At 45.5% G+C, this 1,153,433-nt stretch overlaps 2 protein-coding genes, 2 long non-coding RNA genes and 1 pseudogene across 8 annotated transcripts in view; 2 read left to right on the forward strand and 3 right to left on the reverse strand.

Moving 5' to 3' along the window:
* Nucleotides 1-147,504: 147,504 nt before the first annotated feature.
* On the reverse strand, nt 147,505-787,356 carry COASY (Coenzyme A synthase). Of its 4 annotated transcripts, none has more exons than XM_077459444.1 (11): nt 787,207-787,339; nt 743,323-743,470; nt 669,009-669,676; nt 596,360-596,574; nt 509,595-509,726; nt 379,063-379,252; nt 372,486-372,550; nt 331,560-331,644; nt 275,143-275,240; nt 236,189-236,335; nt 147,505-148,022 (listed from the first exon to the last, which is right to left on the reverse strand). In XM_077459444.1, the coding sequence occupies exons 3-11, from the start codon at nt 669,661-669,663 to the stop codon at nt 147,948-147,950; spliced, it is 1,662 nt and encodes a 553-aa protein (XP_077315570.1). In that variant the 5' UTR covers nt 669,664-669,676; nt 743,323-743,470; nt 787,207-787,339; the 3' UTR covers nt 147,505-147,947. The 4 variants fall into 4 exon arrangements, with proteins under 4 accessions (XP_077315570.1, XP_077315571.1, XP_077315569.1 ...); XM_077459445.1 differs by lacking the exon at nt 743,323-743,470 and adding an exon at nt 746,280-746,415 and having other exon boundaries at nt 787,207-787,325; XM_077459443.1 differs by lacking the exon at nt 743,323-743,470 and having other exon boundaries at nt 787,207-787,356.
* LOC143935512 (uncharacterized) lies at nt 181,715-191,165 on the forward strand. Its single transcript, XR_013263545.1, has 2 exons — nt 181,715-182,509; nt 188,770-191,165. It is a non-coding gene; the product is annotated as an uncharacterized LOC143935512 (long non-coding RNA).
* LOC143936386 (5S ribosomal RNA) lies at nt 206,642-206,760 on the reverse strand (annotated as a pseudogene).
* Nucleotides 787,357-944,807: 157,451 nt separating the features above from the next.
* LOC143935515 (uncharacterized) lies at nt 944,808-971,080 on the reverse strand. Its single transcript, XR_013263546.1, has 3 exons — nt 971,038-971,080; nt 955,923-955,969; nt 944,808-944,827 (listed from the first exon to the last, which is right to left on the reverse strand). It is a non-coding gene; the product is annotated as an uncharacterized LOC143935515 (long non-coding RNA).
* Nucleotides 952,941-1,153,433, forward strand: part of PTGES3L (prostaglandin E synthase 3 like) — a 250,805-nt gene continuing 50,312 nt past the window's right edge. For both annotated transcript variants that reach the window (XM_077459447.1, XM_077459448.1), the window contains exons 1-6: nt 952,941-953,056; nt 977,974-978,087; nt 1,039,537-1,039,603; nt 1,039,710-1,039,808; nt 1,138,577-1,138,666; nt 1,151,069-1,151,131. In XM_077459447.1, the coding sequence (XP_077315573.1) occupies nt 953,052-953,056; nt 977,974-978,087; nt 1,039,537-1,039,603; nt 1,039,710-1,039,808; nt 1,138,577-1,138,666; nt 1,151,069-1,151,131 (438 nt within the window). In that variant the 5' untranslated portion in view covers nt 952,941-953,051. The remainder of the gene's footprint in view (nt 953,057-977,973; nt 978,088-1,039,536; nt 1,039,604-1,039,709; nt 1,039,809-1,138,576; nt 1,138,667-1,151,068; nt 1,151,132-1,153,433) is intronic.

Consider the following 1,153,433-nt stretch of genomic DNA (forward strand, 5'->3'; position numbering starts at 1 on the left):
ACTGGATTTCTGAGTTTACCACTCTCTTTGAGGCAAAAATGTACCTCCCCTGCTCATCAATCTTAACCTGGAAGCAGTTGAAGGAAATCCCTCTTTTAATAAAAATACTAACCCTCCTAGAGAAGGAGGTATAACACGAATGGTATTGAATATGGTACTCCCCCCACCCCTGCTGTGAAATGGTGGCTTTTGTAAAGTGTGTCTCCTGAAGACAAAGAAGCATTACTTCATGAGACCTAGCTGTTAACTTAACCGCTGTCCTCTTCTTCGGATCTCCCAACCCTCTGACATTCCAGGAATATAGGGTAAGACTTCTCCCCCTTAACACTGTGCGTTCACTCATTAATAATTATAGTGCCAATACCTATTATCAAATTTGTGTAACTCATCTTTGTTGTTCCATTTTATGTGATAGACTTTTACCCATTGTTTCATTATAAATAAATGTGCTTTATGTGGTGCTCTTCTCATTAAAATATACTTCTTCCACACTTCTCCCCCTCCTACATGCCAACCAAACCTTAAACACCGTATTCTTCTTTCTCCCCAACCACACCCCTCACCCAACTCACACACTTCTCCCATTGCCTCTTTAGGCGTCTACTGGGGCCTACTACTGTGACCTTATCTGTAAATCATTCCACATCTTACTTCTGTGCATTAATCCCTTCCCTCGCCCCCTCCCCTCTACTCCCCTCCCCTCCCCCCCAAAAACCTCCAAACAGAAAAATTACCCCATACAGCAAATGTAAGAGGGGAGCAACCTGCTAGCCCCCCCACCCAGAGGGGTAACATGCATGACACTCTCCTCCTTCATCTCGCCCTCCCCTGCCCCCTATACTCAAAATAGCATCTCACCAATTATCCCCCTTTTCCCACCTCCACCACAACAAAGAGAAAAAAGAAAACATACAGGGAAAAAAAAAATACAAATAAACCCACATTCCTCCCCCCCCCCAAACAGAGAGAGGGGAGGGGGGGGAAGCCAGAGAAAAGATCAGACCCAAGAGTCCATCACTACTAAAGTCTCTGGGGGTGGGTCTCCAACCACTCCTCAGCACCTCTAGGGTTGTCAAATATTATAGTCCCTTCAGGGGCATTTATCCGTAGTCTTGCTGGGTACAGTAACGCGTATGTCATATTTATTTGGCGGAGTTTCCATTTTACTTCCCCAAATTTGGCTCTTTTTCTTTGAAGGTCTGGAGAAAAGTCCGGGAAAATCGACACTCGAGAGCCATTATATACAATCTTACCCTTTTCCCTCGCTTTACGGGTGATAGTCTCTTTGTCTTTAAAAAACAATAGCTTGGCCAGAAATGGTCTTGGGGGGTCACCAGTTTGAGGAGGTCTTGATGGAACTCTGTGTGCCCTTTCAATGGCAAAGAGTGGTGAAAAAATATCCTGGCCAAACATATCTCTAAACCATTTCTCCAGGAAAGCTATAGGGTCGGGTCCTTCGCAAAGTTCTGGCAAACCTACTATCCGAATATTCTTCCTCCTCATCTTGTTCTCCATTTCATCTAATTTATTTTCCTGTTTAGTTAACTGTTCTTGCATCAACCTGAATTCCCGTACCAAGGGGGCCAAGTCGTCTTCAACCCGACCCACCCTGCCCTCTAGGGCTGAAGTCCTTTCCTGGATCCCTTGGATATCCTGTCTAGCATAGGATAGTTCCTCCTGGATGGAAATGAGTTGAGTACTCATTCCTCCCAGGGATTCTCTACATAGGTTGACAGCCATCAAGACCTCTTTTAGTGTTGGCTCAAGTTCTGAATCAAGTCTTCCCTGCGATCCCTCCTCGAGTAGCCCAATTGCCCCCTCTAGACTTGCGTCTTTGGACTGGCCCTGGGAATTTAATGTTTCATTGCCTCCCTCCGATGCCATTGGAGGGAAGCTTAACCCGTGACTTTTCCTAGTGCTTTTAGCACCTGATCGCTTATTAGCTTGGGTTTGCTGTCCTTGTTGCGGGCCCTTTGGGGAGGTCTGACTAAGCCCCTGACCAGGGTCATGAGCGTACCTTTCTAGTTTTGCGGCCGCAGCTGCTTGACTTGCTTTAGTCGCACGGTGCGATGGCATGGTAGCTTTGCTTTTGCTCCAAAGTAATATTCCCAATAAATGTATATATTCTTAATTTCCTCCTCGGGGGGGGGGGGGGAGCGGAAAAGAGGAAGAACACAGGAGGGAAGAGCATACCCAGAAGTAAAATATATTTTCTTCATCTTACTCTTTTCCGACACAAACAATAATTTGCCCTTTTATAAAACACGCCCTGGGATATACCAAAAACCTCAACAGGTCCAAGTGGGTCCAGATAAATCGTGCTCCAACCAGTATGTTAAGTATAAACAGGCTCTTTAAGTTGGGTTAAATCAGGCTAACAACCCTTCAAAAAAAAAAAAAGGGGGAGGGTTTACAGTTCTCATTATTATTTTAAGCGGAGAGTTCCCAAATATCAGGGTCAAAGCAGTAAAGGAACATCAAGCAGGCAAACACACCGGGTGGGAGTTAATAAAGCTTATCCAGGGGGGCGTGGCTAAGGAATGGCCGAGTAAGGCAGCATTTTTCTGGAGCTCCCGGTTCACGGCCTCCTGCCCCGGCGATAGCAGGCTTTTCTACCGGCATGAGCTCTTCCAAGAAGCACCGGACACGGGGAGCGACACGTGGGACCCCTCACAGCAAATCTGCCGGTCCGCTCCGCCGCTACTTCGGGCGCACCGAGGGATCTCCGCCGGGAGCGGTTGCGGCCTCTCCACGAGGCACTTTACAGGCCTCTCCGCAGCGGCGGCGGACGGCACCCTCAGACCCACTTCTGCCTGACGAGGAAGCGCCTCCGGCACTCGATATGGCGGAAACGGAGCAAGGAGCGGGGGTGATGCCTGCCGCGGTGGCTCCTGTGCCCTCCATGCTGGACCAGGACATCAGAGACATGCTTCAGGCCCTCCCAACGCAGTCTGCCATTGAAACGCTGATTCTGCGCTTAGAGGAAACACATAGGAGGGACATCCAGGAGGTCAGGGGAGAAGTCTCCAGCATCGCAGAACGGGTATCCACGGGGGAGTCATCTCTGACGTCCTTGGAGGCCAGGGTCGCCGCTCTGGAGCAATCGAGAGACCAGCATCGGGACACCGCCGTCTCCCTCCAACTACACATGGAGGACCTGGAGGACCGGAGCCGCCGCAATAATCTGCGGCTCCGGGGGGTCCCGGAGGCGGCGGGCCCGGAGGACGTGAGTGCAGTGGTGAGCGGTATCTTCCGCGCGGTGCTCGGGGACCCGGACGTGGTGGTGGCATTAGACAGGGCGCACAGAGCCCTCGGCCCGAGACCGGCCGACCCGGACAGACCGCGGGACATTGTGTGTAGACTTCACCGCTTCACGCAAAAGGAAGCCATCCTGAGACGTGCCTGGGAGCTCGGCGATGTGGAGGTTAACGGTGCGACTATCCGTATTCTGCAGGACCTGTCACGCTCCACATTGCGCCGGAGGGCTCTTCTTAGACCACTTCTTGACCTGGCGAGACAGCTTGGCTGCACATATCGCTGGGGGTACCCTATGTCCGTTATGTTCCGCAAAGACGATGCGAGTTTCACCCTGCTGACGGCTGCTGACCTACCGGCTCTATTCCGATTCTTGGGAACGGAGCCTATCCAGATTCCGGACTGGCTACAGCTGCTTCCGCGACAGATGGGTAGATCGGGCGCATCGCTTGACCGGGGCCCCCAGCTCCCCCGCCAGCAACGAGGCCGTCGGCGACGTCGCTCGGCTTCAGGAGGCGCTCCACGGGAGTAGGCCATGGGCCGCCCTCTCCGTCCCACCGTCCCGCTTCCATGAGGCAGTAACGGCAATGACATGTGCGGTAAGAATTTTTTGCACTAACTCTGAATGTGCCCTTGACTCCTTTGCTGCTTGGCCTTTTTGGGGGCTCCCCCCTTCCCGGTCGCACACCCTGTTGGCTAAGTGGGGCTCCCCCCAGGGGCCCGCAGTGTCCATACTGGAACGTGCGGGTGTCACGGACTTTTGGCCACTTTCTGGACAGGTCAACCTTTTACTTTATCCTGGGCAGGGCTGTGCCTCATTGACTATGTGACCCTTATCCTTTCTCAAGTCGCGGCCTGAAGGAACACATTGTTGGCCCTGATTATTGTTTGGCTGAGGGGGTAGGCCCGGCTGGGACTAACGGATGCACGCCAGTCACCCTCGGGTTCATCGGCCGGTCCTTCTTCTGCAGGAACTTTTCAAGCCCCAACCCAGGAGGAGCAAGTGGGATTTCTTTTATAGGGGACTTGTTGACTACACTTGGCAAGTGGCTTACCTGTGGGTGATGGCGCGGGTTCTTGTGTTGACCTGATACATCTTTTGAGCTGGGGGAGGGGGGGGGACCCACGGGTTTGCCGGGGAGCCATCAGAGATCTTTGCCCCTATTTGTACACATTGTCGGGTGGGGGTGGGGAGGGGGGTTCTCCTTTTATATTGGCCTTTGTCTATGCACCAGGGCATGCATTTCCGGGGAGAGGCGGAGGGGCTTGGCGGAGCGGGTGGCCGCGGAGGGGGCACGTGCCCTGCTGGGCTTAGTGTCCGGTGCCGGGTGCTGGTGGCCCTCTGGGGCTTCCGCCTCCGTGTGGCGGTCCCTTCAGGTTCCGTATGACCCTCTGCCTTGGGTAGTTCTCTCCTGCTTTGCTATGCTTGCTGACTCAGAGATGTTTATGCTAACCTGTTGTCCTTAATATTTTTTGCTTTTTCTGATTATGCCGGTTTATATATTTGTCTGTATTTATTTCTTTTAGCATGTGCTTGTTGTTTGCCGGGGGGGGGGGTTCCGCACAGGACCGGGAGCTCACCTTTACTACTCGGTTCACCCCCTGCTCCCACTTAGGCTTACGCTCGGTGGCCAGAGATAGCTCTGGAGAGCGTTGCAGCCGTTTAGGCTACTTTAGTTCTGTTTAGTGGGTCACACAGTTTCGTGTCGGCCCCATACCCCTCATCCCCCCTTCGATACTCCCCTTTTTTTATACTTTACTTCCAACCCCTTTCCCCCTTGCTGAGGTTTTTTATTTCTCCTTCCTTCCCTCCCCCGTTCCCCTCCTCTGATTTGATATATTTTTGTTTTTAGCGATGGATACTATCCATGTAGTCTCAGTTAACGCAAAGGGTCTTAATATTCCTGAGAAGCGTAGGATCCTTGTACACGACATGCGCCGTGCCAAGGCGGATGTGGTGTATATCCAGGAAACTCATTTCAGGGACGGTAGCCTGCCATTACTTAAAAATCGATATTTCCCCCTGGTATACCACTCCTCATATACTGCAGCCAAATCTAGAGGGGTGACGATCTTGATCTCGGCACGGGTGCCATGGACCTTGATAGATTCCCAGATGGATGATGAGGGCCGCTTCCTGTATTTGAAGGGTTTGATTGGGGGGAGGAAGGTCACGCTGGCGAACCTTTATGCCCCGAACGACCGTCAGGATGTGTTCCTTCGCAAGAGACTGGATCACCTTCAGCGTTTTGCTGAAGGCCAGTTGATAGTAGGGGGCGACCTGAACATCCCCCTCAACCCTTCAGAGGACACTTCCTCGGGTACATCTTCTACCACGCGAGACATACGCAAGCGTATAGGCCTAACCTTACATTCGGCGCAACTTATCGACGTCTGGCGACTTCTACATCCAGGGGAGCGTGACTACACGTTCTTCTCAAAACCACACCAGACTTACTCACGCCTGGACTACTTTCTCATACCACACAGACAGCTACATGCCGTGGCGTACACTTCCATCGGGTTGATTACGTGGTCAGATCACGCCCCGATCAGCATGCAGTATAATTTCTCGGACACACATACGTACTCTCCAATGCAGTGGCGCCTTAATGAGAGTTTGCTTCAAGACCCTGTGGTTCTGGCTGATGTGGTCAAGGAAATAGGCCATTATTTTGCCACGAACAACACCCCGGGCAGCGATATGGGCGTGGTATGGGAGGCCCATAAGGCGGTAATCAGGGGGGTCCTCATAAAACACGGGGCTAGGTTGAAGCGACAGAGGACTGAACAATTGGACTCCCTACTTGCGAAGCTCCATGCTATGGAACAGACGCATAAAACGACCCCGTCGCGGGAACTTGGTGTGGAATTGGATGTCACTCGCTCTCAAATAACTGACCTCCTTCAGTATAGAGCTAAAGCTGCACTACAGCGGTGTAGGCGGACGGTGTACGAGTCGGGCAACAAATGCGGGCGACATCTCGCTCAGACCTTGAAAACACAACGTTTGGCGTCCTATGTCTCACACGTTATGACCCCGTCGGGACAAAGACGGTCGTTACCCCTACAGATATCACAGGAGTTCAAAAACTATTACAGCTCTCTATATAACTTGTCCAGGTCGCCGCCGTCCCCCGCTGATATCTCACAGTATCTTGTGGACTCTAAAATGCCATCCTTGTCCCCAGAGATGCGTGACTCCCTGGAGGGGCCTATTACGTTGACGGAAGTTCAGGCGGCCTTGAAAAGTGCGAAGCCGGGCAAAGCGCCTGGCCCAGACGGGTTGACACTCGCCTACTATAGGACCCTGCTCCCGTCTCTGGGTGGCCCCCTCGTGGATCTCTTTAACGGGCTGGGGACGGAGACCAGATTTCATGACACCACTCTGCAGGCGCATATCTCAGTCATCCCCAAGGAGGGTAAGGATCTGTCCCAATGAGGGAGCTATCGCCCGATCTCCCTCCTGAACTCGGACCTGAAGCTTTTTACTAAGGTTCTGGGCACGAGGCTACAGCAACATCTTCCTCAGCTGATCCATATGGATCAGGTGGGCTTTGTTCCTTCTAGGGAGGCGCGGGACAACACAACGAAAGTCCTTAACCTGCTCCATATAGCCTCTAGGACCCAGACCCCGAGTGTGTTTTTAGGCACGGATGCCGAGAAGGCATTCGACCGGGTTGAATGGTCATTTATGTTTGCTACACTGGCACATGCTGGTCTTGGAAACAAAATGCTACGCTGGATTTCAGCGGTATACACGGAGCCATCAGCAAGGGTACGGGTAAATGGGAGGCTCTCTGATGGGTTCCCTATTGCGAACGGCACTCGGCAGGGCTGCCCCCTGTCCCCCTTGCTGTTCGCTCTGACCTTAGAACCCTTCTTGTGCCATGTCCGCGATAACGCTGCGATTACGGGTCTGGGAACCAGAGAGGCTAGGCATAAGGTGTCTGCTTATGCCGATGACCTTATGTTCTCCCTGGCGGAACCTGAGACTTCTCTTAAGGCCCTTATGCAGGAATTTCATGTTTATGGCCAACTATCTAACCTGCGGATTAATTTTTCAAAGTCCGAAGCGATGGGAGTGGGTATACCGCATGCACGATTACAAAAACGAAAGAACTCTTTTACATTGAAATGGTCAGATACTGCCCTGAAGTACCTGGGCACTTTTATTCCCCCTTCCATCTCGCATCTTTATAAACTCAATTTCCCCCCTTTACTGAAATCGATACAGAAGCTTCTGGATAGTTGGGGGGGCGGCATGCACTCCTGGCTAGGCCGGTGTAATATTCTTAAAATGTCGATACTGCCAAAATTTTTATACTTGTTTCAGGCCCTCCCGATCCACATCCCCCGAGCCTTTTTTGGGCAGGCTCACTCGCTTTTCACCCGGTTTTTGTGGGCGGGCAGGCATCCACGCCTAAGTAGGACGATGCTTTCCAACCCCAAACATCGGGGGGGTTTGGCACTCCCGGAGCTTCGGAAGTACTATCATGCCACCCACCTCAGCAGACTCCTGGACTGGTGCCGCCATACTGACACCAAACTATGGACGCAGTTAGAGCAGGACCAATTTGACATACCCTTGGCTGGCAGTCCGTGGTGCTATGGTGTTTTACCTATGGAACTTAGACGTCACCCCCTGATAGGCAATACTGCGAAGATTTGCTCGCTCCTTCTGACTGACCCGGAACTGTCGACGCCTGACTCGCCGGTGCGACCTATAATTGGCCACCCGAATTTCACCCCGGGACTCAGAGACAAATGTTTCCGGGACCTGGGTAGGCGGGGTATATCCCAGGCGTCTCATTTTAGTCGCCTGGGTAAGTGGAAGACATATGCGGAACTGACGGACCCCGGGGGCCCATACCACCTAGATTTTCTGCGGGCTTCCCAGCTTACCCATTTTCTCCAGAACATACCGCCACCACCCCATGACTCACAGCGACCCCTTACACAACTAGAGAAGCTCTGCACGGAGACTGGGACCCTAACCCACGCTTTGTCCATTGCCTATGCGATGTTGATCGAACCCCCAAAAGATTCCCAACCCCCGTATCTTGCTAAGTGGGAGGGGGACCTAGCGGTGACCTTCACGGACAATCAGAAGCGTCATATACTTAATTTTACCCACAAGTCCTCACTATGCACCAGGCAACAGGAAACAAATTTTAAAATCCTTTCCCGCTGGTATAGAACCCCCGCTCTTCTACATAAGCTCTTCCCGACGACCTCGGACAGATGCTGGAGGTGCCACTCGGACGAGGGTACCCTCCTACACATATTCTGGTCCTGTCCCCGTTTGTACAATTTCTGGAGGGAGGTGTGGCGTGTTACCCAGACATTCACTGACAGAGTGGTGCCGTTTTCGCCAGCCTATTTTCTTTTACATGTGACGGATATTCCTTCACGGAAATATGGCAAGTCTGTGATACGGCACCTTCTGGATGCAGCCAAGACGTGCATACCTCTCAACTGGAAATCCCCGAACCCGCCAACTGTGGCCCAATGGTTACACAAAGTAGACGACATCAGTCGCCTGGAGGACTTGATCCTCACCAGCCAGCACCGACAGGAAGCGTACTCTAAAACGTGGCAGGCTTGGAATGCCTTTCGGTTTTCTTCTGAGGGACGGGCACTTAGGAGCGTTGACTGAGGACCTTTGCGGGTTACTGACACTGTACCCTCCCTCCCCACCCGCCCCCTTTTACTATGTTTTATTTTTTCCCCCCTGTTTTTCTCCCTGAACGGCCCTTCCCCACCCCCCTTTCACCACCCCATCGCCCCCCCCCCCCCCCCCCTGCGGACCTTTTCCGGCCCTTTAGTAACTTTAGGGGAAACCCTGAAGGGTAGATTTAAGATTTTAGTTTAAAAAAAAAAAGAAAAAGGGGAAGACCATATTTACAGGAACGGTCACGTTGCTGCTCTTTGTGTCTGGGTTGGCCGGTGCGATGTCGGCCGTGGGGCTCATATGTGTTTTAATAGCTTTGCACTCTAGACCCACCCAATGGTACAGTTTCAGTGTTGAGCGTTCTGTTTGTATTGGTATAGTTATGCTGTTTGTCTGTTTCTTTTTCTCTTTGTTTTTTCCTACAGCTGTACCGTCATCTATACTGTTTTTTCGTTCTGTTCCCTGTATGCTGGTCTTCTGGTATTAAATAAAAAATAAAAAAAAAATAAAAAATAAATAAAGCTTATCCAGCTTCCTTCCCCTGCAGGTAATGTCTTGATCACAGTTCACATAGATGAATCACACTCACCACACTGCTTGCAAGTTCACTCAGTTTTCTCTCACCAGTTCCTTGAGATTGCGTGTAAACTTCTCCTGTTATGTTTGTCCAGTGCTACATATGCCAGAAGCTTGCTCTTCACCTCCCCACTCTGATTTCAGTCTTTCAGGTCCCAGATATCCTCAGTCCTCCGATCCACCCATCCAATGAAGGACAGGGAAGGAGCCGTCCCCTTCACTGTTCCGCCCCCCGCCGTCGGATCCCCATCAGGTCACAATCTCCGCCGCACGGCGGAGTGATAGGAAGAGAGGGTGTCCGGTCGACTAGGCACCGTTTCCCCGGACCATCATCCGTCCATATAGGAGCTGGCGGGAAAAGACGCCACTCGTTGCGGTATAGAGATAGCATGGAGGGGAGAGCGAGGCACCGACTCACTCACTCATGCAAAGCCTCCTCCTCCATCCGGTCGCGCCCCCAAAAGGCTCTATGTTTAATAAAATGTATACACTGGTTACTATCTATTGCCCTAATTCTCGCCCTTGTCCCTTCTTTGGTAAAGTACTTAATAAATTAGAACGTTTTAAAGAGGGAGGGGTGATTATGGCGGGGGATCTTAACTTTGTATTTGATCCTGCCCTGGATGCCCAACCTCCATCTCTACGCTCAGAAGGGAAATACTTTAAGGTAATTAAACAAAAACTACATCAGCAGCAATTAGTGAAGGCATGGAGAATTGTGCATCCTAGGAGGAAGGATTTTACTTACTATTCTCAGGTGCACGGTTGCTATTCAAGAATTGACTATATTTTTCTAGATCATCAGCTCTTGGAGGGGCTAAGGTAGAAGTGAAATCAATAACCCTCTCAGATCATGCTCCCGTTATCACCACTTTGGATTTAGAGGACATAACGATTAGGCAAAGATCATGGAGGTTGGATGAATCTCTCCTACATGACCATAAAATATTTGAGGCTCTAGAAATTGATCTGAATCTATTTTTTAAAGAAAATAATGTAGAGAACATTACACCAACTGTATTGTGGGAGACTCATAAGGTATATATGAGAGGGAGATTGATAGCAGAAGCAGCCAAGAGAAGGAAAATATGGACAGCGAGAAAACAACTGATTTTACAGGAAATCCAGGAGCTGGAGCAGCTACATAAAGGACTGGCCATTCTTTGGTCACTCCTTTCCGACCTGCTCTTTCCATCGTTTCTGCCTCTCTATGCCCGATTGGGCGGCTGGATTGGTGGTCACGTTCGTGTATACCGTCGCCCCTTACGGAGGGCGGCGATCAAGGCATCGTTCGTTCCCCTCTTTCCTCCGCCCACCGGCTTGAGGCATTATGGGACTTGTAGGCTTATTCAGTCTCGTCCCACTGGTGAGCATGCGCAATAGCGCTCCTTTTGTCCGCATCAGGCCGACTACGTAAGACGCCGGCCTGATGGCGGGGCTTATAAAAAGCCAGCGTGACACCGTCATTCTTTGCTAGCTGCAGCTAAGGGTGACGCCTGATCTCTCATTCTTCATATTTCTTAGTAAGTTGACTGCTATATTTCTCTACACTTACTATAGCCGATCTTTCCCATTTTTTGAATTTGTTCTTTCTTCTTATTGATTTTTGACCTTCCATACTTGGGCTATTGCCATGTTGTTTTTTTATTATTTCCGCATTGACTCTCTAGCTTAGAACACTATGCTCTGGGATGTCACTGTTTAACTCCCAGTGTGTGTTCATATGCCTGCATGTCTGTGTTTCTATAACACTTAGATGTCTATGCATGCACCCCCATGTAGATATATCTGTACCTTATCTACCCATTTATTCTAACGTTCGTTTTTGTTTTCCTTTCAATTGGTCACCCAGTTGGTACTTTCGTGCAGGTGTGTCTCCTTAAGTGCTCAATTTTCAATATGTGCGCCCTTATTTTTACAACTATCTAACTCATGTAAGTAATACATCTGAAATTAAAATACCTTTGTATTATTTTTCTCAATTTTTGTACTTCAGAGGGTTTTTACCCCTTTAGGTTGATTTATTTTAGCAACCTCTATACTGAGTTATTTACCAAAGAACTTTTAATTACCCCAAAATCTAAAAATTCTACTTTCATTGTACACTTTTTTGTTATTAGCTATCCTGGGCTGGTTTTTTAGCCCCCTGCGATTCAGCGCTGCTGCGGCTAACCCCTGAGGTGGACAATTCCCCTACTTTACCATCTACGTAGTGGTTGAAGGTGGGTGTGATATGTGTTTTTTTTTTATTTTATTTTTTTCTCTCATGTCTGCACTTATGAATTTTGTGATATATTTCATTACTATATTATTTTGTATTTTTGGTTTAGATTCTGTTTAAACATTCACACATCCCCTGAAGAAGCAACCTAATGCAAAACATGTCGGGACTTTTTAAGCAGAATTTGCTACTGATTTTAACTTTAAACTTAATAAAATTTTTGTATTACAAATTTCGTACCTTAATTAATTATATTTGTTAATTAGCACCGCTAAAATCCCTAATTTTCCTTCCTGTCTTTTGATTCAAGCTACATAAAGGGTTAAATGACCATAAAATAATGGTCGAATTAATAGGAACACGGGAAGCACTGAGAGATTTATTAGAACAGGAAACTAGGAGGTTTTTTTTTAAGTCTGCCAAAAGGCAATATGAATTCGGTAACAAACCGGGGAGAATCCTGGCAGGGGTGATTAAGCCTAGAAGAAATTTTAATTATATTGCAAAAATTAAAGATAAGAAGGGAGTAATGAAATACTCAACAAGAGACATTAGCAACGTTTTCTCAGAATACTATCAGCTATTATATAAGGTGAATGACAGTCAAGACCCCAAAGATAAACAAAATAGAAGGGGAAAAATTTAACAATATCTCCGGAAGATAGATCCACTGAGGATAACAGAAGAAGATTCAAGTATACTCGATAGGATGAAATGGGGCAATTAAGGATAGCAAGAGTGGGAAAAGTCCAGGGCCCGATGGGTATACGTCATTATACTTTAAAAAGCTTATGGGACCTTTTGACACCTTATTTCCACCAGTATATGAATTCAATTGGGGGAGGAAGGAAGATACGTAAGGAAGCTCTGGGGGCCTATATTAGCAAAGGAAGGGAAAGACCCAACATTATGTTCCAGCTTTAGACCCATTTCTCTGATTAATGAGGATGTAAAAATCTACGCAAGGATCCTGGCTGAAAGATTGAAACAGTATATGCCAGATTGCATAGAAGGGGATCAGGCAGGTTTTGTCCCAGGGAGGGAGGCGAGGAACAATATATTGAGGACAACCCTTTTAATGCATGAAGGTAAAAAGAGGAAGCAGTCCTCCCTTTTCCTATCAGTAGATGCCGAAAAGGCCTTTGATAGGCTAGATTGGGAATATATGCTGCAGACACTACATAAATTTGGTTCTGGCCCAAGAATGCAAAGGTGGATAGAGGCTTTGTATTCTAACCCCTACAGCTCAGATTCAGGTGAATGGAACTCTATCAGATATTTTTGGGCTTCGTAATGGGACACGCCAGGGATGCCCACTTTCTCCCTTACTTTTTGTATTCTCTTTGAAACCTCTTTTGGTATCCATAAGTGCGAACTATGAAATTGAAGAAATAAAGGTCTCGGGGTATGAGCATAAGATATCTGCATTTGCAGATGATGTTATGCTTTATATAACGAACTCCAAGCAGTCACTCCCTAGGATCCTGCAGGCGTTACAGTGGTGTGAAAAAGTGTTTGCCCCCTCCCTCATTTCCTGTTCCTTTGCATGTTTGTCACACTTAAGTGTTTCGGAACATCAAACCAATTTAAACAATAGTCAAGGACAACACAAGTAAACACAAAATGCAATTTGTAAATAAAGGTGTTTATTATTAAAGGTGAAAAAAAATCCAAACCATCATGGCCCTGTGTGAAAAAGTGATTGCCCCCCCCCCCCCCTTGTTAAAACATACTATAACTGTGGTTGTCCACACCTGAGTACAATTTCTCTAGCCACACCCAGGCCTGATTATTGCCAGTTACCTGTTCACAATCAAGGCATCACTTAAATAGGAGCTGCTTGACACAGTAAGGTCCACCAGAAGATCCTTAAAAGCTACACATCATGCCGAGACCCAAAGAAATTCAGGAACAATTGAGAAAGAAAGTAATTGAGATCTATCAGTCTGGAAAGGGTTATAAAGCCATTTCCAAAGCTTTGGGAATCCAGCGAACCACAGTGAGAGCCATTATCCACAAATGGCGAAGACATGGAACAGTGGTGAACCTTCCCAGGAGTGGCCGGCCGCCCAAAATTACCCCAAGAGCGCAGCGACGACTCATCCAAGAGGTCACAAAAGACCCCACAACAATGTCCAAGGAACTGCAGGCCTCACTTGCCTCAGTTAAGGTCAGCGTTCATGCCTCCACCATCAGGAAAAGACTGGGCAAAAATGGCCTGCATGGCAGAGTTCCAAGGAGAAAACCACTGCTGAGCAAAAAGAACATCAAAGCTCGTCTCAATTTCTCCACAACACATCTTGATGATCCCCAAGACTTTTGGGACAACATTCTGTGGACCGATGAGACAAAAGTGGAACTCTTTGGAAGGTATGTGTCCAAGTATATCTGGCGTAGAAGGAACACTGCATTTCATAAAAAGAACATTATACCAACAGTAAAATATGGTGGTGGTAGTGTGATGGTCTGGGGCTGTTTTGCTGCTTCAGGACCTGGAAGACTTGCCGTGATAAAAGGAACTATGAATTCTGCTGTCTACCAAGAGATCCTGAAGGAGAATGTCCGACCATCTGTTCGTGTACTCAAGCTGAAACGAACTTGGGTTCTGCAGCAGGACAAAGATCCTAAACACACCAGCAAGTCCACCACCGAATGGCTGAAGAAAAACAAAATGAAGACTTTGGAGTGGCCTAGCCAAAGTCCTGACCTGAATCCTATTGAGATGTTGTGGTATGACCTTAAAAAGGCCGTTCATGCTCGAAAACCCTCTAATGTAACTGAATTAGGACAATTCTGCAAAGATGAGTGGGCCAAAATTCCTCCAGGACGCTGTAAAAGCCTCATTGCACGTTATCGCAAACGCTTGGTTGCAGTTGTTGCTGCTAAGGGTGGCCCAACCAGTTATTAGGTTTAGGGGGCAATAACTTTTTCACACAGGGCCATGATGGTTTGGATTTTTTTTCACCTTTAATAATAAACACCTTCATTTACAAATTGCATTTTGTGTTTACTTGTGTTGTCCTTGACTATTGTTTAAATTGGTTTGATGTTCCGAAAAACACTTAAGTGTGACAAACATGCAAAGGAACAGGAAATGAGGAAGGGGGCAAACACTTTTTCACACCACTGTAGATGGATATGGGAGGGTCTTGAATTTTAAGATTAATAGGGAGAAAACTGAGATACTAAATGTTTATACCTCCCCAAAGGAGAGAAGAGAACTTAGAGCTCTTTTTCCCTTTGTGTGGAAAGAAAATCTTTTTCCCTTTGTGTGGAAAGAAAAAGGTCTAAAATATTTGGGAGTGTATTTATCGGCATCAGTTGTAGACTTATATCAGGATAACTTAACAGAATTAAGCAAGACCTAAAAGGATACCCTGCACATAGACTGTCATGGTTCGGTACGATAAGTGCAATTAAAATGATGATCCTTCCAAAAGCTCTATATATTTTTCAGAGTCTCCCGATTAAAATTATTAAATCCTTGATCCAGAAATGTATATGGAATAGAAGAGGAAGTTGTATTTCCTTTAAGACAATAAGTAGATCTAAGGATAAGGGGGGGGGGGGGGGGGTACCCCTTCCAGACTTTCAGAAATATCACATAGCAGCAGTAGTGAGGAGAATTCTGGATTGGGTCTATAATGCCCCATATAAAAAATGGGTATCACTAGAAGAGAATATGAGTAAAGTTGCCCTGAGTCAGACCATATGGATCCCAATGAAGTTTAGAGGTCTCCCTAGAGGAATATCCCCGATTACAACGGAAACATTAAGAGCATGGGATGGGGTACTTAAAGGTACAGTAGGGCAAAATATTAGCCCTCTAATGCCCTTGTCAGGAAATAACTACTTTCCCCTGGGGAAAGAAAATAAAATGAATTTAAAATTGACCCATGGGGGGGCGTGGCCTGGACGGTGATGGAGTAGGTCGCACGTGAGTTGTGCTCCGCTCTCGGTCTATCCTGCATACCTATCCTGTGCATCGGCGACAGCTAAATACCGACGGGAATCGTTGGATTGAAACCCCAGCATCAAGTTTGCCATGTCTCCTTCCAAAAAGAACAGCACGGCGATGTCCTCCCTGGACAAATACCGCAGACAGGATCGGGAGGCAGCTCAAGATGGCGCCTCCTCGGCATCTTCCCCTCCGCCGGCGACGAACGACACTGAGAAGGTACTGGAGGCTATCTCGGCTTGCCAGTCCTCCCTTACTACTAAAATCGAGGAGATTCGGGTGGACGTATCCCTCATCAGACAGGACATGTCCAAGCTTAAGGATCGTGTGAAGGGGGCGGAGGACAGGATTAGCCAGGCGGAGGACGTGCTCCATCCGCTACAACACTCCCATGAAGAGCTGAGGCGCCAATTTCACCTTCTCTCTCAGAAGCATGACGATCTCGAGAATCGATCCCGCAGATCGAACCTTCGTTTCATAGGCCTTCCGGAGGGTACGGAGGGCTCTGATCCACCTGCCTTTCTCGAGAACCTCCTGGCCCAGACTTACGGTAGGGAAGCTTTCTCTACTACCTTTGTCGTGGAGCGGGCGCATCGTATGCCGGCGAGGCGCCCACCGGAGGGTGCACCGCCCCGAACACTTATTGCCAAACTGTTGAACTTTAGAGATCGTGATGCAGTCTTGCGCCTGAGCAGGGAGAAGGGTAATATCCCTTACCGTGCAGGACACGTTATGGCCTTCCCTGACTTCTCTGCGGAGGTCCAGAAGCAACGGGCTCGCTTTATTGAGGTTAAACGGAGGCTGAGGGCTAATCACTTGAAGTATGCCATGATGTATCCGGCGAAGCTGCGTGTTTTAGGAGAGGACCGCGCTCATTTCTTTGATGACCCGGCGCAGGCGATGGAGTGGCTGGACCGGCAAGAGGCTGACCGGAATCGTCGGGCCTAGTGTGCGGCCTGGAGTGGGCTCTCTGTGGTACTACACCGGATTACTGTTTCTGCTTGGACCGAAATTTATTGGCTGTTTGCATGAGGCCCGGGACCTGTGTTCTTTCTTGCCCTGACTATTACTCACTGTACTGGCTTTGTCTGCTGTGAACTGCTGGTCCCTAAATGCCCTGCCTGCCTTATTATGAAGATACTTTCCGGGGGGCTGGTACCGTCCGCTTTGTCCCTGTGTGCCGGGTGTCACGGTGTTGACCTGTCTGCCCACCTTCTTGCCTTTTGGCCCTGACTGGGCCCACCCTGGCATGTATGGTTCTGTCCCTGTTGGCCTTCCTCCCCTGTGACGGCGGACCCCAGCCCTCTTGTATGCTGCTCTCCCTTTACTGCAGTGTACCTTGCTGGGACGAATGCTCCTGACTTCTGTTAATTTTATTGCCATTTTTCTAGTAATTTCCAGATTTTTTTCTTTCTCCCCCTTTTTGGTTTTATTTTTTATTACTGCTGTCTCTATTGCTGCTCGCAGATGCTTGTTTACCTGTTCTCATGGAACCGGGGGCGGGGACCGCGACTCTGGTTTTTGCGGCCGCTCCTGGGGCCTGATACAGCGAGTGTTCGCCTTGTGTGTAGCGCCATGTTATGTCTGCCCTCCTGGAGAGATAGCTGTTCCAGGCGGCGGAGGGAGGCTGCACTGGACACTGTTGCTGCAGGGGGTGCGGACATCTGCATGGCTAGTTGGGGGTGAATGCTCCGGCAAAGTTGGGGGTGCCGAGAGCTGGGTGGGGGGCGGGTGGTTTGGGAGGGAATTTGAGTTTGAGTTCTGTTGTAGGATTTTGTTTTTTGAGTTTATGGTACAACTAAAAATGTCACTACATGCATTGCTGAGAACGCACTTATTATTGTGGGGAGGGCGTGGGGTGAGACCGATTTTGGTGCTTAGCCTGCCCCTCCCAGTGAATAGACTGTTCCTTCTTGCTGTATGGCTCCAGTTAAATTCTTGACCTGGAACGTCAGGGGACTCCGGGATAGGCTTAAACGCACGGCAGTTTTCACCTGTCTCAAGACATATAGGGCCGACATAATAGCGCTGATAGAAACACATGTTACTGGCCAGCTTCAGTTGGCTCTTAGGCGACCCTGGGTTGGATGGGCGTATCACGCAACCCACACTCCTTACTCTCGGGGGGTGTCCCTGCTGATTGCCAAAACACTGCAATTTCACCTGATTGATATGCATACTGATCCCCAGGGGAGATTTATTTTCTTGCATCGTACTGTGCATGGTAGGCGCCACCTTATCTTAGCCCTGTATATACCGCCTCCGTACTCTGCTGGCCTGGTGTCTGAGGGATTGGCTTTCATGGCCCAATACCCGGGCACCCCTGCCATTTGGCTTGGGGACTTTAACCTTGCCCTTGACCCGAGTATAGACAGGCTGCATGGTGGTACTGCCCCTGCGGCCCAGATGGGATCTAGGCTGAGTCGCACCCTTGGGGACTTCTCGCTGTCTGACGTGTGGCGACATAAATACCCTACGGCCCAGGCCTTTACATGTTTCTCGGCCACACATTCCACTATGTCCCGCATCGACTACATCCTTGCGTCGGACATTCTCCTTCCCCAGCTGGAGGATGCGGGGTTTCACGCAAGATCTCTCTCAGATCATGCTCCATGCTGGGCAACCTTCTCGGTGTCCCAGCAGGTAGTACGCCTGGCGCCTCAACCCCTTTTGGCTAAAGGTACTGGGGGAGCAGGATGACTTAGCGGAGGAATGAAGTCGCTTTTTTGCTGTGAACAAAGGGACAGTGTCGGGTGGTAACGTATGGGAGACCTTTAAGATATACGCGCGCTCCATTTTGATTCGGCGGATTAATAAATTAAAGGGCTCTTCCAAATTACTAGCTGATCAAGCGGTCGAGCAGCTGGATGCTGCTACCCGTCGGTTTGTGGCAAACCCTACGGCAGAAGCTGCCTCGGCTCTTAAGCTCCAGACTAGGGTCCTAGATCATTTGCGCTTCGAACAGGCTAGACGCAAACATTTTTTCTCGCGGCAGCGCATATTTGAACAGGGGGAGAGGGCGGGCAAACTGTTGGCGTTCCTCGCCCATCAGGATGCGAGGCCGCCGGTGGTGGTGTCCTTAATGGACGAGAGTGGGGCACTTATTTCTGACCCAGAGACGGTAGCCGAAATGTTTAGGTCCTACTATGAGGATGTTTATGCTTCTCGGGTGGAGGTCACCCCACAGGAGACCCAGACGTTCTTACAAGAGGTCCTCTTCCCGCACCCTTCTGTGTCACAGGTTGCTGACTTGGAGGCCCCGTTCACTCTTGAGGAGGTTGAGTTGGCGCTCTCCTCCCTGGCCGCGTCCAAGGCCCCGGGACAGGATGGTCTACCCCTGGACTTTTACCACGCGTACTCCGAGGTGCTAGCCCCCGAACTGTTAAATTTGTATACTTCCCTTTTTGACTCTGCCACTCTCCCAGACACTTTACGCCAGGCGACGATAGTGGTTATTCCGAAACCGGGTAAAAACCCACACCGCCCTGATTCTTACCGCCCGATCTCGTTGCTTCAGGCGGATGTCAAAATTTTAGCCAAGATGTTAGCAACCCGATTGAACTCGCACATTTTGTCCCTTATCCATCCGGATCAGACGGGATTCATGCCCGGCAAGAACACGGCAATGAATATCCGCAGGCTTCATATGAATCTGCAGGCCTCCCATGAGCGTGTGGGTACTAGGGCTGTGGTGGCGTTGGACGCGACCAAGGCCTTTGACTCGGTGGAGTGGGAGTATTTGTGGGAGTGCCTTCGACGATTCGGGTTTGGACCTAATTTTTTGAAGTGGGTTAAAATTTTGTACTGTTCCCCGGAGGCGCGGGTGGCGGTGAATGGGTGGCTGTCGGGTCCCCTTCCTTTGAGGCGGGGGACAAGGCAGGGATGCCCGCTGTCCCCGCTCCTCTATGCCCTGGCGGTGGAGCCGCTGGCTATATCCCTTAGAACCAATGTCCATATCAGGGGCCTTAGGATGGGTACGGTAGTGGAAACAGTTAGCTTATACGCTGATGACATGCTCCTATACCTTGAGGATGAGGGACCATCGCTGAGGGCGTCACTTTGTACCATCGAGGAATTTGGCAAACATTCAGGCCTTACTATTAACTGGGCTAAGTCGCAGATCCTCCCTATTGATGCGTCTCCTCCGATGCACGACGCGGCCTCCCTCCCGCTGAGCAGAGTATCCTCTATTCAGTACTTGGGAATCCAGATCACGAGGGAGCCCTCCGACTACATAGCCCATAATATTGAACCCCTGATTTCATATTTGAAGAGTAAAACCCAATCCTGGGCAAGGCTCCCCCTCGGGGTGATGGGCAGGATTAATCTAATTAAAATGATTCTGCTACCCAAATTTTTATACAAATTCTGGCACTCCTCCGTTTTAATCCCTCTTAAGTATTTTAAAACCTTGGATATCATCCTCAATTCCTTCGTCTGGGGCTCTGGACGACACAAATTAGCCTGGAATACATTGAAAACCCCAACTAACCTGGGGGGAGCCGCACTGCCTGACTTCCATGCATACTATATTGCTGCCCAACTTTCCCATTTCTTCCACCTTCATAAAATGGATGCCCCCAGATATTGTGCTCTGATTTGCAGAGTGCCACATAGCCATGCTCACTCCCCCCTGCAGGTTCTGTTTCGGGGTAAAGAGAATACTAGGCGTGTGGGGGGAGGCGCCCCACTGCTTCTCCAGCATCGGCGGGTGTGGGGGATTGCCCTTAGGATGGTGGGGGCGGATTGGGTACATTCCCACACGCCCTTGTGGCGTAATCCCTGCCTTGGGGAGCTTCGGGACCGACCCGGGGCGGGCCTCTGGGCCGCCAGGGGGGTGGTGTACCTGTACCAGGTCATCACCCCGCGGGGGATGCACAGTTTTCAGGCATTGCAGGGGGAGTTTGGGATCCCTTCGCATATGGTGTTTCGATATGCGCAGCTGTCTCACGCCCTCGGGGCCCAGTTTGGGGAGGGTTTCCCTGCTCCTCAGGAACTGTCATTGGTGGGCATTATTACTAGTGAGGAGTCCTCCAAACTGATCTCCACTTTATACAGTTCACTTCGACGCCGCACTGAGTCCAGGCTTGCTGAGGTAGCTAAACACAGGTGGGAAGAGGAACTGGGCCCGCTCGAGACCGAGGAATGGGAGGAGGTGTTGGATAATGTTAAACTGACTTCCCCCAAGATATCTGACAGGCTGACTCAATTGTACATTGTGCACAAATCCTATCTTACTCCCGTGCGTATCTGCAGATATAAACCTACTCAAGACCCGGGGTGCCCGCAATGTGGGAATGTCCCATGCTCCTTCTATCACTTGCTGTGGTCCTGCCCACATGTTCAGACTTTCTGGCAGCAGGTTATTCAATTCCTTCATGATCGTATGGGTTCCCCGCTACAGGTAGACCCTAAAACTTGCATCCTTGGTTTGACGCTAGCCCCTATGACCGACCCTTCCCATGCGGTTTTTGTACAGGAAACGCTATTCAGTGCTAGAAAGGTAATTGCCAGGCGTTGGATGCGGTCCGAGGCCCCGACGTTTGGGGCTTGGGTAGCTGAGGTAAATTCAACATTGCCTATGAAAAAAGTCATTTATGCGCATAGGGGGTGCCCAAACAAATTTAATAAGGTATGGGATCGCTGGCTTACTAACCCAGACACCTGTGTGGACTAACCCCCCCCCTGGGCGGGGTGGTGCGGGGAGAGGTGTGTTCTGTTGGCCGGATTCAGGGGACTGGTTGAGGTGCTCATCATCGTCGCAGCAGATACTGGGTATGACTAAGATGGGATACTGGAGGAGCCTACTACCCTATTGGTATTGAGCGGGCTGACTCTATGCGGTCTATCTCACGATTAGCACCAGGGATGGGTGGGTACTCTGGATGTGTTCTTATGAGTTACAGTCTTATTGATACGATACGACATACAGTGTAAGTGTGCTATTATTCTGCTGCTGTTCTACTGGATCTGAAATGTATTTCTATATATCAATGTACTGATTTTGTAGATTGTTGTTCTACTTTGTTGGATGTACCAATGATGTTTCAATTTTTTTTCCTTCTTTTTTCCTGTCTACTGGCTTGTATACCAATAAACTCGTTGTTTAAAAAAAAAAAAAAATTGACCCATGGGGACCGACTGAGACTAAGGGATGTGATAAAAGTAAATAGCTTGTGCTCACTAGCAGAGCTACAAGAGAAATATGGTATAACGCCGTGGGACGGATGGAGATACAGACAACATTTTGTAGAATTCCTCCCTAAACCCCTCCGCTCAGGTGATAGTTTAAACCCTTGGGAAAAATTGATTGACCGAGGGGGGATGGGTAGACAGGGGATCTCTAAAATATATAGGATCCTAATAACTTTGATGGATGATGAGGCTATGTCCCCCCTGGGGAGATGGGAAGTATAATTGAATCAATCAATTCTGGAAAAATTGAAAGGGAAAGTTATGGACTATGTCCACTCAAATTCAATGGACACAAGGATAAAAGAAATGAATTATAAATTAATGGTTAAGTGGTATTATGTCCCATCCAAAATGCATAAAATGAACCATGACTTATCACTTCTATGCTGGAGAGAATGTGGGAAGGAGGAAACTCACGCCCATATATGGTGGCAGTGTAGCTCAATTCAGTCATATTGGGAAGAAGTGCTAGGCCTAATTAAAAAGATTGATGGGACAGAAGTAGAACTGGATCCCTGGAAATGCCTGTTTCATGCGATCGGGGGCCCTAGGGAAAAATACAGGGCAGCACTTACTCCATTATTGCTGAATGCAACGAAAACATTGATCCCGAGATATTGGAAAATAAAGGAAATACCAGGGATAGGAGAGTGGTTTAGAGAAATAGATAGAATAAGGACTATGGAAGAATTAATACATCTTCAAAAGGGAGTAGAAATAAGATTTCAGGATACTTGGAAGAATTGGTTAGAATTGAGAAAGTCTCCGACTTATCTGGGAATTATGGGGGGTGGAGAGAGTGCCAAGGGTTTGTCGCGGGACGCTCCTACTCCATTACCCATGTTTTTGGGGGAGACATGGGGAAGGGGGAAGGATATTCCTTTTTTTTTTTTTTTTTATTTAAAGATAATAGTCACATAAATCTATGGAAGAAGGTAGTGGGGATAGAGGGAGAGGAATCCCCACCTTACACATATTACAGGGGTGTAGAAAACTTGTCTACCCCCCTTTCCCCCCCCCTTTTTTTTTCTTTCTCTCTCCTCACTATAGGGGTACCAGTCGGGTACCCAATGTAAACCCATTTTCTTCTTGTTTTTATATAAATATTGAATATCATTATGAATGTTATGTAAAGTGATTTATAAAAGTAAGTACAAGAAAATTTTCATTGTCTTTTGTAAATGTGGAAAATGAAATAAAAAATATTTAAAACAATAGCACAAGCTGATTAACCACTTGACACTTAAACAACCTTAATAACCAGACCAATTTTCAGCTTTCAGTGCTCTCACAATTTAAATGACAGTTACTCAGTCATGCAACACTGTACCCATATGCAATTTTCGTCCTTTTTTTCACACAAATAGAGCTTTCTTTTGGTGGTATTTGATCACCTCTGGGTTTTTTATTTTTTGTGCTATAAATGAAAAAATAACAAAAATTTTGTAAAAAAAATGCATTTTTCTTCATTTCTATTAATTTTTTTTTTGCAAATAAGTAATTTCTCTTCATAAATTTGGCCAAAAATGTATACTGCTAAATATCTTTAGTAAAAATAACCCAAATTAGTGGAAATGTTTTACTCTGTGTGAAAGTTATAGGGTGTACAAGCTATGGTTTGATCACACCTGATGTACTGACAGCCTATCTCATTTCTTGAGACCCTAACAAGCCAGTAAAGTACAACCCCCCCCCCCCAAATGACCCCATTTTGGAAAGTAGTCATTCCAAGGTATTTAGTACAAGGCACAGTAATTTTTTTTGAACTTGTCATTTTTTCCCACAATTCTTTGCAAATTAAGATTTTTTTTAATTTAATTTTTTTTCACACCAAATTGTCATTATAACAAGTTATTGCCCTCACACGGCATGTACATTCCACAAATGAAACCCCAAAATATATTCTGCTGCTCCTCCTGAGTATGGCGATACTACATGTGTGAGACTTTTACACAGCCTGGCCACATACACAGGGCCAACATTGAAGTAGCAACTTCAGGCGTTCTAGGAGCATAAATTACACATCTAATATCTCAACCACCTATTACACTTTTGAAGGCCCTGGAGCACCAGGAAAATAGAAATGCCGATAAAGTGACCCCATTTTGGAAAGCACACACCCCAACGTATAATCTATGATGCATAATGAGTCTTTTGAATGGTTAATTTCTTTCCCAAAGTTTTTGGAAAATGTGGAAAAAAAAATGAAAATGCATTTTTTTTACAAAAAGTTGTCAATTTTTAAGATTTTTCCAACACATAGCATGTACATAGCAAAAATGACACCCCAAAATATATTCTGCTACTCCTCCTGAGTATGGCGATACCACATGTGTGAGACTTTTACACAGCCTGGCCACATAGAGGCCCAACATCTAAGAAGCACCATCAGGTGTTCTAGGAACATAAATTGTGCATCCGATTTCCTTACAATCTATCACATTTTTGAAGGCCCTTCATATTTCTAACATGGCACGTACATACCAAGAATTACACCCTAAAATACATTCTGCTGAGTAAGGGGTAAACAAAAAATTACCTGTGGTTTTAGTAGTCCAATTGTCCACAGGAGCAGACCCCAGATCCAGGCAGCAGGCAGGGACATGGTCAACGACAGTGAATGGAATTGTCCAGGCAGCAGACAGGAATATTGTCCATCCTGGTAGTAAGCAGGAATATGGTCCAAGTAGCAGGCTATGAAATAATGGGGACAGGGGTAGAGGCTTCTCCCGCCCAAATCTCTTTGAAGCCTCTGAGTCTGCAGACCTTAGTTCGGGAATAAGAAAACTAAAAAATGTGTTTTCTTCATCCAGAAAAACAATTCTGGAGCCCCTCACATATGTGAGACCCCTTTGTTCCCACTAGCATAGCAGGGTAAAAGATCAATCCAAGAGGCAGGCAAAAAATGTGGTCAAACAGTCCATGGTCAGTTCCAGAGAAGGCAGAGGCAGGTACAGTTTAGCGTTAGGTAGAAGCTTGGTCGTATAACAGGCCAGGGTCTTTTCCAGAAAAGGCAGAGGTATGTTTAGGGTTAGGCAGAAGCTTGCTCGTATAACAGGCCAGGATCTTTTCCAGAGAAGGCAGAGGTATGTTTAGCATTAGGCAGAAGCTTGGTTGTATAACAGGCCAGGGTCGGTTCCGGAGAAGGCAGAGGTATGTACAGTTCAGTGCAGTGGCATAAGGGGTGTGGAGGAAAATGACAGGAAATGAGAATTACGTTTACCATACCTCCCTAATAATGTAGAGAAGTATGGTAACGGCGGAAACATTCACCTATACAGAGGCCTGCTTGGGAAGGACAATCTGGACAATAAACTGTGGTGTCTCTTCTAATTCCTACACTGGAGCACACCCGACATTTCTTCTGACGTCTGCAGCCTGTTTCACTGGGGGGGGGGGGGGATTTTGTCAGGAAAGTGGCGGTAGTACAGATAGAATACAGGGTTCTCTGTAGATTTTTGGTAAATAACATAAGTGTTATACATGGCTAAACTGAAAAAATAAATGGGCACTTTTTTTATACCAGTGGCGGGATTTTCTTGTGGGAAGGTAGGGTTCAGACATCTGATCGTTGAAGTCCACTCCCCCCATAAACAAATTGTAGTCGTAGATGCAGGCTGGTTTCTGTATTGGGCTGTTTCTTCTGGAGACTTCTATGTAGGTGTCATTATGGATTGTCTTCAGCATGTGGACGTTTCGTTTGTCCCTCCACTTGACAGCCAATAGCTCCTGGTTCCGCAAAGATGCCGTCTCCCCTCGTTGTAGCCTTTCATTGACGAGTTTTTGCGGGAAGCCCTTTCTATTAGCTCTTACTGTACCACATGCTGGGGTGTCTCTCCGGAGAAGATTGCGGAAGAGTGGCAATCTAGTATAAAAATTATCCACATAAAGATGGTATCCCTTTCCAAGGAGTGGATATACAAGCTTCCAGACCACTCTTCCGCTGGCTCCAATGTACTCTGGCCATTCAGGGGGCTGCAGTTGGGAGTCCTTCCCTTCGTACACCAAGAAGGAGTAGATGTACCCCATGGCTTGGTCACAAAGTTTGTACATTTTAACCCCATATCGGGCCCTTTTGCTGGGGATAAATTGATGCCAAGCCTGCCTGAGAATTTTACAAGGGACTCATTCACGGAAATATTCTGTTTGGGGGTATATAATTGGGGAAATTTTTCAGAGAAATAATTTAGGAGTGGCCGAATTTTAAATAGTTTGTCAAAAGCTGGGTCATTTCGGGGAGGGCACTTGGTGTTGTCATTGTAGTGGAGGAACCACATAATCATTAGGTATTGTGATCTTGGCATAAGGGATGAGAAGAGTGGCATGTGGTGGACAGGTTTGGTAGACCAATAGGAGTACAATTGTTTTTTTTTTTTTTTTTTTTTGAAAGTCCCATAGAAAAAGTTAGGCCTAAGAAAATTATAAAATTCCTCTACGGTTAGTTCTCTCCACTGAAAGGGACAGGCATAACTAGAGCCAGGGTTGCTTACTATGTGCTGCTGTGCGTAGAGGTTGCACTGGGCCACAATGGACGATAGTAAGTCTTCGGTGAAAGCCAAATGAAAAAAATCAAGCATGGAAAAATCATCGGTGTTCACCTGGACACCTGGCTAGGCAGTGAAGGGGGGGGATATTTGCTTCTCCGCAGTTAGAGCGCAGCCACAGGGGGTTTTGAAGGGCATAGGGAAGGCTGGCATAGCCCCTATTCGAGGTGGACAGCACTGCTCTCGAGGTGGACGGCTCTGCTCTCGAGGTGGACGGCTCTGCGCTGCTGGTAGTAGGCTGCTGCTCCATGCCAGAATGCCTTCTTTTCACGGGCACACATTCCTCTTGTGATTTCTGTATCAGACCTGCTGCTTGTAACGAGTTCATAGGCAGAATCCGAATCGGACTGAGAATCGGACTGAGAATCAGAGAGCGGTGATACTTAGAAGCTGGTAGGCCTCCTCGCTAGTAAAATATTTTTTGCCATACTGGTGGCTGGTGAGGCTGCCCTGCAGAACACTGTGGTGGCACTGGTGGGCACAGGTGCACTGGTGGACACAGGCAGCATTGATGGACACAGGTGGCACTGGTGGGCACAGGCGGCACTGATGGACACAGGCAGCACTGATGGGGCACTGCAGTGGCGCAGGTGGCACTGGGCACTATAGTGGCTTTGGTTGCACTGGTGTGGCTCTGCTGGCACTGATTAGCACACAGATGGCACTGGTGGGCACACAGATGGCACTGGTGGGCACAGGCAGCACTGATGTCACTATAGTGGCTTTGGTTGCACTGGTGTGGCTCTGGTAGCACTGATTAGCACACAGATGGCACAGGCTGCACTGGTGTGGCACTGATGGGCACAGGTGTGCTCTGTAGTGGCACTGGTGTGGCACAGAGGTGACACAGATGATAGATGGCACTGTTGTGGCACTGCTGGGCACTGTTGTGGCACTCACGGTTAACTCAAATGGCTCTCCTCTCCTCTCACGCTGCATCAGTGTAAGGAGAGGAGAGAGATGAACTTATGATGACCCTGTGATGCATTTGTTTAAATTTGTGATTGCTCCATCATTGGACAGAGCGATCACGTGGTAAAGGGCTGCTGCCATTGGCCCTTTACTGCGGTCCGTGTTGTGCCGGGTCCCGTGAACCCGGCGAGCATGGATGTTCCGGGGTGCGATTCTCCAGGAGGACGTCATATGACGGCCTCCCAGAGATAACAAACCGACCTGTAGCCGTCATTCGGCTATAGGCCGGTTATTAAGTTGTTAAATAGATGTCCTAATGTAAAAACCGAACCTTTTTTTTTTCCTTCCTCTACTGTACCTTTTGCTTTTCTTATAATGTTGTCTAGTTCCTGGATGTGTTGATTGTGGATATGGGTGGGGATAGTGTGGCTATTTCATCATTTCCTCTATCCGCACTGTCTCCTGGGAGCTTGTGTGATTGTTCCCAGGAGTCAGTGTGACGGCCTGGCACGAGTTATCACGTGATTTTGAAACCGGAAGGGACGTCATTACTACAGTCACGTCTGGAGGGTGGTTCCCAAACCACCACCATTTCAAACGAGGGCAAAATGGTAATACTGACTAGTATGCCTGGTCAGTATTACCTGAGAACACAAGGGAGAAGGAGGTGGGAAAATTATTTTTAAAATGCTACATTTATCCAGAAAAAAGGTTAGTCTTATTAGCTGTCTAATAATCGTGTACTTTTAATAAGAAATGATCAACAATACTGTCTTTTATTTATTATTCAAACCTTAGAACTTGTTTTAAAAAATATTTTCTCTTATGTTCACTGACCGACACAGCTCCTCTCTTATGCCGCGTACACACGGTCGGAGAATTTGTCGGAATGCGTCTTATCGGACCGTGTCGTCAGATAATCCGACTGTGTGTGGTATGCATCGGACTGATTCCGTCCGAATCTCCGACCCAATTTTGGAAATATTTCCCGACCAACTAGGTCGGTCGGACCTAATCCGATCATGTGTAGAGCATTTTGATCGGACCAAGTGCCACGCATGCTCACATTCAAATTCCGACACGGAAGCGCTCGTTCAGGTAAAACTACTGCTCGTAAGCGATATAGCACATTTGTCACGCTGCAATGTTAAAAATTCATTCATCAAGCGCATTCTCTTGATCTTTAACAATGCTGCAAGAACGAACTTCTTTTGATGCTCATAGTCACACACACTTCTCCCGAACGGATTTCATTACTCTTTTTTAACCATTTCAGCAATACAATTTTAGTTTGTGTCACATCTACACAATGTTTTATTTATTTATTTATTTTTGATGTTTTTTTTTTTTTGGGGGGGGGGGGGGGGTTCCCTAAAAATCTCCTTTAAAGACACTTTGCTCATTTCTCCTTATTTTTATTTTTTTTGGGTGTAAACTTACAACAACATTATTGTATTTTTTATATTTTCTTTTTTAATCTACAGGAGGTTGTTTAGTGTTGGTACCCCTTGTTCTTTAGTTCACTTTGTATTTTGGAAATGTACCTGCCTGCTCACAAATAAACTGTACTTTTTGAAGGAAAACACATTACACAAGTATTTCATCAAAGAAAAAAAAAAAGAAAGAAAGAAAAGAAAGAAAATAAAACTAGGAACGCAGCACTGGAGAAACTTCTTAACTTTAGTGCAGCCTTTGGCCCCCAGGGCAGACATGACTAAATGAGATATTAAAAAAAATTGGTGGCCTGAGGAGTAGATATCTCAGGGAGAGAAGTCTGGTCCCGAAGTCCTAGAGAGCAGGAAATTCAGATGCCATTTCTGTCCCCAGGATGGGGATCTTCAAGAGGCTGCATCTTCTGGCACACCAGACTCAACCCAGGCCATCACTCTCTGGTCTTCCTTTGTGACTTCCCACCAGGCATCCTTCCAGGCTGTGGCTGGGCTCCTGTGAGCTGCCTCTAGTACTGTTGCTGAATCCCCATCATCCCTTGTCAACCAGCATCTAGCAATCACCATTTGTCCCACTATAAAGTATTTGAAGAGGTCCGGTAGCGTCAATCCAAGGGCTCCTGTAAAGTACAGAGACCAATTCTGGGGTGTGCAGTGGCCCATAAAAAGCAGCTAAATAGGCTATTCACCCTCCTAAAAAAAAAAAAAAAAAAAAAAAAAAAAGAGCAGGGGATCCAAATTGGTGTGTTCCGTAGGAGGTACAAGAAAACTGGGAGAATCTTCATGTTAAGTAAGTTGACCCATCCGATCAGGGAAAACGGAAAATGTCTCCACGTATCAAGCTGCAAATTGACCTTGGCTAATAAAGGCAGCAGATTTAGGGACATAAAATCACTTACCCTGGGCGATACACATATGCCCAGGTACTTAAACTCCGGCACCCACCCAATGGGGACCCATTTGGTTGCCAAGGCCTGGGCATCCACATCAATGGCCATCACATTGGATTTCTCCCAGTTAATTCACAGTCTGGAAAACGTGGCAAATTTATCTTTTTTATTTTATTTTATTGGTTTACCAAATACATGTATACAATAATTCTCTTGGAACTAAGTAATGGCCATCACACACATTTATCCACAATAATATAAAAAAGCCATAAACCCTTTTTGTAGTCATATCCTTCACTTGGCCTCAACTTCCTCCCCTCCCCCTCCCCCCCAATCTACACCACAAGTACCAATTTTTCCCAGTCGAGTTTCTACTCCACTAGATGGGAGAGATGGAACAGAACGCTGGCAAAGCTGCGGTGGGGGGGGGGGGGGAGTCCTCAACTCGTTCATCTGATATACCCAAATATGCAGTCCACTAGTTCCTCTCCCTCCGCCCCTCCCCCCGTCAACGTACCAGGAGTTAGTGGGGCAGTAGCACAAGCTACCCCTCCGAAATCCCCCACAATGAACGGCCCATCTCATTCAGCCAATGGCTCCATAGGCCCTCAAATTTCTTTAAGTTATTTTGCTTAATATACCACACCCTCTCACACCAGATCATAGAGCTAATGACTTTAATCCATTTTACCAAGGAGGGGGGGAATTTTAGACTGCCAGTTCAACACTATTAATCGCCTAGCCTGGTATAGACATCTTAACACTGCTATTTTTATTGGGGTTTGAATCCTGCCCTCCTCGAAACTTCCCAAGAGATAAAGATAGATAAGAAGATAAAGCTTTGCCTCTGGTTTCAATATAGTACCAAAGGTTCTATTTATCCTCTCAACTATTTCCAACCAGTATCTCAACAGTTTTGGGCATTTCCATACCATATGTAGCAAATCCCCTCGTGCTCCACACCTAGGGAATTCATCTTTAGGTATCACTCCAAATTTACACATTCTTTGGGGAGTGTAATAAACTCTATACATAAAATATAAATGGGACACTCTTTGTGAGGGGGATATTGAAACCAGGCTCCCTTGTGCTAGAATCTTCCCCCCCATTGTTCCTGGGTTATTGCCCCTAAGTCTCTGGTCCATCTTATTCTACTCTTATCGGGTCCTTTTCTGCTTAGATTATCATCTCCCAACTTGGCATATATTTTAGAGATCAAGCCTTTCCCTGACCTACGTTCGACTATTTCCTGAAGTAGAGGGGTTTTCGCCCTTTCGATAGTTAAAGCCTTGAATTGAGCCTGGATTCCATGCCTAATCAGTAAGTATTTAAAGAAAGCCCTGCTTGAGATGTTAAATTCTTGTCTGAGGGCTTCAAATTGCTTCATAAGATTGCCATCGTATAATTGGGTCAACCTTCTAATCCCCTGAATTTCCCATTTGCGAGGTCTTTCTATGTTTGCTATTTCATTTAAGTTCTTATTGTACCACAGAGGGGTATACTCGGTCAAGCCGATATGAACCCTTGGATATCCGGATGCTCCCTCGTCAGGACCGCCAGGGGTTCCATTGCCAAAACAAACCAGAGGGGCGACAGGGGGCATCTCTGCCTCATCCCTCTCTCTAACTGAAATGCCTGGGAGAATACGGTGCCCATTTCAATTTTTGCCCTGGGCTCATTATAAAGTAGCTTTACCCATCTAATGAATAAGGGGCCAAAACGCTCTAACACTCCCCATAAATAATCCCATTCCAAGCTATCAACGGTTTTGGTAGCATCCAAGGACAAAATGGCCATGGGGCTTTCATTATCAGATGGAATTTGAACATTTAAGAAGACTCTTCTAATGCTAGTACTCGTCCTACCGGAAATAAAGCGTGACTGGTCTGGATGTATTCATTTTTAAATATATATATTAAGACGGGTCGCCAAAACTTTGGCTACAATAGAATTGTCGGAGATACTGATACATATATTCCACTACCCGGTGATCCAAGATTTAAATATAAAAAGGAACTAGAAGATATTGTTAAGCGAGGCTTTGAGACGGGTATTGTAAATAAAAAGGAGAAGTCCTTTTTAGTCCCTGTCTCTTCTAGGATACCCGTCATGTACTACCTGCCTAAGATACATAAAGATCTGGTTCACCCACCGGGTAGACCCATTATCAGCTACCTTGGAGGGGAGGCCCTAAAGAGGGCAATTTCAAAACTCGAAATGAGTTGGATATATAAAATTAAGAGCCTTAAGCCTTTTGGACTAAATGTAGATATAGAGATTAATGCTTTTATAGATAACGCATGAGGGGTATGAATTACAAATGATATATAACATAGATAGGGTGCGCCTTATAGGTATTTTTATTTTTATTTTACTTTATTTTTTCATTCTTTTGGGTCTCCTTTCATTTTTGAATTAAATGGGGAAGGACCACTTCTTTTTATTTAGATTTTATTTAGAAAAATGATTTCATAAATATGAACTGGACACCGTGGGCCATTCAAATAGGAGTAGTTGTATACTCTTTGATATGTGCTTTTTAGTTAGAGGTGTGCAGTTCATGTGTAGGTTCAATTTATACGAAAATATAACTCGAGCTTAGGTATTGTTCCAGACCTGGACCGCGTTCGGTCTCCACGAAAATGGATACCGGGGCGGGACCAATGATTTGAGAGATGAGGGATTCGATTCATTTCTAGATCTTTCGAGGAAAAATTAGTCGTTCGGAAGTGGGGTTTGGTCTAGCCGGAATGCTGACCTCCACCTCTTTCGAATAGAATCGAGGTTTGTTTTAATCTTAATACTCCGTTCAGGACCTAGACTGTGTTTTTGGTCTCCATGAAAATGGCGACCTGGGCGGGACCAATGGTTTGTAGAACGAGTGATACGTTGTATAGCCTTCGGAAAAATGGTTACCGTCCGGAAGTGAGGCTTGGTTCGGCCGGAATGCTGACCCTCCCCTCTTTCGAACGCAATCGAGGCTTGGTTTAATCGTAACGCTATTTAGATGTGATGGATCAGCATATCGCCTGTGCCCCAGGAGGATGTAAGTTTTTACGAAACATGTCGGGCTGTTTGTGTTGATACCACCACGCTTAGAATATTCCCAAGCACGGGTGTATATTTGTTTTTATTTTTAACCGGTTTTTTATGCATATATATATTTTTTTCATGTATTAGAGTTAGACCGATTCGGTCGTACCTTTTGGTCTATTGTATACTATAAAGTTTTCTTTAGAATCGGACCTATTCGGTCAGTGGTCTGCTGTATGTTCGAAAAGGATTTTTTAAAATAAATTGTCATTTGCCAAACGGTACTTTCACGATTGGAGTCCTTCTTTGTTTTCAGGGGACCTCCTTAGGGCTATAGCCAAAGGTTCAATCACTAGAGCAAATAGGGATGGTGACAACGGGCAGCCCTGACATGTGCCCCTACCTACCCGAAATTGGGGGGAGACTGAGGTGCCCAGCTTTATGGCTGCTTGGGTTTTACTATATAGTAGTGAGATCCAAGTCATAAAAACTTCCCCAAACCCCATGTGGAGCAGTACTGTCAACATATAATTCCAGTCCACAGAATCAAAGGCTTTGGCCATATCTAGGGACACTACCACCCTAGTCCTCGCCCTGTCATGATCGATCTGCAAATGAGCAATTAGTCTGTGCAGGTTAGTGTCTGTAGATTTTTGAAACCTGTCTGATCAAAGTCTTGTAGCTAGTATCTTTGTTAACATTTTTAGATCTTGATTTAACAGTGCTATGGGTCTATATGAAGAGCAAGCTAAAGAATCCTTGCCCAGTTTCAGCAATGGAATCACCTGTGCCTCTAATAATGAGTCTGGAAGACATGTATGCTTAAGACAATAGTGAAACAGGGCTCTCAGTCTGGGGACCAAGTCCTCCATATGGAGTCTATACCACTGAATACATAAACCGTCAAGTCCAGGTGATTTGTGAGGGGGAAAAGCTCTGGTGGCCGCCTCAATTTCTTTTTCAGTTATGTCAGCCTCCAAAATATCCTTATCCATCACGGACAGGACCGGGACATGCAGGGACGTCAACAATGCATCTAATTCCCGACTATCATAGACTGGAATAGGCGCATACAAGGCCCGGTAGTACTCCACAAACCATAATATTAGTTTGGGTAGTAAGAATGTCCCCCCTATCATTTTTAATACAAGGTATGTTTGTTTGCATTCTCTGTTCTGCCACTAACATTGCCGATAGCTTACCATTCTTATCCCGCTGCTCAAAAACAGATTCAGCACTCTTAGCCCTAGATGTATGTGTTAATTGAGTAAAATGTGGAGCCAGCAAGCGCCTTGCCTCTAGCAGTTCTGCAAATGTTGCATCAGACTGATCATTTGCATGAGCCAGTTCACGAACCCTTTCCCTTTCCTGCAGTTCCTATTCTCTCCTATTATGCAACCTGCTTAACGGCTGAGATGTAATGTCCCCGCATACAGGCCTTGAATGCATCCCACACTGTTGTGGGATCAGCCGAGCCTTTATTATCTTTCCAGTAGGCAGTGGAATGTGGTGCCACATGGGAGGACATCTCTTCAACCTCCATGCCCCCCCCCCCCCCCGGAGAGCCGAGGGAGTGCCAATGTGCACCGTTAGTGATGTGTGATCTGAAATGCCCCCAGCCAGATAACTAGCTCCTCCCACTAATTGTAACATTGGTGCATTAGCAAACGGCAAATCTATCCTTGAGGAGGACTTATGTGTGTTTGATAAATGCAAATAACTTCTTAATTCTAATTTTAAGGATAGAGTGGGCAAGGATGTGGGAAATCCGTGCATCAGATAACTGTTGTGCATAAAACTCCTCAATGTAATTTGATCAGCCAGTTGTCAGCATCCGCTGGGTTGTCAAAGAACGGGTATGCTCCGCCATGTTGAACCCGCAGGTGGCTAGGGTAGAGCATGATGTATTTTATGTTCTTGTCTCGGAGCCTTCTACGAACATCATTGAAGGTTTTTCGCTTCTGCTACAAGTCAGCCGAAAAATCGAGGAAGAGTAGAACAGAGGCGTTGCCATATTTGAGTGAGGGATGTTTGCGGGCTTCAGAGAGGATCCTGTCCCTGTAGTTGAGGAAGCAAACCAAAAAAGGCCTGGGAGGGTTCCCCAGGATGGCACGACCCATAGGCACCCAGGGAGTCCTTTCAACTACGTAGGTGGGTGACACATCCACAAGGCCCAAAAGATTTTTAAAGAACTCCTCCGCAAATTCAGCTTGGCGATCACCTTCTTCTTTCTCAGGCAGCCCCAAGACTCTTACATTGTTGCGTCTGTGGCAGTTTTCAGCATCATCAGACTTTGCGAAAAGGGACTGTACTGTGTGCTGCAACTCAGCAATAGAGGTGGCATGGGTGTTAGTAAGATCTTCGGTGGCTGATATTCTAGACTCCGTTTCAGATATTCTCCCCCATATTTTGTCGAGGTCATTCCTTATAAGATTACTCTCCGCAGCAAGATGGTCTATACGCACCAGCAGTGAGGTCCTACTCTGCTTAATAGCGGCAAGGATCATGACTGTACCATCATGAGGTAGTGGGGCCGACATCTCCACCGGGGCCCCCCCAGGATCAATCTCCATTTCCGCCAACAAAACCCGGAGACATCTGACCACTGTGGGATCCGGCAATGGGGAAGGTGGCAACGGCAAGCAGGGCGATGAGTTGACCGCAGCAGTTTTGGGATTTTTTTCCCCTTTTTGGAGCCGGCAGGGAATATAAAAATGGGAAAGTCCTGTTGCGCAACACTCTCGCTAGGAAAAAATGGGTATGATATGTAGGAAGCTGCTCACATATAAAAGTGTTCTCTGCACTCTATATCAAATCATTGGGGGGCTCCAATGAGTAGTAACGCACAATATTTATTTGCAATAAAAAATCAACACTTACATTCAAGTAAAACTTTTCAGGAAATGTAAACAGCGGAGCTTCCGGTCTCGGCCGCGACCGGAAGTAACAAGTGACACCTCAACTCCTCCCTAAAGGCCATTGTGCCGGCGTATATGTAAAGGGAGGAGTTGAGGTGTCACTTGTTACTTCCGGTCGCGGCCGAGACCAGAAGCTCCACTGTTTAAATTTCCGGAAAAGTTTTACTTGAATGTAATTGTTGATTTTTTATTACAAATAAATATTGTGCGTTACTACTCATTGGAGCCCCCCCTCATTCTTTTATATACTACCTGGATCACTGCTATTGGAGGAACTGGTTGGAGTTCTTGGAGACTTTAGTTTTAATGGTGGAAGATTGGTTACTAACCACCCCTCAAGTGTGATCCGGTCCGTAGGGACCTTTATTGGAGGTGAGAGGCTGGGGGAAACAAGGGGTGCATGTAAAGCACTGAAAGTCAAAGGAAGAGGGAACATCATATTGACTGCTCACATTGCATGGATATTATTGCTAAACGGACTGCACATTTTTTGACGTGACTGTAGTAATGACGTCCCTTCCGGTTTCAAAATCACGTGATAACTCGCGCCAGGCCGTCACACTGACTCCTGGGAACAATCACACAAGCTCCCAGGAGACAGTGCGGATAGAGGAAATGATGAAATAGCCACACTATCCCCACCCATATCCACAATCAACACATCCAGGAACTAGACAACATTATAAGAAAAGCAAAAGGTACAGTAGAGGAAAAAAAAAAAAAAGGTTCGTTTTTTACATTAGGACATCTATTTAACCACTTAATAACCGGCCTATAGCCGAATGACGGCTACAGGTAGGTTTGTTATCTCTGGGAGGCCGTCATATGACGTCCTCCTGGAGAATCGCACCCCGGAACATCCATGCTCGCCGGGTTCTCGGGACCCGGCACAACACGGACGGCAGTAAAGGGCCAATGGCAGCAGCCCTTTACCACGTGATCGCTCTGTCCAATGATGGAGCAATCACAAATGTAAACAAATGCATCACAGGGTCATCATAAGTTCATCCCTCTCCTCTCCTTACACTGATGCAGCGTGAGAGGAGAGGAGAGCCATTTGAGTTAACCGTGAGTGCCCAATAGTGCCACAACAGTGCCCAGCAGTGCCACAACAGTGCCATCTATCATCTGTGTCACCTCTGTGCCACACCAGTGCCACTACAGAGCACACCTGTGCCCATCAGTGCCACACCAGTGCAGCCTGTGCCATCTGTGTGCTAATCAGTGCTACCAGAGCCACACCAGTGCAACCAAAGCCACTATAGTGACATCAGTGCTGCCTGTGCCCACCAGTGCCATCTGTGTGCTAATCAGTGCCAGCAGAGCCACACCAGTGCAACCAAAGCCACTATAGTGCCCAGTGCCACCTGCGCCACTGCAGTGCCCCATCAGTGCTGCCTGTGTCCATCAGTGCCGCCTGTGCCCACCAGTGCCACCTGTGTCCACCAGGGCACCTGTGCCCACCAGTGCCACCGCAGTGTTCTGCAGGGCAGCCTCACCAGCCACCAGTATGGCAAAAAATATTTTACTAGCGAGGAGGCCTACCAGCTTCTAAGTATCACCGATGAGAGCAGCGGGGAGCTCTCTGATTCTCAGTCCGATTCGGATTCTGCCTATGAACCCTTTACAAGCAGCAGGTCTGATACAGAAATCACAAGAGGAATGTGTGCCCGTGAAAAGAAGGCATTCTGGCATGGAGCAGCAGCCTACTACCAGCAGCGCAGAGCCGTCCACCTCGAGAGCAGAGCCGTCCACCTCGAGAGCAGTGCTGTCCACCTCGAATAGGGGCTATGCCAGCCTTCCCTATGCCATTCAAAACCCCCTGTGGCTGTCCTCTAACTGCGGAGAAGCAAATATCCCCCCCTTCACTGCCTAGCCAGGTGTCCAGGTGAACACCGATGATTTTTCCATGCTTGATTTTTTTCATTTGGCTTTCACCGAAGACTTACTATCGTCCATTGTGGCCCAGTGCAACCTCTACGCACAGCAGCACATAGTAAGCAACCCTGGCTCTAGTTATGCCTGTCCCTTTCAGTGGAGAGAACTAACCGTAGAGGAATTTTATAATTTTCTTAGGCCTAACTTTTTCTATGGGACTTTCAAAAAAAAAAAAAAAAAAAAAAAAAAAAACAATTGTACTCCTATTGGTCTACCAAACCTGTCCACCACATGCCACTCTTCTCATCCCTTATGCCAAGATCACGATACCTAATGATTATGTGGTTCCTCCACTACAATGACAACACCAAGTGCCCTCCCCGAAATGACCCAGCTTTTGACAAACTATTTAAAATTCGGCCACTCCTAAATTATTTCTCTGAAAAATTTCCCCAATTATATACCCCCAATGTGGAGCGGACCAATCCAGCAAGAATTTGCACCAACATCTTCTCATCCTGAGAAGCTGAAGAGGGCCCTTCTCCACTAGATTCCTCAGAAGTGGAATCATCAGCCTCCTCCCGATTCCTCCTTTATCCCAGAGTTCCTCACTCTGAGGGTCCTGGGTGACAGAGAGGGGCCTAGTGCGTTTTCTTCCACTGAGTGAAGATTAAGGCCACTAATCTTTCCTCTAAACCGTTTATGGTTGAGGAAAAAACCTCCTGTGTAACAGGGGCTGAAGTGCCAGAAGCAGCTGCAGCCCCTGACCCCGACGGCTCTCCCTGACCAGCCTCCCCGGTTCCTGCAGGGGGGGATGTGCTGCAGAGAGGGGGTCCTCAGAGCCTGAAGGGGACCCTTTTGAGCCCCTATTATGTGGGGTACTTGTGTATAGTGCTTTGGGGTATAGTGCAAAGCAACAAAAGGTAGAGGTACCACAAAAAAATGCACTGACTGCTGAGCACTGTAGTTCAGCTACTGCCACGTCTAACAAGACTCAGTAAATGCTGCCTGGGAATGCCTGTGTCCCCCACACTCACATGTGCCTGTCAGCTCTGTGTCCCTCCATAGGCTGTGTGCATCTTTAAAAGAGTGCACTTTAAAGCCTGTGTAGCCTAGTGCTCCGCCCCCCCCCCCCCTCCGACCATTTCCGCCCCTGCTCGTTTTTTTTTAAAACAAGCGTTTCCTGCGCGAGCAGAGGCTCTAACCCTGCTGAGCAGCATGGAGGGGAGGCTGGGGCAGAGAAGAGGGAAGGGCGAGTGGACGTGAAGCCGCTGTAATGGTGGCGGCGAACGGAGGTGGGTGGTGCAGTATGTTATCGCTCTCTGCCCAGGCCTGTCCCAGTCCCTTAATTGGTGGAGGGAGAATCACAGAAGGAAAGAAAACCCTTACCCTCATCCTTCCTGGAGCATGGCTGGAGGAGCATAGAGCAGGGACACCAAGCAGACAGAACAGGCATGAAAGGTATGTGCTCTTGGCAGCCCCCGGTAGCGACTATAGGCATACCATACATTTACTTAAAAGGAGAAAACCTACTAGAATTAGAAAAATTCTTGAGGAGTCTCCCTTATCTTATCCAGCTGCAGGGTTTGAATAACAGACCCAATCTTCACCTCTCATGGTGGGCTCCATTAGGAAAAAAACCTTCAGAGACTGGGGCCCCCTTGAATAGGGGGATCCGCAGTTCTGGGCCTATAAAGCACCCTGCCAGGAATATGGCTGAAAAAACAAATACTGGGTCCCAGGGTCCAGCTCTCTAAAAAGAGAAGTGTTACAGGTAAAACCTTGTTTCTTCAGACATGAGGCCCGGGTACCATCCAATTCGGTCTGGAAAAGACACTTTGAATGGATCCGGTTGCATAGCTGGCCCCAGTAAGGAATATTCCAGTGGCGCTCAGCACAGCACATCTTTACTTGTGAGCAACAACTAAGACACTGGCGAAAAAACTGAGGTACCTCCACTAGGGGGAGGGGTTATATGGGGGATTGAATGTCCTGTCTAGGGTGTGCCAGTGTCCCATCACCTAGTGATACCCTATAACCCATCAGTAATTACTGAGTCTCTGTGTCCTGTGATGTACGAGAAAGAAATGGCAAATCGAAGGTACACTAGTGAAGTGCCCTGACCTCACTCATCTGTCAGATTCAGGCTCAGAATATGATCCTGTAGAGGACAGCGGCTCCATGACAGATGAGAGAAATGTGGTCCCTGCTAAGGTCAGGCATACCAGACCCCGAAACTTCTTCTGTTGTTGATGTGCAAGATCCGCAGGTCCCTCATATGGAGCAGAGCAGTACAGAGCAGTACTAGTGCCGCTATTCCTTCTGGTGAACTGGAAAGCACCAGCGGCCTAGTACACCCTGGTCGTACATCCAGCACTGCAGTAGCACGTGGTGACGTGGCGAGTCTCATAAGCGCCGTTCAAGCTGGCTAGGTGGCAAGCACAAGTAGTGTCTTACTGCCACCAAAAAGACAAAGACAGGCCTGTTGTGCCCATAGTGCCCTTCCTGCAGAATTTGCCAATCCTAATTGGGAACCCACCACTTCTGCAGAACCCGTACTTCCCCCATTCACTGGCCAACCTGGCATTCAGGTGGAAGCAGTTGATTTTATGACACTTGATTTTCATTTGCTATTTTTTACAGAAGATCTCTATAGATCTTGGACCAAAGCAATTTGTACGCTGGTCAACACATCACCACTATTCCCCAGTCCTTGCGAGACATTGGAAACCAATTACAGTTTCCGAATTTAAGATCTTTCTGGGCCTTTCCCTCAACATAGGCATAACCAAAAAGGGTGAGTTGCGGTCATATTGGTCCACTGACCCAATTCACCATATGCAAGTGTTCTCTGCTTCCATGGCCAGGGCACGATACAAGCAGATTTTGCGGTTCATGCACTTCAACGACAATGAACTCTGTCGTCCTCGCGGAGACCCTGAATACGATCGGCTCTACAAAATTCGGCCCCTCATAAACCACTTCAACCAACGTTTTGCAGACTTGTTTACTCCCCATCAAGTTTTCTGTGTTGATGAGTCCCTGATTAAGTTATCTTGCCGCTTGTCATTCAAACAGTACATTCCCAACAAGCGTTCCAGATATGGGGGGAGATGTATAATCTCTGTGACAAGGCCACAGGCTATACATGTAGTTGTATGGTTTATGAGGGCAAAGATAGTCAGGTAGAGAACTGCCCTGACTACATAGGAAGCGCTGGCAAGATTGTGTGGGACTTGGTGTCACCCTTATTCGGAAAAGGGGTACCATTTGTATGTGGACAATTATTACACAAGCGTGCCACTGTTTAGTCATTTGTTTGACCAGCAGATTGGAGCCTGTGGCACTGTGCGACCTAATCGCCAGGGCTTTCCCCAGTGGCTTGTAGATTCTCATCTTAGGCTGGGGGAGAGAGCCTGCTTGCAGTGTAATAACTTGCTCGCTATGAAGTGGAAGGATAATAAGAATGTTTTCGTTCTTACCTTCCTTCATGCGGACACGACGGTCCAAATTACTATGGTGACTGGTGTTGTGAAGAAAACCATTTGTGTCCACAAATTTAACCAAAATATGGGAGGGGTGAACATCAATGACCAGTTGTTGGCGCCGTACCTAGTTACCCGAAGGTGATTTCACCACCACAGTTAAAAAAAAGAGCATATATGCCGAAGCATGGGGGCAGCAGGGGTGGAGGAGCGATTTGCTCCTACCTTTTGGGGTGGATGCCCCAAAGCTTCGGCATATATAAATGGTGTATGAAGGGAGGTATTCTAATGGTGGGCATACCCACCGATCAATATCTTTTTTTTCGTTCAGCCCACAGGCTGCATGAAAAAAAAAAGATTACAATTTATGCCCAACAAGGACCAGCAACGTACTGGTATGTTGCTGGACTTTGAGTGGTTATACCAGAATGATGCCTGCAGGTTTAGGTATCATCTTGGTATTCGTTTCATATCATTCTTTTCAGCCAGCGGTCGGCTTTCATGTAAAAGCTATCCTAGTGGCTAATTAGCCTCTACACTGCTTTTACAAGCAGTGGGAGGGAATGTCGTCCCCCCACCGTCTTCCATGGTTTTCTCAGGCTCTCCTGTCCCAACAGGGAACCGGAGAATGCAGCCGGTGGTTCCGCCATCGGACCATAGAGCTGATCACAGACCAGAATGGCTCCAATCATCTCTATGGCCTAAGAAACTGCACGCTACGAGCATTTCATAACTTAGATTTTGCCGGATGTAAACAGCGCCATTGGGAAATTGCGAAAGCATTGTATCATACCAATCTTGGTGTGGTCAGATGCTTTGAGGGCAGAGGAGAGATCTAGATCTAATAGACCCTATTTTTTTTAAAAAAAAGAGTATCTGTCACTACCTATTGCCATCATAGGGGATATTTACATTAACTGAGATAACAATAAAAATGCTAAAAAAAAAATATAAATGAAAGGAACAGTTTAAAAATAAAAAGCAAAATAAATAATTAAAAAACAAAACAAAAACCCCGCTCTCGCGCAAAGTCGAACACAAGCGTCGGTCTGGCGTCATATATAAACAGAAATGGCACCATGCATGTGAGGTATCACCGCGAAGGTCAAATCAAGGGTACTAATTTTAGCAGTAGACCTCCTCCGTAAATCTAAAGTAGTAACCTGTAAAGGTGTTTAAAGGCTTTTAAAAATGTATGTAGCTTGTCGCCGCTGCACGTTTCTGCGCAATTTTAAAGCACGTCGTGTTTGGTATCCATGTACTCGGTCTAAGATCATCTTTTTTATTTCATCAAACATTTGGCCAATATAGTGTTTTTTAGTGCATTAAAATAAAAAATAAATTGCTGCGCAAATACCGTGTGAATAAATAAATAAATATTGAAACACCCATCATTTTAATCTGTAGGGCATATGCTTAAAAAAAAAAAAATACTTAATGTTTGGGGGTTCAAAGTAATTTTCTTGCGAATTTTTTTTTTTTTCATGTAAACAAAAAGTGTCAGGAAGGGCTTTGTCTTCTGGTTAGAAGAGTGAGTGATGTGTGACATAAGCTTCTAAATTTTGTGCATAAAAGGCCAGGAAAGTTCAAACCCCCCCATGACCCCTATTTGCTGAAAGGCATGTAGAGTCCATGGAATATTTTATATTTTGACACAAGTTGCGGAATTTTAATTTTTTATTTTTATCTTTTTGCACAAAGTTGTCAACAAATTATATATTGCTCAAACATCCCATGGTGATATGTGAAATTACACCCCAAAATACATTCTGTTGCTTCTCCTGAGTGCGGGGATACCACAAGTGTGAGACCTTTTGGGAGCCTAGCCGCGTACGGGACTCCAAAATCCAAGCACTGCCTTCAGGCTTTCTAAGGGTGTACATTTTTGATTTCACTCCTCACTGCCTATCAGTTTCGGAGGCCATGGAATACCAAGATAGCACAAAATCCCCCCAAATGACCCCATTTTGGAAAGTAGACCCCCCCAAGCTATTTGCTCAGAGGTATGGTGAGTATTTTTGTCACAAAGTTTTCAAAATTGAAAAAAAAATAAAAAAATGAATTTTTCCTTTTTTTCTTCATTTTCAAAAACAAATAAGAGCTGCAAAATACTCACCATGCCTCTCTGCAAATAGCTTGGGGTGTCTACGTTCCAAAATAGGGTCATTTGGGGGGGGGGGAGGGTTGTGCGATCTTGCCATTTTATGGCCTTCAAAACTGTGATAGGTAGGTAGTGAGGCGTGAAATCAAAAATATGCGCCCTTAGAAATCCTGAAGGTATTGCTTGGCTTTCGGGGCCCCGTACGTAGCTAGGCTCCCAAAAAAGTCCCACACATGTAGTATCCCTGTACTCAGGAGAAGCGGCAGAATGTATTTTGGGGTGTAATTCCACAAATGCCCATGGAATGTTTGAGCGATATATCATTTAGTGACAACTTTGTGCAAAGAAAAAAAAAAGTTTGTCATATTCCTGTAACTTGTGGCAAAATATAAAATATTCCATGGACTCAACCTGCCTCTCAGCAAGCTTAGGGTGTCTACTTTCCAAAATGGGGTCATTTGGGGGGGGGGGTTTGTGCCATCTTGGCATTTTATGGCCTTCAAAACTGTAATGGGTAGTGAGGAGTGAAATTAAAAATGTATGCCCTTAGAAATCCTGAAGGCGGTGCTTGGTTTTCGGGGCCCTGTACGCGGCTAGGATCCCAAAAAGTCTCACACGTGTGGTATCCCCGTACTCCACATATAACCATGGCCACCATATAACCATGGCATGTGTGAGCAATATATCATTTAGTGACAACTTTTTGTAAACTTTTTTTTTAGTCATTATTCAAATTGCTTGGGACAAAAAAATTAAATATCCAATGGGCTCAACATGCCTCTTAGCAATTTCCTTAGGGTGTCTACTTTCCAAAATGGGGTAATTTGGAGGGGGTTTGTACTGCCCTGCCATTTTAGCACCTCAAGAAAAGAGATAGGCAGTCAAACAAAAAGCTGCGTAAATTCCATAAAATGTACCTTAGTTTGTAGATGTGATAACTTTTGCGCAAACCAATAAATATACGCTTATTGACTTTTTTTTTTTTTTACCAAAGACATGTGGCTGAATACATTTTGGCCCAAATGTATGATTGAAATTGAGTTTATTGGATTTTTCCAATAACAAAAAGTAGAAAATATATATTTTTTTTTAAAAATTTCGGTCTTTTTATGTTTATATAGCAAAAAAAAAATATGAAACTTTTGTTTGGGTACAACATTGCATGACCGCGCAATTACCAGTTAAAGCAGTGCAGTGCCAAATTGTAAAAAGTCCTCTGGTCATTGACCAGCCAAATGGTCCGGGGCTTAAGTGGTTAATGACGGAGCTGGTCCATCCTGATCAAGTGGGTTTTTGTACCAAGGAGAGAGGGGAGGGACAATGGGGTATGAACACTTTTGTTACTTTAAAAAATAAATAAAAGAAGGGAGAGTCCCCGGTCTACTCCTGACGATAGATACCGAAAATGATGATGCAGTGGATACAAACACTATATAAAGGTCCTACAGCGATGGTGAAAGTAAATGGAACATTGTCATCCCCCTTTAGAATGAATAATGGGACGAGACAGGGATGTCCCCTGTCGTGATGGAACCTCTTCTGGCAACAGAGCGGGGGGATGTGGACATAGGGGGGCTTCAAAGTCAGAGAACAGGAGCATAAATTAGCTGCATTTGGAGATGATATATTATTCTATATATCAAACCCCCGAATTAGCGAATTATTCTTATGCCATCCCGAGTACCCCTACCTAACGAGCCCCCCAAAAAAGATGTCGTGTCTGTACCAAGCGCGGATATAGGCGTGACACCCGTTGTTATTGTCCACGCTGTCCTTGCAATCCTGGTCTTTGCCTTGGTGAGTGTTTTGAACGCTACCACACACTAGTGAAGTATTAGCGTAGGGTACAGCATTTCACAGGCTAGGCACACTAACACAGAGTCTCCCAAGATGTCATCGCATTTTGAGAGACCCGAAATGTTACAGTTGTTACAGTTTACAGTTAAAAAAAAAGGTGTATAAAAAAAAAAGTAAAAAAAAAAAAATATATATATATATATATAAAATATAAAAAAAAAAATAGTTGTCGTTTTATTGTTCTCTCTCTCTCTCTCCTCTCTAATTTTTTATACTTTACTGTTTACTGTGTTTTATTGTTAACAATTTTTCATGTTTTCAGGTACGCCATTCAGCTGCAGCGTGGATTTATTTATCTTGACAGCAACAGCGTTTGCTCCCACGATACATAAAGCCGTGACTCCAGTGCTGTAGGAGGTAATTTCACCACCACAATTAAAAAAGAGCATATATGCCGAAGCATGGGGGCATAAGGGGTGGAGGAGCAATTTTGCTCCTAATGCCGCGTACATATGGTCAAAATTCCGACGGAGGGCTTGCCCGTGGAAAAGTTTGAATGTATGTATGCGGCATAACTTTTTTGCGGGAGGATGCCCCCATGCTTCGGCATATATAAATGGTGCATGTATGTCCATCATTAGAAGTGGGTGGATGAAAGGAGGTATTCTAATGGTGGGCATACCCACCGATCAATCTTTTTTTTCGTTCAGACAACATGACTCTCAGCAAATAGCTTGGGGTGTCTACTTGTGCTATTTTGGCATTTTATGGCCTTCGAAACTGTAATAGGTAGTGAGGAGTGAAATCAAAAATTTGCGCCCTAATCCAGAAGGTGGCGATTGGTTTTTGGGGCCCCGTACGCAGCTAGGCTCCCTGAAAGTCCCACACATGTGGTATCCCCGTACTCAGGAGAAGCAGCAAAATTCCACATATAAGAAGGGTAGTGGTGCGCTGTACACAAGGAGGATATATCTATTAATAAAAGCAGTATATAAAATTTGCAATGGGGGGATATCCAGTAAACAAAACAGGTCTGGGTATGTCTATGTGACTAGTTTAAACAGCAACACTCATTTCTACTAATAGTCCACAACATAAATACATAAAATAGTGAAAATTCATATAAAATCCAAAGTGCAATGTGTTGCGATCCTGTAGTCGCATAAAAGTGCAAATATTCCAATGTGCCGCTGTGGCTGATAAAACAATAATGTTCGTTGCTATTAGTGTAAAATCTACAACATAAAACCGTGAAATAATAAAAACAAGAAAAAAGAAGAAAAAACACAATATAACATTCAAAAGTGCAGCGTGTTGCGATCCTAAAATCGCATAAAGTGCAGGTGTTCTGCTGTGGTGCACATAGGCAAACCTTCAAACATAAATAATAATTAAGTGACAAAAATAATAAGTGTATCAGACAAAAAGTCAGTTTTCAGTGCAAAGTGCTGCGATTATTCTCAAAATCGCATAGGATGTGACTTCTTCAACAAGATATACGATGTGGAGCTGTTGCAATGGGAAGGGCAGTGGTGCTGGTGGAAGGGGATGTGGCCTTGGTGGTCCCGTATATACCAGTAATGGATGTCTGTAAGGTAACAGCGTATATATAGAGAGCTTTTTGGGATCCTTTAGCGGAATTTTCCCTTTAATGTGGGGTGCCCAGGTCCTGACCAATGATATGGTCCCTTTAAGGGGGTTTCCTCTGTGGTATTGCAGTCAGGGTTCCTCAGTGGTATGGCATATACATGGGTTTAAGCAGAGATGGAGGAAGAATAGTGTAAGATGCTTCAACAGGTTTATTGTTATTAAAACAGTTTAAAAATACTCACAAACAAACAGTCTGTACAAGCAGTGTATAAACGAGCTACGGGCTCGGTCTACGTCACTTCCTGGTTGCTGTGTCCCGACGCGTGTTCGTCACGGGTCACATGACTTCATCAGGGGAGTTTATACACTGCTTGTACAGACTGTTTGTGAGTATTTTTAAACTCATTATTCCCCGGGGTTCAGATATTTCCCTTTCAGTGTGTGCAGCAGTACCCTATCTCCCTCTATTTCCGTGACGTGGCGCAGGAATACTTCTTTTCCACCAATTACACATATAACCATGGCATGTGTGAGCAATATATAATTTAGTGACAACTTTTTGTAAAAAAAAAAAAATATTTTTATTTTTTGTCATTATTCAATCCCTTGGAACCAAAAAAAAAAAATATTCAATGGTCTCAACATGCCCCTCAGCAAATAGCTTGGGGTGTCTGCTTTCCAAAATGGGGTCATTTGGGGGGGTTTTGTGCCATCTTGGCATTTTATGGCCTTCAAAACTGTGATAGGTAGTGAGGAGTGAAATAAAAAATTAATGCCCTTAGAAATCCTGAAGGCGGTGCTTGGATTTTGGGGTCCCATACGCGGCTAGGCTCCCAAAAAGTCCCACACATGTGGTATCCCTGTACTCAGGAGAAGCAGCAGAATGTATTTTGTGGTGTAATTTCACATATGCCCATAGCATGTCTGAGCAATATATCATTTAGTGACAACTTTGTGCAAAAAAAAAAGTTTGTAATATTCCCGCAACTTGTGGCAAAATATAAAATATTCCATGGACTCAACATGCCTCTCAGTAAATAGCTTGGGGTGTCTACTTTCCAAAATGGGGTCATTTGGGGGGGTTTTGTGCTATTTTGGCATTTTATGGACTGTGATAGGTAGTGAGGAGTGAAATCAAAAATTTGCACCCTTAGAAATCCTGACGGTGGTGATTGGTTTTCGGGGTGCCGTGCGTGACTAGACTCCCAAAAAGTCCCACACATGTGGTATCCCCATACTCGGGAGAAGTAGCGGAATATATTTTGGGGTGCAATTCCACATATAACTATGGCATGTGTGAGCAATATATCATTTAATTATTTTTTGGCATTATTCAATCCCTTAGGACAAAAAAAATAAATATTCAAAGGGCTCAACATACCCATCAGCAATTTCCTTGGGGTGTCTACTTTCCAAAATGGGGTCATTTGGGGGGGTTTGTACTGCCCTGCCATTTTAGCACCTCAAGAAATGAGATAGGCAGTCATAAATTAAAAGCTGTGTAAATTCCAGAAAATGTACTCTAGTTTGTAGACGCTATAACTTTTGCGCAAACCAACAGATATACGCTTAGTGACATTTTTTTTACTAAAGACATGTGGCTGAATACATTTTGCCCTCAATGTATGACTAAAATTTAGTTTATTCGATTTTTCTATATAACAAAAAGAAGAAAATTTTTTTTTTTCAAAATTTTCGCTCTTTTTCCATTTATAGCGCAAAAAATAAAAATTGCAGAGGCAATCAAATACCATCAAAAGAAATCTCTATCTGTGGGAAGAAAAGGACGCAAATTTCGTTTGGGTGGAATATTGCATGACTGCGCAATTACCAGTTAAAGCAGCGCAGTGCGAAATTGTAAAAAGACCTCTGGTCCTTAGGCTGTTTATTGGTCCGGGGCTGAAGTGGTTAAACAAAAAAATAATAAAACGCACAAATACGTGATATAATACAAGGGGAAAAAATTTGCACCTTACAAGAATTAAAAACAAAAAAAGATGTGCTGGGGCTTAATGAATGGAGGTATTTTCAGCTCAAACACTTCATAGCAGCACTTCCTCTCCCAATAAGAGGAGAAGCACTTACATTGATAGAATGATTATGTACCATCAAAAAAACAAGTGGGAATATATCTAGGATATATAAAACTTTGATAGAAGTGGAAGAGCTGGAAATTCCGATATTTATAAAAAATTGGGAGAGGGAATTGGGGAAATGAGGAAGGAATCAAGAAGTAGTTAAAATCCTAAAACTAGTAAATGGATCATCAGTAAATAATGGGATGGTGGAAATGAATTATAAATGCGTAACTCTGTGGTATAGAACTCCAGAAAGACTAGGGAAATATAGTAGAAAAAAAGAGTATGTGAACCCTTTTGGAATGAGATAGATTTCTGCACAAATTAGTCATAAAATGTGATCGGATCTTAATCTAATTCACAACAATAGACAATCACAGTCTGCTTAAACTAATAACACACAAAGAAATAAATGTTACCAATTTTTTTTTGCACACGCCATGTAAACATTCACACTGCTGGTGGAAAAAGTATGTGAACCATTGGCTTTAATAACTGCTTGAACCTCCTTTGGCAGCAATAACTTCAACCGTTTCTTGTAGTTGCAGGTCAGACGTGCACAACGGTCAGGAGTAATTCTTGACCATTCCTCTTTACAGAACTGTTTCAGTTCAGCAATATTCTTGGGATGTCTGGTGTGAATCGCTTTCTTGAGGTCATGCCAAAGCATCACAATCGGGTTGAGGTCAGGACTCTGACTGGGCCACTCCAGAAGGCGTATTTTCTTGTTTAAGCCATTCTGTTGTTGATTTATATTTATGCTTTGGATCGTTGTCCTGTTGCAACACCCATCTTCTGTTGAGCTTCAGCTGGTGGACAGATGACCTTAAGTTCTCCTGCAAAATGTCTTGATAAACTTAGGAATTAATTTTCCCTTTGATGATAGAAATCCGTACAGGCCCTGACGCAGCAAAGCAACCCCAAACCATGATGCCCCCACCACCATACTTCACAGCTGGGATGAGGTTTTGATGTTGGCGTGCTCTGCCTTTTTTTCTCCACACATAGTATTGTGCGTTTCTTCAAAACAACTCAACTTTGGTTTCATCTGTGTTTAGAATATTTTGCCAGTACCCCTGTGGAACATCCAGGTGCTCTTGTGCAAACTGTAAACGTGCAGCAATCTTTTTTTGGACAGCAGTGGCTTCCTCTGTGGTATCCTCCCATGAAATCCATTCTTGTTTAGTGTTTTACAGATCGTAGATTTGCTAACAGGGATGTTAGCATATGCCAGACACTTTTGTAAGTCTTTAGCTGACACTCTAGAATTCTTCTTTTTTTTTGTTTTCAAAAAAGTTTTATTAAAGCTATTAACAGAAATACAAAGTCAGCAAAAGGATTCATATTACAACATTGGCATAAGAAGTTGGATGACAAGGTTACAAAAAGGTGATAAACAAATAGCAGAACCCTGCAGGACAAACCATTGATAACTGAATAGCTGTATGGGTCTTACATCCAACAACAGGTTATAAAAGTAAAGAGAGTGACATGTTAAATAAGCTGACCATCATAACCAAAATACAAAGAAAGATCATGATAGAGAGAGAGGGAAAAGAGAATCAGAGAGAAACAAAGGAAAAAGAGGAAAAAATGTAAACAGAAAAGAGAAGCAAAATAAAAAACCTAGGGTGCGATCACTTCAGTAAGCGAAACAGGAACCATGGGTTCCACTTAAGGTCATAAATGTGTTCAGAGTCATGCAGAGTGTGAAAGATCTTTTCGGACAGCATTACCTGGTCAATACGTGAGAGAACCTGTGCTAAGGGTATAGACGGGGACTTCCAATGAAGTGCAATAGTCCACAGTACAGCGACACAAATAGAGTGCACTAACCTTACAAAATGTTTTTTTTTTTTTTTTTTTTTTTTTATTCTTTATTTAAATTTTTCATTTAACCACTTTCAGACCGGACCATTTTGCTGGTAAATGACCAGAGGTCTTTTTACACTTTGGCACTGCGCTGCTTTAACTGGTAATTGCGCGGTCATGCAATGTTGTACCCAAACAAAATTTGCGTCCTTTTCTTCCCACAAATAGAGCTTTCTTTTGATGGTATTTGATTGCCTCTGCGATTTTTATTTTTTGCGATATAAACGTAAAAAGACCGCAAATTTTGAAAAAAAATGATATTTTCTACTTTTTGTTATTAGAAAAATCCAATAAACTCAATTTTAGTCATACATTTAGGCCAAAATGTATTCAGCCACATGTCTTTGGTAAAAAAAAAGTCAATAATTGTATATTTATTGGTTTGCGCAAAAGTTGTCACATCTACAAACTAAGGTACGTTTTCTGGAATTTACGCAGCTTTTAGTTTACGACTGCCTATCTCATTTCTTGAGGTGCTAAAATGGCAGGGCAGTACAAAACCCCCCCAAATGACCCCATTTTGGAAAGTAGACCCCCTAAGGAAATTGATAAGAGGCATGTTGAGCCCATTGAATATTTTATTTTTTTGCCTCAAGCGATTGAATAATGACAAAAAAAAAATTTTTTTTTTTTTTTTACACAAAGTTGTCACTAAATGATATATTGCTCACACATGCTATGGGCGTATGTGAAATGACACCCCAAAATAAATTCTGCTGCTTCTCCTGAGTACGGGGATACCACATATGTGGGACTTTTTGGGAGCCTAGCCGCGTACGGGGCCCCGAAAACCAAGCACCGCCTTCAGGCTTTCTAAGGGCGTAAATTTTTGAGTTCACTTCTCACTACCTATTACAGTTTTGAAGGCCATAAAATGCCAAGATGGCACAAAACCCCCACAAATGACCCCATTTTAGAAAGTAGACACCCCAAGCTATTTGCTGAGAGGCATGTTGAGTTCATGGAATATTTTATATTTTGCCACAAGTTGCGGGAAAATTACAAACTTTTTTTTTTTTTTTTTTTTTTTCACAAAGTTGTCACTAAATGATATATTGCTCACACATGCCATGGGCATATGTGAAATGACACCCCAAAATAAATTCTGCTGCTTCTCCTGAGTACGGGGATACCACATATGTGGGACTTTTTGGGAGCCTAGCCGCGTACGGGGCCCCGAAAACCAAGCACCGCCTTCAGGCTTTCTAAGGGCGTAAATATTTGACTTCACTCCTCACTACCTATTACAGTTTTGAAGGCCATAAAATGCCAAGATGGCACAAAACCCCCACAAATGACCCCATTTTAGAAAGTAGACACCCCAAGCTATTTGCTGAGAGGCATGTTGAGTCCATGGAATATTTTATATTTTGCCACAAGTTGCGGGAAAATTACAAACTTTTTTTTTTTTTTTTTTTTTTTCACAAAGTTGTCACTAAATGATATATTGCTCACGCATGCCATGGGCATATGTGAAATGACACCCCAAAATAAATTCTGCTGCTTCTCCTGAGTACGGGGATACCACATATGTGGGACTTTTTGGGAGCCTAGCCGCGTACGGGGCCCCGAAAACCAAGCACCGCCTTCAGGCTTTCTAAGGGCGTTACAGTTTTGAAGGCCATAAAATGCCAAGATGGCACAAACCCCCCCCAAATGACCCCATTTTGGAAAGTAGACACCCCTAAATTTAGGGGTACACTAGTGAGACTAGGTAATAAATGGCGGGTGCCCTGAAACTATAAAAAAATAACTAACCAACCAGCGTCACCTGTAACAGTTATATGGTGATCACTGGTGAAAGGGTTAACTAGGGGGCAATCAGGGGGCTTTATGCGGTAGTATATGGGGGTCCCTGGCGCTATAAAAAGCTGCGGCGAACCTAAATACCTACTTGCCTAACTAGCGTCACCTGTGACACTAATACAGCGATCAGAAAAACGATCGCTTATTAGGCTGGGTTCACACTGGAGCGATGCGGGAACGCCACGAATGCGCGGCGGGTTCCCGCATCGCATGCCTCCCGGCGGCAGTTCACACTGCCCTATGCGAACTGCTGGGAGTGTCAGTGAAATGTTACTGACACCCCCAGATCAGTTCGCATATCGCAGTGCGATCTGCAAACTCGGATCGCATGGTGTGAACACCCATGCGATCCGATTCTGCTGCGGGCCAAAAAAAGGGTCCCGTGCGAATTTGCGGCGGGTGCGGCGGGTGTGGCGGGTGCGGCGAATGGCTGAACTCGAATCGCACAGAGATCGGATGTGATTTGCACTGCAGTGCGAATCACATCCGTTCTCAAACCGCTGCAATCTGAACCCAGCCTTAGTGACACTGGCGACGGGGGGTGATCACGGGGTTAAACCTTTATTGGGGGGGTTAGGGGGGTACCTTAGAACTAAAGGGGGCTAACCCTAACTGCCCTAACAGTTATTAGTCACAAATGACACCCGCCGGGTGATCAGGGGGTTAAACCTTTATTAGGTAATAAATGGCGGGTGCCCTGAAACTATAAAAAAATAACTAACCAACCAGCGTCACCTGTAACAGTTATATGGTGATCACTGGTGAAAGGGTTAACTAGGGGGCAATCAGGGGGCTTTATGCGGTAGTATATGGGGGTCCCTGGCGCTATAAAAAGCTGCGGCGAACCTAAATACCTACCTGCCTAACTAGCGTCACCTGGGACACTAATACGGCGATCAGAAAAATGATCGCTTATTAGGCTGGGTTCACACTGGAGCGATGCGGAAACGCCGCGAATCCGCGGCGGGTTCCCGCATCGCATGCCTCCCGGCGGCAGTTCACACTGCCCTATGCGAACTGCTGGGAGTGTCAGTGAAATGTTACTGACACCCCCAGATCAGTTCGCATATCGCAGTGCGATCTGCAAACTCGGATCGCATGGTGTGAACACCCATGCGATCCGATTCTGCTGCGGGCCAAAAAAAGGGTCCCGTGCGAATTTGCGGCGGGTGCGGCGGGTGTGGCGGGTGCGGCGGGTGCGGCGAATGGCTGAACTCGAATCGCACAGAGATCGGATGTGATTTGCACTGCAGTGCGGTGCGAATCACATTCGTTCTCATAAACCGCTGCAATGTGAACCCAGCCTTAGTGACACTGGCGACGGGGGGTGATCACGGGGTTAAACCTTTATTGGGGGGGTTAGGGGGGTACATTAGAACTAAAGGGGGCTAACTCTAACTGCCCTAACAGTTATTACAGTCACAAATGACACCAATGCAAAAAAAAAAAAAAAAAAAAAAAAAAATGACATTGGTGTCACTGTGACTGGGGGGCAGGGGTAATTGGGGGGGTGATCGGGGGGTAAAGGGGGGGTGTGAGTGTGCCTGGCATGTTCTACTGTGTGTGGGATGTGTTGGTGCAACTCACTGATCCGCTCTCCTCCGTGTCGGAACGAAAAATACCGACACGGAGGAGAGAATACATCACTTCCTCTCCTGTGTTTACATTACAGGAGAGGAAGTGATGTCACCGGGGATTTCTATTCGTCGGGAGCGATCGCGAGGGGGTGGCCATGAATGAATGGCCGTCCCCTCGTCCGGGATCGCTCCCGAACGAAAACCGACCGCCGCAGGCACCGGGCGGGGGCCCGATCGGGCCCCCGACCCGCGGGAGGCAAATCACGTACATGTACGTGCTTATGCCTGCCCGTGCCATTCTGCCGACGTACATCGGCGTTAGGCGGTCGGCAAGTGGTTAAGTTGCGTACAAAACATAATCAAGTATTATAAAAGAAAGCCATAGGACCAAAATACATTCATGCCCTTAAATTTTTCACATTATCCTGGTTTTCTTTCTTTACTTCTCGAGTTCTTCTAAAATATTTCCCTCCCACCCCTCTCCCCACCCCTACCGACCCATTACCTCGTTAAAAATCATAGATTGTCTAAAGATTTTCCAGTATTTCCATTTCACATGGAATCTCTTTCTTTCTCTTTCTTCCTCCATTCCCAGCCCTTCAATACTATACATTTCCTCAACTTTTCCTAGCCATTCCTTTACTTTGGGTGCTTCTATTTCTTTCCATTTTTTCGGAATCAGGCTTTTTGCCACGTTTATTAATGAGCTTGTGAGGGAATTCCTATACTCCTTAATTGGGGTATCTACTGCATGGAATAGGCATAACCATGGGTTCTCAGGTAACTGTATTTTAGCTATTACTTCTATATATCTTATTATTTCTCTCCAATATTCTTTAATCTTGGGACAATCCCACCATATATGGGCCAAACTTCCCGTTTGTCCACAATTCCTCCAACATTTCCCAGATTGTCCCTCCTGGTACTTTGCCATTATATCTGGGGTCCTATACCATCTTACTAAAATTTTATAATTTGTTTCTATCATCTTACTATTTTCCGTGGATCTGTGCACCATCTTCAATATTTTTTCTATATTTTGGTTTTCACCCCGTGCTCCTATCTCTTCTTCCCATTTTTGAATGAAAGTTGGTACCTCCGCTTCACATTCCCGTCTCAAGACCTTATAAAGCTGGGCAATACCTGCTCTTGGGGATTTCCCCTCACATATCCGCTCCAAGGCAGTCAAATTTTCTCCATCTCTAAGCGGTTGTGGTAGTCTTGAGACGAAATGTCTAAGCTGCAGGTATCGCCACTCATTCAAATCCATCCAATCATTTTCTTTCTGTAATATTGCTAGTGTTTTCAATTTCCCCTCTTTAATTATGTGTCGTAATTGCATATTATCTTGTTTTATCCATTTCCCTCCTATTGTACTTTTACCAGGTGCAAAAAAATCATTATCTTTTAAATAAATTAAAGGGGAATTATATTTCCACTTATTATGTTTGTGTATTCCCTCCCATACTCTAAACACATTTTTTGTGACCAAAGGTGTTGTCTTCCCTAGTGATCTATATTTTAAAGGAGTCCAGATTTCTCTACCTAAATTTGTGCCTGATAAACTGTGTTCTATTTTTCCCCATCTTTTTTTACTTTCTAATTTTGCCCATTCCACCACCCGTGTTAACACTGCTGCTTCGTAATATTTTCTAAAGTCTGGGACATTCAGACCCCCCTCGTCTTTTCCCTTTTGCAAAGTCTTCAGTGGGATTCTAGGTTTCTTGTTGTTCCAGATAAATTTGGAAATTAAAGAATTTATCATTTTAAAATATAGGGGGGGGATATATATTGGTAATAGCTGAAATTTATAAAGGATTTTAGGTTGAATAATCATTTTTAAGGCATTAATTCTTCCTAACCATGACAGGGGCTTTGTTCTCATTCTCCTTATTTCTTCTCTCAATTCTTCTAGAAGGGGGATATAGTTTATTAGGTACATTTTTTCTATTGATGCAGTCAGTTTAATCCCTAAATATTTAATTTCCTTTTGCCATAGAAATGGGAATTCTCTCTTAATGTCAAGTTCTTCTCTCGGATTTATATTTACGTTTAAGATTTCTGACTTGCTTGGGTTGATTTTAAAGTTAGATAATTCTCCGTATTCCTGTAAAGCCTTTAACAAGTTTGGCATGGAGATTCGTGGGCTGGATACATAAAACAGAATATCATCCGCGAATGCGGCTGTCTTATGTATTTCCCCCTCTATCTCAACCCCCTTTATATCTGGGTTTCTCCTTATCGTCTCCAGGAGTGGCTCCAATGCCAGAACGAACAATAGGGGGGACAGCGGACACCCCTGTCTAGTCCCATTGTTCATTCTGAAGGCTGTTGATAGTACCCCATTAACTCTTACCACTGCCTTGGGGCTGTTATATAGTGCCTTTATCCACTTCAAAATTTTGGGACCAAACCCCATTCCCCTTAGGGTACCCATCATGAATCCCCAGTCTACTCGGTCAAAAGCTTTCTCAGCATCTATTGATAGGAGTAGACTGGGGATTCTACTCTCCTTCATCCTCTGAAGCAGTAATAATGACCTTACTCCATTATCTTTTCCTTCTCGCCCCTCAATGAATCCCACCTGATCTGCATGGACTAAGCTAGGCATTAACTTCTTTATTCTAGCGGCCAATATTTTTGCGAACAATTTAATGTCCGTATTGAGTAGTGAGATCGGTCTATAGTTTGAGCATATTGTATTCTCTTTTCCCTCTTTCAATATCGTGGAGATTGTCGCAGTGGAGGCCTCCTCGCTCAGTCCATATTTTGTACCTAGTCCATTATAATATGCACATAAAATTGGGGCTAGTATGTCTCCAAACTTTTTTAGATATTCTATTGTATAGCCATCAGGCCCTGGACTCTTTCCTCCTTTGGTCTCTTTTATTGCCTGTATTACTTCTTGGACTGAGATTGGATTCTCCAATTCCTGCGCCAATTCCCCCGGTATTCTAGGGATATTTGCTTGAAATATATAGTCTTTGATTTTTCCCCTTCTCTTCATCTCTTGCTTTTCTGTCTCTTTTTTTCTCACGGAATATAACTGCCCATAATATTCTCTAAAAACTTCTGCTATTTCCTTAGTTTTATAGACCGACTCTCCCTCTTTATTTAATATTTTCTCTATATAATTCTTCGATCTTTTTTTCCTCAATATCTTTGCTAAGATCTTACTATTTTTAATGCCGCTATAATATCTCTCTTTATTAATCCTATTATATATCGTCCTCATTTCCTGTTCCATTAATTCCCCGAGTTCCTCTCTTTTCATAGCCAGTTTATGTAATAGGTCCACTACCTGTCCACTTTCCCTGCCATTTGCCTTTTTATGTTCTTGCTCTAATCCATGGATTTCCTCCCTCAACTCTCTACTCTTTTTAATACCTTCTCTCTTCCTATTTGTACCTAGTGAAATATATATCCCTCTTATATAAGCTTTATGTGTCTCCCAAATAATATTTTCCATATTCTCTTCATTTAAATTAGTGGTAAAAAAAAACTCCAATTCCTTTCTAATTATTTCCTCTCCCTTCTCGTCCAACAGTTCCCTATTCAATTTCCAGGAAAAAGGAGATTTCTGAAATCCTGGGATTTTGATCTTCAGGCATATTGGAGAATGATCAGACAATGTTCTAATTCCTATATCTGTGGATATCACCTCGTCCAGAACCCTATGTTCCACTAACCAGTAGTCGATCCTTGTGTACGTCCCGTGTACCGGGGAATAGAACGAGTAGTCTCGTATCCTTGGATGCATAGTTCTCCACACATCCATAAGCTGGTACTGATATAGCCTGTGTTTTATTATTCTCCTCTGCTCCTTCCCAATCCCCTGCACACGGGACGAACTATCCATTTGCGGATTCATACAAAAGTTCATATCTCCAGCTATAATTACTCTTCCTCTTTTAAAATCCCATAATTTCTCCAATATTCCTTTCAGAAAAACCGTTGGACTTCTATTTGGGCAGTATATGTTAGCGAGGGTATAGTCTACTCCCCATAGTTTCCCCTTCAGAAAGAGGAATCTACCCTCCGGGTCGACTAATCTTTCTTCTATTTTATAGTATACCTCCCGTCCTATACCGATAGCTACCCCTTTTGAGTTCCTTGAGTAAGAATCTCCATAAAACCACACCGGGAACCTAGGGGAGTATATTCTAATCTTGCTTTCGTATGATAGATGGGTTTCCTGTAAGAACACTATACCCGCTTCATATTGTTCTATTTCTTTCAGAATTTTAAACCGCTTTGCTGATTCATTTAGCCCCCTAACGTTATATGACAAACAATTAACTATAGACATAGCTTTTAGTCAGGCTGGTTTCTCCTCTTTTCTCACTTAACGAGGTTCTCTGCTGTCGGGTCTTCTTTCTCCCCCCACCCCTCCCACCCCCCCTCCCAACCTCCTCCCAACCCTCCCAGACCCCTCTTTGGTCCTTGTACCTATATCCAGAATATATCCCCATCCTGGAATATGTACCTCACCCCTTGGGGTGAAGCTCCAAGCCCGGCATTCCGTGTCCCTCCACTCCCCCCCCGGCCTTGAAGGCCCGGTAGACATAGGGGGGGAGAGGAGGGAGCAGATAGTCCAGGGAGGCTCTTCCCGTTTTCACCCATACCCACATTAACTTTTATTTACTTTACCTCTCCCATCTCGTTTCTTTTGTAATAAATTACACCAGCCCCCCCTCCCCCCCTCTCCCCCTACCCCCCCCCCCCCTTACATTAAGCTCTCTGCCCTATTCCCTCTTCAATTAGTCTTTCTTCTCTTTCCGATCGCTTAGGTATACTAATGGTTGGAATCTGTAACTCTGTACAAAAGTCCTGTACTTCTTCCGGAAATTTCAATCTAACCGTCTTTCCGTCCCTATGTACTATCAATGCTGCAGGAAACCCCCAACTATATTTAATATTAGCTTGTCTTAAATGTTCTAGTAATGGTTTTAATTGTCTTCTTCTGGATAATGTTTCACTTGACAAGTCCGCAAATACTTGCAAAGTTGTTTGCTCGTATTGCAACGGGTGTCTCTCTCTGAGGTTCCTCCATATTTTCTCCTTATCTGTATACCGATGGAATTTAACAATGACATCTCGTGGGGTCTCCTCCTTCATTCCTAGAGGCTTTCTAATTCTATGTACTCTATCGATCTTTAACTCCTCGTCCTCTTCTCGTCCTAGTAGGGGGTTAAATATTTTCCTTATTTTTTCTTCCAGTTTCTCTCCATTTTGCTCTGGGAGGGCTCTTATCCTTAGATTTTGGCGTCTATTTTGATTTTCCTGTGCTTCCATTTTATAGAAGGTATTTCTTTGGTTTATTTGCAGTGCTTTCACTTGCGATTTTAATTCTGCGATTTCTTGTGTTTGTTTCTCAGTTCTCTCCTCAGCCTCTTCTACTCTCCGCAGCAAATGGCCCAGATCCATCCGGACATTTGTAATCTCACTCTTAATTAAACTTTCCATCCTTTCAAACATTGCCATCATCTCGATCTTCGTGGGCATTTGAGCTATACTTCGCTGTTCTTCCCCGTCCCCCTCGTAAGTTTCCATCTCTCTCTCTGTTTGTGTTTCTTCTCTTGTTTTATCTCCTTGGGCTCCTTTTAACTTAGCCATTTCCTTTTTTGCGTTTTTGGTTGGCAAGGATGTTTTTTTTTCTACATCTGGGCTTTTTTGGTTACCCTCTTTAGTTGTCAAGTATTTTTGTATTGAACTAGCGGTTACACTAGTATTTAAACTCTCCCTCGGGGTTTTAGATTCTGTTGTTTTATGTGATCTTCCCCTCATCATGTATCTTGTTCACTTGTCTTGTTTGACAAAATAGTTGTCCTGTATAGAGGGGAGTACCTCTCGGTTCCAATCTTTGCTTTTATTGATTTGAATGGAGGGGCAAGGGGAGAGAAGAATATCCTGCCGTTTCACCTCTCGGGCACCCTAGTTTAGATGGAATACTTCTCTTCACTTTTGCTTTAAGAATGGAAAATTCTGCGACTTGATGGATTTTTTTTTTTACTTTTTTTTTCTTTTTTTTATTAGGGCACCTGTAAAGATCCTGTAAAGGAACAATAAAAAAAACAAAACGTACCCTTCGTCCCTTTTTTCCGATCTCTATATAGCGTAAGAGGGGCGGGAGCACACGTAGAGAGAGAGGAAAAAAAAAAAAAAAGAGAACGCATAAGGAACAAAAAAAAAAAAAAAAAAAAAGGGGAATGTCCTTATACTTTTGCAGCTCTATTTCTACTTGATCCAATTGTCTAATCAGCTGCTATCCACCACATAATGGAAAGTTACTCTCCAGAAAATATCGCTCCAAGCTTATCGCATAGTTAAATCGCAGAGTTCATCATTTAATTTGCAGCTTAGTTCATAACATAGTTCATAACCTTTTCAGTCAGTACTAAGCTGTATCAATACTTAGTCCTTAAGTGAGCTTAAAACTCAGTACTAGTTTCAACTATCAGTTTAGTAGTTTCCAGTACTTCCAGCATTTAATCAATTGAGCCACTCCTGGATTCATAGTTTTCAGACAAAATCATTGCTCCATCAAGACCTCTCTTATGTCTCCAGTCACTTAACCCTTTCAGGCCCCCTAGTTTAGATGGAATTGAAAATTCTGCAACTTGGTGGATTTTTTTTTTTTTGTATTTTATTTTGCTGGGGCACCTATGAAAATCCTATAAAGAACCTATGAAAAACGTACCATTCATCCCTCTTTCCCGGTCTCTGTATAACGTAAGAGAGGCGGGAAGATACGAAGGAAAAAAAAAAAAAAACGCAGAGGGGGGGGGGAGGATTCGGGGGGAAGAAAAAAAAGGAATGTCCTTATGCTTTTTCAGCTCTATATTAGCTTAACCCAATTATCTAATCAGCTGCTATCCACCACAGGAAGGAAAGTTACTCTCCAGTAGATATCGCTCCGAACTTATCGCATAGTTAAATCGCAGAGTTCATCACTTAATTTGCAGCTTAGTTCATAGCATAGTTCATAACCTTTTCAGTCAGTACTAAGCTGTATCAATACTTAGTCCTTAAGTGAGCTTAAAACTCAGTACTAGTTTCAACTATCAGTTTAGCAGTTTCCAGTAATTCCAGCATTTAATCAATTGAGCCACTCCTAGGGTTATTAGGCAATCATTGACATTTAAACAAGTCCTCTCATTGGTACGTTCTTACAAACATTTCAATTCCGTAGCTCTCATAGATTCATAGGTTTCAAAAAGAATCATTGCTCCATCAAGACCTCTCTTATGTCTCCAGTCAGTTAAATTTTAGCCAGTCCCAGCTGCTGCATCTCTCCCTCAGTTAGTCATCAAATCTCTTTAGCTTCCACAGCAAACACAGTTCAAACACAGTTCACGATGCAACAGCGCTGGATAACCTAGGGGCTCTGGAGGGTAGTATGCAGAGCATAATATACAGAGGACACAAAGGCAGAGATAAGAGGGGGGGCGTATGGAGGAGACAGAGGGGAGGCCAGCAACCAACAGTCACTCGTGGGGTCTCAGGATCAGGTGTTTTCTCTTGCAGCCATTTTTTTGATTGAACCAGGGATATCTCTCACTTACCCCTGTTCAGTTTCCTGCATCCTTTACTGCTGTCCACCCCGATCTATCAGTCGCTCCTCCTTGGTCTCCTGATCCAATATCATGGGGAATAGGCATCTGCGGGGGTCACCATGTGCTGTCCTCTAACACGGTGTTCTATCCCACTTCACCAGCATCTGCATCAGACTTGCTGCCATGGATCTCCTGCCTCCCCTTCCGTCCTCACAGACACCGCCTCGGGCTCCTCCCCCAGCTTTCCCACATCACATCCTCCCCCAGCTGAGCCCAATGCTCTCTGGGAACGTGCTCCTAATGCCGCGTACATATGGTCAAAATTCCGACGGAGGGCTTGCCCGTGGAAAAGTTTGAATGTATGTATGCGGCATAACTTTTTTGCGGGAGGATGCCCCCATGCTTCGGCATATATAAATGGTGCATGTATGTCCATCATTAGAAGTGGGTGGATGAAAGGAGGTATTCTAATGGTGGGCATACCCACCGATCAATCTTTTTTTTCGTTCAGACAACATGACTCTCAGCAAATAGCTTGGGGTGTCTACTTGTGCTATTTTGGCATTTTATGGCCTTCGAAACTGTAATAGGTAGTGAGGAGTGAAATCAAAAATTTGCGCCCTAATCCAGAAGGTGGCGATTGGTTTTTGGGGCCCCGTACGCAGCTAGGCTCCCTGAAAGTCCCACACATGTGGTATCCCCGTACTCAGGAGAAGCAGCAAAATTCCACATATAAGAAGGGTAGTGGTGCGCTGTACACAAGGAGGATATATCTATTAATAAAAGCAGTATATAAAATTTGCAATGGGGGGATATCCAGTAAACAAAACAGGTCTGGGTATGTCTATGTGACTAGTTTAAACAGCAACACTCATTTCTACTAATAGTCCACAACATAAATACATAAAATAGTGAAAATTCATATAAAATCCAAAGTGCAATGTGTTGCGATCCTGTAGTCGCATAAAAGTGCAAATATTCCAATGTGCCGCTGTGGCTGATAAAACAATAATGTTCGTTGCTATTAGTGTAAAATCTACAACATAAAACCGTGAAATAATAAAAACAAGAAAAAAGAAGAAAAAACACAATATAACATTCAAAAGTGCAGCGTGTTGCGATCCTAAAATCGCATAAAGTGCAGGTGTTCTGCTGTGGTGCACATAGGCAAACCTTCAAACATAAATAATAATTAAGTGACAAAAATAATAAGTGTATCAGACAAAAAGTCAGTTTTCAGTGCAAAGTGCTGCGATTATTCTCAAAATCGCATAGGATGTGACTTCTTCAACAAGATATACGATGTGGAGCTGTTGCAATGGGAAGGGCAGTGGTGCTGGTGGAAGGGGATGTGGCCTTGGTGGTCCCGTATATACCAGTAATGGATGTCTGTAAGGTAACAGCGTATATATAGAGAGCTTTTTGGGATCCTTTAGCGGAATTTTCCCTTTAATGTGGGGTGCCCAGGTCCTGACCAATGATATGGTCCCTTTAAGGGGGTTTCCTCTGTGGTATTGCAGTCAGGGTTCCTCAGTGGTATGGCATATACATGGCATATACATGGGTTTAAGCAGAGATGGAGGAAGAATAGTGTAAGATGCTTCAACAGGTTTATTGTTATTAAAACAGTTTAAAAATACTCACAAACAAACAGTCTGTACAAGCAGTGTATAAACGAGCTACGGGCTCGGTCTACGTCACTTCCTGGTTGCTGTGTCCCGACGCGTGTTCGTCACGGGTCACATGACTTCATCAGGGGAGTTTATACACTGCTTGTACAGACTGTTTGTGAGTATTTTTAAACTCATTATTCCCCGGGGTTCAGATATTTCCCTTTCAGTGTGTGCAGCAGTACCCTATCTCCCTCTATTTCCGTGACGTGGCGCAGGAATACTTCTTTTCCACCAATTACACATATAACCATGGCATGTGTGAGCAATATATAATTTAGTGACAACTTTTTGTAAAAAAAAAAAAATATTTTTATTTTTTGTCATTATTCAATCCCTTGGAACCAAAAAAAAAAAATATTCAATGGTCTCAACATGCCCCTCAGCAAATAGCTTGGGGTGTCTGCTTTCCAAAATGGGGTCATTTGGGGGGGTTTTGTGCCATCTTGGCATTTTATGGCCTTCAAAACTGTGATAGGTAGTGAGGAGTGAAATAAAAAATTAATGCCCTTAGAAATCCTGAAGGCGGTGCTTGGATTTTGGGGTCCCATACGCGGCTAGGCTCCCAAAAAGTCCCACACATGTGGTATCCCTGTACTCAGGAGAAGCAGCAGAATGTATTTTGTGGTGTAATTTCACATATGCCCATAGCATGTCTGAGCAATATATCATTTAGTGACAACTTTGTGCAAAAAAAAAAGTTTGTAATATTCCCGCAACTTGTGGCAAAATATAAAATATTCCATGGACTCAACATGCCTCTCAGTAAATAGCTTGGGGTGTCTACTTTCCAAAATGGGGTCATTTGGGGGGGTTTTGTGCTATTTTGGCATTTTATGGACTGTGATAGGTAGTGAGGAGTGAAATCAAAAATTTGCACCCTTAGAAATCCTGACGGTGGTGATTGGTTTTCGGGGTGCCGTGCGTGACTAGACTCCCAAAAAGTCCCACACATGTGGTATCCCCATACTCGGGAGAAGTAGCGGAATATATTTTGGGGTGCAATTCCACATATAACTATGGCATGTGTGAGCAATATATCATTTAATTATTTTTTGGCATTATTCAATCCCTTAGGACAAAAAAAATAAATATTCAAAGGGCTCAACATACCCATCAGCAATTTCCTTGGGGTGTCTACTTTCCAAAATGGGGTCATTTGGGGGGGTTTGTACTGCCCTGCCATTTTAGCACCTCAAGAAATGAGATAGGCAGTCATAAATTAAAAGCTGTGTAAATTCCAGAAAATGTACTCTAGTTTGTAGACGCTATAACTTTTGCGCAAACCAACAGATATACGCTTAGTGACATTTTTTTTACTAAAGACATGTGGCTGAATACATTTTGCCCTCAATGTATGACTAAAATTTAGTTTATTCGATTTTTCTATATAACAAAAAGAAGAAAATTTTTTTTTTTCAAAATTTTCGCTCTTTTTCCATTTATAGCGCAAAAAATAAAAATTGCAGAGGCAATCAAATACCATCAAAAGAAATCTCTATCTGTGGGAAGAAAAGGACGCAAATTTCGTTTGGGTGGAATATTGCATGACTGCGCAATTACCAGTTAAAGCAGCGCAGTGCGAAATTGTAAAAAGACCTCTGGTCCTTAGGCTGTTTATTGGTCCGGGGCTGAAGTGGTTAAACAAAAAAATAATAAAACGCACAAATACGTGATATAATACAAGGGGAAAAAATTTGCACCTTACAAGAATTAAAAACAAAAAAAGATGTGCTGGGGCTTAATGAATGGAGGTATTTTCAGCTCAAACACTTCATAGCAGCACTTCCTCTCCCAATAAGAGGAGAAGCACTTACATTGATAGAATGATTATGTACCATCAAAAAAACAAGTGGGAATATATCTAGGATATATAAAACTTTGATAGAAGTGGAAGAGCTGGAAATTCCGATATTTATAAAAAATTGGGAGAGGGAATTGGGGAAATGAGGAAGGAATCAAGAAGTAGTTAAAATCCTAAAACTAGTAAATGGATCATCAGTAAATAATGGGATGGTGGAAATGAATTATAAATGCGTAACTCTGTGGTATAGAACTCCAGAAAGACTAGGGAAATATAGTAGAAAAAAAGAGTATGTGAACCCTTTTGGAATGAGATAGATTTCTGCACAAATTAGTCATAAAATGTGATCGGATCTTAATCTAATTCACAACAATAGACAATCACAGTCTGCTTAAACTAATAACACACAAAGAAATAAATGTTACCAATTTTTTTTTGCACACGCCATGTAAACATTCACACTGCTGGTGGAAAAAGTATGTGAACCATTGGCTTTAATAACTGCTTGAACCTCCTTTGGCAGCAATAACTTCAACCGTTTCTTGTAGTTGCAGGTCAGACGTGCACAACGGTCAGGAGTAATTCTTGACCATTCCTCTTTACAGAACTGTTTCAGTTCAGCAATATTCTTGGGATGTCTGGTGTGAATCGCTTTCTTGAGGTCATGCCAAAGCATCACAATCGGGTTGAGGTCAGGACTCTGACTGGGCCACTCCAGAAGGCGTATTTTCTTGTTTAAGCCATTCTGTTGTTGATTTATATTTATGCTTTGGATCGTTGTCCTGTTGCAACACCCATCTTCTGTTGAGCTTCAGCTGGTGGACAGATGACCTTAAGTTCTCCTGCAAAATGTCTTGATAAACTTAGGAATTAATTTTCCCTTTGATGATAGAAATCCGTACAGGCCCTGACGCAGCAAAGCAACCCCAAACCATGATGCCCCCACCACCATACTTCACAGCTGGGATGAGGTTTTGATGTTGGCGTGCTCTGCCTTTTTTTCTCCACACATAGTATTGTGCGTTTCTTCAAAACAACTCAACTTTGGTTTCATCTGTGTTTAGAATATTTTGCCAGTACCCCTGTGGAACATCCAGGTGCTCTTGTGCAAACTGTAAACGTGCAGCAATCTTTTTTTGGACAGCAGTGGCTTCCTCTGTGGTATCCTCCCATGAAATCCATTCTTGTTTAGTGTTTTACAGATCGTAGATTTGCTAACAGGGATGTTAGCATATGCCAGACACTTTTGTAAGTCTTTAGCTGACACTCTAGAATTCTTCTTTTTTTTTGTTTTCAAAAAAGTTTTATTAAAGCTATTAACAGAAATACAAAGTCAGCAAAAGGATTCATATTACAACATTGGCATAAGAAGTTGGATGACAAGGTTACAAAAAGGTGATAAACAAATAGCAGAACCCTGCAGGACAAACCATTGATAACTGAATAGCTGTATGGGTCTTACATCCAACAACAGGTTATAAAAGTAAAGAGAGTGACATGTTAAATAAGCTGACCATCATAACCAAAATACAAAGAAAGATCATGATAGAGAGAGAGGGAAAAGAGAATCAGAGAGAAACAAAGGAAAAAGAGGAAAAAATGTAAACAGAAAAGAGAAGCAAAATAAAAAACCTAGGGTGCGATCACTTCAGTAAGCGAAACAGGAACCATGGGTTCCACTTAAGGTCATAAATGTGTTCAGAGTCATGCAGAGTGTGAAAGATCTTTTCGGACAGCATTACCTGGTCAATACGTGAGAGAACCTGTGTTAAGGGTATAGACGGGGACTTCCAATGAAGTGCAATAGTCCACAGTACAGCGACACAAATAGAGTGCACTAACCTTACAAAATGTTTAGGAGTGTCAGGGGGGGTCTGGAAGAGAAGGCAGTGATGATAAGAGAGGGACAGTGTTTGGCTAGCGAACCCATCCATCAGTCTCAAGACCTCCTGCCAGACAGGGCGAATTAAATCGCAGTCCCAAAAAATGTGAACAAAGGTGCCAGGGTGATTGCATCCTCTAAAACAGTTGGGGGGCGTAAGGGGATAAATCTGGTGTAAACGTACCGGAGTGTAGTACCACCTGGTGAGAACTTTGATGGCTGTCTCTCTAACAGTTAGGGATCTGGTGCATTTGCGCATATTGTTCCAACCCTCTTCCCAATCCACCACTCCCGTCTCCAGGGCCAACTCCTCCTCCCAACGCGCTCTATATCGCAGGGACTGACACTCCGACTGTCCCTCCAGGGCTCTATATAACAGAGAGATCAGTCCTTTTTGGCGTGGGAAATTAAAGCATATGTCTTCGAAGATAGTGAGCTGTGCCTGGGGAGGGAGTCCATACCGGGAGAGAAAGAAGTGGCGGATCTGCAGGTATCTATAACGTTCAGAGTCCGGGAATTGGTGCTGGGTCTGCAGAGTCGAAAAAGGAACAAAGCCAGAGCCCGTCACAAAGTCCTTCAACTGGGTAAGCCCACACCGTACCCACATACCAAAAGAATCAGGATGGAGAAAAGCTAAGGGGAACCTAGGGTCACCCAGGAAGGAAGCACCCATAGAGCGACCCAGGGTGAGGTCGTATTTCTGCTTAAAGCGGTGCCACAGTAGAAGGCTATCCGCCACTATAGTATTACGGTTGGTTAAAGGCAAGAGGGGACAATTAGTTGACCACATAATGCCGGGGAGATAGAGTGGAGTGACCGAGTCACTCTCAAACCTCACCCAGGGGACTCTAGAATTAGGGATCGACCACTGTGCTTGCTGAGTGAACCTGCAGGAAAGGTAGTACAACCAAACCTGAGGTACCCCCAAACCACCATTTTTCATAGATCTGTAGAGTACCCCCCTGGCAAACCTGGGAGATCTATTGTTCCAAATAAACCTGTTGAAATGGGACTGAAGGTCAAGGAGAAAACATTTGGAGAGCCTAACCGGTAGAGAGCGAAATAAATATAGCAACCTGGGAAGGATGACCATTTTGAGGGCAGTAATTCGTCCTATGAAGGGGATACGTAAAGAGAGCCAGCTTTTAAGGGTGTTTTTAAGTTTGCTAATCAGTGGGGGATAATTGACCCCAAAGAGGTCCCCGAAATTCCCGGGCAGTCCAACACCCAAGTAAGGAATGTGGGAGGCGGCCCAAGTGAATGAGTAGTTTTGTTTAATTAGGGCCAAATCAATGGGGGTAAAGCCTATAGGGAGGGCTACAGATTTAGAAACATTAATGGAAAGGCCAGAGACTTTCGCAAAGTGAGACAGTGTCAAAAAAAGATTGGGAAGGGATACATGAGGGTTAGTAATAAACATTAAAACATCATCGGCATACATGCAAAATTTGTACATTTCGGTCCCCTTAGTGTAACCAGTAATATCAGGATGTCTCAGGAGAGCCATAGCAAGGGGTTCTAGGGCTAAAGCAAAAATTAAAGGGGAAAGGGGGCACTAGAATTCTTCTTAACCTCATTGAGAAGTCTGTGCTGTACTCTTGCAGTCATCTTTATAAGACGCCCATACCTAGGGAGAGTAGCAGCAGTGCTGAACTTTCTCCATTTATAAACAATTTGTCTTACCATAGACTGATGAACAGCAAGGCTTTTGGAGATACTTTTATAACCCTTTCCAGCTTTATGCAAGTCAACAATTCTTAATCGTAGGTCTTCTGATAGCTCTTTTGTGCGAGGCATCATTGACATCAGGCAATGCTTCTTGTGAAAAGCAAACCCAGAACTGGTGTGTGTTTTTTATAGGGCAGGGCAGCTGTAACCAACACTTCCAATCTCATCTCATTGATTGGACTCCAGTTGGCTGCCACCTCACTCCAATTAGCTCTTGGAGATCTCAGTCTAATGGTTCACATACTTTTTTTCACATGCACTGTGAATGTTTACATGGTGTGTTCAATAAAAACATGGTAACATTTAATTCTTTGTGTTTTATTAGTTTAAGACTGTGATTGTCTATTGTTGTGACTTAGATGAAGATCAGATCACATTTTATGATCAATTTGTGAAGAAATTTATATCATTCCAAAAGGGTTCACATACATTTTTTTTTTGCAACTGTATCAAATAGGACAAACAACGGAGTATTGGCGAATTGTAATTACATGCCCCTGTTAAACAGGGGCTGAAAAAACGGGAACCATGGCCCATATATGGTGGGGGTGCCCCAGAATCAAAATGCACTGGAAGGAAATATTGAGTTATATCTAGGAAATTACTAATATAGATATACCTGAGGAACAATGGACATGTCTATTTCATGGGGTAGATATTCCGACAAAAGAATATAGAAACTCAATGATTGTACATATGATGAATACTGCAAAAAGCTTGATACTGAGGAAATGGAAGGAAATAGAGAGCCCAAAAAGAAGAGTGTGGTTTGATAAACTAGAAGATATATAATATGGAATACCTAAGACATAGCCATTAGGATACTAGAGAGGTATTCATTAAGAGACTGGAAAGGTGGAAAAAGTTTAAATTAAACAAAGAAATATAGTAAGATTAAGATTACTTAGAGAAGAGGAGGAACAAGGGTCTAAGAATGGGGTGGAAGGGGGGGGGGGGGGAGGAAGGAGGGTAAGGGGAGATGAGGGTTTGGAAATAAAATTTGTTAATGTATATCCCTATTGAGTAGGGAAATGTTTTTACTTCTTTGTGTATGATAAATTTTGATAAAATAAAGAGTAATAAAAAAAGACTACTGGTATTTTTGAGTTTAGTTAATTTACATTTGTTACAGTTATTAACCACTTGCCGCCCGCCCTATTACAAATAGACGGCGGCAAAGTGGTTTCATAATCCTAACCGGGCGTCATATGACGTGATCAGGATTATGAGCCGCTGCGCGCCCCCGGGGGCGCGCATCGCGGCGATCGTTGTTGCGGGGTGTCAGTCTGACACCCGGCAACTACGATCTTGGTAAAGAGTCTCCGATGGAGACTCTTTACCACGTGATCAGCCGTGTCCAATCATGGCTGATCACAGTGTAAATGGGAAGAGCCGGTGATCGGCTTTTCCTCACTCGCGTCTGTCAGACGCGAGTAGAGGAGAGCCGATCGGCTGCTCCTCTGACAGGGGGGGTCTGTGCTGATCGATTATCAGCACAGCCCCCCCGAGGATGCCCACACTGGACCACCAGGGACGCCACCAGACCACCAGGGATGCCCAGCAGAGGTAATCCTCCCTAGACCACCAGGGATGCCAGTCAGGCACAATGGATGCCAATCAGTGCCCATAATGGATGGCAATCAGTGCCCACAATGGGCATCACTGATTGGCATGCATTATTGTTTGGCACTGATTGGCATCCATTAGTACAGTATAACACCTGTGTTGCTAATGAGTGCCCACCTGTGCCGCTAATGAGTGCCCACCTGTGCCGCTAATGAGTGCCCACCTGTGCCGCCTATCAGTGCCCACCTGTGCCGCCTATCAGTGCCCACCTGTGCCGCCTATCAGTGCCCACCCATGCCCATCTGTGCCACCTACCAATGTCCATCTGTGCCACCTATCCATGCCCATCTGTGCCGCCTACCCATGGCCATCTGTGCCGCCCATCCATGCCAATACGTGCCAGCTATCAGTGCCAATTTGTGCCACCTATCAGTGTCCATCCGTGTCGCCCATCCGTGTCGCCTATCAGTGTCGCCTATCAGTGCCGCCTATCAGTGTCCATCAATGCCACCTCATCAGTGCCACTTCATTGGTGCCCATCAGTGCCGCCTTATCAGTGCCCATCAGTGTAGCCCCATCCGTGAAGGAGAAAACGTACTTATTTACAAAGTTTTGAAACTGAAACCAAAAAAAAAAAAACATTTTTTTTTTCCAAAATTTTCGGTATTTTTTTATTTGTAGCACAAAAAATAAAAACCGCAGAGGTGATCAAATACCACCAAAAGAAAGCTCTATTTGTGGGAAAAAAATTATAGAAATTTCATTTGGGTACAGTGTAGCATGACCGCGCAATTGTCATTCAAAGTGTGACAGCGCTGAAAGCTCAAAATTGGTCTGGGCAGGAAGGTGTTTAAGTGCCCTGTATTGAAGTGGTTAATGTATGGACTCCACGTAATAAGTAATCAGCATAAAGGTGCTCCCTGTCTTTGGGAGACCAAAGAGGTTTAGTGGGGGGTGTATATAGCTAGGTTCTAGTTGAACTATAAGTGCAAAAGCTCCCTTCCCTGCCATCCTCTCCCCTCAAAAACTGTGTATAAAAGGACCATCTTTCTCCTCCTTTCCCCTTTTCTGCTCTCCCCGCACTTCCTCACTCAGCTACACACACTAGAGGCTGAAGTTCCTCTGAAAGCTCCAGACTGCGGCCAACATTTTGAAGTGGACACACAAAAGGCTGGATTAACATAAGGGCTATTGGAGCTGAAGCTCCAGGTCCCTTACGTTAAGATAGGACCATTTAAACAAACAAAGACAAAGAAAAAAAAAAACTATCGACTTTGAGGGTCATGGCTCAGCAATAGGGATGAGCCAAACACCCCCCAGTTCGGTTCACACCAGAACTTTCGAACGGATCGAAAATTTGTGCGAACTTTAGAACCCCATTGAAGTCTATGGGACTCAAACGTTCGAAATAAAAGGTGCTAATTTTAATGGCTAATATGCAAGATACTGTCCTAAAAAGGGTTTGGGGGCCCGGCTCCTGCCCCAGGGGACATGGGTCAATGCCATTTTTTTTTTTAAACTACAGTTTTTGGGGAGCACCGATTTTAATGACGATTAAAATGAAAAAAAAGTGAAATATTCCTTTAAATATTGTGCCTGGGGGGGTGTCTATAGTATGCCTGTAAAGTGACATGTGTTTCCCGTGTTTAGAACAGTCCCTGCACAAAATGACATTTAACTGAAAAAAAAGTCATTGAAAACTGCTTGCGGTTATAATGTCATGTCTGGTTTCGGCAATATGGATGAAAATCATTGAGAAAAAAATGGCATTGGGTAACCTCCCTGCCCATTACCAGCCCCTTTGGGTCTTGTACGGATATTAAGGGGAACCCCGTACCTAAATAAAAAAAAAGGAAAGGCGTGGGGCCCCAAGGCCCTATATACTCAGAACAGCAGTATACAGGTGGTGCAAACAAGACAGAGACTGTGTACGTTTGTTGTGTTAAGTAGAACCTGTTTGTAATTTTGAACTGGTACATTTTTAAAGTGTAGTTCCAGTCAAAAAAATCAATTTTTAAGCTGTATAATTTTTTTGGCCGTCCGTCTTTTTTCATCTCACTTCCTGTTGTCTCCTTCTGTTTGCAAGTTGGATGTTTGAAAGGAGTGGCCTGCCCTATATGCTCTGCAGAAATGGGGGCCTAAGGTGTTGGTGTTGCCACAACACTGTAAGCCCTCAAAGTGACTCTTGGTGGGCGCTGGAGCGCCCTGCTGTGAATGGTTATATCAAGAATTGTAATTGCATGCCATTGTTGAACAGTGGTAGAAAAATTGGGCGTTTGGTGGTTGTGCCACAACACTAGAAGTCCTCTCAGTTACTCTTGGTGGGTGCAGGAACAGGCCCTGCTGTGAAATATTATATCAAGAATTGTAATTACATGCCCCTGTTAAACAGGGGCTGAAAAATTGGGCCTTAGGCACTGCTTGCTGGTGCCACGACACTGCAACCTTTCCCAGATACTCTAGTTGGAGTGCAGCAATGAGCCCTGCTGCAAAGCATTGCATCAAAAATTGTAATCACATGCCCCTGTTAAACAGGGGCTGAAAAGTTGGGCTGGTGGTGTCACCCAGAACCAAAAATGTTCTTCCAAGCTATCAGCAGGATCATTGAGAAGATAGTCAGTCAACATAACAGGACAGTCACTCAGCATCAGCATAGGCGGTCTGGAAGGGATGTGACATTTAAAAAAAAAATTATTATGTTACATCAGCTTCAAGTGCTTGGTAGCTGGTGGTGATCCAAGACTGATTCATGTTTATGAAGGTCAGTCGATCAACCGAGTCGGTGGACAGGTGCACCCTGTGATCGGTTACAAGGTCTCCAGCAGCACTGAAGTTGTGTTCCAAAAGAAAGCTGGATGCAGGACAGGCCAGTAGCTCAATTGCATACTGTGCAAGCTCTGGCCAGTGATCCATCCTCAAGACCCAGTAAGCCAGAGGATTTTCCTTGGGAAAGGTGTCCAAGTCTGACCTTGCCCCTAGGTATTCCTGCACCATGTAAATCAGACGCTGGTGATGGATGCTGGAACCGATCATACCTTGGGGCTGTGGACTAAAAAAATGTCTGAACGCATTGGTCAGATGACCACCTTCTCCACCGCTCCTTCTGTGACTGACCGAAGCCTCAGCAACACGTTGTCCAGGACCAGGAGTTTGTAACCTCCCAGTCTCTGGGAACGCGTTGCACAGACCTTTCTGCAAGGCCTCCCGGAGATGTCTCATCCTGTGCGACGGCAAGATAAGGTCTGCAACCTTACACTTGTACCGTGGATCAAGGAGAGTGGCCAGCCAGTAATGGTCCCTCTCCTTTATCCGAAGAATACGAAGATCCTTCTGCAGGCTTTGCAGGATCAGGAAGACCATGCAGCGTAGGTTAGCTGAGGCATTCATTCCAGAGTCCTCTGGGTCACTAAGGACAACATGATCCGCAGCCACCTCCTCCCAGCCACCTCCTCCCAGCCACGTACAAGTCCATGGGTTTCTTGCGACTGTAAATCATCCCTAAAAAACTACTGCTGCAGTTGCTGCTGTGCTGTGCTGCCAGTGCCAGGCTCCACCTCCATTCTGACACAAGCCTTCTCCTCCGCCTTGTCCTCTTCCTGTGTGATGGGTGGGACAGCAGGAACACTGTCTGGATAAAGGGGACCTTGAGAGGCAAGGAAGTCCTCCTCTTCTTGCCTCTGTTCTGCCTCAAGTGCCCTGTCCATTATTCCACACAGCATGTGCTCCAACAGGTGGACAAGAGGTACAGTGTCACTGATGCATGCACTGTCACTGCTCACCATCCTCGTGGCCTCCTTAAATGGTGACAGGACAGTGCATGCATCCCTGATCATGCCCCTGACCCTGTCCTGGTGCCGTAGTTGCACAGGTACTCATTGATGGCCCTCTGCTGCGAGTGCAGCCGCTGCAGCATGGTCAACGCTGAGTTCCACCTGGTGGGCACATAGAAGGCGGTTCTTGGGCAGATTCAACTCCTTTTGGAGCTCAGCCAGCCGAGCACTGGCATTATATGATCGGCAGAAATGCACACAGACTTTCCTGGACTGCCTCAGGACATCCCGTAAGCCCTGGTACCTGCCCAAGAACCGCTGCACCACCAGGTTAAGGATGTGAGTGTAAGGGCTGGCTTAGCCTTTCCTTCTCTGGGCCGGCTGCTCAGTTGTCAGCTAATTGCCAGCTCTCATCTTTCTCCACAGTTACCAGCTGCTCCAGATCATGCTCGTCGGACCTGCCTACTTAAAGCTGTCCAGCTCACTTCACCTCTGCCTTCGCCTTGGTCACGTCACAAGAAACCATCTCCTGTGGCTCTGTTTAAAGACTGGCTTGCTTGTCCCTTCTGGCTCCTTATCCTGCTTGCTGTTGCTCTACTTGGATCCCTGACTTCTGGCATGGCTGATTACCCGATCTGGTTATTGAACTCTGGCCTGGCCGACTACTCGATCCAGGTACTGGACTCTGGCTTTTTCCATTTGCCTTTTTATTTAATAAACAAGTGTGATTAAATTGTGTCATGTACTTCTGTCTCGGTCTGATTCATGGTTTCTGACAGTAGGCGAAGGCCATGAATTTAGAAGATACAGTCAATCCACTTGTTAGTAATATTTTTTCCAGATTGGATGAGTAAGATCACCACATGGATCAGCCATGGCGTTAGAAACGCTCCTGAGTCGCACGGCTCACCTGGAATCCCCCACGGTGGCTGCTCCGGTACAACCTGAGTCGCAGGCTGTCCCTGTGCAGGCACCTGCCTCGAGTATTACCTCTCTAAGAGGTATGTCTGGTTCCGCTCCTCTTCCCCAGCGATTTGGGGGTGATCCAGTTCAATGCAGAGAGTTTCTCAATCAGGTTGAGATATACTTCAAGATACTGCCCCAGGCGTTTCCTACGGATAGAAGCAAAGTAGGTTTCCTGATATCTTTGCTTTCTGAGAGAGCCTTGGCCTGGGCTAACCCTCTACGGGAGACGCAAAGACCTGTTGTCTTGAGTTACCCTGAGTTTGTGGCCTCCTTTAAAAGGGTATCTGACGTTTCCGCACGCTCCGCTTCTGCTGCCAAGTACATCATGATCATCAAACAAATTACGAGAACTGTTGCCGACTACCCCATTGAATTCCGTACTCTGGCAGCAGAGGTTGCTTGGAACAATGAGGCCCTCTTGGCTGCTTTTTCTCATGGTCTCTTGGATTCCATCAAGGATGAGATAGCAGCCTGAGATATACCCACTGAGCTGGAGAGCTTGATCTCTTTTGCCATCCTCATTGAGTCCAGATTCAGAGAAAGACTTCCTCTTAAGGAGTGCTTTCTCTTAAGCAGAGCTGGCTCCCCTGTGGGATAACAAGAATCTGGCCGAGTTAGCTAAAGTGGAAAGATCTAGGGAATGGGTGTCCCAAGGGATTACCCGACTAAAGCAGCTATTTGAAAGTGATGTTATGAAATCATTTTCCGATTTGAAACAAGAATTCAACCTAACAAATGGCTCATTTTATAAATATATCCAGGTCAGACGCAATCCAGACGCAATTTGGATCCCAGAGGGTCCAGTGGACCCAAATCCTGATCCTTACACAAATGTCCCTGCCACCAACCAAGGGAGCAATATCTAGATTATATACCAGACTTGGAGAAATGGCATTGGGCCATGGTGGTACAATGAAGAACAGGGCAAGCTGGGAGCAGGAAGTAGGGCCACTGTTAAATACAGAATGGGATTTGATCCTTAAACAGAGTACTTTTTTCTCAATTTCCCCTTCCCATATAGTATCACATCTTTACTTTTTTTATCGTGTCTATTATACTCCCAAGAAAATGTTTAAAATGGGACTGTGAGCAAACGATCAGTGTCTTAGATGCGGATCAACGGGCGATTTTACTCATATGTTTTGTCCGAAGCGGTTTAGATACTGGAAGACTATAATGGATGAGATAAATAGGACCTTTGAGATCGCCTGGACACAACGATTAGGATTTGCCTTTTGGGCCTTTTCGAAGGATGTAGTATCCCCAAAAAAATCTAGAACCAGTTTTAAGGTGCGTATTCCTTGCAAGGAAGCTGATAGCACAACACTGGCAAGAGCGTCTACCTCCGTCACTCGAGATGTGGTTGACGGAGGTAAAAGTAGTAATAGGTAAGCAAGCAATGTGAAGAAACTGGTATGCATAATATATTGGATCTAACAGTTTAAAATTATTTTGCCAATACTGTGAAAAGTGTCAAGCAATAGCCATGTTTCGTTATTATGTGATAACAATGGAAATAAAAATAAAATAAATTTAAAAAAAGGAGCGCTTGCGGAAGCCTCCTGTATGCTTGCCTCCAAGCTTAGTAGTCCCACCCATGCCTCCCTCACCTCCCATGCCTCCTGGTACCAGGGAAGATGAACCCATGCACCTGGGCTTCACACGTCTCTCTGCGGCTGAGAGAGCCTTTAGGAGGAGGGAGAGATTGTGCCTTTATTGTGGCCAGGCAGGTCACTTTTTGAAGTCTTGCCCTACCCATCCAGGGAACGCCCGAACCTTAAGGGGCCTGTCATGAACAGACCTTAGGTGGCGTCATTTCATCCCCAGTTATCCAGTAGGATAAGCCCCTGGTATCGGTCACCCTTTCTTGGGCTAAGTCGTCTATCAAGATACAGGCTCTAATCGACTCTGGGGCTGCAGGCCTGTTCATTGATGCTGCATTTGTTTCGGAGCAATCGATTCCGCTGCAGCTGCGTGACACTCCACTTGCTATTGAGGTTCTTGACGGGAGACCTTTACAGCCTGCCCATGTGACTCATGAGACGGTTCCATTGTCCATGGCCGTAGGGGCTCTTCACCATGAGATAATCCAATTCCAAGTTATTTCCTCACCCAGGTTTCTGCTGGGTATTGGTTATCCTTGATTACAGAGGCACAACCCCTCTTTTGATTGGCTCCGTGCTGAGGTTCTCTCCTGGTCACCACAATGCAGCGAGACATGCTTTCTGAAGGTATCCAAGGTCCTGTGCACCTCTTCACCCTGCTGGAGAAGTACCGCAAATTTTAGCGATGTCTTTGATAAAGGTCAAGCCCATAGTTTTCCTCCACACCGGTCTTATGATTGCACAATTGACTTTCAACCTGGTGCCATACCTCCTCGTGGCCGGGTTTACCCTTTGTTGGTCTTGGAGGATAAGGCCATGGAGGAGTATGTTGCTGACGCACTTTCAAGGTTTCATCCATAAATCCTCGTCTCCTGCAGGTGCTGGTTTCTTCTTTGTGAAGAAGAAGAGCGGTGAACTGAGACCTTGTATAGATTATAGAGGTCTTAATTGTGTCACAATTAAGAATGCCTACCCGATTCCATTGATTACAGAGTTATTTGACCGCCTCAAGGGAGCAACGGTTTTCACGAAGCTTGACTTGAGAGGGGCATACAATCTTGTGCGCATTAAGGAAGGCGACGAGTGGAAAACTGTTTAATACCAGAACAGGCCATTATGAATACCTGGTAATGCCTTTTGGTCTTTGTAACGCCCCGGCAGTTTTCCAGGAATTTATTAACGATGTCCCCTGAGATTTGTTGCAGTTATGTGTGGTGGTTTATCGCGACAATATCCTCATATTTTCCAAGTCCCTGGAGAGCCACCACACAGATGTCTGTCGTGTGCTTCAGAAACTAAGAGAGAACAATCTCTATTGTAAACTGGAGAAGTGCGAGTTCCATCATGAACAGGTTACATTCCTGGGCATTTCTACTGCTGGTTTTTCGATGGACCCAGAGAAACTTTTGACAGTCCTACAGTGGCCTCGACCTGTGAGTTTACATCCTCTGCAGCGTTTCCTGGGTTTTGCCAACTACTATCGGAAGTTTATTTGTAACTTCTCATCTCTGGTCAAGCCCCTGACTGATATAACCAGAAAGGACGGTAACCCACAGAGTTGCTCTCCAGAGTCCAATAAGGCCTTTGAGACTCTCAAGGCTGCCTTTGTTTCTGCTCCTGTGTTGGCACATCCTGCTCCTATGTTGCATTTTCTCCTAGAAGTTGATGCTTCTGAGACTGGAGTTGGAACCCTTCTGTCTCAACGTCCTAACTCTGAGAGCGCTATGCATCTGTGTGGCTACGTTTCCAAGAAATTGTCACCTGCAGAGTGCAATTATGAGATTGGTGACAGAGAGCTGTTGGTGATCATTTTAGCCCTGAAAGAATGGAGACATCTCCTTGAAGGTACCACTGTGCCTGTTCTTATTCTTACTGACCATAAGAATCTTACATTCTTGTCTGAGGCTAAGTGCCTCTTTCCCAGAAGGGCGTGATGGGCTCTTTTCTTGTCGAGCTTCAATTACATTGTCTCATTCTTAACCGGTACTAAGAATGTAAGGGCTGATGCCTTGTCACAACAATGTTCCTCCACTTCCAAGTCGGAGTCGGTTCCGGTTCCTATGAATCCTCCTGATCGTATCTTGGCTACGGTCTGCACCAGTCGTCTCCTTTGGGTGACAAAATTCTTGCTGCTCAGGTCCATGCTCCTCCTGAGAAACCTCGTGACCGCTGCTTTGTCCCAGAGAGTCTCTGTACTGCTGTGCTCCAGACTTACCATTCTCCCAAGGCAGCTGGCCATCCTGGGAAGAATAAACTCATTTGGGCCATTTCCCAACAATTCTGGTGGCCTAGTCTATGGGTGGTTGTTACTGCCTTCGTAGCTGCCTGTCCCGTGTGTGCTCAGAGAAAGACTCCACGACACCTTCCAGTGGGCCTCCTACAACCCATACCCAATGGAGAGAGGCCCTGGACTCACCTGTCAATGGATTTCATTGTGGAGTTGCCCAACTCCCAAGGCAACACTGTTATCCTTATGGTGGTTGACCGGTTCTCAAAGATGTGTCATTGTATTCCACTTAAGAAATTGCCTACCTCTAAGGAACTGGCTTCCATTTTTGCTCGGGAGATCTTTAACTTACATGGGCTACCCAAGGTGATTGTCTCAGACAGGGGCAGTCAGTTTGTCTCCCGATTCTGGCAAGCCTTTTGTGCACAGTTGGGAATTCAGCTTGCTTTCTCTTCTGTGTATCACCCACAGTCTAATGGGGCCGCAGAGCGAGCCAATCAGTCCTTGGAGCAATTCCTACATTGCTATATTTCTGACCACCATAACAACTGGTCAGACCTATTACCATGGGCAGAGTTTGCTCACAACAGTGCCCTGAATTCTGCCTCCCGATTGTCTCCATTTATGGCGAATTATGGTTTCCAACCTTCCATATTGCCTGACTCATTTGTTCCGCAGAGTATTCCTGTGTTAGAGGAGCATCTCCGTGGACTTCGTTCCACTTGGGTACAAGTCAGGCAGCACAGTGGTGTAGTGGTTAGCACTCTCACCTAGCAGTAAAAATGGTCGCTGGTTCGTATCCCAACCTTGACACTACCTGCCTGGAGTTTGCATGTTGCCTGCGTGGGTTTCATCCGGGTACTCCGGTTTCCTCCCACACTCCAAAGACATGTGGGTAGGTTAATTGGCTTCTGTCCAAAAATTGGCCCTAGTATATGAATGGGGACCTTGGATTGTGGGCTTCTTGAGGGTAGGGACTGATGTGAGTGTACAATGTACAGGGATAGGGACAGTTGTAGACACTCACTCAGGTTGAACTGGATGGACTGGTGTCTTTATTCAACCTTACTAACTATGTAACTATGCAAGTCCAGGAGGCTTTGCGTCAGGCTAATGATAGGTACAGACTCCATGCTGAACACAGACTCCTGCCTGCGCCTTCCTACCAGGTTGGGGACAGGGTCTGACTGTCATCTTGCAACCTCTGGCTTTGTGTTCCCTCGCTGAAGTTTGCACCTCGGTTTATTGGGCCTTTCCGTATCCTTCGCAGTGTTGCCTTATCAGTTTATGTGAAATCTTGATAAATATTGTAATTATGAATAGATCTCATTTGGCTTGCACCTATGAAAACCAGGTATAATGCCTTCCCCCAGGCGCTTGTTAAGAGCAGACAATGTGGGGCCGAGACTTGTATATACCAACAATGGAGAGCCAATCCCATTGTTCTACACCTACTCACTTCAAAGGACCCCATTCTGGGGTAGACAATGATGATAGCCCAACCATAATCAATTCCTTAGTTCCTGGGGAAATCCAATAAAATTTTCTGCCCAGAATAGTCACAAGGATTTGCATGAAAGGGGGCCGACATATGTAGCAAGCCCTCCAATCATGATCCAAGCTAAGGCAGCCTATGGGGCATCAGCATGAAGGCATATACTCAGAGTAGAGGGGAGGTAACAGGTCTCTTTTTGGGAAACCAGCCCTCAGAGTGGAATGTTTTAAGGATGGGTAATTATGGGAAAGGGGTTGCTTGTAACTAAATATGCTTGTAGATTACTGTCTTAGAGAATATACTTTGTATTCCTGTATCTTGTGATTAATAAATCAGAAATATAGATTTTAGAGGTTAACAGCAGGATTAACCCAGTGGCTTACGCGTTGGACCTTCCTCCTAGTATGCGCATCTCCAATGTGTTTCATGTCTCCTTACTGAAACCGTTGGTCTGTAACCAATTTACCACCTCGGTGCCAGGCCCTCACCCTATTCAGGTTGAGAACCATGAGGAGTATGAGGTGCAATCCATTGTTGACTTCCGTAGGCGCATACAGTACCTGGTGCGTTGGAAGGGGTACGGTCCGGAGGAATGCTCCTGGGCTTCATCCTCGGACATACATGCCCTGTCCTCCTCCGCGAGTTCCATAGACGGCTTCCCCTAAAGCCCGGTGGCCCTCCGAGGGAGAGGGCTCATTGAGGAGGGGGTACTGTCAGGGCTGGCTTAGCCCTTCCTTCTCTGGGCTGGCTGCTCAGTTGTCGGCTAATTGGCAGCTCTCATCTCTCTCCACAGTTACCAGCTGTTCCTGATCATGCTTGTCTGACCTGCCTACTTAAAGCTGTCAAGCTCACTTCACCTCTGCCTTGGTCACATCACAAGAAACCATCTCATGTGGTTCTGTTTAAAGACTGGCTTGTTGACATCCCTTCTGGCTCCTTATCCTGCTTGCTGTTGCTCTACTTCTGGCCTGGCTGATTACCAGATCTGGTTATTGAACTCTGGCCTGGCTGACTACTCGATCCGGTTACTGGACTCTGGCTATGCTTTGACTACGCTTTTTCTATTTACCTTTTTATTTAATAAACAAGTGTGATTTAATTGTACTTTTGTCTCGGTCTGATTCATGGTTTCTGACAGCTAGCCACACAGGGCACATGGGTCAGTTGTCCCTGCCGGAGGGCGGAGAGGAGGTTGGTGCCATTGTCGCAAACCACCATTCCTGGCTTAAGCTGGCGTGGTGTCAACCACCTCTTGGCCTGCCCCTGCAGAGCTGACAAAATATCTGCCCCAGTGTGGCTCCTGTCCCCCAAACAAACCAGCGCAAGCACGGCATGGCATCTTTTTGCCTGCGTACTTGTGTAGCCCCTTGAATGCCTACAGAGCAACGCTGGTTTCCGAGGACAAAGCACTGGAAGAGGCCATGGAGGAAGAAGAGGAAGGGTGGAGCAGAGAGGTGTGTCACAACCAGTAGTAGCATTTTGGAGGCATGGTGGCAGAACAACCTCCAACCCTACTGAACCTTGTCCTGCATCCTTCCCAGCTGCCAGAAGAGTGACCCAATGGGCCGTGAAGGATGAGTAACGTCCCTGTCCATGCATGCTGGACCATGAGTCTGCAGTAGTATGCAACTTACCGCTGACAGCCCTGTCCAGCGAGGCATGGACATTGCCTTCCACATGCTGGTAGAGAGCCGGAATCGCCTTCTATGAGAAAAAGTGGCATTTGGGGAACTGCCACTGAGGAACCGCACATTCCACAAACTCATGGAAGGGGGCCGAGTCTACCAACTGAAAAGGCAGCAGTTGAAGTGCTAGCAATTTAGCCAAATGCTGTCCTCCTTGAGCATCCCCTCTCTCTGCGCTCATGCTACTGCCTTCCTCTAGCTGGGTATCATCATCAGAGCCTTCAGAACGCTGGGCATCCTCCTGGAGCATGTATCCAACACTGTGCTCAAACAGTACAGGGGACATTGTGGGTGTAGGGAAGGAGTGACTGATACACTGAGACGAGGGAAGAGGACGCGTTGGCAGCTGCTTTGCTAGTACCCTGAGCCTGGGTGAGAGAGGATGAGGAGGGCTTGGTCATCCACTCTACCAAGTCTTCGGCATGATGTGGCTCAACACGTCCAGCTGCCAGAAAAAAAGGACAAGTGTGTCCCGTGGCCACGTGCTGTTGACGATGCACCTCGTCCACGACCAGCACTGTTGTCTCTAGGCACAGAGCCTGCTTGCCCTCTTTTATTGGCTCGTGACTGTCTGCCTCTCCTTGTTGGCCTTCCAGACATAGTAATGGCCTGTAGGAAGATGGGAAAACAAGCAATTGGGTAGTGTATACTGTGCAGGAGGCACACAACACCCACTGTAAATGCTGCAGATGCCTGTATTAGAGAACACCAGCAATAAAGGGTAGCTACAGGTGTATACTGTGCTGGAGGCACACAACACCCACTTTAACTCCTGCAGATGCCTGAGAAAAGAACACACTGTCCTTGCCTATCCTTCTCTCCCTGCACGCCGGAACACACTACACAAGGCCGCAGTGCTGGCGACCTTATATAGTGTGGGGCATGTACTAAACCCCCTGAGCTATAATTGGCCACAGGCATCCTGCCTGTGGCCAATTCTGGCTCTCCTCGCTGCCGGCGCTGTGATTGGCCAAGCATGCGGGGTCACAGTGCATCCTTGGGCAATCACGAGCCAGCAATGCACTGCGATGGCGCAGTGCATTGTGGGCCGTGAGCGCCACACGAATTTGGCGCCAACGGCCCATAACGTTAGGTATTCGAATGGGTGAACATGCGTTCGACTTGAACACCAAGCTCATCCCTACTCTACACATAGAGCCCACATTTAGGGGGTTGGTAGCTGAAGGTTTACCCCTCTGCTGGTCAAACTTTGGGGCTCCTATCACCTAGGGTCCTGGAGATACGTTGTTCCTTACACAGCCTGTCAGAAGCTACATACAGAGCGGCCAGTTTAAATACAAGCCGGCACACTTTGTTTGCAGCAGAGTATGAGCTCAAAGGACAGCTTGGAGCCTGCCAAACTCGCTTGCAGTATTAGCATAGTCCAACAATCTAAAAAACAGGATTTTTAAAACAGTTTACCTGTAAAATCCTTTTCTTTAATGATCAGGGGACATGGAGCCATAATAGTTACTATGTGGGTTATAGGGCCACTGATAGGTGATGGACAATGGCACGTCCAAAGGCAATAAGTGTACTCCCTATATAACCCCTCCCACTACTGGGAGTCCTCAGTTTTGTAGCCAAGCAATAAAAGTGTATACCAAGAAAGGAGGGACCTTTGTGTCCCCTGATGTACATCAAAGAAAATAATTTTACAGTAAGCCGTTTTAAAAATCCTGTTTTCATTTCTTACATCAGGGGACACAGAGCCATAGTACTTACTATGTGGGATGTCTCATAGCAATGGCAACTGAAGGGAGGGAAGACAACAAAAAACAGGAGGCCAGGGGACTCATACTGCAGCCTGCAGTATACTGCGCCCAAAGGCAATATCCTCATGACCTTTAATATTGATTTGATAAAATCTGATAAACGTATAAACCGAAGACCAAGTCTCGGCCTTACAGATCTGAGCCATAGAGGCCTGATGAGGCACTAAGTGCCCTGGATGAGTGTGCTCTAACAAAAGAAGGAAGAATTTTCCTCTTTAAGCTGAAGCCTGAACAATCACTTGAGAAATCCATTTGGAAAATAGTGGATTTTGACGCTGCCTGTCCACATTTTGTTTTGCGAACCTGAGTGGTCGCTTTTAAATGGACTCTGATCGCTCTTACTACATCAAGGGAATGTAGTGCCTTCTCTTCCCTAGAGTGAGGCTCTGGGAGAAAGAAGGAAGAATAATATCTTGGTTTAAATGAAAACCTGTTACCACCTTTGGTAGGAATTCAGGATGAGGACATAAAACCACATCATCCTTATGCATGATCAAATATGTCTCTTTACAAGACAGAGCCGCTGGTTCCGATACTCGTCTAGCAGAAGAAATGGCAACCAGAAAGATTATCTTTCTTGTAAAAAAGAACTAAACGGAATTTCTCGTAAAGGCTCAAACGGCTGATTCTGTAAAGCAGACAAGACCAAATTGAAATCCCAAGGATTTTGAGGTGCCTTGATAATAGGGGGATTAATCCGTGTTACCCCCTGAATAAGCTACGCACCAAGAGTGGGAAGGAAGAGACCATGGAAAAAACACTGACAAGGCCAGGATCTGGCTTTTGATAGAAGTCAAGGCCAGCTTCATTTCAGATCCCATATGCAGAAAATCAGGGATCCTGCCTATGACATACTTCCTGGGGTGCCAACCCCTGGATCCACACCAAGAAACATATACCTTCCAAACGCTATAGTAAATGATTCGGTTTATGAATCCAGTTTCCTGGCATCAAAATAGACACTACCGAAAGAGATCACCCACAATCTTTTATAAAGTGGGGTTCAACAGTCAAACCTGTTAAATTTTTCGTAAGGTAGGATGAAATACCGGACCTTGTGCGAGAAGTTCTGACTATAATGGCACTTTTATGATCATTGTTAAATTGAGATCTGGGGGGTGTGGCCTGCTGCGGACCGGGATGGCTGCCTGAGATCCGAGCTCCGCTCCACGGCCTGGATATCGGCAACACGCAGCGACTTTCCTCTCCCCAGCCCACACCACCGGAGCGGGGAAGGAGCAGGGACGAACGGGGCATGTCAAAATCGCGGTATAATCCGCCGAAACCCCGCCGCTTAACGGATTTTTATCCGTCAGCCGCCGCTATGCAGAAGACCCAAGATGGCGCCGACCCTCTCAACCCGCCGCACGCTGCCTCCGCAGCCTCGCTGGGCCATCACACCGCGCTGCACTCAGCACAGGAGGACGCTCCAGAGGCCTGCAGGGACATCATGGACACTCTTCCTCCTCCGGTGGAGTCCCCAGGAGACCTCATGGCTGACAGAGGTAAGAGACTGGCTACCTCCCCAGCACATTCCCCAAACAAAGCTCCACATGCCAAAAAGCAGCTTTGGTCTGCAGTTGTGGCCGGGACTCATACTTCTCGTTCTACCCCCTCATTGGCGGCCATGCCTGCCTCAGACAGTACAGTGTCTGAATCCACATTGAAAAACATGCTACTTACCTTGCAGCAAGACCTGCACAGGGAGCTACAGATCTCCATTTCCCAGATGCATGACCGCATTGATTGCATTGAGGAACGCACTGACGCTCTTGAAGAAAATCTTCAAGATTACTCTAAAGCACACAACGAAATGCTAGATGTGCAAGACCACCATACGGAAGAACTCTGACACATAAAAATGAAATTGGCCGATTTGGAAGACCGCTCCAGACGAAATAATATTAAATTTAGAGGCATTCCCGAATCGGTCATGCCAAGCGACCTGACCCCATACTTGCAACAACTCATCTCATCCTTACTTCCTCGCCTGACCGCACGAGACATGCTCATAGATCGTGCCCATAGAATTGCAAAACCATCACGTCTCCCAGATGACGTCCCCAGAGATGTTCTGGCTCGTATACATTTCTTCCAGGTCAAGGAACAAATACTCTCTTCCGCAAGGAACCTGAAGTCCCTACCGGCCCCCTACGCTTCCATTAAGCTCTTCACTGACCTGTCACCGGCCACAATGGAGATGCGCAGGGCCTTCTCCCCGGTAACCTCCATCCTCCAACAGAAAAACATAACATACAATTGGGGCTTCCCTACCAAGCTGCTGGTCACCCACCAGCAGAAAATCGTTCCAATTCTTAACCCGAAAGATGGATATAAAAAATTGACCAATTGGGGCTTCCTCCCTCTGCCCCCGATGGACACAAACCAATCTAACCCCTCCGGCCCACCTTCTGGACCCACCAGACGTGCCGCGACCAAAATGGCGGAAAAAACCTGACTATGCTACTACCCCAGTTCCCCTAGAGCTGTTATATCCAGCCTGGGCACTATACCTTCTGTTTCTTCCCTCCAACCCCCAGGTTATTAGTGTGCTGTGCACGCATTTTTTGTGATATTTCTCACTGTTATACGTTGTTATATCTTGTTATATACCAGTTCATTAACATCATCTTTATTTTTTATTTTTATTTTTTATTTTTTTGTTTGTGATTGTTTCTTGCCTACTCAATCTTTCTGTTCTTCTGGCTTGGTATTCATTGGTAGGGGTGGTCTCTCTCCGCTTGCTTGCATCTCCCTGGCCTAACTCTTGTCATGTCTCTCACGATCACCTCACTAAATGTTAAAGGCCTAAATTCTCCTTTTAAGCGTAATCTGCTATGGAAGGAAGCACTGGGTCATCATGCAGATGTCCTTTGCGTCCAAGAGACACATTTCTCTAACTCCAAGCCACCCCAGTGTAGCAACAAAAAATATCCCCACTGCTTTTTCGCTAACGCCCCGAAAAAGAAAAGGGGAGTTATGATCGCTGTGAGCGCTAGCGTTAACTTCACACTACACCACTGTGAGTGCGATGAGGATGGCAGGTTCATCATCCTCTCAGCCACCTTTGACGGTCGCCCTCTTACTCTGGTCAATATCTATGCCCCTAATGGTGCCCAGAAGAAGTTTTACTCCACCCTCCTCTCTAAAATAGCACCCTACAGATCTTCCCCTCTGCTCCTCTGCGGAGACTTTAATGAAATTGTTGACCATACACTGGACACAACCAGTCTCACAAGATGCAGGCCCTCAGCTTTGGCCTCTCTCCTCCAACGTGAGGACTTATATGACGCTTGGAGATGCATGCATGACTTAGAGAGAGATTACACCTTCTTTTCCCCTCCCCACCAGTCTTACTCTCGTATCGATTTATTTATCGCAGACAAACATTTGCTCCAGTCTATTGAATCCTCCCACATAGGCACGATATCGTGGTCTGACCACGCTCCGGTCACGGTTAAATTGGCTTCCCCCTCTCAAACGCCCAAACACACGGTATGGAGGCTCAACACCTCCCTCCTTAACGATCCTAACTTGGATACGATCTAACTGCGATACGATCCGAGATTGAGACTTATTTCCAACAAAATGTCAACTCAGTTTCTGATCACTCCATAGTGTGGCATGCACATAAGGCTTGCCTACGAGGTCTCTTTATTAAACTTGGCTCCCAGGCAAAGAAAAAACACTCACGTATGACGGAATCCCTCCTGACTAAAATCAGGTCCCTAGAATTCACCAACAAGAAATCCCCATCGAAGACCGTCTCCTCGGAACTTAAAAACCTCCGACTCCAGCTCAGTGACCACCTTCGTAAAAACTTTGATTACTACATTAAAAGACTGCGCCTGCTGACCTACTCAGCAGCCAATAAACCAGGGGCCTATATGGCTAGACAATTTAAGAAGCAACTAGCTAACAAAAAAATCACGCACCTCACTAACTCCCAGGGCAGACGCATGACTAACCCGCTAGATATTGCAAATGAATTTGGGCATTTTTATACGAAATTGTACAATCTGTCAGACTCAGATCCACTTCCACCCCCCTCCCAACATGACATTACCAAATTCTTATCCTCTATCTCCCTTCCTTCTCTATCCCCGACACAACTCAAACAACTAGAAGTTCCTTTTACGCACTCCGAGATCCACAAATTGATCCAAAACCTCCCTCTACATAAAGCTCCAGGCCCCGACGGGCATCCTAGTGAATACTACAAGCGGTTTTCCCAACTATTAGTCCCCCATTTATGTGACATGTACAATCAGTTCGCCACCACAGGAGTACTGCCGAAAGAATCCCTTGATGCCTTGATAGTCACCATCCCCAAACCAGGTAAACCCCCGGACAATCCAGGCAACTACCGCCCTATCTCCCTTCTCAACACGGACACAAAACTGTATGCTAAATTACTCGCACAACGACTGACCAGGTCGGATTTGTACCTGGCAGGCAGACATCCGACGGCACTAGAAGGTTCATCGACTTGATACAGTGGACGGAGCATACTGGAACGCCTTCTCTGCTTCTGGCATTGGACGCAGAGAAGGCGTTCGACAGGGTATACTGGTCCTATATGGAGGCAGTCCTCCACAAATTTGGACTGTCTGGCACGTTTCATAAAGCGATAATGGGCTTATACTCCCACCCTTCGGCACGCATCTGGACATCAGGAGTAGTCTCCCAACCTTTCCAAATCACCAACGGCACCAGACAAGGGTGTCCGCTATCCCCACTGATTTTCGCCCTAGTGATGGAGCCGTTAGCACAGACGATAAGATCAGACCCAAAGATATCTGGAATAAAAATCGGAGATACTGATCACAAAATTGGCCTCTACGCCGATGATGTGATCATAGCCCTGACTGACCCTCTTTCCTCGCTTCCTGCAGTACACGCAGTTTTGGAACAGTTCAGCAGAATATCCATGTATAAACTGAATCATAGCAAATCCCTCATGCTGAACCTTGGTTTGGACCCGCAAACGTCAAAATCAATCTCTTCCACCTTCCCCTTTGCCTGGGCCCCGAACTCCTTCCTTCCCTACTTGGGAATTCATTTGACATCTCCTAGCCAACTATTACTTAGAACCAATCTCGAAGACCTTGTGGGCAAGCTTACTAGCCTCATTAAAGACCTGAGCAGATTTCTAGCCTCTTGGGCTGGAAGGATAGCTCAGGCTAAAATGTATCTGCTGCCGCATATCCTATATTTTTTTCGAACCATACCCCTCCCAATGACGCAACACCAACTCAAAAAACTTCAGGGGATTCTTAACGTTTTCATCTGGCAGCAGAAACATCCTAGAGTGAAGAAGTCTATAGTACTGACCCCAGCTCACTCGAGGGCTGGGGGCACCTAATGTCCAGGCCTATTACCGAGCCTCCATCCTAGACCAACTGAAAACTTGGTGGTCGGATAACCGTCATTCAAACTGGAAACAGATCGAATCCACCGTACTGGACACAAACACTAAACTTCTGCTTGCAGCCACCTGGCTTAAGCTACCTCCCCAGTGCTACCCACTTGACACCATCACGGCCTCCAAGAAAACATGGTCAGCGTTAATACAATCAACGGATGGGATCTCGGTGGAGACCTTGACTAAACTACCCCTTGATGCACTTCAACTTATCTCCCCGGATCTACCCCTCTCAGAATGGACAAGCCGAGGCCTTACTTACCTTGGATCGCTTTTTGAAGGCTCCACCTTGAAAACCTTTACACGTCTCATGGAGCAATACGAACTGCCCAAACACACCTTCTTCCTCTACCTAAGGATCAGATCTATACTCTCCAAAATGTGATACTCATCCTTGGACTGTCTGACGCTCCCCTTACTTACACATTATACTTTTGAAACTCCCAAATGCAAAGGGATCTCTGTGATATACAAACTCCTCACCGAACCTCACTCGGATCTTCTCTCCTCCAGCATGCAATACTGGTCTCCCCTTACAGACCAGCCACCGACGCAGCTACAATGGCAGAAAGCCCTCCTACTACCACTACGTTTATCCCGCTGTATCACTCACTGGGAATCCACACAGAAGCTATTTCATAAATGGTATTTTACCCCAGAAAGACTGGCTAAAATATACTTAAACACCTCGCCCAAGTGTTGGAGGAATTGCGACAAAACCGGTTCCTTGCTACATATTTGGTGGGAATGCCCCCTATTGAGAAGCTACTGGGACAAAGTTAAGAGTCTAATTCTCTCACTCTCTGGAGTAACCCTTCCTCTATCCCCATTGGATCTCCTACTGGGACTTCACATCCCTGCCTGGCCTAACCACCTCCGCACTCCGGTTACCCACATACTTATTGCAGCCAGACTCGCAATTGCGAGAAGATGGAAAACAGCCCTTCCCCCAACATTGGTAAATTGAGATCTTCTGGGACCCACTGGGGCCCCCAGAATCACTGACTTTTGTTCCTGCTTAATCCTGCGGAGAAGGCGCGGAAGTAGCAGAACTGGAGGAAATGCATAGATCAGTGAAAACTGATCCCATGGGAAGACTAATGTGTCTGTTCTGCCTGCTAGCGGATCCCTCGTTCTCGACACAAAGTTGTTGGATCTGGATGCAAATAGGTTCATGTCCGGATTACCCCATCTCTGACATATCGCTAGGAAGATGTCGGGGTGAAGAGACCAATCTCCCGGAAATAAATTGTTGGTGACTCAAGTAGTCCGCCTGCCAATTCTCTATTCCTAAAAGAAAATTGCCGATAGGCAAGGAATGTTGTGTTCTGCCCAAGCAAGAACATTATTCACCTCTTTTTGGGCTGCACGACCTCTCGTGCCCCCTGGTGATTGATGTAAGCCACCGCTGTGGCCTTGTCAGACTGAACCCTGACAGACAGTCCTGTAGTCTGACCGTCCCAAATTCTAGGGCCAGACGTACTGCCTGAATCTTCCAAAATGTTGATCGGCAAGGTCCTCTAACCTGGAACATCTCCCCTGGACAGAATCTTTTTCCAGGGCTGCTCCCCAGCCTAGAAGGCTGGCATCTGTTGTTAACACCTTCCAGGATACACAGGTAGAAACGATTTTCCCTTTTGCTGGATAACAACCACCAATTTAGGCTCTGACTTATGTCGGGAGCCAAGCGTATTGGAAACAAACAAGTCCTGAATTTCTTTATTTCAGACTGGCAGGATGATGCTTTGAAACTGTTTTTGAGTAAAAACTGCACATAAGGGACGCCCCTGAAGGAAGCCACCATTTCCCCTAACAATCTCATGCACAGCCGAATTGAAGGACTTTTTTTTTGTTTTGATAAGTTAAATTAGTCCTACAATGGAATGGATTCTTGTCTGGGGTAAGAATACCTTCTTCTGTATGGTATTTATAACCAGCCCCAAGTACTGAAATCTCCTTGATGGTTTTAAGGAGGATCTTCCTACGTTGAGTTTCCCACCCAGAGATTTCAGGTAGTTACAGCTGTGATCAGACTCTGGTTTAGACCCGAGACTAAATGATCTATTAACCACTTAAGGACCACCTCATGTAAATATACGTCGGTACTTTGAAGAGGGATATTTTGGTAATAGCAGCAGCTTCTGCCACAACCGAGATATCCCTCTTTACAGGAGGCGGTCCTGTGTACGATAACGGTGGTCTACGCGGCGCGTTCGGGGGAGAGGTGCCACCCCCCTCCCGCCACTCTCCCGTGCCCTCTGCCACTACCGACGGCTTCGGTAAGCGGCGGAGGGCGCGGGAGAGCGGCGGGTCCTTTCCATTGCTGGGTATAGAGATGAGCAAGGCTAGCTCCCGCATATGAAAATGGCAGTCAAACCACATGTGAGGTATCACCGCGATCGGTAGAGTGAGAGCAATAAATTCTAGCCCTAGACCTTCTCTGTAACGCAAAACATGCAACCTGTAGAATTTTTTAGATGTCGCTTATGGAGATTTTTGAGGATAAAAGTTTGACGCCATTCCACGAGCGGGCGCAATTTTGAAGCATGACATGTTGGGTATCAATATACCCAGGGTAAGATTACCTTTCACAATAAAAAATTGGGCTAATTTTACTGTTGTCTTATTTTTCTATTCAAAATTTTAAGTTAAAGTTAATTTTTCCCCAAAAAAGTGCATTTGTAAGACCTCTGCGCAAATACGGTGTGAACAAAAAGTATTACAATAAGCATTTTATTCTCTAGGGTGTTAGAAAAAAAATATATATGTTTGGGGGTTCTAAGTAATTTTCTAGCAAAAAAAATAAACAGTTTTAAACATGTAAACACCAAATCTGAAAAAGAGACTTTGTCCTTAAGTGGTTAAAAGTAGATCTTTTAAAATGGGCTAGGACCGTTATGCCTTGAGCCCTTAATCTGGCTAAAGGAGGTGCCAGAATCTTTCAACACCCGTGGTGCTGTGGCTAAACCGAGGGCCACAACTGAAATGATGATTTTGTATTACGAAACGCAGAGATTTCTGGTCAGCGGGAAAATTTGGCACATGGAGATTTGCATTTTTGATATTGATTAAAGCCAAAAAAACTCCCCTCCTTGCAGGATGGACACAACCGATCGGATTATGAAAGGATCGGATGTTTAAGTGCCGATTCAGATCTTCGAGATCTAGAATGGGTCTGACCTCTCAGTTTGGTTCTGGAACCGTAAAAGGTTTGAGCTAAAGCCTGTGCCCTGTTCCACTATGGGAACCTCTGATATCACCAACTGGGATAATAGATGATCCAGAGGCCAGAAAGAGAGACTTATTTTTCTCTGGATCCTTGGGAACATGTTCCCTTGGAAAAAACGAGGCGATGGAAATTCTCGGAACTCTAGTCATAACTTAGAGAAAAAAACTGCAGAAATCCATCTGTCTTGACATTGTTCCTGCCAGATCTTGAGAATTGCAGAACCTTTCCCCCCCCACCCAAACATGCAAGGGTGCCCCTTCATGAGAAGGCTTTAGCATTCTGCTTTGTAGGCTTTCTGCCCCAAGATCTCCTCTGACCCTGGTGCTGTCCTTGGGGACTTTCCCTTGAACCTGACAGTTGAGGCGATTGAGACTGCCTAGAGGCAGATGCCCCTGGCATAAGAGAGGCAGCATGATTAGATGAGATATTTGGACCTCTTCTTTACTGGTAAAAGAGAGCTTTTCACATTAGCGGTCCTTTGGATGTATGATCCAGATAGTCTCTAAATGCCCAGTTTTTCCCCTTCTTGGTGTACGGCTAAGAGCTTTTTACACGGTGCTTCGGCTGATCAATTTTTCAGCCACAGAACTCGGCGAGAATGCACTAGTCCAAGCATAAGCCATAAGGCTTAAATGATAGAGTCTTTCATAGCATCTACTGCGAGACATAGTGCGTGAGATACACCAGCCCATTGCCAGGCCTGCTGATCAGGCAGAATTCCAGGTATCTCCACAAACCGTTCCTTAATGGACTGAGATACACCAATTGCAGCAAGAACTGGCTGTGCTACTGAACTTGCTAAAGACGTATGGTTTTTAGAAAGAAGTTCCAACTTTTTATCTGTTGGATCCTTTAACATCAGTGCATTATCCACCGGACATGTGAGATTCTTGTTCACTGAGGTGATTTGCATCATCAATTGCTGGAACCCCCCAATTTCTTCATAGAAATCCTCTTCCGTAGGATAACGTGTGTAGAATTTCTTGGGAGGATAATATTGTTTATCTGGATGTTCCCATGAATAGGAAAAAACATCCCCAGATGGGGGAGGTTCTAATGAACCCAATTAGAGGTAGGTTCCTCAAGAGCCTGTGCTGCAGGCAGCAAAAAAGGTTGAGTACATGAGTACACAAGCAACCTGTCTTGTGATGCTACGCCTTCAATATTAGGATCCTCAGAAGAGGATAAAATAGGATTTTTGTACTCACCGTAAAATCCTTTTCTCTGTAATTCGACCGACACAGCTCCTCTCTATAACTAAATGGGTTTGTTAGCCTGCCATTAGGAGAACTAGGCAAAAATTGTAACACAATACACAGAACTTTACTCCCGCCCCAGGGGGCAGACCCTGCGCTAACAACCCTCCCTGCTCCCAGGCAGAACTCAGTACGTCAACAAGCACTATAACGTAGAGAAAAGGCGGGGTGGGTGCTGTATCGGTCAGTGAATTACAGAGAAAAGGATTTAATGGTGAGTACAAAAATCCTATTTTTCTTATATTCTTCGACCGACACAGCTCCTCTCTGTAACTACATGGGACATCCCCAAGCAGTGCCAAACGAGGGGTGGGAAAAAACAGCATTAAAAACTTCATCCACCATGGCAAGTGGGAACTAGTGAAACTATACCCACAAAAAAACAGCAGTGTACGGAAAAACACAACGCCGTATAACCGGGCATTCTCAACAGGAGAGATCCCCAACACCGCAACCTTTATGCAGAAGCAATGCAACAGTGCATTAATAAACAGTACTGCGTTTTTATCGAAAAAAACAGGGAAAAATCTCCATTGCAACTACACGGCCGCCTGCAAAACTTTGCGGCCAAAACAGACATCAGCCGATGCACTGATGTCTACCTTGTAGAACTTGGTAAACGTATTAGCAGACGACCAGGTCGCCGCCTTACACACCTGAGTGACAGACGCTTGGTGTCGGAAGGCCCAAGACGTTCCGATTGCTCTTGTAGAGTGGGCCGTGACTGGAAAGGGGGGCACCTGCCCCTTCAAGGCGTAGGCTTGGACTACAATCTGTATGATCGCCCTAGAAATGGTGGCCAACGAGACCGCCATACCCTTCTTTGGACCAGCCACCGAAACAAAGTAAGTCTGATTTCCGAAAGGGAGCCGTGGCAGACAAGTACACCTTCAGAGCCCTAACCACATCGAGAGCGTGAAGGGCCACCTCTTTGGGGTGCTTCGGCTTAGAACACAATGATGGTAATACAATGTCCTCATTGATATGAAAAGCCGAAAACCACCTTCGGTAGAAAGGACGGTTGTGGACGCAACACCACCTTATCCCTGTGGATGATCAGATAAGGCGAATTGCATGACAAGGCCACCAATTCCGAAAACCCTCCTGGCCGATGTGATGGCCACTAGAAAGACCACCTTCTGTAAAAGGGTCAACAGGGGAATCTCCCTGATATTCTCAAACGGCGGCTTCTGAAGCGTCGACAATACCAGGTTCAAATCCCATGGGGGCACCGGTGGACGCACCGGAGGGACTAAATGGCAAACCCCCTGAACAAAGGTACTCACTAATGAGTGAGATGCCAGGGGTCGCTGAAAAAAGACAGCCAGGGCTGAAATTTGCCCCTTAATGGTGCTTAACGCCAATTTCTGGTCTACACCTTGCTAAAGAAAAAGCAGGATCCTGGATATAGAAAAGGAGTGCAGATGCCACCCTTTCTCCTTACACATGGAGATGTAGGCCTTCCAGGTATGATGGTAGATCTTCCGTGAAGATTTCCACACCCTCAGCATAGTTGGAATAACCGTGTCTGACAGACCCCGGTTCCCCAGCACCTGGCTCTCAATAGCCATGCCGTTAAAGCCAACGATGGTAAAGCAGGGTGAAAGATTGGACCTTGAGATAGGAGATCCTCTCGCAGCGGCCGTCGCCAGGGAGCGTCTGCCACCAGACGCACCAGGTCTGCGTACCAGTGCCGCTGGGGCCAATCTGGGGAAACCAGGATTACTGGGATCCCCTCGGCTTCCACTCTGTGAAGCAGAAGCAGACGTGGCAACAGTTTTAGTGGAGGAAAGGCGTAGATCAGCTGGTACTGATCCCACGGAGCCACCAGCGCGTCTGCCCATGGATCTCTTGTCCTGGACATGAATCTCTGCACCTTCCGATTGAGACAGAAGGCCAATAGATCCACATCTGGTGTGCCCCATTTCAGGCACAGCAGCCTGAATATCTCTGGATGCAACGCCCATTCTCCTGGGTCCAGCATCTGACAACTCAGATAGTCCGCCTGCCAATTTTCCACCCCCGGGATGTAAATGGCTGAGAGAGCCGGAACGTGTCGCTCTGCCCACCGAAGTATGTGAGCGACCTCCAGAGCAGCGGCTGAGCTTCTTGTTCCCCCTTGGTGATTTATGTACGCCACAGCTGTGGCATTGTCTGACTGTATCCTGGTCGGACATCCTTGAAGACATGTCGACAACTTGTGGAGGCATAGCCTGATCGCTCTCAATTTGAGCAGACAACCTGGATTTGTCCGTCGACCAGAGGCCCTGAGCCAACTGAATCCCCATCACTCCACCCCAGCCTGAGAGACTGGCGTCCGTAGTGATCACCGTCCATTTCAGAGGAACGAACGATTTTCCAGACTGATTCACCAGGGACCTCAACCACCAGATTACAGAGTCCCTGACTGGCTGGCTCCCCTGGACCTGTCGATCCAGGGACAACGGAGATTTGGCCCATTTTGTCAAAATCTCTTCCTGCAGGACTCTGGTGTGGAACTGGGCATAAGGTACTGCCTCGAAGGAGGCTACCATGAGCCCCAGCACTCGCATGCAAAAACGGAGCGACGACCACTTGCTGTTCATCAGTAGTTTGACCGCAAATCGGAGAGTCTGCAATTTGTCTGAGGGGAGAAAGACTCTTGCTTCCCTGGAGTCCAATAGTAAACCCAGGTACTCCAGATGCTGGATCGGCACAACCACCGACTTTTTTAGGTTCAACAGCCACCCAAATTCTCGCAGAGTCTGCATGGTGATCGTCACATCCTCCTAATTCTAAGGTGGAAGATGCTCTCAGGAGGAGATTGTCTAGGTAACCCACGATCGCGATCCCGCGTTGTCGCAGCAACGCCAATACTGGAGCCAGTACTTTGGTAAAGACTCGGGGGGCTGATGCCAGGCCAAAGGGAAGAGCCACAAACTGGTAACAGGCTTCCCCAACTGCCAAACACAGAAATGTTTGATGACGAAGGGCTTTTAAGTCCAAGATTGGACGTACCCCTTCCTTCTTGGGAACCACAGATTTGAGTAGAACCCCTGGAAGCGTTCCGATTCCGGAACTGGTACAATCACCCCCTGATTCAGCAAGTCCCTTACTGCCCCTAGCAGGGCCTCCCGGTGAAACGGGGATGCGGGTATTGCTGGAGGCAAATAATCTGTTTGCGGCCAAGAGAGAAGCTCTATGTTGTAGCCTGTGGAAATCAGGTCGCAGACCCATTGGTCGGATAACCGGGAGGTCCACCGGGCTTGTAAACTCCCGAAAGCGACCCCTGCGCCCGATACACGCGTGGGGGAAAACCTTCATGCAGTAGCACTTTTGTTCGCAGGCTTGTTGGGCTTGCGGTTCCAGGGAAGCTTTTGACCGTCCGCGGATGTCCTGTCGGGCTGGGAACGTTTTGTTGAAGCACCGGGCGGACGAAAAAGCCGACTGTGAGCAGAAAAGGAGGGCCTTTGCCTGCGCTGTGGCTCCTTAGCCTTCCTGGCCTGGGGAGTAGTGTACTCTTACCACCCGTGGCATTTTTATTAATGTAATCCAACAAAGCTCCAAAGAGCCGGTCGCCAAGGAAGGGAAGATCCGTCAGGGCTTTTTTGGATGCCTGGTCAGCAGACCAGCAATTAAGCCAAATCAGGCGCCTCAGCACCACAGCTGACACTGAAGCCCTGGATAACAGAGGGAGTATCCAGGGCTGTGTCACAAACGTACTTAAGGCCTTGCACAAGTTGGTCTGCTAATTCTACGCAGACAGGAGAGGCGTTTTTCTCTCCCAATTCGTGGTGCAAAAGTTTTGCCCACTCAGTGTCTGACACCAGTGCGGATGCCAGTGCCGTAAACAAGGAACGAGCCACTGCCTCGGCCTTCCTGTCCGTGGGATCCTTGAATGCAGGAGTCCCCTCTACTGGGAGCGTGGTTACGTTATTTAACCTGGATGCTGGGGGGTCCACGAACCGGAGGAGCCGACCATTTCTTGAGAAGGCTTTCCTCAAAGGGTTAACGCACCGCCATGTTTTTGGGGATCGAAAAGGTCCTTTGCGGCCCACTCCATTCCCTTTAGATGAACTTGTCAAAATAAGCCAAATACGGGAACACCTTAGGTGAATGTGCTGGCTTGCGGGACCCAAAAGGGACTGATACATCAGCAGAGGGATCCGCTGCCTCCTGTATCTTCAGGGTATCACGCACAGCTGTGATAATTGCTCCAACAAGCGCTTTGTCACGCTCGGACTCGGAATCATCCTCACTGTCCGAATGGTCCTGGTCAGCCTCATCTGATAGGTCAGAGCAGGGGTCACCAGCCGCAGCAGGGCCCGAGTCTGCATCAGAGCTCTACCCAGAGGACGGGGGGTAGGGGCCTTTTACGCGCACCTTTCCTTCCATGCACCGCCTCTATTTTAGCAACAAAAGAATTAAGGACCGCCGTCAGGGTGTCCATGGAGACAGCGCTATCCACAGGTGACCCGGTTGCAATAGCTTGGATTTCAGGGGAAGATACACCAGTTTGTGAAGCCATGCTGACCCTACCCTGTCTGCCACCTGCAAGGGGACTTAGGACAGTGAAGGTCCCACCCTCCTGCTGCCGTCGCGTGGGGGGGTAGGGGTACCTAGTGCCAGACTCACCACCCTGGGGCGTTCTGTGAATGTTACTAGCCATGCCTGTAGTCCCTAGGAAGTTACCCAGTTGCAGAGTGAAGAAACTGTTGGCAGCAGCTGTCAATGCAACTAATAGGAAAATCCTATAGAAAATGGCTGCTGAGGCTCACAAGGGGAACCTGCTTTACCCACAGTCAAAATGGGCGGCGGACAGTGCCATGCGTTGACAGGAAAAATCACAGAACATTGCTGCCTGCCTTCAGCCAGAACACCTCCAGACACCTTTTGGGACCCCCCAGATCGGGACCAGGACCAACGCTAGCCGCACAGGGCCCCCAACAGGTGAGAGATCCAGCAAACCCCACACACACACCGCCCGCAGCACATGCAGCCACCCCCCTGGAGGGGGGAATGAGGGGAAATAGGGACGTGGGAGAGAAGAGGAGGAGGTGAGGTGGCCCCCGAATCGACCTCCCAGGGAATGCCCAGCTGCTCACCCCACCGAAGCAGGGAGAGTCGTACTTAGCAGTCCTGAAGAGCTGGCAGACATGCCATCACAGACATACTTCTGCGCAGTTACAAGGTAGCTGCTGGCCCGGTATACTGTGATCCTGACATCAGTAGTCCGGTTATATGTATACCCCGGAGCACAGAAGCTCACCGACCACCTCTGGAGCTGAGGCCTGCACACGCTCGATGGCCGGACTGGGGAGACTACAAGGTTAACTTAACCAGCCTGTCACCCAGGCGGCAGTTGATAGAAGATCCCAGGATCTTTCATCTTGCGCAAAAGTATAAATCCTGCATTAAAAAAATGGACCAAAGGGCCCACAGGGTTCCTAGGTCATTCTCCTTCGCTAGGCAAAATAAAACTGAGTTCTGCCTGGGAGCAGGGAGGGTTGTTAGCGCAGGGTCCGCCCCCTGTGGTGGGACTAAAGTTCTGTGTATTGTGTTACAATGTTTGTCTAGTTCTCCTAATGGCAGGCTAACAAACCCATTTAGTTACAGAGAGGAGCTGTGTCGGTTGGTGAATATAAGAGAAATAAGTATCTTCTAAATATTTGGGAAGATCTATCTGATCCCCAGCCTCCTGCACCTCAATAAGAGGGTCCTAAGGACTAGATGGGAATCTGCTATGTTTAGCCCCACTATGGAGAGACATCATAGCATTAATCTTCTTTCCAAATTACAAGTGGTCAAAGAAAAAAAAAACCTTTGTATGATTTACACAGGGACTGAAGTGTTTTATGCAACAGTTTCCCCTGATGGTTAAATCTGACTAGCTGCATCCCTCTCAGAAGAGGATGACATTCTTTTGTAAATGGATTCAGTTTATAGTAAAAACCACTGACCCCTTTAGAGGAGTTCCTGGTCCCATTACCATTCATAGCCTGAAGCATAAAGCAGAGGCACTACCAGCAAAAGAATGTACATTGCTAGGCTATAGTTCAGTGCCATTAGCTGCTATTAATCCCAGCCTGGTAAAGTATAATGTGTCAAAGGGAAAAAAGCCTGTGTCACTAACCTGAACAAGCCATCCTCCTGCTCTGTCCCTCCACAGCCAGCCGCAACTTCACACACACAGCGCTAAAATCAACATCCTGCATGTGTGGCCGGCGTCTGACGCCGTTATCCACGCCCCCACGCGAATTGTGCCCGCCCTTTCCTTTCAAAGGAACATGCAGGCAAATCCTCCGCTGAACGGCCGCAGTCTGTTTAAAAAAAAAAAAAAAAGGAACTAGTTTGGCATCCTATCCCCCGAAGGGGAAATTTTTTTTGGGGGGCACAGAAAGAGAAGCAGACCCCCCTCTTAGCGGAGGATCTGTTGTGGCTGGAGGAGAGGAGAAAAATGACAGGCTTCTGTGCTGTTTCCAGCGTCAGGTTGGTGAGTGCTCAATACAGCCCCCAGTGGTGACAACATTATACATAGGAGAAATTCCTGGGAAAATCTCCCTTACCTTTTCCTTGCAGCAGGGTTTATCAGAGATAAAGACCCAATCTTCACCCTTCACGGTGGGCTCCGAGAACTTTTAGGAAACCTTCAGGAACTGGGGAACCTCAGGTCACCCATAATCCTGGACCTGCGACAGCACCCTGCCAGTAATAACTTTATGGCCTTACTACTAAAAAGTACTGGATCCCAAGGTCCAGCTCTCTAAAGAGAAGCATTTGCAAGAAAAACCTTGTTTTTTTCGGACACGAGACCCGGGTACCATTAATTTAGCCCATGAAAAAACATCAGAATGGATCCGGCCAGCATGGCTAGCCCCAGCAAGGATTGCTTTCAGTGGAGCCCAGCACAGCACATCTTTACTCGCGACCAACACCTTAGACACTGGCGAAGAAACTGACGACTCCCAGTAGTGGGAGGGGTTATATAGAGATGTACGCTTCTTGCCTTAGGGCGTGCCAGTGTCCATCACCTATCAGTGGCCCTATAACCCACATAGTAACTACTATGGCTCTGTGTCCCCCGATGTAAGAAAAGAAAACTATTTATTTCAATTTCCTCATTAAGTCCTTTGGGCGCCAAAGGTATAGATGCAAAAGTGTTTCCCGTTTACATAAAAGTTGAAAATACTCAGCAGGTTAATATTTTTCAGGTATGGATTTAATAATCCACACCTGAAGTGCAGCTGTATTTTTAGTGTGGTGTTGGGCAGAATGTCGTGGGACAATGTATTTGGGGAGACCTTCTTGAACAAACTATCGGTGCTCACCAAACGTAGCCCGCAGTGTCCTGATGGTTCTGCCCATATAGAGCAAATCACATCTGCAGGATAAACATTATATGAAATATGTTGTTGAATTGTTATAGAATGACTTAATGGTGTAAGTATTGCCATTGTTTGTAAAGGCATGTGAGAAAGTGAGACATAGCGGGTTCTTGCAATGATGCATAATCACTAGTGGATAGAAAGTAAGATGTTTAATAGTGGTGAATTTGGCTTGAGATTAACTTTTACTAGGTGCAATTTTACTTTTTACATTAGGTGCCCTTATATACACAAACTTTGGTAAGGCTGGGATGCATGCTGTTAAATAAGGATCGTATCCTGTGTTAGAATAGACCAGTTTTGCTTGAATATGTTTTCCATCTTATGATATTGAGTAATGAAACGGGTAGTGGGTTTCTGGACCTTTTTGGATGAAGAAGAAAGATCTGACAGATAAAATAACAGCCTTCATCTATCAATTTGGAAGGATATACTTTATCTAGATATTTTTCTTTTAGCATGATGCTCTTTAACGGTTCAAGAAGGTCTCCCCAAATACAGCGCCCCAGAACATTTTGCTGAAAAACCCAGTAAAAATACAGCTGAACTTCAGGTGTGGATTATTGAATCCATACCTGAAAATTTGACCTGAATCCATACCTGAAAAATATTCACCTGCTGAGCGTTTTCAACTTATGTAAACAGGAAACATTTTGGATCTATACCTTAGATACATTGGCGCCCAAAGACCTTAATGAGGAAATTTAAATGGTTATTTAAATGCGTATATGTATGTGTGTATGCGCATATGTATATCCAGTATCTTGCCTATTGTTCCTCCTTTGATCGTCTAATATATTTCTATATGGTCCACGTTCCATGTGAATTTCTACATAGACTGTTTCGATAAATAGCCATTTAGATCTGATGAAAAACTGATGCTTTGAAATGTTATCACCATGTTCTGACGTCACTTCCAATGCGACCCCGAGTGTGTTCCATGCTGGTTCTGAGACAAGACAGATGTCCGGCTGGTTGTTCCTCTCCTCTCATGTTAACATCTACACACTACCATCCATCGGGAACTTGCTGAGCGATCACAGTATTATACGGTTTTAGGCCTACTGATCTTTATATTAATGCGAGTAGCCATTTGGCTGATTTTAAATATACCATTTGTTGCATCTTCTGTTGCACTTAGTTTTTGGCGTGCCATGTTTTTCTCCCAATAGAATGGGAAAGCCCTGCAGCACTTGTGGTGGTGGGGAGTATATGTTAAAGCCCTGTGCCCCCCCATGTGTTGGATGATCACAGCAAGCCCGTCCCTCCCCCCTGCTGTTATGACAGCGCAGACAATCATATGCCACCCACTGATCCGGGGAGTCTCCTGCACAGCCCTGATCTACCTTCTCCTCCACCTCTGGGGCCAGCCTCTGCCTCAGCTCGGTCATCCTGGTCCTGCAGGTCTCCGCTTTCAGTCACTAGCTGATTCTCCGATATGGGCCCTGTGACGTGTGGCTCCCCGACTGCCTTCTCAAGCTCCCTCGGGTGATGTTTCTTTGTTCCTGGAGGACGATGAAAGTATCGGCTTAAGAATCGGAGCATTTGCAGGAGTACAAGTACTCCTGCAAATGCTTGGAATTAGCACTGATACTAGTGTATCAGTATTGGTGCAACCCTAGTGGGGAGCTTTTGTTCACCAGTGTGGCCTACTTCTCTGAATAGGAAATCTTCAGTTCCTCTGGGTGGAACTCCCAGGCATTTGGAAAGGTCTATAATATTTGCAGGACACGTCAGACAAGTCTTTGGCAGGTTACCTCAAACGTTCTGCTGGCCATCTTTCACAAGTCTTTGACTGGTTACTTCAAACATTCGACCAGTCCCCCCCAGCTACCGCCAGCCTCCTCAAACAGTCAATAGTATCCTATGTAATTTGTATGTATATATAACGAGGGTAGCTCTAACTTTACTTTTTATTATAATACCCTACTTCCAAAGACATATTTGAATAATAAAAAAAATAATAAATCTAAAATCTAAACCCCTGTGATTCAAATTATAAACCTATAAATGTGTTAGTACCACTAGAAAATATTTAAATAAAACTAAACACCGTGATTCAAACTATAAACCCAAAGGTGTAATGGTACCACTGCAGGGTATACCTGTCAAGCAGGTCACCAACATCTGCAAAAAAATATATATATTATGCTACAAAATATATGAGAAAAAAAAATAAACTACTATAAATAATCTTAATCAGACCACAATGACTAAAGTGCTCAAATCCCCCCAACTATACAGGATTGCTATAAATATCTTAAAAATTATCAACAGGAAACAACCCCGACAATGTGCCAAAAAGTGCTTTTTGTAAACCACATATGGTGTAAACCAAACTATAACACAATATAATATTAATATCAAAAATGCATTAGTTCCTCCTATAAAGTGCGTAGTGCATAAATATATACTGCATGAATATAAGCAATCCCTTCAGTGCCGGCGACTTTCTCAACGGTGCTTCTGTCCCAACTTAAAGTGCTTAATAAAATCACCGACCCAGTGCTTCTACCACCACCGAATAGAATGGCCACTCACCAGACCTAGTCTGTGCTTTCGCCTTTGGTTCATTTAAGGATAACCATTCCTTCACTGATCACATCAACAGTCTTTCCTCACGGAAAGTAAAAACCTCTCGTACTAGTTGACTCAGAGATATACAAAGGACCATCATAGTGTAGCAAGTAAATGCAAATTTATTAAAAAATTTGTTTAAAATCAATCAGATGTGCACTCACATAAGCCAGTGCCCCGGCCGGCACCAAGCTTGTCCAGCTATGTACGTGGAAATTCAAATCTACCTCTCCCTCCGCTCACAGCCTTCAGTGGTGACCTGTGGTTCTCCAGGAATATGTCCCAGCCCTTCTTCCTAATTAGATGGGGTTCAGACGGCTGCCGGGGCACTGGCTTATGTGAGTGCACATCCGATTGATTTGAAACAAATTTTTTATAAATTTGCATTTACTTACACTATGATAGTCCTTTGTATATCTCTTTGAGTCAACTAGTACGAGAGGTTTTTACTTTCACTGAGGAGAGACTGTTGATGTGATCAGTGAAGGAATGGTTATCCTTAAATGAACCAAAAGGCAAAAGCACAGACTAGGTCTGGTGAGTGGCCATTCTATTCGGTGGTGGTAGAAGCACTGGGTCAGTGATTTTATTAAGCACTTTAAGTTGGGACAGAAGCACTGTTGAGAAAGTCACCGGCACTGAAGGGATTGCTTATATTCATGCACTATATATTTATGCACTACGCACTTTATAGGAGGAACTAATGTATTTGTGATATTAATATTATGTTGTGTTATAGTTTGGTTTACACCATATATGGTTTACAAAAAGCACTTTTTGGCACATTGTCGGGGTTGTTTCCTGTTGATCATTTTTAAGATATTTATTGCAATCCTGTATAGTTGGGGGGATTTGAGCACTTTAGTCATTGTGGTCCGATTAAGATTATTTATAGTAGTTTATTTTTTTCTCATATTTTGCAGCATAATATATATATATATAGATTTTTTTTAAATACTTGATACCAGTGTGGAGGTTGGTGACCTGGTTGACAGGCATACCCTGCAGTGGTACCATTACACCTTTGGGTTTATAGTTTGAATCACGGTGTTTCGTTTTATTTAAACATTTTGTAGTGGTACTAACAGATTTATAGGTTTATAATTTGAATCACAGGGTTTAGAATTTATATTTATTCATTATTCAAACATGTCTTTGGAAGTACAGTATTATAATAAAAAGTAAAGTTAGCGCAACACTCGTTATATATAGATACAAATTAGGTTGACTCACATAGTGATGTATCTACACTAGGTTGCAACAAACAGATACATTTTAAATTGTGTATCCCTAGTGTGCTGGCAGTCCATTTTTTCTTTTAACAGTATCCTATGGCAGTGTCTGCAGCAATTACTGCAGCTTACAGTGATAAGGAGTAGGTTTATCAGTGTCAGTGTTCTCCCAATGCATCTCAGCACACCAGAATAAGATTTTTTGTCACCTTACACCTTGGTGTTTCAGTCTCAATTCATGTAACCTAGGCTTATTCAATACATTTATGAGAACCTCTCCATAGTTGGAGTCCTTGGTCAGGTGGAAATGACTGACATTACATTTTCCCACTAAATCTTGGGTTATAATTAACTTACCAGTCCTAGGTCAACTTGGTGGAATAATTTATATATATATATATATATATATATATATATATATATATATATATATATATATATATATATATATATATATATATATATATAAACATTCTCATCCTGCTGGCATCGGTTTCAATTTACCTAATTTCAATATTCAGCGAATTGAAAGCTGACAGATAACCATTCTTTTCCAACATTATTCACCAGAAAGGGCCCCAACTATGCTAACAAAGTAAATATCTGTAGACTATTCCATATTTTGTAACAGTGGTATCTGTAATAACATTTATAGTATAGGGGATTGCTTTATTTTTTGCAACACCGCCCTGCAGGCAAGTTTGGGCGTGACAGGACCACCTTAGAGTCTTAGGGACAGCCTAGCCCCCGAGAGTTAATTGTCATAAGTCAGGTTTGATATACGAGAATTTTGTGTTGCAGTGGTCTTATAAGCTCATTATTAAAAAGTTGTATAACGTTATTGACCAAATTTAATTCGTAATATACTCTAGGTCAATTTAACCTGGTGTGGTTTAATTTGTCTTAGGGAGTGTGGGAGTGGTAGAGGTATTCCACCACTTAAGTCCAATGAAATAAATCAAGCTTTAGAAGGATTAAACTAGCACCTCCTGTGCAAAGGTGTGCTACAGTGGAAAGCAAATCATTTTTTTTTTTTTTTTATTACACAAAGTTGTTTATTTATGAGATATTTCTAACACGCAGTAAGGACATACCAAGAGTTACACCCAAAATATAACAATATTCTACTCCTTCTGATACCACATGCATGAGACCTTCTCATAGCCTAGCCACATAGAGAGGCCCAACATTCAAGGAGCACCTTCAGGCATTCTAGGGGCATAAATTACACATACTAATTTCCTGTACCGATCACATTTTTGAAGGACCTGGGAACACCAGGACAATGGAAACACCCACAAAATTACCACATTTTGGAAAGCAAACAACGTACTTCGTATAAGTCATAATGAGTCTTTTGAACGTGTCATTTTTTTTGCCACAAGTTGAAAAAGTATACACATTTAGAATACACAGCTTGGACATACTAAGGATTACACCCAAAATACATTCTGTTGCTCCACCCAAGTAAGGGAATATCACATGTAAGACCTTTTCAATGTCTGGATTGATTATGTACACGACATTGCAACCGGTGTAGCATAAAAGTCAACCAACACTATATATATATATATATATATATATAAAACAATGCACTGTAATGATTGCCTCTGGTAAGGTTGAAAAAAAAAAAGACAAGTCAATCTATTTCAACATATATATATATATATATATATATATATATATATATATATATATATATATATATATATATAAAAAGGAATTATCCAGGCAGAGACACGGTCAGCACAGGCAAGTGATTGGTCAAGGCAGCAGGCAGGAAAACGGTCCATTAACAGTCCAAGGTCATTATAGGCAGAGGCCAGGAACATGGTCCATAAACCGTCCAGGTTCAGTACATCCAAAGTATTGGTCCAGGCAGCAGTCAGAGGCATGGTCGATAAACAGGCCAGGGTCAGTTGAGGCGGTAGGCAGAGGCATTGTTACTGAACAAGCCAAGGTCAGTTCAGGCAGCAGGCAAGGCATGGTCAATTAGCTGGGGTAAGACAGCAGATGGCAGAAACATCAGGCTTAGGGTCTTGGTCAGGCAAGACCTGGACACGGGTAGTTTCTTCCCACTGAAAGTCCTTCAAAGCCGGAGGACTCCAGACCCTGATCCAATAATTACAAAACCCAGAAAAAAACATACACGAGTCCCCCGAAATACATTCACCATACTTTACAAATGTAATTAAGTATGGCAATTGGTAATGATGAAAGCGGTCTCTGATGCATAGGTCTGGTTGGGCATGACACTAGAGAAAATAATAAAGGGTGTCACGTCTTACTCCACCCCCTGATGCAAACAACTTTTTTTGTGGTTTTCTTCCTGTTTCTGTGGGAGGGATTATATCTGGAAAATGTCATTTGTGCAGCCTGCTCAATGCATCAGAGTGAAAACTTTCTGATGGAGGGCATTCCTAGTACACAAACAACATTGGTATTTGAGAAAGGACTTGGGTCTTTTCTTGGATTTACCATAGATTACATAGGAATTATAAATTGCCAAAATGGAAGCGGTAAATGGAAACATATATCAATTATGGGATCTTGTTGCTAGATAGGTCTGTACCGTTTGATCATTAAAATCCACACCCCTTTGAACTAATTGTACTCATACAGTGCTCAGCATAAATGAGTATACCCCTTTTGAAAATAAAGATTTTATTTAATATCTCAATGAACACAGTCGCAATTTCCCAAATTTTGACAAGACTGAGTTTTGTAGAACATTTGTGTAGCTCATTAAGTGAAAGAAAGGTTAATAACATCACTTAGATTACAAAATCTTCAGTTTTACTCAAATTAGTTGATGCAAAGATGAATACACCAGACAACAAAAACGAATACATCTAGTATTTTGTATGACCTTCATGATTTAGGAGGACAGCACCAAGTCTTCTAGGCATGGAATGAACAAGATGGTGACAAACTGCAACATCTTTTTCCATTCTTCAAGCATGTGATGCTCAACTTGTCTCTTCAGAATTCCCCATAGGTGTTTGATTGGGTTGAGATCAGGAGACATACTTGACCACTGAATAACTTTCACCCTTCAGAAATGCAACAGTGCCCTTAGATGTGTGTTGTGGTTCATTGCCATGTTGAAAAAGTGCAAAAGACCAAGGGCACGGAGTGATGGTAGATTATTCTCTTTCAATATAGAGCAGTACATCTGTGAATTTGTGATACCATCAATGAAATGCAGTTCATTGACACCAGCAGCACTCATGCACATGCACTACCATGTTTTACTGTAGTCAACATATATTTTTCTTTGTACTCCTCATCTTTGTGACACCAGTTTTGAAGCCATCAGTTCCAAAAGCCTTTATCTTGGTCTCCTCAGTAAGTACAGAGTCTCAGTAGTCTTCTTTTTCCACATGGGCGCTGGCAAATTCTAGGTGGGCTTTTTTGTGCACGGGATTTAGGAGAGGCTTCCTTCATGGACAACACCCATGCATGCCATTCCTCTGCAGTGTACGCCATATTGTGTCATGGGAAATAATCACCCCAGTTTTTATCTTTCCACTTCTTTAGCTAACTGCATTAAACTTGCATGGAGATTTTCTTCAATTAAAACATCAGAAGACGCTGTTGAGGTGTTAACTTCCGTAGACAGCCTGGACATCTCTGAGACTGTATCTTTTTTGCTACAGTAATCTGACTGATAAGTAAAGCTTTGCTGATGATCTTGTAGCCTTCACATTTCTTGCGTAAAGAAATGATTTTCTTTCTCAGACCTTGTGACCGTTTTCTTCCATGTGGTGCCATTGCTGACAGCATGAAATGGGAAGGGGTTTTCTTCATTAACAAAATGACGGTGGCAAAGTGGTTTCATAACCCTGCCCGGACGTCATATGACGTGATCAGGATTTTGAGCCGCGCATCGTGGCGATGGTTGTTGCGGGGTGTCAGTCTGACACCTTGCAACTACGATCTTGGTAAAGAGTCTCCAACGGAGACTCTTTACCACATGATCAGCCGTGTCCAATCACAGCTGATCATAGTGTAAATAGGAAGAGCCGGTGATTGGCTATTCCTCAATCGCGTCTGTCAGACGCGAGTAGAGGAGAGCCGATCAGCTGCTCCTCTGACAGGGGGGTCTGTGCTGATCGATTATCAGCGCAGCCCCCGCGAGGATACCCACACTGGACCACCAGGGATGCCACCAGACCACCAGGGTTTCCAGTCAGTGCCACAATGGATGCCAATCAGTGCCCATAATGGATGCCAGTGCCCACAATGGGCATCACTCATTGGCATGCATTAGAACAGTATATTATAATACAATGCCGCCTATCAGTTCCCATCTGTGCCACCTATCAGTGCCCATCCGTGACACCTATCAGTGCCCATCTATGCCACCTATTAGTGCCCATCCATGCCGCCTACCCATGCCCATCTGTGCCGCCTACCCATGCCTATCCGTGCTGCCCATCCATGCCAATCCGTGCCAGCTATCAGTGCCAATTTGTGCCACCTAGCAGTGCCCATCCGTGTCGCCCATCAGTGCCTCCTATCAGTGCCACATATCAGTGTCCATCAATGCCACCTCATAAGTGCTACTTCATTGGTGCCCATCAGTGCCGCCTTATTGCCCATCAGTGTAACCCCATCAGTTCCCATCAGTGAAGGAGAAAACTTACTTATTTACAAAGTTTTGAAACTGAAACAAACAAAACTTTTTTTTTCCAAAATTTTCTGTATTTTTTTATTTGTTTAGCAAAAAATAAAAACCAAAGAGGTGATCAAATACCACCAAATGAAAGCTCTATTTGTGGGAATTTTTTTTTTGTAATTTGGGTGTAGCATGACCGCGCAATTGTCACTCAAAGTGCGACAGCGCTGAAAGCTCAAAATTGGTCTGGGCATGAAGGTGTTTAAGTGCCCTGTATTGAAGTGGTTAAGTAACACCCTTTTATGGTCAACTGTCTGCTGGGCAGCTATTTAATGAATAATTTGATTCCCCTGTAGTTGAACTCTTGTTATGCCCCGTACACAGGTTCCGATTATCGGACCACAAAAGTCGCTTTCGGACAGATCGTTCGATAATCTGATCGTTAGTACGCAGCTTTCGACAGCCGATCACGACAGTCCGTCCAACCAAATCTGAATGGACAAACAGGAAAACTTAGGTCGGATGACAGCCCATCGTACGACAATCGTGTAGTCAGTACAGTATGCATCCGATAAAAGTCGTTTGACAAACACCACGCATGATCAGAAACACAAAAAAAAAACAGAAGGACACACGGGTCACACGTATTTGACATGATTTAAAATACGTAGCTACGCACAACGGAAGATTTTTCCAGAATCGTACGACAAAAATCTTACACACATTTTGCACTGTTGTATTCAATCTTAGTTGTATGCAACAAAATGTGAACGATCTGTCGTACGATAATCGGAACGTGTGTACGGGGCATTAATTAGGATATTGTCTAAAATTTAGCTTTGTGCCAAGATTTTCATTGGGGTGTATTCATTTTTTTCAACATGGTCTTGAATGAATTTGTTAGGAAAAATCCTTTTTTGTGTGTGCGCAAATTAACAGATCTTGGTTGCAATCAGAGGCCTGCATTTGTGGGAGTATTTTGCAGTATAGTGTTCCATAAAGAATGTTGATTCTGAAAGTAAATGTTTTTTGACAAATCTGTTGGGGTGTACCCAGGGCCGTCTAATATTAATTGGACCCTGGGCAAAAATTTTCTTGGCACCCCCGCCCCCATGCAATTTTGCTCTCCACCTGCTCTGAGACACACAATAAATAGCAGCTAGACTTAAATCAATTTACTGTATCAGATCAGGCAGCAATTGCGATTGGTTGCCAGTGGTTACAGCATATCATTACTGCTTAATGACTGGTTGCTAGAGGTTACAGCAAATGATTTCTGCTTTTTAATTGATTGCTAGAGATTACTGTTAAGTAATACTGCTCCCTGATTGGTTGCTAGAGGTTACAGCACATCATCTCCTCACTGCAGGGGAGCATGATACACTTAGGAATGCCACCTTTATTTACATATCAATGCTGCCAGCCGCATCTATTGACTTAGTAATGCCATCACTATTTACATATGAATCCCGGTTATTTACATGTAAACACAGAGTTTGCCGGTGAGTTATCTGTACACAACAATAAGGCAGAGCTGGGCAGCATTAGTAGCAGCACTTCACATTGAGATATCAGGACACAATACAGGCAAGTATGAGGCAGCTGCTTTGGGCCTCACAACAATGACAGGGCCCATGGCAGCTGCCCCTTTTGCCCTGCCTTAAAGATGGACCTGGGGGTACTCCTTTATGCTTAGCACTGTATATACAATCAGGTTTCTAGACTAGATCATATCTTCTGTGAATTTCCATAGAGGTGTCCTTGCAGATGGAGGAATGCACATATTGTATACATCTCACTTATCTCTCCACTTCAGTGTCAAAACGTGCAAATTCGCTGGCTCTCTGTATAGCTTTGCATTTACTAGCCTTTGTGGGAAGCCCTTCCTATTTGTTTCCAGTGTGCAACATGCTAGAGTTTGCTTCACATAAATATGGTGGAAAAGGGGCAGACTGGGGTAATAGTTATCCAAGCACAGGGGATACCCCTTACTGAATAGTCTTAAAAGATCCCAAAGCATCTTTTCCACTACTCCCCATATACTGTAAGTTAGGCAGTCAGGGGGCTGCAGCTGGTTGTCCATTTTGTACACATGGCAGGCATACAGTACCTTGAAGAAATATTCATAGCCCTTGAAATGTTCCAAATGTTGTCATGTTACAACCAAAAACATAAATGTATTTTATTGGGAGTTTATGTGATAGACCAACACAAAGTAGCACACAATTGTGAAGTAGAAGGGAAATGATAAATTGTTTTCAATTGTTTTCACAAATAAACATGAAAAGTGTGGCGTGCATTTGTATTCAGCCCCCTTTACTCTGATACCTCTAACAAAAATATAGAGGAACCAATTGCCTTCAGAAGTCACCTAATTCGTAAATAGAGTCCACGTGTGTGTAAATTAAGCTCAGTATAAATACAGCTGTTCTCTGAACCCCTCAGAGCTTTGTTAGAGAACCTTACTGAACAAATAACATTATGAAGGCCAAGGAACACATTGACAGGTCAGAGACAAAGCTGTAAAGTTTAAAGCAGGATTAGGTTAAAAAAAATAATATCCCAAGCTCTGAACATCTCACAGAGCACTGTTCAATCCATCATCCGAAAATGGAAAGAGTATGGCAAAACTACAAACCTACCAAGACGAGGCCATCCACCTAAACTGACAGCCCGGGCAAGGAGAGCATTAAACAGAGAAGCAGCCAAGAGGCCCATGGTAACTCTGGAGGAGCTGAAGAGATGCACAGCTCAGGTGGGGGAAATCTGTTCACAGAACAATTAGTCATGCACTCCACAAATCTGGCCTTTATGGAAGAGTGGCAAGAAGAAAGCCATAGTTGAAAAAAAGAAGTCATGTTTGCAATTTGTGAGAAACCATGTGGGGGACTCAGCAAACATGTGGAAGAAGCTGCTCTGGTCAGATGAGACGACCGAAATTTAACTTTTTTTCCCTAAAAGCAAAACGCTATGTGTTGTGGAAAACTAACACTGCACATCACCCTGAACACACCAACCCCACCGTGAAACATGGTGGTGGCAACATCATGTTGTGGGGATGCCTTTCTTCAGCAGGGAAAGGGAAACTGGTCAGAGTTGATTGTGAGATGGATGGAGCCAAATACAGGGCAATCTTAGAAGAAAACCTGTAAAGCCGCGTACACACGTAGCGGTATGTCCGACGTACTTAGTCTGGCGGACTTCCCGCCAGACTGTCCGTCGGACTTTCCGAACGGGCTACTTGCCCACACGGCACTTTTTGAGCGGACTAATACGGCGTACTAAGTCCGTCGTACTATCCGCCCTACTTTTGAAATGAACGGACTCGCCCACACACGCAGAGGAAAGTCCGCTCATTTTGAGCGGGTCTCCAGGTAGGCGGGGCCCGCGAAGGAGACGTCGCTGGCCCCGCCGCCTGGTATGGACTTAAAGGGGAACCCCAACGCTGAAAAAAATCGGCGTGGGGTTCCCCCCCCCAAGTCCACAACAGACCCTTGTCCGAGCACGCTACCCGGCTGGCCAGGAAAGGGGGGGGCGAGCGAGCGCCCCCCCTCCTGAGCCGTACAAGGCCGCGTGCCCTCAACATGGGGGGTGCCTTGGGGAAGGGGGGGCCGCGCGGCCCCCCCACCCTAAAGCACCTTGTCCCCATGTTGATGAGGACAAGGGCCTCTTCCCGACAACCCTGGCCGTTGGTTGTCGGGGTCTGCAGGCGGGGGGCTTATCGGAATCCGGGAGCCCCCGGATACCGGCCCCCCACCCTATGTGAATGAGTATGGGGTACAATGTACCCCTACCCATTCACCTGTAAAATAAAAGTACAAAAAAAAACACAACACACGAGATAAAATACTTTATTGCACAGCTCCGGGGGTCTTCCGTCTTCGGGGGTCTTCTCGCCGGACTCCTCCGCTATCTTCTTGTAGCTCTTTTGCTAGCGGAGGAGTCCTGGCTTTCTTCCTCGCCGCTGGCCTCTTCTTCCGACTTCGGGGGTCTTGTCCCCCTCTTCGGTTCTTCTGCCGGGCCACCGCGCCTTCTTATAGCTCTTTTACAGGCGGTGGCCCGGTCTTCTGTCGCCGCCGCCGCCTTCCGTTCTTCTTCTTCTCCAGGAGATGTTGACTTGACGATCTCTCCGGCCGCAATGCCAGGGACGCGCTGCGCTGCCACTTATATAGGGACAAGGGGCGGTGTCACATGGGTTTATGTCACATGGGTTGGTGTCACATGGTGACCCCGCCCCCTTACGATGTCACAGTCCCGGAGGATGCTGGGACTGTCGCCATGTGACATCAACCCATGTGACCAACCCATGTGACATAAACCCATGTGACACCGCCCCTTGTCCCTATATAAGTGGTAGTGCAGCGCGCCCCTGGCATTGCGGCCGGAGAGATCGTCGAGTCAACATCTCCTGGAGAAGAAGAAGAAGAAGAATGGAAGGCGGCGGCAGAAGAACCGAAGAGGGGGACAAGACCCCTGAAGTCGGAAGAAGAGGCCAGCGGCGAGGAAGAAAGCCGGACTCCTCCGCTAGCAAAAGAGCTACAAGAAGATAGCGGAGGAGTCCGGCGAGAAGACCCCCGAAGACGGAAGACCCCCGGAGCTGTGCAATAAAGTATTTTATCTCGTGTGTTGTGTTTTTTTTTGTACTTTTATTTTACAGGTGAATGGGTAGGGGTACATTGTACCCCATACTCATTCACATAGAGTGGGGGGCCGGTATCCGGGGGCCCCCTTATTAAAGGGGGCTCCCGGATGCCGATAAGCCCCCCGCCCGCAGACCCCGACAACCAACGGCCAGGGTTGTCGGGAAGAGGCCCTTGTCCTCATCAACATGGGGACAAGGTGCTTTGGGGTGGGGGGGCCGCGCGGCCCCCCTTCCCCAAGGCACCCCCCATGTTGAGGGCATGCGGCCTGGTAGGGCTCAGGAGGGGGGGCGCGCTCGCTCACCCCCCCTTTCCTGGCCGGCCGGGTAGCGTGCTCGGACAAGGGTCTGTTGTGGACTTGGGGAACCCCACGCCGATTTTTTTCGGCGTTGGGGTTCCCCTTTAAGTCCATACCAGGCGGCGGGGCCAGCGACGTCTCCTTCGTGGGCCCCGCCTACCTGGAGACCCGCTCAAAATGAGCGGACTTTTCTCTGGGCGGGAAAAGTCCGCTCATTTCAAAAGTATGGCGGACTGGCACACACACGGCCGGATTGTCCGCCGAAATGCGAGTCCGGCGGGAAGATTGGAGTGCAACACGGCATTCTAAGTCCGCCGTACTTTCGGGTCAAAAAAGTATGCCGGAGGCTACACACGGGGGGATTGTTTGGCGGACTTGAGTTTGCCAGACTTTTCCACCGGATTGTTTGATCGTGTGTACGTGGCATTAGAGTCTTCAAAAGACTTGAGACTGGGGCAGAGGTTCACCTTCTAGCATAACCCTATCATACAGCCAGAGCTACAATGTAATGGTTTAGATCAAAGCATATTCATGTTTTAGAATGGCCTTGTCAAAGTACAGACCTACATCTAATTGAGAATCTGTGGTATGACTTGAAAAATAGGATTTTTAAAACAGCTTACCTGTAAAATAATTTTCTTGGCACAGAGCCTCAAGTATTTACTTAGTGGGTTATGGCCTACCTTCAGATGTTGATACTGGTTTAACCAATACAGAAAGTTGACTCTCCTATATGACCCCTCCTCCTTCCAGGAGTACCTCAGTTTTTGTAGCCAAGCAATACAAGCAATATACTCTGACCCCATAAAACAGAGGGGCGGGAGCTCTGTGTCCTATGATGTGCTCCAAGAAAAGGATTTTACAGGTAAGCTGTTTTTAAAATAGTATTTTCTTTATCAAACATCATAGGACACAGAGCCTCAAGTATTTACTTAGTGAGATGTCCAATAGCAATGCTATTTGAGGGGAGGGAGACATAACCTGTAGGGCAACCCCCAGACCAGAGGACTTTATACTGCTGCCTGCATTTCTCTTTAAATCATAAGTTTGAATTATAACTTGCCGAATCCACTTAGGTACAGTGGATTTCAATGCTGCCTGTCCTTTTTTAGGACTCTCTGGCAGAATAAATAAGACATTAGTCTTACAAATCTGAGTAGGTTTCTTTAACCACCTTCAGACCGGACCATTTTGCTGGTAAATGACCAGAGGTCTTTTTACACTTTGGCACTGCGCTGCTTTAACTGGTAATTGCGCGGTCATGCAATGTTGTACCCAAACGAAATTTCCATCCTTTTCTTCCCACAAATAGAGCTTTCTTTTAAAGGTATTTGACTGACTCTGCGATTTTTATTTTTTGCGATATAAACGTAAAAAGACCGCAAATTTTGAAAAAAAATGATATTTTCTACTTTTTGTTATTAGAAAAATCCAATAAACTCAATTTTAGTCATACATTTAGGCCAAAATGTATTCAGCCACATGTCTTTGGTAAAAAAAAAAGTCAATAACTGTATATTTATTGGTTTGCGCAAAAGTTGTCACATCTAAAAACTAAGGTACATTTTCTGGAATTTACGCAGCTTTTAGTTTATGACTGCCTATCTCATTTCTTGAGGTGCTAAAATGGCAGGGCAGTACGAAACACCCCCCAAATGACCCCATTTTGGAAAGTAGACACCCTAAGGAAATTGATAAGAGGCATGTTGAGCCCATTGAATATTTTATTTTTTTGCCGCAAGCGATTGAATAATGACAAAAAAAATTTATTTTATTTTTTTTACACAAAGTTGTCACTAAATGATATATTGCTCACACATGCCATGGTTATATGTGGAATTGTACCCCAAAATACATTCTGCTGCTTCTCCTGAGTACGGGGATACCACATGTGGTCGACTTTTTGGAAGCCTAGCCGCGTACGGGGCCCCGAAAGCCAAGCACCGCCTTCAGGATTTCTAAGGGCATACATATGTCATTTTACTCCTCACTACCTATCACAGTTTTGAAGGCCATAAAATGCCAAGATGGCACAAAACCTCCCCAAATGACCCCATTTTAGAAAGTAGACACCCCAAGCTATTTGCTGAGAGGCATGTTGAGTCCATGGAATATTTTATATTTTGCCACAAGTTGCGGGAAAATTACAAACTTTATAAATTTTTCACAAAGTTGTCACTAAATGATATATTGCTCACACATGCTATGGGCATATGTGAAATGACACCCCAAAATAAATTCTGCTGCTTCTCCTGAGTACGGGGATACCACATATGTGGGACTTTTTGGGAGCCTAGCCACGTACGGGGCCCCGAAAACCAAGCACCGCCTTCAGGCTTTCTAAGGGCGTAAATTTTTCATTTCACGCCTCACTACCTATTACAGTTTTGAAGGCCATAAAATGCCAAGATGGCACAAAACCCCCCCAAATGACCCCATTTTAGAAAGTAGACACCCCAAGCTATTTGCTGAGAGGCATGTGGAGTCCATGGAATATTTTATATTTTGCCACAAGTTGCGGGAAAAGTACAAACTTTTATTTTTTTTTTATTTTTTTTTCACAAAGTTGTCACTAAATGATATATTGCTCACACATGCCAGGGGCATATGTGAAATGACACCCCAAAATAAATTCTGATGCTTCTCCTGAGTACGGGGATACCACATGTGTGGGACTTTTTGGGAGCCTAGTCGCGTACGGGGCCCCGAAAACCAAGAACCGCCTTCAGGATTTCTAAGGGTGTAAATATTTGATTTCACACCTCACTACCTATCACAGTTTTGAAGGCCATAAAATGCCAAAATAGCACAAAACCCCCCAAAATGACCCCATTTTAGAAAGTAGACACCCCAAGCTATTTGCCGAGAGGCATGGTGAGTATTTTGCAGCTCTCATTTGTTTTTGAAAATGAAGAAAAAAAAAAATAATGTATATTTTTTTTCTTTTTTTCAATTTTCAAAACTTTGTGACAAAAATGAAGGTCTGCAAAATACTAACCATACCTCTCGGCAAATAGCTTGGGGTGTCTCCTTTCCAAAATGGGGTCACTTGGGGGGATTTTGTGCTATCTGGGCATTCCATGGCCTCCGAAACTGTGATAGGCAGTGAGGAATGAAATCAAAAATTTACACCCTTAGAAATCCTGAAGGTGGTGCTTGGATTTTGGGGTACCGTACGCGGTTAGGCTCCCAAAAGGTCTCACACTTGTGGTATCCCCGTACTCAGGAGAAGCAACAGAATGTATTTTGGGGTGTAATTTTACATATAACCATGGCATGTTTGAGCAATATATCATTTAATGACAACTTTGGGCAAAAAAAATAAATAAATAAATAATAATGTATTTTTTCCACAACTTTTGTCAAAATATAAAATATTCCATGGACTCGACATGCCTCTCAGCAAATAGCTTGGGGTGTCTACTTTCTAAAATGGGGTCATTTGGGGAGGTTTTGAACTGTCCTGGCATTTTATGCACAACATTTAGAAGCTTATGTCACACATCACCCACTCTTCTAACCACTTGAAGAAAAAGCCCTTTCTGACACTTTTTGTTTACATGAAAAAATATTTTTTTTTGCAAGAAAATTACTTTGAACTCCCAAACATGAAGTGTTTTTTTAAAGCAAAAGCCCTACCGATTAAAATGGTGGGTGTTTCATTTTTTTTTTCACACGGTATTTGCGCAGCGATTTTTCAAACGCATTTTTTGGGGAAAAAACACACTTTTTTTTTATTTTAATGCACTAAAAATCACTATATTGCCCAAATGTTTGATGAAATAAAAAATATGATCTTAGGCCGAGTACATGGATACTAAACATGACATGCTTTAAAATTGCGCAGAAACGTGCAGCGGCGACAAACTACGTACATTTTTAAAAGCCTTTAAATGCCTTTACAGGTGACCACTTTAGATTTACGGAGGAGGTCTACTGCTAAAATTAGTACCCTCGATCTGACCTTCGTGGTGATACCTCACATGCATGGTGCAATTGCTGTTTACATATGACACCAGACCAACGCTTGCGTTCCACGTTGCGCCTTAGCAGGGGGGGGGACAGGGGTGTTTTTTTTTTTTATTATTTATTTTGCTTTTTTATTTTATTTTTAAACTGTTCCTTTCATTTATATATATTTTTTTATGATTTTTATTGTTATCTCAGGGAATGTAAATATCCCCTATGATTGCAATAGGTAGTGACAGGTACTCTTTAAAAAAAATTAGGGTCTATCAGACCCTAGATCTCTCCTCTGTCCTCAAAGCATCTGACCACACCAAGATCGGTGTGATAAAATGCTTTCCCAATTTCCCAATGGCGCTGTTTACATCCCGCAAAATCTAAGTCATGAAATGCTCGTAGCTTCCGGTGTCTTAGGCCATAGAGATGATTGGAGCCATTCTGGTCTCTGATCAGCTCTATGGTCAGCTGGCGGAACCACCGGCTGCATTCTCAGGTTCCCTGTTGGGACAGGAGAGCCTGAGAAAACCATGGAAGACGGTGGGGGGACGACATTCCCTCCCACTGCTTGTAAAAGTAGTCTAGAGGCTAATTAGCCGCTAGGATTGCTTTTACATAAAAGCCGACCGCTGGCTGAAAAGAATGATACCAAGATGATACCTAAACCTGCAGGCATCATTCTGGTATAAGCACTCAAAGTCCCGCAACATACCAGTATGTTGCTGGAACTGGTTGGGCATATATTGTAATTTTTTTTTCATGCAGCCTGTGGGCTGAACGAAAAAAAAATATTGATCGGTGGGTATGCCCACCATTAGATACCACCCTTCATCCACCCACTTTTAATGGTTGGCATACATGCACCATTTATATATGCCGAAGCATGGGGGCATCCTCCCGCAAAAGGTAGGAGCAGATCGCTCCTCCACCCCGTATGCCCCCATGCTTCGGCATATATGCTCTTTTTTAACTGTGGTGGTGAAATCACCCCCGACAGTGCTGGAGTCGCGGCTTTATGTATCATGGGAGCAAACGCTGTTGCTGTCAAGATAAATAAATCCACGCTGCAACTGAATGGCGTACCTGCTAAGCAAATGATGGTTAACAATAAAACAAAGTAACATTACAGTATAACAGTAAGACGTACCATACCTGCAAAGCAAATACAAAAAAAAATAGCAAAAAATAACACATTTAACACAATCTGTGCCTAAAATATATATATGCCGAAGCATGGGGGCATCCTCCCGCAAAAAAGTTATGCCGCGTACATACATTCAAACTTTTCCACGGGCAAGCCCTCCGTCGGAATTTTGACTGTATGTACGTGGCATTAGGAGCAAAATCGCTCCTCCACCCCTTCTGCCCCCATGCTTCGGCATATATGCTCTTTTTTAACTGTGGTGGTGAAATCACCTCCGACAGCGCTGGAGTCGTGGCTTTACGTATCGTGGGAGCAAACGCTGTTGCTGTCAAGATAAATAAATCCACGCTACAGCTGAATGGCGTACCTGAAAACAAAAAATGGTTAACAATAAAACATTGCAGAATAGAATACAGTACAAAGGAGCAAAACAATAGAGAGAGAATAGAGAGAGAGAGAGAACAATAAAACGACAACTATTTTTGGTTTTTTTATTTTATATTTTTTTTTGTTTTTTTTAACACTTTTTTATGTAACTAACACTTCTGTTGTAACGGTTCCAGCGGTTTGGGTCTCTCAAAATGTGATGGCATCTTGGGAGACCCTGTGAACGTGTGCCTAGCCTGTGCAATGCTGTACCCTACGCTAATACTCAACTAGTTCATGGTAGCGTTCAAAACACTCACCCTGACAAAGACCAGGATTGCCAGGACAGCGTGGACAATAAGAACGGGTGTCACGCCTAAATCCGCGCTTTCTGCAGACACGACATTTTCTTTGGGGGGCTCGTTGGGTAGGGGTACTCGGGAGGACATAAGAATAATGCCTCTCATGCAGTCGGCTTACTTCATCTGGTAGGGGAAGGTGAGGTGGAGCACCGCCTGGATACAGAAGGGCTCTGACGATATCCTCCTGGAATTTGAGGAAGGATCCAGTCCGTCCAGAAGCTTTGTGTAGTACATAAGCATTCAGTATAGCCAATTGGAATAAATAAACAGACACTTTTTTGTACCAGCGTCTGGACTTACGGGCAACTAGATACGGCGCCAACAACTGGTCATTGAGGTCCACCCCTCCCATGTTAAGGTTATATTTGTGGACACAGAGGGGTTTCTCCGCAATACCAGTCGCCGTAGGAATTTGGACCGTCGTGTCTGCATGAAGGGAGGTAAGAACGAAAACATTCTTATTATCCCTCCACTTCATAGCGAGCAAATTATTACTGTGCAAGCAGGCTCTCTCCCCCAGCCTAAGACGGGACTCTACAAGCCGCTGGGGAAAGCCCCGGCGATTAGGTCGCACGGTGCCACATGCTCCAATCTGCTGATCAAACAAGTGACTAAACAGTGGCACGCTTGTGTAATAATTGTCCACGTACAAGTGGTACCCCTTTCCGAATAAGGGTGACACCATGTCCCACACTATCTTGCCAGCGCTTCCTATGTAGTCAGGGCAGTTCTCCGGCTCTACGTGACTATCTTTACCCTCATAAACCATGAAACTACGTGTATAGCCTGTGGCCCTGTCACAGAGCTTATACATCTTGACCCCGTATCTGGAACGTTTGTTGGGGACGTATTGTTTGAATGACAAGCGACCAGAAAACTTAATCAGGGACTCATCAACGCAGACAACTTGATCGGGAGTAAATAAGTCTGCAAAACGTTGGTTGAAGTGGTTTATGAGGGGCCGAATTTTGTAGAGCCGATCGTATTCAGGGTCTCCACGAGGACGACAGAGTTCATTGTCGCTGAAGTGCATGAACCGCAAAATCATCTCGTATCGTGCCCTGGACATGGAAGCAGAGAACACGCGCATATGGTGAATTGGGTCAGTGGACCAATATGACCGCAACTCACTCTTTTTGGTTATGCCCATGTTGAGGGAGAGGCCCAGAAAGATTTTAAATTCGGAAACCGTAACTGGTTTCCATTGTCTGGCAAGGGCGGACTGGGGAATAGTGGCGATGTGTTGAGCAGCGTACAAATTGGTTTGGTCCACAATAGATCTATAGAGATCTTCGGTGAAAAACAGTAAGTAAAAGTCAAGTGTCGTAAAATCAACTGTTTCCACGTTAATGCCAGGTTGGCCAGTGAATGGGGGAAGTACGGGTTCTGCAGAAGTGGTGGGCACCCAAATAGGATTGGCGAATTCTGCAGGAAGGGCACTATGGGTACGACGGGCCTGTCTGTCTTCTTCTTGGTGGCAGCGGGACACTACTTGTGCTTGCCACCTCGCCAGCTTGAACTGCACTTATGGGACTCGCCACGTCACCACGTGTTACTGCAGTGCTGGATGTAGGTCCAGGGTGTACTAGGCCGCTGGTGCTTGCCAGTTCACCAGAAGGATGAGCGGCTCTAGTACGTGTCTGCTCCATACGAGTGGCCTGCGGTTTATGCACCTCAACAACAGAATACATTGGGGATTGGGCACACCTGTCCCTAACAGAGGCCTCATCTCCGTCGTCAGAGCTATCTGTCATGGAGCCGCTGTCCTCTACAGGATCGTATTCTGAGCCTGAATCTGACAGATGAGTGACGTCCTCTTCACTATCTGTCATGCTCAGAAACGTGTAGGCCTCTTCACTAGTGTACCTTCGCTTTGCCATTTTGGGCTCTAAATATAGGGGTACACTAGTGAGACTCACAGGTAAAAAAGCACCTAGCCTGTCAGCGACTGTTTCAAAACGCTACAAAAAAAACTGTTAGCGATCGCAGGGATCAAGCCTGACTCTGCGAACGCTGCAGTTATGCGTGTTGTGTTTTGTAAGTGACAGTGATCGATCGATACTGCACTTGGGTGGGCTGGGCTGGGCTTGGCGGAGGGGCTAAACGCAGGTGCTAGCAGGTATCTGGGCTGATCCCGCTAACAATGCGTTTTGGGAAACCTAAAATGCTGGCAACGCTAATATAGATCTGATCAGATACTATATTACTAAGGGAGGTGTATGCTTTGCGCGTGGGTGTTAGCGGTACTGGCACTAACCTGACGCTGGGGCGACACAGGCCTTATCTGACCCTCAAACTTATATAACCCGCCGGGTGATCAGGGGGTTAAACCTTTATTAGGTAATAAATGGCGGGTGCCCTGAAACAAAAAAAAAAATAACTAACCAACCAGCGTCACCTGTAACAGTAATATGGTGATCACTGGTGAAAGGGTTAACTGGGGGGCAATCAGGGGGCTATGCGGTAGTATATGGGGGTCCCTGACGCTATAAAAAGCTGCAGCGAACCTAAATACTTACCTGCCTAACTAGCGTCACCTGTGACACTAATACAGCGATCAGAAAAACGATCGCTTATTAGTGACACTGGCGACGGGGGGTGATCACGGGGTTAAACCTTTATTGGGGGGGTTAGGGGGCACCCTAGAGCTAAAGGGGGCTAGCCCTAACTGCCCTAACAGTTATTACAGTCACAAATGACACCAATGCAAAAAAAAAATAAAAAAAAATGCAATTGGTGTCACTGTGACTGGGGGGGGGGGGGCAGGGGTGATTGGGGGGTGATCAGGGGGGTGAAAAGTGTGCCTGGCGTGTTCTACTGTAAGTGTAGTGTTGGGTGCAACTCACCGATCCTCTCTCCTCGGTGCCGGAACGAAAAAGACCGACACGAGGAGAGATTACTTCACTTCCTCTGCCTGTGTTTACATTACAGGAGAGGAAGTGATGTCACCGAGCATTTTCATTCGTCGGGAGCGATCGCGAGGGGGTGGCCATGAATGAATGGCCGTCCCCTCGTCCGGGATCGCTCCCGAACGAATACCGACCGCCGCAGGCACCGGGCGGGGGCCCGATCGGGCCCCCGACCCGCGGGCAGGCAAGGACGTACATGTAAGCCCTTATGCCTGCCCGTGCCATTCTGTCGACGTACATCGTCGTGCGGCGGTCGGCAAGTGGTTAAATAGATCTCCACTGCTCTCACTACATAAAGACAATGTAGTGACTTTTCTTCCCAGGAACATGGCTTTGGGAAAAATTAAGGCAGGACAATATCTTCATTCAGATGAAAGCCTGAAACCACTTTTGGCAAAAAGCCTGGACGATGGCGTAACACCACTCTGTCCTTATGAATAACCAAATATGGCTCTTTACAAGAGCAGCCAATTCCGACACCCTCCTTGCTGAGGATATAGCAACCAAAAATACCAGCTTCATTGTCAAAAGGACTAAATGAATATGCTGTAACGGTTCGAATGGCTGTTTTTGTAACACCGACAAATTTAAGTCCCAAGGGCTTAAGGGTGATTTAACTGGCGGATTAATCCGCAGCACTCCTTGCATGAAACCCCAGACTAAAGAATGCGTAGCAAGCGGTCTTGGAAATAAAATTGATAAGGCTGAATCTTGGCCCTTAATATAACTCAGGGCCAACTGTCAGGGATCCTTGACTTCTGGCCTGGCTGATTACCCGATCTGGTTATTGAACTCTGGCCTGGCTGACTACTCTACCCGGTTACTGGACTCTGGCTATGCTTTGACTACGCTTACTCTATTTACCTTTTTATCTTTTATTAATAAATAAGTGTGATTTAATTGTACTTCTGTCTCGGTCTAGTTCATGGTTTCTGACAGTAGGCAAAGGCCATGAATTCAGGAGATACAGTCAATCCACTTGTCGGTAATATTTTTTTCCAGATTGGATGAACAAGATCACTGCATGGATCAGTTTTCCATGGTGTTACAAACGCTCCTGAGTCGCACAGCTCACCTGGAATCCCCCACTGTGGCTGCTCCAGTAGAACCTGAGTTGCAGGCCTTCCCTGCTGCTGCACCAATCTCTGTGCAGGCACACGCCTCGAGTATTACCTCTATAAGAGGTATGTCTGGTTCCGCTCCGCTTCCCCAGCCATTTGGGGGCGACCCAGTTTAATGCAGAGGGTTTCTCAAACAGGTTGAGATATACTTTGAGATGCTGCCCCAAATGTTTCCCACGGACAGAAGCAAAGTAGGTTTCGTGATATCTTTGCTTTTCTGAGAGAGCCTTGGCCTGGGCAAAACCTCTATGGGAGATGCATAAACCTGTTGTCTTGAGTTACCCTGACTTTGTGGCCTCCTTTAAAAGGATATTTGATCTCCAGGGAACACCTGAACCTTGAGGCCCTGTCATGGACTGACCTTAGGTGGCATTGTTTCGTCCCCAGTTATCCAGAAGACTGAGGCCGCGTACACACGCGTGGACTGTTCGCCCAACCTTGTCCGCTGAACAGTGTTTGGGCGGACAGTCTGCTCGTGTGTGGGCTTTCAGCGGACAGTTTCAGCGGACAGTTGGACGGACAAAGTCTTTCGGAAATTCCGAAAAACTGTCCGTTGAAACTGTGTCCGCTGTACTTTCGAAATGAGCGGACTGTTCCCGCTCGGAAAGTCCGCCCATTTCGAGCGCGTGTACAGGTAGGCGGGGCCCGCGAGGGAGACGTCGCGGGCTCCGCCGCCTGGAATGGGCTTAAAGAAGACCGGGCCACCGCCTGTAAAAGAGCTACAAGAAGGCGCGGTGGCCCGGCAGAAGAACCGAAGAGGGGGACAAGACCCCCGAAGTCGGGAGAAGAGGCCGGCGGCGGGGAGGAAGAAAGCCGGACTCCTCCGCTAGCAAAAGAGCTACACACACATAGCGGAGGAGTCCGGCGAGAAGACCCCCGAAGACGGAAGACCCCCCGGAGCTGTGCAATAAAATACTTTTTCCATGTGTTGTGTTTTTTTTTGTACTTTATTTCACAGGTGAATGGGTAGGGGTACATTGTACCCCATACTCATTCACATAGGGTGGGGGGCCGGTATCCGGGGGCCCCCTTCTTAAAGGGGGCTCCCGGATTCCGATAACCCCCCGCCCGCAGACCCCGACAACCAACGGCCAGGGTTGTCGGGAAGAGGCCCTTGTCCTCATCAACATGGGGACAAGGTGCTTTGGGGTGGGGGGGCCGCGCGGCCCCCCCCTTCCCCAAGGCACCCCCCATGTTGAGGGCACGCGGCCTGGTACGGCTCAGGAGGGGGGGCGCGCTCGCTCGCCCCCCTTTCCTGGCCGGCCGGGTAGCGTGCTCGGACAAGGGTCTGGTGTGGACTTGGGGGGAACCCCCACGCCGATTTTTTTCGGCGTTGGGGTTCCCCTTTAAGCCCATTCCAGGCGGCGGAGCCCGCGACGTCTCCTTCGCGGGCCCCGCCTACCTGTACACGCGCTCGAAATGGGCGGACTTGCCTCCACCTTACGTGGGCGAGTCCGTTCATTTCAAAGGTTGAGCGGACTGTTTGGCAAACAGTTCGTTGAAACAGTCCGCTCGTGTGTGGGCAAGTCCGCTCATGCAAATTTTGAGCGGACTGTTTGCCGAAACTGTTTGCCGAACAAGGTTGGGTGAACAGTCCGCGCGTGTGTACGCGGCCTAAGCCTCTGGTTTTGGTCACCCTTTCTTGGGCTGAGTCGTCCATCGAGATACAGGTTCTAATAGACACTGGGGCTGCAGGCCTGTTCATTGAAGGTAAAAAATAAAAAAAACAGCGCAACAAAGAGACTTGTGATATAGTGTAAGAAAACACATAAAAAACATTTATTAAATATGAAGAAAACAATGGCAAAGACATCTGATCCTCCTGGGATCTTAAAAGCATAAAAATCATCAGTCATTAATCATAAAAAGATATATAAACTGACAGATGTTTTGTGACGAATCACCCCTGCAGTCTTGGTTTGTGACTTTAAGATGATAAAAAGATAAAAAAGCTGCACTGCCACCAATCAGCCGGAATATGGGGACTTGGTAATTGTAAACAATCCTCCAGGAAGGAGAGAGGAGAGAGTTAATGAAGTGCAGGTAAATGGAACTATGTTCCTGGAGTCACTCACTGTTAGTAGATGGACTGCGGCGCCGCCGCTCTGAGCCTGTGTAGTGGAGGGGAGATGTACAGTCCTGCTCCGTATGTTAATGCAGACTCTGGGACGGAGGTGCGGTGCACGCTGAGTGGTGTAAACTAAAGTTGGGCGCGAGGTGGCGTCCGCCTGGCGTGACAGAAGACCTGGAGCGCAATGCACTGGTCTGACGTGTCGTGCCGTCTGTCCGAACGGCTGGGTGTCACGTGAAGAGCTCCGTAGTGAGGAGGGTTGCCATGCCGACTGCCTGCTGACATGTTTCGCGTGCATGCGCTTTTTCAAAGCTAGGGCAGCATACGGCAAGGCAAGGTATAAGAAGCATTGGGTTGTGTAAAGGGGGCGGAGGAAATGAGGTGGGCTGGATTAACCCTGTGTGTGTGGATTTGGGCTGGAAGTGTTTAAGCTTTGATTTGTGTCTATGTGAAAAGCAGCTACCTGGGAGAAAGCTGAGGAATGGATGGATGCATGGGATGAATCACATATATATTATTATAATTACACATATATATATATATGTGTAAAAGGAAATTTTTATTTACATGGAAAATATAAAAAAATATATATATATTTTTTATATAAAAATGGAAAAATATATGAAAAACGAGGAATGAAATTGTATTGAAAATTTATGAATATGTAAAAAGTATTTGTATATCAAGCAAACAATTAAGTAAAAATAGAATTGGATAAAAATAGAAAAAATAGAAAAAAATAATAAAAAAATATATAAAATAAAAAATAATGATAAATAATAAAAATTTAAAAATAAAAAATATTTTAATTTATTTGGATAAATTGTATATGAATGAATGAATAAATAAATAGATCAATGGGGGGCGTGGCTTGACCTCGGAGGTAGATGGCAGCATAGCTTGTTAGCTCCCGCTGACGAGAGGAAAACCGAACCGTTAACGGAGGATAATTCACCCTAAAAATACCCAGCAACATGGGCACCTCGTCCCGCGACTCCTCGGCATCCAGATCGAGATCCCCGAGAGACGAGGCGAGCAGGATCTCGCAGAATATCCCGGAGATGTTCCGCACCCAGCACAGCAATATGGCGGCCTCACGAGGTCAATCACAGAGAACGGGCTCTGTCCCAGTCTCTTCACCGCAAGGCCCGCCATCTGAGGGCATCATACTCACCCCCCACCTCCAGCCCAGTCTGAATGACTTACGCTCCGTTGCAGCGGACATCAAAGAAACACTTACCTCAGCTCTCACATCCGCCATTTCAGACCTGCGGTTGGATCTACAAGCAATGGCGGGAAGAGTTCAGGACGTGGAGAAGATCACCGCTACACACTCCACTGTGCTCAAGAAAGCGTGCCATGTGATTGATACTCACACGCTACAGCTTCGGGACCAGAATCGCCATCTGGAAGACCTCGACAATAGGGGGAGAAGGCATAACCTTCGCCTCCGAGGTCTTCCAGAATCCATAGAACCGGAGAATCTAGCCAAAGAAGTGTCCACCCTCTTTAACGCCATCTTGGAACAGCCGCCAGATTCCCCCATCGGAATGGAGCGCATTCATCGTGCCTTACGCCCGAGATATAGAGAATCGGATCCCCCTCGAGACGTGATCTGTTGTCTGATCGACTACAGGCAGAAGGAAGACATTCTCCACAGGGTAAGAGCATTAACCTCCCCAGTGACCTATAAAGATACTGTGATAAACATTTTCCCTGATCTGTCTACTATTACCCTGCAACGGCGGAGGGAACTTCGGCCTATCTTGGAAGTTTTACGTACGAAGGGAATCCCGTACCGCTGGAAGTTCCCCTTCGCTTTATCAGCCACTGCGGGAGGACGAACGGCTGTTCTCCGGGTCCCGGAGGATATCAGGTATTTCTGCGAAACAATTGATATCCCCCTCACTGACGCACCAGATTGGTATGCCGAATACCGTCCGCAAGCAGCAAAAAACGGATATGTCCAAACCGAACGGATGGAGTTCCAGGAACAAAGATCCAGACGAAGACGCTCACATTCGGATCATAGGAACCCAGACGTGAGAAACGACGCGAATGTTCGAGAGAGCCCATCGAAAGCCCCGCACTCTAGAAGAGCCCGAAGGGATCGCTGAATGAGAATTGTTACGCTTTGTTCCACACGTTGCTCTTAGTTTGTTACTGTTCAAGCAACCTTACCGTACGAAGACTTCCTTGAGTTTTTGTTTTTGTTTTTTCTTTCGTTTTCCTAAGCGAAGGGTGCACTCTACGGTTTTGAAGGAGTCCCGTAAAACGATGGTTTTGTCTGTTTCTTTTCTGTAAGACCTACACTTCTTTGAAACGTTCTTCCTCTTACTCCAGTGTGATCTCTAGGACGAGACTGTGAAACTGCATTGCATGCATAGGTTTCTTCCATTTTCTACCCATCTTTAGAATTGAGAGGATCCTAGAGGCAAGGAAAAGGAATTTGAATTCTCTGGAATTTCTTACAAGCTTATCTTTTTGGAACTTTCCCTTTTTACACGCCACTCGCGTTCCAGTAGGTCTACACGGTTCCTACGGGGGGCGCTACCCTCTCAACCACCGTTTTACGGTCATATTGCCCTCGTTAAATTTTTCAAATAACAGTATACATTCTCTTGAAACGTTTGTTTGAAATTTATATGTCTAGAGTATGGCTCTAAACTCTATATTTTGTTTTGGTTAAATGAATGATAAGGCTTAAGATTAATGATAAGTTCCATAATAGTACAAGTTACCCTTTGTGGCACATAATACTCTATTAGTGGGGTCAAAATGCTCTACAGGTTTCACTCCACAATTCAGCTACCCTTCACGCACTAAGAATTTTTCAGACATAACCTCTCTTCTCCTCCAACCACCTTTTCATTTTCACACAGGGACCCGTCTCTCTTCTTTTCTTATGTTTTTTCTTTCTTTTTTTACTGCTCCTGTTGGTACTCTCTCTTTATCTTATTTTCCTTTATTTTTTTGAATTATTACACCTCGCATCAGTTGCATTTCTTTGCAGATACTTGGTTTTCCCTCGTTTGGCGGGTAGTCACTGAATCTCACCCTTCACACAGCCAATCGACTCAAGCCTATACCCCACACACAGTGGTTACCAGTGAGCACAACTTAAGTGATAACATTGCATTTGTTACCCTGTGTAGACTCCGGATACAGTGCTTTGCACCACCCACCACTGGTGGATAGGATCGGCAAGCTGGTACTTGCTGTTCTCCGGAATTCTGACCAGAGTGAGACTACCTCACTCTCTTCTGAGTGTATATTTTTCCCAACACTTTCAGTTCACCAGGCCCAGTTCCCTACTGTGTCTGGTGAAACCTCTTTGCTTGTTCGGCCCTGAACGTATCTACAGACTATAGTGTAGTACAGCTATACATTAACTGAGTAATTAACCCAAACAGATAGAGGTTCCTTTTCTCTCCCCCATTCCTTTTCTTTCTATAGAGATTGTAACATTCCCACATATTCAGGATGACAAGACCTCACAAGACTAACCCCCAAAATTGGACTAAAATTGTTTCCTTAAATACTCAAGGGTTGAACATACCCGAAAAAAGATCCCAATTATTGTTCTCCCTTAAACAAAACAAGGCTAAAATAGTGTTTTTACAGGAAACACACTTCAAATCTTCCTCCATCCCGAAATTAACGGATAGATACTTCTCCACAGCAATACACTCCACAAATCCAAACAGTAAATCAAAAGGGGTTTCCATCCTGTTCGCGAAGCATTGCTCCTTCCACGTTGAGGACATCCTCCGGGATCCAGAAGCTCGTTATCTTTTCGTTAAAGGCACAATGATGGGCAAGCGTGTTACACTGGCTAACCTATATGCCCCTAATATTGGCCAGGCATCTTTTTTTACATCGACCATGACTAAGTTGTCAGACTTTCAGGAGGGAATCCTCATCGCGGGAGGAGATTTCAATGTACCGCTTAATCCTATACAGGATTCATCGAACAAAACTTCTTCAATCCCACACAAGACCTTGCGCAACATCAAACTGAGATTGCAAGAACTAAATCTTCATGACTCCTGGCGGACCCTCAATCCGCATGAATTAGATTACACCTTTTTTTCGTTCCCACACAAGAGACACTCCAGAATAGATTACCTATTCCTGTCGCAGAGAGATCTTCCTTGTCTGGTTGGTGCTACCATTGATCCTAAATTCATCTCGGACCATCACCCTATATCCATGACCATAGTACTTGCAGATAATCCCCCTAACACCCCAATTTGGCGATTAGACCCTTCCCTTCTCACTGATCCCATTATAGCTGTGACAACGAAGGAACGCCTGGTAACCTATTTTGAAGAGAATGCTTCCCCTGATATTTCCCCCATGCTGTTATGGGAGGCACATAAATGCACCATTCGGGGAACTTTCATGGCGGCTGCAGCTAAACGTAAAAAAGATAGATCCGCTCACCTATTGTTCCTCACCAACAAAATTAAAACTTTGGAAAAAGCACATAAATTATCCCAGGTAGAGAATTCTATTACCGAACTCATAGAGGCCAGACAAGAGTTATTGAACTACATAACCACACGAACTAAAAGAAACTACATACTTTCACGCAAAACCTTCTATGAGTTTAGTAATAAATCGGGTAAACTTTTAGCCAGAGCGCTCCGTAAACAGAAAGCCACAAACACTATCCACCAATTGATAGACAAAGCAGGAAACAAGATCTCCTCCAACCATCAAATTGCTGAGCAATTTGTTCAATTCTACAAAAACCTATACAACCTGAATGATACCTGTCATTTTTCACAGAACGCACAACGTACACAACTGTTTAGAGATTTCTTACACCAATATGGCCCCAATCCTATAACCCCTGAAACGGCCACTAGTCTCGAAGCACCAATATCCTCACTCGAACTGGATATAGCCCTCAAAAGCCTAAAACCAGGTAAAAGCCCTGGTCCTGATGGGTTAACATCTGGATACTACAAATCATTTACTGACGTCTTGAAACCCCACTTTCTAGCGGCTTTTAATTCTTTTTCCACCGAAAACCCCCCTCCTCGAGACCTGCTTACAGCACATATCACGGTCATTCCCAAACCAAATAAGGATGATTCCCTAGTTTCGAACTATAGACCCATTTCCCTACTAAATGTGGACCTAAAAATTTACGCTAAAATTTTATCAAACCGTCTCTTGCCTCTCTTGCCGGGACTGGTCTCCCTGGATCAGGTGGGCTTTGTCCCGGGGAGGGAGGCTAGAGACAACACAATTAAAGCAATTAATATACATAATTGGCTTTCCTCTTCCAATACACACGGTTTCCTCCTCTCCTTGGACGCGGAGAAGGCGTTTGACAGAGTGGCCTGGGATTATATGCAAGAAACTTTACAGAGTATAGGACTACCTCACAAATTTATTTCACATATTATGGCACTATATGCCTCGCCGAAAGCTCAGGTAAGAGTGAATGGCCACCTGTCGGACGCCTTCTCCGTGTCCAACGGGACGCGTCAGGGATGCCCGCTCTCGCCCATTCTCTTTGTTCTCACGTTAGAGCCCTTACTCAATCGTATTCGAGCAAATAGTGATATAAGAGGTGTGTCAATGGCAGGTACAGTACAAAAGATAGCAGCTTTCGCGGATGATATCCTACTGTTCCTTACAGAACCACATGTAACATTACCCAACCTCCTGAAAGATCTAGATTCATTCAAACACATCTCCAATTTACAGATCAACTTTAGCAAATCAGAAGCGCTTAATGTATCTCTTAGCGAACCTACAGTAGAGCAATGTCAAAGAAATTTCCCCTTTAAATGGAACAGCTCAGCTATCACTTACTTGGGCATTAAACTACCTTCCGACCTTAAGAATCTTTATACGCTTAATTATCTCCCCCTGCTCCAAACCATTCAAACCGACCTTAAAAAATGGTCCTTGGGAATCTTTTCTTGGTTTGGCAGAGCCTCGATCGTAAAGATGAATATCTTACCCAGATTGCTTTATTTACTTCAAACAATCCCCATTAGGATCCCAATGGCCTTTTTCAACTCATACAAATCGATTTGCACCCATTTCCTGTGGAACGGAAAGAGGCCCAGATTGAGCTACGACAGACTAACAATTCCTAAAACAAAAGGTGGTATAGGTTTACCAGATGTGAGGAAATATTATTGGGCTTGCCATCTTTCCAGAGTTGTAGACTGGAAAGTACATAACGCTACTAAAGCTTGGGTACAGCTGGAAAATACACTTGCACCCATTCCGACGAGATGTTTACCCTGGTTGGACCAGAAACACATCCCCACGATCTGCAAAAAGCACCCGTTAATTGCTCCTACCTTACATGTGTTTCGTTTGGTGTGCCAAGCACAGCGTATCTCGTCCCACCACAGCCCACTAACATCTATTAGACATAATCCGGACTTTCCGATTGGTCAGTCTGAGTCCTTCCTCCGTTCCATATGGCCACACTCAGAGATGCTTGCACAGCACTTTTTCACCAATGGGAATATTTTACCACGTATATCTGTACCGTGTTTGGACACCAGACGTCCTATCCCTCAATGGGTATACTTTCAAATTAGACATTTCCTAACATCACACCAGCGTCAACCAGACTTTGCTAGATCACTCACTCCTTTTGAATCTCTCTGCGACACGATAGAACCCCAAAGACATCTCATATCTAAAATCTACACCCTCTTCTTCACGGACTGTAATCCCAAATCTCTTAAATCCTCCAGCAGTTGGGAATCAGACCTGGACCAGCAATGGTCAGAAGAAGAGTGGGAAACTATATTCTCTCATATACACAAGGGATCTGTCAATGTGTCAGTTCAAGAAAATGGTTTCAAAATTGCCGCTAAATGGTATAAGACTCCTTCCCAGTTACACAAATTTCTCCCCCAAGTACCCTCTACATGTTGGCGATGCTCTCAGGAAGAGGGAACTTTCCTCCACATTTGGTGGTCATGTCCCAATATCCAACCCTTCTGGACGGAGGTACACCGTCTACTCTGTAAAATCACTACCCTATCTGTTGACTTTACCCCTGCACAATTCCTTTTTCACCATTCCTCGATCTCGAGACCAAAATATCGAGGATCACTGACGCAGCATCTTATTAATGCCGCGAGAATGTGCATCCCAGTCCTGTGGAAATCCAGTACTCCTCCTTCCATCTCGGATTGGTTCCACCGCATTTCTAAGGTGGCTGAGATGGAAGAATTAATACACCAATCGAAAGATTCCCCATTAAGTTTCTGGAAAGTTTGGGCTTGCTGGCAGCATTTCCGAAATTCATCGGAATATTCCTCATTAACCTCCTAGGGTCTTACACTTTCACTTTTATTTTAGCTTTTGTCATTCTTTAGGGCTTATCCCTACTTCTTTATCCACTGTCTAACAACTGGTCTAATGGTGTTTTTAGTTATTATTTATTTTTGTTGAGATAATTGTTGAGAATGTGAACACCCATTGTCTTCATTATTGGGTTATGCTACTGTTCCAATACTTGAGGCCTATATTTCTGTAGAGCATTTCAAGAATTTAAGGCTATTAAAGCTATTCAAGTCGTATTAATGTATTGTACCATTTTAGGGTATTTACCCTCCTCACAGATGCGATATGTTTAAATGACTTACTAAGTACCTGCGGTACGCTATGTCGACTTTTCACATTGTATTTGTTCATACCTTTTATCAATAAAACTTTTGTTGGAAAAAAAAAATAAATAAATAGATCAATGGAGGGCCCCTTCTGTATATAGTGATTGGGGCTTATACTTGAAGGACTGCCCTCAGTTTATCGCATCTGTGTATTGATGGAAAAACTACAAAAGATGAATAATATTGGTATGTGGGTGGCTTATATCAAACCGTTATACTTAAAACATCAATTTCTTCATTGAGGCCGTCCGGCGAAAGGGAACCCGTCAAATATATCCAAAGAGTTTCCCTTCGGCAAAGGAGGGAAAACCTTTCATTGTCCGTTAGGGTTCCCTTCGGGACAGACTCAATGGCGAAAACCTCAATTTTTTAAAAATATTTATCATGGAACTGGCGAAAATGGCGCGGGATGCTGTGTTTGATGCAACCCTTTTTGATCAGGCGGCGATGTTCCCCCACTCTGACACGTAGAGCCCGTATGGTGCGACCTACATAGAGGAGGCCGCAGGGACAACGTAAGACATAGATCACGTATTCCGTGGAGCACGTAATGAATTGTTTTATTTCAAACGTTTTACCTTTAGGTGTAGTAATGATGGATTGGCCATGTGGGATGGATTGGCAAGTTAGGCAGCCTCTTTTGCGACATTGGAAAATCCCATGTCTATTGTCGAAATACATCCTAATGTCAGAGAATATTTTATTATGATTTCTATTAGATTTAGTGAGTTTGCTCGGAGCGATGATGTTTTTGATTGTGCGGGATCATCTAAAGGTGATTTGGGGTTTGGGCGGAAGAGATGGTGCTAAAATTGGATCAAGTTTTAAGATATCATAATGTTTAAAAATTATTTTAGAAATGTGTTTATACTGTGTGTTGAAAGTAGAGATGAACCTGACCGTAGTGAACTCGTTTTGGAATTTTTAGAGTCCTTTTTGGTGGGTGAGTGCTTGATTATATGTCTTGTAAAGGCCTGTGTGATTAAGTCTTCTGGGATAGCTTTTTTCTATAAACTTTTTTGCCATCTGTTGGCCTTGTTGTATATAATCATTTGTTGAGGTACAGTTTCTGCGCAGCCTCTGAAACTGCCCACTGGGGATGTTTTTCTTCCATACCGGATGGTGGCAACTCTTGTAATGAAGGTAAGAGTTGCCAGACGTGGGTTTGATGTGGTTACTAGTGGTGACCTTCTGTTCATCGTGAGATAAAACAAGATCCAAAAAGACCAACTGGTTATGGTCGATAACTGATGTAAAGGATAAACCCATCGGTGAATCGTTGCAAAAACTGACAAAGGAGGAGAAAATCTCAACTTCGCCGCTCCATATGAGCAAGATGTCATCTATATATCGACCATAAAACACAATATGCTCGGCAAAGGGATTGTTTCTCCAGATTTTTTGTTCTTCCCAGAAGCCCATGGTGAGGTTGGCATATACCGGGGCAAAACTGGCTCCCATGGCTGTGCCTTGGAGCTGAAGATAGAAGTGATCTAGAAAGGTAAAGTAATTATGTCTGAGACAGAACTCTATACTCAATAGTAAAAACTCGGTCTGTTTGGAATTCATATCTTCATTGCTGCTCAGAAAGTGTTATAGTGCGGTGAGTCCAACTTTATGAGGTATGGAAGTATAAAGAGAATTCACATCCAAAGAAGCCCACATATAATCATCAGACCATTTATAATTTCCCATGATTTCTATCACGTGGCTGGAGTCTTTAATATATGAGGGAAGTTGAACCACCAGGGGCTGTAGGATGTGGTCTATGTAGGCCGACTGACCACTGGTGAAACTATTAATACTGGCCACTATTGGTCTTCCTGGAGGATTGATGAGAGACTTATGAACCTTGGGAAGGTGGTAAAAGTATGGAGTGCTGCAGACTTTGGGCAGAAGAAAACCCTTTTCTTTGGGGTTCAGTACCCCATCTTTTTGAGCTTTCTCTATCATGGTGATTAGATCACACTGATAAGTTGGAAGGGGGTCGGTTGTGAGTTTTTGATATGTTGTCGTGTCAGATAACAGACGATTGGCTTCACCCAGGTAGTCGCCCATATCCTGTATGACCAAACTACCTCCTTTGTCAGCTTGTTTAACCACAATATCCTTGTTGGTAGTGAGATCTAAGAGGGCTTGTTGTTCTGATTTGTCTAAATTTTTTTTGTTTTTTGTTGTTATTAGTGGTGTTGCATAACTCTATAAGTTCTTTATAGACCGCTTGATAAAAAGTTTCTATATAAGGCCCCTTTGATTGGGTTGGATTAAAAGTGGATACTGGTTTTAGGTTGGTGTGTGTTATTGCTGGCTCTATAAAGGGGTACTGGGTCTGAATGGAGATGTTGCTCTCACTCCACAACTCTTCAAGGATTCTTAGGATATCATCCTGAGAGGTGTCGTTTATGTTTGTTTCGCCTAATTCTGGTGTCAGGTCACCTTTTTTGTTGTTGGTGTCTTTCTTTGCAAAGTGTCTTTTTAGAGTGAGGGATCGAACAAATTTGTTCAAATCTTTGAAGAGGCCAAATTTGTTTGGTCCTGTGGATGGCGAAAAACTCAGGCCTTTTTTCAGTAATGCTAGTTCATATGGGGTCAGGGTGTGTGATGATAAATTAAAGATTTTTATAGTGCTTTCTTCTACTGGGTCTCTACCCGTTCCTTTTTGTTTTGCCTTAAGTTTTGGCCCTCCTCTGCAGCCTCTTCTAGTTTTCTCTTTTCTTTTGTGAACGTGACTCCCTTTGGAGATAGAACTAAAAAACCTTCATCAAAATTGGGAGGTATCTCTGTGGTACTGTCTTTCGTTTTACATTCATTCAGAGCACATATCCTGTCACTAGAATTGGGACGGGCTCCTTCTTTGCTATATTTGTCCAAGCCTTTCGCTAAAGGGCTATATTTGTTTGATGTGACTACAGAGAAGATGGGCAATCTACAATTGTTGACATCCGGTTGCTCAGGCAACCGTGTGGAGGTTGTGGGAACGCTAGGTGAAGTGTCAATTGTTGGGGAGTTGGCTATTGTATAGGGAGTATGATCAGCGCCATTTTTCTGGGTGGTTGGATATTCTTTTAGGCCCCGAGGGGGGTCGGGGGCGCAACCTTTCTCTTTTTGATGCCTAAGGTTACCAGTCTTAGACTGGTTGTACCCACTGTTCCTCTTAACACCCTTGTTGGTAATAGGGTTCTTTTCTCCATTTGACCTATTTGACTTATTATTTTTAGTTTTAGTCTTAGTGGTGTTATGTGGGGCTTCTATATTTTGTTGTATGCGAGTATGATCCCTACCTGACTGGTGTTGTGTATGATTCATTGGAGAAGTTGTGTTTCTCTTTTTCCATTCAAAGATATGGACTGATTTGTAATCCATAATGTCTCTCTCTAATTTACTGTTTTTTTTACTGATCATAAGGTCTTCATCTTTTTTAATATTTTTATCCTGAACTTCCATCCATTTTGTGAAAAGACAGGATGTACTGAAATCCTGGATGACCTGTTCTCTTACCCTGACTGATTCCTCTGCTGATCTAAGTTTACGTTCCCGTTGTTGTACTAGTATTTTAATCCATTTGGTGGTACAAAATTCGGAAATCAATTGCCATTCCTTTGAGAGGTCTTCGTCCAAGAAACTGCATTGTTTCTTTATCCGAAGGCCCCTAGGGGTAATGCCTAGTTCCAAATATTTTTGTAGGAATGCCAAACCCCACCATTGTGCGTTCTCATACTGTTTGGCATCCTGAAGTTTTAAAAAGGCCTTCCTCATTTGTATTTCAAATGCTTCAGTATGTGGAAGGTCTTTATTGTGGAGGCTAGACTCGGGTATGGCATGAGTCTTGAACCCAATGCTGCTACTTATCTATTGTACAGGACGCCGTGGCTGGGTCCTGGAAGGACGCTATATTCCCCCTCTGTTTGGGTTGTGGTCTTTTTAAATGAATAAAATTGATTAACCCACCTGTTAAGGGAGTGCCTTTAAAAAACAAGACAGGAAGTGGTAGGTGGGTGTGGAGGAGTGGAGAACACATGGTGGATGGTGTTTGTTTGGGTTGCAGCAGCTGAAGTGGACAGCAGTGTCCTGTTTGGAAGGCTCCTGGCAGGGGAAGCTACCTGCCATCAAGATCAAGCTCTGTTTCTGATAAAGACTGCTGTTCTGGACTTTGCAAGTCGGTGAGACTACAAACCTTTTTCCTTTTGTTTTTGGCTGCTGTAAAGCGATTTAAGTTTAATAAACCCTTTGTTGTGTGCAAAGCCTGTGTCCTGCGATCTACCTGGTCCCCTGAACATTACACTATATACATGTTTAAAAAATGATAACAAAAATACAGTAAAAACCAATCATAAAAAGTCCACAGTGATTAGCGACTGTCCTTAGTGTGAGGTTGATTTCTACACAAGCTTATAAAAGAGTCTTTGGTTTCTTTCATATATCACTATGCAGAAAGTAATAGTGAAGACATCGCATGTTCTATTCATTGGCAGCCAAAAAAAGTCCATACAACGCACAACATAAACAACAAAAAAGAGTCATTGGCGCACAAACAAATATTTCCTTTGGACGGCCTCAATGAAGAAATTGATGTTTTAAGTATAACGGTTTGATATAAGCCACCCACATACCAATATTATTCATCTTTTGTAGTTTTTCCATCAATACACAGATGCGATAAACTGAGGGCAGTCCTTCAAGTATAAGCCCCAATCACTATATACAGAAGGGGCCCTCCATTGATCTATTTATTTATTTATTCATTCATATACAATTTATCCAAATAAATTAAAATATTTTTAATTTTTTTAATTTTTATTATTCATCATTTTTTATTTTATATATTTTTTATTAATTTTTTTCTAATTTTTCTATTTTTATCCAATTCTATTTTTACTTAATTATTTGCTTGATATACAAATACTTTTTACATATTCATAAATTTTCAATACAATTTCATTCCTCGTTTTTCATATATTTTTCCATTTGTATATAAAAATTATTATTTTTTTTTTTTTTTATATTTTCCATGTAAATAAAAATTTCCTTTTATACACATATATACATATATATATATATATATATATATATATATATATAATTCATCCCATACATCCATCCATTCCTCAGCTTTCTCCCAGGTAACTGCTTTTTACATAGACACAAATCAAAGCTTAAACACTTCCAGCCCAAATCCACACACAGGGTTAATCCAGCCCACCTCATTTCCTCCGCCCCCTTTACACAACCCAATGCTTCTTATACCTTGCCTTGCCGTATGCCGCCCTAGCTTTGAAAAAGCGCATGCGCGCGAAACATGTAAGCAGGCAGTCGGCATGGCAACCCTCCTTACTACGGAGCTCTTCACGTGACACCCAGCCGTTCGGACAGACGGCACGACACGTCAGACCAGTGCATTGCGCTCCAGGTCTTCTGTCACGCCAGGCGGACGCCACCTCGCGCCCAACTTTAGTTTACACCACTCAGCGTGCACCGCACCTCCGTCCCAGAGTCTGCATTAACATACGGAGCAGGACTGTACATCTCCCCTCCACTACACAGGCTCAGAGCGGCGGCGGCGCAGTCCATCTACTAACAGTGAGTGACTCCAGGAACATAGTTCCATTTACCTGCACTTCATTAACTCTCTCCTCTCTCCTTCCTGGAGGATTGTTTACAATTACCAAGTCCCCATATTCCAGCTGATTGGTGGCAGTGCAGCTTTTTTTTATCTTTTTATCATCTTAAAGTCACAAACAGACTGCAGGGGTGATTCGTCACAAAACATCTGTCAGTTTATATATCTTTTTATGATTAATGACTGATGATTTTTATGCTTTTAAGATCCCAGGAGGATCAGATGTCTTTGCCATTGTTTTCTTCATATTTAATAAATGTTTTTTATGTGTTTTCTTACACTATATCACAAGTCTCTTTGTTGTGCTGTTTTTTGATTTCTTATCGTTTTCCACCAAGTCCAAAGTGGTCTAACAGCTGCACATTGATACCAACAATTGGACATCGTGTTAAATAACGAGTATCTTAATACATGGATAACCGTTTTGAACAAAGGAAATATTCGTTTGTGCGCCAATGACTCTTTTTTGTTGTTTATGCTGTTCATTGATGCTGCCTTTGCATTGCAGAACTCGATTCCACTTCAGCTGCGTGACACTCCACTTGCCATTGAGGCTCTTGACGGGAGACCTCTACAGCCTGCCCATGTGACTCATGAGACGGTTCCATCATCCATGGCCGTAGGGGCTTTTTACCATGAGATATTCCAATTCCAAGTTATTTCCTCACCCAGGTTTCCACTGGTTATTGGTTATCCTTGGTTACAGAGGCACAACCCCTCTTTTGATTGGCTCTGTGCTGAGGTTCTCTCCTGGTCACCACAATGCAGTGAGACATGCTTCCTGAAGGTAACCAAAGACCTGTGCACCTCTTCACTCTCCTCAATGTCGGAGGAGTACCGTGATTTTAGCGATGTCTTTGACAAAGGTCAAACCGGTAGTTTGCCTCCACACTGGTCTTATGATTGCGCAATTGACCTTCAACCTGCTGCCATACCCTGTCGTGGCCGGGTTTACTCTGTCAGTCTTGGAGGATAAGGCCATGGAGGAGTATGTCGCAGACATGCTTTCTCGAGGTTTCATCCGCAAATACTCGTCTCCTGCTGGTTTCTTCTTTGTGAAGAAGAGTTGTGAACTGAGACCTTGTATTGATTATAGGGTTCTCAACTTCGAAGTCAACACTGTTATCCTTATGGTGGTTGACCGGTTCTCAAAGATGTGTCATTGTATTCCACTTAAGAAGTTGCCTACTTCTAGGGAAATGGCTTCCATTTTTGCTCGGGAGATCTTTAACTTACATGGGCTACCCAAGGTTATTGTCTCGGACAGGGGCAGTCAGTCAGTTTGTCTCCCGTTTCTGGCAAACCTTTTGTGCACAGTTGGGAATTAAGCTTGCTTTCTCTTCTGCATATCACCCGCAGTCTAATGGGGCCGCAGAGCGAGCCAATCAGTCCTTGGAGCAATTCCTACATTGCTATATTTCTGACCACCATAACAACTAGTCAGACCTATTACCATGGGCAGAGTTTGCTCACAACAGTGCCTTGAATTCTGCCTCACGATTGTCTCCATTTATGGCGAATTATGGTTTCCAACCTTCGATGTTGCCCGACTAGTTTGTTCTGCAGAGTATTCCTGTGTTAAAGGAGCATCTCTGTGGACTTCGTTCTACTTGGGTACAAATCCAGGTGACTGTGTCATGCTAATGATAGGTACAGACTCCATGCTGACGTCTGCGCCTTCCTACCAGGTTGGGGACAGGGTCTAACTGACGTCTTGCAACCTCCAACTGTGTTCCTTCACTGAAATTTGCACCTCGGTTTATTGGGCCTTTCCGTATCCTTTGCAGGATTAACCCAGTGGCTTACGCATTGGACCGTCCTCCTAGTGTGCGCATCTCAAATTTGTTTCATGTCTCCTTATTGAAACCGTTGGTCTGCAAACGATTTACCACCTCGGTGCCACGTCCTCACCCTATACAGGTTGAGAACCATGAGGAGTATGAGGTACAATCCATTGTTGACTCCCGTAGGTTCCGTGGGCGCATACAGTACCTGGTGCATTGGAAGGGGTACGGTTCCGAGGAACGCTCCTGTGTTTCATCCTCGGACGTACATGCCCCTGTCCTCCTCCGCGATTTCCATATATGTTTTCCCCTCAAGGCCGGTGGCCCTCCAAGGGAGAGGGGTCATTGAGGAGGGGGTACTGTCAGGGCTGGCTTAGCCCTTCCTTCTCTGGGCTGACTGCTCAGCTGTCGGCTAATTGCCAGCTCTCATCTCTCTCCACAGTTACCCAGCTGTTCCTGAACCTGCTTGTCTGATCTGCCTACTTAAAGCTGTCCAGCTCACTTCATCTCTCCCTTCACCTCGGTCACATCACAAAAAAAACATCTCCTGCGTTCCTGTTCAAAGACTGGCTTGCCGACATCCCTTCTGGTTCCTTATCCTGCTTGCTGTTCCTCCACTTGGATCCTTGACTTCTGGCCTGGCTGATTATCCAATCTGGTTATTGAACTCTGGCCTGGCTGACTACTCGATCCGGTTACTGGTCTCTGGCTATGCTTTGACTACGCTTACTCTATTTACCTTTTTATTAACAAACAAGTGTGATTTAATTGTACTTTTGTCTCGGTCTGGTTCATGGTTTCTGACAGCTGACCCTGATTTTAATAATTTGTGTCAGATATTCCAAGTGTTGAGACCTCTGCATTAGCATGACAGCCAGGTAGCAAGCATTTTCACATTGTGATAGCAACATATTCTCTCAACACAAGCTTTCCTTGAGGCTGCATTCACACCTGAAAGTTTTCAGGTCATAAAATGCCAAGAAAAACTCCTGAAAAATGCCCAACAAGCAAAATCACATTCATTTCAATGGCACCTGTTCACATCTGAGTGTATTGTCATCTGAAGCAAAATGCCTGAAAAATGCCCTAAGCGCAACAAAGAACATGAGCTTATTTGGGGAAGATTACAGGCATTTTCTGCCCTTTACATGGGTAACCTGAACAAAATTGTGGTAAAAACATGTGACTTTGATACGCTCAGGTGTGAATGCAGCCTTAAGCTTCACATAGCAGTATGATTCATGTTCAGCCACTGGCGAGAATTTGAGGCCTGACTTGTTCAACATGCGTGATAGTGCGTCAGGCTTTATGTTCTTTGATCCAGGTCTATGTCGGATGAAATATAAATCTAGAAAATCAGCGCACTGGCAACAAATGGTGAAGCAGCTATGTAGCATAACAGGCATGGCTGGAGCCAAGGGCTGATTCATGGAGAAGGAAAATCTATCGGCCTGTCTAGGTATGGTTTTGGATAGATAGTTTCAAGTACAGGGATTAAGGGAAGCTTATCTTCACACCCCTTGTAAAAAAACATATGCAGATTCAAATTCAGATTTAGCAAAGATTTTATTCAGCAGGCAGATGTATAAGATTTACAACTTTTGTTAATATCTGCATTTATTTTCCATTAACCAACACTTAAACCAGTTCTATTTCTACAATCAGCAATTCAATTGAATTCTATTTCTATGCAATTTTACAAAAAATTACATGAGCAGCCAGCTTTGCGGCAATAGAAAAAGTGCATACAGTGCAGCGCTAACGTAACCTAACCAAACGAATGCAACAAAATCATAAATTAATATAAGTGAATAATAACCAATGCTGTGACAAACTGTAAATCACACTTATTTGATAAATAAGGAAAAAGTGATACGTTTCACCAACACTCATGTATATAGTGCAATGTAAATAAAACAAAAGTAATATATCAAAAACTGGTGTAAAAGTCCATACAAAATTGTCATAAAGTCCCCAGTGATAATCAGAGCTTTGTAGAGCTTTAAATACACCAGAAATCAAAACGGAACTTGTGACCACCCGTGTGACAGCACCACCACCGATGAGGATGCAGGCTTACCAGAAAATTCAGACTTACGTTCTGTGAATCAATAAGGCTTTATGGTGTCTCCATGCACAGCAGGTGAATATCAATTTGCACTCAATAAATGGGAGAAATAAAAAGAGGGCTGCATAGTGTAATTCCATATATCTGATAACATTTATTAAAAGCAGTACACTTAACATGCAAGTAGTAATTTCAAGCCCTTATAAAAACAATGGCAGCAGTGGATCCTACCGACGCGTTTCATCTCAATAGACTGGGGTGTCTCTCCACTGCAGCCTAACATACATTTAAAGACAATTTGACCCCGCTGATGAGAATCCAGCTCCTGGAGTCACTGCACGTTTCTAACACTAACTTCTGGTTCACACTAAAATGGCCAACCGGCATGCGTTCCACGCCTCCATATCATAACAGGAAATGCGTTCCAACGTCCGCTCGACTTTCTGTTCCTCCAAAATGGAGAACCGGCATGCGTTTCAAGCCTCATTAGGCATGCATTCCAACAGTCATTACCACATAATGTATAATGCATGGACGTGAGGCTTTTAAAAGCAATATAGAGACATACATGCCGAAATAATAGTACTGTATATAGTTCTCTTACTGTGACAAACATGGGGGTCATATGGTAATACAGCAATCAATTCCACCCAAAGTATGGGTGAATGGAATGCTGCATCATCACTGAATGGTAATTAACCACTTAACAACCGGCCCATAGCCGAATGACGGCTACAGGGCGGTTGTTTAACTCTGGGAGGCCATCATAGGATGTCTTCCCAGAATTCCGCTCTCGCGCGCACTCAAGAGCATCCGTGACCGCCGGGTCTGCATTATGGATCACATCATCGCGGCCGTTTACCACGTGATCGCTCCGTCAAATGACGGAGTGATCACTTGTAAACAAACCTCCCTCCCCCTCTCTGTACCGATCGGTACAGCGGAGGGGGAAGAGATCGGTGTCAGCAGCGCTGTGGGCTGCATCTGCAGTGCCCACATCGCTGCTCACCGAAATTGAACCCCTCAATTCCCTGCCATTACTCTGCAATACCCTGCAGTACCCTGCAACACCCGCCAATACTCTGCAGTACCCGCCAATACTCTGCAGTAAAATTCCAGCCAATACTCTGCAATACCCTGCCATAAATTGCCATACTCGGAGATACCCAGCCATAGTCGGGGATACCTTGCAATACCCAGCCATAGACACCCCCCCGCTGCCCTCCGGTGCTTCTACTGACTTGCCAATACGATCAAAGCCAGAATCTTTTTTTTATTTCAGGCTTTCCAGCCTAGAGGTGAGATGTGGGGTCTTACTGAACCCATATCTCACTGTAAAGAGGACCTGTCATGCCATATTCCTATTACAAGGGATGTTTACATTCCTTGTAATAGGAATAAAAGTGATCAAATATATGTATTTTTGGGGAAAAAAATGTCAAACTAAAATAAAGTAAAATGAACAATAAAACATTTTTTTTTTAAAGCGTCCATGTCCCCATGTGCTCGCATGCAGAAGCGAACGCATACGCAAGTCCCGTCCACATATGAAAACAGTGTTCAAACCACACATGTGAGGTATCGCTGCGAACGTTAGAGCGAGAGCAATAATTCTAGCCCTAGACCTCCTCTGTAGCTCAAAACATATAACCATTATTTTTAAAATTTCAAGCGTCGCCTATGGGGATTTTTAAGTAGCGACGTTTGGCGCCATTCCACGAGTGTGTGCAATTTTGAAGAGTGACATGTTAGGTATCCATTTACTCAGCGTAACTTCATCTTTCACATTATGCAAACATTGGGCTAACTTTACTGTGTTTTTTTTTTTTTAAGCACAAAACTTTTTTCCAAAAAAAAGCATTCGAAAAATTGCTGCGCAAATACCGTGCGAGATAAAAAGTTGCAACGACCACCATTGTATTCTCCAGGGTGTTTGCTAAAAAAACATATATAATGTTTTGGGATTCTATGTAATTTTCTAGCAAATAAATGATGATTTTTACATGTAGGAGAGAAATGTCAGAATTGTCCTGGGTGCTCCAGAACGCTCCCTGCATGTTAGGCCTCTGTATGTGGCCACACTGTGTAAAAGTCTCACAAATGTGGTATCGCCATACTCAGGAGTAATAGCAGAATGTTTTGGGGTGTAATTTGTGGTATGCATATGCTGTGTGTGAGAAATAAACTGATAATATGACAATTTTGTGAAAAAAAAAAAAGTAAAAAAAAAAATCTTGATTTTGCAAAGAATTGTGGGAAAAAATGACAACTTCAAAAAACTCATCATGCCTCTTACTAAATACATAGGAATGTCTTCTTTCCAAAAAGGGGTCATTTGGGGGGTATTTGTACTTTTCTGGCATGTTAGGGTCTCAAGAATTGAAATAGGCTGTCAGTACTTCAGATATTGGCACCATAGCTTGTGGACTCTATAACTTTCACAAAGACCAAATAATATCCACCAATTTGTACTTATTTTTACCAAAGATATGTAGTAGTATAAATTTTGGCCAAAATGTATGAAGAAAAAATTACTAATCTGCTAAATTTTATAAAAGAAACAAAGAAAAATTATTTTTTTTTACAGAATTTTCTGTATTTTTTCTTTTATAGCACAAAAAAGAAAAAAACGAGTGATTAAATACCACCAAAAGAAAGCTCTATTTGTGTGAAAAAAAGGACAAAAATTTCATATAGGTCCAGTGTTGCATGACTGAGTAATTGTAATTCAAAATGTGAGAGCACCGAAAGCTGAAAATTGGTCTGGTTATAAAGGGTGTTTAAGTACCCAGTGGTCAAGTGGTTAAAAAAAAAAATCAAAAATAAATAATTTATAAAAAAAAAAAAAAAACTACTATTCTATGTCCATGATGCTAGAAAACAAAAAAAAAATCGACATACACTATTACAATTAATTTTATGTTAATAATGAAAATCTGTAATATTGACGATAACCAACCCAAATTGAGCCAAAAAATGATGTCACACATTTTGGGACACATATTAGAGATGGATTCTGTGAAGGGAGTTTTACATCAACAAAGACCAATCTTTTAGGTCATAGATTCCATACAGCCCAGAATACCCCCCCCCCCCCCCCCAAAAAAAAAAAAAAATTGGTTAGGATTCATTAATAAAAGCATTGATGTGCCACTCCCCGTTCATTTTGAATGGGGAGTGGGACTAAAGCTTGTAGATCCAGAAGGTCTGGAGACGGGAGACACCTCTGGTCATAGCACCCCCTCTTTCCAGGGGGGGATGTACTTGTCTATAGCAATAAATTGTGATCCTACCGGATTGCCATTATGATATTCCTTATAATGTCTAGGGACACTATGCTTAGAGTCCCTTCTCTTAATTAAAGCAATATGTTTGCCCACTCTCGTGGAGAAGGTCCTTATTGTGCGGCCCACATACTGTTTGCCATCTTTGTTGATGTAAAGCTTCCTTCAGAGAATCCATCTCGAATAGGTGTCCCAAAGTTTGTTACATTTTTTGGCTCAATTTGGGTTGGTTATCGCCAATATTACAGTATATTGCATTGTATGTCTCTATATTGCTTTTAAAAGCGTCATGACCATGCATTATACATTATGTGGTAATGACTGTTGGAACGAATGCCTAATGAGGCTTGGAACGCATTCTCCATTTTGGAGGAACCGGAAGTCGAGCGTTTGCTGGAACGCATTTCTGATTATGATATGGAGGAGTGGAATGCACACCGGTCGGCCATTTTGGCGTTTAAACGAAAGTTAGTGTCAGAAACGTGCGGTGACACCGGGAGCTGGATTCTCATCAGTGGGGTCAAATTGTCTTTAAATGTAAGTTAGACCGCAGTGGAGAGACACACCAGACACGTCGGTAGGACTCCACTGCCACCATTGTTTTTATAAGCGCTTGAAATTACTGCTTAAATGTAAGTGCACTACTTTTAATACATTTTATCAGATATACCGAATTACACTGTGGCCCTTTTTTATTTTTCCCATTTGTTGGGTGCAAATTGATATTAAACAACCGTGCATGGAGATGCAGTATCCATAAGTTTTGGGACGCAATTTCGACAGGTCACATCTCAGCTGTCAGTTGACTTTTACACCAGTTTTTGATTAATATATAACTTGTGTTTTCTTTACATTGCACTATATACATGAGAGTGTTGGTGAAACTTATCACTTTTTCCTTATTTATCAAATAAGTGTGATTTACAGTCACAGCATTGGTTATTATTCATTTATATTCATTCATGATTTTGTTGCATTTGTTTGGTTAGGTGATATTAGCGCTGCACTGTATGCACTTTTTCACTTGACAACAAATTTATCTGTTGTGCTAGCTGCTAATTTTTGGTTTATGGTTGCACGTGGTATTTTTTATATTGTATTAGCTTTGTGGCAATAGCCATTCTTTTCCATACTCAAAGTTTCATAAATTGGTTCCAATGCTTTTTGTTTTTTTTTACCCCATGTACTGCTGAAGGCATCAAAAAACATTCATACATTTAGTAATCAAAGTTTACTGATCAAAGATATGAAAAGGTAAGGAACTTAGTGCTTCCCAGTACGTTTGTCCCAGCAATGTGTAAATGTGCTCAGACCATAAAACATTTTGAGATACATAAAAACAAAAATAAAACTACACAGACAGTAAAAGGTGAGGCGTTTAAAATGTCAATATTCTAAAACAAGGCTTTTATTTTCCTCCTAATTTAAAACAGGGCTTGCATTGGAAGCATTATAGTGGATCCTTTGCTGGAGAAGATCCCATGCTTTCTGAACCTGCCAAACAGAAATCAACAAACACTCAATTCAGAAAAGTATGCAGGATACTCTGGCAATGTCCCAAAGAGCTAGGCACATATTTTTAGTTCAAGAAACAAGCATCTATATTATGTAAACAGGTTGGGGTGCACAACTTACAGGACAATAATACAAAAGTCCTATTACAGTGCCTTGAAAAAGTCCACATTTTGTCATGTTACAAACAAAAACGTAAATGTATTTTATGTGACAGACTAACACATAGTGGCACATATAATTGTGAAGTGGAAGGAAAATGGTTTTAAATTATTTTTACACATAAATATGTGAAAAGTGTGGCGTGCATTTGTATTCAGCCCCCTTTACGGCGATAACCCCAGCTCAAACCTAGTGGAACCAATCACCTTTAGAAGTCACCTAATTAGTAAATTGAGTCCACTTGTGTATAATTTAACCTCAGTATAAATAAAACTGTTCTGTGAAGCCTTCAAAGGCTTGTTAGAGAACATTAGTGAACAAATATCATTAAGGCCAAGGAACACACCAGACAGGCCAGGGATAACGTTTTGGAGAAGTTTAAAGCCTGGGCAAGGAGAGCAATTAATCATAGAAGTAGCCAAGCACCAATGGTAACTCTGAAGGAGCTGAAAGAGCCACAGCTCAGGTGGAAGAATCTGTCCACAGGACAACTATTTGTTGTGCACTCCACAAATCTGGCCTTTATGGAAGAGTGGCAAGAATAAAGCCATAAGAAGTCCCATTTACAGCCTGCGAGAAGCCATATGGGGGACACAGCAAACCTGTGGAAGAAGGCGCTCTGGTCACATGAGACCAAAATTAAACTTTTTGGCCTAAATGTAAAACGTTATGTGTGGCGGACAACTAACACTGCACATCACCCTGAACATAGCATAACCACCGTGAAACATGATAGTGACAGCATCATGTTGAGGGGATGCTTTTCTTCAGCAGGGACAGGGAAGTTGGTCAGAGTTGATCGGAAGATGGATGGAGCCAAATACAGGGCAATTTTAGAAGAAAACCTGTTATGCCCCGTACACGCGATCCGAAATTCTGCCAGCAAAAGACCGATGAGAGCTTTTGGTTGGAAAATGCGACTGTGGGTATGCTCCATCAGACTTTTGCCGGCTGAATTCCCACCAGGAAAAGATTGAAAGCAGGTTCTCAATTTTTCAGTCGGAATAAGTTCTGATTATCTGTACAAATTTCGATGTGCAAAATTCCTATGCATGCTCCGAAACAATTTGATGCATGCTCTGAAGCATTGATCTTCATTTTCTCGGCTCGTTGTAGTGTTGTACGTCACTGCATTCTTGATGGTCGAAAGTTGAGCAAACTTTTGTGTGACCATGTGCATGCAAGCCAAGCTGGAGTGGAATTCCGTCTGAAAAATCATCCAAGTTTTTTCCGACGCAAAATCTACTTGTGTGTACGGGGCATTAGAGTCTGCAAAAGACTTGACTGGGGCGGAGGTTCACCTTCCAGCAGGACAACAACCCTGAACATACAGCCAAAGCTACAATGCAGTGGTTTAGAACAAAGCATATTCATGTGTTAGAATTGCCCAGTCAAAGTCCAGACCTAAATCCAATTGAGAATCTGAGACAAGACTTGAAAATTGCTGTTTACAGACGCTCTCCAACCAATCTGACAGAGCTTGAGCTATTTTGAAAAGAAGAATGGGTAAAAATGTCACTCTAGATGTGCAAAGCTGGTAGAGACATCCCAAAAAAAGACATGCAGCTGTAATTACAGCGAAAGGTGGTTCTACAAAGTATTGACTCAGGGGGGCTGAATACAAATGTATGCCACACTTCACATATTTGTAAAAAAATTTGAAAACCATTTATCATTCCTTCCACTTCACAATTTTGCTGTTTGTTCACCAAGGTTCTCTAACAAACCTCTGAGGGTTTCACAGAACAGCTGTATTTATATTGAGATTAGGTTACACAGGTGAACTCTATTTATTAATTGACTTTTGAAAGCAATTGGTTCCACTAGATTTTAGTTAGGGGTATCAGAGTAAAGGGGGCTGAATACAAATGCATGCCACACTTTTCACATATTTGCAAAACATTTTGAAAACTATCATCTTCCTCCCACTTCACAAATATGTGTCACTTTATCCCAATAAACTACATTTGTTTTTGGTTGTGACATGACAAAATGTGGAAAATTTCAAAGGGGTATGAATACTTTTTCAAGGCACTGTATATGGCATGGCAGAAAAAGAATCAAGTGTGTGTAAAAAAAAAAAAAAAAAAAAAGAAGATCACAGAGAAAAAACATGTCACGTTCTTTATTACAAACCCATATATATAAAAATATTGCATACGGTTGTGTTCATACGTTTACATACTCTGGCACAATTTATGACTTATTGGTCATTTTTCAGAGAATATAAATGATAACACTAAAACTTTTCTTTCACTCATGGTTAGGGTTTGGCTGAAGAATAGTGAGGGTCCATCGCACTATCTATATAAAAAATGATAAACTAGGTAATTGCAGCTATATCCGGAGTGTGTACTGTGCACTCATGTGAATAGTAAAATCGAATAAGCGCAACTAAAAATAAACTGTTCAAATGCATCACTAAGGCCCCTTTCACACATGCAGAAACAGATGGATGCAATATGGACATACATGCATCCCTATGGGATAGCGGGTGTCTGCAGATGAACATCCGCTGACACTCGATATCGTCTGTCTCCGATATGGTCCAATTCTGCATACGGAGGAAAATCCTATTTTTCTATCCGTCTGCAGAGTGGATCGGATGAACATGGACAGACAGTCCATGCTCATCCGATCCCCCATAGAGGAGAGCGGAGATCTGACAGGGCGGTCCCTGCACATTGTGCAGGGACCGCCCTGTGATCCGCCGGCTCAGCGGAGATGAACAGAGTGATCCCCGCTGAGCAGGCGGATCATCACGGGGCGAATCATTACGGATCTGTCCCGCGTGAAAGGGGCCAATCAGTGCAAAAAAAACCCCAAATATGTGCAAATAGATACTGTGCAAAAGAGCTGTTCAAAATTGCAAATATTCTGTGAGGAATAACAGTGTTGTGCCAAACGTGACGTCTTGCATAACAAACCACTGATATATTCCTATAAGGTAAATGGCAGTTCCAAATACTGTGAAAAAGAGCAAAAATGTGCAAAGAATATGCTGTGCAGTAAACAATGTGCAACGACGCTGTGCATACAAAGGGGAAGACACAGATTGTACAAAAAACCTATGATGATAAATGCAGTGAATACTGCAATAAATGCTATGCCAAAATCGCAATAATCATGAACAGTATAAACGTGCTGTTTTTCTTTGCAATAAAGTATAATCTATAATGTTGTGTATTAAAACAATAAACCTGTGTGCCTATGTTAAAACAATGCTGTGTAACTGATATGTATAACAAACTATAGCAGTTCTCTGTGAGTATACTGTCAGTTCTAATGTGTGTGTATCCACTACACACACAGGGAAATAAAAACAACAGTCAATGCACTGTGTCTGGTATAGACAGAGGAACATTCACTATCAGGGATCGGTGGTGATTACCTTACCCTTTGACTGAGACAAGCTGATTTTCTGCTGTATAGAGGTTTGAGTGACACGCCTAAAAAACGTTCATTGGAGAATGTCATTCAGGATTCTGGTTTAAGTGTTGCTGCATTTTCCTCTGTCTATACAAGACACAGTGCATAGACTGTTGCTTTTACTTCCCTGTGCGTGTGGTGTATACACACACATTAGAACTGACAGTATACTTCACAGAGACCTGCTATAGTTTATAGTTATACATATCATTTACACAGCATTGTTTTAACATAGGCACACAGGTTTATTGATTTAACACACAGCATTATAGATTATAATTTTTTGCACAAAAAAACAGCATGTTTATACTGTTCACGATTATTGCGATTTTGGCATAGCATTTATCGCAGTGCCTTTGAATTTCACACATCCCCAAAACAACAGCGGCACATCTCTGTACCTTTCATCATATCCCTTATTGACTCCTCTCCAAATGTAGAGTTTATGGATGCGGCCAAAAAGCTACATTTTGGTCTCATTACACCAAATGACTTTGTGCCAGGAGGTTTTGGCTGGTCTCTGTGCTGTTTGGCATATTGTAAGCGGGATTCTTTGTGGCATTTGCATTACTATTTTTTTTCTAGTGACTCAACCATGCAGCCCATCTTTATTCAAGTGCCTCATTGTGCATCTTGAAACAGCCCCATGTTTTCAGAGAGTCCTGTATTTCAACTGAAGTTATTTGTGGGTTTTCCTATGCATCCCGAACAATTTTCCTGGCAGTTGTGGCTAAAATTTAGTTGGTCTACCTGACCGTGGTTTGGTTTCAACAGAACCCCTCATTTTACACTTCTAGATGAGAGTTTAAACACTGCTGATTGGCATTCCCAATTCCTTGAATATAGTCCCTTTCCTGTTTTAAACAGTTCAACTGCCTTTTTGCACAGATCCTTTGACAATTCTTTTGCTTTCCCCATGACTCAGAATCCAGAAACGTCAGTGCAGCACTGGATGAAAGATGTAAGGCTCTGTCAGGAGTCCAGAAACTCATTTACCTTTTATGCAAACACACTAATTAAAAGCAAACAGATCACAGGTGAGGATGGTTACCTTTAATAGCCATTCAAACCCCTTTGTGTCAACTTGTGTGCATTTTATCAGTCCACAATCACCAGGGTATGTAAACTTTTGATCAGGGTCATTTTGGTAATTTCTGTTGCCATTATGACTTAAAAAGAGTAAATTGATTGATAATAAATGGCTTCAGCCAAACACTAACCATGAGTGAATTTTTTTTTGTGTTATTAATATTCTCTGAAAAATGAACAAGAAATCATAAATTCTGCCAGGGTATGTAAACTGACGAGCACAACTGTATATGTGCGGATTTTAAATAGATGCATTTGGTAAATTTTAAAATTACTGGTTGTTAATAAAGAATACAGAATAAAAAAATAAAAAAAAACACATTTAACTTGCAGTGTTAAAAATTAATGTGTTTGTGCGGGCATAAGGAATGTACATTTAGCCCTTATGTAAAGGGATCAAAGGTTTTAGATTCACAGCCACAGAAAAGAAGTAAAATATATCTATTGCACTAGTATGATGTGCATTTAATACAGCAGGAAACAATACGTACCACAGATTTTCAAGAGGTCAGAACATGCGGCAGAGGCCATTTGAGTGTTATGCAGGCAGGACAGGTAAGAAGTTGTTAAGCATGTTGTTATGCATGGAGATCCTTTATGTAAATGACTATCCTTTATAACAGGGATATGCAATTAGCTGACCTCCAGCTGTTGCTGTCCCATGAGGCACAGCAAGGCTGACAGCTACAAGCATGACACCCAGAGGCATGATGGGACTTGTAGTTTTGCAACAGCTGGAGGACCACCAATTGCATATCTCTGCTTTATAAGGCCAGAAAGAACACAGTTAAAAGTCTACGTTCAACTTTGTAAAAAAACAAATAAATGGAAAAAATAAATTCTGCAAAAACGTGCTTTTATAAAAAAAAATTCACAGAAGCCTGCAGCGCATTGCACCTAGGATCAGTGGATCACAGGTACAATGGGGAAGGCATGACTAAGTCACTCTTTGACGAAATGTACTGACGTCATTGCCATCTAGGACGGGTGTTTGCAAACCGGCTGGCATTCCTTTTATGAGCTTTTATCGTTTTTACAAATGCAAGTGCAATATTTTTTGCTATAATAAATTGCTTTTTTCACTGAGATTGTGATCATTGTTTGCTGGTCTGTCTATCGAGTTGCGATCTCTTGGTTTGTTCTCAGTGCACTCACAGCCAACTCCTGCCATTGTCAGTGTGATGTCGGGATACCGATCTAACATTACAAGGCTTTTCACTGTTTACCCTCTGGTAAGCGCATATGTTGTGTGGTGGAGGTTCACATGCATTGGTGTCTTGTTTGCACAGAAGGATTTAACTAAGTTATCACTTTCACATATTTCACTGGACTTATATATAATTTTCCATTATCCTCCTGAGTTTGAGGACTGTTTATCACGTATTACATATCAATTCTAATATTCATTATTATGATTTAGTGTTTATTACAGTGATTATTTGGTGTAACAATTTTATTTTTGTCACTGCATATTTTAGTTTAATTCTATTGTGCAGCTTCTTTTTTCTATTTTTATGATCATGTTGTTTGTACATATCTTACAAATTTGAGCTGCAGCCATATTCTTAGTATTTAATATTTTTTTTAGTTCATAGCGTGGTATTCAATGTTTTATTTTTTGCTTTTTGTATTTTTTTTATAATTTTTTTTTTATTGAAAGTTTTCAATACATTAATAACATACAAACATACCAAACGGTCCCAAACACCTCCCCAAACCCACCCCCCTCCCTTCCACCCTCCCCCTCCCCCCACCCAACCAAACTCCCTCCTGTGCAGCCCTCCATTCTTCCTCCTAGTTCAGTCTATAAACACCGACAGTACCACTCATATAAGAAACACATAGCCTGTACTGTAACTGAATAGTGAACTATTTGAAATGGGTATATAACCAATCCAAGGGAAAGCACCTCCCTGCCCCGCCCCTCACCCTACCCTCAAGGAAAAAAAACCCTCACCTAGCGATTAATTCACAGTATCTGCGGCATCAAGCCAGCACCGCCACACTCTTTCAAATTTGTTAGGGCACCCTCTGCTAAGATAGGTGGCTTTGTATAACGGCAAAGCATTATTAATTAAACCTTTCCAATAAGAAACCGTAGGAGGTTTGGGTTTCTTCCAACACAACAGTATAGCTTTACGTGCATAAAACAGCGCCAGAGAAATCAGAGTCCTCTGCGCCCTTCGAGGTGCCAACTCCTCCACCAGTCCGAGCAAACACACCGCAACTGTGACTGGAATCGGCACCGAAAGGACAGATTGTATAACCTGTGTCACTCCCTTCCAGAACTCCTCAATCCGCGGGCACTGCCAAAACACATAGTCAAAGTCAGCTCGGTCAGCTGTGCAGCGCCAGCACCCTCCCGCGCCGGTACCGTAAATCCTAGCCAGTCTGGCTGGGGTATAGTATACTCTATGCAGAATTTTAAACTGGATAAGTCTGTCTCTGGCCGATACTAGGGTCTGAAACGGGTGTCCCCACATGTCGTCCCAATCCTCCCCTCCAAAGTCAGGTATTAAAGCACTCCAAACATCTCTACAGTTTTGGACAGGCTTCGGCCTGTCCGGGAACAGCATGCTGTACACAATGGAGAGAGGCTTTTTCAGGTCCTCTGCCCGCAGCACAGTCTCCAGAGGTGAGACTTCCACCTGTAAAACCCCAGGACCGAACTGAGAGAGAAAAGCGTGCCGCAACTGTAGGTATCTAAAAAAGTACCAATTTGGGAGATCATGATTTACCTTAAGCTGATCAAACGTCAGGAGCTGCCCCCCTCTCACCACATGCTTCAGTTGCTTAATGCCTACCCTAGCCCATATCACCGGATCCGGTATGTCCCCAAAATGTGGCAATTTAGGATTGAACCATAGAGGAGTGTCAGGAGACCAACTCCCCCCTGGCTGTTTCAACAAAGCCTGCGCTTTTTCCCAGGCCCGTATCGTTGCCCGCATAGAGGCCGTCAGAGCTGGTGAAGCCCCCGAACCCCTATACACCAGATGGGACAGGCTCTCATAGGAGCCCAAAAGGGCCGCCTCCAGTACATTCGCCGAATCACCGTCCTCCCGTGTCAGCCACCGTCCGGCGACCACCATTTGCCCAGCTAAATAATATTTAAAAAGATCCGGCAATGCCAAGCCACCTTGACCCCATGGCTCTTGCAAAACCCTGAGACTTATGCGGGGGTGCGCAGCGGCCCATAAAAAGGATCCAAAGAGACTATTAACCCTCCGAAAAAAAGAGCAGGGAACCCAAATAGGGGAATTACGTAAAAGGTAAAGGAACACAGGCAGAACCTTCATTTTGAGCAAATTAACCCTACCTATGAGGGACAGCGGCAGATGCTTCCAAGCTTCCAGCTGCCCCTTCACCCTGGCCAGCAAGGGAAGGAGATTCAGAGACATAAAGTCGCCCACTCTTGGTGAGACTCTCACTCCCAAGTATTTAAATACTTGCACCCAGGCGATGGGAACCCTAGTGGTCGCCAACTCCCGCGCCTCCCCGTCAATAGCCAGCACATTGGATTTCTCCCAATTGACCCGGAGCCCGGAGAACTCAGCAAATTTGTCATGCACCCCGAACTTGCTTTTTGTATTTAAACTGCCTGCTCTCTGTAGGTGGCTTCTGAAAGACTGCGCAAGGAGCCCCATCTCTCCGAAACCATAGATGATAGGACCTAAAACTTAGACCAGTGGTGGGGTATGTCTTCAGCTACCTACCCCCGCCCCCAAGATGGGGTCTCTGTGGCCCCTGGTCGCCAAGCCATGACCCTCAAGGTCGACTTTTTTTTTTTTTTGCAAATGGGCCTATAGTAAGGTAAGGGGCTTGGAGCTGCAGCACCAATAGCCCCTATGTTAATCCGGCCCTGGCCCTAGCGCTAATTCAAAGGGTGACACACCTCTGCAAAGAGATCACAAGTTTAACTGCTCAGCCCTGCACAGTTCAGAATACCTCATAAAGTTGAGTTTGCGCACGCAATTTCAACATAAATGGGCTGCCAAACATGTGGGAATATGCAAAAAGTAGTGCAGGAGTGATTTTTAAAATCACACTGCATTAAATTGCATAGTACTACAGTACCATGTATTTTGGCAGCCATGAAAATGAAACATGCCATCTTGCACGCATTCCTGCCCCACAACTGATGTGAATAAGCCCTTAAAGTTTAACTTTGCCCTGGAATCAAAATTTTGCAAGCAGAAAGCAAGGGCATTTGCAGTTTTTTTTTTTTTTTTTTGGGGGGTCATCATTTTAAGGTCACCATTTTCGACAATGTCATGCAGGGGAGGGACCTAGTCATCATCACAAAGCACAGGCATGTGCCCATCATATGCAGCCTCACTGTGCCTATCAATTGCAGCCTGTACAGTATGTGTATATAGAGGGGGTGGATGTTATTAGTATATATAGAAAGGAATGTGGGTGTATATAGCTGTATACAGGACATATGATGTATATCTGCAGTCAATGATGGAGGAAGGTCTCTATAGACAGGAAGGAAGGTGGGTATATATACATCCACCTTCCTTCCCGTATATACAGTGGGGCAAAAAAGTATTTAGTCAGCCACCAATTGTGCAAGTTCTCCCACTTAAAAAGATGAGAGGGGCCTGTAATTGTCATCATAGGTATACCTCAACTTTGAGAGACAAAATGTGGAAACAAATCCAGACAATCACACTGTCTGATTTTTGAAGGAATTTATTTGAAAATTATGGTGGAAAATAAGTATTTGGTCACCTACAAACAAGCATGATTTCTGACTCACAGACCTGTATCTTCTTCTTTAAGAGTCTCCTCTCTGTCCTCCACTCATTACTTGTATTAATGGCACCTGTTTGAACTTGTTATCTGTATAAAAGACACCTGTCCACAACCTCAAACAGTCACACTCCAAACTCCACTATGGTGAAGACCAAAGAGCTGTAAAAGGACAACAGGAACAAAATTTTAGACCTGCACCAGGCTGGGAAGACTGCACCTGCAATAGGCAAGCAGCTTGGTGTGAAGAATGCAACTGTGGGAGCAATAATTAGAAAATGGGAGACATGCAAGACCACTGATAATTTCCCTTGATATGGGGCTCCACACAAGATCTGACCCTGTGGGGTCTAAATGATCACAAGAACGGTGAGCAAAAATCCCAGAACCACACGGGGGGACCTAGTGAATGACCTGCAGAGAGCTGTGACCAACCAACAAAAGCTACCATCAGTAACACACAACGCCGCCAGGGACTCAGATCCTGCAGTGCCAGACGTGTCTCCCTGCTTAAGCCAGTATATGTCCGGGCCCATCTGAGGTTTGCTAGAGAGCATTTGGATGATCCAGAAGAGGATTAGGAGAATGTCATATCGTCAGATGAAACCAAAGTAGAACTGTTTGGTAGAAACACAACTCATCGTGTTTGGAGGAGAGAGAATGCTGAATTGCAACCAAAGAACACCATACCTACTGTGAAGCATGGTGGTGGCAACATCATGCTTTGGGGCTGTTTCTCTGCAAAGGGAACAGGATGACTGATCCGTGTATATGAAAGAATGAATGGGGCCATGTATCGTGAGATTTTGAGTGCAATCCTCCTCCCATCAGCAAGGGCATTGAAGATGAAATGTGGCTGGGTCTTTCAGCACGACAATGATCCCAAACAAACCGCCCGGGCAACGAAAGAGTGGCTTCGTAAGAAGCATGTCAAGGTCCTGGAGTGGCCTAGCCAGTCTCCAGATCTCAACCCCATAGAAAACCTTTGGAGGGAGTTGAAAGTCCATGTTGCCCAGCGACAGCCCAAAACATCACTGCTCTAGAGGAGATCTGCATAGAGGAATGGGCCAACATACCAGCAACAGTGTGTGACAACCTTGTGAAGACTTACAGAAAACGTTTGACTTTGTCATTGCCAACAAAGGATATATAACAAAGTATTGAGATGAACTTTTGATATTGACAAAATACTTATTTTCCACCATAATTTGCAAATAAATTCTTTCCAAACCAGACAATGTGATTGTCTGGATTTGCGTCTACATTTTGTCTCTCATAGTTGAGGTATACCTATGATGACAATTACAGGCCTCTCTCATCTTTTTAAGTGGGAGAACTTGCACAATTGGTAGCTGACTAAATACTTTTTTTTGCCTTACTGTAGATACCTTCCTCCATCATTACTGACTGCAGATATACATCATCTGTCCTGTATACAGCTCTATATACAGGACAGATGATGTATATCTGCAGTAGTGATGAGTGATGGAGGAATACAAGGAAGGAAGATGGGTGTATATAGCTGTATAGAGGACATGACAGATGATACGATCTCTCCAGCAATAACCATTCCACTTCCAACTTTCCAATATATATTATGTTCCTCCTAATGTAACTGCTGTTACCTGTGGTTCTTCACTGCTGAAAGGTATGCCACTTGACTTCAGGATTTCCTGTGATAAGGGCAGCGACGAGTCCTCCCTGCTTCCTCCTCCAGTCTACCGTAAGTGTTTCTACACCGTTCCAGTCCACTTGAGTGGGCGGCGCTACACCGGCTGGATCTATATCTGACAGTCAGGGGCGTACCTAGAGCATTTTACATTGGGCGGATTCTTTATCCGACACCACCCCCTTCACTGATCATAACTGAACGCACTCACCCCACCCACACACACACACCCCTGAACGCACTCACCCCACCCACACACACACACCCCTGAACGCACTCACCCCACCCACACACACACACCCCTGAACGCACTCACCCCACACACACACACCCCTGAACGCACTCACCCCACCCACACCCCTGAACGCACTCAGACCACCCACACACCTGGACGCACTCAGACCACCCACACACCTGGACGCACTCAGACCACCCACACATCTGGACGCACTCAGACCACCCACACATCTGGACGCACTCAGACCACCCACACATCTGGACGCACTCAGACCACCCACACATCTGGACGCACTCAGACCACCCACACATCTGGACGCACTCAGACCACCCACACATCTGGACGCACTCAGACCACCCACACATCTGGACGCACTCAGACCACCCACACATCTGGACGCACTCAGACCACCCACACATCTGGACGCACTCAGACCACCCACACATCTGGACGCACTCAGACCACCCACACATCTGGACGCACTCAGACCACCCACACATCTGGACGCACTCAGACCACCCACACATCTGGACGCACTCAGACCACCCACATACCTGTACGCACTCAGCCCCCCCACATACCTGTACACACTCAGTCCCCCTCCACATACCGGTACGCACTCAGCCACCCCCACATACCTGTACGCACTCAGCCCCCCCATACCGGTACGCACTCAGCCCCCCCCACATACCTGCATGCACTCAGTCCACCCGCATATCTGTACGCACTCAGCTCCCCTACATACCTGTTAACACTCAGTCCACCCACATACCTGTACACACTAAGACCACCCAAACACCTGTATGCATGCAGCTGCCCCTCCGCATCTGTTTATATATGTCAGGGTCCCAAACACATCTGTAAACACACACACATAGCTCTGCCCCCAACCCCGCCCATACAAAAACAGCCTCCTCCCTTTACTTGTACTCACAGCCCTCACTTGTAAGGTGGTCTTCCTTGTCCCAGGTCCTGTTTCTACATGTCCATGTATAAATACATTACAAGAGCTTGATGTGAGCTCAATGACACCGAGCAGCAGGTGCCGAGCCGACTCGCATGAACACACAAAGCAAGCACACCACACGTCACCCCCTGCACCGCCTTGTCTTGGCTCTGATAGCCGGCCTGACACCCCCCCAATGTGTGGCACACGGGGAGGACCCCCCCCCCCCATAGGCACGCCACTGCTTACAGCTTGCATAGGGACTGGAGGCGGGAGCTCAGTGATTGCATCAGAGGGTGAGGGAGGGACAGACAATCAGAGAGCAGCAGTCACCCTGCAGAGTCTGAGACGGATGCTTGTCGATTCCAGGGGGGCACTCACCCCCCCCATGCCCCTACCTGCAGGCGACCATTGACAGGAAGCTTCTTAATGCAGAAGTTATAGGTTTCCTCTGCTTTAAAATATTCTCTATATAAACCTCTGCACTTAGGGTATACCACAAAACAATGTGTTTGATAAATGGAGTGAACCTCCTATATTAGGAAAGCAAAAGCTAAAATTAGGCGAGTTATCCTTTTAAACAACATACACATCCAATAAAGTGCATCAAACATACAATATACGACATGTTTCGTAAAAACTTACATCCTCTTGGGGCACGAGGATGTAAGTTTTTACGAAACATGTCGGACTGTTTGTGCCGATACCACCACGCTTAGAATATTCCCTAGCACGGGTGTATACTTACTTTTAAATTTAACCGTTTTTTTTATGTATACTTTTTATTCGTTATGATTTGGTCATTTGGGTCATACCTTTGGCCTGCTGTGTATCTATTTTTATTTAATAAATTTGTCGATTGTTTAACGGTACATTCACGATCGGAGTCCATTTTTGTTTCCCCCTCCCTTCGCTCGCGGCTGGGAGGCCCGATTGTTTTGTGTTTCACTGCAGGTTTGCGCATTGAAAAACCTTTTTACGATTCATTGGAGAGCTCTAGATAACTCCAGGAACTCAGAGTGATCGGTCGACCACCTTGTCTCTTCCCCGTGGTGATCAAGAGGAAAAGCAGGACCTCCAACGAGTTCCGGAACTCTTCGACTGGAGCCAACGACCTTCGAATGATCTGCACGTACTTATTCGTACCTCAGTAGTGTGTGGGGATGGACTACGAACAAACGAACCCTGCAGAGGGCTGCCTGCCAGCGCTAACGACTCCGTTGATTTGGAGTCCATTCATTGCGGTAAGAGTCAAACCTTTTTTTCTTTTCGCTGGTCTGGAAGCGATAGTGGCAAAGCCAGGAAGGTTTCATCGAATTTGTGAAAAGGACTGATTTCCCTGTTCGTTATTTTTTAGTGGGAACCAGGATTTCTTAATTATAAGGACTTTTTTTTTTTGATTGAATTTTGTATATGGTGCTTGTTTGATTTCTTTTGCTCTTTCTATACAATTTATACTGAGTTTTATTACTCTTTTCACTTTAGTTTTCACGCATATTTAGCGCAACTTTATGTATAACTTTTTTGATTAGACCCATAATTTGATATTTGGTTTATAGTTGCAGCTTTTAGGTTTTGCCCCAAGCGCGATATTTTTTGTTTGTTTATTATTTAACCTATGGTTTAACCCTTGGGGAATGTAACTTATGTATCCAATACACCCCATGTTCTAAAAGTTTATGATTGGTCTTCTCTGTCAGCAGGCTGAACTCTCTCAATACCACAGAAGGAGAATTAACTAGGTTGTAAACCCTCGCATTTTTTCACCTCAATGCATTCTATGTGCCCTGAGGGAGAGAGCTTTTCCGACAAGGCACTCGAGAAGAGGAGGAGCCAGGAGTGCTGCTGGGGGACCCAGAAGAGGAGGTTTAGGGCCACTCTGTGTATAACCAACTGCACAGAAGAGGGAAGTATGACGTTTGTTTTTTTTAAAACGGAACCTTTAATTATCCTATAAGACCTATCTCTCCTATGTACATCTCAATAATGCTTAGATACATTAGAGATGTTTTTAGCATTTTTTTTTTTTACACTAATATTTGCCAATACGTGAGCACAAAGGGCGTATTGTGCAGCTCACATATTGCAATTTGCAGGCTATGTATTGGATCAAATACACAACATAATGTGTATTGCAGAAACCTACGTCCCACACCTGTGGCAAAGTAAACAAAACTTTTGTTAACACTATATACTCTGCAGTATTTACAAGTACCTGTGCCACAGCAGAAGCAACCAGCGTAGGATATCCACATTTTTACCTTCTTGTTAGAGCATATATGGCTAAGCAAAAGGAGAGAATGCAAAGTGGGAGCATGACAGCTAGAAAAACAAAAACCCTCTGGATAACATGCTGTGTAACAAATCAGATTAAAGAATAGGTACATTTTCTTGATAAGATTAATTATGCAAGGTTAGTTCACCGATTTCACCAGCTGAGCTGTTGCGTTCTGACAGAGGGATGCCCTCCGCCAGAACATTCCGTTCAGAGCTCTCTGCCATTGGCTCAGTCGGCTGCTGGTTACATCTGACAGAAACTGGCTGAACAGCTGACTTCGGTCAGACAGACAGACATACACAAAGACTGAATGTCAGCCGGGTTTTTCTTTTTGAACTGGCCACTGTCTCCCAACATTCAGCCCGTATGTACGTGGCTTACATTTTCACAAAAGTAACACATTAACTATTGTTAAATCTATAGCTGGTTGTATTAGTCTGTGGTAAAAGAACATCCCCCCCATTTAGAAACAGCAACTCTATTACTCCTTTCTATACATCATTCTGGATATCCTCTACAGAGAAGTTTCACTAATGATATCACATTCCCTAGAAAAGGAATCCTCTGTAGAGCAATTTCTCCTTGCCCTAGTAAATGCTCTCACTGGGATGGACTTAATTGCAAGGGCTAGATGGCAGCTATTAGCCAGTAATGTGGCATTTTTTGCACAGGGTTTACTGTATGTTCTGGTGATAACAGTAGGAGAATCATTCAAGGTGACATGTTGATAATCCTAGTAATATAACCGCCTGTAAATTTCAAATTTGACTTCTTTGTGTTAACGTAACTTAAAAATTGTGTTAAATCAAAATATGTCTGCTTCGCATCCCACATAATTAGTAGGTCAATAAATCTTCTGTACCAAAATAAAGGATCAAAAAAGGGATTCTCATGGGAAAAAAAATAAACTTCTCCCACCACCCCATATAGAGATTGGCTTGAGATGGAGAAAATGTAGGTTCCATCAATGTACCACAAAGCTGGAAATGATAAGTGTAATCAAAAAGGAAAAAGTTGTGTCAACAAAAATTCACCTGAGAAGGTGCTCCTAAAGCTCGAGTACCAGCTGTATTTGTTTAGATGGTAACTCACTGCCTTTAACCACTTTCACCCCTTTCCTTCTCAGGCCGAGTTTCAGCTTTCAGCGCTGTCCACTTTGAATGACAATTGTGTGGTCGTGCAACACTGCACTCAAACAAAATATTTAGCATTTTTTGAGACAGATAGAGCTTTATTTTGGTCGTATTTAATTGCGACTGTGTCGTTTATTTTTTGTTAAAACAAACTAAAAAAAGACTGAACATTTTGAAAAAAAAAATAAAAATAAAAAGGTTTTCTTAGTTTGTTACAGAATTTTCTAAATAATTATTTTTTCTCCTTCACTGATGTGCACTGATGAATCTGCACCAATAGGCTGCACTAATGGGCACTGACAGACGTCACTTGTGGGCACTGTTGGGGGTGCACTGATTATCAGGACACTGATGATCAGTGCCCCGATTATTAGTGTAGATGTCCCCTGTGTGAATTTGCTGGTTATTTGCTCTATTATCCTCGTGCAGTCAGGCAGATCCTGCTTAACCACTTCAGCCCTGGACCAATAAACACCTTGAGGACCAGAGGTCTTTTTCCAATTTCGCACTGCGCTGCTTTAACTAGTAATTGCGCGGTCATGCAATATTGCACCCAAACGAAATTTGTGTCCTTTTCTTCCCACAAATAGAGCTTTCTTTTGATGGTATTTGATTGCCTCTGCGATTTTTTTTTTTTTGCGATATAAATGGAAAAAGAGCGAAAATTTTGAAAAAAAAGATATTTTCTTCTTTTTGTTATAAGAAAAATCGAATAAACTAAATTTTAGTCATACATTGAGGGCAAAATTTATTCAGCCACATGTCTTTAGTAAAAAAAATGTCAATAAGCATATATTTTTTGGTTTGCGCAAAAGTTATAGCGTCTACAAACTAGAGTACAGGGCAGTACAACCCCCCCCCCCCCAAATGACCCCATTTTGGAAAGTAGACACCCCAAGGAAATTGCTGATGGGTATGTTGAGCCCATTGAATATTTTTTTTGTCCTAAGGGATTGAATAATGACAAAAAAAAATAATAATATTTTTTTTACAAAAAGTTGTCACTAAATGATATATTGCTCACACATGCCATGGTTATATGTGGAATTGCACCCCAAAATATATTCCGCTACTTCTCCCGAGTATGGGGATACCACTTGTGTGGGGCTTTTTGGGAGTCTAGTTGCGCATGGCACCCCGAAAACCAATCACCACCTTCAGGATTTCTAAGGGTGCAAATTTTTGATTTAACTCCTCACTACCTATGACAGTTTCGAAGGCCATAAAATGCCAAAATAGCACAAAACCCCCCAAAATGACCCCATTTTGGAAAATAGACACCCCAAGCTATTTACTGAGAGGCATGTTGAGTCCATGGAATATTTTATATTTTGCCAAAAGTTGTGGGAATATTACAAACTTTTTTTTTTTTTGCACAAAGTTGTCACTAAATGATATATTGCTCACACATGCTATGGGCATAAGTCAAATTACACCCCAAAATAAATTTTGCTGCTTCTCCCGAGTACGGGGATACCACATGTGGGGGACTTTTTGGGAGCCTAGCCACGTACGGGAACCCGAAAACCAAGCACTGCCTTCCGGATTTAAATATAAAATGCTACCAAAAAAACTGTTAGCGATCGCAGGGATCAGGCCTGACTCTGCAATCGCTGCAGTTATGTGTTTAGTGTTTTGTAAGTGACAGTGATCGATCGATACTGCACTTGGGTGGGCTGGGCAGAGGGGCAAAACGCAGGTGCTAGCAGGTATCTGGGCTGATCCCGCTAACAATGCGTTTTTTTGGAACCCTGAACTGCTGGAGACGCTAGTATAGATCTGATCAGATCAGATATTGATCTGTTCAGATTCTATACCACTACGGGAGGTATATGCTTTGCGCGTGGGTGTTAGCGGTACTGGCACTAACCTAGCGCTGCCTGGGGCGACGCAGACCCTGACCCTAAAACCTAATTGATATCACCCGCCGGGTGATCAGGGGGTTAAACCTTTATTGGGTAATAAATGGTGGGTGCCCTGATGCTATAAAAAGCAAACTAACCGGAGTCACCCGTAACACTTATACGGTGATCAGTGGTGAAAGGGTTAACTAGGGGCAATCAGGGGGTTCAAATTTTTATTAGGTAGTATATGGGGGTCCCTGGCGCTATATAAAAACCTGACGGGGAACCTAAATAACTAACTGGCTAACCAGCGTCACCAGTGACACTTATACTGTGATCGCTGGTGAAAGGGTTAACTAGGGGCAATCAGGGGGTTAAAACCATTATAGGGTAGTATATCGGGGTACCTAGCGCTATAAAAACCTGGCGGTGAACCTAAAAAAATAACTAGCTACCTAGCGACAGTAGCGACACTGATGCAGCGATCAGAATAATTATCGCTTAGTGACACTGGCAAAAGGGGGTGAAAGGGTTAACTAGGGGCAATCAGGATGTTAAAACCATTATTGGGTAGTATATCGGGGTACCTAGCGATATAAAAACCTGGCGGTGAACCTAAAAAAATAACTAGCTACCTAACGACAGTAGCGACACTAATGCAGCGATCAGAAAAATGATCGCTTAGTGACAGTGGCAAAAGGGGGTGAAAGGGTTAACCAGGGGCAATCAGGGGGTTAAAACCATTATTGGGTAGTATATCGGGGTACCTAGCGCTATAAAAACCTGGCGGTGAACCTAAAAAAAATAACTAGCTATCTAGCGACAGTAGCGACACTGATGCAGTGATCAGAAAAATGATCGCTTAGTGACACTGGCAAAAGGGGGTGAAAGGGTTAACTAGGGGCAATCAGGATGTTAAAACCATTATTGGGTAGTATATCGGGGTACCTAGCGATATAAAAACCTGGCGGTGAACCTAAAAAAATAACTAGCTACCTAGCGACACTAATGCAGCGATCAGAAAAATGATCGCTTAGTGACAGTGGCAAAAGGGGGTGAAAGGGTTAACTAGGGGCAATCAGGATGTTAAAACCATTATTGGGTAGTAAATCGGGGTACCTAGCGATATAAAAACCTGGCGGTGAACCTAAAAAAATAACTAGCTACCTAGCGACACTGATGCAGCGATCAGAAAAATTATCGCTTAGTGACACTGGCAAAAGGGGGTGAAAGGGTTAACTCTAGGGGCAATCAGGGGGTTAAATCTTTATTGGGGGGTGATAGGGGGCTACCCTGGACCTAACACTAACTGCCCTGACAGTTTTTACTTTTACAAATGACACTGAATGCAATGATCAATGCAATCAGTGACACTGTGACTGGGGGGGGGGGGGGAGAGGGAGAGGGGGGGGGGTTTGTGTGCCTGTGTGTGCCTACATGTCAGTGTAGTGTTGGTGCACACTTACTTTTAGTCTTCTCCTCGTAGTCCGGTCAAAAAGACCGCCCCGAGGAGAATGACATCACTTCCTCCTTCCTGTGTAAACAATACACAGTGGGAGGAAGTTCGTCATTGGCCAGGAGCGATTGAGAGGGGGTGGCCAGAAACCAACGGCCATCCCCTCATCACGGATCGCTCCCGGAGGGAAATGGACCCCCCACCCGCTGGAAGGCAGGCACGTACATGTACGTGCTTGTGCCTGCCTGTGCCATTGTGATGACGTACATTGGCAATACGGCGGTCCTTAAGTGGTTAAACTATGATCAGCTGCGATTGGACACAGCTGGTCACTTGGTAAAGAGCTCTGTGATTGGCTCTTTACCCTGATCTGTGATCAAAGATTTGTGCCGATGAGCTTTGCAGGGGCACGTGGGAAGAGCGATCAAAGGAGGACATCCACAGATGCCCTCCCGGCAATGGGAGCCCACGCTGTAGCCGTCTTTTCGCTATAGGAGGTGATTAAGGCTAAAGAATGGGGTATAGAGAAATACAGCGCAGTGACATCCAAAGTTACCCAGGCAAAATCACCTGCCCATTGGACATTTTCTACTGTGATAAAATATCTCCAGTATCTTGGATATATAGCCCGGGAGTCTATGGCTAAGCGGCAGAAGATGTAAATCAACTCACTCACTTCATGGGTCTAAAATAGAACCTATCCCTGCAACAATGGGACATCCTCATACAGGGACTTGTAATTTATGTATTTTGAGCAAGTGGTGAAAGAGTGGAGTCACTGGATTGTTCACCACTAAATATTCCTTTGTCTTTCCACTCAAAATCCCAAGCAATTTACCTTTATCAATAAGATTATTTAAAGGGGATTTAAATGTCAATGTGGATCTGTGTTTAAGAGGGAAATAAATATTGGTGTCTTCTAATTGTCTAAGCGCTTCCGGACGGTATTGTATGGCACTAATTACCACTACTGCCCCCCATTTATCAGCCTTCCGTATAATTATATTATTCTTCTCTGTTTACTTGGATATAGCACCACGTTCTTGCTTGTTTAACTACTTAAGGACCAGGCCTATTTTTAATGAAATGAAATCAGTTTTTTGCTAGAAAATTACTTGGAACCCCCGAACATTACATATACACACATTTTTTCCAGACATTCTAGAGAATAAAATAGCGGTTGTTCCAATACTTTATGTCACACCATATTATGAAATGTGTACCTTAGAATGAGGCCCCAACATCTCACTCGATACACGCTGAGGGAGCTGACATGTTCCCTTGGCATGTCTTTCGGGTATCGCGGCTCCGGCGCTGAGAGTGGCCAGAGCAGCGATATCGTCACTCCCTCGCATGTGTGCAGGAAATTTCTATAAGGCAGGGCCCGGCTTCTGCTGGGCTTCCAGCTGAGAATCCCCTGTGCGCATGCGCCGCTCATTGCGTGGGGAATATCTCCTAAAGCATACAGGTTTAGGAGATATTTTTTTTTTTTTTTTACCTACAGGTAAGCCTTATTATAGGCTTACCTGTAGGTAAAAGTAAAAAAAAATAAAAAAAAAAAAAAAAAAAAATACAAAAAAAAAAAAAGACTATACATCTGCTTTAAGGAACCTTACTTATCTATATTTCCAGATAGAGTTCTACTAAGGAAGTCCTTACCTAATGTAGTTTCAATGCATAATCATGCTCAAGACATTGTGCTTCCAATCTTCTGTGCAAACCCAGCAGGGGAGGAAAACTTTTTACCCCCTCATGTTGGATGTTAAAAGGACTTTGTTATGTTACTTGGAAAAGACAAGAACTTTAAACATACAGATTCATTATTTGTTCTTTTTTTGGGCAACAGAAAAATTTGCCAGGCTTCTAAATTTTATTTAACCAGATGGCTGAAATTATCAATTTCAGAGGCATATTCACATGCATGTTTGTCTCCACCAGCGTGAATCTGTGCACACTCGACCAGAGCACTGGCGGCCACTTGGGCAGAGTGAGCTGGTGCCACCGCTTAACAGATTTGCAAGGCAGCAATGTGGTGAAGTTTCTGCACGTTCATGCAACATTGCAGGCTGGACCTCACAACTGCCAGCGCTCAGGCGTTTGGCAGAAAGGTCCAGCAAGCTGTTGTGGCAGTGCATACTAGCTCACTATGCCTTTTCCCTTGCATGTTTGAAAAAATAAAAAATTCAGCGGGTTTACTCCCGCTTTAACAGCGTTTAGCTCACTGATCCTGCATGCAGAAACAATGGCAATAAGAAACACAGCCTTAAAAGCGAGATATCTGAGAGGTGCTTCTTCCAAAGGCTCAAAAGGGCTCTTTGTTAGGGATTGCAGGACAACCGACAGATCCCATTTAGGGAAACCTTTGAGTGGCGCTGGTTTAGATCTTGTAAGAGTTCTAAAAAATCTGATTACCAATGGTTCCAAGGCCACAGACTTTTCTAAGAACATTACCAGCACAGCGACCTGTACCTTGAGGGTACTGACCGCTATTCCCTTATCTGTTCCATCCTGTAAAAACTCCAGAATGGAAACAAGGCTCCCTGGGTCTTGGGCAGATGACTCACACCATGTATTATAGGCTTTCCAGACTTTAGTATAAATGTCCCTTGTTATTTTTTTTTCTACTTGATGCTAATGTTGTAATCAACTGGTTAGAAGACCCCTTGCTTTTTAGGAGCTGTTCCTCAGATACCAGGCTGTGAGAGCCAGACTGGCCACCTATGAATGATTTACTGGGCCTTGTATTAGACGATCATGCCTGAGAGTTAGATACCAACAAGGTCTGATTGTCATCCCCAGAACGGTTGAGAACCAGGCCATTTTTGGCCAAAAGAGTGCGATCGAGATGACTGGTATGCTTTTCCCTTTGAATTTTCCTCAATATCAACAGAATTAACTGGAATAGTAAAAGTGTAGCAAAGATGAAATCTCCATGATACGCCAATGAGTCTGTCCCTAATGATCCCTTGAGATTGCTAAGGGAACTGAGGAACCGGAGCATTCTCCTTTGAGGCAAACAAGTCCACCTCTGGCTGCCCCCACATTCTGGCAATCACGGCGAAGACTTCTGGATTCAGTGACCACTCCGCTTCTTGAATGGGATTCTTGCTCAGGAAATCTGCCACTCTGTCAGCAATCCACCTAAAGGGGACTCTGAACAGAGACAGCAAGTGTTCTTCTGCCCAGCAAAGAATTTCCATTGCAAGGACCTGCTCCTTGTGCCCCCTGTCTGTTTAGATAAACCACAGCCGTGGCTTTGTCTGTTAGTACTTGTACATGGTGTAAACAGAGATGCTGAGCAAATGTTACTAGAGATAAAGTGATCGCCTTGAGCTCTCTCTAGTCCGAGGACCTTATCACCTCCTTCTTGGACCAACTTCCCTGAGCGAAGTCCCTCTCTAGGTGGACCCCCCCCCCCAACCCCAAGAGCTGGCATCAGTTGTCAATCTTCTTTTGAATTGGAAGGCCAAATCTAGACCCCTTGATAGAATCTCTTGCCTCGTCCACCACTATAGTGACTTCACCTGGGTTGGAATCTTCACCTCAGTGTCTAGGGATCCCAAACTGTGATCCCATGACCTCAGGATAAAAGTCTGCAGACACCTGAAATGTAGGCTTGCCCACTGGACAGACGGTATTGTTCAAGTCAGTACTCCCAATGCCGACATAACCTGCCTTATTGTTATCTGCTGGTTGGTCTGTAGTATTGACACAGTGTAGTAAATCTTGTCCTTTTTCTCTGGGTGAAGAAAGATTTTTTTTTTTTGATCCACAGAATTGATTATATAACCCAGAAAGTGAATCTCCTGAGATGGACTTAGGAAAGATTTCTGAAGGTTTTAAATCCATCCCAGAGAATCCAACCCAGAGATTCCAGATGGATGCATGCTTTGATTAAGTTGCTCTGCAACTTTTCTCTTGAGGACTGTGATTCCCTGAAGACGAAGCAGAGCTAAAGCTTCTGCCATCACCTTGGTAAAAATCTGAGGTGAAAATGACAGACCAAACAGTAAGGCCCTGAACTGTAGATGATGTATCACAGCTTCCATCCTTACTGCCAACCTGAGATACTTTTGGGACTGGTGTGAAACTGGGATATGCATCCTTTAACTCTATTGACACCACAAAGCAACATGGGGTCAGTAGATTTCTGACTGAAAAAAATTGAGTCCATCTTGAACTTTCTGTACTTGATGTACTGATTGGATTTGTTCAGAGGCTTTTGAGAATCAATCAGAATTTTCCTGTTGGTTTTCTTACCAAGAAGATATGAGTATAAAACCCCTCCTGCCATTCCTTTGGCAGCAATTGGATCTCTACACCTTGCTGCATCAGTTCCTCTAAAGGGGACTTTGTGGCTAGGGCTTTTATTGCATCCCTTGGGGTAGTCGTCACCAAAAATCATTTTGGGGGGCTTTTGGTAAAGTCCACTGCATAGCCCTAAGATAGAGTGGTCAGTATAAACTGATTTGACGTTATCCCTGACCACCGCAGAAGGAATTTTTGCAGCCTTCCATCCATCTACAGGGTCAAGTCATTTGGGGTTTTTCGGCTTGTGTAAGATGGAAAAGGATTCCACCCTGTGAGTGGATCAATTTTTCCTTTCTCCCTGAGACTTGCTGTCCTGCTCCTGAACTTTGAGGTTAGAAAACTGGATTTTTATAAACCGCTTACCTGTAAAATCCTTTTCTTTGAAGTACATCAGGGGACACAGAGCCATAGTAGTTACTATGTGGGTTATAGGCCACCTTTCAGGTGATGGACACTGGCACGCCCTAAATTAAAAAGTGCACTCCCCATATAACCCCTCCCACTGGTGGGAGCACCTCAGTTTTGTAGCAAAGCAATACACATGCATACCAAACAAGGGAGGGACCTCTGTGTCCCCTGATGCACTTCAAAGAAAAGGATTTTACAGGTAAGCTGTTTATAAAAATCCTGTTTTCTTTTCAAAAAACAGGGGACACAGAGCCATAGTAGTTACTATGTGGGATGTACCATAGCAATGCCAACTGAAGGGAGGGAGACACAACAATAGTAGGGCACCAAGAGACTAGAGGCTACACTGCGCCCAAGGCAATATAGTTTCATAGTTAGTAAGATTGAAGACACCAGTCCATCCAGTTCAACCTGAGTGAGTGTCTACCCCTATCCCTGTACATTGCACACACATTGGTTCCTACCCTCAAGGAGCCCACAATCCAAAGTCCCCATTCATATACTAGGGACAATTTTTGGACAGAAGCCAATTAACCTACCTGCATGTCTTTGGAGTGTGGGAGGAAACCGGAGTACCCGGAGAAAACCCACGCAGGCACAGGGAGAACATGCAAACTCCAGGCAGGTAGTGTCATGGTTGGGATTTGAACCAGTGACCCTTTTTACTGCTAGGAGAGTGTTAACCACTACACCACTGTGTGATATCCTCATGACTTTTACATCTACTTGATAGAATCTAGTAAATGGATGTATTGAAGACAAAGTTGTGGCCTTGCAGATCTGAGCCATGGAAGCTTGGTGATGCACTGCCCATGAAGTGCTAACGGCCCTGGGGGAGTGCCTTTAAAATGAAAAAGGAGGCATTCTCTTATTTTAAGCCAAAAAGCTTGAACAATCACTTGACAAATCCATCTAGAAATTGTAGATTCTGATGCTCTTTTAGGACCGTCCGGCAACACAAACAAAAATTCAAGTTAGACTTACCGGTAACTTGTTTTCCAGGAGTCTTTCAGGACAGTACATGAGAGACCGGCTCCTCCCACTGGAAACAGGGAACATCAACTCCACCATCTTTAAAAAAAAAAAAAAAAAAAAAAAAAAAAAGAAAAAAAAAGAAGGAGGCCTCCCCACATCTTCTCAGTTGCAGTAGAGTACCTCCGGCCCAAGCTGGAACACATAATCAGAATATGGTTACCCACAGCATATAGACAAACACATATACCTTCGTATACATATCATCTGACAAAAAAGGGCAGGTAGCTTGCTGTCCTGAAAGACTCCTGGAAAACAAGTTACCGGTAATGCCGCGTACACACGATCAGACTATCCGGCAGACTTGCAATCCACCCGTGTGTAGGCTCCGGCGGACTTTTTCTTTCCAAAAGCCCGGCGGACTTAGAAAAGTTTTTAATCAAAATTGTCCGGCGGACTCGGCAGTCCGACAATCCAGCCGTCTGTGTGCTAGTCTGCTGTACTTTTGAAATGAACGAACTTGCCCACACACGGAGAAAAGTCTGTTCGTTTTGAATGCGGCTCCAGGTAGACGGGACTAGCGCAGGAAATCAATGTCGCCGCCTCCATCAGCGAGATTGACACCTTGCTGGCCCCATCACCTGGTATGGACTTAAAGGGGAAGCCCTACGCTGAAAAAAACGACGTGGGATCCCCCCTCAAAGTGCTTATCAGACCCTTATCCGAGCATGCAGCCTGGCGGTCAGGAAAGGGGGTGGGGACGAGCGAGCGCCCACCGCCCTCCCCTCCTGAGCCGTACCAGGCCACATGCCCTCAACATGGGAGGGTGCTTTGGGGAAGGGGGGCCTGTTCATTTCAAAAGTACGACAGACTACCGCCAAAGTCCAGTGGATTGTCCGCCGGAAAACTCCGGTCTTGTGTGGGCAGGTCTGCTCTTTCAGAAAGTCCGGTGGACCTCTGCCGCCGGACTAAGTCTGCCGGATAGTCCGATTGTGTGTACGCGGCATAAGTTTAACTTGAAATTTCATTAATCGTCTTTCAGGACAGCACGAGTGGATAATCAAGACTTACCAACTAGGGAGGGATCACTGCCTGCAGGACCTTTCTGCCAAATGCCTGATCATCTGCTGACAGGAGATCCAATCTGTAATGACGGACAAACATTTGAAAACTTGACCATGTGGCCGCATTACAAATTTGAGCTGGAGAGGCACCAGCTTTTTCTGCCCATGTAGTGGCTAGAGTGTGCTCAAATCCCCAGCGGAGGAGGCAAATTCATTTGCGATAGGCTTCTGAAATGGCCAATCTTCGCCATCTGGCAATTGATCCTTTTGTTGCTTGACGTCCCTTTCTGCTACCAGAGAACAGAACAAATAAAGAGTCTGAAGATCTGAAATCTCGTTATCCCCAAGTAATGCAACAAAACTCTTCTCACACCTAAATTATGAAATAATTCTTCCCTACTTTCTGTAGGATTGGAACAAAAAGTTGGCAGGACAATCTCCTGCGATCTATTATGTACCGACCCCACCTTTGGCAAAAACCCTGGATCTGTTTTAAGCACAATCCTGTCAGGGTAAATTAACCCTTTCATGCCTAAGGGTAAAAGGAACCTTAATGCCTGAACTCAGTTTTGCAATTTTGACATGCGTTATTTTAACTGTACATATCTTTGCAACTGCTTAGTGTATCCAGGTGAATTATACCTTGTTTTTTTCAGGACACATTAGGCTTTCTATTGGTTGTAAATTGTATTACATAACTCATAAATTTTGTTTGGTTATTAAAGGAAAACTGCCCAAAAAAAGTAAAAAAAATAACAGTTTTTACATTTTGGCTGTATATTTTCTGTTACCACGACCCACCACCAAAAAACAACCCAATATAACATCTTCTATTACTGTTGTGAATAAATATACCACATGTGTGTGTGTCATATGTTGTTTGTACCCATAATTGAGCCCAGAAACCACAGTGCACATTTTGCCTTTAGGAGGGCAATTAATCCAAGTTAACATTTCAGGTACTATGAATTCATTACAGCCACTTTGTGGTATCCAAATAATGGAATTACCCTCCAAATCACTCCATTTTCCAATCAAGACCCCCTAAGGTATCTATCTAGGGGTAAATCTTGGGTTTTTAGCCTCTCAATTTTTGTGGGAATAATTTTGGATTTGGTAGGCAAAAACATAAATTGCATTTTTTTCCACAAATGTTTCAATTTATCTATACATTTTGTGCCATTACTTTGACCCACCACCAAAAATCAACCCAAAATATATTCTCCTACTTCTGACGTGCATGGGGATACTATATACGTGTGCAAAATATGTTGCATTCAGAGAGGGCCATTCATCCAAGTCTAATTATCAATGTATATATTACTACATGTTACATCTGCCCCCATACCTCCCCATCCCCCATTTTTGTTACAGTGAGCAGGGGGAGAAAATCCCCTGCTCACTGTCACAATCCAATGTGATTGAATGTGAAAACTACAAGTACTGGTAGCCTTTGCGGCTGTCGGCTTGTAGTTCTCAATGAACTACCAGGGCGATGTCTAGGTAGTTCATTGATGCTTCTTGTCATTGTGTAACTGTCTGCCCGTATCGGAGGTTCGGGCAGACAGCTACACAGGCAGTCCACGGGAACGTGTAATTACACCCACGATCTGCTGACCGTGTGTGCAATGCTTTACAGGCTTCTAAAAAAATAAAAAAAATAAAAATAAAAAGCATTTTTTTCTTTACCTGCAAAAAATGTGCATTTTTTTTTTGTGAAGGTGAATTTCTCCTTTTAAGGCTAACCCAAACCCCTGCGTAAAATGCTGCGTAAATGACTGACATTATCAAGGGTGGATGCACAGGCCTGGATTGGAAGGGCATGTGGGGCAGTGGTAATGAGTATTGCATCTTTTGCCATACACACACACACGACACTTCTTCCTGGGGAATTTGCTGCCTGCTATGATTGAGATAGGACACAAAAAGTGTATGTTAGTCTTCTAACATCCTCTGATTCTGCAGGTTGTCTGGGGTCTGCTTGAAACATCAGGTGTTCTATCATTTTTTTCCTGGTACTGCAGGAAGGTGTCAGTACCACCAGATTTTTTATAAAGGACAAATTAATTGTGGATAGCCACCTGGATAAGGTATATTGCAACTTTTTTATACCAGGTTTTAGATTTCCTCAGCACCAGGTAGGGCCGCAAGATCTGGTCAGAGAGGTTGACTCCACCCATGTATTTGTTGTATGCCGTAATGCACAGTGGCTTTTCTTTCTGTGTAGCTGACCCCCGTTCTTTTACGGTCACTGTGCCCTCTGGGTGGATTGTTGTCAGCATATAGATGTCTTTTCTGTCTGAGAATTTGACAGCCATCATTTCCTCCTGTTGGTAGCTGAGTGATGTGCCTCTCTGCAAACATTGTCTCACCAGCTGCTGTGGAAACGCTTTTCAGTTTTTCCGCATGGTCCCACATGCTCCTGTGCCAGCAGCATGCAGAGATCTAAAAAGTGGCACACTGCTGTAGTAGTTGTCGACATAGAGATGGTAGCCTTGGTGGAGCAGAGGTTGGATCAGGTGCCAGACAAGTTTCCCACTGACTCCAAGATTGTCTCATCCTTCATAGATCAGAAATCCAAATGTATATCCTGTTGTGCTTTCGCACAGTTTGTAAAATTTTATGCCACTCCGGGCACGTTTGGATGGTATGAACTGCTTAAAATGTAGTTGGCCTTTAAAATGTATCAGGGATTCATCAATAGAGATATTTTTATACGGGGTATAAACCGTTGAAAATTTATTAGACCGAAAATAAATTAGGGGCCGCAGTTTGAACAGGCGGTCATATCATTGCTTGGGGGACACAGCAAATTATCGTTAAAATGCAAAAAGCGCAGCAATGCTTCAAAGCGGTTTCTTGAAATTACTCCAGGAAAAGCTGGCGTGGCATGGGTGGGACTAGAGGTCCAATACTGGCAAATTGTAGGCTTTCGGACTAGGCCCATGTTGAGTAAAACACCTAGTACAATTTTGCTTTCTGTAAGGTGTGTTGGCACCCATCTCCTCCTGTGAGAAGATGTCGGGTTTTGTGCTATAAACTGGGTGGCATTAAGATGGTTTGAACAACCATGTGCTGTAGGAACTCGTCATCCACAAATATCTTGAAGAAATCCACAGGGCCAACATTTTCAACATTGATATTTACGCCCAGTGAAGCTGTAAATGTTGGTATTTGAGGGGTGAAAGAGTTTGCTGGTATTCACTGAGAGGCGTACTGCTGTGCAACTGATGGGGTGCTACCCTGTACATCATCTTGCTGCCTGCTAGTAACAGATTTAAATGATCAAAAAGTTAAATTAAACACAATATTGTGTCTACACTTCACATGGACTTATAGGGTACACCCTATTCTCATATCCATAGAAAAGTGCTCTCGTGCATAAATATGTGCAAAACATACATAAATGAAGTGCCCAATGTGCATAAAGGTGCAGTCTTAATGTAGCCACTTACGTAAACTTCAAAATTTTCCCTGAACAAAATTAATTAAAGTGCTTTAAGTGCTAAAAGGTGTTTGCAAATGGTACACAAATTGCTAAACAAAAATACCAAGAAAAAAATACATGTAGATTTTCCCTACACAAACCCTAATTGCACATTGACATCACATATTGTATGGTATGTGGGCTTCATACAATCAATGATAAGGTGCTCTTGTGCATAAAAGGTGCCAGAATATCAAACAGAAATAGTATCAATCAATGATAAAGTGCTCTTGTACATAAAAGGTGCCAAGATTTCAATCAGAAGAAATATCAGTCAAAAATGAACTTTTTCATCTCATATCAAACAGAATGATATCAAAACAAGGAGGGGAAATGCATTAACATTAAAAGATCAACGGATGATGCCAAGAAGTACTGCAGTACAATAGAATAAATAGGAGCTGTTCGCAGAGAGTAGTGGTGTTCCTAATGAGATGAACAAGTTTTGATATCATTCTGTTTGATACGAGATGAAAAAGTTCATTTTTTTTCATTGATACTATTTCTGTTTGATATTCTGGCGCCTTGTATGCACAAGAGCATCTTATCATTGATTGTATGAAGCCCACATACCATACAATATGTGATGTCAATGTGCAATTAGGATTTGTGTAGGGAAAATCTACATGTATTTTTTTCTTGGTATTTTTGTTTAGCAATTTGTGTACCATTTGCAAACACCTTTTAGCACTTAAAGCACTTTAATTAATTTTGTTGATGGAAAATTTTGAAGTTTACGTAAGTGGCTACATATTAAGACTGCACCTTTATGCACATTGGGCACTTTATGTATGTTTTGCACATATTTATGCACAAGGACACTTTTCTATGGATACGAGAATAGGGTGTACCCTATAAGTCCATGTGAAGTGTAGACACAATATTGTGTTTAATTTAACTTTTTGATCATTTAAATAGGTTTTTAGCGCACTAATATTTATTTTAATTTACATTGTTTATTGAGGGATCATTTACATTGGTGCAGCTAATTTCAGTATATGTAATAGGTTTTTGATTAATTTTATCCATATCAGCGCTTGAGTATCTGTATATCACACTGCTAGTAACAGACCTTTCATAGTCGGAAGAGCTGCCTGAAGTGACACTTCCACTGTCACAGATGAAATCCTCATCTTCTGAGCCCAACTCAGTTTCACTCTCCGAGCACAGGAGGGCATATGCCTCTTCAACAGTAGACCACCTACTTGCTATTTTTTTAGGCACTCTACAGACCCCAAACTATGCAAAAGTAAACCATTTTGTTACTAAAATCTAGAACTTCTTTTACTAAAACACTGACCTTAACAATAACACTCACAGGAACACCGATACTGGCCGAGGCACTAACTCACACTTGCGCAGACACAAACTACACCCCACACACTAAAACGGTAATAAATGTAAAACTATATATATATATATATATATATATATATATATATATATATATATATATATATATATATATATATATAAACACATACATACATATATAATATATAATTTTTTTAATAAAACACTGGTGACCGAAACGCTAACGCTGAGATGAACTGTGACAAGCGCCGAGATGAACGGTGACAAGCGCCAAGATGAACGGTGACAAGCGCCGAGATGAACGGTGACAAGCGCCGAGATGAACGGTGACAAGCGCCGAGATGAACTGTGACAAGCGCCGAGATGAACTGTGACAAGCGCCGAGATGAACTGTGACAAGCGCCGAGATGAACTGTGACAAGCGCAGAGATGAACTGTGACAAGCGCAGAGATGAACTGTGACAAGCGCAGAGATTAACTGTGACAAGCGCAGAGATGAACTGTGACAAGCGCAGAGATGAACTGTGACAAGCGCAGAGATGAACTGTGACAAGCGCTGACGCGGAGATGAACTGTGACAAGCGTTAACACCGATGAACTGTGACAACCGCTAACGCTGAGATGAACTGTGACAAGCGCCAACGCTGAGATGAACTGTGACAAGCGCCAACGCTAAGACTACTGACACTAGTGGTGACAATGACAATACAAAATACTCTAAACTGAAACTGTCACTATTACTGAACTGAAGCTGTCACTGCACCTAACCTAACTAATGCTAACAGGGGTGATCAGAGCCTAATCTGAGACCTGTGGACTGATTATAACTTATTTTCCATTTTTTTTTCCATTCTGAGAAAGATCTCAACTGTATCAATTTCTCCTCCAAAACGATCTGAGGAGAAAGATACTCGGAAGCTGTTTGACAGGCTTCCCATTCATGTGTTAGCTGTGATTGGCTGTCACAGTGATCACATGACTGGGGGTGGGTTCTCCCACCTGTCAATCATTAGTCCGAGACCCAAAGGTGTAACTGACACACGGTTCTCCTCGCTGCGTGCATGAGAACCGGCACAATCCCGGCCAGAAAACATGTACTCAGATATGCGCCCCCCCCCCCCCGGAAAAAAGCCCAGGTATTTGGGGCTGCATATCTCCGTATGCTCGGTGGAAAAGGGTTAAAAAAAAAGGCTCTTTTACTGAAAGAGCATGTATCTCACAAATTCTTCTTGCTGGTGTAACTGCCACTAAGAAAACAGTCTTAAGGGTCAAATTCCTTAATGATAATTCCTGTAAAGGTTCAAACAGGTCCTTTGTAAGTGCTTGTAAGGCCACCGATAGGTCCCATTTTGGTAAAAGGTTTACCGGGACTGGCCTGGACCTGGTAAGTGACAAAGAATCTTGTGACCAAGGGGACTGAGGCAATGAGTTGCTCCAAGTATACCCCTAGGGTAGCCAGCTGCACCTTAAGAGTGCTAATTGCTAGGCCCTTATCTACGCCATCTTTCCAGAATCAATACAATATCTTCTACAGTTCGGTTTGCTGAATGACACCAACTATACGTTTTCCAAAACGTTGATATCTCTAGTCACTTTCTTTCTGCTGGCGAGTAAAGTGGACACCAGGGGTTCTGAAAACCCTTTGTTTTTCAACTGTTGCTCCTCAGATACTTCCCTGTGATATTCAACTTGTCTACCTCTAGGTGACACACTGGGTCATGAAGTCACAAGTCCTGTCTGAGGGGAAGGTGCCAAAATGGTTTGACAGACATCGGTAGGATGGACGAAAACCAGACCCTCTTCGGCCAGAACGTGATCAAGAGTGATCAAGATGACCTTTTCCTTTTGTATCTTCTTCAATACCAAGGGAATTAGCTGGCACAGAGGGAAGGCATAAGCCAGGTGAAAGTTCCAGGGGTGCGCCAGGGCATCTATCCCCAGAGATCCGCTGTCTCCGTGCAAAGAGAAGAAGTGAGGGAGTTGAGCATTTTCTCTTAAAGCAAACAAATCCACCTGTGAATATTAAGGTGGTAGCTATGGCGCTCTCCTGTAACAGTGCATAAAATGCATACTACATATGAATTACAAATGTTAAAATTATTACCAGCCTTCTTAACCACTTAAGGACCGCCGCATGCCATTGTACGTCATTACAATGGCATGTACAGGCACAAGCACGTACATGTACGTGCTTGCCTTCCAGGGGGTGGGGGGTCCGATCGGTCCCCCTCCCGCTGGATGTGGCAGTCCGGTTCGCTTCAGGAGCGATCCGGGGATGGCCGTTGGTTTCTGGCCATCCCCTCTCGATCGCTCCTGGCGAATGAGAAGCTTCCTCCCACTGTGTATTGTATACACAGGCAGGGAGGAAGTGATGTCATTCTCCTCGGGGCGGTCTTATTGACCGGACTACGAGGAGAGGACACAGTAAGTCTGCACCAAACACTACACTGACACTAAATAACACATAGGCACACAAACCCCCCCGATCACCCCCCCGCCCCCCCTCCCCCCCAGTCACAGTGTCACTGATTGCAGTGATCATTTATTTACTGATCACTGCATTCAGTGTCAGTTGTAAAAGTAAAAACTGTCAGGGCAGTTAGTGTTAGGTCCAGGGTAGCCCCCTACCACCCCCAATAAAGATTTAACCCCCTGAATGCCCTTAGAGTTAACCCTTTCACCCCCTTTTGCCAGTGTCACTAAGTGATCATTTTTCTGATCGCTGCATTAGTATCGCTAGGTAGCTAGTTATTTTTTTAGGTTCACCGCCAGGTTTTTATAGCGCTAGGTACCCCGATATACTACCCAATAATGGTTTTAACCCCCTGATTGCCCCTAGTTAACCCTTTCACTCCCTTTTGCCAGTGTCACTAAGCGATCATTTTTCTGATCGCTGCATTAGTGTCGCTAGGTAGCTAGTTATTTGTTTAGGTTCACCGCCAGGTTTTTATAGCGCTAGGTACCCCGATATACTACCCAATAATGGTTTTAACCCCCTGCTTGCCCCTAGTTAACCCTTTCACCAGTGATCACAGTATAAGTGTCACTGGTGACGCTGGTTAGCCAGTTAGTTATTTAGGTTCCCTGTCAGGTTTTTATATAGCGCCAGGGACCCCCATATACTACCTAATAAAAATTTGGACCCCCTGATTGCCCCTAGTTAACCCTTTCACCAGTGATCGCCGTATAAGTGTTACGGGTGACTCTGGTTAGTTAGTTTGCCTTTTATAGCATCAGGGCACCCACCATTTATTACCCAATAAAGGTTTAACCCCCTGATCACTATAAGGGGATACCTATTGAAATTACCAAAGATATACTAGTCAAAATCTAAGACTAATATGCTTAGGCTTGCATTTCAATAGCTTCAGAATTAAGACATACAAGCATACTGGCGTACGTGACAAACTATATACAAGATAGCGTGACTAGATGACAGATATCTGTATGTCTCTCCAGAGGGTCTATGCAAGATATTGATATCTCAGAAAACATCTGCCTGTGGTTTCGTCTCTATACATTGCTGAGAGGCACAAAGCTAGATAAGGACTGGTTACGCAAGAATGTGGTCAGTCAGTAGATGCTGAAAGGGCAAAATAACTGTCAGGAGGTTGTACTAACCTTTGATCTACATTTCAGGAATGAACCAATATCATGAGTTAAGAAATTGTCGATGTATGTGTAAATCACCCGATTGGCCCCTCATGGGGCAGGGCTTTGTGGAGTACCACATAAAAGACGGTCCACTCCCCCATTAAACTCTGTAATCATTCACCACGTACTCTCGAGTGTATGTGTATTGATTAACCGCCGGCGATTGGGACCTCCATTGAGCCACTCCAGCCTAGGCTATCCAGGGGAATCTAGAAGACGAACACCTTACAGTTTTGGTACCAGAAGTGGGGTTTGCACAGGTAAGTCATTTACACCTTTACCTCTTTTTATGGTAATTGGCGTTTATGCTTGACCTGTCCAAACAACCATTATAAGAAATTTAATTGTATATATATATATATATATATATATATATATATATATATATATATAAACTGAGCCTTCGCAACGGACTAGGCTGGTCCCTTGGGGGGTGAAAAGGGTTCGCAGGTACTGAGGAGTCTGACTAGGTTGGTCCGACTATAAACTAAGAGAGATATTCATGATTATATTCTAACACGGGAGGTATCATATACGCCCGTGACATAAGGATTGGCTAAATGGATGCCCACTTGAGAACTTTTAAAGTGCACTATAAATAATGAAATGCATCATGATGTGATTACTTGATAATGTACATGTAAAGTTTTAAAGCTGAAATCTTAAACCATAAAAATATGTCTGTTTCTCTTTAGGTGCAAGCGTAAGTATATAGAGTATTAACGTTGTATAAGATATAATTATATAGAGTGGATATCTGTTTGAATAAACCCAACTGTTGTTAAATGAATACAGAGTATGAAGAACCAGATTGTAGTGAGGTAGCACCCGCCTGTTCACGCTGCCGCTAGGTTTACTTTTTCTTAGCATTGATGAAAGGTAGATTCTTTTGACCACTAGACCTACAGGCTTCTCTTGCAGACTTGGTATATCCCGCCACCAGGAAAGGTACCCTTCATCGTATATTAAGGGTAAATCTTCACAGTTTTATTAGTCCATCTGACCTGGAAGATCAGGGAACTTACCCCCGCATTAGGGAACAAATTATTGACCAAACAGGCTGTTATCACCTCTGCCCACATACCAGGCATACTTTACCCAAACTACTAGATGGGGAATTCTGCAGCAACCCAAGCCATGGCCACCCCATCACCCTATGAATTTGTCAGTAATATGATCCCTGGCCCCCAGGTAGAACCATTTTGGACACAAGTCCGAGAAAGGTGTCAGCAATTGGGGATACATGACCCAGGGCCATATGGTCCTTGTACTGAGGAAGACTGGCAGGAAGTAAGTAAAATATGCCAAATCCACAAAAATGTGTACCCTCCAGGGAAGTGGGAAAATATTCAATATATGAAAGATTGTTACCATGCATGGGATAAATGTCTACGCAAATATAAAAAGAAGCATATTAATAAAACTACGAAGCTTACTCCAAATATAGGAACCAGTACTATGGCTGAAGCCCCTGCACCCCCTTCACCTCCCCCTCCCCCGCCTCAATGTCCACCCCCACCTTATGTTATGGTAAAAAACGAGGATGGGACGCCAGGTCCATACCTTCAACTATATCCTTCACTGGATCCTGTAGTCCTAGCCGCCATAGCACACACCACAGCAACACCACAACAAGTGGCCCAATGGGAACAAGTAAGTAGGGGCAGAGAGGAAGAGGGGAGACAGGAGGAAGTTACAGGACAAGAAGAAGTGGGTAGTCCCGAAAAGCAGGAATTAGAGGCAAAGATAAAAGAGTTTGAAGAGAAGAAAAAGGAGGAAGAAGAGAGAATAGGGAAAAGGAGAACTGAGTTAGAAACACTTATGGAAGAAATAAAACAAAAAGAAATAGCCCTCAATGAGGCAGAAAAGGTAGAAGTGGATAGGAAAATAGTGTTAGAAATGTATCAGAAAGACTTGGAAGAAAGGGAGAAGGAATTCCAGGAGGGAAGAGAGAGAGAGGAACATAGGATGGAGGACTTAAAAAAGGAACTAGAAAAGTTAAGAAGGCAATTAGGGAAGAAGGAGGAAGTGTTAAAAGAAGCGCAGGATAGGATTATATCGCTGCCCCCCACCACTACAAGAAGCCATACAAAAGAGACACCTATTCCCAAAACTGAGGAGTCAGGTCCAATTAGTAAAAAAGGGACATTATCCATAGAAGAGGAAACTGAGGAAGAAGTAGTAGGGGCCTCATTCAAAGCACCTTTGATGACCATAGGGAACACCGAAGTGCATATACCATTACCTTTGGGTACACTCTCCAAAATAAAAGAACTATGTCCCAATCCCAAGAAGTATCCACGAAATGCAGGTACCTTTCTGGCAAAATATAGTGCAGGCACAGGGCTTGACAAAGATGACATAAAAGGTATTCTTAGCATTGTAGACCCAGACAGCTCAGAAGAAGCCCCTGTAGACGACCTATGGGCAACCCATATCCAGACCGATAAGGATTGGATATCCTTTTGGAAAGGCATGGGAGGTCATTGGTCCAAATTATACAAAGGATCATCTGCACTCCAAGAACTGATCCTAGCCAAGCAGGGACCTAAAGAGAAATTCTATGATTACTGTACCAGAGTATACTCCCTATGGAAAGCTGTAGATGGGGCCAGACCACAATTATTTACTACTACCATCATGTCGGGAGGCGATCCCAAAGTGACGCAATTACTCAAATTCACAAACCCCAAATGGGCGGAGCAAGTACCAGATGAATTCATGAAGGACGCTAGGTCCAGAGAGACTTCAGGAGTCTTTGAACAAAAAGGGGGAATTTTCCCCTCCTTGACACAAACACAAACCCTAGTCACACCTGAAACCTCATCCTCACCACCGCACCTCATTACCATGCAGCCCTACCCACCTGACCAAGGATGTTTCAATTGTGGGGAACAGGGACATTGGAAATCACAGTGCCCATATAGACAGAGGGCGAGCTATCCGAGGGGCAGGGGAAGGGGGTACAACGCTGCTAATCGCCCCCCCCCTCACACTACAAGGTACCCCCAATACCCGCCACCTCCCCAAACACCATCTCAAAAACATGCGCTTGCACAGCCACCCTACACCCCAACCTCTAACAGACCTCCCCCTGGAATCCCCATGCAGTGGCCGTCTACCCGACAAACACACCCCCAATAGGGATGCCTAGAGTATGTCCCTTCCCTCAGTCTGGTGTGCCACAACCTATCATGGAAGAGTCTACCACAAGTTATATTACGCGTAGACAACCACATAGTGTGTTTCCTGCTTGATTCAGGTGCCACTTTTAGCTCATTAAATGATGAGAGGTATGACACACCACTGTGTACTGAGGGACACTCTATTGGAATAAATGGGACATCGGTTACTCATTCCGTCACCCCGCCTTTACCGGTCTCAACCCCGGATGGACTAGAGCTATGTATGCAGAGTTTCGCTGTCCTGACTTCCTGTCCAGTGTCCCTAATGGGCAGAGATTTACTATCCCAGTTGAACATTACCATTAAGTTTGACAAAGACGGCTCCCTCACTGCGAGTTCCCCTCTTTGTGACTTACACAGCCCAAAAAGACATGCACACAGGAGTTTCTTTCTAATGATACCTTCCTCCCTTGACCATCACACAATTTGGGCAGAAAACAAAGGTAGTGTGGGCTTTATTAATTGCACACCATATGCACCCCAAATGCGATCAGATGCGGGGATACAATATCAAAAACAGTATCCCCTACCCCCAGAGAAAGTCAAAGGCATCTCCCCTCAAATTAATGATTACATATCAAAAGGTATCCTGAAACCAATCATCAGTCCCTGGAACACGCCCATTTACCCCGTAAAAAAGGCCAGTGGGGAGTGGAGACTTGTACAAGACCTAAGGGCAGTTAACAAACAAGTGATTCCACTTCCACCCCTAGTCTCAGACATCACTTTTATCTTCTCATGTATACCGGCACATTCTCTATGCTACACAGTGATTGATTTAGCAAATGCCTTCTTTAGCATTCCCATTGCGGAAGAGGCCCAGCCTATGTTTGCCTTCTCCTGGACGGAGGGCCAGTTGACGGGTCAGTTAACCTGGACACGCCTGCCTCAGGGGTATGTTGATAGTCCTGCTGCCTTCTCTATGGTACTCAATGAGACTGTCAAATCTTGGACGCCTGAGCGAGGGTCGGTGCTAATACAGTATGTGGACGACTTGCTCTTGTGCAGTCGCACTGCTGAAGATTGTGCGGTCGATTCCACATCTCTGTTGAACCATCTAGCCCACATCGGGCATTTAGCATCCAGAAAGAAGATACAGTGGTGTATGCCACAAGTGGAATACTTGGGGTGCATACTAAAAAGGGGGACAAGGATGGTCTCCCCCAAACGCGCCACAGCCCTACAAGCTCTGAGCCCCCCAAAAGACAAGGCAGCCCTGCTCTCATTCTTGGGCGCTGTGGTATATTGCCGCCAGTGGATCCCTGACTGTTCTCATTATGATGGCATACTAAGAGAGGCCAGCGCCTCAACAGCCCCTAGGCAGGTTGATTGGACAGAGGAACGGCTTAAGGCCTTCCAGGCCCTATTGAACAGTTTGTCATGTGCACCCGCCCTGGGGTTGGTAGACTATGGTAAAGCTTTTCAACTATACAGTGTAGTCTCGGGGACCTCTTTTGCCGCGGTTTTGACACAACAGCATGGAACAGGCTACCGCCCTGTCTCCTACCTATCTAAAAAACTCCCCCTTCAGGTTCAAAGCATGCCATCATGCCTTCAGAATTTAGCCGCCTGTGCTATGGCCGTACAAGATGCCAACAAGATGGTCTTGGGACACCCGATGGCGCTTTACACCACACATTCTGTCACCCACCTCATACAGAACATGAACACCCAACACATGACCTCACAAAGACTCAGTGGATATGAGATTTCCCTCATGAACACAGACAATCTGTCTCTCAAATATGTTCCCGCCAACAACCCTGCCGTCCGTCTCTTGCACTCCATGTTACGCCTACCACGAGACCGAGACCAGTTTCATGACTGTATAACACGAGTGGAGTCTATCACATCACCAAGACAAGACCTCACCGACGTACCGATTACCAATGCAGACGATGTTTTTGTGGACGGTAGTTGCTCCCGTCCCTCCGATTCCACCTTCCAAACAGGATATGCAATAGTCCAGTTGCCAAACAAGGTATTAGAAGCCAAACCACTGCCCCCCTCTTCGGCTCAGGTGGCTGAACTAGAAGCCCTCACCAGGGCCTGCATTTTATTTACAGATAAGAAGGTGAACATTTACACAGACAGTAGATATGCATTTGGGGTGGTGCATGACTTTGGAGTAATATGGGCTAAAAGAGGTTTTAAAACAGCAGATAATAAACCTATTTCCAATGCTACCCAGATTCAGGCACTTCTTCAGGCTATTTTGCTCCCAAAAGAGGTGGCAATAATTAAAGTAAAAGCACATTCTTCAGATAATAGCAGACTTTCCAAGGGAAATGCCTTAGCTGAACGAGAAGCGAAAAAGGCAGCCCAGTCCTCCACCCAGGAGCCCACCCCCACGTCCATGTACTTTAAGGATCATTTCACCTGTCCTAACTTTAAATCTGTAGTGGCACAAATGCAATCATTAGCCACTGAGGAAGATGTCTTGTATTGGGTGAAGGCTGGCTTGACCAAAGACCCAGAGGGTCTGTGGTCAAAAGAGGGGAAGATATTGGGAATACCTGAGGCAAGCAGTATTCTAATTCTCTCCTACCTTCATGGTCCAGGACACATAGGTGCCGTCCCTTTAGCCACTATGTACACCAAATCTTTCTGCACAAACGCCTTGAACAAACAAGTCAAACTCCTGACCAGAAGTTGCCTTACCTGTGCTCAAAACAATGTGCAGGGCAAACCGCATGGCCTACATGGTCATCTACCCCCACCAATAGGTCCCCTTACAGATTTACAAGTAGACTTCACACACATGCCAAAACAAAAGGGGAACCTAAAATACCTGTGCGTTGTCGTCGATAAATTTTCAGGCTGGGTTGAAGCCACTCCCTGTGCAGGTGAGACAGCCAATATAGCAGCAAAATGCTTGCTGAATAACTGGATTTGTAGGTTTGGCATACCAACATCTATTTGGTCAGATAGGGGACCTGCATTCAGCTCCTCCGTTACCCAGGCTGTGGCTAAATTGTTAGGGCTGCAATGGAAACTACACATCCCCTATCACCCTCAAAGCGCAGGGGTAGTGGAAAGAATGAATAGAAATATAAAGGATAAATTGAAAAAGGCCACAGGGGGCACAATGAAGGGATGGCTTGATCACCTCCCTTCTGTGCTATTCCAGATTAGGACGGCACCCCACGCCAGAACGAAACTTTCACCTTTTGAAATTTTGATGGGAGTCCCCGCAAACATAGAATTACCCCCATTAGACCAAGACACTGATATTGACATTTATTCCCAACAGGAAATGTACGTGAAAAACCTGGTAAGTATGCTTCATGAAACAAACGAACAAGTTTCTGTCACCTTCTCTCCTCTCTCCACAGAGCCAACACACCCCTTCATCCCAGGAGATCAAGTGCTAGTCAAGCAACTGGCCCACAAAAAGAGGATCGGACCAATCTACTCTGGACCTTGGAAGGTTGAAAAGGTGTCCAGAACTGCGGTCCTGACTGACCTAGGAAACACCTGGATCCACGCCAGCAGGCTGAAAAAGTGCCCACCGCTTCCCACAACCCCCGACCCCCCACCTATTGAAGGAGAACCCGACCCACCCGAACAGCTACCGGAACTGCAAGAGATTCAGGAAGGCATTGGACAATTAACCCTTGAAACCTTACACGATAGCGAGGAAGAAGGACAAGCATAAGAACTTGTAGAAATGTTTTTACCTTCAGTGTCAGGGAAGGCTGTATGCCTCTGGGGTAGTCTGGTACTACTTGTATTCCTGCCCACATGGTTTATAGCCAACTGTATATATCATCCAAAAGACTTAGGTCTATTAAAAGGGATATGTGGACCACCTAAGATGAATAATACCCCCGGCCAAAGACATAGTAGAAGTATTATACCCGTTAATGAGTCACCTAAGGGACTGACTGACAAGATGTTACTACTAAAATTCAAATATAGCTATGCTCAAAAATCCGGTTTTGAGAAATGCTGGATCTGCAGCAAGCTACATCCCAGTACAGCTAGAATCCCTCTCATGGCAGTCCCCTTGAATTTTACCCCCCTCCTTAATGGAACACCCCCTATCGTCCTAACGAATGTTACTAGGACCCTTTCAAATAAAACCCTCACTTTCCAAATTATAGGTAGAAGCCACTTCCCAGACTGGTGTTTCCAACTGGGAAACACCACAGATGGAGCCGAGGTTTGCAAACAAGCAAAACTTAACATTTCAATGACATCGCTTAACAGTCCTTCTTTCTTCCATACTTCAGATCCCACCCTAAATGCCACCTTTTTAGACTTTCTTAGCTCCAGTACCAAGTCTACAATACACCAATTAATGTCAATTCTGATGCTCTCTGGCCTTTCTGATACTCTTAGGAACGTGTTCCAAAAACGGCCCCTAGCTCTAGGAAATACCACATATATATGCTGCGGCAAACTCTGTCACCCCTGGATCCCAACCAAACCCCAGGGGTGGTGTTACCTTGCAGCCCTGGTTCCTATCATGGGGGTATTAGGGGATAACAAGGGAAGTCACCTCCTTGAAGCTAGCATGCATCCTAGATATCCCCTTAGACACCGTAATAAACGAGAATTGTTTTTAGAAAAAGATATGGCCTGGGCATGGTTCCCTTCCTGGACAGGGTGGGGAATTGACCTAATGAAAAGATTAAATAATTACACTGGCATAATTGATGAGATTCTGGAGAAGAATTCTGATGACATAACCAAACTAAATCTAGAAACTAGGGCAATTAGGAAGCAACTAGAACTACATGAGTTGGCTATAGAAAGTATGAGTGCAGCCTTTACTGGCCTCTGTGAGATCACTGAGGATTATGAGTGCTGTACCTGGATTCATAATACCAGCATCGAAGTCCCAGACTACTATGACGTTATTGCCCAACACAGGGAAGAGGTAAATAAACTACAGAAAGAGGCAAGAAACATAGGAAAAAACTGGGATCCATTCTCGAGCAGCTTTAGTTTTGGGGGATTAATATCTTGGCTCCGAAATGCTGCCATGACAATTGCCACTGTGATTCTCTTCATTCTATTTTTATATGCCTGTTATAAGATAATCAAATGTTTATGTAAAAAGGGAAACACGGCCGCTCCGGAGGATCTGAAACTCACTTCCATTGTTAAAGATCCAACGGTATGGTATAAAAACCAAGAGCACGAGGGTTCGGAGTATGAAGCCTGTGCTATTAAATTAGAAAAGGAATGATCATTATGTAAATCACAGAATGATCAAAGGGAGGACTATAAGGGGATACCTATTGAAATTACCAAAGATATACTAGTCAAAATCTAAGACTAATATGCTTAGGCTTGCATTTCAATAGCTTCAGAATTAAGACATACAAGCATACTGGCGTACGTGACAAACTATATACAAGATAGCGTGACTAGATGACAGATATCTGTATGTCTCTCCAGAGGGTCTATGCAAGATATTGATATCTCAGGAAACATCTGCCTGTGGTTTCGTCTCTATACATTGCTGAGAGGCACAAAGCTAGATAAGGACTGGTTACGCAAGAATGTGGTCAGTCAGTAGATGCTGAAAGGGCAAAATAACTGTCAGGAGGTTGTACTAACCTTTGATCTACATTTCAGGAATGAACTAATATCATGAGTTAAGAAATTGTTGATGTATGTGTAAATCACCCGATTGGCCCCTCACGGGGCAGGGCTTTGTGGAGTACCACATAAAAGATGGTCCACTCCCCCATTAAACTCTGTAATCATTCACCACGTACTCTCGAGTGTATGTGTATTGATTAACCGCCGGCGATTGGGACCTCCATTGAGCCACTCCAGCCTAGGCTATCCAGGGGAATCTAGAAGACGAACACCTTACAATCACCCGGCGGGTGATATCAATTAGGTTTTAGGGTCAGGGTCTGCGTCGCCCCAGGCAGCGCTAGGTTAGTGCCAGTACCGCTAACACCCACGTGCAAAGCATAAACCTCCCGTAGTGGTATAGAATCTGAACAGATCAATATCCGATCTGATCAGATCTATACTAGCGTCCCCAGCAGTTTAGGGTTCCAAAAAACGCATTGTTAGTGGGATCAGCCCAGATACCTGCTAGCACCTGCGTTTTGCCCCTCCGCCCAGCCCATCCAAGTGCAGTATTGATCGATCACTGTCACTTACAAAACACTAAACACATAACTACAGCGATCGCAGAGTCAGGCCTGATCCCTGCGATCGCTAACAGTTTTTTTTGGTAGCGTTTTATATTTAAATCCGGAAGGCAGTGCTTGGTTTTTGGGGTCCAGTACGTGGCTAGGCTCCCAAAAAGTCCCCCATATGTGGTATCCCCGTACTCGGGAGAAGCAGCAGAATTTATTTTGGGGTGTAATTTGACTTATGCCCATAGCATGTGTGAGCAATATATCATTTAGTGACAACTTTGTGCAAAAAAAATTTTTTTTTTAATATTCCTGCAACTTGTGGCAAGATATAAAATATTTCATGCCTCTCAGTAAATAGCTTGGGGTGTCTACTTTCCAAAATGGGGTCATTTGGGGGGGGGGGGGGGGGGTTTGTGTTATTTTGGCATTTTATGGCCTTTGAAACTGTGATAGGTAGTGAGGAGTGAAATCAAAAATTTGCACCCTTAGAAACCCTGAAGGCAGTTATTGGTTTTCGGGGTGCCGTACGCGGCTAGACTCCCAAAAAGTCCCACATATGTGGTATCCCCGTACTCAAGAGAAGCAGCAGAATATATTTGGGGTGCAATTCCACATATACTGTCTATACTGTCTACTGTCTACTTTCCAAAATGGGGTCATTTGGGGGGGGGGGGGGGTTTGTACTGCCCTGACATTTTAGCACCTCAAGAAATGAGATAGGCAGTCATAAATTAAAAGCTGTGTAAATTCCAGAAAATGTACTCTAGTTTGTAGACGCTATAACTTTTGCGCAAACCAAAAAATATATGCTTATTGACATTTTTTTTTACTAAAGACATGTGGCTGAATACATTTTGCCCTAAATGTATGACTAAAATTTAGTTTATTCGATTTTTCTTATAACAAAAAGTAGAAAATATATTTTTTTCTCAAAATTTTCGGTCTTTTTCCATTTATATTGCAAAAAATAAAAATCGCAGAGGCAATCAAATACCACCAAAAGAAAGCTCTATTTGTGGGAAGAAAAGGACGCCAATTTTGTTTGGGTACAACATTGCATGACCGCGCAATTACCAGTTAAAGCAGTGCAGTGCAAAATTGTAAAAAGACCTCTGGTCCTTAGGCTGTTAATTGGTCCGGGCTGAAGTGGTTAAAGTGCTAATACTACATAAATACTTATGTGTTAATCCCAGTGCAAATTGTAAGTGATAAAAACAAAAAATATTTACAAAATACTGAAAAAAATATGTATAAGAGAAAAAATAGAAAATTATTAAAAATATTTTTGAAATTAAAAATGCTCTATATTTCACAGCTATGTGCAGTCGAAAGTGCTTGTGTGCTTTGGTGCAAAATACGTGCATATGAAGCCTATGAAACTTGTATCATCTTCACACAATGAAAATCATTCCAAAACATAAAATAAAGTCCATTTAGAATTTTAAAGAAAAAAAAAAAATCTTCAGAAAAATTCCACAAGAGTTCAATTAAGGTGACTTGAGCTCAGTGCCTGGTGTATCCTAAATCACAACTGGTGCGTTTTCAGTGCATAGGACAAATTACCGCACTCACCAGCTCCCCTGCCCCTGCAGGGGTTAACTCGCCTCCACAGTGTGAGCCCCTGTGCCGCTGTATAAAGCTGGTCTGGTTAATGTTCAGTTACTCCTCATTTCCTCGTGTTTATATAAAAAAAATATAAAGCATCCATAGTGTAGTACTGTTTAAAATTAGCGCCTTTATTGCATTCAAAAGTGGCTACTCTCATAAGTTAGAGGTTAAAAAACGTTCGGAAAGTACAAACACCGCCGCCGCCTTGTGAGAGAGTGTGTACGTTAGGCCACGCCCTACGCGTTTCATCATTGGACGTCGTCTGGAGCCTACAGGAGAGCGCCATAGCTACCACCTTAATATTCACAGTTCTTTCCAACCTATTAGGCTGGTAGTGGCAGCCTCCCTCCCTTCTTCTATACATGTGATTAAATTTTTCGCCTCTTCTTTATTATTATTTTTTTGTCTCCATAGCGCAAACCTTACCCCCCCTTTTTTTAAACAAATCCTCCTGCGGGCACCCCCATCTCTGGGTGATTAACGCGAATGTCTCTGGATTTAGGCTCCATCCTGCCTCCTGAATTCTTTGCCTGCTCAGGAAATTTGCTGCTCAATTTAGCGTACCTTTTGAGGTGAACTGCTGACAGGGAGAGCAAGTGACCTTCTGCCCACTCCAGGATCTCTGATGCTAGCAACAGTAGAGTCCCACTTCTTGTGCCCCCTTGAGTATTTAAGTAAGCCACCGTGGTGGCATTGTCTGACAGTATCTACACATGGGACCCTTGAAGGCTTGGTGAGAAGGCAACCAAGGCTAGGGCAACAGCTTTTATCTCCTTCCAGTTTGAAGACCTTGCTGCTTCAGTTTGGGACTAAACTCCTTGTGTTATGTTTTGTCCCCAGTGAGCCCCCCCATCCCCAAATGCTGGCATCTGTCGTGACCCTTACTTCCGTTGAGAAAGACCAGAGTAGGCCCTTTGACAAGACTGTCTGGCTTCTCCACCACCAAAGAGCCCGCTTCACACTGGTGGGAAGTTTTACCCTTACATTCCAAAGTTTCTGGATTGTGATCCCAAACTCTCAACAGGAAACCCTGAAGTGGCCTGCAATGGAGTCTTGCCCATTGGATGGCTGGGATGGTTGAAGTCAAGGTTCCCAGGACTGACATCACCCTTCCAATTGCTATGTCCTGGTTTGTCTGATAGCTGGCCATTACACTTAGGACTTTTACTTTCTTCTCTCCCGGAAGAAAAATCTTCTGCTCTACCCAGTCTATCAGATACCTAAACACTGGACTGAAATTTGATTTCTGATCGTTGATAATCCAGCCCAAGGCCTCCAGATGATTGCGGGCCTTGACTAGGTCTGTCTGCAACCTTTCTCTGGAAGGGGCAAAGAATAGAAGGTCGTCCAGGAACGGAACGACCGCTATTCCTTGCAGCCGAAGGGGAGCTAGAGCTTCCGCCATGATTTTGGTAAAAACTCAGGGGGTGGAGGAAAGACCAAATTCTTACTGCCAGCCTGAGATACCTCTGAGACTGAGCTGAAATGGGCATATGAAGGTATGCATCTCTTAAGTCGATTGATGCCATAAAGCATCCCCTGACTAAGATTTCTTATTGAAAAAATGGAGTCCATGCGGAAGTTGAGGATTAGGCGAAAGCTGTCGGATGACTTTCTCATCAGAAAGATATGGGAGTAGAACCCCTGACAATGTTCCTGGAGATACCTGCACTACAACCCCCTGATGCATCAGATCCCCCAACAGGTCCTTCATGGCAAGGGCCTTTGTTGTATCTTTTGGCAGGTCTGTTATACAAAACCTCTCCGGAGGAGGCTCTAAAAATTCTATCTTGTATTCTCTAATCAGCATATCCAAAATATAAGGGCTCTTGGTCATGCTTGCCCAAAGAGGAAGGAACTTCTGAAGCCTTCCTCCCAGCGGCAAAGCCGAGTAATTTTGCTTTATTTGCTGGCACAGGAGGATTGAAAAGGACTTTTCCTTTGCCTTTACCGCTCTGTTGCCAAATCCCTACCTTTTTACTGGGGCCTGATACCCTGATTCTTTTGAGGTTGAAAAAACCGCCTAGCCGGCTGTTTTTTTATTCTTTATAGGAAAGCATTTCTTTCTATCTGCTGTTCTATCTAAAATAGATTTCAGATCCTGACCAAAAAAAAGATCCCCAAAAAAGGAACTCCACACAATTTATTTTTGAAGGCTGTATCTCCGGGCCATGTTTTCAGCCATAGGGCTCTTCTGGCTGAATTGGTCAAGGTCCCAGATCTGGCAGACATCCTTATAGATTTTGCCACGGCGTTAGAAATGTAGGAGACAGCATCTATTAGTCGGAAAGGAGTCAAGAATTTCCTGCTTGGGTGAATCTGATATGTGTGCCTTTAGCTGATTCAGCCAAAACTCTATATTTCTGGAAACACAGGTGGTAGCCATAGCTGGCTTAAGATTTGCCATAATAGACTGCCAAGCCTTTTGTACGTTTTTGATCCATTCTCTTGCCCATAGGATCCCTCAGGATACCCATGTCCTCAAATGCTAAATCTTTTGAGTGGGACAACTGGGAAAAAGCTGCGTCTGATTTTGGAACCTTGTTCTAAAGTGACTCTGGATCCTTATTAAAGGGAAAACATCTCTTATGTGCCTTGGGGAAAAATAGTTTTTCTCTCCAGATCAGCCCATTCCTTTTTTTTTAAAACTTTATATCTTTATTAATTTCTTTTTCAAATCAGACAGAACATACAACCTTCCAATAAAAAACAAGCAAGGACACAGTACCAGTTTTACATAACCCTATCACACCCTTCCATTTCCTATATTCATCACCTTCCCCACTCACACACACCCACTCCTCATACTTCCTCTTTACTAGAAAATACCATCATTCATTTTTACACCCCACACCTTCCATATCCTATCAAATTTTTCAATACCTCCTTGTCTTGTATATGCTACTCTTTCTTTAAGGATAACCCTATTCATATTTTGCACCCACTCTCCACTCGTAGGAGGTATAGGGGATTGCCATTTCTGGGCTATGAGTTTTCTAGCTTGAAAAAGACACCTTAATTTTGCTAATTTGCTATCTTTAGGGTCACTACTCCCCTCTATCCAACCCAGTACACATCCCACCGGTTCTAATTCTACTACCGTCTCGAAGACTTGGCTAACTATCATCACTACCTCCCTCCAATACCGATGTAGCTTAGGACATCTCCAGAACATATGGATCATGTCTCCTTCTGTTCTTCCACACCTAGGGCATGCTGCATCTCTCCTTCTACCAAACTGAGCGAGCCTCTTAGGAGTGTAATATGCTCTGTACAATAAAAGTAAGTGCGAGAATTTTTGAGATGGAGAAAGGGACACCCAAGGTGCCAGCTCAAGAATCCTCTCCCACTGGTCTTCCGAGATGTTACCCATGTCAATCTCCCATTTTTTCCTATTTGTTTGCCCCTGTTTTTTTTCCTGGGATTTCTTACACAGCTCTACATACACTTTAGATATTAGTCCTTTCCCCGATTTTGCTTGCAGTATATCCTTAATTACTGGTATCTCGCTCCATTCTATTGCGACCCCCTCAAACTGCTTTTCCAAAGCGTGCCTAATCTGCAAATATCTAAAAAAGGACTTTTTTGGGATTAGAAACTGATCCCTTAACTCTTGGAATTGTTTCAATTTACCATTCTGGTAAATCTGATGGACAAAATTTATGCCCCTTCTTTCCCATTCCCTTACTTGTCCTATTTTTAAAACCTCGTCCAGCTTATTATTTGCCCATAGGGGGGAATATTCTGTAAATCCCCTACATCCCAGTATTATTTTAGTTATTTCCCACGCCTTTGTCATTAACCCTAGAGTGGGGATATCTCGCATAGAAACCCCTGCCTCTAGTGCCACTATCAATGATCTCCCGAGCAGTTGTTCAAGGATAGTTCCCTTTTTCCACCCCTCCCCCTCTACATCCTCTCCTGCCAGATGCTGTATCTGAGCTGCTAAGAAGTAGTTGAATGGGTGTGGGAGTGCAACTCCCCCCCCATTACTTTGGAGTTGCAGAGTCTTTAAACCAATACGTGCTTGTCCCCCCTTCCACATCAGTTCTCTAAATATAGAATCCATCTTATAAAACCATTCCCTATGTATCCATACTGGAGAATTGTGTAAAACATACAGAAGTTGCGGCAGGAATATCATTTTAATAAGGTTACATCGGCCCGCTGCCGATAGTGGTAGTTTCTTCCATATATTAGTTTTTTGTTTGAATTTAGGTAGCAATGGGGCCAGGTTATTTACCACATATTGTTTAGGGTCTTTGGTAATGCAAATGCCCAGATATTTAATCTTGCTCACTATCTGGATATGTGCAGCTTCACAAGGTAGGGGGCTATCCAATGGGTCTATAGGCAATATGCAGGATTTATCCCAGTTTATTTTTAGCACCGCAAGATGTCCAAAATTAGTAATTCTGTACATCACTTCCCCTATTGAATGCTGAACATCTCCGAGAAGCAAAAGGAGATCATCTGCAAATAGTACTACTTTTTCTTCCTCCTCCCCTCTCCTAAAACCTTTTATCCTCATATTTGATCTTAGGGACACGGCCAAAGGCTTGATCGCCATAGCAAACAAGAGGGGAGACAGGGGACACCCCTGCCTCGTACTTCTCTTCAATCGAATCCCGGCCGAACTCTCATTATTTATTCTTATCCTTGCTTCCGGAGATCTATATAGCATTTTTACCCATTTTATAAATACCGGACCCACATGATATTCCTTCAAAACTCTCCACAGATAACTCCACTCTAGTGTATCGAAAGCCTTAGCAGCATCTAAGGAGAGAACAGCTCTCTGGCCATCTCCGTCCACTGGTATTTGGAGATTTAAAAAGACCCGTCTTATATTTATACTCGTGGATCTCCCGGGAATAAATCCTGCTTGATCAGGGTGAATAATTTTTTCTATCACTCCGTTCAATCTAGTTGCCAAGACCTTGGCTAAGATCTTTACATCCAGATTCAACAGAGAGATCGGTCTATATGATGAGGGGATAAGAGGGTCCTTATTTTCCTTTGGTAACACTATTATAGTTTATTCCCTCATTGAGGTTGGGAGTTCTCCCGTTTCTATCGCCCAGTTAAAAACTTTTAAGAGTTCCAGGATTAACACCTCGCCAAAGTGACGATAAACCTCCACCTGGAGGCCATCTAGGCCTGGAGCTTTCTGTCCTGCCATTTCCTGTACTATACGCCGAATCTCTTCTACCGTTATGGGGCCATCTAAAATATCCCTATCTTCCTTAGAGAGATGGGGAATTGCCATTGGACTAAAAAATGCGTCCATTTCCTCCCTCGTCTCGACCTGGTTAGATTGGTATAAATCCTCATAATAAGCTCTAAATCTCTCTAAAATATCTGACTTATTTGTGGATATCCTACCTTCTGCCATACTTATCCTTGATACCATGGACGGAGTTGAATTTGTTTTCACCAAGTACGCCAGCATCCGACCAACCCTTTCTCCTTCCCCAAATGCTAGTTGTTTCTGAAATATAAATTTATTTTCAGCCTTCTCTAGCATTATATGGCGATATTCCTGCTGCGCTTTTAACCATTGTCCCTGATTATCGGGTGTTGGGGCTTTTATATACTGAATTTCTGAGTTTACCACTCTCTTTGAGGCAAACTCTTCCCTTTCCCCCGACTGTTTTTTAATTTTAGAGATCTGTTGTATCAAAAGACCTCGAAGGTAGGCTTTTAATGCATCCCATACTATCCCCGGCGAGGCCGAACCTGTGTTCAAATCTACATGTTCTCTAAGTAAGTTTGATACTTCCTTTGGTTCTCTCATAAGCTCCAACCATGTGGGACTAAATCTCCACCCTCGTTGCTGGTTTCCCTCCCCTATATCCAAGAAGGCCTTTATTGCTGAGTGGTCAGATAAGCTTCTTGGCATATAGTTTATTTGATTTACTAGTGCCACTGCCTCATCGTTCCCCATGATCATATCTATCCTTGACAAGGTTGAGTATGTAGCGGAGAGACACGAGAAAGATCGAGATTTTGGGTTCTGGATTCTCCAAAGGTCCTTCAGACCCATTTCTCCCATGAACTGCAATAGGCGGTTTTCACTTATGCCCCCTTGCTGAATCCTCCCATTGGGGAATCTATTCAGTGTTTTATCAATAACCATATTAAAATCCCCCATTAGTATCAATGGGACTTCCAGCTTATCTAGCACAAACTCAACCAAAGCATATAGAATATCCATAGAGGAAGGTGGTGGTATATAAACATTAGCCAAGATCAAAGTCTTTCCCTCTAATTTACCATATAAAAAAATATACCTCCCCTGCTCATCAATCTTCGCCTGGAAGCAGTTGAAGGAAACCCCTCTTTTGATAAAAATACTAACCCCCCTAGAGAAGGAGGTGTAACACGAATGGTATTGAATATGGTATTCCCCCCACCCCTGCTGTGTAGTAGTAGTTTTTGTAAAATGTGTCTCCTGAAGACAAAGAAGCGTTACTCCATGAGACCTAGCCATTAATTTAACCGCTGTCCTTTTTTTCGGATCTCCCAGCCCTCTGACAATCCAAGAATATAGGATAAGACTTCTCCCCCTTAACACTGTGCGTTCACTCATTAATAATTATAGTGCCAATACCTAGTATCAAATTTGTGTAACTCATCTTTGTTATTCCATTTTATGTGATAAACTTTGTGCTCTTCTCATTAAAATATATTTCTTCTACACTTCTCCCCCTCCTACCTGCCAACCAAACCTTAAACACCGTATTCTTCTCTCTCTCCATCCATACCCCTCCCCCATCTCACACACTTCTCCCATTGCCTCTTTAGGCATCTCCTGGGGCCTCCTACTGTGACCTTCCCATACACACCTTATCTGTAAATCATTCCACATCTTTCCTTTGTGCGTTAATCCCTTCCCTCGCCCCTTCCCCACTACTCCCCCCCACCCCAAAAATCTCCAAACAAAAGAAATAACCCTTACAACAGATGTAAGAGGGGAGCACCCCGTCGCCCCCCCAACCAAAGGGGCAACATGCGTGACGCTCTCCTCCCCCACAGCTCACCCTCCCCTCCCCCCCATACTCAAAATAGCATCTCACCAATTGTCCCCCTCTTCCCACCTCCACCACTGCAAAGAGACAAAACGAAAAAAGAAAAGACTATACAGAAAAAAATACAATTGAGCCCATATTCCTCTCCCCCCCCCCCTCCAAAACAGGGAGGGAGGGGGGGGGGGAGCCAGAGAGAAGATCAGACCCGAGAGTCCACCACTACTAAAGTCTCTGAGGGTGGGTCTCCAACCACTCCTCTACACCTCCAGGGTTGTCAAATATTATAGTCCCTTCAGGGGCATTTATCCGTAGTCTTGCTGGATATAGTAACGCGCATGTCATGTTTATTTGACGGAGTTTCCATTTAACTTCCCCAAATTTGGCTCTTTTTCTTTGAAGGTCTGGAGAAAAGTCCGGGAAGATCGACACTCGAGAGTCATTATATACAATCTTACCCTTTTCCCTAGCTTTACGGGTAATAGTCTCTTTAAAAAACAATAGCTTGGCCAGAAATGGTCTTGGCGCCAGTTTGTGGAGGTCTTGAGGGAACTCTGTGTGCCCTTTCAATGGCAAAGGGTGATGAAAAAATATCCTGGCCAAACATATCTTTAAACCATTTCTCCAGGAAAACTATAGGATCTGGTCCTTCGCAAAGTTCTGGCAAACCTACTATCCGAATGTTCTTCCTCCTCATTCTGTTCTCCATTTCATCTAATTTATTTTCCTGTTTGGTTAACTGTTCTTGCATCGACCTGAATTCCCGTACCAGAGAGGCCAAGTCATCTTCAACCCGACCCACCCGGTCCTCTAGGGCTGTAGTCCTTTCCTGGACCCCTTGGATATCCTGTCTAGCGTAGGATAGTTCCTCCTGGATGGAAATTAGTGGAGTACTCATTCCTCCCAGGGATTCTCTACATAGGTTGACTGCCACTAAAACCTATTTTAGTGTTGGCTCAGGTTCTGATTCAGGTCTTCCTTGTGGTCCCTCCTCGAGTGGCCCAGTTGCCCCCTCTAGACTTACTTCTTTGAACTGGCCCTGGGAATTTACTCTTTCATCGACTCCTTCCGATGCCATTGGAGGGAGGCTTGACCCGTGACTTTTTCTAGTGCCTTTAGCACCTGATAGCCTATTAGCTTGGGTTTGCTGTCCTTGTTGCGGACCCTTTGGGGAGGTCTGACTAAGCCCCTGACCAGGGTTATGAGCGTACTTTTCTAATTTTGCGGCCGCAGCTGCTTGACTTGCTTTAGTCGCACGGTGCGATGGCATGGTGGCTTTGCTTTTACTCCAGAGTAATATTCTCAATAAATATATATATATATATATATATATATATATATATATATATATATATATATATATACTTAGTTTCCTTCTCAGGAGGGGGCGGAAAAAAAGGGGGAACAAAGGAGGGAAGAGCATACCCAGAAATAAAAAATATCTTTTCTTCGTCTTGCTCTTTTCTGACACACAAAATAATTTGCACTTTATAAGACACTCTGGGATATACCAAAACCTCTATAATTTCAAGTGGATCCAGATAAGTCCTGCTCCAACCAATATGTTTGAGTATAGGAACTGGCTCTTTAAAAACGGGTTAAATCAGGCTAACAACCCTTCAAAAAAAGAATTTACAGTTCTCAATACTCTTGTAAGCGGAGAGTCCTTAGGTTTCAGAGTTAAAGCAGTGGAAAAATATCAAACAGGTAAATATATACGGTGGGAGTTAATAGAGCATATCCAGCTTCCTTCTCCTGCATGTAATGTCTTAATCACAGTTCACATAGATGATTCACACTCACCCCCCTGCTTAGAAGTTCACTCTCACCAGTTCCTTGAGATTGCCTGTAAACTTCTCCTCTTGTGTTTCTCCATTGCTACATGTGCCAGAAGTTTGCTCTCCGCCTCCCCACGCTGGTCTCAATCTTTCAGGTCCTAATTCTCCTCAATCCTCCAATCCAACCTTCCAGTGAAAGTCAGGGAAGGTGCCATCCCCTTCACTATACCTCCCACCGCCGTCGGATCTCCAGCAGGTCACAATCCCCGCCGCACGGCGGGGTGATAGGCAGAGAGGGGGGGGGGGGGGGTGTCCGATCGTCCGATCGACTAAGCACCATTTTCTGGGACCATCATCCCTCCTTATAGGGGCAAGTGGGCCGGCGGGGAGAGACGCGGCTCGTTGCGGTATAATGATAGCATGGAGGGGAGAGCGAGGCTCCAACTCACTCACACATGCACAGCCTCCTCCTCCATCCGGTCACGCCCCCCCACACACACATGAACTTTAATGGCATCCCAGTCTGAGCCCATTCCTTTTTAATGGTCTCCAAGATTACCGAATGAAGTGGGAAAGTGCGACTTTTTGCTTCACTGAACCCTGCATACATTCGATCATGCAGCAATAATTCTCTTTTTTCCTCTTCCAGCCCCAAAGTCACATATATTGCTTTTAAAAGACTGTCTACTTTCTCCAAGGACAGTTTGTATCTAGAAGGAGCGTCTTCTGCCTCCTCCTCTTCCCCAGAGTATGAGGGAGAACCTTCCCGGTAGCAGGACCAGCCTCTGCCCCTACCGTTGGGACTGACTGAGTCCTAAGAGGGGTCTGAGGTAGTAGCCTGACTCGGGGATGGTGCCGCAAGAGAAGAGCGGAAAGCCTGTATGGTAGCATCTAGCTCTTTCTTGACTGATGTGATTATCTTGCTGCATGCAGAAGAAGCCTCTTCTTTTACTAAAGAGTCAATGCAGACTTGACACAGTCTTCTTCCACCCCTCTAGCAACTTTGTTTTACATGCAGGGCATCTCCTTTTGACAGCTGGCTCAGAGCTCTTAGCCTACCAGAAAAAAATTGACAAAAAGAGAGAAACAACCAATCCCTAATGAGTCAGGGCTTTCTCCTAACAGGCTCACCACAGGTGCACAGGTAGAATGTAGAAACAGCTCCCTGTGCCCAGACAGGCCCCAGCCACCAAGAGGGAAACAATTACAATTGTGAGGGAAGACACCAAGTAATAAGGCTGGACTGCCCATTCCCCCCCTTACCTGGGCCTTGCTGGTGCCCATGCCTGTTCCATTAGCCGCTGCCACTGCCTCCATAGCGGTGCTGCGCTGAACGGTGACTCCACACACCAGTTCCAGGATTCAAAAACGCTGCTGTGCCTGACCGGAACTGGAAATTTAGGCACCAGACCGCTCCTCCCTTATCCCCCTGCATAGTACACCTGTCTCCAGCACCGCCCCCTTCCGGATACTTCACTTACGATAGCTGAGGCTCTTGCCACAACCAAGATGCCGGTGGCCTGCGACGCCGCCGCGTCTCCTTGAAAAGAAGCCCGCCTAAGGAGCAGCCCGGGACAGTCCCAGCTCTCCCTAAACTGGGAAGGGAGAAAAGAAGCCCACTTGCCGGATGCCCTGTGGCGCGGTGTGGGAGGGGCGGAACCTGCAATAAAAAATGAAAAATAAGGAATGGTGGGGAAGGCAGCCCTAGCCTCTCAGGATAGCCCATAAGAGACCTAGGCTCCTACCAGATGTTCCCCTGCCGGAGGAAACACGAAAACTGAGGAGTGTGGGGAGGCCTCTTTTTTTAACCACTTGAGACCCGCACTACGTCTATTGACGTCATGGGGTTTCGCTGGTTATATCTAAATGATGCCTGAGTCCACAGACATCATTCAGATATTGCCGTTTTCAGCCGGCGATTCCCTACACCATAAGAATGATCATAGCGGCTGTTCCGCCGCTTGATCGTTCTTACGGGCGGCGGGAGGGGACGACCCCCCCCTCCCGCCGCCCTCCGGTGCTTCTACCGACTCACCGTTTCCATCAGTGAGTCGTCACAGGATCCGCCGGCCCCAGCATGTGATCATAGAGATTGTCCCCGGAGTCTCTATGATCGTTCGGAGGCCGGGCGTGATGTTATGACGTCACACCCGGCCTCGGTATTCAAATTAACGGCGCCGATCTGGCTAGGAAGCCATGATCGTTTTTTTTTTTTTTATTCTTCCCAGCCTAGAGGTGAGATATGGGGTCTTATTGACCCCATATTTCACTGTAAATAGGTCCGATCGTGCCATATTCCTATTACAAGGGATGTTTACATTCCTTGTAAAAGGAATAAAAGTCATAAATTTTTATTTATTTTTTAAGTGTAAAACTAAAAAAAATAAAAATAATTTTAAGCGCTCCTATCCCCGTGAGCCCGCACACAGAAGTGAACGCATACGTAAGTCCCGCCCACATATGAAAACGGTGTTCAAATCACACATGTGAGGTATCGCCGCGAACGTTAGAGCGAGAGCAATCATTCTAGCCCTAGACCTCCTCTGTAACCCAAAACATGTAACCAGTAAAAAAAATTTAAAGTGTCGCCTATGGGGATTTTTAAATACCAAAGTTTGGCGCCATTCCACGAGCGCGTACAATTTTGAAGCGTGACATGCTGGGTATCTATTTACTCGGCGTATCCTCTTTCACATTATGCAAAAAAATTGGGCTAACTTTACTGTTTTTTTTTTTAAGCATGAAACTGTTTTTCTGAAAATAACGCGTTCGAAAAATTGCTGCGCAAATACCGTGCGAGATAAAAAGTTGCAATGTGTATTCTCTAGGGTCTTTGCTAAAAAAACATATATAATGTTTGGGGGTTCTATGTAATTTTCTAGCAAAGAAATTAGGAAATTTACATGTAGGAGAGAAATGTCAGAATTGGCCTGGGTCTGAAGTGGTTAAAGATGGTGAAATTGGTGTTTCCTGTTTCCCGGTGAGGGGAGCAGGTCTCCCTTGTGCTGTCCTGAAAGATGATTAGGGAAAAACATCTGTTTTTATGCATCAGATCGGTCACCTTTAAATGTACCTTGACCGATCTCATCACATCAAGGGAATGTAGTGACCTTCTTTTCAGAGAATGAAGTTCTGAAAAAAATGAAAGCAAACAAAATATCTTGGTTTAATATGTAAAAAACCTGACACTACCTTTGGAAGGAAATTAGGATGAGGCCGCAATCCAACCTTATCCTTAAAGGGGTTGTAAAGGTTAGTTTTTTTTTATTTTCTAAATAGGTTCCTTTAAACTAGTGTGTTCACTTACTTTTTCCTTCGATTTCCCTTCTAAATGTTTTTTTTTCTTTGTTTTCGTTGTCTGAATTTCTCACTTCCCGTTCCTCCTCAGTAAGCTGTTCAGTAAGCTGTTCTGGCTGACTAAACACCGCTCGGATGATGGTGTGAAGTTTACTGAGGAGAAACAGAAAGTGAGAAATTCAGACAAAGAAAAAAAATATATTTAGAAGGGAAATCGAAGGAAAAGGTAAGTGAACCAACAATGCACTAGCTTAAAGGAACCTATTTAGAAAATAAAAAACAAACCTTTACAACCCCTTTAAGAATAATCCAATATGACTCTTTACGAGAAAGAGCAGCCAACCCTCATACTCTTCTTACAGAAGATATGGAAACCAGGAAAATTATGTTCCTTGTCAAAAGGGACCAAGGGAAATATCCTGAATTTGCTCAAAAATTCTGTTTTTGTAAAACCGACAGGACTAATCTTAAATCCCAAAGATTCAGGGGTGACCTAACTAGAGGATTTAATCCACATTTCCCCCTGAATACGTTACAAACCAGAGCGTGAGAAGTGGCCGTTGAAAAAAAACACTGATGAGGCCGATATCTGGCCTTCGAAAGTACTTAGGGTCAGCGTAATTTCTAATCCCATCCATAGGAATTCAAGGATCCTACCTATGACCTATTCCATGGGGTGCCAATCCCTGGATTTACACCAGGAGACATATGCCTTCCAAATTCATTAGTATATGACACTGGAGAATGGCTTCCTAGCATAACTAAAGTAGAAACTACTGAAGCTGACGGCCCACGATCTTATTTTAGAATGTGGGTCTCAATAGCCAAACCGTTAAATTTAGCGTTTGTGAGGAAGGATGGAATATCTGACCTTGCAAAAGAAGGTCTGGCCACAGTGGTAGGGACCAAAGGTCGCCTACCACCAGCTATATGACCGTGATAAAAAAAAAAAAAAAACTCCTGGGCCACAAGAATCACCTCCTTGCCTTCTTGCTTGCTCCTGTGAAAAAGGCGTGGAAGCAGAACAGGAGGGAAAGCATAGATCGGTGAAAAACTGATCCCATGGAAACAAGACATCTGTTTTGCATGCCTTGACACAAAGATGGCTATCTTTTTGTTGAACCGAACGCCAAAAGACTCACGTTCGGAACTCCCCTTGGCATATTCACAGAATGATGCCAGGGAGAAGGAACCATTCTCCCTGAAAAAATAGTACTCAAGTGGTCCACCTGGCAATTCTTCATTCCTGGAATGAAACTGCTGATAGGTAAGGGATGTTGCTTTCTGCCCCAGACAGAAAAAAATCACCTCTTTTTGGGCCGCACGACTTCTCGTGCCCCCTTGGTGATTGAGATAAGCCACCACTGTGACATTGTTGGATTGAGCCTACGGCACCAGGTATTCCCAGGCAGCCTTCCAACCAGGTACTAACCAGGCCTGACCCTGCTTAGCCTCCGAGATCAGACGAGATTGGGCTCTTTCAGGGTAATATGGCCGTAGGCTGGATCCTGAAAGGACAATAGTCTGAGCGTCCAGGCGCACTGCCCAAATCTCTAGAATATTGATGGGCAAGGTAATTTCTGATCTGGACCATTTCCCTTGGACAGATGTTTCTTCCAGGAGTGCTCCCCAGCCGAAAGGGCTGGCATCGTTACCACTTTCCAGGTAACTGTTACAAACTCTCTTTCTTCTAGAAGATTTTTGGATATCGACCATCAATTGAAGCTCTGACACACTTTGGTGGATAAACGCAATGGGAAGTCCAGATTTTGGATCTTCTTGTTCCAAGTTGACAGGATACTGTTTTGCAGCAGTCTTGAATAGAACTGCGCATAAGGAACGGCCTTGAAGAAGCCACCATCTTTCCTAATAAACACATGCAAAGATAAATAGAAGGATACTTCTTTGTTTCCTGGGATAAAAATACCCTTTTGTGGACTGTATCTATGATCAGCCCTAAGTACTGCAATCTCCTTGATGGTTTTAAGGAGGCTCTTACTAGCCTGAGGAGCCAACCCAAGTATTTCAGGTAGCTGACTGTGATAATCAGACCATGGTTTAAAATGGACTACCAATTGACCTATCAAGAGTAGACTGTCTAAGTAAGCTAGTATAGTTATACTTTGAGCCCTTAACCTGGCTAAAGGAGGGGCCAGGACCTTTATACACACTTGAGGTGCAGTAGCTAGCCCAAAAAGGTAGAACTACAAATTGGAAATAGAGATGTTCTACCTTGAATCATAGACATGGAGATAAGCATCCAGGATGTTGATAGACGCCCGATGTTCTCCCCCTTGTAGGAAGGAGACTACTGATCAGATAAATTTAATTTCATGCGGAAAGAAAGACTTATTTTTCTCTGGATCCTTAGGAACGTTGGATCTGAGAAAAAAAACGAGGAGATGGGGACTCTTGGAACTCCCCCATTTGTCTTACTGTAAAATTTATGAGAACTGTAGAAGAATTTCTTCTATTGAGCTAGTAGGGCGCCTGATAAGGCGGCTACAGTAACCCCTAGGGTTAAATCTGAGGATTACCTATTGAACCTGATGGCGGAAGCAATCGTGACTGCCTGGAGGCTGGCACAAACAGAAGGAGCTTTTAAAAATAAAAATATATTTACTCCTTTACTTAAATAGAAAAAAAGGGGGCAGTTTTTCCCACTAGAATTTCTTTGGATGAATTATCCAAACATGCTGAAATAGCTGTTCCACCACAAAAGAAGACTAGCCAGGGGTATCTGCATGGAAATGTATCCTCCACTGATGTGCGTTTCTGCACTCATGCATTTTAGCTGCTTGTGTTTAGCAACAATGTGCTCTTATTCATAGAGGATATACTGTGTTAATTGTTAGTATACCATACTTAGTAAATTTCCTCCACAATAGGATAAAGTATAAAAACTTTCTTAGGAACAAAATAACATTTATCTGGGAGACCTTTACAGATACAAAAAAGGCTTTCCCGACAATAAATGGACAGGAAAAAGCATGCACAGTCTGAGGAGGCTTTAACGAACCCACTCAGTTAAGGAGCATAAATGTGGGGACATTGAAAACCAGCTGGTTCTCCCGCAATTGACACCTCAGAAGAGGAGTCATCCACGGTTCCCTAAGGACATTAGTCTTCTCCTGCCCCTAGTTCCCCCGTTTGAGGGTCCTGGGCAAGGACAGAGAACCTGTGCGATTAAAGTCACTAAACCTTTTTTTTTTATTTATTTTTTAAACCTATCATGGCTGAGGGAAAACAGAACCTTTGGTAAAATACACAGGGGCTGCAGTGTTGAAAACAATTGTAAACATTTCATGCACCTGATGCTTACTCTAACCAGCCACTCCTCCTCAGGGGAGAATGCCATCTGTAGAGATGATTAAGCTTACCAGAGCTAGAGGGGGGCCCCTTTAGCTATATTTCTGGGGGTGTTTTAACCCCTCTTCTGACCTTAGCCCAATGCACAAAGCAGAGGTAACAGCAGAAGATATTGCATGCATTGCTTGAGCAATAGTTCAGCTTCAACACTGCTATTAAGGCTCAGCCTGATGCAGCAGTAAATGTGTCAGAGGTTTTTTTTTTTTTTTTTTTAATCTGTGTCGCAAACCTTAAATGTCACTTTTGCTCTCGTGTCCCTCCATAGTTACACAGAAAACACATGGAGGTATTTTTTAAAAACAAAACCTCCCGCGCTGGACGTCGGGGGATGCCAATGCAGTGCTAAATCCCGCATCACCTTTCTTGGGGAGAGAGGACCCCCCCCCCCAGACTTACCGGAGGTCTGTCGCTCGGCCAGAGGAAGAAGCATCTGCTTTCAAACATAACGTGGCTCTGAGAAGCATGAGACGTGAGTATTCAATACAGCCCCCAATAGTGACACATAGGCATGACACAATTTACTAATTTAAAGGTGACATTTCATTAGAAAAAAAATAAAAAATTCTTAGAAAACGCCACTTACCTTCCCACCGCAGGGTTTTCGGTGGTAAGCCAACAGACCCAGTCTCCCCCCTCATGGTGGGCTCCGTTAAACCTTCAGGAGCAGGGGAACCTAGAGGTAACCCACAATCCTGGATCTGCAACAGCACTCTGCCAGTAAAACTATGGCCTCACTACCAAAAAGTACCTGATCCCAGGGTCAAGCTCTCTCTAAAAAAAACAAAAAAAAAAAACAGAAGCACTCGCAGGCAAAACCTTGTTTCTTTGGATACGAGGCCCAAGTACCATTCAATTTGGCCCAAAAAAAGGACGCTTTGCATGGATACGGTCAGAATGGCTAGCCCCAGCAAGGATTGCTCCAGTGGAGCTCACCACAGCACATCTTCACTCGTGACAAACGCCTTAGATACTGGTGAAAAAACTGAGGTGCTCCCACCAGTGGGAGGGGTTATATAGGGAGTACACTTTTTAATTTAAGGAGTGCCAGTGTCCATCACCTGAAGGTGGCCTATAACCCACATAGTAACTACTATGGCTCTGTGTCCCCTGATGCATTTTAACCAGGAAGTACCTTTTTTTGTTATCGGCAGTCCTATCTAGAATGTTATCTAAATCAGGGCCAAAAAGGTCATCCGAAAAAAGAATTCCACAAAGTTTACTTTCCGACGCTGTATCACCTTTAGTGATGGATGAACTTCCGACGGGACGTTTTGCGAACGCGGCCGAAAATGTGCGAAACGCAAAGTTTGCGGCGGGCCCCATTGACTTCAATGGCAGGCAAACTTTAAAAACCTATAGGTCATATTTCCAGCCACAAAATAATTACTAGCTGTGCACACAGTCCCACCACATGGCCACTGACATAACACATGTATGAGGTGAATCTGGGATCGACAACTACAAGCATTCTTTTTTTATATGTGAAATTCTGACAATTCAGGACTCGGAGCGCATGAAGGCAATGGAGGAGAGGGAAGGTCAGGGTAGGCTAAGAAGAGGGTGCAGGAGATGATCACCAGCACCGTGATATAGAGCACTGACACCAGCACCGTGATAGAGAGCACTGACATCAGCACCGTAATAAAGAGCACTGACACCAGCACCGTAATAAAGAGCACTGACACCAGCACCGTGATAGAGAGCACTGACACCAGCACCGTGATAGAGAGCACTGACACCAGCACCGTGATAGAGAGCACTGACACCAGCACCGTGATAGAGAGCACTGACACCAGCACCGTGATAGAGAGCACTGACACCAGCACCGTGATAGAGAGCACTGACACCAGCACCGTGATAGAGAGCGCTGACACCAGCACCGTGATAGAGAGCACTGACATCAGCACCGTGATAGAGAGCACTGACATCAGCACCATGATAGAAAAAACTGACATCAGCACCGTGACATAAAGCACTGACACCAGCACCGTGATAGAGTGCAATGACACCAGCACCGAGATAGAGAGCACTAACAGCGGCACTAATACCAGCAACTTGCTGCTGGGCCCCAAAAATATGACACTGCTCAACCTCTTCAAACAGGAGGGTACGGGCATATAGTATGGTGTGCTTTTTTTGTACAAGGAAGTGAGCCAAATGTAGAAAGAAGGTCTGTGTGCTCGATTAAACAAATTGTTTATAGAGCTATACATGGTCTACTGGTCACATGTGTTGAATTCCTCCGAGATCCATGCCTCGTTCATTTTTATAAATGTGAGGTAGTTAACACTGTCGTGAGCTAGGCGAGTACGCTTATCTGTCACGACCCCCCCTGCTGCGCTGAACGTCCTTTCGGACAAGACACTGGACGAGGGGCAAGCCAACAGTTCGATTGCAAATTGGGCAAGCTCTGGCCAGAGGTCAAGCCTGCCCACCCAGTAGTCCAGGGGTTCATCACTCCTCAGAGCGTCCACATCGGCCGTTAACCCGATGTAGTCGGACACCTGTTCGTTTAGGCGTTCCCTGATGCTGGATCCGGATGACACCGGTCGATGGGTCGGCTGAAAGAATGACCTCATATCAGAAGTCACCAACACATCTTCAAACCGGCCTCTTCTCGCAGGCGCTGTTGGATTGGTACCCGCAACTCTTTCTCTGGGAGTGGGAATTGCTCCTCTGCCAGCGCACGCAAAAGCAGAATGCAGCATTTCTCGAAGGAAGGCCTGGAAGTGCTCCATTCTGACAGCCCTCTGTGACGGCGGTAACATTTCCGCCATTTTGTGATTGTACCGGGGGTCCCTATTAAAACACTGGAGCATGAAGGCCCCCATTTGCACTAAACTGGAAGCGGTGTGGTGGCCTGGCTCCTGCTCATCATCCAGGATAATGTCGTCCTCTTCATTCTCCTCTCCCCATCCACGCACAACAACAGGGATCCAAGAAAGGTTTAAAGCATGCTCTTCTTGCTCCTCCTCATCCGCCCCGGCACCATCCTCCTCTGACTCATCTTCAGACTCCTGTTCACTTGTCTCAGATAGAGTAGTCCCCCCTGGGAATTCATCCAGCATTGCGACTTCCTCATCTTCCCGCTCCTGCTCCTCCACAGCTTGATCAATGACATGACGCAATGCATGCTCCATAAAGAAGGCATAAGGTACCATGTCACTGATGGCGCCATGGTTGCGACTGACCAGTTTGGTGATCTCATCAAATGGCCGCAGAAGTCTGCATGCGTCGCGCATGAGCAGCCACTGGCGCGGTGAAAAAAAAAACAGCTCCCCAGAACCTGTTCTGCCGCAGAGTTCATACAGGTAGACGTTAACTGCACGTTTCTGCTGGAGCAGCCTAATAAAGCATATAGAAGGTGTAGTTCCATCACGTCGGGCAATCGCAAATAAGACGTCTGACCGGCAGATTGTGTCGCCGCTGAATGTCAGCAAGGCGAGCCATGGCCGTGTAAGATCTTCTGAAATGGGCCGAGATTTTCCTTGCCTGCCGCAAGATGTCCCGGACCCCAGGGTATTTGACAACGAATCGATGCACGACCAAGTTTAAGACGTGTGCCATGCATGGCATGTGTGTAATTTTTCCCTGTTTCAATGCGCTAAGCAGATTGGCACCGTTGTCACACATCATTTACCAACTGTCAAACTGAGCGGTGTTAGCCACTGATCTGCCTGTGAACGCAAAGCTGAAAGGAGTGCCGGGCCAGTGTGGCTCTTGGCTTCCAGGCACAACAGACGCAGCACAGCATGGCAACGTCTCACCTAGCATGTCGAATAGGTTCTGGGGAGCTTGGGCGGCGCAGCGGAAGAGACGCTAGCAGCGGAAAAGGAGGAGTCAGCCGAGGAGGAGAGGGAGGAGGATGGAGTAGGAGGAGGAGGAGAAGAAGAGCCAGGCCTGCATGCAATCCGTGGCGGTAAAACCAAATCTACAGGGGTGCCACGGGTTACATGCTTGACGGCCGTCAGAAGGTTCACCCAGTGGGCAGTAAAAGTGATATACCTTCCCTGCCCCTGTTTGCTAGACCACGTGTCTGTGGTCAAATGTATCTTGGCACCAACACTGTGTGCCAGAGATACATTCACTTGCCGCTGAACTTGGCCATATAGCTCTGGGATGCGCTTCTGTGAGAAATGTAAGAGGGGCCCAGGCGCTACCTAACATAACTTGATAGGCTCCATATGCAGAAATTATTAGAAAATATGACAAATATGTGTACGCCACCTTGTACCCCCGCCAAAGGAAAATGGAGAGACTGGCCACCAGGATAAGTGGTGGTTAAATACCCAACACGCACAAGTAAGGGAAGGCCAGGCAAAACAGGCTACAGGGAGGTAGTAGTGATATATAATACTCGCCCTAAAATAAATGGATGACAGGAAGGTGTACTTCCAGTATGGCTACTTACAGGAGGAAAAGGAGACCTACAATACTGATACAGTTAGTAGTAGAGGGTATTCAAGTGACACTGTGAAAAGGTCATACATACATAATAGCACTAAAACATCCAAATACTAAATCATCCAGATAAACACGTATACCCAGTATATAGTGAGTGTTGAGATTGTGCAAAAAATGCAAAAAATGCAAAATAGCAAAAATGTGCAACAGTGCAAAATGGCAAAAATGTGCAAAATAGCAGAAAATGACAAAAAATGGCAAAAAGTGCAAAGAATTACAGAACCATAAGTGATCAAATAAAATTAAATATGTATGTATATGTATATAAATCTAGCTTGATGCATAAAGTCCGTAAATTAATACAAAAGTTGATCAGTGAGGTAATCTTATAAAAACATTTGGTGTAGTCCTTATACAAAGCAAAGCAGTTAGTACAGTCCTTATAGAGGGCAAAGATAAAACCAAAATCGCAGACAAAACCAAAAACCACAAAGTGCAGTCCAAATCAAAATAAAAATCAAAAATAGAGGTGAACTTTAAATCTTCAAGCGGATGCAGTTGAAAGTGACTGGTGCTGAAACACATAAAATTCAGGTGACTTCCGTGCTCACCCCCTCAGCTCCCCACTCACCGAATCTCTATGCCCACATGGGGCAAGCAGGCCTGTATGGTTTGCGGTGTAGGATCTGGTTACTCCACAGGGAGGTACATCCAAGGGGGAAAACCGACCTTCCTTCTTTATCTCCTTTCTCAGTGTATGGGAGGGAGTTGTTGTTCTCGATTGGAGGTAGTATATCAGGATATCCTCAGAAAAATAGAAGGGGTATCATAGTGCAGTAATTCCAGGATTTAAAAAATTTAATTCAAAATAAACTTTATTGGTTGGGACATAAAAAAAAACAAAAATACAACAATCAAATAGCATAAGTCCCCACGGGAGGTGGTGTGCAGCAAGGGGCACAGTCCCAAGATGGTAACTATACCATATAAATAAAATATAAAAAAAATGAGAAAAATTAATACAAATGTATGTAAAAAAAATGTTAAAAAAAAAATATATATAAATGTATATATATATAAAAATGAGCGGAGGTGTAGACTACAACTCCGCTCGTTTTTCCTCGCTCGTTCACTGGCTCCCAGACCGTTAGAGTCTTCTACTAATTGGTGCATAGACCAACGGTGAGTGCCTCTCCCCTAAGGTGTCGCACTTTGGAGCTGAGTTGCGACCCCAGGGGTTGGGGCTACCTCTGTCCTTATTGTTTACTCAAAGGGGGTATGCTAATACTCTTGCCCCGGTCTACTCTCACCATTTTTCTGTAGCTATATATATATATATATATATATATATATATATATATAATTTTTTTTTTAAAACATTTTTTTACATACATTTGTATTAATTTTTCTCATTTTTTAATATTTTATTTATATGGTATAGTTACCATCTTGGGACTGTGCCCCTTGCTGCACTATGTAAACCACCTCCCGTGGGGACTTATGCCATTTGATTGTTGTATTTTTGTTTTTTTTGATGTCCCAACCAATAAAGTTTGTTTTGAATTTAATTTTTTCAATCCTGGAATTACTGCACTATGAGACTCCTTCTATTTTTCTGAGGATATCCTGATATACTACCTCCAATCGAGAACAACAACTCCCTCCCATACACTGAGAAAGGAGATAAAGAAGGAAGGTCGGTTTTCCCCTTTGGATGTACCTCCCTGTGGAGTAACCAGATCCTACACCGTGAACCATACAGGCCTGCTTGCCCCGTGTGGGCATAGAGATTTGGTGAGTGGGGAGCTGAGGGGGTGAGCACGGAAGTCACCTGAATTTTATGTGTTTCAGCACCAGTCACTTTCAACTGCATCCGCTTGAAGATTCAAAGTTCACCTCTATTTTTGATTTTTATTTTGATTTGGACTGCACTTTGTGGTTTTTGGTTTTGTCTGCGATTTTGGTTTTATCTTTGCCCTCTATAAGGACTGCACTAACTGCTTTGCTTTGTATAAGGACTGCACCAAATGTTTTTATAAGATTACCTCACTGATCAACTTTTGTATTAATTTACGGACTTTATGCATCAAGCTAGATTTATATACATATACATACATATTTAATTTTATTTGATCACTTATGGTACTGTAATTCTTTGTACTTTTTTGCAATTTTTTGTCATTTTCTGCTATTTTGCACATTTTGTACTGTTGCACATTTTGCATTTTTTGCACAATCTCAACACTCACTATATACTGGGTATACGTGTTTATCTGGATGATTTAGTATTTGGATGTTTTAGTGCTATTATGTATGTATGACCTTTTCACAGTGTCACTTGAATACCCTCTAGTACTAACTGTATCAGTATTGTAGGTCTCCTTTCCCTCCTGTAAGTAGCCATACTGGAGGTACACCTTCCTGTCATCCATTTATTTTAGGGCGAGTATTATACATCACTACTACCTCCCTGTAGCCTGTTTTGCCTGGCCTTCCCTTACTTGTGCGTGTTGGGTATTTAACCACCACTTATCCTGGTGGCCAGTCTCTCCATTTTCCTTTTGGTGGGGGTACAAGGTGGCGTACACATATTTGTCATACTTTCTAATAATTTCTGCATATGGAGCCTATCAAGTTATGTTAGGTAGCGCCTGGGCCCCTCTAACATAATAACTCTTTTACCGACACTCCTCACGTTCCTTTTTAGGACTGTGAGGCCAAGGGGTGGCGGAACCTGTTTATATTTATATTTTTACCTATATACCTTTTGATATATATATTTTTTGCTGTATATTTCTGTTGTCTATTTTTCTGGTATACCCATATACACCATCCAGCGCATTTTTTTCACTTAAAATCTTCTGTGAGAAATACTTCCTTCCTGGGACCTTCCATTGTGGTGTTCCAATGGCCACAAATTTTCGAAAGGCCTCCGAGTCCACCAGTTTATATGGCAGTAGTTTGCGGGCTATCAGTTCTGACAAGCCAGCCGTCAACCGTTGGGCAAGAGGGTTATCCGGCGTCATCATTTTTTTACGCTCGAACATTTGGCCCACGGAAGCCTGCCTTTTTTGCAGAAAAACGTGAGCTTGGCATGATGGAAGGTGGAGTGGAGGACAATTGTGAGGAGAGAGGAGAAGAAGTATTAGACGAGAGCTGTGTGAAGTTGGCACCCCATGTTTGTAAAACCTGAATAAAAATATACCATTCGTTTGTGCCGCGTTTGTGCTGATTTGTGCCGCAAAAATGAGCGTTTGTGCCGGTTCGGTTTCTGAGATATTAAACATTCAATTTAATGCAAGCCCCGCCCACTTTGCACCCCACGTTGCTGAATTTGAAAAACAAACGCGCCATTTGTTTGTGCTGCGTTTGTGCTGGTTTGTGCTGCAAAAATAAACGTTTGTGCCGCTTTGGTTGCAGAGATATTGTGCGTTATATGTTGTGAAACCCCGCCCATTTTGCACCCCACGTTACCGAATTTGAAAAACAAACGCGCCATTCGTTTGTGCCGCGTTTGTGCTGGTTTGTGCTGCAAAAATAAACGTTTGTGCCGCTTTGGTTGCAGAGATATTGTGCGTTATATGTTGTGAAACCCCGCCCATTTTGCACCCCACGTTACCGAATTTGAAAAACAAACGCGCCATTCGTTTGTGCCGTGTTTGTGCTGGTTTGTGCTGCAAAAATAAACGTTTGTGCCGCTTTGGTTGCAGAGATATTGTGCGTTATATGTTGTGAAACCCCGCCCATTTTGCACCCCATGTTACCGAATTTGAAAAACAAACGCGCCATTCGTTTGTGCCGCGTTTGTGCTGGTTTGTGCTGCAAAAATAAACGTTTGTGCCGCTTTGGTTGCAGAGATATTGTGCGTTATATGTTGTGAAACCCCGCCCATTTTGCACCCCATGTTGCCGAATTTGAAAAACAAACGCGCCATTCGTTTGTGCCGCGTTTGTGCTGGTTTGTGCTGCAAAAATAAACGTTTGTGCCGCTTTGGTTGCAGAGATATTGTGCGTTATATGTTGTGAAACCCCGCCCATTCTGCACCCCATGTTACCGAATTTGAAAAACAAACGCGCCATTCGTTTGTGCCGCGTTTGTGCTGGTTTGTGCTGCAAAAATAAACGTTTGTGCCGCTTTGGTTGCGGAGATATTGTGTGTTATATGTTGTGAAACCCCGCCCACTTTGTACCCCACGTTAGCGAATTTGAAAAACAAACGTGCCATTCGTTTGTGCCGTGTTTGTGCTGGTTTGTGCTGCAAAAATAAACGTTTGTGCCGCTTTGGTTGCAGAGATATTGTGCGTTATATGTTGTGAAACCCCGCCCACTTTGTACCCCATGTTACCGAATTTGAAAAAAAAAGCGCCATTCGTTAGTGCCGCGTTTGTGCTGGTTTGTGCTGCAAAAATAAACGTTTGTGCTGCTTTGGTTGCGGAGATATTGTGCGTTATATTTTGTGAAACCCCGCCCACTTTACACCCCACATTGCTGAATCTTAAAAACAAACGCGCCATTTGCTTCTGCCAGGTTTTTGCTGGTATAGTTGCAGAGATATTGAGCAGTATATATTGTCAAACCACAACAACTTAGCACCTCGTTATTAAATCATACATACAACTAGATTTATTTGTTAATAGTTTGTGCAGATTTGGTGGATATTATACATGTTTTACTTCATATGCATAGTTTTGCCACCCCCACAGGGATCCCCCTTTCCGATTCTCTAGTGCTGAATGGAAGAACAGACAGGGAGGGGGCGGGCACAGATGGCTCTGGCTCTAGTGAGCCAGAGCAGTTGTCAATCAGGCGGCAGGGTGGATCTCGACAGTATTGTCAGGATCTGTACCGGCTGCAGCATTGATCTGCACTGGCAGGATATAGTGGGCAATGGCCCGCCACATGCACATGAGTTTTTTTGTCACAGGAGAACATACTAAATGTCACCTTGTGAACAAAAAGAGAACTAAGGCCAAAAAAAGTTGGGACATAGTTCTCTTTTAACATAAGTTTAAACCAGACGTTAACCAAGAAAAACATTACTCCAGCAGGAGAGAGAGGTTCGGAGTGGCCATCTACAACTTTCAAGCAAAAAAAATGAAGAACTAAGCTTGCAGGTGGGAGATACAGTGCAGATATTTGATTTGTTCCTTCAAGTGAATCCTCTGTACCACCCTTCATATGTCTCAAAGTAGGGGATATTTCCAGCTGCACATACTCATCAGAAAGAAGTGCAGATGACGGAGGGGCGGAGTTACTACATGGCGCCAAGCAGCAGCGTGATGCTGTGAGCTCCTAGGCATTCCCCCCGAGCGAATAAGCTAAGTGAGCCTGAATTTCCGTGTTAAAGCTGATTTGTGCCCCCACCATGGTAGCTGCTTATCGGTCTGTTACGTGCTGCTATCCACCTGCTACCTACCCAGTTTCCGGATCTCAGCTGGTCAGTCGTCTGTCTCCCCACTGTCCCTGGTTGATCGACCCGCAGTGAGCCATCTACTGGGCGGCAGTGGAGTAGCATGGGTTGTCAGCACCCGGGTCAAGGCAAGTAATTTGCACCCCCTAACCTGCGGACTTTTAGCACTCCCCGAGTCCCTTCAAATACAATAGCAGTGACCTACCTGTTACCAATACTGACCACTACACTAACCTACTTGATTAATTCCTTTACTGACCATTACACACTACACTGACCACTATACTATACTGTCCACTACACTGAGAACTACACTGACCACTATACTATACTGACCACTGTACTATACTGACCACTACACTACACTGACCACTATACTGTCCACTGCACTACACTGTCCACTACACTGACCACTATACTATACTGTCCTACATTACACTGACCACTACACTGTGCACTATACTGACTACTATACTGTCCACTACACTGACCACTATACTGTCCACTACACTATACTGACCACTACACTGTTCACTAGGGATGAGCTTCGTGCTCGAGTCGAACATACATTCAACTCAAACATCGGCTGTTCGTCCGTTCGGCGAATACCGAATGTTATGGGCTGTTCGCTCCAAATTCGTGTGGCGCTCATGGCCCACAATGCACTGCGCCACCGCAGTGCATTGCTGGCTCATGATTGGCCAAGCATGCACTGTGACCCCGCATGCTTGGCCAATCACAGCGCCGACAGCAAGGAGAGCCATGATTGGCCACAGGCAGGATGCCTGTGGCCAATCATAGCTCAGGCTGTGTAGTACACGCCCCACACTATATAAGGCCGCCAGCGCAGCGGCCTTGTGTAGTGTATTGGCGTCTGTAGGAGTTAGTGGGTGTTCTGTGTACCTTCAACACAGTATACACCGTTTATTATCGGACGATTTTTCATTCTTGCTCTTCTGTAGTGGTTGTTGTCTGCGTGCCCTGACCGCAGTATACACCATTATATCCACCTATATAGCTAGCTATATTTCTCTTTTTTTAATAGAGCTTGCAGTCAGTTGTAGGAGATTGTGCGTGCTGTCTGCGTGCCCTGACCGCAGTATACACGGTTATATCCACCTATATAGCTAGCTATCTTGCTCTTTTTAAATAAAACTTGCAGTCAGTTATAGGAGATTGTGCGTGCTGTCTGCGTGCTCTGAACGCAGTATACACCGTTATATCTACCTACATAGCTCTTCTCTAATTGAGCCATCTGTAGGAGTTAGTGGGTGTTGTGTGCCTCCAGCACAATATACACTACCCGAATGCTGGTTTTCCCATCTCTCTTCAGGCCATTACCATGTCTGGAAGGCCAACAAGGAGAGGCAGACAGACACGAGCCGATAAAAGAGGGCAAGCAGGCTCTGTGTCTAGAGACAACAGTGCTGGTCGTGGACGCGGTGCATCGTCATCATCAGCACATGGCCATGAGACACGCTTGTCCTTCTTTTCGGCAGCTGGACATGTTAAGCCGCAACATGCCGAAGACTTGGTAGAGTGGATGACCAAGCCCTCTGCATCCTCCTCATCCTCTCTCACCCAGGCTCAGGGTACTAGCAAAGAAGCTGCCAACCCATCGTCTTCCCGCCTCTCAATGTCATCATCAGTGACTCCTTCCCTTGACCCACCACGTCCTCCTGAGGAGTCTCCTGAACTGTTTGAGCACAGTGTTGGGTACATGCTCCAGGAGGATGCCCAGTGTTTTGTAGGTTCTGATGATGATACTCAGCTAGAGGAAGGCAGTAGCGTGAGCGCAGAGAGAGGGGATGCTCAAGAAGGACAGCAATCTGGCAGTCATGTTCCACAAGCTGCAGCATACTGCCAGGTTTGCTCCAGCGATGAAGAGGGAGGGGATGATGAGAGCACTGACTCCACGTGGGTGCCTCATAGGAGGGAGGAGGAGGAGGCACATGTCCAACGAGGCAGGATGCCCTCCGGGGGCCAGCTTAGGGGCAGCACACTGACTGAATCGCACCGCAGAGCTCTGCCTGTGCAGGGCGCTGCCTCTGCGCGTTATTCTAAAAGTTCTTTGGTGTGGGCCTTTTTTGAGAGGAGTGCATCAGATCGCACCGCTGCTATTTGCAACATATGTCTCAAGCGTATCTCGCGTGGCCAAAACATTAGCCGCTTGGGCACTATATGCTTGACCAGACATATGTTGACCTGCCATGCAGCTCATTGGCAAGCGTACCTCAAAGACCCACACCAAAGAACAAAGCGGACCTCTCCTTGCTCCTCATCAGCTGGCATCTCCAACCCCACTAGACCTTCAGTCCTCTCTGAAACCTGCTCTGAGAGGAATGAAGGTGTAGAATTAGGTGTGTCACAGCCAAGTGCTTCCGGGCAATCTGCTAGCAGTACACCCACATCCGATTATAGCAGGCAAATGTCCCTGCCCCAGCTGCTGGACCGTCGAAAGAAGTTCACTCCCAGCCATCTACATGCCCAGCGGTTGAATGCTAGCTTGGCCAAATTGCTAGCACTTCAACTGCTGCCTTTTCAGTTGGTAGACTCTGCCCCCTTCCATGAGTTTGTACAATGTGCGGTCCCTCAGTGGCAGGTCCCCAAACGACACTTTTTCTCACGGAAGGCGATTCCGGCTCTCTACCGGCATGTGGAAGGCAATGTCCTTGCCTCGCTAGACAGGGCGGTCAGCGGTAAGGTGCATATTACCGCTGACTCATGGTCCAGCAGGCATGGACAGGGACGTTACCTGTCTTTCACGGCCCATTGGGTCACTCTTCTGGCAGCTGGGAAGGATGCAGGACAAGGTGCAGTAGTGTTGGAGGTTGTTCCGCCACCACGCCTCCAAAATGCTACTACTGGTTGTGACACACCTCTCTCCTCCACCCCCTCCTCTTCTTCTTTCTCCATGGCCTCTTCCAGTGCTCGGTCCTCAGAACCAGCGGTGCTCCGTAGGCATTCCAGGGGCTACGCAAGTACGCAGGCAATACGATGCCATGCCGTGCTTGCGCTGGTTTGTTTGGGGAACAGGAGCCACACTGGGGCAGATGTTTTGTCAGCTCTGCAGGGGCAGGCCGAGAGGTGGTTGACGCCACGCCAGCTTAAGCCAGGAATGGTGGTTTTCGACAATGGCACCAACCTCCTCTCCGCCCTCCGACAAGGACAACTGACCCATGTGCCCTGTGTGGCTCACGTCCTTAACTTGGTGGTGCAGCGGTTCTTGGGCAGGTACCCGGGCTTACAGGATGTCCTGAAGCAGGCCAGGAAAGTCTGTGTGCATTTCCGCCGATCATTTAATGCCTGTGCTCGGCTGGCTGAGCTCCAAAAGGAGTTGAACCTGCCCAAGAACCGACTTACATGTGACATGCCCACCAGGTGGAACTCAACGTTGGCCATGCTGCAGTGGCTGCACACGCAGCAGAGGGCCATCAATGAGTACCTGTGCGACTATGGCACCAGGACAGGGTCAGGGTAGCTCGGTTTTTTCTCACCACGCCAGTGGGGCATAAGGGATGCATGCACTGTCCTGTCACCGTTTTAGGAGGCCACAAGGATGGTGAGCAGTGACAGTGCATGCATCAGTGACACTGTACCTCTTGTCCACCTCTTGGAGCATACGCTGCATGGAATAATGGACAGGGCACTTGAGGCAGAACAGAGGCAGGAAGAGGAGGGCTTCCTTGCCTCTCAAGGCCCCCTTTATCAGGACAGTGTTCCTGCTGTGCCACCCATCACACAGGAAGAGGATGAGGAGGAGGAGGAGGAGGATGATTGTGTCAGCATGGAGGTGGATGCTGGCACTCAGCATCAGCAGCAGTCTTGTAGGGATGATTTACAGTCCCAAGAAACCCGTGGACTTGTACGTGGCTGGGAGGAGGTAGCTGCAGATCATGTTGTCATTAGTGACCCAGAGGACTCCGGACCGAATGCCTCAGCTACCCTATGCTGCATGGCCTCCCTGATCTTGCAAAGCCTGCGGAAGGATCCTTGTATTCTTCGGATCAAGGAGAGGGACCATTACTGGCTGGCCACTCTCCTTGATCCACGGTACAAGGGTGAGGGAGCAGAGGATGAGACATCTCCGGGAGGCCTTGCAGAAAGGTCTGTGCAACGCGTTCCCAGAGACTGGGAGGTTACAAACTCCTGGTCCTGGACAACGTGTTGCTGAGGCATCGGTCAGAAGGAGCGGTGGAGAAGGTGGCCGTCTGACCGATGCGTTCAGACAATTTTTTAGTCCGCAGCCCCAAGGTATGATCGGTTCCAGCAACCATCGCCAGCGTCTGATTTACATGGTGCAGGAATACCTAGGGGCAAGGTCAGACTTGGACACCTTTCCCACCGAAAATCCTCTGGCTTACTGGGTCTTGAAGATGGATCACTGGCCAGAGCTTGCACAGTATGCAATTGAGCTACTAGCCTGTCCTGCATCCAGCGTTCTTTCGGAACGCACCTTCAGTGCCGCTGGTGGCTTTTTTACCGATCACAGGATGCGCCTGTCCACCGACTCAGTTGATCGACTGACCTTCATCAAGATGAATCAGTCTTGGATCACCCACAGCTACCAAGCACCTGAAGCTGATGTAACCGAATAATTTTTTTTGAAATATCACATCCCTTCAAGACTACCTATGCTGATGCTGAGTGACTGTCCTGTTATGTTGATTGTCTATCCTCTTCCTCCTCCGCTGATATGTTGGAAGAACATTTTTGGTTCTGGGTGATGTCACCAGCCCAATTTTACAGCCCCTGTTTAACAGGGGCGTTTAATTACAATTTTTGATGCAATGCTTTGCAGCAGGGCTCATTCCTGCACCACAACTAGAGTACATGGGAGAGGTTGCAGTGTCGTGGCACCAGCACCAGTGCCTAAGGCCCAATTTTTCAGCCCCTGTTTAACAGGGGCATGTAATTACAATTCTTGATATAATAGTTCACAGGAGGGCCCGTTCCTGTGCCCACCCAGAGTAACGGTGAGGACTTATAGTGTTGTGGCACCAGCACCACAACCACCAAAGGTCAATTTTTCTACCACTGTTCAACAATGGCATGTAATTACAATTCTTAATATAATCGTTCACAGCAGGGCGCTCCAGCGCCCACCAAGAGTCACTTTGAGGGCTTACAATGTTGTGACAACACCAACACCTTGTTCCGCCATTTCTGCAGAGCATATAGGGCAGGCCCCTACTTTCAAACATCCAACTTACAAACATCTCCTACTTGCAAACGGAAGGAGACAACAGCAAGTGAGATGAAAAAAGATGGACGACAAAACAAATTATACAGGGGTGATAACCCTTCCCTATGTTTTCCAAAAAGCTTAAAAATTGATTTTTTGACTGGAGCTACACTTTAAAAATGTACCAGTTGAAAATTACAAACAGATTCTACTTAACACAACAAACCTACACAATCCCTGTCTTGTTTGCATCGCCTGTATACTGCTGTTCTGAGTATATAGGGCCTGGTGTCCCCACATCTTTCCTTTTTGTAATATGGGTACAGGGTTCCCCTTAATATCCGTACAAGATCCAAAGGGGCTGGTAATGGGCGAGGGGGGGGGGGGGGCTACCCATGCCATTTTTCTCAATGATTTTCATCCATATTGCCGGAACCAGATATAACATTAAAACCGCAAGCAGTTTTAAATGATGTTATTTCCGTTTACTGTCATTTTGTGCAGGGACTGTTCTAAACACGGGAAACACGTGGCACTTCACAGGCATACTACAGACACCCCCCAGGCACGATATTTAAAGGAATATTTCACTTTTTTTTTCACTTTAATCGTCATTAAAATCAGTGCTCCCGCCAAAACGGCCATTTTTAAAAACATTTTAGGCATTGACCCATGTCCCCTGGGGCAGGAGCCAGGTCCCCAAACCCTTTTTAGGACAGTATCTTGCATATTAGCCATTAAAATTAGCACTTTTTATTTCAAACGTTTGAGTCCCATAGACTTCAATGGGGTTCTAACGTTCGTACGAATTTGCGGTCCGTTCGAAAGTTCTGATGCGAACCGAACTGGGGGGTGTTCGGCTCATCCCTAGTTTAAAGCATTTCTGTATGTTACTACAATGATTTTACATTCTGGCTACCCCTGAACAAAGGATGTATACAGTACATAGGGACATCAGTTATTAACACAACTAGTGTTGCCACCTGATCACTATATTAGGTTGATGTGCTAGTATTGCAAAAAAATTTTTTGTATACACACAGCAAACACACGATCACCTATTCCAAATGTATTATTTTCACTGCAATTGAATACATTGCATAATTATTAATAATAAGTAAAATTAAAGATGTTAAAAATAAATTTACCCTGGATTCCCTGAGCTAGAATGAAACCATCAAGCAAAAAGTTGTTCGAGCTCCAATGCTGCCTTTTCCAGGGTACAGTATGAAGTGCAGTGCTCGGCACAGTGGGAGGAGCTTTACATTAAGGAAACCCAAGCTGAGTATAGGTTCTGTAAGTTCTGTATGTAAGATGTAGTAACAAGGTGTAAAGTCAGTGTGGTTTCACAACATATAACACACAATATCTCTGCAACCAAAGCGGCACAAACGTTTATTTTTGCAGCACAAACCAGCACAAACACGGCACAAACGAATGGCGCGTTTGTTTTTCAAATTCGGTAACGTGGGGTGCAAAATGGGCGGGGTTTCACAACATATAACGCACAATATCTCTGCAACCAAAGCGGCACAAACATTTATTTTTGCAGCACAAACCAGCACAAACGCGGCACAAACGAATGGCGCGTTTGTTTTTCAAATTCGGTAACATGGGGTGCAAAATGGGCGGGGTTTCACAACATATAACGCACAATATCTCTGCAACCAAAGCGGCACAAACGTTTATTTTTGCAGCACAAACCAGCACAAACGCGGCACAAACGAATGGCGCGTTTGTTTTTCAAATTCGGTAACATGGGGTGCAAAATGGGCGGGGTTTCACAACATATAACGCACAATATCTCTGCAACCAAAGCGGCACAAACGTTTATTTTTGCAGCACAAACCAGCACAAACACGGCACAAACGAATGGCGCGTTTGTTTTTCAAATTCGGTAACGTGGGGTGCAAAATGGGCGGGGTTTCACAACATATAACGCACAATATCTCTGCAACCAAAGCGGCACAAACGTTTATTTTTGCAGCACAAACCAGCACAAACGCGGCACAAACGAATGGCGCGTTCGTTTTTCAAATTCGGTAACATGGGGTGCAAAATGGGCGGGGTTTCACAACATATAACGCACAATATCTCTGCAACCAAAGCGGCACAAACGTTTATTTTTGCAGCACAAACGCGGCACAAACAAATGGCGCGTTTGTTTTTCAAATTCAGCAACGTGGGGTGCAAAGTGGGCGGGGCTTGCATTAAATTGAATGTTTAATATCTCAGAAACCGAACCGGCACAAACGCTAATTTTTGCGGCACAAATCAGCACAAACGCGGCACAAACGAATGGTATATTTTTATTCAGCTTTTACAAACATGGGGTGCCAACTTCACACAGCTTTAGACGAGGCTGGAGGGTGAGAGCCTGGAGTGTGGCTTTGTGTGTTCCATTGCTCCCACTGGGCTCGGTGATGGCAGCTCATGTGCCTTCTTAAGACGGTCGTCCCTAGCTGAGTGTTGGGCTTACCGCGACTTATGCGTTGACTGCAAAGATTGCAGATGGCAACACTATTGTCAGCAGCGGACACGTTAAAAAAAAGCCCACACTGCGGAGCCATGTGCCGGCGTCCTGGGAGCGCCAGATGTGACCGTACATGGTCGATGCCTCGCTTCTGATACATTAGCAGTCTGCTTTGTCCCTCCTGTGCAATGTAAGTTCTTCCCGCTTCTCCTCCCTATCTGCTGGTCCATATCTCCCTCTGAACTCCCCTCCTCTTCCTCTCTTGTGGGCACCCATGTGACATCACTAGACACGTCATCATCGACGTCACCTTCCCCACTGCTATAATTAGAGATCTCGGAGTAGGCAGCAACACCGGGGACCAACCTCCTCCTTGGGCTGATCTGGGTACTGTCGTCAGACTGCTGAGTGGCGGTTGTTGCTACCTCCTCTTCCAGATCCAATGCCAAGAGTGGCTGCGCATCAGAAATGTCTTGATATGGATCGGAAAATAATTCCTGTGACTCAAGCGGAAGGTATGTGGTGGTGGTGTTGGTGGTAGTGTATTTGGGGGTGCACATAGCAGAGAGTGAAGAAGAGGGTGCAGATCAAGAGGACGAGGAGGGTGCAGAAGAGTAAGGCTGAGTGAGTCACTCAACCAAGTCTGGTGCTTCCTTTGACGTAATCGCACGCACCTTCTGCAATTTCCCACTTTGGCTCAAGCCTGTTGCTCCTGCCCTACCCCTACCACCCCTGTGGAAGGGCCTGCCTCTTCCTCTGCATGTGATTTTTTAAATGACCCTGTGACAAAAGTCTCTAGAGAAGTGCAGCATGTATGTGGAAGAAGGTATATAACACCCCGCTTCAATCTGTTGTTTTTGGGGGCCACTGGTCTATCACACCAGTTACAATACTTTTTTTTGGATTGCGTTTGTCACTCTTTGTAGTATTGCTGCAGAACCGCTCAGCAGTCACAATTCTGCACAGTGGAAACGCACTATACTATGTTTTCTATATGTGCAAGTATTTTATACGTGTATTACACAACTATATACTGCACACCAAATAGTATACCTATACCAGTCCTTAAGGACCTTTGTGGATCTAGTAGCTAATGATTAGCAGACTGTACCTCAGTCCCTACACTGATAAAGGACTGCTGCAGAATAGGGCAGCAGTCAAGTATAATATTCTTTCTATATTTGGAAGAAAGAATATTATACGTGTACAACTCTATATACTGTACTACGCCTATACCATACCAGTCCTTAAAAGGACCTTTGTGGACCTAATAGTAACAGCTAAAGATTAAACTGACTGTCCCTGCTACACACAGTGTCCTGTCCCTCCCTGCTAAAGACAGGCTGCTGGAATCACAAGCACAGCAGTTCACTCAAACCTATATACTGTACTACTCTATACCATACCAGTCCTTATAAGGACCTTTGTGGAACTAGTAGCTAGTGATTAGCAGACTGTGCCTCAGTCCCTACACTGATAAAGGACTGCTAGGGGCAGCAGTCAAGTATAATATTTTCTATATTTGGAAGAAAGATTATACGTGTACAACCCTATATACTGTACTACTCTATACCATACCAGTCCTTAAAAGGACCTTTGTGGACCTAATAGTAACAGCTAATGATTAAACTGACTGTCCCTCCCTGCTACACACAGCGTCCTGTCACTCCCTGCATTCACTAAAGACAGGCTGCTGGATTTACAAGCACAGCAGTTCACTCAACCCTATATACTACTGTACTACTCTATACCATACCAGTCCTTAAAAAGGACCCTTGTGGACCTAATAGTAACAGCTAATGATTAAACTGACTCTCCCTCCCTGCTACACACAGCGTCCTGTCCCTCCCTGCTAAAGACAGGCTGCTGGATTTACAAGCACAGCAGTTCACTCAACCCTATATACTGTACTACTCTATACCATACCAGTCCTTAAAAGGACTTTTGTGGACCTAATAGCTAGCGATTTGTGTCACTGCAGTCTCTCCCTGCTCCACAAAGCAACCTCTCCCTATAGTGACAGAAGAAAGAATGTAAAATGGCCGCCGGATCGGGTATATTTATAAGTTCGGGGGAATGTCCAATTGTCCTGAAATGTCTCAATTGGCTGTCCTGTACCCCATGATGGATGTGTCATCATGGGTCAAAGTTTGTTCACCCTGTAAACACATAAGTCCGCCGGGCGAACAGCGACAATAGTCCGCCGATCGGGCGAATCGCTAACAGGCAAAATTTGCCACGAACCGACCGCCGGGCGAACCGTTAGGCCATCCCTAATCACCCGGCCAGGTCTTTAACCATAAAGCTGCTCTTGCAGCATTTGTCAAGGCTGCTGATCTAGCTGATATTTTAATTGCTTTGGCCAAAGCACCTGCTATATAAGCTACTGCAGACGACAGGGTAGAAAATGAATTCAAAATCTCTTTATTGGGTGATCCATACGTTTATCAATTGGATCCCCAAGAACCCTCCCCCCCCCCAATGTCTTCAAAGGACAGGTCGGTGGATCTCAAGACCTGGGAGAAGGCGGCATCCAACCTGGGCACCTTGTTCCAAACTGCAGAGGGGGTCCTCCCCAAAAGAAAAACTTCTCTTATGGGCTTTTTGAAAAAAGGTTTTCTCTCTGGTTCGAACGGACTGGAAATGTCCAACCCTTAGGTTCACTTAAACCTGCATACATGCGGTCGTGAATAAATACCACCAAAAGCAAGCTCTATTTGTGTGAACAAAATGATAACATTTTCATTTGGGTACAGCGTAGCATGACCACGCAATTGTCATTGAAAGTGCAAGAGCGCTGAAAGCTGAAAATTGGTCTGGGAAGGAAAGGGGCGAAAGTGCCCAGTATTCAAGTGGTTAAAGAGGAAGTAAACCCTTCCAAACAACTTGGACCTACAGGTAAGCCTAGATTAAGGCTTACCTGTAGGTCCAAGCAATATCTCCTAAACCTATATGGTTTAGGAGATATTTGCCCGAAAATGGGCACCGCTGTCTACGGCGCATGCGCCGTAGACAGCGGCGCGCAGGCGCACTAAATGCGGCAAATCCATGAATGGATTCGCCTAATTTGTCGACTCCCGTGCGCATGCGCGGGAGTGACGTCATCGCGGCTTCGCCGAGTGGCAGCGGCGGAGCTGCGAGACGCGACTCCCGTGCGCATGCGCGGGAGTGACGTCATCGCGGCTTCGCCGCTGTGATTCGTCGGAGCTGCGAGACGCCACCAGCAACATGGATGCGGCGGACTACAGGGATCAGCGGCGACTTCGCTGGCTCCTGTGTCAGGTAAGTGACACATAATGAGCTACTATGCGATGCATAGTAGTCCATTATGCTTTACCTTTGCAGGGAAAAAAAGAGGAAGTAAACCCATCAGGGTTTACTTCCTCTTTAAGAAGCCCATCCACCTCTTCCAGGGATAACTTAAATTTGGAGGGGGCCAATTCCTCCTCCCCAACCTCCTCTTCCGAGTCCTTAACGGAAGTTGTGGGGGACTGTTCTTCCCTGTTTGATGGACCTTCAGATAGAGTTTAAAACACTGGGACGGAAGGTGAACCCTGGGAAGACTCTTTAGTGGAGGGCTGACTAGCAGCCGGATTAACTAACCATTCCCCAAAAGTCTGAATCATGGCATATACCGTAGTTCCTTCTTTACAGAGGCAACCAAGTCATCACAAACAGAAGCCGATTACTCCTTAACTAAAGAAGTGATGCAAGTACTGCATAGGGTTTTCTTCCAATTTTCCCCCCATTTTTGACCTACATGAAGGGCATCTCTTTTTGCCTGGGTCAGCTCTTGGCCTGAGAAGACAAAAAAGGGAAGAAAACCAGGGGACCCTTAGAGAGACCCAGTCTCTGCTTTTATGGGCCAACCCACAGGTGCAATAGGAAGAAACAAGTAATCATCCAGTGCCCAGACAGGCCACTTAACTTAGGGGGAAAGATAAAAAAAAAAGTGTGAGACTGGAAAACAACAGTTAAAGGAATAGGCAGACTTAAACCGCTGCCTCCTACCTGAGCCTTGCTGTAGCCTGTGCCTATCCCCACCACTGTAGGTGCCGACCCCTCCACGGCAGGTGTGCAGTGTTCCATACGTGGCTTCACATGCCGCTTCTGGACTCCCACAGAGCCACTGCATTGGAACCGGAAATAGGCGTCAGCTTCTGTCCCATCTCCTCCCCCCTCAGCCCATTTCGGAAATTACGTTGGCGCTGACCCGCCCTGTCACTTCCGGCGTAACCTTCCCAGTGGCCGACACAAAAATGGTGGCTGTGCACACGCAGCCCCTTCCAGGACTTTACTTTGCAGGCCACCGGACCGGACCTTCGGCTCTCAAAGACCACCAAGGGGAGAGGAGGAACCCGAAGCGCTACGGCTGTTTTATTTGGACTTTTATTTATAATTACTTTTTTTTTTTTATAGGATTTACTACGGAACATGTATATTTGATGCACTTTATTGGTTGTGTATATCATTTAAGGTCATAGTAAATTTAATTCATTTATTTTTGCATTTTTTTTTAGGAATTATTTTTTTTAAGGAATAATTTACTATATTTGCATATGTACCCCCCTTTAAAATAGTCACATTTTATGGCTTTGCAGCCTGAATTGAAGACAGACACAGTTTTTTTTTTTTATCCAGTTGTAATTATTCAGTGCAACATATAACATCCAAGTGAAAGATATAACACCAACATGTAAAAAAAATAAATACATTTAAAAAGAGAATCAGTTGGAAAAACGGATGGCCCCTTGTGTCAGTATTTTGTTGAACCACCTTTTGCCTGTTGGGATATGTCTTTACTAACTTTGCACATCTAGACATTGCAATATTTGCTCACTCTTCTTTGCAGAACTGCTAAAGTTCAGTAAAATTTGATGGCATCTTTAAATTAGTTGCGTAACATCACAGAGTGGTGCTGTGGATACGATACAAGATAAAACGTGCCGATATTTGAAATCATTAGACAGAACAATTTTGTTGAAAATGATGGACTTTGTAGGCATAACACACAAGTTTTTTTTTTTTTTTTAAAGATTTTTAACAAAATTTACAAAGTAAAAGATACTAAATGCAAAAAAACATACAGAGATTTGCATAAAACGCTAATTGCCTCAGAGCATAAAGATTACACTGTCAATGCATTCTACTTAAATCATGTATAGAACAAAGACTCAAATAATTCCACTTAGATATAGCAGATAATCATGTGACATAAAAAACAATAATATAGACAGTGTATCATAGATGACTCGGCTCGAAATTGCCCTATATGTTACACAAATATGCTTCATCAGGAGCTTTTGTCATTTTATTCCCTAATACGGGTAGAGTAAGCGTATATATATGACCCGGGGATAGTGGTATAGACCTTGGTATATAGCCAAGGACAGGAAAGATTGACGATACTTCTTGATCTTAGTTAGGATAGTGATCTAATAATTAGTAAGTTGAGGTTGCTTTTAAATTTACCCGGGGTTCTCCAAGAGTATTAAACTACAAGTACAGTCAGTCCCAGGATGTTCCCAAAAACTGAAAAAGTAAAAATCTTTTGCTGATAGAAGACCACCGTAATCTCTGAGATACAGGTTTAACACGTTCCCCCCGCTTGGAGACAGCACCACATCGTATAGTAGACATGTGCATTCATTTTCGTCCGAATTTCAGGTATTTTAGTTTTCGTTTTGAGAAACGATAATGAAAGTGCAGAATCCGAAAAATTAAAGATCCAACATAAATAAATGCTTTATTTGCGTTTTCGTTGTTACAACAGTTCGATATAGAATAGGAGATTCGAAGTGACTCTGGACAATAATCTGTATCTATTGAACCTGTGGTCTAATGTGCCTAACCTTACCTCTATTAGTCCAAGATTATATAGAGAAAATATTCGACAGAGAAAATATTTGACAGAGGGAAAAGATTCTAAAGTGCCAATTTTAAAGGCTAAAATGCAAGTTACTGTCCCAAAAAGTGTCTGGGGACCTGGGTCCTGCCCCAGGGGACATGTATCAATGCAAAAAAAAGTTTTAAAAATGGGCGTTTTTTCTGGAGCAGTGATTTTTAACAATGATTAAAGTGAAACAATAAAAGTGTAATATTCCTTTAAATTTCGTACCTGGGGGGTGTCTATAGTAAGTCTGTGAAGGGGCACATGTTTCCCGTGCTTAGAACTGTCCCTGCACAAAGTGCCATTTCTGCAGGAAAAAAAGTCCTTTAAAATCACTCGCGGCTATAATGAATTGTCGACTCCCGTAATACAGAGAACACTCATTGAAAGTCATTGATATAAAAAAAAAAAAAAAGTGTGGTGTTCCCCCAAATTCAATTACCAGGCCCTTCAGGTCTGGTATGGATATTAAGGGGAACCCTGCGTCAAATTAAAAAAAAATTGACGTGGGGGTCCCCCTAAAAATCCATACCAGACCCTGTATCCGAGCACGCAACCTGGCAGGTCACAGGAAAAGAGGGTGGGACTGAACTGTACCAGGCCACATGCCCTCAACATTGGGAGGATGCTTTGGGGTCCCCCCCAAAGAACCATGTCCCCATGTTGATGGAGATAAGGGGCTCATCCCAACAACCCTGGCCGGTGGTTGTGGGGGTCTGCGGGCGGGGGGGGGCTTATCAGAATCTGGAAGCCCCCTTTAACAAGGGGACCCCCAGATTCCGCCCCCCGTTTGAAATGGTAAGGGCCTACCATTTCACGAAGAAAGTGTAAAAAATAGTTAAATAAGACAAACACACTTTTGAAAAAGCCCCCTTTTTTTTTATAAAAAGATTCCAGTGGTGGTAATCCACTCTTGCTATCCAACGACGGATGATCATCTCTCCGGGGTCCAGCGAGATCTGATCCAGCGCAGCGATTCCATCCATCTTCTGTCTCCACGGAGGAGACACTGCGGGGTCCCGGCGGCCTAACGTTTCTTATATGCGGGCTTCTCCAATGACGTATAGTGACCCGCCCCCTTGATGTAACGCAGGTTTCCGTTACATCAGAGGGGGCGGGTCACCCACACGTCATTGGGGAAGCCCGGTTTCCCCATTCGCGTCAGAGGGGGGCGGGGTCAGGTGACGGGTGGTCCCGCCCTCCACATATAAGAAACGTCAGGCTGCCTGGATCCCGCAGTGTCTCCTCCGTGGAGACAGAAGATGGATGGATTCGCTGCGCTGGATCAGATCTCGCTGGACCCCGGAGAGATGATCATCCGTCGTTGGATAGCAAGAGTGGATTACCACCGCTGGAATCTTTTTTTTATTTATTTTTTATTTTTAATAAAGGGCTTTTTCAAAAGTGTGTTTGTCTTATTTAACTATTTTTTACACTTTCTTTGTGAAATGGTAGGGGTACTTTTGTACCCCCTTACCATTTCAAACAGGGGGGGCGGGATCTGGGGGTCCCCTTGTTATAGGGGGCTTCTAGATTCTGATAAGCCCCCTGCCCGCAGACCCCCACAACCACCGTCCAGGGTTGTGGGGGATGAGGCTCTTGTCCCCATCAACATGGGGACATGGTGCTTTGGGGGGGGGCCCCCAAAGCATCCTCCCAATGTTGAGGGCATGTGGCCTGGTATGGTTCAGGAGGGGGGGCGCTCTCTCGTCCCCCCTATTTTCCTGCAGTCTGCCAGGTTGCGTGCTCGGATAAAGGGTCTGGTATGGACACGGGGTTCTCCTTAACATCCATTCCAGACCTGAAGGGCCTCTTAATTGAATTTGAGGGAACCCCACGCTTTTTTGTTTTTTATCAATGACTTTCAATGAGTGTATTACGGGAGCTGAAAATTCATTATAGCTGCGAGTGATTTTAAAGGACTTTTTTCCCTTCAGAAATGACACTTTGTGCAGGGACAGTTCTAAGCACGGGAAACATGTGCCCCTTCACAAGCATACTATAGACACCCCAGGTACGAAATTTAAAGGAATATTACACTTTTATTGTTTCACTTTAATCATTGTTAAAATCACTGCTCCCGAAAAAACACTTTTTAGGACAGTAACTTGCATATTAGCCTTTAAAATTAGCACTTTAGATTTTGAACGTTGGAGTCCCATAGACTTTAATAGGGTTCTAAAGTTCACACAAAGTATGCTATATACTAGCTCCGTCGAATCCTCTTTATACATTCGACAGACACCTTCAAAGACATATTTCGACCGTAATTCATGTGGATTTTTGGACAAATGCAATTTTTGAACGAAAAACGAAATGAATAAAAACAAATTTTGGGAGTAACTAAATAAATTCATTTTTCATACGAAAACGAAATTCCGAAACAAAATATTTCACTCTGCACATGTCTATCGTATAGGGGGCTGCTGATCAAAATTCGATGGTGAATGTGCACTGCAGTCTTCAAGTCATTCCACAGATTTTGAATGGGGTTTAAATCTGGGCTCTAACTAGGCCATATATCAAACAGATGGTACAGCGCTCTAACTAAAATAAAATGATTACTAACATATTAAAATTAATAAAAAGTCCAAAGATAGCTTTTGAGTCAAAAAGTCCACGTGAGGAATCTTCAGTGGTATACAGTCAGTTCATGCATAAAGTGACTTAGTGCCAAGGGGGGGGACCACCACCAATGGTAAAATTGGCTGCTCACCTCATCGTATGGACCCTTTAAATTACAGAGGGTCGTATGCACTTAAATATCAACTCATCCAATCGCTGTACTCCTCTCCGATTATATCCGACCAATTCACAAACGAAAACACAGCTTTCTCCTATTCAGAGTCAAATGAACTGACACGTTCGTGGAATACCCACACTGGATCGGTATATAGCAGTATTCACAATTCCTCAGACCATGTGGATAGAAAGACAGGCCATAGTGCTCTCCATAGAAAAACGTTTTAATGATGAATATACATAAAAAACACACTTACAATAACGAAGCTTCATACGATCTTTAAAATGATCAATGACCGCGGGTGACGTCACGTGATCTCCGTCCACAACTAGGCCATGCAAGGACATTCACCATTTTCTCCTTCAACCACTGTGTGGTAATTTTTGCTGTGGCCTTTGAGTAGGTTTTCCTTGCAACCCTCCCTTACTAGCCACATTTGTGGAGAATGTGTGAGATTGTTGTCATTGTTGCACACAATGACCAATCATTGTTATAAATTCCTGCAACTGCTTCAGAGTTGCTGTAGGCCTCTTGGTAGCCTCTCTGACCAGTTTCCTCCTGGCTCTTTTATCCCGTTTGCAATGTCCTGATCCAGGGAGTGTGTGTTGTACCAAATACCCTCTACTTTCTTAATAAAAGACTTCACTGTGCTTCTAGGCATTGATATAGCCTTTGAATTTGTGTTGTATCCATCTCCTGACTTGTGCATGTCCACAACTTAATCCCGGAGATGTTTTGACAGTGCCTTGCCATAATTGTTTGCTTCAGTTACACTACCAGGGACCGAGATACTCTTTTTGCTGGGCTAATCAAAAGAACCACAGTTGAAAGTCAAATGGCTTTTGCGTGCCATTGAGAAGGTAATTGGCTACATCTGATTGATTTTTCAAGTCATATTTAGGAAGGGGGGGGGTGATCCTTTTTCCAACTCAGAGATTTTGTTTTTCATTTTCTGACATGTTGGTGTTATAGCTTTAACTTGGATGTTATTACTACCGGTAGCACTGAGTAAATTAAGCTGGATACAAAAAAAAAAAAAAAAAAGCTGTCTTCATTTCAGGCTGCAAAGCAACAAAATGTAATTCTTTTTAAGGGGGGAAATTGATTCTCCTCTATACCTACTGAATGTGTAATGCACTTTATTGGATGTGTATGTTATTTAAAGGGATAGCACACCTAATTTTATAATTTTCATGCTTTGAAATATACCCACAGCTACACATTTACAACTCAATGTATACTCCCAGCATGTCTTGGTGTCTGGATGAATGGCCTGTGCACATGCACAGTAGATAAACAATCCCCAGACAGCCAGTCAAGATGGCTGAAGATGCTGAAACAGGAAAGAAAATCCAGGGCTACAGCAAGGGACATTGCAGGTGTTGTATCACTGTAAAGGAAGTGAGTTTTGAATTGTTTTGTTGCATTTCATGCCTTCAAAATCCCAATATACTGACCTGTATCTGAGTGATCTCTGGGTCCCAAAGGGTGCAAAGAACCACATTTGATGCAGCTACCCGCTCATTGTTAGACATCTGGCTGGACAATCTGTTCTTTGCAGAATCCTCAGTAACGCCATCTCTGTTAGTTATGCGCACCACCGCCTAATGAAAAGCCAAACAGATGACTCAGTACATGCAAGTTTTCACACATTGGCATATAAATAAAATATACTAAAATGTCCAGCGATTGAATAATTTTCCTTGAGCAGGGTTTCTTAACCTTTTTACCTTGGAGGAACCCTTGGCAAAAAGTTTGAGGTCTTGGGGAACCCCTGAAATAATCTTGACATCCACAGCTCATGAAACATTGATGTGGTCAGTGAGCTGTATATATTACAATTATTTTAGAAACGGGATTACATATTAGAATCAATATTAAAATGTTCCGGTTTATTGTGAAACTCGTGCTTGCCTTTATGCTGTACAGATTCCCAATTCTGGGTCAAACTTCAGATAAGCCGTGTGCAGGGGGCAGCAGGGCACTTTACATGGGAGCAGGGAACATTGTGGGACACACAGCATGGCATATTACATGGGATAGGGTACATTATGGAGCACACAGTAGGGCAACTTACATAGGAGCAGGGCACATTATGGGGCACCTTACATGGGAGCCAACAGCAGAGCACATTACATGTGATCAGGGCATGCCGCAGGGCACCTTACATTGGGGCAGGGCACATGGCAGGGAAGCAGTCTCCTTCATATGCAGAGCTAAGCAGTGATGTGGCTGTGATGATTCCTCTTCAGGCTCCTCTTGTCCATTTCACACGGTGTCATATACGAGCATCTGGGATGGACAGGAGGGGATGTTGGGGAACAGCGCTCTGCAGCTATCACAATCACAGCGGCTTGCCCTTCTAAGTACCGTAAAAGTGATCGGGTGACTGTAGTCACCTGAATCACTTTTAATAAATAGCCAAACACTAGATTACTACAAAAGCCTAATGTAAACTAGTACATTGGATGAAAATTCTGGCACAGCAGACATACCTGAACATTAGTGAGCTGTGGAAATGTGTCAAGTAGGAAAGGCTTTGAAGGTTTAGCATTGTTCTCTTAAGAAAATGGCACCTACAGTTTTATCAACTATGAATGATTCTCAGAACCCTGGGCATATTATTAAATATATATGTTAAAATGAAATAAAATCTTACACTAGTAGCTGTATAATACATAAATATATGTTAACACAAAATAACTGTATTCATACAGCGCTTCTCCAAATAACCCCATTAAAAATAAATTGCAAAAATCACAAACTTTTTTAACCTAACAGGAGACTCACAGTATAAAAGCATAGTATACAACTAAAATATGCGAAACATGAATACAATTGCAAGTGCAATACCATAAAGAATAAAAAACGACAGTACAAATTTAGACAATTAGGTATTATGTTGCTACCTACAAGCGACTGGACACGGGCAAACAGAACGGCTAGGACTCCATATAACCTCTCCCCCTGACAGTTATGCTCAGTTTTTTAGCAAGTAATAACGATTAAACATAGAGAGAGAGCGTGGAGGGTCCTGTGTCTCATAGTTTCATAGTTAGGTTGAATAAAGACACCAGTCCATCCAGTTCAACTTGAGCGAGTGTCTACACTCATATACTAGGGCCAATTTTGTACAGAAGCCAATTAACCTACGTGCATGTTTTTGGATTGTGGGAGGAAACCGGAGTACCCGGAGGTAACCCACGCAGGCACAGGGAAAACATGCAAACTCTAGGCAGGTAGTGTCGTGGTTGGGATTTGAACCAGCGACCCTTCTTACTGCTAGATGAGAGTGCTATCCACTATACCACGTGTCCTGTACTGTATTCTAAGAAACTGATTTTACAGGTAAGTAAAAAAAAAAAAAAAAAACGTTTTTCTTGGTCAGACTGTACAAAACACAGGTAAAGTCTTAGAGGACTAGGATGTCCAAATTAAATACATAAAAAGAGTGGTGTGCAAAAGAGCAAACACCAACAGGCCCACAAAAAATAAACAAAGGTATAAGACCCTAAGGCCCCATGTACACTGCTGCTGCTGCTAAACGCACGTTCAGAGGCACTTGGACGCTTTTTTTTTTTTTTTTTTTTAACTGTCCCTGAACTCATTCAATGTCATCTCTTATGTGACCATGTACAGTGTTTCGTTTAGAGTAGTTTTTAGGAAGTTGCGTTTAACAGCCTTTCTTTGAAGGCAAAAAAAGTCCAGACACCGAAGATTTCCACGTTTCAGACGCCAAACGCAGCGTTTAGCCACATTTTCATTTTTATTGTTGGATAAATGATAAGACAAGGGATTTAGTCGGGGTGCAACCCGAGACAGTTCAGGACATCAGACGTTAATGCATACTTAAGAACACAATGAGGAATATCTCATGCATTAAGATTACCCATGTAATAGCATGTAACGACCGTTGATAATACCATGTCTTATGGTTCATCAAAAGACTAAAAACTAACTTTTAAACATAGAAAAGTAACATCCGTATCTACCAAGTCTTAGAGGTGCTCATGTGGCTATATTTATGCTTCAACTGTTTAGAAGCTAGTCTATTTCTCCAGGGGGCCTGAGGCCCTCGCTCAATGAGGGGAAGGGTGTGGTTCAGGTCGGTTTAGCCATTGGTCTAGCAGCCAGCTGGACCATTTGTTATTATACAGGTGCATTGTATCCATTATCGTATGGTTTCCATCCTTTGTAGGATCTGGGCCCAAGGAACAGACTGTGATCTCCAGTTGAATGCTATGGTCCACTGGATGGCGCAGAATAACGTATTCACTAGTTTTTGGGAATAAACGTTTTTAAAAAGGTACCCAATTTTTTAGACATTAAAAACAAAAAAAGGAAAACGATGAGAAAACAAACAAAAAAAAAACTGGTAATTACTTGAAATGAATCATAGACCATATATAGCCCTTGATACAATCCAATACACCACTATCAATGTTGTTTTACAAAGTATAATTGTAATTTGACCCATATGTTGTTAGATATGAAAAAGATGACCCCACCATTTAGCCTGACCACCGACGTGATCAAACATAGTTTCATGAAATTTCATAGTCACCAACAGACGTTCCTCTGGTGTCACAATCTTCCTCATGTTCGTGTCCAAGTGTGTCAGACTGGGCCAAACTTTTTCTAGTAGAATGTCAAATGAGGCAATGGACATGCGTGTAAAATTAAAAAAAATATTGGGGTAGGTACGCAGCTGTACATACATGTTGGTAAAATATCCTACTGACATGCGCTGAGCGATCAATGGATGGGTCCAGTAGCGATGAACCCTGGTCCTCGCATGCAATTTTCGACATCATTCTAGCCTCATCAAGAGCAACGTCAGGAGCATTCCCTCACATATGCTCATTATGGGATCTATTGTAAAAAAAAAAAAAAAGCACAGAAATGGGGACACATACAAGGACACTGCTGTTCTCTCTGCTGCTGTTACTGACTCCGGTCTCACAAAATGGCTGAAATAGTTAAATAAAACCTTTTTTGAGCTTGGGGAGGGTCTTATGATATTATCATTACTAAATGCTTCTAGACGCAAATGCAGCTAAACATAGCGTGCAAACATGCCTAAACGGGCGTTTCTAAACGCTGGTTTCAAGCTTTCAAAAAAAAAAAAACAACAACGTTCAGAGGACTTTGCCTTAGGCTGCTTTCACACTGCAGCGGGAGCGGCGTCGGCGGTAAAGTGCCGCTATTTTTAGCGGCGCTTTACCGTCGTTTTAGCGGCGGTGTGCGGGCGCTAGTGGGGTGGATTTAACCCCCGCTAGCGGCCGAAAAGGTGTTAAACCCGCCCGCAAAGCGCCGCTGCAGCGGCGCTTTGCCGGCGGTATTGCCGCGGTGTCCCATTGATTTCAATGGGTAGGAGCGGTTTAGGAGCGGTGAATACACCGCTCCTTCACCGCTGCAAAGATGCGGCTAGCAGGACTTTTTTCACCGTCCTGCCAGCGCATCGCTCCAGTGTGAAAGCCCTCCGGCTTTCACACTGGAGTTAAAGGGGCCGTTTTTTTTCAGGTGTTACACAGGCGCTATTTTTAGCGCTGTAACGCCTGAATACCGCCCCAGTGTGAAAGCAGCCTTAGCGTCCCGTGTACATGGAGCCTAACTAGACACCTGCTTGTAGCACCTTATGGCCGAAGTCGGCATCAGCATCCACCTGGTAAAACTTAGCAAATGTGTGAACAGATGACCACATGGAAGCCTTACAAATCAGTTAATCAGATGCTAGGTTCTGAAAAACCCAAGAAACTCCCACAGACCTAGCGGAGTGGGAAAGGAAGGAACCTTATACTGTGGGGAATAGGCTTTAACAATGACCTGTCAAATCCATCTAGCAATGGTGGATTAGATGCAGGATGCCTTTTACAAGAGTCTTCAGGAAGGACAAAGAGAATCCCATAAGACTAAAAGGAGTTCTACAGGTAAAAACATACAGAACAAACCACATCAAGAGAATGAAGAGAGACTTCTCTAGGGTAATTAGGAGCAGGACAGAAAGATGGTGGGACAACATCCTGATTAAAGAGAAAAGGAGGAGACCACCTTGGGCAGAAAATAAGTCTTGGGTTTAAGGACAACCTTATTGTGTAAAAACCACATGGGGTTCGTTTGGCTGTACTTCTCCTGTGAAGTTCGTTCTGCACTCCTGTGACCTGTTTTCAGCAGAGAGTGGGCTGAAGGCCGCTGATGTCTCAGAGTCAGTTCAGGCTCGGGCATCATCACGACCATAGATTTGGGATCCGCCCACATGCCTGAACCAGCACCCAGCTCAGCCTCTCAGTGAGCCCCTGAGCCTGAGCCGGCTATTCCCATTTCCTCCACAGCCCAATGCTCCAGTGAGCGAGGAGGGGGCGAAGCAGAGAGCTGCTGATTGACAGAGCTGCTCACAGAGCCATGAGAACCAAGCGATTGGCGGTGTTCGATCGCTCGGTTCTCAGTGTTAGATACACCGGGGGATAGATGCAGTATCAGACTAATGCTGCATCAACCTAGGTAAATATGAATCTAAAAAAAACAAAAAAACAAAAAAAAAAACACACTTTTGTTTTAAATGAGTGACCACCTGCACAAAGGCCTTCACCAGGAAATGAGAGGTAAAGGACAATAAAAGAGGATAGACAAGGCCAAAATACCCCTTGAGGGTACACAAAACCAGCTACTGATGTAGACCCTATTGAAGAGAAAGTCCAGGATACTGTACACCCCATGGAGTATCATCTAGAATGTTATTCTCTCTGCTCACGCCATGCAAAATAAGCTTTCCAGGTGCAATAGTATATTTGGCAAGACAGACTTCCTAGAACAAAGCGAGTCAGGATAACCAAATTTGATATCCCTTTTTCCTCAGGACCCAGGCTTCAACAGCCAGGCTGTCAAACCAGTGACTTGAGAATAAAAGATGATAGACTGGACCTTGAGACAGAAAAGCTACATGATCCAGAAAAAGCCAAGGGGAATCTGCCAAAATCTGAAGTCCTACAAGTCCAAGTACCAAACCTTCTTTGGCCAGATTGGTGTCACAATAATCCCCCAAATGCCCTCCAAATCAATCCTGCAGAACAGTAGTGGAAAAAGCTTGAACAGAGGAAAACCAAAGATCAGGTGAAACCGAACCCAAGCAGACATCATATCACCCACGGCAAAGGCTTGAGGATCTCTGGACCTGGTGATGAACCTGATCAGTTTGTTGTTAAACTGAGATGCTAACAAGTTCACACCTGCTGTCCCGCGACTTGCAACAAAGGTCCTGAAAAACTTCAGGATGAAGGAACCAATCTCCTTGAGGCACGGAGGCTGAGGAAGTTGACTTGACAATTTTTGATGTCTGGAATGTGTACTGATGTCTGGGTCAAACATGACGATTTGTCAAGGTCAGAATTGTCTTCTTGGTGGCTGATGTAGGCCAAAGGTGTGCCATCCGATGGAATCCATGTCAGAAGTCCCAGAAGCAGAAACACTCAGTGCTGAAAGGGGCAGCAGAATGGCCCAACGCTCCATAATGTTTATTGAAAATTTGGAGTTCTCCATTGACCAGGTTTGATGAACCATCGACATTCCTAGACCTACTACTCAGCCTCACAGGCTGTCATTTATGGGAATCTCCCAAGTTAATGCAAGAAACAACTTTGCCAACTCCAACACCGGATTAGAAATCCACCAAGTCAGGGAGAGGGGAGATAATGGAGACAAATGCAAGGGATGGACCAGAAACTGTGTCTATTTGCCCAATGCAGACAGTATGCAGAGAACTAGAGTGAAAAGGGCAAAGGGCACTGCTTTGAACGAGGCTACCAATGGCCCCAGTAACTCCATGCAAAAGCGCACCGAAGTGTGATATTGGGACTGAACTATCTGTGCTTGAGTGTGGAGAGACCTGGCCTAGTATGCACAGAGAACTGTATGGATGTGTATCTTTTTCCAAACAGACTATGTAACTAGGTAACCAATCCCAAGTCAGACCCAGCACAGAATTCTGAGGGTTGAGAATCCATCCAAAGTTCAGCAGAATATCTATATTCCATTAGAAACTTTGGAATCTGAAGGAAGACATTTAGGCATTTCAGGTCTAGGACAGGATGAAAATTGCCCTTGGCTTTTGAAACAGAAGAAAAAAAAAAAAGGATTTTTGTAACAGCTTACCTGTAAAATCCTTTTCTTGGAGTACATCATGGGACACAGAGCCTTAAGTAATTACTTAATGGGTTATAGACCACCATCAGGTGATGGACACTGGTATAACCAATCCAGTAAGTTCACTCCCTATATAACCCCTCCTCCTTCAAGGAGCGAAGCAGTTTTTGTAGTGAAGCAATATACTTAAATCCCAAAAAAGAGGGGAGGGACCTCTGTGTCCCATGATGTACTCCAAGAAAAGGATTTTTACAAACTGTTAGAAAAATCCTATTTTCTTTATCATACATCATGGGATACAGAGCCTTAATTACTTAATGGGGCGTCCCATAGCCATGCTACTTGAGGGGAGGGAGACACAACTCAGAGGGTACCCCCAGACTTGAGGACTTCTACCTGCTGCCTGAAGCACACTGCGCCCAAAGGCAATATCCTCATACCTCCTTACATCTACCTGATAAAATTTTGTAAATGTATGAACTGAAGACCAATTTGCGGCCTTACAGATCTGAGCCATGGAGGCCTGATGGCGCACTTCCCAAGAAGCACTAACCACCCTGGTAGAATGTGCCTTAACTTGAAAAGGGGGAATCTTACCTCTTAAATCATAAGTTTGAATTATAACTTGCCGAATTCACTTAGCGACAGTGGATTTTGACGCTGCCTATCCTTTCTTAGGACCCCCTGGCAGAATAAATCAGTCTTATGAATCTGAGCAGTTGCATTTAAATAGATTTTCACTGCTCTCACATCAAGATAATGTAGTGACTTTTCTTCCCTGGAACATGGTTTTGGAAAAAACAATGGCAGGACAATATCTTGGTTCAAGTGAAAACCTGAAATCACTTTTGGCAAAAAGTCTGGAACGAGGGCATAACACCATTCTGTCCTCATGATAAATGAAATAGGGCTCTTTACAAGAAAGAGCAACCAATTCCAAAACCCTGCTTGCGGAGGATATAGCAACCAAAAAATAGGATTTTTGTACTCGCCATAAAATTATTTTCTCTGAAGTTCATTGACTGACACAGCTGCTGTAATCTTGACCGTAGGGTTATTACGCCACCTTCAGGAGAGGAGTAGGCAGAACATGTAATACATGTGAAAACAACAGAACTTTACAGTTCCGCCCAGGGGGCGGTCCCTCTGGTAATAACCCCTCAGACTGCTTCCTGCAGCTCAGTATTTCCACAAGCAGTATAATATAAACCAATAGGAGGGGAGGGTGCTGTTTCCGTCAATGAACTTCAGAGAAAAGGATTTTATGGTGAGTACAAAAATCCTATTTTCTTTTTCGTTCATTGATGGACACAACTCCAGTAATCTTGACCGTAGGGACATCCCCAAGCAGTATCATAACGAGGGGTGGGAACAGCAACATAACTTCACCCACAAACAGCGGTGCTCCCTAACAGGGGAGTCACCATCTGAACTAACCGCATCAAAACTTGCGGTCAACAAATGCAGCAGAGTGCATTAACATTCAAAAAAGTAACTTTCTTAACAGAAGGAATGTACAACTCCAGGCATCAGAAGATGCACTTACATCCACTTTGTAGAACTTTGTAAAGGTGTGAACGGACGATCAAGTCACTGCCTTACACACTTGATGTCCGAAAGCCCAAGAGGTCCCAATTATCCTGGTGGAGTGGGCCGTGACAGGAAAGGGGGGCACCTGCCCCTGATCCACCTGGAAATGGTGGACAACGAGACCACCATCCCTTTTCTCAGACCAGCTACTGAAAGAAACAGAGTCTAACTTCCGGAAGGGAGCTGTGGCAGACAGATATACCCTTAGAGCCCGGCCAACGTCTAGGGAATGGAGGGCCAGCTTAGGACACAGAGATGTTAACACAATGTCTTCATTGAGGTGAAAAGCCGAAACCACGTTCGGTAGAAAAGAAGGTTGCAGACGCAACACCTTATCCTTGTGGATAACAAGATATGGCCACTTGCAAGACAAGGCTGCCAGTTCCGAAACCCTCCTGGCCGATGTAATGGCCACTAGGAAGACCACTTTTTGAGAAAGGGTCAACAAGAAAATTTTGTTCTCAAACGGCGGTTTCTGAAGCCCCAATAGGACCAGGTTCAGATCCCACGGGGGATGCACTGGAGGGACTACATGCCGGACCCCTTGTACAAAAGGTGCTCACCAGAGAGTGAGACGCAAGGGGTCATTGGAAAAAGACAGCCAAGGCTATCTGACCCCTTGATGGTGCTTAAAGCCAGTTTCTGGTCTACTCAATGTAGGAACAGCAGAATCCTGGAAACGGAATAGGTGTGTGGATGTCACTTCATCTCCTCACACAGAGATATAAGCCTTCCATGTACGATGGTATATCTTCTGTGAAGATTTCCGTGCCCTCAACACAGTTGAAATAAGAATCAGACAGGCCTCGGTACCTTAGCACTTGTCTCTCAACAGCCATGCTGTTAAAACCAGCGACGGTAAAGCAGGATGGAGAATCAGACCTTGAGAGAGAAACGGTAGCCACCAGGGAGCGTTCGCAACCAGGCTTACTAGGTCGGCATTATAGAAAGAGGGGGTAATTATGGAGCACTCTAGGATTTAGCCAAAAAATATATATATATATACACACACACACACACACACAGGATTAACAGGATACTGGGCAACAATAACAACAACAATATTTTTAGTCCATAAAAATAATCTTTAGTAAAAGCTGTGCACTAGCGGGCTGGCAGTCTTTAAAGCAAGAAGAAGCTCTAAGAAACAACAAACAAGAAAGAGACGGCGCCCTCTAAGTGCAGCGATGGATAAACATACATTTATTACAATAGATTAAAAACACTCACATTTAAACAGTGGTGTACAGGCACATCACAACTAAAAGGTTCTTCCGTATATCCCTATGGGACACAGATCGGGGCCGTGGTACAAAGATCTCAGCATCTGTCCTCTAGCCAGTAATAGGTAACGTGGTGTGTTCCATGGCGATTCAGGATGGTTGGAGCGCGGTCGATCGGTGTAGTACCCTTGCTTGGTAGTATACAGATGCTGTGTCTTCCGGGAACAGGGCTGAAATGAGCGGCGCTTCGGAGCATGCAGTCTGCCAGAGCCTGCTCCGAAGCTACACTCATTTCAGCCCATTTCTGGAAGACACAGCATCTGTATACCGTTTAAATGTGAGTGTTTTTAAGCTATTTTAATAAATTTATGTTTATCCATCGCTGCACTTAGAGGGCGCCGTCTCTCTTTGTTACTAGGTCAGCATAGCATGGATGCCGAGGCCAATTTGGGGCAATCATTGGAATCCCCTTGGTCTCCACTCTGCGGAGCAGACGTGGTAACAGTTTTAGTGGTACTGAGCCCATGGAGGCACCTGATCGTCTGATGCGTCCGCCCAAGGATCTCTTGTCCTGGATAAGAACTTCAGCACCTTCCGATTGAGCCAAGAGGCCAGGAGATCCACGTCTGGTGTGCCCCACCGCAGGCACAGAAGACTGAACACCTCCAGATGAAACGACCACTCTCCTGCGTCCAGCATCTGGCTACTTCGATAGTCCGCCTGCCAGTTTTTTACTCCCTGGATGTATATGGCCGACAGGGCTAGTACATGTTGCTCTGCCCACCGAAGGATGTGAGCGACCTCCCGTGCTGCAGCCAAGCTTCTTGTTCCTCCTTGATGGTTGACATATACCACTGCCGTGGCATTGTCTGACTGGATTCTGATTGGACGCCCTCAAAGTCTTATCGACCATGTGGAGAGGCATAGCCTGATCACTCTGAGCTTGAGCACATTGATTGGCAACTTGGATTCCTCCCCCAGCCAGAGGCCCTGGGTCGACTGTACTCCTAGTACTCCACTCCAGCAGGTCAGGCTGGCGTCCGTTGTGATCACTGTCCAACGAAGAGGTAGGAATGATTTCCGGCCCAAAGTGCTGGGGATCTCAACCACCAGAGCAGGGAGTCCCTGACTAACTGGCTCACCCGAATCTGCCGAATCAGGGATAAACTGAGATTTGTCCCATTTTGTCAATATCTCCTTCTGCTCAGTTTTCTGGTGTGAAACTGAGCGTACTGTATCGCCTTGAAGGAGGCCACCATGAGGCCCAGGACTCGCAGGCAAAAGTGCAGTGAAGACCACCTGCGGTTCATCAACAGCTTCACCATGACTCAGAGTCTGCAGTTTGTCTGAAGGGAGAAATACTCTCGCTTCCACGGAGTCCAGCAGTAAGCCTAGGTACTCCAGTCATTGAGTCATTATAAGCACTTACTTTTTGAAGTTCAACAGCCACCCAAATTCACGCAGGGTGTCAGGGCTGGCTCAACCCTTCCTTCTCTGGGCTGGCCGCTCAGCTGTCGGCCAATTGCCAGCTCTCTTCTCTCTCCACAGTTACCAGCTGTTCCCGATGATGCTCACCTGACCTGCCTACTTAAAGCCTTCCAGCTCACTTCACCTCTGCCTTTGCGTTGGTCATATCACAAGAAACCATCTCCAGCGGTTTGTTTCAAGACTGGCTTGCTGACATCCCTCCTGGCTCCTTATCCTGCTTGCAGTTGCTTTACTTGGATCCCTGACTTCAGGCCTGGCTGACTACCTCATCTGGTTACTGAACTCTGGCTATGCTTGACTACGCTTTTTCTATTTACCTTTTAATTTTTATTAATAAACAAGTGTGATTTAATTGTACTTCTGTCTCAGTCTGATTCATGGTTTCTGACAGTACGTGAAGGCCATAAATTCAGAAGATACAGTCAATCCACTTGTTGGTAATATTTTTTCCAGATTGGATGAGCAAGATCACCGCATGGATCAGTTTGCCATGGCGTCACAAACGCTCCTGAATCGCACGGATCACCTGGAATCCCCCACAGTGGCTTCTCCGGTACAACCTGAGTCGCAGGCAGGCCCTGCTGCTGCGCCAGTCTCTGTGCAGGCACCCGCCTCAAGTATTACCTCTATAAGAGGTATGTCTGGTTCTGCTCCGCTTCCCCAGCGATTTGGGGGCAATCCAGTTCAATGCAGAGGGTTTCTCAATCAGGTTAAGATATACTTCGAAATTCTGCGTTTCCCACGGACAGAAGCAAAGTAGGTTTTGTGAGATCTTTGCTTTCGGAGAGAGCCTTGGCTAACCCTCTATGGGAGACGCAAAAACCTGTTGTCTTGAGTTACCCTCAATTTGTGGCCTCCTTTAAAAGGGTTTTTGATGTTCCCGCACGCTCCGCTTCTGCTGCCAAGTGCCTCATATCCGTCAGAGTACGAGAACTGTTGCCGAATACGCCATTGAATTCCGTACTCTGGCAGCAGAGGTTGCTTGGAACAATGAGGCCCTCGTGGCCGCTTTTTCTCATGGTCTCTCGGATTCCATCAAGGATGAGATAGCAGCCCAAGATATACCCACTGAGCTGGAGAGCTTGATGTCGTTTGCCATCCTCATTGACTCCAGACTCAGAGAAAGACTTTCTCTTAAGGAACGCTTGCGGAAGCCTCCTGTACGTTTGCCTCCAAGCTTTGTAGTCCCACCCATGCCTCCCTCACCTCCAATGCCTCCTGGTACCGAGTTGGTCAGTAAAGATGAACCCATGCACCTGGGCTTCATGTGTCTCTCTGCGGATGAGAGAGCCTTTAGGAGGAGGGAGAGATTGTGCCTTTATTGTGGCCAGGCAGGTCACTTTTTGAAGTCTTGTCCTACCTGTCCAGGGAGCGCCCGAACCTTGAGGTCCTGTCATGGACAGACCTTCGGTGGCGTTGTTTCGTTCCCAGTTATCCAGAAGGATAAGCCCCTGGGGCTGCAGGCCTGTTTATTGATGCTGCATTTGTTTCGCAGCACTCGATTCCGCTGCAGCTGCGTGACGCTCCACTTGCCATTGAGGTTCTTGACGGCAGACCTTTACAGCCTGCCCATGTGACTAATGAGACCGTTCCGTTGTCCATGGCCGTAGGGGCTCTTCACCATGGGATAATCCAATTCCAAGTTATTTCCTCACCCAGGTTTCCGCTGGTTATTGGTTATCCTTGGTTACAGAGGCACAACCCCTCTTTTGATTGGCTGCAAGCTGAGGTTCTCTCCTGGTCACCGCAATGCAGTGAGACATGCTTTCTGAAGGTATCCAAGGTCCTGTGCCCCCCTCTTCACTCCCCTCCCTGCCAGAGGAGTACCGTGATTTTGGCGATGTCTTTGATAAAGGTCAAGCCGGTAGTTTGCCTCCACACCGGTCTTATGCTTGCGCAATTGACCTTCAACCGGGTGCCATACCTCCTTGTGGCCGGGTTTAACCTTTGTCGGTCTTGGAGGATAAGGCCATGGAGGAGTATGTTGCTGACGCACTTTTGAGGTTTCATCTGCAAATCCTTGTCTCCTGCTGGTGCTGGTTTCTTCTTTGTGAAAAAGAAGAGCAGTGAACTGAGACCTTGTATAGATTATAGGGGTCTCAATCAAGTCACGATTAAGAATGCATACCCGATTCCATTGATTACAGAGTTATTTGACTGCCTGAAGGGAGCAACGGTTTTCACGAAGCTTGACTTGAGAGGGGCATACAATCTTGTGCGCATTAAGGAGGGCGACGAGTGGAAAACTGCATTTAATACCAGAACAGGCCATTATGAATACCTGGTAATGCCTTTTGGCCTTTGTAACGCCCCGGCAGTTTTCCAGGAATTTATTAATGATGTCCTCAGAGATTTGTTGCAGCTGTGTGTGGTGGTTTATCTTAATGATATCCTCATATTTTCCAAGTCCCTGGAGAGCCACCACACAGATGTCTGTTGTGTGCTTCAGAAACTAAGAAAACAATCTCTATTGTAAACTGGAGAAGTGAGTTCCATCATGGACAGGTTACATTCCTGGGCTATGTCATTTGCACTGCTGGTTTTTCAATGTTCCAGAGAAACTTTCAGCAGTCCTACAGTGGCCTTGACCCGTGGGTTTACATCCTCTGCAGCGTTTCCTGGGCTTTTCCAACTACTATCGTAAGTTTATTCCTAACTTCTCGTCTCTGGTCAAGCCTCTGACCGATATGACCAGAAAGGACGGTAACCCACAGAGTTGGTCTCCGGAGTCCATTAAGGCCTTTGAGACTCTCAAGGCTGCTTTTGTTTCTGCTCCTGTGTTGGCACATCCTGATCCTACGTTGCCTTTTATCCTAGAAGTCGATGCTTCTGAGACTGGAGTTGGCGCCCTTCTGTCTCAACGTCCTAACTGAGCGCTATGTATCCGTTTGGCTACTTTTCCAAGAAATTGTCACCTGCTGAGTGCAATTATGAGATTGGTGACAGAGAGCTGTTGGCGATCATTTTAGCCATGAAAGAATGGAGACATCTCCTTGAAGGTACCACTGTGCCTGTTCTTATTCTTACTGACCATAAGAATCTTACATTCTTGTCTGAGGCTAAGCGCCTCTCTCCCAGAAGGGTGCGATGGGCTCTTTTCGTGTCAAGCTTTAATTACATTGTCTCATTCTTACCCAGTACTAAGAATGTAAGGGCTGATGCCTTGTCACGACAATTTTCCTCCACTTCTAAGTCGGAGTCAGTTCCGGTTCCTATGATTCCTCCTGATCGTATCTTGGCTACGGTTCGCACCAGTCTTATTTCTCCTTTGGGTGACAAAATTCTTGCTGCTCAGGTCCATGCTCCTCCTGATAAACCTTGTGACCACTGCTTTGCCCCAGAGAGTATCCGTACTGCTGTGCTCCACACTTACCATTCTCCCAAGGCAGCTGGCCATCCTGGGAAGAATCAACTCATTTGGACCATTTTCCAACAATTCTGGTGGCCTAGTCTACGGGCTGATGTTACTGCCTTCGTAGCTGCCTGTCCCGTGTGTGCTCAGAGTAAGACTCCGCGACACCTTCCAGTGGGCCTCCTACAACCCATACCCAATGGAGAGAGGCCCTGGACTCACCTGTCTATAGATTTCATTGTGGAGTTGCCCAACTCCCAAGGCAACACTGTTATCCTTATGGTGGTTGACCGGTTCTCAAAGATGTGTCATTGTATTCCACTTAAGAAGTTGCCCACCTCTAAGGAACTGGCTTCCATTTTTGCTCGGGAGATCTTTCACTTACATGGGCTACCCAAGGTGATTGTCTCGGATAGGGGCAGTCAGTTTGTCTCCTGGTTCTGGAGAGCTTTTTGTGCTCAGTTGGGAATCCAGCTTGCGTTCTCTTCTGCGTATCACCCACAGTCAAATAGGGCTGCGAGCCAAGCAGTCCTTGGAGCAATTCCTACGTTGCTATATTTCTGACCATCATAACAACTGGTCTGACCTATTACCTTGGGCAGAGTTTGTTCAGTACCTTGAATTCTGCCTCCTGATTGTCTCCATTTATGGCGAAATATGGTTTCCAACCTTCTATGTTGTCTGACTCGTTTGTTCCGCAGAGTATTCCTGCGTTAGAGGAGCATCTCTGTGGCCTTCATTCCACTTCGGTACAAGTCCAGAAGGCTTTGCGTCATGCTAATGATAGGTACAGACTCCATGCTGACCGCAGACGCCTGCCTCCGTATCCTTCGCAGGATTAACCCAGTGGCTTACAAATTGGACCTTCCTCCTAGTATGCGCATCTCAAATGTGTTTCATTTCTCCTTATTGAAACCGTTGGTCTGTAACCAATTTACCACCTCGGTGCCACATCCTCCCCCTATTCAGGTTTTGAACCATGAGTATGAGGTAAAATCCATTGTTGACTCCCGTAGGTTCCAAGGGGGCACACAGTACCTGGTGCATTGGAAGGGGTACGGTCCAGAGGAACGCTCCTGGGTTTCATCCTCTGACGTACATGCCCCTGTCCTCCTCCGTGAGTTCCATAGACAGTTTCCCTCAAGCCCTCCGAGGGAGAGGGGTTATTGAGGAAGGGGTACTGTCAGTGCTGGCTCAGCCCTTCCTTCTCTGGGCTGGCCAGCTCTCTTCTCTCTCCACAGTTACCAGCTGTTCCCGATGATGCTCGCCTGACCTGCCTACTTAAAGCCCAGCTCACTTCACCTCTGCCTTCGCATTGGTCACATCACAAGAAACCATCCCCTGCGGTTTGTTTCAAGACTGGCTTGCTGACATCCCTCCTTATCCTGCTTACAGTTGCTCGTCTTGGATCCCTGACTTCAGGCCTGGCTGATTACCCGATCTGGTTTTGAACTTTGGACTGGCTGACTACCCGATCTGGTTACTGGACTCTGGCTATGCTTGACTACACTTTTTCGATTTACCTTTTTATTTTTATTAATAAGTGTGATTTAATTGTGCTTCTGTCTCAGTCTGATTCATGGTTTCTGACACAGGGTTTGCATGGTGATCGCCACATCCTCCTTTAATTCTGAGGCGGAAGCTGCTCTTAGGAGGAGATTGTCTAGGCAAACCACGATTGTGATTCTGTGTTGTCGCAACAACGCTAAAAATGGAGCCAATACTTTGGTAAAGACTCGGGTGCTGAAGCCAAGCCAAAGAGCCACAAAATGGTAGTGGGCTTCCCCTACTGCAATCACAGAAACCTCTGATGCCTGAGGCATATGGGTATATGCAGGTATGCATTCTGGATGTCCAAAGAAGCTAGGGAGTCCCCCTGATGGAGAGCAGTGACAATGGAGCGAACTGATTCCATTCTGAACCTCTGTACTTTCACAAAGCAATTGAGGGCTTTCAGATCCAAGATTGGATGTACCCCTTCCTTTTTGGGGACTACAAACAGATTGGAGTAGAAACCCTGAAACCTTTCCAACTCCGGAACAGGCACTATCACCCCGGGAATCAGCAGGTCCCTTACCGCCCCCAACAAGGCCTCCCGGCGATCCGGAAGTAAGGGTAGACTGGAAGGGAAGAATCTGTTTGGTGGCCAAAAGAAGTCTATCTTGTAGCCAGATGAAATCAGTTCGCAGACCTATTGGTTGGACAGCCGAGAGGCCCACCGGGCAAACTCCCAAAGGCGACCTCCACCTGAGTGACTGGCGGGGGCAAACCTTCATCCAGAAGCATTTTTGCTCACTTGTTAGGCTTGCGAATCCAGGGATGCTTCTGATCCTCAGTATTCGCCCTGTTGGACTGGGAGCGTGTTGCTGAAGTCCCGGGCAGACGAAAAAAGTCTATTTTGAGCGGAAAATGAGGGCCCTTGCCTGTCGCGTGGCTCCTTACTCTTCCTGGACTGTGGGAGCAAGGTGCTCTTCCCACCTGTGACATTCTTAATAATGTCATCCAACGAGGCTCCAAATAGCCGCTCACCAAGGAAGGATAGATCCATCAAGGCTTTTTATTTTATTTTTATTTTTTTAGATGCCTGGTCCGCAGACCAGCATTTTAGCCAAAGCAGGCAATGCATCACCACTGCTGACACTGAAGCCATGGAGAGCAAGGGAAGCGTATCCAGGACTGCATCACAAACGTACTTAAGGCCATGCATCTGTCAGTTCCACGCAGACAGGAGAGGCCTGCTGCTTCTCCAATTTGCGCTCCAAAAGTTTTGCCCATTCAGGAAGGGTCTGTGACAGTAGCGCTGGTGCCAGTACTGGTCGTATTGCTGACCCCACAACCGTAAACAAGGAACGGGCCACTGCCTCGGCCTTCCTGATGGTAGGGTCCTTAAATGCAGGAGTCCTCTACCGGGATCGTGGTTACTGTGTTTAACTTGGATACTGGGGGGTCCACAACCGGAGGAGCTGACCATTTTTTAAGAAGGCTCTCCTCAAAAGGGTTAATGCACTGCCATTCTTTTTGGGACCGAAAAGATCCATTGCGGGCTTCCCCATGCCTTATATATGAACTTATCGAAATAAGTCAGATACGGAAACACCTTAGGTGTACGGGCTGGCTTAGGGGACCCAAAAGGGACCACTAGTTCAGCAGAGGATCCTGCTGTATCCTGAATTTTCAGGGTATCATGCACAGCTTTGATAAGTGCTCCAAGTAGCGCTTTATCTTGCGCGGACCTGGATGGGGACTGTCCGATCGGTCCTGGTCAGCGTCATCTGATACATCAGAGCAGGGGCTGTCAGTCACTGTGGGGCCCGAGTCAGAGCTCTCCCCGGAGGATGGGGAGGGGGTGCTTTTTACCACCTTTGTGCCTGCACACCGCCTCCACCCTGGCAACGAACGTTTCAAGGACCGCCGACAAGGCACTGCACTGTTTGCAGACGCGTCGACTGCAACTGCAGGGAGTTCTGGGGAAGAAACACCAGTTTCTGAAGCCATGACCCACCCTGTCTGCCATCCTTGGGGACTTAGGACAGGTGCACAATCCCACCCTCCTAGCTGCTGCAGACTGAGGGGCCCCCACCGCAGGAGTCACCACTCCAAGCGTTGCGCCATTCTGTTATAGGTGCCTGTGTCCAGAGCAAAAAAACTCACTGTTCTGAGCTACAGGGACCAGCGCCGAGGATAAAAACGGCACTGAGCTACAACAAAATGGTCACCGGCCATGCTTTCCACAGAGACACACAGCAAATGTCTGACAAGTAACTAAATATAGTTGAATACTATAGTGAATGAACAGAGATAATGGTGGCAGAACATCGCTAAGACAGCACATGCAGAGCCCCCAGACACCAGAGGAGAGACCACAGACACCCAGGGACACAGACAACCAGCACAGCCCCCAGGGTCAGAGCCCCCCGGGCTCAGGTACACACAAGGCTCAGCAGCCCAGCCATGCAGCATCCCCCACGGGGGGAGGAAAATAGGGACAGTGAGAGAAGAGAGGGAGGAGAGGGACCCCCTAATCGACCTCCCAAGGAATGCCCAGCTGCTCAATCCTGCCGAGGTAGGAAGAGCTGTACTTACCATCCGGACAAGCTGGGGAAGAGCTGTACTTACCATCCGGACAAGCTGGGGACATCCCATCACAGACCCACTCCCGAGTAGTATGGGGTGGCTTTTCGCCACGGCACGCTGACAAAGACATCAGTAGTCCGATCATAAGTGTGCCCCAGAGCATTACGCTCACCGGCTGCCCCTGGAGCCTGAGGGGCATGACGTGGCTGACCCAGCACATAGCTAGGGTCTGCACATGCTTGATGGCCAGGCTGGGGAGACTACAAGGATCTGGATTATCCAGCTGGTCACCCAGCCGGCTGTTGACAGCAGATCACAGGATCTTAAAATCTTGCGGAAAAGGCAAAATTCCAGAGAAATTCCCAGGACCGATGGTCCTGCAGGGAGCCTAGGTCCTTCTCCTTTACTAGGCAGAAAAAAACTGAGCTGCAGGAAGCAGACTGAGGGGTTATTACCAGAGGGACTGCCCCCTGGGCAGAACTGTAAAGTTCTGCTGTTTTCACATGCATTACATGTTTTGCGTAGTCCTCTCCTAAAGTTGGCATAATAACCCTACGGTCAAGATTACTGGAGCTGTGTCCATCAATGAACTAAAGAAAAATACCAACTTCCTTGTCAGAAAGACTAGGGGAATATGGTATATCAGTTCAAATGGCTGTTTTTCTAACAGACAAAACTAAGTTCAAGTCCCAATGGTTCAAGGGAGGTTTGACGGGCGGATAAGGCCGCATCACCCCTCGCATAAAACCCCAGACTAAAGAAAGTGTAACAAATGGTCTTTGAAATAAGACCGATAAAACTGAGACTTGGCCTTTAATAGTACTCAAGGCCAATTTAATTTCTACCCCTTATTGTAGAAAGGCAAGAATTCTGCCTATGATATCTCCAAGGGTGTCAACCCTTGGATTCACACCAGGAAACATAAGCCCTCCAAGACTCAAATATATAGTTCTGGAAGCTGGCTTCCTTGCATTAATCAGGGTAGAGATAACTGACCCGGAAAGCCCACGTCTCTTCAGAATGTGGGCTTCAATAGCCAAGCCGCTAAATTTAGAGACCGTAAGGTAGGATGGAATATTGGTCCCTGTGAGAGCAGATCTAACTGTAGTGGGAGGGGCCATGGGCCCTCTACTGCCATCTTTACGATTTCTGTATACCATGAACTTCTGGGCCATGCTAGTCCCACCAGAATTACTGGCTTTCTTTCCAGCTTGATCCTGCAAAGAATTCGAGGCAGCAACTGAATGTGGGGGAATGCATAGATCAGTGAGAACTAATCCCACGGGGTCACCAACGCATCTGTTCCACATGCGAGTGGATCCCTTGTTCTTGCCACAAAGTTGACTAACTTCATGTGGAACCCTGATGCTAGAAGATCTATGTCCGGAGTCCCCCATTTTTGGCAAACAGGCTGAAATATGTCAGGGTGAAGAGACCATTCCACTGAGAATAACTGCTGGGACTCAAGTAGTCCACCTGCCAATTCTCTACTCCCAGAATGGAGACTGCAGATAGGCACGGAACATTCCTTTCTGCCCAAGTTAGAATATGGTTCACCTTTCTCTGCGCTGGGAGACTCTTGGTGCCCCCTCGGTTATTGATATAGGCCACATCTGTGGCATTGTCTGATTGGATCCTGACAGGACAAACCCGTAACTTGAAAGTCCAAGCCTTCAGAGCCAGACGCGCTGCCCGAATCTCTAGGATATTGATGGGCAAGGTTCTTTTGGCTCTTGACCACTGTCCCTGGACAGTTGCCTTTTCTAGTACTGCTCCCCAGCCTGAAAGGCTGGCATCTGTCGTTACCACTTTCCAGATAACTGGTCTGAAGGATTTTCCTTTCAGCAGATTCTGAGCTAGCAACCAACTGAGGCTTTGTGACACCCTTGGGGACTGCCGCATTGGCAAGTCTAAAGCTTGAATTGTTTTGTTCGAAGCAGACAGGATATTGTTTTCCAACAGTTTTGAATGGAACTGGGCACAGGGAACTGCTTTGAATGAAGCCACCATGGTTCCTAGCAACCTCATGCAAAGACAAATGAAGGGATTGCCTTTTGACCTGACCATCCGCACTATCTCTCTTATAGAGTTGGTCTTTGCCTGAGGCAAGAACACATTTTCCTGGGCTGTGTCTATGATCAGACCCAAGTTTTTAACAGTATTAAGGAATATTTCTCTAGGTTGAGAATCGGGTAACTGGTTGTAATGCGTACGCTTTGCTCCAAATCAGCTACCGACTGGTCTAGCTTGACTGGCTTAGACTGGCTAGCCCGAAGGGCAGGGCTACAAACTGGAAATGCTGCTGTTCTAATGCAAAGCGCAGAAACTTTTGGTGAGTGGGAACATGCAGATATGCATCTCGGATGTTGATAGATGGCAGAAGTTTCATAGTAAGGTTGAATAAAGACACCAGTCCATCCAGTTCAACCTGAGTGAGTATCTACAATTGTCCCTATCCCTATACATTGCACACTCTCATCGGTCCCTACCCTCAAGGAGCCCACAATCCAAGGTCCCCATTCATATACTAGGGTCAATTTTTGGACAGAAGCCAATTAACCTACCTGCATGTCTTTGGATTGTGGGAGGAAACCGGAGTGCTCGGAGGAAACCCACGCAGGCACAGAGAGAACACGCAAACTCCAGGCAGGTAGTGTCCTGGTTGGGATTTGAACCAGCGACCCTTCTTACTGCTAGGTGAGAGTGCTAACCACTACACCACTGTGCCGCCCTAGGAGGATAGAAACTACTGACCTGCATAAGGCGAGGTGCCGGGTGAGTAGAATCTTTAAAGCAACTATGGAAAAGCATAATGCTTTTGGTAGTTCTGCCAATTTCTTGACTTGTTGTGCAGGAACCTCTTTAAGGGCCTGTCTAAATTGGTCCTTTAGGGATTGACAGACGACTATTGCAGCGCCTGCAGGCTGAGTAACGGCACCTGCCAAGGAAAAAGTCGATTTTAACAGGGATTACAACTTCTTATCTGTTGGATCCTTAAGAATTTGTGCATTGTCTACAGGACAAGTAAGGTTTCTATTCACACTGGAAAAATCAGCGTCAACTGATGGTACTTTCCATTTTTAAGTGAATTTCTACTCCATGGGATAAACTGAAAATCACTTAGGAGGGAGAAAATGCTAATCCGGTTGATCCAATTCAGCAAAAATAAGCTGTTCTAGTAATGCACGGCAATGAAGAAACTGAGTTTTCAGGAGACTCTCTTAAGGGCATCATGAAAGTGGAGTGAACCATCTCTGTAATACCACGTACACAGGAGCAGAATTTCCTCCAGAAAAATCTCGGAAGGTTTTTCTGACGGAATTCCACTCAAGCTTCTCTTGCATACACACGGTCTCAAAAAAGTTGTCTGAACATTTGACCGTCAAGAACGTGGTGACGTACAACAAAGCGTCGAGCCGAGAAAATTAAGTTTGATGCTTCCGAGCATGCGCCGAATTGTTTCCGAGCACACGTAGCAATTTTGCGCACCGGAATTGCTACAGACGTTTGGAATATCCGATTAAAACTTTTCCAGTTGGAAAAATAGAGAACCAGCTCTCAATCTTTTGGTGGTGGAAATTCCGCCAGCAAAAGTCCAATGGAGTATACACACGGTCGGAATTTCTGACCAAAAGCTCATATCGAACTTTTGCTGGCGGAATTTCTGATCGTGTGTACAGGGCATTAGAGTTTGTATCAACAATTTCTCAGATTGTGCAGGCTGAAAAAGGTTCATCGACCATAGTTTCCTCCACAGAGGAATCATCGGTTTATTTTTCCTCCTGATCACCTGAGGATAACACCTCATCCTGTGCCCACTGTTCCCCTTGCAAAGGTTCTGAATTGGGGGAGGGGGATCTAGCAATCTTCCTTCGAGGCCCTGCAGGGTGAAGGAAAGGACATCTTCAGTCACGCATACAGGCACTGAGATGTGAGAAGCAGTTGCACCAATTTGTTCCAATGACTCACCCTGGTTTGCCATAAATGGTAATTCAGGCAAGGATGACAGCGTGGAAATGTGACTCGAGATCCTAGCGCATGGTGGTGAAGCCTTTAATACCTTTTTGGTCTTTGTGGCGTCATTTTTAGCAGGCATAGTCCTAAGCACAAAAACAGAGGCACTATACAATTGCACTTAATTGCTGAATATAGTGACGACATTAAAGCCAAATTTGGCTCCCATGGCCACTCCTTTAATTTGGAGGAAATAAGCTCCATTGTGTCAAAAATAAATGCGAGTCATTGAAAAATCCAACAATTCCAGTATAAAATTGCCCTGTGTGGTCGAGATGACAGAGTGTCTCTGGAGGAAATGTTGCACCACTTCATATCCTAATTGATGGGAGATGGACGTATTTAAGGATGCAACATCCGCTGTCACCGATAGGTTGGTTACCACTCTATGGTGCTTAGAATATTAACGTGCTTGGTGTCTTAAATACTAAGGGTTTTGGGGGACAAAATGTAATAACCCCATTGATTGGCTTAGTTGCTAATAGTGGCAACCTTAACCAACCTACCACACGGTATCCCTGGGGATACACGCATCTTGCAGCTTCAGGCTCACAGGGGAGTTGGGTAGATTCCCAACAGTATCCCAGTGCCCATGGAGAGCATGGTGGTAAGGGTAAACAGGGTCCCCGTCAAAATCAACAATCAGCATCTGGTGGATCACCTCCACCATGGCGCCACACAAAGGGAAATTTTAATAGACTGTACTAACTCAGACCCACGAGGCCTCTATGATGTGAGGGATCGACATAGAATTGACACATACAACAGATATGCTCCCCTTGGCAATATGAGAGATTAAGACCCCAGAATTATCAGAAATCATCCTGTCCCCCCTTTTCCCATATAATCAATACCCTTTGGGTAACCATTCAAAACTGGATTTTCAGGAGGGCATTAGAGGGGGACACAAAAGAAATGGGGATACAAGAGAGGGTGCAGAGGGTCTTCACTGCAAAAATAAGGACATAGATGCTAGCGGTATTATTAACCTTAGCACCAAAGAACTTTCTAAGGAAGAAGTGTCAATCAATAAGTGTCTGAAATATGCTCCCCCATTGAAACTTGAATAAGCTCCAGACCTTTATTGATACAAGTACACACGCAAATGGAATGTTAAAAGATACATTCTTAGTAATCCCACTAGACAGCTGGTCAGATTCATCAGCCATTGTGCATTCGGCTTTGTCTAATGCATCACTCTTCAACCCTCCAAGTACAATTGCACCTAATATCAACGTCTTCAGGGATTTAGTAGTGTAGGACTTAGAAAGTCTAAGGTTGAGACCTGTACAACTACAGCATGATGATAAGAAAGGATTACAAACCTTATGTGAGAGGAAAGACAGTGGTCCGCCCTGCAGATAAGGGGGGCAATTGTGATCCTAGATAAGGCATTTATTTTAGACTCTGTCTAAAACTTATTCGCAGGAGATGACCAGAATTCTATCTGATATAAATACTTATACCCCCCTACCCACGGATCCTGCAATCAAATTTAAAAGAGAATTAAAAGAACTTGTAGATAAGGGTTTTGATATGGGGATCCTGAATAAAAAGGAAGAAGAGCATTTTTTTAGTACCCCTGGCCCCTCATCTACCAATTCTCTACTCACTACCTAAGGTTCATAAGACTTTATCCAATCCTCCAGGTCGACCCATCATCAGTGGTATAGATTCCATTATGTCACTTATTGGTAAATATATTGACTTATCTGTGTAACGACACCCTGAGTATGAAAGGGGTTAAACCCGTTTAGGACATTCCATTTCTGAACATAAAGCCAGCTACCAAACACTCCAATCAGCCAAACAAGAAACCAATGTGAATAATTCTTTCCCCCAAGTACGAGACGAGGCTCTGTATGGAGGGTGAAAAAGGAATCAGACTCTTTATTGAAACTAATGCAGGCTCTTTTTCATACACTTAAGAATACTGCAGGCGCCACATGAACAATGACCTGGATCCACCCACATCACACAATGGTTACATAAAGAGCCCCCCAATACACAATATCGGAGTGTCAATACCTCCCCTAGTGGACAACAGGCGAGTTCACTAGCACACTTAATAATAGGTGAAGGGAGAACCACCTCAGACAAGAGTAACACAATTTACTTATCCAGAAAAAAGCATCATCGTTAAGCAATAGAAGGCCAGTCTCTTACATTGAACTTCCTGGAATGCCCATATTAGGAGTTATACTTAATGGCCATAGATCTCAGTGTACAGGGAATAAAATCTTCATATTGCTTGAGAGATATTGTTAATGAGTATTATTGTCCTATTTTAAGTAATCCAATCATATTCTCAGGGTTCATTCTTTTCTTGGTCACCCTGCGCCCAAAAGTGATTGACGTCACATGGCACCCTCCTTGTGGGACACTCCAGCAGACCCAGCTTGATCCTTTTCGGGGCACCTTGGGGATGTCCAGAACTAGGAGCCCGGGGTGACGTCTGTTTGCCAGGACAACCCATCAGCACTGGCATTTTGCTTACCGGGTCGGTAGCTGATGGTGAAATTCTAAGGTTGCCAGGCTAAGCTCCACCACAGGAAACCTGCCATTGTTTCCCCGAGACCTGGTTAAGCCAGACCAATGGGTTGTGGTTGGTGACTAATGAAAATTTCTGTCCGTACAAATAAGGGTTCAACTTTTTAAGGGCCCCGACCAGGGCCAAGCACTCCTCCTCCACTGCCGCATAGCTCACTTCTGGGGTAATAGCCTTCTGCTCAGGTATGCGACAGGGTGTTCTCCTCCATCCTCCCCGATTTGGCTCAGCACAGCCCCCAGTCCAAACATGGAAGCGTCTGTGTGGACAAGGAAACGTTTGTTAGGTACTGGGGCAGCCAAGACAGGGGCATTTACAAAGTGCTTGCTTGAGGGCTAGAAACGCGGTTTCACAAGCTGGAGACCACAGAACCTGCTTAGGTAAATAATTTTTCATCAGGTCAGTCAGAGGCTTGGCAATAGCACTATAATCAGGGACAAAATGTCAGTAGTACCCTGCACTCCCCAAGAAGGCCAATTCCTGGGTCTTAGCACAGAGTGTGGGCCAGTTAGCGACTGCCTCTACCTTGGATGGCTCTGGTCTCTGGTCACTACACCCCTGCCATACCTAGATGACACTTCGTCTGGTTTCAAGGTCAGGCCAGAGGCCCGAATCTTGTCCAGAACCACCTCTACCAGGTGCTCCTCCCAAGACCCACTGTAGATCGCAATGTAATCCAGGTATGCACTTGCAAAATCCTGAAAGTCATCAAGGAGCCTATCCACCATACGTTGGAAGGTAGCCGGGGAATTTTTCATCCCGAATGCCATGACCTTAGACTGGCACAGGCGAAACGGGGTAACAAATGCCGACTTGGGGATAGCATCCTCGGCCAGGGGAATCTGCCAATAGCCCTTACACAGGTCTATTGTGTTTAAATAACACCCCCTGGCTATACGATCTAGCGGTTTGTCTACCCTGAGCATAGGGTAGGTGTCAGTGGTGGTCTTCTCTTTGAGTCGCCTGTAGTCTATGCAGAACGGGGTAGTTCCATCTTTCTTAGGCACCAGGACTACAGGCGAGGCCAGAGGGCTCAATGATTTCTAAGTCATCGCCTGTATCTCCTTCTGCATTCCTTCTTTGACTGCTTCAGGGATATGGTAGGGGGGCTGTTGAAGGGGGTGCTGTTCCAGGGGTCTCTACCTTATGCACAGCCAGGGTTGTGTATCCCAATTTTTGGGAGAAAGTCGCCTGTTTCTCCCACAAAAGCCGCTTAGCATGTTCCTCCTTTGTGGGGCTTAACTGTTCCCCTAGCTGTACGAGGCTAATGAGGTCAGTCTGGGGGGGTCTCTCTCTAGTAAGTCAGGGAGGGGTAAACTTTCGGAGTCATGTACAGCAAGGGCACATACTGCAGCAACATCCTCCTGCTGTTCCTGATACTCCTTCAGCATGTTCACATGAAAAGTTCGCTGGATTCTTTCATCTGCACAGCTGGCAATAACATAGGTAGTATCACATACCTGGCCTACTACTTTATACGGGCCCTGCCAAGATGTCTGCATCTTGTCGATCTTCACAGGCTTGAGCACAAAGTCCTTCTGCCCAACCTGGAGATATGCTGTCGGGCCCCGCAATCGTACCATCTCTTCTGTCTCCCCTGGGCTGCCTGGAGGTTCTCCCTTGCGATGAGAGACAGTTGCCCCATGCGGTCCCTGAGTTCCAGAACATAGGGCACTATGAGGGTCCTCTCCTGCTCTGTCTCTCACTCCTAATGTCCTAATGAGATTGAGGGGTCCACGGACCCTTCTCCCACAGAGTAACTCAAAGGGAGAGAACCCCGTAGACTCCTGAGGTACCTCTCTGTACGCAGATTAACAGGTGAGGCAGGAATCTCTCCTATTCTCTGCAAGCGTCCAAAAAAGTCCTCAGCATTTGTTTGAGGGTCCCATTAAAGTGCTTGCAGAGACTATTAGTCTGGGGGTGGTAAGGTGAGCTCAGCAAGGGCTTAATATTGCACACCTTCCACAACTGCTGGGTGAGTACAGCGATAAACTTGGTTCCCTGGTCAGAGAATCTCTTTAGGGAACCCCACACTAGTACATATCTTAACCAGGGCATCAGCTACTGTCTCTGCCTCAATGTTGGACATAGCTACTGCCTCTGGGTAATGGGTGGCATAGCCCACCACTGTGAGAATATACTTCTTCCCAGTTGGACTAGGCCCAGCCAAGGGACCCACAATGTCAATGGCTATGCGGTAAAGGGGCTCCCCAATAATAGGCATGGACATAAGTTTGGCCTTAGGGTGGTCCCCCCGCTTATCTACCCATTGACATGTGTCACACGTTTTTCAGTACTGTCGCACATCCTGGTTAAAATTGGGCCAGAATAAATTCTGTGTAATTCTATGGGCTGTTTGACGGGACCCTAGATGTCCTGCTAGTGGTACATCATGCCCAATTCGCAGAATCTCCAGCTGGTATTCTTGGGTACCACCAGCTGTCGTTTCTGCTAAGGGCTTTACTTCTCGGGGATGGCTTAGGGATTCTATAAAGTCTATCCTGTACCCATTCATCTATTCCCCTTGAGTATCTGCATTAGCCCTATACTTGTGTAAGGCCCTCCCGAATGCCTCTGGGGTATCCCAGTCTAGGGGAGCCTGAACTAAGGTACATGTCGGGGAAGATAGTCTTACCTGGGTCTCAGCAGCAAGCAGGCCGTTTCCAACAGCATGGGTCTGGACACGGGTAGTCACTGGGTTGGCTTCAGTGGGGCCAAATTATTCCCCAGTAGTACATCCACTGGAAAATCCTTCATCCCCCCCACATTGACGTGTCCCAAACCAACCCCCGAATCCAGGTGAAGACGATCAATGGGTAGGCAGAATACAGTGCCTTCTGCTACCCTTATGGCTACAGGGTCTCTGGCGTGTTGGCTCTCTGGAATGAGGTTCTTCTGTTGTACGGTCACGGTGGCGCCAGTATCACGTAGGCCATTGGCTACCTTTCCATTAACCCGGATAGTCTGCCTGCATTGTTGCCTGTTGTCCTGGTTAGCTGCTTGTACTGGATCAGCCTCGTGCAGGGCACCCCAATGTTCTTCCTCCTCAATGCAGTGAGCCGCAGGCATGGATGTGCGGGGATTCCCCCCTGCTGGCTTTCTCCATGACTGGGACTGCCTGGCTGGATTCAACGGACAGTTTGGATTTTTGTGCCCTAGCAGTTTACACCCTCAACACCTGATGGGTTGTGAGTAGTCCTGGGAGTTGAACCTGGGCTGCTGAGAATAAGTGGCCGTTGGTGGTGCTGTAGGGTGGTACGACTGTGGTTGGTAGGTGCCAGCTGGAGGCGGTGCTGCTGATCGATAATCCACCCAAGCTGTTGTCTTGACCACAGGGTTATCCAGTTTGTGGGTGTCTGAGTATTCATCCGCTAGACAAGCTGCTTCAGGCAAGGTGAAAAGTTTTCGGTCCCGGACCCACACTCTGACTTCTGGGGACAGCTTGTCAAAGAAGTGCTCCAGCAAGAACAGCTGCAGTAACTCTTCCCTGGGTACTGCTCGGCATCCAGCGACCCAGTGGGATGCCGTGCGGTGTAGGCTGCATGCCCACTCGGTATATGAGTCTCCAGTCTGCTTGCCTGTCTCTCGGAAAACCCTCCGGTATGACCTGGCCAAAAGTGCTTCTTTTACTAGCCCATAGTTCATAATCTACTCGGCTGGGATGGTCCGGAATGGTTTACTGGCCCGGCCGGACAATTTCCCAGACAAAATGGTAACCCATTCCTCTGTGGGCACCCTGTGTAGGGCATATTGCCGTTCAAAATCGGCAAGGTACCCATCAATCTCCCCTTCTGTTTCGATTAAATTTTTAAAATCAGCGAAATGTACCTTTCTCCTTTCAGTTGGTGCTGCTTTGACTCCTGCTGCTGCAGCATCACTTTGCTGTAGCCAATTTGTCTCCACAGCTGCTGTAACTCTGTCTATGATCTCCGCTGTAGGGTTAGGGCCATAACGTGCCAGTCTTATGTTAACAGCCCGATCAAAACTTGCCTCTTCGGGTGTCCTGTCTGTTATGCTGGGCCTTTCGCTTATGTTGGGCCTCTCGGCTCTATCCATTTCGACTAGTTCTGCGATGTCCCTCTTCTTACTGTTGTTGGCTGGTCGGCCCCAGTTCTCAAGTCCTTGAGGTTAGAGCACTTTAGCCATTCATACTGTGCTTCCATTGGCCTGTGTCCTCTTGTAGCTGTCCTCCTGGTCGGTGGGAATCAACCCGCTGCTTGCCACCAATTGTAACACCACCCCCCCCCCCCCCCCCGAGTATGAAAAGGGTTAAAGCCGTTTAGGACACTCCATTTCCGAACACAAAGGCAGCTACCGAACACTCCAATCAGCTGAACAAGAAACCCATGTGAATAATTCTTCCACCCCAAGTACGAGACAAGGCTCTGTATGGAGGGTCAAACGGAAATCAGACTCTTTATTGAAACGAATGTAGGCTCTTTTTACACACTTAATATTGCAGGCGCCACATGACCCGGCTCCACCCACAGCATCACACAATGGTTACATAACGAGCCCCCAATACACATTCTGAGTGTCAATACCTCCCCTAGCGGACAACAGGTGAGTTCATTAGGTGAAGGGAAAACTACCTCAGACAAAATTAACACGATTTACTTATCCAGACAAAAGTAACATCGTTAAGCAATAGACGGTCGCAGGGGTCAAGCCCTGGGGAAAAAAGTGTGGGAACTACCACCCAAGATCCACTCCCCCACCAAAAAATAAATTGGACATTGGGGCACATCAGGTCACCTCAGGGCATGGGGCACATCAGGCCACATAGCACATCAGGGCACGGGGCACATCGGAGCACATTATGGCACATCAGGGCACATTATGGTGCACATAGCACATCAGGGCACGGGGCACATAAGGGCACATCATGAGGCACATAGTACATCAGGGCACATTATGGGGCACATAGCACATCAGGGCACAGGACACATAAGGGCATGGGGCACATCAGGCCACATGGCACATTAGGACATGGGGCACATCAGGGCACATAGCACATCAGGGCATATTATGGTGCACATTGGGGCACATAGTACATGAGGGCACGGGGCACATAGCACATCAGGGCATGGAGCACATTAGGGCACATGGCACATCAAGGCACAGGGCCCATGGCACATTGGGGTACATTATGGCACAGGGCACATTATGGGGCACATGGCACATTGGGGTACATTATGGCACAGGGCACATAGCACATCAGGGCATGGGGCACATAAGGGCATGGGGCACATCAAGGCACATTATGGCACATCATGGGGCACATTCGGGCACATAGCACATCAGGGCATGGGGCACATCAAGGCACATCATGGGGCACATAGCACATCAGGGTATGGGGCACATTATGTGGCACATAAGGGTATGGGACACATAAGGGCATGGGGCACATCAGGGCATATTATGGGGCACATAGCACATCAGGGCATGGGGCACTTCAGGGCACATAGCACATCAGGGCACGAGGCACATCGGAGTACATTATGGCACATTATGGGGCACATAGCACATCAGGGCCACATTACAGGGCACATGAGGGGATCTTACTTGCCAGTATGCAGAGTAGCGCAGGAAGCGACTGTCTGTAGTAAGATCTTTCTCATATCACGCAGCGCTGCTCGCTCCCCGGCGGCCCCTCCTCTCTTCTCGTCTAACCCAGATGATGTCATAAGCCAATGGGGATAGACGAGAAGAGAGGAGGGACCGCTGGGGAGCGAACAGCGCTGAGTGACAAGAGAGAGAACCTATTACAGACAGGCGCTTCCTGCGCTACTCTGCATACATCTCATTCGGCTCGGGCGGCTCTAGTCCTGCAAAGGGAATGGCGTTCCTGCTGTGAGAAAAGTGCAGGGATGCTGTTCCCACACGTTCTCGCAGGACTCGAGCCCTGGACGGTCGGTATCTTGCAGTGAACTTCCTGGAATGCCCATATTAGGAGTTATACTTCCTGGCCATAGACCTCACAGTGTACAGGGGATAAAATCTTCATATTGCTTGAGAGATATTGTTAATGAGTATTACTGTCCCATTTGAAATAATCCAATCAGTCTCAGGGTCCATTCTTTTCTTGGTCACACGGCGCCCAAAAGTGACTCCCATCACAATCTGCAACAACTGGTGATGGGTACCCCTTTGTTCTTATAAGACACCAAACACGTTATTAATATTCTAAGCACCATAGAGTGGCAACCAACCTATCTATTGGTGACAGCAAATGTTGCATCCTTTTATACTTCGATCTCCCACCAATTAGGATACAAAGTGGTGCAACATTCCCTCCACCGAGAATGATTCACAATTATTTTTGGCACAATGGAGCTCATTGGCCATGGGAGCCAAGTTTGCTCCAAGCATGGCCAATCTTTTTGTGTAAAAATGGGAGGAATATGTGATTCTACACAACAGGCGTTCAGAGCTTGTTGTGTGGAAGAGATTAATTGATAACAATTTTTTGCTTGGGATGGCGATGTTGAATCTGTCCAAACTTTTTTTATCCCATTTGAATGACAATGACAGAGGGATTGCCCTTACCCATGGAGTTGAGTTCCACAGAGATCCATTTTTTGGATCTCAATACAAGATGGTGGTATAGTCACCTCAACTTTCTTCAAGCAAACTGATAGAAATGGGTATATCCCTTTGGACTCCTGAACCCATTCCTCATGGCTGACTGCCATACCTAAGGGGCAGTTCCTACATATAAAAAGGAACTACACTAATTCTGTTGATTACATTAGGAAAGCTTTATTCCTGAAAACAAGATTTCTGGCTAAAGGTTATGATGGTAAGGCCATAGACTCCCTTATAATAAAGATCATCAATAAAGATTGTCAGTAACTTTTGGTTGATAGAGTAGTCTCAAGTGCCAATGTAGAGGATTATGACTTAGCCTTTATCACTACATTTTCCAGTCAACATTGGTCAATTAAAATGATCAAAAAACACTGGCCGATCATTAAGAATGACTGGGTGTTAGGTCCTCTTTAGGGGGGCTGCTAATTTGCCGTGAAATCAACATCCATCGAGGTAGAAGGATCACCAAGTGTATTTCAGTTTGCACAGGTGAAACTTACCCCATGAAAACATTTATTACATGCAGGACAAAATGTGCGGTCTACCTTCACAGGTGCCCTCGTGGCCTTGAGTATGTGGGGCACACTATTCATATGCTGCATGTTAGATTAGGGGAACACATATCAAATATCCATAAGGGTTTTGATACACAATTGTGACCCTAGTGGTACCACTTTTGTGGCCCTTGAAAAATATGTACCTCATTGGCGTGGCAGTAATGGCAATCTCTGGGTTTGAGATGAATTGGATATTCAGATTGGGGTCCCACATATCTGGGGGCCTCAATGTGGAGTGGGACATCAACTGCTTATGAGTGGGTTAGTGTATTATTCCCACTCAATCTTATACAGGGAACATTGGATTGATATGCCCACACTGGCAATAATTGCTATATATATGTGTTTCCTACTATGCGTAAGAATAACTTTCACATTGACAGTACATGGAAGTGGGCCGTTTTCTTTCCTACAATTTTTTTATTTATTATTTTAATTTGTAGCATGGACGCCATATTTTCTGGCTACAAGATCGTGATATTTGTATATTAACATAAGCATGGTAAGTTTACTTGGGTGTGCTCAGTTTTTTGATTACTACAAGAGCTGTGCTTTACCTTTCTTATTACATACATTTTTAATCAGCACCTTTGGATCGTTTTATCCGACAAATGGCAGCGCTCCTCTGTACTGCCAATGGATTATTTAGAGCATTGGCGCAGGCTTGTGTACCCCTGACATCACATATCCAGAAATGATCATCAGGACGCTACACACACGCTCTGCGCATGCAGGATCACATTCACACTGATGTGTTTTTACTTTGTTTGGAATTCCAACTTTTTTCTTTTGATTGATCGAGTGACTCTTGTCTTATGGAGCATTGCATTACCCTCCAATAAAAGCCCCCTTATTTTACCAATATTGCACTATTGGAATTTTTTTTCCTTTTATATCTATTTCATTTGCACTTTTATCTGCGGGACCAGAATGGACTGTCACCTATTGCCTGTGGGAACCATCCAGTGGTGAAGGCCCGGTACATTGGGACATCTCTCCAGGCTCCAGTTATCAGGATAAATTTCCAATAGGATATCAGATCCAACAAGCCTTGTATGATCCCCCCTGAATAAGGGTAGTCACTGGATTTCTGGCCTCCTGTCTATCTGTGGTGATGGTCTCTTCCTCCTGGGCCTGACGCAAAATGGACACTCTCCATGCAAGGAGAGAGAGAGGTCGCGGCCTACTGCGCGGTGCATCACATTCCAACCCGGGCGAGAGGGGCCTAGCAGTGCTTGCGGTTCGTCAGACATGCTGTTTTTTTTTTTTTTTTGGGGTGGGAGAACGGACGGACTGGACAGGGTCTGTGTTTTTTTTTTTTTTTTATAATTTTTTTTTCAATTGAACTTTTAAATATTTATTACAATTCAAATTTTTTCATTATTTTTTCTTTTATCAGCTCCGTTTGGGGGGGCTTTGGTGAGATGTCAGGGGTCTAAACAGGCTCCTGACATCTCCCCCCTGGGACAGGGAAAGGAACGATTCCCCAGTCCCTTTCTCTGCAGCCTCAGCTGTATGGCAGATGAATAGCCAGGAGACAGCTGCTCCTGTTCATTCATAAACTGAAGCATTGTAAACAGTTTACGATGCTCAGTTATAATCACAATCGGTGATTCAGAAAAGGAAGGAGCCGGTAGATGACATTTTCCGGCTCTTTGTTCTGCTCTCCATCCTGACAGATCTGGGAGCACAGAGGGGGACCGGAGGAGACAGGGACCTAAGGAGGATACTGATGCAGACTGGAGGAGGATACAGGGGAGGGTCTGGGTTGATCAATGTAGCAGTGGGGGGAGTTCCAATCACCGACCTCCCTGTGTGACTTTCAATAAAGCAACTGAAAGCAGCAGAAGGGAAAGGAGAAGTGACTGTCAGCTGCTTTTTTAAAAGCCACATAGTGAGATTCATGATTGTAACTCACCCTACCGACACACCGATCATCTGAGGCTGCCCAGGTATCGGATTAGGCATCTGAGCATTTTCACTAGTACTCATACAAATGCGGCATTTGCAACCCTAATAAAGATAAAATACGTTCTGCCTTTACAACCACTTTAAGAGACACGCTTTCAATGTTGACTCTTCACACCCTTCAGCACAGGTGGTGTCAGGTAATTTTGGGGATTGTTCCTCTTAAACACTTTCTCAAACCGCTAACACTGAAGCATTGGGTGCGACTTCATTGGACTTAGGGCCACACACAAGCTTCCAATGTTATATATCACTTCTTCCTCTAATTTCTCAACACCAGCTTTTTCTCATGCACCTCCACACAACAGACCCTTCAAAGGGCCCAAGAAGACAGACAATTACATGAAACACCAGGTTGATTCTTTTCTCAGACCATTTGTTGTTAGTTTGCCATTGTATACCAAAGATACCTTACATTTTCCTCAATCTATAGAAAATGTCACTATCCCTCTCCAGGTTTTTATTGTTACCACAGATGTAGAGGCACTTTATTGTTTGATTTCCAATGACAGAAGCCTTCAAGTCATCAGAAATACATTTTTATAAAGCACTGCCCATTCAATGTTTTTGACTTTGTAGTGGAGCTTTATTCTACACCACAATATTTTTTTTGGTTTTTGATGGCTCCCATTTCTTCCAGGTACATGGGGTGGCTATGGGGACTTCCTGTGCCCCCTCCTATGCCAACCTGTACCTGGGGGAATGGGAGCATCATGTTTTGCTTTCTGATAATTTTTACATATTTTCTGAGCACATTTTTCTATGGCTTCATTATATAGCCATTTCCTAAATTGCCCTGTATTTCCACATCTGTGATCAGGTCTGTATTGTTGGTAACCAGTAGATCTAGTAACGCTTTAGCTCTAGTTTGTGCCTCTACCATCTGACCCATGAAATTGTCCTGCAAGATATGTAGGAACTGGCTGAGACCACCTCCTGTGGAAGGGAATGTCACATCCTTGCCGCTCTTACAGTAAAGAGCCCTTTACATATTTTAAGGTTAAACCTCTTTTCTTCTAAATTTTAATGAGTTGCCACGTGTCTTGTTAAACTCCCTTCCATGAGAAAGTTTTATCCCTAGCACCAGTATGGTATTTATGAATTTAAATCATATCCCCTCTCAAGCGTCTCTGCCCCAGAAATAATAAGTTCAGTGCTCGCAACCTTTCTTCATAACTAATGTCCAGACCCTTTACTAGCTTTGATGCCTTTCTTTGCACTCGCTCCATTTCCAGTACATCCTTCCTGAAGACTGGTGCCCAGAACTGGAAAGCATACTCCAGGTGCGGCCGGACCAGAGATTTGTAGAGTGGGAGAATTATCGCTTTATACCTGGCGTTAACCCCTTTTTTTAATGCATTACAATATTCTGTTTGCTTTGTTAGCAGCAGCTTGCATGCCATTGCTGAGACTATCTACTAGGACCCCCAGGTCCTTTTCCATCCTAGATTCCCCTAGAGGTTCTCCCTCTAGTGTATAGCTTGCATTCATATTTTTGCTACCCAAGTGCATTATTTTACATTTTTCTACATTAAACCTCATTTGCCATATTGTTGCCCACCCCATTAATTTGTTCAGATCTTTTTTCAAGGTTTCCTCATTCTGCGGAGAAGTTATTGCCCTGCTTAGCTTAGTATGATTCGCAATTACAGAGATTGAACTATTTACCCCATCCTCCAGGTTGTTTATGTACAAATTAAAGAGAATTGGTCCCAGCACAGAACCCTGTGGGACCCCACTACCCACCCCTGACCATTCTGAGCATTCCCCATTTATCATCACCCTTTGAACTCACCCTTGTAGCCAGTTTTCAATTGTATGGTCCATGCAAATGGACCTTATTTTGCACATTAAATGCTTATGGGGAACTTTGTCAAATGCAGTGGCGTAGCATGGGGGGTGTGGAGGGGGCCGTGGCCCCGGGCGCAACATTTAGGGGGGCGAAATTCTGTCTGCCGCCTCATAAATGTACTTTTCTGTGTCCCCCGCGCTCCGCCATATTCAAACTCTGGCGCACTGTGATTGAGCGTATGGGGTCATGTGCGGTGGCAGGGCTGGCCTAGCCACCATCGCGGTAGATCCTGGAGATGTTCAGTCTCTGGCACCCTGTGATTGGGCGAATGGGGTCATGTGCGTAGGCGGGACTTCAGGAGCAACCTTAACAGGCCAGCCCCGCTGCCGCACATGACCCCCATACGCCCAATCACAGGGCGCCGGAGTTTGAACATGGCAGAGCGTGGGGGACACAAGAAATCATGAATGTGAGCCATGACTGTCTTCGCCACCTCCTCTTCCCTTCAGGACCGATGGAGAACAAAGAGGAGAAGGTAAGGCGTATTCCGGAGGGGCAGGGGTGGGGTTGGACACGGTCTGCGGATAGGGAACAGCCAGCCAGCCAGAGAGAGAGAGAGAGAGAGAGAGAGTAGAAGAGCAGTGCAGTGTAGTGTCAGAATAGGCATACTGTAGGTAGGATAGTGTAGTGGTCAGTACAGTATAGTGGTCAGTACAGTATAGTGGTCAGTACAGTATAGTGGTCAGTACAGTGTAGTGGTCAGTACAGTGTAGTGGTCAGTACAGTGTAGTGGTCAGTATAGTGGTCAGTATAGTGTAGTGTAGCGGACAGTGTAGTATAGTGGTTAGTACAGAGGACATTGTAGTGTAGTGGTCAGTGTAGTGGACAGTATAGTGGTCAGTATAGTGGACAGTATAGTAGTCAGTGTAGTGTAGTGGACAGTATAGTGGTCAGTGTAGTATGGGGGTCAGTATAGTGGACAGTATAATGTAGGGGTCAGTATAGTGGACAGTATAATGTAGGGGTCAGTATAGTGGACAGTATAATGTAGGGGTCAGTATAGTGGACAGTATAATGTAGGGGTCAGTATAGTGGACAGTATAATGTAGTGGTCAGTGTAGTGGACAGTATAGTGTAATGGACAGTATAGTGGTCAATGTTGTGTATTGGACAGTATAGTGGTCAGTGTTGTATAGTGCAGTGGACGGTATAGTGGTCTGTGTAGTGGTCAGTATAGGAATCGGGTTGGTCAGTACTATTATAGGAAGGGAAGGGACAGGACTCGGAGTGCTAAAAGTCCGTAAGTTAGGAGGCACAAATTACTTGCCTTGCCCTGGGCTCTGACAACCCACGCTACGCCACTGGTCAAATGCTTTTGCAAAATCCAGATACACCACGTCGAGCCTTCCTTTATCTAGATGGCAACTCACCTCCTCATAGAAGGTTAATAGATTGGTTTGGCAAGAATGATTCTTCATGGAACCATGCTGATTACTGCTAATACTAAAGTTTTCATGACTAAAATCTTGTATATAGTCCCTGATCATCCCTCCAAGAGCTTGCACTATTGATGATGGGCTAACTGGGCTGTAATTCCCAGGGATGTATTTTGGGCTCTTTTTTTAAATATTGGTGCTACTTTGACTTTTCTCCAATCCGCTGGTACCATTCCAGTCAGTAAAAATTAGGGACAATGGTCTGGCAATTGCTTGACTGAGTTTCCCAAGTACCCTTGGGTGCAAGCCATCCGGTCCCAGTGATTTTTTAATGTTAAATTTCCCAAGTCTAATTTTGTCCTCTGTTAGCCATGAGGGTGCTTCCTGTGATGTGTCACAAGGATAAACACTGCAGTTTTGGTTACTGAAGCACCCGTGAAGACTGAGAAGAATAAATTCAATACCTTCGCCATCTACCCATGCTTTGTAACTACATGTCCTTCCTCGTTCTTTATGAAGCCAATATGGTCTGTCCTCCCTTTTTTACTGTTTACACACAAAGAATTTCTTGGAATTTCTTTTGCTCTCCTCTGCTATGTGTCTTTTGTGTTCTATCTCAGCTGCCCTAACTGCACCCTTACATTTCTTGTTGCATTCTTTATAAAGTTTGAATGCTGATGATGATCCTTCAACCTTGTACTTTTTGAAGGCCTTCTCTTTTGCTTTTATATACATTTTTACATTGGCATTAAGAATTCAGGACTTTTGTTCGCTCTTTTAAATGTATTACCCAATGGGATGCACTGGCTAATGCCCTTATTTAATATGCTCTTAAAGCAAACCCATCTCTCCTCCGTGTTTTTTTCTTAAAGTTTTATCTCAAATTATATCTTCTAGCAAGGATCATAGTTTAGGGAAATAGGCTCTTTTGAAATTCAGTGACTTTGTATTTCCCTTACGTTTCCTATTTATGCGATTTATACTGAAACCAACTGACCTGTGATCGCTGTTTCCTAAATTGCCCCGTATTTCCACATCCGTGATCAGGTCTGTATTGTTGGTAATCAGTAGATCTAGTAACGCTTTAACTCTAGTTTGTGCCTCTACCATCTGACCCATGAAATTGTCCTGCAAGACATTTAGGAGCTGGCGAGCCTTAGACGAATGTTTGTTTACCTCCACCCAGTCTACGTCTGGATAATTAAAATCCCCCATTATAACACTTCCCCTTGTTATTATATTATCACCATTAATATCAGCTTTAACAGAATAACCCATTAAAGTAACAGACAAGATAGTACATATTTATAATTTAAGTAGTGGGAAGTCAAAACCACCCCTATTTATTTCAATGGGGATCTAAGGGCTTTATCTTGGAATTGAACACTGAACCTCATTTATTCTTTATGCTAGCTGCAGACGTGGACTCAATTGTTATACGTCATGCGTGTACATTGCGAATTTTGAATGTTGGTATATAGTGGTTTGTGATTTTTGCACTTTATTTTTGAGAGATTATACAGAAAAGCTTTGCATGCATAAGTTTTTATTCAAAGTTGCACAGCCAGATAAATAAAAACAGGGAAGAGGAAAGAAAATAAAGACAAAGTGGATATGAAAGAAAAGAAAATACACTTACTTCTTGTTCTGGTATGATCACTGTCCAAATTTCATGAACCATATTATCCCATCCAGCTTCTAACAAAACAGCAGCATCCATCACACAGACTGGGATTCCTGGGTTATAGAAGATAGTTTTAAAAGGGATGCTTCATAAAAAGTGGAGGGAAGGCAGAAAGGCAGTGTTACTTGCATAGTCAGTCATGCAAAGCAATGTCAATATTGTTGTCAGAATTCTGTCAGATTTTCTATTACAATCTGCTGAATAATGTGCTAGTTGTGGGATCATTTGGAACATACATGTTAAGATCCTTGCAACATAGAAATGAGTATCATTGTTTTTGGACTGAAGGTGTCACTGGCATTAATTTTTTTTTACTGCATATGATTATTTGAAAAAGTAAAACAAAGTAAATTAAACTTAACCCTAAACACATTACCCCAAATCAAAAATAATCTGAAAACACAACTGCAGACTTGACCCTGCCCCATTTATTTGACCCCTGTAACGACATATTTGGCGAACCATCGCAGTTTGCTACCGAAGTGACGTTCTGACACCGCCATCTTGCTACATCCCACACTCGCCCACAGAAAGGATACACTAAGAAGGGGGAAAGCGGACATGTTGCAACACCCACCGGAGTTTTGCATTTTACACTAAAAGTGATAAAAACCCAAAACTCTGTAGAAAAGCAGCATTATGCTGAGTTAAGTGACCAAGGTGTAGATGATTACAAGTGTCATAGCAGCATCAATCTAATACTGACTGGGCCTAAGGGTATCTCTGGGAACCTAAGTAAAATAGCATTCCCTTAGAGAGAAAGAGGTTCATAAAGACGTAGATGGCTGTAGGGTTATAGTGCATCACCATACGTAGTCCATCCGGACCATTTGTTATGAAAAATATGCATGGTGTCCAGTATAGTGTAATGGATCTGTTACATTAATTAAACCACTTTCAGACTGGACCATTTTGCTGGTCAATGACCAGAGGTCTTCTTACAATTTGGCACTGCGCTGCTTTAACTGGTAATTGCGCAGTCATGCAATGTTGTACCCAAACAAAATTTGTGTCCTTTTTTTCCCACAAACATAGCTTTCTTTTAAAGGTATTTGATTCACTCTGCGATTTTTATTTTTTGCGATATAAACGTAAAAAGACTGAAAATTTAGAAAAAAAATGATATTTTCTACTTTGTGTTATTAGAAAAATCCAAAAAACTCAATTTTAGTCATATATTTAGGCCAAAATGTATTCAGCCACATGTCTTTGGTAAAAAAAAAGTAAATAAGCGTATATATATTGGTTTGCGCAAAAGTTGTCACGTCTACAAACTAAGGTACATTTTCTGGAATTTACGCAGCTTTTAGTTTATGACTGCTTATCTCATTTCTTGAGGTGCTAAAATGGCAGGGAAGTACAAACCCCCTCCAAATTACCCCATTTTGGAAAGTAGACACCCCAAGGAAATTGATAAGAGGCATGTTGAGCCCATTGAATATTTAATTTTTTTGCCCCAAGCGATTGAATGACAAAAAAACATTTTTTTTTTTTTTTTTACAAAAAGTTGTCACTAAATGATATATTGCTCACAAATGCCATGGGCATATGTGAAATTACACCCCAAAATAAATTCTGCTGCTTTTCCTGAGTACGGGGATACCACATGTGTGGGACTTTTTGGGAGCCTAGCCGCGTACGGGGCCCCGAAAACCAAGCACCGCCTTCAGGATTTCTAAGGGTGCAAATTTTTGATTTCACGCCTCACTACCAATCGCAGTTTGGAAGGCCATAAAATGCCAAGATGGCACAACCCCCCCCCCCCCCACAAATGACCCATTTTGGAAAGTAGGCACCCTAAGCTATTTTCTGAGAGGCAGGTTGAGTCCATAGAATATTTTATATTTTGCCTCAAGTTGTGGGAATATGACAAACTTTTTTTTTTTTTTTTGCCCAAAGTTGTCACTACATGATAGATTGCTCAAACATGCCATGGGCATATGTGGAATCACACCCCAAAATAAATTATGCTGCTTCTCCTGAGTACAGGGATACCACATGTGTGGGACTTTTTGGAAGCCTAGGCGCGTACGGGGCCCCGAAATCCAAGCACCGCCTTCAGGATTTCTAAAGCCCCATACACACTATCAGATTATCTGCTGACTTTTTCCTTCAGATTTACCAAAACCATATAATATGAGGACAAACCTTAGGAGTTTCAATGTGTATGCAATCAGGCAGACCCTTCTACTACATGGTTTTGGTAAATCTGAAGGAAAAACTCAGCAGATAATCTGATAGTGTGTATGGGGCTTTAGGGTGTAAATTTTTGATTTCACGCCTCACTACCTATCACAGTTTTGAAGGCCATAAAATGCCAATATGGCACAAACCCCCCCCCCCAAATGACCCGATTTTGAAAAGTAGATTATTTGCAGCTCTCATTTGTTTTTGAAAATGAAGAAAAAAAAAGAAAAATGTATATTTTTTTTCTTTCTTTCAATACTTTGTGAGAAAAATCAAGGTCTGAAAAATACTCACCATACCTCTCGGCAAATAGCTTGGGGTGTCTCCTTTCCAAAATGGGGTCACTTGGGGGGATTTTGTGCTATCTAGGCATTCCATGGCCTCCGAAACTGTGATAGGCAGTGAGGAATAAAATCTAAAATTTACACCCTTAGAAAGCCTGAAGGTGGTGCTTGGATTTTGGGGTACCGTATGCGGTTAGGCTACCAAAAGGTCTCACACTTGTGGTATCTTCGTACTCAGGAGAAGCAACAGAATGTATTTTGGGGTGTAATTTCACATATAACCATGGCATGTTTGAGCAATATATCATTTAATGACAACTTTGTGCAAAAAATAAATAAAAAATAAATAATAATGTATTTTTTCCGCAACTTGTGTCAAAATATAAAATATTCCATGGACTCGACATGCCTCTCAGCAAATAGCTTGGGGGGTCTACTTTCTAAAATGGGGTCATTTGGGGGGGTTTTGAACTGTCCTGGCATTTTATGCACAACATTTAGAAGCTTATGTCACACATCACCCACTCTTCTAAACATTTGAAGACAAAGCCCTTTGACACTTTTTGTTTACATGAAAAAATATATTTTTTTTTTGCAAGAAAATTACTTTGAACCGCCAAACATTAAGTATTTTTTTAAAAGCAAAGGTCCTACAGATTAAAATGGTGGGTGTTTTATTTATTTTTTCACACGGTATTTGCGCAGCGATTTTTCAAACGCATTTTTTGGGGAAAAAACATACTTTTTAAAATTTTAATGCACTAAAAATCACTATATTCCCTAAATGTTTGATGAAATAAAAAATATGATCTTAGGCCGAGTACGTGGATACCAAACACGACATGCTTTAAAATTGCGCAGAAACATGCAGCGGCTTGTGTCTGACGTTGCGCCTTAGCAGGGGGGGGACAGGGGTGTGTTTTTTTTTATTTTTTTATTATTTCTTTTGCTTTTTTATTTTATTTTTAAACTGTTCCTTTCATATATATATATATATATATATATATATATATATATATATATATATATATATATATTAGCATTTTTATAGTTGTATCAGGGAATGTAAATATCCCCTATGATTGCAATAGGTAGTGACAGGTACTCTTTTTTGAAAAAATGAGGGTCTATCAGACCCTAGATCTCTCCTCTGCCCTCAAAGCATCTGGCCACACCAAGATCTGTGTGATAAAATGCTTTCCCAAATTCCCAATGGCGCTGTTTACATCCCGCAAAATCTAAGTCATGAAATGCTCGTAGCTTCCGATTTCTTAGACCATAGAGATGATTGGAGCCATTCTGGTCTCTGAACAGCTCTATGGTCAGCTGGCGGAACCACAGGCTGCATTCTCAGGTTCCCTGTTGGGACAGGAGAGCCTGAGAAAACCATGGAAGATGGTGGGGGAGACATTCCTTCCCACTGCTTGTAAAAGCAGTCTAGAGGCTAATTAGCTGCTAGGATTGCTTTTACATAAAAGCTGACCGCTGGCTGAAAACAATGATACTAAGATGATACCTAAACCTGCAGGCATCATTCTGGTATAAGCACTCAAAGTCCAACAACATACCAGTACGTTGCTGGAACTGGTTGGGCATATATTGTAATTTTTTTTCATGCAGCCTGTGGGTTGAACGAAAAAAAAAATTGATTGGTGGGTATGCCCACCATTAGAATACCTCCCTTCATCCACCCACTTCTAATGGTGGGCATACATGCACCATTTATATATGCCGAAACATGGGGGCATCCTCCCGCAAAAGTTAGGAGCAAATCGCTCCTCCACCCCTTCTGCCCCCATGCTTCGGTATATATGCTCTTTTTTAACTGTGGTGGTGAAATCACCTCCGACAGTGCTGGAGTCACGGCTTTATGTATCGTGGGAGCAAACGCTGTTGCTGTCAAGATAAATAAATCCACGTTACAGCTGAATGGCGTACCTGAAAACAAAAAATGGTTAACAATAAAACATTGCAGAATAGAATACAGTACAAAGGAGCAGAACAATAGAGAGAGAATAGAGAGAGAGAACAATAAAACGACAACTATTTTTGTTTTTTTTTTATTTTATATCTTTTTTGTTTTTTTAATTTTTTACTTTTTTTTATACACTTTATGTAACTTTAACAGTTCTGTTGTAACGGTTCCAGCGGTTTGGGTCTCTCAAAATGCGATGGGATCTTGGGAGACCCTGTGAACGTGTGCCTAGCCTGTGCAATGCTGTACCCTACTCTAAAACTCAACTAGTTCATGGTAGCGTTCAAAACATTCACCAATGCAAAGACCAGGATTGTCAGGACAGAGGGGACAATAATGACGGGCGTCACGCCTATATCCGCGCTTTCTGCAGACACATTTTCTTTGGGGGGCTCGTTGGGTAGGGGTACGCGGGAGGACATAAGGATAATGCCTCTTATGCAGCCGGCTTACTGCATTTGGTTGGAAAAGGTGAGGTGGAGCACTGTCTGGATACAGAAGGGCTCTGACAATATCCTCCTGGAATTGAACTAGTTCCTGACCGCCGGCCGTCCAATGACAGCCAGGCGGTGCACCTATTGCGGCGGGAAGCCGTCATATGATGGCCTCCCGTTTAAACAGGGAATGCGCGTGATCGTGCGCGCGCACCCCTGTTTCTTCGGTGGTGGCGTGTCACGGAGACACCGCTCGCCACCGAAGGGGGTGAACAGCCATTGGTTATGGCTGTTTACCACGTGATCGGCCATGATGAAGTCACGGGCGATCACAGATGGTCACACCCGACTGTGTACGGCGCATGCGCGCGATCGTGAGTGCGCTGTGCGTGCACGTCGGTGGCGGCGTGTTCCCCGGGAACACTGCTCGTCACCGATGCTGGCAAACAGCCATTGGCCGGCTGTTTACCCACGTGAAAGGATCACAGCCGATCACTAAAATGTAAACAAACCGCGGTAACGAGATGTTACCGGGTTCTCCTCCTCACACACCGATCGTGTGTGAGGAGGAGATTGCGGTAACATCTCGTTACCGCCTACAGTACACATCAAGCACACTGATTCCCCCCCCCCAATAAAGAGGACCTGTCACCACCCCTCATAGTACCTGTCAATCACAGTCCATCAGAGTACCTGTCACAGTCCATCAGAGTATTTGAGTACCTGTCACAGCCCATCAGAGTACCCGAGTACCTGTCCCAGTCCATCTGGGTACCCGAGTACCTGTCCCAGTCCATCTGGGTAGCCGAGTACCTGTCACGGTCCATCAGGATACTCGAGTACCTGTCACAGTCCATCATGGTACCCGAGTACCTGTCACAGCCCATCAAAGTACCCGAGTACCTGTCACAGCCCATCAAAGTACCCGAGTACCTGTCACAGCCCATCAAAGTACCCGAGTAGCTGTCACAGCCCATCAAAGTACCCGAGTACCTGTCACGGTTAATCCGAGTACCTGTCACAGCCCATCTGAGTACCCGAGTACTTGTCACAGCCCATCTGAGTACCCGAGTACCTGTCCCAGTCCATCTGAATACCCGAGTACCTGTCCCAGTCCATCTGAATACCAGAGTACCTGTCCAGGTCCATCTGAGTACCCGAGTACCTATCACAGTTCATCTGAGTACCTGTCACAGTTCATCTGAGTACCCGAGTACCTGTCACAGTCCATATGAGTACCTGTCACTGCCCTTCAGAGTACCCAAATACCTGTCACCAGGCCATCAGAGTACCCGAGTACCTGTCACCAGGCCATCAGAGTACCCGAGTACCTGTCACCAGTCCATCAGAATACCCGAGTACCTGTCACCAGGCCATCAGAGTACCCAAGTACCTGCCACCAGGCCATCAGAGTACCAGAGTACCTATCTCCAGCCCATCAGAGTACCTGAGTACCTATTTGCAGCCCATGCCTCATAGAATATACGTTGGGGTGTTTGCTTTCCAAAATGGGGTCATTTTGTAGGTAATTTCACTGTCCTGGTGGTCCAGGACCTTCAAAAGTGTGATGGGTAGGAATGAAATGAGATGTGTTATTTATGCTCCTAGAACGCCTGAACGTACTACTTCAATGTTCGGCCTCTCTATGTGACCACGCTGTGTAAAAGTCCTACACATGTGGTATCGCAATACTCGGGAAGAGTAGCAGAATGTATTTTGGGGTGTCATTTTTGCGATATACATGCTATGTGTTAGAAATATCTTATAAATTGACAATTTTGTGTAAAATAAAATGCGTTTTAATTTTTTTCCACATATTCCAAAAACTTCTGGAAAAAAATTAACCGTTCAAAAGACTCATTATGCCTCACAGATTATACGTTGGGGTGTTTGCTTTCCAAAATGGGGTCATTTTATGGGAAATTCCATTGTCCTCGTACTCCAGGGCCTTCAAAAATGTAATAGGTGGTTGAGAAATGAGATGCGCCATTTTTGCTCGTAGAACGTCTGAAGGTACTACATCAATGTTGGTGCTCTGTATGTGGCCAGGCTGTGTAAAAGTCTCACACATGTGGTATTGCCGTACTCGGGAAGAGTAGCAGAATGTATTTTGGGGTGTAATTTGTTGTATGCATATGCTGTGTGTGAGAAATAACCTGATAATATGACAATTTTGTAAAAAAAAAAATAATAAAAAAAATGACAACTTAAAAAACCTCACCATGCTACTTAATACCTTGGAATGTCTACTTTGTAAAAAGGGGTCATTTGGGGGGTATTTGTACTTTCCTGACTTGTTAGTGTCTTAAGAAATGAGGTACACCTGATGTACTGAAGGCCTGATCAGATGTGATCAATTTTCAGCGACTGGCACCATAGTTTGTAGACTCTATAACTTTCACAAAGACCAAATAATATACACTAATGTGGGTTATTTTTACCAAAGATAGGTAACAGTATAAATTTTGGCCAAAATTTATGAAGAAAAATTACTAATTAGCAAAAATTTTTGACAGAAACAAAGAAAAAGGCATTTTTTTCACAAAATGTACGTTTTATTTTATTTATAGCACAAAAAATAAAAAACCCACTAGTGATTAAATACCACTAAAAGAAAGCTCTATTTGTGTGGAAAAAAGGACGCAAGTTTCATATGGGTACAGTGTTGGATGACTGAGTAATTGTCATTCAAACCGTGAGAGCGCTGAAAGCTGAAAATTGGTCTGGTCAGGAAGGGGGTGTAAGTGCACTGTATTGAGGTGGGTAACCACTTCAGCCCCGGACCAATAAACACCCTAAGGACCAGAGGTCTTTTTCCAATTTCGCACTGCGCTGCTTTAACTGGTAATTGCGCGGTCATGCAATATTGCACCCAAACGAAATTTGCGTCCTTTTCTTCCCACAAATAGAGCTTTCTTTTAAAGGTATTTGATTGCCTCTGCGATTTTTTTTTTTTGCGATATAAATGGAAAAAGAGCGAAATTTAAAAAAAAAATATATATATTTTCTTCTTTTTGTTATAAGAAAAATCGAATAAACTAAATTTTAGTCATACATTGAGGGCAAAATGTATTCAGCCACATGTCTTTAGTAAAAAAAAAATGTCAATAAGCGTATATTTTTTGGTTTGCGCAAAAGTTATAGCGTCTACAAACTAGAGTACATTTTCTGGAATTTACACAGCTTTTAATTTATGACTGCCTATCTCATTTCTTGAGGTGCTAAAATGGCAGGGCAGTACAAACCCCCCCCCCCAAATGACCCCATTTTGGAAAGTAGACACCCCAAGGAAATTGCTGATGGGTATGTTGAGCCCATTGAATATTTATTTTTTTTGTCCTAAGGGATTGAATAATGACAAAAAAATAAATAAATAAAAATTTACAAAAAGTTGTCACTAAATGATATATTGCTCACACATGTCATGGTTATATGTGGAATTGCACCCCAAAATATATTCCGCTACTTCTCCCGAGTATGGGGATACCACATGTGTGGAACTTTTTGGGAGTCTAGTCGCGCACGGCACCCCGAAATCCAATCACCACCTTCAGGATTTCTAAGGGTGCAAATTTTTGATTTAACTCCTCACTACCTATCACAGTTTCGAAGGCCATAAAATGCCAAAATAGCACAAAACCCCCCAAAATGACCCCATTTTGGAAAGTAGACACCCCAAGCTATTTACTGAGAGGCATGTTGAGTCCATGGAATATTTTATATTTTGCCACAAGTTGCAGGAATATTACAAACTTTTTTTTTTTTACACAAAGTTGTCACTAAATGATATATTGCTCACACATGCTATGGGCAGAAGTCAAATTACACCCCAAAATAAATTCTGCTGCTTCTCCCGAGTACGGGGATACCACATGTGGGGGACTTTTTGGGAGCCTAGCCACGTACGGGAACCCGAAAACCAAGCACTGCCTTCCGGATTTAAATATAAAATGCTACCAAAAAAACTGTTAGCGATCGCAGGGATCAGGCCTGACTCTGCGATCGCTGCAGTTATGTGTTTAGTGTTTTGTAAGTGACAGTGATCGATCGATACTGCACTTGGGTGGGCTGGGCAGAGGGGCAAAACGCAGGTGCTAGCAGGTATCTGGGCTGATCCCGCTAACAATGCGTTTTTTTGGAACCCTGAACTGCTGGGGACGCTAGTATAGATCTGATCAGATCAGATATTGATCTGTTCAGATTCTATACCACTACGGGAGGTGTATGCTTTGCGCGTGGGTGTTAGCGGTACTGGCACTAACCTAGCGCTGCCTGGGGCGACGCAGACCCTGACCCTAAAACCTAATTGATATCACCCGCCGGGTGATCAGGGGGTTAAACCTTTATTGGGTAATAAATGGTGGGTGCCCTGATGCTATAAAAAGCAAACTAACCAGAGTCACCCGTAACACTTATACGATGATCACTGGTGAAAGGGTTAACTAGGGGCAATCAGGGGGTTCAAATTTTTATTAGGTAGTATATGGGGGTCCCTGGCGCTATATAAAAACCTGACGGGGAACCTAAATAACTAACTGGCTAACCAGCGTCACCAGTGACACTTATACTGTGATCGCTGGTGAAAGGGTTAACTAGGGGCAATCAGGGGGTTAAAACCATTATTGGGTAGTATATCGGGGTACCTAGCGCTATAAAAACCTGGCGGTGAACCTAAAAAAATAACTAGCTACCTAGCGACAGTAGCGACACTAATGCAGCGATCAGAAAAATGATCGCTTAGTGACAGTGGCAAAAGGGGGTGAAAGGGTTAACTAGGGGCAATCAAAACAAACCCACTAAATATCTAGCCAGGATGCTCCAAAAGAAAAAAGCTACGAACTACATAGAGAAAATTCAAACAGAAACCGGGGACATGGTATACTCTTCAAAAGAAATAGCCGAATCATTCAAAACATACTACGGGAAATTATATGCGGTAAAAAACAACCTGATGAATAAAGAAGGTAAACTAAAAGAAATCGAAAAATATTTAAATAAGGCGAGACTCCCCAGGATCAGTGAAATTGATAAAGAATATTTAGAAAACCCCATAACGGAAGCAGAAATAAATGAGGCATTAGCGGAATCAGCCCCTGGGAAAAGCCCAGGACCAGACGGTCTGACAATTAGTTACTATAAGAGGTTTAAGAATATCCTAGTACCGAAACTCTGTAAGTATATGAACGGGATTGGGACAGAGTACGCCATGAGTAAAGAGGCGCTATCTGCCTCAATAACGATCATACGGAAAGAAGGAAAAGACGAGACCAAGTGCGCAAGTTACAGACCAATATCACTCCTAAATGAGGATACTAAAATGTTTGCTAAGGTATTAGCAAATAGAATGAAAAAAGTAATGAATACTCTAGTACATCCGGATCAGACTGGGTTTATCCCCGGGAGAGAGGGAAAGGATAATGGGGTGAGAACCTTATTGATTCTATCTCAAAGGAAGAAGACGGAACCCCCGGCGTTACTATTATCAACAGATGCCCAAAAGGCCTTTGATAGAGTCGATTGGGGATTTATGTTCCAGACAATGGATAAAATGGGCATTGGCCCTAGGATGGCCAAATGGATTAAAATGATGTATGATCACCCGACAGCGACTGTAAACATCAACGGGTTGCCCTCCTCTTCCTTTGAGATGGAAAATGGGACCAGACAGGGATGCCCACTGTCCCCTCTTCTTTTTGTGCTCTCGTTGGAACCCCTACTCGTGACAATCAGAAACAATCCAGAAATAAGCGGAATTAAGGCAGGGCAAGAGGAACATAAACTTGCAGCATATGTAGACGACGTGTTGTTCTATATAAATAATCCGGTAGATTCTCTGCCCAAGATAATAAAGGCCCTGGATGAGTACGGGAAACTATCAAACTTCAAAATCAACCAAACAAAATCTGAAATCCTCAATATAAATGTAGGTGAGATGGAAGTACAACTAATCCAAGAACAAAGTAAATTTAAATGGACAAAAGATTTGAAATACCTGGGAGTAAAACTGGCAAATACTCTGGATAAGATATACCGCTTAAATTTTATCCCTTTATTAAATGAAATAAAAACTGAATTCAGAAGAGCAAGTAATAGACCGATCTCGTGGATAGGCAGAATAAATGTGTTTAAAATGTTTATTCTTCCAAAAATTGTATATAAATTCCAGATGTTGCCGGTTGAAATTCCACCCAGCTATTTCAAAAAATTAAATTCAATAATGAGTAAATATATATGGAACAATAAAAAACCTAGGATCTCCCAGGGAGTATTAAAACAAGAAAAAGGGAGGGGAGGATTAGCGGTCCCCGATTTACAGTATTACTATCAGGCGGTAGTCTTATCAAGAATTGTCGAATGGGTAAAAGGGAAAAAAAAGAGGAAAAAAGATGGGTTAATTTAGAATATATATATAGTAAAGCACAGTTAAATAAGATAATATGGAATCCCCCAAAATACAGGGCACTAGATATAGACACAAATAAGATAACACAGATTGCACTGAAGATATGGGATAAGGAGTATAAAAGATTAAATGAACACTATAATTCACCACTGATAACTTTAAAAGACAATGAATACTTCCCACCGGGTAGAGGGGTGATAGGAGGGAACTGGATAAGACTAGAGGGGTCACAAATAAAAGATATAATTAAAAAAGGGAAACTCCTTTCACATGAAGAGTTAGTGCACATGGGATTTATGAGAAGGGATAGGTGGCGATATCTCCAGCTGACCCGTTTCATAGAAAAACTACCCCAGCCGATTAGATCTGAAGAGGATTTGACAGGAGTGGAACAACTCTGTATGGCTGACAGAGTAAAGGGTATAATATCAAAGCTATATGGGTTATTGATGCGGACCAGCTGGAAAGATACGCCGCCATATATAAACAAATGGGAAAGGGAATTGGGGTCACAAAAAGGTAAAGAAACAATAAATAAAATATTTAAAATGACACACTGCTCGGCAAGGGATACTAAAACAGCTGAGATGAACTACAAACTTATCTCCCGTTGGTATAACACCCCGGATAAGGTATCTAAATACCAGCAAGGCGGGACCGCCGAGTGCTGGCGGGGCTGTGGAAAAACAGGTACCATGACACACATTTGGTGGGAGTGCGCTAAAATTAAGCTATATTGGGAAATGATCCTCCAAATGATCAAGGAAATAACTCAAACAGCATTGAAACCAGACCCCTGGATAGTACTCTTTCATGGCACGGAGGGTGGGGTTAAACAATATCAGGACACAATCATCCCGCATCTATTAAACGCTGCGAAAAAACTGATCCCTAAAAAATGGCGAGAGGTAGAGTGCCCAACAACATGGGAGTGGGTAGATGCGGTAGAAGAAATATATAATATGGAAAGCCTGAGTCTGAGAGAAGAAGAGGAAAGGGCAATATTTCTAAAAAAATGGAGAGGTTGGAAACAATTTAAGCGAGATTGGAGTTTTTCCGAACAATTAAGATCATAAAGATCAGGATATTAGGAGCAGGGACACTACTGACAAGGTGATAGGGGAGGGGGGGGGGTAATATAACTTTAATATAATTTTAGTGAAATAAAGGGAGTAAGATACAAAAATAGTTTTAAGAACATGAAATAAAAGTTGTATAAACATTTTACATTTAATTATATAAGTAACAAGAAAATAGCCACAATGATGTGAAGATTAATTCCAAGAGACAACAATGAACGTCAAGTTGATTTATAGTCTCAGGTAAAGATTCGCTGATGTGGAAAAAAAAAAAAAAAAAAAAAAAAAACTAGGGGCAATCAGGATGTTAAAACCATTATTGGGTAGTATATCGGGGTACCTAGCGATATAAAAACCTGGCGGTGAACCTAAAAAAATAACTAGCTACCTAGCGACACTGATGCAGCGATCAGAAAAATTATCGCTTAGTGACACTGGCAAAAGGGGGTGAAAGGGTTAACTCTAGGGGCAATCAGGGGGTTAAATCTTTATTGGGGGGTGATAGGGGGCTACCCTGGACCTAACACTAACTGCCCTGACAGTTTTTACTTGATCAGTAAAGAAATGATCAATGCAATCAGTGACACTGTGACTGGGGGGGAGGGGGGGCGGGGGGGGGGATCGGGGGGCGATCGGGGGGGGGGGGGGGGTTGTGTACCTATGTGTCAGTGTAGTGTTTTGGTGCACTTACTTTTAGTCTTCTCCTCGTAGTCCGGTCAAAAAGATCGCCCCGAGGAGAATGACATCACTTCCTCCTTCCTGTTTAAACAATACACAGTGGGAGGAAGTTCGTCATTGGCCAGGAGCGATCGAGAGGGGGTGGCCAGAAACCAACGGCCATCCCCTCATCACGGATCACTCCCGGAGGGAAACGGACCACCGTATCCAGCGGGAGGGGGTCCGATCGGACCCCCCACCCGCTGGAAGGCAGGCACGTACATGTACGTGCTTGTGCCTGCCTGTGCCATTGTGATGACGTACAATGGCAATACGGCGGTCCTTAAGTGGTTAAGGAAGGATCCAGTCCTTCCTGAAGCTGTGTGTAGCACATAAGCATTCAGCATAGCCAATTGGAATAAATAAACAGACACTTTTTTGTACCAGCGTCTGGCCTTACAGGCAACTAGGTACGGCGCCAACAACTGGTCATTGAGGTCCACCCCTCCCATATTAAGGTTATATTTGTGGACACAGAGGGGTTTCTCCACCAGTTGCCGTATGAATTTGGACTGTCGTGTCTGCATGAAGGGAGGTAAGAACGAAAACATTCTTATTATCCCTCCACTTCATAGCGAGCAAATTATTACACCGCAAGCAGGCTCTCTCCCCCAGCCTAAGACGAGAATCTACAAGCCGCTGGGGAAAGCCCCGGCGATTAGGTCGCACGGTGCAACATGCTCCAATCTGCTGATCAAACAAGTGACTAAACAGTGGCACGCTCGTGTAATAATTGTCCACATATAAATGGTACCTCTTTCCGAATAAGAGTGACACCATGTCCCACACTATCTTGCCAGCGCTTCCTATGTAGTCAGGGCAGTTCTCCGGCTCTACGTGACTATCTTTACCCTCATAAACCATAAAACTACGTGTATAGCCTGTGGCCCTGTCACAGAGCTTATATACCTTGACCCCATATCTGGAACGCTTGTTTGGAATGTATTGTTTGAATGACAAGCGACCAGAAAACTTAATCAGGGACTCATCAACGCAGACAACTTGATGGGGAGTAAACAAGTCTGCAAAACGTTGGTTGAAGTGGTTTATGAGGGGCCGAATTTTGTAGAGCCGATCGTATGCAGGGTCTCCACGAGGACGACAGAGTTCATCGTCGTTGAAGTGCATGAACCGCAAAATCTGCTCGTATCGTGCCCTGGACATGGAAACAGAGAACACGTGCATATGGTGAATTGGGTCAGTGGACCAATATGACCGCAACTCGCCCTTTTTGGTTATGCCCATGTTGAGGGAGAGGCCCAGAAAGATCTTAAATTTGGAAACCGTAATTGGTTTCCAATGTCTGGCAAGGGCGGACCGGGAAATAGTGGCGATGTGTTGACCAGCATACAAATTGCTTTGGTCCACAATAGATCTATAGAGATCTTCGGTGAAAAACAGTGAGTAAAAATCAAGTGGCGTGAAATCAACCGTTTCCACGTTAATGCCGGGTTGGCCAGTGAATGGGGGAAGTATGGGTTCTGCAGAAGTGGTGGGCACCCAATCAGGATTGGCGAATTCTGCAGGAAGGGCACTATGCGTACGACGGGCCTGTCTTTGTCTTCGTCTTGGTGGCAGCGGGACACTACTTGTGCTTGCCACCTCGCCAGCTTGAACTGCACTTATGGGACTTGCCACGTCACCACGTGCTACTGCAGTGCTGGATGTACGTCCAGGGTGTACTAGGCCGCTGGTGCTTGCCAGTTCACCAGAAGGATAAGCGGCTCTAGTATGTCTCTGCACCATACGAGGGACCTGCGGTTCCTGCACCTCAACAACAGAAGAAGTTCGGGATCTGGTAAGCCTGCCCTTAACAGGGACCTCATCTCCGTCGTCAGAGCTATCTGTCATGGAGCCGCTGTCCTCTACAGGATCGTATTCTGAGCCTGAATCTAACAGATGAGTGACTTCCTATTCACTATCTGTCATGCTCAGAAACGTGTAGGCCTCTTCACTAGTGTAGCTTCGCTTTGCCATTTTGGGCTCTAAATTTAGTGGTACACTAGTGAGACTCACAGGTAAAAAAGCACCTAGCCTGTCAGCGACTGTATCAAAACGCTACAAAAAAAAAAAAACGTAGCGATCGCAGGGATCAGGCCTGACTCTGTGAACACTGCAGTTATGTGTGTTGTGTTTTGTAATTGACAGTGATCGATCGATACTGCACTTGGGCGGGCTGGGCTTGGCGGAGGGGCTAAATGCAGGTGCTAGCAGGTATCTGGGCTGATCCTGCTAACAATGCGTTTTTGGAAAACCTAAACTGCTGGCGACGAATGAATGAATGGCCGCCCCCTCATCCCGGATCGCTCCTACCCGGAATCCGACCGCCGCTGGCACTGGGGGGGGGGGGGGGGGGGGCGATCGGGCCCCCCTCCCGCGGGAAGGCATGGACGTACCTGTACGCCAATATACCTGCCCGTGCCATTCTGCGACGTACATTGGCGTGCGGCAGACGGCAACTGGTTAATGGTTTCTATTCTCTGAAGCACCTGGGCCCAGAGTACGATAGAGCAGCGCCATTCAAGGCTATGGCCCACAGGATAGCACAGAAAAGTGTATTTACCAGTTTTGGGTTTGGGGGAGGCATATCTGGAATAGGTGTGAAAAGTAAACACAGTTGATGTCAATGTGACCATGTACCCAGTTATCTGTGCTACCCTGGAGGCCGCCTGACTCCATATGTGCTTCAGATGGGGACAGCTCCAAAACGTGTGGAGCAATGTTCCAATGACCTGGAAGCCTCTGAAACAAGTGTCCGAAACTCCTGGGTAGAATTTATGTACTCTGTGGTGAGGTACCACTTTGTGTATAGTTTCACAACTGTTTCTTTCATGGCTATAGAGCAGGAACATTTGGGCATGTATCCAGCCTCACTCCCATTGCTTCTGACTTTTCATAATTCACCTTGAAATTAGACAGTGCCCCATATGTGCGCTGTTCCTGTAGTAGGCATGGAAGGGATATTAGTGGCGAAGAAACAAAACATCAAATCATTCGCATAAGCGGCAATTTTATGTTCTCTGCCTTTTGTTTAAAAGCCTCTAATATACCCGTTGGCTCGTATCATTTACAAAAGTGGTTCTAAGGTAAGAACAAAAATGATAGGAGATAATGGGCAACCCAGGCAAATCAAGTTTTCTATTGGGAAGGGATTTGACAATATATCATTGATCTTAACCAACGTGCCGTTGTTGTTGAACATAGATTTGAGAACCAGCTCTGCATCCCTGTCCCCAGTCCAATATGTTGTGCCATAGCTTTTAAAAATCTACAGTCAACACTATCAAATGCCTTCTCCGCATCTGTGGATAACAGCACTAGGGGAATATGAGTTTGGGAGAGATGTATAGCACTCAGCACCCGCTGAGTATTCTCTTTACCCTCTCTATCTGGAGTAAAGCCCACTTGATCAGGATCTATCAGCATAGGGATGTGGGGCATTAAACTTGGTGCTATGATCTTCGAGAATCAACATTGAGAAAGGAAATTGGGCAGTAGCTAGAGCAGGTGGAATGGTCTTTCCCCAAATGAGATAGGCCACCAGTACTTCAGGTGTGATACATTTTTTATGATTTGCACCACAACTTGTAGACTCTCTAACTTTCACACAGACCAAATAATATCCCCTAGTTTGGGTTATTTTTACCAAAGATATGTAGCAGTATAAATTGTGGCCAAAATTTATGAAGAAAAAATAATTTACAAAATTTTATCACAGAAACTAAGAAAAATGCAGTTTTTCAAAATTTTCTGTCTTTTTTCATTTATAGCTCAAAAAATAAAAAACCCAGAGGTGATCAAATACCACCAAAAGAAAGCTCCATTTGTATGAAAAAGGACGAAAATTTAATTTGGGTACAGTATTGCATGACTGAGTAATTGTCAAAGTGGGAAAGCACTGAAAGCTGAAAATTGGCCTGGTCAGGAGGGGAGTTTAAGTGCCCAGTTGTCAAGTGGTTAATATCACCAGATAGATATAAGGAATTATTGCCTATAGTATCTATTCACTTTAAGATTGAAGATTATCAACATCAGTTATCTTAAATTTTCTAATTGTTGTTGGTTTGTACACTTTTGGCTTTACACATTTTTATGGCAGATTTATGGTTTATTTACATAAGATAAATTGCATATTACTGGTTTTTAGTAGATCTATCCCCTCTAAGCAGCGCAACACCAATCTCTGCTATAGTGCACCAGAGAAGAGATTCCCTGACTAGCTGACTCACCTGAATTTGACAATCAAGGAATAACGGAGATTTGTCTCATTTTGACAAAATCTCCTTTTGCAGGACTCGAGTGTGAAATTGAGCATATGGTATCGCTTCAAAAGTGGCTACCATGAGCCCCAGAACTCGCATGCAGAAGCGCAGCGACGATCACCTGCAGTTCACCAACTTCATCACAGCTTGAAGAGTCTGCAACTTGCCTGGAGAAAAACTAATTTCTGAGTCATCCAGTAGTAAGCCCAGGTACTCCAGTCATTGAGTCGGCACGAACACTGACTTCTTTAGGTTCAGCACCCAACCAAACTCCCGGAGAGTCTGTATGCTGATCGCTACGTCCTCCCTTAATTCTGAGGCAGAAGCTGCTCTCAGAAGGGGGTCGTCTAGGTAAACCACGATTGTGATCCCACGTTGCCTTAACAATGCCAGAATTGGAGCTAACACCTTGGTAAAGACTTGGGGTGCTGTTGCCAGGCCAAAAGGGAGAGCCCCAAACTGGTCGTGCTCTTCCCCGACTGCAAGTCGCAGAAACCTCTGATGCCTGAGGCATATGGGTACATGTAAGTACGCGTCCTTGATATCCAAGGACGCCAGGAAGTCCCCCTGATGGAGTGCAGCGACCACGGAGCGAATTGATTCCATCCTGAACCTTTGCACTGTCACAAAGCTGTTGTTTCAAGTCCAGGATTGGACGTACCCCTTCCTTTTTGGTGGACTACAAACAGATTGGAGTAGAATCCCTGAAACTTTTTCAGCATTGGTACAGGTACTATCACCCCACGCAGCAGCAGGTCCTGTACTGCCCCAAACAGCGCTTCCCGACAAGCCGGAAGCAGATGTAGGTTGGGGGGAAAAAAATGTGTTTGGTGGACAAGAAAGAAAAGTATCTTTTATCCCGATGAAATCAGTTTGCAGACTCATTGGTCGGATAGTAGGGAGGTCCACCAGGCTGCAAACTTCCGAAGGCGACCCCCCACCCGAGAGTCGGGCGGGGCAAACCTTCATGTGGTAACATTTTTGCTCGCAGACTTGTTTGGCTTGCGAAACCAGGGATGCTTGTGTCCTTCAGGAGGGTGCCTTGTCGGACTGGAAACGCTTACCTTCTGACCCGGGTGGGCAAAAAAGCTGTTTGAGAGGAAAAAGAGGGCCCTTGCGTACTGTGTGGCTCCTTACCCTTCCTGGACTATGGGAGCAATGTGCTCTTCCCACTGGTAGCATTTTTAATAATGTCATCCAGTGAAGCTCCAAATAGCCTCTCCCCTTGGAAGGGCAAATCCGCCAGTGCTTTTTTTTTTTTTTTTTTTTAGATGCCTGGTCCGCAGACCAACATTTCAGCCAAATCAGGAGCCATAGCACCACACCCGATACTGATGCTCTAGAGAGCAGGGGGACCGTATCCAGGGACGCATCACAGACACACTTAAGGCCATGCAACAAATGATCTGCCAGTTCTAGGCAGACCAGGAAAGACTGTTGCTTCTCCAATTCACAGTGCAACAACTTTGCCCATTCAGTATGCGTCTGCAACACCAAGACCGTGGCCAGCACAGGTCGTAACACTGACCCCACGACCGTAAACATGGACCAGGCCTCTGCCTCGGCCCTCCTGTCCGCAGGGTCCTTAAAGGCAGAACTCCCTTCTACCGGAATCGTGGTTACTTTATTTAACCTGGATACCGGAGAGTCAACGAGAGGCTCTCCTCAAAGGGGTAACGCATCACATCGCCATTCTTCTTGGGACTGAAAAGGCATGTTGCAGACTTCCCCATTACTTGTATATGAACTTATCAAAATAAGTCAAATACGGAAACACCTTAGGCGTGCGGGCCGGTTTGCGGGACTCAAAAGGGAACGCCACCTCAGCAGAAGTTCATACTGCATCCTGTATCCTCAGGGTATCCTGCACCGCAGTGATAAGTGCTCCCTACTAGCGCTTTTTCCTGCGATAACCTGGTCCGCATCCTCCGCCCCTTCAGAGCAGGGGCTGCCAGTCACTGCGTGGCCCCAGTCTGAATCAGAGCTCTCCCCAGAAGACGGGGGAGCGTTTTTTACCCCTCTTGCACCCGCACGTCGCTTCCACCCTGGCAACAAAGGTCTCCAGGACTGCCGACAAAGCATCCATAGGCACCGCATTTTGGGCAACTGAGCCAGTTGCAATAGCACGGATGTCTGGGGAAGAAGCGGCAGCTTGTGACACCATGCTGATCCTTACTCACCTGCCACAACTTAGGGACTTAAGGCAAGGTACACAAAATCCCACCCTCCTAGATGCTCCCGGATCGAGTGCTGTGCTGCTGCCGTCCGCTCTGCCCTGTGTCAGTTACAAAGTGCCCAGAGTAAAAACCACGCTGTTCTGAGGTACACAGACACCAGCACTAGAGGTAAACCGTGCAGAGACTACAAGAAAATTGCCGTTGGCCATCCCAGCAAAAAAAAAAAAAAAAAATCACCAAGAAAATGGCTGCCGAACCTTCTAGAAAATGGCCAAAAGCACATGCACTACATAAGGCTACAGGAAAAAGGTGGCCTTCCCTCGTGGCAAATAGCCTAAGCACCTCACAGTGAAGGAAAAAATTAGGGAAAGAAAGAGCGGACCCTGACAGCCAGCGCAGCCCCCTGCCAAGGCCCGGAGCTCCCCCCCGGCCAGGTACATACACTGCACCTCATGCCCAGTCGCACAGTGGTCCCAGCAGGGGGAGGAGGGAGTGAGGGATAGGGAGAGAGGAAAGGGAGAGTGAGAGACCCCCTAGTCAACCTCCCAGGGAATGCCCATCTGCTCCATCCTGCCGAGGCAGGGAGAGCCGTACTTACCCCTCCTGTCGCGATTGCTGGACGCATTCCAACACAGACCCATCACCCAAGCAGTATGGCGTGGATGTTGGCCAAAGCACACTGACATGGACAGCAGTAGCCCAGTCATGTGTGTGCCCCAGAGCATGTAGCTCACCGGCTGCACCTGGGTCTGCTAACGCTGGATGGCCAGGATGGGGAGACTACAAGGATCTATATTATCCAGCCTGTCACCCAGTCCGGCTGTTTATTGTAGATCAGAGGATCAAAATTTCAGAAAAAAATTCCCAGGACCAATGGTCCTCTCAGGGAGCCAGGTCCTTCTACACTAGGCAGAAAAAAAAACTGAGCTGCAGGAAGCAGGGTGAGGGGTTATAGCCAGAGGGACTGCCCCCTGAGCGGTGCTGTGCATTCTTGCCGTTTTTACAAATTTTACATGTTCTGCTTAGTCTTCTTCTGAAGGTGGCGTGATAATCCTTAGGTCAAGAATTCAAGGAGCTGTGTCAGTCAATGAAAGAGAAATGTCTATACAAATATAATAGCATGGAAGCCTATAGTCCATCTGTAAACTACACAAAGTGTTAATTGGACCCAGGTGCTCAGCTGAAATAATCAACCTATAAAAGGATCACAAAAGTTCATAAAGGCAAACAATATAGTCTATTTGGAGATGATAAAAAGTATAATCCTTCTTATAAGCCAAAATTACAGTTGAAAATAATAGACAACTTCACACATTCTAGAATGTGCATAATAAGGGTGACTTCACACAACACTCTGGGATGTGCCTCAAACATCAAGGGAGGGGATGGGACAGCATCCACAAACCATGTGCTACTTCAAATACTCAGCTGAAGTTCTGCACAGACTAAGGAACATCAACACCACATTGCCATCTTCCATACAAAAAATACTTCAAAGAGAACAACTATTAAAAACCGGACGACAAGCAGCTCCCAACCACAGGAAGACATCTACTCGACCACTACAATTAGATTGCGCCTTGATTAACGCCAGGTCTGCAGTCAAACATAGACTGGAAGTACACGACTTCATCATCGAGAACAATGGAGACTGCCTCTTCATCACCGAAAGCTGGTTAACCTCTGACTGCAACACCATCCTCACCGAATTGGTGCCGGAAAACTACAGGATCCTAACCGAACACCGGATGGGAAAAAAGGAGGAGGCCTAGCAGTGATCTTTAAAGGTCACCTGGATCTCACTAAACCATCATCTCAGAACCCAGTGCCTTTTATGGAAACCCTGACGCTACATCTTCAACCAACACCCCATGACACCACTCATATTCTACTGTGCTACAGACCACCGGGACCAAAGTCCAATCTTCTTTCACCCCTCACGGAATCCTTTGCAATGCACACCCTAAAATTCAAAAATTTCCTGGCACTCGGAGATTTCAACCTTTGGGCAAATGAGCCTAAAGACCCTATTGCGACTGCCTGCATCAATCAACTAGAAGAACTGGGTCTCCAGCAACTGATAAAGACTCCCACGCATGGGTCAGGACACACCCTGGACCTCATTTTCAAACAGAACATTGACGTCAACATACTCGACAACATAACTCTGCCATGGACGGATCACCACGCCATCAAATTCAAAATAGCTACCAACATCACCAACGAAAAACGGAAACCTGTAACAACGCACTGGACCAGATCGCATAAAAAACTGTACTCCGAATCCTTCAAATCCACTCTGTCCAACAAGATAACTACAATAACCTTAAACCACGCTACGGAGGAAACACTCAACTCCGTGAACAGGGCATTGCTGCAATCAGCAGACTCGGTAGCACCAAAATGCAGGGCTCTCATCAGGAAGAAAAACTCTGGATGGTTTAATAGCTCCCTCGCCGTACTAAAGCAAGAATGCAGAAGAGCGGAAAGAACATGAAGAAATACCACAGAGGAAAACCACTTTAACTACAAAGGTCTCACAGAGAATTATCGGAAAGCAATCTTCAAAGCCAAAAAGGACCACTTCTCATATACAATATCAACGGCCGCAAACCAACCACGGGAACTGTTTAAACTGGTTAATCAATCAATGAATCCGGTGTGCCTAGAACCCCCAGAAAGCGAATCCCAGGATTACTGACAAACTGTCGGATTTTTTCATCGGTAAAGTCAAAACCATTAGGGAAACAATTTGTCAGAAGAAAACATCCAACCTCAGCCAGCAAATACATAAAGAGGATGTCTGCACCAACATACCGCAACCGCCGAAATTTTCACTATCCCCAATTACCGTAGACACCGCAAAAAACATCATTAAATAACTGCGTGACAGTACCTCACCTACTGACATCATCCCCACAAAACTACTGAAAGAATGCTCCGACATCGTGGCTCCAACCATAACCCACCTCATAAACCGATCATTCCACAAAGGGATTGTTCCCAGCATCCTCAAACAGGGCATCGTCAAACCTCTACCCAAGAAACCAAACCTGGACCCTCAGGATCCAAACAACCGTAGGCCAATTACAAGCCTCAACACCATTTCTAAGATCATGGAGAAAGCTGTAGTACATCAGCTACAACTTCACCTGGATACTCACAAACTCCTGGACCCGCTGCAATCAGGCTTCCGCCCGGGTCATGGAACAGAAACAGCTCTCCTCAAGATTTGGGATGACGCCCTTGAAGCAGGAGATGACGGAGAGCCGTGTCTCCTCATACTGCTAGACCTAAGTGCAGCGTTTGATACAGTAGATCACAATACTCTACTCGTCCGACTCACAGAAGTAGCCGGAGTCCAAGACATAGATCTCCAATGGTTCGCGTCCTTCCTAGGAAATCGGTCACAGACAGTGAAACTAGGAAAATTCCTCTCTGAAACTCGGGCAGTAACCTGCGGAGTCCCTCAGGGCTCTCCTTTATCACCCGTTCTTTTCAACATTTACATTCGCCCACTTCTCCAAATCATCAGATGCTCAGATCTCTGCTTCCACTCTTACGCTGACGACACGCAACTTTATTTCCGGATCAATGGAAAAAAAGATCACCAACAACAACTTGAAAACTGCCTCAAATCAATATAGGACTGGATGACCACTAACTCCCTCCAGCTGAACGAATCAAAGACAGAGCTTCTTATATTACACCCAAATCGTAAGCCCGCAACCAAAACCTCCTGGTCTCCACCAACCGTCTTTGGGCAGACTATCTCCCCAAAGACCAAAGCCAAGAGTCTCGGGGTTATTTTAGACGCACAAATGTCAATGGATGCGCAAATAGGAGCAGTAGTCAGTGGATCTCACCACCTGCTGCGAATGCTGCGCAGACTCATCCCTTTTATCCCAAAGAATGACAAAGCAGTGGTAGTTGGAACAATCATTAATTCACGACTGGACTACGCAAAACGCTTTACATAGGATTACCACAATATCAACTTGCGCGATTAAAACTGATCCAAAACACGGCGGCAAGGCTGATAACAGGGAAAAAAACCCTGGGAATCCATCTCTCCTTCGCTGAGGAGCTTACATTGGCTAACCGTAAAAAATCGGATCACGTTCAAGACCCTTTGCCTCACCCACAAATGCGTGCATAGAGAAGCTCTGCAATACCTAATGGAGAAAATAAATCATTACACACCAAACCGCAGTCTTCGATCAGCCAACAAAAACCTGCTCCTCGTGCCCAAAGCCCGGTATAAATCCAAGGGGGATCGGAGATTCGCTGTCCAAGGGCCTCGGCTATGGAATGCTCTACCAATCAACATCCGCCTGGAAGAAAATCACCTGGCTTTTAGGAAAAAACTCAAGACCTTCCTCTTTTAGCAGATGATCAAAGCTCGCCACAGCGCCTAGAGGCGATTCAGTTCGCATTGTGCGCTATACAAGTATTTCATTCATTCATGGGTACTCTTACCCCAAAGCATGGACACACGCCGTACGGCGGTGGGTCAATTAGGCATGGAATTATCCTCCAAAATGGATCATCCAAACCGAACCTCTGCAAGCAGAGCAGTGTACACCAGCATCAACATCCAAGAGGATCTGTGATGAAAAGTCACAATAGGAACTCCAGAAGGAAGGTGTTGTAATCATCCTACCAGCAGAATGGATCATGGGATAAAAGATGAAACAAAAAAAAAGCCCCAAAGCATGGACACACACGCTGTACAGCATTGGGTCAATCAGGCATGGAATTATCCTTCAAAATGGATCCTCCAAATCGAACCTCCACAAGCAGAGCAGTGCATACCAGCATCAACAGCCAAGGGGATCTGTGATGAAAAGTCACAATAGGAAAGAACATCACTCACAAAGCGTACAGACGTAATCAAAAAATGAGATAAAAAAAAACCTTGGTATATCGAGCCTGGCAGGCTATGTACCCGACGTGTTTCGTACCAGAGGTACTTCTACTACTTTTATGCCCCAGTAGCAGAACCTCTAGTACAAAACATGTCTCTCCCAAATTTTGGAATAATTATTGTTTGTAGTGGCCGCTCTAGCTTTTCTCGATGACAGCGGCTGAATTGCCGCTCAGTTCCCAGGCAGCTAATTGGAATTTGGCGGCACAGTGGTGTAGTGGTTAGTACTCTCACCTAGCAGTAAAAAGGGTCGCTGGTTAAAAACCCAACCACGAAACTACCTGCCTGGAGTTTGCATGTTCTCCCTGTGCCTGCGTGGGTTTTCTCCGGGTACTTCGGTTTCCTCCCACACTCCAAAGACATGCAGGTAGGTTAATTGGCTTCTGTCCAAAATTGGCCCTAGTATATAAATGGGCACCTTGGATTGTGGGCTCCTTGAGGGTAGGGACCGATGTGAGTGTGCAATGTACAGGGATAGGGACAATTGTAGACACTCACTCAGGTTGAACTGGAAGGACTGGTGTCTTTATTCAACCTTACTAAATTATATAACTATGTGGGCTACTTGTCCCTGCTGGAGAAGATTCAGCACTATCGGAAACAGGACTGGAGGTTCTAGTGCCAGCGATTACAAGGGGAACTATGGCCTACGGGCCAAAAGGGAATGATCGCTTTTAGTACTCCTAGGTGTCTACGTATTCTGTTGAGCAATTTGAATATTAGAGGTATAGGTATTGGCGGCAATACATACACTATGTTGCACATCCATTTGGAACTGAGCGCATCCACTCCTTCTGGAAATTGTATCCTTGCTAGGAAACGCTTGTACTTGTTGGCTGGTGATGCCATTAGATCAAGGCCTGGATGACGCCACTGCTTGCAGATCTCAAGGAATACCGTTTGGCTCAAGGACCAATCATTGTTGTCCAGTGACCTGTGACTTAGTGCATCCACTAAGTAGTTCTGAGGGGGGCTGGAATATGCATGGCTGTAAGGCCTGGCAGGTTCTGCTGTGCCCAAACCATGATGGGTGAGACTTCTGATAGGAGTGTTTGGCTCTGTGTCCCACCTTGGTGATGCACATATGCGACTGTTCCTGTTGTCCATGTGGAGTACTACATTTGCTCCCTTTACTTGTTTCCGGAATGCTCTCAATGCCTGAAATGCTGCTTTCAGTTCAATTACATTGGAAACTTTTTTGCTTGATTTTTCAATGACCTTGGGCTAAGAACCCATTGAGGTGTGCTCCCCAGCCCCTCGCTGATGCATTTGATGTGTTCACCATTGGGGGACCTGGATTGAGTTGGTGACAATTCGCCAAGTTCAATGGTTTCCACCACCAATCAAGGGATCTCTTCATTGCTGGCAAAACCCTGATCCGTTGCTGTGTGGAACGGCTTCTCCATTGTTTCAAGAACTCTACCTGGGAAGTTCTCATTCGCCAATGAGCTAATTTTACCATGCATATAGTTGCTGATAGCGACACTAGTAAACTGAGGCACTGGGAGGCTGTGAGGTATGGACGGATTGACCACCTCTATCTTGGTGATAAGGTCTGCTGCTTTCTCTGGTGAAAGCTCTAATGTGTTCTTGTGGGTCCAGGACTGCCCCCTGGAACATCATCCTCTGTTGTTACCGGTTGGCTCTTCTGACAATCGATTAGCCACCCAAACTTTATTAAGGTTTGCACCGGGTTCTCCCGATGATCTATCAGAACTTGAGGATTTTGGGCTACCAGAAGTACGTCATCCAAATAATGAAACACTTATGCCTGGCTTGTGGAAGATGACAGGGAGTAGGACTTGGACAAGCCAAGCGGCAGACAGATGAACTAAAAATGGTACTCCATGCCTGCAAACCGCAGATACCCGTGAAACATTTTGTGGCCTTGAACAGCCAAGTATGCATCCTTTAAATCTAAGGATAACATCCAATCCCCTTGTCTGATGGCCTGCGTCACTGACTGTAGAGACTCCTTTTTTTGTACCTTGATATTTTTGTTTAATGCCTGGAGATACTGGCCTGAAGTCTTCCTTACTAAGAAAAAAAAAAAAAGGATAAAACCCTTGCTATCTTACTTGAATAGGGACGGTTTCTATTTTTATTGAGTTTCAAAGTAACACAGAACAAAACATAACAGCCTAATTGGGCATACCCAGGCTGGTCACAACTATACAACTACGAAAAAAAAAAAAAGAGAAAAAAACAAAACAAAAAAACATATATCCATCTGAAATGCATGTATGCCTAACAAGACCCCTATACGCTCAACCACCATTAGACCATGCAAAGCAAACCTCCAATTTTACACATACCCTACAACACCCGTTGATTGATTCATGGGATAAAATTGCACAATACACTTACGTATGCGTACTCCCCCTCTTCCCCATAGGTCATTGACTCGAGAGCCCAGGGATGTTAATACAGACAGAGCTGCCACCCACGTCCCTTCCAGTGCTTAATAGAATGGTACTAATCATCACCTGAGTCTGCATTAGTGTACTGAGATTCCGTCCAAATATCCCATATTTTGTGAAATTTATTGCCACAGTCACGTGACAGCTAAGTAGCTTTATACAGTGGTAGAGCCGTATTCACCAACCTCTTCCAGAAATTTATTGAGGGTGCGGCCGAGGCCTTCCATCTTAGTACTATAGATTTACGGGCATAGTACAGTAATAGTCCTAGCAGTATTCTAATTGCCCAGCATAGGGCCAGTTTGACTAGTCCCAGCAGACATACCTCTGCAGACAAGGGCACAGGAATGGTGGTTACTGTCGGAATAAATTTGGTCACCTCCTCCCAAAAAATTTCAATCTGAGGACAGCTCCAGAACACATGGGTGAAATCCGCCGAGTAAGAGTTGCATCTCCAGCAAGAGGCTGAAACAGATGGAAAGATTCTGTGTAGACATACAGGTGTGAGTACACCTTATGCACTATTTTAAATTGCCCTAATTTATCTCTGGTCAATACTAGCTGTGAAAATGGGTACTCCTACATTTCTTCACAGTCTTCTGTGTCCAATGTAGGGAAATCTACTTCCTATTTTGCCTTAAAGCGGTTTTGTACAGAAAATTGCAAGTTCATCTTATTCAAATGGCTTTGGAACATAGATGCAGTTATGACCATTGAAATAAAATAATATGCAGTATTTACCTTTTATTTTTAATGTTTATGCCGACTTCCGGGCTCTCCTCCCGTGGGAGTAGGCGTGTTTATCTGCTTCGCAATGGTCCCTGGGAACTTTTTTAGCTATTTCCCAGGAATCCGTGGGGGACACAGTCATGCCGAAATCTCGTGAGATTTCAGAAGGACGCCGGTCACGTGACGAGGGCGTGTCCGAAATTGCCATTTTGAAAGTGGGCAGGCAGCTCTATCTGCCATTACCACTATAGCACACGAGGCAAGAGGAAGGAAAACAAAGAGGACACTCAATGAGCATGTGCGAGATGGAGCGGTGGATGCTGGGAGCTCAGCGTCATCGCATCCAGGAAGTAAATGCCTGTGGGCTTTAAACGCCCACAGTGAAAATGGAAACCGCGGGACTGCTTTTTTAAAAGTTTACCTTAGCAATGAAATCGTCACGCCGGGGGTTAAAAAGACGCCGATCGTGACTGCAAAGACACCGTAGGAATCGCCCACCAGTGACAGGTAAAAAAAAAAAAAAAAACGGCAGCGGAATCCCGCTTTAAGGTTTTCTAGTCCTGTATGGACGTTAAGGAGTAATGCTTTATATATGTTGGATAAAGGCTTGGATAGATTTTCATCTCTGAGCAAAGTCTCCAAACTCGTGGCATAAAAGGCTACGGAAGCATTTTTAAATTGCTTCTTAAAAGCGTGACTAAGTTGCAAGAATCTAAATAGGGGTGAGTTAGGTAAATTATATTGTTGTTTCAGCTTGTTGAAAGTCTGTATTTTGCCCTCAAAACAGAGCTCATCAATATATTTGATGCCCCTACCTGCCCACACGAATGGTTCCGAATTCTGATAAATTTGGGTTAAACCAAAGAGGGCTATACGGGGAAATGTGTCCTGAGGGTATGGGGCGTATTGAATTAGCCACTGACCATGCCCTTATGACCGCTCTCATTGCTGAGGTAAGTGGGGAAAGGAGCTCTATGGCCTCGGTAAAGTAGGTTCCGTAGCGCCTCATATGACCCCAAACATGCTGCTTCCAGGACCACCGCCGCGTTGCACTCATCCGAGACCAACCAGTTGTGGGCGTGGGATAACAGAGCCGCCAAGAAATAGGAGTGGAGGTCCAGGCAAGCCAAACCTCCCTCTCCCCAAGGCCTCTGCAGCACAGCTTAAATCTCAGCTGACCAGATCCCCAGAGAAAAGACACTAAGATGGAGTTTATTGTGCGAAAAACTCTTTTTGGGATCCAAACTGGTGCATGTCTGAGTACATAGAGGAAGGCAGGCAGAAGCTTCATCTTAAATAAATTGATCTTCCCGATCAAGGATAGAGGGAGATGTGCTCATGCCTTCAGTCTGTTCCTCATCCTATGCACCATAGGCTCCAAGTTGAGGGCATGATAATCAGAGGTAGAAGTGGAGATGTGAATACCCAGATATTTGATTTGGTCTGTCCACATTAGTGGCAAGTTGGGATCTGCTACTTTTTGTGCCGCTCAATCTATCGGCATAATTTTGGATTTATCCCAGTTTACCTTGAGTCCCGCACAGCTATTAAAATTGGAAAGAATAGTCAACGTCTCGCTAAGGGACTGGGCAGGGTCACTCAAGAAAAGGATATAATCGTCTGCATATAGAGCGACTTTCTCTTGTATGGATCCCACCTGTATCCCGCCAACCCCGTCCGCCTGTCTGAGAGCCGAGGCAAGTGGCTCCATCATCAAGGCAAACAGAGCTGGGGATAGTGGACAACCTTGCCTCGTTCCTCTATTAACGGCAAAGGGTGCTGACAGAGCACCACCAAGCTTAATCTGCGCCATTGGTTCCTTATACAAAATAGTGATCCATTTGCGAAATTCTTCTCCAAAACCCATGACCTCCGGGACTAAGGACAAAGGGCCAAGCTACCGAATCGAACGCCTTTTCGATGTCTAATGTAACCAATACCCTCGTGGAGGACTCAGTGGGAGGTAGTTGAAGATGGGTAAACACTCTACGTAGGTTTATATCAGTGGATTTCCCTGGCATGAAACCCGTCTGGTCTATATTAATCAGGGATGGTAGAAACGTCCACAGTCTAGTTGCTAGTATGTTTGTCAAGATCTTGAGGTCATAATTTAGCAGAGAGATCGGTCTGTAAGAAGTGCAGCGGGATACATCCTTTCCGGGCTTAGGGATAAGAACTATGTGTGCCTGATACATGGAAGGGGGTAATGTCATCTGTTTTTTGCTGTCAGAGAAGACTTAACAATTTTGGTGCAATTAAGGACGTGTACATTCTGTACCACTCACCAGGTAGACCATCAGGTCCTGGTGTTTTTCCAGTAGGAAATGAACAAATTGCTTCTTCTATTTCCTCTATAGTAAAATCTTTGTCCAGAAATTCAATATCCCCCTGCGAAAGAGTGGGTAGATGTAGGGAATACAAAAACTCCCTACGCCTGTATTTAGGCCAGCCAGGTACTGCACTATATAGGTTTTCATAGAAGGATCTGAATTAATCTAGAATCAGTTCGGGAGTAGATATCAGTTGACCATCCGACCCACAAATTTCTGATACCATCGTCTGCATCCTTGAGTCCGTCGCTAAGAGTTTGCCATTTTTGTCTCCGGACTCAAAGATCCTTCCCGCCAGAGTTTTTAAGTCTAAATGTGTGGCCGCAGCAAGATGTAGAGACAAAGCTCTTCTTGCCTCAGCTAGCTGGCTGTAGTGATCCAGAGTCGGTGAGCCAGAAAAAGCCTCAGCCGCCCTGGCTTCTCCCTCCTCAAGCATCTGTACCTGGGAGGACATCTCGGTGCGGACCGATTTAATAGCCGAGATGTATTCTGGTATTGGCCTTAAAGGCATCCCAGACTATCTGCGCTGAAGTGGAGTCCTCATTGATCTCCCAGTATTGTTGTAATTTAGGAGAGACCTCCTCCCCCACCCTCGAGTCCCGCAACCATTTGGGTGATAAATGCCAACAGTCTCATCCCCTGGTGTCCGACAACCCCAAGGTGAGCTCCATGGGTGCAGGCCCACAGGTAAGTACGAGGTCCCCCCTCACCACTGCCAGGGCACCAGTGTTGCCAAAGACCAGGTCGATCCTGGAGCCTGACTTATGAGTGGAGGAGTGAAAGGAATAAGCCCTAGCGGTCTGATGCTTCCATCTCCAGATCTAAGTGTAATTTAATGTTTTTGCGCCCATTGAAGCAGATCTGACGAGTACACCCTATTTGTGTTGGACGGATCCAGAATAGAATTAAAGTCACCAGCTATGTATAATCTGGAGAATTGTAACGGAGCCAAAAGTTCAGACAGCTTATAGAGAATCTGTTGATTAAAAGGAGGAGGCACATATATATTCACCAACGCATAGACCACCCCTCTGATCTCTAGAAGCAAGATTATGAATCGGCCCCCTTGGTCAGTGTGGAGGTGTATAATCTTGTATGCTAAGGATTTATTCAATAAAATGGCCACTCCCCTCGCGTAGCTAGAATACGTTGAGTGAAATGCTTGCCTTACACTGGGCCTACGCAATGCCAGGATCTTATTCCCCAGGAGATGAGTCTCCTGCAGGAGCAAGATATGGGGCCTATGATTGTTCAAATATTTAAACATTAGCACTCCTTTTACCTTGTCATTAAGGCCCCCGGACATTCCATGATACCAGTTTTAACTCCATGCATGCAGTAACAAATATAGCATACCGATACCTCTATGTGGGGGGTCAGCCCCTAAAGGTGCAAGGGAGAGAGCCAAAAGAAGAAAAAAAAATGTCAGCGGGCATGGTGTGCATTGACAGAAAATACCAAATATAGGCAGAGGTCAGTGGATACAGAGTGTACAGTGGATATAGATAAAAAAAAAAGAAAAACAACCCGTGAACTCCCTACTGACCATGAATATCCTTTAAAGAGAAAAAAAAAAAAGAAAAACAATAACTATGGTCAGTTTAATACCCAAAACCTGAACTCAAACACTTAAGTCTTCAGACTCCTTAAAACAAAAAGTTCCAAAGTTGTAGCGACTCTATGCCGCTGACGTCTCTTCAATAGGCGGACTAAACTGGGAACTGATGTGAGGGATCTGATGTGTCCGTAAGATATATCTCACCGAGGAAGCTCCGATTTAGAAGAATGTGCAAGAAATGTAAATCAAAATTAGAGCTAGCGGGATCTTAAGTGAGCAAAATTTCCGGGGAAAAACAAAACAAAATAAATAAAGATGCAAAATTATATAGACAATCACGATCAGGGGAAAAGTCAATTCGATCAACTGGGATTTAAAGAAATCCCACCCGACTTAACCGGTAAATTTTGCTTGGTGGGCTCCAACCATAACTAGTAACAGCAACTGACTACGAGAGCCAAGGAGCTAAACAAAACAGGATAATAGCTGGGTTGGCAACAAACCCCCCAACCTGGATCCGGATGAAAGCTGGATTCGCTATAATTTGCAGATAGCGACTTGGAGTAAGGATAACACTTGTATTTAATGTAGGTTGTTCAGCCAGTCGTTTGCATCATCCGGCGAATCAAAGAACCTCACCGCGCCATGAGGGACCCAAAAACGGCTAGGGTATAACATACTGTATTTTATATTCTTGTCACGGAGGCACTTGCAGACATCATTAACCACTTGCTTACTGGGCACTTAAACCCCCCTCAGTCCCAGACCAATTTTCAGCTTTCAGCGCTGATGCACTTTGAATGACAATTGCGCGGGCATACAACACTGTACCCAAATGAAATTTTTATCATTTTTTTCCCACAAATAGAGCTTTCTTTTGGTGGTATGTAGTTACAGCTCGGAGTTTTATTTTTTGCTAAACAAACAAAAAAAGATGCAAAAAAATAAATAAAAAATCATGTTTAATAGTTTGTTATAAAATTTTGCAAACGGGTCATTTTTCTCCTTCATTGAAGTGTGCTGATTAGGCGGCACTTATAGGCTGCACTGGTGGGCACTGATGGGCTGCATTGGTGGGCACTGATGGGCTGCACTAATAGGCACAGATAAGGCGGCACCGATGGGCACAGATAAGGCGGCACTGATGGGCACAGATAAGATGGCACGGATGGGCACTGATGGGTACCACTGATAGATGGGACTGATGGGCACTGATAGGTGGCACTGATAGGTGGCACTGCTGGGCACTGGTAGATGACACTGATGGGCACGGATATGTGGCACTGGGGTGCAGCACCTTTGAGGCAGATTGTGGGTGGCACTGCTGGGTGGCACTGTGGGCACTGCTGGGTGGCACTGACGGGGGGGCACTTTTAATACATGTGGCACTGCAGGGGGCAGGTGGGCACTGGCAGGGGGCAGGTGGGCACTAGCAGGGCTGGCCGTGATTGGGACTGATGTCCCGATCACGGCCGCCGGTGATCGGCTTTTTTTTTTCTCCTCGCGCTGACAGCAAGAGGAGGAATAATAGCCGATTACCGGCTCCGTTATATCACATGATCAGCTGTCATTGGCTGACAGCTGATCACGTGATAAGGGGTCGGGATCGGCCCCTTGCACGGATCGGTGATCAGGTGAGTCTCATGGACTCGCCGATCACAGAGCGCGCCCCTCAGGGGGCGCGCAGGCCGCTCGTGCACGGGACGACGTCAATAGACGTAGTCCCGGAAAAGGAGATCCGCGCTGTAGCCGTCATTTGGCTATAGCGCGGATCTCAAGTGGTTAAAGGACTTCCTCTTGCGCTGTAGGTCTGCCGAAAAATCCGGGAACAGAAGGATTGAGGAGTTGCCATATGGAAGTGAAGGGTGTTTACGAGCTGCGAAAAGGATCTTGTCACGGTCCCTGAAATTCAGGAAGCGGACCAGAAAGGGTCGGGAATTTGCACCAGGGGTAGTGCGTCCCGTGGGTACTCGGTGGGCTCGCTCAACGACATAGGTCAGGGAGATATCAGTGAGGTCCAAGAGTTTTTTGAAGAATTCTTCTGCGAATTCCGCTGGTCGGTCCCCTTCCTCCCCCTCCGGGAGCCCCAAGACCCATACATTGTTGCGTCTTGCTCTGTTTTCTGTGTCGTCAGATTTAGCGACTAGCAATTGTACCGTGTATTGCAAGTTTGCAATAGTGTTATGGTGTGAGCAGCTGTACGATCTTCATTGGCAGAAATTCTAGATTCTGATTCAGTCAGCCTACCCCTGATCTTATCCAGGTTGTTTCTAATAAGATTGCATTCCTCAGCAAGGCGGTCTATTCTCACCAGCATAGAGGTTTTACTTTGTTCAATAGCAGCCAGAATGACTGTGGTGCTGTCTTGGGAGGGTGGGGTAGACAGATTCACACTCGGAGACTCTTCAGACTCCATTTCTAATTCCGCCAGCAGCGACTGTAGTCTCCCTATGAGGGAAGGGTCTGGTTGGGCAGCCGGCACAGGGGTCGAGCGACTCGGCCTGGATGAGGTCTTAGATCTGTGCTTAGAGCCCATGAAGGGAAGGTGGGGAGAAATTGACCATAGCCTCTGCCCACCTACAGGTAGCGATCGTCCAGAAAAGGGAACCCACAGACAGGACTATACCAATGGGCCCAGGGAGCTGGATGGATGGATGTTTGGGGTGAGAGGCTGCTAAACCCGAGGAACTCCCAGCCCTCCCACACTGGCAGCCCACAACTGATGCTCTGATAAAATCCAGCGGGTGGGAGGCGATCGTGGTGCTCCTCCGTCGGCCGGCCGTGTAGGAAAGTCCGGTCGGCGGCAGGCTGCACTAGGCCGGACCAGGCCCCGGTCTCACCAGGCAAAATTGACGGCTCCACGGGTCAGCCCCCCCCGGCGCCCAGGGAGGCTGATGGCAGGATGATAGAGGCCCCCTTACCTCATCAGCCGTCCACAGAGGGTCCCTCCAGCCAGGTACAGGCCGCAAAGATGTCAGCGGTCACCGGCGTGGAAAGGCAGTCTTCCCCCGGCCACCCACGGGCCCAATCTCAACAATGACCGCACAGGCTGGAGCAGATGATGCGCTAAGTTCCCCTGACGGGTGTTTTTCGCCGGGTTTTCCAGATACTAGGATAGATTGCCAAGGATTGTAAAAAGGACGGCCGGAGCTCCTCACTGGCATGTCTGGCTTCTCTTACATCTGGACACGCCCCCCAATAGGGACTGATTCTATGGTTCCTTTTGATAGGAGCGACTGAATGTATTTGAAGACTATTTGTATTTTTCTTTGATCTTGAGGAAGTTTTGTGCGAGTGAAGTGAGGTACTCCTGGAGGAATTGAGAACTCCCAACGATGACCTTCTTGTACCACTTTCATGGCCCCCCTTGGTCTGTTCCACCCAGACCTGCGCAAAGTGGAGCAACCTGGCACCCACTTCATGTCTGGGTGAAAACACATTCAAAAGGGTTTTTGTTGCTGGGAAGACGTGGATTTTGCTTTGATCAATTGAGCCATCAATGTCTAAGGCATTCTCCAGCCCCTTCTGAAGTCCTTGGATACTCTAAAGCAGGGGTGTCAAACTGGTGGCCTTCCATCTGTTGCATAACTACAAGTCCCATCATGCCTCTGGTTCCGCAACACCTGTAGGGCCTCTAGTTTGACACCTGTCTCTTTTCTGCTTGACGCCGTTGTCTGGGTTTTGCATCTTGTAAGATTAATCCCGACTTGTACCTTGTCATCTTGGAAACTGCAACCTCAAGTTTGTTGGCGAACAGGGCTAACCCATCAAAGAGGATTTGGCACCAATTAGACTTGGAGGAAGCATCTGCCATCCATGATTTAAGCCATGGGTCTTTTCTAGCCATCACTGAGGAGAGTATTACTTTCTTGTTTTTGCTGTCTGTGAGAGTTCTTGCTGTCATACTAGAGCCTCTCTTACTGCTCTTACTAGGGGTCGAATCAGTACAAAGTCAACTCTTGGCTGCTAGTTCCTCTGCTGAAGATTCATCCCCTGAGCCTGATGCCGGCGATGGCTCTTTTGTGGAGTGTCTTTTTGAGCCAAAGGTGGGCTTGGCATCGAAGTCCCCGTTTGGCTAGTTTTAGTAGCCATCTCCTGCAGGGATTCTTTCACTGTCTGCCTAATTAGGGAGACCATATCTGCTCTTTCTGCTTCCTTGTCTGCTACTGCCTCAGTAAGACATGCCCGACATAATACTTTCCCCAGAAGTGCCGTCATGCCACATCCCCGACATTGGTCTTCCACCTCATTTTTCCTCGTGCCTTAAATCTTCCATTCTGTGTCAGCCTTCTTGGGCTTTTGAATGGGTTTCGGCAGAGGTGGGGCTTGCACCCGATTGTCTTGAGGGTTCATACTGACGTTGAGGGCTAGAGAGATTTACATTTCATTAACCATGCACTCTTTTTTTTTTTTTTAAAGGACCCATAATAACGACTTAACTGGCCCTCACCTTAAATTGTGTGGCTGGTCTCTGGCCCCAATAGCAGTACCCTTAGTCTTAAGCATTTGGACTACCTTGCTCACGAAAATGAAAAGACAATACCCTACCTTTACAGAAGCAGTGGATAGCATGGCACTGTCAAGTGTGACCTATTGGGCAAGGACATACTTTAATCATGCAAAACAAACTCTAAAGTGCACACCACTATCCCAAAAATGGCTGATCTGGCCTTACCCGAAACAGTTTTTCTGTGTGCCTCCTGACATGAGCATTTGGATAATGCTTCTGCCTCTATCATATAGGGAGAGGGGAAGGGCTCTGGTCCCCCTATTGAGCTGGATGCTCATTAAGCTTTTCCGGGCCGCCAAATGACAAAGTCACTCCTGCACCATCTTCCTACTCCCTGCCAAACCAGAATTAGTCGGGTGCCATTTTAGAATGGGGCAAAACGCCCTAACCATGCAGCTAGTGCCAGAAACAATCACCTTAAGGATAATATATCTGCAAAAATGACAGAGGGAGCTAAATCTAGCATAATACAGCCTTGGACTGAACCCAGAGATCAGCATCCTGCACACCAATACCTGGATCATGGTGGAGGCCTCCCCCCTTGTAGGCGGTTTACACCCGGAGGGAGCTTCGTCACAGGAGAGGCTGAACCTGTGCAGCTAGGCCAGATGAATCTGGCAAGGTAAAGGCAAAAATAAAAATTGTTTGCTTTAAGCGGCTATAACCGGCTGAGATTTGAGGACCAAAAAGAGAATGCCTTCTTGAAGGAAAGGAGTTACTTATATTGCACAACCTCTAAGCTGTTTGGTTTATATGCAGAGCTTAACCAAATTTTGCACTCTCCAGTTTTAGTAAAACAACCCCATTGTGTTTTAAGTGTCATGTTTTGGTTCTATTGCACTGGTTTATTTGGATATATAATTTTATAAGACTTTTCTTAGAATTGTGTTTTATATGAACCTGAGCAGCACAGCAAGTTTTAACTATTGCACAATTATTAGGCAAGTTCTATTTTTGAGGGTTAGTTTAACGACTCAACATCTACAGCGATCTTGGTCAATCCAAAAAGTTAATAAACCTCAAACCTGAATACTTAAGTGAGGTTTTGGCTTTCTTAGGAGTATATCTATATTTGCACAATTATTGGGCAACTATTAATGTGTAGCATTATTATGCAACTAAATGAAAAAAATTTGATTTTTGTACGTGTAAAATCCATTTCTCTAAATTTGACAAACACAGCCCCTATTTAATATTGACCATTGGGTTATATCACCTCTGCAGGAGTAGGAATAGGCAGAACAAAAAACACCTGGCTACACCCATGGGCTGTCCTCAGCCAGTATATAACCTCCTCCCTGCCCTATGTATTCAGTTTAGTAGCAAGCAGTAATAGAAGTATCAAAAACTCCATAGAGGAGTGGGTGCTGTGTCCGTCGAACTCAGAGAAATGGATTTTAAAGGCGAGTACAAAAATCCAATTTTCGCTTCCGATCGACAGACACAGCGCCTCCTTAATCTTGACCATTGGGAGGGTACCTGCATCCACCCCAAAACCGCACAAAGTGGGGACTGTACTTACCGTTCCATGGTGAGTGTGATCCTCCAGACAGAACTCCTTGCCACTGAAGTGGGGAGCTGTCGGCCAAGGGACCTCTGCGACTCGGACTAGAGCCCATTCGTATGCAACTCGGTGAGACGTTTAACTCGCGGGCCTTGAGGCTATGTCGTGGCTGACCTAGTACGTAGCTGTGATCTGCACATGCTCACTGGCTGGACTGGAGAGACCACTGGATCTAGATTATCCAGCCTGTCGCCAGCCCGGCGGTTGATTGCAGATCTTCCAGGAAAAAATGCATGGAGGAAAGTGAAAAAGTAAAATTTGCTAGGACCAAAAGATTTTAGCAAGGAGCTAGGTCCTTAATCCTGACTAGATAGAAATAAACTGAATACCTAGAGCAGAAAGGGGGTTATATACTGACTGAGGACAGCCCATGGGCATAGCCAGGTGTTTTTTGCTCTGCCTACTCCTGCAGAGGCGATATAACCCAATGTTCAACATTAAGGAGGCTTGGTGTCCGTTGATGAACGAAAGAGAAAAACTTTTTCCCATCTCACTTTATTATTCTCACTTTCACAGATAATAATAACAACCAACTCAAAATTTAGAAGCAAAAAAATAAATAAAAAATCACGTAGCATTGTCTTGCATAAATATCATGGTCTTCTTGAAAGATGCAGATTTCTTTTTCCTGTACCACTGCTTGCAGAAAGTGTCTTCTAAAAAACGTCAGTAGGTTTGGGAGTCGATTTCAAGTTCATCTTCTACCCAAAAAAGGTCCAACTAGCTCATCTCTTGCCAACTGCCTGCCATAGTTTGACGGCGGCAGAATGTCTCCCCTGCACGAATCGCCGTAGCTGTACGGCGGCCGCTTTAATGGGTATAGGGGGTGTGCGCCCACCGCGGTACTGTGGGGCCGATGTGTCTGCCCGGTGGTCGCGTTGTCTGACACGATCGCTCCCAACAGAGGCAGAATGAGGATCTGTGTGTGTAAACAGCCAGAGGAGAGGAGGCCGACTGTGTGTTACTATTATATAGGAACACCGATCGGTCTCCCCTCCCTGGCAGTCCCATCTCCCCTACAATTAGAACATGCTGAGGGAATACATTTAACCCCTTGATCAAACCCCTTCCCTGCCAGTGACATTTATACAGTAATCAGTGGCTATGTTTAGCTCTGATTGCTGTATGTCAGTGGTCCCAAAAGTCTTAAAAGTGTCCGATCTGTCCGCCGCAATGTCGCAGTCCCAATAAAAATCGCAGATCACCTCCATTACTAGTAATAAAAAAAAAATGCCATAAATCTATGCCCTATATTGTAGATGCTATAACTTTTGCTCAAACCAATCAATATACGCTTACTGCGTTTTTTTTTACCAAAAATATGTAGAAGAATATATATCTGCCTTAACTGAGGAAGAAATGTACATTTTTTAATTTAGGGATATTTATTAGAACAAAAAGTAAAAAATAGTGTTTTTTTCAAAAGTTTTTTTTTGTTTTTAGTGCAAATAATAAATGCAGATGTGATCAAATACCCCCAAAAGAAATCTCTATTTGTGGGGGGAAAAAAAAGGACTTTAATTTTGTTTGGGTACAGCGTTGCATGACTGTGCAATTGTCAGTTAAAGCGACGCAGTGCCATATTGCAAAATAAAAATGGCCCGGTAAGGAAGGGGGTAAATCCTTCCAAGGCTGAAGTGGTTAATACCAGCCCATACCAGTACCCCACCTCCATCTTCCTGGGGTCAAAGTCGAAGTGGAGCTCTGTGCCTGTTACTGATCCAGCCACAGGCCATAAAACCTTAAAAGATATTTCTTGGCCCAGTCTTGACATTTCAACTTATGAGTCTTGTTCAGTGGTGGTAGAGTTTCAGTCTTCCTTACCTTGGCCAGGTCTCTGAGCACTGAACACATTGTACTTCTGGGCACGCCAGGTAGGTTTCAGTTCTGGAATATGACAGCCCTGGAGGATAATGGGTTCCTGGTAGCTTTACGTTTGATTCTTCTCAAATCTTTGGTAGTTAATTTGCTTCTTTTTTTCTCAACACGTTTCTTGCGACCCTGTTGACTATTTGCAACAAAACGTTTGATGGTTCTGTGATCAAGTCCCAATATCTTAGCAAAATCAAGAGTGCTGCATCCCTCTGAAAGACTTTTTACAATTATTAACTTTTAAGAGTCAGTTAAATCTTTTCGGCTCACTTTGCCTGAGGAAAAGAAGCTGCCTAATAATTATGCAGACCTTGATATAGGATGTTTATCTCCTTAGGCCACACTCACCCTCATTACACATATACACATCACCTGATATGCTTAAATCAAATAAGCATTCAAATTTATATAGCTTGGAGTTGGGCAATACGCATAAATGATGATTTGGTCAAAATACTCACTTGCTTAATAATTGTGCACACAGTGTACTTCCCTGTTGTGGAAACATATACACATTGGTAGCAGCAGCTGAGTGTTTGGGAGCAGTCTTCAGTGTTAGGAGGCAGCGCATGAGGGTCTGTCCTTTTTATCACGTGTAGTATATACAATTTTTATTCACTTTACATTTAGGTCGTTTTAAATAACATCATCCTTTTAGAAGAGTCCTGCTCTAGTATTTCTGTATTTTGGTATTATGGTCAGTCAAAAATCTATTGCACTGTCAAAACTTCAAATTCAATTTTTCTATGTTAAAGCCCAGTACACACGTGCCAAATGTCGGGCGACATTGGCTGGTTCAATATAAACCAGCCGACATTTGGCCCTGGAGTATGGCAGCCGTGTTGGCTTCTGTCAGACGAGCATGCTGGAAAACCAGCAGCCGACTGGCTTCTGATCACCAGCTGAGAACACTGACTGGAGTGTTCTGTGCTATTGTGTTCTAACAGGGGGATCCCTGTCAGAACACAATAGCACAGCAGGGGAGATACCTCCTGCAGTACCAACAGTAAAGGAATATTGTTTCCACCACTTCCTCTTACCTTGGAGCTGCTAGCAGATGTTTGCTACAGTGCAAAGGGGAGATTTCGTGCCTGATTCAACTTCTGTCCATATACTGGCTGCCAAGTCATACGAGCAGCTAAAACTTTAATACACTTGGTTTTCAGGCTGTTTGGCAGCTATGCCCCACTCCCCTTGTCTTTTCCAGACCAGAGCTGTGAGCCACCTATTCTGGGAACTGGGCAGAAGTGCATCACCAAAATGTTGTATAGGAGTCTGCCTGCACAATAAAATGAGCCAGCCATCTCCACCATGCTGCGACTGGGGCAGGCAAGACCACAAAGTGGTGGAAATTCCACTGTATATGCTGCCCTCTGCACCAAATATACACATTTACATCAGCCATCATCAACCGCCTCAGAGGGGGAGGATCTACTAGATCTACAAGATCTCAGGGGGAATATACTTGCCCTTCCAACTAGGACACAGGAAACCTTAGTGGAAAAATTTTAAACAATTTTCTAATAAGAGCATGTTTTCAGGAGCACCCTCTGTAAAAAGGTGGTAACCTCCTGCCTACCTTTCCACAGAGTTAGGGCCATTGTCCTGGGAACCTATTTTTTAATCCAGTTGTGTGGTAGTTCTTGCTAGGTCAAAGATAACGCAAAGAACTTAGGGAGCCAACGCATTTCTAATTGACAAGGAGTCTTGTATTTCCCGTTTTAGGTGGGTACAAGCACACCCCCCATGCGATGTCCTAGAAGATGATTAGGTGAAAAATTTAAATGCATAAAAATTACTATACCAGGGGGGCATGGCCTGGATGGAGACTGAGATGGCAGCTTGAGTCCATAGCTCCCGCGACCTGGGGACCGATACTTGTCTTTTGGGGAGCCTGAACCACCTTACCATAATGAGTAGATCCACCCGGAGTTCCTCCACGTCCCGTGCAGCTTCTGACACCGGAACGCAGCTGAGCCAAAATAACCCGGAGCTGTTCCTGACCCAGCATGTTTGCACATGTGGCCCTACAGGCCCAGAAACCGAGAATGCGTAACGCTGTATCCGGCTCACAGATAACAGGACACAATATACCCACCCCTATACGGGCCCAACCTCCCAAACCTGCTCAACGTGGAGAAGGTAGCCTCCATCATCAAAAACACTGTCACAGCCGCAATTGCCAATATTTGCTCAGACATTCAGGCAGTCACTCATCAGACAACAGACATGTGGAGGACCTCGACAATTGCGGATGCAGACACAATACCAGAATGCGAGGGGTGCCTAGGGGTAATGATCCTGGACTTCAAAAAACAATCTGCAATATTTTTAATGACCTAATTAACCGCCCTTCAGATTCACCCATTGAAATGGAAAAAGTACATTGTGCCCTGCGCCCTCAACCCTCCGATAGTGAACCACCTAGAGATGTGATCTGCTGCATTGTGAATTTCCCCGTTAAGGAAGAAATCCACCACAAAGCACGAGAAAAGGGTTGGATTGTCCATAATGGCGCTGAGGTTAAACCTTTCCAGGATTTATCCTAGATAACGCTACAGAACAGAAGAGCCTTATGCCCCCTACTGGAAGCGCTATGTACCTGGAATATACAATATCTGGCTCAACCGTTATGTCACCTCTGCTAGTGACTTATACACAAATATAATTACATGGTGACACCCAAAACACAGGGGCCGGAGGTGGGGCTCCCATTACCTCCAGGTGTGTGTGGGGACCCAGTCTGCTGTGCCGGTGGGGGTTGTCAAGCTGGCTTTCACTGACTTTTTTCAACAAAAGTGGGCGCCTCTTAGCCCAAACGGTTCAAGTCTCTAAAATCTCCTCCACAATTCATCAGCTGGGTAATGCTCGGGGAACACTCTTATCCAAGAATGAGGACATCACAAAAGAATTCAAGCTTTTTTTATTCAAAACTCTATAATTTGCAACCCAACCACCCAGATGTGACTCCATTATAAACTCAAATTGAGCGCATCAGAGGCTCTCCCCCAATATGGCCCAAAACCAATTATCACTCAACAGGCTCAGGACATGGAGATCAACCTAACTATAGGAGGGTTAGAGATGGCAATCAAGCAAATGAAAACAGGAAAAAGCCCAGGGTCCAACAGCTTTACCCTCCAACATTACAACTCATTTTTAGGCATCCTAACCCTTAAGCTTCTATCCACCTTCAATGCCTTCTCCAAACCTCAAGTACTGCTGGGCAGAATGTTGACGGCACATATAGCTGTTATACCGAAAGAGGGCAAAGACCCCGCTCAGGTCTCGAGCTACAGACCCATATCCCTACTAAACGTGGATATTAAAATCTATGTAAAAAGATCCTTGCCAACAGGCTACTCCCCCTTATACCTGACCTCATCTCCTTAGACCAGGTGGGCTTTGTGCCTGGCAGGGAAGCCAGGGACAACACCATCCGCACACTGAACCTCCGCCACTGGCTCAACTTCTAAATCCCAAGGATTTTTTCTTTCCCTTGACTCAGAGAAGGCTTTCCACAGGGTGGCCTGGGACTACATGTGTGAGGTTCTTTGGTCATTGGCCTTGAGACTCATATGCTGTCACACATAATGGCCCTATATTCCAGTCCCTCTGTGACTGAGAATCAATGGCCACCAGTTGAGTGCTTTCTCGCACCAGGGCTACCCCTATCCCCCCTAATCTACATCTTGACCCTTGAACCCCTCCTCGAAAGATTGAGAACCAACCCTGACATTCAGGTATTGCCCATAGGAGATAGGGAATTCAAGGTTGCAGTCTTCGAAGAAGACATCCTACTTTATCTAAAATTGCCCTGGATCACCCTGTCCAACCTACTTAGGGACATTGAATTCTTTGGCAGCCTATCAAATCTCAAAATTAACAATTCAAAATCCAGAGCCCTGAACGTCACTCTTCCTTCACAGGAAGTGACTCATTGCCAGGAGTCCTTCTCCCCATTCGGTGGGAAAGAGAGGCAATTACATACCTTGGAATTCAAATCACAAGCTGCTTGACAGACCTCTACATGCAAAACTTCCACATAGCCCTAAGGTTCAAAATCAATCTAAAGACTAGATGGGCCTTAACATCTCGTGGTTCGTTCGCTCAGCATTGGTCAAAATGATCATTCTATAACGACTACTTTACCTAATACAAATTATCCCGATTTACCTCCCCCCATCTTTTTTCTCGACTTGTTGGAAGGCCAGCTCTGCTTTCATCTGCCTCTTTCTCTATTTGCACATATAGACAAATTTGACATTTCCTCTCCACCCATTCACATCAAACCAGGAAAGAATGCACAAATTCTCAATTACATGGGCATGCTGGTCCCGCTTCATAACTACCGAACAATATCGCTATTACATTCCCTAAAGATGGTCGATGATCACCAGTACTTTTCTCGGGCTACTCCTCGGATGGTGGTGAGTGGCGGGGAGCAGGTCCACCTGCAGGCTTCAACACCACAAAACCACCTAACCATCCTCTCTCTTCTCTAGCCCTTATCCCTAGATTCCCATCCCCCACCACTTTTTTTCCTTTTTCTCTCTTCCATCCTTCTACTCCCCCCCCCCTCCTTTCTCTCCTGCTTGACCCCCCCTTTTCCTCTCTCCCCACTTTTTTTCGCTCCCCTTAATTGTCGCTTTCATGTCAGTCGACCCAAACCACTAACTCTCATACAGCTCTTAAATCCACCTTTTAGGATACACTAACTTCAAAGCCCTGACCTGGAACACACCCTTAAGCCATCTCCTATCCTTGGGCGAGTGCTTGACATTGCGGGGAGGGGAAAATTAAAAAGCAATCCTCCACCTTGCTTACGCCATCATTTAACTGGTTCGCCCCTGGTTATCTCACTCTATCTTGTATCTATGAGATGTGTCCTATATTTGTACACTTATATCCTACTTGTTCAATGTTTTCATGTGACATATGTTGTGATTTGTATACATGCTCATTGTTACCTCGAATAAAAAAAAAAAATCTTTATGGAAAACAAAAAAACAACTATACCAGGCATGTCCAAAGTCCGGCCCATGGGGCAATTGAGGCCCCCCTGGTAAATTGGATACATATATCTTTTGTGGCACCCAGGGCCACAATATATATATATATATATATATATATATATATATATATATATATATATATATATATATACCGTATTTATCGACACTGCCTTGGAAGGGACAGGGAGGGGGCGGGATTACATACAGGAGAATCCCGTTTACTCTGCAGCTTCTGTAATAGGATGTCCCATCTTCTGGGCTGCCATTGGATAACTGTTCTGTCTATCATAGGAGGCGGAACTTTGAGCAAACAGGAGATTCTCCTGTATGTAATCTGATGGTGCTCGTCCCGCCGGCTGCAATCAAGGCAATGGCGTGGCTGCATTTATGGCAATGGCGTGGCTGCAATCATGGCAATGGCAATGGCGAGGCTGCATTCATGGCAATGGCGAGGCTGCATTCATGGCAATGGCGAGGCTGCATTCATGGCAATGGCAAGGCTGCATTCATGGCAATGGCAAGGCTGCATTCATGGCAATGGCGAGGCTGCATTCATGGCAATGGCGAGGCTGCAGATGGGCACTGATCCTTATTTTGCTTCACAGTTCTTTATTTAAAATGTAGGTTTTTTCCTGAAACTTCCCTCTTAAAGTGAAGTTCCATGTTATACGCCGATAAATACAGTATATCTAAATAACACGCCCAAGCTCATCTCTTCACCACACACAGCCATAAAGGCAAGATATTAGTGCTCGGAAGAACACACCTATGCTGCATACACATAGTCAGAATTTCCATTAAAAAAAAAAAGCGAGATGGGAGCTTTTAGTCGGATATTCCGATCGTGTGTATGCTCCATCCAACTTTTTCTGTCTGAATTTCCGCCAGCAAAAGACAGAGCTGGTTCTCTATTTTTCAGACGGAAAATCTGTGTGTAATTCCAACGCGCAAAAAAAACATGCATGCTCAGAAGCATTGAACTTCATTTTCTCGGCTCATCGTATTGTTCTACATCACCGCGTTCTTGATGGTCGAAAGTTCGGTGAACTTGTGTGACTGTGTGTACGCAAGCCAAGCTTGAGTAGAATTCCGTCAGAAAAACCATCCATAATTTTTCAGACGGAAATTCCGCTCATGTGAACGGCGCATTAGACTGAATGTTAATGGTTCAAAGAATGTCAGGCAAAATGGTTGGACCTCACGTATGTTCACGTCATCAAATCTGGCCCTTGAAAAAAGTTTGGACACCCCTGTACTATACATTCCATTTGAATTGAAGCTACAGTCAATAAATGAATCCCAATATTGTTTCCATGCTAAAAATAAAAGCTTTAGCCCTAAATTACCACTCCTAACTATTGAACTATTAACTGCCTGAACTGCTTGGCTCTTGCTTTACACTTTCTTTAAGGATATATAAAGCCAATATTTCATATTCCTGACATGTGCCTGTTGTACCATGTACTTGCATGAAAAAGTATACTGTTCTATTTGTATCGTTTCCTTTGTGTGAAATACCTGGTATTCCTGCCAGTCCCCCTAATAGCTGGTTGCTAAGGAGCAGACCGGGAAGCCGGCCGCTATATCCTTAACAACGGATGACTCATCAGCTGACAGCTAAATGTAAAGATTTTTTTTTTTAAAAAAACAGCATGTCCCCACCCAAATGCATACCAGGCACTTCAGGTCTGGTACGGATTTTTTTTTTTCAAATTAATTTTTATTGAATTTCACAATGGACAATAGGAGAAAATACAATTCCATCGGTTGCAATCTTAACATATCATAACAGAAATTGCCAATAACAACAATAACATCAGCACATATATATATATATATATATATACATATATATATATATATATATATATATATAATTAGTAGAAAACAGGGAGCAGAGGTATGTGATCTAGTAGTGTGCCACGTAATAATTTTAGTAAAGGTTATTGGGGTAGGAGATAGGGTAGGAAGGGGGGGGAGTAGGAGGGGGTAGGAATCTTGAGAACAAAGTTATATGGTAAGTAAATCATCAATTACAGGAATAATAGCAAGAAAAAAGAAGTCATCAAGAGGAAGATCAGTCTTAGATTTGTACCCTCTGTGCCATGGGAGCCATTTGGTCTGGGTTTTAGTATATGAGGCGAGGCCTCTTGAACCTAAAAGTTCATAGGTGTAGTGTGAATGGACCAGTGTGGTGACGTCAAGGATAGTAGGCAAGTTTGGTGATTTCCAGTTAGAAGCAGTCTAGTTGCTAGAAGGATATAAGTAAGGACTGTATGGAATGCGTGAGGGATATCGTTCGGAATTATGTTGAGTATAGCGAGTTGCGGTGTCAAGAATATAGTGGTATGACTTACTTCATGTATGAGTTGTGTGACGTCTGACCAGAGGGGTCGTACTTTAGGACATTGCCATAGGATGTGAAGTAGAGTACCCGTATGATTACAATTAAGCCAGCATAATGGGGTGGTGTTGGATTGGAATTTAGCTAGCCTGTGTGGAGTCAGGTACCAGCGAAGTGTGATTTTGGTCGATAGTTCCCATAAGTCTGTGCACCGTGTAGCTTTATAAATAGAATTTAGCGCTTGTTGCCATTGGGCATCAAAGAGTTGTAGGTGTGTGTCCGATTCACAGTCTAAGAAGGGTTTGGATTTGCAGAAGACGTTTTTCTCCTGTAGTAAGGGGTAGATAAGTGAGATGCCTTTAGCCGTGGAGCTATGGAAGAAATAGAAGTTCCATCATTTTGTAGGCAATGCTCCTTCTATGCGTGTGTGTGTGGTCAAACAGGAACGTATCCTGTGGTATGTGAGGAAGTCTGAAGTAGGTGCCCCGTATGTGGACTGGATCTCAGGGAATGTTTTGTGGTCTGTGAGGGTTCTAAGTTCAGTCGTGGTTGATGCGTGTGCTGTGAGCCATGTAGGGAGGGTCAGATCAGGGGATAACATTTTGAGAGTTTGTAGGGGTATCTGTATGTCTTTCATGGGGGAGGATATCCACTTACTGTTGTGTAGTATCTTCCATGCAGAGATCGATGACTGTATGGCTGGTGAGTATAGGTGTAGATTTGTCACTGAGGCTGGGGAGCTACATAGCCAACTTTTAAGGTCAGAACCTGGTGTGGCACGATTTTCTTTATCGCCCCATAGTGTGGTGTGTGGGGGGGGGGGGAGATTAGTCCATTCTTGCAATTGGGAAAGAATGGTGGCCAAGTAGTAATCCCGGATGTCGGTATATCCCATGCCACCCGCATGTTTATGTTTAATGAGCTTAGAGTGGTTGCTTCTAGGTTTTTTACCTTGCCATATGTAGTTAGTAAGCATAGATTGTAAAGAATTGAGATAGGATTTGGTTAAGGGGATGTGAAGGGTGCGAAACGTGTACAGTAGTTTGGGTAGTAGGAGCATTTTAAAGGCTGCTAGTCTGCCTGACCATGAGAGTTCGAATTGGGTCAGTTTGGATAATTCTTTAATTAGCATTTGTTTGGTGGCTATATAGTTAGACTGGAACAAGCTGGATACTGATTTGGTGAGCACGATGCCTAAATACGATATACCATGGTCGGCCCAGGGATATGCATATTGGTTTACGTAAAATATTGCTGGTAATAGCATCAAGACCTAGGTCTAAAATATAAGATTTAGTTTCATTGACCTTATAGTATGAAACCGAACCGAAGTTGGTTAGAACATGTTGTACCGAAGCCAGGGAAGTCATGGGATTGGTAAGCATCATTATGAAGTCATCTGCAAACAAATTTATTTTATATTCAATGTGACCTATTTTGAATCCTGTTATAGTGTTACATTTTCTGATATGCGCCGCCAGGGGTTCCATTATCAGGTTAAAGAAGAGAGGCGATAGGGGGCATCCCTGGCGGGTGCCATTGGTTATTGGGAATGATCGGGAGACTATTCCATCTGTGTAGACTTGTGCAGACGGAGAGGAATATAATGCCATGATTGCTGAAAATATATGGCCGTTGAATCCAAATTTATGGAGTGTGGCTTCTAGGTAAGCCCAATGGACTCTGTCGAACGCCTTATCTGCATCCAGAGATAGGAGCAGAGAAGGCGTTCTGTTGGTCTCTGCATGGTGTATTATGTTGATTAGTCTCCTCGAGGCGACATAAGTTTGTCTTCCCTTCGTAAAACCTGATTGATCCGGGTGGATTAGGGTGGGCATAGTTCGGACTAGTCGATTAGCTATGAGTTTAGCGAATATCTGTGTTGATATTGAGGAGTGAAATTGGTCTAAAGTTTTGTGGTGTGTTAGGTTCCTTCCCCGGCTTTGGTAGCGTAATTATTAGAGCTTTAAGCATTTCATTGGGAAGAGAAGAGGAGGAGGCAGCGTCATTGCACACTTGAGAGAGGTAGGGAGCCAAGGTAGTACAATTTTTTTTATAGTATTCATTGGTTAAGACATCAGGCCCTGGTGATTTATTGGTAGGTAAAGCTGATATGATGTTTTGAACCTCTAACTGGGTGAAGGGTGTATTCAGGTCGGTTAAGTGTTTTTTTTTTGATAGTGTCAGTAGATCAATTGTTTGTAGGAATGTATTAATATCTGCGAGGGAGGGTTGGTTTGTGTTAGTGTCATCTTTCAAATTGTACAGTGTTTGGTAATAATGGCTAAAAGCATCGGCAATAGCTTGAGGATCAAAAAGTTTCTGTTTTGAGGTTGGGTGGAAGGTGTGGTAGATTCTGGATTTAGCGTAGCGACCCTTAATCTTGAGTGCAAGTGCCTTCCCTGCTTTGTTGCCTGTAGTGTAGTAGTGTGCTTTGAATTTTGTGTGGGTTTTAGTGTGTGTTTCGAAGAGTACATTTCTGAGTTCCTGCCGGAGGAGAACTAACTGATCTTTTAGTTTAGGGTCTGGATTGGTTTGGTTTTGAACGTCAAGTGCATGCATCTTGGCTATAATGGTGTCTAGACGCTGTGATCTCCTCCTCTTCTCCTGTGCAGAGAGCTGCATAATGATCCCTCCGACGAATGCCTTATGTGCATTCCAGAGGACAGTATCACTGGAGACTGAGCCAGCATTTAACTTTTTCAAGATGAGTGCGTATGTAAGAAGAATGTTCGGGGGAATGATGATGTCTGCATTCGCTCTCCATAACATGTGGCGTGGGGAATTTGGATGATCCGTAACAGTGAGTGATATTGGAGCGTGGTCCGACCAGGTTATCGTACCGATGCCCGAGTCTGTTGATCTGGTTAGTGTCCATTTATCGACAAGAAAATAATCAATCCTTGTGTAGCAGTTATGCCTGTGGGAAAAAAAGGAGTAGTCTCGTTCGGTGGTATGGTGACATCTCCAGATGTCGTAGAGGTCATTGTTTCTTATGAAGGTAGTCATTGGGGAAGTTAGTCTGGAGGAGCGTGAAGAAGCATCTATTGAATTGTCCGGTACCACATTAAAGTCTCCACAAATAATGAAACATCCCTGTCGAAATTTTTCAAGCTTTTTCATCAATCTAAAGAGGCATTTGATTTGGCCAGTATTGGGGGAGTAGACGTTTAAAATAGTGTATCTGGTTTTGTCAATAGTACAGTCCAGTGCTAGATATCTTCCATCCTCATCCACCATGCTGTTGTGTAGGGTGAAGGCAATGGTGTCTTTAATCTCTATCATAACCCCATTGCGTTTGTCTGGTCCTGAGGACTTAAAGATGTGGGGGAATTGGCGGTTAGAACAGAGAGGCTCATCTGACTTTTTAAAGTGTGTCTCTTGGAGACATAGGATGTCACACTTGGATTGAATGGCAGTCGTCCACATGGAAGACCTTTTCGCTGGATGGTTAAGCCCTTTTGTATTAAGTGAGAGAAATTTTGGCATATTGTATAGCAGGCGTGGGCCTTAGGTGTAGTAGTTGGTACTTACGGTAGGTGAGAGTCTCTTTACGGTGTCAAATGGTTCCTGGAGGCGAGTTCCTGTAGGTATTGCAGGTAGATTTCTCAAGATGGAGGCAAACCGGAGAAGGAGAGGGTGGAGGGAAGAGGGTAGAATAGAATACTGTGTTAACTGTAAGCAGAACAGTAAAAGAAATGGTATAAACTGTAGCTTAAAACAGCCTGAAAACACTAGGCTGTGTCAACTGAGTGGGGTAAAAGTTTGTGGTGAACACTGCACAAGCAGGGCACCGACTGGAGTAAGCATAGCATAAAATGAATGAGCATCGCCTGTAGAGTGACTTCAGCGAGCATTAGGAGGTTGTTTAGCATAGAGGGGTTGGGAAGGTCCTCTGCGGGTGTTGGACAGTGCGGCAGGCTCTTCCGGGTTGATTTCCCATTGTTGTAGGAGCTTTATGCCTTCAGGGACTGATGTGATGATGTGTTTTGTTCCATTTCTGGTGACGATGAGTTTAGTTGGAAATCCCCATTGGTAGGGGATCTTGTGGTTAAACAGTGGTTTAGTAATGGTATTTAGCCGTCTGCACAGTTGTCTAGTATGCTGAGACAGATCTGCAAATAGCTGCAAGTCAGTAAACGGTTCAGGCAGCTTGTTCAGATGTCTGGTCTTGAACAGTAGCTGATCTTTAGCGTGGAAAAAATGGACCAGCATCAAGACATCCCTGGGTATGGTTGCTGCAAGGTGTGGCGGCTTGGAAATGCGGTGTATGCAATCAATTATGGTCTCCATAGGCGACAGGTCTGGTAATATAGTGGAGATCATTTTTCTGAGGTCATGAGGCAAGACCGATTCGGGTATACCCCTGATTTTGACGTTGTTACGTCGAGAGCGGTCTTCAAGGTCCGCCATTTTGGATTTCAACCATTGTTGTTCATCATGCGTGTGATCTTGGGCATCCACAAGGTCATTGACAGTGTTAGTCAGGTCACCCATATGATGTTCAACACGTTGGATTTTTTGTCCTAAGTGCAGCATATGAGATGAAAATTTAGTAAACATGGATGCCATCTCAGTATGTATGGAAGATTGTAAGGAGATGAGCATCTCCTTCATGGTAGTGTCCAGAACAGGCTGGTCAGAAGTGGGGAAGGCCGCAATGGCTGAAGGCTGATGTGAGATTGAGAGGGATGCAGGGCTTACCTCAGAGTTGGGCCCCGCAGAATCCAGTCGCATCCGTGCCTTTGCTGGGCTATTACTGGCCGAGGAGGGAGTATACTGTGTAGATGATTCAGGAGAATGCTGCTGAGAAGATATTGCAGGCTCGTCTGCATCAGGGAGGTCTGTGAAAGCAGATGATTCTCAAGCAGGGCCGCAGGCGCCATCTTGGATTTCTGTGTCCGGCGGCTGATTAAAGTAATCAGTCAGTTTATTCGGCGGCCGGAAATCTTTACGTTTGCCTGGGACATAGCTGGGTCTTGCGGCAGTCTCCCCATGTAATTAGGGGTTTGTAGAGGCAGTCTGAGCGGCGATGTCTCCGTTATAGAGTCAGGTCGGTGCAGGAGCTGAGGAGTTTGACGTCCATCATGCTCGGCGGTTAGCCACGCCCCCCTCTGGTACGAATTTTAAGGGGAACTGCACACCAAAGCACCTTGTCCCCATGTTGACAGGGACAAGGGCCTCTTCCCCACAACCCTGGGCAGTGGTTGTGGGGGTCTGCCAGCAGGGGGCTTATTAGAATCTGGTAAAAAAATCTTAAACAAAACAAAATAAAAAATAAAAACCGTGTGGGGTCTCCCCTAAAACTCATAACAGACCATAATTCAAGCATGCAGCCCGGCAGGTCAGCAAAGGGAGGGGACGAGTGAGCGCCCCCCATCCTCCTGAACCAGGCCACATGCCCACAACATGGGGGGTCTGGTATGGATTATTGGGGGGCACACCTTTTTTTTGGTGTGGGGTTCCCCTTAATAGCCACGTCAGACCCATTAGGGAGACCCCATTGGGCCGTTTTTTTTATATTTTCTAATTGCTGGCGTGTTTTCTTTACACCTGTTGATTCATTATTTAAACTTTACCACAGTAGTTATGTACTTCACAATTCTTAGTGAATTGAACATTTGCAAAATAGTTTCCGCATGCATTATTTTACTGCATTTTTTCCTTTGTTATTTAACTCTTAGTGATTTGACTCCTATATTAGGACTTTTTTCTTTAGGATAATTTACAAACTTTCCTGTGTTAGCGTTAGGTAATCTCGATGCATGTCTGGTTGGGCCCACGTTCTGAACCCCCCCCCCCCTTTCCCATCCCTATATGGTGGGGTGGGGTTATTGATGGCGACCTTCTTTCTTCACTTGTTTTTATGAGAAATACATTCGCTCTCATTATTGGGTACTACTTTATGAGTACAATGTATGAAAACTGAACCTTGCATTCCATGGTTCCATTTTGTATATTCTAATACATTTTGGTTTTCACTAAAGCTAACAGACTGTCTGCAGAGTTATCCCTGAAGAAGGAGCTATTTTCTTCTAAAACGTGTCAGATACCTTTATGTGATCTCTGAACGTGTAACGATTAATGTAACAATATGTTTAGGTATATGGTATCCTTGTGATTTTGTGGCAATCCCATTACCTGAATTTTTTATGTAACTTGTACAAAATTATTCTATTATGGAATTAAAATAAAATGTACACATTTTTAAATATCATGTTTTTTGAGCCATTAAAGTTCCACCTAATGGGCAAATATGTTTTTATACTGTAATATAGGGATGTTGGCCAGTAATGCAATGAACTTCCAATCAATTTCATTGGTCAGAATTTTTATTTATCCTGGCTACTGAAATGACTAAATGCTGAAGTGCAAAACGCGCATTTAGGCACGTTTAGCAGCATCAAGTGTCTAAAGCTGCCAAAACACTGCTGCTCCTGGACGCACTGGCAGTGAGTCTTTTTCCTGCCTCTAAACGCTGCTAAAAGTATATGGGTGCATAAACAAATAGGCCAACATGCTAACATGCAGGAGAGTTTAGAGGCAATGTGTCATCATCACAGGGTTATGCCACACTAAATACAGTACAGTGTAAAATCACTAACAGTGATTTTCAGTTACTGACAGCCAGAATGCACTCCCTTCTTGACCCTGCCATGTTCCCAATGAGTCGGGACACTCCAGATGGACTTGGGTTCAAAGTTTATCTTATACCTCTTGCCAAAAACCTTGGAGTCTAAGTCTTTTCTTGGGGTAGTTTCTGGGGTCCTGCCACTTCTGAGCCACTGTAAACGCAGTTTGGTGGCAAAAAAGCAAAATTACAGATTTCAGTCATTGACAGTCAGAATAAGCTTCATGCCTGGAAGCAGCAACTCATGTGTTAATAATTAGGTAACAAAGTATAGCGCGTGACCAGTGGTGTGAATCGGGTCTTCCCCCTCAGACGGAGTACTAAGTGGCTGAATTTTTAAAAGCAAGTTTGAAAGATTTACACTTTAAAGTAACAATCAGAGATACAGGGTAACCTGTAACTTTCCGCAATGGTGGACTGAGTCCAGGCTTCACCCGTCACAGTGGGCATACTGCTGAAGTTTAACCAGGCAGGATCCAGTATACAAAGCAACATTACGAGGTTTCAGCGATCAAGATGAACTGCTTCTATTGTGGTATTAGAAGGCAGTGAAGGACATAAGTAATGATGGAAGGACCAAAGAATAAAATAGTTAAATCAAAAGTGATTTCTCTGCAAAGGAGAACAGGTCCATCAACCTGGGACACCTGCAAAAAAAAAAAAAAGGAGGATTTACTGAGTGGAGTACAGTTTTAGGGAAGGTGCCCAGGAGATGTATCCTCTAAAGCAGGGATATGCAATTAGCGGACCTCCAGCTGTTGCAGAACTACAAATCCCATGAGGCATAGCAAGACTCTGACAGCCACAAGCATGGCACCCAGAGGCAGAGGCATGATGGGACTTGTAATTTTGCAACAGCTGGAGGTCCGCTAATTGCATATCCCTGCTCTAAAGCTTTGCAGGGGTCCAATTACCTGTAGGTACGAGCCTATAACCAAGGGTCTATGAATACTTTGCCTGTGTCCTGTACAATATGAATAGGATATCACAATTATGCTAATGTCAGAAGTCCCTGTCAATGTAAATTGAATCCGATTTCCATGTAATACGTTGTGTGCAGATTCCAGATATTGCCTCATGCACATGATGGGTGGGGCTGCTTCATGGCTTTGTTCTGCGCATTCACTTTTTTGATCTATATATTTCCAAGCCAATTAAAAATTTCAAGAGGAGTTAGAGCTAAAGAAAAAATACAAGTTTTCAACAACGTGTAAATGCAGGAGGTTTAACCACTTAAAGTGGTTGTAAAGTAATTTTTTGACTTTTACCTACAGGAAAGCCTATAATAAGGCTTACCTGTAGGTAAAAAAATATCTCCTAAACCTGTATGGCTTAGGAGATATTCCCCTCGCAATGCGCTGCTGACTGCAGCGGCGCATGCGCACAGGGGATTCTCAGCTGGAAGCCCGGCAGAAGCTGGACCCTGCCTGGAAGAAATCTCCCGCGCGCATGCGCAGGAGTGATGATATCGTGGCTCCGGCCACTCACAGTTTTGAAGCCGCGATACCCGAAAGAAACATGTTAGCTCCCTCGGCGTGGATTGGGCCAGACGTCGGGCCTCGGTCTAAGGCAAGTATTTCAGAATGAGCTAGTATGTGGTGCATACTAGCTCATTATGCCTTTTCCTTTGCAGGGGAGAAAAAAATAAATTCAGCGGGTTTACAACCGCTTTAAAGTCTAAATCTTTTTCTGACACTTCTATCTTAAATCAATATTTTTTGCTAGAAAATTACTTGGAACCCCAAAACATTATATATATATATTTTAGCAGCGACTCTAGGGAATAAAATGGCTATTGCTGCAATATTTTATGTCACACTGTATTTACCCAGCGGTCTTTCAAATGCAATTTTTGGGGAAAAAATTCACTTAAATGAATAAAAAAAAAAAAAAAAAGACACAGTAAAGCTAGCCCAATTTTTTATTTTATTTTTTTTATGAGAAAGATGATGTTACGCCGTAAGAATCGTGAGAAAATCATGATCTATCTTCTAAGCAAAAAAAAATATTATTCTAATTTTAGCCAGAATCGTGCAGCTCTAAAAGGAGTGTGAATCTCATCGACACTTTAAAAGAACTTCTGACACTTTGGTATAACAGTCTTTCTGTGGGTGGTAGACAGCAAGGAACCTGAAGTAAGTGTGGATTTCTTACAGAGAAACAAAGGCTCAGATTACCATAAAAGGAATTGGGGTGGATGGATGCTCTACAAATATGCCTGGAAGAACAAAAGCACTATGCATGTAGCCTATGTGCCCTTTAGGCATTTCACTGCTAATTTTTAAGTTAAAAGAGAAGTGTAGGATTAAAAAGAAAAAACACTCATATTAACCTGATCACTCAGTTCCCAGTCTTCAGTGAGCAGAGCACCGGTGACTGACAGTCACCAGCTTTCTGATCCCCCAGCGCTCACTGTAGCCGTGGGCTGTGAAGGGGGCAAGAGCAGCTGGCTCAGGCTCACACAGCAGCAAGCTGAGAGGCTGAGCCTACTGCTGGTCAGGTATTTGGATGGATCCCAACTTAAAAGTCGGGATCTCGGCAGAAAATGTCCCAGCTCTGTGACATCAACCCGATAGCAGACTTTAACCGGTTATCAGCTGAATACAGGTCAGAGGAGTGCAGAACTAAATGCACTCCTGTGACCTACAGGAGAAGTATGGCCAAAAGAGCTTTGGTTATACCTCTCCTCTGAGAGGGCATCACCACAGAGCACCGCAATCACAGTGTAATACTGCTTAAAGCAGTGCTGATGTCATAACATCAGTGCCACTCTTTGCATCAAGGTCCGGCCATTACTGGTAGTAGAAAAGGAAAGTATGAGAAAAAATACAGCCAGTTCCTGGAGTTGGCTAGAGTTTATCAGAAAAAGAGGCAAAATATCCGCCACATGCTATATTGGGCAATGATCACCCTACATGCATCTCCCAACAAGGGAGCAAAATAGTAAAGCTTACCTTTGGTAGCTGCTTCTTCAATAGCCTCTTTAGCCAATGCTGCAATTGCTGGCCACACTATATCTGTTAGACGCTTTAACTGGTCCTGACAAGCAAGAGAGTGTATATTAAAAATACAACTTTTAATACATACAAAAAGTTTTTTTTTTTTTTTTTAATACTTATTACAAATAACACCTTCATGATGAAAAAATATAATTACCGATCACAAATATGGTTTACCATTATAGAAATTCCTGAAGACTATTACCTATCCATTCATCCAATTCCTTTTTTTATATAATTAGGTGTTTAATGGACAAAGTCATGCTGAACTTATGCTAGCCCAACGGTGGCTGAACGAGAGAAACCACTCAATTTGCCCAACCACGCTAAAAAGTATGTTTCTTGCTTAAAGTTCAGCAGTAAGACACAGCTCACTGTTGTCTTATTATCTTTTAAACACCAGAAATAATTAAATTACCTCTCCATGACTGATTTTAGATAACAGTAACAAACAGTTCCTTAACATTCAACTTATCCTTTTTGCTTTGTTTCCCTGAAGTGGAGCTTGTACGATTCATTACAAAATATTTCTAATATTAAATTCAAATAAATGTTTTTACAGAGCACACATATGAAGTAGTTTATAACGAAGCTTCCATGTTTGTGAAAACAAAGGGAAAGATTTCTGATTACATTCCTTTGAAATTGTGACATCTTATTATGTCTCCGAAGACTTGACACAACCACTCAAACAGAGCTGTGTAGTGACCATGTGTAGTGATGGCCGAACGGTTCGCCCGGCGGTCGTTTCGCTGCAAATTTCGGCTATTCGCGGTCCGCCCGTTCGGCGGACTATTGGCGCCGTTCGCCCGGCGGACTTCCATGTTTACTGTGTAAAAGAACTTTGACCTATGACACATCCATCATGGGGTACAGGACAGCCAATTGAGACATTACAGCACATGGACACTTGGACACACCCCCTAACTTATAAATAGACCCGATCCGGCGGCCATTTTACATTCTTTCTTCTGTCACTATAGGGAGAGGTTGCTGTGTGGAGCAGGGAGAGATTACAGTGACCCAAATCGCTAGCTATTTGGTATACAAAAGTTCTTTTCAGGACTGGTATAGGTGTTGGGTGTAGTTCAGGATAGGCAGTGCTGTGCTAGTGATTGTTGCAGCAGCCTGAGTGTCTTTTGTCAGTTTAGAGAAAGGGACAGGACGGTGTGTGCTGCAGGGACAGCCAGTTTAGTCATTAGCTGTTACTATCAGGTCCACAAAAGTGCTATTTCAATTATTGTTCCAGTAGCCTCTGTTTTGTCAGTTTATATAGGGACAGCCAGGAAGCAGTGTGTGAGGCAGTGAGGGTCAGTTTAATCAGTAGCTGTTACTATTAGTTCCACAAAGGTTCTTTTCAGGACTGGTATCAGTGGTATGGTAATAGGCTTGTACACGTATAATATTCTTTCTTCCAAATATAGAAAGAATATTATACTTGACTGCTGCCCTTCTGCTGCAGTCTGCTAATCATTCACAACCCACTTGTTCCACAAAGCTCCTTATAAGGACTGGTAACTTGGTCTGTCTAGGGTGCTACAGTACATAGGGTTGAGTGAGGTACAGTCTGCTACTCTATAAGGACTGGTATAGGTCCACAATACATAGGGTTGAGGTGCACTACTGCTGACCGCTGCGCTATACTGCAGCAGTCCATCGGTATAGGGACTGATGTACAGTCTGCTAATCACTCACACACAACCTACTTGGTCCACAAAAGTCCTTATAAGGACTGGTAAGGTATAGGGTACTACAGTACATAGGGTTGAGTGAGGTACAGTCTGCTACTCCATAAGGACTGGTATAGGTCCACAATACATAGGGTTGAAATGCACTACTGCTGACCGCTGCCCTATACCGCAGCAGTCTTTCATCGGTATAGGGACAGAGTTTTGTCACAGGGTCATTTAAAAAATGACAGGCAGAGGAAGAGGCAGGCCCTTCCGCAGGGGTGGTAGGGGTAGGGCAGGAGCAACAGGCTTGAGCCAAAGTGGGAAGTTGCAGAAGGTGCGTTCAATTACTTTAAAGGACGCACCAGACTTGGTTGAGTGGCTCGCTCAGCCTTACTCTTCTGCACCCTCCTCATCCTCTCGATCTGCACCCTCTTCTTCACTCTCTGCTATGTGCACCCCCAAAGACACTACCACCAACAACACCACCACCATCACCACCACCACATACCTTCCGCTTGAGTCACAGGAATTATTTTCCGATCCATATTAAGACATTTCTGATGCGCAGCCACTCTTGGTATTGGATCAGGAAGAGGAGGCAGCAACAACCGCTACTCAGCAGTCTGACGACAGTACCCAGATCAGCCCAAGGAGGAGGTTGGTCCCCGGTTTTGCTGCCTACTCCGAGATCTCTACTTATAGCAGTGGGGAAGGTGACGTTGATGACGTGTCTAGTGATGTCATGTGGGTGCCCACAAGAGAGGAAGAGGAGGGGAGTTCAGAGGGAGATATGGACCAGCAGATAGGGAGAAGCAGGAATAACTTACATTGCACAGGAGGGACAAAGCAGACTGCAAATTTATCAGGAGCGAGTCATCGACCATGTACGGTCACATCTGGCGCTCCCAGGACACCAGCACATGGCTCTGCAGTGTGGGCTTTTTTTAACGTGTCCGCTGCTGACAATAGCGTTGCCATCTGCAATCTTTGCAGTCAACGCATTAGTCGCGGTAAGCACAACACTCACCTAGGGACGACCGCCTTAAGAAGGCACATGAGCAGCCATCACCGAGCCGAGCGGGAGCAACGGAACACACAAAGCCACACTGCAGGCTCTCACCGTCCAGCCTCGTCTTCTACTTCTCCTTCTCCTCTCTCCTCACAATTGTCCTCCACTCCACCTTCCATCACGCCAAGCTCACGTTTTTCTGCAAAAAGGCAGGCTTCCATGGGCCTAATGATCGAGTGTAAAAAAAAATGATGACGCCGGCTAACCCTCTTGCCCAACGGTTGAGGGCTGGCTTGTCAGAACTGATAGCCCGCCAACTACTGCCATATAAACTGGTGGACTCGGAGGCCTTTTGCAAATTTGTGGCCATTGGAACACCACAATGGAAGGTCCCAGGAAGGAAGTATTTCTCAGAGAAGGGCATCCCAGAGCTATATGGCCATGTTCAGCGGCAAGTGAATGTATCTCTGGCACACAGTGTCGGTGCCAAGATACATCTGACCACAGACACGTGGTCTAGCAAACACGGGCAGGGAAGGTATATCACTTTTACTGCCCACTGGGTGAACCTTCTGATGGCCGTCAAGCATATAACCCGTGGCACCCATGTAGATCTGGTTTTACCGCTACGGATTGCATGCAGGCCTGACTCTTCTTCTTCTCCTCCTCCTCCTCCATCCTCCTCCCTCTCCTCCTCGGCTGACTCCTCCTTTTCCGCTGCTAGCGTCTCTTCCGCTGCGCCGCCCAAGCTCCCCAGAACCTATTCGACATGCCGGGTGAGACGTTGCCATGCCGCGTCTGTTGTGCCTGGAAGCCAAGAGCCACACTGGCCCGGCACTCCTTTCAGCTTTGCGTTCACAGGCAGATCAGTGGCTAACACCGCTCAATTTCACAGTTGGTAAAGTGGTGTGTGACAACGGTGCTAATCTGCTTAGCGCATTGAAACAGGGTAAATTATGCACGTGCCATGCATGGCACACGTCTTAAACTTGGTCATGCACCGATTCGTTGTCAAATACCCTGGGGTCCAGGACATCTTACGGCAGGCAAGCAAAATCCCGGCCCATTTCAGAAGATCTTACACGGCCATGGCTCGCCTTGCTGACATTCAGCAGCGACACAATCTGGCGGTCAGACGTCTTATTTGCGATTGCCCGACGCGATGGAACTCAACCTTCTATATGCTTGATAGGCTGCTCCAGCAGAAACGTGCAGTTAACGTCTACCTGTATGAACTCTGCGGCAGAACCGGTTCTGGGGAGCTGGGTTTTTTTTCACCGCGCCAGTGGCTGCTCATGCGCAACACATGCAGACTTCTGTGCCCATTTGAGGAGATCACCAAACTGGTCAGTCGCAGCCATGGCGCCATCAGTGACATGGTACCTTATGCCTTCTTTATGGAGCATGCATTGCGTTGTGTCATTGATCAAGCTGTGGAGGAGCAGGAGCGGGAAGATGAGGAAGTGGCAATACTGGATGAATTCCCAGGGGGGGGCTACTCTGAGACAAGTGAACAACAGGAGTCTGAAGAGGAGTCAGAGGAGGATGGTGCCGGGGCGGATGAGGAGGAGCAAGAAGAGCATGCTTTAAACCTTTCCGGGATCCCTGTTGTGTGTGGATGGGGAGAGGAGAATGAAGAGGACGACATTATCCTGGATGATGAGCAGGAGCCAGGCCACCACACCGCTTCCACTTTAGTGCAAATGGGGGCCTTCATGCTCCAGTGTTTTAATAGGGACCCCCGTATAAAAATCATAAGGGTCAAGGACCAGTACTGGGTGGCAACGTACTTAGACCCCAGGTACAAACACAAAATGGCGGAAATGTTACCGCCGTCACAGAGGGCTGTCAGAATGCAGCACTTCCAGGCCTTGCTTCGAGAAATGCTGCATTCTGCTTTTGCGTGCTCTGGCAGAGGAGCAATTCCCACTCCCAGAGAAGGAGTTGCGGGTACCAATCCAACAGCGCCTGCAAGAAGAGGCCGGTTTGAAGATGTGTTGGTGACTTCGGATGTGAGGTCATTCTTTCAGCCGACCCATCGACAGGTGTCATCCGGATCCAGCATCAGGGAACGCCTAGACCGTCAGGTGTCCGACTACATCGGGTTAACGGCCGATGTGGACGCTCTGAGGAGTGATGAACCCCTGGACTACTAGGTGGGCAGGCTGAACCTCTGGCCAGAGCTTGCCCAATTTGCAATCGAACTGTTGGCTTGCCCCTCATGCAGTGTCCTGTCCGAAAGGACGTTCAGCACAGCAGGGGGGATCGTGACCGATAAGCGTACTCGCCTAGCTCACGACAGTGTTAACTACCTCACATTTCTAAAAATTAATGAGGCATGGATCTCGGAGGAATTCAACACATGTGACCAGTAGACCATGTATATGTCTATAAACATTTTTTTTAATCGAGCACAGAGACCTTCTTTCTTCATTTGGCTCACTTCCTTGTCCAAAAAAAGCACACCGTACTATATGCCCGTACCCTCCTCTTTGAAGAGGTTGAGCGGTGTCATATTTCTACTGGGGCTGCTTATTATGAGGGGCTCTCACCATCCCTGTGCTGTGCTGACATCCTCCTGGGGCTGTACCTCTGCTGTGCATATTATGAGGGGCTCCCACCATCCCTGGGTTGTGCCGACTTCCTCCTGGGGCTGTACCTCTGCTGTGCATATTATGAGGGGCTCCCACCATCCCTGTGCTGTGCTGACATCCTCCTGGGGCTGTACCTCTGCTGTGCATATTATGAGGGGCTCCCACCATCCCTGTGCTGTGCTGACTTCCTCCTGGGGCTGTACCTCTGCTGTGCATATTTTGAGGTGCTCCAACCATCCCTGTGCTATGCTCATGAGGGGCTCCCACCATCCCTGTGCTGTGCTGACTTACTCCTGGGGCTGCTTATTATGAGGGGCTCCCACCATCCCTGTGCTATGCTGACATCCTCCTGGGGCTGCTCATTATGAGGGGCTCCCACCATCCCTGTGCTATGCCGACTTCCTCCTGGGGCTGCTTACGGTGCAGGTGTCAGTGCTGTATGTCACGCTGCTGGTGATCATCTCTTGCGCCCTCTTCTTTGCCTACCCTGGTCCCTGACCTTCCCTCTCCTCGATTGCCTTCATGCGCTCCACAGTCCTGAATTGTCACAACAATTTCCCATATAAAAAAAGAATGCTTGTAGTTGTCGATCCCAGATTCACCTCATACATGTGCTATGTCATTGGCCATGTGATGGGACTATGTTTGCACAGCTATTATTTTGTGGCTGCAAATTTGACCTGTAGGTTTGCAAAGTTCACCTCCCATTGAAGTCAATGGGGCCCGCCGCGAACGTTCCGGTTCGAGAACTATCGGCCGGGCTCGCGAAACGTCCCGTCGGAAGTTCGTCCATCACTAGCCATGTGCAGGTCAGTTAATCTCCTAAAGAAGAACTGAACTAAAACCCTACCTGAGGAATGTCGATTTGTGAGAGCTTTAAATAAGAGTATAAACTCTGACCCAATTTGTCACATGCTTTCTTGGGCATATCAATTGCTGCTATAGTAAGCTTTACAGGCCACCCTCCCTTTCTTGGATCAATGGGAATTAGATCTCTGTATCACACGGACCCTGGAAGACTGATTTAAAAAAAAATCTTACATTGGAGGTCAATTTAGAGTGAAATAATGACTTTAAAAATGCAGTACAAATAACGAATGTGGTAGATCTTTTTTTAATACAAACGTTTTATTGAAGAAACCCTGAAATCAGACTGAGACAGAAGTACAGTTAAATCACACTTGTTTAATAATAAAAGTACATTAGAACAAAGTCAAAACATAGCCAAAGTTCGGTAAACAGAACCGATAGTTAGCCAAGCCAGAAGATCAGGGATCAGTGTAGTAGAACAGCAAGCAGGGAAGCCTTGGGAGAATGGTAAGTCTGGAGCATGGCAATATGCAGATTCTCTGGGACAAAGAAATAAGGTTTCTCAGGAGCAGCAAGAATTTTGTCACCCAAAGGAGAAGCGAGACTGGTGTGAATCGTAGCCAGAATAAGGATCAGGAGGAATCACAGGAACCGGAACTGACTCCATCTTGGAAGTGGAGGAAAATTGTTGTGACAAGGCGTCAGCCCTTACATTCTTAGTGCCGGGTACGAATGAGGCAATGTAATTGAAACTTGAGAAGAAAAGAGCCCATCGCGCCCTTCTGGGAGAGAGGCGTTTAGCCTCAGACAAAAATTTGATATTCTTATGGTCATCAGTAAGAATGAGAACTGGCACAGTGGCACTTTCGAGATGTCTCCATTCTTTCAGCGCTAAAATGATCCCCAACAGCTCTCTGTCACCAATCTCGTAATTGTACTCCACATGAGACAATTTCTTGGCAAAGTAGCCACAAGGATGCATAGCGCTTTCAGAGGTAGGATGTTGAGACAGAATGGCCCCAACACCAGTCTCAGAAACATCAACCTCAAGGATAAAAGGTAATGTAGGATCAGGATGTGCCAACACAGGAGCAGAAACAAAAGGCAGCCTTGAGACTCTCAAAGGCCTTAACTGACTCCGGAGACCAATTATGTTCCTTTCTGGTCACATCAGTCAGGGGCTTGACCAGAGACGATAAGTTACAAATAAACTTCCGATAATAGTTGGCAAAGCCCAGAAAACGCTGCAGAGGGCGTTAACCTACGGGTTGAGGCCACTGTAGGACTGCTGAAAGTTTCTCTGGGTCTATTGAAAAAAACAGCAGTGGAAATTACATATCCCAGGAATTTAACCTGTTCATGATGGCATTTGCACTTCTCCAATTTACAATAGAGATTGTTCTCTCATTTTCTGAAGCACACCACAGGCATCTGTGTGGTGGCTCTCCAGGGACTTGGAAAATATGAACATATCATTGAGATAAACCACCACACATAACCAACAAATCTCCTGGAAAACTGCCGGGGCGTTACAAAGGCCAAAAGGCATTACGAGCTACTCATAATAGCCTTTTCTGGTATTAAATGCAATTTCCAATTGTCACCCTCCTTCACCCTCATGAGATTGTATGCCCCTTGTGACAGACCTATCCGGGACAGAGGCTGTTGGAAGGGACAGAATGCGAGCCTCTTGCCTTGCGATTATGGGCCCTGGCTGTTGGGGGAACGGTGCTCTTTGTGAGATAATGTCATCAACTCCAGCCACCTGTCGTGTAAATGAGTCTAGTATGGCTTGTAAAGAATATTCACACGTTGTTTGTGCTAATTAACCCTGTGTTTATGTTTATGGTAATGAATAGTCAATCAGTGAGCTAGGAGACAAAGTCTTACCCTGAAAAGTCCTCTCTCTCAGACAACTAGTCAGTGTTGATTTAGATAATTAGCTCAGGTTAATTCTGTTTCTGGCTACAGTTGTATTGTTAGAATAAATGATCAGGAGGGGGACCTCCTCTTCTACTGTATTATAAATACTTGTCATTTTGGTTCTAATAAATCAGTCCATGTTGAGCAGCTAAGCAAGTGTTGTCTTGTTTTGTCCTTTTAAGCGGTTGGAATATCTGATATCCATATTCAGGCTGGGAGGAGGTGGCATATGACGAAAGCACTCAATCGGAGTGTGGGATTGGATCAGTCACATTGTTGGCAAGCAGTGGGATGCTTCCTACAGTCTGGGACATCCAAACCTCCACCTGGATCCAAGGTCTAGATAGCAGGAGAGGAGGAGAGGTACAGATACCAGCCGCCATGGAAGAGGAATTCAGAAGGAGGTTGCGAGAGATGCAGCTACAGCACAGAGGACCAGTATCAGAGCAGGTCCTGCTGGGATGGTTTGATTCTATTCGCTACGAACTGTGGAAAGAAGTGCTAGCCTGTGAGCAGCGTCACCAGGGAAAAGTTTTCTCCTCCAACCAGGAAAGGTACTGGTCGCAGTATGGATTGCGGGTGCTGTTTTTGGGAGAAAAACCGCACAAGGAGCAGACAGCTGAATTAAGCAGGCTGGTCTGGGCAGAGATAAAGCTGGATGAGAGTTACAGAGCCCTCCGGTGGCATGTATCCCAAGCATGTCCCTGGATAGCGGGTGACAGCCCAACGGAAGGGTTAAGCTACCGCGGCCTGGGACTGTTGTATGTGAAGCTGACAGGGGACTAACTTTGGGAGTGATTTGGAGTGACGGTTGGACAAAATCATGGCTTTCAGAAAAGGGCTACTGAACATCTCGGAAGTGCACTGGAAGATATAGAGTTTCTGGCCGTTCAGGAATGGGAGCTGGAGATCGCCTACAGACAGCTGCTAGACTCTGCTCAGCGCCAGGCTCCCTTTGCCTGGGACTATAAGGAAATACCAGTGGACAACTCTGAAATCCTGGCTGAAGAGTCAGCAATGTGGCAGAGTAACAGTGTACTTTGCCAACCTGCCCCTGCAGCTATGGACGCGGAGGTCTTATGGCGGATGCAGCAAGTGCTGACTGACCTTGATGATCCTGTTTCTGCATGGGATTATCTTAAATGGAGGAATGTGCCTGTCCAGCAGCATGCCAGAGAATCAGAAGTGGAAAATTTGGAGATTGCCATCCCCAAAACTGAAGTGCTGACAACAGGGCAGAGCTCCGCTAACCTCTGCTCAGCACTGATAGCATCTTCTGGGTTCCACGGACAGGAGATGGTGAAACTATCCCCAGACACCAGTTGCGGTCCTATCTCTCAGACAACTGATCTGGGTCAATGATTAGATAATTAGTTCATGCTAATTAGGTTAGGTTTTAGTCTTCTACTGTATTATAAATACTTGTCATTTTGGTTCTAATAAATCAGTCCATGTTGAGCAGCTAAGCAAGTGTCGTCTTGTTTTGTGCTTGTGAGCAGTTGGAATATCTGAGATCTATATTCAGGCTGGGAGGAGGTGGTATATGACGAAAGCACTCAATCGGAGTGTGGGATTGGATCCGTCACACCCCTCACATCAAGCTTTGTGAAAACGGTTGCTCCCTTGACAGTGTCAAATAACGCTGTAATCAATGGAATCGGAGAGGCATTCTTAATCGTGAAATGATTGGGATCCCTGTAATCAATACAAGGCCTCAGTTAACCACTCTTCTTCACAAAGAAGAAACCAGCACCAGCAGGAGATGAGGATTTGCGGAAACCTTGAGAAAGTGCGTCTGCAACATACACCTCCATGGCCTTAACCTCCAAGACCGACAATTGGTAAACCCTGCCACGAGGGGGTATAACACCAGGTTAAAGGTCAATTGCACATACAACCGGTGTGGAGGCAAACTACCGGCTTGACCTTTGTCAAAGACATCGCTAAAATGGCAGTATTCCTCTGGCAGAGAGTTGTTAAGAGGTGCACAGGACCTTGGCTACCTTCTGGAAGCATGTCTTACTGCATTGTGGCAACCAGGAGAGAACCTAAGCATGGAGCCAGTGAAAAGGGGGGTTGTGCCTCTGTAACCAAGGATAACCACTAACCAGCAGAAACTTAGGTGAGGAAATAACTTGGAATTGGATTATCTCCAGGTGAAGAGCCCCTACGGCCATGGACAATCTCACAAGTCAAATGGGCAGGGCCGTAGAGGTCTCCCGTCATGAGCCTCAATGGCAAGCGGAATGTCACGCAGCTGCAGCAGAATTGAGTGCTTCGATACAAAGGCAGCATTAATGAACAGGCCTGCATCTCCAGTGGCTAAGGGGATGTTTGTTATCTTGATGGACGACTCAGCCCAAGAGAGGGTGACCGAAACCAGGGACTTATCCTTGTGGATTAACTGGTGACAAAACAAAGCCACATAAGGTCTGTGTGACAGGACCTCAAGGTTCGGGTGTTCCCTGGAAGGGTAGGACAAGACTTAAAGTGACCTGACTGGCCATAATAAAAGGCACAATCTCTCCCTCCTCCTAAAGGTTCTCTCATCCGCAGAGAGACACGGGGAAACCAATAGCATGGGTTCACGTTCACTGACTGACTCGGTACCAGGAGGCAAGGGAAGTGAGGGAGGCACGGGTGGGACTACAAAGCTCAGAGACAAATGTACAGGAGTCAATGAGGATGGCAAATGTGATCAACTTCTCCAGCTCAGTGGGTATATATAGGGCTATCTCATCCTTGATGGTATCCAAGAGACCATGAGAAAAAGCAGCCATAAAGGCCTCATTGTTCCAAGCAACCTCTGGTTCCAGACTATGGAATTCAATGGCGTAATCGGCAACAGTTCTCATACTCAGTTTGATGGACATAAGGCACTTGGCAGCAGAAGCGGAGAATGCGGGAACGTCAAATACCCTATTAAAGGAGACCACAAACTCGGGATAACTCAAGACAACAGGTTTTTGCGTCTCTCATAGAAGGTTTGCCCAGGCCAAAGCTCTCTAAGAAAGCAAAGATATCAAAGAGATCATGAAACCTACTTTGGTTCTGTCCATGGGAAACGCCTGGGGTAGCATCTCAAAGTATATCTCAATCTGGTTGAGAAACCCTCTGCATTGGACTGGATCCCCCCCAAATTGCTGGGGAAGCAGAGCGGAACCACATATACCTCTTATAGAAGTAATACTCAAGGTGGGTGCTTGCACAGAAAATGGAGCAGCAGCAAGGGTGGCCTGCAACAAAGGTTGTACCAGAGCAGCCATCGTGGAAAATTTCAGGTGAGTTGTGCAACTCAGGAGCATTTGTAACGCCATGGCAAACTGATCCATGCGGTGATCCTGCTCATCCAATCTGGAAAAAAATATATTACCAACAAGTGGATTGACTGTATTTTCTGAATTCATGGCCTTTGTCTACTGTCAGAAACCATGAAATTAGACTGAGACAGAAGTACGGTTAAATCACACTTGTTTAATAATAAAAGTAAATTAGAACTAACAAAGACAAAATATAGCCAAAGTTCGGTAACCGGAATGGATAGTCAGCCAAGCCAGGTGGTTAGGGATCAGTGTAGTGGAACAGCAAGCAGGATCTGGAGCCAGAAGGGATGTCAACCAAGTCTTTAAACAGGAACGCAGGACATAGTCTCTGTGATGTTGACCAAGGGCTGGATGGCTTAGTAGGCAGGACCGACGAGCAGGAAACCATCAACAGATGACTAGCTGTGGATAGATAGGAGCTGGCAATTAACCGACAGCTGAGTGGCCAGCTCAGAAAAGAAAGGCTTGAGCCCATGCCTGACAAGACCATACATATGAGAAGTAGTCAATTATGGATACACTGAAAATGTGTGTTCTTATAAGCACATTTTCGTATGTGGAATTTAACGTGTCACTTCAAAGAACTATGGCTATAGAAGAAAAACAGAATAAAACTAAATAAACAGAAATAAAAAATGTATAAAAATCTAAAACATTAGGGTACAGTCATATGGAGGTCATATGGTTTGAAATCTATGCATTAATTGATGTCTTGTAAATAAACCAAGGATCCCATTTAAGATTGAATGCTTTCTTGGTATGATTAATTGCATGGAAATGATTCTCCATGATCTTGAGATCGGTTATTCTCATTAATACTTGTTAAAAGGGTACAACTCAAGATTTCCAATGGTATGCGATTATCCAGTGTGTGGCAACACATATTGTGTGGATTAATTGTAGCAGAGGTGGATGTCAATCTGGAACATTTTGAAATAGCAAACAGTTAAGGTGGGTAAGAGCAAGGTTTTTACCTTCAAGACTATTGATAAGGGAAAAAACTTCCTTCCATATAAGAGATAAGTGTTCACACAATTATGTGGAGGAATGTCCCTGGATTTGGACAATCTCTAAAGCAGTTTGGAGAGACTTCTAGGCAGATTACATTTAGATGAGAGGGTGCGTAATACCATCTGGTGAAAAGTTTCTAATTGTCAGTGATTTAGTACATTTGTGTTGGTTGACCCACATAATAGACCATTCTGTAATGGTCAACTGTGTGTTTATTTCAGATTCCCATTTGAGCATATATGGTAATTTATCGCAAGGGGTAGAGGTGTTGAGATCATTATACACAGTTGATATATGACCTTTCCCTCTTGGGTACTTAACACATATGTTCATAAATAGTGGAAAGGTTTTGGATAGTGGGTTTCATAGAGAGATCAAATTTGAAGGTGTTCTGTTTGAAGGTGAATTGTGTTCTGAGATTCGGGCTTCCTTTAATTCCTGAAATATATTAAATGAGATAAAAGTATCACATGCACATATATATATATATATATATATATATATATATATATACACACACACACAATCAAACACAGTTGAAAGTATTTGACCCCTTTCCGATTTTTTTGCATATATGTCGCACTTAAATGACTGAGATCATCAAACAAATTGTATTATTACACAAAGATAACCCCAGTAAATACAAAATGCAGTTTTTAAATGATGGTTTCATTTATTAAGGTAAAAAAGCTGTCCAAACCTGCCTGGCTTTATGTAAAAAAGTAATTGAACCTAAACCTAATAACTGGTTGTGACACTCTTGGCGGCAAGAACTGCATTCAAGCATTTGCAATAACTGGCAATGAGTCGTTCACATTACTGTGGAGCAATTTTGGCACACTTTTCTTCGCATAATTGTTTTAATTCAGGCACATTGGAGGGTTTTCCAGCTTTAACCGCCTGAGTAAGGTCATCATACAGCATCTCAATTGGATTTAAGTCCAGGCTTTGACTAGGCCATGCCAAAACCTAAATTTTGCTTTGTTTGAACCATTTGGAGACAGACTTTTTGTTGTGTTTCGGATCATTGTCCTGCTGCTTAACCCAAGTGCAATTGAGCTTGAGGTCATGAACTGATGGTTGGACATTCTCCTTAAGGATTTTCTGGTAAAGCTCAGAATTCATGGCTCCATCAATTATGGTAAGTGATCCAGGTCCTGAAGCTGAAAAGCAGCCAGAGATCATCACACTACCACTACCATGTCTGACTGTTGAGTGGCATGATGTTCTTGTTCTTAAATTCTGTATTCGTTTTGTGCCAGATGTAACGTGACACACACCTACCAAAAAGTTATATTTTTGTCTCATCAGTCCACAGAATATTTGTCTAAAAGTCTTGGGGATAATCAATATGTTTTTTGGTAAATGTGAATGTAAATTGTGCCCTTTTTGGTCAGCAGTGGCTTTGGCACTCTCCCATGGATGCAAATTTTTGCCCAGTCTCTTTCTTATTGTTGAATCATGAACACTGATCAAGTGGGGCCTGCAGTTCTTTAGATATTGTTCTGGGTTCATTTATGACCTCATGGATGAGTCATCGTCATGCTCTTGGAGTAATTTTTGTAGGCTGGCCACTCCTGGGAAGGTTCACCACTGTTCCAAGTCATCTCCATTTATGGATAATGGCTCTCCCCGTAGTTCACTGGAGTTCCTAAGCCTTATTACACACAATCGGACTATCCGGAAGACTTGGTCCGGGGGACAATCCACCAGTGTGTGGGCTCTGGCGGACTTTTTCTTCCCAAAAGTCTGGCGGACTTTGAAAGAAGTCTTGACTCAAAATGGTCAATCCGCCCATCATTAAAAGTCCGCCAGACTTTTAAAATGAACGGACTTGCCCACACATGGAGAAAAGTTGGTTCATTTTGAACGTGGCTCCAGGTAGACGGGACTAGCGAAGGAAGTCAATGTCGCCGCCTCCATCGGCGAGATTGACACCTCGCTAGCCCCGTCACCTGGTATGAATTTAAAGGGGAACCCCTGTGCCGAAAAAAAAACGTGGGGGACCCCCCAAAGTCCATAACAGACCCTTATCCGAGCACGCAGCCCGGCCGGTCAGGAAAGGGAGTGGGAATAAGCAAGCGCCCTCCCCATGAGCCGTGCCAGGCCATGTGCCCTCAAAAAGGCGCGGGTGCCCTCAAAATGGTGTGGGGGTCCCCCCAAAGTCCATACCAGACCCTTATCCGAGCACGCAGCCCAGCCGGTCAGGAAAGGGAGTGGGGCAAGCGAACGCCCCCCCCATGAGCCATACCAGGCCATGTGCCCTCAACATGGGGGGGTGCTTAGGGGAATGGGGGCCCCCCACCTCAAAGCACCTTGTCCCCATGTTGATGAGGACAAGGGCCTCTGCCCGACAACCCTGGCCGTTGGTCGTCTGGGTCTGCATGCAGGGGACTTATCAGAATCCAGGAGCCCCCTATAATAATGGGGCCCTCATATCCTGACCCCCCAACCTATGTGAATGTGTATGGGGTATGATATACCCCTACCCATTCACCTGGGGAAAAAAGTGTACATTAAAAAAAAAAAAACACAACACCTCCACCCAAAGCACCTTGTCCCCTTGTTGATGAGGACAAGGGCCTCTTCACGATAACCCTGGCTGTTTGTTGTCGGGGTCGTGGGTGGGGGGGCTTATCGGAATCCGGGAGCCCCCAGATTCCGGCCCCCCCCACCCTATGTGAATGAGTATGGGGTACAATGTACCTCTACCCATTCACCTGGGGGAAAAGTGTACATAAAAAAAAAAAACACAACACAGGTTTTTAAAAGTACTTTATTAGACAGCTGCGGGGGTCTTTTCGTCTTCATGTGGTCTTCTCGCCCGGCTTTCTCCTTAGTTGCTGCCCCCGTTCGGGGGTCTTGTCTTCAGTTCTTCTTGCCGGGCCTCAGCTTTCTTCTTCCAGCTCTTTAACTAGTGTTGGCCTGGTCTTGTCGCTGTCGCCTTCTTCTCCTCCTTCCTTCCGATGTTGACACAATGCTCTCTCCAGCCTTAATGACAGGGACGCGTTGTGTGGCGACTTATATAGGGAGAAGGGGCGGGGACACTGGGTGATGTCACATGGTGACCCTAACCCTTATGATGTCACAGCCCGAAGGATGCTGGGACTGTGACATCATAAGGGGCTGGGTCACCATGTGACATCACCCAGTGACCCTGCCCCTTATAGCTATATAAGTCACCGCTTAACGAGTCCATGCCATTGCGGCCAGGAGGGAGCTCTGTGTCAACATCGGAAGGAAGAAGGCAGCGACAGTGACAAAACCGGGCCAACACTAGTAAAAGAGCTAAGAAGATAGTGGAGGCCCAGCAAGAAGAACCGAAGAACAGGACAAGACCCCTGAAGTCGGAAGAAGACCCCCGGATGGCGACGTCGAAGAAAGCCGGGCTCCTCCGCTAGTAAAAGCAGAAGATAGCGGAGGTGCCTGGCAAGAAGACCCCCTGAAGATGGACCTAGTCCGCTGGAAAAGTCCGGTCGTGTGTGGGCAGGTCTGCTCGTTCGGAATGTCCGGCGGACCTGAACTGCAAAGATAGTCTGATCGTGTGTACATGGCATTAGAAATGGGTTTGAAACCCTTCCTCGACCGATACGTGTTCATTATTTTGTTTATAATCTGTTCTTGAATTTTTTTTAGATTGTGGCATGATGTGGGGCTTTTTGTGATCTGTCAGTGTGCTTCACTTAGTCAGTTTCTATTTATGTGATTTCTTGATTCAACAAGTCTGGCAGTAATCAGGCCTGGGTGTGGCAAGTGAAATTTAACTCAGCTTTTCAAAAAATTGTGGTTAATCACAGTTCATTCATGATTTAGCATGGGAGGTGGGAATTACTTGTTCACTAGGGCAGGGAAATCTTTTCAGATAAAATCCAAAAGGTATTGTAGGATTATGTATATTGTGCAATTTGAGTGAGAGTCTGCAGGTAATATAATATAACCAGTAGACATGTGCATTCGTTTTCGTCCAAATGCATTTTCGTCCAAATTTCAGCTATTTTCGTTTTGACAAACAATAATGAAAGCACAGAGTCAAAAAAACTAAAAATCCGACATAAATAAATGCTTTATTTTCGTTTTAGTTGTTGCAACAGTTCGATATAGAATAGGAGATTCGATGTGACTCTGACAATAACAATCTGTGTCTATAGAACCTGTGGTTGAATGTGCCTAACCTTACCTCTATTAGTCCAAGATTATATAGAGAAAAGATTCGACAGAGAAAAAAAGATTTGACAGAGAGAAAAGATTCTGCAAGTTACTGTCCTAAAAAGTGTTTGGGGACCCGGGTCCTGCCCCAGGGGACATGGATCAATGCAAAAAAAAGTTTTTAAAAACTGCAGTTTTTTCGGGAGCAGTGATTTTAATAATGATTAAAGTGAAACAATAAAAGTGTAATATTCCTTTAAATTTCGTAGGGGGGGGGGGGGGGGTGTCTATAGTATGCCTGTGAAGGGGCGCATGTTTCTGGTGCTTAGAACTGTCCCTGCACAAAGTGTCATTTATGCAGGAAAAAAAGTCCTTTAAAATCACTCGCAGCTATTATGAATTGTCGGCTCCGTAATACAGAGAACACTCATTGAAAGTCATTGATAAAAAAAAAAAAAAAAAAATAAAGCATGGGAGTCCCCCAAATTCAATTACCAGGCCCTTCAGGTCTGGTATGGATATTAAGGGGAACCCAGCGTAAAATGTAAAAAAAAAATTGATGTGGGGGTCCCCCTAAAAATCCATACCAGACCCTTTATCCGAGCACGCAACCTGGCAGGCCGCAGGAAAAGAGGGGGGATGAGAGAGCGGCCCCCCTCCCTCCTGAACCGTACCAGGCCACATGCCCTCAACATTGGGAGGATGCTTTGGGTGTCTGTGACCCCTCGAAGCACCTTGTCCCCATGTTGATGAGGACAAGGGCCTCATCCCCACAACTGTGGCCGGTGGTTGTGGGGGTCTGCGGGCTTATTATCTGGAAGCTCCCTTTAACAAGGGGACCCCCAGATCCCACCCCCCCGTTTGAAATGGTAAGGGGGTAAAAAAGTACCCCTACCATTTCACAAAGAAAGTGTAAAAAATAGTTAAATAAGACACACACTTTTGAAAAATTCCTTTATTATAAATAAACAAAATAATAATAAAAAAAAAAAATAAAAAAAAAAGATTCCAGCGGTGCTAATCCACTCTTGCTATCCAGCGACGGATCTCCGGGGTCCAGCGATGGATGATCTGATCCAGCGCAGCGAATCCATCCATCTTCTGTCTCCACGAAGGAGACACTGCGGGGATTCCGGTGGCCTGACGTTTGTTATATGCGGAGGGCGGGGCCACCCGTCACCTGACCCCGCCCCCCTCTGATGCAAGGGGAAACCTGGGTTTCCCCGTGACGTATGGGTGACCCCGCACCCCTCTGATGCAACACAGGCAGGTTTCCGTTACATCAGAGGGGGCGGGGTCACCCATACGTCACGGGGAAACCCGGGTTTCCCCTTGCGTCAGAGGGGGCGGGGTCAGGTAACGGGTAGCCCCGCCCTCCGCATATAAAAAACATCAGGCCGCCGGAATCCCCGCAGTGTCTCTTCAGTGTAGACAGAAGATGGATGGATTCGCGGCGCTGATTCAGATGAGCCATCGCTGGACCCCGGAGAGATGTTCGTCCGGCGCTGGATAGCAAGAGTGGATTACCACCGCTGGAATCTTTTTTTTTTCTTTTTTTTCTTTTTATTAAAGGAATTTTTCAAAAGTGTGTTTGTCTTATTTAACTATTTTTTACACTTTCTTTGTGAAATGGTAGGGGTACTTTTGTACCCCCTTACCATTTCAAACAGGGGGGGCAGGATCTGGGGGTCCCCTTGTTAAAGGGGGCTTCCAGATTCTGATAAGCCCCCCGCCCGCAGACCCCCATAACCACCGGCCAACGGTTGTGGGGATGAGGCCCTTCTCCACATCAACATGGGGACAAGGTGCTTTGAGGGGTCACAGACCCCCAAAGTATCCTCCCAATGTTGAGGGCATGTGGCCTGGTACGGTTCAGGAGGGAGGGGGGCCGCTCTCTCGTCCCCCCTCTTTTTCTGTGGCCTGCCAGGTTGCGTGCTCGGATAAAGGATCTGGTATGGATTTTTAGGGGGACCCCACGTCAATTTTTTTTTAATTTGACGCGGGGGTCCCCTTAATATCCATACCAAACCTGAAGGGTCTGGTAATTGAATTTGAGGGACCCCCACGCTTTTTTTTAAAAATGTATTTATTTTTTTATCAATGACTTTCAATGAGTGTTCTCTGTATTACGGAGCCGACAATTCATAATAGCTGCGAGTGATTTTAAAGGACTTTTTTTCCTGCATAAATGACACTTTGTGCAGGGACAGTTCTAAGCACCAGAAACATGCGCCCCTTCACAGGCATACTATAGACCCCCCCCTTACGAAATTTAAAGGAATATTACACTTTTATTGTTTCACTTTAATCATTATTAAAATCACTGCTCCCGAAAAAACTGCGTTTTTAAAACTTTCTTTTGCATTGATACATGTCCCCTTGGGTAGGACCCGGGTCCCCAAACACTTTTTAGGACAGTAACTTGCATATTAGCCTTTAAAATTAGTACTTTAGATTTTGAACGTTGGAGTCCCATAGACTTTAATAGGGTTCTAAAGTTCACACGAAGTATGCTATATACTATCTCTGTCGAATCTTCTTTATACATTCGACAGACACCATAAGCCTTCAAAGACAGATTCGACCGTAATTCATGTGAATTTTCGGACGAATGCAATTTTTGAACGAAAAACTAAATAAATAAAACGAATTTCGGGAATAACTAAATAAATTTATTTTTCGGACGAAAACGAAATTCCGAAACGAAATATTTTACTCTGCACATGTCTAATAACCAGAGTTGGGGTAGGCCTAGGCTGTCTGATCTGTGAGATTGATATAAGATTTGTTTTGCATATTTAGGGGACTTATTATTCCAAATTAATTTGTTGATAGTGGACTGAATTTTAAGGCTGTATGCTTTAGTTGGGGATATCGGGAATGATCTAAAGAGTAATTGTGTTAGTATGTTCATTTTTATGGCTATAATTCTACCTAGAAAGGATAAGTGAAATGAGGAACTAGGGTCTGATGATTTTTTGATTCCAAAGGGGGGTAGTTGCATTGAAATAATGATCTATAATTATTGGAAAGGTGGATACCTAAATATGGTATGGTGTTATTAGACCAGATGAATAAGAAATTACTTTTTAGTTGATCCAGTTCTGGGGTAGAGAGGTTGATTGGAAGGGCTACCGATTTAGAAACATTAACCACTTTGCATCCAGGCCAATTCTGACATTTTTCTCCTACATGTAAAATTCATCTTTTTTTGCTAGAAAATTACATAGAACCCCCAAACATTATATATGTTTTTTTAGCAAAGACCCTAGAGAATACAATGGCGGTTGTTGCAACTTCTTATCTCGCATTATGTATTTGCGCAGCAATTTTTCGAAAAATAATAGTTTCATGCTTAAAAAAATAAAAACAGTAAAGTTTGCCCAATTTTTTTGTATAATGTGATAGATGAAGATACGCTGAGTAAATAGATACCCAACATGTCATGCTTCAAAATTGCACGCGCTCGTGGAATTAGCGCCAAACTTTGGTATTTAAAAATCCCCATAGGCGACGCTTTAACATTTTTTACTGGTTACATGTTTTGAGTTACAGAGGAGGTCTAGTGCTAGAATTATTGCTCTCGCTCTAACGTTTGCGGCGATACCTCACATGTGTGGTTTGCACACCGTTTTCATATGTGGGCGGGACTTACATATGCATTCGCTTATGAGTACGAGCTCAAGGGGACAGGGGCGCTTTAATTTTTTTTTTTTTTATTGTTAATTTTACTTTTATTTTTTTAGTTTGACACTTAAAAAAATAAATAAAAAAATTGATTACTTTTATTCCTATTACAAGGAATGTAAACATCCCTTCTAATAGGACTATGGCACGATTGGACCTATTTACAGTGAGATATGGGATCAATAAGACCCCATATCTCACCTCTAGGCTGGGAAGCCTAAAATAAAAAAAAAACGATAACGACTTCCCAGCCAAATTAGCGCCGTTATTTTGAATGCAGAGGCCGGGCGTGACGTCATAACATCGCGCCCGGCCCTTGAACAATCATAGGGACTCCAGGGAAAATCTGGTCAACCGGAAATCTCTATGGTATCATCCGGGGGCCGGCGGATGCTGTGGCCGACTCACCGATGGAAGCGGTGAGTCGGTAGAAGCACCGGAGGGCGGCGGGAGAGGGGTGACGTCCCCTCCTGCCGCCTGTAAGAACGATCAAGCTGCAAAACAGCCGCTATGATCATTCTTATGGTGCAGAGAATCACCGGCTGAAAATGCTGATATTTGAATGATGTCTGTGGCCTCAGGCATCATTCAGATATAACCACTGAAAGCCGAGGCAGTCCCTGGATGTCCTACCAGCGCAAAATGGTTAAAGAGGAAGTAAACCCTGATGAGTTTACTTCCACTTTCATTCCCTGCAAAGGTAAAGCATAATGGGCTACTATGCATCGCTATCTACGGCACATGCGCTGTAGACAGCGGTGCCTGTCTTTCGGCAAATATCTCCTAAACCATGTAGGTTTAGGAGATATTTCTTGGACCTACAGGTAAGCCTGAATCTAGGCTTACCTGTAGGTCAAAGTGTGTTGTAAGGGTTTACAACCACTTTAAGGACTACAGCGTGTCACTTCACTTTAGACAAAAGCATGATAGGGACCTGAGTGGCCTGAAATTTTGGGGGGATCGATAAAAATAGGATTTTTGTACTCACCATAAAATCCTTTTCTCTGTAATTCACCGACCGACACAGCTCCTCTCTGTAACTACATGGGTTGTATAGCCTGCCATTAGGAGAAACTAGGCACAATTGTTACACAGTACACAGAACTTTAATCCCGCCCCGAGGGGGTGGGCTCCATGCTATCAACCCTCCTGCTGCTAGCAGCTTCAGTACATCAACAAGCAGTATAACGTAGAAAAAAGGAGGGGTGGGTGCTGTGTCAATCGGTGAATTACAGAGAAAAGGAATTTTTACAAAAATCCTATTTTCTCTTATATTCACCGACCGAGAGCTCCTCTCTGTAACTACATGGGACGTCCCCAAGCAGTGCCAAACGAGGGGTGGGAAAAAACAGCATTAAAAAAACTTCATCCACCATGGCAAGTGGGAACTAGTGAAACTATACCCACAAAAAAAACAGCAGTATGTGGAAACTCCACCAGATCCTCCAGGCTGCAACCTTGCGGAAGTAATGTAACAGTGCAAAAACGAAACAGTACTGTGTTTTTATCGAAAAATCAGGGAAAAAAAACACAATAGCAACTACACGGCCGCCTGCAAAACTTTGCGGCCAAAACAGGCATCAGCCGATGCACTGACGTCTACCTTGTACAACTTGGTAAACGTATGGACAGACGACCAGGTCGCCGGCTTACACACTTGAGTGACAGACGCTTGGTGTCGGAAGGCCCAAGACGTTCCGATTGCTCTTGTAGAGAGGGCCATGACTGGAAAGGGAGGCACCTGCCCCATCAAGGCATAGGCTTGGACTACAATCTGTGATACACCTGGAAATGGTGGCCAACAAGACCGCCATACCCTTCTTAGGACCAGTCACCGAAACAAACAGCGAGTCTGACTTCCGAAAGGAAGCCGTGACAGACAAGTACACCTTCAGAGCCCTAACCACATCGAGAGCGTGAAGAGACACCTCTTTGGGGTGCTTTGGCTTAGAACACAATGATGGTAATACAATGTCCTCATTGATATGAAATGCCGAGACCACTTTCGGTAGAAAGGACGGTTGTGGACGCAACACCACCTTATCCCTGTGGATGACCAGATAAGGCGACTTGCAGGACAAGGCCGCCAGTTCCGAAACCCTCCTAGCCGATGTGATGGCCACTAGAAAGACCACCTTCTGTGAAAGGGTCAACAGAGGATTCTCCCTGATATTCTCAAACGGCGGCTTCTGAAGCGCCAAAAACACCAGGTTCAAACCTCTGGTCTACACCTTGCTGAAGAATCCAGCAGGATCCTGGATATGGAGAAGAAGCGCGGATGCCACCCTTTCTCCTCACACATGGAGATATAGGCCTTCCAAGTACGATGGTATATCTTCCTGGAAGAAGATTTCCACGCTCTCAGCATAGTCAGAATCACCGAGTCCGACAAACCCTGGTTCCTCAATACCTGGCTTTCAATAGCCAGGCCGTTAAAGCCAGCAATGGTAAAGCAGGGTGAAAGATTGAACCTTGAGATAGGAGGTCCTCTCGCAACGGCAGCCGTCAGGGAGCTTCTGCCACCAGGCGCACTAGGTCTGCGTACCAGGCCCGCTGAGGCTGGATTACCGGAATCCCCTTGGCTTCCACTCTGCGAAGCAGACGTGGTGACAGTTTCAGCAGAGGAAAGGCGTAGATCAGCTGGTACTGATCCCACGGAGCCACCAGCGCGTCTGTCCACAGATCTCTTGTCCTGGACACGAATCTCGGGACCTTCCGATTGAGCCAGGAGGTCAATAGATCCACATCTGGTGTGCCCCATTTCAGGTACAGCAGCCTGAATACCTCCGGATGCAATGCCCATTCTCCTGGGTCCAGCATCTGTCGACTCAGATAGTCCGCCTGCAAATTGTCCACCCACGGGATGTAAATGGCTGACAGGGCCGGAACATGTCTCTCTGCCAACCGAAGTATGCGAGTGACCTCCAGAGCAGTGGCGGAGCTTCTTGTTCCCCCTTGGTGATTTATGTATGCCACAGCCGTGGCGTTGTCTGGCTGTATCCTGGTCAGACGACCTTGAAGACACATCGACCACGTGTGGAGGCACAGCCTGACCGCTCTCAATTCGAGCAGATTGATTGGCAACTTGGATTCTTCCGTCGACCAGAGGCCCTAAGCCGACTGAATCCCTATCACTCCACCCCAGCCGGCCAGACTGGCGTCCGAAGTGACCACCGTCCATTTTAGAGGAAGCAACGATTTTCCGTCCGGAATCACCGGGGACCTCAACCACCAGATCAGGGAATCCCTGAATGGCTGGCTCACCTGGATCTGCCAATCCAGGGACAATGGAGATTTCTCCCATTTTGTAAAGATTTCCTTCTGCAGGACTCTGGTGTGGAACTGGGCATAAGGTATTGCCTCGAAAGAGGCTACCATGAGCCCCAGCACTCACATGCAAAAGTGATGACCACTTGCGGTTCATTAGTAGTTTGACCGCAGATCTGAGAGTCTAATTTGTCTGGGGGGAGAAAAACCCTTGCTTTCCTGGAATACAATAATAAACCCAGGTACTCCAGATGCTGAGTCGGCCCAACCACCGACTTCTTTAGGTTCAACAGCCACCCAATTCTTGCAGAGTCTGCATGGTGATTGTCACATCTTCCTCTAATTCTGAGGCAGAAGAAGCTCTCAGGAGGTGATCGTCTAGGTAACTCACAATCATGATCCCGCGTTGTCGCAGCAACGCCAATACTGGAAGCCAGTACTTTGGTAAAGACTCGGGGGGCTGATGCCAGGCCAAAGGGAAGAGCCACAAACTGGTAATGGGCTTCCCCGACTGGCAAACGCAGACATTTTTGATGACAAAGGCATATGGGTATGTGCAGGTACGCATCCTGGATGTCCAAAGACGCCAGGGAGTCCCCTTGATGGAGTGCAGCGACTACTGAGCGAACTGATTCCTGAACCTCTGCACTTTTACAAAGTGATTGAGAGCTTTTAAGTCCAAGATTGGACATACCCCTCCCCTCTTGGGAACCACAAACAGATTTGAGTAGAACCCCTGGAAGCGTTCCAAGTCCGGAACTGGTACAATCACCTCCTGATTCAGCAAATCCCTTACTGCCCTTAGCAGGGCCTCCCGGCGAACCGGGGACACGGGTATGCTGGAGGGGAAGAACGTTTTTGGCGGCCAAGAGCGAAACTATCTTGTAACCTACGGAAATCAGATTGCAGACCCATTGGTCTGATATCCGGGAGGTCCAACGGGCTGCAAACTCCCGAAGACAACCCCCCACCCAAGACACAGGTGGGTGCAAAAGTTTTGCCCACTCAGTCAGTGTCTGACACCAGTGCGGATGCCAGTACAGGTCGCACGGCTGACCCCACAACCGTAAACAAGGAACGAGCCACTGCTTCGGCCTTCCTGTCCGTGGGATCCTTGAATGCAGGAGTCCCCTCAACCAGAATTGTGGTTACTTTATTTAACCTAGATACTGGGGGGTCCACAACCGAAGGAGCCAACCACTTTTTGAGAAGGCTTTCCTCATAGGGGTAACGCACCTCCACGTTTTTGGGGACCGAAAAGGTCCGTTGCGGGCGACCCCATTCCCTGTAGATGAATTTCTCAAAATAAGTCAAATACGGGAACACCTTTGGTGAACGTGCTGGCTTGTGGGACCCAAAAGCGACCGGTACATCAGCAGAGGAATCCGCTGGCTCGTGAATTTTCATGGTATCACGCACAGCTGTGATAAGTGCTCCAACAAGCACCTTGTCACGCCTGGACCCGGACAGGGAATCATCCTCACTGTCCGAACGGTCCTGGTCAGCCACGTCTGATAGGTCAGAGCAGGGGTCTCCAGCTGCAGCAGGGCCAGAGTCTGCATCAGAGCTCTCCCCAGAGGACGGGGGGGGGGAGGCAGGGGCCTCTTACGTGCACCTTTCCTGCCACGTGCCGCCTCTATCTTAGCAACATAGGAGTCAAGGAACGCTGTCAGGGTGTCCATGAGCACCGCACTAACCGCAGGTGACCCGTTTGCTATAACCTGGATTTCGGGGGAAGAAACACCAGTTTCTGAAGCCATTCTGACCCTATCCTGTCTGCCACCTGGAAGGGGACTTAAGGCAGTGAAGACCCTACCCTCCTGCTGCCGCCACGTAGGGGGGGTGTGCTTAGTTCTAGACTCGCCACCCTGGGGCGTTCTGTGAATGCCAACAATAGTGCCTGTAGTCCCTAGGAGGTTCCCAGATACAGAGAGGAGAAAAAACTGGCAGCAGCAGCTCTAACAGCGGTTCAATGATCTGCAGAACAGCTTCAGCGTTCAGCACAGAGCCATCCAGTGTCCCACACACACAGTGGATACGGTTAGTAACAAGAGAAAGCACATGTCATGCTGCCACAAGAGGCCAGCGGTGAAGAAACCATTCAGGCTTTCACAAAATGGCCACCAATGTAATCAATAAGAATCCTAAGGAAAATGGCTGTTGACGCTCCCCAGGGAAATCTATAGCTTTCCCAAATCCAAGATGGCCGCCGGAACGGCGCCATGCGGTAAAGAGAGCAAAAATAAAAACTAGCTGCCTGCTGACAGACAACCTCCACAAAAACTGCTTTTTTGGGACCCCCAGGCCTGGACCAGGACTGAACAGCAACCGCACAGAGCCCCCACAAGTGAGAAACCGCGACCCCACACACACATCGCCCGTAGTGCATGCAGGCATCCCCCTCAGAGGGGGAAGGGAGGGGTGATAGGGACTTGGGAGAGAAGATAAGGAGGTAAGGTGGCCCCCGAATCGACCCCCAGGGAATGCCCAGCTGCTCCCCCCACCGAAGCAGGGAGAGCCGTACTTACCAGTCCTGAAGAGCTGGGAGACATTCCAACACAGACCTACACCTGCGCAGTTACAGGGTAGCTGTTGGCCTCGGTATACTGTGATCTAGACATCAGTAGCCTGGTCATATGTATACCCCAGAGCAGTGAAGCTTACCGACCACCTCTGGAGCATGAGGTATGTCGTTGCCTGCCGAGCCGTAGCTGCGGTCTGCTCACGCCCGATGGCCGGACTGGGGAGACTACAAGGATATCATTAACCAGCCTGTCCCCAAGCCGGCAGTTGATAGAAGATCTCAGGATCTCTCATCTTGCGCAAAAAGCAGTAAACCTGCAGTAAAAAGATGGACCAAGAGGACCGCAGGGTTTCCTAGGTCATTCTCCTTGCTAGGCAAAATAAAAACTGAAGCTGCTAGCAGCAGGAGGGGGGTTCATAGCATGCCCCCCCCCCCGGGCGGGATTAAAGTTCTGTGTACTGTGCAACAATTTTGCCTAGTTTCTCCTAATGGCAGGCTATACAGCCCATGTAGTTACAGAGAGGAGCTGTTTCAGTCGGTGAATATTCCCCACCGACACTCTGAGCCGGAATGGGATGAATATAGATCTTGACTTAAATTGTTTCATTAGTGACTATTAAAGTAATGTCCACATTTATTTTCCCTGCTTTTGGGGTATTTTTGTGGAATTATCCTGGATTCATATAGTTTTTATGGCTAGTTAGGAAGCGATTCGCATTTTTACCCCCTTCATTCTGATTTATTATCCTGATGCATTAAACTGAGGCTTTGTTTTGGACTGATTCTATCATGACGTATTAGTGTGCGGGTCGCCGGCGGGCACATGCATTTGTTTTAAGTGGTGTACGCCTGCGATTCATCCGAGTTGGATCAGTCATTAGCATTTAGAGGATTCTTTGAATCACGATAGTATTCGTGATTCGCCACCACGTTGTAGGAGAGGAGGACGGGCTCCTGTTTGCCGGCCGGCTTTTTACATTGCTCCTATATGCTGTATTTTATCTACGTACTTGTAAGTGCATTACTTTTATTTATTAAACTGTTCCTACGTTATTACGCTATGTCAGTCCCTTTCTTTTCTGTGGGCCTCTGAGTGCTTCATATCGAGACCACTGAACAGACTATTATCTTGGAAACACCGCTAAGAGATGGAGTGCTGACCCAGCTGAGGAAGGTTAACCTGGATGTCATCCACTTATCATTTGTATATGCTTCATTCCATATATTTTCTGGTAAGCGCATTCAACATATGGTGACGGGTATCTCACGCGCCTTGGAAAGTGTTGAACCACTGTGGTGCTGTCATTTAAGAACACTTATGTCCGTCATTTGGATTCACTTATGAACTTTTCTTTAATTGGACTTTTTTCACTTTAATGCCATGTTTGGCTTTTTTGGTTATCTACACATTTGAGGTCTTTTTGCATAATTGTATCAGTATTTATTTTCATATTTTATTTTATTTATTTTTTAATCTTAATTTTATATTATATGTAGTGGAGGGTTGGCGCGGCTTTGTATATACTTTATTACTGTTGGGTGCCATATCACATTTATTGCTGCCGCCTATTTTGTTAGTTTGTTAATTTCACACTATTTTTCCTAGCGCGGTTTACATTTTTCCTATTCGTATATCTCTGGTTATACCATTGTTGAAGAGGGTCATAGTTAGATCTTGAGTTTTGGGTTAAATTTTTATTGTAGTGGATGCGCATCGCATGCAGTTCTGATGGGTAGATTGTTTTCGGTTTAGATTTTATTGCCTTGCACTTATTTTGGGGAGGGCGTTTGCCCTCTTCGATGCATTGTCCTTGTGCAATTTCCGGTGCGCAGTGGATGAATCGCATGGGGTGGTTTCTCCATTTCATAGGCTGTGGATGCTGTATTGGTAGAGAATATGCGACTCCTCTGTGCACCGGAGATACTGGACTGTGGAAAGTTTTTTCTGAAATAAGGGTGTCCCTATTAGGGTTCCCTCAATTCACTTATATATATGGGGTAGGTGAATATAACTACCTTTAATTATTTTTATATCTACCTATTGAAATGAATATAATAACAGCGTTGTTTGTTGGAATATATAGAAAAGGTTTTGAGAATGTGTCTGCAATAGTATGTTTGAAGTGTATGCCTGCATTAGTGCGCAGTAATTTAGGCTATTATATTGTGATGGCATAACTGCATCGCTATATAAAAACGCTTCTTTGCCTGCATGGGTATTATATATGGTACGAGTATGCTCTCCTGTATCAGCTGTGGCAGAAAGGAGTGGAGTCAGGTGGCCAAATAGGAGTTCTCTCTTACGCCGTGCGGGTATATTTAAAGGATAAGCTGTTCTGCATAGACACGCCCGCTGAAGGAGACGTGATTACGAAACGTGTATGGGTGTGTCTATGCAGCTGTCCATTGTCCAAGTGTCAGCGGTGGTTATCCCAGGTCTCATCGGCCTCTGCCTGTCAGTCTGTGAGTACTTCAGGAGGAGAGCGGTGAGAATTAACTGATTGCGGCTGGATAATTTTAATGCAAGGACTCATAAATGTTTAAATGTAAGCAGTTTTTATAGCGTGTGGAGTGTGGTGTTTTAAATAAACAGGTTTACACTATGGATTCTCTCCCTGTTTGTTTTTTCTGACTATGGTGATAAACTGAGAGCCAAGTGGAATCCTGGTATAAGCAAAAGTTCTGTGACGGGCTGATGATTGCAATGCAAGAGTACTTCTCAGTGAAACCTTTTACAATGTTTAAGATTAACCCCTTAGGGGTAAGTGCATTGGCAAAGGGGGATCACACGGAGCATGAGGCTGTCCTTTATATGCATGGTGTGCTGTGTGTATTCTTTGTGAAGACTCTCCTATCAAACCTAAGGGCTTTAGGATCACAACACCCCTCTTTATGAACTTTTTCATCCTTTGGACTCCTTTTCATTTAAGTATAGTGTATATATATGTATGATACACATTTAATTTTATAGCGCTGTTAATGTGTAGGTACTGTTTAGCGGAATCTTGGGACTGTACTTGTGCATATTTTATTTTATATATATCTCTCTATAATATATCTCTCTCTTTTTTTTGCTCTTTTTTTATTTTTTTTATTTTTATTTTTTTGGAACTTTGGAGTCTGCTTAGAATATTCATGTAAAAAACAAAACAAAAAAAAACATTTTATGTTTTTTTAAATATTTATTTATGCAGCATCAATTTTTTTTTTTATTACTTACCTTTCTTATAACTCCAGCAACGCGCTCTCTCGTCAGCTTCTCTTCTATTATTTTTTTTATCTCAGTTGCCCTCACAATGGGGCGGGACTTCGACGATGCCACCCGTTGTGATGGCAACTGAAGCTGTAGACGGCGCTCCAATATTCCCTTACTGCACATGCGCGAGATCGGAGCTAGAACGGCGTGCTGGGAGATTGACGTCATAGAAGCCCGGAAGAGAATGCCAAAAAGCAATCGGCGAAGATAAAAAAAACAGAACATGTGAGTAAGATATTTAAACACTTATTTATTATTTTTAAAAGTCACAAAAAAACAAAACAAAAAAAAACAAAAAAAAAAAAACTCAGAGGCAGTGGAACCGCGCTTTAAGCTATATTTTACAATGCTAAAACATTTAATGTGAAAATGGCTAAACCACTTGCCGACTGCTGTCGGCACATATACGTTGGCAGAATGGCATGGCTGGGCAAAGTAACGTACCCGTATGTTACTTTGAATTTCCCGCAGTACCAGCGCATGCTGCGGGCTCCGTGACAGTGCACATGGGTCCGGTGGACTCAATCGCTGTGGGGATAACCCACGATCGTGTCACGGAGTTGAAAAACGGGAAGATGCTGATGTAAACAGCATCTCCCCGTTCTACCTAATGATAGCATACCGATATACTTAACCCCTCCCCCTAGTGGTTAACCCCTCCACTCACAGTGACATTTTTACAGTAATCAATACAATTTTATAGCATTGATCGCTGTATCAATGCCAATGGTCCCAAAAATGTGTCAAAATTGTCAGATGTGTCCACCATAATGTCGCAGTCACGTTAAAAATCGCTGATCACCGCCATTACTAGTAAAAATAAAATTAATAAAAATGCCATAAAACTATCCCCTATTTTGTAGACGCTATAACTTTTGCGCAAACCAATCAAACGTTTGAGATTGTTTTTACCAAAAATACGTAGAAGAATACATATTGGCCTAAACTGTGGAAAAAAAAAATTATATATATTTTTGGAGGATATTTATTATAGCGAAAAGTCTAAAATATAGCTTTTTTCAAAACTGTTGCTTTTTTGTTTATAGCGCAAAAAATAAAAACCACAGAGGTGATCAAATACCACCAAAAGAAAGCTTTATTTGTGGGGGGGGGAAAAAGATGCAAATTTTGTTTGGATACAACCTCGCAGGACCACGCAATTGTCAGTTAAATCGACGCAGTGTCAAATTGTATAAAGTGCTCTGGTCAGGAAGGAGGTAAAATCTTCCGGGGCCGAAGCGGTTAAAGGGATTTTAAAGTCAGAAGGATCATCTTAATGCATTCTATAAAAAGCCTTCTGTGTGCAGTAGCCCCCCCTAACACTACCTTAAGTCCCATTTAGATCCAGAGATGACATTGCAAGACCCTGACAGGCATGACTCCTAGAGGCAGAAGCATGATGGGATTTATAGTTTCACCACAGCTGGAGTGCTGAGCTTGCCTAACCCCCGACTTAAAGAGGGATTCCACCTACAAAAAAAATATTAAAAGCCAGCAGCTATAAATACTACAGCTGCTGACTTTTAATAAATGGACACTCACCTGTCCCGGGGTCCAGCGATGCCGGCAGCTGAGGCTGATCGATCGCTCGGCTCTCGGCTGCTGCCGCCACCATTCTAGGTGAGGGAATCAGGAAGTGAAGCGAATCGGCTTCACTTCCCGGTTCCCTACTGCACATGCACGAGTCGCGCAGCGCAATAGGAATTGTCCGCGCTGTCTCTAAGACCCGTGTGTGTCCCAGCAGACAGCGTGGCAGGACAAGAAATGACAGACTCCCACGGGAGTCTATGCCCAGAAGTGGGTGTAAATACCTGTCTTTGACAGGTATCTCCCCCCCTCCCCCCTGAAAGGTGCCAATTGTGACACCGGAGGGGGGGAGGGTTCCGATCAGCAGAAGTTCCACTTTAGGGTGGAACCCCGCTTTAAGATAAAAAAAAAAATCATGTATTACGTTGTTAAGGACAAACAAGGCTTTCTTTTTGTGAATATTGTCCTGCAACAATAATTTTTTGCAATCCTTAGACAATTAAATGTCGTTTTTTTGCTTTCTTTCAGTATATATGTAAAAAAAGTGTCAAAAATTTTAATAAGCAAAGCAACCAAAAAACTGAATTTTTTTTAACTATTAGTTAATAAAATAGAAAAGAAAAAAAATCACCAAGAAAATCCCCTGATGAAGTCACGTGACCCGTGACGAACACGCGTCGGGACACAGCAACCAGGAAGTGACGTAGACCGAGCCCGCAGCTCGTTTATACACTGCTTGTACAGACTGTTTGTGAGTATTTTTAAACTGTTTTAATAACAATAAACCTGTTGAAGCACTTTACACTATGGAGTATTCTTCCTCCATCTCTGCTTAAACCCATGTATATGCCATACCACCGAGGAACCCTGACTGCAATACCACAGAGAAAACCCCCTTAAAGGGACCATATCATTGGTCAGGACCTGGGCACCCCACAGTAAAGGGAAAATTCCGCTAAAGGATCCCAAAAAGCTCTCTATATATACGCTGTTACCTTACAGCGGTAAGGTAAGAGGACATCCATTACTGGTATATACGGGACCACCAAGGCCATATCCCCTTCCACCAGCACCACTGCTCTTCCAATTGCAACAGCTCCACATCGCATATCTTGCTGAAGAAGTCACATCCTATGCGATTTTGAAAATAATCGCAGCACTTTGCACTGAAAACGGACGTTTTGTCCGATACGCTTATATATTTTTTTTTTGTCACTTAATTATTATTTATGTTTGAAGGTTTGCCTATGTGCACCACAACAGAAAACCTGCACTCTATGCGATTTTAGGATCGCAACACGCTGCACTTTTGAATGTTATATTGTGTTTTTTCTTTTTTCTTGTTTTTATTATTTCACGGTTTTATGTTGTAGATTTTACACTAATAGCAATGAGCATTATTGTTTTATCAGCCACAGCGGCACATTGGAATATTTGCACTTTTATGCGACTACAGGATCGCAACACGTTGCACTTTGGATTTTATATGAATTTTCACTATTTTATGTATTTATGTTGTGGACTATTAGTAGAAATGAGTGTTGCTGTTTAAACTAGTCACATAGACATACCCAGACCTGTATTGTTTACTGGATATCCCCCCATTGCAAATTTTATATACTGCTTTTATCAATAGATATATCCTCCTTGTGTACAGCGCACCACTACCTTTCTTACTCATGTTTTTGTGCGTGTCTTGTGCACCCAAAGTCTGCAACTGGTTAAGGATTGTAAAAAAATGGTTAAAAGTGAATAACTTTTGGGGTAATTTACTAAATGATCTGGAATTCTTGAATAGGTTTGGGAAGTTGAGAACTTAGGCTGCGCAACATTTCAAGACAATTGATTGAGGTTAAGGCACATTATGGTACGTTAAGCTCTTTGCACTAAAATGTTTTAGCATTGTAAAATATATCTTAATGTGAATAACTTTTGATGTGATTTACCAAATGAGCTGAAATTTTTAGACTATGTTGGCATGTATAGTCTTCCATTGTGTGACGTTTGGGGGAAATTGGCTAACATTTAAGGTCTTTTTTGTACGTTAAGCTCCCCAAAAAACAAGCTTAATGTCCCTAGTTTGCCTTGTGGAACACCAAATCACATAAAACTTCTTGGATAGGTTTGGGAAGTTGAGATCGTAGGCTGTGCAAAGTTTCAGGGCAATTGAGGTTTAGGCACTTTATTACACGTTAAGCTACATTAAGAAATTTTCACATTAAATGTTTTAGCATTGTAAAATATAGCTTAAAGTGAATAACTTTTGGTGTGATTAACCAAATGGGCTGAAATTTTAAGAATGTGTTGGCATGGATAGAGTTTTCTATTGTGTAAAGGTTGAGGGTTATCAGTTAAGGTCTTTTTTTGTACGTTAAGCCACATTAAGCTCCCCAAAAAACAAGCTTAATGTCCCTAGTTTGCCTTGTGGAACACCGAATCGCATGAAACTTCTTGGATAGGTTTGGGAAGTTGAGATCTTAAGCTGTGCAAAGTTTCAGGGCAATTGTTTGAGGTTTAGGCACTTTATTACACGTTAAGCTACATTAAGCCATTTTCACATTAAATGTTTTAGTATGTCCCAAATGAGGGCCCTTGCCTACGACGTGACTCCTTATCCTTCCTGGCCTGTGGGAGTAGTGTACTCCTACCACCTGTGGCATTTGTACTAATGTCATCCACTGAGGCTCCAAAGAGCCGCTCTCCAAGGAAGGATAAATCTGTCAGGGCTTTTTTTAGATGCCTGGTCAGCCGACCAGCATTTTAGCCAAATCAGGTGCCTCAGCACCACTGCTGACACTGAAGCCCTGGATAACAGAGGGAGCGTATCCAGGGCCGCATCACAAACGTACTTAAAGAGAAAGTAAACCCTAATGGGTTTACTTCCTCTTTCATTCCCTGCAAAGGCAAAGCATAATGGAGTACTATGCATCGCATAGTACTCCATTATGTGTCACTTACCTGACACAGGAGCCAGCGAAGTCGCCGCATCCATCTTCTCGGGAGCCGACGCGCGCGGCATCTTCATCATCAGCTCAGTGCGCCTGCGCGCCGCTGTCTACAGCGCATGCGCCGTAGACAGCGGTGCCTGTCTTCGGGCAAATAGCTCTTAAACCATATAGGTTTAGGAGATATTTCTTGGACCTACAGGTAAGCCTTAATCTAGGCTTACCTGTAGGTCAAAATGGTTTATAAGGGTTTACAACGACTTTAAGGCCTTGCAGTAACTGGTCTGCTAGTTCCACGCAGACAGCGAAGCCTGTTGCTCCCCCAATTCGCAGTGCAAAAGTTTTGCCCACTCAGAAAATGTCTGTGACACAAGTGCGGATGCCAGTACTGGCCGCATTGCTGACCCCACAACCGTAAACAAGGAACAGGCCACTGCCTCGGCCTTTCTGTCAGTGGGGTCCTTAAAGGCAGGAGTCCCCTCTACCGGGATTGTGGTTACTTTGTTTAACCTGGATACTGGGGGGTCCACGACCGGAGGAGCCGATCGTTTTTTTGAGAAGGCTCTCCTCAAAGGGGTAACGCACGCCATGTATTTGGGGACCCTTGTATATGAACTTATTGAAATAAGTCAGATACAAAAACACCTTAGGTGTACGGGCTGGCTTGCGGGACCCATAAGGGACCACTACATCAGCAGAGGGATCTGCTGGCTCCTGAATTTTCAGGGTATCACGCACAGCTGTGATAAGTGCTCCAACAAGTACTTTATTGTGCACGGACCCGGATGGGGATTCATCCTCACTGTCCGATCAGTCTTGGTCAGCTTCATCTGAAACGACAGAGCAGAGGTCACCAGCCTCAGCGCCCGCGCATCACCCCCATCTTGGCAACGAATGTATTAAGGACCACCGACAAAGCGTCCAGAGGCACTGCACTGTCTGCAGGTGAACTGGTTTCAATTGCATTGGATTTCAGGGGAAGAAACACCAGTTTCTGAAGCCATGCTGACCCAACCCTGTCTGCCACTTGTTGCAGACTTAGAACAGTGATGGTCCCGCCCTCCTAACTGCTGCAGGCTGAGGGGCCCCCACCACAGGACTCACCACCCTGAGTGAGTTCTGCGCCGTCCAGCTAGGTGTGCTTGTGTCCTTTGTCAGCTCCCAGATGCTTATGAGAGAAAATCGCATTGTACTGAGCCCCACTGTAAAGCGCTAAACATGAAAAACGTATTCAAGCTTCAACAAAATGGCTAAGCGTCTAGTATAAAGAACATAATCACAGGGAAAATGGCCGTCGGACTACAGTAAAATGGAGTCAGAGCATGCTGCTCCCTGGTCACACCAATAATGGCCGCTGAACACTGTACGCAATGAGGGACAGTGAAAACAGGCAGATGAAATGGCAGTAAAACAGCATTACAGCGATCAGCAGACACAGCCTCCAATCACCCAGGGGAGAGACCCACAGACATCCAGGGCACATCTACCCAGCACAGTCCCCACCCCAGGTGAGAGCCCCCCCGGGAAGCCCCTGTCTATGGCACACACACCCCTCAGCAGCCCATGCAGCATTCCCCACGGGGAGGGAAGATGGGGACAGGGAGAGAAGAGAGGGAGGTGAGGGACCCCCAAATCGACCTCCCAGGGAATGCCCAGCTGCTCAGCCCCACCGAGGCAGGGAGAGCTGTACTTACCAGTCCTGACAAGCTGGGAGACATCACAGACCCACTCTCCGATCAGTACGGGGTGGCTGCTGGCCCGGCACACTGTGGCGCAGACATCAGTAGCCCGGCCATATGTATTTTTTCCCCTGGAGCATTACGCTCACCAGCCGCCCCTGGAGCTGGGGGCATGTCCACGGACCGACGGGCCCGCAGGGTTCCTAGGTCCTTCTTCACTAGGTAGAAAAAAACAGGCTGCAGGAACTAGAAAGTTCTGGTTTTGTTATAACATGTTCTGCCTAGTCCTCTCCTGAAGGTGGCCTAACAACCTGATAGTTTAAGAAAGGAGCTGTGTCAGTCCGTGAACATAAGAGAAATCCAATTTCACAACAGCCCAACAACAAGCATTACAACTGCTTCAAACCAGAGAGGGGATTGTTCTATAATCAGCAGAAAAACGGTGCATAATAATTATGACAGATGTGATCTATGTTAAAATGTGTAATAAAATATTTTCCAATAAATCATGGTATAGAAAAACCTCAATGCTGGAAATATCAGCCTTTCAACGGTCATTTGAGAAAATTATAAATCTGACATTTGCCAATCGATATCCAAAAATAAGAGGGATTATCTTAAGGTAACAGATCCTGTTACACAAACATTTTATGCACTCCCAAAAACTCATAAATGCATTGATAATTCACCTGGTAGGCCTATTGTCTCAGGTATCGGATGATTCACCAGTAAAGTCAGTAAGTTAATAGATGACTATTTACGCCCACATGTGGAATCACTACCTTCATATTTAAGGGATACAATACATCTATTGACTATCTTAGATAATCTGCTTATCAATGAGGAGACAATTCTGGCCTCCATTGATGTGAAGGCACTTTATTCTAGTATCCCACATGATAAAGGGCTTCAAATGGCTGCGCTGTTTTTGTAGGAGACAAGTACGAACCAGACTGAGTAAAATGTATTCATCTTAGATATGCTTACACAACGTATTTTTGTTCAATGGCTCCCATTACATCCAAGTGCAGGGCATTTGCGATGGGGACTACATGTGTCCCATCGTACGCGAGCCTGTACCTGGGGGGGGGGGGGGGGGGAGCGAGACCCGTTTTCCCATGAGGACATGTCGATGTACCTGGGCCACATTGGTTTGTGGAAAAGATACATTGATGGTATCCTGATTTATTGTAAAGGCACAGGTGAAGAATTATCCGGCTTTGTCGACTCACTGATTGTTAATGATTTCAAACTTACATCACTTTGTCATGGCATGGGGACACTTTACTCGTCCTGGACCTTACGATCCGGAGGGACCCTAGTGATCACATCCAGACAGATTAGTTTATAAAACCCATGTCAGGAAACTCTTTATTGCACTTCAAAAATGCTCACCCTCAAACTCTTATCAGAGGTATCACACAATGACTATATTTATGTATATGTAGAAATTGTACTGATGACAATGATTTTGAGAAACAGGCAGTGGCATTGCAGAAAAGTTTTCTTGAATGTGGATACAGCAAAAAGTCCTTAAAAAAGGCATATAAAAGAGCCAAGGACAATCAGAGGGAGCTTCTTCTTTAAGGGTGGACAAAACGAAGGATATACCCAATATTCATCTAATTTTTTTTATTTAATAATCAGGCTGATAAAATTAGACAAATATTTAATGAACATTGGCACATATTAACCTAAGACCCAATTTTCAGTAAATTAATTGAGAAAAGACCACATCTAACATTTAGAAGGAATAGAGGCCATTAGAGACATTCTTACTTTGAGACATGTTTACCCCGTAGGGGATGTGACCCATGTGCACGTTTGCCAAAGGGTACATTTAAAATGTGGAAAATGTGACTATTGCTGCTATATCAAATCAGAATAGAGGGGTAATACTCCAAAATTTGGAGATTTTTCGACCCAGACACTTTACTAATTGCAACACAGTAGGCATTGTATATCTTCTAACCTGCAGTTGTAGATCCTTCTTTGTGGGAAAAACCAAAAGGAAATTCTGGCAAGCAATATCTGTTCATGTACTAGACATTAGGACAAGGATTTTAGTCGCATAGCCATTTCACTGCGAGACCCAAATTTAAAGGTAGATACTCTCAAATTTATGGCTTTGACAAGGATAATTCCTCCACCAAGAGACTTTGATCAAGTGGAATCCAGATGGATTTACAAATTTTAAGCTACAGTATCCCCAGGCCTTAATGACCTCATTAGCTTCACTCCCTTTCTAGATAAAAATTAGCTTACTTGACCAGTAATTAGGGTTTACATATTGACACTGGATCATGGTAATATCTGAATAAGTCTTTCTTGCTTCTTTGGACAATGCACGTTGAAGAAATTATTTATGTGTTTGTATTGTAAAACCTGGTGATGTGGAAGAGGGGGGAGAGATGAGGGACATGTTTGGAGTAGATGGGAGGAAGGAGGGGAAAAAATAATAATTCTTTGGAATTTTTTTGGGGGGGACCTGTCCCTACCACTTATGATCTAGAACTGGAAATTATGTAATTTTCGGGTGTAATGTGGCTTTTATGCTCTGTCTTTTCACTGACAGCTGACACCATTATAACATCCTCAAGGCATCTGTTCATTGGAGGGATACGAATGAGAGCGTTTCTTGGATCATTTTGGATCCTATATGTACACTCATTTTGGCACTCATTCATTGCAAACTTTGCCACAGGAAAGGTGGATATGTACCTACCACAATACCAGCATATGTAAGTTATGACATTAGGATTTTTTTTATACACTTTAATACCCTTAGTAACCCAATATTTGGATCACTGATAGAGATAGATATATAGATAGAGAGATAGATAGATAGATATATAGATAGATATATGTATCTATCTATCCATCTCTCTATCTATATAGCTATAGAGATATACATACACACACACACACACACTGTTTGGTATGTATATATTCTTTTCCCCCTTTCATTTATACAAATATCTATCCATTTATCCTCTAAGGTGATTGTCACAGAGATGCCTGGTTTTCTTGATAATTTGGATTTATCCAGTCTTAAATGGATATTGTGAGTTCGGACTATACACCGGATATTTATTTCTGCCTTAATAGGTAAGAAACAAATATGTTGCCTATTTACTAATTTACTCTATATGGGATCACACCCTGCCTTACTATATCTTAAGGGTCTTTCAGGCCCAGACCCATATCCTATGGGACATCAGACAGATTCTGTATTCCTTTCATCTGTGGTTTTGATGATTTATGATATTGAATTAATTGAACTATTAATATTTAGTTGTTTTTTTTTTGGTTTTGTTTTTTTCAATTCCCCCATCCTCTCCACCCCTCTTTCTTTTACTTCCACTCACATAGGGTAATTTATAGCTGCAATTATGTCTGATATGTTTATTGTGTAGAATTGTATCTACTTTTGTTTTTTTGCTGTTCTTTTCTATAGTAAGAAACTTTGTATACAGTGGTGTGAAAAAATGTTTGCCCCCTTCCTCATTTCCTGTTCCTTTGCATGTTTGTCACACTTAAGTGTTTCGGAACATCAAACCAGTTTAAACAATAGTCAAGGACAACACAAGTAAACACAAAATGCAATTTGTAAATGAAGGTGTTTATTATTAAAGGTGAAAAAAAATCCAAACCATCATGGCCCTGTGTGAAAAAGTGATTGCCCCCTAAACCTAATAACTGGTTGGGCCACCCTTAGCAGCAACAACTGCAACCAAGCATTTGCGATAACGTGCAATGAGGCTTTTACAGCGTCCTGGAGGAATTTTGGCCCACTCATCTTTGCAGAATTGTCCTAATTCAGTTACATTAGAGGGTTTTCAAGCATGAACGGCCTTTTTAAGGTCATACCACAACATCTCAATAGGATTCAGGTCAGGACTTTGGCTAGGCCACTCCAAAGTCTTCATTTTGTTTTTCTTCAGCCATTCGGTGGTGGACTTGCTGGTGTGTTTAGGATCATTGTCCTGCTGCAGAACCCAAGTTCGTTTCAGCTTGAGTACACGAACAGATGGTCGGACATTCTCCTTCAGGATCTCTTGGTAGACAGCAAAATTCATAGTTCCTTTTATCACGGCAAGTCTTCCAGGTCCTGAAGCAGCAAAACAGCCCCAGACCATCACACTACCACCACCATATTTTACTGTTGGTATAATGTTCTTTTTATGAAATGCAGTGTTCCTTCTACGCCAGATATACTTGGACACACACCTTCCAAAGAGTTCCACTTTTGTCTCATCGGTCCACAGAATGTTGTCCCAAAAGTCTTGGGGATCATCAAGATGTGTTGTGGAGAAATTGAGACGAGCTTTGATGTTCTTTTTTGCTCAGCAGTGGTTTTCTCCTTGGAACTCTGCCATGCAGGCCATTTTTGCCCAGTCTTTTCCTGATGGTGGAGGCATGAACGCTGACCTTAACTGAGGCAAGTGAGGCCTGCAGTTCCTTGGACGTTGTTGTGGGGTCTTTTGTGACCTCTTGGATGAGTCGTCGCTGCGCTCTTGGGGTAATTTTGGGCGGCCGGCCACTCCTGGGAAGGTTCACCACTGTTCCATGTCTTCCCCATTTGTGGATAATGGCTCTCACTGTGGTTCGCTGGATTCCCAAAGCTTTGGAAATGGCTTTATAACCCTTTCCAGACTGATATATCTCAATTACTTTCTTTCTCAATTGTTCCTGATTTTCTTTTGGTCTCGGCATGATGTGTAGCTTTTAAGGATCTTCTGGTGGACCTTACTCTGTCAAGCAGCTTCTATTTAAGTGATGCCTTGATTGTGAACAGGTGTGGCAATAATCAGGCCTGGGTGTGGCTAGAGAAATTGAACTCAGGTGTGGACAACCACAGTTATAGTATGTTTTAACAAGGGGGGCAATCACTTTTTCACACAGGGCCATGATGGTTTGGATTTTTTTTTCACCTTTAATAATAAACACCTTCATTTACAAATTGCATTTTGTGTTTACTTGTGTTGTCCTTGACTATTGTTTAAATTGGTTTGATGTTCCGAAACACTTAAGTGTGACAAACATGCAAAGGAACAGGAAATGAGGAAGGGGGCAAACACTTTTTCACACCACTGTATAATACATTTGCAATACATGTATGGTCCTGAAGAAGCCGAGAATCCCGCGTAGACCAGTTACAAGTACATATATTAATCAGATTTACATATTTCTGTATTTCTCGCAAAGTTTCTTTATACATATCTATGTTTTTATTATTGTGTTTATGACAAGGTGTAATAAAATGCATATAGATTTTTATTCTCACTTCGTTCTCATTTTGTTTTCAAAAATACCATATTCATTTATGGGAAGATGCAAATGTAACCTTCTAATTCACTTGATACATGCCCACTTGATTTTCAAATATACGAGTTGTCCTTTGTCTTATGGATTAAATAAATTGATTTCTCATCAATACATCATGCAGTCTAGAACTCCTCTACTTTCTTCTGCAATGCAAATCAGTATGGATTTTTTTTTTTTACCTCATTTCCAAAGACTTTGCTGCCGATAGCTTTCCTGTCAATGGTTCCATCTGGACACAGGATATCTAGTAAGAGAGGTCAATACAAGATTATGACATATGTGGACTGCTGGAATGTTAGCATGCAAGCCAGTTCACATAAACTAGTTCGATTTCCCTGCTTTGAGACAGTTTTGTTTGTTTTACTACTGAGGCTTTTGGGTTACATAGTAGGTGAGGTTGAAAAAAGACCATCAAGTCCAACCTATGTGTGTGATTATGTCAGTATTACATTGTATATCCCTGTATATTGCGGTCGTTCAGGTGCTTATCTAATAGTTTTTTGAAACTATTGATGCTCCCCGCTGAAACCACCGCCTGTGGAAGGGAATGCCACATCTTTTCCGCTATTACAGTAAAGAACCCTCTATGTAGTTTAAGGTTAAACCTCTTTTCTTCTAATTTTAATGCGTGGTCACGTGTCTTGTTAAACTGTCTTCTGCAGGGTCACTAGTATGGTATTTATTAATTGAAATCCTATCCCCTCTCAAGCGTGTCTACTCCAGAAAGAATAAGTTCAGTGCTTGCAACCTTTCCTCATAACGAATATCCTCCAGACCCTTTATTAGCTTAGTTTCCCCTTCTTTGTACTTGCTCCAGTACATCCTTCCTGTGGACTGGTGCCCAGAATTGGACAATATACTCCAGGTGCGGCCGGACCAGAGTCTTGTAGGAGCGGGAGAATTATCGTTTTATCTCTGGAGTTGATCCCATTTTTAATGCATGCCAATATTGTTTTCTTTGTTAGCAGCAGTGTGGCATTGCATGCCATTCCGAGTACTCTCTATTTATCACCACCTTCTGAACTTGCCCTTGTAGCCAGTTTTAAATCCATGTACTCACCCTATAGTCTATGGCAATGGACCTTATTTTGTACAGTAAATGTTTATGGGGTACGGTGTCAAATGCTTATGCAAATTCCTGATACACCACGGTAATAGGCATTCCTTTACCTAGATTGAAACCCACCTCCTCAAAGGTTAATAGAATGGTTTGGCAAGAACGATTCTTCATGAATCCATGCTAAATACTACTAACGTTCTCGTTACTAAAATATTGTATATGGTCTCTTATCCCCTCCAAGAGCTTGCATACTATTGATGTTAGACTAACTGGTCTGTAATTCCCAGGGATGTATTTTTCGCCCTTTTTAAATATTGGTGCTACATTGGCTTTTCTCCAATCACTTGGTACCATTCCAGTCAGTAGAATGTCAGTAAAAATTAGGAACAATTACTTGACTGAGTTCCCTAAGTACCCATGGATGCAAGCCATCTGGTCCTGGTGATTTATTAATGTTATGTTTCCCAAGTAATTTTAATTCTGTCCTCTGTTAACCATGGAGGGGCTTCCTGTGATGTGTCACAAGGATAAACACTGCAGTTTTAGCTACTGTAGCCCTCTCAAATCCCACGTGACTGAGGAGAAGAATAAATTAAATACCTTCGCCATCTCCCCATCCTTTGTAGCCAGATGTCCTTCCTCATTCTTTATGGGGCCAATATGGTCTGTCCTCCCTTTTTTTACTGTTTACATACTATTACCCTTATGTTTCCTATTTGTGTGATTTATACTGAAGCCAATTGACCTGTGATCGCTGTTTCCTAAATTTCCCCTTATTTCCACGTCCGTGATCAGGCTGTATTGTTGGTAATCAGTAGAGTAACGCTTTATTTCTAGTTGGTGTGTCTACCATCTGAACCATGAAATTGTCCTGCAATACATTTAGGAATTGGCGAGCCTTAGACAAATGTGTGGTTCCCTCCATCCAGTCTAAATCTGGATCATTAAAATTGCCCACTATAACACTTCCCATCCTTGCTGCTAATCCAACTTGTGATAGGAGCTCCATCTCCCCCTCCTCCCTCAGGTTAGGAGGACTATAGCATACTCCCAGAAATATTTTCCCCTTAGCTTCATCCCTTTGGAGCTCTACCCATGAGGATTATCCCTCCTGCCTAGCCCACTTAGTGATGATCTCTATCACATTCACTTGTACATTATTCGCAATATATAGGCATACCCCTCCCCCTTTTTTACCCTCTCTATCCCTGCGATAATGGATATAACCTTGAATGTTTGCCAGCCAATCATGAGGGCTGTTGAACCAGGTCTCTGAAATTCCCACAAAATCCTAATTCTTCTTGTACAACAGTATCTCTAGTTCACCCATCTTATCCGCCAGGCTCCTAGCATTGGTGAGCATTCCATGTTAGTAGTTTGGAGCATGACAGAAGTAATAGCTGATGTGCTGCCGCTAATCTTATTTACAATACCAAACTTGGGTATAAAATTCTACCACTCTTTTTAACCACTTGCTTACTGGGCGCCCCTGCTATCCAGAACAATTTTCAGCTTTCAGCGCTTTCGCACTTTGAATGACAATTGCGTGGTCATACAACACTGTACCCAAATGACATTTTTATCATTTTTTTTCCCCTGAATATAGCTTTCTTTTGGTGGTATTTGATCACCTGTGCGATTTTTTTTTTTAATGTAAAAAGAAGGAATTAAAAAAAATAAAAAAATTATTTGTTTTAAAATTGTATAATGGGTAATTTTTGTCAGTCGCTGATGAGGCAGCACTAATGGGTGGCAGTGGTGGGCACTGATGGGTAGCAGTGATTGGCACTGATTGGTTACATTGATAGACAGCACTTCTAAATGTCACTGATTGGCACCAATGGTGGGTATCGATAGGTGGCCCTTGTGGGCACTGTTAGAATCTATAAATGAGGCATAATTGCCTCTTCCTTTTCAGGACCGATGTCCCTTTAGGATAAGCCGGTGATTGGCTTTTTTGTTCTTCTCCTCCGCTGTCAGCATGAGGAGAAAAAAAAAACTGATCACCAAGCTTTTATTTTGATCATGTGATCAGCTGTCATTGGCTGACAGCTGATCACATGGTAAGGGGCGGGACAGGACCCTTACTCGGATCGGTGATCACCCGAGACTCAGTGATTACAGCGCGCTCCGCATGCGCCCTGTATGGCGCCTGCAGGGAGCATGCACAGGGGAGGCTTCCCCGGAATTTACATCAGTGCTCTGGCCGTCATGCAATAGGTACAAGAAAAAAAAAAGAAAAAAAAAATGGGGGATGAGATCTGGGACCACAGCAACCATATGTTTAAAACATTACTTTTAGTTCATCGCTTAACATCTTTTATAGACAAGCAACAAAATACTAACTATATATATAATACATTATACATTTGTTTTTGCAGTGCCTGGAAAAAGTATTTTGTGAAATTTTCCACATTTTGTCATGAAATATCCAAAAAAGCTAATTTATTTTATGTAATAGACCAACACAAAGTGGCACATAATTGTGAAGTGGAAGGAAATTATAGTTTTCAAATTCTTTTACAAATAAATATCTGAAAAGTGTGGCATGCATTTGTATTCAGCCCTCTTTACTTTGATATCCAACTAAAATCTAGTGGAAAAGATTCCCTCCAGAAGTCGCCTAATTGGTAAATAGAGTCCACCTGTGTGTAATTTAATTTCACTATGAAAACAGCTGTTCTGTGAAGCCCTCAGAGGTTTGTTAGAGAACCTTCATGAACAAACAGCATCATGAAGGCCAAGCAACACACCAGACTGGTCACAGAGAAAGTTGTAGAGAAGTTTAAAGCGGGGTTAAGTTATAAAAAAAACAAACAATTTTTGAACGTCTCACGGAGCACTGTTCAAGCCATCATTCGAAATTGGAGAGTATGGCACAAAGGCAAACGTACCAAGACATGACCATCCACCTAAACTGACAGACAGGACAAGGAGAGCATCAATCATGGAAGCAGCCAAGAGGCCCATGGTAACTCTGGAGGAGCTGCAGAGATCCACAGCTCAGGTGGTAGAATCTGTCCACAAGATAACCAAGACGTGCACTCCACAAATCTGGCCTTTATGGAAGAGTGGCAAGAAGAAAGCCACTGTTGAAAGAATGCCATAATTTGTCCCATTTGCAGTTTGTGAGAAGCCATGTGGGGCACACAGCAAACATGTGAAAGAAGCTGCTTTTGTCAGATGAGAACAAAACTGACTTTCTTGGCCTAAAAGCAAAACGTCATGTTTGGCAGAAAACTAATACTGCAGATCACCCTGAACACACCATCGCTGCCGTGAAAAAGGAAGTGGCAGCATCATGTTGTGGGGATGCTTTTCTTCAGAAGAGCCAGGGAAGCTAGTCAGAGTTGAGGAGAACATGGATGGAGCCAAATAATGATTTGGTATATTTTCTAGATTTTTGGTTAAGTGCTATTGGCAGATAGCATGTCTAATTTATTTGTTTTCTTTTTTAATGCACATTAAAACAATTGTGGAGAATAGTACTTGGCTTTGTGTTTTACTTCAAATGACAGTTTGGGAGTAGGCAGTTATACGAAAATACAATGTAAAATTGACAAGGGATACCAACATAGTTGTATCTTTGATTCAAAAAACTACAGGATAATGGGGCTGTGGTTACTTGCCCAACTAAAAAAAAAAAAGCATAATATTATTATTCTTGATATCACTAGAAAAAAAAAGCCTTTGAAAATTTGTTTGCAATAACTCCATCAGTATCACCAAAGAAGAGAATTGTGCGCTGCATTTCGAGATTTCATAATTTGCCACGTCACAAATGACGCTAGTTTACAAGACCATGCGTGTTTGTACTTTGGACTTTTGTACACATGCTTGGAAAATCTGACAGACATTTGTCTGTGGAAAATTTTAAAACCTGTGATCCAACATTTGTCTGTGGAAAATCTGACAATTGTCCGATGGAGTATGCACACGGATGGATTTTCCACCAACAGCCTGTCATCACACATTTCCTGTCGGAAAATTTGATCGTGTGTACGAGGCTTCAGAGTTTCCAGCAGGACAACGACCCTAAACATATAGCCAGAGCTACAATGGAATGGTTTAAATGAATAGATATGCAAATAGTGGACCTGTAGCTGTTGCAAAACTACAAGTCCCATTGTGCATCTGCCTCTGGGTGTCACGCTTGTGGCTCTCAGAGTCTTGTTATGATTCATGGGACTTGTAGTTCTGCAACAGCTGGAGGTCCGCTAATTGCATATCCCTGGTTTAGATCAAAGCATATTCATGTGTTAATATGGCCCAGTCAAAGTCCAGACCTAAATCCAATTGAGAATTTGTGGCAAAGCTTGAAAATTGCTGTTCACAGATGGTCTCCAATCTAACAGAGCTAGAGCTATTTTGAACAGAAGCATAGGCAAAAATTTCACTCTCTAGATGTGCAAAGCTGGTAGAGACATACCCAAAAAGATTTGCAGCTGTAATTGCAGCAAAAGGTGGTTCTTTAAAGTATTGATTCAGGGGGCTGCATACAAATGCACATCACACATTTCAGATATTTGTAAAAAATAAAATAAAATGTAAAACTATCATTTTCCTTTCACTTCACAATTATATGCCACTTTGTGTTGGTCTAGAACATAAAATCCTAATAAAATACATTTATATTTTTGGTTGCAACATGCCAAAATGTGCAAAATTTCAAGGGGTATGACTAGGCACTGTATATGTATGGTTGTGGGGATCGCAGACCTCACTTTTATACATTAACCAGTTCCCAACCAACTCACGCAGATACACTGTGGCAGAATGGCTCCCCTGGGCGAAACCCCATATGGGTACATCCTTAACTCTTTCGGCCACCAGAGGGCACGTGCCACACAGCGGAAAACCCGATGCACGTAGCCCGGCAGGCGAGATCGTGTGCACGAGTGCCAGCACAGGCATTTTTGTGTAAACACAAATCCCTGTGCTGCCAGGGAAGAGGAAACATATCGTTTGTTCCTACCAAGTAGGAAAAACGATATGTCTCCTCTCCTAGTCACTCCCATCCCCACACAGTTAGAACACACTGAGGGAACACACCGGTAACCCCTTGATTGCCCCCTAGTGTTAACCCGTTCCCTGCCAGTGACATTTACACAGTAAATCAGTGCATTTGTATAGCACTGATCACTGTATAATTGTCAAAGGTCCCAAAAAAGTGGCCAATCTGTCCGTCGCAATACCTCTAAAAATCACAGATCACCGCCATTACTAGTAAAATAAAATAAAAATACAATAAATGTTTCCCATAGTTTATAGCGCAAAAAATAAACGCAGAGGTGATCAAATCCCACCAAAAGAAAGCTATTTGTTTGGGTACATCATCGCATGACCACATAATTGTCAGTTAAAGCGACGCAGTGTCAAATTGTAACAAGTGCTCTGGTCAGGAAGGGGGTAAAATCTTCCGGGGCTGAAGTGGTTAAACAAAACGCAATCATCACCCATCCCTTAGCTCATTCTAATTAGCAATTCATATTTGCCTTTATTGATAAAAAGTCAATATTATTAGCAGCACAAAGAAAGATGTGACACCAACACCCAGGCATCTAAGGACTCGGACCAACTCAATGAGCATTATATGTTCATTAACACTTATGGATTTACACCAAAACTGGGGTTTCAGTTGAAATACCTTTGCGGAAACAAAAATCAATTATGACTTGCATTCATGCACAATATACCTGAGCCAAACTCATCAATGATCAGCTGGTATGCTGGTCCTCCAGGCCTGTAACTTTGGTGTCCTAATTTATCACAATCTATGAGAGCAGCTCCAAGGACCTCCAGCCTTTTTGCAATAGAAGACTTCCCACTGCCGCTGACGCCTGTTAAACCGATGATGTAAGGCCGAGATGGGATACTGTGGTTTACCTGCAGAAACATTAGCCCGTTTCACTTTTTTTTTTCCATTCAAACAGGTAATATTTATTGAACATTAGTGCAAGAGTACAGTCATAAAGGTACATATCAAACATTAAAGAGGTGTTGCATCATAGCCATAACAGTAAAGGAAATACAGTTCTCCAAACCAGTAGTCACCATACATCACAGACAAAGAATAAAGGATCCCAATAGTGACATGTTATTCATCGTAACAGAACATCAAATTCCCTCATCACACGTGGCAACCTCCTGCAACCATTTATCCCAGATTCTATGGTATTTAGCTGGACAACCCCTGTTTTTATACAAAATTTTTTTATATGGGAGAGTAAAATTAACTTCCCGCTTCCAGTCCTCAATTCGGGGTGGAAGGGGCCTCATCCACTGTCTAGCTATCACCTTTCGAACAGAAAACAAAGTTTCCTGTAAGAAAGTGCTAGTAATTTTATCCAATACGTCAGGAAATATCCCTAGTAGACAGGGTTTGGGATCGAGGGCCAAAGGGGAACCCATGACATCATGTAGAAATGACACCACCTGCTGCCAGAGTTCCTGCAGTTTGGGGCAAGCCCATATAAGATGGAAAAACGTCCCAGTCTCAAGGGAACACATTGAGCAGAGCGTTGATTGATTCGCATTATATTTAGCAGTTCTGAGTGGGGTGAGGTATGCTTTATGTACTATGTAGATCTGAGATAGCCTGTCCTGGAGCCTAGGGGACACCAATTTGCACGTTTCCAGAGCCTCCTCCCATTCCTCATCTGTCAGAGCACCCACATCGCCCTCCCAGCGGGACTTGAGAGCATACGCTAGTCTCGCCGAGACGGGGGCTGTAAGCATACCATAGAAGCACGAGATTAGCTTTTTGGGATCATTATCCTTCACTATGGCGACAACAGGATTGGGAGCAGGCCGAGGCAATGACTGCGAAAATTGTGCTCTAAGTGCATGCCGAACCTGTAGATATTGAAATAACATAGTGTTTGGAACATTAAATTCCTCCTGCAGTGCCCGAAACGTTTTAACAACACCCTGGTGAATTAGATGGTGTAGGTAGTATATTCCCCTCGATACCCATAGCTGTATACCCTGGAGCTTTTGAAGTTCCGGCAAATGTTTGTTATGCCAAAGTGGGGTATAGTCATTCGGCGATGCCACATTCAGTTTAGTGGATGCCAGATCCCAAATCTTTCTGTAATGAAAGAGCATGGAATGTTTACCGGGCTCCATGGCAGAGTTCCCCGCTCCCGTCAAGATAGCCGCAATCGGGTCATCTGCAATTTGTGCCCAAGTGGGGCATAGAAGAGTTAGAAAACGTTGTTTATCAGTCTTGTCTATGTGAAAAAGTTGAGACAGTTGTGAGGCAACATAGTAAAGATTCAGATCTGGAAGAGCAATGCCCCCCTTATCAGTCGGGCTTTTCAAAGCCTGCCAAGCAAGCTTGTGTCTAGCAGTTCCCCACACAAAGGGCCTAAGGAGACTTTCAAGGGATTTAAAGTATTTCAATGGCAAATATACCGGGGCATGCCACAATACATACAATAGTTTAGGTAATAGGACCATTTTAATCAGATTAACTCGTCCCCAAACCCCTAGGGGGAGACGAGACCAGGCCTGAAACTTGGTACGTACCAGGGCAAGCAATGGTTCTACATTCAACACAATGTAATCAGCTGGGTTCCTAGAGACATAGACCCCCAAATATTTAATAGTGCCAACTCGCTGAAGAGGCAGACTGGCCTGGGACTCTGACTGTGGAAAACTGTCAATAGATAAAATTTGGGATTTTTCCCAGTTTATGCGGAGACTGGAAAAGCTACCGAACCATTCTATCATGCGGAGGGCCTTTGCAAGGGAAGGGCCAGAGTCCGCTAGATATAGCAGCGTATCATCAGCGTATAGACTGATTTTCTCGATAAGTCGACCCATCGCCAGTCCCCTGATCTCAGGGTCGGCCCGAATCGCCACCGCTAGTGGTTCAGCCGCCAAGGCATATAGTAGCGGGGACAGTGGGCACCCCTGTCTGGTACCCCTACCGAGGCCAAACGCCCGGGAAGGCCATCCATTTGCCACCACCTTAGCCGTTGGGTGATGGTACAACAGTCTCACCCACCGAATAAAGTTCGGGCCGAAGCCGTACCGCTAGACACTTCCATAGATACTCCCATTCTACTGAGTCAAATGCTTTAGCCCTGTCAAGTGACACTACCACGCGCTCACCCATCTCCTCATGGGTTGCCTGAAGGTTTATATATAGTCTACGCAGATTGAACGACGTATTCCGCCCCGGCATAAACCCCGCCTGGTCAGCCTGAATCAGACTGAGAATCACTACGTTCAATCTGGTAGCAAGTATTTTGGCCAGAATCTTAACATCTACCTGTAATAGGGATATTGGGCGGTAGGATTCCGGGAAACCCGGATCTTTTCCAGGTTTGGGAATCAAAACTATCGTTGCCTCCCTCATAGACGGAGGCAATGTTAGCGTGTCAAAAAGATTCCTATAAAGGTCAAGAAGCCTAGGCACCAGCATATCTTGGTAACGGGAATAAAATTCAATGGGAAGACCATCTGACCCTGGTGACTTGGATTTTGCAAATCCCGCAATAGCTTCTACTATTTCATCGGTGGTCAGGGGGGCCTCCAGAGCCTGCACCTGCTCCTCCGAAACCTGAGGGAGGGAAACCTGAGCCAAAAAACGGTCCATCGGGGTGGTGTCATTTGCAACTGTAGTGGTGTATAAGTCCGCAAAAAAGTCCCGAAACCTCTCTGTTACCGCAGAAGGGTCCGTGATGATCTCATCACCCTGGCCCCGCAAAGAAATAACAACCGGGGGTCTGTCTTCCCTGTGGACCAAATATGCCAGCAACTTACCAGCCCTTTCTCCGGATTCAAAATATTTTTGTTTGGAAAAAAAAAGTTTCTGTCGGGCCTTGTCATGGTGCAGCTGAGAAACCACTCTCGACTGTAATCTAAGGGCATCTGCATTTGCCGTAGACGGGTCATCGACGTAGGTGCGTTCCCTGGAGCTCAGTTCTGCTTCAGCCTCAACAATAACAGTGGCCGAGTCAGCCTTGAGTTTATTAATGCGGGCAGTTAGTACCGATCGGGCGTGTAATTTAAACGTGTCCCACACTGCCGGAACTGATGCCGTGTGGTCATTATTCTCAAAAAACGTTTTCCATTCCGTCTCAATAGTGTCATCATCGGGCAGTAATGTCAGCCAGAACGGATTCAGTCGCCACGCCCGCGGGGGTCTACCTAGGGGTACGTCAAGCACTACAGAGTAGGGGCTATGGTCCGAAAGTAGTCTGGGGCAAAACAATACTTCCTTAAGTCTGGGAGTGAGTTGTTTAGATATTAGTATAAAATCAATCCGGGAAAGAGAGCCGTGTGTGGGTGAGAAGCATGAATACTCCTTCTTTTGAGGAAATTTGTATCTCCAAGTGTCCACAAGGTGAACAGTAGTTATAAGCCTGGACAGCCTAGTGGACCCGGCTTGCCCCATCATCAGTTCAGGGGGCTTGAGCCTGTCAAGAGAAGGGTTAAGCGTAGTGTTGAAATCCCCCAGCCAGACAACAGGAACCGCCTGGTGTCTGGACATAAAAGACAGTCCTTCAACCACCAACGTCATGTTAAATGGGGGGGGGGGGGATGTAAAAAGCCATAATAAGGTAGGGTTCCCCATAGAGTTTAGCATGTAAAAAAACAAACCTGCCCTGTGGGTCAGTAAGAATTTCGCAAAGTTCAAATTGGACAGACTTAGCTACAAGTACCGAAACCCCCCGCGAATGAGACGTGTAGGTGGAGTGAAATGCCCACCCAATCCAAGGGCGTTTGAGGGCCATCTGCAGTCCACCCTCTACATGCGTCTCAACCAGAACCATCACCTCCGCCCTTTGTTTTTTGAGGAACGTGAAGGCTGCCGCGCGCTTAAATTTGTCACGCAGGCCCCTCACGTTCCAAGTAAGAAACCGTATAGACGCCATATGGATACATAGAAAGTAACAAGTGCAGGCAACCCACCGCCACCACGCCCTCCCATAAACACACCCCAAAGCAGTTGTGCTAGGTCAAGCCCGAGCAGAGGCTTCATAGACAGCAGTAGTAAAAAACATTCAGGGAAAGCAACACTTAATTTAGATACATACTCTAACACATTTATAGTAACCTGCTGCATGGAAACCCCAACCAACTCACCCCCCTCCCCCCACCCTACCCTGCACCAACCCCAACTCGTGCGGGTATATTCCCTGAAAAACCAAACACGTCTGGCTGGGAAAACCAGTTTCATGAAATCAATAAAACAGTTAAGAACATTAAGTCTGAGAGAGGGCTGTGGCCACCGGTACCAGAGGGAAAGGTAAAATAGAACCCCCTGTATAGTGGTACACAGTGTTGAACAAAAAAGAGTGTCTGTTGCTGTCCAGCCCCGGTGACCATCTCCCTCATAGCAAAAAAGAGGCCCAGCAGACAGTGGAGCAGTCTTCCGCTGCACCGTGCAATTAGACCTTAGGTCCAACATGTCTCCCCTTGCTCCGGGAGAAAAAAGAATAAAAAAAGTAAAAGTATAAACCAAAAAAGTTTTGAAACAAAGCAAACAGGAATGTACTGCAGAAAGGGTCCCTCATCAGGGACACGAGACAAAAAAGGGAAAAAGTTGATGCATATACGTTGACACCAGCAGCATGTGCATATGTTCCAGATTCAAGAAGTTCAGCAGGTCACACTGCAGTAAGAGTTTAAAGAGTGAGAACATACGCCCCGGGTGCAGGCTCCCTGAGCAAAAATAGAACAGTACAAAAAGATCAGGCAATCTGTCAGAGTTCCAGGAGCCCAGGGGTGGGATAAGAAAATTGCTAGCTTACACGTCCCAAGGAGTCTCAGGCGGCTCCATCACGAGGCGCCCTGCGTTCCAGCCATGCTATGACCTCTCTGGGTTGTTCAAAGAAGAGCGCCCGGTCCCCTGCCTCCACCCTAAGGCGCGCAGGGAAAAGCATAGAGTATTTCACTTGCTGTGCACGCAATAATCGTTTGGCCTCCATAAAACCCTGCCGGCGTTTCTGGACGTCCGCGGAGAAATCAGGGAATATTGCAGCTTTAGTATTGCCCACCGGGATATTACCCTTTTCCCGGGCCATGCGGAGGGCAGCATCTCTGTCCTTTTAGTTCAGGAGTTTTGCAATAAAGGTGCGTGGAGGTGCACCCTGAGGTGGAGGCCTGGCAGGCATGCGATGTGCGCGTTCAACCGCCAGCATGAGGGAGAAAGACTCTCTACCATAGTTGCTTATCAGCAATTGCTCCAGAAAAGTTGTGGGGTCCTTACCTTCAGCCCCCTCCGGAAGACCAATCAGTCGGATATTGCATCTGCGTATGCGGTTTTCCATTTCGTCCTGTTTAGTAGTCAGGGGGTCTATTTGCTTCTGCATGTGGTCAGTGTCATTTTGCAGAGGTGAGAGAGCATCTTCCACATGGCTGATACGGGTCTCAGTGTCCCTCACCTGGTCCCGCAGCTTCTGGAAATCTTGTCTTAATAAAGAAATGTCCATTTGCACCTCCTCAATCTGGGATGTAAGGGACGTGCGACATAATGTAATTGCTTCAAGAAGCCTGTCTGTGTCTCCCGCCACACGCGGCCCTCCCGGGTCCTCCGCGCCGCCATGTTCCTCCCCCTCCTCACTCACATGTCGGCGGTACTGGGACAGCCGCGCCACCGCTGATCGCTGAGATTTTGAGGGAGACATATGCTCCGGACTGAAGGGATGCCTGCCCGAAGTATTAAGGTGAGTATCGGTGCTGTGGTGTCACAGGATCAGCGTGGGAGACAGGATTCCTCGGCGGAGCTCCGGAGACACGCGTCCTACTCCATGCAGGTTCAGGCCACGCCCCCAGCCCGTTTCACTTTTAAGATATAACCCAACACGCTGATGACATTTTTTTTTTGGGCTAAACATGCACAAGTGACCAACTTGAGGGAAATAATTTTATCAATATGTGCCATTTCCATGTATAACTTGTAATTATGTACACAAGGCAGACATATTTGTTCATTACATATGCAGCCATTGCTGCTGCATCCAGGTACTGTCTTAAAGGCTAGTGGACTTGTTGCTCTGCATTCAGGCACAGGGCCGTTACGCTAGCTGCCAAGCCCCTGCAGAGCCAGTATAGTCTGTAACCCTTGTACAATTCAGTGACTACTGAGCACGTGACCCCTGCTGTATCACAGTGCTGTATCAGAGAAAAAGTCAAAAGGAGCAGGATGGAATTTTTTTAAAACAAATTTATAACAGTGAATGTGGTTTTCAATCAGAAAATTATATTTTGTTTTTTTGCAATGAATTGCAATTCATCTGATTGCTCTTCATAACATATAATTCAAGCATTTTCTTTTAATGTTGATGGTTCTGGCTTACAGCTAGTGAAAACCCCAAATTCAGTATCATAGAAAATTTGAATATTACAGAAGACCAATAAAAAATTGCATTTTTGTACTGACCGTAAAAACCTTTTCTCTGGGGTTCACTGACTGACACAGCTCCTTTATTCTTGACCAACGGGTTGTCACGCCACCTTCAGGAGAGGACTAGGCAGAAGATGTTAACATGCACACAAACAGAACATTCTAGTTCTGCCCAAGTCAACAAGCAGTATAACGTAATCAATGGGAGGGGAGGGTGCTGTGTCAGTCAGTGAACTCAAGAGAAAAGGATTTTACGGTGAGTACAAAAATCCTATTTTCTCTTACGTTCACTGACTGACACAGATCCTTTATTCTTGATCATCGGGACGTCCCCAAGCAGGGTCATAACGAGGGGTGGGAAACAGCATAAAAACTTCACCCACAATCAGAAGTGCTTCCTAACAAGGGAGTCACCACCTTATCTAACCACATCAGAACTTGCGGTAACAATGCAACAGTGCATTATACTCAAAAGTAACTATTTCTTTAAACAGAAAAAGGAGTGCAGAATTGCAACATTACACGGGCGTCTGCAAAACTTTGTGGCCAAAGCAGGCAGACGATGCGCTTACATCCACTCTGTAGAATTTGGTAAAAGGATGACTAAATTGCCACCTTACACACCAGAGCGACTGACACACAATGTCAGAAGCCCAAGAAATCCTAATTGTCCTGGTGGAATGGGTCATGGCAGGAAAGGGGGGCACCCGCCCCTTCAAGGCATAGGCCTGTACCACATCTGTCTAATGCACTTGGAAATGGTGGTTGACGAGACTGCCATACCTCTTTTTCGGACCAACTACTGAAACAAACAGAGAATCTAACTCCCCAAAGGGGAGCCTTGGCAAACAAATATATCCTTATAGCCCTGACCATGTCCAGGGAATAAAGGACCACCTCTTAAGATGTGTCAGTTTAGGACACAGAGATGGGAACACAATATCTTCATTGACGTGGAACGCCGAAACCACCTTCGGCAGAAAAGAAGGTTGCAAAGGCAACACCACCTTATCCTTATGGGTAACCATATAGCAAGACACGGCTGCTAGTTCCGAAACTGTAGAAATTGAGTTATTACTGTATTAATAACTATATTTCAATAATTCATATTGATGAGGAAAGTTCCAAGAAAATCCGTTCAATTCTCATGTAAAAATGACAAAATTGATTTAATAAAAATAGAAAAATATTACAAAAACAGTGTCAAAATGTAGAATATAAAAAAGCATCGATAAGCTTCTTATTCTTGAAATGAAGATTGTATAAATATCTTTGTGTGTGTGTCTGTAAGGTGGTTTGTCATCCTTCTCCTTCAATGTCTCCTCGTGTCTGCCCGAGTGCAAATCTGCTCTCTTTACTAACTTACTACTCCTACCACTAAACCCCCACCCTTTTCCCAATTAAGGATGGTTTAAAGTTCCTCTGAGCTCTGTTGTTTCACAGAAAGCCTGCAAATTCTGAATCAGCAAGTTCCCTCCCACCTCACCCAACAAGATGTTGAAATACAAAACCGTCTCTAATCAAAATATTCCATTGGGATGGCAAAACTGCCATGTATTAAACCATTTAACTTATACAAGTTTCCTATCTTCTAAACCAAATACTACATATATCAGTAGATAGATTATATACGTTTAAAATGTAATGTACTTAATAATGATCCTAATCAGGAAATATTGTAATATAAAGAAATTACTTATACCGAAACTCTGTGTCTTTGGACAAGGATGTAACCTTATCTCTTACAATGGGGGAGGTCAGACTAATTGATACCACATGAGAGTTCTACATAGAACTGCTATCCCAAGAAATGCATATGAAGCTTCAAACAAATCTTTACATAAATATATATAACATTATATATATATATATATATATATATATATATATACACACATATATATATATATATATATATATATACACACATATATATATATATATATATATATATATATATATTTTTTTTTTTTTTCACTTTATCTATATCTAGAATATATAATGATATACATAAGCAAGTCAATCATTCTCAAAAGACCCAAACCATTTATACATTTTAACCACTTTCAGACCGGACCATTTTGCTGGTAAATGACCAGAGGTCTTTTTACACTTTGGCACTGCGCTGCTTTAACTGGTAATTGCGCGGTCATGCAATGTTGTACCCAAACAAAATTTGCGTCCTTTTCTTCCCACAAATAGAGCTTTCTTTTGATGGTATTTGATTGCCTCTGCGATTTTTATTTTTTGCGATATAAACGTAAAAAGACCGCAAATTTTGAAAAAAAATGATATTTTCTACTTTTTGTTATTAGAAAAATCCAATAAACTCAATTTTAGTCATACATTTAGGCCAAAATGTATTCAGCCACATGTCTTTGGTAAAAAAAAAGTCAATAATTGTATATTTATTGGTTTGCGCAAAAGTTGTCACATCTACAAACTAAGGTACGTTTTCTGGAATTTACGCAGCTTTTAGTTTACGACTGCCTATCTCATTTCTTGAGGTGCTAAAATGGCAGGGCAGTACAAAACCCCCCCAAATGACCCCATTTTGGAAAGTAGACCCCCTAAGGAAATTGATAAGAGGCATGTTGAGCCCATTGAATATTTTATTTTTTTGCCTCAAGCGATTGAATAATGACAAAAAAAAAAATTTTTTTTTTTTTTTACACAAAGTTGTCACTAAATGATATATTGCTCACACATGCTATGGGCGTATGTGAAATGACACCCCAAAATAAATTCTGCTGCTTCTCCTGAGTATGGGGATACCACATATGTGGGACTTTTTGGGAGCCTAGCCGCGTACGGGGCCCCGAAAACCAAGCACCGCCTTCAGGCTTTCTAAGGGCGTAAATTTTTGAGTTCACTTCTCACTACCTATTACAGTTTTGAAGGCCATAAAATGCCAAGATGGCACAAAACCCCCACAAATGACCCCATTTTAGAAAGTAGACACCCCAAGCTATTTGCTGAGAGGCATGTTGAGTTCATGGAATATTTTATATTTTGCCACAAGTTGCGGGAAAATTACAAACTTTTTTTTTTTTTTTTTTTTTTTTAACAAAGTTGTCACTAAATGATATATTGCTCACGCATGCCATGGGCATATGTGAAATGACACCCCAAAATAAATTCTGCTGCTTCTCCTGAGTACGGGGATACCACATATGTGGGACTTTTTGGGAGCCTAGCCGCGTACGGGGCCCCGAAAACCAAGCACCGCCTTCAGGCTTTCTAAGGGCGTAATTTTTTGATTTCACTCCTCACTACCTATTACAGTTTTGAAGGCCATAAAATGCCAAGATGGCACAAAACCCCCACAAATGACCCCATTTTAGAAAGTAGACACCCCAAGCTATTTGCTGAGAGGCATGTTGAGTCCATGGAATATTTTATATTTTGCCACAAGTTGCGGGAAAATTACAAACTTTTTTTTTTTTTTTTTTTTTTTCACAAAGTTGTCACTAAATGATATATTGCTCACGCATGCCATGGGCATATGTGAAATGACACCCCAAAATAAATTCTGCTGCTTCTCCTGAGTATGGGGATACCACATATGTGGGACTTTTTGGGAGCCTAGCCGCGTACGGGGCCCCGAAAACCAAGCACCGCCTTCAGGCTTTCTAAGGGCGTTACAGTTTTGAAGGCCATAAAATGCCAAGATGGCACAAACCCCCCCCAAATGACCCCATTTTGGAAAGTAGACACCCCTAAATTTAGGGGTACACTAGTGAGACTAGGTAATAAATGGCGGGTGCCCTGAAACTATAAAAAAATAACTAACCAACCAGCGTCACCTGTAACAGTTATATGGTGATCACTGGTGAAAGGGTTAACTAGGGGGCAATTAGGGGGCTTTATGCGGTAGTATATGGGGGTCCCTGGCGCTATAAAAAGCTGCAGCGAACCTAAATACCTACCTGCCTAACTAGCGTCACCTGTGACACTAATACGGCGATCAGAAAAACGATCGCTTATTAGGCTGGGTTCACACTGGAGCGATGCGGGAACGCCACGAATGCGCGGCGGGTTCCCGCATCGCATGCCTCCCGGCGGCAGTTCACACTGCCCTATGCGAACTGCTGGGAGTGTCAGTGAAATGTTACTGACACCCCCAGATCAGTTCGCATATCGCAGTGCGATCTGCAAACTCGGATCGCATGGTGTGAACACCCATGCGATCCGATTCTGCTGCGGGCCAAAAAAAGGGTCCCGTGCGAATTTGCGGCGGGTGCGGCGAATGGCTGAACTCGAATCGCACAGAGATCGGATGTGATTTGCACTGCAGTGCGGTGCGAATCACATCCGTTCTCATAAACCGCTGCAATGTGAACCCAGCCTTAGTGACACTGGCGACGGGGGGTGATCACGGGGTTAAACCTTTATTGGGGGGGTTAGGGGGGTACCTTAGAACTAAAGGGGGCTAACCCTAACTGCCCTAACAGTTATTAGTCACAAATGACACCCGCCGGGTGATCAGGGGGTTAAACCTTTATTAGGTAATAAATGGCGGGTGCCCTGAAACTATAAAAAAATAACTAACCAACCAGCGTCACCTGTAACAGTTATATGGTGATCACTGGTGAAAGGGTTAACTAGGGGGCAATCAGGGGGCTTTATGCGGTAGTATATGGGGGTCCCTGGCGCTATAAAAAGCTGCGGCGAACCTAAATACCTACCTGCCTAACTAGCGTCACCTGTGACACTAATACGGCGATCAGAAAAATGATCGCTTATTAGGCTGGGTTCACACTGGAGCGATGCGGAAACGCCGCGAATCCGCGGCGGGTTCCCGCATCGCATGCCTCCCGGCGGCAGTTCACACTGCCCTATGCGAACTGCTGGGAGTGTCAGTGAAATGTTACTGACACCCCCAGATCAGTTCGCATATCGCAGTGCGATCTGCAAACTCGGATCGCATGGTGTGAACACCCATGCGATCCGATTCTGCTGCGGGCCAAAAAAAGGGTCCCGTGCGAATTTGCGGCGGGTGCGGCGGGTGTGGCGGGTGCGGCGGGTGCGGCGAATGGCTGAACTCGAATCGCACAGAGATCGGATGTGATTTGCACTGCAGTGCGGTGCGAATCACATTCGTTCTCATAAACCGCTGCAATGTGAACCCAGCCTTAGTGACACTGGCGACGGGGGGTGATCACGGGGTTAAACCTTTATTGGGGGGGTTAGGGGGGTACATTAGAACTAAAGGGGGCTAACTCTAACTGCCCTAACAGTTATTACAGTCACAAATGACACCAATGCAAAAAAAAAAAAAAAAAAAAAAAAAAATGACATTGGTGTCACTGTGACTGAGGGGCAGGGGTAATTGGGGGGGTGATCGGGGGGTAAAGGGGGGGTGTGAGTGTGCCTGGCATGTTCTACTGTGTGTGTGAGTGTTGGTGCAACTTACTGATCCGCTCTCCTCCGTGTCGGAACGAAAAATACCGACACGGAGGAGAGAATACATCACTTCCTCTCCTGTGTTTACATTACAGGAGAGGAAGTGATGTCACCGGGGATTTCTATTCGTCGGGAGCGATCGCGAGGGGGTGGCCATGAATGAATGGCCGTCCCCTCGTCCGGGATCGCTCCCGTACGAATACCGACCGCCGCAGGCACCGGGCGGGGGCCCGATCGGGCCCCCGACCCGCGGGAGGCAAGGGACGTACATGTATGTCCTTATGCCTGCCCGTGCCATTGTACCGACGTACATCGGCGTGCGGCGGTCGGCAACTGGTTAATATTCTAACAGAAACCCTCCTGGCCAATGTAATGGCCACTAGAAAGACCATTTTCTGAGAAAAAGTCAACAAAGGAATTCCTCTGATGTTCTCAAACGGCAGTTTCTGAAGGACCGATAACACCACGTTCAGATCCCACGGGGGTAACAGTGGACGCACCGGATGAATTACAAGTTGGACCCCCTGAACAAAAGTGCTCACTAGAGAGTGAGACACCAGGAATCGCTGAAAAAAGACAGCCAAGGATGATATTGGTGCTTAAAGCCAAGTTCTGGTCTATTCCCCGCTGTAGAAACAGCAGGATCCTGGAAGCTGAATAGGTGCACGGATGCCATACTTTCTCCTCACACATAGAGATGTATGCCTTCCAGGTACAGCGGTATATATCTTCCGAGAAGATTTCCATGCTCTCAACATAGTTGAGATCACCGAGCCCAATAGGCCTCGGTACCCAAGCATCTGGCTCTCAGCCATGCGGTTTAAACCAGCGATGGTAAAACAAGATAGAGAATCGGACATCGACACAGAAGGTCCTCTCGCAATGGCAGTCGCCAGGGAGCCTTTGCAACCAGGCATACTAGGTCGGTGGGTCAGGGACGCTGAGGCCAATCTGGGGCATTAGTATTACTGGAACCCCCTCGGCCTTCACTCTGTGGAGCAGACGCAGTAGTAGTAGCTTTAAAGGAGGAAAGTCGTAGCTCAGTCGGTGCTGATCCCATGGAGCCACCAGTGCGATTGATGCGTCTGCCCAAAGATCTCTTATCCTGGATATGAATCTCGGCCCCTTCCGATTGAGATGGGAGGCCAGGAGATCCATGTCTGGTGTGCCCCACTGCAGGCACAGTAGCCTGAACATCTCTGAATGCAACGCCCATTCCCCTAGGCCCAGCATTTGGCGACTTAGGTAGTCCACCTGCCAGTATGTAAATGGCCGGTACCTGCCGCTCTGTCCACTGAAGGATGTGAGTGACCTCCCGTGCTGCAGCCGATCTACTTGTTTCTCATTGATGGTTGACATATGCCACCGTCGTGACGTTTTCTGACCTGATCGGATACCCTTGTAGTCTCAGACTATGTGGAGAAGCAAAGCCTAATCGCTCAGAGTTCAAGCACATTGATCAGCAACTTGGGTTCCTCACCTGATCAGAGACCCTGGGTCGACTTTACTCCCACAGTACTCCACCCCAGCCGGTCAGGCTGGCGTCTGTTGTGATCACAGTCCAATGCAAAGGTAGGAACAATTTCCCTGACCGAAGCACTGGGGACCTCAGCCACCAAAGCAGGGAGTCCCTGCCAGTACTGGCTCACCTGAATCTGCCGATCCAGGGATAACGGAGATATGTCCCATTTTGTCAATATCTCCTCCTGCAAGGCTCTGGTGTGAAACTGGGCGTACGGTACCACCTCAAGGGAGGCCACCATGAAGCCCAGAACTCGCATGCAGAAACGCAGCGACGACCATCAGCGGTTCAGCAATAGCTTTACCGTGGCCCAGTTTTGTCTGAAGGGAGAAAACTCTCGCTTTCATGGAGTCCAGTGGTAAGCCTAGGTACTCCAAGCGCTGATCTAGTATGAGCACCGACTTTTTTAGGTTCAACAGCCACCCAAATTCCTGCAGGGTTTGCATGGTGATCGCCACATCCTCCTTTAATTCTGAGGCGGAAGCTGCTCTCAGGAGTTCATCCAGATAACCTACGATTGAGATCCCGCGTTGTCTCAATGCCAAAATTGGAGTCAATACCATGGTAAAGACTCGGGGGGCTGAAACCAAGCCAAAAAAGGGCAGAACCCTCTGATGCCTGAGGCATATGGGTATGTGTAGGTATGCATCCTGGTGTCCAAGTATCCTTGATGGAGCGCAGCGACTACTGAGCGAACCGATTCCATTTTGAACCTCTGTACTTTAAACAAAGCAATTGAGGCTATTAGGTCCAGATTGGACGTACCCCTTCCTTTTTGGGGACTACAAACAGATTGGAGTAGAACCCCTGGAACCTTTCTGACTCTGGAACAGGCACTACCACCCTGCGGCTTAGCAGGTCCCATACTGCGCCCAATAGGGCCTCCCAGCGAGCCGGGAGTAAGGGTATGCTGGAGGGGAAGAATATGTTTGGTGGCCAAGAGAGGAGCTCTATCTTGTAGCCAAAGGAAATCGGCTCGCAGACCCATTAGTCAGATAGCCAAGAGGCCCACTAAGGCTGCAGGAAGCAGGCTGGGGGGTTGTTACAGAAGGGACCGCCCCTTGGGCGGAACTATAAAGTTCTGTTTTTTGTACATGGTAACATGTTCTACCTAGTCCTTTCCTGAAGGTGGTGTAACAACCCAATGGTCAAGAATAAAGGAGCTGTGTCAGTCAGTCAACGTAAGATAAAAAAGGATTTTTAATACAGAAATGTTGGCTTTAGAGAATGCCAAACTCAGCTACATCAAACCCTTTAGAGTGCCGAGGTAAAACCTTTACAATTGTTCTGAGGAACAACTGAGCCCACTAATATAGATTAATGGGCTCTGCAAATTGAACCCTTGTCCGAGTTGAAGCTATCATGTGGTCCAGGAATCATCTGCCACATTGTATCATTGTTTTATAAAGCTCTACTATCTCTCCAAGGCCCTCGCTACCCAGGCTATTAAGCTAGTTGGGAAAAAGATTTGCAATCAAGTATCACTGCTGAACAAAAAGATATTGTGCAGCTTTCCCATATGTCCTCTTTTGCATTCAAAATTAAGGAAGTAAATGATAAACTCCTTATTCGCTGGTATTATACACCAGATAAATTACATGCAATGTCTTCATCTGCAGCATCGATGTGTTGCGGGGACTGCAGTGGAATCGCAATGCATAGACAAAATTTGGTGGCCATGCCCATTTTTCCAGGTGTATTGGCAGGCGGTCGCCGATACGATACAATTTGATAAAATCAAGTCGGAACCTTGGTCTATGCTATTCTATTGTACAACAGAATCAATAGGCCGATATAGGGGTCAATCACTAACAAGTTAATCATATTTTTTGAACGCTGCAAAACCTTTGATTCCTACTTAAGGGGACATTCTATGTACATAAATCAGCTTCTTATATGGGAGAGTGTCATTAATACCTTTTTCCAGCACTGGATTGTAGGGGGCAAGGCCTGCATCCAATTATGGCCTATTGCTTTTCTCGTCAAGAATAGCATCTCATGTAAAAAGGTACAAAGGGGTTTGTCAACGTCCAAGTCTGGCAGCAGACCGAGTAGGTACATCTTTGGGTCTAGGGTAGAAGGAGAGCCCATCTGATCGTGCAGGAAGCATATCACTTGTATCCAGTATGCTTAGATAGTTGGGCAGGACCATATAAGGTGATTGAAGGAGCCTGGGGTATGGTCGCATAAAACGGCATCCTGGATTGTACATGGGTTTGAAACGGGTTATCTTCTGAGAAGTCGGACATGTCCTATGTATAATATACAACTGCGTGAGGTAGTCCGGCAGTTTGGGGGATACTTTTTCACATCCCTCAAGATTTCCTTCCAATCCTCATCCTCAATTATTCCAACGTCCACCTCCCATCTAGTCTTAGTTGTATAGGCCAAGGCTATGGTACTAGGGAGACGGATGGCAGAGTAAAGGGTGAAGATTAGTTTGGCTGGTTCAGCGTCTGTGATTGTGTCTACTATATAGAGGGGACTGTCAGGGACAGGTTGGAGCCAGCAAACAGAGTTTGTATAGCATGAAAAGGAGGTAATTGGGAAGGGAGAATGCATCCTTTAGCGTTTGGAATGTTTTAAGACCCGTAGTGGTCATGATCTGGTGTATGTACAATATCCCATGACGTGTCCAAACCGCGGGGTCTGGAATGGACAATAATTCAGGAAAGCGTGTATTGAACCAGAGAGGGGTGTTGAGAGTGAACCTGTGAAGTCCTAGGTTTTTGTAGTGCCGTCCGCCATACCCTCCGGTGATGTGTCAACATGTCCTGCTTTGTGTTGGGAGGGTCGTCAATGGGGGCCTGAGGACTGACTGAAGTGGGGTATGGGCTGGGTCATCAGGGTGCTCAGAGTAATAGCTGGTATCTTGGTAGCTCGTTTTTGTCAAAATGATAGAAATAGGACAGTTGGGAGGCAAGATAATAGTCCTGAAAATCAAGATAATTTTGCCTGCTGTGACCCCCATATTGTGTACTGGCTTCACTGTCACCTTATATCACGCAGATAACTCAATGTGCTTATGTGTGTACTACTGTTCTGGCCAAGTTAGCTTATATCACTTGTACCATGTATTTTTTTTTTTTCCAATAAAGTTGGTTTTCCAATAAAAAAAAAAAAAAAAAAAAAAAAAACACACAGTGGACCAACACCAGCAGATGACATACCGACCCAAATCATCACTGACTCTAAAAAAAAAAAAAAAAAAATCACACTGGACCTCATGCAACTTGGTTTCTGTGGCTCTCTACTCTTCCTCCAGATTCTAGGTCCATGATTTCCAAATAAAATGCAAAATATACTTTAATCTGAAGAGAGGAGTTTGGACCACTGAGCAACTGAGTCCCTTTTCTCCTTAGCCCAGGTAAGACGTTTCTGATAGAAAAGCAGAAATGGATTTGTGCATTACCAGAGATAATTTAATAAGAATTTTTAGTATAAAAATGAGTAATCACAAAATGCAACTGACAAAAGGCCATAAACACAGTGCATGGACATGCACAGAACACAGGGTACAGCTAACACACGCTGGCCTAGCTCTGAGGAAGGGGGTGCGACCCCAAAAAACGTTACTGTACCCCACAGCCAACCTCTAAGGAAGGAAGTGCACCCCTGAAATGCGTTAGCTGCACTCTGTGTTCTGTGCATGTCCAAGCATTGTTTATGGCCTTTTGTGAGTTGCATTTTGAGAGTACTCATTTTTATACAAAAATTTCTCATTATTAAAATTATCTCTGGTAATGCACTAGCTCAGTGCGCCTTCCATTTGTTTTTCTCATAGTTCCTTTCGGATTACCCCATCTGAGGACGACAGCATCCATCTAGTTCTGGGATACTAGGGGTGCAACAGATCAAAAAACTCACAGATCGGATTGTTCCTCGGATCAGAGTCACGGATCGGATCATTTTTCGGATCAGCAAATAATAATTGAATTTGCAAAAACCTGTGAAAATTCCACCACCATATAGTCCCCACTGTAATATCCACAATCTCCCCACTGTAATATCAACGTCATCTCCCCCAATGTAATATTGGCTGAGCATGGATGAGTATGGCTGGGTATCGCCGAGTATGGCTGGGTATCGCCGAGTATGGCTGGGTATCGCCGAGTATGGCTGGGTATCGCCGAGTATGGCTGGGTATCGCCGAGTATGGCTGGGTATCGCCGAGTATGGCTGGGTATCGCCGAGTATGGCTGGGTATCGCAGAGTATGGCTGGGTATCGCAGAGTATGGCTGGGTATCGCAGAGTATGGCTGGGTATCGCAGAGTATGGCTGGGTATCGCCGAGTATGGCTGGGTATCGCCGAGTATGGCAGGGTATCGCCGAGTATGGCAGGGTATTGGGCAGGGTATGGCAGGGTACGGCAGGGTATTGGCAGAGTACTGCAGGGTATTGGCAGAGTACGGCAGGGTATTGGCAGAGTACGGCAGGGTATTGGCAGAGTACGGCAGGGTATTGGCAGAGTATGGAGGGATGGCTGTGACTGCAATTGTCACAGAGCAGCGCAGTGGGCACTACAGATGGGCTGCTGCCATCCAATTTCTCCCCTCCACTGTACAGATTTGTACAGAGAGGGGAGAGAGGACGCCGGTTTGTTTACAAGTGATCGATCAGTCATTTGACGGGAGGGATCACATTGTAAACGCCGATGGGTGCACCAAGATGGCCACCGCTCCGGAACTATTCCGAAGCCGCGGCTTTTCCTAAGGCCGAGACCGCTGAGCATCCCGCAGATCGCAGTGTGTGCCGATCCAAGTGACTGTTTTGTAAGACGCTTCTGATGTCTCTGGTTCAGGAGTGGCTTGACACAAGCAATACAACAGTTGTAGCCCACTACATATGTGTGTGGTGGCTTTTGAAGCACTGACTCCCCACATTCTTGAATGGCCTTTGTTTCACAATCCTCGCAAGGCTGTGGTTATTCCTGCTGCTTGTGCACCTTTTTCTACCACACTTTCCATGCTTTAATATGCTTGGATATAACACTCTGAACAGCCATCTTATTTAGCAATGGCCTTTTGTGACTTACCTTCTTTGTGGAGGGTGCCGATGACTGTCTTCCTGACAACTGTCAAGTCAGCAGTCGTCCCCATGATTATGTTACCTACTGAACCAGAGACCATTGAAAGGCTCAGAAAATCTTTACAGGTGTTTTGAGCCAACTAGCTAATTAGAATGTGACACCATGAGTCTACAATATTGAACTTTTTCACCATATTCAAATTTTCTCAGATACAGTATTTTTGGTTTCCACTAGCTGTAAGCCATAATCATCAAATTGAAAAGAAAGAAATGGTTGAAATATATCACTCTGTGTGTATATAATGTATGAGTTTAACTTTTTGAATTATAGATAGAGCAAATTTCTTTCCTGCAAACACGGGTTGCAGCAAAGAAATTTGCTTGATTCTTCTCCCCCCCATCACATCAACACAGACAGCATTGACAGAGGCATTCCTTCCGTTGAGTCACTGTGTTATCAAGACAGGGGGTGGGGGAAGTCGCTAGGAGGAAACACTGATTATAGCTACCGGCAATAACAGCCGCATGCAATATTCTCATGTAAAATCTGGCATGCTGTTTGTACCACAGTTGATTGAGTTATCAACTTCTTCCTGCTGAACCGCCCGAGACTCAAAATGTCTATGGCCAGCTTAAGAGCATACTCAAAATGTCCTGCACTGAACCCTTGCCATTTATTACTGTAATGCAGTCTATCTACAAATTGTATATTTACAGTACTAAATACGGAGCTCTTTTTTTTTTCAAAATTCTTTATTCTAAATTTTGTATATAGAAAAAAAACCAGTGAAATAGTGGAAAAAAAAATAAAAAATATTACAGGAGTGAACACCAAACAAGCTCAAGAAGGTTCCACATAGTTATGACAGTATAACCCATATAGATATATATCTATAAAAAACACTAATTGCAAGCAGAGGGTTAATTCTGAAGGGTACGTCACAATCCAGAATTCGGCAGTAATGAGCCTGCCTCCCTATGAAACACGGAGAGGAGAAAAGAGAAGGGAAAAAAAAAGAAAGGGGGGGGTAGAAAACTGGGTGTAGGTTTGCCCCCCAAAAAACTGCTCTGAGAACCTCTGGAGATTCAGGTAATAGAGGAGTGTAGAAAGCCCCTCAGAGGGCTATGACAAAGTTTCCAAAGAGCACTGGGTCCAGAATTGCGGGTATACTACACTTAGGCCCGGTTCACACCGCTGCGGGGGGAGATCCTGATGTGATTCGCACAGCAAATCACATCCGATCTCCGTAGCGATGCGAGTTCAGCCATACAGATAGTATGGCTGAATTCGCAGCGCTCCCGCAGCAAACTCGCACGGGACCCTTTTTTGGGTCCGCAACAGAATCGGATCGCATGGGGGTTCACACCATGCGATCCGATTCCTGTGCGAGTCGGCAGATCGCACTGCGATTTGCCGACGGATCTGGGGGTGTCATTAACATAACATTGACACTCCCAGCCGTCCGCATAGGGCAGTGTGAACTGCCGGCGGGAGGTGTGCGATGCGGGTAAACGCCGCGGATTTGCGGCGTTCCCGCATCGCTATAGTGTGAACCCGGCCTTAAGAAGCATGTGCAAGCATGGATCAGCTATTAAGGTCAGCGCTATAACTGGAGAATGTGTAATCTGTCCAATAAAATTTTGAGGAATTGGTTCTCCTCACTCTTAGTGGAGGCAAGTATTTTTCTTCCATACTGTAATTTTCAGAAATTTTGCTTTACCACATGCGCACAAGTCGTGAGTTAATCTGCTGCCAGTGCAAAGGAACAATAGGATTTTTATAACAGCTTACCTGTAAAATCCTTTTCTTGGAGTACATCATAGAACACAAAGCTTTAAGTATTTACTTAGTGGGTTATAGCTATCTAAAGATGTTGACATTGGCACACCCAATACAGGAAGTTGACTCCCCTATATAACCCCTCCTCCTTCCAGGAGTACCTCAGTTTTTGTAGCCAAGCAATATAAGCAATATACTTAAACACCATAAAAGAAGAGGGTCGGGACCTCTGTGTCCAATTATGTACTCCAAGAAAAGGATTTTACAGGTAAACTGTTATAAAAATTCTATTTTCTTTAACGAACATCATAGGACACAGAGCCTTAAGTATTTACTTAGTGGCACGTCCCATAGCAATGCTACTTGAGGGGAGGGAGACATCCCGTAGGGCACCGCCAGACCTTGAGGACTTAAACTGCTGCCTGTAGCACACTGTGCCCGAAGGAGATATCCTCATTCCTTATACATTCACTTGGTAAAATTTTGTGACTGCATGGACCGAAGACCAAGTTGCGGTCTTGCAGATCTGAGCAAAGAAGGCCTGGTAAAGCACTGCCCAAGAAGCACTAACCGCTCTGGTAGAGTGCACCTTAACTTGAACAAGGGGAATCTTACCCCTTAAAACATAAGTTTGAATTATAACTTGCCAAATCCACTTAGCAACAGTGGATTTCAACGCTGCCTGTCCTTTTTTAGGACCTTCTGGCAGAATAAATAAGACATCAGTCTTACGAAACTGAGCAGTTTTCCTTAAATAGATTTTCACTGCTCTCACTACATCAAGACAATGTAGTGATTTTTCTTCCTTGGAACATAGTTTTTGGAAAAACGATGGCAGGACAATATCTCCATTCAGATGAAAGCCTGAAACCACTTTTAGCAAAAAAAGCCTGGACGAGGACGTAACACCACTCTGTCCTCATGAATAATCAAATACGGCTCTTTACAAGAAAGAGCAGTCAATTCTGAAACCCTCCTTGCTGAGGATATAGCAACCAAAAAAGTGATAGATACGCTTAATATGGTGTTCCAAACAAAGGTATCCAAAGACCCAATATGTTGCATACTTGGGATTCTGGAGGAGGTAGTCCCTGAAGAACTGGTCAGAGTTGCACTTTCAAGGGCATTGTTCCAAGCCAGGGAGGTGCTCCTGATGGGATGGAAGTCAGCTTTACCACCTACTAGCACCTCATGAATAACACATATGGAAAACACCCCGATTATGGAAAAAAAAAGGATTTTTGTACGCACCGCAAAATCCTTTCCCCAGTTGTCTTCCAGGACAGCCCCTGAGAGATGGAGTCCCTCCCATCGTTACCGGAAACACATTGCCAATCAGTTCAAAAGGCGGACCTTCAGGTCCCTGGTCAGTCATTTGTGTTTCCTCCGTCGAAAGAACATGTTGCCAGGAACCAGGAGGACTACATCTCTCAGGGGCTGCCTGAAGAGGGTGAACCTGCGCTAGGGGACTGGGTCCTGTCCGGCAGGTTCTCTGCTAGTCCATTTTTTCTTTTTTAGGGCTCGGGTACCATCCAGCATTGTAGGAGCCGACCCGCTCCCTTCCTCTCTCCAGTGCCGAGGTGGCCAGCGTCAGGATGATGCTAGTTCCCCCTGAGAGCAGTGCGGGTCGGTGACGCCGTTGCGTCATTTCCGGCGGAACTGCGTCATCCCTGTGTGCTGAGACTTCCGGTTTCCGTGTCTGTGAAGGCACAGGGAGGAAGAGGAAAGCCCACGCTGTGCCTGTACGATCCCGCCAGCGTCCAGCTGCACCAGACTAGCGGCAGGATCCAGATCTCAAGGGGGACCATGGAGGCTAATCCCCAGGACGCTCCGGTGGAGGCAGGCACCAGTCAAAACCAGGTAGGCTGCTGGACACGTCATTACACTGGTGGTTGGTGGTAGTGTTAAGGCTGGGACTTGTAGTACACCAGGGCAGTGTTCACTTAACAGGTCGGGTGATCGTGTCTGGTGGAAGAGCGGTATGGGACGTAGGTACAGCTGTTTCCACCACTAAGGCAACCACAATCTCCTCCTCACCATGCCTTACGACACCTAGTTCTGGGGAGCCCCGTATAGTCAGGGAGCATAGCCCCGCGTTAGTCCTGAATCCTCTGACGTTGATTCGGATCAGGATGAGGATCAGGCTGTAGCTAACAAAGGCGCAAAGTATAAGCTTTCTCTTGAGGAGGTAGAGGAGCTTTTGAGCGCCATTTAGGATACGCTGGAAATTGATGAAAAAGAGACTCAATTATCCAGGCATAATTTAATGTATGAGGCTCTGGGGAAGAGGAAGGTGAAGGTTTTTCCCATACACAAAGTACTTTCTGATCTAATCCTTAAGGAGTGGTCTGAACCAGACAAAAAAAAAAAGTCTTCTTTCCCAATTCCTTAAAAAAAAGATTCCCTTTTGACGAGAGCCCAGAGGCGGTCGGGAATAAAAATCCAAAACTAGACGCACCTCTTTCCAAGGTCTCAAAGCAATCTGACTTAGCCTTCGAAGACATGGGACACCTAAAGGATCCAATGGATAGAAGGACGGATGTGGTCCTAAAGAGGGCCTGGGATGCCTCCATGGCCGGGTTAAAACCGGCTCTAGCCACATCTTGTGTGGCTAGAAATTAGGAGTTCTGGCTATCACAGCTGCAAGAGCATCTAAAAACAGCCACTCCTAGGGCTGAGCTATTAAAGACCTTTCCTATGCTCTTTAAGGCCACGAGTTTTATCTCTGATGCTTCCACTGATTCAGTGAAATTTACGGCTAAAACGGCCGCACTTTCAGTGGCAGCTAGAAGAGCGGTATGGATGAAGACATGGGGTGGTGACATGGCGTCCAAATCTCGCTTGTGTAGTGTGCCTTTTACAGGGGATTTGGTCTTTGGCCCTGAATTAGATATCGCCTTAGAAAGGACGGCAGACAGGAAGAAGACTTTTCCCATCAAAAAAAGATTTTTCAAGAAATTTTTTTTCGTCCCTTTAAGGAACCCGCCAAAAGGCAGGAGTTCAAGCTTTAAAAGCACTGGACAGGTCAAAAAGGGAAGGAAAAAGGGGGCTTACTTTTTAGCCGCCTCAGTCAGACCCCAAAGCGCCAGTAACATCAGGCTCCCTGTGGGGGGAAGGTTATCGAGCTTTCTTCCACAATGGGAGAAGATAACCTCAAACAAGTTTGTTTTAAACATAATAAAGAGAGGGTATGCGCTAGAGTTTCACAGCTGCCCACCCTCAAAATTTCTTGTAACAAAGCTCCCGAGCCATTCAGAGAAGGCCAGGGCTTTACCTTTGTTGTTAGGGGAAATGGTGGATCAAGAGGTATTGACACCAGTCCCCATTCAGGAGCAAGGGGACGGTTTTTACTCTCATATATTTGTGGTAAAAAAGCCGTCCGGGAAGACTGATTATGAACCTCCGCCCTCTGAATCTCTCCATCCGGTACAAGAAGTTTCGTATGGAGTCGATCTATTCAATAAAGAATCTCCTCCAGAAGGGGGTATTTATGGCTACCCTGGATTTAAGGGACGCCTATCTGCATATACCTATAAGGAAGGAATGCCAGAAATTTCTTCGCATGGCTATTCAGATAAATCTTTGCATCTATCATTTTCAGTGCAGAGCTCTTCCGTTCGGACTGTCAGCCTCCCCGAGAATCTTTACCAAAGTTCTCGGGGAGGCACTAGTTCCGTTAAGGCTTCAGTCTGTCTCGTTCATTCCATATATAGGACGACTTACTGCTGACAGCCCACTCGGAGAAAAAGCTCTCTCAGGACTTACAGTTAACACAGCTCAGTCTAGGACAGCTGGGATGGATTATCAATCAGGAAAAGTCCAAGACTGTTCCTACTCAGGAAATCCTATACCTAGGCTACAAAGACAGCTCAGTGGAGCAAACGATAGTACTGCCGGAGGAAGAGATTTTGAACCTGTGGCGCAGAATCTCTTTTCTCCAAACCTCTTCCAAGTGCACAGTAAGAGATCATGTCAGTGCTAGGCCTCATGACGGCAGCCATTCCAGCTGTGCAATGGGCCAGGTTCCATCAAAGAGACCACCAGGGTTTCTTGCTAGATCACTTGAAGGGCAAGGAGTTGGAGGAAGAGGTATCAATTCCCAGAAGAATAAAGCAGTCCCTCTGGTGGTGGAAGGACGCAGGGAACCTAAACAAGGTGGTTCTCTGGGTCTTGCCTATCACCTCTACTCTGACCACAGATGCGAGCAGTTGGGGTTGGGGAGCTCATCTCAACTCAGACTGGGCCCAGGGCCAGTGGACTCAGGAGGAGAGGCTCCTCTCCTCCAAATGGAAGGAGTTAGCGGCAATCCTAAGGGCTATGTTGGCCTTCCAGACCTTGCTACAGGGTCATCATCTACAGGTCCGCTCAGACAATATGACGGCTGTAGCATATCTAAACAAACAAGGAGGTACCAGAAGTCCTCGTTTGATATCAGTGGCCAGGCACATTTTTCAGTGGTTAGAGTCCAATCTAAAATCCATTTCTGCGACAACAAGTTTCGAATCAAGAATAGTCGCTACATCCAGAAGTTTTCAATCTGATAGTAACTCACTGGGGAAGGCCAGCAGTGGATCTTTTTGCAAACAGGTCGAATGCAAAAGTACAAAATTTTTGCTCGCTATGCCCAGGGGATCGCCCCTTGGCAGTAGATGCTTTACAAACTCCATGGTCTTTCAGCCTGGCATATGCGTTTCCACCTCTTCACCTTATCCCAAGGGTTCTAGCAAAGTTCCTTGCGGAGGAGACTTGCTTAATCCTTGTGGCACCATATTGGCCTAAAAGGCCATTGTTTACAACGCTGCTACAGCTGTCGGACCAGCCTCCACTGAGACTTCCCTACAGACGAGATCTCCTGTCGTAGGGACCTCTTTTTTACCCTCAGGTAACCTTGTTGAGCCTCTCCGCGTGGTTACTGAGGAGGAAATCTTGAGAAGGAAGGGTCTGACGGATAAGGTGATTCAGACCCTGTTACAGAGTAGAAAACCAACTACCAGGGCTATATATAGGAAAGTCTGGAGAAAATTCAATAGTTGGTTGGACAACTGTGGGAGGAAGGGCATGCACACAGCTGATATCCTTCAGTTCTTACAAGAGGGGGTAGACAAGGGGTTAACCCCTAGTACTATCAAGGTTCAGATAGCTGCCTTAAGTGTGTACTTAGAAAGAGGTTTGCAGGAAGATCCTTTCATTTCTAGATTTTGTAAAGCAATCTCTAGACGTAAGCCAGACAGAGTCAACCAAACTCCTTCCTGGGATTTAGCTGTCGTTCTGAAAGCTTTCTTAGGATCCCCTTTCGAACCTATATCAGAGTCCTCTCTAAGATTGGTCACGTTCAAGACAGTCCTGTTGGTAGCAATCTCTTCAGCCCGCAGGGTTAGTGAGATGCAAGCTTTTTCTATAAGAGAACCGTTCCTACAGATCTTGGAAGATAGAGCAATTCTAAAAACAGACCCTGGGTTCTTGCCAAAAGTGGCATCTAAATTTCACAGGTCGCAGGACATCGTTCTTCCTTCTTTATGTCAGAATGCGTCAAATAAGGAGAAAACTTTTCATTTGTTAGATGTTAAACGTTGTATTTTAGAATACCTTAAGGTAACAAGTCCGTTTAGAATCTCAGATTCCCTCTTCATCCTTTTTTTAAGTCAACGCAAAGGACAGAAGGCCTCAAAAGCCACCATAGCTAGGTGGATCAGGTTAGTTATTACAGAGGGTTATAGAGCAATGAACAAAGACCCTCCTGGGGGTGTTAGGGCCTATTCCACAAGGGCATTGGCGGCTTCCTGGGCAGAAAGGGCTGGTGCTACCCCGGAGCAAATTTGTAAGGCGGCCACGTGGTCAAGCTTTTCCACCTTTACAAAACATAGACTGGATCTAATGTCCAGTCAGGATCAAACTTTTGGGAGGAAAGTCCTCCAGGCCGTGGTCGCACCCTAATCTGGTGAGTACTTGGGGATCCTCTCAGGGGCTGTGCTGGAAGACAACTGGGGAAAACTGGAGTTAGTACTCACCGGTAACTCCTTTTCCAGCGGTCTTCCAGGACAGCACGATCCCACCCGTTATTTTTTTCACAAGCTTAATACAATAACGATATTGTTTGTGGTGGTTATGTTGTTGTTTCTTACAGTTCCATCCTTCAGTTCTTGGTAAACGACTGACCAGGGACCTGAAGGTCCGCCTTTTGAACTGATTGGCAATGTGTTTCGGGTAACGATGGGAGGGACTCCATCTCTCAGGGGCTGTCCTGGAAGACCACTGGAAAAAGAGTTACCGGTGAGTACCAACTCCAGTTTTTCTCTGTAATTCACCGACCGACACAGCTCCTCTCTGTAACTAAATGGGTTAGCCTGCCACCATGAAAACTAGGCAAAATTGTAACACAATACACAGAAATGGCAGAATCGCCCAGGGGGCAGATCCTGTGCTAACAACCCTCCCTGCTGTCCCAGCAGACTCAGTACGTCAACAAGCAGTATAACGTAGAGAAAGGAGGGGTGGGTGCTGTGTCGGTCGGTGACTTACAGAGAAAAAGATTTTAAGGTGTACAGTAGGTAGGAGTACAAAAATCCTATTTTCTCTTATATTCACCGACAGACACAGCTCCTCTCTGTAACTAAATGGGACGTCCCCAAGCAGTGCCAAACGAGGGGTGGGAAAAAACAGCATTAAAACTTAATCCACCATGGCAAGTGGGAACTAGTGAAACTAAAAAAAAAACTAAAAAACAGCAGTGTACGGAATAACACACCGCCATATAACCGGGATTCTCAATAGGAGAGATCCCCAACCCGCAACCTTTTTGCAGAAGTAATGCAACAGTGCATTAACAAACAGTACTGCGTTTTTCTAAAAAAAAAAAAAACAGGAAAAAATCTCTATTGCAACTACACGGCCGCCTGCAAAACTTTGCGGCCAAAACAGGCATCAGCCGATGCACTGATGTCTACCTTGTAGAACTTGGTAAACGTATGGACAGATGACCAGATCGCTGCCTTACACACCTGAGCGACCGATGCTTGGTGTCGGAAGGCCCAAGACTTTCCGATAGCCCTTGTAGAGTGGGCCATGACCGGAAAGGGGGACACCTGCCCCTTCAAGGCGTTGGCTTGTACTACAATTTGTCTGATCCACCTGGAAATGGTGGCAGACGAGACTGTCATACTCTTCCTTGGACCAGCCACCAAAACAAACAGCGAGTCTGACTTCCGAAAGGAAGCTGTGGCAGACAAATACACTTTTAGAGCCCTGACCACGTCGAGAGCGTGAAGGGCCACCTCTTTGGGGTGCTTCGGTTTAGGACACAACAATGGTAATACAATGTCCTCATTGATATGAAAGGCAGAGACCACCTTAGGTAAAAAGGACGGTTGCGGACACACCACCACCTTATCCCTGTGGATGATCAGATAAGACAACTTGTAGGACAAGGCCGCCAACTCTGAAACCCTCCTGGCCGATGTTGTGGCCACTAGGAAAACCACCTTCTGTGAAAGGGTCAACAAGGGAATCTCCCTGATATTAAACGGCGGCTTTTGAAGTGGCAACATCAGGTTCAAATCCAACGGAGGCAACGGTGGCGCACCGGAGGGACTACATGTCGTACCCCCTAAACAAAGGTACGCATTAATGAATGAGACGCCAGGGGTCGCTGGAAAAAGACAGCCAGAGCTGAAATTTGCCCCTTAATGGTGCTCAACTCCAACTTCTGGTCTACACCTTGCTGAAGAAACAGCAGGATCCTGGATATAGAAAAGGAGTGCGGATGCCACCATTTCTCCTCACACATGGAGATATAGGCCTTCCAGGTACGATGGTATATCTTCCGTGAAGATTTCCACACCCTCAACATAGTTGTGAGTCCAACAGACCCTGGTTCCTCAGCACCTGGCTCTCAATAGCCATGCCGTTAAAGCCAGCGACGGTAAAGCAGGGTAAAAGATTGGACCCCGAGATAGGAGGTCGTCTCGCAGTGGCAGCCGCCAGGGGGTGTCTGCCACCGGACACACCAGGTCTGCGTACCAGGGCCACTGAGGCCAATCTGGGGCCACCAGGATTACTGGGATCCCCTCGGCTTCCACTCTGCGCAGCAGGCGTGGCAACAGTTTTAGCGGAGGAAAGGCGTAGATCAGCTGGTACTGATCCCATGGAGCCACCAGCGCGTCTGCCCATGAATCTCGTCCTGGACACGAATCTCGGCACCCTCCGATTGAGACGGGAGGCCAATAGATCCATATCTAGTGTGCCCCATTTCAGGCACAACCACCTGAATATCTCCGGATGCGATGCCGATTCTCCTGGGTCCAGCATCTTTCGACTCAGATAGTCTGCCTGCCAACTTTCCTCCCCCGAGATGTAAATGGCTGACAGGGCCGAAACGCGACGCTTTGCCCACCAAAGTTTGTGAGCGACCTCACGAGCAGCGGCCGAGCTTCTTGTTCCCCCTTGGGTGTCTAAAGGGTGAAAGACGCTCGCTTCCCTGGAGTCCAATAGTGAACCTAGGTACTCCAGGCGCTGGGTCGGTACAATCACTGACTTCTTTAGGTTCAACAGCCACCCAAATTCTTGCAGGGTCTGCATGTTGATCACCACATCCTCTAATTCTGAGGCGGAAGATGCTCTCAGGAGGAGATCTTCTAAATAACCCACGATCGCGATCCCGCATTGTCGAAACAACCCCAACACTGGAGCCAGTACTTTGGTAAAGACTCGGGGGGCTGATGCCAGGCCAAAAGAGAGCCACAAATTAGTAGTGGGCTTCCCCGACTGGCAAAGGCAGAAATTTTTGATGCCGAAGGCATATGGGTATGTGCAGGTACGCATCCTGGATGTCCAAGGACTCCAGGGAGTCCCTTTGATGGAGTACAGCGACTACTGAGCAAGCTGACTCCATTCGAAACCTCTGCACTTTTACAAACTGATTGAGGGCTTTTAAGTCCAAGATCGGACATACCCCTTCCTTCTTGGGAACCACAAACAGATTTGAGTAGAACCCCTGGAAGTGTTGCGATTCCGGGAACTGGTACAATTACCCCTGATTCAGCAAGTCCCTCACCACCCCTAACAGGGCCTCCCGGCATACCGTGGATGCGGTTATGCTGGAGGGGAAGAATCTGTTCAGCAGCCAAGAGAGAAACGATCTTGTAGCCTGTGGAAATAAGGTTGCAGACCCATTTGTTGGATAACCCGGAGGTCCACAGGGGTTGCAAACTCCCGAAGGCGACCCCCCCACCCGAGATGTGGGTGGGGGCAAATCTTCATGCGGTAGCACTTTTGTTTGCAGGCTTGTTAGGTTTGCAGTTCCAGGGACGCTTCTGACCGCCCGTGGATGTCCTGTCGGGCTCGGAACGTTTTGTCAAAGCATCGGGCAGACAAAAAAGCCGCTTGTGAGCGGAAAAAGAGGGCCCTTGCCTTCCTGGCCTGTGGGAGTAGTGTACTCTTACCACCCGTGGCATTTTTAATGATGTCATCCAACGAAGCTCCAAAGAGCCAGTCGCCAAGGAAGGGAAGATCCGTCAGCGCTCTTGGATGCCCGGTCAGCATTTTAACCAAATCAGGTGCCTCAGCATCACAGCTGACACTATAGCCCTAGTTCCATGCAGACAGGGGAGGCCCATTGCTCTCCCAATTCACGGTGCAAAAGTTTTGCCCACTCAGTCAGTGTCCGCGACACCAGTGCGGATGCCGGTACAGGTCGCACGGCTGTCCCCACAACCATAAACAAGGAACGAGCCACCGCCTCGGCCTTTCTATCTGTGGGATCCTTGAATGCAGGAGTCCCCTCAACCGGGATCGTGGTTACTTTATTTAACCTAGATCATGGGGGGTCCACGACCGGCGTAGCCGACCATATCTTGAGAAGGCTTTCCTCAAAGGGGTAACGTTGTTTTTGGGGACCGAAAAGGTCCTTTGCGGCCGACCCCATTCCCTGTAGATGAACGTGTCAAAATAAGTCAAATACGGGAACACCTTAGGTCAGGGGTCTCAAACTGACGGCCCTCCAGGTGTTGCTAAACTACAAGTCTCATGAGGCATTGCAAGGCTGACAGTTACAAGCATGGCTCCCACAGGCAGAGGCATGATGGGACTTGTAGTTTTGCAACAGCTGGAGGGCCGCCAGTTTGAGACTGGCTTGCGGGACCCAAAGGGGCCGATACATCAGCAGAGGGATCCGCTGGCTCCTGGATCTTCAGGGTATCACGCACAGCTAAGTGCTCCAACAAGCACCTTGTCCCGCCCGGACCCGGACGGGAAATCATCCTCGCTGTCCGAATGGTTCTGGTCAGCCTAGTCTGATAGGTCAGAGCAGGGGTCACCAGCCGCAGCAGGGCCGAGTCTGCATCAGAGCTCTCCCCAGAGGACAGGGGGGGTAGGGGTCTTTTACGTGCACCTTTCCTTCCACGCACTGCCTCCATTTTTGCAACAAAAGAGTTAAGGACCACCGTCAGGGTGTCCATGGGAACAGCGCTATCCGCAGGTGTCCCGGTTGCAATAGCCTGGATTTCGGGGGAAGAAACACCAGTTTCTGCCACCTGAAAGGGGACTTAGGACAGTGAAGGTCGTCCCACCCCCCTGCTGCCACCTGGGGGGGGGGGGGGGTGAGGGGGACTGCTAGCACCAGACTCACTGCCCTGGGGCATTCTCTGATGGTTACTAGCCGTGCCTGTAGTCCCCAGGTTACCCAGTTGCAGAGAGAAGAAACTGTCGGCAGCAGCTGTAGAAAACAGCAGTGAAACAATCTGCAGAGCTTGCACCAGCGTTCAGGGAATGGCCATACAGTGTCCTGTATACACAGTGGACACAGGAAACAGCATGTGATAGCACATGGCATGCTGTTACAAGAGAAATGTGGTGAAAAAAGCGCTGGGGCTACAAAAAAATGTCCGCCAATGCAACTAATAGGAAAATCCCATAGAAAATGGGCACTGAGGCTCACAAGGGGATCCTGCTCTGCCCTCAGCCAAAATGGCCACCAGACAGCACCATGCGGTGACAAGAAAAATACCTCCACAGACACCTTTTGGGGCCCCCCCACACCGGGACCAGGACCATCGCTAGCCGCACAGACCCCCTACAGGTGAGACCCAGTGATCCCCATACACACACCGCCCGCAGCACATGCAGCCACCCCCCCCTGGGGGGGAGGAGGGAAGATAGGGACATGGGAGAGAAGAGAAGGAGGGGAGGTGGCCCCCGAATCGACCTCCCAGGGAATGCACAGCTGCTCAACCCCCCAAGGGAGGGAGAGCCGTACTTACCAGTCCTGAAGAGCTGGGAGACATTCCATCACAGATCCACTCCTGCGCAGTTACAGGGTGGCTGCTGGCCCAGTATACTGTGATTCAGACATCAGTAGCCCGGTCATATGTATACACCGGAGCATTGAAGCTCAGGATAACCTCTGGAGCTGAGGTACGTTGTGGCCTGCCGAGCCTTCGCTGCGACCTGCACACGCTCGATGGCCAGACTGGGGGGACTACAAGGATAACTCAACCAGCCTGTCACCCAGCCCGCAGTTGACAGAAGATCCCAGGATCTTTCATCTTGCACAAAAGTATAAATCCTGCATTAAAAAAATGGACCAAAGGGCCCGCAGGGTTCCTAGATCATTCTCCTTCACTAGGCAAAATAAAACTGAAGCAGCAGGGAGGGTTGTTAGCACAGGGTCCGCCCCCTGGGCAGTACTGACATTTCTGTGTATTGTGTTACAATTTTGCCTAGTTCTCCTAGTGGCAGGCTAACAAACTCATTTAGTTACAGAGAGGAGCTGTGTCGGTCGGTGAATATAAGAGAAATACTTTTATCAACATAGGGGAGGCTCAAGCAGGTTTGAACGTATATGGGCACAATGGCTAGATACGCCTGGGCTGTGACCTAATGAGCTTGTGATGTCCTGACTGCTGTTATGTCCCTAGAAGGGAAGATGCATCTGGAATGTGTTCTGGATAAATCGGGAGTGGTGTGGGTCATGTTATAGGAGGAACAGAGGGAGGGAAGAGATATATTGGAGATGTTGTGATGTGTGGCAATGACAATGTTTAAGTTGATGATTAAGGATCTTGACTATGTACATGCACATTGGATGATGTTGTAACCTCACAAGTTCAATAAAATATTTTTCTGATTTAAAAAAAAGAAGGACTAAGGGAACACGCTGTAATGGTTCAAAAGGTGGTTTTTATAACACTGACAAAACTAAAATCAAGTCCCAAGGGGTTAAAGGTGATTTAATTGGCGGATTAATCCGCATCTCCCTTGCATAAAACCCCAGACTAAAGAATATGTAGCAAGCGTCTTTGAAATAAAACCAATAAATTGATGCCAATTGTAGAAAGGCAAGGATTCTGCCTATAATATATCTCCAAGGGTGCCAACCCTTGGATTCACACCAGGACACATAAGCTTTCCAAACGCTATAATATACAGCTCTGGAAACTGGTTTCCTTGCATTGATTAAAGTTGAGATAACAGACTTGGAAAGCCCACGCGTCTTCAGAATGTGGGTTTCAATAGCCAAGCCGTTTAATTTGGCGTTTGTGAAGTAGGATGGAAGATCGACCCCTGCGATAGAAGGTCTGGCCTTATTGGGAGAGGCCAAGCACCCTCCACTGCCATCTTTATGATCTCTGTGTACCATGACCTTCTGGGTCATGCTGGTGCTACCAGAATTACCGGCTTTCTTTCCAGCTTGAGCCTGCAAAGAAGTCGAGGCAGCAACTGAATCGGGGGAAAAGCCTGGATCAGTGAAAACTGATCCCACGGGGTTACCAGCGCATCTGTTCCGTATGCGAGTGGATGCCTTGTTCTGGACACAAAGTTGACTAACTTCATGTTGAATATGGACGCTAGAAGATCTACGTCCGGAGTCCCCCATCTTTGGCAAACAGCCCGAAACACTTCAGGGTGAAGAGACCATTGACCTGGGAATAAGTGCTGGTGACTTAAATAGTCTGCCTGACAATTTTCTACTCCCGGAATGAAAACTAAGGATGTGACATCCCTTTCTGCTCAAGTTAGGATATGGTTCACCTCACTCTGAGGTGAGAGACTCTTGGTGCCCCCTTGGTGATTGATATTGGCTACAGCTGTGGCATTGTCGGATTGAATCCGGACTGGACAATTCTTTAACCTGGAGGTCCAGGTTTGCAGAGCCAAATACACTGCCCGAATCTTTAGGATGTTGAAGGGCAGGGCTTTTATGAGTTTTGACCACTGTCAAAACTCGACAGTCTCCTCTAGTACCGCTCCCCAGCCTGAGAGGCTGGCATCTGTCGTTACTACTTACCAGATTATTGGTCTGAACGATTTCCCCTTCAGAAAATTCTGGTTTCGTAACCAACTGAGGCTTTGAGACACTCTTGGGGACAGCCGCATTGGCAAGTCCAAAGCTTGGATCGTCGTGTTCCAAGCAGAGAAGATTCTGTTTTGCAACAGTCTTGAATAGAACTGGGCATAGGGGACTGTTTTGAATGAAGCTACCATCTTTCCTAACAACCTCATGCAAAGGCGAATTGAAGGATTTGCTTTTGACCTTACCAACCGTACCAGCTCTTTTATGGAGCTGATCTTTGCTGGAGGCAAGAACACCCTTTTCTGGGCTGTATCTATGATCAGGCCCAAGTAATCCAGTCTTCTTACTGGTTTTAAGGAAGACTTCTCTAGGTTGAGGATCCAACAGAGACTTTCCAGGTAACTGGCTGTAATGCGTACACTTTGCCTTACGTGAGTCATTGACTGGTCTATTAACAATAGATCGTCTAGGTACCCCAACACTGTTATGCTCTGTGCGCTCAACCTGGCTAGAGGTGGGCCAGTATTTCTGTGAATACCCGTGGTGCTGTGGCTAGCTCGAAGGGTAAGGCAGAGTACTGAAAGTGCCGTTGTTCCAGTTCAAAACTCAGAAACCTTTGGCGAGCGGGAAATATAGGGGCATTCATATATGCGTCCCTGATGTCAATGGACGCCAGAAGTTCTCCTCCTTATAGGATGGAGACCACTGACCTGATGAACTCCATTCGAAATGAGCAAATTTTTAGGAACCAATTTAGATTTTTTAGATTCAAAATGGGCCTGACATTTGCATTCGGTTTTGGTACCGTAAACAGGTTTGAATAGAAACCTAAACCTTATTCTTCTGTGGGGATATATATGATTACCCTTTAAGTCAATAATCGTTCTAATGCTTGAAACAGGGATTGTCTTTTCCCTGGATCCTTGGGAACATTTGATCTCAGAAAGTGAGATGGTGGAAACTCCTAGAGTCACTGTGGAGAGAGCCCATCTGTCCTGAGTTTCTCTCTGCCAGACTTCAGTGAAATGCAGAAGACTTCCTCCCACCTTGGTGAAGGGAGACGACACTTCATGAAGAGGTCTTAGTATTCTGCTTTGTAGTCTTGCGGTTTCAGGTCTTCCTTTGAGCCTGGGCCTGACCCTGTGATTTTCCTCTGGAATATGATGGTGGAAGCTGTTGCACTGTCTAGAGGCTGATGCGCTTGGCGCAGGAGAGAAAGTCAGTTTAAATGAAGGACATTTATACTTTCCTTTGACTGGCAAAAGAGTACTTTTTCCACTGGAAATTGTCTGGATGTATTTATCCAAATCATTGCCAAATAGTCGCTCCCCATGAAATGGGAAACTATACAGTAGGTTTTTGCAGGGTGCTTCGGGCAGACAAACCCTTTAAGCAAAGGGTCCTATGCATGTGTACTAGCACAAGTGCAAGGCGAGATGCCCACTGAATAGAACAATTTTTTAGTTCTATTCACCGGCGTCTCGCCTTGCACTTGTGCTAGTACACATGCGTAGGACCCTTTGGTTAGCATCTACAGCAAAACAATGCTTTTGCTAAATTGGCCAACTCACTGGCCTGTTGTGCAGGGAGCTCGTTATGGGCCTCTGTGAGCTGGTCTTTTAAAGACTGACAGATGCCTATAGCTACAATTACAGGCTGAGCAAAAGTACCTGCTAAAGAAAAAGAGGATTTTAATAGGAATTCCAACTTTTTATCTGTTGGATCCTTTAGCATTTGTGCATTGTCCACTGGACAAGTTAAACCTTTATTCACACTGGAAATCGAAGCATCTACTGCTGGAATTTCCCTTTTTTGGTGAATTTTTCTTTCATAGGATAGAGAACTGAGAATCTCTTAAAATGCTTATCCAGATGATCCCATTCGGTATCAATAAGCTTCGCTGGTAATGTGTGGACTGGAAATGCATGTACCAGTTGTGAAGGTTTCAAGAAACCCAAAGAAGAAACCAGACTTTCAGCTGACTCTGTTAGGGGTAGTCCATATATTCCAAATAAATCTTGCAGGTTTGGATACACAGAGTACAGCATCAGCAACTGTCCCAGTATTCCTATAATCTTCTTGTTTCTAAAAACTATTGATCTGGATGATAGTGCTCTTACCTACTTTGTGGTTAAATTTTATCTGAGGCTATACTCACTTTATTGCCATATACATAGGGTGGACAATAGACCCATTTTTCTTGGCAACTACCCCTGAACAGCAACAGTGGGTGGTGCTTGTTTCTTCGTGAGTGCCTCTGAATTATAATGTATGATTATAACCAATTATTTTTGTTTCACCACAACGCATTTAGGGACGGTTTTTTCTGGATCAACTTTGGCTATGGACTTTCTCGGCACTAATTGGGTAGGTTTCATGTCCAATTTAAAAACATCTTGCCTGAATGATCACAAAATTGAAGATGATATCAAAACCTTTTTTTTACCAAGTTGTTTCGTTTTCTCAAACGCAAATCGCACCTTCACTGGCACATTGAATACCTCAAAATGTATGTCACGGATAAAATTTGTCCCCTAGGATTACGGGGCCAAATTTATCCTACCATAAAAGATCCATCCGTCGAATTAAAAAAAAAAAAAAACTTGGTCTTAACTCCACATATATCCACTTGGCAGATAATTTAGTCTTTAATGCCAAATAGAAGGAGTTAAAAGAACGTTTGGAAATAATGAATAAAGATATTGTCAAAAAACTAAATAAATTCAGCAAGGATAAATCAACTTTTGCTGAAGGATATGCTTACCGTTGATCTGAGAGGAATATAGGTAGAAGAGGACCTTTTTCAGATGAATGCCCCAAGAAATTCTATCATGGAGGCTGAATCCGATTCCTCGCTTTCCTCTACTCTCTCGCTCCAAAGTAATTTTCACTCTACAGCCACACGAGCAATTAATTCCTCACGAAAAAGATCACTCCACCAGCTAGTCTTAACAAAAATAAAAAACTCCCAAGATTCCTAAACCTCCACAGACACTCCCTACACAGACGCCAATAGACACGACTACCTCACTGTAGCCCTACCTTACACAGTACCATCCCGAAGGTTCTCAACTCTGCATTGATGACAAATACATACACCAAGGTTAACGAAGATCTAATTTTTTGGAGATCTGAAGCAGCAGCAGGGGAACCTGGACACCTACGTACTAAAACCCCCACAAGCCCCACACAATACACAACTCCCACTCAACACCCCCAGCATGATGTAAATCTAAATATCATTAACCTTACCCCCTACCAATTGACGGAGGATGAATACTCTGTATTACAATTAGGTCTGGGTTTTTGCCCTTTAGACGCTCCCAAAGTCAATGAGCCCATCAAAGACTTATAACTTTTTGCACGGAATCTCACATTCAAATTTATTTTTGACAAGGATCGCGCCAATTTAAACCTTGAGCGCAAACTTACGGAACGCGCTAAACATTTCAGCATGGAAGAATTCCGAGCACTTCGGGACCTTATGCTTCTATATGATGAAGGGGCTGTTGATAATTCTCAACATTCACAAGTTAATCCTCACAGTGCACCCTCGCATATCCCTTCTGGAGATTATGGAGCACGACCTAAATCATTTTGATTATGGTCGCGTCGATTTCCAGATTCAATGACCTGCCCCACGATTTGGGCCTTTTTACAGGCCACTATTAGGGATTTAAAATCACAACATTTGTGCGATATCATTCCCAACCTTGATCAGAGACAAACAAGGGCTTTGAAAAGTTTACAAAGACGTTCTGATGTCATTATCAAACAGTCAAAGGCTAGAATACTGTCATAATGACACACAATCAATACCAATCAATGTTGTTGACTATCTTCAACAATCAGAATTGGTATTGCCTCATTTCTCAATCACCTGTATCGTCATTTGCCCAGGAACTCAGTGCCCTTTGCACTGAGGCCTTTTTCTCAGGCCTCATTGACAAGGAAACTTTGGAGTTCCTGGTTTCCAAGTTCCCCTGTGTCCCTACATTTTATTCTCTTCCCAAAACCCACAAAAATATGCAGATACCCCCAAGCAGGCCAATAGTTTCAGGGATTGGTTATTTGACCGACAATTCAAGCAAATTTGTCGATGCGTTCTTGATGCCCCGAGTACACAGTCTACCCTCATAAATTCGGGACTCTTCAGACCTGTTGCAACATCTTGAGGGGATCCAGATCCCTCCGGGCGCCCTGCTCGTGGCTATTGATATCAAGGCCTTGTACTCGAGTATTCCCCATGACCGGGGCGTCCCGGCGGCTGGATCCTTTAACTAGATACAACTACATGGCCTTGAATTTATTTCAGCACTCTTAAAATTCATCTTGACCAAAAATTACTTTACATTTATCGATCAATTTTTCTTTACAGACACAAGGGGTTGCCATGGAGACATCATGCGCCCCAGACTATGCTAATCTTTATTTAGGGGGCTGGGAAAGATATGTGCATTCTGATGAAAGATATACAGGGTTCTTGGTGGACGTGCTCCTATGGTATCACTTTATAGACAATCTGTTCCTGGTGTGGACCGGGACTAAAGATAAACTCCTGGAATTCATCCATAAATTGGATGGAAATTAATTTATTCTTTTTTTGTGTGTTCATTGGTACAGATACATAATATGCAGAGAACTACAGATTACAGCCAAAGAAAATTTGTACAGTACAGATATTATGTTGACAATCTCTATACAGGGCCCGCCAAGCGTACCAAAAAGCTAACATGCGGCACACAATGGTGTAAATGAAGAAAAATTATTACAAAAGCAGAATAACTGACAGAATCAAATACCTATAACCTCAAAGGAATAGAACTATTAACTTTGTGCATGTATAAGGTCTTTTCCCAGTAGGCTGGACAAAGATCACTCAGCAAGAAGCCGTCACGCCCACCAGAATTAGAAGTTGTTACACAACACGTACGTATAGAAGTATTGTTTTTTTTCCCCCAACCAGTTAAAGAATTTATTCGCCTTTCATTCCAACACCAACCATGCGGCTTAACAACCCTGCAAAAGTCTGTCATTAGTTGAAGTGGTGCTAGCCCAGGTGTCTCCAATCATGCTCTCCACAATGAGTAAAGTTTACGAGGTGCATTTTTATGTTGAAAAGTCAATTTTTCACTTAACATCCTGTTAACCTGTTCCACCCATTGAAGACTAGTGGGAACCCCGGGCGTTATCCAAAGTTGTGCAATTAGTTTGTGGGCTACATATAGTAAAGGAAGAACTGCTGTGTGAGCAGGAGGAGACAGCAGCTCCTCATTCAGGGCACCCAACAGACATATCTTAGGGCAGTGATGGCAAACCTTGGCACTCCAGATGTTTTGGAACTACATTTCCCATGATGCTCAACCACACTGAAGAGTGCAGGAGCATCATGGGAAATGTAGTTCCAAAACATGTGGGGTGCCAAGGTTCGCCACCAGTCTTAGGGTCTTGCGGAATAGTAAAATCAAATACCTGTGAAATTATGTCCAGTATTGCTTTCCAATACCGGAAAAGTTTGGGGCATTTCCATAACATATGCAGCAGGTCACCACTGTCTTGCTGACACTTCGGGCATATAGGTGTATCCCATAAACCCCAACTATGCAAACATGATGGCATTCTATATGCTCTATGCAACAAGTAGAGATGTGATGGTTTTTGGGAGGCGCATGCCAGGCAGATTCCAAGTCTCCCCATCCATAATCCCCACATCCCCCTCCCATTTATGCCTACACAGCAAATTAGCCGGGTCCTGAATTTTACTAAGCAACATATTATAACACCTAGATATCATGCCTTTTTGTTATTCTCCATCAGGATATCTTGCATCAATGGGTGGTTTACCAATCTGAGTTATTTTTGTCTGGCCTGTACGTGTAATTCGTGGCACAGTTGTAAGTATCTGTAGAAATCAGTGCGTGGTACATTAAATTCTGATTGTATTTTAAGACTTAAGGGTCGACCCATTATACAATTGTGCAATGTATCTTATACCCAGATTCGCCCAATTCCTAGAGCCTCTAAGCTTATATAATTCCTTATAATTAATGTTGCGCCATAAGGGGGTATGGGATAGATATCCCTGTATCCCCAACAGCCGCTTGGTATAAGACCATAACATTTTCAAAAGGTCTATAGTCGGGGACCCAGGGTCTAGTCCTGGGTAACCAGGTTCCAACTGTGATAGAGCTGTCATGTCTGCATCCGCAGAGTCCTGAAGAACTCCACGAATTGGATCCAACGTGTCCTCCGTCCCCCAGCCCCCCACCTGTTGGAGCTACGAGGCAAGGTAATAAGTTCATGCATGTGGCACAGCCAACCCGCCCTCGGTTTTGTTATATTGTAATGTTGATGAGCTCACTCTCACTACTTTGTTATGCCAGATTAATTCCCTAAATTGGGAGTCTATTTTGGCAAACCACTTCCTGGAAATCCAAACAGGGGAATTGTTAAATACATACAGCAATTGGGGTGCCCACACCATTTTTATTAAGTTAACCCTCCCCACCATGGATAGGGGTAGTTTACACAAGGCCTTGGACTTCTCCCGAAACTTAGCCAGGAGAGGTATTAAATTAAGAGGTATGTATTGAGATACCTCTGGAGAGACCTGAATGCCCAAATACCGAAAGGAGGACACTACTTGTACTGTCGTTGTGCACTCCAGTAAAGGAGAAGTAATGGGATCTAGAGGCATAAGCACTGATTTATTCCAGTTAATAGAGAAGCCGGATAGCGCGCCAAATGCCTTAAGAGCCATAACCAACCATCAGACATCCTTGTATATCCCCCAGATATAAAAGTGTGTCATCAGCGTATAGCGATATTACATCTGTGCCCCTCATACGCTGGAATACCTCTATATTACCGACTCCTCTTATACGTGCCGCCAATGGTGCCAGGGAAAAAAGCAGGGGCGACAGTGGGCACCCTTGCCTGGTACCCCGGAACAATGGAAAGGGATCTGACAATTCACCATTAACTAATTCTGGCTGATGGCTGAGCATAGAGTAGCTTTACCCAGTTAATAAAATTGGACCCTAGCTCCACTCTCAAGTACTTTCCACAGGTAGCTGCATCTAAGCAGAAAATGGCTCTATTACCCATATTATTGGTGGGCACCTGTAGATTCAAAAAAAGTCTCCTAATGTTTTGGGCCATAGACCTAGTAGGAATGAATCCTGATTGATCCCTTTGTATCAATTTATGTATGACCTGTGTCAATCTAGTGGCCAAAACCCTGGCCAGCAGCTTAACATCAGGTTGTCAAAAGGGAAATAGGCCTGTATGAGTCCGGCAAGGTGTCCTCCTTGCCCGGCTTCAGCAATAAAACAATAATGGCCTCATTCATGGAGTGAGGAAGAACACCTTTATCCAATGCAGCATTATATACTTTCAGTAACATGGGCAATAATGCTTCCCCATATCTTTTATAAACCTCAGACGGTAAACCGTCAGCCCCAGGGGATTTATTATTATGGGTTTGTGCTAGTGCTACAGCTAGTTCATCCTCAGAGAGTAGGGCATTAAGCAGGTCCACGTCCGAGGCTGACAAGTGGGGCAATGTACATTTCCCTAAAAAGTCCTCCAAGTCTTGGTCTGTTGGCTGCACCTTAGATGAATATATATCCATATAAAAATGGCTGAAAAATGTGGGTTACTGCAGCAGTCTGTGTATGGATGACTCCCGATTTGTCTTGTGCAGCCGAAATTGTGGAGCTGGAACCCCGTGCCAGAACAGCCAGCATGTGCCCAGTTGACTCCCCCACCTCAAAATATGACTGCCGCAAGAAGCAGCATTTGTTTCCGGCCAACTGCAGTGCTAGCTGTCTAGACATAGAATGAGCACTCGACCAACTCCTTTTAGTGTCGTCTGTGGGATTAGCAATATAGTTATCCTTGGCTTCCCTAAGTGTCCTACAAACCTCTATTTCCCACGCCTTAGTCTTAGTTTTAATTTGATTAATTGCTGTGATAAATTGCCCCTTAAAAAGGCCTTGGCTGCATCCCATACTATATTCAAATGTGCTGAATGCATATTATCCTGTATAAAAAGTTTAAGCTGTCCACCAATGGGGTCTGACTCAGGAAACTGCGAAAGCCAAAAGGGGTTAAGCTTCCAGCCCTTACGTGTAGCCATAGTGGGTAACCGTAACATCACCCATAATGAAGAATGATCTGAGACATGCCTATCATTGTACCCTGCAGCAACAAGCAATGGGATAGTAAGATTATTACCTAGACATAAATCTATTCTGGATAAACTCCCACAAGAGGTGGAGAAGCACGAGTATTGCTTTACAGATGGATGTCTCAATCTCCATAGGTCCGTTAATCCGAGTTCCCCAAGTAGCCCCACAAAAGGAGTTTGTCCCCTATTATTTTAAGATAAATTATTTGTAACTGGTATTTTGTCTAACAAATGATTTAAATAGTTATTGTAATCACCCACTGCCATAAGTGGCACATTGGGATATAAGGCTTAGAAGCTTGCAAGGCATTTGAGGACCTCGGATGAATAGGGTGGTGGGATGTAGATTGCAGCAATTATACATGACAATCCCAAAACATTGCATAATAAAAAGACATATCTACCCTCCCGATCCACAACCTGCCGCTGACACTGGAACTGGGTGTCCTGATGAACCAGGACACTCACTTCCCTAGCATATGCAGAAAACGTAGAGTGAAACTGATGCGGATAGACCCTGGGGCTAAAATTGGGTGCCGGGTCATATGAAAAATGAGTCTCCTGCAAACAAATAATATTTTCCCCTGTGGACTTAAAGTGGTTGTATAGTATATTTTTTCACTTTTACTTACATGTAAGCCTATAATAAGGCTTACCTGTAGGTAAAAAAAATATCTGCTAAACCTGTACGGTTTAGGAGATATTCCCCTGGCAATGCGCCGCTGCAATTGATTGCAGCGGCGCATGCGCACAGGGGTTTCACGGCTGGAAGTCCGGCAGACACCAGACCCTGCCGGAAAGAAATCTCCCGTGCACATGCGCGGGAATAGCGATATCGCCGCTCCGGCCACTCACAGCGCCGGAGCTGCGATATCCGGAAGACACGCCAAGGGAACATGTCAGCTCCCTCTGCGTGTATTGGGCGAGATGTTGGGGCCTCGTTCTAAGGTAAGTATTTCATAATGAGCTAGTATGTGGTGCATACTAGCTCATTATGCCTTTTCCCTTGCAGGTATGAAAAAATAAATACATTTCAGCGGGTTTAGTACTGCTTTAAGATGCCTAAGAACTGCCAGTCTCTTTACCGAGCTGCCAAGTCCACGCACATTCCACAAAGCTATTTTAACTGTATTCTCCATGCGGTGTAGCAAAATATACAGATGTGGGCTTGCCGCGCCCAATCAAGCAGAGTGTGTAAACTCATTATGACAGTCCAATACAGCAAGTAGGAGGCATACCTGTCCTGCATATTACCTATAGCACACATGGTTGAGTTGGCATCTGTTACAGACGTTGAATTCCATGGTTGGTGTCCTGATGGGTCTGACAAAGACCGGGTGGTAAAGCACAAACTTAGAGAAAGAGACAGAAACATCAGTAACATATCTAAGAGTGGAGCCAACGGGGCTCTCAGCCAACTGAGCTGACATATGGTTCCCCCTGAGAGATGCTTCCTGGGGGGTGGGGGTATGCTATGGAAACACCCGCAGAGAAATAGAACTCTGGATGACAGTCGGGGTTTCACACTTGCAGGGTGAGCAACACAAGTCATACTTTAACAATGTACAGTGTTCTCCCTCCATCCGCCTGACCCAGGGGAAAAGGCAGATAAGCCAGAGGGGGCATGTGGGGGAAGAGATGAACAATCCCTCCACTCCCCCTCCAAGACCTCCACACAACATGATCAAGGACCCTCAAGCTGGAGCTGGGTGCTGTCGTCTCACATCTTTGAGTGCTCTATCTTCCTGGTCTAGCCAGTGCGCAGCTGCTGTAGGACGGTCAAAGAAATGCACCACACCGAGTGCTACCACCGGGAGGCGTGCAGGGTATAGCATGGCATATTGTAAATCATGTCCTCAGTCTCTTCTTAAAGTTGTTGTAAACCCTTACAAACCACTTTGACCTACAGGTAAGCCTAGGTTAAGGCTTACCTGTAGGTTCAAGAAATATCTCCTAAACCTACACGGGATTAGGAGATATTTGCCAAAAGACAGGCACCGCTGTCTACGGCGCATGCTCCGTAGACCGCAGCACGCAGGTACACTGAGTGCTCCGTTAACGGCGATATGCCGCAAGTGGCGACTCCTGTGCGCATGCACGGGAGTGACGTCATCGCGGCTCAGTCGGATGACAGCGCCGGAGCAGCGAGACCCACCAAGAAGATGGAGGCTCCATACACAAGGGGACAGCAGTGACTTCGCTGGCTCCTGTGTCAGGTAAGTGACACATAATGGACTACTATGAGATGCATAGTAGTCCATTATACTTTACCTTTGTAGGGAATCAAAGAGGAAGTAAACCCATCAGGGTTTACTTCCTCTTTAACATCAATGAATTTTGCATGCTGTTTTTGTAGTTCAGCAGAAAAGTCTGGAACCAATGAAACTTTAGCATTATCGATCACCAGCTTGTCACCCATGGTTCTGGCTTTAGACAGAATTGTGTGTATCTTTGTAGTTCAACAGTTTAAACAGAAAGGCACGGGGATGGTTGCCCGGTAGCAGAGGACGAGACGGTACTCTGTGTGCTCTTTCAACAGCAAATAGTGGGGAGAAGGCCTCCTTGCCAAATGTGGAGACGAGCCATTGCTCTATAAAAGCCACAGGATTCTTGCCCTCTGTCCTCTCTGGAATGCCAAGGGCGCGGACATTATTGCGCCTCATGCGATTTTCCAAATCATCTAAATGGGCTGCATGTTGCTCAGTAAGGTGGCAGTTGCACTTTAAATCTCTTTGCATAGGAGCTAGATCATCCTCCATTGTTCTTATCCTGCCTTCTAGTGCAACTGTCCTCTCCCTAAGTTTTTGCATGTCATGACGCACATAGGTGATTTCTGCCTTCACCCCTTTAAATGTCATCAGAAAGTTCAGCGATGGATTGATTACAGGAGGTTACAGCTGAGAAAATATCCCAGAGAGTAGGTTCAGGCTCATCACAGTTAGTAGGAGAGGATGCATGAGGCCCAACAAAAATGTTTCTAGGGGTACTCACTGCGTTCCACTCTAGAGACAATCCGCCGGCATCAGCCAATGGTACAGTGTCATCCGCCTCACCGGGGCTCCCAGGTGTTCCCCCTGCATCCGGCGTTGCTGCCAAGGTATCTTTATATGACTTTCCATCATAGAGGAGCTTCTGTGCGACCTCCTTATATAGCTCTTTGGAAGTGCGTTGCGGGCCAGCGCCATCTTGGCTCATCTCGTCTCCAGCTCCTTTCACCTCCCTGTTCCTCCTGGTCATTGTAGCGACAGGCAGCAGAGTAGCCGATCGTGCGGTGTGGTTCTCATGTCTCTAGAGAAAAATTTTGTGGGTCCTAAGTGGTTAGATGCAGCGCATCACAGGATCAATATCAGGATACTCGGCGGAGCGGAGGAGAGACACGTCCAGTTACATCCGTTGCTTAGCCATGGTAAACTAACCACTATTGGCAGACATGGTACACCTGAACGGGGGGGGGGGGGGATTGGGACGGAACCATCCTACAGAAGGAAACTCTGTGGATTTAGTGGCTCAATGCCACCCTTCCCCCGGGGCTCAACAAAATGATTTCATATAAACCCTTTTTATAAATTGTGAGGTTTCTGAAGGGTAATAATTTCAGTTATTCTCGCGCTACAGTGTGATGAAATAATATGTGAATCCAGAGAAGGGGGCAGGGAGGGGGGATAGAGGGAGGGGGAGGGGGGGATTGAGAGGGGAGAGGTAATAAGAGGAAAGGGAGGAAAAGGAGAGGATAAGGGTAGTAAAGGTGAAGCTGCAGCAAACACCTGTGTGGGTCAAACCGTGTCCACAAAATGCATACTATAGCAGAGAATGGTGTTGTGCTGCTTAGAGGGGATAGATCTACTAAAAAACAGTAATATGCAATTTATCTTACGTAAATAAACCATGAATAAATCTACCATAAAAATGTGTAAACCCAAAAGTGTACAAACCAACAATAAGAAAATTTAAGATAACTGATGGTGATAATCTTCAATCTCAAAGTGAATAGATACTATAGGCAATAATCCTTATTAGGGATGAGCTTCGAGTCGAACTCATGTTCGACTCGAACATTGCCTGTTCGCCCGTTCAGCGAACAGTGAACAATTTGGGCTGTTCGCAGCAAATTCGAAAAGCCGGAACACCCTATACAAGTCTATGGGAGAAATCTAAAGTGCCAATTTTAAAGGGTAATATGCAGGTTACTGTCCTAAAAAGTGTTTGGGGACCCGGGTCCTGCCCCAGGGGACATGGATCAATGAAAAAAACGGCAGTTTTTTCAGGAGCAGTGATAATGAGTGAAACAATAAAAGTGCAATATTCCTTTAAATTTCGTAGCTGGGGGGGTATCTATAGTATGCCTGTGAAGGGGCGCATGTTTCTGGTGCTTAGAACTGTCCCTGCACAAAGTGTCATTTGTGCAGGAAAAAAAGTCTTTTAACCACTTGAGGACCGCCGCATGCCAATGTACGTCATTACAATGGCATGTACAGACACAAGCACGTACATGTACGTGCTTGCCTTCCATCGGGTGGGGGGTCCGATCGGACCCACTCCCGCTGGATGCGGCGGTCCGATTCGCTTCAGGAGCGATCCGGGATGAGGGGATGGCCATTGGTTTCTGGCCATCCCTTCTTGATCGCTCCTGGCGAATGAGAAGCTTCCTCCCACTGTGTATAGTAAACACAGGCAGGGAGGAAGTGATGTCATTCTCCTCGGGGCGGTCTTATTGACCGGACTAAGAGGAGAAGACACAGTAAGTCTGCAACAAACACTACACTGACACTAAACACACAGGCACACAACCCCCCCCCCCCCATCGCCCCCCAATGTCCCCCCGCCCCCCCTGTCACAGTGTCACTGATTGCAGTGATCATTTATTTACTGATCACTGCATTCAGTGTCAGTTGTAAAAGTAAAAACTGTCAGGGCAATTAGTGCTAGGTCCAGGGTAGCCCCCACCACCCCCCAATAAATATTTTAACCCCCTTTTGCCAGTGTCACTAAGTGATCATTATTCTGATTGCTGCATTCGTTTCGCTAGTGTCGCTAGGTAGCTAGTTATTTTTTTAGGTTCACCGCCAGGTTTTTATAGCGCTAGGTACCCCGATATACTACCCAATAACGGTTTTAACCCCCTGATTGCCCCTAGTTAACCCTTTCACCCCCTTTTGCCAGTGTCACTAAGCGATAATTTTTTCTGATCGCTGCATTAGTGTCGCTAGGTAGCTAGTTGTTTTTTTTTAGGTTCACCGCCAGGTTTTTATAGCGCTAGGTACCCCATATACTACCCAATAATGGTTTTAACCCCCTGATTGCCCCTAGTTAACCCTTTCACCAGTGATCACCGTATAAGTGTTACGGGTGACTCTGGTTAGTTAGTTTGCTTTTTATAGCATCAGGGCACCCACCATTACCCAATAAAGGTTTAACCCCCTGATCACCCGGCGGGTGATATCAATTAGGTTTTAGGGTCAGGGTCTGCGTCGCCCCAGGCAGCGCTAGGTTAGTGCCAGTACCGCTAACACCCACGTGCAAAGCATAAACCTCCCGTAGTGGTATAGAATCTGAACAGATCAATATCTGATCTGATCAGATCTATACTAGCGTCCCCAGCAGTTTAGGGTTCCAAAAAAACGCATTGTTAGCGGGATCAGCCCAGATACCTGCTAGCACCTGTGTTTTGCCCCTCCACCCAGCCCACCCAAGTGCAGTATCGATCACTGTCACTTAAAAAAAAAAAAAAAAAACATAACTGCAGCGATCGCAGAGTCAGGCCTGATCCCTGTGATCGCTAACAGTTTTTTTTGGTAGCGTTTTATATTTAAATCCGGAAGGCATTGCTTGGTTTTCGGGGTCCAGTACGTGGCTAGGCTCCCAAAAAGTCCCCCACATGTGGTATCCCCATACTCTGGAGAAGCAGCAGAATTTATTTTGGGGTGTAATTTGACTTATGCCCATAGCATGTGTGAGCAATATATCATTTAGTGACAACTTTGTGCAAAAAAAAAAAAAAAAAAAATTTTTAATATTCCTGCAACTTGTGGCAAAATATAAAATATTTCATGGACTCAACATGCCTCTCAGTAAATAGCTTGGGGTGTCTACTTTCCAAAATGGGGTCATTTGGGGGGGGGGGGGTTTGTGTTATTTTGGCATTTTATGGCCTTCGAAACTGTGATAGGTAGTGAGGAGTGAAATCAAAAATTTGCACTCTTAGAAACCCTGAAGGCAGTGATTGGTTTTCGGGGTGCCGTACGCGGCTAGATTCCCAAAAAGTCCCACATATGTGGTATCCCCGTACCCAGGAGAAGAAGCAGAATATATTTTGGGGTGCAATTCCACATATAACTATGGCATGTGTGAGCAATATATCATTTAGTGACAACTTTTTGTAAACTTTTTTTTTTTTGTGTCATTATTCAATTACTTGGGACAAAAAAAAAATATTCAATGGGCTCAACATGCCTCTCAGAAATTTCCTTGGGGTGTCTACTTTCCAAAATGGGGTCATTTGGGGGGGGTTTGTACTGCCCTGCAATTTTAGCACCTCAAGAAATTAGATAGGCAGTCATTAATTAAAAGCTGTGTAAATCCCAGAAAATGTACTCTAGTTTGTAGACGCTATAACTTTTGCGCAAACCAAAAAATATACGCTTATTGACATTTTTATTTACTAAAGACATGTGGCTGAATACATTTTGCCCTAAATGTATGACTAAAATTTAGTTTATTTGATTTTTCTTATAACAAAAAGTAGAAAATATATTTTTTTCTCGAAATTTTCGGTCTTTTTCCATTTATATCGCAAAAAATAAAAATGGCAGAGGCAATCTAATACCACCAAAAGAAAGCTCTATTTGTGGGAAGAAAAGGACGCAAATTTCGTTTGGGTACAACATTGCATGACCGCGCAATTACCATTTAAAGCAGTGCGAAATTGTAAAAAGACCTCTGGTCCTTAGGCTGTTAATGGTCCGGGGCTGAAGTGGTTAAAATGACTTGCGGCTATATTGTCGGCTCCCCGTAATACAGAGAACACTCAATGAGTGTTCTCTGGATTAGCCGCCAATTCATTCATTCATTGATATAAAAAAAAAAAAAAAAAAAACGTGGGGTTTCCCTAAATTCAATTACCAGGCCCTTCAGGTCTGACATGGATATTAAGGGGAACCCCGTGTCAAATAAAAAAAAATTGACATGGGGGTCCCCCTAAAAATCCATACCAGACCCTTTATCCGAGCACGCAACCTGGCAGGCCGCAGGAAAAGGGGGGGACGAGAGAGCGGCCCCCCCTCCCTCCTGAACCGTACCAGGCCACATACCCTCAACATTGGGAGGATGCTTTGGGGGTCTGTGACCACTCAAAGCACCTTGTCCCCATGTTGATGAGGACAAGGGCCTCATCCTCACAACCCTGGCCAGTGGTTGAGGGTCTGCGGGCGGGGGGCTTATCAGAATCTGGAAGCCCCCTTTAACAAGGGGACCCCCAGATCCCAGCCCCCCCTGTTTGAAATGGTAAGGTGGTACAAAAGTACCCCTACCATTTCACAAAGAAAGTGTAAAAATGGTTAAATAAGACCAACACACTTTTGAAAAATTCCTTTATTAAAAATAAAAAAATAAAAGATTCCAGCGGTGCTAATCCACTCTTGCTATCCAGCGACGAATCTCTGGGGTCCAGCGATGGATGATCATATCCAACGACGGGGGATCTCTCAGTCCAGCGCTGTCCATACATCCGTCTTCTGTCTCCACTGCGGAGATCCCAGCGCTGACGTTTCTTATATTAGGAGGGCGGGGCCACCCGTCACCTGACCCCGCCCCTCTGAAGCTGGAGAGGGAAGCCAGGGGTTCCCCAGTGACGTGTGGGTGACCCCGCCCCCTCTAAAGTAACGCAGGTTTCGTTACATCAGAGGGGGCGGGGTCACCCATACGTCACTGGGGAACCCCTGGCTCCCTTCACCAGCTCCCTTCTAATATAAGAAACGTCAGCGCTGGGATCTTCGCAGTGTCTCCGCAGTAGAGACAGAAGACGGATGTATGGACAGCACTGGACTGAGAGATCCCCCGTCGCTGGATATGATCATCCATCGCTGGACCCCGGAGATTCGTCGCTGGATAGCAAGAGTGGATTAGCACCGCTGGAATCTTTTTTTAAATTTTTTTTATTTTTAATAAAGGAATTTTTCAAAAGTGTGTGTCTTATTTAACCATTTTTACACTTTCTTTGTGAAATGGTAGGGGTACCCTTACCATTTCAAACGGGGGGGGGGGGGGCGGGATCTGGGGGTCCCCTTGTTAAAGGGGGCCTCCAGATTCTGATAAGCCCCCCGCCCGCAGACCCTCACAACCACTGGCCAGGGTTGTGAGGATGAGGCCCTTGTCCTCATCAACATGGGGACAAGGTGCTTTGAGTGGTCACAGACCCCCAAAGCATCCTCCCAATGTTGAGGGTATGTGGCCTGGTACGGTTCAGGAGGGAGGGGGGGCCGCTCTCTCGTCCCCCCCTTTTCCTGCGGCCTGCCAGGTTGCGTGCTCGGATAAAGGGTCTGGTATGGATTTTTAGGGGGACCCCCACGTCAATTTTTTTTTAAATTTGACACGGGGTTCCCCTTAATATCCATGTCAGACCTGAAGGGCCTCGTAATTGAATTTAGGGGAACCCCCACGCTTTTTTTTTTTTTTTTTTTTTTAATCAATGAATGAATGAATTGTCGGCTAATACAGAGAACACTCATTGAGTGTTCTCTGTATTACGGGGAGCCGACAATATAGCCACAAGTGATTTTAAAAGACTTTTTTTCCTGCACAAATGACACTTTGTGCAGGGACAGTTCTAAGCACCAGAAACATGCGCCCCTTCACAGGCATACTATAGATACCCCCAGCTACGAAATTTAAAGGAATATTACACTTTTATTGTTTCACTTTAATCATTATTAAAATCACTGCTCCTGAAAAAACAGCCGTTTTTAAAACTTTTTTTTGCATTGATCCATGTCCCCTGGGGCAGGACCCAGGTCCCCAAACACTTTTTAGGACAGTAACTTGCATATTACCCTTTAGAGCACTTTAGATTGTGAACGTTCGAGTCCCATAGACTTTAATAGGGTTCTAAAGTTCACACGAAGTATAGGTCTGTTCGCAGGTTCTGGTGCGAACCGAACAGGGAGGTGTTCGGCTCATCCCTAATCCTTATATCTATCTGGTGATATTAAAGTGCTCCGTGCAAAACAAAGCCGATGTAATAATATCATAAACAGGAATATAAGATGTGCAAGTCTCCTTCTGATACAGTGCTAGATATTGCTACATATATCTCAACGTATATCTCATATCTGAAAGGTTACAGAGTAGTGTGTGTGTGTGTATATATATATATATATATATATATATATATATATATATATATATATATATATGTGTGTGTGTGTGTGTGTGTGTAGTAATATTTAATCCATATATATCTACCAATTGATATGGTAATCCAGTGATACTTAGTTTGTATTTGGGAAAAAATTTCCAGGATGCAGGATCAATACATATATCTGCCACTAATCCTCATATGAAACAAATTTTTTTTTTAAGAGATAACTGATGGTGATGATCTTCAATTTTAAAGCGAATAGATACTATAGGCAATAATCCTTATATCTATCTAGTGATATTAAAGTGCTCCGTGCAAAACAAAGCCGATGTAATATCATAAACAGGAATATAAGATGTGCAAGTCTCCTAATACAGTGCTAGATATTGCTACATATATCTCAAAGTGTGCAAAGTATGTTGGGAAAAAATAAAAAAAATAACAGATAGAGATAGATATATATATATATACACACACACACACACACAAGTGCCTCGCAAAAGTATTCAGCCCCCTTGAACTTTTCAACCTTTTGCCACATTTCAGGCTTCAAACATAAAGATATAAAAACGTGGCAAAAGGTTGAAAAGTTCAAGGGGGCCGAATACTTCGCAAGGCACTGTGTGTGTGTGTGTGTGTATATATATATATATATATATATATATATATATATATATATATAAAACAACAATCACAATAAGGCCGCGTACACACGGGCGGACTGTTCGCTCAACTTTGTCCGCTGAACAGTGTTTCAGCGGACAGTCCGCTCGTGTGTGGGGCTTCAGCGGACAGTTTCAGCGGACAGTTTCAGCGGACAGTTTGACGAACAAAGTTTTTCGGAAATTCCGAAAAACTGTCCGCTGAAACTTGGTTTGAGCGGACAGTCCGCCCGTGTGTAGGCCACTTTCGAAATGAGCAAACTGTTCCCGCTCGGAGGAAAGTCCGCTCATTTCGAGCGCGTGTGCAGGTAGGCGGGGCCCGCGAAGGAGACGTCGCGGGCCCCGCCGCCTGGTATGGGCTTAAAGGGGAACCCCAACGCCGAAAAAAATCGGCGTGGGGGTCCCCCCAAAGTCCACAACATACCCTTGCCCGAGCACGCTACCCGGCCGGCCAGGAAAGGGGGGCGAGCGAGCGCGCCCCCCCTCCCGAGCCGTACCAGGCCGCGTGCCCTCAACATGGGGGGTGCCTTGGGGAAGGGGGGGCCGCGCGGTCCCCCCACCCCAAAGCACCTTGTGCCCATGTTGATGAGGACAAGGGCCTCTTCCCGACAACCCTGGCCGTTGGTTGTCGGGGTCTGTGGGCGGGGGGGCTTATCGGAATCCGGGAGCCCCCTTTAATAAGGGGGCCCCCGGATACCGGCCCCCCACCCTATGTGAATGAGTATGGGGTACAATGTACCCCTACCCATTCACCTGTAAAATAAAAGTACCCAAAAAAAAAACACATCACACGAGATAAAATATTTTATTGCACAGCTCCGGGGGTCTTCCGTCTTCGGGGGTCTTCTCGCCGGACTCCTCCGCTATCTTCTTGTAGCTCTTTTGCTAGCGGAGGAGTCCGGCTTTCTTTCTCCCCGCCGCCGGCCTCTTCTCCCGACTTCGGGGGTCTTGTCCCCCTCTTCGGTTCTTCTGCCAGGCCACCGCGCCTTCTTATAGCTCTTTTACAGGCGGAGGCCCGGTCTTCTGTCGCCGCCGCCTTCCGTTCTTCTGCCGGGCCACCGCGCCTTCTTGTAGCTCTTTTAGAGGCGGTGGCCCGGTCTTCTGTCGCCGCTGTCGCCTTCCGGTCGCCTTCCATTCTTCTTGTTCTTCTTCTTCTTCTCCAGGAGATGTTGACTCGACGATCTCTCCGGCCGGAATGCCAGAGCCGCGCTGCGCGGCCACTTATATAGTGACAATGGGGCGGTGTCACATGGTATATGTCACATGGGTTGGTCACATGGGTTGATGTCACATGGGGACTATGACATCATAAGGGGGCGGGGTCACCATGTGACCAACCTATGTGACATATACCATGTGACACCGCCCCATTGTCATGTTATCTAAGTGGCCGCACAGAGCGGCTCTGGCATTCCGGCCGGAGAGAGCGACGTGTCAACATCTCCTGGAGAAGAAGAAGAAGAAGAACAAGAAGAAGAACGGAAGGCGAGCGGAAGGCGCCAGCGGCGACAGAAGACCGGGCCACCGCCTGTAAAAGAGCTATAAGAAGGCGCGGTGGCCCGACAGAAGAACCGAAGAGGGGGACAAGACCCCCGAAGTCGGGAGAAGAGGCCGGCGGCGGGGAGAAAAAGCCGGACTCCTCCGCTAGCAAAAGAGCTACAAGAAGATAGCGGAGGAGTCCGGCGAGAAGACCCCCGAAGACGGAAGACCCCCGGAGCTGTGCAATAAAATATTTTATCTCGTGTGTTGTGTTTTTTTTTGGGTACTTTTATTTTACAGGTGAATGGGTAGGGGTACATTGTACCCCATACTCATTCACATAGGGTGGGGGGCCGGTATCCGGGGGCCCCCTTATTAAAGGGGGCTCCCGGATTCCGATAAGCCCCCCGCCCGCAGACCCCGACAACCAACGGCCAGGGTTGTCGGGAAGAGGCCCTTGTCCTCATCAACATGGGGACAAGGTGCTTTGGGGTGGGGGGGCCTCGCCCCCCTTTCCTGGCCGGCCGGGTAGCGTGCTCGGACAAGGGTCTGTTGTGGACTTTGGGGGGACCCCCACGCCGATTTTTTTCGGCGTTGGGGTTCCCCTTTAAGTCCATACCAGGCGGCGGGGCCCGCAACGTCTCCTTCGCGGGCCCCGCCTACCTGCACACGCGCTCCAAATGAGCGGACTGTTGCCTCGTGTGTGGGCGAGTCCGTTCATTTCAAAAGTTGCGCGGACTTAGTACGACGAACAAAGTTTGCCGTATTTGTCCGCTCAAAAAGTGCCGTGTGTGGGCGTGTTCGTTCATTCAAAAGTTTGAGCGGACTGTTTGACGAACTTAGTTTCGGCAGACAGTCCCCGCGTGTGTACGCGGCCTAACAATCATGCAAAGTACTATTTAGCCCATATATATCCACCAATTGATATGGTAATCCAGTGAAGCTTAGTTTGCATTTGGGAAAAAATTTCCAGGATGCAGGATCAATACATATATCTGCCACTAATCCTCATATGAACCAAATTTCCGTATGCGCAAAACAACCTATAAAAGTGCAAGTGCTTTCAAGTGGAAAATTGTTTGATGTGCCAAACATTCCACTTGTGCAACCGTGTTCTTATCCTCTTCGTGCCACACCACACCAGTAAGCAATGGCTCCTTACCTTGCGGTAAAGAGGTAACCGCATACAAGTATACTGGCTATTCCTCTTTTTCTTCTCCTTGTCCTTGGTAATGAATAAACCTGGACCCTCAGGGTAGGCTATATCCCATCTTTGTTTCTAAGCAGCAGCAGGAACAGCTCAAAGGAAAGAGTGCCACACGGTGTAGTATGTTTTAGACCCACAAATGCGTTTATTAGTAAAAAAAAAGGTACTCGTATAAAAACAAACCAGCGGTGCCTATCTCTGACAAGCGCCAAGGTTGTATTGCCTGTATCTGTTTAGAACGCCTATTCCAGTGATGGCGAACCTTGGCACCCCAGATCTTTTGGAACTACATTTCCCATGATGCTCAACTATACTGCAAAGTGCATAAACATCATGGGAAATGTAGTTCCAAAACATCTGGGGTGCCAAGGTTCGCCATCACTGGCCTATTCCGTCGCTATGCGTGACAGCCCAACCACGTGACTTCATCAGGGGATGCTGGGTAGGCATATTTCATATGTTTATATAGTCTTTACAATAACATTAACTAGTGGCCATTTTCTCGAAGTCCAATATATCAGTCCTACAGCGGCCATTTTCTAGAGGACCGCAGCTATTTTCTTGAGGCTCAATATATTATTACTTTGAAGGTTATAGCGCCCATTTTCTCAGCTCCCACCATATAAGGAACAAGGTTGTGACGTCACGCGTAGGGACGGGATAGGCGGAATAGCCAGTATACTTATATGCGGTTACCTCTTTACCGTAAGGTAAGGGGCCATTGTTTACTGGTGTGGTGTGGCACGAAGAGGATAAGAACACGGTTGCACAAGTGGAATATTTGGCACATCAAACAGTTTTGCACTTGAAAGCACTTGCACTTTTATAGGTTGTTTTGCACATGCGAAAATTTGGTTCATATGAGGATTAGTGGAAAATTTTTCCCAAATACAAACTAGAAGCATCACTAGATTACAATATCAAATGGTGGATATATATGGACTAAATACTACTTCGCATTATTGTTTGATGGAGCACTTTAATATCACTAGATACAGCGGAGACCAGCAGAGACACGCAGTGCGACTCGTGCATGCGCAGTAGGGAACCGGGCAGTGAAGCCGCAACGCTTCACTTCCCGATTCCCTGACAGGGGATGGCGATTGCTTGTCATCTGCCGCCGACATCGCTGGACCCTGGGACAGGTAAGTGTGAATTTATTAAAAGTCAGCAGCTGCAATATTTGTAGCTGCTGGCTTTTAATATTTTTTTTTTTTAAAGGTGCAGAACAGCTTTAAGATTGAAGATTATCACCATCAGTTATCTTACATTTTCTAATTGTTGTTGGTTTGTACACTTTTGGCTTTACACATTTTTATGGTAGATTTATTTATGGTTTATTTCCATAAGATAAATTGCATATTACTGGTTTTTAGTAGATCTATCCCCTCTAAGCAGCGCAACACCATTGTCTGCTTCTGAAGGGTAATGTCCCTTTAATCTTCTCGTCTCCTTTTTTCTTTTTCCTTCTCCATTCTTTTCTCATTAAAGCGGAGGGTCCACCCTAAAGTGGATCTTCCGCTCATTGGAACCCTCCCCCCCTCCGGCGCCACAATTGGCACCTTTCAGGGGGGTGCAGGTACCTGTACAGTACAGGTATCTGCACCCACTTCCGGTGTAGATTCTGCAGAAGGTACGCCCCTTTCCGCAGAATCTACGCCCCTTTCCGAAGGTCCCCCGCTGCCTGCTGGGAAACACACGGATCCCAAAGACAGCGGGGACCATCCTTATTGCACAGCGCGACTCGCGCATGCGCAGTAGGGAACCGGGAAATGAAGCCAAAAGGCTCCACTTCCTGATTTCCATACCCAAGATGGCGGCAGCAGCACCCGAGAGACGATCGAGAGATCGGCTTCGGGTGCCGACATCGCGGGCACGCTGGGTGGGTAAGTGTCATTATTTTAAGTCAGCAGCTGCAGTATTTGTAGCTGCTGGCTTTAAAAAAAATAAAAAAAAAAAAAACACGGCGGACTCCCGCTTTAAGAATGCCAAAACTAAATAGTCATCTGTTTTAGGTCCTATTTTTTATGTCTTTTCTCCCTGACTCTGGTCTTTATACTTTATCTGATCCTTATGGTTATTTTGCATCTTTGTAGATCATAATACTCCAGTTTTTTCAATTTCTTGGGGAGTGAGTGGCTCTTCTCAGGATAGCTACATTTACCATTTCATCTGTCATATCTGCATTGTTCATCTAACCAATCAGCCCATGCATAGAGTCTGGTTAATTATATTACTTAGTGAGTGAAATTTATTTACAGTATACTTTGGACTGGCGGACTAATTGGTGACTTTGAAACTATCTTTATTGTTTTCCCCTATCTTCACGTAGTTATCTATATTGCCCTCTTTCTTTCCCATGTTTCTAGTTCACTATTATAGAATCCCTTTTCATGGCTTCATTCCTTTCTCATCCTTCCCTCTTCCTTGGTCTATTTTCCCTTTTCCAGGTCCCTTGTTTGTGAGCCTGGGCCTGGTTCGATTGTCCCATTCCTATACCCCCATATTTACATTTATTCATTACTTGACGTGTGTTCCACTTTTTCCTTTCATCCCAATTTTCATTCCTTTGTCTCTCCTCCCTTTCCCTCACTTCTCCATACCCTCCTTTTTTACAATTTTTCCCTTTTTTCTTCCCCTTGTCTCCCCCCCCCCCCCCGTCTTTCTCAGTTTCCCCTTTCTTCCCTCCCCCCCCTTTCTCCTCCTTATGTTCCCTCCCTCCCTTATGTTTAACCCCAGTTCTTTGTTTTCTTTGCCTTCCTTCCATTCTCTCCTTTACCCACTTTACATCTCCTTTACTCTTCCCATCTTTCACTCTGGCCAGCTTCTGGCCCTCCTTACCCTCCACTCCGACTTCCCTCACTGTTCACTCCTGTTGCTTGGGTTTTATTTCTTTGCCACCCTTCGGGTTTTCCACCATTATGTCACACCTTTGTGTGTACTCAATTGTTGTATAATATCATGTTTCAACCTATTATCATTTTAAATACCAGGGTCGGTTCTGTATAACCCCCCCCGCATTCGCCGCAGGGGGATTTTTTGGGTCCTGTGATCTAATTCCTCTAATTGTGTTGGTGAGCCGGTCTTCTTATTTATAATCAAGTGTAAACATACATTGTTGATACATTACATATTTTCCTTTGTTCTTATTTTATTGTATATAAATATACCATCTACTTTATAGACCACCCTCCTGAAGAAGCGGTTCGCCGCGAAACTGGTAGAGGAATTTCGTCACACCACTTCAACACAAATCCTACGGAGAAACCTGATAGAAATTGTTTAGTTGCGGTGGATATGTTTTTAATTAATTGAGTGTATGTATATATTTTTTGTTGTCATTACATTTTTTTTTTGTATATTTTTCTATTACTTTTGATTGGTAATTTACTACCTAGTACCGAGATAGTCCATATATTCCAAATAAATCTTTCAGGTTTGGATACACAGAGTACAGCATCAGCAACTGTCCCAGTATTCCTATAACCTTCTTGTTTCTAAAAACTATTGATCTGGATGATGGTACTCTTACCTACTTTGTGGTTAAACTTTATCTGAGGCTATACTCACTTTATTGCCATCTGTTAGGGGTAGCATGAAAGTGGAGCGAACCATATCCGTAAGAATCCGCAGAGGACTAACCGGTTTGTTATTCCTGATCGTTTGAGGGTAATACCTCATCCTGTCCCCACTGTTCCACTGGTAAGGGGTTTGGAGTGGAAGAGAGGGATCTAGCATGCTTCTTATACCCTATAATGGAAGATGCGATTAAAGCCGCTAATCTCCCTTCTAAGCCCTGCAGGGCAGAGGAAAATGCATCTTCAGTCACGTATACAGGGGCTGAAGTGTGAGAAGCAGTTGCACCACCAATTGCTTCCAATGACTCACCCTGGCTTGCCATGCCAGGTATCTCCGGAGAGGATGACAATGTGGAGGGCATGTCTGGAGTTCCCAGCGCCTGAGGGTGGTTTTAGTGCCTTAGTAGTAAGCCTTGATGCCATAGTGCAAAACCCAAAAAGCAAAGGTACTCCAAGAACTGTTCAAAAAACAGTGGTAGCATACAACGATCTAATACTAAACAATACGTTTTTTTCCTGTACTGTAAATGCTTTGTAAACCCCTCACGTACACCATCGCTTCTGTGTCCTGTGGCAGCCTTGCTTCAGCTGCTCTGATACACTGTCTTTTTCCCAGAGAAATCGGCTTTAAAGAGGGATTCCACCAAAAAAAAAAAATATTAAAAGCCAGCAGCTATAAATACTACAGCTGCTGACTTTTAATAAATGGACACTCACCTGTCCCGGGTTCCAGCGATGCCGGCAGCCGAGGCCGATCGATCGCTCGGCCCTCGGCACTGCCGCCACCATTCTAGGTGAGGGAATCAGGAAGTGAAGCGAATCGGCTTCACTTCCCGGTTCCCTACTGCGCATGCGCGAGTTGCGCCGCGCAATAGGAAATCTCTGCGCTGTCACTGGGACCCGTGTGTGTCCCAGCAGACAGCGCGGCAGGGCAGGAAATGGCGTAGACTCCCACTGGGTCTTTGACAGGTATCTCCACCCCCTCCCCCCTGAAAGGTGTCAATTGTGACACCGGAGGGGGGGGGAGGGATCCGATCAGCGGAGGTTCCACTTTAGGGTGGAATCCTGCTTTAAGCTTTTTCAGGTGTGAGCCTGATTGTTTATGTGCCACACCCTTTCCTGTGCTTTAGCAAGCGTCACCTCAGAGGGGAGGCGGAAAGTAGATTTTCAATGCCGTTTTATCAGCTTTTCATATTTATACTTGTTTAACCACTACAGCCCCGGACCAATAAACACCTTAAGGACCAGAGGTCTTTTTCCAATTTCGCACTGCGCTGCTTTAACTGGTAATTGCGCGGTCATGCAATATTGCACCCAAACGAAATTTGCGTCCTTTTCTTCCCACAAATAGAGCTTTCTTTTGATGGTATTTGATTGCCTCTGCGATTTTTATTTTTTGCGATATATATGGAAAAAGAGCGAAAATTTTGAAAAAAAATGATATTTTCTTATTTTTGTTATAAGAAAAATCGAACTAAATTAAATTTTAGTCATACATTGAGGGCAAAATTTATTCAGCCACATGTCTTTAGTAAAAAAATGTCAATAAGCGTATATTTTTTGGTTTGCGCAAAAGTTATAGCGTCTACAAACTAGAGTACATTTTCTGGAATTTACACAGCTTTTAATTTATGACTGCCTATCTCATTTCTTGAGGTGCTAAAATGGCAGGGCAATGCAAACCCCCCCCCCAAATGACCCCATTTTGGAAAGTAGACACCCCAAGGAAATTGCTGATGGGTATGTTGAGCCCATTGAATATTTATTTTTTTTGTCCTAAGGGATTGAATAATGACAAAAAAAAAAAAAAAAATTTACAAAAAGTTGTCACTAAAAGATATATTTCTCACACATGCCATGGTTATATGTGGAATTGCACCCCAAAATATATTCCGCTACTTCTCCTGAGTATGGGGATACCACATGTGTGGGACTTTTTGGGAGTCTAGTCGCGCACGGCACCCCGAAAACCAATCACCACCTTCAGGATTTCTAAGGGCATACATTTTTTATTTTACTCCTCACTACCTATCACTACCTATCACAGTTTTGAAGGCCATAAAATGCCAAGATGGCACAAAACCCCCCCAAATGACCCCATTTTGGAAAGTAGACACCCCAAGCTATTTGCTGAGGGCCATGTTGAGACCATTGAATATTTTTTTTTTTTGTCCTAAGGGATTGAATAATGACAAAAAATAAAAAATAATTTTTTTTTACAAAAAGTTTTCACTAAATGATATATTGCTCACACATGCCATGGTTATATGTGGAATTGCACCCCAAAATATATTCTGCTACTTCTCCCGAGTATGGGGATACCACATGTGTGGGACTTTTTGGGAGTCTAGTCGCGCACGGCACCCCGAAAACCAATCACCACCTTCAGGATTTCTAAGGGTGCAAATTTTTGATTTCACTCCTCACTACCTATCACAGTTTCGAAGGCCATAAAATGCCAAAATAGCACAAAACCCCCCAAAATGACCCCATTTTGGAAAGTAGACACCCCAAGCTATTTACTGAGAGGCATGTTGAGTCCATGGAATATTTTATATTTTGCCACAAGTTGCGGGAATATTACAAACTTTTTTTTTTTTGCACAAAGTTGTCACTAAATGATATATTGCTCACACATGCTATGGGCATAAGTCAAATTACACCCCAAAATAAATTCTGCTGCTTCTCTCGAGTACGGGGATACCACATGTGGGGGACTTTTTGGGAGCCTAGCCACGTACGGGACCCCGAAAACCAAGCACTGCCTTCCGGATTTAAATATAAAATGCTACCAAAAAAACTGTTAGCGATCGCAGGGATCAGGCCTGACTCTGCGATCGCTGCAGTTATGTGTTTAGTGTTTTGTAAGTGACAGTGATCGATCGATACTGCACTTGGGTGGGCTGGGCAGAGGGGCAAAACGCAGGTGCCAGCAGGTATCTGGGCTGATCCCGCTAACAATGCGTTTTTTTGGAACCCTGAACTGCTGGGGACGCTAGTATAGATCTGATCAGATCAGATATTGATCTGTTCAGATTCTATACAACTACGGGAGGTTTATGCTTTGCGTGTGGGTGTTAGCGGTACTGGCACTAACCTAGCTCTGCCTGGGGCGACGCAGACCCTGACCCTAAAACCTAATTGATATCACCCGCCGGGTGATCAGGGGGTTAAACCTTTATTGGGTAATAAATGGTGGGTGCCCTGATGCTATAAAAAGCAAACTAACCAGAGTCACCCGTAACACTTATACGGTGATCAGTGGTGAAAGGGTTAACTAGGGGCAATCAGGGGGTTCAAATTTTTATTAGGTAGTATATGGGGGTCCCTGGCGCTATATAAAAACCTGATGGGGAACCTAAATAACTAACTGGCTAACCAGCGTCACCAGTGACACTTATACTGTGATCGCTGGTGAAAGGGTTAACTAGGGGCAATCAGGGGGTTAAAACCATTATTGGGTAGTATATGGGGGTACCTAGCGATATAAAAACCTGGCGGTGAACCTAAAAAAAATAACTAGCTACCTAGCGACACTGATGCAGCGATCAGAAAAATGATCGCTTAGTGACACTGGCAAAAGGGGGTGAAAGGGTTAACTAGGGGCAATCAGGGGGTTAAAACCATTATTGGGTAGTATATCGGGGTACCTAGCGATATAAAAACCTGGCGGTGAACCTAAAAAAAATAACTAGCTACCTAGCGACAGTAGCGACACTGATGCAGCGATCAGAAAAATGATCGCTTAGTGACACTGGCAAAAGGGGGTGAAAGGGTTAACTCTAGGGGCAATCAGGGGGTTAAATCTTTATTGGGGGGTGATAGGGGGCTACCCTGGACCTAACACTAACTACCCTGGCAGTTTTAACTGTTACAACTGACACTGAATGCATTGATCAGTAAAGAAATGATCAATGCAATCAGTGACACTGTGACTGGGGGGGGGGGGGGGGGGGGGGGGGTGGGTCGGGGGGGGGGGGGAGTTTGTGTGCCTGTGTGTACCTACATGTCAGTGTAGTATTGGTGCACCCTTACTTTTAGTCTTCTCCTCGTAGTCCGGTCAAAAAGACCGCCCCGAGGAGAATGACATCACTTCCCACTGTGTATTGTTTACACAGGAAGGAGGAGGAAGTTCGTCATTGGCCAGGAGCGATCCAGAGGGGGTGGCCAGAAACCAACGGCCATCCCCTCATCACGGATCGCTTCTGCAGTGAACCGGACCGCCGTATCCAGCGGGAGGGAAGGCAGGCACGTACATCTACGTGCTTGTGCCTGCCTGTGCCATTGTGATGACGTACAATGACAATACGGCGGTCCTTAAGTGGTTAAACATAACGTGCATCTCTATCCACTCAGTTTCCCCATTTAGGGGGAGAGGAGACCCCCCCCCCCTCCAGCTGGTGGGACGCACGCTGTATTAGCACAGATTTAAACAGGGTCTTTACACCATTACTCCCTTTAGAGGAGTTTTTAAGGCATTTTACAATATAATTGAAAGAAAAGTCATAGGCGGTGTGTCCGTCAACGAACGAAAGAGAAAAACTAATTTACTGATGTACAACTAGGAGAGGATCAAGTGATTTACTTTACCTACTCCATCTGGCTCCCATGTCTTCCAAGAGCTATAAATTATTGCTTACAAAACATCTATTGAATGTGGCGAGGGCATGTGTTCCTTTGCACTGGCAGCAGACTAACCCACCCCTTGTGCGCATATGGTAAAGCAAAATCTCTGAAACTTACAGGATGGAAGAAATCTAGCAATCTAGCTAAAGGAAGGCCCGTAGACGTGGTGTATCAGGATTTTTCAAAAGCATTTGACACAGTTCCCCATAAACATTTACTGTACAAAATAAGTTCCGTTGGCATGGACTATAGGGTAAGTACATGGATTGAAAACTGGCTACAATAGCGAGTTCAGAGGGTGGTTATAAATTGGGAGTACTTGGAATGGTCAGGGGTGGGTAGTGGGGTCCCCCAGGTGCTGTGCTGGGACCAATTTTATTTAATTTGTTCATAAACGACCTGGAGGATGGAGTAAACTGTTCAATCTCAGGATTTGTGGACGATACTAAGCTAAGCAGGGCAATAACGTTTCCGCAAGATGTGGAAACCTTGCAAGGAAATCTGAACAAATGAATGGGGTGAGCAACTACATTACAGTGAGTACAAATCTCCAACTGACACAGCTCCTCTCTTAGACCATTGGGACGTCCCCAAGCAGTGCCAAATGAGGGGTGGGAAAAAAAAACAGCATAAAACTTCATCCACCATGGCATGTGGGAACTAGTATAAACTTTACCCACAAAAAACTACAGTGGGTGGGAACTAAACCTTTTTTACCCACAAACGGAGTGCTCCTCACCAGAGAGGCACTACCTTCAAACCGCACCAAACTGCGGTAACAAATGCAACAGTGCATTTACTGAAAAGTACTGCATTTTTTACCCAAAAAACGGGAAAAAAAATGTTTGTGAAATTACTATTACACAGCCGTCTGCAAAACTTTGCGGCCAAAACAGGCGGGTTTTTAGAGACACCGCTTGTTAGAGAAGCTCCGTCCGCGGGAGTCCTTCTCAGCCTTCGATACAGGAGCCACCACCGCATTTCGATGGGGAAATCACGGGGACAGCGCTCACAATCCCGCTCGCGCTCCCCGAGGAGCTCCGAAGCCCCGACGGGACGCGGTATACCGGAGCTGTTCCGTCCCCGATCACGCGAGGCCGAGGCCTCATCTCAGGCCTACCCGGAGGCCGCATCTCCCTCCAGGAGTTCACCGTCGGCGGAGCTTTCCCCGCGAACGGACGGACCGCTGAGCCTACCCAGCAGGCAGACACTCACTGTGGCAGACCTCCGGGATGTAGCCACAGACATCAAAAACTCCCTCTCGGCGGCTATAGGAGAGCTCCGCAGGGACATCCAGGCCATGCACACCAGAGTATCTGGTGTGGAGGAAGCAACAGCCCGCCATGACTCCGCCATTAGGCAGCTGCAGCATACCTCTTCTTCCTATAACGCACAGCTGAGAGATATGAACAGGTACATGGAGGACCTTGACAACAGGGGACGCCGTCACAACTTACGGGTAAGAGGCATCCCCGAGAATGTTGAACCCGCACATCCCAGGCCACTACACAGATCTTTAATGATATCCTAGGCAGACCCCCAGAAACCTCCCTAGACTTTGAACGACTACACAGAGCCTTGAAACCCAGGGGCAGAGATACAGACCCCCCCGAGATGTTGTCTGCTGCTTAGTTAACTTTAAAACCAAAGAAGAAATCCTGAGGAGGGCCAGGGACAGACGGGAGCTGCTGTTCCGGGGAACAGAAGTGAAGATTTTCCAAGATCTGTCTCCCATAACTCTACAAAACAGGAGAAATCTGCGCCCCTCTTGGAGGTTCTGCGCCGCAAAGGCATCCCCTACAAGTGGAGATTCCCTTTTGGAATATCAGCGACTGTTTCAGGTCGCACCGCCATCTTGAGAGTACCAGAGGAATTGGGAAGGTTCTGCGATGCGCTTCAGTTACCTCCGGTTGATTTGCCTGATTGGTACAAAGTCTTCCGTTCCAACCATCTTAGCAGATCTGACTCAATGGACACCATCCCTGAGAGAGATGATTTCCATATCAGACGGCGCAGATCCTCATCGCCGAGTCCGCCTCAGCAGAGGGAACGTGGAGACAGGGCCTACAATAGCCCTACTGCATCACCGGCTCACAGGCGAGCAATACCAGATGGCCCTTAATTCATCGTCACTTTTCTTACTTCTAGTTTGCGGGTTCATGCACCCTTGTTTACTTTGCTCAGGATTCTCATTCGGTCCCGGCACTTTGTGAAGGATCTTCCCTCCCTCCCTCCCAAACTGGAGGGCAGGAGGTACACTGGCTCTGGAATATTTAATCGTATACCCCCATTTTTGTCTTTATTTAAATTTTTTTGGACAGTGGGGTGTCCCTCTCCCCCCCCTCCCTTGAACCCATATGTCCCACATAACTTCAGCTACTTCCCCGTCCTGGCCCAGCCTGATCTATTGCCCCGATCAGAGGACAGTTACTCAGCAAATTACTCCTGTTGGTTCGTATATAGATCGCATACTTTTTCATAAGTCACGGCAGGATTTATATCGCTAAGGGGTTTTTCTTTCTTTTTGCTTATACTGACATTAATAACTTTGCTATACCTCCCCTCTCCCCCCCATCCCCCCCCCTTTTTTTTTTTTCTGTGTGTGTGATCCCTCTCTCTCCCGCTCCCATAGCAGGACCCTTCGCAAGACCATGCTGCTGCCTCCTGCCAACTCGAAGAGGACTTCTCTTGCGAATTCGCCTGCGACCCTTCCCGTCCGCATGGTCTACGATGTCTATTCCTTGAACTGTTTGACACCATGTAACACTATTTCATGAATGGGATAGGCAGCCGGGTCCCTGATATCTGCTTTGAACTGACGAGACGAATATGTGGAGGGTGGGAGGGGGATGATGGGGGGGGGGGGGGGTGGGGGGGATAGGGGGATTGAAAGATATGTGTCAGGTTGCGCATAAGATAGACCATAGCGATATCAGGAGCGGTGGGAATTGATAGACACATGTTGGCTATTGCGTTTCGCATATCCCTCATGTCTCCATTTCTCAATATGAAGCATTGTTCCATAGATCCGTACTGTTATTGGATCCCCCTTGTTTTCTTTTTTTTGTTGCTGTTTTACTGTTATGTTGATCACAGGTTACACAGTCATGGTGCTATAACTTATCATCTTTCCCCCGCTTACTTAATATAGCAGGCTCCTGCTAAGCCCACGGACATCTCTCAAGGACTCCCGCTGGACTGACCCCGAAAGGAACATGACCCGGACGACCTTCCACGCACTCACACGACGGACGGACTCCCCGACTGTTGACCCATTCCGGACTTACCGCACTAGGTCAGGGTAAGGTAGCTGTGCTACACAACCCTCCGGCTCTCTCTCTCCCTTGTTCCCTTTTTCTCCTTCTTTCTCTTCTACATTTCCTATCCCTATCTTTTCCCTCTACCCACCTCCCCACTCTCTTTCTTATACACCCCTTGCTCCCTCTCCCCTACATATTTCTCTCCGGCCTCCCCCAAACCGCATGTCACCCCACAAGGGGAGGATCTCCTTACTAGCACTGGGCCTACACTTAACGGCTCGCACATCACCCCGCTTGATTTTGGGGAGCCCGCACTGCTGATCACAGAGCTCAGCCACACTACCACACGCGATTTCGCCCACTTTACCTTACACAACTATGCCCAACCCAACTCCTACCTTGGGCCCCTCTACTCTAAAAATTTGGTCTCAAAATGTGAAAGGCCTTAACATCCCCGAAAAACGTAGCCAGATCATAAACCTTTTATCCAAACAGAAAGTAGATGTAGCGTTCTTGCAGGAAACACATTTCCGTACTAGACAGGTCCCTAACTTTCTAAGTCGAAAATATCCCACAGTTTACCACTCTACAAACCCTTCTGCAAAAACTAAGGGTGTCTCAATCCTCATCGCTAGGCATGTCCCATGGCAGTTAGACGACTATTATCGACCCAGATGGAAGATATGTCTTCTTGAAGGGAACCCTATATAACCGACCAGTTACATTAGCAAGCATTTACAGCCCTAACACGGCACAGGTGAGTTTTTTCCGAACGGTCGTGGATCTTCTCACGAACTTCCAAGCGGGATTGACAGTACTGGGCGGCGACTTCAATGTTGTACTCCAAACCCTCCTAGATTCCTCGTCGGGTACGTCCTCCCTTCCCTACAGCTCTCTACGGCAGGTCAGAACCTTACTACAAGCTCTCACACTACACGATGCTTGGCGCACTTTACATCCCACCACAAAAGATTACACCTTTTTTTCCACGCCACACAATAGATACTCCAGGTTAGATTACCTATTCATTTCCCAAAGAGACCTCCCACTGCTCCAATCGGCACAGATAGAACCACTCCTCTTTGCAGACCACCACCCGATCTCTATGCTCCTTACCCTCCCGATTCAAAACAGGGCCACGAAAATTTGGCGCTTGGACGCTTCTCTTCTTTCCTCTGAGACAGATCTAAATGCTATTACATCCAGCCTAACTCACTATTTCCAAGAAAATACAGTCCCCGGGATCTCCCCTATAACGATCTGGGAAGCCCATAAGTGCACCATAAGAGGGAAGTTTATAGAACTCGCCGCATTGCGGAAAAAAGCAAACCAAGCCCATATCTCCGAATTAGTCCACAAAATCCAACAGCTTGAACGAGCCCACAAACACTCGTTAGCTCAGGCCACACTACAAGACCTGACTGACACGAGAAAGCTCTTACAGGAGGCGTTGAACCGTAAAACTCACCGTAAATTTATTCTCAACCAGAAACTGTTCTATGAACAGGGCAATAAAAATGGTAGACTCCTAGCCCAGGCTATCCGCACCAAGCGTACTTCCACTACTGTTCACACCATAAAGGATCCAGGGGGCACTGCACACACATCATCGGAGGATATAGCGTCCCAATTCGAAACATACTACAAGAGCCTTTATAACCTACACATCCCAACAACTACACCATCGACCCAGAGACACAGGGCAATGCTCCTTACGAACTTCTTAGAGAAATATAGCCCCGGAAAAATTTCTAGTGAACTGGCCTCTGAGTTAGATAATCCCATCTCAGATTTGGAGCTGAGACAGGCCATCAAGCAATTAAAACCAGGCAAAAGCGCGGGGCCGGACGGTCTGTCCGCCCCCTATTACAAGGCTTTTACAGAGATCCTCACTACACCCTTTCTGCGGGCCTTTAACTCCCTTAGCAATTCAGAAACTCCATTCCATCGGCTTTTAGAAGCCCACATCACGGTCATCCCCAAACCAGGGAAGGACGCTTCCTCGGTCACCAGTTATAGACCCATTTCCCTACTCAATTCGGACATCAAGCTCTTTGCCAAAATACTAGCCAACCGCCTACTCCCGCTCCTCCCCTCTCTTATTGGCAAATGCCAGGTGGGCTTTGTCCCTGGCAGAGAAGCCAGGGACAACACTACCAAGGCCATTAACCTACACCACTGGCTTATGTCTCACAATGAAAAGGGATTTTTCCTGTCTCTGGATGCGGAGAAGGCATTTGACAGGTTGGCCTGGGACTACCTAGCAGCGGTACTCCAACACTTAGGACTACCCAACAGACTGGTGACTCTGATCCTGTCCCTTTACACCACCCCCACTGCAAGCATAAGGGTTAATGGCCACCTGTCAAATGCCTTCACCATCCGAAATGGAACGAGACAGGGATGTCCTCTGTCCCCTATTCTATTTATCTTGACGCTTGAACCTCTCCTTTGACGCTTACAATCTAATGAAGACATTAGGGGAATCCAGGTAGCAGGACACACTCATAAGTTAGCGGCATTCGCAGATGACATCCTTCTGTTTCTCAGCGAGCCGCTAACATCTATCCCGAATCTGCTCAAGGACTTTGAAACCTTTGGCAAACTCTCCAACTTGAAAATCTATTTTTCAAAGTCCAACGCTCTAAACATCACTTTGCCTAACGAACTAGTATCCCAATGCCAAACTGCGTTCCCCTTCTCCTGGAAACAAGAAGCTATCACATACTTAGGAATTAAACTCCCCAGGCATTTGTCCAACTTATACTCCAAAAACTTCCTCCCGCTGTCGCGCTCCATTACTGACGACCTACGAAGATGGGACAAACCCCACTTCTCTTGGTTTGGCAAGGCAGCTATTCTTAAGATGAATGTGCTCCCTAGAGTCCTGTATCTTCTACAGACGATTCCCATCCAACTCCCCGCCTCCTTTTTCATACACCTCAAACGTGCGTCCACACAATTTTTATGGAAACAAACGCCCAAGAATCAGCTATAGTCAACTTACAAGCCCTAAAACCGCAGGAGGTATAGGTCTTACGGATCTCAAATTGTATTCCCTTGCCTGCCAAATGGTCAGAATCATTGATTGGTCAGCCCATGGGTCAGATAAGGATTGGGTCACTATAGAAAACGCTTTCTCTAACTTACCCTTCAAGCACACGCCCTGGATCCCCCCTTGCTCTGTACCTAAGGCCCTAAAAGAACATCCCCTTGTGCATGCTACCCTAACTAACTTTAAAGAAGCTTGCAAAAAATTCAATGTTTCATCCAATCCGGGACCCCTCATGCCTATTCGGCTTAATCCTGCGTTTCCCCCTGGCATGTCCGTAACCTTTCTTAAAGATAACTGGCCACATAAAGAACTGTTTGCGCATCAGTTTTATAAAAATGGGGAGATCCTGGATTACTCTGCGCTCCCGACAGGTAGGGATATTCCCCCCCGTACCCAAATGGTCTTACTTTCAAATACGCCATTTTCTCAAAAAGGTACATGGAGAAGCTGAACTCTCTAGGCAGCTGACACCCTTTGAGACTCTCTGTTCACTAGCCTCTCCCCAGCGCCACCTAATTTCGATGGTCCACTCACTCTTCTTCCAGTCCAAATCACCAAAAAATTGGAAAGCATGCTTAGCTTGGGAAAGGGATCTGCAAATGGAGATCTCGGAAGAAGAGTGGGAAAAAATCTTTATCATCGCGCATAAAGGTTCCCTGAACATGCATACCCAAGAGAACAATTTCAAACTTATTTCCAGATGGTACCGATCACCAGCTCTAATTAACAAGTTTAACCCAGAGATCCCTAACAAGTGCTGGAGGTGCTTAGGTAATGATGGATGCCTACTACACATATGGTGGTCGTGTTCCCATATCCAGAACTTCTGGACCCAAGTGAACAGCATAGCCAGCTCCATTACTGACAGCCCTATTGATTTTACAGCAGCTCGCATGCTCCTACACCACACTTAAATTCCAAACCGCTCGTATATGCACTCACTAGGCTTACATCTACTCAACGCTGCCAAACTTTGCATCACTATCTATTGGGGATCTCCCACTGTCCCCTCCACCACTGACTGGTTAAAAAGGGTAGCAAAGATAGCTGAGATGGAGGAACTCATTTACATTGCTAAAGACTCCCCACATAAATTCGCACAGATCTGGGATAAATGGATACGTTTTCAAAGCTGTAACCCCTTGAACTCCAGGGTCAACCCGATTAGTCCTTCACTTAATGGGTAATCGCCAGTCTGATCTAGGGAACCCCCCCGCCTTGACTCACACCGATTGCTTGGCCCCAGGTTATTTAGGCCAGACTGCTTTATCGTTCCAGCCCCTCATTATACACATGGACAAATGGGGGAGCCCGGAGAGAAGATCCCCTTCTTAACCTATGTACCCACTACCTACCCCCCATCCCTTCTTTTGCTGTTCTCCCTTTCATACCCTTTTCTTCTTTCTTTCGACCTTACTATCCCCCCGCACAGGGATTAGCCCTTTGACGCAGACACCCATCCCCGAGAACGGTTGACGGCTTCCTACTGACTAAGTGAACCCCCCCCCCTCCGCCTCCCTTCTGGCTGAAGTTTTACCGCCCACTCACCACTTTCCTCCATTATACCTTGGGGAAACAGACCGATTGCCATGAGAGACTGAACATCCCCGAGACGAGCGATTTGCCACTGAACAGATACCGCTTAACACTTATTGTGATTGCAATCTTGGAGAGGAAACGGAAAGGAGTTGAGACGTAGGGGACATAGCACTGTGTTAGGTTTGAACAAGAGATGCTGGGAAGGACCCACCTCTGATCTCAACTTTGAAACTAAGCTCTGTTCGACTGTTCACCTGTATTATTAATTCCAGTGTTATTGTCTGATACCGACTTGTACTTTACCTATTTAGTACATCAAGTCATGCTTGTTATACTTTTTTCTTTGAAAATAAACATTTTATGGAAAAAAAAAAAAAAAAAAACAGGCATCAGCTGATGCACTGACATCCACCTTGTAGAACTTTGTAAAAGTGTGAACAGACGACCAAGTGACCGCTTACACACTTGAGCGACAGACGCTTGATGTCGGAAGGCCCAAGATGTTCCACCTGCCCTTGTGGAGTGGGCCGTGACCGAAAAGGGGGGAACCTGTCCCTTCAAGGCATAGGCCTGTACTATAATCTGTCTGATCCACCTGGAAATGGTGGCCGACAAGACTGCCATGCATTTCTTCAGACCAGCCACCGAACCAAACAAGTAGTCTGACTTCCAAAAGGGAGCTGTTGCAGACAATACACCCTCAGAGCCCGATCCACATCCAGGGCATGAAGGGCCACCTCCTTAGAATGTGTCGGCTTAGGACACAGACAGTAACAACGTCTTCATTGATGTGGAACGCCGAAACCACGTTCGACAAAAAATAAGTTTGCGGGCGCAACACCATGTTATCCTGTAGATAACCAGATAGGGCGACTTGCATGAAAAGGCCGCCAGTTCCGAAACCCTCCTGGTCGATGTTATGGCCACTAGAAAGACCACTTTCTGGGAAAGAGTCAATAGGGGAATCTCTCTGATATTTTCAAATGGCAGTTTCTGAAACACCGATAACACCAGGTTCAGATCCCACAGGCGTAACGGTCGACGCACCAGAGGAGCTACATATCGGACCCCTTGAACAAAAGTGTTCACTAGAGAGTGAGACACCAGGGGTCACTGAATAAAGACAGCCAAGGCTGATATTTGTCCTTTAATGGTGCTTAAAGCTAATTTCTGGTCTACTCCTTGCTGTACAGTACGATCCTGGATATAGAAAAGGAGAGCGGACGCCATCCTTTCTCCTCACACTTGGAGACGTAGGCCTTCCAAGTACTACGATATATCTTCCGAAAAGAAGATTTCCATGCTCTCAGCATATTTGGGATCACCGAATCTGAAAGACCCCGGTTCCTCAATAGCCATGCTGTTAAAACCAGAGATGGTAAAAGCAGGATAGAAAATCGACCTTGAGACAGATGGTGTTCTCTAAACGGTAACCGCCATGGGGCGTCCGCCACCAGGCGCACTAGGTCTGCGTAGCAGGGATGCTGGGGTTATCTGGGGTAATAAGTATTACTGGAATCTCCTCAGCCTCCACTCTGTGGAGCAGACGTGGTAACAGTTTCAGCAGAGGAAAGGCATAGATCAGCTGGTACTGCTCCCAAGGAGCCACCAGCATGTCTGACCATGGATCTCTTGTCCTGGACACGGTAACCTTCCGTTTGAGACGGGAAGCCAGAAGATCCAGGTCTGGTGTGCCCCATTGCAGGCACAGTAGCCGCCTGAACACCTCCAGATGAAACGCTCATTCTCCTGGGTCCAGCATCTGGCGACTTAGATAGTCCGCCTGCCAGTTCTCCACTCCCGGGATGTAAAAAGGCTGACAGGGCCGGTACATGTCGCTCTGCCCACTGAAGGATGTGAGCGACCTCCCATGCGGCGGCTGAGCTTCTTGTTCCTCCTTGGTGATTGACGTATGCCACAGGCGTGATCGGATGCCCTCAAAGTCTTATCGATCATGTGGAGAGGTCCTGGGTTGACTGAACTCCCATTACTCCACCCCAGCCGGTCAGGCTGGTGTCCGTTGTGATCACTGTCCATTTCAGAGGTAGGAACGACTTCTCGGACCGAAGTGGCGGGGACCTCAGCCACCAGATCAGGGAAGTCCTGACTAACTGGCTCACCTGAATCTGCTGATCCAGGGACAAAGGAGATTTCTCCCATTTTGTCTTAATCTCCTTCTGCAGGACTCTGGTATGAAACTGCCACAGCTCTGAGTCTGCAGTTTGAAGGGAGAAAAACTCTCGCTTCCATGGAGTCCAGCAGTAAGCCTAGGTAATCCAAACGCTGAGTCGGTACAATTACCAACTTTTTTAGGTTCAACAGCCACCCAAATTCCTTGCAGGGTCTGCATGGAGATCGCCACATCCTCCTCTAAGTCTGAGGTGGAATATGCTCTCAGGAGGAGATCGTCTAGGTATCACACGATCACGATCCCACGTTGCCGCAGCAACTCCAAAACAGGAGCCAATACCTTGGTAAAGACTCGGGGGCTAATGCCAAACCAAAGGGGAGAGCCTCAAACTGGTAGTGGGCTTCCCCAACTGCAAATCGCAGAACCTCTGATGGCAAAGGCATATGGGTATGTGCAGGTACTCATCCTGGATGTCTAAGGACGCCAGGGAGTCCCCTTGATGGAGTGCAGCTACTACTGAGTGAACCGATTCCATTCTGAAACTCTGCACTTTCACAAAGTGACAATTTTAATATTATATAAAGCCGCCCTTAGGTCACACAAAGTTGGTTGTAGCCTCCCCCAAAAAAAACCCAATGGAGTCTTTACAAAAAATTGGTAATATATTAGAATGGGGTAATTGGCGCTACCTGATAAATAATCCTGTGTCTTCAATTGTAAACTTTTTTAGTTAAAACACAGTGGAAATTAAGGGTTTCAGGGACTCATCTACTTGTTATTATATAGCATACTTCCTTCATATACCTATACTAGGTCTGTATCACAATGGTCGTTAATAAAGAAAAGGTCAGTGATATTCAATTGTGTATAATTCGTTTTTGTGGATGGTTATAATTAATATTCCATAATAAAGTGCAACATAATAATTAAGTGCTCAATGAAAAAGTGCAACTAGTGCTTATGTACCCTGTACGTGCTACAGTATAGCGCAACCTATTGGACCATTAATATTAAATTACCAAAAAAAATCTATATATGAAATTAGTGACCATAAAAATATTACAAATATATAAAAAATAAAAATAAAAGAAGAAATAAAGTCAAGCTGTACAAAAGAAAAAAAATCAAGCTATACAAAAAATACAATAATAAAAAATCAGCAAACAGGACAAATTAAATGGTTAATGTCCACAAAAAGCATGTAGTTCTTTGTGCAAATCCAGCAAAAAAATATTTTCATAAAGTGACTTTCATGCTCATATACTCTTCAAGTGACTCGAGTGCTCCCCCACAAGGGTCCCCACTCAACAAATATCCGCACCACTGCAGGGGTAATGTGCATAAGAATCAATTCCTTTAGGTGTATCTCAGCTCCAAGTACCATGCGATTCCAGGAGTCAGACCCAAAAGAGGTATGTTCCTTCTTTATAAATATCACGCTCGATGGTCTCCAATATTTTTCCTCTCCTCATGTGTTCAGACTAAGAAGTCTTAGTCTGAACACATGAGGAGAGGAAAAATATTGGAGAATATTGAGCATGATATTTATAAAGAAGCAACATACCTCTCTTGGAAGAGTATATGAGCACGAAAGTCACTTTATGAAAATATTTTTTTACTGGATTTGCACAAAACTACATGCTTTTTGTGAACATTAACCTCATTTAATTTGTCCTGTTTGCTGATTTTTTGTATAGCTTGATTTTTTTCTTTTGTACAGCTTGACTTTATTTCTTCTTTTATTTTTATTTTTTATATATTTGTAATATTTTTATGGTCACTAATTTCATATATATATATATTTTTTTGGTCATTTAATAATAATGGTCCAATAGGGCGCACTATACTGTAGCACGTACAGGGTACATAAGCACTAATTGCACTTTTTCATTGAGCACTTTATTATTATGTTGCACTTTATTATGGAATATTAATTATAACCATCCACAAAAACGAATTATACAAAATTGAATATCACTGACCTTTTCTTTATAAACGACCATTGTGATACAGACCTAGTAGAGGTATATGAAGGAATTATACTACATAACAAGTAGATGAGTCCCTGAAACCCTTAATTTCCACTGTGTTTTAACTAAAAAAAAATTACGAAATAGGATTTTTTATCAGGTAGCGTCAATTACCCCATTCTAATATTATTACCAACTTTCACAAAGTGGTTGAGGTCCACAATTGTAGTTCCCAAAAAGGAAGGGGTACGTCCAAACAGGTTTGAGTAGAAACCCTGGAAGCATTCCGAAACCGGAACAGGTACCATCACCCCGTGACCCAGCAGGTCCCTTACTGCCCCCGAAGGGCCTCCCGGCAAGCCGGGAGAATGGGTATGCTGGAGGGGAAGAATCTGTTTTGCGACCAAGAGAGAACTCTATCTTGTACCCAGAGGAAATCAGATCGCAGGCCCATTGGTCAGACAGCTGAGAGGTAAACCAGGCTGCAACCTCCCGGAGGTGACCCCTCACCCGTGTTGCGGGTGGGTGCAAACCTTCATGCGGTAGCACTTTTGCTCATAGGCTGGTGGTTCCCGGGACCCTTTGGTCCTTCAGAGGTCGTCCTGTCGGGCTGGTCGAAGCCCCGGGCAGACGAAAAAGCCGTTCGTGAGCGGAAAAAAAGGGCCCTTGCCTACGGCGTGGCTCCTTAGTCTTCCTGGCCTGTGTGAGTAGTGTAGTCTTACCACCTGTGGCATTTTTAATAATGTCATCCAAAGAGGCTCCAAAGAGCCGGTCGCCAAGGAAGGGAATATCCGTCAGGGCTTTTTTGGATGCCTGGTCAGCAGACCAGCATTTTAACCAAATCAGATGCCTCAGCACCACTGCTGACACTGAAGCCCTGGATAACAGAGGGAGGGTATCCAGGGCCGCGTCACAAACGTACTTAAGGCCTTGCACTAGTTGGTCTGCAGTCCTACGCAGACAGGAGAAGCCTTTTCTCCCAATTCGCGGTGCAACAGTTTTGCCCACATAAGTGCAGATGCCAGTACTGGTCGCATTGGCTGACCCCCCAATGGTAAACAGGGAATGAGCCGCTGCCGTGGCCTTCCTGTTCGTGGGGTCCTGGAGTGCAGGAGTCCCCTCTACTGGGATCGTGGTTACCTAGTTTAACCTGGATACTGGGGGGTCCATGACCGGAGGAGCCGACCATTTTTTGAGAAGGCTCTCCTCAAGGGGTAGCGCACTGCCATGTATTTGGGGACTGAAAAGGTCGGTTGCGATCGACCCCATCCCTTGTAAATTAACTTATTAAATAAGTCAGATACAGGAACACTTTAGGTGAACGGGCTGGCTTAAGGGGCCCAAAAGGGACCGCTACATCAGCAGAAGGATCTGCTGGCTCCTAAATCTTCAGGGTATCATGCACAGCTGTGAAAAGTGCTCCAACAAGTGCTTTGTCGCGCATGGACCCGGACGAGGACTCATCCTCACTGTCCGAATGGTCCTGGTCAGTGACATCTGAAACGACAGAGCAGGGGTTTCCAGCCTCAGCAGGGCCAGAGTCTGTGTCAGAGCTCTCCCCAGAGGACGGGGGGGGGCCGGGGCCGCTTTTTATCACCTTTTCGTCCAAGCACTGCCTCCATCTTGGCAATGAACGAATTGAGGACCACCGACAAAGCATCCAGAGGCACTGCACTGTCGGCAAGTGAAACTTGTGTTTCTTCCCCCGAAATCCAGGTAATTACCTGGATTTCGGGGAAGAAACACAAGTTTCTGAAGCCATGCTGACCCTACCCTGTCTGCCACCTGATGGGGACTTAGGAGGGTGGGACCACCACTGTCCTAACTGCTGCTGGCTGAGGGGCTCTTCCCAAAGGACTCACCACCCTGACTGGTTCTGCGCTGTCCAGCTAGTAGTGCCTGTGTCCCTCGTCAGCTTCCAGGTGCAGAGGAGATCGCACGGTGTCATCCAGAGCTGCTGCTTAGAACACTGAAACCGAACTACAACGTGTTCAGGCTCCAAGAAGATGAATGAATGAAATACTTGTATAGCGCACAATGTGAACTGAATCGCCTCTAGGCGCTGTGGCGAGCTTTGATCATCTGCTAAAAGAGGAAGGTCTTGAGTTTTTTCCTAAAAGCCAAGTGATTTTCTTCCAGGCAGATGTTGATTGGTAGAGCATTCCATAGCCGAGGCCCTTGGACAGCGAATCTCCGATCCCCTTTGGATTTATACGGGCTTTGGGCACGAGGAGGAGGTTTTTGTTGGCTGATCGAAGACTGGGAGTTTGCGTAGTCCAGTCGTGAATTAATGATTGTTCCAACTACCACTGCTTTGTCATTCTTTGGGATAAAAGGGATGAGTCTGCGAAGCATGCGCAGCAGATGGTGGGATCCACTGACTTCTGCTCCTATTTGCGCATCAATTGACATTTGTGCATCTAAAATAACCCAGAGACTCTTGGCCTTGGTCTTTGGGGAGATAGTCTGCCCAAAGACGGTTGGTGGAGACCAGGAGGTTTTGGTTGCGGGCTTACAATTTGGGTGTAAAATAAGAAGCTCTGTCTTTGATTCGTTCAGCTGGAGGGAGTTAGTGGTCATCCAGTCCTCTATTGATTTGAGGCAGTTTTCAAGTTGTTGGTGATTTTTTTTCCATTGATCCGGAAATAAAGTTGCGTGTCGTCAGCTTAACCACTTGCTTACTGGGCACTTAAACACCCTTCCTGCCCAGACCAATTTTCAGCTTTCGGTGCTCTCACACTTTGAATGACAATTACTCAGTCATGCAACACTGTACCCAAATGAATTTTGTGTCCTTTTTTTCCCACAAATAGAGCTTTCTTTTGGTGGTATTTGATCACCTCTGGGGTTTTTATTTTTTGCGCTATAAATGAAAAAAGACCGAAAATTTTGAAAAAAAACGCATATTTCTTTGTTTCTGTGACAGAATTATGCAAATTATTAATTTTTCTTCATACATTTTGGCCACAATTTATACTGCTACATGTCTTTGGTAAAAATAACCCAAATTAGTGGATATTATTTGGTCTTTGTGAAAGTTATAGAGTCTACAAGCTGTGGTGCGAATCGCACAAAATTGATCACATCTGATGTACTGGTGGCCTATCTCGCTTCTTGTGACCCGAACAAGTCAGGAAAGTACAAATACCCCCCAAATGAACCCTTTTTGGAAAGTAGACATTCCAAGGTATTTAGTAAGAGGCATGGTGAGCTTTTTGATGTTGTCATTTTTTCCCACAATTCTTTGCAAAATGAAGATTTTTAATTTTTTTTATTTTTCTCCACAAAACTGTCATTGTAATAGGTTATTTCTCTCACGTGGCATGTGTATACCACAAATGACACCCCCCCAAAAATTCTGCTACTCCTCCTGAGTATTACAATACCACATGTGTGGGACTTTTTCACAGCCTGGCCACATAGAGAGGCCCAACATGCAGGGAGCGCCATCACGTGTTCTAGAAGCATAAATTACACATCTAACTTGTTGACTACTTATTACACTTTTGAAATACCAGGACAATGACACGTGACACTGATGACAGATGGCACTGATACGTGGCAATGATGACACTTATACGTGGCACTGATGACAGATGACACTAATATGTGGCACTAATATGTGGCACTGATGACAGATGGCACTATGTGGCACTAATAACACGTGGCACTGACAGATGCCACTTATACGTGGCACTGGGGACAAATGGCACTGACAACAGGTGGCACTGGGGACAGATAGCACTGCGGGCAGGTGGCACTGGGGTGGGGTGGATTGCACTGGGGCGGATGGCACTGGGGCAGGATGGCACTAAGGCGGATGGCACTGGGGCAGGATGGCACTGGGGGGGGCATGGCACTGGGGGGGGGCATGGCACTGGGGGAGGATGGCTCTGGGGGAGGATGGCTCTGGGGGAGGATGGATCTGGGGGAGGATGGATCTGGGGGAGGATGGCACTTTTTTTTACACTTTTTTTTTTTTTTTCTTTTGTACACTAACGGCTGCTGCAGCCGTTCTTCTATCCCCTCTCACACGCTGTCTGTGTGAGGAGGGAGAGCGGCGCTGAGATATGATCTCATATGTTTACATATGAGATCATCTCCCATTGGACACGCCGATCACGCTGTAAACGGCCGCTGTGATTGGCCGTTTACAGCGATCTGTGTTTGCCTGTCCCCGGGGGACACGGCAAACACAGAACTTCCGCGATGCGCGCCCGCGGCGGCGCGCATCGCGGAAGTAAACACCAGGCTGTCCAGGGACGGCCAGGCGTAGGAAGCCGCCCGCCCTAAGGCCGTCATTCGGCTATAGGGCGGGCGGGAAGCGGTTAAAGTGGTTGTAAACCCTTACAAACCACTTTGACCTACAGGTAAGCCTAGATTAAGGCTTACCTGTAGGTCCAAGCAATATCTTCTAAACCTATATGGTTTAGGAGATATTTGCCCGAAAACGGGCACCGCTGTCTACGGCGCATGCGCCGTAGACAGCGGCGCGCAGGCGCACTGAACGCGGCAGTTCCAAGAATGGAGCTGCCGCATTTGTCGACTCCCGTGCGCATGCGCGGGAGTGACGTCATCGCGGCTTCGCCGAATGACAGCGGCTGAGCTGCGAGACGCCACCAGCAAGATGGATGCGGCGGACTACAGGGGACAGCGGCAACTTCGCTGGCTCCTGTGTCAGGTAAGTGACACATGATGGGCTACTATGCGATGCATAGTAGTCCATTATGCTTTACCTTTGCAGGGAAAAAAAAGAGGAAGTAAACTCATCAGGGTTTACTTCCTCTTTAAGAGTGGAAGCAGAGATCTGAGCATCTGATGATTTGAAGGAGTGGGCGAATGTAAATGTTGAAGAGAACGGGTGACAAAGGAGAGCCTTGAGGGACCCCGCAGGTGACTGCCCGAGTTTCGGAGAGGAATTTTCCTAGTTTCACTGTCTGTGACCGATTTCCTAGGAAGGACGCGGACCATTGGAGATCTATGTCTTGGACTCCGGCTACTTCTGTGATGCCGCAGAGCGTCCAGTATAAATGACAAACACAGGGAAAATGGCCACCGGGCTACAGGAAAGCACGCTGCTCCTAGAGACTGACCAAAAACGTGCTCAGGCTTCAAGAAAATGGCCGCCAAGTGTCCAGTATAAAGGACAAAAACGCAGGCAAAATGGCCGCCAAGCTACAGGAGAGCATGCTGCTCCTTGCCCTCACCTAAGATGGCAGCTGAACACTGAATACCATGAGGGACAGTGACAGAAATGGCGGTGAACAGCACTGCAGCGATCAGACACAGCCTCACCAGACACCACCCCCGGGAGAGGAAAACACTCATCAGGGCACAGCCAGCCAGCACAGCCCCCCCCCCCCCCCCCACCAGGTGAGAGTCCTGTACCTGACACACACACACCGCTCAGCAGCCACATTCAGCAGTGGGGGAGGGAAGATAGGGACAGGGAGAGAAGAGAGGGAGGTGAGGAACCCCCGAATCGACCTCCCAGGGAATTGCCCAGCTGCTCAGCCCCACCGAGGCAGGGAGAGCTGTACTTACCAGTCCTGTAGAGCTGGAAGACATTCCATCACAGACCCACTCTCCGATCGGTACAGGGTAGCTGCTGGCCACGGCACACTGACGCAGACATCAGTAGCCCGGTCATATGCGTTTCCCCCGGAGCATTAAAGCTCATATCTTAGCTCTGCACCCGCTCATTGGCCAGGCTGGGGAGACTACAAGGACAAAGGGTATGCAGCCTGTCACCCAGCCGGCTGTTGATAGCAGATCACAGGATCTTTAGTCTTGCGCAAAAAGCAAAGCTTCTGCAGAAAAAAAACATAGGACCGATGGGCCCGCAAGGTTCTTCTTCACTAGGCAAAATAAAACTAAGGCTGCATGCCAGACTGGGGGGTTGTTACCTAAGGGACCGCCCCTTGGGCGGAACTAGAAAGTTCTAGTTTTTATTACCATGTTAACATAATGCCTAGTCCTCTCCTGAAGGTGGCGTAACACCCCAATGGTCTATGAGAGGAGCTGTGTCAGTCGGTGAATATAAGAGAAAAGAGGTTTAACCATAAACTATGTAGAGGGTCCTTTACTGTAATGTCCTGTACACACGGTCGGCCTTTCCGATGGAAAATGTGCGATCGGACTGTGTTATCGGAAATTCCGAGTGTGTGGGCTCCATCGGAATTTCTGGCACACAAAATTTGAGATCTGGATCTAACATTTTCCGATAACAAAATCCGATCGTTTAAATTCTTATGTGTAGACAATTCCGACGCACAAAGTGCCACGCATGTTTAGAATAAATTACGAGACAAAAGCTATTGGCTACTAGGGGTGTAACGGATCGTCAGAGATATATGTATATGTATATATATATATATATATATATATATATATATATATATATATATATATATATATATATATATATTACACAATATATATTAAAAAAAAAAAACACACTGCAGCTAGCAATTACCTGCCTGCAGTATATTAGAAACAGTACACCAGGAACGGTCTTCAGTGAGATATAGCTAAACTGTATGCAGTGGATATATATATTGTGACGGCAGTCACTTTTGGGTACAGGGTGACCAAGAAAAGAATGAACCCTGAGAATATGATTGGATTACTTCAAATGGAACAGTAATATTCATTAACAATATCTCTCAAGCAATATGAAGATTTTATCCCCTGTACACTGAGGTCTATAGCCATGAAGTATAACTCCTAATATGGGTATTCCAGGAAGTTCAATGTAATTGACAGACAGTCTATTGCTTAACGATGTTGCTTTTGTCTGGATAAGAAAATCGTGTTAATCTTGTCTGAGGCAGTTTTCCCTTCACCTATCAAGTGTGCTAATGAACTCACCTGTTGTACGCTAGGGGAGGTATTGATAATGTGTATTGGGGGTTCATTATGTAACCATTGTGTGATGATGTGGGTGGATCCGGTTCATTGTTCATGTGGCTCCTGTAGTATTCTCAAGTGTATAAAAAGAACCTGCATTCGTTTCAATAAAGAGTCTGATTCCCGTTTGACCCTCCGTACAGAGCCTCGTCTCGTACTTGGGGGGGGGAAATTATTCATATGGGTTTCTTGTTGGGCTGATTGGAGTGTTCGGAAATGGAATGTCCTAATCGGCTTTAATCCCTTTCATACTCGGGGTGTCGTTACAATATAAAATAAATATATATATATATATATACACACACACACACACACACACACACACACACACACACACACACAGTGCCTTGCGAAAGTATTTGGCCCCCTTGAACTTTTCAACCTTTTGCCACATTTCAGGCTTCAAACAAAGATCTAACATTTTTATTTTTTGTGAAGAATCACCAACAAGTGGGACAATTGTGAAGTGGAACAAAATCTATTGGATTTTTGAAACTTTAACTAATAAAAAAAATGAAAAGTGGGGCGTGCAAAATTATTCAGCCCCCTTGCGTTAATACTTTGTAGAGCCACCTTTTGCTTCGATTACAGCTGCAAGTCGCTTGGGGTATGAATCTATCAGTTTTGCATATCGAGAGACTGAAATTCTTGCCCAATCTTCCTTGCAAAACAGCTCGAGCTCAGTGAAGTTGGATGGAGAGCGTTTGTGAACAGCAGTTTTCAGCTCTTTCCACAGATTCTTGATTGGATTCAGGTCTGGACTTCGACCTGGCCATTCTAACACCTGGATACGTTTATTTGTGAACCATTCCTTTGTAGATTTTGCTGTATGTTTGGGATCATTGTCTTGTTGGAAGATAAATCTCCGGCCCAGTTTCAGGTCTTTTGCAGACTCACACAGGTTTTCATCCAGAATGGTCCTGTATTTGGCTGCATCCATCTGCCCCTCAATTTTAACCATCTTCCCTGTCCCTGCTGAAGAAAAGCAGGCCCAAACCATGATGCTGCCACCACCATGTTTGACAGTGGGGATGGTGTGTTGAGGGTGATGAGCTGTGTTCCTTTTACGCCAAACATATCGTTTTGCCTTGTGGGCAAAAAGTTCGATTTTGGTTTCATCTGACCAGAGCACCTTCTTCCACATGTTTGGTGTGTCTCCCAGGTGGCTTGTGGCAAACTTTAGACGAGACTTTTTATGGATATCTTTGAGAAATTGCTTTCTTCTTGCCACTCTTCCATAAAGGCCAGATTTGTGCAGTGTACGACTGATTGTTGTCCTATGGACAGACTTTCCCACCTCAGCTGTAGTTCTCTGCAGTTCATTCAGAGTGATCATGGGCCTCTTGGCTGCATCTCTGATCAGTCTTCTTGTCTGAGCTGAAAGTTTAGAGGGACGGCCAGGTCTTGGTAGATTTGCAGTGGTCTGATACTCCTTCCATTTCAAAATGATCGCTTGCACAGCGCTCCTTGGGATGTTTAAAGCTTGGGAAATCTGTGTGTATCCAAATCCGGCTTTAAACTTCTCCACAACAGTATTACGGACCTGCCTGGTGTGTTCCTTGGTCTTCATGATGCTCTCTGCGCTTTCAACAGAACCCTGAGACTATCACAGAGCAGGTGCATTTATACAGAGACTTGATTACACACAGGTGGATTCTATTTATCACCATCAGTCATTTAGGACAACATTGGATCATTCAGAGATCCTCGCTGAACTTCTGGAGTGAGTTTGCTGCACTGAAAGTAAAGGGGCCGAATAATTTTGCACGCACCACTTTTCAGTTTTTTATTTGCTAAAAAAGTTTAAAATATCCAATAGATTTCGTTCCACTTCACAATTGTGTCCCATTTGTTGGTGATTCTTCACAAAAAAATTTAATTTTATATCTTTATGTTTGAAGCCTGAAATGTGGCAAAAGGTTGAAAAGTTCAAGGGGGCCGAATACTTTTGCAAAGGCACTGTACACACACATATATATACATACACACAAAGACCATCTATATATTAAATACACTGCAGCTAACGCAATAATCTGCCTGCCTGCTCAATCTAAATGAGACACTCTCTGGCCACGCCAACAACACGCTACACAAGGCTGCCGTGCAGGACGACTTATGTAGTGTGGGGCGTGGACTTAGTCCCCCTGAGCCATGCATAATTGACCAAAGGCACCCTGCCTTTGGCCAATTATGGCTCTCTTAGCTGAGGGCGCTGTGATTGGCCAAAGCATGCAGGTCATGGTGCATGCTCCGGCCAATCATACAGCAATGCACTGCGTTCCCACAGTGCATTATGGGCCATTACGCGCCGCTCGAATTTGGCGCGAACGTCCATTATGTTCGGTTTTCCATGAAGGGGCGAACAGCCAATGTTCAACCTGAACAGAAAGCTCATACCTACTTGCTAGATAAATGCAAGAAAGACAATTGGGGGCTTGTTCCGCCATCTGCGTTATAAATCAACTGAAGCAGACCTGTTTTTCTGTGGTGTGTTGTGTAGCTTGAGCAAGGTAAAAAAATGCTGCTTGAGCTGTTTAGGCAAAGTAAGGCTGCAGAGGGTTCTGGTGGACAGAATGAAGTGTGCAACTTGTCTACCTGGGCCAGAGACATTGAGTGGAAGCCTCTTGCTAAATTAAATTTGTAAAATATGCTTCTTCCTTGAATTTGACATGGGGTGATAAAAATCTCAGATCATTTTGTAGATTTTAGCCTTAAAGGTTGGATTTAAATAAAAAAATTGAAGACCGTGTCCATAGTGGGTTGGTACTGCCTTCATGCTCGCTATACTGAATCACAAAGGAGGGAGAAGGCAGAATTTAAGGTATTAAAAGACCAGCTACCAGTTGCTTCAGAGTGTGTTCGTTCAGCTGCTAGTCTGGCTGATGATTTGCAAGTGCCGTGTGTAGCCCTCATGACCAAATCAATTAATGCCTTAAGGAAAAAGGGGTGTAAACTGTTAGCAAAGCCAGGGTACGTGCCATTGTCACATCCCAAGACTGGAATTGTGAGGATGCGTTCTCCTCAAATGATAGTGAGGAACAGGAGAGAGTTTGATGTTTCTGACGATGATTATCCAATGGGAAAAAAAAGTGTGCTAAATCTCTCAGTCCTACTAAGCACAGGCAAAGGCAACATGATAGAGAGCATATGGCAGATGGGGAGGTGCATTATCGCAACCCCAGAGATGTGGAATTTGAAGAAGTATGGGAGCTTACACAAACTAAACTCCAAAAGTTGGCAAAACAATAAAAAAAAGTCCAGGGAGTCCCTATTGAGTTGGCTCCTACGCTTGTGGGATGAAGGGGCAGATAGTGTTATTTATTCAGGTAAGGAAGCAGTGGCTATGGGAGTGTTAACCCATGATCTACAATTGCATCAGGCAATGTGAAAAGCCCAAGTATTTAATGTGAATTTTTCACGGTTAGACCTCGTGAAAGATGGAATAGTCAGAGTATATGCTAGTCCTACTGACCTGGAAAATACCTACTCCTGGAGATCAATAGGAGAGGGTATAGGGTATTTCCAGGTTGCGCGAGATGAGTTGTATAACCAGATTAAATATGTTTCCAGAATGGATGGGTTACCCTTTACGTCTGCTCTGCTCTCTAAGCTGATAAAGTCATTTAATCTCAGGGCTTCTTTAGTGTCCTTGCTGGGAGGCCTTAAAACAGCAAGATTCATGAAGCCACTACCCTTTTAAGCCGGTTGGGGGAGATAGAGACTAAAACAAAACCTGTCAGGCCAGTAGATAAAAAGTCAAGGCCAGACAGGAAGAATACAAGCAGAAAATTACTTTTACAGAGAGGAAAGGGAGAGAAGACAGGGAGGTGAAGAGAAAACTAGGATAGTGATCTCCAGGAAACAAATGTGGGTGGCCCTATTAAAAAGGCACCTGTCATGTATGGTGGGAGAGTTTCCCAAAAATATTCTTGGGATGGATGTACTTCAAGGTCAGTTAATTCAGACTGAATTGGGGAACATTCCCATTTGGGTATCCTGATAAAGCATAACTGGTTAGGGCGGTGAAGTTTGTGGTCAGAGGTCATGCGATACGGACCCGTCTGCATTCCTCCACCAGAGAAGCCAGTCTGTCTCAAACAGTACAGACTTCCTGGAGGTCACAAAGAAATTGGGGAGACTATTCAAGAACTGTTGAAAGTAGGGATCCTTAGACTTGCTGTAAGTCCTTTCTGAACTCTGGTGTTCACAGTAAAGAAACCTGATGGGACATATATGACTGTTGACTACAGAGATCTAAACAAAGTGGCTCCTTCGTTGAAGTCAGCTGTACCTGATATGATCTCAATCATTGAGAAGACTGATAAAGAGGCAGGAGAATATTATGTTGTGATAGACATTGTTTCTTTTCTATTTTGATAGACCTAGAGTGTCAGAACCAGTTTGCCTTTGTATGGGACGGCCGCCAATACACTTTCACCATGCTTCCTGATGACTATCTTCATTCTCTTAAAGCCCCATAGACACTATCCGATTGTTTGAAGATTTTTTTCCTTCAGATTTACCAAAACCATTTAATATGAGGTCAAACCTTAGGAGTTGCAATGTATATCCAATCAGGCAGGCCCTTGCACTACATGGTTTTGGTAAATCTGAAGACAAAAATCATCAGAAAATCTGTATAGGGCTTTAGATTTGTCATCGACGGATTGCCCGAGATTTAGGTACCCTGAATTTGAAAGTTGCTGTATTTCACTAAATTGATGACATCATGATCTCTGGAACAAGAGCATGTAACTGAAGCACTGCACATGTTAATCCAGCACACGGAGAAGAGGGTGGGCCATCAATAAAGACAAAGTCCAAGGACCTGCCACGCTGGTGAAAATCCTAGGAATGATATGGACTGGACTGCAGAGGAAAATTCAAGAGACAGTTGTGCAAACTATCCAGTCACTGTTGCCCCTACTACCAAAGAGGAGGCACATTAGTATATTGGAGTTGTGGGATTCTGGAGATCGTTCATGCCACACTTTGGACTATTCCTGAGGTCTATATACAACGTCAGCAGGAAAAAGACTGACTTCTCATGCAGTTCAGAGCATTCCTTGCTGCTAAAGAAGATATTTTACAGCATCAAGGATTAGGGCCCATGAGACAAGGAGTACAATTTCAGCTAGATGTAGTGGAGCAGGATAGTAGCATATCTTGGAGTCCGTGGTAGCCAAATGAAAAGGACAGAACAATATCCATTGGATTTTGGTGCATACAACTGACAGGGGCGTGCATCTCTTCTGTGCCCCTAGAGAAGTACCTGTTTGGGGCCTACACAGCACTTCAACATGTAGAAACCATTATAGGAAAGGACACAGTCACCATTCATACTGCATTGCCAATGGCGGGATGTGTGAGAGATAATGGACTGACCACTAGGGCAGCTATAGCCAAGAACCAGACACTGATGAAATGGAAGTGGTACCTTCAAGAAAGAGGGGGTATTGCAGCTGGAGATGTTAGAGTCATTTCAAAACAGTTGGTAGGGCTTGTTAATTTCACCAGCACCCAGCCAGAAGAAATTCCTTTGCTGCAATCATCCCCAATTCAAGAGGCTCCAACCTTTGAGTCTGTCGGAAGACACAAAATAGTCAGCATGATTCATATCCCGAGACACGGTAAAAGACTAAAGCCCCGTACACACGAGCGGACTTTTCAACATCCAAAGTCTGACGGAATGATTCCGGCAGACTATTCGATCGTGTGTGGGCTGCAACGGACTTTTGATTCGCAAAAGTCTGACAGACTTTAGAAATGGAACATGCTTCAAATTTTTCTGCCAGAACTCTGCCGGACCCAGTTCCTACCGAAAAATTCGCTCGTGTGTGTGCTATTCCGACGGACTAAAACCGACGCTAGGGCAGCTATTGGCTACTGGCTATGAACTTCCTTATTCGAGTCCAGTCGTACGTCATCACGTTCGAATCCGTCGGAGTTTGGTGTGATTGTGTGTGGCCAAGTCCGCTCATTCGAAAAGTCCGTCAGAACTCCGTCGAAAGTCTGCCGGAATTAAGTCCTGTCGTGTGTACGTGGCATAATAGGGAACTGTACAGTGTGTGGAGAAGTGCAACGATGGCCATTGCAAAAGTACTCCACCGGGTTGATTAAGAGGGGTGAGAGGCTTGCAGAGATCTGGCAGATTGACTTCATTGGTCCCCCTGCCCTGGGGAAACAATGGACTGAGATATTCTTGCACTGCAATGGACACCTATTCAGGAATTTTGCTTGTTCAACCTTGCAAACATGCAGATCAAGTAGCAACTCCTCCAGAAACTTGTCATTGCATATGGTTGCTCCAAACAAGTTCAAAGTGATAACGGCTCACTTCACTGAATCAACAATACAGCAGTGGGCCAAAGATTCTGGAGTGTACTGGTTGTGCCACATCCAATACCAGCCACAGGCAGTTGGTTTGATTGAAAGATACAAGGGGCTATTGAAGGATCAGATACGCAAGCTTACACTCATTAACAAAAAAAAGGAGCACAACAAAACAGACTATATCGGTACCTAAACAGGATTTACACCAAAAATTGATTTCTAATAACTTTATTGTTCACACAACATATTAAATACACATTGAAGTTAAAAATGGAGAGACAGATGTTAATTTACAGCTAAATAGTCACAATTGTACTTCATGTAATATACGATGGTTAACATGTTTCGCAATTAGCTTTCTCAGAACCATACATGTATGACCAGAGAACCTTAAATATCTGAAAAATATGGAAGAAAAAGAAATAAGCAAGCAAAATCATTAAACAACATAATATAAATTGTTGCACAAATACAGATGTATCTTACATTAATATTTGCATATAAAGTATTTGTTTAGGTTTAATAAGGCTGAAAAAAAACTAATTCCATATGTACAGCCCCATAAAAGGCCGAACAGGCCTATTCAGACCAAAGTGGTGTATTCCCCCAAAGATGAAAAGATGGGGGTGAAATGGTTTCGCATACATACAAGACCTAGGTAGATGCTGGGATAAATCTAATAATAAAACACAAATGTGGAACATATCACAAACATGCCGGAGACCTATGGTAATGATTTCAATCAGAATAATTTCATCAAAGGTGTCATAAAAGATACTGACGCATATCTTAAAGCTTATACTTGATGGCCTGGATGCCCTAAAGCACAAATTAGCAAAAGCGACACCTAAAAATTCATATGGTTTATTTACTTTCATAACTATTATCTTGGTTTATCGATGGCCTTCAGGGGGCTTCTCACATAAGATAAATTCCTAGGAATAGCTCAATATAGCCAAAACAAATCTAACATCTATCCTTCTCAGGAGAAGCTAATGTGGATCCCACACATGCAAAGTTCCACTATAAAAGAAAACCCAAATATACCTATCAATGCTGGACCCGAGGTTAAGTAAATAGCCGCCAGCCAAGTGACCATCAAAAAAAATGCAAAGTAATTACCTGCAAAGTCCATCCACACAGCAGATACACCATTCACTGACCAGCTCAGCCATCACTGCTTAAATATGCGCAATGGCACCAAAAAGACCGCCAAATAGGCCCATTAATGATATTGCTATCAGCTGGAGAAAGTCCAGCTCAGCCTATCACTATGGACTGCCCTGCGCTGCAAACATCTCCATAGAAGACAGGTGCCATGCGAAATGGCGCATAAAAACAATGCAATGCTTGTGCCTATCACATACCGAGCCCCGCGCATGCGCACAAACCTATATAGTGTTATACAATGTCACCCCGCTGGGCTTACAATAGATAGCTAGCAATTGCCGTGAAAGGGATAAATAATGAGGCAAGTTTAAGCCCGGTCTGTGGCTGGGATTTATTTTCCATATGTTAATATGTAGGGTGCAGGGATGTGATGGTTCGCATCTACAGGACCTGGGTTTTCATTCAGGGTTCGAGGAAGTCCCACTTGGTTTGGACAATATCGGGGTAGGTGGGTAATTTGTTGTACCTCTTTACCCCTGGCGCTGCGGTGGTGGTTCCTAGTGGATACTTCCATTTCCCTCTTGTGTCTGGTGCTGTGGATTGGCCCTATCTGTCATGTTAATTTATGTGTTTGGCATCGGTTTCCAACAAGATGTATTGGTTTTGGGGTCTAGTTATGTTTTTAGTTTTACCATCATGACAATTGCTATCTATTGTTAGCCCAGCGGGGTGACAACCCCCCCTTCGTGCATATGCGCATGCTGTACACATTCTATGATAAGTTAGAGTCCACTGCGCGTGTGCAGGGTATTGGCATGAGCACCTGTGGTTTGGCACAGTATTGAGTATTATATACAATTATGTGCATGTGCGGGGCTCCGTTTCTGACGGGCACCCGCATTGGTGACATTGTTGTGCGCCAATGCGCATGGCGTCTGTTCTCCATGGAGACGCTTGTCTCCAATGGCGCATTGTATAACACTATATAGGTTTGTATGCATGCGCGGGGCTAGGTATGTGAAAGGTGCATGCATTGGCAACTTCTTTATGCGCCGTTGCGCATGGCACCCATCTTCCACGGAGAGGTTTGCAGCGCAGGGCAGTCCATAGTGATAGTGGCAGGCTGAGCTGGACTTTCTCCAGCTGATAGCAATATCATTAATAGGCATATTTGGTGGTCTTTTTGGCACCATTGCGAATATTTAAGCAGTGATGGCTGAGCTGGTGAGTGAACGGTGTATCTGCTGTGTGGATGGACTTTGCAGGTAATTACTTTGCAATTTTTTTTGAAGGCTTTGATGGTCACTTGGCGGCGCTTTATTAACTTAACCTCTGGTCAATCATTGATGGGTATATTTTTTTTTTTTTTTTATAGTGGAACTTTGCATGTGTGGGATCCGGATTAGCTTCTCATGAGAAGTATAGATGTCAGACTTGTTTCGGCTATAATGAGCTATTCCTAGGAATTTATCTTATGTGAGAAGCCCCCTGGTGGCCATCGATAGGTAATTATCATTGGAATTTCCTCTATGCGTTTTGTTTTATAGTCAAGGTTTTGAATTATAGCCCTCTTTAGATAAATGTACAAACCAAAATAATATATAGATATGAAATTAAATAAAACGCATTTGGAATTTTTAGGTGCGTCGCTTTTTGGTAATTTATGTGCTTTAGGGCACCCAAGCCATCAAGTATAAGCCATCTCCTTTAAGATAGGCGTAAGTATCTTTTTTGACTTTGATGATGCCTTTGATGAAAGTATGGCGATTGAAATCATTACCATAGGTCTCTGGCATGTTTGTGATATGTTCCACATTTGTGTTTTATTATCAGATTTATCCCAGCATCTACCTAGGTCTTGTATGTATGCGAAAACATCCAATTCACCATCTTTTCATCTTTGGGGGAATACACAGCTTCGGTCTGAATAGGCCTGTTCGGCCTTTTATGGGGCTGTATATATGGAAGTTATGTTTTCAGCATTATTAAACCTAAACAAAAACTTTAAATGCAAATATTGATGTAAGATATGTCTGTATTTGTGCAATATTATATATTATGTTGTTTAATGATTTTGCTTGCTTATTTCTTCCATATTTAACAGATATTTAACCACTTCCCACCCGGCCAATGCACATATACGGCCGGGTGGGAGCCGTCTACTTCTGATAGGACGTTCAGGAACATCCTTCAGAAGGAGCGGGATCGCGCGCGTACACCCACGCAGCGGCGCGATCCCGATGTGCTCGTGTCACCTGGACACGGCGCATCTCAGATCGGCAGGAGGGCTCTGTGATTGGCCCTCCTGATCACACGACGGCCGTGTCCAATTATGGCCGTCATGTGATGTAAACAAACAGCCGGTTGCTAGGCAATCGGCTCCTCCTCTCCTCACACAGAAGTCATCGCTGAGGAGAGGAGAGCAGATCGCTGCAGCCGGCTGATGATCAGTGAGTATGAGCTGTTTTTACAGCTTTTTACTCACTGATCATCAGTCTAGTGTAAACACACAACACACCACACAGTATAAACACAATGTCCCCACATATGTCCCCAAAACATACATGTCCCTAATAATAAAAACATGTCCCCCACATATGTCCCACTAAAATCACATGTCCCAATGATTATCTGCACACATGTCCGTGATCACCTGCACACATATGTCCGTGATCACACAAACCAATTATTATACACTTAACGGAATTTTTTTTACCAAAAACACGTAGCAGAATAAATTTTGGCTTAAATTTATGACAAAATTTGATTTTATTGGATTTCTTTTAAAATAGAAAAAAGAAAATATTGTTTTTTTTCCAAATTTCCGCTTTTTTTGCGCTTATATCGCAAAAAATTTAAAACAGAGTCGTGAATAAATAACATCAAAATAAAGCTCTATTTGTGTGAACAAAATGATAAAAAATTTCATTTGGGTACAGTGTAGCATGACCGCGCAATTGTCACTGAAAGCGTTAGAGCGATGGAAGCTGAAAATTGGGCTGGGAAGGAAGGGAGCGAAAGTGCCCTGTATTGAAGTGGTTAAGGTTCTCTCGTCATACATCTATGGTTCCAAAGAAGCTAATTGTGAAACGCGTCAACCATCGTATATGACATGAAGTACAATTGTGACCATTTAGCTGTAAACCAACATATGTCTCCATTTTTAACTTCAATGTGTATTTAATATATGTTGTGTGAACAAAAAAATTATTAGAAATCAACTTTTGGTGTAAATCCTGTTTAGGTACCGATATAGTCTGTTTTGTTGTGCTCCCTTTTTTATGTTAATGTTATATAGGACGAGGTACCCCCATAGCTTCAATCATATTATTGGAAGCTTACACTCACACATACACTAAGGGGGTGGGATCGGGTTCTCACACAGGCAGTTATGTTGTTATATTCTAGGATGGTCGGGGCTGAGGTACAGATTCCACAGCTGGAGTGCAGAGTTCAGTATTTATGTACAGCTCCTGAAAGAACAGGGCTTAACAGGTACCATGGTACTGCTTCCCATGACATAGAAACCAAGAGTGACGTATCTGAAGCCTATCTAGGAATGAGAGGGAATCTGGTAGGAAGATTGCATTGGCAGATGAGCTTCAAGATAGTGGCTGTGACTCGGTTAGTGGATACTTCTCAGCAAGAGTGGAAAGTGAGCCTGTGTTTATAACATCAAATCTTCCAAAACAGCAGTGATCTTCTGGGAAATATAAATATATTTCCTCTCCTCCCTACTGATGTTCTTTGGGAGGGTCAGAAGTGGATACAGGCAGGTGGCAAAGCATTGGTCAGAGATCCAGGCAAGAAGCCAGTTAGAGGAGAGATTGTAGCTGAAGTGCCTGGGTCTACTGTTCATGTATTATTAGAAGGAACAGATAATTCAACTCCACAGGCTGTCTCCAATTTGATCCATAGGAGGATCAGAGAAAAGTGGTTTTATGATGGTCAGAATAATGGAAGACCGCAAGAGCTGTGGAGAGCAAGGCATTTGATGTATTACAATGTAGGACAATAAAAGAATCTCTATGTTTGACTAGGCCAATACCTGAATATTTTAGTCTGTGTGGTGGCAGATGGGAGGGTCTGAAAGGACCTCTCTGGAACCAGGAGGAACTGAAAGCCATTCAACACAAGGATGGTCTGTGGTGGAGAGTCCTTGAAGCTCTACAGTTGACTGTAAACTTTCACATATGACAGAGGTATTCAAAGGATAGACCTGTAGTCTGCTGATCCCCACTTAAAAGCGTTGTAAGGACACTACACCCTAAATAAAGAGAGGTGCACCAATATGGCTGCTCCGGACAGCGTCTGATAATGAAACACGTAGGGTGTGACCACAGGACGTACACACTCTCTCTTAAGGCTGCAGCATATGGCGACATATATTAATTGCCATCTGTAAATACATTTGATATTGTGAGTAGTTTTTTTAATAAAATAAAGCAAATGTTTTGAACTTATTATTATTATTATTATTATTATGCAGGTTTTATATAGCGCCAACAGTTTGCTCAGCGCTTTACAACATAAGGGCAGACATTACATTTACATTACAATTTGGCACAAGAGGAATAAGAGGGCCCTGCTCGTTAGAGCTTACAATCTAAAAAGGAAGGGGCAATTGATACAGGAGGTAATTACTGTGGGGGATGAGCTGATGGGGGAAGTAAAACAGTGTTAGTTAGAAGCAGGATAGGCTTCTTTGAAGAGAAGGGTTTTCAGGGATCGTCTAAAGATGGATAGATTAGGGGACAGTCGGACAGATTGGGGTAGGGAGTTCCAGAGGATAGGAGAAGCTCTGGAGAAATCCTGGAGGCGAGCATGGGAGGAGGGGACAAGGGAGCTAGAGAGCAGGAGGTCTTGAGATGACCGAAGAGGGCGGTTTGGTTGGTATTTTGGGACCAGGTCAGTGATGTAGCTGGGGGCAGAGTTATGGATGGCTTTGTAAATTATTGTTAGTACTTTGAATTTTATTCGTTGGGTGAGTGGAAGCCAGTGCAGGGATTGGCAGAGAGGGGTGGAGGACACTGAATGGCTGGTAAGGTGGATGAGTCTGGCAGCGGCATTCATTATGGACTGGAGGGGGGGATAGCCTATGTAAAGGTAATCCAACGAGGAGGGAGTTGCAGTAGTCGAGGCGAGAGATGACCAGGGAGTGAATTAGAAGCTTGGTGGTGTCATTAGTTAAAAAGGGGCGTATTCTGGAAATGTTGCGGAGGCTAAGGCGGCATGATTTGGACAGGGCTTGTATGTGGGCCTGAAAGGACAGTTCGGAGTCTAAGGTTACCCCTAGCACCTTGGCATGTGGGGATGGACTGATAGATGTGCCATTGATCTTGACAGAGAAGTCAGGTGAAGGGGTACGTGGGGGAGGAAATATTAAGAGCTCGGTTTTAGATAGATTAAGTTTGAGGAAGTGGTGTGACATCCAGGCTGATATGTCTGTTAGTAGATCAGCGATGCGTGAGGAGACTGATGGGGTGAGCTGAGGGGTAGAGAGATAGATTTGGGTGTCATCAGCATATAAATGGTAGCGAAAGCCATGGGAGGCTATCAGCTGACCCAAGGAGGATGTGTAGATCGAGAATAGTAGAGGTCCAAGGACAGAACCTTGGGGGACCCCAACGGTAAGAGGAGTTGGAGAAGAGGAAGTGGAGTTGTAAGTGACACTGAAGGTGCGATGAGATAGGTAAGATTCAAACCAACGGAGAGTGCAGTCATGGAGACCAAGCAAATTGAGTTTTTTGAGGAGGAGGGGGTGGTCAACTGTATCAAAGGCAGCAGAAAGGTCCAAGAGTAAGAGTATGGAATAATGACCGTTGGTTTTGGCTGTTAGTAAGTCGTTGGTGAGTTTTAGAAGGGCAGTTTCTGTGGAGTGCTGTGGGCGAAATCCAGACTGAAAAGGATCGAGAAGGTTATTTTCAGTGAGGTGGTTGCTCAGTCGGTTATAGACTAAACGTTCGAGGAGTTTGGAGGCAAAAGGGAGTAAAGAGATGGGTCTTAAGTTGTTAAGATTGGTGGGGTCTGAGGCCTTTTTTGGTATGGGAGTGACTAGTGCATGTTTTAGAGGGTTGGGGAAGATGCCAGTAGAGAGTGAGAGGTTGAAGATATGAGTTAAGGAGTGTAGGATTGAGTCAGATGGTGACCGTAGTATTTGAGAAGGAACAGGGTCCAGGGGGCAGGAGGTTAGGCGGGCATTAGAAAAAAGTTTAGTGACTTCCTCTATAGTAGCTGGGTCAAAAGAGGAAAGTATTGATTGTGCAGGAGGACAGGGAGTGTAAGGTGAGGGAGATGTCTGTAGAGCGGAGATCTCGAGACGAATCGTCTCAATCTTATTTTTGAAGTGATAAGCAATCTCCTGGGCAGTGAGTAAGTTAGTGGGTGGGGGTAATGGAGGACGAAGTAGAGTGGTAAAGGTAGAAAACAGTTGACGGGGACTGCGTGAGAGGGTGTTAATGAGAGTGATAAAGTAGGTCTGTTTGGCAGCGTGCAGGCAGGAATGGTATTTTTGGAGGGCAGATTTATATTGGCTGAAATCTTGCTGTGACTTCGTTTTACGCCACAAACGCTCAAGAGCACGGCTACGTTTTTTGAGGCTTCTGGTATTGTCTGTCTGCCAGGGTTGCAGCGGCCGGGGCTTGATTCTGTGCGTAGTAAAGGGGGCCAAGGTATCCAGGGTGGATGACAGCGAACTGTTGTAGACAGAAGTAGCCAAGTTGGGGCAGGACAAGGAGGAGATTTTGTCGTAGAGACAGTCTGTAGCAGAGAAAAGAAGAGAAGGGTTAAGATGGCGAAGGTTTCTACGGGTAATAGTTTGGTAGTTGGAAGGCAAGGAGGAGGCAGACAAGGAGAGATTGAAAATAATAAGGTGGTGATCAGATAGAGGAAAAGGAATATTGGAAAGGGTGTGCGGAGTGCATAGGTAGGAGAAGATAAGGTCAAGGCAGTTGCCAACAGAGTGAGTGGAAGCACTTGTCCATTGTTTTAGATCAAAAGAGGAGGTTAGGCTCAGCAGCTTAGAAGTGGCAGGAGTGTTAAGATTAACAGGGATGTTAAAGTCACCAAGAATGAGTGTTGGAATTTCAGAGGAGAGAAAGTAGGGTAGCCAGGCAGAGAAGTCATCAAGGAAGTTTGATACCGGTCCAGGGGGGCGATAGATCACAGCAATTCTCAATGAAACCAGAGAAAATAGGCGAATACAGTGAGCTTCAAATGAAGAGAGGGACAGAGAGGGGGGTGGATGAAGAACCTGGAAAGTGCTTTGAGGGGATAGGAGGATTCCAACACCACCTCCTTTCCGTCCACTAGGCCTGGGAGAGTGAGTCCACAGGAGGCCACCATAGGAGAGAGACGCAGGAGAAGGAAGGTCAGATTCTTGAATCCAGGTCTCAGTAATTGCAAGTAGGTTCAGAGAGTTAGTGATAAATAGGTCATGGACAGTGGTGAGTTTGTTACAAACAGAGCGGGCATTCCAAAGGGCACAGGAGAAGGGGAGGCTGGCTCTAGGCTGAAGAGGAATAGAAATGAGATTGTGTGGATTGCGGCTGCTAGCAGAGGATGGGCTGTGCTGGGTATGTTGGCCGAAGGTAAATGATTGTGGTCCAGGATTACACTATGGATACTTTTCTCTCATTTAACATCTGAATAACGTATTTACGCTGAGGAAAACAAAGAACCCTGAAAGAAATCTTAAAGCGACACAGGGGCTCACAATGTGAAGGTGCTCTGGTTAGTGCAAAACCATCACTTGCACGAAAAAGCGCACCAGATACTAAGAAATAGCCAATTGTGCACAAGTCACTTTCATCACGTTTTGGACTTTTTATAAAAAAAAATCCTATATATTTATTGTTGGGCACTAGTCACCTATATTGCTTTTGAATTTATAATTTTATTCATTTATTTACTGCCATTGATGTTTTCTTGCTGTGGTCTTCTGTGTGGAGATACACAGAGTTTTTGTCTTAGATATTCCACTGAACAGTTAAAAGTGTATAGTGGGCCCAATACTACACAGAGGGTCTAACACAAATGTTTTACTTTACTTTTATTTTTTCATTCACACCACTTTTTAATTTATTCATTTATTTAATTTCTATATTTCATTACACAAAGGGACATATTAAATTTATGGTTTAGGCACTGGACAGATCCTATTACAGTTTATCGCATTGATTTTGGGCTAATTTCTCCAATTAATATTTGCATTTCTTTGTTCCTGTAACAACCGAGGCTTAGCACCACCCCTACCTAAACCTTTTCTCATTTCATGTATTACAAGCCTGGACTTGTTTCTAAAGAAATTTAGAATGGACTTTCTAATGAACTTTTAGCCAAAGACTGAAACATCTTCTCAGTGGCAGAAATATGGGAGGGGATTGCATGCAAGGAAAGTTAATGTTCAGTATGAGTTTGTGAAGAGTCAAAAAAAAAAAAAATTTAAATCAAGGGCGGAATGTGTTGCATTCGATATAAAATATTTCTTTGTTATAAGACTGGAACAGCATTCTGGTTTTACAGACACAGAACTTCTCAAACAAAGCCTTGTTGTCAATGGAGATCACAAACAATAACTGGAGCAAAGTAACTTAAGTGCATCTCTACTGTTACAGACCATAGGCTATTTACTATGCACTTTGCTTGTTCTAGATCTGTCAGTCTTGTACTGTATTACTAATACTGTAATAGTTTTGTATGTACAGCATTTTTGTTCAGTAAAAACATATTTACACACTGCAGAGGCCTGAGTTTCCTTAATTATACGCAAAGAAAAATGCTAGATAGTCAAAAGCAAAACAGTGAGTAACCTACGCATTTGACATTCCTGCCACAAGTGAAAACTGCAGTCTTGATCCCACCATTACCCCCTGCTATCCAGGAAAGGGGATAATGTAAAAAGCTGTAAAGGACCAGCGTGAAGAAAAGGAAAGTCCAAGGTCCACGGATAGAAAATCACGATTGTATTCAGTGCACTGGGTTGTAAAGTGTACTCCTCTTTTGAGTACATTTTATTTTATTAACCACTTCTGCCCCAGAAGATTTGGCTGCTCAACGACCAGGCTGTTTTTTTCAATACGGCACTGCGTTGCTTTAACTGACAATTGCATGGTCGTGCGACGGTGTACCAAAACAAAATTGACGTCCCTTTTTCCTACAAATAGAGCTTTCTTTTGGTGGTATTTGATTACCTCTGCAGTTTTTATTTTTTGCGCTATAAACAAAAAAAGTGTGACAATTTTATAAGAAAAAGCACAATATCTTTTACTTTTTGTTAGAATAAATATCCCAATTTATATAGAAAAAACACACCATTTTTCTCCTCAGTTTAGACCGATATGTATTCTACATATTTTCGGTAAAAAAAAGAAATAATAATTTGCAATAAGCGCATATTGATTGGTTTACGCAAAAGTTGTAGCGTCTACAAAATAGGAAATAGATTTATAGCATTTTCGGGACTGCAATATTGCGGTGGACAAATTGGACACGTTTGACACATTTTTGAGACCATTGACAATTATACAGTGATCAGTGCTATAAAAATGCACTGATTACTGTATAAATGTCCCTGGCAGGGAAGGGGGTTAAGACTAGGGCGATCAAGGGGTTAACTGTGCTCCCTGTTGCGTTTTAACTGTAGGGGGATGGGACTGACTAGGGGAGGAGAGAGATCGGTGTTTATACTTAGTATGAACGCGCAATCTCTCTCTCCTCTCCCCTGGGAGGACCAGGATTTGTGCGTTTGCACTCACAGATCCGATTCTCACTCTGTCACGAGTGATCGCGGGTGCACGGCGATCATCGCGCCCGCTGGGCACTCACATCAGCTCCAGGAACACACTGCAGCCCCACCTCCTAAAGACATACAGTTACGGCGGCTCACCCAGGGGAGCCAACCTGCTGTAGTAAAACTGCAGCGGCCATTCGGGAACGGTTAATAAAACAGCCTTATGAATTTATATACTACACCAAGATTTATATTTGATTTAATTTGGCGTTGGAAATCAATGACATTGAGAAGTACTATGTAACCTGATCCTGGCATCTGTGAAGAATCATTTGGAGCACCCCTGCAGTGATTATACCCAGAGATCTATAAGAGGTAAGAGGCAGTTTGAACAGGTGGTGGAGCACAGCGGTGGAACACTGATATTTTTTTTTTTTGGCATGAAATTGGATTAAAGCACATGTGTGTGAATGCACTTTTTTAGTGTGGTGGATACACACTATTGTTGGACTTTTTATTTTAGCTTTAGTTCTGTCATTATTCATCACTATTTTGGGCATAAGTTCACAAATATTATTGTATATATATATATATATATATATATATATATATATATATATATATAAATAAATAAAAACATTGTATAAATTCTTCATTACTAGCACACCAGTTGTGCTCATAAGTTTACATACCCTGGCAGAATTTATGATTTCTTGGTCATGTTTCAGAGAATATGAATGATGTTGCGCCGTTTAGGAGATATTTCAAAAGTAGTCCGCTGAAAATTCCAACAGCGAATGCGCGGGGAAGAAACTAAACTAAGTGCCATTTCTTACCTAGCCTGTGCCATTAATCGCAGTTCCTGTGCGCATGCACGGGTGTGACATCACGTGGCTCCAGCAAATCAGAGGCGAAGTCTGCAGCCCGGAAGGAAGAGGGGCCAGATGATGGACGCTGCCTACATAGGGGACATCGTTGGATTCTTTTGCAGGCAAGTGGCACACAATGGGCTAGTATGTGATGCATACTAGCTCATCATGCTTTTCATTTGCAGGCTTTGCAGCGAGCAAAAGAGGAAATAAAAACCCATCAGTGTTTACTTCCTCTTTAATACCATGTATTGCCCCCTTTGACAGCAATGACAGCTTGAAGTCTTTGGTGGTATTTGTGGAGGAGGCTCTTTATCTTCTCAGATGGTAAAGCTGCCCATTCCTCTTGGTAAACAGCCTCCAGTTCCTGTAAATTCTTGGGCCGTTTTGCATGAACTGCACGTTTGAGATCTCCCCAGAATGGCTCAATGATATTGAGGTCAGGAGACTGAGATGGCCACTCCAGAACCTTCACTGTATTCTGCTGTAGCTAATGACAGGTTGACTTAGCCTTGTGTTTTGGATCATAGTCATATTGGAATATCCAAGTACATCCCATACGCAGCTTTCTGGCTGATAAATGCAAAGGTTCCTCCAGTATTTTTTGATAACATACTGCATTCATCTTGTCAACAATTTTGATCAAATTCTCTGTGCCTTTGAAGCTCACAAATCCCCAAAACATTAGCGATTCATCTCCGTACCTTTCATCATAGGCCTTGTTGACTTCTCTCCAAATGTAACATTTATGGTTGTGGCCAAAAACCGCAATTTTGGTCTCATCACTCCAAATGACTGTGCTAGAAGGTTTGAGGCTCGTCTCTGTCCCGTTTGGCGTATTGTAAGCGGGATACTTTGTGGCATTTGCATAGTAATGGCTTTCTTCTGGTGACTCAAAATGCAGCCTTTCTTCAAGTGCCTCTTATTGTGCATCACGAAACAGCCACAAGACGTTTTTAGAGAGTCCTGTATTTCACCTGAAGTTATTAGGGGGTTTTTCTTTGCATGCTGAACACAATTATTCTGGCAGTTGTGGCTGAAATTTTAGTTGGTCTACCTGACCGTGGTTTGGTTTCAACAGAACCTCTCATTTTCCACTTCTTGATGAGAGTTGGAACAGTGTTGACTGGCATTCTCATTTCCTTGGCTATCTTTTTGTGTCCCTTTCCTATTTTAACCACTTGACCACTGGGCACTTAAACACCCTTAATAACCAGACCAATTTTCAGCTTTCAGTGCGCTCACATTTTGAATGACAATTACTCAGTCATACAACACTGTACCCATATGACATTTTTGTCCTTTTTTTCCCCACACAAATAGAGCTTTCTTTTGGTGGTAATCACCACTGGGTTTTTTATTTTTTGGGCTATAAAAGAAAAGAGACCAAGAGGTCAGGGGATCTCCTGAAGAAGTCACGTGATTGACACAACGCATAGGGAGTGGCCGTGACGCGATACCGGAAGTGAAGTAAGACTGGCGGAAGACGCCAGTACACCACCTTTCTTTATGTGCTGTGTTATATTTTTAAATGTGAGAGTCTGATCTTATTTTTAATTGATTGTACCCTATTTTTAATAAACTACTACACTATTAGAGCCCCTCTTCTCTCCCTTTGTTTCCTCTTTGAGTTGCACATAGCAGAGATCGCCATCGCAGACACCATCCAATAATACAGTGATGTTTGGCCCTCTGGTGGCTTAGCATGGATATACATGGCATTTCAATCATTTATTATTGAAAATCCTCTGGTGGCTAAGAACGGAACTGAAGCTGTCTGATATATTTGATGTGCCTATTTTTAAAGGTTCTGAGGTGAGAGTTCTGGGAGCATAGAGTTTCCTGTGTTTATATAAACACCTTCTTTGCACCATTCCTTGAACGTATTTGATGCTATTGAACCAAGATTTTGGGACTGTTTTTTTTTGGGACTGTTCTTTGTGCCTTTATGTATTTACATTTTTTATGCACTTTATATTTATTTTGATTTGAAGCACATAGCACTTTTTGGGTTGCGCAGGACCATTCTATATTTGTAGTTCCAATTGTGGAACCGTCACAATCACCCCCCGATTCAGCAAGTCCCTTACCGCCCCTAAGAGAACCGGGGACACGGGTATGCTGGAGGGGAAGAATCTGTTTGGCGGTCAAGAGAGAAACTATCTTGTAGCCTGTGGAAATCAGATCGCAGACCCATCGGTCGGATAACCGGGAGGTCCACCGGGCTGCAAACTACCAAAGACGACCCCCCACCCGGAAATTGGGTGGGGGCAAACCTTCATGCGGTAGCACTTTTGTTCACAGGCTTGTGGTTCCAGGGATGCTTCTGACCTTCCGTGGGCGTCCTGTCAGGCTGGGGGCGTTTTGCGAAGCACCGGGCGGACAAAAAAGCCGATTGTGAGCGAAAAAGAGGGCCCTTGCCTGCGACGAGTCTCCTTAGCCTTCCTGGCCTGTGGGAATAGTGTACTCTTACCCCCAGTGGCATTCTTAATAATGTCATCCAACGAGGCTCCAAAGAGCTGCTCGCCAAGGAAGGGAAGATCCGTCAGGGCTTTCTTGGATGCCTGGTAAGCAGACCAGCATTTCAGCCAAATGAGGCACCTCAGCACCACAGCTGACACTGAAGCCTTGGATAACAGAGGGAGAGTATCCAGGTCCGCGTCACAAACGTACTTAAGACCGTGCACTAGTTGGTCTGCTAGCTCCACGCAGACAGGGGAGGCGTTTTGCTCTCCCAATTCGCAGTGCAAAAGTTTTGCCCACTCAGTGTCTGCGACCCCAGTGCAGAAGCCAGTACAGGTCGCACAGCTGACCCCACAACCGTAAACAAGGAACGAGCCACCGCCTCAACCTTCCTGTCTGTGGGATCCTTGAATGCAGGAGTCCCCTCAACCGGGATCGTGGTTACTTTATTTAATCTGGATACTGGGGGGTCCACGACCAAAGGAGCCAACCATTTCTTGAGAAGGGTTACCTCAAAGGGGTAACGCACCACCATGTTTTTGGGGACCGAAAAGGTCTATTGCGGGCGGCCCCATTTCCTGTAGATGAATTTGTCAAAATAAGTCAAATACGGGAACACCTTAGGTGAACGTGCTGGCTTGCGGGACCCAAAAGGGACCGGTACATCAGCAGAGGGATTCGCTGGATCCGGAATCTTCAGGGTATCACGCCCAGCTGTAATAAGTGCTCCAACAATTGCTTTGTTGCGCCCGGACCCGGATGGGGAATCATCCTCACTGTCCGAACGGTCCTGGTCAGCCACGTCTGATAGGTCAGAGCAGGGGTCACCAGCCGCAGCAGGGCCCGAGTCTGCATCAGAGCTCTCCCCAGAGGACGGGGGGGGGGGGGGGGGGCCGGGGCCTCTTATGTGCACCTTTCCTTCCACGTGCCGCCTCTATCTTAGCAACATAGGAGTCAAGGACTGCCACCAGGGTGTCCATGCGCACCGCGCTAACCGCAGGTGACCCGGTTGCTATAGCCTGGATTTCGGGGAAGGAACACCAGTTTCTGAAGCCATGCTGACCCTAGCCTGTCTGCCACCTGCGAGGGGACTTAGGACAGTGAAGGTCCCACCCTTCTGCTGCCGCCGCGTGGGGGGGGGGGGGGTGGGGATGTACTTAGCGCTAGACTCACCACTCTGGGGCATTCTGTGAATGCCTCTAGCAGCAGTGCCTGTAGTCCCTAGGAGGTTCCCAGTTGCAGAGAGGAGAAAACTGTCAGCAGCAGCTATAAACAGCGGTGAAATGTTCTGCAGAGCTAGCGTCAGCATTCAGCAAAGAGCCATCCAGCGTCCTGTACACACAGTGGACACAGGAAACAGCAAGTGAGAGCACATGTAATGCTGCCACAAGAGGACAGCGGCGAAAAAAGTGCTCGGGCTTCAAGAAAATGGCAGCCAATGCAACTAATAGGAGATCATAAAGAAGATGGCTGTTGAAGCTCACCAGGGGAGTACCAACTTTCCCACATCCAAGATGGCCGCCGGACAGCGCCGTGCGGTGACAGAACAAAAAATAAAAACGTGCTGCCTGCCTACAGCCACAACAACCTCCACAAACCCCTTTTGGGACCCCCCCCAGACCGGGACCAGGACCAACGCCAGCTGCACAGAGCCCCCACAGGTGAGAAAACAGCAAACCCACAAACACCGCCCGCAGCCACCCCCCTCAGAGGGGGGAAGGAGGGGTGATAGGAACTTGGGAGAGAAGATAGGGAGGTGAGGTGGATCCCAAATCCACCACCCAGGGAATGCCCAGCTGCTCACCCCACCGAAGCAGGGAGGAGCCGTACTTACCAGTCCTGAAGAGCTGGGAGGCATTCCATCACAGACCTACTCCTGCGCAGTTACAGGGTAGCTGTTGGCCTGGTATACTGTGATCCAGACAGCAGTAGCCCGGTCATATGTATACACCGGAGCATTGAAGCTCACCGAGCACCTCTGGAGCTGAGGCGTGTTGTGGCCTGCCGAGCCTTAGCTGCGGCCTGCACACGCTCGATGGCCGGACTGGGGGGACTACAAGGATAACGCAACCAGCCTGTCACCCAGCCGATAGTTGACAGAAGATCCCAGGATCTTTCATCTTGCGCAAAAGTATAAATCCTACATTAAAAAATGGACCAAAGGGCCCGCAGGGTTCCTAGGTCATTCTCCTTCACTAGGCAAAACAAAACTGAGCATGCTGAGGCAGCAGGGAGGGTTGTTAGCACAGGGTCCGCCCCCTGGGCAGTACTGACATTTCTGTGTATTGTGTTACAATTTTGCCTAGTTCTCGCTCGATGGCTGGACTGGGGAGACTACAAGGATATCATTAACCAGCCTGTCACCCAGCCGGCAGTTGTTAGAAGATCTCAGGATCATCTTGCGCAAAAAGCAGCAAACCTGCAGCAAAAACATGGACAGAGAGGCCCGCAGGGTTCCTAGGTCATTCTCTTTACTAGGCAAAATAAAAACTGAAGCTGCTGGGAGCAGTAAGGGTTGATAGCACAGGGTCCGCCCCCCCCCCGGGCGGGATTAAAAGTTCTGTGTATTGTGTAACAATTTTGCCTATTTCTCCTAATGACAGGCTATACAACCCATTTAGTTATAGAGATGAGCTGTGTCAGTCGGTGAATATAAGAGAAAAAAAAGTTTGCTTTTTTAGCACAAAAAAACAGTAAAGTTAGCTCAATGTTTTTGCATAATGTGAAAGATTAAGTTACGCAGAGTAAATAGATACCCAACATGTCACTCTTCAAAATTGCACACGCTCATGGAATGGCGCCAAACGTTGCTACTTAAAAATCCCCATAGGTGACGCTTTACATTTTTTTTACTGGTTACATGTTTTGAGTTACAGAGTAGGTCTAGGGCCAAAATTATTGCTCTCGCTCCAACGTTTGCAGCGATACCTCACATGTGTGGTTTGAACACTGTTTTCATATGTGGCCGGGACTTACGTATGTGTTCGCTTCTGCATGCAAGCACATGGGGACAGGGGCGCTTTACATATTTTTTTTTTATTGTTCATTTTACTTTATTTTAGTTTGACATTTTTTTCCCCAAAAATACATTTTTTGATCACTTTTACTCCTATTTCAAGGAATGTAAACATCCCTTGTAATAGGAATATGGCAGGAAAGGTCCTCTTTACAGTGAGATATGGGGTCAATAAGACCCCGCATCTCACCTCTAGGCTGGGAAGCCTGAAATAAAAAAAAATGGCAGAGTATTGGGTATTGCAGAGTATTGCTGGGTATTGCAGAGTATTGGCAGGGAATTGAGGGGTTACATTTCAGTGAGCAGCACTGTGGGCACTGCAGATCCAGCCCACAGCGATCTCTTCCCCCTCCGCTGTACGGATGCTCTCGAGTGTGCGCGCGAGAGCGGAATTCTGTGAGGCCGTCATATGACAGCCTCTCAGAGTTAAACAACCGCCCTGTAGCTGTTATTCGGCTATGGGCCGGTTGTTAAGTGGTTAAAGGAAAGGGATTTCCTCTGTATTTTCCCACAGATCCTTTGACAGTTCTTTTGCTTTCCCGATGACTCAGAATCTAGAAACGTCAGTGCAGCACTGGATGAAAGATGCAAGGGTCTGTCAGGAGTCCAGAAACGCATTGACCTTTTATACATACACACCAATTACTAGCAAACAGATCACAGGTGAGGATAATAGCCATTCAAACCTCTGTGTCGACTTGTGTGCATGTTATCAGGCCAAAATCACCAGGGTATGTAAACTACTTTTGATCAGGGTCATTTGAGTAGTTTGTTGTGATAATGATTTAAAAAGAGTAAACACAGTAGATTAATAAACTGCTTCAGCCAAACACTAACCATGAGGGAAAGAAATATTTTTGTGTTATTCATATTCTCTGAAAATTGGTCAAGAAATCAAATTCTGCCAGGGTATGTAAACTTATGAGCACAACTGTATATATCTGACTACTTTTAGATGTATTTTTTGGTTGCGCTGCACTATTAGTTATCAATTTTTTACCTTTTTATTATAGCATCTTTTGTATACACATTAGTGGTATTCAAAAACCAAAAAGTGTCGACTGCGCTAATCCTCATCTTGTATTAATTAGATAAATCAAATACCACCACTCCTATTAGGACAGTGAATATATATGAGTGAAACCCCAAAAATGTATATATGTACACAAAATATAGCACAATATTCTATTGTGCAATTTGACCAATGCCTAGGTCAGATCCAATATATCAACATTAGAACTTTAGATGGTACACCAAAACGCCACCACAAAAACGCCCTTACCCAATCAATATAACAAATTTTAAAACAAATAACTGAATAAATGTCCAGTATTTCTGCTGGATTGAATATATCAGCTAATTATTACTAGTGAGTAGAAAAATATATATATTTTACAGGTCCTGCTGCAACTCTCCAATGTGAATAAACGACTTCTGTGTGCTTCTATCCCATCCGCGTTTCCGTACAGCTGGTTCCACCAATATTGTGACACCACCACCACCATATGGATTGGCCACTCACCAGATATAGGTGTCAACATGCCTTTGGTTCATTAATGGGATAACCACGCCACTCAGGGTCTTTGCCTATGCTTTTCCCAATAGAATCAGTACAAGAGATATCCGTCCTCATAGGAAATAAACAATGATCATTATGCAGTATATACATACTGTTTATTTAAAAAGTTTAAAAAGACTATGAAACTCAAGCATCACTTTTGCCCGGCAGGAAGTGACGTAATATTTTTCTCAGCAGCCTCTACACATTTCACAAATACAATTGCGTCATCAGGAAGCTGCTTTGTGTTAATACGTCGCTATATTTATCCCCTAAACCTAGTTACACTAGACCAATCACTTCCCCGCTATACCGCTGTTTTGCCCTTACCTTATTAGTCCCCATTCTTGGCGTCTATGGAAGTTTAATTCCTATCTGATAGCATTTCTAATTCATACCCGGTGCAATTTTATTCTTGTGTAAAATAATCATCCTATTTTTGGGGTCACCCCATGAAAACGGCTGGAGAGGCTATAAAAATAAAATAAGATGAAATGAAACAAAAAAATAAAAATAAGGTAAAAAATAATAAAGAAGAGGTGGAAACTAACAAAATTACATTGAATCTAGTAATCTTCTATAAAACAATTCACATCTAGTTCCACATTCATCCCTAGCGGTTTCATTGCATTTAATTTATATCCAGTAGGTTCCATTCTTTGATACTTGTAATGGGCCCCTGCTTGCTCGGTTTCACTTTCCCAACACCCCTCTGCTTGAATCAGATTGCCGATCACAATGTCTGATGGTTCGGTCATCCGATGCTCCGGGCTTCAAACTACAGCTATGTGCCATTCAAATCCAGTTGTGATAGCTCAGAACAAACACCAGGCAGGCTGTATATAAGTTCAAACAGGAATCTCACTTTTATTGGATGCACACAACACACTTTTATACATACTTTGAACACCTAGCCCCAACAACTACTTTCCTATTGGTCAATTGTAAAGTACACTCTAGTTCTCACTTGGGTCCTCTTGGCCATGCAAATGAGGACTTGAAACAGGGTCAGCAGGGATTGGTCTGATAGCTTGAATAGGAGGACTAATATGTGTAATGACACAGAGAAGCCCCAGGGGGGGGTAATTAAAGTACATAAACAAACGGTCAAACACAGAACAATGCATTCCTTCCAGACGATGTAGCCGTCTGGAGGGGGTTAGTTTTAAGACAGGGCAAAAGACCCCCCCCCCCCCCACTGTGTAATAGAATAAGAAGAGAAATACTTCAGTATTCCAAGCCTCATGAGACTTCTCTGCGCATATTCAAATTTCTCCAGTTTTTCTCTATTTTGTCTATTGCATAAAACTTAAGGTGTTAGGGGTCTCTATTATGTGTGTCCCTGAAATGTTTCAACACACTATGGTATTTATACCCTTTTTTCATATTTATAACGTGTTCCCCGATTCTTACAGAAAGTGCCCTTGTTGTTCTGCCTACATACTGTAGTCCACAGCTACATGCCAACATGTAAGTCACATGGGTACTACAGCACGTTATTAGTTTGTAGATCTTATATTTTTGTTTGGTTGAATTGGATTGGAATTCTACTGTTTTCCTATGTCCCTTATTTGTAAGTTTACAGGGTTTACATTTACCACATTTATAAAAGCCCTTATGGTCAAAGAAAGTGGACATTTTTTTTCAGAGGGTCAGGCACAATTTTTACAATTCCAACCCTGATCCTTCTTGCTCTTCTAAAGATGAATGTTGGCTTGGATGGTAAAAGTCTATTCAGATGTGGATCATTGCAGATTATAGGCCAATTTTTCTTAATAATCCCTTCTAGCACTTTATATTGTTTGTTGAATCCCATTATAAACGGTACTTTGTCTTTTTGCTTATATTTTCTGTTTCTATTCTGTAGTATAGTCTCCCTATCTAAGCATCCAACTTTATCACGGTTAAGTTCCAACTCATTCCTGTTGTAGCCTTTATCCACAAACCTTTCATTCAAGATGTTGGTCTGTGCAAAAAAAAAAAAATCTTCTGGTGGGTCACAGTTTCACTTGATCCTAATGAATTGACTGTTGGGTATGGCTTTTTTCCGCTGGGGGTGGTGACAACTGCTTATCGTTATGTATCCATTCCGATCAGTGTCTTTAAAGTGCGTTCTAGTATGTAATTTACTGAGGGAGTGGGGTGCTCCACCCAAAAGGATTTGGTCAGAATCCATACAATAGACAAACAAGATATTTGGGGGGGCACACCCTAAAAAAATGCATAAAGATGGTGCTGCCATAAGACCATATAACGGAACAAAAATATTACAGCGCACACATGCAAAACTAACATTTATCTCCAGCAAGGCTTTTTAAAAACGCCTAGACATTTTCAAAAAACATTATAAAAAAATATGGGGATTTGGTCACACCATATTGCTATATGGTGCTTATTTAAGCCCCCCCCCCCCCCCCCAAATATCTTGTTTGTCTAGTATGTAATTTACTCCCATTTTAAAAAATCTTTAGGTCCAAAAAATGTATGATGTCCCGATGTATATTTACAGTGAATCTTATGCCATACTGGTTTGCACCTATGTGTTCAACAAATTCATCCAGTTTCTCCCGACTTCCTTTCCAGATGATTTTCGTTGCCATCCATCCAGAAACCCACAAGGAGAGGGTGCAGAGGGGAATCAAAAGGAAAAAGGGAAAACTAGGAGAGGGGATTTTCAACTTAACCGATGTAGTTTTGACACAGGAGGAATTACTAGAATTGGATAAAGGGATTAAAGGGGAAGTAAATTATTTAACCAGTTTGAAGTGTTTATAGTTCCACAAAAGTTCATCAGAAAACTCAACTTGAAAAACATTTTTTAGAAAAGGGAGAGAATAGTATACAACAGAATAGCACCATATACACACACAGTCAACTTGGGAACAAATCCACATTCAACCCTAAATCCAGTACAAACCAACATATTGATGTATTTTAAAGAATGGTGGAAAAGGAAATTAAGAGCAAATAAGATAATAAGAAGGAGGCAAGATATTTGTTACTGGAAGCACTGAAAGTACCAGTAATATACCAGGTACTGAAAATCCACACAAGTAAAACGAAACCGCTGGGGAGGCCCATAATTAGTGGGATTGGATCAGTACATTCTAGGTTGGGAAAGTACCTGGATGCATTTCTCCAACCAATGGCGGGAAAGGGAAAAGCTTTCATCAGATAGTAAAGATGTAATCAATTTACTCAAACTGTTTGAGGAGGATAGTTCCACGCTATTGGTAACAATTGATGTGGAGTCGTTGTACACTTACATTAACCAAATCAATCCGATGGCAGCAGTGGCATGGGCAACAAAAAAAACAATTATATTTAAAACAGAGGAGGTTTATATAGGAAGGGCTCAGAATTGCCATAGTTAACTTTTTTTGGGCAGGACCACAGATTTTACAAATTAAGGGATAGGAATAGGGAACAAATATGCCCCTAGTGTGGCCAACATCTTCCTCAATAAATGGGAGGAAGAGGAGATATTCGGAAGATATTGGCTACACATACAAACATATAAAAGATTCATAGATGACATCTTAATCATCTGGAAAGGAAGTCGGGAGGAACTGGATGAACTTGTTGAGCATATAGGTGCAAACCAGTATGGCATAAGATTCACCATAAAATGTCTATCGGGATATCATACATTTTTTGAACCTAGAGATTTTTAAAAATGGGAATAAATTACATACTAGAACGGACTTTAAAGACACTGATCGGAATGGATACATACCGATAAGCAGTTGTCACCACCCCCAGTGGAAAATTCATTAGGATCAAGTGAAACTGTGACCTACCAGAAGATTGTTTTTTTGCACAGACCAACATCTTGATTGAAAGGTTTGTGGATAAAGGCTACAACAGGAATGAGTTGGAACTTACCCGTGATAAAGTTGGATGCCTAGCTAGAGAGACGATATTACAGAATAGAAACAGGGAATATACGCAAAAAGACAAAGTACCCTTTATAACAGGATTCAACAAACAATATAAAGTGCTAGAAGGGATTATTAAGAAAATTGGCCTATAATCTGCAATGATCCACATCTGAATAGAATTTTACCATCTCAACCAACATTCATCTATAGAAGCGCAAGAAGGATCAGGGAGGGAATTGTAAAAAATGTGCCCGACCCTCCGAAAAAAAATGTCCACTTTCTTTGACCGTAAGGGCTTTTATAAATGTGGTAAATGTAAGCCCTGTAAACTTACAAATAAGGAACATAGGAAACCAGTAGAATTCCAATCCAACTCAACCAAACAAAAATATAAGATCGACAAACTGATAACGTGCTGTAATGTGACTTACATGTTAAGAGTGTAGCTGTGGACTACAGTACGTAGGCAGAACAAGGGAACTTTCTGTAAGAATCTGGGAGAAAGTTGGTTTAGTTAGTAAGTTTTCACTTTTTATTTTTTTTTGATTTTTAATATATACATTTTTCCCCTTTTTTTGTTTTGTTTTCATTTACACAGTTCTGTATAAGAATTTTTAGGATAATATAAAATTTCTTCAAGAAAAAATTCATGGTTCTGAGGCAGATGTCTAAATTACATACATGGATTTTAGCCTTTTTTCTCTCCCTTACAAAACTCATTTTTAAGTTTTACATTTTTATAATAAGATTTTTTTTTAAACATTTTTTAAATATATTTAAGGATTTTGAAACATATGTAGGTTAAAATTATTATATTAGGGGGATTTTTAAATGTTTGAAATGTTTAATTGATATAGGAATATGAGAATTTTAAAAGCCTCTCCAGCCGTTTCCATGGGGTGACCCCAGAGAGTTAAAGGGGGTGATTATTTTACACAAGAATAAAACTGTACCCGGGTATGAATTAGAAATGGAGACACCAAGAATGGGGACCAATAACAGACTAGAACAGCGGGTAAGGGCAAAACATAACAGTAGTTAAGATGGCGGACCGACCGCTTCCGGTATAGCGGGGAAGCAATTGGACTAGTGTACTAGGTTTGGGGGATAAATTACGCAATTGTATTTGCGAAACGCATAGAGGCTGCTGGAAAAAATACGCACCTTCCTGCCGGGCGAAAGCGAGGCTTGAGACACACGGCGATGCTTTCACCCATTTAAAACCCCTGGATAGGCTTGGTGCGAGCTTATAAGTACATCTGAATGTGGAGTTTTATAGTCTCTTTTTAAACGTTTTAAATAAACAGTACATATATACCGTATTTTTCCGTGTGTTTAAGACGCCCCCATGTATAAGACGCCCCCCACTTTTGCAACCCAGAATTAAGAAATCCATATTTTAAACAGGTAAAACAGAACACGGTTTTATTTAGTAATTAACGTTTACATACCAGTATATTATGCATCATATCACTTTATTCAACCTCTGTTGCATCAATGTTCTCTTCTTCATCACTAGTTCCAGACAGAATTTCTTCAACTTCTTTTGCATCACTGCTGTCTTCTGAGTCACAGTCAACTGTCTCTCTGCCGCTCTATTCCCATGCTCTTTTGCATAGCTAACTACACTGAGTTTACATTTTGCAGAATAAGACAGTCTCTTACTTTTATTATTCTGTGACATCTTGCGCTCAAAACGCTCCGCTCTCTGCATCTGCGCAGTCTCCACGTCGAACGGGATCGTATCTGCGCACTCTCCACCTCCGCCTCTACCTCCAGCTGACGTCACTAACATATGGCTCGTGATTGGAGGAAGCCGTTCACAAGCTATGACCATCTACGCACACCCGCACGGCTCTCTCCCAGGCTGACTGACCGTGTATAAGACGCTGCTCGAATTTCAGTCTAACAATTTAAGGATAAAGTAGCGTCTTATACACGGAAAAATACGGTACTTCATTGTTTATTTCCTATGAGGACAGATAGCTCTTGTATTGATACTATTGGGAAAAGCATAGGCAAAGACTCTGAGTGGAGTGGTTATCCCATTAATGAACCAAAGGCGTGTTGACACCTATATCTGGTGAGTGGCCAATCCATATGGTGGTAGTGTTGTCACAATATTGGTAGAACTAGCTGTACGGAACCACTGACGGGGATAGAAGTACACGGAAGTAGTTTATTCACATTGGAAAGTTGGGACCTGTGAAATATATATTTTTCTACTCACTAGTAATAATTAGTAGGGATGCACCGAAATTTCAGCCGCCGAAACATATCGGCCGAAAATGGCCTTTTCGGCATTTTGCCGAAAGAGAATTCTTGCCGATAATGGCGCCGAAAATCGCGCATGCGCAGTAGCGGTGGGAGAAACTTCGGATGACATCACTCGTTCTGTGGGCGGCTTGTACGTTCCTCGCGCATAAGACGCCGCACTCGTAAGCATGTTCCCTGCTGAGACGCTGGCACCTTCCCCGCGGACGCTCCTCGTGCTTGTGAGACGCTGCTGGGACCCGAGAGACGCTGCTGGGACCCGAGAGACGCTGCTGGGACCCGAGAGACGCTGCTGGGACCCGAGAGACGCTGCTGGGACCCGAGAGACGCTGCTGGGACCCGAGAGACGCTGCTGGGACCCGAGAGACGCTGCTGGGACCCGAGAGACGCTGCTGGGACCCGAGAGACGCTGCTGGGACCCGAGACGGCTTCATAGAGGGCTGCACATACTGAAGTACAACAGTGGGCACTGTCCCTCCTGGATGGCTACCATTACTACTATTCGCCGGTGAGCAATGCATTGCCTTTTTGCCTTAAACTGCCAAACAATCCAACTAATTTATTTTACTATACTACTGAAACTGTCATAGCAGTCAAACAACATGTATTACTTACGCCTATGTGCCTCTTGTGCCATGCAGTATGGTATTAATTAAATGTCTTACAGTACATCGTGATGTAGCAAAAAAAATAAAAAATGTAAACTGATTTGAAATGGAATGGCATGCTATTTATTCTGTAGTACTAGTATACTATAAAATGTATGCCCTTGTTGTCATTGAATTTGTCATTTGGTATAGTATAGCACACTGACATGACATGATTTTTTTAAAACATGACAGTACGCAATATAATATATTATATTTAACAACTATATATATATTATATATTTTATTGTACAACAAGCACATGAAGTTATAGTATTATATTATACTGCAGAATAGCGCCCAAAAAATTAAATATAGCATGCAATTGCAATTTGCATGCAAGCAATCCATTCCATTTGCAATGAAATTTAATCAGTGCAATTATATTATCTTTTGGTACAAGTCAGGAGATGTACTGCAGTGCAGACATATTATTAACTACCTTGCATGGCAAGAGCTGCAGCGTTTAAAAAAAAAAAGTGATAGTTTGTTATTTTTTAAAGCTGCCTCCTGGGGTTTAGCTTTAACCACTTGCTTACTGGGCACTTAAACACCCTTCCTGCCCAGACCAATTTTCAGCTTTCGGTGCTCTCACACTTTGAATGACAATTACTCAGTCATGCAACACTGTACCCAAATGAATTTTGTGTCCTTTTTTTCCCACAAATAGAGCTTTCTTTTGGTGGTATTTGATCACCTCTGGGGTTTTTATTTTTTGCGCTATAAATGAAAAAAGACCGAAAATTTTGAAAAAAAAACGCATATTTCTTTGTTTCTGTGACAGAATTATGCAAATTATTAATTTTTCTTCATAAATTTTGGCCACAATTTATACTGCTACATATCTTTGGTAAAAATAACCCAAATTAGTGGATATTATTTGGTCTTTGTGAAAGTTAGAGAGTCTACAAGCTGTGGTGCGAATCGCACAAAATTGATCACATCTGATGTACTGGTGGCCTATCTCGCTTCTTGTGACCCGAACAAGTCAGGAAAGTACAAATACCCCCCAAATGACCCCTTTTTGGAAAGTAGACATTCCAAGGTATTTAGTAAGAGGCATGGTGAGCTTTTTGATGTTGTCATTTTTTTCCCACAATTCTTTGCAAAATGAAGATTTTTCATTTTCTTTATTTTTCTCCACAAAATTGTCATTGTAATAGGTTATTTCTCTCACGTGGCATGTGTATACCACAAATGACACCCCCCAAAAAATTCTGCTACTCCTCCTGAGTATTACGATACCACATGTGTGGGACTTTTTCACAGCCTGGCCACATAGAGAGGCCCAACATGCAGGGAGCGCCATCACGTGTTCTAGAAGCATAAATTACACATCTAACTTGTTGACTATTTATTACACTTTTGAAGCACCAGGACAATGACACGTGACACTGATGACAGATGGCACTGATACGTGGCAATGATGACACTTATACGTGGCACTGATGACACGTGGCACTGATGACAGATGACACTAATATGTGGCACTGATGACACGTGGCACTAATACGTGGCACTGATGACACGTGGCACTAATACGTGGCACTGATGACACGTGGCACTAATATGTGGCACTGATGACACGTGGCACTAATACGTGGCACCAATGACGCGTGACACTGATGACAGATGGCACTGATAAGTGGCATTGATGACACGTGACACTGACAACAGATGGCACGTGACACTGACAGGTGGCACTGATGACAAATGGCACTGATACGTGGCACTGATGACAGATGGCACTAATACGTGGCACTGATGACAGATGGCACTATGTGGCACTAATAACACGTGGCACTGATGACAGATGCCACTTATACGTGGCACTGATGACAAATGGCACTGGGGACAAATGGCACTGACAACAGGTGGCACTGGGGACAGATAGCACTGCGGGCAGGTGGCACTGGGGTGGGGTGGATTGCACTGGGGTGGATGGCACTGGGGCAGGATGGCACTGGGGCAGGATGGCACTGGGGGAGATGGCACTGGGGCAGGATGGCACTGGGGCAGGATGGCACTGGGGCAGGATGGCACTGGGGCAGGATGGCACTGGGGGGTGGCACTGGGGGAGGATGGCTCTGGGGGAGGATGGCACTTTTTTTTAAACTTTTTTTTTACTTTTTTTTTTTTTTTTTTTGTACACTGACGGCTGCTGCAGCCGTTCTTCTCTCCCCTCTCACACGCTGTCTGTGTGAGGAGGGAGAGCGGCGCTGAGAGATGATCTCATATGTTTACATATGAGATCATCTCCCATTGGACACGCCGATCACGCTGTAAACGGCCGCTGTGATTGGCCGTTTACAGCGATCTGTGTTTGCCTGTCCCCGGGGGACACGGCAAACACAGAACTTCCGCGATGCGCGCCCGCGGTGGCGCGCATTGCGGAAGTAAACACCAGGCCGTCCAGGGACGGCCAGGCGAGGGAAGCCGCCCGCCCTAAGGCCGTCATTCGGCTATAGGGCGGGCGGAAAGCGGTTAAAATTAATTTCGTCCTTTTTTTTCTTTTCCCCCTCTGATTTCACTCCCACTATAGATCATTCTATGCTATTATTCTGCGCTACCAGCAAAGGTGGACCATGTCTGTAGTGTGGAAATATTTTAAAGTTTCTGCTAAAGACCCCAAATTTGCAATCTGTAGTCTTTGCTCAGCAGAAATTTCAAGAGGGGGTACAGTGCCAAGGCATTTTTCAACAACAGGTTTGTTACACCATCTGAAAACACGACATCCAGTTCAGCATTCAGATTACAAGAAAACAGTGCCACTTCCAAAAAGTGACTCAGGCTCAACACCATCTGTGGCCACGGTCTTTGAAAAGGTTAAAAAATTTGCAAGTGACAATCCCAAAGCTCGTGCCATAACAGATAAAATTATGGAATTTATTGCATTAGACGACCAGCCATTCTCTGTTGTGGAGGACATTGGATTCCGTAGGTTTATGCAACATATTGAGCCGCGTTACTCACTACCAAGCAGACGCTACTTTGCAGATACCCGTCTACCTGAATTGTTTTGCAGTGTTAGAAAACACGTTCAAGAGCTCATGACTACCGACATCATAGCAATCAGTTTTACTACCGACATTTGGAGTTCAGACGTCAGTCCAACGAGCATGCTTAGCCTGACAGCACAGTGGATAGATGACAAATTTAAATTGCAAAACATCCTACTTAACGCAAATGAGTTTGTTGGATCACATACTGCAGCAGCAATAGCTGACACTTTAAAATCCATGCTCGACACTTGGCACATTGAGAAGTCTAAAGTGCATTTGATTGTACGAGATAATACGCGGAACATGGCAAAGGCAATGGAGGACAGTGAACTTAAAAGCATACCGTGTATGGCACACACGCTGCAATTGGCTGTGAATGAAGGATTGCTGAGTCAGCGCACCATATCTGATATTGTATCAAAAGGAAGAAAAATTGTGGGTCATTTTAAGCATTCTCCACTTGCTTATTCCAGATTACAAGCTTTGCAGATACCGTTTGGAATGCCACCGAAATGACTGCAGCAAGATGTAGCCACTCGTTGGAACAGCACCTACTATATGCTGCAAAGTCTTTTTGAACAAAAGCGTGTTTTAGCTGCATACATTGCAGATTACGAGCTGCCGGCAACACTGAGTGCACATCAGTGGATGTTAGTTGAAAATAGTTTGTCTCTTCTATCTCCATTTGAACAGTTAACAAAAGAAATAAGCTCAACTAATGCTTCCATTTCTGAAGTTATTCCCTTGATTGCCGCATTGATGCGTCTGCTAGGAAAAGAGATAGAAACAGACCATGGCGTAAAAACGGCTAAAACCACTCTACTGGAGGCTGTTACCAACCGGTTTCAAGACACCGAGTCCAACCCTCTGTACTGCATTGCAACAGTTCTAGATCCTCGATTTAAAGAGCATTATTTTAATGTTGAGAAAAAGCAGCGTGCACGAGAAATGATACAGGCACAAATGGAGGTGGTGGAAGCATCTGGTGAAGGAGTTTTGAGGTGTAGCACAGAGGAAAGTGAGAAGAAACGATTGCATACAAGTGAAGAGGAACACGCTCCCTCCATATCTGATATGTTTGAAGAAATTTTACATGAATGCACCCCGGTCCATAGCAGTGCAACAACAAGTGCAGCTACCCAACAGTTGGACATTTATTTAGCTGAACAGCCTATCGCCAGAAGTGACAATCCCCTTGTGTACTGGCGCATCAACAAACAACGTTTTCATTTGCTTGCACAGATTGCACGCAGATATTTATCTGCCCCAAGCACCAGTACAGAGAGTGAGAGACTATTCAGTCTAGCATCTCATATTCTTGACGAGAAGAGAAACCGTCTCTCCTGTGAGAAAGCGGAGCAACTTTTGTTCTTAAAGCGAAATCTGCCACTTATACTGAAATAGATTTATAAATCCGTAGCATAGACTAATTCCTTTACCATGTTGTTGAACATAGTAAATGAATTGGCATTGGACTGTGCTATTGGACAATTGGAACATACAACATAGTATGACTGACTACCAGTATGTTCCAGTTGTCTAGTTGTGCCATACTGCCATTAGTTGTTTGTTCATTGTAGTAGTTCTACAGTTTTTGCACTTCTTCAATTTAAGAGATCTCCAGTTTTAGTACTGTACACACACATCATACATAGTTTGTTGCTGTTGGGCCAAACTATATCTCTCTCTTCCTAAGCTTTCAGCCCACTGCATGTGCAAAACTGTATGTCCTGTATCTGTGGCTGTCCACATATTCCAGTACTATACACTATACCACACTGTGTTCCAGATATGGGCAGAGACTTCCAGAAACAGACTAGTCTACATTGCTTGCTGTGATTGCCCGAGCACCGCTGCTGTAGACCAGACTGTAGACTGTGTTCCAGGATGTCTCTGCTCATACCCGGGGGCCGGAAAACAGTGTGGTCTACTGTATGACTGTGTATGTAACCCGCAGCTACATACATACACTTTTATCGCACATGCAGCCGCTGACACCTTAGGGAGAGATAACTGAATTACTACTAGTTCTTCTGGTTTAAGTTGAAAATTAATAAAGTCTTAATTTTTAACATTAAGTCTTCTTAGACTTAGTCGTTTTATTTTTATATTATTTTATTTCATTTTTTTTATTTATTTTGTTGTTATGGTTCAATGTGCACTGACTGCAGTCTACACTGCAGGATATGCGGTAGTAATCATTTAATTTTGTATTTTATTTGATTTTATGATTTTATCTTCTGTGTCCACTGTCCAATTTATTTGGGTTGCTTTATTAAAGTACTGTTATTTTCCACTACTGGACTATTCTTTTATTCATAAAATTAATGATTCAGTTGAATATGAATACTATAATGAATAATACTATATAAGGCAATTTTATATATATATATATTTTTTTTTATATATAAAAAAAGCCATTTTCGGTTTCGGTGCTGTTTCGGTATCGGTTTTGGTTTTCGGCCTAGTGTATTTTTCATTTTCGGTATCGGTTTCGGCACCAAAAAACCCATTCGGTGCATCCCTAATAATTAGCTGGAATATTCAATCTAGCAGAAACACTGGACATTTATTCAGTCATTATTTTATTTAAAATGTGTTATATTGATGGGTTAAGGTAATTTTTGTGGTGTTTTGGTGTACCATCTAAAGGCTAATGTTGACATATTGGATGTGACAGGCACTGGTGGAGCTGTACAACAGAATATAGTGGTGTGTGTATGTATATATACATATATATATATATATATACACACACACACACACACACACACACACATATACATATACATATATATATATATATATATATATACATATATATATATATATATATATATATATATATATATATATATATATTTTTTTTTTTTTTTTATTAATTATTCATAATAGAAGTGGTGCATATACAGAAACCAAAAAAAAGGAGTAAATTACCATGCTAGAAACAAATATATAAAACGTTTTAAACAAAGCTGCAACTAAACACCAAATATCCTTATGGCAAACATAAAATATAAAAATAAAGTTGCGCTGCAAAATGTGAAATGAGAGTGATGATCGCAGTGAAAAAAACCCTCAACAAAAAATCAATCAAATTAGACCCATCAAATGAATTGTCCTTTCTGGTTCAAGTGTAATAAAATATAAAAAAATAATAATTCTAATGTCCTTGATAAGAATACTGTGGATGAGAGAAATATTCAGATGAACCCCGGCAACGGTATCCAGCAGAAAACAAATGAATGAATGAATGAAATACTTGTATAGCGCACAATGCGAACTGAATCGCCTCTAGGCGCTGTGGCGAGCTTTGATCATCTGCTAAAAGGAGGAAGGTTTAGAGTTTTTTCCTAAAAGCCAGGTGATTTTCTTCCAGGCAGATGTTGATTGGTAGAGCATTCCATAGCTGAGGCCCTTGGACAGCGAATCTCCGATCCCCCTTGGATTTATACCGGGCTTTGGGCACGAGGAGGAGGTTTTTGTTGGCTGATCGAAGACTGCGGTTTGGTGTGTAATGATTTATTTTCTCTATTAGGTATTGCGGAGCTTCTCTATGCACGCATTTGTGGGTGAGGCACAGGGTCTTGAACGTGATCCGATTTTTTACGGTTAGCCAATGTAAGCTCCTCAGTGAAGGAGAGATGAATTCCCAGGGTTTTTTTCCTGTTATCAGCCTTGCCGCCGTGTTTTGGATCAGTTGTAATCGCGCAAGTTGATATTGTGGTAATCCTATGTAAAGCGAGTTTGCGTAGTCCAGTCGTGAATTAATGATTGTTCCAACTACCACTGCTTTGTCATTCTTTGGGATAAAAGGGATGAGTCTGCGAAGCATGCGCAGCAGATGGTGAGATCGACTGACTACAGATCCTATTTGCGCATCCATTGACATTTGTGCGTCTAAAATGACCCCGAGACTCTTGGCTTTGGTCTTTGGGGAGATAGTCTGCCCAAAGACGGTTGGTGGAGACCATGAGGTTTTGGTTGCAGGCTTATGATTTGGGTGTAAGATAAGAAGCTCTGTCTTTGATTCGTTCAGCTGGAGGGAGTTGGTGGTCATCCAGTCCTCTATTGATTTGAGGCAGTTTTCAAGTTGTTGTTGGTGATCTTTCTTTCCATTGATCCGGAATCAAAGTTGCATGTCGTCAGCGTAAGAGTGGAAGCAGAGATCTGAACATCTGATGATTTGAAGGAGTGGGCGAATGTAAATGTTGAAGAGAACGGGTGACAACGGAGAGCCTTGAGGGACTCCGCAGGTGACTGCCCAAGTTTCGGAGAGGAATTTTCCTAGTTTCACTGTCTGTGACCGATTTCCTAGGAAGGACGCGAACCATTGGAGATCTATGTCTTGGAATCCAGCTACTTCTGCGAGGCGGACGAGTAGAGTATTGTGATCTACTGTATCAAACGCTGCACTTAGGTCTAGCAGTACAAGGAGACACGGCTCTCCGTCATCTGCTGCTTCGAGGGCGTCATCCCAAATCTTGAGGAGAGCTGTTTCTGCTCCATGACCCGGGCGGAAGCCTGATTGCAGCGGGTCCAGGAGTTTGTGAGTATCCAGGTGAAGTTGTAGCTGATGTACTACAGCTTTCTCCACGATCTTAGAAATGGTGTTGAGGCTTGTAATTGGCCTACGGTTGTTTGGATCCTGAGGGTCCAGGTTTGGTTTCTTGAGTAGAGGTTTGACGATGCCTTGTTTGAGGATGCTGGGAACAATCCCTTCGTGGAATGATCGGTTTATGAGGTGGGTTATGGTTGGAGCCACGATGTCGGAGCAAATCCTTCCAATAGTATATTTGGGTCCTTACCGGATCAGTTGGACTCCCGTGTGAGCCGAAAAGTCCTGGTCCACATCATCTGAAACTTCAGAACAAGGGCCGCCTGCCACAGCGGGACCCGAGTCTGAATCAGAGCTTTCCCCAGAAGACATGGGGGAGGGGGCTTTTTACTCCCCTTGCGCCCACACCGCTTCCACCCTGGCAACAAAAGGACTCCAGGACTGCCGACAGTGTCGATAGGCACCGCAGGTGCAGGGGAACCGGTTGCCATAACAGGGATGTCTGGGGAAGAAGCACCAGGCAAAACAAGTTGAGGCTACTAGAAAATGACCGCCTCAGCAAAAATGTCTGAAGGTGTTGAGAACATGGCCGAAAGTTAAAAAACTGGCTGAGGCTACAGAAAAATGGTTGCAGCCTCCCCACATGGTGTGCACACTAAAACACCCACCATGGCCCAAGAAACCGGGAAAAGGATGAGCGGACCACCAACACCCAATGCGCCCCCCCGGCCAGGTACATGCACCGCACCCCCATATGTCCAGTCACAGTGGCCCATAGCATGGGGAGGAGGGAGAGAAGAAAGGGACAGGGAGAGATCCCCTAGTCGACCTCCCAGGGAATGCCCAGCTGCTTCATCCTGCCGAGACAGGTGGAACCATACTGACCCCTCCTGCAGGGATTACTGGACACATTCCACGGACAGACGCATCACCCGAGCTGTCGGCCATGGCACACTGACACGGACAGCAGTAGCCCAGTCATGTGTGCGCCCAGGACCATATAGCTCGCCGGCCACCCGTAGATCAGACGGGCATGTTGTGATCGACCCAGCACGTAGCTAAGGTCTGCTCGCGCTCAACGACCAGGCTGGGGAGACTACCAGGATCTATATTATCCAGCCTGTTAAACAGCCCGACTGTTGATTGTGGATCACGGGAATCAAAAATGCAGCAAAACAAAAAAAATTCCCAGGAGCAATTGTCCCCACCAGGAGTACACTAATTTGGGTTATTTTTACGAAAGATATGTAGCAGTATAAAAATTGTGGCTAAAATTTATGAGGAAAAATTTATAATAATTTTAAATCACAGATTTTTTTTTCGTTTATAGCGCAAAAAATAAACACAGAGGTGATCAAATACCACCAAAAGAAAGCTCCATTTGTATGAAAAAAAAGGACAAAAAAATTCATTTTGGTACAGTATTACATGAGTAATTGTCAAAGTGTAAGAGCACTGAAAGCTGAAAATTCGCCTGGTCACAAGGTACCCAGTAGGCAAGTGGTTAACATAGGTCTATAGATTTGCTTCCAAATCAGGAAAGCTATTGTAGACAACCGAAATAGAATAAAATGATATCCCTGCTCCAACCCAATAAATGAGATGTATACTGCTGCAAACACTGGACGTACTATCCGAACCCTAGTATAAATATGCAATATTGGTTCACTTGTTTACATTTTATGGAAAAGAAAATTTTTCATGTACAGAGTATTTACAGAGTATTTATATGGATTTATCATTTTTAGATTATTTTGTTGATGCCTGCGATTATCATTGCGGTCACCTGAAAAGTACTAGGATAGCACATGATATCTTTCCTTCTATATACCTTTTGTTCTTAAAGCGGGAAACTTTTTTTTAAAAGCCAGCAGCTACAAATACTGCAGCTGCTGACTTTTAAAATAGTGACACTTACCTGTCCAGCGCGCCCGCGATGTCGGCACCCGAAGCCGATCTCTAGATCGTGTCTCGGGTGCTGCCGCCGCCATCTTGGGTATGGGAATCAGGAAATGGAGCCTTTCGGCTTCATTTCCCGATTCCCTACTGCGCATGCGCGAGTAGCGCTGCGCAATAAGGATGGTCCCCGCTGCCTCTGGGATCTGTGTGTTTCCCAGCAGGCAGCGGGGCACTTGCGGAAAGGGGTGGGCACTTGCGGAAAGGGGCGTAATCTACGCCCCTTTCCGCAGAGAGCTATCCCGGAAGTGGGTGCAGATACCTGCACTGTACAGGTATCTGCACCCCCCTCCCCCCTGAAAGGTGCCAATTGTGGCGCCGGAGGGGGGGGGAGGGTTCCGATGAGCGGAAGGTCCACTTTAGGGTGGACCTCCGCTTTAACAATTTAAGGACACCTATTGTTGATTTGCTACAGGAATTGCCTTTATGTGTGTTATTAGCACTTGGTCACTTTATTTTTCACATTTGCACTACTTTATCATTGTTCTATTACAGCGCAGCACTATTTTTATTGCATATAATAGACACCCAAAATTTCAAGTAAAGTCCAGAGTACACAAAAACTACCTGAGTAATGTCACCCATACAATGTTCACTAATGTCATGAGGTTTTATTTGGAAAATGATGCAGCAAATAATTGGTATCTTGCAAGTTCAACCAAGGTCCCCAGATCCTGGTAAACTTTGCTGGACACCCCCTAGTCTTGTACGTTAACTTATATAGTGGGAGGTTTTGAATAACTAGGCATTTACATAAATGAATATTTAAGGATTCTGACCTAGTCCAGTACAATAAAGCTACCTTTCTGGCATAGAACAGTAGTAGTCGTAATAACACTTTACTTTTGTTGAGAAAAGCAACAGTCTCACCACCAGAAAGCACTATTTAGGAGTACAAATATTAGGGAGCTCAAAAGCTCCCCAAATGAAGGCAGCCACTGATGACCAGAAGGGTCTGACCATATTACACGACCATACCATGTGCATGAAGTCTCCTTGCTTCCTGATGCATTCATGGCATATGGGGGAGACCCTCCTACGTATCAAGAAAAGCCTCTTGGGAGTAAAATATGTGCTATGTAGATACCATAATTTATTTACTTTATCTCTGGCTGAAATTACGGTGTCTGGATAGGAGACACACACTGCTTTCCAGTCTAACAGGTAGAGATATGTTTGGAATAGTCAGGTGAAAGTAGTGCCTGCTCTAGCATAGAGTTGGTTAATTGCAACTCATGCAAACCCAGCCGAGTCTCCGCTGCATGGCCAAGTTGTAAGGATCTAAAATGTCATGTTAGGGTACCCGAAACTCATGCTACAATTGGGCCAAAGCCTTAAATACCCCATGGTCATACAACTGATGTAGGTACTTTAAGCTCTGTTCTACCAAGTGCAGTGCGACTCCTCTAGCGAAAAAAATTGTGGTGGGCAAGGGATAAACCACAAGGGCTGGTTGGGAGATGTTATATAATTGGCTGTATTGGTTGTACAGTGGTTGTAGATTTGTAAGGAAGCTTTCAAAATCACAGTCCCTCGAGCAGTATTAAAAGTATGCCTGTAAATAAGGTTACCTAGGGTTTCATAGGATGAGACAACGGCCGCTTCGGCAGCTGTAGCCACATTATTCATTTGCGGGAACAGCCACCACTGTAGCTATACTAATTGAGCGGCAAAATAATAAAGTCACAAATTTAGAAGCGTCCCTCCCCTATACATTGGGAATTGTAGGGTCTCCAAGGACAGCCGGGAGCTTCTGGGTGCCACAAAAATGATGAGAGGTGTGCCTCTATTTTTAGAAAATGTTTTCAAATATAAATTGAAGCATTGGCCAAAACAGAGATATTTTGATAAAAACACAATTTTAAAAAGGTTTACTCACCCCAACAATGTAAGAGGGAGGTTCCACCATTGGGTAAATTTTGTACAAAAGGAGGAAATACACGGTTGGATGTTAAAGTATTTTGGTAGTGGTAACTGAATATGAATTCACAAATAGTTAAAGGCATTCGTAAGATGTAGGGGGCAATTCGGAGGTAGGGCAAGTGAAAGTACCAAATCAATAGGAAAAAAAATAGGATTTCTGTACTCACCGTAAAATCCTTTTCTCTGAAGTTGACACAGCTCCATTATTCTTGACCATAGGGTTGTTACGCCACTTTGAGGAGAGGACTAGGCAGAACATGTTATACATGTAAAAAAAAAACAGAACTTTCTAGTTCCGCCCAGGGGGCGGTCCCTTCAGTAACAACCCCCCAGCCTGCTTCCTGCAGCTTCAGTAAGTCAACAAGAAGTATATAACGTAAATCGATAGGAGGGGAGGGTGCTGTGTCAGTCAGTGGACTTCAGAGAAAATAGGATTTTTTTTGTACTCAGCGTAAAATGCTTTTCTCTGTAATTCACCGACTGACAGCTCCTCTCTTAGACCATTGGGTTGTTATGCCACCTTCAGGAGAGGACTAGGCATTACATGTTAACATGTGATAATAAAAACTAGAACTTGCTAGTTCTGCCCATGGGGCGTTCTCTTAAGTAACCCCCCCCCCCCCCCCAGCCTGCCATGCAGCCTCAGTGCGTCAACAGTATAAAAAAGAAAAATAGGAGGGGCGGGTGCTGTGTCGGTGAATTACAGAGAAAAGGATTTCACGGTGAGTACCAAAAATCCTATTTTCTCTTATATTCACTGACTGACACAGCTCCTCTTAGACCATTGGGATGTCCCCAAGCAGTGCCAAATGAGGGGTGGGAAAAACAACCAAAATAAAATTCATCCACCATGGCATGTGGGAACTAGTATAAACTTTACTCGCAAAAAACGACAGCGAGTGGAAACTAAAGCTTTTTTACCCACAAAAAAACAGGATGCTCCTCAAACCAGCGATGTTAAAGCAGGATAAAGAAGCAACCTCGAGACAGAAGGTCTTCTCGTAACGGGATCGCCATGGAGCGTCCAACACCAGGCACAGTAGGTCTGCGTACCAGGGACCTTGGGGCCATCTGGGGTCATCAGTATTACTGGGATCCCCTTGGCCTCCAGTCTGCGGAGCAGACGTGGTAACAGTTTCAGTGGAGAAAGGCATAGATCAACTGGTACTGCTCCCACGGAGCCACTAGCTCATCTGACGCATCTGCCCATGGATCCGTTGTCCTGGGCACCAATCTTGGTACCTTCCGATTGAGACAGGAGGCCAGAAGATCCATGTCTGGTGTGCCCCATCGCAGGCACCGTAGCCTGAATACCTCTGGATGCAACACCCATTCTCCTGAGTCCAGTATCTGGTGACTTAGATAGTCCGCCCGACAGTGCTCCACTCCATGGGTGTAAAAGGCCAACAGGGCCGGTACATGTTGCTCAGCCCACCGAAGGATGTGAGCGACCTCCCGTGCGGCGGCCAAGCTGCTTGTTCCTCCTTGGTGATTGACATATGCCACAGCCGTGGCATTGTCTGACTTGAACCTGATCAACCATGTGGAGAGACATAGCCTGATCGCTCTCAGCTCGAGCAGATTGATCGGCAACTTGGATTCCTCCACCTACCAGAGGCCCTGGGTCGACTGAAGTCTCATTACTCCACCTCAGCTGGTCAGGCTGGCGTCCGTTGTGATCACTGTCCATTTCAGAGGTAGGAACGACTTCTCGGACCGAAGTGGCAGGGACCTCAGCCACCAGATCAGGAAATCCCTGACTAACTGGCTCACCTGAATCTGCCGATCCAGAGACCATGGAGATTTGTCCCATTTTGTCAAAATCTCCTTCTGCAGGACTCTGGTGTGAAACTAGGCATACGGTACTGCCTCGAAGGAGGCTACCATGAGTCCCAGAACTCGCATGCAGAAGCGTAGCGACAACCACCTGCGGTTCATCAACAGTTTTACTGCGGCTCAGAGTCTACAGCTTGTCTGAAGGGAGAAACCCTCTCTTCCATGGAGTCCAGAAGCAAGCCTATGTACTCCAAACGGTACAATAACCGACTTTAGGTTCAACAGCCACCCAAATACCTGCAGGGTCTGCATGGTGATCGCCACATCCTCCTCTAACTCTGAGGTGGAATATGCTCTCAGGAGGAGATCGTCTAGGTATCACACGATCGCGAGGAGCCAATACCTTGGTAAAGACTTGGGGGGGCTGATGCCAAACCACAAGGGAGAGCCACAAACTGGTAGCGGGCTTTCCCCAACTGCAAATCGCAGAAACCTCTGATGGCGAAGGCATATGGGTATGCACAGGTACGCATCCTGGATGTCTAAGGACGCCAGGGAGTCCCCTTGATGGAGTGCAGCAAATACTGAGCGAACTGATTCCGTTCTGAACCTCTGCACTTTCACAAAGTGGTTGAGGGCTTTTAGGTCCAAGATTGTAGTTCCTAAAAAGGAAGGGGTACGACCAAACAGGTTTGAGTAGAACCCCTGGAAGCATTCCAAAACCGGAACAGGTACTATAACCCCACGACTCAGCAGGACCCTTACTGCTCCCAAGATGGCCTCCCGGCGAGCTGGGAGAATGGGTATGCTGGAGGGGAAGAAACTGTTTTGCGGCCAAGAGAGAAACTATCTTGTAGCCGGAGAAAATCAGATCGCAGACCCATTGGTCGGACAGCCTAGAGGTCCATCGGGCTGCAAACTCCCAAAGGCGACACCCCACCCATGTCACAGGTGGGGACAAACCATCATGCGGTAGCACTCTTGCTCGCAGGCATGCTGTTCCAGGGATGCTCTTGGTCCTTCAGAAGTTGTCCTGTCAGGCTGGGAACGCTTGGTCGAAGCCCCGGGCTGACGAAAAAGCTATTTGTGAGCGGAAAAAGAGGGCCCTTGCCTACGGCGTGGCTCCTTAACCTTCCTGGCCTTTGGGAGTAGTGTACTCTTACCACTTATGGCATTTTTAATAATATCATCCAAAGAGGCTCCAAAGAGCAGGTTGCCAAGGAAGTGAAGATTCGTCAGGGCTTTTTTGGATGCCTGGTCGGCAGACCACCGTTTTATCCAAATCAGGCGCCTCCACCACTGCTGACACTGAAGCCCTAGATAACAGAGGGAGGGTATCCAGAGACGTACTTAAGGCCTTGCACTAGTGGGTCTGTTACTTTCATACAGACAGGAGAAACCTGTTGCTCTCCCAATTCGTGGTGCAAAAGTTTTGCCCACACAGACAAAAGTGCAGATGCCAGTACTGGTCGCGCGGCTGACCACACAACCCTAAACAAGGAATGAGCCACCGCCTCGGCCTTCCTGTCCGTTGGATCCTTGAATGCAGGAGTCGCCTCTACTGGGAACGTGGTTACTTTATTTAACCTGGATACTGGGAGATCCATGACCAAAGAAGCCAACCACTTCTTGAGAAGGCTTTCCTCAAAGGGGTAACGCACCACCATGTATTTGGGGACCGAAAAGGTCTGCTGTGGGCGACCCCATTCCTTGTAAATGAACTTGTCAAAATAAGTCAGACACAGGAACACCTCAGGTTAACGTACTGGCTTGCGGGACCCAAAAGGGACCGGTACATCAGCAGAAGGATCTGCTGGCTCCTGAATCTTCAGGGTATCACGCACAGCTGTGATAAGTGCTCCAACAAGCGATCTGTCACACACGGCCCCGGACGGGTCTCATCCTCACTGTCCTAACGGTCCTGGTCAGCTTCATCTGGAAAGACAGAGCAGGGGTCACCAGCCTCAGCAGGACCCGAGTCTGCATCAGAGTTCTCCCCTGAGGACGGGGGGGGGGGGGGGGGGTTCAGGGGCCGCTTTATTGCACCTTTCTTTCCACGCACCGCCTCCATCTTGGCAACAAACGAATTCCATGGGCACAGCGCAGTCTGCAGGTGACACGGTAGCAATTGCCTGGATTCCGGGGAAGAAACACCAGTTTCTGAAGCCATGCTGACCCTATCCAGTCTGCCACCCTAAGGGGACTTAGGACAGTGACAGTCCCACGCTCCTTACTGCCGCTGGCTGAGGGGCTCTTTCCCGCCAGACTCACTACCCGGACCAGTCCTGTGGTATCCAGCAAGCAGTGCCTGAAGTCCCTGTTGGCTCCCAGGTGCAGAGGAAACAAAAGCTGTGTCGGTGGCAGCAGCTGCAAATAGCACCAAACAGCTCTGAAGTACGCTCAAGCTTCAATAAAATTGCCGCCCAGTGTCCAGTACAAAGACATAAAAACACAGGGAAAATGGCTGTGAGAGCACATGCTGCCGCTAGAGAACACTGAAAAACGTGTTCAGGCTTCAAGAATATGGCCACCAGTGTCCTGTATAGGAGATCACTAGGAAAATGGCCGCTGAAGCCCAGGAAAGCATACAGGGAGAAAACGTTGGCAGTGAACACAGCGCTGTACAAGACATCAGCAAAACCTCACAGACACCTTCCAGGGGCATTAAGAACAGGACCCCACTAGCCCCCGGAGAGCCCCCGCATAGGCACACACACTGCTCAGCAGCCACATGCAGCATCCCCCGGGGGGGGAGACAGGGACAGGGAGAGAAGAGAGGGAGATGAGGGACCCCTGAATCGACCTCCCAGGGAATGCCCAGCTGCTCAACCCCGCCGAGGCTGGGAGAGCTGTACTTACCACTCCTGAAGAGGTGGGAGACATTCCATTACAGACCCACTCTCTGATAAGTACAGGGTGGCTGCTGGCCTGGCATACTGTGACGCAGACATCAGTAGCCCGGTCATATGTATGCCCCGGATCATAAAAGCTCACCGACCACCGCTGGAGCTGAGGTTTCATCGTGGCCTGCCGAGTGCGTAGCTGCAGCCTGCACGCGCTCGATGGCCGGACTGGGCAGACTACAAGGATATGGGTATCCAGCCGGCTGTTGATAGGATCAATCATCACAGGATCAATCATCTTGCACAAAAAAGTCACGCTTCTGCATAAAAAAAGCACGGACCGATGGGCCCGCAGGGTTCCTAGGGCCTTCACTAGGCAAAATAAAACTGATGGCTGCATGGCAAGCTGGAGGGTTGTTGCCCAAGAGACCACCCCCTGGGCGGAACCAAGAGTTCCGAGTGTTGTATTACAACTAACGCCTAGTATCTCCTAGTAATAGGGCAGAACAACCCAATGGTTATGAGAGGAGCTGTGTCAGTCTGTGAATATAAGAGAAAAAAAAATTACTACCCATCCTGGGCAGAGAAGCAGCTGCTGGAGACTTCTGTGCTTTCTCCCTCTGCAGCTGTGGAGGAAGCAGCGCTGGCCTGCCACCATCTTGAAAGCTCCAGGGAGACCCAGCAGAAAGTCTGTCCCCTGGCATTTTTTAGGCACAATCTGCCTATTAACCATCTGGGCGGGGGAAGCAGGATCTCAGGTAGCTGCGGGTGTGCTGTGATCTGGGCACCGATCCCCTGTGCCGACATCAGTGAAGAAAGCCAGCGGGGTTGGAGGAGCAGCGAGAGTGTGCTGCTTACATGTACCCGTTCGAAAGCACAACATTGTTTACACAACATGAGAGAAGAAAAGTGCTGGGGGGAGGCGGAGTGTAAAAAAGGATGCTTACATTTGGAGCTTTCAGCAGGGTCCCTAATAATCTGTTCCTGAGGCTGGAAGAGCTAATTTTCTCCTCTTCAATTTTGGAGTGTTGAGGATCTGTGACCAGTTGGATCTCATGAACATCCAGTTCTTCAAGCCCCTAGAGAACATGAAGAGCGAGCACAAGGTAAGATTACAATATTCTGGGTGAACATGCACAGGTCTGCAGCATTATGTGCTGTTATTTTAACTTACGCTAACAGACTTGGAGAATATAGCTTTTAGGCCTCATGCACATAGGCATACTTAACCACTTAAGCTCCAGAAGTTTTTACCTCTTTAATGATCAATGCATTTTCTGTTATTCTTTAACTGGCAATTGAGTGGTCACGCAACACTGTATGCAAATACAATGCATACATTTGCACACAAATAGAGCTTTCTTTTGGTGGTATTGGATCACCACCTTTTTTTTTATTATACAAATGAAAAAAAGATTGAACATACACACTATGTATGTGTGTATATATATATATATTTATATATATATATATATATATATATATATATATATATATACACATATATACACACACATACATATACACACACACACACATATATACACACACACACATACATATATACAGTGCCTTGCGAAAGTATTCGGCCCCCTTGAACTTTTCAACCTTTTGCCACATTTCAGGCTTCAAAGATATAACATTTTAATTTTTTGTGAAGAATCACCAACAAGTGGGACACAATTGTGAAGTGGAACGAAATCTATTGGATAATTTAAACTTTTTTAGCAAATAAAAAACTGAAAAGTGGTGCGTGCAAAATTATTCAGCCCCTTTACTTTCAGTGCAGCAAACTCACTCCAGAAGTTCAGCGAGGATCTCTGAATGATCCAATGTTGTCCTAAATGACTGATGGTGAATCCACCTGTGTGTAATCAAGTCTCTGTATAAATGCACCTGCTCTGTGATAGTCTCAGGGTTCTGTTGAAAGCGCAGAGAGCATCATGAAGACCAAGGAACACACCAGGCAGGTCCGTAATACTGTTGTGGAGAAGTTTAAAGCCGGATTTGGATACAAAAAGATTTCCCAAGCTTTAAACATCCCAAGGAGCACTGTGCAAGCAATCATTTTCAAATGGAAGGAGTAGCAGACAACTGCAAATCTACCAAGACCTGGCCGTCCCTCTAAACTTTCAGCTCAGACAAGGAGAAGACTGATCAGAGATGCAGCCAAGAGGCCCATGATCACTCTGGATGAACTGCAAAGAACTACAGCTGAGGTGGGAGAGTCTGTCCATAGGACAACAATCAGTCGTACACTGCAAAAATCTGGCGAAAGAAAGCCATTTCTCAAAGCCATTTCTCAAAGATATCCATAAAAAGTCTCGTCTAAAGTTTGCCACAAGCCACCTGGGAGACACACCAAGCATGTGGAAGAAGGTGCTCTGGTCAGATGAAACCAAAATCAAACTTTTTGCCCACAATGCAAAACGATATGTTTGGAGTAAAAGCAACACAGCTCATCACCCTCAACACACCATCCCCACTGTCAAACATGGTGGTGGCAGCATCATGGTTTGGGCCTGCTTTTCTTCAGCAGGGACAGGGAAGATGGTTAAAATTGAGGGGAAGATGGATGCAGCCAAATACAGGACCATTCTGGATGAAAACCTGTTGGAGTCTGCAAAAGACCTGAAACTGGGACAGAGATTTATCTTCCAACAAGACAATGATCCCAAACATACAGCAAAATCTACAAAGGAATGGTTCACAAATAAACGTATCCAGGTGTTAGAATGGCCAAGTCAAAGTCCAGACCTGAATCCAATCGAGAATCTGTGGAAAGAGCTGAAAACTGCTGTTCACAAATGCTCTCCATCCAACCTTACTGAGCTCGAGCTGTTTTGCAAGGAAGAATGAGCAAGAATTTCAGTCTCTCGATGTGCAAAACCGATAGAGACATACCCCAAGCAACTTGTAGCTGTAATTGCAGCAAAAGGTGGCTCTACAAGGTATTAACGCAAGGGGGCCGAATAATTTTGCACGCCCCACTTCATTTTTTTTATTAGTTAAAAAAAGTTTCAAAAATCCAATAGATTTCGTTCCACTTCACAATTGTGTCCCACTTGTTGGTGATTCTTCACAAAAAAATAAAAATTTTATATCTTTATGTTTGAAGCCTGAAATGTGGCAAAAGGTTGAAAAGTTCAAGGGGGCCGAATACTTTCACAAGGCACTGTATATATATATATATATATATATATATATATATATATATATATATATATATATATATATATATGTATGTATATATATATATATATATATATATATATATATATATATATATATATATATATTTACATATACATATATACACACATATATGTATGCGCACACATACACATTTTTTTTCCACTTTCTGCTATAAAACATATCCAATTAAAATAAAAAAAGCCTTCATAAATTTAGCCCAAAATTTAAGATTTGGTAAAAAAGAGGTTACAGCTTCTACAAACATACCCCACTTTTAAGTACACAATGGGGTTTATTTGCTAAAGCTGGAAAGTGCAAAACCAGGCTCCCTTTTGCATAGATACCAATGAGCTTTTAATCCCAGCATGTTCAATTAGGCTTTGGTAATAAAACCTGGAATTTCATTGGGTTCTACGCAGAAGTGAGCCCGATTTTGAACTTTCCAGCTTTAGTAAATAAACCCCATTGTGTACTTAAAAGTGGGGTGTATATATATATATATATATATATATATATAGGAGATTATATTAAAAAAATATATATATATATATATCTCAATTGTAGAGGATCAGATGCACTGAACGATCCATGAAGTGCAAGTAACCTAGTCCTTCCCACAGATATGTAGAAACAAAAATGCGGATTGCTGCACAAAATTCTTTTATTTCAAAAAAGGATTACATTAGATAGAAATATCAAAAAAGTACCAGGTACAACTGGCAGTCGACATTTCAGGCTATGAAGCTAGCGCCCTTTCTCACAATCTCATGTCTGCACACTTCACATAACATTTATCAGATTCACAAACTCCTTAATCACAGTAATAGATTCATCTGGAATCAATTAAGCCACATTTAACTCTATATTTCTTAATCCTACTATCAATCACTTTCAAGTGGTATCGGAGTGAGTTTATAGGTCATGGGTACATCCGATTTCTCACTAGATAAAAAAAAGAATAAATTATTAATCGATCGAATGCTTGATCACAATCATAAGTCAGTAAAAAAAGCAATCAATTAACCACCATAGATATCAGCACCATCTTAACATATACTAACTATTCATTTTGACATGCACTCATTAAAGAAACAGGTACAGGTCAAAATCAGTGTTTAACCCTTTCGGCTGAAGTGTTTCCAAACAATCGATCCAATAAACTTCTTGTTTTTTTAAAAATGAATTCCCTGTCTCCTCCTCGTCTATTTACAGATACTCCATCAATAACCATATATCTTAATTGAGATACAGTGTGTTTTTTCTCCAAGAAATGCCTCGATAATGGTAATTTCTCCAATTTATCACGAATAGAGACTTGTGTCTTACAATCCTGTCTTTTACTTTTTGAGTTGTTTCCCCTACATAAATCAATCCACATGGACATTTAATGAGATGTATATATATATATATATATATATATATATATATATATATAAAACGTAGGATGACTGACAGGTAAAATGGTCTTTAATATTGATGTTGTATCCTTTATGTGGATGGCAAAACCTTTTTCCCTTAATCATACTCCTACACTGAGTACAAGAAAGACAAAGGAAAGATCCAAAATTAGGAGGACCTAACAATGTTACACGGGGAACAGAAGTCCTATATTGATCTGATTTTACCAATTTATCACTTAACCTCCTTAGCGGTAATCCCGAGTCTGGCTCGGGTTGGAATTTTAATTACAATAGCGGTAACCCCGAGCCAGACTCGGGCTTGCACCGCTCGATGCAGGGGAGGACACAGGTAACGTTACTTACCTTGTCCCCTGGATCCAGCGATGTCCCCCGCGCTGTGTGATCGAGCCGTCCTGCGCTCGATTCACAGTGCCGAATGCCGCCGAGCTCCGTTCCCTGCGACGTTACGACGCACGGGAGCGGAGAACGGCGGCAAATTCAAAAATGTAAAAAGACACAAAACACACACAGCACTGTAATCTTACAGATTACAGTGCTGTAGTAAAAAATACACACCCCCTTTGTCCCTAGTGGTTTGTGCAATGCCCTGCATGCACTTTTATATTATAAATACTGTTTTTTACTGCTTGGAATTTGGAGATTGTCCATAGCAACCAAAACATGTCCCTTTTTCATTTTTTTTTGGATTTGATTACATTATTGAATAATTTTTATTATTCTTTATTATATTATAAACTTTATCATACCCGGGATGTCCGCTAGACTCTGGTTTGAAGAGATTTCAGAGTGTTATTCCTAAGAATTACAGGACTACAAAATAAAAGCCAGATTTCCATGCAAAATAATTGTACCGCTTTCAGCACCTTATTCCAGACTGAATCATACCGCCAGGGAGGTTAATGATCTCAGTCTGCGATAAGAGGGTAGTGGAGGCTGATAGAATTCTGGGACAGTCGGAAATTTTTTTGCAATATAGACCAATGTTTCCTAATTATGTTGTTAATGCGATTAGAGAACGGGTGAAACTGAGTTGAAGGGCATTCTGTGCGCTGTATCTCTTTCTATCACAATGCAAATTAATGCGTTCCTGGTGTATGATACTCTGTATATTCTCGCTGGCACAGTGCATCTCACTCAGCCGTTCTTCCTTGATATCCTGTTCACTAACAATTCTAGATACTCTCTTCAGTTGACTCCTGGGTATGGACTTAAATACCCCAGGTGGATGAAAACTGGAGTAATGCAATTGGCTGTGATCTGTAGGTTTGCGATACAAGTCGTTAACAATATGACCCTCCCATATATACAACGTGTCTAAGAAGGGTGTAGTAGTGTCAGAAATGGACATATTACATTTTAAACCCAGTACTAGAATATTCAAATAAAAATTAAACAATTAGTCGCCTGCCCATATGCAAATTGCGTCATCAATGAATCTAAACCAAGCGATACAATTGTCTAAAAGTCTGCAATGATATATGAATGCATTCTCAAGCATGTCCATAAATGCATTTGCATACAGGGGGGGGGGGGGGGGGGGGCGACATTAGAACCCATCGCAGTCCCAGTGCACTGCAAATAATAGGTGTCTTTAAGGAAGAAAAAATTATCTTCCAAAACAATTGTAAGTAATTCCAGAAGGAATGGCACACATACATATACACACACACACACACACACACACACACTGGAATTCCTTTTTTTATACTAGTAATAGCAGTGATCAGCGACTTCTAGTGGGACTGTGATAATGCGGTGGGCAAGCTGTCATTAACAAACACTGACAGTAACTCAAATACAGTGATCACTGCTAATACTACACACTGTCCTAATGACGCTGGGAAGGAGTTAATATCTAGGGGTAACGAAAGGGTGAACTGTGTGCTTAACATGTGTAATGTGTGCAATATATGCTGCTTTTTAGTAGTAGATGTGGCTGATTTTTCTCCCTGCTTTGCCCACACTGGATGTACAGGTGTTCTGTGTATCCATGTGTGGGAAGCTCCATTTATGTCTATAGGGGCACAGCCACTGGTCCCAAATTGACAGCGTGGGGGTGCATTTTCCTGAATGCATACTTGGACCTAAACCTTACTAATCTTATCTAGACAACCCTTACTTGCATAGGAAAACATTTTTACCAAAGCTGAATTATGCCCTTGCTATAGATGTACCCGATTTACATACCTCAAAATCGGAGTGAAAAGCTCCCAGAGACACGCGCCCCCCCCCCCCCCCCCCCACCCAATCCTGCCTTGTTGTTAGGATGTTGCCAAGACACTCACATCCTAACTAAGCGGCACAGTGGTGTAGTGGTTAGCACTCTCACCTAGCAGTAAAAAGGGTCGCTGGTTCAAATCCCAACCACGACACTACCTGCCTGGAGTTTGCATGTTCTCCCTGTGCCTGCGTGGGTTTCCTCCGGGTACTCCGGTTTCCTCCCACACTCCAAAGACATGCAGGTAGGTTAATTGGCTTCTGTCCAAAAACTGGCCCTAGTATATGAATGGGGACTTTGGACTGTGGGCTCCTTGAGGGTAGGGACCAATGCGAGTGTGCAATGTACAGGGATAGGGGTAGACACTCACTCAGGTTGAACTGGATGGGATGATATCTTTATTCAACCTTACTAACTATGAAACTATGAAACTATGGAAATGTAATATCTGCACGTTTTTCAATGGGTGCACCTTGAAGCCGGAAGACACTGCCGATGTACAGATACGTGCTTGTATGAGCCGCAAGTGCTTCAAAAATTAGAGTTACGCTTACCGGTAACGTCTTTTCCATTAGATTTTCAGGACATCCACTATGAGAGATAGTCTCCTCCTCTGGAAACACTGTGCCAGCCCATAAATACTCACTTCCCCCTGCCGGACCTCAGTTTATATCAAGATTACCTCCGGCCAGCTGGGGAGACACAAGAACACATTAACCACTTTAGGACCGCCGCATGGCAATGTACGTCGGTGCAATGGCACCGACAGGCACAAGCACGTACATGTACGTGCTCGCCTTCCAGTGGGTGGGGGGTCCGATCGGACCCCCTCCCGCTGGATGCGGCAGTCCGTTTCGCTGCAGGAGCGATCCGGGATGAGGGGATAGCCGTTGGTTTCTGGCCACCCCCTCTCGATCGCTCCTGGCGAATGAGAAACTTCCTCCCACTGTGTATAGTAAACACAGGCAGGGAGGAAGTGATGTCATTCTCCTCGGGGCGGTCTTTTTGACTGGACTATGAGGAGAAGTGAAAGTAAGTGTGCACCAACACTACACTGATATGTAGGCACACAAACTCCCCCCGATCACCCCCGCCCCCCCTCCCCCCGTCACAGTTTCACCGATTGCAGTGAAAATTTATTTACTGATCATTGCATTCAGTGTCAGATGTGACAGTAAAAACTGTCAGGGCAGTTAGTGTTAGGTCCAGGGTAGCCCCCTACCACCCCCCAATAAAGGTTTAACCCCCTGATTGCCCCTAGAGTAAACCCTTTCACCCCCTTTTGCCAGTGTCACTAAGCGATCATTTTTCTGATCTCTGCATTAGTGTCGCTAAGTAGCTAGTTATTTTTTTAGGTTCACCACCAGGTTTTTATAGCGCTAGGTACCCCGATATACTACCCAATAATGGGTTTAACCCCCTGATTGCCCCTAGTTAACCCTTTCAACAGCAATCACCGTATAAGTGTCACTGGTGACGCTGGTTAGCCAGTTAGTTATTTCGGTTCCCCGTCAGGTTTTTATATAGCGCCAGGGACCCCCATATACTACCTAATAAAAATTTGAATCCCCTGATTGCCCCTAGTTAACCCTTTCACCAGTGATCACCGTATAAGTGTTACAGGTGACTGGTTAGTTTGCTTTTTATAGCATCAGGGCACCCACCATTTATTACCCAATAAAGGTTTAACCCCCTGATCACCCGGCAGGTGATATCAATTAGGTTTTAGGGTCAGGGTCTGCGTCGCCCCAGGCAGCGCTAGGTTAGTGCCAGTACCGCTAACTCCCACGTGCAAAGCATAAACCTCCCGTAGTGGTATAGAATCTGAACAGATCAATATCTGATCTGATCATATCTATACTAGCGTCCCCAGCAGTTTAGGGTTCCAAAAAAATGCATTGTTAGCAGGATCAGCCCAGATACCTGCTAGCACCTGCGTTTTGCCCCTCCGCCCAGCCCACCCAAGTGCAGTATCGATCGATCACTGTCACTTACAAAACACTAAACACATAACTGCAGCGATCGCAGAGTCCCTCCTGGGAATCGGAAGAGGAACTGTCTTGAAGTCCCCTTCCTGTCCCTGAAGGGCCTGCAACCTCTGTCCCCCCTGTTGTAGCAGGTTGAACCAGAGCAGAACTCTGTGCTAGAGGTGGGGTTGTATCCTGGGGAGCTGGGCCCATGGGAAGCTAAAACTTTTCAAACAGGGATCTAAATGAAGAGAAGGTGGACGAGAGCTCTTTGACTGAAGCTGCTAGTCCTGACTCCTGTTCAGATTCCCTTTCCTTAACCAGGGAGTCTATACAGTCTCTGCACAACACTTTTGTCCAAGATTGCCCTAAAATAACCCTACAGGAGGCACACTTCTTTTTAGAGCTATGCGTGGACTTAGTTTTTTCCATAGCTTTCTGAAATATAAGTAAAAAAGGAAAAAACAGAAAGAGAAAAAAAGTCATTACAAAGCTCAGGATACAACCCTGCGAGTGCACTAGACCCCTCTTTAAATGCAGGGATCTGAGCCTCCCCTCCCCCCAGCCACCCAGAGGGTTTGCCCCCCCCCCCATTGATAGGAACCATACATGGGGGGGAATCCTAGATAGAGAGTACCCCTCCCCAGGGTGCTTTTACCTTAGGAATGCTGGAGGTAGTGTCTGTTGGTTGAGCATCAGCTTCCGATATGACTGCAGGTGGCTGCTTACTACCGAGTCTCACGCTGCCTGTGCACGTTCCCGACTCGTCTCCAGCTTGTGCCCGGCCCGCCTATCAGGGTCTGTACCCTTGTACAGGGAAAATCCGAACGGCTTGTCAGCTGCGTCCCTGTAGACGCAATAGGTGTCCCCCACGACCTGAAGCCGTGCTCGACTAGGAAGGGGTGGCAATACCTGGTGAGGCAAGTAAGCCGAACGTTAATTTGAATGGCTTGAACCCAGTTTCTCCTTTTAACTGGGTTCTTGACGAAAAAAATGGCCACAGCCTCCCTGACTGACCGGCCTGGTCCCTGCACAGTGTCTTCCCCGCCGGAGGAAACACTAATAACAGGTCCGGCAGGGGAAGTAAGAATTTATGGGCTAGCGCAGTGTTTCCAAAGGAAGAGGAGGAGACCATCTCTCATAGTGGCTGTCCTGAAAGACGATTAGGGAAATAAACTTTTCTTCCCCAAAACAGATGCATTGTGCCTGTAAATTAATCATAACCCCAGTGTAGGCTTATGTGTAACTTACCTCATTTCGCTGTATACAGGTTTCTCGGTCTGTGATGTCACTCCTCCTCCTGGCTGAATTTCAAAGTTATCTGACTACCTGTTTCCTTCCCTTACCAGTCCTGATACTACATGTCCCATGAACCGCTGTAGTTTCAGGGCAGGCTTACCAGTTCTGTAAGTTGATGTGGGTGGATCCTAGGGTTTGGTGTTTCCTGGCTTTCATGTGGGTGGTGAAAGGAGAGGAATGGAATTGTGTTATCACTGCCCACATCCAATTCCTCTCTGCAGTGAACAGAGTGCTATACAGCAGAAACTATAACCTTACAACCCATCTTTTGGACAAGAAATGTGCTATTCTCGCTATAAAGGGCACAACATATAAAAGACCGATCACATGATCATGTTTTTTTCTGCTCTGATCTCATTCTCTAACAGAGAAACAGCAAATTGTCTTTTTTGAAGGCATGATTTGTAATGTGTATATAGTGTTTGCACACAACACACACACAAAACTCAATTTAGTCACATATACTCCTTCTACACAAAGTGTGAATTGGGCTTTAGATGCAAGGAATCACTACCATACTAGAATCATTGCAGTCTAAGGGATTGTTTAAATTAAGGTGCAAAAATGCAGCACAATCACAAGGTTTTACCTTCCCCCAACTGCTCCCCCTTTAGCATAGTTGCCAACATTGTAAAAAAAAAAAAAAAAATTCGGGACACTTTTTTGGCAGTAGGCGGGGTTGTATTATAATTAGGGGCGGGGCATGCGGTTATAGGTATGGCATAGAAAAAGGTGAAAATGTGGCAAAATATGGGCGTGATTTACGTTTAATAGTGGATGTGGCTTACATGGGCGTGGCTCAAAGGGGTGTGGTTAGAGTCTGAGATGAATGCGGGATGGAGAGGGAAAGGGGGGGGAGTGAAGAGGGGGAGAGGGATGGAGGGACAGCAGCCCCCGATCCTACACAATAGCAATATGTGTTTTCCAGAGTTTGACAATCAGCAGATAAAGATACTCCAAATACCTGGTGTTAGCGCTTCAATCATCCCGGCGCCATGATTGTTATGGTGTCAGGATGATTGAAGCGCATTATTTCTATTATTACATCGTTATATAAAATGAAATCATTCAACTCACCATAATGCAGAATCAGTGGGAGCCATGAGCGCGTCACTAGCCACGTTGCCTGCCACCACATGCCATCAGGTGCCCCCAGCAGAGTCCCTCCTTACATCAGGTGCCCCATCAGAGGTACCTTCCTCACATCTGTGTCCATCAGCGGAGCCCCTCCTTACATCTGGTGTCCCCATCAGTCCTCCTAACATCTGGTGCCCCTCTGACATCCAGACTGGCCCAAGCCGTTAAATTTAGCGTTTGTAAAGTAGGGTGGAATATCGGCCCCTGAGAAAGCAGGTCTGGCCTTAGTGGGAAGAGCCCTGGACCCTCCACTGCCATCCTTACGATCTCTGCCTACCATGACCTTCTGGGCCATGCTGGTGCTATCAATATTACCGATTTTCTTTCCAGCTTGATCCTGCAAAGAACTTGAGGTAGCAACTGAATTGGGGAAAAGTGCATAGATCAGTAAAAACTGATCACACGGGGTCGTCAAAGTATCTGTTCCGTATGCGAGTGGGTCCACTGTCCCGGATGCAAAGTTGACTAGCTTAGTCTTGAATCTGGACGCTAGAAGGTCCGGAGTCCCCCATCTTTGGCAAACAGCCTGAAACACCTTGGGGTGAAGAGACCATTCTCCTGAGAATAACTGCCGGCGACTTAGATAGTCCACCTGCCAATTCTCTACTCCCAGAATGAAAACTCACGATAGGCATGGGACATTCTCTTCTGTCCAAGTTAGAATCTGGTTCACCTCTCTCTGAGCTGAGACTCTAGGTGACCCCTTGTGATCGATATATGCCACAGCTGTGGCATTGTCGGACTGGATCCAGGCAGGACAATTATTTAACCTGGAGGTCCAGGTTTCTAGAGCCAGATACACTGCCGGAATCTCTAGGATGTCGATGGGCAAGGCTCCTACTCCTCAGCCTGAAAGGCTGGCATCTGTAACTACCTTCCAGATAATTGATCTGAAGGACTTTCCCTTCAGCAGGTTCCAAGATAGTAACCACCAAATGAGGCTTTGGGACACTCATGGGGACAGCCACATTGGCAAGTCCAAAGCTTGAATCATTTTCTTCCAAGCAGACAGAATACTGCTTTCAGTGTCGAATGGAATTGAGCATAGGGAACTGCTTCGAATGAAGCTACCATCTTCCCTTACAACCTCATGCACAGGCGAATGGAAGGATTTCTCTTCGACCTGATCATCCTCACCAGCTCCTGTATGGAGCTGATCCTTGCGGGAGGCAAGAACACCCCTTTTCTGGGCTGTGTCTATGATCAGGCCCAGATACTCCAGCCTTCTTACTGGATTTAAGGAGGATATCTTTAGGTTGAGAATCCAACCCAAACCTTCCAGGTAACTGCTTGTGATGGCTACACCTTGCTTTAAGCAAGCCACTGACTGGTCTATTTACAATAGATCGTCTAAGTAAGCCAAGACAGTTATGCCCTGTGCCCTTAACCTGACTAGAGGTGGGACTAATACCTTAGTGAATACCCGAGGTGCTGTAGCAAGCCCGAAGGGCAAGACTTAACTGAAAATGCTTCTGTTTTACTTTGAACCACAGAAACCTCTGGTGAGGAGGAAATATATGGACAAGCAGCTATGCATCTCTGACGTCGATGGACGTCAGAAGTTTTTCTCCTTGCAGGACAGAAACGGCTGACTTGATTGACTCCATGCAAATGGAGCGGATTTTCAGGAACCAATTTAGATTATGTAGATCTAGACTTGGTCTGAAATCCCCATTTGGCTTTGGTACCGTAATTAGGTTTGAGTAAAACCTCAAACTTTGCTCTTGTTTGGGAATCTGTCTGATCACCCCTTGAGCCAATAATCGGTCTAATGCTTGCAACAGGGATTTGAAACTTTTCCCTGGATCCTTGGGAACGTTTGATCTCAGAAAACGAGATGGTGGATCTCTCAAAGCTCTAGCTTGTATCCTAGAGACACTGAGGAGAGAGTCCATTTGTTCTGAATCTCCCTTTGTTAGACTTCTGAGTGAGGGGAGATGCCTCTTCATAAGGTGGTCTTGTATTCTGCTTTGCAGACTTGTAGCCCCAGGTCTTCCTTTATGCCTGGTCTGATGGCAGAGGCCGAACAGTTTAAATGAAAGACGCTTATATTTTCTTTTGACTGGCAAAAGAGTACTATTTCCGCTGGAAATTGTTTGAATGTATTTATCCAAACTATCATCAAATAATCGTTCTCCCTTAAAGGGGAAACTAGTTAGAAGGTTCTTACAAGGTGTCTCAGCTGACCAACCCTTTAACCAAAGGGTCCTTCGCATATATACAAGTACAAACGCAAGGTGTTATGCCTGGTGAATAGAATCCTTCATAGCGTCTACAGCAAAGCATAATGCTTTAGGTAGCTCGGACAGTTCCTGTGCTTGTTGTGCAGGGAGCTCATCTGAGAGCATCTGTGAACTGGTCCTTTAAGGACTGACAGATGCCTATAGCTGCAATTGCAGGCTGAGCAACAGTACCTGCTAAGTAAAAAAGGATTTTCCAACTTCTTATCTGTTGGATCTTTAAGCATAAGCGCATTGTCCACTGGGTTTTTTTTTCACATTGGAAATCGCAGCACCAACTGCTGGAACTTTCCATCTTTTAGTTAATCTTTCTTCCATAGGATAGAGCTTTGCGAGTCTCTTTGGAAGGGAAAAAAGCTTATCCGGATGATCCCATTCGGTATAAATAAGCTTTTTTAGTAATGCGTGGACGGGAAACGCATGCAAAGGCTGTAAAGGCTTCAAAGAACCCAAGGAAGAGACCAGCCCTTCAGCTAACTCTGTTAGGGGTAGCATGCAATTAGAGAGAACCATCTTTGCAAGCCTCTGTACTTCAGATTGTGAAGTAGGATCCTTGGGAACTTCAAGTATTGTTTCCTCCGCAGAGAAATAATCGCATGTCTTTCCTCCCGATCATCTGAGGGCAATACCCCATCCTGTCCCCATAATTCTCTTGGACCCTCCACCGACTGTAAAGAGTCTAAGGCGGGGGTGGGGGATCTAGGACGCTTCCTATACACTGGATGGAGGATGCGATTAAAGCTGCTAATCTTCCTTCTAAGCCTTGCAAGGCAGAAGAAAATGAATCTTCAGTCACCTCTACAGGGGCTGAAGTGTGTGAAGCAGTTGCACCACCGCTAGCTTCCAATGACTCACCCTGGCTTGCCATGTCTGATCTCTTCGAAGAGGAAGACAGTATGGAGGCATAACTGGGATTCCCAGCGCCTGGGGGGGGGTGACACCTTAGGTACCATTACGGTAGGTCTGGAAGACATAGTACATAGTACACACAAAATAACAGTTCTTTTGCTAACAATAGTTTTTCCTGTCTGGAAATGCCTGTTTACACCCTTACGTGCCCAGCACTCTGGTGTCTCTTAGTGTGACAGACTGCCTCTCTTCAGTTAAAAAGTCTTTCTGAAATGAGAGTGTCTGATATAAAGCTTCAGGTGGAACCTGATTGGCATCCTCAGCGCTTCCCCTCAGCTATGCGGCGAGTGCTGTGTGTGTGTGTCTGTGTGTGGACGTTACAGCCATACACAGCTCCACGTGACCTTGCGGACATGCCCCTCTGCGTTCTCAGGCCCTGCTAGGGACCCAAAGAGTCCTGGTTCCTAGGGTCCAGCTCTGAAAGAGAAGCATTACAGGCAAAACCTTGTTCTTGCATCGAGGTCCAGGTAGCATCCCATGGCCTCAGTGGGGAGGATGGATCTGATTGTGGAGGTTTCTTTAAATCCAGCATGGATCCCTCCTGGAGCTCCGCAGAGCACATCTTCACTCGTGACCAACACCTTAGACACTGGCGAAAAAAAACTGAGTGCTCCTGGAAGGAGGAGGGGTTATATAGGGGAGTCAACTTCCTGTATTGGCTATACCAGTGTCAACACCTGAAGGTAGGCCTATAACCACCAAGTAATTACTTGAGACTCTGTGTCCTATGATGTATGATAAAGAAAGGGTATTTTCCAACATGGCTTGTAAGCTTGCACCGGAAGTGAATGCTCACTTCCGGTTCCAGCGGCTTCCTGGTGGGCTGCGGACTTCCGGTTGAGCGTCCACATGGCGCCACAGCGGCGTGATGTCACACGCCGTATTTGGCGCCATGGAGAGGGGCAATTTAAACCCAGTCGTCATTTACAGCCGGCTGTGGTATACAGAGGAGCTCGGGACACTTTCGTATCGCAACGTTAAGGTATTGAACATGTCTCTGTGAAACTACTTCCGGGGGTTCTTTGATTGGAATACTTTAGTTTGGTGTGTTTGCCATCCTCTGATTTGCATCATTACTGTTTAAATCAGGTCATCATTGGGGAGCGATTTGACTGTCTTTTGGGGAGGCGTTTGACTTCTGTTCAAGGTTGTGGGCATTCGTGTGCATTTGCCCCTCTGTCCCATTGGAGTTATGGAAGTCTTAAAAAGGTGAGCAATTTTGTATTGTGGATAAATATAAGCAATAGTTCTCTTCTTTCTAGTTGTCTTTGTGTGCTACAACAACAAAATTGTGACAAACCACTATGTATATTACATAGTAAGTTTGAATAAAGACACCAGTCCATCCAGTTCAACCTGAGCGAGTGCCTACAATTGTCTCTATCCCTGTACATTGCACACTCACATTGGTCCTTACCCTCAAGGAGCCCATAATCCAACGTCCCCATTCATATAGTAGGGCCAATTTGGGACAGAAGCCAATTAACCTACCTGCATGTCTTTGGAGTGTGGGAGGATACCGAAGTACCCGGAGGAAACCCATGCAGGCACAGGGAGAACATGCAAACTCCAGGCAGGTAGTGTCGTAGTTGGGATTCAAACCAGTGACCCTTTTTACTGCTAGGTGAGAGTGCTAACCACTACACCACTGTGCCGCCCTAATATTTGTATACAGACTTCGTTGAGGTCACCATTTATCTGATAATTGTGCAGTACATGGTCAACCCGAGCTCCTGAATTTATTCTGATTTGTGTATTCAAGCATTAGTGGGAGGTAGGTTTCAGTCAGTATCAGAAGCCCGTCTTGATCTTTTTCCGCCTTTCTTCTATTTATATTTTATTAAGTTTATTTTTTCTTTATGACTTCATGTCTTTACAGGCAATACATATCTATGATATTGAAGCAAGTTTACAGTAAATTCTTACCCCTCTCTGCGGGTTATCTGGCACTCTGTGGACCATCTCACTGGTATATGCACAAAACAGGACCTTTTTCTTTGGGAACAATTTCTGCATTGGGTCTGATCCCTATGCCCCCCTATTTTGGAGGTAGGGACTACATGCAATATCATGTTGTGCATTGGAATACATGCCTTCGGAAATTTTGTTGGGGATATGGGGTTTTGAAGCTACGCATTTGTGTTTATGTGAATATTATGTAAATATTTGGAAGTACAAATTTTTGTGCTCTTTTCTAGTTATATACACCTTGAGGACTTACCCTTTTGTATACTGAGATAAAGCATTTTATGTCCTTTTCCCGAGGAAGCCCTATGGGCGAAACATGTTGAAAATGGGAACAGAATGATTTAGCCATTTGAACATTGTAGTCCCTGTCATGTTTGTAATGAGCTATGTGTATAGGTCTACAACAGATATGGTTTGAGGCATTACATGTGTTCTTTTAAATGTGTTTAAATAAACATTTTATTGTTGTTTTATAAATTTTTGGTATTTTGGTATCCTTAAAGTCCCTTATCTCCAACTTTTTTCACTATTTTGGGAGCATTGACATTCATACAGCGATCAGTACGAAAAATAGCCACAGATTACTGTATAAATGTGACTGTCAGGGAAAGGGTTAAACACTAGGGGGCGATCAAGGGGTTAGTGTATTCCCTCAGCATGTTCTAACTGTAGGGGGGGTGGACTACCACTGACAAAGATCGATGTTCCCCATGACAAGGAACAGAAAATCTGTCATGTTACTAGGCAGAACATGGAAATGCCTTGTTTACTGCCTCTCATCACGGACCGCCCGCTATCCTGCTTTTGCGGACTGACGTACAGGTATGTCATTATGTCAGTTTGCGAAGGAGTGTCATTCTGCCCATGTATATCGGCGTGAGCCGGTCAGCAATCGCTTAGAAACAGAACGAATGAAAAACATTAGCAGATGACATCCGCTTACATCTGATCCGCTGAAAAACGTTTTTAAACCTTCCCCCCCTTTAACCACTTAACAACCGGCCCATAGCCGACTGACAGCTACAGAGCGGTTGTTTAACTCTGGCAGGATGTCATATGACGTCCTCCCAGAATTCCGCTCTCGCGCGCCCCCCATAGGACCTGGCGCATCACGCTCATCGTGGCCGTTTACCATGTGATCGCTCCGTCACTTGTAAACAAACCGGCGTCATGTTAGGACGCCGGTTCCTCCCTCCCCCTCTCTGTACCGATCGGTACAGCGGAGGGGGAAGAGATTGGTGTCAGCAGCGCTGTGGGCTGTATCTGCAGTACCCACATCGCTGCTCACCGAAAATGAACCCCTCAATTCCCTGCAATGCCAGCTAATACTCTGCAATACCCTTCAATGCCAGATAATACTCTGCAATGCCAGCTAATACCCTGCAATACTCTGCAATGCCAGCTAATACCCTGCAATACTCTGCAATACCCTGCCATTACCCTGCCATTACCCTGCAACGCCCTGCCATTACCCTGCAACGCCCTGCCATTACCCTGCAACGCCCTGCCATTACCCTGCAACGCCCTGCCATTACCCTGCAACGCCCTGCCATTACCCTGCAACGCTCTGCAACACCCGCCAATACCCTGCAACACTCTGCAATGCTCTGCAACACCCGCCAATACCCTGCAATGCTCTGCAACACCATACTCTGAGATACCCAGCCATAGTCGGTGATACCCTGCAATACCCAGCCATAGACACCCCCCCCCCCTCCCGCCACCCTCCGGTGCTTCTACCGACTCGCCAATACGATCAAAGCCAGAATCATTTTTTTTCACGCTTCCCAGCTTAGAGGTGAGATGCGGGGTCTTATTGACCCCATATCTCACTGTAAAGAGGACCTGTCATTCCATATTCCTATTACAAGGGATGTTTACATTCCTTGTAATAGGAAAAAAAAAGTGATAAAAAAATGTATTTTTGGGGAAAAAAATGTCAAACTAAAATAAAGTAAAATGAACAATAAACATATATTTTTTTTAAAGCGCCCCTGTCCCCATGTGCTCGCATGCAGAAGCGAACGCATACTTAAGTCCCGCCCACATATGAAAACGGTGTTCAAACCACACGTGAGGTATCGCTGCGAACGTTGGAGCGAGAGCAATAATTTTGGCCCTAGACCTACTCTGTAACTCAAAACATGTAAACGAGCGTGTGCAATTTTGAAGAGTGACATGTTGGGTATCTATTTACTCAGCGTAACTTCATCTTTCACATTATGCAAAAATTGGGCTAACTTTACTGTGTTTTTTTTTTTTTTTTTTTAAGCACAAAACTGTTTTTTTTTCCAAAAAAAAAGCATTCAAAAAATTGCTGCGCAAATACCGTGCGAGATAAAAAGTTGCAACGACCACCATTGTATTCTCCAGGGTGTTTGCTGAAAAAACATATATAATGTTTTAGGATTCTATGTAATTTTCTAGCAAATAAATGATGATTTTTACATGTAGGAGAGAAATGTCAGAATTGTCATGGGTGCTCCAGAACGCCTGATGGCGCTCCCTGCATGTTAGGCCTCTGTATGTGGCCACACTGTGTAAAAGTCTCACACATGTAGTATCGCCGTACTCGGGAGTAATAGCACAATGTGTTTTGGGGTGTAATTTGTTTTATGCATATGCTGTGTGTGAGAAATAAACTGATATGACAATTTTGTGAAAAAAAAAAAGTAAAAAAAGAATCTTGATTTTGCAAAGAATTGTGGGAAAAAATGACAACTTCAAAAAACTCATCATGCCTCTTACTAAATACATTGGAATGTCTTCTTTCCAAAAAGGGGTCATTTGGGGGGTATTTGTACTTTTCTGGCATGTTAGGGTCTCAAGAATTGAAATAGGCCATCAGTACTTCAGGTGTGATCAATTTTCAGATATTGGCGCCATAGCTTGTGGACTCTATAACTTTCACAAATACCAAATAATATCCACCAATTTGTACTTATTTTTACCAAAGATATGTAGTAGTATAAATTTTGGCCAAAATTTATGAAGAAAAAATTACTAATCTGCTAAATTTTATAACAGAAACAAAGAAAAATTCATTTTTTTACAAAATGTTCTGAACAAGTCAGGAATGTAAAAATACCCCCCAAATGACCCCTTTTTGGAAAGTAGACATTCCAAGGTATTTAGTAAGAGGCATGGTGAGCTTTTTGATGTTGTCATTTTTTTCCCACAATTCTTTGCAAAATTAAGATTTTTAATTTTTTTTATTTTTCTCCACAAAATTGTCATTGTAATAGGTTATTTCTCTCACATGGCATGTGTATACCACAAATGACACCCCCAAAAAAATTCTGCTACTCCTCCTGAGTATTACAATACCACATGTGTGGGACTTTTTCACAGCCTGGCCACAGAGAGGCCCAACATGCAGGGAGCGCCATCACGTGTTCTAGGAGCATAAATTACACATCTAACTTGTTGACTACTTATTACACTTTTGAAATACCAGGACAATGACACGTGACACTGATGACAGATGGCACTGATACGTGGCAATGATGACGACACTTATACGTGGCACTGATGACACGTGGCACTAATACGTGGCACTAATACGTGGCACTAATGACACGTGGCACTGATGACACGTGGCACTGATGACACGTGGCACTGATGACAGATGGCACTGATAAGTGGCATTGATGACACATGACACTGACAACAGATGGCACGTGACACTGACAGGTGGCACTGATACGTGGCACTGATGACAGATGGCACTAATGACATGTGGCACTGGGGACAGATGGCACTGGGGTGGGGTGGATTGCACTGGGGAAGGATGGCACTGGGGAAGGATGGCACTGGGGAAGGATGGCACTGGGGAAGGATGGCACTGGGGAAGGATGGCACTTTTTTTTTTACACTTTTTTTTTTTCTCTCTGTGCACTGACGGCTGCTGCAGCCGTTCATCTCTCCCCTCTCACACGCTGTCTGTGTGAGGAGGGAGAGCGGCGCTGAGAGATGATCTCATATGTTTACATATGAGATCATCTCCCATTGGACACGCCGATCACGCTGTAAACGGCCACTGTGATTGGCCGTTTACAGCGATCTGTGTTTGCCTGTCCCCGGGGGACACGGCGAACACAGAATTTTCGCGGGCGCGCATCGCGGAAGTAAACAATAGGACGTCCAGGGACGGCCAATTGCAAGAAAGCGCCTGCTCTAAGGCCGTAAATCGGCTATAGGGCGGGCGCGAAGTGGTTAAGGGTGTTTAAGTGCCCAGTGGTCAAGTGGTTAAAGCACACTGTATAAAGCTGGTTGCTAAGGAGGGGGCCGGGAAGCCGGCCGCCGCGTCCTTAACAACTGTTGAGTTGTCAGGTGTTGTCACAAGGGGGGCTCACCAGGTGACATCATTGGATGGTCACGCCCCATGGCTATATAAGGGGTGACAGACAGCGGGGGACAACACAATGGAGGAAGACAGCCTCAGGAAGAGAGCGGCTTTTTTTGTTTTTAGCAGGTAACCGGCGGAGAGGAAGAAGACTGCACAAGAAAACAGCTTGGGAAGAAGACGGCTCGGGGCTTCTTTAATATAGGACGTATTAAAAAAAGGGCTTAACTTTTCAATGCTTTTTGGGGTGAATAGGTAAGGGTATGATGCACCCATTCACATTCAACCAGCTAAGCCGCTATAAATTTTGCACAAACCAATATATGCCTATTGGAATTTGTTTTACCAAAAATATGTAGCAGAATACATGAAAGGGTCATTAAAAAGCTGATTAAGTAAAAAATATATTGTTGTGTAGAATGGGTCTTGTGTTGAAAACAAGAGTAGACATAGGAAGTGACACGTGTCATAAGATGGCTACATTTATATCTGTTATGTCAGGTGACAACGATATTGTGACATGGTGATTGGTTAAAGTAATTTGAACCTGTACCCTTATTGTTAGAATTTGGTCGGTAACACCCATCTAGCATTCTTACTTAACCCCCTCCATGGGGGATAATAAATGGGATCAGTGTATTGTAGAGCAACCTGTCTTCTTTCAATCATTGTGTCCCCTATGCATAGAGATATACTTGGGTATGAAACAAAGGAATCGGCCGATGGTAAGGTAATTATGATTAGATAAGATGATAGTCAGAACTAGTGTTTAAAGGTAACAATGCACCTTCAGGTAGGGAGTTTTTAATCAGAAATAGGAACCAAGTAATTTAGAAGTCTTCCTTGCTTATAACCAAATATTGTGAAAATGTTAAGTACTTTTGTATGTATGTTTATATAATCTGCTAAGTTTTTTTAAAGAATGAAAGAAGGTAATTCAAATGTGGTTAGGTCTTTACCTAATGTGTGTTAAAAAAAAAAAAAAAAGACTGAAGAAATTCAGGAAAATGTTATTGCTATGCTATGGGACAAAAGGGTTTTGGCTATGCAATATAAACTTAAGGCTTTAACTACCATATAGACATACAGTACATAACAAAAGTTACACGAAGAATTCGAAGGGATATAAGGGTTAAAGAAAGCATCTTTGCTTAGGTCACAGTCAGCGATGCATTCTAACAGAGGTAGAAACGGAAATTTATATTCTTACTGAGTGTCAACAAATATCTCGGGGGAATAATACCGACAAAGTACATAAAGAGAAGCATATTAAATGGCCAGTCAGTACAGTAACACTATGGTATTATATGAGCAAAGTCTCCCTTTTATTAATATTTGTTTATACATTTTATAGAATATTGCTTAAAAGGGATTGTAATTTTTATTTTTATTTTAAATAACAAACATGTTATACTTACCTCCACTGTGCAGCTCGTTTAGCACAGTGTGGCCCCAAACCTGGTCTTCTGGGGTCCCTCGGCGGCTGTCTCTACTTCCTCCCGCGGGTACTTCTCATGTTCATGCGAGCTCCCTCCCATGATACAGCCGGCGGCTATAGCCGCTCGCTCTAGCGCAAGGCCCCGCCCCCTGGCGCGCCACATCATTGGATGTGATTGACAGCAGCCCAAGCCAATGGCTGCGCTGCTTTCAAGCCATCCAATCCAGCCAATCTGCAGCCAGGCTGAGCGGCGAAGTGGACGTCGGGGGCAAGCGTGGGACTTTTGAGGAGTCAGGCAAGTAAAAAACGGGGGGACTGGGGGCGCTGGCACTGTCAGATGGTTTTTCACCTTAATGCATTAAGGTGAAAAAATATTTACCTTTACAACCCTTTTAATTTACTTGCGTAATTGTTTAATCGCTTGCTGACCGACTCCTGTAGATATAGGCCGGCAAAATGGCAAGGCTGGGCAAAGTAACGTACCCGTAAGTTACATTGAATTTCCCCGCCGTGCACACGCGCCTGGCGGGAGCTCCATGACCGTGCCAGCGGCACCTGCAGACTATGTCCGCCGGGTGCCCGCAATTGTGTCACGGAGCTAAAGAACGGGGAGAAGCCAATGTAAACACAGCATCTCCCCGTTCTGCCTAGTGACAGGACACTGATCGTCTGCTCCCTGTCATCGATCAGTGTTGTGTCAATGCTGGCCCATTCCCCCATAGTTAGAATCACTCCCCAGAACACACTTAAACCCCCCCCCCCTCACTGCCAGTGACATTTTTACAATAATCAATGCAATTTTATAGCATTGATCGCGGCATTAACGCCAATGGTCCCAAAATTGTTCAATGTGTCCACCATAATGACGCAGTCACGATAAAAACCTTTGATCGCTGCCATTACTAGTAAAAAAAAAATAATTAATAAAAATGCCATAAATCTATCCCCTATTCTGTAGCAGTTATAACTTTTGAGCAAGCCAAGCACTTGTTGCGACTTTACCAAAAATACGTCGAAGAATACGTATAAGCCTAAACTGAGAAAAAAAAAATTGGATTTTTTGTACTAAACGTAAAATCATTTTCTCTGTAGTTCGCCGACTGACACAGCTCCTTTCTTATACCATTGGGTTGTTACGCCACCTTCAGGAGAGGACTAGGCAGAACATGTTAAGATGTTATAACAAAACTAGAGCTTTCTAGTTCCGCCCAAGGGGCGGTCCTTTAAGTAACAAACCCCCAGCCTGCTTCCTGCAGCCTTAGTATGTCAACAAGCAGTATAACGTAAAAAAATAGGAGGGGAGGGTGCTGTGTCAGTCGGTGAACTACAGAGAAAAGGATTTTATGGCTAGTACAAAAAAATCCTATTTTCCCTTACGTTCACCGACTAACAGCACCTTTCTTATACCATCGAGACGTCCCCAAGCACTGCCAAAACGAGGGGTGGGAAAACAGCATAAAAACTTGACCCACAATGGCATGTGGGAAACACTATAAAACTTCACCTACAAAAAACAGAAGGTGGGAACAGCAAAGAACTTTTTACCCACAAAAAAAATAGGATTTTTTGTACTCACGGTAAAATCCTTTTCTCTAATTCACCAACCGACACAGCTCCTCTCATAACCAGTGTGTAGCTCTGCCCTATTACTAGGAGATAGTTTCATAGTTTCATAGTTAGTAAGGTTGAATAAAGACACCAGTCCATCCAGTTCAACCTGAGTGTCTACAATTGTCCCTATCCCTGTACATTACACACTCTCATTGGTCCCTACCCTCAAGGAGCCCACAATCCACGGTCCCCATTCATACTAGGGCCAATTTTGGACAGAAGCCAATTAACCTACCTGCATGTCTTTGGTTTGTGGGAGGAAACCGGAGTACCCGGCGGAAATACTAGGATAGATACTAGGCATTAGTTGTAATACAACACTAAGAACTCTTAATTACGCCCAGGGGGCGGTCCCTTGGGCAACAACCCTCCACCCTGCCATGCAGTCATCAGTACGTCAACAAGCAGTATAACGTAAAAAAGAAAAGAGGGGCGGGTGCTGTGTCGGTCGGTGAATTACAGAGAAAAGGATTTTACGGTGAGTACAAAAAATCCTATTTTCTCTTATATTCACTGACTGACAGCTCCTCTCATAACCATTGGGACATCCCCAAGCAGTGCCAAACGAGGGGTGGGAAAACAGCATAAAATAACTTCATCCACTGTGGCAAGTGGGAACTAGTGAAACTTTACCCACAAAAAACAACAGTGTGTGGAAGAATCCACCACAAACCAGGGTACCCTCAACAGGAGTGACTACCCACAACCGCACAAAAAAACTGCGGAATGTAATGCAACAGCGCATTAACTTAACGGTACTGTGTTTTTATAGAAAAAACAGGAAAAAAGGGAAATATATTGCATATTCAATTGCCACTAAATGGCCACCTGCAAAACTTTGTGGCCAAAACAGCCATCAACCGATGCACTGACGTCTACCTTGTAAAACTTGGTAAATGTGTGGACAGACGACATGGTGTCGGAAGACCCAAGACGTTCCGATTACCCTCGTGGAGTGGGGCGTGAACCGGAAAGGGGGGCACTTGCCCCTTCAAGGCGTAGGCTTGTACTACAATCTGTCTGATCCACCTGGAAATGGTGGGCGACGAGACCGCCATGCCTTTTTTGGGACCAGCCACAGAAACAAACAGTGGGTCTGACTTCCAAAAGGGAGCAGTGGCAGACAAATACACCTTCAGGGCGTGAAGGGTGCTTTGGCTTCGGACACAGATGGCAATACAATGTCCTCGTTGATATGAAAAACCAAGACCACTTTCGGTAGAAAAGACTGTTGCTGACGCAACACCACCTTATCCTTGTGGAAGACCACTTTCTGGGAAAGAGTCAATAGGGGAATCTCCCTGATATTTTCAAATGGTGATTTTTGAAGCGCGGATAACACCAGGTTCAAACCCATGGGGGTAACGGTGGACGCACCGGAGTGAACAAAGGTACTCACTAATGAATGAGATGCTAGGGATCGCTGAAAAAAAAATAAAATAAAAAAAGACAGCCAAGGCTGACATTTGCCCCTTAAATGGTGCTTGAGGGCAATTTCTGGTCTACTCCTTGCTGACGAAACAGCAGGATCCTGGAAATGGAAAAGGAGTGCGGATGTCATCCTTTCTCCTCACAAATGGAGATGTAGGCCTTCCAGGTACGATGGTATATCTTCCGAGAGGAAGATTTTCATGCTCTCAACATAGTTGGGATCACCGAGTCCGACAGACCCCGGTTCCTCAACACCTGGTTCTCAATAGCCATGCCGTTAAAGCCAGCGATGGTAAAGCAGGATGGAGAATCGGACCTTGAGACAGAAGGTCCCTCGCAACGGCAGTTGCCAGGGAGCTTCTGCCACCAGACGCACTAGGTCTGCGTACCAAGGACACTGAGGCCAATCTGGGGCAACCAGTATTACTGGGATCCCCCCGTCTTCCACTCTGCGAAGCAGACGTGGTAACAATTTCAGTGGAGAAAAGGCGTAGATCAGCTGGTATTGATCCCACAGAGCCACCAGCGCATCTGCCCTGGACACAAATCTTGGCACCGATTGAGACGGGAGGCCAGAAGATCCAAGTCTGGTGTGACCCACCTCAGGCACAGTAACCTGAATATCTCCGGATGCAACGCCCATTCTCCTGGATCCAGCATCTGGCAACTCAGACAGTCCGCCTGCCAGTTCTCCACTCCCGGGATGTAAATGGCCGACAGGGCCAGCACCTGTCGCTCTGCCCACCGAAGTATGTGAGTGACCTCCCATGCAGCGGCTGAGCTTGTTCCCCCTAGGTGATTGACGTAAACCACAGCTGTGGCATTGTCTGACTGGACCCTGAACGGATGCCCCTGAATCCTCATCAACCATGTGGAGAGGCACAGCCTGATCGCTCTCAATTCGAGCAGATTGATCGGCAACTTGGATTTTTACATCGACCAGAGACCCTGAGTCGACTGAACCCCCATCACTCCGGATAGGCTGGCGTCTGTTATGATCACTGTCCACTTCAGAGGTGGGAATGATTTCTCGGACTGAATAACCGGGGACCTCAGCCACCAGATCAGTGAGTCTCTGACTGACTGGCTCACCTGGACCTGACGATCCAGGGACAACTGAGATTTGTCCCATTTTGTCAAAACCTCCTCCTGCAGGACTCTGGTGTGGAACTGGGTATAAGGCACTGCCTCGAAGGAGGCTACCATGAGTCCCAGGTCTCGCATGCAGAAGTGTAGCAATGACCACCTGCGGTTCATCAGCAGTTTTACCGCAGCTCTAAGAGTGGACGTACCCCTTCCTTCTTGGGAACTACAAACAGGTTTGAGTAGAATCCCTGGAAATGTTCCGATTTCCGAACCGGTACAGCCACCCCTCGACTCAGCAGGTCCCTTACTGCCCCCAAGAGAGCCTCCCGGCGAGCCGGGGATGCAGGTATACTTTAGGGGAAGAATCTGTGTGGCGGCCAAGAGAGAAACTATCTTGTAACCGGAGGAAATCAGATCGCAGACCCATTGGCCTGATAGTCGAGAGGACCACCAGGCTGCAAACTCCCGAAGGCGACCCCCCCACCCGAGACATGGGTGGGGGCAAACCTTCATGCGGTAGCACTTTTATTCGCAGGCTTGTGAGGCTTGTGGTTCCAGGGAAATTTGTGTCCATCCGTGGTCGTCCTGTCGGGCTGGGAACATTTTGTTGAAGCTCCGGGCGGACAAAAAAGCCATTTGTGAGTGGAGAAAGAGGGCCTTTGCATACGGCGTGGCTCCTTAGCCTTCCTGGCCTGTGGGAGTTGAGTACTCTTACCACCGGAGCCATTTTTAATAATGTCATCCAAAGAGGCTCCAAAGAGCCAGTCGCCAAGGAAGGGAAGATCCGTCAGGGTTTTTTTTGGATGCCTGGTCAACAGACCAGCATTTTAGCCAAATCAGGCATCGCAGCACCACAGCCGACACTGAAGCCCTGGATAACAGAGGAAGAGTATCCAGGGCCGCGTCACAGACGTACTTAAGGCCTTGCACTAGTTGGTCTGCTAGTTCCACACAGAGGAGAAGCCTGTTGCTCTCTCAATTCGCGGTGCAAAAGTTTTGCCCAGTGTCTGCGACACAAGTGCAGATGCCAGAACTGGTCGCACAGCTGACCTCACAACAGTAAACAAAGAACAAGCCACTGCCTCAGCCTTCCTGTCCATGGGATCCTTGAATGCAGGAGTCCCCTCTACGGGGATCATGGTTTACTTTATTTAACCTGGATACTGGGGGGTCCACGACCGGAGGAGCCAACCATTTTTTGAGAATGCTCTCCTCAAAGGGGTAATGCACTGCCATAGATTTGGGGACCCATTGTGGGCGACCCCATTCCCTGTAAATGAACTTGTCAAAATAAGGCAGATACGGGAACACCTTAGGTGAACGTGCTGGCTTGCGGGACCCAAAAGGGACTGCTACGTCAGCAGAGGGATCTGCTGGCTCCTGAATCTTCAGGGTATCATGCACAGCTGTAATAAGTGCTCCAACAAGCGCTTTGTCGCGCACGGTCCCACGCACTACCTCCATCTTGGCAAGGAACGAATAGAGGACCGCTGTCAGGGTGTCCATGGGCACTACGCAGTCTGCAGGTCACCCGGTTGCAATTGCCTGGATTTTGGGGGAAGAAACACCAGTTTCTCAAGCAAGGCTGACCCTACCCTGTCTGCCACCCTAAGGGGACTTAGAACAGTGACAGTCCCACCCTCCTTCCTACAGCTGGCTGAGGGGATCTTTCCCGCCGGACTCACCACCCTGAGGAATTGTGCGCTATCCAGCAAGTAGTGCCTGTAGTCCCTGTTGGCTCCCAGGTGCAGAGGAAACAATGCTGTGTTGGTGGCAGCAGCTGCAAATGACGCCAAAAACCACTCTGAAGTGTGCTCAGGCTTCAATAAAATGGCCGCCCAGTGTCAAGCACAAGGACATAAAACACAGGGAAAATGGCTGTGAGAGCAAAGGCGCATGATGCCGCTAGAGAACACGAAAAAACGTGTTCAGGCTTCATGAAAATGGCCGCCAGTGTCCTGAATAGATCACCAGGAAAATGGCAGCTGAAGCCCAGGAGAGCATGCTGCCTTGCCCACACATAAAATGGCTGCCGAAGCAGCTCCATGAGGTACAGGGCGAAAACGATGGCAGTGAACACAGCGCTGTAAAGGACATCAGCAAGAACAGACACCTTCCAGGGGCATGAAGAACAGGACCCGAGACACAGCTAGCCATCGCATCCCCCCCCCACACGTGAGAGCCCCTGCATAGACATAGACACAGACACACACACATACATACACACACACACACACACCGCTCAGCAGCCACATGCAGCATCCCCCCAGAGAGGGGGGGGGAGATAGGGACAGGGGAGAGAAGAGAAGGAGGTGAGGGACTCCCAAATCGACCTCCCAGGGAATGCCCCCTGTTGTATTACAACTAATGCCTAGTATCTCCTAGTAATAGAGAACAACCCAATGGTTATGAGAGGAGCTGTGTCGGTCAGTGAATATAAGAGGAAAATTAGTGCTCTTTAATCTGGGAGTCACTACCTACAAACTGCCTCAAAACTTGAGGTAACAAATGCAACACTGCATTTACTTAAAAGTACTGTGTTTTTTTTTTACAAAAAACAGGAAAAAAATGTTTATACAATTACACAGCCGTCTGCAAAACTTTGCAGCCAAAACAGGCGATGCACTGACATCTACCTTGTAGAATTTTGTAAAGGTGTGAACAGACAACCAAGTCGCCGCTTTACACACTTGAGCGACAGACGCTTGATGTCGGAAGGCCCAAGACGTTCCAGTTGCCCTGGTGGAGTGGGCCATGACCGGAAAGGGGGGCACCTGCCCCTTCAAGGTATAGGCCTGTACTACAATCTGTCTGATCCACCTGGAAATGGTGGCCACCGAAACAAGGAGTCCGACTTCCGAAAGGGAGCCGTAGCAGACAAAAACACCCTCAGAGCCCGGACCACATCCAGGGAATGGAGGGCCACCTCTTTAGGATGTGTCGGTTTAGGACACAGAAATGGTAACACAATGCCTTCATTAATGTGCAATGCAGAAACCACCTTTAGCATAAAGGAAGGTTGCGGACGCAACACCACCTTATACTTGTGGATAACCAGATAGTGTGGTTTGCAAGACAAGGCCGGCAGTTCCGAAACCCTCCTGGCATATGTAATGGCCACTAGGAAAACCACATTCTGGAAAGAGTCAACAGAGGGATCGCTCTGATATTCTCAAATGGCAGATTCTGAAGCTCCGATAACACCAGGTTCAGATCCCACAGGGGTAGCAGTGGACGCACCGGAGGAACTACAAGTCAGACCCCTTGAACATAAGTGCTCACTAGAGAGTGAGATGCCAAGGGTTGCTGAAAAAAAGACAACCAAAGCTGAGATTTGTTCTTTCACGGTGCTTAAAGCCAATTTCTGGTCTACTCCTTGCTGTAGAAACAGCAGGATCCTGAATATAGAAAAGGAGTGCGGACGCCATCCTTTCTCCTCACACATGGAGATGTAGGCCTTCCAGGTACGATGATATATCTTCCGAGAAGAAGATTTCCGTGCTCTCAGCATAGTTGGAATCACCAAGTCAGAAAGACCCCAGCTTCTCAACACCTGGCTCTCAATAGCCATGCTGTTAAAAGCAGCGATGGTAAAACAGGATGGAGAGTCGGACATTGAGACAGCAGATCCTCTGGTAACGGCAGTCACCATGGGGCGTCCGCCACAAGGCGCACTAGGTCTGCATACCAGGGATGCTGGGGCCAATCTGGGGCACAGGAATCCCCTCAGCCTCCACTCTGCGGAGACGTGGTAACAGTTTCAGCAGAGAAAAAGCATAGATCAGCTGGTACTGAGCCCATGGACCCACCAGAGCGTCGGACATGTCTGCCCAAGGATCTCTAGTCCTGGACACGAATCTCAGCACCTTTCCAATTGAGACGGAAGGCCAGACGATCCACGTCTGGTGTGCCCCATCGCAAGCACAGTAGCCTGAACACCTCCGGATGCAACGCCCATTCTCCTGGATCCAGCATCTGGCGACTTGGATTCCTCCTCCGACCAGAGGCCCTGGGTCGACTGAACTATTACTCCATCCCAGGCGGTTAGGCTGGCATCCATTGTGATCACTGTCCAATGTAGAGGTAGGAACGACTTCCTGGACCTAAGTCCCGGGGACGTCTGCCGATCCAGGGATAACGGAGATTTGTCCCATCTTGTCAAGATCTCCTTCTGCAAGACTCTGGTGTGAAACTAGGCATACGGTACTGCCTCGAAGGAGCCACCATGTGTCCCAGGACTCACATGCATTAGCATAGCAAGGACCACCTGCGTTTCATCAGCAGTTTTACTGCAGCTCAGAGTCTGCAGAAAAACTCTCGCTTCCATGGAATCCAGCAGTAAGCCTAGGTACTCCAAGCGCTGAGTCGGTACAATCACCGACTTTTTTTAGGTTCAAAAGCCACCCAAATTCCTGCAGGGTCTGCATGGAGATCGCCACATCCTCCTCTAATTCTGAGGTGGAAGATGCTCTCAGGCGATCGTCTAGGTAACCTACGATTGCGATCCCGTATTGACACAAAAACAGGAGCCAATACCTTGGTAAAGACTTGGGGGGCTGATGTCAAGCCAAAGGGGAGAGCCAAAATGGTAGTGGGCTTCCCCAACTGCAAATCCCTGAAATGTCTGATGCCAAAGTCATATGGACATGTGCAGGTACGTATCCTGGATACCAGGGAGTCCCCTTGATGGAGTGCAGTGACTACCGAGCGAACAGATTCCATTCTGAACCTCTGTACATTTACAAAGTAATTGAGGGCTTTTAGGTCCGAAATTGGACATACCCTTTCCTTTTTGGGGACTACAGATTAGAGTAGAACCCCTGGAAATGTACCGGCTCGGGTACCATCACCCTGCGACTCAGCAGGTCCCTTACCGCCCCCATTATGGCCTCCCAGCAACCCAGGAGAACGGGTATGCTGGAGAAGAAGAATCTGTTTGGTGGCCAAGAGAGGACTATCTTGTAGCCGGAGGAAATCAGATCGCAGACCCCCATGGGTCGGACAGCCGAGAGGCTGCCAACTCCCGAAGGCGACCCCCCACCCGAGTTGCGGGCGGGGCAAACCTTCACGCGGTAGCACTTTTGTTCGCAGGCTTGTTAGGCTTATGGTTCCAGGGACGTTTTTGTCCTTCAGAGGTCATCCTGTCGGGCTGTGGACATTTAGCCGAAGCCCCAGACGGACTAAAAAGCCGTTTGCGAGCGGAAAATAAGGGCCCTTGCCTACGGCGTGGCTCCTTAGCCTTCCTGGCCTGTGGGAGTAGTGTACTCTAACCACCTGTGGCATTTTTAATAATGTCATCCAATGAGGCTCCAAAGAGCCATTTGCCAAGGAAGGGTAAATCCGTCAGGGCTTTTTTAGATGCCTGGTCAGCCAACCAGTATTTTAGCCAAATCAGGTGCCTCAGCACCACTGCTGACACTGAAGCCGTGTCACAAATGTACTTAAGGCCTTGCACTAACTGGTCTGCTAGTTCCACGCAGACAGGAGAAGCCTGTTGCTCCCCCAATTCGGGGTGCAAAAGTTTTGCCCACTCAGTGTCTGCAACAAGTGTGGATGCCAGTACTGGTTGCATTGCTGACCCCACAACCGTAAACAAGGAACAAGCCACTGCCTCGGCCTTCCTGTCCATGGGATCCTTAAAGGCAGGAGTCACCTCTACCGGGATCGTGTTTACTTTATTTAACCTAGATACTGGGGGGTCCACGACCGGAGGCGCCGACCATTTTTTGAGAAGGCTCTCCTCAAAAGGGATATCGTACCGCCATGTATTTGGGGACCAAGAAGGCCGTTGCGGTCCACCCCATTCCTTGTATATGAACTTATTGAAATAAGTCAGATACGGAAACACCTTCGGTGTACGGGTCGGCTTACGGGACCCATAAGGGACCACTACATCAGCAGATGGATCTGCTGGCTCCTGAATCTTCAGGGTATCACGCACAGCTGTGATAAGTGCTCCAACAAGCGCTTTATCGCGCACGGACCCGGGTGGGGACTCATCCTCACTGTCCGATCGGTCACCAGCCTCAGCAGGGCCCGAGTCTGCGTCAGAGCTCTCCCCGGAGGATGGGGGGGCAGAGCCGTTTTTACCACCTTTGCGCCCACGCACCGCCTCTATCTTGGCACCGAACATATTAAGGGCCGCTGACAAAGCGTTCAGAGGCACTGCACTGTCTGCAGGCGAACCGGTTGCAATTGCCTGGATGTAAGGGGAAAAAACACCAGCTTCTGAAGCCCTGCTGACCCTACCCTGTCTGCCACCTGTTGGGGACTTAGGACAGTGATGGTCCCGCCCTCCTAAGTGCTGCAGGCTGAGGGGCCCCCACCGCAGGACTCACCAACCTGACCGAGTTCTGCGTTGTCCAGCTAGGTGTGCCTGTGTCAGCTCCAAGATGCTTATGAGAGAAAACCGTGCTGTGCTAAGGCTTCAACAAAATGGCCGCAGAGCGTCCAATATAAAGGACATAATCACAGGGAAAATGGCTGCTGGATTACAGTAAAATGGAGTCAGAGTATGCTGCTCCCTGGTCACACCAAAAATGGGCGCCGGACACTGTATGCATGAGGGACAGTGAAAAACAGGCAGAGGAAAGGGCGGTAAATAGCATCACAGTGATCAACAGACAGCCTCCTGACACCCAGGGGAGAGACCTACAGACATCCAGGGCACAGCTACCCAGCGCCGACCCCACCCCAAGTGAGAGACCCCTCAGGGAGCCCGTCTATGGCACACACCACTCAGCAGCCCATGCAGCAACCTACAAGGGGAAGGGGGAGGGAAGATAGGGACAGGGAGAGAGGAGAGGGAGGTGAGGTACCCCCAAATCGACCTCCCAGGGAATTCCCAGCTGCTCAGCCCCACCAAGGCAGGGAGAGCTGTACTTATCAGTCCTGATGAGCTGGGGAACATTCCACACAGACCCACTCTCCGATCAGTATGGGGTGGCTGCTGGCCCGACACACACACGCAGACATCAGTTGCCCGGTCATGCATGTGCCCCGGGGCTTTACGCCCGCCGTCCACCCCTGGAGCCTGAGGGGCATGTCGTGGCCGACCCACGCAGAGCTCTGGTCTGCACACGCTCACTGGCCAGGCTGGGGAGACTACAAGGATAAGGGTATCCAGCCCAAAAAATTCACAGACCAATGGGTCTGCAGGGTTCCTAGGTCCTTCTTCACTAGGCAGAAAAAAAAAAAACTGAGGATACAGGAAGTAGGCTGGGGGGTTGTTACCTAGCTTGGGCGGAACTAGAAAGTTCTAGTTTTGTTATAACATATTAACATGTTCTGCCTAGTACTCTCCTGAAGGTGGCGTAACAACCCGATGGTATAAGAAAGGAGCTGTGTCAGTCGGCGAACGTAAGAAAATGTATATATTTTTTAAGCATATCTATTACAGCAAAAAATCCAGATTTTTTTCAAAATTTACGCTCTTTTTTGTTTATAGCGCAAAAAATAAAAACCGCAGCGGTGATCAAATACCAACAAAAGAAAGCTCTATTTTTGGGGGAAAAGGATGTCAATTTTGTTCGGGAGTCAGACTGCACGGCCACGCAATTGTCAGTTAAAGCGACGCAGTGCCAAATCGCAAAAAGTGCTCTGGTCTTTGGACAGCAAAATGGTCCAGGGCTTAAGTGGTTAAAGTACAAATTAAATGTGTTTTGATGATTTTTTTTTTTTTTTTTTTAGAGGTAAAGGCATAGAATGATTTTAAGGGTACAAATGGAGATGTTTTAGGTGTGCTGGGAGGTTGTGTTTTTCGGGGAGGGCGTCCATGGACTTCCTCCCAGAATCTTGCTCTCACGCGCACCATGGGGCGCACCACCGGGTCCTGGTAGCAGCAGTTTACCATGTGATCACTTCATAAACAAACCGGCATCATGTCATGACGCCGGTTCCTCCCTCCCCTCTCTGTACCGATCGGTACAGTGCGAGGGGAGAGGGGGAGAGATGGAAGCAGCGCTGTGGGCACTAGACATCCAGCCAATACTCTGTGCCAATACTCTGCCCATAATGTGCAATACTCTGCAAATATATTTTAACAGAAACAAAGAATTATCATTTTTTTTAATCGAATTTTCAGTCTGTTTTGATTTATAGCGCAAAAAATACAAAATAAATCGGTGATTAAATACCACCAAAAGGAAAGCTCTATTTGTGTGAAAAAAGGACAAACATGTCATATAGGTACAGTGTTACATGACTAATTGTCAAAGTGTGAGAGCACCGAAAGCTGAAAATTGGTCTGGTTAGGAAGGGGGTTTAAATGACCAGTGGTCAAGTGGTTAAGATTTGAAAGAAGACTAAGAGCAGTTAGTAATGAAATAAAAAAAAAAAAAAAAAAAAAAACAGCAAAGAAAACTCAGGGAGTATTGGGATTGCAGTGGAAAAGTTAATGGAACTTTCCACTCCTGGGGCCAGGTGGAGCTCACATCTGGAAGCTTAGGGACACCGTGTCTGCAGTTAAAATCCATTATTGAAGGTAAATTACTATGCGATCGATATGTCTGATGCAGTTCAGAGACAAGACACACAAGAGTAACATATTGTTTTAAAAACGGGAAGTAACATTACGGAGATCTCAGATTTTGAGAAGGGTCCAGATCAGAGAACAGGGACGGTTGGAATACCGTTCGGGCAGGAGTTGCCATGTCTGCTGTAGCACAGTAAAAAAAAAACTTTCCCAAATGAATGGGTAATGGATTTGTACTTGATGTGCAACATTGAAGACGTAGTTAGATGATATGATATGGGTGACAAGGGATAGATTTACTTGCATGTTCACGTTATAGTTTCTGCTTGAAGTACGAAAAATCAGGAAATGTTTTAGTAGTTGAAGCTAAGGATGGAGAATAAGAAGTCCTCAGTTTAAAATGAGGATGTTTTCCAAATTATTACAGCCAGTTTCAAGCTAGCAGTAGATAGAGAAATTGTGAGATGTGTGTAAGCCATGTGTATTAACGTTGAAGCTAAGAAAAGGGGAACTTGCCATTCAGCATTAAATATTGTTGGTTATTTTAAATACTTAATTATAATAATTAAGGTAGATGATAAAATTGATTCTTATAAATTTTGTTTTATGGGGGCACTTCATTATGTGTAACTCGAGAATGCATATTGCTACATTTACAATTCCATATTTAGCAAATCCTTGCTGGAATGGAGAGTGAATGTTAAGAAGGGTTATCTGTATAGATTTAAAGAAGGTTATTACATGTTTATTGTTAAAAGGTTGCAATCGTCTATTCACGGAATGTGTTGAGCACATATTATTAAGCCCTTGCCTAATGCATAGCTGATTGGAATCATAAAATGAGAACGTGACATCACTATTAAATGACATGCTGGTACTAGGGCTGTTGCTGATTAAAATTTTCGTGTTTGATTATTCAATTTTTTTCAAATCGATTAATCGTCTAATTTCACTTATAACGCACATACAGATCCAACTACTTTTAGCTGATCTCCTTGCATTGCAACTCTGCATTAGTCAGTGGTAAATGTGGTATACACTATATATAATCGCCCGCCACTAGTTTCCACAATCCACGACTTAACTTCATACAAATACGTTTTAAATTCAACTATAGCACTGACAAGTAAATTTTTTACAATCCTCCCTCCACCTCCAGTGTAACTAATCACTCTCAACTTATGGCATGGACCCCTGTGCAAACAGTTGGTCATGCAAGCGGGTATCAAAAGGGTTAACACGGACTATAAACTTCTCTCACATCTCCTTAGATCTCCGCAAGGATGCCAGGTCATGGGTAGAAAGAAAAGATCTAAGTGCTCACTGCTAAAGTACAAGCTTTAATTTTTGTGTTCAAACACAAACTACTCAATAAAGATGATAAAAACACAGCATGTAAAGCCAACAATCCTGTTAGTTCCGTAGGGCAGCAGAAGGTGATGTCATGCATATCAGAACTTCAACGTGACTGGACTCCTCCCCCCTTCCCTTCATTCAATAAATGGCATTATGGTTTTACAGAAGAGTGGTGTCTTATACATGAAAAATATATGTTGCTTAAGATTAATAAAAATAATAAAAAAATAGATTGTATGTTTGAGGGGTAGTTGGGCCAATAGGCTAATTTGTTGATATTGAAATGAAAGAAATTGGAACTTTGCATTGTAGAAGGACATTGCCTGTTATAAAACAAGGGATTTGTGCAAATGGTTTTAATTCTGTTTAAGCTGTCACAATGATTAGGTATTTTAAAATGTTTGATTTCTACCGTTTCGGTTAATTCAAGTTTAAGATTATTATAATTAAGTAGTGGACATCCATGCTATGGAAAGAAAAATAAGAGGAAGTTGTGTATTGTAGGCGCTACGCCAGAGAAATTGTGGTTAGGAAAGAAAAAGGGAAGTAACTTAAGGTTGTGTAATACTATGTAGCAAGCTTTCACTAGGAGAAAAAAAAGTTTATATATATATATATATATATATATATATATATATACACACACACACACACACACACACACACATATAATATATACATACACAAACTTATTAACAAATAAAGCTAAAAATGGGAAAAGGTGTTCGAGGGGAAGATATGGAATCAATGTCTAAATGGAGAATGATGAATGGAATGGCCAATGAATGTGGAATGAGAAAGTGGTTGTATTGTGTTTAATGAATGCACAAGATATTATCTGATTAGTAATGTATCTAAGGGTTTGTTTAAAAAGTACACGAGGAGATCGTTATTTCATGGGATATTGGCAGTAGAGATTATTAGGCCCATGTTCCTGATAATATTTATGTGTATTTACTAAAGATTTTCCTAAAAGTTTGGGGTTAAAATGAAAATTTCATAATGGGATTTTTGGAAAAAAAAGGGTGAAATTATAAATGTTTGAAGAGTCACTGAAATCAAGTAACCAGGACCAAAATAAATTGCTGCAGATGTTGAGTCTGTGAACTGATAAAATTTGAGGGGAAAGTTTGTTTGGACAAAAGTCAGTTGACTATTCTGCATATATTTACCTTTTCAATTTCCAGAGTGTGAATCGTGAAGTGTAAATGATGTAGTGTTGTTTATTCATCAATGTTGTTTGTTGATGATGATCAGATATATTTGTAAAGTTGGGATTCTGACTTCAGAATAAGTGTTTGGGTAAAATGTTCTGTTCTGAGGTCCATTTGGGTCCCGGGGATAGAAGGAACTAAAAGGTGTTTATGTTTTGTTGAAATCCTGCTGTAATACTGGATTTGGAAAAATGTTTAGCTAAATACATTGAATTTACATAATGAAAACTGTTGCTGAGAAACATTTTTATTTTTGCATGCTTTACTCATGTTTGAATTAACGAGGAATATTATTTTTAATACTTCCAATAGTTAAGGCTTGAAATGATCAGGTAGATTCTGTGGCTATTTTTGATGGATGAGGAGCATCCACCCTAGCCAGTATTCAACCCCAGCCCCATGCACATGAAGAAATACCCACCCCATTAATACCCAACCTTATCCGGATGTCAAGTTACTTGAAGAAATGACTACAAGCTTTTACATGGAAATCTTTGCGGTTCATCTTTGTTGTTCAAATGCCATGGGAGTACCGAGTTGAGAAAATGCGCACTCCTGCTGGAAAACGTTCCTGAAAATAACACCTTGAGGGGGAGCCAAATAACGCAAACCCGAGGTCTACAAATTCCAGTAAGCATCACAAGGAAGAGATCCAGATGACAGCCCAAAAACCCAAGTCTAACCCAAATGCATCAGTTCCAGTCTATATGTGGATGTCGAGTTATGTCCTTACAAAGAGGCAGGGTTTGGGGGCGGAGGGTCTCTGTAAAATATGGATGAGCCCAGAATCAAAATAAAAGTTTTGGGAAAAGTTTAAGAAAATAAGAATTATAATATGGACATTTTCCTTTTTGAATTTAATGGACATTCATAAGCCATGCAAGAGACTTTTTACTTGCTTTTCTTTTGGATTATTTTTCATTTGGCCTAAAGGCCGTCATGCGTCTCCCACTTGCTTTTATGGACTGTCGCACCCCTTCCCCCTTTGTATTTCATGGACAATTGCTATGCAGCCGAGATTTTGATATCTACTATTTCTGATGTTTTTATTGTTCTCTATTTTTACATGCTTAAGATAGTGGTACATTTATGGGAAAGCAGTCCAGTTGAATGTCGGGGGCATATTGGGGGCAACAGGGATTGTGATTGTCACAGTTGTGACAATAGAGGATTGAAAGGGTCATGAAAAAGCCCCCTTTTGTTTTGTAATTAATACACGACTGTTCCGTTAAAAGTTATAATTTTGCTGATTAACCACTTGCCGACCGCCGCACGCCGATGTACGTCGGCAGAATGGCACGGGCAGGCATAAGGGCTTACATGTACGTCCTTGCCTGCCCGCCGGGGGCCCGATCGGGCCCCCGCCCGGTGCCTGCGGCGGTCGGTATTCGTTCGGGAGCGATCCCGGACGAGGGGACGGCCATTCATTCATGGCCACCCCCTCTCGATCGCTCCCGGCGAATGAAAATGTCCGGTGACATCACTTCCTCTCCTGTAATGTAAACACAGGAGAGGAAGTGATGTATTCTCTCCTCCGTGTCGGTAGTTTTCGTTCCGGCACCGAGGAGAGAGGTTCGGTGAGTTGCACCAACACACCCCACATACAGTAGAACATGCCAGGCACACTCACACCCCCCCTTTACCCCCGATCACCCCCCAATTACCCCTGCCCCCCCAGTCACAGTGACACCAATTGCTTTTTTTTTTTTTTTGCATTGGTGTCATTTGTGACTGTAATAACTGTTAGGGCAGTTAGGGTTAGCCCCCTTTAGTTCTAATGTGCCCCCCTAACCCCCCCAATAAAGGTTTAACCCCGTGATCACCCCCCGTCGCCAGTGTCACTAAGGCCGGGTTCACATTGCAGCGGTTTATGAGAACGAATGTGATTCGCACCGCACTGCAGTGCAAATCACATCCGATCTCTGTGCGATTCGAGTTCAGCCATACAGATAGTATGGCTGAATTCGTGTCGCACCCGCCGCAAATTCGCACGGGACCCTTTTTTTGGCCCGCAGCAGAATCGGATCGCATGGGCGTTCACACCATGCGATCCGAGTTTGCAGATCGCACTGCGATATGCGAACTGATCTGGGGGTGTCATTAACATTTCACTGACACTCCCAGCAGTTCGCATAGGGCAGTGTGAACTGCCGCCGGGAGGCATGCGATGCGGGAACCCGCCGCGGATTCATGGCGTTCCCGCATCGCTCCAGTGTGAACCCAGCCTAATAAGCGATAGTTTTTCTGATCGCTGTATTAGTGTCACAGGTGACGCTTGTTAGGCAGGTAGGTATTTAGGTTCGCCGCAGCTTTTTATAGCGCCAGGGACCCCCATATACTACCGCATAAAGCCCCCTGATTGCCCCCTAGTTAACCCTTTCACCAGTGATCACCATATAACTGTTACAGGTGACGCTGGTTGGTTAGTTATTTTTTTATAGTTTCAGGGCACCCGCCATTTATTACCTAATAAAGGTTTAACCCCCTGATCACCCGGCGGGTGTCATTTGTGACTGTAATAACTGTTAGGGCAGTTAGGGTTAGCCCCCTTTAGTTCTAAGGTACCCCCCTAACCCCCCCAATAAAGGTTTAACCCCGTGATCACCCCCCGTCGCCAGTGTCACTAAGGCTGGGTTCACATTGCAGCGGTTTATGAGAACGGATGTGATTCGCACCGCACTGCAGTGCAAATCACATCTGATCTCTGTGCGATTCGAGTTCAGCCATACAGATAGTATGGCTGAATTTGTGTCGCACCCGCCGCAAACTCGCACGGGACCCTTTTTTTGGTCCGCAGCAGAATCGGATCGCATGGGTGTTCACACCATGCGATCCGAGTTTGCAGATCGCACTGCGATATGCGAACTGATCTGGGGGTGTCATTAACATTTCACTGACACTCCCAGCAGTTCGCATAGGGCAGTGTGAACTGCCGCCGGGAGGCATGTGATGCGGGAACCCGCCGCGGATTCGTGGTGTTCCCGCATCGCTCCAGTGTGAACCCAGCCTAATAAGCGATCGTTTTTCTGATCACTGTATTAGTGTCACAGGTGACGCTTGTTAGGCAGGTAGGTATTTAGGTTCGCCGCAGCTTTTTATAGCGCCAGGGACCCCCATATACTACCGCATAAAGCCCCCTGATTGCCCCCTAGTTAACCCTTTCACCAGTGATCACCATATAACTGTTACAGGTGACGCTGGTTGGTTAGTTATTTTTTTATAGTTTCAGGGCACCCGCCATTTATTACCTAGTCTCACTAGTGTACCCCTAAATTTAGGGGTGTCTACTTTCCAAAATGGGGTCATTTGGGGGGGTTTGTGCCATCTTGGCATTTTATGGCCTTCAAAACTGTAACGCCCTTAGAAAGCCTGAAGGCGGTGCTTGGTTTTCGGGGCCCCGTACGTGGCTAGGCTCCCAAAAAGTCCCACATATGTGGTATCCCCGTACTCAGGAGAAGCAGCAGAATTTATTTTGGGGTGTCATTTCACATATGCCCATAGCATGTGTGAGCAATATATCATTTAGTGACAACTTTGTGTAAAAAAAAAAAAAATTATTTTTTTGTCATTATTCAATCGCTTGAGGCAAAAAAATAAAATATTCAATGGGCTCAACATGCCACTTATCAATTTCCTTAGGGTGTCTACTTTCCAAAATGGGGTCATTTGGGGGGGTTTTGTACTGCCCTGCCATTTTAGCACCTCAAGAAATGAGATAGGCAGTCGTAAACTAAAAGCTGCGTAAATTCCAGAAAACGTACCTTAGTTTGTAGATGTGACAACTTTTGCGCAAACCAATAAATATACAATTATTGACTTTTTTTTTTACCAAAGACATGTGGCTGAATACATTTTGGCCTAAATGTATGACTAAAATTGAGTTTATTGGATTTTTCTAATAACAAAAAGTAGAAAATATCATTTTTTTTCAAAATTTGCGGTCTTTTTACGTTTATATCGCAAAAAATAAAAATCGCAGAGGCAATCAAATACCATCAAAAGAAAGCTCTATTTGTGGGAAGAAAAGGACGCAAATTTTGTTTGGGTACAACATTGCATGACCGCGCAATTACCAGTTAAAGCAGCGCAGTGCCAAATTGTAAAAAGACCTCTGGTCATTTACCAGCAAAATGGTCCGGTCTGAAGGTGGTTAAGTAAAAAAAAATTATTGTTGTGTAAAATGGGTTTTGCATAGGAAGTGACGTATGTGTCATAAGATGTCTACATTTATATTTATAGGTGACATAATGATGTTGTGACATAATTATATTGTGACATGGTGATTGGTTGATCCAATTTGAACCTGTACCCTTATGCCGCGTACACACGATCAGACTATCCGGTGGACAACCCGCTGGACTTTGCAGTGGAGGTCCGCCAGACTTTCCGAACGAGCAGACCTGCCCACACACGACCGGACTTTTCCGGCAGACTAGGTCCCCACCCCCTTATCCCTATATAAGTCGCCGAACAACGCGTCCCTGCCACTGCGGCCAGAGAGAGCGCCGTGTCAACGTCGGAAGGAAGAGGGAGAGAAGAAGGCGACAGCGCTAGAAGACTAGGCCAACGCTAGTAAAAGAGCTATAAGATGATAGCGGAGGACCGCCAAGAAAAACCGAAGAGCGGGACAAGACCCCGAAGTCGGAAGAAGACCCACGGACAGCGGCGACGACTAAGTCTTTCTGCTCTAGCAAAAGAGCAGAAGATAGCGGAGGAGTCCGGCGAGAAGAACCCCCAGACAGAAGACCCCCGGAGCTGTCTAATTAAGCATTTTAAAAATCTGTGTTGTGTTTTTTTTTATGTACACTTTTTTCCCCCAGGTGAATGGCTAGGGGTACATCGTACCCCATACTCATTCACATAGGGTGGGAGCCAGGATCTGGGGGCCCCCTTATTAAAGGGGGCTCCTGGACTCAGATAAGCCCCCCGCCCGCAGACCCTGACAACAGCCAGGGTTGTCGGGAAGAGGCCCTTGTCCTCCAACATGGGGACAAGGTGCTTTGGGGTGGGGGGCCGCACCCCCCCATGTTAAGGGCACGTGGCCTGGTAAGGCTCAGCAGGCGGGGGGGGCGCTCGCTTGTCCCCACCCCCTTTCCTGACCAGCCGGGCTGTGTGCTCGGATAAGGGTCTGCTATGGACTTTGGGGGATCCCACGCCGCTTTTTCGGCGTGGGGGTTCCCCTTTAAATCCATACCAGGTGACGGGCCAGCGAGATGTCAATCTCGCCGATGGAGGCGGCGACATTGACTTCCTTCGCTAGTTCCGTCTACCTTGAGCCGCATTCAAAATGAACAAACTTTACTCCGTGTGTGGGCAAGTCCATTCATTTCAAAAGTCCGGAAGACTCCCGCCATAGTCCGGCAGGTTGTCACCGGAAAAGTCCAGTCGTGTGTGGTCAGGTCCGCTCGGAAAAGTCCGACATTGACTTCCTTCGCTAGTCCCGTCTACCTGGAGCCACGTTCAAAATTAACAGACTTTTCTCCGTGTGTGGGCAAGTCCGTTCATTTCAAAAGTCCGACAGACTAGCACACAGCGGCAAATTTGAGTCAACACTTCTTTGAAAAGTCCGCCGAAGCCCACACACGGGCAGATTGTCCACCGGACCAAGTCCGCCAGATAGTCCGATCTTGTGTGCGCGGCATTATTGGTGGAATTTGTTCGGTAATGCCTATCAATCATTCTTACTTACTTAACCCCCCGTCGGAGATAATAATTGGGAACAGTGTATTGTAGAGCAACCTGTCTTGTGTCAATCATTGTGTCCCCTTAGCATAGAGATATACTTGGGTATGAAGTAACGGAATTGGCCGATGGTAAGGCAACTATGATTGGATAATAAGATGATAGGCAGAACTAGCATTTAACTACTTGCCGACCTCCCCACGACGATATACGTCGGCAGAATGGCACGGGCAGGCAAAGTAACATATGGGTGCCCGAGGTGAGAAACAGAAGCAGCGGAAATGATGTAATCTCTCCTCGTGGAGCCTTTTCGTTTCAGCTCCTGAAAAGAGAAGACATCTACAGTGAGTTGCACCAACACTAAACATACACATTTCAGTCACAGATGACACCAATGCTATAATCAATTAAAAAAAAAATCTATTGATGTCATCGTGACAGGGGTGCAGGGGGGTGATTGGGGGGTGAATTGTGTGCCTGCGTGTTCTACTGTATGTGTAGCATTGGTGCAACTCACTGTAGATGTCTTCTCTTTTCAGGAGCTGAAACGAAAAGGCTCCACGAGGAAAGATTACATCATTTCCGCTGCTTCCGTACTGGGTTTTATTGTTAACCATTTTTTTGTTTTCAGGTACGCCATTCAGCTGCAGAGCGGATTAATTTATCTCGATAGCAACAGCGTTTGCTCCCACGATACATAAAGGCCCGACTCCAGCTCTGTAGTAGGCAATTTTACCACTACAGTTAAAAGAATGATCATATATGCCGAAGCATGGGGGCAGCAGGGGTGGAGGAGCGATTTGCTCCTACCTTTTGGGGCGGATGCCCCCATGCTTCAGCATATATAAATGGTATGCCCATCATTAGAAGTTGGTGGATGAAGGGAGGTATTCTAATGGCGGGCATACCCATCGATCAATCTCTTTCGTTCAGCCCACAGGCAGCATGAAAAAAAATTAAATTAAAAAAATATTGCAATATATGCCCAACAAGGACCAGCAATATACTGGTATGTTGCTGGACTTTGAGACGTTATACCAGAATGATGACTGCAGGTTTAGGTACAATTTTTTTCAGCCAGCGGTCAGCTTTCATGTAAAAGCAATCCTAGCAGCTACTTCGCCTCTAGACTGCTTTTACAAGCAGTGGGACGGAATGCCCCCCCCCCCCCCCACACAGTCTTCCATGTTTTTCTCTGGCTCTCCTGTCCCAACAGAGAACCTGAGAATGCAGCCGGAGATTCAGCCAACTGACCATAGCGCTGATGAGAGACCAGAATGGCTCCAATCCTCTCTATGGCCTAAGAAACCGAATGCTACGAGCATTTCATCATTTGGATTTCGCCAGATGTAAACAGTGCCATTGGTAAATTGGGAAAGCATTTTATCACACCGATCTTGGTGTGGTCAGATGCTTTGAGGGCACTGGAGACATCTAGGGTCTAATAGACCCCATTTTTCTAAAAATAAAAAATAAAGTACCGGTCACTACCTATTGCTATATAGGGGATATTTACATTCCATGAGATAAAAATGATTTAAAAAAATATATATATATATGAAAGGAACAGTTTCAAAAGATAAAATAGCAAAAATGAAAACCAAAAAAAAAAAAATGGCAAAGGCGAACACAGGCGTTGGTCTGGCGTCAAATGTAAACGGCAATTGCACCATGCATGTGAGGTATCACCGCAAAGGTCAGATCGAAGGCAGTAATTTTAGCATTAGACCTCCTCTGTAAACCTAAAGTGGTAACCTGTAAAAGGCTTTTAAAAATGTATGTAGCTTGTCTGCCACAGCACATTTGTGCGCAATTTTAAAGCATGTCGTGTTTGGTATCCATGTACTCGGCCCACGATCATCTTTTATTGCATCAAAAATTTGGGAAATAGTGCGTTTTAGTGCATTAAAATAAAAAAAAGTATTTCCCCAAAAAAATGCGTTTGAAAAATCACTGCGCAAATACTGTGTGAAAAAAAAGTGAAACACCCACCATTTTAATCTGTAGGGACTTTGCGTTAAAAAAAATTGGATTTTTGTACTCACCGTAAAATCCCTTTCTCTGAAGTTCACTGACTGACAGCTCCATTAATCTTGACCATAGGGTTGTTACACCACCTTCAGGAGATGATTAGGCAGAACATGTTAAACATGTGAAAAAACAGAACTTTACAGTTCCACCTAGTTCTACCGATCTGGTTATTGAACTTTGGAATGGCTGACTACCCGATCTGGTCACTGGACTCTGGCTATGCTTGACTATGCTTTTTCTATTTACCTTTTTATTTTTATTAACAAACAAGTGTGATTTAATTGTACTTCTGTCTCAGTCTGATTCATGGTTTCTGACAGTACGTCAAGGCCATGAATTCAGAAGATAGTCAATCCACTTGTTGGTAATATTTTTTCCAGATTGGATGAGCAAGATCACTGCATGAATCAGTTTGCCTTGGTATTACAAACGCTCCTGAATCGCACGGATCACCTGGAATCCCTCACGGTGGCTGCTCTGGTCCAACCTGAGTCGCAGGCTGTCCCTGCTGCTATGCCAGTCTCTGTGCATGCACCCGCCTCGGGTATTACCTCTATAAAAAGCTATGTCTGGTTCTGCGCGCTTCCTCTGCTATTTGGGGGTGATCCAGTTCAATGCAGAGGGTTTCTCAATCAGGTTGAGATATACTTCGAAATGCTGCCCCAGGCATTTCCCACGGACAGAAGCAATGGCCTGGGCTAACCCTCTATGGGAGACCCAAAAACCTGCTGTCTTGAGTTACCCTCAGTTTGTGGCCTCCTTTAAAAGGGTTTTTGATGTTCCTGCATGCTCCGCTTCTGCTGCCAAGTGCCTCACTTCCATCAGTACGAGAACTGTTGATAGTAGTTGGCAAAGCCCAGGAAATGCTGCAGAGGACGTAAACCCACAGGTTAAGTCCACTGTAGGACTGCCGAAAGTTTCTCTGGGTCCATCGAAAAACCAGCAGTGGAAATGACATAGCCCAGGAACGTAACCTGTTCACCATGGAACTCGCACGTCTCCAGTTTACAATAGAGATTGTTCTCTTAGTTTCTGAAGTACACGACAGACATCTGTGTGGTGGCTCTCCAGGGACTTAAAAAATATGAGGATGTCATCGAGACAAACCACCACACATAACTGCAACAAATCTCGCTTGACATCTTTAATAAATTCCTGGAAAACTGCTGGGGCGTTACAAAGGCCCAAAGGCATTACCAGGTACTCATAAATGCCTGTTCTGATATTAAACAGTTTTCCACTCGTCGCCATCCTTAATGTGCACAAGATTGTATGCCCCTCTCAAGGTCAAGCTTCGTGAAAACCATTGCTCCCTTGAGGTGGCCAAATAACTCTAATCAATGGAATCGGGTAGGCATTCTTAATCGTGACATGACTGAGACCCCTATAATCTACACAAGGTCTCAGTTCACCGCTCTTCTTCACAAAAAAGAAACCAGCACCAGCAGGAGACGAGGATTTGCGGATGAAACCTCGAGAAAGTGCGTCAGCAACATACTCCTCCATGGCCTTATCCTCCAAGACCGACAAAGGGTAAACCCGGCCACGGAGAGGTATGGCACCAGGTTGAAGGTCAACTGCGCATTCATAAGACCGGTGTGGAGGCAAACTACCGGCTTGACCTTTGTCAAAGGCTTCGCTAAAATCGCTGTACTCTTTCGGGAGGGAGGAGAGTGTAGAAGTGCACAGAGCCTTGGATACCTTCAGGAAGCATGTCTCGCTGCATTGTAGTGACCAGGAGAGAACCTCAGCACAGAGCCAATCAAAAGAAGAGTTGTGCCTATGTAACAGGCAGATCATGCAGCATCCCCCACTGGGGGGGGGAGGGACAGGTAGAGAAGAGAGGGAGGAGAGGGACCCCCAAATCGACCTCCCAGGGAATGCCCAGCTGCTCAGTCTCACCGAGGCAGGGAGAACTGTACTTACCATCCGGACGAGCTGGGGACATCCCATCACAGACCCACTCTCCGATCAGTACAGGGTGGCTGCTGGCCACGGCACACTGACAAATACATCGGTAGTTGGGTCATATGTATGCCCCGGAGTGTTGCGCTCACCGGCTGCCCCTGGAGCCTGAGGGGCATGTCGTGGCTGTCCCAGCACGTAGTTTGGGTCTGCACACACTCGATGGCCAGGCTGGGGAGACTACAAGGTTCTAGATAATCCAGCCTGTCACCCAGCCGGTTGTAGATAGCAGATCACAGGATCTTAACATCTTGCGCAAAAGGCAAACTTCAGCAAAAAATTTCCAGGACCGATGGTCCCACAGGGATCCTAGGTCCATCTCCTTCACTAGTCAGATAAAAACCCGAGCTGCAGGAAGCAGGCTGAGGGGTTATTACTGGAGGGACCCCTGGGCGGAACTGTAGAGTTTTGTTTATTCACATAACATGTTCTGCCTAGTCCTCTCCTGAAAGTGGCATAACAACCCTATGGTCAAGATTAATGGAGCTGTCAGTCAGTGAACGAAAGAGAAATATATGTTTGGGGGTTCAAAGTAATTTTCTTGCAAACAAAATGTTTTTTCCCCATGTAAACAAAGTGTCAGAAAGGGCTTGGTCTTCAAGTGGGTAGAAGAGGGGGTGATGTGTGTCAAAAGCTTCTAAATGTTGTGCATAAAATGCCAGGAAAGTTCAACCCCATTGACCCCATTTTGGAAAGTAGACACCCCAAGTTATTTGCTGAGGGGCATGTCGAGTCCATGAAATATTTTATATTGTGACAAGTTGCGGGAAAGAGACACTTTTTTTTTTTTTTGCACAACGTTATCACCTAATGATATATTGCTCAAACATGCCATGGGCATATGTAAAAATTACACCCCAAAATACATTGTTGCTTCTCCTGAGTATGGGGGATACCGCATGTGTGAGACCTTTTTTGGGAGTGTAGCCGCGTACGGGACCCTGAAAACCAAGCATCACCTTCAGGCTAAGGGTTTAAATTTTTGATTTCTGTCTTCACTGCCTATCACAGTTTCGGAGGCCATGGAATGCCCAGATGGCACAACCCCCCCCCCCCCCAAATGACCCCATTTTGGAAAATAGATACCCCAAGCTATTTGCTGACAGTTATGGTGAGTATATTGCAGACCTCGCTTTTTGTCAAAGTTCTGAAAATTAAAAAAATAAAAATACATTTTTATTTTCTTTCTTCATTTTCAAATACAAACGAGAGCTGCAAAATACTCTCCATGCCTCTCAGCAAATAGCTTGGGGTGTCCACTTTCCAAAATGGGGTAATTTTGGGGGGTTTGTGCTATCTTGGCATTTTATGGCCTTTGAAACTGATAGGTAGCGAGGAGTGAAATCAAAAATTTACGCCCTTAGAAATCCTGAAGGCGGTGACTGGTTTTCCAGGCCCCGTACCCGGCTAGGCTCCCAAAAAGTCCCACACATGTGGTATCCCGGTACTCAGGAGAAGCAGCAGAATGTATTTTGGGGTGCAATTCCACATATGCCCATGGCATGTGTGAGCAATTATCATTTAGTGACAATTTTGTAAATTTTTAATTTTTTTGTCATTCAAATCACTTGGGGAAAAAAAAAAATGAATATTCAATGGGCTCAACATGCCTCAGCAATTTTCTTGGGGTCATTTGCACTGAACTGCCATTGTAGCACCTCATGAAATCTTTTTCACTCCTTGTTTCTTACCCTGTACATCATGTAACTTGGACAGTCCCGCCTGTCAGGCTATTCTTGTGTCCTTGGGACTTGAATTTTATCTTGACCGTCCTTGCAGAGGCCACTGTTGGAACCACATGGCCAGTCTGTTGGTCTTTTTTTTCTCAGAAGGTGGCTTTTTTGGTTGCTATCACTTCACTAAGGGGAGTGTCAGTTGGCGACTCTTTCATGCCTCGAGCCATTCTTGGTCATGCATCATAAGGTGATGTTGCGTCCTCATTCAATTTCATTGCCTAAAGTGGTTTCTAGTTTTTACTTTGATCAGGACAGTGTCTTGCCTTTTTTTTTTCTCCTAATCCGCAGTCAGCAAAAGATCGCAACCTGCTCTAGAGGTAGTTCAGATGCTCAGGGTCTACTTGAGTAGTCTGCACAAGTCAGGAATCCTGGTTTGTGCTGCCAGAAGAGCCCAGGAAGGGCAGGCAGCATCCAGGTTGAATATTTAACAGTAGATTTGCCAGATTTTTATCAATGATGCCTATGGTATAAATGGGCAAAATCTAATTTTTTTTCTGGGGGAGATTCTCTACCAGTATCTTGGGCAATCCGTCATCAGTGTCAGTGGCCCAGGTGTACAAGACCACTATTTGGTCTTTTGTTTATGCATCTACAGCATTTTTACCAGGTCGATGTCAATGTAGAAGATACTACCTTTAGCCTCAGCGTATTACAAATAGCTTAGTAGGTCCTTCTCTGGTGGCAGTTTCTATGATTTTGTCTTGCTCCCCTCAGGGGCATTGCTTTAGGACATCCCAGATAGTAATTACTATAGCTGCTCTGTGTCCCATGATGTACTCCAAGAAAAGGATTTTGCAGGTAAACTGTAGGAAAAAATGAAACAAGAGACGACGCCCTCTAAGTGCAGCAATTGATTAAAACGGATTTACACTTATAGATTAAAAACACTCACAATAGAGTAGTGGGGTACAGGCATGTATAAATTAATGGATCCATCGGTGTATCCTGGGTGACACAGGTCTCTGGAGCTATTGGGCAGGCTCTCCAGCGTCCATCATCTAAGTATCCGGCGGTGTTGCAGGTTTCCCAGCACTTCCGGGCAGTTGGAGGGCAGTCGATGTACGTTTTGTTGCTGCTCCGCTGTGTCGTGGTGGCTTTAGCTTCCGTGGAACGGGCTCAGGTGAGCAGTGGTTCAGAGCATGCATGCTCCTTCATCAGGCTCTGTACGTAACCATTTTGCTTGTGGGAAGAAATAGGGAAGAAGAGGGGAGGAGTAGTGAAGGCAGGCCAAGTGAGAGAGGGCTGGGCTAGGACGACGACGTGCAGGGTCACCATGGAGACAGAGTATCAACAGTATATATAATTTTATATATATATATATATATATATATACACATACATACATACATACACACACACACATATAAAAATGTATCGTGTCCTTCCATGTGATCCTGTGTGTAGGGTATATACACCCACATACATGGACTCATGCCGCATCACTGCTTCTCAAAGGCCATTTGGCACAACTGTATTACTGTTGATACTATGTCTCCATGGTGACCATGCACATAGTCCTCCTAGCCCAGCCCTCTCACTTGGCCTGCCTTCACTACTCCTCTCCTTTTCTTCCCTATTTCTTCCCACAAGCAAAATGGCTATGTACAGAGCCTGATGAAGGAACACGCATGTTCCGAACCACTGCTCACCTGAGCTCGTTCCACGGAAGCTAAAGCCACCACGACACAGCAACAAAACGTACATCGACTGCGTTCCACTGCCCGGAAGTGCTGGGAAACCTGCAACACCGCCGGATACTTAGATGATGGATGCTGGAGAGCCTGCCCAATAGCTCCAGAGACCTGTCACCCAGGATACACAGATGGATCCATTAATTTATATGTGCCTGTACCCCACTACTCTAGTGCGATTGTTTTTAATCTACAAGAGTAAATCAGTTTTAATCAATTCCTGCACTTAGAGGGCGCCGTCTCTCTTGTTTTGTCTTTATAGAGCTCCTTCTTGCTTTAAGGACTGGCAGCCTACAAGTGCTTAGCATTAGAAAGACTATTATATGGACTAATGTTTATTTGCATTTGTCAAACACTAACATTTATTATCTAGTCCAAGCTTGTTTTTTTTTCTCCACTTTTTCCTCCTCTCCACCCGATACCCTCCTCCTGAAAAATACTCACCATAGATCTCAGCAAATAGCCTGGGGTGTCTACTTTCCAAAACTGGGTCACTTGGGGGGGGGGGGGGGGGGATTGTGTGCCATCTAGGCATTGCATGGCCTTTGAAACTGCAATAGGCAGTGAGGAGTGAAATCAAAAATTTACACCCTTAGAAAGCCTAAAGGCGGTGCTTGGTTTTCGGGATCCCGTACATGGCTAGGCTCCCAAAAAGTCTCACACATGTGGTATCCCCATACTCAGAACAAGCAAGTGAATGTATTTTGGGGTGTAATTTCACATATGCCCATGGCATGTTTGAACAATATATCATTTAGTGACAACTTTGTGCAAAAAAAAAAAAAAAAAAAAAAATTATTTTTCCTACAACTCAAAATATAAAATATTCCATGGATTCAACATGCCTCTTAGAAAATAGCTTGTAGTAAGGGGGGGGGCTCTCAGTGGATCAAAACGATCTGGTGAAGTAGTCCCATACCAACACCAAACAATTAAAACATGTAAATACTTTGACAATTACTGAGCAAGTACAAAATTAAACCAAAGAGACACATATACTGCCTATGTCTCTATGGCATATCTACAAATATACAAATACATGGTTAAATATGATAAGCCAACCAATAAACGATTAAAATACTCTTCTCTTGTAACCCACACCCGACGCGTTTCTAGTTGCTGGTATCGCAGAACTTTCATCAGGGGTGAAGAGCAAAAATTTGATGGCATACTGGCGTTTCTGAAATATTTCATCAATAATGGATGGATGGATATTGATTAGGCTGAATACATGGATAGCAAACATGACATGCTTTAAAATTGTGCACAAATGTGCAGCCTTTAAATGCCTTTACAGTTTACCACTTTAGATTTACGGAGGAGGCCTACCGCTAAAATGACTGCCCTCGATCTGACCTTCACGTGATACCTCACATGCATGGTGCAACTGCTGTTTACATACCGACAACATTTGCGTTCGCCTTTGCGTGAGAGCGGGGGGGAGGGTGGGGACAGGAGGTGCTCTTTTTTTTCTTATTTATTTTTCCTTTTTTTGTTTTACTTTTAAACTGTTCCTTTCATTTATTTTTTTGTATAATTTTATTGTTATCTCAGGGAATGTAAATATCCCCCTATGATAGCAATAGGTATTGACAGGTCTCTCTCCTTTGCCCTCAAAGCATCTGACCACACCAAGATCGGTGTAATAAAAAGCTTTCCCAATGGCGCCATTTATATCCGGCGAAATCTAAGTCATGAAATACTCGTAGCTTCCGGTTTCTTAGGCCAGAGAGATGATTGGAGTCATTCTGGTCTCTGATCAGCTCTATGGTCAGCTGGCGGAACCACCGGCTGCATTCTCAGGTTCCCTATTGGGACAGGAGAGCCGGAGAAAACCATTGAAGACGGGGGGAGGGGCATTCCCTCCAACTGCTTGTAAAATCAGTCTAGAGGCTAATTAGCCGCTAGTTCCACTTTTACATGAAAGCTGACCACTGGCTGAAAGGAATGATACCAAGATGATACCTAAACATGCAGGCATCATTCTGGTATAACCACTCAAAATCCAGCAACATGCCAGGTCCTTGTTGGGCATATATTGTAATTTTTTTTTCATGCAGCCTGTGGACCGAACAAAAAAAAATAAAAATAAAAGATTGATGATTGGTGGGTATGCCCACCATTAGAATACCTCCCTTCATCCACCAACTTCTAATGATGGGCATACATGCACCATTTTGTTTTTAACTGTGGTGGTGAAATCGCCTCCTACAGCGCTGGAGTCACAGCTTTCTTTATCGTGGGAGCAAACGCTGTTGCTGTCAAGATAAATAAATCTGCAGCTGAATAGCATACCTGCTAAGCAAATCATGGTTAACAATAAAGCAAAGTAACATTACAGTATAACAGTAAGACTTAGCATACCCGCAAAGCAAATACCAAAAAGAAAATTTTGGAAAAAATAAAAAAAAATGCAACGCAACCTGTGCCTAAAATATAATATAATATATATATATATATATCCGCTGAAGCATGGGGGAATTAGCCCGCAAAAGTTAGGAGCAAATCACTCCTCTACCCCTGCTGCCCCCATGCTTCGGGATATATGCTCTTTTTTTTAAACTGTGGTGGTGAAATCACTTCCGACAGCATTGGAGTCACGGCTTTATGTATTGTGGGAGCAAATGCGCTGCAGCTGAATGGAGTACCTGAAAACAAAAAAATGGTTAACAATAAAACATTGCAGAATAGAATACAGTAAAGAGCAGAACAATAGAGAGAGAAAACAAAAACGGCAACTATTTTTGTTTTTTATTTTATATATTTTTACACTTTTATTTGTAACTAGCGGTTCGGTTCCAGGTTCTAGTCTCCAATAATGCGATGGCATCTTGGGAGACCCTGTGAAAGTGTGCCTAGTCTGTGCAATGCTGTATCTTACGTTAAAACTCCACTAATGTATGGTAGCATTAAAAACATTCACAAATGCAAAGACCAGGATTGTCAGGACAACGGGGACAATAATAATGGGTGTCACGCTTATATCCGCACTTTCTGCAGACACATTTTCTTTGGGGGGCTCGTTGGGTAGGGGTACTTGGGAGGACATATGGAAAATGACTCTCATGCAGCCGGCTTACTGCATTTGATAGGGTAAGGTGAGATGGCGCACCGTCTGGAAACAGAAGAGCTCTGACGATCTCTTCCTGGAATTTAAGCAAGGTCATTGAGGTCCACCCCTCCCATATTTTGGTTATGTTCATGGACACAGAGGGGTTTCTCCACAACACCAGTCGCCGTAGTAATTTGGACTGTCATGTCTGCATGAAGGGAGGTAAGAACAAAAACATTCTTCTTATCCCTTCACTTCATAGCGAGAAAGTTATTACACTTCAAGCAACTGCTTGTCACCAAATCCGATGACGCAGAAAACAGGGCAAGACGGAACAATGTCCGAGTCCTGGGTCTCCCGGAGGGAGAGGAGGGCGAAAAAGAGTTCTTCAGGAAACTGCTAGGTCTCGCGGATGTCTCCCCGACTTATGTCGTTGAGCGCGCCCACAGGACGCACTATCCCTGGTGCAAATCCCGACCCTTCTCGGTCCGCTTCCTTAACTTCAGGGACCGTGACAGGATCCTTTCCAAAACCCACAAACACCTCTCACTTCTATACGGCAACCCCTCGGTCCTATTGTACCCAGATTTATCAGCTGAGCTGCAGCATAAGAGGAAGTCCTTTAATAAGGTCCGTAGGCGCCTACGTAAAAAGGACATTAAATACAGCATGTTGTACCCCAGCAGTCTCCGGGTCCCTCACAATGGCTCGTTCAGATTCTTCGACTCCCCGGCCGATGCGAATAACTGGCTGGACACCCTGCAGTAAGAGTGAGCCATCGAACGCTGGAGTTCCTCCTGGTCTAGATGTTTTCTTCTAGATCCTTCTACTCCGGAGCTACCTTGTTGGACACAATTCACTGAAGTATCTAACTCTCCTCTTTTTGGCCTTTTGAAGAACTCTTCAAAGAAGTCTGAATATCTATCTGTTAAGGATTTTTTAACTGACTGGCGTTGTTGGTGTTGCTGGTCAGTAGGGCGTTCAACAGGTTTCTTCCCTAGAACTTTGAGCCTCACGTAGGCGACTTTTGGTATAAAGGTTTAGGGATTAAACTACTAGCCCAGTTATGTTGGGGTATTGGCCAAGTAGTAGGGTGTTTTGTGTTCTGGGGAGAGGGGTTTCTCTGTTTTGAAGATCTGGATACACAATGTGCTGCTCAAATGCTTTGTTGGTCTCTGACCCTAACGAATATATGTGCCAATTTTGGGTTTACTTACATGTGTTGGTTTGCTGGGCTCATCCTGTTCCCATTTGCCCCTGATGTTCCATGATGGCTCAGGAGGCTTAACTCCAAATATAAAAGAGCACTGTTATTCCAATATTTAAAACTGCATAACCCCCATATAGTGCTGCTGGAGACGCACTTAGCATGGTAGCAAAGTTCTAGCTCTGAAAAAGCCGTGGGTGCAAAGGGCGCTTCATGTGACCAATTCCTCGTATTCTCGAGGGGTGTCTATACTGATCACCAAATGTGTACCATGTGTAATTCATGATGTTCATTGAGATCCCCAGGGGAAATTTGTTATGGTAGAGTTGAGCATTTACAACAGGAAATATGTCATTGTGAATGTCTATCTGCCTCCTCCGAGCCAGATACAGATTATGTATGCACTCTATGGAAGGCTGGCTCCGCACTGCCCAGCGCATGTTCTGTTCATGGGAGACTTCAATGCTACACTGTCCCGTGACCTGGATAGGCCTTCCCTAAATCTACTTTTAATTCTGATCTCAGAATGTGGGCTCAGGCAACAAGAAGCATGGCGGTGGCTTCATCCCCACAATAGAATGTAGTCTTGCTTCTCGAACATTTAAAACCTCCTATGCTGGCCAGCATTCAGGAGGCAAGTTACCTTCTCTCTGGCCTCTCTGACCACCACCCACTTAAACTGACCTTTAGGACCGCCAGGTCACGGCACAAAGCCCTTTGGCGGTTACAACCCCATTGGATTAATAACGAGGCAGTCCATGACAGTTTCTCCTTCCTTGCGGGACTATTGGGCACACAATGTGGGATCAGCCTCCCTGGAGATGACATAGAACGCTTCCAAAGCTCACAGCAGGGGTCAGTATATCTCAGCTGTGGCAGCAGAGCTAGGGGACAGGGTCTCTGACCTGCAGCACAAGGTTGACGAGGCTCTGAATCAATATTCGGCCTTGACAACAGTCCCCAACTTTGAGCACCTTTGATCGCTTAGGTGAGAACTGCATCTCCATGTTTCAGACACCACCAGGTTGGGTATACAACATAGCAGAAAGGAATACTTTGAGCATAGAGACAATAGCAAACTACTAGCACTGCTAGAGCAGCAGGATAGGCCCTTAGTGGTTATATTGGAAATCCTTATGGCAGATGGCATATTAGTCACCTCTCAGGAGGATATCCTGTCTGCATTTACCACATTTTATACCTCTCTGTATGTTTCCTTACTCCCTGATGGGTTTGACCCTACACCTCTGATCTCTGTGTTGGACACACTAGCACTAGGATGGCTTTCTGATGCAGAGGCACAACTCTGTCTCAGAGATCACTCCAGAAGAAGTCACAATGGCCATCAAGTCTTTCCCGGCAGGTAAAACCCTGGGACCAGATGGCTTGCCCATAGGGCATTATAGAACCCACGCAGAACTACTTGCCCCCAAACTAGCTCAGATGTTTCAAACCTGTGTGCAACAGGGCTCCTTGCTGTCCTCTATGAGGGAAGCCCATGTCATTCTCATTCCAAAGCCCAAAAACAGCACAAGGCCAGGGTCATCCCAGAAGAGCAGAAAAAGGAAGTATATTTGTGAACAGCATAGGATCAGTGTCATCAAGATTAGGTCAATATTTGGATACCTTTTTGCAAAAGAGTGTGCTCAATACAAAGGCATATCTAAGAGACACTAAAAGTTTTTTGAATCTTTTGAGTGAAGTAGATTTAAAAGAAAAAAAATGACATTTTATTAGTGACAGCTGACGTAGCATCCATTTACTCGATTATTCAACATGATGATGCCTTATTAGCACTAAATTGGGCACTCAGCCAAAGGGATGATCTTCCCCATTCTCAGAAGGTATTCCTCAGAGACGCATTTGATTTTTGTCTCAGCCATAATTATTTTTGGTATAACGGATGATTTTATTTACAAAAAGGGGTGTGGCTATGGGTGCAAAGTTTGCACCCAGTATAGCCAACCTTTTTATGGCTGAGTGGGAGGACAAGGTTATACATAGTAATCCACCTGTAGAACTACTTTTTTTATAAACGATTCATTGACGATGTATTTTTTATTTGGAATGGTAACGTGGAACAGTTGGAAGATTTCATTAATAAATTAAACAGTTGTAATATTTGTTTAACCTCAGAAATGAGTAATAAAGAAATTAACTTCCTAGATGTAACTGTATATCGTAAAGGGGACAAATTGGAGACAAAGGTTTTCTTTAAAAAAAAACGATCTTTATAGTTATTTGCCCATATCTAGTGGTCACCATCCAAATTGGTTTGCGAAACATCCCAAAGGGCCAAATAATGCGTGTCCGTAGAAATTGTTCGGAATTCGATAACTACATATTTCAAGCCATGGTGTTAAGAGGGTATAACCATTGCAAACTACATAAGGTGATTGAAGATGTGGGTAATATCTCTAGAACAGTGTGTTTACGAGAACAGAACCCTGAGATTTTGTCATCAGCAAACAATCAGAAAGGTGCCAATAGCGATAAGGAAGGGACCAAGAACAATAAGGAATGGGGTTTTATTTCTAATTTCCACACACAATATAAGGAAGTGGAAAATATTTTTAAACACTGGCCCATCCTTTTGCTTGACAAAAAATTGAATTTGGCCTTACCGTCCCGACCTCAATTCATTTACAGAAAGGCACCGAGTTTTGGAGACAAAATCATAAAAAAGGTGATTGATCCGCCTGTACCTCCTCCTACATTTTGGGATAAAAATGTTTTATTCGCCTGTCGTAAATGCAAAGCATGGCGTGAAATTAAGAATCCCATTAGAAGTTTAGATGCATTTATTTCACCTTCAAACAAACGTGAATTTTCTATTAAACAATTTATCACGTCTAACAGTACCCACGTTGTATATGCTCTAACACAGTGGTCATCAACCCTGTCCTCGGGCCCACTAACGGGCCAGGTTTGCAAGATGACTGAAATACATCACAGGTGATATCATTTGCTGCTCAGTGATTGCAGTATTCTAGTCTGCATCTCCCCAAGGTAATACATAAAACCTGGCCTGTTAGTGGGCCTTGAGGACAGGGTTGATGACCACTGCTCTAACATGTCCGTGCGGCCTAATGTATATTGGAAGGACAAAGAGAAAATTAAGAATTAGGGTTGCTGAGCATATACATAACATCAAAATAGGGTACAAGGATCACAACGTGTCTCTGCATTTCAAACTTCAACATGATAATGATCCATCTGGACTACAATTTTGGGGGATCGAACAAATTAAATCCCACTGGAGGGGCATCAACCTTGTACGGGAGCTCTCTAAGCGTGAAACCCAGTGGATATACTTAACAGATGTTTTAAATCCGAAAGGCCTAAATATTGAATTGGACATAAATTGTTTTATTAGTGACACATAACTGCGCTTGCCATTGAGTAGCTATTGTATTTATAATTTTTTACATATCGGGTCTTAGGAGCTCATGTGTATATGTGTATATACATATGTATATATGTGCATGTGTAGGTGTGTATATGTGCTATAACATGGCTCATATTCCCGGATAATTTTCTTGGAATTAGTCATTTCTGTGGTTTAGTTTTAATTTTAATGTTAGTTTTAAGAGAGGCTATAAAAAATCTTATTTCATTCCTTTTTTATATATTTATTCCAAAACCAATACACACCTCAATTACAGCCACCTACGTGTGTCAACACTGCGCCAGCACCCAACCTCCCCCAGCTGCCACTTATATATATATCACCGAATAAATCAAAAAGTAAATATAACCTGACGACTTCACTTTTGTCAAATCAATATTACCTTGTGGCGCTAAATATATAAAGCCCCCCTGTATACCCTTACAAAAGTGTATACTTATAGTATATAAAAGGGGCTATCTAGCCCTTATTCTACTCGACTAAAAAATGTGTGAAAATATATACATACAAATTAAATATCAAGTCACCCTAATTCACCCAATATATGTACAAAAAAATTATGTATCAAATCCAAATGCATATATATATATATATATATATCCTTTCCTTTGAAATGCTAGTGAGAAACACAGTACATTAACCACTTGCTTACTGGGCACTTAAACCCCCCTCAGTCCCAGACCAATTTTCAGCTTTCAGCGCTGATGCACTTTGAATGACAATTGCGCGGGCATACAACACTGTACCCAAATGAAATTTTTATCATTTTTTTCCCACAAATAGAGCTTTCTTTTGGTGGTATTTAATTACACCTCGGAGTTTTATTTTTTGCTAAACAAACAAAAAAAGATGCAAAAAAAATCATGTTTTAATAGTTTGTTATAAAGTTTTGCAAACGGGTCATTTTTCTCCATCATTGAAGTGCGCTGATTAGGCGGCACTGATAGGCTGCACTGGTGGGCACTGATGGGCTGCATTGGTGGGCACTGATGGGCTGCACTGGTGGGCACTGATGGGCTGCACTGGTGGGCACTGATGGGCTGCACTGGTGGGCACTGATAGGCATAGTTAAGGCGGCACTAATAGGCACAGATAAGGCGGCACCGATGGGCACAGATAAGGCGGCACTGATGGGCAAAGATGGGCACAGATAAGATGGCACGGATAGGTGGCACGGATGGGCACCACTGATAGATAGGACTGATGGGCACTGATAGGTGGCACTGCTGGGCACTGATGGGCGGCACTGCTGGGCACTGATGGGCGGCACTGGGGTGCAGCACCTTTGAGGTAGATTGTGGGCACTGTGGGTGGCACTGTGGGCACTGCTGGGTGGCACTGACGGGGGGCACTTTTATTAAGTGGGGCACTGCAGGGGGCAGGTGGTCGCTAGCAGGGCTGGCCATGATCGGGACTGATGTCCCGATCACGGCCGCCGGTGATCGGATTTTTTTTTTCTCCTCGCGCTGTCAGCGCGAGGAGGAATAATAGCCGATTACCGGCTCCGTTATATCACATGATCAGCTGTCATTGGCTGACAGCTGATCACGTGATAAGGGGTCGGGATCGACCCCTTGCACGGATCGGTGATCAGGCGAGTCTCATGGACTCGCCGATCGCAGAGCGCGCCGCGCACGCCCCTCAGGGGGCGCGCAGGGCGCTCGTACACGGGACGACGTCAATAGACGTCGTCCCGGAAAAGGAGATCCGCGCTGTAGCCGTCAATTGACTATAACGCGGATCTCAAGTAGTTAAACAGCAAAATGCAAATGTGTAAACCACAACTTAATATGCATTTTAAATCAAAAAAAGCAAACAAACATAAAAGAAAGTCCTCAATAAAAGTGTCCAAAAAAAGGGACTAGTAGTGATATATAAAAGATCAACAAGTCCTTCTCCTGTGTGGTTTCTTATCAGTGTCCCCAAAACGATGAAAACCTTCACCACACCAACAGTGACCCCCTTTAGATGGAGCACTCACCAACTATAATGCCTGGCACTCTCGCACCAGGCTCAACAGGCGTTTTAAATCACTCAATTGAGGATTGTAGATGTCCGGCACACAGCATTCAGCAAATATTATTTCCTCTTTTCAGATTCCAGTAAGATTATCTCCCAAAGTTCCTCAAAGAGAAAAAAAAGAGGCCTCCCATAGTGTAATACTATAAAATATCTTTAATAGCACACTTTAAAAGCCACTCAGTAATGCACTCACATGTGTAAAACTTGGAACAAGCACTTCAAAGTCACTGCAATCCTTCACAACAGCAAAATTTCACTCTAAGGCATTGGTGGTCACAGTGGATACTGGTCAAAGTTAGCAGTGTCAATGATATCTCTCACCCCTCCTTCTGCTGTATGGTACCCTACAGCCAGGTTCCCAATGACACTCTCTCTCCAGTCCTGTTCCTCGTGTTACAAACACACACACTTCCGCCTTGTTTGCAGTGTTGAATCAATCAATAGTAGTTGCCAGATAGCCACGCCCCCGACATGTTTCGTCATAGGACTTATTCATGGGATTGGCTATCTGGATCCCAATACCGCCTTTTATTATATTGGCAACCATCCCATAATACATGCCTTTCAGTCACGCCCACTATTACCACAATCACTCCCCGTCACCTGCCCCCTCTAAACAGACCACTCAGATCCACCCACTTCTCTACAGGAGCTTTCCCTCTAGTACCTGGAACCAATCCAAGGGCTCTGGATCCGAGGGGTTACGAGTAAGCAGCTGTAAAAACTGCCGCTCGTAACTGTCCGGTCACGCATGCGCAGATGCTGCCCCCCTCCCCACTCGTCAGGTGTCAAACACCTCAAATGGCGCCACCGCGCATACTCCAGCACCTCGCTCTACTTATTATAGGAGAGCACGGTGTCAGGGAAGAGTATAGCGTTACCGCGCATGCGTCAGCACCTCGCTCTCCTCATCGGGGAATGTATAGGACGCAGGCAATGCCCACCACCCAACCAATCGGATCCTCAACAGACATCCGATTACTCACACGGTGTCACCGCGCACGCGCAAACCCCTCACCTCACTCACCAGGGAGTATATGACGCGTCCGATTTCCTCCCACATATGGTCCCCATACATTCGACATTGGTCCACCCAGACCCACAGGGAGGCAGCAACGTCAACTCCCCGATCAGCCATCACTAATACAGTGCTGTAAGGCTATAGGATCTCTCCTCCCCCCTAAAGGTAGCTGTAACACGCCATAACCTGTCCCTCCCTGCAATATTTCTAGGGGCATATGGTAGAGCTCAGCACAGAAAACACTAGTGATCATAGCACAACTCATATGTTCAACTAGAACACATTTTCATATCCCCACTATAATGAGTACCATATCTCTGTGTTACCGCTGCTTACTCGTAACCCCTCGGACGCAGAGCCCTCGGATTGGTTCCAGGTACTAGAAGGGAAGCTCCTGTAGAGAAGTGGGTGGATCTGAGTGGTCTGTTTAGAGGGGGCAGGTGACGGGGAGTGATTGTGGTAATAGTGGGCGTGACTGAAAGGCATGTATTATGGGATGGTTGCCAATATAATAAAAGGCGGTATTGGGATCCAGATAGCCAATCCCATGAATAAGTCCTATGACGAAACATGTCGGGGGCGTGGCTATCTGGCAACTACTATTGATTGATTCAACACTGCAAACAAGGCGGAAGTGTGTGTGTTTGTAACACGAGGAACAGGACTGGAGAGAGAGTGTCATTGGGAACCTGGCTGTAGGGTACCATACAGCAGAAGGAGGGGTGAGAGATATCATTGACACTGCTAACTTTGACCAGTATCCACTGTGACCACCAATGCCTTAGAGTGAAATTTTGCTGTTGTGAAGGATTGCAGTGACTTTGAAGTGCTTGTTCCAAGTTTTACACATGTGAGTGCATTACTGAGTGGCTTTTAAAGTGTGCTATTAAAGATATTTTATAGTATTACACTATGGGAGGCCTCTTTTTTTCTCTTTGAGGAACTTTTTGGAGCTAATCTTACTGGAATCTGAAAAGAGGAAATAATATTTGCTGAATGCTGTGTGCCGGACATCTAAGATCCTCAATTGAGTGATTTAAAACGCCTGTTGAGCCTGGTGCGAGAGTGCCAGGCGTTATAGTTGGTGAGTGCTCCATCTAAAGGGAGTCACTGTTGGTGTGGTGAAGGTTTTCATCGTTTTGGGGACACTGATAAGAAACCACACAGGAGAAGGACTTGTTGATCTTTTATATATCCCTACTAGTCCCTTTTTTTGGACACTTTTATTGAGGACTTGCTTTTATGTTTGTTTGCTTTTTTTGATTTAAAACACATATTAAGTTGTGGTTTACACATTTGCATTTTGCTGTTTAATGTACTGTGTTTCTCACTAGCATTTCAAAGGAAAGGATATATATATATATATATATATATATATATATATATATATATATATATGCATTTGGATTTGATACATAATTTTTTTGTACATATATCCATTGGGTGAATTAGGGTGACTTGATATTTAATTTGTATGTATATATTTTCACACATACATTTTTTAGTCGAGTAGAATAAGGGCTAGATAGCCCCTTTTATATATTATAAGTATACACTTTTGTAAGGGTATACAGGGGGGCTTTATATATTTATTTAGCGCCACAAGGTAATATTGATTTGACAAAAGTGAAGTCGTCAGGTTATATTTACTTTTTGATTTATTCATTTATATATTTATTATTTCTTTTTTTCTCTATATATTTTTTTTCTATTTTTATTTTCATCTTTATTTTTATTTATTTTAATTTTATATTTAGATTTTTGTTTGTTATTTTTATTCTCATTTCTTTATTATATATACTACTTATCTTTTTTCTGAGGAATAATACAACTTAATTAAGGAGGTGTGCCTTATAATTAGATTCAAAAGTATCCTTTTATAGGTAAAACTATCGTGTTGTAAAATAGTATAAAAATTGCTATATTTTAGAAGATTTATTATTTATTCATTTTCAAATAAATTTTATTGTAAATTAAATTTTAAAAAATCAATACACTCTTCTTCTATCGGCAGGAGGTAGTAATATTATAATAAAACCAAGAGGTAGTGTTTATTTATATATAGTTATAGTTTAGTTGCCCTAATTAGGTTGACAACATGCATCGTCTACATACATAGGAATATCCCGATCGGCCGATACGATTGTATCAAAGATTATACGGATTGGGAATGAAACTATGTATAATAAACCTCATAAGGATTTTTAATATTGCTAAGTGTTGTAACCCCATTGTTTTATAGTATGATCAACATGTGTTTTTGAAATAATCTTCAAAACTAACCTTCTCCACCACACATGCAGTGGTGAGACTGGCACTTTGTAACTTTGTTTGTAGTAACAGGTTATATATATTTATGGATGTTTAGAGATACAATTGTTTATTGTGTTTTTGTGATATCATACCTCCGATCATAGAGTGTAATTATATGGAAATGTCATACATCCTGGATAAGCTTTGATATTTGTATGCACAAGGCCCGGGATTGTTTACATTCGCGGCAGTGATGAGGGCATTATTCTGATTGGATCATGGCCCGGTCAATCATGCCGCGTCGTGCGGTCATTGGGCCTTGCTGCACATAAAGGTACGCTTCCGGTAGTGTGTATTACGCCCTCAGACGAAGTCGGAAATGACGAAACGCGTCAGTCGTAATACACACCGGAAGTGACGTGTGCGGTCCATATTCCGAGTTCCGGACAACCAAGGCACCAGGAAGTGAACTGGTGGTTATAGAGCGGACGTCCGCTGTTTCTTGGGTACACCGAACAAGGAAAAGGCATAGTACACAATGATATTTTGAGCGATTGTTTTTATCTTTCTGGTACGCATATTTTTATTGTATGGGTGATTTAAAATAAAAAGGCTGAAGCAATATTACGCTATGGTGGCACATTTTGTTTTTATATGAGAAACACCGGACCCCCTTATCAATCACAGAGACATCTAGCGACCAAGGAGGCATTGGTTTTGATAGTGTGAAGGCTCAAATTATTTAGAGATTTGGTGAGTGTATCCTCAAAAGGGGCTTTCGTTTTGGAGCAAAAAAAGAGGTGTATCGTGAGGTGGAAGCTGTTTTGTATCACTCCTTTTTCACAAAGAGAACTACCATTTCACGGGCACTTGATAAAGTTTTTTCTGAACAGAAGTACACGTTTATGCGCCGATATATATATATATATATATATATAAAGAGTGGACTCTTGTTTTCAGGACTTGAACTATTTATATGAGAAAAAGGAGGTACCCTACATGGACTTTAACAGCTGAATTTTGATATAGTTTGTTGCTCAGGACATATGCCAATTATCTGCTGATCTATGATACTATCAACCCAATTCCCATATGGAATGTGACAGCTGACCCCTGATTTAAGGTGCTACCTGGGATTTATGTTGATTGTAGGTATATGACTTTATTACTACACAATTGAAGCAGTACCCTGCATATATGCAATCATATTTTTGAAAATAGGTTCTGTGGCTTCTGTTCCCTCCTCCCCCTCTGGTTTTCTCTTGGAGTACTGGAAGCATTGCCTCAGAGCCATCAGTGCTATATACTATACAGTACACATGTTAAAAGATAATATACATAGTCTGTGAAAACGCTCCAGGGCAAAGGTAAGAGAGGACCCTTTGGAAAGCCGCATGGGGGTAAAACATTGTGAAGTTAGGATTATCCCAGAAGAGAGAAAAAGGAGGTACTCCATATACATTGTAACAGCTGAGCCTTGATTTAGTTGCACAGGACATTTGTTGATTATCTGCTGATCTACAGGGAACCCCATCTTACCAACCCTTTTTTGCCCGGTCTCTGTCTGTTCTTTCCCTTGTGAGTATATCCCCTTATCGGTACTGACGCTCCCCCCCCTCTTTTTTTTTAGGGGGTAGGGGTGAGGGACTGCCGAGGAGAGGGAAAATACAACAAACTGGGGAAACTTATAAGAGGGGTAAGGAAGAACACTGAGTAAAATCACTAGTAAAACCACAAAGGTGCCCCTAAAACCCAGAAAGTGACAACTAGCACAATTAAACAGTATATAAAGCAGAAAGCAACAACAAGGTATAACAGATAAGAAGAGGGGGATGGACAAAAAAACAGGAGGTACACCAGACCAATCAAGAGCTGAAACAACAACAGAGAGTGAACTAGAGATAAGCAGAGTGGAAGAACAAAGGGCAGATGCCCAAATTCCAACAAAAGGAGAAATGGCGGAGATGCTCCTGAAATTGGAAAATGCAATTAAAGCAGACATAAATTCGTTAAGGGCTGACCTGGGATATTTGCTGACAAGAGTGGAGGTGGTTGAAGAGAGAATAGACAAGCAGGCCCAAGAATTACATAAGTTAAAGGAACAAGTTAAAACAACTCAGCAAACCCAGAGGAAAATTCTATATAAAATAGAAGACCAAGATAACAGAAATCGCAGACAAAATGTGAGAATCTGCTCGGTACCAGAGAAAAGAGGAAGATTTGAGAAAAATCAGATTATTTGCCCCCTAATAGACAAAAGGGTGGAAGATTTCCCCAAGCTAGAGAGGGTTCACCGTATCGGAGAATCAAAATACTCTGAAGCAGATAGGCCACGGGATATAATAGTGAGATTTCGATTATACGGAGATAAAGCAGAAATCTGGACTAAGTTGAGAGGAAAAGCCCCATTGCAATTTGAAGGACCAGAAAAACAAATTTTCACAGATTTGGTACCTGAAACATTAGCAAGAAGGAGGTTCTTGAAACCGCTGCTGGAGCAGATGCAGGTATCGATTATTAAATATAATTGGGGATTTCCAGCATGCCTGATAGGATCGAAAGATGGGACGGTCAGCAAGATTAAGATTCCCAGAAAAATTGGGAGGATTTTGCAACAAACTAGACTTACAAGTCCAAGAGTTACCAGGCTGGACCGAAGAAGACTGGGAATTATAGCGAAGACAAAGAACGTGAATAAATTGAGCAACAGACTGGGACAAAAATATGGGAACCTCCAGGGGGGTGGGGTTGGGTGTTGCTGGCGGGGGGGTTTGGTAGAAGCAGGTCGAGATATGCCGACCTAGTATTGGTGCTTACATAAGGCTGGCCCACTCTCCCCGTACCCCCAATTACAACTTGGGGGGGGAGATTGAGGGCACAGTCAGCGCCCCACCTCACCTTGGAATTAGGAGAATCGGGTATGGCCATAGTTTCTGTGACCATCAACGATTCAGCGGCCTGGCTAGGGCCACGATTGGGGGGGGGGGGTTACGGTATAGAAAAAAATAAAGGAGAAAAAAAGATGACAGAAATAAACTTTATGACCTATAATGTAAAGGGATTAAATACACCTACGGAAAGACATAAGATCCTAAAAGAGCTTAAACGGTACAGGGCAGAGGTGGTATATTTACAAGAGACTCATCTAGCATATGAATCAAATGTGAAACTTCATTCAAATAATTTTTTTAAAGGGGAATTTGAGTGGAATGGAATGTACATTAGCAAATGTGTATGCCCCCAATACGAATTTGATTAAATATTTAAAAAACATGGGAAAGTTTATGGATTTTAAAAGAGGGTGCGTGATTTTGATGGGAGCCACAGGGGACAAATAACGCACAATTAAAAGCGATAAAACAAAAAACGCATTTGCTAAATAGTAGACGTTTGGAGGATTCAACATCCTAAAATCCTCCTAAAATCCTGAAACTATGAAAGGAGGGGAAGGATAGTTCATTGTGTTCCAGCTATAGGCCAATATCACTGCTAAACACAGACGTAAAGCTGTACGCAAAAGTATTGGCAGGACAGATGAAAGGTCTGATGAACACCCTGGTACACCCCGACCAGGTGGGATTCATCCCTGGAAAGGAGGGAAGGGATAATGGGGTGAGAACGCTACTCTTCCAGAAAATTAAAGAAAGTGGGTCCCCAGGTCTATTCCTGTCCTGTGTTCCAGGACTTATGATGCAGACATTGTAAATTATGGGAGAGGGCCAAGAATGCTCCAGTTAATTAAAACACTGTACCACTGCCCCACTGCAATAATAAAAATAAACCGAAGACCGTCCCCTACCTTCGAGATGAAAAATGGGACGAGACAGGGTTGTCCCTTATCTCCATTATTATTCGTACTGGCCATGAATCAGTGGCCTCCCCCTCAGCATGGATCGCTCCTGAAGATAATCCGACTGCCCGGGGTATGTGGCAGGGGGGACCCAATCAGACCCCATTGCCCGCTGGGTGGCAGGGGCGTACAGGTATGCCCATATGCCTGCCCATGCCATTCTGTAACATAGATCATCATGCGGCAGTCGGCAAGTGGTTAATCATCCATCAAACTCACTTTTTAATACCTGGTTGCAAATCCTTTGCAGTCAATTACAGCCTGAAGTCTGGAACGCATAGACATCACCAGACGCTGGGTTTCATCCCTGGTGATGCTCTGCCAGGCCTCTACTGCAACTGTCTTCAGTTCCTGCTTGTTCTTTGGGCATTTTCCCCTTCAGTTTTGTCTTCAGCAAGAGAAACGCATGCTCAATAGGATTCAGGTGAGTTGATTGACTTGGCCATTGCATAAAATTCCACTTCTTTCCCTAAAAAAAAACCAAAACACGCTTTGGCTATTTTCACATTATGCTTCGGGTCATTGTCCATCTGCACTGTGAAGTGCAAACCATTGAGTGACTCTAATCTGGCCTTCCTGTTTTTGAGGCTCACCAATGGTTTACATCTTGTGGTGAACCCTCTGTATTCACTCTGGTGAACTCTTGATTGTGGAATTTGGCACACATACATCTACCTCCTGGAGAGAGTTTTTTTTTTTTTTTTTTTTCAAAATAGTTTTTATTGAGTTTAGCGAACATACAACAATGTAAATACGCAGTAGGTACAAACGGTACTACAGGAACAGTAGTTATGATAGGTACAATAGGTACAATATAATGTTCATTTTAGTACATAACAGTCTATAATATCAGCTTATAAACAGCAATGATGGCAGGGCAAGAGATATAGGGGGGAGGGGAGTGGAAGGGGGGAGAGGAGAGGGAGCTTAAGGAAAGGAGGGGGGAAGAGAAGAGGAGGGGGGGGATAGGAGGGGAAGGAGCAAAAGAGGACGGAGAGTCATGGGGTTGTCTAGATTCAAAGAGTTAATCAAACATTGTGGTATTGGTCATACCATACCGACCAGGGATGCCAGAGAGTTTTAATGCGGTGATGGTTGTGTTTCCCTCTAGAGAGAACAATTTCATATGTATAGTGCGTTTGGACTACCATGATAATTTCATCCAGTGATGGGGCTGCAGTTGTCTTCCATTTTCTTGCTATTAAGAGTTTTGTGGCTAAGAGAATGTGTGTGGTGATTAAACGTAGGTCTGATGGAATGTCGTTAATGTTAATATTGAGGATTGCCAGAGAAGGAGTTAGTGGAATGTGTAGGCGCAGAACTTCATGTAGTAGTGTTTCTACTTTGGACCAGACTAGTTTTATACGCGGGCATGACCAGAAAATATGTAGGAGTGTCCCAGGCAAGTTACATTCTCTCCAGCAAGTATGCAGTGTTTGTTTGTTAAATTTGGCCATTCTATATGGTGTCAAGTACCATCTCATTGTAATTTTTTGGGCGAGCTCCCAAAGTGCGGAGCAAGCAGTGTATGTGTAAGTGGACTTAATTGCTTGTTGCCACTGACAATCTGAGAATTGTGTTTCAAGGTCTGTCTCCCAGTCTGTAAGGGGTTTGGACTTGTAAAACATGTGTTTTCCCTGCAAGGTGGAGTATACTATTGAGATCCCCTTAGAGATATGATCGTTAAGAAAGAGGAACTTCCAAATGTTTAGTGGTAGAGAATTTTCTAAAGAAGGGTGAGCAGCGAGGCAATGTCTTATCCTGTAGTATGTTAGATAGTCCGTCATATGGGTGGCCGACTGTTGTTGCTTGAGTGTATGCGAATTGGATTTAATTAGAGAGCGAAGTTCCGATGTGTAAGTTGCCATGGCCGATATCCAGACAGGAATGTGGAGGTCGGGAGTAAGTAGTTGTAGTGTTTCAAGGGGGATTGGAATGGGTCGTAGGGGAAGATTTGTCCAGTTAGTGTAGTGTAGTGTTCTCCAAGTTTTGACCGTGGCTTGTATGGTAGGTGAGCATAAAGATAATAGTGGAGGTGCTAAACAGCCAGGTGGATAGATTAGTACCAGGTGTCATTGTGTTCTCTATAGCTCCCCACAGGGTGTTGGTGTGTGTTAAACCATTCTTTCGTTTGGGATATGATGGTAGCAATATAGTAATCCTTAATATCTATGTGTCCCATGCCACCTACTGATCTGTGTTTGATGAGCTTTGTGTGATTGCATCGTGGTTTCTTGTCTTGCCAGAGGAAGCGTGTTAATGCAGATTGTAGTGAATTAAGATAAGTAAGCGGTACTGGTATAGGCAGTGTACGAAAGACATATAACAGTTTAGGTAACGCCATCATCTTGAAAGCAGCTAGACGACCTGCCCAAGAAAATTCATGTTTTGATATCTTTTCCATGTCTTGAAGTAGCGTTTGTTTGATGTCAGGATAGTTACGGGAAAAGAGTAGTTTCGTAAATCTAGTAATATGTTTACCCAGATAGGGTAAACCAGTGTCAGTCCAAGAGTGGGAACAAATTTCTAAGAAGGTTACCAGTGGTCGCATCCAAACCCATGTCTAGAATAACGGATTTATGTTCATTCACTTTATAATATGATAAATCACTAAACCTTTTCAATAATGATTGTACCGAAGCCAGGGAAGAAAGGGGATCCGAGATCATCAATATGACGTCATCAGCAAATAAATTAATTTTGTGTTCTATTTGGCCAATGGTGAATCCTTTTATGTTGCAATGTGTTTTAATGTGTTCGGCCAGGGGTTCCATCATTAAGTTAAAAACTAGTGGCGATAAGGGGCACCCTTGGCGTGTGCCATTAGTGATCTGAAAGGGTTTAGATAACATTTCAGAGGTATATACTTGGGCAGAAGGTGACGAGTATAGAGCTAAAATTGCAGAGAGTATCGTATCTTGGAATCCAAACTTAAGTAGGGTTGCTTTCATATATTCCCAATGTACTCTATCGAACGCCTTCTCTGCATCTAAAGACAGAAGCAGAGAAGGCGTTCTAGTGAGCTCAGCATGGTGTACCACATTAATTATTCTACGGGTAGCATCAAAGGCTTGTCTCCCCTTAGTAAATCCGGATTGGTCTCTATGTATTAAATGGGGCATTAAGTCTATCAGTCTGTTTGCTATAAGTTTGGCGTAGATCTTGGTGTCTACATTTAGAAGAGAGATTGGCCTAAAATTCTGTGGATGCGACGGGTCCTTCCCTGGCTTCGGCAATGTAATAATTAGAGCAGATAACATTTCTGGAGGTAGAGAGGAGGAGGAGGCAGTGTCGTTGCATACTCTGGAAAAGTAGGGACTGAGGAGCGAGCTAAATTTTTTATAGTATTCACCAGTGAGACCATCTGGGCCTGGAGATTTGTTGGATGGCAGGGCAGAAATGGTGTTAATAATTTCCTGTGGTGTGAATGGAGCATTCAGTGACTGAAGTTGATCACTTGAGAGTCTGGGAAGTTTTATTTCTTGGAGAAAGGAGTCTATGTCCTGAGGAGAGGGTTGTGTGGTATTGGGGTCTGATTTTAAATTATAGAGGGATTCATAGTAGTGGCTGAATGCGTCTGCGATAGCAGAGGGATCTATTACTTTTTTGTTCGTGGTGGGGTGAAATAAAAAAGGAATTTTAGTCTTGGAGTAATGACCTTTAATTCTGGTAGCCATGGCTCGACCAGCTTTGTTACTAGTAGAATAATGTACAGCTCTAAAGTAAGTATGTGCTTTTTGGTAATTGTCAAGTAGGTGAGCTCGTAATTCTTGTCTAAGGTGATCTAGTTTAAGTTTAGTGGAGGGGTTAGGATTGGATTGATTTTGGTTTTCCAGGAGTTTAATGTCTGAAGTAAGCGTGTCTAAGCGCTGTGATCTCCTCCTCCTCTCTTTGGCTCCCAATTGTATAAGTACTCCTCTTATGAACGCTTTATGAGCGTTCCAAAGTGTGAAATTATCATTAACAGATTCTTCATTGAGGGAGAAGTACTCCTCCAGTGCTTGTTTGAGGTGGTCTGAATATTGTGGGGAGTTAAGAAGTGAGGCATTAGCTCTCCAGATCCGAGTTTTGGATGTGGTCGGAGAGTCCCCCACAGTTATCATAACCGGTGCATGGTCGGACCATGTAATGGTAGAAATCTCTGAAGCAGATATACGGGGTAAAGTCCATTTGTCCACCAAAAAGTAGTCTATGCGTGTGTAAGAATTATGGCGTGGAGAAAAGTAGGAATAGTCTCTTTCCGTAGTGTGATGACATCTCCAAACGTCATAGAGATCATTTTTCCTTATGAAGGGTCCCATTTGGGAGGCAGGTCTAGTGGTGTGAGAGGTATCGATGGTGATGTCCGGGACTATGTTGAAGTCCCCACAAATTATGAGTTGGCCACGTTTAAAATTATTTATTTTCTTCAGAAGCTTGGAGAGAAAGTTAATTTGCTTTTTGTTGGGAGCATATAGGGCCACAATAGTATATCTGACGTTGTTTAAAGAGCAATCTATTGCAAGATATCTGCCATTGGGGTCAACTAGGCTATCGTGTAGTGAAAAGGAGAGTGTGTTTTTAATTGCTATTAGAACTCCATTTCTTTTTTCAGGCCCCGAGGCTCGAAAAATATTGGGGAAGTGTCTATTGGTACATGGGGGTTCTGCAGTGATTTTAAAGTGTGTCTCTTGAACGCAGAGGACATCACAGTGAGAAGATATTGCAGTTTTCCACAGAGACGACCTCTTGGCTGGGTGATTAAGACCCTTAACATTGAGAGATAAGAATTTAGGCATTCTGTGCAATGGTGAGGGAGGGTCGTGAGAGGTGTAGTAGTACTCACAGTTGACGGCTTATCAGGTATTGTCGGTGTAGAAGTTGCGAAGACGATGGATCCACTGGTCGGTTGATGGAGCAGGTGCGGAAGTCAGTAAAGGTCTGAGGGTTGTGCTCTCCAAGGAAAGGACGGGTGGGGGAAAAAGCGGACAGTTAATATACACAAGCTGAAACAACAATAAAAGGGAGATAAAAACAATGGAAGGGAGGTGCGATGGTGAGGGGAAGAAAGGTAGCGCTCGGTAGTAAGGTGGTAGGACTACCTAGCAATCTGTGGGGGTAGTGTTCGTGAACAATCTGCAACGAGCAGGCACTGGAACGGAGGTTACAGTGGATTTCTGAACAGTGATACCACTAATCTCATGTGCATTGGCTGGAGCGGATCCTAGGATCAGAAGAGCCATGGAGTTGGGTTGCAGTATGATGCTGCTGTATTGGCATTATTGGTTCAGGGACAATGCCCCATTCACGGAGAAGCTGTATACCTTCTTCAACTGTATGGATGCTGTATTTCTTTCCATTTCTGTTGATCAGGAGTTTGGTGGGGTAGCCCCATTGATATGGAATCTTGTGGTTATTTAGTGGCTTAGTAATGGTGTGTAGTTGACGCCGTTGCTGACGCGTGTACTGGGATATATCTGCAAAGAATTGCAGTTTATGGTATGGTGGAGGAAGATGTTCCATTCTCCTGGTTTTGGCTAGAAGCATATCTTTGGTGTGGAAGAAATGTATTCTCATGAGGGTATCTCGTGGGACCTCCACAGATAAGTGATGTGGTTTCGGAAGTCGGTGAATACGATCGATGACCGTTTCAATTGGGGGTAGCTCAGGCAGAATTGAGGAAATCATTTTTCTAGCATAGGATTGTAGATCTGAGGGTAAGATTGTTTCGGGTATCCCCCTGATTTTTATATTGTTGCGCCTCGAGCGGTCTTCGAAGTCCGCCATTTTGGCGCGAACCCATTGTTGTTCTTCTCTGGTGTGTTCGTGAGCATCGACTAAATCATTAACTGTGACAGCCATTGTGCTCATCTGCTGTTCAAGAACATTTACTTTGCTGCTCACAGTGACCATTTCAGATTTGAATGCTGTGACTAGAGAGGTGATATCAGAATGTAAGGAGCTGTGTAGAGAGATCAGCATGTCTTAACATGGTGTCTATCACAGGCTGATTAGCAGTGGGGAAGGCCGCAATAGGGGAGGATGCTGGTGTCTGTGTGAGGAGACTGTCCAGAGTAGGCCTTACCTCCAGAGCTGGAGTAGTAGTAGTTTCTAGTCTCATTCGTGACTTAGCTGGGCTGTTGGATGCTGACTGGGGTCCCTGGGATGATGTGGAGTTCACATCTTCGTCTTGTGCCTGCGTGTTCAGGACGTCCGCATCAGGCAGATCAGTATAGGCCCGTTCGTAGTGCTGTGAGGTATCGCGGGCGCCATTTTGAGAGCTCCCGGAGAAGAAATCCGTCAATTTCTTCGGATGTCGGTACTCTTTTCGTTTCCGTGATGTTCCGTTCTGGTTCCCGAACGTGTGGGGATCCGGTTGGTTCATTTTTTAGCGGTCGGATTAGCAGTATACGGCCGTTATCATCCGTTCAGTGCAGGAGCTGAGGATTCAGGCTTCCATTCAGCTCGGCAGTTGGCCACGCCCCCCCCTGGAGAGAGTTCTTGATCTGGCCAACTATTGTGAAGGGTGTTTTCTTCACCAGGGAAAGAATTCTTCGGTCATCCACCACAGTTGTTTTCGGTGGTCTTCCTGGTCTTTTGGTGTTGCTCAGCTCACCGGTGCGTTCTTTTTAAGAATGTTCCAAACAATTGATTTGGATACACCTAATGTTTTTGCTATCTCTGAGTTTGTTTTGTTTTTTCAGCCTAATGATGGCTTGCTTCACGGATAGTGACAGCTCTTTGGATTGCATATTGAGAGTTGACAGCAGCAGATTCCAAATGCAAATAGCACACTTGAAATTAACTCTGGACCTTTTATCTGCTCCTTGTAAATGGGATAATGAGGGAACAACACACACCTGGCCATGGAACAGCTGAGCAGCCAATTGTCCCATTACTTTTGGTCCCTTAAAAAGTGTGAGGCACATATATAAACTAAATTAAAGCTGAAAGTCTGCAGTTAAAGAGCATCTTGTTTGTTTCATTTCGAATCCATTATGGTGGTGTATAGAGCCAAAAAGATTAGAATTGTGTCGATGTCCCAATATTTATGGCCCTGACTGTATATGCCTACAGAGACATTGCGGATTGAAACTACAACTGGTTTGCCCCATATGCCGGAGCAAGGCGTATTGGCCAAAAATTCCAAGCTATTGAACAGTTATCTCCTGTGGACACTCAAGCCCACTGTAGCCAGCCTCAAATCAACTAGAGAGACTGAGACTGGCATCAGTAATTTTCCAAATTCCTGAAAAGTTAGAATATCAATATTTTTGCTCAGCAACACCCTGGAACCTGAGCCTTCTGGCAATGCAATGTCTGGATCTTCAAGTTCCAGGCACAGGAACCTCTACCAAGACCTGGAGTAGGGAACATGCTTTGACCTTAACACAGCTTCCTCCTGTAGAAATATATTGAAGGAACCCCTGGAATTGACTGCATGCTGAGCAAAGATTATTGAGGTATTGAGTATTAGGCATGTGCATTCGTTTTCGTCCAAATGCATTTTCATCCGAATTTTGGGTATTTTCGTTATCGTTTTAACAAACAATAACAAATGTGCAGAATCTGAAAACTGAAAGATTCGACACCAACAAATGCTTTATTTTTTTTGCGACAACAGTTCGATATAGATAGGAGATTCCAAATGACACTGACAATGGCAATCTGCCCAGCGAACCTGTGGTCGAATATGTATAACCTTAGCTCTATTAGTCCAAGATTATTCTACATGGAGAGAAAAGATTCGATAGAGACAATATCAAAAAAGGTGGAATGTGCCTAACCTAATTAGTCCAAGATTATTCGACAGAGAAAAGATTTGACGAAGCAGGCGCCGCGAGTGGACATTTATGGTCAAATGCTCTGCCCATAGGCTATAGAAGAATTCTAATGTTGGTTGACAAGTAATAATTAATAAATATTACTAGTGTCATACATTAGAATTCTACTATAGCTTGTAGGCGGAAGATTCGACCGGAAATGTACGATTGCGGCGTCGTACAGTTTAGCTGCTGAGTCGAATCTTCTGAGAACATTCGAAAAACACCATAAGCCCTTAACCACTTGCTTACTGGGCACTTAAACCCCCCTCAGTCCCAGACCAATTTTCAGCTTTCAGCGCTGATGCACTTTGAATGACAATTGCGCGGGCATACAACACTGTACCCAAATGAAATTTTTATCATTTTTTTCCCACAAATAGAGCTTTCTTTTGGTGGTATTTAATTACAGCTGAGTTTTATTTTTTGCTAAACAAACAAAAAAAGATGCAAAAAAAAAAAAATCATGTTTAATAGTTTGTTATAAAATTTAGCAAACAGGTCATTTTTCTCCTTCATTGAAGTGCGCTGATGAGGCGGCACTGATAGGCTGCATTGGTGGGCACTGATAGGCTGCACTGATAGGCTGCACTGGTGGGCACTGATAGGCATAGTTAAGGCGGCACTAATAGGCACAGATAAGGCGGCACTGATGGGCAAAGATGGGCACAGATAAGGTGGCACGGATGGGTGGCACGGATGGGTGGCACGGATGGGTGGCACGGATGGGTGGGACTGATGGGCACTGATAGGTGGCTCTGATAGGTGACACTGCTGGGCAGCACTGATGGGCACTGGTAGATGACACTGATATGTGGCACTGGGGTGCAGCACCTTTTTTGAGGCAGATTGTGGGCACTGCTGGGTGGCACTGTGGGCACTGCTGGGTGGCACTGTGGGCACTGCTGGGTGGCACTAACATTTTATTAATGTTGGTGGGCAGGTGGGCACTGGCAGGGGGCAGGTGGGCACTAGCAGGGCTGGCCATGATCGGGACTGATGTCCCGATCACGGCCGCCGGTGATCGGCTCTTTTTTTTCTCCTCGCGCTGTCAGCGCGAGGAGGAATAATAGCCTTTTACCGGCTCCTTTGTTTCACATGATCAGCTGTCATTGGCTGACAGCTGATCACGTGATAAGGGGTCAGGATCGACCCCTTGCTCGGATCGGTGATCAGGCGAGTCTCACGGACTCGCCGATCACAGAGCGCGCGGGGCGCGCCCCTCAGGGGGCGCGCAGGCCGCTCATGCACGGGACGACGTCAATAGACGTAGTCCCGGAAAAGTAGGTCCGCGCTAATGCCGTCATTTGGCAATAGCGCGGATCCCAAGTGGTTAATGACAGACTCGACCTTAATTATCTCGGAGGAATGCATTGTTTAACGAAACAAAACAAATAAAAATGAATTTCGGGAGTAACTAAATATATATATATATGTGCACATGTCTATTGAGTATTGAGGTGTCTTTATTAAGCTCAGCACTGGGGCTATACACTTTTTGAACACTCCGGAGCTGTGTCCAACCCCTAAGGAAAACTCCCAAAAAAAAAATGGCTTTTCATTGCAATTACAGAAATCTTTGATGAGCCTGGAAACAAACTGCCACGCGAAGATGTGCATTTACAGGCAATTATGGACCCTGAAATCTACCTCTTGCAGACAGGTCATCACTGAACAGTCTAGCCTATCTGGACCAGAAGGATGTCCAGCGACTTGAGATCTTAAGATAGACCTCATGTCCCTATTTGACATTGGAACTGCTACCATTTGATTGTCTCACAATGAGCCCATAACTTCTGCTCCAAGAGCAAATGCAAGGCAAACGACTGACGACTCTGTGACAGACAGTCCCAAGGGGTGCACTTAACCTACCAGGTTCCTGCTGGCTAAAGATGAAATAAACCACCTCAGAGCCTACCCTAAGATTTTCTGGCCTGAGATACTCTCAATACACAGTAGCCTTAGATGCCTCCCTCACCCAAGTGGAGAAAGCTTACAGCATCAGGTATTCCCAGGCAGTCTCCCATCTATATACTAACCAGGCTTGATCTTGCTTAGGCTTCAATCAAACAAGATCAGGCATGATCAAGTTGATGCAGCCGCAGTCTGACGAAAAATGAATGCGACAGGAAACACTGCACTGCCAAGCACTACAGTGGCTCCGATGCACCGACACCACTGTCCATTGGGAGATATGGACACCACCAAATCCCTGAACCTGAAAGCGGTGCCTCTGCCTCCCCCGGCTACCTCTCTTTTCCGGAACTATTTTACTGGTATAACAGGTAAATAACGCATCGACTATATTAGCCAAACCAATACACAGTCCTCCAATGATGCAGGCCTAAAACAATGTTGGTTTACCTCTATGCAACCCTTCTATATGCCAGTACCTAGGTATGCAAACAAGCAGGTCTATAAGTATTCTTGCCATTCATGCATTTAGGTATGCAGTACATGGTCAATAAGCACACATGCATGTACCCCCAGACAAACAAGCCCATATGCATGTAGCCCCAGGCCAATAAGCCCATATGCATGTAGCACATATGTATACAGCTTAAGCAGGCCATACACCTATAGATTATCTGCAGATTTTCTATGGTTAGATGGAAAAAGTGCAACAGATTTCTCCATGCATGTTAAACTGTGTGGATGGAGGAATCTCCCACTGGGCCAAGCTTCAGTATCTTGCTAGTTGGCTCCGCTGGCTCTCAACCTAAACAATGCCTGCACCCAGAATGTTCAGGTATTGTGAGAGCCAGTGGGGCCGACTAGAAAGATATGGAAGCTTGGGCCAGTGGGAGATTCTTCCATCCACACAGTTCAGTGTAGATGGAGGAACCTGTTCCACTTTTTCCATCTGACCATAGAAAATATGCAGATAATCTATAAGTGTATGGCCAGTCTTAATGTAAATAAACATACCTATGCAGTACAAATGAAAACATGCTAGCATGTGTTTAATATGCATCTACGGAAGCATATGTTTATGCAAGCATGTGCTTATGCAACTATGCATGTAGGCAAGATATGAAAGCATGCGTCTCTGTAAACACACATTCATTCACAAACAAGCATTTACGCAATAAGCAAGCATGCGTTGAGGAAACTGGTTTATGTAACATTAAGCAACACGTATCTATGAAGACAAGTATAAACATGCATCTTTATGCAACCCTGTATCCTTATCCAACCATGTATCCTTATGTGACCATGTATATTTAAGCAAACATTTATAAACATGCATCCTTATGCGATCACATAAAACCATATATACAAACATGTCTGAACATGCATCTTTGCAATCACGTATCTTCATGCAAACATGTATAACTATGTATATTTAAGCAAACATGCATCTTCATGCAACCGTGTATCATATATAACCATGTATATTTTTGCAAACATGAACATGCATCTTTGTGCAACTATGCATCCTTGTGCAACCATGATCATGCATCTTTATGCAAACATGTATAGCCATGTATATTTATGCAAATATGTAAAAACATGCATCTTTAGCAAACATGCGTTCTAGCAATGTGCGTTTTAGCTAGTTTGCAAGCATGCAACTGCTTTAACTGCAGTTGGCCCCACACTAGTCTGCAGGATTTAGCCAAGTACATATGCACTATACTGGAAATACAACTCCTTAAAATGCACCCATGCTCATGTTTTTCCAAACGTGTATATTTACACATGCATTTAAAGAGGGAGTCCACCTAAAAAAAAAAAAAATGAAAAGTCAGCAAATACTGCAGATGCTGACTTAATAAACTCGACACTCCCCACGAAGACCATATAAAATAAAAATTGGGCCAAAAATAGCGTAATTCCGTAAAATCTATTTATTAAAAAGGTTATCAAACTCACATTTCAGCAGTTGATACAAGTGCTTATCACATAAAGATGGGAGCAGTGGAGTCCTCCCGACGCGTTTCGTCTCCACAGACGATGTCCAAGGAGACAAAACGCATCGGGAGGACTCCACTGCTGCCATCTTTATGTGATAAGCGCTTGTATCAACTGCTGAAATGTGAGTTTGATAACCTTTTTAATAAATTGATTGATTTTACGGAATTATGCTATTTTTGGCCCCATTTTTATTTTATATGGTCTTCGTGGAGAGTGTGACCTGTTCTGTGATTGGTCGGTACTGATTTCGTGCACAGCCTGGCTTTGGAAACGATTTCTGTTGTTGAAGCTCAAGTTCCAAACGTGGGTAGCCCTGAATGCCTCAGTCGTTTCAGACTAAAGCAAAAATTTACCCCTTTGAGCGTACGCTCACTTGGGTCCAAGAGAGTCGGTAAGCCTGCACCTGCACAGGGTGGTGGTATCGGCACCAGGGTGTTTATATCTAATATTCCGACAGATTGGAAGACATCTAGTTGGTTCCACTAAATGGGACTGATCATCTTTTCTTTTCACTAAGAGACATTTTTTCTTATATCTTTATATATGTTCACATTGGAAATTGTTTAAAACTAACGTATAAATTGTTTCACAACTGTCACTGTATACACATGGTATAATATATTTATCACGTATGTGATACCTCATATAACATGTTGTTTTCACTTTAGCGCAACACTTCTTATTTACAGCATTGGACAATACACCCCTAACACATTTATTTGTAAATATCAATGAAATTGTCTCATCATCCACATACACTTGAATGTACAATGACAGAGAGATCTCTATAGTTACCCAAAATACTAAATACTTCAAATGTTTGTATATAAGTTATCTTTTGTTATTAAAAAAAAAAATATTTGCCCTACAGTAAGCCTATATAATTCATTAAAATTTACTAAGATAGTTTGTATGCAAAATCTCAATGAACTCTCGAAAAAAGTTAATAAGGCCTAAAAAAAATATCTTATTTTAAAAACAATTACTTTTAGTAAGTAATGATACTTTTTTAAATATATATTTTTCTCATCAGTGAACACAGTGAACCCTCTTCCAAGTATCTGGAAAATTTAACACAAAAATATATTGTGCTTTGATCCACAAAAGTGAAAAATGTCATGGTATGTCTGACCAGTCTGTAACTTGATCTTTATTTCTCTGTTGGTAATACACTCCTCACATGTCACCTACTCTTCAGAGAATCATCTGTTACTGACAGTCTTAGCTACCATGCTTTGTACCCCCTACACTGTACAATTAGGTAACAATCTTGTTTCTCGTTTTCAAGATGTTTAACTTTACCACTTTTTAAAACATATTTTGTTTGTACATCTGCGAAAAATCATGTACACTTTATTATAGGACTTTCCTGAATATAATAATGAAAAAAATTGTTTAGAAGACAATCTTGTGAAACTCACAGATTGGATCCTGCCCATGATCTGCGATCGGCCATTTCCCTGAGAAAACTCCTCCCCCAACCAAAGTCTTTACTTTTACCAAAAATACTCATTTACAAAAACTTTTAACAATAGTTATTTTTAAAAAAATTTTTAGATTGAACAAAAAACGTATATATTTTAATATTTTCTCTAGGTAGCTAAGTAAATTAGAACAATCTACTACTTTTAATTTAATACCCAAATCCAAGTTTGGAATTTTTTGTAAAAATTGCTCAATCCTTAACTTATTATTTCCTGCAACCAAATCTGTAGAATTTTTGTAAAACAATAAACATGTTTTTTTGCATTAGCTCAATTTCATACAGTTCTTTCCACAATCTTAATCAATAGTATTTCTCTAAAAACTTTGTTCTACCCCTTTGTATGCGTTTTAGAATGACCACGTATAACAACACATTTTCTGTTGTTCAGGGCTTAAATATTCATAAACATTTACATGCAGAATTAAAATTAGTTTCCTTATTAAAAAAACGTATTTGCTCTCTGGCATTAATTACCTTACTACTGCATGTATTCCAGTATTCCATACATATGTAATGTATTAATACTTCTGAGCCTAGAGAAGACACCAGACCTTTTCCTTTTTCTCTATAAGAGATGAATAATGTCCTTTTAACTTTGTTGTTCCTTGACACTTTTTCTTTTGCTGTTGCTTGAATTGTGTGCTGTAGTGTTTTGCCTGTTGATCCATTTGCCTTTGTGCTTGGACCTTCCATCTTCAAACATCAAAATCCGACTTTCATATTAGCTCACCCAAAGTGTACATTTGCCTCTGTACCTACAATGGTGACTTTTTCAAATAACGTGAAGTCTTTGTTCCTATTTCAACACTTTTTTCTTCTTGGGATACAACCCAATATTTTCTTATGTGAGACTTCTCAACTTCTTAGGAACTAACCTTGGCAGATATCTTCACGTACTTAACTAAATTAAGTCTTCACAAAGTCCTGGATTTTCCAAAAATAACTTGAAGTATACCTTCCAACTGGCCTTGTCAATCAAGTTCGTAGGCTGTATGTTTTTATTTTTTTTTCGTACAAAGTTACAAACTTTGGGTAGAGGTGAGTAAACAGAGAAAAAACTCACCCCTGACATTTACTAGACCGCTGTCCACATCTGATGCAAACGCCTCCTTCTAGGTTCTTTGATAGTTTTTTCTCTAGACTTGATCAATCATTAAAGAGGAAGTAAACCTTGATGAGTTTACTTCCTGTTTCATTCCCTGCAAAGGTAAAGCATAATGGACTACTATGCATCGCATAGTAGTCCATTATGTGTCACTTACCTGACACAGGAGCCAGAGATGTCACCGCTGTCCCCTGTAGTCCGGCGCATCCATCTTCTCGGTGGGTCTCGCTGCTCCGCCGCTGTCATTTGGCGAAGCTGCGATGACGTCACTCCCGCGCATGTGCACGGGAGCCACCACGCGCGGCATATTTGCCGTTGACGGTGCCACGCTCAGTGCGCCTGCGCCGTAGACAGCAGTGCCTGTCTTTTGGCAAATATCTCCAAAACAATGTAGGTTTAGGAGATATTTCTTGGACCTACAGGTAAGCCTTAATCTAGGCTTACCCGTAGGTCAAAATGTGTTGTAAGGGTTTGCCATTGAAAGAAAGGTGTAGACAGGTCTAAACTACATACTCTACATATTCTAGTAAAATACATATTACTCTAGTATTCTACTATACTCACAGGGGCGTTTCAGGATGAATTAGCAAAGTCTTTGTATAAACGTGTCAGTCAATGTCCTCTCTCCTAGAGGATGTGTGTAGAGGAGATTTGTATGTCTTTATCCAAGGCCGCATTTCCAACTTACTTTTAAGAATCAGTTTCTTAGTAGAATACTTCCATAAAGGTTGTTTATTGTTTAGAAAGATAAGCAAAGACAAGACTGACATCTGGTAACATATGGCATGGTGATGGCTTTAGAGTGAGAGACTTCTGATGTTACATTCTCCAAAGTGTAGCGTTCCTTCTCTTCACACCTCTCTTCCATGACTCATAATCCTACTCCATTCTTATATTGTTTCATAATGTTATGTCAGCATATCCTAATAACACTCATATTTGCATATATACCCAATATGGTTCAGTCTAAAGATAAGTAGCTTAACTCCACCCATTTGTCCTGACATAGTAACTAAAAAATAGAAGTACCTACTCCGCAAAACCACTCCTCTATGTACTCTGTGTACTCTGTGTTCTGTGACCTTCAGAGACCATCACTTTTTACCATCCATATAACTTGCATATATTTTCAGAAACTTTATCACTTAAAATATTAATTAATTCAAAAACGTCTAAGAGTTCCATTAGATTTTAGTTAGAGGTATCAGAGTAAAGGGGGCTGAATACAAATGTGCGGCACAATTTTCAGATATTTATGTGTAAAATATTTTGAAAACAATTTATAATTTTCCCTCCACTTCACAATTATGTGCCACTTTGTGTTGGTCCATCACAAAAAAAAAAAAAAACACATCAAAATACATTTAAGTTTTTGGTTGTAACATGCATGAAAAAAGGTGGAAAATTTCAAGGGGTAGGAATACTTTCAAGGAGATATATATATATATATATATACATATACATACACACACACACACACACACACACACACACACACACATATATAGATATAAGAAAAAGGTTTAATTATTCTTTGAATATTTATATGTATATAGTTCACTATAAATCAACTGTACACGGGAGGCCGCGCTTATGGAGCAGGTCACAGTCAAACAGGGATATATGTGAATGCCTATGTCTCCCCCTGACTCTATTGATAATGTGTTACTAGTTGCAGTTTTTATGAGGTATAGCAATGTAGAAAATACATATATAAAAGTTGGATCTATTTATATTAATCACTATGAGGTTGCTGCCTCCCTAAGAACACAATCTGAAACCCAGGTTATGTTTAAAAATTGAATAGTAATGATGGGCTAATGGCGCTACCTCAAACCTTCTGTTACCTATTATCTTCCCTATAGGCTCTGTGAGACCCAATTTGTGCTTACTATGATGTCCCAATTGTTTAGTGTTTATGTCCAACTAATTCTTTCTGTTAACCCAAATTCAACCATGTGCCACTACAAATCAATTATATTGCTTACCCTAAAAAAAGGTGACACGTACAGTTATTCACTAGCGTGATCAAACCCTCAATCAGAATCCCAAAGGGATAAAAAATAAATAAATTAAACCCTAAAACACCCAAAACCACATATAAAATCCAAAAATTCCAAACAATATACAAAGTATTTTTGTGATAGTAATTTTTGTGATACCAAAAATATCAGTATACTACACAGCAAACAACCGCACTTAGTGTACAAAACCCCTAATCGGGGAAAGATTACACCTATAATCGCACTGCGTTTGTGCAGTTCCTGTGCAATTACTGACACTGTGCACAATTTATATTTCCACTATAATACCCCGTGGGTGAAAAAATATTACAATAAAGGAACAAAGACCACAAAGACCATGAAAAATACAAAAATAAAAAATAATAAAAATAAAAATGAATAAATGTGCGGGGTGATTCCTAATCCCCTTGCAAATGTGAAAAATACAAAAACCTGGAAAAAATGTAAATAAAATCCAAAAAATATCAATAGGTATATATATATATATATATAAGGTCCACAAAGAGTCTCTTATCATGTATTTTCAACCATGCGATTATTCTTTTTCAAATAACAGGAAGGTGACTTTTGTGATTAGGCCTGCTTATTGGTGACTTCCGTGCTCGTTCCCCCTCAAGGGTCCCCACTCACCGAATCCACGCACCCCCTAGGGGGTATATTGCCTGTAATCTGTGCTCCACTAGGTTGAGGATTCTTCTAATTAGCTCTGTCTTCAGCTGGTCTTCCCCAGGGTTTATTGGAAATGATGAGAGAAGGAGGCTTTGTTATCCACCAATGGGTCCTCAAGAAAGAAAAAATCTACTCATGGTGTAGTATTCTCAATAACTGACCACTTGAGAGAAAGGGAAACGGGCTACAAAAAAGTTCTTCAAAAAGGCTTGCACAGAGTAATAGCTTCTGAAAAGATTTATATACCTTATTGATATGTATATAGCAGAGGACTAATGATCACTCAAAATATGCTTTATTACAAAAATGTTATATAATTACAAAAAAGAGAGAGCTTTCGCATATGCTAAAAAATTATTTTACAGCGCTTAGTGCAAAAAAATTTTTTTTACAAAAATGTCCCTTTAAGTCAAAAGTGCGATCTACAGCAATTGCACTATGAGCCTGTAAATTTAGTATATATGTATGTACCAATAATGCATCTCAAAAGAGTATACCAAAAAGTGGCAAAAAATAAAATAAACTAAAAGCCAGAAAATCTGAAAAATATTAAAAATAAAAAAAATAAAAAATAAAAAATAAAAATGTATCTTAAAAACAGCGGTATAATCCTTTTTAGTGCAAACCAGCGCTATACACAGTTACATGGAGCCTAAGTCCCCAATTCTCTAGGGGGTCCCGTTTTTGCAGGCTTCCCATACACTGGATGCAAAGCTACTTATCTTCATTAAGCAGTCATCCTCCTATGGACGGAGGTTTAAAAGAAATTTTAGCACCAGCCCGGTTCGCTCATCCACAAGGGTAATCCCCTAATCGAACGGCGTGCGCTCCAGCTGCGCTCCACCGGGTCAGGCGCACCGGAAGTGACGTGGTGTACGTAATGACGCTGTACGCGTTTCGTCATAGACGTCCTCAGCAGCGATCACCATCTGCTTAATGAAGATAAGTAGCTTTGCATCCAGTGTATGGGAAGCCTGCAAAAACGGGACCCCCTAGAGAATTGGGGACTTAGGCTCCATGTAACTGTGTATAGCGCTGGTTTGCACTAAAAAGGATTATACCGCTGTTTTTAAGATACATTTTTATTTTTTATTTTTTTTATTTTTAATATTTTTCAGATTTTCTGGCTTTTAGTTTATTTTATTTTTTGCCACTTTTTGGTATACTCTTTTGAGATGCATTATTGGTACATACATATATACTAAATTTACAGGCTCATAGTGCAATTGCTGTAGATCGCACTTTTGACTTAAAGGGACATTTTTGTAAAAAAGTTTTTTTTGCACTAAGCGCTGTAAAATAATTTTTTAGCATATGCGAAAGCTCTCTCTTTTTTGTAATTATATAACATTTTTGTAATAAAGCATATTTTGAGTGATCATTAGTCCTCTGCTATATACATATCAATAAGGTATATAAATCTTTTCAGAAGCTATTACTCTGTGCAAGCCTTTTTGAAGAACTTTTTTGTAGCCCGTTTCCCTTTCTCTCAAGTGGTCAGTTATTGAGAATACTACACCAGGAGTAGATTTTTTCTTTCTTGAGGACCCATTGGTGGATAACAAAGCCTCCTTCTCTCATCATTTCCAATAAACCCTGGGGAAGACCAGCTGAAGACAGAGCTAATTAGAAGAATCCTCAACCTAGTGGAGCACAGATTACAGGCAATATACCCCCTAGGGGGTGCGTGGATTCGGTGAGTGGGGACCCTTGAGGGGGAACGAGCACGGAAGTCACCAATAAGCAGGCCTAATCACAAAAGTCACCTTCCTGTTATTTGAAAAAGAATAATCGCATGGTTGAAAATACATGATAAGAGACTCTTTGTGGACCTTATATATATATATATATATATACCTATTGATATTTTTTGGATTTTATTTACATTTTTTCCAGGTTTTTGTATTTTTCACATTTGCAAGGGGATTAGGAATCACCCCGCACATTTATTCATTTTTATTTTTATTATTTTTTATTTTTGTATTTTTCATGGTCTTGGTGGTCTTTGTTCCTTTATTGTAATATTTTTTCACCCACGGGGTATTATAGTGGAAATATAAATTGTGCACAGTGTCAGTAATTGCACAGGAACTGCACAAACGCAGTGCGATTATAGGTGTAATCTTTCCCCGATTAGGGGTTTTGTACACTAAGTGCGGTTGTTTGCTGTGTAGTATACTGATATTTTTGGTATCACAAAAACTACTATCACAAAAATACTTTGTATATTGTTTGGAATTTTTGGATTTTATATGTGGTTTTGGGTGTTTTAGGGTTTAATTTATTTATTTTTTATCCCTTTGGGATTCTGATTGAGGGTTTGATCACGCTAGTGAATAACTGTACGTGTCACCTTTTTTTAGGGTAAGCAATATAATTGATTTGTAGTGGCACATGGTTGAATTTGGGTTAACAGAAAGAATTAGTTGGACATAAACACTAAACAATTGGGACATCATAGTAAGCACAAATTGGGTCTCACAGAGCCTATAGGGAAGATAATAGGTAACAGAAGGTTTGAGGTAGCGCCATTAGCCCATCATTACTATTCAATATAGTTCACTATAGTTCACAAAAAATAGTGCCAGGAATGAAAAATGCAGGAAAAAACAAACAAAACAGCGCTGGTTACCCCTCAAGTCATACATACCAGGACCTTCAAGTCTGGTATGGATTTTAAGGGGAACCCCATGCCAGAATCCATACCCTACACTTATCTTACACTTTTTTCTGCATTTTTCATTGCGGTCACGAGCGGGCCGGGAAGTCAGTTGACAACTGAGTCATCGGTTGTTAAGGACACAGTGGCCAGGTTCCAGGAGTGGTCCTTAACCAGCTATTCATCACACAGAATACGAATCGGTCGATCCGTATTGTCCCTGAAAATTTGGAATGCGTTAGATAAATATACAAAACAAAATTAAATTAATTTCAACTAAATGTGTTACTATTTCATTTGGAGATTCAGATATATCCGAATCCCTGAATAACCAAAAATTTGTCAGAATTTATGGACCGAAACAAAGTGCACGTCTAGACTAAACAGCTCTGGAGAGAGAACGCATGGGGCACTCGCCAAAAGGGAGTGGCCCGGAGAGCCAGCTGGGGGACCCCAAATAAGGAGGATCGGGGGCTACTCTGTGAAAAATCACTGCACAGAGCAGGTTAGTATGTCATGTTTATTATTTTGGCTAAAATCTAATCTCCTTTGGTCTTGGGGCTTTAGATAATTTTACAGACAGCTCTTTGCTTTCACCTTTGCATGCACATTAATGCATGATATTTTCCAGAATTATGAAATACCCAATCATTCTTTAATTTAGTCATATTTTTATAAGAGGTTTCCAGAGCCTTGCCTGGCTCCTGAATTTTACATAGTAAGGCAATTTAAATAACGAAACTAAAATAATAAATTTCCTAAACAAAAATGTACAGTAAAACAAGATAGATAATCTGTCATAAAGAAATATGCAAGGTTTACATTTTCTAGACGCCTCTTGTTCACAGAGAGTCCTCCCTTACGAGTCTCTTCACTGACCACAATACATTTCAGATCTGGATCAGTTATTGAAGGGCCATAAGGATCGGATATAGGCACTATGTTGTATATAAGAGAGGGCTTCACATCGACCAGGAACTGAGACAGTTTATTAACTCTCTTCTCATAAGGCTCAATCAACTCCTTCAGGATCTTATCTGGAAAATTAAAAAACGGCAGTTAAACCTGAACTGTATTTGAATTTTACAAAAACATCCTTGATCCCTAATTGCCCAGGCAAATTTTAGCAGCATGCGTCAGTTAACTAAGCAATAATTCTATTACTAATTTGCGCACACACACACACACACACACACACACACACACACACACACACGCTTTTTTAAACCAAGAATAAAGTTTATTAAGCATATTAAAAGAATATACAAATACAAAGTGCAACTGGCACCATTCAAAATGATAAAGCATTGACATAACTGTGCGGAGTATAAACTGTAAAAGGTCTAGTTACCGATACTGATTGTACCCAGATGGGGGGGGGGGGTGTAAGTAAATAACCTTGCATAGTAAAGCAAGAAAGCAAACACTAAAAGGTAAGGGTGAGAGTGTGTGACATGGGATGCATCGAGTTCCGCAGATTAAATAGTGCATGTGTAGGAAGTTCTCCAGCCACCTGTCCCATATTTTGTTGTATTTAGTTGGGCAGCCTGTGTGTGAATACCATACTTTTTTGTAGGGGAGAATAGCATTAATGGCCCTAATGCATTGCTGAATAGTAGGGGGTGACTCTTTGATCCAAGACTGGCTATTTGCATTCTGGCCAAGAACAAGGACTGCAAAAATATATTTAAATAGTTTTTCCTCTTCAGAGATGGAGAGGAGGCCTAGTATACACTGGCGGGGGCATAGAGTCAGGGGGGAACCCATGCGGTTATGAAGGAATGTAACCACCTGCAACCAGTTGCCCTGGAGGGAGGGTCAGGACGATCTCAGGTCATAGAATGTTCCCCCAGTGTCTCCACAGGCCAGGCTGTAACCCAGTTTGTATTTGGAAGGGCAAATCTGTGTAAGGTAGGATCTGTGGAGAATGTAGAGTTGCGTAAGGTAATCTGACAATTTACACATATAAGAGGCCAATACCTCCCCCAAGTCTGCCCCCCCAAGTCTGCCCCCCCAAGTCTGCCCCCCCAAGTCTGCCCCCCACTTGGATTATTCAGTTGGTACGCCTGAGCAGTGGCTAAGGGTAACATAAGGAGATTATAAAATGAGGAAATCCAATTCTTGGGATCCTGACCCAAGACCACTTGCACCAGGTACGACGACGAGTCACCGAATTGGGAATTGAGAGCATGGCGGAGTTGGAGGTAACGGAAGAACATATGATTAGGCAAACCAAAACTATCCTTGAGAGCCTGGAGTGATGTAATCGAGCCATTGACTATGACCTGTGAGAGAAATATAACTCCTCGAGCAATCCATAGGTTATAAAATCGCCAGCAGTCAGGAATTCAGGAAGTTGCGGGTGATCCCACAGTGGTGTGTTAGTGTGGAGTGTGGGGGCCTTAGTGTTGGACATGACCAGCTGCCACATTTTACAGCAATGGAATATGATGCGATGCCTGTTGCCCATATGAGGCAACTTATGGGTGCCACAGAATAGAACTTTAAAGGGATGGACCACTGGGCTAGAAACAGAAGAGCATACAAGGGTGGAGCACCGTTCCCTGTCTGCTTGGTTAAAGTAGAAGAAATGGGGTAATTGAGAGGCAATATAATACAGGGTGAGGTCGGGTTAAGCGGTGCCACCCAAGTGGACAGGACACTCCAGAGCTCGCCATACAAACATGTTGAGGACAGATTCCATGAATTTGAAGACCTGTATGGGGGATGTACAGGGGGGTGTGCCACAAAGGGTATAACAATTTGGGGAGAAGTATCATTTTCACCAAATACGTCCCATAATTCAGAGACAAAGTCGGGACCAGGTCGGGGTTTTGGCTTTTAAAGGGATCATATAGTGACTCTGAATTTAGAATTATGGCATGCTGTGGGGGCATCAACAGCCAATGGGAGGATTTGGGACATAGACCAGTTGATCTGCAATCCGGAATATGCACCAAATTGTTTAATGAGCTGCAGAGCCGCCTGGAGTGAAGGGTCGGCATCTTCCAGGTATAGGAGCATGTCATCCGCATAGAGACTGAGGACCTAGGTCAACCGTCCCATGCTGAGGACTTTGATTTCCGAACGTGCCCTGATGGTGATGTCAAGGGGCTTTACTGCTAGGGCGTATCGTAGTTGGGATATGGGGCAGCCCTGACGGGTACCATGGGATAAGGGGGAGGGGTCTGAAATTCTGCCATCAACCTGGGTCCAGGCAGTGGGAGCCTGGTAGAGGAGTTGGAGCCATTTAATAAATTTTGGGATGAAACCAAACCAGCGGAGACACTCCCACAGGTAGCTCCATTCCAGGGAGTAAACCGTCTTAGCAGCATCCAGGCTGATCACTACCCTGGATCCAGTATTCTCGTGTGTAGTTTGAAGATTCATAAAGAGCCTTTGGAGGTTGAATGCTGTGTTTCTGTTGGGCACAAATCCCATCTGATCGGGATGTATTAACCTCCCTGGCAGTAATCCAGAGTCTGGCTCGGGCTGGGATTTTAGTTCCACGAGCGGTAACCCCGAGCCAGACTCGGGATCGCATCGCTGGATACAAGAAGTTACTTACCTTGTCCCCTGGATCCAGCGATGTCCCCGCGCTATGTGATCGAGCTGTCCTCCGCTCGATTCACATAGTGCCCGAATGCCGCCGATCTCTGGTCCCTGCGATGTTACAATGCACGGGAGCGGAGATCGGCGCCAAATTCAAAAAAGTAAAAACCCACACAGTACTGTAATCTTACAGATTACAGTACTGTATAAAAAAAATGACACACCCCTTTGTCCCTAGTGGTCTGTGCAGTGCCCTGCATGCACTTTTATATTATAAATACTGTTTTTTTTCTGCCTGGAATTTGGAGATTGCCCATAGCAACCAAAAACTGTCCCTTTATGACAAATGTGATTTTAGACCAACTAGAAAACAGCGATAATAAATTATAATCACTTGCAGAATTGAGCGATAGCGATTTGTGGGGAAATTTGTCATTAAAAAACACTAAATCTAATGACAGCGACAGTTCTGCAAATGAGTAAATTTCAGTGTTTTTGGATTTGATTACATTATTGATTTATTATATTATAAACTTTATCATACCCGGGATGTCTGCTAGACTCTGGTTTGAACAGATTTAAGAGAGCTATTCTTAAGAATTACAGGACTACAATATAAAACGCCAAATTTCCATGCAAAAGAATTGTACCGCTTTCAGCACCTAAAACCAGAACTAATCATACCGCCAGGGAGGTTAAGCCAAGTATTACTTTATTAAGCCTCATGGGCAAAAATTTTGGCTAAGATCTTGACATCTAACTTCAGGAGAGAGATGGGGCAATAACGACTCAGGAAAGAGTGGATTCTTCCCGGGTTTGGGTATTAAGACAATAAGAGCTCCACCCTCAGATACTGGATACCGGGGCCTATAGTTAAGGTGGGCCATATAAGCAGTTTACCCGCAAGTTCACTGTGCTCAAAGATATGTTGCTTACTAAAGAAAATTCCCCATTTAGCTTTTGCAAAGTGTAGTTGGTCAGTAACTCTAGACTGTAGTCTCACAAAAGAAGCGTTGTCCGAGGATGGGTCAGTGAGAAACACCTGCTCGAGAGAGACCAGGCATTCCTCCACCTGTTTGAGTGCAAGTTTGGATGGGGCCTTGTGCCTATTGATGCATGTAGAAAGGATCATATGGGCATGTAACTTGAGGGGCTCCCATAGCACCCCAACCGATGCCAACCCCTGGTTGGCAAAAAAAAAAAAATAAGGCGGACCTATTCTCACTGGATACTCTTCAGGTCCAACATAGTGGGTTCAGCTTTCATATACGCGCCATAAGGAAAGTTGGCAAATATATGGTCACCCAATATGGGGAGTAGTCAGAGAGCAATGTAGCGGGCGGTACCTTGCCAGAATCCAGGTCTAATAAACAGGCAGTTCACTAATGAGTCAGCTGCGTTCTGGACTTTAAGCAATCACCAGATAAAGGCTCTAGGTTCCCAGTTGGAGATGACTCCACCCTGCAGACAGGAGGTCTGGGCATGGGAGTCAGTAGGGCTTCACCTAGGATAGAGAGGTGGGAGCTAATGTAGCACAAGGCTACTTGCTGTATGCACAGAGGTGGGAGACAGACCAAGGCCCTAAAGCGTAAGGCCTGAACTGAAATACTGAATACCCCTGCGAGGGAATCCTCTGTTTTGAACTTTCATTTACATAAAAGTGGGCAAACAAGCCCTGAAACGGATAAAAGCGAGTGCTGTTGTCCTTAAAGCGCTATACTTAGAGTGAACCCCTGACAGGACCCCAACACCAAACCCCACATTAAAGCAGGTCTGGCAATAGAGTGGGTAAAACTAGGAGAAGTAGGTCAATGTGGGACAAGACAAAGTGTGAAGGAGTGAAGGTACTTGTGCCTCCAGGTGTCAATCATGGTAAACTCCAAGAAGAACCTCCCAAACCTGGCAATTGAGGGTTGAGGCGACACTGGGGTAGTGGAACCAAGTCTATCAAGACTGGGGTTTATTGTTATGTTAAAGTCCCCCAACCATATAGTGGGTGCCTCGGGGTGTTCACCCATAAAGGCCACTCCCTCTTGTAGGGCAGGGAATTGAAACAGTGGTGGAATATAGAATGTCATCAGAAGAACTTCCAATCCACTGATGGTGGCATGTAAAAATAGAGACCGGCCCTGGGGGATTAGTTGGCCTGTATGCAGAATGCATTATTAGTTTACATATCAGGAAATACAATGCAGCACACATTCAGCTCAGTACACTGTCCATACATGTCAATAAATGCCTGAGAAATTGTGAATGTGAGTAGCAATGCCTCATGGGACATGTAGTCCTGGCAGGAAGCGAGTCAGACTTTTTTTTTTACCTTGCTATAGGGGCACTTTATACTATACTTTGTAGCTTGCAATTGGGATGCTCTTTAGTCAGGAGGAGCCAGAAGCGTCGGTGGGGGACCTCAGAAGAGGAGGATCGGGACTGCAGGTAAGTATAACATGCTTGTTTAACCACTTTCAGACCGGACCATTTTGCTGGTAAATGACCAGAGGTCTTTTTACACTTTGGCACTGCGCTGCTTTAACTGGTAATTGCGCGGTCATGCAATGTTGTACCCAAACAAAATTTGCGTCCTTTTCTTCCCACAAATAGAGCTTTCTTTTGATGGTATTTGATTGCCTCTGCGATTTTTATTTTTTGCGATATAAACGTAAAAAGACCGCAAATTTTGAAAAAAAATGATATTTTCTACTTTTTGTTATTAGAAAAATCCAATAAACTCAATTTTAGTCATACATTTAGGCCAAAATGTATTCAGCCACATGTCTTTGGTAAAAAAAAAAGTCAATAATTGTATATTTATTGGTTTGCGCAAAAGTTGTCACATCTACAAACTAAGGTACGTTTTCTGGAATTTACGCAGCTTTTAGTTTACGACTGCCTATCTCATTTCTTGAGGTGCTAAAATGACAGGGCAGTACAAAACCCCCCCAAATGACCCCATTTTGGAAAGTAGACCCCCTAAGGAAATTGATAAGAGGCATGTTGAGCCCATTGAATATTTTATTTTTTTGCCTCAAGCGATTGAATAATGACAAAAAAAAAATTTTTTTTTTTTTTTTACACAAAGTTGTCACTAAATGATATATTGCTCACACATGCTATGGGCGTATGTGAAATGACACCCCAAAATAAATTCTGCTGCTTCTCCTGAGTACGGGGATACCACATATGTGGGACTTTTTGGGAGCCTAGCCGCGTACAGGGCCCCGAAAACCAAGCACCGCCTTCAGGCTTTCTAAGGGCGTAAATTTTTGATTTCACGCCTCACTACCTATTACAGTTTTGAAGGCCATAAAATGCCAAGATGGCACAAAACCCCCACAAATGACCCCATTTTAGAAAGTAGACACCCCAAGCTATTTGCTGAGAGGCATGTTGAGTCCATGGAATATTTTATATTTTGCCACAAGTTGCGGGAAAATTACAAACTTTTTTTTTTTTTTTTTTTTTTTTCACAAAGTTGTCACTAAATGATATATTGCTCATGCATGCCATGGGCATATGTGAAATGACACCCCAAAATAAATTCTGCTGCTTCTCCTGAGTACGGGGATACCACATATGTGGGACTTTTTGGGAGCCTAGCCGCGTACGGGGCCCCGAAAACCAAGCACCGCCTTCAGGCTTTCTAAGGGCGTAATTTTTTGAGTTCACTTCTCACTACCTATTACAGTTTTGAAGGCCATAAAATGCCAAGATGGCACAAAACCCCCACAAATGACCCCATTTTAGAAAGTAGACACCCCAAGCTATTTGCTGAGAGGCATGTTGAGTCCATGGAATATTTTATATTTTGCCACAAGTTGCGGGAAAATTACAAACTTTTTTTTTTTTTCACAAAGTTGTCACTAAATGATATATTGCTCACGCATGCCATGGGCATATGTGAAATGACACCCCAAAATAAATTCTGCTGCTTCTCCTGAGTACGGGGATACCACATATGTGGGACTTTTTGGGAGCCTAGCCGCGTACGGGGCCCCAAAAACCAAGCACCGCCTTCAGGCTTTCTAAGGGCGTTACAGTTTTGAAGGCCATAAAATGCCAAGATGGCACAAACCCCCCCCCCCCCAAATGACCCCATTTTAGAAAGTAGACACCCCTAAATTTAGGGGTACACTAGTGAGACTAGGTAATAAATGGCGGGTGCCCTGAAACTATAAAAAAATAACTAACCAACCAGCGTCACCTGTAACAGTTATATGGTGATCACTGGTGAAAGGGTTAACTAGGGGGCAATCAGGGGGCTTTATGCGGTAGTATATGGGGGTCCCTGGCGCTATAAAAAGCTGCGGCGAACCTAAATACCTACCTGCCTAACTAGCGTCACCTGTGACACTAATACAGCGATCAGAAAAACGATCGCTTATTAGGCTGGGTTCACACTGGAGCGATGCGGGAACGCCACGAATGCGCGGCGGGTTCCCGCATCGCATGCCTCCCGGCGGCAGTTCACACTGCCCTATGCGAACTGCTGGGAGTGTCAGTGAAATGTTAATGACACCCCCAGATCAGTTCGCATATCGCAGTGCGATCTGCAAACTTGGATCGCATGGTGTGAACACCCATGCGATCCGATTCTGCTGCGGACCAAAAAAAGGGTCCCGTGCGAGTTTGCGGCGGGTGCGGCGGGTGCGACACGAATTCAGCCATACTATCTGTATAGCTGAACTCGAATCGCACAGAGATCGGATGTGATTTGCACTGCAGTGCGGTGCGAATCACATCCGTTCTCATAAACCGCTGCAATGTGAACCCAGCCTTAGTGACACTGGCGACGGGGGGTGATCACGGGGTTAAACCTTTATTGGGGGGGTTAGGGGGGTACCTTAGAACTAAAGGGGGCTAACCCTAACTGCCCTAACAGTTATTAGTCACAAATGACACCTGCCGGGTGATCAGGGGGTTAAACCTTTATTGGGTAATAAATGGCGGGTGCCCTGAAACTATAAAAAAATAACTAACCAACCAGCGTCACCTGTAACAGTTATATGGTGATCACTGGTGAAAGGGTTAACTAGGGGGCAATCAGGGGGCTTTATGCGGTAGTATATGGGGGTCCCTAGCGCTATAAAAAGCTGCGGCGAACCTAAATACCTACCTGCCTAACTAGCGTCACCTGTGACACTAATACGGCGATCAGAAAAATGATCGCTTATTAGGCTGGGTTCACACTGGAGCGATGCGGAAACGCCGCGAATCCGCGGCGGGTTCCCGCATCGCATGCCTCCCGGCGGCAGTTCACACTGCCCTATGCGAACTGCTGGGAGTGTCAGTGAAATGTTACTGACACCCCCAGATCAGTTCGCATATCGCAGTGCGATCTGCAAACTCGGATCGCATGGTGTGAACACCCATGCGATCCGATTCTGCTGCGGGCCAAAAAAAGGGTCCCGTGCGAATTTGCGGCGGGTGCGGCGGGTGTGGCGGGTGTGGCGGGTGCGGCGAATGGCTGAACTCGAATCGCACAGAGATCGGATGTGATTTGCACTGCAGTGCGGTGCGAATCACATTCGTTCTCATAAACCGCTGCAATGTGAACCCAGCCTTAGTGACACTGGCGACGGGGGGTGATCACGGGGTTAAACCTTTATTGGGGGGGTTAGGGGGGTACATTAGAACTAAAGGGGGCTAACCCTAACTGCCCTAACAGTTATTACAGTCACAAATGACACCAATGCAAAAAAAAAAAAAAAATGACATTGGTGTCACTGTGACTGGGGGGCAGGGGTAATTGGGGGGGTGATCGGGGGGTAAAGGGGGGGTGTGAGTGTGCCTGGCATGTTCTACTGTGTGTGGGATGTGTTGGTGCAACTCACTGATCCGCTCTCCTCCGTGTCGGAACGAAAAATACTGACACGGAGGAGAGAATACATCACTTCCTCTCCTGTGTTTACATTACAGGAGAGGAAGTGATGTCACCGGGGATTTCCATTCGTCGGGAGCGATCGCGAGGGGGTGGCCATGAATGAATGGCCGTCCCCTCGTCCGGGATCGCTCCCGAACGAAAACCGACCGCCGCAGGCACCGGGCGGGGGCCCGATCGGGCCCCCGACCCGCGGGAGGCAAAGGACGTACATGTATGTGCTTATGCCTGCCCGTGCCATTCTGCCGACGTACATCGGCGTGCGGCGGTCGGCAAGTGGTTAAAAAACAAAAAAACACACTTCAAAAGACTGTGCAGGGATGATCAGAATCTGAACCCAGAGAAAGTGGAGGCTGATAGACTGGAGGTAATAGAAGGAATTACAATTACATTTAAAGTAAACTTTTACCAGTACAGGCAGTCCCCGGGTTAAAAACACAATAGGGACTGTTTGTTTTAAGTGAAGTTTGTGTGGAAGTCGGAACAGTGCATTTTTAAGTGCAACTTCAGCCTGTGCAGGGATGTGGGATGTTATGGGTGCTTCTGGGCCATGCAGTACTGGCAGTGTGGGATGTGTCCGACACTGCCAGATAGCTGCTCTGAGGTATCCAGGAGCAGCATGGAGCACAAGCGGCCAGCATTGAGGTCCGTTCATACGTAGGAGTCATTTGTGACTTGCTCTGCTCTCTTTATTCTATAAAATAGCTCATTTTAGTTTTTTAACCCCATTATGACAGGTGATACAAAAAAAAAGGAGCAAGCATGCTGCTACTAAACGTCTTAGGCCTGGTTCACACCTATGCGTTTTTTTGGTGCTTTTTGCAGAAACCCAATTAATTTAACATTATTTCCTATATCCACATTCAATTCTATGCTTTCTTCAGCCGCTGTGTATTTGGAAAGGGTCAAATACTTTTTTCAATGTAAAATGGTGCTTTTTTAGTTCAATAGACTTCAAAGGAGAAGCTGCAGAAAAGCACGTAGTGCGATGTTGCCATGATTTGCGTTTAATCTGCCAACAACAAATTGGCCAAAAAAAACAAAAATGCAAATTGAAGCAAAATCACGCGTGCAAAAACACACAGAAAAGAGCACTGCTAACTGCAAGCCTTATGCTGGCCATACACATATTGATTTTCAGCAAGAATATTCATTACGAATAATCTTTGTGCATTTGATTAATGAAAGAACGTAGTTTGGAAATGTCACTTGCTTTTAAAATTCAGTTTTAAAATTAATGGAATTTCTGAATGAAAACCATACACCGATAGAAAATTCCATTGACCAAGATGTTTTCTATACTGCTCCTTCAATTTTACCCGTCACTGTGGTTGAAAACAAATGTCGATTTGATCCCACTAACGATTAGAAAATCAACAGACATTATTGAAATAATTTTTTTTTTTTGAAGAAAGACATGGTTTTTGTATGGCCAGCATAAGTGGCAGCAAGCACGGGTAGCTTATCAAGCCACCTGCCTATGACAAGGGAGTCTGTCATAAACAATATATTACAGTTCTGTCTGATAATCAGGAAAGCAGTCTAATTTTCTTTAAACGCGTTTTTTTTTTTTTTTTTATCTCTGAGTCTGATGATATTCACCAAATTCAACCTTTAATAGTATATACAGTATATCTCTTCTGTGTTATTCTCAGAGAAGATTAGAGATTTTGCTCCCTAACCATATAGTTGGTTATTTATCTTTACCACTGCATAGAGATATTTAAGAATAAATTCCTTTATTTTTTTTTACTTTTTTTTTTTTTAATATGTATAGTTTAAAATAAGTATGGTGTATATATTTAGTTAAGGTTATTATGCGGCCAACTAATCGATTATGAAAATAATCGTTAATTGCAGCCCTACACATGAACCTTGCCTGCACTGGACAAGCATGGCAGAACAAACAACTGCCTCTGTGGGGGCAGAGGCTGGCCGGGGAAACAAAGCTTGAAGAGTCAATGGTAGCAGCCAGAACTGTGAAAAAAAAACATGGTTTCAAGTGTGATCTTTGTGTTCTTGAGAGTGGCTAGTAACTGAGGACTGCAAAACGGCGCAGAGTGAAACATTTTTTAAAAGTTCAGGGTGATCCGACAATACGCCTGAGGTTTGCAAGGATCAATATTGTATGGGGGGGGGGGGGGGGGGGGGGTTTGGTAGGAAAAGTTCCGGGATATGCGACAGGGGCAAAGGATGAGGATAGCCCCGGGACTGGCCAGGAGGAATCAAAGTGTAAGCAAGCAGGGGTATTAGCCGGAAAAACTCACAGTTCACGGAGAATTGGCCAATCTGGAGCAATAGGAGTCAAAGGAAAAGAAAAAAAAAATTAAGATTAGGTCCAGCTGCTTCTCTGTGCTCCAGCCATGACAAAACCGCTGCAGGATCCTCAAAGAACTGGGCCTTGCCATCACAGACTTCATAGAGTCTCGCTGGGAATAACAGTGCATATGTCAGATAGTGGATGCGTAGTTGTCGTTTAGCCTCAGCAAACTGTGTTCTTTTCAAGAAATCTGGGAATACTGCAATATGGACGTTGCCAATGGGTAGGTTTCCTCTTTCATGTGCTAGCCGCAGAATAGCATCCCAGTCACAGTAGTTGAGGAATTTTGTGATAAAGGTGCGCAGGGGAACACCGCTTGGTGGAGGGCATGCAGCCAGGCGATGATCACTCTCCACCACAAACATGGATGAGAAGGCCTCCCTGCTGAAGGTTTTGATGAGCAAGTTCTCAAGGAACATGAACGTGGGGGGGGTCTGAGTCTTCAACCCAAACAGGCAGATTCACAAAATGAAGGTTGCAGTTACAGTCTGCTCTCCATGTCATCTTACTTGCGGAGAACTGAATTGAGCTGTGCTGCAACCTTTCAGTTGTCACCTTCAGTGGTGCAATGTCATCTTCCACGTAGCTGATGCTGCACTCAGGCTCGATACTGTTTGTGGATGTCTTGCCTTATAATAGATGGGTCGACCTTCACCTCTATTTTTGAAGAGTAGACTAGCACAGGGAGATGGCCTCCATCACTCTAGCGGTGTCCCCTGTGGGTGGTTTTTCCTCCTCTGGAATAGGAGCGATACCATCTTCTACCGCCAGGTCCAGCTCCTCATGGCTGTACTCATCTAGCTTTACCAGGGCTCCGAAGGTTCGCTTCAGTGGCGACATGTAGACGGGAGTAAGGAGGAACACCGTGGGTAGCTTGGTGTAGCATTAGCATTACCCCTCAGGATCGGTATGAAGTATTAATTGAAGACGGAGCTCTTAGCCTGCACTCCCTACGCCATGCAGCTCCAGGCCACGCCCCCACACACACACCTTTTCTCAGATTTTAAGAACGTAGGTTTTCAGTTTTCATTTGATACTCGTTTATGCTTTTTTTTTTATAAGGGCTGATTCACACTGAAACACGCCTGTTCCCATGTGATCCAGTTCCGGTATGGACAGCCTATTCATTTGAATGGGCTACAAAACACATTGGAATGTGAAAAAGTAGCGCAAGCAATACCTTTGCAAAAAGCAAATGCTGCGTTTGGGGTGTCATTAACCATTTAAATGAATGATCGGTCTAAAGGCACTAGACAATGAAAAAAGTAGCACTTGCACCAATTTTAAAAATGCATTGTGCCAAACCGCATGGTATTGTGGTAACCATGCGATTTGGTGCTTGCAAAAATAGCATACGACTACTCCCATTCCCATAAAAAAAAAAACTTGACTTATTACAGAATTGTAAAATTATACACATAGACCACATAAATCGGAAGACCATATCTTCGCTACCCTGTTCCTATTATCTGGCTCACTTTTGTATCTTGATATGACACCAATGCTATATGGAACAGTGTCATAACTTAAATAAAAATAAAATAAGAAATATGTTTTCTGAAATTTGCACTTAAAACTGTCATTTTGTAACTTTTAGATATGCTGTCACGTCAGTAAATTTCAGTCTGGTAGGTTGGCAACACTGGCTCCTTATCCGTATGCAACAAACTTGAATGCCAGGCTAATGCATACTGAATCCATAATCATGGGAAAGTGAACCATACAGGCCTGCTTAGAAGTGTGAACCCTCAAGCCAGGAAGTCCGGTTGTAAAGTTAATAACTGAATAAGTTCCTCAACTGCTGTCCAGAGGAGGTAAACTGTAAATATGGAAAATGTCCCTGCAGGGATGTATTGAACTCCACATCCCTCAAACAGATGCATATGATGTTCAGTCCTAATTACACATGTATGTCGCTCCTGGTCCAGAGGTGGTCAGATATATAGGGAATTACCCCTCACATTGGTGTACTCACCCTCCCTCGCAGGAGCATCCATTCAATAAATTCAGAGGAAGTATTGGGACATAGTTTCCACAGTATAAGAACTCTGCAATAGTGTAGCATATAGGATACTGGCATATACCATATTGTTTATATAAACTGGCATATGCACAGTGAAAAAAAAAAACAATTCTGAAGACAGTCTCCTTAATCTTTCTCCAATCAGACAAAAAAAAGAGACTGCAGATCATATAAATAATATCATAAACTTCCTGTGTTGAATAGTATTCATATGGATGTCTTTGAAAAAGTACATTATACTCTTCAAAATGCACATAGCCATCCTTCCTAGGCAATGTCACAAGCCACAATGTTAATCCAATTGGACAATGAACAGAGCTTTATAGGTTGCACAAGCTACTGTCAGGCATCTCTCATATTCACAGGCATTCATATACAAGTCTTTAACCACTTACAGACCGGACCATTTTGCTGGCTAAAGACCAGACCACTTTTTGTGATTCGGCACTGCGTCGCTTTATTTGACAATTGTGCGGTCCTGCGACGTGGCTCCCAAACAAAATCAACGTCCTTTTTTCCCCACAAATAGAGCTTTCTTTTGGTGGAATTTGATAACCCCTGTGGTTTTTATTTTTTGCGCTATAAACAAAAATAGAGCGACAATTTTGAAAAAAAAAATGCATTATTTTTTACTTTTTGTTATATCGCCCAAAAATATATAAAAAAAAATTATTTTTCCCCTCAGTTTAGGCCAATATGTATTCTTCTACATATTTTTGGTAAAAAAAAAACAAACACAATAAGCGATTATTGATTGGTTTGCGCAAAAGTTATAGCGTTTACAAAATAGGGGATAGTTTTATGGCATTTTTATTAAACTTTTTTTTTTACCAGTAATGGCGGCGATCAGCGATTTTTATTGTGACTGCGACATTATGGCGGACACATCGGACATTTTTGACACATTTTTGGGACCATTGTCAATCACTGCTATACAAATGCAGCGATTCCTGTGTAAATGACACTGGCAGTGAAGGGGTTAACCAATGGGTGGCAGTGTAGGGGTTAAGTGTTCCTAGGGGTGTGTTACTAACTGTGGGGGGCTGGGCTTTCTTTTAGTGAACACTGATCTCTGCTCCAATCACATGGAGCAGAGATCAGCGTCACTTGTTGCTAGGCAGAACAGGGAGATGCTGTTTACAAACGGCATGTCTCTGTTCAGCCACCCTGTGAGATGATCGCGTGTATGTCCGCGGCGATAGAGTCCGCGGGACCCGCAACCGGACTCACGGGTGTCCCGACCAGCACGTGAGCACGCCGCCAGCACGTGAGCGCGCCGCCAGCGCGCTCGCGATGGTGGGGCGTCATTAAAGATTGGACGTACCTGTACGCCAATATGCCTGCCCGTGCCATTCTGCCGACGTACATCGGCGTGCGCCGGTCGGGAAGTGGTTAAAGAAGCACATGGTACTTATCAGGTGTGCGCCATCAGTTGTGGACAATCCTCACAGGGTGAAGCCATAGGTTCCAGGAGCCCTGCTGCTTCAGAGGCTACTACGAACAAATTAATGCATTTCCTCTCTTTATTCAAGAAATGCCCATCAAAATGGCAGATAAAAGCACCAACGTGCATGCGCTGTGCCGCAGTCATGGCGTCACAGTGCAGCACGTGTCGATTCACAGCTCAGTGACGTCACTAGGATCCACCATCTTTAAAACAATAAGAGGAAAGATAATTTGTTGGGCATAAGACATCTATTAGGGGAACTGTATCCTCAAAGTTCCCCACTAGGAAACAAAGTAGATTCATAATGCTCAACTCTCTAGTTGTTGTTTTTGTTACTTTACATAGCCCATACCTGCAGCTATTACATCAGTTTTTTCCCCCTATATACATGGCAGACAGGAAAGTGTATGCAGATGCAGTCTCAAAATACATCAAAACCACAACTTTCTCCTCCACTACACTTGCTTACTCCCTTTCGCTCCCCCACTGGCCAGATGTGTATATACATGCAATTCTCTCTCCATGACATTTTATAGATTCTTTTGTCAACCCCAGTTAGAAAATATTTTATTATCTCTTTTCATGTGACAACACCGAAGAAATTACACTTTGATACAATGTAATTTAGTGAGTGTACTGCTTGTATAACAGCGTAAATTTGCAGTCCCCTAAAAATATCTCAACACACAGCCATTAACCTCCCTGGCGGTATTCCCGAGTCTGGCTCGGGGTAAGATTTCATTACCGTAAGCGGTATTCCCGAGCCCGACTCGGGAGTATATCGCTGGATCCATGGAGGGGGTTACTTACCTTGTCCCCGTGATCCAGCGATGTCTCCCCCATGTGATCAGCGAGCCGCCGTGTCTCGCTCGATCTGTCACAGTGCCGAGCTCCGTTCCCTGCGAGTGTTGCGATGCACCAGGACAGAGTTCGGCGCCAAATTCAAAAAGTAAAAAACACAGTATAGATACAGTATGCTGTAATCTTACAGATTACAGTACTGTATCAAATAATTACACATCCCCTTTGTCCCTAGTGGTTTGGCCAGAGTCCTGCATGCAGTTTTATATTATAGATACTGTTCTTTATGCCAGGAAACTGGAGATTGTCCATAGCAACAAAAAAAATGTCTGTTTACATTAAAAGTGGTTATAGACCAGCTAGAAAACAGCGAAAATAAATTAGAATCACTAGCAGAATTGAGCAATAGTAATTTGTGGGGAAATTCGTCAAACACTAAGCCCGGGTTCACACCAGTGCGGTGTGAATTCTAGCTACATTTTCTCTGTGAAGAGAAAAAGCAGCTGTTCAGCAGTGCCGCTCCCTTCTATCTGCGCATCAGCTGAGCAGGGAGAGGGGGGAGAGGAGGGGAGGTGAAGTGAGAAGGAGATATTTCTTATTCAGAACGCAATGCATCTGCAAAATCAGATGCGTTCACCTAGAGGATAATGTGCTTGTAATTCGCACCGCAATGCCCAGAAAATGCACACTTTTTTGTGCAATGCGCAGTGCTAATGCAATGCACATATGTGAACAAGATACATTAATTTGAATGCATTTTAAAATGTCCTGCGCATTGGATGTGGTGTAAGCCGCATCTAATTCGCATAGGTGTGAACGGGGGCTAAAAGTAATGACAGCGACAATTCTGCAACTCGGTACATTTCAGTGTTTTTGATTTGATTACATTATTGAGAGATAGAGATAATATATATATATATATATATATATATATATATATATATATATATATATATATATACAGTGGTGTGAAAAAGTTTTTGCCCCCTTCCTCATTTCCTGTTCCTTTGCATGTTTGTCACACTTAAGTGTTTCGGAACATCAAACCAATTTAAACAATAGTCAAGGACAACACAAGTAAACACAAAATGAAATTTGTAAATGAATGTGTTTATTATTAAAGGTGAAAAAAAATCCAAACCATCATGGCCCTGTGTGAAAAAGTGATTGCCCCCCTTGTTAAAACATACTATAACTGTGGTTGTCCACACCTGAGTTCAATTTCTCTAGCCACACCCAGGCCTGATTATTGCCACACCTGTTCACAATCAAGGCATCACTTAAATAGGAGCTGCTTGGCACAGTAAGGTCCACCAGAAGATCCTTAAAAGCTACACATCATGCCGAGACCCAAAGAAATTCAGGAACAATTGAGAAAGAAAGTAATTGAGATCTATCAGTCTGGAAAGGGTTATAAAGCCATTTCCAAAGCTTTGGGAATCCAGCGAACCACAATGAGAGCCATTATCCACAAATGGCGAAGACATGGAACAGTGGTGAACCTTCCCAGGAGTGGCCGGCCGCCCAAAATTACCCCAAGAGCGCAGCGACGACTCATCCAAGAGGTCACAAAAGACCCCACAACAACGTCCAAGGAACTGCAGGCCTCACTTGCCTCAGTTAAGGTCAGCTTTCATGCCTCCACCATCAGGAAAAGACTGGGCAAAAATGGCCTGCATGGCAGAGTTCCAAGGGGAAAACCACTGCTGAGCAAAAAGAACATCAAAGCTCGTCTCAATTTCTCCACAACACATCTTGATGATCCCCAAGACTTTTGGGACAACATTCTGTGGACCGATGAGACAAAAGTGGAACTCTTTGGAAGGTGTGTGTCCAAGTATATCTGGCGTAGAAGGAACACTGCATTTCATAAAAAGAACATTATACCAACAGTAAAATATGGTGGTGGTAGTGTGATGGTCTGGGGCTGTTTTGCTGCTTCAGGACCTGGAAGACTTGCCGTGATAAAAGGAACTATGAATTCTGCTGTCTACCAAGAGATCCTGAAGGAGAATGTCCGACCATCTGTTCGTGTACTCAAGCTGAAACGAACTTGGGTTCTGTAGCAGGACAATGATCCTAAACACACCAGCAAGTCCACCACCGAATGGCTGAAGAAAAACAAAATGAAGACTTTGGAGTGGCCTAGCCAAATTCCTGACCTGAGTCCTATTGAGATGTTGTGGTATGACCTTAAAAAGGCCGTTCATGCTCGAAAACCCTCTAATGTAACTGAATTAGGACAATTCTGCAAAGATGAGTGGGCCAAAATTCCTCCAGGACGCTGTAAAAGCCTCATTGCACGTTATCGCAAACGCTTGGTTGCAGTTGTTGCTGCTAAGGGTGGCCCAACCAGTTATTAGGTTTAGGGGGCAATCACTTTTTCACACAGGGCCATGATGGTTTGGATTTTTTTTCACCTTTAATAATAAACACCTTCATTTACAAATTGCATTTTGTGTTTACTTGTGTTGTCCTTGACTATTGTTTAAATTGGTTTGATGTTCCGAAACACTTAAGTGTGACAAACATGCAAAGGAACAGGAAATGAGGAATGGGGCAAACACTTTTTCACACCACTGTACATACATATACATATATACACACACACACCATTTCATATTTCAAATTTTATCATACTCGGGATGTCTATTAGACTTGTTTGGATTTATTTAAGTGATTTCTAAGAACAGGCCTACAATATAAAACACCAAATTTCCATGCAAAATAATGGTACCGCTTTCAGCACCTAAAGTCTGAAATAATCATACCGCCAGGGAGGTTAATGTCGAAACCGCTGGCAACAAAAACGGTACCTACCTAAGTGAAAATGCCCAAATTGGTCTCAATTAAATTCCCTGGTAATGTGCCTTTGATTTTGTTAGAAAGTTTTACTACTCTGGGAAGAGCGAATTCCCCAGCACAGCCTCTTCATCATACCCCTCTCCTCTTCTGAAAGTGTTAGGCCTCTTGTACACAGGAGCTGCTAAACTCACGTTTAGGAGCAGTTGGGCGATTGTTTCAGCAGCCCCTAAACTCTTAGCCCTTGTACACACGGTCAGAGATTCCGACGGAATGTGTCCGATTGGACCGTATTGTCGGATAATCCGACTGTGTGTAGACTCCATCGGACTGTTTCCGTCTGAATATCCGACGGACCAAGTTTTCCAACTTGTCTATAAAATTTTCCGACAACATGCTCTGATCGGACCTTGTCCGATCATGTGTAGAGAATTCCGATCGGACAAAGTGTCACGCATGCTCAGATCAAATTCCTACACCAAAGGTATTGGCTACTGGCCTGCCCGTCGTAACAAAATTACATCATCACGTTCTGAACGATCAGATTTTCCGACAACTGTGTCGGACCATGTGTATGCAACAGTTTCGGACAAAATCCGACAGATTTGGTTGTCGGAATGTCCGACCGTGTGTACAAGGGCTTACTGTTACCCTACGTGCACACATACAATCATTTAAAGTAGTTTAGAGGCTGTTGAGTTTACTGACATGTTTTTGAAAGCAGATAAATCACGTACAGGACTGTAGTTTACCGGCATTTCAAACGCTAAATGCTTGTAACTTCTTGTAAACATTAAAACAGCGTTAAGAGAAACCTGCGTGGGGTCTCCCCCTAAAAACATACCACAATATTGAGTCTGGTATGGATTTTGAGGGAAAGGCCCCAAGCCAGAAAAGGGAAAAAGATAGGATTTTAGTACTCATCGTAAAAAATACTTCTCTGAAGTTCATTGAAGGACACCACTCCATTAAATCTGGACCATAGGGTTATTACGCCACATTCAGGAGAGGACTAGGCAGAACATGTAATACATATGAAAAAAAAAACTGTACAGTACCGCCCAGGGGGTGGTCCCTCTGGCTATAACACCTGAGTTGCAGGAAGCAGGCTGAGTACGTCAACAAGCGGTATAATGTAAAATAACAGGAGGGGTGGGTGTGTGTCCGTCAATGAACTTCAGATAAAAGGATTTTACGGTGAGTACAAAAATCCTATTTTCTCCTTCGTTCATTGACGTACACAGCTCCATGAAATCTTGACTGTAGGGACGTCCCCAAGCAGTGTCAGAACGAGGGGTGGAAAAAGTAAACATAACTTCATCCACAACCAGAGGTGCTCCTCAACAGAGAAGTCACCATCTGAACCGACCGCATTAGAACTTGCGGTCAACATGTGCATCAGAATGCATTGACAACCAAAATGTAACTTTCTCTTGCAACAATTACACGGCCGCCTGCAAAACTTTGCGACCAAAGCAAGCATCTGAAGATGTGCTTACATCAACTTTGTAGAACTTTGTGAAAGTGTGACCAGACAACCACCTTACACACCAGGGAGACAGACGCTTGATATCGGAAAGCCCAAGAGGTCCCAATTGCCCTGGTGGAATGGGCCGTGAAAGAAAAAAGGGGGGCACCTGCCCCTTCAAGGTGTAAGCCGAAACCACGATCTGTCTGATCCACATCTGATCCTGATTTTTTGGACCAGCTACCAAATCGTACAGAGAATCTGACTTCCGAAAGGGAGCCGTGGTAGACAAATATACCCTCAGTGCCTGGACCAAGTCCAGGGAATGGAGGGCCACCTCCTTAGGGTGTGTCGGCTTAGGACACAGATGGTAACACAATGTCGTCAATGAGATGGAAGGCCAAAACCACCTTTGGAAGAAAAGATGGTTGCGGACGCAACACCACCTTATCCTTGTGGAAAACCAGATAGGGCGACTTGCAAGACAAGGCCGCCAACTCAGAAACCCTCCAGGCAGATGTAAAAGCCACTAGAAAGACCATTTTCTGAGAAAGTCAACAAGAGAATATCCCTGATGTTCTCAAACAGCAGTTTCTAAAGCACCGCTAACACCAGGTTCAGATCCCATGGAGGTAGGGGTGGACGCACCCGGAGGGACTAAATGCCAAACCCCTTGCTCAAAAGGTGCTTACCAATGAGTGAGACGCCAGGGGTCATTGGAAAGAGACAGGCAAGGCTGATATCTGTCCATTGATGGTGCTTAAAGCCAGTTTCTGGTCCACTCCTTGCTGTAAGAACAGTAGAATCCTGGAAGTGGAATAGGTGCGCAGACACTACCCCATCTCCTCACACATGGAGACATAAGCCTTCCACATACGATGGTATACCTTCCGAGAAGAAAATCTTCTTGCCCTCAGCATAGTGGAGATTACCGAGTCAGACAGTCCTCGGTTCCTTAGCACCTGGCTTTCAACAGCCATGCCGTTAAAAACAACGATGGTAAAGCAGAATGGAGTATCGGACCTTGCGATAGGAGGTCTTCTCGCATCGGCAACCACCAGGGAGCATCCACCACCAGGCCTGCTAGGTCGGCATATCAGGGACACTAGAGCCAATCTGGAGCAATCTGGAGCAATCAGTATCACTGGAATACCCTAGGCCGTGGGAATCAGCCCGCACTGCTCCCATGGAGCCAACGGGTCTGACGCATCCACAAAAGAATCTCTTGTCCTGGACACGAACCTCTGCACCTTTCAATTGAGTCAAGAGGCCAGAAGATCCACATCTGGTGTGCCCGACCGCAGGCAAAGCAGCCTGAACACCCCTGGATGCAATGACCATTCTCCTGGGTCAAACACCTGGCAACTTAGATAGCTAGTTTTATACTTACATGATGTATATGGCCAACAGGGCCGGTACGTGTTGCTCTGCCCACCGAAGGATGTGAGAAACCTCTCATGCTACAACCGAGCTCCTTGTTCCTCCTTGATGGTTGACATATGCCACCGCCATGGTGTTGTCTGACTGGATCCTGATCGGATGCCCTCGTAGCCTCCTTGACCATGTGGAGAGACATAGCCTGATCACGTGAAGCTCAAGCACATTGATCGGTAACTGGGATTCCTCCCGCGGCCAGAGGCTCTGGGTCGACTGTACTCCCAACACTCCACCACAGCTAGTCAGGCTGATGTCCATTGTGATTACCGTCCAATGAAGAGGCAGGAACAATTTCTCGGACTGAAGGGCCAGAGACATCATCCACCAGAGAAGAGTCCCTGACTAACTGGCTCACCCGAATCTGCTGATCCAGGGATAACGTAGATTTGTCCCATTTGGACAATATCTCCCTCTGCAAGACTCTGGTGTGAAATTGGGTGTATGGTACTGCCTTGAAGGAGGCTACCATGAGGCCCAGAACGCACATGCAGAAATGCAGCTCCGACCACCTGCGGTTTATCAACAGCTTCACCACGGCTCAGAGTCTGCAGTTTGTCTGAAGGGAGAAACACTCGCTTCCATGGAGTCCAGCAGTAAGCCTAGGTACTCCAGGCACCGAGTCGGCACTAGTACCGACATTTTGAGGAGATCATGTAGGTAACCCACGATTGAGATCCCACGTTGTCCCAACAACGCCAAATTTAAAGCTAATACTTTGGTAAAGACTCGGGGTGCTGAAGCCAGGCCAAAGGGGAGAGCCACAAACTGGTAGTGCTCTTCCCCCACTGCAAATCGCAGAAATCGGAGGCATATAGGCATATGCAAGTACACGTCCTGGATGTCCAAAGACGCCAGGGAGTCCCCCTCATTGAGTGCAGCGACTATGGAGTGAATGGATTCCATTCTGAACCTTTGTACTTTCACAAAGCAATTGAGGGCTTTTAGGTCCAGGATAGGACGTAGCCCTTCCTTTTTGGGGGCTACAGACTGGAGTAGATTCCCCGAAACCGTTTCAGTTTTGGAACAGGCACTATCACCCCGCGTCTGAGCAGGTCCCTTACAAGGTATGCTGGAGGGAACAAAATCTGTTAGAGTACCTCTCTTGGACACCAATCATGTAGCTCGATGAAATCAGTTTGCAGACCCAATGTTTGGACAGCCGAGAGGCCCACCGAGCTGCAAACTCCCGAAGGCGACCCCCCACCCGTGTGTCGGGTGGGGACAAACCTCCATTTTGGGACTGAAAAGGTCAGTTTTGTGCTTCCCCAGTCCTTGTATATGAGCTCATCAAAATAAGTCAGCTACGGACATACCTTAGGTGTACGGGATGGCTTGCAGGACCCAAAAGAGACCGCCACCTTAGCAGAGGATCCTGCTGCATCCTGTATTTTCAGGGTATAACGCATACTAGTTATAAGTGCTTTAACTAGCGCTTTCTCCTGTGCGGACCCACACACGGAATCCTTGTCACTGAACGGTCCTGGTCAGCATCCTCTGACACATCAGAACAGGGGCTGTCAGTCACCGCAGGGCCCGAGTCCGAATCAGTGCTCTCCCTGGAGGGCCGTGGTTGGCAGGGGCCGTTTTTTACCCCCATAATGCCCGCACGCCCACCCTTGCAATGAACGCTGACAAAGCGTCCAAAGGCACTGCACTATTTGCAGGCGAGCCGGTTGCAAATGCAGGGGGATATGGGGAAGAAACTCCAGTTTCTGACCTCATCCTGACCCACTCTGTCTGCCACCCATGGGGGCTTAGGACAAGGTGCTCAATCCCACCCTCCCAGCTGCTAACAGCCTGAGGGGCCCCGCCACCGGACTCGCCACCCTGACCCTGAGTGCTGTGCCGTGCTTTCGCGGATCGCTGTGTCCCGTGTCAGCTCACAAGTGTCCAGCAGTAAAAACTGCGCTGTTCTGAGGCACAGGAACCAGCTCTGGGGAGAAAAACCGCGCTGAGGCTACAAGAGAATGGCCACCGGCCCTTCTTGTATAGTCAAAAAACACTAGAAAAATGGCCCCTGGACTCCGAGAAAATGGCCGATGACCAAGCTGCTCACAGACACCAACAGAAAATGGCCGACCACGGGACATGATGTGCATCACGGAGGGAGCGGCCTGATCTTGCCGGCTGGCGTGTGTAAGCGAGAATGCCGGGGGAAGGTGGACAGGACACAGAGACAGAGACTCTGCACGCTGCCACCGAGTACCCTAGATGGTAGCCGAGAGGAGCACACCGACCACACAGAGCTGTGGGAGCGGTAAATAAGAATCCGGCAAAAGCAAGAGTGAGTCTGTGGCATCCCTGCACCCCTCCGGTTCCCCCCTTCCTCCACCGCCGCCCCCCCCCCACCCCCTCGTCACTCAAAGACGGGCAGAGAAATAGAGGTATCAAGGGATAAAGTGCTGTCCCCAGAAGAGATATTATGAGGCGAAGGTAAGAGTAATCTCTATCCAACGGAGCCAGGTGATCAAACAGCAGGGACAGTCACATTACAGAGGAGCAGAAGACGGAGGTCATTTATATGAACTGTACAATAAGTAAATGCTGAAGCCAAACAGAATACAGTGCCCAGGATAGAGAGACTCCCTGCATCTTTACTGATTATCGGTATATCTAAAGTAAAGGTCTAAGTATACTGCAAAAGATAGACCTCTGATACAATCTGTTACATATGATATATGAGATAAAAGGTGGCTGCTGACCTGATTTTTGATGGACGAGTATTATAAAATCAAGGCTTGGATGAATGAATAGCTGAATGTTGAAATAGCCTGCTATATAAGATCTAGCCAAACCCTATTATGAGAGATATATATACGTGTGTGTGTGTGTACACACACACACACACACACACACACAGTTCAACCTGAGTGAGTGTCTACAATTGTCCCTATCCCTGTACATTGCACACTCACATTGGTCCCTACCCTCAAGGAGCCCACAATCCAAGGTCCCCATTCATATACTAGGGCCAATTTTGGACAGAAGCCAATTAACCTACCTGCATGTCTTTGGATTGTGGGAGGAAACCGGAGTACCTGGAGGAAACCCACGCAGGCACAGGGAGAACATGCAAACTCCAAGCAGGTAGTGTCAAGGTTGGGATTTGAACCAGTGACTTTCTTACTGCTAGGTGAGAGTGCTAACCACTACACCACTGTGCTGCCCACTATACACAGTATTGTGTGGCTACATGATATTGCTTAATCTACCTTACATGTGGTATATATCATGGCAATAAGGGATAAAGCATAGGGGACAGTGTCTTCACAGAAGATCAGAAGTTTGAGGTAATATACATGAACTTCAGAAGAAGTAAAAGTTGAATTTGAACAGAATATATATTGCTCAGAGGGGGAAAAAAAAAAAAAAAACTGATTATAAGCCTCTATACTGATATCTGTGACATTTAAAGTTTAAGACCAAGGCTTGGAAGAACAGATGGTGGTTGCATGAGGAAACAGCTTGTTATAAAAATATTTAGCTTGCTCGTTTACATATCTCCCTCCTAATGCTTATAAATCTTTCCGGCTTATCAGCAGAAATTTAAAGTAGTATACCATTTCTGTCAAGTACCAACTATTGTGCGGTTACATGAAATTCCCTAATCCAACCCCCATGTGGACTGTAAGAGCGGAATAAACACGTGGGATTAGTTATACCTGAAGAATCATAACACTGGTAAAATGAATCTTACAGGCTGGTTTCAGCAGAGCTTGCTACAACCTCGTATTAGAAAGGGGCCAAAAGAAGGCTGTGGGGAATAATCGGATCTGGGGATACTGGTAAAGTATCAGAGTGGACAGTAATAAATGGACTAAGGGGGGAAAAGAGGGGGGGACCCGATATTTCTGGGATATATTGAATTGCTCCCCCATATAGAAATAAACGGCATACCCTAGAGGGCCCCATGGAAATATTTGGAAAACCTATTTTGTAACTGCAACAGCAGTATAGCAGATAATATTTATATCAGACCGATATCTCCCAGGAGAAGAGGTGAGAGCTGTCTAAAGAGGGTAAAATAAAATAAAACCAACTGGGGAAACGAATAAGAAGAGACGGGAAGGGCATTATGAGTAAAACCACAAAGAGGAGCCCCGAAATGAACAACCACCACAATTAAACAGTACATGAAGCAGGGAATAAGTCCCCAAACCTCAGGTTTGAATCAACAAGATATAATGGATAACAAGAGGAGAAGGGATAAGAAAACAGAAGAGACACGACCAATTAAAAGAGGATATAACAACGGAGAGTGAACTAGCTGAAGAAAAAAGAGCAGATGCTCAATTACCAACTAAATTAGACATGGCGGAGATGCTCTTGAAACTGGAAAATGCAATCAAAGCAGATATAAGTACATTAAGAGTAGACCTAGGACACTTACTGACAAGAGGGGTAAGTTAACTTACTAGTGGTGCCTATATAGGACCGGCCCACTCTATCCAAATCCCCAAATACAATCTGGGTAGGGTGGAGCGAGACTGCAAGGTTAGAGTCTCGCCTCACCTCGGATTTGCGAGAATCGGAGAGGGGCACAGTATCTGTGACCCTCGACGACTCAAAGGCCCGATGGGGGCCACCGAGGGGAGGGGGGAGGGGAGAAGCGAGTCATACGATCTTAAATGAGCTTAAACGGTACAGGGTGGAGGTTGTCTATTTCATTCAAACAACTTTCCAACATGGTACTATGGAGATACCATAACAAAGCTTGAGGTGTAGCGATAGGTTTTGCGAAAGATATACGATTTGAATTGGAGGAGAGAATGGTGGACCCAGATGGAAGATTTATTTTCCTGAAAGGAAATCTGTTTGGAATGGATTGCACGTTAGCAAACATATACGCCCCCAATATAAACTTGATTAATTATCTGAACAACATCTTGGGAAAGTTGATGGATTTCAAAAAAGGGTACGTGATCTTGATGGGAGATGTGAACTTATGTATGGACCCGCAAATTGATAGTACGGCCCGTGTACAGGAGACAAACAACGTACAACTAAATGCAATTAAAAGGACAATACATAAGTGCCAACTAGTAAATGTTTGGAGGATCCAACACCCGAAAATACAAGATTATACGTTTTACTCCTCTGTGCACGGGACGTACTGTAGGATAGATTATATCCCGTTAGAACATAGAATGTTGGAGATGGTGGGAGAAACTAAAATAGAAATAGCGCTATGCCCTAGTTAAAAATGAAAAATGATTGTACCTGGATACCAAAGACAGTCCCAGACTTGGAGATTAAAACGAAGCCCTTCTTCGAGACGAAGATAGCTTCGCAATGATGTATCAAGAACTAGAGAACTATTTTATAAGAAATACCGATGAGGTCTCGGGATCTACCTTATGGGAGGCCCATAAAGCTTACATCAGGGGGATCTTAATAGCAATAGGCTCAAGGGAAAAAAAAAAAAAAAAAAAGAAGATCAGGGAAAATTGAGAAAATGATAGAAGATACTGTATATACAGAGCAGAACAAGATTGCAAAAAAACTGGGTCAACATCCAGAACTATATCACAAAATAGTAATGAAAAGAGATGATTTAAAGGAACGTATGGAACAAGAAACAAAACATTTAACAGAATAGCTAAGGAAAGATCTCAATGGGGAAATAAAGTGAGTAAACACCTAGCATATTACAAAAGAAGAAATCTAGAAATTATATTGATAAAATACAAAATAAGCAAGGGGCAATGGTGCATAATACAAAAAGGATAGCAGAAACATTCAAAAATTACTCTAAGGGGTTGTATTCAGTGGAACAGAAAGAAGGCCAGTTAGAAGACAGAAGGGGGAAAATAAATTTCTAAAAAATGCAAAGTTGCCAAGGATTACAGAAGACGACAGAGAGATATTAGAAACACCTATAACGGTAGAAGAAAAAACCTTAAATGGGGAATATAATTCACCGTAAAAAAATGATTATTTCGCACCAGGGAAAATAAAAATAGGAGGGAATTGGATAAAGGCAGATAGGGCACAATTAGGACACAATAGAAAAAGGGAATATAGCGACACTACAAGATTTAAAAGGTAATAGCGAATTATTGGTGATAGATGAATGGCGGTATCTCCAATTGAGCCACTTTGTTAAAAACCTACCACAACCAATAAGAACGGGTGAAGATCTGACCCCGCTGGAATGGCTGTCGACAGCCAAAAACACAAAAGGCACAATTTCAAAGCTATATAAAATAGTAATGAGGGTGGATGAATTGGAGATCACACCATATATTACTAAGTGGGAAGGGGAATTGAGAACACGGGGATAAAAATGTTATTGAAAAAATATTCAAACTGACTCATAACTCAGCAGTAGATGTAAAGACCGTGGAAATTAATTATAAATGTTTAAGTAGATGGTACGCTACCCCAGATAAAATAAGTAGAATCCAACCCGGCAAAACTGCGGAGTGCTGGAGAGGATGCAAGGAATTGGGGACAGCAGCTCACATATGGTGGAATTGCCTTAAAATTAAAAAATTTTGGCAAGAGATTCTAAATATAATAAAAGAGATCCCTAGGGAAGAAGTAATAGAAGACCCGTGGGTGGTGTTGCTACATGGAACTGAACGGGGGCCCGAACAATATAGGAAGTCGTTGACACCACACCTGATAAACGCAGCAAAAAGACTCGTACCTAAAAAGTGGTGCGAAATTGAAAGCCCACATATATGGGAGTGGATAGATGAAGTCAAAGAAACAGAGGATGGAATGTTTGAGATGTGAAACGGAAGAAAACCGTGCGGGGTTAAGAGAAAAATGGGGAGTCATGGAGAGTTTTAAAAAAAAAACATGGAGCTATGCAGAAGGTATGAGGAGATAGATTAACATCAGTGTAATGAGAGAAAGGAGTAGAGATCTTATTCACGGAGGTTGGGAAGGAAGGGGGAAGGGGGAGGTAGGGATTAAAAGAAACTGTCATAATTAGGGGATATTACCCATTCTTAGATTTAATATAAGAATTAGGACGCTAATACTGTAATAGAATTTTAAAATGATTGGTTAAATTATATAAGTATGTAAAAGCAATGATAAATGCCAGGGTGATGTGAATAAGAGAAAGGACTAAAATGAACGGATAAGCTGATCCAAGTCTCTCAAAGTTCGCTGAGGTGGTAAAAAAGAAAATGGCCGATGACCATGCTGTACACAGAGACTAACAGAAATGGCGCCAGTAAGCGAGATAGTGGTAGCAGAGCCCACAGACACCAGCAGAGAGACAGACGACAGCACATGAACAGCCAGCCAGCGCCGCCCCCAGCCAAGGTAAGAGCCTGGGAGGCCCAGGTACATACACCGCACCAGAGCCCAGCCATGCAGCATCCCCCGCAGGGGGGGGGGATACAGGGACAGGCAGAGAGGAGGGACGCCCTAATCGACCTCCCAGGGAATGCCCAGCTGCTCTGTCCTGCCGAGGCAGGGAGAGCTGTACTTACCGTCCGTACGAGCTAGAGGCTTCCCATCACAGACCCACAGACCCACACTCAAACAGTACGGGGTGGCTGCTGGCCATGGCACACTGTGACGAAGACGTCCGTAGTCCGGTCATATGTGTGCCCCAGAGCATGTAGCTCACCGGCCGCCCCTGCAGCATGAAGGGTATGCCGTGGCCGACACAGCGCGTAGCTAGGGCCTGCACGCGCTCAATGGCCAGGCTGGGGAGACTACAAGGATCTATATTAGCCAGCCTGTCACCCAGCAGGCTGTTGATAGAAGATCACAGGATCAATATCTTACGCAAAAGGCAACATCCAGAAAAAAATCCCCAGGACCTATGGTCCAGGCAGGGAGCCTAGGTCCTTCTTCACTAGGCAGAAAAAAACCGGAGTTGCAGGAAGCAGGCTGAAGGGTTATAGCCAGAGGGACCGCGCCCTGGGCAGAACTGTACAGTTCTGTTTTTCATATGTATTGCATGTTCTGCTTAGTCCTCTCCTGAAGGTGGCGTACCCCAATTGCAATCAGGTGTGTGGGCTCTTTAATACACTGCTGGGGAGGCCGCCCAATGCCCCTGTGGAGATGGAAAGGTGCCACAGAGCTCTTAGACCGAGGGGCAGAGATGCTGACCCCCCCCCCAAGAGATGCAGTATGCAGTCTAGTTCATTTCACACAGAAAGAGGAGATACTACGCCTTGCCCGCAACCATGACTGCCTGGAGCACAATAGTGCACATATATAACTATTCCAGGATTTGTCTACAATCACCCTGCAACATAGGAGAGACCTGCGCCCTCTCTTACAAGCTCTACGCGATAGGCACATAGCCTATAGATGGAAATTTCCAATCTGCTTACAGGAAACAGCTAGAAATCGCACAGCACAGTTGAGAACCCCGGCTGATTTGCAAACCTTTTGTAATACCCTACCTAGGCAGGGGTGGGAAAAGCATAAAATTTAACCCACAACCAACAGTGCTCCCTAACAGGGGAGTCACCATCCTAACTGCATCAGAACTTGTGGTCAACAAATGCAACAGTGCATTAATACTCAAAAGTAACTATTTTTAAAACAGAGGAAAAAAGTGCCGAATTGCAACATCACACGATGCACTTACATCCATTTTGTAGAATTTGGTAAAAGTGTGACTGGACGACCAAGTCGCCGCCTTACACACTTGAGCGACTGACAATTGATGTCGGAAAGCCCAAGAGGTTCCAACTGCCCTGGTGTAATGGTCCATGACAGGAAAGGGGGGCACCTGCCCCTTCAAGGCGCTGGACCACAATCTGTCTGATCCACTTTGAAATGGTGGCCGACAAAACCGCCACCTTTCTTCGGACCAGCTACTGAAAAAAACAGTGACTTCCAAAAGGGAGCCGTGGCAGACAAATATACCCTTGGAGCCCGGGCCACGTCCAGGCAATGGAGGTCCACCTCCTTAGGATGTGTTGGTTTAGGACATAGAGATGGTAACACAATGTCTTCATTGACGTGGAACACCGAAACCACCTTTGACAGAAAAGAAGGTTGTGGACACAACACCGCCTTATCCTTGGGGATAACCAGATAGGGGGACTTACAAGACAAGGCCGCCAGTGCCGAAACCCTCCTGGCCGATGTAATGGCCACTAGGAAGAACACTTGATAAAAAAGAGTCAACAAGGGAATTTCCCTGATGTTCTCAAACTGCGGTTTCTGAAGTGCCGATACCAGTACCAGGTTCAGATCCCTCGGGAGCAAGGGTGGACACACCGGAGGAACTACATGCTGGACCCCTTGTATGAAAGTGCTCACTAGAGAGTGAGGCGCCAGGGGCCGTTGGGGAAAAAAAAAGCCAAGGCTGATATTTGATCCTTAAATGGTGCTCAGGGCCAATTTTTGGTCTACTCCTCGCTGTAGGAACAGCAAGATCCTGGAAATGAAATAGGTGTGTGGACGCCACCCCTTTCCCTCACACATGGAGATGTAGGCCTTCCAGGTATAATGGTATATCTTCTGCGACGAAGATTTACGTGCCCTCAACATAGTTTAAAACACAGAGTCAGTCAGGCCCGGTTCCTTAGCACCTGGCTCTCAACAGCAATGCCGTTAAAATCAGCGGTGGTAAAGCAGGATGGAGAAGTGTACCTTGAGACAGGAGGTCTTCTCGTATCGGTAGTCGCCAGGGAACATCTTCAACCAGGTGTATTAAGACGGCGTACCAGGGACGCCAAGGCCAATTTGGGGCAATCAGTATCACTGGAATCCCCTTGGCCTCCACTCTGCTGAGCAGACGTGGTAGCAGTTTTAGCGGAGGAAAGGCGTAGATCAGTCGGTACTGACCCCATGGAGCCACCAGTGCGTCTGCCCAAGGATTTCGTCCTCGATACAAATCTTGGAACCTTCCGATTGAGACGGGAGGTCAGGAGATCCACGTCTGGTGTGCCCCATCCCAGGCACAGTAGCCTGAACACCTCTGGATGCAATGCCCATTCTCCTGGGTCAAGCATCTGGCGACTAGTTGTCTTCTCCCGGGATGTAAATGGCCGACAAGGCCGGTACACGTCAATCTGCCCACTGAAGGATGTGAGCGACCTCCCATGCGGCAGCCGATCTTGTTCCTCATTGATGGTTGACATATGCCACTGTCATGGCGTTGTCTGACTGGATCCTGATCGGACAACCTGGTAGTCTCATCGACCATGTGGAGAGGCATAGCTTGATCGCTCGGAGCTCGAGCACATTGATCGGCAACTTGAATTGTTCCCCCGACCAGAGGCCCTGGGTCGACACTACTCCCAGTAATCCACCCCAGCCTGGGTCAGGCTGGCGTCCGTTGTGATCACTGTCCAATGTAGAAACGACTTCCCGGACCGAAGTGCCGGGGACCTCAGCCAACAGAGCAGGGAGTCCCTGACTGACTGGCTCACCCGAATCTGCCGATCCATTGATAACAGAGATTTGTCCCATTTTGTCAATATCTCCTTCTGCAAGACTCTGGTGTGAAACTGGGCGTATGGTACTGCCTTGAAGGAGGCCACCATGAGGCCCAGGATGCACATGCAGAAGCGCAGAGACGACCACCTGTGAACAGCGGCTCAGAGGCTGCAGTTTGTCTGAAGGGAGAAATACTCTTGCTTCCATGGAGTCCCGCAGTAAGCCTAGGTACTCCAAGCGCCGAGTCTGTATGAGCACCGACTTTTTTAGGTTCAACAGTAGGGGTGCAACGGATCAAAAAAAAAAAACTCCCGGATCGGATCATTTTTCGGATCAGCAAATAATTGAATTTGCAAAAACCTGTGAAAATTCCACCACCATATAGTCCGCACTGTAATATCCATCTCCCCCACTGTAATAGCCACGTCATCTACCCCACTGTAATATTGGCAGAGTATTGAAGAGTATTGGCAGTGTATGGAGGGATGGCTGTGACTGAAATTGTCACAGCAGCGCCGTGGGCACAACAGATTTAGCCCACAGCGCTGCTTCCATCCGATCTCTCCCCTCCACTGTACATATCTGTACACAGAGGGGAGAGAGGAACCAGCGTCATCAGGACACCGGTTTGTTTACAAGTAATCGCCCCGTCATTTGATGGAGCGATCACATTGTAAACGGCCAACGGATACTCCAAGATGGCTGACGCTCCAGAGCTAGGCCAAAGCCGTGGCCTTTACTAAGGCCGAGGCCGCTGAGTGCTCCCCAGATCGCGGCGTGTACCGATCCGAACGGGTTGACCTGTTCTGATCACGAATCGGTGACAATGCGTTGCACCCCTATTCAACAGCCACCCAAATTCCTGGAGGGTTTGCATGGTGATCGCCACATCCGCCTTTAATTCTGAGGCAGAAGATGCTCTCAGGAGGAGTTAGTCTAGGTAACCTACGACTGCGATCCCGCACTGTCGCAACTATGCCAAAATTGGAGCCAATACCATGGTAAAGACTCGGGGTGCTGATGCCAAGCCTAAAAGGACAGCCATAAAATGGTAGTGGCTTCCCCAACTGCAAATTGCAGAAACCTCTGATGTCTGAGGCATATGGGTATGTGCAGGTACGCATCCTGGATGTCCAAAGACGCCAGGGAGTCCCCTTGATGGAGTGCAGTGACTACTGAGCGAACTGATTCCATTCTAAATCTGTATTTTTACAAAGCAATTGAGGGCTTTCAGGGCCAAGATTGGACGTACCCCTTCCTTTTTGGGGACTACAAACAGATTGGAGTAGAACCCCTGGAACCTTTCTGACTCCGGAACAGGCACCCCCCGGCTTAGCAGGTCCCTTAGCGCCCCCAATAGGGCCTCTAAGCGAGCTGGGACTGAGGGTATGCTGGAGGGGGAAGAATCTGTTTGGTGGCCAAGTGAGGAACTATCTTGTAGCCAGAGGAAATCAGTTCGCAGACCCAATGGTCGGATAGCCGAGAGGCCCACTGGGCTGCAAACTCCCGAAGGTGACCCTCCACCTGAGAGACGGGCAGGGGGGGCAAACTTTCATGCAGTAGCACTTTTGCCCACAGGCTTGCGGTTCCAGGGACGCTTTTGTCCCTCAGAGGTCGTCCTGTCGGACTGGGAGAATTTAGTCGAAGTTCCGGACGGACGAAAAAGCATCTTGTGAGCGGAAAATGAGGGCCCTTGCCTGCGGCGTGGCTCCTTAGTCTACCTGGCCTGTGGGAGCAAGGTACTCTTCCTACCTGTGACATTCTTAATGTCATCTAATGAGGCTCCAAAGAGCCGCTCACCAAGGAAGGGTAGATCCATCAAGGCTTTTTTAGATACCTGGACAGGCGCCGCAGCACCACTGCTCACACTGAAGACCTGGACAGCAAAGGAAGCGTATCCAGGGGCGTGTCACAAACATACTTAAGGCTGTGAACTAACTGGTCTGCTAGTTCCACGCAGACGGGAGTAGCCTGCTGCTTCTCCAATTTGCAGTGAAACATTTTTGCCTATTAGGTAAGTGTCTGCGACGCGAGTTCTGTGGCCAGTACTGGTCGTATTGCTGACCCCACAGCCGTAAACACTGAACGGGCCACTGCCTCGGCCTTCCTTTCAGTAGGGTCCTTAAATTCAGGAGTCCCCTCTACCAAGATTGTGGTTACTTTGTTTAACCTGGATACTGGGGGGTCCACGGCCGGAGGAGCCAACCATTTCTTAAGAAGGCTCTCCTCAAAGGGGTAGCGCACCACCATTCTTTTAGGGACCGAGAAGGTCCGTTGCAGACTTCCCCATTTCTTGTATATGAACTTATCGAAATAAGCCAGATACGGAAACACCTTAGGTGTACGGGGCTGGCTTACGGGACCCAAAAGGGGCCACTAGTTTAGCAGGGGAACCTGCCGTATCCTGAATTTCCAGGGTATCATGTACAGCTGTGATATGTGCTCCAACTAGCACTTTGTCTTGCGGAGACTCGCTGTCCGATCGGTCCTGGTCAGTGCCATCTGAAGCAACAGAGCAGAGGCCGCAAGTCTCAGCAGGGTCAGAGTCTGCATCAGAGCACTCCCCGGATGGGGGGGCAAGGGCCGCTTTTTGCCATCTTTGTGCCCACACATCACCTCCACCCTGGCAACTAACGTTTCAAGGACCACCGACAAACGTCCAAAGGCACTGCACTGTTTGCAGATGAGCCGGTTGCAGTTGCAGGGAGTTCTGTGGAAGAAACGCCAGTTTCTGAAGCCATGCTGACCTACCCTGTCACCACCCGAGTCCTGCGCTGTTCAGTTACAGGTGTCTGCATCCAGTATCACCTCCCAGGTGTACTGAGCAAAAAAAACGCTGCGTTCTGAGCAGCAGGGACTAGCGCTGAGGATAAACACCACGCTGGGCTACAACAAAATGGCCGCCGGCTGCCCTGTATAAAGGAAAATGGCCCCCGAGCTACAGAAAAAAAATGGCCCCTGACCATGCTTTCCACTGAGACACACCAAAAATGGCCGACAAACAACTGTACACAGTAAAAGGACAGAGAAAATGGCGGCAGAACAGCGCTATGGCGATCAGCATATGCAGACCTCCAGCGTGGAGACCACAGACACCCAGCGCAGCCCCCAATCTAAGGTGAGAGCCCCCCAGGGGACCACTGGCTACAGGTACACACACCGCTCAGCAGCCCAGGGAGAGCTGTACTTACCATCCAGACGAGCTGGTGACATCCCATCACAGACCCACTCTCCGAGCAGTTCGGGGTGGCTGCTGGCCATGGCACACTGTGACAAGGACATCGGTAGTCCAGTCATATGTGTGCCCCAGAGTGTTGTGCTCACCGGCCGCCCTGGAGCCTGAGGGGCATGTTGTGGCCAACCCAGCATGTAGCTAGGGTCTGCACACGCTCGATAGCCAGGCTGGGGAGACTGCAAGGATCTAGAATATCCAGCCTGTCACCTAGCCGGCTGTTGATAGATCACAGGATCTTAAAATCTTGTGCAAAAGGCAAACATTCAGCAAAAAAAAATCCCAGGACCAATGGTCCCACAGGGAGCCTAGGTCCTTCTTCAACAGGCAGAAAAAAAGAAAACAGCTGCAGGAAGCAGGGTGAGGGGTTATTACCAGAGGGACCGCCTGGGCGGAACTATAAAGTTCTGTTTTCACATGTATTACATGTTCTGCCTAGTCCTCTCCTGAAGGTGGCGTAATAACTCTACGGTCAAGATTAATAAAGCTGTGTCAGTCAGTGAACAAAAGAGAAAATTATATAATATAATATAATTATATATATATATATATTTATTTATTAGGAATTTATTCATCAGTTTAGGCCAATATGTATTCTTGTACTATGGCTCTGTCACCTGATGTAAGAAAAGAAAATAGGATTTTTAAAACCGCTTACCTGCAAAAATCCATTTCTTTGTACATCAGCGGGCACAGTGGTCCCTCACAATTACACTTTGATACACTTTGCTTGCCTACAAAACTGAACTCCCAGTAATGGGAGGGGTTATATGGGGAAAGTTAACGCCTTAAGGGGTTTGCCATTGTCCAGCACCTGATACGCCCATATAACCCAAATAGTAAGTACTATGGCTCTGTGTCCCCTGATGTACAGCAAAGAAAAGGATTTTACAGGTAAGCCGTTTTAAAAATCCTATTTTTTGATGCAATGCTTTGAAGCAGGGCTCATTCCTGCACTCCAACTATCTGGGAGAGTTTGCAGTGTCGTGGCACCAGTGCCTAAGGCCCAATTTTTCAGCCCCTGTTTAACAGGGGCATGTAATTAAAAATGTTTATATAATATTTCACAGCAGGGCCCGTTCCTGCGCCTACTGAGAGTAAGTGTGAGGACTTAGTGTTGTGGCACCAGAACCACCAAAGGCCTAATTTTTCTACCACTGTTCAACAATGGCATGTAATTACAAATCTTGATCTAATCGTTCACAGCAGGGCACTCCAGCGCCCACCAAGAGTCAATTTGAGGCCTTACAGTGTTGTGGCAACACCAGCACATTTAGGCCCAAATTTATGCAGAGCATATAGGGCAGGCCCCTACTTTCGAACATCCAACTTACAAATATCTCCTACTTGCAAACGGAAGGAGACAACAGGAAGGGAGATGAAAAAAAGACAGACAGCAAAAACATTATACAGGGGTGATGACCCTTCCCTATGTTTTCCAAAAAGCTTAAAAATAGATTTTTTTTGACTGGAGTTACACTTTAAAAATGTACCAGTTAAAAAATTACAAACAGATTCTACTTAACACAACAAACCTACACAGTGTTTGCACTGCCTGTATACTGCTGTTCTGAGTATATAGGCCCCACGCCTTTCCGTTTTTCAATTTGGGTACAGGATTCCCTTTAATATCCGTATAAGACCCAAGGGGGCTGGTAATGGACCCCATGCCATTTTTCTCAATGATTTTCATCCATATTGCCGGAACCAGAGGTTATATTAAAACCACAAGCAGTTTTAAATGACTTTTTTTCCGTTAAATGCCATTTTGTGCAGGGACTGTTCTAAACACGTGAAACACATGTCACTTCACAGGCATACTATAGACCACCCCCCGATATTTAAAGGAATGTTTCACACGTTTTTTTTTTTTTTTTTGCAATATTGTTTATTGTAAAACATATGAGTAAGAACAATTGAATAACAATATAGTAGTACAAATGTACAATGAGTAACATCAAAATAGACATGTTAAGAAGCAGAAATTCTAAATAACTGAATGCAGTGTTTGATAATAAAACTCTATAAATTATTGTGATAATTGTGTATATTCAGATGAGTTACAAAAGCGATTCCAACAATCCCAAATTCTCCTAAAGTCATTAGTAGTGCAATTTGCTTGATGAATGAATTCTTCCATGAATTAAATTTCTTCTATACGGTTAAACCAATCAAGAATAGATGGGGGAGCAGTAGCTTTACAGAAAGCTGGAATACACATTTTTGCTGCGTTAAGTGTAAGGTACTTACTATGTGGGATGTCCCATAGCAATGACAACTGAAGGGGGGGGGGGGGGGGGGCAGACCAAAAAAAACACAAGAGGCCAGGGGACTCATACTGTAGCCTGCAGTGTATGCTGTGCCCAAGGGCAATATCCTCATGACCCTTAATATCAATTTGAAAAAACAAAATAAAAAAATCGGATAAACGTCTGAACCAAAGACCAAGTTGCAGTCTTACAGCTCTGAGCCATAGAGGCCTGATGGTGCACCACCCAAGAGGCACTAATCACCCTGGATGAGTGTGCTCTTAATCAGAAGGAAGAATTTTGTTTTAAGCTGAAGCTTGATCAATCACTTGACAAATCCATCTGGAAAATAGTGGCTTTTGGATGCTGCCTGTCCATATCTTGGACCCTCTAGCAATACAAACAAAACCTGTGTTTTGCGAACCTGAGCGGTCGCCTCTAGATAAGATACTGATCGCTCTTACTACATCAAGAGGCTGTAATGCTTTCTCTTCCCCAGATTAATGCTTCTGGGGAAAAAGGAAGAATATCTTGGTTTAAATGAAAACCTGTTACCACTTTTGGTAAGAAATCAGGATGAGGACATAAAACCACCTCATCCTTATGCATGATGAAATATGTCTCTTACAAGACAGAGCCGTTGGTTCAGATATTCTTCTAGCAGAAGAAATGGCAAGCAAAAACCTGTTAAACGCCTTGTCCGTAAAGCAGGATGAAATACTGGACCTTGTGCAAGAAGGTCTGGCTATAATGGCAGAGTCCAAAGGACTTCTACTGCCCTCTTTATGATCTCGATAAATTAAAATCTTCTAGGACCCGGCTAGGGCCACCAGAATCGCCTCCTTTTGTTCCTGCTTAATCCTGCGGAGAGGGCGCGGAAGTAGTAGAACTGGAAGAAACGCATAGATCAGGGAAAAACTGATCCCCTGGGAAGACTAATGTATCTGTTCCGCCTGATAGCGGACCCCTTGTTCGACATAAGGTTGTCAAAACTCGTAATAAATGTGGATGCGAATAGGTCCCTGCCTGGAGCACCCCATCTGACATATTGCTATGAAGATGTGGGGGTGAAGAGATCATTCTCCCAGAAATAATTGTTAGCGTCTCAAGTAGTACGCCTGAAATATTAAAATTGCCGACAGGCAAGGAGTTTTGTGTTCTGCCAAAGCTAGAACATTATTCACTTTTTTTTTTTGATGTAAGCCACCACCGTGGCTCTGTCAGACTGAATCCTGTCAGGACAGTCCCGTAATCTGACCGCCAAGATTCTATGGCCAGATGTACTGACTGAAACTTCCAACAAAGTTGATAGGCAAGGTCCTCTAACCTGGACCATCTCCCCTGGACAGAATCTTCTTCCAGGGCTGCTCCCCAGCCTAGAAGGCTGGCATCTGTTAACACCTTGCAGGATAAAGATTTTTCCTCCTGCTGGATAGCCACCACCAATTTAGGCTCTGAACTATGTCGGGAGCCAAGCGTATTGGAAACAAGGCCTGAATCCTCTATTCCAGACCAACAGGATGGCGCCTTGAAGCAGTCCGAATAAAACTGCGCGTAAGGGACGGCCCTGAAGGAGGCCATCCCTAAAAATCTCCTGCCGCCGAATGAAGGAATTTTCCTTTATCCTGATAAGTTGAATTAGTCCTACAATGGAACTGATTCACGTCTGGGGTAAGAATACCATCTTCTGTATGGTATCTATAACCAGCCCTCAAGTAACAACCTTGATGGTTTTAAGGAGAATCTTCCTAGGCCGAGAATCCAACCTAGAGATTTCCGATATCTACAGCTGAGATCAGACTCTGGTTTTAGACTTGAGACTGATCTATTGATTGAGAATGATCTATTAAAAGTAGATCTTGTAATAGACTAGGACAGTCAACAGGGCTCTGCTTCTCATGCCTCCCTGCTTGTTTAAGTAGGCCACTGCCGACGAGTTGTCCAACCGCACCTGGATGTGGTGGCCCAGGAGTTCTTTTTTGAAAAACCTAAGGGCTAGACCAACAGCCCTTAGTTCTTTCCAATTGGACGACACAGCTCATCTTCCCATGTGCCTTGAGCTAGAGGGGAACCCAGATGTGCCCCCCCCAGCCCTTGCATCTGTGGTAACCACCCGAGAAACTGGGATGAGCCACAGATGTCCTTAAGACAGGTTTGTCATTTTCCTCCAACACCAGAGGGATCTCTTTACTTGGTGTGGAACATGTACTAGGGTGTCTAAATCATCTTGACTGTAACCCCATACCCCTAGGACGAATGTCTGTAGACAAAAGTGTAATCCCGCCCACTGCATGGGAGGGTAGATTTAAGTAGACCCAATGTCAATACATTAGAAGCGTTATGGAAAACAGCTGGTTGCTCTGAAGAGAGGCCACTGCTCTGTCCAGCTTTTGCACCTTCTCCATTGGTAGAAAAACTCAGTGTCGAGTCCAACAGGAATCCTAGATACCTGATCTGTTCTGGGGGGGGGGATCAGGCTGGACTTCTCCAAGTTCAGTAGCCACCCCAGGTCTGTAAACGACCTTTTTGTTAGGTCGAGATCCTTGGCTAAATGCATTGATGACGCGGAAAATAAGAGCGGGTCAGCCAGGTAGGCTATTATTGATATACCCCGGAGCCGAAGAAAGGCCATGGCTTCTGTCAGGACCTTGGTAAAAATGCAGGGTGATGAGGATAGCCCGAATGGCAGGGTCTGAAACTGAAGGTGTAATTTTTCTCCCCCTAGGTCTATAGCAAGACGTAGGAACTTCTGCAAGGCCTCCGCTATAGAATGTGTAAAAACGCGTCCCTTAGGTACCATGAAACCGTTGCGGGGTAGTAGAGCCCTTACTGAAAAGATGGACTCCATACAGAATCTTTTGTATGCCACTGACTTGTTCAGGGGCTTTAAATTCAGAATTAATCTGAATTTTCCTGGAGGGTTTTTTTACTACAAAAAAGCGAGAATAAAACCTCCTTCCCTCTTCCGCTTTTGGGACTCTGAATGACATCCTGATTTTCTAATTCCCTCAGAGCTTCCAGCAGGGCCTCGGCCTTTGCCATGCACCTGGGTAGATGCGTGATAAGGAATCTCTGTGGGGGCGGTCTTGTGAATTCCAGGAGGTACCCCCTTATCACCTCTAGAATAAATTGATTGGGGGATATTGCCTCCCACTGTGGGAGGAAGGCCCCCAGTCTTCCCCCCCCCACTGTACTTGGAATGTCACTGGGTTTTACAGGGCTGGTCAGGAGGGCGAAAAATCACCCCTGCTCTGCCCCTGCCTTTTTGGGGCCAGGTTTTCTTTTTCCCCTCTGGTTTTGGGGCTTCCCTGCGCCTTTGCGGACGAAAACCCTTTTTGTTTGTACAAGGGTTTTCAACTTAAGAGGAAAGGATTTTTTTCCTGTCCGCTGTGCGGTCTAGAACAGTCTCTAGGCCTGGGCGAAAAAGGAGATCTCTCGTAAAGGTATCCCGCACAATTTGACCTTGGAGGCGCTATCCCCTGGCCAGGTGTTTAGCCAGAGGGCCCCTCCTGGCTGAATTGGCTAGAACCATTGTTCTGCCCGACATGCGGACAGACTCTGCAGAGGCGTCTTCTATATATGCGATACCTCGTAGCATTGTAGGGAAGGAAGACAGAAGGGTTTCCTTATCTGTGCCTGCCTTAACTCAATATGTTGTTGGATCTGCCATTGCTCTAAATTTTGAGCCATTACTCTAACTGCCATTTCTGGCTTTAAATTGCCAATAGCTGAGTCCCATGTTATTTTAAGCAGAGAGTCAATCCTTTTGTCCATAACATCTGCCAAGGCCCCCATGTCTTCAAACGCCAGATCCGTGTGTCTGGAGACCTGGAAGAAATGGATGCCGGGTCCTCTGAAAATGGAAATCTTCTCTTTAGGAATCTAGAAAAAAAATAAAGGCTTTCTTTCAAGATCCTGCCACTCCTTTTTAACCGTTTCCATCAATACCCCATGTACTGAAAAAAACTCTTCTCTTTTGTTCCCCCCAAATCCAAGTACATTTGGTCACGAAAGGTCAGGGGTTTCTTATCCACCTGGATACCGAGGGTTGTATAAATTGCCTTTAAGAGGTCCTCTACCTCATCCAGGGATAATTTATATCTGGGGGTTTTCTTGGACCCTTGTCCTGGTCCCCCCCCCCCCCCCACTCTGAACCCTCCTGGGAAATCGGAAGAACTACTGTCTGGTTGTCCCTTTAGGGCCTGCAACCTCTTTCCCCCCTGTATTAGTAGGTTGATCCTGAGCAGAACTCTGTGCTAGAGGTGGGGTTGTATCCTGGGGGGCTGGACCTGTGGGAAGTTGAAACTTTTCAAACAGGGATCTAAATGAAGAGAAGGTGGACGAGAGCTCTTTGACTGAAGCTGCTAGTCCTGCCTCTAGTTCAGATTCCCTTTCCTTAACAAGCGAGTCTATACAGTCTATACACAACACCTTTGTCCATGATTCTCCTAATATGTCCCTACAGGCACACGTCCTTTTAGAGCTATGCGTAGGTTTCGTTTTTTTCTGTAGCTTTCTGAAATACAAGTAAAAAAAGGAAAAAACAAAAAGAAAAAAACTGTCACTTCAAAGTTCAGGATACAACCCTGGGAGTGCACTAGACCCTTTTTAAAATGCAGGAATTTGAGCCTCCCCCCCCATTCATAGGAACCATACATGGAGGGGCAATCCTAGAGAGAGAGTACCCCTCCCCAGGGTGCTCTTACCTTAGGAATGATGGAAGTAGTGTCCGTTGGTTGAGCATCTGCTTCTGACATGATTGCAGGTGTCTGCTTACTACCGAGTCTCACGCTGCCTGTGCGCATTCCCGACTCGTCTCCAAGCTTGTGCCCAGCCTTCCTATCAGCTCCACGACCCGAAAGTCTATCTGTTTTAGGTCAAGCATTAGTTTCCACCGGAAACAATGTCGCCAGTCGCTCGGTTCCAAAAAATGCGGTCTGTAAACAGTACAGGGAGATCCGAACGGCTTGCCAGCTGCGTCCCTGTAGATGTGATAAGAGTCCCCCATGACCTGAAGCCGCGCTCGACTAGGAAGGGGTGGCAATACCTGGTGGGGTAAGTGATCCTAACGGTAAAAAAGTAACAGCCAAATTTCTTTGTATAATTTAAAAGGTGATGTTACGCCGAGTAAATTGATAACCAACATGTCATGCTTTAAAATTGTACACACTCGTGGAATGGTGACAAACTACGGTATTTAACTGCTTGCCGACCGGCACGGCTCTTGTGGCAGGAGGCCGTCATATATGATGTCCTCCCATTTAAACAGGGAATGCGTGCGATCGTACGCGCGCATCCCTGTTCCTTCGGTGGCGGCGTGTCACGGAGACACCGCTCGCCACCGAGGAGAGTGAACAGCCATTGGGTATGGCTGTTCACCATTTGATCGGCCGCGGTGAAGTCACGGCCGATCACAGATGGTTACACCCCCACTGTGCACGGCCCGTCGTGGCAGCGTGTTCCCGGGAACACTGCTCATCACCGATGCTGGTAAACAGCCATTTACTGCCCGTTTACATTTTAGTGATCAGCTGTGAAACGATCACAGCCGATCATGTGGGTAAACAAACCGCGGTAATGAGAGGTTACCGCTTACAGTGTACACACCAATCACACTGATTGCCCCCCCCCAATAAAGAGGACCTGTCACCACCCATCATAGTACCTGTCACAGCACATCAGAGTACCCGAGTACCTGTCACAGCCCACCCGAGTACCTGAGTACCTATCACCGCCCTTCAGAGTACCCGAATACCAGTCACCAGGCCATCAGAGAACCTGTCACCAGGCCATCAGAGTACCAAAGAACCTATCTGCAGCTCAGAGAACCGAGTACCCATTTGAAGCCCATGCCTCAGAGAATATATACGTTGGGGTGTTTTCTTTCCAAAATTGGGTCATTTTTTGGGAATTTCACTGTCCTGGTGCTCCTGGACCTTCAAACGTGTGATGGGTAGGAACGAAACGAGATGTGTCATTTATGTTCCTAGAACACCTGAAGGTACTACTTCAATGTTCGGCCTATCTATGTGACCAGGCTGTGTAAAAGTCCTACATATGTGGTATCACCATACTCGGGAGGAGTAGCAGAATGTGTTTTGGGGTGTAATTTTTTCTATATACATGCTATGTGTTAGAAATATCTTATAAATTGACAACTTTGTGTAAAAAAAAAAAAAAAAAAAAAAAAAAAAAAAGGGTTTTAATTTTTTTCCATTTTTTCCCCAAACTTCTGGGAAAAAATTAACCGTTCAAAAGACTCATTATGCCTCACAGATTATACGTTGGGGTGTTTGCTTTCCAAAATGGGGTCATTTTGTGGGCAATTCCATTGTTCTGGTGCTCCAGGGCCTTCAAAAGTGCAATAGGTGGTTGTGAAATGATATGTGTAATTTTTGCTCGTAGAACACCTGAAGGTGCTACTTCAATGTTGGTGCTCTGTAGGCTGCATAAAAGTCTCACACATGTGGTATCGCCATACTCGGGAAGAGTAGCAGAATGTATTTGGGGGTGTAATTTGTTGTATGCATATGCTGTATGTGAGAAATAACCTGATATGACAATTTTGTATAAAAAAAATAAAAAAATCTTAATTTTGCAAAGAATTGTGGGAAAAAAAAAATACAACTGAAAAAAAAAAACTCACTATGCCACTTAATACCTTGGAATGTCTACTTTTTAAAAAAAGGGGTCATTTGGGGGCATTTGTATTTTTCTGACTTGTTAGTGTCTCAAAAAATGAGATAAACCTGATGTACTGAAGGCCTGATCAGATGTGATAAATTTTAAGTGATTGGCACCATAGTTTGTAGACTCTAACTTTCATAAAGAGCAAATATACACTAATTTGTGTTTTATTTTTTTGGAAAAATTTGAGTTACGCTTACCGGCAGGGCAGGACTTGGGGTGGTGGGGGCCCCTGGGCTTGAGTCACTTTCGGCCATACCTTCTATACATTATCGTATTTATTGTTGTATAACTCACGCCGGCGTATAACATGCACCCCAAGTTTAGGAGGGAATTTTAAGGAAAAAAACTTACATTTAAATGCCCATCAATGCAGCCTGGCAGTGTCATTTGCAGCCTTGTCAGTGTAGCCTTGTCATTTACAGCCTTGCCCCAGTGTCATTTGCAGCCTTGTCATTGCAGTCTTGAAGTTTAAAAATGGTGCCGCCGAGATACAGAGTCCTGTGTATCTCGGCGGCTCTCGGGTCCTCTCGGCGGCTCTCGGGTCCTCTTGGTGGCCTCGGGTCCTCTCGCAGTCCCGAGCGGAGCCGAGAGTAGTGTGCACGGCTCACAGTCACGCCCATTCCCTGTGTTATGTTCATCATAGGTCAGGACTGGGTGTGACTGTGAGCGGAGCTGAGCCGAATACACTCGGCTATGTATCTTGGCGGGCCCCCTATTGGGTGGGGCCCATGGGCTTGAGCCCAGTCAAGCCCAATGGTAAGTCCTGCCCTGCTTACCGGTAACGTCTTTTCCAGTAGTCTTTCAGGACAGCCACTATGAGAGATAGTCTCCTCTTTCTCTGGAAACACTGCACCAGCCCATAAATTCTCACTTCCCCTGCTGGACCTCCGTTTATAATCGAGATCACTGCCGGCCAGCTGGGGAGACACAAGAACACATTAACAACATGCTGTCAAATACCATTATCCTGCTGCGTTCTGGTCTTTTATAAGACCCCCAATTTTGGGTAACTAGGGCTGTCCTGAAAGACTACTGGAAAAGACGTTACTGGTAAACATAACTAATTTTCCCTAATCGTCTTTCAGGACAGCCACTATGCGAGGATAAACGAGCACTTACCAGTTAGGGTAGGACTACAGCTTGCAAAACCTTTCACCCAAAGGCCGGCTCACCTGCCGACACCAGGCCTGTCGTGTCTTACTAAAAGTGGAGTAGCTGGACCATGTTGCTGCCCTGCAAATCTGTTCTGGCGTTGCTCCCGTTCTTTCTGCCTGAGAGGCTGCCATAGCTCTTGTAGAGTGTGCTTTAATACCCACTGGGATTTCTTTCCCTGCAACTGAATAGGTCTGCTTGATGGCTACTCTGAGCCATCTAGCGTCCCACCTTGCATCCATTTCTGGTCCCGGAGAACAAAACAAATAAGGAGTCTGACCTTCTAAATACCTTGGTCAGCTCTAGATAGTGTAGGATATATCTCCTAACATCCAAATAATGAAATTTCAATTCCTTCTCTCCTGAGCGATTGGAACAAAATGAGGATAAGACTGCTTCCTGGCTTCTATGAAAGCCAGATGCCACTTTTGGCAAAAAGGCCGGATCGGTCTTTAAAACTATCCGGTCTGGGAAAATAAAGCAAAAGGGTGATCTGACTGATATAGCCTCAATTTTGCTGACCCTCCTGGCAGTTGTTACCACTACCAGAAAATCTGTCTTCAAAGTAAGCTCCTTTAGTAAAAATGCTTCTAAAGGCTCAAAGGGGGCTCCCGTTAAGCTTTGTAAAACTAAAGATAAATCTAATCTGGGAAAGGGTAGACCCTGGACCGGTCTCTGTCTAGCAAGGGCCCTAAAGAATCTGACTACCCCCGGGTTGGCAGCCAGATGCTTTTCTAAATAAACACTGAGGGCTTACACTTGACCCTTGAGGGTACTAATGGATAAGCCCTTATCTGCCCCACACTGCAAAAATTCCAACACTGTAGAGGAGCTCCGTACTGAGAAAGAGCTTCCAATGCACCATTTATTGAAACATAGCCAGACCTTCTCATAGATCTGGCGTGTCCTTTTTCCTACTGTCAAGGAGGGTGGAAACTAGCCTCTCTGAAAACCACTTAGCTTTTAATATACCCTCCTCAGTAGCCAGGCCGCTTAACTTCCACTGTTGTACTCGTGGACCGAGGACTGGCCCCTGAGAGAGGAGATCCTCCCGAGGGGGCAAGAATAAGGGAGGTTCTACTGTGAACTGTTTTAGTATTGAGAACCATGCCGTCTTGGGCCAATGCAGTTCCACCAGAATCAGAGATGTGCTTTCCATTTGAAACTTTCTCACAACTGCTGGCAACAACGCCGGAGGCGGGAACGAATAGCATGTCCTGAAATGCCAATTCTGGTTAAAAGCGTCCTCTTCTCAGGGAGAAAAAAAAAACAGAGGGGTTTTGCGCTGCTTTTGGACACGAAAAGATCCACTTCTGGAGGCCCCCATCTCTTTATTATGAGATTGAAGATCTCCTGTTTGAGGACCCAGTCGCCCTCCCTCAGCCTTTTTTGGCTGAGAAAGTCTGCTATCACGTTCTTTTCTCCTCTCAGAAAAATTGCTGAGAGTGAAAGAGTAGCTCCACTTCTCATGCCACCCTGCTTGTTCAAGTAGGCCACTGCCAACGAGTTGTCTGACCGCACCTAAATGTGGTGGCCCAGGAGTTCTTTTTTGAAAAACCTAAGGGCTAGTCCCACTGCCCTTAGTGCTTTTCAGTTGGACGACCGAGACAGCTTGTTGTCTTCCCATGTGCCCTGGGCTAGAAGGAAACCCAGATATGTCCCCCAGCCCTTGCCACTTGCATCTGTGGTAACTATCCGAGAAACTGGGATGAGCCACAGATGTCCTTGCGATAGGTTCGTCACTTTCCTCCACCGCCAGCGGGATCTCTTTACTTGGTGTGGAACATGTACTAGGGTGTCTAGGGCCTCTTGACTGTGGTCTCACATACCTAGAATGAAGGTCTGTAGAGGACGAAAGTGTAATCCCGCCCACTGCACTGCTGGAAGGGTAGATGTAAGTAGACCCAATACTGACATCAGAAACCTTATGGAAAACAGATGGTTGCTCTGAAGAGAGGCCACCGCTTTCTCTCTCGGCAGAAAAATTCTCCAGTGTTGAGTCCAAAAGGAATCCTAAATAGGAGATCTGTTGCGAGGGGATCAGGCTGGACTTTTCCAAGTTTAGTAGCCACCCCAGGTCTGTAAGGACCCTTTTGGTAAGGTCGAGATCCTTGACTAACTGGTATTGGGGACGCTGCAAATAAGAGCAGGTCGTCCAGGTAGGCTATTATTGATATCCCCTGGAGCCGAAGAAAGGCCATGGCTTCTGCCAGGACCTTGGTAAAAATGCGGGGTGATGAGGATAGCCCGAATGGCAGGGCCTGAAACTGAAGGTGTACTGTTTCTCCCCCTAGGTCTATACCAAGGTGTAGAAACTTCTGTGAGGCCTCCGCTATAGGGATGTGTAAATACGTGTTCCTTAGGTCCAAAGATACCATGAAACAGTTGCGGGGTAGTAGAGCCCTTACTGAAAAGATGAACTCCATGCAGAATCTTTTCTATGCCACTGACTTGTTCAGGGGCTTTAAATTCAGAATTAATCTGAATTTTCCTGGAGGGTTTTTTTTACTACAAAAAAGGGAGAATAAAACCTCCTTCCCTCTTCCGCTTTTGGGACTCTGAATGACATCCTGATTTTCTAATTCCCCCAGCGCTTCCAGCAAGGCCTCGGCCTTTGCCATGCACCTGGGTAGATGCACAACAAGGAATCTTTGTGGAGGCGGTCTTGAGAATTCCAGGAGGTGCCCCCTTATCACCCCTAGAACAAATTAATTGGGGGATCTTGCCTCCCACTGTTTTTGGAATGTCACTGGGTTTTATGGGGCTGGTCAGGAGAGGAAAAAAAAAATCGCCCCTCTGCCCCTGCCTTTTTGGGGTCATTTTTTCCCCCTCTGGTTTTGGGGTTTCCCTGCGCCTTTGCGGACGAAAAAAAAACCTTTTTTGTTTGTACAGGTGTTTTCCGCTTAAGAGGAAAGGATTTTTTCCTGTCCGCTGTGTGGTCTAGAACAGTCTCTAGCCCTGGGCCAAAAAGGAGGTCCCCGTCAAAGGTATCCCACACAATTTTACCTTGGGGGCACTATCCCCTGGCCAAGTCTTATTTATTTTTTTTCAAAAGTTTTTTTCATCTATTACAAACATAAATCCTATACATTAAATATTACCATTACAATTATTATTTTTCCCTTACTCCCTCTCACTCGCCCCTTCCTTTTCTATACACCATCTCTTTCCAATAGCCCCAGATAACCTTCCGGTTTTCTAAGCAGTAGCCATTGCTGCCATCTTTTTTGATGTTTCTCCTCTGCATCCGCTATCTTATGTATCGACTCTTCAATATTTCTTATCCATTCTACCCTCTCCACCCACTCTTTCATTGACGGAATATCCTGGGCTTTCCACCTTCAAGGTATTAAAGCCTTTGCCGAGTTCAGTAGGTAGAGCACTAAGGAACTCCCATATTGCCTCCCCCCCAACCCTCTTTGAATCATAGAACAAGCAAACTCATGGTCGTTTCTCAATCCTTATTCCTGTTACATTGAAAATAGCTTAATAGCTTCTATTATTTTATCCCAATAGATTTGTATTTTAGGACATTCCCACAGGTGTGAGAAAGTTCCCAATGCAGGGCAGCCTCTCCAACAGGTTGAGGGGTTATCTCCTCTAAAGTTATACACTCTCTGTAGGGTTACATACCACCTTGCTAAAAGCTTATAAGACATTTTTACTGTTTGCGTGTCCTTAGCCACCGAATAAGTTTGCCTTATCTTATTCCTATGTTCGTCATTGTTTAAAGGGCCTATCTTTCTTTCCCACTTTTCTAGATAAGAAGGGTATTCGTGATCTGCCTCGCGCAGCAATATTTTATATATTTTTGATAGCCTTTTCTCAAGGCTTTGAGGGGACTCCAATCATTTCTCAAAAGGTCTAAATTGTCCCATTCCTCACAGTGGCTGTGATAAAGACTGAACCAAATGGTGTAATTGTGTATATCTCCATTTATCAAGTAGTTTCTGATCCCATTCCCCCATGATTTCCTCATATGTGCGTAATCTCCTGCCATCACATCCTGTAATCTTATATTCTCTTTATTAGCCCACCTAAAATACATATACTCCTCTTTCCCTGGTCTAAAAAAATTTGTGTCAAGCAACGGTATTAATGGTGAATTGTGTTCCCATTTATGTCTCTTATTTATTGCATCCCAAATCCTTAGTGAATTTTTTTGTCAATATACTTGTGTTAGATCCTAATTCTCGATATTGTGTTGGCATCCATATTGATTCCCCTATTTTTGTCCTACTTAAATTAATTTCTAATTCTACCAAGCTCTTATCCTTTTTATTATGAGTCCAGTCTATTATTCTAGATATCACAATTGCCTCGTAATACTTTTTAAAATCAGGTGCTGCTAGGCCCCCTCTACCCTTTTCTCTAGATATTATATTGTATGCAATCCGCGTACGTTTACGCCCCCAGATAAATTTTATAATCATAGATTTTAATTTACTAAAGTACACCTGTGGAAGAGGGATTGGAATCATTTGGCACGTGTATGTAAATATTGGAAATACAAACATCTTGGCTGCGTTTATTTTTTCCAACCCATGAAAGTGATTTATATGCATCTTACTTAATTGCTCTTTAATTTTATTAAAAGGGGGGATATAGTTAGCCTCGAATAGATCCCCCAGTTTTGCTGTCAACTTTATTCCCAGGTATCCTAGTTCTCTTACACCACTTAAAGTGGTTGTAAACCCTTACAACCAACTTCGACCTACAGGTAAGCCTAGATTAAGGCTTACCTGTAGGTCCAAGAAATATCTCCTAAACCTACACGGTTTAGGAGATATTTGCCGAAAGACAGGCACCGCTGTCTACGGCGAATGCACCATAGACAGCGGAGCGAAGGCACACTGAGCGCGTCGCGGTCAACGGCGATATGCCGCGAGTGGCGGCTTCGCCGAATGATGGCGGCGGAGCAGCAAGACCCATTGAGAAGATGGATTGCGCCGGACTACAGGGGACAGCGGTGACTTCGCTGGCTCCTGTGTCAGGTAAGTGGCACATAATGGACTACTATGCGATGCATAGTAGTCCATTACGCTTTACCTTTGCAGGGAATGAAAGAGGAAGTAAACTCATCAGGGTTTACTTCCTCTTTAAAGGGTAATTTAGTTTGAATTGCTCTCTGCTCTTCTACAGGTAGAGTTAAATATAATATCTCGGATTTAGTCATATTTACTTTAAAATTTGATAGTTTACCAAATTTTGATAACTCCTTTAAGACTGCAGGGATAGAGATTCTAGTGTTGGAGAAGTAAAGCAACAGTTCATCCGCCAAATCGGCCATCATGCTCCTTCCCTCCCACCCGTATTCCTTGAATATCTTTATTATTCCTTATCACAGCCAGGAGGGGTTCTAACGTCATTATAAACAGGAGTGGGGAGAGTGGGCAACCCTGTCTTGTCCCGTTAAAGAGATCAAGGGGGCATGACAGGGTGCCATTGACTCATTCTAGCCATTGGACTAAAGTAGAGGGCTTCAATCCACCCCATCATTCTCTCTCCCAACCCCTGGTGTCTCAATGAGGAACCCCCAACTGACCCCATCAAAAGCCTTTTCAGCATTGATTGACATAAGGACAGTGGGGCCCCCCTGCCTAATAGCTTCCTGTATCAACATAGTTTTCAGCGATTTGTCTCTCCCCTCCTTCCCCCTGATCATTCTGGATACATTCTGGCAGATAGGACTTCAATCTCTTTGCAATTATTTTTGCAAACAGTTTAATATCTGAATTCAATAATGAAATTGGTCTATAGCTTTCAACTGCCATAGGATCTTTTCCTTCTTTCAAGATCAACGTTATATGTGCCAGAAGTGTCTACTCTATAAATTTTTCTCCTTTCCCAACTGCGTTAAAGTAGTCGCACAATTTAGGCACCAGCTACTTGCAAAACTTCTTATAATACGAAATGGGACACCTGTCGGGACCCAGACATACTCCTGAGGTGGTATTTTTGCTTGCCCTCTACTTCCTCTCTTGATATAGGGGCATCTAATGCCTCCATGTCTTCTTTCTCGCCCCTCAGGAGGTCCAGTATCCCCAGCTACTCCCTTATTTCAGCTCTGTTTAACCTCCTCTCCATTTGTTTGTCTTATCTTATATAGGGCACTATATTATGAGTGGAATGTATTTGCTATATTCTTTGACACAATTTGTATCTCCCCTTCTTTAGCCCTCATCCTTGAAATAATTTTTCCCTTCACCCTTCTGGCCATCCATTTACCTGACTTTTCCCCATTGATATCTATCCTTACTTAAAATATGGTAAGCAGCTTTCCTCTCATTCTAAACATTCTTCTAATTCCTTCCTTTTTTTAAATCAGGTCCTGTCTTTCCGGGATTCCTTTTGGTCTTGATCTCTGCTCTAGTGCCTGAATTTCCTCATATAATTGAATTTTTCTTTTCTCCCTCGCTTTTTTTTCCCCCCAGCTCCAATCCCTATTAAGACACCCCTTATTACTACTTTATGAGTTTCCAATAGTATTGGGCTCGAAATCTCTGGGGTATCATTCAATCTAAAGGAGGACTCAAATTCCTGCTCAATCTTACAAATTGACTCTTGATCCTGTATCAATGATTCGTTCAGGTTCCAGTTTGTCCCCGGCCCAGGGACTTCCTTTATCTCCAGTTGGATTTTTATCGGCGCATGATCTGATAGAGTTATTGTTTGTATTTCTGCCTTTTTAAGCGCTCATATTAACTGATGCTCTAAGAGAATATAATCTATCCTGGAGAAGGAGCCATGGACCGGGGAGAAGTATAGTCTCGTTCCCTTAAAAGGGTAACCCTCCATGCATCTTGTAATTGAAAATTTGCTAACGCTTTTAAAAATGCTTGCTGCCTATGCTCGGAGTCGATTCCCCCTCCTGTGGTGTCTACCCTGAGATCTATGCTCCAATTCAAGTCCCCTGCTATAATCCCCTCTTTAAAACCTTCTAATTTGTTTATCTGGGTTCTTATTCAGTGCATACATATTTACAATCGTACATTTCATATTAACCACTTGAGATCCGCGCTATAGTCAAATGATGGCTATAGCGCGGATCTCGAAGGCCGGGTATACGTCTATTGACGTCGTCCCCTTTAACCACTTGACCACTGGGCACTTAAACACCCTTAATAACCAGACCAATTTTCAGCTTTTGGTGCTCTCACATTTTGAATGACAATTACTCAGTCATGCAACACTGGACCTATATGAAATTTTTGTCCTTTTTTTCACACAAATAGAGCGTTCTTTTGGTGGTATTTAATGACCTCTCAGTTTTTTATTGTTTGTGCTATAAAAGAAAAAAAGACCAGAAATTCTGCGGAAAAATAAATTTTTCTTCGTTTCTGTATAAAATTTAGCAGATTAGTAATTTTTTTTCTTCATAAATTTTGGCCAAAATTTATACTACTACATATCTTTGGTAAAAAGTACAAATTGGTGGATATTATTTGGTCTTTGTGAAAGTTATAGAGTCCACAAGCTATGGTGCCAATATCTGAAAATTGATCACACCTGAAGGACTGACGGCCTATTTCAATTCTTGAGACCCTAACATGCCAGAAAAGTACAAATACCCCCCAAATTACCCCTTTTTGGAAAGACATTCCAATGTATTTAGTAAGAGGCATGATAAGTTTTTTGAAGTTGTAATTTTTTCCCACAATTCTTTGCAAAATCAAGATTTTTTTTCCTTTTTTTTTTTTCCACAAAATTGTCATATCAGGTTATTTCTCACAGCATATGCATACCACAAATTACACCCCAAAACACATTCTGCTATTACTCCCGAGTACGGCGATACCACATGTGTGAGACTTTTACACAGTGTGGCCACATACAGAGGCCCAAAATGCAGGGAGCGCCATCAGGCGTTCTGGAGCACCCAGGACAATTCTGACATTTCTCTCCTACATGTAAAAATCATTTATTTGCTAGAAAATTACAGAGAACCCCAAAACATTATATATATTTTTTTTAGCAAAGACCCTGGAGAATACAATGGTGGTCGTTGCAAATTTTTATCTCTCACGGTATTTGCGCAGCAATTTTTCCAACGCGTTTTTTTGGGGGGAAAAACAGTTTTGTGACAAAAAAAAAAAAAACAGTAAAGTTAGCCCAATTTTTGCATAAAGTGAAAGATTGCACATGCCCGTGGAATGGCGCCAAACGTCGCTACTTAAAAAATCCCCATAGGCGACGCTTTAAATTTTTTTTACTGGTTACATGTTTTGAGTTGCAGGAGGAGGTCTAGGGCTAGAATTATTGCTCTCCCTCTAACGTTCGCGGCGATAACTCACATGTGTGGTTTGAACACCGTTTTCATATGTGGGTGGGGCTTACGTATGCGTTCGCTATTGCATGTGAGCACATGGGGACAGGGGCGCTTTAATATGACCCCACATCTCACCTCTAGGCTGGGAAGCCTGAAAAAAAAATAAAAATAAATAAAAAAGATTCTGGCTTTGATCGTACTGGCGAGTTGGTAGAAGCACCGGAGGGCGGTGAGGGGTGGGGGGGGGGGGGGGGGCGTCTATGGCTGGGTATTGCAGGGTATCACCGAGTATGGCTGGGTATGGCAATTTATGGCAGGGTATTGGCGGGGTATTGCAGAGTAATGGCAGGGTACTGCAGAGTAATGGCAGGGTACTGCAGAGTATTGCAGGGTACTGCAGAGTATTGGCAGGGAATTGAGGGGTTAAATTCGGTGAGCAGCGATGTGGGCACTGCAGATGCAGCCCACAGCGCTGCTAACACCGATCTCTTTCCCCTCCACTGTACCGATCGGTACAGAGAGGGGGAGGGAGGAACCGGTGTCATAACATGACGCCAGTTTGTTTACAAGTGATCACTCAGTCATTTGACAGAGCGATCACGTGGTAAACGGCCGCGACGAGCGCCGTGTTCACCGTGATCCGTGATGCGCCGGGTCCACAGAACCCGGCGGTCACGGATGATCTTGTGTGCGCGCCCCAGGGGGCATGCGAGAGCAGAATTCTGGGAGGCCGTTAATTAACGGCCTCTCAAAGTTAAACAACCGCCCTGAAGCCGTTAATCGGCAATGGGCGGTTGTTAAGTGGTTAATGGCTCCCCGCGCGCATCGGGGAAAATCTGTGTTGGCCGTGTCCCCTGGACACAGCCAATCACAGATCGCTGTAAACGGCCAATCACAGCGGCCGTTTACAGCACGATCGCCGCCTCCAATGGGTGATGATCTCAAATGTAAACAAATGAGATAATCTCCCAGTGCCGAATCTGTCTCCTCACACAGACAGCGTGTGAGGAGAGAGATTCTGTGAGTTGAAAAAAAAAATGTTTGTGCCATCTGTGCCCGCCAGTGCCCATCTCTACCCCGCCAGTGCCCATCTCTACCCACCTGTGCAACGTCAGTGCCAATCGGTGCCCATCTGTACCATCTTTGCCAACTCAGCAGTGCCCATCTGTGCCAACTCAGCAGTGCCCATCTGTGCCAACTCAGCAGTGCCCATCTGTGCCAACTCAGCAGTGCCCATCTGTGCCCATCTGCCGCCTCATCAGTGCACATCTGTGCAATAAATCTGCACATCTGTGCAATAAATCAGTGCACATCTGTGCAATAAATCAGTGCACATCTGTGCCGACCCATCAGTGCCCATTTGTGCCGCCTCAACAGCGCCCATCTGTGCCACCTCAAAAGCGCCCATCTGTGCCACCTCAAAAGCGCCCATCTGTGCCACCTAAACAGTGCACATCTGTACAATCAGTGCACATCTGTGCCGACTCATCCGTGCCCATCTGTGCCACCTCATCAGTGCACATCTGTGCCATCAGTGCACATCAGTGCCACCTCCTCAGTGCCCATCAGTGCAGGCTTAAGACCAGCAACCATGTCTAAATGAGTCTTTTCCGCCGAGGAGGCGTACAAAATTCTTTCCACGGCCGACGAGAGCAACGGGGAGCTCTCCTCTTCAGATTCGGATTCTGAAGCCGACAAATTATGAGCCAGTCCTCAGCAGTGAAACACTGACTGAATCCGAGGAGGAAGATATCCGGCCCATCAAACGAAGGCGTTCTAGTGAGGCAGTGCCGTCCACCAGCACCGCAGTGCCGTCCACCAGCACAGCAGTGCCGTCCACCAGCACAGTAGTGCCGTCCACCAGCACAGCAGTGCCGTCCACCAGCACAGCAGTGCCCCGGCAAAAAAGGCCAAGTAGCAGTGGGGTGTCATCTCAGCCCCAAAGGGTTAGGAGCCATGCCGGCCTTCCCTATGCCCTTCAGAACCCCTTGTGGCTTCCTCCTAATTCAGGAGAGGCCAATGTTCCCCCTTTCACTGCCCAGCCAGGAGTCCAGGTGGACATGGAGAATTTTACCCCAATAGATTTTAATTAAATTTTTACAGATGATATGTTGTCGTCAATTGTGGCCCAGTGCAACCTGTATGCACAACAATTTATTTTGAAAAATCCGACATCTTATTATGCCCGTCCCTACAAATGGAGAGACCTAACGGTGGAGGAGTTCAAGGTTTTTTTAGGCCTCACATTTAACATGGGACTCAACAAAAAAAATCAATTGCGTACCTATTGGTCAACCCAGCCCCTCCACCACACTGCTCTTCTCCGCAGTAATGCCCAGAACCAGGTATCAGATGATCCTGAGGTTCTTACATTTCAGCGACAATACCCAGTGCCTTCCACGAAATGACCCAAATTACGACAGGCTTTACAAAATTCGTCCAATACTCAATTATTTTTCACAAACATTCCCCAAATTGTTTACCCCGGACCAACACATGTGTGGATGAGTCCCTTATTAAATTTGGTGGTAGGCTTAAAATGAAGCAATTTATGCCCAGCAAAAGGGCCAGCTATGGGGTGAAGATCTACAAATTATGCGACCGAGCCACAGGGTACACATATTCATTCATAGTGTACGAAGGGAAGGACACCCAGCTGCAGCCCCCTAATTGTCCGGACTACTTGGGATCCAGCGGAAAAGTTATTTGGGACCTCATATACCCGCTATGGGATAAAGGCTACCACCTGTATGTAGATAACTTCTACACATCTCTGCCCCTGTTCCACAAGCTTCACCGGAAGAAGACGCCAGCATGTGGCACCGTAAAAAGGAATCGGAAGGGCTTTCCTCAAAGTCTTGTGAATAAGAAGCTGCAAAAAGGAGAAACCGCAAGTCTGAGAAACAAGGAGGTTCTGGCAGTGAAGTGGAGGGACAGAAGGGATGTGTATATGTTGTCTTTTATCCACAATGATACGTTCGTGGAAATCTCCAGAAGGAATGGTTCCGTAAAAAAAAAAAAAAATGCATTTATGAATACAATTTGTTCATGGGCGGAGTCGACTTCAACGACCAAATGATGGAACCATATCTTGCCACAAGACGGACATACCATTGGTACAAAAAAGTAGCGATTTATTTTTTTCAATTGGCCATTTACAATTCCTATGTCATTTACCGCAACTCCACCCAAAACCCCAAACGTTTCTCTGGCTACCAGGAGGAAGTTTTCACTGCCCTTATTTTCCCAAGCGGCCCACCAGAAAATATCCAATCAGACGTTATTAGTCGACTCTCCGAGCGCCACTTTTCCGATAAAATCCCTCCCAAACCAACAGGCCAAAGACGTCAAAAAAGATGTAAGGTGTGTACCAGAGCAGGAGTCAGAAGAGACACATATTATTGTGCACAATGTCCTTCCCAACCAGGCCTCTGCATAGGCGACTGTTTTCGGCGTTACCATACTTCAATACATTTTTAGTGAAGTATGGTAAACATAAACCTCAGTTCCTGCCTTCATACACCTTCACACCCCTTATGCCACTGCCTGCTCTGTAACTGACCCTGGCTTGTTATTTAACCACTCTTATGCCTGCCGATTCTGTACATACCGCTGCCTGATCTGGAACTGACCCTGGACTGTTATTCGACCATGCTTCTGCCCAACGATTCTTTACATACCTCTGCCTGATCTGGAACTGACCTTGGACTGTTTGACCACGATATTTGCCTGCCTCTTGGACTGATCTTGTATTCTGCAACTGGACTAGTGGGATTCAACACGGGGTCTCACATATGTGAGGGGCTCCAGTATAGTTTTTCTGGATGAAGAAAACAATTTTCTTTGTTTTCTTATTCCTAGATTAGGGTCTGGAGACTCGGAGGCTTCAAAGAGATTTGGGAGGGAGAAGCCTCTACCCCTATCCCCATTCTGTCCTGAACGAGGCTCTACTTCTGTCTGCTGCCTGTAGGACTTACTGCCGTCATGCCGCACTGACCACACCACATGGACCTGCCTACTACCAGGACCAATATTTTTGGCACTGCTGACAATATCTCTGCACTGAGCCTGGACTGTATCCCTGCCTGCTGCCTGATAAATTGTGTTCGCTGTTGCTGACCAAGTCCCTGCCTGCTGCCTGTACCAGTGATATCCTCCTATGGACAACTGCGCTTCTAAAACCACAGGTAATCTTTTCTTTACCCTTTGCTCAGCATAATGTATTTGGGGGTGTAATTCTTGGTATGTGCAGGCTATGTGTCCCTGGAACGCCGGCAGTGTTCCTTGCATGTTGCGCCTCTGTATGTGGCCAGGCTGTATAAACGTCTCACGCATGTGGTATTGCCATACTCAGGAGTAGTAGAATGTATTTTGGGGTGTTATTTTTGCTATGTAAATGCTATGCGTTGGAAATATCTTATAAACTGACAACTTTGTGTAAAAAAAAAAAAAAAAAAAAAAAAGCGTTTTCATTTTTTTTCCACATTTTCCAAAAACTTCTGGAAAAAAAATGAACCATTGAAAAGACTCATTATGCCTCAGATTATACGTTGGGGTGTTAGCTTTACAAAATGGGGTCATTTTCTGGACGTTTCCATTGCCCTGGTGTTCCAGGGCCTTCAAAACTGTAATAGGTGGTTCAGAAATGAAATGTGTAATTTATGCTCCTAGAATGTCTGAAGGTGCTACTTTAAAATTAGGCCTCTGTATGTGGTCAGGCTGTGTAAAAGTCTCACACATGTGGTATCGTTATACTCAGGAGGAGTAGGAGTATGTATTTTGGGGTGTTATTTGTGGTATGCACATTCCGTGTGGGAGAAATAAGCTATTACAATGAAAATTGTGAAAAAAAAAAATCTTAATTTTGCAAAGAATTGTGGGAAAAAATGACAACTTAAAATAACTCACCATGCCTCTTACTAAATACATTGCAATGTCTACTTTCCAAAAAGGGGTCATTTGGGGGGCATTTGTACTTTCTTGGCTTGTTAGGGTCTCAAGAATGGAGATAGGCCTTAGTACATTAGATGTGATCTTTTTTTTCAAATCTTTATGATTTGCACCATAGCTTGTAGACTCTATAAATTTCACACAGATCATATAATATGCAATAATTTGTGTTATTTTTACCAAAGATGTGTAGTAGTATAAATTGTGGCCAAAATTTATGAAGAAAAATTGCTCATTTGCAAAATTTTATCACAGAAACGAAGAAAAATTCATTTTTTTTCAAAATTTTCGGTCTTTTTTTTATTTATAGCGCAGAAAGAAAAAAAACGAAAGGTGATCAAATACCACCAAAAGAAAGCTCTATTGGTATGAAGAAAAGGACAAAAAAATCATTTGGTTACAGTGTTGCATGACTGAGTAATTGTCATTCAAAGTGTGAGAGCACTGAAAGCTGAAAATTGGTCTGGGCATGAGGGGGGTTTAAGTGCCCAGTAAGCAAGTGGTTAAACAGTTTGCCTTTTATACACAAGTATCTTCCCTCTGGTACACTCCTCCATTTCAAACCTCATTGTCCTACTAAATCCAATTGCTATACCTCTTGAATACAAGGAAGGTGTATCCCCACAAAACCATACCGGAAAATGAAAAGAATTTAATTTTATCCCTAATGTGTGCGTTATGTGTGTCTCCTGAAGGCACACTATGTTTGCTTCCAATAATTTAAGCTCCTTATTTACCACGTATCTTTTCCTTTTTGTATTCAAACCCCTTACACTATATGTAATTACATTAATCAATACCATAAATTACTTCTAGGACCATTTTTATTTTTTTATTGTTTTGGAGCATCTAATGAAACCCAGGGGTATCCATATTTGATACTGTGGAAAGAGCGAGCAAGGCCACAAAAGAAAAACAAGAGAAGGAGGAAGAAATAGAAAAAAAAAAAAAAAAACACTCCCGGACTTTCCCCTCCCCCTGTGACACTCCCTCGCCCCCGCTTTCTCCCTCCCTACCCCCCCCCCCCCATTCTGTAACGAAACACCTTGAAAGGCTGGGCAGAACTCCTTTTTTTCATTTGCCCTATGGTCCAGGTCGACCTCTGCTTGTCGTTGCTTGCAATCCATAGTTTCCCTGGGGTTTTCACCCAAGGTCCATCCGAGGCCCTCCCCAACCCCTCTACCCCCCCCTCGCCCCCCACCATCTTTAAGGAAAAACTACATAATCCTTACTTTCATTTAGCACCGGGAATTAGTTACATTTTCTCCTCCATTCCTCCTTTCTCGTCCCTCATCATCATTATTCCTTTTTTTTTTCCCTGGCACGCAGATACCCTCCTCCTCACCCCATCCTAACAATGGGGGCGGATTTATGTCTAGACATTCACAGAAGTCCTTTAGATCTTCCTGAAAGCACAGAACCGCAGATCGTCCCTCCTTTTTCCCCATCAAACAAGCTGGGAACCCCCATTGATAGGGGACCTGGTCAAGTATTTCTTCAATCCTTTAATCATGGATATCTAATCTATCTTCCAGCTCCTCGACTCTCCCAAGGACCCGACCAATATCTGCCCTTACTTCTGCGATTTCTGCTTTCAGGGATGTTTCCATTTCTACGAGCATCTCTGAGAGCATCTCCCTTATTTGTGGTTTGTTCTAGGGATGGAGCCTGAGTGTTTCCTTCCGAATATCCTCCCTCTGTTCCTGGCTCCCACCTCCCCTCTTGGGGTTCCATTTGCTTTTTTACATTACCTTGTGGGATTTTCTCATCTTTTTGAGGCCCTACCATCTTTGTACCATTTTCCCTCCCCTACTCTCTTCTCCTTTCTGTCTATTCAGCCTTGACCGTAGCGGAGCTCCTGCTCCAGGGCTCCCCTGCCCTTCTTCCACTATACTAGAATTAGTGGCCATATAGCTCTGAATAGTTGTTTTTTACTGCTTTCCCCCTCATGTTGGATTTACTCCTTTATGGTACCTCTCTGGTTTCTATTCGCCTAGAGGCGATTCAGTTCGCATTGTGCGCTATATAAGTATTTCATTCATTCGTTTCTTCTCTCCCACCCTAGTGCCCTTGAATTTTCACCCGAATCTCCTCCCGATCCCAGTATGATCTATATTTTCTAGAACGGCGTCACCCCAGACCTAAAAAAAAAAAAAAAAAAAAAACAGGATACATTTCCAGGATACCTCCTCCTTATGTTTATATATCTGTCCTGTACCTATGGCCCACCTGTATAACGAGAAAGAAAATCAAACCCCCCTATTATGCGGCCTTCTATACTCTCTCTAAATAGTCCTCAAGGAAAAAGTGAATAATGTCCCATGCTCAGGCCACAATTCCCCCCGTCAGTCCACCAAACAGTCCTGTTGCAGTGTCTCCTCTTATTACTTTGAATCCTAATGCTCCTCCGAACAATTAAGGTGTACTCCAGATGTACATATCCGGTCTTCACAGCTGTTATGCTATTAATGTACACCACAGTATAAGTAATTCCGGTCAAGCTAGTTGTTACTTACACACCTTGTTTATTCACCAGAGCTAATACTCCCATATTGACAGTATGTTATGAACACCAGGGTTATGCCTTAAAACACTACCTCTACTTGGGGGGGGGGGGGTACCACTGTCCTCAATACAACAGTTCAGGTCGCTGATATCCCAACCTTCCCCACAAGCAATATAGCTAGTGATACCAGGTGTAAAGGATTAAGGGCTTTACAGATCTTGCCTTTCACTATCCAGCTATCAACTTAATCCCGATCCACTGTATGTCAATTATTAATACCAGGTAGTGTAAAGGCCATCGCACCTTGTAGCATTGTCCATAACATAAAGGTACCATCAGTACTCAGTCCTACTCTGCTAGTTCGCTGGTCACTGGACATGTAACACAGTATTAACATGCAACACAGGAGGATATTTTCCTGGCTCCAACTTTCGCTCTTGTTTGGTTCTTAGTGGGATTATTAATGGGGCCGACTAGAACTTAACAGTCTATAAAGGGTTTAGCTTTTCCTGGTTGCTTTACATAAACCCCTCTTCTCCTCTCAAATAAACAGCTCTCCGGCCAATCATGCCACTCGCCCATACCGCAACTGACCCCCAGCGTCCTTTCCGTCTGCTATCCAAACCTTGACCACCAACGAGTGCTTCTCGCTTTTACCTCCGGGTCCAGTCAGATGTAAACCACTTTCCACTCTCCAGGGCAGTCTCCTCCCTCCGCTGCAGAAAACAAACCATGCTAGTGTCGGTATGGGGCGGACGGCGGCGGACAGATATGAGGTGTGCGGTGGTAGCGAGGGTTCTCTGGGCTGAGGAGCGGCAATGTAAGGTGAGCCGAGGTGGGGATTTCCTGGTGCCTGCTGCGACTCAGTGTCATCTGGTACGGCTCATCTTCTCCTCCCGTCGAATGCTCGCAGCTGCTTAGCGTGTCAGAGGAGGTGGAGCACGGGGATTACGAGGAGAGACAGGTCCCCTGGCCAAGTCTTTAGCCAGAGGGCCCTCCTGGCCGAATTTGCTAGAGACACTGTTCTGCCCAACATGCGGACAGACTCTGCAGAGGCGTCTGCTATGTAAGCGATACCTCGCAGCATAGTAGGGAAGGAAGACAGAAGGGTTTCCTTATCTGTGCCTGCCTCAATATGTTGTTGGACCTGTGAGATCCAGTGCTCTAAATTCGAAGCCACTACTGTAACTGCCATTTTTGGCTTTAAATTGCCAATAGCTGAGTCCCACGTTTTTTTAAGCAGAGAGTCAATCCTTTTGTCCATGACATCTGCCAAGGCCCCCACGTCTTCAAACGCGAGATCCGTGTGTCTGGAGACCTGGAAGAAGGTGGCATCCAAATTGGGGCTTTTATTCCAAATGGATGCCAAGTCCTCTGAAAATGGGAATCTTCTCTTTAGGGATCTAGAAAAGAAGGGCTCTCTCTCAGGATCTTGCCATTCCTTTTTAACCGTTTCCATAAATAACTCATGTACTGGAAAAACTCTTCTCTTTTGTTCCCCAAATCCAAGTACATTTGGTCATGAAGGGTCAGGGGTTTCTTATCCGCTTGGATACCAAGGGTTGTATAAATCACCTTTAAGAGGTCCTCTACCTCATCCAGGGATAATTTTTATCTGAAGGTTTTCCTGGACACCCCGTCCTGGTCCTCCCCCTCTGAACCCTCCTGGGAATCGGAAGAGGAACTGTCTGGAAGTCCCTTTTCCATCCCTGAAGGGCCTGCAACCTCTGTCCCCCCTGTAGTAGCAGGTTGAACCGGAGCTAGTCCTGACTCCTGTTCAGATTCCCTTTCCTTAACAAGGGAGTCTATACAGACTACACAGCACCTTTGTCCAAGATTCCCCTAATATGTCCCTACAGGAGTCACTTCTTTTTAGAGCTATGCGTGGATTTCGTTTTTTCTGTAGCTTTCTGAAATATAAGCAAAGGAAAAAATAGAAAATAAAACTGTCACTTCAAAGTTCAGGATACAACCCTGGGAGTGCACTAGACCCTTCTTTAAAATGCAGGAATCTGAGCCGCAGGGGAAGTGAGAATTTATGGGCTGGCGCAGTGTTTCCAGAGGAAGAGGAGGAGACTCTCGCATAGTGGTGGTCCTGAAAGACGATTAGGGAAAAAAAGACACAAGTTTCATATGGGTACAGTGCTGCATGACTGAGTAATTGTCATTCAAACCGTGCGAGAGCTGAAAGATGAAAATTGGTTTGGTCAGGAAGGGGGTGTAAGTGCACTGTATTGAGGTGGTTAAAAAGCTCTATAGACTATGCTTTTAATTATTTTTTTTACAGGTTACCTGTTTAGAGTTACAGAGGAGATCTAGTGCTAGAATTATTGCTCTTGCTCCAACTATCACGATGACACCTCATATGCGAGCTCAGAGGGACGGAGCAATTTAATTTTATTTTTTTACATTTATTTTTACACTGTCCCAAAAAAATTGAGATCACTTTTATTCCTATTACAAGGAATGTAAACCTCCCCCGTAATGGAAATAATCAGGACAGGGCCTCTTTAAATATGAGATCTAGGTTCAAAAAAGACCCCAGATCCCACATTTACACTTAAAATAAATAAACGGAAAAAAAAAAAATACAAAAAAGGGCCAGAGGGTGGAAATGACGTTTATCACTCTGCTCCTTCAAGGGCAAAGAGCCAAGTGGGGGCCATCTTGCCCTTACTCAACTTCCTGCCCATCGCTCCAGTGGATCGGCTCGTTTCTGCAGCTGCTGATCTCTCCGGTAAGCGGCAGAAATTAAGTGATCTCATGGCGAATCCGCCACTGGGACCACTTTTATGCAAAAGAGGATCGCGCACTGTGCAAAAATATACCAGGGTTATGGCAGGGTTAGAATGTCAAAGTAGCTACGTATATGCATGGCGGGTGGCCCATGAGTAGTTAAAAGTGGTTGTAAACCCTTACAACCAACTTTGACCTACATGTGAGCCTAGATTAAGGCTTACCTGTAGGTCCAAGAAATATCTCCTAAACCTACACGGTTTAGGAGATATTAGCCGAAAAACAGGCACCGCTGTCTACGGCGCATGCACCGTAGACAGCGGCGCACTGAGCGCGCCGCGGTCAACGGCGATATGCTGCGAGTGGTGGCTCCTGTGCGCATGCGCGGGAATGACGTCATCGCGGCTTCGCTGAATGACAGCGCCGGAGCAGCGAGACCCACCGAGAAGATGGATGCGCCAGACTACAGGGGACAGCGGTGACTTCGCTGGCTCCTGTGTCAGGTAAGTGACACATAATGGACTACTATGCAATGCATTGCATAGTAGTCCATTATGTGTCACTTACCTGACACAGGAGCCAGCGAAGTCACCGCTGTCCCCTGTAGTCTGGCGCATCCATCTTCTCGGTGGGTCTCGCTGCTCCGGCGCTGTCATTCAGCGAAGCCGCGATGACGTCATTCCCGCGACTACCACAAAGTTGGGAACATGAAATAGTCCAAAATGTCTTGGTATGCTGATGCCTTAACCACTTCAGCCTCGGACCAATAAACACCTTAAGGACCAGAGGTCTTTTTCCACTTTCGCACTGCGCTGCTTTAACTGGTAATTGCGCGGTCATGCAATATTGCACCCAAACGAAATTTGCGTCCTTTTCTTCCCACAAATAGAGCTTTCTTTTGATGGTATTTGATTGCCTCTGCGATTTTTTTTTTTCGCGATATAAATGGAAAAAGAGCGAAAATTTTGAAAAAAAAAGATATTTTCTTCTTTTTGTTATAAGAAAAATCGAATAAACTAAATTTTAGTCATACATTGAGGGCAAAATTTATTCAGCCACATGTCTTTAGTAAAAAAAAATGTCAATAAGCGTATATTTATTGGTTTGCGCAAAAGTTATAGCGTCTACAAACTAGAGTACATTTTCTGGAATTTACACAGCTTTTAATTTATGACTGCCTATCTCATTTCTTGAGGTGCTAAAATGGCAGGGCAGTACAAATCCCCCCCAAATGACCCCATTTTGGAAAGTAGACACCCCAAGGAAATTGCTGATGGGTATGTTGAGCCCATTGAATATTTATTTTTTTTGTCCTAAGGGATTGAATAATGACAAAAAAAAAATAAAAAAAATTTTTTTTACAAAAAGTTGTCACTAAATGATATATTGCTCACACATGCCATGGTTATATGTGGAATTGCACCCCAAAATATATTCCGCTACTTCTCCCGAGTATGGGGATACCACATGTGTGGGACTTTTTGGGAGTCTAGTCGCGCACGGCACCCCGAAAACCAATCACCACCTTCAGGATTTCTAAGGGTGCAAATTTTTGATTTAACTCCTCACTACCTATCACAGTTTCGAAGGCCATAAAATGCCAAAATAGCACAAAACCCCCCCAAAATGACCCCATTTTGGAAAGTAGACACCCCAAGCTAATTACTGAGATGCATGTTGAGTCCATGGAATATTTTATATTTTGCCACAAGTTGCGGGAATATTACAAACTTTTTTTTTTTTTTGCACAAAGTTGTCACTAAATGATATATTGCTCACACATGCTATGGGCATATGTGAAATGACACCCCAAAATACATTCTGCTGCTTCTCCTGAGTACGGGGATACCACATGTGTGGGACTTTTTGGGAGTCTAGTCGCGTACGGGACCCCGAAAACCAATCACCACCTTCAGGATTTCTAAGGGTGCAAATTTTTGATTTAACTCCTCACTACCTATCACAGTTTCGAAGGCCATAAAATGCCAAAATAGCACAAAACCCCCCCCAAATGACCCCATTTTGGAAAGTAGACACCCCAAGCTATTTACTGAGAGGCATGTTGAGTCCATGAAATATTTTATATTTTGCCAAAAGTTGCGGGAAGATTACAAACTTTTTTTTTTTTTGCACAAAGTTGTCACTAAATGATATATTGCTCACACATGCTATGGGCAGAAGTCAAATTACACCCCAAAATAAATTCTGCTGCTTCTCCCGAGTACGGGGATACCACATGTGGGGGACTTTTTGGGAGCCTAGCCACGTACGGGACCCCGAAAACCAAGCACTGCCTTCCGGATTTAAATATAAAATGCTACCAAAAAACCTGTTAGCGATGGCAGGGATCAGGCCTGACTCTGCGATCGCTGCAGTTATGTGTTTAGTGTTTTGTAAGTGACAGTGATCGATCGATACTGCACTTGGGTGGGCTGGGCAGAGGGGCAAAACGCAGGTGCTAGCAGGTATCTGGGCTGATCCCGCTAACAATGCGTTTTTTTGGAACCCTAAACTGCTGGGGACGCTAGTATAGATCTGATCAGATATTGATCTGTTCAGATTCTATAGCACTACGGGAGGTGTATGCCTTGCGTGTGGGTGTTAGCGGTACTTGCACTAACCTAGCGCTGCCTGGGGCGACGCAGACCCTGACCCTAAAACCTAATTGATATCACCCGCCGGGTGATCAGGGGGTTAAACCTTTATTGGGTAATAAATGGTGGGTGCCCTGATGCTATAAAAAACAAACTAACCAGAGTCACCCGTAACACTTATACGGTGATCAGTGGTGAAAGGGTTAACTAGGGGCAATCAGGGGGTTCAAATTTTTATTAGGTAGTATATGGGGGTCCCTGGCGCTATATAAAAACCTGACGGGGAACCTAAATAACTAACTGGCTAACCAGCGTCACCAGTGACACTTATACTGTGATCGCTGGTGAAAGGGGGTGAAAGGGTTAACTAGCAGCAATCAGGGGGTTAAAATCATTATTGGGTAGTATATCGGGGTACCTAGCGCTATAAAAACCTGGCGGTGAACCTAAAAAAATAACTAGCTACCTAGCGACACATGCAGCGATCAGAAAAATGATTGCTTAGTGACAATGGCAAAAGGGGGTGAAAGGGTTAACTAGCGGCAATCAGGGGGTTAAAACCATTATTGGGTAGTATATCGGGGTACCTAGCGCTATAAAAACCTGGCGGTGAACCTAAAAAAATAACTAGCTACCTAGCGACACTGATGCAGCGATCAGAAAAATGATCGCTTAGTGACAATGGCAAAAGGGGGTGAAAGGGTTAACTAGCGGCAATCAGGGGGTTAAAACCATTATTGGGTAGTATATCGGGGTACCTAGCGCTATAAAAACCTGGCGGTGAACCTAAAAAAATAACTAGCTACCTAGCGACACATGCAGCGATCAGAAAAATGATCGCTTAGTGACACTGGCAAAAGGGGGTGAAAGGGTTAACTAGCGGCAATCAAGGGGTTAAAAACCATTATTGGGTAGTATATCGGGGTACCTAGCGATATAAAAACCTGGCGGTGAACCTAAAAAAATAACTAGCTACCTAGCGACACATGCAGCGATCAGAAAAATGATCGCTTAGTGACACTGGCAAAAGGGGGTGAAAGGGTTAACTCTAGGGGCAATCAGGGGGTTAAATCTTTATTGGGGGGTGATAGGGGGCTACCCTGGACCTAACACTAACTGTCCTGACAGTTTTTACTGTCACAACTGACACTGAATGCATTGATCAGTAAAGAAATGATCAATGCAATCAGTGACACTGTGACTGGGGGGGGGAGGGGGGGCGATCGGGGGGGGGGTTTGTGTGCCTGTGTGTACCTACATGTCAGTGTAGTGTTGGTGCACACTTACTATTAGTCTTCTCCTCGTAGTCCGGTCAAAAAGACCGCCCCGAGGAGAATGACATCACTTCCTCCTTCCTGTGTAAACAATACACAGTGGGAGGAAGCTTCTCATTGGCCAGGAGCGATCCAGAGGGGGTGGCCGAAAACGAACGGCCATCCCCTCATCACGGAGCGCTCCTGGACCGAATCGGACCGTCGTATCCAGCGGGAGGGGGTCCGATTGGACCCCCCACCCGCTGGAAGGCAATCACGTACATCTACGTGATTGTGCCTGCCTGTGCCATTGTGCTGACGTACAATGGCAATACGGCGGTCCTGAAGTGGTTAAGAGTTCCCTTCACTGGAACTAAGGTGTCAAGCCCAACCCCAACCCCTGAAAAACAAGCCCACACCATAACCCCCCACATATATACATACATACATACATATATACATACATATACATATACACACACACACACACATATATATATATATACATACATACACATATACACACACACACATATATATATATATATATATATACACACACACACACACACACACACACATATACACACATACATACAGTGCCTTACGAAAGTATTCGGCCCCCTTGAACTTTTCAACCTTTTGCCACATTTCAGGCTTCAAACAAAGATATAAAATTTTCATTTTTTGTGAATTACCAACAAGTGGGACACAATTGTGAAGTGGAACGAAATCTATTGGATTTTTGAAACTTTTTTAACTAATAAAAAAATGAAAAGTGGGGCGTGCAAAATTATTCGGCTCCCTTGCGTTAATACTTTGTAGAGCCACCTTTTGCTGCGATTACAGCTGCAAGTCGCTTGGGGTATGTCTCTATCAGTTTTGCACATCGAGAGACTGAAATTCTTGCACATTCTTCCTTGCAAAACAGCTCGAGCTCAGTGAGGTTGGATGGAGAGCGTTTGTGAACAGCAGTTTTCAGCTCTTTCCACAGATTCTCAATTGGATTCAGGTCTGGACTTTGACTTGGCCATTCTAAACATGGATACATTTATTTGTGAACCATTCCTTTGTAGATTTTGATGTATGTTTGGGATCATTGTCTTGTTGGAAGATAAATCTCTGTCCCAGTTTCAGGTCTTTTGCAGACTCCAACAGGTTTTCATCCAGAATGGTCCTGTATTTGGCTGCATCCATCTTCCCCTCAATTTTAACTATCTTCCCTGTCCCTGCTGAGGAAAAGCAGGCCCAAACCATGATGCTGCCACCACCATGTTTGACAGTGGGGATGGTGTGTTGAGGGTGATGAGCTGTATTGCTTTTATGCCAAACATATAGTTTTGCATTGTGGGCAAAAAGTTGGATTTTGGTTTCATCTGACCAGAGCACCTTCTTCCACATGTTTGGTGTGTCTCCCAGGTGGCTTGTGGCAAACTTTAGACAAGACTTTTTATGGATATCTTTGAGAAATGGCTTTCTTCTTGCCACTCTTCCATAAAGACCAGATTTGTGCAGTGTACGACTGATTGTTGTCCTATGGACAGACTCTCCCACCTCAGCTGTAGCTCTCTGCAGTTACATAGTTAGTCAGGTTGAAAAAAGACACAAGTCCATCCAGTTCAACCTTAAAAACAAATAAATAAAATAAAAAATAATCGTACAATCCAAATACCCAATTTTATGCCCACAATTGATCCAGAGGAAGGCGAAAAAAAAACCCAGCAGAGCATGCTCCAATTTGCTACAGCAGGGGAAAAAAATTCCTTCCTGATCCCCCAAGAGGCGATCGGATTTTCCCTGAATCAACTTTACCTATGTTAGTACCTAGTTATATTATGTACCATCAGGAAAGTATCCAGGCCTTTCTTAAAGCAATCTACTGAGCTGGCCAGAACCACCTCTGGCGGGAGTCTATTCCACATTTTCACAGCTCTAACTGTGAAGAAACCTTTCTGTACTTGAAGATGAAATCTCTTTTCCTCTAGACATAAAGAGTGCCCCTGTGTCCTCTGGGTTGACCGTACAGAGAACAACTCAACACCAAGTTCACTATATGGACCCGTAATATATTTGAACATGTTGATCATATCCCCCCTTATTCTCCTCTTCTTAAGAGTGAATACATTTAGTTCCTCTAATCTCTCCTCATAGCTGAGCTCCTCCATGCCTCTTATCAGTTTGGTTGCCCTTCTCTGCACTTTCTCCAGTTCCCCGATATCCTTTTTGAGAACTGGTGCCCAAAACTGAACTGCATATTCCAGGTGAGGTCTTACTAATGATTTGAACAGGGGCAAAATTATATCTCTCTGGAGTCCATACCTCTCTTAATACAAGAAAGGACTTTGCTCGCTTTGGAAACAGCAGCTTGGCATTGCATGTTGTTATTAAGCTTATGGTCTACCAAAACCCCCAGATCCTTCTCCACTATGGATTCCCCCAGTTGTACTCCCCCTAGCATGTATGATGCATGCATATTCTTAGCCCCCAAGTGCATAACTTTACATTTATCAACATTAAACCTCATCTGTCACATAGTCGCCCAATTAGACAGTGTATTGAGGTCGGCTTGTAAATTGGAGACATCCTGTAAGGACGTTATTCCACTGCATATCTTGGTGTCATCTGCAAAGACAGAAATGTTACTTTTGATCCCAGACCCAATATAATTTATAAAGATGTTAAAAAGTAAGGGTCCCAGTTCATCCAGAGTGATCATGGGCCTCTTGGCTGCATCTCTGATCAGTCTTCTCCTTGTCTGAGCTGAAAGTTTAGAGGGACGGCCAGGTCTTGGTAGATTTGCAGTTGTCTGCTACTCCTTCCATTTCAAAATGATCGCTTGCACAGTGCTCCTTGGGATGTTTAAAGCTTGCGAAATCTTTTTGTATCCAAATCCGGCTTTAAACTTCTCCACAACAGTATTACGGACCTGCCTGGTGTGTTCCTTGGTCTTAATGATGCTCTCTGCGCTTTCAATAGAACCCTGAGACTATCACAGAGCAGGTGCATTTATACAGAGACTTGATTACATACAGGTGGATTCTATTTATCACCATCAGTCATTTAGGACAACATTGGATCATTCAGAGATCCTCGCTGAACTTCTGGAGCGAGTTTGCTGCACTGAAAGTAAAGGGGCCGAATAATTTTGCACGCACCACTTTTCAGTTTTTTATTTGCTAAAAAAAGTTTAAAATATCCAATAGCTTTCGTTCCACTTCACAATTGTGTCCCACTTGTTGGTGACTCTTCACAAAAAATTTAAATGTTATATCTTTATGTTTGAAGCCTGAAATGTGGCAAAAGGTTAAAAAGTTCAAAGGGGGCCGAATACTTTTGCAAGGCACTGTGTGTATATATAATAAATTATATATATATATATATATGTTGTTATTAGGAGTACACTGGGTTTTTTGGTGCCGAAACCAATACCGAAAATGAAAAACACACTAGGCTGAAAACCGAAACCAAAAATGACTTTTTAAAAAAATATTTTTATACAGGAGATGGTCAGAGACTGGAGACATGGTACAGGCAGGGGTCAAGTCCTGGGGAAAAAAGTGTGGGAACTCCCACCCAAGATCCACTCCCCCACCAAAAAAAATAAAAAATAAATATGATACGCTCATATGCACAAACACTTAAAAAGTGCTATTTTTCATCCAATTTTCATATTGGGTGTATGAAGCTTAACTGTTAGGAAAAAAAAGTTAGTAACAAAAAAACAAAAAAACAAAAAAAACACAACTATCCTCAATAAACATAAATACGGTAATTCTCTGAATAATCAGCATTCATTCAATTGTGCTTCCATGCAAATGTGAACATCATGTTCTGATGTTTATTGGGGAATGTTATTTTGTATATAGTGTTTGTGGCGAGTGTACACTTTTCATTGAACAGAGTTTGGATAACACAGGGTTAAACGGAAAGGTCATAAATTAACTGCACATTATCTGGACAGAATGCTTAGGGAGATAGTGATATGTTCCTGCTTAGGCGATGTATGTTAGCTTGGGGGGGCTACAAACTCTGCAGGGCTCCAACACACACGCTGCTATTCCAAACCTTCACATATTTCCACATAGACTACCCTCCTGGCATTAAACTTTGCCAGGTATTGTGCTCAGCTTACCACCTCAAACTGATGTTCCTCCCTCAGCTCACCTCTCTCCCTGCATGTCCTGTGAGCAGAATAGCTGTGCTCCTCCTCTGGGTTCTCTCATCATATGGCACTGAAGATAGGAGGAGGGGGGATTCAGCAGGACACACAGAGCAAGTATGCAGGAGACTGGGGGAGACGAGAGAGAAAATCAGGAGGGGCCGGTGGGGAGGAGCGCATCACAAGAGGTCTGACTAAATACAATCTATTATCAGCAGGGACCTGATCTACCCATCAGCTAGCTGTGATTGACAGGTAGATAGAATAGGAAGCTGTCATGAGGCCCCCTACACGCAATGCCTGAATGGTCAGTCCACCCCTGGTGTGCGGCACTTACTATTGCGAGGGACGCGGCTGCTTCCTGTTGTGGAAAACGTACAGGAACTCTGTTACCATGCGTTCCCGCAGGACTTGAGCCCTGGGTACAGGAGATGGTCAGAGACTGAGGACATGGTACAGGAGATGGTCAGAGACTGAGGACATGGTTCAGGAGATCAATGCAGCCTCACAAGTGCCCATCAGATGCAGCCAACCTGTGTCCCCAGCGCAGCCAGACCAGCCTGCCTGCGCGTCCCCAGCGCAGCCAGACCAGCCTGCCTGCGCGTCCCCAGCGCAGCCAGACCAGCCTGCCTGCGCGTCCCCAGCGCAGCCAGACCAGCCTGCCTGCGCGTCCCCAGCGCAGCCAGATTAGCCTTCCCATTCCTCTCCAGGACAGCCAGCCCAGCCTTACCCGTGCCTCTCCAGGGCAGCCAGCCCAGCCTTACCCGTGCCTCTCCAGGGCAGCCAGCCCAGCCTTACCCGTGCCTCTCCAGGGCAGCCAGCCCAGCCTTACCCGTGCCTCTCCAGGGCAGCCATCCCAGCCTTACCCATGCCTCTCCAGGGCAGCCAGCCCAGCCTTACTCGTGTCCCCAGTGCAGCCAGTCTAGCCTTCCTGTGTGTCCCCAGTGCAGCCAGTCTCGCCACCTGTTTGATTACAGTGCTGGGAACATCACAGCTTTCATTTCAATAGCTGTGTGTTCCCTGCCGTGCGCGCCCTCATATACAGCCCCTTCCCCTTGTCCGGGGAACTTTGATAGACAGATCGCCTGTCCAATCCTGGGGCGGGTGATCCGTCTATCAAAGTGCCCGGACAAGGGGGAGGGGCTGTATGTGACGGCACGCACGGCAGAGAACACACAGCTATTGAAATGAAATCTGTGATGTTTCCAGCACCGTAATAAAACAGGCGGCAGCAGCTCTCCCCTTTCTGTGCTATACTACACCCCAGTAATGGGCAGGGCCGGTGGTGGAGCCCCACCCCATTTTCGCCCATTTTTCTCTGTTTCGGCAGCCGAAATTTCGGTGCATCTCTATAATATATACATAAATCACTCACACATTTATATAAATTCCAAAACTATGCAGGAAAAAAAAAAATCTGAAATGTAAAGAACGAGAAAAAATAGCGTTTGCATACAATAAAATTGCTTTGCCATATAGTGCTCTGTGATTGCTTGGAAAATGTGTGACTTTTAGAGGTTTCCTTGCATCAGATAAAAGATATGTCTAACTAGGACCAGGTGAACACAATGAAGATTTTACTTACTGTCCAAAAGCTCATGGTCAGCAACACCGATGAGAAGACGCCTATCAGCCAGCAAAGCACAAACGCTCAATAGGATTTTATGAGCACTGTGCAACCTATCAAATGTTCCGCCCACCACAACATCACTGTGACACTGCAGTAGCGTTCCTCCACTGTCTAGTTCTTCAGGATTACAATAATCTGCTTGTTCATAATCTGGATATAGTAATATTGATATCAAGTTTGGATGACAACTATAACAGTTTGTTGCATAGCGCTCCAGTTGCTGCTTGGCAGGGTTGTACTGTCCACCATCAATTGTCTGAAAATCTGTGAGAACCACTTCTGGAGGGTGGGAGAGGTTCTGCACAGAAGAGAAGATCTGCTGGCTGTTACTTTTGTTTTTAATATTGGTTAACAGCACACGAACATCCAGGTTAGAATGGACATCTGCATCCGAATATAGTTTAGAAATGAGCTTGCAGACTTCGTTAGTGGCTGGAATGCAGGTGGAGCTGGGTTGAGATGAGCCAGTAAGCAGGAGTCCTGGTTGGAGGTGAACATAAAGAGTGTCTTGGACAATCTTTGCTGCAGAAGCTAAAATGGGTGCCAATCTCACAGACAACGCAGAGAGGGGAGAGGTTAGGACCAGAACACCTGAACGAAAGACGGACATTATGGAGAGTCACCTTAAAAGGAATAAAAACAGAAATAATAATTAGAGAAATGTCATGTTTGTATTGTCTTTTTGCAATAAAAAGGAAAACAAAAACTGAACAAGAAAAACCAAGAAAGATCCTGTACTAATGTGGTTGAATAATAGACCGGGGGGGGGGGGGTTAAAGAGGAAGTAAACTCTCCCACTCTGATGCTTCTTTTCATTTAGTCCATTATAATAAGTAATTATCAAACTGATAATACTGCAGTACTGCTGTCCCATTCCCTGGTTTACACTTTGAGGTCATATGGTCACATGGTGTTGAAGGAAGCTCTGAGCGATTAGCAGCCTGCTGGGAGTTCAGTGCTGTGTGCCGTAGGAAGTCCTGATAACAGATAGATAAGACAGAGTGTGCCGTAAATCAGGGGAGATCTGGGCATGCTCAGTGACATCAGTCTAAAGAACAACAAGGATTACAACAATACTAGGAGAAAGTTGTAGGGGGGAGGGTTTACAACCACTTTAACGTAGTATCAAACCATTAGGTTTTTAGCTTGACACATTGAGGAAAAAAAAAAAAAACACATTCCCAGTAAATCATTTGTTAAAATTCCAACACTTGCAGTCTACAACTTCAATTCTGCTGGTTCCTGCTCCTAGTGGTACTTCCCTGAAATTTGGGTCTTCACAGAGTTAAGAGTGGTCAGCGCAGTCTCAAATCTGTTAGCTTGGAGAGGGAGGAGCAGGGAAGTGCCTTGCCATCCTAGGCTATGGGGCTGGGTGTTTCTATTGATGCACACAGAGTAGGGAGACACAACTCTAGTCCCTGCTGGCAAGGGTAGCTCCATAGGATGCTGCAAGAGAAAGAAGCCACCCTGAAACAGGAACCTGAGGCAGTGGTCATGCACCATCTTAAAGAAGAACTCCAGGTTTGGATATTTTATATAGTTACATTGTTACAATTTGGATCAATGTAACTATGCACATACAATAGATATGGAATCCCTCCAGAAGTTGACAATCACTGTAATTGACACCTCTACGCCATTGATCTCCACTAGCTTCTCGGTCCAGTAATGAGCGGCTGGCCTGCTACACTGTGAAAACAGGAGGTCTGCTGCTCGGCACAGGCGCCACTCAGATTACTTTACATTTTCTCTGTTTCAATAGTTATTGTATTTCATAAAACAGGTACAGGGAAACAGATTAGGCAAGTGATACTGTAATTGAAAACTGATCAATCTGATGTACTGATTGTATATCATTTCTTGAGGTTCTAAAATGCCAGGACAGTACCAATTTTATCCCCTTATAACCCCTTTTTGGAAAGCAGAGGCCTAAGGGATTTAGTAAGAGGCATGGTGGATTTTTGGGGAAAATTAATTTACAGGCGTATAACACGCACCCCAAGTTTAGGAGGGAATGTAAAAGAAAAAAAAATGAGGTAAGTTTAAAGGGGAAAAAAAAAATGAAATTTAAATGCCCATCAATGCAGCCTCATCAGTGTCATTTGCAGCCTTGCATCGCAGCCTTGTCAGTGTTTGTTTAAAAATTGCACAGCCGAGATACAGAGCGGATGTCCTGTGTATCTCGGTGGCTTTTGGGTATTTTCGGCCGCACTCGGCCGTTCTCGGCTATTTTCGGCCACACTCGGCCGTTCTTGGCTGCTTTCGGCTTTCCGAAAGCCACTGACAACGGCCGAGTGTGTCCGAAAATACCCAAGAACGGCCGAAGATAGCCCAGAATACCCGGAAGCCACAGAGAACGGCAAAAAGGGGTAGCAACAGTGGGGGATCGGCGTATAACACGTACCCCCGATTTCCCCCTGATTTTAGGGGGAGAAAGTGCTTGTTATACGCCAATACGGTAAATAAATGTTTTGCAATTACATTCAAAAACACATTCTGCTACTCATCCCGAGTAAGGGGATGCCACATGTGAGAGACTCACAGCCTAGCCACATAGAGGCCCAAAATCCAAATAGCACGTTTCGGCTTTAAAGAAAAAAAAGAGCATAAACAAATTACGCATTTATATTACAGATCTAATTTCCTGACTACTTACCACATTTGAAAGGCCCTGGAGCACAGGAAAATGAAAAACGCAAACACAAAATAGCCGCAGATTGGAAAGCAAACACCATATGGTATTTTCTAAGAGGCAATGAGTTTTTGAAAATATGTAATTTTTTTGCCACTGGTTTTGAAAAATGTGTGTTTACAAAAAGTTGTCAAAATAAAGATACAATATTTATAACACAGAGCATAGGCATACTTAATCACTTAAGGATCGCCGCATGTAATAATACGTCGGCAGAATGGCATGGACGGGCACAAGCACATACCCGTATGTGCCTGCCTTCCAGCGGGTGGGGGGTCCCATCGGAGCCCCTCCCGCTGGCTGCGGTGGTCCGTTTCGCTTCAGGAGCGATCCGGGATGAGGGGATGGCCATTGATTACTGGCCATCCCCTCTCGATCGCTCCTGGCGAATGAGAAGCTTCCCCTGCCTGTGTAGTGTAACCACAGGCAGGAAGAAGTGATGTCACTCTCCTCGGGCGGTCTTTTTGACCGGACTGCGAGGAGAGAACACATAGTAAGTGCACCAACACTACACTGACATGAAGGTACACATAGGCACACTGTCAGCCCCCGATGTCCCCCCGGCGCCAGTGTCACTGATTGCAGTGATCATTTATTTACTGATCACTGCATTTAGTGTCAGTTGTAACTGTAAAAAGTGTCAGGTCCAGGGTAGCCCCCTACCAACCCTAATAAAGGTTTAACCCCCTGATTGCCCCTAGAGTTAACCCTCTCACCCCCTTATGCCAGTGTCACTAAGCGAACGTTTTTCTGATCAATACATTAGTGTCACTGGTGCCGCTAGGTAGCTAGTTATTTTTTAGGTTCACCTCCAGGTTTTTATAGCGTTAGGTACCCCCATATACTACCAAAGGTTTTAACCCCCTGATGGCCCCTAGCGTTAACCCTTTCACCAGCGATCACCGTATGTGTGTCACTGGTGACGCTGGTTAGTTATTTAGGTTCCCCGTCAGGTTTTTATATAGCGTCAGGGACCCCCATATACTACCTAATAAAGGATTTAACCCCCGATTGCCCCTAGTTAACCCTTTCACCAGTGATCACCATATAAGTGTTACAGGTGACTAAGGTTAGTTTGCTTTTTATAGCATCAGGGCACCCACCATTTATTACCCAATAAAGGTTTAACCCCCTGATCACCTGGCGGGTAATATCAATTAGGTTTTAGGGTGAGATAGGGTCTGCGTCGCCCCAGGCAGCGCTAAGTTAGTGCCAGTACCGCTAACACCCACGCACAAAGCATACACCTCCCGTAGTGGTATAGTGTCTGAACAGATCAATATCAAGTGCAGTATTGATCGATCACTGTCACTTACAAAACACTAAACACAACTGCAGCGTTCGTAGAGTCAGGCCTGATCCCTGCAATCACTAACAGTTTTATTTGGTAGCGTTTTATATTTAAATCCTGAAGGCAGTGCTTGGTTTTCGGGGTCCCGTACGTGGCTAGGCTCCCAAAAAGTCCCCCACATGTGGTATCCCCGTACTCAGGAGAAGCAGAATTTATTTTGGGGTGTAATTTCACTTATGCCCATAGCATGTGTGAGCAATATATCATTTAGTGACCGCTTTATGCACAAAAAAAGTTTTAATATTCCCGCAACTTGTGGCAAAATATAAAATATTCCATGGACTCAACATGCCTCAGTAAATATCTTGCGGAGTCTACCTTCCAAAATGGGGTCATTTTGGGGGGGGTTGTGCTATTTTGGCATTTTATGGCCTTTCGAAACTGATAGGTAGTGAGGAGTGAAATCAAAAATTTGCACCCTTAGAAATCCTGAAGGCAGTGATTGGTTTTCGGGGTGCCGTACGCGGCTAGACTCCCAAAAAGTCCCACACATGTGGTATCCCCATACTCAGGAGAAGCAGAATATATTTTGGGGTGCAATTCCACATTTAACTATGACATGTGTGAGCAATATATCATTTAGAGACAACTTTTTGTAATTTTTTTTTTGTCATTATTCAATCACTTGGGACAAAAAAAAATATTCAATGGGTTCAACATGCCCCTCAGCAATTTCCTTGGAGTGTCTACTTTCAAAAATGGGGTCAGTTGGGGGGGGGGGGGGGGGGGGGTTGTACTGCCCTGCCATTTTAGCATCTCAAGAATTTAGATAGGCAGTCATAAATTAAAAGCTGTGTAAATTTCTGAAAACGTACTCTAGTTTGTAGACGCTATAACTTTGCATAATAAGCAAACCAATATACGCTTATTGACATTTTTTTTACTAAAGACATGTGGCTGAATACATTTTGGGCTAAATGTATGACTAAAATTGAGTTTGTTCGATTTTTCTTAATAAAAAGTAGAAAATATCCTTTTTTTCAAAATTTTCAGTCTTTTTCCTTTTATATCGTAAAAAATTAAAAAATCGCAGAGGCAATCAAATACCATCAAAAGAAAGCTCTATTTGTGGGAAGAAAAGGACGCAAATTTTGTTTGGGTACAACAGTGCATGACCGCGCAATTACCAGTTAAAGCAGTGCAGTGCGAAATTGTAAGCAGACCTCTGGTCCTTAGGCTGACAATTGGTCCGGGGCTTAAGTGGTTAAAATGACTTCAAAACACATTCTGCTACTCCTCCAGGGTATGGTGATACCACATTTGTGAGACTTTCTCACTAGCCACAGAGGGCTTGACATCCAAGGAGCACCTTCAGGTGTTCTAGGGGCATAAATTACACATCTAATTTCCTATCATATTTTAAGGGCCCCAGAGCACCAGGACAGTGGAAACACCCACAAAATGACCACATTTTGGAAAGCAAAGACCCCAAGGTATTGACTATGGGGCACAATTAGTCTTTTGAAAATACCTGTGGTTCTAGTAGTGCAGTTGTCTGCAGAGGATGAGTGGGACTGGTGTCTCACAGGAATGTAACCAGTGGGACATGCAGATGGGTCAGTACTGGTGCCAGACAGAGATGTGGTCAGCAAACCAGTAAAGGAATGGCCCAGGCAGAAGGCAGGAAAAAGGTCCATATACAGGCCAGGGTCAGTACAGGCACCAGGCAAAGTTGTGGTCAGCAAATAGTCGAACGGCAGGCAGCAACTTCAGCTTAGGTTCAAGTAAGACCTGGACATACGAGTAGAGACCTCTTCCCACCCAAAGCTTTTTAAAGCCTCCATATGGATTCGGAAATCCTAGCGAAATCCATTTTTTTTTTTTTTTCATGGAAAGGTTTGCTTTCTCAGTTCCTCACTCTTACACTCTAAAGCCCATCACTTCTGCATATGAGAGACCTCTGTGCTGTCTTCAATCCCACTACTACAGATCAGTCCAGGCAACAGGCAAAAAGCAGGGTCGATTAACAGGCTGAGGTCAGTTCACGTGGAAGGGAGAAACATGGTTGATAAACAAGCCGGGGTCAGTTCAGGAGGATGGCAAGGGCATGGTCCATTAACAGGCCAGGGTCAGTTCATACACTGGACAGAGAAATGGCAGGTAAAATGTGGTCATTAAATTCCACACCCCTATGAACTGGTTATAGTCCTGTATGGACTTGGGTTTTTAACCACTTAACAACCGGCTACAGGGTGGTTTAACTCTTGGAGGCCGTCATATGACGTCCTCCCAGAATTCCACTCTGGGCGCGCACTCGAGAGCATCCGTGTCCACCGGGTCCAAAGGACCCGGCGCATCACGGTAAACGGTAAACGGCCGCTCATCACGGCCGTTTACCATGTGATCCCTCCGTCAAATGACAGAGTGATTACTTGTAAACAAAACTTTGTTATGACGCCGGTTCCTCTCCCCTCTCTGTACCGATCGGTACAGTGGAAGGGGAAGAGATCAGTGTCAGCAGCGCTGTGGGCTGCATCTGCAGTGCCCACATCGCTGCTCACCGAAATTTAACCCCTCAATTCCCTGCCATTACTCTGCAGTACCCTGCAACACCCGCCAATACTCTGCAATACCCTGCCATAAATTGCCATACTCGGAGATACCCAGCCATACTCGGAGATACCCTGCAATACCCAGCCACCCCTCCCACCACCCTCCGGTGCTTCTACCAACTCGCCAATACGATCAAAGCCAGAATCTTTTTTATTTTTTTTATTTCAGGCTTTCCAGCCTAGGAGGTGAGATGTGGGGTCTTATTGACCCCATATCTCACTGTAAAGAGGACCTGTCATGCCATATTCCTATTACAAGGGATGTTTACATTCCTTGTAATAGGAATAAAAGTGATCAAAAAATTTATTTTTGGGGAAAAAAAAATGTCAAACTAAAATAAAGTAAAATGAACAATAAAAAATATATATATTTTTTTTTTAAAGCGCCCCTGTCCCCATGTGCTTGCATGCAGAAGCGAACGCATACGCAAGTCCCGTCCACATATAAAAACGGTGTTCAAACCACACATGTGAGGTATCGCTGCGAACGTTAGAGCGAGAGCAATAATTCTAGCCCTAGACCTCCTCTGTAACTCAAAACATATAACCAGTAAAAAAAAAAAAATTTAAAAGTGTCTCCTATGGGGATTTTTAAGTAGCGACGTTTGGCGCCATTCCACGAGCGTGTGCAATTTTGAAGAGTGACATCTTAGGTATCCATTTACTCAGCGTAACTTCATCTTTCACATTATGCAAAAATTGGGCTAACTTTACTGTGTTTTTTTTTTTAAGCACAAAACAGTTTTTTTCCAAAAAAAAACATTCGAAAAATTTTGCAACAACCACCATTGTATTCTCCAGGGTGTTTGCTAAAAAAACATATATAATGTTTTGGGATTCTATGTAATTTTCTAGCAAATAAATGATGATTTTTACATGTAGGAGAGAAATGTCAGAATTGTCCTGGGTGCTCCAGAACGCCTGATGGCGCTCCCTGCATGTTAGGCCTCTGTATGTGGCCACACTGTGTAAAAGTCTCACACATGTGGTATCGCCGTACTCGGGAGTAATAGCAGAATGTGTTTTGGGGTGTAATTTGTGGTATGCATATGCTGTGTGTGAGAAAAACTGATATGACAATTTTGTGAAAGTAAAAAAAAAAAAAAATCATGATTTTGCAAAGGATTGTGGGAAAAAAATGACAACTTCAAAAAACTCATCATGCCTCTTACTAAATACATTGGAATGTCTTCTTTCCAAAAAGGGGCCATTTGGGGGGTATTTGTACTTTTCTGGCATGTTAGGGTCTCAAGAATTGAAATAGGCTGTCAGTACTTCAGGTGTGATCAATTTTCAGATGTTGGCACCATAGCTTGTGGACTCTATAACTTTCACAAAGACCAAATAATATCCACCAATTTGTACTTATTTTTACCAAAGATATGTAGTAGTATAAATTTTGGCCAAAATTTATGAAGAAAAAATTACTAATCTGCTAAATTTTATAACAGAAACAAAGAAAAATTCTTTTTTTTTTTACAGAATTTTCAGTATTTTTTCTTTTATAGCACAAAAAATAAACTGAGCGGTGATTAAATACCACCAAAAGAAAGCTCTATTTGTGTGAAAAAAAGGACAAAAATTTCATATAGGTCCAGTGTTGCATGACTGAGTAATTGTCATTTAAAAACGACATGCACATCTCATTTATCTCTCTACTTTGGAGCCAAAATATTCTGCAAACTGGCCAACTCTCCCTGTTCAGCTTTGTGGCGTAATCTTTGCAGGAAGCCCTTGCGGTTTGTCCAAGCTGTCCCACAGGCCACAGTTTGCTTGAAATAAAGATGGCTGAATAATGTGAAGCTAGTGTTAATGTTTTCCACATAAAGGTGGAATAGTGGTGTTACAAAACTCCCACTGCTCTCTATATGGGTAGGGCATCCAAGGGGCTCTAGCTAACTGTCCTTTCCTTTATAAACAAAGTTAAATGTGTACCCTGTAGCCCTGTCCCTGAAAATTGATCACACCTGAAGTACTGACGGCCTATTTCAATTCTTGAGACCCTAACATGCCAGAAAAGTACAAATACCCCCCAAATGGCCCCTTTTTGGAAAGAAGACATTCCAATGTAGCCCTGTCACAAAGCATGTATAACTTCTCCCCACATTTGGTCATGTACTTGGGATGTTTTGCTTAATGCCCAGCCTGCTGATAAAATGGACGAGGGACTCAAAACTCCAATATTTTTGGGCGGGCGTATACATTTCGGAGTGACCGAATTTTGGACAGCTTGTTGTAAGCAGCATAATTTAGAGAAGGACAGTGTGACATCATTAAAGTGTAAAAACCTCAGGATCACAAAGCGTAACCAGGGCATAATAGAAGAATAAAGTGGCATGTGATAAGGGTGTGTGGGTTTTTTTTTTTTTGGGTCTTTTTTTTGGGGTCAATCTCATAGTTAGTGTAAGTCCAGGAAAAACTTTAAATTCTTCCATGGTGACAGGTTTCCACTGAAATGGATGGGCATAAGACTCATTTGGATTTGTGACAATGTGTTGGTTTGCATAAAGATCGCATCGGTACATAATTAACCAATTCAATACCGGGCACTTTTACCCCTTTCCTATCCAGGCCAGGTTTTCAGCATTATCACACATTGTTGACTTTGCGGTCATGCAACATTGTACCCATAAGAAACTTATTTTTTTCACACAATTTTTTTTTGAAAAACAAAAACACATTTTTTCTTTGTTATAAAATCTTGCAAATAATGTTTCTTCATAAATTTAGGTCAAAATGTATTCTGCATACTTTTTTTTGTGAAAATAACCCACCAAATCAGTGTTTATTATTTAGTTTGTAGATAAGCTAGAGTCCACAATCTAGGGTATATACAGTTGTGCTCATAAGTTTACAGAATTTGTGATTTCTTGGCCATTTTTCATAGAATATGAACGAGAACACAAAAACTTCTCTTTCACTTATGGTTAGTGTTTGGCTAAAGTCATTTATTATCAATTAACTGTGTTTACTCTTTAAATCATAATGACAACAGAAACTACCCAAATGACCCTGATCAAAAGTTTACATACCCAAGTTCTTAATGCCGTGTATCAATGAAGGCTTGAAGTCTTTGTGGCATTTGTGGACGAGCCTCTTTAACTTCTCAGATGGTAAAGCTGCCCATTCCTCTTGGCAAATAGCCTCCAGTTCCTGTAAATTCTTGGGCTGCCTTGCATGAACGGCATGTTTGAGATCTCCCCAGAGTGACTCAATGATATTGAGGTCAGGAGACCAAGATGGCCATTCCAGAACCTTCACCTTATTCTGCTGTAGCCAACGACAGTTTGACTTGGCCTTGTGTTCTGGATCATTGTAATGTTGCAATGTCCATGTCCCATGTGCAGATTCCTGGCTGAGGAATGCCAACTTTGCTCCAGTTTTTTTGATAACATACTGCATTCATCTTAACAATTTTGACCAAAATGTCCTGTGCCCCCAAAACATCAGCGATCCACCTCCGTGTTTCACAGTAGGAATGGTGTACCTTTCATCATAGCCCTTGTTGACTCCTCCAAATGTAGCGTTTATGGTTGTGGCCAAAAAGCTAAATCTTGGTCTCATCACGCCAAATGACTGTGCCAGAAGGTATGAGGCTTGTCTCTGTGCTGTCTGGTGTATTATAAGCGGGATACTTTGTGGCATTTGCATAGTAATGGCTTTCTTCTGGTGACTCGACCATGCAGCCCATCTTTCTTCAAGTGCCTCCTTATTGTGCATATTGAAACGGCCACACCACGTTTTCCGAGAGTCCTGTATTTCACCTGAAGTTATTTGTGGGTTTTTCTTTGCAGCCTGAACAATTTTCCTGGCAGTTGTGGCTGAAATGTTACCATGGTTAGGTTTCAACAGAACCCCTAATTTTCCACTTCTTGATTTGAGTTTGAATACTGCTGACTGGCATTCTCATTTCCTTGGATATCTTTGTATATCCCTTTCCTGTTTTATATAGTTCAACTACCTTTTCCCACAAATAATTTGACAATTCTTTTGCTTTCCCCATGACTCAGAATCCAGAAATGTCAGTGCAGCAATGTATGAAAGATACAAGGGGAGGGGCGTGGCCGGACGTGTATGGCGGCGGACGTGTTTGAGGCTGGCTCCTGACACACACGGAGCAATCCACCGCCATCTGCACCTCTGCTAAGGATTCCTCACCCGAGACTCACATCATCGGGTCCGGGACGCTGTCCTGCTTCCCCCCAGGGGGCTATTGCGGGGATTCCTGAGTTAACACATCCCGCGGAGCCGTGAGGAGAACCGGCGCCGGCCGCCGCCATCTTGACGCCCCGAGGCCTCCCGGCCGCCGCTACACAGAGCCGCTCGGGCAGGTAGGAGACCTTCATCCTCACCCCCCTGCCACTCATCCATCGCTAGGGGTCATTCCGGTGGTGTTTTGGGGCCCGTACAGCACTCTGGGAGGACGCGGCAGGCTCCGGCCTAGTAAGGCCTGTGGATCCCCGGCCTTTTCTAAATCTGTCACCCGCGGGAGTGCTCCGAGGCCGGCCCGGCCTCCTACTGTGAATTTACCCGGCCAAGTAGCCGTCCTGGGGGACGTGGATTAAAGATGGACATGTGAAAATCGCACAGTTTGGAACTCTGCAGGAGCTAGCCAGAGAACCGGCTGCAAACTCGCCAGACGTGGTGAAAACTACATGCCAGGAGCGCGCAGGCACCGGCGGGGCTCGGGACACCGTCAGGACATGGCATAAGCAACTACTTTCTTCGTCAGCACGGGCTCGACTCCCCTGGCTTAACGGCCAAGATGGCGCGTCTTTCATCCTCTTAAGGTATCGCTCCGCAGGAGATGGGTGGTGCAGCGGGGGCAGCTTCATCCCGCCCGAACCCCCCCGTCCAAGCAGGACCTGCAGGAGATGGCAGCTTCCATAGTCAATGCCCTGTCTCGCGAGCTCCACAACCTGCGCCAACAAGTGGACACTGTTGATGAACGGGTCACCGCACTGGAGACCTCCAGCTGTTCTTCGGAAAACCGCTTGGCCGCCCTCGAGTGCGGGCAGCAAGCCCTGCAGCGACACTTGATTGAAATGCAACTTCGTGTGGATGACGGCGAAAACAGAAGTCGGAGGAACAATCTGTGCCTCCGGGGCATCCCGGAAGCGACCAGGGGACCTGACCTACGTACTACAGTGGTGGCCTTACTGAATCAGGTCCTTGGGAAGCCCCCGGGTACTGACCTGGAGCTAGACCGGGTCCACTGGATCCCAGGCCCCAGAGTGACTCCGTCAGCATCCAGGGACCCAGGAGCAGCGGACCTACCCCGCGATGTACTTTGCAGAGTGCACTTCTTTACTGTAAAGGAGGAAATCCTACGCCTCGCTTGGGAAAGAGGCCCTATCGATTTTGATGGAGCTCTTATCAGGATCTACCCAGATGTCTCCAGGCAAACAAGAGCCCTCCGGGGCCTTATGCGTCCCCTTCTTGAGGTTTTTTCTTCGTTCTCCTGATCAGTTGCCGAACCTCTTCGAGTTTCTTGGTAGGCCAGCCGTTTCGGTCCCTAACTGGTTTGACTATTTGCTTTCCCAGGAGGCGCTCGGACCACCTTTGCCAAGGCCGCAGTGAGTGCGTCGTCCCCGGTCCCCTGCACCCAGCAGAGATGGACTGATCCTACCCCTGTCCGGGGTTGGGTAAGCAGCTGAACTTTTTCCTCATTGCTACTGTGCTACTTAGTACATTCCTTGGTGCCCAGGACTTTGCCAGTGATGAACTGCGGGGTGTTATTGTAATTGATATTGCTTGTCCTTTCCCATGTATCCCTTGTTAGTTGTTTGCGTGGGGGTGAGGCTGCTCTTCTGTGTTGTGGGGGGGGGGGGGGGGGGGGTTTGTATTTTTGGTGGGGGGTGAGGGGGGTTAATGCGGGGGGATGGGTGGGTCCGCCTGCCCACAGCATAGCTGGGGCCCTGTGTCCTTTCCTCCCCCCCCGTTGGCCGATAGTTGGGATGCCCTTGGTCCCTCCGTGGTGCCCTTACTCACCCTAACATACTCAGGCCTCACCCAGCAGGTCTTGGGGTGTTGGCCCCTCTCTCCGGCCCTTTTGCCCCTCCCCCTCCCCAATTACTGCCGATTGAAGTTTTAAGAGTCACCCCCCCCACTTACAATGCCGTGGGTGCGGACCTACCGATCATCCCCAGATTGCTGACCACGATGGGAATTTTCATGTTCTGTTTGGGCTGCTCCTGCTCCACTGTCTCCGGTCCCAGTGAGGGGACCCGGGACAGTGCCCTGGGTGGCCGGTTATGCTATGATATGTTCTGCCAGTGTTGACACCTGTTATGTTTTCATGTATTAATGTTTTGTTTGCTATGTAGTTTTCTAGATCTTAGTTCTTATTGGCTAGTCTCCTGCATCTCCTATGTTACCGAGCTTTATCTCTTTACGATTTCTCGATTGACCATCTTCGGGAATCTCAGCGTTCTTCTCTCCCCCCCCCCCCCCCGTTAGGGTAGGCCCTGGTGTGGACACCTAGCGTGCCCGATCGTAGGGCTACAAGTTTAAGTAGCGATCACCGTAGATTCCCTTTCTTCCTTTCCCCCTCTTTTTTCTTGTCCCACTCCCGGTGATCCCTTCCTCCTCTTTTCACCCCTATTTCCCTTCCTCTCCCCCCTCTTCCCCTGTTCTTTCTGCCCACTCTTCTGGGGCTTCTGTGGGTTGTTCCCGTGCCGTGGGGGGGGGGGGGGGGCTGTGGGTTGGGGACTTGCGAGCTCCTTTGCCGTTGGTCTCCAGTGAGGTGGAATGGGTCTCCTTAAGGTCACCTCCCTGAATGAACGGGGCCTCAACACCCTGGAGAAGCGCTCACAGCTGTTGATGACCCTGCGCAAAGGTGGGTCGCAGGTAGCATTTTTGCAAGGGACGCATTTTTGCGCAGGTTGCACACCCAAACTTACCAATGGGGCCTTCCCCCGGGCTTATCACAGTGTTTCTCCGATCTTCAAATCAAAGGGGGTGAGTATCTTAATAGCCAAATCTGTTCCATGGTCGTTCGAGGCGCAGCGGACAGACGCAAAGGGCCGTTTTATTTTTCTGAAGGGGACGGTGTTTGGTAGGCAGGTCACCTTTGCCAACGTGTACTTTCCGAACACTGACCATGTGCAGTTCTTGCAGAATCTTATCCCTGAGCTGCTGGAGTTTGCGGACGGGCTGCTGGTTTTTGGCGGGGACCTTAACTTTGCCATGGACCAAGCACTTGATGTCTCTAGGGGGGCCTCCCACTTATCATACGCGCGTTTAAAAACGGCTGAAAACGGATCTCCAGGCACTGTGCCTGGTCGATCCGTGGCGGTTGCTGCACGCACAAACCAGAGACTATACCTTTTTCTCGCAGGTCCACCATACGTACTCCCGGTTGGACTACTTATTGGTGTCGCATAGGGATCTGCCTGCGGTGGTATCCACCTCCACCGACGTTATCTCGTTTTCTGATCATGCTCCCGTCCACCTAACCCTTCAGTTGGGGTCGGTATCGCGCCCTCCGCCGTCATGGAAACTCAACGAGGCCTTGCTCCAGTCTGGAGATACTAGTTTGGAGATCCAGACGGCGTTGCTTTTGGGGCCTCGGTGGCTAACCCCCTTACTGTATGGGAGGCACATAAGGTGGTGATTAGGGGCGTGCTGATGAAAATAGGGGCTTGTCTTAAGCGGGAGAGGATGCAGCGCACGGACGAACTCCTAGCCACGATCCGGAGGCTGGAGACCCAGCATAAGGCGCACTTGGCACGGGCTGTTTTTCAGGATCTTCTTAAGGCTCGTGAAGAATTGTGCTCCCTTCTGTTCCAGAAGACTAAACAAAAGCTGGCCTGGGCCCGACGGACTATGTTTGAGTACTCTAACAAACCAGGGTCCTTACTGGCAAGGGCCTCGAGGGGCCCTCGAGCCCAGACCTACATTCCCCATATTAAGTCGGCATCTGGTCAGAAATTCAACATGTCAGAGGACATAGCGGCCGAGTTCCAGGCCTACTATGAAGGCCTCTACAATCTGAAAAGGCCGCCTGCTCCTGGCCCCCCTGAGGCAGATGGCCCGACTCCTCGGTCGTATTTAGCTGCTTCGGGTATGCCCTCCCTCCCTGGGGAGGTACGGGATGAGCTGGAGGAACCCATTTCGGTTGAGGAGCTGGGGGTGGCTCTGGCGGAGTCAAAGCCTAGGAAGGCTCCAGGCCCCGACGGCTTCACACCGGCATATTACAAGACCTTCTTTGGGATACTGGGGAAGCCCCTGGTCACTGCCCTCAACTCTCTTACCGAGGGCACTTCCTTTCCGGTGGACTCCCTCAGAGCTCATATTTCCCTCATCCCGAAGGAGGGAAAGGATCCACTGTGTTGTGGAAACTACCGTCCAATCGCACTGTTAAATTCGGACCTGAAGCTCTTTGCCAGAATTTTGGCGAACAGGTTGCTCCCGCACATCCCTAGCCTCATTCACAGGGACCAGGCTGGGTTTGTCCTGGGACGTGAACCCCGGGACAACACCATTAGAGTTCTCAACCTGATCCACGCGGCCAGAACCTCTAAGCGAGCCCTCCTCTTGCTGTCAACTGACGCGGAGAAGGCTTTTGACCGTGTGGACTGGTCGTTTATCCGGGCTACCCTGGAACATATAGGACTACGCCACTCCATGCTCCACTGGGTTTTGTCCCTTTATTCAAGCCCTACTGCGGCGGTTAAGGTAAACGAAACGAGGTCTCCCTACTTCTCTATCATGAACGGCACCCGACAGGGTTGTCCCGTCCCCACTGATTTTTATTCTGTCTCTTGAACCCCTTCTGTGCCATAGTCGGTCAAATACGGACATTGCTGGTTATGCGAAGGCGTCGGGTACCCACAAGGTGGCCGCATTTGCAGATTACCCAATTTTCTTTTTAACGGATCCCCTTACGTCACTGCCTATCCTGCTGTCCTCCTTAGCGGAGTAAGGCTCTCTCTCCCTTTTCCAAATCAATTTAGCTAAATCCTCCATCCTTAACATCACCGTGGGGGAAGAGGTGGCTCGACACTTACGGGGGGCATATCCGCTGAAGTGGGCTACCAGTCATATCCGCTACCTCAGTGTTGATGTTACCCCTGACCCGGCGTCCCTCTATACAGCCAATTTTGTGCCTCTGGTGGACCGCTTAAGGGCAGATCTCCTGCACTGGCATTCACTAACGCTGACGTGGTTTGGCCGGTGCAGTGCGCTTAAGATGACTCTGTTGCCAAAAATTTGGTATCTGTTACAGGCGTTGCCCATTTACCCCCCTTCCATCTTTTTCAAGCGGATAGATTCCCTGTTCCGTGCTTTTATCTGGTTGCACCAGAGACCACGTCTTAGATTACAGCTTCTGCATCTGCAAAGGGGTGGAGTTGGTCTTCCAGACGTGAGGACATACTACAGGGCAGTTCACCTGACCAGGTTGGTGGACTGGCATTGTCATGAGGGTGCGAAGCATTGGGTGGCCATGGAGGGGGAGGACTCTGGGGGCACGATCGGGAGCAGGCCCTGGTTATCAGCGCCCCTGCCAAGGGTTATACTGGATCATCCCACATTTGGGAGTACCCTGCGGGTGACGAGGGAGGCCTTTCGGAACTCGTCTGTGTCCCCGGTGCCCTCCCCTCTGGTGCCGGTTCTGGGCAACCCGGACTTTATACCGGGCTTCCAGAATCCCTGCTTTCATCGTCTGCAGATGGGTGACAGGCGGCGGCTATGTGACTTTATTGGCCCGGATGGTCGACTCACCCCGGAGGCAGGTCCGCGGGCAGTGGACCCTCCACTGGACTTTTGGAGCGGCCTGCAATTGAGGAATTTCTTGCGTAACTGTTTGCGGACGCCGGGCATCTCTCGCCCTCTCACGGAGTTAGAGCGTATCTGTCATGGGGGGGAACCGGTGCGGCACTGCCTCTCGCTCCTTTACTCTGCCCCGATTCATCCAGCTGAGGGGTATATCCCCCCATTCGTGGCCAAGTGGGAGGCGGAGTTCTGTACCCACTTTACTCCAGATCAACAGCAGAAAATTCTTCATTTTGCGCAGAAATCCTCTATGGCTACACGGGTTCAGGAGACGTGCTACAAAATCACATCTAGGTGGTATAGGGTCCCATCCGTTCTCCACCGCATCTTCCCCCAGGTGCCTGCCTGTTGCTGGCGTTGCGGGGAGGTGGAGGGAACCATGTTGCACGTCTTTTGGGCCTGTCCCAAGCTGGTCCCCTTCTGGTGCGGGGTGACCGACACGATCGGTCGTCTGACGGGTGTCTCCCTGGAGGGGAACCCTGCGGCCTGCCTGCTGCACCTGTCGGAGCGATCCATTAAAAAGTATAGGAACTCTTTGACTATTCAAATGCTGAATGCGGCGAAGGCCTGCATCCCTTTGTGCTGGAGATCGGCGTACCCACCGGCTATGGCTCTATGGTTCTCTAAAGTGAACGAATTAAGAGATATGGCAGACCTCACAGCGACGCTTCACAATAGGGAGGAGGCCTTTCGTGAGACTTGGAGACCATGGCAACATTTCACCTACACTGAGGCTTACCTCCGGGTGGTAGCTTTAAATGCTTATTGAGAGAGGGTCTCTGTTCGCTGGCTTCGGGGCATTTTTCTCTGGCCCCCTTCCTCCCTGTCTCCCCCTGTAGTCCCTTTCTTCCGTAACCCCTTCCCCCTTACCGTTTCACCTCCTCAGTCCTTTGTCTTTCACGGTTAGATTTTTCCAGCTAGTCCATGTAGGCAACGGTGGGTTGTGGGCTCCCCCGGGAATGACCAGTTTTCAACAAATGTATGCTCTGTCCGCCTGGGGCCCGGCCCATCGCCCATCTCCCTCCTCTTCCCTTTCTTTATAAAATAACAAAATTTGTGCATCTCAATTTAATGTATGGCCATGTGATGATTACTGCTCACCTGGGTGGGATCGGATTGCCTAATTGGTGTCGGAGGTCTTAGAGGGGAATTTAGCCCCCGGTTCGGTAATGCTTTCATGTTTAGTTTAAGCCTAAGTTGGGGGTGGTCTCTAGATCTCCCACCAGGGTGCTACCGAAAATGGTTTAGGTTTCGAAATTCTGTATGTTTCATTAATGTTGTCCATGCGCGTGTTATTTCTTCTGGCATTCAATAAAGGAATTACAAAAAAAAAAAAAAAAAGAAAGATACAAGGGTCTGTCAGGAGTGCAGAAACGCATTGACCTTTTATACACACACCATTTACAAGCAAACAGATCACAGGTGAGGGTGGTTACCTTTAATAGCCATTCAATCCCCTTTGTATCAACTTGTGTGGATATTATCAGGCCAAAATCACCAAGGTGATTTTTGATCAGGGTCATTTGGGTAGTTTCTGTTGCCATTAGGATTTAAAAAGAGTAAACACTGGATTAATAAATGGCTTCAACCAAACACTAACCATAGGTGAAAGAAAAGTTTGTGTTAGCCCTTGTACACACGGTCGGAGATTCCGACAACCAAATCCGTCTGAGTAATTCCAACGGATTAATTCCGGAAGAGGTCCGGAAGTGATGTTGCATACACACGGTCAGACCAAGTTGTCGGAAAATCCGATTGTACATAACGTGATGTTATTTCGTTACGACGGGACTACGTTCAGGCTAGTAGCCAATAGCTTTGGTCTAGGAATTTGATCTGAGCATGCGTGGCACTTTGTCCGTCGGAGTAGGCTACACATGATCGGAGTATGTCCGATAGGAGCATTTTGTCGGAAAATTTTACCGGCAAGTTGGAAAACTTGGTCCATCGGATATTCCGACAGAAACAGCCCGATGCAGACCACATACAGTCGGAATATCCGACAAAACGGTCCTATAGGAAACATTCTGTCGGAATCTCCAACCATGTGTACAAGGGCTTAAGATTCCTTTTCCCTGAAAAATGGCCACGAAATCGTAAATCCTGCTAGGGTATGTAAAGTTATGAGCACAGCTGTGCATCTGAAAATTTATCAATCCTGATGTACTGACAACCTATTCATTTCTTGAGGCCTGAAAACTCCAGGACAGTACAAATTACCCCTTTTTGGAAAGTAGATAGTTCAAGGTACTTAGTAAGAGGCATGGCAAGTTTTTTGAAGTTGTAATTTTTTTGAAAATTATAAAAAAAATAGGATTTATGTACTCACCGTAAAATCCTTTTCTCTGTAATTCACCGACCGACACAGCTCCTCTCTGTAACAAAATGGGTTGTTAGCCCGATCACTGGAGATACTAGGCAAGTTGTACGTAATACAACACTTCAGAACTTTTAGTTCCGCCTAGTCTACAACCCCACAGCCTGCTTAGGCAGAACTCAGTACGTCAACAAGCAGTATAACGTAAAGAGAAAAAAGGAGGGACGGGTGCTGTGTCGGTCGGTGAATTACAGAGAAAAGGATTTTACGGCGAGTACAAAAATCCCATTTTCTCTTATATTCACCGACCGACACAGCTCCTCCCTAACAAAATGGAACGCCCCCAAGCAGTGTCAAACGAGGGGTGGGAAAAACAGCATAAAAACTTCATCCCCCATGGCAAGTGGGAATTAGTGAAACTAAACCCACAAAAAGCAGCACTGTGTGGAAAACACCACCATATAACCGGGATTCTCAACAGGAGGGATCCCAAGATCGCAACCATATGCGGAAGTAATGCAACAGTGCATTAACATAACAGAACTGCGTTTTTATCGAAAAACCAGGAAAAAAATACAGATTGCATATTTAATTGCAACTACACGGCCGCCTGCAAAACTTTGCGGCCAAAACAGGCATCAGCCGATGCACGGACCTCTACCTTGTAGAACTTGGTAAACGTATGGACAGACGACCAGTTCGCCGCCTTACACACCTGAGCGACCGACGCTTGGTGTCGGAAGGCCCAAGACGTTCCGATTGCTCTTGTAGAGTGGGCCGTGACTGGAAAGGGAGGCACCTGCCCCTTCAAGGTTGACGTGGCAGACAAATACACCTTCAGAGCCCTAACCAGGCCGAGAGAGCGCGAAGGGCCACCTCTTTGGGGTGCTTCACTTAGGACACAACAATGGTAATACAATGTCCTCATTGATATGAAAAGCCAAGACCACCTTCGGTAGAAAGGACGGTTGCAGACACAACACCACCTTATCTCTGTGGATGACCAGATAAGGCGACTTGCAAGACAAGGCTGCCAATTACAAAACCCTCCTGGCCAATGTGATGGCCACTAGAAAGACCACTTTCTGAGAAAGAGTCAACAGGGGAATCTCCCTGGATGTTTTCAAACGGCGGTTTTTGAAGCGCCGACAACACCAGGTTCAAATCCCATGGAGGTAATGGTGGACGCACCGGAGGGACCACTTGTACCCCCTAGACGAAGGTACTCACTAAGGAGTGCGATGCCAGGGGTCGTTGGGGGGGGGGGGGAAGAAGTCAGCCAAAGCTGAAATTTGCCCTTTGATGATGCTTAATGCCAATCTCTGGTCAACTCCTTGCTGAAGAAACAGCAGGATCCTGGATATTGAAAAGCAGCACGGATGCCATCCGTTCTCCTCACACATGGAGATGTAAGCCTTCCAGGTACGATGATATATCTTCCGAGAAGAAGCTTTCCGTGCCCTCAACATAGTTGGAATCACCGAGTCCGACAGACCCGGTACCTCAACACCTGGCTCTCAATAGCCATGCCGTTAAAGCCAGCGATGGTTAAGCAGGATGAAAGATCGGACCTTGAGATAGGAGGTCCTCTCGCAACGGCAGTCACCAGGGAGCATATGTCACCAGACGCACCAGGTCCGCGTACCAGGGCCGCCAGCATTACTGGAATCCCCTCGGCTTTCACTCTGCGAAGCAGACGTGGCAACAGTTTCAGTGTAGGAAAGGCGTAGATCAGCTGGTACTGATCCCACTGAGCCACCAGCACGTCTGACCACGGATCTCTTGTCCTGGACACGAATCTTGGCACCTTGCAATTGAGACGAGAGGCAAAAGATCCATATCTGGTGTGCCCCACTTCAGGCACAGCTGCATGAATATCTCCAATTGCAATTCCCATTCTCCTGGGTCCAGCATCCGGCAGCTCAGATAGTCCGCCTGCCAATTTTCCACCCCCGGGATGTAAATGGCCGACAAGGCCGTTACGTGTCGCTCTGCCCACCAAAGTATGTGAGAGACCTCCCGAGCAGCGGCTGAGCTTCATGTCCCCCCCCCCCCCCTTGGAGATTTATGTACGCCACAGCCGTGGCGTTGTCCGACTGTATCTTGATCGCACGCCCTGGAAGACATAATCGACAATGTGTGGAGGCACAGCCTGATCGCTCTCAATTCGAGCAGATTGATCGGCAACTCGGATTCGTCTGTCGACCAGAGGCCCTGAGCCGACTGAATCCCCATCACCCCACCCCAGCTGGATAGACTGGCATCCGTAGTGATCACCGTCCATTTCAGAGGAAGGAACGATTTTCCAGACTGAATCACCAGGGACCTCAACCACCAGATCAGAGAGTCCCTGACTGGCTAGCTCACCTGGATCTGCGGATCCAGGGACAACTGAGATTTGTTCCTTTTCAACAAGATCGCCTTCTGCAGTACTCTGGTGTGGGACTGGGCATAAGGTACTGCCTCGAAGGAGGCTACCATGAGTCCCAGTACTCGCATGGAAAAGAGGAGCGACGACCACTTGCTGTACAACAGTAGTTTGACGGCAGATCTGAGAGTCTGCAATTTGTCTGCAGTTAGAAAAACTCTCGCTTCCCTGGAGTCCAATAGCAAAACTTAGGTACTCCAGACGCTGGGTCGGCACAATCACCGACTTCTTTAGGTTCAACAGCCACCCAAATTCTTGCAGGTCTGCATGGTGATCACCACATCCTCCTCTAATTCTTAGGTGGAAGATGCTCTCAGGAGGAGATCGTCCAGGTAGCCCACGATCGCGATCCCGCGTTGTCGCAGCAACGCCAATACTGGCGCCAGTACATTGGTAAAGACTCGGGGGGCTGATGCCAGGCCAAAGGGAAGAGCCACAAATTGGTAACGAGCTTCCCCGACTGGAAAAACGTAAAAATGTTTGATGCCGAAGGCATATGGGTATGTGCAGGTACGCATCCTGGATGTCCAAGGACGCCAGGGAGTCCCCTTGATGGAGTGCAGCGACTTCTGAGTGAACTGATTCCATTATGAACCTCTGCACTTTTACATAGTGATTGAGGGCTTTTAAGTCCAAGATCGGACGTACCCCTTACTTCTTGGGAACCACAGATTTAAGTATAATCCCTGGAAGCGTTCCGATTCCGGAACTAGTACAATCACCCCCTGATTCAGCAAGTCCCTTAACCCCCCCAACAGGGCCTCCCGGCGAACGGGGAATATGGGTATGCTGGAGGGGAAGAATCTGTTTGGCGGCCAAGAGAAACTATCTTGTAGCCTGTGGAAATCAGATCGCAGACCCATTGGTCGGATAACCAGGAGGACCTTCATGCAGTAGCACCTTTGTTCGCAGGCTTAGTAGGCTTGCGGTTCCGGGGGCACTTTTGACCGTCCGTGGGCGTCCTGTCGGGCTGGGGACATTTTGTCGAAGCACTGGGTGGACAAAAAAAGCCGCTTGTGAGCGGAAAAGAGGGCCCTTACCTACGTGTGGATCCTTAGCCTTCCTGGCCTGTGGGAGTAGAGTACTCTTACCCCCAGTGGCATTTTTAATAATGTCATCTAACGAGGCTCCAAAGAGCCGGTCGCCAAGGAAGGGAAGATCCGTCAGGGCTTTCTTGGATGCCTGGTCAGCAGGCCAGCATTTTAACCAAATCAGGCACCTCAGCACCACAGCTGACACTGAAGCCCTGGATAGCAGAGGGGGAGTAACCAGGGCCGCATCACAAACGTACTTAAGGCCTTGCACTAGTTGGGTCTACTAGTTCCATGCAGACAGGGGAGGCCTGTTGCTCTCCCAATTCGCCGTGCAAAACTTTTTCCCACTCAGTCAGTGTCTGCGACACCAGTGCGGATACCAGTACAGGTCGCACGGCTGACCCCACAACCGTAAACAAGGAACGAGCCACCGCCTCAGCCTTCCTATCCATGGGATCCTTGAATGCAGGAGTCCCCTCAACCGGGATTGTGGTTACTTTATTTAACCTGGATACTGGGGGGCCCACGACCGGAGGAGCCGACCATTTCTTGAAAAAGCTTTCCTCAAAGGGGTAACGCACTGCCATGTATTTGGGGACCGAAAAGGTCAGTTGCAGGCGACCCCATTCCTTGTAAATTAACTTATCAAAATAAGTTAGATACAGGAACACCTTAGGTGAACGTGCTAGCTTGCGGGACCCAAAAGGGACCGGTACATCAGAAGAGGGATCCGCTGGCTCCTGAATCTTCAGGGTATCACGTACAGCTGTGATAAGTGCTCCAACTAGCGCTTTGATGCGCACAGACCCAGACGGGGACTCAGGACAGTGACAGTCCCACCCTCCTGCTGTCACTGGCTGAGGGGCTCTAACATGCTGGACTCACCACCCTGGGCCGTTCCACGCTATATTACCACAATGCCTGAGGATCCCCAGCGTTCCCGGATGCAGAGATAGCAGAAAACTGTCGGTGGCCGGCCGGTCGCACGATCGGTGAAAGATCGGTGGACAATCAAATACACATGTTCAGAACACAGGATAACCTTCCCAGCGGCCTGTGATGACCAAACAGGGGGCACAGGGCAGCTGCTAGAGCACAAAAACGTGGTCCGGCTACAAGAAAATGGCCGTCGGTGTTCTTAACATGGAATCATCAAGAAAATGGCCGACTGAAGCCAGTCTCACCCTTGCCCATACTTAAAATGGCCGCCAAACAGCGCTATGAGGGACTAGAGAGAACAGGTGGCAGGCACAGCGCTGCACCAACACAGGGGCATGACTACACAGGCTTCCAGCGGGACTAAGCTTCAGAACCCAGGCACCCAGCACAGCTAAAACCCCCAGGTGAGAGCCCAGACACACACACCGCTCAGCACATGTACAGCCCCCCCATGAGGGGGGGGGGGGGTGGGAGTTAGAGACAGGGGAGAGAAGAGAGGGGGTGAGGGGGGCCCCCGAATCGACCTCCCAGGGAATGCCCAGCTGCTCCACCCTGCCAGGCAGGAAGAGCTGTACTTACCAGTCCTGAAGCTGGGAGACATTCCACGGTAGTCAGCTCCTGATCAGTATAGGGAAGACTACTGGCCTCGTCATACTGTGACGCAGACATCAGTAGCCCGGTCATATGTACGCCCCGGAGCATAAAGCTCACCGACCACCTTTGGAGCTGAGGTATGTCGTGGCCTACCAAGCCTTAGCTGCATCCTGTACACGCTCGCTGGCCGCACTGGGGAGACTACAAGGATAAGTGAACCCACCTGTCACCCAGCCAGCTGTTGATAGAAGATCACAGGATCATTCAGCTTGCACAAAAAGCCAAGCTTCTGCATTAAAAAAAAAAAAAAAAAAAAAACAGACCTATGGGCCTGCAGGGTTCCTAGGTCTTATCTCCTCACAAGGCAAGAAAAAAAAAACGGAGTTTTGCCTGAGCAGGCTGTGGGGTTGTAGACTAGGGACCGCCCCATGGGCAGAACTAAAAGTTCTGAAGAGTTGTATTACAACTTACCTAGTATCTCCAGTGATAGGGCTAAGAACCCATTTTGTTACAGAGAGGAGCTGTGTCGGTCGGTTAATATAAGAAAAATATATATATTGTTACATGAAAAAGGAACAAAGGAACCACACTCAAAAAAAAAATATATATAAAAGCACCATAGTGAATAATCAAATAAATCTTCATTTGAATTATAAAAAAAAAATACATAAAAATTGTAAAGTCCATGTACAGATCCCACACGTGAATAAAATCCTCAGGGAGTATAGGAAAGGTTCCTATACAGGGAGCAACATTTCTAGTAAGCTGAAATGCAGGTGGAGCGCTAACCACCGATTTCTATACAATACATGCTGATCCTTTTCTTTGATGAAAGTGCAATACAACCTTTTTTAAATAAAAAAAACAAAATAATGAATTACTGCACCATGAGAGTATCTTTTCCTCTCCCTCTCTATATGGCAAAACTGAAGCTTTGAATATGCCAGCGATATGCATTATCTCACAAAAGTGAGTACACTCCTCAGATTTGTAAATATTTTATTATATCTTTTCATGTGACAACACTGAAAAATTACACTTTTCTACAATGTAGTGAGTGTACAGCTTGTATAACAGCGCAAATTTTCTCTCCTCTCAAAATAACTCACAGACATTAAAAGAGAAGTAGGTTTTGTTTTTTTGCAATTTATACGTACCTAGGTGGATGCAGCAGCTGTCCCCCTGCGTCTCATCACTGGAGAATTGAGCCACCGAACACCGCCGATGGCTCGGTTCTCACTCCTCCCTGAGCAGAGAGCTGCTGACTGTCTGTCAGCATCTCTCCGGCTCTGTTTCTCTAAGTTCACTGGAGCGATGAGCTGTGGACGGTCAGGGAGAGGCCATCTTAGCAGCTCACTGAGACTGCCATCAGTCAAGGCAGCTAATGGATCCAGACTTCTGAAGTCGGGATGATGCGGTGCCTTGACTGATTGCAGTGACGTCAGCAGAGAGCGGACTTCAGACCGCGCCGTGCTGAAAATGGGTCACAGGAGTGCAAAACTAATCGCAGCCTAAAAAGTACAGGCTGGACTTCTCCTTTAACCACCTCAATACAGTGCACTTACACCCCCCTTCCTGACCAGACCAATTTTCAGCTTTCAGCGCTCTCACAGTTTGAATGACAATTACTCAGTCATGCAACACTGTACCCATATGAAACTTGCGTCCTTTTTTCCCACACAAATAGAGCATTCTTTTACTGGTATTTAAGCACTAGTGGGTTTTTTATTTTTTGTGCTATAAATAAAACGTAAATTTTGTGCAAAAAATGCCTTTATCATAAATTTTTGCTAATTAGTCATTTTTGTTCATACATTTTGGCCAACATTTATACTGCTACATGTCTTTGGTAAAAATAACCCACATTAGTGTATATTATTTGGTCTTTGTGAAAGTTATGGAGTCTACAAACTATGGTGTCAATCACTGAAAGTTGATCACATCTGATCAGGCCTTCAGTACATCAGGTGTATCTCATTTCTTGAGACACTAACAAGTCAGGAAAGTACAAATACCCCACAAATGACCCCTTTTTTACAAAGACATCCCAAGGTAATAAGTAGCATGGTGAGTTTTTTTTTTTAAGTTGTAATTTTTTCCCACATTTCTTTGCAAAATGAAGATTTTTTTTTTTTACAAAATTGTCATGATTAGGTTATTTCTCACACACAGCATAGGCATACAACAAATGACATCCCAAAATACATTCTGCTACTCTTCGAGTATGGCGATACCACATGTGAGACTTTTACACAGCCTGGCCACATACAGAACACCAACATTGAAGTAGTACCTTCAGACGTTCTACGAGCAAAAACGACGCATCTCATTTCTCAACCACCTATTACACTTTTGAAGGTCCTGGAGTACCAGGACAATGGAATTTCCCACAAAATTACCCCATTTTGGAAAGCAAACACCCAAACGTATAATCTGTGAGGCATAATGAGTCTTTTGAACGGTAAATTTTTTTCCAGACGTTTTTAGAATATGTGGAAAAAAATGACATTTTTTTTTAACACAAAGTTGTCAATTTATAAGATATTTCACACATAGCATGTATATAGCAAAAATTACACCCGAAACCACATTCTGCTACTCCTCCCGAGTATGGCGATACCACATGTGTAGGACTTTTACACAGCCTGGTCACAAAGAGGCCGAACATTGAAGTAGTACGTTCAGGCGTTCTAGGAGCATAAATGACACATCTCATTTCATTCCTACCTATCACACTTTTGAAGGTCCTGGAGCACCAGGACCGTGAAATTGCTTTCCAAAATGGGGTCATTTTGTGGGTAAACACCCCAACGTATATTCTATGAGGCATGGGCTGCAGATAGGTACTCTAGTACTCTGATGGGCTGGTGACTGGTATTTGGGTACTCTGATGGGCCGTGACAGGTACGCTGATGGACTGTGAGTGACAGGTACTCTGATGGACTGTGAGTGACAGGTACTATGAGGGGTGGCGACAGGTCCTCTTTATTGGGGGGGGGGGGCATTCAGTGTGATTGGTGTACACTGTAAGCGGTAATGAGATGTTACCGCGATCTCCTCCTCACACGATCGGTGTGAAAGGATCACTGCAGTTTGTTTACAGTTTAGTGATCGGCTGTGAAAGGATCACAGCCGATCACGTGGGTAAACAGCAGGCCAATGGCTGTTTACCAGCGTCGGTGACTAGCAGTGTTCCCGGGGAACACGCCTCCACCAACGTGATCGCGCGCATGCGCCGTGCACAGTGGGGGTGTGACCATCTGTGATCGCCCGTGACTTCATCACGGCCGATCACGTGGTAAACAGCCATAACCAATGTTCACCCCCTTCGGTGGCGAGCGGTGTCTCCGTGAAACGCTGCCACCAAAAGAAACAGGGATGCGATCGCGAGCATTCCCTGTTTAAAACGGGAGGCCGTCATATGACGCCCTCCCGCCACAATAGGTATGCCACCTGGCCGTCATTTAACGGCCCGGCTATCAGGAAGTAGTTAACCACTTTCGGGCCACTGCATGCCTATATACGCCCCGACTTTGGAGGAGATCATTATGGCAGCAGTTAGCTGCCATAACCCCGGTATCCACTTGTTTGGCCGGCGGTCCACTTCAGGATAAAAGTGGTCTCTGTGGCGGCTTCGCTGCAAGATTGCTCTTATGTGTGGCGGGAGAGGGGCCCCCCCGCTTACAGGAGCCGTCGGCAGCAGCAGAGGCGATTGGATCCTTTCACATGCTTGGCAATGAGACGAGTGAGGTGAAGATGGCCCCACCCATCTCCATGACATTGCAGGACGGAAGTGACGTCAAATTGTCCCTTCCGCCCATAGCTCTTAAAGGCCTTTTTTTTATTCTTTTTTTAAATGACAATTTTTTTTTTTTTTTATTGGATTTTAGTGCAAGTATGAGATCTGAGGTATTTTTTTTTACTCCATTTCAAAATGTTACCATTTACAAAAAAGGAAAGATCAAGGTCAATCAAGGTCGAAGGGGGGAGCAGTCTTGCTCCTTCCCTACAACATAAAGGTAAAAACCTATACAAATGTTGAACTTTACCTATTTCCCCTTTCCCCCTTCCCACCTCAACCCTCCTCCCCCTTACCCCCCCTCTTTTTGAGGAGGAAAAGAAAGGCCCCCTTCCCCTTCCCTACAAACCAAAAACCTCACTATATTTCCTTGTTAGCTTAAATGTTTTCCATCTCACAACTCCCCTGGGGCTCCCTACTTCCACTCTCCTCATCTGCTGAGAGCCCTTCCATTCTATATATTTCATCTATTTTCTCAAGCCATTTGCTTATTTTAGGGCCCTCTACTTTCTTCCATTTTTTCGGGATCAGACTCTTTGCAGCATTTATCAGATGGATTGTCAGGGAGTTTCTATATTCTTTTAGTGGTGTAATCACCCCGTGGAATAGACATACCCAGGGGTCTTCGGGTAGTTGGGTATTAGTTATCTCCATTATAAACCTTAGTATTTCCCTCCAATAATTTTTAATCTTCGAGCAGTTCAACCATATTATGTGCCATAGTCCCAATTAGCCTGCATCCCCTCCAACATTCCATGGGTTGCCCTATTTGATATGTTGCTACTATATCTGGTATATTTATACCACCTTACTAGGCACTTATAGGTTTGTTTCAATCATTCCAATATTCATCGAGGATCCATGTACCAATTTTAATATTTTCCCCACCACCTCTCTTTCTCACATTGTAGGCCTATTTCCCTCTCCCATTTTTTTTTTTTATATATGCCGATACCTCCAGCTTATTTTCTCTCACTAAGATTCTTGTAGTACTGCGAGATCCCTGTCCGTGCTGTTTTTCCCTTGCATTATATGCTCAAAAGCTGTCAGTTCTTCCTCGCCTCTCAAAAAATGTCTGAGCTGGAGGTATCGCCAATCATTCAACTCAAACAAATCCTTCTCCCTCTAATTTTTCCAGTGAAATAGTTTTCCTCCTATATATGTGTCTCAAGTGAACATTTTCTCTTTTAACCACTTCACATCCAGGCCAATTCTGACATTTCTCTCCTACATGTAAAATTCATAATTTTTTTGCTAGAAAATTACATAGAACCCCCAAACATTATATATGTTTTTTTAGCAAAGACCCTAGAGAATACAATGACGGTCGTTGCAACTTTTTATCTTGCACGGTATTTGCGCAGCAATTTTTCTAACTCGTTTTTTCAGAAAAAAAAAACGGTTTCATGGAAAAAAAAAAGTAAAGTTATCCCATTTTTGCAATGTGAAAGATGAAGATATGCCGAGTAAATAGATACCCAACATGTCACGCTTCAAAATTGCACACGCTCGTGGAATGGCGCCAAACGTCGCTACTTAAAAATCCCCATAAGCGACGCTTTACTTTTTTTTAGTGGCTACACGTTTTCAGTTACATAGGAGGTCTAGGGCTAGAATTATTGCTCTCGCTCTAACGTTCGGGGCGATACCTCACATGTGTGGTTTGAACACCATTTTCATATGTGAGTGAGACTTACGTATGCGTTTGCTTCTGCGTACGTGCTCACGGGGACAGGGGCGCTTTAAATTTTTATTTTTTTTGTTAATTTTACTTTTATTTTTTTTAGTTTGACAAAAAAAAAAAAAATTGATTACTTTTATTCCTATTACAAGGAATGTAAACATCCCTTGTAATAGGAATATGGCATGATCGGCGCAGTTATTTTGAATGCAGAGGCCGGGCGTGACGATCATAGAGACTCCGGGGACCATCTGGTCCGCCGGAAATCTGATACCATCCGTGGGCCGGCTGATCCTGTGACTGACTCCCCTCCAGCAAGAACGATCAATCGGCGGAACAGCCGCCGTGGAACAGTGCAGGGAATCGCTGGTTGAAAATGCCGATATCTGAATGATGTAGCCTCAGGCATCATTCAGATATAACACCACAAAGCCCAGGACGTCATATGATGTAGCTTGGGCGCCAAGTGGTTAATCCAATTCCCAATTAAAGGGGAGTTGTATTTCCATTTATTATGTTTGTCTACTCCATCCCAGACTCTAAATCGCATTTCTTGTCAGTGCCCATTAAGCACTAACAATCCTGGTGGAGTGCACTTTAATTTTAAAAGGAGGAATTCCCCTCTTTAAACCATAAGTTTGAACAATCACTTGACAAATCCATTTAGAAATAGTAGATTTTGACGCTGCCTCTTTTAGGACCGTCTGGCAACACAAACAAAACATCTGTTTTACGAATCTGAGCGGTCACTTTCAATAGACCTTGACTGCTCTCACCACATCGAGAATGTAGTGACCTTTCTTCTACAGAAACAAGGTTCTGGGGAAAAAAATAAAAAATGAAGGCAGAACAATATGCTGGTTTAAATTAAAACCCAATACTACCTTAGGTAGGAAGTCAGGATGAGGCCGCAATACAACCTCATCCTTATGAACAACCAATATGGCTCTTTACGAGAAAGATCAGCCAACTCTTCTTGCAGAAGATAAGGAAACCAAGAAAATTATTTTTCCCCCCATCAAGAGGGCCAAGGGAATATCTCATATTGGCTCAAAAGGCTGCTTCTGTAAGCTGACAGGACTAAAATTAAGTCCCAAGGGTTCAGGGGTGACCAAACTGGAGGATTAATAAGCGTTACTCCCTGAAGTTATGAACCAGAGAATGAGAAGCAAGCGGTCGTTGAAAAGAAAGACCTACAAGGTCGACATCTGGTCTTTGATAGGATTAGAAATAAAGCTGGCCTTGTGTACTAGCTGTAGGAATTCAAGGATCCTAACTGACATATTTTCTGGGGTGCCAACCCCTGGATTCACAACAGGAGACTTATGCCTTCCAGATTGACACCAAGTTGTCGGTCTTGTTGATTCTGGATGCAAACAGAATCACATTCAGAACTCCCCATCTTTGGCATATGAACAGAAAAATGTCGGAGTGAAGGAACCAGTTTTCTGGGAACAATTGGTGACTCATGTAGGTCGCCTGCCAATTCTCGATCCCTGGAAGGAAAATTGCTGATGATAGGCAAGGAATGCCGTTTTCTGCCCAAGATAGAATACAATTCCCCTCTTTCGGGGCCGCACTTCCTGCCCCCTTGGTGAGGCCTGACAGGACAATCCCGTGAGGGTCCAGGCCTTGAGGGCCAGGCATAGTGCCTGAATTTCTAGAATAATGGGCAAGGCCATCTCTGATTTGGACCATTTCCTTTAGACAGATGCTTCTTTCAGGACTGCTCCTCAGCCCAGAAGGCTGGCATCTGTTACCACTTTCCAGGTAACTGGTAGAAAGGATTTCCACTTTTTGAATATTCTTGGATATCAATCACTAATTGAGGCTCTGACGCACATTGGGGATAAACACATTGGGAAGTCCAGAGCTTGGACCTTCTTGTTCCAAGCTGACGGGATACTGTTTTGTAGCAGCCTTGAATGAAACAGCGCACGGCCTTGAAAGAAGCCACCATCTTTCCCAACAATTTCATAAGTCGAAAAGAAGGATTCTTCTTTGTTTTGATCAACCGAATCAGTTCCTTTATGGAACTGATCCTTTCCTGGGGAAAAAAAATATATATACTGTCTTCTGAGCCGTATCTACAATTAGCCCCAAGTACTGCAAGTACCTTGATGGTTTTAAGGAGGATTTCTCTAGGTTGAGAATCAAAACCTAGGTATTCCAGGTAGCCAACTGCGGTGACCAAAGTTTGGACTAAGCGGGCTACTGATTGATCAAGAGAAGATCGTCCAAGTAGGATAGTATTGTTATACTTTAAGCCCTTAACCTGGCTAAAGGAAGAGCCAGGACCTTTGTAAAAAAGCACTTGAGGTGCACTAGCTAGACCGAAAGGCAGAGCTACGACCTGGAAATTAAGATTTTCTGCCTTGAAATCGTAGAAATTTCTTGTAAGTGGAGAAAATCGGCACAAGGAGATAAGCATCCTTGATGTTGATTGATGCCAGAAGTTCTCCCCCTTGTAGGATGAGACTACTGATCGGATTGACTTCATATGAAAAGAATGGATATTTAAAAACCAGTTTAGATGTTTGGGGATCCAAAATGGGTCTGACATCCCCGTTTGGTTTTGAACTCGTGAATAGGTTTGAATAAAACCCTAAACCTTGCTCTTCCAAGGGGACAACCGATATTACTCTGAGACAAGAGATGATCCAAAGCTAGAAAGACTTCCTTTTCACTGGATCTCTGGAAACGTTTCCTCTGAGAAAACAAGGAGACAGGAACTCTAAAGCCCCATACACACTATCAGTTTTTCTGCTGAGTTTTTCCTTCAGATTTACCAAAACCATGTAGTAGAAGGGCCAGCCTGATTGCATACAAATGGAAACTCCTAAGGTTTGACCTCATATTATATGGTTTTGGTAAATCTGAAGGAAAAAGTCAGCAGAAAAACTGATAGTGTGTATGGGGCTTTAGAACTCTAATTTGTAACCTATCTGTCTTGACATAGTTCCTGCCAGACCCTTGAAAACTGTAGAAGCCTTCCTCCCACTTGAGTGAGCGTGGGTGCCCCTTCATAAAAGGAGGCTTTAGTATCTTGTTTTGTGGGTTTCCTTTGACCCTGAGGTTTACCTCTTGAACCTGACGGTGGAGACTGCCTGGAGGCCGATGCCCCTGGCACTGGAGAAGCAGTAAGTTTCCAAGAAAAAAAATGCTCAAACTTCTTAACCGATAAAAGGGAACTTTTCCCATTAGAAATTCTTTGGATATACTTATCCATATCATCTCCACATAACCATTCACCATGAAAAAGGGAAACTGTTGATAGCTTTTTGCAATAGCACTTTGGCTGACCAATTTTTTAACCATAGCATTCTACGCATGTGTACGTGTGCCAGCCCTAGCATGGTACATCTGGAATATGCAGTTCAGTTTTGGGCACCAGTTCTCAAAAAGGATATCAGGGAACTGGAGAAAGTGCAGAGAAGGGCAACCAAACTGATAAGAGGCATGGAGGAGCTCAGCTATGAGGAGAGATTAGAGGAACTGAATTTATTCACTCTTGAGAAGAGAATAAGGGGGCATATGATCAACATGTTCAAATATATAAAGGGGTCCATATAGTGAACTTGGTGTTAAGTTAGTCCCTTTACGGTCAACACAAAGGACACAGGGGCACTCTTTACATCTAGGGAGGAAAAATATTTCATCTCCAAATACAGAAAGGTTTCTTCACAGTAAGAGCTGTCAAAATGTGGAATAGACTCCCGCCAGAGATGGTTCTGGCCAGCTCAGTAGACTGCTTTAAGAAAGGCCTGGATACTTTCCTAAATGTACATAACATAACTGGGTACTAACATTTATAGGTAAAGTTCATCCAGGGAAAATCAGATTGCCTCTTGGAGGATCAGGAAGGATTTTTTTCCCCTGCTGTAGAAAATTGGAGCATGCCCTGCTCAGGTTTTTTGCCTTCCTCTGGATCAACTGTGGGTATATTGGATTGTACAATATTTTTTTTTTTATGGTTGAACTGGAAGGACTTGTGTTTTTTTTCAACCCGACTATAACTATAAGCCGTGAGGCTTGGAGAAAAGAATCTTTCATAGCGTCTACTATAGAACACAAAACTTCTGATATCTTGGGCCTGCTGATCATGAATAAACTTTGAGTACCTCTATGAACTGAGATCAACTGGCGCTGGCAGCGATCAGTGTAACAACTGAACCTGCAAGCGGGGGGAAAAAAAAAAAAAAGAAGACCAACTTTTTATCCGTTCGATCCTTTAGCATATGAGCATTGTTTACCAATTGCTGGCATTCCCCATTTCTTATAAAACTTCTCTTCCATAGGATAAAGTATTGAAAAACTTTTTCAGGGGAAAAAAATAAATGTTTATCTGGGTGCTCCCACTCAGAATACATAAGCTTTCTTAGCCATGAGCGGATAGGAAAAGCATGAACAAATTCGGGAGGTGTTTTGGTAAACCCAGACCAGAAGTGGGCTCATCGTCTGACTGCGTTACTGGCAGGCAGGAAGAAAAAAAAAAATGTGGAGTGGACCAATTAAGTGAGATACTGTACCAACAATCTTTCCTGCCAACTAGATACTTCCATATCAGGTTTTTCGGAAGAGGAGACATGAGCCTCTTCCTGGTCCTTTGAGAGAAATTTGTCACCTCTCGCTTTGTTCCTCAGCAAGAGGGTCCTGAGCAATGCACGGGGACCTGTTATGCTTAGTCCCACTCTGGGATGCGATTAAAGCATCAATCTTTACTTCAAGCTTAAAATGGCTGAACAAAACCCCCCCCTTAATATACACAGGGACTGCAGTGTTAAGAGCAGCTGCAACACTTGCCCCTTCTGATGATTCACTCTGACCAGCCATATTACTCTTAGGGGAGGATGCTATCTTTACTTGGATGGATCTAGGCTTCAGTGTGACTGTCTTTCTAGAGTCCTTTATGAGGTGTTTTTCACCCCCCCCTTTCTGACCATAGCCCGATGCACCTTTGTGCAGAGGTACTATCAGAAGGAATGCATGCACTGCTTGAGCAATAGTTCAGCTCTGTCATTGTTATTAATGCGCAGCCTGATCCAGTAGTAAATGTGTCAAAGGAATGCCTGTGCCACCAAATCATATGCAAACATCTGTTTTACCTTGCTCCTGTGTCCCTCCACAACTTGCAACAGAACAGCCCTTTAAAAACATACCTTCCCACGCTGGACGTTGGAGAACGCCAAGCTTTGTATTAAAGTACAAAAGTACAAAACAGCTCTACTGCTAAGTTTAACAATCACGCAGTCATATAGCAATTCATTTCACAGAATCCCAGTGTTCAATACATTCCACAGTGGTGACAAATAGGCATGATAGCATTTACTAAAATTAAAAGGAGACTGTCATAAGAAAATTAAAAAAATTTCTCAGAAAACGTATCTTTCCCGCCGCAGAGTTTTCTGTGGCAAACCAACAGACCCAAGCTTCACCCTTCACGGTGGGTTCTGTTACACCTTCGGGAGCTAGGGACCCTTGAGAAAACCCACAATCCTGGACCTGTCATAGCACCACCGCCAGTAAAACACTTTATGGCCTTACTACCAAAAAGTACTGGATCCCGGGGTCCAGCTCTCTAAAGAGAAGCGTTACAGGCAAGACCTTGTTTCTTCAAATACGAGGCCCCGGTACCATTCAATTCGGCCAAAAAGACGCTTTGAATGGATCTGGTCTGCATGGCTAGCCACAGCACGGATTGCTCCAGTGGAGCTCAGCACAGCACATCTTTACTCGTAACCAATACCTTAGATACTGGCAAAAAACAGGTAGTCCCAGTGGGAGGGGTTATATAGGGAGTGCACTTTTTAATTTAGGGCGTGCCAGTGTCCATCACCTGAAAGTGGCCTATAACCCACATAGTAACTACTATGGCTCTGTGTCCCATGATGTACGATAAGAAAACTATATTTTTTCCCAAAAAATGTGCGCTTGTAAGACTGCTGCGCGAATACGTTGTGACAAAGTATTGTAACGACCACCATTTTATTCTCTAGGGCAGTGATGGTGAACCTTGGCACCCCAGATGTTTTTGAACTACATTTCCCATGATGCTCATGCATTCAGCATGGTAGTGGAGCATCATGGGAAATGTAGTTCCAAAACATCTGGGGTGCCAAGGTTCGCCATCACAGCTCTAGGGTGTTAGAAAAAAAATTATGTTTGGGCCTTGTAAATAATTTTCTAGCAAAAAAAAAAAAAAAAAAAAGTTTAACTTGTAAACACAACACATCTAAAAAAAGAAGCTTGTCCCTTAAGTGGTTAATGTCTAAACCGCTGGCAACAAACACGCGTACACCCCAAAGTAAAAATGGCCAAATTGGGCCCAATTAGCCATTTTCCCTCCCCAATATCATGTGACTCTTTATTGTTACAAGGTTCCGGGTGTGAATGGGGAGCAGATGTGTTAAATTTGGTGTTATTGCTCTCTCTCATACTGGTCACTGGAAGTTCAACATGGCACCTCATGGCAAAGAACTCTTTGAAGATCTGAAAAGAAGAATTGTTGCTCTACATAAAAGGTGGCATAGGCTATAAATATTGCCAAGACCCTGAAACTGAGCTGCAGCACAGTGGCCAGGGCCATACAGCGGCTTAACAGGACAGGTTCCACTCAGAACAGGCCTTGCCAGGGGGCAGAGCCAGCGAGCGAGGAGTGTGGCCACGTGAGACAACAGCTCCCAGCCACACACATCCTCCGGAGCCATTTACAGCGACATGCGGCACTTTCCAAGTGGCAGATTTTCACCTTCCTAGGTCAGGGGCACTCAAGGAGCATGCCGAGAAAGAGGAAGGACAGAAAAGAGCCTGGCAAGATGACAGACTTTTATACACTGACCGGCCACTTGAGTCACCTAAATGGCGCTGGCGGCATGCAGGGCTCTTCCTCCTCTCACAGCCAGGCATCCAAAACGCGATGGATGGTGGAGCAGTCCATACAGATACCCAAAGGCTATCAGAATCGCAATCTTCCTCCTGTTCAAATAGCCCTGTGAAAACTAAGCAGAGGATGACAGAGCATACTCCTACAGCCATTGATGAAGGGGATAGATGCTACTTAGGAGTCCCATGACACCATAGCGGCTTTCTCCACAAGCAATCAGCCTGTCATTGCCTCTACCTTAAAAGATATGTCCTTGAGGAGTGCAATCCATACAGACATGCTACAGCTTATGAAGCAGTGCAAGTCAGAAGTAAACAAACTGAGTGACAGTGACCCTTATAGAAAACAAAATGGGGGAGTTCACGGAAATATTTAACAATATGGTTGACACAGAACGATCATGGAGGATGACATAATTTGGTTCAAGTCAAAGGTTTCTGACCTAGAGGACCATTCCAGACAGAATAATATCAAAATTGTAGGTATCCGAGACTGTTAAGGCATCAGCTTAACAGCTTTCCTGACCAATATAATGAAAGAAACCCACAGCGTTTGGCACCATGCGGCCACTCGCGCCGTGACTGACTGGGTAAAAAAATTTCCCGTGCCAGCCACAGTGCTTTGATTGTCTGGGGGGATGCGTTGAGCTCCGGTCCCTCGTTTGCCCTGTTTGGCTATGGTTGCCTGGCTCCCTGTGTATTACACGCTGGGGAAGGTGCGTTGCCTAGGCTTCCGATGGCCTGTGGGGAGGGGGAGCGGTCTACTTTGTCTCTTCGCCGGCCAATCATAGGACGCTCTGCGGATTTTTCGACCTAGCGTGTTGTGCGCTCGCGCGTGACGCGGGCGGTGAATCTGCAGTGTCCATTCGGCCGACTTGAATGACGTCACGTCGAATGAGATTCGATTGGTGACCACAAGGTGGGGCATGTATTCTTACCAGCACACCCTGTGCAAGCTCGGCACAGCTGTCGAATGATGAGATAATTAAAACAGTTTATTAACTAGCATGCTCTGCACTTACTTTGCACAGCTGATCTGGGAAACAAACACTAGGCTGAAACCTTCAGAGGACTGCAGAGGTAAGCGTCTGGCCACATCTCTATTTTTCCTTTAATACCTGGAGAGAGCCTCCAAGTTTTTAACCTTATTACACCACTGTTACAGATTACTGGCTCTGGTGCAACTACACAGGGAAACTTTCTTGTCTGAATCGGATGTTCCACACGGTTTGAGACAACTACTGATTTATACAGTCTCCTGATTTCAGGCTTACAAACACTAGAGGTTTGCAGGAGAGGCCATACTTTATGGTGTGGTGAGTGCTCCTAATATAACATTTTATTCTACTATGATTGCCCTTGTGACTCACTAAATAATTGGTAGCTCTCTTACTCTTAGGATATCATGGCCAAAAAGCAAAACAAGATAAAATAAAAAACCTCTCTCCTGAACTGAAGGCATTGATGCTTGCTTTTAGGTGCCATCAACCATTTGAACATTGAAACTGCAGCAGTCTTCTATAGGATTGGGAATCAGCCTTTTGGGGTCCCTCTTTTTGAACCTACTCTTTTGAGTGAGTTTGTCTCTTTTTATCTTTTTTACTATTTAAATTTATCTATTATGTTTTACATATCCCCATGGTGACCTATATATACGCTGTTGGCCTCCCCCTGGATTTGACAATGTGATCCCCATTCCTGTTATTAATCTGCAATACATCATATGTTGACTTATGTTGTTTAGTACCTATTTTGTTAGGGATGTGATGTTGTATAATATTTTTGTAATGATTAAATAATCATTTTTTTGTTTCTTTGTTAATTTACTAGTCACACAAATCTCTCGCTCCAGAAGAAGCGTGTTAAAACACGCGAAACATGTAGAGCTTTCTCCTTCTCAAGCAGTACACCTGATACCGCGAGTAGAATAATCATATTTCTGAAGATTATGTATTAAATGTTTACTATCTATTTTCAAAAGTGAAAATGTGAAACAGTGGTATAGTCTGTATATTATGGAGGATAGGAGTCCTGCTGTGATTAGATGTTCTTTTAGCAATCTCTGTTGTCTAGTACAATGGAAAAAATAATATCTTCTTAATAAAATGTTGTTTTTATCTTTATTCTATGATTGTTATTTTATATATGGTGCCTAAAAAGTCCAGAAGCCCCATCTTTTGTTTTTTTTGTAAAATATTAATTGGAACGTGGCACTTACTATATTTCTATGTATCCACAGCACCACTCTGTGTGAGATACATTTTCTAATTAGCATTCCTTAAAAGTTACTCAGTGTCAGGCTAGGTGCAGATAACAAGTAACAGTTCAGGTGTGCTGATTATACAAAGAGTTCAAAGCACATACCATGAGCAGGTCTAAGCAGAGCAGGTCAGCTGAGACTTGTAGTACACCGCTGCAGACGAAGGTAGATGATTGCTGGACCTTGTAGTTCACTGCTGTAGGTGAGGATAGATGATTGCTGGACCTTGTAGTTCACTGCTGTAGATGAGGATAGATGATTGCTGGACCTTGTGGTTCACTGCTGCAGATGAGGGTACTAGTAGAATCAGGAAAAGCGTAGTCTAGGCAAGCTGGGTCATACACAGGTAGATCAGAATCCAAACGGTACAGAATCAGAAGTACGGAGGGTCAAACAAGCCGGGTCAAACACGAAAGTCACAGAGCAAATATCAGCTGGATCAAACACGAGTGAACTCTAACACGAGCGCTGACTGAATGCTGATACAGGTGATTTAAACGTGAGCAGGCCAATCACTGTTGTTTCCCAGACACAGGCTGTGTCAGGTGAGTTGTGCTGGGTCCTAAAGGGATTCTAGTACTGACAGTACCCCCCCTTTCTCGAGGGGTTGCTCCTGCACCCCCAGGCTTACTTGGATAACGGAGATGGAACTTCTTCTTAAGTCGGTCAGCATGAAGATCACGAGCTGGTACCCAAGATCGATCCTCTGGACCGAACCCTTTCCAATGAACAAGATATTGTAAGGAATTGCGCACTCGTCTGGAATCAAGAATAAATGCCACTTCATATTCTTGACTGTCCAACATATCCACAGGTTCTGGTTCATTTACTAGGAGGCTGGAATGAACAGGTTTCAACAATGAAACATGAAAGACATTTGGAATGCGCATGGATGGGGGAAGTTTTAATCTGTAGGACACAGGATTAACAATCTCCGAGATTTCATAAGGCCCGATGAATTTTGGGCCAAGCTTTTTAGATGGAACATGTAGGGACAGATTCCGAGATGATAACCACACTTTGTCACCAACTTTATATTCTGGAGCCTTTAAGCGCTTCTTGTCAGCAGTTTTCTTAAAAGCCTGCACAGAGCGGGAAATAGCATGATTTACATCGGACCAGATTTTGGAGAAATGTTCAATAGTGGTGTTGGCATCTGGAACATCAGAGGGCGGAAGATCAAAGGAGCACACACGAGGATGCAACCCGTAAACACAAAAGAAAGGAGAGGTCCCTGTAGATGTGCTGGCACAATTATTAAAGGCAAACTCTGCCCATGGAAGGATGTTGACCCACTCCACCTCATCTTTGGCCATCAGACAACGTACCATCTTCTCTAGAGTCTGATTAGTCCTTTCTGTTTGGCCATTAGTCTCAGGATGATATGCTGAAGAATATGATAATTTAATCCCCAGCTGAGAGCAAAGGACCTTCCAAAACTGGGCTATGAACTGAGAGCCACGGTCAGAGACAATGTTAACTGGTGCCCCATGGAGCCTGAAAATGTGCTTAATGAATAAAGATGCCAGTTCTTTAGCAGATGGAAGCTTCGGAAGCGGAACAAAGTGGGCCATCTTACTGAACCTGTCTACCACCACCCAGATCGTGGAACATCCCTGGGACAGAGGCAAGTCTGTGATAAAGTCCATAGATAAATGGGTCCAGGGACAGGTAGGTATTGGTAGAGGACGAAGGAGACCGGGGGGCTTAGAGGTACTGCTCTTGCTTCTGGCGCAAACTTCACAGGCCTGGACGAAGGCTAACACATCCTGCCTAAGCGATGGCCACCAGAGGTTGCGAGAGACAATCTCAAAAGTTTGTCTAAACCCTGGATGTGCTGCGGGTTTTGATGCATGTACTTGTTACAATACCTGCAAACGAAGAGCCAGGGGCACAAAGAGCATACCAGGGGGAGTGGAGGGAGGGGCTTCAGCCTGTGCTGGTAACAAGGCCTCAGAGATGTCAGTCTGGGTAAAAGCCAAAATCCTATCCTCAGAGATAATGGGTTGAGGAGGAAGCGGAGGAGGAGACTCTGATAAAAAACTACGAGACAAGGCATCGGCCTTAATGTTTTTTGGACCTGGTAAATAAGAAATTGTAAAGTCAAATCTGGAGAAGAACAATGACCACCTGGCTTGACGCGAGTTCAGTCTTTTAGCAGAACGGATATATTCAAGGTTTTTGTGGTCAGTCAGAACTATGAATGGATAGCGAGCTCCCTCCAGCCAATGTCTCCACTCCTCTAAAGCTAGCTTTATGGCTAAAAGTTCTCTGTTGCCTATATCGTAATTGCGTTCTGCTGGGGAATATTTACGGGACAAGAAGGCACAAGGGTGGATGGCAGCGCTTACAGGATCTTTTTGTGACAAAAGCGCCCCCACTCCTACTTCAGATGCATCTACCTCTACAATAAAAGGTAGCTCAGGAACAGGATGGCGTAGAATTGGTGCAGAGGTAAAGGCTTTCTTTAACTGGGTGAAGGCTGCCTGGGCTTCAGTAGTCCATTTAAATGTACTAGGAGTCTTCCTGGTGAGAGAGGTGATGGGATGTGCAATGGTGGCAAAGTTCTTAATGAATTTTCGATAGAAATTTGCAAAGCCCAGGAAGCGTTGAACTGCCTTCAGGTCTGAAGGTGGTGCCCAGTCAAGAATGGCTTGAACTTTGGCTGGGTCCATGGTGAGGCCTGTGTCAGAAATTAGGTAGCCCAGGAAAGGTACTTGTTTAACATGGAAAATACATTTTTCAGGCTTTACAAAAAGGGAGTGAGTCTTTAGTCGGGCTAATACCGAGCAGACATGCTTCTGATGTGTTTCAAGATTGGGAGAGTAAATCAAAATATCGTCTAAATAAACAAGCATGAAGCGACCCATCATGTCACGGAAAATGTCATTCATGAAGTTCTGAAAGACGGCTGGTGCATTCCTGAGGCCGAAAGGCATGACAAGACATTCGTAATGACCATCCTTGGTGTTAAAGGCCGTCTTCCATTCATCGCCTGCACGGATTCGCACCAGATTATAGGCTCCCCTTAAATCCAGTTTGGAGAAGATTTTGGCTCCCTGGATTTGAGAGAACAACTCTGTGATGAGAGGGAGAGGATACCGATTGGGAATGGTTATTTTATTTAGACCTCTGTAATCAACACAAAGTCGCAGTCCTCCATCCTTCTTCGGGACAAAGAAGCATCCTGCTCCTGCGGGAGAAGTGGAGGGACGGATGAAACCCTTAGCTAGGTTTTCCTGGATGTATTCTTGCAAAGCAAGATTCTCTGGTTCAGACAGTGGAAAGACTCTCCCTCGAGGAGGTGTAGTGTCAGGCAAGAGGTCAATGGGACAATCATAACTGCGATGAGGAGGTAAAGTGTCAGCAATTCCTTTCGAAAACACATCCCGAAAGTCCTTATAACAAAGTGGAATCTGTTCTATTCCCACTTGACAGGTATCAAGTCGAACAAGGTGTTGGATGCAGCTCTTTTTACACTGATTGGACCAAGCCAGAATATCTCTTGTTGGCCAGTCAATTACAGGATTGTGCTTCTGAAGCCAAGGAAGGCCTAGGATCAAAGGAGTGGATGGAGAGTCAATGACAAGACAAGAAATCTTCTCCCAATGCAAAGCCCCTACTTGTAACTGGAAAGGGTTGGTGGATTTGAGCACCAGGTCTTGTGAGAGAGGCCGATTATCCACAGAGATCAGGCGGACTGGACAATCTAGAGCATGAGTTTCCAGGGACAAAGAGGTGATCAGAGTTCTATCAATAAAATTCTCAGCTGCTCCAGAATCCACCAAGGCCAGCAGTTCATGAGCCCCTGTCCCAAAGTGAATGACAGCGGGTAAAAGTATGCGATTATCCCCCTGGGGAGATGAGAGTAGACCTAAGGTGACCTCCCCGCAATCACCTAGGTCCTGGCGTTTCCCGGACGTGTAGGGCACGAATGGAGCATATGACCCTTGAGGCCACAGTATAAGCAGAGTCCCATATTACGCCTGCGTTTGTGTTCCTGGGCAGATAACCGGGTGGAGCCTAACTGCATAGGTTCTTCCTCAGATTTGGCACTGGAGATGGAATAATCAGGTGGTAAGGAAGGTATACAGTTTGCCACAGCCATTGTTTGTTCTCGCCTCCTCTCTCGCTGGCGGCGGTCAATTCTAATAGCTAGACACATAGCCTCCTCCAGTGAGGCTGGGTAGGAGAAGTTGACCAGAGCGTCTTTAATCGCATCTGAAAGGCCAATTCTAAACTGGCTGCGGAGAGCTGCATCATTCCAGCCAGATTCCGGGGCCCACCTGCGAAACTCTGAGCAATACATTTCAGCTGTGGTAGTTCCTTGTTTTAAGTTACGCAGGGTCGATTCTGCAGTAGCAGCACGATCTGGATCATCATATAGCAACCCAAGGGCTTCAAAGAAGGCATCTACTGTTAGTAAGGCTGGATGGTTAGGTTCCAGGTTAAAGGCCCAAGCCTGGGGGTCACCCTGTAGCAGAGAGATAATGATTTGAACCCTCTGAGTTTCATGGCCAGACGAGGATGGCCTCAACTTGAAATATAATTTGCAGCTGTTTTTAAAGTTGCAAAACGCTTTACGGTCACCAGAAAACCGGTCGGGCAAAGGAATTTTAGGTTCAGATGGAGTTTTAGTAATGGTGGTAGTAGAAGGAGATTGCACCTTGGTGAGCTCTGTGGCCATTTCCTGAACTTGATGTGATAAACAGCAAAGTTCTTGTGCAAACAACTGAGCCTGTTCAGGATTCATGATAGGTTTCCCTTTATGTATTGGCTCGTGTTAATGTCAGGCTAGGTGCAGATAACAAGTAACAGTTCAGGTGTGCTGATTACACAAAGAGTTCAAAGCACATACCATGAGCAGGTCTAAGCAGAGCAGGTCAGCTGAGACTTGTAGTACACCGCTGCAGACGAAGGTAGATGATTGCTGGACCTTGTAGTTCACTGCTGTAGGTGAGGATAGATGATTGCTGGACCTTGTAGTTCACTGCTGTAGATGAGGATAGATGATTGCTGGACCTTGTGGTTCACTGCTGCAGATGAGGGTACTAGTAGAATCAGGCAAAGCGTAGTCTAGGCAAGCTGGGTCATACACAGGTAGATCAGAATCCAAACGGTACAGAATCAGAAGCAAGTACGGAGGGTCAAACAAGCCGGGTCAAACACGAAAGTCACAGAGCAAATATCAGCTGGATCAAACACGAGTGAACTCTAACACGAGCGCTGACTGAATGCTGATACAGGTGATTTAAACGTGAGCAGGCCAATCACTGTTGTTTCCCAGACACAGGCTGTGTCAGGTGAGTTGTGCTGGGTCCTAAAGGGATTCTAGTACTGACACTCAGAGACACCATTGCGAGAATTCATTACTATAGGAGTTAAAGAAATATTAATGTGCGCCGCAAGACGGGCAGAACATCTCCCTGAGAGGATGCAAGGGTCATCTTTCTTCGCTGACTTATCCACACATACAGTGCAAAGAAAGCGCAACCTCAAGATCATAACTAAAGCACTCAGAAACCACAATATTACTTACCGCTGGAACTACCCTGCCAACTTACTAATAACCAAGGGAGACCGTGAATTCTTGGTAACTACTCTATAGGAGGGTATTCAGCAACTGGAGAAGTGGAAAATCCTGCCTAGAGAGGAAGATGGGGATCAAAATGTTTTAAATTGCCATTCTGAACCCACAGCATGACTCTGTTGACATATGTCAACAACTATGTTGACATGAGCCTTATTACTACTACTTGATTCAACACAATCTGGAGAACCTAACTGGCGTTAAATTCTGTTTGTCCAGACCCCCAAATCAGGTCAAATTCCTGCTCAGATTTCAACAGAAATCACAATTTTTTATAGAGTGGTTTGACACACTTGTTTTTGTGCTTTTCATTTTTCAGTTTGACTTACAAGTCTCACTGAATTCTTTAAAGAAGCTCCTTTCCACAGTACAGACGCTCTGTTTTCATCCAAGTGGACGCAAGGACCCATGTCTTCAAAACCACAGATTCCCTCCACTTCATTAGCAGGATAAGACTGACTATAGAAGAAATACACTGCACCTCTCACCAGAGGGGTATTTGAATTCTTAACAATGGCATTTAAAATTACATCCTTGAATGTTAATGGCCTAAACAGCCCACAGAAGAGGGAATATGTTATTGAGGGAAGCCAGCACCCAAAATTGTGATGTGTTCTGCATCCAAGAGACCCACTTCAAGGCGCAAAACCATCCAAGTTTGGCGCATAGTCAATACTCTCATGCCTATTTTGCATGCACTTCAACCAAAAAAAAAAAAAAAAAAAAAAAAAAAAAAAAGAAGAGGAGGGAGTTGCCATTTTAGTAAAGCAAACAGTGACATTTCAGCATATCTCCAGGCAATGTGACAAAGATGGCATGGCAAAAAAGGTATATTATTCTATCATGTGAGATTAACAATACAGCCTACACCATAGTAAATGTCTATGTACCAAATAAGCTTTTTAACCAGTTGCCGACCGCCGCACGTCCACAGAATGGCATGGGCAGGCATATGGGCATACCTGTACGTCCCTGCCTTCCCGCGGGTGGGGGGCCCACACATGTGGTATCCCCATACTCAGGAGAAGCAGCAGAATTTATTTTGGGGTGTCATTTCACATATGCCCATGGCATGTGTGAGCAATATATCATTTAGTGACAACTTTGTGAAAAAAAAAAGTTTGTAATATTCCCGCAACTTGTGGCAAAATATAAAATATTCCATGGACTCAACATGCCTCTCAGCAAATAGCTTGGGGTGTCTACTTTCAAAAATGGGGTCATTTGTGGGGGTTTTGTGCCATCTTGGCATTTTATGGCCTTCAAAACTGTAATAGGTAGTGAGGAGTGAAGTCAAAAATTTACGCCCTTAGAAAGCCTGAAGGCGGTGCTTGGTTTTCAGGGCCCCGTACGCGGCTAGGCTCCCAAAAAGTCGACCACATGTGGTATCCCCGTACTCAGGAGAAGCAGCAGAATGTATTTTGGGGTACAATTCCACATATAACCATGGCATGTGTGAGCAATATATCATTTAGTGACAACTTTGTGTAAAAAAAATATATATATTTTTTTGTCATTATTCAATCGCTTGAGGCAAAAAAATATTCAATGGGCTCAACATGCTTCTTATCAATTTCCTTAGGGTGTCTACTTTCCAAAATAGGGTCATTTGGGGGGGGGGTTTGTACTGCCCTGCCATTTTAGCACCTCAAGAAATGAGATAGGCAGTCATAAATTAAAAGCTGCGTAAATTCCAGAAAACGTACCTTAGTTTGTAGATGTGACAACTTTTGCGCAAACCAATAAATATACAGTTATTGACTTTTTTTTTACCAAAGACATGTGGCTGAATACATTTTGGCCTAAATGTATGACTAAAATTGAGTTTATTGGATTTTTCTAATAACAAAAAGTAGAAAATGTCATTTCTTTTTCAAAATTTGCGGTCTTTTTACGTTTACATCGCAAAAAATAAAAAAAATCGCACAGTCAGTCAAATACCTTTAAAAGAAAGCTCTATTTGTGGGAAAAAAAGGACGCAAATTTTGTTTGGGTACAACATTGCATGACCGCGCAATTACCAGTTAAAGCAGCGCAGTGCCAAATTGTAAAAAGACCTCTGGTCATTGACCAGCAAAATGGTCCGGTCTGAAAGTGGTTAAATAAGCTCTGGAGGAAGGTCAAACAACAAAACTCTGGCCACATCATCCTTTGTGGTGACTTAAATGCCATTTCCAATCATCAGCTGAACATATCGAACAACACACAGAAAAAGGTTTTAGAATAACTATATTTAACTTTACCAACTATGACGTTTGAAGATGCCAGCGCTCCACCGAGAAAGATTATACCTTCTTCTCTCAGGTCCATCACATTCAAGGATAGACACATTTTTACTGGACAAATTCTTATTACAGAAAAGGTTCACACTCAGAAATTGGCAACGTCATCACGTGGACTGATCACGCTTCGGTGTCTAACCGTGGGGAGCCATGGTTTTTCAACCCAGGCTAATAGATGGAAAAAGATGTACACCTATTCTCAGATCCAACAATCACACTGGACATTGAGAAATCATTAGAATTATTTAACAAGAACGATACTGCGGAGGTGAACCCATTTGTTTTATAGAATACCCACAAGGCATTCATAAGGGGATTACTAATGAAACATAGTGCCTTAGGAAAGAAGAGGAGGCAGCATATGGATTCTGTTTTAAGAGACATCTCAAGCCTAGAATCTTAAAAAAAAAAAAAAAAAAAAAACACCTTCTGTAGATGCAAGCAATAAACTCACAAAAGCTCGGGATGATCTTCGAACCCTGCTTCTTTCAAGGCACATATGCCACACGCCTAAATATAGAGCTGATTTTTATACCCACTGCAATAAAGCAGGTAGATTATTAGCAAAACAGATTAAGGAAAAAGTAATAAAACAAAATATCTGTATCATCCAAAAAGTGGATACAAATTAACTAATCCCAAAGAAATAGCGGATGAATTCAGCAGTTAGTATGGGAGCATATATAACTTGAGAGAGGATACAGAAGTACCCCAACCTGCCCCAGAACTTATAGAAATAGTCCTACAGGATACCTCCCTCCCTACACTAACCCCATCAGAATTAAGCCCTTTAAACTCTCAATTTTCTATCTCGGAAATCATGGGAGATCATATCTAAGCTACCAAGTAACCTGGCCCTGATTCAATATTATAAAAGATTTGCTGGAACATTAGCACCAATATTGAAGTGGGTATTTTCATGCTGCTGCCTCCTCTGCCTCATTTCCACCAGAAATGCTACAACCTACAGTCATTACATTGCCTAAACCAGGGAAGGAGCCAGACAGAGAACAGAATTTTAGACCTATTTCACAACTGTACATTTCCAATTGTGAACCCCTGCGATGTGTGTGTGACACACACACACACACACACACACACACACACACACGCTTTCCTCTGACGGCTGGACATGGTGGTAGTGCCCTCTGGGCGATTTATATTTGCTTGTTGATTTTATTCTGATGTACGTAGCTAGTATGAAGGGGGTTTATGATGTATGCGGAATTGGGTCATAATAAAACAGGATTACAATATGTAGTGTCTTTCTTATATTTTATGACATGTGTTTGAGCCCCTGCAACAGTGGATTTCTGGAAAAGAATCAGTTATCAAAGCAGCTGACCTACACCAAACTTAAGGCTTACTTGTTACAGGCGTCTGGTGAGTTTGACCCCCTGGGGAAGAGTCTTGCAAGTGGTGGAATGCTAGAACAACGATTGAAAACCTTGAACACCTCGAACAATTTGAACTGTTCCTAACATCTTCGATGCTTCTAAATGCTTTGAACTGTTCACCACAACCATCAGTTACATATCTGTTTACAACTGGGGTGTTTACCACTGGTTTATAACAGGGCTTGACAAATTTGCTCAGAATCTAGGAGCCAGCTGAAAAAGTTAGGAGCCAGTTATTTAAATCATCTGCCCATCGCCCAGAACTGCATGTCTGGTTCATCGGACAATAAGAATTGCTCATGCCTGATGCCAAGAGAAAGACAATATTTAGAAATTAAAAAAATAAAAAAAATAATAAAAAAAAGATTTTGCAAAAAAGGTTTTTTTCTCCTTCACTGATGCGCTTTTATAGGCTGCACTAATGGACACTGATGGGGTGGCATTGAGGTTGGAACTGATGGGCACTGACAGGTAGCACTGATGGGCACCAATAGGCAGCACTGAGGTGGCACTAATGGGAACTGGCAGGTGGCACTGATGGGCAGCATTGGCAGGTGGCACTGACTGGCATTGGCATTGGACTGCACTAACTGGCAGGTGGCACTGGACTGCACTGGCAGGTGGCACTGGACTGCACTGGCAGGTGGCACTAACTGGCATTGGCAGGTGGAAATGGGTGGCACAGATTGGCAAGTGGCACTGGATTGGCATTGGTAGATGGCACTAACTGGCACTGGATTGCACTGGCAGGTGGCACTAACTGCCATTGGCCGGTGGCACTGGATGGCACTGCTTGGCACTGGCAGGTGGCACTAACTGGTAGGTGGCAATAACTGGCATTGGCAGGTGGCAATGGAAGGTGGCACTGGATGGCACGTGGCACTGACAGATGGCATTGGCAGGTGGCACTGGTTTGCACTGGCAGGTAGCACTAACTGGCAGGTGGCACCAACTGGCATTGGCAGGTGGCACTGGATTGCACTGGCAGGTGGCACTAACTGGCACTGGCAAGTGGCACTAACTGGCACTGGCAGATGGCACTGGTGGCACTGATTGGCAAGTGGCACTGGATTGCACAGGTTGACACTGGCAAGTGACACTGGCAGATGGCATTGGCAGGTGGTACTGGCATTGCCAGGTGGCACTGGATTGCACTGGCAGGTGGCACTAACTGGCATTGGCAGATGGCAATGGGTGGCACTGGCACAGGTTGGCATTGATTGGCAAGTGGCACTGGATTGCACTGGTTGGCAATGGCAGGCGGCACTAACTGGCACTGATTGGCAAGTGGCACTGGATTGCACTGGTTGGCACTGGCAGATGGCAGGTGGCACTGGATGGCACTGGCAGGTTTCACAGCCGATAGTGTAACTGTCAAACTGAATGCTCCCTGCAGTGCTGCACTGTGTGAAACTGTATGGAGAGAAGAGAGGAGCTGACACATTCAGCGTGGTGTCAGAGGTGGGCGGGACCCGGGGTGGGCGGGACCGGCAGCTATCCAGCCAATGATTGGGCCTCTTAAGAAAGGGGAGGGGCCACATACACGTATCGGCCCGCCCAGATCTCATCCCATTGGCTGATGTTGAAAAGCTGAGTCCCGCCCACCCCGGGTCCCGCCCACCCCGACATTCAGCCTCAATTTTGACAGCTCCTCTCTACACACAGTTTCACACACTGCGGCGCTGCTCTGCCAACAGTGTGTGGAGAAGGAGGAGGATGTCAGAGGCTGCTGAACCGTTCTCTTCCTGCTCCATCCCGACTACAAGACAGTGCTTTGTGTCAGTGACAAAAACCCAGGCGCCAGGGCACAATTTCTAGTCGACCTGGCGCCTGGGATTTGTCGAGCCCTGGTTTATAATATATTATCTTTTTAATTTCCAGGGCTGTTTTAGTATCTATATGATTCAGGGATTGGACGGTTTATATTTTTACTATTTAATTATATGCGTTTTATTTGTATTTTAACAGCTGCTTAGCACCCTTTTAATGTGTTGGATTCATTTTAAAAGTATTACTTATATATACACAAACATTTTTTTTTCTTATTGTGTGTACTGCTATCAGAGCTGTGGGATTGATCTGGCGCCGAGTTCGGGTATTGCAGGCCTTTATACCCCTTCTTTTCTTATTAGTATTTTGTCTTCTCGGCAGGCATGGATGCCCTACAGTTTGAGCAGCATAAACATTGATATTAATGTATTTGCTGTCAACGAGCATACCACAGCACAAGCCAATTACAATGGAGCATTAAATGTTTTAGAAAAACAAGTCAGAACATGGTGGGACATTTGTACTCTAGAGCAACATACGAAAGAAAAAAAATCATTAGGAGTGCAAGATGGGGGAGAGGAACAGACAACGTGAAGCAGTAGCTCCGCTCCGTCATTTGCAGCAAATTTAACACCCCTCGAGGTGCATAGACCCAGTGCATGCCTGAGAGGAAGAAGAAATCCCAGGGCGCAGTCTAGAATACTCTGACCCACTATCTCCTTTGCAGGCGGGAGCGCTGCAGCATGGCCCAAAATGGCGCTGTGGGGAAAAACCTCTCCCCAGCCCCGTCTCCACCGCTGGCTCCCTCTCCGAACGCCAACAGTGAGTACTCATCCACTCTCTCCAAAGTGGACCTGGATGCGAGTCTGGAGGCCATGTACTCTAGGCTGGCCACTAAGTTTCAAACAGAACTACACAAGACCTCACACACTGTCCCAAGGGATAGCTGCCTTAGGCCAGAGAGGCTTGAAACGAAACACAATGAATTGGCCATAGCGTACAGAGATCTCAGCAGAGAACACAAATCACTAGCCTCAACCTTCTCTATGATCCAAACCCAAGTCGAGGACCTCGACACTAGAAACAGGCTCAGCAATTTGCGATTGCAAGGGATCCCCAAATCAGACGGAATTAATCCTCACAGTGATCCGTTTATTCAAATCCCTTCTCCCGGATTATGACTCAGCTGCCTTCAAATGCGATCTAATCCCCAGGGCCCTTTGACCAAAACCTCCGGATGATAAACCCCCTAGGGATGTGGTCCTCTGTATGAAGGACTTCCTAAGCAAGGAGGACATTTTGAGAGCGGCCAGGAATAAACAACGCATTACTTTAGATAATCATCCCATCCAAATATACTCGGACATTTCCCCAGCCACCTTAGACCGAAGAAGGGGACTCAAAGAGATAACCACGGCTCTTCAGACAGCCCATATTCGATACAGGTGGGGCTTCCCCTTTTACTTGTCCCTCATAACGGCACCACATTTTCCGCCTCCTCTCTACAGGAAGGCCAGGAGATCCTGGTGAAGCCGGGCCTTCTGGATGCAGCGCCAAGACCCGTACCAATTTCGCAAACTCCACCACCCTGAAGAGACAGGCAAAGGATTCGCTACGATGCCGGAGATCGAGTCGACGATCAACCCCACTGATCATTATGCTGCCTTGGTAACTGCTTGTTCCCACTGGCACGTCACTCCAACTTGCAACCCACCCACTGGACCTCCAGTGGGTGGGTTGTTCGCTCATAAAATTAGCACCCACACCCTACTCATGGAGGCTTAACGAAGCTATCCTCTCAGACTTAACAGTAGAATCAGAAGTGGCAAAGGCCATAGATGACTATTTTAATTTACACAACCTCCCTGAAACAACCTCCTCTATAGTCTGGGCAGCCCATAAGGCAGTCCTAAGAGGTACACTCATTAGCATTGCCTCAGTTCGAAACAAGATCCAGAGACAAAAAACATTGTAGACCTTTCTCAGGAACTTGATAGCGTTTTTATAAAAACAGACTCCTTACTAGCTAGCACACTCAACTAGGGATGCTATAAACCAGAAACGCCTAGAACTAGATTCCCTCTTATCCACCAAAGTAGAAAAAGCCCTTAGATGGTCTAGGGCCAAATACTTACTACATAATACTTCCTCCACTTTATTTGCAAGGAAGTTGAATCAGTCTACCAGGCCTCCTCATGTCTAAATTAGCCTCGGAAACAGGCCATGCCACCTCACATCCAAAAGAGGCCATTAGGATCTTTGAACAATTTAATTCGACATTGCTGGCATCAGGGCAATCCTCACCTTCCTCGGAAGAGGTTTCCTTTTTCAGGATATCCCTATACCCGTTCTCTCCCCCACACAACTCGAGAAGCTTAACGCCCCCATAACGATCACTGAAGTCCTCAATGTTATCAAATCTTTGAAAGCAAGTTCTGCCTCAGGCCCAGACGGCTTCTCCTCTACACACAAACACACAGCTTCCCTTGAGGAGATGCTATTAGCGAATATGACTGATACCAAAACCGAACAAAAATCACACTTCCCCAAAATTACAGATCAATATCTGTCATAAATAACGACTTAAAAAATATTTCGTAGAATTCTAGCCGACAGATTAGCAAGTATAATGTCTTCCCTGATATCCCCTTTTCAATCTGGCTTCATTCCCCATAGATTCATCACGGATAACGTACGTTTAGCTACGGACATAATCCAAGACGCTGGTTTAACCTCCCGAAAGCTCCTCATGCCAAGCCTGGATATACAAAAGGCACTTGATAGCGTTTCCTGGGGTTAGGTCATGTCTCTTCTACGGCGTATGGGGTTTTGTGGGAAATTCTTGCAAGCCTTCCAGGTCCTGTATCGGAACCCGAAAACCCACATCAAGATCCCTGGCTGCAACTCGGAAGAGGCACCAGGCAGGGGTGTCCACTTTCCCCCCTAATCTTTGCCCTAGCACTACAACCCCTAGCCATTGCTATACTGAATAACCCAAACATATCTGGCTACCCCAAAAGGATCCTTAAACTATACATTTCGAATGTACGCCGACAAGGTTCTAACGTTCCTCTCCAACCCTCTTATCCCCCTCCCAAACTTACTACAAACACTGTCACGGTTTGCCAGCATCTCCGGACTTTCAATAAATGTTTCTAAATCGGTTGTCTACACGATAGGTTACCTTCCCGCGGAACTAGACCACCTTAAGCGAAATTACTCCTTTACATGGACAGAATCCCATCTCCCATACCTGGGTAGCAACCTCACAAATCGACTTTAATAAACTCTTTGCAGGCAACTATCCCCCTATGACCTTAAGCTGTGGTCCCCCCCTCCATATCCCATTTATAGGCAGAATCACTGTGCTCAAAATGACCAGCCTCCCTCGGTTACTGTACTTGTTCCGCTCCTTTCCAATTAGACTTTCCAAAACATACCTACTTAATATTCAAGCCCATTTTTGAAATGATTCATTTGGAATGATAAGACCCCGAGATTCACTAGGGATGTTCTTTACCACTCGTCAAAAAAAAGAGGGGGCTTGGGTGTCCCGCAGATATGGTTATACTATCTGGCCAGTAGATTAATGCAACAAGCCCAATGGAACATTGGGAACTCCAAAGGTCCCCCGGGTCAGATTTGAAAGCGACTATCACTCCCTTATACCTCTCTGGACTTATGTGGTCCTCTAGCCCTCCTATCCCCGAACTGTCCCTTAAAAACCATGTGGTTGCAATAGATCTAAAATTGTGGAATATATATAAGTACAAGTATAATCTTATCTCACAAACTCCCTTGGAAGCCTCGTTTCTGGGAGACCCAAGATTTCCCCCTGGCATGTGATCATCCGGAATCATTCCGAGCCTGGACAGAATGCAACTTGACCAAATTGGTGGATTTCCTAGATGAGCGGAAGTTCTCCGCATTCTCTGACCTACAGACTCGTTATATGCCAGAGGGAGAATATTATAATTTTCTACAAATTCGCCATTTCTTTAAACAAAACTATCCAAATCCCCCAGAGTCTAGGACATTTGAGGACATCTGTCTATCCTCTCCTCGCCAAAGGGGTCTGATTTCAGGAATCTATAGGTCCTTAGAATCTATTGTTGAGAAACCCTCTGTGACATATAGATCCCAATGGGAACAGGATCTTTCTCTGGGAGAGGATGACCTAGACTGGGTGAAGGGTTGGCAAAACATGAACAAATGCCATAGATCGGAGAGACGGCTATTAAATTAACGACACGCTGGTACTACACCCCCGTTTGCTTCAATACAATTTTCCCACAAACCTCACCCATGTGCTTTAGGGGTTGCACCCACTTGGGCACGTACTTACACATTATAGGGCTGTGAAAAACAAACCCACATGAAAGGAAGTCTTTAAAATGATTGACAAATTACCAGGGAACCCCATCACCCTCTCCCCACAGCATTGCCTCTTGTTTCAGGATCTCCCTGATACCCCCAAACCCATGATGAGATTAATTTACTCAATCTGTATTGCTATGCATTGGACGATTGCACTAAATTGGAAGACGTCATTGGCCTCTTGTGTACAAGTCATATCACGCATTGACCACATGACGATTGACGAAAAACTCTTCCACACCCTACATGATTCTATCCCTATATTTGATGCAAAGTGGAACTCTTGTACAGACTTCAAGACTGACACAGTTTAGTTGTCTTTTTCTGTTCTTCTTTTGGTTTTAATATGAATACTATGCTCCATCTTAAATGTCAGCAATATCCTATGGGAATAGTTCTCACCGCCGAGATATTTCCTCCTGTCGCAGCCTGAAGTGAAGACATCTTGAGGGACTATAACCTAGATCTCGGTTAAGATTATATACCATATATCCATTGTTGGAAACTATATTGAAGGATGTTTTGTCTATTTCTGTATGTTAACGGTTACATTTAATAAAAACTTTTGAAAACTAAAAAAAAGATGGGAAGTAGTCCCTCAGGATGGTCTTGATGATCCAGAATCAATTAATGAATGGCTAGATTTTTTTAATGGGATGGGTTTTAAAATTACAAGGTAAAAAGTAACAGTACAGCGCAAATAAACATAACCAAAAATAAATAAAAAATCAATCAATATAGTGCATATAGAAAAGTCTATAAATGAAATAAAGATAGAATAAGTGAATTTTCAAGAAGAGTCCGCTTGTGCAGTGTGTCTTCAATCAACAAAAATAGGTGATGATGTGATCCCTTCCACCAAAGAGCAAGATGGACTCTCACCTCAAATATTGGACCCCTGATAAATCAGACAGGTCAAAAACGCATGTTCCCATCAAGGGTTAATCACAGCAATCAGCAAACATAACGGGAGTGCTCCAGAGATAAATCCTTTTCATGTCCCAAAAACCAGCATGATTCCACATGGAAACATAAAAGACAAAATCTAGTGCTCTCCGTTTGTGAAGAATTTATTAAAAAAGAAGCAGGAATAAAATGGTACACTCACATTTTTGTGCACTAATCTCCAGTGCCAAGTAGTGGGCATAAAAACAGGTACAATCAAACATCCATGCACGGATCAGTGTTACGGCTTGCGGGTGGTGTCACGGCTTAGGTCTAGAGGTCGACCGATATGGGTTTTTCTCTGGCCGATGCCGATATTTAGAAATCATGGCGGCCGATAGCCGATATATGATGCCGATTTTTTGGGGCCGATATGTTAGGCCGATTTTATTTTATTTTATTTATTTTTTTCCTTTTTTATTTATTATTATTTTTTTAATCCCCCTTGATCTAACACACCTTTCCCATTGGGGCGTTTTTCAGGCGCTTTTGGGCTAAAAATAGCACCTGTAAAGTGCCTGCAAAACGGCTCCCCTGCAGTCTGTGTGAAAGACAGAGTGCTTTCACACTGAGGAGATGCGCTGGCAGGATCTTAAAAAAAAGTCCTGCAAGCAGCACGTTTGGAGTGGTGTATACCGCTCCTCCACCACTCCTGCCCATTGATATGAATGGGCACCACTGCCGAAGTGCATGCAATGCGATTTGGCAGCAGTGCTTCATGGGCACATTTAACCTCTTCCTTGGCCGCTAGCTGGGTTATATGTGCCCCACTAGCAGCCAAATAGCACCGCTAAAACTTGCGTTTTAACATCAACGCTCCAGTGTGAAAGCAGCCTTCATAAGTGATACAGAAAATTTCTTACATTTAAACATTTATTAAACAAAACAAACCTCCAATCAGTTTACTTGTATGTACGATTTAGATAAAAAAAAAAAAAAAAAAAAACCTATGTATTAAATAAAAACAGGTAGTCAAAACTTTTGGCCTAACTTTACTGTTTTTATTTTATTTTTAAATAGTGTATTTTTTTCCCAAAAAAATGCATTTGAAAGACCTCTGTGCAAATGCCGTGTGACATAAAATATTGCAACAACCGCTATTTTATTCCCTAGGATCTCTGCTAAAAAAATATATATAATTTTTGGGGGGTCTAAGTGATTTTCTGGCAGAAAATACAGGATTTTTACTTGTAAGCAACAAGTGTCAGAAAAGATTTAGTCTTTAAATGGTTAAACTGAGAACTTCTACACACAGAGATGACTTCATTCATTGAAGTGTAAACATTGTATCATTTAGTTCTTTTCTTGGCAGACTGCCCAGAGAGGAGGAAAGGGTTGCTATGACGACTCAGGCAACTCACACTGTCTTCTATACAGAAGTCATTTCGAAGTCCCGCTGTAGTTCTAAATCGGCTTTTTATCAGCAAAATCGGCCGATGCCGATTATTTAAAAAACTGCAAATATCGGCCGATATATCGGTCGACCTCTACTTAGGTCAGGTGGTCCATACGCGTTGCGTCCCCGAAAGTAGGCGGGACTTCATCAGTGGTGACGGCGGACAACCGCTTTTAAGCTAGCACACACTAATAGATGGCCAATAGGAAAAAACAAGTGTGCGCAAGTCAGCTACGCGGGACAGACACCTCAAGCGTGACCTCGGAAGCCAAATTTACACACAATAAGTTTCGAGAGAGAGAGGAAATATATAATGACAAAAAACTTCATGTTAGAAAAACACCAGAGGGGCACACACCGATCGTGATATTCAGTAGTGATAAGTACAGAGTACACACTACACCTCTAGCTGCCCTTAAAAGGTGCAATTTGAATACATCAAGAATAGCAAAATTAGCAATAAAAATTTAAAAATATTTAAAATTATTATATTACTACCGGAATACTCACGCAGTATTTGCACTAAAATGGGGATATATATATCCCTCAACCAATCAGTCAAACCCTGCAGAGACTATATATGAAACCACAAAGCCGCCAACATCACCCATAGCAACACTGATCCGTGCATGAGAACAAAACAGAAATAAACATATTCAAAAACAATCCATATACTAAAATAGAAAAATAAAATAACCCAGAAAAAAAATAAAAATGAATGAATGTGAAAAATAAAATATGAAAATAAAATAAAAAAATAAAAATAATAATAATACATCATCTGTCCGAAATTAAACAATTTAAATCGAAATCAACGTTCAAGCCACTCGAGGCAAGAATCCTGGTTTCATGAATCCAATATGATTCCCACCGACTTAATTGGCGTATGAAGTTACCTCCACACCAATGTTTCGTAACCTTTTCAATCCCCCAGAAACTCAAAATTTTAGGATTGTGAGCATGTACCAGTTTGAAATGGCGGGACACATTGTGTGTCTTAAGGCCCTTCTTAATATTATTCACATGCTCGCCTAACCTAACATGGAGGGGCCTAGAAGTCCTACCAATGTATTGAAGGCCACATCCACATTGGAGCATATATACCACCCCCACCGTAGAACACGTAATCAATTGATCGATTCTATACTCCGTTATTTCTTGCAGCAACAAAAGATTTTCTCTTTATATTACATCTGGAATGTTTGCATGCTGTACACCGGCCACACGCATAAAAACCAGACAAAAAGGAAAATAACCTACTTTCAGTTTGCACAGGAGGGGCCTTTTTATATATAAAAGAAGGACGTGCGGGTAAGAGGTCCCAATACCCGATCCTGCTTCAATATAAACCAATTTTTTGCCACCAACTTTTCAAATTTTTTGTACTGTACATTATAGTCCAAAACCATTGTAAAATTAACACCTTCTCCTGTTGGTTCTTTAACTCTGTCTCCAACCAATAGAGATCTATCCAACTGTTTAACTAGAGCGACCTTCATGATCAAGACCGGGTCTATCATAACAGTTTTCCTGAAATCTAGAGGACAAAACCTGAGACTGAAGCACAAAATCATCCACATTGGAACAATTACGCCTCAATCTCACATACTGTCATAATACATCATCTGTCCGAAATGAAACAATTTAAATCAAAATCAACGTTCAAGCCACTCGGGGCAAGAACCCTGGTTTCATGAATCCAATATGATTCCCACCGACTTAATTGGCGTATGAAGTTACCTCCACACCAATGTTTCGTAACCTTTTCAATCCCCCAGAAACTGAAGCACAAAATCATCCACATTGGAACAATTACGCCTCAATCTCACATACTGTCCTCTGGGGATATTGCACAGCCAGGACTTGTGCTTCAGTCTCAGGTTTTGTCCTCTAGATTTCAGGAAAAAGGTTATGATAGACCCGGTCTTGATCATGAAGGTCGCTCTAGTTAAACAGTTGGATAGATCTCTATTGGTTGGAGACAGAGTTAAAGAACCAACAGGAGAAGGTGTTAATTTTACAATGGTTTTGGACTATAATGTACAGTACAAAAAATTTGAAAAGTTGGTGGCAAAAAATTGGTTTATATTGAAGCAGAATCGGGTATTGGGACCTCTTACCCGCACGTCCTTTTATATATAAAAAGGCCCCTCCTGTGCAAACTGAAAGTAGGTCATTTTCCTTTTTGTCCGGTTTTTATGCGTGTGGCCGGTGTACAGCATGCAAACATTCCAGATGCAATATAAAAAAGAGAAAATCTTTTGTTGCTGCAAGTAATAACAGGGAGTATAGAATCGATCAATTGATGTGTTCTACGGTGGGGGTGGTATATATGCGCTCCAATGTGGATGTGGCCTTCAATACATTGGTAGGACTTCTAGGCCCCTCCATGTTAGGTTAGGCGAGCATGTGAATAATATTAAGAAGGGCCTTAAGACACACAATGTGTCCCGTCATTTCAAATTGGTACATGCTCAGAGTCCTAAAAGTTTGAGTTTCTGGGGGATTGAAAAGGTTACGAAACATTGGCGTGGAGGTAACTTCATACGCCAATTAAGTCGGCGGGAATCATATTGGATTCATGAAACCAGGGTTCTTCCCCCGAGTGGCTTGAACGTTGATTTCGATTTAAATTGTTTCATTTCGGACAGATGATGTATTATTTTTATTTTTTTATTTTATTTTCATTTTTTATTTTAGTTTTCACATTCATTCATTTTTATTTTATTTTTCTGGGTTATTTTATTTTTCTATTTTAGTATATGGATTGTTTTTGAATATGTTTATTTCTGTTTTGTTCTCATGCACGGATCAGTGTGGCTATGGGTGATGTTGGCGGCTTTGTGGTTTCATATATAGACTCTGCAGGGTTTGACTGATTGGTTGAGGGATATATATTTCCCCATTTTAGTGCAAATACTGCGTGAGTATTCCGGTAGTAATATAATAATTTTAAATATTTTTATTGCTAATTTTGCTATTCTTGATGTATTCAAATTGCACCTTTTAAGGGCAGCTAGAGGTGTAGTGTGTACTCTGTACTTATCACTACTGAATATCACGATCTGTGTGTGCCTCTCTGGTGTTTTTCTAACATGACGTTTTTTGTCATATTTCCTCTCTCTCTCGAAACTTGTGTGTAAATTTGGCTTCCGGGGGTCACACTTCATGTGTCTGTCCCGCGTAGCTGACTTGCGCACACTTGTTTTTTCCTATTGGCCATCTATCAGTGTGTGCTAGCTTAAAAGCGGTTGTCCGACGTCACACCGTCGCCGCTGATGAAGTCCCGCCTACTTTCGGGGACGCAACGCGTACGGACCACGTGACCCAAGCCTTGACGTCACCCGCAAGCCGTAACACTGATCCGTGCATGGATGTTTGATTGTACCTGATTTTTATGCCCACTACTCGGCACTGGAGATCAGTGCACAGAAATGTGAGTGTACCATTTTATTCGTGCTTCTTTTTTAATAAATTCTTCACAAACGGAGAGCACTAGATTTTGTCTTTTATGTTTCTATGTGGAATCATGCTGGTTTTTGGGACATGAAAAGGATTCATCTCTGGAGCACTCCCGTTATGTTTGCTGATTGCTGTGATTAACCCTTGATGGGAACATGCGTTTTTGACCTGTCTGATTTATCAGGGGTCCAATATTTGAGGTGAGAGTCCATCATGCTCTTTGGTGGAAGGGATCACATCATCACCTGTTTTTGTTGATTGAAGACACACTGCACAAGCGGACTCTTCTTGAAAATTCACTTATTCTATCTTATATTTCATTTATAGACTTTTCTATATGCACTATATTGATTGATTTTTTTTTTGGTTATGTTTATTTGCGCTGTACTGTTATTTTACTTTGTAATGTGGGATTTGGTATTTTGACCTATAGTATTCTAGCTGCAATAATTTTTCTTCACTATTTTATTTATTGTGTTCAGCGCTGATTGATTTTGTTTAAAGCCTTTAAATTACAAGAGCTGATTTAAAAAAAAAAAAAAAAAAAACGTATTAAAATGACACGTCTGGAAACAAGGATTAGTGAATTACAGGTACAGCTTGAACCAATTAAAGATTCCCAGCAAGTGATGGATTTTAATACACCTATCAAAATGAAACTGGAAAAAGTGGACAAGGACACAGAGAAAAAAAAAAAAAAAAGATTAAGAAATTCCATAGGGATATGGGAGATTTTTGTTCAAAACAATATATATCTATAGCAACAATCGAAAAGGTCCAGTGTTGAATGATATGAAGAATGCAGATCTAGAGAATTCTAGGGGAAGACTTCAGTCTCTGAATACGAATGATCCTCCTATAAAAGAGAACATAGAATGGAGGGTCCTATACATCCACCTATAAAGTAGTCTACCCCTATTCCGAAAAATCTAAACCAAGGAAGAGACCAAACAAGAGGTGTCTGCAAACTCACAGTATCATTCAGCATATAATAATCAAAATCAATATCATGTTCCAGTACAGATATGATGCTCTCTGGCAACATGAAGATAGGGAGAGATACCAATCCCCACACCCTTTTTTAAGGAGGGGGGGGTCAAGGATTTCCCCATCAAAGGGAGACCACCAATGCACAGAGGAGTACAGAGGACCACAATGGAGGGAACCCCCATATTGGGAGCAAGAACGAGCCCAATAAGACGAATCAGGGGGTGCAGAGCCGGACAAAGGGTCCATAAAAAGGAGAGCGCAGGATTAGGAGGCTTCTTCAACCTGACGGATGTTGATCTAACACATAAGGAAACCAACATTTTAAATTTGGGTCTGTGCCTAAGCTCTGCTGGAGGTTCTAGATTCTTTGCAGTATAAGCTCTCCATATGACTTTCACTAGCCGCGATGCCAGTGTCCTTGCGAACGCTGCCAGCCCTTTTCTGCTCCCTGGGATGAACAGATTTTCTGTCTTCCTAAAAGGATGCAGTCATCTCTATGTAGTTCTTTAAGATGGACCCAACGTCCAGACTGTGTGGTGTCTCTGATGCTTCTGCCTGGAAGGTTGGGAGTACCATTTCCTGATTCCTACGGAATGGAGTATTAACGTTAGACCTGTAGTGTGGTAGTGTTCGTAATACTACTGTCTGCCAGGTGGCAACAGTGTGGTGGCTTATAGCCTAATGCCCCGTACACACGAGCGGATTTTGACATCAAAGGTCCAACGGAACAATTCCGGCAGACCATTCGATCGTGTGTGAGCTGCAGCGGACTTTTGATTTGTAAAAATCCGACAGACTTTAGAAATGGAACGTTTCAAATTTTTCCGCCGGAACTCCGCCGAACCCAGTTCCTACCGAGAAATCCACCCGTGTGTATGCTAGTCCGACGGACAAAAACCGACGCTAGGGCAGCTATTGGCTACTGGCTATGAACTTCCTTATTCTAGTCTGGTCGTACGTTAACACATTCGAATCCGTCGGACTTTGGTGTGATTGTGTGTGGCCAAGTCCGTTCATTCGGAAAGTCTGTCAGAACTCCGTTGAAAGTCTGTCGGACCTAGTCCCTCTGAAAGTCCGGTCGTGTGTATGCGGCATTAGGCTTGCATATCTGACACCCTCCTGCCTGAGGCAATAGCCCTAAGAAACATTGCTTTTAAAGAGAGGTTTCATAGAGATGTAGTCCACCTTAACTCGAAGGGGGCCTGTGATAGAAAGTCCAAAATGATTTGGAGATTCCATGGTGGAACATATGATCGTTCCTGCGGGATGAATTCTCACATATGCCTTCAGGAACTGATGGATTAGACACCGTGATGACCACTTCACTGATACCGTGATACCTTCAGTGTATTAACACTGAAGCCTTTGTCTAGACCTGTTTGGAGGAAGCTTCTGATGGTGTCTGGGGATCGAACACTTGGTCTCCGCGAAGGAAATGAACTTTTCCCATATTCGCAAGTAGGTCTGGTTAATGGTGACTGTTCTCGCTTTCAACAGTGTTTTCACTACAGCTGCCAAACAACCTGGCTTTTCTAACCTTTTCCTTTCAGCCTCCAGGCTGCTAAGTGTAGAACTCCTGGGTCTGCATGAATGAATGAATGAATGAATGAATGAAAGAAATACTTGTATAGCGCACAATGCGAACTGAATCGCCTCTAGGCATGTACCACTTAACCCTGTTGTAACAGGTTCAGAAGGGGTATCAGAGGTTCCACTGCTAAGGACTGCAGCAATGGGAACCACGGTCTGCGTGACCACATTGAGATTATTGCCATCACCATCCCTGAGTGTGCTGCTCTTCTGTTGAGTAGTCTGAAGATTAGTGCAATCAGAGGGAATACATACGGGGCGGCACAGTGGTGTAGTGTTTAGCACTCTCACCTAGCAGGTCACTGGTTCGAATCACAACCACGACACTATCTGCCTGGAGTTTGCATGTTTTCCCTGTCCCTGTGTAGTTTTCCTCTGGGTACTCCGGTTTCCTCCCACACTCCAAAGACATGTGGGTAGGTTAATTAGCTTCTGTCCAAAAATTGTCCCTAGTATATGAATGGGGACCTTGGATTATGGGCTCCTTGAGAGTAGGGACCGATGTGAGTCTGCAATGTACAGGGATTGGGACCATTGTAGACACTCAGGTTGAACTGAATGGACTGGTATCTTTATTTAACCTAACTATATGCCAGTAGAGCCCATTGTAGTGTGCGCCCCACCCTAATGCTGAGGCACCTGAGGTTATCACTTGTGGAGTCTGGTACTTGATTGATGGCATTTGTGGTGATTTGCCAGACTTTCACCATTCTAGGGACTTTAATTTATGAAGTTAGTCTAATCTTTTGTCACCGATAGGTTTTCTTAACCAATGGTAAAAACCTTCTGGAACATCCTCCAATGACCCATCTGACCATTGGGATCATTGCAGTATCTGCAGACTTTCTGCAGTCAGCAGGGGATCGTTGAAGTAGTGAAAGGCGTGTAGGCCTTGTCTGCGTAGAATGGCTATTATCGGTAGCAAAACTTTAGAACGAGTTCTGGGTGAGGTTGATAGGCCTAAGAGTAGGGACACAAACTGGAAATGCTGGTTTGACACTGCAAACCGCAGATATTTGTGAAACTGCGCATGCACTGGGACGTGCAAGTATCCTTTGGGTCGAGAGACAGTAACGCAAGCCCTCATGAAGGGCGACTGGATGTTGACTGCAAGGATTCCATTTTGAAACTCTGGACCAAGATTATTTTGTTCAGGTCTCTTAATCCAGAACAGGCCTCCGTTGAAAGGGCATGAAAATTATATAAATTTGGAAAATAAACTCAGAACATCTCAATGTTTGGGAAACAAACTGATTAAAGAGGAAAAGAAATACTGGCGAGATAAAAATGCCTTCAGCGATAGTCGAGCATATAAATGTAAGAACGATAAAAAGGGAAAAAAATATTCAAAACCAAAAATAAAGACTTTGAATCAAGATGCTACAATTAAGGTGAATGATTACTCCTCTGATACTCCGTCTAACTCCTCCTCTTCAGCTTCCTCCAACACAGGTCGACTTTTTTGGGAAAAGAAAGGGTTCGCTTCCCAAACAGCATGAGATGGAGGGTGAAATTCAACAGAAAAGTAAGAAAACTACACTCGATTTCCATATGGAGCCAACGAAGGGTGGAAGGGGCAGTGGAAGAGATACTTTTTCCAAAAGGCGTCTCCTCAAACTGAGGCAAAGGCAATATGATTAACCGAAAAGATCAGGGTGCAATTCCAAAAATGCCACGTACCCAACTTGATTAGACAGAAGGTATTACCACTGTCCCAGCCACCTCTGACACAATTGGAAATAGAGTCACCCACAACCAAGGTAATGCAGGAAAGATTAAACGTTATTCTATCTTTGCATATTCTAACTCTGGCAGAACATGAGGTAGTATCTTTAGGTTTATCCTTTTGTCCCAATGAGAGCAATGATAATTTTGAGACAATCAAGGATTTAAACCTTTTTTGCAAGAAAGCTTTTTTTAAGAGTCTATATACCAAGCAAGGATGTTAAGAGCCAGAACTAGTACCCAATTTGAAAGCTGACAATTTTAGGGCACTTTGGGATTTAAATCTATTCCAAGAGAACGCATCATTGGATGGAACATGAGAAGAGGATTGTGATGTTGAGGAGACTGAAGAGGAGGTAAAAGGGAGATCCCATAAAAAAAATAAAAAAAAAAATAAAAAAATAAAAAAGTGGTCACACAATTTTCCACCTCTTAATCAAAGCCCCACTTTGGCACTCTTCATTAGACAAGTCATGAAGGAGATTGAAACCTTAGGAAAAGATAAGGTCCCCCAAACTTAAATTTAGATCAAAAACATGCTCTTAAGTCCCTAAAAAAATAACTTAGAAATCACGATCAAAGCATCGGATAAGGGAGGGAACATTGTCCTTATGGACAACACCGATTATGAAAATGTGCTTGAGAATACTTAACGCTCAATGTTATTGGAAAATCTTGGCATTAGTGGATAAATTTAATGTTGAATTCTACACACTAATTGATGAAGCCTACAATGAGGGAACCATTACCAAGGACACCTGGGACTTTACCCAAACTAGACATCCCCAGGTGCCCACTATCTATGCTCTGCCTAAGGTCCATAAGAATTTGTGTAATCCCCCTGGAAGACCCATTATTTCAGAGAATGGATGCATCTCGGAAGATTTAAGTCAAATCATTGACCAATACCTTAGACCCCAATGTAATGGATCTGCCTTCATATGTCAAAGATATGATCCATGTTTTACAAATATTAGAGGAGTTCGTGATCACACAATCTGCATTTTTAGTTACAATTGATGTGGAATCGCTTTACAATAGCATTCCACACAATTTGGGCATTGCAGCTATAGATAGAGTTCTCAGGGAAAGGACTACCGCCGGTTGGAAGTTCATCCTCTGTGGTACGCATGCTTTAATTCATATTGGGATAGAACATCTTTCTCTTCAAGGGCTCCCACTACCTCAAGATACAGGGAGTAGCTATGGGGACATGTTGCGCACCCTCATATGCTAATCTGTACCTGGGGGAGTGGGAGGAGGATTTTCTGTCTGGAGAGCAGTCATCTATGTATATGCACCACATATTGATATGGCAGCGATACACTGATGACGTCCTAATCATTTGGAGCGGCCCCGAAACCATGCTCAAGGAATGTTTACAGCTGAGGAATCAAAATAGTTTCAATCTTTTTTTCACCATGACTTATAATCTCGATCAAGTCAATTTTTTGGATGTTAATATCCAAAAAATCCCATGGGAGATTAAAAAGTAAATCGTATAGGAAAGAAACTGCAGGTAACACTCTGCTTTATGCAGTTTCCATCCAGAACCACTCAAAAAATCCATCCCAGTCAATTTTTAAGTAGAAGAAGCTGTACATTGGATGATGATTTTCAAAATGAATCAGATGAACTCACAAGGAGATTAAGCAGAGGCTATACAAAAAATATTCACTCAAAAAGGCCTTCAAATTGGGTAAAAAGGCCTTGATAGAAAAGATTTAATTTACATTTAAAACAAAAAAGCAAGGACAACATTACTAGAATTATAATAAGGTTCTCAAATGAAGATCGTCAAATCAAAAAAAATAATTAATATTGGTCAATCCTCACAGAAGATTCTGTTTTAAAGACCCTGGTGAGTCCCAAACCACAAATTACCTACAAAAAAGCAAGCTCACTGGGCAATATACTAACCCAAAGTGAATACAAAAGGAGATAAGAGATAAGATCCATGTAAAACCTGGGGGACATACCCTTGTGGGTCGTGTTACCAATGCAGTGTGATAGGTAGGAGGATCACACTGGCACTGCCAAATGGGGAGACGTTCACCCTGAAGCACTATGCCTCTTGTAAAACCCAGGGGGTGGTCTACTTCATGCAGTGCCAGTGTGGTGCCTTCTACGTAGGAAAAACCAAAATAGGAAATGAGTAGAAAAGCACATGCACAGCATGCGCATATGCAATTTGTATGTACCATTGGGCAGACATGTTGCTAGACAACACAACTACAGACTTCCGCAGGTCAACTTCAAAGTACTTGATAGACTACATATACCCATTAGAGGGGGAGATTGGAACAAGTGTTTGCTCCAGTACGAAATGCGCTGGATTAGACATTTGAGGGCCACAACTCCTCCTGGCTTAAATGAAGCAGAGTTTTAGCTCAGGTAAAACAGACCGATTTGGTGGATAATAATTTTTGGGGAGATATGGGAGGTGTTATCTCAATCTCCCTTTTCAAATATTCTTGCAGATTCTGTCAATTGATTTCATCATTGAACTATACTTTCCTACTTTCTTGAAAAATCTTGCAGAAGTATGGTCTGGATCACCTATTTGGCCCTGGCCACATGGATTTCCCCAATTATGGACCTGGGTGAGGGGGTGTTCGATTGCATTAGAGGTTAGTCAATTTTGGGGTATTTTTGTCATTTCTATTTATTGTTTTTTCTTATCTGAGGTGTTTGATGGAAGTGATGAGCAATATTGTAATTTTCTCTGGTTTTGGCACATGCATTTTCCCCCTGGGGGTTTATCGTTGTGGGGGGGGGGGGACTTATGCCTCCTCCTCCACTTCTTTGCCCTGCAGTTTAAGGGTCGAGCAGGAATTTCTCCCATGCTCTCTGCATCTCTGCCCGGCAAAGAACAGGGGGGCCTAGGTGGAGGGGCGTAACAGATATTCTTTGCCGGTGGTTTTTAGTCCCATATTAGGACCTACTACTGCACAGTCATGTTCAGGTTTAGATCCAGTATATTGCATTGGTGGTGGTGAAATAAATCGGTTCCAAATTACATATACAATTTGTTCAGAATGTGTGCATGGATGTGCCACTGACATTTCCAGAGTCACCTTGAGTGTGGTTCTGGACTGCCTTTGGAGGATCCCTGCACATCAATAACAATGCCTTTTTGAATGCCGTCTGTCCTCTTTGGGAGTTTGTGTTCAATGGCAATAGTTGATGCATTAAATCAATGGGCGCAATTTTGGAGCAATGTTTGAAGCGCATATTTGTGCGACTGGAACGCAAACATTGCGGCCAGGCATGCAGAGTGTAGGGGTTACAGCCAACGAGACGTTGCACGTAATCGTTTGTGATGGCGCACTGCATCTGATAATTTGCATCAGAGCCCTCGGTATACACGCAACTATTGACAATATCCATTCGAGCTTCGCACGAGTGGTTAGCGTGCGCATAGACCTGCGCATAGATGTGCACGATGTCAGAAATGTCATGGAGCATCAATATGCGCCACGCACGCTCCATGCATCTACACCACCATATATACAGTGCCTTGCAAAAGTATTCGGCCCCCTTGAACTTTTCAACCTTTTGCCACATTTCAGGCTTCAAACAAAGATATAAAATTTTTATTTTTTGTGAAGAATCACCAACAAGTGGGACACAATTGTGAAGTGGAACGAAATCTATTGGATATTTTAAACTTTTTTAGCAAATAAAAAACTGAAAAGTGGTGCGTGCAAAATTATTCGGCCCCTTTACTTTCAGTGCAACAAACTCACTCCAGAAGTTCAGCGAGGATCTCTGAATGATCCAATGTTGTCCTAAATGACTGATGGTGATAAATAGAATCCACCTGTGTGTAATCAAGTCTCTGTATAAATGCACCTGCTCTGTGATAGTCTCAGGGTTCTGTTGAAAGCGCAGAGAGCATCATGAAGACCAAGGAACACACCAGGCAGATCCGTAATACTGTTGTGGAGAAGTTTAAAACCGGATTTGGATACAAAAAGATTTCCCAAGCTTTAAACATCCGAAGGAGCACTGTGCAAGCCATCATTTTGAAATGGAAGGAGTATCGTCCCTCTAAACTTTCAGCTCAGACAAGAAGACTGATCAGAGACAATGATCCCAAACATACAGCAAAATCTACAAATGAATGGTTCACAAATAAACGTATCCAGGTGTTAGAATGGCCAAGTCAAAGTCCAGACCTGAATCCAATCGAGAATCTGTGGAAAGAGCTGAAAACTGCTGTTCACAAACGCTCTCCATCCAACCTCACTGAGCTCGAGCTGTTTTGCAAGGAAGAATGGGCAAGAATTTTAGTCCCTCGATGTGCAAAACTGATAGAGACATACCCCAAGCGACTTGCAGCTGTAATCGCAGCAAAAGGTGGCTCTACAAAGTATTAACGCAAGGGGGCCGAATAATTTTGCACGCCCCACTTTTCATTTTTTTATTAGTTAAAAAAGTTTCAAAAATCCAATAGATTTCGTTCCACTTCACAATTGTGTCCCACTTGTTGGTGATTCTTCACAAAAAATAAAAATGTTATATCTTTGTTTGAAGCCTGAAATGTGGCAAAAGGTTGAAAAGTTCAAGGGGGCCGAAAACTTTCGCAAGGCACTGTATATACAGAGCAGAACAGCTGAAACTTGAAGCGCATCATCTAGCTTCTTATCTTCTTGTGATAGGGTAAGATTATCTAGTTTTGTCTAAAGGGGGACTTTTAGATTTTGAAGATGTGGGGGGGGGGGGGGGGGGGTCACTCCAGTTTCTTATCTCCATTTTTCCCCTTGTAGTGTCCCATGTGTAGTCTCATATATTTCTTTTTCAAATGCCATTTGAGGATGGTGATATCCAGTCTCCCTGTATGAGATGTCAGAGGGACTTGTTTGAACAAGGTGGAGATTTTCTCTCTTCGGCCACAGGGGGAAATGCCTATGTCCCAGTGAATCAATGGTGTTCAGTAAGTTATTGTATTTTTGAAGACAAACTGTAGATTTGATTAGTAATGCTTTGATATAAAATGTAATGTATTTTGTTTACGCTATTATAGAGAATGTTACAATATTTCATCCCCGAAGAAGATATTGGTTTAAAATATCGAAACGCGTTGGCTGACCCACTTATTCTGTTACACCAGCCTTCTGGAGGTCCTGGAAGCAACAAGCGGACAGTATCATTTTTTCACCAAATATTGTTTTTAGATGTCATCTAGAACATATATGGTTTGTCTTTTTTCTTTTCTGTGATGTACCACTTGTATTGATGTCAAATAAATTTATATATTTTATAATTCCCTCTTTTTATTGTTGCCCTTATAATCCCACCAAACAGAGGTCTTTTCGAATTTGGCCTTAAGTCTCCCGTCTTTCTCTGACCAAAGAAAAGTGGCGAATAGAAACCTTGCATTTGTTCTTGTATTGGTACTGATTCTATCACACCCTTCTGTAGTAGCATTTGGATATACTCAAAATATTACCCAAGCTTTCTGTTGGTTGCATGGTAATTGTGTGCGAGAGAAGCAGGGAATTTTTGAAAGGGATTGGAATTTCCAACGGTGCCCTGACAGGACCACATCTGTTACCCAGGGTTCTTTGATTCGCCCCGTCCAGACACGAGCGTATCTGTGCAACCTGGCACCTACTGCCCCCATCTGGACTGAGAAACAGTCAAAAGGGTTTCTGCTGTTCCGAAGTCGATCCTGTCTTCGGCATTCGTGCCACTGTAGTTTGAGGAGTTCTTCCACCTTTTTTATACTCAGAGGTCTAAAAGGTCTAAATTCTCTTACTTTATTTGGATACTGCTTCCTTCCCTGGAAGCGTCTGTTTTTGTTGCACATATTGCAGGAGCATACCCGACTTGCCAGTCCAGTGACTTTTGAAATCGCTGACTCCACCTCATTGCCAAATAGGGCAGTTCTGTCAAACAGAATACGACACCAGTTCACTTTTGATGAGATATCCGCTGTCCACAGCTTCAGCCACAGCGCTCTTATGATGACTGCATGGCCCTAGCTGAGCAGCATATGGAATCAATTGCTGCTTCACTGACAAAGTCACCCGAAAGTTTAATGTTGGTTAGTAGTTTCAGGCATGTGGTCATATCTGCACCTGATTGCATATCTGCTTCTATGCTCTCTGCTCATGACATAATGGCTTTGGCCAGAGATGCAAGTGCCAAGACTGGTCTTCTGCACGTCCATGGGGTTACATGGCGGGCGAGCCTCATAACTGCCACATGCACGAGGCGGGGGTGTTTCCAGGGAGTGCATATCCTCCGTTTTGAATGGGTACATACAATTAAATCTATTGACTAGTGACACCTTCCTGTCCGCCTTCTCCCACTCTTTATTTATATGTCTTTCACCCCTTCTATAAAAGAGGAAATAAGATGCTTGTTTTCTTCAACTTCTTCCTCCCACGCTAGTGCATCTCTAACCACCTTTACTAGAGTCTGTACTGAGAAATATCTGAAACCTATGGTGCTGTAACCCCTGCCGGGATTCCTCTCCAGAACTGGACCCTGGGGATGGATCTCTTGGTCTCTGGGCCACAGTCAGGCCGACTAGTTGCGGTCGTTCCTCTTTATCCGTTGCTGCTTCTAGTAGGCAAGCTTTACATAGCCCACACCCTACACAGAGATCATCTCTAGATTCTCCTTCCTGATGTGTGTATTCCACCCTGTGCTGGCTTTGCTGGCGGGCTTTAGAGTGTGTAGCTGACCTCTCAGAGCTTAAGCCATGTTGCCGATGCGTCGCCTTGCTCTGGGAGTAGTATTGCGGCTCATGGGGGCTGAAACAATTACAGGTTGTCATTGTGTGCACTCTTTTTAGGAGTGCAGACACATACCTACCTGCCCTCACCTTAGGACACATGGCTGGTCTCTAGGAGAGCCCGTCATCACCTGACATATTCACGCTGGTGCACTTGTGTCCTCACAGGTTGCGCACTGTCCTCTACTTTCTAGCGCTATTTAAGTGCTGGGTGGGTGAGCCCATTTCTGAGGCTTCCCATGACGCTCCTCGCGACATTCAGATACCGGAAGTGCCTCCAACTTAGTGCACCCAAAAGTCATACCTTGGGTTCTGCCATCCAGCTTATGGGAAGTTGTGCTTCCGCCATTTTGCTCCACTCGATGAGGATGCTAGTCGCGGAAACAGTGATTCTGCCGTTTTAAGAATGGGCAGCCCACTTCACGTTTGTTTGCTGAGGTCTTCTGATGTCTCTCTTAGACCAGATACCTGCACCCTTTTCCAAGATCCTTGCGGGGTGAGGCCTCCCCCATATAGGTTTTTCCCACAATTGAAAATAAGGTTCCCCCCCCCTTTTTACAAAATTGTAGTATTAGCCAGTTCCAGGCGAGCTGCCGCAGTCATACTGCGGCAGGCTGGCTTGGCGAAGCGTCGTAGCTGTACATTGGGCACGCGTGCCCCCTAGGCGACCACGACGATCAGACTCGCTTCAGAACCGATCGGTCTCCAGGCCCAGGCCAATGATTTCTGGCCGAATGAAAGCCTCTCATGCCTATGTAAGTGTAAACACAGGCATGGGAAGTGATGTCATCTCCCCTCGTGGAACGCTTTTCCATTCTAGAGAGAGGAGGGAAGACATCCAAGTAAGTTGCACCAACACTACACATAGGCACACTTGTCACCCCACAATCGCTCCCCCCCCCCCCAGTTAATCCCTTCACTCCCTGCCACTTTGTCACCCAGTGCAGTGTTTTTTTTTGATCACAGTACTGCTGTCATTTGTGACAATCAGTGTTGTGGGGGGGGGGTCCTAATAAACCTAAGACCTAACAAAGGTTTAACCCCTTGATCACCCCGTCACCATTGATCATCGTATTAGTGTCAGGGGTGACGCTCGTTAGCTAGTTTTTTTTTAAAGCATCAGGGCACCCGCCGTATATTATCTAAATAAAAAGGTTTAACCCCCCTGATCATCCAGGTTTTAGCGTCACTCAGGGTCTGTGTCTCCCCAGGCAGCGTCAGATTAATGCCAGTAGCACCAACACGCACGCACCATACACCTCCATTAGTAGTATAGTGTATGAACAGATCAATATCTGATCAGATCTATACTAGTGTCCCTAGTAGTTTAGGGTTCCCAAAAATGCATTGTTAGCAGGATCAGCCCAGATGCCCGCTAGCCCCTCCGCCCAGCCCACCCAAGTGCAATATCAATGCACTTGGTACATCTCCCATTCACTGGCCAACCCAGAATTCAGGTGGAAACAGTTGATTTTACCTCACCTGATTTTTATTCTGTGTTTTTCACCAGAGATCTCCAAAGATCTATTGGGAACCAAAGCAATTTGTATGCTAGTCAATTCATTGCCTCTAATCCCCAGTTGACCCTTGCCAGAGATTGGAAACCTATTATGTTTTCCGAATTTAAGACCTTCATGGCCCCATTTCTCCTCATGGGCATAACTAAAAAGCGAGTTGCGGTCATATTGGTCCAATGACCCAATTCACCATATGCCCGTGTTCTCTGCCTCCATGACCAGGACACGATACAAGCAGATATTGCGGTTGATGCATTTCAATGACAATGAACTATGTTGTCCTCGGGGTGACCCTGAATACGATCAGCTCCACAAAATTCGGGCCCTCGTAAACCACTTCAACCAGCAGTTTGCAGCCTTGTTTACTCCATCAAGTTGTCCGCGTTGACGAGTGCCTGATTATGTTTCCTGGCAACTTGTCTATGAAACAGTAACTTCCCAGCAAGCATGGCAGCTATGTGGTCAAGATATATAGGCTCTATGACACAGCAACAGGCTATACATATAGTTATGGTTTATGAGGGAAGAGATAGTCACGTGGAGCCGGAGAACTGCCCAGACTAAATAGAGAGTGCTGGTAAGATTGTGTGGGACAAGATGTCACCCTTATTTGGAAAGGGGTACCACTTCTACGTGGACAATTTTTACAGAAGTGTGTCCCTTTAGTCACCTTTTTGATTGTGGAATTGACGCATGTGGCAATGTGTGAGCTAATCACCACGGCTTCCCCCAATGGTTTGTGGAGTGCCAACTTAGATGGGGGAAAGAGCCTGCTTGAAATGTAATAATTTGTTAGCAGTGAAGTGGAGGGATTCATGGAAGGTTTTCGTTCTGTCCTCCCTTCACGCAAATACGACAGTCCAAATTCCTATGGCAACTGGTGTTGTGGAGAAACCCCCCTGTGTCCACAAATGCCACCTTAACATTGGAGGGGTGGACCTCAACGACCAGTTGTTGGCGCCATACCCAATTGGCCATAAGGACAGACACTGGAATAAAAAAAAAAAAAATGTAAAAAGCAAAAAAACCTTTGTATATTTTTTCCCAATTGGCTCTACTGAATGCTTTTGTGCTATACAAAGCATCAGGGAAAACTGGATCCTTCCTAAAAGTCCAGGAAGAGATTGTCACAGCACTTCTGTTTCCAGACAACACTATGGCCCACCTTTCCAATGCAAATGCAGTGAGCCGGCTGCATGAGAGGCATTTTCCATATGTCCTCCTTGGTACCCCTGCCCACAGAACACCCAAAAGATTATGCATGACACGCTTTTATTGTCCCTCCTGTCCTGACCAACCTGGTCTCTGCATCGGTGACTGTTTCAAACGCTACCACACACAAGTGGAATATTAGCATAGGGTACAGCACTACACAGTCCTAGGGCACACTTACACAGGGTCTCAAAAGACAAGATGGCCATCACATTTTGAGAGACCCTAATCTGGAACCTTTACAGTTTATATATAAAAGTGCAAAAAAAAAAGAAAGAAAAAAGAAAAAAGGTAGAATTGTGGGTTCCAATTTTCTTCTCTATTGTTCTCTCTTATGTTCGCCCTCTATTGTTCACTCTATATTTGTTTCTGTATTTTAGAACTATAATGCTTTATTGTATTTGCTTTGTAGGCATGGTAGGTCTTGTGGTTATACGCTTTTACTTTGTTTACCATCATTTGCTTAGCAGGTACACCATTCAGCTGCAGCACGGGTTTATTGACAACAGCGTTTGCTCCCACGATACATAAAGCCATGACTCCATCGATGTAGGAGAATTTAAAAAAAAAAATAAAATAAAAATAAAAGGGGGGGGGGGGGAGGCATATATGCCGAAGCATGGAGGCAGGGGTGGAAGAGCAATCTGCTCCTAACATTAGAGGCGGATTGCCCCCATGACACAGATTTTTATTTATTTATTTTTTTTAGGCACAGATTACGTTAAAAATTTTTTACTAGGTTTTATTGTATTTACTTTGCCGGTATGGTATGTCTTTTATACTGTAATTTTACTTTATTTTTAACCATTTACTTATCAGGTACGCCATTTAGCTGCAGCATTGATTTAATTTGACAGCAACAGCATCTGCTCTCAATACGTAAATCAGCGACTCCAGCGCTGTATGAGGCGATTTCACCAACACATTTAAATTAAATGTATATAAAAACCTTATAGACTTACCTGTGACGGTATTTCAACGAGCCTTTTCGGACAGTACCTTGGAGAGAGTGTAGCTCCACCTCTTCCCAGGAAACACTGTGTGACAACCCTTTTAAAAGCAGCTGCTTCCACCATGCCGTTTTTCTCCCTTCGCCTTTCAGGACAGCACCTTGGAGAGGATAACCGAGAAACTTACTACTGCCTGTAAAGCCTTCCTACCAAAAGGATTGATCTAAGGCTCATAGCAGATTCAAATGGTAGTGCCTTATAAAGGTCGAGAAACAGCACCATGTGGCAGCCTTGCAAATTTGCTCAGGAGATGCCCCGACTCCTTCTGCCCATGATGCTGCAACTGCTCGAGTCAAATGAGGCAAGATCCCTTCTGGAGGTTCCATACCCAAGAAGTGTAGGCCTCTTTAATGGCTGGTTTTAACCACCTTCTGAGGGCGCTTTTGGAAGCTTTACATCCTTCGTGAGTACCTTCCATTAAAACAAAGTGAAGGGAACCTTTTTCTAAATTCCTTTGTCATCTCCAGATAATTGAGAAGACACCTCCTGACATCATGAGTATGGAAGGCTTCTTCACCTGGCCCCCGAAGGTAAATGGCAAAATGTAGGGAGAATGATCTGTGTACGATGAAAGACTGAAGTCACTTTCGGCAGGAAGGCTGGATCTGTCCTTAAGACTACCCTATCCAGTAGACATCTCATAAAAGGGCTCTTTAATTAATCGAGCTTGTAACTTACAGATTCTACAGGCAGGAGTTACTGCCACTAATGATGCGTACACACGATCGAACTGTCCAGCGGACAAACTGCCGGACTTTGAAGCAGAGGTCCGCCAGACTTTCCGAACCAGCGGACTTGCCCACACACGACCGGACTTTTTCGGCGACTAGGCGCGGTGGACAAACCGCCGGACTATGGCAGGAGTATGCCGGACTTTTGAAATGAACGGACTTGCCCACACACGGAGGAAAGTCCGTTCATTTTGAACGCGGCTCCAGGTAGACAGGACTAGCGAGGGAGATTGACACCTCGCTGGCCCCATCACCTGGTATGGACTTAAAGGGGAAGCCCCCCCCTCCAAGTCCATATCAGACCCTTATCCGAGCACGCAGCCCGGCCAGTCAGGAAAGGGGGTGGGGACGAGCGAGCACCCCCCCTCCTGAGCCATACCAGGCTGCATGCCCTCAACATGGGAGGTGCTTTGGGGAAGGGGGGGGGGCCTGTTTGGTGCTGTTTAGTGTGCCACATCCAGAATTACAAAGTGAGAAGAAAAGATTTTTCCCCCAAGTGGACTTTTTAGGCAACGTATATTGGACAATGTCAAAAAAGTATGAAAATAAAGTATTTATTCAAAATTAACATGATAAAAATTAAACATGAAACAATGATTAGGCACAGTCAAATAATATCACCATGTAGACCACGTATGATGGAACCTCCTTACACCCAACGCGTTTCAGGATTCCTTCTTTAACCACTTGCTTACTGGGCACTTAAACCCCCCTCAGTCCCAGACCAATTTTCAGCTTTCAGCGCTAATGCACTTTGAATGACAATTGCGCAGTCATACAACACTGTACCCAAATGAAATTTTTATCATTTTTTTCCCACAAATAGAGCTTTCTTTTGGTGGTATTTAGTTACAGCTCGGAGTTTTATTTTTTGCTAAACAAAAAAAGATGCAAAAAAAAAATAAAAAATCATGTTTTAATAGTTTGTTATAAAATTTTGCAAACGGGTAATTTTTCTCCTTCATTGAAGTGCGCTGATTAGGCGGCACTAATAGGCACAGATAAGTGGCACTGATGGGCGGCACTGGGGTGCAGCACCTTTGAGGCAGATTGTGGGCACTGTGGGTGGCACTGTGGGCACTTTTATTCAGGATGGCACTGCAGGGGGCAGGTGGTCGCTTGTATTGCTGGCCGGTGATCGGGACTGATGTCCCGATCACGGCCGCCGGTGATCGGCTTTTTTTTTCTCCTCGCGCTGTCAGCACGAGGAGGAATAATAGCCGATTACCGGCTCCGTTCTATCACATGATCAGCTGTCATTGGCTGACAGCTGATCACGTGATAAGGGGTCGGGATCGACCCCTTGCACGGATCGGTGATCAGGCGAGTCTCATGGACTCGCCGATCACAGAGCGCGCCGCGCGCGCCCCTCAGGGGGCGCGCAGGCCGCTCGTGCACGGGACGACGTCAATAGACGTCGTCCCGGAAAAGTAGGTCCGCGCTAATGCCGTCATTTGGCAATAGCGCGGATCCCAAGTGGTTAAGGATGCAGAAAAAAGGAGGAATTCATCTAAGGTATATAATATATAATCAATAGACTTTACATAAAACATTTATCCACATATATATATTTTTTACATGATGGATTTTAGTTTACTTACATAATGGTGAAAAGATTTTCAGAGTTTCATTCATCAACATTAAAAATTATAGAAAAAACGCATGCGACGAGTATGCCAGTGGGATTTTAAAACTCAAGGTAGGCGAGGTGAAGAAAATATGTAATAGAGAGACTGCAAGTTGGGGTCTTCAACTAGGGGGTAAACCGACTTGGCTCTCATGCCCTGAATGCCAGGCCGAACCTGTGAACATACTGAAGCCTATTGAGGAGATCCCTATAAAAATATAATAGAGTATTTAAAATTGTAGAGGCAGAACCCTCATTAAGAAGCTAGATTTTATTGTATATTTAAATGTAGAAAGGATAATACAAGAGGAGGAGGGAGGAGGGAAGAGGGAAGAGGAGGGAAGAGGGAAGGAGGGAAGAGGAGGGAGGAGGAAGGAGGGAAGAGGAGGGAGGAGGAAGGAGGGAAGGAAGAGGAGGGAGGAGGGAGGAGGAAGGAGGGAAGAGGAGGGAGGAGGGAAGAGGAGGGAGGAGGAAGGAGGGAAGAGGAAGGAGGAGGAGGGAGTATCCCAATTTATTAAGTAGCAAAACCAAAAAAACTGAGTTAGACTTACCGGTGACGGTATTTCTAAGAGCCTTTCAGGACAACCCCGGAGAGAGTGTAGCTCCACCTTCTTATCAGGAAACACATGCCCACTTTAAAAACACCTCCTCTTCCCCCATGGCTTCAGTTATTGTGGCCTTCTGACACTGGAAAACAAAGCACAGAAAGCACAACACCATGGTAGAACTTAATACATTTACTAAGCATAACCTAGGGAGGGAAGTAACGGTTGTCCTGAAAGGCTCTTAGAAATACCGTCACCAGTAAGTCTAACTCAATTTTTCTCAAATCGCCTTTCAGGACAACCCCGGAGAGGATAACCGAGAAACTTACCCTAGGGCGGGACTACTGCCTGCAGTACCTTCCTGCCGAAGACAGTAGATCTAAGCGGTAGTGCCGGAGAAATGTCGAATAACTGGACCAAGTGGCAGCCTTGCAGATTTGTTCAGGCGTTGCACCGGCCCTTTCAGCCCAGGAAACTGCCGTGGATCTAGTAGAGTGCGCGGCAATACCTGAGGGAGGCATTTCTCCTTTCGCTTTATAAGCTTCTGTTATAGCCAGCTTAAGCCACCTACCCAGCATACTCTTAGAAGTTTTCTCCCCCTTGCGTGACCCAGAACAAAAAAAAAAAAAATCACAAAAAGGGCGTTTGATCTTCTAAAGTCTTTAGTCATCTTCACAAAGTGCAATAAGCATCTTCTCACATCCAATGTGTGGAAAACTTCCTCTCCTGCATTAGCTGGGGTTGCAGAGAATGTAGGTAACACTATTTCCTGCGATCGATGAAAAGCTGAGGATACTTTCGGTAGGAATGCTGGATCCGTCCTCAGTACTACTCTGTCCGGATAAACTCGGGTTCTGTAATAGCTAGAGCTTGGAGCTCGCTGACCCTCCTGGCCGAGGTGATGGCCACCAAAAAGATTGGTTTTTAAAACCACCTTCTGTAAAGAAGCTTCTTGTAAAGCCGCGTACACACGGGGCGGACTGTCTGGCCAACTTAGTCTGTCAGACAATCCGACGGACAGTCCGTCATACTTTCGAATGAACGGACTTGACCACACACACACACACCACTTTTTGAGCGGACTAATACGGCGTACTAAGTCCGCCATACTATCCGCCCTACTTTTGAAATGAACGGACTCGCCCACACACGCGGAGGAAAGTCCGCTCATTTCGAGCGCGTCTCCAGGTAGGCGGGGCCCGTTTAGGAGACGTCGCTGGCCCCGCCACCTGGTATGGACTTAAAGGGGAACCCCAACGCCGAAAAAAAAAAAAAAAAAAAAATCGGCGTGGGGGTCCCCCCCCAAGTCCACAACAGACCCTTGTCCGAGCACGCTACCCGGCCGGCCAGGAAAGGGGGGCGAACGAGCGCCCCCCCCTCCTGAGCCGTACCAGGCCGCGTGCCCTCAACATGGGGGGGTGCCTTGGGGAAGGGGGGGCCGCGCGGCCCCCCACCCCAAAGCACCTTGTCCCCATGTTGATGAGGACAAGGGCCTCTTCCCGACAACCCTGGCCGTTGGTTGTCGGGGTCTGCGGGCTGGGGGCTTATCGGAATCTGGGAGCCCCCGGATACCGGCCCCCCACCCTATGTGAATGAGTATGGGGTACAATGTACCCCTACCCATTCACCTGTAAAATAAAAGTACCAAAAAAAACACAACACACGAGATAAAATACTTTATTGCACAGCTCCAGGGGGTCTTCTCGCCGGACTCCTCCGCTATCTTCTTGTAGCTCTTTTGCTAGCGGAGGAGTCCGGCTTTCTTCCTCGCCGCCGGCCTCTTCTCCCGACTTCGGGGGTTTCTTCTTCTTCTTCTTCTTCAACATGGGGACAAGAGCTACAAGAAGATAGTGGAGGAGTCGGGCGAGAAGACCCCCGAAGACGGAAGACCCCCGGAGCTGTGCAATAAAGTATTTTATCTCGTGTGTTGTGTTTTTTTTTGGTACTTTTATTTTACAGGTGAATGGGTAGGGGTACATTGTACCCCATACTCATTCACATAGGGTGGGGGGCCAGTATCCGGGGGCCCCCTTAAAGGGGGCTCCCAGATTCCGATAAGCCCCCCGCCCGCAGACCCCGACAACCAACGGCCAGGGTTGTCGGGAAGAGGCCCTTGTCCTCATCAACATGGGGACAAGATGCTTTGGGGTGGGGGGGCCACGCGGCCCCCCCTTCCCCAAGGCACCCCCCCATGTTGAGGGCACGCGGCCTGGTACGGCTCAGGAGGGGGGGCGCTCGCTTGCCCCCCTTTCCTGGCCGGCCGGGTAGCGTGCTCGGACAAGGGTCTGTTGTGGACTTGGGGGGGGGGGGGACCCCCACGCCGATTTTTTTCGGCGTTGGGGTTCCCCTTTAAGTCCATACCAGGCGGCGGGGCCAGCGACGTCTCCTTCGCGGGCCCCACCTACCTGGAGACGCGCTGGAAATGAGCGGACTTTTCTCCGGGCGGGAAAAGTCCGCTCATTTCAAAAGTACGGCGGACTGGCACACACACGGGCGGATTGTCCGCCGAAATGCGAGTCCGACGGACAGTATTACGGAAATTCCGAAATACTTAGTCCGCCAGAGTGCACGCTGAAAAAGTCCGCTGAAGCCCACACACGAGCGGACTGTCCGTTGAAATGTGTTTCGGCGGACTAAGTAGGCCAGACAGTCCGCCCGTGTGTACACGGCTTTAGGGTTCAAACGGTGCTCCCGAGAGACCCTGCAAAACTGTTGACAAATCCCAACTGGGAAAGTCTTTAAGGGCTACTGGTCTATTTCGAGCGAGAGCCCTAAAAAAAAAAAAAAAAAAAAAAAAAAAAAAATCTAGAAATTAAAGTCTCTTTAGATAAAGTCTTTTCAAAGAAAACTGATAAGGCTGCCACTTGAGTCTTCAGGGTGCTGGCTGCTAGACCCTTCTCCATTCCTTCATGGAGAAACTCCAAGACGGACACTGTGCTCTTGACCTTGAGCTCTCTAGAACTGCACCAGGAGTTGAACTTCTTGCAGACCTTCATGTAAATTGCCTGTGTAACTGCTTTCCTGCTAGATAGCAGGGTCTTTACTACTTTATCTGAGAGCCCTTTGGCTTTTAAAGAGGTCCTCCTCAGAAACCAGGCGGTTAGCTGTAGAAGTTCCACCTCTGGATGATTTACTGTCCCCTGGGATAACAAATCTTTTCTGGGTGGTAACCTCCATGGGGGCTTCGAAGCTAGGTTTCGAAGACCCGCGAACCAAGGCCTTTTTGGCCAAAAAGGAGTGACTAGTATTAAGTCTGTCCCTTCTTCCCTGAATTTCCTCAGCACTAGTGGAATTAAGCTTCATGCACACGAGACGCAGATGCAAACGCTGCTGGACACATGTTGAAACCGGCGTTTAGAAACGCGCGTTTTGCCGCGATTTTTACCGCGATTTAGCGGCGTTTTACCGCGTTTGCGTCTAGAAGCGTTTAGTTAAGCTAACATCATAGACCCTCCCCAGCTCAAAAAAACAGTATTATTAACTATTTCAGCAATTTTGTGAGACCAGAGTGAGTAGCAGCAGCTGTGAGAGCTGCAGTGTACTTGTATTTAGAGTGTCACTTGCCACGGCACCTGCCACAAGTTGTGGATTGTCCACTTGCCACGTCATCTGCCACAAGTTTTGGATTGTCCACTTGCCACAAGTTGGGGATTGTCCACTTGCCACGTCACCTGCCACAAGTTGTGGATTGTCCACTTGCCACGTCACTTGCCACATCACCTGCCACGTCACCTGCCACAAGTTGTGGATTGTCCACTTGCCACGTCACTTGCCACATCACCTGCCACGTCACTTGCCACGAGATGTGGATTGTCCACTTTCCACGTCATCTGCCATGCCACTTGCCACAAGCTGTGGATTGTCCACTTGCCACGTCACCAGCCACATCACCTGCCACAAGTTGTGGATTGTCCACTTGCCACGTCACTTGCCACATCACCTGCCACGTCACTTGCCACAGCACCTGCCACAAGTTGTGGATTGTCAGAATTGCCACGTCACTTGCCACATCACCTGCCACGTCACCTGCCACGTCACTTGCCACAAGTTGTGGATTGTCCACTTGCCACGTCACCTGCCACAATTTGTGGATTGTCCACTTGCCACGTCACCTGCCACAAGTTGGGGATTGTCCACATCACCTGCCACGTCATTTGCCACATCACCTGCCACAAGTTGTGGATTGTCCACTTGCCACATCACCTGCCACGTCACTTGCCACAACACCTGCCACAAGTTGTGGATTGTCTACTTGCCACGTCACTTGCCACATCACCTGCCACGTCACTTGCCACAAGATGTGGATTGTCCACTTTCCACGTCATCTGCCATGCCACCTGCCACAAGTTGTGGATTGTCCACTTGCCACATCACTTTCCACGTCACCTGCCACAAGTTGTGGATTGTCCACTTGCCACGTCCCTTGCCACGTCACCTGCCACAAGTGGATTGTCCACTTGCCACATGACCTGCCACAAGTTGTGGATTGTCCACTTGCCACGTCCCTTGCCACGTCACCTGCCACAAGTGGATTGTCCACTTGCCACATGACCTGCCACAAGTTGTGGATTGTCCACTTGCCACGTCACCTGACACAAGTTGTGGATTGTCCACTCGCCACGTCACTTGCCACATCCCCTGCCACAAGTGGATTGTCCACTTGCCACGTCACTTGCCACGTCACCTGCCACAAGTTATGGATTGTCCACTTGCCACGTCACTTGCCACGTCACCTGCCACAAGTTATGGATTGTCCACTTGCCACGTCACCTGCCACAAGTGGATTGTCCACTTGCCACATCACCTGCCACAAGTTGTGGATTGTCCACTTGCCACGTCACCTGACACAAGTTGTGGATTGTCCACTCGCTACATCACTTGCCACATCACTTGCCACATCCCCTGCCACAAGTTGATTGTCCACTTGCCACGTCACTTGCCACGTCCCCTGCCACAAGTTATGGATTGTCCACTTGCCACGTCACATGCCAGTCACCTGCCACACGTTATGGATTGTCCACTTGCCACGTCACATGCCAGTCACCTGCCACAAGTTGTTGATTTTCCACTTGCCACGTCACCTGCCAGGTCACTTACCGCGTCACCTGCCAGGTCACTTGCCACAAGTTGTGGATTGTCCACTTGCCACATCACTTGCCACCTGCCATGTCACTTGCCACAAGTTGTGGATTGTCCACTTGCCACGTCACTTGCCACAAGTTGTGGATTGTCCACTTGCAATTGCAATTGTTTAAAATATTTTTCTAATGGTTTTTCATCATTTGCAATCATTTTTGAGATTTTTAATGCAAAAAAAAAAAGGTCACCTTTAAAAACGCATATAAACGCAAACGCGGCTAAACGCGGTAGCGGCCTTTTGCCGCGTTTTGCCGCGTTTTGCGTCTGAAACGTGGAAATTTTTGCTTCTGAACGCATTTTTTTGCTTCTGGAAAAACGAGATTAAACGCAACTGCATAAAAACGGAAAAAAACGAGACTGTGTGCATGGACATATAGGATAACATTGAATGAGTTCAGGGGCAGTTGAAAAAAACTGTCCAACTGCATCTGAACACGCATTTAACTGCGTCTCGTGTGCATGAGGCCTTAGAGGAAAGGGGGGAAAGGCGTAGCACAGCTGGTAGTGCCAGGGGTGAGCAAATGCATCCAGCCCTATTGCTGCATCTCCTCGGTGAAGAGAAAAGAATTTGTCCACCTTTGAGTTCTGCTGGCTGGCAAAAAGGTCTACCTGTAGAACCCCCCAAGCCTCGGAAATCATCAGGAACACCTACTGATTCAGGCTCCATTCTGCTTCTAGCAATTTCCGCCTGCTTAGGAGGTGCGCAAACAAATTCGGAGAGCCCTTCAGATGCACTGCCGATAGCGAGGCTCTGCTCTGCCCAGGCTAACAACAGATTGGCCAACTCCATCAAGCTCCTGCTCCTGGTTCCCCCTTGTTTCATTATGTAGGTAACCGCTGTTGTGTTGTCTGACAACACCTGGACATGGTGACCTCTCAAATTCTGCTGAAAGGCCACCAAACCCAGAAAGATCGCCTTTAACTCCCTCCAGTTGGATGATCTTTGAGCTTCCTGCTTGGACCAGACCCCCTGAGATGTTTGACCATCCAGGTGGGCCCCCCAGCCCCAGGCACTTGCGTCTGTTAGTCGCTTGTCCAAGGGAAAAGTCCACACCAGACCCCTTGAGAGGTTTGCCTGGTCTCTCCACCACCAAAAAGCCCTTTTCGTCCTTGACGAGATTCTTAACTGCTTTTCCAAAGGATCCTGATAGGACCAACTTGACAGAACCTCCCTCTGAAGGGGTCTGGAATGGAACCTGGCCCACTGAACAGCCGGGATTGCTGCCGTAAGCAGGCCCAGAACTGCCATAGCCGTCCTGATCGAGACTGCCTGGTTGCTCTGTATCCGCTGTACAGCTAGCTGCAACTTTTCCTGCTTTTCCAGCGGCAGGAAAACTTTCTGGAGAGTCGAGTTTAACGTATACTCCAGAAACGTCATTTCCTGTGAGGGGGATCAGGTTTGACTTCTCTAGATTTAGAAGCCACCCCAGGCCCTCGAGGTGAGACTGGGCCATCTGGAGATTGACTAGGACCTGCTCCCTGGAGTCCGCAAAAAACAAAAGGTCGTCCAGATCAGGGACAACTGAAATCCCCTTTAACTTCAGGGGCTCCAGAGCCTCTGCCATAATCTTTGTAAAGACCCTGGGAGAGGACGAGAGTCCGAAATGGCAGAGCCCTGAATTGGAGGTGCCACACCGAACTTTCCACATTCAATGCCAGGCGCAGGAACTGCTGCGAAGCCTGATGAATGGGTATATGAAGGTAGGCATCCCTTAGATCAAGGGATGCCATGAAACATTCTGGGGTCAACAACTTTGTGATGGAAAAAAATTGTATCCATCCTGAAATGCTTGCACCGAATAAACCCATTCAGAACTTTTAGATTCAGGATTAAACGGTACTTCCCTGAGGGTTTTTTCACCAGAAAAATATGGGAGTAAAAACCCCTGCCCTGCTGGTTTACTGGGACTTGAATTAGAACCTCTTGCTGTATCAGGTCCTGTAATAAAAGCTTCATTGCAGAGGCCTTCTCCTGATCCCTTGGCAATGTTGTCACATAAAACCTGCTCGGGGGTGGTTCTGAAAATTCCAGCCTGTACCCCTGATCGACAACGCTCTTCACAAACAGATTTGGAGACAGCCTGTCCCATTGTTCGCGAAAAGCTGACAGTCTCCTCCCCACTGGGGAGAGATTGTCATTTACTCTTGGGGGTCTGCTCTGGGGGAGATCTAAAGAGGACTCCACCCCTGCCTTTGCCCTTCTGCGAACCCCATCTGCTCTTGCGATCCTGGTCTTTTTTATGGGACTGCTGAAAAGCACGAAAATTCTTTTTGGTAACCTGCTTTTTCTTAGCTGGAAAAGCCTTCTTTTTATCGACCGTCCTATCCAGCACGGACTCTAAATCAGGGCCGAAGAGCAAGTCACCTGAGAAGGGCAGACCACACAGTTTGACCTTAGAGGCCGTGTTTCCAGACCATGTTTTCAGCCAAACTGCTCTCCTGGCTGAATTTACAAGAGCCGAGGACCTGGCGGCCAGTTTGACCGATTCTGCTGATGCATCTGCCATATATTTGACAGCATTCAGAATCAGTGGAAAGGAAGATCCTTGCGGGGTGTCCCCGCTTCAATATGGCTCTTCAGTTTCTCTACCCAGCATTCCAGGTTCCTGGCCACTACCGTAGCTGCTTTAGACTGACTGACGCAGCATCCCAAGCCTTCTTAAGGATGGAGTCAGCTTTTTTGTCCATTGTGTCTTTAAGGATCCCCATATCCTCAAAGGCTAGATCCGTTTGTCTGGATACCTGCGAGAAAGCTGCATCGACTCTGGGTTTTTTGTTCCAAACCTCTGAGTCTTTATCTTCAAAGGGAAACCTTCTCGAGAGCTTTAGAGAAGAAAGGGGCTTTTTCTGGGTCCTTCCACTCTTTTCTCACCGAATCTGAGAGGACCCTGCGGACTGGAAAAACTCTCCGTTTTGTTTCGTCCAACCCCTGGTACATTTTGTCATGAATTGACAGCTGTACCTTTTCTTCTTGAATTTCTAGAGTTGTGTGATTGCTTTAAGGATGTCATCTACCTCCTCTAGTGATAGCTTGTACTTAGAGCCCCTGCTATCTTCTTCCTCTTCCTCCTCCTCAGAATCCCTGAAGGAGATGAGAGTACTACCCCCTTCGTCTCCAGAATTCTCGGTCTCCACCTGTCTGGACGACGACGCCCTTGGGCTGGGCGGCAAGTTCTGAGGCTCGGTCTGTGCGGGAGGGTTTTGTATCAGGATGGACCTGACTGAACTCAAGGAGTTTATCAGCTCTTTAACCGAAGAAAACAAATCCTTATACTGCTGGGGTTTCCTCTTCCACCAACTCTCTGATACTCTGCACATTGCCTTCTGCCACGAATCTCTGAGGGGGGTCTTGCAAGAAGGACATTTTCTCTGACCTGGTTTAGCTTTTCCTAGTGATTTTTCCTGAAACGACATGCAGGCTTAACTCACTAAAAGCTCTCAACTACCAGTTGCTTAACACCAAGTCAGTGCAGGGACCCACCAAACAGACCACTAGTGAGACCCCAGGACTAGGCTGCAAAAGGTCAGAGCGAAGTCATCTGTGACCTGCAGCGACAGGCCCCCCAAGAGGGGGGAAACAGACAAAGACATAGCCCAATAGTGAAGCAGAGGGTGCCACTGCACCTTACATACCTGGGCTGGACCGGTGCTTGGGGCGCCTGTCTCCGCCATAGCTGGCTTACACTCCTCCATCACTGAGTAAGGCAGCATTCACAAACAGCTCTGCCATTTTTTTGAATTTTCCCGGCCGCCGCGTCATCAGGGCCGGCCGGAAGCACACGGTCACCTGACCCACCCCATGATCCCTGCCCACGCGTCACCGTAAACGACGCTGTCGCCGCCCGGGACCCGACGCCGATAACAGAGCCACGCCTGCAGCGACCTCCGCCAGCGACAGAGCCCTCCCTGCGCTGGTCCAGCGGACACCGGGCACCCAACGCCGGCACTCCGAGGGTCCTTACTCCCGTGAGATGGCGGGACCAGGAGCTCCAGGAGTCCTCTCCCGCTGGAGATGCTGCTGGGGGCCAAGAAAAAAGACAACCAATACCGAAGGTAAGCCTTACTCCCCTGCAGAGAGTGTAGCTTTCCCCCTGGTTCAGGCACATGCTTCCTCCATGGAGGAAACACAATAACTGAAGCCATGGAGGAAGAGGAGGTGTTTTTAAAGTGGGCATGTGTTTCCTGATAAGAAGGTGGAGCTGCACTCTCTCCGGGGTTGTCCTGAAAGGTGATTTGAGAAAATAATGGTTTATACACACACACACACACACACACACACACACACACACACACACACACACACACAAGTCAATATAATAGAATTGAGACTCAAATATTAAAAATGTATTCATTAAATATGTCTATCGTAAGGCCAACATGAGTGTTCATTAGATGCCTCTAGTAAAAGCACACAAAATGAATCTGGAGACGCTATTATTTCCCCTTAATAAACATTAAAATTAACTCACAGGACAATATAGGTACGCATGATCTCTCATAAGGAGCCCCCAGGATGAAACACTAAGTATAAAAAAGCAGAGGGTTTAGTCAATCCTGAACATAAATTAGCTGAGTGCCACCAAGTGTATGAATAGCTCGAGATATCAATAGTTTTACCTTGTATTTGTATAAAAGCAGGCTCAAGCCGCATGCTCCGACATCCAGCATACACTGCTGAATGCAGGAGTGTGTCAATACCTGCTTTTAAGCCGACCGCTCCCCAATCAGCTGATGCACGTAATGGCAAACAGCTGACGAAAAAGGGAGGCGGTCAGCGGGGGTATCCGCCAATGGCTCCCTGGGGCGAGAATGCGCGGCCCCACCACGCATGTGCAAAAGGTAGCTGATCTTTTCATCAGCTCTTGTAGAAGAGACTTCATGGCCAGAGCCTTCTCCCAATCCCTTGGCAGGTTTGCGATGTAAAACTGATTTGGGGGGCTTTGTGAGAATTCTAGATGATAACCCAGTTTGATCAAAACACAAAACAAATGGATTTCTTGTCAAGAAATCCTGAACCACCTACTGGGAAATGGTCATCGTTTAGGGGTTTGCTCAAGGAAGAAGGGAGAGGGAGAAGAGGAGGGAGAAGGAGGGAGGAGGAGTACCCTGCCTCTGCGAGGATTCCCGGGTCTTTTCTTGGTCTGGTCTTTCCTTATCGGTTTGTAGAAAAGGAGGAAAAATATTTCCCCTGCTGCCCCACTTTTTTTCTGTGGGAAAGCTTTGTCTGCAGTCCTGTCAAGGACAGTCTCCAGTTCTGGCCCGCACAGTTTTACTTTAGAACCCGAATCCCTTGACCAAATTTTTAGCCAGAGGGCGCTTCTCTTCCGAGTTAACAAGCGAGGAGAACCTGGCAGCCATCCCGATAGATTCCGCAGAGGCATCTGCCATATATTTGGCGGCCTTAAGCAGTGTGAGGAAGAACTCAAAAATCTATTTTCTAGAGGTACCTGCTACCACATGATTCTTAAGTTGGTCTAGCCAACACTCCAAGTTCCTAGCCACAACTGTAGCTGCCATTGTGGATTTAAGATTTGCTAAAGATGAATCCCTGGGGGCGTGGCCTGGGGTGCAGTGAGAGCTCCACTCGTCCATACTCCTGTTCTCACCATCCTGCACCATCCTTCCTCTGCATACCACCTGGACAACCCTGCCTTACCCTTTGCTCTATCCCTGGAGCCATCTGCCCATTTTGGATGGCACGCGGCGCCGCTCCGGTAAGCTTTATCCCTGGGGGCTGCCTGTAGGACAGACCGCGGCTTCGGCCTAGTCGCCGGAGCTGCGGCCATCAGCTTTCTCAGGCCTCCTCAGCCCTCCGAGCCACTCCGGAATCGCTCCACAACACCCCCGGCTACCGGATCGCCCTCGGCCGCGGATGTGGTGCCTGTAACACTGATAGCGGCTGGTGGGATAGTCTGCGGCGCCGGCCTGGTCCCTGAGCCGGCAGCCATCTTGCTCCACCCGTGGCAGCCTCTATAGGCCTCATTAACAGTTCCCATCTATATATCCGCCTGCCTGTGGCCGCCAAATCGCCCCTTGCCACCTGTGAAGTGCCCCCTCTACCCTGCAGCAGCAGGTTGGATAGCCTGTGGGGCCGGCCTGGAGCAGTGGCCATATTGCTACACCCACTGCAGTCCCTTGCCAAGTACTCTGCGTCCACCTGCCCGCCCTGTGCCCGTTTCTCCCCTGCTGCAGCCGCTGATCCTTGTAGGCACCAAGCCCCCATCTAATAACCTTACCTGCGGCACTTTGCGATTGTTACGAGAGGGGAGATTGAGGAGCTGGCCTAATATATAACGGCCATCTTGGAACACCCCGGACCATGTCCCCACCGAAAAAGTCTAATGTGGCCGCTGACAAGCTTGCCAGATACCGCCGCCATGAAGAGGAAAGCCGGGCCAAGGATGGCGCTGGTGCTCCCTCTGACGCAGACCACTCTACGTTGGCCACTAACCAAGTCCTGGACGCTATAGCCCTATGTCAGCACGCTCACCTCCAAAATCGAGGAGGTCAAAATTGATGTGTCCCTCATCCGGCAAGATCTCTCTACCCTCCGGAATCGTGTGGCGGAGACGGAGACCCGCATCAGTAGAGCTGAAGACATCATACACCCCCTGCAACACACTACCGATGAGTTACGCCGTCAGCTGCAACAGCTTTGCGCGAAACAGGACTACATGGAAAATAGTCTCCGAAGATGTAATCTCTGCTTTATCGGCCTCCCTGAGACAGCTGAGGGCAACGATCCGGCGGGTTTCCTTGAAAATCTCCTGACCTCCACCTTCGGAAGAGAGGCATTTTCAGTGATGTTCGCTGTGGAGAGAGCTCATCGAATTCCAGCCCGTCCCCCTCCCCAGGGGGCCCCACCGCGTATTCTGATTGCGAAATTTCTTAACTTCAGAGACCGTGACAAAATCCTCCACCTGACTAGAGAGAGGGGTAATATCCCCCATACCAATACTCATGTGGCAGTATTTCCAGACTTTTCCAGCGAGGTACAACGGCAGCGATCCAGGTTCCAGGATGTTAAGCGATGCCTCCGGGTTCTACACCTCAAATACGCAATGCTGTATCCTGCGAAGCTTCGCATGGAATACGAGGGCCGAACCCACTTTTTTGAAGACCCTGCATTGGCATCCACCTGGATTGACCAGAGAGAATGCCGAGACTGAACATGTCACCCTACATATAAGCTGTGTATGCTTTTCTTTCTTTCTCCCACTCCCATGGGTGCCCGCGAACTCTCCTGCTGCTACTTTGATGATTAAGTCATCGCGATGAGCACACTATCAATCAACGCCCTTTTGCAGGGCCAGGGGACAAACCCGGGAAGACTTTCTTTACACCTCGTACTGGATCTCACAGCATGACTATCCTCTCCTGGGGAAGACCGAAGATTATACAACATCCATGACTTTTCTACTGTACTTTATTCATCATCCATATGGCGGGCGGAGCTCCCCCCTGCTCAGCCATGATGGTATCACACCTTTGTGGCTCCTACTCCCCATGTAACTTCCAGAGAAGAAGTCACCCCCCTAGGATTTTTAGGATTTTTGTGTACTTCTCCCTCCCCCATTTGTCAGATTTTTTTCTCCCCCTTTGTTTTTCTCTTTGTTACCTTGGTTATCTATGCTCCTCTGCAATTAAGTTCCTTGCCTCCAATGGGTTCTAAGCATTGGATGTACCCTGTTGGTACCCAGTTATGGGGTATGATGTCCAAGCCGTGTTGGGGTGGCGCTGGACTGGGTGGGGGGGGGGGGGGGGCGGGATGTTGTGGTTTTTATTTTTCTTATACCACTAGGTTTGCTAACATTTGTTTATGCTGAAGGTACTATGTTAAAGTCATACATGCATTATTGGAATTGGCTGCTATTGTGTTTTGTGCGCACTGACTTGGCCATGACTGCTCTGCTGATTCTGGCCCGCCTATGGTTTATTGTTTACGCCCTGCACCCACCATGAGCTCTTTAAAGTTCCTTACGTGGAATGTCAGAGGCATGCGGAATAAGATAAAACGCACTGCCGCCCTGACATTCTTTAAGTCTCAGCATGCTGACATTATCGCGCTTGTTGAGACCCATGTTACTGGCCATCTCCAGTCCTCTCTTAAAAAGCCGTGGATAGGTTGGGCATATCATGCTACCCACACCTCATACTCCAGGGGGGTTTCCGTCCTAATTGCTAAAAGGGTGCCGTTTGATCTAGTGCTGCTCCAGACGGACCTGCAGGGCAGATATGTATTCCTACATGCCTCCATCAACGGATCTCCTATTTTGATAATAGCCTAAAAATGTCCCCCCTCCCTATAAAACTCAGTTGTACTTAAGGAGGGCCTTGCATTTATGGCACACTACCCCTCGGTGCCGGCAGTGTGGATGGGGGACTTTAATAAGACCCTCATTCCCGCTCTGAACCGAATGGGCACCCCGGACTCCCCTGGTGACCCACCAGCCCATACCAGACTACATCGTATATTGACCGACTTTGCTCTTGTGGATACATGGCGCCACAAGCATCCGCATGCTAAAGCATACTCGTGCTTCTCAGCCAGCCATAACACAATGTCCCGATTAGACTTCATTCTCATCTCACAGACCCCGACACCCAGACTGGAAGATGTGGGCTTCGCTCCGCGAATCCTCTCGGATCACGCCCCCTACTGGATTACGATGCGGCTCCTGAAGGCCCCTCCCTCTCCTACTTGGCGGCTGAACCCATTTTGGCTAACCGCCCTGCAGGAGCAAGAAGACATCCCTACGGAATTGCAACACTATTTTACAGTTAACGGGGACTCCACTACATACGACATAGTGTGGGACACATTTAACCACTTGACCACTGGGCACTTAAACACCCTTAATAGCCAGACCAATTTTCAGCTTTCGGTGCTCTCACATTTTGAATGACAATTACTCAGTCATGCAACACTGGACCTATATGAAATTTTTGTCCTTTTTTTCACACAAATGGAGCTTTCTTTTGGTGGTATTTAATCACCGCTGGGTTTTTTATTTTTTGTGCTATAAAAAGAAAAAATACAGAAAATTCTGTAAAAAAATGAATTTTTCTTCGTTTCTGTTATAAAATTTAGCAGATTAGTAATTTTTTTCTTCATAAATTTTGGCCAAAATTTATACCACTACATATCTTTGGTAAAAATAAGTACACAAGCTATGGTGCCAATATCTGAAAATTGATCACACCTGAAGTACTGACAGCCTATTTCAATTCTTGAGACCCTAACATGCCAGAAAAGTACAAATACCCCCCCCCCAAATGACCCCTTTTTGCAAAGAAGACATTCCAAGGTATTTAGTAAGAGGCATGATGAGTTTTTTGAAGTTGTAATTTTTTCCCACAATTCTTTGCAAAATCAAGATTTTTTTTTTACTTTTTTCACAAAATTGTCATATTATCAGTTTATTTCTCACACAGCATATGCATACCACAAATTACACCCCAAAACACATTCTGCTATTACTCCCGAGTACGGCGATACCACATGTGTGAGACTTTTACACAGTGTGGCCACATACAGAGGCCTAACATGCAGGGAGTGCCATCAGGCGTTCTGGAGCACCCAGGACAATTCTGACATTTCTCTCCTACATGTAAAAATAATTTATTTGCTAGGAAATTACATCGAATCCCAAAACATTATATATGTTTTTTTTAGCAAACACCCTAGAGAATACAATGGTGGTCGTTGCAACTTTTTTATCTCGCACGGTATTTGCGCAGCAATTTTTCGAATGCTTTTTTTTTTTGGAAAAAAAACAGTTTTGTGCTAAAAAAAAAAAAAAAAAAAACACCACACAGTAAAGTTAGCCCAATTTTTGCATAATGTGAAAGATGAAATTACACCGAGTAAATCGATACCTAACATGTCACTCTTCAAAATTGCACAGGCTCGTGGAATGGCGCCAAACGTCGCTACTTAAACCCCATAGGCAACGATTTAATTTTTTTACTGGTTATATGTTTTGAGATACAGAGGAGGTCTAGTGCTAGAATTATTGCTCTCGCTCTAACGTTCGCAGCGATACCTTACATGTGTGGTTTGGACACCGTTTTCATATGTGGGCGGGACTTACGTATGCGTTCGCTTCTGCATGCGAGCACATGGGGACAGGGGCGCTTTAAAAAAAAAATAATAATAATGTATTGTTCATTTTACTTCATTTATTTTAGTTTGACATTTTTTTCCCCCCAAAAAATTTTTTTGATCACTTTTATTCCTATTACAAGGAATGTAAACATCCCTTGTAATAGGAATATGGCATGACAGGTCCTCTTTACAGTGAGATATGGGGTCAATAAGACCCCGCATCTCATCTCTAAGCTGGGAAGCCTGGAAAAAAAAATAAATAAATAAATAAATAAAAAAGATTCTGGATTTGATCGTATTGGCGAGTCGGTAGAAGCACCGGAGGGCGGCGGGAGGGGGGGGTGTCTATGGCTGGGTATTGCAGGGTATCACCGACTATGGCTGGGTATCTCAGAGTATGGCGTTGCAGAGTATTGCGTTGCAGAGCATTGCAGGATATTGGAGGGTGTTGCAGAGCATTGCAGAGTGTTGCACGGTATTGGCGGGTGTTGCAGAGCATTGCAGAGTGTTGCAGGGTATTGGCGGGTGTTGCAGAGCGTTGCAGAGTAATGCAGGGTATTGCAGAGTAATGGCAGGGTATTGCAGAGTATTTGCAGGGAATTGAGGGGTTAATTTTCGGTGAGCAGCGATGTGGGCACTGCAGATGCAGCCCACATCGCTGCTGACACCGATCTCTTCCCCCTCCGCTGTTCCGATCGGTACAGAGAGGGGGAGGGAGGAACCGGCGTCATAACATGACGCCGGTTTGTTTACAAGTGATCACTCCGTCATTTGACGGAGCGATCACGTGGTAAACAGCCGCTATGAGTGGCCGTTTACCGTGATCCGTGATGCGCCGGGTCCTGTGGACCCAGCAGTCACGGATGCTCTCGAGTGCGCACCCCAGGGGGCGCGCGAGAGCGGAATTTTGGGAGGACGTCATATGACGGCCTCCCAGAGTTAAGAAACCGCCCTGTAGCCATCATTCGGCTATTGGGCGGTTATTAAGTGGTTAAGCTTTATGCCCGCTCCCTGCTCACCGCGCGTATTAACAGACTTAAGCGGTCGTCAAAACTTTTTGTCCAATAGGCTACAGAACACCTACAAAGACTGGAGGAGGAGTTTCATCGAGACCCCTCGCCTGACGCAGCCACTAATCTTAAGCTCCAGCTATGACAGGTCTCCCAACTGCATACGGAACAGGTCAAGCAGCGCATCTTTTTCTGTAGGCAAAGGATATTTGAGTATGGAGAAAGATCGAGCAAACTACTTGCTTACCTCGCCCACTTAGATTCCCATCCCCCAGTCGTGGTATCGCTGATAGACACCCAGGGGAATGGTATTACTGATCCACAACAGGTGGTGGAGGAATTTGCGAGATTTTATCGAGCACTCTACACCACTCGGGTCACTCATACTCCCCAAGACACCAGAGACTACCTAGCGAGAATTACATTTCCCAAACTGACAGACGCCCAACCTGACCTTTTAGAAGCCCCCATTACTGAGGAGGATATTTCCAAGGCTATCTCCTCTCTGGCCACCTCTAAAGCACCAGTACTGGACGGTCTACCGCTTGAATTTTATGCCACCTACTCTGACATTTTGATCCCTAAACTCCATGACTTATATGAATCCATATTTGACACGGGAATCTTACCCCCCTCCATGAGAGAAGCACAAATAGTAGTAATTCCCAAGCCAGGGAAGGACCCACACTATCCGGAATCATATAGACCTATCTCCCTACTACAGGTCGACATTAAAATACTGGCCAAGATTCTTGCCTCCCGCCTTAATCAGGTCATCCTTTCACTGATCCACCCTGACCAGACTGGCTTTATGCCAGGAAAAAACATCGCCATGAATATCCGCCGCTTACTTATGAACATCCAGGGATCCCATGATGAAGTCGGCTCGCGGGTCGTGGTGGCCTTGGATGCTGCCAAAGCCTTCGACTCCGTGGAGTGGAACTACCTGTGGGAATGCCTCTTGGGATTTGGACTTGGCCCCAACTTTATGCGATGGGTCCAACTCCTGTATCAATCCCCGAGGGCCAAGGTGTTTGTGAACGGCTGGCTCTCTGATCAGTTCCCGCTGGAGAGAGGGACTCGACAAGGTTGCCCCCTTTCTCCCATGCTGTATGCGTTGGCTGTGGAGCCACTGGCTATTATGGTTCGCGCAGACACCAGAATTCGTGGCCTTAGGATAGAAAACCTGTAAGAAAAGATCGGGATGTATGCCGACGATACACTCCTATACTTAGCCAACTCAGGTCCCTCCCTTCTTGCAGCCCTCCACACCATAGACTGCATTGGTAGTCATTCGGGTCTGAGCATCAACTGGTCCAAATCCCAGATCCTTCCGCTTGATCATTTCCCCCCTGTACCCACGTCCCCTCCTCTAAATCTCCCTAGGGTTTCCGTGATCAAGTATTTAGGAGTGCAGGTCACTAGATCGCTGACAGACTATGTACCCCTAAACATTAAACCCCTTTACACCCTGATCAAGGACAAGACACAAACCTGGGCCAGACTATCTCTGGGTGTTATGGGACGCATCAATCTGGTCAAAATGATACTCCTGCCCAAGATACTTTATTTGGTGTGGCATGCACCCCTGTATATACCACAAAAAATTTTCAAGACGATTGAATCAATTCATTTATATGGGGCCACAGCAGACACAAATTGTCTTGGAGACTTCTGAAGAACCCAGTGACAATGGGAGGAGCTGCCCTTCCAGATTTCCAGGATTATTATCTTGCCTCCCAATTGTCCCATTTTTATCACTTTGACAAGAGCGAGCTACCAAGATGCCAGACATTACTTTGTAAACGCCCTGACGATCCTGCCCACACCCCACTTCAGTCAGTCCTTAAGGCCCCATTGTCAAGACGTCCCCCCATCACAAAGTAGACATGCTGACGCACCACCGGAGGATATGGCGGACGGCCCTTAAACTTGGGACCCCACAGGTTCATTCTTATACTCCTCTCTGGTTCAACACTCACTTGCCCGAACTGCTGTCCGTTCCGGACCCCGCAGCTTAGACACGGTATGGGATCCTGTACATGCACCAAATTATGACTAGCACTGGGCTTAAATCCTTTCAAACGCTAAAGGAAATATTCACACTCCCTAACCATCTCTTCTTCAGATATTTACAGCTCCGACATGCGCTACAGACTCAATTTGCCGGCTCCAACCCCACTCTGACAGTCCCTCCTATAGTAGATAGACTCACAGGTGCTGAGCCAACCAAGTTGATCTCCACCCTCTACTCCACCATCCGTCTCCCAGGCTCCGGGGGATTGGCCTATGCCGCCAAGACCAGATGGGAGGTGGATGTTGGAACAATTGAGGATGAGGAATGGGATGAAGTCTTGGGGGATGTGAAGAGAGTCTCCCCCAGGCTTTCGGACCGCCTCACACAGCTGTACATTGTACATAGGACATACCTGACCCCCCCAGAAGATAGCACGCTTCAAATCCACGTATAATCCAGGATGCCGCTTATGTGACCACACTCCAGGCTCCTTCTATCACCTCATATGGTCCTGTCCGGTTATCCAAACATACTGGATACAGGTAATTAGCTTTCTCCATGACCAGATGGGCTCTCCTGCTAGCCTTGACCCAAAGCTGTGCTTACTTGTTTTTTTTGGCCAGAATTAGATGCTGACAAGTCCGTTCGCACCTTTTTACATGAAACACTGTTCCTGGCGAGAAAAGTGATTGCTCGTGGCTGGATGCAGGCCCTCCCCCCCATGGTCCAATGCTGGAAGAAAGAGGTTAACGATACCCTCCCGTATAAGAAATTGATCTATACACAGAGGATGTCCACTTAAATACGAGCAGATCTGGGGTAGATGGTTGGGGGATGGGGAGACATGTACTTGATATGTTGTTATATTGATCCCTTGCCCCCCTCTGCTTTTCCCTTTCTGTGCTTCCTCCACCTCATGGGCCTACTTTTATTCTCTCTCTCCCCTCCCTCTCTCTCCCCCCCCTCTCTCTCCCCCCCCTCTCTCTCCCCCCCCCTCTCTCTCCCCCCCCCTCTCTCTCCCCCCCCCTCTCTCTCTCTCCCCTCCCTCTCTCTCTCCCCTCCCTCTCTCTCCCCTCTCTCTCTCTCCCCTCTCTCTCTCTCCCCTCTCTCTCTCTCCCCTCTCTCTCTATGCCTGCTGCCCCTCCCCCGGTTGACACAGATTAGTTTTATGACTCTACCCATGATGGGTGTCTAAACCCTATGCAGCGCAGCTAACCCAAAGCACTCATGTATGCAACACTGCCTTGGCCAGGTTGGCCCTTGATGTACCTTATGTATGCCTATGCATGTTATCTTCTCTGTTTCCTTCTTTTTTTTCAATAAAGTTTTTTTTTTTTTTTATTGAAAAACAAAGATGAATCCCAGGTTTTCTTCAGTAGCCCATCTGCCCTCTTGTCCATGGCATCTTTGAGAATCCCCATATCCACAAAGGCTAAATCAGTCTTCCTTGACACTTGTGAAAAGGAAGCATTTTTTTTTTTATTCCACATTCATTTCTCATTTTCCACAAAAGGAAACCTCGTTTTAGGGGCATTAGAGAAGAACTGTCCTTTTTCTGGATCCTTCCAATTATTTTTAATAGTGTCTGTTAACTGGCTGTTGTCATGCACTGGCAGCCGTTTTTTTTTTTTTTTTTCCTGGATCTCCAGGGTAGTATAAATTGCCTTGAGTAAGGCTGGCCATACATTATACAATTTTCTTCTATAGATTTCCTTTAGATTTACCAAAACCATATAATATGAGGTCAAATCTGAACACTTTCAGTTTGTGTGCAATCAGGCAGGCCCTTGTACTACACCAGTTGAAGGTAAATCTAAAGGAAATTGAATAAGAAAATTGTATGGTGTATGGGCAGCTTAATTCATCCACCTCCTCAAGTGAAAGCTTATATCTAGATCTTGCTTCTTCTGCCACCTCCTCATCCTCGGAATCAATGGTCGAGGGAGGAACGCTTTCTCTTTCTTCTTCAGACTCACTTTCCACCTTTATGGAAATGGACGGAGGGAGACTGGATTGAGAGCTCTGTTCTTGGCTGGAATTCTGGCCATGCTTTTTCACAAGGGACCACACTGTCCCTAGGGCCTCTGCCAATTCTTTTCCTACAGAAGATAAAAGCTCCTCGCACTCTTGTGAGGACTCTCTTACTAAATCCGCAATGCAGGATTTGCACAGGGGTTTGGGCCAAGAGTACCTTAAAGGACTTTTGCATAAGGAGCATTTTCTCCCCGATGTTCTCTCTGACTTGGCAGTAGTTTTCTGAAACAGAAAATAAAAAAGAACCCCCAGGTCTTTTAGTGCTATAGCCACAAAAGAGGATAGCACCCACAGCCAACACCCTTAAGTGCCCAGAGTCTCTCTCCTTGCTGAACTGCTAATGGAACATTTACACCAAAGCAGACAGCTGCAGGTTTTGTTAAACAAAAATAAAACACCCAGTGGCATAAAAGGAAAGAGGCACCACTGCACCTCTCCTACCTGGGATTGGCTGGGAATCTGAGCATTCTTCCTCCATAGTGAATACTGCAGCTGCCGCCTGTGTGCTTTTAAATGGTTTTCTGCATGTGCCAAACAAAAGGAAGTCTCAGCCATAGGACCCACCCCTTCCTCCTGCGTTGTAGCAGCTGGAACCAAATCACTGCTACATCCCCCCAGAAGTGTCCGCCCACCGGAACTGGTGTCACCTGCCGTCCGGGATTCAACGCACCATGCAGAGGCCAGGCATGGAACACACCCGCAGCCCCCCCAAACACCATGGGCGGACAACCTCCAGCAGCCCATTACTCCTATGAGCCGGCGAAGGGAGAGCGCAGCCCCTCGTCCCTCTGGTTCCCCAGAAGTGCTTCCACCATGGTGGAAGCAGCTGCTTTTAAAAGGGGCATTGTCACGCAGCGTTTCCTGGGAAGAGGTGGAGCTACGCCCTCTCCAAGGTGCTGTCCTGAAAGGCAAAGTGAGAAAAAGTGCATGTATACACATCATTAGAAGTGGGTGGATGAAGGGCGGTATTCTAAATGGTAGGCATACCCATCGATCAATTTTTTTTTGTTGTTCAGCCCACAGGCTACATGAAAAAAAAAATAACATTGCAATATATGTGCAACAAGGACCAGCAACATACTGGTATGTTGCTGGATTTTGAGTGGTTATACCAGAATGATGCCTGCAGATTTAGGTATCATCTTGGTATCAGTCTTTTCAGCTAGAGGTCGGCTTTCATGTAAAATCAATCCTAGCTACTAAATGGTCTCTAGACTGCTTTTCCAAGCAGTGGGAGGGAACGCACCCCCCCCCCCCCCAACCATCTTCCATGTTTTTCCCGGGCTCTCCTTTTGGGAACAGGGAACCCTAGAATGCAGCTGGTGGTTCCCGCCAGCTGACCATAGAGCTGATCCGAGACCAGAACGGCTCCAATCATCTCTATGGCCTAAGAAACCGGAATCTACGAGCATTTCATGACTTAGGTTTTTGCCGAATATAAACAGCGCATTGGGAAAGCATTTTATCACACCGATCTTGGTGTGGTCACAGAGAACTAGGGTCTCATTTTTTTCAAAAAAAAAAAAGCACCCATTTCCCTGTGCAAAGGCAAATGCAATCGTTGGTCTGGTGTCATATGTAAACAGCAATTACACCACGCCACAAGGGTAGTAATTTTAGCAGTATACGACCTCAGTAAATCTAAAGTGGTAACCTGTAAAGTATTTTAAAGGCTTTTAAAAATGTATGTAGTTTGTCGCAGTTGCGTGTTGTGCTTAGTATCCATGTACTCTGCATAAGATCATCTTTTTTATTTCAAACATTCAGGTAATAGTGTATTAAAATAAAAAAAATAAAAAATTAAGTCCCCCCCCCCCCCAATAAAATTGTGTTTGAAAATAGCAAATACTAAAAAAATAATAAAATTTGCTTAGCAAATACTGTGTGAAAAAAAAAAAAAAATTGCAAACCACCAACCTTAATCAGTAGGCCTTTGCTTTAAAAAAATATTTGGGGGGGGGGGGGGGGGGTCACAGTAATTTTCTATCAAGAAAAAAAAGGGCATGCTTAGACTTACCGCTGACGGTATTTCTAAATCCCCCCTCTTCCACCATGGCCTCCGACAACTGGAAAACAAAGCACAGATAACCAACCAACCTTGATAGACACTTAAAACCACTTCTAGGATAAACAAAGGGAGGGAAGTAACGGCTGTCCTGAAAGGCTTTTAGAAATAACGTCACCAGTAAGTCTAACTATGCCTTTCTCAAAACACCTTTCAGGACAACCGAGAAACTTACCCTAGGGTGGGACTACTGCCTGCAGTACCTTCCTGCTGAAGGCTTGATCTGCGGTGGACAGTAAATCCAACCGATAGTTTTGGACAAATGTTGAATCACTGAACCAAGTAGCAGCCTTACAGATTTATTCAGGCATAGCACTGGCCCTTTCAGCCCAGGAAACTGACGTAGATCTTGTAGAATGAGCAGCAGTACCTGAAGGGGGAATTTCTCCTTTGGCTTTATAGGCCTCCGTGATTGCCAACCTAAGCCATCTGCCCAGCGTACTTTTGGAAGCTTTTTCTCCCTTGCGTGAGCCTGAGAAAACCACAAAGAGCATTCGATCTTCTGAATTCTTTGGTTACTGTAAGAATATATAACAAACACCCCCTCACGTTCAGACTGTGAAACGCTTCTCTTGCTGGATTGGTCGGAGTTGAAGAGAAAGTGGGCAGGATTATTTCTTGTGAGCGGTGAAAGGTAGAAGAAACTTTAGGAAGGAACGCTGGGTCCGTTCCAACTTTCAGGAAAAGGTTCTGCAACTGCTAGAGCTTGGAGCTCACTGATTCTTCTTGCAGAGGTGATGGCCACCAGAAAAATTGTTTTGAGAAACAGATTCTGTAAGAATGCTTCTAGTAAGGGTTCAAACGGAGCTCCCAAGAGACCCTGCAAAACAACAGACAAATCCCAATTGGGAAAATCTTTAAGGGCTACTGGCCTATTTCATGCGAGAGCCCGGAAAAATCTTGAAATTAAATACTTCCTTTTGATAAAGTTCTGTCAAAGAAAACAGATAAAGCCGCCACCTGAGTCTTCAGGGTGCTGGCTACCAGACCCTTCTCCGTTCCCTCATGGAGAAATTCAAGAACAGGCACTAAACTTAACTTGGAGGCCTTTAAACGCACACCAGGAGTTAAATTTTTTTCCAGACCTTTATGTATTTGGCCTGCGTGACTTCTTTCCTACTAGAAAGAAGGGTCTTCACTACCTTATTAGAAAGTGCTTTTGTCTTCAAGAGGTCTTCTTCACAAACCAAGCTGTTAATTGAAGATAGTTCACTTCCGGTTGGTTCACTGACCCCTGTGATAGAAGATCTTTTCTGGATAGCAACTTCCATTAGGGTTCCGTGGCTAGATTTAACAGAGCCAACTTTTTTTAGCCAAAAGGGAGTGTCCTGGATCAGATTGGTCTTCTCTGAACTTCCTTAGGACCAGTGGTATCAGAGGAAAAGGGGGGGGGGGGGGGGAAGCATAGCACAGCTGGTAATCCATGGATGGGTGAAAGCATCTATGCCTACTGCTTGGCCTTCTCGTTGGAGAGAGAAGAATTTGCGTACTTTTGAGTTTTGTTGGTTGGCAAACCGATTTGAGGTTGCCCCCAAGCTTTGGAGATCATCATGAAGACTTCTTGATTTAGGCTCCATTCCGCTTCCACAGCTTATACCCGCTTAGAAGATCTGCTAGCAGATTCTAAGAACTTTTCAGGTGGACTGCTGATAATGAGGCCACATTCTGTTCCGCCCAGGTCAATAACTGACTGGCTAACTCTAGGAGTTGTCTGACAGTACCAGAACATGATGGCCCTTCACTACACGTTGAAAGGCTAGGTGACTCAGAAAAACTGCCTTCAGTTCCTGCCAGTTTGAGTTTAACTGGAGGGGTCTGGAGTGTAGTCTGGGCCATTGAATGGCAGAAATCGATGCTGTAAGAAAAACTAACACCACCATTGCTGACCTGGCTGACAGAGACAAGTTGTTCTGAACTTGTTTTACCGCTAATTGGAGCTTCTCCCTTTTTTCCTGAGGTAGAAAGAACTTTTGAAGCACCGAGTTTATGGTATAACCTAGAAACTTCATCTCCTGTGAGGGTTCCAGATTTGATTTTTCCAAATTTAGGAGCCATCCCTAAGTTCCCGAGGTGAGTCTAGGACGCCTGGAGATTTGATGAGACTTGTTCTTCGCAGACTCCAAAAGAACGGGTCATCCAGATAGGGGACAACTGAAATCCATCTCAACTTCAGAGGTTCCAGCACTTCCACCATAATTTTTTGAAGATCCTGGAGGATGAAAGTCTGAATGGTAGAGATCTGAATTGGAGGTACCAAACTGAGTTCCCCAGATCCAAGGCCAGGCGTACAAACTGTTGAGAAGTCCGATTTATCTGAACATGAAGATAAGCAAGAGATAGAGAGAGAGATAGAGGAGATATATATAGAGATATATAGTAGAGTAGAAGCCCCTGCCCTCCTGATTTTTTTTTGGGACCTGGATGATTACTTTTTGCTGAATCAGATCTTGGAGTTGGTTCATCATTGCAGAAGTTTTTTCCCCAATCTTTTGGAAGGGATGCAACATAAAATATGCTTGGGGGTGGCTCTGAAAATTCCAGCCTGTATACCCGAGTTATAATGCTTTTCACTAACAGACTTGGAGATGTCATGTTCCACTATAGGTGAAAATCTGACAAATCTTCCCCCTACTGGAGAGAGGTTGTCACTTACTTTTGGAAGGCTGGTCTGGGGGAGATCTGAACTCCTCCTCCTTCCTTACCCTTTTGGGAGACCCAGCGGCTCTTATGGTCCTGCTCCTTATTCTTATGGGGCTGTTGAACAGCATAAAAATTCTTTTTAAATCGGCTGTTTCTTTTTGGCAGAGAAAACCTTTTTCTTGTGGGCTGTCCTATCTAAGACTGTTTCAAGGTCTGGACCAAAAAGAAAATCACCTGGGAAAAGGTAAACTGCACAGCTTAACTTTAGAAGCCGTGTCCCCAGACCAGGTCTTCAGCCAGACCGCACGCCTGACTGAGTTTACCAAAGCCGATGCCCTTGCCGCCAACTTGTCTGATTCAGCTGATGCATCAGCCAAATACTAAACAGCTTTTAATATTAAGGGAAAAGACTAACAAATCTTTACACGGTGTGCACGCTTCAACATGGCTTGAGCTTTTCCACCCAGCATTCCAGGTTCCTTGCCACAACCGTGGAAGCCATAGCAGGTTTGAGACTGACTGATGTAGCATCCCAAGCATTTTTTAAAGGAGGGAGTCTGTCTTCTTATCGATCGGGTCCTTCAGCACCCCCATGTCCTAAGTTCTAGAATCCTGCGAGTAAGCAGCATCTACCCGTGATTTCTTAGTCCAAACTTCAGAGTCTTTGTCTTCAAATGGAAACCTTTTCCTAAGGGTCTTGGAGAAAAAAAAAATAAAGAAACAAAAAGGGGGCCCTCTCTGGGTCCTTCCATTCTTTGACTGTGATAGGACCCTATGAACTGGAAACACCCTGTGTCTAGTTTCATCCAGACCCTGGTACATCTTATCGTAAACGGACAGTTATACCGTTTCTTCCTGAATTTCCAGAGTAGTGTAGATTGCTCTTAAGCCCACTTCCTCTAGGGATAGCTTGTACCAAGAGGTTCTGCCATCATCTTCCTCATCGGAGTCCCAAAGAGAGAGAAGAGTACTTCCCTCTTCAGTCCTCAGTCTCCACTGGTCTGGATGAGGATGCTTCTGGACAAGGTGGTGGATTCTGGAGCTCAACCTGAACTCCTGGGTTCTGTATCAATATAGACATGCAAGCTCCCTTACAGAGAAGAATAAGTCCTTGTATTGCTGGGACGTTTCTTCCTCCATCAGATCTTTAATACAGGATCTGCATATCGCCTTCTGCCATGAATCTCTAAGGGAGTTCTTGCAAGAAGGACATTTCCTCTGGCCTGGTGGATTTACAGGTTTAGTTTTTCCCAACGCTTTTTCCTCAACATAATACCTAGTGTCCCTAAAAACACCAAACACTAGTGTCTAGCAGACCCACCACCAAGCCAGAGATGAGACAGAAAACCCAGCAGAATTAAATATTGAGGCACCCAGTCCTCGCTGCAGGGTCCAAATGAAGTAACCTCTGACCCTGCAGCTAAAGGCTTGCCTCAGGGAGGAAACAAATCACATGACAGCGATCACTGCTCTCGATGACAGAGCAGTGATCTGTCCTGTCACTAGGCAGAATGGGGAAATGCTTTGTTTACAAAAGCATCTCCCTGTGACACGATCGCGGACGCCCGGCGGACAGAGTCCATGGGACCCGTGGTCACAGAGCACCACTTCTTAAAGGAGACGTACCTCTACGCCCTTTTGCCCACCGGTGCCATCCTGCCAATGTATATCAGCGTGCGCTGGTCGGGAAGTGGTTACTTTTTAGCTGCAGGCATCAGACATCCCTGCACAAGGCCCAGGACGTCATATGACAGCCAACAGTCGGCAAGTGGTTAAAAAAGGGGACTTTTTTTTCTTAAATTAAAAAAAGGTGGGGGGGGGGGGGGACTTTTTTTTTTGCGCCCGCATATGAAAGTGTTCAAACCACATGTGAGGTATAGCATCGATTGTTAGAGCAATAGTTCTAGCACTAGACATCCTCTGTAACTCAAAACTGGTAACTTGTAGAAAATTTTAAACGTCGCCTTTTAAGGGTAAAAGTTTGTCGCCTTGCCACAAGCGGGCGCAATTTTGAAGCATGACATTTTCGGTATCAGTTTACTTGGCGTAACATTGCCTTTTATAATACAAAAAAAAAAAAAATAATAATAATAAATGGGCTAACTTTACTGTTGTCTTATTGAAATCAAAAAAGTGTATTTTTTCCCAAAAAATTGCGTTTGTAAGACTGCTGAGTAAATACGGTGTGACAAAGTATTGCAACGACCACCATTTTTTACTCTAAGGTGTTTGGGGGATCTAAGTAAATTTCTAACAAAAAAATAAAAAATTACCAGTTACACTTACCGGTAACTGTTTCTCTGAGAAGTCTTCCAGGACGGCACCCTGAGAGATGACTGGTCCACCTGACGGGAAACACAATCAAAGAGGTTAAAAGCCCCCGTCCCTCCCCGTGCTCCTCAGCTGTGACAAAGTATTGACCCACACCAGTGCACGAGAGTGAAGAAAACCACACCACCACACTCTATACCTTAAATTATACCTAAAGAGAATGGGTGGGAAGTAGGCCTGGCGTCCTGGAAGACTTCCCAGAAACACAGTTACCGGTAAGTGTAACTGGTCATTTTCTCAAGTCGTCTTCCAGGACAGCACCCTGAGAGAGGAGCAAGTAGCTCAGGCCTACCTTAGGGCGGGATAACCGCTGCAGGACCTTCCTGCCAAACGCCAGATCCTGAGGGGACAGTAACTCCACCCTGTAATGCCTCAGGAAGGTGTTCTGGCTTGTCCATGTAGTGGCTCTGCATATCTGCTCCACCGAAGCTTTCGGCCCAAGAGGTTGCCAGAGATCACGTGGAATGAGCTTTCAGGTCACTAGGAACTGCATTATCTGACTGCTCATAGGCTAAAGCAATGGCATGCTTAATCCATCTAGCTATGGATGCTTTGGAGGCTTGTTGGCCCTTCTTTTGACCAGAAAAATTAACTAAAAGATGGCTGGACCTTCGACACTCCTTAACTTTTTCTAAGTAGGATAATAAACAACGTCTGACGTCCAGACAGTGAAAAGAAACCTCCCTCTCATTTTGGGGATTATTACAAAAGTTAGGTAGCACTACTTCTTGAATCCTATGGAACCTGGATGCTACCTTAGGGAGGTACAGGGGGTCCTGCCTAAGTATAACCCTGTCCTCGAATAAACGGAAGTATGGTTCCTTTACTGAAAAAGTCTGAATATCGCCTACTCTCCTGGCTGATGTAATAGCAAGCAGAAAGGCCAACTTAAAGGTGAGGATCCTGAGGGGGATCTGGTCTATTGGTTCAAAGGGGGACCTTGTTAACCCCTCTAACACCAAGGTAAGATCCCATGGTGGGAACCTAGACACCTGGACAGGGGACAACCTCTCTCTGACCAAAAGGAACCTCTTGATCAGAGGGTCTAGTGCCAAGCGTCTCTCCAAAAAAACAGGATAAGGCTGCGACCTGTGCCTTAAGTGTCTTGGTTGCCAACCCCTGCTCTGCTCCATCCTGGAGAAACTCCAGAATGGCCGGGATCTCTTGCTGTGAAGTCCCTCTCGCCTGACACCAGTGAGAAAAAATCCCCCAGGTCTTAGCGTAAATACGCCTTGTGACCGGCTTTCTACTAAGGAGGAGAGTATCCACTACTCTGTCCGGCAGGCCCTTCTTCCGCAGGTTCTGCCTTTCAAGAGCCAGGCCGTCAGCCTGAAGAAGCTGGGGTCTGGATGGCAAACTGGACAGGAAGGTGTAGAGGCGGGGCTATGGACCAACCCTGCAGGGTTGGAAACCAAGCTCTCTTGGGCCACCAATGGGCTATCAGAATCAGGGCGCCTTCTGAGAGAAACAGCTTTTGAAGAACCCTCGGATTAGCCCTGGGGGTGGGGGGAAGGCATAGGCCAAACGGAAGTCCCAAACCTGGGCCAAGGCGTCTATCCCCTCTGAGCCCCCCTTTTGGGCAAGGGAAAAGAATCTCTTTACCCTTCTGTTCTTTCTGCGGGCGAACAGATCTATCTCTGGATCGCCGAACTGCCGACATACCAGGGAGAATACCTCTGGATTCAACTCCCATTCTCCCTGAAGAATCGGCTGACGACAGAGATAGTCTGCCTCTACATTCAGGGATCCCTTTATGTGAACTGCGGAAATGGAGATGATCCGATGCTCCGCCCAGCCCATGATCTCTAAAGATAGGGCCAGTAGAGTTGGAGATCTGGTGCCCCCTTGATGATTGACAAATGCCACTGCCGTGGCATTGTCTGATAGGACCTGAACTTCCTGGTCCTTGATCCTCCTTTCAAAAGCTTTTAATGCCTCCTCGATGGCCAAAAGTTCTCGAAAATTGGAGGACGCCTTTCTCTGACTCATGTCCCAGGATCCCTGGGCTGTTAGATCCTTCAGGTAGGCCCCCCACCCCCAGGAACTTGCGTCTGTTATCCTGAGCGGCTGAAGCTGACTCCAAAAAGGAGACCCCCCTGAAGCCTCTGAGGGAGAAGCCACCAGCGAAGAGAATCGTTTACCTCAATCGGAATGGCCACTTCTACATCTAGAGAAACTCTTTTCCTGTCCCAAGAGGAAAGGAGGAAGTGCTGGAGGGTCCTGGAGTGCAGCTGTGCCCAAGGAACTGCTGGGATAGCTGCCGTCATCAGGCCCAGCACCCTCATAATCCCTCTGTATGGAGATGTCTGCATCTAACAGAGAAAGGACCGCTGAAGTTATACCCTCTACCTTGCTCTGGGGTAGAACTAACTTCTGCTGCGTGGAATCCACCAGGAATCCCAGATACATTTTCGTCTGGGCCGGAATCAGTGAGGATTTTTCCTTGCTGATGATCCATCCCAGGGATTCTAAGGTCTCCACTACCCTGGCTATATCTGCCAGGATCTTCGTAAAAACCCTTGGACTGGATACCAGCCCGAAGGGGAGGGCCACAACTGCCAATGCTGAACTCCCTCTGGAGAGGCAATTGCAAATCTTAGGAAGACCTGATGGTTCTGAAATATAGGGACGTGAAGGTAGGCGCCCTTTAAGTCCAAGGTTACCATGAACACGTCCCTGAGGTGTCTCCTGAGAGAATAAACACTCTCCATGCGGAACTTCTTGTACCGCAGGAAGACATTGAGGTGCCTTAGATTTATGATGAGGCGATATCTTCCTGAGGGCTTTGGTACCACAAAATATGTGGGAGTAGAACCCCTGACCCTGCTGGCCCTCTGGAGACGGTTGTGTGCACCGTCTCCACGGCCGCATCCGCTAGGTATGCAACAGCACTGCCTATGACCTCCAATGAATCTAAGACCTCCTTAGACTTGGAAGTCTGGGAGATGTGGTCTATCAGCTTAGAGATCCACGTGTCCGCATTTCTAGCGATGGAGGCTGAGGCCAGCGCGGGGGTTCATAGCCGCCGCGTTAGCCTCCCAGGCCCTGCGTATAATAGTTTCTGCCCTCCGATCTATTTGATCCTCATCTTTAAAGGAAAGATCGGATTGTTTAGAAACTTGTGCTCCTCCTCAGTAAAAGGGCATCTACGCTTCCATGTTTTGTATTTTAGGAGCCTCTTCTCCGGATCCTTCCACTCCCTTAAGATAATATCTTTGAGTGCAGGATGTACCGGAAGAACCCTGGTCTGCGGTTTAATTAAGCCTCTATACATTTTGTCTTGGGCAGAGACCTGTGCCATGGGCTCCTGAATCTCTTCGGAAGCGTAAACAGCCCTCAGTAGTCCCTCCATGTCGTTGGCTGAAAAGATATGCCTGCTAGACCTGGAGTCTTCCCCCTCATCCTCCTCCTGGCTGTCCAACACACCCTCGTCTGAGACTACCTGCCCATGGGATTCGGACTCATCCTCCTCCTCTGAATCCTGAGACCGGAGATACCTTGGGTTGTCTGCCCGCCGTCTAGACCCCCTAGAGGAAGCGGAGTCCTCCTGGGAGGAGGCGTCCTTGCTGGCGTGAGCCTCTGAATCTCTAGACTTAAGGGAGGACTGAAAGGCTTTCAGAGTGCACAGCATCTCTGTTTGTACTGTGAGAAACTTCTCCATTATCTGAGATGTTTCCTTCCCTGTCAGCTTCTGTATACATTTAAAGCAGAAGGGTTTAGGATGATCTGGGGGTAATCTAACATTACAGTTTCCACAACGCTTAGAGTGGGTGGAAGATTTCACGGGACGGCTGGCAACCCCAAGGGCAGTGGCATCGTCCCCTGAAACAAAAACATACAGGCATTACAATATAGCACGGTACCACCCAGAGGAGAAGAGTTGGGGTATCCTCCCCCATCTAAACCTCTGGCGGCCGGTCAGACTCACCCCCTGTGGTCTCCTCCATGGCCATGGACCCTGCGGGTCTCACTGTAGACAGGAAATGACCCGAACTCTGAGCTCACTTCCTGTTCTGTGGAGGAAGTGATGTCATTCCTCCACCAAGCTCCAGGAAGATGGTGCCAAACCTCCCCAGAAAGCTGAGCACCACTGCTGCAAAGGGGAGATACTGCCTCCAGCTGCACCAAGGACCCTCTGGATTGCTAAACCTGGAGTCTTCAGAGAGATACCCTGAGCCAAAAGGGACACCAGGCTCCTTTTCTGCACGGCCACCGCACAGGTAAGGAGAGGTGAGGAAAATTGGCTCCTGAAGTTCTGGGTACACCACTGTACCCAGGGTCCTTCAGCGCTCGGGGGGGCTCTTCCAGTTTCTGCTGCCCCCCCTGAGGAAAATATAGGGGAACCCCCCCAGGAAGGATGAGAACATCCTGCCGGATCCAGAGGCTTCCCAGGCATTTGGTCCGGCTCCCATGGGGAGACCACCAGCCCCAGGCTTCGGGTCTAGGAAAAAAATAAACTGTTTCGCTGTGGGGAAACACAATCAAAACTGAGGAGCACGGGGAGGAGCGGAGGCTTTTAAACTCTTTGATTGTGTTTCCTGTCAGGTGGACCAGTCATCTCTCAGGGTACCGTCCTGGAAGACGACTTGAGAAAAACCCAAGTCTGAAAAATAGGCCCAGTCCTTAAATGGTTAAAGTGAATGGGACTGTCGATGAGTCAACAGCAGGTCAGAGGATGAGCCGCTGCGGGACAGAGATGACAGTTGCTCTTTAAAAATGATGATTTAAAAAAACGAGTCGATTTAAATCAAGCCTTTTTACTAGTGACTTATATCCCAATTTAACTCAAATCAACTTAATATAAATCAAATCCACCCTGGTTTTCATTGTCCTCAATGTCCCTCCCAACCAGACCTATGCTTCAGAGACTGCTTCCAGGGAGATCACACTTGCCCAAAATATTAGCCCATATTTCTAACAGCCAGCCAAGTAGCAGTTTTCAGTATCTGTGCTGATTATTTGCTTTCTGCCTCAACCAACCACGCATGCCACTGCTTTCCACGTGAACTGACCCTGGCTGGTTTATATACTATGCCTTAGCCCTTGTACACACGGTCGGAGATTCCCACAACCAAATCCGTCTGAGTAATTCCAGAAGTGATGTTGCATACACACGGTCGGACTAAGTTGTCGGAAAATCCGATTGTACATAACGTGATGACGTTATTTCGTTACGACGGGACTACGTTCAGGCTGGTAGCCAATAGCTTTGGTCTAGGAACTTGATCTGAGCATGCGTGGCACTTTGTCCGTCGGAGTAGGCTACACATGATCGGAGTATGTCGGATAGGAGCATTTTGTCCGAAAATTTTACCGGCAAGTTGGAAAACTTGGTCCGTCGGATATTCCGATGCAGACCACACACAGTCGGAACATCCCACAAAACGGTCCGATAGGACACATTCCATCGGAATCTCCGACCGCGTGTACAAGGGCTTAGAGCTGCACGATTTTGGCCAAAATGAGAATCACAAAAAAAGAGATTTTAACTTGAAACCTACAAATGTCAGAAAAAGGTTTAGTGGTTAAACTTTTTTTTTTTCACTTACACATCGAAGTCTATTCAACTGATAAACAATATTTCGATTTTTAACGATTCTTAACGATTAATCGTGCAGCTCTACTATGCCTCTGCGTTGTTTATCCACCACGTTTCTGCCTTTCACCTGAACTGTTTATCGACTATGCCTCTGCCTGCCATCTGGATTACTAACCACATTTCTGCCTTTTACCTGCACTGACCTCGGCCTGTTAATCGACCAGGTTTTTTTGCTTGCCGTTTGGACTGATTTTTTCCTCTGCTACTGTTGGTAGTGGAATTCAAGATAACACAGGGGTCTTGTGTGAGGGGCTTCAGAATAGTTGGGTACACACCGCTCACAGGCTGTCTGCAATTAAGGATCTCTTAGTACGGTTGTGGAAACAAACCATGCCATACTCTGCCCTGCCCTGCCATGCCATGCCATACTCTGCCCTGCCATGCCATGCTCTGCCCTGCCATGCCATGCTCTGCCCTGCCATGCTATACCCTGCCATACCCTACCCTGCCATACCCTACCCTGCCATACCCTGCCCTGCCATACCCTGCCCTGCCATACCCTGCCCTGCCATACCCTGCCCTGCCATACCCTGCCCTGCCATACCCTGCCCTGCCATACCCTGCCCTGCCATACCCTGCCCTGCCATACCCTGCCCTGCCATACCCTGCCCTGCCATACCCTGCCCTGCCATACCCTGCCCTGCCATACCCTGCCCTGCCATGCTCTGCCCTGCCATGCCCTGCCCTGCCCTGCAATACTATACTCTACTATGCTATGCTATACTCTGCCCTGCAATGCCCTGCCCGCCAATACTCTGCCATGCCCTGCCCTGCCATGCTCTGCCCTGCAATGCTCTGCCCTGCAATGCCCTGCCCTGCAATGCCCTGCCCTGCAATGCCCTGCCCTGCAATGCCCGCCAATACTCTGCCCTGCAATGCAATGCCCGCCAATACTCTGCCATACAATACTCTCAAGGTTATCCAAAGGATGAATTAGCTAATCAAAAAAAAAAAACAAAAAAAAAACACTAGATTCATTAAAAAATAAAAAAAAAATAATCGGATAGTCGTTGACTAATCGAAGAAATAATCGATAGATTAGTCGACAGACAAATTAATCGTTAGTTGCAGCTCTAAACTCCACCCATAACAACCAGAGCTCCTCAACGGAGGAGTTGCAACCTTAAACAGCCGCCAAACCTTGCGGATGAAGCAAGCATCTGAAAATGCGCTCACGTCAACCTTGTAAAAAATTTAGTGAAAGTATGAATGGACGACCAGGTCACCGCCTTAAACACCTGAGAAACAGATGCTTGATGTCGGAAAAACACTGATACAAACAGCGAGTCCGACCTCCAGAAAGGGGCTGTAGCAGACAAACACCCGCAGAGCCTGGACCATGTCCAAGGAATGCAAAGCAACCTCTTTGGGGTGTGACGGCCGAGCACATAAAGGACAGAAGCACAATGTCCTCATTTAGATGAAAAGCCAAAACAACCTCTGAAAGAAATGAAGGCTGCGGGCGCAGCACCGCCTTATCCTTATGGAGGACCAAGTAGGGAGATTTGTATGCCAAGGCCGCCAACTCAGAAACCCTCCTGGCAGATGTAATAGCCACTAGAAAGACTACTTTGAGAGTGTGTCAATAAGGGAATCTCCTTAATGTTTTCAAACGGCGGTTTCTGAAGAACCAAGAGCAGCAGGTTCAAATCCAACAGAGGTAGCGGTGGTTGAACCGGAGGGGCCACATGTTGAACCCCCTGAACAAACGTACTCACCAATGAATAAGTGGCCAAGGGTTGCTGAAAAATAAATAAAATAGACAGCCAAAGCCGATATCTGCCCCTTAATGGTGCTTAAGGCAAGTTTCTGATCCACTCCTCGCTGCAAAAAACAGCAGAATCCTGGAAACTGAGTATGTGCACGGATGCCACCTCACGTACAATGATAAATCTTCCGAGAAGATGACTTCCGTGCCCTCAACATAGTGGAGATTACTGAATCCGACAGACCTCAGTCCCTTAGCACCTGGCTTTCAACAGTCATACAGTTAAAGCCAGTGATGGTAAAGCAGGATGAAGTATTGGACCATGCGACAGAAGGTCCTCTCACATCGGCAGCCACCAAGGAACATCTGCCACCATACGTACTATGTCAGCATACCACGGACACCAAGGCCAATAAGAATCACTGGAAACCTCGGAATCCCCTCGGCTTCCAGATGTGGTAGAAGTTTGAGTGGGGGGGTGCCATTATCAGCTGATTTATGCCTTCATGGAGCCACCAAGTCTCCTGCGTCCGCCAAGGGATCTTTTGACCTGGCCACAAGCCTCTGCACCTTCCGACTGAGTCAAGAGGCCAGGAGATCCACCATCTGGTGTGCTCCACATTAGGCAAAATACATCCGGATGCAGTGACCATTTCCCTTGATCCAGCATCTGACAACTTTAGTCCGCTTGCTAGTTTTCTACGCCGGGAATGTGCATGGCCAACAAAGCCGGCACGAGCTGCTCTGCCCACCGCAGGATGTGAGCGACCTCCAGTGCTGCAGCCGAGCTCCTTGTTCCTCCTTGATGATTGACATACATCACCACCATGGCGTTGTCCGACTGGATCCTGACCGGACGCCCCTGCAGCCTCGGTCACCATGTGGAGAGGTACCGCCTGATCGCCCGATTGTTCCATCACATGGATCAGCAGGCGGGATTCTTCCTGCGTCCAGTGACCCTGGGCCGACTGTACCCCCCAAACAACCCCCCCCCCCAACCGGTCAGGCTGGCGTCCCTTGTGATCACCGTCCAATGAAGAGGAACGAACAAACTTCCCGCACCAAAGGGCCGGAGACCTCAGCCACCAGAGCAGGGAATCCCTGACTAGCTGGCTCACACAAATTTGACAATCCAGTGACAAGGGATATTTAACCCATTTGGACAGGATCTCCTTTTGCAAGACTCGAGTGTGGAATCTAGGAGCCAGCTTAAAAAGTTAGGAGCCAGGTCGGTAACGGCGATCCGGACCTGTCCCTGGCCTGACATGGAGACGAGTGAGGGGAAGATAGCGCCGCAGCCCCCCCCCCCCTTTTTTTTTCCTTAATTAAAATAATTTTTTATTTTTTTTTAACTTTTTACAAAAAAAAAAAAATTATATATATATATATATATATATATATATATATATACACACACACACACACACACACACACACACACACACACACACACACACACACACACAATTAAATAAATAATATATATATATATAATATAATGAGAAGCCATTTACCAGCCACCACACTCACCGTTGGGCAAAAGGCGCCAGATGACGCCCACAATCACTTCCTTCTCTTCACTTTGGGAAGGAAATGGGCGGGCAGTGAAAAACAGGCAGGGGAGCTTCACTCCATTAGGAATTAGCATTATTGGAATAGGGTGTAATTTCTACATCCACCACAAGATGGCGCCAGACTACCGAAAGATTTTAGAAGGCCGCAAAGCCGCGGCCTCAATTACTGGCCGGCGCGGCCTGATGCAATTGCGCGGCGGAGTTCGGGGTCCAAATGGAGACGGGATACCCCAGCAGCGTTGCCCCAGTCGCCAGGACACGAATTCTAGGCGCAAATGCGACCAGGCGCCCGGGGTTTGTCGAGCCCTGGCATACAGTACCACCTCGAAGGTGGCTACCATGAGACCCAGGACTCGCATTGCAAAAGTGCAGCGACAACCACCTGCGGGACACCAACAACTTCACCGCAGCTTGAAGAGTCTGCAGCTTGTCCGAAGGGAGAAAGACTCACCTCTGAGGAGTCCAGACTTCTGAAGGTTCAGTACCCAAACTCCTGAAGAGTTTGCATGGTGATTGCCACATCCTCAGTTAATTCTGGGGCGGAAGCTGCTCTAAAAAAGAAGAGGTAGTCTTTGGAAGATTGCGATCCCTCGCTGCCTTAAAGCCGGAATTGGGGGCTAGCAGCTTGGTGAAGACCCTCGGTGTCGATGCCAGGCCAAAAAGGGAGAGCTACCAATTGGTAGCGCTTGTCCCCAACCGCAAATCACAGAAACCTCTGATGCTTTATGCATATGGGGACATGCAAGTATGCGTCCTTGATGTCCAGGGATGACAGAAAATCCCCCCGATGGAGTGCAGCGAGCACTGAGCGAACTGATTCCATCCTGAACCTTTGTACTTTCACAAAGCTGTTGAGGGCCTTGACATCCAGGACCAGACGGACCCCTTCCTTCTTTGGGACTACAAAAAGATTGGAGTAGAATCCCTGAAACCTTTTCGGCATCACCACCACCAGTGCCACTGAGGGACCCCAGAAGAGGACAGGGCCACTCTGTGCAAAATGAACTGCACAGTGGAGGCAAGTGTGACTTTTTTTTAAGCACTTGCTGACCGCTGTATGGCGATATACATTGCACAATGGCAGCAGTGGGCAAATGGGCATACCTGTACATCAATTTTGGTGTAATATCGCATTACCGCACAATTGTCAGTTAAAGTGATGCAGTGTCGAATCGCAAAAAGTGCTCTGGTCAGGAGGGGGGGGGGGGGGGAGAATAAATCCTTCCGGGGCTGAAGTGGTTAAATAACAGAGAGAGGGTTTACAACCCCTTTAAGCCAGTGTGCATGGAGCCTAAAATTATTTTCTAAACATTTAAATAAGAATGAAAAACCAGCTCTGGCAGTAAGAGGGTTAAAGCTGAAATCCAGGTCTGGAGTTTACTGATCTAGTATATTCCATACAGTTGGGAATCGCTGTAGTAGCCACTACTACTACAGTGATTCCCTTAGTCTTCAAACTCCCATGCTACATAATAACCACAGGGCGTCACCTTTTATTTAGCACATTATTCAGCAACACATAGCATTTCCTCAGTTCATGCAAAGCATTTGCTGATTGGACCTGTAATGTCACCTCCCTGCTTCTCCAGCTCATCCAATCAGAGAATGCTTTGAATTAGTTGACAAAAATACAAGGGACGCTTTAACCACTAGGCGTCCGCTCTATAGCCGAAAGACGGCTGCAGAGCGGACGCCAATTGCCGGTGTTCTGCCGTATAGTGTCCGGCCATCAAATAGTGTCCGCCCCGTACTGCACATGCGCAGTACGGAGCTTCGGAAAATCTCCGAAGCTGAACGGCGCCTGCGCCATGAGTGGAGGTGGTAGCCCCACCATCCAAGCAGACGTAGGGTTGTGAATATTAGAGGGGCCCTCGTGGGCGAGCTTCGCTCGCCACACTTCGGGCTCGGCCTCGCTGCTCTCGGCTCTATTTATTCCTACTCTATGTCCACTTGGATGGTGGGGCTAGAACCTGGACTCACAGTGCAGGTGCCGTTCATCCTCGTCAATTTTCGGAATCAGTGTTACTGTGTACTGCGCATGCGCAGTACGCAGCGGACACTATCGGATGGAGGACGTTATATGACAAGACACCGGGAAGCCGTCCCTGGACGTCCTCCTGCTTACTTCCGCAATGCGCACTCCCGGGAGCGCGCATTGGGGAAGTTCTGTGCTGGCCGTGTCCCCCGGACACAGCCAGTCACAGATCGCTGTAAACGGCCAATCACAGCAGCCGTTTACAGCGCGATCGGCGTGCCCAATGAGAGATGATCTCATATGTAAACATGAGATCATCTGTCAGCGCCGCTCTCCCTCCTCACACAGACAGCGTGTGAGGAGGGAAGAGATGAACAGCTGCAGCAGCAAGTAATGTCCCCAGTATGCCATCTGTCCCCAGTGTGCCAGTGCCACCTGTCATTGCCATCTGTCCCCAGTGTGCCAGTGCCATCTGTCCCCAGTGCGCCACCTGTCAAGTGCCATCTGTCCCCAGCTCCATTTGCCCCAATGCCACCTGTCAGTGCCATCTGTCCCTAGTGCCACATATAATGACATCTGTGATCAGTGCCACATCAGTGTACCCATGTACCCCGTGTCATCAGTGCCACGTGCCACCTGTCATCGGGGTCACGTATTAGTGCCACCTGTCATCAGGGTCACGTATTAGTGCCACCTGTCATCAGGGTCACGTATTAGTGCCACCTGTCATCAGGGTCACGTATTAGTGCCACCTGTCATCAGGGTCACGTATTAGTGCCACCTGTCATCAGGGTCACGTATTAGTGCCACCTGTCATCAGGGTCACGTATTAGTGCCACCTGTCATCAGGGTCACGTATTAGTGCCACCTGTCATCAGGGTCACGTATTAGTGCCACCTGTCATCAGGGTCACGTATTAGTGCCATCTGTCATCAGGGTCACGTATTAGTGCCATCTGTCATCAGGGTCACGTATTAGTGCCATCTGTCATCAGGGTCACGTATTAGTGCCATCTGTCATCAGGGTCACGTATCACCACTGCCACGTCAGTTTCATTGTCCTGGTGCTCCAGGGACTTCAAAAGTTTAAATAGGTAGTCAACAAGTTAGATTTGTAATTTATGCTCCTAGAACACGTGATGGCGCTCCCTGCATGTTGGGTCTCTCTAAGTGGCCAGGCTGTGGAAAAGTCCCACACATGTGGTATCGTAATACTCAGGAGGAGTAGCAGAATTTATTTTGGGGCATTATTTGTGGTATACACAAGTCACGTGAGAGAAATAACCCATTACAATGACAATTTTGTGAAAAAAAAATAAAATAAAAAAAATCTTAATTTTGCAAAGAATTGTGGGGAAAAAAACTACAACACCAAAAAGCTCATTCTTCTTAATAAATACCTTGGAATGTCTAAAAAAAAAAAAAAAAAAAAAAAAAAGGGGTCACTTGTGGGGGGGGGGGGGGGGTAGTTGTACTTTCCTGGCTTGTTCAGGTCACAAGAAATGAGACTGGCCACCAGTACATCAGATGTGATCAATTTTGTATGATTTGCACCACAGCTTGTAGACTCTCTAACTTTCACAAAGACCAAATAATATCCACCAATTTGGGTTATTTTTACCAAAGATATCTAGCAGTAAAAATTGTGGCCAAAATTCCTGAAAAAAAAAAAAAAATTGCAAAATTTTATCACAGAAACAAAGAAAAATTCGTTTTTTTTCAACATTTTCTGTCTTTTTTCATTTATAGCGCAAAAAATAAAAAACCCAGAGGTGATCAAATACCACCAAAAGAAAGCTCTATCTGTGGGGGGGGGGGGGGGGGGGGGAAGGACAAAAAAATTCATTTGGGTACAGTGTTACATGACTGAGTAATTGTCATTCAAAGTGTGAGAGCACCGAAAGCTGAAAATTGGTCTGGTCATGAGGGGTGTTTAAGTGCCCAGTTGTCAAGTGGTTAAATGGCAGCTGCGCTAAGCAGGTTACCCTAGGGTAAATATGCAGCAGAGCATCAGCCAACCCAAAAGACTGTAACAATTGCTATAGTAGCAGCAATTACCCAGTTCTCCACATTCACAGCCCCCCGACGTATGAAAGCTGTACACATCCATTGGTCCGTACCTGGAATTCAGCATTAAAGTGGTTGTAAACCCTTACAAACCACTTTGACCTACAGGTAAGCCTAGATTAAGGCTTACCTGTAGGTCCAAAAAATATCTCCTAAACCTGTATGGTTTAGGAGATATTTGCCCGAAAACAGGCACTGCTGTCTACGGCGCATGCGTCAGAGACAGCGGCACGCAGGCACAATGAGCGTGGCATTCTCAACGACGGAGCTGCCGCGCGTGTCGGCTCGCATGCGCGGGAGTGAAGTCATCGCGGCTTCGCCGAATGACAGCGGCGGAGCTGCGAGACCCCACCAACAAGATGGATGCGGCGGACTACAAGGAACAGCGGCGACTTCGCTGGCTCCTGTGTCTGGTAAGTGACACATAATGGACTACTATGCGATGCATAGTAGTCCATTATGCTTTGCCTTTGCAGGGAATGAAAGAGGAAGTAAACTCATCAGGGTTTACTTTCTCTTTAAAGCATATCTATATATAGTAATTTAGTATAACACATACACAAAGATGGTTTCAAATGCTCACATATAATCACACCAATACGAATGACCTATAATAGACCCAGTGGAATGTGAATACAAATAAATACACCACGTCGCCAATAATTACCTCTAGTATCAGTTTATCCCGCCAACAGCCCCGATCAGGGAAAAGGACCAGGTGCCCCTTACCCTACTGAACCACCTCCTTGCTGCTCATTGCTCATTTGCGCCACGGATTTCAGTCAGAAAGCGCATGCCCGTACACAATAGAGACCGCGCACTTTGGAAGGTTCCGTCCGTCTAAAATCGGCCATTTTCTGGAGGATATTGCTACAAACCAATGGCCGCTTTAAAAGGAAATGTTCTCTTTCTAGAGGTGCTGCTTTACAGAAAGTAGTTGCCAGAGTTATAGTTTGCGACCCTAATGTGGAGTGTCAGTTTAAACCTGATAATAAGATTTTTCTTGAAGCTAAGATTATTATAATTTGTTCGGCCAAATTAACCTGTTTTACCGTGCTACCGTACCGCGCTACGTGTAACACAACATAGCTACCGCTAGGTGGCAGTATCGCAGTACGAATGATCCTTTAGAACTGTTTATTGAGAAATTCGCCAGAAAAAAATAGGTGTTACCTATTAAATTACGATGCTGAAGTTGGCTCTTTATTAGGTCAGCTTCTTATTCGAATGCAGAATTTGACTCCAAATTCGGCCAACTTCTTATTCAGGTTGGGTCTTTATTCACAAAGGGGATTATTTACTAAACAATCATCTGCAAAGTTTATAATAAAATTGTAAACTTTAACAACAATCCAGTCTCCCTAACTGCCGTGTATTTAAAGGAGAAATTCTGAATAACTAACTTTTTATATATGAAAACCATCTTGGCTCACCCAAATTTGACTTGTCTTCATATAATTTCCTCTATTTGTACAATTTGGCCCGAGCCAAGTGATATAAATCATAAAATATGGCACCAAATGTGACACCATGACAGCCATGCATTTCAATGAGAACTTTTGAATAAAAAGCCAAGCCATTCCCGTATGAAAACCATATTCGCTGACCCAATTCCACTTGCTTTATACACATTGGGCATCCCTCTATACAGTATAGGAAAGTTCAATTTGGCCTGAGCCAAATGATCTAAATCATAAAATATGGCACCAAACGTGGCGCCATGCATTTCAATGGGAAACTTTGAATAAGAAGCCAAGCTATTCCTATATAAAAATCATGTTCGCTGACCCAAATTCCATTTGCTTTATACACATTTGGCATCCTTATATATATATAAAAGTTCAATGTGGCCCAAGCCAAGTGAAATAAACCATGAAGTATGGCACCAAACTTGTCACCCTGTCACCCATGCATTTCAATGGAAATTCCACATAAGAAGCCAAGCCATTCCTATCTGAAAACCATCTTGGCTCACCCTAATTTCACTTGTTTTAGACTCATTGGGTATCCTACTATATAGGAAAGTTCAATTTGGCCTGAGCCAAGTGATATAACTCATAAAATATGGCACCAAACGTGGCACTATGACAGCCATGCATTTCAATGGGAAATTTTGAATAAGAAACCAAGCTATTCCTGTATGAAAACCATCTTGGCTCACCCTAATTCCACTTGTTTTATACTTTTTGGGCATCCTACTATATAGGAAAGTTCCATTTGGCCTGAGTCAAGTGATATAAATCATAAAATATGGCACCAAACGTGGCACCATGATAGCCATGTATTTCAATGGGAAATTTTGAATAAGAAGCCAAGCTATTCCTACTGTATATGAAAACCATCTTGGCTCTACCAAATTCCACTTGTTTTAAACTCATTGGGCATCTTTGTATACAGAAAACATCAATTTTGCCTGAGCCAAGTGATATAAACTATGAAGTATGGCACCAAACTGGTCACCCTGTCACCCATGCATTTCAATGGGAAATTCCAAATAAGAAGCCAAGCTATTCATATTCCTAAGCCAAGCTATTCTAAATGTATGAGGGATGGGTTGCCTGGAACAACACATAAATACGTCTTTCTACATAGCATGAAGACAAGATCTCAGACAGAACAGTGATCTGCCTTATTTATTTTGGCAGATCCCAGTTCTGTCTCTGCGGGGAATAATCACAAGCATCCAGTGGACATAGAGTCCACCGGACCTGCTGACTAGCTCCCCCGCCAGCCAATCGCCATGCACAGAAAGCCGTGTAAGAGCCCGTCGTACACCTACGGCGATTCACGTATCTGAGCCAACCTGCCACAGAATTTGAGTGGTCTGTGACAGACCTAGCCAGGACAGAGGCTTTTGGAGGGGACTGAATGTTAGCCTCTTGTGTACCGATCATGGGCCCTGGCATTTGGGGGAACGGTGCTCTTTGTCAGCTGTATGTCTGGGGACCTTTGAGGTGGTGTTACTTTGAATTTAGGTCCATATCCTCCCAAGACACACATACTCTGGGAACCCTGTATATGCCATAATAGAAATAGTGACTGATTCATACTGTTGGGACACATACTGTTAGATGCTAATGTCATCAACTCCAGCCACATGTCTGTTGTCTTCTATAATGTAAATGCGTCTAGTCTGGCTTGCCACAGCTTTTAAGAGTATTTCACCCACTGTTTGTGCTAATTAACCCTGCAATTGTACGAAGTTCTGTGTTGATATTTATGATAAGGTATAATCTACTGGGTGAAGCTCGGTGACACCAAGTCTGACCTGTAGTGAAATCCTGATTAATCATAGCAATGCTCAGGAGGGCACTGCGTCATATCGGCTGCTTTAAAGGATTAGTTAATTAGTTCATGTTAATTCTGTTTCTAGTTACAGTTGTATTGTTAGGGTAATATGAGTAGGAGGTAGGAACCTCCTCCTCTTTAACTGTATATAAGACCTGTATTTTGGTTCTAATAAAATGAGTCCATGTTCAGTAACTAAACAAATATTGTCTTGTTTTGTGCTTGTGAGAGGATGGAATATCTGATATCTATATTCAGACTGGGAGGAGGCGATACATGATGAAAGCGCTGGAGCAGAATGTGGGACGTTCCATTACATGGTCCAAGATGGTTTTCATATAGGAATAGCTTGGTTTCTTTTTTTTTTTTTTTTTTTTTTAACAAAAAGGGTTGGTCTTTATTAGTAAAAAAGCAAGCAAGTACAAGCAGTATATGACACAATATACAATACAGATGCAAGGTACGCCACATAACAGAGCGAAAAATCACAGAACCAGTCAGTATATCAACACCAAAGTCATACCCCCAGATAAGGGACAATAGACAGAAGATAAAACAAGATCGGCTATTCTGTAGAACCCACCCACGGTTGCCACACCCTTGTAAATTTTTGCGGGCAGCCCCTGCTAGTATAAGTCAATTTATACATAGGTAGTACAGCATCTACAGCCTTTTCCCAGGCCCTCTTAGTAGGCGGAAGAGGCGAGGTCCACTTGAGAAGAATTTGCTTCTTGGCATAGAACAGTAATAACGAAATCAAGGTTTTGGTGGGTCTGGGCCGCTGTATATCATCGTGTATGGCCAGGAGTGCCAGCTCAGCCGTCAGTGGGACACTCAGCTGGAGCCGTTCGTTAATACAGTCCATCACCGCAGACCAATACTGCGATATACGTGGACACGTCCAAAACATATGCAAGAAGGAGCCCTCACAGGAGCGGCATCTAGGGCAGAGCGGAGACCTGTCCGGGAACACTCTGTGTAGCCTCTGAGGCGTAAAGTGTATTCTATGTAATACCTTCGTTTGTATCAACCGATCCTTAGAAGATATTAACAGCCTAATACTCTCCTCCAGGCAGTCCTCCCAGTCCTCCCTATCCAGAGTTGGAATGTCCCCCTGCCACTTGTCCCATAGAGTTTCCAACCTAGAGGACGAGCTATTGATCAGAACTGCGTATAATTCTGAGAGGGGCTTCGTAAGTGAGTCTTGAGCCAGGAGGTCCTCCAGTGCATCAAGTTCAAGGATAGGCGGTTCCGGAAACTGCGCCCGAAAGGCATGCCGCAACTGCCAATACCGAAAAAGCATACTGCCAGGTACAGCATGCCTCTCCACCAGCTCCCGGAAAGGGACCAGAGCCCCATTGGAAATTACATCCCCCAAAGTCCTAATACCGTAACGAATCCACAGCTGCGGGTCCGGGATGGTTCTGAAGTGGGGAAGCAACGGGTTACCCCACAAGGGACAGCGGGGGGACCACCTACCCGAGCCAGGGAATCGCTTCACCACGGCCCTCCAGATCCGCACCACTGACCCAGTGGGACCCGCAAGTTCAGGGCGATGTGTCGCTCCTGAATGTAGCACCCCCCCCAGCTCCACCAGGGGACTTACCAGGACCGCCTCTAAACGAGCCGCAGCGTTCCCCCTGTTCCCCCCCAGCCACCATCGCACCGTGACTAGCACGGCCGCCCAATAGTACAACAGCAGATTGGGTATCGCCAGCCCCCCTCTACTGACCGGCATCTGCAACGTAGCCTTGGCCAATCTAGGGGGGGAACCCTGCCACAGAAACCCTCCCAAGTAACCATCCAATTCCCTAAAGAGAGAGCGGGGCAGGCCCATCGGAAAATTACGAAAGAAATAGAGAAATTTGGGTAGATAAACCATTTTAAAAATGCTAATTCGTCCCAATAAGTTCAGAGGGAGAGAGGTCCACCTGGCACAATGATCCCTCAGCTGCTGCACCAGGGGGCGGACATTCAGACGGTGGTACGATTGGAGGTCCCTTGACACCCTGATGCCCAGGTAAGTAAATTCCTCAACCCAACGCAGCGACAGCCGAGGCTCGAGACCCGTCGCCCTGACATCTAATGGGAATAGTACCGATTTGGACCAATTGATCCGTATACCCGAAAACCGACCAAATTCGTCAAACGTCTCAAGGGCAGCCTGCAAAGAAGCCTCAGCGCCTTGCAGGTACAATAGCGCATCGTCTGCGTACATAGCTTGGTTTCTTAATCAAAATTTCCCATTGAAATGCATGGCTGTCATGTTACCACATTTGGTGCCATATTTTATGATTGATATCACTTGACTCGGGTCAAATTTAACTTTTCTATATAGGATGCTCATTGTGTAAAAAGCAAGTCGAATTTGGGTGAGCCAAGATGGTTTTAATATAGGAATAGCTTGGCTTTTTTTTTCAAAATTTTCCATTGAAATGCATGGTTGTCTTGGTGCCATGTTTGGTACCATATTTTATGACTTATATCACTTTTCTTGGGCCAAATTGAACTTTTCTATATAGAAGGATGCCCAATGAGTATAAAGCAAGTGGAATTTGGGTGAACCAAGATGGTTTTCATATAGGAATAGCTTGGCTTCTTATTCGGAATTTCCTGTTGAAATGCATGGCTGTAACGGTGCCACGTTTGGTGCCATATTTTATGATTTAGATCACTTGGCTCAGGCCAAATTTAACTTTTCTTTATATTAGGATGCCCAGATGAAGGGGGGGCGTGGCCTGACGTGCATGGCGGCAGACGTGTCCGAGGCTGGCTCCTGAGACCCACGGAGCAATCCGCCGCCATCCGCACCTCCGCTGCATATTTTGGACCCGAGACCCACACCATCGGGTCCGGGACTTAGTCGTGCTTCCCCCCAGGTGGCTATTGCGGGGATTCTTGGTCGGCGACCTCTCGTGGATCCTCGGGGAGAATCGGCACCGTCCGCCGCCATCTTGCATCCCGGAGGCCTCCTGGCCAGCACTACATCGAGCCGCTCGGGCAGGTAAGAGACTGCCATCCACCCCCCTTGGCCACACATCCATTGCCAGGAGACACTCCGGGGGTGGTTTTGGGCCCATACGTCACGCGGGGAAGACACGGCAGGCTCCGGCCCGGTGCGGCCTAGTAAGGCCTGAGGATCCCCGGCCTTTCCTGAGGCCGCTGCCCGCGGGAGTGCTCCAAGGCCGGTCCGGCCTCTTACAGTGAACTTTGCCCTGCTACGTAGCCGTCCTGGGGGACGAGGCATAAGGATGGACATGTGAGGACACACTGCTTGGAGCTCTGCAGGAGCTAGCCAGAGAACTGGCCGCAGACTCGCCAGACACGGGGAAAAATACATGCCAGGAGCGCACAGACACCGGCAGGGCTCGGGGACACCGTCAGGACACGGCATTAGCAATTACTAATTAGCATTAGCACGGGCTCGCCTCCCCCGCCACACCGGCCAAGATGGCGCCACAGTGTCTTTCATCCTCTCAAGGTACCACTACGCTGGGGATAAGTGGCGCAGCGGGGGCAGCTACATCCCGTCCGGACCCACCCCGAGCAGAACGACCATCTCCCCTGGTCCCCACCCCTACCTCACCGGCCTCTCCAAACATGGACATTCCCTGCAGTTTAACAGGTGGCGGGGACACAGAGGTTGGAACGCAGGGTTCTTGGCGGGACTTAGTGGCAGGCCTGCCATCCAAGCAGGAGATGGCAGCTTCCATAGTCAGTGCCCTGTCTCGCCGAACTTCACGACCTGCGCCAGCAAGTGGACACTGTTGATGAACGGGTCACCGCCCTGGAGGCCTCCAGCTCTTCCTCAGAGAACCGCTTGGCTGCCCTTGAGTGTGGATAGCAAGCCCTGCAGCGACACCTGATTGAGATGCAACTCCGTGTAGATGATGGCGAAAACAGAAGCCGGAGGAACAATCTGCGCATCCGGGGCATCCCGGAGGCGACCATGGGACCTGACCTGCGTGCTACAGTGGTGGCCCTGCTGAACCAGGTCCTCGGGAAGCCCCCAGGTACTGACTTAGAGCTAGACCGGGTTCACCGGATTCTGGGCCCCAGAGTGGCCCCGTCAGCCTGCAGGGACCCAGGAGCAGCGGACCTGCCCCGCCATGTCCTATGCAGGGTGCACTTTTTTACTGTAAAGGAGGAAATCCTACGTCTCGCATGGGAAAAGGGCCCTATTGACTTTGATGGAGCTCTCATTAGGATATTAAGATGCCCAATGAGTATACAGCAAGTGGAATTTAGGTGAAGCAAGATGTTTTTCACATAGGAATAGCTTGGCTTCTTATTCGGAATTTCCAATGCTGTGCATTTCCAGCAGCCAATTTAATTACAATGGGCTACCAAACGTAGGACTACACAAAAACTAAGGCAGACACTATTTTAAAAATGGAAAAAACTATATGACTACGCGCTACACCCTATGAAGACCAGTGTATAATAAGACCCAAAGCTGCTCCCACTAATATGTGCCATCAGAACAGGTCTAAAAAAAACAAAAAAAACAAAAACAAAATTGTTGTAGCAAGGTCCCAGGCCTCCTCCAGTCTAATGGGAGCAAAAAACTGTTGACATCCTTCCATACATAGTGGGTTGTGAGGCATAGTGGGTATAATGCAAGCTAGATTCATGGGCGCCAGACACTTTTTGAATGCAAAAAGATTTTATTTCTCTTAAACAGATCTTTGGGAGAGAGGGTTAGGGCCAGGACACCCTTAAGCAGTTGCAATGTTAACCACTTAAGCCCCGGACCAATTGTCAGCCTAAGGACCAGAGGTCTTTTTACAATTTCGCACTGCACTGCTTTAACTGGTAACTGCGCGGTCATGCAATGTTGTACCCAAACAAAATTTACATCTTTTCTTCCTACAAATAGAGTTTTCTTTTGATGGTATTTGATTGCCTCTGTGGTTTTTATTTTTTTGCGATATAAATGGAAAAAGACCGGAAATTTCGAGAAAAAAAGTTATTTTCTACTTTTTGTTATAAGAAAAATCGAATAAACTCAATTTTAGTCATACATTTAGGCCAAAATGTATTCAGCCACATGTCTTTAGTAAAAAAAAATGTCAATAAGCGTATATTTATTGGTTTGCGCAAAAGTTATAGCTTCTACAAACCAGAGTACATTTTCTGGAATTGACACAGCTTTTAATTTATGACTGCCTATCTCATTTCTTGAGGTGCTAAAATGGATGGGCAGTGCAACCCCCCCCCCCCCCGATGACCCCATTTTGGAAAGTAGACACCCCAAGGAAATTGCTGAGAGGCATGTTGAGCCCATTGAATATTTTTTTTTGTCCCAAGGGATTGAATAATGACAAAAATAAATAAATAAATAAAATGTTTACAAAAATGTGTCAACAAATGATATATTGCTCACACATGCCATGGTTATATGTGGAATTTCACCCCAAAATACATTTTGCTGCTTCTCCTGAGTATGGGGATACCACATGTGTGGGACTTTTTGGGAGCCTAGCTGCGTACGGCACCCCGAAAACTAAGCACCGCCTTCAGGATTTCTAAGGGTGAAAATTTTTCATTTCACTCCTCACTACCTATCACAGTTTTGAAGGCCATAAAATGCCAAGATGGCACAAACCCCCCCAAACGACCCCATTTTGGAAAGTAGACACCCCAAGCTATTTTCTGAGGGGCATGTTGAGCCCATTTAATTTTTTTTTTGTCCCAAGGGATTGAATAATGACAAAAAAATAAATAAAAATTTTACAAAAAGTTGTCACTAAATTACAGTATATATTGCTCACACATGCCATGGTTATATGTGGAATTGCACCCCAAAATACATTTTGCTGCTTCTCCTGAGTACAGGGATACCACATGTGTGGGACTTTTTGGGAGCCTAGCCGCATACGGGACGCCGAAATCCAAGCACCGCCTTCAGGATTTCTAAGGGCATTCATTTTTTATCTTACTCCTCACTACCTATCACAGTTTTGAAGGCCATAAAATGCCAAGATGGCACAACCCCCCCCCCCCCAAATGACCCCATTTTGGAAAGTAGACACCCCAAGCTATTTGCTGAGGGGCATGTTGAGCCCATTGAATATATTTTTTTTTGTCCCAAGGGATTGAATATTGACAAAAAAAATTGTCACTAAATTATATATTGCTCACACATGCCATGGTTATATGCGGAATTGCACCCCAAAATACATTTCGCTGCTTCTCCTGAGTACAGGGATACCACATGTGTGGGACTAGCTGCGTACGGGGCCCCGAAAACCAATCACCACCTTCAGGATTTCTAAGGGCGCAAATTTTTGATTTCACTCCTCACTACCTATTACAGTTTTGAAGGCCATAAAATGCCAAAATAGCACAAAACTCCCCCAAATGACCCCATTTTGAAAAGTAGACACCCCAAGCTATTTGCTGAGAGTCATGCTGTGTATTTTACAGCTCTCATTTTTTTTTTTTTAAATTAAGAAAGTAAAGAAAAAAACATTTTTATATCCGGGAGGGGGGACATTCCCTCCCACTGCTTATAAAAGCAGTCTAGAGGCTATTTAGCCTCTAGGATTGCTTTTACATGAAAGCTGATCACTGGCTGAAAAGAATGATACCCTAGACCTGCAGGCATCATTCTGGTATAACCATTCAAAGTCCAGCAACATACCAGTATGTTGCTGGTCCTTGTTGGACATATATTGTAATCTTTTTTTTCATGCAGCCTGTTGGCTGAACGAAAAAAAGAGATTGATCGGTGGCTATGCCCACCATTAGAATACCTCCCTTCATCCACTCACTTCTAATGATGGACATAAATGCACCATTTATATATGCCGAAGCATGGGGACATCCTCCCACAAAAAAGTTATGCCGCATACACACGGTCAAACTTTTCCACGGGCAGGCCCTCCGTCGGAATTTCAACCGTATGTACGTGGCATTAGGAGCAAAATCGCTTCTCCGCCCCTGCTGCCCCCATGCTTCGGCATATATGCTCTTTTTTTTTTTTAACTATAGTGGTGAAATCACCTCCTACAGCGTTGGAGTCACGGCTTTATGTATCGTGGGAGCAAACTCTGTTGCTGTCAAAATAAATAAATCCACGCTGCAACTGAATGGCGTACCTGCTAAGCAAATTATGGTTAACATTAAAACAAAGTAATATAACAGTATAACAGTAAAACCTTTCCATACCATACCTGCAAAGCAAATGCCCAAAAAAAACTGTAAAAAATAAAACATTTTTTAACACAACCTGTGTCTAAAATATATATATGCCGAAGCATGGGGGCATACTCCCGCAAAAAAAGTTATGCTGCGTACACACGGTCAAACTTTTCCACGGGTAAGCCCTCCATCGGAATTTTGACCGTATGTATGCGGCATTAGGAGCAAAATCGCTCCTCCTCCCCTGCTGCCCCCATGCTTCGGCATATATGCTCTTTTTTTTTTTTTTTTAACTGTGGTGGTGAAATCACCTCCTACAGCACTGGAGTCGCAGCTTTATGTATCGTGGGAGCAAACGATATTGCTGTCAAGATTAGGGATGAGCTTCGTGTTCGAGTCGAACGTACGTTCGACTCGAACATTGGCTGTTCGTGCGTTCGGCGAATTTCGAACGTTTTGGCCGTTCGCGTCACAATTCGAGTGACGCGCGCGCGGACCACAATGCACTGCGTTGGCGCAGTGCATTGCTGTCCGATGATTGGCCAAGCATGCACTGTGACCCTGCATGCTTGGCCAATCGCAGCGCCGGCAGCGAGGAGAGCCATGATTGGCCACAGGCATCCTGCCTGTGGCCAATCATAGCTCAGACTGTGTAGTGCACGCCCCACACTATATAAGGCCGCCTTTAAGGCGGCCTCCTGTAGTGTGTTACTTTGCATCTGAAGCAGTGGGTGTTCTGTGTACCTTCAACACAGTACACACCAATCGTTTTTGGCTGATTTCCTATCTTGCTGCTGTGTAGTGGTTGTTGTCTGTGCCCTGACTGCAGTATACACCACTATATTCACCTCACCTATATAGCTAGTGATCTAGCTTTAACCACTTAACAACTGCCCATTGCCGATTAACGGCTTCAGGGCAGTTGTTTAACTCAGAGAGGCCGTTAATTAACGGCCTCCCAGAATTCTGCTCTCGCGTGCCCCGAGGTGTGCGCACTCGAGAGCATCCGTGACCGCCGGGTCCATAGGACCCGGCGCATCACGGTAAACGGCCGCTCATAGCGGCTGTTTACCACGTGATTGCTCCGTCAAATGACGGAGTGATCACTTGGAAACAAACCGGCGTCATGTTATGACGCCTGTTCCTCCCTCCCCTTTCTGTACCGATCGGTACAGCAGAGGGGAAAGAGATCGGTGTCAGCAGCGATGTGGGCTGCATCTGCAGTGCCCACATCGCTGCTCACCGAATTTAACCCCTCAATTCCCTGCCAATACTCTGCAATACCAGTGCATACTCTGCAGTACCCTGCCATTACTCTGCAGTACCCCGCCATTACTCTGCAGTACCCCGCCATTACTCTGCAGTGCAGTACCCCGCCATTACTCTGCAGTGCAGTACCCTGCTATTACTCTGCAGTACCCCGCCATTACTCTGCAGTACCCCGCCATTACTCTGCAGTACCCCGCCATTACTCTGCAGTGCAGTACCCCGCCATTACTCTGCAGTGCAGTACCCTGCCATTACTCTGCAGTACCCCGCCATTACTCTGCAGTACCCCGCCATTACTCTGCAGTGCAGTACCCTGCCATTACTCTGCAGTGCAGTACCCTGCCATTACTCTGCAGTGCAGTACCCTGCCATTACTCTGCAGTACCCTGCCATTACTCTTCAGTACCCCCCATTACTCTGCAGTAACCCCCAATACTCTGCAGTACCCTGCCATTACTCTGCAGTACCCCGCCATTACTCTGCAGTACCCCCCATTACTCTGCAGTAACCCCCATTACTCTGCAGTACCCCCCAATACTCTGCAGTACCCTGCCATTACTCTGCAGTACCCCGCCATTACTCTGCAGTACCCCCCATTACTCTGCAGTAACCCCCATTACTCTGCAGTACCCCCCAATACTCTGCAGTACCCGCCATTACTCTGCAGTACCCCCAATACTCTGCAGTACCCTGCTATTACTCTGTAGTACCCCGCCAATACCCCGCCAATACTCTGTAATACCCTGCCATAAATTGCCATACCCAGCCATACTCAGAGATACCCAGCCATACTCGGTGATACCCTGAAGTACCCAGCCATAGACGCCCCCCACCCCTCACCGCCCTCTGGTGCTTCTACCAACTCGCCAGTACGATCAAAGCCAGAATCTTTTTTTTTATTTTTTATTTCAGGCTTCCCAGCCTAGAGGTGAGATGTGGGGTCATATTGACCCCCCAGATTTCACTGTAAAGAGGACCTGTCATCCCATATTCCTATTACAAGGGATGTTTACATTTCTTGTAATAGGAATAAAAGTGATCAAAAATATATTTTTGGGAAAAAAAATGTCAAACTAAAATAAAGTAAAATGAACAATAAAAAAATAAAATAAAAATTAAAGCGCCCATGTCCCCATGTGCTCGCATGTGCCACACATGTGAGGTATCGCCGAGAATGTTAGAGCGAGAGCAATAATTCTAGTCCTAGACCTCCTCTGCAACTCAAAACATGTAACCAGTAAAAAAATATTTAAAGCGTCGCCTATGGGGATTTTTTAAGTAGCGACGTTTGGCGCCATTCCACGGGCATGTGCAATTTTGAAGAGTGACATGTTTGATATCTATTTACTCAGCATAACTTCATCTTTCACTTTATGCAAACATTGGGCTAACAAGTGGTTAATAATAGAGCTTGCAGTCAGTAGTGTTAGGAGATAGTGCGTGCTGTCTGCGTGCTCTGTACCCAGTACATACCGCTATAATATAGGGCAGGCCCCTACTTTCAAACATCCAACTTACAAACATCTCCTACTTGCAAACGCAAGGAGACAGCAGCAAGTGAGATGAAAAAAGATGGACGACAAAACAAAATTATACAGGGGTGATAACCCTTCCCTATGTTTTCCAAAAAGCTTAAAGATATTTTTTTTGACTGGAGCTACACTTTAAAAATGTACCGGTTGAAAATGACAAACAGATTCAACTTAACACAACAAACCTACACAGTCCCTGTCTTGTTTGCACCGCCTGTATACTGCTGTTCTGAGTATATAGGGCCTGGGGGCCACACGCATTTCCTTTTTTTAATATGGGTATGGGGTTCCCCTTAATATGTGTACAAGACCCAAATAGGCTGGTAATGGGCAGGGAGGGCTACCCATGCCATTTTTCTGAATGATTTTCAACCATATTGCAGGAACCAGATATAACATTAAAACCGCAAGCAGTTTTAAATGGTGTTATTTCCGTTTAATGTCATTTTGTGCAGGGACTGTTCTAAACACGGGAAACACGTGGCACTTCACAGGCATACTATAGACACCCCCCAGGCACCATATTTAAAGGAATATTTCACTTTTTTTTTTCACTTTAATCGTCATTAAAATCACTGCTCCCGCCAAAACGGTAGTTTTTAAAACTTTTTTTTGCAGTGACCCATGTCCCCTGAGGCAGGAGGCAGGTCGCCAAACCCTTTTTAGCACACTATCTTGCATATTAGCCGTTAAAATTAGCACTTTCCAATTCGAACGTTCGAGTCCCATAGACTTCAATGGGGTTCTAACGTTCGTACCGAACGCGGGGGTCGTTCGCAAGTTCTGGTGCGAACCGAACCGGGGGGTGTTCGGCTCATCCCTAGTCAAGATAAATAAATCCGCGCTGCAGCTGAATGGCGCACCTGAAAACAAAAAAAATGTTTAACAATAAAACACAGTAAACAGAAAAGTATAAAAAAAGAAGAGAGAGAGAAAACAATAAAATGACAACTATTTTTGGTTTTTATATTTTATATTTTTTTTGTTTTTTTATTTTACTTTTTTTTTGTTTTTTACACTTTTTTTTGAACTGTAACAACTGTAACTGTTCGGGTCTCTCAAAATGTGATGGCATCTTGGTGTACCCTATGCTAAAACTTCACTAGTGTGTGGTAGCGTTCAAAACATTCACCAATGCAAAGACCAGGATTGCCAGGACAGCGTGGACAATAACAACGGGTGTCACGCCTACAGTGGTGTGAGAAAGTGTTTGCCCCCTTCCTCATTTCCTGTTCCTTTGCATGTTTGTCACCAGGGCTGGACTGGGACAGAAATTCGGCCCTGGACATCATCCAGACCGGCCCACTTACGTTTTGAGTGTCCCATCAGCATCCCCTTTACATCAGATTCTCATCAGCAGCCCCCTTACATCAGAGTCCCACCACCAGCTCTTTACATCAGAGTCCCACCACCAGCTCTTTACATCAGAGTCCCACCACCAGCTCTTTACATCAGAGTCCCACCACCAGCTCTTTACATCAGAGTCCCACCACCAGTTCCTTACATCAGAGTCCCACCACCAGTTCCTTACATCAGAGTCCCACCACCAGTTCCTTACATCAGAGTCCCACCACCAGTTCCTTACATCAGAGTCCCACCACCAGTTCCTTACATCAGAGTCCCACCACCAGTTCCTTACATCAGAGTCCCACCACCAGTTCCTTACATCAGAGTCCCACCACCAGTTCCTTACATCAGAGTCCCACCACCAGTTCCTTACATCAGAGTCCCACCACCAGCTCCTTACATCAGAGTCCCACCACCAGCTCCTTACATCAGAGTCCCACCACCAGCTCCTTACATCAGAGTCCCACCACCAGCTCCTTACATCAGAGTCCCACCACCAGCTCCTTACATCAGAGTCCCACCACCAGCTCCTTACATCAGAGTCCCACCACCAGCTCCTTACATCAGAGTCCCACCACCAGCTCCTTACATCAGAGTCCCACCACCAGTTCCTTACATCAGAGTCCCACCACCAGTTCCTTACATCAGAGTCCCACCACCAGTTCCTTACATCAGAGTCCCACCACCAGTTCCTTACATCAGAGTCCCACCACCAGTTCCTTACATCAGAGTCCCACCACCAGTTCCTTACATCAGAGTCCCACCACCAGTTCCTTACATCAGAGTCCCACCACCAGTTCCTTACATCAGAGCCCCACCACCAGTTCCTTACATCAGAGTCCCACCACCAGTTCCTTACATCAGAGTCCCACCACCAGTTCCTTACATCAGAGTCCCACCACCAGCTCCTTACATCAGAGTCCCACCACCAGCTCCTTACATCAGAGTCCCACCACAAGTTCCTTACATCAGAGTCCCACCACCAGTTCGTTACATCAGAGTCCCACCACCAGTTCCTTACATCAGAGTCCCACCACCAGTTCCTTACATCAGAGTCCCACCACCAGTTCCTTACATCAGAGTCCCACCACCAGCTCCTTACATCAGAGTCCCACCACCAGCTCCTTACATCAGAGTCCCACCACCAGCTCCTTACATCAGAGTCCCACCACCAGCTCCTTACATCAGAGTCCCACCACCAGTTCCTTACATCAGAGTCCCACCACCAGTTCCTTACATCAGAGTCCCACCACCAGCCCCCTTACATCAGTGTCCCCCTCCCACATGTACTCACGGTTCTAAAGGCAGCCTCTCTTCTTCCTCTCTCCAGTCATGTGATAACAAGCGATAGGGGAGAGAGGAAGGAAAGTCTGCTGACCATGTCTATCTCCCCCTGCAGGCTGGAGGGAGCAGAAAGCCTAATGCTCTCTCCAGCATATGACGAAAGCTGCTCCTCCTGACAGGAGTGAAATCGCGATCACTCACTGTCAGAGAGGAGCGGCTCCAGGACTGCACCAGACCGGCCCACTGAGCCATCAGCCCACCGGGAATCTCCCGGTAGTCCCGATGGCCAGTACATGCCTGTTTGTCACACTTAAGTGTTTCGGAACATCAAACCAATTTAAACAATAGTCAAGGACAACACAAGTAAACACAAAATGCAATTTGTAAATGAAGGTGTTTATTATTAAAGGTGAGAAAAAATCCAAACCATCATGGCCCTGTATGAAAAAGTGATTGCCCCCTAAACCTAATAACTGGTTGGGCCACCCTTAGCAGCAACAACTGCAACCAAGTGCGATAACGTGCAATGAGGCTTTTACAGCGTCCTGGAGGAATTTTGGCCCACTCATCTTTGCAGAATTGTCCTAATTCAGTTACATTAGAGGGTTTTCGAGCATGAACGGCCTTTTTAAGGTCATACCACAACATCTCAATAGGATTCAGGTCAGGACTTTGGCTAGGCCACTCCAAAGTCTTCATTTTGTTTTTCTTCAGCCATTCGGTGGTGGACTTGCTGGTGTGTTTAGGATCATTGTCCTTCAGGATCTCTTGGTAGACAGCAGAATTCATAGTTCCTTTTATCACGGCAAGTCTTCCAGGTCCTGAAGCAGCAAAACAGCCCCAGACCATCACACTACCACCACCATATTTTACTGTTGGTATAATGTTCTTTTTATGAAATGCAGTGTTCCTTCTACGCCAGATATACTTGGACACACACCTTCCAAAGAGTTCCACTTTTGTCTCATCGGTCCACAGAATGTTGTCCCAAAAGTCTTGGGGATCATCAAGATGTGTTGTGGAGAAATTGAGACGAGCTTTGATGTTCTTTTTGCTCAGCAGTGGTTTTCTCCTTGGAACTCTGCCATGCAGGCCATTTTTGCCCAGTCTTTTCCTGATGGTGGAGGCATGAACACTGACCTTAACTGAGGCAAGTGAGGCCTGCAGTTCCTTGGACGTTGTTGTGGGGTCTTTTGTGACCTCTTGGATGAGTCGTCGCTGCGCTCTTGGGGTAATTTTGGGCGGCCGGCCACTCCTGGGAAGGTTCACCACTGTTCCATGTCTTCGCCATTTGTGGATAATGGCTCTCACTGTGGTTCGCTGGATTCCCAAAGCTTTGGAAATGGCTTTATAACCCTTTCCAGACTGATAGATCTCAATTACTTTCTTTCTCAATTGTTCCTGAATTTCTTTGGGTCTTGGCATGATGTGTAGCTTTTAAGGATCTTCTGTTGGACCTTACTGTGTCAAGCAGCTCCTATTTAAGTGATTCCTTGATTGTGAACAGGTGTGACAATAATCAGGCCTGGGTGTGGCTAGAGAAATTGAACTCAGGTGTGGACAACCACAGTTATAGTATGTTTTAACAAGGGGGGCAATCACTTTTTCACACAGGGCCATGGTGGTTTGGATTTTTTTTCACCTTTAATAATAAACACCTTCATTTACAAATTGCATTTTGTGTTTACTTGTGTTGTCCTTGACTATTGTTTAAATTGGTTTGATGTTCCGAAACACTTAAGTGTGACAAACATGCAAAGGAACAGGAAATGAGGAAGGGGGCAAACACTTTTTCACACCACTGTATATCCACGGTTGGTACAGACACGACATCTTCTTTGGGGGGTTCGTTGGGTAGGGTACTCTCGAGGCCATACGGAAAATGCCTCTCATGCAGCCGACTTACTGCATTTGGTTGTGAATGGTGAGGTGCAGAACCGTCTGGATACAGAAGGTCTGTGACAATCTCTCTCTGGAATAAAAGAAAGGATAAAGTCCCGCCTGAAGCTCTGTATAGCACATAAGCGTTCAGCAAAGCCAATTGAAATAAGTAAACAGACACTTTTTTGTACCAGCGTCTGGCCTTACGGGCAACTAGATACGGCGCCAACAACTGGTCATTGAGGTCCACCCCTCCCATATTTTTGTTATATTCGTGGACACAGTGGGGTTTCTCCACAATACCAGTCGCCATAGGAATTTGGACCGTTGTGTCTGCATGAAGGGAGGTAAGAACGAAAACATTCTTATTATCCCTCCACTTCATAGCGAGCAAATTATTACACCGCAAGCAGGCTCTCTCCCCCAGCCTAAGACAGGAATCGACAAGCCCCTGGGGAAAGCCCCGGCGATTAGGTCGCACGGTGCTACATGCTCCAATCTGATGATCAAACAAATGACTAAACAGTGGCACGCTCGTGTAATAATTGTCCACGTACAAGTGGTACCCCTTTCCGAATAAGGGTGACACCAAGTTCCACACTATCTTGCCAGCGCTTCCTATGTAGTCAGGGCAGTTCTCCGGCTCTACGTAACTATCTTTTCCCTCATAAACCGTAAAGCTCCATGTATAGTCTGTTGCCCTGTCACGGAACTTATAGAGCTTGACCCCGTATCTGGTACGCTTGTTGGGAATGTACTGTTTGAATGACAGGTGGCCAGAAAATGTAATCAGGGACTCATCAACACAGACAACTTGATGGGGAATAAACAAGGCTGCAAAACGTTGGTTGAAGTGGTTTATGAGGGGCTGAATTTTGTAGAGCCGATCGTATTCAGGGTCTCCACGAGGACGACTAAGTTCACTGTCATTGAAGTGCATGAACCGCAAGATCTGCTCATATCGTTTCCTGGACATGGAGTTAGAGAACACGGGCATATGGTCAGTCGGATGCGTGGACCAATATGTCCACAACGTCATGAATTTATGTGTGCCCATGTTGAGGGAAAGGCCCAGAAAGGTCTTAAATTCGGAAACCGTAATTGGTTTCCAATCTCTGGCAAGGGAAGGCAACTGGGGATTAGCGGCGATGTGTTGACCAGCATATAAATTAGTTTGGTCCACAATAGATCTATAGAGATCTTCCGTGAAATACAGCGAATAAAAATCAAATGGCGTAAAATCAGCTGTTTCCACTTGAATACCGGGTTGGCCAGTGAATGGGGGAAGTACTGGTGCTGCAGAAGTGGTGGGCACCCAATCAGGATTGGCAAATTCTGCAGGAAGGACACTATGGGAATGACGGGTCTGCCTTCGTCTTCTTCTTGGTGGCAGCGGGACACTACTTGTGCTTGCCACCTCGCCAGCTTGAACTGCACTTATGGGACTCGCCACGTCACCACGTGTTACTGCAGTGCTGGATGTACGTCCAGGGTGTACTAGGCCACTGGTGCTTGCCAGTTCACCAGAAGGATGAGCGGCGCTAATACTTCTCTGCTTCATACGAGAAACCTGCGGTTCTTGCACCTCAACAACATCAGAAGATCGGAGTCCGGTACACCTGACATTAGCAAGGACCTCACCTTTGTCGTCAGAGCTATCTGTCATGGAGCCGCTGTCCTCTACAGGATCGTATTCTGAGCCTGAATCTGACAGATAAGTGATTTCCTCTTCACTATCTGTCATGCTCAGAAATGTGTAGGCCTCTTCACTAGTGTACCTTCGCGTTGCCATTTTGGCCTCTAAATTTAGTAGTACAACTAGTGAGACTCACAGGTAAAAAAGCACCTAGGCTGTCAGCAACTGTATAAAATGCTACCAAAAAAAACTGTTAGCGATCGCAGGGATCAAGCCTTACTCAGTGAACGCTGCAGTTATGTGTGTTGTGTTTTGTAAGTGACAGTGGTCAATCGATACTGCAATGGGTGGGCTGGGCTGGGCAGAGGGGAAAAACGCAGGTGCTAGCAGGTATCTGGATTGATCCCGCTAACAATGCGTTTTTTTGGAACCCTAAACTGCTGGGGACGCTAGTATAGATCTGATCAGATCAGATATTGATCTATTCAGATTCTATACCACTAAGGGAGGTGTATGCTTTGCGCGTGGGTGTTAGCGGTACTGGCACTAACCTAGCACTGCCTGGGGCAACGCAGACCCTATCTGACCCTAAAACCTAATTGATATCACCCACCGGGTGATCAGGGAGTTAAACCTTTATTGGGTAATAAATGGCGGGTGCCCTGATGTTATGAAAAGCAAACTAACTAACCAGCGTCACCCATAACACTTATACAGTGATCGCTGGTGAAAGGGTTAACTAGGGGCAATCAGGGGGTTAAAACCTTTATTAGGTAGTATATGGTGGTACCTGACACTATATAAAAACCTGACAGGGAACCTAAATAACTAACTGGCTAACCAGCGTCACCAGTGACACTTATACGGTGATCACTGGTGAAAGGGTTAACTCTAGGGGCAATCAGGGGGTTAAAACCTTTATTAGGTTATATATGGGGGTACCTAACACTATAAAAACCTGGCTGTAAACCTAAAAAATAACTAGCTACCTAGCGGCACCAGTGACACTAATGCAGCGATCAGAAAAACGATTGCTTAGTGACACTGGCAAAAGGGGGTGAAAGGGTTAACTGGGGGGCAATCAAGGGGTTAAACCTTTATTAGGGGGGTAGGGGGCTACTCTGGACCTAAAGGGGCCTAACACTAACTGCCCTGACACTTTTTACAGTCACAACTGACACTAAATGCAGTGATCAGTAAATAAATGATCACTGCAATCAGTGACACTGTGACTGGGGGGGTAACTGGGGTGATTTGTGTGCCTATGTGTACCTACGTGTCAGCGTACTGTTGGTGCACTTACTTGGATGTCTTCTTTCCTCGCCGTCTGGTCAAAAAGACCGCCACAAGGAGAGTGACATCACTTCCTCCTGCCTGTGTTTACACTGACACCCCACCCAAGGAGAGAGATTAGCAGCGACTGGTCTGTATTACAGGAAGCTCCTGCACAGAGGTTTTTGGGAGGATTGTTGGTCTGGAGATTTAAGCAGTTCCTGGGAAGTGAAGTGCCTACTAAACAGAAATAGGAATCCTCTTTTCCCATTTGGACGACTCCCATTGAGATGATTGCGCTTCTGTAGACGAAGGGAAATCAGCATAGAAAACTGCCTCCCCCTTGGTGATTTACTACATGCGTTTTTATCTACACATTTATGGTAAGAGTCAGTGTTTTTGGGTGTTGGTGACGGTTCCCTTCCTCCTCTGCGTATGAAATGGATTATGACTATTCCTTCTTCTGCCTTTGGATGTGATCACCATATCTGAGGATATTGTATTTTGAAGCCATTCACTATATTTTTGTTTATGAACTTTTTTTAGATATTATGTTTGTTTTGAATAGAGCGCTATATCATTGTCCATATATCTGTGTTTACACTTACACAGGCAGGGGAAGCTTCTCATTCGCCAGGAGAGATCGAGAGGGGATGGCCAGAAACCAACGGCCATCCCCTCATCCCGGATCGCTCCTGAAGCAAAACGGAACGCCGCATCCAGTGGGAGGGGGTCCGATCGGACCCCCCATCCGCTGGAAGGCAGGCACGTACGGGTACGTACTTGTGCCTGTCCGTGCCATTGTGCCGATGTATTTTTACATGCAGCGGTCCTAAAGTGGTTAATTGGCAGACTCTGAGACTTCTACAGTAACCATGGCAGGTTCTCAACTGTCAATTCTGGTTGGTCTGCAAACCGCAATCTCAACCCTGCACTGCTCTCTTGCTTCTGGATAGGCCCTCAGACAGCTTAGCAGCCAGATGTGCCCAAGACAGGCCCAAACTCCAGCCTAGCAGCCCGGGCAGTTCACCTAGCGACAGAAGAGAGAAGTGCAGCAATTCTAGACTTAGAGTGAAATCAATTGATCCCTAACCATGAGCCAACACCTGGCAGGTAAATTTAGGAGAAACCTTGCCTACACATTAGGCTGCTACATCATGAAAAATAGTGAAGTGCTCTCCTAGAAAATACAAAGGTGTAACTAGGGCTGCCACCTTTTCTTCAAGCTAAACCCGAACACTTTTGCAGTGCACAGAATTTTTTTAAATTGTAGTATGCAAAATGAATGAAAAAAAAAAGGTTACAAAAAGATATAAAACCTGTATAAGCTTTTAAAAATTGTGCTGCACCAAAAGGCATGGTATTTTTTACCATATTTGTTACCATATGTTTTGCCGCAGGTGTGCTCAAAAGCAAGGTTTATGGTTGTGCCATTAGGACTTAAAGACACCACTGCACACCTGCAAAGGGGCTGTTTTGTTTTTTGTGCATTGCAGGATTGAACACAATTTTGCGCACATTCCTCCCAAACACAAATGTCCACCTAGAGCAGGGGTAATAAACTGAGATTCAAGGAGGTGTGGTTCCCAAAGTTTTTTTCCAGCCGAGGTCCGAATTGCTCTCTAATATAACATTAAAGTAGGCCAATCACATCCATATTTCAAGTACAAGAAAATAGAACCTCCTTACATAAGGTGTCCCTATCAGAGTCCCCCCTACATCTGGTGTTACCATCAGTGTGCCTTCTTTACATCTGGTGTGCCCCCTTAGATCAGGTGTCCCCACTAGAGCCCCCCCTTCAGAGTGCCCCTCTTACATCTGATGTCTCCATCAGAGTGCCCTCTTACATCTGGTGTCACCATCAGAGTGCCCCCTTACATCTGATGTCCCCATTAGAGCATCCCCTTACATCTGGTGTCCCCATCAGAGTCCCCCCCCTTACATCTGGTGTCCCCATCAGACTCCCCCTTTACATCTGGTGTCCCTCCTTACATCAGGTGTCCCTACCAGAGCCCCCCCCCCATATCAAGTGTCCCCACCAGAGCTCTCTCTTACATCAAGTGTGCCGACCAGAGCCCCCCTTACAAGAGGTGTCCCCGCCAGAGCTCCCCCTTACAGCCAGTGTCCCCACCAGGGCCCCCCCTCTTACATCATGCATCCCCCTTACATCAGGTGTCCCCACCAGAGCCCCCCTTACATAAGGTATGCCCATGTTATGTACAGCCTTGAAATAAAGGACATCTACGAAGTAGCATTCGTCTTAATGTATATTTACTCAGAAAATCTCCGTACAGAGGACCACTCAAAGGGAGTGGTAGATTAATTCAATTTGTAACAGCGCTTTTATAAGAAAATGATAACATTACAGTTTATGTGTGGGAAAAAGTCAAAATAGAAATTACACAATACATTCCAGGATAATCTATTTCATATTTCACATGGTCATTTTTGCCATAACACAATAACAACTTTAAAGGCCATAACACAATAACAACTTTAAAGGTCATTCTGACTTTTTGGTAATTTAGATATTAATTAAGAAGGGGAAAAGTTATGTTATAAACAGGGACTTCATTTCTGGGAATAATATGCTTTATCATTTTCCTGGCATGACATCTCATGTGAAGCAAATAACAAGTCACAAAAGTGAATAACAATAACAATAACAAGTGAATAACAAGATATATATTAGAATACCCATAAGAATTAAGAAACATTTTAGTAAGAAATACATTCTTATATTGAAGGGGAACTCTGGGTTATATACAGATATGTGTTACATATGTCTTCATATCTTGACATCCCTCCTATGTTTGTAATTCCTTGGGTATTCCTCTTTAGACTTCTTCTATGGCTCTGGGTTGACCTCCAGGTATACGAGCCACCATCTCATGAGCAATTGTAACTCTTGACCTTTGGGGCTCAAAAGAACCAGTGTTAGTACAAGCTTTCCAAATAGCGCTACAAGAAGTGGTAGTTATTTTAAAACAACATTTGAATAACATAGGTGCACATTTGATTATAAGGATTATAAGTACTATGATGCCAACAATATATAGGATACCATGTAATATACCAGCAAACCAACCTCCAATGCCCGAGAACCAGTTGGCAGGATTAAGCCAGGAAGTCCAGCTTTCCCAGCTTCCTTCAACCCAAGCAGTTTCAGTATGCTCTTTCCGAAAATTGAGCTTAAGCTGTTCTACATGTGAAATGATAGCATCTTCTGCTTTAGTATCATTTCCAATGTAGTTACAACAGCCTGTTCCCACTATGGTGCATATTCCTCCCTGGCTTGCTGTAAGATAATCCAGCACCAGCCGGTGCTGCAAAATCTCCTTTTTAACCATTTTTAGTTCTGTGGCAAGCATCACAAAGTTCATATCATACAATGCTGTAATATTATCGATCAGCTAAATCAATGATAAAACTGAATGCCTTTTTGATACAACATCTATTTACCCATGGTATGGAGAATATTGGCTTTATCTCCCTGTCATGGGACTCTATATTAGTGCCAAGGTCACTATTATAAATGTTATTAGTATTTTCCTCATTATTAACTAGGGGTACCTCAATGTTAGTCTCACCCTCCTTGTTCATGTCAGGATCTTTAACCTCATCATGATTCTCTTCCTCCCCCCCAGGTTCTGACTGAGAATCGAAATCTCTTTTTAAAAGATGTATGGGGATTTTACGGATTTGGGACTCCTTAAACTCATCGTTACTCATATACCAAGTGGCAGGTATTACTCTCCCAAAATAACAAACCCCCATAGAATTTAAAGGGATCCAATTATATGCTTTCTTCCCACATATAAAGTAATAACCTGGGGGAGCTGCACAAGCCTTCTTGAAATTATACCCCTGCAAACACATTAATAATTTCATATTGTTTTGCCTAGAATGTTGTCGATGCGTGTAGTCATGTAGTTCCTGATACCGATCTGTGCTCCATGCTGTATCCTTACCATCAAACCAATATCTGATCTCAGCATTGTCCATACAGTTAGAGTTCCCAATAGGTCTGGTAGTACTTTGAAAACCTTGAGTAAGCAGCTCAGATGAATATTCTCGAGTGAAGTTTATGCAGACAGAGGGGATTGTCATTGGAGCATTAGTAAACAACAGGAGTGAAACAACTCTGTCAACCATAGTTCTGCTTACATCTTCAAAGTGAGCACTGTTCTCTATTTCAGCCAATGTGCTGGGAACACCTAATAAGGGTATAGTCTTATGTGATATAGGTGCGTGTGTGCATATCCAGCAATTAGAAATGTTCAGTTTCTTTGCTGCCTGTAGGTGCATGGACACAAAGGAGTTATGAAAGGGTTCACCCAATTTAACATGATACTCATGAGTGTCTCTTCTTGCTCTTTGATTGGGATTACGGCTTTCTTCAGGTTGCAATTTCTCACTTGTCACAGTGGCATTGAAAAGGTAGGTGTCATGTATCTTACCCTTTTCTTTATGGTATGTCCATTCGAATGCCATTACTGTGATCCACACCACCGCTCCACCACAGAGGATAACGCTCCATAACACCACATTCGGTCTAGGCCCCAGGAGATTCATTCTGGAGTCTTCTGGCTCTGGCACGAGTAATTGGCGGTGATGACCTAGAATGCAAGGGTAAAGAAGAATACCTGCTACCAGCAGACTGATCTGTATGTTACTTCGGAGCTACAGTCTTTTTACAATGGGAACCATGAACCCAGTACTTGTAGTCTTTCAGCTTCACTGCAGTTGGAGATACAAGAATGATCTGAAACGGACCTTTCCACCTAGGAGACAAAGTGGTCCGGGGTGTATGATTCTTGATGTACACCCACTCTCCTGACTTTAGTCCATGCGTTCCGTCACTTGTGTCCACTGGTTGTCCTGCTTTGGCTCTGGAAAAAGTATCAGAAAACACATTTGCCAGTCTGCGCACATAGTCTATCATGGTATCTTGACCATTTCTCAAATTTACTGTCTCTGGGGGTGCCAAAGGTTCAGGAAGTCTCCGAGGTGGTCTTCCAAATAGTATGTCGAAGGGTGATAGCCCGTGTTTTTCTTTAGGGGTAGTCCTAATGGTAGCTAAAGCTATAGGCAATGCTTCTACCCATGTGATTTTCCCATTAGCAGTTATTTTTGCAAGGTATGTCTTTAAAATCTGGTTAGTGCGTTCAACCATCCCACTAGCTTGTGGCCTATATGGCGCGTGCAACTGCTGTTTTATTCCCAAAATAGCCACTACTTCTGCCATCAGTTTATTATCAAAGTGTGTACCTCTATCTGAGGAAATGACAGCATGACAGCCCCTATACCAAACCGTGGTATTAATTCTCTAGTAAGACATTTAACTACCGTACGGGCATCATTCTTCGCAGTGGGGAAGCTTTCAACCCAGTTCGAAAATTGACACACGCAAACCAAAAGATACCGGTAACGGTCACAAGGGGGCATATCTGAGAAGTCAATTTGCACAATTTGAAATGGCTCCTCAGTATGTGGAAAATGCTTCATAGGAGTGGGAACTGGTTTACCAATATTATGCATTTGACATGTTGCACATTCCTGAACCTGCTTAACAGCATATGTGTGGAAACCTGGAGCCCACCAATGTTTGTTTACCGTCTGACACATCCCTCCTGTTGAGACATGGCAAGGCCCATGGCTCAAAGCAAACAGAGAAGGAAAAAGAGTCGGAGGGGCAACTAATTTCCCATGGAAACGCCATAATCCATCCTCTACACAGATCGCTCCTTTAGCGATCCAAGAAGATTTGTGAGGCGAGCTGTCTTGTAAGGCTGATAGTACCGCTAGATCAACTTGTAGATCCATTAATGTGAAAGTAGAAACCAGGTTAGATGCATCATAGGAATGTATAACAGTTCTAGCCTGTTCGTCAGCTAAAGCATTCCCAATAGACACAGATTGCTTCCTTACATTAGGTGTCCCCACCAGAGCCCCCCCCTTAGATGAGGTGTCCCCACCAGAGTCCCACCTTACATTAGGTGTCCCCACCAGAGCTTTACATCAGGTGTCCCCCTTACAGCAGGTGTGCCCAACAGAGCCCCCCTAATTACATGAGGTGTACCTCCTTACATCAGGTACCCCCTTATACCAGTTGTCCCCACCAGAGCCCCCCCTTAAATCAGGTGTGCCCAGTAGATTGCTTCCTTACATCAGGTGTGCCTCCACACATCAGTGTTGCCCCTTTCCCCCTGTACTTACAGATCACCTACTGCAAAGAAGAGCCTAATTTCTCTCTCCAGTCACCACACTGTCTGTCTTCATTCCTCGGCAGTGCCGCTGAGACCAAGTTCTCAATCTGCGCTGTTTCTCTATTGCCCCATGCAGGCTGGAGGGAGGATCACACCTAATCCTCTCTTCAGTTATGAGCCACAGTGCGGAGTGAATAATGTGTCCGGTTTTTAGGCGGCATGAAAACCTGACACATGATTTAAATGAATCCTGGACAGATGGCAACCCTAGGTGTAGCAAAAAATAGCAAGAAATATCCACCAAAATCCAAAATGTATCCTATGTTAGCTTGACATTTGTTTACAAAACTAAACACAATTTATTGTGGAGCGTGGCCGGGATGTAAACAAGGATGGCTGTGGGATACTGGAGCTCCGATCCTGTTCTCTTCCTACAACTGCCATTGGGCTCTCTCCTTGCTATCCTCTGTGCCAGGGATTGTGCTGACAGTCTCCTGCGTGACGGCGCTTCTCCCGCAGCCGCCGTTATGCCTACAAACAAGCCGCAAGGTACATGGTCTCAGGCGAGTACTCCCCACCCTTTCCCTCCGGCAGCCATCTTGACATCAATGTCAGCTGGCACTCAGACTCCCGTGGGGGATGGTGTGGAAGTGGTCTCCTCACGTGCTGACCTTCTGGCAGTGATCAATGCCTGCAAGGAGACGCTTACCTCCAAGATTGCCTTCTTGGCTACAGACATTGGTCTAATCGGTCATGACCTGGATACGTTCCGGTCCGCATATCCCAAGTGGAAGATATTGTAAGGTCTGGCTCCAGATAGATCCAAGCCCTCCAGCTGCAGGTCAAGGCTCTCCAGGAAAAGTATATTGATAATGAGGCTGTGAGCTATATTAATGTACTAATTTTATACCCAGCTAATAATGACATGTGACACTAAATAAAAATTATTTACAGTGCTATATCTTCAGAGCAGACAACAAATATGGAAAAGCCTCTTGTAATGAATATTCTATTTCGTGACCATCCACCACCACTTATGTTAAAAAAAACTCACAGATCCTCCTCAGAAGCCGATTTGAAATGGAAGAGAAAAGATCTCGCATAGCAATAAAAACATTTTAACCAATTTAAAAAATGTATTAAAAAGTATTGCACTTACAAGCTAAGGTGTCGCCCTGACACCGGTAATACAGCATAAATTTCAAGCTGAATGTGCTCCAACATGATCATAGCTATGAGCACTAACCCAGATCTGAAAGATTACGGCTTCAAGGAAGGATTGTAGGTGTATGGTCTATACAGCAGGGTCATTTTTTAATATAAGAAAATGCATGGTCATTTTTTGAACATAAGTGGTGGTAGATGGTCACAAAACAGAATATTTATTACAAGAGTACTTTCCCTATTTGTTTTCTGCTTTGAAGGTATAGCACTGGTATCCCTTGAGGACATTTTTTGTGGTTATATATTGTACTGCTGTTACGGAGCAAGTTACCGTCCTCGAGAATCAAGATAACATTCATTGCATATGCAAGAGAAATTATTACATTTGCATTACAGGCTCATATGGTCATCATCTCTGAGGAGAATATAATGGTATATCTCTTATATAGGCCCTTGTACACCCCCTTTTCTTGTTAGAATGTCCAATCAGATGTATTTTAACTTTATTCTGAACAGAACAGGAAAAGTGAAAATATCGGTCACAGACTTATCTTATCTTACATTCGCATATGGTTATACAGGATACGGACTTGGAAACTCCCCCCAAGCCATCACAAAAATACAGGATATATTCAAATAATGCAAGTCTAAGTATAACTATAATCAAGGATATATCTAGCATAAGGCCATATTCATACAAAATGGCGTTTTCATAGCTGACATTTAAAGTATAATTTCTCTAACATCTCCCTCCTTTTATACTTATAATGTCAATAATTCATATATCTAGGTTCTTTTGTTTTACCAGATTTAAATGATCATTTAGACAGATGAGTCCTTAGCGAGGGTTGTAAATTTATTTCATCAGGTTCCGAGTACATTTCCGTGTCGCTCTGGAGGAGCATAGTTTTTGTTAAAGATGTGTCAGTCTTTGAAGAATTCCCCTAATACAGGGAATGTAGCAACATCCACACAATGTAAAGACTGTGGCTGCCATGACAATAGACATGAGCAAACTTTTTGCAAGATCACCCCACTTACCAAACCATTTTTCAAAGAGTCCTGTTAGGGGGTTCTCTACACCAGAGTTCTCAGCTAATTCTTCGGATAGCATTTGTAGGCCCTGTAAGGCCTTGGTGATACTTCCATCAGGTGCCAAATTGTTTGGAATAAAAGTGCAGCAGAAGATGCCGAACATTTTGCACACCCGCCCCTTTCTGCCAGCAACATATCCAACGCTATATGGTTCTGACACGCTGTCAAAGAGGTGATAGCATCTCTGGTGTAATTCACAAACCTCTGCTGGTTGTAGTAGATGTAGTTTATGCAGTCGACATTCTTATTGGGCTGGACCCATAGGGAGAGTGAGGTAAGTCCTGCTGTTATTTGATTCTGTGCTTTAAATTCATCTGGAACTCCTCGTGGAACACCTATTTCTTCTATATAAACTCAGTTGTCAAATAATCGTTGTGTTGTTTCTCGCTCAATTTGGTTAAATAGTATTTACCTGGCAGTCTCATTGATTTGTTACTCATAGGAACCATATAAAAGGGAAGCAGAAATAGGGTAAGGGCACAATTATCCTTCCATCTATGTGGTAGTCTGGGCCTTATGCCACGTACACACAACAGAAATAGCACGATGGGAGCTTTTCATCATATATTCCAATTGTGTGTATGCCCCATTGGACTTATTATGTTGAAAATTCTGATGGACCTAGAAATAGAACATGTTCTAAATATTTCCAATGGAACCAATTCCTATCGGGAAAACCACTGTATGCTGTTCCGACGGACCAAAAACAAAGCATGCTTTGAAGCGAGTACGAGGCGGAAGCTATTGGCTACTGGCTATTGAACTTCCTTTTTCTAGTCCCGTCGTACGCCACCGCATTCTTGACAGTCGGACCTTGGTGTGATCGTGTGTGTACGCAAGACCGTTTCAGCGGAATTCTGTCAGAACTCAGTCAGAAAAACCTTCAGAGATTATTCAGACGGGTAAACCGGTCGAGTGTACAGGGCATAAGTCTCCTGTTTCCACACAGCCACCAAACATCAGCCAATTGCCGTTTCTGTTCCTGAAACCATTATAGTTGGTACTTAATGTCTGTATTAAGGGTTGTAGTTGCACAGTATTCTGGAGATAGGGTGCCAACATTTGTCTGTGTCATTGTTAGAGAAACAAGTTAAATTTCCTGGTAATGCCTGTAGTGACGGGGGTATACTTTGCATTTTAGTCTTAGGGTAGCTCTTTTTCTCATTTGCACATTCTGACCCAGTAATATTTTCTGAAAACATTCTTATTATACAAGTCAAGTCTGTTCCCTCTTCAGGGAGAGGAACGGTGGCTAGCTGTGGTCTTGGCTTTGCACAAAAAATACAATCACCTAACCCGTTAGATTGGGTTGTGTATCTGACCCGCTCTATCCACTAATTTTTGTCCCAAAATCCTGTTTCTATACTTAATTGTTCCTTGTCTGCAAACTCTGTTTTAATCAAGGAGGGATAAAGTTGAAACTGTGTTGGTTCTGGGGCTGGGGTGGTCTTGACCAGGGGTTACAACTTTAATAGTAATTCTTCCTAGTAGGTCACCCTTACTTGCCCTATATACTCCTAGTCCATAAACTTCAGCATCTAATACCTGTGGGTTTTTTATTGTTAGTGAGATGGGATTACACTTCCCACGTACTGTATACTATGGGACTGGCAGCTCCCGGTTCACTCTCTTTGGCTGTATATTGATATACATTCTACCTGATCCCTCCTTTGTTCAGGGATCACGGCAGAACTAGCAAGCCATCCATCACCATCGGATGACCACCACACATCAGCCCATGTACTGCATTCTGGAGTAGAGCATAGGTATTTGCCATCAAAGACATATGTTTGATACCCAATATTTATGACTTGACTGAGATCTGATAGTATGGAGGTGGTCTTACCCTGTATAACAGTTATGGTGGTACTGTCTGGTCCCTTGGTCATCTGTCTTTCCCTCCTTTGACCCATTATGTTCAATATTGGGATGAGGTCAAGAAGCATATCAGTTCCCACAACTATGCCCCCTATTATCAATATGGCCAAGAGTATTCTCCCCGTCCATGTCTTGGTAAAATACCCTGGCTTGAACATAAGTCTCTCTCTGGGTCTTCCCTCTACCCCTATGAGTCCATATTGCACCATTTTCTTCCCCTGTTGTGTGGTAGATAATTCCTAATCTTTCTTTTTGCTCAAATAGTGTGCCTTCTTGCAGTGGGTATCCGCTCCACGATTTTTACTGCGGTGGGTGTAGACAACAGTACTTTATAGGGTCCTTCCCACCTGGGGTCAGACCAAGTATTTCTCTTTATTATTTTTATCCAGACCCAATCTCCAGGTTGTACAAGATACTCCTTTTCTGATTTAGTCTCTTGACCTGTAAGAGAATTTGGGCATAGGAGTTCTTTAGTCGTTAGCAACTTCCTCATATAATTTGTTAGTTTATAGTCCATTTCCTCATCATCTTGAGCGAATGCTCTGAGTTGTGGAATATAATAAGGTTTACCATACAGCATTTCATTCGGTGTTAGTCCTTTAGCAGTAAGGGTAATTCTTGTGCTCAACAATGCCATTGGCAAACACTGAACCCAGTTCTTTCCTGTTTCCTCTATCAATTTTCTTAGTTTACTCTTTAAGGTACCATTGTGTCTCTCCACTGTGCCCGCAGATTGTGGGTGGTAGACACAGTGTTTTTTTAAGTCAATATTGTACCATTTACCAATTTTTTGTATCGCTCGGTTTACAGAGGGGGTGGCAGACACAGTGTTTTTTAAGTCAATATTGTACCATTTACCAATTCAAACCTCTTTGATTAGTACTTTGGCTACTGACTGCCCATCCGGGTGTGTCATAGGAAAAGCTTCCACTCATTTTGTAAATATGTCAACAATAACCAGACAGTACTTTTTATTCTCACATTTGTTTAGTTCAATAAAATCCATGCATAAGCGTGTGAAATGCATATCGTGTGAAGGGGGTTGTGGGAAATGACCCCTTAAGGGTCTTAGGGCACCTTGTACATGGTATCTGTTACAAAGCATGTGAGACAAACATTTCTAGAGTAGTTTGAAAACCCATATGTTGTGAACACCTTGTTGATCACCTGTACTATCCCTCCTTTTGAGAAATGGGCTTGCCCATGGTTCAATAATGCAGCGTATCTACATAGTGATGTAGGTAAGATGGGTTTACCTTCTGTACTTATGTATATACCATTAACCAGTGTTGCCCCTTTAGATAACCACTTTTGTTTTTCACCTGACGGTGATGTTTTCTGCATTTCTGATAACCATGTTTTATCAATAACTTTCCGTACCTCATCATTTTCATGGGGACCTGTATAGTATGTCTGTGTTATTTGCTGTTCTTCAGCAGCTTCATTTGCAGTCTTGTCTGCTAGTGAAATTCCCTAGGGTAATTGGATCTGTTCCCTTTCTGTGTGCTGTACATTTACAAATAGCCATTTATGCTGGTTTTTGTACATTTTCTAGAAAGGATAAGATCTCTGTGAGGTTTTCCAGTGGACGTAATCATACCCCTATTTTTCCATTGCTGGGCAAATATGTGTATAGTAGAGAAAGCATATTGGCTGCCTGTATAAATATTTTAATTTTTTTTGCCTTCCCCTAGGCTACAGACCCTGGATAGGGCAATGATTCAGCTTGTTGAGCAGAGTGGGAACTGGGAAGAATTCTGGCTTCACTGACCTGGTCATGAGTTACTATAGTGCAGGGCTCAAGTCCTGTGGGAACTCACGGGAACGGAGTTCCTGTACTTTTTCCACAACAGGAACTCAGTTCCCATTAGCAGCCATGTCCTGCAAGACTTTTAAGTATGCGAGCTGTATGGCAGGTGCTACACCAGCAGCTGCCAACACAGCTCACAATAGTAAGTGCCGCCCACCTGACCATTCAGGCATTGCCAGTAGGGGGCCTCATGACAGCTTCCGCTTCGATCTACCTGTCAATCACAGCTAGCTGACGGGTAGATCAGGTCCCTGATTTCTACTAGTAGTCCACAACATAAATACATAAAATAGTGAAAATTCATATAAAATCCAAAGTGCAACGTGTTGCGATCCTGTAGTCGCATAAAAGTGCAAATATTCCAATGTGCCGCTGTGGCTGATAAAACAATAATGTTTGTTGCTATTAGTGTAAAATCTACAACATAAAACCATGAAATAATAAAAACAAGAAAAAAGAAGAAAAAACACAATATAACATTCAAAAGTGCAGCGTGTTGCGATCCTAAAATCGCATAAAGTGCAGGTGTTCTGCTGTGGTGCACATAGGCAAACCTTCAAACATAAATAATAATTAAGTGACAAAAAATATAAGTGTATCAGACAAAAAGTCAGTTTCCAGTGCAAAGTGCTGCGATTATTCTCAAAATCGCATAGGATGTGACTTCTTCAACAAGATATACGATGTGGAGCTGTTGCAATGGGAAGGGCAGTGGTGTTGGTGGAAGGGGATGTGGCCTTGGTGGTCCCGTATATACCAGTAATGGATGTCCCCTTACCTTACCGCTGTAAGGTAACAGCGTATATATAGAGAGATTTTTGGGATCCTTTAGCGGAATTTTCCCTTTAATGTGGGGTGCCTAGGTCCTGACCAATGATATGGTCCCTTTAAGGGGGTTTCCTCTGTGGTATTGCAGTCAGGGTTCCTCAGTGGTATGGCATATACATGGGTTTAAGCAGAGATGGAGGAAGAATACTCCATAGTGTAAGATGCTTCAACAGGTTTATTGTTATTAAAACAGTTTAAAAATACTCACAAACAAACAGTCTGTACAAGCAGTGTATAAACGAGCTGCGGTCTCGGTCTACGTCACTTCCTGGTTGCTGTGTCCCGACGCGTGTTCGTCACGGGTCACATGACTTCATCAGGGGATAAACACAACAGTAGGAAGTGTCCTTAAATAGCTTAAACAGTGCTAGTATATGGCAGCCATTATTATGGAGACCCGGAAGTCAGCCGGCGGCCATTTTGTTGTTGATAATGTCGCCGGACAGGGCACCACGGCCATTTTTTTGGTGTCTGGCATACTTATTGTGTTTTAAAACCCGGAAATGGATAGAAGGCACCCGCCCATCTATCCATTAAACAGGAAATGCGGCCGACGCCATTGATATGGTTAGTTATATGTCACAGAATGGTTAGTGAACATACTGGATATAAAGGACCGTTTTACATATGTAAATATAAATAAAGAAATGTGAACACAGATAAAACAAGCAAGATTGCTAGTTAAGGGACGTATTGAGTTATGTGGCACTGAATAAACCATTAAAATATGAAAAATATATTAATAGATATGTGTATGTATATACCAATAGGTATATATATAATTATAAGGGGAAAATAAAAATCCAAATAAAAATATATTTAATATAATTGGAGGGGAAAGGAAAGAAATTATTAAAAATTCCTGGAAAAAATCTTTAAAATATTAGAGGAATTTTTTAAAATTAATAAAGCACTAGCGTAAAAGTCGCATAATAAATATATAATTTTTTTTTAATATAGACGTATATCGCCGAGTGAATAAAACCATTCATCTAACAGTTATATTAAAACGTGAGAAAGATAATGGACATAATAACAATCATTAATCATAAGAGGGGGAGGGGGAGGGGAGGATAACTATAAAAAGACGTGAAAAGCCTATCCATAGTGGGGGGAGTGCCCCAAATATGCCTACGATTCTCCTATATTCAATAAACCACCTGAGGCAAAGTAGATTGATTTTCCTGGAAAAAAACTTGCTGGTGCGATTTTAAAAGTCGCTAATAAAACAATTGAAGCCTATCCATAATGGGGGGAGTGTTACGAATGTGCCTACGATTCTCCTATATTCAATAAACCACCTAAGGAAGAGTAGATTGATTTTTCTGTTTTCCTGGAAAAAACTTGCTGGTGCGATTTAAAAGTCGCTAATAAAGCAATTGAGGTCAAACTCAATGTTCAATCCATTTGGCGTCAATGTATCTAATGTATATATCCATTTGGATTCGAGTTGGCTCAAGGTGCGGACCTTATGTCCACCACGCCAATGTTTCACGTAGGGCTCAATCCCCCAAAATTTTAGTTGTGACGGGTCTTTGTTGTGGTGGATTAAGAAATGTTTGGACACGTTGTGTTTGTCGAAGCCTTTTAATATGTTTTGCACGTGTTCTTTTATGCGTGTTCTTAGTGGTCTTTTCGTGCGCCCAATGTACTGCAGTCCACAACTGCACTCCAAGGCATATACGGCACCCACTGTGTTGCAGCAGATTAATTCATTGATGGTATAGGTATCACCAGTGCTTGTGGAAGTGAACTCCTTTTTCTTTTCGTTGGGGCGCTTCGTTTTTGTGCAGGCAAAACACCTCTTACAGGGGAAGAAACCCTTCCCTGTGAAAAAAGTAAGTCCTCTCCCTGGGGGATCTGGGATGCTCTTCACAATCCTGTCCCTAATGGTAGGGGCTCTTTTATAGATGAATTTAGGGCAAGTGGGTAAAATGTCGTTCAATAGTTTATCGGCTTTTAGTATTTTCCAATTGCGCTTAATAATCCTTTCAATCTGTTTATGTTGGATGTTATAATCCAAGATAATTGGAATCGTATTCTGTGGTGTCGCTTTGTTGGATTTCTCCTTTATCAGGTTTTCACGACTTAGTTTTGCTACTTCTGTAATCTTTTGGTCGATGAAATCTTTTTTATAGCCTTTTTCTATAAATCTTTGTCGCATGTGTGTCGCATGTGTGCGGCTTGGACAAAGAAGTGGCTATCCTCAGTGCAATTGCGTCTTAACCGCATAAGTTGGCCTTTCGGGATATTAAACAGCCAGTTCTTATGATGGCAACTTTGTAGTGGGAGGTAGCTGTTCCTATCCACACTTTTGAAGTGTGTTTTAGATGAAAGTCTATTATTGTTTTGTCCTATCTCCAAATCTAGGAAGGTGATCGATTCACTGCTAGTTTCCCAAGACAGTTTAATATTTCTATCGTTTCTATTCAGTTTTTCTAAGAAATCGTTGAGTTTGGTCTGTTCACCTTTCCACAGGATTATGACATCATCTATATATCTTTTATATACACGTAACTTCTCCGGGGGGTTGGTGAAAACGCTTTTTTCCTCCCACTGTGCCATAAAAAGCCCTGCAACGCTGGGGGCGAATTTTGCTCCCATGGCGACGCCTGTTTTTTGGTGGTAATAATTGCGGTCATACCAGAAGTAATTGTTTTTAAGGCAAAAATCTAAGCATTTAACCAGGAATTTTCTCTGGATGCATGGTAGCTTTGTGTGCTTCCTAAGTCCCCACTTTGTTGCTTCGCAGGCCTGATGGTGTCGTATTATTGTGTAAAGTGAAGCGACATCTGCCGTGGCTAGCCACCATGGCCCATCATCTATTGGTACATTGTCGATAATTTGTAGTACATGTTTTGTATCCCTAAGGTATGCCTGGGTTTCTTGTACCGCTGGTTGCAGGTAATAGTCAATATATTGGCCCATTCTTGACGTCAACGAGTCGATCCCATTTACTATTGGCCTAGGAGGTGGATTTTCTTTGTCTTTATGTATTTTTGGGAGAGAGTAAATGATGGGGGTTCTACATGCTTGTGGTATAAGGTAGTTTGCCTCTTTTTTATTCAAGATCTCTTTTTTACATTCACATTTCTTTATTTATATTTACATATGTAAAACGGTCCTTTATATGCAGTATGTTCACTAACCATTCTGTGACATATAACTAACCATATCAATGGCGTCGGCCGCATTTCCTGTTTAATGGATAGATGGGCGGGTGCCTTCTATCCATTTCCGGGTTTTAAAACACAATAAGTATGCCAGACACCAAAAAAATGGCCGTGGTACCCTGTCCGGCGACATTACCAACAACAAAATGGCCGCCGGCTGACTTCCGGGTCTCCATAATAATGGCTGCCATATACTAGCACTGTTTAAGCTATTTAAGGACACTTCCTACTGTTGTGTTTATCCCCTGATGAAGTCATGTGACCCGTGACAAACACGCGTCGGGACACAGCAACCAGGAAGTGACGTAGACCGAGCCCGCAGCTCGTTTATACACTGCTTGTACAGACTGTTTGTTTGTGAGTATTTTTAAACTGTTTTAATAACAATAAACCTGTTGAAGCATCTTACACTATGGAGTATTCTTCCTCCATCTCTGCTTAAACCCATGTATATGCCATACAACTGAGGAACCCTGACTGCAATACCACAGAGGAAACCCCCTTAAAGGGACAATATCATTGGTCAGGACCTGGGCACCCCACATTAAAGGGAAAATTCCGCTAAAGGATCCCAAAAAGCTCTCTATATATACGCTGTTACCTTACAGCGGTAAGGTAAGGGGACATCCATTACTGGTATATACTTGGCCACCAAGGCCACATCCCCTTCCACCAGCACCACTGCCCTTCCCATTGCAACAGCTCCACATCGTATATCTTGTTGAAGAAGTCACATCCTATGCGATTTTGAGAATAATCACAGCACTTTGCACTGAAAACTGACTTTTTGTCTGATACACTTATATTTTTTGTCACTTAATTATTATTTATGTTTGAAGGTTTGCCTATGTGCACCACAGCAGAACACCTGCACTTTAATGCGATTTTAGGATCGCAACACGCTGCACTTTTGAATGTTATATTGTGTTTTTTCTTCTTTTTTTCTTGTTTTTATTATTTCACGGTTTTATGTTGTAGATTTTACACTAATAGCAATGAACATTATTGTTTTATCAGCCACAGCGGCACATTGGAATATTTGCACTTTTATGCGACTACAGGATCGCAACGCGTTGCACTTTGGATTTTATATGAATTTTCACTATTTTATGTATTTATGTTGTGGACTATTAGTAGAAATGAGTGTTGCTGTTTAAACTAGTCACATAGACATACCCAGACCTGTATTGTTTACTGGATATCCCCCCATTGCGAATTTTATATACTGCTTTTATCAATAGATATATCCTCCTTGTGTACAGCGCACCACTACCCTTCTTACTCATTATTCCCCGGGGTTCAGATATTTCCCTTTCAGTGTGTGCAGCAGTACCCTATCTCCCTCTATTTCCCTGACGTGGCGCAGGAATACTTCTTTTCCATAGATCAGGTCCCTGCTGCTAAGAGATTGTATTTAGTCAGACCTCTCGTGATGCGCTCCTCCCCGCCGGTCCCTCCTGATTTTCTGTCTCCTCATCATCCCCCCTTGTCCTGCATACTTGCTCTGTGTGTCCCGCTGAATCTCCCCCTCCTCTATATTCAGTGCCATATGATGAGAGAACCCAGAGGAGGAGCACAGCTATTCTGCTCACAGGACATGCAGGGAGAGAGGTGAGCTGAGGGAGGAACATCAGTTTGGGGTGGTAAGCTGAGCACAATACCTGGCAAAGTTTAATGCCAGGAGGGAAGTTTATGTGGAAATAGTTTAGGTTGGAATAGCAGCGAGTGTGTGTTGGAGCCCTGCAGAGTTTGCAGCCCCCAAGCTAACATACATCTCCTAAGCAGGAACACATCTCTATCACCCCAAGCATTCTGTCCAGATAATGTGCAGTTAATTTATGACCTTTCCGTTTAACCCTGTGTTATCTAAACTCTGTTCAATGAAAAGTGTAAACTCACCACATAAACACTCTATATACAAAATAAAATTTCCCAACAAAGATCAGAACACTATGTTCACATTTGCATGGAAGCACAATTGAATGAATGCTGATTATTCAGAGAATTACCGTATTTATGTTTATTGAGAATTGTTTTTTTTTTATGTACTAAGTTAAGCTTCATACACATAATAGAAAAATTGGATGAAAAATACCACTTTTGAAGTGTTTGTGCATATGAGCGTATAATTATTTTTTTTTTGGTGGGGGGGAGTGGATCTTGGGTGGGAGTTCCCACACTTTTTTCCCCAGGACTTGATCCCTGCTATAGTGTAAATGTCAGAAACCATGAATCAGACCGAGACAGAAGTACAGTTAATCACACTTGTTTAATAATAATTAAAAGGTAAACAGAGTAAGTGTAGTCAATACATAGCTAGAGTTCAGTAACCAGATCGGGTAGTGAGCCAATGCCAATGTCAGAGAGCCAAAGATCAACATAGTAGTACAGCAAGCAGGATCAGGAGCCAGAAGGGACATCAGCCGAGCAAGTCTTCAACAGGAATGCAGGAGAAAAGTGTCTGAGATGTGACCAAAGGTGAAGGCAGAGATGAAGTGAGCTGGACGGCTTTAAGTAGGAAGGATTGACAAGCAGATCAACAACAGCTGAGTCATTGTGGAGAGAAAGGAGCTGGAAATTAGCCGACAGCTGAGCAGCCAGCTCAGAGAAGGAAGTGCTGAGCCCATCCCTGACAGTACCCCCTCCTCAATGACCCCTTCCCCTCAGAGGCCCACCAGGCTTGAGGGGAAAACATCTATGGAAATCACGAAGGAGGACAGGGGCGTGTATGTCTGAGGATGAGACCCAAGTGTGTTCCTCCGGACCGTACCCCTTCCAGTACACTAGGTACTGTATGCACCCATGAAACCTACAGGAGTCAATGGATTGTACTTCATACTTCTCATGGTTCTCAACCTGTATAGGGTGAGAACGTGGCACAGAGGTAGTAAAGCGGTTTCAGACCAAAGGTTTCAATAAGGAGACATGAAACACATTAGAGATGCGCATACTAGGAGAAAGGACCAATGCATAAGCCACTGGATTAATCCTGCAAAGTATACGGAAAGGCCCAATAAACTGAGGTACGAACTTCAAAGAAGGAAGGGACATGAAGTCAGAGGTTGTGAAACGACAGCCAGACTCTGTCTCCAACCTGGTAGGAAGGCGCAGACAGGCGTCTGCGGTTAGCATTGAGTCTGTACCTATCGTTAGCATGTCACAAAGCCTCTTTGACTTGTGCCCAAGTGGAACAAAAATCACGGAGATGCTCCTCTAATGCAGGAATGCTCTGCGGAACAAATGAGGCAGGCAACACGGAAGGTTGGAAACCATAGTTCGCCATAAAGGGGGACAAACGGGAAGCTGAATTCAAGGCACTATTGTGAGCAAACTCCACCCACAGTAAGAAGTCTGACCAGTTGTTATGATGGTCATAAATATAGCAATGTAGGAATTGCTCCAAGGACTGATTGGCTCGTTCTGCGGCCCCATTAGACTGTGGGTGATACGCAGAGGAGAAAGCAAGCTGAATACCCAACTGTGCACAAAAGGCTCGCCAGAACCGGGACACAGACTGACTACCCCTGTCTGAGAAAATCACTTTGGGTAGCCTATGTAAGCGGAAGATCTCCCGAGCAAAAATAGAAGCCAGTTCCTTAGAAGTAGGCAACTTCTTGAGTGGAATACAATGCAACATTTTCGAGAACCAGTCAACCACCATAAGGATAACAGTGTTGCCCTGGGAGTTGGGTAACTCCACAATGAAATCCATAGACAGGTGGGTGCAGAGCCTCCCTCCATTGGGTATGGGTTATAGGAGGCCCACTGGAAGGTGTTGTGGAGTCTTACTCTGAGCACACATGGAACAGGCAGCTATGAAGGCGGTTACAATAGGCGGTCCAATATTTATGGACTGTCACAGCTTTGGGTGTTCTATACATCCTAATTTACACTGCACAGAGACTTATTGAACCTTCATCACTTGAACTTTTATGTATATACATTGTTTTGGATTGCACAATTATTTATTCAGATATTTATTGGGACACATTAATTTTTTACTATATTTATTTTGAGTGAATTTCACAGTTATGATTACTGCACAGCTGGTTGTTTAACCAAGTGGTTCATTGCTTCATTGCACTTTATGAGATTCTATTCTCCTTTATCTTTGCACTATTGCTAAGTGTTGCACTTTCACTATAAGGCTGGTTATTGCACATTGTGAATTTGCTTATATTGCACATATTTGTTATTGATACAGCTTTATATAATTTTCTATACATTTTTAATAATTAATAATTTTTAGTTAGGTAGTGCCACATAATAATTTAATTTTAAACATTATTTGCTGATCAACCATTGTGTACCATTGTGTGTTTGGCTTCCTGTTTCCTGCTTGCCGTGTGCTCTATGTTTGACTCTGTTACCGACCTTGGCGTGTTCTCTATGATTCCTTGCAACCTTGACCTTTTGCATGTCTCCGACCATCCCTGTCTGCCTGTGACCCTGAACCTTTGGCGTATACTCTGTTGTTTCTGTCTGCTAGTTGCCCTGACCTCTGCCATATCCCCTTACTATCCTTGTCATTCCAGCCTGCTGCTTCCTTCTCCTGTAGTCTACTGTGAGCGTGAGCTGTGAGACCCTAGGGGTCACGACCTGGAGCCAGACTGCAGCGAAGTCCATCCTCACCACTGGAGGCTCTGGTGAACACCCGCTGGCTCTTAGACTCCGCGCCCTGGGGAATCTATGCTCCAGCTCCCATTGGGATCTGTGTTAGTGATCCTGTAGACCTGTGTCCTGAATATCCCTGGTTACAATCCGCAGCAGTCAGTCCTAAGGTCCACTACCTAGCGGTGCACTTCCGACTCCTATGGAGTGCATCTGTCACCTGGTCTCAGGTGACCTGACAACAGGAGCAGAAAAAAAACGCAACTTTAAGACTCTCAAAGGCCTTAATGGACTCCAACTCTGTGGGTTGCCGTCTTTCCTGGTCATATCAGTCAGGGGCTTGACCAGAGACGAGAAGTTACGAATAAACTTCCGATAATAGTTGGCAATGCCAAGAAAATGCTGCAGAGGACGTAAACCCATGGGTTGAGACCACTGTAGGACCACTGAAAGTTTTCTGGGTCCATCGAAAAACCAGCAGTGGAAATGACATAGCCCAGGAATTTCACCTGTTCACAATGGAATTTGCACTTTTCCAATTTACAATAGAGATTGTTCTCTCATAGTCTCTGAAGCACACGACAGACATCTGTGTGGTGGCTCTCCAGGGACTTGGAAAATATGAGGATATCGTCAAGGTAAACCACCACACATAACTGCAACAAATCTCGGAGGACATCGTTAATGAACTCCTGGAAAACTGCTGGAGCGTTACAAAGGCATTACGAGATACTCATAATGACCTGATCTGGTATTAAACGCAGTTTTCCACTCGTTGCCCTCCTTAATCCTGATGAGATTGTATGCCCCTCTCAAATCAAGCTTTGTGAAAACCTTTGCTCCCTTGAGGTGGTCAAAAAACTCCATAATCAATGGAATGGGATAGGCATTCTTAATCGTGAAACGATTGAGACCCCTATAATCGATAAAAGGTCTCAGTTCACCACTCTGCTTCTTCACGGAAAAAGAAACCAGCACCAGCAGGAGACAAGGATTTGTTATGAAACCACTAGAAAGTGCGTCTGCAACATACTCATCCATGACCTTATCCTCCAAGACCGAAAAAGGGTAAACCTGGCCACGAGGGGGTATGGCACCAGGTTGAAGGTCAATTGCACAATCATACGACCGGTGTGGATGCAAAGTACAGGCTTGACCTTTGTCAAAGACATCGCTAAAATCGCGGTACTCCTCCGGCAGGGAGGAGAGTGAAGAGGTGCACAGGACCTTGGCTACCTTCTGGAAGCATCTCTCACTGCACTGTGCTGACCAGGACAGAACCTCAGCATGGAGCTAATCAAAAGAAGGGTTGTGCCTCTGTAATCAAGGATAACCAATAACCAGCAGAAACTTAGGTGAGGAAATAACTTAGAATTGGATTATGTCATGGTTAAGTGACCCTATGGCCATGGACAATGGAACAGTCTCACGAGTCACATGGGCAGGCTGTAGATATCTCAATGGCAAGTGGAGTGTCACGCAGCTGCAGTGGAATCGAGTGCTTTGATACAAAGGCAGCATCAGGCATGTACTGGCCATTGGGACTACTGGGAGTTTCCCGGTGGACCGATGGCTCAGTGGGCCACTCTGATGTAAGGGGGCTGCTGATGGGACACTCTGATGTAAGGGGGCTGTTGATGGGACACTCTGATGTAAGGGGGTGCTGATGGGACACTCTGATGTAAGGGGGATGCTCATGGGACACTCTGATGTAAGGGGGCTGCTCATGGGACACTCTGATGTAAGGGGGCTGCTCATGGGACACTCTGATGTAAGGGGGTGCTGATGGGACACTCTGATGTAAGGGGGTGCTGATGGGACACTCTGATGTAAGGGGGCTGGTGATGGGACACTGTGATGTAAGGGGGTGCTGATGGGACACTCTGATGTAAGGGGGTGCTGATGGGACACTCTGATGTAAGGGGTGCTCATGGGACACTCTGATGTAAGGGGGCTGGTAATGGGACACTCTGATGTAGGGGGTGCTGATGGGACACTCTGATGTAAGGGGGCTGGTAATGGGACACTCTGATGTAGGGGGTGCTCATGGGACACTCTGATGTAAGGGGGCTGGTGATGGGACACTCTGATGTAAGGGGTGCTCATGGGACACTCTGATGTAAGGGGGCTGGTGATGGGACACTCTGATGTAAGGGGTGCTCATGGGACACTATGATGTAAGGGGGCTGGTAATGGGACACTCTGATGTAAGGGCTGGTGATGGGACACTCTGTTGTAAGGGGGTGCTGATGGGACACTCAAAATGTAAGTGGGCCGGTCAGGATGAAGTCCAGGGCCAAATTTCTGTCCCAGTCCAGCCCTGGGCAGCATCAATGAACAGGTCTGCAGCCCCAGAGTTGATTAGAGCCTGTATCTCGATGGATGACTCAGCCGAAAACAGGGTAACCAAAACCAGGGGCTTATCTTTCTGGGAAACTTGAGACAAAACAACGCCACCTATGGACTGTCCGTGACAGGACCTCAAGGTTTGGGCGTTCCCTGGAGGGGTAGGACAAGACTTCAGAAAGTGACCAGCCTGGCCACAATAAAGGCACAATCTCTCCCTCCTCCTAAGGGCTCTCTCATTCGCAAAGAGACACGTGAGCATGGGCTCATCTTCAAAGACCAACTCGGTACCAGGAGGCATGAGTGGTGAGGGAGGCAAGGGTGGGACTGCAAAGCTCAGAGACAAATGTACAGGAGGCTTGTGCCAGTTACAGGGCAGTTACAGGGCAGAGTATACAGCCCCAACATTACAGGGCAGAGTATACAACCCCAGCATTATGGGCAGAGTATACAGCCCCAGCACTACGGGGCAGAGTATACAGCCCCAGCATTACAGGACAGATTATACAGCCCCAGCATTACGGGGCAGAGTAAACGACCCCAGCATTACGGGACAGAGTAAACAGCCCCATCATTACAAGACAGAGTAAACAGCCCCAGCATTACAAGAAAGAGTATCTGGCCTCGCATTACAAGACATAATATACAGCCCAGCATCACATGACAGAGTATACAGCCCAGCAGTTTGTGTAGTTTTGTGTAGTTTTGAGGAGGTTGGATCTTCTCCGAAGGCCAGGAGAACCCATTCCTGATTAAGATGGTAGACTGAAGGTACCTTCGGGACAAACTGGTGAATAGGCTGTAGAACTACCCTGTCTGGAAAAAAGACGTAGGGTTCCTGTGCTTCTAGAGCTTGAATTTCCGACACTCTATGCCCTGACGTGATGGTGATCAGGAAGGTCGTTTTCCAGGTAATATCCTCCAATGTACAATCCTCAGTAGGTGCAAAGGGAGTCTTGGCTATGGCATTGAGGACAACTGTCAGATCCCATTTGGGGTATAGTGCTTTCCTGGGAGGACGTAATCTTAGGACTGCTTTCAGAAAAATGGTCTATGAGGGGATTTAGTGCCCAGCATGTGTCCATTAACGCTGACTAGGCTGAAACCTGAACCTTCAGGGTGTTAAGGCCTAAGTCTAAGTCCAGACCAGACTGTAGAAAGAGTAAAATATTTTGGACTCCAGGATGCAGTGGATTTAACTGGTTGGATGCTGCCATCTGGGTGAATTTTCTCCATACCCTGTAGTAGGTGGCATTGGTGGACAATTTTCTTGCCTGCAACAATGTCTGGATAACATTATATGAGTACACCAAGTCGCCCAGTCTCTTCCACTCAGCTTCCAGGCCTTTAAGTCCAGGATCTCCAGATGCAGGTGAAAGAAATCGCTTTGAGATAGGAGGTTTTCCATGTGGGGAAGTGGAAGTGGATTGCACAGAGCCATTTTGACTAGGAGCAGAAACTACAGTCTCCTCGACCAGTATGGGATGACCGTCAGGATAGTGACTTTTTCTGATGTCATACGCTGGAGAAACCTCAGTATAGAGGGATCAGAAGGAACGCATACTCCTTTTGAAAGTTCCAAGGCTGGACTAGGGCATCCACTTCTGCTGACCTTGGAGATGGGAACCTTGAGAAAAACAGAGGGGTTTTCGCATTGAGCGGGGAACAAAAAGATCTACCTGGGGAGTACCCCACTGTTGGCATATCCAGCGAAAAACCTGTGGGTCTAGTGACCATTCGGTGTTGTTGCTGAAAGACCTTGAAAGGTAATTGGCCAGTTGATCCTCAGGGGCTGGGATGTAAGCAGCCCAAAGATCGATCAAATTGTTCTCGGCCCATGATATAATTGGGGCTACCTCGTTGGTTAGGGACCTGCTGTGTGTCCCCCCTTGGTTTTGAACATAGGCCACTGCTGCCCTGGTGACCATGTGGAGCAGTATGGACTTGCCTCTGAGAAGAGGGGCTAGATGTAGAATCACCATCCAAGCTGCCCTTAGTTTCAGGATATTGAAAATTATCGCTTTCCCATTGAATCGCCATCTTCCTTGCACTGGTTTTGGTAGTGTGCCCCCCATCCCAGTTGACTTGTGTCCGATGTAAGAATGGACCACGAGATGGGGCCCAAAGAACGGTGAACTAAGAGGTTGGGTGGTCTTGTCCACCACCAGAGGCTGGATTTAATTGAAAAGGTGATGATTATCATTTACCCCAGGTGCTTCTTTCTCCACTGAGCCAGAAATCCCAACTGGAAATCTTGTAGATGCCACCTGGCCCACTTCACCATCGGTATGCATGATGAAAGGGACCCTAGGAGGCTCAGACAATCTGACGCTGGCATTGATCGTCTCCCTAGTGCCTGCTTCACCTTCTGTATCAATATAGGGATCTTCTCTGGTGGGAGGGACACAGCCTTCTCTGCGGTGTTGAATAAACCTCCCAGATATGTCATATTTTGTGTAGGCGTCAATTGACTTTTGGGTCAAAGTGTTCAGAACTAGCTACACATGCGCTTCCAGAGTCCCTCTAAGCTGTGATAGGATCAGTATGTCGTCTACGTAGTGAAGGACCCTGACCCCCTCTCCCGGAGGGGAGCTAGGATGGCTACTAAAACCTTGGTAAAAGTTCTGGGGGCTGATGAAATTCCAAAGGGAAGACATTGGAACTGGAGGTGCAGATCGTCTACTTTGAATCAGAGAAAAGGCTGGAAATGATGGTGGATGGGAATGTGAAGTTACGCATCTTGGAGATCTATAGAAGCCATCCAATCCCCTGGCAGTACTGACAGAATTACAATATTCAGGGATTCCATTTTGAAATGTTCTACTTGAATGTAGCTGTTTAACCTATTTAGGTCCAATACGGGCCTCCAGCCTCCTGATTTCTTGGGGACTAAAAAGATTGGGGAATAGAACCCCAAGTGTTCCTCCGAGTCTGGTACTGGCAGTACTGCCCGTTGGTGTTGAATTTGAATATACTGCAAGAGAGCTTGCGTCTTCTCCTTGGAGACTGGAATTTTGGTGGGCTGGAAAGAGAAGGGTGGAGGATGGCTTTTGAATTTCCAAAAATGTGGAGATTGCCCATTGATCCATGCAATTTTCCAACTAAACCTGGGCGAAAGACCTGAGCCTTGCCCCCACTGGTCCAGTTTGGGTGGGAATGGCAAGAAACACTGTTAAAAAAAATATTTGCATCTATATTTCCTGGCCCATCCTCCCGTCAGCACACAATGGGTTAACATCTCCTCTGGAGCCCCACATTACCACCTATATAGCTGAATAAAAGGCAGCTCCTTCCCAACTAAGATAGTTCCTTTTTTGGTCTGCTCCAGGCCATCTGTTGATTGCAGTTAGTAAGTAAGTTGTTTGCTACATCCCCCCTGCCGAACTTACACCTCCATGTTCAGCCTCCCATGGAGTCGGAAGACCCTGAATGCTGAAGGTAAATCCCTTTTTTGTAAAATGGGTACCTTTTTGTGCCAAGGCTATGGACAAAATGATGAGTAAACAGCATTGATATTGTACAGGTGTGGTATTATAAGAACTCTGCAATGTTATCATTCCTGTCTTTTATTTTTTATTTTTTTATAATTAATGTTTATTAAAGAAGAGAGGCGTGTACAAAGCATAACGATCAATACATAAACCAATATCAAGGGCAGCAACATTATATCGTTAGTTACAATGGCACAGACAAATACACCCACCTCTTCCATTATAAAAGAGGGAATATAGTGGACAGAAATAGAGGGAGAGTAAAGGAAAGGGAAAATAAACAGAAAGAGAGAGAAAAAGAGAAAGAAGGGGGGGGGGATGTGGGGGGCGGGGGGGGGGGGGAGGGGGGAAGGGGGGGGCAGACCACCCTCAGGCATACAATTGCAAAATTACAGTTGATATAGTAAGAACAAGAGTTATGATCACATCACACTGGTTGAGACATTATGGCTGCATAACTAGATGAATATTTAAAGGAAACCCAACATGCCCAGATCTTCGTTGCCAACTCAGATTTACCCCGGAGGGAGAGAGTCATGTCCTCCATGTAATATGTGGTATCCACGTTGAGTAACCAACGCCGGAGCGTGGGGATCGTCTTCAGCTTCCAAAACTGAGGAATGAGGGTTTTGGCAGCGTTTAAGAGGTGTGGTGTAATTGACCTCTTATATGGGCCCGTCGGCCTCCCCGTGCAATGGAACAGAACATACCATGGGTCATTAGGTACCTCCCACCCCTGGATTTCTTTAATCGTGTAGAAAATCGCCAGCCAGAATGGGCGGATCCTCGGGCAGTACCACCAAATATGAGCATGAGTGGCTACCTCCCCGCACTCCCGCCAACAAAGTGGGGAGGACTGAGGAGAAAACCTATGTAAAACAACCGGTGTGTAGTGCCATCTGGTCAAAAGTTTATACGCCATTTCTGATGTCTTAGAGGATCCAGAGGAGGTATGAGCCAGGGTTAGGATTTGTGACTGCTGGGACGGAGACAGCGCCGTATGTAGTTCCCTTTCCCAGTACCGTAGGAAGGAGGGAGTACCCGTAGAAGTGAGGGACAGCAATGCCTGATAGAAGTACGAAACTGGCCGCTCAATCGGGTCAGGTTCGGCAAATGCGGTTTCCACAGGTGTAAGCTCCGCCAAGGTGCGCAGGGGCTTTGGGAGCATGCGAACAAAGTTCAATAGTTGATGATGTTTCCATCGATCCATGTAGGATATGGAGGAGTCACCCATGATGGAAGAAAGAGGCAACACCCCGGATGGGCCGGTGAACTGATGTAGACATGTGTTAGTGCCCAGCCGCCACGGGTGAATCTGAGGGTCCATATTACCCGGTGGGAAAAAATCATGACCCACCAGGGGCATCAGGGAGGAGTTATACAACCAGCCATGCATCTTACAGATAGAGTCCCACACCATCAAGGAGGAGTGTGTAAGCGGTGACGTGGTAGACAAAAGGGTCCGGAACTTCCTCGGGATCCACATCAGTGTGGAAGGTTCAGCGCCACAGAGGTCCGTTTCTAAGTTTACCCAGAGTTTCGTGTCCTTGCAATACTTCAGGTCAGAGAGCCTAGTCAGCACAACGGCCCTGTAGTAAAGCTTAAAGTCTGGTACAGCTAAACCCCCACTACACTTAGGGCGGATGAGGAGAGGTCTATTCAGCCTGGGTCTTCTCCTATTCCATATGTACCGGTATACCAAAGATGTCAAGATTGTAAAAAACCCCACCGGTATCCCAAACGGGACCATCTGAAGCATGAAGAGCACCCTAGGCAGCAAGTTCATCTTAACCAGACCAATTCTACCCAGCCAAGAATGTCGTAGCTGGGACCACCTTTGGATATCTGACCTAAGTGTGTTGAGCAAAGGCATAAAGTTAGCGCGGAAAAGGGACGATAGTGAGGGCGTAAGTTGAATGCCCAAATATTTCATGGAGCTCAACTGCCAGGTAAAGGGATAGTTCTTTTTCAGGTGAGATACCTGTTTGGCGGGGACAGAGATGTTTAACATTTCCGATTTGGACATATTGATTTTAAAATTTGACACCGCACCGTAGGCCGAAAACTCGGACATAAGATTTGGAAGGGTGATCAGAGGCTGTTGCACATAAAACAAAATATCGTCCGCGTAAGCCGCGTATTTGTGTTCCGTCGTACCTATTGTTACGCCACGTATATTCGGGTTTCGCCTAATAAGGGATAAAAATGGTTCCAGGGAGATCGCGAATAAAATCGGCGAGAGCGGGCAACCCTGGCGAGTGCCGTTGTATAGGGTGAAGGGGTCACTAAGGGTACCGTTAATCCGTATCTGAGCTGTGGGTCCTATACCCAAGTGTGCCAGCGTAGCCATAAGGAAGTCCCAGTCCACCCTGTCAAACGCCTTCTCAGCATCCGTGGAAAGTAACAGGGTGGGCTGGGAAGTCCGCCGCACATAGGCCATCAAGGAAAGTGTGCGGAGAGAATTATCCCGTGCCTCCCTCCCGGGGATGAATCCTGTCTGATCCCGTGAAATCCACTGTGGCACCAAGGGGAGCAGCCTATTCGCTATGGCTTTAGCATAAATCTTCGCATCAATATTCAAGAGCGAAATAGGGCGGTAGCTCGCGCAGTCACTAGGGTCCTTGCCCTCCTTGGGTAATACCGTGATGTGAGCATGAGTGGTCTCCGGGCGAAGGTCCCCGCCGTCCGAGGTCACGTTAGCATATCTGGTCAGATACGGCAACAGTATGTCAGCGTACGCTCTATAATAAGATACCGTGAGGCTGTCTGGTCCCGGTGCCTTACCGCGCGCCATAGCTTTCATGGCGCCCAGGAGCTCCGCAGCCGTAAACTCCCCCTCCAAGGAAGCCAAAACCTCCTCGGAGAGTTTCGGGAGGGCGGCACGGGCCAGATATTCCCCAATAAGGCGTCCCCGAGCCTCTCTGTCATGGACACCCTGGTGTACCTGATACAGGCGCTGATAAAAGTCCCTGAATGTCTTGGCTATACGGGGGGTCTCGAACACCAGGTCTCCCGAGGGGGTCTTAACTTTGGCAATGAACGCCGCGTTCTTACGCTGTCGCACCGAGTTGGCCAACAGCCTACTGGGCTTATCTCCCCACTCGTAAAATCGGTGAGCTACTATCCGCACGCGTCGCTTGTGATCTAAATGAAGGAGGGACTTCAGGGTCTCCCGTTTTTCCGTTAATGCGTGGAAAAGGGCCGGAGTCTGGTTCAGCTTATGCCGGCGTTCTAAGTCTGTGATGTCACGCAACAAGTCGGACTGTTGAGTTAAGCGCTCTCTCTTTTTCCTAGAACCCAATTCCATGAACTTTCCCCTAATATACACCTTGTGGGCCTCCCATAGCACTCCCGGTGAAACTTCAGACATTAGTCTTAAAATAAAACTCCAAACTGTCACCCATCACCTTTTTATCCGCCTCTTCGGCTATGAGTTCCTCGTTCAACTTCCAGTTAGTGGATTTCAGGGGTATTCCTGTCTTTTATATGCAGCACACCGCACTGCTGTCCTGGCTTTATTGTCAGTCTGAGAGTGGTTGTGAATAGTGTCACAGGATGCAATGATCTTGGGGGTCTGCAGTTGTGAGAGCTTCCCTCCCTCTCTCTCTGCAGTCCTGCCAGGTAAAGGACTTACCTCAGATTCTGACTCTCCTGTCTGTCGCTGGATGTGCTGTGCACTCCTGTGGGCTTGACAGTCTGTTTTTTTTTTTTTTTTTGTCTCAGACTCTAAACACACTGTGCAACTTTTGTTGTTTGGTTTCCTTTAGATTTAGCGGAGCCATGTAGTGCAAGGACATGCCTGATTGCATACAAATCAAGACTCCTAGGTATGGGCTCTTTTTATGTGGTTTTGGTGAATCTGAAGGAAGAAATCCAGAGAAGATTGTATAGTGTGTGTGTGTTTCCAGCTTAACCGTGTCTGATGTCTGCCTTTGGAAATGCTGCCTGAAGCTCACCTGATGCTTCTAAAGTGAGTGGATGAAGGCAGATGGCTCTTAAAGAGACAGGGGACCATCTCTTTTGGTGAGAGGTAATATGCTTTTCTCCATATATTTGTGCAAATATGAGCTTTCCATACCTGTTAGTGGCACAGAAGATTAGCAAAGGTAGGAGGGGGCAACGTGGCACATGGTTCTCAACTAAGGATGAGCCGAACACCCCCCAGTTCGGTTTGCACCAGAACCTGCGAACAGACCTAAACTTTGTGTGAACTTTAGAACCCTATTAAAGTATATGGGACTCGAACGCTCAAAATCTAAAGTGCTAATTTTAAAGGATAATATGCAAGTTACTGTCCTAAAAAGTGTTTGGGGACCTGGGTCCTGCCCCAGGGGACATGGATCAATGCAAAAAAAGTTTTAAAAAGGGCCGTTTTCTCAGGAGCACTGATTTAAAGCGCGGGGTTCCCCCTAAATATCCATACCAGACCCTTCAGGTCTGGTATGGATATTAAGAGGAACCCTGCGTCAAATTGAAAAAAAAATTGACATGGGGTCCCCCTAAAAATCCATACCAGACCCTTTATCCAAGCACGCAACCTGGCAGGCCGAAGGAAAAGAGGGGGGGACGAGAGAGCGCCCCCCCTCCTGAACCGTTCCAGGCCACATGCCCTCAACATTGGGAGGATGCTTTGGGCGTCTATGACCACTCAAAGCACCATGTCCACATTTTGATGGGGACAAGGGCCTGATCCCCACAACCCTGGCTGGTGGTTGTGGGGGTCTGCGGGCTGGGGGCTTATCAGAATCTGGAAGCCCCCTTTAACAAGGGGACCCCCAGATCCCGCACCCCCCTGTTTGAAATGGTAAGGAGGTACAAAAGTACCCCTACCATTTCACAAAGAAAGTGTAAAAAATAGTTAAATAAGACAAACACACTTTTGAAAAATTCCTTTATTAAAAATAAAAAAAAGATTCCGGTGGTGGTAATCCACTCTTGCTATCCAGCGATGGATGATCATCTCTCTGGGGTCCAGCGATGGCTGATCTGATCAAGCGACGGGTGATTTCTCAGTCTAGCGCAGTCCATCCATGCACCCACTGTCGGAGACACTGCGGGGATCCCCGCGGCCTGACCTTTCTTATATGAGGAGGGCGGGGCCATCTGTCATCTGACCCCGCCCCCTCTGACGCTAGTGAGGGAAGCCAGGCTTCCCTAATGACATATGGGTGACCCCGCCCCCTCTGATGTAAGGTCAGGCCGCTGGGATCCCCGCAGTATCTCCAACAGTGGAGACAGAAGATGTATGGATGTATGGATTCACTGTGCTGGACTGAGAAATCATCCGTCGCTGGATCAGATCAGCCATCGCTTGACCCCGGAGAGATGATCATCCGTCGCTGGATAGCAAGAGTGGATTACCACCGCTGGAATCTTTTTTTTTTTTTTTTTTTTTTTTTTAATAAAGGAATTTTTCAAAAGTGTGTTTGTCTTATTTAACTATTTTTTACACTTTCTTTGTGAAATGGTAGGTGTACTTTTGTACCCCCTTACCATTTCAAATGGGGGGCCAAGATCTGGGGGTCCCCTTGTTAAAGGGGGCTTCCAGATTCTGATAAGCCCCCCACCCGCAGATCCCCACAACCACCGGCCAGGGTTGTAGGGATGAGGCCCTTGTCCCCATCAACATGGGGACATGGTGCTTTAAAGGGTCACAGACCTCCAAAGCATCCTTCCAATGTTGAGGGCATGTGGCCTGGTACGGTTCAGGAGGGAGGGTGCTCTCTCTCCCCCTCTCTTTTCCTGTGGCCTGCCAGGTTGCGTGCTCAGATAAAGGGTCTGGTATGGATTTTTAGGGGGACCCCCATGTCATTTTTTTTTAATTTGACGCGGGGTTCCCCTTAATATCCATACCAGACCTGAAGGGCCTGGTAATTGAATTTGGGGGAACCCCACGCTTTTTATTTTATTTTTATCAATGACTTTCAATGAGTGTTCTCTGTATTACAGGAGCCGACAATTCATTATAGCCGCGAGTGATTTTAAATGACTTTTTATTCTGCAGAAATGACTCTTTGTGCAGTGACAGTTCTATGCACGGGAAACATGCGCCCCTTCATGGGCATACTATAGACACCCCCCAGGTACGAAATTTAAGGGAATATTACACTTTTATTGTTTCATTTTAATCATTATTAAAATCACTGCTCCCGAAAAAACGTCAGTTTTGAAAACTTTTTTTTGCATTGATCCATGTCCCCAGGGGCAGGACCCAGGTCCCCAAACACATTTTAGGACAGTAACTTGCATATTAGCCTTTAAAATTAGCACTTTAGATTTCTCCCATAGACTTGTACAGGGTGTTCCGCGGCTTTTCGAATTTGCCGTGAACACCCCAAATTGTTCACTGTTCGCTGAACAGGCAATGTTCGAGTCGAACATGAGTTTGATTCGAACTCGAAGCTCATCCCTATTCTTAACCACTTTCAGACCGGACCATTTTGCTGGCTTAAAGTGGAGGGCCACCCTAAAAATAAAAAAAAAATAAAAAAAAAAAGCATTAATATTCTTCAAAAAAAAAAAAAAAACATTTTTTACCTGTCCAGAAATCCCTGTTGCTAGGCAGTCTTCCTAATCTGCCTTCTTCCTGCTCCTCATGATCTTCGGTCTCCTCTTCCTCCACACTGTCTTCTGGGTAATGGTGCGCGCTGTGTTCTGGGAACTGTGTGTTCCCTAACACAGTGCGTCCCATTCACAAAGTGCCGCGCGACTCGTGCATGCGCAGTAGGAAACAGGAAGTGAAGCCGCAAGGCTCCACTGCCTGTTTCCCTTAGTTTGAATGGCAGCGCTGGGACCCGAGAGCCGAGGGACATGTCAGCCTCAGCGGCAGACATCGCGGGCGCCCTGGAAAGGTAAGTCTCCATATTAAAAGTCAGCAGCTACTTTTGTTTCAGCTGCTGACGTTTAAAAAAAATTTTTTTAGGGCTGAAACACCGCTTTAAGACCAGACCACTTTTTGCGATTCGGCACTGCATCGCTTTAACTGACAATTGCGCTGTCGTGCGATGTGGCTCTCAAACAAAATTGACATCCTTTTTTTTCCCACAAATAGAAATTTCTTTTGGTGGTATTTGATCACCCCTGCGTTTATTTATTTTTTTGCGCTATAAACAAAAATAGAGCAACAATTTTGAAAAAAACTTATTATTTTTTACTTTTTGTTATAATAAATATCCCCCAAAAATATATATAACATTTATTTTTCCCTCAGTTTAGGCCGATACATATTCTTCTACATATTTTGGTTAAAAAAATCGCAATAAGCGATTATTGATTGGTTTGCACAAAAGTTATAGCGTTTACAAAATAGGGGATGGTTTTATGGCATTTTTTTTTTTTTTTAATAGTAATGGCGGCGATCACCAATTTTTATTGTGACTGCGACATTATGGCGGACACATCGGACATTTTTGGGACCATTGTCATTTATACAGCAATCACTGCTATACAAATGCAGTGATTCCTGTGTAAAATGACACTGGCAGTGAAGGGGTTAACCAGTGGGTGGCAGTGTAGGGGTTAAGTGTTCCTAGGGGTGTGTTACTAACTGTGGGGGGCTGGGCTTTGTTTTAGTGAACACTGATCTCTGCTCCAATCCCATGCAGTAGAGATCAGCGTCACTTGTTGCTAGGCAGAACGGGGAAATGCTGTTTACAATGGCATTTCCTCGTTCAGCCGCCCCGTGAGACGATTGCGGGTATGCCCATGGCGATCGAGTCCGTGGGACCCGCAACCGGACTCACGGGGGGTCTCGACTGGCATGCGAGTGGTAGGGCGGCATTGAAAACTGGACATACCTGTACACCAATATGCCTGCTTGTGCCATTCTGCCGACGTACATCGGCGTGCCCAGGTCGGGAAGTGGTTAAAAGAGCGCCCAATTTATACAAATTGGGGGTTTTGAAAAACGCTCCAAAAAGACATTAAGACCCGCCAACAATCATCTTATCCTGACCAGGACAATGACACCTAACAGGTTGTCACATTTATTAAAGTGGATGTAAACCCCCCCCCCCCCCGCCCATACACCCAGTGAAGTGAATGGCCTCAGATGATACGCAGAAATGAACCAAATCTCCCTACATAAGTTTCTACATGTATATCTGCTGTCTTCACATTTATATACTGTTTAGAATGTTCAGATCATGTTAGGAAATGTTCTCTTCCTGTTTAACAGTGTGATTTATGGCATGCAGTCAAGATGGCGTAGATTGCTGATTGGAGGACAGGCACACCCTCTCATCACATTTTGTAACATGGCCAGCTCCCTGCTAATCTATTTATAAGAATGTCAGGAGTTATCCAGGCTGATAACAGAGGAATGGGTCAGGAGAAAGCTACAGGACACTGAAGATATATGTGCCCAGCTCAAATTTCATGAATTAGGTTCATATCCACTTAAGCATGTGGTCAATACACTCTAAAGCAGTTGTTTCCACTTACCCTGTGAGGAGACAGGATCCAGGAAACTGGCACAAATGCGTTTATGTCAGCATAGAGAATGCCTCACCTAGCTCATGCTGCATTTTAGGCATGCATGCAGTCTGCAGTGGCAGAGAATTAAATTCCACAGGTTGCCTCACAGGGATGTGGTTTGCAAAATTTTAAGCCCTATTAAGGCAGCTATTGCCACAAGTAACACCCATAATGATAGAGCGTAAGGTGCTCATTGATGAAGGATGACATTTTCCCATATGGGCAGAGCGTAAAGCGCTCGTTGATGAAGGATGACAGATACCTTGTCAGAAGACCAACTTACAGTAACAGGTTCTGTAAACTTTATCCATATATGATGGCTGCTGTATGTTTATGCACTGCACTTCCAGGTGTGGATGCTGCCCTCTAGGGCCTGGTGCAGCAAGTGTTACATAGTTATTAAGGTTGAAGAAAAGACACCAGTCCATCCAGTTCAACCTGAGTGAGTGTCTACAATTGTCCCTATCCCTTTACATTGCACACTTACATCAGTCTTTACCCTCAATATTGGACAGAAGCCAATTAACCTACCTAAATAAAGAAAAAAGGGGAAACACCGCGCTATGTCTAGCTAGCAAAAAAACATGCAAAAAACAGCTGCCAACACTTCAAACAAACAAAGTTAAACAATATAGAACAACAAATAGTGTAGCGCCAATTTAAGTGATAGTGTAATCACAAGAAAAAATCTGTGTACAATCATAAATAATATGAAAAACAGTGAATAAAGTCCTCTGTGATGTAACTGATGCACAAAGAATTTGTGATAAAACTTCTTCAGAAGAAATGGACGTTTCACTGATCCAGTGCAACCAAATATATCAACTTGTCTGAAGAGATCTAAAAGGTAGGTAGAATACTCTTACCAGATATGTTGGACTCACCAGTCTTACGACAGTTGAGTCGGAAGCGCTTAGGATCCAGACATAGGACCAGATGGCAGATTGAAGGTAATCAGACCGGATTTCAAGGAGACTCCAAATGACGGAAGACCTTGGGGGGCATTTCTCAGGATGTTCTTCGGAATGTTCCTCAAGTTGTCCAAATCGGATGTGGCTCAGTTGGAATTCCAACCTCAAATACAAGGGGAGGGGGTTCACGGAAATTATGACAAAGAAAAAAGAAAGCTCCAAATGGTGCAGGTCAAAAAAATATTAACCATCAGGTTTTATTAAAAGGTCATAAAAATGGACAAAAATTATGACAAGTGATCACAAAAGACAGGATAAAAGCAATGTGGGGTGCCAGATGCGAGCCCGACGCGTTTCGACAAAGAGTGTCTTCAACAGGGGCATGATGGAACCCACCACATTGCTATCAAATTTATAAAGTTTCTAAGGTAGGCCCGACTTTAAGGGGGCGGAGTCTGTAATCAAAAACAAACTGTGTACAAATTGGCAGTCCAATAGTATTAAGGTGTGGGAGGGCCAACACAAACACAGTCACCAACGTGTTCAATCAATCCACCACATATATGCATTATCTAAACGTCATGCACATACACGTATTCAGATTTGACTTATACAGAGCGTAAAAAACACATACATGTAAATTCACTCATTAAAAAGTCCTTGTGCTCATGTATTTCATGTAAGTAATTCAATAAGTGTCTTGTAACAACCTAATCCGGAAATAGTAGGGAAAGGTAAACAATAATAATAAAAAAGAACATGTTGTGTTTATAAAGAATGGTGCAAACTGAACCGGGCAGTCACAAATGTGGCCCGCAGTATCGCAAACCACACATATAAAACACTGCTTACAAATAACATCAAAGGGCAGTTCAAAAACATCCCAAGATATTTAAATGGAATTAAAATCAAATTATAAAGAAAACAAATAACACCACACCTGCAGAGAAACCAAAGTTCTCATGCGTATGATAGTATGTATTATTGTGCAGAAATTCAGATGCAAATCAAATCAACAAAAAGAAACCATAACATTACATGCGGTCTGCATAGATAACAAATATGCAGATATTTGGAAGTGATGGCCCTACCTGACTGGAATAAGTCAATAATACGGTGCCGACCATATACACTTCACCTAACAACTATGAAGCTCTATATTAGCTGTGAAATCGCCATAAAATCGCAGAAAGCCGCTGTGATATATGCAACGAAAAAAAATAATATAGTACCCAAAAAAGGGCGAGTCTCCCATGAAGATAAATCAAAATCATAAGGGCACCCCTAAAAAAGTTTTTGGGGACAATGATGGGAACATCAAATAAATGGACTAAAAGCTATTGAACCAAAAGGGGCCATTTTAGGCTTGGTTAATGAAACTATTGATGTCCAGTCCGTATTCATGCCGTGGGGGGAGTAGCACCTCAATTCGTATATCCAGAACGTCTCGAGGCGCGACACCCCCCGTAAGCAAGAATCTCCTCTCCAGCTGGGAACAAATTTATCTATAATCTGAAAATGTGTACCAGTAGGGTCTCTATTATGTTGTTCCAAAAAATGTCTCTTTTTTTATTTTTGCAAGGTGTTCATTTACTCTAATTGAAAAATTCCTGATAGTATGACCAACATATTGCTTTTTACAAGGACATGTGATAAGGTAGACTATGTATCTAGTGGTACAGGTGGTAAAGTGCTTCATGGAATATGTGCGTTGTGTAGTTGTAGATGTGAAGGAGTCACTCTTCCGTTTGCCTAACATATTATGTATACAGACATTACATTTTTTGCAAGGGAAGAAACCCTTGCTCTGCGAAAAAAACTGGATGGGTCTAGGAATGTCAATCGCATTAGGGGAGATGTCGCTCTGTATCGAGCGAGCTCCTCTATAGATTACTCCAGCTCTCTCAGGGATTACTCCTCCAAAAATTTTATCGCTGCATAGTACTTTCCAATGTCTGTTAATGATTTTCTTTATCTCATTATGTTGTATTGAAAAAGTAGTAAAGAATGACCATTTGAATTTGTCATTCTTTTTGGTTTTGGATTTCTTTTCAACAAGGGACGACCTGTTGGTCTGTAGAGCTGATTTTATGTCAGCGTCTAGAGCACAGGGGTCATATCCCTTATCTATAAATCTCTTTCTAATAGTATAAGATTGAGAGATGAAATCACTGTCGTTAGTGCAGTTGCGCCGTAGCCGAAGGAACTGGCCTCGTGGGACAGATTTAAGCCATTGTTGGTGATGACAACTGTCCACGGGGATATACCCGTTCCTATCGGTTGGATTGAAAAAAGTTTTCAATACAAGGCGTTTCTGCACGACAGTGATCTCTAAATCCAAAAAGTGTATATTGGTGGTGCTAGCCTCAAAGGTCAGATTAATGCCCCGGTCATTGTTTTTTTTTAATACGAACTTTTATTGAGACAGAAAGAAAAAAATAGGCACATACATTAAGCGACTGATTGCTCCTGAACATGAGCATCATATCACAAGAAACAGAGTGACAACAGTACATTGGTTGCGTTAATGGAGTAACAGGCTTTCTAGTGCATAACAGAAGATTGTCTGAAAAGTACCTGCCACCCAACCTATTAGTCATCGCCCGTGGGGGTATGGAAAGCAAGGAATCAATCAGGGTCAGAGCATCCCCCCACTATACCAAGCACTGGAGTAGCGACTGTAACGCCAAATAGGAATAAGTATGGATATGCCATTGAAAACCTAAGAAAGACAAGAAAAATAGCACAAAACATAAACTAAACTGTAATAACAAAATAAGTGCTCCAAAAGGTACGGGACTAAAAGATCCTCGAACTAGGCAGGTACCCCGTTTAGGGGCGAGCAGACTCCCAGACTGTCCCAGCCCGAAGGCACAAGGCCTCAAGGGGTCCAAGACTTCCACTTAAGGTCGTATACCTGCATGGTGTCCAAAATTGTATGGGAAATCCTCTCCATTAACTGTATTGCAGCCATCCTCTTAAGCACCTGATCCCATGCAACCGTAGGCGATCACCAGAATAAGGCAATCGTCCAGTGTACTGCACTAAAGAGGGTATGGGAAAGTTTTTGTTCAGGGGGGGTAGAACCAGGGATATCAGCAAAGAAGAGGCACATTTGGAAGGTAAGTGTGATAGGAGTGCCAATGATCCCCGATACCCTATCCTGTACTTTCTGCCAGAGGGTCCTGAAAGCCGGGCAGCTCCAAAATATATGGAGATGAGTACCTGAGTCAGGGCAACCCCGAAAACAAGATCCAGAAACGGTGGGGAAGAAGGTACGTATTTTAGCAGGGGTGTAATACCACCTGGTATGTAGCTTCATCACCGTTTCCTTCACCGCCTCGGACTGGTGCACTTATGCATATTAGAAATCCTGCGAGTCCACTCCTCCGGGGAGACTTCCTCTCCCGTCTCCAGTTCCCACTTAACTATGGCCGCAGATTTCTCAGAGAGGCCCACGTCTGCAAGGGATAAGTATATAATGGAGATACCGCCCCTATCTCTAGATTCTGGGCCACAGAGTCTCTCAAAAAAGGTGTCTGCCCCCCAGGTGGCCTTTGGGAAGTAAGTGTTATAAAAATGTCTAATTTGCAGGTAGCGAAAAAATTCTGAATTAGGCAGGGTGTGGGAGGACCGGAGAGATTCGAAAGACCGAAAAGTCCCCCTGACATGCAGGGAACCGTAGGTGATCAGATCCCCCCTGGTCCATAATGCAAAACCATTGTGATCATGGAGGGCAGCCGGGAACTCAGGATTCCCGATAAATGAGCCCATCTTCGGGTTGGGGGGATGAAGTGAGAATTTCCCACTGTACAGGGACCACAGGCGAAGTGACTGACTCACAACTGAGTTCAGGGTCGAGATCTCTTTTATGTGTAAGGATTTATTCCAAAGAAGGCCGGGGAGGTAATAGGGGGCCACCGAGGAGCGCTCGAAGCGCAACCAGGGTACTGTCCTCGGGGGAATAGTGCCATTGGGCTAGTTGGAGGAATCTGGCTGAAAGGTAATATAACCAGATTTTCGGCAGACCCAGACCCCCCTGTCTCTGCTCCTGTATACCATATGCTTGCCTAAACGGGGCTTTTTGTTGTGCCAGACGAACTTATTAATATCACTTTGTAAAGATTCCAGGGTCAGGCGGGAAATATAGTTGGGTAGGGATCTGAATAGAAATAAAAGTTTAGGGAGGATCGACATCTTAACCGCCTGAACCCTGCCCAGAAATGAAATATGGTAAGAGTCCCAGGTGTGTAACAGTTGTCTAACACGGGAAAACATAGCCCGGTAATTAGCGAGGTATGTTTTATGGCTAGAAGCTGCTAGTTTAATCCCCAAATAGGAGAAGGTCTGACCATCCATAGGGAAGCCAAAATTCTCTTGAACCTGTGCTGCAGTCTGTTGGGGAAAATTAATCGGTAGAGCCGAACATTTCGCGAGGTTAACACCTAGACCAGACAGACCCCGGAAATCATGCAGGATGAAAACTAGGTTAGGTATGGAGACAATGGGGTCCGTCAAAAACAGGAGCACATCGTCCGCATACATGCTCAGCTTAAACTCCTGATCCCCCTTAACATAGCCCCTAATATTGGGGTTGAGGTTAATTACCCGGGCCAGAGGTTCTATGGCCAGGGCAAATAGCAAGGGAGCGATAATGGGCACCCCTGCCTGGTTCCACGACCCAGAGTAAAATAGTCTGAGTTACAGCCTGGCAGCTTAATTCGGGTGCGGGGGTGGTGGTAAAGTGCCCTGAAACCGTGAACAAAGGCTCCAGAAAAGCCAAATTTCTCCAAAGCCAGTTCTAGATAGGACCATAACACACTATCGAACGCCTTGTGGATATCAAGGCCCAACAGTAAAACTCTACGGGAAAATAGATCAGCATCCTGTATGACATTAGAGGCAAGCCTGATATTATTCGTGATCTGTCTGGTCGGTATAAAACCCGTTTTGTCTGGGGAGACCAAAGAAGTGATTATTTTAGAGAGCCTGTCGGCTAAAATGCGCCAAAAAATCTTAAGGTCAGTGTTTATAACCGAAATCGGCCTATAATTCTGTGGGAGAGTGTAATCCTTATTAGGCTTGGGGATCAGAGACATATTCGCTAACAGCATGTCTTCCGGGAAGGTATTACCCTCAAGGACATGGTCGAACATGGCCCTGAGGTACGGTGTCAGGGAGTCCTGAAATTTTTTATAGTATTGGGCCGAGAATCCATCCGGCCCGGGAGTTTTGGAGGGTTTAAGGGATTTAATAACTTTATAAATTTCCTGATCAGAGCACGGGGCATTTAAATTCTGAATCTGGTCCGGTGTTAGACTAGGGAGTGGTATCCCCTCCAGCCAGGTCTCGAGGGCCCGGTCCGGGGGGGAGGCCGGGGGGGAAAGGAGGTCCGCGTAAAACCCGGAAAAATTTTTAAGAATCTCAGCGGGATGGGAAACCACTCTGCCATGAGCGTTTCTTAACCTGTATGTGTGAGGGGCTTGAATAGATTGGTTTAGCTTTTTAGCAAACATGGCCGAGGCCGAGTTGCTGTGTAACAGAAACTTGGCCTTAGACCAGCGTAAAGATTTCTCCGTTCTGTCTGACAAGATTCTGTCAAGTTCTAGTCTGTGCGAGTTGATTTGTTGTAGGAGGTCAGGGTCGTGATTTTGAGAGTGCAAGTGATAAAGTCTATCAAGTTCGATCGTGAGTCTGCGAATGTCTGCCAATCTCTGCCTATTTCTTTTTGCCGCCAACTGAATCAGGTGTCCCCTAACCACTACCTTATGTGCAGCCCACAGTATAGAGGGGGACACCTCATTCGTATCATTATTAGCAAAATAATCTGTAATGTGGGAGGAAATCTGCGATACCAAGATTGGGTCAGAAAGAAGTGCCTCATTTATCCTCCAACCCGCCACTGAGGGCTTAAGGCCCATATGGGACAGGTCCAAGGAAACCATCTGATGGTCCGACCATGGGCAGGGGTGAATGGTCGCAGTAGTGCAGTTTGCCAGGAGAATCGGTGAACAAAACAAATAATCTAGCCTGGAGTAACTGTCATGAGGGTGGGAATAAAAGGTATACTCCCTGGCCCCTGTATTATGGGCCCTCCAGGAGTCTGTCAAATTATGGGAAAGAAGCAATGCTTTTAGAGATTTTGAAAAGGCGTTAGCGGAGCCTCTGTCCCTACTACGGTCTAGCACTGAGTGAGCTACCAGGTTGAAATCGCCCCCCACTAACATGTGAGGAGAAATAAAACCATCTAGGACCCGGAAGAACGCCTTAAAAAAAGCAAGTTGTGAGTCATTGGGTGCATATACATTTGCCAAAGTGACCTGTTTACCCTGCAAGGAACCCTGAAGGATGATAAACCTGCTCTCAGGGTCTTTATACACTCTATCCATGTTAAACAGAACCCCATTACGGAAAAAAATAGCCACCCCCCGGGATCGGGATGCATAAGTGGTGTAATAACCACGAGAATAAGCCTTATCAAAAAATGAGGGGTGATTACCCATAGAGAAATGCGTCTCCTGCAGAAGCAACACATCCGCATTTAACTGTTTATAGGCTCTGAATGCTTTTTTTCGTTTTTGAGGGGAGTTAAACCCCTTAACATTATGTGAGACTATCTTAATCCCCATCGGTTATATAGAGGGGCAAGCATAACCCTATAAAAGAAAATATCTCCGATCCCGAGGGGGGGGTGAAAAATAAACATGTACACATTGGACAGCCCAATAGGCCGCACTGCAGAAGAAGGCAATAAGAGTATGCAAATAAGTGTCTCCAGAGGATCATATCCTTAGTCAACCGAGCAGTATAACAGAAGAGTGTCCCGTACCTGAAAATAAAAACAACCATAAAAAACATAGTGAAAAAATAAACCATTGGGGTCGAGAGGGGATAGACCATCCCGACATAAAGATAAACCATATCAGTCAGGTGAGTGACCTTCCTGAACAGTAGGACCTCAGGGTCCAACACTCTCGTTCTCCTAAGAGGAGATAGAGGGCGGGAGGAGCAGGGACCAACTCGCCCCCGCTCACCCCAACTCTCCACTCTCCCGCGGGGACGTAAGAGCGGGGGGACAGACAAGCGCTGGACCTGTATCCCAACACAGCGGGGACTAGGTAGAGTTAAAGGTGCATCAAGAGTTGCGCAATAGGCCAGAGGGGGGAAGGGTGTTGAAGGCACTGTAGTCAAGGCAAAAAATCCCCCCATCTGGCCGATATACCAGTCCACCAGTCCCATCAAATCCCAGGCCAGGGGAAAAAAAAACTGGGCCAACGGGTTAAAAAGAAAAATGAAAAAACAAGCCCTCACATGAGGTGGGCTCTGAGGTTTTGCCTTTGCCGCCTGCGGTCTCTGTGCGGGGAAGGGGTGGCCCAGATGGCCGAAGGGCGAGGTGTAGAAGGCATCCTGGGGAGGTCTTCCTTCGCCATGAGTCCCAGCTTGACCAGGAGCTCCTTGCCCTCCTGAATGGTCGTAACCGAGTACGTGGTGCCGTTCTGAATAACCTGAAGTTTGAATGGAAATCCCCATCTGTACCGTATTCGGGCTTCTTGCAGGGGAATTGTGATTTCTTTAAATTTACGCCTCTTGTCCAGGGTCGCCGGGGAAATGTCAGGGTAGATTTGGATCTTTGGATCTTTAATTACAATTTTTGATGCAATGCTTTGCAGCAGGGCTCATTCCTGCACCACAACTAGAGTTGTTTGGGAGAGGTTTCAGTGTCGTGGCACCAGCACCAGCAGCCCAATTTTTCAGCCCCTGTTTAACAGGGGCATGTAATTACAATTCTTGATTTAATAGTTCACAGGAGGGCCCGTTCCTGTGCCCACCCAGAGTAACTGTGAGGACTTATAGTGTTGTGGCACCAGCACCACAACCACCAAAGGTCAATTTTTCTACCACTGTTCAACAATGGCATGTAATTACAATTCTTGGTATAATCGTTCACAGCAGGGTGCTCCAGCGCCCACCAAGAGTCACTTTGAGGGCTTACAATGTTGTGGCAACACCAACACCTTGTTCCGCCATTTCTGCAGAGCATATAGGGCAGGCCCCTACTTTCAAACATCCAACTTACAAACGTCTCCTACTTGCAAACGGAAGGAGACAACAGGAAGTGAGATGAAGCAAGACAGACGGCAAAACAAATTATACAGGGTTGATAACCCTTCCCTATGTTTTCCAAAAAGCTTAAAAATAGATTTTTTGACTGGAGCTACACTTTAAAAATGTACCAGTTCAAAATTACACACAGATTCTACTTAATACAACAAATCTACACAGTCCTTGTCTTGTTTGCACCGCCTGTATACTGCTGTTCTGAGTATATAGGGCCTGCGGGCCCCACGTCTTTCCTTTTTTTAATATGGGTACGGGGTTCCCCTTAATATCCGTACAAGACCCAAAGGGGCTGGTAATGGGCAGGGGGGCTACCCATGCCATTTTTCCTCAATGATTTTCATCCATATTGCCGGAACCAGATATTACATTAAAAACGCAAGCAGTTTGAAATTACTTTTTTTCGTTAAATGTCATTTTGTGCAGGGACTGTTCTAAACACGGGAAACACGTGAAACACGTGGCACTTCACAGGCATACAATAGACACCCCCAGGCACAATATTTAAAAGGATATTTCACTTTTTTTTTCACTTTAATCGTCATTAAAATCAGTGCTCCCGCCAAAACGTCCATTTTTAAAAACATTTTAGGCATTGACCCATGTCCCCTGGGGCAGGAGCCAGGTCCCCAAACCCTTTTTAGGACAGTATCTTGCATATTAGCCATTAAAATTAGCACTTTTTATTTCGAACGTTCGAGTCCCATAGACTTCAATGGGGTTCTAACGTTTGTACGAATTTGCGGTCCGTTCGAAAGTTGTAAGTCGGGGGTTATTCGGCTCATCCCTAGTCGTGACCTGGGGTCAGCACGCAGCTAAGTCCAAACCTTCGTGAGAGGGTTCCTGGTGGAACACCGACTGGCTCTTATGCCGCGTACACACGATCGAATTGTATGACGTACTTAGTCCGTCATACAATCTGGCGGACAATCCGGCGGACTTTCTACCGAACGGACTTGGCCACACACGGATACACAAAAAGTCTGACGAAAGCTTGCGCGATGACGTACAGCACATACGACGGGACTAGAAATAGGAAGTCCAAGACACAGCAAAGCACCCTTTGGGCTCCTTCTGCTGACTTTGCGTTAGTGGAAGTTTGGTTAGAGACGATTCGCGCTTTTCAGACTTCAGCTTAATTCGTCCGTTTTTTTTTTTTTTTATTTATTCTCGAATTGGAATATTAATCATAAGATGAGGATGAATAAAGACATTTGTGATAACTCTGTGTGAATATAAGCAGCAAAGCAACTTCACTTTTCTCGCATTATGAAGAAGAAAAGAATGTGCTATATTAAAAGATCACAAAATTAGCAGCATGACGAATATGCTAGCTTCAATACGAACACTAGTTTTATAAGACAGAGCGCTTCCGCCCTGTAAATCCTTTCTGGGCATGCGCCATTCTTAGTCCGTCGGACTAGCATACTGACAAACGTATTGTCCGCTGAAACCAAAGTACGACGGGAAGATTGGTGTGCAAACCGGCCTTCTTAGTACTCCGGACTTCACGCTGAAAAAGTCAGCTGAAGCCCACACACGATTGGATTGTCCGTTGAAATGCGTTTCAACGGACTAAGTACGTCATACAATTCGATTGTGTGTACGCGGCATTAGATTCCACGCCCTGGGGGATCCCGTGTCACCTGCTCGCCTGTGGGTTCACTGTAAGTATTACCGTGACAGTTTGCTCAAGCCATGAGCTTCTCTGAGAATCGGCCATTGGCCGAGGATCCAATGCAACATCTAGTTCAGAGACTTAACTCCTAAAAAGCTAATCAAGAGCAAATAATGCTGGTTCTCCAGGATCTTGCCTCTCCTCTGGATCGTCTGCAACTCGCTGTAACTTCAGCTCCTCCTGTTCCTGCTCCTGCTTCAGTTGCTCCGGTCTTACCTGCTGCACCTGGCAATCCCTGCCTGCATCTGCCGTCGCCACTGTAAGGTGCGCCCCTCCTTGATTAGCTCAAGCTGGACTTTAGTGGTCACTGGAGAGCTCTCTTCAATCGATTGGATGGTAAATCAAGCACCCATACGCTTTGATTGTTTGATCATGAATACAAAATTCTTTATTTCCTGTTACCACTTTTATGTGCTTCAAACATTGCAGAAGGAAAGCCTTTTGTCAGCCAATGAGGATTATACAAGACATTCAAGACTTAATGGCCTTTTGACCAATCATATACATTCACATTTATGTTCGCCATACATTAAGCGGAATTTTTTAGGGGAATTTTTGATAAAAGGTCCCCAGACATATATATATATATATATATATATATATATATATATATATATATATATATATATATATACAAATATGTTTTTATGACCTTAAGCTGTCTATAATAATTTGAACATAAAACCACAATATTTCATTTGGCCTTACAATGTCCTATGTCTGTAAAACTTCAAATCCAACTGCGATGACAAATGCATCCCGTTTCTTGCAGACTTCAGAAGAAACTTGCAAAGCATGGTGTGGGAAGCAGTTTCACTAACCTTCAGTATATATCTGTTCAAGCAGAGTCTAAATGTAATAAGAAGAGTATAAACTTAAAGGGTGACTCTCCCTACCCTTACAGCCACCTCGGTTCTCCGGTGATCCTAAGGCTTGTCGGGGCTTCATTAATCAGTGTTCCATCCACTTCGAACTTTCCAACCACCATTTTCCTACTGATTGCACCAAATTCGCATATATCATCTCTCTCCTCTCTGATGATGCTTTAGCTTGGGCCTCTCCACTCTGGGAATCACACACTCCTATCACCTCTGACCTCCAGCTCTTTTTGGATGCATTTCGAAAAACATTTGATGAGCCCGGCAGAGTGTCTTCGTCTGCTGGGGCCCTCCTTCGTCTTCGTCAGCAAGAAATGTCGGCCAATACGCAGTTCGATTCCGTACGCTGGCAGCTGAACTCAAATGGAATAATGAGGCCCTTACTGCTACCTTCTGGCAAGGCCTATCTGACCATGTCAAGGATGAACTCGCTGGATGCACTATTCCCACCACATTGGATAACTTAATAGCATTGAGCATTCAAATTGACAATCGCTTCCAGGAGCGGGATGTGGAGAAATCCAGATCCAGTCATCCCCCTGGTGGCCGTCCAGCACAGGTAGTCCACAGATCAGTGCAATCCTCTCCGCCTTCGACCTCTCACGTGCTGCAAGAACCTATGCAGCTTGGGCGAACCTGCCTCACTCCCGAGGAGCGTGGCCGACGCATGGGACTGGGTTTGTGCCTTTACTGTGGCGATAAAGGACATCTTTTTAACTCCTGTCCAGTCCGTCCGGGAAACTCCAGGGTCTAGCTCACTCGGAGGGAGGTGATCTAGACCGATCCGTTAATTTTCCTCGCTTCCCTGGTTTCACCCTTCCCGTGGCTATCCGCTGGGCTCAGAATGCCTATCAACTCTCTGCATACGTGGATTCTGGTGCTGCCGGGAATTTCATTGAACAATCTTTAGCTTCCGAGTTGGGCATCGCCTTTGTTGCCTTGGCTATACCCCTCTCCGTGACCGCAGTAGACAGCTCCTTGTTACCTATGAGTCCAATCCGGTTTAAAACCTCTCCTATAGAGTTACGCATTGGGGCTTTGCATAGTGAGGAGATCTCTTTCCTAATATTGCCTAAATCCTCCAGTTCCATCATCCTGGGCCTTCCATGGTTGCAGAAACACTCTCCACATCTTGACTGGAATTCTGGACAAGTATTGGCTTGGAGCCATCCATGCCAACAACAATGTATTTCCAAGGTGCTACCTCATCCTTCCATTCCTCATGCTGAGACCTCCACAACTCCCATGTTGCCTGCCCAATATCAGTCCTTCCGAGATGTTTTCTGCAAGAAGGTCGCCGATCGCCTTCCTCCTCAGAGACTTTGACTGCTCCATTGAGCTTTTACCTGGGACCTCTCCTCCCCGTGGCCGAGTCTACCCTCTATCTATCCCCGAGACACAAGCCATGTCTGAATACATTCGGGAAAACCTGAAAAAGGGTTTCATCAGGAAATCTAAATCACCTGCCGGAGCCGGGTTCTTCTTTGTAGCAAAAAAAGATGGTTCACTCCGTCCATGCATCGACTACAGGGGTCTTAACGCCATCACCGTGAAGAACTGATACCCTCTTCCTTTAATTTCCGAACTCTTTGACAGACTGCGAGGTTCTCATATCTTTACTAAATTGGATCTTAGAGGGGCCTACAATTTAATAAGAATCCGGAAAGAAGACGAATGGATGACCACCTTTAACACCAGGGATGGACATTATGAGTATCTTGTGATGCCCTTCGGCTTATGCAATGCTCCAGCGGTCTTCCAAAATTTTGTCACCAAGATCTTTCACGACCTTCTGTATGTCTGTGTTATTGTTTATCTGGATGATATTCAAATTTTCTCTCCAGACTTACCTACCCATTGTCTTCATGTAAAAACTGTGCTACAGCGTCTACGGGACAATTGTCTATATGCTAAATTGGAGAAGTGTCTATTTGAACAAACACAAGTTCCATTTCTGGGCTATATAATCTCATCACAAGGTCTCCTCATGGACCCAGCCAAACTTTGGGCCATCTCCGAGTGGCCTCAGCCCTCTGGTCTTGAAGCCACCCAACGCTTTTTGGGCTTCACCAATTACTACCGCCAATTCATTTGTAACTACTCCACCTTGGTGGCTCATATTACATTGCTCACTCGCAAAGGTGTAAATGCTCGGCTCTGGTCCCCTGAATCATTGAAGCTTTCCGCAAACTCAAGGCAGCCTTCCTCTCTGCCCCTATTCTTCTACGCCCGGACATTACTAAACCCTTTTCTTTGGAGGTAGATGCCTCTTCTGTAGGAGTCGGTGCCGTTCTACTCAAAGCTCAGCAGGGCAAGTTTCAACCTTGCGGATTCTTTTCCAAGAGGTTTTCTGATGCTGAGAAAAACTATACCATTGGGGACCGTGAGCTATTCGCCATTAAACTAGCTCTTCAAGAATGGCGACATCTTTTAGAGGGTTCTCCCCATTGTATTACCATCTATACTGATCATAAAAATCTGCAGTATTTACAATCCGCGAAACGCTTGAACCCACGTCAAGCTCGCTGGGCCCTCTTTTTTGCTCGCTTCAATTTTAACATTACTTTCCGTCCAGGTGCCAAGAACCTTCGAGCCGATGCCTTGTCCAGGTCGTTTGATGTCAATGAGATCCTGGTCCCATCATTCCTCCGCATCGTATTCTAGCCACCACTCAGCTCCAGTCTACGCAGCCTCCTCCTGGTAAAACTTTTGTAGCCCCTGCACTTCGTCCCAAACTCCTTGCTTGGGCACATGACTCCAAGTTCTCTGGACATCCTGGCATACCTCGTACTTGTGACCTTCTTCAGCATCATTATTGGTGGCCATCTCTTCGTAAGGATGTCAAGGAATACATTCAAGCTTGTACGGTTTGTGTACTTTCCAAATCTTCCACGTCCGCCCCTGCTGGGTTGTTTTTGCCCTTACCAGTGCCCGATGTACCTTGGTGTTGTATTGCCATGGACTTTTTCTCTGATCTGCCTCCCTCAACAGGTTCTACAGTCATCTGAGTAGTGGTGGATCGGTTCTCCAAAATGTGTCACTTGATTCCTCTCCCAGGCCTACCTTCTGCTCCCAGTCTTGCCACAACTTTCCTTAAGGAGATCTTTCGTCTTCATGGGATGCCTTCCCATATCGTCTCTGACAGAGGAGTTCAATTTACTGCCCGGTTTTGGAGAGCCTTGGCCAGCTCCTTTGGGATTAAATTGGATTTTTTCATCTGCCTTTCATCCCCAGTCCAATGGGCAAACAGAACGTGTCAATAAAAATGTAGAACGTTTTCTCCGTGCCTTCATTTCAGCTCACCAAGATGACTGGGTGGACCTTTTGCCCTCGGCAGAGTTTGCCTTAGACCATCACGCCAATGCCAGTTCTGGGAAATCTCCTTTCTTCAGTTTATGGGCAGCATCCATCTGTTCCCTTTCCTGTTCCCATTTCTCCTGTGGTACCAGCAGCAGCTGAGACCCAAAGGTCTTTCAACTCAATCTGGAAAGAAGTCTTTGGGAATCTTCATCTAGCTGCTTCCAAGCATAAAAAGGCAGCAGATCGTCATCGCCGTCCGGCTCCTAAGTTCCTGCCTGGCGATAGAGTTTGGCTCTCTACCAAGCATATCCGACTCTGGGTACCCTCAAGGAAATTTGCCCCTCGCTTCATTGGTCCATTTCCTATTCTCCGCCTGATCAATCCAGTGGCTTTCAAGCTTCGTCTACCCTCTCATCTCAGGATACCCAACACCTTCCATGTATTCCTGCTCAGGCCACTGGTCCTCAATCGCTTCTCTCGCCCTTATTCTCACCCCACTCCTGTGGCTGATACCTCGGATCAGCATGAGATTAAAGTAATATTGGACTCCAAGTACTCCCGGAGGAAGTTATTCTATCTCATTGATTGGAAGGGCTATGGTCCGGAGGAGAGGTCTTGGGTCCCTGCCACTGATGTCTCTGCCCCACGTCTGGTGACCAGATTCCATTAGAAATTTCCCTCCAAGCCAGCCCCCGGACGTGTAGGGAGGCCTCGTACTGCCCTATTCTGCAGCAGTCCTTTATCAGTGTAGGGACTGAGGGACAGTCTGCAAATCACTAGCTACTAGGTCCACAAAGGTCCTTGTAAGGACTGGTATAGGTGTACAATATATAGGGTGCTGGTGCAGGGATGTGCTGCAGATAACTGCTGGTTTCTGCAGCAGTCTTTTATCAGTGTAGGGACTGAGGTACAGTCTGCAAATCCCTAGCTACTAGGTCCACAAAGGTCCTTGTAAGGACTGGTATAGGTGTACAATATATAGGGTTGTGGTGCACTGCTGCTGACTGCTGCCCTATTCTGCTGCAGTCTTTTATCAGTGTAGGGACTGAGGGACAGTCTGCAAATCACTAGCTACTAGGTCCACAAAGGTCCTTTTAAGGACTGGTATAGGTGTAAAATTTGGTGTGCAGTATATAGGGTTGTAATACACATATAAAATACTTGCACATATAGAAAGCATAGTATAGTGCATTCCCACTGTGCAGCATTGTGACTGCTGAGTGGTTCTGCAGCGATACTACAAAGAGTGACAAAGGCAATAAAAAAAAAAAAAGTATTATAACTGGTGTGATAGACCAGTGGTCCCCAAAAATGACAGATTGAAGAGGGGTGTTATATACCTTCTTCCACATACATACTGCACTTCTTTAGAGACTTTTGTCACAGGGTCATTTAAAAAAATGACAGGCAGGGGAAGAGACAGGCCCTTCCGCAGGGGTGGTAGGGGTAGGGCAGGAGCAACAGGCTTGAGCCAAAATGGCAAATTGCAGAAGGTGCGTGCGATTACGTCAAAGGACGCACCAGACTTGGCTCACTCAGCCTTACTCTTCTGCACCCTCAGCTCAGTGCTCTCTATCACGGTGCTGGTGTCAGTGCTCTATATCACGGTGCTGGTGTCAGTGCTCTATATCACGGTGCTGGTGATCATCTCCCGCACCCTCTTTATAGCCTATCCTGACCTTTCCTCTCCTCCATTGCCTTCATGCGCTCCTGAGTCCTGAATTGTCAAAATTTCACAGATAAAAAAAAAAAGAATGCTTGTAGTTGTCGATCCCGTCGGAAGTTCTTCCATCTCTAGAGAGGATATATAGGGGAGCTGTTGGCAGCAAGGGCCATCCTTCCGGGTTCCAAGGCACAAATTGGGTCAAAAGAGTATGGTCCTCTCTGTTTTTGGTCACAGATGCTTCAGGGGGTTTCAGACCAGTTTTTGACCTCAAAGTCCTGAATTCTTACATGAAGGTTCCACCATTCAAAATGGAGTCATTGGAAATGATCATTTCAGTTGTGGAATCAGGAGACTGGTTTCCATCGATCTGGCAGATGCGTATCTTCTTGTTTCCATAGACGCATCTCCCCATTGCTTTCTCAGGTTTTCTGTGGAAGGCTCTCATTTTCAATTTTAATGTCTCCCATTCGATCTCTGCACGACTCTGAGAATGTTCTCAAAGCTACTGTTTGCTGTCGTCGTGACTCCCAGGGTCAAAGGAGTGCAAATATTTAATTATCTAGACGACATGCTACTTCTGGGTCCATCAAATGAGCTCTTTCTACTTCATGTGAATTTCACATGCAAAACACTAGCTCATTTCAGTTGGTTGTTCAACTTTCGGTGGAGCCAGATGCATCCGACCCAAATGTTTGAGTATTTAGGAGTAAAATTTAACACGGATCAGGGTGGTGTTTCTCTTCCTCAGAGGAAGGTCCAGGAGATCCAGTCTTAGAAAAAAGCAGTGATAGTCAGGCCTTCTATGATGGTGAAAGAATGCATGCAGTATCTGGGGGTTCTCTCAGCCACAGTTTCAGTAGTCTTTCTGGTCAGGTGGCGCAGAAGGAGGTTTCAATGCAACTTTCTTCTTCAGTGGGATCGTCACTCCTTGTTCCAGAAAATCTATCTGCCAATTCTGATCTGGTGCCTGGTTTGGTGGTCAATAGCTCGCAATCTTTCCCGTGGAGTTCCGTTGAAGGTCTCAGAACAAACAGTGGTGACAACCAATGCCAGTCTGGCAAGCTGCGGGACACACTGCCTGGGACAGCAGGTTCAAGGCCAATGGAACTTTTGTGGGGCGAAGAGTTCAAATTTCCTGGGATTGGATGCTGTCAGATGCACTCTCTTATCGTTCCAACCTATGTTGCGAGGTTGAGCTGTCAAGATTCTTTGGACAACAACTACGGTGGCTTATGTGTCTCATCAAGGGGGCACAAGAAGTCACCCTCTCCTTCAGGTGGCATGTCAATCTTCCTATGCGCAGAGAAGAATCTCTGCTCTCTTACAACCTCTTATCTCCCAGGGCCTGCAAATGTTTTGGAGGAGACTTGTCCACTGCCTTGCTTCTTCCGCACCTGGCATCCACAGGCATTGGGTCAGGGTGCTCTGTCCAGGTCTTGGAACTTCCCCTTGGTGTATGTGTTCCTGCTGTTTCCATTGGCTCTCAAAATCCTGCTGAAGATTCAGCGAGAAAGCATCACAGCAATAGTAGTCTTAGGCCGCGTACACACGGGCGGACTGTTCGTCCAACTTTGTCCGCTGAACAGTGTTTGGGCGGACAGTCCGCTCGTGTGTGGGCTTTCAGCGGACAGTTTCAGCGGACAGTTTGACGGACAAGGTTTTTCGGAAATTCCGTAAAACTGTCCGCTGAAACCTTGTTTCAGCGAACAGTCCGCTCGTGTGTAGGCTTGTTCGTCAAACAAAGTTGCGCGCATGCTCAGAAAGGATTTTCACGCCGAAAGCTATAATGCAGTGTATAGGACGTCGTATTTTTCGTCCCGTCGTACGTGCCGTTCACGTCATCGCGCACGGTTTCAGCAAACTGTTCGTCCGTCGTGTGTGGCCATGTCCGTCCATGCTAAGTTTGAGCGGACTGTTTGCCGAAACTGTTGGACGGACAAAGTTGGGCGAACAGTCCGCGCGTGTGTACGCGGCCTTACCTTACTGGTTTCCTGGCTTGGAGGATAAAGTTGGGCTCGCCAATTCCACTGCCTCCTAGTCAAAATCTCCTTCTGCGGAGTGGGGCCTGACACCCAAATCACAGGAGGATGAAGTTAATAACTTGGAGGTTAGAGGGAGGCTTTAACTGGCTTGGGTCTCTCGGGCGGTGTAGTGGAGACATTATTACAGGCTCATAAGAGGTCCACTGTCATGGTTATGCAGTGATATTCCTCTGGTTGCTTACCTCCCCTCATGTCTTCTGACTAAGAGGCCAGGCACTTCCACCTGGTGGTTTTTATAACCTCTCCTCTAAGCATGGCTCCACCCCAGGCCCTATCAGGGAACCCTATATTAACCTGTGCACTGCAAGCCAACAATGCTGATCAACCATTGTGTATTCATTGTGTGTTTGGCTTCCTGGTTCCTGCTTGCCGTGTGCTCTATGTTTGACTCTGTTACCGACCTTGGCGTGTTCTCAACGATTCCTGTCTGCTTGTGACCTTGACCTTTTGCATGTCTCTGACCATCCCTGTCTGCCTGTGACCCTGGACCTTTGGCGTGTACTATCCTTGTTCCAGCCTGCTGCTTCCTTCTCCTGTAGTCTACTGTGAGCGTGAGCTGTGAGACCCTAGGGGCCGCCACCTGGAGCCAGACTGCAGCGAAGTCCATCCTCACCACTGGAGGCTCTGGCGAACACCCGCTGGCTCTTAGACTCCGCGCTCTGGGGAATCTATGCTCCAGCTCCCATTGGGATCTGTGTTAGTGATCCTGTAAACCTGTGTCCTAAATCTCCCTGGGTACAATCCGCAGCAGTCAGTCCTAAGGTCCACTACCTAGCGGTGCACTTCTGACTCCTACAGAGTGCATCTGTCATCTGGTCTCAGGTGACCTGACATCCACGAATCTAACCTATCACCAGATATGGAATACTACAGAAAGGGGTTGGGACCTTGGATCTCCTTTAGTATCTTTCTGCAGAGGGTTAGCTTATAATTCCCTGAAGGGTCAAATCCCCGCTTTGTTGGCTATGTCGTGTACAAGATATGCTCTACATCTGTTGGTGATCTGATTTTTAGGGGCAGCCATAGAAATCGTTTTTTTTTCAAAAGAGGACTGAACAATAGTCTTGGGAACATCACTGGTTCCTCCGTTTGAGCAAGCTTTCTCTTGTTCATTATTTCTTTTAACAGTTTTTTATTTTTAACTAGCCGTTGCCTTGGCCAGAAGAGTCTCAGAGTTGTGCGCCTTCTCATCCAAAGAACCATATTGTTTTATGCTCCCAGACAAGATAGTCCTTAGGCCGATACCAAGCTTACTACCCAAGGTTGCCATATAATTTCTTATGAACTGGGAGGTCATTCTCCCAGCCTTTCCGGCGGATGAAGCTGATGATGAGTGGAGTAAGTTAGACCTGGTCTCTGTGGTTTCAACTTACCTGAAATGGACTAAAAGCAGATCAGCTGTAGTTTTTCCCAATGGGGCCTAAAAGGGTATGCAGGCGACATCCAGAGTTGTGTCTTCCTGATTTGTCAAAGACCATACATAGGGGGGCGTGGCCTGGCTATGGCTGAATAGAGACACGTTTTCTGGAGCTCCCGGTCACCTCCCAACTGCCCCGACTATTTCAGCGACTTACAGAGCATTATGCACTCCTCTAAGAAGAAGGGAGCTAAGCGGAACAACAGGCAAGCAAAATCGGCGTCTCAAACCCCATCATCCGGAGAGGTTAGCCGGCTTTTTCAGCGCTCACAGCTTCACTCCCCGGAGGCCAAGATGGCGGCGGCACGTGCGGAGGAAGCAGGGAGCTGGTCTCCATGTCCAGCACTGTCCCCGAATGCGGAGCAAACGCCTGCCGATACCTACGGGATTTCCCGTCGGACCTTCGCCCCACAGGTGAGGAACCACAGCAGACACAGAGCTGTGAACGCTGCTCCAAGCGCTGACAATGAAAGACATTGCGGCCATGATAGGGACAGTAGAGGCAGCGCACCGCAAGGAGCTCAATGCTGTTAAAGCGGACGTGACGGCACTTACCTCCAGGATAGAGACAGGGGAGTCCTCTCTGGCTGCGATTGAACAGGGAGTGGCGGCGGTGGAGAGGCTCCAGGAGACACATGCAGAGGCTCTGGACCACCTGGAGGAAATGGAGGACAGGAGTCACAGGAACAACCTGCGGCTCCGGGGCCTGCCAGAGGCTATGGGCACCGAGGACCTGCAGGATACCGCGCTTGCCATCTTCCGCTCTATAGAAGGGATTGAACTGCCAGACCGGGTGGTGATCGACAGGATCCACAGAGCTCTGGGCCCTAAACCGACAGACCCCCTGCGACCCCGTGATGTTATTTGCAGGATCCACTATTATCTTTATAAGGAACAAATCCTACGTAAAGCCTGGGGTGCAGGTGATCTGGAGTTTGATGGAGCAACTATTAAAATACTCCCGGACCTCTCCCGCCCTACCCTGCAATGACGAGCCATGCTGAAGCCGCTTCTGGACCTAGCTTGCGGGAGAAATGTTACCTATCGCTGGGGATACCCACTATCCGTGACATTTAGGAAGGATCAGAGATCTTTTACTTTGCATAGGCCGGACTCCCTGCCAGACCTGTTCACTTTTCTGGACGCAGAGCCGGTGGCGGTGCCTAACTGGCTGGCTCTCCTTCCACGAGCCAAAGGACAACCGAATCTGCCCAGACATGGGGTTGAGATGCCTCCCGGACTACAAAGAGGTCATCACCGACCTAGAGCGGCCTCTCAGGAGGATGCACGTGAGTCTTGAGCCAACTCCCGGGGAGCAGACACCTAACTTTACTGATCCCAGCCCCAGAATTGGCGATTACCCACTAAGTTTATTTTTTGTTTCCTTTTTCTACCCTTATACTTCCAGCTAACTTTGAAACTTGACTGCCATTTTACCCCCTCACATGCCACCCCTCTTTATGGGTCACTCATCCCAGGAGATCAGAGGATCTTACCTCTGTCCTACCAGCTCTCCCGGGACGTTGTGTGGAGCTGTGCCCCCACCCTTCTGATGGTATCACTGTGCTGGACCCACTTTGCCCGATTGCTGCGGGAGGCTCCTCATCAGCTGCAGGTGGACTACACAACGCCCCAGAAACTATTACGGGGGTCACTCCTTGCCACCATCTCATGCGTGGGAGACTTGGTTGCTGTGCCCTCTGCAGGGAAACCCTCCCATTGCTGTTACCGAACCCGGGAGGCGCAGCTACTCAACCCCCTTGGCCTGGCGTTCGGCCGTGTTGACTATGCTGATGGGAGGAGGTTTCAAAACGGCTGCACTGTCAGAGTCCTGATGGTGAGGGCGACCTGCGGACACGGACACCTTCTGGACTTCAGGTGCATCGGGGGTATTTGTTACAGTTTTATGTCTGGTTGCAGGTTGGGAGCGAGGTACCGGGACGTTTAGCTCCACTTTGATGCCAGTCCTGCGGTGAAGGCCAGTTAACCTGGCGTTCGGCATGACTAGAGTTGCCACCTCGTCCCTTTAAACCTGAACACATATGAATTACACAGGTTCTGAGGCTAATTTCATGCAGATAAGGCACCAAGTGAGTTTAATTATCACCTTAATCAGCCACAGAAACTGTGTAATTAATATGTGTTCGGTTTTAAAGTGATGAGGTGGCAACCCTAGGCGGGACACCTCAGGTACACTTGGGGAGCAGTTGCAGTTTGTTACATGGACTGAGGGGTGGGGAGTCTACAGCTTACTTGCTGTGGCATTTTACACTAGTGGGGTCAGGTACATGCCAAAAGGCAGATGTAAGGGGGGAAACAAACCGTGGGGAAAATGCTTACTTGCTCAGTTTGTTCTTTTCAGTTTTCTTGTTTTTTTATTTCTCTTTTGCAGTTGCCCTTGTTGCAATGTTATAGGAGTAATGCACTTTACTCATCTTTATGCTTTGTCGGGGTGGGGAGGAGTGACTGGGCGCTAATTTTTTTAGCCCTGTCCTACCTCTCCCCCAAATAGGTTAGCATATCTTGCTGGGAGCACCCCAGGCGACGTATGCAAATAACATATTGTGATAGGGACAGGGTGTTAGACTTTGTCCCTTCTTTATGATTCTCTCTATCTTTCTTTCCTAACGTTTTCTTCTTTTCCTACTTGTATCTGTTTACACTTTTTGCTTCCTTTCCCTTTCTTCCCTTACCCTCCCTACCCTATCCCCCATCCCCTTCCCCCCCCCACCCCGGCTCCCCCCCCCCCGGGTACCCCATGGCATTCGACAAGCTTACTGTGATGTCCCTAAACGTCAAAGGCCTCAACATGCCAGAGAAGAGACGCATTTATTAGATGATCTAAGACAGTCCCAAGTAGACATTGCTTTCCTTCAAGAGACCCATTTTGAAGATAATAAATTGCCTTATTTACAAAATAAACTTTTCCCGATAGCCTATCATTCCACTAACCCAACGGCTAAATCCAAGGGAGTCTCCATACTGATATCCAGTAAAGTTCCCTGGAATTGCCAGAGATACAAACTAGATCCCACGGGCCGATATGTTTTTCTTAAAGGTCTGGTAGGCCCCACGCAGCTCACATTGGCAGCAATATATGCCCCCAACGACCACCAGGCCACTTTCCTGGAGGAGACTATGGAACAGCTCCAGGACTTTAGAGAGGGCCAGCTGATCTTAGGGGGGCTTTAATGCCCCGTTGATTCCCTCAGTAGACACATCATCAGGTAGAACATCCATCCCCCTAAACCAACTCAAGCGCATGACTAAGACGTTCCACAAATCACAGCTGATAGACGTCTGGCATCTGCAGCAATCGGGAGAGCGTGACTATTCATACTATTCTTCTGTGCATCAGGTGTATACTAGGATAGACTACTTCCTGATTCCCCACACACAACTGCATGCCATTGAACGCACATCTATCGGAAGTAGGACATGGTCAGACCACGCATCCATATTCCTGACATACCGTATATCTGATCACACCTCTCCCAGACACCGATTCTGGCGTCTAAATGAGAGCCTTCTGCAAACACCGGAAGTGCTGACAGAAATGTCCAGGGAACTGCATTGTTACTTCCAGGAAAATGACCGACCTGACTGCACAGGATCTTGTGGGAAGCTCACAAAACAGTAATTAGAGGTATCTTTACTAAGCATGGGGCCTGCATTAAACGGGAGCGTACCCAACAACTTGCCCAACTACTACAGAAACTTGCTGCTACCGAGGCAAATCACAAACATATCCCCACGCAATCCTCGGAGACTGACTTAGCGACTCTACGGAAACAGATCACTGATCTTCTCCACTACAGAGCTAAGGCGAATATACAGATTTGCCGCAAAATGACATACGAATCAGGGGACAAGTGCGGGAAATTATTAGCAAAAATGGTTAGAGACTTTAAACTTTCCACATACATCCCACATATTAACATAACAGGGGGCGACAGGGTAGTCCTACCCAAGCATATTACACAGGAGTTTCAAATTTTCTACTCTAATCTGTACAATTTACCACCGGTGACAGCGCCCCAATCAGTAATGGAAGAATACATTGCGACCTCTCAAATGCCATCCCTCTCGCCAGAAACGCAAATGGAATTGGACTCTCCCATAACTTTGCTGGAGCTCCAAAATGCCATGAAGACAATGAAACCTGGGAAAGCGCCAGGACATGATGGCTATACCTTACAATATTAGAGAAACCTATTCCCAATACTGGGACCCAAATAACTCAAGGTGTTTAATGCAATAGGGGCGGGAGAGACATTTCCCACTGCCACCCTGGGTGCCCATATTTCAGTGATTCATAAAGAAGGGAAAGATCTGGCATCTTGTAGCAGCCATAGGCCCATATCGCTGCTAAATGTGGATCTTAAACTATTTACCAAAGTACTGGCTACTCGGCTGGCATCGCACCTCCAGCAACTTGTGCATCTAGATCAAGTGGGCTTCATCCCTTCTAGGGAAGCTAGAGACAGTACTACCAAAGTGCTGAATCTGTTGCATATTGCGAAATCTAAGAAAACCCCATGTATATTCTTAAATAAAGATGCCGAAAAAGCGTTTGACCGGGTCAACTGGTCATTTATGTTTACAGTGCTCAGACATATAGGACTGGGGGAGGTGATGCTTAGCCGGATAGCTGGTATATATAGTAATCCTAAGGCTCTAGTGAAAGCGAACAGTGTATTATCTGAACCCTTTACGATCACCAATGGGACGAGACAGGGTTACCCATTGTCCCCCCTCCTATTTGCTCTGTCTTTAGAACCTTTTTTGTCCAAGATCAGACTGAACCCTGATATACAAGGGATGGCAATTGGTCAAATGCAATGTAAGCTATCAGCCTACGCGGATGATATGCTCTTTTCCATAACTAACCTGACTGTTTCCCTACCGAACCTACTTAGAGAATTTGAGACGTATGGGAAGCTATCTAACCTCAGGATAAACTTCACCAAATCTGAAGCAATGGGAATATCTATTCCGACACATGTCCTCTGGACTGTACAATCCAACTTCCGATTTAGATGGACATCCTCTACCTTGACCTACTTGGGTATGAAGATCCCATCTAACCTGTCTCGCATTTATGACCATGACTTTCACCCATTGTTAGAAAAGATCAGGGCACTACTGGACACATGGCACAAGGGACTACACTCCTGGTTTGGGAGATGCAATTTACTGAAAATGAGTGTGCTACCCAAATTTTTATACCTTTTTCAGGCTCTCCCGATCAGGATACCTCCCGTATACTTTAAACAAGTGCAAGCTCTATTCACTCGATTTGTTTGGGCACACAAGAAACCGCGTATACCACGTACCCAACTTTCTGCACCAAAACAACACGGGGGACTGGTACTCCCTGACGTTAGGAGATACTACCAAGCAGTGCACTTAGGTAGAGTCATAGACTGGAGACGACATCAGGAATTTAAATTGTGGGCACAAATAGAGCAGCGACAGATGAGCATCCCCTTGGGCTCCTCGCTATGGTGCAGTGACTCCCTCCCCCCTGAGATGAAATCACATCCTTTGATAGGGAATACTTTAACGCAATGTCTTCAGACGACACTCCAAAACTCCCTGACTACCAAAACATCACCTTTGACCCCGATTCTGGGTAACCATCTACGCACTTCCAGACGCTAAGGAACTCTGACTGTGTGACGGCTGCATGATTTGTGCGACAAGATAGATGGCCTTCAATAACAGAACTAACAGAGCATCCCAAATCCCCAATCCTACGCAAGACTACTGACCTCGTTTGAAGAACTTTTCACGAACACGGAACCATTATCTCAGGTCCTTTCCAAAATGTATTCTTTACTGAATACACCCGCCCAATCACCAAACCTGGCACGGATAGTAAACTGCTTGTGACTTGAGCTGTTAAGATTATACAGATGTTAGGAATTGTACGACTGATACGCCCACATGGACATGTACCCCAGTCGAACGCCTCCCGCTACCCCTTCACCCCCCCCCTTCCTTGTACTCTCCCTTCCTCTGAAACTTACCTTTCTTTCTTCTTTCACTCTTTTCTGATAGCGACCTCTCGACCTTTCTTGCTCAGATCTTATCCGAACCAACGGACTGATGCTTGGAGATGTAAGACTCGGGGTTATCTCATCATCTTTGTATTGTTGAAATTGCCAAGACTGAGAGGTCAGAAGCTTATGGTTTACGCCATTGGTGGACTCTTTTACTACATAGTGAACGTTTCCATATACATTATACCTTATAAACTACCATGACATGTTGTTGAGAGGCTGCGACCTCCATTATTATGCTACCGCTGTATGTTGAACGGGCCCTTGCCCCATTGTTGAAAATCAATAAAATATACATATTTGAAAAAAAAAGACCATACATATTGCATACAAAACGCTGGGCCTTCCTCCTCCTTCGGAGATCAAAGAACATTCGATGAGGGGTATGGCAGCATCCTTGGTAGCATATGCAAAGGTCACCCCTGAGGTAGTTTGCAGAGCAGCAAGCTGGAGCTCGCTTTTATTAGGCATTACAGGCTTAATTTGGCTTGTTTGGCTTAAAAATTTGAATAGCATTGCATTGAGAGTTTGATTTATTTTGTCTTCCCTCCCTTTTTAATATTACTTAGTACATCCCATAATAGGCTGCCATGGGGAGGTCCAGGAATAAGGAAAATTGTTATCCATACTTACTGTAGTTTTCCTTTCCTGGATCCTCCCCCATGTCATCTGGAGGCTTCCCACCCAGTTTATCTGTTGTGAGGCAGGTATTTTTTGAACACTGGTGTGGGCAGACAGCCGCCCTTTATGGGCTAAGAAAAAGGTGGTCCTGGAGGGGTCAGAGGGGGCGGAGCTGACCCATAGTAGGCTGACATGGGGGAGGATCCCGGAAAGGAAAATTACAGTAAGTATGGATAACAATTTTCCTTAATCTGTATATTCTGTAACATTCGGTGTAATTACCACTCCGAATTTGTCCCACTTGATATTGAATCCTGAAAAGGATCCATACAAGTCTATTAAGGACATAACTGCAGACAGGGATAGACCTGTATCCCCCCATCTGCATAGAGTGCTATCTTATCTTGACTTGTAGATCTGTGAAATCCCACAATATTTGTAGAAGAGCAGATAGCCTCAGCCAGTGTTTCAATGGCGAGAGCAAAAAGGAGCAGAGATAGGGTACATCCCTGCCTCATCCCTCTGGTCAATGAAAAAGGGGCCGATGCACATCCATCCACCCTTGCACTTGGGGAGTAGGGATGAGCCGAGCATCCCCCCAGTTCGGTTTGCACCAGAACCTGCGAACGGACCGAAAGTTTGTGCAAACTTTAGAACCCTGTTTAAAGTCTATGGGACTCGAACGTTTGGAATCAAAAGTGCCAATTTTAAAGGCTAATATGCAAGTTATTGTCCTAAAAAAGATTTGGGAACCTGGGCCCTGGCCCAGGGGGCATGTATCAATCCCCAAAAAAGTTTTAAAAACTGCAGTTTTTTCGGGAGCAGTGATTTTAATGATGCTTAAAGTGATAAACTAGTGAAATATTCCTTTAAATATCGTAAATGGGGGGGTGTCTATAGTATGCCTGTGAAGTGGCGCGTGTTTTCCGTGTTTAGAACAGTCCCTGCACAAAATAAAATTTCTAAAGGAAAAAAAGTCATTTAAAACTGCTTGCAGCTTTAATGTAATGTCCGGTCCCGGCCATATGGATGAAAATCATTACCCCCAGCCCATTACCAACCCCTTTCGGTCTTGTTTGGATATTAAGGGGAACCCCACTCCCAAATAAAAAAAAAAAGGAAAGGCGTGGGGCCCCCAGACCCTATATACTCTGAACAGCGGTATACAGGCGGTGCAAACAAGACAGGGACTGTAGATTTGTTAAATAGAATCTGTTTGTAATTTTGAACTGATACATTTTTAAAGTGTAGCTCCAGCCAAAAAATCTATTTTTAAGTATAGCGATACCCTCACTTAAGAGGGCCGCAAGTTTGGTTTAGGTCCTGAGCACAGCTCCGCCAACCCCCCGGCAATCTGCACTACCCACTCTGGCACAGTTAGTACCTAGCAATACACATTAAATCACTTATACTCTAAATATGTGTGCGTGCGTGGGTAACTCAAGCTCATAGACAATCTTTGAAAGTATATAACTGACTTTACTTATTGTTTTTATAAAAGGAATAACATGAATCAAACATTTGGATTGCAACACATAATCAGGTCCCTGCAGTAACCAGTAATAAAGATAAACAGAGTAATCAGCATAATAAAGTATTGCTATGCAACTCTAGCGCTGCCCTTTTTCAGCTACTTCCCCACATGGGTAAACACCCAGAACTGTCTACCTATGCAGTCAGGCCTGACTGATCTAGATGGAAGTCCAGTAAAACAATATTCGCTAGCAATCTTTCGGTGGTGCACTTGAAGAACAACTTTGTAATCCAAACGAATAATAAAGATAAAGCATCTGTCTTTAAACAGCTCTCACCACCCGGACAAGTCCAAGTCCGGTTTCTCTGCCTTTTCGTCTAGGAACAGGAATCCACCGACCTCCGAGTCTTCAATCCTTCTGGTGTACAGCAGCAAGGAATGAGAAAATGTCTCTCAGGTGCAACTAGGCTGGCAGAGAGCTCTTTGGAAAAGAGCACAAGGCCCGGGCTTCAGGCCTTGTGCCTCAGCAGTTCAGCACAGATCTCCTCTTGCTTGAAGAGAGGGGGGTGTCCAAAGAGAGCGAACTAGGCCTCTCCCCCTCCTTATATTTCCTCCCCCATAAGTCTCTGGGGCATAACTCAAAGCATCCTGGGAACCAGCGGGGTTCTGGGAACAGTAGTTTTATAGTTCTTAAAGAGATCCCGCTACATAAGCTTTTTGGAAAACATAGGGAAGGGTTATCACCCCTGTAACATTTGTTTTGCTGTCTGTGGACCAATTCAGAAGATTTCACCTCACTTTTTGTCCCAATGACAAATGTTTTTTTTTAAATTTGGGGTTTTTTGTGAAACAAGGATTGGTGATAATGCATCAGTGGAGAAGAGACTTGTTTTTCCCATATTAACTCTTACAGGAGAGAATTTCCCTTCCTAGGGGGGTGTCCAAAGAGAGCGAACTAGGCCTCTCCCCCTCCTTATATTTCCTCCCCCATAAGTCTCTGGGGCGTAACTCAAAGCATCCTGGGAACCAGCTGGGTTCTGGGAACAGTAGTTTTATAGTTCTTAAAGAGACCCCGCTACACACTCCCCCCACTTAAACTCTTTGGTCCCCAAAGATAAACTTTTAACACATATCCTGTACCAATTTTGAAAGTGCTGAGTATGATGTTGGTACAGGGAATTTCCACCAGAACTCAGAGGTGGGATTCCCTGTCCCACAGGTCACACTGACATGAGTGGCCTGCCTAACTGTGCCAGAGAGTGAGCTGGGGTTGCCCTCCACCAAATGGTCAGTGGAAGGATTAGAGCATTCAGCACTTCTTCTAGCAGTCACAACAGAGTCCTCAGAGCTCTCTCCCATTTGAGAGTAGGTTAGCTTCTTGGGGGGTCTCACAACTCGGCGAGCTCTCTGTTCTCTTGGGACTTCAGGCTCTGGTGCCACAGGCTCTACTTCAGGAACACATTCTGACAGCATCACTGGTTCTGGAACATCAGTTCCTTCCTCTTCTGAGTAAATGCTAGGGATATCTTCCCAGCCTTCAGGCACACCACTAGATGGAATGAACTCTGTAGCTTCTGGGTTCAGTGTCCCATCCTGTGTATCCTCAGTAGGTGGGAGATCTATGGCAGAATTTCCTGGAGTTGATGAAGGCCACAGCCACTCAAGCTCTCCTCTTCCACCTTCACCTTGTTGGGAATCTTGTCCATCTCTAACCCGGGAGGTCTGAGACCGAGTGCTAGGTCCTGGGGTATCCAGAATGGAAACAGATTCAGGTGGATCTCTCACTGGAGGTATTCTGACTGCTTCAGTAAGCGGGAGCAAATGATTCCTGTGCCAAGTTTTCAAGGGCCCCACTTTCCCCTCTGGTTTTAGCTTATACACAGGCAATCCAGGTAGCTTTCTGCAAATGACATAGGGCTCCGATCTCCATCTATCAGCAAGCTTGTGCTTCCCAGGGATCCCCAGATTGCGTAGCAGTACACGGTCCCCAGGCTGCAGGTCTTGCACTCGAACCTTCAGATCGAAGTTCCTCTTGTTGCGGGCTCCCCTTTGGTCCGAAGCCGCCTGAGCTCGTTCATGGGCCACTTTCAAATTGTGTCTAAGTCGGTCCACATATCCCTTGTGGGAGGTAGCAGAGGCATGGTCTAGGGAAATGCCAAAGGCCAGATCCACCGGCAATCTTGCTTCTCTCCCAAACATGAGCCGGTAGGGGGAGTAACCCGTCACATCACTTGTGGTGCAGTTGTAAGCGTGCACTAGAGCTGATATGTGTTGGCTCCAGTGTTGCTTCTTCTCTGTCTCTAGAGTTCCAAGCATGTTTAGTAAGGTCCGATTAAACCTCTCAGGTTGGGCATCTCCTTGTGGATGATAAGGTGTAGTCCTGGTCTTCTCTACTCCCAATGAGTCCAGTAGGTTCCGGATCAGACGACTCTCAAAGTCCCTTCCTTGGTCTGAGTGGATTCTCTGTGGTAATCCATAGTGGACAAAGTATTTTTCCATGAGCACCTTGGCCACAGTGGAGGCCTTTTGGTCTTTGGTGGGGAAAGCCTGGGCATAACGGGTGAAATGATCGGTTACCACCAGAACATTTCCCAATCCACTTAAATCGGGTTCGAGGCAGAGAAAGTCAATGCACACCAGATCCATTGGACCCTGACTCTGTAGGTGGCCCATTGGGGCAGCTTGATGGGGTAGAGTCTTCCTCTGGATGCATCGTGCACAAGAACGGCAATATTCCTCCACTTCTGCCCTCATACAGGGCCAATAGAACCGGCTTCTGACAAGCTGAAAAGTTCTCTCCGCCCCTAGATGGCCATGCTGGTCATGTAAGGCAATTAGTACCGTCTCTCGGTGCTTCTCTGGGAGAAACAACTGCCACTTATCTTCTGAGTTATCAGAGGGGCCCCTTCGGTAGACCACTCCCTGATGTACTTGTAGCTTATCCAACTCTTTCCTCAGCAGGCGAGCCTCCTTGGAAGGGTGATGTCGAAGTCCCTCTGGATTCTCATTCTCCAAAGCTTCAAGGACCAATCTCCCCATGGGGTCTTCCAATTGGTCATAGCTCAGCTCCTTTCTGGACAGCTTTGGCAGGAGTTCCTCTGCTAGTTGAATTACCCCACAGTAGGGTTGAGGGACCCCCACTGCGGTGACTCCTATCTCCTCTGCTCTGGAGCCCCCTCTTGCTTGAAACTCAGCACCCTGACAGAGTGCTCGCACTCCTTCCGGTGCTACCTGAGTCCAGTCTTCCCAGTCATCGACCATGACATGAGATCTTCGGGACAGGGCATCTGCATCCCTATTTCCAGCCCCTGGTCTGTATTTTAGACTGAAGTTGAATCCGGATAATGCAGCCAACCATCTGTGTCCGGTTGCATCTAACTTTGCAGTAGTGAAGAGGTAGGTCAGAGGATTGTTATCTGTCTTTACGGTAAACTCCGCCCCATAGAGATAGTCCTTCAGTTTGTCTACTACTGCCCATTTGAGGGCCAAGAACTCCAATTTATGAGTGGGGTAGTTCTTCTCCGAGGGAGTCAGGCTCCGGCTCACATAGGCCACTGGTCGCAGCTGCTCTTCATGCATTGATAGAGCACTCCGCCTAGGCCCTCATGACTGGCATTGACATGTAGCTCATATGGTCTGGTGGGGTCGGCATAGGCCAGGACTGTGGCCGTGGTAAGGCTCCTCTTCAAGGTTCGGAAAGCCTCTTCACACCTTGGGCTCCACTGATCTTGAACCGACTCACCGGCCCTCCTGGGTCCCAAACCATCCTCTTCTCCTTCAGTCTTGAGCAATTCGTTCAGTGGCTTGGCAATCCGGGCAAACCCATCCACAAATCTTCTATAATAGGAGCAGAACCCCAGGAAAGATCTGAGCTCCTTGACTGTTGTTGGTCTTGGCCAAGAGGTAACTGCCTCCAACTTCTCAGGGTCTGTAGCCACTCCCTTTTCAGACACTATGTGTCCCAGATAGTTCACAGAGGATTGGTAAAACCGGCACTTCTCGGGAGAAAGCTTGAGTCCCTCTTCGCTGAGTCTTCTCAACACCTTCTCCAACCTGGCCTCATGTTCTTCCAAAGTCTTCCCGAAGACAATGACATCGTCGAAGTACACAAGGACTTCTATGAGGTTCATGTCTCCAACGGTCTTCTCCATGAGGCGTTGAAAGGTAGCAGGGGCTCCAGACAGGCCCTGAGGCATTCTGTTGAATTCAAAGAATCCCACTGGGGTTATGAAAGCTGTCTTCTCTCGGTCTTCCTGGTGCATGGGGATTTGGTAGTACCCACTCTTGAGGTCCATTACACTGAACCACTTGGCACCAGCCAAACTCTGTAGGGCATCCTCTATTCTCGGTGTGGTATACTGGTCAGGGATGGTCCTCCTGTTGAGAGTCCTGTAGTCAATACAAAGCCTCAACGACCCATTCTTTTTCCTGACCACCACTATGGGGGAGGCATAGGGACTTCTAGACTCCCGAATCACACCAGTCTTCTTCAACTCCGCAAGCTGCTCCCTCAGATCCTCCAGGTCAGCTAGAGGGACCCGCCTAACCCTTTCCCTGAAGGGTTTGTCTTCTTGGAGGCGGATTCGGTGGGTGGCACTCCTGGCACATCCAACATCAAACTCATCCTTTGAGAAAATCCTCTCCCATCTAGTCAGCTGGGCCTTGGCTCTCTCCTTCCAGGCTCCAGGTATGTCCGGGTTCTCCATGGAAAGTTTTTCCCAAACATCTCTTCCTTCACCCGTTCCTTTTACTTCAGACCAGCTGACTGGGGCCGCAGGACTCACCTGCCCCAACAGCATTCTGGCAGGGATCTCTATGGGTCTCTCCGTAGGGTTTCTCACACTCACTGGGACTCTTCCTCGAGCCTTCTTCAGGGCCTTGATTGAAATCACTTCCGGTATCACTTCCAGGCCTGAGTGATCCTCCCTTGGATCGGATTCCAGCATGACAAAGGGGCCAGGCTGCTCCCAGGTAAGCTTCACCGTGGCCCTGAGGCAGGCTACCTCTCCAGGCTGCAGCACCACTCCCTCTCTCCCAAGTCTCCACACCTTCCCTATCCCCTCTCCTGGGGTCTTCTGCTCTAGGACCAACCGTTGGTAGGCTGTCTTCAGCATGGGATGGATATTGGGATCTTGATGGTTACTCGTCTCCACTAGAGGGGTCAGAAGTCTTCGCACCAGATCTGTATTGGTCCCTATGATGAGGGACATCTTGCTGGCCCCGGGCGGTCTAGGACACACAACTGCCAGGGTGTCAAACACCTCCGTTTTCCCTGCCACAGATGGATCGAAGGTCAGCTTTATGGGCAGGTAACCATCGTAGGGGAAACTCTGAGTTCCAAGGCCCCATATCTCCAGCTCTTCTATCTTCTGTATAGGCAAATGGCTCAAGTGCCTATCATAGAAGTCTCTGTACAACAAAGTCACTTGAGCTCCAGTGTCCAGGAGGGCCTTCGTTTAGACTCCTTCCACCTGGATGGAGACAGTGGGGGACGGGCCGACCAATTCTTCTGGGAAGGGCCGGGTTGAGGCCACCCTCTTCTGGGGACCCGTCTTCATCCAGTTGGTTTTTGACTTTACTCTTTTTCGAGCCTGGTATGCATTGACCCTCCCCACAGTAATGGGAGTACAAACCCGCTGAGGGATGTTATTGTCTCTTATTTGTAGACATTCCTTCTGAGGCGTCTGGTTTCCTCTCTCTCTCTTCCTTCTATTCAGTTTGGAGTTCACTGAAAGGCATGGGCACCCGGTTGACTCCCTCACCGGGGCCCTCTGAAGTTTCCCGCCGGCTGGCGGTTATCTATCTTCTTCTTCTTGGGACTGGAACATCTACTGGCGAAGTGGCCACTGCCCCCGCAGTTGTAGCATAGCATCTCTTCTCGGTCTCGAGTGGGGCTTGGTGTTGGTGTATCTGGAAACAACTCCCTCCTAGGACTTGGTTTCTCGGCTCCCCCTTGACCTTTCGCCATCATAGCAGTCAACATCTCCATCACCTGGGACATCTGTAACTTCAAAGTGTCCAGCTCCTTATCTCTAGCGGGAGTCATGGCCGGTGTAACTATTGCTACCGGTTGGTTGACGGGCTCGGTGAGATGTTCTTCCCTTTTCTCTTCCAGTAGGGCCTCTTCCTCTCTGATCATTCGGATGAGGTCAGTGTACTCCAGATTCTTTCCATCCAGTCGGGCACGCAGTGTCCATGCAATAGGATCCATGGGTTGAGCTCCCCTCAGTACCTGTTGAGCACGGGCCTCATCTACTTTTCCTGGGCTGATCCCCTTCTTTAGGATCATCCTATGCAGGATTTTATCTAAACGTCCCATGTAGTCTGATAGTTTTTCACCTTTCTTCTGGTAGCAATGCTCTAACTGATAAGCAAGCTCAGAGATTTTCTCTGTCCCACCAAACACAGTCTGTAGTACATCTAGGTACTCCTGCGCATTACAGTCTGTCCTGCTCATCTTCAGGTTGCGAACGGCCTCTAGAGCAGGCCCCTTTAGACTTTCCACAATCCTCTGCTTCTTTCTGCGCTCTGGAACTTCCCATTCCTCTAGTGCCTGAGTTGCGCTATCTAACCAATCTTCAAATCCCTCTTCTTCCGAAGGTACAGGTTTCCTCCCTGAAAACATCCGGAGTTTTCTGTACCCCGACATCGGGTAATCTGTGGGATCCTTCTTGCACTGGGCCACAATCTCCCCCAGGACAGCACACAGTTCTGCGCTAAGGGTGGCCGGTGCTGATCTGAGACTCTCGGGTGAGGTACAGGCCGCAGCCTGCGGTGATCCCGTTGGCGATGGCTCCTCCTTTGTTGCGTGCGCCAACCTATAGGATCTGTTGTCTTGTGTCCGTACACGGTTGCGCTTGCAAGCCTCCGGCATCCCATCCCAGTATTCCACTAGCGCATACTGATATGAGATGTCTGGGTCTGATTTTATCTCCATCACGCATGGTTCATGGTCTGGGGACACTGACTTCATTAACTCCTCTACGGTCTCTGTCGACCATTTCTCCCCTGGGAGGCTAATGACCACTGACTGACTTGGGTCGGCCTTAGCCGCTTCACACCACGCTCTGACTCCCTGTGGGTCCATGCCGGTACCTCTGGCGTGTTCACCGCTGTCTCAGAAATCCCGGACGAGCCCCCACGTATAGCGATACCCTCACTTAAGAGGGCCGCAAGTTTGGTTTGGGTCCTGAGCACAGCTCCGCCAACCCCCCGGCAATCTGCACTACCCACTCTGGCACAGTTAGTATCTAGCAATACACATTAAATCACTTATACTCTAAATATGTGTGTGTGCGTGCGTGGGTAACTCAAGCTCATAGACAATCTTTGAAAGTATATAACTGACTTTACTTATTGTTTTTATAAAAGGAATAACATGAATCAAACATTTGGATTGCAACACATAATCAGGTCCCTGCAGTAACCAGTAATAAAGATAAACAGAGTAATCAGCATAATAAAGTATTGCTATGCAACTCTAGCGCTGCCCTTTTTCAGCTACTTCCCCACATGGGTAAACACCCAGAACTGTCTACCTATGCAGTCAGGCCTGACTGATCTAGATGGAAGTCCAGTAAAACAATATTCGCTAGCAATCTTTCGGTGGTGCACTTGAAGAACAACTTTGTAATCCAAACGAATAATAAAGATAAAGCATCTGTCTTTAAACAGCTCTCACCACCCGGACAAGTCCAAGTCCGGTTTCTCTGCCTTTTCGTCTAGGAACAGGAATCCACCGACCTCCGAGTCTTCAATCCTTCTGGTGTACAGCAGCAAGGAATGAGAAAATGTCTCTCAGGTGCAACTAGGCTGGCAGAGAGCTCTTTGGAAAAGAGCACAAGGCCCGGGCTTCAGGCCTTGTGCCTCAGCAGTTCAGCACAGATCTCCTCTTGCTTGAAGAGAGGGGGGTGTCCAAAGAGAGCGAACTAGGCCTCTCCCCCTCCTTAAATTTGGGGTTTTTTGTGAAACAAGGATTGGTGATAATGCATCAGTGGAGAAGAGACTTGTTTTTCCCATATTAACTCTTACAGGAGAGAATTTCCCTTCCTAGGGGTAGATTTCATCTCACTTCCTGTTGTCTCATTCTGTTTGCAAGTAGGAGTTGTTTGTAAGTTGGATGTTTGAAAGTAGGGGCCTATATATTCTGCAGAAATTTGTGCCTTATTTGTTAGTGTTGTCACAACACTGTAATTACTCACAGTTACTCTTGGTGGGCACTGGAACACCCTGCTATGAACTATTATATCAAGAATTGTAATTACATGCCATTGTTGAACAGTGGTAGAAAAATTGGGCCTTTAGTGGTGGTGCTGGTGTCACAACACTGTAAGCCCTTGTACACACGGTCGGAGATTCCGACGGAATGTGTCCGATCGGAGCGTTTTGTCGGATATTCCGACTGTGTGTGGTCTGCATCAGGCCGCGTACACACGGGCGAGCGAGCGCGCCCCCCCTCCTGAGCCGTACCAGGCCGCGTGCCCTCAACATGGGGGGTGCCTTGGGGAAGGGGGGGCCGCGCGGCCCCCCCACCCCAAAGCACCTTGTCCCCATGTTGATGAGGACAAGGGCCTCTTCCCGACAACCCTGGCCGTTGGTTGTCGGGGTCTGCGGGCGGGGGGCTTATCGGAATCCGGGAGCCCCCTTTAAGAAGGGGGCCCCCGGATACCGGCCCCCCACCCTATGTGAATGAGTATGGGGTACAATGTACCCCTACCCATTCACCTGTGAAATAAAGTACAAAAAAAAACACAACACAGGGAAAAAATATTTTATTGCACAGCTCCGGGGGTCTTCCGTCTTCGGGGGTCTTCTCGCCGGACTCCTCCGCTATCTGTGTGTAGCTCTTTTACTAGCGGAGGAGCCCGGCTTTCTTCCTCCCCGCTGCCGGCCTCTTCTCTCGACTTCGGGGGTCTTGTCCCCCTCTTCGGTTCTTCTGCCGGGCCACCGCGCCTTCTTGTAGCTCTTTTGCAGGCGGTGGCCCGGTCTTCTGTCGCCGCTGCCTTCCGTTCTTCTGTCGCCGCCTTCGGTTCTTCTGCCGGGCCACCGCGCCTTCTTGTAGCTCTTTTACAGGCGGTGGCCCGGTCTTCTGTCGCCGCTGTCGCCGCCGCCGCCGCCTTCCGTTCTTGTTCTTCTTCTTGTTCTTCTTTTTCTTCTCCTGGAGATGTTGACTCGACGAGCTCTCCGGCCGGAATGCCAGAGCCGCGCTGTGCGGTCACTTATATAGTGACAATGGGGCGGTGTCACATGGTATATGTCACATGGGTTGGTCACATGGGTTGATGTCACATGGGGACTATGACATCGTAAGGGGGCGGGGTCACCATGTGACCAACCCATGTGACATATACCATGTGACACCGCCCCATTGTCACTATATAAGTGGCAGCGGAGCGCGTCCCTGGCATTCCGGCCGGAGAGCTCGTCGAGTCAACATCTCCAGGAGAAGAAGAAGAACAAGAAGAAGAACAAGAACGGAAGGCGGCGGCGACGACAGCGGCGACAGAAGACCGGGCCACCGCCTGTAAAAGAGCTACAAGAAGGCGCGGTGGCCCGGCAGAAGAACCGAAGGCGGCGACAGAAGAACGGAAGGCAGCGGCGACAGAAGACCGGGCCACCGCCTGCAAAAGAGCTACAAGAAGGCGCGGTGGCCCGGCAGAAGAACCGAAGAGGGGGACAAGACCCCCGAAGTCGAGAGAAGAGGCCGGCGGCGGGGAGGAAGAAAGCCGGGCTCCTCCGCTAGTAAAAGAGCTACACACAGATAGCGGAGGAGTCCGGCGAGAAGACCCCCGAAGACGGAAGACCCCTGGAGCTGTGCAATAAAATATTTTTTCCCTGTGTTGTGTTTTTTTTTGTACTTTATTTCACAGGTGAATGGGTAGGGGTACATTGTACCCCATACTCATTCACATAGGGTGGGGGGCCGGTATCCGGGGGCCCCCTTCTTAAAGGGGGCTCCCGGATTCCGATAAGCCCCCCGCCCGCAGACCCCGACAACCAACGGCCAGGGTTGTCGGGAAGAGGCCCTTGTCCTCATCAACATGGGGACAAGGTGCTTTGGGGTGGGGGGGCCGCGCGGCCCCCCCTTCCCCAAGGCACCCCCCATGTTGAGGGCACGCGGCCTGGTACGGCTCAGGAGGGGGGGCGCGCTCGCTCGCCCCCCTTTCCTGGCCGGCCGGGTAGCGTGCTCGGACAAGGGTCTGGTGTGGACTTTGGGGGAACCCCCACGCCGATTTTTTTTCGGCGTTGGGGTTCCCCTTTAAGCCCATTCCAGGCGGCGGAGCCCGCGACGTCTCCTTCGCGGGCCCCGCCTACCTGTACACGTGCTCGAAATGGGCGGATTTGCCTCCTCCTTACGTGGGCGAGTCCGTTCATTTCAAAAGTTGAGCGGACTGTTTGGCAAACAGTTCGCTGAAACAGTCCGCTCGTGTGTGGGCAAGTCCGCTCATGCAAATTTTGAGCGGACTGTTTGCCGAAACTGTTTGACGAACAAGGTTGGGCAAACAGTCCGCGCGTGTGTACGCGGCCTCAGACTGTTTCCGTCTGAATATCCGTTAGACCAAATTTTCCAACTTGCCGGAAATATTTTCCTACAAAATACACATGATCGGAGTATGTCCGATCGGAGCAGAGAATTCCGATCGGACAAAGTGCCACGCATGCTCAGATCAAATTCCTACACCAAAGCTATTGGCTACTAGCCTGAACATAGTCCCGTCGTAACGAAATAACGTCATCACGTTCTGAACGATCGGATTTTCCGACAACTTCGTCCGACCGTGTGTATACAACAGTTTCGGACAAAATCCGTCTAACAAAATCCGACGGATTTGGTTGTCGGAATCTCCGACCGTGTGTACAAGGGCTAAGTCCTCACAGTTACCCTTGGTGGGCACTGGAACGGGCCCTGCTGTGAAATATTATATCAAGATTTGTAATTACATGCACCTGTTGAACAGGGGCAGAAAAATTGGGACTTTATTCCCCGTACACACGATAAGATTATCGTAAGAACGTTCTTCTGAATATAATCGTATGCGAGTCTAGAATCGATTCGGCCACCTGGTACACACATTAAGAATATCGTAAGAACATTCATCCAAATATAATCGTATGCGCGTCTAGAATCGAATCGCCAGTGTAGTTAATATCCGACAATTCCCGTACGATCAACTCAAACATCCCCTGTGCGTAGGTACGTTCTGCAGCGTGGTAGTTGGAGCTGATGTCAGAACTTGACCTTCTGTAGGCCACGGCTTTGGTTTCCCAGTGGCGTGAAGATCGTAGCCTACAAGGACGTGTGTTCGTTCGTGAGAATACTTTACGGTATATACTTTTCTGAACATGGATATATACATGGAAGAGCAAACACTGCCACTGGTAATGCTTGGAGTTTTGGCCATCCAAAATGGTTTGAAAAAGAAAAAGAAAAGGAGCATATGGTCAAAACAATGGCTGCAGAACCGAGAGAACTATTCACATATGACCTTAGTTCGAGAATTACAGGAGAATAATCCTAATGATTACAGAAACTACCTCAGAATGGATGATGAATGTTTCCAAGCATTGTTGCAGCTGGTGACACCAGTAATAAAAAAACAAACTACAATTATGCGGCAGCCAATAAGTCCAGAGCAGAGGTTAATCTCAACACTGAGGTTTCTTGAAGTCTGCAGGACATAAAATTCTCCACAGGAATATCACCTCATTCACTGGGGAAAATAATACCGGAAACCTGCAAGTCCATCATTGATGCGCTTCAGAGAAACTATGTCAGGTAAATTATGTCAACCTACCTATATTAACCACTTCCAGACCGGACCATTTTGCTGGCATAAGACCAGACCACTTTTTGCGATTCGGCACTGCGTCGCTTTAAATGACAATTGCGTGGTCGTGTGATGTGGCTCCCAAACACAATTGACGTCCATTTTTTCCACAAATAGAGCTTTCTTTTGGTGGTATTTGAACACTGCGTTTTTTATTTTTTGCGCTATAAACAAAAATAGAGCAACAATTTAGAAAAAAACGCATTATTTTTTACTTTTTGTTATAATCAATATCCCCCAAAAATATTTAAAAAAAAACATTTTTTCCCCTCATTTTAGGCCGATACGCATTCTTCTACATATTTTTGTAAAAAAAAAAAAAAAAAATCGCAATAAGCGATTATTGAGCGGTTTGCGCAAAAGTTATATCGTTTACAAAATAGGGGATAGTTTTATGGCATTTTTATAAATTTTTTTTTTTTATTAGTAATGGCGGCGATCACCGATTTTTGTTGTGACTGCAACATTATGGCAGACACATAGGAGCATTTTTGACAAATTTTTGGGATCATTGTCATTTATACAGCAATCACTTCTATACAAATGCAGTGAGATTCCTGTGTAAATGACACTGGCAGTGAAGGGGTTAACCAGTGAGTGGCAGTGTAGGGGTTAAGTATTCCTAGGGGTGTGTTACTAACTGTGGGGGGCTGGGCTTTGTGTTAGTGAACACTGATCTCTGCTCCAATCACATGGAGCAGAGATCAGCGTCACTTTTGCTAGGCAGAACGGGAAGATGCTGTTTACAACAGCATCTCCTCGTTCAGCCACCCTGTGAGATGCGGGCATGCACGCGGCGATCAAGTCCATGGACCCGCGACCGGACTCATGGGGTCCTGACCGGTGCGCTTGCGATGGCAGGGCGGCATTTAAAACTGGATGTACCTGTATGCCAGCATGCCTGCCCGTGCCATTCTGCCGACATACATCGGTGTGCGCCAGTTGGGAAGTGGTTAACTAACTTTGATTAACTTTGTATAGATTTTTTTTAGTGTTGGTTTAATTTAGAAAAGAATGAAAAAATATTAAAACACGTTTTTTCCTGTTACAGTTTCCAAGCAACCCACCTGAGTGGATGGAAGTTGCTAATAAATTCAAAGAACTGTGGAATTTCCCCAATTGTGGAGGAGCCATAGACGGCAAACATGTGCGCATCGTTCCACCACCAAATTCTGGATCCTATTACTTCAATTATAAAGGTTTCTACAGCATCATAATGCTAACTGTAGTAGATGCCAAATACAATTTTATATATCTTGATAAGAAAAAATGTCTGGAACTCTGATAGTAGTGTAATCCAGCAGACAGAATTCTATCACCGTCTCCAGAATAGAACACTTAACCTGCCCACACGTGACTTCACATTTGAAAACATGAACTTCTCCAAGCGCACATTAAGTCCAGTCCCAATCTCAACTCTATGTCCCCATTTAAATCCATATGCTCCTCTGATCCACATGCCCCAGGCATTATCTCATGTCTTTATACCTGTCTCTCCACCGTATCTGAAGACCTCCCGTGTTACGCTGCTATGTGGGCTGCAGATCTGTCACTTAATCTTGATGCAGAGGCATGGACTGATATATGGACCAATACCAAAAATTCTTCACAGAACGTAGTGGCCTCTGAAGCGAACTATAAGGTCCTGATGCGGTGGTATTTGGTCCCCTCTAGAATTTCTAAATTTGTACCTAACTACTCGCCCGACTGTTTTAGGGGTTGCAAAGATCGGGGCACTCATGTTCACATATGGTGGACTTGTCCCATCGTGAAAAATTTTTGGTCCACGATCTTCCAATTACTATCTATATTGATGCAGCACCCCATAGATCCCAACCCAGCAATGGCCTTGCTAAATTGGCTACCCCAAGATTTTACTAAAGCCCAAAACTGACTCTTTCTTCAAGTAACGACTGCTGCTAAACAAACGATTGCGAAAGCCTGGAGGACACCTTCCCTGAATATAACTGAAACAAAACATAGAGTCACGCAGGCTATGATTCATAAGATAGAGGCAGTCATCCTAGATAGGATCCCATTATTTAATAAAATATGGCAACCTTGGGTAGACCATTACCTACCGAAAGATTTCGATACTCGTCTCATGGCTCCTTAGCCCAGAATGGGCGCAAAAATACTGTCCGTGGTTCGCGTGGGCCTTCCGACCATTCCCATTCTTTCTTACCTCTTCTACCCTATCCTCTGGTATTTCCTCTTTCCCTTGTGTCCCTATTTCTCTTTCTTTCCTCTCATTCCTCTCCCTTTTTCCTAATTCTTTTTCCCTCACTTTCTTTCTTCTTTACGTAAAACTTATCTCGTGGAACTCTTCTATCTACAGTCACCTCTGGTAATAGTTGTTATTTCAACAATGTTTGTTAAATGACTCTCCTTTTTCTGAGTTCGTAAGTTTGCTTTTACCCGGTCCCCTCCTGGGATACCGTATATCTGCTATACTTTATGTATAAATGGTCCAAGGGCCTGTTTTAGAATCTTCTAATGTAACTACTTCTGCAAACTTAAGATGCAGTCTATCTGGTTACTCTTTGTTACTGCTATCATTGTAAATTGTTCTGCTTATTCTAGTGTGAATTATTTGACTTCTCAATAAAACTATTTGAAACGAAAACATGAACTTCGTGTTTGTGGCAGATAATGCGTTCGCATTAAGTGAAAATGTATTAAAACCATTCCCTATGCATTACCTGACTGCAGACCAAAGGATCTTCAATTAAAGATTATCAAGGGCCCGCAGGATGGTAGAAAATGCCTTTAGGATCTTGGCCAACAGATTTTGTTTGTTTCTAACAAACATAAATATGTCCATGCCTAAAATTTATATTATTGTGCTGTGTTGCTGTGTCTTACACAATTACTTACGTCAAAATTCTCCAGCATACAGTACCCCATCACCAAGGGATCTTGAGACAATGGCAGTGCCTAGTGTTAGCGGCTTTGGTGGTCAAGAAACTATGGAGGTGCTCACACCGTTGAGCAGTGGACTCTGACAGCCACAAGCATGACACCCAGAGGCTGATGCATGATGGGCCTGGTAGTTTAGTAACAGCTGGAGGTCCGCTAATTGCATATCCCTGATCTAGAACATATTCATTCTTGATATACTCTATTACAAACGTAGACAATATAAACATTATCTCCTTTATAATTTGTATGTGTCCGGATTTATTTCTAAGAAATAGGAAAAACAAGAGCAAAGCTATTTCACAAAGATAATAATGGATATGGATAGGCAACAACATCCCTGAATAATATGTATGAGCAGGGATGAAGGTTTAAGTGGGATTTTAAGGCGCCAAGCAAAAAAACATAACTAGAAAAACATCAAAGATGTAAAAAAATAAAAATAAAGTTTATTACACAAAACACAATTTTGAAAACATTTTGGCTCTACATAAGTTCTAAGCAGCAGCACCAGTCTGGCTGAGCCAGGGAGGTAACCTCATAGACTACACAGAGGATATACTAATTACAGGGTGGGAAGCTGACACATGATAATGATTTGCCTGCAACTCACCTCCAGCATCACAAGTGATGCGATTCCCTTTCTCCATCCTCATTTTCCAGATGTTAAGTCATTGTGTTTGACTGCATAACGTATGTATAGCCAAATGTTTTCCAAATGTAATATTTTATTTATTAAATTTTTATATATTATTTTAACATCTTTGATGTATTTCTAGTTATATGTTTTTTTGCTTTGCACTTTAAAAAAAAACGCTGAAACATTCCTCCCTGCTCATACATAGGATTCCACAAACAACAACTTGGATACAGATTGTGAGTAACGCACATTTTTGAGCATATCACAATACAAGCTATTATGTAGCAAACAATCCTGACTTGCTTTGCAATTGTTGACTTTCAAAAAGAGTAGGGTTCAAGCCTCTGCGCTGTGCAGTACCATGTGGTCAAGAGGGGGGTGGGGTTCCGGTTTTCTAAAGACAAATGCCCCCTTCATCGGATAGTGTCCACCCTGTACTGCGCAAGCATAGCGTTTGCACAGTACGGATGACAAAAGTAAATGCAGAAAGTCTACGAAGATGAACAGCTGCACATGGCGCCTGCCCACAATAACACATTCCGTCACACGCTCCTGATGCTTGTGGGGGTTTGTAACAGGGCCCCTCACGGGCTCACTTAGCTTGCCACACTTCAGGATAGGCCTCGCTATGTCCACTTGGATTATGGGTCTTGAACCTGGACTAAGGGCATGTATTAAGTGCACAGGCGCCATGTAGAGCTGGCCATCAGCTGTTTATTTTCGTAGACTTTTGATGTCTCTGTCCTCCAAACTGCAGAAGCACAGTATAGGGTGGAAACTATCCGATGGGGGAGATCAACAGGACACTGATGACACATTGAGCAGTTAGGATGAACCTGTACATACTGAAACAAGTGCTTCTGTACCTCTCCTACGGTTTCAAAATTAATCCGATGCCCCCCCCCCCCCCCCCACCCATGACCAGATGTGGTACTGTATAGTATAGAAGCCATTATGTAATGAATTCTATTAGTTTGTATAGACTACAAGTTGAAAAATCAGTTTGATCCAAGGTTCCACTGTATACATAATTTTTTTTTTGAAAACTGACAGTTTTATTAATTGCAAAAAGAAAAACAAGAGGGGAACAGAAACAGGAGGGGGATCAACAAAAAAAAGGGGGAAAAAAGAATAAAAAGGAGAACAAAGCATTTCCAATAAAGAGCACAGGATGATGCATAGTACAGTAATAATCACAACATCAGATTGTCAGTTAAACCAGCATCCCGAGTAGGGGTAAGAGTAGGTGGCGGTTCGTGAAGTTTATGACCCCTGAGATCCTAATGAGCTACTATAGAAGAAAAGGGCCGCAATAGCGGATCTCCTGTAACAGGTCACTTCAACATATAGCAATAGGAGCATTAGAGAAGGGAAAAGCTAAGTCAGGAAGAGGAGAGAAAGAATAGAAATAGGGTGTAAAAAGGTTAAGGCAGCCTCCCGCCCCCAGAGCCCAGGGCTGTCCCAAAAAACAGCCACCTCAGGCAGCATTAGCCCCATGAGAAGAGAACCATGCATCAGTAGGCTGGGGGAGTCTCGAATAGGACCCAAGGCCCCCAGATTCCGTCATGCTTATCAAGGGTGTCATTCAGGGAGGCCGTCAGGTATTCCATTCTCTTAACATCTCTGATCCTGGTGTGCAGTTCAGATAAGGAGGGGGGGTCCGTCTGTTTCCATTTTAGGGCCACCAGGCAGCGGGCTGCGGTTAATACATGCAACAATAGTTTCTGTGACATTTTAGTGAAGGAGACGGGTGGCAGACCCAACAGATACATTTTGGGATCTAAGGGCACCTCAGCGCCGAAGATAGATCGGAGCAAGGACTGCACCATCAGCCAGTATGGGTGAAGTAGGGGGCACGTCCAGTAGATATGGAATAACGTTCCCCTATCTTTATGGCAGCGCCAGCAACGGGAGTCAGTCAGTGGGTATATGGAGTGGAGCAGGTCCGGGGTCTGATACCAATGGAATAAGATCTTGTATTGGTTCTCCTTGTAGAGCGTGCAAATGGAGCTTCTGGAAGCCTGCGACCAGATACGCTGCCACGTGTTTAGGGGTATAGTCTCACCCAGGGCCTGCTCCCACTTGCCCATATAGGCATGTCTTGGCCCGTCCGGTGAGGGGGACGCGATCAGAAGCTGGTAGGTGCGGGATATCATACCCTGTGGGGAAGAGTCCTCCAAACATATTTTTTCAAATTCAGTTAAAGGGGAAAAACAAAGGTTGGCCACAAACGATTGGGCATAGTGCCGTAGTTGCAGATAACTGAAGAAGGCCTGTTTGGGTAGATTAACCCTTTCCCGCCGAGCGTACGCACATCTGCGTACTCGGCTTCCGGGGGGTATACCGGGATGATGCCCGCACCTGCAGGCATCATCCCGGTACCGTTTTTTACAGCAGGCGATTGGCTATCCAGGCATAACAACCGATGCGGCTAAAAGCCGCTCGGCTGTTATGCCGGAGGAGCGGGAGGGGACGTCCCCCCCTCCCGCCGCCTCTCGCCGCTGTTACCGGTGCTCCCGCTCGATCGGGAGCACCGATTAGAGATCCGTCGGCTCTGGCTGCTGGGGAGGAACTGGAACGAAGCCGTAATCGGCTTCGTTCCAGTCTCCTCATCGTAAACACGGAAGCGACGTCATGACGTCACTTCCCGTTTACTCGGCTGCCAATGGCGCCGGTTTTAAAAAAATATCCGGTATTCAGAATCGCCGTTTTCGGCGATCTGAATACACTGAAGTGTAAAGGAGGGGTGGGGGGTCTTTTAGACCCCCGATCCCTCCATAAAGAGTACCTGTCACTACCTATTACTGTCACAAGGGATGTTTACATTCCTTGTGACAGCAATAAAAGTGATCAAATTTTTTATTTATTTTTTTAAACAATTTAGTCATTTAAAAATAAATAAAATAAATAAAAAAAAAAAAAAAAAATTTTCAAAGCGCCCGCCGTCCCCGCGAGCTCGCGAAGCAAAGAAAACGCATACGGAAGTCGCGCCCGCGTATGTAAACGGTGTTCAAATCACACAATGTGAGGTATCGCCGCGATCGTCAGAGCGAGAGCAATAATTCTAGCAGTAGACCTCCTCTGTAACGCTAACCTGGTAACCGTAAAAAAATTTTAAAGCGTCGCCTATTGAGATTTTTAGGTACCGTACTTTGTCGTCAATCTACAAGTGCGCGCAATTATAAAGTATGACATGTTTGGTATCTATTTACTCGACGTAACATTATCTTTCAAATTTCGCAAAAAAATTGGGCTAATTTTACTGTTTTTTTTTTTTTTTTTTATTCATGAAAGTGTCCCTTTTCCCAAAAAGTTGCGTTTAAAACACCACTGCGCAAATACCGTGTGACATAAAATATTGCAACAATCGCCGTTTTATTCTCTAGAGCCTCTGCTAAAAAAATATATGTAATGTTTGGGGGTTCCAAGTAATTTTCTAGCAAAAAATATGGATTTTAACTTGTAAACACCAAATTCCAAAAATAGGCTTAGTCATGAAAGGGTTAAAGGTGTTCTGTAAGTCCTGGAAGGATTTCAAAAATCTAGTTCTGGGGTCTATCAGGTGGCCATAGTGGAATAGGTCTCTGTCCATCCAAAAGTGGGACATCTGCGAGGTCAGGCTGTCCGGGATATTTGGCGTGAACAGGAATGAGGTCACCGGCGAGGAGGCAGTAGTAAGCGGATACGACAGTTTCGCACGTCGCCAAAGCGTGCGCAGCAGCGCCATGGGGCCCAGGAGGTGTGCCCCCCCATGTGTTATATCCGAGCTCCAAAGCATGGAGTTCGGGTGAATGGGGGCTAACCACAGTTTCTCAATCTGCGTCCAGCAATTAAAAGCGTGGAGAGTACACCAGGAGGCCACAGGACGCAACTGGGCAGCCAAGTAATATTTGGCTATATTGGGGAATGCTAGGCCGCCCTGGGTACGGGGGGCGTACAGAACCGATTTGCTGATCCGGTGTCTCTTATAGTTCCAGAAAAAATTTAGAAGGTCACCCTGGAGTTTTTTTAAAAGTGAGGCAGGGACAGGGATGGACAAAGTCTCAAAAAGGTACAAAAGTTTGGGTAAAATGGTCATTTTTAGTGTTGCAAGACGACCAAGCAGCGACAGCCTCAGAGATCTCCACTTGGCTAAGGATGTTTTGATAGATACAAGCAGTTGGGGAAAGTTGGCTGCATAGAGAGAGTCGTAGGAAGGCGTTAGGTGGACCCCCAGGTATTTTAGAGAGGACGTCCTCCACGTATAATTAAATGATTGTGATAATACCGATATAGTATGGGGGGGGATATTAAGGGGGAGGGCTTCCGTTTTAGAGCTATTGAGTTTCTACCCCGAAAGAGCACTATATCTATCCAGTTCGAGATGTAAGTTCGGGAGAGAGATATGGGGCTGTGTAAGAGTCAGGAGAACGTCATCAGCGAATAGAGAGATCTTGAAATCGCGAATACGTACCGGAATCCCATGGATGTTCGGGTTTTGTCTGATGTGGGCCGCTAGGGGTTCAATACACAGAGCATAGAGGAGGGGGGAGAGCGGGCAGCCCTGCCGGGTCCCGTTAGAGATCCGGAAGGCCGATGATGTGGCAAATTGGGTGCGTACACTGGCCGAGGGGGATGAGTACAGATGCATAATGGCTCTGAGGAAGGGGCCCTCTATGCCCACCCGTCGGAGTGTTGCGAACAAAAAAGGCCAGCTCAGCCTATCGAAGGCCTTTTCCGCATCTAAACTGAGCAGTAAAGCCTGCATCTTGGCCTTGTTCGCAACATCCACTAGATCGATGACCCTCCTTGTGTTATCCCCAGCTTGGCAAAGGGGAACAAAGCCCACTTGATCCCTGTGTATGAGGGACGGCAGAAGAGTATTTAATCTGCCCGCTAGCGTTTTCGTAAATATCTTTAGATCAGTATTGAGGAGTGCTATCGGTCTGTAATTAGACGGGAGGGTGTGGTCCTTGCCCACCTTAGGAATGAGCGTAAGATAGGAGGCCTGCATGTCCCTTGGGACAGGTGTGGATGAGAGGAACGAGTTGAACAGGGTCGTCATATGGGGCAGTAAATGTGGGAGAAAAGTCTTATAGTACCGGTACGGAAAGCCGTCCGGGCCCGGAGCTTTGTCATTGGGTAGAGATTTCACCACGTCCCCGATCTCCTCTGCCGTGATTGGGGAGTTAAGGGTCCCAAGAGCCGCAGGGGTGAGGACAGGGAGGTCACAGTCCCTCAGGTAGGAGTTAATATCGCGGGACAAGTCAGATGAGGGAGGGGTATGTGGGACACTCGGGTCGTTGTAGAGAACGGAGTAATGTCATGAAATATTTGGGCGATGCTAGCGAGATGGGACTGGAGAACGCCTTTGGTGTCTTTAAGGAGGGCAGGCGACGAAGTCGCCGCCCGTTCGCGAAGTTGTCGGGCTAAGAGTGTGTGCGGCTTGTTGGCCTTGTCGTAATATGTTTGCCGAAGCCGAAGGAGGGCCTTCTCTACCTTACCCACGTCTATGTCCTTCAGCCCAGCCCGAACACTGATAAGCTCCCTAAGAGTGGCCAGGGATGGGGAGGTGAGCAGCCTCGCTTCCAGACTCGAGAGTCTATCCAGGAGCGCTCTACGGGCGGCATTGGCGTTTCTCTTCAAGGCAGAGGAGAGGGATATGCACTGGCCCCGAAGGACCGCCTTGTGGGCCTCCCAGAGAGAAGAAGTGGAAGCCCCAGAGGAGCCATTCTCTGCAAAATATAATTCCAATGTTCGCTCCAGTTCCACTCTGGTCGGGCCGTATTTAAGCAAGAAGTCATTCAAGCGCCAGTTACATGTACGAAAAGTGCCCGGGGAGAGTGCAAGGGAGAGTTTGATGGGAGCATGGTCCGACCATGATATGGCTTGAATGTGTGAGTCCGTACAGGCCCTCAAGGTTGGGGCATTAACAAAGAAATAGTCCAGTCGCGAGTGGGACTTATGGGGATGGGAATAGAAGGTGAATTGCTTCGCTGATGGGTACCTGGTGCGCCAGGCGTCAAAGAGGGCGTGTTTCCTGGTCAGTTGGCAAAAAAGGGTAGAGTTTCTAGCAGTATTCCGGGGTGGATTTCCGCCTCCCAGGGAGTGTTTGTCTAGACCGGGGGAGTAAGCCATGTTGAAGTCCCCTCCAATAATCAGATACTGGTGGGGTGCTTCAAACAGCCGTTTATACACCTTAGTCAGAAAAGGGATCTGGTTAACATTCGGAGCGTAGATGTTACAAAGCGTAATATCCGTGCCGTTCCAAACGCCTCTAAGGATAAGGTAGTGCCCGAGCGGGTCCGAGATTAGGGATTGCAGCTGGAAAGGGGCCCCCTGTTTAAAGAGAATGACCACCCCCGCACGCTTGCGAGGATTGGAGGCCAGGTATATTTGCGGGTAAGACTTGAGGGCAAAAGCAATAGTGCCCGTCTTGGCCAGATGCGTCTCTTGGAGAAAAATAATATCAGCTGCAGAGCGCTTAAACTGTCGCAGTGCCAAGCTCCGTTTAATATTGGAATTTAGGCCCTTCACATTAAGTGATAGTATGTCAATCATGGTGGGTGCGTTGCAGGGGGAGGAGGTAGCTTACCTGACAGACTCAGGGAGGTCCAAGCGCTCCCAGGGGCCGTTGAATGCACCCTCGGCACAAGCAGAGGTCGAAGAGTTGCGGTCTCGGAATTGGAACCTGAGCTTCAGAGGCAGAAGGCGTCCGTTTGGGGGGGGGATGAAAAGAGTAAGAAGAGGAGAGGAGGGAGAAGAGAAAGAAAGGAGGCACAAAAAGAAAAACATTAACAACATCACAATACTAATAATACCAGCACAATATAACCCACCTAAAAAAGGCGGCGGGTTGGGGATCTCCGGAGGGCCCCCCCAACAGGAGGGGCAAAAAAGTCCCCAAGAAAGAGACCAGAGCGGGGAACCGTCCGGAGAGCCCCCGGGGGGGAAGAAGGTAGACTCAGGGCGGAGGCGATCCGCTCCAAGGCCTGCCTGCATCACAAGCCTATCTGTAAAAACAACACAGAGAAAGGGGTAGAAACCTGCACATATCATACGGGGAGTCTGTATCCAGAGCCAGGGTTGGGCCTGGAAAGAGCAAGAGTAGAAAAAAAACAAAAACTGAAGAACCTGTAGGGAGAAAAACAACAAAAGTAAAATCCAGCAGAAATTGAAAGCAGCCGGTGAGACCATGAACCCAAGGGGGGGGGCGACAAAGGGAGGAGGAGGGTGGGAGAGAGAAAAAAAAAGAAAAAAAAAGAAAGCGGGGAGAGGTAGGGTAGGGGAGAGGGGAAGAGAAGAGGGGTGGGGAAGGGTAGGCAGGGGAGGGGGAGAAAGCAGCCAGCCCACCAGTCCCATGCTAGATATAGTCCATAGCGGGTTGTCTCCTCAGGAAAGTCTCATCAGCAAAGTCCAAGCTGTAGGATGGAGGGAGGGCAGCAAACACTGGCAAAGGGGCCATGAAACAAAGTGCATGAACTGGGCCCTAAATAAACAAGGTGACTCATACAGAGGGGGTTCCCGGAAGGGCAGGAAGTCATCTCTGGGGGGTCAATGGAGGGAGAGTGCCCGCTGGGGGGGGCCCCTCGGGCGTCTTCTCCCCGGCACTTGGATCCAGGGTTCCGGACGAGGAGGGGGGGCCGGCAGGGGATCCCAGCCTGGAGTAGGCGGAACTGGGATATCCAGGGCTTTGCAGAAGGACTGGAGGTCTTCAGGGTATCGCAATGTGGTAGATCGGCCGTCCCGCTTTGCAGTAAGGCTAAAGGGGAAGCCCCAGTGGTACCTGAAATCGCGTTCTCTCAGGGAGGTAAGGAGCGGTTGCAGGGATCGTCGCTGCTGAAGGGTTAGCCAGGACAAGTCCGGGAAAAGTTGCAGAGGGGCTCCATCAAAGTCAATGGTGCGCATGTTGCGGGCTTTCCTCATAATATCCTCCTTGAGGGTGTAGTTGTGGACCCTGCAGATCACATCCCTTGGTCTGGTCCCGGGGCCGCGAGGGCGAAGGGCCCGGTGGGCACGATCCAGTTTAACTTTAAAATGTTCCGGGCGACCCAGAATATTGTTAAAGATAGCTTGCAGGGTCACGGGGAGGTCCTCATCCTGGGTGGCCTCCGGGAGGCCTCAGATCCTGATGTTGTTTCGCTTGCCCCGGTTATCAAGGTCTTCAAGGTGGCGTTGGAAGTCCCTGAGGGTGGCGGCCTGTGCGGCCAGGCGTTCGTGTATTTGCGAGATTTCAGTCTTGGTATCATCCACCTCCTCTTCCAAGGATGTGACTTTAGCGGATAGGTGGTGGAGGTCAGTGCGGAGGATACTAATCTCGGATCTGCAGGTGTCACGGACTTCTTGGATAAGCATACGGAAGTCCTGTTTCGTCGGCATGCAGCGAACATAATCTCGCCAAGATGAGCACACCTCGGGTTCAGGATCAGAGTCCAGTACAGCCTGAGGGTTGGAATCCCGGATGGGAGCCGGGGGAATGGTTGAGAGGGGGCGGCCAGCCTGGGGCGCATGGGAGGGGGTGCCAGCTGGATGCATGGCTCTCTTGGAGGTACCCTGAGCTCCTGTGGGTGAGAGAGAGGTCTTCAGAGGCTCCGGAGGCTGTGGAGCCGAGGGATGGACCAGGGCCTGTGAATAAGCTCTCCTGGAGGGGGAAGGAGGGGGGGGAGGCCTGTCCCTCCCAGCCAGAGGCCTTTGTGGTAGAGAGGAGGGATCCCAATCAGGGATGGATGAGTCCCAGGAGGGAGAGGGGGAGGACGGCATACCCCCAGGCGTCTGGAGGGGTGACAGGGTGTCCATCAGGGGGGGGGGACGGCTGTGACAAACCCCCCACCCCACATCCATCAACGGTGGCAGAAAATCCAGAGAGAGGCATGTCCCGCAGTAAGATCCCCCTGTGGGGCGTACCTGTGGCCCGATGCATCCCGCGGTGGAGGTGAGGAGACGTCCGCCGGGCGGTCCCGTGGTGGCGATGGTGACGTCGGCGCCATGTTGGCCACGTGGGAGCCTGCCGGCGGATTGGAGTTAAAGTACTCCATTATGAGCGGCGGAGGAGACCCTGGTGGAGTGTCCCCGGGATCCCGCCGACTTGTCCTTGCAGTGTTTGCCCATAATGAGACGCAGGAGCTGTGTCGAACCGCGATGTGCAGGCAGGCCTTGCGGGAGCTTTAGAGAGACACATCCGCTCCGGAGGCCATCCAAGCCACGCCCCTCGTATACATAATTTTTTTAATATTTATCTATAAAAATATAAAACAAAAAGTGCCATCAAAAACTGTTTCTATTTTCAGTCACAGGCAGATCCAGAAGATTCAGCCCTGACAATTAGCAAAGTACAATATGCGTCCACATGACAACCGTGCCTATGTGCCAAAGGTACACATCTTGTACTTCAAAAAGTGCCCACAGTGCCTTGCCGATAGTGGGAGTCAGCTCCACAGTGTCAAAAAAAAAACAAAAAAACATACACACTGAACAAACACAAATAACATATAGGGGAAACACTGAGAGGCAAACTACACAGGTCTAATATAACTTGCCAAAAGATCAATTAGATATTGCAAGAGAGTGATGATTGATGAAGTGCGATCCTTAATTGTTTGTAGTTCAGCGGAGCACTGCAATAACGCAGATGACATCTGTCCAACTGTAAAGGAGTTGAATACTGGTCCTGTAAAATGTGATAACAAATTTCAGGTTCTAGTGAATTGCAGAGGTCTAAAACATGTATTGTTAATGGCGTGTATATCATATGCAGAGAAGGGAACATCCTCCTCGCCACCTAACACACGAAAATGTGGGACAAAAAAAAAAAATGACAATCACCACTAATTAATTCTCCAGGGCCTCTGCTTTCAGAATAAGATATGTTTTGGGGTTCTGAATACTTTTCTAGCAATAAAATGCTGATTGTAACATTTATGTAAAAAATTACAAAGTGGTTGTAAAAAAAAAAAAAAAAAAATTTTTTATAATAATAATCATCCCGCACTGTGAACCTCTCTATACAGTTCCAGTACGATACACATTTACCTTCCAAGAACTTGACCCTGATGATACACCAAACTCCTCCCACGCCCACCAATCAGGGGGACTGACGGCACAAAAGCCACGCCTACACTCCCTGTACTAGCGCCGGCTCAACCAATGCCTACACTCAAAGCAGTCAACAATGGGCGTGCCCTCCTCGGGGTGGGTGGCTAGGAGTGACGTGCAGATGCACGCTCCAGAGGCTCTCTTCTCTTGACTGTGTGAACGTGTAAGCAAAGCGGGGAGGAGGCGGGAGCGAGCCAGAGCCAAGAAAGTGAAGATGGCCCCCAAGTCCTGTCCGCAGTGCGACCAACAGGTGAGGAGTGGGGGGGGGGCCCAGGGGGAGGGGGAGCACAGAGAGATCAGCAGGGGGACAGTGACCTGCCAGGTATGGCAACAAGCACAGCGTGGGGGGGACTACAAGGCTCAGCCAGAGGGAGGAGGGGTGTGCTGGGAGTTGTAGTCCTTCTACAGTTGGAGGAACCCAGGTGAACCAATAGAAATACAGCTCTGAGTGGGGGGGGGAGGGGATATGTGTGTGTCATATATATATATATATATATATATATACAGTATATATATGAAATTATGATTGGACCAATCTAACAGAACATGAAATCGATAATAAATGCATAAATGAAATATATATCTGCAGACTCAGAGCTGTATTAATATGTATATGTATTAATATTCAATATGGGGTTGGGTGGTGTTGCAGTTAAGCGAACATTCCTCATCTGGTTTTAACTATCTTTGGAGCTCCATAACTAAAATTATACCTAAAGGATTCACATACGTGTATAAAATTCTCAAAATTGTACATTACGTGAACGTGACGAGCGCTCCAAGAGATCTTCTTGATTGTTTGTTGACATTGTATCCTCACCATCGCTAGGCACATCTTTTATTTCCTGCTCATTTTGAATGAATATTATATCATCTGAAAAGATAACATATGCTGTAATAAACCCTTGACTCCCACCTTATATAGAACAAAGATGGACTCGAAGTACCCAGAATGGTCAAGAAACCAACGACCAATCAGGTGATACTTAAAGCGTATAGGAGGGAGAATAACAAAAAAAAACATTAACCAGTAAAGTATAGGGAGTAGCGAAGGGGGAACAAAAAGAGAAGAAAGTTGGAGGGGGGGGGGGGGAGTGTAATTATCGTGTCTCACCGGATTCACTGATGTCTACTCACGAGCAGAGGCTGTAGTTGGTGGAGGAAGGTTCGCCTGGACAAGTCTCCCAAATTCTGGATCCTCTAGAGCAAGAAGGGCAACATCTAGACTTCATGGGGCCGCATTTGTGGTCTGGACATGGGTTTTCTAGGCAGTCCATGTGCGCTCAAATTTCTCCCTGGTATCTCTACAGGTGGCCAGCCAACTCTCTACCTCCATAATCTCTCCCACTTTCCCCAACCAGTCCTGCTCATTTGGGATCTGCGAGCATTTCCAATGTAGTGGTATTAAACGTTTGGCTGCATTGAGGAGGTGGGGGAGTGCACTCCTTTTATATCGCGATAGAGGCATGGGGGGGGGGGGGGATATGGAGCAAGAAGTGTGTAGGCAGGGCCGGGATGTCTATACCCAGACTATCTGAGATATGTCTTCGGACCATAGTCCAGAATGGCACTAACACAGGGCACCCCCACCAAATATGTAGGAATGTGACTTTCATTCCACATCCCCTCCAGCATATGTCTGAAGTGTTTGGGAAAATTCTGGCCAAGGTGGCGGGCACCCTGTACCACCTCGACAGAATCTTATAATTATTTTCTTGGGTCTTAGAGTCTATCGAGCTGGTATGTGTCAGGCGGTATAAATGACGTAGCTGGTCGTCTGTGAAATCATGTTGGAGATCTTTTTCCCAGTCTGTAATGTAGTGTGGCTTGGGATTGGGCGTGGTGGACTCTAACAGTCCATGCATCACCAAAATCATGTGTGTCAGTGGCTCTGTGGATGTCCACATGTTCTCAAAGTCTGTCAGTGTCGTTCTGGGTGGTGTTTGTCTACGGCATTTAGCTATGAAGGTTTCTAGTTGTCGGGGTCTCCAAAAATCAAAGGGGAAGCTACCATACCGCTACCTCAGGGTAGAAAGCGGTAACACCGCCCCCCTTCTACAAATCTTTCCAGGCTAACCTTCCCATCCCTTGTCCATGGGCTGAACGCGGCCATCTGTTCCCCAGGGGGGAACCACGGGTACCCACTCACTGGTGTCAAAGGGGATAAATGCGGTGCCAGTGCAAGGCGTGCGTTCACCCTATCCCACGTTTCCAGGGAGTGAACTGTTAATGGGGAAACCCACATTGAAAGCCCCCTGTCCCCCGCAGGGACCCAGGGTGCATAGACCAAGTCTCTGCCCGCCATAGTTTTCTCCAGGGGGACCCATAACTTAAGGGACGTGTGGAACCTCCAATTCAAAATGCGTTGTAATGTGATCGCTTGGTAGTATTGGAGTATGTTGGGCACACCTAGACCCCCTTTCAGCTTAGTTCATTGGAGCGTTGCTATGGCCAAATGTGGCTTCTTACCCCCCACACGAACTTAATAAAAAGGCTACATATATCTGAGAAAAAACGTTGTGGTAGGTGAATTGGTATCATTTGCAGGAGAAACAGAATGCGGGGCAGTATTGTCATTTTCAAAATGTTCGTTCGTCACACCCAGGTAAAGAGTGGTTTGTCCCATGTGGATAGGTCGGTCGAAATCTTCCTAAATAAGGGTATGTAGTTGTACGTGTACAGGGAATCAGGACTGTCTGTAAGTTGGACACCTAGATACTTCATGAAGGGGCTGGTCCATGTAAACGGGAATGAGCCCTTCAGGGAGTCCACCACAGCCGGAGGGATGGCGATCGGCAATATCTCCGATTTGGAGTAATTTATCGGAAAATTGGACATCTCTCCATACGCCTGTAGTTCACCCATCAGATTCGGCAATGAGACCTGAGGGTCCACCACCTGAAACAGTATATCGTTTGCATAAGCAGAAAGTTTGTGTTCTAGGGAACGCGCTAGCACGCCCTTGACGTTTTGATTGTCTCTGACCCTCTGCAATAATGGTTCCAATACCAAGGCAAATAGGAGGGGTGAGAGCGGGCACCCCTGTCTCATGCCGTTTCGAATAGGGAACGGTGAGGAGAGGCCGCCATTCACCTCGACCCAGGCAGTGGGAGACACATAAAGGGCCAAGATCCATTGTAGCATACGTGGGCCCAGTCCCGTTCCCCGAAGCACTGCGTTCATGAAATCCCAATCCATGCGGTCGAATGCCTTCTCCGCATCCGTAGACAGAATCAGGTATGGATGCATCCGACCGCGTGCAGGTGTCCAATGGATAAGCTGGAGGGCCCTATTGGAGTTGTCTCTGGCTTCCCGCCCCATAATAAAGCCTGTCTGGTTGGCGTGAATCAACTCCGGTAGCAGCAATTTCAGGCGGTTGGCAATAATTTTAGAAAAGATTTTAAGGTCCGTGTTCAGGAGGGAGATTGGGCGATAGTTTTGCTGATGGGTGGGGTCTTTCCCCTCTTTTGGGAGTAGGGTAATGTGTGCCAACGAGGTCTCTTGTGGTAGGGCCCCGCCCGAAGCCAGGGAATTGAGGAGAGCACATAAAGGGGAATGCAGCTTATAAAAAAACTTTAAATAGTAGGCCCTAGTAAAGCTGTCGGGCCAGGACTCTTGCCCGTAGGCATGGATTTAATTGTGACTAGTATTTCGGCCGAGGTAATTGGGCATTCTAGGTCAGTCGCCTGGTCCGGGGTGAGGGTGGGGAGCCCTATGGAAGAGAGATATGAGCGTATGCGTGACTTCTTGAGGGCTATGTCTGCAAAGGAGAAGGTGAGGTCCAAATTGTACAAGTTTGCGTAGTAATCGCGAAACATGGTAGCTATCTTGGATGTATGTTGTGCAGGTTCCCCAGTGGGAGAGCATCATTTATGCACTTGGGCCAAGAGTCTCTTTTTGCGGAGTGCTCGGGCCAGTAGCCTGCCGCACTTGTTACCGTGCTCATAGTAAGTGTGAGCCAGATAGCGTAATTTTCGGTTTATTTTTTGGTCCAGCAGTTTAGAAAATAGTTGTCTGAGTTCAGTCAGGTGCCGGAGCTCTTCAGAGCCCAACGTTCTCTTATGTGCAAGCTCCGTGCGTTGTAACTCCTGCAACACCCTCAGGAAGTCCGCCCGCCTCTCCTTGTTAAGTGTAGCTCCCAGCGCAATAAAGGTGCCCCGCACCACGGCTCTGTGACCCTCCCAGAGAATGCCCTCGCTCACCTGCCCATTATTATTTTCCGCAAAGTAGTGTGTCAGAGTCTCCTGCACCCGCGTCACCACTCCCAGGTCATCTAGCAGGTTCTCATTCAGTCTCCACGTCCTTGCTTTGGTTGTGGCCTGGGCCAGTGAGAGCGTAAGTGTCACCGGGGCATGATCTGAGATCGTTATGTGGTCTATGGTTGCTCCCAATATAAAATCTAGGGTGTCTTGGTCCACTAGCAATAGATCTATTGTAGTGTATACCTTGTGCACTCCAGAGTAGTAGCTATAGTCCCGTTCAGAAGCATGTAATGCTCTCCAACAGTCCACCAGAGCATATCCCTGGAAGGACTTATGGAAGTGTCTCAGGAAAGCGTGGGAGTGTGACGATCTGTTTGTGGAGGTGTCAAGTGTGGGGTCTGGGCTGATGTTGAAGTCCCCTCCCAGGATTAATCTGCCTTCCCTAAAGTCTGCTAGTTTAGAGAGGGTGTGGTCTATAAATGCAAGTTGTTGGGTATTAGGGGTGTAAATCATGGCAAACGTATATGTCTGCCCTAGGATAATGCCTTTCAGGAACACATAGCGGTCTTGGGGGTCCACCCTGTGTTCCAGGGGTTGGAACTGGCAATTTTTGTGCATGGCTATGGCCGTGCCCCTGAATTTGGGCTTGGGTGAATTACACAAATACCCATGCGAGAATAGGTGCGTGGGCAATTTAGGGAGGGAGGTATCTGTGAAGTGGGTCTCCTTTAAAAACACCACTCACGCCCCCAAGCATTTTAGCTTTAACCATATCCTATTTCGCTTGTTAGGGGAGCACATACCCCGCACATTATAGGACACTACCATGATCGTTGCCAGGTTGTGTCTGTGGGTACCGTCCAGGTGACCTTCCCAGTGCTGTGGCGTCCGGTGAGACCAGGTTCCAGTATCTCCAGCCTGTTAGGAGACAGCAAGGTAGGCTGGGATGTGGGGTGGCAAGAAGGGGGTGGGGTAGGGAGGAGGATGGAGACACGAAAACAAAAAGAAGAAAAAAAAGATGGGAGAGAGGAAAAAGGAAAGCATTAACACATCATAGAAAACATATAACATCATGTGGTTTAGGCCCACCGACGCCACAAAGTTGCAGCGCAGGTGCACCCCAAACTGTTTGCCTGGCGCCTGCCGCCCCCCCCCCAATATAGGGGAGCAGCCGGAGCCTAGCAAAGCGCCCAAACCTGGGCTAATACCCAAAATGGGTCGTCCTATGTGGGGAACGCAATTGGACATGGACAATTTGGAAGTTCCCGCCCTTCACAACAGTAGAAGCGGTAAGTGTCCGGGGAGTAGTAGGCCCCTGAATCCCTGATGGGCCAGGATACATTAGAACACGGGAAAGCTGCGAGTTCTCATAGCAGCTTCTTCGGCCATTCGCCTTGCAGACTCTTCAAAAATGAGCTATTGGCATGCCAAAAAGCAAAAGAAAAAAGGGGGAAGAAAAAAGAAAAAAAAAAGAAAAATGAAAAACGAAAAGTGGAGGGGCTGCAGGCAAGGCAATTGAGTCATATGTAGCTGGTGCGTGTACTTTCGGTAGCTCCATTGCAGACTGTGGGCCCTTGGTCTAAGGCCATCAGAGGGGCATCTTGAAGGAGGTAGCGGTGAGTGAAGCCCTGTTAAGCCATGGGCTCCTGTCTTGCAGTTGTAGAGGATGAGCGCTTGCGATTCTGCGGGTTTCGGTTAGAGCGACAATTAAATTTTTTTTTTACTGGTTATATGTTTTGAGTTACAGAGGAGGTCTAGGGCTAGAATTATTGCTCTCGCTCTAACGTTCACTGTCTGTATATTCATGGAGAGCCTCCAATCAGGAAAGTCCACAGGATCTAGATATAGTTGCAACAGGAAACGCTGAAGGTCATCCTTAGTACGCAAAGTGGCAGACTTCCCATCCCTCTCTGCGTGGAGGCTAAAGGAGAACCCCCATCTATAAGTAATGCCTGCAGTGCGTAAGGAGTCCAAGAGAGGGTGCAGTGCTCTGCGCTGCATCAAAGTGCGCCGGGACAGGTCCTGATAAAAGAACAGATGTGGGCCATCAAAGTCAAAATAGGGACGTTTGCGCATGAGTTGCATTATTTGGTCCTTCACCGTGTATTTATGCAATTCGCAGATGATATCCCGGGGGTTATCAGCATCTTGTGATGGGGGGCGAAGGGCCCTGTGTGCCCTGTTGATTGACACTTTCGTGGGAGGGGGGATGCCCAGGAGCTCTTTAAAGATGCCTTGCAAGGAAGGGACAATGTCCTTAGCTCCCGTTGCCTCTGGCAACCCCCTTATGCGGATGTTGGACCTGCGGCTACGGTTCTCATAATCATCAATTTGTGAGATTAGTGCTTCTATCTGTTGGTCCTGAGCTGCACACTTGTCCCTTAACTGTGTAATCACTGGCAGCGCTTTCTCCACTGTCCTAGTGTTTTCAGCCTGTTCCCCAACTGAGTTGTATCCTCCTTCAGCTGCTCTATATCCTGCTTAAAGGCCTTCTCAACTCTAGTGGCAAAGCGGTCCAGGTCTTCTCTTGTGGGGAGAGACCAGATATGCTTCTTCAAATCCCGGTCACCCATCAACGCTGAGGCATCAGAGCCCTGGTCTAGAGAGGCTGAAGAGCCAGGGGAGTCAGGGGAAGCGGTGTCTCTTACCAGCTGCAGCGTCTGTATAGGCAACCGGGCCGACTGTGGCTGTACACAGGCCCCCGCCATAGCGTCTGTCCCGTGGCCCTTCCCGGCCGCCATCTTGGATGTCTCATGCTGCCGCCCTTTGCTGCCAAAATATGCTTCTATGGAGCCGCTTCCAGGCTGCGAGGTGCCCCTGTGTCTGGAGGAGGCCCTCCAGTACTGGGACATGCCAGTGAGGCTTGCTGTGGGGCGATGTGGCCACCGGATCAGGCTAATTAAACTGCAGTGTGTGAGGAGCTCCGGGATCCTGCTTCCTCACGCGGCCATGTCCAAGACATGCCTCATATACATATTTTTAACAAAACTAACATAATAACATTTGCATAATGCCAAAGAACATTGCATAATGATGTTTAACCACTTGACCACTGGGCACTTAAACACCCTTAATAACCAGACCAATTTTCAGCTTTCGGTGCTCTCGCATTTTGAATGACAATTACTCAGTCATGCAACACTGGACCTATATGAAATTTTTGTCCTTTTTTTCACACAAATAGAGCTTTCTTTTGGTGGTATTTAATCACCGCTGGGTTTTTTATTTTTTGTGCTATAAAGGAAAAAATACCGAAAATTCTGTAAAAAAATGAATTTTTCTTTGTTTCTGTTAGAAAATTTAGCAGATTAGTAATTTTTTCTTCATAAATTTTGGCCAAAATTTATACTACTACATATCTTTGGTAAAAATAAGTACAAATTGGTGGATATTATTTGGTCTTTGTGAAAGTTATAGAGTCCACAAGCTATGGTGCCAATATCTGAAAATTGATCACACCTGAAGTACTGACGGCCTATTTCAATTCTTGAGACCCTAACATGCCAGAAAAGTACAAATACCCCCCAAATTACCCCTTTTTGGAAAGAAGACATTCCAAGGTATTTAGTAAGAGGCATGATGAGTTTTTTGAAGTTGTCATTTTGTCCCACAATTCTTTGCAAAATCAAGATTTTTTTTACTTTTTTTTTTTTTTCACAAAATTGTCATATTATCAGGTTATTTCTCACACACAGCATATGCATACCACAAATTACACCCCAAAACACATTCTGCTATTACTCCCGAGTATGGCGATACCACATGTGTGAGACTTTTACACAGTGTGGCCACATACAGAGGCCCAACATGCAGGGAGCGCCATCAGGTGTTCTGGAGCATCCAGGACAATTCTGACATTTCTCTCCTACATGTAAAAATCATCATTTATTTGCTAGAAAATTACATAGAACTCCAAAACATTATATATGTTTTTTTAGCAAACACCCTGGAGAATACAATGGTGGTCTTTGCAACTTTTTATCTCGCACGGTATTTGCGCAGTAATTTTTCGAATGCTTTTTTTTTGAAAAAAAAACAGTTTTGGGCTTAAAAAAAAAAAAAAACAGTAAAGTTAGCCCAATTTTTCCATAATGTGAAAGATGAAGTTACGCTGAGTAAATAGATACCTAATATGTCACTCTTCAAAATTGCACACGCTCGTGGAATGGCGCCAAACGTCGCTACTTAAAAATCCCCATAGGCGACAATTAAATTTTTTTTTTACTGGTTATATGTTTTGAGTTACAGAGGAGGTCTAGGGCTAGAATTATTGCTCTCGCTCTAACGTTCGCAGCGATACCTCACATGTGTGGTTTGAACACCGTTTTCATATGTGGGCGGGACTTACGTATGCGTTCGCTTCTGCATGCGAGCACATGGGGACAGGGGCGCTTTAAAAAAAACATTTTTTTTTATTGTTCATTTTACTTTATTTATTTTAGTTTGACATTTTTTTCCCCAAAAATAATTTTTTTTGATCACTTTTATTCCTATTACAAGGAATGTAAACATCCCTTGTAATAGGAATATGGCATGACAGGTCCTCTTTACAGTGAGATGTGGGGTCAATAAGACCCCGCATCTCACCTCTAAGCTGGGAAGCCTGAAAAAAAAAAAAAAAAAAAAAAAGATTGTCTTTGATCGTATTAGCGATTCGATAGAAGCACCGGAGGGCGGCGGGAGGGGGGGGGGGGGATGTCTATGGCTGGGTATTGCAGGGTATCACCGACTATGGCTGGGTATCTCAGAGTATGGCGTTGCAGAGTATTGCATTGCAGGGTATTGGCGGGTGTTGCAGAGCATTGCAGAGTGTTGCAGAGTATTAGCGGGTGTTGCAGAGCATTGCAGAGTGTTGCAGGGTATTGGCGGGTGTTGCAGGGTATTGCAGAGTGTTGCAGGGTATTGCAGAGTGTTGCAGGGTATTGCAAAGCGTTGCAGAGTGTTGCAGAGTATTGCAGAGTGTTGCAGGGTATTGCAGAGTGTTGCAAGGTGTTGCGGAGTGTTGCAGGGCGTTGCGGAGTGTTGCAGGGCGTTGCGGAGTGCTGCAGGGCGTTGCGGAGTGCTGCAGGGCGTTGCGGAGTGTTGCAGGGCGTTGCGGAGTGTTGCAGGGTATTGCAGAGCGTTGCAGGGTATTGCAAGGTATTGCAGAGTGTTGCAGGGTATTGCAGAGTGTTGCAGGGTATTGCAGAGTGTTGCAGGGTATTGCAGAGTGTTGCAAGGTGTTGCGGAGTGTTGCAGGGTATTGCGGAGTGTTGCAAGGTGTTGCGGAGTGTTGCAGGGTATTGCGGAGTGTTGCAAGGTGTTGCGGAGTGTTGCAGGGTATTGCGGAGTGTTGCAGGGTATTGCAGAGTGTTGCAGGGTATTGCGGAGTGTTGCAAGGTGTTGCGGAGCGTTGCAAGGTGTTGCGGAGCGTTGCAGGGTATTGCGGAGCGTTGCAGGGCATTGCGGAGCGTTGCAGGGCATTGCGGAGTGTTGCAGGGCATTGCGGAGTGTTGCAGGGCAATGCAGAGTGTTGCAGGGCAATGCAGGGTAATGCAGAGTGTTGCAGGGTAATGCAGAGTGCTGCAGGGTAATGCAGAGTGCTGCAGGGTAATGCAGAGTGTTGCAGGGTAATGCAGAGTAATGGGGGTATTGCAGAGTAATGGGGTATTGCAGAGTAATGCAGAGTAATGGGGGTATTGCAGAGTAATGGGGGTATTGCAGAGTAATGCAGAGTAATGGCAGGCTATTGCAGAGTGTTGGCAGGGAATTGAGGGGTTAAATTTCGGTGCGCAGCGATGTGGGCACTGCAGATGCAGCCCACATCGCTGCTGACACCGATCTCTTCCCCCTCCGCTGTACCGATCGGTACAGAGAGGGGGAGGGAGGAACCGGCGTCATAACATGACGCCGGTTTGTTTACAAGTGATCACTCCGTCAATTGACGGAGTGATCACGTGGTAAACGGCCGCGCTGAGCGGCCGTTTACCGTGATTCGTGATGCGCCGGGTCCTGTGGACCCGGCGGTCACGGATGCTCTCGAGTGCGCGCCCCAGGGGGCGCGCGAGAGCAGAATTCTGGGAGGCCGTTAATTAACGGCCTCTCAGAGTTAAACAACCGCCCTGAAGCCGTTAATCGGCAATGGGCGGTTGTTAAGTGGTTAATGTTAGAAGATGTTTTCTTACTTTTCTGAATGGTAACTTGGATTTGATTGAATTGCTCATGTTCTTGTAGCTTCAATTCTGACCAGCACTTTCTTAATTGGTCCTTTGAATGGTTAACACCATGTTTTCTTTGTAGGAATTCAACCACTTTTTCAAGGATGAGATCCTTCCTGGTGTTAGGCCTTTCATAGTGTTTCATCTTCCCATCGTAGTCATCAGGGCCGTCTTTAATATTGATTGGACCCTGGGCAAGAATTTTCTTGGGCCCCCCCATGCAATTCCACTCTCCACCTGCTCTGAAACATACAATAAATAGCAGCTAGACTTAAAATAAGTTTACTGTATCAGACCAGGCAGCGATTGCGATTGGTTGTCATTTGTTCCAGCATATCATTACTGCTTAATGCCTGGTTGCTAGAGGTTACAGTACATATTACGGTTCACTGATTAGTTGCTAGAGGTTACAGCAAATGATTTCTGCTTGTTAATTGGTTTCTAGAGATTAATGTGCAGTAATACTGCTCACTGATTGGTTGGTAGAGGTTACAGCACATCATCTCCTCACTGTAGGGGAGCATGATACACATATGAATGCCACCTTTATTTACATATCAATGCCGCCGGCCGCAGCTATTTACTTAGTAATGCCGCCACTATTTACATATGAATGCTGGTTATTTACATGTAAACACAGGGTCTGCAGGTGAGTCATCTGTACACAACAATAGGGCAGAGCTGTGCAGCATTAGTACCAGCACTTTACACTGAGATATCGGGACACAGCACAGGAATAAAACTTCAAGGGACAAGGCAATTTAAACTGGGATAGTTGACAAGTATGAGGCAGCTTCTTTGGGCCCCACAACAATGACAGGGCCCAGGGCAGCTGCCCCTTTTGCCCTGCCTTAAAGACGGCCCTGGTAGTCATGCTTTTCCAGGATGAAAACCATGTCCACCATCTCTGCTCTTGACATGGGACTTGCTTTACTCTTTACTGCTGGACTCTTGGCGCTTGGCCGCCTTTTTTGGACTTGCATCAGCAATGTCCGCCATGCTGCCTTGTGGTTTTGTTCATTGACTGATGTCGCAGTTGGCGAATCCCAATGATGTTTCACAAGGCTGCACAAATCATCTGAGAGGGGCTGAGCTAGGAGCACACGGGCAGTGTCTTGCTTGTGTGGAAAGATCTTTCAGAATCAGCGATCTGAGGCCCTGCGATCTTTCAGGCACAGGCCCAGCGATTTTTCTGACCCTGCGATCTGTCCGTCAGCATTGAAGAAAGAAGGTAGGTTCCATTCTTCTTATGATTTTGTGTTAACTATTGTTTTTGTTTAGGACAGTGTAGTGACAGATCACAGCATATCAAATATATACTTTGATCCTAAATTTATTAAATTTGCAGATGCAACAATGTAGATCTGTCTATTTCATATTTGACTATGGTAAGAGGGACAGAGGGAATTTACTTACAATCAGGGACAGTCCCATCGGAATCATGGACAGTTGTTAGTAGTTATATATGTCCAAGCATGTTATTTTCCAAATGCCCTGCTTTTCCTATTGAGATGTATAGACAACTAAGACCGTAACAAAAGGCTTGAGGCACTGGAGAAACTTGTAGAATTATGCAAAGCTGTTTGCCTGAATCCAACAATTGACTATGTTACCAAAAAAATTGCAAATCTGAGGACTGTATTTAAAAGAGTTGAAGAAGATCAGAGCATCCCAAAAATCAGGTGCTGGTGCGGATGATATCTATGTACCACGCTTAGACCCCTTTCACACCACACCGCCCATTGCGTCGACGGTAAAACGCCGCTATTTTTAGCGGCATTTTACCAGAGGATTTGCGGAGTATTTCGGCCGCTAGCGGGGTGCTTTTACCCCCGCTAGCGGCCGCGAAAGGGTTATAACCGCCGGCAATATGCTATTACAGCGCTGCCCCATTGATTTCACCGCTCCAAAGAAGCTGCTGGCAGGACTTTTTTCTGACGTCCTGCCAGCGCACCGCTGTAATGTGAAAGTCCTCGGGGCTTTCACACTACACACAATGGTGCAGCTTCTTTAGGGCGGATTGCAGGTGCTATTTCTAACGCTATAGCGCCTGCAAAATGCCCTGGTGTGAAAGGGGTGTTATGGTACTATGAAAGTTTACAATTTCTTACAGAAGAGATTGACTCCAGATCTTCAATTAGTCATCATTATCTGCTACTCCACCAGTACCCGATTGTCTCTCCCTGGAACAGGATTGTGAAAACTCGGGTGAAGAATTATTGACACAGGTAAATAGAAATATTGTTCATTATGAATGTCATCATATAATGTAGGTGTACAATATTATTAAATGGCTCATTTTTATATATCACACAGGACAACACAGAGTCGATTACAACCACGGTTTCTCCATTTCAAACACCAGAGAAGCACGGAATAAGGACCAAAGGTACTAAGGAGTGCTGGGCATGACAGGGTGACTGAGGGACTCACAGGGTTAACATTTGTAGGTGGAGCTGAGGAAAACTTCGAGTGAGGAAGTTTTTGGGAAAATGGGAAGAGCCAAATAAAAGGGAGGGGAGGAGCCCAAGGGATCATTCGTAGCCTAGTGGGGCACAGAGGAGGCAGTTTTTCTCTGCTCTTCAGCAATGGCCGACCTGGAGGGGATTTTCGAGCAGCTGAGGCGGGTCCCCCCAGTGGTCGCGGAAGCCTGGGGCGCGGACCGTCGTGGTCAGGATTGCGGATGCTGCCTGGTGCAAAGTGTATGTTTGCTTCGAGGGCCCACTGGGGGCACACCTGAAGCAGGAGGCGCGGGATAAGATTGGCAAGGGTGAGTATGTGGATATTTTCTCTTTGCTCCCCCTTGAGAAGTTCAACTTGGATAGGGTTAAGCCGGACAGTTCCAAGAAGGACGACGTGGAGAAGCGCACTGTCCCGCTGTTTTAAGAAAGGAAAGCGTACCCGCGATGTTGCTCATAAAAGGGATGACGCCGGTGACCCTGGAAAGGATGCTTCCTTTACTAAGTAAGTATCCGGTGTGACAGTACAGTTCCCTGTCCTAGTAATTGTCGCCCAGGGTTCTCAAATAGGCAGGTTGAGGGGTTCCAGGAGTATTTAATGTGGAGGAATCTGTTTTATCAGTTTCCTCCAAAGTTTGTAAAATCCACTTAGGGACCTGGAGCCCGGAGATTCCATAGCGTTATGGGTGGGATGAAATCTCCAATCCTGGGACCGGGTTTTTGGAACAGCCAGGAGTCTGGCTGGTTGATTGAGCAGGTGGGTCCTGGGCTTATAGCAAAGTTAGGATTAGGGTTCTGGGCTCCACCCAGAGAGACAGGAGGTCTCCAGGAGTCCAGAGAGTGCAGGTGTGCACTAGAGAAAGCCAGAGACCCAAGTCTGAGGATCAGAGCAGTGAGGGGCTGCTTTCTAGAGAGACACTGTGTGTGTTAAAGCTGTGCGCATCTGAGACAAATGAGAGCCTGAAGTGGAGGGCCTGAGCAGCAAGGAAGCTGAAAAGAGGTACAGTAGTTGTGCGGGAACCCTGTTATATGGCCAAGAGGGCTGAATTGTAAAGCCTAGGTGGCAGTGCTGCTGAAGAGAGCCAAGTGGCTTGGCATTTTTCATGTATTGTTTTTTGGCAGAAGAACCCCTGTGTGGGCAACCAAGTGCATGTTTGAACTTTATGTTGTTCCTTTTTTAATAAAAGTGGGCTACCATGCCCTTAAACTAAAGTTCCTGTTCGCTGTGAACTTCCTGAAAGGCATCTGCCACTGAGTTAAACACCCCCCAATGTTACACCGGATAGTGGGGCGGTGCGGGGGTTGATTTCGGGGTTTCGGGATGGTTTCAGGATTCCTTGTGCTTTGGCGGAGGTGCCGCCAGTGGCTGGGAACTTGCGATCGGCTTTGGAACACCCGGGGGTGGTAGACGACAAATTGGGCAAGGAGGTGGCGTTGGGTTGGATGGGTGGGCCTTTCGAGGTGCGACCGTGGGGTGACCTGGTGGTGTCCCCGCTGGGTGTAGTACCTAATTAAGAGCCGGGAAAATTTAGTTTGATTCATCACTTGTCCTTTCCCAAAGGGGGGTCGGTCAACGACTTCATCGACCCAGATGCGTGTACGGTCTCATACACGTCGTTTGATGCGGCGGTGAGGTGGGTCAGGCGTTATGGGCGCGGGGCTCTAATGGCCAAGGCGGATGTGGAATCGGCGTTTCGACTGCTCCCGGTCCACCCGGACAGCTTTAGGCTGTTGGGGTGCCATTGGCGGGGCAAGTTCTATGTGGATAAATGCCTGCCCATGGGCTGTTCCATTTCCTGCGCCTACTTTGAGGCGTTCAGCTCATTTTTGGAGTGGGTGGTGAGAGACGTTTCAGGCCTGGAGTCGGTCACTATTTGGATGACTTTCTGTGCGTGGGCCCGCCTGCCTCCAGTGTGTGTGCGATTCTTCTGTCCACGTTGCAGAACATCGCAGGTAGGTTCGGGGTACCGTTGGCAGGGGACAACACGGAGGGACCAGTTACAGAATTGAGTTTTTTGGGGATAGTGATCGATTCACGGGCAATGGAGTGTCGATTGCCCGAGAATAAATTACTTGATCTGCAAAAGGAATTGGCTTAGATTCAGGGACGGCAGAAGGTCCAGCTGAGGGCCCTGCAGTCCTTGCTGGGCAAGCGGAATTTCGCTTGTCGGATCATCCCCATGGGGCGGGTGTTCTGCCGACGGCTGTTGGCGGCCACGGCCGGGGTGAATGTACCTACCCATTTTTTCGTCTGCGGAAGGAACACAAGGAAGACTTGCGGGCATGGCACGAATTTTTAGCCTCTTATAACGGGCGGGCCATGTGGATGTCGGGGCCGGTGAACAATTTTGATGTGGAATTGGTCACTGACACGGCAGGGTCTGCGGGTTATGGGGCATATTTTCGGGGACGGTGGAGTGCAGAACCTTAGCCGAGATCATGGGAGGTGGCGGGGTTGTTGGGCAACCTGGTTTTGCTCGAACTATTCCCGGTGGTGTTGGCATTGGAGCTGTGGGGGGAGGATTTTCGTAATCTGAAGTTGCGCATTAATTGCGACAACATGGGGGTGGTTCAGGTTATCAACCGTATGACGGCTTCATCGCCCCTGGTCATTCGGCTACTGCAGCAGCTGGTGTTTCGGTGCTTACGGCTCAATGTTTACGTTTATGCAGTGCACATACCTGGGGTGGAGAATTCTTTGGCTGACTCGCTCTCTTGTTTTCAGTGGGACAAGTTCCGGGAACTGGCGCAGAGAGCGGAGAAGTCGGGGGCGCCTTGCCCCGGGTGGATGTGGGAGCTGCCCTTGGAGTCGCCGCAGGTTGGATTCAGAGATCTTTGAGTGAGTCTACGTGGGCGGCCTATTCTACGGTGTGGTCGGAATGGTTGGAATTGGTCCAGGATGTTGGGGCAGTTGGTCGGGGCTCCGACCAACGCTGGTTGGTGCTGTATTGGGTGGCTCGGAACACTGAACTTGGCTTAGCGCCTGCGTCGATTGACCAGAAGTTGGCAGGGTTGGCATTTTTATTTAAGTTATGGGGAGAATCGTACGGGACTAAGGATTTTTGGGTGCGGCAAACTTTGAAGGGGTATAGGAGGCAACGGAAATGTCGGGATGCGTGCAGGCCGGTGACGTTTGATAACTTGGTGGCGATTTGTTCTTGGCTTGTGGAAGTTTGTTCTTCCGCTTACGAGGCACTTCTGTTCACGGCGGCCTTTTCCTTGGCGTTTTATGGGGCGTTTAGGATTGGGGAGTTAGTGTGTCGGTCAAAGCGGGTTGCTGGGGGGTTGTTGGATCAGGATGTACAGGTGGCTGATGATCGGGCGAGTATACGGTTGAGGAGGTCCAAGACTGATCGGCTGGGCAGGGGAGTGGTGGTTACATTGTTTGCCTTGCCGGGCTCGGCAGTGTGCCCTGTGGAGGCGGTACGGGCATTTCGGGTGTTGCGGCCGGAGGGGGCGGGGCCTTTCTTACTGCATGCCGAGGGCTCTTTTCTCTCCAGGTTTCAATTTGTGTCGGTTTTTCGACGGGGCCTGCGGGCGGTGGGTTTAGATGACCGGGAGTACGCGTCACACTCCTTCCATATCGGAGCGGCCACTGAGGCTGCCAGATGTGGGCTGGATGAGGCGATTGTTCGCCGGATCGGGCGTTGGGAATCTAATGCCGCGTACACACGGGCGGACTGTATGGCGTACTTAGTCTGTCGAAACACATTTCAGCGGACAGTGCGCTCGTGTGTGGGCTTCAGCGGACTTTTTCAGCGTGCAGTCTGGCGTACTAAGTATTTCGGATTTTTCGAAATTCTGTCCGTCGTACTTTGGTTTCAGCGGACAATCCGCTCGTCAGTAGGCTAGTTCGACGGACTTAGAATGGCGCATGCTCAGAAAGGATTTACACGGCGGAAGGGTGCTTTGCTGTGTATTGGACTTCCTATTTCTAGTCCCGTCGTACGTGCTGTACACGTCTTCGCGCAAGCTTTCGACGGACTGTTTGTGCATCCGTGTGTGGTCAAGTCCGTTCAGTCGAAAGTATGACGGACTGTCCGTCGGATTGTATGACGGACTAAGTAGGCCATACAGTCCGCTCGTGTGTACGCGGCATAAGAGATTCCGTTCTTATGTCCGGCCGCAGTTGATCCTGGGGTAACTGGGGCGCGGCTGGGAGTGTTTGCATAAGACATTGAGAGTTACAGGTTATTATGGTGTATTAAGTTGGTTGGTTGTTATATGTTCTGTGTTGTGTTTTTTCGTTCCAGATGGAGGTTCCTCACGCCTCGTTTGGATCCGAGGGAACTCATACGTGTGCTGGGCGGCCAGGAGAGGTGAAGCACGGCCGGCAGGCAGGCAATTGGGGTTTCCCAGGCAGGAGGCTAGGTTGATGTGGTTGGGATTCCCGGGCATGCGGTGGGAGCGTGTGATGAAAGAAGTTGAGCGCTTTGCTATGAGGGACAGGCCCCCGGATGTGTTAGTCATTCACGCAGGGGGCAACGACTTGGGAATACGGAAGGTAAAGGACATTTTGGCAGATATTAAGGCAGATGTTTTGCACTTACGAGTCTGCTTCCCGGATACCATCTTGGTTTGGTCGGACATTGTGGCCAGAACAGTGTGGAGGTGGGCTAGGTCCGTGGTAAGCATCAACAAAAACCAAAATCAGGGTGAACAAGGTGGTAGGGGGGTTCGTAGTGCAGAACGGTGGGATTGTGGTGAGGCATCGGGAATTGGAGGTCAATGTTGGGCTTTATCTGCAGAAGGATGGCGTTCATCTATCTGACGTGGGTATAGACCTCTGGTCTTTGGGCCTGCAGGAGGGCATACAGAAGGCTCTTCGGGTGTGGGGTTGCCCTCAAGGTTGAGGTAGTCACCCTTTTGGGCTGTGGCGGTGTGTTCTGGTGGTTTCTGACGGTTACTCAGAAGGGATCTGAGGGTGTGGGGGGCTCATCGAAAGATCGGCCCCTCTTGGTATTCCTGAACGGTAGATGGAATACGGCTATGTTCACTGGCGGAAGTTGTCTCCGACCGGTCACAGGTGGAGGCCTTTGGAAAAGTTTTACAGGTGTACCGCAGTGAGATGGTGTTGGTTTAAGTGGGGTCACAGTCAGAGATCACCAGAATGGGCATTTAATGTTGTTGATGTTAATAAAGTTATTTATATATATTTATATATTTTCATATATACAAGTTTATTGGAGTGAGTTTTAATTTGTGTTTAATAAAGGCTGTTGTGGCCAGTTTACTCCAACTAATGGTGTGGTCTCGTTTCTAATGGGTAAGGTGTTGGGGAAAGGTAAAATAGAAGGGGAACGTTCTTCTGGTACATGACCCCGGATGTCCTGCACGCTATTTATCCTTCTACAACAGACCGGTGCTGGCGCTGTGTGGGGCATAAGGGCACCCTCTTGCATATATACTGGCAATGCCCTCGTATAGTCCCTTTCTGGACGGAAGTCCGTACGCTCTTGGCCAGTGTCCTGGACCAACCCCTGGACTTGAACCCAAAGCACTTTTTACTGGGAGTCCCTTTCCCCAAACTGTCCAAATCCCTACAGAAATTATCCCGCCATATCTTGACCGCAGCGAGGTGTCTTGTTGCACTCCACTGGAAAAAAACGCACCCCCCTACCCCGGACGCATTATACGCCCGCATTAGAGATGTGGAGCTTATGGAGAGGATGACCGCCAGGATACAGGACCGGCTGGAAGCGCATGACGTAGTCTGGAATCCCTGGAATCTTAAGGGCGATCGACCCTGACAGGCAAGCGGAAGTTTTCGGATGACTACCCACCCCTACACCCTCCTTTTCCTCTCTACCTTTCTTTCTATCCTTTGGTATCCCTTTCTTCTCTCTTTTTTTTTCTCTTTTTCCCTTCTTCCTTTCTCTTATACCTATCACTCTTCCAAACCCCCCCCCCCCCCCGAGGGGGGGTGTTTGATTGGGTTAAAGTGTATTATAAGTATCTTACACTATTAGTCGACACATGTATCCTCGGATTGCCACTCTTGACTGGCGGTTGAGTCTTGAGGATTGGTTTATTATTGGTTGGACTTTATCCCTGTCTTACATGTGTTGCAGAACATGCTGTCTGTGAATAGCTCTACCTGGCCTGGCTTGTACCTGCTCCAGGTGGCTATACTATGTAGGCCAATATGCTTTTATGGTATGTTCTCCCCTGTAATTTTTCTGTTCTCTTTCTTTCGCTCCCCCAATGCTGTACCGAAGTGTTTGACGTGTAATGTTTCACTTTAAACTAATAAAAAGTTATTTGACAAAAAAAAAATAGAAGGGGAACATTCAGGCTACACTAGTCAAGAGAAGCACGGAATAAGGACCAAAGATACTAAGGAGTGCTGGGCATGACAGGGTGACTGAGGGACTCACAGGGTTAACATTTGTAGGTGGAGCTGAGGAAAAGTTAGAGTGAGGAAGTTTTTTGGAAAGGGGAGGAGCCAAATAAAAGGGAGGGGAGGAGCCCAAAGGATCATTCGTAGCCTAGTGGGACACAGAGGAGGCAGTTTTTCCCACCCTCCCGCCCTAATGTTTACATGTTTATCTTGGTGTGTTGTTTTTTTTTTTTTTTTTTTTTTTTAAATTCTGTTTATTGATTTTGCACATAACAAATAAAACAACTTACAGCCTATCGGGCATACCCAGGCTGATTATTATTACACACCCTGAACAGTCAGGGAACAAACAAACCCCCCCCCCCTCCCCCCCAACATAAACAACCAAAAAATCCACCGTACACTCTAGCACCACCACTCAGTACTCAGGACAGTGTGCAAACTCGATCATGCTATACTGCAGACTACAGACAACCACAGGATGAACTATGCGAAGGACCCAGGGCTACATAAATGTCAGTACCCTAGATATTCCCACCTACTCACAAAGGAACCCCGTCAGTCATCATTCGAGTCAGCGTTAGTGTCGCATGACTCCGTCCAGATGTCCCAAATTTTATGAAACTTGGCCTCGCAGCCGCGAGAAAGATAGGTGGTCTTATATAGTGGAAGAGCCGCGTTTACTAAATTCTTCCAGTAATTAATAGAGGGAGCTAGCGGAGCCTTCCATTTAAGAACAATAGATTTACGAGCATAATATAGCAATAAGCCGAGGAGTGTGCGGAGCGCCCGGCGTGGAGCCAGCGATCCGACCAACTGGTGTGTTGTTTTTGCTGGTTTTTCTTCTTTTGCAGGTTTCGTTGGCTGTCACGACAGCTGGAGGATCTTAACAGTGGGATCGGTGTGTTCTGGTGGTTTCTGACGGTAGACGGTTACTCAGAAGGGATCTGAGGGTGTGGGGGGCTCATCGAAAGATCGGCCCCTCTGGGTATTCCTGAACGGTGGATGGAATACGGCTATGTTCACTGGCGGAAGTTGTCTCCGACTGGTCACAGGTGGAGGCCTTTGGAAAAGTTGGTCAGGTGTACCGCAGTGAGTTGGTGTTGGTTTAAGTGGGGTCACCGTCAGAGATCACCAGAATGGGCATTTAATGTTGTTGATGTTAATAAAGTTATTAATATATATATTTATATATTTTCATATATACAAGTTTATTGGAGTGAGTTTTAATTTGTGTTTAATAAAGGCTGTTGTGGCCAGTTTACTCCAACTAATGGTGTGGTCTCGTTTCTAATGGGTAAGGTGTTGGGGGAAAGGTAAAATAGAAGGGGAACATTCAGGCTACACTAGTCATGAGCCAAGAGGAAAGAAGAGAAAAACTTCAGATGGTACATCTGCATTTCTAGGTCAGGCAGCTGCTGTATTACAGAGGAGACCGGATGACTCTGATGGCTTTGCTATTGTTGTAGCTAACAAACTGAAATTGATGTGCACTGAGCAAAAACAACTACTCCTCGAGGTTCTACACAAAGGTGTTAATGTTAAATTAACCCATAAGACCTATTTGGCGGAACAACAAGCTTTTGTACCACCAACACCTGTTCCTCCCACGGTGTACCAACCATTGCAGCAGCAAGGCCCACATTGGCAATATGTTCCCGGGGATAGGCCACCCTCACAGTGATCAAATGACTACAACTACACACAGCCGTAAATCATTATCAATTCTTGTTCAGTTATTGTATTTTTTTTTGGCTCATTACTTGTAAAAAATTTTAACATTTACTAAAGTTATGTGTTTGAAATTGTTACTAAATGTGTTACTATTATTTTTAGATATCGCTGATATATGAATATCAAACAAATTAAATAAAGCATTACATTATAAAATCATATGCTATTATATAAGGGAACAGGTACATCACAAATATTAGATTCTATTATAGCCTATAAGTGCTCATCATTGCCACATATCAGTGCCAACATCAGTTGCCATCATTACTTATCTATTTACTATTTATTGCATTTATTTATCTATTTATTACAGACAGCGAACTGCATATATACACAGAACACCCACCCATAACTGATCCCCAATGTCCCCCTCTCATGTACACTAAAGTCTCCACCTATCATATCATAATAAAATAGAAAATGCATGTTGGCAATATGACATATAGAGGTATCTTTGTTTAGTTTTTGTTGGTTTTGTTTCCGGTTTGTTCATTTGTTTCCGATCATGCGCAGTACAATTCCCAATATTTTTATTTTCGTACAATAACCATACCAATGATACGATGATTGTTCGTTGTGTTCACATATGGAAAAAAATGTAAATCCTTGTTCCTTCTGTAAATTTTGTACAACCGGCCTTAATCGGATGTGTCAAATGTGTACTAATGATTAGATTATCGAACGATCCATCCAAAAGCGGGATTTTTCGTGCAATAATCTTATCGTGTGTATGGGGCATTAGGCACTGGTGCCACAACACTGCAACCCCTCACAGATACTCTAGTTCAGGGGTGCCCAACCAGTGGCCCGGGGGCCACATGTGGCCTGGGGAGCCCTCTGATGTGGCCCGTGACCTCCTGTTCTGGGATGGCGGGTTGGCAAGCCTAGATCGCACCAACCTGCCATCCCAGAGCATCAGTGATGTGAATTAAGCTGGGCAGTAGAGGAAGTATGGCTGTGGAGAGAGTGGAGTCACATAAGTCGATGCTTCCTGTATTGTGCCGGCTTTTGTCACAGGTGAAGCGACACCAAATGCACTCTGCCTGGGACAGCAACAGCCGGCAATACCTAAATGCAAGACTGTTATTGAAGGTACATTACTAAAATCACATTGTATATATGGGAATATCTGTTCTGCAATGGTTACTGGGCTGCTTTCAAACTGATCCAGCACTGTTACTAGCACAGTCATAGACTTCTGTTATTACCTGCAAGTTTGGTGCACTTTCAGAAAGTACACCACACCTGCAGGATATAATAGAAGTCTATGGCAAAGGGCAGCTTATCTGCAGGAAAACCACAGGTGCACTGCGCTGCACCTGCAGTGTGGGTGAACCTTAGCACATCAGTTTGAAAGCAGCCTCAGGCCCCTTTCAAGCGATCAGTCCGATCCAATCGGACCCTCCATTCACCTCTATGGAGAGGCAGATGTAAATGGACTTGTGTCTGTTTACACCCACCTACCTCCAATCCGACCCCCTAAAAAAAACAAAAAAAAAACAGAAGGGCAACCGTGCCTCCATCTGGGCAGATCGGATAAGAGGGCCCATAGAGTAGAGTGGGCTGTGTCCTTGTCCGCTCTGCATATTCGGTGTGGACGTGAACCTGTCATCTGCCCGCTCCACTCATTGTGGCCCGCGACCGGTTACCAAGTCGCTTAAGTGGCCCTCACTCTTCAAAAGGTTGGGCACCCATGCTCTAGTTGGAGCGCAGGAATGATCCCTGCTGAAAAGTATTGCATCAAAAAACCTACGTTAGACTTACCGGTGATGGTGTTTCTACGAACCTTCCAGGACGGCACACCTGAGACATGAGGGCTCCTCCCTACAGGAAACGCCTCACAACTTTGTTATAAGTCCCCACCCTTCCCCTTGATCCTCAGTATGTCATAAAGTAATCTTGAACTGGTTCACAAGGAGTATTGCTCTACATAGGTACTTACCACCTATCGTTTAGCTTATCTTTCCTTCCACATAGGGTGGGAAGTAGGCCTGCCATCCTGGAAGGTTCGTAGAAACACCATTACTGGTAAGTCTAACGTAAGTTTTCTTCTATCACCTTCCAGGACGACACACCTGAGAGGATAATAAAGTAACCCCAGGCCTACCTTCAGGGTGGGACCACAGCTTGTAGGACCTTCCGACCAAAAGCCAAGTCTTGCTGTGACAACACTTCCACACAGTAGTGCTTTAGGAACGTATCCTGACTGGACCAGGTGGCCGCACTGCGGATTTGTTCCCAGGAGGCCCCTGCTTTCTCAGCCCAGGACATTGCTAGTGACCTGGTTGAATGAGCTTTAACTTTTGCTGGTGCTGGAACTTCAGAACTCTCATATTCTACAGAGATAGCTTCTCTGATCCATCTAGAAACGGAGGTTTTAGAAGCCTGAAGCCTCTTCCTAGACCCAGAGTATAGAACCAACGGGTGACTGGACCTCTTAAATCTCTTTGTTCTTTCTAGATAGGTAAGGAGACATCTTCTTACATCTAGACAATGAAATTTCTTTTCTCAAATTTTTGGGTTTATCACAGAAGGACGGCAATAATATGTCTTGCGTCCTATGAAATAAAGATGCTACCTTTGGTAGATATAAGGAATCTGCCCTAAGGGCGACCCTATCTGGCTGTACCAATAGGACAGGTTCCTTAATGGACAGACCTTGCAAGTCACCGACCCTCCTGGCCATAGTAACTGAAAAAATGATAATTTTAAGGTTAGAAACTTAAAGGGAACCTCTTCTATAGGTTCAAAAGGATGTTTAGATAACGCCTCTAATATCCTTGTTGGGTCCCATGGAGGGAAACTACTTTTGGGGACAAGAGGAATCCTTTCCCTGGCCAGCATTAAACGTTTGATGAGGTTTTCTTTGCCAACCTTATATCAAGGTAGACGAGAGGGCCACTATCTGAACCCGTAGGGTGCTGACCCCTAGGCCTAAGTCTACTCCATCCTGGAGAAACTCCAGGATAACTGGAACAGTGCTGGAGGTTACCTGCCTTTTTTTACCCAAGGAACAGAAGGTCTTCCCCACTTTAGAATAAACCTTTTAAGTCACTGGTTTTCTACCCATGAAGAGGGTGTTTATTACTCTCTCTGAGCAGTCCTTGCTCTTTAGGATCTGGTGTATACTAACCAGGCAGTCAGAACATCTATTCCTTCCATGTGCATGGAAAATAAGGTCTGGAATAAAAGTGAGAATTATATAATATCACAGATATATAGGCCATAAACCTTGTATTTCTGAAGGGTAGCCAGCTCAAGCTTTATATGGAATACAAAAACAGGAAAACACAACCAGCGTTCACTGTTGTGTTTTCTGATGTACAGTCACCTGTAGAACAGAGAATACACAAACGTAAAATGTTGTGTATTAAGATACCATCATATAACTTAAAGCGTAAGTAAACCCATCCACATAACAGTTACATTTCTGGCACATGCCGGAATTGTGACACTCCTATTGGTTGTGCTTTCAACCAAACTGTCAAATCACCCAATGGCTGGTGTCTTAACTGATCACATGTGCTGCATCATTGCAGTTATAGATTAAACAGAGGCCAAGATGGCAGCTTCCTTGGCTGAAAATGACAGGTGGGTATACTTCCACTTTAAGCACAGAGAAAGGACACACACTTCAAATGTGTACTTCTTATGCTTAACAAGGTAAGGTCATATATCTAACAGAAAGGACACTACCAAATGCAAATTTTGAGTTTTTCTGAGCAACCAATATGAAAAACAGAAGACACAGACACCTTTCACTGTTGTGTTTTTCTGATGTACCACAAACTAGACATGTGCATTAGTTTTCGTCCGAATGCATTTTAGTCTGAATTTCAGCTATTTTCGTTTTCGTTTTGACAAACGATAACGAAAGCACAGAATCCGAAAAATGAAAGATCCGACATAAATAAATGCTTTATTTTCGTTTTCATTGTTACAACAGTTCGATATAGAATAGGAGATTAAAAGTGATTCTGACAATAACAATCTGTCTGTAGAACCTGTGGTCGAATGTGCCTAACCTTACCTCTATTGGTCCAAGATTATATAGAGAAAAGATTTGACAGAGAGAAAAGATTCTGCAAGTTACTGTTCTAAAAAGTGGTTGGGGACCTGGGTCCTGCCCCAGGGGACATGTATCAATGCAAAAAAAGTTTTAAAAAAGGCAGTTTTTTCGGGAGCAGTGATTTTAATAATGCTTAAAGTTAAACAATAAAAGTGTAATATTCCTTTAAATTTCGTACGGGGGGGGGGGTGTCTATAGTATGCCTGTGAAGGGGCGCATGTTTCTGTTGCTTAGAACTGTCCCTGCACAAAGTGTCATTTATGCAGGAAAAAAAGTCCTTTAAAATCACTCGCAGCTATTATGAATTGTCGGCTCCATAATACAGAGAACACTCATTGAAAGTCATTGATAAAAAAAAATAAAAAAATAAAAATAAAAAGCGTGGGGGTCCCCAAAATTCAATTACCAGGCCTTTCAGGTCTGTTATGGATATTAAGGGGAACCCTGAGTCAAATTTTAAAAAAAATTGACGTGGGGGTCCCCCTAAAAATCCATACCAGACCCTTTATCCGAGCACACAACCTGGCAGGCTGCAGGAAAAGAGGGGGGACGAGAGAGCGGCCCCCTCCCTCCTGAACCGTACCAGGCCACATGCCCTCAACATTGGGAGGATGCTTTGGGAGTCCTGTGACCCCTCAAAGCACCTTGTCCCCATGTTGATGAGGACAAGGGCCTCATCCCTACAACCCTGGCCGGTGGTTGTGGGGGTCTGCGGGCGGGGGGCTTATCAGAATCTGGAAGCCCCCTTTAACAAGGGGACCCCCAGATCCTGCCCCCCCCCGTTTGAAATGGTAAGGGGGTACAAAAGTACCCCTACCATTTCACAAAGAAAGTGTAAAAAATAGTTAAATAAGACATTTTTGAAAAATTCCTTTATTAAAAAGGAAAAAAAAGAAAAAAAAGATTCCAGCAGGGGTAATCCACTCTTGCTATCCAGCGACGGATGATCATCTCTCCGGGGTCCAGCGATGTCTCATCTGAATCAGCGCAGCGAATCCATCCACCTTCTGTCTCCATGGAGGAGACACTACAGGGATTCCGGCGGCCTGACGTTTCTTATATACGGAGGGCAGGGCCACCCGTCACGTGACCCCGCCCCCCTCTGACGCAAGGGGATATCCGGGGTTCCCTGTGACGTATGGGTGAACCTGCACCCCTCTGATGTATCACACGCAGGTTTCCGTGCCAAATAAAATGGGCTTTTTTAAAACTTTTTCTTGATCATACATCACGGGACACAGGAGCTTCATTACATAGTGGGTTATATAGGCACCTCTGGTGATTGGACACTGGTTAACCCCAATTAAGGAGAATTCCTCCCTTATATAACCCCTCCCATACGGGAGGCACCTCAGTTTTTTCGCCAGTGTCTATGGTGGTTGGTAAAACTTTAGCTCTGTGCAGGTCCCTGCGGGGGCCTAAGGGCTACAACAAACCGGATCCATACCTCGGGCCGATATTTGACTCCCAAGATGGTATGGTACCCGGGCCTCGTCAGCCGAAGAAACGAGGTTTGGCCTGTAAGTCCTCTCCTATTGGAAGACTGGGCTCTGGGAAAGCCAGACTTGGTGTACTGTTTATACAGAGCGCACAAAAGTTTCTGGCAGAGTCTTTTACATGGTCCAGGTAGGAGGCTCTTTCGAGAAAGAGCCCCAGATAAACCTGAAGGTTGGCTAACACTGCCCGCCGTGATGTGTGAAGGCTGGAATTTGTCTATTTCAACAATTCCTGCGGCGAGGACAGGTAAGGGAAGTTAATCCTATATATGTAATTATATGATGGATTTCTTCATTTTGAGTAGTTGTATGTCTTACCTGGTTTCCACCACTAGAGGGAGTAAGAGCAGCCTGATGCATACTTACATGCCTTTTAGTACACACGCTCAGTGAAGCCTGGTTCTCCAGCTGTCTCACGTCTCCACTGCAGTCCCTGCCACAACAAGGTAACACAGGGGTCCCACATAGTCTGGGGGTCCCACGCAGCTCCGGTGGAGTTCTCCTTTCCCCCCCGGATCCTGCGGTCCTCGTGCATGCGCGCAGGGCACGTTCCCACCCTAATGGAGGAGGGGGGAGTGTGGTTGTGAGCTGTGCACGTCAGTGTGCATGGCGCTGTACTGCGCAGGCACCAGGCGGCAGATTTAAAAAGCCCATAGCGTAAGTATGAGACACAGGAGCTGTGGGCAGTAAGCATCCGAGGGGATTGGATCCAGGCAAACCTTAGACACCTACTCAGCATCAGGTTGTGCAGTTTAAGCATATATATCTATTGTGAGACTTTAAGCACAACAGTGATTGCACTTGTACTAGTACCTCTGCTTTGTAGCTTAGGACTATGTCTCCTCGTAAGAGGGTCTCAGGGGGAGGTAGCAAAGGCACTGGTAAATCACCGCCTAGGTCCAGGGGTTCTAAAAGTGCCTGTAAGCATCCCCCCCTGCAAGACTTGAACCATCCTCTCAAGACGAGTCAGTGCCCCTGTCAGGTTTTGCAGCCTCTCCTAATGTCCCAGCCCCGGTTTATGTCACTGAGGACTCCCTTAGGGCTACATTGGAGGGTTTTGAAGGGAGAATAATGAATTTTATTTCTGCTTCCCTGAAAGATAGCAGGAAAAGGGGTAGATCCCCTCCCTCTGCTGAAATTCCTCTCTCAGATGATTCTTCTGAAAATGAGGAGAGATCCCTGTCTTGGGACAGGGATCAGGAGCAGTCGGATGATTCAGAGGAAGAGGAGAGAGTCCCCTCCTCCCAGGCGCTCAGAAAGCAGGTGCAGCATTATACTGAATTGGTGCGTACCACATTCAGAATGCCTGCCGCTGAAGTCGCTACGTCCTCTGTTTCTTCCCTGGGAGTCAGGAAAGCCCCACAGACTGCCTATTCCTTTCCAATTCATCCCTTAATGGATGAATTGTTGTATGAGGATTGGGGACATCCCGATAAACTGTTTGCTCCTCCTAAAAGGTTTTCTATGCATTATCCTCTGCAGGAAAGTTTCACCAAGAAGTGTGGGGTCCCATCTGTTGATGCGGCTGTTTCTTGCATGAATAAAAACCTGACTTGTCCCTTGAATAATGCGCAGGTATTTAAAGATCCAACTGATAAGAAGCTGGAAACCTTATTAAAAGCCTCTTTTTCCATGGCTAGCGCTGTAGTGCAACCTACAGTCGCAGCCGTGGGGTTGTGCCAGTTCCTCAAGGAACAGGTTAAGCAGATGCTTGGGCTCCTTCCCAGCGAGGAAGTAGAGAAGTATGCAGAAATGCCTCATATTCTGTGTTTCATGATTGATGCGATTTTGGATTCTGTCCAACAAGCATCACGTTTGTCCCTCATGTTGGTACACATGCGAAGGGCCCTATCGCTAAAGAATTGGGCAGCTGAGCTGTCATGCAAGAAGCATTTGATTGGGTTCCCGTTTAAAGGGGAACGTTTGTTTGGAGAAGAATTAGACAAATTCATCCAAAAAATTTCAGGGGGTAAATCTACTCTCCTTCCAGTCAAAATGAGCAAGCTTCCTTCATTCAGGTGTGTTCTCTCTCCCGGAGCATCAAGCTCTAAGCAGTGGCAACGGCCTTCTCAACCCTCCTCTACAGGAAAGGCTCAGGGCCGTGCCCAGGGGCAGAAAAAGACTTGGGGGCGAAAGCCTGCCAAGCAGAGCCCAAAAGCTTCCTTGTGAAGGGGCGCCCCCACTCGGCCGAGTGGGGGGAAGGCTCCTGCAGTTTGCAGGAGCCTGGCGGGAAGAGATCCGGGACAAGTGGGTGATCTCTTCGGTATCTCTGGGCTCTGGGCTACAGGCTAGAGTTTCAGGAGATTCCACCTTCTCGCTTTTAAGGTCAAGGATCCCCAGGGATCCAGTAAAGAAAAAAAACGCTATGTCTGGCCTTAGATCACTTACTATCCCAGGGGATGATAGTAGAAGTGGACCCAAAAGAACAGGGTTCGGGGTTTTACTCAAATCTCTTCACCGTTCCGATGCCAAATGAAAGTGTCAGACCTATCCTAGATCTGAAGGATCTGAACCGGTTTTTACGCATCTGGTCCTTCCGAATGCAGTCCATCGGCACTGTGGTCTCCTCCCTGCAAGGGGGAGAGTTCATGGCATCAATAGATATCAAGGATGCATATCTCCATGTGCCAATTTTTCCCGCACACCAAAAATTTCTAAGGTTCGCGGTAGAGCGGCACCATTTTCAATTTGTGGCCTTGACGTTCGGGCTTGCAACAGCCCCTCGAGTCTTCACAAAGATTCTGGACCCTCTCTTGGCAATGCCACCAGGTTGGAATACCTGGGTAGGATCATCGACAGCGCTCAGGGCAAGGTGTTTCTTCCAAGGCCAAAAGCCTTGGCCATTGGGGATCTGGTGTGCCTAATTCTGGGCAGGAGATCTTCCCCCATTCGATTGTGCATGAGACTGTTAGGGAAAATGGTCGCCTCCTTCGAGGCCTTCCCATTCACCCAGTTCCACTCAAGGCCTCTGCAAAGATGCATCCTTGCGGCTTGGAACAGGAAGCCCCAATCCTTGGATCTTCCTATGCGTCTATCCCCAGGGACACGCAGGAGTCCCATCTGGTGGATACAAACCAAGAATTTGCTGAAGGGCAAAACTTTTCTTCCTCTTCCATGGAAGATTTTCACGACAGATGCCAGCCTGACAGGCTGGGGAGCAGTGTTGGAGGAGACGTGCTCGCAGGGGAAATGGTCTGCGATCGAGAAGCTATTGCCTATAAATGTCCTGGAGATCCGGGCAATTTATATGGCTCTCATAAAGTGGTCTTACAGACTACGAGGTCTCCCTGTTTGGGTTCAGTCCGACAATGCCACAGCAGGGGCCTATATCAATCACCAGGGTGGTACCAAGAGTCTGGTGGCCCAAAAAGAGGTGAATCGCATACTTGTCTGGGCAGAAAAGCATGTTCCGTGTCTTTCTGCAGTCTTCATTCCAGGAGTGGAAAATTGGCAGGCGGATTTTCTGAGCCGCCAGCAGTTGTGCCCAGGAGAATGGGCTCTGCACCCCGACGTGTTTCGGAACATATGTCACAGGTGGGGTACTCCAGACGTAGATCTGTTTGCATCCAGGTTCAACAGGAAACTGGACACTTTTGTGTCAAGGACAAGAGATACACTTGTTCAGGGGTCAGATGCTCTTACAGTTCCCTGGGATCAGTACAATCTGATCTATGCTTTCCCCCTGAGCCCGCTTCTGTCACGGTTCCTGGGAAGAGTCAAGAGAGAGACAAAATCTGTCCTTTTGGTGGCCCCGGCTTGGCCCAGGCGACCTTGGTACGCAGAGATCATGAAGTTGGCAGTAGGCAGGCCATGGATCCTCCCTCTCCGGCCAGATCTGCTCTCACAGGGTCCAATTTACCATCCTGCTTTACGCAGTCTGAATTTGACGGTTTGGCTGCTGAGACCCACATTCTGGGAGACCGTGGCCTTTCGGGGCCAGTCCTTTCTACTCTGGTCAATGCCAGAAAGCCGGCCTCCAGGCTTATTTATTACAAAATCTGGAGGGCATATGTTTCCTGGTGTGAACTCAGGAAATGGCATCCTCATTAGCAGGATCTTGGCCTTTGTCCAGTCAGGCCTAGAAATTAATTTGGCCATGAGCACTATCAAGGTGCAGATTTCGGCCCTGTCAGTATTTTTTCAGAAGCCACTTGCATCGCATTCCCTGGTGCGGGCTTTCACCCAGGGGGCCATGCGGATAAGACCGCCAGTCAAACCTCTGGTATGCCCATGGGATCTGAATTTGGTTCTCTCGGCTTTGCAGGGGCATCCATTTGAACCTTTGCATCTGGCGTCATTAGTTCTCCTGACTAAAAAATTGGTCTTCTTGGTAGCCATATCTACGGCTAGAAGAGTATCAGAGCTGGCAGCTCTTTCCAGCAAGGAGCCGTATCTAATTATTCATAAGGACCGGGTGGTCATGCGTCCCAACAGGTCCTTTCTACCTAAGGTGGTTTCGGGATTCCATTTGAATCAAGACGTAATCCTACCATCCTTTTTTGCGGACCCACAGTCCGCAGAAGAAGAATCTTTGCACACTTTGGATGTGGTTAGAGCAAGGAAGGGCCAGGCGGCGTCAAAATCCACTCTCTCAAGGTGGATTAGACAGGTTATTTCTCAGGCCTATAGTGTAAAGGGGAAGATTCCTCCTTTTCAAGTGAAAGCGCACTCTACTAGGGCTGCAAGTGCTTCTTGGGCAGTGCATCACCAGGCCTCCCTGGCTCAGATCTGTAAGGCTGCAACTTGGTCATCAGTCCACACATTCACCAGATTCTATCAGGTGGATGTCAGAGGGCAAGAGGATATTGCCGTCGGGCGCAGTGTACTGCAGGCTGCAGTTTAGGTCCTCCGGTCCCTTGCGGTCTATAATTATGATCTGTGTCTCCCTCCCCTCAATCTGAGCATTGCTTTGGGACATCCCACTATGTAATGAAGCTCCTGTGTCCCGTGATGCATGATCAAGAAAATGGGATTTTTATATACAGCTTACCTGCAAAATCCTTTTCTTGAGAGTACATCACGGGACACAGGGCTCCCGCCCCTCTTGGGTTTTACGTGGTTTCTTATTGCTTTGCTACAAAACTGAGGTGCCTCCCATATGGGAGGGGTTATATAGGGGAGGAATTCTCCTTAATTGGGGTTAACCAGTGTCCAATCACCAGAGGTGCCTATATAACCCACTATGTAATGAAGCGCCTGTGTCCCGTGATGTACTCTCAAGAAAAGAATTTTACAGGTAAGCTGTATATAAAAATCCCATTTTTTTGCATTGATACATGTCCCCTGGGGCAGGACCCGGGTCCCCAAACACTTTTTAAGACAGTAACTTTCAAATTAGTCTTTAAAATTAGCACTTTAGATTTTGAACGTTGGAGTCCCATAGACTTTAATAGGGTTCTAAAGTTCACACGAAGTATGCTATATACTAGCTCTGTCGAATCTTCTTTATACATTCGACAGACACCATAAGCCTTCAAAGACAGATTCGACCGTAATTCATGTGGATTTTCAGACTAATGCAATTTTTGAACGAAATAAATAAAAACGAATTTTGGGAGTAACTAAATTAATTAATTTTTCGCACAAAAACGAAATTCCGAAACAAAATATTTTACTCTGCACATGTCTACCACAAACTAAGGTAATAGATGCCAAACAGATTGCCAAGAACTAGTATGGTGTTGTGTATTATATACTGATACTGATCTCTGTATGGCCATATAACCAACAGAAATTATACTAACACCTGAAGTACACTTCAGATTATCAAGAAAATGCAGTTGCATAGCCAGCCCAGTATGATAACGGACAAGACACCTGCGACCTACAGTTGTGTACTGCTGGTGCTGGACCACGTGCAGTCATAACCAGCAGAGTGCCACTAACCCACTTCTGATTAACAGGGTATAGTCAAAGAACCAACAGAAATGTCACCAACAATAATTCAATGTTGTGCACTTCTGATTAACAACACTGCACAGTCCCATAACAGAAATGTCACTAGCAACAAACTCAATGCTGTGCGTTTCTGAATAGCAACTTGTACAGTCGTATAGCCAACAGAAATAACGCTGACAATTCTATGTTTTACCTTTCTGATTGGAAATATTTTACAGTTATATAACAGAAGTGTCACTAACAATTCAATGTTATATGTTTCTGATAAGCAACAGTGTACAGTAACATAATCAATATTATGCATTTCTATTGAGCCATAAGATAGTTATATAACAGAAAAGACACAAAACAACTTCCCATGGTGTTCATTTCTGATGTGCGGTCAGACAATCTATCCTAGGCATAGCCTGAACTTCCAATACTAATCCTTTACCGGTGAAGGAGCATGGTAGTTCAAAATAATGGAGGTCTGAGGTGTGAGACTATACCACAGTAGTGTTATAAATAAATCTCTAAAACTACAGATTTAGCTGTGCTAAACGATTGTTTATATGCCTAATTATTTTCTGTGCAAAAAAATAAGGTTTGCAAACAGTGTAATCCGTATACTATGTAAACGTATGGAAAATCAATCCAATTGATCCATCTAGTCCATAAAAATAGAATAATATGTGTAGTCCAAATATCTCCAAAAAACGCTAATATCACAGAGTCCGCATATAAGAACAAAGATCCTTTTCTTTATAGAAAAAAGCCAGGAGTTTAGTGAGAAATCCACCAATACCACCCAGTGAAACAGGCATATCTGTATTTCAGCTTTGGTATGAGTCCTCACTGCTTTCTTATACCACAGTAGTGGTAGTTGTTACCCTACTACTGCATAAGTCTTTCTTATACCGCAGTAGTGGTAGTTATTACCCTACTACTGCATAAGTCTGAGTAGGTGTAGCTAACCCACCCACAGGTGGGAGCAAGTCCAAGCCTCCCAAGCATCTAAGGTCTTAACGAGCACAGACCCAGAGATCAATTAAGTCATTCTCAGGAAGAGATGTTCACAATCTTAGCCTGGAGGTGATCAGCCACCTGTAGGACTTCACACTAGAAACAGGCTAGTTTATGTAGCTTTAGCATAGAGGTTTGCACCAGGAACCCATAAATTAAGGGTTGCAGGATAGCATTTTATGCTTCTCATACAGCTCACAGGTGAGCTGTAGCCGAAACCCCAAGTGGGCTTGATTAACTCTTGCACACTGATAGATACAGCAGTGTAGAGAGGAAACAATAGGTTAGAAATTGAGATGTTCACAAGGGCGCCCCCCCCCCCCCCCACCCAAAGGGTAAAAAATTAGAGGGCAGGCTTTTAGGAGCCAAAAAAACTCTAAATGCACCATCGTGGAGCCACCTGCCAAATTCCTGTAAACCACCTCACAACCTTCCCATTAACTGTTTAGGAATGTTTAGTGGCAGGAACAGCCTGTAAGAGACTGTGCCTAACAGATCACACCTCCTCACTAGATTCACCTACCGTATATTGATGTACTAGATTAGGGTTTATAGTGGTAGGCTGGTAAGCTAGTTTTGCAATAACCACAGCATCCGATTTACAAGGAAGCTGTGTACATTGGTCTAGCTGAAGCTTTTGGGCTATTTGTTCCCAGACACAAGGGAACGGATAGTAGCACCCTGGATTGAGGGAGGGAGTCCTATCTCAAAACCCTAAAACCACCTGGCTTTTATTAGAGATTCTGCTGCTAAGCTCCCAAGGCAAAGGGAAGTACTCATTGCTTTGTTGTCTTTCCCCTTTTTTGCCAAAGCCACAGGGCTTGCTTTTCCAACCTCAGGAGACACTGAAGGAGGAGAATAGCGGCCAAAATCACCACCTTCCAAGTTGTTGTCCCATCTGGAGAGCTGCAAAGATAGGCTATGTGATTCACACTGCACCAGCATACACACACCTACATAGTTACAAAGTTAGTCAGGTTGAAAAAAAGACACAAGTCCATCCAGTTCAACCACAACAAAAATAATAATAATAATAATAATATCATACAATCCCATATACCCAATTCTATACCCAAAGTTGATCCAGAGGAAGGCAAAAAACCCCAGCAGAGCATGATCCAATTTGCTAAAGAAGGGGATCAACTTTAGCTATAAATGTTAGTAACCAGTTATATTATGTACACTTAGGAAATAATCCAGGCCCTTCTTAAAGCAATCCACTGAGCTGGCCAGAACCACCTCTGCAGGGTGTCTATTCCACATTTTCACAGCTCTTACTGTGAAGAAACCTCTCCATATTTGGAGATGAAATCTCTTTTCCTCTAGACATAAAGAGTGCCCCCTTGTCCTCTTTGTTGACTGTAAAGTGAATAACTCGACACCAAGTTCACTATATGGACCCCTTATATATTTGTACATGTTGATCATATCCCCCCTTAATCTCCTCAAGAGTGAATAAATTCAGTTCCTCTAATCTTTCCTCATAGCTGAGCTCCTCCATGCCTCTTATCAGTTTGGTTGCCCTTCTCTGCACTTTCTCCAGTTCCCTGATATCCTTTTTGAGAACTGGTGCCCAAAACTGAACTGCATATTCCAGATGAGGTCTTACTAATGATTTAAACAGGGGCAAAATGATATCTCTCTCTCTGGAGTTCATACCTCTCTTAATACAGGAAAGGACTTTGCTTACTTTGGAAACCGCAGCTTGGCATTGCATGCTATTATTGAGCTTATGATCTACCTGTCAGGGTTGGCTTAGCCCTTCTTCCTCTGGGCTGGCCGCTCAGCTGTCGGCTAATTGCCAGCTCTCTTCTCTCTCCACAGTTACCAGCTGTTCCCGATGATGCTCGTCTGGCCTGCATATTTAAAGTCTTCCAGCTCATTTCTCCATTGCCTTCACGTTTGGTCACATCACTAGGAACCTTCTCCTGCTGTTGTTTCAAGACTGGCTTGCTAAAAACCCTCCTGGCTCCCATCCTGCTTGCAGTTGCTCTCCTTGGATCCCTGACGTCTGGACTGGCTGATTACCCGGTCTGGTTTATGAACTTTGAACTGGCTGACTACCCGATCTGGCTACTGGACTCTGGCTTGCTTGACTACGCTTTTTCCTATTTACCTTTTTATTTTTATTAATAAACAAGTGTGATTTGATCGTACTTCTGTCTCTGTCTGATTCATGGTTCCTGACACTACAAAAACCACCAGATCCTTCTCCACTATGGATTCCCCCAGTTGTACTCCCCCTAGCATATATGATGCATGCATATTCTTAGCCCCAAAGTGCATAACTTTACATTTCTCAACATTAAACCTCATCTGCCACATAGTTGCCCAATTAGACAGAGCATTGAGGTCGGCTTGCAAATTGGAGACATCCTGTAAGGACGTTATTCCACTGCATAGCTTGGTATCATCTGCAAAGACGGAAATGTTACTCTCGATCCCAGACCCAATAACATTTATAAAGATATTAAAAAGTAAAAAAAAACACCTCTCCTGTGACCCAACTTTTTCAAAGGGAAGAGGGAAAAGCCAGGGCCAAACATTTTTTAGCCGTGTTCTAGATCTAGCCTGGCTATCCATATCCCCCACATCCTCCTCTTCCTCATCTATCTGGGCAAGAGGGAGTGACTGTGAGGGTAGGATAAGGGCACTAGGTCCCCCTCCAGAGAGGCTTTCCTGGGAGGATGTGCCCTTTCTAGTGGTGAGCTTCTGTCTCAGGGCCCTGGGCTGTTGACTGCCTAGCGGCATCACAGAAGGTTTTAACAGTTGCCAGCAATTCCGTTTGCATGGATGAGAACATTTTTTAATCAATGCTGAAGCCTCTTTTCCTGTGAATTTATTTATGCATTTATAGTGGAAGGGCTTTGAGTGAGACTTGGGGAGTTTGTCCTTACAATACCCACACTTTTTTGAGGAGCTATGCTCTGTAGCGGCAGGAGGGTGTTTATCTGGGGCCTCCTGGGCTCCTCCGGGGGACTCTGCAAGATAAGAGACATAATATATGTAACATTATATGTCTTCCCCCAGACTGGGGCTTGTACTGGGGAGGAAGGAAGGGTAAGGTAAAGTTCAGCCTGTCCTGACTCTTCCAGGATTCTTGACACCAAGAATCTGGATTTTCTTTCCCCCTTCCCCACCTCCTTTTCCAAGGGGGTTGTACTCACCGGGCCCCGAACTGGATCTGCCCACAGTAGTTGCTTTCCCTTCCTCTTGTTTCTTGAGGAGGTTAGCAGGGTCCTGGGCTGCTGGTACCGCTGGTGGGGCAGGTATAGCCGGCCGACGCTTCTCACCACCTTGCTCTGCTCTCCACGCCGCTCTACACGCTTCTCTGGTTTGCGCCGTGACTCTGGCTGATGCAGATGTGCCTCAGAGTGAGGCTTGGAAGACAGGACTTCCTGAAACTTCGGCAATGAGGAGAGCGGTTGGAGGTGGAGATTCAAACAGCCTCAGCAATGGCGCGCAATCCATGCGGCCAGAGCGCTGGTGCTAACTTGGGGGCGACCTGTGAGAGGACAACCCTGCAGGTTAGTTCAGCCCTCCCCGGCTTCCTTAAAACCTGTCTCAACAGGGGACCATCAGACCCTCCCCGGTCATTCGGTCTTGAAAAAAACAAACATGCTGCTGTGTTCGGGAGAAACACAATCAGTACTGAGGATCAAGGGGAAGGGTGGGGACTTATAACAAAGCTGTCAAGTGAATGTGTTTCCTGTAGGGAGGAGCCCTCATCTCTCAGGTGTGCCGTCCTGGATAGGAGCTGAAAAATTGGGCCTTAGGCACTGGTGCTAGTGCCACAACACTGCAACCCCTCACAGATACTATAGTTGACCGCAGCAACGAACCCTCCTGCAAAATATTGAATCAAAAATTGTACTTACACGCCCCTGTTAAACAGGGGCTGAAAAATTGGGCCTTAGCCACTGGTGGCGGCACCCAGAACCAAAAACGTTCTTACAAGTTATCAGCATGATCATTGAGGAGGAAGAGGATAGTCACTCAGCATAACAGGATAGTCACTCAGCATCAGCATAGGCAGTCTTGAAGGGATCTGACATTTCAAAAAAAAAATATTTTTTTACATCAGCATCAGGTGCTTGGTAGCTGGTGGTGATCCAAGGCGGATTAATTTTTATGAAGGTCAGTCGATTGACTAAGACGGTGGACAGGCACACCCTGTCATCGGTTACAAAGCCTCCAGCACTGAATGTGTGTTCCTAAAGAATGCTGGATGCAGGACAGGCTAGTAGCTCAATTGCATACTGTGTAAGTTCTGGCCAGTAATTCATCCTCAAGACCCAGTAAACCAGAGGATTTTCGGTGGGAAAGGAATCAAAGTCTGATCTTGGTATTCCTGCACCATGTAAATCAGATGCTGGCGATGGTTGCTGGAACCAATCATACTTTGGGGCTGCGGACTAAAAAAATTGTCTGAACGCATCGGTCAGATGGCCACCTTCTCCACCGCTCCTTCTGTGACTGACCGAAGCTTCAGCAACACATTGTCCAGGACCAGGAATTTGTAACCTTCCAGGCTCTGGAAATGCGTTGCACAAACCTTTCTTCAAGGCCTCCCGAAGATGTTTCATCCTCTGCACCCTCTGCGACGGCAACATAAGGTCCGCAACCTTACCCTTGTAACATGGATCAAGGAGGGTTGCCAGCCAGTAATGATCCCTCTCCTTGATACCACAAATACAAGGATCCTTCTGCAGGCTTTGCAGGATCAGGGGTGCCATGCAGCGTAGGTTTGCTGAAGCATTTGGTCTGGAGTCCTCTGGGTCACTAAGGACGACATGATCCCAGCCACGTACAAGTCCATGGATTTCTTGGGACTGTAAATGATGCCTTAAAGACTGCTGCTGATGCTGAGTGCTAGGCTCCACCTCAATGCTGACACAATCCTCCTCCTCCTCCTTCTCTTCCTGTGTGATCTGTAGGCTAGCAGGAACACTGTGTGGATAAAGGCGGCCTTGAGAGGTAAGGAAGTCCTCCTCTTCCTCCCTCTGTTCTGCCTCAAGTGCCCTGTCCATTATTCCACGCAGCGTGTGCACCAACAGGTGCACAACAGGGACAGTGTCACTGATGCATGCACTGTCACTGCTCACCATCCTTGTGGCCTCCTCAAATGGTGACAGGCATTAATCCCTGATCATAGCCCACTGGCGTGAGGAAAAAAAACCAAGCTCCCCTGAGCCTGTCCTGGTGCCATAGTCACACAGGTATTCATTGATGGCCCTCTGCTGATTAGGCAGTTCTTGGGCAGGTTAAATTCCTTTTGGAGGTCAGCCAGCCGAGCACTGGTATTATATGGCCAGTGGAAATGCACACAGACTTTCCTGGCCTGCCTCAGGACATCCTGTAAGCCCGGGTACCTGCCCAAGAACCGCTGCACCACCAAGTTAAGAACATGAGCCAAACAGGGAACATGGGTGAAGTGTCCCTGACAGAGGGCAGAGAGGAAGTTGGTGCCATTGTCGCAAATCACCATTCCTGGCTTATGCTGGCATGACGTCAACCACCTCTGAGCATGCCCCTGCATAGCTGACAATCTCTGCCCCATGTGGCTCCTGTCCCCCAAGCAGGGCCGCTGATAGGGCAGTACAACCAGCCCAGCAGGGAGGGGGGGGGCCCGAGCAGATTTCTAGCTAAAAAAACGAATTTGCTAAATAACTTTATTAATCTGCTCCTACTTGATTGGCAAGGTATATAGTACCTTCCTGGGCCCCATCTGGTTAATAGAGGGGCCCAGGAGGTGAGAGAAGAAGAGGGACTTTTTCTCCATTTTCGGGTGGAGGAATACAATCCCTGCTCTGCATCTGTGTACCTTGTGCTCACTGTATGCTTTCCTGGGCGGATGGATTCAATTGTAATGCGGCTCCCTTCCCTCAATAAGTGCCGTGCTGCTGCAGCCTGATGGAGAGACTGAACGAGAGAGTAATCCATACGCTGGTCCCACAGGCAAGAAATTCCCCTACACACATCACACACCACACACATCACACAGGCTGAGGCTTAATCCCCTGACTCCCCATTGTGTGCTCATGGTCATTATGATGATCAAAGCACAGCCGGTTCTCTATGGCTCTGTCAGTGTAACATGACTGTGTGGTGCTGACTTTCTTAATATATGGCTGTGCTGTGTGTTACACACTATAAATCAGCACAGCCATAAGAAAGCCAGCACCACACAGCATGTTACACTGACAGAGCCATAGAGAACCTGCTGTGTTTTGATCATCATAGTGACCATGAGCGCATAGTGAGATGCTACTTTACACATGTGATGGGGGGAAGAGACAGTAAAAACACACAGCCAAGATGCATTTTTACCACCCCCAAATCACTCCCCTTTAAGAATTTTTCACCCAAGCCTTGCAATCAGGTCCGCCTGTCAGTTTTTTCTGTGGACTAGTGGGTGCAGTAGCTGTGTATGATTGGCACAGTGGCTGCGTTTGATGGCACAGTAGCTAAGTTTTATGGGCACAGTAGCTAAGTTTGATGGGCACAGTAGCTAAGTTTGATGGGCACAGTTGCGGCAATTGATGGCACAGTAGCTATGTTTGATGGCACAGTGGCGGAAATTGATGGGTACAGTAGCTGCGCATGATGGCTCAGTGGAGGCAATTGATGGCACAGTGGTGGCAATTGATGGGTACAGTAGCTGCATATGATGGCACAGTAGCGGCAATTGATGGCACAGTGACGGCAATTGATGGGTACAGTAGCTGCATATGATGTTCATATGATTTTCAGTTTGTTTGCGCCCCCTCATAAATTTTGAGCACCGCCTGCCACTGATGTGGACCGATTGAAAGCCCCATGTAGGTCTACAGGAGTCCAGATATGAATTGACTTGTGTCCATTCAGGTAAAAAAAAAAAAAAATTATAGAATAATAATGGTTATTAAAGCGGAGTTCCACCCAAAAGTGGAACTTTTGCTCATCTTCTTCCTCCCCCTCTCCGGTGCCACAATTGGCACCTTTTGAGGGGGAAATGGGGGGGGGAATAAGGTATCAGCTATCCTTTTCCACTTCCAGGATTCCCTGCCACAGAGCTGTTATGTCACTGCGGGCCAAACGGGGAGAGAAGCGGGGCCTCGCGCATGTGCAGTAGGGTTTCTGGCGTGAAGCTGAAATGCTACACTGCCGGGTTCCCTTACGCACAATGGTGGTGGAGCACCCAACAGCTGATGGAAACATCCGCTGCGGGTGTCAACATCGTTGGACTCCAGGACAGGTAAGTGTCCATTTATTAAAAGCCAGCAGCTGCAGTATGTGTAGCTTCTGGCTTTTAATGTTTTTTTTTGGGGGTGTAACACCACTTTAAAGGTTCACCTTTTGGAACATCTTACATGTTTCAGCTCCTGCCACCTTTCCCCCAGATTCTGTGACAGCATGGGGTCAGGGGCGGAACCAGGGGTGGGGTTGGGGGCTGGGCAAAGGGACCCTGTCAGGTATGCTGTATGGGGCCCCATGATTTCTAACAGCGGCCCTGCCCCCAAGCACACCAGCTCAAGTACCGCATGGCATCTTTTTGCCTGCGTACTTGTGTAGCCCCTTGAAAGCTTATGGAGCAGTGCTGGTTCTGAGGATAAAGCACAGGAAGAGGCCATGGAGAAAGAAGAAGAGGAGGGAGTGGAGGAGAGAGGTGTGTCAGAATCACCAGTAGTAGCATTTTGGAGGCGTGGAGGCAGAACAACCTCCAACACTACTGCACCTTGTCCTGCATCCTTCCCAGCTGCCAGTAAAGTCACCCAATGTGCCGTGAAAGATAGGTAACATCCCTGTCCATGCCTGCTGGACCATGACTCAGCGGTAATATGCACCTTACCGCTGACAGCCCTGTCCAGCGAGGCCAAAACATTGCCTTCCATATGCCGGTAGAGAGCTGGAATCGCCTTCCATGAGAAAAAGTGGCATTTGGGAGCCTGCCACTAAGGAACTGCACATTCCACAAACTCACAGAAGGGGGCAGAGTCTACCAACTGAAAAGACAGCAGTTGAAGTGCTAGCAATTTAGCCAAGCTAGCATTCAACCGCTGGGCATGTGGATGGCTGGGAGTGAACTTCTTTCAGTGGTGCAGTAGCTGGGGCTGGGAAATTTGCCTGGTACAATCTGATGTCGATTTACTGATAGCAGATTGCCCACAAGTACTTGGTTGTGACACACTGAATTCTACACCTTCATTCCTCTAAGTGCAGGTTTCAGAGAGGACTGAAGGTATAGTGGGGTTGGAGATCTCAGCTGGTGAGGAGCAAGGAGAGGTCCACTTTGTTCTTTAGCGTGGGTCTTTTAGGTACGCTTGCCAATGAACTGCATGGCAGGTCAACATATGTCTGGTCAAGCATGTGATGCCCAATCGGGTGATGTTTTGGCCACGCAAGATACGCTTGAGACATATGTTGCAAATAGCAGCTGTGCAATCTGATGCACTCATCTCAAAAAAGGCCCACACCAAAGAACTTTTGGAATAACGTGCAGAGACAGCAGCACCCTGCACATGTGGAGCTCTGCGGTGTGATGCAGTCGGGTTGCTGCCCTTAAGCTGGCCCCTGGAGGGCATCCTGCCTCATTGGAGATGTGCCTCCTCCTCCTCAATCCTATCAGGCACTCGCGTGGAGTCAGTGACATCCTCCCCTCCCTCCTCATCACTGGAGCAAACCTGGCAGTATGCTGCAGCTGGGGGAACATGACTGCCAGATGTCTGTCCTTCTTGGGCACCCCCTCTCTCTGGGCTCATGTTACTGCCTTCCTCTAGCTGTGTACCATCATCAGAGCCTTCAAAACGCTAGGCATCCTGCTAGAGCATTTACCCAACACTGTGGTCAAACAGTTCGGGGGACACCTCAGGAGGACATGGTTGGGCTAGGGAAGGAGGGATTGATGCCATTGGGCCGAGTAAAGACGCCACGTTGGCAGCTGCTTTGCCAGATAAAGTACCCTGAGCCTGGGTGAGAGAGGATGAAGAGGATGATGATGGCTTGGTCATCCACTCTCCCAAGTCTTCGGCATGTTGCGGCTCAACATGGCCAGCTGCCGAAAAAAAGGACAAGCGTGTCCCACGGCCACGTGCTGATGAGGATGCAGCGTGTCCATGGCCAGCACTGTTGCCTCTAGACACAGAGCCTGGTTGCCCTCTTTTATTGGCATGTGACTGTCTGCCTATCCTTGTTGGCCTTCCAGACATACTAATGGCCTGCAGGGAGATGTAGCTGCACAAAGCTGGGACATATATCTATATCTATATCTATATCTATATCTATATATATATACACACACACACACACACACACACACACACATACTGATTATACTGCAGCTAGCAGAATCAACTGCCTGCCTGTAGTATTACTAGTATGAGAACACCGGTAATCCTATTCCGGTAAACTTTAGGTGCACACTGTGGAAAGGACACAAACAAAATACTGCAGCTTCCTGCCTGTATTAGTATGAGAACACCGGCAATTGTATTCAGGTAAAGCTTTAGGTGCACATTGTGCAAAGGATACAGAAAATAGATCCCGCGCCTCCTAATTTCTAAACTAGGTTCCTAAGCTGCTACCCCTTAACTAGGTGAAAAATCACCAGTGCAGAATTTGGAGAGGTTGGTAGGGGGGGCGCTAATTGGTCTAACAAACCGGAAAAAAAAAAAAATATTATTATTATTTTTTTTTAAATCTTTATTTTGTAAATTTTTTTCCATACACAAAATATAAAACATAACATACATGAGAAAAAACATCCTGCCCCCCCCCCCACCTATAGCCCTACTTCCTCGCTATATTTCTTCGTTAGTTTAAACGCTTTCCATTGCTCCCATTTTTTTCGGAATTTGTTTTTCCCCCTCTCCTCATCTTCTTCCTGACCCTCCAATCTATACATGTCCTCTACTCTTTCTATCCATTCCCTCAGTTTTGGGGCATCTACCTGCCTCCAATTTTTTGGAATCAGGCTCTTTGTCGCATTTATTAGGTGTCCTATGAGGGCCTCTTTATACTTTTCGGTTGAGGTATCTGTACCGTGAAAGAGGCATGTCCAAGGGTTTTCTGGTATCTGAACTCCTGTTATTGTTTTTATCAAAGCTAATATTTCTCTCCAGAACTTTATCATTTTTGGGCATTCCCACCATATGTGTGCCGCGCTCCCTTGTTGTCACCACCCCCTCCAACAGTTCCTGGATTGATCTTCTTGGTTTCTCCTCATCCTGTCTGGTGTCCTATACCACCTAGCAAGGCTTTTAAAGTTCATTTCTATTGTGCTAATATTTTTAGATGTCCCGTGTATTAAGTGCAACATTTTTTCTATGTTCTGTTTCTCCCCTCGTGGTCCTATTTCTTCTTCCCACTCTTTTATATATCTAGGCACCTCCAGCTCATCCATTCCCCCCAGCATATTATATATTTGTGAGATATTTACCCTTGTTGCTTTCCCTTTGCACATCTGTTCTAGGGCATTGAGGTCTTCTCCGCTTCTCAACGGTTTCGGCAACGCTGAGACGAAATGTCTGAGCTGGAGGTACCGCCATTCATCTATATCCATATATTCCTTCTCTCTTTGTAATATTTCTAAAGTAGTTATTTTACCCTCTTTTATTATGTGTCTCAATTGTGTGTCTTCCCTTTTAATCCAGTGCCCTCCCATAGTAATTTATTCCCACCGGGGAAGAGCATTTTCTTTTAACCCCATTAGTGGGGAATTGTATTTCCATTTATTGTGCTTGTGTATTCCATCCCATATTTGAAAAACATTTTTTGTGAGTGTTGGTCCTAGTGATCTGTGTTTTGGGGGTATCCAGATTTCCCTTCCGAATCGTGTCTCTGCTGAACTGTGCTCTATTGCCACCCACCTCTTTTCGTTGTCTAATTGTATCCACTCCACCACCCGTGTTAATACTATGGATTCATAATATTTCTTAAAATCCGGTACCTTTAGACCTCCCCTCTCTTTTTCCAGTTGTAATACCTTTAAAGCAATTCTAGGTTTCTTATTTTTCCAAATGAGCTTAATTATTAAAGATTTAATAATATTAAAATAGACTGGAGGGAGATATATTGGTAGCATCTGCAGCTTGTATAGTATTTTTGGTTGTATGATCATCTTAAGGGCATTTATCCGGCCAAACCAGGACAGTGGTTTCATCAGTATTTTTTTCGTATCTTCTCTTATTTCATCCAATAGGGGGATATAGTTTATCTCATAAATTTTCCTTAGTGAGGCGGCCAATTTTATACCGAGGTATTTGATTTCCTTCTTCCACTGAAAGGGGAATTTACTCTTAATATTGTGCTCTTCCCCACTGCTCGTGTTGACATTCAGCACTTCCGTTTTCTTTGAATTTATTTTAAAGTTTGATAATTCTCCATACTGTTCGATCGTCTTTACCAAATTCGGCATAGAGATTCTGGGTTTCGTCACATAAAATAGGACATCGTCCGCAAATGCGGCTACCTTATGTGTCTCTTCCCCAGCCTCAATTCCTCCTATATCTGGGTTTTTCCTCACTGTCTCCAACAATGGTTCTAACGTCAACACGAACAGTAGGGGTGAGAGTGGGCATCCCTGTCTAGTCCCATTATGCATCCTGAAAGGGTCAGACATGTTATCGTTTACCCTTACCGCTGCCATGGGCACTCAAAGTGTCTTTACCCAACTCAGGATTCGGGTACCAAATCCCATTTCCCTCAGTGTGCCTATCATGAATCCCCAGTCTACTTGATCGAAAGCTTTTTCTGCATCTATCGATAAGAGTAGACTGGGGATTCTATTCTCTTGCATTTTCTGGAGGAGCAATAGCGTCCTCACACCATTGTCTCTTCCCTCTCGGCCCCCCACAAACCCCACATGGTCTGGATGGACCAAGTTCGGGATTAATTTTTTCATTCTTGTAGCCAATATTTTTGCAAATAATTTTACGTTGGTTTTTAACAATGAGATTGGTCTATAATCTGAGCATATCAAACCCCCACTTCCTTCTTTCAGTATAGTAGTGATAATAGCTAAAGAGGCTTCCTTACTCAGACCATAGTTTATACCTAGACCGTTAAAGTATGCGCATAGCCTTGGTGACAGTATTTCCCCATATTTCTTAAGGTATTCTATTGTATAGCCATCCGGGCCCGGGCTTTTCCCTCCTGTAGTTTCTTTTATTGCTTGTTTTACTTCAAATACTGTTATAGGGGACTCCAATTCCTGTGCTATTTCCTCTGATAATCTAGGGACCTTGGTGTTTATTATATATTCTTTAATTTTCTCCTTTCTAGTATTCTCTTGTTTTTCTGTCTCCTTTTTCCTTACCTCATACAATTGCTCATAGTATTCTCTAAATACCTCCGCTATATCCTTAGTCTTATATTTGGTATTGCTATTTTTATCTATTATTTTCTCAATAAAGTTTTTTATTTTCTTTTTCCTCAATATCCTCGTTAGACTCTTGCCGTTCTTATTTCCCCACATATATCGCTCTTTCGCTATTTTATAGTATTCTCTCCTTGCTTCTTGCTCCATTATTTCCTCTAACTCAGATTTTTTAATAGTTGTCCTTGTAACACCTGTGACTGTCCTTGTCCCCTCTGTTTCTCTATTTTATGTTTTAATTCCAATCTTCAAATTTCTTCTCTTAGTTCCTTTAACTTATTATTACTTTCTTTCTTTCTTTTTGCCCCAAGGGAGATATATATTCCTCCTATGTAAGCCTTATGGGCCTCTCATAATATATTCTCCGCCATCTCTTCCTTCTCATTTGTGGCAAAAAAAAAATTTCAATTCCTTTCTCATTACTTCCTCTCCTTCTGCGTCTAGTAAGTCTTTATTGAGTTTCCAAGTAAATGTTTTTTTTTTCACCTCTGGGATATTAATCCTCATAGTTATGGGTGCATGATCTGACAGGGTCCTAATTCCGATGTCCGTATCCAACACTTCCTCCAATAACTGATGTTCCACCAACCAATAATCTATCCTGGTGTGCGTCCCATGCACAGGGGAGTAGAATGAGTAGTCTCGTTTCTTTGGGTATTGCATCCTCCACACATCTATCAGCTGTAACTCAGCCATCCGTTGTTTAATTAAGTTCCTTTGTCCGTTCCCCGTCTCCTGTGCATGGGACGAACTATCCAGTCTCGGGTTAATCGGGAAATTTAGGTCTCCCGCTACAATCACCCTCCCCTCCTTAAATTCCCAGAGTTTTCCCAGTATCTTTCTCAAATAGACTATTGGGTTCTTATTTGGGCTGTATATATTTGCCAGGGTATATTTTATTCCCCAAAGTTTCCCTTTTAAAAACAGGAACCTCCCTTCCGGGTCTTCCATCCTGTCCTCTACCTTAAATTGTATATCCCGGTCTAGTCCCACCGCTACCCCCTTTTTTCTACTCGAGACTGAGTCTCCATAGAACCAAATAGGGTATCTTGGGGAATATAGTCTTATCTTACTTTTATGAGTTAAGTGCGTTTCCTGCAGGAACACAACCTCTGCATTGAGTTGCTCCAATTCTCTTAATATCATATACCGTTTGTTTGCTGCATTCAGACCTCTCACGTTATATGACACACAATTAACCATTATCATACTGAAACCCGAAAAATTCCCTTTTTGCCAGAGGTTTTGAGTTATAGGTTATTCTGTAGGATCCCCCCCCAAGGGGGGGGGGGAGGGAGAAGCGGGCCTTTCCAGAGAGACCCTCCCCAACCCCCCCCACTCCCCCCCCCAAAAGAAAAAAACACACCTCCGCCAATATGCTTCTATAAATTTAAAGCGTCTTTTTTTTTCCTCTCTTTTTTCTTCCTCTCTTTTCCTTTTAAACATCTTCCCCTCCCCCCCGTGTCTTCCACCGCCCCCCCTCCCCCCAACAACTCCTCCCCTATTGACCCCTCATATACATTTGATATTGGAATCTGTAGGTTTTTACAAAATTCTTGAACCTCTTCTAAAAATCTCAACCTTACTGTCTTTCCATCCTTGTGTACTATTAGTGCTGCGGGGAACCCCCAACTATATCTAATGTTTAGTTCTCTTAATTGGTCCAACAAAGGTTTGAGCTTCCTTTTTCTTATTAAGGTTTCTGCCGATAGATCCGCGAACACTTGTAGAGTCTTTTGTTCGTACTGCAGAGGGGGTCCCTTCCTTAGATTATTCCATATCCTTTCTTTATCTGAATACTCGTGAAATTTAATGAGCACATCACATGGCATGTCTTCTTTTAACCCAGGTGGTTTCCTTACTCTGTGTACTCTATATATTTTTATCTTTTCTGCTTGTCCTCTCTCTAATAGGGGGTTAAATATCTCCTTAATTTTTTCCTCCAGATTTTCTCCATTCTGTTCTGGTATAGCCCTTATCCTTAGGTTTTGGCGCCTATTTTGATTTTCTTGCGCTTCCATTCTGTAGTAACAGTCCCTCTGTTTTTGCTATCTCCAGTGTTTGTCTCTCTGTTTTCTCTTCCACCTCTTCTACCCTCTTTAACAGATGTCCCAGGTCCATGCGTACATTAGCAACCTCACTTTTAATCAGATTTTCCATTCTCTCAAACATTGCCAACATATCCAATTTAGTGGGCATTAGGGATTCACTTCTCAGGTCTTCCCCCTCTGTAGTCTCCATCTCTGTTCCCCTGCATCTTCTCTTCTTGGGCCCCCTTTAGTTTAGCTGCCTCTTTTCTCGCGCCTTTAGTTGACTGGGCTATTTTTTTTCCATACTTGGGCTTCTATTGTTCCCTTGTTTAGTTGTTAAGTATTTCTGGATTGAGCTTGCGTTTGTACTCGAGTTTAAGCTCTCTCTGGGGGTTTTAGGTTCTGTTACTCTTTGGGATCGGCCTTTCATTTTTCCTTTTGGGGTTACACCCCTCTAGCTTACTCCTCTTGCCTCCCCAAATAGTTGTCTCTTGAGAAGTGTAATATGTCTCCTCCTTCCTCTCCCCCTTTCCTTTCCTCCCCCCCCTTTTTTTTTTTTTTTTTGCAAAGAGAAAAAATAAAGACCTCCCTCCCTTGGGACCCAAGCGTCTCTTTAAAAGTCCAGGGGATCTATCCCCTTATATTTATGCAGGAATGGTGAGATACATATGGCAAAAAAACCTGATGCTTTTCTCATTCAATGTACATCTTTAAACCATCTCCGGTCAATCAATTGTCAATCCATTGTACACTCCTTTGATTTCCACCTTTTAGCACATATATTTGACACAGGGACTAGCAGAACGATAGCAAGGATATAAGCCTTCTTTTCTCCTGGGTACAGTTTAATATCAGTCCCTTTTTTTAACGTTCATATCTTATGCATTAACTATATGTACATTATCTCTGCATTCATTTAATGATTTTAAGAAGCATTCCTTTACTTCACTGTCTGTATCACATCATAACTTTGTTGTGCTGTTTAGAATGCTTGTCAGTGATGTGATGTGACGTCAGAACGCTGGGGGAGGAGCTTGATGCGGCGTCTGTGAGCGCCGAGGAGAGGCCGATATCCGCGGCGGTGGATGAGCCGGATGGGCGGCCGGGGATACGACGTGGAGGCCCCATAGTTATACCTGTGAACTGGCAAATCGCATATAATAAATACCAATAAACTGCTTACACCGTGAATGCCTATCTAGGTGTGTCAATCAAAATCAGTGTACAAATCTTAAATTAAATAACATTTACAAGTGAACCAAACAACAAAAGTCCATAGATATGCGATTCTTGTGACCGATTTTTCCGAACCATCAATGGAAAACCTTCACCACATTATGGATTTCACCCGGAAAGTGCTAAAAAAAAAACTGGGTGTCAGCTTACCAGATTTAGCTGACCACTAATAAGAGGAATGGATCTAGCTAAACTGAATACAGTGTATAAATATATATACAACACACCTGGGATGCATATATATCCTCTACACACCGTAACTGAAGCTAACGGACTCGCCTGCCCATTCTATCTAACTTAAATCAAATGACATTGTATCTCTGTCTATCTCTCTCCGCCACTGCAACATATACTACACAAGGCCGCCACGCAGACGGCCTTATATAGTGTGGGGAGTGTACTAAACCCCCTGAGACATAATTGGCCAAAGCCCCCCTGGCTTTGGCCAATCATGGCTCTCCATTTTTTCTGCGCTGTGATTGACCAAAGCATGCTTGGCCAATCAGCTGCCAGCAATGCACTGCGATGCCACAGTGAATTATGGGCCATGATGCGCCACTCGAATTTGGCCCATAACGTTCGGAATTCGCCGAATGGGCGAACATGGGTTCGACTCGAACACGAAGCTCATCCCTAGTGAGGAAGTGAAATCACCATAAACCCGAGCCCGATAAACCATGGAAGACGGTGGGAGGCTAATTAGCCACTAGGATTGCTTTTACATGAAAGCTAAAAAGAATGATATCAAGATGATAGCTAAACCTGCAGGCATCATTCTGGCATAACAACTCAAAGTCCAGCAACATACTAGTACATTGCTGGTCCTTGTTGGGCATACATTGTAATGTTCTTTTTTTCCCCGTTTAGCCTGTGGGCTGGCCGAAAAAATAAATTTGATCGGTGGGTATACCCACCATTAGAATATGGCCCTTCATCCACCCACGTCTAATTATGGGCATACATGCACCATTTTTTTTTAACTGTGGTGAAAGCCCCTCCTACAGTGCTGGAGTCGCTGATTTACGTATCGTGGGAGCGAACGTTGTTGCTGTCAAGATGAATAAATCAGTGCTGCAGTTGAATGGCGTACCTGCTAAGCAAATGATTGTTAACAATAAAACAAAGTAGCATTATAGTATAACAGTAAGACATACCATACCTGCAAAGCAAACACATTTTTTTAAAATTTTTACTATGTTTTATTGTAACGCAATCTGTGCCTAAAAAAAGAATATATGACGAAGCATTGGGGCAATCCGCCCTTAATGTTAGGGGCAAATCGCTCCTCCACCCCTGCCCCCATGTTTCGGCAAATATGCTCTTTTTTTTCAACTGTGATGGTGAAATCACCTTCTACAGAGCTTATTTATGTATCGTGGGAGCAAGCACTGTTGCGATAAATAAATCAGTGCTTCTGCTTAATGGCATACCTGAAAAAAAATGGAGAGGGAGAGAAAGGGGGGGGGGGTGGAGAGACAGAACAACGATTTGTTTATTTTATATATTTAAATTTTTTTTTTTTTTTTACACTTCTATTTGTAACTAACTGTTGTAATGGTAACGGTTCGGTTCTAAGTTCGGGTCTCTCAAAATGCGATGTGATCTTTGGAGACCCTGTGAAAGTGTGTCTGTGCAGTGCTGCACCCTATACTAATACTCCACTAGCATTCAAAACATTCACTGATGCAAAGACCAGGATGGTCAGGAGAGGAGGGACAATAATAGTGGGTGTCACGCCTATATCCGCGCTTTATACAGACACAACATTTTCTTTGGGGGGGGGGGGCTCGTTGGGTAGGGGTACCAGGGAGGACATGCAGAAAACGCCTCTCATGCAGCTGGCTTACTACATTTGGATTGGGAAGTTGGACTACAGCACCTTCTGGAAACAGAAGGGCTTTGATCTCTTCCTGGAATTTAAGGAAGCATCCAGTTTGTCCTGAAGCTTTGTGTAGCACATAAGCATTCAACAGAGCCAATTGGAATAAGTATATAGACACTTTTTTGTACCAGCATCTGGCCTTAAGGGCAACCAGGTACGGTGCCAACAACTGCTCGTTGAGGTCCACCCCTCCTATATTAAGGTTATATTCTTGGACACAGAGGGGTTTGTTCACAACACCAGTCATCGTAGGAATTCGGACCATCGTGTCTGTGTGAAATGAGGAGAGAACGAAAACATTCTTATTATTCCTCCACTTCACAGTGAGCAAATTATTACACTTCAAGCAGGCTCTCCCCCCCAGCCTAAGATGGGGTAAGCCCCGGCGATTCGATCGTACAGTACCACATGCGCCAATGCCATGATCAAAGAAGTGACTATAAAGTGACACGCCCGTGCAATAATTGTCCACATACAAGTGGTACCCCTTTCCGATTGAGGGCGACACCAAGTCCCACACAATCTTACCAGCGCTCCCTTTGTAGTCTGGCCAGTTCTCTGGCTCTGTGTAACTATCTCTTCCCTCATAAACCATACAACTATATGTATAGCCTCTGGCCCTGTCACAGAGCTTATACATCTTGACCCCTTATCTGGCAAGCTTGCTGGGAAAATACTGTTTGAAAGAAACGTGGCGAGAAAAATTAATCAGGGACTCATCAACACAGACAACTTGATTGGGAGTAAACAAGGCTGCAAACTGTTGGTTGAAGTGGTTTAGGAGGGGCAGAATTTTGTAGAGCCGATCATATCCAGGGTCACCCCGAGGATGACAGTGTTCCTCATCATTGAAGTGCATGAAACGTAAGATATGCTCTTATCATGCCCTGGCCATGGAGGCAGAGAACACGGGCATATGGTTAATTGGGTCAATGGAAAAAATATGACCGCAACTCACTCTTTTTAGTTATGCCCATGAGGAGGGATAGAGCCAGAAAAGTCTTAAATTCAGAAACCGTAATAGGTTTCAATTCTCTGGCAAGGGTCAAATGGGGATTAGCGGCGATGAATTGACCAGCATACAAATTGCTTTAGTCCACAATAGAACTATAGAGATCTTCTGTGAAAAACAGCAAATAAAAATCAAGTGACGTAAAATCAACTGTTTCCACCTGAATTCCGGGTTGGCCAGTGAATGGGGGAAGTACGGGTGCTGCAGAAGTGGTGGGCTCCCAATTAGGATTAGCAAATGCAGCAGGAAGGGCACTAGGGGCTCGACAGGCTTGTCTTTGTCTTCTTGGTTGCTGTGGGACCCTAGTTGTGCTAGCCACCTCACCAGCTTGAACTGCACTTATGGGACTCTCCACATCACCACGTGATACTGCAGTGCTGGTTTGACTACGACCAGTGTGTACTAGGCCGCTGGTGCTTGCCAGAAGGGTGAGCAGCACTAATACTGACTCTCTGCTCCACATGAGAGCCCTGCGGTTCTAGCACCTCAACAGAAGAACAGAGTTGGGTACGCCTGACCTTGGCAGGGACCACAACTCCGTCGTTGGAGCTATGTCAGGGTGCCGGTGCTGTCTACAAGATCGTATTCTGAGCCTTAGTCTGACAGATGGGTGACTCCCTCTTCACTATCTGTCATGCTCAGAATCATGTAGGCCTTCGATTTGACATTTTGGTCTCTAAATTTACTGGTACAGTAGATAGACTCGCATAAAAAAGAGCTCTTGACTGTTAGTGATTGCTTCAAACGCTACCAAAAAAAGTTAGCGTTCACAGGGATCAGGCCTCACTCTGCAAATGCTGCAGTTATGCGTGTTGGGTTTTTGTAACTGACAGTGATCGATTGATACTGCACTTGGGTGGGCTGGGCGGAGGGGCTAAACACAGGTGCTAGCAGGTATCCAGGCTGATTCCGCTAACACTGTTTTTGGGAACCCTATTGGGGATGCCAATATAGTTCTGATCAGATCAAAGATGTTAATCTGTTCAGACACAATACTACTAAGGGAGGTGTATGGTTCGGGCGTGGGTGTTAGCACTACTGGCAATAATCTGACGCTGCCTGGGGTGATGCAGACCCTGACTGATGCTAAAACTGATCAGGGGGTTAACCCTTATTGGATAATATACCGCGGGTGCCCTGACGCTATAAAACACAAACAAACTAACTAGCATCACCCATAACACTAATATGGTGATCACTGGTGACAGGGGCTGAAAGTGTTAACTAGGGGACAATCGGGGGTTAAAACCTTTATTAGGTAATATATGAGGGTACCTGATGCTATAAAAACCCGACAGTGAAACAAATCAACTGGCTAACTAGTGTCACAAATACGTAGATCAGAAAAAAGAATTATTAGTGACACTGGCGACAGGGGGTGAAAGGGTTAACTGGGGGGCGATCAAGGGGTTAAACCTTTATTAGAGGGGTTTAGGGGGCTACCCTAGACCTACCTGGGCCTACTACTAACTCCCCTAACACTTATTATAATCACAAATGACACCAATGCAGCGATCAGTGAAAAATCTGAAAACTGCAATTGATGACACAGTGAAAGGGAGTGAAGGGGTCAACTTGGGGGGCGATCGGGGGGTGACAAGTGTACCTACGTGTGTTAATGTAGTGTTGTGCAGCTCACGTTTAGATGTTCTCTCTCCTCCTGACAAGTCGCGCTCCATTCTGTACAATGGAACCATTCTAATAGGAACGACTCAAGTTGCTCCGACTTAGAAAAAGGTTCCTGTACTACTTTGGGGGTAACTTGCATTGACTTCTATACAGAAGTCGTTTTGTACGTCGCCGCTGAAGTCGTGTGCAGGTCGCCTGAGGCAGTCGAGCTGCAAGTCGTGCTGCCTCAGTGTGAACCTGGTTCTAAATGAATGAGCTTCTATGATTATATAATTCAAACAGCTTCCAATGCTCATTACTAATCAGCTGCAAGTAATCATTGTTGCAAGAGAATATACCCACTTAACCTCAAATACAAAGCAAGCGATAGAAAAGTGAGATTGGCCTTTGGCAAGTATGCAGCAGCTCTCAGCAGGCATAAATAAATATCTCACCCGCATATAAAGTACACTTCCATTGCATATGCAGGCATAACGGACCTTCCGTATAGGTACTGACAGTCATTTGCATAAATCAAGCATGATGTTATATACTTGGCGCAAGTAAACCACCAAAAGAAAGCTCTATTTGTGTAAAAAAATAAATAATGATAAAAGTTTATAAATTATAAGAAAGTATGGTGCTGCGCTCCTGCCGTGAAGGTGAAAACTCAGAGGGATCCAAAGATCATCTCTGGCATAAATGAAATAAATATATATATAAGAAAATTAAATATCAAAATGTCTATAGTAGAAATAAACACACGGTGATCAATAAATGGAATATAAAACTAAAACTACCAGGAATCAATGTTATAAAAGTACAATAGTGAATAAATAGACTAAAAAGTGTATAAATAAATTAAATATGAATATATATTGTGATATATATCCCAATAAGCAGGGCTCAAGTCCTGTGGGAACTCACGGGAACGGAGTTCCTCTACTTTTTCCACAACAGGAACTCAGTTCCCATTAGCAGCCATGTCCTGCAAGACTTTGAAGTATGCTAGCTGTATGGCAGGTGCTACACCAGAAGCTGCCAACACAGCTCACAATAGTAAGTGCCGCACACCTGACCATTCAGGCATTGCCAGTAGGGGGCCTCATGACAGCTTCCGCTTCGATCTACCTGTCAATCACAGCTAGCTGACGGGTAGATCAGGTCCCTGCTGCTAAGAGATTGTTTTTAGTCAGACCTCTCGTGATGCGCTCCTCCCTGCCGGCCCCTCCTGATTTTCTGTCTCCTCATCGCCCCCCCTTGTCCTGCATACTTGCTCTGTGTGTCCCGCTGAATCTCCCCCTCCTCTATATTCAGTGCCATATGATGAGAGAACCCAGAGGAGGAGCACAGCTATTCTGCTCACAGGACATGCAGGGAGAGAGGTGAGCTGAGGGAGAAACATCAGTTTGGGGTGGTAAGCTGAGCACAATACCTGGCAAAGTTTAATGCCAGGGGGGAAGTTTATGTGGAAATAGTTTAGGTTGGAATAGCAGCGAGTGTGTGTTGGAGCCCTGCAGAGTTTGCAGCCCCCCAAGCTAACATACATCTCCTAAGCAGGAACACATCGCTATCACCCCAAGCATTCTGTCCAGATAATGCGCAGTTAATTTAGGAACTTTCCGTTTAACCCTGTGTTATCGAAACTCTGTTCAATGAAAAGTGTAAACTCACCACATAAACACTCTATATACAAAATAAAATTTCCCAATAAAGATCAGAACAATGTTCACATTTGCATGGAAGCACAATTGAATGAATGCTGATTATTCAGAGAATTACCGTATTTATGTTTATTGAGAATTGTTTTTTTTTATGTACTAAGTTAGGCTTCATACACATAATAGAAAAATTGGACGAAAAATACCACTTTTGAAGTGTTTGTGCATATGAGCGTATAATTTTCTTTTTTGGTGGGGGGAGTGGATCTTGGGTGGGAGTTCCCACACTTTTTTTCCCCAGGACTTGATCCCTGCCAATAAGTGCAACAGAACACAGTGTCACATAAAGTGCAAAAAAATAAAATATATAGCAATCAATAAAAAGTCCTCCAATTATTGCTAGAAATCGTTCATCTGTGCCAAACCAAGTGACTAGTGCCAAAAAAACATCCAGAGTGTTCGCCAACCAGTGTATAAATTCAACAATTACCTTACAGCTGTAAGGTTAAACAGCAATGCAATAACTCCTGGAGTGGATGGAGATAGGAGAACACACAATCGAATAATATCCAGTTCCTCTAATCCTGACACACAATGTCCATGGCGGCTAAGGGAGAATACTCAGAAGACAAACAGGGAGTCGGCCATGGTGTAGTATTTTTAAAACCAAAGTAATTTATTAAAAAAACACACAGGTTACGGACACCGGAAGTGACGTAGTACGCACAAGTGGACCGCTCGTCGCTTGTTTCTATGTGCAATTACTGCTTTTAACTTGTGAGTAGCCTGTATGTCTTTTTAATAAATTACTTTGGTTTTAAAAATACTACACCATGGCCGGCTCCCTGTTTGTCTTCTGAGTATTCGCCCTTAGCCACCACGGACATTGTGTGTCAGGATTAGAGGAACTGGATATTATTGGATTGTGTGTTCTCCTCTCTCCATCCACTCCAGGAGTTATTGTATTGCTGTTTAACCTTACAGCTGTAAGGTAATTGTTGAATTTATACACTGGTTTAGCGAACACTCTGGATGTTTTTTTGGCACTAGTCACTTGGTTTGGCACAGATGAACGATTTCTAGCAATAATTGGAGGACTTTTTATTGATTGCTATATATTTTACAATTTTATTTTGCAATTTTTTTGCACTTTATGTGACACTGTGTTCTGTTGCACTTATTGGGATATATATCACAATATATATATTCATATTTCATTAATTTATTTATACACTTTTTAGTCTATTTATTCACTATTGCACTTTATATGTACTTTTATAACATTTATTCCTGGTAGTTTTAGTTTTATATTCCATTTATTGATCACCGTGTGTTTATTTCTACTATAGACATTTTGATATTGTCATTTTCATAGTATATATTTATTTATTTAATTTATGCCAGAGATGATCTTCGGATCCCACTGAGTTTTCACCTTCACGGCAGGAGCGCAGCACCATACTTACTTATAATTTGTGCACTTTTTATGAGATTTGGTTTGGCTCATACGGTGTGTGCAGCATTTGCTTAATGTGATTACCGTACCCACCATTCCTATTAGCGCAGGAGCCACAATCACCTTTTTTATAAATGATAAAAGTTTCATATGGGTAGTTTTGCATGACCACGCAATTGTTATTCAAAGTGCGACAGCTCTATAAGCTGAAAATTGGCTTGGGCAGAAAGGAGGTGAATGCCTCTGGTATTGAACTGGTTACATTTCCATGACATTACTGCAGTTGTCTTAGTGTGAAGAATACTCTAGAAAGAATTTAAGTCTTCCTAAACCAAACTGCTCTAATCATTCTGAAGGGGGAGGGTATACCACAGGCCATATAACAGCTGTTCCTATAAATAGTTAGGACTCTGAGCCATCTTTAGATTTGCTAAGGGAACTGGGCAGCTTTCATTTGTCTCTGCTGTTAAACTAACGCTAGAAGCACATTGTGTGGCTTTCACAGAAATATCATGAGGTATGTCATTCATTCATTCATTCATTCATTCTGTCTGTCTGTATGCATAGTATTATACATTGTGAAAACTTTTTTTTTTATAAATAAAGCTGATTTATGTAAAATAGTTGGAGGAGAAAACAAAGCTGCTGTTTATATGAGCCATTCAAATAGTAGGTTTTATTTAATGGGAAAACAACTCGGGGTGGGGGAGCTAATGTTACAAAAACTGTGAAAAAGATGGTTCAGAGATGCCTGTAATGGGCAATCAACTTTTGTCTTTGAAATGTTATAGATCACAATGTGTACATAGCCCAGTTGCAATCCTCCTTCTCAAAACAAAAACCAAAACACACCTATCAACCAGTTTTCATTAACTGGGCCCAGTATGTAAAATAGGCTGACGGTGGGACAAAATGGAAGGTTTTGGAGATGTTTCCCCAGCAATAAACACTGAGCACTGAAATAATTCCAGTTCGGGCCCTTGCACACAGGCTGGCTCCTATTTTTGCATGCATATGCACTCTTGCATTACCATATACATGAGTACAGCAGCGCACAGCCAATCATTTAATTTCAGGCTGTACACGGCACCTGGGCTGACAGTATAGACTGGCAATTCTACTGAATGAGTGAGGCCGCTTGCAAGAGACTTGAGCCCAGGTTCACAATGATGCAATTTGACATGAATCGGTGTGACATGACGCCGACTTTGCAGCGCTGCACCAATTCCCAAAAGTAGTTTCTGTACTACTTTTGGTAACTTCTGGTGCAATTTCACTAGACATCCGCAGGAACCTGCACAGATGTCTCTGAAATTGCCTACTCGAATTGACATGTGGGTATGAAATTGTGCGAGTTCAGATGAACTTGCATGATTTGAATCCTGCAGCAAGTGTGAACCTGTGCTTAAAGTTCTAGTTAACTGGGATTAACTATTTGTTTTCGCTTAACCACTTTACCCGCAAGGGCAATTCTGACTTTATTTTTGATTTTTTTTTATTTCCTTTTTGGTTAGAAAATTACTTGGAACATAATATTTAGCAGAGGCTCTGGAGAATAAAATGGTTGTTGTTGCAAATTTTTATGTCGCACGATATTTGCGCAGTGGTTTAGGCCAGTGGTTCTCAACCATGTCCTCAAGTACCCCCAACAGGCCATGTTTTGGAAACTTCTCTTAGGCCGCGTACACACGCGGGGACTGTTCGCTCAACTTTGTCCGCTGAACAGTGTTTCGGCGGACAGTCCGCTCGTGTGTGGGCTTTCAGCGGACAGTTTCAGCGAACAGTCTGCTGAACAAAGTTTTTCGGAATTTCCGAAAAACTGTCCGCTGAAACTTTGTTTCAGCGAACAGTCCCCTCGTGTGTAGGCTTGTTCGTCAAACTAAGTTCCGCGCATTACTCAGAAAGGATTTACACGCCGAAGTTTGCATTGCAGTGTATAGGACGTCGTTTTCTAGTCCCGTCGTACGTGCCGTTCACGTAATCGCGCACGGTTTCAGCGGACTGTTCATTCGTCGTGTGTGGCCAAGTCCGTCCATGCTAATTTTGAGCGGACTGTCCGCTGAAACTGTTTGACGAACAAAGTTGAGCGAACAGTCCCCGTGTGTGTACGCGGCCTTAGATAAAATAGCTGTTCAAAATACCAAACCATTGACTTGGATTTAAAGTGGTTGTAAACCCTTACAGACCACTTTTTATTACAGGTAAGATTTACCTGTAGGTACCGTGCATATCTCCTAAAACTGCATGGTTCGGGCGATATCAATTGTATCAGCATGTGCCGAAGCCATCGGCACATGCGCACTGAAGAAACGGTTTTCAGCTGATGTGCTGCTCTCAGCAGGCTGGAGATGCCATCGTGATTTGGGCCAATCAAAAGGCTGAAGCCCGGAAGACAAATCACTGGCAAGAGCAGTGTGCTGGGACCGCTGCGGGGGCTTGGATCTAAGGTATTTCATAATGAACTAGCATACTAGCTCATGCCTTTTGTCTTGCAAGGGGGTGTGTGGGTGTCTTTTATTTTTTTATTTTTTTGTGGGTTTACAACCACTTTAAAAGCGCCTGTGCAAAATAAAGGAAAATCTGCAAACATGGCCTGTTGGGGGTGCTTGAGGACCACTGGTTTAGGCTTGGTTCACATTGGTGCGAGCACGGACCTTGGGTGATTAGCATAGCTTTGCTTTGCAGATCACATGCGATGTGTGTGATGCAAAATTCAGCCATACAAACTGTATGGCTGAAATTGCATTGCTTTCGCATTTTTGGTCTGCACTGAAATCGGATTGCATGGGGTTTCACTCATGTGATTAGATTCTTGTACTATGAGCATTTGCACTGCGGACCGATCTGGGAGTGTCATTAACTTTCTATTGACACCCAGCGGTTCACACAGGGCAGTGTGAACTGTCTTTTGAGTGACATGTGATGCAGGAACCCACACTGGAATTGTGCTGGTTCCTGCATTGCATATGTGTGAACTGAGCCTCACCAAAGCATATTTTTTGGAAAATACATTTTAATGAGTTTTAGTGCACACAAAAATTACCCAATTTTTTTTCCCCTGTAAATGTCTAACATTTTGCACTTTAAAATTGTATACTCCCCTTTCCGTTTTTCTCCTTTCCTGTCGCATCTTCATGGCAGCATTCACTTTGGGTTGTAACTCTGCCCCACAACCTGATAGGCCCACATAACTAGAAGTTGACGAAGGCCCCGCCCCAGTATTTTGTGTGTATAATATTATTTATATATATGCAGCACTGACCCCCGAAGGAGCTGCTGATTTGAATTGGGCCTGCACTCTGAGAAACCGCCCTTCTGAATGACTGTCCCCTTGGCACAGCTGTGGTGCAATAATACAGTACAGTGTAAACAGTATAATGTACCTGTGTCTATCTCTCAGGATCCTCTGGCTCCACCTGGTGGGGAAAGACTGTAAACCAAACACTTTTACTCTTAAACAGGAATACTTTTACTGAAAATAGTGCAAAATCTAACCAGCTATTTGCTATATCGTTCCAATGTAGAACGTCAGCACAACATGGGTCAACAGGCAAATACAATAAATGACATGCAAGTATGTTGCTATCTAGACCTGGGAGCTCCCCTTATTTAAAGTCTACGTGAGGCCTCACTTATTGTATTTCTTCCTTTATCTTCTTTCTTCATTCGCTTAAATAGTTACTCAAATAATTGTAATCCAAAGGGGGTAAGTAGAGAAATTTTAACTTGGAACACTCCAGGTATAACTCCAGAAACTTGTAATCACACTAAAGTGAAATGGGCCTCAAGCCTATTAAGTGTCAGTTGCTAGATTACACTTCCGTGGAACTACAGGTCCCAGCAAGGCCTATTAGTAAGTAAGTCTAAGTATGTGTAATAGATTGGTGAGTGGGTTGCGGCCCACTGTTTAATCGGATCAGAGTTCTGAGTGATGGCTTGAGTCCTACAACTGCAGCTTGCTTCCGCTGACTATGCCAAATGCTCAGTGTCACTCTACCGACTGGATCTGGCTCTCCGCTGCTCCAACAAGCATCTCCAATCCCCGTCGGTCTGATCACCAGCTGTTTGCACTCTGCGGTGACTATCTACCGATGCGTCCAAGAACCTCACACACAGTTCCGCACATGCAGGTAATGTGGTTCCAAGAGACCAAATATGGCCGTTGCAGTCCCTTTTTTACCCTACATATCAAAGTGTTCATGGGTAAGTCACACAGACTCCTGGGTAGATAAGGTCAAATGACCAAAGTAAACACAGTAACTTCCTGTTATCTTTCCAACACCATAGAAAAGGAAAATAGCTAAAGTCCATTTCTAAGTTTTGGTCACTAGATGGCAGCCAATACTAGTGAATATATCAATTATATAAAGTCCCTCGTGAGAGAAATATTATTATATAATGACTAAACTATAAATCCAAAGTGAATTAAATCTATAATCACCCTGTGAACAAGTGATTTTTCACACCATGCAATAAATCATTCCTCCGGGAATGTTACATAGTATTTCCCAATAAACATCTAAAGAGTTGCAAAGTCCATGAATCTTCAAAACATGCTTCGCATAGCACATAACAAACGATGATCAGTGGTTCATGTCTCGATTCCTTTACCACACCGCTGTGAAATGTGATTACTCTCCCCCTTATGTGAATAAACTCACCGACTGTATAAGCCTCCCACTTATCGTGTTTGGCTAGGCACCTTTTTTCCCTTTTTTTTTTTTTTTTTTTTTTTTTTTTTTTTTGCAGGGATGTAAACCAAAGTATACAATCTTTCACTTCAGAGGGCAAAGATCTGACTCTCTTGGAAATTTCATAAGTGCTCTCATGCAACATAAAAAAAGAATGCTCCCATAGCCTAATAATGTTTAAAACCTTTTAATCACACATGAAAAATTCTTATCAAATTGCACTCACAATTAAAAACTTGTATCCATGCCAAACAAATCAAGTCACAGCACACTTTAACACAGCTGGTTGCCGAAGAATTAATGGTCACAGCAGACTGTGGGCATTCCTCCTTTTTTATGTTGCATGAGAGCACTTGTATGAAATTTCCAAGAGAGTCAGCTCTTTGCCCTCTGAAGTGAAAGATTGTATACTTCGGTTTACATCCCTGCAAAAAGGGGGGGGGGGGGAAAGCATGCCTAGTCAAACACGATAAGTGGGAGGCTTATACAGTCGGTGAGTTTATTCACATAGGGGGGAGGGGAATCACATTTCACAGCGGTGTGGTGAAGGAATAGAGATGTGAACGGCCTTTTTGAGAAACACTGATCATCATTTTATGTGCTATGCGAAGCATGTTTTGAAGATTCATGGACTTTGCAACTCTTTTATATGTTTATTGGCATATACTATGTAACATTCCCGGAGGAATGATTTATTGCATGGTGTGAAAATCACTTGTTCACAGGGTGATTATAGATTTATTTAATTCCCTTTGGATTTGTAGTTTATTGTATAATATTTCTCTCACCAGGGAGTTATTTATATCAGTGAACACTTTATGATATAGTTTGATTTATACGATTTAGTGGTTGAATATACACTAGAATTCAGCGTCGCTTGTTTCATTAATTTTTAATAGGAACACTATACATAACTTATTACTACATTTAAAGTGGCGGCTTAGGGGGAGGGTGTGTGTTTGTTTGTTTTTTTTTGTTTTTGTTTTTTTCTAGCGCAGTGGTAAATACACAGGTGATAGGGCATTAGTAAGTATTATTGGTTTAAATACTAGTGAATAACATTGTACTTCACATTAATTGCATTAATACACAATTATATCCCCGCTACATATAACGGGAGGAGGCCTCTGCTGCTTCGGTCTTTTATCCGAGGGAATAAGCCCTGACTTTCCGACGGTCACTTTTGAGTCCAACTTTGCCCCAAAGGTTTTTCCATCATATGGAATTTAGCACCAGTTGGACTTGGAGACGGGGTCCGTCACCCAGGGCTTTAGCCAAAGCGCCCATCTGGCCATCACAGAAGCCATCATGGCCCTTGATGCAGATTTAATTGTGTCAGAGGCCTCTGCCACAAAGTCCTCCATGAGACTTAGTTCCTGCAGAGCTTTGACTATCTTTTCCTGGTCTGCGCCCTCAAACTAGCTTTTTGGTGCTTGCAGACAAGCTGAAGATGGCTCTACCTACTGCGAAAGCCACGGCCGGTCTGTAAGCGCCTCCTGCGGATAGATGGGAAGATTGACACCCATCTCAAATGGGCCCATCAAGCACGTTGCTGTGTCCTCGATGGGAAGTGCCACATGCCTAGCTAGACGCATCATGGATGCATCTACTACTGGGGGAGAAACCAGGGGGGTTCACTTTAGGCTCCTTGAGCGGGTACAACTTGGCAAGTCTTAGACTGGATTTTTTTTCTCGTGTCTGCCATTCCCCCTTGATTAGTTCATCCAATTCTTCAATGAATGGGAAAGGCTCTGGGTCCTTCTTGAGATTCGGAAAATACTTTCTCAGCTTTTGCTGGACCTCCTGGGCTTCCTCCCCAGTTTATCACCTCTTTGACCGACTTAACAAAGGGCTCTATCGGTGAAAAATCAAAGCCAGCCGATGCTTCTAACCCCTTGTCAGACAGATTCCTGCTCTCTTGATGTACTCGGAGCGGGTGAGGCACTTCGGGTTAAAAATTCTGTATCTGGAGTTAAGACTTGCGGAGTTGAAACTCCAGCAGATTCCCTGGCATCCGGTTCTTTTTCTTTGGTGGCTTCCTCCAAGCACCTGTGACAGGCCAGTTTGTCTGGGAGAGCGGTAGCCCTGCATAGTACTGGGTAGCAAGCATTCCCAGAGGGACGGGAGTGGTGCACTGGTGACTGATGTCTGCGCGCAGGGGATCTTCTGCGGTAGGAGTGGCTGTCTTGAATAAGATCTGGATCAACTCCGTCTGACTTCTTGCACAGGCGAAGCCACTCAAGGTCTGTGTCTTGCGTGGGATAACCTGATAGGGCTGACCAATTTAGGCAGAGTTAGTAGCATCCTGCTCTTTTCAATCTTCACTACTTACCAAGGTAAATACTCTCCCCTTACCTATTAGGCTTAGTCTAGAACCTGGCTGTGGCGAAGCGGTAAGGAGGTGCTGATCCATGCGGTCCTGACAAGTGAAGGAAAAATGAGAGAATACTGGGGCGGGGGCCTTCTCGTAAACTTAGTTATGTGGTCCTATCAGGTTGTGGGGGCGCAGTTACAACCCAAATTGTATGCTGCCATGATGCAACAGGAAACTATGGTACCTAAAAACCTCCATAGGTGATGCTTTAAAAGCCTTTATACAGTAGGTTAACAGCTTGGCGTACAAAGGAGGTCTGGTGCTAGAATTGTTGCTCTCTCTGATGTTCATGGTGATCTCCTTGTGTGGTGCAATCATCACTTTACATGTGTGCGGCACCTATATGCATGTTCACCTGTGTGTATGTGTGTATGTAACGCCGTGGCTGGGTCCTGGAAGGACGCTATATTTCCCCTCTATTTGGTTTGTGGTCTCTTTAAGGGAATAAAATTGATAACCCACCTGTTAGAGGAATTGTCTTTAAAAACAAGACAGGAAGTGATGGGTGTGGAGGAGTGGAGAAGACATGGTGGATGGTGTTTGTTTTGGGTTGTTGCAGTAACAGACGTGGACAGCAGCGTCCTACTTGGAAGGCTCCTGGCAGGGGAAGCTACCTGCCATAAAGATCAAGCACTGTTTTGATAGACCGATATTCTGGACTTTGCAAGTCGGTGAGACTACAAACCTTTTCCTTTTTGTTTTTGGCTGCTGTAAAGCTGTTTAAGTTTAATAAACCCCTTTGTTGTGTGAAAAGCCTGTGTCCTGCGATCTACCTGGTCCCCCGAACATTAATATATATATATATATATATATATATATATATATATATATATATATATATATATAATTTTACACACACACACATTTTGATATTGGGGTGTTTGGCTCAAGTGGATAGGTGCATTTTTGTGCAGTGAGTCCATATCAGACAGGCATTTATAGTTAAGGGCCTGGTAGACCACGTTTAAGGAGGGGGGGGGGGGAAATTAAAGTCCATCCAGGAATCCCACGCAGAGATTTAACTTCATTCGGCACTCACAATGAAAATATACTGAGACACCTGTCTCTCTCTCTCGTCAGCAGTTCCTCTGCTTGCTTGCTCCCAAAAGAATTATCAGTTCTTTCCAGCCCCCTGGACTTGCTGGCTTCCTTAGTCTTCGGGACTCTCAAGGCTAGCCAGCCTCTCTGTCCCTGGGTAAAGAATCCTTCTTAAACGGGCTGCAGTCTCCCACTGGGCAGACTGCTTTCCAGACACAGGTTTGTCTTCCCACAGCACCAGCAGTAGCAAGCTGCTCGCATTCCACCTTCTCTCTACTGCTTTCACCATCCCCTTGTTTTATGCACCTGGGCACACACCCTGCTGTCTGTCCACAACACCCAGACACAGGGTTGGAGATCCCATCCCACCTAAGACTGAGGCCTCCCCAAACTACAGAGCCCCTCCGGAAATGGCAAGATCTGGAGACAGCTGCCTGAGCAGTCCTCTCCTTTTCAAATCTATGCTCTGTAGCTCTGCAATCTGCAGATATGCAAGCTGTGTCTATTTTTTTTTTTTAATACACATTTTCCCAGAGACGAGGACTCTCACTATTGCTTAGCTACCCCCCCCCCACCCCAGGAGGGAGGAACACCAGCACCCGTCATCATGGTTGGGACACCTCTGTGCTGGCTCTCAGCCACGTAGGCCCAACCATTTTTCCGGGTGTGCTTCCAGGTACGTCCCACCCTGGATCTTAATAGGGTCCTATATTTTCCCATCCTTGGCCTTCTCCCCCCTTTTGGGGTCTCTGGGCTTATTCACTTTTCTTGGGTGAACTCTGCTTTCCCTGAGCCTTCCTTTAAACCTACGAATACCCGTTTGTTTTTTTTTTTTTGTTTTTTTTTATCCTTCACCATCGCTCTTTCAGGTTCAAACCAGTTTCTCTGGTTACCCATGGCAACCAAATCATTGTTTGTGAAACAAACCATTAACTGATCACATTGTTCAATACCATCATTGCTTGTTAGAACCAGACCTGAGGAGGGATCACACACAGGCGAGGGACTACATCCCACGGGACCATAGCACAGCTCCACCTTACCTGTTCCACTCCATGGGCAGCTGTCATAACAAATGACACTGGTCCAAGCACAACCCATTCCTAACTGCGATAACGCTGACTGGTGTACCCATTGCATTGCTACAGCAATCAACATTGGTGCTTTTTCCCTATGGTGTCTCCAGGTACCTTAACTTGTACCTTGTGCCAGTGACAGAAAGCATGTCTGCTACTGTTGCGTCTATTCTAGGCCCTTCCTTCTCATGAGGTCTAGCGGGTGAGGCACTATCTGTGCCCTCTACTGACCACTGCTCAGCCACACCTCGGACCACACCAGCAGAGATATTTCTAGTCACCACACTAGGCGAAGAGACCTCTGATATCTCCAACAGTTCTCCTGTGCGCCTTCCGTACCTATCAATAACTGGACGTACTCTCACTGGGAATCTGGAGATCCTGTGCCAAACTGTTAACATTGGTCCCACCAATTCCACTCACTCTTGGTCAAAGGTTCCCAAGCACCGCCTGTACCACTTGGCTCCACCGATTGCTACTAAGCAGTACCACCTGGTCCAACTGCAGTGGAGACACCCAAGTGTACAGTGAGTGTTTTTTTGCCAACTCAGCATGTCAAGCAAAGTGGGAGGGGCTCATCCACTGTAGGTTGAGACCTTTGAAGCAACCTCCACTTCCTTGGAGGTACCCATCACCGCAGCCTGTTGCTCCCCTGAAGCACTGTCCAACACATGTCTCCTCTTCCCCCCTCTAATAATGAGCCTCCGCAGATCAGCAATAATCACATTGTCACCTTGACACCTGAGTTGTTGGGCTGTGAACACCACATCTGCCATGCCAGCACCCAGAACCGTTCAGACTGGAGGGCATCAGCTTTTGCAGGGGCTGATGTGCCCTTGAGCAACAGCCATTCTGCGATTCCCTTTGTTGGGCATAACAGGTGTTCTGTCAACACCTTTATTTCACATCATCATTGCTTTGTAATTCCTTGTCACTTGGCCAAGTGTTTCCTTGCACCAATCGTCCCTTGTGGTTCCATCACCGGTGCTTCTTCAGCTGCTATAGAAGGTCCCACAGGTACCTGGGATTCACTAGTCAAAACAGCAAACCTGTCACTTTTATGTACCTCACATTGTGACAATATATTTTTTTACTCACATCACACTGAGGGATTGCATACTCAACCAAGGCAAGGTGCAAAACCCTATTTTGACCACATTGCTCTGGTGGCACTGCAGACACCTCAAGCTTTTGCATTCAGCTTTTTCAGGCTGAATTAACCCCTGGGCTACACCCACACTCTCACTGTATCTCTGGGCCCCCCTGTTCCTCCAGCATAGCACCAGAGCCATCCGGACGGCCTCTGACACATGGAGACCCCATGAGACTTCCACGGGCAATCCTGTGCCTCTGACTGTCATGGGGGGGGGGGGTTCCTACTCCCATCATTGGTAGTGAACACATTACCAACTTCACTCTCAGATATGACATTACAAGAAATACATGTTTCATTGTCATTACAATCACCATCACCTTTACCAATAGTAACACTTTATTATCAGGACCATTAGCATTCTCATTGCATGTAGACATAACTGCCATTTTTTTTTATGGGTTGTCTATGAGCCACCACAGCCTCTGCGTGACTCGTCGCAGCATGTAAAGGGGCACTCTTGCCTACTTGGGCAGCTCCATAGCTGACCTAGAAAAGCCTACTCCGTCACTGCAAGCTCCTTGGAAGTTTCCCTGGGCAACTCTGCAGCACCTGTCGCTAGGGAACATGGCACCAGCACTGTTTTGGTCACCCCTATTTATTTAAAATTTTCCCAGCCATCTGCTGAATTATTGCAGGTGCATGCAGAGTCCCCACGTCCCTTCCAGTCTTTAACCCTGCACCCAGTTCGGCTTTATGATGTGCCTCCCCACTGCTCTGGGTAGCACACTGCAGCAAGTCTGTCCATTGGATCTCCTCACTGGATATACTCCCACTTCACTGGGTTCAGTTCCATAAACTGAAATTGTCTTACCAGTTCCTGCAGCTGGTGTCATAGCCTTCACTTGAGTGCAATCTTCTTTGCACCCCATGTTTTTGAATTTTAAAAACAAACGCGGCACAAACGAATGGTTTGTGCAGATTTGGTGGATATTGCACATGTTTTACTTCACATGCATAGTTTTGCCACCCCCACAGGCATCCTCCCCTTCCGATTATCTAGCACTAACTGGAAGAACAGAAGGAGGAGTAAATCTGGGGAGGGGGTGGGCACAGCTGGCTCTGGCTCTAGCGAGGCAGAGCCAGCTGTCAATCAGGCGGCAGGGTGGATCTCAACAGTATTGTCGGGATCTGTCCCGGCTGCATCGCGGCTCTGTGCTGTCAGGATATAGTGGGCAGTAGCCCGCCACATGCACATGAGTTTTTTTTTTTGTTTTTTTTTGTCACGGGAAAACATACTATGTCATCTTGTGAACAAAAAAGAACCAAGGCCAAAAAAGGTTGGGTCATAAGTCCCCTTTTATTGCTTTTTTGAAAAACCTCTATATCAGTAAACATTCTTTTCCTGACACTCCATGGCAGACTGTGTGGGTTAACCCCGCCTCCTCTCCAATGCTATAGGACCCCACGCCCATAAATTTGAGCTCACCACTAGAGACTGCGTTTCCGTAATTGGCCAACTCATGACCAAAGGGTGGGAACGCCGTCTGCCATGGTGTCCATCAGGAAAGTAAAATTACGGTAAGTATTTGATAATACATTTTCTGTTTTCCTGACCGACTTCATGGCAGACTACGTGTGGGGAAATAACTAGCCAAATCACACAGGTGGGTATGCTGAGAAAAAGTTTAATTCTCCGTGTCAACCGACTCGATTCTTAAACCAAAGATCCAAAGATGCAAAGATTGTAATAATGTGACATAAAGCTATTAATGGAGGCCCATGAGGCGGCCTAGTAGATGAGATCAGGAGCCACATGTCGGGCTGCTGCCCACGAAGCCGCCATACCCTTGGTAGGGTGTGCTGTCACCGCCTCTGGAGGTGCCAGGCCCTTGGCCCTTTAAGCCTGCTAGATAGACTGGATGATCCAGGTCACAATCGTTCTGGACTAAGCATGTTTCTCTTTGTTGTTGCCAGAGTGTGGAGCAAAGAGGAAGTAACTCATAGGTATTCAGCATTTCGCCTACATCCAGAGGATGAACTTCAGAGGAACCTGGGGTCCTGAATGTAGGTAGGACATTTTCTTGGTCCTCATGGAACACTGAGGACTACCCGGTCTGGGAAGAAAGTCAGGAATGGTTCTACATGACCCAATCTCAGAAACCCTTTTAGCTGAATTGACTACTAGAAAGGCGACCCTTGCAGAAAAGTCATTAATAGAAAGTGGGGCAGATCCAGTGGTGCTTAGTCCAGGCAGTGAGTTGAGGACCAGGGGAATCTTTGAAGCCTGTTGCCCCACAGAAAAACTGCAGAGTTAAAGGGTGAACAGTCTTGAAGGCCGACAAGGCAGAGACTTGGAGCCTGAGAGAGCTGGTGGACAGAGACAGATCTAAAACTGAGGAAAGCTGTAAATATCCTGGGATTCCCGGATCCCTGAATGATCTGCCGATAGAGGATGAGAATTTGACAAACTTGGTGTCATGGTTATGCATTAGAGTTGTTCTCCTTACCTGTCTGCATGTGTTCATTTCTAGAGACCAGCCGAGCTTCACCTGACTGCTTTTATTTCCTTCCTCTGGAATGGCTCCACCCTAGCCCCTATCAGACTACACTATATTAACCTTTGCACTGCTAGCCTATCCTGCTGATCAACCTTTATGTATTAGCTTCCTGTTTCCTGTCGTGTGCTCTGCTTCTGATTTCCGTTACCGACCTTGGCGTGTTCTGACCATCCCTGCTTGCCTGTGACCCTGACCTATTGGCGTGTACCCGACTATTCTGTTCTGCTTGTGGCCCCGACCTTGGCTTTGTCCCTCACCATCCCTATCCTCCTGTTACCTACTGTGGGTGTGAGCTGGGGGACCCTGGGGGTCGCGACCTGGAGCCAGTTGCAGCCAAGACCATCTTCACCACTCGAAGCTCTGGTGAACACCAGCTGGCTCTTAGACTCCGCGCCCCGGGGAATCTTACGCTCTTACCCCAGTGGGATCTGTCCCCCGTCTGCAGCCGTCAGCCGTAGGGTCCACAGCCTTGCGGTGCATCCCCAACCCTACGGTGTGCACCTGTCACCTGAGCTCTAGGTGACCTGACAGTTGGCCCAAATTCTCTCATACTTTATTCATGATTGCCCTACTCGAACCCATGAGGGTGGAAATTACTCTTGAAGCACACCCGAGAGACTCCAGCCTCTCAAGAAACAGACCATCAGTCTCGGTAATGCCGAGCAAGGGTGTAGGAGTGCCCCTCTCAGAAAGAAGGTCCAGCCTGAGAGGAAGAGGTAGCTGAGCTGGGTCACTAGGGGAAACCATGGCCTGTTTGGCCAGTAAGGTACTATCCTCACCACCTCGACCGCCTCCGCTTGAAGCCTCTAAGTATCTGAGGATGATCGGGAACGGGGAAAAGGTGTACGCCCTGTTGGAGCTTCCACTGATCTGTCAGGACATCCATTACGAAGGCCTGGCTGCAACAGCCCCGAGTGTATACCTTCTTGATTTTGAAGTTGTAGGGGGATGCAAATAAATCTACTTCGAGATTTGACTCCCAAGGACAGAATCCACTTGAACGTCTGCGCATACAGTGACCACTCATTGTTGTCCAGCTCAGTGTGTGACACAAAGTCCGCTTGGACATTCTAGACTCCGGGGACAAAGACTGATGAAATATTGGCCAGATTTTTCTGAGCCCAGGACATGATGGGCTCGACTTCTTGGAACAGAGTAGAGCTCCAATTGCCCCCCTGTCTGTTCATATATGAGACCGCTGTGGTGTTTTCCATCTTCAGTAAATGTGACTTCCCCCTTCAGGAGATGAGTGAAAGATTGGAGGGTAGACCAGGCTGCCCATAACTCCAGGACATTTGAGCCTGGGTTGTGAAGATGGGCACCCCACTTGCCTTGAGCAAGTTCTGACCCCCAAATTCCATTGTTGAAACCCTATCTGAAAAGGGTGTAATCTCCCCAGAGACCATTGTGCTGATAATTTTTAGGCATTGCGAGGCTTTTAGGTGTGAAGAGCTCGGAGCTTGTGAGATTCTTCCTTGAATGACTGGAATCTTTTCCACGGGGAGAGAGAGATGGAAGTTTCTACTGTGTGGAACTAAGTACAGTATATCAGGCGCTGGACTGGTTCCAGATTGCTTTTTTCCAAATGTGCTGGAAGAGAAGCAGACGCGCCCCCCACCCGCCCCCACCTGGGCAAGCCCAAACTCAAAATGGCTTGGCCGGCTTTCGTCCACTGGATGCCTGGCTCTTGGCTGGCTTCTGGAAGGATGCCTGTCTTCTGCTCCAATTCCTTCGGATATCTCGGCCAGGCCTGTAAGTGTGCTTCCCTTGAATGCTCAGTACTATGTCTTCTGTGCTGAGGCCTTTTCTGATTGAACAGATGCCTAATCTGAGGCAGGAAGCCCGACCTCCCAGCTCTGGCCCGGGCTATGGCACTATATAGCTTGTCGCCAAACAGCGAGGACCCTTCAAGGGGATCCTACACCAGGCCTACCTCCATGCTGGGTCAGCGAGCCAGGGGTGCAACCACAAGGCCCGCTTGGCAGTGATCAAGGACAGTATAGTCAGGGCTGACGGGTGGATAAGGTTGATTGAAGCCTTCCCCAGAAAGGCCACCGCCAGCTTCAGCTCCTGGATTACCAAGCCCATGGCCAGTTCTTCTGAAACTCCTCTGATCATGGAGTCTACATTCTCCATCTAGACCTCCATGGCTTTGGACATGGCCACAGGGGGCAAGGCGGGTTTTCAAGCCATCCTGGCTGACCGTAAAAGATCTTGATATAATATTCTTCTCAAGCCCATCTTTGAAGGATACTGCATCCTCTAGAGGAAGTGACGCGTTTTAGCTAGTCACATCAGAGCTGCGTCTACGAGGGCAGCATTTTCCAGATATTTCACTTCCTCAGCCTTGAAGGGGTATAACCTGGAGGTTCCTTTTTATTCAGAAAAGAGTGGAAAATTGGAATGTTTTCTCCAGATGCTTAAAGAATTTCTTCTGTTTAGCCATGGAAATAAGAGTCTTGCCACTTAAGGGCCTCTTTGACCGCTCTAATTAGTGGGGAAACCAGGGTAAAGTCAAAGCCTCCGGCAAACTCCTCTCGCTATGCGAGGAATCGGGGGAGGAATTATAAGGCTGGAGTGGGCCCGGATCCTCCTGGGCCTCGTCAGCCAGGGAGCCAGATAATGTGGTGGACTGGCTCTGCGTGTAAGATGTACCCCTCTCTTTGGGGGATTGCACAACTCATTTGACCAGTGTCTCCATTTGCCAGCTTTCAGCATCTTTTTCCTGACCGTCTTGCCATAACAAGGGTCACATAAGGACTTGACTTCCAGGACCCGGGCCCCACAACCTTAGCAGGATCTGTGATCAAAACAGCTGTCGTGGCGGTGGGTGTGGTGTTTGGAGAAGGAATGGTAACATCCCTGTTGGGAGGAGGAATGGGAACAGCTCCTCTGATGTTGGGTCCTAGACTGAGAGTCACGCCTGAACCTTGATGAAGGTGGGCATTGTGGCCTGGCAAGGTCCCTGTCATCTTGGACAGTAAGCTGATGGTTTGACCTGGAAGAGCTAAAAAATGGAGAAGGGAGAACGTGACGTTTAGGGAATTGGTCCATCTGCATGTGGGCCTGGCCCTCCCCTTCTCATTCCCCACATACCTAGAGCACGAGGGCTGGCCATACAGAGTCGGTGATCCGTCCATGGCACCCTGGTGGATGAATAGGAGGTGATCCTGCAGCTTTGTAGGAACACTTGCACGTCCTGGAACAAAGGAATACAAATAGCAGTGCAGCTTCCCCTTTAAGAGGCATCTTGGCCCCCCTTTCCTTTTACCATAGCCCCAGGCTGAAGCTAACCATGAGCTGGGAACCTGGGGCCCGAGGAGCTGACGCAAGCTGCCTGTAGTAATCCTTAGAATGACAGATTCAAACATCCCCGCTGGAATGATGTCACTGCCGTACCTGAACTGTGACTGCGCAGTGGTGACCTGCTGTAGAGTGCCTACATGGCCGCCGGGTCCCCTGCCACACCGCATGTGCAAAACCAAGTCTCGGCTTCGTCTGAGGATCGCACATGTGCAGTAGCTAGCCGAAGCCACGACCCGGAAGATGCACTTGAGTTCCAGGTGCCATAGAAGCAAAAAACAAAGGCAGCAAGGCACATGAGGGAAAAAAACAGGGAGCTTTTACATAAAAGAACTGCTGCCATGGAGAATCTTCAGACCTGTCAGCCATTCCACCAAGCCTGGGCATATGAAGGCCATCCCCACCACAGGACACAGGGGCCTGGAGCCACACAGAGCCCAGGACCCAGCCATGGGCAGATCTTGAAACTGCCCGGCATCCAGTTCCACAATCAATTTTGGACATCCGTAAACCTAAAGAGGTTCAATGAGGAGGACAAAAAAATCTCTAGTGGTGAACTCAAATTTATGGGAGTGGGGTCCTATAGCATTGAAGAGGAGGCGGGGTTAAACCACATAGTCTGTCAGGAAAATAATGTTTACTGACATAGATGGTTTTTCCAAAAAAAGAATAAAAAAAAAAAAGTGACGCATGTATGGTTTTGCTTAAGAGAACTATGGCCCAACCTGTTTTGGCCTTAGTTCCTTGTTCACAAGATGACATAGAGTATGTTCTCCTGACAAAAAAACTCATGTGCATGTGGTGGTGGCAAAACGACGCATGTGAATTAAAATATGTACAATATCCACCAAATCTGCACAAACCGCCAACAAAAAGTCTAGTTGTATGTAAGATTTAATAACTAGGTGTAAAATCATTGTGGTTTGACAACATATACCCCTCAATATCTCCGAAACCAAAGCGGCAAAAACCTTTATTTTTGCAGGACAAACGAATGGCGTGTTTGTTTTTAAAATTCAACAATATGGGGTGCAAAGTGGGTGGGGTTGCAGCAAATATAACGCACAATATCTCCGCAACCAAAGCGGTGCAAGCGTTTATTTTTGCGGCACAAACTAATGGAGCATTTGTTTTTAAAATTCAGCAACATGGGGTCCAAAGTGGGCGGGGGCTTGCATTGAATTGAATGTTTAATATCTCAGAAACCGAACCGTAACAAACGCAAATTTTTGTGGCACAAATCGGCACAAACGAATGGTATATTTTTATTCAGGTTTTACAAACCTAGGATGCCAACTTCACACAGCTTTTATTTGTGAGTAGGCAGGTACATTTCAAAAATACAAAGTTAAATTAACACCAAACGACCTCGAGATTAATAAAGAAAACCATAATATAAAAAGATAATATTGGTGTTGTGGAAGCAATTCCGAAGATGCGCAAACTGTCAAAGGAGATCTTGATTAAACCCAAACACAAAAGAAAAAAGAAAATGATTGGGGAGATGTGACTAATTAAAATATTGTATTCATGAAATGAGGAAAGACTAAACAAAAGTTTGGGAGAAGTGTGTGTGTGTGTGTGTGTGTGTGTGAGTGTGAATATGAGCAGCAAAACAACTTCATTCTTGTAGCATTCTAAAGAAAAAGTATGCGCTGCATTAAAGAATTTTTAACACTATGAATATGCTATATATCGCTTACGAGCCGTAGTTTTACCTGACCGAGCGCTTCCGTCTCAGAATTTATTCTGAGCATGCGTGGCACTCTGTCCATTGGACTAGGCTACACACGATCGGAACTGATGCACACTGGAACATGTTGTCGGAAAATTTTATAGCCAGCTCTCAAACTTTGGTCGGATATTCCGACGGAAACAGTCGGATAATCCGACAGTGTGTGGGCTCCATCGGACAATACTGTCCGATCGGACATTTTCCATCAGATTTTCCGACCGTGTCTACAAGGGCTTAGGGTAACCAAAATATTTAAATCGGAAACCATATTATACCAATAACTACTTATGAAGATTTTAGGTGATGTTGAAACAAAGGATAACTTAGTTTTGATTAAGAGACAGCAGTGAAATTAATTATAAAAATAAGTAAATGGATGAATAAATAAGTAAATAGAACATTTATAAAACAAGAAGGAATTACATTGGTAAAGTGTTAATCCCACCGATAATGTAAACCTATTTAGTTCGTTTTTATAATTATCATTGAACTTTAATATTACATTTAAAATATGCTGGTGGAGTTTGAATGCCACCAGTGATGTAAATATATTTTATTTCTTAGTGAATATCAATGAATTTAAGTTAACCAAGTGCTAAAAAAAAAAAATTTAAATAAAATGCTAACCTTAGTATTGTTGAAGTATTCATCCGTCCGCCACAGCATCCAGCAAACAAAGTGTGAGGGACGCCGAATGGGTGGGTGTGCTAGTTCTTAGATAGCAATCCCCGCCCTATCAGCTGGCGCAGTAAATTGCAACAGCTGACAGCCAGGGGAGGAGGACCGGAGACAGGGCTGCCCCCTGAGTGATGCGCGCACCGCCCCGTCCACGTCGCGCGCATGCACGTCGGAATGGGGCCACGCCCACTCCACCCACCAACACCAGAGGCCTCTCCTACCGGACTGCGCATGCCCAGCGGGAGTACCCAGAGGGAAGACAGCTACAGATGATATGTGGCTGTATTTCTATATACTGCCGCCACAAGCTACTAGTGATGGGAAGTTCGGATGTTTAAAGTGATTCGGTTCATTTCGAACTACTCACTGAAATGAACCAATTCAATGAATAGATTCTTCGGTTCACTTGTGGAGTCTCCTGACAAGCAAGTGAACCGAAAGCTCTCAGTCAACCATATTAAATGATTAGAATCAGAAGACTGATTCACACAGAAGGTTGGCAGGTCCTCCTGGGGACGTTTACTTTTATTTAGTTCCTTGGCGCAGAGCACAAGCCTATTGTCTGACTACAATTTGTCAGATTAGCCAGCGTCATGAATTTTGGTGACACACAAACAGCTGTTGGGCTGGGTTCACACTTGTTCAATGCGGGAACCCTGCGTTTCCACTGCGGGTTCCTGCATCGCACCCGACTCGCACGCCAGTTCACACTGACATATGCGAACTGCTGGGGAGTGTCATACAATGTTAGCGACACCGCCATTTCAGCTCACATGTCGCACTGTAAACTGTCAGTTTGGACATGCATCGGATTGCATAGATGTAAACACCCATGCGATCTGATTCTGGTGTGGACCAAAAAAGGTGCTGTGTGAGTTTAATCCAAATGCGATACAATTTCAGCCATACTATCTGTATGGCTGAAATCGCATCACATGGACATCACATGCGATTTATTTATTTTTATTTTTTTTTTTTTTTTTTTTTTTTGCACCACGCAGCAATGTGAACCAGCCCTGAGCCTAGGTTTACACAAATTTGAAACCTAGGCCCATCAGAATGCAGTTCACATGCACAAAAGCCTGCTTTTCATTTAGGCTCCGTTTCCACTTGTCCTACAAGTTGTGACTGCAACGTTGCATGACATGTCGTACCCAATGATTTCCAATGAGAACCATTCATATTTGTGCGACTTCAAGTCCATAGCGACTTTAAAGTAGTCCCTGCACTACTTTGGTCCCATTTTGATGTGAATTGAGGTCCATAGACATCCAGAATACATAGGCATTGCTTCAAGTCGCTGCAAATTAGTGGCAAAAAATTGAAGCAGAATCGTGCGACTTTCGGGCTAACGCACCCTGAAAGTTGCACGATTCTGCCGCAATTTTGATATGACTTAAAGCAATGCCTGTGTATTCATCAAAGTGGGACCAAAGTAGTGCAGGGACTACTTTGAAGTCGCTGTGACTTTAAGTTGCACAGATATGAATGGTTCTCATTGGAAATCACGGGGTACGGACTTGTCATGCAATCTTGCAGTCCCAAGTCGCAGGACAAGTCGCACACGTGTGAAAGGGCCTCAGGCTTTCTGTACTACCTTATCACTGCTGCAACCTGATCATTGATTTAGTGTATTGTTCTACTGGTGGGGACTCATGATTCTTTGAGTGTACTGTGTTCTAACAACTCGTATGATTCTTTGACTCGATGTACTGTGTACATCTGACTCAAGAACTGGATACAAACTTAAAACGGTTCTGAGTGTCAGTGTGCTGTGAGCCGGTTGATTGGTTGCAGGGAGGGGCGGAGCTCTCACTCTAGGATCATATTACCAGGCCTGCCTTGCTATGCTAGTATGGAGTCCATAGTGAACTGTTTCAAACGAATCAGTCCAGTTAGATGAATCAATTCATCCAGTTCACTGAAAAGAATGGATTCAAAAGAACGATTTGTTCATGAACTGGACATCACTATCTTGTATGTTATTTTTATTTTTTTTATACCACTGTATAAAAAATGGTCATGGTTGTAGGAATTAAAAAAAAAATATCCAGGGGGCATAGAAATCTCAGGACCAGAACGCAGAAAAATATTACTATAAAGCAGGATAAAATGTATTTGTGTTCTAAAAATGAGACGGCTCTCTCATTTAGTTATATAGCTACTAAATTAGACACATGTCCCAGAAGGGATTCTTGTCCCTCTTAACATGCATATCTCCTTTAGGATAAGCCAACTAAATAATAAAGGGTTAAATAATTAATCTGAATGAGGATATCTTCTTATCCTGACTCTGTCCTCTGTCTTTAAAGCAGTCTGTAGTGTACTACTGCTAGCTGATCTTTGATGTAGTGTAGTGTTCTACTGGTGGTGACTCATGGTTCTTTCAGTGTACTGTGTTCTAAAAACATATGATTATTTAACTCAGTAACTTGTATGATTCTTTAACTCGGTGTACTGTGTACTCCTGGCTCTTGTGTTAACCACTTCAGCCCCGGACCAATTGTCAGCCTAAGGACCAGAGGTCTTTTTACAATTTCACACTGCACTGCTTTAACTGGTAATTGCGTGGTCATGCAATGTTGTACCCAGACGAAATTTGCGTCCTTTTCTTCCTACAAATAGAGCTTTCTTTTGATGGTATTTGCTTGCCTCTGCGATATTTATTTTTTTACGATATAAAAGGAAAGACTGAAATAAAAAAAAAAAAGATTTTCTACTTTTTATTTGAAAATTTTAGTCATACATTTAGGCCAAAATGTATTCAGCCACATGTCTTTAGTAAAAAAAAAAAAAAATGTCAAGCGTATATTTATTGGTTTGCGCAAAAGTTATAGTGTCTACAAACTAGTGTACATTTTCTGGAATTTACAAAGCTTTTAATTTATGACTGCCTATCTCATTTCTTGAGGTGCTAAAATGGCAGAGCAGTACAACCCCCCCCCCCCCCATGACCCCATTTTGGAAAGTAGACACCCCAAGGAAATTGCTGGGCATGTTGAGCCCATAGAATATTTTTTTTTGTCCCAAGTGAATGAATGACACAAAAAAAAGTTTACAAAAAGTTGTCTCTAAATGACATATTGCTCACACATGCCATAGTTATATGTGGAATTGCACCCCAAATATATTCTGCTGCTTCTCCTGAGGACAGGGATACCATATATGTGGGACTTTCTGGGAGTCTAGCCGTGTACGGGACCCCAAAAACCAATTACTGCCTTCAGGATTTCTAAAGGTGCAAATTTTTGATTTCACTCCTCACTACCTATCAGTTTCGAAGGCCATAAAATGCCAAAATAGCACAAAACTCCCCCAAATGACCCCATTTTGGAAAGTAGACACTCCAAGCTATTTACTGAGAGGCATGTTGAGTCCATGAAATATTTTATATTTTGCCACAAGTTGCAGGAATATTACAATATTTTTTATTTATTTTTTTTTGCACAAAGTTGTCACTAAATGATATATTGCTCACACATGCTATGGGCATAAGTGAAATTACACCCCAAAATAAATTCTGCTGCTTCTCCCGAGTATGGGGATAACACATGTGGGACTTTGGGAGCCTAGCCACGTACGGGACCCCGAAAACCAAGCACTGCCTTCAGGATTTAAATATAAAACTCTACCAAAAAAAACTGTTAGCGATTGCAGGGATCAGGCCTGACACTGCGAACGCTGCAGTTATGTGTTTAGTGTTTTGTAAGTGACAGTGATCGATCGATACTGCACTTGGGTGGGCCTGAGCGGAGGGGCAAAATGCAGGTGCTAGCAGGTATCTGGGCTGATCCTGCTAACAATGCGTTATTTTTTTTATTTATTTTTTTGGAACCCTAAACTGCTGGGGACGATAGTATGGATCCAAGCAGATATTGATCTGTTCAGATTCTATAACGCTACGGGAGGTTTATGTTTTGCGCATGGGTGTTAGCGGTACTGGCACTAACCTAGCACTGCCTGGGGCGACGCAGACCCTGACCCTAAAACCTAATTGATATCACCCGCCGGGTGATCAGGGGGTTAGACCTTTATTGGGTAATAAAGGGTGGGTGCCCTGATGCTATAAAAAGCAAACTAACTAACCAGCGTCACCAGTGGCACTTATACGGTGATTGCTGGTGAAAGGGTTAACTAGGGGCAATCAGGGGGTTAAAACCATTATTGGGTAGTATATGGTGGTACGTACCGCTATAAAAACCTGGCGGTGAACCTAAAAAAAAAAAAAAAAACTAGCTACCTAGCAGCACCAGTGACACTAATGCAGCGATCAGAAAAAGGATTGCTTAGTGACACTGGCAAAAGGGGGTGAAAGGGCTAACTCTAGGGGCAATCAGGGTTAAAACCTTTATGGGGGGGGGTTTGTGTACCTACATGTCAGTGTAGTGTTTGGTGCACTTACTTTCTGTGTTCTCCTCGCAGTCCGGTCAAAAAGACTGCCCCGAGGAGAATGACATCACTTCCTCCCTGCCTGTGTTTACAATACACAGCGGGGGGAAGCTTCTCTGCCTGTGGCCAATCATGGCTCTCCTCGCTGCCGGCGCTATGATTGGCTAAGCATGCGGGGTCACAGTGCATGCTTGGCCAATCATGAGCCAGCAATGCACTGCAAGGGCTCAGTGCATTGTGGGCCGTGAGCGCCACACGAGTTTGGCGCGAACGACCCATAACGTTCGGAATTCGACTCTAACACGAAGCTCCTCCCTATTTGTTTCTCTTCTTCTCTCTCAATCTTTACAGATGAGGATACACTACACCATCAGCCCCTGAAGAAGAGGTTTTACCTTCTAATAACCTTGAAACGTGTCTGGCCTTTTTGTGTCCTAGTATTTATTCAGGATCTATAAGTGTGCTGTTGATCCCTATTGTGTCTGTATACATCATTGTATTCCTTTGTACATCATTCAGCAATAAATGTGCATCCATTTGTTCTGTTTTTTCATGTTATAGTTTTTTCAAATAAATTTTATATTTTGATACATTTTGGAGACTATTGCCTTTTTAAAAGTCCCACAAGAGGAAAAAAAAAATCTGTCTATTACATAGTTTATTAGGGATGTGGGCATATGGTCTCCGTCCATTTCATTTTTTGGCACCTCTAACATATAGTCTTATTCTGGGAGGGCATCCATGGACGTCCTACCAGAATCTTGCTCCCGCGTGCACCCAGGAACATCCATGACCGCTGGGTCCCGAGAACCCGGCGCATCACGGATCACGGGTAAACGGCTGCTGATCGCCGCTGTTTACCACGTGATCGCTCTGTCAAATGACAGAGCGATCACTTGTAAACAAACCGGCATCACGCCATGACGCCGGTTCTTCCCTCCCCTCACTGTACCGATCAGTACAGTGAGAGATGGCAGCACCGCTGTGGGCTGGATGTGAAGCGCCCACAGAGCTGATCAGTGACAATACTGACAGTACTCTGCAATAAATTTAAAAGGAACCTTTTTTTTTATTATTTATTTTATTTTTTTTACCCAATTTTCAGTCATAGCGCAAAATAACAGCCGTGAATAAAATGCCACCAAAAAGCTCTAATTGTGTGAAAAATGGACAAAAATTTCATTTGCTTAGTGTTGCATGACTGAGTAATTGTCATTCAAAGTGTGAGGGCACCGAAAGCTGAAAATTTGGTCTGGTAAGGAAGGGGGTTTAAGTGCCCAGTCGTCAGTTGGTTATTTGAAAAATATAAAAAAAATTCTCTCGAACTGCACTGTTAACTATCTCTAGTAAAGGATATAGTTTGTTTACTTTGGCTGGTCTTAAAGGGGTTGTAAAGGTAAATGGGTTTTTTTTTCACCTTAATGCATTCTATGCATTAAGGTGAAAAAACATCTGACACTGCCTGTGCCCCCAGCCTCCCCGTTTTTTACTTGACTCACCCCTCGAAAATCCCGCGCTCGCCTCCGCCGTCCTTTTCACCGTTCAGCCTGGCTGCTGATTGGCTGGAGTGGATGGATGGAAAGCAGCGCAGCCATTGGCTCGTGCTGCTGTCAATCACATCCACTGACTCGGGGGGGCGGGGCCGCATGATACAGCGAGCCGCTATAGCCGGCGGCTGTATCGCGGGAGCGCGCCCGCAGGTGCTTCTCACCATGCGAGGGAGCTCGCATGAACGTGAGAAGCACCTGCGGGTGTTAGCAGAGACAGCCGCCGAGGGACCCTAGAAGAGCAGGTTCGGGGCCACTCTGTGCAAAACGAGCTGCACAGTGGAGGTAAGTATAACGTTTGTTGTTAAAAAAATAAAAATAAAAAAATTCACTTTACAATCCCTTTAAAGTGGTTGTATACTCACTTTTTTAACTTTTACCTACAGGAAAGCCTATAATAAGGCTTACCTGTAGGTAAAATCTCCTAAACCTGTACGGTTTAGGAGATATTCCCCTCGGTATGCGCCGCTGACTGCAGCGGCGCATGCACACAAGGGGATTCTCGGCCTGAAAATCCGGCAGTGGCCGGCCGGAATGAAATCTCCCACGCGCATGCGCGGGAGTGACGATATCGCGGCTCCGGCCACTCACAGCGCCGAAACCGCGATACCCAGAAGAAACGCAGAGGGAGCATGTCGGCTCCCTCAGCGTGGATCGGGCCATAATGAGCTAGTATGCGGTGCATACTAGCTCCTTATGCCTTTTGCTTTGCAGGTGTTAAAAAAATAAAATAAATTGCAGGTTTACTACCGCTTTAAGTCTCTCAAAGGGGTGCATGTACAATGTATCAAAAGAATAGTGCTTGGGGACTAAGTTAGAGGCAGATACAATATATAGGTCTAAAACAGAGTGCTATCCAGAGGAAGTTAATGTGTCATTGCTGTAAATTTTATCTAGTGGATATGATATTATAACTGCTTTTTCCTCATGGATATGTTTTGCTTTTTAGACAACATGCAAAAGTCTTGTGGTATGACCGAGCAAGGTATGTCTTCTTGGAATTCTGTGTAGAAAACAGTCGAGATGTCAAGGTGGAAATTGAAAGCAATAAAGTTATTTTCAGGTAAGTACTAGTATGCTAATAAATCAAGGGGAGTAATTCTTCTAGTGGAGTTGTGTGTGTGCATTTAAGCCAATAAATGTATATATTTACTTCATAAACAGAGCAACATTACATTACAGTGTAAAGGGATACCACATGGAGGTATCCAGCAAGGATGACCAGAGAAATCAGGCGGAAGGAAGTTCAATTGTTTATTAAGGCAAATACAATTCCAACATCAGTAAACCATAAACAATATAAAGTGATATATAAACATGAAAGTGCAGCAACCCAAATAACAACTTAACTGACTCTGTCCTGACCTTGCCCTGCTCATGTGTGTTCCCTCCATTTATACAGAGACAGGAAACAAGGGGGGCAGGGTACAGGGAGCTGGTCTCAGGATCAGGTGCAGGGACACGGCTCACAGGAAGAAAACTGAAGCACTGAACTTCAGTCGGAGTTATATACGTTCCAGCAGCCCATGTTAGGTACAGCCTTATTACTCTGACTTGCAAGCTTCTGAGTGATGCCCTCCTGGTGGCCACCAAAACTGTGCCCTTCAACTCTGGGAACAGTGCCACCAACAGGTGACCCAGGTAATGACACAAGTCCTGACAGTTCTGGACTATCAGGCCTTGGCGCAATACCTGGTACCGAAGACTAGCTGGGCAGCGGGCATCTGAGGCAGGCTGGACAACAGGCAGAGGAGAATCGGAGGCAAGCTGGGCATCAAGTAGAGCAACATCAGAGCACAGCTGGTCAACAGGCAGGCATTAACCTGCCTCCTGATGCTCCTTTGCCTGTTGTCCAGCTTTGCTCTGTTTCCCTAGCTGATGCCCAGCTTGCCACTAGTACTTCTCTGCCTGATAACTGGCACTATCAGGCTGAGCATCAGAAAAAGACCAGCCAAGCTGGGCATCAGATGGCAGGTAACTAGAGACAGGCTTGGCAGAAGATGGCAGAGCAGTAGGCTGAACCCAATCTGCAAACTTCTAGGCAGGGTGAACCCCATCAGCATGCAGCATGGATTAAGACTGGACCGTCATTAGTAGCTAGCATGCCATCAGGCTGGGCAATGGTCAGGAGGATCATCAAGGTCAGGTTGATTATCCAGCAAAGAGTCAATGGAGCCAAAACTGGACAGTGGACAGAGAACCAGTAACCCCAGCCTGGATAGCAGGTGACATAATATCAAATCTAATAATAATGTGTAATCACACTTGCTTCCACAATCCACCAGACCGGCGAATTCCGAACGTTATGGGCCGTTCGCGCCAAACTCGTGTGGCGCTCACGGCCCACAATGCACTGCGATGTCGCAGTGCATTGCTGGCTCATAATTGGCCAAGCATGCACTGTGACCCCGCATGCTTGGCCAATCACAGCGCCGGCAGCGAGGAGAGCCATGATTGGCCACAGGCAGCATGCCTGTGGCCAATCATAGCTCAGGCTGTGTAGTACACGCCCCACACTATATAAGGCCGCCAGTGCGGCGGCCTTGTGTAGTGTGTTGGCGTCTGAAGCAGTTAGTGGGTGTTCTGTGTACCTTCAACACAGTATACATCGATCGTTATCGGCCGATTTATTTATTTATTTATTTATTTATTTTTTTCGATCTTGCTCTTCTGTAGTGGTTATCTGCGTGCCCTGACTGCAGTATAAACCGCTATATTCACCTAATATAGCTAACGATATATCTATCTTTTATAATGGAGCTTTCAGTCAGTGTTAGGAGCTTGTGCGTGCTCTGAACCAAGTATACACCGCTATATCCACCTACATAGCTCTTCTCTTTTTGAGCCATCTGCAGGAGTTATTGGAAGTTGTGTGTGTGTGTGTGTGCCTCCAGCACAGCACAGTATACATCTGTATTTAGCCTATATTGCTGGTGTTCTATAATAAAGGCATCTGCAGGAGTTGGTGGGTGTTCTGTGCCACCAGCACAATATACACTACCCAATTGCTGTTTTACCCAACTCCCTTCAGGCCATTACCATGTCTGGAAGGCCAGCAAGGAGAGGCAGACAGGCGCGAGCCGATAAAAGAGGGCAAGCAGGCTCTGTGTCTAGAGACAACAGTGCTGGTCGTGGACGCGGTGCATCGTCATCATCAGCACGTGGCCATGGGACACGCTTGTCCTTCTTTTCGGCAGCTGGACATGTTGAGCTGCAACATGCCAACGACTTGGTAGAGTGGATGACCAAGCCCTCTTCATCCTCTTCATCCTCTCACCCAGTCTCAGGGTACTAGCAAAGCAGCTGCCAACACATCGTCTTCCCTCCTCTCAATGTCATCATCAGTGAATCCTTCCCTAGACCCACCATGTCCTCCTGAGGAGTCTCCTGAACTCTTTGAGCACAGTGTTGGGTACATGCTCCAGGAGGATGCCCAGTGTTTTGTAGGCTCTGATGATGATACTCAGCTAGAGGAAGGCAGTAGTGTGAATGCAGAGAGAGGGGATGCTCAAGAAGGACAGCAATCTAGCAGTCATGTTCCACAAGCTACAGCATACTGCCAGGTTTGCTCCAGCGATGAAGAGGGAGGGGATGATGAGGGCACTGACTCCACGTGGGTGCCTGGTAGGAGAGAGGAGGAGGAGGCACATGTCCAACGAGGCAGGATGCCCTCTGGGGGCCAGCTTATTCTAAAAGTTCTTTGGTGTGGGCCTTTTTTCAGACGAGTGCATCAGATCGCACCAATGCTATTTGTAACATATGTCTCAAGCCTATCTCGCGTGGCCAAAACATCAGCTGCTTGGGCACCACATGCTTGACCAAACATATGTTGACCTGCCATGCAGCTCGTTGGCAAGCGTACCTCAAAGACCCACACCAAAGAACAAAGCGGACCTCTCCTTGCTCCTCATCAGCTGGCATCTCCAACCCCACTAGACCTTCAGTCCTCTCTGAAACCTGCTCTGAGAAGAATGAAGGTGTAGAATTAGGTGTGTCACAGCCAAGTGCTTCCGGGCACTCTGCTAGCAGTACACCCACATCCGATTATAGTAGGCAAATGTCCCTGCCCCAGCTGTTGCACCGGCAAAAGAAGTTCACTCCCAGCCATCCACATGCCCAGCGGTTGAATGCTAGCTTGGCTAAATTGCTAGCACTTCAACTGCTGCCTTTTCAGTTGGTAGACTTGGCCCCCTTCCGTGACTTTGTACAATGTGTGCGGTTCCTCAGTGGCAGGTCCCCAAACGCCACTTTTTCTCACGGAAGGCGATTCCGGCTCTCTACCGGCATGTGGAAGGCAATGTCCTTGCCTTGCTGGACAGGGCGGTCAGTGGTAAGGTGCATATTACCGCTGACTCGTGGTCCAGCAGGCATGGACAGGGACGTTGCCTGTCTTTCACAGCCCATTGGGTCACTCTTCTGGCAGCTGGGAAGGATGCAGGACAAGGTGCAGTAGTGTTGGAGGTTGTTCCGCCACCACACCTCCAAAATGCTACTATTGGTTGTGACACACCTCTCTCCTCCACCCCCTCTTCTTCTTCCTCCATGGCCTCTTCCAGTGCTCTGTCCTCAGAACCAGCGGTGCTCCGTAGGCGTTCCAGGGGGTACGCAGGCAAAACTCTGCCATGTCGTGCTTGCGCTGGTTTGTTTGGGGGACAGGAGCCACACTAGGGCGGATGTTTTGTCAGCTCTGCAGGGGCAGGCCGAGAGGTGGTTGACGCCACACCAGCTTAAGCCAGGAATGGTGGTTTGCGACAATGGCACCAACCTCCTTTCAGCCCTCCGACAGGGACAACTGACCCATGTGCCCTGTGTAGCTCACGTCCTTAACCTGGTGGTGCAGCGGTTCTTGAGCAGGTACCCGGGCTTACAGGATGTCCTGGATCAGGCCAGGAATGTCTGTGTGCATTTCCGCCGATCATTTAATGCCTGTGCTCGCCTGGCTGAGCTCCAAAAGGAGTTGAACCTGCCTAAGAACCGCCTTATATGTGACATACCCACCAGGTGGAACTCAACGTTGGCCATGCTGCAGCGGCTACACACGCAGCAGAGGGCCATCAATGAGTACCTGTGCGACTACGGCACCAGGACAGGGTCAGGGAGCTCGGGTTTTTTTTTTTTTTTCCTCACCACACCAGTGGGGCATGATGAGGGATGCATCCACTGTCCTGTCACTGTTTGAGGAGGCCACAAGGATGGTGAGCAGTGACAGTGCATGCATCAGTGACACTGTACCTCTTGTCCACCTCTTGGAGCATACGCTGCGTGGAATAATGGACAGGGCACTTGAGGCAGAACAGAGGCAGGAAGAGGAGGACTTCCTTGCCTCTCAAGGCCCCCTTTATCCAGACAGTGTTCCTGCTGTGCCACCCATCACACAGGAAGAGGAGGAGGAAGAGGAGGAGGAGGATGATTGTGTCAGCATGGAGGTGGAGGCTGGCACTTGGCATCAGCAGCAATCTTGTAGGGATGATTTACAGTCCCAAGAAACCCGTGGACTTGTACGTGGCTGGGAGGAGGTAGCTGCGGATCATGTTGTCCTTAGTGACCCAGAGGACTCCGGACCGAATGCCTCAGCTAACCTACGCTGCATGGCCTCCCTGATCCTGCAAAGCCTGCAGAAGGATCCTCGTATTCTTCGGGTTTCAAGGAGAGCGACCATTACTGGCTGGCCACTCTCCTTGATCCGCGGTACAAGGGTAAGGTTGCCGACCTTATCTTGCCATCGCAGAGGGAGCAGAGGATGAGACATCTCCGGGAAACCTTGCAGAAAGGTCTGTACAACGCGTTCCCAGAGACTGGGAGGTTACAAACTCCTGGTCCTGGACAACGTGTTGCTGAGGCATCGGTCAGAAGGAGCGGTGGAGAAGGTGGCCGTCTGACTGATGCTTTCAGACAATTTTTTAGTCCGCAGCCCCAAGGTATGATCGGTTCCAGTAACCATCGCCAGCGTCTGATTTACATGGTGCAGGAATACCTAGGGGCAAGGTCAGACTTGGACACCTTTCCCACCGAAAATCCTCTGGCTTACTGGGTCTTGAGGATGGATCACTGGCCAGAGATTGCACAGTATGCAATTGAGCTACTGGCCTGTCCTGCATCCAGCGTTCTTTCGGAACGCACCTTCGGTGCTGCTGGTGGCTTTGTTACCGATCACAGGGTGCGCCTGTCCACCGAATCAGTTGATCGACTGACCTTCATCAAGATGAATCAGTCTTGGATAACCCACAGCTACCAAGCATCTGAAGCTGATGTAACCGAATAATTTTTTTTGAAATATCACATCCCTTCAAGACTACCTATGCTGATGCTGAGTGACTGTTCTGTTATGTTGATTGTCTATCCTCTTCCTCCTCCGCTGATATGTTGGAAGAACATTTCTGGTTCTGGGTGATGCCATCAGCCCAATTTTTCTGCCCCTGTTTAACAGGGGCATTTAATTACAATTTTTGATGCAATGCTTTGCAGCAGGGCTAATTCCTGCAATAAAACTAGAGTATATGGGAGAGGTTGCAGTGTCGTGGCACCAGATGGGATCTCCCATCCTGGGTGGGTGTCATATGACGTCCTCTGATTCCGGCCATCTAGGGGGCATGCGTGCGCCGCGGGTGGCTCACGCATGCACCCACGGCATCCCTCGGGACCCGGTGCATGTGCCCGGCAGCCGCATTGTCTGCTGGGCACCCGCAATTGAGCGGGAACACAGCAGGACCGTGGATCTGTGTATGTAAACACACAGATCCACGTCCTGTCAGCGGAGACCGATGGTGTGTTCCCAGTACAGAGTAACATCGATCGGTCTCCTCCCCTTGTGAGTGCCCTCCCCCCACAGTTAGAATTAGAGATGGCCTTGCAGTTCGCCTGGCGGTCAGTTCGTGGCGAATTTTGGTCGTTCGCGATTCACCAAACAGGCGGACTTCTGGCGCTGTTCGCGCGGCGGACATATGCATTCACATTGTGAAGAACTTTGACCCATGATGACACATCCATCATGGGGTACAGGACAGCCAATTGAGACATTTCTGCACATGGACAATTGGACATACCCCCACCTTATAAATATACCTGATCTGGCGGCCATTTTACATTCTGTCTTTTGTGAGTGTAGGGACAGGACGCTGTGTGGAGCAGGGACAATCAGTTTAATCACTCGCTATTACTATTCGGTCCACAAAGGTCCTTTTAAGGACTGGTATAGGTGTACATTATATAGGGTTTTACACGTATAATATACTTTCTTGCAAATATAGAAGGCATATTCTAGTGCACTGCACTGCTGTGCTGCACTGCTGCTGACCGATTCTGTAGCTGTCGTATCTCAGTGTAGGGAGGGACAGTTTGGTGTTTGGAGCAAGGACAGTCTGCAATTCACTAGCTACTAGCTAACTACTATTAGGTCCACAAAAGTCCTTTTAAGGACTGGTATAGGTGTACTATTTGGTGTGCAGTGTATATAGGGGTGTAATACACGTATAAAATACTTGAAAATATAGAAAGCATAGTATAGTGCATTTCCACTGTGCAGCATTGTGACTGCTGAGCGGTTCTGCAGTGATGCTACAAAGAGTGACAAACGCAATAAAAAAAAGTATAACTGGTGTGATAGACCAGTGGCCCCCCCAAAACGACAGATTGAAGCGGGGTGTTATATTCCTCCTTCCACATACATACTGCACTTCTCTAGAGACTTTTGTCACAGGGAAATTTAAAAAATGACAGGCAGAGGAAGAGACAGGCCCTTCCCCAGGGCTGGTAGGGGTGGGGCAGGAGCAACAGGCTTGAGCCAAAGTGGGAAATTGCAGAAGGTGCGTTCAATTACATGAAAGGACGCACCAGACTTGGTTGAGTGACTCACTCAGCCTTACTCTGCTGCACCCTCCTCATCCTCTCGATCTGCACCCTCTTCTTCATTCTCTGCTGTGTGCACCCTCAAAGACACTACCACCACCATATATCCTCCGCTTGAGTCACAGGAATTATTTTCTGATCCAACACAAGACGTTGCCGATGCGCAGCCACTCTTGGCATTGGATCAGGAAGAGGCGGTAGCAACAACCGCCACTCAGCAGTCTGACGGCGGTACCCAGATCAGCCCAAGGAGGAAGTTGGTCCCCGGTGTTGCTGCCTACTCCGAGATCTCTAATTATAGCGGTGGGGAAGGTGACGTCAATGATGACGTGTCTAGTGATGTCACGTGGGTGCCCACAAGAGAGGAAGAGGAGGGGAGTTCAGAGGGAGATATGGAACAGCAGATGGGGAGGAGAAGCAGGCGGAACTTAGATTGCACAGGAGGGACAAAGCAGACTGCTAATGTATCAGGAGCGAGGCATCAACCATGTACGGTAACATCTGGCACTCCCAGGACGCCAGCACATGGCTCTGCAGTGTGGGCTTTTTTTAACGTGTCCGCTGCTGACAATAGTGTTGCCATCTGCAATCTTTGCAGCCAACGCATAAGTTGCGCTAAGCCCAACACTCACCTAGGGATGACCGCCTTAAGAAGGCACATGAGCTGCCAACACTGAGCCCAGTGGGAACAACGGAACCCACAAAGCCACACTCCAGGCTCTCACCGTCCAGCCTCGTCTTCTACTTCTCCTCCTTCTCCTCTCTCCTCACAATTGTCCTCCACTCCACCTTCCATCAAGCCATCCTCACGTTTTTCTGGAAAAAGGCAGGCTTCCGTGGGCCAAATGTTTGAGCGTAACAAAATGATGACGCCGGATAACCCTCTTGCCCAACGGTTGACGGCTGGCTTGTCAGAACTGATAGCCCGCCAACTACTGCCATATAAACTGGTGGACTCGGAGGCCTTTGGAAAATTTGTGGCCACTGGAACACCACAATGGAAGGTCCCAGGAAGGAAGTATTTCTCACAGAAGGGCATCCCAGAGCTATATGGCCATGTTCAGCGGCAAGTGAATGTATCTCTGGCACACAGTGTTGGTGTCAAGATACATTTGACCAGACACGTGGTCTTCCAAACACAGGCAGGGAAGGTATATCACTTTTGCTGCCCACTGGGTGAACCTTCTGATGGCCATCAAGCATGTAACCTGTGGCACCCGTGTAGATTTGGTTTTACTGCCACAGATTGCATGCGGGCCTGCCTCTTCTCCTCCTCCTTCTCCATCCTCCTCGGCTGACTCCTCCTTTTCCACTGCTAGCATCTCTTCCGCTGCACCGCCCTAGCTCCCCAGAACCTATTCGACATGCCAGGTGAGACGTTGCCATGCTGCGCTGCGTCTGTTGTGCCTGGAAGCCATGAGCCACACTGGCCCTGCACTCCTTTCAGCTTTGCGTTCACAGGCAGATCAGTGGCTAACACTGCTCAATTTGACAGTTGGTAAAGTGGTGTGTGACAAAGGTGTCAATCTGCTTAGCGCATTGAAACAGGGCAAAATTACGCATGTGCTATGCATGGCACACGTCTTAAACTTGGTCGTGCAGCGATTCGTTGTCAAATACCCTGGGGTCCAGGACATCTTGCGGCAGGCAAGGAAAATCTCAGCCCATTTCAGAAGATCTTACACGGCCATGGCTTGCCTTGCTGACATTCAATGGCGACACAATCTGCCGGTCAGATGTCTTATTTGGGATTGCCCAACGTGATGGAACTCAACCTTCTATATGCTTGATAGGCTGCTCCAGCAGAAACGTGCAGTTAACGACTACCTGTACAAACTCTGTGGCAGAACAGGTTCTGGGGAGCTGGGGGTTTTTTTTTCACCGTGCCAGTGGCTGCTCATGCGCGACGCATGCAGACTTCTGCGGCCATTTGATGAGATCACCAAACTGGTCAGTCGCAGCCATGGCGCCATCAGTAACATCGTACCTTATGCCTTCTTTATGGAGCGTGCATTGCGTCGTGTCATTGATCAAGCCGTAGAGGAGCAGGAGCAGGAAGATGAGGAAGTCGCAATGCTGGATGAATTCCCGGGGGGGGGCTACTCTCTGAGACAAGTCAACACAAGGAGTCTGAAGAGGAGTCGGAGCATGCTTTAAACCTTTCTGGGATCCCTGTTGTGTGTGTGTGTGTGTGGATGGGGAGAGAACGAGGAGGACGACATTATCCTGGATGAGCAGGAGCCAGGCCACCACACTGCTTCCAGTTTAGTGCAAATGGGGGGGGCCTTCATGCTCCAGTGTTTTAATAGGGACTCCCGTATAAAAATCATAAGGGTCAAGGACCAGTACTGGGTGGCAACGTACTTGGACCCCCGGTACAAACACAAAATGGTGGAAATGTTACCACCATCAGAGAGTGCTGTCAGAATGGAGCACTTCCAGGCCTTGCTTCGAGAAATGCTGCATTCTGCTTTTGTGTGCGCTGGCAGAGGAGGAATTCCCAGAGCGAGTTGGGGGTACCAATCCAACAGCACCTGCAAGAAGAGGGCGGTTTGAAGATGTGTTGGTGACTTCTGATATGAGGTCATTCTTTCAGCCTACCCATCGACGGGTCTCATCCGGATCCAGCATTAGACCGACAGGTGTCCGACTACATTGGGTTAACGGCCGATGTGGACGCTCTGAGGAGTGATGAACCCCTGGACTACTGGGTGGGCAGGTTTGACCTTTGGGCAGAGCTTGCCCAATTTGCAATGGAACTGTTGGCTTGCCCCTCGTCCAGTGTCCTGTCCGAAAGGACGTTCAGCGCAGCAGGGGGGATCGTGACCGTTAAGTGCACTCACCTAGCTCATGACAGTGTTGACTACCTGACATTTCTAAAAATGAATGAGGCATGGATCTCTGAGGAATTCAACACATGTGACCAGTAGACCATGTATATGAATAACTCTATAAACGATTTATTTAATCGAGCACACAGACCTTTTTTCTACCTCTTGGCTCACTTCCTTGTACAAAAAATCACACTGTACTATATGCCCGTAGCCTCCTGTTTTGAGAGGTTGAGCGATGTCATATTTTTGGGTCCTGCAGCGAGTTGCTGGTATCAGTGCTGCTGTCAGTACTCTCTCTCGGTGCTGGTGTGGTGTCGGTGCTCTCTATCGCAGTACTGGTGTCGGTGCACTCTATATCTCGGTGCTGGTTTCAGACAGTGAGGGAGATAGCAGCGGAGAAGCCAATCAGCAGGCAGTGCCAGCACCATGGCTGAGGATCAGCACTGGACTGGCACCTCCGGACCACCGCAGTGAAGCCCTGCATAGGTGGGGGTAAGGGCCCGGGCAGAGGGAGGGGCTCAAGCACAGGTTGGGACACTGGCACAGGACTGCGCTGCCCTGACTGTGGCACTGATCATCTCCTGCACCCCCTTCATAGCCTGCCCTGACCTTGCCTCTCCTCCATTGCCTTCGTGCACACCTGAATTGTCAAAATTTCACAGATAAAAAAAGAATGCTTGTCGTTGTCGATCCCAGATTCACTTAATACTTTTGTTATGTGAGTGTCCATGTTGTGGGATTATGTGTGCACAGCTAATAAGCATTTTGTAGCTGAAAATATGACCTGTAGGTTTTTAAGGTTCGTCTGCCATTAGTCAATGGGGTCCACCGCAAACTTTTGGCCGCGTTCGCGAAACGTCCCGTCGGAAGTTCGTCCATCACTTATTACTATAAAAAAAAAAAAAATGAATAAAAATGCCATAAAACTATCCCCTATTTTGTAAACGCTATAACTTTTACGCCAACCAATCAATAGCATATTGCGATCTTACCAAAAATGTTTAAGAAGGCGTATCGGCCTAAACTGAGGAAAATATATATATATATATATATATATATATATATATATATATATATATATATATATATATATATTAGCAAAAAGTAAAAAAAAAATTATTTTTTTCAAAATTGTTGCGGGGAGGGGGGGGGTTTTGCACAAAAAATAAAAACTGCAGAGGTGATCAAATACCACCAAAAGAAAGCGCTATTTGTGGGGGAAAAAAAATACATAAATTTTGTTTGAGACACGTCGCACGACCGCACAATTGTTTAAAGCGTTGCAGTGTCGAATCGCAAAAAGTTCTCTGGTCTTAATTCAGCAAAATGGTCTGGGGCTTAAGTGGTTAAAGGTCATGAGGATATTGCCTTTGGGCGCAGTGTACTGCAGGCTGCAGTATGAGTCCTCTGGCCTCCTTTTTTTTTTTTTGTTGTCTCTCCCTCCCTTCAGTTGCCATTGCTATTTGACATCCCACATAGTAACTACTATGGCTCTGTGTCCCCTGGTGTAGATCAAAGAAAAGGATTTTACAGGTAAGCTGTTTTAAAAATCCTGTTTTTTTTTTTTTTTTTTCCCTCCAACCTTCATCTTCTGGCTCGTTGGCAAACCCTGTTTGGGGCCTGTACCAACGCCAGAAAGGTTTCAGGGATTCTACTCAAATCTGTTTGTAGTCCCAAGGAAGGAAGGGGTCTGTCCGGTCCTGGAAGGTACAAAGGTTCAGAATGGAATCAGTTCGTTCAGTGGTCACTGTACTCCATCATAGGGATTTTCTGGCATCCCTAGACATCAAGGAAGCATACTTGCATGTCTCCATATGCATCAAGTGTAGCACTAACCCTCGAAGGAGCTGCGGTTTAGATTTGGGCTTACCGTTTCCTTCTGTTCTCATTGTTTCATGTCTAGGGGTGTCCCGTGGCAAATGGCCCAAAAACTTGAGAGACCGCCAACAGATCCGCTTGAATGGATTTTATTTGCAAAACGTAGACAGTCTCTTAAATCCAGCTATGTCCCTATATAAGTCACGCGCGCCGCGTCTCTGCCATTGTGAGCGGAGGATGCGATGAGGCAACATCTGAAGAGAAGAAGAGAACAGAAGACGGCGACAGCGGCAGCAGAAGACCGGGCCACCACCTGTAAAAGGGCTAGAAGAAGGCGCGGTGGCCCTGCAAGAAAAACCGAAGAAGAGGACAAGACCCCCGAAGTCGGAAGAAGAGGGCGGCGAAGAAAGCCGGGCTCCTCCGCTAGTAAAAGAGCTAGCGGAGGAGTCCGGCGAGAAGACCCCCCCGAAGACGGAAGACCCCCGGAGCTGTGCAATAAACTATTTTAACCCTTGTGTGTTGTGTTTTTTATATCTACTTTTTTCCACAGGTGAATGGGTAGGGGTACATTGTACCCCATACTCATTCACATGGGGTGGGGGGGCCAGTATACGGGGCCCCCTTATTAAAGGGGGGCTCCCGGATTCTGATAGGCCCCCCCGCCCGCAGACCCCGACAACCAACGGCCAGGGTTGTCGGGAAGAGGCCCTTGTCCTCATCAACATGGGGACAAGGTGCTTTGGGGTGGGGGGGCCACACGGCCCCCCCTTCCTCAAGGCACCCCCCATGTTGAGAGCACGGCTCAGGAGGGGGGGCGCTCGCTCGTCCCCACCCCCTTTCCTGCCCGGCCGGGTAGCGTGCTCGGACAAGGGTCTGATGTGGACCTGGGGGAACCCCCACGCCAGTTTTTCGGCGTAGGGGTTCCCCTTTAAGTCCATACCAGGTGATGGAACCAGCGACCCCTCCTTCGCTGGCCCTGGCTACCTGGAGATGCGCTCAAAATGAGCGGACTTTTTTTCACGCGGGAAAAGTCCGTTCATTTCAAAAGTACGGCGGACTGGCGCACACACGGCCGGATTGTCCGCCGAAATGCGAGTCCAGCGGTAAGATTGGAGTGCAAAAATACTTTATAAGTCCGCCGGGGGCTACACACAGGTGGATTGTCCGGCGGACTTGAGTTTACTGGACTTTTCCACCGGATTGTTTGATCGTGTGTACGCGGCATAAGGATACCTGGATCTTTTAGCCAGCTTAGCGATATCCACGAGACTGGATTTTCTTGGGTACTTCAGCCCTTCCAGGCTCTTACTAAGAAACCAACGCGTACGGGGTCTTCTTCTGAAGACTCCTCCCCTGGAATGCGTGAAGTCACTGGGTCTCTCCCAAACCAGAGACGGCACCCAACCACCTCAGAATCCTCCTTTTATTTCCTTGCCTCGGGCTACCCAGCCCTGAGACCTCAATCTGTTGGATCCGCACCCCAGGCCATAACCTTCCTGGGGGGGCTGGTCAGGAGGACCAGGACCATGAAGTCGGTACATCATTCTGGACCGGAACCCCTAACCACGTGATATCCGCATCTTAAATACCCTCTGCCAGAAAGCACAGCGAGAGCGCCACTCCCGCTGGGCATGCTCCGAGAGAGATTAACTTAAGCACCTAATCAGACCATAGTTCCATGCCTGCCAGAAGAGACAGTGCCCCCTGTGGCCAGGCTTAACATCTCACAGTCCAGTCAGACTGATGCTGAAGTCTAAATTTATACAATTGTACCCAAACCAAACTGCAGTTTAGGCATAACTTTAACGTTGAAAAACGCATAGCGCATGCTCTTCAGGAGCTGCCGCTACACAATCATTAGTGGTTTCTTCGATTTTGCGGTCGGGGACGAGCACTACCAATTTGCAGCTCTCCCTTTTGGCCTGGCGTCGGCACCGAGGGTCTTCACCAAGGTGCTAGCCTCAATTTTGTCCTTGCTAAGGCAGCGAGGGATCGCGATCGTGGGTTATCTGGACGACTTCCTTCTGAGGGCACCTTCCGCCTCAGAATAAAGGGAGGATGTGGCAATCGCCATGCAAAAGTTCGGTTGGGTACTGAACCTACAGAAGTCGGTGTTGATGCTGACTCAATGCCTGGAGTACCTGGGCCTGCTTCTGGACTCCTCAGAGGCGAGAGTCTTTCTCCCTTTGGACAAGCTGCAAGACTCTTCAAGCTGCAGTGAAGTTGTTAGTGTCCTGCAGGTGGTCGTGGCTGCATTTTTTTTTACATGCGAGTCCTGGGTCTCATGGTAGCCACTTTCGAAGTGGTACCGTATGCTCAATTCCACACTCAAGTCTTGCAAAAGGAGATCCTGTCCAAATGGGACAAATCTCCATTGTCCCTGGATTGTAAAATTCGGGTGAGCCAGCTAGCCAGGGATTCCATGCTCTGGTGGCTGAAGTCACCAGCCCTTCGGTCTGGGAAGTCATTCCTTCCTTTTCATTGGACGGTGATCACAACAAATGCCAGCCTGACCGGTTGGTGGGGAGTTTGGGGCATACAGTTGGCCCAAGGCAGAATTCCACCTGCCGATCAATGTGCTGGAACTTCGGACGATCATGCGGTGCCTCTCCACATGATCAGAGGCTCCTGGGGCATCCATTCAGGATCCAGTCAGACAACGCCATGGTGGTGGGGTATGTCAACCATCAAGGAGGTACAATGAGCTCGGCTGCAGCACAGAGTAGCGCATGCCGGCTCTGTTGGCAGTGTACATTCTGGGCATAGAAAACTGGCAAGCAGACTACCTAAGTCAGATGCTGGACCAAGGGGAATGGTCGTTGCATCCGGATGTATTTTGGCTCCTTTGCTTAAGGTGGAGCAAGCCAGATGTTGATCTCCTGGCTTCTAGACTCAATGGGAAGGTACAGAGGTTTGTGGCCAGGTCAAAGGATCCCTGGGCAGATGCGTTGACTCCATGTGTGCATTATCAGATTCATGCTTTTCCCCCCACTCGAGCTTCTACCACGTCTGCTTTGCAGAGTGGAGGCCAAGGGGATTCCGGTAATTCTGATTGGCCTCGGCGTCCGTGTTACACTGTCATATTATGAATGGTGGCGGATGTTCCTTGGCGGCTGCCGATGCAAGAGGACCTTCTGTCGCAAGGTCCAATACTTCATCCTGCTTTACCGTAACTGCATGGCTGTTGAAAGCCAGGTGCTAAGGGACCGAGGTCTGTCAGATTCGGTAGTATCCACAGAAGTCGTTCTTGGAAGCTTTATTATTGTACGTGGAAGGCCTACATCTCCATGTGTGAGGAGATGGGGTGGTGTCCGCACATACTCAGTTTCCAGGATCCTGCTGTTTTTGCAGCGAGGAGTGGATCAGAAGCTTGCCTTAAGCACCGTCAAGGGGCAGATATCCGCTTTGGCTACTTTTTTATTTTATTTTTTTCCAGTGACCCTTGGCGACTCATTCATTGGTGAGTAAGTTTGTTCAGGGGGTTTGATATGTGACCCCTTTCTAGTGGCTATTACATCTGCCAAGCGGTTTCTGAGTTGGCGGCCTTGTCTTGCAAGTCTCCCTACTTGATCCTCCACAAGGATAAAGCAGTGCTGCGTTCTCAGCCTTCGTTTCTGCCAAAGGTTATTTCGGCCTACCATCTAAATGAGGACATTGTGCTTCCGTCCTTATGTCGTCGGCAGTCACACCCCAGAGAGGTGGCTTTGCTTTCCTTGGATGTGATCCAGGCTCTGCTCCTAGCTCCTTTTCGGAGGTTTAACTCTGTTTGTATCAGTGGCTGGTTCGAAGAAGGGACTGGTGGTCTCGTCTGTCACCATATCTTGGTGGATCAGACAGATTGTGGTTCAGGTTTGTGCCATGAGGGGGTGGGCGCCTCCCTTTCCTGTCGCGGCACATTCTACCAGGGCAATTGGTGTCTCTTGGGCTTTCTGACATCAAGCGTCTGTTTTTAAGGTGTGTGAGGCCACCTGGTTGTCCGTTCACACTTTTTTTCACAAATTTTTACAAGGTTGATGTGAGCGCATCTTCGGATGCTTGCTTCGGGCCGCAAGGTTTTGCAGGCAGCTGTTTAAGGTTGCAACTCCTCCATTAAGGAGTGCTGGTTATGGGTGAAGTTATTTTGTTGCTGTTCCCACCCCTCCTCCTTTTTTTTTTTTTTTTTTTTTTTTTTTTTTTTTTTCACACTTATATCCTATGGAGGAAAAAAGTGGGGTATATGAGAAATTGACGCTGCTATATCCTCTGTGAATAAGTTTGACTCAGGGCTGGTGCTACCACTAGGCAAACTAGGTAGCTGCCTAGGGCTCACTGCTGCCTAGGGGCACCCGGCTGCTGGTTTCCCTCCGCATGCTCTGCAGGCTGCAGCATGTAACTGACTCAGTCTCAGGAAGCTGCTGAGCAGTAGTGTAATTAGAGGCGCAGCGCAGCACTGGAGCCAGCAAAGCCAATGCTTTCTGTATAGCACCGCCTCCTGTCACATGGTCAGAGCAAAGGAAGTGAAGTCAGTGAGGGCGGCAAAATTAGGTTTCGCCTAGGGTGTCAAAAATTCTTGCACCAGCCCTGGTTTGACTTGTCCGGCAGACAATGCTCAAATGCTTAGGGATCCAACGGATAAAAAGTTGGAATTCCTATTAACTTTTTCTTCTTTTTCTTCTTCTTCTCCTCTGGCAGGTGTCTCAGCCTGCACTGACAGTAAATGGTTAATCATTGAGAGATCAGTTTAAACAGATGCTTAAGGTTATCCTTCAGCAGGCCCAGGATCTGGCAAGCTACTAGCAGCTTTGTTTGCAATAGTTGCTATGAGAGATTCTATACTTCAGGCCTCACACCCTTTGCTAAGAACCATGCAAGAAGCTCCTGGCTAGTCTTCCTTTTTGTGGTGAAACTGTTTGGGGATGAGTTGGGTAATACATCCAAAGAAATTCTAGTGGAAAAAGTACCCCTTTGCCATTTAAGAAAAGGAATAAACATATTTCATTTCAACAAGCTCCTTCTGTGCCAGAGGCATCAGCCTCCAGGCAGTCATGATGGCCTCCGCCATCAAGTTCAAGAGGTAATCCTCAGGGTCAACCCCAGGGACAAATCTTGGGGGAGGAAACCTACAAAATACTAAAGCTTCCTTATGAGTAGGCGCCCCTGCTCGCTTGAGTAGGAGGAATACTTCTGCAGTTCTCAAGGGTCTAGCAGGAAAAGGTTGAGTCAGATGGGGGGACTTCCTCAATGGCTCTAGGGTACAAACTGAAGTTCCAAGAGTTTCCGTCTCCTCGTTTTCTCAGATCAAAAGTTCCTAAGAATCCTGAGTCTCTTTCAAGCATTGGACCATCTTTTGGCAAAATTTATCATGGTAGAGCAAGAGTTGTTTTTTTTTTTTTTTTTTGTTCAAACCTTTTTTTCATAGTGGCAAAACCGAATGGACATTCTGGATCTCAAAATCTATATCGATTCCTGAATGTCCACTCCTTTTTCGAATGGAGTCAATCCATTCAGTTGTCTCCATACTACAAGGATGTCTGGCGTCAATCAACATCAAAGATGCATACCTCCATGTGCCTATTTCCACGCTCACCAGTAATATTTACTTTTCAAGGTAGAAAATCTTAATTTCTTTTCTTGCATCAGGGGACACAGAGCCAGAGTACTTACTATGTGGGTTATAGGGCCACTGAGAGGTGATGGACACTGGCACTCCCTAAGGCAAGAAGTTTACTCCCCATATAACCCCTCCCGCTACTGGGAGTCCTCAGTTTTTTTTAGCCAGTGTCTAAGGTGTTGGTCACGAGTACAGATGTGCTGTGCTGAGCTCCACTGGAAGCTTCCCTGCTGTGGCTAGCCATGCTGACCAGATCCGTTCTGATGTATTTTCATGGGCTAAATGAATGGTACCCGGGCCTTTTGTCCAAAGAAACAAGGTTTTGCTTGCGAACGCTTCTCTTTGAGAGAGCTGGACCCTGGGATCCATTACTTTCAAAGTGTGTTTTACCACCGCCAACATCCGAGCAGTTCCTCCTCATTCTTATAAATTGGCCTTTAGGGATTGATCTTAACCAGGAACTATGGTGGCAGCTCTCTATAGGTATAAAGGAGTTCTTATCATTTTTCTTAAAATAGGATATAGTTTTGAAACCCCCTTCAAACTTACTGATTGTCAAATCCAAAAAATGGACACTCTCCAAACTGGCCTCCACTGAAAATCTGATACCCCTATCGTTATTGATGTTGAGAAAAAATTCCTCCATTTGGGGCCTAGTCCCCTCCCACAGGAGGAGGACGTCATCTATATACCTCGTTCTGGGTGAGGTATATAGATAACGTCCTCCTGTGGGAGGGGACTAGGCCCCAAATGGAGGAATTTTTTCTCAACATCAATAACGATAGGGGTATCAGATTTTCAGTGGAGGCCAGTTTGGAGAGTGTCCATTTTTTGGATTTGACAATCAGTAAGTTTGAAGGGGGTTTCAAAACTATATCCTATTTTAAGAAAAATGATAGGAACTCCTTTATACCTATAGAGAGCTGCCACCATAGTTCCTGGTTAAGATCAATCCCTAAAGGCCAATTTATAAGAATGAGGAGGAACTGCTCGGATGTTGGCGATTTTAGGTTGCAGGCTAACATTCTGAAAGGGAGACTGGAAGAAAAGGGGTATGATGTTGAATCTATGAACACAATTATAGAACAGATTGCCGATGATGACAGAACCTCCTTGCTAAAGATTGGTTCGGGTGGAGAAAGGGAGAAGCCGGTTGTCCCTTTTGTTACAACTTTTTCCACCCAACATTATTTAGTCAAAAAGATGTTGCGTAAACATTGGCATCTGTTGTCTAATGATAGAATCATCCGCACCTTCCTTCCAGCCAAACCAGAGATTATATTTAGAGGGGTCCCTTCCCTGAGACATAGGATAGCCCCTAATGTAATAGATCCTCCCACTAAGAATGTGTTTCTTTTTTTCAACATATAACAGGGTACCATCAATGTCGACGGTGTCAGATCTGCACATTGAACAAAAGTAAAAAGAGAAAAACTGAGTCTTTTGTTTCTACTAGCACTCAGGCCGCGTACACACGGGCGGACTGTTCGTCCAACTTTGTCCGCCGAACAGTGTTTCAGCGGACAGTCCGCTCGTGTGTGGGCTTCAGCGGACAGTTTCAGCGGACAGTCTGACGAACAAAGTTTTTCGGAATTTCCGTAAGACTGTCCGCTGAAACTTGGTTTGAGCAGACAGTCCGCTCGTGTGTAGGCTTGTTCGGCAAACTAAGTCTCGCGCATGCTCAGAAAGAATTTACACGGCGAAGGTTGCATTGCAGTGTATCGGACGCCGAATTTCTCGTCCCGTCGTATGTGCCGTTCACGTCATCGCGCAAGTTTTCAGCGGACTGTTCGTTCGTCGTGTGTGGTCAAGTCCGTTCATGCTAATTTTGAACGGACTGTTTGTCAAACTGTTTGACGAACCTAGTTGGGCGGACAGTCTGCCCGTGTGTACGCGGCCTAAGAGGGAGCATAAAATCGAACCTTTTATAACGTGTAGCTCCAAGGGCGTTTGTATATCTTTTACAATGCCCTTGTGGGCTTCAATACATAGGGAGAACCAAGCGAGCCATGCAAGTCCGCTTAGGAGAGCACATCACAAACATGAATGGGTATAAATTCCACTCGGTATCCAAACATTATGACTTATATCATGGCCGTAATCCAGCGAATACTTTGTTTCTAGGTATTGACAAGTTTAGTGCGCACTGGAGGGGTAGCTCCCTGGTGCGGGACTTGTCTAGACTGGAAATGACGTGGATACATAAGACACAATGTTATACACCTTATGGGCTCAATGTGGACGTTGACGTGAACGCTTTTATAGATAACAGGTAGATTCTTCTAATGTGAACCACTTCCGAGTTCCTGGGTCGGGTCCATAGTCTTAGACTTAAGTGAAGTGGGGTAGAGAGCTTGTCGGCTATTTCTGATAACCGCTACGGGCATCTGCTTTGAATTATTTATGTGCCTTGCGAGATTATATCCATCTAACCGACATCATCTCCCGTGAGGAGATGTGATGGGTATATTTCATAGGGCACTGATTAGTAGGTTTTGTTAGTGGTTTTGGCCACCCTTTACACTATTTGAGGCCACCCAAGGAAGGTGCTTTACCATTTGGGGCGGGTGATGGGGTGTGCCTAAATAACCTTTTTCATTAAGGTACGGGGATTGTATTGAATCCCTGATATTTTCTAAGGGGTAATAGTAGATTTGGGTTATGGCTTGGGGCCTAATTTGAGTCAGTATGAGCTAGCATTAATATTTCGTCATCTTGGAGTAGGGTCGGGGATTTTGTGGCATCATCTAATCCAACCACTATTTCTTGGTTGCTTCTTTGAATTTTAATTTTTTTATCTTTTTATCCCAATTTTATTTTAGTTGGTTGGGGACCCGTGGTGAAACATGGGATAGCGATCCCCTATGTGGGACCGGGCCAACTAAGCTCCCTTTTGGGGGTATTTTGACGTATTTGGCATATACCTTAGCGTATATGATGATTTTTCTAATGGCCCTTTGTATATAAGGCAGATTGGAATAATTTTTTGTATATGAGAATGTTCCTTCCCTTTGTGTGTGTGTATATGTATAGTTTTACGAACTTTATACTTATGAGACGATCTGATGATCTGTCAGGTATATGTCCCTTGTCTTTGAGGGAGAGCGGAGTCGGGGGGCGAGTGTGGGTCCCTTCGTGTTTTGGTCACATATATCGGAATTGTGCGATCGGACATGGAGGGATGCCTCTACCCAATCGTGTACTCCCGATCAGACAATTAAGGGACATAGTTGAATTGGTAGGTGTTGACACAGTTGGGAGACGGTTTGCCTCCGATTCCCAAGAGTGGCTTCTCTATTCAATAGTTAGGGAGAACAATCGATTTTGCCCTATTTTAAAATGGCAGATTGGGAGCCGTAGCCAGGAGCTCGGAAGTGGGCGGTTACGTTCTTTGCCGATGAGTATTTATGGCGGTGGATCAGCGCGCCGCCCGTACCCCAGGAAGAAGTCATTTTTTACGAAATGACGTAGGGTGAGCGGCGTGCTGACGTCACCGCCATTCCCCGTTGACCAGGAAGGGCGGGTAGTGTAAACAGGAGAGAGCCGGCCGGCTCGTGGTTATATACACGCTTGTACTCAGCTGGAAATCTGTGAGTTTGTTATTGTTTTATTACGTTCGGATTAAAAAAACTTTTATATGGAATTATGCTATGGGAGCCTTTCTCTTTTTTTTTTTTTTTTTTTTTTTTTTTCTTACCAAATAATTTATGGTGGAATGTGAGACGCTCTAACAAGGAGTCATAAGAGTTGGAGACGCCAGCAGAACCCATTGGAGAGATCAGGAGCGATCGTTTTGTTTTCAAGCCTGTATGATCTCCCTAAAAAGAGATCTTGTCAGCTGGTAAGCCTTACTGAATTCGGTGGTGGATAGAACTCTCTCTTTGGGCACACCTGCTATACATCTAAAGGGTGTTTTAAAGAGTCACTTCAATGGACTGAATTTATTCATTTCTTTGCGTTTCTCTTCCCCTTGGACTTTTTATGTGTTTTAATTTTGAATAATTTTTGCACAATTTTCGGTTACACACATTGTTTAGTATGTGATACTAGGATTTAATATGTCACAATATCATTTCTTTAGTTTTTTCACTTTATAAGTTTTTAGCGCAGCTTTATTTTTTGGCTTGTGTTTATTGTGGGTATCTCACATTTGTGTTGCAGCAAGAACTTTATATTTAGTTTATTGTCAGTAATTAATTTATTATTAATTTTAGAGCTTGCCTCACTGGCTTAGGCCTTCTTTTGAATGATTGAGCAATTTTTGGGACAGCGCTGTTTTCCAAGGATTTTTTTAGGTATTTACCAGAGCCTCTAGTGTTGAGGATAGATTTGGCTGCAGCTGACTTCAGGTCGCGGCCCCTGGGGTCTCTCGGTTCATGCTCATGGACTGGCTCTGGTGAACAAAGTCGAAGCAGCAGTTCAGGGTTAAGCACACGATAGTCAGAGCAAGCCAGAGTCAGGGCAATTAGCAGACAGGGATGGTAAGGACACGCCAAGGTCATACATGGCGGTCAGAGATGACATACAACAGGCCGCCACACCGGAAGCCTTAACGGCTATTGCTCGGGCAAGGCTCACTTGCAGTGCATGGCATTAAATAGTGTTTTCTGTTAGAGGCTGGGGTGGAGCCATGCTGAGAAAACGTGACTTAAACACCTGCGTGGTTAAGTAATCTTCTCTCGGCATGGCTGTAAAAGTGTGGCCCCTAAACTGATACACAAGCCAGAGAGGTAAGCAGACAGGCCATGAACCATTACTGCAGATTCATGACGGTACCCCCCTCTTATGAGGCCACCTCCTCTCTCGCATGGGCCCAGGCTTGGAGGGAACCTCAGGTGAAACCTCGTCAAAATACTAGGTGCAAAGACATCAGATGCAGAGATCCAAGATCTCTCCTCAGGATGAAGTTTAAACTAGGTAATATGGGGGGGGGGGGGGGGGTAGAGGGGCAGTGGTGTTGCTATGGAAGGCAGGGGATGCAGCCTGCACCATGACACCGGGGCCACCGCTACACAGTGCACTATATTTTTGCACTTGCGGAGTGGTGCGAGCAGGACACGCAGCCGTACGGGAAAGGCTGCCTAAAACATTCCTCCTGTCCTTTAAATCAAGTGAAGCTATCCCTCCAGTATCTCCAATCTCTCCCGAGGCAGCTGGAGTTGGTGGGCAGAGCTGGGGGTGTGGCTACCTCCTCCACTCCTCCCACAGACTCCTTCAATCTGGATAATCCCACAGCTGAAGGAGGAGAAAGAGCCGAGGTCATAGCAGCCTTCATCTCTGCAGCTATGCTGTAAGTTACTGCACACTGTGACTACATAGAGTCCTAACTTGCCCCACCCCAACCAGCCAATATACTACCTTAGCCTGCCACTATACCACCCTATACCATCATTTACAGGTGCCGGTTTGGGATGCTGGGCAGATGACACCAACCCTAGAGACAGCACGAGGAGAAAAAAAGCTGATCACAGGCTTCTGTACAAGGGACATTGATCAGGAAGAGGCGAAGCCATCTCATCTGCCAGTGCCAAAAACAAAATATAAAACCATTTTTTTATTTTTTTGGTCTTTTCACTTTTTAAACAAAAAATAAAAAAAACAGAGGTGATCAAATACCACTAAGAGCGCTATTTGTGGGAAAAAAATGATAAAAATGTCATTTGGGTACAGTGTTGTATGACCGTGCAATTGTCGTCCAAAGAGTGACAGAGTTAAAAGCTAACAATTGGTCTGGGCTGGAGGGGGGTTTAGGTGCCCTGTAAGCAAGGGGTTACATGGTTACATAGTTAGTCAGGTTGAAAAAAGACACAAGTCCATCCAGTTCAACCACAATACTGGTTAAACAGTATTATAGCTTAACCACTTCTGGACCGCCCTCTGCAGTTTTACATTGGCTGTTTTGAAGGGGGATATTGGGGGAAGGGGGCTAGCTGCCATAACCCCGGGCATTCTCTTCTTCAATGGGTGGTCCGCTACAAGATAAAAATTCTCTGCGGCTGATCCGCAGATCACTTTTATTGGTGGCTGGAGAGGGCCCTCCCCTTACTGCAATCCGGTGCCCTGTGCCACTTACTGGAGCTGTCGACAGCAGCGGAGGCAATTGACTCCTGTCTCCTATTAGGCATGGAGATGAGTGAGGGGAAGATGGACCCCACCTGTTTCCATAACAGTGTAGGGTGGAAGCGACATCAAAGCATCACTTCCGCCCACAGCTCTTAAAGGGCCATTTTTTTATGACTTTTTTTGCATTCTAGTGTAAATGGATCTAAAGTCTTTTTGACACCAGGTCTCATATTTAGGCGGTCCTGTCATGCTTTTTTTCTATTACAAGGGAGGTTTACATTCCTTGTAATAGCAATAAAAGTGACCAATTTATTTTTTTAAAAAATAAAAGGTAAATAAATATGAAAAAAAAATTTCTTTATCGTACATCCATGGGCGTCCGCAGCAGGGGGCAAGGAAGGTCAGCCCCCCCCCCCCCCCTTGCCCCACCGTATGTCCCCCTGTAAATTAGGCTGTTTGGCCAGGCAGGATCGTTGTCTGTAAAAATATCAATCATATGGGCACAGCACAGATCCCTCCCTCCACCCCACAGCTTAACTATTGAGCACTCTCTATGTAATGGCACCTTCTGTGAGGAGAAAGGCAGTGATTGGGCAGGAATAAGGGAAGGAGGTGTGGCCAGTCTTCAAGGATCAGCCGCGGCCACATCTTCTGCCTCTGGATGATGGCAATGCGGTCTTTTTGAAACTGGGTGGCATCAGGAGACTAAGTGAAGGTGTACCGGAGAAGTAGAATGTACACATGTAGAGGAAATGGGAAGTGGCTGTGGACAAGCAATAGAAGGAGCAGGTCTGGTGAACTGGAGATGACTTCTTAGGCACATCTAGTGTTTACACAGATTCTAAATGGAGTGACTGTTTATGCATTTCCAGACTCTGCAACTCTTAGCTCACTTAAGCTTTGCGCTCTCTCTCGTCCCCCCCCCCCCCCCCCCCTTTTCCTGAGGCCTGCCAGGTTGCGTGCACGGATAAAGGGTCTGGTATGGATATTTAGGGGGAATTTTTTTTTTGACACGGGGTTCCCCTTAATATCCATACCAGACCTGAAGGGCCTGGTAATTGAATTTAGGGGAACCCCCACGCTTTTTTTTTTTTTTTTTTTTTTTTTTTTTTTTTAATCAATGAATGAATTGTGCTCCGTAATACAATTTCCTTGCGAAATGACACTTTGTGCAGGGACAGTTCTAAGCATGGGAAACATGCGCCCCTTCACAGGCATACTATAGACACCCCCCCAGCTACGAAATTTAAAGGAATATTACACTTTTATTGCTTCACTTTAATCATTATTAAAATCACTGCTCCTGAAAAAACTGCAGTTTTTACAACTTTTTTTTGCATTGATCCATATCCCCTGGGGCAGGACCCAGGTCCCCAAACACTTTTTAGGACAGTAATTTGCATAATAGCCTTTAAAATTAGCACTTTAAATTGTGAACGTGTCCCATAGACTTTAATAGGGTTCTAAAGTTCACACGAAGTTTGGGTCTGTTCGCAGGCTCTGGTGCGAACCAAACGGGAGTGTTCGGCTCATCCTTATCCAGGACAAAGGGATTCCCTTAACCAGCCGGGTTTCTAGGTCATGAGATTGATTCTCCATGGGTTTATACAGTACACTGGCTCCAATACTCATACAGTATAGATGTTTTCATCAAGATCAAAATATGGGCACCCACATGTATTGCTATATAAAAAGATCTACATTCTCTAGGCTTTTTATATGGGCATGGTATGCCTGAGTAATTTCGAATACAAAGTGAAGATGATTTATCTCTTCTATAACACCTATATCTTTCCAGTGCAAGTTAGAAATACTTAATCCGAGAATGGCAGCTTGATCCTTCTATGAAGCTTTTGCATCAGGTTTCTCAAACCTTTGCATTCCTGCACTTTTTGTGATAATGACTAAGCCCCTCCCATTTGTTACATTGTTGAAAAAGGGCAGAGCATGAGTAATTTTAAAATGATGTCCCCCTCTGAAAAAAGTTCTACGGAAGCCCATGGTATCGTTATGCAGCGAAGTTTCACCCCCCACACCTATTTCTGACAACCCAGACTGGAATGCTCTAACGTTTCTTCTTTCTGTCAGCCTTTTTTTTTTTGTTTTTGTTTTTTTTTTACAGCCAAGAGGTGCCTGCAGACACTGTGTATTTTGAACTATGTTTTGATTGGTATATTTGCACTTCTCATACGGGTTGGTCTCAGTTGTTCATAAGTTTACAGTTAGGGTATTATGCCCGCACAAGTTGGGGACAGTGTTGGGCGGGAGGGGGGAAATGTTACTTTTATTGGTTAGAGGAACATTGTCACAATGTATACAGGTACATTTCAAATGGTATAGCAAACAATGTATGATATCACTATGTATTTTTTCTGCATGCTGCTTGAGTGTGGGGACGGGACACACTGTTATTGCCAAGAACCCTGGAGCATTACTATTCCATTCACACAATCTATGGCCTCCCTAAAAGTACTCACCTAGAACGTAAGGGGCTTAAACGATAAAATTAAAAGATCTGCCATGTTCTACTACTTTTTGAAGAAACACGCTGACATAATTATTCAGACAGAAACCTATATAGAAGGCCCCCTCCAGATGGCTCTTAAACTTACCTGGATCGGGTGGGCATATCACTCATCATACATCTCCCACTCCAGGGGAGTTACTGTACTTGTTGCCAAAGCTGTCCACTTTAAGCTCCAGGGTTCTATGATTGATCCGTCTGGTAGGTTAGTATGCCTGCATGCGGTAGTTTACGGGGATCCCCTCTTACTATTAGCAATGTGTATATACCCCCGCCATTTGACTCTACACTTGTATCTGAGGGTCTGGACTACGTGGCTTTACATCCAGGGGTTCCAATCTGGTCAGGGGACTTTAATACGACCATTAACCCCCAGCCTTGATAGACTACAGGTCCCACCACCTCCACTTGCTTTGCCCCTATCTACCAGATTTGTGAAGCTCATTGGAAGCTTCAGCCTCATTGACACACGGAGATCTGTGTTCCCCCATGATGCTCGGGCCTACTCGCGCTTCTCCTCCTCCAACCGCACGGCCTCTAGAATAGATTTAATTCTAATATCTCATTCACTGCTTCCCAGACTGCAGGATGTATCTCACTGAGATCACTCAAGGACCATAATCCTTGTTGGGCCACCCTAACATTACCCTATAACCAACCACTTGCTGCTTGGAGATTAAATCCCTTCTGGCTTACATTGCTGCTGGAGGACGATGATATCTTGGTAGCATGGGGACAATTTCTTGCGGACAATGGCGATTCTGCTTCGCCTCGCGTAGTCTGGGATGCCTTTTAAATTACATGTCAAAACTACCCTGGTTGCACGCATAAATAGTCTAAAACTAGCCTCTTCGGCTGACCTGGAGAAAGCGATAGAGGATCTAACTAGAGCAGGAATTTCTGCATGACCCCTCAATGGAGAGAGCTGCTACACTCAAGCTCCATTCTAGGGTGGTCGCGCAGATGCAATATGAGAAATCAAAGAGCTAATTCTTATTTTGCAAACAACCTTTTTTTTGAACATGGTGAAAAGGCCGGTAAGTTACTGACCCACCTGGTACATTGCAAGGACCGCCCTGCCATAGTTATTTCATTTAGCTCTGATGATGGCACGATGATACTAGAACCCAGAAGAGTCACTGAGATTTCAGGGACTTCTACACCAACCTATATACCTTGATAGTAGGAGACGCTCAACCAACCATTGAATCTTTTCTAGGAGAGATATAACTACCACACCTTACGGACCAACAGATGACGGATCTTGATAGACCTCTCACAGAGGAAATAGCTGAAGCCATAGGGACCTTCCTCCGCTCCAAGTCACCAGGTTCTGATGGACTCCCGGTGGCACTTTATTCGACATACTCAGTTTCTAGTCCCTAGACTCTACAAACTATACAACCACATATTTGAGACCTCCATTATGCCCTCCTCAATGCATGAAGCCACGATAGTGTTAACCCCCAAACCTGGTAAGGACCCACACCGTCTAGAATTATATCGCCCAATATCCCTATTGCAAGTCTATGTCAAGGTACTTGCTAAGATCCTGGTTACCTGCCTCAACACGGTTATTCTTTACCTCATACATGATGACCAAGCAGGTTTCAGCCAGGTAGGAATACCTCTTTAAATTTGGGGAGACTATTCATTATTCTGCAGAGGCAACATGACAATACAGGCACTGGAATTGTAGTTGCGCTGGACACAGCAAAGGCATTCAATTCCGTGTAATGGACCTACCTATGGGCATAAAGTGGGTTCAACTACTACACCAGAGCCCGGTGGCCAGGGTTATAGCTAATGGCTGGGCATCCGACCAGTTTCCCCTTACCAGAGGCACATGCCAGGGGTGTCCCCTCTCCCCTTTGTTATATGCATTGGCAGCAGAACCCTTATCAGTGTCCTTGCAATCTAACCCAGACATATCGGGCCTCCGAATAGGGCCCAGTCAGCACCTACGCCGACAACACACTGCTATATATAGACAGATCGACCTATATATAGACAGATCGACAGACGCGCTCCAAAAGGCCTTAGCCACTATAGAACAATTTGGCTCCTTCTCAGGACTAAAAATTATTGGGACAAATCACAAATACTCCTATTAGATCGCTTCCCTGAGACCCAGGGAAGATCGTATTAAATCTGGGTACACACATTAGTAGGACACCAGAGGACTATGTCAGACTAAATTTACAACCTCTCTTTGACCTGCTCAAGCACAAGACTCAAATTTGGACCAGATTACCGCTGAGTCATGGGGCGCATCAACCTTGTTGAAATGGTGTTGTCACCCAAAATCATGAGAGAGAGAGATGGAGGGGGAGAGAGAGAGAGATGGAGGGGGAGAGAGAGAGAGATGGAGGGGGAGAGAGAGAGAGATGGAGGGGGAGAGAGAGAGATGGAGGGGGAGAGAGAGAGATGGAGGGGGAGAGAGAGAGATGGAGGGGGAGAGAGAGAGATGGAGGGGGAGAGAGAGAGATGGAGGGGGAGAGAGAGAGATGGAGGGGGAGAGAGAGAGATGGAGAGAGAGAGATGGAGGGGGAGAGAGAGAGATGGAGAGAGAGAGATGGAGAGAGAGAGATGGAGAGAGAGAGATGGAGAGAGAGAGATGGAGAGAGAGAGATGGAGAGAGAGAGATGGAGAGAGAGAGATGGAGAGAGAGAGATGGAGAGGGAGAGATGGAGAGGGAGAGATGGAGAGGGAGAGAGATGGAGAGAGGGAGAGATGGAGAGAGAGAGAGATGGAGAGAGAGAGAGATGGAGAGAGAGAGAGATGGGGGAGAGAGAGAGATGGGGGGAGAGAGAGAGAGAGATGGGGGGAGAGAGAGAGAGAGATGGGGGGAGAGAGAGAGAGAGATGGGGGGGGGGGAGAGAGAGAGAGAGATGGGGGGGGGGGAGAGAGAGAGAGAGATGGGGGGAGAGAGATGGAGAGAGAGAGAGATGGGGGGAGAGAGAGAGAGAGATGGGGGGGGGAGAGAGAGAGAGAGATGGGGGGGGGGGGAGAGAGAGAGAGAGATGGGGGGGGGGAGAGAGAGAGAGAGATGGGGGGGGGAGAGAGAGAGAGAGATGGGGGGGGGGGAGAGAGAGAGAGAGATGGGGGGGGGGGGGAGAGAGAGAGAGAGATGGGGGGGGGGGGAGAGAGAGAGAGAGATGGGGGGGGGGGAGAGAGAGAGAGAGATGGGGGGGGGGGAGAGAGAGAGAGAGAGATGGGGGGGGGGGAGAGAGAGAGAGAGAGAGATGGGGGGGGAGAGAGAGAGAGAGAGAGATGGGGGGGGGGGGAGAGAGAGAGAGAGAGATGGGGGGGAGAGAGAGAGAGATGGGGGGAGGGAGAGAGAGATGGGGAGGGAGAGAGAGATGGGGAGGGAGAGAGAGATGGGGAGGGAGAGAGAGATGGGGAGGGAGAGGAGAGAGAGATGGAGGGAGGGAGGGAGAGAGAGATGGAGGGAGGGGGAGAGAGGGGGAGGGAGGGAGAGGGGGAGGGAGATGGAGGGAGAGGGAGGGAGAGGGGGAGGGAGATGGAGGGAGGGAGAGATGGGGAGGGAGGGAGAGGGATATAATTATATGGGCCAGTATGGTGGCCCCTAATTATGGGAGGAGCCCAGAGGGTATTTAATCAGACCACCCACAATGGTCTGTGTCGGTTCCAGTGCAAGGTACTGCACATCAAGGGGCCGACTCTTCTCAGCTCCCTCACGGTCGACTATCTGTGCGTCCAATCGCAGGTGCACTTCGGCTTCTTCATTCGTCGTCTTCGTCGGCGGTTCCCGCTCATGGTCGCAAATAAGTAGTATCCAAATCTTTTCATATCGTGTGCAAACTTGCGGCTTATCATGCTTACTATCCTGCACCCCTTTCGCAAAACCTACCTCTGAGTTGTTGACACTCATGTCCCGACATCTTTCGGCACAGGCATAGTACATTTGTAAATTCCTTCTACCAAACATACCATTCATTCATAGATCCAAGCCTCCGAGTCGCTGTCGGTCGTTCTCCAATATCACTCGCCATAGGCTTCACTGGTTATAAGATTCACTGTTCTCATCTTTTTTTTTTTTTTCAGATAAACAGGTTTCTGTGGCTGATTGAGGTGTAATTAAACCCACATGATGTCTTTCCTGCACTTGACTAGCCTGGGGGGATGGGTGGTTGATAGGTGTTTGGTTTCACAGTAGGGAATGGCATACACTCTACAACCAATTCGTATCAGATACTCCTTACTGCCAGTTTATATCAGATTCATCTCATACATTTTTTAAGCTGATTCATGTCAAAAGCATTGCACAGGCTGACTCTGCCAACTCACTGCGTGTCCACGTAGTTGTACCTTCGAGATCGGTCGTATATCTTCGATTGTCCCACGCTCGGACCGCTACACACTCGCTGTCGTAGATAGGACTTTGTTGTTACCGCTCCTCTAAACTCTAGTAGTTACGTTATCATGTTCGTTTATCATGTTCGTTTTGCAAAAAGTCGCACTTACGTCACCGTAAGTCTTTCTATGTCATCTTTCATGTATTTCATGCTTTCTACCCAACGCGGGTTTACTCGAGCCATTCACTTTACGGCGATGCGGTCAAATCCGACACAAGCCCCTTACTCACCTTGCATCTACGGCCGATTCGAAACTAGTCGTAACTTCGCTTCTATGTTTCGGATCCTCGGCAATCACAAGCCCCTTCAAACCACCATCACCATTTAGTCGATTCAAACCCAGCCATATCATCGGCAATACGGGCAGATCTGTCATACGAGCCACTGAAGTCACCTCGCATCTACGGCCGATTCGAATCTATTTGCAACTTTGCTTCTATGTTTCGGATCATTGGCAATCACCAGCCCCTTCAACCACCATCACAATTCAATCAATCCGAACCCAGCCATATCCTCAGCGATACGGTCGGATCCCATATACGAGCCTCAGTCGCATCTATGGAGGATTCGAGTCTAGTCGCAGCATCGGCGCAACGATTCCAGTCCTTGCCAAACGCAACTCTAACAACCAAGCCGAATCCTATTGCATCACAGACTCAAATGAGTCAAATCTTTTGCAGACTATTCCATAGCTATAACCCAGTTCAAACTAGTCACATCGACTGTACGAATTCAGCAGTACTTAAGTTTGACTTTCTCAGTCTATCCATATATGATCATACACAATTCTCTCCACCAATTTGCTCAGAGTTGCGCAGGTCATTCCTACATAATCACATTTCCTCTATAACCTTTTCTTTCGCCTTTCAACAAAGCTCCTTACAATCGCTGCAAGCATCAATGCAATGGCTCAATACGGCCACTCATCTCCAGTAGCAACACGGCTGCTCTCCTCATTCCTACACACTTATAATTTAATTTTATAGATACAAATAAAACTGCTTTCTTGCAATCGCTGCAAGCATCTCTGCAACAGCTTAATACGGCCACTCATCTCAAGTAGCAACACAGCTGCTCCTCATTCATCCATTCATTCATTCTCACCTCCTAATTCAAATAAGGCCGCTTCCTTGCAATCGCTGCAAGCATTTCAGCAAGTGGCTCAAACTGCCACTCATCGTCTCCAGTAGCAACACAGCTGCTCATCTTTTTCTGTCGCTTTCCCCTTTTTAGGCCAGTTAGAACACCAGTTAGTCCACCCTGCACCAGGTTTGGACAGTATCTCCCAAAAAAACAAAAAACAAAACCATTGTCGAGGGCCTGCATCTTCACCAGGGGGCCAGCTTTGCCCCAAACAGCTCTTTGCAATCCCCCTTGTCAAAACAAAATTCTCATGTCACCTTACTACAGGCTCCTGGTCAACTCCGTTCTCGACCCCCAACCAGTTGACTTCACAACTAGGGCATAAAGTCAGGTGTTTAGTTCAATGGGATTCCCCCTTTCTCTCAAACACACTTTCACTACATATTTTTACTTTACATACAGAATTTGACATGCTCCTGAGGCGTTAGCAACTGTCACATACTTCTGTGCACTTCACTCTGTTTTCGAAGCACAAGCCTTCAATACGCAGACAAGGTCGCCTAATCTCCATACTTGCTGGCAGTGCAAGCATTAGTAGACCGAACCCACGTCAATTAACTACAGATCGCAACATTCCTACTTAGTATACCAGACTTCAGCTACCCACCCCAGTCCGCCGTGGGGCGCTCTGGTTCATTAGCCTGTGCCGAGCACAGACTGACACCCGAGCTATCGGTTACCTAGCCAGTCACCTCCTGGCTCACCTCGGTTGTCACGCATCCTTTTGAGTTTTCTAAAGTCACACTCAACAGCGCTTGAGCGCAAACCAACTGTCGCTATGGCTGTCGTTCCTTGTCCTATTCTTCTTGTTCCCTTCCGCCTTTCATCTTATCTACCCAAACGCAACTATCCCCTCCTACCTTTGCAACTTACCTCAAACATACGCACCCCCCCTTGCTTTTAGTTGACGCCATGTCGCAGACAGTGAAGACTTTGCCTCAGCCCTGCCATCACCCTTTACGGGCTTAGCAAGTGGTGGTTTACAGTCTCTCAAGAGCTTGGACCAATAATAAAAAAATAAAAAAATAATAAAAAAACTCAGAACGGTGTCGCAGGAGTACTTCCTACCCTGCCGCAGCCAGGAAACCAAGCCTTTAGGCTACTGTTTCCACCGCCAGTGGCAGCCCTTCCAGGCACCACTTCAGTCTATCTTCTTTGCGACTACTCAGCTGCACTCCTGGGTAACCACACTGTCAACAGCAGTCGCCGAAGTCCCAGCAGAGTGACAGCCCTTGAGGTATGCCCAGCCGTGTCCCTACCAGCTCCAGTCACAACCGTCATTCCCGTACCTTCACTTACAGATACACCCAACTTCTGCACCATCGTCTCCCCTGCACACCTTGTCCTAGCAGGGCATCTAGGAGGACATCTTGGATGACAACAACGTTAACTTGGCATCCCTCCTCATAGCAGTACACAACTTTGCCTAGAACAAGTCATATTCGTGAGGAGATGTCTCCGTCATCCTAAAGGCCAGAGACCCTTTACTTAAATTGCAAGCTCACTGTCACAGAGTTTGTGCTGGCCTTGGGGACAGTCGGAGACATGCTAGGCAGAGCAACCCCAACAGGAGGGTAGAATTGGACCCGTATCTGCATGCAGCAGGTCACAAGTACGCAGGGTGCCCATCCTTTGACTATCACCGCTCATTTTCAGCCAAGGCAGCAGCCAGACTCAAGGTGATCCTTTACCTCCCACCTTTTAGTGTTTCTCTTCCAGGTAAAGACCCTGACTAAATCCTTAAATTAAGATGTGCCAGCTATAACAGATCTGCCCATGGGAGTCGAATTTCTCACAAATTGGAATGGCAAGCCAATGTGTATTCCCTCAACATCTCTCTTCATCTCAGGTAGTCATGGTCACTACAGCCTCCACAGGTCCTCAGTTTTTGGCTAACTTGGGTTTATAGGGCCATGGCCATCAGAAATCCTCTTGATTCCTGGGTTCAGTTAGTCCTCCTCTTTGTTCGACCTCTACCCCATTGTCGCAGCAGCTCAAGTCTGGTGCAACAACTGGGCAGGACAAACAGTGACGTTCGCCACAGACAACCAAGCCACAGCAGCCAGTATTATGAATAAAGGAGGTCCTAGTAGCCGGCCATCGTGGCCTTCCTGCGCAGGCTGGTGCCACTAGCCCCACAGCACAAATCTAACGTCCTATGCGTCCACATCCCAGACAAACGCAATAATCTGGCCGACGCACTACCCGTTTAACTTTGCTTCGTTATTTTTTGCAGGAACCTGGAACCGACCCGACCATGTCTCTTATCCCACACTGGTCATAGCTAACCTCGGATTCAAACAACACTTTCACGACGCTACCTGCCTTATTAATCTTTCATTATCTCACAACACCCTGAAGGCCTACCGTGCAGCCTAGAGGTTCTACTGCATGTCAGGTTACTAGCCTCAAACCTCAGAGCAATACCAAGAGGTCTTCATATTATGCCACCACACACAGTTTGCATTGTCACACAATACCTTAGACCCCACTCAGCTGACATCCAGTATTTCATCCCCTTATGAGATCCTAACAAACCGTCTTGTTTGCCGCCCATACGGTCAAGACCATGTTGTGTGGTATTCACAGACAATGACCCCAAATCAGTATCAAACGGCTACCCGTCACCAGCGCCATATTCCGAGACGTGTCTTTCATCCTCTCACGTTCCCCTTTGGCTAAATTCAGCCTGGTCGTTCAAGCAGCCATCTACCTGGCTTTCTACAGCTTCTTACGCCCCAGTGAATACTGTCACCATCCCAGTTGTAAAGTGTTACGTAGACGCCATCAGACTTGCTTCATCTTGCTCCTCAGGGTGTCAAAAAAAAATAGTCCGGTCCAGGGGTTGACATCAAACCTTTCCAAACTCTCAAAGCCTGGTGCCCCGTGTCCATCCTAGATCAATTTTTGGCCCATATGTTTGATCCCTCGAAGGGCAGCCCGTTACTACCATTCCCGATTAGTACCCCAGGCAGCAAGCAGTTCATTAGTCACATCAGGTTCCTTTTTAGCAAATTGGGCCAGGACCTTGGTCATTTTCTTGGACATTCTTTCGCATTGGAGCAGCATCAGCAGCCTCACGAAACGGGGTCCCAGTCCACGCGATCAAAGATTGGCAGGCGGGAATCCACCTGCTTTACTCGATACATCTCCAATCCACAAGTGGAAATGTCCTGAGCCTTTAGCAACTTTGCCCCGTAGTGTCTTGTTGTACATAAATTAATAATTACCTCCCTAAACCTAGTCTTGTGCGGCCTTCTTTTGGCATATCGCCCAGCAGACCAGGGCTCACCGCCCAGCTCACCAGGGCTTACCTTACAGCAGACCAAGGGCACAATTCAGGTCTATTTTATGTTAGTCTTGTGACGTGTTTGTTCTTTCATATCTCTTAGAGCGGAGGGCTCCGTCTGTCTTGTCTGTCTTGTCTGTCTTGTCTGTCTTGTCTGTCTTGTCTGTCTTGTCTGTCTTGTCTGTCTTGTCTGCGATGGAAATGATCCTTAAAACATTTCATATGGGGGAAAAGTAGGCATAATTCCATGGCACAAATTGAAGAACCCTACTGATTTAGGAGGGACAGCACTACCTCACCTCAATATGTATTATATGGCAGCACAAATATCACAACAATTCCATATTAAGTAAACTGATAGAGCAAGATTCTTAACCTTCCTTTGCCCCAAGTTGTCCCACTCAACCAGGGACCCCCTTGTAACCATTTATAAGTCAAACTTAAAATCTCAACTTTTCCAAAGACAGAACGTCTTTATTACACTATTACAGATGTATCTGGGACATAATGATGACCAAAATGCAATCAGCCAAGGCTGGGCTGGGACAAAAATTTGGCCCTGGACTTCATCCAGACCGGCCCACTTTATTTTGCAAACTCACAAAAAAGGAAGTGAATAAGTGAAGTGGGAGGGCTAACATCATGCAGGAACATTGCTACAGCATCATTGGCTGGAATTTCAGAAACCGACATTGCTGCACAGCCATTGGCTGCCTTTCAGCAATGCAGGGGTGCTGAGGCTGAGTCGGGTTGCACACTATGAAGTATGGTGATGGGCAGTGTGGATGACGGGTCTCTCCTATACCAGCCAGACAAACCCGCGTGGCCAACACTGATGTCCACCCAAGTCCCCTCCCTTTCACTGGCCATTAGCCATTCTAATTTATTTCTCTTATAGGCAGTACAGCCAGTGGTGCATTTTGGTATTGTGCTGCCCCAGGCAAGACAAAAATTGGGCACCCCCCTATCTAAATTTTCCCCATCCCTTCCTGCTTAATATCCACCCCTTCATCCCCCCTTAGGCTCCACCTCCTCCTTTTAGAGCTCCACTTTAGGAGTTGGCCAGAGATTGCAGACATGGTAAAGAGATGGTCAGATTGCAGACATGGTACAAAAGATGGTCACAGATTGCAGACATGGTACAGGGGATGGTTAGAGACTGCGGACATGATACAAGAGATGATCACAGGCTGCGGATGTGATCAGAGACTGCGGACATGATCAGAGGTTGCGGACATGCCCCACCCCCAGCCCAGCCAAAAAGAGCCCGCCAAGCACAGCCCACCCGAGCACAGCTGAGCCGAAGAGAGCTGAGACCGCCCCCTTTGATCGAGACCATCCACCCTATGCCTGAGCACAGCTGAGCCGAAGAGAGCTGAGACTGCCTCGAGCCCACCCACCCTATGCCCGAGCACAGCTGAGACTGCCCACAACACGCCCCAGCACAGCCGAGCTGAGGGGATCTGAGACGGCCCCCGGCCTGAGCCCAGCCTAGTAGAGGTGAGCCAAGACCGCTCCTGCCAGCAACTTTTTGCTGCTATATAGGGCTGCCAGTCTCTCCTCCCGCCTGGTCAAGTACAAACCATAACTGGCATCAGTCACTACCCAGTTCACCCCATTAGTCGCTGCCTGCTGGGGACTGTATTTGTGCAGGAGGCAGGACTCAGGAGGCTTTCACTGAAACTGCCTGTGACTGAAACCAGCCACTGAGCTATCGGCCCACCGGGAAACTCCTGGTAGTCCCAATGGCCAGTACATGCCTGTCACCAGCACTGCATGAACACACTCTTTGCTTTAATCTTGACCTGCCAGAGTTTTGCTCCCTACCAGGGGTGTATACTACCTATGCTACTTGACCTCCAATGGTGATCTAAAACAATTCGATATGCTAAGAGACGAATTTGTACTCCTGCCTCGACAATTTTTCCGTCATATTCAGCTCCGTCAGGCTTTTAGAGCACAATTCTCAGCAGGTTTTACCCCACTTGAAGTGAACCCCTTTGTGGCCATAATATGTAGCTCGGACCCCAAAAAACTGATATCTACATTCTACAATATGTTACTCGTGTCCTCAGCGAGCAGGTCAGCCTTTGCACTAAAGGGTATATGTGAGGAAAATGTTAGGGCACTCGAGGATGCAGGGCTTTTGGGCACAAGTAGTTCAATTCCTACACGACATTATGGGATCCCCCATCACATTAAACCCCAAATCGTGCCTACTAGGCATATACCCAGAACCAGACATCAACAAATTCATCGTGATATTCCTAAATGCAGGGCTCAAGTCCTATGGGAACTCACAGGAACTCACGGAGTTCCTGTACTTTTTCCACAACAGGAACTCAGCTCCCATTAGCAGCCATGTCCTGCAAGACTTTGAAGTATGCGAGCTGTATGGCAGGTGCTACAAAAGCAGCCGCCGACACAGCTCGCAATACTAATTCCCGCACACCTGACCATTCAGGCATTGTCAGTAGGGGGCCCCCATGACAGCTTCCGCTTCGATCTACTTGTCAATCACAGCTAGCTGACGGGTAGATCTGGTCCCTGCTGCTAAGAGATTGTATTTAGTCAGACCTCTCGTGATGATCCTCCCCGCCGGCCCCTCCTTATTTTCTGTCTCCTCATCTCCCCCCACCACCACCCCCCCCCCCCCCCCCCCGTCCGGCATAATTGCTCTGTGTGTCCCGCTGAATTATATGCCATATGATGAGAGAACCCAGAGGAGGAGCACAGCTATTCTGCTCACAGGACATGCAGGGAGAGAGGTGAGCTGAGGGAGGAACATCAGTTTGGGCTGGTAAGCTAAGCACAATACCTGGCAAAGTTTAATGCCAGGAGGGAAGTTTATGTGGAAATGGCTTAGTGTGTGTTGGAGCCCTGCAGAGTTTTCAGCTCCCCAAGCTAACGTACATCTCCTAAGCAGGAACACATCACTATCTCCCCAAGCATTCTGTCCAGATAATGTGCAGTTTATTTATGAACTTTCCGTTTAACCCTGTGTTATCCAAACTCTGTTCAATGAAAAGTGTAAACTCACCACATAAACACTCTATATACAAAATAAAATTCCCCAATAAAGATCAGAACACGATGTTCACAATTGAATGAATGCTGATTATTCAGAGGATTACCGTATTTATGTTTGAGAATTTTTTTTTTTTTTTTTTTATGTACTAACAGTTAAAGCGGAGGTCCACCCTAAAGTGGACCTTCCGCTCATCGGAACCCTCCCCCCCCCCCTCCGGCGCCACAATTGGCACCTTTCAGGGGGGAGGGGGGTGCAGATACCTGTACAGTACAGGTATCTGCACCCACTTCCGGGATAGCTCTCTGCGGAAAGAGGCGTAGATTACGCCCCTTTCCGAAAGTCCCCCGCTGACTTTGACAGATCCCAGAGGCAGCGGGTCCGTCCTTATTGCGCAGCGCGACTCGCGCATGCGCAGTAGGGAACCGGGAAATGAAGCCGAAAGGCTCCACTTCCTGATTCCCATACCCAAGATGGCGACGGCAGCACCCGAGAGACGATCGAGAGATCGGCTTCGGGTGCCGACATCGCGGGCGCGCTGGACAGGTAAGTGTCACTATTTTAAAAATCAGCCGCTGCAGTGTTTGTAGCTGCTGGCTTTTAAAAAAAAAACGCGGAGTCCCGGCGGACTCCCGGCGGACTCCCGCTTTAAGCTTCATACGCACAATACGAAAATTGGATGAAAAATACCACTTTTGAAGCGTTTGTGCATATGAGCGTATCATATATATATATATATATATAATATAGTGTGGCCTGTAATTATGGGAGGAGCCTGGAGGGTGTTTAACCAGACCACCCACAACGGTGTCGGTTCCAGTGCAAGGTACTGCACATCAAAGGGCCGGCTCACGGTCATCTATCTGTGCGTCCAATCGCAGGTGCACTTCGGCTTCTTCATTCGTGGTCTTTGACGGCGGTTCCCGCTCATGGTCACAGATAAGTAGTATCCGAATCTTTTCATATCATGTGCAAACTTGCAGCTTATCATGCTTGCTATCCTTCTTCACCCCTTTCGCAAAACCTACCTCTGAGTTATTGACACTCATGTCCCGTCATCTTTTGGCACAGGCGTAGTACATTTGTAAGTTCCTTCTTCCAAACATACGATTCATTCATAGCTCCAAGCCTCCGAGCCGCTGTCGGTCGTTCTCCGATATGACTCGCCATAGGATTTACTGGTTACAAAATTCACTGTCCATGGGGTTGCCATTTCATCCATTTTTTGACATAAGCATGTGGTGTTTGTATGGGCTCCTGTGGCTGATTGAGGTGTAATTAAACCCACCTCGTGTCTTTTCTGCACTTGACTAGCCTGGGGGATGGGTGGTTTGATAGGGTTCAGTTTCACAGTAAGAGATGGCATACACCCTACAACCAATTTGTATCAGATACTCCCTACTACCAATTCATCTCATACCTTTTTCAAACTGATTCGTGTCAGATGCATTGCAGAGGCTGTCTGTCAACTCACTGCATGTCCATGAAATTGTGCTTTCGAGATCGGTCGTGTATTTTCATCGATTGTCCCACACTCGGACCGCTACATAATCACTGTCGCAGGTAGGATTTTGTTGTTACCACTCCTACTAAACTCGAATCGTTACGTTATGTTCGTTTTGCAAAAGTCGCACTTACGGCTCCATAAGTCTTTCTATGTCCTCTTTCATGTATTTCATACTTTCTACCCAACGCAGGTTTACTCGAGCCAGTTGCAAACCCTACACCTCTTACGAAACATTCACTTCACCTAACTGATCCCCCTAAACCTCTTACTGGATAGAAAACACTCACCAATCGGCCGATTCAAATCTAGTCGCAAACCTCGCTTCTACGGTTCGGATCCTCGGCAATCACAAGCCCCTTCAACCCCCATCACCATTCAGTCAATCCGAACCCAGCGATATGGTTCGTATCCGACATATGAGCCCCTCAGTCACCTCGCATCTACGGCCGATTTGAATCTAGTCACAGCATCGGCACAATGATTTGAATCCTCGCCAAACGCAAACTGACCCGAATCCTGTTGCATCACCGACTTAAACGAGTCAAATCTTTCACAGACTATTCCACCAGTGCTCGCACCCAGCCCAGTTCGAACTAGTCACATCGACGGTACGAATTCAGCAGTACTTGCGTTCACTTTCTCAGTCTGTCCATGCATGATCATACACAATTCTCTCCACCAATTTGCTCAGTGTTGCGCACGGTCATTCCTACGTAATCACATTTCCGCTAAAACCTTTTCTTTCACCTTTCAACAAGGCTGCGTTCTTGCAATCGCTGCAAGTCTTTCTGCATTTGGCTTAAAAACGGCCAACATCTCCAGTAGCAACATGGCTACTCATACATTTTCTCTATCCCTTTTCCCCTTTCAGGTCAGTAAGGTTGCCAGTTGGTCCATCCTACGCCAGGCTTGGACAGTCTTTCACTCAAAAAAGGGCTTGTATTTCTTCACCAGGGGGTCAGCTATGGCCCCAAAACAGCTCTTTGCAATCCTCCTTAAACTATTTCCATGTTGCCCTACTACAGGTTTGTGGTCGACCCAGTCTCCCAACCGAGACTTTACTACTAGGGCTTCAAGTCAGACGCGTAGTTAAAAAAAAAAAAAAAAAAAAAAAAAAAGGACCCCCCCCCCTTTTTTTTTTTTTTTTTTTTTTCCCCTTTCTCTTGAACACATTTTCATGATATATTTGACTTCATATACACAATTTGACTGGCTCCTGAGGCGTTAGCAACTGTCACATACTTCTGTGCACTTCACTCTGTTTTCGAAGCACAAGCCTTCAATACGCAGACAAGGTCACCTAATCTCCTTTCTTGCTGGCAGTGCAAGCATTTAGCAGGCCACACACACACGTCAATTTGCTACAGATCGCAACATTCCTACTTGGCATACCAGACTTCAGCTACCCTCCCCAGTCCGCCCTGGGGGATCTGGTTCACTAGTCTGTGCTGAGCACAGATGCACACCCGAGCTATCGGTTACCTAGCCAGTCACCTCCTGGCTCACCTCGGTTGTCACGCATTCTTTTGAGTTTTCTAAAGTCACAAACGAACTGTCACTATGACTGTCGTTCCTTGTCATGTTCTTCCTGTTTTCCTTCCGCTTTTCATCTTATCTACCCAAACACATCTTTCCCCTCCTACCTTTGCAACTTACCTTAAACATATGCATTTCCCCCCTTGCTTTTAGCTGACGCCATGTCGCAGGCAGACAGCGAGGACTTCGCCTCAGCCCTGGCGTCACCCTTGGCGGGCTCAGCAAGCAGCGGCTTACAGTCTCACAAGAGCTTGGACCGTTAAACATGAAACAAAACAAAACCCCAAGCTCATAGCAGAACGGTGTCGCAGGAGTACTTCCTACCCTGCCGCAGCCAGGAAACCAAGCTTTTAGGCTACTGTTTCCACCGCCAGTGGCAGCCCTTCCAGGCACCACTTCAGTCTATCTTCTTTGCGACTACTCAGCTGCACTCCTGGGTGAACACACTGTCAACAGCAGTTGCCGAAGTCCAAGCAGAGTGACATCCCTAGAGGTATGCCCAGCCATGCCCCTACCAGCTCCAGTCACCACCGTCATTCCCGTACCTTCATTTACAGGTACGCCCAACATCTGCACTACTGTCTAACCTGCACACCTTGTCCTAGCAGGGCATCAAGGTGGACATCTTGGACGACAATGACGTTAACTTAGCATCCCTCCTCATAGCAGTACACAACTTGGCCTAAAACAAGTCATATTCGTGGGGAGACGTCTCAATCGCAAGCTCACTGTCGCAGAGTCTGTGCTAGCCTTGGGGACAGTCAGAGACGTGCTATGCAGGGCAACCCCAACAGGAGGGTAGAATTGGACCCGTATCTGCATGCAGCATTGGATCTAGGTCACAAGTACGCAGGGTGCTCATCTTTTGACTATCACTGCTCATTTTCAGCCATGGCAGCAGTCAAACTCAAGGTGATCCTTTATCTCCCACCTTTTAGTGTTTCTCTCCCAGGTACAAGACCCTGACTAAATCTTTAAACTAGATGTGCCAGCAATAGAGGATCTGCCCATGGGAGACAAATTTCTGACAAATTGGAATGGCATGCCAGTGTTCATTCCCTCAGCATCTCCCTCTTCACCTCAGGTAGTCATGGACACCAGTCTCCACAGGTCCTCACCTCAATTTTTGGCCATCTTGGGTTTACAGGGCCATGGCCGTCAGAAATCCTCTTGATTCCTGGGTTCAGTTAGTCCTCCTCTTTGTTCGACCTCTACCCCATTGTCGCAGCAGCTCAAGTCTGGTGCAACAACAAGGCAGGACAAACAGTGACGTTCGCCACAGACAACCAAGCCAAAGCCAGTATTCTAAATAAAGGAGGTCCAAGTCGCTGGCCATCATGGCCTTCCTGCGCAGGCTGGTGCCACTATCCCCACAGCACCAATCTAACGTCCTCTGCATCTACATCCCAGACAAACGCAATAATCTGGCCAACGCACTACCCGTTTAACTTTGCTTCATTATTTTTGCAGGAACCTGGAATCGACCCGACCATATCTTATCCCACATTGGTCGTAGCTAACCTCGGATTCAAACGACACTTTCACGACGCTACCTGCCTTATTAATCTATCATTCTCTCACAACACCCTGAAGGCCTACCGTACAGCCTAGAAGATCTGACAGGTTACTAGCCTCAAACCCCAGGGCAATACCAGGAGATCTCCATCACATCCTGGCCTTCATATCATGCCGCCACACACAGTTGGCATTGTCACACAATAACATTAGACTTGACTTAGTTGACATCCAGTATTTCATCCCCTTATGAGATCCTAACAAACCGTCTTGTTTGCCGCTCCCATACGGTCAAGACCATGTTGTGTGGCATTCACAGCCAATGACCCCAAATCAGTATCAAACGGCTACCCGTCACCAGCGCCATATTCCGAGATGTGTCTTTCATCCTGTCACATTGCCCTTTTGGTTAATTTCAGCCTGGTCGTCCAAGCAGCCATCTACCTGGCTTTCTACGGCTTCTTACGCCCCAGTGAATTCAGTCACCATCCCAGTTGTAAGGTGTTGCGTAGAAGCCCCCTCACACGCCATCAGACTGACTTCATCTTGCACCTCGGTGTCCAAAACACAACAGTCCGGTCCAGGGGTTGATATTAAACCTTTCCAAACTCTTGAAGCCTGGTGCCCCGTGTCCATTCTAGATCCGTTATTGGCTCACCTTTCAGATCCCTCGCAGGACAGCCCATTACTACCGTTCCCAATTAAGTACCCTAAGCAGCAACCAGTTCATTAGTCACGTCAGGATCCTTTTGAGCAAATTAGGCCTTGACCCTGGCCATTTTCTTAGACATTCTTTCGCATTGTAGCAGCATCAGCTGCCTCACGAAACTGGGTCCCAGACCACGTGATCAAAAGATGGGCAGGCGGGAATCCACCTGCTTTACTCGATACATCCCCATGAGCCTTCAGCAACCTTGCCCTGTAGTGTCTTATTGTACATAAATAAATTGGCTCCCTAACCAAGTCTTTTGCGTCCTTCTCTTGGCATATCACCCAGCAGACCGACCATAAATAAGAGGGCCAGTATGGTGGCCTGTAATTATGGGAGGACCCTGGAGGGTATTTAACCAGACCACCCACAATGGTCTGTCGGTTCCAGTGCAAGGTACCCACCCACCCATTTCCCTTCTCAGAGTACTTCTCTTAAAACGTGCTTCTTTATAGAAACATCCATTTACTTAAGGTATGCGCCCCTCTCTTGGCATATCGCCCAGCAGACCAGGGCTCATCGCCCAGCTCACCGCCCAGCTCACCAGGGCACGCTTCAGGTCTATTTTATGTTGTTAGTCTTGTGACGTGTTTATGTGTTCTTTCAGATCTCGTTGTCGTTCTCCGAGATTCGCAACACTTGAATCGCTGTTGTCGTACAACGCATCTGGTCCAGCTGTCGCAGGTAGGGCTTCGGCTCCCATTTCTCAGTTAATGCATTTTTATGTCACTAAACTGCGATATCCTGAACTCATGAATTATAAACATTTCATGAAACGTATACCTATCATTTCGCACGTATTCATTACCAAAACATCGGTTGCTCCTTTTGCTTCACAAATTATTCGTAGTCACTCATTCTTGACACATCCGTCAATGCCACACCAGACATTCATTTCACAAACATGTCATTTAATTCGAACAGTCCCTAATCATTTCAAATTGTTCGAATCATTTCTAAAAGTCACAAGTCGTTGCTTATCGTGTCAGAACGTTCTAATCAGTTAGGATCATTTCTAAATAATTTCCGAAAGCTTGAAAATCATTTCTAATCATTTCATTCATTTCTGTCACGTACCGCGCTCTGATGATGCACCGATTCGCTCCGGTGTGCCCCAGTTTTCGGCCTCATTTCAGTACATGCTCCAGAGACAGTCACTTGCAGGTTCAGATTCAGTCACTGATTCTTGTCTTTGCCATGGCACTTCATTTCTTGTCGCGTATTACGCTCCGGTACGAATCCAGTCGCATTTCAGCAATGCACCGATTTCGCTCCGGTTGGTGCCCAGTTGTTTGGCCTCATTTCAGTACATGCTCCAGAGACGGATTCTCTTGTCAAAATCATTGGCACGGTCACTGATTCCTGTCTTTGTCATGGCATATCATTTCTGGTCACTTATTACGCTCTGATTCGAATCCTGTCGCATTTATAGATGCACCGTTTCGTTCCGGTGTGCCCAGTCGTTTGGCCTCATTTTGGTACATGCTCCAAAGACAGGGTTATTTGTCAATCGTAGGCTCACTCTCTGATTCTTGACTTTGTCATGGGTATCATTTCTTTGTCACCTATCACGCTCCGATATGAATATAGTCACATCTATGCACTAAATTCGTCCCGGCGTGCCCCAGGACAAGCCACATTTCGATACATGCTCCAGAGTCCATTTCGTGCTCAGTCGCAAGCTACAGCATGGTGATCCGGGCCTCTGTCATGGCAGTATTATTAATTTCATTGTCATGTACTACACCCCGGTTCGAATCCAGTTGTATTTTGCAATGTTCCCATTCGTCCCGAGGTGCCTTGCTCATTGGCCTCATTTCACTAATTGCCTCATTTCAGTACATGCTCCAGAGTCCGGTTCGTTGTCAGTTGCATCTGCGATACGACCGAGTCGTGCCTCTGTCATGGCAGATGTTCATTTCGTTCAAGGCAACGCTTCATTGTTTGTCTCATTTCATTTTAATTTCATTTCAACTCACTGCCGCCCATCAAAGTCACCGTTTTAGTCAATTATCTGTGACAGGTATCTGGAACTTCAACAAGTTTTGCCTTCATATTTATAGGTCAGTCGAGTTTCAGTAGGTCCACCCTGCACCCATTTGGATGGTGCTTCCCTAGGTAAGATAAAAGAAAAAAGGGGCACATGAGCAGGAGTGTCCACTGCGTTTAGGTATGTATACCGTTGGGCAACACTAGCAAGTCTTGTAATCTGTCACCCTCATTAGGTTCCACTCAGTGAACTTCAACCCAGAGGACAAGTCGGCACACCCAGGTTTAGGACAATGCTATCATGTCCCAGGTCGGCAGTGAGGATCTCACAGCCCTGTTGTCCCCCGCTCCAGTCTCAGAAAGTGTCAGTTTGCAGTCCCTTAGGGGATAGACCATTCCGAAATTGACTTCTGAGTTGAGATGTAGAGGTGTGCCCTTTCCCGCTACAGCCAGGAAAGCAGAGCTCTTCAGGCTCCTCTTCCCTCCTCCAGCCATGGCAGGATCCAACACCCAGCAAGCTTCCTTGGATTCTATTGCTTCTGCCATAACACAGCTTCACACCTTTGTGTCGTCCCTGACCACCTCAGTCGCCGAGGTCCAGAATAGAGTTGCGCTCTTGGAGACCCGTTTCTCCCCCCGACCCCGCGGTAGCCCAGGCAGTGGCTACTCCTTCTGCAGGTACCACAGTGTAGAGTTCCGTGGTATACCCTTCCCACTTGGTCCCAGCCAATGTCAGGAAGGACATCCTGGAGGGCAAGGACGTCAACCTCGTCTCCCTGCTCATCTCCCTGCTCATCGGTAGTGTGTCGGTAGTCCTTAAAGCTAAAGATCCCAGGTTGGATAGGAAGCTGTCAGTGACAGAGTTCAAATTGGCCTTCGGCATGATGAGGGATGTGTTTTCAGATCAGACTGCCCCGACAACACTTCAGTGAGTATTGGACTTTGAAGCTCACCGATCGATTAAAAGTCCCCCCAATCAAAGTTATTGGTGAAAAAGGGGCGGGGGCAAAAAAGATCTGGATTCCACTGTCTGTTTCCGAACCTTGTGTGATCCAGTCCAGGTGTTTGAGAGGTAAGATAATTTAAATTATTCTTAATTCTTTCTGAGTCTTTTCTTCTCTTTCTCTTTGCTTCTGGTTTAATGTGTTGTAATTGCCGACATTGGTATTGATCGTATAATATCTAGATGATCCAGTGCTCGTAGACAGAGACACTTGGGGACGTTGTCTAAGGTAAAAAATTACGTCGCCCGCTGTCCGGACAGATAACAAAAAGATTTGAGGTATACCGAATGTCAGAGGTTGAATGCCTGACTATTTCAGCGCTGTTTAGTTAAGTGATCTACAAAGATCGCAAGGCTATCTTTTTTTCTGTGTGTTTACTTATCTTTGTTCATGTTTAACCCTTTTTGATTCTCTCGATAGTGTGGGGAGTGCTGATGTTTTTTTTTCTCTTGTATTGCTGCTTTGTTCGTTTCTAAAAGGAGATAAGAAGTCATTCTTCACCTAAGCACTGCACTCACCCTCCCCCTCCCCTCATGGAAGGATTGTTTCTGCCAGAAGTTGTAAATGTTAACCCTTGATTAGCTATGACAATACAGAAGGGTTATATTGTATATATTGAAACTTAGCATAAAAGAAAAAGAAGGTAGATGGCATTTTGGAGTAAATAGAATGTTGTAGAATTATCAGGTGGCTTGATGAATGTGAAAAGAAAAAAAAAAAAAAAAAGGCTGAGAATGTTTTCATTGTTATGAAGGTTAAGAAGCTGTTTCTCAGAAACAAGAAAATGCAGATTGCCTGACAGAGGTTAATTTGTGCATCTGTGAAAATATTAGGACTTTTGGTGGGAAAGAGTCTGAAAAATAGTCTTAAAGTAAATATTTATATTGGATTGGAGTTATTTTTAGAATTCATAGACTTTCAACTGTGAAGTGTTAATGATGCAATGCTGTTTATATTTGGGTACATTTATAAGTCAAAAGGCTAAGTTCTGAATCAGAATACTAAAAAAAAAAATTAAAAAGAAAGAAAGTTCTATTTTGGGGCCCTGTGGATAAGCTTAAAATGTCAGGACCCAAAGTTCAAAAAAGGTATGGGTTGGAAATGGCGGAGTATTGGCTTCAGCATGCTAAAATTAGGGTAGAAGGAAAAAGAACAAGGGAAAAATGCCAAGCCCAATTGTCCCTAGTGGACAAAGAGGATGATCTCATCTGCTACACCCAGAGACCACCTCCCTATAATGGTCCTCCCCCTCAGGTGCAAGTAACTGCTCAGAGTAACACCTTCCCTGTGACATCCACCCCTGTCAAAGGAACCGCCTCTGAACAAAACCCCAACTCCACTTCCTCAATCTCTCCAGACAGTAGTTCAGTCCTGGAGATGAACAGATCGATCCTTGAAACATTAACTGACGCCATAACTCATGTACTAGGTGCCCCAGCAGGAGCCAAGAGACTAAGTAAACCTCCTATTAGGTATGGTGTGGAGGACGGTGAGGAATACCCCTGCGCCCCAGAAAATGCACAGGGACGGGGGGATCCATTGCCTCCAGAAAGCCCAGACTTAGGAAACAGGTTGACTGCCCTACTGAACAGATGCCAGCTTAGATGGGTACAACGGACTGATTGGCAAAAAAATAAATATGACAGTACAAGAAGACAAAGAAAGTGTCAGTGACTACCTAAATAAATTACGAGAGATTTTTAGAGTGTTCTCCGGGCTCCCCGAAGCTGAGGATGTGTATAGTGCATATCAGCAACAGCTAAAGATTGCTTTTTTAAATGGATTGAAACAGGATCATAAGGATTACATTGTTAAAAACATGGTTACTTACCGAACTGCATCAGTTTTAGATGTTTTACAATATGCTAAGCATTCTGAGAAGTATTTGAAAGCAAAAGCAAAAAGAATGTGAAAGTAAAGGTTCTTATGCAAGGTGATGGAGAGGAGGATGCAGAAGAGTACACTGCTGAGGCAGAACCAGAGGGGTCTCATAGAGGAAGGATTACTCTACAGAAATAGACAGTGCAACGAGAGTACTTCCACCCTGTGTACAAGCACTGGTAGCATCAGCGGTGTAGTGGTTAGCACTCTCGCCTAGCAGTGAAGGGGGTCACTGGTTCGAATCCCAATCATGACGCTGCCTGCCTGGAGTTTGCATGTACTCCCTGTGCCTGCGTGGATTTCCTCCGGGTGCTCTGGTTTCCTCCCGCACTCCGGGGACATGCAGGTGGGTTGATTGGCTTCTGTCCCGGTTTGGCCCTGGTATATGAATGGGGACGTTGGATCCTTGGGGGTGGAGAACGATGTGGGTGTACAGGGGTAGAGGCTAGACACTCACTCAGGCTGAACCGGATGGACTGGTGTCTTTATTCAACTTTACTAACTGAAAAGGTACCACATGCAGTGTTTGTTATCCTGTTACAGCAAAAGATATCACATTTGAGCCCAGCACGACACCTTTCCTGTATGACAATAGTCTTGACACAACCTCACTTAACAATACAGAGGTGTACTACTTTAAAACCATCCACACTACTACCACATCCTACTGACGGGTATAAACATGACTGCACTGCTGCCATCACTGAAAAGGTACTGCCACGAAGTGATCTGAAAGATGTACCATTATCTAACCCTGACATGATACTTTTTGTTGATGGTTCTAGTAAGAAAAATCCAGATGGCACAAATGCAACAGGATATGCAGTAGTGACACAGGATGAGATTTTGGAAGCGGGGCCACTACCAAAACATTATTCAGCACAAGTTGCAGAACTTGTAGCATTGACAAGAGCATGTATACTGTCAGAAGGAAAATCTGTAACCATATACACTGACAGTCAATATGCCTTTTCAACAGTGCATGTTTTCGCACAACAATGGAAAAACAGGGGGATGGTCACCTCCAGTGGTAAACCAATTTCACATACGGACTTCATTTTAGAACTCCTAGATGCAATACAGTTACCAAAAAAGCTTGCAATCTGTAAATGTCAAGCACATACAAAATATACGGACCCCATCTCAAAGGGAAATAAAAGGGCAGATGAAGCTGCACATAAAATAATGACGAGAAATCATAGTGATGGATCATACAGTCCTTACTAATATGCAGCAAAATGCCCCCCCTGGGGAAAACAATATTGGAAAACAAAGGGTTACACAATAATTGATGACATTTACACATCACCTGAAGGGAAACCGGTATTACCAAAATCTTTATTTAGGTATGCAGCAGTATTGACACATGGAGTAACGCATGTGTCAAACAGGGGGATGACTGAGATGTTAAATAAAGTATGTACAGCCTATGGATTCACAAATTACTCAAAAAACTTTTTGCTCTCAATGTCTTATATGTGCAAGACACAATGCTCAGGGAGGTATAAGAACACAGAAAGGGAAGTTCCCTACACCACAATATCCATTCCAACACATTTGCATGGATTTTATTGAATTAGACAAATGTGAAAGGAAGAAATATTGTTTGGTACCCAGGCACCCTGACCAAATGGGTGGAGATATTCCCGACAGGAAGTGCAGATGCACAGACTGTAGCCAAAGCATTACTAAGAGATATTATTCCTAGATTTGGAATCCCTGAAAGGATTTACAGTGATAATGGACCCCATTTTGTAATTAACAAATATACAACATTTGATAGAAGTGATGAGAATTAAAGGGAAATACCATTGTGCCTATCATTCCCAATCAGCTGGATTGGTAGACATAATGTCATTCTAAAAAGCAAACTGAGAAAAGTTATGGAAGAAATAGGTAAAAATAATTGGATGTATTGCCTACTAGTAGCTGTGACCAGTATGTATATCACACCCCCAAAAGAAGATGAAAAGGTGCATGTGGGAGATTGGGTCTCAATAAAAAGTAATAAGAAAAAAAGCAGTGGTAACTCCCCAAGGTGGGATCTTCCTTTCAAAGTCCTTTTAACTACCCCTACTGTGATAAGGATTGCAGAGAGGTCTACCTGGATTCACCAGTCCCATTGTAAAAACGTTTCACAGGCAGAGTAGGGCCAGTTGGCTACAAGAGGTCCAGAAAGTCCGGATACAAAGGGAGGTCTCACACAAGGTGGGACTTGTCTCAAACCGGTAAAGTCTCCCTCCCCTTCCAACTCCCCTATCCTATCCGCTGGAACTCTGTAGCTGGTTAGGATGAAAGGGACAGTAATTATCCTTGGGTTACTGGTGACTCTAGGAGAGGCATCCATAAGAGGGGGTAGGCGCTACGGAAGAGTAGAGGAACCTTTGGATTGGGAAAGAACAGGAAAAGCATTAAATCTAACCTTTATAGAGGGAATAACTAGCACTATACTGGTAGACTTCTGTCAGATTGCAGATTGTGGGGATACAACTGGGGCTAGAGGACTTCTATGGGCAGATAAATATATCTGCTGGCTCTGGAATAAGGCAGGATGTCAAGCATGGGATCAGGCCCTATGGACTACAGCGCATCAAGATTGGGGGTATAATCAACCAGGGGCTAAAAAGAGTGGTATAAAGGAGAGACTCGTAATCACAAAAGCGGCCAACTCCCCCTGCACAAATAGTAAGAACTGTAACCAACTATTAATAACATTAAAGGAGCCGAGGAAGGAAGATCAGCGGTTGTATTCCATGGGAGCATGGGTGTCAGGAACTGATCCCTCAGGAACATTTTTCCTTGAGGTATTACCACCTAATAAAATTAAACAGGAAAAAGTAGACTCAGAAGGGAAAGAAGAAGGCCATACTAAAATAGAAGTTCTGAGTAAAACTATAAGATTCACTTATACAATAGAAGATGCCATAGCTTTGGAGACGGGCTACCAAGAAAATGAGTGGTTAGAATGGTTGAGGTACACGGTTAGAACTCTGAAAAAGGAAAACTGTTTAGTTTGTGCCGGAGCCAGACCACATTTAGCAATAGTTCCTTTTCCTCTAGATCACAATACAGATCCAGTAGGTTTAAAATGTATGTTGGAATTGTATAATAAGAGCTATAAACCTGAAACAAATTCTACTTGTCACACATTGAGTTTGTTGTTTCCCCCAGTACAGAGACCTCAGATACCTCCAGCGGTTACCGCTTATCCGGGCAACTTTACTTGTTTTGCACTCCCAGGGAACCGTAGCGCGGTGGATCTTGGGTCACTACCTGATGACTACTGTGTGGAGAGGATTAACACGGACAACGGTGACTGGGTTGAACATGACATTCAGAGAGCTGATGTCTGGTGGATGTGTGGGGATAAGAAACTGCGAGCTAGACTACCGGCCAATGCCCAAGGGGATTGCGCTAAGGTCCAGCTGGCTATGCCCCTGAGAATCCTGTCAGAATACCCGTGGACTAAGAGTCACCGACAGTATCGTAGGGACACCTCTCCCTTGGGGTCATTTGACTCTCAGATCTACATAGATAAGATTGGGGTTCCTCGCGGGGTGCCGGACGAGTTTAAAGCCAGGAATCAGGTGACAGCTGGGTTTGAGTCTCTTCTCTGGTGGGTGACTATAAATAAAAATGTTGACTGGATTAATTATATATATATTATAACCAACAACGATTTGTAAACTATACTAGGGATGCTGTGAAGGGCCTAGCAGAACAGTTGGCCCCCACATCTCTAATGGCCTGGCAGAACCGAATGGCTTTAGATATGGTCTTAGCTGAAAGAGGAGGGGTATGCAAAATGTTTGGTAGCATGTGTTGTACATTTATCCCCAACAATACAGCTCCTGGAGGGACCGTGACCAGAGCCTTGGAAGGACTGACTGCGCTATCGAATGAATTGGCGGAAAACTCAGGTATTAATGATCCATTCACAACTTGGCTTGAAGGATGGTTCGGTAAATGGACTGGATTTATCACATCATGTTTGATCTCAATTGCTGTGGCTTTGGCCGTTTTGGTCACTTGCGGATGCTGCTACATTCCCTGTATTCGAGGACTTTCACAAAAACTCATTGAAACTGCAGTCTCAAGAACAATGTATCAAACCCTCTCTACCTCTGAGGAGACCTATGTAGACATTGAAGCTCAACTTAATGACATACAGTCCGAAAGTGTATAACACAGGGACTTTCATCGAAATGTGTTGAGATAAAATAGTCACACAAAGAGGAGGGAATGTTAGAAAAGTTTTAAATGTTTATTGTGTGACTATTAGAAAAACAATAGTCCTGAGACTGATTTGTTAAAAAGCTTACTTCTGAGCACATTATTGTATTAACTCATTGTATTGTTTTGTCTTAATTAACTCCATAGTAAGTTGTAGAATCATTAGATTTAACTAAATATGATAGCCTAAGAATGTACGGAACATGTATAGCTAATAAAGTGCCAGCCTGTGCCATGACAATGTTATTTATGTTCCCTCAGCCAATAGAAGCACAGAGATGTTATTCTTATGGGGTATGTGAGGGCGTAACACGGTCTTTTGGCAGACATTTTTCTTCAGCTTTCGTGCTGTAAGCATGTCTCTCTGTTGTGGGCCACATCAGAAATAAATTTTCCTGCTTCTCAGAACACCTGAAGTTTTTTTACTGATCACAAGGGAAATTCCTAACACTCCCCCAACAGGAGAGAGGAGCTGGATCAGTATCTCCATACCGTGGTAGATCTGGGCTATAAATACGGGGGTTTTGGCTTCTACAATTACCACCGCTCCTTCTCTGCCAAAGCGGCTGCCAGGTTCCTACAGTTCCAGACACCCACTGACTGGAGTGTCATGGATACCAAACTGTTTTGTCGCCACTTTGCGGGCCTTTGTTCACCCCTCTGCGCAATCTGCCAGTTGGCCACCCACACTGGCACTTGGTGCGCCAACATGACATTTGCTCGTCCCTCTGAAAATCCCTCTACCTCCGGTGCAGTTCAGGGTCAGCAGGCCCCTGCAAGCCTGCCTCAGTTGGACAAATTTGGGTGCCCAGTCTGGACCGTAGGAGGAGCAGCAATATGCAATAATTTTAATTATGATTCCTGCAACTTTAGTCAATGCCAACGGGCTCACCCCAGGCTCCTGTGTGAGGTTAAGCAGCTAAAGAAATCATGACTAAGTTGGGTCAATGTCACATGGCTCGGCTTCTACCTTTCTTTACACCCCACTCCCTCCATGGCCACCTACCCCATTCAAGGTTTTATGGAGGGCTTCCACACTGGTCTCATTTCACTACCTCACGTGACCCATGAGTGCCGGAACCTTCGGTCGGCGGCCACCAACAAACAGGCCATAGACCAGCTCCTGCAAGTGGAGTTAGATCGGGACTTCATGATAGGCCGTTCACCAAGTCCCCCTTCAACACATGGAGAGTCGGCCCTATTGGGCTTGTCAAGGGCAAGTTCTCCAATAAATTACGTCTGGTGTACAATTTGTCAGCGCCTCATTCATCTACCATCCCCAGTCTGAATTCACTTATCCCCTCAGAGTTTTCTCTCAAGTACGCCTTCGTGGACATGGCCATCCAGGCGATAATCAAAATGGGCACTGGCACCTGGCTCTCCAATGCCTTTAAGCTCCTTCCCATCCACCTGTCTCTTTGGTGCTGGCATGGCATCAAATGGAGGGAGGCATATTATTTTGCCACCAAGCTGACCTACAGGTCTAAAAGAACCCCCTGGCTTTTCGACGCTTTCGCGCAATCGCTTGCATGGATCCTCCTACACAAAGCCCAGTGCCAAGAGGTCATCCATTACCTGGATGACTTCCTTTTGATTGAACCACCCGGCTCACCCCCCCCCCCCCGGGGACCTCGATAAGTTGAGGGTGGTGTTCAGAAATCTTAATGTCCCTATTGCGGAACACAAAGTTGACGGTCCAGCTCAGTCCATCACCTTTCTCGGGGTTAACCTGGACGCCTGCGCCATGCAAGCCAGCCTCCCCCCTGATAAACTGGCCTGCATCAGGGAGGTTCTGCGAGACTTCACCAACTCCAGAGGATGCACCAAAAAACAGCTGCAATCCCTTCTCGGGATGCTCAACTTTGCTATGTGTATCATCCCCCAGGGTCGCTCCTTCGTGTCCTAGCCCATGCGTAGGATCCCGAGCAGGTCCTCTGCCTCGACTCTGCAGCGATAGCGGACCTCTCTATGTGGGAGGAGTTCCTTTTCATCCTGGAATGGCATATCCTTGTTCATTCCCACAGTGTCTTCCCTTTCACCCCAGATAGTGACTGACGCTGCTGCCTCCACAGGATTCGCAGCAATTTTTGGCCATCTTTGGTTTGCAGCTCCCTGGCCACCTCAGATACTGGGTATACCCAGCTTCACCAATACATCTTCCCTTTTTGAGCTATACCCTATAGTGGCAGCAGCACACCTCTGGGGCCACAGCTGGACTGGTCAAACCGTGACCTTCACTACAGATAACCTTGCCACAGCAGAGATCATAACCAAAGGCAGGTCCAAATCCCTTGCAGTGATGTCCTTCCTACGTAGGCTGGTTCAGCTGTCGTTACAGTTCCAATTCAACATCTATTGTTTGTACCGGGCAAGAGCAATCTTGCAGCAGATGCCATCTCACCTTTCAATTTAGTTTCCTATTTTTTTTAACAGATGCCAGGAGCCGAGTTGATGTCAGCCGCTATCCCGGTCTGGTCTCAGCTGACCCTGGACTAGCTCCACATCTTCAATCAGCAACCCAGCTCATCAATTCCTCTCTCTCGCTCAAGGCCTACCAGACGGCTTGGAGGGCCTTCAACAAATTCCTGTCACGGCAGAGACATCCTGTGTCAAACAAGTCCTGGCCTTTATCTCTTACTGCCATACTGAGCTGTACCTAGCCGATGTACAACATTTCTTGTCACTCCAGGACCCTACGAAACCCTCATTGTTTACATTCCATGCTGTACGGGCTGTCCTACATGGTGTTCAGAAGCTCCAACCATTGGTCAGTGCCAAATGCCTGCCCATTACGGGAGATATCTTTAGGAGTATGTCAGATATCCTGGCCACATCACCGTTCTGTCTTCTCCCTAGTATGGTCTTGCAAGCAGCTATGTATCTGGCCTTCTACGGGTTCTTACGACCTGGGGAGTTCACCTGTAACAGCCCCGCAGGTCGCATGCTACGCAGACGCCATCTGGTCTGCTGCAAAGACCATTTCATTCTACATTTAGCGGTCTCCAAAACCCTGCAAGTAGGCTCAGGTACGGACGTCCATTTCTATAAAACCCATAACAACTGGTGTTCGGTCACTACACTCAGTCGGCTATTGTCGTTGCTGCCTGAGCAACCGGACTCTAGTCCACTTCCACCATTCTGTGACAAGTCCTTGAACACCGCTCGCTTCATGGAACACATGAGAATACTTCTCAACCCTGCTCAGTACTCTGGACACTCATTCTATATCGGGGGCAGCCTCGACCGCTTCCCGCCAAGGGGTCCCGGACCACGTAATCAAAAAACTAGGCAGGTGGAAGTCCGCCTGCTTCACCCGCTACATTCCCAATCCGCAAGTGGAGATGGCCTTTCCCAAACTTACACAGTGACTAAACTTGAGCCAATAAAGGGCTATCCCTACCTGAATGTTTTTGCCCCCCTTATTTTGGTATAACGTACGTTAGACCAAGGCACACTTTCAGGTCCATTTCAAGTGGTAAGTTTATGTTAACCCTGGTATGTCATCCTTATCCCTATCGGCCATAGGGCTCTAAACCATAAATAAGGCCAGTATGGTGGCCTGAACTTTATGGGAGGAGCCCGGAGGGGTATTTAATCAGCCCGTTCGGCTGTGTACCTTGTCGGTTCCTGTGCGCGATACCCACCCTCCCATCCCCTTTTTAGGGCATTTCTCAAAGTAGTCATATTCCTCACAAGAGTACTCATTTCATTTAATTTCATATTAATTTCATTTAATTTCTCATTTCTTATCTAGGGTATGCCCCCTTATTTTGGTATACCGTACGTTAGACCAAGGCACACTTTCAGGTCCATTTCAAGTGGTAAGTTTGTTAACCCTGTATGTCATCCTTATCCGTATCGGCCATAGGGCTCTAAACCATAAATGTATGTATGTAGTTGAGCTCCTATTATCACCCTTAGTGGAGTGGGAACCATTAGAAGGATGAATATTTGCTGTGCTATGTGTACATATTTTCTGTCGTATTGCCCTGCACTGTAAACCCCCTATTTCTAATTGCAATCTCCTCCCTATATGGGTTCTTCTTCCATGTCTAATGCTGTAATTGTCACCCTCACGTGACATTTACTGTGATAATGTTCTTACTGTATACTTTATTGAATGTATCAATAAAAGCCAGTTGAATTCGAAAGAACCCCAACATGTAGCGCAGAGTTCTGGCATTCAGGAAAACATATCCAATATCTCCCCTAATCCATCCATTGGAAGCAAAATCTTTCTTCGCTTCCCTCCAAAGCTAATCTAGCCCCAAAGCCAAAATCTCTACCATTTTTAAATTCACCTACACTAAGGAAAAAATCCCCACCAAAAGCAATTTCCTCTTCCCTCAAATGCCCCAAAAGCAAAAATCTCCCCTCTCAAGCAGAAATACTCCCCCCACCAAGCAAAATTCCCGATCGAAAGCATAACCCACCTTTACTCAAGCAATCCTTTCAAAGCAAAAATCTGACCCAGCTTAAATTTCCTCCTCTTACCTCTAAGCATCCCTACCCCAGCAAAACGCCCCTGCTTCAAGCAAACCCCATTCCAAACAAAAATATCTTCCTCTCCTCTTTCTCCCAACCCCCTTCATCCAGCAGGAATTCTCACACTCTCATTCTGTACACCTACAAGACCTCAGACACAGCGCAACAAAGGCAGGGGAATGCCTCGCTCCCGGATCTTTTGTTGGCTGTGTAGCAATGTGGACTACAATTAAAAAGCATAGTGATTCCCTGTCATTTCTATGTACTGTATTGTTCCTCTAGTGCCCGGCGTCACTAACTGACATCTGTGAGCCAAACCAAAGGGATTGAGGAATTGGCAGTTCCTCAGAATGGAAACGGCTCTGTATGACCATGCACCCGGACTACATATTCCAAGGATCTTTGCTACCATCAGGGAGATCGCTGGGAGGAGCTATAAAAGAATCCAGGGACCCACCACATGCTCTCTTCCCCCTGGGCCTGGCATGTGACGGACCTCTCTGTACAGAGAGGGTAAGGTCAAGGCCTACCATGCATGTGTCCGACATTCCAATCTGGCTGAGAAGGGGCCATAATGGCTTGCTGTTCATCAGACCTCTATCCAGTACATTTCTGATTTTCTGACAACTTGTGCTTCATGCTTTGCATCAGATGATCGGTGGGAGCTGATCTGCTGCAAGGAGGCATCTACAGGAACTGCTGTTCTTAAAGAGGAAGTAAACCTTAATGGGTTTACTTCCTCTTTCATTCCCTGCAAAGGTAAAGCATAATTGACTACTATGCATCGCATAGTAGTCCATTATGTGTCACTTACCTGACACAGGAGCCAGCGATGTCACCGTTGTCCCCTGTAGTCTGGCGCATCCATCTTCTCGGTGGATCTCGCTACTCCATCGCTGTCATTCGGCGAAGCCGCGATGACGTCACTGCCGCGCATGCGACGGGAGCCGCGCTCAGTGCGCCTGCACGCCGCTGTCTACGGCGCATGCGCCGTAGACAGCGGTGCCTGTCTTTCGGCAAATATCTCCTAAACCTACACGGTTTAGGAGATATTTCTTGGACCTACAGGTAAGCCTTAGGCCGCGTACACACGGGCGGACTGTTCGCCCAACCTTGTCCGCTGAACAGTGTTTGGACGGACAGTCCGCTCGTGTGTGGGCTTTCAGCGGACAGTTTCAGCGGACAGTTGGACGGACAAAGTCTTTCGGAAATTCCGAAAAACTGTCCGCTGAAACTGTGTTTGAGTGAACAGTCCGCCCGTGTGTGGGCCTGTCCGCTGTACTTTCGAAATGAGCGGACTGTTCCCGCTCGGAAAGTCCGCCCATTTCGAGCGCGTGTACAGGTAGGCGGGGCCCGCGAAGAAGACGTCGCGGGCTCCGCCGCCTGGAATGGGCTTAAAGGGGAACCCCAACGCCGAAAAAAATCGGCGTGGGGGTTCCCCCAAAGTCCACACCAGACCCTTGTCCGAGCACGCTACCCGGCCGGCCAGGAAAGGGGGGCGAGCGAGCGCGCCCCCCCTCCTGAGCCGTACCAGGCCGTGTGCCCTCAACATGGGGGGGTGCCTTGGGGAAGGGGGGGCCGCGCGGCCCCCCCACCCCAAAGCACCTTGTCCCCATGTTGATGAGGACAAGGGCCTCTTCCCGACAACCCTGGCCGTTGGTTGTCGGGGTCTGCGGGCGGGGGGCTTATCGGAATCCGGGAGCCCCCTTTAAGAAGGGGGTCCCCGGATACCGGCCCCCCACCCTATGTGAATGAGTATGGGGTACAATGTACCCCTACCCATTCACCTGTGAAATAAAGTACAAAAAAAAACACAACACAGGGGAAAAAATATTTTATTGCACAGCTCCGGGGGTCTTCCGTCTTCGGGGGTCTTCTCGCCGGACTCCTCCGCTATCTGTGTGTAGCTCTTTTACTAGCGGAGGAGTCCGGCTTTCTTCCTCCCCGCCGCCGGCCTCTTCTCCCGACTTCGGGGGTCTTGTCCCCCTCTTCGGTTCTTCTGCCGGGCCACCGCGCCTTCTTGTAGCTCTTTTACAGGCGGTGGCCCGGTCTTCTGTCGCCGCTGCCTTCCGTTATTCTGTCGCCACCTTCGGTTCTTCTGCCGGGCCACCGCGCCTTCTTGTAGCTCTTTTACAGGCGGTGGCCCGGTCTTCTGTCGCCGCTGCCTTCCGTTCTTCTGTCGCCGCCTTCGGTTCTTCTGCCGGGCCACCGCGCCTTCTTGTAGCTCTTTTACAGGCGGTGGCCCGGTCTTCTGTCGCCGCTGTCGCTGTCGCCGCCTTCCGTTCTTGTTCTTCTTCTTGTTCGTCTTCTTCTTCTCCAGGAGATGTTGACACGTCGCTCCCTCCGGCCGGAATGCCAGAGCCGCGCTGTGCGGTCACTTATATAGTGACAATGGGGCGGGGTCACATGGTATATGTCACATGGGTTGGTCACATGGGTTGATGTCACATGGGGACTATGACATCGTAAGGGGGCGGGGTCACCATGTGACCAACCCATGTGACATATACCATGTGACACCGCCCCATTGTCACTATATAAGTGGCAGCGGAGCGTGTCCCTGGCATTCCGGCCGGAGGGAGCGACGTGTCAACATCTCCTGGGGAAGAAGAAGAAGAACAAGAACGGAAGGCGGCGACAGCGACAGCGACAGCGGCGACAGAAGACCGGGCCACCGCCTGTAAAAGAGACCATCAGGCCTATAACTGGGACATTGCTATCATTACTACTTAACCACTTAAGGACCGAGCCTGTTTTTGAGGCTTGGTGTTTACAAGTTAAACACTTTTTTTTGCTAGAAAATTACTTGGAACCCCCAAACATAATTTTTTTTTTTTTTTTTTTTGGACACTCTAGACAATAAAATGGTGGTCATTGCAGTACTTTTTGTCACACCGTATTTGCGCAGCGGTCGTACAAGCGCACTTTTTTTGGAAAAGTTCACTTTTTTGAATTAAAAAATATGACAGTAAAGTTAGCACAATTTATTTTTATATATGGTGAAATATGTTGTGCTGAGTAAATTGATACCCAACATGTCATGCTTCAAAATTGTGCCCGCTCGTGGAATGGCGTCAAACTTTTACCCTTAAAAATCTCCATAGGCAATGTTTAAAAAATTCTGCAGGTTGCATGTTTGGAGTTACAGAGGTCTGGGGCTAGATTTATTGCTCTTTTGCTACCGATCATGGCATGACCTCACATGTGTGGTTTGAACACTGTTTTCATATGCGGGCGCTGCTCACGTATGCGTTCGTTTCTGCATGTGAGCTCGTCGGGATGGGGAGCTTTAAAAAGAAAAAAAAAAATTTCCTTTATTTATTTTACTTATTGATTTTAAAACTATTTAAATCATTATTATTTTGGGTCACTTTTATTCCTTTCACAAGGAATGTAAACATCCCTTTGACTCCAGATCTCATATTTAAGAGGGCCTGTCATGCTTTTTTCTACTTCAAAGTCCTCAGATCTCATATTTTGGACTTAAATGTAATAAAGAAAAAGTGTCATTTGAAAAAATTTAAAAAAAATTACAACAAGAAAATAGCCCTTTTAAGACGTTTAACGTCGCTTGTGCCCTGCTATGGTATGGAGACAGGTGGGGACCATCTCTCCCCCTCACTCATATCCATACCATGGAAGGAGAAGGACCCGATAGCCTCCGCCGCTACCGACTCCGGCGGTCGATAATGGTGGTCTCTGCAGATTCACCATTATCTTAAATGGAACCGCCAACTGAAAAGATGGATACCTTGGTTGTGGCAGCACCTGTAGCCATTACCGAGATATCCATCTTTAAAGTCCCGAACTATATATACAGTGGGTGGTCGTTAAAGGGCCCTCATACTGTTTTGCTTTAATTGATCTCATTAGGATTAAAAGTTATAGGCCGGCCTGGGTTTCCCCTTTAGAAGTCTTGCCAGAATTCATGTTTAACTCACTTGCTTATCCTTTCAGGTCATGCTCAAGTGGTACTCCATTGTACATATGTGTATATAATATACTGTATTGCCAATTTGTCTTAATAATAACCTGTATTTTAGATGATTTCTACTGAACTAGGACTGTTATCCAAAGTTCAGTTGATCTATTACCTCTGTGCAACAAGATCTTCTTTGAGTTATTCATTAAATATTAATAGAATATAAACTCATCACGTTGACTTATCCCTGTAAAGTAATATATCACACAGAACTGTCAGGTAGTGTGAGTCAGTGCTCACTTGCAGCTATATCATGGACCATAAGGGATCCATAACAGGGAGGGGGGAACGACAAAATATACCCAAAATGAATTATTAAGAATTAGTCGATACAGGTGGTAGTGGTAGTGGTGGTAGTAGTAGTATTGTACGGGCAGCTCCTCAGCAGGAAATTGGAGTCCCCTCAGACAAACAAAAACGGCATAAAGAGGGCGCCTGGCGGAGTGCGATAGTTAAAAGCAAGTAACACTTTATTCAGATACACTTTCATAAAAGTATCTTGCAAGCTGCACACAGCGTGGATGTGGATCACCAATCAGTCAGCCGTCACAAGGGATGAGAAGACCACGGTGGGGATAAGCTCAGACCTGCCGTATGGAGGTATATAACGAACAGCATCTCCAGCTCTCTCAGAGCTAGCAAGAGACCACATCAGGATGGGGTGGGCCGCAACGCGTTTCCGAGGTGCCACCTTCTTCTTCAGGCTTCAATGTACACTGGGCGGTTTCTTGTTTTTAAAAAAAAAAAAAAAAACTTTTATTCATGTTTTTTTCCTTGTTTGTTATAAAAAACCTTCTACCGCGCTTAGAAGGGTTTGGCGCTTGACATGCCTGTAAACTTTTCTGAACTTTATTTTTTTTGCTTTCCAAAAAATGCTTCTTAACTCAACTGCCTAGAAATGACTGTAAACGACCCTGTGTACATGTACCGATAAGATAACATAGAGGAGAGTTCAGGGGCAGTTTTAAAAAAACTCCCAACTGCTTCTAAACATCTGTTTACCAGCAGCAGTGTGCACAAGGTCTAATTGTCTGTTTCTGCTTTTTTTTTATTATTATTATTCATGGTCGGGTAAAGATACATAGTCACTTGGGAAGTTGGAAAGTGCATCAGTGCTGATATGCATGTGATGGTAATGATTGTTCTTTTGCTTCATAGCTGTTTAAATGAAGATAATGTTCAAATGTACAATGAAATTGAGTTATTCGACAAAATACAACCGAAGGTAAGTAATGATTATTTCTTTTAGCTGGTCATTTATGTATATGAGCTTGTAAACTTTTATGTACTCAGAATTAAGCAATATTTTTCTATGAACCCTCTCTCCCCAGGATTCTAGGGAGAAGCAATCGGATCGATCAATTACTTGCTTCCTGAGGAAGTGGAAGGAAAAAGTGGCTTGGCCAAGGCTGACCAGGGACAATAACAAGGTGATGTGTGTAAAAATAGGTGCTGCATGCCTTGACCTCTTCTTATTAGCAAAATGGACCTGCTCCTTGCAGGCAAAAAATCTTTCAAACATTTTTTTTCAAACATTTCTCCCCTTACACCTGCTTTACCAAGAAAAATACTTAAATGGATTTCATCCTTGTACATTATGTAAATCCACTATATATTATTGACACTGGACATACATTGGTCTAAAGTATTTATGCCAAATGCATTTTATTTAAGCTGATGTCAATTTAAGAAAATGCATTTCCTCCAGGCAAATCACCCAGTGATGAAGTGACACGAACAATCCACCCTTGCAGTGAATAGTCAAAGTTCCAAAAAGTTCAAATAAAATGTCTTTTGTAAGATGACTGTGTTGAAAAATTCCACTTCCTCAGTGCATCTTAACCACAATTTACTCACTTCCTGACCAGGCCATTTTTTGTTATGCGGCACTGTGTTGCTTTAACAGACAATTGCATGGTTGTACGATGTTGTACCCCCAAACACAATTGATGTCCCTTTTTTTTTTATTAGTTTTTTTATTTTTTATTTTCCTCCCACAAATGGAGCTTTCTTTTGGTGGTATTTGACCACCTTTCCAGTTTTTATTTTTTGCACTATAAAGAAAAAAGAGCAACAATTTTGAGAATTCTTTTTTTTTTTTTTTTTGCTATAATAACCCCCCCCCCCCCCCCAAAAAAAAACAGTGACATTTATACAGCAATCAGTGCTATAAAAATGCACTGATTACTGTATACATGACAATGACAAGGAAGGGGTTAACACCAGGGGTGATTAAAGGTTAAATGTTCCTTAGGGAGGTGCTTTATAACGGGGGGGGGGGGTGTATGGACAGGGAGTAGAGAGATCTTTGTTTCTAATCACTAGGAACAATCTCACTCTACTCCCCTGACAGAATGGGAGCGATCGCGGGTGGCCACCAGACATCGTCGGCCACCCGCTAGCGACTGGGCACGCGCCAACAGATTGCCGTGTACGCTCCCAATGTACAATCATGGCGATTCCCGCATTAGCGCCAACCTGCCACAGTACAACTGCGGCGGCTGGTCGGGAAGTAGTTAATCTGCAAAACCGCTTCACCACATTGTGCACAGTGACATCCACTCCACATTCAAAACTCACCAGCTCTATTTGCCTCTCATTTTACTGATTGGCAAAAAATAGGCTCAGGATAATCACTCCAGGATAAAGGCACCCCTCATACAGATGTGGATACGAGCAACTGATCACATGCCCAATCACAGCCAACATAGTGTAATTCTATAACAAACCCATTATTTAACTTCAATTTTCAATAAAATACTCACAAAGATAAAAATAAAGTCAGTCAAAATGTATAAAATCGTGTCACCAGCACGCCACTCCAGTGTGTGGGAACTATCTCTTAAGTCCTGCCACACTCAGTCCTCCCGACCCATGTCACTTCTGGTCGTGGTAAAATCCTGCCCTAATGTGTCTCGCCATTACGACTTTGAGGGTGTATGAACATTATTTACGCTGTCTGTACATTACATCCACAATGGACCTGCATATTAATTCCCGTGAAACATGCTCACAGCAGTGACTTTTGCACAGGCAATAGTAATGTCCAGAAATTTTTTATTTTTTTTGGTCTAAGCAATTGATATATAAACCTGCAAATTTCTAGTATAAAGAATACATTTAGCCTGATTACCTGTTGGTAACTATGTGGACATTTTCTTGATTACTGACTCTTAAAAGCACGCCAAAATCTATTTTGGCTCTTCACAAGACCTTGTGACATACTGCAGACTTGCTGAAAGCTAGACAAAGTAGAAAATGTCGCTAAACTTTATATTTACATTTTGAGCTGCAACAAGGTCAAGAGAATGTTTAAATAATTAGTTGGTGAGCTTCAGGTTTGGATTGACCTTGAATTCGACTTAAACCCAAGCTGCTCACTGAATGTGCAAATTAAATGGTAAGATTTTTGCCAGAATGCCCCAATCGGTTATGGTGCAGGTGGCTGCCTGAGTCTAACAATCAATGATGTTGCGTAGTCTTGGCTGCCTGTCAGGTCATCTTGAGGCCAGGTGACAGATGCACCTTGTAGGGATTAGGAGTGCACCGCAAGGTTGTGGACCCTACGGCTGACTGCTGCAGATGGGGGTCAAGGTGATAGGAAGGCAGGGCCGCCAGAACACCAAGATGGATCCCACCGGGGTTAGAGCATAAGATTCCCTGGGGCGCGGAGTCTAAGAGCCAGCAGGTGTTCACCAGAGCCTCGAGTGGTGAGGATGGACTTGGCTGCAACTGGCTCCAGGTCGCGACCCCCAGGGTCCCCCAGCTCACACCCACAGTAGGCAACATGAGGATAGGGATGGTGAGGGACAAAGCCAAGGTCGGGGCCACAAGTACAGGAATAGTCAGGGACACGCCAGAAGGTCAGGATCACAGGCAAACAAGGATAGTCAAGGACACGCCAAAGTCGGTAACGGAATAACAGCAGAGCACACGGCAGGTAACAGGAAGCTAACACACAAAGGTTGATCAGCAGGGCTGGCCTGCAGTGCACAGGTTAATATAGAGCTCTCTGATAGGAGCTAGGGTGGAGCCATGCCAGAGGATGGATTACAAAAGCAGACAGGTGAGGGTTGGCTGGTCTCTAGATGAACACATGGGAACAGGTAAGCAGACAAACTATTGCATAACCATGACACTGCCTGTGTCCAGGCAACCAATGAGGCTGCGTGAGCTGCAAACATGGTTTGCCACAATTTTTTTTTTTTTGGCCATATATGGTCAACAACCCCCTAAAAATCCTTAACAGACCCCCTCCCTATTTGGTTACACCGACTTGGAAGTGGTTTTCTGGAGTAGCTTGCTGTAGATGGTGAATAGGGATGGGCTGACCAACAACCCCCCCCCCCCACCCCCCCCCCCCCCGGGTCGGTTTGCGCCTGAACATCTCGAACAGGCAAAAAAGTTCTGGCGAACATGCAACCTCTTAGTCTAAAATGAGGACTTGATTTTTCATGTTCATGTCCCATAAAGTCTTACATTCAAGTTATTGCAATAAAGTGTATGGGGATCCGGGTACTGCCCCAGGGGACATGTATTAATGCAACGGCCCTTTTTAAAGGAGCAGTGATGTTTAGTTTAGTTTAGTTTTTTTATTTTTTTTTTAATGCTTAAAGTGAAACAATAAAAATGAAATATTCCTTTTAAATATTTTTCCTGGGGGGGTCCCCTTAGTCTGCCTGCAAAGTGGCGCATGTGTACAATGTATAAAACATGCTGCAGCAATGCTATCTCTAGAGGGAGAATTTTTTTTTTTTTAAACTTGCTCGTGGCTGTAATGTATAGCCGGCTCCTGGCAATACCGCAAAAAAACGGTCACATCAACATTTAAAAAAAATTGGCCTTATCCGAGCATGTGGGAAAAGGGTGGGGGGATGAACGAGCACCCCCTCTCCTAAACCATACCAGGCTACATGCCCTCAACATGGAGGGTGGGTCCTTTGGGGCAGGGGGGCTCTGCGCTCCCCACCCTAGAGTACCTTGTCCCCATAACAAGGTCCTCTTCCCAACAACCCTGGGCTGTGGTTGTCTGAGTCTGCAGGTGGGAGACTTGTCAAAATCTGGAAGCCCCCTTTTAACACAGGGGCCCCCAGATCCCAACCCCCCTCATGTGAGGTGGATATCAGGTACTTCATACACCTACATGTTCAAGTCCTTTATTAAAAAAGTTAATTGTCCCTCAATGTAATCCACCGCCAGTTACATCGCCCGCTGAACCCCAAAAAAAAATGCTCTGCCTTTTGGGAGGCCACCATCCGTCTGCCTCCTCTGCTTTGACAGCTCTTATATAGGCAAGGGGCAGAGCCACTGGCTACGTCACCCAGTGGCACCGTACTCTTCTGATGTAATTTAACGTCAGAAGTGGGCGGTGCCACTGGGCGACGTAACTGGGTGGCCCCGTCCCACATAAGAGTCAAAGCAGAAAGGAGGCAGACGGCCGGTGCCCTCCCAGAAGGCGGATCATTTTATTTGTTTAGTTTATTTTTATTTTATTTTTTCCTTCTATTTTTTGGGTCCGGTGGGCAACGTAATTGGCACCTTGGATTACATCGAGGGACACTTTATTTAAAATAAATAAATAAGGACTTGTCAAAAGGTTTTTTCATACTTTGACACTTTTTTGGTGAACCGGTAGGGGTCCCACAGACCCTGGCAACCCCAGCTCAGGGTTGTCGGGAAGAGGCCCTTGTCCCCATCAACAAGGAAACAAAGTGCTTTGGGGTGCCCATGTTGAGGGCAAGCAGCCTGGTATGGTTCAGGAGGGGAGGGTGCCCCCCCCTTCTTTTCTAGCCTGCCAGGCTGCATGCTTGGATAAGGGTCTGGTATGGATTTTGGTGGGGATCCCACAGCTTTTTTTTTTTATGAATTTTTTTCATTTTGGCATGGAGACTCCCTTAATCTATATTCAGGATCCAAAGGGCCTAGTATGATGTATATATGATGTATATATGGTGTGTGTGTATGTGTGTGTGTGTGTGTGTGTGTATATGTATATATGATGTGTGTGTGTGTGTGTGTGTGTATAGATATAGATATAGATATAATTTTTTTTTTTTTTTGGGGGGGTGCCATTTTTTCTTCTGTCACGGGGTTTCCCTTAACCAGTTTAATGCACTGTATTATATGCTCTGGAAGGCATTGTTTTGTATACACTGTTATATATTCGGAATTACACTATATAGTGCAGAGTATATAATATAATGCAGTGCAGAGTATATAGTGCACTTTGCACTGCATTATATACACTACACTGACTGCACGCGCAATGAACTACCTTACTTAATTTCTTTCCATTAATGCACACTATACATGACCGCCGTGTAATCTCTGTAGTACAAACGAACATATGGGACATTCACTGACGAGTGTCCCATAATACACAAACACCCGATGTTCGAGATGAACTTGCGTTTGACTCAGAAAAAGTTGATGATTATATATATATATATATATATATATATATATATATATATATATATATATATATATATATATATATATATATATATATATATATATATATATATATATATATATATTAAACCCACTTCCCTATAATCATAGAAACAAAAAACACTCAAAGATGTGTATAACCTCTATGGGAATTTAAATTGGGTTGCTGGCATTATATTAGTAAATAAACATTTTTAATATTTGAAATTATTTTTTATTCAACAAAAGAAAAAAAAGCCACTAAAAACAAGTAGCATTACACATAAAAAAAAATGTAACAAGGCCCCACAGCTAACCCTGCGAAGATACTTGATTCATTCGCAGAGTTCTACAATAAACTATACTCGCCAACCCTGACCCCTACTGATCACTCCATCCATGCATTCCTAAATGGCCTTCCTATCCCACAACTTTCTTCAGACCATAGAGATAGTCTGGAAGCTCCTTTCACAACGGAGGAAGTCTTAGCAGCAATTAAAACCCTAAAAACGGGCTCGGCCCCCGGCCCGGATGGCCTATCCAATCCTTATTACAAAAAGTTTTCCGAAACCTTAGCACCTTATCTTTCTAAATTTTTTAACCATGCCACGAAGGGAAACCCACTTGATCCTCAGCTAAATGCAGCGCTGATAACAGTCATCCCAAAACCTGATAAGAACCTGGAAGAGGTCGGGAACTATCACCCAATCTCTTTGATTAATTGCGACATTAAAATACAGACCAAAATCCTCGCCACCCGGTTGGCAGATTTGATTAATGCGTATGTGCACAAGGATCAAGTGGGTTTCATTCCAGGCAGACAGGGCCCATATCAGATAAGGAGAACCATAGATATTATGTCAATTCTTCAAACGAACTGGGATAGTGGACCTAAACAATCGGGCATGCTCCTCTCGCTTGACCTACAGAAGGCCTTCGATTCGGTCTCCTGGCCTTACATGTTTGCTATCCTCCGCAAATGGGGCTTTGGACAACGTTTTATAGGTCTAATACAGGCTCTTTACTCTACTCCTACAGCGAGGATCTAAATTCAAGGCTTCTATTCTAAACTCATAGACTTAAGACAAGGGACCAGGCAAGGATGCCCATTGTCCCCATTAATCTTCGCAATGGCGATCGAGACTTTTGCTATACGACAAAACCAGGACATAAAAGGGGTCGCATGCGGGTCTCATATTCACAAATGTGCCCTATTTGCAGACGATATCATGCTATTCATCACCTCACCCATAACTTCCTTGCCCAACCTAAACGCCCTGCTAGACACCTTCTCCAAGATGTCAGGCCTTCAAGTGAACTACAGTAAATCCCAAGCTCTCAATGTCTCCCTAACTTCCTCCACTGTGGAACTTTTAAAACAGAACTTCAATTTCCAATGGAACAATTCCTCCATTAGATACCTAGGTATAAATCTCACAGCTAAGATAAAGACTTTGTACAGTCATAACTATCCCCCGATGTACCGTAAGCTAGAAACAGATCTTCAGACTTGGTCCCAACTCCCCATATCGTGGCTAGGCAGGATGCACGCTGTCAAGATGACACTATTGCCCAGATTACTATACCTGTTTAGATCTCTCCCAATCCCCATTCGTAAGGATCATATATCTACCTTCCAAAGCAAAATCCTAAAGTTCATCGGGGTAAGAAAGGATATAGACTAGCCCGCAATATCCTCTTTGCCCACAGAAAGAAAGGTGGATTAGGTCTGCCACACCTGTTCCGCTATTACCAAGCAGCTAGACTGACACAGTTATCCGTAATTTACTCCAAATATGAGAAGCCAGACTGGATTCATATAGAGAATAAGGCAGTCCCCACTTTTACCCTAGACTTTCTACTGTGGACCCCCCAGAAAAACAGACCTGCAATCTTATCCCCAACCCTCTCGCATTCATTTAAACTGTGGGATTCCCTGCGCTATTCTGCCTCCTTGGTCTCAACAATTAAACCTCTAACTCACATTTTTAACAATCCTCACTTCCCTCCAGGGAACAATGTATTAGCCACCAAATGGTGGGTCGATAAGGGCCTTTATAGGATAGGACACTTCTTTACAGCAACAGGACCAATCGCCTTACAATTTTGTATCAAGAAACTAAACCTCCCTAAGACCGAGATATTTCGGTTTCATCCGATTCAACATTTTCTACACTCCCTTTGCAAAGGGGACTCAAACCCCCCGACCTTTACGGAATATGAACTTTGGTGTGGTCAAGCCATGGACCAAAAAGGGGGGATCCCCTTAGTATACAAATCACTCACCACTCCCAAAACAAAGGCGCCCAATATGGTTGCTTGGGAAACTGACTTTACTTTTCAATGGCGATTGGACAAATGGCACTCAATGGGGGCTAAATCCTTCCGAGGTCTGCTCAACACCAACCTTATGGAAGCGGGGACAAAAGTACTAACCAGATGGTATTACACGCCAGCCAGAATCGCATCCATGTTCCCAACAGCTAGCCCCCTCTGCTTCAGGGGCTGCCTGCTTACAGGGACAATGTCTCATATCTGGTGGGAATGTCTAAGAATTTGCCCCTTCTGGAAGAAGGTTTTTAATCTGATTGAAAGGCTGGTTAGTTCCACTGTTCCTAGGTCCCCCACGTTGGCTCTTCTTAATGAACCCATCCCCCATCTTTCTAAACCCTCCAGCAGATTAGCCCAATTTGTACTTCTGGGAGCCAAAATTTCCATAGACAGGAACTGGAAGGAACCAGGGGTTTCTTTTACAATAGCCAAGAGAAAGATCTCCTGGATAATGTCTCAGGAGAGGCTGGCCAGTCTGCTGGAGGACACCTCTGATAGATTTATAGCCACCTGGGAGCCCTGGGCCCGATTAATGGGCCTATCCAACTTTCCATATGTGTGAACTCCTCTTATTGAACCGTATGCCAGTAGTGTGCTCTCCCTCCTCCCTCACCCCCTCTCTGTCCTCCCCTATTCTTTTTTTCCTTTTCTCGCCTTTTGTTTTCACTTTTCCTCTCTTTATCTATTCTTTACATTAAGGTTAGTCCGGAAAGGAATATAATTATCTGTAAACGTCTTAGGCAATGCTTGATGGTCGGCATGAAGAGTCCTCTGTGACTTGCATTGGTATTTTCCACCCAGCAGATGAGCCGATGACTATCTCATGGGCTGAGAAGCTGGCAGAACAGAAGTGCTCTGGTATGAGACTGACCATTTTCTTTTATATATATATATATATATATATATATATATTATATAAAAATATAATTTGGGGGTGCCAGCCTACCCCGACACAGTGTGATCCCATTTGGGGTGTCGGGGGATCTAGGCGGCGACCCGTTTTTTCATCACTCCCAGTAGTCAAGCCAGTCCTTACCAGACATATATGACTTTTTAGCAACACAGCTGCCATATAGTCCACGGTCTGATCTCACCGGTTTATACTTATTGCCTGTACTTTCTTACATGTTTTCCACGTTTTTTTATGTACAAAGGAGACAAGTTGTCATTGTTTACTGTATGGACTTTACTCTGTAACAAATAAAAACCTTTGAAAGAAAAAAATGCATGTATACTAGAAGTACATAACATATATTCACAGAACAATGAATGACCAGGTCTATTGCAAGAGATGAACTTTACAAAAAGTAACCCAACGTTTCGAGGTATATATAAACAGTTGACCTCTTCTTCAGGGGTAATTCATGGTCAAATCAAGTAGATCTGTAGTAAGAAAAAAAAAACACATTGCAAGTTCTCATGTCAGTCAGGTACATAAATACCCATAAGCAAAATACAATTTTAATAGCTAGTCCTGTGTACATTTTAATATAATACACTGACAGTCATATTTCACATAGCAACAAATGCATATAAATATATACTGTACACATTACTAATCATATGTGTAGATGGTGAACTTCATATAACATCCAACAAGAAGGTTGATCTACCCCAGCTCCACCGAGGTCAGAAGGCCCAAGGGATGAAGGGAAATCCAAATCTGTAACCAGGACAGGGAGGTTATTGGGGATCTATCAATCAATCCGGAATCCCAGACACCATATGGCGTCACAGAGGGCACCACCACACGGGCCCGCCATGCTCCAATTGGGTATCCAAGCTGGCTAGGTTGAAAAACATATACAAACCTGTATTATATAAGTACCTCCCCAGGCATCCCCGACAACTTGGGGTAATATCAAGAAAATCTGTGATTAAATACAAACTGAGCTGAAAAGACCTACCTTCACTGCTGATGCAAGATATATTAGATCACAAGTGTGAATCCTCTCATGGGGACCAGGCTTGGGAAATCCCTCTACAGCGACAAGGCTCAATTATCACCGCACTGAAAAAGTGTCCTGTACCCAAAATCTGGGGGCATAAAATATAGACAGGCAAATTAATGACTCCATCCTAGTGTCAAACATGCCTCTAACAGCCACAGCATATTGTATATATGTCCATGTAGTTTACCAGATAATCTCAGTCTGTCCCAGAACCTGTGATCAGCTGCAGGCAGGAGAGGGCACTTGTGATCAGCCTGTTTAAATACAGACGTCATATGGTGCTCTCGATTAGGCCATATCAGCCCAGCTGTGTCTCCTAGATTGGAGAGCCACTGGAGCTAGGCATATCCCTGCTGAGTTGGGTGCCCCCCGGGTGGGCGGCACGCAACGCCCCCTGCAATTGTGCACGCAACCCCATCGGCAATCTCCACCGAGACGCCGGGGAGGTGTGCCCATGCCACGGTGCCCCGCACATGGCGGAGCCCCATGGCACATGCGCGAGGCCGGCCCGTGTCACCCTCCCACGATGCAGATCTGGCATGGTCGCTCGCATAATGTGAGCAGACCGCCGGGATAAAGGAAGGTCGGGTCCGCCCATAGGGCAGGCACCGGCCTCCCCTGCGCCAAGTGACACCATCGGTGAAAAGGAAAAACCCGGAAATGAAAGAAATGAAACAGACCACAAGGACATTTCTCCCAAAACCCGTCCGGTATCCCCCACCTCTAAGGGGGAGGAAAAACCCTGACCACACCGCTGCCGGGCAGGATCAATCATAATTTGTCGAAAAAAAAATATATATATACTACTTAGAGGCAAAATTGTTTATTGTTATTTGTATTCATTGGAAGGTGCATTCGACTTAAAAAAAATTTCAGCCCACCTCTGTCGAGGTGGGGCTTCTGCTGTAAGAAGAATTTTTTTTTTAGATACAAAAATCCATTATCATTTGGAACTCCCGATTCTGAACTCCCATTTTTGGAGTCCCTAGGGAACCAGACTGATCTAAGGAGGGTCGTTCACTCAAGAGTCTCCCATTTGGAGCCCCCAAAGGAAAAGCCCTCCAAGAAAGGCCTGTAATGAAATCTCACCATTAAGGCCTGGTGATTTGGTAGCATTCAAACGAAAAATCCAGCGCTGTTCTGATTGGAGAAGTAATTTAAGTCCCCACCTCTTATCCCTGCATGTAGCCTATCCAATATTAGAAACGATATCTTAGGAGTGATGCCATTATGTACATTACTGACATGACTTCCCAAAGGAAGACTAGGAGGATTACATGTCTGTCTTGACAAAATATGTCGGTACGCGCGGCGCCAAAATTGCTGTATCGTCTTCCCTACATATAAGCATTGACAGTCACACAGCAATAAGTACACGACTTCTGCTGTCTGACAATTTGCATAATGTCTAGGACGGTACCGCTCACCGTTGGCAAGTGTGATATTTCGTGCCGTATTCATGTAACAGCAATATCTACACCCACCAAAGGTGACAGTACCAGGGTATTTACAGGGATCCTGAACACCCAGGCTCTTAAACTCACTAGAAACTAGGTGGTCCCTCAAAGTTCTTGCTCACAAACGGACCAATAGTTGGGTCCATGGACAGAACATGCCAATATTTTTATTAGCCATTTTTTTAAAGTGGTTCTGCACCTAAAAAAAAAAAATATTAAAAGCCAGCAGCTACTAATATTGCAGCTGCTGACTTTTAATAAAATCACACTTGCCTGTCCCAGGGTCCAGCGATGTCGGCGGCAGATGACGAGCAATCGCTCGTCTCGCTGCTGCCCCCGCCGCCATCCTCTGTCAGGGAATCGGAAAGTGAAGCATGTCGGCTTCACTGCCCGGTTCCCTACTGCGCATGCACGAGTCGCGCTGCGTGTCTCTTCAGATCCCCCGCTGTGTCCTGGGAACTGTGTGTTTCCCAGAACACAACGGGGGGGGGGGGGGGGGCGGGGCGTCTGCGGGGGTCTGCCCGGAAGTGGGTTTAGATACCTGGATTATCCAGGTAACTGCACCCCCCCTCCCCCCTGAAAGGTGTTGATTGTGGCACCGGAGGGGGGGGAGGGATCAGATTAGCGGAACTTCCCCTTTAGGGTGAAGAACCGCTTTAAATTTGTCCTGTTGATTGGAAAATTTTGTGATAATAGAAATAGGCTTTGTTTTGTTTTTTGACGAGGGATTTTGTAACAGATCTTTCCTAGGTCTCTGTGTGGCCCTATTGTATGCCTTTTTAAGGCAAGTTTTTGAGTATCCTCGTTCGGACATCGGACCCATCACTAATGGTGAATTCGTCTTGGACAGCAGACACAGTTCTTTAGTTTAACCTTGTGGAACAAGAAAAAGTAGTCTTAAAAAAATGAATAAAAAAACACACCATAACAAATGCTCTTAAGTCTGATTTGTAAGCTCCAGCTGGCTTCTACCTTGCTGATATGTGGATTCCAAGGTCAATATTTTAGTGTAATGTAGCATTGACCCCCGAAGGAGTGGTTGATTTTTTTGGCCTTACCGATTACCTTCTCCAGCTCGTAACTCGTTGTTCTTGTCTAGGGGTTCCCAGGGTTGATGGCCCAGTAACCGCAGAGACCGACACTTGAAGTCCTTTTTAAGGGTTTTTATTTTCATAAAACAGTTGAACAAAACTCAGTGTCTCAATTGGGAATAGAGGGTATAAGGATGAAGTATAGCTCAGGTACTTGGAACTGCTGACTTCAATGAAAGTCTCTCTGTACATAATCCAGGGAATAGCCACTCGCAACTGGATTCTCTAACTGTTGGGTAAATCCTTGACCTGGGATCTAGCAGGCAACAAGCGGTTTCAGCCCTCTTACTGAAGAGTCCTCCCCTGTTCGCATGTAGAGTTGCTGAGCCTCTCCAATCCCGAGATGGCACCGGAACACCTTAGAATCCTCCTTCCAGTTACTGTGCCTCCAACTAGCCAGTTCCGAGGCTCGGAAACTGATGGATCTGCACCCCAGGCCATGAGGGCCTCTGGGCTGGTTAGGAGGACCAGGACCACAGAGTCGGCAACAACTTCTGGAACGGAACCCAGAACCATGTGATTTCAGCCCTTAAGTACCCTTTCCCAGAATACACAGAGAGACGAACGCGTCCACTGATTGGCTCCGAGAGAGATTGGTACCCAATGCGTCCAACCAGACTGCATTCTAATGCCTCTCACAGGTGCAAACCTCACCTATGACCAGGCAGAACCTCAAATACAGCCCAGCCAAACTGATGCTAAAGCATAATTTGGAACAATTAACCCCAAAACTCAACTACAGTTTTGGGGAAAAAACTAAATTTACAGACATAGCGTGTACTCATCAGGAGTACCAGCGCTACAGTAATTTTGAAGAGAGCTGGAGCCCACAAAAATCCTTCACAATGGTTATGTGATGTGGGACATCCAAACAAACCCAACATGTTTCAGCCAAAGCTTTAATCTCTCTTCAAATTTTAGACTTTTGGAGGTGTACCGGAACCCAAGCTCTTGGGGTTATCATCCCTGGTGTACTTGCTGGCATGGACAAGGAGATACTCTTGCAATATTAAAATATATCAGTGCTTTGAGGGCTTTCAAGAACTTTGAGTAATAGACTTTCCTATGACTGGGTAATGTACTCTTAAAGTGTAAAGTAACCCCCCCCCCCCCCCCCCCACTATCGTTTTTCAGCCAAGGAAGCTGCCACCTTTTGCCTCTGTTTAATCTACAACTGCCATGATGCTGCGCATGTGATCAATTTGGACACCAGACATTTAATGGCTTGACAGTTTGGTTGCCGGAAATTAAACTGTTTTATGGATGGGGTTACTTCCGCTTTAACAGCTCTGAAGAGGCATACAGTTTCAAATGCCAAAAGGGTTACTACCTTACTCAAGAATGGTGCTATCTTGGACAATCAATCTGTGACAATAAGCTTTCTGGAGAAACTTGATAATAAAGACATGCATTAGGGCCAAATGTCGGTTGGCATGGTCCAGTTCAATAGAAACTGGCTGACATTTGGCGCCTATGTACGGCAGCTGCTCTGACAGAAGCAATGGAAGGGGCATGATCGGAAAAGGTCTGCTGTCCAGCAGCTGAACAGTGCTCTCAATGGCTGAGAGTGCTGTCCGGTGTGTAGTGCACTTGGAACAAGATGAGAGATTTTTTTGTATAAAATCTGGTGTCTCTTCCACAGACTTTTGGATAGAAGTAACAGGTGTGGAAAAATTGGTCTTTGGGTGCCGGTGGCGCCTTCTCGCAGTAACCCTATAAGAAGTACTCTAGATGAAAGCAGGAATTGACTTAGGTGCATATCAAGTAAATTATTGACAGCAATCAGACAGGTGCTAAAAAATTGGTCTTTGGCTGTTAATTGTGCCCATGAAACCTACACACCTACAGAAACATTCTTCCAGATGAAATCAGGGCTGTCTTAATGAGTGGGCACTGCCCAGGGGCCCCAGCTGCATGGAGGGCCCCTGCACTTTCCCCAAAGCAGCTAGTCCTTGAGCCCACACTGCCCTGAAACTGGGGGCTTCATGATGACACTGAGAGATGGATACACAGGGGAGGCAGGCTGGCAGTGGTGCGCCATGCTGTGCAGAACGATACCTATTTCACAGCCAGCAGGGAGTGGCATGGATGGAGCACCAGTGATCCTCTGACCCCCCACCCCATGCAGTATGAATGCTCAGAACTCAAAGGCTGTGGGGTAGGAGCTGGAGTGGAGGCTGCTGAGTTGGCAGCACTGAGAAGCCCACCTGCGCAAGTAGCAATGTGGATGGTGTCCCAGAGGGAGGCTCTCTCCTCTGCCCCTCCTTCTGCCTGCTTGATTGCTATAGGCGAGTCCAGTGCTGAAGGTGGGCACATAGCCAAAAGTTTACAAGCACTGTATCTCCACTGGAAAAGGGGGTACTACCAGTGGTATATTTAGGTTTTGTGCTGCCCTAAGCCTGACTAAACTCGTGCACCCCCTAATTTAAATATGACCCACCCCTTCCTGTTTAATGCCCACCCTCTCATCTAAACCACACCCCTTCCTCTTGATACTTCACCTTTTTGCTCTTAGAGCTCCACCTCAACTGCAGTGGACTCCTGCAGTTGGATTTTCAGGCGCATGAACATGGTTGAAGCTGCTCAGACTGTTCAAAGCAATGAAAGGCTGACAGCATCTGCAGCCATCCTCGATTTTTACATGTAATCACTTTATTGAATGATTATCTATGGTGGGGGACAGATGACTGTCCTTGGACACAAGCTGTTTGTGTACTGGAGTGATCATCTGTCTCGAACACCAGATAATTGCTCCATGTGAGATTACATTGGAATACCAGTGGAAAAATGCTGCCAGCCTATCACCAGTTTGTATGGGCTGAGCTGTATGTTTTTGTGCAGGAGACAGGAGAAGGGTCTTTTTTTTTTTTTTTTCTTTTTTGCGGGTTGGGGGGGGGGGAGTGAGCAGCTTTTTTGCTGCCCCCCCCCCCGTAAAGTGCTGCCCTAGGCCTGGGCCTTGCTGGCCTAGGCCAAAATGCAGTGCTGTGGACTACATGGATGGAATAATGGTGCTGGGGGATATCAAGGATGCATGGGGGAAAACAATGCTGAGGGGGGATCTGGGGTGTATAGGGGGTAGCAATGCTTGGGTGGCTCTAGTGCTACATCTATCAGGGATTTAGAGTGGCCACAGTGTAGAGGGGTATCAGGGATGTAGTGGGGTCACAATAAAAATGGTATGTTATTGTATATGTTAACAGTGCTGAGGGGGAGAATATCTAGGGTGTAGAGGGGTCAGCATGCCGGGGGGATATCTGGGGTGTAGAAGGGTCACAGAGCTGGGGGTATATCTGGGATGTAGAGGGATCACAGTGCTGGGGGGATTTCTGGGATGTAGAAGGTTCAGAGTGCTGAGGTGATATCTAGGGTGTAGAGGGGCCATAGTGCTGGAGAGGCATCACTCTAGCAGATATATTATATGCACAGGACAGCTTTGTTACTTTAACCACTTTCAGACCGGACCATTTTGCTGGTCAATGACCAGAGGTCTTTTTACAATTTGGCACTGCGCTGCTTTAACTACTTTTTGTTATTAGAAAAATCCAATAAACTCAATTTTAGTCATACATTTAGGCCAAAATGTATTCAGCCACATGTCTTTGGTAAAAAAAAAGTCAATAACTGTATATTTATTGGTTTGCGCAAAAGTTGTCACATCTACAAACTAAGGTACATTTTCTGGAATTTACGCAGCTTTTAGTTTATGACTGCCTATCTCATTTCTTGAGGTGCTAAAATGGCAGGGCAGTACAACCCCCCCCAAATGACCCCATTTTGGAAAGTAGACACCCTAAGGAAATTGATAAGAGGCATGTTGAGCCCATTGAATATTTTATTTTTTTGCCTCAAGCGATTGAATAATGACAAAAAAAAAATATTTTTTTTTTTTACACAAAGTTGTCACTAAATGATATATTGCTCACACATGCCATGGTTATATGTGGAATTGTACCCCAAAATACATTCTGCTGCTTCTCCTGAGTATGGGGATACCACATGTGGTCGACTTTTTGGAAGCCTAGCCGCGTACGGGGCCCTGAAAACCAAGCACCGCCTTCAGGATTTCTAAGGGCATACATTTGTAAGTTCACTCCTCACTACCTATCACAGTTTTGAACTCCATAAAATGCCACGATGGCACAAAACACCCACAAATGACCCCATTTTAGAAAGTAGACACCCCAAGCTGAGAGGCATGTTGAGTCCATGGAATATTTTATATTTTGCCACAAGTTGCGGGAAAATTTACAAACTTTTTTTTTTTTTTTCACAAAGTTGTCACTAAATGATATATTGCTCACACATGCCATGGGCATATGTGAAATGACACCCCAAAATAAATTCTGCTGCTTCTCCTGAGTACGGGGATACCACATGTGTGGGACTTTTTGGGAGCCTAGCCGCGTACAGGGCCCCGAAAACCAAGCACCGCCTTTAGGATTTCTAAGGGTGTAAATTTTTGAATTCACTCCTCACTACCTATCGCAGTTTTGAAGGCCATAAAATGCCAAGATGGCACAAACCCCCCCCCAAATGACCCCATTTTGGAAAGTAGACACCCCTAAATTTAGGGGTACACTAGTGAGACTCACAGGTAAAAAAGCACCTAGGCTGTCAGCGACTGTATCAAAACGCTACAAAAAAAACTGTTAGCGATCGCAGGCATCAGGCCTGACTCTGCGAACGCTGCAGTTATGTGTGTTGTGTTTTGTAATTGACAGTGATCGATCGATACTGCACTTGGGTGGGCTGGACTGGGCTTGGTGGAGGGGCTAAACGCAGGTGCCAGCAGGTATCTGGGCTGATCCCGCTAACAATGCGTTTTGGGAAACCTAAACTGCTGGCGACGCTAATATAGATCTGATCAGATACTATATTACTAAGGGAGGTGTATGCTTTGCGCGTGGGTGTTAGCGGTACTGGCACTAACCTGACGCTGCCTGGGGCGACGCAGACCCTATCTGACCCTCAAACTTATATCACCCGCCGGGAGATCAGGGGGTTAAACCTTTATTAGGTAATAAATGGCGGGTGCCCTGAAACTATAAAAAAATAACTAACCAACCAGCGTCACCTGTAATAATTATATGGTGATCACTGGTAAAAGAGTTAACTAGGGGGCAATCAGGGGGCTTTATGCGGTAGTATATGGGGGTCCCTGGCGCTATAAAAAGCTGCGGCGAACCTAAATACCTACGTGCCTAACTAGCGTCACCTGTGACACTAATACAGCGATCAGAAAAACGATCGCTTATTAGGCTGGGTTCACACTGGAGCGATGCGGGAATGCCACGAATCCGCGGCGGGTTCCCGCATCACACTGCCCTATGCGAACTGCTGGGAGTGTCAGTGAAATGTTAATGACACCCCCAGATCAGTTCGCATATCGCAGTGCGATCTGCAAACTCGGACAGGAATCGGATCGCATGGTGTGAACACCCATGCGATCCGATTCTGCTGCGGACCAAAAAAAGGGTCCCGTGCGAGTTTGCGGCGGGTGCGATGCGAATTCAGCCATACTATCTGTATGGCTGAACTCGCATCGCACAGAGATCGGATGTGATTTGCACTGCAGTGCGGTGCGAATCACATCCGTTCTCATAAACCGCTGCAATGTGAACCCAGCCTTAGTGACACTGGCGACGGGGGGTGATCACGGGGTTTAACCTTTATTGGGGGGGTTAGGGGGGTACCCTAGAACTAAAGGGGGCTAACCCTAACTGCCCCAACAGTTATTACAGTCACAAATGACACCAATGCAATAAAAAAAAAAAATGCAATTGGTGTTACTGTGACTGGGGGTGCAGGGGTGATTGGGGGGGTGATCGGGGGGTGAAGGGGGGGTGAGTGTGCCTGACATGTTCTACTGTGTAGTGTAGTGTTGGTGCATCTCACCGATCCTCTCTCCTCGGTGCCGGAACGAAAAATACCGACATGGAGGAGAGATTACATCACTTCCTCTGCCTGTGTTTACATTACAGGAGAGGAAGTGATGTCATGCTGCACTTCCATTTGTCAGGAGCGATCGCGAGGGGGTGGCCATGAATGAATGGCCGCCCCCTCATCCCGGATCGCTCCTGAACGGATTCCGACCGCCGCTGGCACCGGGGGGGGGGGGGCCCGATCGGGCCCCCCGCCCGCGGGAAGGCAGGGACGTACAGGTACGCCCATATGCCTGCCTGTGCCATTCTGTCGACGTACATCGTCGTGCGGCGGACGGCAACTGGTTAAGTATGTACTATATTCCCACTGTTTCTTTGCTGTACAGTATGATCATGTAGTTAATGCAGAGCTCCACCCAAAAGGGGAAGCTCCGCTTGTCTGCCTCCTACCTACTTGATGTCTGTTTACCTGTGCTGTCTCCATTGTATGGGCCCCAGAGCATTACTTTGCCCAGGGGCCAATGATGCTATTAACCACTTAAGGACCGCCGCATTGCCAATGTACGTCATTGCAATGGCACGTACAGGCACAAGCACGTACATGTACGTGCTTGCCTTCCAGCGGGTGGGGGGTCCGATCGGACCCCCTCCCGCTGGATACGGCGGTCCGTTTCGCTTCAGGAGCGATCCGGGATGAGGGGATGGCCGTTGGTTTCTGGCCATCCCCTCTCGATCGCTCCTGGCGAATGAGAAGCTTCCTCCCACTGTGTATTGTATACACAGGCAGGGAGGAAGTGATGTCATTCTCCTCGGGGCGGTCTTTTTGACTGGACTACGAGGAGAAGACAGAAAGTAAGTGTGCACCAACACTACACTGACATGTAGGCACACACAGGCACACAAACCCCTCCCCCCCCCCCCCAGTCAGTGTCACTGATTGCAGTGATCATCTATTTACTGATCACTGCATTCAGTGTCAGTTTTAAAAGTAAAAACTGTCAGGGCAGTTAGTGTTAGGTCCAGGGTAGCCCCCTACCACCCCCCAATAAAGGTTTAACCCCCTGATTGCCCCTAGAGTTAACCCTTTCACCCCCTTTTGCCAGTGTCACTAGGCGATCATTTTTCTGATCGCTGCATTAGTGTCACTAGGTAGCCAGTTATTTTTTTAGGTTCACCGCCAGGTTTTTATAGCACTAAGTACCCCAATATACTACCCAATAATGGTTTTAACCCCCTGATTGCCCCTAGTTAACCCCTTCACTCCCTTTTGCCAGTGTCACTAAGCGATCATTTTTCTGATCGCTGCATTAGTGTCGCTAGGTAGCTAGTTATTTTTTTAGGTTCACCGCCAGGTTTTTATAGCGCTAGGTACCCAGATATACTACCCAATAATGGTTTTAACCCCCTAATTGCCCCTAGTTAACCCTTTCACCAGCAATCACAGTGTAAGTGTCACTGGTGACGCTGGTTAGCCAGTTAGTTATTTAGGTTCCCCGTCAGGTTTTTATATAGCGCCAGGGACCCCCATATACTACCTAATAAAAATTTGAACCCCCTGATTGCCCCTAGTTAACCCTTTCACCAGTGATCACCGTATAAGTGTTACGGGTGACTCTGGTTAGTTTGCTTTTTATAGCATCAGGGCACCCACCATTTATTACCCAATAAAGGTTTAACCCCCCTGATCACCCGGCGGGTGATATCAATTAGGTTTTAGGGTCAGGGTCTGCGTCGCCCCAGGCAGCGCTAGGTTAGTGCCAGTACCGCTAACACCCACACGCAAAGCATAAACCTCCCGTAGTGGTATAGAATCTGAACAGATCAATATCTGATCAGATCTATACTAGCGTCCCCAGCAGTTTAGGGTTCCAAAAAAACGCATTGCTAGCGGGATCAGCCCAGATACCTGCTGGCACCTGCTTTTTGCCCCTCTGCCCAGCCCAGCCCAGCCCACCCAAGTGCAGTATCGATCGATCACTGTCACTTACAAAACACTAAACACATAACTGCAGCGATTGCAGAGTCATTTAGTGACAACTTTGTGCAAAAAAAAAAAATTGTAAAATTCCTGCAACTTGTGGCAAAATATAAAATATTTCATGGACTCAACATGCCTCTCAGTAAATAGCTTGGGGTGTCTACTTTCCAAAATGGGGTCATTTGGGGGAGTTTTGTGCTATTTTGGCATTTTATGGCCTTCGAAACTGTGATAGGTAGTGAGGAGTGAAATCAAAAATTTGCACCCTTAGAAACCCTGAAGGCAGTGATTGGTTTTCGGGGTGCCGTACGCAGCTAGACTCCCAAAAAGTCCCACATATGTGGTATCCTCGTACTCAGGAGAAGCAGCAGAATATATTTTGGGGTGCAATTCCACATATAACTATGGCATGTGTGAGCAATATATCATTTAGTGACAACTTTTTGTAAACTTTATTTTTTATTTTTTTGTGTCATTATTCAATCACTTGGGACAAAAAATATTCAATGGGCTCAACATGCCTCTCCACAACTTCCTTGGGGTGTCTACTTTCCAAAATGGGGTCATTTGGGGGGGGGGGGGTTTGTACTGCCCTGCCATTTTAGCACCTCAAGAAATTAGATAGGCAGTCGTAAATTAAAAGCTGTGTAAATTCCAGAAAATGTACTCTAGTTTGTAGACGCTATAACTTTTGCGCAAACCAATAAATATACGCTTATTGACATATTTTTTTATTAAAGACATGTGGCTGAATAAATTTTGCCCTAAATGTATGACTAAAATTGAGTTTATTCGATTTTTCTTATAACAAAAAGTAGAAAAGATAATTTTTTTCTCAAAATTTTCGGTCTTTTTCCATTTTATATTGCAAAAAATAAAAATCGCAGAGGCAATCAAATACCATCAAAAGAAAGCTCTATTTGTGGGAAGAAAAGGATGCAAATTTCGTTTGGGTACAACATTGCATGACCGCGCAATTACCAGTTAAAGCAGTGCAGTGCGAAATTGTAAAAAGACCTCTGGTCCTTAGGCTGTTAACTGGTCCGGGGCTGAAGTGGTTAAGACAGCCCTGAATGAAATCAACACCCACAATGCTAGGCAGCCTGGAAGTCTTGCAGAGATTCCACATCCCAAAAACACTTAATCAGCAACATCAGCATCAGGGGCTTCATAGCTGCTGATAATCCAGGACTGATTCATTTTGATGTCGGACGTCCCATGGAGTTTGTGGACAGAAGCGTTTTATGATCAGTAACAAAACCTTCAGCAGCACTGAATGCCTGTTCGAAAAGCACGCTGGATGCAGGGCAGCCCGGCAGCTCAGTAGCATATTGGGTAAGTTCTGGTCAGTGGACTATTCTCATGACCCAGTAAGCCAGTGGATCATCGACTTGAAAGCTCTCCATCTGTTTTCACCCCTAGATAATCATCCACCATGTGATGCAGACACTGTCTATGAGATGTGGACGCTGACATCCCTGGGCGGCATGGACAGAAATTGTGAAATGCATCACTTGCACCATGCACCTCAAATTTGCAGACGCATCTGAAGCAGACTCCTTGCGGTCACTGAGGATTATACAGTGACTTGAAAAAGTATTCATACCTCTTGAAATCTTCCACATTTTGTCATGTTACAACCAAAAACCAAATGTATTTTATTGGGATTTTATATAATAGACCAACACAAAGTGGCACATAATTGTGAAGTAGAAGCAAAATGATACATGGTTTTAATTTTTTACAAGTGTGGCGTGCATTTGTATTCAGCCCCCCGAGTCAATACTTTGTAGAACCACCTTTTGCTCCAATTACAGCTGCAAGTCCTTTTGGGTATGTGTCTATCAGCTTTGCACATCTAGGAGAGTAAAATGTTTGCCCATTCTTCTTTGCAAAATAGCTCAAGCTCTGTCAGATTGATGGAGAGCATCTTTGAACAGCAATTTTCAAGTCTTGCTATAGATTCTCAGTTAGAATGGCCCAATCAAAGCCCAGACCTTAATCCAACACATGAATATGCTTTGATCTAATTAATTCAATTGTAGCTCTGGCTGTATGTTTAGCATCGTTGTCCCGCTGGAAGTTGAACCTCTGCCCCAGTCTCAATCTTTATTCAGACTCTAACAGGTTTTCTTCTAATGCCGTGTACACACGACCGGACTTTTCAAGGGACTAGGTCCAACAGACTTTCGACGGAGTTCTGACGGACTTTCCGAATGAACGGACTTGGCCACACACAATCACACCAAAGTCCGACGGATTCGAACGTGATGACGTACGACCAGATTAGAATAAGGAAGTTCATAGTCAGTAGCCAATAGCTGCCCTCGCGTCGGTTTTTGTCCGTCGGACTAGCATACACACGAGTGGATTTCTCGGTAGGAACTGGGTCCGGCGGAGCTCCGGCGGAAAAATTTGAAACATGTTCCATTTCTAAAGTCTGTCGGATTTTCACAAATCAAAAGTCCGCTGCAGCCCACACACGATCGAATGGTCTGCTGGAATCGTTCCGTCGGACCTTTGATGTTGAAAAGTCCGGTCGTGTGTACGCGGCATAAGATTGCCCTGTATTTGGTTCCATCCATCTTCTCATCAAAGCTGACCAGCTTAACTGTCCATGCTGAAGAAAAGCATTCCCACAACATGATGATGCCACCGGTGAGGATGGTGTGTTCAAGGTTATGTGCAGGTTTTTTTTCCACCACACATGAACTTTTTGGCCTAAAAGCAAAATGCTAATTTTGGTCCCATCTGACCAGAGCACCTTCTTCCATATGTTTGCTGTGTCCCCCATATAGCTTCTCACAAACTGCAAACAGGTCTTCTTATGGATTTCTTTCAACAATGACTTTCTTCTTGCCACTCTTCCATAAAGGCCAGATTTGTGGAATGCACGACTAATAATTGTCCTGTGAATCGATTCTCCCACCTGAGCTGTGGATCTCTGCAGCTCCTCCAGCGTTACCATGGGCCTCTTGGCTGCCTTTCTGATTAGTACTCTCCTTGCCCTGCCTGTCAGTTTAGGTGGATGACCATGTCTTGGTAGGTTTGTAGTTGTGCCATACTCTTTCCATTTTCGTATGATGGATTGAACAGTGCTCCATGAGTTGTTTAAAGCTTGGGATATTTCTGTATAACCTAGCCCTGCTTTAAACTTCTCCAACTTTTATCCCTGACCTGTCTGGTGTGTTCCTTGACCTTCACAATGTTCACTTAGGTTCTCCAACAGTTTCATAAAACCGCTGTATTTGTACTGAGATTAAATTACACACAGGTGGACTCTCTTTACTAATTAGGTGACTCCTGAAGGCAATTAGTTCCACTAGAATTTAGTTATGGGTATCAGTAAAGGGGGTCTGAAAACAAATGCACACCACACTTTTCAGATATTTGTAAAAAAAAAAAATTAAAACCATTTATCGTTTTTTCTTTCCACTTCACAATTTATGTACCATAATTATTATGCCATAACATTGTGTTGGTCTATCGTATAAAATCCCAATAATATACATTTATGTTTTTGGTTGTAAAATTTCAAGGGGTGGGAATACTTTTTCTAGGAACTGTAACTACCTCCCCCCCAGCCACCTACTACTCCCAAGGATTCAGGGTCTGGAAAACGATCACTGTTTTGACGTATGTCTTCCTCTTCTTCAATACCTTCAAAACTGCCAGAATTCTCCTCCTCCCTCTCCTCTTGTGTGTTCTGTGGTGTGGGAACAATAGGGTCTGCATAAAGTTGGCCTTTAAGAGAAAAAGAAATCCTCATCCTCCCACTGCTCTGCCTCGAGTGCCCTGTCCATAATACCACGCAGAGTCTGCTCCGTCAGGAATACAACAGGGATTGTGTCATTGATGCATGCATTGTCACAGCTCACAATCCTTGTGGCCTCTGCAAATGGTGACAGTACAGTGCATGCATCCTTTATGAGCAGCCATTGGCGTGGCAGGGAAAAAAAATCCGGGCTGGTCTGAGCCTATCGTTTTGCTATACTCGCACAGGCACTCATTGAAAGCCCTCTGCTGCATGTGCAGCTGCTGCAGCATTACCAATGTCAAGTTCAACCTGGTGGACTTATCACAAATCAGGTGGTTTATGGGCAGGTTCCTGCTGAATTTCAGCTGAGTGTTGGCCGCCTGAAATGGCTACAGACTCTTCTGGCCTGCTTTAGCAGATCTTCCAACTCTGGATACTTATTTAGGAAACGCTGTGCCAACAAAGTGAGGACATGTATGGACAGGAGGTTTGTGCCATTATCGCACACCATTTCTGTCCCTACATCAAAAGGACCCCCTAATGCTGGACTTTACTGGCTTTTCTGTCTCCAGCTGGCATGGCGCGAATCACCTCTGAGCCCGCCCTTGCAGAGCTGCAAGAACCACTGCTCCGGTGTGTTTTTCTGTCCCCTAGACACACCAACTGAAGCACTGCATGGCACCTTTTAGCCTGACTCAGTGAATAGCCCCTTGAATGCTTAGGGGTAGTTGTGGTTCATAGGATAATTCAGCGGAGGAGGAGGGGGTGGAGTTGACAAATCTCACATCACCTCTAGCTGTATGGAGACAAGCTGCAGCACTGAGCCCTGTCCTGCATCCTTCCAAGTTGCAAGCAGCGTTACCCAGTGTGCTGCAAACAAAATGGATCATCCCTGACCATGCATGTTGGACAACATGTCAGCAGTAACATGGACTTTGTGGCTGACTGCCTTGCCCAATGATCTCACAACATTGCCATCCATGTGATGTTATAGAGCTGGAATGGCCTCACTTGAAAAATAGCGACTGGGAACCTTTTGTGGTACAGCACATTCTGCAAATTTACGGAATGGTGCAGAATACACCAGATGGAAAGCAGAAGTTGGAAAGCCAGCAGCTTTGACAAGCTTGCTTTTAGATGCTAGGCATGTGGGTGGCAGTGACTATTTGTTTTGCTTCAGCAGATGGGGCAGAGAAATCTGCCGGCTATAGTCTAGAGCCGGTGGTGTGTTACTGGCAGGTGTGCTGTAAGGACCTGGGGCACCCTGCACTATACAATCATCCCTGTTGGTGGAGGCTGCTTACAGGTCATGAGGTATAGCGGGGGTAGACTGTGGTGAGTAAGGAGGATGAACAGATTTGCACCCCTTTTGTGTGGTTTTGAAGTGCTCTTGCCAGCGGGCTGAGTGGTGGGAGGTTAAATGCTGTGTCAAGCATGTGGTACACAAATGGCTGGTGTTTTTGCCAAGCTTGATGTGCTTGAGACAAAGTTTGCAAATTGCAAGAGTGATCGGAGGTGCATGTGCTAAAAAAGCCCCTGACAGCTCAGCCATGGGAAGTGGGCTGGGAGATGACCACTCTACAATGTGATGGAATAGGGTGGCTGCTCTCTAATCTTCCATGATGGGGTTGTGCCTCACCCTCCCTTTCCTCCTCTGCTCTATTTGGCACCCAAGTCGCATCCTCTTCATCTGTACCAGTGTTCTACCCTCTCAGTAGGCTTGTGTTCCTGCCACCAACATCTGAATCAAGTAATGGCTGTGCATTGTCAAGGAGAAAGTGGCTGACGCTGTGTTCAAATAACTCAGCTGACTCCTCCATGCCGGATGCTGGGGCTATGGAAGGAATGGCAGTGGACAAGTGGGCAGGTTTAGCCACTCTGGCAGCTGTAGTGGACTGCACACTAGTCTCTGCTTGGATGCTTGAGGATAATTTACTAAGCCAGTCCACCACCTCTTCTGCATGCTGTGGCTGGATAGCATGGGCCACATCCCTAAACAGGAAATAATTCCCTGCCTGTAGACGCATGCGCTGCTGGGCCCCTCACAGTGCCATGGGAATGTCTGCCTCTTTGTTGTCCTCCCACACATGGGGGGGGGGGGGGGGGATGCTTATTAACAAAATGTAATAAAGATGTGGACATGTGTACATTGATGTACTTTGATCAAAGGAAAGTGATGTTTGGTGCACTTTAACTTGAGTACTCGCTTACAGAGACACACTCCACTGATACACTATAATATACTGCAGTAAAACTGCACTGACTCACAGAAATTAAGTTAAACGGTCACTACACTCACACTGACTGAACTATCCCTAGATTCACACTAAACTGATAGTCTACACCAGTGATTGCGAACCTTGGCACCCCAGATGTTTTGGAACTTCATTTTCCATGATGCTCGTCTACACTGCAGAGTGCATCATTGGGAATTGTAGTTCCAAAACCTCTGGGGTGCCACGTTTTGCCATCACTGGTTTACACTGACAATAGAATCACAAGAGCACGCTGGGTGACTGGTTCGAGCCGAGCAAAAGTTACTTCCTCTTTCATTCCCTGCAAAGGCAAAGCATAATGGATTACTATGCATTGCATAGTAATCCATTATGTGTCACTTACCTGACACAGGAGCCAGCGCTGTCACCGCTGTCCCCTGTAGTCTGGCGCATCCATCTTCTCGGTGGGTCTCGCTGCTCCGCCGCTGTCATTTGGCGAAGCCGCGATGACGTCACCCCCGCGCATGCGCACGGGAGCCGCCACGCGCGGCACCTTCGTTGTTGATGGTGCCGCGCTCAGTGCGCCTGAGCGCCGCTGTCTACGGCGCATGTGCCGTAGACAGCGGTGCCTGTCTTTCGGCAAATATCTCCTAAACCATGTAGGTTTAGGAGATATTTCTTGGACTTACAGGTAAGCCTTAATCTAGGCTTACCTGTAGGTCAAAGTGTGTTGTAAGGGTTTACAACCACTTCAATGACTCTGGTTGAATGCATGTTAAAAGGAAATGTGTCATTTGAACATGTACCCCTTATTTGTTGAAGATGGTCGGTAACGCCCATCTTTCATTCATACTTAACACCTTGTCTGAGCCACAACAGAGCAAAACCGTGTATGAAGCAACTTTGCTGTGTGAATTATATATATATATATATATTGCCCCCTATTCATAGAGCTATATATTTGGGTATGAAGGCAACAGAATCGGCTTATGAGGTAATTATAATTAGATAAGATAATAGTCAGGACTAGGGATGAGCTTGGTGTTTTGAATCGAACGCATGTTCGAAACTCGAACACCGGCTGTTCGACCGTTCGGCAAAGCCAGAACTCTGTGGACCATTCCTGCCAAATTCGTGTGGCGCTCACGGCCCACAATGCACTGCGCCATCGCAGTGCATTGCTGGCTCATGATTGACCAAGCATGCACTGTGACCCCGCATGCTTGGCCAATCACAGCGCCGGCAGCGAGGAGAGCCATGATTGGCCGCAGGCAGGATGCCTGTGGCCAATCATAGCTCAGGCTGTGTAGTACATGCCCCACACTATATAAGGCCGCCAGAGCGGCGGCCTTGTGTAGTGTGTTGGCGTCTGCAGGAGTTGAGTACCTTCAGCGCAGTATACACCTGTACCTATATAGCATTATTGCTCTTCTGTAATTGAGCTATCAGCCATCTGCAGGAGTTTCTGGGTGTTGTCTGTGTGCCCTGAGTGCAGCATACACCTGTATCCACCTATATAGCTATATTGCTCTTCTGTCATTGAGCTATCAGCCATCTGCAGGAGTTTCTGGGTGTTGTCTGTGTGCCCTGAGCGCAGTATACACCTGTTTCTACCTATTTTGCCCTTCTCTAATTGAGCCATCTGCAGGAGTTAGTTGGTGTTGTGTGCCTCCAGCACAGAACAGTATACACCTGTCTCTACCCTTTATTGCTGGTGTTCTATAATAAAGGCATCTGCAGGAGTTAGTGGGTGTTGTGTGCCTCCAGCACAATATACACTACCCAATTGCTGGTTTTCCCATCTCCCTTCAGGCCATTACCATGTCTGGAAGGCCAACAAGGAGAGGCAGACAGGCACGAGCCAATAAAAGAGGGCAAGCAGGCTCTGTGTCTAGAGACAACAGTGCTGGTCATGGACGCGGTGCATCGTCGGCACGTGGTCATGGGACACACTTGTCCTTATTTTTGGCAGCGGAACGTGTTGAGCCGCATCATGCAGAAGACTTGGTAGAGTGGATGACCAAGCCCTCTTCATCCTCCTCATCCTCACCCAGGCTCAGGGTACTAGCAAAGCAGCTGCCAACGCACCCTCTTCCCTCTTCTCAATGTCATCAGTGACTCCTTCTCTAGACCCACCACGTTCTCCTGAGGAGTCCCCTGGACTCTTTGAGTGCAGTGTTGGGTAAATGCTCCAGGAGGATGCCCAGTGTTTTGTAGGCTCTGATGATGATACTAGAGGTAGGCAGTAGCGTGAACGCAGAGAGAGGGGATGCTCAAGGACAGCAATCTAGCAGTCATGTTCCACAAGCTGCAGCATACTGCCAGGTTTTCTCCAGCGATGAAGAGGTAGAGGATAATGAGGGCACTGACTCCACGTGGGTGCCTGGTAGGAGAGAGGAGGAGGTACATCTCCAACGAGGCAGGATGCCCTCCGGGGGCAAGCTTAGGGGCAGCACATCGAGGGAATCACACCGCAGAGCTCCGCCTGTGCAGGGCGCTGCCTCCGTGCGTTATTCTAAAAGTTCTTTGGGGAGAAGAGTGCATCAGATCGCACTGCTGCTATTTGCAACATATGTCTCTCAAGCGTATCTCGCGTGGCCAAAACATCAGTCGCTTGGGCACCACATGCTTGACCAGACATATGTTGACCTGCCATGCAGCTCATTGACAAGCGTACCTCAAAGACCCACACCAAAGAACAAAGCGGACCTCTCCTTGCTCCTCATCAGCTGGAATCTCCAACCCCACTAGACCTTCAGTCCTCTCTGAAACCTGCGCTGAGAGGAATGAAGGTGTAGAATTAGGTGTGTCACAGCCAAGTGCTTGCGGGCACTCTGCTAGCAGTACACCCACGTCCGATTGTAGCAGGCAAATTTCCCTGCCCCAGCTGGTGGACCGTAGAAAGAAGTTCACTCCCAGCTATCCACATGCCCAATCGGTTGAATGCTAGCTTGTTAAAATTGATAGCACTTCAACTGCTACCTTTTCAGTTGGTAGACTCTGCCCCCTTCCGTGAGTTTGTACAATGTGCGGTTCCTCAGTGGCAGGTCCCCAAACACCACTTTTTCTCACGGAAGGCGATTCCGGCTCTCTACCGGCATGTGGAAGGGAATGTCCTTGCCTCGCTGGACAGGGCGGTCAGCGGTAAGGTGCATATTACCGCTGACTCGTGGTCCAGCAGGCATGGACAGGGACGTTACCTGTCTTTCACTGCCCATTGGGTCAATTTTCTGGCAGCTGGGAAGGATGCAGGACAAGGTGCAGTAGTGTTGGAGGTTGTTCCGCCACCATGCCTCCAAAATGCTACTACTGGTTGTGACACACCACTCTCCTCCTCCACCCTCTCCTCTTCTTCCTCCATGGCCTCTTCCAGTGCTCTTTCCTCGGAAAACCAGCGGTGCTCCGAGGGGCTACGCAAGTACGCAGGCAAAACGATGCCATGCCGTGCTTGCGCTGGTTTGTTTGGGGGACAGGAGCCACACTGGGGCAGATATTTTGTCAGCTTTGCAGGGGCAGGCCGAGAGTTGGTTGACGCCACGCCAGCTTAAGCCAGGATTGGTGGTTTGCGACAATGGCACCAACCTCCTCTCTGCCCTCCGACAGGGACAACTGACCCATGTGCCCTGTGTGGCTCACTGTCATGGTACTACTTACAGCGAACCCTCAGACGAGCAGGTGACACGGGATCCCCCAGGGCGTGGAATCTAAGAGTCAGCCGGTGTTCCGCCAGTGACCCTCTCACGAAGGTTTGGACTTAGCTGCGTGCTGACCCCAGGTCACGACCCCCGGGTTCACCCTGCTGGCTAGGGAAGTACCAGAAGACACTGTAGACAAGGAAGGATGGATGAAGCAAGGAAAGCCTGGTAGTGAGCCAAGGTCAGGGCGGGCTGCAGACAACGTAATCAGAACAAGCCGGGTCGGTACACAGAAGATCAGTTCACGAGAAGTCAGGTAAAACAGGTTACACAGGGGAGCTTCAGAAACAAATGTAGCTAGTTGGGAAGAAATTTAAATAGAGAAGCACATGAGGGGCTGGACAGGAAGTAGCAGGAAGGAAACCTATATCAGGCAACAGGTGAAGGGCATCAACGCCCATAGCTGCAGAGTGCACAGAGCTGAACACCTGACAGTGGACAATAGATGCCAGCCGACCCATTGCAGTAAAGGTGAGACACAGATCAGCTCTGCAGCTGATCTGTGACACTCTCGTCCTTAACCTGGTGGTGCAGCGGTTCTTGGGCAGGTACCCGGGCTTACAGGATGTCCTGAAGCAGGCCAGGAAAGTCTGTGTGCATTTCTGCCAATCATGTGCTCAGCTGGCTGAGCTCCAAAAGGAGTTGAACCTGCCCAAGAATTGCCTTGTATGTGACATGCCCACCGGGTGAAACTCCATGTTGGCCATGCTGCAGCGGCTGCACACGCAGCAGAGGGCCATCAATGAGTACCTGTGCGACTACGGCACCGGGACAGTGTCAGGGGAGCTCGTTTTTTCTCACCATGCCAGTGGGGCATGATCAGGGATGCATGCACTGTCCTGTCACCGTTTGAGGAGGCCACAAGGATGGTGAGCAGTGACAGTGCATGCATCAGTGACACTGTACCTTTTGTCCACCTGTTGGAGCATACGCTGCGTGGAATAATGGACAGGGCACTTGAGGCAGAACAGAGGCAGGAAGAGGAGGACTTCCTTGCCTCTCAAGGCCCCCTTTTATCCAGACAGTGTTCCTGCTGTCCCACTCATCACACAGGAAGAGGAGGAGGAGGAGGAGAAGGAGGATGATTGTGTCAGCATGGAGGTGGAGCCTGGCACTTAGCATCAGCAGCAGCAGTCTTGTAGGGATGATTTACAGTCCCAAGAAACCCGTGGACTTGTACGTGGCTGGGAGGAGGTAGCTGCGGATCATGTTGTCCTTAGTGACCCAGAGGACTCTGGACCAAATGCCTCAGCTAACCTACGCTGCATGGCCTCCCTGATCCTGCAAAGCCTGCGGAAGGATCCTCGTGTTCTTCTGATCAGAGAGGAACCATTACTGGCTGGCCACTCTCCTTGAGCCACGGTACAAGGGTAAGGTTGCCGACCTTATCTTGCCGTCGCAGATGGAGCAGAGGATGAGACATCTCCGGGAGGCCTTGCAGAAAGGTCTGTGCAACACGTTCCCAGAGACTGGGATGTTACAAACTCTTGGTCCTGGACAACGTTTTGCTGAGGCATTGGTCAGAAGGAGCGGTGGAGAAGGTGGCCCTCTGACCGATGCGTTCAGACAATTTTTTAGTCCGCAGCCCCAAGGTATGATCGTTTCCAGCAACCATCGCCAGCGTCTGATTTACATGGTGCAGGAATACCTAGGGGCAAGGTCAGACTTGGACACCTTTCCCACCGAAAATCCTCTGGCTTACTGGATCTTGAGGATGGATCACTGGCCAGAGGTTGCACAGTATGCAATTGAGCTACTTGCCTGTCCTGCATCCAGCGTTCTTTCGGAATGCACCTTCAGTGCTATTGGTGGCTTTACCGATCACAGGGTGCGCCTGTCCACTGACTTGGTTGATCGACTGACCTTCATGAAGATGAATCAGTCTTGGATCACCCACAGCTACCAAGCACTTGAAGCTGATGTAACCAAATGATTTTTTTTTTTTAATATCATATCCTTTCAAGACTGCCTATGCTGATGCTGAGTGACTGTCCTGTTATGTTGACTGTCTCTTCCTCCTCCGCTGATATCTTGGAAGGACATTTTTGGTTCTGGGTGATGCCACCAGCCCAATTTTTCTGCCCCTGTTTAACAGGGGCGTGTAATTACAATTTTTGATGCCATGCTTTGCAGCAGGGCTCATTCCTGCACTACAACTAGAGTGTATATAGGAGAGGTTGCAGTGTCGTGGCACCAGCACCAGTGCCTAAGGCCCAATTTTTCAGCCCCTGTTTAACAGGGGCATGTAATTACAATTCTTGATATATTTCACAGCAGGGCTCATTCCTGTGTCCACCGAGAGTAACTGTGAGGACTTATAGTGTTGTGGCACCAGCACTACCACCACAACCACCAAAGGCCCAATTTTTCTACCACTGTTCAACAATGGCATGTAATTAAAATTCTTGATTATAATCGTTCACAACAGGGCGCTGTTGAGGGCTTACAATGCTGTGGCAACACCCACACCTTGTTCCGCCATTTCTGCAGAGCATATAGGGAAGGCCCCTACTTTCAAACATCCAACTTGCAAACGTCTACTTGCAAACGGAAGGAGACAACAGGAAGTGAGATGAAAAAAGACGGACGGCAAAACAAATTATACCGGGGTGATAACCCTTCCCTATGTTTTCCAAAAAGCTTAAAAATAGATTTTTTGACTGGAGCTACACTTTAAAAATGTACCAGTTCAAAATTACAAACAGATTCTACTTAACACAACAAACCTACAGTCCCTGTTTTGTTTGCACTGCCTGTATACTGCTGTTCTGAGTATATAGGGCCTGGGGGCCCCATGCCTTTCCTTTTTTTTTATTTGAGTACGAGGGTTGCCCTTAATATCTGTACCAGACCCAAAGGGGCTGGTAATGGGCAGGGGGTGGGCTACCCATGCCATTTTTCTCAATGATTTTCATCCATATTGCCAGAACCAGATATTACATTAAAACCGCAAGCAGTTTTAAATGACTTTTTTTTCCGTTAAATGTCATTTTGTGCCGGGACTGTTCTAAACACGGGAAACACGTGGCACTTCACAGGCATACTATAGACACCCCCCAGGCACAATATTTAAAGGAATATTTCACTTTTTTTTCACTTTATTCGTCATTAAAATCAGTGCTCCCGAAAAAACTGCTGTTTTTAAAAACATTTTAGGCATAGACCCATGTCCCCTGGGACAGGAGCCAGGTCCCCAATCCCTTATTAGGACAATATCTTGCATATTGGCACTTTTTATTTCGAATGTTTGAGTCCCATAGACTTTAATAGGGTTCTAAAGTTCGCACTAATTTTCGGTCCGTTCGAAAGTTCTGGTGCGAACTGAACCGGGGGGGCGTTCGGCTCATCCCTAGTCAGGACTAGTGATTAAAGGTGAAGGCACACCTTTCAGTGGTGTCAGATTTTAAAGCGCTGTTCTGCTTAAAAAAAAAATAAAAAAATTAAGTCAGCTGCAGTATTTGTAGCTGCTGACTTTTAATTATTGGACACTTACCTGTTCCAGGGTCCAGCGACGCGGGGGATCAAAGCCCCACTCGTCTCCCCCTCCGCTTGGCAGCGCCGGCATTGTAACGGTGGGCGCCCGGCTGTGACTTCACAGCTGGGCACCCATATGTGCCGTGATTGGCCGTGCAATCGTCTGGGACCTGAGACGTGTCCCAGATAATTGACAAGAGGGAGGGGGGAGAGCTGATCTCCCTTTCTGCGCCGAAGGAAGTGATGTCAAGAGCCCAGGCACTGAAGGAGGCAGACTATGAGCGCCCCCCTAGCAACAGGCATTTAGAGGTGAGTAAAAAACAAAAACTTTCTCCAAATGTTGTGTTTTTTTTTTGGGTGGAACTCCACTATTAATACTCAAGTAATTGGATGATAATTTTAATATAGGTTGCATTTGATAGACTTAGATCGCACTTGTTGCCCACATATAGCAAAATGACGGCGGCAAAGTGGTTTAGTTATCCCGATCAGATGTCATATGTGACGTGATCAGGACAACAGAGCTGGCGCGCACACTGCAGCGATTGGTGGTTGTGTTTGTGTGTGTCTGACACACCGCAACTCCGATCGTGGTATGAAGCCTCTGACCAATCACAGCTGATCATCACGTGAACCAGGAAGTGCAACAGTTTTCCTGGGTTCACAAATTTTTCCAAATTTTTTATTTATTTTTACATTTTTTATTGTGATTAATATGATTCTTGCTTTTTAATTGTTTTTTTTCTTTATTTAATAATAGATATTATTCAACATCATGCGGTTTCTATATCTATTTGGGGTATACATATTTTAATGAGGTTTCGCTAAACCCTTACATACCTCCTTTTTAAACAACTCTTTTTTTTATCTAGGCGTCTGTATAATATATATATTTCTGTTTCTTGATCTGTTTTTATTTTATTTGCAGAAATTTAAAGCCATTACAGTGGTACATTCATAACTACTGGCTGCCTAGATGCCGATTGGCTTAATTATGTTGAAATTACCACATCTAAGATAGCCGAACTGACACTTCCGGTTTCCATATGTTCTGTATTAACCATAACCAAGATGGCCGCGAGGGCACTTCCTGTTATGGTGTATTTAAAGAAGGCTATTGCGGCCAATCACGATCCCCTGATGAAGTCACGTGATTGACGTAACGCATAGGGATTGGCCGTGATGTAATGCCGGAAGTGACGTAAGAGTGGCAGCATTCACCAGGACACCATTTTCCTTATGTGCTGTTTGTTATTTCTATTCATGTGAGAGTCCTATCATTATTTTAATACATTGAACCTTTGATTTTACCTAATACTACACTATTGGAGCCTTTCTCTCTCTCTCCCTATATCCCTTTTGAGTGGCATATTTTCGCGGAGGCCGCTGCCTGGCTTTGCTTATGGTTGATATAGGGATGAATGGCCCCCTGGTGGCCCAGTGTGGATGTCTATGATTTCCATGTTATTAACAACTGAAGACCCCCTGGTGGTAAAGGAGAGAATGGAGGTTATTCATTGGACTTGCTGTGCTATTATATCAAGGAGTGGAGGTGAGAGTTTTGAGAGCCCATATCTTTTTGCATCATATTTCACCTGCTGTTTCCTGGATAAGAATTTATTTGAACTCTTCTGGTGCTGTTGAACATTGAGAGACTTTTATTTTTTTATGGTGCCTACTTTGATTGCACTAGCACTTAGCACTTATTTATATTTATATTTAATATTTATTATTTTTTATTAGTCACCATATATTCTTTTGGACTTATTTATGATGCGTGCCTTTCTAATTATTTATACAATTTTTTGCATCAGCACGTTGCACTTTATATGTTTATTATTCACTGTTACGCAGTCCACTTGCGCAGGATCATTATTGATTATATTATATTTTATTTGCAGTATTATGTGAATACTGATAGATCCAGCTGCATGTATTAGCACGTTGTTTGCAATTTGCACGTGTATTTTTATTTATTGGTTTCATTTAATATCTTTTTAACATTTATCACTATTTACCATATTCATAGTCTTCACCTTTTAGGTAGTAGCGCGAGGGCTGCCTTATTTTATTTATTTACGCGTTTTTCTCGGTTCACACTGACAGGGAGAGCCGATCATTGGCTCTCTCTGTCAGAGGGAGGTCTGTGCTTATAATCAGCACATTATCAGCACAGCCCCCATCAAAAGGTTCCCATTAGCTGCCAATCAATGTCCATGACCTGCCAGCCTGTCCCCCTCTATCAAACCCATGAAAGTACAGATCAGTACCCCATTAGTGAGGTCTGTCAGTGCCCCATCAAAGTGCCAATTAGTGCCACTCAATAAAGCCTGTCACTAGCTCCTCAACAGCCTATCGGTGCTCATGATTTTTTATTTTCAAAATTGTCTCTTTTTTCATTTTATAGCGCAAAAATTAAAAACCGCAGAGGTGATCAAATACCACCAATAGAAAGCTCTATTTGTGCAAAACGATAAACATTTAGTTTGGGTACTGTTTGCATACTGTTTGTTGTAGCAGCCTGGGGTTTCTATGAAGTTGTTCCCAGGTTGGCTTTAGGTGTTCTGGGAACGCTGCGTGAAAACGTTTATACACCCATTGGTAGCTTTTGAAGCTCGTCGGAAAGGTAAGGCAAGTCAGAAATGAATCTCCCTTTCTCACACCCAAATATCGTGAGAGTGGGAAGTACTTTTTGTATGTAAAATAAACTTGGCAGATTAGGATGAAAGAAGTTATTGGGGTTACATAAAGGATCAAAGAAGTTATAGGGGAAATCTCAAATTCGGGTAGGTCATCGCTTAAGGTGTTAAAAAGACTGAGAAAATTAAGGAGACTGATTGTTGCTATGGTGCATATGGGAAAAAATTTGATTTTTATGTACAGCTTACCTGTAAAATCCTTTTCTTGAGAGTACATCACGGGACACAGGCGCTTCATTACATAGTGGGTTATATAGGCACCTCTGGTGATTGGACACTGGTTAACCCCAATTAAGGAGCATTCCTCCCCTATATAACCCCTCCCATATGGGAGGCACCTCAGTTTTGTAGCAAAGCAATAAGAAACCATGTAAAACACAAGAGGGGCGGGAGCCCTGTGTCCCGTGATGTACTCTCAAGAAAAGGATTTTACAGGTAAGCTGTATATAAAAAAATCCCATTTTCTTGATCATACATCACGGGACACAGGAGCTTCATTACATAGTGGGATGTCCCAAAGAAATGCTCAGATTGAGGGGAGGGAGACACAGATCATAATTATAGACCGCCAGGGACCGGAGGACCTAAACTGCAGCCTGCAGTACACTGCGCCCGAAGGCGATATCCTCTTGCCCTCTGACAGCCACCTGATAGAATCTGGATAGAATCTGTGTGGACTGATGACCAAGTTGCAGCCTTACAGATCTGAGCCAGGGAGGCCTGGTGATGCACTGCCCAAGAAGCACTTCCAGCCCTACTAGAGTGCGCTTTCACTTGAAAAGGAGGAATCTTCTCCTTTACACTATAGGCCTGAGAAATAACCTGTCTAATCCACCTTGAGAGAGTGGATTTTGACGCCGCCTGGCCCTTCCTAGGGCCTTCCGGCAAAATAAACAAGCAATCTGTTTTCCTTATCTGAGCAGTTGCCCGAAGATATATACTGATTGCTCTAACCACTTCCAAAGTGTGCAAAGATTCTTCTTCTGCGGACTGTGGGTCTGGAAAAAAGGATGGTAGGATTACGTCTTGATTCAAATGGAATCCCAAAACCACCTTAGGTAGAAAGGACCTGTTGGGACGCATGACCACCCGGTCCTTATGAATAATTGGATACGGCTCCTTGCTGGAAAGAGCTGCTAGCTCTGATACTTTTCTAGCCGTAGATATGGCTACCAAGAAGACCAATTTTTTAGTCAGAACTAATGAAGCCAGATGCAAAGGTTCAAATGGTTGCCCCTGCAAAGCCGAGAGAACCAAATTCAGATCCCATGGGCATACTGGAGGTTTGACTGGCGGTCTCATCCGCATGGCCCCCTGGATGAAAGCCCGCACCAGGGAATGCGATGCAAGTGGCTTCTGAAAAAATACTGACCGGGCCGAAATCTGCACCTTGATAGTGCTTATGGCCAAATTCATTTCTAGGCCTGACTGGAGAAAGGCCAAGATCCTGCTAATGACATACTTTCTAGGATGCCATTTCCTGAGTTCACACCAGGAAACATATGCCCTCCAGATTTTGTAATAAATAAGCCTGGAGGCCGGTTTTCTGGCATTGACCAGAGTAGAAAGGACTGGCACCGAAAGGCCATGGTCTCCCAGAATATGGGTCTCAGCAGCCAAACCGTCAAATTCAGACTGCGTAAAGCAGGATGGTAAATTGGACCCTGTGAGAGCAGATCTGGCCGGAGAGGGAGGATCCATGGCCTGCCTACTGCCAACTTCATGATCTCTGCGTACCACGGCCGCCTGGGCCAAGCCGGGGCCACCAAAAGGACCGATTTTTGTCTCCCTCTTGACTCTTCCCAGGAACCGCGACAGAAGCGGGCTCGGGGGGGAAGGCATAGATCAGATTGTACTGATCCCAGGGAACTGTCAGAGCATCTGACCCCTGAGCAAGTGTATCTCTTGTCCTTGACACAAAATTGTCCAGTTTCCTGTTGAACCTGGATGCAAACAGATCTACGTCTGGAGTACCCCACCTGTGACATATGTTCCGAAACACGTCGGGGTGCAGAGCCCATACTCCTGGGCACAACTGCTGGTGGCTCAGAAAATCCGCCTGCCAATTTTTCATTCCTGGAATGAAGATTGCAGAAAGACACGGAACATGCTTTTCTGCCCAGACAAGTATGCGATTCACCACTTTTGGGCCACCAGACTCCTGGTACCGCCCTGGTGATTGATATAGGCCATTGCTGTGGCATTGTCGGACTGAACCCGAACAGGGAGACCTTGTAGTCTGTAAGACCACTTTATGAGAGCCATATAAATTGCCCGGATCTCCAGGACATTTATGGGCAATAGCTTCTCAATCGCAGACCATTTCCCCTGCGAGCACATCTCCTCCAACACTGCTCCCCAGCCTGTCAGGCTGGCATCTGTCGTGATAATCTTCCATGGAAGAGGAAGAAAAGTTTTGCCCTTCAGCAAATTCTTGGTTTGTAACCACCAGATGAGACTCCTGCGTGTCTCTGGGGATAGACGCATAGGAAGATCCAAGGATTGGGGCTTCCTGTTTCAAGCCGCAAGGATGCATCTTTGCAGAGGCCTTGAGTGGAACTGGGCGAATGGGACGGCCTCGAAGGAGGCAACCATTTTCCCTAACAGTCTCATGCACAATCGAATGGGGGAAGATCTCCTGCCCAGAATCAGGCGCACCAGATCCCCAATGGCCAAGGCCTTTGGTCTTGGAAGAAACACCTTGCCCTGAGCAGTGTCTATGATCATACCCAGGTATTCCAACCTGGTGGCAGGCTGTAGGGATGACTTTTCTAGGTTTATGATCCAACCTAGGCGTTCCAGGTGTTCTAGCGTTCCGGTGACGCTGTGGTTCAGGAACGCTTCTGTTTTCTCCATGAGAAGCAAATCGTCTCGATAAGCCATGACGGCTATACCCTGAGCTCTTAGGTTTGCCAAGAGAGGGTCCAGAATCTTTGTGAAGACTCGAGGGGCCGTAGCAAGCCCGAACGGCAAGGCCACAAATTGAAAATGGCGCCGCTCTACCGCGAACCTTAGAAATTTTTGGTGTGCGGGGAAAAATTGGCACATGGAGATATGCATCCTTGATATCTATTGATGCCATAAACTTTCCCCCTTGCAGGGAGGAGACCACAGTGCGGATTGACTGCATTCGGAAGGACCGGATGCGTAAAAACCGGTTCAGATCCTTCAGATCTAGGATAGGTCTGACACTTCCATTTGGCTTCGGAACGGTGAAGAGATTTGAGTAAAACCCCGAACCCTGTTCTTTTGGGTCCACTTCTACTATCATCCCCTGGGATAGTAAGTGATCTAAGGCCAGAAATAGCGGTTTTTGCTTTACTGAATCCCTGGGGATCCTTGACCTTAGAAAGCGAGAAGGTGGAATCTCCTGAAACTGTAGCCTGTAGCCCAGAGATACCGAAGAGATCACCCACTTGTCCCGGATCTCTTCCCGCCAGGCTCCTGCATACTGCAGGAGCCTTCCCCCCACTCGGCCGAGCGGGGGCGCCCCTTCACAAGGAAGCTTTTGGGCTCTACTTGGCAGGCTTTCGGCCCCAAGTCTTTTTCTGCCCCTGGGCCCAGCCCTGAGCCTTTCCTGTAGAGGGTTGAGAAGGCCGTCGCCACTACTTAGAGCTTGATGCTCTGGGAGAGAGAGCACGCCTGAATGAAGGACGCTTGCTCCTTTTGACTGGAAGGAGAGTAGATTTTACCCCCTGAAATTTTTTGGATGAATTTGTCTAATTCTTCTCCAAACAAACGTTCCCCTTTAAACGGGAACCCAATCAAATGCTTCTTGCATGACAGCTCAGCTGCCCAATTCTTTAGCCATAGGGCCATTCGCATGTGTACCAACATGAGGGACAAACGTAATGCTTGTTGGACAGAATCCAAAATCGCATCAATCATGAAACTCAGAATATGAGGCATTTCTGCATACTTCTCTACTTCCTCGCTGGGAAGGAGCCCAAGCATCTGCTTAACCTGTTTCTTGAGGAACTGGCACAACCCCACGGCTGCGACTGTAGGTTGCACTACAGTGCTAGCCATGGAAAAGGAGGCTTTTAATAATGTTTCTAGCTTCTTATCAGTTGGATCTTTAAATACCTGCGCATTATCCAAGGGACAGGTCAGGTTTTTATTCACGCAAGAAACAGCCGCATCAACAGATGGGACCCCCCACTTCTTGGTGAAACTTTCCTCCAGAGGATAATGCATAGAAAACCTTTTAGGAGGAGCAAACAGTTTATTGGGATGTCCCCAATCCTCATACAACAATTTATCCATTAAGGGATGAATTGGAAAGGAATAGGCAGTCTGTGGGGCTTTCCTGACTTCCAGGGAAGAAACAGAGGACGTAGCGACTTCAGCAGCAGGCATTCTGAATGTGGTACGCACCAATTCAGTATAATACTGCACCTGTTTTCTGAGCGCCTGGGAGGAGGGGACTCTCTCCTCTTCCTCTGAATCATCCAACTGCTCCTGATCCCTGTCCCAAGATGGGGATCTCTCCTCATTTTCAGAAGAATCATCTGAGAGAGGAATTTCAGCAGAGTGAGGGGATCTACCCCTTTTCCTGCTATCTTTCAGGGAAGCAGAAATAAAATTCATTATTCTCCCTTCAAAGACCTCAAATGTAGCCCTAAGGGAGTCCTCAGTGACATAATAAACGGGGCTGGGACATTAGGAGAGGCTGCAAACCCTGACGGGCACTGACTCGTCTTGAGAGGCTGGCTCCAGTCTTGCAGGGGGGGTGGTAACTTACAGGCACTTTTAGAACCCCTGGACCTAGGTGGTGATTTACCAGTGCCTTTGCTACCTCCCCCTGAGACCCTCTTATGAGGAGACATAGTCCTAAGCTACAAAGCAGAGGTACTAGTACAAGTGCAATCACTGTTGTGCTTAAAGTCTCACAATAGATATATATGATTAAACTGCACAACCTGATGCTGAGTAGGTGTCTATGGTTTGCCTGGATCCAATCCCTTGGGATGCTTACTGCCCACAGCTCCTGTGTCTCACACTTACAGCCCCCTGACGCTCTGGGCTTTTAAAACTGCTGCCTGCGCAGTACAGCGCCATGCACACCAACGTACACGGCTCACAACCACACTCCCCCCCCTCCATTAGCCCGGGAGCACGCAAGGCGCGCGTGCACGAGGACCGCCGGAATCCAGGGGGAGGGAGGAATCTCATCAGAGCTGCGTGGGACCCCCAGACTACGTGGGACCCCTGTATTACCTTATTGTGGCAGGGACTGCAGTGGAGACGTGAGACCTCTGGAGAACCAGGCTTCACTGAGCGTGTGTACTGAAAAGGCATGCAAGTATGCATCAGGCTGCTCTTACTCCCTCTAGTGGTGGAAACCAGGTAAGGCATACAACTACTCAAATGAAGAAATCCATCATATAATTATATATAGGATTAACTTCCCTTACCTGTCCTTGCCGCAGGAATTGCTGAAAACAGACAGATTCCAGCCTTCGCCCATCACGGCGGGCAGTATTTGCCAACCTTCAGGTTTTTCTGGGGTTCTTTCTCAGAAGAATCTCCTACCTGGACCTTGTAAAAGACTCTGCCAGAAACTTTCATGCCACATGTGTAAACAGTACACCAAGTCTGGTTTTTTCCAGAGCCCAGTCTTCCAATAGGAAAGGACTTACAGGCAAAACCTCGTTTCTTCGGATGACGAGGCCCGGGTACCATACCATCTTGGGAGTCAAATATCGGCCCGAGATATGGATCCGGTTTGTTGTAGCCCTTAGGCCCCCACAGGGACCTGCACAGAGCTTTCTTCATAGCACATGTTTTACGTGACCAACCACCATAGACACTGGCGAAAAAACTGAGGTGCCTCCCATATGGGAGGGGTTATATAGGGGAGGAATTCTCCTTAATTGGGGTTAACCAGTGTCCAATCACCGAAGGTGCCTATATAACCCACTATGTAATGAGCTCCTGTGTCCAGTGATTTATGACCAAGAAAACTTGTTATGACAATTTTGTAAAAAACAAAACAAACAAAAAACATTCTTCTTTTTCCCAAGAATTGTGGGAAAAATCACAACTTCAAAAAACTCACCATGCCTCTTACTAAATCCCTTTTACTGTCTACCTTTTTAAAAAGGGGGTCATTTGGGAGGTATTTGTACTTTCCTGACATTTCAGAGCCTCAAGAAATGAGATGGGCCATCAGTGCATCAGGTGTGATCAGATGTGATCAATTTTCAATGATTTGCACCATAGCTTGTAGACTTTATAACTTTCAAAGAGACTAAATGATATCCATTAATTTGGGTTATTTTTACCAAAGAGATGTAGCAGTATAAATTCTGGCCCAAATTTATGAACAAAAATGACTTATTTGCAAAATTTTATCATAGAAACAAAAAAAATGTTGCTCTTTTTTCACTTATGTCGCAAAAGATAAAAAACCCAGTGGTGATTAACCACTTAACGACCGCCGCATGCCATTGTACATCATCACAATGGCATGTACAGGCACAAGCACGTACATGTATGTGCTTGCCTTCCAGCGAGTGGGGGGTCCGATCCGACCCCCTCCCGCTGGATGCGGCAGTCCGGTTCGCTTCAGGAGCGATCCGGGATGAGGAGATGGCCGTTGGTTTCTGGCCATCCCCTCTCGATCGCTCCTGGCAAATGAGAAGCTTCCTCCCACTGTGTATTATATACACAGGCAGGGAGGAAGTGATGTCATTCTCCTCGGGGCGGTCTTTTTGACCGGACTACGAGGAGAAGACTAAAAGTAAGTGCACCAAATACTACACTGACACTAACTAACACACAGGCACACAAACCCCCCCCCCCCCCAGTCAGTGTCACTGATTGCAGTGATCATTTATTTACTGATCACTGCATTCAGTGTCAGTTGTAAAAGTAAAAAGTGTCAGGGCAGTTAGTGTTAGGTCGAGGGTAGCCCCCTACCACCCCCCAATAAAGATTTAACCCCCTGATTGCCCTTAGAGTTAACCCTTTCACCCCCTTTTGCCAGTGTCACTAAGCGATCATTTTTCTGATCGCTGCATTAGTGTCACTAGGTAGCTAGTTATTTTTTTAGGTTCACCGCCAGGTTTTTATAGCGCTAAGTACCCCCATATACTACCCAATAATGGTTTTAACCCACTGATTGCCCCTAGTTAACCCTTTCACCAGTGATCACCGTATAAGTGTTACGGGTGACTCTGGTTAGTTAGTTTGCTTTTTATAGCATCAGGGCACCCACCATTTATTACCCAATAAAGGTTTAACCCCCTGATCACCCGGCGGGTGATATCCATTAGGTTTTAGGGTCAGGGTCTGAGTCGCCCCAGGCAGCGCTAGGCTAGTGCCAGTACTGCTAACACCCACGCGCAAAGCATACACCTCCCGTAGTGGTATAGAATCTGAACAGATCAATATCTGATCTGATCAGATCTATACTAGCGTCCCCAGCAGTTTAGGGTTCCAAAAAAACGCATTGTTAGCAGGATCAGCCCAGATACCTGCTAGCACCTGCGTTTTGCCCCTCCGCCCAGCCCACCCAAGTGCAGCATCGATCGATCACTGTCACTTCCAAAACACTAAACGCATAACTACAGCGATCGCAGAGTCAGGCCTGATCCCTGCAATCGCTAACAGTTTTTTTTGGTAGCGTTTTATATTTAAATCTGGAAGGCAGTGCTTGGTTTTTGGGGTCCCGTACGTGGCTAGGCTCCCAAAAAGTCCCCCACATGTGGTATCCCCGTACTCGGGAGAAGCAGCAGAATTTATTTTGGGGTGTAATTTGACTTATGCCCATAGCATGTGTAAGCAATATATCATTTAGTGACAATGTTTTGTAAACTTTTTTTTTTTTTTTGTCATTATTCAATCACTTGGGACAAAAAAAAATATTCAGTGGGCTCAACATGCCCCTCAGCAATTTCCTTGGGGTGTCTACTTTCCATAATGGGGTCATTTGGGGGGGGGGGTTTGTACTGCCCTGCCATTTTAGCACCTCAAGAAATGAGATAAGCAGTCATAAATTAAAAGCTGTGTAAATTCCAGAAAATGTACTCTAGTTTGTAGACGCTATAACTTTTGTGCAAACCAATAAATATACGCTTATTGAAATTTTTTTTACTAAAGACATGTGGCTGAATAAATTTTGCCCTAAATGTATGACTAAAATTGAGTTTATTCCATTTTTCTTATAACAAAAAGTAGAAAATATTTTTTTTTTTCTCAAAATTTTCGGTCTTTTTCCATTTATATCGCAAAAAATAAAAATCGCAGAGGCAATCAAATACCATCAAAAGAAAGCTCTATTTGTGGGAAGAAAAGGACGCAAATTTTGTTTGGGTACAACATTGCATGACCGCGCAATTACCAGTTAAAGCAGTGCAGTGCAAAATTTGTAAAAAGACCTCTGGTCCTTAGGCTGAAAATTGGTCCGGGGCTGAAGTGGTTAAATACCACCAAAACAAAGCTGTATTTGTATGAAAAGAATGAAACATTTTGTTTGGGTACAGTGTTGCATGACTGAGTAATTGGCATTCAAATTGTGAGAGCGCTGAAAGCTAAAAATTGGTCTGGGAAGGAAGGGTGGATAAATGCCCTGTATTGAAGTGGTTAAACCATAGTGGTAGAGATGAGAGGCACCATCTGTACACCTGTGTTTCCATGTATTCCATCACCTGCATTGACCACTGGAATCAACCACCCAGCCACACTAAAATAAAACCTAGGAATCACAGGAACTGTAGGTGCAAAAGAAAGTGACAACCCCACACCTGAACATCACACAAGTACTGGCTACTAAAAGTGGTAAAACATTTAGTTGCAGACACTTTTTCAAGCTGATGTCCCCAGAGCTGCTCTTCTCTCCAGCAAGCACTCTTCCCTCACCCCTGCTCTGCTTCAAGCACATGGGCATTTTATTTTGCAGCCAGACAGCTGCATCTGGCAGAGTGAGGGACATCCTCCCAGATTTCCACTTGACTGTGTCATGTGACATATCAAAACCATCTCTGTATTCACATTCCATATGCGGTGGATTCACTCAGTGGACTCCGCCAGCTCAGTGGGAGATCGCTCCGTTGATCTCCGCTGAGCCGGTGGATGACAGGTCCATCTCTACTCACTGAGCAGGGAGGGACCTGTCAGAGTCCCGCTGATTTCTATGGGAGGATCGGATGAAAACGGACAGCATGTCCATTTATATCAGATCCCATACGATCTGGCCAATGGATGGCGAACGTACCGACATACATCTGATTTGAGCGGATCTGATCTGATGGCAGGAGGGTGTCATTGGACATATCTCCGCTGACATCCAGGTGCCCACAGGAGTCAATGGGTGGCCTGAAAAATGGACAGGTGGATCTGAGGGGGCTTATCATGTGAAAGTGGCCTTAGAGGTGTGCATGTGATGAGTAGGGTGCAGCTCACCACATGGTGCCCCTATCCCACAAGGGCACACTGAATTTGAGGCAGTTGCCCCCCCTCCTCCCTTGTCTTGGCTCTGTCTGTGACTGAGACAGAGCTTTCTGGCACTAGGTAGTATATTCTTCTCCAGAATTCCATAATAGTCTTGACCCCAAGCAAGATACCACAAAGCAGCCCTGAAATATACTAGCCCCCCCCCCCCCCAAAGTTTCATAGTAAGTATAGTTGTTATTTTTTGAAAGCATCGTTTTTTTTTCATCTATGAAAAAAGAGCTGATGAACTCCAGTTGTGCCTCATTTGTATCTGGGTCTTCTTCCTTTAAGCTCACGGTTAATCAAAAAAGTGACAGATGGTGTAAACGCTGGTGTATACATGTTCTTTCCTGGTCCTACCTCACATCAGCACACATTGGGTTATGGCCTCCTCTTCCTAGCTAAATAAAAGACAGCTTCTCCCCAACTGAAGTGTTTTTTTGGTCATGCTCCAGGCCACCTGTTGAGTGCAGTTAGTAAGTACTTTGGTTGCTGCAAGTATATCCCTCCCTATCGCACCTCCCCTCCAGGTTCAGCCTCTCCTGGAGTTGGAAGATCTAGAATGTTGGAAATAAACCTTCCTGAAACTGTGTCCTGTGTGCCAGGCTGTGGGCAATTTTGCTTAAACAGCACAAATATTCTACAGGTGTGGCATTAGTGAGCTCTGCAATGTCGCCATTTGCCTCTCCCTTGGGGTATTTCCTGTTTTGTCTTGGCAGACTCTCCTGGCTTTGTTTTCAGTCAGAGAGCAGCGGTAGATGGCGTCAGAGGGCAGGGAGATAGGGCTGCGTGGGATAGTGACCGCCAGTCACCAAGCAACAGCAAAACAATCTTAGAAGCTGGCAGTGAGTGGTTTCTCTCTCCCTCTCTGACAGTTTTTCCCTTGTGAGGTAAAGACTTGTTGCTGTTTGCTTCCTGCCTGTGCTGTGTGCACCTGGAGGTTTAACAGTCTAACTGGTTTTGTCTCAGATTCTGTGTCTCCTGTCTGCTTCTGGAAGGGCTGCTTGACCTCACCTGCTACTGCTTCTGAAGAAAGTAGAACAAAGCAGATTGGTCTTAAAGGGACAGTGTGTACCTGTCTTTTCTCGGTGAGAGAAGTAAGATTTTTTCATATTTTTTTTTTTGCAGATATGAGCTCACCACACCTGTCAAACTTTCTGGCACTCAGAGATTTTAACCTCTGGGCAAAGGATCCCCAAGACCATATCGTGACCACCTGCATCCACCAACTGGAAGAACTGGGGCTCCAGCAACTGATAAAGATTCCCACACATGGGTCAGGACACACCCTGGACCTCATCTTCAAACAAAATATTGACATCAACATACTCGACAACATGACACTGCCATGGACGGACCACCACGCCATCAAATTCAAAATCTCCTCCATCTCCCACGAAAAACAGAAACCTGCAACAACGCATTGGACTAGATCACAGAAGAAACTATACTCCTTCAAAACCATTTTATCTAAGAAAATAACTACACTTTGAATTTTGCCATTCATCGGAGCGAACGCTCAACTCCCTGAACAAGGCATTACTACAATCGGCAGACTCAGTAGCTCCAAAACGCAGGACTCTCATCAGGAAAAAAAAACTTGGGATGGTTTATTGGCTCCCTCTCTCTACTAAAGCAAGAACGCAGAAGAGCTGAAAGAACATGGAGAAAAAATCCCACGAGGAAAACCACTCAAACTACAAAGGACTCACGGAGAATTATCACAAAGCACTCTTCAAAGCAAAAAAGGATAATTTCTCATATACGATTTCAACGGCCTTAAACCGCCCTCGGGAACTTTTCAAAATAGTCACTCAATCAATGAACCCGGTATGCCTAGATCCCTAAACTGTCTGACTTTTTCATCAACAAAATCTAAACCATCAGGGAAACAATTTATCAGAAGAAAACAGCCAACCTCAGCCAACAAAAGCAAAAAGATGATCTCTACACCAACATCCCACAACCGCCGAAGTTTTCGCTGATCCCAATTACTGCGGACACCACTAAAAACCTAATTAAAAAACTCTGTGACAGTACATCACCAATTGACATCATCTCCACTAAACTTCTGAAAGAATGTTCTGACATCGTGACTCCCACTATAACGCACCTCATAAACCAGTCAGTCCAAGAAGGGATCGTTCCCAGCGCCCTCAAAAAAGCATCGTCAAACCTCTGCTAAAGAAACCTAACCTCGACCCTCAGGACCCAATCAACCGTAGGTCAATAACAAGCCTCAACAAGCCTCAACACCATATCCAAGATCATGGAGAAAGCTGTAGTACAACAGTTACAACTCCACCTGGATACACATAAACTCCTGGACCTGCTGCAATCAGGCTTCCGCTCGGGCCATGGGACAGAAACGGCTCTCCTCAAGATATGGGAAGACGCCCTTGAAGCAGCAGATGACGGAGAATCATGTCTCCTGGTACTGTTCGACCTCAGTGCAGTGTTTGATACAGTAGACCACAATACTTTACTCACCCTCCTCACGGAAGTTGCAGGAGTCAAAGGCTCAGATCTTCAATGGTTCACCTCCTTCCTAGGAAAACGCTCAGACAGTAAAACTAGGCGAATTCACCTCTGAATCCCGGGCAATACCTTGCGGAGTCCCTCAAGGATCACCCCTGTCGCCAGTCCTCTTCAACATATACATCCGCCCTCTAACCCAAATCATCAGATTTTCAGACCTCTGCTTCCACTCGTATGATGACACACAACTTTACCTCAAACAAGCCTTAACAAATCCACAAAAGTACATGCTATCGAAACAGCGACTTCACCGTTAGAGACACACAGCCTCTGTGAACGTATCGGTATAAAATTTATGTTGATAAACTTAAAAATGTCAGCAATTTAAAAAAGAAGTTGGCTGTGTGTTTCGCTGGGAAATGTGAAGAATTTTATACATCATATTGCCCCATCAAAACTGCCCCATTGGATTGCCCCATCAAATTTGCCCCATTATATTGCCACAGTCATAACTGCCCCATCATATTGCCACCATCAAAATGGCCCCCATCAAAACTGCCCCATCATATTGCCACCTTCAAAACTGCTCCATCAGAATTGCCCCATCAAAACTGCCCCATCATATTGCCACCTTCAAAACGACTCCCATCACAACTGCCCCATTATATTGCCCCATCAAATTTTTTCCCCGTCAAAACTGCCCATCATATCGCCACTATCCAAAAGGCCCCCATCAAAACTGCCCCATCATATTGCCACCATCAAAATGGCCCCATCAAAACGGCCCCATAAAGTTGCCTTCATCAAAATTGCCCCATCAAAACTACCCCCATCAAAACTTCCCATCATTTTGCCACCATCAAAACGGCCCCGTCATGTTGCCTCATCAAAACTGTCCCATCATACTGCCACCATCAAGCTGCTCCCATTAAAACTGCCCCATCATTTTGCCACCATCAAAATTGCCCATCATATTGCCACCATCAACACTACCCCATCATATTTCCACCTTCAAAACTGCTCCATCAGAATTGCCCCATCAAAACTGCCCTATCATATTGCCACCATCAAAGCTGCCCATCAGAATTGCCCCATCAAATTCCTCTATTGTAAATCAGTACATGGTGTGTGAAGAATTTTATACATCAAAATGTCCTTGTCATATTGTCCCATTAGATTGCCCCCATCAAAACTGCCCCATCATATTGCCCCATCAAAATTTGCCCCATCATATTGCCACCGTCAAAACTGCCCCATCATATTGCCACCGTCAAAACTGCCCCATCATATTGCCACCGTCAAAACTGCCCCATCATATTGCCACCGTCAAAACTGCCCCATCATATTGCCACCGTCAAAACTGCCCCATCATATTGCCACCGTCAAAACTGCCCCATCATATTGCCACCGTCAAAACGGCCCCATCATATTGCCACCGTCAAAATGGCCCCATCAAAACGGCCCCATGATATTGCCCCATCAAAACGGCCCCATAAAGATTGCCCCATCATATTGCCAACATCAAAATTGCTCCATCAAAACTACCCCCATCAAAACTGCCCATCATATTGCCACCATCAAAATGGCCCCATAATTTTGCCACCATCAAAACAGCCCCATCAAAACTACCCCATCTAAACTGCCCCATCATTTTGCCTCATCAAAACGGCCCCCATCCAAACTGCCCCATCATATTGCCACCATCAACACTGCCCCATCATATTGCCAGCATCAACACTACCCCATCATATTGCTACCTTCAAAACTGCTCCATCGGAATTGCCCCATCAAAACTGTCCTATCATATTGCCACCATCAAATTCCTCTGTTATAAATCAGTACATGGTGCGTGAAGAGTTTATATATATCATGTATTTCCACGTCATATTGCCCCATCAAAACTGCCCCTTTGTGAATATAAATATTGACAGGGAAAAGGGGAAGTGAGGGAGAAAAAAAAAAATAAAAAAATAAATGAAAGAACCTTCACACAAAAAGACCTCAAATAAATGTGGGTTCAGTTGGACTTTTTAGGCATAAAGAAAGTTGTAAACACAACCGGTATGAAAAATAATTATTTCTATTTATTTAAAATAAAAAAGACAATTTAAAAAGAACAGGAAAAAGTTCAATTTGCCTTTTACACAAAAAAAAGGGGAAAAGTTTCCTCCTTTAAAATGGCACAATTAAGACCTAATTGACATCCTATCAAACATAATAACAACCTTTTCAAATTTCCAAAAAGGAAAAGAAAAAAACAAAGTATATATCTATACAAATGAGGGATCCAGGATGTCAATCATACAGTCAACGGTTACATATATTTTTGGTGCTCTACATGTTTCGTGTCTACAATGACACTTCTTCAGGAGCTGATAATAATGTTCTGAATTCTAAGGAGAGAATATAAATGAGTAAAAGAAAAACAGATATATGTATAAAATACTAGAAAGAAAAAACATACATCTATAAACATTCGTATAAATAACATACATATATCCAACAAATTTCGTTAGGTCACCCATCAAGATACTAAGGTGTAAAAAAAAAAAAGGAGGGGGGGGGGAAAGAGAGGGTGATTTTTCCTGAGACCACAATGTGGGGGCGGGTATAACATTCCTATTTAATGCCATATAGTATCAGCCACTCGATACTTACATTCCTTCGTAAAAGGGTGTCCTAAATAGGGAGATCACCGTTTCCAAAGGAGGAAATTGGTACGATTGATTACACAAAACTTTTCTCCACAGAGGGAAACAAGAAAGGGAAGAAAAAAGAGGGGGAGAGGAAGAAGAAAGAAAAACAATTGTTGAGCAAATATATAAACAAAAATTAAATAAAGAAATATATTTTTTGAACTTAGTGAAATCGCTATAAAGGTGTATTCACCTCATAAAGATTAGATCTTCAGTGTGTTTAGTAAAAATTCTTGAGGCGTAAGTGAACACAGATAAATCCGTGATGGATACTCTTTGGTATCTCCTGAGCTGTATAGTTAGAAGATAAAAAAAAAAAAAAAGAACCATAAAAAAGTGGGGATTTTTAGAATATATAGATAATATCCAAGAACATAAAGAAATATATCCATAAGGATAAGAAACAATATATATATATGAACTCACTATATAAGTGAAACATCAATTATTTAAACAGCAAAGAGAGAAAGAGGGCCAGCAAGGAGGAATTGTGCAGTGTATGCTAAAGCTAAGCTATTAATAGTGCCTACACCATAATAGATTTAGAGGAGATGAAAAAAGTATATCAAGTAAAAGCATATATAAAGTTGTGTAAACCAATTACCTCAAGTTGCAAAAAACGGATCAGATTCCCACTGGGTAGAGGAGGAAAGTAAAGGGGGAATCAAAGAGGCAGACTAATCGGCCCATTCACCCCTCTCATATTGTTTTTAGTGTGTAGAAGATGGCCGCCATTCATGGACACCAGCCACGTGTGTCCTTTTATATATATCCGTCCCGGTAGTGACGCCAATCCGCAATCGACGGAAGTGACGTTCATCTACCCGACCAACGTCTCCTACGATGCGTTCGGTTGATACCGACGTTACACACGAACGTGCAACGTCCTCGCATAGAGCACGTGTGTACGTTCGTGAGGCCAAAGGAAACGCCTACGTCTGGCCAATATAACGTACAGACGTGCACCAGATAGGGGAGGAGCACCTTAAAGGTTCCTCCCCGATCTGCGGAGATGGAATAGGGGGCCTCGTTCCGATGCAGCGAATGGAGACAGTACCAGAAGGGACTGTGAGAACAGCCCACAAGTCCCTATGGTAGAGCGCCAAACCCCATATCCCAAATGGGGTAATTAGGGGTCGCGCTTGCGTGGTCGCACATTGTGGTTAAAGCGGTAGTAAACCCGCATTTTTTTTTTTTTTTTTTTTTAAACCTGCAAAGCAAAAGGCATAATGAGCTAGTATGCACCGCATACTAGCTCATTATGAAATACTTACCTTAGAACGAGGCCCCGACATCTCGCCCGATCCACGCCGAGGAAGCCGACATGCTCCCTCGGCGTCTCTTCCGGGTATCGCGGCTCCGGCGCTGTGAGTGGCCGGAGCCGCGATATCGTCACTCCCGCGCATGCGCGCGGGAGATTTAAATCCGGCCGGACGAGCGCTGCCGGATTTTCGCGGAGAGAACCCCCTTGTGCGCATGCGCCGCTGCAGTCAGCGGCGCATACCGAGGGGAATATCTCCTAAACCGTACAGGTTTAGGAGATATTTTTTTTACCTACAGGTAAGCCTTATTATAGGCTTTCCTGTAGGTAAAAGTTAAAAAAGTGGGTTTACTTCCACTTTAAGGAATAAGAAAAAAAAAAATTGGGTTATTGTGTATATAAGCGAGAGACAAGGAAAAAAAAAAAAAAAAAAAAAAAGGGGGGGGGAAAGGAGAAAAGGAGGGGGGACAAATGTACTCTACAAAAAAGACTTGTATGATTGAGTCTCATTTAGGCCAGGGGCTTGGGTAGCATTGAGTTTCTCAATCCAAATCGTTTCACGTTGTAAAATGTGTTTGTCCCAATTTCCTCCACGTGGATCCTTTGGAATGATCTCTAAAATACTAAAAAGGACACATGTTGCATCAAAAGCATGACATAGATCAATGTGTCTACTCACTGTTGTTAACATTTTCCCATTAGAGGATACATATACATGGTCCTTGATGCGTTGCCAAAGACATCTCATAGTCTTTCCGACATAAAAAGCTCCGCATGTGCATGTCATTAAATAAATGACACCCTGTGTTTTGCAGTCTGCCCTGGATTTTAAATAGACAAATTCACCATTGGGAAGTGCGACTTCTGCACCCTGTTTGACCCAGGGGCAAAAATCGCAGGTCCCACATTTGTACAGACCCCTGCCATTTTTGATATCTCGTCCTTTAGATAAATAAAAGCTTGATACCAAATGATCTCTCAGCGAGGTAGTGCGTCTAAATGTCAGTTGGGGTCTTTTCCCTATGTATTTTTTGATTACCGAATCTTGGTGTAAAATATGCCAATGGTTTGTAAGGATATTGCGGACCTCTTCATGTTGAGATGAAAATCGTGTTATTAATCTTGTATTGCTTTGTATTTCAGGGTTACATTCTTTCTTTGAGTATAATAAAGTGTTCCTAGGTTTTCTGTACGCACGATTGTACGCCCTTCGTAGTTGAGATTTACTATACCCTCTAGCTAATAGGCGTATACGGAGGAGATCTGCTTCTTTATGAAAGTCATTATCATGAGTGCAATTTCTACGTATTCTGACATATTGTGCATAAGGAATATTTTTTACCAATGAACTGGGATGAGCACTTGCTGCGTGAAGTAAAGTATTTCCTGCAGTTTCCTTGCGATATAATTTTGTAGCTAGACAGTTGTTTTTGTCTTTAAAGATTGTTAAGTCTAGGAACGTTATTTTTTGAAGATCCATGTTTAGAGTAAATTTCAAATTGTATGTGTTGATGTTAAGGGATTTAATGAAGTCTATCAGACTCCTAGTTGTTCCCGTCCAGATTACAAAAATATCGTCGATGTAGCGCATCCACGACATCACACAATCGGTAAATATTGACAAAGATTCATTTGAGAAAATTTCCCGCTCCCACCCCCCCAGGTACAGGTTCGCATAGGACGGTGCACAGCACGTACCCATGGCGACACCCTGCACCTGGAGGTAGTGGGACCCATTGAAACTAAACCAATTATGCGTCAAGACAAAATCAAGAAGAGTGAGGATAAAATCGTTATATTTCCAATTGGTGTGTGGTTCCTCATGGAGGAAGGTGCGTATCGTCTCGACGCCCTTCTCGTGAGGGATGCTAGAATATAGAGCTTCCACATCAAGAGTCACGAGAAGGGCGTCGGGAGGATTTCCTGCACTGTTCAGGCTGCATTGGTGAGAGATGAGGAGGCCGCAGATAAGCATTGAGGCTAAAAATAGGCATTAATCAGGCTGTGGATGGGATATGGGCATTGATCAGGCTGTAGATGGCCATAACAAAGAATGTTGAGAGCCAGCTAGACACAAAACATTGTGTGTTTTATTACTATTTACGCCATTTTTAGGAATTTTATTATTAACACAGGGTTAAGCTATGGAAAGTGTTTGCTTTCTTTTTTTGGAGTACTACAGTGCCTTGAAAACATATTCCTACCCCTTGAAATTGTCTACATTTTGTTACTGAACAACCAAAACTGTGAAGGCATTTTATTGGGATTTTATGTGACAGACGAACACAAAAGTGGCAAATAATTGTGAAGTTGAAAGAAAATGACAAATGGTTTTCAATTTCTTTTTCTCATCTACCCAGAGCACCTTCTTCCACATTTGCTGTGTCCCCCACATGGCCTCGCAAACTGCAAATGGGACTTCTTATGGCTTTTTTTCAACAATGGCTTTCTTCTTGCCACTCTTCCATAAAGGCCAGATTTGTGGAGTGCAAGAATAATAGTTGTCCTGTGGACACATTATCCCACCTGAGCTGTGGATCTCTGCATCTTCTCCAGTGTTACTATGGGCCTCTTGGCTGCTTCTCTGATTAATGCTTTTCTTGCTCGGCCTGTCAGTTTAGGTGGACATCTATGTCTTGGTAAATTTGCAATTGTGTCATATTCTTTTCATTTTCGGATGGCGGATTGAACAGTGTTCCGTGAGATGTTCAAAGCTTGGATATTTTTCATAACCTAATCCTGCTTTACACGTCTTCAAAACGTAATCCCTGACCTGTCTGGTGTGTTCCTTGGCCTTCATGATGCTGTTTGTTGATTAAGGGTCTCTAAAAAAAAATGTCTGAGGGTTTCACAGAACAGCTGTATTTATACTGAGATTAAATTATGGGGGCGTGTCCAAGATGGCAACCTGCGAGCATGCATGGTTCAGAGCTCTTCTGGTATCATCTTCATTATCCTTACTCCTGGCTGTTTTATTACTCATAGAAATTCCCTGCTTGGTTTTGGATGCCCTACAATTCGCAGTGGAGGGGAAAAAAGCTTCACTTTCGGCCACTAGCAGAGTTTACAGCACTGAACCCAGAGTACTATGTGGTGGCTTCTCCACGTCCTGTTTCCAACATGGCGTCACAGACGGAGTCTGTGGACCCTGCTGAACACCACAGCTTGGCTTTCAGGAGGTTATGGTGGCAATTGCCTCCTGCCAGGCTATCCTGACAAACATAAACAGTACAGCACAGATAAAGATACACACTCCACAGAGTAATATTAAAATAAAGAGATGCAGGATAGGTAAGGTAAGCTTCAAGAGTCCACAAGTGCAGGGTGTCTTCTTTCAGAAAAAACGTGATGATGTGATCCCTTCTACCAAAGAATAAGATGGACTCTCACCTTAAGCAATGGACCCCTGACAAGTCAGACAGGTCAAACAGGCATATCCCCACCAGGGGTTAATCAGACATCAGCATTCAAATATAGGTGCTCTGGGAATTAATCCTTCTCATATCCCATAATAGTAGCATGATTCCATAGTATGTATGTGAAAACATAAGAGGACAATATCTAGTGCTCTCCGATTCAAAATTTATTAAAAAAGACATTAAAATGATACTCATATGAAATAGCACTTGACACGTACCTAGTGGTGAGCCCGGAATGCAGGAGACCTCTCTTGGGTCCCCGACTCACGGCCCCTGATGATAGTGACAGGAGGCGCGGGAGTCAAAGGTAGCATGAGTGCCTGGCAGGATCAAAAGCCGGTGGATGGATCAGGCTGACTTCAGGAACAGTAGCTGGACAAGCAGGCCCCAGTGGCAGCGGACAGGAACCAGTAGACCGCAGGAGACCAACAGGAACAGGTGGGCCACTCAGGGGCAGGCACACAGAAGAGTCAGGCAAGCCGGGTCAAACCAAACAGTCGGTACAGGAACAGATGCAGCAGGCAGAGGCAGGAACGTGGAACAGGCCGGGTCGGTAACGGATGAGCACGGATGGACCAGAGGATGAGACAGGTGCAGAGTCGTAGACAAGCCGGAGGTCAGAGGCAGGCAGAAGGCAGGGAAGGTCACAGGTCAGGCCGGGTCAATACACAACAGATCAGATTCAGGTAGTAGTCTCAGGAACGCTGTAGATCAAGCAGCAAGATCTGAAGGGAGAACCGGGTTTAAATAGCCCGCCTGGCGCCAGTAACCGTGCGTGCGCGCAGCCGCGCGCAACCGCGAACACGCACACCAGGCACCCGCAGGCGCGCACAGACAGGTGACGGACCACTGTCCCCAGCCAGCCTTTCCTGACAGCACTGCTCTCCAGTGCCAAGTTACAGACGAGACTTTAAACACAATCGAAAAACATCCATGCACGGATCAGCGTTGTAAACAAGCGGGTGACGTCGCGGCTAATGTGAAAATAAAAAATTACATCTACACTCCTCCACCACACCGCTCTAGATGTGACTCCTCTCCCCTTATGTGGTTACACTCACCCGCTGTATATGCCTCACACTTTCGTGTTTGGCTGGATACGCTTTTCCCCCTTACAGGGTTTAACCACTTGACCACTGGGCACTTAAACACCCTTAATAAGCAGACCAATTTTCAGCTTTTGGTGCTCACATTTTGAATGACAATTACTCAGTCATGCAACACTGTAATTGTATGAAATTTTTGTAATTTTTTTTCTTTTCAAATATTGAATATAATGCAATAAAAAGAGTCATACAATAGATTTATAGTTAAGTAGAATGTATAAAAGTGTGAAATGAGGCTTCTCGGTATATTAACAGGAGGTGCATACTATAATAATAGTCATGTAATTTGGGATATATTAGTTTAACACATTTTAGCTAAAGATAAACATGTATAACGTTTAATAACTGGATTAGATACATAGTAAAAATTGTAATTTCAAAGTTTAGGGTTGGAGGAGATTTGGTATAATATAGGGTAAAAAGGTTGTTACCAGGAAGGTATAGAGAGGCAAGTAGATAATTCAGGGCCAAGATCCAACCATGTGGCTTGGTTATTCCCTGAATAAAAGATACTTAATTAAACCATCCCTAAAATCTCCTCTATAGTAATAACATTAGGAAATATATAACTGATTAATTTAGCTTGTACATCTATATATAGTAAAAGGAGAGGGTTTGGGGAAAGCAAGGGTGGGTGGGGGAAGCATATATAAGGGTTGTGAAGGGAGGAGACCACTCCGAAAGAAAATGGTATGTTAATAAATTCTACATGTAACATAGGGGGTAAGATATATGTGTGATTAGTTGTTTCATGAGAATATAAGAGATTGGTCTAGACCATGTGGTAAGTAGGGTTCAATCCAAGGAAGCCATAATGATTCGAACATGGGAATTTTATCTAGTACGGTTGCCTCTATTTTAGCGTGAATCATGGCTTGCGTTACTCTGTTTGAATGATACCATGCATAAAGTGGGTGTTTTCCAGGCTTTTGCAATATTTTGTTTTGCAGCCGTGGTTATCGATTAATAGAAGTTTAAATTGACGGTGAGTTAGTTTGAGGTTTATTATTCAGCAGTGCTACCGTAGGGTCTGGTTCTACTGTGGTTTTGAAAATGATAGAAAGAATTTTGAATATTTCTGACCAAAAAGCTCTGACTATGGGACAATCCCACCAAATGTGTAAGTGTGTGCCTAAGTGAGCACATCCTCGAAAGCAGTTAGCTGGGTATTGCGGGAGCAATTTTGAAATCCTAGCAGGTACTAAGTACCATCTAGAAAGCACCTTTATAGTTATTTTCTGAAGCTACTATATTCGGGGAGGCCGATCTAGTAGCCTGCCATATGTGAGTCCAGTTTAGTTTGTCTGGTTGAAGATTTAAATCATTTTCCTATTTAAATGTATAGGTTGGAGGGGAAGAGGTTGTATGCGATAATAGTTGGTTGTACAGATTTGAAATGAGCCCTCGTTTGTGAGGATCAGATTTGCAAGCTTGTTCAAAGAAAGTGAAGCTTGGGGTAGATGGATTTGAAGGAGTGTTTTGGATTAGAAATTGCTTTATTTGTAAGTATCTAAATGTTTCTTTTTGAGGTATAGCATGTGTTTTTTGTAATGTAGCAAAAGGGTAATAGAAGAGGATTCATAAAAGTGATGAGAACGGGTTAATTCTGCATTTGATCAAGTAAGGAAAGATGATGAAGTCCAGGCAGGATAGAAAGATGGGTTATTAAAGAGATTGTAAAGTGAATTATTATTTTTTTTTAAATAACAAACATGTTATACTTACCTCCACTGTGCAGCTCGTTTTGCACAGAATGGCCCCAAACCTGCTCTTCTGGGGTCCCTCGGCGGCTGTCTCGGCTTCCTCCCGCAGGTGCTTCTCACGTTCATGCGAGCTCCCTCGCATGGTGAGAAGCACCTGCGGGCGCGCTCCCATGATACAGCCGGCGGCTATAGCCGCTCACTGTATCACACGGCCCCGCCCCCGGCACTCCGTGTCAGTGGATGTGATTGACAGCAGCACGAGCCAATGGCTGCGCTGCTTTCCATCCATCCACTCCAGCCAATCAGCGGCCAGGCTGAACGGTGGAAAGGAAGGCGGGGGCGAGTGCAGGATTTTCGAGGGGTAAGGTAAGTAAAACGGGGGGGCTTGGGGCGCAGGCACTGTCAGATGTTTTTTACATTTGGGAGCCAAAGAAGGTTTGCAGTTGATAAAGGATCACATTCTACCGATTCAATTATAACCCAAAGGGGAATTTCTTTTGTAGCGTGGCATTTAGGTAACAATTTGGGCTAATTGGGCAGTATAATAATATTTGGAGAAATTGGGAACGCTCAATCCACCACCAATAACTTTCCTCTGTAATATGCGTAAGAAATATGCTGGAACCTGTATTGGAAGCACTCTGAAGAGATATAGGAAGATAAAGGAAGTATTGTCATTTTAATTACAGAAATTCTACCCATCCATGCCAATGGGAGAGAGGACCAGGTTTTCATTAATGTTGAGAGGTGAGTTGGCATGGAGGGGTAGTTTGCCGAATATAGATTAGTTGGGTTAGCTGTACATGTAATTCCAAGATAAGTAATTTGTGTTGATGACCATGTGAATGGGAGGGAGTCTTGCAATTGCTCCTGCAAGTCAGGTGGAATAGAAATGTTTAAGGCTTTGGACTTATGAGTATTTATTTTGAGTTCTGATATTGATTCAAATTTGGTTAGGATATCTAAGATTTGGGGCTGAGGTAAGTGGTGAAGTTAGGAAAATAAGAACGTTGTCAGCAAACATACATAGTTTGTGTTGATAACCTCCTAGTTGGAGGCCTTTAATATTTATATTGGAGCGTATAAGCTGTGCGAGAGGTTCAATTGCCAAAGCAAATATAAGAGGGGAAAGGGGGCATCCTTGTCTGGTTCCTCTCTCAATGGCAAAGGATTCGGAACGGTATCCAGAATATGAAACATATGCTTTTGGGTTTTGATACAGAGAAGAGATCCAACCTCTAAATTGTGTTTTCCGAATCCCCATCGGATTAGTATGGAGTTGAGATAGGACCAAGAAATAGAATCGAATGCCTTTCTTATGTCTATTGAGAGGAAGCAGGTAGGTATACCACGGGATCTTGCTATGTGGGCTAGGAGGGTAGCACGGCGAATGTTATCACCTGCTTATCTAGAGGGAATAAACCTTGTCTGATCTTTGTGAATGAGGGAGCCTATTATTGGATTTAGTCAGTTAGAGAGGATCTTGGCTAGAATTTTAATATGTAAATTAAGTATTGAAATTGGTCTATAATTGGACCAAGAAGTGTCATCGGTGTTTGGTTTTGGAATCATGGCTATGGATGCTAAAAAGGATTCATCACGAAAGGAATGGTTTGTGAGAAGGGAATTTAAGGCCTCAACCATAAGGGGAGATAGTATAGTAGCAACATTTTTATAAAATATAGCTGAGAAACCATCAGGGTCTGGACGTTTGTGGATTTTCAGAGTTTATTGCTGTTTGGACTTCAAAATCTGAGATTGGTTTATCAAGAAGTTCTTTTTGAGTAGTTGAAAGGGAGGGGAGTTGTATAGAGGAGAGAAGGGTATCAAATTTTGCTTGGTCAAATCTATCTCGGTATAGGTCAGTCAGTCCTTTACTAAACTTATGGATAATTTTGAGAGGGTTACTAGAATAATAATCTTTGGATAATTGGAGGCGGATTGGTCTAGGGGTATAGTTTGCCTTGCATAGGGCTAAGGCTAAGAAAGTAGTCGGCTTATTGGCTTTCATATAAAAAGTATGTGCTGATTTTCGGAGAATCTTTTCAGAGGAGTCTGTTAAGAATAGGTTGAGTTCTAATTTGGCTTTTTCATATAATTGTTAGTTTTGCTGTGAGGGTGAGTTTTGAAAATTCTCAGAGGCTTTATAAAAAGCATCATCAAGTTTTACATGTAGTTGTTTTTTCCGATGATGTGTTGCTTTGCTAATGCAGACCCCTCTGATAGATGGTTTAAGGGCTTCCCAAAGTGTCAAAGGGTTTGTATCTAAGGGATTGTTAGCAAGGTAGTCTTGTATAGCATTTTCTATATCTTGTCTGTATTTGGGTTTGGTTAGTAGACTGTCATTTTATACACCAGGTACGGTGATTAGGTCTTGGAATCAATGATAATGATGTCATTACAGCATCATGATCTGACCAAGAGCATGGTACAATTTGAGAGTTAAGGATAAGGGTAGAGGTACTAGTGTTTATAAGGAGATGGTCAATTCGAGAGAATTGTTTGTGAGGATGAGAATAGTGCGTATATTGTTTCCTTCTAGGGTTATGTTCACGCCAAGTATCTAGTAAGGAATGCTGATTAAGAAGGTTTTGGTATGAAAGGCGCTGAGCATTTATTGGAGTCAGGGATTTGTCTAGGAATGGATATATCACTTGATTCGAGTCTCCACAGAGCGTTGGTACCAGTTTGTGTATCCACTAGTGAGAACAAGTGAGAGAAGGACCATGGATTCTTATTCGGGGCATAGTAAGAGACTATGGTAACTTCGCAGTCTAGCAAGTGTGCTTTAAGCTTGGAAAAGTATTGGAACGCTTTAGTTCTCTTTGAGGGGGAGTTGAGTCCCTGTACATTGAGGGTTAGGATATTTAAAGTCATTTTTATGAAGAAGTGTAATATCAGGAGAGTTGTGGATATTTGGTTAGGGCAAGGAAGGGTATATGGGGTAATGCAGATAGGAAATGAAAAGTATGAGTTGAATCTGGTAGTTAAAAGGGGTATGAGAAGATTTGGTATAGGAAAAAAGGGTGGCTCCTATGTGGAGCAAGTATTCAGTGGGTGGTAAAAATCACCAACCAATGGATACTGTAGGTCCAAAGAGTATCCGATTACAGTATCGGGTACTCGAGGATCAAGTTGAATGCGCAGTACGTTATGACCGGGATTATGACAGCCATTCAAAATAGTCTATAAATTTGTAAACAAACAAGCAAGTTTTTAGAACTATTATATAACTATATAATTATACTCGGTACATTAACAAAAGTACAAAAAATAAATAAATACATTTAAAAAAAAAATAATAAAAAAAAATGCTCAAACTGGTTCAGATCCTTCAGATCCAGGATAGGTCTGACACCTCCATTTGGCTTTGGAACGGTGAAGAGATTTGAGTAAAAGCCTGAACCCTGTTCTTTTGGGTCCACTTCTACTATCACCCCCTGGGATAGTAAGTGATCTAAGGCCAGAAGTAGCGGTTTTTGCTTTACTGGATCCTTGGGGATCCTTGACCTTAGGAAGCAAGAAGGTGGAATCTCCTGAAACTCTAGCTTGTAGCCCAGAGATACCGAGGAGGTTACCCACTTGTCGCGGATCTCTTCCCGCCAGGCTTCTGCAAACTGCACAAGGAAGCTTTTGGGCTCTGCTTGACAGGCTTTCGCCCCCAAGTCTTAATGCCCCTGGGCATGGCCTTGGGCCTTTCCTGTAGAGGGAGATTGGGAAGGCCGTCGCCACTGCTTAGAGCTTGATGCTCTGGGAGAAAGAGAACGCCTAAATGATGGACATTTGCTCTTTTTGATTGGAAGGAGAGTAGATTTACCCCCTGTAATCTTTTGAACAAATTTATCTAATTCCTCCCCAAATAAGTGTCCCCCCTTTAAACGGGAACCCAATCAAATACTTCTTACATGATAGCTCAGCTGCCCAATTTTTTATCCATAGGGCTCTTCGCATGTGTACCAACAGGAGGGACAAACGAGATGCTCGTTGGACCGAATCCAAAATCGCTTCAATCATAAAACACAGAATTTGAGGAATTTCTGCATAATTCTCCACTTCCTCACTGGGAAGAAGGCCAAGCATCTGCTTAACCTGTTTCTTGAGGAACTGACACAACCCCACAGTTGCGACTGTAGGCTGCACTACAGCGCCAGCCATGGAAAAGGAGGCTTTCAATAACGTTTCCAGCTTCTTATCAGTTGGAGCCTTAAATACATGAGCATTATCCAAAGGACAGGTCAGGTTTCTATTCACACAAGAAACAGCCGCATCGACAGATGGGGACCCCCCCATTTCTTGGTGAAACTTTCCTCCAGAGGATAAAGCATATAAAACCTTTTAGGAGGAGCAAAAAGTTTATCGGGATGTCCCCAATCCTCATACAACCATTTATCCATTAAGGGATGAATTGGAAAGGAAAAGGCAGTCTGTGGGGCTTTCCTGACTCCCAGGGAAGAAACCGAGGACGTAGGTACTTCAGCAGCAGGCATTCTGAATGTGGTAAGCACCAATTCAGTATAATACTGCACCTGTTTTCTGAGCGCCTGGGAGGAGGGGACTCTCTCCTCTTCCTCTGAATCATCTGACTGCTCTTGATCCCTATCCCATGATAGGGATCTCTCCTCATTGTCAGAGGTGTCATCTGAAAGAGGAATCTCAGCAGAGGGAGGGGATCTACCCCTTTTTCTGCTATCTTTTAGGGAAGCTGAAATAAAATTCATGATTCTCCCTTCAAAACCCTCCAATGTAGCCTTAAGGGACATACACTGGGGCTGAAACATTAGGAGAGGCTGCAAAACCTGACAGGGGCACTGACTCATCCTGTGAGGCTGGTTTCAGTCTTGCAGGGGGGATGGTAAACTACAGGCATTTTTAGGACCCCTAGACCTAAGCGGTAATTTACCAGTGCCCTTGTTACCTCTCCCTGAGACCCTCTTACAAGGAGACATGGTCCTAAGCTACAAAGCAGAGGTACCAGTACAAAAGTGCAATCACTGTTGTGCTCCAAGTCTCACAATAAATATATATGCTTAAACTGCACAACCTGATGCTGAGTAGGTGTCTAAGGTTTGCCTGGATCCAATCCCCTCGGATGCTTACTGCCCACAGCTCCTGTGTCTCACACTTACAGCCCCTGACGCTCTGGGCTTTTTAAACCTGCCGCCTGGCACCTGCGCAGTACAGCGCCGTGCACACAGACATGCACGGCTCACAACCACACTCCCCCCTCCTCTATTAGGCCGGGAACACGCCCGGCACCGGTGCACGAGGACCGCGGGATCCAGGGGTGGAAAGGAGAACTCCACCGGAGCTGCGTGGGACTCCCAGACTACGTGGGACCCCTGTTTTACCTTGATGTGGCAGGGACTGCAGTGGAGACGTGAGACAGCTGGAGAACCAGGCTTCACTGAGCGTGTGTACTGAAAGGCATGTAAGTATGCATCAGGCTGCTCTTACTTCCTCTAGTGGTGGAAACCAGGTAAGACATACAACTACTCAAAATGAAGAAATCCATCATATAATTATATGTATGTATGTATGTATGTATGTATGTATATATATATAATATATAATATATATATATATATATATATATATATATATATATATATATATAATTAACTTCCCTTACCTGTCCTCGCCGCAGGAATTGCTGAAACAGACAAATTCCAGCCTTCACCCATCATGGCGGGCAGTGTTAGCCAACCTTCAGGTTTATCTGGGGCTCTTTCTCGGAAGAGCCTCCTACCTGGACCATGTAAAAGACTCTGCCAGAAACTTTTGTGCGCTCTGTATAAACAGTACACCAAGTCTGTTTTTCCCAGAGCCCAGTATTCCAATAGGAGAGGACTTACAGGCCAAACCTCGTTTCTTTGGCTGACGAGGCCCGGGTACCATACCATCTTGGGAGTCAAATATCGGCCCGAGATATGGATCCGGTTTGTTGTAGCCCTTAGGCCCCCGCAAGGACCTGCACAGAGCTAAAGTTTTACGTGACCAACCACCATAGACACTGGCGAAAAAACTGAGGTGCCTCCCATATGGGAGGGGTTATATAGGGGAGGAATTCTCCTTAATTGGGGTTAACCAGTGTCCAATCACCAGAGGTGCCTATATAACCCACTATGTAATGAAGCTCCTGTGTCCCGTGATGTATGATCAAGAAAAGGGGTTTTAGCTATCGGATTTAAATGTTAAGTTTTAACTACCATAAAAAAAAAATTATAACCAAAGTTACACAGAGAATTTGAGGGACATCTTAAGGGTTAAACAGGAGAAAAATGATTTGCTTAAAGCGGGATTCCACCCTAAAGTGGAACCTCCGCTGATCGGATCCCTCCCCCCCTCCGGTGTCACAATTGACACCTTTCAGGGGGGAGGGGGGTGGAGATACCTGTCAAAGACAGGTATTTTCACCCACTTCCGGGCATAGACTCCCGTGGGAGTCTACGCCATTTCCTGCCCTGCCGCGCTGTCTGCTGGGACACACGGGTCCCAGTGACAGCGCGGAGATTTCCTATTGCGCGGCTCGCGCATGCGCAGTAGGGAACCAGGAAGTGAAGCCGATTCGCTTCACTTCCTGATTCCCTCACCTAGAATGGTGGCGGCAGCAGCCGAGAGCTGAGCGATCGATCGGCCTCGGCTGCCGGCATCGCTGGAACCCAGGACAGGTGAGTGTCCATTTATTAAAAGTCAGCAGCTGTAGTATTTATAGCTGCTGGCTTTTAATATATATTTTTTTTTTTGGTGGAATCCCTCTTTAAGTTATCACAGCCCCTGGTGAATTCACAGAGGGTAGAAACTGATATTTATATTCTTACTGAGTGTCAACCAATATACAGTATATAAAGAGAATGAAATTTAAAGGACCAGTACATTAACAGTATGGTAGTATATGAGGAAAGCCCCCCTTTACTAATTGTTTAAAGGATTATACAGTATAATGGCTTAATTTGCTTGCAAGAAGTGTAATTGTTTTAAAGTATGTGTTTAATGTGTTTTGATGACTCTTTAAAGGTAAAAGCATAAAATGGTAAAGGTTGCAAACCGAAGGTGTCAGGTGTGCTGGGGGGCTGTGCAAAGAGAGGAAGGGTTTAATGAAAACACCCTTTGTTGTAGAGGGTGTGAAGGAACAGTAAGGGCCGGTTCACACAGCGAGGCGCGGCGAGGCGTCTCCGACTTACCTCGCCGCGACCTGCGGGGAGCTCAGCGGCGACTTGCAGAGGACTTCTGTATAGAAGTCAATGCAAGTCGCCCCCGAAGTCGCCCCGAAGTAGTACAGGAACCTTTTTTCTGAGTCGGAGCGACTCGAGTCGCTCCTCTCAGAACGGTTCCATAGTACTGAATGGGGGCGACTTGTGGGAGCGAGGCGAGGCGAGCCGTGTCGCCTCGCCTCGCCTCGCTGTGTGAACCGGCCCTAAGAAGAGTTCTTAATGAAAGTTAAATTTAAAAAGAGCAGCCAAGAAAACTCGTAGTATGAGGCTTGCAGTGGAAAAGTTAATGAACTTGCCACTCCTAGGCCAGGTAGAGCTCACATCTAGAAGCTTAGAAGCTTAGGAATTTAACTGTGTCTACAGTTAACTCCATTATTGAAGGTCCACTGCCACGACCTCTGCCCCACTGACCTTTGCCCCACTGACCTCTGCCCCACTGACCTCTGCCCCTCTGCCCCACTGACCTCTGCCCCACTGACACTGACCACTGCCACACTGACCACTGACACGTCCACTGTCCCACTGACACTGTGCACTGCCCCGTCCACTGCCTCACTGACCACTGCCTCACTGACACTGACCACTGCTCCACTACCACACTGACACCATCCACTGACACACCGACCACTGACACACCGACCACTGACACACCGACACTGACCACTGCCCCACTGACACGTCCACTGCCACACTGACCACTGACACGTCCACTGTCCCACTGACACTGTGCACTGCCCCGTCCACTGACACACCGACCACTGCCCCACTGACAGACCGACCACTGCCCCGCTGACAGACCGACCACTGCCCCGCTGACACACCGACCACTGCCCCGCTGACACACCGACCACTGCCCCGCTGACACACCGACCACTGCCCCGCTGACACACCGACCACTGCCCCGCTGACACACCGACCACTGCCCCGCTGACACACCGACCACTGCCCCGCTGGCACACCGTCCACTGCCCCGCTGACACACCGTCCACTGCCCCGCTGACACACCGTCCACTGCCCCGCTGACACACCGTCCACTGCCCCGCTGACACACCGTCCACTGCCCCGCTGACACACCGTCCACTGCCCCGCTGACACACCGTCCACTGCCCCGCTGACACACCGTCCACTGCCCCGCTGACACACCGTCCACTGCCCCGCTGACACACCGTCCACTGCCCCGCTGACACACCGTCCACTGCCCCGCTGACACACCGTCCACTGCCCCGCTGACACACCGTCCACTGCCCCGCTGACACACCGTCCACTGCCCCGCTGACACACCGTCCACTGCCCCGCTGACACACCGTCCACTGCCCCGCTGACACACCGTCCACTGCCCCGCTGACACAGCGACCACTGCCCCGCCTACTGCCCCGCTGCCACATCTGCCCCGCTGCCACATCTGCCCCGCTGCCACATCTGCCCCGCTGCCACATCTACCGCACCACTGACCATTGCCCCACTGACACATCTACTGCACCACTGACCATTGCCCCACTGACACATCTACTGCACCACTGACCATTGCCCCACTGACACATACACTGACACCGTCCGCTGCCCCACTGACACCGTCCACTGCCCCACTGAACACTGCTGTTATACCTGAAGGGTTCCACATGTACTGTCACTTTAAGGCTGGCTCCACCCAGGAGTGATGTCAAGGGGCATAGTAGCCATCTTAGAAACATGTAAGCAGCATAAGATGTTCTGTCCTGAGATGCATGTTGCAGTGTACAGTGAGTACTGAAATAAACATCCATTGTTCCAGACCAGAGTCTTGTGTCTCTCACAACTCCGAGGATATAACAGTGGTGACAGGGATGGGATTTACAAAGTGTCTATAAGCCTGAGAGAGACAAAGACATTGCTTTAACAATCACAGATCCCAGCAGGAAAATGTCATTGATCGGGACAGTAAGTGAATTTGATGGAGAACAGACATCCTGGAGTTCCTGGGTTGAGAGACTGGAACAGTATTTCAGTGAAAATGCCATCCCAGGTGAAAGGCAAGTAGCAGTATTTCTGACAGTGGTCGGTGCTCAGACATATGACACTCTCTCAGGCCGCGTACACACGCGCGGACTGTTCGCCCAACTTTGTCCGTCCAACAGTTTCGGCAAACAGTCCGCTCAAACTTAGCATGGACGGACATGGCCACACACGACGGACGAACAGTTTGCTGAAACCGTGCGCGATGACGTGAACGGCACGTACGACGGGACGAAAAATACAACGTCCTATACACTGCATTATAGCTTTCGGCGTGAAAATCCTTTCTGAGCATGCGCGCAACTTTGTTTGACGAACAAGCCTACACACGAGCGGGCTGTTCGCTGAAACAAGGTTTCAGCGGACAGTTTTTCGGAAATTCCGAAAAACCTTGTCCGTCCAACTGTCCGCTGAAACTGTCCGCTGAAAGCCCACACACGAGCGGACTGTCCGCCCAAACACTGTTCAGCGGACAAAGTTGGGCGAACAGTCCGCGCGTGTGTACGCGGCCTTAGGGATCTCCTTTCCCCTGTAAAACCAGCAGCTAAGACATGGGCAGAGCTCCTGACACTGGTAGAGGGTCCCTTCCAGCCTAAACCACTAGAGATTGCAGAAAGATTTCATTTTTGTCAGAGGCAGCAGCAGCCAGGTGAAGAAATGAAAGCTTATGTGCTCGCCCTTCGCAGACTAGCCTATACCTGTTCTTTTGGGGAGTACGTACCTACTGCACTGAGAGATAAGTTTGTCATGGGACTGAATTGTGACTCTAGCCAAAAGAGACTGTTAACAGAGAAAGACCTTACCCTTGCAAAGGCAATTGAGATAGCTTCAATGATGGAAATGGCTGTGAAAGATGCAGAAGAATTGAACCCCCAAGGCAGAAGGGAAGAGGTGAAACAGGAAGCTTTTCAGAACAGCAGTCAAGCCCACAGTTGCAAACTGGAAATATAGACCCCCACCAAGCTGGGAGTCGGCTTGCTACCGTTGTGGGAATACAGACCATGATCACAAAGTCTGCCGGTTTAAGGACCAGACCTGTCATAATTGTGGTAAAACAGGCCATCTGAAACAAGTTTGCCAGAGCAAGAAGGTGCGAGATAAACAACCTCTGAACCCCAAGACATATATGGTGGGAAGATGTACATCATCATCTGAGTCAGAGGATGAGGAAGTGCTCCACAGATTAGACATGCATCATATGCATTCAGCACCCTCTGCAATGACTGTAGAGGTAACCGTTGAGGGAAAGAAACTAAAGATGGATCTAGACACAGGAGCAGCAGTTTCAGTTATCACTCAGAAACAATGGAGACAACTTCAGACCCGAACAACTGTCCGCCCAACGACAATCAAACGGCAGACATACTCAAAGCAGATATTCCACACACTGGGTTATGCAAAAGTGCAGGTATTGTACAAGGGTCAGACAAAGAGACTGCCATTATATATACTAGAAAACGGGGGACCCCCTCTCTTTGGGAGAGACTGGATCGCTCACTTTGGTATGCCAGACATCGCCATAAATCCCTGTAACACTGTGACAATTCCATTAGGAGATAATGAGGGATGGGTGGTGTCCCTGAAGCAGCGGTTCCCAAAGATCTTTGATGACCAGTTGGGGAAAATAAAGCATGACTGTAAGACTCAAGCTGAAACCCAACGCCCAGCCTAAGTTCTTCAAAGCTCAGACAGTACCTTTCATACTCCGAGCAGGAGTGGAAGCAGAACTAAGTCGGCTGGAGGAACAAGCTGTCATCTCAAAGGTAGAGAACAGCGAGTGGGCATTGTACCAGTGAAGAAAGCAAATGGGAACTTACACATTTGTGGCAATTTCCGCATGGCACTGAACTCCCAACTGGAAATGGACCAGTATCCTCTACCCAGAGTAGATGACATTTTTGCCTCTCTTGCAGGGGGTCAAAAGTTCACCAAGCTTGATCTTAAACAAGCATATTTACAGTTTGAGGTCCATCCTTCTTCCCGCAAGTTTCTGACCATCAACACCCACAAGGGACTGTGAGTACAATCGGATGGTGTTTGGTGTAGCATCTGCCCCAGCCATTTGGCAACGAAAGATGGATGAGATTTTGGCGGACATTCCTTTCACGCAGTGCCTGTTAGATGACATGCTCATCACGGGATGGACGGACCAGGAACACAAGCGAAACGTGGAGCTTGTGTTGGAAAGACTTAAAGAGCAGGGTCTGAAAGTGAACTTGGCAAAATGCTAATTCATGGTGCCTAAATTGGAGTTTTGTGGCCACCTTGTGGATGCAGACGGCATACACACCACAGAAGCCAAGGTTGATGCTTTAGTCAAAGCTCCTGCCCCAACCAATGTCCAGCAGCTGCGATCATACCTTGGCTTGCTGAACTATTACCACAAATTTCTGCCAGATCTGGCAAACACCTTGTTTCCATTGCACAAGCTTTTGGAGAAACTCCAGATGAGACTGGTCGGCTGCATGCCAACGTGCTTTCAAAGTCTAAGCGGAAGCTTTTGGCGTCACGCATGCTTGTTCACTATGACCTCCAGAAACCTCTGACCTTGGCTTGTGATGCCTCACCCTATGGTCTGGGGGTTGTACTGTCTTGCATCTTACCAGATGGGTCAGAAAAAACAGTGGCATTTGCCTCCAGGTCTTTGACAAAAGCAGAAAGCAATTACCCACACATTGACAAAGAGGCTCTTGCGCTGATATGGGCAATTAAGAAGTTTAATCTTTACCTATATGGTAGGGAATTCACCATACTGACAGACCATAAACCACTCCATCAGATCTTTAGCCCTGACAAAGGCATCTCTCAGACTACTGCGGCCCGCCTCCAACGCTATGCCCTATTCTTGGGAGCATACAGTTATAAAATCCAATATCGCGGTCATGATGCCAATGCTAATGCGGACATAATGTCCCGACTGACAGGGAGGTCAATGGACTCCTCGCCACCGGTCAAGAGTTGTCGTTACACCAGCCTGTCCTTGTCTTCTGGGTAGATAGCAGCCCATACAGCCAAGGATACCTTTCTGAAAACAATACTCTCCTGGGTACGGTCCGGTTGGTCTGCAACCGTCACACACGATTATGAACCTTATTTCCGTAGGCGTATGGAATTAACTGTGGCTGGCAACTGTGTTTTATGGGGAGACCGAGTGATCATTCCACAGACCCTCCGGTGACGCATTCTGGACTTGCTACACACTGGTCATCCCGGGGGCACACGTATGAAACAAACCTGGCAGTGGTCCGTGTCAGTGGGGCAGTGGTCCGTGTCAGTGGGGCAGTGGTCCGTGTCAGTGGGGCAGTGGTCCGTGTCAGTGGGGCAGTGGTCCGTGTCAACTACCACACTGACACCGACCACGACCCCTGCCCCACCGACCCCTGCCCCACCACCCCCTAACCCACTGATGCTGCCCCACTGACACTGCCCCACTGACCACTGACACGGACCACTGCCCCACTGACACGGACCACTGCCCCACTGACACGGACCACTGCCCCACTGACACGGACCACTGCCCCACTGACACGGACCACTGCCCCACTGACACTGCCCCTCTGACACGGACCCCTGACTACTGCCCCACTGACACCTGCCCCACTGACACCTGCCCCACTGACACCTGCCCCACTGACACCTGCCCCTCTGACACCTGCCCCTCTGACACCTGCCCCTCTGACACCTGCCCCTCTGACACGGACCACTGCCCCACTGACACCTGCCCACTGCCCCACTGACACTGCCCACTGCCCCTGCCCACTGCCCCACTGACACCTGCCACTGCCCCACTGACACCTGCCACTGCCCCACTGACACCTGCCACTGCCCCACTGACACCTGCCCCACTGACACGTCCACTGACACTGCCCCACTGACACGTCCACTGACACTGCCCACTGCCCCACTGACACGTCCACTGACACTGCCCCACTGACACGTCCACTGACACTGCCCCACTGACACTGCCCCACTGACACGTCCACTGACACTGCCCCACTGACATGTCCACTGACACTGCCCCACTGACACGTCCACTGACACTGCCCACTGCCCCACTGACACGGATCCACTGACACGGACCCACTGACACGGACCCACTGACATGGACCACTGCCCCACTGACACCTGCCCCACTGACACGGACCACTGCCCCACTGACACGGACCACTGCCCCACTGACACGGACCACTGCCCCACTGACACCTGCCCCACTGCCCCATTGACACGGACCACTACTGCCCCATTGACACGGACCACTACTGCCCCACTGATGCTTGCTCTGCCCCACTGACACGGACCACTACTGCCCCACTGATGCTTGCTCTGCCCCACTGACACGGACCACTACTGCCCCACTGATGCTTGCTCTGCCCCACTGACATGGACCACTACTGCCCCACTGATGCTTGCTCTGCCCCACTGACACGGTCCTCTGCCCCACTGGCACGGTCCTCTGCCCCACTGGCACGGTCCTCTGCCCCACTGACACGGTCCTCTGCCCCACTGACACGGTCCTCTGCCCCACTGACACGGTCCACTGCCCCACTGACACCAACCAACCAACCCCTTTCCCAAAAGCACTGTCAAAAAATTAAAAAAATAAAACCCTACCCTCCCATCATTGTTAGAATAGTACAAAAATTAATTGTAAAAAAAATCATAAAAAAAAAAAAATTGTAAAAATGTATAAAAATAAATCCACCAGTCCCAAAAAAACTTTTGAAAAAAAAGTAAATTGTAAAATAAAAATATAATTTGACACTGTCCACCACTATCCTGACACTATCCTGCATGTACTACCCACCACTGTATACTCCGCATTCCTGTGATTTGCACCGCATTGCTGTTCAGATCACATGCGATGTCCGTGCGATGCGATTTATGCCATACAAACTGTATGGCTGAAATCGTATCGCATTTGGATCAAACATGCACAGGACCCTTTTTGGTCCGCAGCAGAATTGGATTGCATGGGTGTTCACACCTATGCAATCCAATTCATGTCCAAACTGACAGTTTGCAGTGCAATATGCGAGCTGAAATGGTTGTGTCGTTAACATTGTATGACACTTCCCAGTAGTTTGCAAATGGCAGCGTGAACTGACGTGCGAGTCGGATGCGATGTGGGTACCCGCAGTGGATTTGCGGGGTTCCTGAATTGCACCAGTGTGAACTGAACCTTAGTGGGAGCAGTCAGGTGACATTTGAAGGCTGTATGCTTTTGAGGCTCGGTTCACAATGGTGTGATGTGGGAACCCTGCGAATCCACTGTGGGTTCCCACATCGCATCCAACTCGCACGGCAGTTCACACTGCCATTTGCGAACTGCTGGGGAGTATCATACACTGCTAACGACACCCCTATTTCAGCTCGCATATCGCACTGCGAACTGACATGAATCGAATCGTGTAGGTGTGAACACCCATGCGATTCTGGTGTGGACCAAAAAAGGGTCCTGTGAGAGTTTGGTCTGAATGAGGTGCGATATCAGCCATACTATCTGTATGGCTGAAATCGCACTGCACGGACATTGCATGTGATTTGTGCTGTGCGAATCGCATGTGATCTCACACAGCACACTGGTGTGAACTGGCCCTAAGCTCATTCAGCCTTACTGGGTGTAATTATAAAAAGTGAGAAATCCACCCCTCCCCCACATAACAAATCCTGGTGATGGAAAGCAATGTTGCAACTGTGATCAAGTGACCTCAGACATGCACTGCACTATAACAATCATCAGATCACTGGATGTTCTACTCTGCCCAGCTCTGACTAGATACAGCAGGCATGTCCAAAGTCCGGCCCGCGGGCCAATTGCGGCCCGCGGTCCGGTTTTGAACGGCCCGCCTGGTCTTTCTCAATTTAGTGTGCCGCGGGATCAGGGCTGTCAGATGAGCCCAATCCCAGACACTGTGAGAAGCTCCATGAGCTTCAAAAGTGAAAGTAAAGTGCAGAGGAGTGTGCTGTGCTCTCTGCTTCCCCCTACAGTGCAGTACCCGGCTGAATGAGGAAGCTGCAAAGGTACTGTACTGTGCTACAAGCTAAATTAGTGTTAAAAAGGGCTTTATTCGTGTGTGCATGTATGTCTGTATGTGTGTGTGTGTGCATGTATGTCTTTGTGTGTGTGTGTGTGTGCATGTATGTCTGTGTGTGTGTGCATGTATGTCTGTATGTGTGTGTGTAAACATGTGTGTGTGTGTGTGTGTGTGTGTGTGCACATGTGTATGTATGTGTGTGTGTGCACATGTGTCTGTATGTATGTGTGTGTGTGTGCACATGTGTCTGTATGTATGTGTGTGTGTGTGTGCACATGTGTCTGTATGTATGTCTTTGTGCGTGCACATGTGTCTGTGTGCATGTGCGTGTGTCTGTATGTATGTCTGTATGTATGTGTGTGTTCACATGTGTCTGTGTGTGTGCGTGTGTCTGTATGTATGTGTGTGTGTGTGTGTGTGTGTGTGTGTGCACGTGTCTGTAGGTCTGTATGTGTGTGCATGTATGTCTGTATCTGTGTGCATGTATGTCTGTATCTGTGTGTGCACATGTGTCTGTATGTGTGTCTGTATGTATGTGTGCGTGTACACACATGTGTCTGTATGTGTGTGTGCACATGTGTCCGTATGTCTGTATGTGTGTGCATGTATGTCTGCATGTGTGTGCACATGTGTCTGTATGTGTGTCTGTATGTATGTGTGCGTGTACACACATGTGTCTGTATGTGTGTGTGCACATGTGTCCGTATGTCTGTATGTGTGTGCATGTATGTCTGCATGTGTGTGCGGCGTGCATTTGTCTGTATGTGTGTCTACATGTGTGTGCTTGCGTCTGTGTGTATGTTACTTTTAATCCTGACCCCCCCCCCCCCCCCCATTCTTATACCATCAAAACTGCTTTTGTAGGGCTTGGTGTGATATTAGCCAGGACTACTGCTCCTCTGAAAAGCAATCCATGCACAGATCTCTTTTCAGAGGCATTTGAATGGCGGAAAAGAGGCATTATGTTGCCTCCTCACCACCTGTTTTAAGCCCGTAAATGCAACATCTGTGTGGCTGCGTACTGTGTGTAGGGCAGCCCATTAATTTCAATGGACATCCCTACTCACAAAAATGCAGGAAAAGAAGTTCCCGGGCTTTTTTTTTTTTTTATTGCACTGCACCAAAAGCACCCTACATTTTCCAATGTGTGGGGTACCATTAAGAATTAACGGTGCCCCCTAAAGTGCAGAGCATTCGTCTGTGTGTTGGGAACAAGCGCGACAAAGGCAAGAGAATTCTTGTTGGGCCGTGTATTAGTGCTCGGATGGACACACCTAGACCGAATTTTCAATGGTTCAAAGAATGTCAGGCAAAATGGTTGGCCCTCAGGCATGTTCACTTCATCAAATCTGGCCCTCTTTGAAAAAAGTTTGGACACCCCTGAGATACAGCTCCCCTAAATCACTTGTCTGTGTATATTCTGCTGGCTGTTCACTGTAGCATACATTTCCTCTCACCCTGATCTGTGGCTCACATCCCATGATGAGAAACATCCAGTCAAAACACAGTAAAGGCAGCCAATCCTGGGAGAGCTGGAGGGGAGGGGGATGTGAATTGTGAACTTTTTACACAGGATGTGCCTGTCTCAGGCTAGTGCATGAGATATGTAAATAACGGAGGGCACAATGGACTCTGACAGGAATGGTTATGCACTGCTAGAGCTCCCCTCTGTGTGAGAAGAAAAGCTAATTAACCACTTGCCGCCCGCCCTATAGGCAATTGACGGTGGCAAAGTGGTTGCATAATCCTGACCGGACATCATATGACGTGATCAGGATTATGAGCCGCTGCGCGCCCCCGGGGGCGCGCATCGCGGCGATCGTTGTTGCGGGGTGTCAGTCTGACACCCAGCAACTACGATCTCGGTAAAGAGTCTCCGACGGACGGAGACTCTTTACCACGTGATCAGCCGTGTCCAATCACGGCTGATCACAGTGTAAATAGGAAGAGCCGGTGATCGGCTTTTCCTCACTCGCGTCTGTCAGACGCGAGTAGAGGAGAGCCGATCGGCTGCTCCTCTGACAGGGGGGGGTCTGTGCTGATCGATTATCAGCACAGCCCCCCCCGAGGATGCCCACACTTGACCACCAGGGACGCCACCAGACCACCAGGAATGCCCAGCAAAAGGTAACCCTCCCTAGACCACCAGGGATGCCAGTCAGTGCCATAATGGATGCCAATCAGTGCCCACAATGGACATCACTGATTGGCATGCATTATTGTTTGGCACTGATTGGCATCCATTAGCACAGTATAACATAATACAATGCCGCCTATCAGTGCCCACCTGTGCCGCCTATCAGTGCCGCCTATCAGTGCCCACCTGTGCTGCCTTTCAGTGCTGCTCACCCATGCCCATCTGTGCCGCCCACCCATGCCCATCTGTGCCGCCCACCCATGCCCATCTGTGCCGCCCACCCATGCCCATCTGTGCCAGCTATCAGTGCCCATCTGTGCCAGCTATCAGTGCCCATCCGTGTCGCCCATCAGTGCCACCTCACCAGTGCCACTTCATTGGTGCCACATCATTGGTGCCCATCAGTGCCGCCCCATCAGTGAAGGAGAAAATGTACTTATTTACAAAGTTTTGAAACTGAAACAATAAAAAACATTTTTCCCTATTTTTTTATTTGTAGTGCAAAAAATAAAAACCGTAGAGGTGATCAAATACCACCAAAAGAAAGCTCTATTTGTGGGGAAAAAAATGATAAAAATGTCATTTGGGTACAGTGTAGCATGACAGCGCAATTGTCATTCAAAGTGCGACAGAGCTGAAAGCTCAAAATTGGTCTGGACAGGAAGGTGTTTAAGTGCCCGGTATTGAAGTGGTTAACCACCTCAATGCAGTGCACTTACACCCCTTTCCTGACCAGACCAATTTTCACCTTTCAGCGTTCTCACAGTTTGAATGACAATTACTCAGTCATGCAACACTGTACCCATGTGAAACTTGCACCCTTTTTTTTCACACAAATAGAGCTTTCTTTTAGTGGTATTTAATCACTATTTTTTTTTTTGTGCTATAAATAAAAAAAACATTAATTTTGTGAAAAAATGCCTTTTTTCTTTGTTTCTGTCATAAAATTTTGCTAATTAGTAATTTTTCTTTATACATTTTGGCCAAAATTTATACTGCTACATATTTTTAGTAAAAATAACCCGCATTAGTGTATATTTGGTCTTTGTGAACGTTAGAGTCTACAAACTATGGTGCCAATCACTGAAAATTTATCACATCTGATCAGGCCTTCAGTACATCAGATGTATCTCATTTCTTGACACTAACAAGTCAGGAAAGTACAAATACCCCCCAAATTACCCCTTTTTAGAAAGTAGACATTCCAAGGTATTAACCACTTGCCGCCCGCCCATAGGCAAATGACGGCGGCAAAGTGGTTTCAAAATCCTGACGATGTCATAGAACTGACACTCCGCAACTACGATCTCGGTAAAGAGTCTCCGACGGAGACTCTTTACCACGTGATCAGCCATGTCTAATCACAGTGTAAATAGGAAGAGCCGGTGATCGGCTTTTCCTCACTCGGGTCTGTCAGTAGAGGAGAGCCGACCGGCTGCTCCTCTGATGGGGGGGGGGGGGGTCTGTGCTGATCGATTATCAGTGCAGCCCCCCCCCCCCCCGAGGATGCCCACACTGGACCACCAGGGACACCACCAGACCACCAGGGATGCCCAGCACCGGGTATGCCACCATAGACCAATAGGGATGTCAGTCAGTGCCTACAATGGATGCCAATCAGTGCCCACAATGGGCATCACTGATTGGCATGCATTGTTTAGCACTGATTGGCACCCATCCGTGCCGCCTATCAGTGCCTATCCATGCCCATTCGTGCCGCCTATCAGTGTCCATCCGTGTCGCCCATCAGTGCCACATATCAGTGCCCATCAATGCCACCTCATCAGTGCCACTTCATTGGTGTCACCTCATCAGTGCAAGTGCATTCAAATTGCGACAGCGCAGAAAGCTCAAAATTGTTCTAGGCAGGAAGGTGTTTAAGTGCCTGGTATTGAGGTGGTTAAGTAAGTAGCATGGTAAGTTTTTTTTTTTTTTTTTTAAGTTGTATTTTTTTCCCACAATTCTTTGCAAAATGGAGATTTTTTTTTTTATTATTTTTTTTTTTTACAAAATTGTCATTATCAGGTTATTTCTCACACACAGCATGTGCATACAACAAATTACACCCCAAAATATATTCTGCTACTCTTCCCGAGTATGACGATACTACATGTGTGAGACTTTTTACACAGGATGACCACATACAGAGCACCAAAATTGAAGTGGCACTTTCAGACGTTCTACGAGCAAAAATGACACATCTCGTTTCTAAGCCACCTATTACACTTTTGAAGGCCCTGGAGTACCAATGGAGTATACACCACACTATCCTCTACCATCCCTAAAGTCCATGACCCAACATAGTACCTCCCTGACGTCATACTTAAAAACCCCTTACATAGTCAAATAATTTAACAAGGTATTAACTTATGGGAAGTGCATAAGCCCATGGTACGGGGATTGATATAACGACAAATGGCACTGATTAAAAGAGAACGCATTATCCTAACACGAAAATTAGAAACCAACTTTAACACTGGACAATTGGAAAAAGCCAGACTAGAATATAGTTACATAGTTAGTAAGGTTGAATAAAGACCCCAGTCCATCCAGTTCAACCTGAGTGAGTGTCTACAATTGTCCCTATCCCTGTACATTGCACACTCACATCAGTCCCTACCTCAGGGAGCCCACAATCCAAGTTCCCCATTCATCTACTAGGGCCAATTTTGGACAGAAGCCAATTAACCTACCTGCATGTCTTTGGAGTGTGGGAGGAAACCGGAGTAACCGGAGGAAACCCATGCAGGCACAGGGAGAACATGCAAACTCCAGGCAGGTAGTGTCATGGTTAGGATTCGAACCATCGACCCTTTTTACTGCTAGGTGAGAATGCTAACCACTACACCACTGTGCTGCCGTTTATTCTTAACAGAATCAGCAGATAAGACACTACGCAGATCAAAACACATGTACATGAAATCAAACAAACCTAATACCCTTCTAGCACGCGTGCTGAAATCTATTGACAGACGATCAAACCCAATTAGACTTAAACTATCAAATAACACTTACACGAGTAATCCTCTTAAAATCGTTCAAAAATTCTGTAAATATGTATCATCATTATATTCAGAATCAAAGGAATTCAACCAGTCTGTTGCTGATAACTTCTAATCTAAAATAAATCTTACTAAACTTACACACACAAAAAAAATCTTGCTGGAAGAACGCATAACATCAGCAGAAGTTTTGAAAACCATAAAATAATTGAAAATAAACAAAAGGCATGGCGCAGATGGATATTCAGCCTTTTATTATAAAACATTTTCTGAAACTCTTTCACCTATATTAGAGGAAGCATTCAACACTCTAATAGACGGCTATTCCTTTAGACATGAATCATTATTATCTATTATTTGCATGATCCCCAAACCCCACTCAGATAATACATCTTGCACAAACTTCCATCCTATTTTTCTCTTAAATCAAGACATTAAAATCTTAGCAAAAATCCTAGCTACCGGCCTTAACAAGATAATTGGTAAAATTATTCATGACCAAGTAGGATTTATGCCAACAAGGCAAGCAAATGCTAATGTACGTCGAGCAACCCTCTTGGCATACATAGCTAAAAAAAGACGAATTCCTACATGCTTTCTAGCTCTTGACATAAGAAAAGCCTTTGATTCAGTAACCTGGCCATATTTACATTACACTCTCCAGAAATGGGGATTTGGCCCCCACTTCACTAGTTGGATAACAGCTCTTTATAACAAATCCCAAGCCTACATAAAATATGCAGGATATAAATCGGAACAATTTAATATAGAAAGAGGCACTCAACAGGGTTGCCCACTTTCCCCTTTAATATTTGCCATTTTAATAGAACCTTTAGCTCAATACCTTAGATTAGAGCCAACATTCACTGGAATAGAACTAGGTGGAATTCATCATAAACTTTGGCTTATTTGCTGACGATATTTTATTGTTCCTGTCATCTCCCCAAGTTTCAGGCCCAAATTTAATACCTGTTCTCAACATATTTGCTGCCATATCAGGGCTACAGATAAACTCCAAAAAATGTATAGCGCTAAATATATCACTTTCAACAATAGAACTAACCTCAGCAAAAGTAGCACTCCCTTTCAGATGGGCAGCGAGATCAATTCATTTTTTAGGCATTCACCTTACAGCCTCTTTAGCAGACTTATACTCTGCTAATTACCCTAACATTTTAAAACACATATTACACAGCTAATGAACAGTTGGTCCCACCTTCCCATCTCCTGGATGGGGAAAATAAACGTTAAAATGTTGATTTTACCCAAACTACTATATTTATTTAGAGTATTACCGATTGCAGTCCCCGCTCACTACTTGCGTATTATCCAGAAAAGGGTATCTAAGTTTATTTGGGGATCTTCAAAACCACGTATCCCTCTCAAAACATTATACTTAAACGTTTAGGTGGTCTGGGAGTACCAAATGTTGCCACTTACTATAGAGCAGCTCACAAAGCTAGTTTAACTAAATATCACGCCACTCAGGAAATTCCTTCATGGGTATTGATAGAGGCTTGTGATTGTGACCCTTTATTGATCTCCAGTATATTATGGTTACATTCCAAAAATCATCTTGGCTTAAGTAATCCTATTAGTAAACATTACTTATCCCTCTGGGACAGGCTTAAATTCAAATTTAAATTGCAATCTTCACACAACCCCCTCCTCTCCTTCAAAAATCCAACATTTTACCCAGCATGGATTTATTCTCTTTTAAAGCATGGTGGTCTTTAGGTATACTGAACTTCCACAACTTTAACTCTTCATCTTTTATCCCTTTTCCATCTCTCTGCGAAGCACATGGTATTCCTCAATCGGATTTGTTCCGATACTTAAAAATAAAACATTTCTTCACACCTAATACCATTTCTGATGTACCTTTTGACCCACTTAACCAGTAGGGATGAGCCGAACACCCCCCGGTTCGGTTCGCACCAGAACTTTCGAATGGACCCCAAATTCGTACGAACGTTAGAACCCCATTAAATTCTATGGGACTCGAACGTTCGAAATTAAAAGTGATAATTTTAACGGCTAATATGCAAGATACTGTCCTAAAAAGGGTTTGGGGACCTGGCTCCTGCCCAAGGGGACATGGGTCAATGCAAAAAAAAAGTTTTAAAAATGGCCGTTTTGGCGGGAGCACTGATTTTAATGACGATTAAAGTGAAAAAAAGTGAAATATTCCTTTAAATATCGTGCGTGGGGGGTGTCTGTAGTATGCCTGTGAAGTGCCACGTGTTTCCCGTGTTTAGAACAGTCCCTGCACAAAATGACATTTAGCGGAATTAACGTCATTTAAAACTGCTTGCGGTTTTAATGTTATATCTGGTTCCTGCAATATGGTTGAAAATCATTGAGAAAAATGGCATGGGTAGCCCTCCCTGCCCATTACCAGCCCCTTTGGGTCTTGTACGCATATTAAGGGGAACCCCGCACCCATATTAAAAAAAAAAAGGAAATACGTGTGGCCCCCAGGCCCTATATACTCAGAACAGCAGTATACAGGCGGTGCCAACAAGACAGGGACTGTGTAGGTTTGTTGTGTTAAGTTGAGTCTGTTTGTAATTTTCAACTGGTACATTTTTAAAGTGTAGCTCCAGTCAAAAAAAACTATTTTTAAGCTTTTTGGAAAACATAGGGAAGGGTTATCACCCCTGTATAATTTGTTTTGCCGTCCGTCTTTTTTCATCTCACTTGCTGTTGTCTCCTTCCGTTTGCAAGGAGATGTTTGTAAGTTGGATGTTTGAAAGTAGGGGCCTGCCCTATATGCTCTGCAGAAATGGCAGAACAAGGTGTTGGTTTTGCCACAACATTGTAAGCCCTCAAAGTGACTCTTGGTGGGCGCTGGAGCTCCCTGCTGTGAACGATTATATCAAGAATTGTAATTACATGCCATTGTTGAACAGTGGTAGAAAAATTGACCTTTGGTTGTGGTGCTGGTGCCACAACACTATAAGTCCTCACAGTTACTCTGGGTGGGCACAGGAACGGGCCCTCCTGTGAACTATTATATCAAGAATTGTAATTGCATGCCCCTGTTAAACAGGGGCAGAAAAATTGGGCCTTAGGCACTGGTGCTGGTGCCACAACACTGCAACCTCTCCCATATACTCTAGTTTTAGTGCAGGAATTAGCCCTGCTGCAAAGCATTGCATCAAAAATTGTACTTAAACGCCCCTGTTAAACAGGGGCAGAAAAATTGGGCTGATGGCATCACCCAGAACCAGAAATGTTCTTCCAACACATCAGCGGAGGAGGAAGAGGATAGACAATCAACATAACAGGACAGTCACTCAGCATCAGCATAGGCAGTCTTGAAGGGATGTGATATTTCAAAAAAAATTATTCGGTTACATCAGCTTCAGGTGCTTGGTAGCTGTGGGTGATCCAAGACTGATTCATCTTGATGAAGGTCAGTCGATCAACTGATTAGGTGGACAGGTGTACCCTGTGATCGGTAACAAAGCCACCAGCAGCACTGAAGGTGCGTTCCCAAAGAACGCTGGATGCAGGACAGGCCAGTAGCTCAATTGCATACTGTGCAAGCTCTGGCCAGTGATCCATCCTCAAGACCCAGTAAGCCAGAGGATTTTCGGTGGGAAAGGTGTCCAAGTCTGACCTTGCCCCTAGGTATTCCTGCACCATGTAAATCAGACGCTGGCGATGGTTGCTGGAACCGATCATACCTTGGGGCTGCGGACTAAAATTGTCTGAAAGCATCGGTCAGACGCCCACCTTCTCCACCGCTCCTTCTGACCGATGTCCAGGACCAGGAGTTTGTAACCTCCTAGTCTCTGGGAACGCGTTGCACAGACCTTTCTGCAAGGCCTCACGGAGATGTCTCATCCTCTGCTCCCTCTGCGACGGCAAGATAAGGTCGGCAACCTTACCCTTGTACCGTGGATCAAGGAGAGTGGCCAGCCAGTAATGGTCCCTCTCCTTGATCCGAAGAATATGAGGATCCTTCCACAGGCTTTGCAGGATCAGAGAGGCCATGCAGCGTAGGTTAGCTGAGGCATTCGGTCCGGAGTCCTCTTGGTCACTAAGGACAACATGATCCGCAGCTACCCCCTCCCAGCCACGTACAAGTCCACAGGTTTCTTGGGACTGTAAATCATCCCTACAAGACTGCTGTTGCTGATGTTGAGTGCCAGCCTCCACCTCCATGCTGACACAATCATCCTCCTCCTCATCCTCCTCCTCATCCTCCTCATCCTCATCCTCATCCTCTTCATCCTCTTCCTGTGTGATGGGTGGCACAGCAGGAACACTGGATAAAGGGGGCCTTGAGAGGCAAGGAAGTCCTCCTCTTCCTGCCTCTGTTCTGCCTCAAGTGCCCTGTCCATTATTCCACGCAGCGTATGCTCCAAGAGGTGGACAAGAGGTACAGTGTCACTGATGCATGCACTGTCACTGCTCACCATCCTTGTGGCCTCCTCAAACGGTGACAGGACAGTGCATGCATCCCTGATCATGCCCCACTGGCGTGGTGAGAAAAAACCGAGCTCTCCTGACCCTGTCCTGGTGCCGTATTCGCACAGGTACTCATTGATGGCCCTCTGCTGCATGTGCAGCCGCTGCAGCATGGCCAACATTGAGTTCCACCTGGTGGGCATGTCACATATAAGGCGGTTCTTGGGCAGGTTCAACTCATTTTGGAGCTCAGCCAGCCGAGCACAGGCATTAAATGATCGGCGGAAATGCACACAGACTTTCCTGGCCTGCTTCAGGACATCCTGTAAGCCCGGGTACCTGCCCAAGAACCGCTGCACCACCAAGTTAAGGACGTGAGCTACACAGGGCACATGGGTCAGTTGTCCCTGTCGGAGAGTGGTGAGGAGGTTGGTGCCATTGTCGCAAATTACCATTCCTGGCTTAAGCTGGCGTGGCGTCAAACACCTCTCGGCCTGCCCCTGCAGAGCTGACAAAACATCCGCCCCAGTGTGGCTCCTGTCCCCCAAACAAACCAGCGCAAGCACGGCATGGCATCGTTTTGCCTGCGTACTTGCGTAGCCCCTGGAACGCCTATGGAGCACCGCTAGTTCTGAGGACAGAGCACTGGAAGAGGCCATGGAGGAAGAAGAAGAGGAGGGGGTGGAGGAGAGAGGTGTGTCACAACCAATAGTAGCATTTTGGAGGCGTGGTGGCGGAGCAACCTCCAACACTACTGCACCTTGTCCTGCATCCTTCCCAGCTGCCAGAAGAGTGACCCAATGGGCCGTGAAAGACGGGTAACGTCCCTGTCCATGCCAGAGAGGCAAGGACATTCCCTTCCACATGTCGGTAGAGAGCCGGAATCGCCTTCCGTGAGAAAAAGTGGCGTTGGGGACCTGCCACTGAGGAACCGCACATTGTACAAACTCACGGAAGGGGGCTGAGTCTACCACCTGAAAAGGCAGCAGTTGAAGTGCTAGCAATTTAGCCAAGCTAGCATTCAACCACTGGGCATGTGGATGGCTGGGAGTGAAGTTCTTTCGCCGGTCCAGCAGCTGGGGCAGGGACATTTGCCTGCTATAATCGGACGTAGATGTACTGCTAGCAGAGTGCCCGGAAGCACTTGGCTGTGACACACCTAATTGCACACCTATATTCTTCTCAGAGCAGGTTTCAGAGAGGACTGAAGGTCTAGTGGGGTTGGAGATCCCAGCTGATGAGGAGCAAGGAGAGGTCCGCTTTGTTCTTTGGTGTGGGTCTTTGAGGTACGCTTGCCAACGAGCTGCATGGCAGGTCAACATATGTCTGGTCAAGCATGTGGTGCCAAAGCAGCTGATGTTTTGGCCACGCGAGATATGCTTGAGTCATATGTTGCAAATAGCGGTGCGATCTGATGCACTCGTCTCATAAAAGGCCCACACCAAAGAACTTTTAGAATAACGCGCACAGGCGGAGCTCTGCGGTGTGATTCAGTCGGTGTGCTGCCCCTAAGCTGGCCCCCGGAGGGCATCCTGCCTCGTTGGACATGTGCCTCCTCCTCCTCCTCTCTCATACCAGGCACCCACGTCTAGTCAGTGCCCTCATCATCTCCTCCCTCTTCATCGATGGAGCAAACCTGGCAGTATGCTGCAGCTTGTGGAACATGACTGCCAGATTGCTGTCCTTCTTGAGCATCCCCTCTCTCTGCATTCACGCTACTGCCTTCCTCTAGCTGAGTATCATCATCAGAGCCTACAAAACACTGGGCATCCTCCTGGAGCATGTACTCAACACTGTGCTCAAAAAGGTTCAGGAGACTCCTCAGGAGGACGTGGTGGGTCTAGGGAAGGAGTCACTGATGATGACATTGAGAGGAGGGAAGACGATGCATTGGCAGCTGCTTTGCTAGTACCCTGAGACTGGGTGAGAGAGGATGAAGAGGGCTTGGTCATCCACTCTACCAAGTCATTGGCATGTTGCGGCTCAACATGTCCAGCTGCCGAAAAGGACAAGCATGTCCCATGGCCACGTGCTGATGACGATGCACCGCGTCCACGACCAACACTGTTGTCTCTAGACACAGAGCCTGCTTGCCCTCTTTTATCGGCTCGCGCCTGTCTGCCTCTCCTTGCTGGCCTTCCAGACATGGTAATGGCCTGAAGGGAGTTGGGAAAACCAGCAATTGGGTAGTGTATATTGTGCTGGAGGCACACACAACTTCCACTAACTCCTGCAGATGGCTCAAATAGAGAAGAGCTATGTAGGTGGTGTGACAGAGCGAGGCTCTGTCCCTATGAAATTGGAGGAAAACGAGACGCAGACACAGAGTTTGCATATCTCCAGCCCTGTGTCTGGGTCTTGATGTTAACGAGCAGGGTGTGTGCCCAGCTGCATATAAGCCATATAAATGAAGGGCTGTTGGTGTGGAAGGTGGAGGAGTGTGAACAGCTTGCTGCTGGCTGAAGAGTGGTTTGCCCTGTGGGAGACTGTAGTCCGTGTAAGGGACTGGGAAAGGCTGACAACCTTGAGAGTCAGGAAGACTAAGGAAGTTGGTGAGTCCAGGGGGCTGGAAAGAGTTGACAAATCTGTTGGGAGCAAGCAGAGGAACTGTTGACAATTGAGAGCCAGGTGGCTTGGTATGTTCATTTGTGTGCTGAATGAATTTAAACCCCTGCGTGGGATTACTGGATGAACTAAATATTTTTGTTTTCTTATAATAAACGTGGGCTACCAGGCCCTTAACCATAAAACGCCTGCCTGATGTAGACTAAAACGTGCATCTACCAATTGTGCTTAATCACCCCAACATTACAAGTGGTGTTCGAATGCGGGCATGTAGACGGTGGAATCCGGGTCCTTGCTCCATGGTGAGTCGCATCAGGAACTACTGCTAGCTGTGTGTGGCAGCCAGGTGAACAGCATTGCGTATACGTTTATTTGATGGACTGTGTTGCATGCAGGTTGTGTACCTGTGAAGGAAGAATTAAACATCAGATTTTTTTTTTTCCTTTCTCTGCTGAGAACTGTTACAAGCTGCTGTGTGCATGTGATTGCAAGGATGAGGCAGTCAAAAAGCAAGAAGTTCATGTTTAATCAAGTTAAAGAGGATGTTGTTCCTGGCAGCCTGAGCCCAAAGGTGCCACAGCATGACGCAAGGAGGCCTCTGCGCTGCATCCGTTGTAGTGAGTGGGGACATGCTGTTGCCCATTGCCCCTTGTCACAGGAATGTTTGTGGAATAACCAAGCTGGATGGGAGGTTGATGAATTCTGGAGCTCATCTACTAATGATTGTGATCAGCTGTGTCCTCAGAAGTGGTATCCAATGGCAACGAGTGAGAGCCAGTCATGGAGGAGATGCCAAGAAGTGAGCTCAGCATGGTCTGAGAAGATGTCTCCACCTTGTAGGACCAGTAAAAAGGGGCCAGTGACATGTGAGACAGCGAATGAATGGTTCAAGCGGAATCGCAAAGAGTCGGGTGCACTGCAAGGGGCTGAGATCTTGGCCTCTGACTATATGCAACCCATGCTGCCTACAGAGGAGGTGGGAGACTTCCTTGTAAGATTTGAAAAAGTTGCTGTAAAGAGAAAATGGCCTAGGGACCGGTGGCCAAAACTGCTGCAAACCTTATTGCGGATAGAGTTCCAGTCGGTTTACCATTTGATGGATGGGGGCCAGGATGACTATCGCAAGTTTAAAGAGGAAATCCTTCTTAGAGGAGAGTTCCATCGTATCATGGGCCGCCAGCAATGCTCCAGGATGGGAGAAGTGTCGCCGGAAGTCCTAGGAATTGGAAATCCAGAGAAACGTAAGGTTTTCTGTCATGGCCACTTAGGCAAAGGGGTCAGTCCAGAAAGGAGAGTATATCAGCCTGAATCCTGCATGAGGTATAGCCAACCAGCTTTGGAGCGCAAGTCTGCAGTTACCCCTAGCAACAAGGATCTTGTGTTACCTACAGGGGGCGTCAGTGGGTCCAGAAAGGCTGCAGTTTTGCTCCCTGGCCACATGGGGGAGTCAGCCTGTGGAGACACCACACCAGTGAGACAACGCACTCAAGTGAAGGCTATGACATCAGCTGCAGGAACTGGTAAGACTGTTTCAGTTTATGATGCTGAATCCAGTGAAGTGGGAGTATGTCCAGTGGGGAGATCCGCAGTACAAATGGACATAGACTTTCTGCATTGTGCTACCCAGAGCAGTGGGGAGGCGCAGCGTAAAGCCCAACTAGACGCAGGGCTAAAGACTGAAAAGGACATGGGGACTCTGCATATGCCTGCTATGATCCAGCAGATGGCTGGGAAAATTGAGCTAGGGGTGACCAAAACAGTGCTGGTACCATGTTCCCTAGTGACAGCTGCTGCAGGGTTGCCCAGGGAAACTTCCAAGGAGCTTGCAGTGTTAGAGCAGAGAGTTTCCCAGGTCAGCTATGGAGCTGCCCAAATAGGCAAAAGTGCCCCTTTACAGAGAGCGGGTGCTGTGAAGAGTCGCTCAGAGGTTATGGTGGCTCATAAACAAACCACAAAAACAGCAGTTGTGTCTACATGTAATGAGAATGCTAATGATCGTACTAACAAAAGTGATACTATTGCTAAACGTGATGAGTGTAATGACATTGAAGCATGTATTTCTTGTAATGTCATATCTGAGAGTGAGGTTGGTAATGTGTTCACTACCAGTGATGAGAGTAGGAGATCTCCCATGACAGGCAGAGGCACAGGATTGTCCATGGAAGTCTCATGGGGTCTCCATGTGTTGGAGTCAGAGGCTGCCCAGGATGGCTCTGGTGCTATGCTGGTGGAACAAGGGGGGACTAATTCACACAGTGAGAGCGTGTGGGCGCAGCCCCACAACCCTACATGTAGCCCAGTGGGCAAGGGGTTAATTCAGCCTGCAAAAGTTGAGTGTACAAAGCTGAATGTGTCTGTAATGCCACCAGAAAAAGGTGTTCAGAATGGTGTGCTGCACCAAGCTTTAGGTGAAGCATCACCCCAATGCAACGTTGATAAAAGTGTGGTGTTACAAAATGATGTATATAGAAGTGAGGAATGTGCAGTTAAAGCTAATGAATCCCAGGTTTCTGTGCGGCTTTCTACAGCAGGTGATGCAACGCTGTGGAACACCCATGGTGGAACCACAATGGACTGGGACAGCTGGGCCAAACAATTGCTAGCCATGCTGGATAGGGCTAGCTTAAGTAACAAGGGTGTGGACACAACTGCTATGCCAGACAGGGGGATCGCAGAGCCGCCGGTGGTTGAGGGCGTCCTGGTCCCTGCAAAGGTTGATGCCCTCCCCTCTGAAGAAACAGTTCAGGGCACTGGCATCGCAGATGTGTTGTCCACAGCTCCACAGCTAAATGATATTGAGTATCAAAGTGATAGTGTGACTTGTAATGACCTGCAGAGGCTCACCAACACTGGTGCAGAAGGGATAAGTGTGAGACATGTGTCTGACAGCTCTCCAGGGGAGCAACAAGCTGTGATGATGGGTACCTCCAAGGAGGATGAGGTCTCTTCAAATGTCTCACCCTCTCAACCTGCAGTCGCTGAGCCCCTCCATGTCTTGGACAGGGTAAAGGACCCTAGAAAGTTCTGGTGTTTAGACATGGGATGTTTAGAGATGACAGAAACTTTACTGGAAATGCTAGAGTTGGTAAAAATGAACTTGCTGTATACTTGGGTATCTCCACCGCAGTTGGACCAGGTGGTGCTGCGTAGCACCAATGGGTGGAGCCAAGTGGTACAGGCAGTGCTGGGAAACCTTGACCAACAGTGGAATTGGTGGGACCAATGGTTACCCATTTGGCACAGGATCTCCAGATTCTCTGTGAGCGTACTTCTAGTTATTGATTGGTATGGAAGGCACGCGAGAGAACTGCTTGAGATATCAGAGGTCTCTCCGTCTGATGCGGTGACTAGAAACATCTCTGCTGGTGTGGTCCGAGGTGTGGCGGAGCAGTTGTCAGTAGAGGGCGCAGATACTGCCTTACCCGCTAGGCCTCATGAGAAAGAACGGCCCAGAATGGACTCGGCAGTAGCTGAGATGCTTTCTGTCACTGGCCCAGAGGTACAAGTTAAGGTGCCTGGAGACACTGTGGAAGAAAGTGTTAATATTGGTTGCCATAACAATGTAATGTGTATACCTGGAAAAAATGGTTTATGCTTGGGTCAGGGTAGTTTGTTAGAACAGGTACCCATGGAGTGTTGGACAACGGGTGAGATGGAGCTGTGCTATGGTTCCGTCGGATGTAGTCCCTCCTCAGGTCTTCTTCTAACAAACACTGAATTGGAAAGCTGTGATCTGTTAAGAGTTCGTTCTGTAAACAATGATTTGGTTGCAGTGGGTACCAAGAGAAACTGTTTTAAACCTGAAATACCGATGGTGAAGGGTAAAATGGGTATTTGTAAGGTGAAAGGAGGGCTCAAGGAAGGCAGAGTTCCCCCAAGAAAAGTGAATAAGCCCAGGGACCCCAAAAGAAGAGGAAGGCTGAGTATAGGAAAATATAGGAACCTGTTAAGATCCAGGGGGGAATGTTCCTGGAAGCGCACCCGGAAAAAGGTTGGGCCTACGTGGCTGACAGCCAGCACAGAGGTGTCCCAACCATCATGATGGGTGCTGGTGTTCCTCCCTCCGGATCGAAACAAAGGGGGGGGATATGTGACAGAGCGAGGCTCTGTCCCTATGAAATTGGAGGAAAACGAGACGCAGACACAGAGTTTGCATATCTCCAGCCCTGTGTCTGGGTCTTGATGTTAACGAGCAGGGTGTGTGCCCAGCTGCATATAAGCCATATAAATGAAGGGCTGTTGGTGTGGAAGGTGGAGGAGTGTGAACAGCTTGCTGCTGGCTGAAGAGTGGTTTGCCCTGTGGGAGACTGTAGTCCGTGTAAGGGACTGGGAAAGGCTGACAACCTTGAGAGTCAGGAAGACTAAGGAAGTTGGTGAGTCCAGGGGGCTGGAAAGAGTTGACAAATCTGTTCGGAGCAAGCAGAGGAACTGTTGACAATTGAGAGCCAGGTGGCTTGGTATGTTCATTTGTGTGCTGAATGAATTTAAACCCCTGCGTGGGATTACTGGATGAACTAAATATTTTTGTTTTCTTATAATAAACGTGGGCTACCAGGCCCTTAACCATAAAACGCCTGCCTGATGTAGACTAAAACGTGCATCTACCAATTGTGCTTAATCACCCCAACATTACAGTGGATATAGCGGTGTATACTGGGTTCAGAGCACGCAGACAGCACGCACAATCTCCTACCACTGACTGCAAGCTCTATTTAAAACGAGCAAGATAGTTGGCTATATAGGTGGATATAGCGGTGTATACTGCGTTTGTGCGTGCTGTCTGCGTGCTCTAATCTCCTACCGCTGACTGCAAGCTCTATTTAAAACAAGCAAGATAGTTTGAACCCAGTATACACCGCTATATCCACCTATATAGCAAACTATCTTGCTTGTTTTAAATAGAGCTTGCAGTCAGCGGTAGGAGATTGTGCGTGCTGTCTGCGTGCTCCTAAACGCAGTATACACCGCTATATCCACCTATATAGCAGAGCACGCACAAACGCAGTATACACCGCTATATCCACCTATATAGCAGAGCATGCAGACAGCACGCACAATCTCCTAACACTGACTGCAAGCTCTATTTAAAACGAGCAAGATAGTTAGCTATATAGGTGGATATAGCGGTGTATACTGTGTTCAGAGCACGCAGACAGCACGCATAATCTCCTAACACTGACTGAAAGCTCTATTTAAAATGAGCAAGATAGTTAGCTATATAGGTGGATCTAGCGGTGTATACTGCGTTCAGAGCACGCAGACAGCACGCACAATCTCCTAACACTGACTGCAAGCTCTATTTAAAACGAGCAAGATAGTTAGCTATATAGGTGGATATAGCGGTGTATACTGGGTTCAGAGCACGGAGACAGCACACACAATCTCCTAACACTGACTGCAAGCTCTATTATAAAAGATGGCTATATCGCTAGCTATATAGCGGTGTATACTGCGGTCAAAGCACGCAGACAACAACCACTACAGAAGAGCAAGAATGAAAAATCGGCCGATAACGATCGGTTTATACTGTGTTGAAGGTACACAGAACACCCACTAACTGCTACAGACGTCAACACACTACACAAGGCCGCCGCGCTGGCGGCCTTATATAGTGTGGGGCGTGTACTACACAGCCTGAGCTATGATTGGCCACAGGCATCCTGCCTGTGGCCAATCATGGCTCTCCTTGCTGCCGGCGCTGTGATCAATCATGAGCCAGCAATGCACTGCGCCATCGCAGTGCATTGTGGGCCGTGAGCGCCACACGAATTTGGCGCGAACGGCCCATGACGTTCGGAATTCGCCGAACGGGCGAACAGCCGATGTTCGAGTTAAACGTATGTTCGATTCGAACACGAAGCTCATCCCTATTAACCAGTTTTGAATCCACATGCAAGAACGACCCACATGCTAGAGGACGAATTTCTACTCTCAATTACTAATACACTCTTATAGATATACCTACTTATGTGCGAAAATGGGAGTAGGACTTGGAATACACTCTAGACGAGGCAGAGTGGATTAAAATTTGGTCCACAATTAAATCTTCCTCCCTTAATGTACTATCCATGGAAACCAACTATAAGGTACTAACTCTGTGGTACTTGGTACCTGCCAAAATCGCTAGATCTACCACTGGATACGCAGATCACTGTTTTTGGGGCTGTTTGGAAAAAGGTACTGTGACAGAGCGAGGCTCTGTCCCTGCGAAGTTGGAGGAAAGAGGGATCTCCAACCCTGTGTCCAGGTCTTGGTGATAACGAGCAGGGTGTGTGCCCAGCTGCACACAGCCCATATAACGAAGGGGCTGTTGGGAGTAGAGTGTGAGGGATGGTGGAGTGGAGTAGCTTGCTGCTGTGCATGTCCAAAGAGCCCAAAGCTGTGTGCGTTGAAGGGTTGAAGCTGTGTGCGTCCCAGGAGTCCAAAACTGTGTGTTAAAGGGCTTGAAGCTGTGTGCGTCCAAGGAGCCTAAGACTGTGTGTATCCAAGCAGCTCGTTTGAGGGGCCAGTACCTATAGCAGCACTACTGCTGAAGAGTAGCCAGGTGGGCTAGCATTTTCGTTTGGATTTTTCTGTATTTAATTTAAGCTTGGACCCCTGCGTGGGAATTCTGGATGGACTAATATTTTGTTTTCTTATAATAAACGTGGGCTACCAGGCCCTTAACCATCAACGCCTGCCTGATGTGGACTAAAAAATGCATCTACCAATTGAGCTAAACACCCCAATATCACAGTACATATAAACACATTTGGTGGTCCTGTCTAATAGTAGACATTTTGGAAAGAAATATTTACATATGCCTCCAAAATGTTCAATATTATCCTTCATCCTAACCCTACAACGACACTACTATGCCTAAAACCAGAGTGTCTAACTCATGCCCATTTTAAACTATTTGTATTTTTGCTCACAGCAGCAAAACAACCTGTGGCGAAAGCTTGGAAAACCCTCTCTTTAGAGTTGACAGAGACCAAACAAAGAATGAATAATTTTATGATACACGCTAAAATGGCTGCTATTGAACAAAACCAAATACCTACATTTCGTAAACTATGGCAGCCTTGGTTAGAACATTTCTTACCATTATCATTCAATGATATTGTTTTATGGCCATGGTAGATGATTTAAACTCATGCTAACAATACTGGTTGGACTGTGACTTCTGGATCGACCCAGTGGACCCCTCTTTTCATTTATTTTACCTTTTTCACTCTTCACTCTTTACCTTATTCTTTCGTACTACTCTGTATCTTTACACCTTATAATTTTAGCTATACCTTCGGTTACAAAGTACTAGACTCCCAAAAAGTCCCACACATGTGGTATCCCCATACTCGGGAGAAGTAGCGGAATATATTTTCGGGTGCAATTCCACATATAACTATGGCATGTGTGAGCAATATATCATTTAGTGACAACTTTTTGTAAATTTTTTATTTTTTTTTGGTCATTATTCAATCCCTTAGGACAAAAAAAATAAATATTCAATGGGCTCAACATACCCATCAGCAGTTTCCTTGGGGTGTCTACTTTCCAAAATGGGGTCATTTGGGGGGGGGGTTTGTACTGCCCTGCCATTTTAGCACCTCAAGAAATGAGATAGGCAGTCATAAATTAAAAGCTGTGTAAATTCCAGAAAATGTACTCTAGTTTGTAGACGCTATAACTTTTGCGCAAACCAAAAAATATACGCTTATTGACATTTTTTTTACTAAAGACATGTGGCTGAATAAATTTTGCCCTCAATGTATGACTAAAATTTAGTTTATTCGATTTTTCTTATAACAAAAAGAAGAAAATATCATTTTTTTTTCAAAATTTTCGCTCTTTTTCCATTTATATCGCAAAAAATAAAAATCGCAGAGGCAATCAAATACCATCAAAAGAAAGCTCTATTTGTGGGAAGAAAAGGACGCAAATTTTGTTTGGGTGCAATATTGCATGACCGCGCAATTACCAGTTAAAGCAGTGCAGTGCGAAATTGTAAAAAGACCTCTGGTCCTTAAGGTGTTTATTGGTCCGGGGCTGAAGTGGTTAAGTGATGCAGGGGGGAGAGGATACCTGTCTTTTACAGGTATCCTGTCCTCACTTCTGGGAGCTGGAGCCGCGGCCATTGACGTCACCGCTTGTCTCGCTCCTCCTTCCCTCGCTGCCCGGCTAATAGAAGAGAGAAGCAGAGCCTCGTGCATGCGCAGTAGGGTCCTCATCGTGAGGCCGTAAGGCTACACTGCCGGGTTCCCTTACCCGCAATGGTGGCAGCAGCAGCACCTGACAGCTGATGGAAATGTCAGCGGCGGGTGCCGACATCGCTGGACTCCAGGACAGGAAAGTGTCCTATTAGTAAAAGTCAGCAGCTGCAGTCTGTGCAGCTGCTGGCTTTTAATTTTTGAAGTCGTGGGCGAACCTCCACTTTAATTGGCTGTAAAGTCAACGCACAAATAACATCAGGCATAAATTCAGCAACAATTTGCATGCTGAAACCATTTATATACACCATCAGTTCACTTGTAGTCAGTCTGTTGACAGGCCAGGGCTACCCAGTTGGATAGGCTAGGAGTCTTCAAGCACAGAGGCGAAGTCCAGATTTGCAGAATTAGGGGAACTGAAGGGTTCCAAAGGGGGAAGAAATGTTCTGTAGCTTCGTTATCAGTGTTTGCATAAATTTGGCCTCCACGAGATTCTACATCTGCTAGCAGGATTTCAACTTTAGGGGAATCATCTCATCTAGGTTGCAGTAGATTTCCATCCCTCCGGGCCCGGGACCATTTACTCCCATTTTGGAACCCTTTATTACGGTCCCAAAGCAGCCTCCTTCCGGTAATCTTGGGGCCACCCCCATGGTGGTAAAGCACCAGGGTCCAGTTGCAAGTGCAACCTTTGTGATCCTGGTAGTTCTGCCACTTCCACCTGTATTTAGGTACTGCCATAAATGTTATAGATTTTACAGGCATGTAAGACCTGCATCTCAAGCTTCTGACAGGCTTTTAAACAGGATGTTATTGATCGGCTCAGGGAGTGGACCCTGCACATATCACCCATGACATGAGAACCAGCATACCCATCGCTAATCTCAGGAATGGTGCAGGAGGAGAGCTCTGACAGCAAATGGCCCATGCTAGAGAACACCTATGGGGATGGGAGGTCAGACGCCAATATTGAGCTAACAGTGGGGAGCAAATAAGGCAGTGGTTAACAGTACCAGCAAGGCTGGTGCAAGAATTTTTGTCTACACAGGCGAAAGTGCATTTTGGTACCCCTCTGTTCTCCTACCACCTCTCTCTCCTCCACAATGCAGCACTCCCACCCCCACTGTCTACAGATGCACAGGGACCTCCTTCACATTGTGCCCATATTTGTCATGGGAGTTTAGTGTGAAGGACATCTCAAATCCCCCCCAGGACAAATCCACTCACACCTAATACCTCTTTCATAAAAGTCCTTTCCCCACTTTAAGCACAACCCCCTCCCCCCATCCTGGGTCAAATCTTCTCCCCCTCCTCCCTACCTGGGGAGATTACAAATCCTACTACCCGAACACCCCTCCAAGCACAAATCCTCTCCCCCTTCTAATACAAATCCCAAATCCATACTTCCCAACTGTCCTGGTTTTGGTGGGACCTTCCTGAGATGCAAATAAAATCCTGTGTATCCAGAGAAAGGGTTTGTTCACACCAGAATGCCGTGAGGGAAACCTGTGTTGTGTGCCTTTTACCACACTGCATTCAAAATGCACTGCTGTAGCAATCTGCAACGGGTGTCAACTTAACGACTCCCCAAATGCAGGTTGCAAACACAGTGTTTGCCTGCACCAAATTGTATGATCAGAAGTACTATGCGATCCAGTTGCTGTGCGTTTTATAAAGTAAAGCATGCACAGATCTTGGTGCAGTCCGGCACAGTTACAGCCCATTCAAATGAAAGGGATGAAATTGCACAGCACCTGAAAGGCATTTGAATCGCACAGGAATGCACAGCGTGTTACTGTGTGCTTCATGGTCTGAACTTTCCCTAAGTTCTGGAGCCCAGTGCTGAAAAAAGTTCTGGCACTCGGCTCCACTAACTTGCCTGACAGGGGAACACTAGTGTGGGCACCTGGGGTGATTGCCCCAAATCTCTGGTGAGGTGCCTGGGAACTAGGGTTGCCACCTGTCCAGGATTCACCCGGACAGTTCGGGTTTGGAATCATGTGTCCGGGTTTCAGACTGCCTGAAACCCGGACACATTATTCAGACTGGACTATGGCTTCCCAGCAGGGTTGCTGGCTGCAGTTGTCTAAGCTGGGAGTGTCTGTTACACTCTTTCATACTGCCCAATGCCAGCACTAACAACCCCCATCAAACACACAGATGAGAGAGGATAGAGGGCTCGATCTGCACCTCTCCTTCTCCCCACCCCTACCCCTCTGCGTCTACCCACACTCCAATCCCTGGCGCTGTGCCTCAGAAAAGGAAAGTTGGGGCCGGAAATTTGAAGTCCAGCAGCCTCAGATACATCTGGATGAGAGGTGCTGACTGCCAAGAGTTGAGTGAGCTCACCATCCATCCCTGTCTGTGACTGAAGTCTCTCCTTTTTCTCTCCTCTGAGTGACTACACTAAGGTAAATCAGGGTTCTCAGAGCACCCCTTACATCAGAGTTCCCCTTTACACCAAAGGCCACAGTGTTCTCCCTTACATCAGAGTCCTCTCCGTACATCAGAGTTTTCAGTGTCCCCCCTTCATGCAGGGTTCCCAGAGCATCCCTTATGTCAGAGTCCCCAGAGTTCTCCCTTACATCACAGCTTGCAGAGTCCCCCCTTATAGTGAAAGGGAACTCTGCAAGTTCAGATGTAAAGAGGAACTCTGTGGACTCTGGTGTAAGGGGGAACTCTTATTAACTTCATATGATTAGAAATGTTGTTTAATAGCAAAATATATGTATAGTTCCTACTATAAAAAAATGTGAGTGTGCGCTGCTAAAGTGTTCGGGTTTGACTTGAAGAAAAGGTGGCAACCCTACTGGGAACCCAGACACCATGATTGTCCCCTCAACAGCAGTCAGCATTTATTTAAAGAAAAGGGGCAAGTTGTCAAGGAATACTTACAGTGATTTAAGAGGATGCTGTATGTGCTATGGGGCACTTTGGGAGGGGAGATGATTTGTGTTTTCATGGGGGGTCGAATATAAATTCCGAGTCCCCCCCCCAAAAGCATACTCTTATCCCCCCCCTAAATCATTGCAAATATTCTTCTTTCACAACTTGCCCTACTTCTCCCCTTCTCTTAGTCCCCTTCTCTTAGTCCCCTTTCCTGCCTCTCCTTTCCCTGCAAGTGTCATGTTTTATATTGAATTCAGACCTCAGATCAGCACAGGGCATGTAAAGCTGTGTCCATTCTCCTCCCCCTCCTCCTCCTGTCTGTGTATAGGAAAACAGCCAAGGGGGGGGGAGAAGGGGATACAGTTGCAATAAAAAGTATGTGAACCCTTTTGGAATGATATGGATTTTTGCACAAATTGGTCATAAAATCTGAAATGATCGTCATCTAAGTCACAACAATAGACACTCACAGTCTGCTTAAACTAATAACACACAAAGAATTAAATGTTACCATTTTATGACCAATTTTTGCAGAAATCCATATCATTCCAAAAGGGTTCACATACTTTTTATTGAAATTGTATATGGCTGCCATACAGTGTAATTTCAGTGAGTGGGACCCAGAACGCCCCGCACAAGCTGCAAGCTTGTTTACATACTAGGCTCAGCTTCTGGGGATTTTACCCCCCCCCCCCCCCCCCGACACCCTCAGGTGGCTGCCTATTGCTTGTGCTGGCCTTGAGTACCAGCTGTGCTAGAGCTCACTCTCCTTGCGGTCACTACATCGGGTGCTGGACTGGAAGTCTTTTCTGCTGTCATGGGGGCCCCCTTAAAATGGTGGAATGACAGGGCCCGGTCGCAACTGTGACTATTGCGACCCTGGTTCAGTGTCTTTAGCTGGCTCAATAAGGGCCTAAATGGATTTCTGTGCAATGGCGACCAGCAACAGAGAAGAGCATATGTAATGTGTTTTCGTTTAGAAGCTTTAATGTAAAGAGAATGGAATAAAGCTGTTTGCATGCAGTGTCTTTGTAGGGTGTACACAAGGTGGGCTTCCACCAGCTCACCAATCTTGATTATACCAAGGCTCAAGGAAATAGGATGTCCTTGAACAGGTTCTTGAGGAATCTGCAACCAGTGAAGGTTGCCTGGTTGTGCATGTGATGCTGGGATTCAGTTGGGTCTGTACCAGTGATGACGATAGTGACCCCCGACGGTTACTCGGCAAACAAGGAGCTGGCAATGGTGGATCTGCTTGTTCTTCTCTTCTTCCTTGAGATGTTGACTCGTCGCTATCTCGGGAAGTGTTGCGCGGTGACTTGTATAGGGACAATGGGTGGGGTCACCGGGTGATGCCCCGCCCATTATAATGTCACAGTCCCAGCATCCTCTGGGATTGTGACATCATAATGGGTCGGGGACATCACCCAGCGATGTCCCTATATATGTCGCTGCACGCCGCGTCCCTGTCATTGCGGCCAGAGAGAGCGTTGAGTCAACATTTCAAGGAAGAACAAGAACAAGAAGAAGAAGAAGAAGAAGAAGAGAAGGCGGCGTTAGAAGACCTGGCCACTGCTTGTAAAAGAGCTGAAAGAAGGAGCGGAGGCCCGGCAAGAAGAACCGAAGAGGAGGACAAGACCCCCGAAGTCGGAAGAAGACCCCGGGTGGCGGTGACTAAGAAGAAAGCCGGGCTCCTCTACTAGTAAAAGAGCAAAAGATAGCGGAGGAGTCCGGCGAGAAGACCCCCGGAGCTGTGCAATAAATTATTTTAAACCCTTGTGTGTTGTGTTTTATTTACATTTTTTTCATAGGTGAATGGGTAGGGGTACATTGTAGCCCATACTAATTCACATAGGGTGGGGGCCGGGATCTGGGGGCCCCCTTATTAAAGGGGGCTCCCTGATTCCGATAAGCCCCCCTCCTGTAGGCCCCGACAACCAACAGCCAGGGTTATAAAAAGATCTACATTCTCTAGGCTATTTATATGGGCATGGTATGCCTGAGTAACTTCCAATACAAAGTGAAGATGATTTATCTCTCATATAACACATATATCTTTCCAGTGCAAATTAGAAATACTTAGACAATGGCAGCTTGATCCTTCTATGAAGCTTTTGCATCAGGTTTCTCAAACATTTGCATGCCTGCGCTTTTTGTGATAATGACTAAGCCCCTCCAATTCGTTACATTGTTGAAAAGGGGCAGAACATGAGTGACCTTAAAATGATGCCCCCCCTCTGAAAAAAGTTCTGTGGACGCCCATGATTACAGCTCACTTATTTTGAATGGGTTGCCTAATGTGATGCAATGCATGAAAATGTACTGCTGTTGTGTGTCCCTTGTGAAGTTTTGTGGCTGCACTAAAGGCCCTCTGTAATTTTATATTGACCCCACTGATCTATAGTATCAAGCTGTAGGCATTCCTATTGTTACTCTTCATGTTGTGCAATCTCCATTTTCCACAGGGAAAATAAACTGTGCAAATTGGTAGCATACTGTAAGGTAAGATCGTGTAGGGTTGGCAAGGTTACAAATTGGCACAATTACTTTTTCAGGGGTTTTGCAATTGCTAAATATTCAAATCACATTTTTTTTTTTTATTTGTTTAAAAAAATACTAAAAATGTTGTGTGTGTGTGTTTGTTTTTTTTTTTTTTTTTTTTTGTATTTACATATTTTTTCCATGTTTCTGTAGCCTGCCTGGTTGCATGTTGATTTTGATAACTGGAGAGACTGGGATGCGGAAGAGGAAGGAGAGATGGCGCTAGCAGAGCACTATTTGGACGTGAGTAATAATTACAACTCATCTTTTCTCAGAGATGTCAACATTAAACTGGCACTGAAATTAAATGGTTAGTGTACCTGTAGGAGTAGGTGGGGTGTGGTTGGTCATCATGTCCTCCATGTTCCCCCTCCACGAGCACCAAGCGAGGGTTACATGAGAGGCCTAACCCATGGTGGGTTCATCTGGGCTACGCTAGACACTTTGTACAGGGTCACTGCCTAACACAGGGGGGATACCTTTATTGAAACAGCCGGCTGATCACTATTTTCTAATAAACTCTTTCAATGTTATTGTACATAATCATGGTCACTTCTGCAATTAGGAAGTACACGCATTGCCCAGTACCAGTAACAGTCCCACTGTACACCTAGTGCAGACTCCATGCGTGTTGAATGAATGAATGAATGACTTGATAGCGCTACCTATACGAACTGAATCGCCTCAGGGCGCTTTTCTTGCCACCGGTGTTCTTCACATAACTCTTTCTCTTCCGTACTGGTGTACAGGATGAGGGCCCCAGTGGTGCAGATCTGCTGCCTTTGCTATGGAAGATGGCTTCCTGCTGAAGGAGTAGCTACAACATCTCCCTCTCTGCAGGAGGTTATCTCACCTGGCACATGTATGGCAGGCTGCTAGAGAGACCTTTTGTTATTCTTGGTAACCACTGTATCTGCACACTGTATTAAACTCTTAAACGACTGTCTTCATACCCCGATGTGGTTAGTGATCTCAGCTGCAGACTATGTGTGCAGATTACTTGATTACACCCTTTGAGTAACTTCCTACCAGACAAAGGCAAAGTTTCAAACACTTTACTTGAATAAATTAACATGATGCAAACAGTCCAAAATAAAGAGCAGTCCTTTCCCTAACAACTCTAGTCCATAACCTTGAGGTTTGTGGCTGCCCAACCATACCTGCATAGGAAAGAGCCAATAGCTGGTTGAGTCCATGCTTTGCATCTTCAGGAAGGGACTGCAAGCACCAGCTCCATTCTCCTAGGCAGTGGAGCTCTGACTCTGACATGGCACTGGAAATCCAGACTCTGGCAATGGCAGTGAGTGGGTCCTACAAAACAGAACAGGCCAGACCTAAACCGGCAGAAAAAAAAAAACCTGGGGTCCATAGCACGCAGAACCAGGGGGGTTGGATGTGGGAAAGATTCGCCAAGAAAGACCTGGGAAACACAATTCACCCCCGGCCCGGGCAGCATTAACCGCTATATGCCTACACACTCAAAACTAATATATATTTTTAGTAGATTTTTGGCAATTTAAATAATCTGAAAATGTATTTCCTGTGGACACGTATGTAGCCAGGAGCTGGCTAATGATGCCTGCATTTTTAGGAGACACTGTGCAGCATTGCCGCTGTGGAGCTGTTTTCTCCATGTGTTTAGCTAGACTCTGTGTTGTCATATCCTAAATATAGTGTGACTGATTTCTATGAGCAAAGCATCTTGGGATGTGTAGTCTATGGAGTCAAGATTTGCATTCAGCTGGCCTATTTTGCACTACACATACCAGCCAGCTGGGGAAGTTGAAGAGGATTCTGGGATAGGTGATAAAAGGCTTGTGTGTAGGCAGGATCTCTCTTGGGACCCTGGCCTGGAAGCTGCTAGCAAGTGACTCTGTTGGTGTGTGCTGTGGCTGAGTTGTGGCCTGTGCTGCAGAAAGAGGGAGAGTCATCACATGCAGGTGCAAGAGCATCCATCGCCAGCTACCGCTGTCCAGCTGTCCAACCAGTGGCAGCCTGGAGCTCCCTCTTCGCACGTCCCCACCTGATCCAGCTGGGCTGAAGGGTGGTGGATCGCTGTACCCATTGCACAAGGCTCCACCAAGGACTGATGAGTGGGCACTTGCCCGTTCTTTTACCACAGAGACACTGCATGTTGACATTGATTGTTCCTTTGTCTAAGCCTGTAGGACCTGGTGCTACACTGACTTTGTGGAGCAGCAGCAGCGCTCCTCTTCTACAGGACACCATAAATACCCTTTGCTACACATTGCTAGTTAAGTTGTCACCAGGCTACTTCACCTTCTCCCAATATCCAGGATATCTCAAGTACTACTTTAAAGAGCTAGCTGAAGACCAACGGCTTCTTTCTTGTCTGAGAAACTACAACATATCCTCCTCGCCACTAAGGGACTGATCAGTTAGTAACATATGTACAAGTACCTACACCTCAAGAGTTAACAGTTCTATTAATTTAAGGACATTGTTTTATCTTGCTGATCCATTTGGCCTGTGGTGTTGAGGCGTAGAAGGAAGTGGTTTGACACAAGTGATCAAACCCCCCCCGTTTCAGCTGAATCAGTTATTGCTTTTGTGTCACTGTTTTATATCATTGCTATTATTCTTTTGCTATCGTGAAACTTCCTCAAGGGTTACGTTTATACCACTGGGGATTAATGCTTCTAGCCTTTCAGTAAACATCATTCAACTTTTTCACTTAAATTTTGTGGAGGACTTGCATGGTCAGGGCAACCAGTGGGGTGCATATTCAGCAAGCAGCCTTCATGGGAGTAGCACTACAGTTGGGAGCTCATCTGGGATACTCCTCATGGGATGCCCAAGCAAGTCATGTGACAAGTCCAGGGCTGAAAAGACAATGGACTCAGTCACCGCTACTGACTGGGGTCAAGTGCATGGAGGTCGACTGGACCTGACCACTGTGTTGAGGGTGCCAGGAGTCGGATGGGCTGAAAGGGAAGTGTGCCAGCTGGTAAAGAAGGCTGACCCAGAACAAGGGATTTACCTTGTTGTTGTGCTTTTTAAGGACATTTTCCCGCACAATATTTATTAAGTAATTTTTAACGAAGATATTTTTAAGATACAAAATCAATCTATATGACACAGTCTATACATGTGAAACGTATTCACGAAGACAAGTGATCATAAAAATAGTTATATTTATTGGTTGACAAAAGACAAATATTTACATGAAATTAAAATATCGATTGCATCACATGAACACTATGACAATTAATGGAAACTCCCACAAAATGGGAGTGTCGTACTTTGGGGGCCATTTTCTTGAAGCCTGAGTGCTTTTTTTTTCACCGCAGCTCTCTAGTGACAGCATGCCATGTGCTATTACATGCTGCTTCCTGTGTTTCCTGTGTATACAGGACGCTGGGCAGCCATTCCCTGAACGCTGATGCAAGCTCTGCAGATCGTTTCACCGTTCTTCTCTGCTGCTGCTGCCGCCGACACAGCTTCTTCACTCTGCACTTGGGTAACCTCCTGGGGATTACAGGCAAGGCTAGTAACCGACCCAGAACAGGTGGTGAGTCTAGCGCTAGGAGCCCCCCCAGCCAGCGGCAGCAGGAGGGTGGAACCTTCACTGTCCTAAGTCCTCTTTCAGGTGGCAGACAGGGTAGGGTCAGCATGGCTTCAGAAAGTGGTGTTTCTTTCCCCCGAAATCCAGGCTATTTCAACCGGGTCACCTGCGGATGGCGCTGTGCCCACGGACACCCTGACGGCGGTCCTTAACACATTTGTTGCTAAAATAGAGGCGGTGTGTGGTAGGAAAGGTGCGCTAAAAAGGCCCCTGCCCCCGTCCTATGGGGAGAGCTCTGATGCAGACACGGACCCTGCTGTGGCTGGTGACCCCTGCTCTGACCTATCAGACGAGGCTGACCAGGACCGGTTGGACAGTGAGGATGATTCCCCGTCCAGGTCCGGGTGCGACAAAGAGCTGGTTGGAGCACTTACAGCTGTGCATGATACCCTGAAGATCCAGGAGCCAGCGGATCCCTCTGCTGATGTATCAGTCCCCTTTGGGTCCCGCAAGCCAGCACGTTCACCTAAGGTGTTCCCGTATTTGACTCATTTTGACAAGTTCATCTACAGGGAATTGGGTCGGCTGCAAAGGACCTTTTCGGTCCCAAAAAACATAGCTTTACCACTTTGAGGAAAGCCTTCTCAAAAAGTGGTCGGCTCCTCCGGTCGTGGACCCCCCCCCCCAGTATTCAGGTTAAATAAAGTAACCACAATCCCGGTTGAGGGGACTCCTGCATTCAAGGATCCCACTGACGGGAAGGCCGATGCAGTGGCTCGTTCCTTGTTTACGGTTGTGGGGTCAGCCGTGCGACCTGTACTGGCATCCGCACTGGCGTCGCAGACACTGACCGAGTGGGCAAAACTTTTGCACCACGAATTGGGAGAGCAACAGGTCTCCCCTGTCTGCGTGGAACTAGCAGACCAACTAGTGCAAGGCCTCAAGTACATCTGTGACTCGGCCCTGGATACTCTTCCTCTGTTATCCAGGGCTTCAATGTCAGCTGTGGTGCTGAGGTGCCTGATTTGGCTAAAATGCTGGTCTGCTGACCAGGCATCTAAGAAAGCCCTGACGGATCTTCCCTTCCTTGGCGACCGGCTCTTTGGAGCCTCATTGGATGACATTATAAAAAATGCCCCCTGTGGTAAGAGTACTCTACTCCCACAAGCCAGGAAGTCTAAGGAGCCACGCCATAGGCAAGGGCCCTCTTTTCCCGCACACAAACGGCTTTTTTGTCCGACCGGGGCATCTGCAAAGCGTCTCCAGCCTGACAGGACGGCCACAAAAGCGTCCCTGGCATCGCAAGCCTAACAAGCCTGCATCAAAAAGTGCTACCGCATGAAGGTTTGCCCCACCCAGTCGCCTTCGGGAGTTTGCAGCCCGGTGGTCCTCCTGCTTATCCGACCAATGGGTCTGCGATCTGATTTCCACAGGCTACAAGATAGTTTCTCTCTTGGCCGCCAAACAGATTCTTCCCCTCCAGCATACCCGTGTCCCCGATTCGGTGGGAAGCCCTGTTGGGGGCGGTAAGGGACTTGCTGAGTCGAGGGGTGGTTGTACTAGTTCCGGAATCTGAACGCTTCCAGGGATTCTAGTCAAATCTGTTTGTGGTTCCCAAGAAGGAAGGGGTACATCCAATCTTGGACTTAAAAGCCCTCAATCACTTTGTAAAAGTGCAGAGGTTCAGAATGGAATCAGTTCGCTCAGTAGTCACTGCACTCCATCAAAGGGAATCCCTGGCGTCCTTGGACATCCAGGATGCGTACCTGCACATACCCATATGTCTGCGGCATCAAAAGTTTCTTCTCTTTGCAGTTGGGGAAGCCCGCTATCAGTTTGTGACTCTACCATTTGGCCTGGCATCAGCCCCCGAGTCTTTACCAAGGTATTGGCTCCAGTTTTGGCGTTGCTGCGACAACGCGGGATCGCTAGACGATCTCCTCCTGAGAGCATCTTCTGCCTCAGAGTTGGAGGAGGATGTTGCGATCTCCATGCAGACTTTGCAAGAATTTGGGTGGCTGTTGAACCTAAAGAAGTCGGTGGTTGTACCGACTCAGCATCTGGAGTACCTTGGCTTGTTGCTGGACTCCAAGGAAGCGAGAGTCTTTCTCCCTTCAGACAAGGTGCAGACCCTCAGAGCCGCGATAAAACTACTGTGGAATCGTGAGCGGTTGTCACTTCGCTTTTGCATGCGAGTCCTGGGACTCGTGGTGGCCACCTTCGAGGCCATGCCGTATGCCCAGTTCCACACCAGGGTCTTGCAGAAGAGATTTTGTCAAAATGGGACAAATCTCCATTGTCCCTGGATCGCTTGATCCAGGTGAGCCAGTCCATCAGAGACTCCCTGCTATGGTGGCTGAGATCCCCAGAGATTCGGTCAGGAAAGTCGTTCCTACCTCTCCAATGGACGGTGATCGCAACGGACGCCAGCCTATCCGGCTGGGGTGGAGTAATGGGGATTCAGTCGGCTCAGGGCCTCTGGTCGATGGAAGAATCCAAGTTGCCGATCAATGTGCTCGAATTGAGAGCGATGATGCTGTGCCTCAACACATCGTCGTTGAGTCTTCAAGGGCGTCCGATCAGGGTACAGTCGGACAACACCACGGCTGTGGCGTACATAAATCACTAAGGGGGAACAAGGAGCTCAGCTCGGGAGGTCGCTCACATACTTCGGTGGGCAGAGCGACACGTACAGGCCCTGTCGGCCATTTGCATCCTGGGGGTGGAAAATTGGCAGGCGGACTATCTGAGTCAACAGATGCTGGACCCAGGAGAATGGGCATTGCATCCGTAGATATTCAGGCTGCTGTGCCTGAAGTGGGGCATGCCAGATGTGGATCTATTGGCCTCCTGTCTCAATCAGAAGGTGCCAAGATTCGTGTCCAGGACAAGAGATCTGTGGGCAGACGCATCAGACGCGCTGGTGGCTCCGTGGGATCAGTACCAGCTGATCTACGCCTTTCCTCCTCTAAAAACTGTTGCCACGTCTGCTTCGCAGAGTGGGAGCCGAGGGGGTTCCAGTAATCCTGGTTGCCCCAGATTGGCCTCAGGGGCTCAGGTACGCAGACCTGGTGCGTCTGGTGGCAGATGCTCCCTGGCAACTGCCGCTGCGAGAGGACCTCCTATCTCAAGGTCCAATCTTTCACCCTGCTTTACCATCGCTAGTTTTAATGGCATGGCTATTGAGAGCCAGATGCTGCGGAACCGGGGTCTGTCGGACTCGGTGATTCCAACCATGTTTAGCCGTGTAAATCTTCTTCACGGAAGATATACCATTGTACCTGGAAGGCCTACATCTCCATGTGTGAGGAGAAAGGATGGCATCCGCACTCCTTTTCTATATCTAGGATCCTGCTGTTTCTTCAGCAAGGAGTAGACCAGAAGTTGGCATTAAGCACCATTAAGGGGCAAATTTCAGCCTTGGCTGTCTTTTTTTTCAGCGACCCCTTAGTGAGTACCTTCATTCAGGGGATACGACATGTAGTCCCTCCGATGCATCCGCCGTTACCCCCATGGGATTTGAACCTGGTGTTGTCAGCGCTTCAAAAGCTGCCATTTGAAAACATCGGGGAGATTCCCCTGTTGACTCTTTCCCAGAAAGTGGTATTTCTAGTGGCCATCACATTGGCCAGGAGGGTTTCGGGAATCGGCGGCCTTGTCATGCAAGTCGCCTTATCTGGTCATCCACAGGGATAAGGTGGTGTTGCGTCCGCAACCGTCCTTTCTACCGAAGGTGGTCTCGGCTTTTCATATCAATGAGGACATTGTATTACCATCATTGTGTCCTAAGCCGAAGCACCCCAAGGAGGTGGCCCTTCACGCTCTAGATGTGGTTAGGGCTCTGAAGGTATTTGTCTGCCATAGCTCCCTTTCGGAAGTCAGATTCACTGTTTGTTTCGGTGGCTGGTCCGAAGAAGGGTATGGCGGCCACCATTTCCAGGTGGATCAGACAGATTGTAATCCAAGCCTACTCCTTGAAGGGGCAGGTGCCCCCTTTCCAGTCACGGCCCACTCTACAAGAGCAATCGGAACGTTTTGGGCCTTCCGACACCAAGCGTCTGTTGCTCAGGTGTGTAAGGCGGCGACCTGGTCATCTGTCCATACCTTTACCAAGTTCTACAAGGTAGACGACAGTGCATCGGCTGATGCTTGTTTTGGCCGCAAAGTTTTGCAGGCGGCCGTGTAGTTGCAATTCTATATGTGCAATTGAGATTTTTTCAGTTTTTTCGATAAAAACGCAGTACTGTTTTGTTAATGCACGGTTACATTACTTTCGCAATGTTGCGGTTTAGGGGATCACTCCTGTTGAGGATACCCGGTTTTATGGTGGTGTTTTTTCCCACACACTGCTGTTTTTTTGTGGGTTTAGTTTAACTAGTTCCCACTTGCCATGGTGAATGAAGTTTTTATGCTGTTTTTTCCCACCCCTTGTTTGGCACTGCTTGGGAATGTCCCATTTAGTTACAGAGGAGCTGTGTCGGTCTGTGAATATGAGAAAATAGGATTCTTGTACTCGCCATAAAATCCCTTTCTCTGTAATTCATCGACCGACACACACATTCGTGGGCCGAAAAAATCATTTATAAATAAATCCACAGTAGGAGAATAGAATAGAATTTTACTTACTGCTGACAGCAGGACTGGATGGTGCTCCTGCATTCTTTGATGGCACCTAAATACTGGAGCATCATGCAGCGGGGCTAAACTTCCAGCGTGCATGAAGCTTTACATCCGTGTCCCTATCAGTCTCCCCATACATCTGTGTCCCCATCACTCATTGGGGTATCCCCACAAATTGGTGTCCCCTTTAGAACCCCCCTACACATTTATGTGTCCCCATCATTCATCTGGGTCTCCCTGCACATTTGTGTCCCCATCAGAGCCATCACCTCCCCTTCCGCATATTTGTGTCCCCATTAGAGCCATCAGCCTCCTACAATTTTGTGTATATTCTTGTTTTGAAACGATATTGATTCTTTCTTAAAAAGAAAGGGGGGGGGGGGTGCAGTTTACCATCTTCACCCTGGGCACCCAATGGCCTTGTCCCACTGATTAAGACTTGCCATACCTGCAAAGCAAATACAATGAAACATAGTAAAAATAAAACATTGCAATCTGTGCCTAAAAAAATATATGCTGAAGCATAGGGCAATTTGCCAATTCGCCCCTAATGTTAGGAGCAAATTGCTCCTCCACGCCTGCGCCCATGCTTCGGCATACTGTATATGCTTTATTTTTTTTTATTTTTTTTTACTGTGTTGGTGAAATCGCCTCCAACAGTACTGGAGTCATGGCTTTATTTATGTATTGTGGGAGCAAACGCTGTTGCTGTGAAGAGAAATAAACCCGTGCTGCAGCTGAATGGCGTACCTGCTAAGCAAATGATGGTTAACAATAAAACAAATATTACAGTATAACATACCACAGCTGCAAAGCAAATACAATAAAACATCGTAAAAATAAAACAGAGAACAATAGATATAGAACAATAATGAGCGAACAGTAGAGAGCAAATATGAGTGAAGAAAAATACAACCACAACTTTTTATTATTTTTAGCTTTTTTTTAATTATTTTTTTGTGTTTTTATAAAAACTGTAAAAAAAATATATAAATTGAACGTTGCAGATTAGGGTCTCTCAAAATGTGATGGCCATCACATCTTTCGAGACCCTATGTATACGCCACCAATGCAAAGGGGTGTCATGCCTAAATCCGCACTTTCTACAGACACGACAGCTTCTTTGGGAGTTTCTTTGGGTAGGGGTATGAGAAAGGACATGGGGAAAATACCTCTCATGCAGCCAGCTTACTGCATTTGCACTGGGCCAAAGCACCGTCTGGAAACAGAAGGGCTCTGATGATCTCTTCCTGGAATTTAAGGAAGGATCCAGTTTGTCCTAATGTTTTGTATAGCACAAAAGCGTTCAGCAAAGCCAATTGAAATAAATAGACACTTTTTTTTATACCAGCGTCTGGCCTTACTGGCAATTAGGTACCGTGCCAACAACTGGTCATTGAGGTCCACCCCTCCCATATTAAAGTTTTAATCATAGACAAAGGTGGGGTTTTACCACAACACCAGTCACCATAGGAATTTGGACCCTCATGCCTGCGTGAAGGGAGGACAGAACAAAAACATTGTTATCCCTCCACTTCACAGCAAGCAATTTATTAACTAAAAAGTGCCACACTTGTGTAATTGTCCACATTCAAGTGATACCCCTTTCCGAATAAGGATGCCACCAAGTACCACGCAATCTTACCAGCACTCCCTATGTAGTCAGGGCAGTTCTCCGGCTCTACGTAACTATCTCTTCCCTCGTAAACCATAAAACTGTGTGTGTGTATAACCTGTTGCCGTGTCACAGAGCTTATACATCTTGACCCCGTATCTGGCATGCTTGCTGGGAAGATACTGTTTGAATGACAAGCGGACAGAAAACTTAATCAAGGACTCATCAACGCAGACAACTTGATGGGTAGTAAACAATGCTGCAAAACGTTGGTTGAAGTTGTTTACGAGGGGCCAAATTTTGTAGAGCTGATCAAATTCAGGGTCACCCCAAGGACAACAGAGTTCATTATCATTGAAATGCATGAACCACAAGATCTGCTTGTATCGTTTCCTGTCCATGGAGGCAGAGAACACGGGCATATGTTGAATTGGGTCAGTGGTCCAATGTGATTGCAACTCTCTTTTTAGTTATGCCCATGAGGAGAGATAGACCCAGGAAGAGTAGATTAAATTTGGAGACCGTAATAGGTCTCCAATCTCTGGTCAGCTGGGGATTAGCAGCGATGAATTGACCAGCATATAAATTGCTTTGGTCCACAATAGATCTATAGAGATCTTCGATGAAAAACCGTGAATTAAAATTTGTGACATAAAATCAACTGTTTCCACCTGAATTCCAGGTTGGCTAGTGAATGGGGGAAGTATGGGTGCTGCAGAAGTGGCGGATTCAAAATTAGGATTGGCGAATGCAGCAGGAAGGGCACTATGGGCTCGACAGGCCCGTCTTTTGTTTTCTTCTTGGTGGCAGTGGGACACTGCTCGTGCTTGGCCCCTTGCAAGCTTGAACTGCTCTTATGGGACTCGCCATATCACCAAGTGTTACTGCATTGCTGGATGTACGGCCAGGATGTACTAAGCCGCTGGTGCTTGCCAGTTCACCAAAAGGAATGAGCGGCACTAGTATTGGCTCTCTGCTCCATACGAGGGACCTGCAGCTACCCGACAGCATGAGAAGAACGGGGTCTGGTACGCCTGACCTTGGCAGGGACCACAACTCCATTGTCAGAGCTATCTGTCAGGGGGCCGCTGCTTTCTACAGGTTTGTTTTCTGAATCTGACAGATGAGTGACTTCCTCTTCACTATCCGTCATGCTCAGAAATGTTGTAGGCCTCTTCACTACTGTACCTTCGATTTGACATTTTGGTCTCTAAATTTACTGGTACAGTAGTGAGACTCGCAAGAAAAAAAGCACATGACTGTCGGCGACTAATTGAAGTGCTACCAAAAAACTGTTAGCGTTCATAGGGATCAGGCCTGACTCTACAAACGCTGCAGTTATGTGTTTTGTAAGTGACAGTGATGGATTGATGCTGGGCTGGGCGGAGGGGTTAAACGCAAGTTCTAGCAGGTATCTGGGCTGACCCCACTAACACAGCCTTTTTGGGAACCCTAAACTGCTGGGGACGCTAGTATAGATCTGATCAGATCAGATATTGATCTGTTCACACTATACTACTAAGGGAGGTGTATGGTGCGTGCATGGTTGTTAGCACTACTGGCACTAATCTGCCTGGGGCGACACAGACCCTATCTGAAGCTAAACCCTAACTTTGATCACCCCATGGGTGATCAATGGGTTAAATCATTATTGGGTAAAATATGGCGGGAGCCCTGATGCTATAAAAACAAAATCTAGCTAAACTGCTTCACCCGTGACACTTATACAGTGATCACAGGTGACGGGGTAATCAAGGTGTTCAACCTTTTTTGGGAGGGGTTAGGGGGGGTCCCTAGACCTATCTGGGCCTAATACTAATTGCCCTAATACTGATTTTTGTCACTAATGACACCAGTACAGCGATCAAAAAAAATCTGAACGCTGCACTGGATGACACAGTAACAGATGGTGAAGGGGTTAACTGGGGGGGAGGGGAGTGATTGGGGGGTGAATTGTGTGCCTACATGACCTGGTATCAGTGCAGTGTTGGTGAAACTCACTTTTATCTCTCCTCGGTCTGGAATGAAAAAGACCAACACGAGGAGAGATGACATCACCTCCCCTGTCAATGTTTACAGTTACACGACAGGGGAAGGATATCATTGGCCTGGGGATTGATCGGTTCCTGATCGAATCCGATGGTCGTGGCTGGCTGGGGGCGCACACCCGATGTAACATGATGGTGATTTGCCTGCCTGTGCCATTCTGCCTCAGTACAACTGCAGCGGATGGTTGGCAAACGGTTAAAGGTTTCAATCAGGTCTCCCGTTCACCATTTTTGTTATCCGTCTTTTGACTCGTTCTATTTTATCAATATCTTTCTGTAAATGAGGTCTCCAGAACTGGTCACTGTATTCTAAATTAATGAATTCTATTGGCTTTTCCCACTGCCTGGTCACCCTGTTTGCTAATTTTGCAATCATCTGAAATATGTACCCCCAAATATTTTTCCTCTGTAATGCTGACTAAGACTGTACCCCCGATGTTGTACTCTCCCAATGGATTATTTTTCCCAGGTGCATTATTTTATATTTAGAAACATTGAACTGCAGTTTCCATTGCTTTGAACAATCTTCCGGCAATGCCAAATGATGTTCCATATTAGACACTTCCAAGGATATCAGCTGTATTACACACCTTTGTATCATCAGGAAAAAAAGGCATGCCTTGCCCAACAAACCTTTTTAGTTATATCACTTACATAGAGATATATATATATATATATATATATATATATATATATATATATATATATATATATATATATATATATATATATATATATATATATATATATATATATATTGTATATACTGATTCCTGTTCTGTTTAATCTCTATCTATCAAGTTAATATTTTTTTAAAATAATGCTTCCTTTTACAGCTGATCAACAGCGTCAAAGACAAGGGTGCACCTCCAAGCATGGATGATCTGGATGATTTAGATGTAAGTATATATTACAAGTAGCAAAAAAAACAAGCAAAGCAGCTTCTTTCCATAATTTTTAAAGCAGAACTTAACTCCAAAAATGGTGTTTGTTTCTTTCAATCCCTACCCCCCAATCAAAAATGTGGTGTTTTTGTAGAGTTACCCCCATAGGAGCCACTGATTTTAACTGGTTCTTCCCAAGAACGTGCAGATGCTACCATTAACACAGGCAACAGTCCATTCACTCTGACTCCGTTAAACTGTATAGGAGATGTCTTTTTAAGATATATTGCTGGTAGAACTTGAAACAGGACTGGGTTTGGAGTAGTATGGGATACTCCAAAAATGTTGATTTGTAACAGGTGAAACTTCTTTATACAGTCTTTAAGCCAGAAACAAATGGGAAGACCAGAACTGAGACCCTGTAAAAGTTGTCAGTGAGAGCTACCACCGCTACTCCAAAAGTAGAACAGCACACAATCACTAGGATCCTGAGCTCAAGTCGGTGCTCACAATATCCCAGGGATGTGTACCTTCCCTGGGATATTGTGAGCACCGACCTTTGCAGCCTCCACCAGGCACTCTTCATTGAGTTCTCAAGACCACATTCTTAGGTAAAACTGCTTAGTTCGCTCCAAAGGTAATTAGTAATAGCCCCTCCCCCTTTTAGCTCTGCTATATCTGGGACATTGATGAATTAATTGATGAATATCAGAACACTCCAGGAGGACTGCCTCAAAGGGGCAGCAGGCCCTGAGGCTGGCAATTTTTCCAGCAGTAAAGAGACCCAACTATTCCAGAGCCCAGACTGTTTATGTTCCTCCTAGCCACCAACTAAGCACACCTCCCTAGGGATTGGCTGCAACACAATTAATATTCATGTAAATAAAGTAAGGCGCTGTTCCTATTTAGACTTCTATCAAGATGGTACTGAACGCCTGCCCTATTACATAAATTTAATCCATCCCTGTCCAATCGCTGCTGGCGCTGTCTTCAGGAGGTAGGTACAATACTACATGCATGGTGGGATTTGCCCCCCTGCTTCCACCCTTTTGGTCCAAAGTAAATTCAATGATTTCCCAAGTAACGTCCTACAAACAAGACTGCTAGTGTGTACTAGTAGGCAATACTTGCATCATACTTCACCCTCCGTCTAAGATATACTTTAAACTACTGGTCATGCATATGGTTAAAAGGTGCATTACCGTTTCACCCAAATACCCTCCATCTGAGTGGCTCACTCGCCTGGCAAAAATTGCAGAGATGGAAGAACTTACTCATATTCACGGGAACATGGGCCTATTGGTTTCACTTTCAAAAGGATATGTACAACTAAATTATAACTCATTCCAGGACATCACAGACACCAACTGGCATACCTGCTACCTGAATGACCCTACGAAATATTATGAAAAATATAAAATCAAAAATCAACAACCAAAACACAAAAGTCCTTCTGTGCAGTCCTTATGTTGCTCAGTAAATCACTTAGTCCCATCCATCGTGCTTTGTGTATTACTGTGAAGAACAGTGCTCCTTCCCCAACGTGTGGTATTAGGGGTACACTTACCAGATCCACATGGTCATAAAGACCAATACAGCCTTAATATTTAAGCCAACAGGAACAATGGGGTGAATGCTCCATCTAGTATAGTCTCCTCTCTCGCATCCAATTTGTTGTCTTTTTCACATCCAATATATAGTCAAAGATACTCAATAGGGATGAGCTTCGAGTTCGAGTCATTTTAAAGGGTAATATGCAGGTTACTGTCCTAAAAAGTGTTTGGGGACCCGGGTCCTGCCCCAGGGGACATGGATCAATGCAAAAAAAAGTTTTAAAAAACGGCAGTTTTTTCAGGAGCAGTGATTTTAATAATGATTAAAGTGAAACAATAAAAATGTAATATTCCTTTAAATTTCGTAGCTGGGGGGTATCTATAGTATGCCTGTGAAGGGGTGCATGTTTCTGGTGCTTAGAACTGTCCCTGCACAAAGTGTCATTTGTGCAGGAAAAAAAGTCTTTTAAAATCACTTGCGGCTAAATTGTCGGCTCCCCGTAATACAGAGAACACTCAATGAGTGTTCTCTGTATTAGCCGACAATTCATTCATTCATTGATATATAAAAAAAAAAAAAAAAAAAAGCGTGGGGGTTCCCCTAAATTCAATTACGAGGCCCTTCAGGTCTGACATGGATATTAAGGGGAACCCCGTGTCAAATTTTAATGTTTCATGTTTACATACACAGGCTGAATTGAGCTGGTGCTGGCCTGGGCACAGTCAGATGTAAGTGCAACAGACTGGATGTGTCTTTGGGAGTT

This window comes from Lithobates pipiens, unplaced genomic scaffold (genome assembly GCF_037356315.1).
Source record: "Lithobates pipiens isolate NorthernLeopardFrog02 unplaced genomic scaffold, aLitPip1_a1.2 Scaffold_28, whole genome shotgun sequence".
In the NCBI taxonomy this organism is placed as follows: domain Eukaryota; kingdom Metazoa; phylum Chordata; class Amphibia; order Anura; family Ranidae; genus Lithobates; species Lithobates pipiens.

Coding starts and splice junctions, on each gene's coding strand:
- COASY (XM_077459443.1), bottom strand. CDS start 669,663: ATGTCCGTCTTTCGTTCAGGTGTTCTGGTCCTAACCTCTCCCCTCTCT. Junction 331,645..372,485: donor GCAAAGTCTTTGGAAATGAG/GTAAAAAAAAAA, acceptor CTTGCTTGTCAG/GACCAGTTAAAGCGTCTAAC. Junction 148,023..236,188: donor CAGAGATCACTCAGATACAG/GTCAGTATATTG, acceptor TCTGTTTGGCAG/GTTCAGAAAGCATGGGATCT.